At 39.7% G+C, this 1153433-nt stretch overlaps 4 protein-coding genes across 10 annotated transcripts; 2 read left to right on the top strand and 2 right to left on the bottom strand.

Annotated features, from left to right (window-relative positions):
* Positions 1-453800: 453800 nt before the first annotated feature.
* On the bottom strand, positions 453801-498375 carry YTHDF3 (YTH N6-methyladenosine RNA binding protein F3). Of its 5 annotated transcripts, none has more exons than XM_081259008.1 (6): positions 498063-498375; positions 497548-497572; positions 494098-494243; positions 491715-491800; positions 481624-483213; positions 453801-454352 (listed from the first exon to the last, which is right to left on the bottom strand). In XM_081259008.1, exons 3-6 carry the CDS (start codon positions 494153-494155, stop codon positions 454230-454232), a joined length of 1857 nt encoding a protein of 618 aa, XP_081115134.1. In that variant the 5' UTR covers positions 494156-494243; positions 497548-497572; positions 498063-498375; the 3' UTR covers positions 453801-454229. The 5 variants fall into 5 exon arrangements, with proteins under 5 accessions (XP_081115134.1, XP_081115136.1, XP_081115135.1 ...); XM_081259011.1 differs by lacking the exon at positions 453801-454352 and adding an exon at positions 466342-467894; XM_081259010.1 differs by lacking the exon at positions 494098-494243.
* A 39839-nt stretch (positions 498376-538214) lies between these two features.
* On the top strand, positions 538215-558540 carry TTPA (alpha tocopherol transfer protein; the record flags this gene model as incomplete). Of its 2 annotated transcripts, XM_081258045.1 has the most annotated exons (5): positions 538215-538418; positions 545557-545710; positions 551227-551420; positions 553358-553468; positions 556288-558540. In XM_081258045.1, the coding sequence occupies 5 exons, from the start codon at positions 538215-538217 to the stop codon at positions 556474-556476; spliced, it is 852 nt and encodes a 283-aa protein (XP_081114171.1). In that variant the 3' UTR covers positions 556477-558540. The 2 variants fall into 2 exon arrangements, with proteins under 2 accessions (XP_081114171.1, XP_081114172.1); XM_081258046.1 differs by lacking the exons at positions 551227-551420; positions 553358-553468 and having other exon boundaries at positions 556288-556462.
* Positions 558541-566972: 8432 nt separating this feature from the next.
* On the top strand, positions 566973-589752 carry GGH (gamma-glutamyl hydrolase). Of its 2 annotated transcripts, XM_081258146.1 has the most exons (9): positions 566973-567187; positions 570140-570254; positions 574180-574230; positions 578013-578097; positions 581301-581439; positions 583630-583736; positions 583820-583910; positions 587864-588001; positions 589525-589752. In XM_081258146.1, exons 1-9 carry the CDS (start codon positions 567079-567081, stop codon positions 589644-589646), a joined length of 957 nt encoding a protein of 318 aa, XP_081114272.1. In that variant the 5' UTR covers positions 566973-567078; the 3' UTR covers positions 589647-589752. The 2 variants fall into 2 exon arrangements, with proteins under 2 accessions (XP_081114272.1, XP_081114273.1); XM_081258147.1 differs by lacking the exon at positions 587864-588001.
* Positions 589753-635255: 45503 nt separating this feature from the next.
* NKAIN3 (sodium/potassium transporting ATPase interacting 3) lies at positions 635256-1152009 on the bottom strand (the record flags this gene model as incomplete). The annotated part of the gene is made up of 6 exons (XM_081258399.1): positions 635256-635329; positions 658586-658646; positions 760279-760476; positions 875848-875928; positions 882732-882869; positions 1151956-1152009. The coding sequence occupies 6 exons, from the start codon at positions 1152007-1152009 to the stop codon at positions 635256-635258; spliced, it is 606 nt and encodes a 201-aa protein (XP_081114525.1).
* Positions 1152010-1153433: the final 1424 nt, after the last annotated feature.

The raw sequence follows: 1153433 nt of genomic DNA, 5'->3' as shown, positions 1-1153433 counted from the left end.
AATCTCAATATATGAATGCATCCCAGGGCCACACTAGAAGACATAATAAAGCAGTCAGATGTCTGCATCTAGACTTAGATCTTCCTTGTGCACCCTGAAGCAGGGGTATTTTACCTGTGACTCAAGTGCCACAAATGGCACTGCTCCAAGTGACATGATTTTTTTAAGCAATGAACAACTTTTGATAAAGCTCTAAATAAAACAAAGCAATTGTTCTACTTATAGAGTCTCATTCTGATCATTTTCGTGTTTATTAAAAAGGTTCCAAAGTATTCTGTGTATATATGTAAAATGGTTTGGAGTCCAGGCTAAGATAAATATCAACACATTTATATAAATATAATATATAACATAAATATCATAAATAATTACATGCATTTATTTATTTATCCTATTTGAATGTCCAGTGAGACTTCTGAAAGTTACAAGAGCTGAGGGACAATTCTCTGTGGAGGACTATTCTGGGTCCCTCTTATTATAAATATCAGCAGCATGCCCATCCCTGTGACATAAATATTTCCCCACAAATGTTAAACATTCTCCCTAGTGGGCTGTACTGTCCCCACTGAGAACCACTATGTAGAGGACCTATGTCTAACCTACATGTCAGCTGCAGTTTTCCTGACTTAGCATGTAGATCAATTACAGACCCTTTTCACAGCCCATAGACGTTTCTTGTCCTCCAAAGGTTGATGAGAATTTCCAGGGAGAGGGTTACTTTCTCAGTTTACTGCTTCTGCTGAATGAGTCCAGTTTGGGGATCATCGTTCCATCTGTTGGATCCATCTCTGTTCTGTGCTCATGAACCTCAACTGTAAGTGGAATGTTGTCATGATTTTCAGTTCCCGGAAGAAATCCTCCCCCCTCCCCCTCACATCCTCCCCCACGCCCACCATCACACAGACAAAGGATTCACTTGTCTTTGAAACAGATTTGACTGGAGGTTTGGTAAACAACCCTGCTAAGACACAAACAAATTTATGAGCTCTTAGGATCGGAAATGCTATTTTAAAAGTTCAGCATCCATCCTCAATTCTTTCTCTTCTTTCTGCTTTCACCACTCATAATTTACCATTCATTTCTAATGCAGAACCATTTGATAAGAGTGGTTTTGTGTGTGAATGTGTGTGAGTCTGTCTGTCTGTCTGCCTCTGGCTACTCATACCCTTACTTTTCTATCATGGTGACTCACAAGGGTATCTTCTAGTCCTTACTAGTAAAAATAACTACCTCTCTGGTACTCCTATTCACAGAAGGATTATGTTCAAATCTATACTTTCATTTGACTCATTGAACAAAGCTGCCAATTTCTAGAAAAGTATCCATTGATTTAAATGCCTTTAAGGCCAGGTCTGTCATGCAAGTGTGTTCAGTTGTGTGTCTACAACTCAACAGGGTGTGACGGTCGCCGTGCAGAAAGGAAGGAAGTGCTCTGAATTCATACCCAGAGGTATTAAAGTGAAATTGATTGAAAAGTCTGTACTCACCACAAATTTATGTTCTCTTTGCTGTAACTTTTACTTGTTTCCTACACATAGAAACATAACACTAGATACGATTCCTGTTAACACTAAAAGAGTATGAAATTGGAGAACCAAGGCGATGCTTCGGCTGAATGATGACCGGAAGACAAGGAGTCCAAGCCTAACATAAAAGGGTCTTCAGGCTCCGAGTGCACCCAGGAAAACCTTTTCATACTTATGCCTCCTGGAAATACTGGGTTGATGGAATGAGGGCGAAGTCATTTCCAGATTTCAGATTCCTAGGAAAATGTATGGAATATGGAAGTAGCAATGTGGAAGTAGATCGTGTTATTTTCCAATTTCACCCTAAGAAATAAGTTATAATAATACTTTATGGAGGCTAAGCCTGTCATCCTAAATGTGTTATAATATCTTTTCAGCTGAAATGCATCCTGTAATAATAAGAATAAATTTTAATGAGACACAGGAAGAGTGAACCTGAAAATTTGACCTTCAGTTTCTAATTTGGAGATGTTTCCCAAGAGCTCTCACCAGGTAATCTTATCACCTTTTGGTGAACTCTAGGTAACTACGGCATTTATCACTCACCTACTAACACTAAAAAGATCTCTAGTTGCATCTGGCAACACTCAATATGCTGTCACCACAGTTAGATCACACTTAGCTCTCTCTGATATCCAGCATCTGAATTCAAGCCAAATATTCACTTAGGAATATCCTAGGCATCCTCACCTCTGTGTTAGGCTTAGGTCCTAAGAGAAGTCCAGAAAACAAAAGAACAAAGCATCAACAAGCCATTTTTACCCTGGATCCATGGTTAGACCACCTGAAAGACCGGTGATATTTAAGGGGTCAGCAGAACACTTTTGCTGTTGTTGGTACCAGTGCCAGGGGACCCCAGAAAAACGCACTTTGCCTGGACTATGGGAGGTCTAGGGTAGTGTGGGGACATATATGGGAACTGAGGCTGGAGAAATAGATGAAGATTAGAATCTGAAGCCCTAAGAATGCCAGGCTAAGGAAACAGTGAGCTACTGGGAGTTTTTGAGCTTAAAGTATTCATAACTAAAGATGTGCTATAGAAAAAAAAATTAATCTAAAATGGATGTTAGTGATAGACTGGCCTTTCACATTGATAAAATTATCAGAATTGTTTAAATGTTTGTATTTTGACTGTGCACTGTTTTTTAATTATACTTAACTGTAGAGAGTTATATTTTAACCCTCAAAATTATTCCAGAATGAACCAGCGTAAAAATGGGATTGAAAGACTCAGAAAGAGTTGCTTTCAAATTTTCTCTTAAACAAAAATAATCTCACCTAAACTCCTTGCTTTAGAACTTTGGGGAGATATAAAATTCTTTCTGAAACTCTATCATAAACATGTCACAGATGACAATTTCATAGCTTGTCTGCTGAAATCTGTGAAATTCTAAAGTAAATACTTACCAATTTAAATATACTCTACCTACTTCCAAAAAGGATGTAAGATGGCTTAAATTGGAATGGAGTTTTAGCAAAACAACAAGTAAGACATGGTTTCTTCATAAGTGTTACTTACATGAAAACTTTCTGAACTATTTGTGATGCAAGGGACACGTCTACAATGTTCAAATACTAGAACAATAGGGGAAAAATCAATCTCTTATTAGCTAGATATAAATTAGGTCAAAGGAAGCATGCTTTATGTTTTAGTTTCAGCTTAGATTTCATGTTTTTAAAAAACTGAGATTCGAAACCATGTGTGACATATCTAGGGCGAACACACATATACAAACAATGATTTTATTATCCTGCATCATTTCCCCAGGAAGAGTCACAGAACATATTACATATCTTTAAAAGAAGGAAGGCATTCAGAATTGATCTCTTTAGGCTAATATGGATTGGCATAGTATGTCAGCACAAATCCTATCATTTGGGGAAATCTCAAGATAATACAATAATTTAACTGCATGTTCTATAAAATTTCAAATGTCATTTTCCCAACCTTTGAGCACTGTCATGCCCCTTTCAAGTCCTTGTCTTCGCATCTCTGAGTCTGTACCTCTCACTTTCTCTTACTTCTGATCCATCCCTTTCTTTCTTTCTCCCTCTTTGCGATCTTTTTAAGCCTTTTCTTCTTTGAAATGAGATTGGGAAGCAGAGGCAGCCAGAAGAGAATACATAGTTCATTTTCTTCTAAATATACTCAAATTTCTGTTCAAAATAATGGCTCCCTTCTATAATTATTTTAGAAGCAGTAAGCTGACTCACAAACCACAGCTAATAACAAAAGCAACTCAATTTAGTCCTTTCTAGTAACTGCCTAAGGCCCTGGCTAATGGTGAGAGAAAGTCACAAAGAATGTTCCAAAGGGGGAAAAAGAGCTACAATTAAATAGCTTTTGTTAAGCCAATGTTTTAGAAGGCATATACTACAGTTATAAGTGGGCCGAAGTTGGCAAGACTTTAGAGGAGAAGGAATGGAGAAGGTCATTCTCCATCCCTTTCCTCACACCCTGCACAGAAAACAGTGTTTATTTGAAGTGATAAAAGCCAGAGAGACTGATTGGTCTATAATACTGGGAATAGAGCTTTCAAAGGAGTTAGACTGTTAGCAGTATTTGTAATTTCATAGACTGTCTCTAGGACACACAAGAAACGGATAACCCCAAGAAACAGAACTGGTGTCCTAGGGAGATGTCGATATATTTTGAATTTCATAACGTGTGAATGTCTGGCCAATATGACCTTAAATACACATCTACAGATTCTTTGATGCTCTTCTCCTCAAGAGATGGTACTTAACTCACTTCTCCAGGAGTGTGGGCTGGACTTTGTGATTTGCTTTTATCAATTAAAAGATGCCAGAAGAATGGGAATGTCACTTCTAATATTAGGTTATAAAAGCCTGCAGCTCCTGTCTTGAGCATTCTTTTTCTTTCCTCCTGGGAATCACTCACTGTAGAGTTCTCCAGATGCTGTGAGGTGTGAGCAGGCTAAGAGGCCCACACAGAGTCACCTGAAGCCTCCTCTCTTGACAGCCCCTGGAGAGAGCTTAGAAGTAGATTTCCCAGCCCCTTCGGGTACCTTCAGCCCAGGGTCAATGACATGACTGTAAGCTCCTAAGAAACCTTAAATGAGAACCATCCAGCTAATCTCTCCCAGATTTCTGACCTTGAGAAACCTTGAGAAGATTTAAGATAATAAATGTTTGTTGTGTAAACTGCTAAATCTTGGAGTAATTTGTTATGCAACAATAGGTGACTAATACAATTACCAGTCTGAAAATACAAACACACACAAGAGTTAGTTAATTAGTTAAATGGAAATGGGAACACACATTCCTGAGTTCTCTTTGGTCTAACTTACTTCTACTGCACTTGAATGATAACAGCAATGAAACTGCTCCCAGAGGGGAGAGGTGATCGGACTGTTTCTCTCGTCTCAGCCCCTTTCCACTCTCTCCCAGCAGTTAAAGAACACAGGACTGCTCCGAGTCTGATCTCTCAAATTACTTTCTTAGTTGGCTCCCATTTGATTATGATTGCACATAGGTTACTTGACAAAATGGTCTCTTTCCTGCATTTGAAAAGATCTGATGACACTGTAATGGGTTTTTTCCACTTGTGAAATTGAAATTAATGAAATGAAATAGTGCTTGAATTTATTCATGTCGTGGCATGTACAAAGAGCTTGTTATTTTTCAATACTGGATAATAGTCCATTTTATAAATATACTACAATTTATAAAGTATGTATTGAAGAGCATCAGAGTTATTTTTTGTTTGGGGCTATTGAAAATAATGTTATGGACATCCGTCTGCCTGTCTTTTACTGTACACAGTATATACTGCTGTTGAATATACACTTAGGAAAGAAATCGCTGCATCAAGGAGAGTATGTATATCTACAGTTTTAGCAGATACTGCCATGATTTTAACGTTGTTAAATTAATTTTTACTCCCCCTAGCAATGTATGATCATTCTTGTTGGTCCCATAGCTTGATAAGATATTGCTATTGACAGTCTTTATAACTTCAGCCATTTGGGTAGATTTATACTAGTACCACATTTTGGTATTAATCAGCATTTTCTTGATGACTAATTGTGGTTGAGCACCTTTTCATATTTGGCCATTTTGATGTCGACTTTTGTGAAGTGAATGCTTTTTCTATTTTATTTATTGGATTGTGGGTTATTTCTTATTAATTTGTAAGGGTTTCTTCTGGACAGGAGATCCTTGGTGGACATATGCATTCCAGACATATTTCTCACTCTGTGGTTTGCATTTGCAGTTTCCTAATAGTGTTCTTTTGACGAACAAAATTCTTAATTTTTTTTTCTTTTTTTTTTGGCGGTACGCGGGCCTCTCACTGTTGTGGCCTCTCCCATTGCGGAGCACAGGCTCCGGACATGCAGGCTCAGCAGACATGGCTCACGGGCCTAGCCCATGTGGGATCTTCCTGGACCGGGGCACGAACCCGTGTCCCCCTGCATCAGCAGGTGGACTCTCAACCACTGCGCCACCAGGGAAGCCCCTCTTAATTTTATTAAAATAGAATTCTCCAATCTTTTCTTTATGGGCAAGTGTGGTTTTTGTCCAGTTTAAGAAATTTTACCCACCCCAGGTCATGAACATATCCTTCTAAATTATTTTCTAGTAGCTTTGTTATTGTAGATTTTATATTTAGGTCTATAGTTCATCTGGAATTTCTTTTTCCAATGGAGTAAGGTAACATCAAAGTTCAGTTCCCTTATGGATAGCCAATTTACCCAGCATCATTTATTAAAATAACAATCCTTTCTTCACTGCATTATAGTAGCAACTTCATCAAAATTCAGATGACTTTATATATATTTTTGGACTGGATTCTGTTCTGTTGGTCCATCCGCCTGCCCAATGTGCTTACCGTATTGTCTTAATTACAATAGTTTTTTTAGTAAGTCTCAATATCAAGTAGAGTAAGCCTTCCAAATTCTTTCTTTTTATTCAAATGTTTTTTGAATATTTTTGAAACTTTTCATTTTCATACTAATTCGGAATCTTATTTTTTGAAGCTTATTATTTCCCACCAAAAAAAATCTTTTAGAATTTTTATTGGAATTGCAATGCATTGTTTAGGTCAATTTGTAGAAAATTAGCATTTTTACAGTATCAAATATTCCAACACAAAAATATGGTATATCTTTGTATTTGTTTAGGTTTTTGTAATTTCTTTCAATAATATTCTGTAGGTTTCAGCACATAAAATATTTTTCTTAATTTTTTCCCTAAGTACCATTTTAAAATTCCAAGTTTATTAACACTTCTTACTAGTACATAGAAATACTTTTAATTTTTGCATATTAAATGTGCATCTAGCAGCTTTGCTAACTTCACTTATTGATTCTAATAACGTCTCTGTAGAGTCTTCAGATTTTCTACATACACTATCCTGTTGTCCTGAATCATGACACCTCATTTCCTCTTTTTAGCCCTTATACATGTTATTTATTTGTGTTATCTTACTGTAATTGTTAAGACCTCCTGTCTTAACATAGACCATTGGACCATAAGGAATAGAAGTGGTTTAAAGAAATCCTCATAATTCAATATGCATATAAAACTCCTGGAGATCTTCTAAAATGCAAATTCTAAGGGAGTAAGTCTGGAGTGGAGCTTAGGATTCTACATTTTTAACAAGCTCCCTAGTGATACACATGATGTCAATCTACAAACCTTACTTCAATTAGCAAAGATGTAGTGAATATCCTTGTCTGATTCTTCATAAGCATTTAACATTTCAACTCTGTCTGAGGTGTGCTAGAGGTTTTATCTGTTTTTGAAGATATCATGTATCAGATTATGAAAATTTTGCTTCTACTTTATTTGTTAAAATTATTAACAAGTATTGAATTTTATAAAATTATTTCACTTTTAATGAAATCATCGTATGCTTTTTCTGAAGTATTCTGTTAATCACTGAATTACATTGATTGATTTTCAAAAGTTAATCAATTTTGCATTCCTAAAATCAGCTCAACTAGGTCATGAAATATTATTCTATTTATTTATTGCTGGATTCAATTTGCTAATATGTTGTTTGAGACTTTTATGTCTATGTTCATAAGTGAGGTTGGAATGTAATTTTCATTTCTTTCAATATACCTGTCAGGTTATGGTATTATGATCACATTGATCTCATAATTAATTCAATTTTGGAATGTACCCTCTATTTTTATTCCCTGGAAGAATTTGTATAAGAATGATTTTATTTCTTCAACAAATATTTGAAAGAATTTAATGGTGAAATAAATCATCTAGGCCTGGAATGCTCTTCCTATAGAGGCTTTTAACTAGGGATTCAATTTATTAGATAAAGAGCTTTCAGTTTGTTTTATTTTGTCTTCTATCAACTTTGGTAAATGCTATTTTTCTAGCAAATTTTTCTTTTATTTAAATTTTCAAATTAAAATTTTTCATAATATCAGTATATACTTATGATCTGAAGAATCTATAGTGGTTTTTTATTTTTATTCCTGAGATCAGGAATTTGTACTGTCTTTTATTTCTTGATAAATCTTGCCAGATATTCATCAATTATGCTATTCTTTTCAAGTGACTGATTTGCGGTATGATTAATTCTCTCCATTTGTTTGCTTTCTATTTCATTGCCTTCTCTACTGCCTTTATTTCCTTCCTTCTATTTTATTTGGTTTTTTTTTTTTGGCTGCCCTTTTAATAACTTTTTAAGGCAATATTTAGATGACTGAATTTTCACCCTTTTTACTCCTCAAATATAATGCATTTAAAACTACAAATTTCATTCTAATTACCTGTTTAGCAGCCTCTTACAAGTCTTGACATATTTATTGATATATTTATTATTATACAATAAAAATGTTTTCTGTTACCCACTGAGAATTCTTAATATTTTTATTAATTGCTGCCTCTAATTTCCCTAATCTCCAATACTGGGGGACTTTTAAGTTAACTTCTTGCTGTTGCTTTCAAGATTAATTCTATGATTGGAAAACATACTCTGAGTGATTTTCATTCTCTGAAAGTTTTGGGGGTTGGTTTTATGGCCAACATATGGTCAGTTTTGATAAATAGTTTAAATACACATTTTCCTCTCCCCAAACTACCACATTTTTTTTATTGCTACCATGGCTTTGAATTCTATATTCATCTGAGGTCTCAGAACACTACCCTTACAGTTTGTTTAGTCAATATTCATTTATTTTTACCCACATAGTTGCCTTGTGTTTCTGTCTAGAATAATTTTTCTTCTGCCTGAAAAGTCCTTTCATTTTTTTCCTTTAATTCAGATGTACTGGCAATGATTTAAATTATGTTAGTGTTTTCTTGTCTGGAAATTTCTATATTTTACTGGCACTGTTGAAAGAGAATTTTCTAGAGTATAAAATTTTTAGGTTGTCATCTATTTTTCTGCTCTTTAAAATTGTCATTCTATTGCAACTGGCATATACTGTTTCTTATAAAAAACTATTTTTCATATTGTTTCCTCCTTGAAGGTAATGCATTTTATTCTGCTCTGGCTTCTTTTAACTTCTTACTTTGCCTTTCTCTTTCAGAAATTTTATTATGACGTGTCCAGGAATGGTTTGTTTGTCTTTATTCTACTTGGGGTTCATATTTCTTTGTGAATTTATGAGTTGATTTCTTTTCTCAGGTTTGGAAATATGGTTTTGTGTTACCTTTTCAAATATTGCTTCTGTCATACTTTCTCTTTCCTGCCTTTCTAAGGCAGTTGAACATATATTAGACCTTTTCACATTTCTATTATATTTCTTATGCCCTTTTACAAATTCTCCAACCTTTTTGATCTTCATGTTTGAGTCTGGATATCTTCTACTACCCTGTCTTCAAGTTTACAAAACCACTCTTCTTCTGTGTCCAGTTCAAACACATTTACTAGTTTTTAATTTTCATTACTGCATTTTGTGATTCTATAATTTCCATTTCACTCTTTTTCTGGGCATCAGGCTTCCAGTGAAATATTTCATTTTGTCATTTATTTTCTTGAACATGTACAGTTGTTTTGCAGTTTGTGTTTGATAACTTCAATGATTGGGTCATCTGGAAATTTTGTATCAGTTTTCTTTCTCTTGACACTTTGGGATGCCTATAATTTTTTTTGGACTGAATGACAGATATTGTACAAGAAAAACTGAGAAGGCTCTGGGGGATATATACTTCATCTTCTGGTAGGCAGCCTGAGTTGGAGCAGATCAGCTTAATCTAATGAAAGAATGACTCAACCGAACTGAAGTTTTTTAAGTCACTTTCTACCTCTAGTTCTCCCCTGTTCCTAGGCTTAACTATTCTGTGTCTTAACTGATTGTCTAGGCTCCTTTTTGGCAAGTCCTGAAAGCTAGTTCACACACCCTCAGCACTAGAAGACTACTGAAAACTCAACTCCTGTGCAGTGACTTCTGCTTGGTTTCCTTGTCTATCACTTTGCACAACATTAGAATTTGTCAAATGCCTCTAGCAGGAAAATAAAAGTATCTTGGACTCCTTTCTCTGCATTCTTTCTCTCAAGGATTACTGCTCCAGAACTGCCACTAAAAAAAAAAGAGAAAATTGTCAAATATTGATAATATTTAGAAATTCAGACTCTATGTTGGAAAATAGAAAGAGAGCTTTTAATTGCCTAACATACCAGAAGAACTTGAAAGTGCTTTAGCTTAAATGTTTTCTTTCTATAGAAATCTTTAAATGTTGTCACAAGAATACATACTTGCATTTATCAACAAATAGACAGAGTTTAATATATAGTACTAAACTTAATTACATCTGGGATATACATAATTGATCATACTCCTTAATCAGACATAAATAGAAACCAAATGGTCAAGCAACCGCAAACTCAAAATGAAAAATATGAACACTGGGGACTTCCCTGGCAGTCCAGCGGTTCCCTGCTCAATCCCTGGTCAGGGAACTAAGATCCTACATGCTGCTCAGCTCGGCCTTAAAAAGAAAGAAAGAAAGAAAGAAAAATATGTACACTAAGAAAGAGTCACTGATAATAACTATAAATGGAATATAATCTTTAAAAATTGTGAACCACCATATTGTACACCTGTAACATATAATATTGTACGTTAACTATGATCCAATTAAAAAAAAAGAAAGTCACTGTACCTTGGCATACACTGCTGGTTGTGAGATTTTCAAAGTGGCTGATTTAGACTCACTGACAGATAGCATTTTTTTTTTACTTCCTTTTATTTTTTGTTTTTGTTTTTATTGAAGTATGGTTGATCTACAGTGCTGTGCCAGTCTCTGCTGTACAGCAAAGTGACTCAGTTATACCCATAGAGACATTCTTTTTTAATATTCTTTTCCATTATGATATATCCCAGGAGACTGGATACAGTTCCCTGTGCTACACAGACTCACAGACATAGAGATCAGACTTGTGGTTGCCAAGGGGTAGGGGGGAAGGGAGAGGGCTGGGCTGGGAATTTGGGGTTGGTAGATCCAAACTATTACATTTAGAATGGATCAACAACAAGGTCTTACTGTATAGCAGAGATAGCATTTTTAAAGTTGGCTGTTTTTATTAACTGCAGAGTGAAGTCGGCATCCTGTTGAGGTGAGTTTCAGTGAGGTTTATGGTTGTGCTTTCCATTTCCGGACTTTTGTCCTATGAGATATTATCCATTTCAAAAAGTTGTGCTATTTCAGCAATTTCTTGTTTAACATTGACAGTTGCCATTTCACTAATATTAGAGAGATTGAAAAGGCCTATAAGATCATTAAATCCATCCCCCTGGCACTGTAGGCAAGGCAAGTGAAGGAAAACTATTCTTTTGTGTGTGGGTTATATTTGGTATGGTCCTTTCTAGTAAAAAATAATATTGAGTAAAATGGGTGAAGGTGCCTAGGTAAGTGAAAAGCTTCTGCAGGAATTTTTGATTGTTTCTTCTCTTCCTTTTCAGTCTGAATATCATTAATTATTCAGTGCCTATTTTATATCCCAAATGCATATTTTAAAACAATTTCTGAGGTTTAACTTACACTTTTCATTTAAAACCCATCATCTAGTTAATTTCAACACTGACCAGATAATCTGGGGCTGAGTGGAATCCCACAACCAGTAGTCTTGGAAATTTATTACCTCAATGTGTAAAGTGATGAAAAATACATAGACTGCATTACCTTTAATTTAATGATAATTTCACAAATGTCTGTATTTTTTCTAACATTTAAAGGTGGTAAAAGTGTTCTGGTTAATATTAAGTAGTCAAATATTATTGAATTTAGTCAAATTTACTCTTTCATATTAATGTCCCAGGTGATAATATATTAAGGAAGCATCCATGTATAATTATTCAAATATCAGTGGTGTCTATTCATTACATTTAGTTAAAATTAAAATTTAAGCATCTTACAAATATCTACTTAATCATAAGATATCAGTGAACCTACTTCTTGAGTACAAAAACATAGCTAAAATATTAAATATTATATTTAAGCACAATAAGGATTTCTTATAATTATGTAATCACCAAAATATTTTCTGATTTTTGCTTATTATTAAATACTCAATATTTAATTAATCACCAAAATTACTGTATAGCGTAAGCTTTGTAATACAAATCTGGCCACATATAAATGAATAACAATATCCTTTAAGCAATATCAAAACATTGCCTTTTATGAATAAATTACAAGAAAAAAATAGCAAGAAAATATCTAGAGAGGGGTCTATATATGAACTATGATGGTCATTAATAGCAGCTAGTTCAAAAAGTTTTGCCATCTAAACTCAAACTAAGGAATAAGACAATTCAAGCTATGTCTTTGGAGCCTTACTACATCATTTATTTAATTTTTTATTACATCGTTTAAAAAGCACAAAGAACCAAACATTTTATAACTATCCTTTAGCAGAGCTCAAAATATTGCAGAATAAATTATGCATCCCAGAGTCCCATGCCTGGTGGTACATATATTCCAAAATGTGGATGAATTGCTGGTACAAAATTATGCAACATTATAGCTCCATACACTCAGAAAACAGGTATTGCCAGCAATCTCAACTACTATGGAGGCCTTACTATAACATGTGAAGTTCAAAGTCAGGTATAGTTGTGGCTGCTCCCATTTCAGTACCAAATAATGAAATGCCACTTGCAAGATTCCACTCCTCTCACCCTGGTTTGAACATGTTACCCAGTGTGTTATTTGAATAATTTAACATATCTGTGTTAGTAAAAGCACAATTCTCCTGGCAGAACATTTAAAGAACATACATACATGAAAAGTTTCCAATAGGTAGAGTCCTTCTGCTGTAAGAGTAATTATGTAAATCCACATGTGATATTATGTAATATTGCTATTAATATTTTATCTTCAGAGATTTTAATAAGATAGAGACTTTTTGGCAGGAGACAATGACAAATTAATAAGTGAGCAAAGCTTATGGTAAGCCAGTACTCTTGAAGGATAAATATAATAAACAAAACCTTTCCTAACTGAGAGTTGTACAAATATTTCACCATCTGTCCTTGTTGCACTGGATTCTATACTCCCCTTCCTAGGTCCTGGAGACCATGAGATGAGCTATATTCCTTCAGTTAGTCTCAGGAGCATGGATTTTTCTCATAATGTGAGCATCTTGCTATACTGAAGGTGATTGTACTTTAAATCTTCTATGAGATGCTCACTCCCCGTGCCCGCCAACGTGTAGTCTGCTTCAGAAGAACAAACTTGCAGTGTTGGATTTATGGAGAAACTGCTTGTTGATTTCCAGTACGGTGATCTCCTAAAGAACGTCCAAGTGTAAATCCTTTCACACACCAGTGTCATCTTTACTACCCACTCTACGTTCTACATTTCACGTCTACACTTTCTATACTTCTACACTTTTTCTCTTCACTTCATCTTCTCTACCTCCTTATCCTCTATATAAGAAGCATCCTTACTGTAATCATATGTTAGAATCTTACATTTTTAGGAAATTTTAGATCATCTAATCCTATTTTGTCACCTAAGGAGGATCAAGAGGGGTGAAAAACACTTGTTTTGCCCAAGCTGCATTTGTTTTAGTAAAGCCTTCACTAGATACAAAGTAGTTTTGACCCCCAAGTCACCGTTTGCTCTATGGCATGTGCTTCTTCATGAAGGAATGTTCCTTCTCAAGGACTGGTGTGTCCCTTCCCAGCTTAATAGTCAAGGGTCACTCTTGTTGTCCTAGAGATGGCATGGCCCCTCTTGACCTTCATGTTGCTCTCCAATTGGCTGCTCCACTGTAATGCTGCAAGAAACTCTAGATGTCCTACTTCAGACGAATATGAAAAAATAAGACGTATGTTAAACAAAATTGCAGAAATTCAGGATTACATTGTTAAATTTGCTTTGTACATTTAGGAGACCACAACTTTGAACGTTAGAATGCTGGATTAGGAATCAAGAATCTAGTTTCGGGCTTGCTTCTAAGTACCTTTGCAAGTTTGGGTAAATTTCTTAATCCCTCTGTTTCTCATTTGCCTTATCGGGAACTTAAGAGGATTGTACTAGATGATTCTTAAGGTCCCTTCCAGCTAGAAAATTCTGTGATTCTTTATCATACAAAGTAAAGTGGAAAACTGAGATAACCACATAGCTGCATCAAAGGGTAAACAAGACTTAGTACTTTGCTTTACTTGTCTGCATATTTCAGAGGAAAATTATTTTTTAATCCTAAATCACCAGTAAAATTGCTTCTGCTTTAACTTTACTCTGTATGCCAATGCAGCCAGAACTCCATGCTTCACTCATATATACTAAGTCTAGTGGACCATGTGAAACAGAATGCTAGACTGAGCTACGTGGAATTGGCATACATTGTACTTATATTAAAATGGATCCACATTCCCTGTGGCAGAATCAGAGAGGCAATGCACACAAATATAAGTAAGTGGAAAACTTCAAGGCTTGTTTATGTAACTACATGCTAGTATATATAGGAAGATGTTGCAATTAGGAAAACTTTGCTTGTCAAAACTGGTCACTTAAAATTTGTTCACACTTCCTTTTCCCTGTGAATTTTTTTTTTTAGCAATGATTTTTAATCACCTCCTTCACCAAAAATAAGTTGAAGTGTCTCTTCAGTTCATTTGCACTTTTACTTTCCCAGCTTTTCCTGACAGCTTTTTCTTGTACGTAGCATTAAATAGTTCTGCTCTGCTTCCCCTGCACTAACCCTGGGGCCGAGTTTTGCCTCTGTATGTACATATACCAGCACATCGGCAACACAGTCAGCTTTTCTAGTTGAGTCCTTTAAAGGAGATTTGTATGCAACTAAACAATAATGTGTCCACCATTTTCTGTGTTTCAAAAATTTTCTTGAGAATACCCCATTTTTAAAACCTCCGCTAGTAAACCTCTCATTTCCCGGTGCGACTGAAATGGAAATAGGTTCCCATTTAAAGGTTTCCCTTTACTGCATCCCCCATCCTCAAGCCTAGTCTCTTTCATTTTCTGTTCAGTCCAGCAGTGGACACTATATTCAAACTAGACATCAAGTAAATGCCTAACAAAGGTGCAGTTTCACTCTCTCGTCTCCTCTCCTTCCCCTTTGATGAGATAACCTAGTAAATCTGGGTTGCTTTTTCTAATGCAGTTGTGCCCTATGCTGATGGTTTGGCAGATTTTCCCACAATATCCTCCAAATCCTCTTCTGGGTGTATGTTCTGCGTAATTGGCTCCTTGATCCCGTACTTATTAGTTTGTATCTTTAGACCTGAACAGCGTTCGGCATCCTCTGCCTTAATCACCCTCAATTCAAATCCTTCTCAATCTGATAATATTGCACCTTATTATTCACTAAGACTTCAATGTTAGTATCACCAGCAAATTCGATGATCTTTTCTCCTCTGCACATGTCCCCAGATGTGTAGGCCTGATTCTCAGAGCTCTGGAAAGCATGCTATTTCTAACCCCCTTCGAAGCCGTTTGCCATCCATGACCGCCTTTTGTCTACTACTCTTAAATTAGTTTTCTGCTACAATATGCTATTTTACCTCCTGTTCCCTGGATCTGCTTTAGATATAAATCTTCAATGTCAAACCTTGTCAAATGCTTTTTTGCAAACAATTTTTTCTTATTTATTGAGGCAGTGCTGTCCCAGAGCTCTGGACAATGAGAGAAATATGGCCACCCGTGCATGAATTCACCTTGACAATCTCAAAGCAATCTGGCTAAGATTCTCTATTGACATTCAGAGAAATTCAAGCAACCTATTAAAGTAGATGAACAGATAAAGCAAGCAATAAAAATTTCTTGTTTTATTTCCTACATATTTCAGGACAGAACACCAGAGCCCAGTTTTTCCATGCCTTTTCTGGAAAGCACTATGTGTTGGTAACAGGGGCTGTCACATAGGGCTCAGGTTTGGGGCAGAGTGCAGGTATGTGCACTGGATTTCACACACATTCTGGGTGTGGCCTGGCAAGGCAGCCCAGGCAGGCTAAAGCTACAATGACATTGGCAATCACTAAGGAGAATCTGTCAAGCATTTACTATATGCCAGGCCCTGTTCTAAGCTCTTTACATTCTTTTAAACTAAGTTCGTTATTTTGACATAGATATGAACTGTCAGAAAAGTTGTAGAAATGGGACAGAGAATTCCTGTGTACCTTTGACCCAGCTTTTCCTTAGTGTTAGCATCTTACATAATCATAGGATGATCAACAAGACTTAGAAATTAACATGGTATAGTACTACTAACGAAACTACAGACTAGTAAAATTTTTACAAGTTTTTCCTCCATCATCCTTTTTTCTGCACTAAATTGTTGTGGCTCTTTAATCTTCTTCAATCTGTGACAATTTCTTGTCTCTCCTTGTCTGGTCTGTGACATCTTTTCTTGTCTGTCATGAATTGACACTTTTGAAGGGTACCAGTCAGGTATTTTGCAGAATGCCCTCCAGGTGGATTTATTTTCCTGAAATTTTCTCATGATTACTTTAAGATTACTTATTTTGGACAATTTTACCACAGAAATGTGACCTTCTCGGTGAATCATATCAGGGTACAATGTTCACCTTGACTATTTGATAAGATGGTGTCTATCAGATGTCTCCACGGTAATGTTAATTCTTTTTGTAATTAATAAATATTTAGTGGGAGATACTTTGAGACTGCATGAACACCACATTTCTCCTCAAACTTCTGTCCAGGAATTTTAGCATCCATTGGTGTAGCTTAACAGTGACAATTATTACTCTACTGGCTGTCCATTGGTGATTTTCAACTTCCCTCATTTCTTCCACATTTATTAATTGGAATTCTTCTATAAGAAAGAGCTTTCCTTTTCCCCCTATTTATTTGTTTATTTCATTATATAGCTATATCAGTATGAATCCATGGATATTTATTTCATTTTAAGGATGATGTATAAGAAGGCCTTCAAAAATTTACCAGTATAAAAATATATTGCTAACTATGTGTGAAAACTTTGGTAATGTCTACATAGAGAAAATAAGTCTAGGAAAAAAATATGGTTAGACAGGTATTCAGCATGAATAGACTTGTCTGATGGATAAAATTGTTTACCTGGAATGGCCCAATGACCACTAGATTTGCCTCATTGGATTTAAAATAAAAGAGCATCATCATTCCTGCATCTTACCTCATGAAATATAGGCTTGGAGAGAGGTAAACAGAGGTGCATAGATTCAGTATCAGAAATGATTGAGCAGTTGGTAAATCTAATAATTCAAGAACAGAGCAGGTAGCAGGGTGTGATAATGGAAAGAAACACAAAATTGCCTACAAGCTGGCTATGGAGGAAGTCCAGTCAGGGAAGCGAAATGTACTGGCATACCGCAGGGGAAATTGAAACTGATAGGAGGAATGATGAAATAACCCTGACAAATGTGCCCTGCTCACCCAAGGCTGTCATTAATAAGTTGCTGACACAGTCCCAGAACTTATTCATGATGCATCAGGCCTTGGTAATCAAGAAAACTGAATCCCAGGAGTATAGGACTGAGGGTACTGATATAATCCCTGTCCCTGTCATACCTAGCTCAGAACTGGCATAGACCTGGGCCTGTGGGCGTATCTGCCAACACACCGAGTTTCAAGGAGTAGAAGACAAAGGCAGAAGAAATGAAATAGATGGCAATGGTGCCCCTATCAAGCAGATAATCAAAGTTTTATAGCAATACTTTTGTTGAAAGTATCTACTCATCCGTTGTTCTATATATCCCTTTATTTCCTCAGTAAATATTTATGGAGTGCATACTATATTCCAAGCATTGTGCTAAGCTCTGAGAGCTCAAAGGTAAACAAGAGATGATCCCTGCTCTCAAGAGGAATTTATAATCTTCAGCTTCCCTCTAAGCCCTTGTTTGAGAATTGCTTCCTCCAATATACTTATTCACCAATTAAACTGCATGTGTGTTGTGCGTGTGTGCATGCATGCTCACGTGTATGATAAAGATCTACAATGATCCCTGCAGATGCTACCTTATGGTGATATACAGGTAAAAGTCTCTGCACTTGCTCTAAAGGAGCTCATAAGTGGACCTGATAAATAAACACAATTGTGATATCATGTGATAAGTGGTACACTGGAAATGTACACAAGATCTGTAAGAACAAATGGAAAAGGCACCTGACTTAGAGCAGAAGCATTGAAGTTTTCTTAACGGCAAAGACACTGGCCTGAGTCACGAAGGAAAAGTTGAAGGTTTTCAAGATAAGTAGGTGTAGAAAGGATGGAAATTCTGGATGCAAGAGGCACCCAAGCTCATTCATTATAGAAACGCAAGTCACAGAGGGAGGCTGGTTACAGAGTTCCAGGAGGGAAGAGGTAAAATATAAGAGTACAGAAGCAGGTGGGAACCAGATAATGAAACACCTTGGAAAATATTCTAAGAGTTTAAATTCTATTTTGAAGGCCGCAAGTAGCTATTTAAGCAAAAAAGGTGACTCAATCAGGTTTAGATTTTCGAACAATCATTTTGGAGGCAGTGAAAAAATAGATTTGAGCGATGTAAGACAATAGACAAGGTGGCAATAAAGGATTGCATTAAAGTAAATCAGGCGAGGCTTCTGGGTAGGTACCCAAAGGAAATGAAAACAGGATTATCATAGAGATACCTGCACTCCCATGTTCATTGCCTCATTATTCACAATGGCCAAGATGTGGGAACAACCTACGTGTCTATCAACGGATATCAACGGATGAAGGGACAAAGAAGATGTGATATATAGACAATGGAATATTAGTCAGTCATGAGAAAGAAGGAAATCTTGCCATTGGCAACAATATGGATGGACCTTGAGGGCATTAAAGTAAATGAAATAAGCCAGGCAGAGAAAGACAAATACCACATGGTACCACTTATATGTGGAATCTAAATACAAAGTCAAACTCATAGGAACAGAGTAAAAAAGTGGTTACCAGTTGGGGTGGTGGAAATAGGGAGAGGTTGGAAAAGGGTACGAACTTTCACCTAAAGATGAATAAGGTCTCAGGATCTAATGTATAATATGGTGACTAGAGTTGATAACACTGTATTGTGTAATTGAAATTTGCTAAGAAAGTAGAACTTAGATATTCTCACCAAAAAATTTAAAAAGTTAAATATGTGAGATGATGGATGTGTTAATTAGCTACATGGGAGGAATCCTTTCACCATTTGTACATTGAGCAAATTATCATAGACACTTTAAATATCTTACAATTTTGTCAATTATACCTCAAAGCTGAGAAATAAATAAGTAAATAAATTACATGTAGTAGTCATGTACTGAAAGGAAACATGAATAGCAAAGAAATCATATTTTTAAATAAAAAATAAATCAGGCAAACAGTAACTAAACAAAAAAATAAAGGAAGGGAGTGGGTATCCATGATCTTAGAAAAAAATGGTGTGGATCCCATAATTATTAGGAAGTCAAGATATGATAATTGATTGAATGTGCAGTTAAGGATAGTTTATGACTCTAGAAACAGGTGCTGTTCTCAGAGAGAAGGAACACCCCTGGTGTAGCAGATTTAAGCAAGAAATCAATTTTCACATGTCAAATTAGAGGTGTCTGTAAAAAAAGAAAAAAAAAGAAAGAAAGAATGAAAAGAAAAAGAAAAAGGAGTTCTAGAAATACCCAGTTAGAAGTCATGATTCTAGGACTCAGGAGAAATCTGAGCCTGATATGATTTTGGCTCTTCAATAAGTATTCTTCAATAAGTAGTCATTTGTCATTTACTCTATGTTAGACTAAGGGCTGGAAATGCTGCTGAATGAGACTGACCTAATCCCTGCCCTCAAGAAACTTACAGTCATGAAATGTAGCTGATAGCAGAGCCAGAAAAGTGGGTAAGACCACCAAGGGGTAGTGCAGGGTTTTTTCTCAACGTTTTGTTATCCTTTACACAAGTTTTTCTCAGACATGCATGTACATCTGAATCACCTGGGGACTCTGTAAAGATGAAGCTTCTGATTCCATAATAAGCCTGGGATGGAGCTTGAGGGTCTGCATTTCTGACAAACTGACACGTGACATGAGGAGGCTGCTGGTCTGTGAATAGTACGTCTCTTCCCTCGGGTCAGAATAGCTAAGAGCCATCATCAGAGTGAAACATGTTGGAGAAGTCAAGTAAGGGGGGGTCTGACCCCTGAGAAAGAAGGACAGAACAGGTGGTAACAGAATGGAAACCAGTTCTTCACTGAAGATGACCAGTGAGGACTGGTCACCCTCATCCAGCGGCTATTACTAAACTTCTATGAACCTGCTCCAGTCCAAGTACTCTGGATACAGGCTCCTATAATGAATTGGGATGAATTCCAACAATACGCTCACTTGTCTGATTTGTTATAAATGTAATACAGGAAGCCTAGGAGAGGCGTCTGTAAGCCTGCTCTCCATGGTGGAAAGCACTGGAAATAGAGTCAGAGCTTCCTTAGGGACTCAGGCCTGTAGCAGAGCCACGTCCCTTGCATGGTGTTCATTCCCCTTCTCAGGGGCCCTGTTCCCTATTCTGGGCTTCCTTCCTCACAGGGCACTGCAGAGACCACCTTGCCTGGGGGGGCACTAAGGTGCCTCATGCAGGGCCTGGGAGAGGACATTTGGTACTTCTCTTTATTTTGTTCATTCTTTCCTTTCTTGGGGGCAAAGGCTTTTCTCCATGTGAGAAGATGATTCCCTGATGCTCTGGGCCTATGGAAGCTGTGTGCTCACTGCCCATGAAACAGGGAATGACTCACCGGCAGTGTTTGCATCACCGTGAACTTGTCGGAAATAGGATTTCGGGATGCCTACCCTGACCCTTGAATCAGAATTTCCGGAGATGGGGCTTAGGAAAATGTGTTATAGCAGGTTCTTCGTGTACATCCAAGGCCAGGAACCCCTGTTCTACAGGATCCCAGCCCAACTGGCTTACCTGACTCCAGGATTTGTGGGTTATGGGAGCCCAAGGAGTACTACCTTCTTCTCAGCCAGGAAAAGGTCTGAGACCCAAAACAGGCCTGTGAAATAGACCTCACAGCATTCTTCCCAGCCCTTATGTCCTGTGACAGAGGGCAAAGGAGACCGGAACTTCCCAAATTCCATCACCAAGGTAAATATTATTAAATGAAACTACTTTCAGGGGATCTGACAATCACAGTTTACTCACTCATAGGTAACAAAAATTCATCTTCATATGTGTGAGATTTAATTGGAGGTCTCAGAGAGACAAAGTAACTGCTAAGTGGCTGACCTGGGGTCTGAACCAACGCTCTGACTCCAATTCCTTTTCCTGCTACTTAGAAAAGATTCTTGACAATAGCTCCCAAAGTTGAATTCTTCCTCTTTTTTTTTTTCTAAAAACATCTCATAAAATCAGTACATTTTGTGAACCAGACTACATCTGGTGGGTTTGGGGGGGGGGGTGTTTGTTTTGTTTGTTTGTTTTTGAGAGCCTGCACGATTGGGGTTGTCTTTAGAAAAATCTCTTAGTTTTATAGAAATTACCCTGCACACATTGCCTTTTTCCTCCCAATTAGGAAAAGACCTGCCCATGGCTCAGTACCAAAAAACAGCAATATATGTCAGAAAAATGAAATGCTATTGTTCTCCCTTTGCCGTTGCAGTATTGCATAATAAGCACAGACACAATGGAGAATTCTGCAGAAATTCCTTGGGAATTCCAGCACAGAAATAGGCCAAAATCATTAGACAGTATTACAACTATTATCCTGAACTACCTTTAAAATATTCTTTGCTCCCCGTGGCTGTGATGACCAAAAATCTGTCTTAACCAAGCCACCAAAACTTCTAATGCATAATAGGCAAAGTACACATGGAAAGAAACTATAAGACTTTTGTATCCATGATTTTCTCTCTTTTTCTCTCTCTTTCTCTCTCTCTCTCTCACACTCAAACACACACACAGAGACATTACTAAAAGGAAAAATTACCAATTACTTTCTCCTCACAAGTCTAAATTCAATTCCAAGCAGTCTTGAGCAAATGGAAAGGGGTGGAAAAACCTTCCTCAGAGATCTGTGAAAGCTTGCAAAATTCCTGGTGATTGAGGCAATTTCTTTTAGGGCTAATGCATTCTCAATTTTGCAAGCCCATGGCAGCAGAGAACACCGTGTTGGTTTGGATATCTGGCAAAACTTGTTTTTTATTGAAATAGAATATTGATATCTTTCGAGACTTTCTATCACAGATACTGAATGCATAAAATAATATTTTACATTGTTATCAGGTTTCTAGAAGAAGTGACAATCATTACATAATAAAATAACTATAATGCTTCATACTGCAAATTATAACTGTGTTTTATTAACCAATTTATATACAACCTTGACAATTAAAACAGCTAACATTTATGTGTCTCTACTTTTTAAAATATTTGTATGTATAATATATATGTTTATACATATTTCATTTTGAACCTCACAAGTTATTTTGGGTAGTCATATTATCATATTATCACGTGGTCATATTATCAGCACTTTGTATATGAGTAAACTAAAGCAAAAAAGCATCAGGTGAATTTTCTGAGTTTGGAAAAGAAGCTAATTCCACAACCAGGACTATAACCCAAATTGCCTGGCTCCCATTTTCAATGTCATTATCCAAACAAATTGGCAAATTAAATGAAGAATTTTGGTATATATACTGCTGTACATACCACCCAGAATTATTGCTGCTTGTAACTTTGATAGTCCCAGATAGTCCTTAATTCTCGAAGTCAATTACATCCTGTATTGGTAGTCCAAAAATCAAATTCAAAAATTCAGACAAATACAACACACATATGAAGAAAAAGAGGAAGAAGAAGACAGAGGGGGAGGAGGAGATGAGTCATCCTAAGGGTGTTTTGTCTGAATATTATACTCAAACTAGACTGTAAGAACTAAAATTGAGAAATCACCATCCCAAGTACGAAGCAGTCATTCAATTTAACTCAGATTACAAGTATGATCTGTCAACCACTGCTAGATACCCAAAGTGAAATAGTTCCAGGCTGCAAGGAGCTCATAACATTAAATTAATATTAGATACAAATGGAAGTATGAATATAAAATATACATATTTTCAACAAGCTATAATCAATATTATATGATGACAATTTGTTTTGTGGTAGTTATCAGTTCATATTGATAGTTACTAGATTATTGTTATGTACTCCGAATGCGTTGTTAGTTTTTTGAATGTTTCATTTGAAATAGACAAGTTATTAATGATATACTGCCAAATAGAAAATTTTGTAGATAAATCAAATAGATACATTTAATATGAAAGATTTAAATGATATAAAAAGGATATTTGAGCATTCTAATTCTTTCAGGAATGAAAAGATTAAATAACTAAAACCATAAGAAAAAAATAATAGGCTTTACATGGCATTCTCTCATGCCCAATACTCTGCAGTGCTTTTTATGGGAAATTACAGCTGCCAGAGTTAATTTAATTTAATGTAATTTAATTGTTGAATTTGTAGTTTGTACACATCATTGGAGGCCCTAAAGCAATACTATATTCTTCTTTAAATAAATAATTTTCTCTCAGAGTTTAAAGAAATGATTGGCTTAGAAGACATTATTATACTGTAGAGAATGACCAAAATATGCAAAGTACCATACAGAAAGATTTTTCTGACACCAATCCACCAATGAAAGTACTGAGAGAATCAAGGCATCTATTTCTCTCCTTTTACAAAAATGTAATTTAGTCTTAAATTCTCACCAAACACCACTGCCATGGTTACAGGGCTTGGAATAGATACTCTATCTCCCTCACAACTGGCCTCCCTCACCCAGAATTCCCAATATTCAGTGCATGCTCCACCATCTTGCTTTGACTCTATGAATGTAAGTGTACTGACACTTCAGTAGATGCGTGTCTCACGTCTAATGTATTTATTCTACAAATTATCATTAATGTCAATAAAAGCACAATAGTTTCTAATTCAAACAGGTTCATGGATGTACTTAAGGATACTGAAATTTAATAAACATAAAAATAAAAAATGAAAGAAATTACCCTATATCCAGCTTGAGTTATGAATGATTGGGTATTTGACTCTTCTGGATGTCATCTAATGTTAAGTCACATTTTCTCTCCTCCTGCCTCCCCAGATGCCCTCATCCTGGTCTGAATCTCTAGGGTTCCAGGGAAGAAAGGATACAAATGCCCTTGAAAATTCTCACGTTCCTTCCTTTCCGAAGGCAGAAGAATGTACCTAAAAGCAAATGAGATGAACTACAGGATATACATAAGTATTTTTTTAATATGTTCAACCTATGTATTTTCAAGTTCCTACCATATTGGGGGAATTATATATTATTTAATCATCATTACACACTAGTGTAGGCAACATTATTATCTACATTTTACTGATGGGGAAACCAAGGCAAGTGAGGTCAGTGACTTGCCCAAAGCCACACAGCAAGTAAAGGCACAGTTAGAATTTGTTCCTTGGTTATGATCAACCCTGAGCTGGTTTTCAGTGAGATGTTTAACTGCCATACCTTGTTCTTGGTGCTGACATCTACACAGACATTCATTGAGATATCCATGACCACACTTGATTGTCATATACAAATCATGCTGAGTTTTGCTCTCATGTTTCCTCTCATGACAGTGAGATTGTTTTGATATCCAAGCTCTCACACTGAGCCAAATGCTCTGCCCTTCTCAGGAGCAGAAGGCAAGTGTAGCTTCTCTCCTCCATTGCTATCACCGAAGAGACTCAGTGAAAGTTCCTCAGGCCTGCCTGACACAGAACCACACAACCTTTTTTTTTTTTTTCTTTTTGTGGTACATGGGCCTCTCACTGTTGTGGTCCCTCCCGTTGCGGAGCACAGGCTCCGGACACGCAGGCTCAGCGGCCATGGCTCACAGGCCCAGCCACTCCGCGGCATGTGGGATCTTCCCGGACTGGGGCACGAACCCATGTTCCCTGCATCGGCAGGTGGACTCTCAACCACTGCACCACCAGGGAAGCCCCACACACCCATTTTTACCTCTTCCATGTCATTATCATTGTAGGAGAGAATCCCCAGAAGTTCTTGAAATAAATTTGATTGTTCAGAAGTAGAGCAGACTTGGCCTTTGACTCCTAGATATTCACAGTTAGTGGGAGCTCTACTGACAATTTCCTCCTTAAGCTAAATAGTGGAGTGAGTCAGTGAGGTCCTTTCTCAAAGAACTTCATGGGCCACCATCACTCACAGTGCTGCAGGAGCTGGCATACGTCAACTTGTGAGACCAATTGTTAGCATCCCCTCCCAACTCCACGCTGAGTAATGGCACATTTGTAGCTTGAAATTAGCCATGGGAAGAATATTTATAGCACAGACGTTAAAGAAAAACATTACAAATTACAACTCCCCCCCCCCAAAAGCTGATTCTTAAACATTTATCAGCATTACTTAAGCTTCTCTTTGGATTCTTTTTGCTTTCCCCAGCCCAGAAGGTTTATTTTTTCCTTCTCTTTTTCTGTGGGTAAGGGTGAGCAAAACTAGATCCACATTCTTTCAAACCTTTTAGTTTTATACCTGCTCTAATCCTTCCTGAACTATTGGAGACCTTATATCTAGTTGTCAGAATGAGGGAGGGTAAAAGAAAGTAGGGAAAATTTGGCTTATAGTTCACAAAATATATTCACAGAAATAATGTGATGCAATTGCACATGGAACACTTCCCAACACTTTCCAGAGGGAAAAAATCAACATCAATTCGACACAATGTTTTCCAGGAAATAGAAGAGAAGGGAATCCTTTCCAACTCATTTTATGAAGTTAGTTACAAAACCAAAGAATGTACAAAAAAAGAAAATCATAGACCAATACACCTCATTGAATACTGACATCAAAATCTTTAACAAAATATTAGCAAATATAAATCATCGATAGACAAAAAGAATCATACACTATGACCAAATGGGGTTTATTCCAAGGATACAAGTCTGATTTAATATTTGAATATCAATCAATATAGTCTACCATTTTAACAGGCTAAAGAAGAAAAATAATATGATCAGAGAAATTGATGAAGAAAAGGCGATTCACAAAACACAATACCCATTCATGATGAAAACTCTTAAAAATAGGAATAAAGGGAAACTTCCTCAACTTGAAAAGGCCATCAAAAAAAAAAAAAAACCCTCTACAGCTAACATTACACTTAATGGTGAAATATTCAATGCTTTCCACTAAGGTCAGAAACAAGGCAAGGATGTCTGCCCTTACCACTCTTTTCTAACATAGTGCTATAAGTTTCAGCCCGAACAATCAGGCAAGAAAAGGAAGTAAAGACGTACAGATTTAAAAGGATGAAAGAAGACTGCCCCTATTTGCGGATGACATGACTGTCTGTGTAAAAAATGTAAAGAAATCTTTAAAAACTCCTAGAACTGATACGTAAGTTTAGCAAGTTCAAAGAACACGCCCTAAAACACAAAATCCAATTGTATTTCTATATAGCAATGAATGTGTGGATACCAAAATTTAAAATATTTACAATCACTAAATAAATAAATAAAGGAAATAGGTGTAAATGTAACAAAATATGCATAGGATTTGTATGCTGAAAACTATACAACACTGATGAAAGGAACTTTTTAAAGATCTAAATAAATGAAAAGGATGATGATGATCATGGAATGGAAGACTCAACATGGTAAATGTGTCAGTACTACCTAAACTGATACTCAGGTATAACTCAATTCTTATTAAAATCCAGGAAAGATTTTGGTAGATGCAAAGTTTTCCTAAAATTCATATGGAAAGGTCAAGTAACTAGAAGAGCAAAAAAAATTTTTAAAGAATAAAAAAGTGGAAACAATCAGTCTACTTGATTTCAAGACTTGTTATTTAACTACAGTAATCAAAACTGTATGGTATTGGCAAAGGGGTAGATATATAGAACTCAGAAATAGACCCATGCAAATAGGCTCAACTGAGTTTAGAAGAATGTGCAAAAGCAATTCGTTGGTTGAAAAATAACCTTTTCGGGCTTCCCTGGTGGCGCAGTGGTTGAGAGTCCACCTGCCGATGCAGGGGACATGGGTTCATGCCCCGGTCCAGGAGAACCCCACATGCCACAGGGCGGCTGGGCCCGTGAGCCATGGCCGCTGAGCCTGCGTGTCTGGAGCCTGTGCTCCGCAATGGGAGAGGCCACAACAGTGAGAGGCCCGTGTACCGCAAAAAAAAAAAAAAAAAAAAAAAAAAAAAAGAAGAAAAAAATACTATATTCTCTTCTTCATTAACCTTGAGTGGAAAAAAAAACAAAACCCTATATTCTCTCTCTCATTAACCTTGAGTGATGGATCCAGATATTCTCTATACTGACACCCTGATGCACATGGAATCCACTAGGATTTTGAGGGGAGGCATAACCAACCTGATTCTATTGGCCTCACTGAAGACAGTAGCACCTGTACTCTGGTGTCAGCCCATACCAACAAGGGTTCCCACTGGAGAGATCTAAACGAATAATGTCATTAGCTTCTGGAAGTTTCTGTGACGGCCTGTGTTTCCTCAAAGAGAATTGCTGCACACACTACACCTCCCGGCTGCACTGCAAACAGCTCCTCGGAAAGAAGCGGAGCACTGAGCCCTCTGACCGAACGGTGGCTGATCTCAGAGGAAGAAGTGGTTTCCTCCACTCAGCCGGCTCCAACTCGTCACCTCTGAGGCCACCTTCCCTTCCCCAACTTGTTCTGAATCTGCTCTCTGGGCATGTTCTATTTCCTAGAATAACAGCAAACTTATCACTGAATTTACTCTTTGGTAAGAAGCAACTGTAAAACCAACTCATGTGGTTCAGACAAAGCCTGGGGGAAATGGTGATGCTTCTTTCAACAGTACGTCTCTGGGCAGAGGAGGACAAAGGACGGAAAACGAACAGACACGCCACCCGGCAGTGTCCTGACTTGCTTCTGTTTCTGCTGAAATCATAGGCACTTTTTGAAATAAGTTCAGTGATCGGCCTGGCCTTTCTTCCATCCCCTCCCTCGAGGCTTTTCCTATTGTCTTTCATTGCACAGAATTCCACTTTCTAATTTTTTTGTGTACATTTTATAAAAATCTCAAATAAGATGGCTTGAGGTTTTTTTTGTGTGTGTTTAAAATGTCTTCCCTTTTTAAGCTGAAGACTCTTTGTCTCGAAAGATCATAAAATATTCAACGTTTTCCCTAATCTAAAAAGGGAATGAGATGACGCAGTATTTCAATGATCTGGTCAACGCTGGCCCTCTTCACAAGAGGACAAGATGCTAGGAGAGCAACACGCAGAAATCGTTTAAGAAGAACGGTTGCTTTTCAAAAATGTCAGCTAAGCCACAATTTCTATGTTCATTAAAATTAGCATAGGGTGCTCTTTCAGAAAAAAAAAAAAGTCAAAATACTCACAGTCTCCCTGGTTGTTCTACATCTGTGTTTAGAGCCAGCCAAACTTTTAGCCACAGTTCTAACACCCCTCTCTTACTGGTCCCTTGGCACCTGCATTTTGCATTCCCATCTTATTCCAGCTCTCTCGTCACACAAACAAGAAGATGCCCAAGGTTTGAAAATGTTCAAATCAGAGTGTTAAGTGAATGCGGAAGATTATACTTAAAATACCTGTCACAACTCAGGTGGCATCTATTTCAAGAGCACAAATAATCCGGTATTTTGTCATCTTGTCGTTCACGGCTCTTTGAGAGAAAACAGAAAGCAGAACAAGCTACTAGTGAAACTAAATAAACAAATTTTGGTTCAGGCAGGGGGGGCAGACCAAGCTATTTTAAAATCTTAAAATATAATCACCTTACTTACTTGTGTGAAGTGCACATATTTTGACAAAGTTTTAAAGCCTGCATTTTTCTGAATTAACACGGTTGTCCAAATATCGGCTGATTTCAAGTGATAATGATGGCAGTGAGAATGAAGATGGCATAACTGCTCCACTATATATACGCTATATGTAAAAAATTACACATTTACACACACATACATAATATATATATAAACTTTATAAGTGATCAGACAGGACTTCTTAATTTGTATCATTAAAACAACCATATGGTTTATGCTAGAGACCATTTCATGCCTTTGGAGAATTTAAAATAGATAAAAAACCCCATAAATAGTACATCTTGCCTCTTTTGTATTTCATTTTCTATTTGTACAAACACAAAATAGAAATGTATATCTTAAAGGTTGCCATGCAAGTTGCTGGGATGTCTGATTCTCTATAATTTTATCACCCCCATACTCATATCAATATTTAGAAATTTGCTCTAGAGAGGGATTGATTTACCATATGTGGTGATAACAACGATTACAAACTCCCAATATTTCACAAACCATGATATAAATTGACTTTACTTCACACTCCTGGATGCCATTAGGCTCCTCCCCTACCAGGGAAATGGTTTCCATGGTAACTGAAAGGGGAAAAGCACAGGGAAGAAAAAAAAAAAGAGGTACAAAAAGCTTAATGAAATGAGGTATCTATGGAATAAACAAAATATGGGCAAGTGTTGGATGTCAGAACACTCTTAGGACTTCTAGATCCAAATACGTCCAGAGATGCTAAGGCCATATCATCTGACAGATCAGATGAGAAGGAAAAGTCTGTACCTAGGATTGGACTTGTTAAAATGGCCAACCACCAGCAGGGCTGCCTGCTAGTTCCCAGTGTAGATGTCTCCCAGTAAATGAAGCCTGCTGAAGCTTTCTACCACCACCAACTCTGCAGAACCCACATGGGCATGGCTGCACCAATTCAGAGCATAGCCAAGAGTGAGATGGAAGCAGAGCTGTTCACAGGAGCCCTGAATCACCCTTCCCAAAGCAGCTGCAGACCTGTCTCGGCCACACAGAGAATTTAGTGGGTGTGAGGCACTAAAATACATCCTGACCAGTTCAGGCGCTCCGGAAGTTCTCTAGAATGAAACATTAGGTAGCCTCTGCTTTTATCTTTTTCTCTCTGTTGCTGCAGTAAAATATGCAGCAAATGTCATTTAATTTTATTAGATTCTGTATATATGTGGCTTTTAGAATGAACTCAGGGGAACACACATTACTTATAAACATATACTTTTTAATTAATTTTTCTTTGTAATTTGAAGTAGGTAACTAATGCATTCATGGAAAGATATGTACTCCCTCTGGGGGGCAACTTTAATACCTGCACTTCCTTAGCTTGTTAATCAAAGACTTTTTAGCCTTGTAGATAATTTATATCTGCTTAATGTTCAGAAGGTTGAAATTGCAGCTATATAAAAAAAAGTCCTTACCTCTTACAAAATCAGAAAGATAAAAACCTCATGGAAATTCTAAAGGAATGGGAAATGGAGGAAATAGTCTTTCAGAGCTGCTTTCCTTGAAAATATTTTGTAGCTTTATAGGGGGAAACAATAGCTTTCTCCCCCCAGAAGACACAATGACATTGCTTGACTGAAAATGCAGCAACAGTCAGGAATCTCCATCTTGGAACCTGCCTATTTCCAGTAGTTTTGTATTTTGAATGAACACCTTTTTTTTTGCTCCGTATGAAAATAATACTGGCAAAAATAATAATAATAACATGGAAGAATTTGATTTTGGGAGGGTTCAATTCAGGTTTAAGTTCAGGTTTGCTAGTCTCAGACTCCATTTGTTTTTCTCCTGTTATGTTTATGTATCACCCCATCATTAAGCTCAGTTTTCTCCTACACAGAGTCAGACAAGAAGAACGATTTCAACTGCACCCAGGGCAATGGCTTTACACACAGAACTGTGGTGGGAGGCGCCCTAACTCAGAGAAGGGAAGGGGATGGGAACACTCGCTCTCTCCATCTGTGATCCTTGTCCATGGTGAGGCACTGCTCCTTCACACGTGTGCATGCTTGTGTGAGCATCTGCACATGTACAGACACCTTCACTTGGACGTGGACACACACACACACATGCACACACATTTTTCTTTGTAGATACACAGCTACATTTTAACTGAAAGTGGCAGTTCTACCATGGCGCCAAGGAGAGAAGGGTGGACCCTTAGAGATGGGAAGAAGGTTTGAGAACGCCCCATCTAATCACTCGTTCATAGAGTGCGGGAATCGGACCTGGCCTTATTTTCACAGCCTGGTTGGGCTGCTGACTCATATTGAACTTAGAGTTGCCTTAACGCTCCTAGATCTTTCTACCACCTGAAGTCTGTCCTGCCCATTCTGCACTTTGGCAGCTGACTCTCTGAAGCTGATGGCAGATCATTACATTGATCGCTGTTAAAATTTATCTCACAGGCTAAGTCTTCCTTTTAGCCTGTTCATTATCATTTTCAACCCTCATTCCATTATTTTAGTATTAGCTGTTACTCTTGGATTTTGAGTCAGTCACAAAATTGGACAGGATGTGATTCATGACTCAATCTAAGTCCTCATTCCAACTTGATGCAGGCGCAGATGAAGAAAGGCTGTCTGGGCCGCTACTAGAGACTTCTCTTGGAGTAACAAGAATATACATTCTCTGAAAGTTAATCAGCTGTGAGTATACCTCACTGGGCTATTGGGCCACATTTCTAAACTTTACCCATTAAGGGAAACTCAGAAAGAGTTGTGTGAATACTTCTGGAAATTAAGAAGACTTCTGTCTCTCCTTGACCATTTTATGTGTATATCAAAAGAAAGGGGATGTGAGTAGTCTGATGTGACTGGGATCCCTTGTGTTGCTTCCAATTGTCTTTCCTTCTGTTTACTCCTTTACTGGGCATTTCTTCTTACTGCCATCTTTCTATGATACAATAATATTCCTTCATAAGAATTGTCTTAATAGTTTTATCTGAGTATTTTTCTCCTTCAATTTAGAAGCTTCCTGCTACCATTCTTCCTGACACATATACTGCCAGTCCCTTATCAAAGAACCTAGGTTTCAGGGTCTCAACCTATAACCCAGGAAGCCAAATTTATGATTTAACAACTTCTCTTTGGCTTTCTTTAAAGTCACAACATTCAATAGCAATGAACTGATAATATCACCTACAACTTCAAGTCCTTTAAAAAGTGTTTGTTTTTTGGTTTGTTTTTGTTTATATATCTGTAACACTTCTTTTTTGTGAATCTGTAGAAATGGGAAGGGACTAATGGATTTGATGACTCTGGATAAGTCCTCTGTCCTTGAGGATGTCACTTTCAGGAAGAAATCTCATGCCTCCAACACATCAGGATGTCAGTTGCTTGACTGCCTCTTCTTTCTGCCGTAGGAACTCTGCTCCAGCTGGGCAGCAGCTCAGATGGGCTGAAGTGACAAGAGTAGAAGAAAAAGTGGGTCGAGGTAAGAAAGCCAGAGAGTGATTCTGGGCCCTGACTCACTGACAACCCGTCAGCCAGGTACCAAGGCCACAGGTGACAAACAAAAGACCTCATGGCTCCATCCCAGAGCACCCCACAGTGCTTCCCAGGCCCATACTGCACTAACACATCTAATTTAGAACTCTTTCTTCAGTTCCGGTGTTCCCAATTTCCAATGTAATACCACGTGCCTCATCTTGGCCTAATACATCCCCTCATATTGATGCTTTCCTTAAATTGTCAAGTTTTCATGTCAACTTTGCCCTAGGAATTATTTCTTAGATCTGTTACATAATATTTTGAGAGGTCATTTTGATGCTATGGATATTTTGTTGCTGTGGGAGTGAGAGAGGAATGAAGTTAGGATCCGGGATGGAGCAATGATTGCTGGATAATTATTTGTTTCCATGAACATCTTTTTAGAAGCAGAAAATACCCCTGGCACCAAAAGTCTATTGAATTGGTTATTTCAAAACCTTTCTCCTGGTTCTCTGTTCAGCTCGTGATCTCAGTTCTGTTGTTGGCTCCACCCTGCACCTCATCACACACCTCCCACCCAAGCCTGGACCTGGGAGCACGGTCTTGCACCCTGACTTTTACTTGCCAAGGAAAGGAGTTCAGGTAATTGTGGGAATCAACTGAGCTAGTTTTATACAATTCTGACCACTCCCCATTTCTTTTTTCTTATTATACAGGAAGAAGAAAAACGAACCCTTCCAGATGGTGTTCATCATTCCTCCACCAACATTTGTGCAAGAAAAGAATCTGGGACACCTAAAACACAGTGGAAAGATTTGAGGGGCCATAAGAGTTCAAATATGGAGTCTGGTGATACAAAGACAGCAGTGGGTAGAGTTTGGAGCCCGATAAGCTTCCATAGATTTACACAGTTATTTTTGTAAAATAGGACCATAAGCTTTCAGATGGCTAAGGAAATATGTAGAACACTACCAGAAGGGAGTGGTGGACCACTGCAGGGAAGAGACTGTTCCTGTGAAGGATCACTGTGAGTTTGGAAGGCAAAGACCATAGGACAGTAAAGGGATATTTGATTCAGTTCTTGAGGAACTCTAGAATTTTCTGGTGTCCTGGCCTTTCAGAGTCTTAAAGTTGGGGTCCTGTCAAACTGCATGGGGCAGCATAGTGACTGTCCTGTGAGAGTGTATATTTCTGTACTCTCATCCACTGCCCCTCAGCGACTCACAAACATATATGCCCAGTTCTGGCCTCTGCCCTGAGCCACAAGGTGGTAAATCCAACGCCCATAGGTATGTCGAAGCTATCTAAAATTTAACAGGCCCAAACTAGGATGCTCGATATACCTTCTTTTCTAAGACTTCTCCCTACACCAGTAAATAGGGATTCCCTATATTCCCTGTTTCAGTAAATAGTACCATCACCAACTTACTTGCAAAGTCAAAAACATAGGAACCCTCCTGAATTCCTTCACCACTCACACCCAATTCAGCAGGAAGTCCTATTAGTGCTGCCCCATAAATATATCCCAAATCAACCCACTTCTTCTTATGTCCACTGCCACCATCTTAGTCCAAACCATCAAGAACCATTCCTTAAGTGGGCTACTTCAATAGCCTCCAAACAGGTCTCTCTGTAGCCCTCTAAATCAATTTACATTTTTTCCTTGTTCAAAACCTTTTGATGCTTTCTATTCTAGTGAAACAAAATAATGTGCAAAGAATTTGCAGGGCCTATTCAGTCCCATATAATCTGGGTACAGCGAGCAGCTCTATCTTTTTTTTCCTTTTTTTTTTTTTTTTTTTTTTTGCGGTACGCGGGCCTCTCACTGTTGTGGCCTCTCCCGTTGCGGAGCACAGGCTCCGGATGCGCAGGCTTAGCGGCCATGGCTCACGGGCCCAGCTGCTCCGCGGCATGTGGGATCTTCCCGGACCGGGGCACGAACCCGTGTCTCCTGCATCGGCAGGCGGACTCTCAACCACTGCGCCACCAGGGAAGCCCAAGCAGCTCTATCTTCATCTCCACTTACTCACCCTGCCTTCCCTGGTCCCTCCCTCCTATTGTCCACTCCCACCAAAACTTGCTGTACCTCCAGGGCCTTTTCATCCACCTCCATGCTATCCAGAGCTTTCTCTTTTCAGATCTTGACCTGACAAACTCTTTACTATTCAGGTCTCAGACCAAACATAAACCCTTTATTATTCAGGTCTCAGATCAAACGTCCTTCCTCAAAGGTCACTTCCAACCTCCCTACTTACCATTTTCGAAAGTCACTCTCGATCTCATTGCTTTGTAGTATTTTTTTTATTGTATTTACCACCTAAAGTTGTCTTGCTTAATGATTTACCTACTTCTTTTCTCATTTATTATCTGTTTCTCCTGCTAAAATATAAGTTCTATGAAACCAGAAATCTATTATGTCTATTTCACCACCACGTCTTGTGCCTGAAGCATGACACTCGATAAATATCTGATAATGATGTAACACGAGGAACATTCCCCTTTTCTTTAATTTTTAAATTCTCCTTATTTAAACTAGTTTAGCTATGTTTCCTGAATATTAACAAAATGCATAAAACCTTAGCTCATAATGACAGTATAGAACTTTACTGATTCAAATAAAAATTATTTAGCTACTGAAACTAATGAACAAATGAGTATTGATTCATCACAGGAAAATGTTGCTAGTGAACATTTTATTTATTTCACTAGAAACCATCAGTATTTTAATCTTTTATAAGAAATTATTATGTGAGGTTGCAACTTGATACAAAGTAAAGTGAGTGGCAAGAGAAATAGACATTTTCCTTGGTAGCCTTCCTTATTACTTACTAATACACATCCTTGAAAAACATTAAAAGTTACATAAAAAAATCAGTAAGAAACATTTCTAAACCATGATTTATAATCTGAGAGACATGAGTTAACTGGCAATAATCTCACAATCCATACTTGAACAGGTGTGTGCAGAAGATCAAATAAAATACTCTTCATAAATCTATAAACATGTAGTTGAGAAAAACTCAGTTTGAACATGTATACCAAATTTGTACATAAACATATCAGTCAGCAGAAGCTCATTCAGGTAGAATAAGCAGCAGATAAAAATCCAGAAATCCTGGATGCTAGCAAGGTGATCATCAACCGACTTGCCAGTGCTATAAAAAGCAATACAATTAAAGATATAATAGTTTGTGCTTATTGAGCAAATGCTATATGCCAGGCACTCAGTTCTAAGCACTTTATAAGCAATGGCCCTGTGTCTCAAATCCTTTTTTCAATGACCCGAGCATTGGCAAGCATTTTTACAATGTATCTAATGAAGAACATTTTAACGTATTAATTTCACCAACTTAAGAAAGCCAACGATTAGGTAGTTGAAGGGGAAAAAACCCTTCATGATCAGAAATAGAGTCTGAGTGGTAAGAGGAATATCGTTCAAATATCTCAACCTTATGGGAAAAGGCAAACCTTGGACCAGGTTAGTAGCCAGTTCTCAGAAACTGGGAATTTGCAGGACAAATGGTAGGCAGAGATACTGAGAAATGAGAAAGAGCCAGGCGTGCAGGAAGTCCTTCACCCCCTTGCGATGCCTGAGGTCTTCGCTTGGTCTGGGAGGCTCCACGTAGGCTGGCCTCTGCCTCTGATTCACCTCCTACTCTTCTCACCCACCTTGGTTTCTTGCTGTGCCAAGTTTCCAGGCATGCTCCAGCTCAGAGCCTTTGTACTCTTCCAGTCTCTGCAGGAATGCTCTCCCCGGATAGCCTCAGGATTAACTCCCTTGAAAGAGGTCACCTTTCAAGTGCTCACTCATTCTTTCCTTCTCAGTGATGCCTACCCTAACCATCCAATTAATACTGAAAACTGGTTCCCTCTACCTTCAGCACTACTGGTCCCCTAATCCTACTTAACTTTAATTTTTCCATAGCATTTGTCACCTTCTTATATATTATGTAATTTACTGGTTTTATTCAGTGTGTTGGTTCTTTCTCCACTCTGGAATTTAGGGTCTAAGAGTGCATGGATTTTTGTCTGTTGTCATATATTGTGAAAAAAATGGCTTCTACTTTCCATCCCTCCCTGTATGAATTTACTAAGGCTGCCATAACAAAATGCCACATACTGGGTGGCTTAAACATTAGAAATTTATTTTCTCACTGTTCTGGAGTCGAAAAGTCCAAGATCGAGGTGTTGACAGGTTTGGTTTCTCTTGAGGCTTCTTTCCTTGGCTTGTAGATGGCCACCTTCTGGCCATGTCCTTGCATATATAGTCTTTTCTCTGTGCGCATGCAACCCTGGTGTCTCCTTGTATGTCCAAATTTCCTTTTCTTATAAGAACACCAGTCAGATTGGACTAAGGCCTACCCTAAAGGCCTCGTTTTAACTTCATCACCTCTTTAAAGGCTCTGCTCCAAATAGAGGTAGTGGTGTTAGGGCTTCAATGAATTGGGGGATGACACAATTCAGTACATAGCACCCTCTGTAACTATACTTTTGTCACATAACCTTGCAGTGGTCTCCCACTCTGCCTCTAAGCTTGATCATCAGATTTACTTTGGCCAATGGGATGTTAGGGAATATGACAAAGGCTTGGAAAGCACATACATGACTGGACTTGTTCATCCTTGCTCTTATTCCATGACCACCAGGACACACTAGACTAGCCTTTTGAATAATGAATGAGACACATAGAACAGAACTATGCTGCCCCAGTTGTACCAGCCAAGGCCATCTGAGATCAGCCACAGCCAACTGACCCCCAGCTGGATGAGAAAGCCTGCAGACACATGAGTACCCCAGGTGTGACTGGCCAAACCCATGCCACACCAGTTGAACCCTGCAACTCATGTTTATTGTTGCCTCATGCTCTGATTTTGTGGCTGTTAACATGTTACTGTGGCAGTGAAAACCTGATACAACTGTTTTGTCCATTGATGTATCCCAAGTGACAAGAATAATACCTGGCACATTGCGAGTGATCCATAAATAGTTCTTGAATGAATAAATGGACAAAGTCTAGAGTTAAATGCACATAAACAAGTGCCTGTCTACAGGGGACCTCTTTCAAGATCCATAATACATCTCTCAATAGGATGACTTCCTCTGGCTTAATGTCCTTGAGTTTTAAAGTGGTTTCCTGAGTAGCATCTAACATATGATTCATTACGGTCTAATAGGTTTACTACTCTTTGAGGAGTACACATTTCTTCAGGGAACATGGCCTGAAACAGAAGAATAGATATGTGAAGCCAATAAGGGAAATAAGAAGGGGAAATCTTTGAAGGTCTCCTTGAAGCATCTCAAATATCATTAGGTACAAGTGACCATGAATCCACCCATAGGAACAGTTGACTCTAGCCTAAGGCTTTAGGCTGAAGGAAATTGTTTAGAGGTGATGAGGGAGTATTAGAGGGAGAGAGAGAGAGACTAGTAAAAGTAGTGGGAGAGTGATTTTAGTAAAAGTAAATAAAAATATAGGAAAAACTGCTCTTTGGAGCCTATGTGATGCTAAACATCACTATTACATGCTATTCCCTCATTCTGAGCAAATCCCCACATCCTCACCCCACTTCATCTAGCTCAGCCTTATTCCTTCTTCAGTATGAACCTCTCCTCCACTGAATGGGAGGCAGGAGGAGGATGGGCAACCAGTCCATGCCCCTCCCACCCGACCCCCAGGAAGTCTTATGTAATCTCATACTACCTTATGCTTTCCTTGACACCATTTTCCATGATATGTGATTACAAATTGTAGTATATGTTTCTCGTGCAAGATTCTAACTCCATGAAATTAACGTGTCTATTTAACTCAGTATTATATTCTTAGAATCCAGGATAATGATCCCAATGCAGGTTAGTATACAATAAATACTTGTTGAGAATTAGGAAAGTGACCAAATATTATTCATTGTGTATTCTCCCCGTCTAGTAATAGAGAGATATCACTGACGTAGGTATCAGTGAGAGAGAGAAATCACAAATGAAATTAAATACTGCTGAAATAAAACATTTTTTAAAAGTCTGATCATTACCAAAGAATGTCTGAACTTCCTTACTTGAGGAAGGTTTTCAATAAATATTTGTTAAATTGAAAAATTACTTCAAAGAAAACATTCTGAAAAATTATATTTCTGTAATGAACTCAAATTTCTCAATTAATATATTATTACGGTTTTTGCAGTTTTTCCCTATTGAGTAAAATTCCAATAACAAGTGATTCACATTATTAACCAATTTTGGCAGTTTTGTCATGCCCTTCCTAGCATCAGCTTATGAGACCAAATCTAGACTAAAAAAGTTTGGAAGCAGAGTGTTTCCACAGATGTGGAGATCACGCTTAGATTTGGATCTCTACTTGGGAATGAATAGAGACAAATTATGAAAATGCTGTTTCGTGAACTTCAGGAGGCTTTGTACCCAAGCTTGGAAGGTTTGATTCTGATGGAGAACTTTGGTAGAGGAAAGAGCATTTGAAAAAGCCCAGTTACATAGGAGTAACAGAGAGAAAGCTAATGTAGCTGGAGGGCATTGAGCCTGAGATAAGGCTCTAGTGTTCCCCAGGGCCAGATCATGCCTGGCTTGGAAGGCTGCATTAAAAGTGCTTGTCCTCATCCTAAGTGCAATGGAAAGCTGCTGAATATTTTCTGAGCTATAATCACTCTAGCTATCATGTGGAGGATAAAATGGAAGGCAGAGTTAGGTGAGGCCACTGTGACCATCTAGTGGTACTTGACAAAGCTTGTGGGAGAGACCCTGGCCACAGAGAGCTGCTATTTTTTCTTTTTCACAGGCATAAATAGAAATGTGTTTTGAAATTAGCCAAAGCTTATTTTAAGGGGAATAATGCATTAGACTTGTTGAGACTTTGGCTTGGGGCCCTAAATATCTAGCAATGAGGTCTTATCAATGAACTGTAATCCCCATTAAGAGAGGTTGTGAACACAAGCAAAACTCTAGTGCCTACCCTTACAACTGGCAATAGCACCGTGAATGAATGACTACATGAATCAAGGGTTACAGAAAATGGTTACAAACAAGGAGAGACTCCAAGAAACGTGGGCAGTAGCAGTGAAAGCCATTTTCCTTTCTAAACCCCTAGTTTCGTTACTTGCAAGAACCTGATAATTTTTTTTTCATGTTTAAAAAGCATTTGTACAGATGCCCTATCTATATGCTGTGCCATCAATTAAAATAGACTGTACAAAATGCCCACTCTGCAAAGTGTGCCTGCCTCTGGTCCATGTTCTGTTTCAAAACTGGCACAACCAAAATAACTAAAGTGGCTGTTCAGCTCTGGGGTCAGCAATTTGTTCTGTCTCAATTCCTAAATCCCGAGGCAAACAGCTCTGAGATGTTAGAACGAAGAGAGCTAAAAGGAAATTGCCCGTTCTTTTGTTGCCTTATTAAGCCTGCAGTATTCTATTTAATCATATCTTCCTCTAGGAGAAATCAACTATTTGAAGAAAAATGCATTCCTGGTGCCTGAATGCTGTCTTTCAATAAGGAGCAAAGATCAAAGAGGGTGTATTTTCTAATCTTTGAACATTGACAATGTCCCTTGTACTGCAAAATGGAATTACTTAGGGCCGTTATGGAGACCCCTGTAGTTTTGAGCATATAAATGGAATGTCTTAATACATCATATAAAATTAATTGTAACATATTTAATAACCCTCAGATAAATTGGAAAGAACAAGGTATTTGGCACTTGGATATTTATTTTAAACATTTCACCAAGTACGTGGAGCTCTGTAATGTGTCTGAAATATTTAATACAGATAAGATATCTTACACAAGCTCAGCATTTTTTCCAATGTTTGTAATTTTTGGTATAAGAAAATTGGACAGTTTTTATCACCAGATAATATATGTTAACCAGTGTCTGGGAAAGGGGAAAAGATGGATGGTTGCTGGGGTATCACATGGCCTGCCAAGAAAATAAAAGGAGACTCACAGTAAGTGATTTTAATCTGTTGGTCAGTGCCCTATTCAGGGTGTCAATTTTTTTTTATGCCAATGCAGAGGAAAAGGTTCATAACACAGAATGCTGAAGTTCTGTGATTTGCAAAGAGTAGGCACCTCATTGACTGGTGGATTTATTCTCTATTTGAAAGATAGCATTCGAATTATCCAAAGAGAACTTTCTTATTTTTGTAATTGCTTTATCATTCCAAGGGGATGCTGGTGCATGGCTCATTTTCCCTCTCTTTCCACTGCCCCTTATACTTCTGCCTCTTAATCACAGGACACTTTGCCCAAGAATGCATTTACAGAAGATTGAGATACACACTCTGCATGGATGAAGGCAACTGTGTCATCTACATTTTCCACAATTCAGCCATGCCCTTTGTTCTTGGACATGATAGAAAATCTGTTTTCATTCTCAATTGGAAAGCCAGCATGAGTTAGACCAGATGGCTGTTGACCTTCAGGCGATAGAGAAGGGGAGAGATTCCCAACTGTTCTCATTACTCGGGGCACTAACCTCCTTTGGAGCCACAGCCTCAAGAAGCTGATACCTAGAAAACATTTCTCCTTGAACATAGACATTTTACTTGTTGTGTGTTGAGACGTTGGAGGTTTCCTAACTGTCATGGCGTCAATACCTTGTGCCACTGTTTATATACATTACTCTTTATCCATGGAGGTCAAGCTGCTGGTGTTGTAAATGTCTTGATAAGTAAGCAAAGACATCTGAGTTCAGATGTTTTAAAATTTTCCCTTATTTTTATATCTATCAGTGTGTAACACACTCAATGTGTGTGTGTGTTTGACTGAATGACTAAAACATAAATGTTAGTTGCCATACCTTACATTATCCATAAGGTATTTTCAGAAAATGCACATATACAGAAGTGTAATGCATACACTGAAAGTGCTATGTCAGTGTGTCTCCCAGTAGAGCCAGTGCTATGGGCTCTGTTATTATCCTCTTTAGCTAGATGAAGAATTTGATATTATGTAACTAGTAAGTGGGAGAACTGGCACTTGATCAAGTCTGTCTCTCCAACTCTGATGCTCAAATATTTAACTAGGATGTTCTACTGCTTCCTCTTTTGTTATCGTGGGGAGACGGCTAACTAGGTTAAAATTATATCCCAAAAGTCATGGGATAGTTTCCCTGTAATTTTTCAGAGTCCACGCCTGCTCATTCTTTGTTTATTTACATCCTTACAAGAAATAAATGACTATATGTGAGATATAATTTATCAGTATTCTTGCTACAAAATTGAAAGAGCTAATGAATGCTTGACAGAGTTTGGGATAAGAGTATTTTTCTCTTCTATTTCCATGAGGTTGCCTTTTAGACCTGATCTGAACTGACATCTCCCCCCAGGACATCTGAGAGTGCAGAGTTATTGGTTCTCTGTCTATTTCCTATTGTCTAGCCAAGAAAAACTGGCATGTTGCTGGGCTGGGTCTCTAGCTCTCTGCACTGCATAGTTTAAATGAATAAAACTGAAAGGACTGGGTCATTGGAGCAAATGTATCCATCTACTGAGCCACAGATGAAGGAATATCTAAAATGCGCCCTTAATTATGGAACGTATCTGAATCCAATGTTATGTCACCTATTAGTTAAAATCACAGATAGAGCAGCCCTTTTCACCCACATAGCTATTCAGATAGCGCTTCTTGGCAAAACTGCATTCACATGCAAGATGGCGGCACGTAAGATTCTGTTTCTCCGTTAACCTTAAAACAATCCGCTTTCTTCACATCTTAGTGCCATAATTCTGTCCCCTGGCTCAGCAAAAATAACCATCCCTCGGGAGGTATAGCAGAGTGGGAGGAACCTCCATTACCAAGGGAGGGAAAACCCCTGAGGTCGGGTCTTAGTGGGATTGAGGAGCTGAGGGAGTGGCCTATGGTTATTGCTTCCCGTCACTCAAAACTGTTAACATGGCAGTTTGCTTACTGAGCACATTTGTGTTGGTCTTACAGGAAGGTGGGCCCCATGTCAGAGCGAGTACACTTTACTCGCATCCTCATCTTTATCCTCTCCGTTGCAGAACTTCTGCATCAAGCTAAGAATGTTTCTTTTCACAGGGTGTCTCATTTCCCCTGGCCCACACTTATCCATTCTAAGTGTGTCTGTTATCAAGTACTTACCAATTTAAAAGCAGCAATTTTTTTTGATATTTTGTTACACATTCAAAAGGAAACCATTATACATCTTTAAGGCCTCAGTTTTTGAATCTAAAGGAAAATTGTAATTGGGCAGAAGGTTATTTACTAGGTATTTTTGAAAAGACCAAATAATAGCTTTTCAGCATATCCTACATTAAGCAGCATCAAAATGATGCATGAAGATAGTATCCAACAATGACTCAGTAACTATGTGTATACATGGTTATGGCATTTTAATGCGCCTACCCATATTCTAGACTCCATTCACAAAATTGTTCTGAGCTATTCAAAGATGTTTTTCCTTGAATTTATGTGTTTATTTGGCACAAACCTAGTCATTTTATAACCATCACTTTAAAACTAACACAATTGATTTGAAACCATGTTGAATTTGAAGGAAATTAAGGAATCAGTAATCTGAGATATTAAAAAAAAAAGCCCAGTTTTTAAAAGTATCCTTCTTGTTGCATTAAGAAAACTTACTTCACAATTCTCACAGTCTCATTCCTAAAAATGTTTAAAGACAGAGCTTTCCCTCTCTGAATTAGTTGTTTACAAGGATAGCTTGCAGGCAAGAAAAAAGTCTTCTCCTCTCTCTCCTGGCTTTAATCCAATAAAAATAATAATAGATATCAAGGGTCAGCTTTTACATATCAGTTTTAGCTACTTGGAATGTTGAGAAGAATTTTGAAGCTCCATTCTGACACAGTGGAAAAAGTGTTATCAATTAGTGATGTCTGCCTTGGGAACAAAATTGAGGAATTAGGTCTCATGTGCCATATATTTAACATCTGTACTTTAAAGTTTTTTTTTTAATATAACCACTTTTATTGAGTTGAACTTTATGAAAAAATAGTTGCACATAGTAAGATTAAATGATTTGTGTTTATTGAATATTGCATTTTTAAATGGATATTTTTTTAATTTTTGGCTATATGGTTCAAAATGTGACATGAAAGAAATCTCATCAGCTTAATAATCGTAACTTTTGTATTGTACTTTGCAGGTTGCAAAGCACCTTTCAAAGACATGATTCCATATGTGCTCCAACAAACCTATGAAGTAGGTATTGTATATTCCCTGTTTATATATGCTTGGACTGAGACACAAGAGTTTCAATAACTTTTCCAAAATAACACCCAGGGTGAAAATGCCTGCCTCACAAAAGTAGTATATAGTGAGATTGTTGAGAATAGCCAAAGAATTCTGAGATGGCTATATTCACTCATGATGAGGGTTCTAAAATCAGTCTGAGAAGATGCTCTCTAGACCATCCAGGGCACAGCTGATACATGATTGCTCTACTGTATGGTCCAGCCAAATCAAACTGCTTATAATTCCACAGTAAAAACAAACAAACAAACAAAAAACAGTGATTTTCTACATCTGTCCCTTTGCTCTAGAATGTCCCCTGCCCATTTTTATCATCTGGTTAGCTCCTACCTTCCTTTCAAAACAACTCAGGCATTCTTTCATTTTCACTGTCCTACCTGTCCTTTCCCAGAATTGAAATAAGTGTCCCTCTTCATACATCAATGAACTCAACTAGGGAAATGTTCCACCTCACACCAAGGAGCTTCCCCTTCTGAGGGTTCCATTGGGATAATAAAAGGAGTTTTTGTTTAATTATTCTGTGATTGCCAGGACATTCATTAGATGGTGTGGGATCACCATGTCTTAAAACACATAAAGACAAATGTAACACACTCTATTCTCCCTTTCTTACAAATGTCTCCTTTCCTACCTCTGTGTGGTAGATGGAAGCTTGGAAGGACCTACATCCTGGGGCCCATTCAGGAAACCTCTCTCTCTTCCACTCCACAGAGTGGGATGAGTTCTTAGACACAAAGTCTCTTCTTCTTTTTTTTTTTATTTCTTCCCCTTCACTCCTTCTCTGCTTCCAGAGATTGGCTCCAGGATTCAGAATATGGGAATGAGATCTTTTTACTGACTCCCCACTTAAATCTTTAGGCTCAAGAAACACCCTCCAATCCAATGTTAATAGAAACTCTTTGTTAAATTATTAGACACATACGAAGCCATGAAAAGTGACCTTCATACTTAGTATGCTGCTGGTTATTATGGGAGTAATTCCTTTAGGAAGGATTATTAATATGAAGGATGTAGGCATTCTGGATTCCCTGGTTATAATAGCACATAACAGCAATGAATCCCCACAATTGTAATACCCCTTACATAGATTATTGCATTTACAAAATAATCTGAATAAATTAGACCTTACAGCTCAAGAACTACTGAATCCTTTTCCTTCAGTATTATTTTTTAGAATCTCAGTCATTCCTTTTTGATTCAATAATTTCTTACAGGCTACCCCTATCAACACAGCTTAAGGTCATATAGAAGTCTTTGAATCCATTCACTGATATGTATACTCATAGTTCCCCTTGTATTTTTGAGGCAGGGAAATAATAATCACAAGTTTACTGGGAAGGTCACTGTGGACAACTACTTTTAGCTACTGTCATACATTTTGTTTTACTGCTATTATTATCATGATGTGTAGTAAAACAATGGTGCTCATGTCAGAGCCAAAGGGCCAAGATACCAAGTCAGTCTCATCATTATTTCCTTTCCTTCTATTACATTTCTTCAGAATTCATCTGTATTTGCAAAAAAAGAAAAAAAGATATACAGTAGACTAGATAGGATTCACCACCCTTTTACTCTGCTTGTTTGCAGATTATTCTTAAATGACTAGAAAAGCAAGGAAGAGTAAGATTGTGAGGGCTACATCAAGCTTGAGAACATTTAAGTGTCTGGGCTAATATACAGCAAATATGGCTCACTATAGGTAAATGCAAAATAATGATTTTTTGAGTAAAGAATATAAAATAGGAAATATCTGCTTAATGGAAAGGTGCTGCAGCATGCTGATTAGAAACACATTTGAGAAGTCACTGCAAAATTGTATCCATTTAGCCTTTAGCCCAACACAGAATTGCAGAGAGATACCAAGTTAAATTACTGGAAAAATGTGTTGTAAACCAAAGGTAGAATCACTGTAATAAAAAGTAAGTGTATCAGAGACCTTCAGGATGGCGGAGGAGTAAGATGTGGAGACCACCTTCCTCCCCACAGATACATCAGAAATACATCTACACGTGGAACAACTCCTACAGAACACCTACTGAACACTGGCAGAAGACCTCAGACCTCCCAAAAGGCAAGAAAGTCCCCACGTACCTGGGTAGGGCAAAAGAAAAAAGAAAAAACAGAGACAAAAGGATAGGGATGGGACCTGCACCAGTGGGAGGGAGCCATGAAGGAGGAAAGGTTTCCACACACTAGGAGCCCCTTCGCGGGCGGAGACTGCGGGTGGTGGAGAGGGGAAGCTCCGGAGCCGCGGAGGAGAGAGCGCAGCCACAGGGGTTGCGGAGGGCAAAGTGGAGAGATTCCCGCACAGAGGATCGGGGCCGACCAGCACTCACCAGCCCGAGAGGCTTGTCGGCTCACCCGCCAGGGCGGGCGGGGCTGGGAGCTGAGCCTCGGGCTTCAGTCTGAGCCCAGGGAGAGGACTGCGGTTGGCGGCGTGAACACAGCCTGAAGGGGTTAGTGCACCACGGCTAGCCGGGAGGGAGTCCAGGAAAAAGTCTGGAGCTGCCGAACAGGGAAGAGACCATTGTTGTGGGGTGCGCAAGGAGAGGGGATTCAGAGCACTGCCTAAGTGAGCTCCAGAGACGGGCACGAGCCGCGGCGATCAGCGCGGACCCCAGAGACGGGCATGAGATGCTAAGGCTGCTGCTGCCGCTACCAAGAGGCCTGTGTTTGAGCATAGGTCACTATCTCCACCTTCCCTCCCGGGAGCTTGTGCAGCCCGCCACTGCCGGGGTCCCGTGATCCAGGGACAACTTCCCCGGGAGAACGCACGGCGCGTCTCAGGCTGTTGCAATATCACGCCGGCCTCTGCATTTCGTACCCCTCCCTCCCCCCAGCCTCAGTGAGCCAGAGCCCCGTAACCAGCTGCTCCTTTAACCCCGTCCTGTCTGAGCGAAGAACAGACTCCCTCAGGTGACCTATACGCAGAGGTGGGGCCAAATCCAAAGCTGAACCCCAGGAGCTGTGGGAACAAAGAAGAGAAAGGGAAATCTCTCCCAGCAGCCTCAGGAGCAGCAGATTAAATCTCCACAATCAACTTGATGTACCCTGCATCTGTGGAACACCTGAATAGACAACAAATCATCCCAAATGAGGAGGTGGACTTTGGGAGCAACTGTAGACTTGGGAGCCATATGGCTACAGGCTCTTGGTGCTTGGGCTGGCTGTCAGGCCAAGCCTCTTATGTGGGAGAGCCGAGTTCAGGACATTGGTCCACCAGAGACCTTCCGGCTCCATGTAGTATCAAATAGTGAATGCTTGCCCAGAGATCTCCATCTCAATGCTAAGACCCAGCTACACTCAATGACCTGCAAGCTACAGTGCTGGACACCCTATGCCAAACAACTAGCTAGACAGGAACACAACCCCACCCATTAGCAGAGAGGCTGACTAAAATCTTAATAAGGTCACAGACACCCCAAAACACTCCACCGGATGTGGTCCAGCTCACCAGAAAGACAAGATCCAGCCTCATGCACCAGAATACAGGCACTAGTCCCCTCCACCAGGAAGCCTACACAACACACTGAACCAACCTTACCCACTGGGGGCAGACACCAAAAACAACAGGAACTACAAACCAGCAGCCTGCGAAAAGGAGACCCCAAACACAGTAAGTTAAGCAAAATGAGAAGATAGAGAAGAAATACACAGCAGATGAAGGAGCAAGGTAAAAACCCAGCAGACCTAACAAATGAAGAGGAAATAGGTGGTCTACCTGAAAAAGAATTCAGAATAATGATAGTAAAAATGATCCAAAATCTTGGAAATAGAATGGAGAAAACACAAGGAATATTTAACAAGGACCTAGAAGAACTAAAGAGCAAACAAACGATGAACAACATAATAAATGAAATTAGAAATTCTCTGGAAGGAATCAATAGCAGAATAACTGAGGCAGAAGAACGGATAAGTAACCTGGAAGATAAAATAGTGGAAATAACTGCCGCAGGGTAGAATAAAGAAAAAAGAATGAAAAGAATTGAGAACAGTCTCAGAGACCTCTGGGACAACATTAAATGCACCAACATTCGAATTATAGGGCTCCAAGAGGAAGAAGAGAAAAAGAAAGGGACTGAGAAAATATTTGAAGAGATTATAGTTGAAAACTTCCCTAATATGGGAAAGGAAATAGTCAATCAAGTCCAAGAAGCACAGAGAGTCCCATACAGGATAAATCCAAGGAGAAATACACCAAGACACATATTAATCAAACTATCAAAAATTAAATACAAAGAAAAAATATTAAAAGCAGCAAGGCAAGGGAAAAAAAAATAAATAAATAAAATACAAGGGAATCCCCGTAAGGTTTACAGCTGATCTTTCAGCAGAAACTCTGCAAGCCAGAAGAGAGCAACAGGACATATTTAAAGTGATGAAAGGGAAAAACCTACAACCAAGATTACTCTACCCAGCGAGGACCTCATTCAGATTCGATGGAGAAATTAAAAACTTTACCAACAAGCAAAAGCTAAGAGAATTCAGCACCACCAAACCATCTTTACAACAAATGCTAAAGGAACTTCTCTAGGCCGGAAATACAAGAGAAGGAAAAGACTTACAATAACAAACCCAAAACAATTAAGAAAATGGTAATAGGGACATACATATTGATAACTACCTTAATTGTAATGGATTAAATGCTCTAGCCAAAAGACATAGACTGGCTGAATGGCTACAGAAACATGACCCATATATATGCTGTCTACAAGAGACCCACTTCAGACCTAGGGACACATACAGACTGAAAGTGAGAGGATGGAAAAAGATAATCCACGAAAATGGAAATCAAAAGAAAGCTGGAGTAGCAATTCTCATATCAGACAAAATAGACTTTAAAATAAAGACTATTACAAGAGACAAAGAAGGACACTACATAATGATCAAGGGATCAATCCAAGAAGAAGATATGACAATTGTAAATATTTATGCACCCAACATAGGAGGACCTCAATTCATAAGGCAAATGCTAACAGCCATAAAAAGGGAAATTGACAGTAACACAATCATAGCAGGGGACTTTAACACACCAGTTTCACCAATGGACAGATCATCCAAACTGAAAATAAATAACGAAACACAAGTTTTCAATGACACATTAAACAAGATGGACTTAACTGATATTTATAGGACATTCCATCCAAAAACAACAGAATACACTTTCTTCTCAAGTGCTCATGGAACATTCTCCAGGATAGATCATATCTTGGGTCACAAATCAAGCCTTGGTAAATTTAAGAAAATTGAAATCATATCAAGTATCTTTTCCAACCACAACACTATGAGGCTAGATATCAATTACAGGAAAAAAATCTGTAAAAATACAAACAAATGGAGGCTAAACAATACACTACTAAGTAACCAACAGATCACTGAAGAAATCAAAGAGGAAGTCGAAAAATGCCTAGAAACAAATGAGAATGAAAACACGATGACCCAAGACCTGTGGGATGCAGCAAAAGCAGTTCTAAGAGGGAAGTTTACAGCAATCCAATCCTACCTCAAGAAAAAAGAAACATCTCAAATAAACAACCTAACCTTACACCTAAAACAGTTAGAGAAAGAAGAAGAAGAACAACAACAAAATACCCAAAGTTAGCAGAAGGAAAGAAATCATAAAGATCAGATCAGAAATAAATGAAAAAGAAATGAAGGAAACAGTAACAAAGATCAATAAAACAAAAAGCTTGTTCTTTGAGAAGATAAACAAAATTGATAAACCACTAGCCAGACTCATAAAGAAAAAAAGGGAGAAGACTCAAATCAATAGAATTAGAAATGAAAAAGGAGAAGTAACAACTGACACTGTAGAAATACAAGGATCATGAGAGATTACTACAAGCAACTATATGCCAGTAAAATGGACAACCTGGAAGAAATGGACAAATTCTTACAAAAGCACAACCCTCTGAGACTGAACCAAGAAGAAATAGAAAATATAAACAGACAAATCAAAAACACTGAAATTGAGACTGTGATTAAAAGTCTTCCAACAAACAAAAGCCCAGGACCAGATGGCTTCACAGGCAAATTCTATCAAACATTTAGAGAAGAGCTAACACCTATCCTTCTCAAACTCTTCCAAAATATAGCAGATGGAGGAACACTCCCAAACTCATTCTACAAGGCCACCATCACCCTGATACCAAAACCAGACAAAGATGTCACAGAAAAAGAAAACTACAGGCCAATATAACTGATGAACATAGATGCAAAAATCCTCAACAAAATACTAGCAAACAGAATCCAACAGCACATCAAAAGGATCATACACCACGATCAAGTGGGGTTTATCCCAGGAATGCAAGGATTCTTCAATATATGCAAATCAATCAATGTGATAAACCATATTAACAAATTGAAGGAGAAAAACCTTCTCATCTACTGAGATCAATAGATGCAGAAAAAGGTTTTGACAAAATTCAACACCCATTTATGATAAAAACCCTCCAGAAAGTAGGCATAGAGGGAATTTACCACAACATAATAAAGGCCATATATGACAAACCCACAGCTAATATCATTCTCAATGGTGAAAAATTGAAACCATTTCCTCTAAGATCAGGAAGACTGCAAGGATGTCCACTCTACCATTATTATTCAACATAGTTTTGGAAGTTTTAGCCACAGCAATCAGAGAAGAAAAAGAAACAAAAGGAATCCAAATTGGAAAAGAAGAAGTAAAGCTGTCACTGCTGGCAGATTACATGATATTATACATAGAGAATCCTACAGATGCTACCAGAAAATTACGAGAGCTAATCAATGAATTTGGTAAAGTAGCAGGATACAAAATTAATACACAGAAATCTATTGCATTTCTATACATTAATGATGAAAAATCTGAAAGAGAAATTAAGGAAACACTTCCATTTACCATTGCAAAAAAAAAGAATAAAATTTCTAGGAATAACCTACCTAAGGAGACAAACGACCTGTATGCAGAAAATGCTAAGACACTGATGAAAGAAATTAAGGATGATACAAAGAGATGGAGAGATATATCATGTTCTTGGATTAGAAGAATCAACATTGTGAAAATGGCTATACTACCCAAAGCAATCTACAGATTCAATGCAATCCCTATCAAGCTACCAATGGCATTTTTCACAGAACTAGAATAAAAAATTTCACAATTTGTATGGAAACACAAAAGACCCCGAATAGCCAAAGCAATCTTGAGAAAGAAAAACAGATCTAGAGGAATCAGGCTCCCAGACTGCAAACTATACTACAAAGCTACAGTAATCAAGACAGTATGGTACTGGCACAAAAACAGAAATATAGATCAATGGAACAGGATAGATAGCCCAGAGATAAACCCACACACATATGGTAACCTTTTCTTTGATAAAGGAGGCAAGAATATACAATGGAGAAGAAGACACCCTCTTCAATAAGTGGTGCTGGGAAAACTGGGCAGCTACATGTAAAAGAATGAAATTAGAACACTCCCTAAAACCATACACAAAAATAAACTCAAAATGGATTAAAGACCTAAATGTAAGCCAGACACTATAAAAATCTTAGAGGAAAACATAGGCAGGACATTCTATGACATAAATCACAGTAAGATCCTTTTTTACCCACCTCCTAGAGAAATGGAAATAAAAACAAAAATAAACAAATAGGACCTAATGAAACTTCAAAGCTTTTGCACAGGAAAGGAAACCATAAGCAAGACGAAAAGACAACCCTCAGAATGGGAGAAAATATTTGCCAACAAATCAACTGACAAAGGATTAATCTCCAAAATTTACAAGAAGCCCATGCATCTCAATATCAAAAAAACAAACAACCCAACCCAAAAATGGGCAGAAGACCTAAATAGACGTTTCTCCAAAGAATATATACAGATTGCCAAGAAACACATGAAAGAATGCTCAACATCACTAATCATTAGAGAAATGCAAATCAAAACTACACAGAATGTCCATCATCAAAAAATCTACAAACAATAAATGCTGGAGAGGGTGTGGAGAAAAGGGAACCCCTTGCACTGTTGGTGGGAATGTAAATTGATACAGCCACTATGGAGACCAGTATGGAGGCTCCTTAAAAAACTACAAATAGAACTACCATATGACCCAGCAATCCCACTACTGGGCATATACCCTGAGAAAACCATAATTCAAAAACAGTCATGTACCACAATGTTCATTGCAGCTCTATTTACAATAGCCAGGATATGGAAGCAACCAAGTGTCCATCGACAGATGCATGGGTAAAGAAAATGTGGCACATATATACAATGGAATATTACTCAGCCATAAAAAGAAACGAAATTGAGTTATTTGTAGTGAGGTGGATGGACCTAGAGTCTGTCATACAGAGTGAAGTAAGTCAGAAAGAGAAAAGTAAATACCATATGCTAACACATATATATGGAATCTAAAAAAAATGGTTTGAAGAACCTAGGGGCAGGACAGGAATAAAAGCGCAGACGTAGAGAATGGACTTGAGGACATGGGAAGGGGGAAGGGTAAGCTGGGATGAAGTGAGAGAGCGGCATGGACATATATACACTATCAAATGTAAAATAGATAGCTAGTGGGAAGCATCCGCATAGCACAGGGAGATCAGGTCGGTGTCCTGTGACCACCTAGAGGGGTGGGAGGGAGACGAAAGAGGGAGGGGATATGGGGACATATGTATACGTATAGCTGATTCTCTTTGTTATAAAGCAGAAACTAACACACCATTGTAAAGCAATTATACTCCAATAAAGATGTTAAAAAAAACTATACTCCAATAAAATTTTAGAAAAATTATCTTCATTAAAAAAGGAAAGTAAGTATACATTTGCCCAATGGAAGTACAGAGCATGAGTCACCTTGTTTTAAAATCAAGACATCAAAATATTTGAAATGGGCCACATGCTGGGTCCAAAATTACTCTGAATTTCAAAACAAGTTCTGTGAAACGGAAAGATAAAATTATCTATCAGAATGGTAAAATAATTACACTAGAAACAACCTGATATGTAAAGAGAGTATTTCATTATTGGAAAAGCAGAAAAGAAGTGCAAAATTTATCTTATAAAATTATATAAATGTGAATGTGTTTTTAAAATATATTGAGGCAAGATAATCAGTGAAACAAAGATATAATTAAGTATTTTCCAAGAAAGGACTTGGAAAACAAGTCCTGAATGAAACAAATCAGACTATAGGATGAAAATCAATGGAAACAAATTAACTGCTAGCTTTTTCAGTTTTTGAAATAACACTGATATTATTTTACAATTATTTTATGTATTACCATACATGAAGTGAGCTGTCTTGCTAACCCCAAGACCATCAATTGTGTGAATAAAGATTTATTAAGAAAATCCTTAGCCAAAGTACAAATGCACTGCCTCAAGTATAGAGCCTAAAATATTTCAAGTTTTACTAAATTTGCCTCTAAATAATTAAAATATAAGAGTTCTATAAGACTTGTGTCTCAGAATATGCTGGATATCCTACTGTATGATCAGACATATTGAGGAAAATTGCTTTTTGACTCACACAAAAGGGAAAGCTTCCCTAGAAAAAGTGTAAGTCATAAGAGTTCCATTTTTGTGTCTAAATAGTGACTATATTTTTTAATTTCAGAAAAAAATGAATGAGTGAATTAATGTGTTCTAACATTAAAAAATTATCAATAAATTAGGAACTTTTTTCATAGAAAAATAATTCTATTTTTATAGAAAAAATATTTTCTAAATCATTTTCGTAATTTCCTGAGATTTCTTCAGAATTCTAGTTCTATCCATTTCCTTTATACCTAGATAAAAATACTTCACATATATTATATCTATGGAACCTTGTTAACTACTTAGCTCACTATTAAACTTCAATTTCCCCCACTTTCTACAACTAATGCAGATTTTCTTTGTTGTTGTTGCTGTTCTTTGGATCCATGTCCATTGTTTGCTATCATTGGTGTGGACACCAGCAAGCAGCCCCCAAACACGTGTCTACATACAGTTTGAGAAAAGAGCGCTGAAAATGTCTAGATATTTGAGGAAAAGTACAGGGCTTCAGTTCAATGTGTTTAAATGGATTCAGTGGGTTTTTTTCCAGTGTCTATATTGTGCAAGGCAATCTGATTTCTAAAATATGGCCCTCAAAGTCCACCAAATGGATAATCCTCACCCAGATCTTCAAAAGTGGGGCAGCTCTCATGTCCTTTGCTATGGGGTTATCATGGCTTCCTCGGTCCAACAAACTTTCCTTTAAAGAAGCATCTGAGTCTTCCTATCTGGCTTATATGTCTATGAGGTCTAGTGCAGCTGGGGCTCAGAAAATGTCATTGGCTTAAATAACCTACAAAAATGGGCCATGATATTGTAGAACAGTCCTGAAAATAAAGTCCCAGGGCTTGCAGCCCACTCCTTCCACCTGCTCTTTAGATTCTGCACATTCAGGACGTGGTCTGGAGATGAAGGATGGGAAAATATGAAGGAGCATCTTCTTCTCAGGCTGAATCCCCACGCAGCCGTTCAATGCTCTTTTATGTTTATTATCTCTTAATCCTTACAACATCTCTAGGAGGCAGCCTATACTATTATCCTCAGTGCACAAATGGGTGAAGTTTGAGAAAATGAATCATCTGTCCTGAAAAGCTGTTCTTATCTCCTCATGGGCTTCATCAAGGCCACCTGATATTTGGTTTAATCTCAGGGGTGGGCTAGCCAATGCCTCGGGGAAGGGGAAGAAATAGGAAAACTAAATCTGTGTTCGGCTCAAAGCAAAGACAGGTAGGGACTTCATTCCAGTTATCTCTTTCCACTACAAGTCTATAACCTTGATTAATCCCAAAATACCCCCTCTAACCTTGAACAGAGGGTAGAATGAGAACTCCTGCTGATTTTCCTCCTCACATTTTTCAAATATTCTTTAAAAAGGGAATATTGTATTCACACTCTAAATGTCCAAATAATTAGCTAGGGATTTGGTAAACTCAACCTGGTTAGTATCAGTACCACCCAAGAACCTATCCCAGTGTTTGTGTTTGGTTAATGCCCGTTGTCTTTTTTTCATTCATTCAGCAAATGTTTACCAGCACCTACTGTGTTTCCTACAGTGCGTTTGACATCAAGTGGCTATAAAAGGGATAAGGTTTCAGTACTTAAGACATTTATTCCTTAGTAGATGAAATGTCATAAATATGATAGGATAAGATCAACTGCATGATCAAGATAAGCACATGATAGTATGGGAATGTAGAGGAATAAAACTTAAATAGAAAAAGGTCAGGGGAGGATATTCAGAAGGTGTGAAGGGTGAGGAAGGAGGGTTGGTGGAGAGAGAAGCAGGTTTAAAGGAACAAAGCTGTGGTTAGTTGCTGGTATGTTATTATAACTGGAGGAACATGAATAGAATCTCAAGAGAAGATGAAAGCAGAGACGAAGACAGGGACCCTGATATGAAGTATGAATTTTATCCTGAGGGCAGTGGAGAGCCATTGAAGGATTTAAAAGGGGGATTCGTTTGATAAAGATCACTGACAGCAAAATGGGGCATGGGTGGGAAGAAGGGAGATCGCACATGTTAGGGAGTAACTGACACAACTGCTATGGAATTAGAAACTTGCTGTCTCCACCACAGCAAGTGAAAATTATTTGTAACCTGGAAAAGTAGTGATTGTCCTGCCCCTTTCAGAACCAGGCAAATAGGTCCTGCTAACTGAGTTTTGTGTTTTCATCATATCTGACTACATTTCATGTCACATCTTTCTTCCAGGTCAAAGGCTCGTTCAAAGTTAGGATGTGCTCTGGCTTCTGAAACTCCTTGTATCCAGTTCTAATAATATTTATTGATATACGTTTACCAAGAAGAACTATATGTTTCCTTTAAAAAAGTTACTTCTAACTAGAGACAAAAACTACCAATTTATATAAAGAGAAAAGTCTGATGGGAAGGTCATTATATACTTTGTGCATATTCAACCAGCTCGATATTGCCCATTTATCTGCATATTATTGCACATTTTAAAAATATCTAGTGACCACAACATTCCAGTACAATTTCATATGAAAGAAAATGTGTTTTAGTCTGTAAGAAAGCCCAGACACTGCTCAAGGTATCTTGTTCCTTGTTCTCTAGGTTAAAATGTATCATTTATAAATGGAAATAAAGATTCTACACATGGTCTGATTTTTGAGCTCAAGTTTATCAAGGCAATGTTTGACAATGTGTTATCTATATCTTGCAGATGAGCAATTAAGATTCAGAGAGATTAAGTGATTTGCTAAGGGTAACACAGTAGAAGATCCGACTCTATGATCTGTATTTTCTTCCACAACAAACACATTATTTGCAAAGTGCTTTGTATTTTACAAAATGCTCCCATACGCATTTTCTTATTTGATCCATTTTATAGATGTGAAAACTGAGTACAGTAACTATGAAGCTTATAGGTATAAGGCTAAGAAGTGCTAGGTACTACACTGAAACTCCATTTTCTTAATAGAGATTTTGCCTCCTTTCCCTTACATCTTGCTCCTCTAGGATTTATTCTATAGAGAAGAAAGCTGGGAAATTACATGCAAGTGTACTGAGAGAAAGGGAAGAACAGAGAACTCAGGCATTTTGACCTTTCTCCCTTTGTAATTCATTCTTGAGACCGGCACCCATATGTAAAATTTTCCTTCTAGAGGTAGTCAATGAAGAGCCCTCTTGTATTAAACTCTACAGGAAAATGAGGGTTGAAACATCAAATATAAATAGAAAATTTATAAAATAAATTATAAATAAATTATTCTATTTATATAAATAAAATAAAAAATTTTAGAAGTGGCTCTTGATATTTCTGTTTTATATAAACAATTAGAACTCCATATGAGAATTCACACACACACACACACACACACACACACACACAAGTACCAAAAACCCAAAAAGGTGAAAGAACCAAGACTCCTATAAATTCTATTAGTTAAGTACTTTATCCTGTAAACCTAAGTTGTGTAACACTAAAAACGAAAGTCTTACCAGTCTTCCTGTTTTTTTCCCTAAGGAGTAATTAAACTGGATTATCTGTTTGATGACTTCAAATAACTCAATTTTCTAGTGAGTATTAATGGGAAAATGCATGATAAGTCAAAATGATAATTGTAAAAAAGTGTAGCAACACTAAATGCTTCCCCAATAACTTCATTAATTTATAAAGTATCTAAGATATTAAAAATAAAATAGAGGTGCAGGGATTCTAGTGCAGATTCTGTCACATTAAGTTGTTACCTTCGGTTTGTTTTCTCATGCTCCTTATCTATTAAAAGTAGACGAGGGCTTCCCTGGTGACTCAGTGGTTGAGGGTCCGCCTGCCGATGCAGGGGACACGGGTTCGTGCCCCGGTCCGGGAAGATCCCACATGCCGCGGAGCGGCTGGGCCTGTGAGCCATGGCTGCTGAGCCTGTGCGTCCGGAGCCTGTGCTCCGCAACAGGAGAGGCTACAACAGTGAGAGGCCCGCGTACCGCAAAAAAAAAAAAAAAAAGTAAAGGATAATTTCTTCCCAGTCTACATCATGACTTGTTTTAATAAGTGCTATGATTTATGTAAAAAGTTTCTTGGAAACTATGGCATTCCATGGTATGAGGTCACTCTCTTAGCTCTCCTTTATTTATTTAGACTGAACTACTCTGCTCATTGTCATCTTTTCAGGGAATAAAATGTTGATTTAAAAAAAGAGTTTACAAACGTAAAGTATTTTCTTTAAAGTGATACTGACCATGAGTTGGGGTACAGGTGAATTAACGCAATAACAGGAGTAAGTCATTAAAAAAAGAAGAGGAGACAACCTCTTTTTTCTGATATTTATATATGGAAATATGTTTATGTCATACACACTGTGTTCCTTGCTTTATAAGTTCCTTAATCCTCTCAATTCTAAAGACCTTCAACTCTACCCCATTTCAGTAACATACTTATCCCTTATGTTAAATGAACTGGTTTCTGAGATTTTAATCGTCAAAAGCTCTCTCTTTTACTATAATTTCCCTCATTTTCGCTCATCCTCACCCATCTGTTTTCTGATGTCACCAAGGCCACTGGTTCCTTGACCCTTTCATTCCTTGTCAGTTAGCTTCTTCTTGCTTCACTATTAAGCAATGAACCCATGGTCTAGCTCTGAAGTCACTCACCATTACCCTCAATCCTTCTGCTCTCTTTTTTTTCTACCTTAATGATTCAGTGTTGGATCAAAACAGTGATTCAGCTCTGTAGCTACAGGTAAATACCACTGTACCTATTCAGCTGCTGGACAACATAGCTACCCAGACTGATGCCGCAAACAAGTAATACTGACCTAAGTGTTTCATTAAATGAACCAGGACTCTTTTCAGACTCTAGAGCTGATGGAACCTCATTTTACAGATACAGTATAGTAGCTCTGGTAGAACATTCATCACATTATGATCCTACTTAACTACGCTCTCTGTGCTCATACTAAAGGATTTATTTCAAAGGCAGCTACCTTCGTGTACCTCAAACACCTGCTACAAGCCCAGCTCCTCATGCCTCTTCCAAAATTTCCCACTGTCCTCTGGTTTCCCCATCAGTGTCCCTTTGGCTTATACCTCTCTCTCTCTGCCTAATTCTACTGATTAACTCTTCAACAGCTTTCCTGTTTAGCAAGACAGTTCCTTGACCCAACATCCAAAAGGTCAATATCCCACACCCGACAGACTGTAGACTTTCACAGGGATGGGAACTTCAGGCCTCAGCTTGCCTGGAAGGAACGATTGGACATATTTATTATGATGACTTATTTGTACAGCTGTATTGTCTAGAAGACAATGAAGCACTTATGACCAAGAACTGAAAGAGTTCAAGACATCAAAGTTAAAGAAATCCCCTAAATAGTGTCTTCCATGGATTACTTGCAACAGAGTCACCTGGGACTTTTTAAATATATTCTTTCCTGGACTCCACCCAATACCAGTCATACTGCTCTCCTGGGGGGTAGGGTAGAAGCATTTGAACAAGTTTCCCAGCTGATTTTTTTTCACCATTTCAAAAGCTCTACTCTAAGGAGACATGTGTTATAGTGATGAGAAGTTCAAGTGCCCTACATACTCCAAACAGGCTATAAAATGTAGAGATGCAGAAATTAACACAACATTGTAAATCAACTATACTTCAATAAATTAAATTTTTTTTTTAAAGTAGAGGTAAGGGCTTCCCTGGTGGCACAGTGGTTGAGAGTCCGCCTGCCAATGCAGGGGACACGGGTTCGTGCCACGGTCTGGGAAGATCCCACATGCCGCGGAGCGGCTGGGCCCGTGAGCCATGGCCGCTGAGCCTGCGCGTCCGGAGCCTGTGCTCCGCAACGGGAGAGGCCACAACAGTGAGAGGCCCGCGTACCACAAAAAAAAAAAAAAAAAAAAAAAAAAAAGTAGAGGTAAGTGTAGGTTCCGAGTTGGGCTAAAATCTCGTACTACTTACTTCCAGAAGATCTCTGCCCCCTCAATAAGCTGAATTCTAGTGTTACCAAACTTTTTCAGTTTTCTGATTCCAGAATCCTGGTATTTTATGTGAAATCTGCTGATTTTTATACAATGGAAAATAATTCTTAATTTGTTAAAAATTGTTTGAACTACAGAAAACATGTCTACACCAGTTTATAATTCTGATTTTAGAGCAACCTGAACAATGATAACTAGAAAACACATAATTGTGGGCCAAGAAACTAGAAAACCAGTATTTGAAGGCCCAGCAAGGAAGGAGGGACACAATTTAAATACTTCACAAGGAAAGAGAAGAATGAGGAAGAGGTCAAGGGAAGAAAGGGGTACAAATGAGGGCTGCTCAGCAGCATCGCATGGTGTGGAGAGGTCAAGCTGGACCAGACTGAAAATACACAATTGGCAATTAGAAAGTCATCGGTGACTTTAGTGAATGCACTTTCCAAGCACTAGGGCAGAATCCAGAACATAATGGGCGGAGAACGAGTGGGATTAAGAGAGACAGAATCAAGTAGAAATTATTTTCCAGACACTTGGCAGTGAAGTTGAGGAGTGAGCTAATACAGTACAATGAGAATAAGACAGTACAAAGAAAGCTGCTTTCCTAATAGTTTTATTGAAACAGAACTTTACTCGATGCTCTGTGGTGACCTAAATGGGAAGGAAATCTAAAAAAGAGGGGAGGTATGTATACGTATAACTGATTCACTTTGCTGTACAGCAGAAATTAACACAGCACTGTAAAGCAACTATCCTCCAATAAAAATTTTAAAAATAAAATAAAATGAAACTAAGTAGGAAAACAGAAAAGCCAGAGCCATAGATTTTGATAGTGGGAAGAGAAGAAGAAAATCGGAGGAAGAATGGATAATGGATAGATTATTTCCATTTATTTAAAAAAACAAAACAAAAAACTAGTACACACTTTTCCTGTGTTTGCATGTCTGTAGCTCTCTCCTTCTTTTGGGCTTATAGATAGCAGGTTTTTTATTGCTTTTTTGTTTATTTATTTTGTCTCATTTTTTAAAGCAAATCTCATTTTCTAGGCCTATTGGCTTTGAAGGAATCATGTCACTTGCATGTTTGCACAGAAAAATAAAAGTTTTGAATCTTAAAAAAAAAAAAAAGAACACACACAGAAACATTCACAAATCCTAAGTGTAGAGTACAGTGAATTCTCCCAGAGTAAACACCCCTTTGACCACCACCACGGTATAGAAACAGAACATCAGAATATTATCAGCACCCCAGAATCCTTCCTCATGCCCTTGCAATCATGTCTCTCTTTTTCATCACCAAAGGTGACTGCTAGCCTGACCTCTAAACAGCACAGAGTAGTATTGCCTTTTGTGAACTTTGTGTAAATGAGATCACAGAGTATGTAATCTTAAGTGTTCACTTGTTCACTCAAAAATAATTTTAATAAAATTCATCCATGTTATTGCATATGTGTAGTGTCACTTATTTTCGTTGCTCTATAGTATGGCTAGATTACAATATATTTAGGACAGGTGTCTAGTTTGGGCAATTGTGAATAACGCTGTTATGGATATTTTGTATGTAAACATTTTGGGTATATTTTTATGCACATATACATGTTGATGATATACCTGTGAGTGGAATTGCTGCATCACAAGGTAAATGTATGCTTAAATTAATCAATGCTATTCCAGTTTTCATAGTTGTACTAATTCATATCTACATTCACATTCTCACCATCGACATATGACTTCCTATTGCTCCATGTTCTTTTAACACTTAGTATTGTGTTTTTAATTTTGGCTCGTTGATGTTTTGTAGTGGTATCTCATTATGACTTTAATTCATTCACATTTCCATGATGATTAATGAGTTGGCCATTTAGATATCCTCCTTTTTTGAAGTGTCTGCTCCTCTGCCCACGTTTTCTCTATTGAAGTATCCAAATTGTTTCTTGTTGAATTAAAGGAGAATTCCTCATATAGTCTGTACAAGAGCCTCTTTTACATTTATATATGTTATAAATATTTTCTCCAACTCTACAATCTTACAAATTTATTTATTATTTTATTTATTTATTTGGCTGTGTTGGGTCTTCGTTGCTGCACAGGGGCTTTTCTCTAGTCGCGGTGAGTGGCTACTCTTCGTTGTGGTGCGTAGGCTTCTCACGGCAGTGGCTTCTCTTGTTGCTGAGCACGGGCTCTAAGTGCCTGGGCTTCAGTAGTTGTGACACGCAGGCTCAGTAGTTGTGGCTCACGGGCTTAGTTGCTCCGCGGCATGTGGGATCTTCCCGGACTAGGGCTCGAACCCATGTCCCCTGCATTGGCAGGCGGATTCTTAACCACTACGCCACCAGGGAAGTCTCTCCAACTCTACACTCTTAAACATCATTTTCACCCTCCTATTGATGTTTTTTGATGACCAGAAGACTTTGATTTCACACAATCAAATTGATCAATTTTTTCCTTTATGTTAGTGCCCTAAGATCCTATAGCTGTAGAGTAAGTCTTGATATCTAGTAGACTACAGTCTTCCACGTGGCTTTTTTTCTTCAAATATCTTATAACTCTTCTTGGCTGTTGCACTTCCGTATAAATTTTAGAACTGGGTTGTCAACTTATACATGCTTGCGCATGCATGTGCACACAAATAAAATCTGTCATTTTAATGAGGATTTCTGAGAATTTATAGATCAGTTTGAGAATTCACCTCTCTTTAATATAGAGTTTTCCAATTTATAAACATAATATATATCTCCATCTATTTAGGTCTCCTTTACTTCCTTTCAGTGAAGTTTTATAGTTTTCTGGGTAGAGCTCTTTCACAGCTTTTGTTAGATTTATTCTTAGGAGTTTGATGTATGCTCCTGTAAACTGTATAATTATTTAAATTTTATTTTCTAATTATTTGTTAATTAAAACCTTGTTAAGGTCACATATCATAATTATTTATCTATAGATTAAATTTTTTTCTACATAAACAATCCTGTTGTTATAGAAAAAGAGTTTTACTTCTTTGTTTCTAATCCTTATCCTAATATGTCTTTTCTTGCTTTTTCAAACAAAAGCTTCCACACTGTGTTGAAAAGAAAGATGATAATAGTCATTTTTCCCTTTGTTCTGATCTCACAGGGAAAACTTACAATACTTCACCATAAATTATGCTGATTATTGATTTTTAAACTTTCTTCTTTTAATAAATAAATTTAAGGTTTTAACTGTATCCAGTAACTTTTGATATGAAATAATTCAAATATTTTTTAAATTTCCATTCTATTTTTTTCCTTTTAACCCATTAGTAATAGAAGTATTTGAAAATTTTAAAATACAGGGTTTTTTTAGTTTTCCTGTTACTTAATTTTCCTGTTATTTATTTTTTAATTTTACTGTGATCAGAGAGCATATTAAGTATTATTTCAATTCTTTGAAATATTTTAAGATCTATTTTATGGTGCAACATATGGTTAATTTTTGTAAAAGCTTTGTGTGCTTTTGGGGAAAAATGAATCCTTCAGTTTGGCAGTTAAATATTCTGTATCTGTCACTTATGTCAACTTTGTTAATCATGCTATTTAAATCTATATACATTTTAACATTTTTTAAATTTTTATATCAGTTATATAAAGATGTATATTAAAATCTCCCCATGACTATAAATATATTTTTTGTAGCTCTGTTAATTTTGGCTTAACAAAACTTAAAGCCACATTATTAGTTACATTTTAATTTAGAATTATTATATATTTCCAATGAATCAAATCTTTTGTTACTATAAAAGTTTATAAGTAGCTATTATTTAACGAACAATATTAACTTATGTCACCCAAATGATTGTTAATTTTGTTCTTTATTCCATTTTGCATCTCCAAACATTCATTTAGATTATTTTCCTTTTACCTGAAAAATATTCTTTAGATTGCATATCCTAGTGAAAATTCTTCTAGGTTTTCTTCACCTGAAAATGTTTTTATATCACCTTTATTTTTTTAGGAAGTTATGCATTGTGTGAAGAATGTGATGTTTGCAATTTTTGTCGTTAAGGGTAGCATTACTTTGTCTTTTGGTTTTTAATTTTTATGTTGAGAAATTGACTGTCTGTCTGATTGTGGCTTCTTACAAAGTAATGTATCTTTTATCTCTGGATGTTTTTAAGGTATTTGTCTTTGTATATGGTTTTTAACAATTGTTCTATTATCTGGTTGTGATTTTCTTTACATTGATCCATTTTGAATCAGTAAGGTTCACAGTATTTGCAGCTTGTTTCTTTACTCAGCTTTAGAAAATTCTTAGTCATCATCCTTTATATATGTCCTCTATTTTGATACTTCAATTACATATATGTAAGTCATTTTTATTATATGTTTATGTCTTTTATGCTTTCTTTTCTTTTTGTATTCTCCATCTTTTTGTCTCTCTGTGTTCTATTGTGGCTATTTTCTTCCGTCCTATCTTTTTTTTTTTTTTTGCTTTTTAAAACTTTATTTCAACATAACTATACTTACAGAAATACACTCATATTGGTTATTAGAACGCAATTGTCCTATCTTCTAACTTACCAATTCCCTCTTCAGCTGTGTCCTTTCTATGTTATTCCTAACTACTGAATCCTTATTTTTGATTAAGGAATTTGTCTGCTTAAGAATTTTAATTTACTTCCTATTTATTATTTTCAGTTCTGTGTAACAACTCTAAGAAGTTTGCCATGTGTTATTTCACTATTATTTGCCATGTATTATGGTCAGAATGATATACAATTATCCCATTTTAGGGGACGGATAAACTGGTAAGGTGCAGAGCAGTGAAGTAAATTGAAGTCACACAGTGAGGGGAGGTAGATTTTTCAGCCAGCTCTGTGGGGCTCCAAAGCTCATGCCCCTTTCCAGTTTATTAAACTAGATGTAATATTCTGTAAACCAAGGAAAATACAAGATAAAGAGCCTAAAAAGATGATGAGGAATGAATATAGTAAACAGTTTACTTTTCATTCAGAAAAATTTAAGGGAGTCTTTCCTAAATTACTTCCTTCATATTTCTCTCTTTGTCTGAAGATACTGGTGATATGAACCTAAACAAATGTGTTTCTGTTGCATGGCAGAACCCCAGGCCTCAGTGGTCTCTCTCTCTCATCTGGCCTCTTCATGGGCAGAGGAGTGGTACTAAGAGAATATTTGTGAATGGATGTAAAAAAAATAAAACGAAACAAGAGAAAACAAAAACAGTCTTTAATGTGGCTTTGAAGGCCTTCCCCCCTCCAGCTTTCATCTATCTTCTTGACCTTCTCAGTCCCTCCATTCAGACTCCTCTCTGATGTGAAAAAAACAAAAAAGATTTTTATTTTGAACATGTTAAGTATGAGATGCTTATCATACATCTGTTATTTACCAGGCAGATATACTGGGACAATAACATGACTTTCCCATCATATCTACTACAGAGCATATCTGTTCACAATCCAGTCATGACAGAAGCATCTTTATCTTGGACTTCAAAGGGTCCTTCTCACTCTAATAATCACTAAGAGTCATATCATGGCACCATTGTCATGACCTGATGCATATATTCCTCTCTGAGAGAACTGATCACTCAAAGTAACTTCTGCTGCATTAGTTGTTACTCTATGGATACTGTAGAAGGGAGAGAATACATCAAGACTGGGTATACAAAAGAAAAAGACTGTGACATAGACTTTAGCCTACAGGTGCTCAAAATACACAATAGAGGGTAAAGATGTGCCAAGCTGGAGATCCAAGCACCATCTGCCATGGATTCATTAAGCCCTGGAAAATGCATCTACCTAGAGGTTCCATCTCAAGGAGCATCAAAGGGGGATGAATGGCTGCAAATTGGAATTGACAGAACTGTGAAGTCGTTTGTGTGTTTTTATTTTTACAAACACAAATCCACAGGGTCTTGTATAACATTTCCTCTCATAGTAACATTTAAAATGGTTATATTATGCCATTGTGGAGAATTATCTGAATAGAGTTTTACCTGCATTTAGGGGCTGAGAGGAATACTTTGTCCAAGTTAAATCAGCAGTACAAGTGTATATATTACATGTTGAGATACATTTCTTACCTGCAATTAGTTCAGACAACAGAGGGTTCAAAATACACAGTTTAATTTTCCAAGGCATTTGGGACAATAACAATATTGCCAAGAAAAAAATCCTGCTGAAGACCCATTTTAGGTACCCATTTGACATTTAGAGTAAAGATATTCTTTAGCATGTTAGTTTATACAGACATCTTTAAGAAAATAAAGGGTTTGAAAGACTCTAGAAAAATAGTTCTAAATTTCTTCATTATTATTGTGCTCCCTTTTCCAAAAAGTGTGGAGTAGATTAAGAGGGTAACTGATAGCTATAGGGGATTATGGTAAAATGGAGACTTAAAAGGAATAACAGAAAAATATCACAGTCTTGATTGACTTTATGAGTAAACTTGCTTGACAATTCATTCAAGTTATATTGATAAAATGACCCTTTTAGAACGTAGTGTCATGCTACATCTTTTATGTTATATGTTTACACATTTTAATGGAATGTTTGTAATTACTTTAGATTAAAATGTTATAAATTAGAATATCATGCTATTTGGGACAACACAGGACAAACCCACAGAATTGAACTTTCTAGCATTGTCTCTTCCCTGTTCACTTTTCGGGAGAGCAGAACTGACCTCAGAATTGATTATGCAAGATCAAATAATGTGTTTTCTATTTTGCTGTCTTGTTTGTTTATTGTTGGTTGTTGTTGTTATTGGGCTCCAAAAAGCTTGAACTTATATATTTATTGGATGACTGTATTAAATGCAGCTAAATAGAATCATGGAGCAATTGGGTTTTCAGGGGCTTAGGAACCAACAAAAAAATTAACTAAGCCACTGTTCAAATTTGATCAAGCTTGGGAAAACCTAAAAATCATTGATATTTGATTGCTTGTGGGTGACCCAAGTTAGGATTCTTAATACAGCATCAGGAGGCATTTATCTATCATAAAATAACCACAAATATTTGCTTTCTTTTTGAAAAACAAACTGAACCCTTCTTTTGCTTTACTAATCTCTCTAGCTTAGGGAAGAGGCCAACAAAGGGTGGTGTGAAGATGAAAATTTTTTTGTAATCAATTTCTGTTTGAATTAAGAAATAAACAAAACAATAGATAACTCCCTGGGGAACAAATTCACTGGAGCAGGAAGCAGATAATCAAGGATTTGTACTTTTTATTTAACAATGTATAATCTTAGTTATAGCTGCATAACTAATATTTAAAAGAATATCTGCTTTAGCAATTAGGTGTGGAAATCCTTAGCTAATATGACCAACTCAATACTAAAATCCTATAAGGCAAGGATTTTAATGAATGTGGTTTGGGTTATGTTTTATTGAAATCTATTACAATCATATCTATATTTGAAAATGTTAAGTCACTGTTGAATATCCTCTACTGGTTGTATATTGTACAATTGTGCCTTTTCTTTTCAGCAATACAGAAATTTACATGCTGAATGAAAAAGAGGGAAGAAATATTAACAGTTTCTTTCTTTTTAAATAAAGAAATTATAAAGATCGTAATTGTTCCTGGTCCCAAAGAGCACGTTACAGGAAGTTTATAGGTAGCTTTCAATTTTTTCTTATATGAGATTCTATCTGTTAGTGAGAACATATTAGTACAAGAGATTATGTGACATAAGGCAATACTGGCAATAGAATGGAATAATGGCTTTTGCCAAGGACACATGGAATGAGAGGGTAAAGTAGCTACATGAGATGAAATGAATTCTACCCATGCTGTGACGTTCATTCTGAATCTTCTCTGGATGTTTTGATGAGAAAGAGTAAAAGTATTGGATTATTTTATTACATAAATTTAATTTAAAGGAGAGAGTAAGGACAATAGATTAAGTAACAATCAAACTTCTGCCATTAGCTATAGATGTTGTGTAATCTAACTCCCAGATTTTTAAATGAACAATTTCCCCCCAACAATATACTTGGGAAAATTGCTTCCTCGTTCCATTGGTCAAAAGCCAGAAGAAAATTTTGTTGCAGTAACTTGGGTTCATTTTTCTTAGAAAGAATACATGCAAATTTGGGAGACCAAAAAAGCAATGTTTTACATATAAAGTATAAAAAGAAGATAGCAGATTCCATGTTTATGTACATTGTACACACACACACACATGCATGCACATGTGCACATGCACATGCACACAGCATTTGCATGATGCAAATATGTCACAGAGCACTGATCTTTTCATTGTAGGAACTTGAAGGGCAACACAGAACTCCTACTTCCCTCACAGATGCACGAAGCACACAAGTGTTACTCTGTAAAATAAATTTTATATTGTGATATTCCTGTTACTCAGTTAACTAAAATGTATTTTTAGGATTTTCTTTTTTACAATACCTAGATACTTAAAATAAGTAATGAAAAAAAAAATGAAATAGAAAACCATCAATTATTTTTCCTGTCAATATACTAGCCTAGCACTTTCCCACAGAAATATCATGCAACCAACATACGTAATTTTATATTTGCTAGTGGTTACATTAAAATAAAACGAAATCTAAAAAAGAAACAGGTGAAACGTATTGTAATATATTTTATTTAACTCAAGATAGCCAAAATATTTTCATTTCAACCTGTTGTCAGTATAAAAGTTATTAATGAGATAGTGTACATTTTTTTATTGTCTTCAAATCCACTTGTATATTACCCTTACAGGGTATCCCTCTTTGCAGTAGCTCTATTTCAAATGCTCGGTAGCCGCATGAGGTGTGGTTCTGCGAAAAATATTTCTGATTCTCAAGTCTGACCCTTCTCAATGTCTCTCCGAAACTCCTGACTCATATTTCCAATTGCTATTATCCATTTCCAACTACATATAATGTACTGTGACTGACTGTAATATTTTTGGCTTCTTCCTCTAATCTCATGGCTTCACTACTTTTGTCCCTTACCTTGGTCAGTAGCATTGCTATCCACACCCTTAATTGTTCAAATTAAAAATCTGAAGATATTCTCTACTTTTCCCTCTCCCTCATTCATCTTCAATGGAATAAGATTATAAACATCCCAAGTTTGCACCATTTTTTGTTTCCCCACTGTCTCAATTTTATCCAAAACTGTAAACATCATGTACCTGGATTATTAAGGACTTCTTAATTCATCTCTCTATCATTCATCTCTACCATTCTCTTACTTCAAACCACCCCATGATCTCTTGAGCATGTGGGTTATGAATTAACTTTTTTTTTTTGGCCACGTGTCGAGGCTTGCGGGATCTTAGTTCCTCAACCAGGGATTGAACCCGCGCCCTTGGCAGTGAAAGAGCGGAGTCCTAACCACTGGACTGCCAGGGAACTCCCGACTTTTTAAAAAATTAAAATTAAGTTACATTACTCATGTAAATAAAGATGTTATACAGATTCCTTTGGCTATATTTCTATTTTAAAAAAACACGTTGCATTTCTTCATGTACTAATTGTAAGAAATACAGCAGCAAACTAGACAAATTGTCTTCCTGTTCTCAGGGAGCTTAAAGTGCAGTGCCTATGAGATGTCCACTAGGATAAAAAGAAAAGTTTTTAAAACTATGACCCCATATACTACACATCCAGTTTTCCCTGAGCAAGTAAACATATGACTACCAAGCCAAAAAAATCATCTTTAGTGAAGTAAGACTTTCAAACCTTAGTCTCATTGGAATCATTGGAAGGCTAGTCAAGTTTTTTTTTCCCCTTAGGAGTTAAGGGTCACTCTAGTTTATCGCTATATTAAGCTGATACTCTATATAAATTTTAAAGAGAAGAGAAATGGTTCTAAGTTTAGTAAGAATGTTTTATACTATTTTCTGATTATATTTCACTAATGAATTATAATAGTATTAATCATTTACCTTGTTTATTTATTTCAATTTCCTCATTTCTGCCTAGTTCTAATCCCAATTCATTGTATTATTTCTTCCCTATTTTCATTCCGATGGAAATCTACCAAAAAAATTACTTTGAAGTTATAAGAATGAAGACATCTTCTAAGGGATACATTTCACTCTATAAAATCCATATGAATCATACTACAGCATTGGATTACTGTTAAGACACGGAGTTATGGAGCTTTGAGTTCCTCCATTGGATCCTTGGGTCTGGCTGGAGCACAAGGAAATGAAATATGGAGGATTGTGCAGAAAGTGTGATGGGATAGGTCTAGAAATAGTGAACCTCACTTCTCCAAATATTTCATCGGCCAGAGGGCAGTCACATGGTCTGGGAAATAGTCTTCTTGGAAACCAAGGAGGAAAAAGAAAGGGCTTTTGCATATAAAGCTACATTTCTTCTGTGCAAGGAAGTGGATATTTTTATCCTCACTTTATAAATGAAGATAAGAGGTATTAAGCAGCTTGCCCAAGGTCATGGAGCTAATAAGAGGGAGAGAGCAAATTCAAATCTAAGTAATCTGACTTGAAAACCATTTATCTTTCTACAGATTTTTTTTCTGGCTGATTGCTTTTTTCTTAAACTTTTCCAAAATAATGGGGAGGCAGTGGTTACCCTACTTCCACTTCATTTCTCTTTGTAGTAATTTATTTGATTCGTAAATTTGAAAGATGCACCAAGCACATTTGACTCAGTCCCTTAATCTATTTAGAGCAACCTGACTTCAACATGTTCTTGTTCATCTTTCTGCTGTATGGGAAGTACCTGCCTAGTCAGGGGTATGTTATAGCTCTGCCTTGGGGAGTGGAAAGGAGGTTATTTAGAGTGTGAATATTAGAAGGACTTGGCTGGAGCCAAACCACTTTCCCAATAAAACTTTTCACAAATATAGCTGATGTCTTGATCTCGCTCCATCTCTATCCTTTCTCCCTAATGGTTCCACACTTCAGAGGGGAAAAATGGCATATAGCTGGTCTTAAATCAATCTACTATTTCATTTAATTTTTAGAGCAATAAATTAGCATGCAAAATTTAAAAGTCAATGTACATTGAAGGCGACTAAGTCCCTTTCATAAGAATGTGTAGCCATTAGAAATTCCAAGACAATCAAAACAATAGCAACTTTTGTATATTGCATAATACTTGACGATTTCATTTTTAATCATGCTGTTTAACATTGGTTATAACCAGTAATGGAGCAGTACCTTGAAATGGGTGGTTAGTAACCTAAATGACCCCAAGAATAGTTTTGTCTTTGCTTAGAATGCATAGAAGTTTGACATCTTAGGGTGACCCAGTGACTAATGAAAGATACCCCTTTCCAAAAGGGAAAGAGGGGAAGAAACTGAAGCTTGAAGAGGTCAGACTAGGCAAAAAGTTTGTGGCAAAAGAGGAATGAGGACAAAAACCTCCTGGAACTTGGTCCAGTTTTTATTATTTAATTTTTGAGAGCAAATACATTCTTTGTTATGAGTAACTTAATTCACTGTAGTAAAGGAAAGTATCCCAACATACACTCCACAATGGAGGGTTGATATTTCACTTCAGTTAGTCCATGATGTGAATCTAAGTGCAGGTAATGAGGACTGGATTTTAGATTATATTTTCTAATGGGATTTTTTTAATGACTACCTTTTTTCCCACAGTGGAAAAAAAAATGAAGGAAACTCAAGTAACATGCTCTAGGTCATAATATAAGTGCAAAACCAAGCAAGAAAATAAGCTAACAGTCCCTCTCTACCACTTATAAGTACAACGTAATAAAATTCATTATAATAGCATTCTAGTTTTGTCATAAAACCTTAACAAACCATAGTTATTACATGAAAAATAGAGTAACTAATATTTTGCCTAGTAAAACTATAGTAAATTGGTCCTAGTAATAGCAACACTATAATGATCATACTGAAATATAGCAGCAAGTTACGATCTGTATATTTACTACATCATTATAATAATTATAGTTCTACCATAGATTTCTTTTATACAAAAACTAAATTTACTCTAGCAATTGCATTCCCTTTTCACTTCACTTCACATAAGACTGTAAAAGAGTAACGTTTGATTTGAAATATGAAAGTTTCAATTTTTTTTTATTAAATGATTTGCAATTGGGGAAGATTAAAGGAGAAAAACACAAAACTTTTCAGAACAAATATATCTACCTGTGTAAGGCTAGTAAAATGTCAAAATCAAAAGGGAAGTTTTTATCAAAATTTAAGCATAAAATTTTTCTTAATATGTAGAATACAGAATAACCTGAACCGAAATGTTCAGGTTATGTTCGGTTCATAACTGAACTGAAATGAAAAGAAGCTCTTGAACATATTCTATGTCATCTCCAAGAGAATCTCTCCATCTTTTCCTTGCCTGGTGACATGGACCAATGCACTTGGACTCTGCCTGCTGTACAAGCTCTCAGACAAAGCTAAGGACTCATCAGGAATTTCTAAGGGAAAATGATGCAAAGGGACTCATTGACACTCGTCAGAGGATGCAATAGACAGTTGAACAGCAGTAAGCCTAGGAAGAAATCAAGACAGTTTCTTGGACAAGAGTAATCTGACTCATTAGATATGGACATTTCCTGTGAGAATTCAGGTCTAAAAATATTTGATAAAAGAAACTTCAGCTTCTATAGAAAACGTTTTCTCCTTCTCTGTCATTTGCTTCTACCTGTTCATACACTGAAGTGACCCTACTGTGACAGAGGCTGGCTAGATGCTCACCAAATCTGTTTCCAATTCCTGGACATAGAGTTAAACTACATTTCCCAGCCTGTTTTTAATTAGGTGTGGGCAGTATGACTCTGCTCTGTCCCAGAGAACGTCTGCCACCTCCAGGCTCACCCTGGTGAGATCCTCATCATACTTCCTGCTCCTATGGTAGGTAAAGACGGCAGCACCACAAGATGAAAGGACCCAAGTCCCTGTGTCTCATGCTTGCAGGAGAGATTCCCTACCCACGTGGCTGCAATGTGTGCAAGCAATTCATCTTTACTGTATTCAGCCATTGAGAACCTGAGGTTGTTTGTTACAGCACTTAGCCTTCACTGACATTGGAACCCCAAGTTCCAGTGGCCTCTCTGAATTTTGCTTTAACACTATTTGTAGAAGCTGTGAGAGAAAACAACTTTAACTATACTATTTTTTCTTCTCTTTCTTCCCTCCTTCTTTCTCTTTTTTCCTTCCTTTTGTTTCTTCCTTGCTAATGGAGCTAAGTTGGTAGAGGACTATCCTGCTCCCATACCCCTATTTCCTTGCCTTTCCTTTCTTTCAACTCTCACTACCATCTCTTTGCTTGTGTTTTGAATTATATTTAGAATAATATTGCAAATGCAAATGTGTAATGTTTTGACGGTAACCTCCTAAGAACCTCTGCTGAATATCTGTACAAATCTAGCACAGAGACTCAAGCAATAAAAGATTTACGTATAAACTGTCTAAATAGCCTAAGGATGTATTGCAACAGTGAATTTCCTGTTACTTAACATGACTTAAAGTAAGGTAGAAAAATACTGGTGATTTTAATTTGGAGCTCTATCATTTCTAAGACAGAAAAAGAATTGTGTTTCATCATGTTTACAGGGTTTTTTTCTGTAATTTCCTGCCTATTGTTTGTTTTCAGAACTTGCATTGTATTGACTCCTTCAACCCAGATTCTTGTACACACCTCTGCTGTGCATATCTAGAAGATCTTTCTCACTCCTTGCAAGAGAATCGCAAATCCAGCTTCCCAGCCCCACAATAACTGCCATATTTTATATGAATTGTTTCAGAATATTCCCCAAATTGAAACGGATCACCTTATTCTCTTCCCATTGCCTTCATTTCCTTAAATGGAATTCATCTTACTGTACCTCTTACAGCCTGTTACAAGGTATTATCCAGAACACACAAATATCTGTCAGGGTCTTTCTGCCTTTAGCAAATTTCCCTCTCTATAAAAATTCGAGAGAAAAAAAAGCAGCAAATCCTCAAGGGCGATATAAGTATTTGTATATGTATGTGCATCAGACTGGACTTATTATTTTTTTAATTGCTTAGAAAGAAACATATTTTTTATAGAAATTGTCAAAAGCAAGTTTTGCTCTAAATGAAATTTGGGTTTTTTGTTTGTTTGTTTTTTTGCTGTACGCGGGCCTCTCACTGTTGTGGCCTCTCCCGTTGCGGAGCACAGGCTCCGGACGCGCAGGCTCAGTGGCCATGGCTCACGGGCCCAGCCGCTCCGCGGCATGTGGGATCTTCCCAGACTGGGGCACGAACCCGTGTCCCCTGCATCAGCAGGCGGACTCTCAACCACTGCACCACCCTGGAAGCCCTGTGTTTTGTTTTTTTATACGCTGCTAACATGAGATACTCGGGTTCATTTGTTTGGAAGACAGGCAGCGTGGGAGCACTTGGATGCTCCTGATTTGCTGGTACGGTTGGAGAGGCTTGAGCAGCGATGCTGAGGAGCTGTCCAGCCCAAGAACTTCACTTCTCTCCCCCACTGATGGCAAACATCCAGGGGCCTCCTGTAGTGGTCCCTGAGAGTGACACCGGAATCCTTAACATCGTGTCAAGTGCAGTTGCTGTAACTGCTCAGAATAAACCTTGAGTTAAAACTTACTTCCCATCTCCTTTTTACGGCACCACTGAAACATGAGTTTTAAGATCAGAAAGGCCTATGTTCAACTCTCTGGCACTAACTTATCAATCAAGAGGACATTATGGGCACTGCTACTTATGGTGGCAGGGTAACAGCCAGCCTCTAGAAGTGAGCCCAGAACATGGTATGAGGCTGGCACCCAAATTCCTCCCTGTTTTGCACAGTCCCCTTTTGGGCAGGAACATGGCCTCAGAGGGGAAGGTCATGGTTGGCTCGGGCACCTACCTGCCTGCTCATGCATCCAAAGCCTTGACAACTTCCCTTTATGAAAATCTGCCTGGATTTGTTGGCTTCTTTAAAAAACCCATAACACAAAAAGGGTTTTGCATTGAAATGCTGACTTTCACCCACCCTTAGAAAAAGGATGGCCAGCACATGGATGGAAGAGTGGCTACATTTATGTCCACGGAGCTTATACGTGACCTTCTTACGAGAGCAACCACTTCTCTTTAGGCACTTCTCTTGCTATTGTGCGTGCGTGCACACACACACACGTGTTCACATGTGCATGCACACACACAACTTCAGCTGCGCAGGGCATCTTACTATGTCAGTCACCTATAGGAATGTCCTGCACACTATTAGGTATGACATTCATATTAGTACACTTGTCTTTCTAGGTGCATCTATTGTTTATTGCTCATTGTTCCTTCTGGATATATCTATTTATTGTTCTTCCAACTATTTTATACTTTATCAAAGGGGTGGGTGTCTCATCCAAACAGAATTCAGATGAACTCCACCCAAGGTGGGTAGGTGAAATGCTAGGCAGTCTTAGATTTAGGAATGGAGATCTCTGATTACTAGGAACAAGCCTATTAGGGTATTTCTTTCAATATTTTTTCTTAATTATGTAAATATAAGGGGTAAATAACCACCCTTAGTATTCAAAGGACAACTGAATAAGAATGTTCAGGAATTCTTTTGTTTGTTTTTAGAATTCCATATCAAAAATCTCTCTCCCTAGAGAGGTGGGGATCTATGACCAATTTTCGAAAGATATTCAGGAGTCTTCAGATCTAAGGAGACCCATTGGGGTGAGTGTGGATGCTCCATGTCAGGTCCAAAGAAAGGGAAGAACAATAATCTGGATTAGCATCTGTACCCTCTGCAAGGGATTAAGTGCTCATTAGACAGAGTTTGTGTGTGTTTGTTCGTTTTCCACTGTACATGACAGGTTCTGGAAGCTTCTACTGACCCAGCCATGCTGGCACAGTGGCCGGAGCTTGGGAAACAACTGCCAAGCCTGTGGGTGTGAGGTGGAGAGCTGGAATGTGGGCACTCGTGCAGCGGGCAGGGATCTGAGCATCGCAGGCAACCAGGCAGAGCAGACCTGTGTCTCTCACACACTGTTCTCGCCTCACGGCAACAGGCAACAGCAGAGCTGCAATTCCAGATCCCCCCTAGAACTAGGGGTTCAAGGCAGCACTGGTTTGCATCAGGAGTGAGCCCACGAGGGTTCTTGAACCCTTGGTATGTGGGGACTTCAAGAGGAACATGTAGGATTTCATTGTTTATGTGATGATTTCCTTGCTCAAGACAGTAATTGGAAAAACAACAACGGATATTTATAAACTGAACTGGTGAAGCAAGACGTTGGAGAAGTTTCCATCTGCCATGTCATCTACTCCCTTCCTTGTTTCTCGCTCTATAATATAGAAAACAGAAGAAGCTAATGTATGCTTCCATAAATAGTAGAAGTCTTATTTAGTATGGTCTGTAAAAAAGAAGCTGTAGGGGCTTCCCTGGTGGCGCAGTGGTTGAGAGTCCACCTGCCGATGCAGGGGACACGTGTTCGTGCTCCTGTCCAGGAAGATCCCACATGCCACGGAGCGGCTGGGCCCGTGAGCCATGGCCGCTGAGCCTGCGCGTCCGGAGCCTGTGCTTCGCAACAGGAGAGGCCACAGCAGTGTGAGGCCCGCGTACCGCAAAAAAAAAAAAAAAAAAAAAAGAAGAAGAAACCACTCCAAACTCCGAAGTGTAAATGAGAATTCAGAACTATGCATATAAGGACCTATAAAATGTATCACTACAGGTAGGGAGGACTCTATATAACAATGTGGATTATTGGATCCAATCTGCAGTTGTTAAGCACTAATTCTACACAAGGCAGTATGTTTGAGACTTTACCCTTGAGATGGGGTATAGAATTATGAAAAGTGTTGATTCAAGAGTCCAGTTCCCTGGTTCTTGTTACAGGTCTGCATCTTGCTAGGTTTGTGCCTTAACTTCTCTGGCCCTCAGTGTCCTATATAGGAAGTCGGGGGTAATATCAGGCCCCACCTTATAGATTTCATGTGGGAATTGAATGACTATTTAATATAAAGCTCTTAAAACAGTGTCTGGAACATCCGAATAATGAAGAGTTGTTTTCATTATTATCGTCATGGTTATTATTACTAATAGTAATGGCAATAGTACTATGTTACTTGACTTGAGTAAGGAAGTAACATTAGAACCTCCCTTCACACATAAAAGGAATTGTAGACTGAGAGGATGATGAAAGGAAAGGGGGAAAAAAATCAAAAGGAGACAAACAATTGAAAGCACCCAGGATACTTATTTGGGGGCAATTGGAAGGAGACCATTTTTCAAGGAGTTTTACGCATTTAGTCAGTATACCAAATAAATTCTTGGATCAATACTTCAAGAAATAACTTTGTAAAGCAGAAGTCTAGGATTCTTTGGGTCTCTATAGGACTCCCCCACCAAGGTAATAATGCCTTTCTTGGTGTTCAAGTATGAAATATCCACCAAGTAACACCGCTCCCCACTCTTCTGCAGCCACAGGGCCGGGGAGATGCAGGAAGTTAGCTTAATGCCACCAGTTGTTAATTGCTGAGTGAGATGATAATTAGTAATAATTACCACACTTCAAAGAAATTAAAAATAGTACAGTGTGCTCTCTTGATTGTATTAAGTAGGCATGGCCTCTGATCTGAGCTCAAGCAAGAACTACAGCCACAGAAATAAGTTGAGAAGCTAAAAAGAGGGCTTCCCTGGTGGCGCAGTGGTTGAGAGTCCGCCTGCCGATGCAGGGGATACGAGTTCGTGCCCCAGTCTGGGAAGATCCCACATGCCGCGGAGTGGCTAGGCCCATGAGCCATGGCCCCTGAGCCTGTGCGTCCAGAGCCTGTGCTCCGCAACGGGAGAGTCCACAGCAGTGAGAGACCCGTGTACCGCAAAAAAAAAGAAAAAAAGTTACAGTGAAAAACGGGGGGATGCAAAAATACTATTTTGGACATAAACAGAAAACAAAGAAAATTGACTTTCTCTAGAAGATAGGGAAGCACATGGTTTTTAGGGGGAAGAATATTTTTAAGTTGTGTCTACACTGACAGTCTATAAGGGTGCTAATTTAGTTGTTTTGGGTAACTGTTATCAAACTACAAAATTGGCAGGGTTTTTTCTCTCAAGTTCTCTATTTATTCCTTTGTATTTTGGTGTATGAGGAAAAAGGTTCGAGTGTCAAAACAATTGCTGGTTCAAAAACTGATTCATTACCTGATTTTTTTGTGTGTGATAACATATCAAAAACAAAGAGTTAGTATATCCCAGTTCAAGAGAAACCAAAATGTCACTAGTGATCTTCCCACATTCAGAATACAGGGATTCGTTAATGAATCATTATTCTCTGTCTGGCTCAGACGCCCTAAAATCGGGCCCATTTTTCTTTCTTATTTTCAATTGGCTCCATCTGCTAATTTTAACATTTTGCTTTCTTTGGGGGTCGGGGTGGGTGCAGTAGTTTTCAAATAACCTTTCAATGACACAAAGGAAAAACTGGAGTTTGCAGTTTAGGGAAGCTAAAGCTTCAAATTAGCAACTGCATCTAACAGCAGCAGCTATGATTAGAAACAAACTCCTGCCAATGTCACCAACAAAAGAGAAAGAGATGCAGAAGCACATGCAAAGAAAGCCAAAGCCTCCTGCGGGAAGACGGGAGGGTCCTGATGGTGCTGGAGAAAACGAACTTACGATACTATGACTTTAAAAAATGGGGAATAATATTGATTATATTTATACTGTACAAATGCAACTGCCAGCGGGGTTGGGGACTGTACAAGATTGCTTTATGACATAATGGTAACACTTGATTTAATACATTACTATCACAGGGTCTTCTACCGGGAGCTCGTTAGGCAGGTCACCATATTCTGCGACATATATTGGGATAAATCACTTACACTGACTATTAGTAAATACATGCCATTTTCTTTTTGCTTTTTTGAACAATCTTTTAATTTTGATAATAAAAGTCAGGCGTTTGAAGAAAATCTAGAGCTTACAGAAAAGAATAAGAAACCAAATATAATCTCACTATTCAGAAATAACCTTTGTTGATATTTCACATTTTTGTCTCGCACTTGTATGTCTGCATGTATATGATTAATATGATAATGTAGAAAAACATTTTGATTGCTTTCAAAACTATATATTTCTTTTAAAATATTTAAAGTATAATTCATTTACAATGTTGTATTAATTTCTGGTGTATAGCAAAGTGATTCAGTTATATTCTTTTTCATATTCTTTTCCATTACGGTTTATTACAGGATATTGAATATAGTTCCCTATGTTATACAGTAGGACCTTGCTGTTTATCTATTTTATTTGTAGTAGTAAAACTATATTTTAATATACAGAAGTAATAGATGCTTATTGTAGGAAATTCAGAAAATGTGGAGGAAATTTCAAAAAAGAAAAATCAGTCATAATTCTACTATCCATATCCTTGGGTATGTGGATCCAGGTTGCCTTCTTCTTTATACATATAGGTTAATATTTTACCTACTCCTTTTAGTCAACAATACATCATCATGTACATCTTATCAAGTCTCTATAACATGCTTTTTCATGGCTGAATAACATTCCACTGAATGACTGTACCATTGCTTAGGCAACATATTTTAGGATATTTGAGTTTTATCAATGGCCATTTTCTAACACTTTTTCAATAATAGGTTTTTGGTTTTGTTTTGTAAATTGAGGGCTGTATGTGTACTTAGGAGTAGAGTGTGATAGGAATACCTAACTACTCTGCAATTAGAGACCCAGGAGATGCACTATGGTGCTTGCATCTTAGTGTCAATAATACTAAAGCTGCAGAGCTGCCACTGACTGAATTATTAACAGGAGAACTTACCAAAAGAAGCCCAATAAAATGGCACAGTTTTGATCCTGAGTAGCCAAATTTGGCCCAAACAGAAAGGTCTGTATTAGCCCCAGCGTTTTTTTGTTTGTTTGTTTGTTTGTTGTTTTGTTTTTGTTTTTTGCTGTACGTGGGCCTCTCACTGTTGTGGCCTCTCCCATTGCGGAGCACAGACTCCGGACACGCAGGCTCAGTGGCCATGGCTCACGGGCCCAGCCGCTCCATGGCATGTGGAATCTTCCCAGACTGGGGCACGAACCCACGTCCCCTGCATTGGCAGGCGGACTCTCAACCACTGCGCCAGCAGGGAAGCCCAGCCTCAGCATTTTTATTTACCAAGTTACCAAAGGTAATACGAGGGATCCTTGACATTTTATAACCAAACATCATTTCACGACGTCCATATGCAAACTCATACTAATTGTTGGAATTAATCACCCTTTACAGCAACTATATGAAATAGCTTTCTGTTTCCAAGTTCTGTAAATGGAAAACAATAAAGAGATATAAGAAAATATGACTTTCATAAGACAACAGAGGAAATCACGAGGAAAACAAAGCACAAATCCTTACTTTTTTCCTTGCTTCCGCATTTAGAAAAGAATTAAAATTAGATCAGGAAACCCATGTTAAGAATCTTTTCTTGAATAAACCTGTTCATTCCTCATATAGATCTGAAGCTACCCACCCTTATAGAGAAGCTTATGCTTTTCAAATGCATCTAGATGGTCAGGGCTTCAAACTGAACCATTGATTTAATCGAGTCTATCCATACATGAGTTAGTTTGAACTGTATCATCAAACTGCACATTAGTGACGATTAAATAAAACCCCAAAGAAAGAGGATGTATGTGTGTTTATGTAAGTGTATAGTATACAATTTTTATATTTTATTGCATTTTTGATTAAGCCATTCAGTATTTTTGAATCAAGTAAACTAAAAATATTACTTATATCTAATATCTAACAGTATTATCAAATGGTCATAAGTGTTGATTAGGTAAAGTCCCAAGGATGAAGACTGCTCCGAGCAAATATAAATATCTGCTATATGTGTACAGTAGAAGTGCTTTTTCCATTTTAAGTGCACATATATCTTCATGTTTGAAAGAAAAATGCTGATCTATCTCTAATGTTGCTGCAGACTATCATCTGTCCTTTCCCAAAACCTGATGAGCAGACAAACCCCAGGCTCTTCTCCATAGAAATCTCACTAAATAATATTGCTAATCCTGACCATTCCACTAAACCAAACAACGAGTAAATAAGTTTAGAAAAAAAAAAAAGACCCTTTTTCTTTGATCAAAGTTATCGGTAAACTCAGTCAGAATAATTGAACTAGGATTCTCTAATAGGCAACACTCGAAGACTCTTCAAAGGTTTACAGGACAGAAACAATTTAATTTTCAAAGCATACAGGGCTGTGTAAGAGAAAATGTAAAAATATCCTCACAACAACAGTGCTCAACTAAAAATAAGCAGTAGAGATTCAGCCATGTGGAAGAGTTTCTACCTTACAAATCCCTAAGGATTTTGAATAAGAAAGCTTAGACTAATAGCTGTGCGTGGTACAGTGGAAGAAAACAGCCCTTCAGGAAAACTGTGTGTTCGTGTTAGGATGTGTCCAGTCAAGTTATGCTCTTCCTCTCTCAGAGAAACAGAAATCTTGAGCTATGAAAAGAATAAAGAAAGCTAGATAAATTTCTGTGGGATGCTGAAAATGTGAATTATTCTTTGCTCTTAATATATAGAGGCAGGGGGCTGCTAATGGAGCATGGGCTTTGGAAGGAGATTAACTGGGTTTAAATCCCAACCTATCAGTGTGCGACCTTGGGCTAGCAACTGAATTTCACCCTCCTTCCTTGTAAAATAGAGGTAATAATACCTGCCCACTTTTCAGGGCAGGATATAAGCAGTAAATTACCCACTGTGAGGGGCAAAAGCAGCTTAACACAGTCCCAAGCACCTGCTGGATACCCAACAAATGTTAGTTTTGTTTCTTCCTCTTAAAAATACTTGGCTCTAAATACTAACACTTGGGTGTCTGTATAAAAGACACTTCAGGATTTTGGCATTTCTTAATTTTCAGTTTTATCACAAGTTCTAAGTGTTCCCTTAGTTTATCTATGTTTTCCTCATTGTTTTCCCTGTTTTATTTTACTTCATAGCTTTTATCATCACTTGATACCTATTTGCTTGTCTGTTTTCTACCTTTTGCTGTTAGAATACCAGCTATAAAAGAGCAAGAACTTTGTGCAATGCTGAATCTCCACCAGTGGAACTTCAATAAATATTTGTTGAAATAAAGAATAAATGCCTTATAAATGTGTTTTATTTAAAGCTGATTCCAGCATTTCATGCTGAAATCGTTGGCAACAGCACACCAGCTATTTGTAAATAAATATGTACACGAATAGATAGTATCATAATATATACTTTTACCTCTCCCCATAAGATAAATAGTACCCTGAATACAATCAACATTTAATCAATATACATTTAATCAAATAGTACCCTGAATACAATCAACATTTAATCAACATTTGTCAAATGTGTTAATACGAGCTCCTTATTCAACCAATATATATGCATGAGTATATCTTCAGCTGGCAGAATGGTATTGTTTCTTATTTTTGTGCAGACAAATGACTGCTTTGTGTGGAGATAAAATACCATAGTCATGTATCGCCTAGTAACATATATTCATAATTTACCATAATAAGTACTGGAGGAGTCTTGTAAAAAGCAGTATTCTAGGATTGAGTTGTCATTCACACATGTACAAATAAATATAACATCATAAATGTTTAGGTGTGTTATGTGTGCATATGTGTATGTGCTTGTTAAGTGGATCCTGGCTGTCTATTTGTTGAATAATTCATTAATATATTCACATATGTGTATATAAAACAAGCTATAAAAATACATCGACACAGTGGCATGGTACCATAAATGTTGGGATAAATGGTATATGCCAAATGTCACTGAACTGAGTTGTGAAAGAAGAAGAATGCTAAAGTTTGATTTTTAAAAAAAGGCAAATTATGTGAGATGAGCTTAAAAGAAGCAAGGTTGTATACCATATTTCTATTTACCATCCTTTTAATATATATATATTTTGCCATGGATGAGAGAGAGAGAAATGGAAAAGCCTTCCAAGGGTCTTTGGACGACAAGGAACACTAGAAACAGGGGTTGGAAAGTTCTGCTCATAGAGAGATTGTAGCCAACCTCCTACCTGCACATCCTCAGCACTTCAACTCCTGCCAGGCAGGAACTAGAATCTTCTGTAGAGCACCATTATAGTATTAGGAAGTAACACAACCACAAAGGAGAGAAGGAAGGCTCTATCTACTGCCGGCCAGGACTCTAAAATGCTCCCCTGAGAGGAAGACTGGGGCGGCATGAGTCCGAAGAAAAGACCTCCCCACCAAAGTGTCATGTCTAAGAGAAGTTCTGAAGGCAGCTAGGAAAAACACTTCTGCCCCCAAAGGCTTTCATTTATTTTATTTTTTTTAAGTTAGTTCAAAGTTAGAGATAATGAAGTACATTTGTGTAATTCCATCCCTAATCTTGGCTCTGGACCAAGGCCTCTCCCATCTCTTGCATACCTATCTCGATTCTCAGGCTTCTCCCACATCAGGGGAAACTCAGGGATCTCTCGTGAAATGTTCTTGACAGGTTATTGAACATTGGCAGAGGATGGCACTATTGATAGAGAATCCAGACACACACACACACACACACACACACAGATGCTTGAAAGCATCTTTCTCCATTCGTTCTGTCAGTTAGAATATTCTCCTTTATTGATTTATTTATTTACTTTTAATTGGAGTATAGTTGCTTTACAACGTTGTGTCAGTTTCCACTGTACAACAAAGCAAATCATCTATATGTCTACATATATCCCCTCCTTCTCGGATCCTCCTCCCACCCACCCCAACCCCACCCCTCTAGGTCATCACAGAGCACCGAGCTGATCTCCCTGTGCTGTACAGCAGGTTCCCACTACCTGTGTATTTTACACATGGTAGTGTATATATGTCAATCCTTAAAAAAAAAAAAAAAAGAATATTCTCCTATAACTCCCAGCCCACATCACCATATTTATCCAGACCCCTTTATTCCCCTCAGGAACAGTCTGGGATCTTCCAAACTGGCCTGTGACTTTCTCAGTAAGGTAACAGGAAAAAAACCCAATAAAATAATATTTAAAATCCTGCGGCACCACCTCCCGTACCCCCCTCCCCAGACACACACAGAAAGGCACACACGATTACTTGCTCCGCTTTACAATGGAACTCTGGCTGTTTCATGGCCCTTGGCTGGTGCTAAGGCCCAGTACATTTGAAATCTAGAAGCTGAAGGAAAAATAAAAGCTAGGTGTGCAAAGGAGCCAGAAGGAATTGTTGCCTTGTCCTGGATCAGAGCTGGAGAATATTCCCTTCTGTGATTTCCTCTCCCCATCACAGGGCTATGAAAAGTCTCCCTGAAATAGGGAGACAGAAGAGGGGAAAGAAAAGGTGAAAGAAAAAGGGACAGTCATAAAAAGACTTATAATTTACTTTTGAAATAAATCAGCAAAGGGAGGCCGAACCTGCCATGTGCTCTGAGGGCCCTGGGATCCCACACTGACTGATATGCCGCCACCCATTTTGATCTGCACTGAAATTAACAATCAGTCAGCTGCTTTATGAAATATTATCTTTGTTAGCTTTACCACTAACAAAAATACACTTCCAATTTTTCACATCCACACATTACATCTATTAAAGCAATCTGGGAAATTAGTTTGAGATAAACTGTACAGCAATTTTATTCATAGCTTCCCCGTATCTCACACTGTTAATCTGCATCACAGCTCACTAAATAGTGCCTAATGTTTATTGCATTTAACTGAATGTATACAATTCTGAGGGTACGCCAGGGACCGATTATCATAATTATACATGTTTCTATGGAAACCCACAAGTCTATCAGTTTTGATTCATTATATTGTTATACCTTCTAGCACTTTCTAATTATTAGGTGCCCATAAAAAGTCTCCATCTTGCTGTTACTATAGAAATGAGCTATAGACAGGCCTCAATTGTTAACCCTTAAAGGACCAAAATATATAGACTCAGACAGCTGGTAGCTATTCACATAACTGATACAGCTAATAATTTCATCTATTACTTAAATTCATAATTGATTTTATGTAAATTTCTGAAAACATTTCACATGGATAACTCACGAATGATTATCTCAGATTTTATAAAACTGTTCTGACTTTGAGGTTCCCTATCCTATCAGACCCCTTCAGGTCTGATAAAAGACACATGAGCACTAATGCAACCTGGAATTAGCATATGCCAAAATCTGGAGTCTTTCGGGACCTATTTCTTATTTCATAGTAAAGATGCGTTTGCTGGTGTAAACTTAGAATTACATGCTAAGTGATAAAACAGATAACTCAGGATATTACAGCAAAAACTCAGATGTACTGAGAGCCTTTAAATCAAACATCTAAAATGGCTTCAGAGCAATATGGCTATTTAGGTATAATTTAATATTGCTACTTAAATTGCAATTTGTAATTTAATATTTTCATTTTACTTTTTCTCCTATATTCACTAACAGAATCCTGTGAAAATTGAAAGGGACTGAGCAGTTTCATTGTCTCTCTAACCCTCCTGCTATTATAGTTTTCAATTAGAAGTGCCTTTTAATTTAGATCAGGAAAGCTCTCCTAAAGTGACAGCTCGCCCTTCACACTGCATATCTATTTATTTCGGAAGTCAACACACCATTCAATAACCTGAGAACAGCCCTGATTGCTATGCTAATAGTATTCAGAAATATGTCGACACAGATCGAAGCAAGTAAACTAAGGCTAATTCATAAAGTGAATAATAAAAGGCAAAGGAAAGTCTTTCATACCTTCTACTACTACTACTTCAGCTGGAATCTTAAGCTTACAAATTTAATTTTTTTCCCTCCCTTAGGGAAATGAACACTATATGGTAACCAAACTGAAATTAGATTTTACCTAATATTACAGCCTTGCCTCTTTGACGCGGCTTGTTTTATTATATAAGGCTGCCATGGGAAGCACAGAGACAATGACCGGGTATGTTAATGTTTGTGTGATCTAGGAGATGCTTGCTTCAGCAGCCTCTTCAGCTCAAAGCTAAATGCATTTTGCTTTTTTGAGGTAGGGGGAGGAGATGGAGAGCCATAAGAATTTTAAACGGATGCCCACATGAAAAACAACAGCTCATGTGAGGGAACGATTGTCTTCTCATTCCACGCCCAAGCCACCAATGTCCATAGCAGCTCCCGGCCAATTAGGAATAAATCAGACTGTATAAAGAACAAAAGGTATGGACATTCACGTGTTGACATTCAAACTCTTAAAAAACAGAGAAGCGATCACAGCCTTTTGTTCCCAACGCTTATAACGCCATTAGGCTCTGAGAAAAGTAGATTTACCACTAAATAGAAAATTTAAAGTCAGTTAAGAGTAAATTAAATCAGAGGGTTTAAAAACTCCATTCATCAGTATGTGCATATATTACTACTTACATGTATGTGGCCTGAGATTGATTATATTTAATTCACATTAAAATTCGTCTCCTTGCCATAACCAGTTATTGGTTATCCAGAATAATTAAAGTATGTCTGCGTATTTTTTGTACTTACCCATAGAAATTAAACTAACCTTCAATAATAAACATCTTATTTTTCATCTTGTTTATACTGTCATTCCCATGATTATTAGTTACTCCACCTAATTCAATAGCCCCCTCCAAAAATCTAAAGAGCTTTTTCATACATTTTAAACCAAGCAAATACGTACACTCATTGATAAAATGTAACAAAATATATGTGTGCAGAAAATATATGAATGTTTCTGGATGAGTCAAAGAACTATATGAGAAGAACAATGATACTAGGGCCAAGATTTCACACACTCGATTAATAAGCCTTAAAAGTGACAATAAAAGCTTCTGAAAGCAAGCACAAACCGTTATGTGTTTTTTGAGAATACCTTAAGATCACTGTTAAGTTAGTGAATCCTGGGGTAAGATGGGGGTCAGATACTGAGGTCAGGAGGGGGATTAGGCAACAAAAGCAGCGACAGTAAGTCGTTCAAGCAGCAAGCATATTACCACCTGGGATGTCATTTATTTCCAAGAGATAGAGTTGGGTAAAGTCCCTGCACGGTAAAACCATGAATTAATTATATTCTGCCCCTCCCAGTGAGCATAACGTGCTCAAATTTTCTTTTGGGGGGATAGGGGGAAAGATGTCTTATCATTCACAGTTGGATGTTAAAATCCCAGAGGAGAAAGCCAATAAAAGCATCTCCTAGTGACAAAAATCCAGGAGCTGTACCATCACTATCAATCAAACTGAAATGTTTTAGGATTCATATTTATTTTCACCACTTTGTCACTGAAGAAAATGTCTAGTCAACTAGAGAATGTATAAATTCTAGCTTTCTGATGCTTAAAAGAAAAGTGAAAAGACATTAGGGAAGTGTGATTTACTCCAGTGGAGGGGATTCCTTTGGAGAAGGCCGGTCCATGGTGAGGGCGGCTGATAGATGCCTCAGGCACTGTTTCTAGCCCCCAGGGTCAGTCTCAGGGGACCAGCATCAGCCAGGTCCCAGGCAGAGGCACCCAGCCAGGTTCCCCTCCTTGAAGTGCTCAGGATGAAGCAGGAAGATAATGTTATTTCTGTGGGGCTTAATCAGAGGCCCTTTGGCAGTAGTTCTTTTTCCAGTTTAATTACAAGAAATCAGAGAAGGAAATAGATGGCTTGCTCCCCAATTAGGAACTAGCCAGTAAGTGTAACAGAGTGAGACCAGATAAAGCAAATTCTGATCCAGCTGAAGGAAGATGTTCTGGGGAGAAAATGTAGGAAGAGAAAGAAGCCAAGGAGAGACTCAGCTAAACAGCCACCACAGGCAAAAAGTGCTCACCTACACTGTTCCTTCCAATACCCTTCTTGGCTGTTTGTCTTCCATGTCAATTTAGCATAGACACATGTGCCTTTCAACGGTGGATTGCCACATCGCTGTGAGCACTAAGGATCTGGGCAGGAGGACTGGGCACCAAAAATAAAGCAATAAAGGAGCCACTCCCACAGGAGATAAGATGTAATCACTACACAAGAGTATTACAATACTATCAAAGTGTTTTAATGTGTTTATTTTTCTCAGGCCCGATGTGTTATTTCAGAAAATATTATATTGCTTATGCTTGAGGAACACAAAAAGTCAAATATTTTAGTTTCTCCTCTTTAAGCAGATAAAGAATATGGTTCTCACTTTCTCTTTCTCTGTGTCTCTCATGTTTCCTCTCTCCCTCTCTTTCTCCCGCTCTCTAGCTCTCTCTCTTTCACCCTTTTACTTTATCAGTGCATCAGCAAAACACTCATTATTATTCACTCTGGAAGACAGCCGTTTTAAGAGGCTAATCAGCAATGCTCGCGGTTTATGTTTAGTTTTTAATGCTACTTGGAAGTTTACATATGAAAAATCACCAGTATTAACACGTTTGTTTGAGTCTCGCTGTCTGGCTGATAGAAACCGTTCCTTGGATGTTCCACCCATAGCATACATGGCACACACGTGTTCCCTACCAGCAAGTAGCTTACATTCTCTCCCAGAGGCAGGACACAATACTAAACAATTACATATACAAGGGGTGTGCTGAAAACCAGTGTGTCAGCCAGTACGTGCTCTGTGACTCAGGTAAGAATTGGTGGGGGGGGTTGGTTAGTGAGGGTTGGGACTACCAGGGACTTGAGTATGAGCTACAAGGAAGGGCAGGTTTAGCTCATGGAAGGGAGACGCAGAAATGTATTTGACAAATACAGAAATTATAATCACCTAAATAAAGTGGACCGTTTGTTTAGATGGAGAAGAAGCAGGGAAACTAGAGGGTGCTGACTGATTGGTACAGGAGTTTGCAGATTATTGTATTGTAATAGAAAGTCATTACTGATACTTTTGAATAGAAGATGTAGCTTGTGTAGCAGGAGAAAAGTTGGAAATCATGTGCCAGAAGACTAAAATGAGGAAAGATTTTGCCTAAAAAGCCTGTTAGAGACTCTTATACAATACTTCTATAGACATGAGTTTTATACTAGAGTGTTCCTGGGGAGAGGAAAAAGAAATGAGCATGATGAAAGAGAAGTAGGCTGAACACATTACGGGCAGAGAGGAAGAGATAAGGGGTGAGTCCAAGCCACCAAGGCAAGTCACAAAGGGATGATGACCTACTGGCAGAAATCAGTTTTGGGGGCGAGAGATTTCGCTTGACTGTTGACATACTGCTGGAAACTGCGCTGAAGTCCAGCAGGCAGCAGGACTAAAGATCAGAACATTATCTTTAAAGCGAGGTCACTAATTTTCAGTCTCATAGTCATGCACATGTTTTGTTTTGTGTTTTGAATGAGCCAGTAGGTAAAGGAACATGAATTAAGTAAAAAATGAACAATACATGTGATCTGATGGTTGATGTTGTAAAGAAAGAATAAACTTCAAGGAGATGTGGAGGGAGGAGTTTAAATAACGAAGAACTGAATCTTAATTGTCATCCAACTATGGACAAAGGAAGAAGTAAAATAAAGAAAGAAAGGAAAGAGAAGGAGTTGCAAAAATGAGGGGAAAACTTGCAGCAACATGGAGGGACTTGGAGGGCATGATACTAAAGTTAAATGAGGCAGACAGAGAAAGACAAATGCAGTTGTTATCACTTAGATGTAGAATCTTAAAAAAAATACAACAAAGTAGTGAATATACCAAAAAAAAAAAGATGCAGACTCACAGATATAGGAAACAAACTAGGGGTTACCAGTGGGGAGAGGGAAGCGGAGAGGGGTAAGATAGGGGTAGGGGCTTAAGAGATACAAACTACTATGTATAAAATAAGCTACAAGGACCTACTGTACAACATGGGGAATATAGGCGATATTTTACAGTAACTATAAATGGAGTATAACCTTTAAAAATTGTGAATCACGATATTGTACACCTGTAACTTATATAATATTGTACAGTAACCATACTTCAATTTTTAAAAAAAGTGAAAGTAAGGCAAAGACAAGAGGATGTCAAGAAGAGAGAAAAATAGAACAGTAGTCTAAGGTAGGTATCAAGGCTGAAAGAAGTTTTAGTGATGTTGAATTTGTGTGTGTGTGTGTGTAAAATAAGAGAAAAATGGACACATATGAAGGCACAAGAGGAGACACCAATGAAAAGGTTCAGGTTAAATGTTTCATTCTTATAAGGACCGGTTGATACTCTCAGGGGTGAAGGCAGAGGGGAGAAAATTTGGGAGGGTTCCAGGAGGACTTCAGACCTGGCAATGGTAGGGGTGGGGGGAGGTTTCTTCTACTGAAAAGGAAAGAAGACAAAATAGGTGATGATCCAGAGATATTTTGAGGTCTGAAGAGATATGTGCACAAAGATATAAGTAGGAAAGAAGAAGGAATACATGCCAGATGGTCTCAAACTAGGAACAAAATGGCTGGGTAAACCAGGCTTTAAAGAACCAACTGAATGAAGTCAAAAAGTAAAATTAATATTGAAGAGCTGAAGGGGCAAGGCCCTAGTATTGCTACTGTGAACAATAGTCACCACAATTTTTACTGCTAAGTAAAACTTCCATCTGCAAATCTTGGAAGACTACCAGGTGTAACAGTGAGGCAAACAAAACTGTCAGCAAAAAAAGGGAACTATCTTAAAACTCCATTCAATTAAAAATATGTCTTGAGCATTGATTACATGCCAGGCACTATATTAGATAAGAGCAGGAAAATTTTAATGGAATTCCAGGACCTGGAAACTTGCAAAAAGTGAAAATAAAATTTGTGCTAGTTTCTTAAAACTCTAAAAATGAGCTTCCTCTAACCAGGATGACTCAAGATGATGTGAAACTGGCCTCAGATGACCCCTCCATTCTTTTCCATATCAGCTTGTTGGGAGAACTCTGCATATCTAGCAAAAAAAAAAAAATTAACTGAGGATTAGGTAAACTAAGATACTACCAATAATAATGCTATTGTGCCACCAAAGTCAGAAAGAAATAGTATTAGTCCATTACTCACTAATTTCCCTCTCATCCATCCCAACGGCTGTAGGTTTTCTCATGACCTACAACAAAGCATGAAAAGATGCACACTGAAATGATGTACAAAGATGTAACAGACGTTAAATATTGAATGACTACTGTTTCAGGAACACTGTCCATGTCATGTCAATAAATCTTTATATCTTTATGAAGCAGGTATTATCATCTCCATTTTACAGGTGAGGAAATTAAAGCTAAGAGACAATAAGTAACTGCCCAAGGTGACTAAATCAGTAAGTGGACAATCACCCGCTGAAACATAGCTGCATCATTTTCCAAAATCTGTCATTTTCCCCCCATCCTAGTGACACTCAATCTTGGTTGCATATCAGAATAAGGTGGAGAAGTTTCAAAACATATCAATGCCTAAGCCTCATCACAGACCAATTAAGTCAGAATGTCTGTGGGTGTGGAACCGGCATCTGGGTGCTGAATGATCTTCTGGGTGACTCCCAGGTGTGGGCACCACTGGGAACCATGCTTCTACACCAAGCTGCCATAATTCAGTCATCTTTCATCCTCTGTCTTTCTCTGACTTCCTCAGAGTCAGCCTACTTTTTTATTAGTGTTTACACTGGACAGTACGAGCAAATACTAGGTCTTAGTGACCTTATATTTTCAAATTCCTGGTTTTCTCATCTGCAATTGTCCCTTCTACCTGAGACTTTATGATTCTATAATTAATATGGGTAACATCTTTTAAATTTTAATGAGTTATATTTATATCTGTTATACACATAATACACATTATTCTTAGAAAATTATTTATCAAGTATTCACTATTTTTCAAGCACTATTCTAGGGACTAGGGGTTTGGTAAGGAAAAGAAAACACAGGCTAAGAAAGAGTCAGAATTTGAATTCAGCCTTTTAATTATAGGTTTAGTCCTCTTTCTACTTCCTTATACTCATATAGAGTATATTTATGTAGCTATTGTAAAATTATTAAGGGGGAAGCTAATATAATCCAAGGGTTGCCTATGCAAACATTACGTTTATTACAATATATTCTGTATATGACTCCGTCTGCTCCAAAACATTTCCCTTACTATGCTATCTACTCTAATTCTTCTTTTACTCTAAATTCTGAAATTCCCACCACTCTTTAGAAATAGACATCAAATATAAAAACGATGATACTTCAGTAAGGGTTACTATCACCTGCCCATTACAGAAGTCCTGATTAAGAAGAGCTTAAGCCAATCAGTTCTTTACTACCAAGAAGTCTGAAGACAGGTGGCTATTAACATTGGTTCAGTGGCTCACAGATGGCAAAGCCAGTATCTCTGTAATTCTCATGAGCAGAGTGACAAGATGGTGACAAGATGGATGTGCAGTGCCGTCATTCCCATCTACACTAAAGGCAGGATAAAAGAAAAAGGGGCTTTCTGTGTCAGCTGTCTGTCCCTTCCATCAAGAAAGCAAAACAGGGCTTCCCTGGTGGCACAGTGGTTGAGAGTCCGCCTGCCGATGCAGGGGACACGGGTTCCTACCCCGGTCCGGGAAGATCCCACGTGCCGTGGAGTGGCTGGGCCCATGAGCCATGGCCACTGAGCCTGCGCGTCCGAAGGCTGTGCTCCGCAATGGGAGAGGCCACAACAGTGAGAGGCCAGCGTACCGCAAAAAAACAAAAAGAAAAACAAACAAACAAACAAACAAAAAAAGCAAAACATACCCTGAATCCCCAGCTCACTCCAGCTCATATCTCTGTAAACCTTGTTACATGATCATCCCTAGCTGCAAGGGAGACTTGGAAAGCGTGTCTTTTCTTGTCTCTTTAGTGAGGACTTGAGAGACAATGTCTAGGCTCTAGTCACACATTATTTAGAAGCCATATTTAAAAGGTACTACGTTTGCGAGGATATGTGGACCATCAGGAGGTCTAGCCTTTTCTCATCTGTTCACTCACATTACTTAATCAAATACGCTGAATGTTTTCTTGGAAAGCTCAGAGCTCCAAACCAAGGAAACCCGGAGTTTTAGACAAGAAGAGGTCGAATGCCAATGATAGCTCTATACATCTGGAAACGTCAAAAGGGACTAAGGATTTCAGCACCTGTGAGGGGTGGTAGGGGAGGCAGCTGCTCATAAACACGGGAGATCCAAAGAAGGGGTCTGTGGAAAGGTCGTGGAAACATGGACACAGTTTGGATGAGAGTTGGTCCTCTCTCCATGTAAACTGATTCTAATATTGTAAAAGTCCTTTCAGTTTTAGCAGTTTTATTGGGATATAATTTAAATACCATATAATTCACACATTTAAAATGTACATTTCAATGGTTTTTAGCATATTCACTGATATGTGCAAACATCACCACAGCCAAGTTTAGAACATTTTTATCAGCTCAAAAGGAAGCCTGTATTATCACCTGTCTATCCTTCATCCCCCACCCCTGTCTTAAGCAACCACTAATCTACTTTGTATCTCCATAGAGCTGCTTCTTCTGGATATTTCATTTAAATGGAATCGTATAATACGTAGCCTTTTGTGACTGGCTTCTTTCACTTAGCACTAGGTTTTCAAGGTTCATTCGTGCTGTAAATGCATCAGTACCCTATTCCTTTTTATAGCTGAATAATATTCCATCCTATTACTTATGTTTGCCCATTCTTTAGTTGATGGATGTTTAGGTTGTTTCCACCTTTAGGCTACTCTGAATAACGTTGCCACAGACATTACTGTACAAGTTTTTATGTGGACGTATATTTTCATTTCTCTTGGGAATATACCTGGGAGCAGAATTTCCGGATCTATATTAACCATTTAAGAAATTGCCAGAATGTTTTCTAAAGTGGCTGCATCATTTTGCATTTTCACAAGTAGTGATAAGCGTTCTGATTTCTATACATCCTTGCCAACACTGTTCTCTGACTTTTTTTTATTCTAGCTCTTCTAGTTGGTGTGAAGTAATATCTCATTGCAGTTTTGATTTGCATTTTCCTGATTACGAATGCTGTTGAGCATATTTTCATGTGCTTATTGGCCATTTTTATTTCGTCTCTGGAGAAATGTCTATTCAGGTCCTTTGCCCATTGTTAACTGGGTTATTTGTCTTTTTTATTATTGAGTTGTAAGAGTTTTTAATATACTCTAGATACAAGCCTAATATTAGACAGATGATTAGTGGATATTTGCTCCATTTTTTTTGGTTCTTTTTACTTTGTTAATAGTGGTTTTTGAAGCACAAATATTTTTAATTTAGATGTTGTCCAATTTATCTTGTTGCTGTTGCTCATGCTTTTAGTGTCATATCTAAGAATTCACTGCCCAGTCCAAGGTCCTGAATATTTACTGCTATGTTTTATTCTAGAGTTTTATAGTTTTAGCTCTTACATTTGAGTTTTTGATCTATAATCAATTGATTTTTGTGTATGGTGTGAGGTAAGGGTCCAACTTCATTCTTTTTCATGTGGCTAATCTGTTTATTCAAAAGACTATTTTTTGTCTATTCAATGGTTTTGGCATCCTTGTTGAAAACCAGTTGACTATGGACACATAGGTTTATTTCTGGACTCTCAGTTCTATTCCATTGATCTTTATGTCTGTCCTTATACTAGTACCACACTGTCTTGATTACTGTTGCTTTGTTGTTAACTTGAAATTAGGAAGTGTGAGTCCTCCAATTTTGTTCTTTTTCAGGATTTTTTTAGCTATTTTGAATCTCATACAATTCTATATGAATTTTAGAATCTGCCAGTTGCTACAATGAAGCTAGCTGGAATTCTGACAGGGATTGCATTTTATCTGTAAGATCAGTTTGGGGAGCATTACCATCTCATCAATAGTAAGTCTCCTGATCCATAAACTGGTTCTTACCTTGTCAAAGACATTTCTTACTGTCTCTGTGTTTGCCATTGTTCAGTCCCTTTTCACTTTATTGGTCATGTGTAAGCAGAGTATAATAAGGAAACAGAGAATCGAAGTGTAGTGGTATGGACAAGGAACCATAATTAAGGAATAGAACATGGTTCTTGTGAATAAATCCAGGTAGAACAGTTTCCTGCAAGATCAATCTTTTGTGTTCGAAGGGAAATCCTAGAGGCATTCCATTCCAGCGCCTCATTTGGGGTCATCTCTTTCTTTCATATGCTGCAGCCCTGGGCTCCCTTTTTTTTTTTTTTTTCTTTCTTTTTTATTGCTGTGGCTGCCATGGCAACGGCTCACATGGGCTGGAATAGAGAAGATGAGGCCTCTGTGGAGCCATCATTAGTGCTACTCTGGCCAGCAGGGGGTGCCAAGAAGAGCAGCCACTTGCACCTTCTGTTTGTAAGTGTTCACACCCACACCCAGGAAAGCAGAGGACCTGGAACGAACTGAGGGGTGATGTGTGTACTATTGCAAAAGGAGATCTTGAACACTCTGGAGAGGTTTTTAAAGATTTGTGAGGATTTCACTAGGAATTCATATCAGAACACAATATATGAGTGATTAAATAGATAGGAAAATTGAAACTTAAAAAGTTTTCACTACAAAATATGACCTTTCCAGAAATCAGAGGTCATCTTCTTATTTTTACTTCTTTTTGCTACACAGATTTAATTTTTATGTATCCTTCACTCAAAAGACTCCCACAGGTTAGCTTCTCTTTGTGCAGAGTGGTTAGACATCCTAAGGAATTAACAAATGTTTATTAAGTTGAATTCAAATGCCTGTTCTCTAGATGCTGAAGGAAATTCTGTTTCCATTCAGTATAGAGCAGTGAATTGATCACCCACTAGTGCTTTCCTAGAACCACAGAATGAAATTTCAAGAAGACACCTGGTAGTTATTTTACAATTCCATTTCATGTAGGCATCAGAATATTGTACCCTTACACATGTAAGCAGGCAAGCAGCTATTAAATTAAAATGTGATGACAAATACACTTTAAAAGAACTGTGGAGAACAAGGTAATGGCCTACTCTCACCCTCCCCAAAGTATTGTGTGGATAGTTATGGATTTATATTTTGGGGTTTATATTATGTGGAATAATTTGCACATCTCTGACTTGTGAGCTTGAAATCTTCAGATCTTTGATGCCTATGGCTGGCAGTTTTTACCTTTGCAAATTCTTTGGTATGCAGCCAGTGCTGCCTGATACACAGAGTTGACTAAATATTTAGCAAATATTCATACAGTTACTCAGCACATTAATTATTGAACAAGTTTCCACTCGACCATCCTTCTTTTTGCTACAGCTAATTCTCCGTTGCTCCACTGACATCTGTTCTGGGGAGAGGCAGAGAAATAGCCAGCTCAGCAACTTTGATTCCTTTCAAGGTTATGCATTAAAGTGTGAGAAAGCAAGACACCCATGAAAGCTACATCACTGGTTTGGCTAGCTTAGAAGTTTAAATATATAAATGAAATTCCTAATGGGTTTGTGTGTTTTGCTTTTTGAACAAACTTATTTTTAAAGTAACTCTTTAATAATCTATTAACTGACAAAAAAGGAACTCTTTTATTTTTTGCAAAGCTAAAATTTTTTATTACAGAACACAAAATATTTTCCACTGAGTAATGTTCATAATAATAATTATGAATTACAACAGAAGCCCTGTTCTTGATGAAAATATTCTAATTTTAATGGCTTGTTAAAAATACTTATTTAGCTATTGAATATTCAATCTAGTTTATCTTATAGACCTTAGATATTTCTAAATAATGAAAGTCAATATGTTTATAACCACTTAAAATGAAATGTACAAATTCTGTTTTCAGTAGCTTTTTCTTTTTTTTTTTTGGATTTTTGAATTTTATTTTATTTATTTTTTTCTACAGAAGGCTCTTACTAGTTATCCACTTTATACATATTAGTGTATATATGTCAATCCTTTAAACAGCTAAAAAATAATTATTTCCATAGAGACTTATTATAGTATATTCTCCTGTGCAGTATTTCATTTTTTTTCCAGAGGAAACCCAGGCTAGCTTCTCTATTCCCATTTTACAGAGGAGTCAGATGAGGTTCTGAGCTACTCACTGATTTTTCCCAAATTCACACAACTGATAAGTGGCCAAATTAGCACTGGAACTTGTGTTCTGTTTTATGTAGTGTAGCATAGCTATGTGTATTAAAGGGAAAAAATGGAAATATTTGCTACTGGGATCAATAGGTTTTTATTTTAGCAATGTTTCCATCATTCTCTGTATTCAGAATTGAAATTACATTATGCACAATTCTTCTCTTGTTTTTGATAGGCTATACCAAAAATAAGTTACTGTTTCCATAAACCAGATCAGAAGAAATGGGGGAGAAGGCGGACCCGGGGATCTTTGTCCCCTCGTAGAGCAGCTGTGCTCCAGCACTGGGATAGTCTGGACCAGGATGAGCAGGTGTTCAGGGATGAAGTGATTGCATCTCTGCCAATCGGTCATCCAAAAGTTCATAACTTTAGAGAAGATGGTAGAAATAAGATAGGTCGGGGGGGGAGGGGCGGTGCAGGGGAGGAAACCAATTACTGTCAATATTCAACTGTGGCATAGTCTTAAATAACAGGATTCTCTTTTGGAACTTTAACATAGAATTTGCACTTCTCGGAAGAATATCATTTCCATTACAGAGTTTGATTTCTGCTTTCAGTTGGATCTAGGTAATTTGTATCTCCTTCATAGAAGAACAGGTCCCAAGCTACCATGCAAGCATCAGGCATCTCAGCATTTCTATATTCAAATCCAATGCAGAGTTCTCATTTCCACACCCTTTAATTGGGTCAGCAAGATTTTTTTTTCCATCAAACATTCTCAACAAGACATTATAATGTAATATTATACGCTATATCTCTTCATTTTTTCCCTAATAACATTATAATAATTTACCATTTTGGCAGTCTACTTAAAATCTTAAAACTAGGAATTTAAACAATATTTTTGGGATCACAGTAAATAAAGATTTGAAACAAAACACTTTAACATGCTTCTAAAGTATCCTTTTGTGGAGAAATGTTTAAAAACAAAAGATTTGCTTTACATGCGATAATTAATATCTACTATAAATAGGTCAGGATTTCAAGGTTACTGACCAACCATTAATTACTAGAGTATTGCTTCAAATAAATAATAATACAGATTATTTACAACATTATCAGCAGATGTGTTCACGTTGTAAAACACGGATAGTATATTTAATTAGTTGTAAGTAATACAAATGCTTGACATAAACTCTTGAGACTTCAGATGTGGAGATGGTTTGTGAAAAGCTTTGAAATCCACTGGCACACGCCATTCTTTCATTCAAGACAAATATGTGGACGAATCAGCAGGAGTCCATTCTGGCTTCCAGAGAGTGCCCTGGAGCTGTCCACAGGAAGGTGCTGGAAAAGGCAGCCGCAGATGGTCCAGGTACACAATTATTTCAGCCTGAAATGCAGCTGAATAATCAGACTCATGTTAGGGTATTGCTACAATGTACATGACCTGGAAACGGCTTCATGAAGGTTTTCAGGGCCACCTTCAATGTCCTTTGATAATTATAAAGAAAAGATTTTTTTTTCTAAGAAATAGGGAGAAGATTCACGTAAGACAAGGAATCATTTATTTAGTCTCAGAGATTTAAATGACATTCCTAATAGGTACCTGGCTGAATTGCTAAATAACTGGCATTTTACTCCAGAATATTTAAGCTCTTTATTGCAGAATGTTAAGTTCAGATTCTCTGAATGTTCCTAATATTTCCAAATCCATATTGGAAAATCAAACATCATTTAAAAAATCAGCTATTTACCTCCAATAGAGTTGCCCTCCTAGCACACTGAGAAGAAAGGGGACAAAAGGATTTGTAGTTTTAGCAATATACAAGGACTGACTTTCAGATCCGTGGTAAAGGTCAGGTGTAATATTCAAAAACAAATTAAAAGGCAGCCATCCTATTGGACTCAGAAGATTCCAGCAAGCATTGGGTACCCATGGGCATTGGCTCAAAATGTGTTTATTGTGATCACACCCCAGATGATGCTGCAGGCACTATTAAGGACCCTATTCACCACCATCCTTCTTGCATTATGTATGCAGTTATTGTTTTGCATTATGCACTATCTAAAATGATACAAAAACATTTTGCTGAAAAATAAACCACTGGTTTTATGCTTAACACCAGGATTACAAAATGTGATGTCATGAATTATTCATATCATTCGATTTAATGTAATCATTTTCTCCCCAGCGCTAAGCCTCTGTGAATGGTGTCCTATGCAGCCACTGTTTTGAAGAACTTAATACGAGGGGGAGAAACACCTGGCATTAACTGACAGTGAATTAGGCTCATTGTCACTTCGGAAAAAAAATTGCAGTTTAATCTTTGATCTTCTGTACATCCTAATTCCAAGGAGCATTTATCAGCACTACAAAATGAACCAACCTTAGGAATTTATGGAAATATTGACCTCGACATCTAGACACAGACGTATATAAAAGTGCACATACACATTTGAAATTTGAACTATAGAATGGAATCCGTCTTTGTTTCTTTCAAAGCAATAGTGGGATCTATTTTGAATGTGTTTACACTAATAGCAAATAGATTTTGATACACATTTATAATTTATTTAGATCAAATCTTTCAGAGAAGAACTGACCTTAGGACAAAGCATGTTGAGAAAGATAAATACATCAATGCAACTCAGCCTGCAGATTAAAGTAGTTTATCTTCAAGGCAGCCCCCCCCTCAAAAAAAAATCAAAACCGAGAGAAAAGAACACTTCTGAATGTTCGAAACTCTTTAGAGAAAGTACAAACAATGGCTTAAAAATGATAGAAGAAACTTTTAAAAATCAGAATCTCCTTCTGGTGGCCTATCTTTGACTTTGAATCCATGTTTAATGAGAAAAGTTATACCAAAATGTTTCTATTACTCCTCAATTAGAAGATGCTTCATTCTGGGATTGAATATATGGTTATGTTATTAGTGAGAAGAGCAAAAATCCAGCCAACCTGATTCCTAATCCCAGCCCCTTCCGAAGTCCAGCTCCGGAGCATCTCAACGTGGTGCTCTCACCTACCCTACCACCCACAGGATGGGGTAGGGAGACCCAAACGATGTAATGAGAAGTAAAACACATCCAAAACTCTGGAGTGATCCACAAATATGAGGAGTTATTACTTAAAACCAAAAATGTCTGTAACCCGTACATGTTTGTAATCTACAGAAGTGTTGGAATGGATACTGATACAGGTATCAGTAAGAAAGGTTTAAAAAAAAAAAGGAATTGACTTAACACAAAGAAAAGAACAACATGCATAGCAATTTAAAAATTAAATGGTACACAAATCTATACGGAATAACTCACCCAGATAATTAGGAAAAGGAAGGAAAGCTTGTATATAGTGTCAGGCAAGATCATAATCACAGTTCCAGAACAATTTTTATGAACAATTTTTATCTCTCGTGGCACCTAGTATAGCATCTTGCACATAGTTGGGATTCAGCCAGTGTGGCCTGATTGAAAATGAAGATGGCTACCATGGTCAACCAGTAATTGAAGTTCAGTTTTTATAAGGTCAGTGTAAAATCTGTCAACCTCTCCTCTGTGGTAACAAACGCCTGAAAAACTTGAAACTTGGGCTTTACCAAATAATAATTGACAATGTTCGCCGCTTTTCAAAACAGCAATGGGGTATTTTAAGAGGTGCCGGGGCGGGGGGCCGGGGAGTAGCAAGAGAGGCAGAGAAGTGGATGGAAAGTATTCCTTAAACGAATGGCTTCTTTGATTCGTTTCTGTAACATACCCTCTTTTCTATTTAATAGGTAAAGGAAAATTTCTCTTTTCCCTAAATAAAAATTATTAGGCACTTTGTCTATCAATCTTAGAAGCAGGCTTCAACTAGTCCCATTAACACTGTGAACTGGGCCAGAAGAAACCGTGTCATGTTATAAGAGCAGCCTTCCTTTCATTTCAAGAGCACCTTGACCTGCTCCAGCACCCTGTGCTCCTATCATGGTTCTCACTGCTTCCCAGGGCGGCTGTCTGGTCTCCCGAGGGTCCATCGGTACAGGGTGAGCCCCCGAGACAGTCTGCACAGGAAGCCTTTAGGGTCAGCTTTTCATTTGCTCACTTACACACTCACAGTTTTAAAACATTATCATGGCTCCAAATCCAAAAAATGTTTGTGCTTTAAAAAAAAAAAAAAATCTGGAGAACTGAGAACCAGAGCCGGTGCTTTAAGCCTCTCCGTGAAGCTACAGCCTAATTACTGCCTGCTGCGTGGCGCAGTTAAACACAATCAGTCAGAAAGCCTTAAAGATACAATATCCCTTTTCACAAACTGTCTGCTTGTCAATTCCAAGTCACCCCCCTGCTTTAAATCAACCAACCACAGAGCTGTTATGAACAGCAACTGATTTTCCATGCAGTGCTGCAAAACAAAATCACACCGTATCCTATTTTTAATGGCCACAGTTTTTCAACTACATAACAAGAGTTAGCTGGCACTGCTGAGCTGAACGGTATCAAAAAAATGGGTTCAAGTAGAAATAGCATGGAACCCTTGAAGTGAACAAGTACAGACCCAATTACAAGTGCATTGTGATGCTCAGTACCAATTACATCCAAATAACAGTGGAGCAAATCCCCCCTTAACAGTTAGACTGTAGACATCAACTTCTTTTATTTTTGTTCCTCTAGGTTACAGCTTGATACTTGAAAGGAAAGAAAAAGGCTGAATCATAAATATTATTTTATTAATACACGGTCTATTTATGCACAAAGGCCCTTCTATGATGTCAGCTTAGAGACACGGTACCTTGGTCACCACAGAGAGAATCGCTTTGCTTCTGTCTTGTAGAGCTCGTGGTCTGTCAGGAATTTCGCTTGGGAAAATCAGATTTTCTTCCTTGTGTATTGCTCATTAGAAATGATCTTCCCTCAAACCATACTGTTTTCAATTATTTGAGCCTTAGAGATATAAACAGACACTACCAGGGAATTTCTTTTTCCTTTTTAAAGGAAACCTAGCCCCATCTAAAACGTAGTGGGTAAAATTAGGCATTCCATGAATTAAGGAAGCTGCCACTCGGGCCCCTGGGGGTTGATACATGACAGGTGCCTTAATAGCTAGAAAGAAAAAAGAAAGAAAGGGAAATAGAAAAACAAATGAGGCTGAATGGGAGTTGAGGAGATGGAAAAGAAGGTGCAAACACCAAATAGGTCCTTAAAACCCGGAGACAAGGTATGAGAAAAGAAGAAGCAAGGGAGACCAGATTAAACCAAGCAAACCAAGGAAATGTAGCTCTAGCGTATGTGTGGTGTTTTGTTGACTATCAGAGAATCAGAGAAATGAGGTCACTTCAATGTCATCCTGTCTAACCCTGGACCACATACTACCCCAGTGGTCACCATTGCTCTGCTGGAATGTTCTGCTATAGCAGCCAGCGTTCACTTATTCCTTGGGTGTTAACTTCACTTCCAATTTCTTCCAGGCCAGTATGGGCTATAGAGTCATCTGTAACAGCAGAACACCAGCTGCCTCTTTCCAAGGCTGGCCACTCAGGCTTGAGGAAGGTAGCAAGAGAAATTAATGATGTCTCCAAGGCTTCAACAACATGCTTCAGAGGATAGGAGCACAGTTGTGAGCAAGTAGATCCTTCTTTATTTGCCCCTTTGCTCTGCCCATTTTATCTTTATTCAGAACAATGAGATGGAGCATGTGGCCCCAAATTTCCCCAGCTTGCTATCCTTTGCTCTTCCCTCTTTTCCAGTTCAGTGTGAGCTTCATCCTGAAGCATAGCAAAACAGAATATGCACCTTGGGGTGTAAGATAACATGTAAGTTATTTAAAAGTTTTCATTCAGAATAAAAGATAAACAAGAGACATGCCACTGATACCAAACAAAGTGTTAGAAAGCTACCAACCATCTCACTTTAGAGACAAGGAAACTGAGGCTTCGGATGACCATGAATTCTATGGCACATTTGTCATCAGCAAGCAGGGGTGTCAACAGCAGTGACACCTGGCATTGATTCCAAGACCCGTGGTAGCAGGGGGAATGCTATTTATTGTCCGTAGTGACTCACAAATCTAGGTTATGTGAACTATAAAAAGCCTGACTCAGAACTCCAGAGAGCAAGGAGGTAATACTACTTGAAATATAGGCCATAGATTGCGGTATGAGGATGTTTGTAGGATTCTTTTTCAAGGCAACATGATCCAGGCAGCATTGAATATAGTCATATGTCCACTAATGAATAGGTGTCAGGAACTTTATAGCATTAACTACAATATCTTGTGATGACAATCAGCCTATATACTTCAGGGCATTTTTGGTGAGAGGGAGGGAAAATCGGGGTCTAGCTGAGGTGGAGGCTGGGAGGCAATGAGCCTGTGATGCAAGTGGGCCTGGGGGCGGCCAGAGAGGGCAGGAGAAGCCAAGGCCCCAGACCCACCAGCAACCCAGGACCGAGTCTGTGTCAATCTCTGCTATCTCTTTGTCCCTCTGGAAGGTCAGGGAGAAAAGTTTCCATGCCCAACTTCAACATCTCCCCCAAAATGTTAAAGCAAGTCTACCTTCGGGACATTTGAATGATTTCAACCCTTCCTGACTTGTGTCCAATTTCCCCAGCCTTTGTCAATAACTGACGTTCCTTTAGACCCTGAGAGCTGAAATGACCTAAAATGCAAATGCTTGGATGAGGTAATGTTTAATCAGTGAAATAAAAAATAGAACCAATCCATCAAAAGGCAAAGCCTGACTTGTGATCTTTTCCTGTTTTGACGGAGGAGAGAGTCTACAAACAGTAGGAGGATACTGGTTACCTCACGTACTGGGGAGAAGAAATCAGTTTTAAAAGGGAGAGAGCTGAAGACACAAAAAGAACATTTCAACGACAGCCAACACAGCAGGGGTGTGGAAGGAGGCTTAGTATCAAGTGTATTTTAATCTGCAGCTAGGAAAATGGAGTTTTATCCTCAAATGATTTAGGGAGATTTTTGTGGGGCTGTTTTGGAGATGTTATGGGGATTTTTATTGTTTGCTACTTCTGTCGTTTTTAACATCACTTGCTTCCTATAAAGAGAAATTTTTCCTTCAGGGGATTCTATCCCTGTTACTATATTGACTTAATTCTGAAGCACCAATGCAATTAAAAGACGGTTCTAATTAATAGGCGATAGAATGGTTGTATGTGAAAGATTTAAGCAGTTTATGCTTGGTGCACTAAACGAATCTGAACAAAGTCACAAAAGGCATCGGAGCTCCATTAGAATGTATCAGCTGAGATGCTTGGAATATTTTTCACACTGGGTAGTCACACTGCTCCCTGCATTTGGGATTGGACTGAGAGGAAGAATAAGGTCGACATATTTTTCTGTACCGGTGACAGTAAAACGGCTTCTCATCTCAGCTGAGAAGTGCCAACCACCAGAGCAAAAGTACTTTTACTGCAGGAATGCTACTTCTGACCCGCCAAAGGGAAACCTGATAGCAACACTGTGTGTGCTTTTCTAACAGGCAGCTGGGCTGAGTGGGTAATGCTCTGGGCTTTGGGGTCAGACTGCCTGCTTTCCAATCTGGCTCTGGCCACTAACGAGATGTAGAAGCCTGGGTGGGTAACTTGCCCTCTCTGCTTCAATGCCCTCGTATGCAGAATAGGATAAGAACAACCTTTCTTCTTAGGGCGGTTGTGAATTACGCAAGTTAATTGACATAAAGCACCCGCAATGATGTCTTACAGTGCCGTGAGCACTTGATGAATTTTGCATTATTATTATCTAAGTCTGTCGTCACAAATCTGGGATGGTCTTGTAAAGAAGCTGCATGACTAAGCATGTTCCATATTTCATATGATTCTATTTTGTCCTGTGGATCTTATAATGCATGGTCGGGTATGAAGGGAAAGAGGTTCTAAACTCTTATCTCCTAAATAAATAAAGTTCCCCAATGGAATGCTGTACAAAGCATTACAATTCCACTTTCTCTTCTGTTAATGCCCATGATTTCTGAGCACTTGAAAAAAGATGATCTCTGGTTACCCACAGAGGCTAAACACAGTAAATCTTAGATACTGTGTCATTATTACTTATTTACTTTTAAAAATAATGTCCTTGATATTCTTACTCCTGCATGCAGTCTGTATTTAAAATAGCAAGAAAAAGTATTATTCAGAAATGGAAGCATTTAATCCCCTACCTACCGGAGGTCATCTTAAAAAAGTAAAAATGGTACAGAGAATTTTGGTCTTTACATAAGTCTAAGATGAGAAGGTATAAAGTAAGGAGGTAAGAGGGCACCAACGGTAATTTTGCCCGTCTTGGGGCTGCCCAGCTTCTGAACTCTGCCTATGTTTCGAGAAGTCTCCCCTTATTTGGTGCAGTTGTGCCATTTTCACAGCCATTGTACTGACATGAGTCCTAGGCATTACCAAGAGCCTGAATGGGACGGGTTGGATAGCGACTCTGCAGCATCCATCCAGGCAGTGGCTTCTGTCATTCCAGGGGCAGCTCCAGGCTCCAAGTTCTGTGGGGTAGGAAGTAAACCTCGGGGGTACAGTCCCCGGTGGCAGTGGTCTCTCCACCAGAAGCCAATTGAAATGTCACCTTGGGCTCCATTCCTGGCTGCTTAAGCTCTGAGCCTAGTTCTCTGGCCCTGGTGGAGATTTTGTAAGCTCCCCAATTATCTTTTTAGTAAATTTCTTTCCACCATACATCAGCCACTGTAAGTTTCTTTTGCTTACAGCTAGGAACTCTGGTGGACTGATAAAGTGACCAGCGGGGTTTTTTTTGAGCCAAACAGTCTCATAAATCTTGAAAAGTGTGAATTGAAGTGAAATAACCTAAGCAGCTTTCCCTGAACTCTTCTTGATCAGGGCACACTGGAAATCGCACTACTTTCTGAGTGCCAGGTATCGGGAAAGACATTGTCAAACTGGAACTTGATCCCAGTAGGGCAAAGCTAGGATAACAGTGTGGGAAAACCTGTCAGTTAAGGAAGGTTCTGAGGCTATTTCTCCAGATTGCTGATTCCAGGCTGGAATAACACCGACAACTGCAAGCTCCCTTTCCTTCAGTAATCCAACATGATCCTTACGAAAGGGCTACCTTTCCTACAGTAAATGTCCTCAGGGACTTCAGCATGGGGTAGCAGGTGAGATTAGGTTACATCTGAGATCCCTTCCCAATACAAGATGCTATTCAAGCTTGGGTGATCTAAGGTGCAAAATATTGTCTGACGTCCACTAGCAAGAACTTTTCATCTTCAGTACCATCATCTAATATGAAGGAGAGAGAATATTTGACATCACAGGTAAAATATCATGTGTATTCACCAATTTTTCTTACCTAAGTTTTCAAAATGGACTACATTCAACACCTAGTAGGAAGGCAATCAATACTGCTCTGACTTGAAGTGAATTATGTCCATGCCTCCATCCAGCCAGAACATTTTTTCCAATTTTTTAGCTTATCATCCTTACTGGTTCCCTGACTCTGTGTTCACCTTCTCCCTGAACCTAAATTCATTGACATTGCTGTAATCACTGTGTCTTCTTGGTCTATCCCCTACAGACAAGCACATCTCAGCTTCAGCCTGACCTGGATCACCAACTTTCTTTACCAAATTTTTTTCTTCCTTTTTGTCCATCTAGTCCAAAAACCTACTAGTCTCCCTCTGTCCAAGTCCATTCTCAGAGTAGAGGCTCAGAAAACATTTGTTGAATAAAAGAATAATTCACTATCTCATAATGACTTTTTTTTACCACTCATTGGCTTAAAAAAAAAGTTTACCATTTTCTGATATTTCCCGATGTTAATGAGCACATATTTTAAACTCTTCTTGAAAAGAAAAAAAAAAAACGGATTTAAGATCTTTCAAACATCACTTACATTTGTACTTATTTTTATTTGGGGCCAAAGAACATACCTAGAAATAAGACCTAAAAGGCTATCTGTGGTAAACGTTCTATAAACTTTGAAAATGATGGCTCATTTTCAATGCTATCCTTCATAGCTTATCATATTCCTAAAATTATGTGATATAACAGTGAGAATTAGCATTGCTCTAGGCAAAGCTTGCAAATAAATGCCTCTTTTCATAACACTAAATAAATGTAGAAGACTCTGCCCTCTTTATTTAACGAACCAGGGCCACTTTGACCTTATGTGAAAAGGTACTGGTATTACACGATTAAGTAGGGACCTTCCCAGTTTGCACTTGAACACTGGAAGTACTAGTTAAGTGAGGTATAAGTCTCTCATTTTAAAGACTCCATCACAAAATTTAGGTAAAGCTGCCTCAATTTTCCTCACAACTGCCCAGCAAGTAGCCTTTAAAAATTTTAGCCACTAAAAAAAGCATTTCTATTAATTTTTATCTTTCTTCCTTCAAATATTAATGAATAGTTCCAGTGATAATTAGCAATTTTCCTTAATTACAGAGAATTGGCAGTTCACAAATAGCAAACTCTGATATCTAGTATTGTGCCAGTTTTCCTATTAATTTGGAAATTCAACAATTATCACCAGAACTATGTAGGTTAAAGTGTGTCGGATTCTGGATAAACAACTTAAAATACCCAGCAATACAAGGTTCAGTGTCAAGGAAAGTTCAATATCGACATTAAAAGAAAAAAAACATATTAGTGACCACCCCTGCTATTACAGCTCTGTGGGAAGGCTTTCCAAGTTTGTTTTCTTTCAGCCCAGCCCCTCAGATGACATCAGTGGCAGAACCTGGACAGCTTGCCTCGTTGTCAGTTGGAAGAAAACAGCAACAAAAATGTAAATTCTCAAATTGGAAAGCAGCATATACAAAAGTGCTGTATCAGGTCTCAAATGGACATTGTTATTAATTTTCTTTTCTGGAAACAGAAATTCTCCAAGACCTTTGTTGGGTGAGAAATAACTGACACACTCATGCACTTAATTCCTAACATGTAAATATTTTTACGGAATGCAAACCAGTCTTTATATGAACTGTGTTCTTGAGGTTCATCTTGCTGTTAAGAAGTCAGGTGTTGGAGAAGTGCAGTATATCTTAGTTCACTCTGGAATAGCTTGTTTCATGCTGGTCTCTCACAAGCCCCTAATTAACTCTGGTTAACACTAGCAGTCAGCAGATCGACTCTTACTTTTTCATCTTAATGTGTGTCAGGATTACTCTCAGCACAGTGTCACTTAGTTCTATCTAGAACAGATCCTCATAAGTTCAACAGCTGAAAGCAAATGCTTGACTAGGCTTCCCAGCTTTCAGCAGTCTTTCCTGAACTCAGCAATTCTGAGACCAAAATTTAGGCTGCATTTGCATGTCATAAAAATAACTGGTTTTTCTGAAATGTAGAAAATTCAGTCAACTGAATCAATCCACAGGAAGCCAAATCAGTTTGACAGATATTTTTTCATTAAATTGATAGTGTTTTTTGTGTTACTCAACCTCCTCAGAAAGGGAAAACAAGGTCAGGCAACAAGGGTGGTCAGATTTCTGTTAACGTGATAAATAAAACTACGGTTTCCAATAATGCCATTCAGAAATTAAGAACATATTAAAAATCAAACTATGACTATGTTGAAAAACATCGCAATTGATTTTCCTCCTTCAGGGAGGGAAGACAAGAGAGGAAATGGACTAAAATTCCAATAAAAAAGATTTAACACACATTACTATATATAAGATAGATAAGCAACAAGGACCTATGTATAGCACAGGGAACTCTACTCAATATCCCGTGATAACCTATATGAGAAAAGAATCTAAAAAAGAATGAATATATGTGTATGTGTAACTGAATCACTTTGCTGTGATTGAAACTAACACAACATTGTAAATCAACTATACTCTAATTAAGTTAAAATATAGAAAAAAGAGATTTAAGTCAAACCAAAACAAAATCTTCCAGTCTATGGGGGTTAGGAAATGATGAAATGTATTAGAGAGGGTGAGATAATAGAAGACGTTCTTTCCTGTGATATTGTTTCCAGTCCACCAGAATTTCGACGTGAGGGAGATTATTTCCTGTATCACACCCTATGAAGAAAAGAAAATCACAGTGGTTCTGCGTTTTCCCTCAGACCAAGTCCAAACCTTGACACCCCGTAACCCATTCAACCCTGCCTCCTGCAGTTTCTGGTGCCCCCTCCACTCTTCCTCTCCACTCCACTGCCCCCAGACATCATAGCTATTCCTATTCATTGCACCTATGGTCAAGACAGCCCTCTCCCCTTTACTCTACTTAGGCAAATCCTGCCATGCTTTCAATCTGTCAGCTAAAATTATGCAGAATATATCAAGCAATGCTTCCTTCAGTGGGACAGTCCAGTTGAACATATTTCCTCTATTGATCTGAGTCCTACCTGAATCCATTTAAATCCCACCTCTTCCTTGAAACTTTTCCTAAAAACTGCAGGTAATGATGGCCTCTCCTCACTGCGAGTCTTATAATACCACAGGCATTGTACTAGATACTTACTTTGGCACATGAATTTTGTGTTAGAACTTTATTAGTTCACTAACTAGTTCCATTTTCTAATTATTTTTAGGACATGAGACATGTGTCCCTAATCAGATGACAGCGTCCTTCCTTGAGAGCAGGAACAAATCTCACCTTTCTTGTGTCATCCACAAAGTCTAACAAGTACTTGACAGAAGAGGTTAATGGTTTAGGGAAAGGTTCTGGGGTTGGACCAGAGGTCATTCTAGTCCTTTGTTACTGACCAACCAGCTTATGTTGTACAAATTGCTAAATTCTTACTAAGTAAGTAGCATTTGTAAAAGCGGTAATAATTTCCACCTCATTTATTTGTTAAGAGGATTAGATAAAATAATCTATAGAAATTCCTAAATGTTGTGGAATATGGGGTATAATAGGAAGCTTGATCATAGTCTATGTCTTATATTATAACTTACATTTGTACTATAAATATTTTTGGTCTTATCTGAAAGCAGAGGACTCACTCCAAAACCTATTTTACTTTTAAAATAAAACACTAGAATCTCTGTTTTATTATTTAAAATAAACACTTGACTCTGCTCTTTCCTTGTGAACCACCTTCCTCCTCCTTCAACCTCTGTTTTTCCTTCACCTAGGGTGTCAAATCACCCTGGTTTGTCTGGAGTAATGGGGAGTGTCAACACCATTAACCAGCTTGATCTAACTATACTCAACAAGTAGAGAATTCATATTTTCTCAAGAAAACCTGACACATTTACAAAACTTGATTGTCACTAAGATTATAAAGCAACATTCAAAAATTTCAAAGGTTAATACTCCAATCACATATTCTGATCACAATTCTAAAAAATCAATAACACAAAGAAATTTTAAAGCACCATACATTTGGAAATTTTTATAAAACATGATTAAATAACCCATGGTCAAAGAAGAAATAAAAATGGAAATATAAATGAAATTATAATAATTAAACTATAATTTTATAACTGAAAGATAACTTTGGATATAATAAGTTTATCAAAAGTTGTGCCATATAGTAAAAACAGTATCTACAGGAAAATTTAGTTTTAAAATTTTTACATTAGAAAAAAGCTAAAAACTAATGTTTCCAATTAAAAAAATTTTAAGTATAATGAAAGATAAATTAAAGAGAAGAAAAGATAAAGTTAAAAATATTGGGTTTCCCTGGTGGCGCAGTGGTTAAGAATCTGCCTGCCAAGGCAGGGGACAGGGGTTCAAGCCCTGGTCCAGGAAGATCGCACATGCTGCAGAGCAACTAAGACCGTGTGCCACAACTACTGAGCCTGCGCTCTAGAGCCCATGAGCCACAACTACTGAGCCTGTGTGCCACAACTACTGAAGCCCACGCACCTAGAGACCATGCTCCACAACAAGAGAAGCCACCGCAATGAAAAGCTTACGCACCGCAACAAAGAGTAACACCCCCTCGCCACAACTAGAGAAAGCCTGCATGCAGCAATGAAGACCCAATGCAGCCAAAAATAAAAATAAACAAAATAAGTAAATTTTAAAAAAAGAATCAATAGTCTGATTGTTAACACCAACAACCAATGTTTAATAAGCAAGTAATAAAAGTATTAATCAGTGAATATAAAAATTAAAAGATTCAATACAGAAGATCAACCAAAACAATTTTTAAAGGCTAATAAAGTAAAAACTTTTTACTATGCTGTCTAAGGGAAAAAGAAGAAAAAATAATAATAAACCAAATTAGGGATAAAATGTATAGATACAACAGGAATTACAAAGATACTAATACAGAAGAGAAAATTCTGAGTTTTTTTGCCAGTAAATTTGAAGCTTTTTGTGAAATGAACAAAATCCTAGTGAGATATAATGTATAACTGATTTAGGAAGAATGAGAAAGGCTGAAAAGTCCTATAGCTATTAAAGAAGTTGAAATAGATGTTTTTGCAGGTTAATTCCACCAAAGTTTAAAGGTGAATATCTCTTATGTTATGCTTGCTCTCCCAGAAGATAAAAGAGGGGGGATGCCTTCCAGTCCATTAATGAGGTTAGTGTAACTTTAATATCAGTATGAGAAATGCAGATTACCTGCCAGATGCACCATCATTCCGATAGTTTGTGTGAGTTAAATCTTTATCTTGCATCATGTGGCATCATAGGACAGTATGCTATTTAAACATCAACAAGTAAGAGTATAACAATACTATTTAAAATTATGGCCTACAACCGATGAAGCTAACAACAGACACAAAAAAATATCACCTCTGGGGAGTAAGAATAGAGTTGGTGGGTGGGAGAACTTCTTCAGAAGCACTTTTGAACTGTTTGACCTATGATCAAATGATAAATTAAAATGTGTGTTTTATCAAAAACGGAAGAAGAGAATGTATGGATAAGAAGTAAAGATAGCAATTGGAATATAACCTATTTCCAGGAAGAGTAAGTGGTTAAGGAGTGTCTGAAAGTTTAGATCTTATTTTCTTCCATTACCAGGCTGCCTTCTTCACAATTGGCTGGGACAGGGTTGCCATGGAACCAGGGCTTGTATAGTCACAGCATCATGTTTGTCATTGTTCAGACGTATCACTTTTTTTCAAAATAGTTATCAAGGCTTTGCCATAAATTGTTACCTCCTTTTCCTGTTTTGTTTTGTGGTTTTTGAATCACTAGAATTATTTGGATTCATGCACGTTTCCTCACCTGCTTCTATAATAAAAAATATAAATATAAATGAACTGATATGTGTAAAGTACCTAAAACATAGTAGACATCTAATAAATATAAATTTTCTTTTCTCTGCTTGGGCTTCTGGACCCACTCACTACTTCTCATTGGAAGATTTAAGGGGGCAGATGGGATCAAATCATATTGTGTAGACTTCAATTAAGCACTGTCATTTTCTTAAAACTGATGTCCTTTTATTACTAGAGCACATAACTGATATTTGCTATTCCAGAATTTTCATAAATACATAAGCACTCTTTTCATTTGTATATCCTTAAAGAACTAGTATGTTGGCATTATTTTAAGATAAGATTCTCGAAAGCACATTCAACAGTTTTTGTGGAGCATTTAAGTGGATACAAAGATTGAAGAGCACCCAACTAGTCACCGTCTACCAAGGATCAAAGTCACGTTATCATATTAGGACAACTTGAGAAAATAAGGGATGGGAAAACAGAGTTCTTGAATACTTTTGTTTGGTTGCTCTTATTGTATGCAATGAAAAACAAATCCTCTTGTGATTCAGACATTAATAAAACATTCTAGATAGCTCTCAATGTCTTCAGTATGTATATTGCTGAAAATATTAAGTTTTTGTAGCTATTTTCTTAGCTACATAGACATCTTATTCTTAGCAATGACAACTAACAGCACTCTCTTTTGCAGGGGACAAGTTAAATCCAAAAGGGTCCTGGGACACAAATGATCCCTGCAAATATTTCCTGATGTCAGAAAGATACTTCTCTTGACAATTTATCCTTGTAGTAGCAAAGTGATATTAAGTTCCTTAGTTTGACTGGAAAAAAAAATCACCGAAGTAGGGCTCAGTCAAGGGAAAAAAATCATTGTATGTTCAAATATAATACTGCGGTTCAAAACGAAACAGCAAATATTGGAGCCAGTACCCTTCAGGTCAGATGAATAAGAGCTGAAGATGAAGAGTGACACTCTCCTTTCTTGCTAAGATTTTGCTATTGCAGATTTGGAGGTGGGATATTAAATTATTTGCTCTACTTTATGACCACTACATAGTATTCTAGAGCCTCCTGTGTGAAGAAAGCTCATGAAAATAAAATATAGAGAAAAGAGGCGGAAATGTTGAAGCCCTTCATTGAGGTTCTTTAGACCAGTGACCACAGAAGAGATCCCACAATATCTAGAGTTCAGTGCTGCCTTAAGGTTCAATGAATAAAGACGTAAAGACAAAAATCCTTATGCCTTCCATTACTGAAGCATTAGCTAATAAGTGAACAAAGACATCAGGATACTTGGCTGAATTTTCCTCATTTCTACAGGATTTCTGGAATCATACAGATGTTGAAATAACCCCTTTGAATCAAATGTATTCTACTCTATGGTAAATGAACTTCTGCTTAAGAAGTTCACTTGAAAGAAATTTGATGAAAGGCTTGATGTCTTGGTCATCTGCAATCTGCCTCAGTTTATGCACATTGGGCTCTGGATAGGAAAGAAGGACTTTCACAGAGCATGAATCGAGCATCTGTACTGTTTTCCACACCCACCTCAAATCTGAACCCTTTGAAAAATAGGGGTTTAAACTAACTTTGTGAAAAAACTGGTCTCAGTAATCCATAACCTAAAACACTTGGTGCTACAGGGAAATAATCCTGAGGATTTTCTTTTTAAAGTAAACACACTTCCCAGAAGCATTAGCATTTATGCTTGGTTTCCTTCAGCGTCAGGTGTCACACTTTATAACGTGGGATATCGCTGCTTACACATAGCTATTTCAATAAAGTTGTTAAAATTCAGATTGTGAACCCCACTGGTTACTAGCTTATGGAATTTTTAAATTTATGTATTCCTCTACAAAAAAAGCTTTATTTGTGGATGGAGTGAGTGTTGCCTATTTGTAAAGTCCCAAATGGGTCTTCTTGTGCCAAAGCCTATTATCCTACCATTATAATTCCATGTTTTTGAGTCCTGAAAACTTTTTGTATTCAGAAGTTCCCTATTATACTTGTATGCACAGCTCTTCAAGCTTATGTTTCTAAAATTGCAGTAGATCTACCACCTGGCACATGCAGAATTGTGTCAAGGGAATGAGAAACTATATAATAAATATGACATCTCCTCCTGGAAAATAAATTTCACTTGAAAAATTTGAGGCAGAAAGTGAAGTGATTTAAATGAAAATTTAAACACATTTTCTATTTAAATATATATATATATATATATATTTATATTGTTGAGGAGAATGCTAAGTGTGTGTAAATTGTTAGGCTGAAACCCAAAACTTCAAATAATTTCAAGGATATGGAGTTCGTGCTAGTGATTTTCATTTGTTTGTTTCAAACGGCACAAAGTACCCAGGTGGCTTAAACGCACACACACAAAATATTTGCTTAGATAAATGAAAAGTCCAGGAACGGGACTGGCTTTGGATACCGCTTGTCCAGAGACTCAAAAGATGTCTCCTAGACTTTGTTTTTCTTCATCTTCTCTCAGAATCTTCTCTCCTCCATACTGACTGTATTCTTATAGCCAAAAGATGAGTGCCAAAGCTTCAGATTTTATATCTTCTCTGTCTTTAATCTCAGGGGGAAAAAAGCAAGAGTCTCTTTCCTAGAAATCTCAGGAGAAAAGAAACCTTGAATCTCACTGACTCCGGTTGCGTCACTGAATGAATCATGGTGGCCAGCTATAGAATTAGCCAAACGTTACACCCACCGTGGAACTTCCACAGTAGTCTATAAATTGAGAGTGGAAGAATCCCCTCCCCACTAGGTAAATTGTGGGATGTTTCCCAGAATAAAAGTGAGTCATGCCAGGTGGCATGTTTTACACACACACACATGCATTGCTGTTGCCCTACCTCACCTCATACACACGCACAACACCTTCCCAGGTTTAGTTCCACATCTTAAGGGTACGCTGGTGGAAAAGAATCTGAGACACACTGCTTTAACTTATCCACCAGAGCTTTCTCAGCGATTAACAGCTGGTGGAATCCAACAACGCTCACTGGAGATAGGATAGAAGTACCCAGATCAGAGGCTTCCGATGCACTGACAGCAGATGCACCAAAGATCCTTAGCTCCTGAGTTTCTTTAGTGCTTTTCTCACCTAATGAGTTGCTGATGGGAGATAAACCTAGCTGACTTACGGTCAGCGTAGGCAGAGCTGGAGGAGTGTTTGCAGGACAAGGTCCCTTTGAACTCATCTTCAAGGTTGGCCAAGATAGCTGCAGACAGTATAATGAACCATAATAATGACACTGCAGAGAGCTGTAAAGTGCAGGATGATCAATGCTGAGCTCACAAAGTATCTGATCCTCTGGGCAAACCACACAACTGGGAAATTCCTTGTTAATGGATGAACTTTGTTTCTCTCCAAATTTCAACAGCAAGGGGTTTTGTTCCACGTGCTACAGCACTGCACTCTATTTCCCATACTCCTTTTCCCCAAAAGCAGATATCCTACTCTGCCTCAAGAGATTACATTGAGTTTATTATGAAATTTATTTTCATGGAACTACTTGTTAAATATACACGAGGTAGTGGATTTTGCTAGTTGTCTATTATCCATTCTCCTTTTCTCTTTTCAGGAGAGAATCCAGATTTTGTTTATGGTGGAAATGTGCCCAGAAAAATAAACCCTCCATATTCCAACCTTGATCACAGACAAGGGTGATCTTGGGACATATTTCTGACCATTGAGATATAAGCAGAAAGCTTCTGTGGATTTCTTTCCCACTTCAGTGACTTCCTGACATGCAGACATGAAAGTTGAGCTGAAGCAGCCATTCTGTGACCATGTGGTGACACACATGAGGGTAAAACCGTGTGTCAAGGAAAGTACAAAGGAAGAAAGAGCCTGGAACAATGATAGAATGTGCTGTACCACCCCGGATCTAGGCTTAATTGTTAGATGAAAACCTTAACGTATGTTGTATGAAGCCGCTATAATTGACTTTCCTTCTGTTGCAGGCAGCCAAACATGTTCTTAATCAGTAAAGGCTGCTTTTCAAAATTCTACAAAATCTATTGATTTCTCACAACCATGGCAGAAAACTAGCCCAAAATAATTCATTCCACTGGAAGTTCAGCCAGTATAATTTCTCCCCATTTTCTTTTTTTCATTTAATTGATTTTATTTTAACTGGATCAGGTCTGAGATGAGGGAAATGGAAATAGCCTTGTTATAAAGAATCAAACATTATAATGGTTCTGAAATTAAGCTTTTCTTATAGGAGAATTATAAATATATGAGCATTACAAGAGCTGACTATACACTTTCAAGTTCATATTTCTGCCAAAAGATTTGATCTTTCACCATCATGTAATCCAGATAAAAGGAATCACTTGTCCCATATCAGGCATAGTGGGAAACTGCACAGTCCCAAGAATATGGGGGCAAGGAGTGCTCCTCTTGGACCAACTAGCAGGTCAAAGGTGACCTACATCATCACTCCTATGAAAAAATGTGCTTCACCATGACATGGAAATCAGACTTGATTTTAGACCACATAGTAGGGCTTTCCTCTTGATGTGAAACTAATAACAATAGCAGCAGTGTTGTTTTTTTTCTTTTTATTCTCAAACTGATTGTTAATGAGAAAAAACGCAGAGCAGTTAGCAATGCAGCTCGAATCTTTAGTCTTCTCTTTACAACTCAAGCCTGAAATATGACACTCCTTTCATAATATTCTGGCCACCACATTCTCTCTTTTCTTTTTGGCTTCAGAGTCCTTTCCAAAAGGAAACATGCTGCCTGGCATTCTATACTACTCTTAATTTCCAGGTGGAAAAATGAGACAGATGAAGTGACATCTAAAAACACTGGGGATTACGTATACATGCATAGACAGACACAAATTATAAAAATAAGCTATTTGAACAAGACACACCTAAACCATGGCATCAGAAGTTTAAAAATAAATATGTAGTCTATAAATAAAGAAAGCAAGGATAACATTATTATCTGACACATAAAATTCAAGGTGACAAGCATCAAACAGTAAGAATACAAAGAGCTTGAATTATATTATTAATAATGTGGCCCATTTTTATATGGTAGAATATAGCAAATACGTAATTATGTTGCTGTGTTAGGAATTAAGAATTTCTGTGTACGAAAATAAGGGATAAAAATAAAATGACACAGAAAAACCTTGTAATGTTAAATCTGAATTGGAAATACTATTAAATCATGAAGTTTTTCTTTAAAAAGTATGTATTCCCTAGTTCTGTCCACTTAAAATGCCTGAAGGCAATGACACCCCCAGTAGCAATGAGTGCTCCTATATGTAGACTGTGCTCCGTAAATACCAGGGTTCTTTGGATAAGTGGCTGATTACAAGTCTGAAGCATAACATATAGACTTGCCTGAGACATCTTGTTCCAGAACTCAAGGACACTATCACAGACTAATGGGGTTACAACCAAGTGACACAGGAATCAAATGAAGGAAGAAGGGACACATGAAGACCAAAGTGCACAAAGTCTACAAATTATTAAATCTATGGAACAGAAAAGCTATGAGTTAAAAAAGGAAAAGAAAAGAAAAGAAGAATTTATAGTAGTACTTAATAAAGAGAAAGCCAAAATAAACTCAAATCCTGAAGATTATTGCAAATAACTATTACAACAAAGAAATCTAGCGAATGAAAGTGAAAGAGAAGATAGAATTTTAAAAATAATTGGACTTCTGGTTTCCAGTTCCATATGCAAGGAGCCTGGAAGTCACTCCATCATAGCAACAAGTAAAAAAGCTGAACAGACTGAAAAATCAACAATTCTTCATGGATTCATAACAGAGGTTGAGGGCACAGGACAAATCCCCAACATTGGAGAGACAGATGGCTGAGTATAGGGAGTCACATACAGTCAAGAGCATAAACTGCCACAGGGACCAGTCCCAGGGTGGGAAAACCTCAATTATAATTAAAAAGTTGCTGGAAGCTCAGTGTGGACAAGTCTGAGAGTTAAAAACTTTGGGCAGACCCTATCACAGAGGGATCTCCACACATTTTGTGAGTTTTACCCCCAGGAGCTCAACCAGATTCTCACTGTAAATACTGGAGAAAAATCCCCTCTTGCTTCCAGCAGGGGGAGGAGAAAAGAAAGAAACTGGAAATGAACCACAGTACTCTGACATTTTTTTTTAATGGTTAAAACAAACTTTATTTTATTTATTTTTTTTTAATTTATTGTACTGAACTATAGTTGATTTACAATGTTGTGTTAATTTCTGCCATACAGCAGAGTGATTCAGTTGTATATATATATATATATATATATATATATATATATATATATATATATATATATATACATTATGTATATACATATATACATTATATATATATGTATATACATATAAACATTATATATATATATGTGTGTATATATATGTATACATTCTTTTTCACATTCTTTTCCATTATGGTTTATCACAGGATATTAAATATAGTTCCCTGTGCTATACAGTAGGAACTTGTTGTTTATCTATTCTATGTATAATAATTTGCATCTACTAATTCCCAACTCGCAGTCCATCTCTCCCCACCCCTCTCTGCCTTGGCAACCACAAGTCTGTTCTCTATGTCTGTGAGTCTGTTTCTGTTTTGTAAATAAGTTCATTTGTGTCATATTTTAGATTCCACATATAAGTGATATCATATAGTATTTGTCTTTCCCTTTCTGACTTACTTCATTTAGTCTGATAATCTCTAGGTCCATCCATGTTGCTGTAAATGGCATTATTTCATGCTTTTTTATGGCTGAGTAGTATTTCTTTGTATATATCTGCCAGATCTTCTTTATCCATTCATCTGTCAATGGACATTTAAGTTGTTTCCATGTCTTGGCTATTGTAAATGGTGCTGCAATGAACTGTGCTTAACAAGGCCTGTCCTTAGGAGAAAGTACTTAACCAGCACTTAATCTGCTGAGGTGTTACCAGATCATAATGGACCTAGGGGAAGAAAATAATCAACTCCAGTCAGTTCTACACTTACACATGGGAGAAGGGAAACACTGAACTCCAGCTCATTCTAACCATCCTGTCCAACTTAAGGGGAGAGGAAAAACTGAGAAATACTTGTGAGGTTCACCATCTAGAGACATAGGCTCAGGTAAGACTGAGACTTAATTATAGGACTATAGAATTATTCCCCTGCAAACCCACATTATCACCACATTACTAGGGAACTCTTTACAGCAGTTCTTTTACCCAGTACATCATGTCTGGCTATCAAGAAAAAAATTACAAGGCATGCTAAAAAGCAAAAAACAAAATTTGAAGAGAAAGTGCAAGTGGCAGAACCAGACATGACAAAGATATTGGAATTATCAGAAAAGGAATTTAAAATAACTATAGTTAATATGCTAAGGACTCTAATGTAGACAGCATACAAGAACAGATAAACAAGGGAAACAGAGAGATGGAAATCCTAACAAAGAACTAAAAAGAAACAAAATGAGGAATACATTAGATGGGCTTATTAGTAAACTGGACACAGCTGAGGAAAGAATCTCTAAGGATATCTCAGCCAAAACCTCCAAAATTGAAAATAAAAGATAGTAAAAACTTTAAAATAAAACAGAACAGACTATCCAAGGACCGTGGGACAACTACATAAGGAAACAGAAGAAATATCTGGAAAAATAATGAGTGAATTTACCCAAATTTTCAAACTGGTCAGACACCAAACCACAGATCCAAGAAGCTCAGAGAACACCAAGCAGGATAAATGAAAAGAAAATATATCTGCACCTAGGCATATCATTTTCAAATTACAGGAAATCAAAGATAAAGAAAAATTCTAAAAGAAGCCAGAGGGGAAACAATGTAAGAAAAGAATTATGTTCAATTTCTCCTCAGAAAACATGCAAGCAAGAAGAGAGTAGAGTGAAATATTTAAACGGTTGAGAGAAAAAAACACCAACCTGGAATTCTGTACCCTACAAAATTATCCTTCAAAAGTGAAAGACTTCCTCAGACAAACAAAAAATGAGGGAATCTATTGCCAGTAGACCTGCCTTGCAAGAAATGTTAAAAGAAGTGCTTTAGAAGGAAGGAAAATAATATAGGTAAGAAATTCAGATCTACATAAAGATAGGAAGAGCATTGAGAAAGGAATAAGTGAAAGTAAAATAAAAACTTTTAATTTTCTTATTCCTGGTTCTTAATAGATAACATTTTTTTCAAAATAATAATAGCAACAATGTATTCAATTATATATATTTGTAAATGCTTATGTGTAAGTGAAATGAATGACAACAGTGATACAAGGGATGAGGAAGAAGGAATTAGGGTAATTTTCTTATTATATGGTACTCACTACCAGTGAAGTGACATAGTTTATTTTAAAGTGAACTTGGATTATTTGTAACTATATATTGCAAACTCTAGGGCAAGAACTAAAATAGGGAGAAAAAAAATGAAGTATAACAGATATGCTAAGAAAGGAGAGAAAATAGGGTCATATAAAATGCTTGATTAAAACCAAAGGCAGAAAAATAATGAAAGACAAAAAGAGGAACAAAGGACAAGAGCAACAACTAGAAAAAGTAACAAATATGGTAGTTATTAATGCAAGTATATCAATGTCACTTTGAACACTGATGGTATAAAAGCACCAATTAAAAGACAGAGATTGTCAGGAATTCCCTGGCGGTCCAGTGGTTAGGACTCGGGACTTCCACTGAGGGAGCCCACGTTCGATCCCTGGTCAGGGAACTAAGATCCTGCAAGCCACATGGTGCAACCAAAAAATAAATAATAAATAAAGTAAAAGACAGAGATTGTCAAAGTGGATCAAAAAACAGGACCCAAATATATGTCATCTACAAGAAACTCACATTGTATATATTGGATACATATAGATTAGAATTAAATGGATGGAGAAATATCTACCATGCTAACACTAATCAAAGGAAGCAGGAGTAGTGTATCAATTTCTGACAGAGCAAATTTCAATGCAAGGAAATTTATGAGGGATAAAGAAGGGCAATATATAACGATAAAGGGTCAATTCTCAAAGAACACATAACAATGTGTATGCACCTAAGAGCAGAGCATCTAAATATGTGAAGCAAAAATTGATAGAATTGCAAGGAGACTATATGAATCCACCATCATAGTTGGAGACTTCAACACCCTTCTATCACAGATGGAAAGATTCAGCAGCCAAAAAAAATCAATAAAGACTTAGTTGAACTCAACAGCACCATCAATCAACTGGATATAATTAACATCTATTGACTGCTTCATCCAACAACAGCAGAATACACATTCTTCTCAAGCTCACATGAAACAATCACCAAGAAAGACCACATGCTGAGTCATAAAACACACATTAAAAAATTTAAAAGAATAAAAATCATACAATGTCTGCTCTCAGACCACAATGGAATTAAGCTAGAAATCAATAACAGAAAGGTAACTAGAAAATCCCAAAATATTTGGAGATTAAAAACCACAATTCTAAATAACATGGGTCAAAGAAGAAATCTCAAGAAAAATTTTAAAATATTTTGAACTAAGTTAAAATGAAAACATAACTTACCAAAATTAGTGGGATACAGTGAAAGCAGTGCTAAAAGGGAAATTTATAGCATTAAATGCATAGTTAGAAAAGAAGAGGATGGGAGTGAGGAGAGGGGGAATTGGATGAAGGTGGTCAAACAGTACAAACTTCTAGTTATAAGATAAATAAAGTCTAGCAATGTAATGTACAAAATGATAACTATAGTTAACAATGTTGTATGGTATACTTGAAAGCTGTTAAGACAGTAGATCCTAAGAGTTCTTGCAATAAGAAATTATTTTTTCTTTTTCTTTTGTATCTACATGAAATGATGGATGTTAACTACACTTACTGTGATAATCATTTCACAATATATATAACAAATACCATTATTCCATATGCCTTAAAATTACACAATGCTGTATGGCAAGTATATCTCAATAAAACTGGGGGGAAAAAAGAAAAGAAGAAAAATCTAATATCAGTCACCTAAGTTTCAACCTTAGGAAACTAGGAAAAAGAAAACCCAGCAAATTCAACCCAAAGTAAGCTGGAAAAAATAATAAGTATACCAGAAATCAATAACATTGAAAACAAGAAATCAGTAGAGAAAATCAACGAAACCAAAAGTTGATTGAAAAGATCAGTAATCTATAAGCTTCTAGCCAGGAAAACTAAGGCAAAAAGAGAGTGCACACAAATTATTAATATCAGAAATGAAAGAAGGCAATGACTTTTTAGATACAATACCAAAAGCATGATCCATGAAAGAAATTACAGATTAGCTGGGCTTCATTAAAATATAAAACTTCTCAAAGCTAGCAGAAGGAAAGAAATCATAAAGATCAGAGCAGAAATAAATGAAATAGAAACAGAGAAAACAATAGCAAAGATCAATAAAATTAAAAGCTGTTTCTGTGAGAAGATAAATAAAATTGATAAACCATTAGCCAGACTTATCAAGAAAAAAAGGGAGAAGACTCAACTCAATAGAATTAGAAATGAAAAAGGAGAAGTAACAACTGACACTGCAGAAATACAAAGGATCATGAGAGATTACTACAAGCAACTCTATGCCAATAAAATGGACAACCTGGAAGAAATGGACAAATTGTTAGAAATGCACAACCTTCTGAGACTGAACCAGGAAGAAATAGAAAATATAAACAGACCAATCACAAGGACTGAAATTGAAACTGTGATTAAAAATCTGCCAAAAAACAAAAGCCCAGGACCAGATGGCTTCACAGGTGAATTCTATCAAACATTTAGAGAAGAGCTAACACCTATCCTTCTCAAACTCTTCCAAAATATAGCAGATGGAGGAACACTGCCAAACTCATTCTATGAGGCCACCAACACTCTGATACCAAAACCAGACAAAGATGTCACAAAGAAAGAAAACTACAGGCCAATATCACTGATGAACATAGATGCAAAAATCCTCAACAAAATACTAGCAAACAGCACCCAACAGCACATTAAAAGGATCATACACCATGATCAAGTGAGGTTTATCCCAGGAATGCAAGAATTCTTCAATATACACAAATCAATCGTGATAAACCATATTAACAAATTGAAGAATAAAAACCATATGATCATCTCAGCAGATGCAGAAAAAGCTTTTGACAAAATTCAACACCGATTTATGATTAAAAAAACCCTCCAGAAAGTAGGCATAGAGGGAACTTTCCTCAACATAATAAAGGCCATATATGACAAATCCACAGCCAACATCATCCTCAATGGTGAAAAATTGAAACCATTTCCACTAAGATCAGGAACAAGACAAGGTTGCCCACTCTCACCACTATTTTTCAACATAGTTTTGGAAGTTTTAGCCACAGGAATTAGAGAAGAAAACAAAATGAATGGAATCCAAATTGGAAGAGAAGAAGTAAAGCTGTCACTGCAGATGACATGATACTATACATAGAGAATCTTAAAGATGCTACCAGAAAACTACTAGAGCTAATCAATGAATTTGGTAAAGTAACAGGATGCAAAATTAATGCACAGAAATCTCTTGCATTCCTATACACTAATGATGAAAAATCTGAAAGTGAAATTAAGAAAACTCTCCCATTTACCATTGCAACAAAAAGAGTAAAATATCTAGGAATAAACCTAACTACGGAGACAAAAGACCTGTATGCAGAAAATTTTAAGACACTGATGAAAGAAATTAAAGACAATACCAATAGCTGGAGAGATAAACCATGTTCTTGGATTGGAAGAATCAACATTGTGAAAATGACTCTAGTACCCAAAGCAATCTACAGATTCAATGAAATCCCTATTAAACTACCACTGGCACTTTTCACAGAACTAGAACAAAAAGTTTCAAAATTTGTATGGAAACACAAAAGACCCCGAAGAGCCAAAGCAATCTTGAGAAAGAAAAATGGAGCTGGAGGAATCAGGCTCCCTGACTTCAGACTATACTACAAAACTACAGTAATCAAGACAGTATGGTACTGGCACAAAAACAGAAATATAGATCCATGGAACAGGATAGAAAGCCCAGAGATAAACCCACACACATATGGTCACCTTATCTTTGATAAAGGAGGCAAGAATATACAGTGGAGAAAAGACAGCCTCTTCAATAAGTGGTGCTGGGAAAACTGGACAGCTACATGTAAAAGAATAAAATTAGAACACTCCCTAACACCATACACAAAAATAAACTAAAAATAGGTTAAAGATCTAAATGTAAGGCCAGACACCATCAAACTCTTAGAGGAAAACATAGGCAGAACACTCTATGACATAAATCACAGCAAGATCCTTTTTGACCCACCTTCTAGAGAAATGGAAATAAAAACAAAAATAAACAAATGGGACCTAATGAAACTTAAAAGCTTTTGCACAGCAATGGAAACCATAAACAAGATGAAAAGACAACCCTCAGAGTGGGAGAAAATATTTGCAAATGAAGCAACTGACAAAGGATTAATGTCCAAAACATACAAGCAACTCATGCAGTTCAATATCAAAGAAACAAACAACCCAATACAAAAATGAGCAGAAGATCTAAATAGACATTTCTCCAAAGAAGATATACAGATTGTCAACAAACACATGAAAGAATGCTCAACATCATTAATCACTAGAGAAATGCAAATCAAAACTACAATGAGATATCATCTCACATCAGTCAGAATGGCCATCATCAAAAAATCTACAAACAATAAATGCTGGAGAGGGTGTGGAGAAAAGGGAACCCTCTTGCGCTGTTGGTGGGAATGTAACTTGATACAGCCACTATGGAGAACAGTATGGAGGTTCCTTAAAATACTAAAAATAGAACTACCACATGACCCAGCAACCCCACTACTGGGCATATACCCTGAGAAAACCATAATTCAAAAAGAGTCATGTACCAAAATGTTCATTGCAGCTCTATTTACAATAGCCAGGACATGGAAGCAACCTAAGTGTCCATCAACAGATGAATGGATAAAGAAGATGTGGCACATATATACAATGGAATATTACTCAGCCATGAAAAGGAACGAAACTGAGTTATTTATATTGAGGTGGATGGACCTAGAGTCTGTCATACGGAGTGAAGTAAGTCAGAAAGAGAAAAACAAATACCATATGCTAACACATATATATGGAATCTAAAAAAAAAATTGGTCAGAAGAACCTAGGGGTAATATGGGAATAAAGATGAGGACCTACTAGAGAATGGACTTGAGGATACAGGGAGGGGGAAGGGTAAGCTGGGACAAATTGAGAGAGTGGCATGGACATATATACACTACCAAATGTAAAATAGATAGCTAGTGGGAAGCAGCCGCATAGCAGAGGGAGATGAGCTCGGTGGTTTGTGACCACCTAGAGGGGTGGATAGGGAGGGTGGGAGGGAGGGAGATGCAAGAGGGGAGAGATATGGGGACATATGTATATGGTTAACTGATTCACTTTGTTATTAAGCAGAAACTAACACACCATTGTAAAGCAATTATACTCTAATAAAGTTGTTAAAAAATAAAATAAGATAAAATAAAACTTCTGCTCTTCAAAAGACAGTGTCAAGAGAATGAGAAGACAAACCACACACAGGGAGAAAATATTTGCAGTATACACATCTGATAAAGAACTGTTAGCCAAAATATACAAAGAACTCTTAAAATTTAGCAACCGAAACCCAAACAACCCAATTTTTAAAAAATGGACCAAAGACCTTAACAGACATCTCACAAAAGTAGATATACACATGGCAAATAAGTATATGAAAAGATGCTCCCCATCATATGTCATCAGGAAATGCAAATTAAAATAGCAATGGGATACTACTATACACCTATTAGAATGGTCAAAATCTGGAACGCTGACAACTCCAATTGCTGGTGAGGATGTGGAATGACTGGAACTCTCATTTAATCCTGCTGCAAAAGCAAAATGTTATAGCCACTTTGGAAGACAGCTTGGCAGTGTCTTACAAAACTAAACACATTTTTATATAATCTAGCAATCATGCTCTTTGACATTGCTGGTGGGAATGAAAAATGCTACAACCACTTTAGAAATATATTTGGCAATTTTTATAGTTAAACCTTTACTTAGCATTCAACCCAGAAACTCCACTGCTAGAAATCAAAAGACAAAAAAATGAAAACATACATTCACAAAAAGGCTTGCCGAATGTCCATCAACTAGTGAATGAATATACCATTGTGGTATATCCACACAATGAAATAGTCCCTGTAGATTAAAAAAGTGTATTAGTGATATATGTAATAATATGGATGAATGCCAAAAGCATTATGATAAATGAAGAATCCAGACACAAACGACCACATAGTTTATGATACCATTTATATGACGTTCTGTAACAGTCACATTTGTTCCCCAAGCATGTTTCCATGTCTCTACATGAAATACACTTTTCTTCCTCACCTGAAAAATTCTACTCATTGTTCATGGTACAAGCCTCTACCAAAATATATCAATCATTTGTTTCTGATGCAACTTTTTGGAAGTTTCAGTTATAGAAATTACTTTTTTAGAGGTATTTTTCCTCTGTTTTCCCTAGAAAATATAAATTCCTCAAGGACAAGGATCCTCTCTCCTTTGTATTCCTAGTGTTTGGCAATGACTGATACATGGTAGGATCTCAATCCATGTTGAACAATGTGTTTAGTTTTCTGTCTTCCAGATTCCCTTTTGGCCAGCATTTCTATCATGAAAAACAATTCAACTACAACTAAGTTGTCTCTATTTTAATTTATTGGTGTTGTCTAATTATAGAGAATAATCCAAAGAAACAGAGAATGTCTTATTTTTTCATATAAAAATATAGTTTTTAGTACACTTTCTCTTGGTCATTTGATAGCAGAAACTAAATCCTTTCTTCTTGTTTCTTGTTTCCTGCCTTCGTTCCTTCCTTCGTTCCTTCCTTTTTTTTGATTGTCAGTGTTTCCTGCTAAGGAAATTTAATGAGGTCGTGTTTAAATAAAGACAGGAAAGATAGAGAAATCTATTTAGTGGACACTGAGAAAATTCTGACAGCTACTGTATGATGGAGCTGCTGATAATTATACTTTCACAGACACATTGCACTGATATTTAAGCAAAATACACTGAGAATAAATACTTATAGAAACATGGCAATTCATTTCTATTGTCAAGCAAATCCCAAATTCCAAAAACTTCTTTAGAAAATACCACCATGAATTCTCATTCATTTGTTAGGCTTGATTGCTCCTGAGAAAATAAAGGTTTTGTTTTTTAAGATATAAACATGTGTCTACCTATATAGACATAATTAAGAAAAGTGTGCATACTTAAACCAACATTTATAGGTTAATAAAAGATACTTTTATTTAAGGGCCTTAAGGTAGAAAGACGATAAAATATAGAGCTAGCGACAACATTTAAAATAACCAAGAGGAACAAAAAGGAAATAGAAAACTAAGATCAAAGAAATATAAAATGAATTTATAAATACACACACACTTTCAGGGGAAATCTATTTTAAAGGGTAACTTTAATACTGCATAGCACACATTTAACAAAATAAAATATTCACTATGAGAATAAGCAAGGAAATCTGAAAATATGGGCTCCCCACAAAGTTTGCTTTGCTAACACTAGTCTTCACTCAATCCATGTGTAGATAGTCTTGGATTGTGGTCTCATAGGATGAGTGGTGAGACCACTAAGGAGAGAAGATTGAGAAACAGAGCCTAATATTCATGATCCAAGGCAGCCAGCAATCACTTTTTCCAGGGCCTCCGGAATCCACCACCTCCAGCTTGTCAGTTCAAAAACGTTGCCTTCTGTTTGCCTGGGCTTTCCCTGCTCTCAAGGACCTACTGCTTCAGATTATCCCCTTCTTCCTGCCTCCAGACATCTAAAATGTCACTGAACTTTTGCTCTGTGCTCTATAATGGGCTGTTGGAATCTACTTATCTTGCAGCCACCCAAGACAAGCCTCTATGTAAGTTCCCTTGCTTCTTAAACCTGCCACCAGCCAAGCTAGAGTGGTCTGTCTCTTTCTTGGGTCTCTCTTGCCCTTTGGTTCAGAGACTGGTTTCAGATTACACCAGGAAGCTCCCGAGGAGGTTGCACAGCAACAGGGGGCAGTTTAACCCATTTCCTACAACTCAGCTGAAATTTCTGGAATGCCAGTGTGAGCCAACCTTGAAGGGCTGGGAAGGTCAGACATAAAGACTGTGACACTTCACTCAACAGCAGGAATCAGACGTTCCTCTAGGAAGTAGGAAGGGCTGGTTCCCTACTTTATTCATCCAACTTCTTCAGGGGAGAATTCTAAGGAAGAGAAAGAATCAACACATTGGAGCTCAGCAGGAAGACTGGGGAGGGGAAAACAAATGCTAAACACAACAGAGAGGATAAAGTCCCAAGGAGGCAGAAATACTGGCAGAGATGGTCACAGATATCCCTATGCCTCATAGAAAATTCTCTTTCTCCACTTTAACTTCCTGCAAAATAAAATATTTGTAGATGTGAAGAAATTTCAAAGTAGCCTGGAGGGGCCCTGGAGATGTTTGGGTTCTTGAGAGATTTGAACTTCAAGGGCTTATGGAAAGGATTTCAATGACCTGAGGTCTCTGGGTCTCCTGAGACATTTGGGTGAAAAGGAGGTAGAGACCTTTCTATGGCAGTGAGCTCCAACGAGCTGGGGCTAACTGTTCAGGATTGACTCTGGTAAAGGGAGAGGAGTTGTCTGAGTTCCTTTTTCTGCTGTCCCTGCTTATCTAGAGGCAAAATTTCAAGACAAAAGTCATGTCTATAAATTAAGAAGATGATTTTGGAGTTACCATTTATCACTGCTGCATCTCTTGGGGCCTAACCCAAGGAGAGAGGAACACTGCTTGGGGCAGTAAGGCACTTTAATCGTCTCCATGCAAATCCCGGAGGGGAAGTTTGCAGGGAGAAATAATCTCCACCACAAATAATGAAAATGCACAACTTGAATCCTTTAAAGGCCCAGGAGATACATAAATGAACAAACTTACAATGAATATCATCCCTCCAAAATGCCATGAAATGTGTGTTTAAGTTTCTAGTATAAACAAATTCACCTCAGTGCAAAATACAATGCAGAATATTAATTAGTCACCATTAATCTGGTAACTGAATTCTTGGACAAACCAGCTGCCCAAATGTACAGCTCTTTCTGGAATACATAACATTTGGAGTTAGAATCCTCATAAATGAGGATGGTGATGAGAAACTGAAAAATGTTCTTCTAAATTTTAAATGAGATAATACAGTGCCTGGCATATAGGAAATGCTAAATAAATGGATTTCATTTTCTATAAATTTCTATTCCTCATCACCCTGGACTTCTCCTTTTTGCACATTCTTCCTTAATGGCCCCAAGTTCCTGATGGCATTGCAAACCAATGTCAGAAAGACCCATCACTGGATTATTAGGGACAGTACTCTCTACACTGCTCTTAATGTTGTGCAGGTGGGATACAGATCAGCTGGGGTTACATTTGAATAGAAATGGAGATTCAGAGCACAGATTTAACAGCAAGTCAAGGAACGTGTACCAGAGCAGCTCATTAATTACATGTACCAAACACTATAATAAAATAGCATCTATCCATCCAGGAAATGTTCCTTTACTTGCTGTTTGAAAGCAATGATTTCCATAGTTGACTTGTGTACATTTATTCCTTCAGTGACTGAAAGTCTGTTTAAAGCAGTTCAAGAGCTCAGAAAATTCCCTCTGATGTGACTATAAGGCAGGAATAGTATTTAGGATATTATAAAATTGCCTCTGGTATTCAGGTTCACAAGCATTTAACAAGCACCCTCTGCAGAGTCAGGTACCACTGGGTGCTGGGAGAATAAAAACAAAGAAGACAGGGTAGAGTTTACCTTTAAGGAGCTCAGAGACAAACAAGCAGGTGACTTCAGTACCATGTGAAATGAAGTGTTATGATAGAGAAGGGGCACCAGATCCAGCTATCCTGGGAGCGAGAGGCTGGAGAGGCGACTGCTTATCAGAGGTGATGTATGAGAAGAGTCTCAGACAGTGAGTGACACAGGCCAAGCAAAACAGTTTGGAGCAGAGTAGAGCATCCCAGGAGGGAGTGGGGCAAAGAGTGGAAACTGGCTGGGGTCAGAGGAAGCTAGTATTATGTAAAAGAGCTGAAAGCTCAAACTAGAATGGACAGGGAGTTTCAGAGAAGCATATTCAGAGGAAAGTCATGGTTAAAGTTGCCTTTTAAATAGTTGACTCTGATAATCCATCTGAACAGGTTTGGGGCTGAAGTTAGGAGGCCCAAACAAAGGATAATAATGGCCAAATTTAGGATAGGGGCTGTAGGTTTGAAGGAGAGAAAATAGGCTGAAAACATATAGGAAGTAGAAATCATGATACCGGGTTACTCACTATATATGGAAGGTAAGGTCGAAAATGAGTCCAGGGTTCTTCACTTAAGCAAATACTGATACCAACAAACATGAGAGGGATACAAGAATTCTCTGAACCAATAAGCTGCCACATAATTCCAAGGGGCACTACAGCGTATAGATGGAGAGCGTGAGCTTTTGAGCCAGAGTGGCTGGGTTCAAATTCCATTGCCATCGTTTAGAATCTAGGTTAACTTGGATGAGCGCCTCCATTCTTCCATGCAATTTCCTCATCTATGGAAAGGTGATGATAATGGTAGTACCTATATTGTAAGATTGTTATGAGGATCTATAAGGAAATATATGCAATATGCTTAGAATAGTTTCTGACACAGCAAGCAGTAAACTATATAAATACACACACACACACACACACACACATATATATGTATGAAGAACACTCAAGGTGAGAAGATAAGTAGAACAAAACCCAAACTGCAGTGAATACCACCATGAAGTAGATCAAAGGGAGAAGGGTAGCATAAGAAAGTCCAAAGAAGTGGAGTTTCAAGGAGGAAGAGGGAGCAAGTTTCAAATGCTGTTGAAAGATCAAGCAAAGTCAATATAACAAAGGACTTTAAAGGCAGCAGATAGGTGCACACTGAAATATAACTTCTCAGCCTCTTCTTCAGATGAAGCTCTATTGTGTTTTGAAAGCAAAAACTATGACTACTTCTCCTTTAGATGTTGTCAGTTCCATTTCACCAAACCAATACAAGGCATAAGAGCAAATGTGATTTGGGACAACTGGTTAACTATTTAGGAAAAATAGAAGACAACTAAACTTGGTCCCTATACCACCCCTCATATCAAAATAAATCTCAGGTGCATCAGAGATTGATATGTAAAATACGAAGTCAAAAAATATAAAAATTAATTCATAAGCACTTTGTAATCTAGGGGTGAAAAAGTATTACTTCTAAACATGATGAAATGTTTAGACACTATAAAGGAATGATTCACAACTTTTCTATAGAAAAAAATACCATAAAGAAAAAATTTAAAAACACGATGATACGAATATTTGTTGACTTATTTGAGCAATAATATGTCCAAGATTCTAACATTTGAAAAAATGTGTCAAAAATGTAACAAATTTATAAGAAAAGACCACAATCCCAGTAGAAAAACTGGCAAAGAACATGTGTAACTAACAAAAAATGAAAAACAAATGAATAATAAATCATCAAAAATATTCTCAATGTAAATGTGAATTAAATCTATAAAGCAATTCTATTTATCACCATCCATGTAGGCAAAGGTTGATAAGATAAATATCTTCTAATGTCGATGCTGTTAGAAAAAATAGTCACTAATTTTTACTAGTATTTGGAGTATAGATTATTAAAACATTTTGGGCGCCATTTAGCAATAACTATTAAATTTTAAGTGCAAACATCAGTCCATCCACCCTACAAAAGACCTGGCCAGTACTCTTTAGAACTACCAAGGTGGTGGGAAACAAGTGAGAAATAGTCACAGACCAGAAGAAAGAAGAAACACAATGACTAAATGCAATTGGTATCCTAAATTAAACTGTGGGACAACAAAATTCAGTGGGAAACATCCCACTGAAATCTGGAATTTAGTGAATAGTAATGTATAAATATTGGTTTCTTACTTTTGACAACTAATATGGTTTATTATATTACCATGCTAATATAAGATGTTAATTTTAGAGTAAACTGGTGAGGGGTATATATTATCTTGCAACTTGTCTGTAAATCTAAAATAACTCAAAAATTAAAAGTTTATTTAAAAATTTGATTAACCAGCAATTTCATTTCTAAGAAATGTATCCTATAGAAATACTACAGCAGGACTTCCCTGGTGGCTCAGTGATTAAGAATCCACCTGCCAATGCAGAGAACACGGATTCAAGCCCTGGTCCAGGAAGATCCCACATGCCTAAGCCCGTGCACCACAACTACTGAACCTGCGCTCTAGAGCCCGCGAGCCACAACTACTGAGCCCGCGAGCCACAACTACTGAGCCCACGTGCCACAACTACTGAAGCCACGTGATTGGAGCCCATGCTCTGCAACAAAGACAAGCCACCACAATGAGAAACCCCTGCACCACAACGAAGTGTAGCCCCTGCTCACCGCAACTAGAGGAAGCCCGTGCACAGTAATGAAGACCCAAAAATAAATAAACAAATAAATAAATTTATTAAAAAAGAAATCTTTGCCATAAATGTCCTGAAGAACATTTAAGAAAAAAAATACTGCAACCAGCATAAAAAAATAAGTATATAAGGATATTCAGTATAGATTAATTGTAACTGGACAAAGAAATTTAGAAAAGAAGATTAAATAATTGAGCTGTAACTATAAAGTGGAATGTTATACATCCATTAGAAAGGATGTGTTCTAGACTTAAAACTACTGGAAAGAAAGTTGTCTGTGATATATTGTTAAAAGAAGTAAAAGCAAGTTGCTGTATACAGATGCAGATAGAGAGATAGAAATAGATATTTACGGTTAAAACATACACACATACACACACACACACAGAAGGAATCTGGAAAAAAACATGTAATCGGTTTTTGAGAGATAGGAAAGTGGAGGACTTTGACTCTCAGTTTTTCAAAATTTTCCCCTTGAACATTATTAATTTAGTTACTACAATTGATATGTTTCTTTTCAAATGTTGTAATGGAAAAAATAGAGGACAATTAAGAATTAGAAAATTTAGGAAATATCCAGTTTTGCATTGCCATTATATGATCTCGGGCATGTGGCTTAGTTTATCTGGGCCCACCTTTCCCCAGATAACAGGAAGAAGTGAGATTTGATCACCTCTTGATATCTTTCCCAGACCTAAAATTCTACTAGTTTATTATTGTCTTGAAGATTGGGTGATCCTGCCACTCTAACATCTGTAGAAATTGGTTTACTTAGTTTTACAATGTCTCTGTTAAGAGTTAAACGTTATCTTTTAGCTGATGGAGGAGGAGGTATGGGGCAGGTAAAAATGGGATACATTAACTCATTTACTCAAAGAGTTTCATAAAGTAACTTGGGACTCATGTCCAATTCATAATGAACACAACTGGTTTGTGGTTCATTACCTAACAGTAACATTAGGTTACCTGGAACATTCCTCTTTCACAAAATGGTTTTGACCAATTATTGGACACCATCAGCCTGAGAGGCTATATATACTTTCAGAGGTTAATGGACATTTCAAAGGCACCATGATTCAAACTTTCTTTAAACCCTTTTATACACTTTAATGAGTTGCTCCTAGTCAACCTTGGGCACACACATTATTAAGAAGAATTCAAACACATTCTTCCCATTCCTAACAATTATATATTTTTCTGAAATCTACGCAGTTATTGCAGGCAGTGTAGGTTTATCAATTACCTCTCCAAGCTGTCCATTATCTATTTTGAGAGTATAATTTGTTTCCCGCATAGAGTATGTGTTAACAGCATGATGAGTTTTACATTTGTAATTAATTTTGAACTGACAAAGAAGGTAGGAAAAATTCTCCCATAAATAAAAGTAATGAATGCGAGTATTTAAACAAAAGGTCCTAGTAACTTCCAGCAACTAAAAAGAAGAAAAAAACTCAATCTTGTCTATCTTTTAAATTAAAAATACCAAGATATTTTGTTCCTTCTTCACGACACTCCAGAGATTTTGAAATTCTAATACTAAAAAGGATAATAAATGACAGGTATGCACACTGCATTGAATCTGTGAACAAGAAATTGTTTACTTCTCAATAAAAGTAATAAGATTAGTTTTCCTGTACATGACCAATTGGCTTGTTCACACAAAGCTTTATCAAAAAATCATTTTTCTAGACATAAATTCCTACCCACGATGAAACTAAATATTTTGCTACTCTTAACACTTTTAGAATGATAGAGAGCTTGAAATTAAATTACACTAAATGCCTTTATATTTATTCGGCATTAAACCTTATTTTCTTTACTGTCATTCTGCCAGCGTGATATCATCGGAGTTGAAGAGGGATGCTAATGCTATTTATATTACACTGCACTGTCCTCTAATTGACCTTGTTTGTGCAATGGAATGGCTGCTTTTCTCAAGCTGCCAGCCCTTTATTGCAGCATTTTGACCATGCACTGGTGGCTCTTTGTGCTACTGCTGAGTTCAAGAATCAATACTGCATTCCCCACAGCCAATAAAGGCAGCTGACAGCATGAATTAACTGAGTGTGGCCAGTTGCATGGAGGGCCATTGTCTTTAAGGAAAATCTCGACGTGATTACCAGCCTCCTTCTCTGAGTGAAGGTTTTAATGCAAAGTGCGAGGTTTCTATAATTTAATTTTGGCCTGCTGCTCTGACACGCTCCGCTTTGCCACCTCTTCATAGAATCCAAGCTATAAATGGCTGCAAACCAAAACACATACAGAGACAAAGGCAAATACTCACAGTCATATGATAGCAGTGGTTTCACCGGACTTGGCCATTCTCTTCCGATAGTATCCTTATAACAGGTTCTATTTCTACAACCCAGTCTACCTACCATAGTCATAAGTCAAGCAAAAGTTAAAAATTAAACTTTTTATAACCTCTATGTCTAAATGAAAATTTCATATGTGGCACGGTTGAAAAATCTGCATGAAGAACCCATTGCTTTCAGATCGACTGTCAAAATTATAGAAAACTTTGCCTATATTTCCTCATCCCCACCCACGGCAAGACGACTGCTGTCCCCTCTATTCCACTGACCTATTTTCCCTTACAACAAAATCAAATCAATTCTTTTCAGCTCTTATCTTCTCCACAGTATTTACTATCAAAGACTTCCTCCTTTGTCAAACGTTCTCATCTCTTGGAATCTTGTTGCTTCTCAGTGTTGGTGGTCCTCTCATTTTATCCTTCTCTTCCAACTTTAATGTGGCCCCTCTGTGTACAACCTCATCCTTTTTCATGCCTGTAATTACTTTCAATTTCCATGTATTGACTCCCAAGTATTGACTATCATCTTCATCTCCAACCTGGTCCTCTTAAGAATTTTGATTGTCCCATCAGTATTTTGAACTCCTCATCTCTCAAACTCAGAGCATTATCTCCTGTTGGGTTTTCCAGTTCAGTAAATGACCATCAGTTTCATATGCAAGAACCTGGACCTGTCCTTCACCTTCCACACCGAATCAGCTATCAAGTCCTCCTAATCTACCCCTTATTCTTTCAACCAAGCCATCCCCTCACCTCCATCGTTTCCACGGCCTCTATACTAGTCAGGCTCTCCTTCAAAGGCCTTTCTCACCCATCCCCCTGACTCCATACTTGGCCCTGCCCCTGCCATTGAAATATCCACCCTGAAACTAAACTTATCTTTCTAAAAATCGCATCAGTTCACATCACTTCTCTGTTAAAACATTTCAAAGACTCCACATTAAGACTTTAGTTACCTCTTTAGCTTCAAGTTTTACGGGGTGTTGTCTTTTGCCCTTTCGCAATGACATGTATTTTGGTCCCATAACTACTAACTCAATGATTTAAATACAAGGACAAGGACCATTGGCAAAGACTTACTTTGCAACCAGAACAAAGGAAAACTATTAGACACTTGACTGCAACCATTATGCTCCAAGGCTGCAGTTATTGTCTAAGCTTCCACAAGTATGTTAGACAAAGGGAAAATCCACAGAATAACAAAGGGGGATTTATGTAAGCCTTTAAAAGGGGAAATGACATGTCATTTCTTGCTTTATCAAAAGACCTATATTTCCAGAGAATTTTAGTATTGAAAACATCAGTTCTGTTTATAATAGGCAATGCTCTTGGTTGAAATTAATTCAAGCAGAGTTATTCAAGGGACAGTGTATTATATACAAACCATTTAACTTGCGCTTTAAAACGATTTTTCATGTCTGAGAATTATCAAGAAGATACCGGTCTGGATCAACACTTTCCATAAACTGGAATAAAACCTGTGGTTTTAAAGGCTTTTATTTTAAATGCAGACATGTGTGAGACTCTTAAAGGCACAGTTTCAGGTCTCTTCCCACTCAAAAATTCTGTTGCTATTCATTTTTTTCAGGGCGGTTTTATTTTACTTCCATTGTCCCCAAATATCCTACCCATTAAAAAACAAATTATATAATTCTTATATTCCCACTTCCAGAAAGGCTGAAATGAAGTTGGTAATGCTACAGCTACCTAAGCTGCCTCATTCTCCCCAGAATATGTAGCCATCAGCTAAGAAATAGGTGTGTTCAACTTCAAGTCAGCATGTGATGCTCCTTCCAGGATATCTGTAGAAAACATGTTTGTTGCTTTCCTACCCTTCCTCCCACCAGCTCTTTTCATCTCTCATATGAGGCACTTCCCTGGCCTGAGAAACTTCAAGGGTTTATGACTTGGAGGCTCAACACCATTTGAGGGCTCTGTTGAGAGTGCAAGAGGCAGATGAAAGGAAAGTTGGCACAATTCTCTGTCCTCCACATCTCATGGAGGACAGAGGATTACAGCGTGGATGGAGGCTCAGGCTGCCTCCATAATGACTGGCTTGCTGTTGCTTGTAATGTATGAAGCGTTAGTGAGTGGCAGTGGGTGGGGCATTTTGTGATATGTAGGTACATTCACTCTGCCATTAAAAGAGGTAACATGGTCCAAGAAGCCTGAGGAGGAATCACCAGGTAACATCTCTAACTCACCCTCCCTTATTTTGTCAGGAGCCTCCTGGCATTGAAGTATGGCTACTAGCAAGAAAGAAAGTGGACACAGAGGAGAAAATGTCACACCCCCTTTATACTTGGGAAGGTACATTTGTGTAGCTGCTTCTGAGACTTCAAAGTGACTAATTAAAACCATTAAGTACTTTTGCTCTTGATTTAGTTTACCTAAAATGATTCTTCTGAGCAGCAAGATGATTTTTACCAAGTTCCCTTAATCAAAGGCAACATCCACTGGATTAGATCTGCCTAAAAATATATTTTATAGGATTCAGCATACTTTACACCTTCCTGAAATAACCCTACATTTTTCTCGACAATTGTGGTTGCCTGGCCTTTTGACCTGATAGAAGAGGAATAGCAGCTCAGTTCCTTGAAGTGGTGCAAGTCTGGATGGGAGTCAGGGAATGGAGAACCATTCATTAAAGTCTTCGCTGTGGGCCTGTCCACAAGAATCGCTGTACATCAAAGCCTGAAAATATATAGGCTTTTTCTCCCTCTTCAGTAATGTGCAAAAGCCATGTTTATTTGTTAATCTAGTCTCCATGCCCTTACCCTTGCCCAAAAAGTTCTGTTTCCATTAATAAAAAAAATGTGGCTGCTTTTTGTTTTTCGAACCAAGCCTCCGAGTGAATTATCTGGCCAAAGCAAAAGGCCAGGGGGCCCTCTGGATAATATACGAGAAGGCTCTATGGCATCAGCTGGGAAATCTGCAGCCAACATTGGAATAATCAAAAGTGACCCATATGCAATAATAGCCTGTGTGACAGTGAAGAGGGGACATCAGGAAGCAGGTGGTCTATATGACAGAAGATCAATACTCCTGTAGAGGGGATAAAATAGATTCCAAATGGAAAACAAACTCGTGGAGAATACGTCCAGGAAGACAAGAGAAGAGGAAGGAAAATAAGCCAAACGTGCAGGAAACAACACAACAAAGAGAAAGTGAGGGCATGTGTGAGGCCCACAGCTGATGTGATGATAAAAACTGACTGTGTGAGAGTCGATAGGAATTTGCTTCCCTGGCAAAGAAAGGGGGCAATGCAAGCCTTCAGGAGCTCAAGCTACTCAGGTGAGCCATCTTCTCTATGCTAGTTTAATATGCTTAAAACATATCATCATTTGTACAAAGTGTTTACAGCCTCAAAAACTTGGTTTTGTTTAGGGAGGCCTAGTTTTTAGTAAGGAAATGAGGACAACCCATATTTCACTTCTTTTGAAAATATATTTCAACGAAAAGGGAGATGGATAGAGGTAAACCTAATTTGCATTATTTAGTTCAAAAGAAATGTTGCTTTGATGCCACTGTGTATATTTGCAGTGCTTCCTTGCTCTCCTGGGAGCTGGTTTGTATTAACATTCCATTCCTCTTTTTCATTATTGCTACCACATATATTAAAACACATGTGTGCCACACACACACACACACACACACACACACACACACACACAATTAGCTGATAGAACCATAACAGCAACCTCCACTATGAGAACTTTCTCCAGAATTCAATTCCAAACATAAATAAAACTAAAGACTCTGACAAATGTTAATAAAATTTCATTAGCTTAAAAAACAACATTGGAATTTCATGATTCTTTGTTCCTATCGTGGGTCGTGTGAATCCGTGCTTCCAGGGACTCACATTATTCTGCAGTTAGGCCTGGAGAAGATTTCAAATCTCATTCAAATGGTGGAACATTGCATTATCTACAGCGTCATCTTGATTTCTTCCTTTTATTTTTTTGTAAAGGAAACTCGCAATGCGTTATTCCTCAGATGCTGGGAGAGGAGTGGAGTGTCTCACTTCCCATCTGCTCACTGATACCCGAGGAGGGTTTTCCTCCCAACTACTGCAAACCTATATGGAAATCAGAAGTCAAGGACTGTGATCTTCTTACAGAAACAGCTTTAAAAATCTCCAGCTATTCCTGCAATGCAGCAGATGCGTGGGCTACTGCCCAGCTCGGCTGGCTCTCCAAACTGCTGACACCAAGCCTGAGATTCTGTAAGGAAGCAGCGTAATGTTTACACAGAGCTGCTAGGGTTGATGAGATGCCCTCCTTGGCATGCTCTTCAAGTACATCTTTTGTTCCTGCATCCCCACGTTGCTTGAAACGGTCTTGCTTTCCGTGGCTCTGGGCTCACCCTGCCTGGACGGTGAGCTCCATGAGGGCAAGTCTGTGTGTAATAATTCAGGTATCATCTCTCACAGGGCATGGAACATGGTAAGAACTCTGTGATCACTTGTTAGATGAATAAATGGAATGAATAATCTTGAAGAAGCCTCCTAAAGGCCAATCACTTCCTGAATCTGGCAGGTAGCTCTGTGTCCCTAAAGGAAGACACATAACTGAGAAGAGCCAACTCCCCTACTGCCTGGAGGGGAAGAAAAGCCAAATAAGCCCTGATGCTGAGGACCCATTTGGACCAGCACAGGGTAGACTATAACTGGGGGCTGTACTGAGAAACACAGGCTGAGCCCTGTGAGCAGCTCATTGAAAGGGAAGGGAGGTTTTAATGAACTGCCTGGAGGGCTCAGCCTGTGTTTCTCAATACAGCCCCCAGTTATACACTGCCCTGTGCTGGTCTTTCTTTCCTGACTGGAATTCCTTTGCTCCTAAGGATGAATCTCAGCAATGGTGAGCCATCTGCATGTCTGGAACCCAACCAGGGAGTGGGATGCTGCTTCCAAAGTCAAAACCAGGGTCAAGCTTTTGCCTTTTGACCCTATATTTTCATTTTGGGTGAGTCTTAAAAAGTAGAGGTGATACCTGGATGATTACAGCTCCAGCTCCAAGTTACTCGCCGCCCTAACCTCCATGCCTGATATAAAAGGCCCAGGAGACTGTGGGCCCCCCCGCCACTGCCTTCTTCCTGACTGCCCAGCCCTGCTGGCCGAGCTGCCCTGCTGCAGTGTGACAACGCCTGATTGATTCATGGCTGTCTGCGCTCAGGCAGGCAGGGCTTTCGCTGGAGCCTGCACAGCTGCTGTATCCTAAGAAGAGCCCACGTTTTATCAAGTCTTTCCCTCAGGAAGATCACAAACCACGTGATGCACAAACATCTCTTCATCCGGCCCCGTCACTTGGGAAGTGAAGACTACACGAAGCCTTAGAGAAAGAGGCTGTCAGAACTCTAACTAAAATGTGGCTGGTGTGCGAAGGGTTACTCTGTCCTCCAACAGAATGTGCCATATGTTCTTCCGTAAGCACAAGTGACTGAATTTATTCTTTATCTGAAAGATAGTTAAAATGAGTTGTCAAACACTTTTGGTTTAGTACCATATTCAAGACTCTTTTTTTGTTGTTGTTTCAAATGGCTCTTTGCATAATTAGGACATTCTTAAATATATTAAAAAGACCTTTCATCTATTTACCTATTTAATAATTTTCAAATTTAAGTGTCAGGATCAAATCAAGGGATATCCAATATAGAAATGCTTTCTGTGTTATTAAACAATGCATTTAATCTCCAGGACTTCCAGATGGATATTTCAGTCTGGGGCAGGTGGATAATGCTAGCAGCCCTCCCTACAATGCATAAATATACATGCATGTACACACATATGTGCACATATATGCATGCACACACACAGTTATCTCTCTGAGGAGTGCTACAAACTCTATTTTTTATGCCACAGGCTACAGGATATAACCAAGTGAGAATTATAGTCTTTTGTGGTTTCAGAACAGTATGGAGGTTCCTTAAAAAACTAAAAATAGAACTACCATATGACCCAGCAATCCCACTACTGGGCATATACCCTGAGAAAGCAGTAATTCAAAAGGACACATGTACCCCAATGTTCCCTGAAGCACTGTTTACAATAGCCAGGACATGGAAACAACCTAAATGTCTAATGATGAATGGGTAATGAAGATGTGGTACATATATACAATGGAATATTACTCAGCCATACAAAGGAATGAAACTGGGTCATTTGTAGAGATGTGGATGGACCTAGAGTCTGTCATACAGAGTGAAGTAAGTCAGAAAGAGAAAAACAAATATTGTATATTAACACGTATATGTGGAATCTAGAAAAATAGTACAGATGAACCTATTTGCAGGGCAGGAATAGAGACACAGATGCAGAGAACAGACATGTGGACACGGGGGGTGGGGAAAGGGGAGGGGGGACGAATTGGGAGATGAGGATGGACGTATCTACATGACCATGCATAAAATAGATAGCTGGTGGGAAGCTGCTATAAAGCACAGGAAGCTCAGCTCAGTGCTCTGTGACGACCTCCTAGCTGGGTGGGATGGGGGGAAGGAAGTCCAAGAGGGAGGGGTTATATGTATACATAGAGCTGATTCACTTCATTGTACAGCAGAAACTAACACAACATTGTAAAGCAATTATACACCAATTAAAAGGGAGGAAGCAAGGAAGGAAGGAAAGGAGGGAGGGGGGGAAGGGAGGGAGGCGAGAGGGGGAGGGAGAAGGAAAGAAAGTCCTTTTTGGTTTAATAAGGAGCTAAATGAGAAGAATCAGAATGTCCCCCTTGATCAAACACCAGCCTCTATTTGCTCATCCTATCTGGGTTTCAAACAACCCCTGCTTCCCAAAGCCTGACCCCATTCTCTGCGAACCACCTGTGAGGACTTCACCATGGGGACTCGAAGACTTTGTGGGAAGTGTCAAATCTATTTTACAAGGAAAACTATGTTTTACTCTTTTGAAGCTATCAAACAAAAAAAGAGTGCTTTTCGGTGTCATTTTAATATATGAACCTAGGGATAATTTACTTAGCCAAGTAAGGGAGCTCTCTTGACTTGATTTCTGTGCACACTGATGTTTGCTTGAACCCACCCACCTGCTGGTATATACAAATGGGTAACTTGGGAGATTTTTTTCTGTTCCTTAATGTACCAAACTCCAGGCTGATTCTTGAAAAAATAAATATTCTAAGAAAAAATTAGGGGAAATATCTGCTTATCTCTCCTTTTTGAATAAAGAACAACAGAAGACAGCATGAGCAACGGACTAGCGAAATGAAAATGTGGCTTTAGAAAAAGTTATTCATGGGCTTCCCTGGTGGCGCAGTGGCTGAGAATCCGCCTGCCAATGCAGGGGACACGGGTTCGAGCCCTGGTCTGGGAAGATCCCACATGCTGCGGAGCAACTAGGCCTGTGAGCCACAACTACTGAGCCTGCGCGTCTGGAGCTTGTGCTCCACAACAAGAGAGGCCGTGACAGTGAGAGGCCCGCGCACCGCGATGAAGAGTGGCCCCCGCTCGCCGCAACTAGAGAAAGCCCACGCACAGAAATGAAGACCCAACACAGCCAAAAATAAATAAATAAATAAAATTAAAAAAAAAAAAAAAAGAAAAAGTTATTCACAATCTGAGTAGCAAAATTCATCCCAGGTGAAATATTTTCTTTAGAGAAGTAGATGATTTCATTGATGCTCTAAATGCAAATGGTATTAGATATTCAGGCACTTGATCTAGCCACCTGGATGGGCTTTTGGATTCTGTAAAATTCATTTTCCTTTACTCTTAAAATATCATTTATTTTCTTTACCGAGGTATGTAAAGGGAAAGAGAAACAAACAAACAAAAATAAAAATTACTGAAGAGTGAACATAAATCATTCCCTAAGCAATAATAGTTGTGGAAAGTGGCCTTTCACATCCACTAACTTTTTTCTCTGAGTCAAAAACAAAACAAAAACAAGTTGAATATATTTTCCCTTGAAAGCTGCAAAATGATCTGTGTTCTCAGAATTATCCAAGTGATTCTGTGTTCTCAGAAGTATCAAACAATTCACAGGAAAAACTGGAACTACTAACCTATGAGTAATGATATCTTAAAGACTGAAGGAGAGAAAACTGAGGAGACAATTCTCCTAAACATGTCAGTGTAAGAAAAGAAGGAGACTTAAAATGACCTGTCCATCTTAGAGCAAGATTTTTGAAATGATAATTTAGCGACTCCGATCTCTAGAGTTTTGCCTTTTTATGCTAATTGTATCTATTTTCACTTAATCTTCCTTTTTCACAAGGTTTAAAGTAAATCTTCTGATATAAAACTACTGAATTAGACAAATGACATTTGTTTGATTAATGTCTCTCATAAGCAAGGACTCCATGACCTCTGCATATTTCTGTCAGGTGTCATTTAGGCTACATTTAAATTTAGGCTAGGATCACGGAGACACTGGATAAAGGATTGGTTTTGCTGTGATGATGTGCCTTTCCTATAGGCAGATAATGAGTGTGAAATAATTTTTCATATATATGGGATGGGAGAAGGAACAGTGTCAACTCAGAGCATATTTTATTTCAAAAATAAAATAGAATAAATTTGAAATAAATTCCCCAAGGCTTGTAAGTAACTTTCACTCACCTAATTTGGCATCTGTTTACTTGCATTTATGTACCACATTTGTATTACTATGTGACCCATATTAAGCCAATTTAGATTATGGTTGGGGAACGTTGAGCAGATCATTTAGATTACCACAAGTATCCTTAATGTGATGTTTTAAATCACTAGCTAATTTAAATGGTAACAATTAAGATTGTAGTTATAATCTTTACCTGTTAGGAATGTATTTAGCTGCAGGTAATGAAGTACTAAACTATACTCTCTCAACAAAATAGGTATTGTTTTTTTCCCACAAAAAAGCAAGACAAGCTGTTTCTGATGTGAGTTGGACAGCTCTAGGATGTCAAGCCAGACATGTTTTCTCTCTTATAGTCACAAGATGGCTGTACAGCTCCAGGCATCACATCTGCATTCAAAGCAGGAAAAGAGGTGAAAAGTGGTGTGAACCATGTCTATTCTTCTATACAAAAAAGGGAAAATCCTTTGCAGAAACAATCTTAACAGACTTCTTCTTAGATTCCATTGGCAGAACTGAGTCTCACGACCACCCCTTATGCCCTGGAGACCAGGAGAGCAAGGAAAATGATTGTCGTGATTGGCTTTGGCTAATTACAGTCTATATCAGATCCAGGATGGCAAAGTACATTGCCATTCTGAACAAATGTGGGCTTCTGTTAGAAAGGAAAAAGGAGAATGGATGTTAAGTAGGCAATAACATTGTCCTACATCCATAAACAGAAGTCAATAGTTCTCTTGCTTATTTGCCAAAATAGGCAACCTTCAGTCTTCAAACTCAAAGTGTTTGTCCAGCTGACAACAGTCAAGCACATCATCTTGGTATGGAAAGAAGCATACTTCCTACTAATTTCCACAGGGTCCTTAATATCTATCATCAGAACGGATGTTATATGACAGCAGAACTTAACCAAAGTTCAAATAAAATATCTTTCTTTTCCTACTGTTGTTTGAAAAGTGCTTCACATAGGCCTATGCGTGTCTTCACAGTCCATCTTCTCTACATTTGCTCTCCAAGGCAATAAGGAACAGGTTGCTTGGTTTGTTGTAAGATGCCCAGGTCATCCTCAAGGTCTTTAAGCGAGTTGACAGAGCTTAACGGAAAGTTCACAGACGTTGGTAAAAGACAGACCTGAGCTTGTCCCCAAGTTTCTTCTCTTACTTGCTGCCTAATCTTTGGTAAGTTACTTTCTACTTCATTTTTCTCATCTGGACACGAGTGTAACCATCTCCAACTCATGAGCAGCCACGAGGATGGAAGGGGTCACATAGACCAACGTTCAGGACCCACCATGCTGTGCCTCAACCTCTCCCCCTTAAAAGTGTCACCTCTCCTGGGAGCCAGCAGAGAGGAACCACTGCCTGCTGAGAATTTCAGGATTGGTTTTAAATCTTGCCCTTAAGTCTGCAGAGAAAAACTTTCATTTCCCAGGTTACAAAAGGTCTTCTATTTTTCTGAGATAAAAAAAAAAATGGATTCAAATCCTTCCAAGTTTAAATCTGCAGTCTTAGAAAATAGAAACCCGACTTGATAATTCTTGGAAGTTGGGGTCTGGAGGCTTCTGAAAACAGAGATCCGGGTCGCTGGAGATTAGGGAGAGGAACAGAGTGACCACACAGGAGGAGGTGAAGAGGTTCTGAAGCTATAGTCAAGGCTTCCTTCCCTGTGACCTTCAGCCCTCATTAAAGTAGCTGATCTCTCCTCTAACCGCTTTTTTTTTTTCTGAGTTTATTTTATAACCAAGCTAACATCAGTTTTATGATTATGTAGTAAATGTTATCTGCTTTCTCAAGTGTAAAAATAGGAAAATAATAATATCTTTTTCAGTGGAATTACGTGGGGATTAAATGAGCTAATGTAGGTGAAAGTGCCTAGCACAATGCTTGACTCATGTTTGGTCCTTCAAATATATGCCTTAAGCATGCAAATGTGTGTTTTCTGACTAGTTACTCATCAGAACTTTCCAAAGTAATTTTCATCATTCTTTGAATAGTTTGGGGTTTTTTATACATTTCCAACTTTCTTCATTTTATTCATTATAGTCTTTCGGAAGTCTTCCCAAGGGATATAACATACTAACTGATGCTCTGCCTACACTGAATAAACATTTCCAAACTATTACATTTATATTAAAAATCTTTTTTCATCTATCTGCAAAATTTCATTTACAGCACAGACTGTCCGTGAGGAACAGACTTAATGTGACTCTTGTCTAGAAATCATCTCTAAAAACAGCAAAAGCCACTCCTCTAAAGGGAAGTTTTGATGAAGAGACCTGCAGGGCAGAACTGATTCTCATGTTAGAAAATTAACACCCTGGGGCTTTCCGGGTTGCACCGTGGTTAAGAATCAGCCTGCCAATGCAGGGGACACGGGTTCAAGCCCTGGTCCGGGAAGATCCCACATTCCTCAGAGCAACTAAGCCCATGCGCCACAACTACTGAGCCTGTGCTCTAGAGCCCACAAGCCACAACTACCAAGCCCACATGCCACAACTACTGAGCCCGCACGCCTAGAGCCCATGCTCCACAACAAGAGAAGCCCCCGCTCTCCCCAACTAGAGAAAGCCCACGCACAGCAACAAAGACCCAATGCAGCCAAAAACAACAACAACAACAACAACAAAAAACCCTAACACCCTGCCTGCACCAGTAATTCCTTTCTAAACATTCATTCCATGATGGGTAGACACAGCCTTAATGGCAAGTGAACACTGTATTTGAGGGATTGTTTTTGAAAATTGGAGGCACCTTAGGCATGAATCTCATTTATGTAGAACTAGAAAGAGCATCTCTGCTACTTGCAAAGCATTAGAACAAAATCCTGATCATAAATAAAATAAAAAGTCACACGTAGTGTTTTAGAGCTTAATTGACTATGCTGATTTTGGCATATTTTCTTTCCTGTTCTCCAAACTATTTAAGTAATAAAGTTTTAATTGCTATCTGCACCAATTAAGAGTCCTTGGCAAAATGCTTGAAAGCAAATAATAAAGGATTCAAATGTATAAATAAAATGAAAATATGCTAACATAGGAATGATAGACTGTACATACAGCACACGGGGGCTTCCCTGCAGGAGAATGGAAGAGTCCCCATCTTTCTAATATTACCATTTTTTTCTCTAGCAAAGGAAAAGGCAGCACTAGCAAACAAAAATTGCTTTTCACTTTGCCAACAAGCTAAATAGAATGAAATTTCAATGAAAGTGACTGGAAAATGTACATGGTTGATGCTAAATTTGCAAAAATTCCAAAGATATGGGTACAGTTTGTCACAAAAATGATGTTGAAATCTTTTTGTTTTGTCAGAAAAATTATGCAAAGGAAAAAATTGCCAATTTTCCTCCTCCAGATCTTGTCCTTGCCTATTCTAGAATCTGTTGGCTTTCTGAAGAAAAGAGACAGGAATATTTTTACTTTTAAATCTTTTATTTTGCTAATCAATAAGAATCTGTGGCAGCCATGTTTCTGTGGGAGAGTTCATGAAGATAATAGGCCTGCATCTGTCCCTCACAGCATCAGAGGATGACCAGAGACAGAGCCTTACATGAAAGCCCTTTTTAGACTTCAAAATGCCCCCAAATGTTCATTTCCCTTATTAGCTAAATGCTGAATTAGATACATTTAAATACTGTTTGTGGAAAAGAAAATGAGATTCTAAACTCGGGATCAAAGGGAAATTAGATAGCCTTAAAAGTAAGGATGGAAGATAAGAAAAAACAAAACATTCTTTTACTAAGATTGATAGACCAGGCCTAGATTCAATCCTTATCTTTCATAACAACAGCAACATACTTTTTTTTTTTCACAGATCAGAGGAGCACAGACTCTTGTCTGAGTCTCCTCTGAACACCCAGCCCTTAAAATGTAGGAGGTCTATGCAAGAAGGTCTGTAAACACATTCAATGAATGAATGAATGTTCACTAATGAACAGGTACAGGGCCGAGGTTTTGTGGGGGTTTTTAACTTGCCATTGTTTATTTGTCTTTACATTAAACGTATGAAATTGGTTTGGTCCTCCATTTTTTATTAAAAAAAACTAAAAATCAGAAAGGTATTTGCTATATGCTTACTCTTCCTAAGCATTTCACATAATTATATCATTTAACGTTCCCTACAGCTCTATGGGGTGAGCGCTGTTATCCCCATTTAAAAGTAAGAAAATTGACATAGAAAAAAGTAAAATTACTTGCCTAACAAATGAGGCCCACCAAGCAGGATTCTAATCCAGGCAGTCTGACCCCCAAGACCTCACTCCCAGTGTGAATATTATTCTGCCTTCCCTGCTGAGGGCACACAGCAAGGATGCGGTACAGACAAGATTTTGTATCTGACTCTGCTTGATTCCAAAGCATGATCTCTTTGCATTCCACCTCCTGGAGAGTATTTCAAAAGTTGCCAAAATAGAAGATTGGAGTCAAAAAGAGTTGGAGGATTGGGAGTCTTGGTAGGAAAAACTGAAGTTGATAAGCCCTGTTTTGGGGTCAGTTTTGCTAAGGAGACAAAGAGGAAGACAGCATTGATGCATTGATGTGAGTGAGGGAAGCTGACCAGATCCAGGAAAGAGTCTGAATTCCATCACTAATGAGTGGATGACACTGAACGCTTTAATGCAACTGATCCAAGACTCAATTCCTTAAATGAGAGACTCAAGTAAAAGAGTGAAGCAAATGCTATGCAACTTGGGTTTTATACCAAAGTAAGCGGGACTATGAAGTTAGAAAATGCCACTGTTAGAGAGTGACAGTATGTCTTAATTCTTTTATAGGAACTACTGGCTGTAATTGAAAAGTACTAGACCAGGTCTGCTTTGGTGGGAAGGAGTATATGATGTTCAATTCTGTTTCATTTGAAAGCTCTTTTGAAAGTTAGAATCTTCAGTTGGACCTTAGGGTCAGCTTATTTATTTTAATTAAATACAGATTGCTCTAGAGTAAAGATCATTCAAAATCCAATCTATTTGTTTTCAAATCAGATACAAGGTATTTTTGGAAGAATGAGAGAATGATAACAATGAAAAGGACTTCAGAAATGCATGTAATCCAACCCTGTGTATTTAAGCCGTGTTTCCTCCAAATGTCTTTGAAATGGTTCAACCATGAACCCCTTCAATTAACTGGAGTCTATTGAATACTCTTTGTGTAACAATAATATTTATTGAACAATGTTCTGTGTCATATACAGTGCTAAACTTCATTTGGATTATCTCATTAAATCCACACAATAACCCTTATAAAGAGTGCTTTTATTATTACTATGTCACAGACAAAAGGCCTGGAGCGTATAAGGAGGTTAAGGTAATACCCAAGAGTACAGAGGTCATAAGTGCTCAGGCCAAGATTAGAACTGGGTGTCCATAAATCCAGAGCCCATGAAGCTAACCCTCAAGTCACAAAGAAACTGTACTTGGTGCTGTGTTAATTTGGAAAATTTTGTTTTTGGAAACAATATTTAATTTATGGAAAACTTGAAATAATAAGATGAGTAGCATAAAAATATTACAAAGAACATCATTATACCCTGTACATGATTCACCCATTAAAATTTTACCCACTTGCTTTGTCATTTGGAGGAAAGATAATCGATAGATGATAGATAAATAGATAGATAGATGATAGATTAACAAACTGATACTGTGAAAGGAGAAATCAAAATTGAGTCAGTATTGCTAAAGAGAGCTCTCTAAAATGGAGCCAGGAGACCATTATAGAAGTGAGACTTTGCACGTCTCAGCCTGGATGGAATCTGATCTTTTGACCACTTGTTGTCATAAAAAAGTCACCCAGCACATCTACCAGAAACTCAAGATACTTATCCGACCCTTCTCCTAAAGTAACTCACAACAGTCTATCTACTTATTGGACCCCCTACCCTATAATAACTCATGATTCATTAAGGACAAATGTTTCCCAGCTCGAGTCAGAGTTAAATCACAATTCTCAGGGCTCTTTGTCTTCATAAGCCCCTGACTCTTTCTCTTCCCCAAGCACTCTTTTGCTTTTACCCTAAACTATGTCTCCTGAATTGCAATTCTTAAGACCCCAAATAAACTCTTTTCTTATCTGCAGCCTTCTGAACTGTTTTTTGGTTGACATTACCAATAGATCTATAGATTTATACAGATAGATAGATTAGGTAGGAAGGTAGGTTAGCAGGTAGATGGATAGATGGGTGGGTGGATAGAAAGATAGATATTACTTTATAGATATAGATATAGATACGGTTGTGTACCTTTTTTTCCTGAATTCTGAGAGAGTGAGCTGTATATGTCAGGGTCCATTATCTCTATATACTTCAATATCTAATTCTTAAGAATAGGATATTTTCTAACATAAACTACAGTTATCAACCTCAGTGTAATTAACATTGATAGGATACTTTTTTCTAATCCTCTGTCCTCTAATTTTGTCAATTGACCCAGTAATGTCCATCACAGCATTTTTCCCTTCAGTGCAAGGTCCAGTCTCAAGTTAGTTAATGCATTTTATTATTATGTCTCTTTTGCCAAGTTTAATCTAAAACATCCTACAAACTTTGTTTCTTATGACATTGACAAGTTTGAAGAAAACAGCCCTTTATTTACATTGGGATATTCTTCAGTTGGGGTTTGTGTGTTTCTTCATGATAAAATGCAGCTAATGCATTCCAAGCTGGAATAATTCGTAAGTGATACTGTGTCTTCAAGTTATCACATCTGGAGGCCCACGATATCCGACTGCCCATTGTTGGTAATGTTAAGTTGGATCAACCAGAGAAGGTTTGTCTCGTTTCATCATTATATATTGCTACTATATATTTACGCTTATACAGAAACTAAATTGTATATAACTATATATATATATATATACATATAGATACACATATATAATAGTCAATATATAGCTATTATGGAGTTAGTATTATACTGGTACTATTTTTCCCCTTACAACTGTAAGTAATCTGTGGGGAGATACTTTAATACCAAATAAATATCTTGCTCCATCAAAATTTTCCTCTGAATCAGTAATTCTTAACTGATCCAATCTTTAGCAAGATGGTTGCAAAATGCTGATTTTCTAACTCCAGTACTTCCTCTATGTTTACCAGTAGGCACTCGGGATTCTGCTGTAAGCAACAACCCTCCCTTTTTCCTCTTTTATTTGTTTATCCCTATTCTTATTTTTCTGCGGTCTGTTACTGTGCTTAATTGTTTTGGTGCTCAGATTGTCTTAGATGTTACCAGTAGAGGTCCTTGGTGCTGTTTCTGTACCCTTGTAATATGTCCCATCATTTTATTAACTGGTGGAAGGGGGGCACTTACTTTGTGGAATAAGAAGATATTCCCAACTCGTTTTGTACCCACTGTACCTCAGCCCTAAAAACAAACATTTCTTCAAGGAGTCCTAATTCCTTCTCATAAGGGAACAGTATTAGAGACAAGATGCTAGTATGATAAGCTTTATTTTTAATCTTTTATCATTCTTTAATGTTGAATTTCAAACATTTTTAGAGCTATCAGAAATCTTCCACTAATTAGAGCATGAACTCTTTCTTATGTATGTGGGATTTTAGTGGGTCTTGAAGGAGTTATAGGAAGATAAGGGAAGGGAGAAATATGGGATAAGAAAGTAATGAAGAGCTTCCTGAATTCCACCCCTAAAAATTTTAAGTGGGAAATACTTAATCTTGAACATCAGGGAATTGGTTTTTAGAATGGTTAAGCTAAACATGTTATGAAGAAATGTCATCCCATCTGCTTTTGTTCTATAATTTGTATTAACATTTCCCCAAGTTTGTTCAGTGGAAATTAGTTTTATAAGTTCCTCTTTGAGAAAGGCACTGTGGTCAAGTTTAGGCAATGATGCTTACCAAATATTAGCAAGTTAAAGGCTCTGTTAAATCCTGCATTAGAGAGACAACTGGTTAACTTTAACCCAATATCGCCACATGTATTTGAACCCCCCAATAACACTTGTTACCATCATTCAGAGCGTTATTTGAAAATGTTAATCTGTATATTTGAAGCTAATTTGTATATTTGAAGTATAATGCTATTGAGCTGCCTTTAAGGTCCGTCCTCTTGTCCTTTTCTCTTCCGTAGCCCTCTGAGCAGCCTTCTATGAGAGCTCTTAGTAAATTGCTTTGCAACCAGTTATTTGCTTATCAAACAGTTCCATTTGACAGAAAGGTCCTAGAAGACAGACATTTGTTGTCCTCAATATTTCCCATTTCTGCTACAGTACCTGGTATTTAATAGGCATTCAAAAATATATATGGTGCTAAATTGAAGCAGTGACTTGCCTAAGAGATATCAAATTCACTCGAAATTTTATCTTAGCCCAGAAGTTTCTCTTCCTTCAGCTCTATCCCCCTTCAGTGAATTATTATTTAATTAATTTTACCCTGGAAACTTAGGAATCACTCTCCTTTATCCTTAAAGAATAGATGTCCAGTGGAAAAACAAAGCAAAACATAGCCAGTGAGTGTAAAAGTTCATTTACCACTTGGATCAATGACGTTTTAAGTGATGGGTGTGCCCTCCATCTCCATCTAGCCCAGGATGAAATTGAACCTGCTGGGCAGAGCTACTTGTTCATCACTTCACGGTCCTTTCACACTCTTCTAGGGTGAATAAGACAAACAAGGTCCCTCCTCTCATGGAGCTATATTCTAGAGGATGAAGACAAATGAAAAAGAAGTGAGCAAATAAATAAACAAGAAAATTCCCCAGAGCCCTAGGCACTTTGAAGACAATAAAACAACATAATAAGATAGAGGGTAAAGTGAGCAGGGCTAAAACTTTGAGGATGAGAAGAAGCCAAGCCTGTGAAAATTTAGGGGCTGAGAATCTGAGGAGGGAACAGCAGGTGTAAAGGCCTTGGGGCAGGATGCAACTTGGAGGGCTAAGCACCAGAACTGGCCCAGTGACAATGAAGCATAGGCATCATACGACATTCTATTGCTGCAGCATAGACTATCCTTAGCAGCATCTTGTGAAGGAGGGGCATGAAGGAGTAAATGATAGAGAAAGGTCTGAAAGCTGTGAACAGCGATAAATAAAGGAGGCAAGGTTTTAAAGTTAAGTGATGGATGATGATGTACAGAATCTAAGTGAGCAACACAGTGGGAAAACAGCACCACTGCCTCGGCTGCTTATCCCTCAAATCGCCTTCCTGCCTTTCCTTTGCATTCCCACTTTGTTTCTTTCTCTTCTGCTATCAAAGTCTTACCTTCTGTATTTGTCTCCCCCAGCCCATCAGCAGATCTTCTCTCTTCTTTTCTACTTCTGTTCTCCCTTTACCTTTCTTATTCTTCCTGTGTGTCCTAGCTTCCCCTTCAGCTAGCCCTTCTCATTCATATTAATTTATTTGACAAACCTTCCCCAAATTACTACTTGAACCAGTCACTCTTCTGAGTACCTGAAGAAAATACTAAGACGAATTAGCTTTAGTGCCCCCTGCCCTCAAGGAACTCATGGGCTTCGATGGGAGACAGATGAACACATTGCTACAATGCAGTCTGTGCTATATAAATGTACAGACGCATAGATGGCCCCTCATCTTCATACGCCTTCTTCTCTCGCCTTAAGCAATCATAATATAGCAACAGTCTCCTGGCATTCCTGCTTTTACCTCTCTGCCCTAAAATCTGTTTCACATGCTGCCTTAAAAATTAATCTCCCTGAAATACTGCTCTTGAAAATTTTGGAGTAAGAAGAAATGGGTTCAAAATGTGCCCTCTAAAATAAAAATTAAGTGCAATGTTGGATCCTGGATAAGATCCTGGAACAGAAGAAGGGCATGAGGGAAGAAACTAATGAAAGTCAAAGAGGCCCACGGATTAGTTATAATACTGTACCAGTGTTAACGTCCTAGTTGTTAACTGTTCTATGGTTAACAGTAGAAGTAAGATAAGCAGTCTGTAGGAACTCTCTGTGCCATTTTTGGAATTTTCCTGTAAGTCTAATATTCATTTAAAATATTAGTTAAATGTTAGTTAATATTAGTTAGCTAATACTGCTTAATGTCAGTTTTTTTTTTTTAAAAAAAGAAAGAATACACATCACTGAATATGTTCAAGAACAGGAAAAAATAGAGTATTTCTAGCAGTACTGTTCTTAATAACAAAAAACATAAAACCTCCCAAATGTCAAACAGAAAAATGTCATCCAAAATAATTGTCATACAATAGAATTCAGGATGGCAGTGAAACGAGTGGACTGCAACTACACCCATCAACACAGATGGATCTCGTAGACGGCATATATCGGGCAAGAGAAGCAACCGCGGTGGAATCTGTGTGGTGTGAGCCCTGTTGTCTAAAGTCTGAGAACAGGCAAGTAGAATACTAAATGCAAACCTGTTTAGAGAAACACAGGTGGGTGGCACGTATCGAAAGAGAAGAAAAGGGATGATGATCACAGAAGTCAGGTTGGGCTGCCTCTGGCCCAGAAGAGTGGAAGCACACTCAGAGCGGAAACACGAGCTCTCCTCCTGGCGGTGCTCACATATGTGTTTGTTTCACTATAATCCTTCAATTGCACATCTACCCCTTTATCATCCTTCTGAATGAGGACTGTGCCTAACAGTTTTAAGTATATACAAAAATTATATATTGGGCTTCCCTGGTGGCGCAGTGGTTGAGAGTCCGCCTGCCGATGCAGGGGACAGGGGTTCGTGCCCCAGTCCGGGAAGATCCCACATGCCGCAGAGCGGCTGGGCCCGTGAGCCGTGGCCGCTGAGCCTGCGCGTCCGGAGCCTGTGCTCCGCAACGGGAGAGGCCACAACAGTGAGAGGCCCGCGTACCGCAAAAAAAAAAAATTATATATTATTCAAAATTACATATATTCTCAGTAGGGGAAGGGAAAAATTTTGCTCTAACTTTCTAGGTTCTTCTGGCCGGTCAAAGAATTAAATTGACATGAGTCAAATCAACAGGAGAAAATCAAATTTAATTTTGTACGTACGGGGGCTTCATGAGAAAAGACCCAAAGACAAGTTAGGCAAGTGAGGCTTATATGCCGTCTGAGAGGAGGAGAAGGGGGAATGGGGCTTGGGACTTCAGAAGGAAGGAAGGTGATTCACGGGAAGATGGAAAAGAGCAAATGTTTGGTTCACAGATGTTTGCTGGGCCACACAGAAACAGTGAGACTCAGGAATTTTAAGAAACAGATTTTACGAGGTCCCATTCCCCCCTACCCCCCAACTTCCCCACCCGCAGTCTACACACCGAGTTCATATTATACTATAGTTAGCTATGGCATCTATGGCATCTATGAAGATAGCTTCCTTCCTGGAACAGATCCTCTATCTACATTCTTTTAGGCAGTTAAGGGGAAGGTAAAAAGAATAACTTCCTGAGTCTCCTATTTCTTAAAGCAATCAGCCCCAAATAATCCTCATTATTATTTAGCTCCCCTATGGCTCCAACATTACTGTGTGACTCCAGGCAAGTTGCTTCTCTTGCTTATTTGTTAGTCAATTGATTGTGATGATGACTAAATCAAATGATGTGTAAAGCACTTAACACAAGCTTGGCCAATAGTAAACACTCAATAAATGCTAGTTTACAAGTAAGGATATATACAGATACATTTTTAAGCATATAGCATTAAAAATAATAATAAAAAAAGAAGAAATGGTCTCCTCAGGGCAGAATTAAACCACTTTATAATCATTATTATTATGCTTGTTATTATGGTGTTAAAGTAATAATAGCTAACATTTATTGAGCCGATACGATGTTTCAGGAGCTGTGCTAGTTCTAAGGGGACCCTGGATTCTGGATGTTTAATTTTGTAGGTGATTCTACCACAGATGAGAGTGGATCCCCACTTGGAAAAGCAGAGCTCTAGCAGTACTGTCTCATAGAAAGAGGACACAAGTGTTTGAAAATGTAGGTCTTATCATTACTCAACTATGGCAAGCCTTGAGAAGGTCGTTTGTTATATTCACAGATCCCAGGAGGAGGGGCAGGTCATTCCATGGGAAGCCACCTGGGGAAGTACCAGGGTCAGTCAGGAGGCAGGGAGTGAGGGGACAGTGGGTGAGAGTCTTTATCGTGGGTTCCACGGGGAGGAATGGGTGAGGCAGGGCAAGCGGGTTTGCGATTGGCTAGTTTGAATCATTTCAGCTGGCTCTGGGGCATAGGGGCTGTTCCTAGCTGTCTGGTACCTGGCCCTAGGATGATTAGGGCAGGTGGATACTGGCCTGGAGTGTAAGAGTCCAATTAAAGGAGGTAGCTAGGGGGTATGGGCTCTGGATTCGTTGCTTTGTATTAATATATGGACGGTGCTTTCACATGCCAACTTTTACTATCTAGAAATTGGCAAAGCCCCTTCAGGGTCAACAAGACCCCAAGATGCCAAAGCATCAAATACAGAAACTAGAAAATGCAGTTGTCAAGCTAGCCACAGATGTAAATTTACATTTCCTAGTAACCAAGAGTAAAAAAAAGAAATGAATCCTAAGGAAATGTCTTAAATATTATCATTTCAACATGTAATTGATATAAAAATTATTAATGAACCATTTTACCTTTTTAATACTAAATCTTTGAAATCCAGGATGTATTTTACACTTAAAACAGGAGGCGATTTTGATGAGCCACATTTCAAGGGCCACATGTGGCTAAGGGCTACTCTGTCAGACAGTGCAGCACTAGAGAACCACAGAAAAACGCAGTGAGGTTGATAGAGACTTCAGAGAAATCTCTGAGCATCTGTGGGAGAAGCTGTGTGGCTCATTAAAGTGATCTCTGTCCTCTTACTCCCAACCCCCCCTCATCACATTATCAACACTGCTTTTGTCTTTTCGGAGACCCCTCTCTCTGCCCTCCCCCTCAGTACCAGGTCTCCCATCATTTCTGCCATTTCTTCTTTCCCCGTCTCCCTGTGAGTGGTCTCTCCTGGGTTGGACAAAGGAAAGATGCTGCTATGGCTTTTCTCGAGTTACTGGCATAGAAATCACCGCTCCTGGGGAAGGGACTGAGAGTGACCTTGGTGGGGAGGAGGATGCCAGAAGAACTTTGGCTTTGGCTGAACAGGCTTTGGCTGCCAAAAAACAAAACTTTAAAAAAGATAATCACAGGTTCTATATTCACTGCTGTATGCACAAAACACCCTTACTGAACAATAAAACTTCTTTCTTGGTGATTTGGATATAAAGAAAGAAAACTGATTTTTTTTTTGGTTATTTTTGTTATTGCAATCTATATGTCAGGTAAAGGATCACAAAAGAAAAGCCAAAAAATAACAATTTATATTATATTAAAGGGTAAAATTTTTTAAAACAAAGTAGTTTTCTAGTCTCAGAAAACAACTTCAAATCATGTCTGCTTTTTTACTTTTGCCTCTGATCATTTGCAATATTTACCAGCATTCTTGGTGACATTTAAGACAATTCAAGCAGTTTTAATGCCAAAATGAGCAAGGTCCATGTAGCACTTCTCAACCTAGACATCACATGACAAGCTAAGTTTCTCAAGATAATGTTCCCTTGGTTTCAAGCTCATTCGCCTTTGACCTCTATTTTTTTAAAAAATAAATTTATTTATTTTTGGCTGCATTGGGTCTTCGTTGCTGCGCGCAGGCTTTCTCTAGTTGCCGCGAGCAGGGGCTACTCTTCCTTGCGGTGTGCAGGCTTCTCATTGCGGTGGCTTCTCTTGTTGCGGAGCACGGGCTCTAGGCATGTGGGCTTCAGTATTTGTGGTACGTGGGCTCGGTAGTTGCGGCTCACAGGGTCTAGAGCGCAGGCTCAGTAGTTGTGGCGCACAGGCTTAGTTGCTCCATGGCACGTGGGAATCTTCCCGGACCAGGGATCGAACCCATGTCCCCTGCATTGGCAGGAGGATTCTTAACCACTGCGCCACCAGGCAAGTCCCTGATCTCTATTTTTAAGGTATAGATCTGACACGCAGGAAATTGAGGAATAAGGAGCGTTGTCCTGAGCCAGGAATCCTGTGAATACATCTCAAGCAGGTTGATTCACAGCTCAGCACACAACCTGCGACCTGAGAGGTGCCCTTGTCTTCACTGTGTTTCCTATGAATAGTGGTTGACTACAGATCTTCACAGAAAATGTCAGCTCCAGTGACATTTCCAGGACTAAGAATTTAGATCTACCTTAATGTCTTCTTGAAGTTTCATAAAAGATTTATAAAAATATAGCTACAGGGCTTCCCTGGTGGCGCAGTGGTTGAGAGTCTGCCTGCCGATGCAGGGGACGCGGGTTTGTGCCCCGGTCCGGGAAGATCTCACATGCCAAGGAGCGGCTGGGTCCGTGAGCCATGGCCGCTGAGCCTGCGCGTCCGGAGCCTGTGCTCCACAATGGGAGAGGCCACAACAGTGAGAGGCCCACGTACCGCAAAAAAAATAAATAAAAATAAAAATATAGCTACATCTGGTAACGGCCACTCTAACTTTGCATGTTGAAAAAAGTTCTTGTTTACGTTGTTATTTTCAATCAAGTTACTCCTCATGAGCATCTCTGGTAAAACTCTCTAAACTTGAATGAGAATGAACTTGAACTTTAAACGGTCTTGAAAAATATGCATTGCTTTTTCTTATAAAGTAGTACTTAAAAGGCACATGGGTTATACAATGACACAAAGCAAAAAATAGGGCTTCGTTCTCGGTCTCAATTACTCAAGTGATACAGGACAGAATGATGCTTCAAGAGATTTATCAGAAACCCTCCACATCCATGATTTCAAGGGAAATCACTAGTGTGTCTTCAAAACACTAGTTTGCACTGGTGGAATATCTGTCTGATAAAAGGCCACAACCCAGTACAAGGTAATCATTAGGGAGACATTATTATTATTTTGCTAATTAGTCAAAAATCACTGGCTTTCCCGTGGCTTCTTCCTGCTGAGCAATCATTTGATCTCGCTTATGTTGACAAACACGCGCGTCACCGATTCTGCTTCATTTATCATTTGACAGGGACAATGTTTGCTTCTTCGCGTGTGAAAAAAGGAAAACTGAGTGTAAGCAAACAGGCAACAGGAACCGGGCGATAACTCAAACTCGTTTTCTTGTTTAGAAATAAATTTATAAATAAATAAACAAGTAAACAAACAAATAAATAAAAGGGTGCAATTGCTTGCTTCCTAACAAACTAGTTTTTGTGTGCTCTGGCAGGTGCTAACAGAGATTTCATACCCCTAAGAATAAACCAGATGAGAAAGTGAGGAAAATCGGTATACTCAATATTGAGAGAGGGGGCAAGTGAGAACCTAACAAAAGACTGAAAAATCTTATGAAAGAGTCAAAGATGTGGGATATTCTTTTTTCTGTTTGAATTAATAATATCGAACATACGTTCAGCTAGAAAGAAAGATAAAAAAGACCTTCCCTTTGCCTCTACTTGGTTGAAATATAAGAAAAATGTTACATTCTGTGTAAGACAGACTTTCAGATTCAGTGTGACAATCATTTGAAATTCCAATCAGGCTGCTTAGATTCTGTTACTAAAAAAAAAAAAAAAAAAAAAAAAAAAAAAAAGAAATTAAATCAGGAACTTAAATAAAGTGTCTAATAATTGCTTTGGGAAAAATATATTTGCTTCTATAGAGGAATGTGTCAGATAGAGCTTAGCAAAATTTCGTAGTCGGGGCAGCCCTGGCCAGTTAACGGGATCAAATGCTTGACTGACTGGTTGATTATTTATGCAGAAATCATCGTTATGATAAGAAAAAAGAAGTGGATTCAAGGGCTTCAAGTAAAAGGGCATCTGGAGGTGGCTAAGGGGGGCAGATTGGGACAAGAGTGAGGTGAGGAGGGGGTCATACGTCCCAGGTCAGAATAAACTGGGAAGACTAGTCGGTTTCTACAGGGAGGACCTGGTTTGGGAGCCTGATGTTCCCAAACAGTGTCCAGGTTCTATGTTGCCTGTAATCTCAGGTGGATTCAAAATCACTTTCTTCATCTGCAAAACAAAATAGCCATTTCACCCAGATACTGCAACTCAGCTTCAGACAGACCCCAAAATTCTTAAAAATGCCGGTGCTCTTATATGAACATTGAAAAAATCTTAAATAGAAGATTAGGTGGTTGCTGAGATGTGAGAAACACAAGTCAAGGAACATTCCCTATATGTTCTTACGTTTGTTTTAGAAGTATATGTTCAGTGACTTGGATGCGATAATCTATTAAAGGGTCGTGTAATTTTTATTAGCTGTGAAAACTCCACTTACATAAATTCCTTTTAATTTTTATTAAATTTTACTCATGGTTTTCATTTGTGAATGTAATTTGTATTAGGGAAACAGTACCAAACTGCATTTTTAAAAAACCTTTCCTGCTACTGAAATTTAATATGTTATAACTTAACTTCTGTATTCATTAAGTAAGAGGCATTCGGAATTCAATAGTTTAAACCCTTCCTTTACCAGCATCCCAACAAGTGTTAGATTTTTCATCAGACAAGAAAAATATTATTTAAATAATAATAATAGTCCACAGATAATTTGCTTGGCAAATTTTAAGATGTTAACTATGCCACTGCCCTTTTAAACAGGAATTTTTAAAAGTGAGGCCATTTCCAAGTGTATGTGGTAAGTGGAATCAAGGTGGCCTGGATGTCATGCTTTAAGTTAGAGGAAAGTTATTAGCTAAAAAGAAAAAAAAGCTACAAACTTTATTTAAAGTACTTTTCGAAGCCATTTTAATAAACAAAAGCAAATTTACCATGATGAAAGAGTAAGCAAAAACAAAAACAAAGGTCTTCCATTTATTCTTCAGAAACACAAAGTATAATTTGTTCAGGTACACAAACAACTTATACTTTGTGTCCAGAAGACACAAAGTATAAGTTGAGCTAGCATTTAAGTGCTAGCTCAAATGCTTTTGATCTTTGTTAAACGGTGGAGCTTGGCTTGACACACAATTTGTGTATGTATCTAATTCCACTTAAACATTTTGCCAGAAAAACAAAGTGCCAGGGCCCTTATTTTGCCAGCTCACTGTCCAGAACACATTTTTCCCCTTCCTTTTAACCCATGCTTTTACAGATAAAATTAACTCCTGAATAAAATGCTTTCTTCAGAATGTTTGACAACTTTACAAAGAGAAAAATCAGTATTTTAGTCACTGTTTGCAAATAAAATATTATAATAAAATGCTTCTTCTCATCTTAAATAGATGCAGGATATTAGCAAATAGCATATTCAAGGCTTAACTCAAATGATTAAAAACTGTAGCTGTCTCATTAATATAGGATTTTAAGGTAATGGCACAATGGCTCATTGGTTCTTTGTGTGAATAATGTGATCAAATGAAGCGGGGGAGGGGAGGGAGGCTAAAAGACTACAGAATCATAAGAGCTTATTTCCACCACGAGGAAAATATATGGAACAGTATCCCCACTCTCTTTTCTTCTCCCTGACAATGATTTTGAAACGTTGAAATACAACTTTTGGGCTACTGTTTGTCAACAATGATGGCTAAGAGGTACCTGGCAGAAGAAATCAAACAATGTGCTTATTTACTTGGATTATTAACAATTTGCCCACATTTCTTTTCCACTTGAAATTATAAGGGTTCTATTTTGAGTTTGATTATAACTCTTGTATGTCTCCAGGTATGGTGAGAAAAGGGACACACACACACACACACACACACACACACACATCTCTGACCTACTGCCTTTGGTTTCTTATCTATCATCATATCATCTCATGTTTGCCCATGTGAATAGCATCTTTGTTCCAGACCCATGAAATTATTTCACACACTATACCAATTAAGTCCCATCACAATTGTTCTTTTCTTAGGAATTACCCCATATTCCAGATCCAAAAGTGAAATCACAGGGAAAACTGAATATTCCAAACAAGAACTAAAAGTGATTTGAAAAATCTCACTCCTTACTCATTATTTTTTCTCAAGTTTTTGGACCATTTTTATCTCTCTCAAGAGAGCTGAAAATCTACACACATGCAATAGAGGCTTTAAACCAAGTTACATGAACATGGAATCTGCTCTGTGCAAAAAATAGAAATATCATACCACATTCATTTATAGTAATAATTTCGTGCTTTGTCAGCATGTCATCTGTTGTCAAAATTGTGGACAAATATCCAGATTAATTTGTTCAATGATAGGGTAACACTGCAGTATAATACAAGGCTTTTCTTTTCATTCTTTGTGTCCCAAATCCTATAAAACAGGGCAAAAATAAACAAAAGAAATACACATGTTGTGTACACACAGTGTGCAATCTATGTATTTAAAGAGGCAGGTTTTCTCACAAAAAGGTAACCATGAAAAACCGACTCAAAGAAAACCAAATCAATTTTCAGTAGACAATGGAACAATTAAAAGGCATCATGACTGAATATGTCTTTCCCACTGCAGCTTGGGATGTATTTTTAGGGTTAAGTGGGCCTCAGTCAAGCCTCCTGTAATCCCCTCATTCTGGAAGGCAGTTTGCTCCAGGGCCTGAGCTGGTCCTTCCCCAGCTTGGTCTCTGCCACTGCTTCGCCCGCCTCCCCGTGTCCAACATCAAAATCACACACCGTCCAGAGGAAGAAAGCCCTCTGCTTCCGCAGTCATTGTGAGGGATGGCAACACACCAGGACGATGGCGAAAGTGCCGGAGAGAGTGTGTTACCTCTAATCACCGGCAATTATCAGAGAGGCCCCCTGAATTCCGCCCTCTGTCCCAGGCCCTGGGAGGGAGCTGCGGTGGTGAACAGAACAGAGGCGTTCTCAGGAAAGCATTTCATCTTAAGATTTCTATACCATGCATTTTTAGCCTTTTTTTCATGAGGGCTAGAAAGATACCACCTCACATTTGTTTCCCAGTGAATGTCACAAATCTGTTCTCAGACTAAAGAATATCCTTGTCAAGAGAGGCTGCTAAAATCCCAAAGCAGACAGTTAATATTTTTGTTCCATTTTAATTAAATGCTTAAAACCCTCAAGGCACCCACAGTATTCATTCTAAGAGTTATTTATCTAGATAAACTGTATTAGTGTAGGTGAGAGATTATCATTTTATCACATTTTATAAATTACATGTGGCTACATGCCTGCATACCAGTCTCTGCTTCCAGGAGATACTGTATTTGTTTTTTTTTTAAAAAAAGACAGCATTTTATTTTTTTATGCAGCAGTTTTGAAAACTATGCATAGCACATTTTATCTACAATATAGGTTATGCACATAATTCTGCTGGGTAGAGGTATAGCTGGACAACAGTGCTATTTCTAACTCACCTGAACAGGTTTAAAATTGCAAAAAGCTGGACTTATGCTTAAAGTTCTTGATAAGGAACTAAATATATTTTCACAGCCTGCATGCACTCTTAAAGGCAGATCCCGCTGTGGTCTCCTCCGTAAGCAATGCAGTAGGTGTTTGCATATTGGCATAAGATGTTACAGTGTGGTGGAGGGCTTGAATACTTTCCAGAATGAGAGAGCCTTCATGATTGGTCCAATTGATCACTGCAGTCGCTTGATATTACACGAAAGATTGGTGTTGAAGCATATGGATTGGATAATAATCAGAGTTATTCTGACATGGTCTATTTAATAATTCAAAAAGGAAAATTTGAAAATGATGCTGCACAAATCTGCAGCACCCAGGTGACACTTTATTTATAGCAAACTCTCTTTGTGTAGTTTGTGAGCTGTGCAGATTTTCTGTTCGATGTAGTTCTTTTTCTGAAGCATCAATATTCCAAATCACCATCAGCAAACAATCAGACACATCACCTGTCACTGTGTCAGGGGTTGAAATGTTCAGCTTCTCTATACACTGATGTAGCAGAAACCAACATGTAGGAAAATCACCATTTATGAATGTGTCCAACATGCATAGAATAGAGTTAAAGGCTTTGTGGAAGTGATTAGTCCACCTGGAAAGAAATACTTACTGGTAACTTTCAATGTGGTCAGAGTGCTTCTATTTAATGTATCCTTTATACCACTGGAAAAATCCAGGGTGGGTAGAAGTGCAGCTAGATGAGGGATGCTCACCTGCTCTCAGGTGAGCACATAGTCAGGCTGTTTCAATAGCTGGGAACTGAGAGCTAGATGCTCATGGTTCCACAAGAACACGTGGAACCTATCAAAAGGGTCTGATCACGATGGGAGAGGGGCAGGCGTGTTTCCACACCCTCCAACTGCTAGCTCCCCCACTATGCTCAAGACCCCCTTTGCGGGTGCCCTCGCTGGTCACCCTTTTGAGTGACAGTAACACAACTGCCCTCTCTCCATCTGTGGACCACACTTCCCACACCTGTGACATGGAAATAACACTACAATACATCATGGGCTTTCTTTCTGACTACTCTAGCCAAAGAAATGATTCAGATGGCCATGAGGAATTTTTAACATATGCTTTGGAAATACTAAATGGTAACAATTTAAGTTTTCAAAAGCAAAGCCAATCGTTCCTGAAGGGCAGGAAATATATTCTTGTCTTACATTATACTGCTGTACTTTTATTTTTAGTCTCAAAAATTAATCACAGCATATGTGCAAGTGCACAATTCATAACAGCAACCCTCGCCAATAGGTTTTAACTCCATAAACAAGGGCGGGTCGCATGTTGCAATAACCACATACCATTTTAAATGCTAAATTTGTCTCTTAATGGTTTTGCTCACTAAAAAAAAATGATCTGAAAGATTTTAATCTTGGAGGAAAGCTGCCATCTTTAGTATGTTTTCTAATCTTTTGTATTTCATCCTAGTAAGAATCAGTACATGAAGTGCTGACATATATCCAGCCTCAGAATGAACTAATTTAAATAGACATGGCCCAAAATTCTTAGCAGCCACATCAAAATGCCCTCATCAGGGCTTCCCTGGTGGCGCAGTGGTTGAGAGTCCGCCTGCCGATGCAGGGGACACGGGTTCGTGCCCCGGTCCGGGAAGATCCCACATGCCGCAGAGTGGCTGGGCCTGTGAGCCATGGCCGCTGAGCCTGCATGTCCGAAGCTTGTGCTCCACAACGGGAGAGGCCACAACAGTGAGAGGCTCGCGTACCGCAAAAAAAAAAAAAAAAAAAATTGTACTCATCAGACACCTGCTTGTCAAAGGTACACGTTTTTCAATGTACAAAATAATTGTATGAACATTTTCTCTTCCCTGAACATGAATCTAAGAAAGACAGATGACAATCAACATCCAAAGGAATTTTATTTTTTTATTTTTATTTTTTGTGCTTTTGTTGATTTATTATGATTTTCCAATGCCTTACACAGCAGAAACAATGGGTCTAATCTCCAACAAGGGAATAGGAATGTCATATATGGAGATATCTATTAATATTTTCCATTCATGATACCAGGTTCTTATCATATTCATTATCATTTAATCCAGATGAATTTGACATTTGCTTTGTTACTAGAGAGATTAAAATATATTGTGTTCTTTTTTTTTTATTTATATATTTTTTTTATTAGTTTCTGCTTTATAACAAAGTGAATCAGTCATACATATACATCTGTTCCCTGGAATTTTAAATTGAAAATAAAACAAATTAGCTCATACAAAAAGATAATAAGGGAAGAAAAAACGTCTATCTCTCTTGGCCTAAATGTTCTTCATTCCAATCCCCAAACTACTTATAACCCACCACTATTGTTACTGGTTACAATCAATATTTGGATGAGGCAATATGGTGTGTAATGCCATTTTTCTTTTTGGCTACGCCATGCAGCTTATAGGATTCTAGTCCCGGCCAGGGATCGAACCCAGGTCCTCGGCCCCGAGAGCACAGAGTCTTAACCACTGGACCGCCAGGGAATTGGGATGCCACTTAACATTGCCCAGAGTTATCTTCATTGGAAATAATAAATAAATATATCTGGTTTACATATAGCATGAGGAGCTTCAAAGCATGCTAGAGCACCCCCAGGGAAAGGGGGTGAAATCTGTGCTTCTGAATAAAAACATGCACTTTTTTTCTTGCAAGTATTTCCTACCATCACGAAACAGTTACATTATGCTCCATCACCCCACATGCAAAGCTGCCCTCATGGACTTTGATTTTCTGAAGAACATTCTGGGAGAATTTAATGAGCAAGAAGGTTAGGGACATATGGCATTATGATAAATTAAGAAGCCTTGGGACCTGAAATCATAGGTTCTTCCTTTCATTTCTCATCAAAACTTTTAACGCCTGCAAAAGAGAATGTAATCACATGGCCAGATGAAAGTTCACAGATGAGGAAAAGACCATGACCTCTGTATGTACACAGGCGACATTTATCCGGGGATCTGGGTCCAAATATCTAGATGCTAACAAGAGAAGCTGATTGTATCCTTTCATGGTCTACCCCCATCTATCCTGTTCCCTGGCCACTGACAGCATCCCTAACTTGGTCTGCTCATCTCTCAAATGCATAAGACAAAGAGACAAAAAAAATCCCTGCATTAGTTTGTTTCATATTTGCAATCTAATTTCATCCTGAAAAGTATTTTATAAGTTAAGCATCATTAACCCCATTTTATTGATCATGACTGTGAACCCTAGAAAGTTAAAATAACTTACCTGGGGTCAGACCTCTGATAAAGTAGTGAAGCTGGGTTTTCAACCTTGAGCTTTAGAATCCAAGTTCTGTGACTTGTCCCGAAACAAACAACAGATAATAAATGACAATAAAAGAGCAATGCGCACTTCGTAAATTTGGCTAATCAGCATCTTCTACTTATATATAGGGCAGTCCACTCAATTATCTGTTATCTAATAATTGATCTAAATAACGATTAATAAGTACAGTCATGTTGTCAATTATGATTCATAGAACTGAGCCCATGTCATGAAATAATAATCACAGGAAAAAGACAGAAGAGACAGGGGATTCGTCAAAGGCTTTGTAAACCACTCTCCCCAAGACAAAAGTCAACAACATGGGGATTATTTAATTACATCATAGTGTTTCTCTATAGGTGCTTATCTCAGGGGCGGGGCTATTGTCACTTTTCCTTAGAATGCTATTATTTTTATTTTTAGCCTGGCTTCTAAAGTAGGAAATTAAAGATCGCCCCCCCGCCCCCAAGATCCAGCCCATCTTTAGCTATTTCCAGGACAATGAGAAGCATATGAGGCAGCCCATCTGAAATTCTTTTCAATTCTCTATCGGGCACAAGTATGGTGTCTCTAGAAGTTAACCTCAATGTATTCAATACAGACATTCCTGGAAGTTTGGATAATGTGTGAGTTTTCTTTTAATTGAGCACCTCTTTATATTTATTGGAATAGCTGACTATTTAAAGAAAAACCCTGTGAATGCTTTCATAACATCAAATACTGGATTTCAAAGTTAGTGGAAAGAGCACAGAGTTTATGGGAACAAGATCTGAATTCAATTTCTGCCTTTGCCATGTACTACCTTTCCAGAATGTCAGTGGTCTCATCCTTATTTTTTTATAGGACTGCTTCAATAGTTGATTAAAACAGTTTGCATTAATGCACAATAAAAACTGTAAATGTACTATGCAACTTAATTATCATCAATATGCCCTAATTTTAACTCACGCAAAAGAGATTGTAATCAAGTGGCAATATGAAAGTTAACATCTTTGATAACTCAGATATTTTTGCGATGATTTTCTCATAGAGAGATACAGCTCTTCTTTTGAAATGAAATTGTGTCCTCAAGATCTGAGAAAAACAAAAGGTCTTGTTTAATGCCCCTCTCAACCTCAGTCTAAACTAGAACCCCTGTTATACTCTTTCATCGTGTCTGTAATTTATCTTCACAGCACTTACTGAAGACTCTTTTTCAAAAATAAAGAAAATTAAAGACTATTGGCTTGAGCCCCCAAGTTCCTAGCCTATAAGAAGCCAAAGTATTCCCCACACTTTCTGCTAATCTCAGAGTATTTAATAAACCACAGCCCTTCTGTTCCCCTTAGGTCACCTCGATTTAACCTCTCACTGATCAGGGCAAAGAGAGCGGCACTTTTATAATTTTTCCACAGATGATCCACTGTATCAAGCTTTTCATGAGTTTCAAGGATAGCAGAGCACCTCACAGCTTTCAGCTTTCTTCCCCTTTTTTAGTTCTACCTCGGCTGTCTCTTCCCCTTCCCCCCATACAGGAAAACTAGTCAATCCCTCCCCTGGTATCCATATACAGCCCCTTCAGTATCTTCAACACCCCCCAAACCAAGGTCTTTTCAGTATTTTTCCAAATAATTCTGATTCCATTCATAGAATACTTTCTACTCCCAGCTATTAGCGTAAAGTTTTGTGTCCCTCTTGTATTCATCTTTATTCGTATAATCATTTGTTGACCGTCTCCCGATTTGGTCTGTCAGTTCCAAGAGGGACCATATCTATTTTTCTCATCACTGAATTCCTAGCACCTATACATAAGTGCTCAGTAAATATGTGTTGACAGAAATTAACAAATGAGAATGAATAAAATCTAAAGGGGAGATGGGAAAGCAGTAGACAATGCAGTTAATTGTAGATTGCCATGGATTTCCAATAAAGTTCTCTTTAGCTGTCTATGCTTCAGAAGTGGCTTCCTCCCCATTTTCCATCCTACTTGAAGAAAGAGGAGGGAGGAGAGGAAGAAAAAGAGGAGGAGGCGGGGAGGGGAGACAAAACCATTTAATGGTCGATAGTTAGACTGCATTGGGTTTTTTAACGAAATATCTACTGTTTTCCTCAAAGAACTACTAAATGTCATTTCTATTTAGTCTATTTAGGTATATAGCCAATGAATAGGCTTCATGATGGGGATACATTAGCAAGAAAACACTGAAAAGTACTAAAATAATTAGTTACAGTGCTGGCATTTCTGAAAATATATTCAGAGACTTTTATCATTTTGTGTTAAGCTTTAACAAATAAGAATAATATTTATTGGCCTGAATGTGGACATCAATAAAATCCCTTTTCATCCCTGTTCTGTTTTAAAGAATTTCCCAATTTCTGGTTGGAATGAAATCAAAATCTGGAGCAGGAGGTGTATGCCCTTTCCCTAGATGATAGAGAAACCTACCAAATGGCACAATAGATTTTAATATTACAGGGAAACGCATCTGCCGTTTGGTTGACTTTCATTCTGATGAAATGGTTTGGGGTCAGCGCACAGTTGCAGCTCTTAAATGCAAATGCTGCCCTATCTGAGCACATGGAATGACATCAGCGCCTTTGATGAGAGGATAGAATCAATACAGAGGTCAGAAGTGCACCTTTGGGAGGAAAGCCGCAATGAGGCACAGGGATTCCCCAAGATTACAATTCCCTCCACCAGACAGCACAGTGCAAGAGCCTTCTTCACATAGGGGGGCTCCCTACCCACCACGCAAAGGACGGGCTCGTGAGGGTTTCTCCCTACCCACACTCATCTCTGCCCCGACTTGATTGGATGATGTTGCAAAGTTTGCCAACAAAATGCTGACATGTAAGACCAAACTTTCAGAAAATCAATACCAAATAATTGCCCAGGCCATGCTGGAAGATAAACTTATCCTGCATATTATGTACCTTCAGTTCTAGAGTGTGGTAAGCCTCAGAGCCCAGGGAGCTAAGCTGTTCTTATTGTGCATAATATACCTTTATATATCAGCAGGCAGCACAAATCATTTCCTTCCCCGCTGCTCAGTACCCAGTGATTCCATCTCGTCTATATTCATTTTTTTGTACAGACTGATGCCCTGAAATGCTCTGCTGTTGTCAGTTCTTGGATATCCCTTCCCTGGCAGCCAAAGGGAGTACTTAGGAATAATCTCTTGTCCTCACAGCAAACGTCTCCAGATGGTGGTATAGTTTGATAAGTTTAAGAAACAGATCACAGTATTAACCATACTGTATTTCCCATAAAATCCTATCCTACACAATGCACTTCTCAATTTTTCTACTGAATGGATAAGTGATGAGGTGAAACAGATACCAGAGGCCCTTTGTTATTGCAATGTTTCAGTAAAATGATTTCTGCATCCAACAATATTAAAAGTCAAGATATCAAACCAATTATAATATAGCAGATACATTTGTTTATACTTCAGTGACAAGAGCTGTTTTGTTATAAAAATTAGAGCAAGAACCATATAATTCTTCACATTTCTAAACTTAGTTCCCCCCCCCCAATTAAAAAAAAAAAAGATTTCTCTTTTGGGTCATAGCTGTGTGTCTTCTACGCTATTGGTTCCAAAATGTGATTTCAAGCTTAGACAACAAAGCAATGACCTAGGAAAAAGCAGTTCAGTTGCCAAATGTATGAACGCCTAATTTCTACCCCCATACACTGTTCTTTTTATTATTGTGTTAAGGAAAATAGATAGCTAAAAATATCTCAATAAAAATAACGGACATGCCTATTCAAAGCTCATTGGATGCTAAATTCCTGCCAACCTTGTTCATCTCAAAGATATCATATTCCCATTTATAGAAAAATCTACCACATAATATAATTTGGAGATGCAGGCATAGAATGGGGGGGGGGGGAAAGCCAGGAATAAAAAGAAACTATGTCAAGGTATTTTAGCATGAAATTGGCTTGAACAGGAGGGAAAAAAAAAGAGAAGGGAGTTTATAATAACTGGCACTGGAATGCATGTTCACCTCCTTAGAAATATATTAATTTTATGTGATTGTTCCTTTGCACTTTATGACAGAAAGCAAGGCCCTGTTAACATTAGTCCAGCACCATCTTTAATCACATTAATTCAATAACGTTCTAATTGGAAGACGAAAGACTAGTGTTTTATTTACATAAATATAAACGATAAATGAGCAATTCCTGGATTGAATCAAATCAATACACACTGCATTGTCATGTTGACCTCACTAGCCTTGAGGTCAATAAATGTGTGAATCCTCAGAATAATATCCCATCAAAACCAGAGGCAAATCTCCGAGTCTCCAGGGATGTTTCCATCATTCCTTTATCTACTAGTCTGAGGCTAGCTGATGAATATGTGACGATGTTAGTTGGATGAAATGCAATATTTAGAACCGAGAAAAAAAGACCAGCCCGGGTGACCCCCTGGCTGATATCTAGCATGTATTGTTGGCTGCATCTGGTAGAGGTTAGTTAGCCGGCTCTTACTCACCAAACGAGTGAACCACAGATGGACGCGCTCACACTGATGTGTCAGCTTAGCGTCCTGACTTGAAGAACAAGAATGTAATTTATTAACAACTGGAAACCTGGCACAAATATGCCATATCTACAGCAACTCACTAGAATTTTCTGTTTTGCCACCAAATTGCGCCTTTCTGCCAGGATACTGCAAACCTGTGAAAAATATGTGTTTCTTGTCCTTATTAACAACTCACAATGCAATGACTTAGTGAACATTACCTAAAATGGCCTTAAGAAATTGGACCAGCCTAAGGTATACAGAGAAAACAACTATACTTCCAGCAGCTTATCGAAAAAGAAAGATTACTGTTATACAGCAACTCATAAATTATCAAAACTATGCTATCTACAATATACAAATATCAGAATAAAATTAAATCAACAAATATGTATTGATTGTCTACAAATCCAGATTATTCATTAGAACGAAGTTTCAGGATCATTTACTCTCTGAAGGCAATTCATCACCTGATGGCAGATTAACAAACTGCAAAGACTGAAAGAGAGAAGAAGATTCACGGGAAAATACACCTATATATATATATAATATATAATGCATAAGAAAACACTGTTTTTCTATCTTATCCCTGAGGCAGCTTGAAAAGGAGTTCACTTTTGAAAGCTAAAGAACTATCCAAGTTAAGAGAAACAGCCTATATTTCTGATTGCATGAAACCTAAGAATTAAGGATTAATTTTTGAAAAGATGGGATATAGAAGAGGGTTCAAGAGCAGTGTTTTAGATGAAAAGAAATTTTAATATACATTTTTGAAAACACGATATTTAAAATATTAAGGTATTATTACTAATTTTGGTACAATAGTGGAATTATAGTTGTTTTTATCTTTTTAGAGTATACATTAAAATTACAGGAAAAAAATAATGTCTGGAATTTGCTTCAAAACAATCCAGACAGAGAGAAATGAGGAGTTTTGTTTATGAAACAAGAATAACCATGAATTGATAACTGTTAAAGGTGGTTGATGGACTCATGAAGCAGATTCATGATACTATTCTCTCCACTTTTGTATATGCTTGAAATTTCATATAATATTTACATGTGTATACAAATATATTTACAAGTGTTTTAAACACGTATGTATACAAATGTATGTATACAAATGTTGTATAAATATATATGTATGTATACAAATGTTAAGTTTGTATATATGTATATACATACATATATAAAACTTTATATTTATACAATACACATTCGTATTAGTAACACCTTGAAGTAGGTTTATCTTTACCCAGCACTGAACGCTGGTGCTCCAGCTTTTTTGCTGAAAGTCTTAATGTGTGTCCCTCTTGCTAAAGTGTTCAAGAGTAATCCATCCTATATTCACTATATGTCAGGCCCAGTGTTAGGTTTTGAAGATTCAGTGATCACTGACAGGTTTCTGATTTCATGGCACTTACATTCTGGAGGAGACAGGCGTTTATCAAACACACAAATGACTAAGCAAGAGAGCTACAGATTGTGATCAATACTCTAAGGAAAGTAAGCAGAGAAATAAGAGAGAGAGAAACTGGAGAAAGCCACTTGAAGGATGGTGGTCAGAGAGTCCCTCTTTGTGGAGGTAACTTTGGAGCCCAGTCCTGAAAGATGAGAATGGACCAACCATGTACATGTTGGAAAACATTTAAGGCAGAGGGGTTAGTTCAACTGATGATCCTAAAAAAAGAATAAGCATGATATGTTTAAAGAACCAAAGGTCAGTTTGGTTGGAACAAAGAATTGACCACACTTGGTGATGGATTACATATGGGGCATCAGAGAAACAGAGACTCTATCTTTATTTCATCTATCTATCATCTATCATCTATCTATCTATCTATCTATCTATCTATATAACTTTATGCAACATATATCCTTTATACCCATAGCTATAATACATATATTACCCCTAATAAAAATATGTATATTTTTTATCCTAAATATGCAATACATAATTTTAAATTTAAAATACATTTTTATTATTACAAAGGTAATACAAGTTCACTGAGGAAAAATTTTTAAATAAGCTAAAATAAGAAAATTAAATGAGAGACCCATAACCTCCCCATAAAAAAGAGCCACAATTACCATATTATTCTTTTAATCTTTTCCTTTCATATTTTTGAATAAAATAATGTAAAAATATATATATAGACAAATTTTAATCTGATTTATTTCACTTAACAATATAGTGTGAATAGCTTCCATCTCAACTATTTATTACATATTACATTGCGTGGATAATTTATTTAACCCATCCTCCAACATTCAGTAAGTAGATTACTTCTATTTTTTTCACTATTATCAGTAACACTGAGACGAACACTCATAGAAAACTGCATAAATCTTTAATGATTTCCTTATGATACAATTCTAAATGTGGAATGACTTAGCCAAAAATCATGTACAACTTTCAAGGCCAAGTGCTTACTTTTGCTCGAAGAAATGTGCATCAAAAGAAAAATCATTATCTCCACATTATTCAAATCTCCTTTCTCTTTTATTTTAATTCTAGATCTTCGAACTTCTACTGTCTGCAGACTTAAATCCTTATGTAGGACTTATTCCCCCAGGATGGTATTTAAGAACAAACTCACGCAGACAGACTTTGATATTTTCTTTTAATAAGATGTATTGAATTCGTCCTTCACATTAAGAAAAAAGAGTGGGGAGTGTGAAGGTGTTTGTTTTCTTCTCTTTTACTTGGGGATCATATTTAACCTATGTGATAAATCCTAAATTAACTTAGACTCCTACAATTAGAATTAGGAAGAAACTTAGAGTTTCCTTATTCTTGTTCTTCTCCCCTATTCAATGGAATTTGCCAACGTGGCAAATATGGTGCTCAGAAATGAACATGATTTTGTTTCCCATGATCTGAATATTGTATTTCAATTAATGCTGCCTACAGTGCTGAAATCTTTGTCTACATCCTGCCCTCAAAAACATAAAGAATAGATTTTTTTTTTTTTTTTTTTTTTTTTACTGGTTGGCCTTCAATTTTCTCCTAATAATTTCTTTCATCTTCTCGAGATTTCTACCCTTGGGTCTGCAGTACACACACCCAAAGCTTACTGCCTCTTACGTATTTTGAAACATTTTGGAAATATTTCTCTGGTTAATCCTTTGTTTCTCTCTCCTTTTTTCTTTTTCTTTGTTTCTTTTCCTTTTCTGCAGCTACTCACATGTTTTACTTGTGTTAAAATGTGTATATTTGGGGCCATGCTCTCTGGAAGGGTGAAGTACATATGAAATTGGACAGGAAGAGAGTGAACCATCCATTCTCAAGGCTTGTTCAAGACTATTCTCTAGGACTTGCCCAGAGAACCTTGCCATTGTTTACCATGGATGAAGCAGCCCTAGTATCCACTTAAAAGAAGGATATACACTGGCTTTTAAAACAAAATGTAGCATTTTGTTGGGACCAAACCATCTTAAAGTTTGTCATTTGGAACAAAGTTAACTGAGCTCCTCAGGCATGGAGAAAGGAGTTATATGTATTTACATGCCCAGCACTCTCAATAGACTGGGAGTTCCTCAAGTTAGGGGTTCTAGTTTATTGATTCTTCTTCCTCCAGCACCTGAGAAATGCCTGGAACAAAAGATTACTAGAAATATTTGTTGACTGGGTAATTCATAAGTAAGTGGATGGGTAGATTTCACGACACAAATCATTCATAGTATTTGTAAGGTATGAAGATTCTTTTTCAAATTTGAAATTTCAGATTAAATTAATACATGTACAAACTGTCTGACTCTGCTTTTTACACATAGAGAACCCCACACACAATTACCTTTAAACAGTTTACTTATTAAATTTTTTTGAATTTAAGTGTAGTTGCTGTACAATATTATATAATTTACAGGTATACAATATAGCGATTCACAATTTCTAAAGATTATACTTCCTTTATAGCTACAAAATATTGGCTAAATTCCCCTTGTTTTATAATATATCCTTGTAGGTTATTTTAAACTGTTGAAATGCACAAGCCTCTGCTTACTTTTTTGTGACTATCTAAATTTCTCTAAAAACAATCATTGTTCTACAAAAGTAACATGTTCACAATGGCTGCTTTGTTACTTTAACAATTTACTTTGAAATCCAAAAACATTTCCCCAACTATTATTTGCTATAAACCGTTTGACCTGTTAAGCATGAAATAATTCTGATTTCTTATTTTCAAGTTGTAACTTTTTTCAATAAATTAAGTAGAAGTGCTCTCTATTATTATTTTTTCTCAAAATTTCAGGTCATATTCAAAATGGGAATGAAAACAATTGCTTTTGAAATTATTTGTATATACTTTTAAGAACATTCTAATAATTCCATCTTTTCTTAAGTAAAATTTTCTATTTTGTTCAAAGGGACACTTTCTGCACCGCAGAAAGGTTTCGTTTTGTTTCACTAGGTACTTCTGCCCGCTCTCTGATTTTTCTTTCATAGGCAGGAACTTAATCTCTTATACATTTACAGCAATCAATTAATCTCCTCCACCCTTCTCAGTTTATGTGAAGTGCCCCCCCCATATAAATCTTTGCTTACAGTGCATGTGATAAGCCTTCTCTCAGGGATTTTTGTTCGCAACCCAGATCGCTGTTTCCCAACTCTGAAAGCTTACCTTGGTTTTCTATTTCAAAGTCAGTGCATTCCTCTGCACCATACTTTTTAAAATTATGAGTAGATTATGTGCCATCTCACTGTTTATTCACATTTCCAAAGTTTCACAGCCCAAAGATGAAGGATGCAAAAGAGTATATGGTATCACTCTTCGGAGTTGCTGGTGCAACTTTATTAATTATGTTGATCCGTGTGGCTAAGATTTGAAGTTTGGCCTTCTATCTTTTCCATATTTAACACAACCCAAGACGATAGGTTTACAACTCAGTCATGCCATCCTCACCAGGAAGGTTCACAATTCTAAATACTGCTGTATGATCTTAGTGAACTCCTATTCAACCTCTGCTGCCCAGCTCAAAATGAAGGATTCTTTGACTCCTGAAGGAAATGTCAGCCATTGATTCCTCCCGCTGTTGAGGTGCACATCTGCCAGCTGGTCACCTTGATATCATGGCTTCTTTCTTATGACGACTGCATCCTGGATAAGCATGCTTCTTTCCATGCTTCAAGTCCATGTGGTTCTACTGGGACCCATCGCATTTCTTCAGCTGTTCATGACAGATGCCCAAGTCATCGGCGTATTCCATTCCCATGACCTCGGTGATTGGTTCAAGAAGGGGCACAAGATCTAAACCAGGCCAACGTGAAGGATTTCAGGAATTTTATTGGAATTGGTGAAAAGGATGTGCGTTTTCCGATGGGATTGCTAAATTGAGGACGATAACAGTCTGCAGCTGCCGGGAACTATGTTACATATGAAGAGTGCCAGCTGGATAAAGAAGCCAAGACAGGAAAAACAACCTGAGACAGAGCCAGAGACAGACCAGAAGCTGACTTGCTTAGCAGCCCTGATACCTTATGGTTATCCACAGTCATCGTCAGTGTGATTTGTTAGCAGGTCCATGTTACACGCTGCACTGTGAGCTCCTCTGTAGTATCACTGATGCTCCCCAGGGTCTTGAATTTGGTCTTCTTTTCACATCTTTCTCAAGCAGGGCTTCTTACACATAAACCACAAAACACACACGGATTTGATGACTGTTTTTTCATTTCACCCAAAGATGATGTGATGGTTAATTTTCACAGGTTAACTTGAGTGAAGCATGGGGTGCTCAGATATTTGGCTAAACATTATGTCTGGCTGTATCTGTAAGGATGCTTCCAAATGAAATTGGCATTTGAATCAGTGGACACACGAAAGCATTTTTCCCTGCCCCGTGTGGTGAGCCTCATCCAATCCATTGAGGGCCTGAATAGAACAGAAAGGCAAAGGAACAAGAATTCACCCCTTCCTGACTGACTGCTTGAGTTGGGACATAGATTTCGCCCTGTCCTTGACACTCTTGCTTCTCAGAACTTCAAATTGAGACTGAGTTACACCACTGGCTTTCCTGGGTCTCCAGCTTACAAATGGCAGATCATGGGATTTCTCAGCCTCCATGAAAATGTGAGCCAATTCCTTATAATAAATTTCTTTACATATATAGATAGGTGTGTGTATATATATATATATATATATATATCCTATTGGTTCTATTTCTCTGGAGAACTCTGAATAATACAGGTGTTTTTTTCTAATAACTAATACCATTCTAGATGTCCAGGAAATACACTAATTCATTACATACAATGGATGCCTGAGGGCAATCAGGCTTAATTTCCTCACAGATTCTCCCCCCTTGAAAAGTCCTTAATGTTTTTCCATGGTTTCTAATGATTTCTGTATTTTCATATATAAAAATTTCTCATTTCTCCCTATACTACCTAGCTCTTGTTTCTATACTCCAGATGCTAGTAAATATATTCAATTGGCCTTTCAAACCCTGAATGTGCAGGTGTGAAGTCATCATACTTGTCCCCAAAAGTGCTTCTCTCCCTGGATTTCCCTTCAGTCAGTGTCACCAGAAAATGGCAGTCATGCTAGACTACTTCTTCATCCCATAAATCTCAAGTGTATTTTTTCCTATAGATTCTAATTCCTCAAATGTTCCTTAAATCTATTATCCCAATTCAATCTCTATTGCCATTGCAGGAGTTAGGCTCATTATTTTATATCCAGACTATTTTTAAAATCTCCTAAAAGTTTTCCTGCTTCCACCCCCTATTTCTTCACACTCATCCTTTATAGCCCTACCAGGAATGTCTTTCTAAAATAAACTCTTACCATGCATTTCTTGTCTTCCCTACTCTGTCAGAGACAGAGTTAGAATTCAAATCAGGTTTGCCTGTTCTATAACCTATCTTTTCTACATATCAAACTATACTTTCTGAGTTCACCTAGAATACGATTTTTCACACTTTTTTTTAGCTTTGGAGCCCTTGGTTTAAAAAACATCATGCGCAGGTCAAAAATGGAAAACACAAATTAGAATTATTCTGGTTAAAGCAGGGGAAAAAAATACCTAGGAACCATGCCTGTCAGCCCCTTCATGACCTCCTCACATCTCCGCAGAATGTATTTTTTTGCAAATCAGTCACCCATTTTACAGATGAGCAAAGTAAGGCCTGTCAGGATTCAATGTTCTGCCCTGGCACCATCTCTTTTGCCTGCGATTCAGCTTCCTTCCGACTCTATCAATCTGCCTCCCTGAAAGATGATGTATAGTCTATTATTTTTAAGAATTTTATATCATATGTTCATGAACAGGGGAACTAATTTTTTTTAATTGAAAATGCTGAAAACCCTTTAGTAAAGCATATAATTCTTTGGTAATGCCAAATGGTCATCTTTCTGATTCATCTGTTTGGGAAGTTTGGTTGGCACTTATCAAATTTTCTCACGGTCTAGATTTCATTATCACTTAATGTACCTAAAGCTTGCTGCTACATTCCACCCTCCTGTGACAGCTGGCTTATTTGTAATGAGCTATTTGGCCTCTGTCTATACCACTTCTTAGAGATAAGTATTCTTGAAAAGGTAGAATTTGTTGGTGGCCTTTCCCTCTAAACCTCCTTTGAATAATTGTGATTTTTTATTGAGGTATAATTGACAGATAACGTTATTTAGTTTCAGGAGTACAGCATAATGATTTGATATTTGTATATATTGCAAAACAATCACCACAATGTCTATAATTATGGTTATTTACATGGCTTTCCAGACCTTTATCTAAACTCAACTAATTCTGCTTGATGGGTTGTATTCCATTGCATAATTTTTTTAAAAGACTAAAGGTCTGAATCAGATACAGTTGCCTGTAAGTCTTGAAATGGATTATGTGTGTGGAGAGAGATAGATATATTTCCCACCTGATCTCCTCCACGCCCCAAATTCATTTTATATGCAGAGCTTTTCTGCCTCTAAAATGATCCCTGTGCAGCAAAGCATGGTGAGATATGTAACACAGTATAACATAAATGCTGGACAGTCATGGTTTGTGTGGAGCACTGAGGAATGGAAGGATCCAGGGACAAGACAAAGAAAATGAGGACCACGGACCAGGGAGATTAGGCGCAGTCTGCTAGGAAGACAGGGATGGTGTCCAGGAACCTCTAATCCAGGGTGAGAGAGCAAATGATGAAGGTTCCAGAGCGCGGGGTTAGATTAGCATAAAGACGTGAGAGAAAGACCTCGGCAAAGAGGATGGTTGAGAACTGCGTCAGATGTGTCGTGCCCTGCAGGGCACCCGCATCAGTTCTGGCCGGTGTGGGTGGCTAAGCACGTGTTTCCTCATCTTCCTCACTCCTCCAGGTTCACCCGCTGACATTGTGGGCTGTGGAAGGTAGGACGGCTCACTCAGACTTGGTTCCAACCGCAGAGTCACAACATTCTTAGGTGAAATGATTACATTTCCAGATGTGAGTCTAAAGCAGCCTTTCACTAAAATGATGTTTCATTACAACCCTGGGTTATGAGGAAATTTTGTCAAGTTCTTCTCACAAAAAGAACAATTTGGCAAATATTTTTCTGTTCACATCAAAAAAAGTGACCTATCACAGGAAAGTTTTTTCCTTCCAAAATCTCCTAGAGTGAAAGATTTCCATCTTTTTTTATATACTGGGAAAGGAAAGACAACTGTAACCCATTTTCCCCCATTCCCAGCCTTGGTCAAAAAAAAAACCACCCTGGTGTTAAACGTATAGAGGTGCCGTGATAACCAATTCAACATTTTCTTTAGTCTATGCCTTTGGGGTCAGTAGCTACCAACCACAATCCCTGAGAAACAGCCTGTCAGCGCATCTATTCCAAACCTCAAGGTGTGGGGAGAGGGTGCGGGGAGGAGGGGCTGGGATGAAAATTGAGGGGATGGGCATTCGCGATAACCCTTGATACTACAGTGTTTCATATTTCCTATACAAAGCTCTCATACCTCAAATCAAACTAAAAACCCACTGAAGGAAAGACAAGCCTTCAGAGTGTGTACACAGCACAGGAAATCAATACATACTTCTCGAATCAAAATTTAAATTAATTCGCGCTTTCTTTTAAGACCTAACCAAAATCAAATGAGAGAGAAATCCAAGCTACAATTTAATCCAAGAGGAAATCTTCGACTTTTTTAAACCAACAAAAAAAGAGCATTTCAGAAAAAGGCTTGTTACTAATTATATTTTGCTGACATATGCCAATTACATTCAGCAATATTGTTCTCGCAGGCTGTTGGGTCACGTAACAGCCTGAGAGAACAATGATGCTGAATTAACAACTGGAGTGAAAGCTTTCAAGAATCTCTTACTCAATTAGATGCTGACAAATTTACCTGTAAGTCATAAAGTTTTTTATGCAATTTAAATAGTTTCATAAAGTACATTATTTCACACAGTTAACACAATAGCTCTGAGATATGGAGTCCATTTTTACATATTTAGAACGTTCCTTTCTTATATTTAAGTGACTTAGTCAAATATTTATGCATATTTTTAGCCATTTCATTACATAATGTATGTATTAAGTTGTCTCTACAAGTCATTTGAAGCTAATGTAGAAAATGTAATTCACCAATTCAATGGCCTTCCAGGGATGTCCAGTTATGAACAAATTATTTAACCTTCAGAAGGCCAGTAGTGATAGATGCTAAAGCAAAGATTAATCACAAATACCAAAATTAAGCCAACAGGTAAATGTTTTTAAGCATTCATGACTCATAGAAATATTAACAGTCCGATTGAGGTACCAGAAATAAGCACTACCATATGCATTACAATGTCATTAGGAATGCAGTTTGCTTTTGGAACACAATTGCTTTGTATTAAATTATCATTTTAGAAAAAGAGGAGAATGTTTCCACAGCCATTGTACAGACAGAAAAGTAGAGGTACAGAGCCAGGATTGCATGATAAAAGTATCACAAAGAAAGTCTCACACAGACTGAAATGTGCTCTAAGAACTTCACCGGACTCTATATTGACCTCTCCCTTCCAGTGGGGAGTTCAAAGATTGTTCAAACCTTGAGAACACACAGTGACAACAATCTTAAAAAAATATAAGATCAGGATCTTAATACCTATATCTTAGGTATTTTTCTGACTGATCGATTAACTGAATAATCTCCCCGTAAGTACATATATAAGTACAAACTCCTTGAGAACAAGAGTTATATTTAGCTTGTTTAAATTACAGACAGCAAACATACAGGTTTCCACAGCTACCTGAAAGCTTCCTACAAAACCTTTCTTAAGCTGAAATGGTGAAAGCAAAGAAGCAATTACCTCAGGCCACATCTTGCTAATGGATGCACAAAATAAATAGAGTTAAAGCAAAAATGCCCCCAGACCCAATTCAAAACTATGGTGGCTGGATGCTGAGATGCTGAGTGAGGTTCCCGGGGAAGGAGCTTGGCCGTGCCACACTCGCCTCTCAGGGTGCCCGCTGCCTCTCTAATCGCTGGCCGCAAAATAAATGCTAAACTAGATTTTTGCTTTTTTTGCCTTTTTCATAGAAGCAAATGTCTTCTTCCAATTTCTTTTATTTCTTTCAGTTAGCAAAAACAGGTACTAATGTAGTTCTTCCGTAAAAGAGAACTTTTGAAAAGCAGGGGATGCCTATACAACATCTCTAATTGAAGCAAGCTTTACTGATTCCATGCGAAAATAATTATGGCAAGTTTCTGGTACTTAGCCTATAGGCTAAGGAAAAACCATGTTGAGCAAGACATATTCTGACCTTACTTAAAATTTTATTTTTAAATTATTTTTCTTTTAATGTTATCAGACTTAGCCAACTTTCAAATAATTTTCACACTTTATAGAATATTATTCAAACAAGAATAATTAGAGTCATATTTTATATAAAGTCTTCAGAATAGCATAGGATTCCTTTCTAAAACACTCTTGGGCTGCACCAGGAAGAACTGAATAATTTAACAGGAATTTGGGAAAATCCAGGGTAGTGATATTCTTTCCCTTTAAAATAAGCATGTCTATATATTCCCCAGTCTCATAAGCCCTTGTAAGTTTTCCTAGATACTTTCTATTTTTAAAAATATGTCATGTCAAAATCAGCTGAGATTTCCTTTCTATAATCATTTCTCAAAACAAGGATTCTGGCTACTGGTTCAGAAGTCATGTGGATTGTGGGTACCCTCCACTTAGTCTCATCTACAGGCTCTCTTTGCCCTCTGGTAGATAGGAATAGCTTATGGAGTCCTTACTTGATTGTGTGTCTTGACCTTGACCACTGATGCTTTAGAAAAACACTTCTTGCTTGTGCAAGGCAGCCATTGCTCTAGCAGTTCTTCTTTTCAGCTTGAGAAGGCTTAAGGTCATGAGATACGGCCCCTTCTCTGGACCACTATCTTTGTTTGGCTTTTTCTCTTGAAATTATCTTGTGCTGACTTCCAGACTTGCACTATCATTCATTCTTTTTTGCTCTCTTCTCTCTCATTCCCTCCCTCTTCCCCTTACTTGCGTGCACACACACACACACACACATGCATACACACACAGAGGAAAATCTATATGTGTCAGACATTCAGCAAGGGAAAGACAAAGGCACTGAGTTAATTACCCATCATTTACTGCTGCTGAGAAGAGCAGATGGCAGCAGACGATATGTAAATGGCAAGGGGCAGTGAATTATTCGATTTTTTTAGATTAATCGTCGATGACAAAGGAAGTGATTACAGGCTGTGACATTTATACAAATGTATAAAGTACATCACACTAAAAAATAGAGCTTAATATTATTATGAGGATGTCAGGCATATGAACGCTATTGTCATAATACAAAGCAACAAATTTTACAAAAACCTAAGAATAGGCTCTCCTTTTACCTTAAAACTTTAGGGAGCCCTAGACTCTGAAAAAAAAAGATGAAATCAAGTCTAAATATCATGAAATAGTCCCCCCAAACCTAACCAGATGAAATAAGGTACAATATATAGGGACTGCACCACAGAGTAGAATAATATTTATGGGAACATGAAACAAACCGTATTGTTTGCTCACAACAGATCTGGTGCCATATGAGGACAGAAAAGGTGCTAATAAAATACAGGCTAGATGCATAGCACAGGGAGATCAGCTCTGTGCTTTGTGTCCACCTAGAGGGGTGGGATAGGGAGGGTGGGAGGGAGACGCAAGAGGGAGGAGATATGGGGATGTATGTATATGTATAGCGGATTCACTTTGTTATACAGCAGAAACTAACACACCAGTGTAAAGCAATTATACTCCAATAAAGATGTTAAAAGAAACACAGACTAGAAATAGAAATTAAAATTAAAGGTGATGTTTGGCTGTGAGGCCCATTTAGGTGGTGTGGAGGAAGAGCAGATTAAAAGGGAAAAGAAAAAAGGATTGCGTTCCTATTATATCAAAATACTACCTTATCAGAGACACACAATCTTCCAATAATTTTCAAGGTTAAAATGAAGAAATTTCTGACCAAGATTCCCTCCTAAGTAATATACACATATGTATAAACATGAGCCCAAGAGCACAGACGACGACGACACACACACACACACACACACACACACACACACACACTGCAGCCTCTTTGCAGGAGGGAAGCCCAGTAGGCTGTATTTTCTGTTGCTTCCATAATTAATTGGTACACGAACAAATCAGATGCTTTCAGATGCTTTCCTTTGCAGATCAGAGAAACTGCCCCATCATCAAAATGTTTTCAATCACCCCGTTATTAAATCTAGATGGTGCTAATATTCTTGAAAAGAGAGGAAGTCGCTGAGGCACATATTTGTTCCCTGAAAGCGTTCTGGGCACTGCGGTTCTGAGGCTGCCCCTTTGGATGAGAGCTCAGCTCCAAGTATCAGCATAGAGAAAGGGGGAGAGTTTAGGGCACATTTATTTATACTCTTCAGAAATACTTTCAAAACATGCAAGGCAAAACAACATCAAAATTACCACTAAGTACTTCACCATTATTTATTCTTTGTGGACAATAGGGCCACCGGTGCCTGTGAATGAATGTGTGTGTGTGTGTATGAGAGAGACAGAGAGACAGAGAGAGACAGAGAGAGGGAGAGCGGATCAGAGGAAGACAGAGAGGAAGAGAGAGGGAGAGAGAGCGCGATCTCCAGAGTGTGATGGGGTGGGGGGAGCCGCGGGGGGGAGGGGTGTTATTAGTCAGCAACAGCGGCACTGGATAGAGCATTTACGTCTGTCAATCCATTTCGAATGAACGTGGGTTCAGGAATAAAGTGCAGGCAGAACCAATCTGCCCTGAAGAGAAGAAAAACATAAAATATTGCACAAAGAAAGGAGAATTTCCGGGGTGGCTTTAATAGCATCCCAAACTGGCAGGTGCATGAAGCAAACCATTAGCTTTGTGGGCTGGTTTTAGAAAATATTATTGTTTTGGGGGGTTTTTTGTTTTCACTTAACCATACAAAGCAATACTCACAGATGCAAATAATGCTGACGTAGGCCTTGCTGTAAACAGGATAGGGACACGACTTCACGACTTCCGTTTTGCATTTTACCTGTACAGACGCCTTGCTGCCATTATATAAATGTCTGCTTAGATATAGGTGATTGTTAGCTTTAGTGGAAACGGAGCCTAAAATGTAGCCACCTTATCTTCACTCAGCATTTCATATGTATTTCAGTGTAGTCATCTTTTAAATAAAAAGGTTGAAATATTACTGAGGGTTAACCACCACTTGGAAAAGTTATGTAAATATCTGGACCCCACGACAGAAAAGGACAATTATTTCAGCCAAGGCTACTTTTCTATATGTGCTTCACACACGCTCTGTCTTCTGAACCTTCAGGGCACCCGGCCTCTGACTTTAAGTTCATCACTGACAAGTAAAAATAAGCCAAACAAAATAATTCTCCCTATATGTGAAGAGGGAAATATTCTGGAAAAATTCACATGTAAAAAAACTTCTAGAAATATGTATAAAACCGTACAATATTAAAATAGCAGCCCTATGAAGCCAAAGTTATTGGCTGCTACTGAATCGTTATTAGAAGATCCACTCAAAGTAATCATTCTTGCTCCAGATACTTTTGTTTTAAAACAAAACAAAAATTAGAAAACATATTTACCCACCGTGAAAACTGTATCAAAAAGAACCTTTATCTTTAAAAAACCTCTGAAAGGAATATAAATAATTTTTAAATCTTCCTTGGATTTTATTAGAAGTCTCTTTTCCCCAATTCATAGGAAAAAAAAAAATGAAAGACAAACAGAAATCTACCTGGTAATCAAACCCTTCTACATTAACAGTCAAGTTGCCATTGTGTTTAAATATTTGTTTTAGCAAAATATTTTGTAAATAAAAAAAAATTGAAAATGCTTCTATACATAATCAAACCAAATTGTATTTGCTTGATAACAGATCATAGTAAGGACATATGTTATGAACATACTATTCATAAACAAGGATTTAGTATTCATAAACATACTGTGAATAAACAAGGATTTGTCTATTAATGTAATCAGATCAAAGTATCATATATAGAAAAATCTTAGCAGGTCAAAGCCATTATAGTGAAAATAACTATAAGCTTTTTAAAGAAATACAGATTATAAATACAGACTATATTAATATACTATTACATAAAAACATACATTCATTATACATAGATTATATACTAATGGTTAACTTGGAAATTAAACTGTAGTCTGCATTTGTATTCAAGAAGATCTAGAATGAAACATTTAGATAGTGAATACAGGCATTTATTAAGATGCCAGTATTTCTAAATGATATTTAGAGAATATTTTAAAAGGGTATTTTTGGAATTTAGGTAAATGCATTTTAGGAAATATCACCAAACTTCAAATTATTTATTTAAATTGAATGTTAGTTATGCCAGCTACATCAAATGAAATAAACATTTTTCAACTAGACGTAATAAGATGGGTTAAAAATTTTTAAAGCTGTCTGCTCATGGAATGTAATGAGCCCATGCATTTCAAAGAACACTGAAAGAGATGAGATTAAAACATTAGGAGACAAAGATCTATGGTCCCAAAGTAACTTATTGTTTTAGTTTATTCTTTGCTTTACTTTAATGCATATATTGCAAGCTTCTTCGATCTGAAAATAGAATAAAAAGCTAGGCCTAACATGAAAAAGTAAACTGCATAATATGCATAGGTAAAGAAATATATTTCACTAGAGCTTATTCTTATGCCTTTGTACTTCACCTTTCTAAACAGTATCACTTGTCTTTGTAAAATATTTTACTAACATTTTGCATTTTGCATGCATACACATATATATGCTGTGCATTAAATATTTACAATGCATTTTATGTACATACCACATCTCCTTACACCAACACTAAATCATTTGCCAACAGCAAAGATAAAATGTCTCCAAAGAGAGAATGAATGCAGTAGCTCCTCTTTTCTTTTAAAATGTAACTGAATGAGGTAATATTAATAGTACTTCAAAGCACGGAATATCTCTAATTTGCCTACTTTCTTATTTAGAGATGGTTAAATGTATTTTGTCTTTTGAAAAGAACATCAATTCAGAGAATGATGAAATTCTGTCTTATAAGAGGAGACCTTACATTTAATCTTTGGATGATTCTTCCAGTTCAACTCAACTGACTCCATTTTTATCAGTTCTATTTTTAAGGATATTACAGCATTTACTATAGCAACCTAAACCCAAGTAGTTTTTTCTTACTTTCTTTCTCCACCTAAATCAAACCCATAGGGCCCTCTGCTGGGAGGATTTCAGATTGCACTGCATTGCCCTCATTTGGAGCACAGGAAATGTTTGGAATGCTAACCTTTTTTATTTTATGTTAACAATTTTTATTTTAGAGGACATAGGACACCAGGTTACATGCAGCTTCCTCAACACAACAGAAAACATTTTGTGTCAAAATAGTAAAATATATAAGCACATGATACCTTTGCTCCAGAAACTCCAATCTGTGCTGCATTAGTTCGGCAGGGATGATGTTAAAGCAGCAGATTCTACTCACTACATTCTTCAGTCTGTAAACCACTTGGATGCTGTTTTCACAAAAGGGAATTAATACAGGCATCCCTTGGTTTAGCCTGTAAGAGTGATCTAGAGACGAGAGATACACTCATTTGACAAGGAATCGTGTAAATGGGTTCTAGGAGGTTTTCAAAGTATTAAAATTTTTATATAGTCATTTGCAACAGCAATAATTTCCTATTTTTAAAAAAGATGTAATCCAAGGAGAATATTAATGAGCTGCAAAAGGTTATTTTTTTTTAATATACGGCTTTGTGTTTAGCACATGGTTAATATCAAATGGAGGAGGAAGACGGATGGCATACCAGGATGCCACCTTTCTGGGACAGCTAGGGGTTCCAATATGCTATAGACACCCTCTGGGTCTCCTGTAGGTTTCCTCAACTTATCCGGACTCCTATTTGGTTTCAACAGTGGCACGTTTCTTATCACTTCCCACCGTCCTTATGGCAGCTACCCCGAGCTTCAGCCTCATCTTCCAGAGAACCATCCTCTGGATCTAACACCGCACTGCTTTCTCTAACAGGAACATGACACATTTTACTTCATCTTTTATAAAAACCATTGTTTCTCCACAGGCTAATGGAATGACTTTTATGGGTAACGTGGCTGACCTCTTGGCTGGGTCAAGAAGCATCTGAGTTGGCACTGAATGACTAATTTTTTAATGCATTGTGTTCATGAAAATTCCCACTCAACGCATGTGGCAGACTGACACATTTGGAAAACCCTAAAAATTAACCAACAATTTATAAAACTCTCACTTTATATGAAATGAAAACGTATGTTTCAATCATACTTGGGGGCCAAAAACAAGGTGTGTGCATGTCAGTTTGTCTTCTCTCAAGGACCCTTAGCTTATATGATATAGATTTTTAAAAGTCAAACTAATTCACCTCAGAAAAGGCTTTTCGCTAGCCCCAGGCAAAGGGCACTAGGTCTATTTTTTAAAAGACTCAATCATCCCACATTAATTAAGAAGATATCAGAAAGTAGGCCTTAGGAATCTTCTCTACATGAAAGGAAATGGTGATCTCCTTACCCCTGGGCCAACCTAAAGCTTTTCTTTAGAACTTATCCCAGCACACCTTGTCTCCAATAAAACTAGTGGAAAGTTTATAAAATGCATACCCAGATAGATAGATAGGTAGATGCCAATACATATCGATATATTTGGAAGGAATGAAAGGAGGAACTTAAGCCAGGGAAACAAAACTTAGGTAGTCATGAAAATAAGCAATGGCCCCTAAGTCAAAATTTGGGAAGGGAATTTGGGAATAAGCTCAGAAAAAAATCAAGACGGCTGCTTTGCTTTATCCTTCTGGCTTTAGCTTTCATGGGACTCTGTCCTGGAATAACTCTTGTGTTCATTTGCTACAAACATTTATGATTTTTACCTCATTCTGTAAGGGGAAAGGGAGGAAGTAGAGGGGATGGCTGTGAAGGAGAATGTGACATTGGTAAATATGGACAAAAACAACCCAAGGTGTTTGAGACCATGAAATTGCGGTGAAGGAGGTCAAAAGAGTAGAGGGCATTTCAAAACTAATTCCAGGACAAATCCATAGAATTAGAAACGGGATTTGGAAGGAAGGCCAATTTTCCTAAACTTGAATTCATTTGCATAATCCTGAAGAATTTCCTTCAGTAACTATACGATAAGGATTCCAGCTATACAGAGAAGGGTACTCAAAATTCCAACCAAAGGAAGGAGCAAAATCTTCAACCAAAATTAAACTCTGGGGGTTAGTATATATCTATCAGCTGATTCTGGTCTCTTAGTCGCAAATTCCTGAGCTCAGAGCACAGACACTGGGAAAAGTGCATTTCCCTGGTTAGCAGATTCATCCCTGCTATCTCCTGGGTGATGAGAGAGATGTGTCCGTGGCCAGCACTCAGCACTGGCAAGTCGCTGCAGCCAGTAGATTTGCATCAGCACCTTGGCAGACTTGGGTGTCATTTGTGAACTAGATGGCACATTCTGAACTGGTGGGCCTTCTAAGTTAGTCCTCTAGAACATTCCGTCTGCAGGCTCTGCATGTCATTTTTTACTGATTAGGTTTCTTGTGTTGATTTTTAGCCCCGACAGTCAAACGGAGGTGCCTTTTTATCATTTGCATCTTTGCATCTGAATGTCCTCATTTCAAGAAACAACATCATCTTTGGAAGGTAAAGTAAGTAGTTAAAGAATCATGTTTATTTGGGGGACACACATCAAGTGTTTATATGTGAGAAAGCATCGCTTGCTAAAAACAATTTGCTTAACACTGCCCCAAACTTCAGATACTGGGTAGCAAAGACTGCTCATCAACAATAAAAATAAGAGTCACCAGTGCTTCTAAAGATATGGTTGCTAGGTATATGCACCTTGTGTCCTCATTAAAACGTTTTGAGAATAAGATCTCAACTGACCATTGTATCAGAGCATCTGATATTAATTTCTACCTGTCCTTGCACCTGGTGATAAAGGTAAGCACTTGAATTTTCCATACTAATAAGATTCTGCAAATGCATATTCTAATGTATTTAACTAATGAAAAAAATTGCATACACATACATATTTTCAGCATCTTTAAAATCAGTTTCAGGATTGAAAGAGTTGCCTGGGTCTCTTCTCTTTCAGTGAAAACATTTAGTAAAATCACTTGAGGAAATAAACCATCAACAAGATGTATAATACTGTTAGTTTTCAACAGGCTGAATTTCAGCAAATTAGATCAAATTCCATAAATCTGATAAAACACGATAAAAAGAGAAAACTCCATTTCGAAAATTGTCTTAAAACCATAACCTTAGAAACTCCTTTATCCAGAAGAAAAAAATAAGCCTAAAGATATGCTTTCTTCCACTGAGAGTAAAAAGGAATTCAATAGGGAAAGCTAATTTTAAATGGCAACCAGATAAACCTCTAAAAATGAATTAAAACATGTCCTAGTGTTTTTCTAAGTCTGTCTACAGAAATATCCAAGGAGAACATTACGATTTAAACTTCTTCCTTGTCTTTGTGGACTCTAAATCAAACCAAAGCAATAGCATCCCAGGAAAAATCTTCATCACTAAGATTCACCAACAGAATTCTAGAAAGAGCTGGGAGTGGTCCCCCTCCACTGATAGTATATGATGGGCTCCTGATGCCAGCTCTTTGCGGGTTGTATTAATAGTCCTCAGAGCCTGGATTAATGTTAATTAGAAACACTTTCAGGTTAGGCACTAAACTTTCATCCAGCATCCTCATATTTTGTAATTTTCTAAATTGCAGAAAAAACAAATATATCTTTGGCTTTTACACTATCAAGAGAATTTGTTATGTATATATGAGAGCAAGGGTTTAAACTGGAAGAGAATCCACAAGGGCCAACCTTCCGGCCTCTAAGCTCGCTCTCTCTCCAAGCCATTCTGGCATTTCACCAAGCGGATCTCTGTTAAAATGCTTTATTCATCAGTTCACCTTTCTCTTTAAAACCCTCAGTGATGCAAGGTCAAGGGCAGAATCCTTGGCTTGGCGTATAAGGTTGGGCCGCCAGGTAAAATACAGGATGCTTAGGTAACTTTGAATTACAGATAAATAACAAATACATTTCTTTTATTATAAGTATGCAGTATTTGGGACACAACTTAGACTGAAAAATTATTTGTTGTTTTTCTGAAATTCACAGCTAACTGGGCATCCTAAATTTTTACTTGTTAAATCCGGCAAAGAAGCCCTGCCCCAACACTACTGTCATTTAATTTCCCCACCGCTGCAGAAGCAACCCTCCGTTCCAGACAGAACAGGGCCTCCGTGCTCGCAATACCTGCACTCTCCCGACTCCGTGCATTTGTGCAGTGTTGCCTCTGCCCATCGCACCCTCCTTTCTCCACTTGATTAAAACTCTGCTCATCTTGAAGACCCAGTTTAAACTGCAGCATTTCCATAAAATCTTTCTCAATCATTCCAGAGTCAATTCCTATAACACATTGTCTTTCACATTGATTCCTCAATTGTCTCTGCCCTGCGGTAGCTTTTTTTTTGTATGTATCTTTTTCTTTTTCCTTTTTTTTTTTGGCCGTGTGCAAGGTTTGTGGGATCACAGTTCCCCGACCAGGGATTGAACGCAGACCCCCGGCAATGAGAGTGCAGAGTCCTAACGGCTGGACAGCCAGGGAATTCCGTTATCTTTCAAATTTCATTTAAAACCTGGAGTCAGTTTGAGCTTTTCTCCCACTTAAGCTCACATCCTCAAAGAGTTTATACCTGCTGTTTATCTTGTGCATTTGCTCACAGACCCCAGAACCCTGCCTCGAGCAAAGCATACTTTCAGGAAGGAAAGCAGAGGTGAAGAGGTCCGCTGGGAGGCGCCACTGTGCACTGGAAATGTTCGTATGTTATTTTATTTCATCCTTACAACCGACTGACGTTATCTTCTCTTTGCAACTGAAGAACCCAAGGCTCTCAGAAGCGGCGAGCAGCTTGCCCACGAGAGCAATAACAGAGGCAGAATCTGAACCCAGGTCTGACTCCTGCGTCAGTGCCCTGTCCCCGCCTCCATAAATGCCCTCGTCACTCGCTGCTGCGGCCGCGGCTGCTACCGCTAGGTTTTCAGGGAGGGTTTGGAAGGCTTGGGAAATGAAAAATCTAGGCAGGGCAGCTGAGGTCAAGTAGGCAACTAAGGAACCTTGTAGGAAGCACAGATTGCAGCAGGGGCGGGCTCTGCCATCCTGGGAAAAGCAAGAGCAGCTGGGGCAGCAGAAGAGAAAAACCCAGTGCATGGGGTGGAGAAAATGAAGTGGAACAGGAGCGGAGCTGACTCCACATTTCCTGGTAACTGAATGTGTGCAAGCAAACAGCAGTCCAGAGCCAGCCCGGGCGAGGGGCTCGCCCCACACTCTCCCTGTGGGCTGAAGCAGTTGGGGTCTTGCCGCAGAACAGGGTTGCTGGGGGAAAGGCGGAAAGGGGAGAAGCAGCAGGCAGAAGCCTGGAGTTGAATTCCCAGCAGAAGCTAGGCATTTACGTGCAGTAATTTCCTGTAGGTCAGTAGATTCTTAAACAGCATGAAAGCTCCCGAAAGGTCAGTGAACATTTTAAAAAATTTCAGTCCACATTTGTGCATCATTGCATGCTTTGCTGTGCAAGGCTCAGCAAGGGAGAAATGCAGTGATTCTAGGGTCTGGGAGCCTTACCCTGCCCTATGGAAAATACCATCTACTAGAGAAAGACACTTTCCTTCACCCACCGGGTCTTTTGGAAGGCTTATCTGATGATAACTTTCATTTCTGTCTCCTTACTGTTCGGACTCCTCTGCAGTCAGCGTGAGTGAGATAAGAACAGGGGAGTTGGATTTTCTCCCTCTTGTTTTTGTGGATTTCTGACATGGAGGCTTCTCATTTTAACATATTTCGTGTAGTTAAATGTGAGCCATTTGGAAGAAGAACATTCCAGAGAACATTTGCCTGCCCACTGAATAGCCTCAGTAGTTAAGGTGAAATGCAAACTGTTGTTGTCAGGATAAGCAATGATTCCCCCACGATGCCAAAGACATTATCATCAACTCAGGATCAATAGACGTTACAAAGCAGCGTTGCTTTTATTTTCAGCTTTAACCTTTGAGAAAATCAAGGCTTTGGAATATCGAATCAGATCAGGGCATCAGCTATTGCAGACACAGATACAATTAGGGCATCTGGCCAAACAATTATAAACCTTCTTTGTAAAGTGCCTTAGTTTCCCATCCTGTGTGGTGTCCACACAAATAAAGCATCTCACTGAACAGAGTTTTGGCCTTAACACATACCCAAGTGTGTTTACAGTTCACGATTATGAGACATTCCATTTTCCATATGGGAAAACTAAAGTCACAGGGTTTATAAACCCTAGATGTTGATTAACCTATCAGTTCTCTAGCCAAGAGGAGTGGCCAAAACTGAACTGAATGCATGAGGTATTATTAGTGTCAAACGATGTAAGATCTCAACCAGCTAAACAATCCTCTGCAATGGGTGAAAGCTTGGTGAGTTAGAGGCCTCTCTTCAGCCATAACCCTGCAATATCCTTACGAAGGAGACCCTCGATTTCTGAAGCACCTATAATTTTGCATACTTTCCCGCTAAGGCTGTTCTTCTGCCCACTTGTCACTATTTCTGATAGCCCAAAGGTTCAGACCTGGGGACTAGACAAGGGATGTTCTGGAAGTAGGACAAAAGTGAATAGCGGTTTTAGGAAGCCAAGCTCCTTGGACAAAGCTCCAGTTTGTTATCTGTTTTGGAAGCAAGACAAATCCTTCAGACATTTCAAGGGCACACAGATATACTGAAATACAAAATCTTGCTAATAAATGACAGCAGCCAGCCAACCACGCTGGCTGGCAAGGGGCCACCAGAGGCAAAGTGATTTTCTTTGAGCTAAACTGTAGGTCAGGCCCTCCCTCTCTCTCTCTCACTGTCAGCACACACACACACATGCAGGCACACACAGACATACACATATACACTCTTTGCGTGTGTACACCACTGAGGTCAGGTCTGTGACAGAATCTGAGATCCAGAGAAATTCATTCTTTTGCCTCTTCTAAGTAAAGATATGCTCATGGATTCTGCATATCATAAATAATTTTGTCTGCAGGCCTAGGGGGCAAGAAGGCCCCGAGGAGACCATACCTACTTAACGTGCGATCTTTAAGCACACGGAGAGGGGAGAAGTAGGGGCTCTTGGAGAAGATGAAAGGCAGCCGTGTTGTTTATCCTACAAAAGGGCAGGTGAGTAGGTGATCTGCTGTCTGGTCTCGAGGACACAAAGGGCATTTTTTGGAAGGTGGTGGTGATTAATGGCACCCCATATTAGCAGAGGGCCCAACAGGAAGAAATGGGCCTACAGATAGAGTTCAGTTAAACATAAGGAAAAGCGTCTTCAACTTCAGGTTGATCAAACGCGGAAATGGTTGGCTGGGAGTTGTTCCTTCCTGAGTTCTTCAGAAGAAAGTAAGCATTTATCCTTCCTGGTGTCTAAAATCCACCTGTCTGAGAGGACCTCCCAAATGACCACTTAGTACTTATTCCAGGTTAATGGTTAGGAAATGAGAATGTGGAAACTGAGTGCTATAGGAAATTATATTACAATGCCTACAGTATTGACAATATAGTTGGTACTCACTTAACACCAAAACAAATCCCATGAGAGTTACCATTGAGCTCCATGCTGTCACTTGCCCTGTCAGCTACACTGGACACAGCTCTTCACTTCCTCCTTCTGGAAATCTATCCTCCACTTCGCCACTGGAAAGGCACTTTCCCTCCACCTTATTGGTTCCTCCTTATCAGCCCAGCCTCCAAGTGTGGTCATAGACCCAGTCCTTAGACAGACCTCTTCTCTTCTCCGGCTATACTCCCCTCATAGGTGGTCTCTTCCAGTCCTGTGGTTTTAAGTACCACTTACACTTCCAAGACTCCCAAATTTATATCTCCAGCCTGGACTTCTCCTAACTCCAAACTCATATACCTACCTGAATACCCTACACCTCCCCTTGGATCCCTAATAGAGAGAGAGCTAATGAGATCAAGCTTCCAATATCCCTCCTCCTTTGTCACTAAATTTGCTCATCTCACCATCTTTGCCTTCTCTCTAAATGGCGAAGCCATTCTCCCAGTTGCTCGGGCCCAAGATCTTGGAGTCCTTCTTATTTCCCCTCTTTCTCTCCACCCCACATTCAATCCACAGCAAATTCTGTCAGCTATACTCTCAAAATGTGCGTAATTTAACCTTGCTACCACCCTGCTTCCAGCCACCACCATCTCCTGCCGTGATTCTCGCAACACTGTCCTAACTCATCTCTCTGCTTCCATCCTTGCCATCCAAAGATAGCACAGGGTCATTCTTTTAAACTGTGTGCATTCCTATCACTCTTCTGCACACACTTTTCATTGGCTCCAAATTCATTCAGACGAAAGCCCAAGTCCTTATGCTCTGTATGTACCTTGGTCCCCAAGGATGTAGGTGATGGGCTCGCTCTGACCTCATCTCCTATTATCCTTTACTCACTCACTCATCTCCAGCCATGCAGCCTCCTTAGTAATCTTTGACCAGGTCAAGCATGCTCTCACCTCAGGGCCTCTTGCACTTGCCTGGAAATTTCTTTTCTCAGATGTACAAATTGCTCACCTCCTCTCTCCTTGCTCAGAGGACATTTTAATAGTGAGACCTTCCCTAACTAACCATTGTATAAAATAGTAACCTCCACCCCAGACCTCTGCCCAGTCGTTCTCTCTGTGTGGGTGACCGTACAATATACCAGCCAAAGAGACATTTACAGGACTGAAAGGAGACACTATTGTGACTACTACACATGACACATACACCAGGACTTTTCCAGGCAAACCCACATGGATGATCCCTAGTACCTATCACCACCCAACATAGCATGTACTCGTGTGCTTGCTCACTGTTTGACTCTCTTCATGGACCCTAATCTCCAAGAAGTCAGAAACGTTTTGTTTACAATTACATCCCCAATGCCTAGAAGGTAACCGGCCAAAGTAGGTGGTGAATCACTTACTGATTCAATGGATAGCTGGATGAATCAGTACACCCTATACTGAGTCGAATCTGTCAAAAACTGTGCTATATCAATAATAATTTAAAATATTAGCTAAAATTTTGGAACGCTTCCTAAGTAACTGCCAGGCACATATGTGATGGCTACTGTATACACATCCTCATGTACCCTCACACCCATTCCTTTAGCCCCATGTTACAGACTGAAGGGTGACACTCAGGTTAAGGGTCTGCCTGAAAGCACTGACCAGTCTCTGCCTGTGATCTGTCTCAACTCCATCCTTCCCTCCGTCCTCAGGGGCCCTTCCTCACATCCACACTCCACCTCCCAGGCCTTTCCATGGACTCTCCCACCTGGCCCTCAAAGCCCCTGGGGATGGCGTGAGCCTGCCTGCCTCTGCCCCTCACCTGATGCTCCCCCACCTCCGCCTCCACCCACTCTGCCCGAGACACTTCCAAGTGGGCAGCAGCCCCTCACGGATCCTCAGACTGTGGGAGCTTTTCAGCCTCCTTCTGATGCGAAGGTTCCTCCCTTCCCCCCTCCCCCTCTTTCCTGCATCTGTCAGAGTCCGCCCTGTTCCAACCTATCTGTCCCCTAACATTTCCCAAATCCTCCCAGTAAAAGTCAAGATCTCTCTCTCCCAAATCGGAAAACGCGTAGTTGAACCCATTCCTTGTTTATTACAATGTGCCTTATTAAAGCTCTTTATATGTGGTTATTAGAGATTCACAGAAGACAGGGCCGTGCCTAACTCCTCGCTGTATCTTAGCAGGGCCTAGCAGAGTGCTTGGCTCCTAGGAGGAGCTAAAAAACAGTATTGATTTTGCTAGATGTGCTGTGCGTGGATTGTTTAAGAAGCAGTTGGAGATGCAGAGCTGAAGCTCTGGATAGAAATTGTAAAACATTCACATGTAGATGAAAAATACATGGGTAAGTGAAAATGAGAACTTTAAGAAAACAAGTGACAAAGCTTTAAGAAAGGCCATATTTAAGGTAGAAGTATAAAAAGTGTGAGTGATTTTTAAGAATGACTTGGTATTCATAATTCTATGTAATATGTAAATATATACAATATGACAGAGAACGGAATGAATGAAGTGTGTACTGATAGAAATCCCTTCCCTTTTCACAGCATACCTGGGGCTGATTTCTTAGCCTTGATCATTTGGTTTCCCTGTGAAGTTAGATTTCAGAGCAGACCCCATGAGGCCATCCGAATTCGTAGGTAAGAAATATGGGTGCTATTATGTGTAGCTCTAGACCAGCAATTTAAGGGGGAAAACTATACATTGGCCCAGTGAAATCATTCCTTTGAGCTACTGTACAAATTTGTTTGATCCACAGACCTACTTGGGGGAGGGGGGAAGGAGGCTGGGTCTAAAACAAATTAAAAATGAAAATTTAAATAAAATGTTAAAATGCAGCCGCACACAAAATAAATCAATCTGCTTCGGTATATTAGCGGGCATTGACACAACATGTAGCATTATACATAGCTTTAGGATAAGTCATAAAAATCTTGCAAGTGAATGCATTTTATTTGCAACTTATTTGCAGATCAAATGTGAGAATAATTTCCAAATTTTTGAAAACAGACCATACAAGTCTCCATTATGTCAGGACACAGGCAAAGTTTCCAAGGACAACAAAAAACACTGTTAGCCTGACTTGCACCAATACCTGAGCTATAAATTACTTCACAGGCAGTTATATCATTGAGTTAGTCTGTCTTCCCACAAGGTTACCGTTACAGTATTGTCCCACTGATGAAGCCAAGGTTTAAACCGGGAAATGTGTGTGTTTGACCAGGTTGATGTGTTCAGGTATTGGCGGCCTTCTCAGCATTATCATCACAGGAGCAGCTGGTGCTTTTCCGGTGTCTCTGTGAAGACCCCATCGCCTGCCTTTTGTTCTATGCATCACTTTCATTAGGGAGCGTATGGCGGCATCTCCCAGGTGTGTTGCCTGTACAAAGGGCATTCATTCTACTGATGCCCAGGTATTAAAGATAAAGGACCCAAATTACAGTCGGAGCTGTGTGTATGGATAAATGAGTCAGGGAAAGGATAATGTTTCTGTGCTTCCTGGGTAATCCTACCCTGAATTCCTGAGATGCTCGTATAGACGTTTTAGCCAAGGGGGAAACAGATCCTTGGGTTTCTTTGCCTTGAGAGACAATGAGATGCCCCATGAATGTTCTGCCTCCTTCTGTTTATAGGAGAGCCTTTAAAACATTAAGTTCCAGGGGCTTCCCTGGTGGTGCAGTGGTTGAGAATCTGCCTGCCAGTGCAGGGGACACGGGTTTGAGCCCTGGGCTGGGAGGATCCCACATGCCGTGGAGCAACTAGGCCCGTGAACCACAACTACTGAGCCTGCGCGTCTGGAGCCTGTGCTCCGCAACAAGAGAGGCCGCGACAGTGAGAGGCCCGCACACCGCGATGAAGAGTGGCCCCCGCTCGCCACAACTAGAGAAAGCTCTCGCACAGAAACGAAGACTGAACACAGCAAAAATAAATAAATTAATTAATAAATTCCTACCCCCAACATCTAAAAAAAAAAAAAATTTAAGTTCCCAAGCCAATGTTACAGTGATGCTATTTAGAAGTATATCTAGATGGTAGATGTGGGAAAGGACAGTCTACGCTTTCCCACCCTGGAACATTCACAATCGTCTTCCTGCCTCCAGAGTCTTGAGGGGGAACAAGAGGCAAATTAATAGCAAAAGCCCACCCACGGTGAAAGCTTACTGTGGTTCATGAACTGTTGCAAGCTTTGTCCTTATTAACTTATTTAACCCTAATTCAGCTATGATTATCCCCATTTTACAGAAGAGGAAACTAAGATACATCGCAATTATATAAATGACCCAGGATTACACAGTGAATGGCAGAACTGAGATTTAAAATGCAGGTCGTCTAATTCTAGAACCTACCTCCTGAGCACTTATACTCTGAAGATATTACATCTCCCTACTTAATAAAATTTCAATTAAAATGCAGTATGTTCATCTGCACAATAAAAGCTATTACTTCCTCCTTTATTAAACCATTTTACCCTTCCTCCTCCTTAGTAGGTTATTTGAATTCTCACCTGGATCTGTACTGAGGCATCCTGATGCTTTTAAAATCTATTTTACTTTTGAAAAGGGCAGAGAAGCACACAAATCTTGTCAGCAGTTTTCCAGACTATAGAACAATGAGGGAAACAGGTAAAGGAAGAAGAGAGGGATTTTTAAAGGTGTTAATATTTATTGAGTGACTCTACAAATTGAAGTAAGATGTTCAAGGCTGTATCAATTTCCTAGGACCACCATAACAAAAGACCACAACCTGGGTGGCTTAAACAAAAAGAATGTATTGTCTCAAAGTTCTGGAGGCTAGAAGTCCAAACTCAAGGTGTTGGCTGCATTGGTTTCTTCTGAGGGCCGTAAGGAAAGAATCTGTTCCTGGCCTCTCCCCTTGGCCTTGAGATGGCCGTCTTCACATCATCTCTCATCTGTGTGTGTCTGTCTCTATGTCCAAGTTTCCCCTTTGTGTCAGGCACCAGTGATACTGGATTAGAGCCCACCCTAAGGACCTCATTCTAACTTAAAATGAGGGTCTCTATAAAGACCCTATCTACAAATAAGGTCACATTTTGAAGTCCTGGCAGTCAGACTTCAACATATGAATTTGGAGGGACACAATTCAACCCAGAAGAAAGGCCACAGAGCTACTAAGGGGTAAGGCTGGGATTCTAATTCAGACTCTTTGATGCCAGAAGATGTTCTATTCATTATCATGCTACTTTGCATTTAAAGACCCATAAGTAACTTCCGACACCAAGTTCTGGGGTACTCAGTAATTCACATGAGACTCTAAACCGGTAAAAATATGCAAAAGGTTTTCTTTCTGAAAGTAAACATCTTTAATTTCTGTCTCTCCAACATCCCTTCCTCCCACTGGAAATAGCACCTCGTGTACCTTCCACTGGGGAAATGACCCTCCCCCACATATTCTGCTGGCTGAAGACCTCAGCACCACCTCCCACTGCCAGACACAGGGTGAACTCAACTCTCACCAGCATCTCTTTCCCTTGGGTCTGAAGACTGTAAAGACCTGAGCCCAGATTTCCCAAAGTTAATATTCCCCCCAAAAAAGAGAAGCCTGAAATCCGATACCCTGAGTACCAGCACATAAAAGCCAAGTAAAGAGACCTAGAGATGGAAAAACAGACAGAACAGACCAACAGATAGAGTGACTGAGGTCAGTTACACTTTCAGGCCCTGGTTTTATTTGCCCTGAGGCTAGATCTACCCCAGTCTGAGCATGGAGGGGTTATATGAGTCAAGAAATGATCCCTTTCTTTTCTTTTTCCTCAAGATAGTTCAAAGAGTCTTTTATTCACTTGCCCCCAAATAGTGGCTGGAAGTGAATAAATCCAGAATCTCATTTTTATATATGTAATTGCACCACAGAATTTATAAGGTATGAAGTATCATGATATGAAGAAATATTTCAGAAGTAGAACTCATACAGTCCTATTTCAGAAACTAGTTTAACTGTTTGAAAGGTCATAAACTCTATGTTTTCCATTTGCACCATAATCATTTTGACTCATAATTTCACACAGTAACCCCTAGAGCAAACCATCAAGATGGTTAATTCATTTTAAGTTGAAAAAGTGAAAATTAATAAAAGTAAATATGGGGGCTACTATCAAATTGCTGCTACTAATGGATATGTTTTCCATCTCATCATTACAGATCATGTTTTAGACCAGAGGCTCAAACTATTCTATATAACATTTTAAATAAAACTGTATTGTATTCTCTGGAATAAAAAAAATTTCAGAACCCATTTCCAAATACAATAAAACAACTGCTCATTATATAAACATCTTTATTACTTAGTCATATTTTTCTGCATTGATCTTGAGCTCATTTACCAGACTCATGCTTTAAAAATTAGTTGGATAATCTGTATCTCAGCAAATAAAGTCAACAATATTTTCTGGAGGAACAGCATCTTCCTCAGTAATGAAAAGAAAACCAACGGCTAGAAACACCAGCTTTAAAAAATTGAAAACTTCAGATTTCAGGTGAGAAATTTTATATCTGCAATACAAGAACACTTTAAATTATATAAAGTGTCACACATCTTCTCCCAGGAGTATTCCTCCTGCCAATGTCATATAAAGAAAAAGTTCATAAATCATATGTGCATACCGTGTGCAAAGTGTTGTAAGAATATTTCACCTGCTTTGAAGCAACATTAATTCTAATGGTTGAGGGAAAAAAATAAGACATAGAGGACAAGAACCATTTGTACCTGATATCTTATATTCTTGGAACTGTATATACTGTCAGTGTTCAGTAAATACTTATCCAGTGGCTACATTCAAATAATGGATCATCTTTAACAGAAACATATTCCAAGGTGCTATAGAATAAATATTACATAGATAATAGGTGAATATAGATACAGACAGATGTGGATATTGACACATATATAGATATGTAGCTGCAGATATAGGTATAGCTATAGAGACGTGGGCATAGATGTACAAGGTTCTAGTTATTTATAGTTTTCTGCCTGGAGTAGACATCTGTTATTTCCATCTCTCCAGCATCCCTTTCCTCCCACTGGAAATAGCACCTCATTACCTTCCATTGGGGAATGGAGCCTCGCCTCCACTACATGTTCTGGTCAGCTGCAAATCACAGGACCTCCTCCCACAGCCAGACACATGGTGGATTCATAAAGTCTCACCAGCACCTCTTTCTCTGGGGTCTAAGAATTGTAGATATGTGATCCCAGATCTCCCAAAGGTAATGCTCCCTCTTCCCCAAAGAGAAGTCTGAGATTTTGAGCACAACACTCAAAAGCCATATGGAGAGCCTGAGAGATGGACAGACAGAGAGACAGATCTGGTGTGGCTTGAGCTCCATGGCATGCATCTGTTACCCTTCCCAGACTGTAGCAAAAGATAGGAAAGGGAAGAGACAGGTGATGTTTGCAAATGCCAAAAAGGAATTTGAGTCTTTATGTGGGAGAAAAAAAATGTTTTTTCCCAAAATTTGGATTCAAGAGTCTTCTACGAAGCTTGGAGGGTGTTAAATGTTGAAATGGGACACGAAAATTTTTTTAACCAGGAAGTCTTTAAATAAAAATACACTCTTCCTCAATCAGACTTTAGATAAAATAAGGAACAAGATGTGAAAACGATCTTAGAACTGTAAGGATGGGATGGTCGGGGCAAAGCTAGATACATAGAGGTCCCACAATTCAGTACACTCTCTACGGAATTCTCCTAAAGCACATGAAGATACAGGTGCATCTAATTAATAAGATGAGTGACCATGTGGATATCTACCTTGCAAAACACAGGAAGCAGAACTTCTTTTTAAAATAAAGAATCTCCAGCATTTGATGTTGGCTAGATATAAATAAGGAAGGAGAAAAGAACCGAGATAATTCACACAAACTCTCGGGAATAACACCAGTGACCAAATAATTCAGGAATGAACTCCCTTCTGGGAACCAGCTCCCTCCCAGAGGCTCCCTTAGCCTCTGAAAATAGCACTCTAATTGAGACTGTGGGCCTTCATTTTAAGATTTAGAGATAATTCAACAATAGGCTTGTGCTGCCTTTTCTATCAGATGAAGCAACATAAAAAAATAGTTGTTCAGAGTTAAATTATTTTACATAGAGTTAAATCATTCTAACCCCCAACTCTCTAACGCTAAGTAGGGCAATCAAAATACAATTTAATTTTACCAATAATGGCTGTGGTTTGCTATAGCCTTAAAGAGTTAGACATATTAAAGGAACCTAGAGACACGTAACTCTAAAATGTTTAATTATAATACGTGTTATAATTGTCAAAGTTTAATGATTCATATTAAAAAAATGATGTGTCTGTTGCTTCATGGTTTTGAAAGGGAGCCATTTACTAAGTCCCTCTTCTGCCACGTCTATTGATTTATTCTCAGTACACTAGAGAAGAGGCCTTTAAACTGGTTCAGATGATTTTCAGGGGTAAAATCACCCCTTAACAAACTCCCAACTCTTCCTTCCAAGCACAACACGAAAATGACCAGAAAGAGCAGATTTACTTTGAAGGAGACAACAAAAATATCAGCATGCATAAAATATTCATTTATACCAGAAACCAATGACACTATTTTCACATGATAAAGAGTTGCACTATCAAAAGTTGAGACGGGCTTCCCTAGTGGCGCAGTGGTTGAGAGTCCGCCTGCCGATGCAGGGGACACGGGTTCGTGCCCCGGTCCAGGAAGATCCCACATGCCATGGAGTGGCTAGGCCCGTGAGCCATGGCCGCTGAGCCTGCGTGTCCGGAGCCTGTGCTCCGCAACGGGAGAGGCCGCAACAGTGGGAGGCCTGCGTAGCAGGAAAAAAAAAAAAAAAAAAAAAGTTGAGACATTCTCAGTAACCAAGAAGATTATTCAGGATAGAAATTTAAGACCCTTATCTATTCACAAGAAATACACTCTCACAAATTCAGAAAACATTTTGTTATCCTTCAACTATAGAGGACAGGTAAATATCACTTTTAAGGTCACGTATATTCTATAGGCTGGTATAACACACCATGGTCCTAGTTCCACTACTATTTTTCAGACACTTTTTATTATTTATTTTTCTTTATTCTTTAAGATAAAAATATATAGAAAGACAAGGCAAAATGAAACGAATCCATTAGATTTAAAGAGGTGGTAAAAAATACTTCCATCAAAGAGAGAACTAGAGTCTAAGTAATTGTCATAAAATTGTTCCACATGTTGATAAGCTTTCTTTCTAAACAATTTTTAAATCCTCTTCTAAAACATATGCCATTAGAACCATTTTCAAATCTCCACTAAATTTTAATAATGTGCTTAAGTGTTTAAGAATACTTGGATGTTCTTAGGTAATTATTAGGATTTGAAGGAAGGTTTATCTTTGCTCTTAGGTCAAACAGAGACGTATTTAAGCTCAAAATATGAATATGAAATGGTGATGGCTAGGAATCTGCAAGTAACTTCTCTTTTGAAAAAACCTCACTATCCCTGCCAGAGATGGCAGAAATTACACTACCTACCATTCCTGTTGGGCCGCTGCTACACGCGGTCTGCCGGTACACAGTGGACCTTAGGAGAGCGACTGACAACACCTACCACTCCTGAAGCTACACACAGGACCTCACAGGTCCCAAGGTAGGGGTCCCAGCCACCCATGAATCTATCCCCCCAAATTCCACAAGGACAAATGACTTCACAGCACAACTCTGAACATCTGCCTATGACAGTCTCATGAAATCCAGTCTTGCTCCTTATTTTAACTAATGATAGAAAATGCAGCATAACAGGTCTTAAACAAGACAAAAGTCTATTACTATCTTAGGCAAACAAAGTCCAGCAGTGGGCAATTCAAGACTGGTAGGTGGGGAATTCCCTGGTGGTCTGGTGGTTAGGACTCCGCACTTTCACTGCTGTGGGCCTGGGTTCAATCCCTGGTCAGGAAACTAAGGTCCCGCAAGCTGTGTGGCATGGCCATAAATAAATAAATAAAGTCTGAATTCTGAAAAGGTATTTCAAAAAAAGAACTTAGGGCCTCCCTGGTGGCGCAGTGGTTGAGAGTCCGCCTGCCGATGCAGGGGATACGGGTTCGTGCCCCGGTCTGGGAGGATCCCATATGCCGCGGAGCGGCTGGGCCAGTGAGCCATGGCCGCTGGGCCTGCGCATCCGGAGCCTGTGCTCCGCAACGGGAGAGGCCACAACAGTGAGAGGCCCGCGTACTACAAAAAAAAAAAAAAAGAACTTAAACCCAATAACAACAAAATAAATAAACATTAAAAAAAAAAGACTGGTAGGTGGATCCCCCTTCTATCTTTTAGTTACTTATTTCCAGCACATGACTTTACCTCATAGTCCAAAAGCGCTGCTCCAGATCCAGCCCTCCTATCCACATTCTAGCCAGGAAGAAAGAAGAGAGTTTTAAACAAAGTTTGACCCTTAATCACAAGGGTACTTTATGGAAGTTATATATATGACACTTCTGCTTACATCTTACTGGCCAAAACATAATCATTTGGCCACATCTATCAAGGAAGCCTTGATTGAAGGTAGTCAAGGAAAATCAGGGGATTCTATTGCTAAATTAAAAGAAAAGAGCTAATATTGAGGGATGAATAGCCGTCTCTGTCTCTTTCCTCTCTTCTAAAACCCTTTAGAATTTAAAAAGTTAAAGGAAGGGTGCTATTACACAATCAGATATCAATAGCCAATGTAGAAAAGATAAACATGGAGAAAGATCATAAATACAATGATTTCAGTTTTCTCATTTGAGCATCATGATACACTCTGAAATTATATTTAAATAACCACAAAAGTCTGTAAAAATCTATTATGACAGATACTTTACAAAAAAAAAAAAGAATCTGTCAAGAGCAAAACCCCACTGTGTATATGTGAGTAGGATGGATTTCTAAAAATTGTATAGCCAGGAAATTATAAATTATATCCCATTAGAAAAGACCCAACCACATCTAATGCTATAACCAAGAGCAAGACATTTCTACAAATTCTTTATTGAATTGTTGCTTAATATTAGAAATTACATTTCTGTGAAAATAAGTATATTTTAATTTTATCTGTTTGGCAATCAACTTAAGATCTGGGGCAGATAGCAACACTGAATTTACACAGTGACCAAAAACTGCATTTTTTTCCAGCCTTGCAGTTTGGCTTCATTAAAAAAAAAAAGTCTCATCAGAAGTAAATCACTTCAGCAGAAATCTTTATGGCATATGATGTATGTAAGATGGATAGTGCTGACGGTTTAGGAGAAAATTAATTTGCCAATCCAGGTATGTTCTCAAATTCAGAGTTTAAAAGCCAGAGAGCAAAATACACCAAATTATAAGCCAGAGCAAATAAATATTAAGACATTAATATGGCTGAAATATTAATACCATCTAAGGTTAGGATCTTTCAAGAGAAAATTTCCACTGAATATTCCAAATTTGATTTATTTCCAGTCAATGTCCCATAAGATAAGACCTCTCCTAGCCTCCCTTCTACATCCTTAATCTTCAATCCAACAAATGAATGCTCTTAGACATAAAAATTTTAAAACTCATGGAAGGAGTTAATCTGGAAACGTTGATCAAGAAGAAATAACTTTTCTCATGTGTGTGATCACGCTGGATTTCTCCAGTTCAAAAAGGAAAAAACAACATTCACAGAAGCACCAGGAATATCCAAACTCAAGCCAAGTGCAGGTCAAGTTCCTGCAAAAAACTTTCAGAATAGGAGCTAACAAGCAAGAACCAGAAGCCACAGTAAGCACTTTCTGAGCCCCTCTAAACGAAGGAAGAAAATGGGTAGGGACCCAACATTTGACATACGTCTTTCAAGAGCTAGAAAAACTGTGTTGAAAAGATTTAACTCACTTTCTAGCTGAGGCAATACATTTTGTTTATACATTGCTGTTAATCAATGAACACCTCTGGGTGACTGCTGCTAAAGTTGATGCCCTCACTCATTTACTCCTCCGACAAATAGCTACAATTTGAACATTTACAATTCTAATCCCCTGAGAAACAGCATGAATGAAACACACCATCCTTGCCTCCATGGAAATCACTCTGTGTGTGTGTGTCTGCCTGGGTGCGCGTGTGCGAACGCATACTACAGAATCTTAGAGAGGAAACTGACATAAGCATTACAAATACTGTATAAAGGGAAAATATGGAAGCTAATTAATCCCTCAGAGAAGCGCCAGCCTGACTTGGTGGTGGTGGTGGAATAGGACAGGGGGGAGAGGTGAGACTTCTCAATGCATACGACATATAAACTGAGACCAGAAGGTGAATAGAAACAGAGAAAAAGAGAAGACAGTTTCAACGTGAATGCAGAGAAACAGTTTGAAATCAATTCATGGTCTGGTGATCCAACTGGTCAACAGAATTATTTTCCCTAACTACTGATAACTGAATATTGAAGACATTATTTGCATTCATTCAACAGATATTTTCCTGAACCCTTGTTGTACCGAGCACAGTTCTGGGCAGTGGGTGTGCATAGAAGCGAGAGGAGGAGATGGGACCCAAGATTCTGTCTCTAAAATGTTTCATGTTGATTTTGGAAGTCAAATTAAAAACATTAAGCATTTATACAAGGATGAAAGCATTCCATTACTATTCATTAGAGTCACTGACTCACAGGGACACCATATCCCCAAGAGGCAGTCACCTCTGGTGGTTATGAATACAGACTTGGGAGCCAGATTGCCTCACTTCCAATTTTCACTCTGTCATTTATCAGTTATGTGAGCAAGAGCGGGATAATTAACCTCTTTGGAATGCAGTTTCCCATCTGTAAAATGAGGGTAATAATAATTGCTCCTACCTCACGTGGTTGTTTGAGGATTAAATGAGTTAATACATGTAAAGCACTTAGAACAGTGTCTGCTCCATCGTAAGCAGTCAGTCAGGGTTGCATATTATTACAGTGAAAATTCCAGTATAATCAGCCTGGAGTTCAATTCACTCTACGTTACCCTGAATAAAGAGCATTCTGTCAGTCTCGGGGCTTTTATATAACCTTAGACAAGTCACTTATACATCATTAGCCCAAGTTTCCTCCTCTGCAAAGTGGGAGCAATAATACCAGCCTCACAAGATTGTCTTGAGGATTAAATGAAACAGCAGATTGAAGGGCCTGTAGGCTGCAAATTGCTAGGCAACTGTTGCTTGTTGTTATTATCTTGCTCTTTTTAACCCTCGTCCCCAAGTTGGTGTTTCTCTCCTTAGGAGGAAGACAAAAACGAACACACATACGACTTTGACATAATGTCTCCTGCTTTCCAGATAGGAGAGAGCAGTTAAAAATGAACACCGGCAAAGAAAGACTGGAAACTAACTTGACATCAATTTATAAATTCAAAAGCTGATATATCTTCAGGGATGAAGAGTAGAAGCAATACCTTTTTATTGATAGTTTCTGCTTTCCGTGAACGCTGCATTCTATCTTACTTGAGTGGACATCTGCGTTGTCCTTTCTTCAAGCAGCGTTTGGATAACTGAGAAATCAACGCACCAGCAGCCCCTCACCTCCAAGTTTCATGTGAGCCCCACCTTGCTCCCCATCTGAGTGCTTTCTGTGTGTTGGTTTCCTAAGAGGTCTGCCACACCCACCTTTGCTCTGAGAAACACACTCCAAAGAGAGATGCTTGGAGGAGAGGAGAGGGTTGACCTGACAGGCCCGGGAATTGCCTTGGGTTCACTTCATTGCCCCATATGGTCGTTGAACACTGACTGTGTGTCTGGCAATGTTTCTAGTCTCTGTGGAATGTCCCAAAATGAAGCTGATAGAACCCCAAGCCCCAAGGGTCTCACAGACTCTAGTGGGAGAGATGTAAAAAAACACAAATTACGCAAGTCAGAATTTGGAGTCGGTGCTAAAAATAAGAGTGCACATGAAGTGTGGAGGCTCAGAGATAGTAGGGGTTTAATCAGACTGGATCGGTGAGGATGGGGCATTAAAACATGGTTCTTCCTTCCCAGAAGAGACAGCATCTCAGCGGAGATGTGAAGAACTAGTAGGTTTCTCAAGTGGAGAAAGGAACAGACAAGAGCGCCAGGTTGAGGAAGAAGACTCCGTACATAGACATGTGTAAGAGCAGCTTGTGTCCCTAAAACAAGGAGAAGAACACAGGGACTGGGACAGGGGATCTGATGGGGACAAGAAGGAAGAAGGAAATTAAGGTGAACAAATGTTAGACCCAAGATAGAGAAAGCCACAGAGAGAGTCATAAGAAGAAATTGGAATTTTCTGGGCAGATTTTGCCATATTATTTTCTGGGCCAATTTTGGAGCAGCTGTGTGGATAACCCACACCTGGGTCTGCAGAGCTAAATCCCTCGACTCTGGACAAGAAGCACCAGGGATTCATTCCCTTCTAGAGCAGAACTGCCATCAGCAGACAGGATACTATGAGCTTACCAGCTTGTCCAACACCTGCAGGCGGGACATGTCCAAATGTTGCAGTAAAGACACTGCAGGACTTGGGACCTGGAGAAAACATAAAAAAATCATACTGTTCACTCACTAGGGACAGTGTTACTACCTAGAAAACTGATGGTATGAAGATACCTGGTCATTTAATTTCATGTGAACTAATAACGCTTGATTTCTCTGGAATATACATATATACAGGTATGTATGTGTATTCATATTTATAAGGGGGCCTGTGGCTGCATTAGAGTATGTTATTTCTTTCATTTCAGGTGAAGTCTCTGTATAAAATGGAAACAATTAATTTCAAATGCCTCAGTCTCCGAGGAGGAAGGCTGGCTTCCTCCGATCAGCCCCAAGGGGGTAGCTGGCTCCACTGTGGCATTTGACAGTTTTTACTGTTCTTTCCCTGCCTATTCCTACCCCCAGGAAGTTCTAGAATTTGCCTGTGATTTCCTGCCATCTATTCCCCAGGATTCCTTCCCAGAGGAACACACAGAGAGTGGGGTGGAATGATAGGCGAGAAACAGATTGCTGAACTGGCTCATTCCACAGCTGTCCTATTTTTTTTCAAGTAGTTTAGACAAGGGTAAAAGAAGGCAGTCACAAACTAAACACCCACACAGCTTTTTATAATCCTCTGTTCACACTCTCTTCAGAAGCAGGCGAAAATTAAGGTCCCAGTGATTTCAGTTGAGCCCGAGTCAGGCAGGCAGATGTTGCCTGATCAACGGTGTTTTGAGGATTCTGCTTTGAATGTAGAGCCGGAGAACAAGGCCTGCCTCTCCCAATCATCGATGTTCTTTTCAAGTTTGTCTTATTCAGTTTTGAAATTTGGAGAGGAGGAATTATTTTCATGCCTGTTTTAGACTAGAAAATCGTAGTCCTAGACGGTGGAGCCAATGATTGACAATTGGTATTCTTGGCACCCTTCCTATTTTGTCTAAGAAATTGGCACAGATCCAGAGGAGTGAGGCCATGTGCCGGCCATAACCCAGGACAAGATCAGTACGTGTTTATTGAGCAGCTATTAATTAGGAATCAGAAAGACACAAACCAGTATTTTTTAAAGCCACTGTATTTGAGGAACTTTTATTCTAGATTAAGAAATAAAACACACATTTATGAACATGTAAAAGCTAAATAACAGTGTATGACTGAAAAATCCTCTCTAGGGCCATCTTTCAGGTGTTCCTAATCACTCAACGTGGAATATTTCCGAACTCTCCACATGGTCCCTCTGCTAGCGATATGCCTCCAACGCAGAATGCCTCCACATTGACTCAAAGGGGTGGTCCCATGAAACAAAGCTGACCGGGGGGAAGGGTGTTCCCCATTTCCGGAAGCTTGGGGGCCACATTGCTAAGCATCGTCATAGGGTCTTCACTCTGGTTCCAGTTTACATCCCATAACTTCATTTCTGTATTCCTTTCCTACTGCTGCTGTAACAAATTACCACCAACTAGCAGCTTGAAACAACACAGATTTATGATCTTGCCATTCGTTCTGGAGGTCAGAAGCCTGAAATGGGTTTCACTGGGTTAAAAATCAAGGTATCAGCCGGGCTGTGCTCCTTCCCGCAGGCTCTAGGCAGGAATCCATTTTCTTGCCTTTTCCAGCTTCTAGAAGCCGCCTAGACTCCTTGCCTCGTGGTCCCCTTCCACCTTCAAAGCCAGCAACAAGGTCAAGTCTTTCTCACATTACATCACTCTGATACTGACTCTTCTGCCTGCTCTTCCACATTTGAGGACCCTTGAGATCACATGAGGTTCACCTAGAAAGTCCAGGTTGATGTCTGCCTCTCAAGGTCAGCTGATGAGCAAACCTTAATTCTCAATTCCGTTTGCAACCTTAACTCTGCCTTATGTAACCTAACAGCGCCACAGGTTCCAGGGATTAGAACATGGACAGCTTTGAGGAGGCCATTACTCTGTCTCAGGAAATATTTTCTCCAATTTTCTCAGGCAAAGCCCTCTTCGAACAGTAATTCATTCCTACCACTTTTCATTCAACCAATATTTCTATTGCTATGAGCAATAATTCTATTATATTTTGAGTAGACAATGATGAACAAAACAGACAAGATTTCTTCTCTGAGGGAGTCAAGTGGAAGGTCTAGAAAAGAAACAACGAATCACATATGTAAAAGTAGGTCATAAGCCGTGATGATGCTGTGCGAGCAGGAAGAACTGTGTGCACAGGGGAAGCTGAGGGGGAAAGGGTTGGAATGGAGGGCTCAGGAAACACTCTTCTGAGAAAGGGATGTTTAACCTGAGGCACAAGGGGAGTTAGTCAGGGGAAGGGAAAGAAGCAAGTGTGGCAGCCAAGCGGGGACAGAGGTTGGTGTGATCAAGGCACTGACAGCAGCAGTGGACCTGGCATGAGAGCGCCTGAGACACAGCCTTCTGGCTAAAACACAGCCAGACGCGTAAGCTGCAGCCAGACCTCGTGGAGGAGTTTGCACTTTGTTCCAGTACAGTGGGACATCATTTTAGTGGTTCCAGTAGGAGACAAATGTAATCCATTTTGCATTTTAAAAAACTCACTCTGGATGCTGTGTGAACAATGATTGGAGGAATCCAGAAAGGGAGCAGGAATACCAGACAAGAAATGTTTGGGGAAAGGAGATGGAGACCGCACTGAAGAGAGAGGAAGAGATAGGAATGGTCTTTTAGGGCACCCTTACGAGAGAAATATAGATTTCTGGCCCATGTTAAGTATTCATTTGAAATGATATTGATACATTTGAAGGCAAACCTGTCTGCCCAGTTTATAATTTTCACCAGCGACAATCAACTGCTCAGATGTAGCCACAGGGGAGACAGATGGTTGGATTTATCCCGGTTTGGGGTTTGGCCAAGAAATATTGTGGATGGAAAATATGGTGGATGAAAACTGGGGCAAAGCAATTGAGGGCTTTTGCAAGGAAGTGATTATAATGATTTACCACTGAATCCTCACGGGATCAGAAGGCAAGGAGAAAATGGGGAGGAAAATAGACAGTAGAAATCTATGGAATGATGCCATCAGGGTATATTTCAACAAGTGAATTGGGAGGAGGTTGATGGGAGAAAATGGGCTATTTCGTTTTGTTATTTTATATGTAGAATCCTTCCTGATTATGGCAACATCCAGGATGTGACTATGGGAGGGAGACGGAAAGCAGGAAAGAGTCACTAAAGATGGGTGGTCCAGGAACTGGGAGTTCAGCGAGTGGGAGGGGTCATCTCTGTGGCTGTCTGTGTGATCCAGAGCTCGTGATAAACAAGGAGCTGGTTACCTAGAGATTATTGGCAGACCACACACTGAGAAGAGACAGGTGGTTTTACCAGATGGTATAGGATTCAAAGTAATAAGATGGAGTTGGATTTTTATAAGGTGGAGCAGAAATAATGGCCAGAATTGGCAGTGGGGATGGAGGAGGACACTGACTCCACACCTCAGCCTTGAGTTACTGTATTTTGAGAAAATAAGCAATGAACCTCTCGTAAGAAAAACACATCTTTATGGAACAGCTGGGTGCCAATTAAGGATTCAGGAGGTGGAAGCAGCATTCAGATAAGAGTTTGGGAATATAGGGAAGATTACTGAGTGTGGACAAGAACTCCTGAAGGCAGATGGTAAAACTTGGGGATAAGGAGGGAGAGAGGACTGGATTAGACCAGAGGAAGAAAAAGGATACGACTGAATGATAAGGTTTTTCTGTTTACATACCTCCTTCCCCGCTAGATAGTGAGTGTTTGAAGACCAAGGACTTTGTCTTATTTCTTTCTATATTTTAGAATAATACTTGAAATATCGGGTGCTCAGGAAATGTTTGTTGAGAGAGTAAGGCATGATTGCTAAAGGGCAATTACAGAGTATAACTTTGATGCTATTCAGAGGAAATAGTCCTATGGCTTAGAAAAGCTATGGAGACAGTGCATATGTACTGCATGATTTTGAGCAAGAACGCATCTAAATGAAACAGCATGAGAAAAACTTTTGAGGGAAGAATATCTGGAAGTAAAAAGAAGTATTCTATGGTCATCTAAGATCTGGTTTAAGAAGCAAAGTTCTTTAACACCTAAGTGGAAATTCCCATGTATTTGATGAAAGAGGAAAAATGGGACACTCAGCAAATGCGAAATCTATTTATTTCCCTTTCCATCTTGGAAAGGCTGGATACAATTCTGATTTATTTCAGCGTCACTTCCCAGATCGTCAGAAGGTTTGTGCAGAAGTGGGTTTTCTCCACCACTGATGGAGTACAACATGGACAACTCCTCCCTGTCTTAGGCTGTAGGCTTCTCTGCCCCATAAGACCTAACAGGACATTTTGCTCATGAAGATAGCTTCACGGTGACAGGCTGGCCTCAGGGATGGGTCACGCAAAAGATAAAAGAGAAAATGTCATTTGCTAGGTTAGTACAAAGAAATTAGTGCCAACGGATAATTTGGCAAAGTGTTCAATGTTGTGGAGATTACAAAAGGGATTAGCATCAGCAGGGCGACCTGCAGCCACGTGTCCCTGTGCCCACAGATCTGTGCAGGTCCTTCCAGAACCACAAAGGAAGACAGGCTGCATCTCCCCTCAGTGAGTTTGCACTCCACTGTGGGAGGAAACAAATGAGAACAACAAGCTCATAGATACTGAAATAAAGGGTGTGGGTATGGGCTAGAGTGGAAAAAAAGTCAAAACTCAAGAATCAGAAGACCTGAGTGCTGGTCTTGCTATCACGTTAGGTCTTTGAACTTGGTCTTGACCAACAGAAACTATTTCAACTTCAAAATGAAGTGGCTGCATGGAATGATTTCCAAGTTCCCTTAGAGTTCTAAACTTCTATTAGTTTGAATGTATACTAACAAAGACGTTCCTTGTTTCTTAGGACTGTTTAGAGAAGCAGGGTTTATCGGAGCTAGGTGGGTTGGTGGAGGTCTTCCCGTTTGTGAAGAAGAGGAACTGGTTAGAGGGAGAGTTTCGTGTGGGCGATCAAGCATGAGCGAAGACTTGAAGCCAAGAAACCTCACGCACAGAAAAAAGTGGAGAGGTTTGCGTCTGAAGAGATGCGCGCAGCCTGAGAAGTTGTGGGAACAGATTAGCAAGGGGAAAAGAGTGGCTCACCTAGTAACTAATTCTGCAGGTGTGATCTCGAGTTGTAGTTGATTTTTGAAGCAGTTCGGAGCCACTGTTGATTTCTGAGAAAGGAAGTGACTGATGGAAGGAAGAAAGGAAGTGGAAGAAGCCGCTGAGGATGAGAAAAGCAAGGGCCCTTGGGGAAGCCCTGGGACAGGAGAGAGAATCCTCCCCTCCTATCCCCGGCCCTGTGTGACCTTGTGTCCCCTGTCTCTCACCTCCTGCAGCCTGGAGGCCTTCCTGGGGGAATAAACAGGCTGGGGAGCGCCTGTGCACAAGGGCACAGGCTGGAATTCGAGTTTCCTGCCACCTGGACCACAGCTCTTTTCCAGTAAAGCCTGCCCCCTGCCACTTCCCCCACGGAGGCTCTTTCCCCCTTTGTTTCCACGTCTCCGAGAATAGAACGTGTCTACATTTCATGGGTGCTGCATCCTAAGTGATCCAAATAAAGGGTTGGGAAAACGGGTGCATATCACAGCTGATAAGTGTCGCATGTCGCCGGAAATAATAGGAGAGAAGCAAGAAAGGGCCCGTCTTCCCTCTCTCCCTAACAGAAATCTAACGGGGCTTTGGGGGAGGAGGAGGGAGAAGTCGTCGTGCTGTGCTCCATTAGCATTCTAGCCACACGCTGTCCCATCAGGGGCAATGCTTCCCGCACACACACGTGTTCAGGATATCAGTGTGATGGATCTGAGCAAGGGCCCCTCTAAACACAGTGACCATCTGCTAGGCAAAACATAGGGGTCTGACAAGCAGAAGCCATTCAGACCCGTTGTTGGGCCACATTATTACAGATTTGACAAGGGTAATGAGGGGCTGTCATTAACCTTACATGACAGGTGCCACAATGACACACTAAAGCAAGGACAAAGAGCCCAACTCAGTAAAAAGGCACCTACTTCTCATTTAACCCTGGAATTATGTGATGCTATTATTCCTGACGGAGGCTGGCAGGCCTGGGGTTAATTTCCATTTCTGTGTCTGCTTGTTCTCTTTTTAAAATGTACTCCTCGTATGGCTAAGGCAACTGTTGGGAAGGCGCTGCATTATTTATCACAACACACTGAGTTAGACGCAAAGAACAGAAAGGAGCTACTGGAAAAAAAGAAACAAATAGATTCCACGAGCCCTGGTGATGGCCGGAAATAAGGCTTCTGAACTCGGCCTGTGATAGTTCAGGTAACTCTCACCTGAGTATCACATTTCTTGGAATCTTCTGCTGGACTTTTACCAGATTTAAAGGAGTAGGAAATAGGAATAGATCATTACTATGGCTTTTCAGGCCGTGGACAAACCTGGGGTTGGGGGGTGCAAGAGTTAAGATAATAGTTTTGACCATTAAAACACTTAATTTTAGAATCTAACCTTCGGGATCTTATTGTTGGAAATATCCTTAAGAGCATCCGTGCTTTTGTTTTATTTTACAGAAGGGGAAGCCAAAATCATGAGATGACCAGGTCCTCCCAGCCCCACAAACCCCCAAGGCTGAACAGGTGATGGCCAAACAGCCCCCATGCTGTCCTGCTTTCCGGAGTCATGCTTCGTCCCAGCTTCCTCTTTGATCATTCAGCTTTCATTATCAAAAGGAAAATCTTTTTCATTTGATTATTTAAATCTGCTACTCCTCTGAAAAGCATGCCGGCACGCGTGGAGTTTGCCACGCTACTGTTCATGAGAGTTCTGTTTCATAATTCGGGAAGCGGGTTCTGCATAATTTGGCCACTCAAAGCGTTTCTCTCCTTGGTGCATTCTGTCTGCCTGACGCCAGGGAGCCACAAAAGTCATGACAGCCAATCAGGATGCTTTATTTTAAGTTCAGAAACTGTACTCAAGATGGCCCAAACCATGAAGAAGAAAAAAAAAAAAATTAGTAGAAAATACAAAGATCTGGTTTGGGTAAAGGATCTTATTGCTTTAGGTACCACCTGCCTAAATGACACCAAACCAGGGCAGTCCCAGAGTCTGTAACAGTCAAAAGACTCCAAATATCTAGCTACGTTGGTCTAAAATTCAGTCTCTCCCTTCTGTCACGTGTCCAAACTAGAAAGATGGATGATTTAATTTTTATGAAAGGTACCCAACTTTTATATGGCTCAAACCTGAGCCAATGCCATCAGGTGGGCCTGTGCCTGCGACCGAGGGGTCTGCGGTCCTGCTCTGTCACTCAGCTAGCGTGAGATACCAGGAAATTACTAAATTTCTCTTGGTTCAATTCCCCCAGCTGCGGAGTGAGGAGATTAGATGTGATACTGTCAAAGGTCAAAACTAGTTCTGTTTTGGCCAAATACTTCCAAGTCCACAGCAGAGAAAAGGTTTCTGCTGTTCTTCCAGAACGTTCCAGCAGCCCTTTCTGAATATAATCAACTCAATACGTGGATGAGTTTGGGTGATTTGGAAACTAGGAACAAAAGAAAATGAAAAGAATAAAAGCCATCCCATACTCCTGGGATTCACGTGCATCTCATATAAAAGCATAAAGGCTCCAGAAAGTTCGTAAATGGACCAAGTTAGGCAAACACACGGGCAGTGGGAGTGGACGGTTGTAGAACTGGCACCCTTTGGCTGAGGTAGGACTGGAGTGGAGGCAAAAAGGAGAAATCGGCACAGTGCTAGAGTAGAGGGTACTCCTCTGTAAAGCCACGTCATACTCCACTATCTGCCACACAGGGCTCAATAAATCAGTGAGTGAATGTATGGAAATGTGAGTGTGAGAAATACAGAGACCATTAAAACACGAACCTTCTATCTTTCTAGATACCAAACTTCATGATAGCAGAGCATCAACTCTTCCTCAAAAAATTACCAGTTAAAAGTAGAAAGATGTTTGGGAAAAGCCAAGAGAAAGGAAAAATCCAAAATGGGCCAATCTTGACATCAAGAAAAGAAAATCTTTAGATTTGACCTTGAAAGTTTGTTGCTATGTTAATACACTTTTTAGCTAGATTGGTGGTGATGTCTTGGTAAGATCTTTGGCTCGGTTAATTATCATAGTTACTGATTCCTCATAATTTCCCTGTGTGGAATCCTGACACACAACTGCAATTTAAAAATCAAAAGGAAAGAGTTTAAAAACACTGTGAATTTAAAATCAGAGCACTTGTAAGATGTACTGGTTATAGTTAAAAGTGTTCATTTTTACTACAAAGAACACCTATTTTTACTCTTAATTCATAATTTTAAAGAGTTAAAGCAAAGAAGTGGCAATTTTAGAAGGTACTAGAATAAAATCTCATATAGAAAACCAAACCAGCTGAGTGTAACTTTTTATCTTCTATACAGGTGTATAAATGTCCAAAATTTGTTTTTCTGACCTAAACTGCTAATTTAAAAGTGTTACCTGACAGCCTGTAACACAGAGTATTTTAACAGTTTTCCAAATAACATACTTGTAAATAAAAATTATAATGCACTAGGACAATATTATAATGAAATTTAGCTAACACACTTAAAAATGTACACATATATATACACAATAAAGCTCACACATTCCAATTGTATGTGTGTTACCTGTACACCTAATGTTTATATACCTAATGTATATGAACGATTCATTAACTATCTTTTCACTATATTCCGTACGTTAAATGGGACAAACGTTATTCTCAGAATTTGAGAGTGTCAGGTGAAAACAAATCTGCACTTTATGTAAGGAGAGATGACTCGAAAGTCTATTGCAGTGGGTGTGGGGGGAGGTTGGGGGACTACTGCAACAGGGAGAATGCTCCAACCTTAGGACCTACAGGCTTCTCAAAGTTAGGCAGAAAGGGTTTTTCTTTTATGAGGAGTAAATAAGGCCAGAAAGAACTGGGTGTCAGGAAGTGGGATAAGTAGGTGGCATGATTAGAGAATTGAGCAGGAAATGTCTCTGTGATCAGCCAATTTTCAGGATGGGTCATTAGGAGGGGCTGCTCCACATTTCCAATGCTTGTTTAAGCTCAAGGGTAGGCCAAGCTCTAGGGGCTTGTAGAGAGGGGAGAAGCCTGGCTAAAGTTTGGTCAAGTTGACAGGTATTTTGTCCAGATTGATCAGTGGGGACAAATGTTTGGTTAATCATTTATAAGACAAAGAATAGGTATTTGGAAGATCTACGTCTGTCGGTCTTTGTCATAGATAAACAATGAGATCATCCTTAGCTTATCTAAGTCTTATGAAGGAGGATTCTTTGCAGCTACCTCAGGAATGCAAAAGGATAGAGACATTTCTTTTTCTTTTCTTCTCTTTTTTTTTTGATTTTTTCATTGTGGTAAATACACATAACATGAAATTTACCATCTTAACCATTTTCATGTGTACAGTTCAGTAGTGTTAAGTACATTCACATTATTGTGCAACCAATTTCCAGAACTCTTTTCATCTGTTGAAACTGAAATTTTATACCCATTAAACAATAACTCCCAGTACCTCCCTCCCCCAGTCCCTGGAAGCCATCATTCTACTTTCTGTCTCTATAAATTTGACTATTCTAGGTACTTGAATAAGTGGAATTATATAGTATTTGTTTTTTTATAACTGGCTTATTTAACCTAGCATGATGTTCTCAAGATTTATCCATGATGTAGCATGTGTCACAAATCCTTACTAGTTAAAGCTTGAATAATGATCCACTATATGTATATACCACTTTCTGTTTATACCTTCATCCATTAATGGACATTTGAGTTGCGTCCACCTTTTGACTATGGTGAATAATGCTGCTATGAACATGGGTGTATACAATAAATATTTCTTAAGAGACTCTACTTTCAATTCTCTTGGATGTATACCCAGAAGTGAAATTCCTGAATCATATGGTAATTCTATTTTTAACTTTTTGAGAAACTGCCATACCATTTCTCATAATGGCTGCACCATTTTATTTTCTCATCAACAGTGCACCAGGGTTCTGTTAAAGAAAAACAGAGCCTGCTAATAGTTAAAGTGGTAAAAATATATTTTATTTGGGAACTGTCACAATAGGGGAAAAAGAGACCTCAGTATAGAACTGGGCTTAATTCTAAGTACAGTATGTATACGTGGGGATTCATAGCCAAGGAGCAGGGTGGGGTCAGTAAATGGAAAATTACTAAGAGGAAACATCAGGAGAAAGGGAGATTCTGGCCAAACTGACTTGACATGATTCTTGCTGAAAGCTGGCCAGGGTTTTCAGATATCACCTGGGAAATCACAGGGGTTAAAAAATTTGATCAGATATTGAGGATGATCAGATATCAAGGGTGGGAGATTCCAACTTAACTGATTTAACAGGATTCTTGCTAAAACTGTACAGTGCAGAGATAAACACAGAAACTCAAAAGTTGGAGCCTAGTTGAGTAGAGGCTTCAGAGGAGGCTGATTTTAGTCAAGGAGAGGCTCTTTGTCAGTTCCAATTTCTCCACATCCTCGCCAACACTTGTTATTTTCTGGGTTTTGATAGCTGCCATCCTAATGGGTGTGAGGTGGTATCTCATCGTGGTTTAGATTTCCATTTCCCTAATGATCAATGATGTTGAGCATCTTTTCTGGTGCTTGATGGCTATTTCTATATCTTCTTTGGAGAAATATCTACTCAAGTCCTTAGGCCATTCTTTTTTTTTTTTTTTTTTTTTTTTTTTGCAGTACATGGGCCTCTCACTGTTGTGGCCTCTCCCATTGTGGGGCACAGGCTCTGGACACGCAGGCTCAGTGGCCATGGCTCACGGGCCCAGCCACTCTGCGGCATGTGGGATCCTCCCGGACCGGGGCATGAACCTGTGTCCCCTGCATAGTCAGGCGGACTCTCAACCAGTGCACCACCAGGGAAGCCCCTCTAGTTGTTTTAAGTGTAGGGTTTGATTGTTTATTTGAGATGTTTCTTGTTTCTTGAGGTGACACTGAATTGCTATAAACTTCCCTCTTAGAACTGCTTTTGCTGCATCCCATAGGTTTGGGGTCGTCGTGTTTTCATTTTCATTTGTTTCTATGTATTTTTTTATTTCTTCTTTCATTTCTTTAGTGATCTCTTGGTTATTTAGTAGTGCGCTGTTCAGCACCCATGTATTTGTGTTTCTTACAGTGTTTTTTTTTTTTCCTGTAATTGATTTCCAAGCTCATAGTGTTGTGGTCAGAAAATATGCTTGATACAATTTCAATTTTCTTAAATTTTCTGAGGCTTGATTTGTGATCCAAGGTGTGATCTATCCTGGAGAATGTTCCGTGTGCACTTGAGAAGAAAGTGTAATCTGCTGCTTTCAGATGGAATGTCCTATAAATATCAATTAAATCTATTGGGTCTGAGGACACGGGGAGGGGAAAGGGTAAGCTGGGACGAAGTGAGAGAGTGGCATGGACATATATACACTACCAGATGTAAAATAGATAGCTAGTGGGAAGCAGCCACGTAGCACAGGGAGATCAGCTCAGTGCTTTGTGTCCACCTAGAATGGTGGGATAGGGAGAGTGGGAGGGAGATGCAAGAGGGAGGGGACATGGGGATATATGTATATGTACAGCAGATTCACTTTGTTATACAGCAGAAACTAACACACCATTGTAAAGCCATACTCCAATAAAGATGTTTTAAAAACCCCAAATCTATCTGGCCTATTGTGTCTTATAAAGCTTGTGTTTCCATATTTATTTTCTGTTTGGATGACCTGTCCATTGGCATAAGTGGCATGTTAAAGTCTCCTACTATTATTGTGTTACTGTTGATTTCTCCTTTCATGGTTGTTAGCATTTGCCTTATGTATTAAGGTGCTCCTATGTTGGGTGCATAAACATTTATAATTGTTATATCTTCTTGATTGATCCTTTGATCATTATGTAGTGTCCCTCCTTATCTCTTATAACAGTCTTTATTTTAAAGTCTCTTTTATCAGATACGAGTATTGATACTCCAGCTTTCTTTTCATTTCCATTTGCATGTAATATGTTTTTCCATCCCTTCACTTTCAGTCTGTATGTGTCCCTAGGTCTGAAGTGGATCTCTTGTAGACAGCATATATATGGGTCTTGTTTTTGTATCCATTCAGCTAGTCTGTGTCTCTTCATTGGGGCATTTAATCCATTTACATTCAAGGTTATTATCAATATGTATGTTCCTATTACCATCTTCTTAATTGTTTTGGGTTTGTTTTTGTGGGTCTTTTTCTTCTCTTGTGTTTTCCACCTAGAAAAGTTTCTTTGGCATTTATTGTAGAGCTGGTTTGGTGGTGCTGAATTCCCTTAGCTTTTGCTTATCTGAAAAGCTTTTGATTTCTCTGTTGAATCTGAATGAGATCCTTGCTGGGTAGAGTAATATTGGTTGTAGGTTTTTCTCTTTCATCACTTTAAGTATATCCTGCCACTCCCTTCTGGCCAGCAGAGTTTCTGCTGAAAAATCAGCTCATAAACTTATGGGGATTCCTTTGTATGTTATTTTTGTTTTTCCCTTGCTGCTTTTAATATTTCTTCTTTGAATTTAATTTTTGTTAGTTTGATTAATATGTGTCTTGGTGTGTTTTTCCTAGGGTTTATCCTGTATGGAACTCTCTGTGCTTCCTGGACTTGGGTGACTATTTCCTTTCCCACGTTTAGGGAAGTTTTCGACTATAATCTGTTCAAATATTTTCTCAGACCCTTTCTTTTTCTCTTCTTCTTCTGGGACCCCTATAATTTGAATGTTGGTGCATTTAGTGTTGTCCCAGAGGTCCCTGAGATTGTCTTCAATTCTTTTCATTCTTTTTTTCTGCTCCTTGGCAGTTATTTCCACCATTTTGTCTTCCAGGTCACTTATCTATTCTTCTGTCTCAGTGATTTTGTTATTGATTCCTTCTAGTGTATTTTGCATTTCAGTTATTGTGTTGTTCATCTGTTTGCTTGTTCTTTAGTTCTTCTAGATCTTTGTTAAACATTTCTTGTATTTTCTCAATCCGTGCATCCATTCTATTTCCAAGATTCTGGATCATCTTTACTATCATTACTCTGAATTATTTTTCCGGTAGATTGCCTATTTCTTCTTCATTTATTTGGTCTTGTAGGTTTTTACCTTCCTCCTTCATTTGTGACATATTTTTTTGCCATCTCATTTTTTTTTTATGAGTGGGATTGTGTTCTTGTCTTACTTGTTGTGTGGCCTGAGGCTTCCAACACTGGAATTTGTAGGCTGTCGGGTAGAGCTGTGTCTTGGTGCTGAGATGAAGACCTCTGTGAGACCTCACTCCTATGAATATTCCCTGGGATCTGAGGTTCTCTGTTAGTCCAGTGGTTCCAACACAGAGCTCCCACCACAGGAGCTTCAGCCTGACCCCCGGCAGTTCATTTGGGTGTTACTCCTGTCTCCTTGGGTGTCATGGTCCCCCACCAGTGGCCGACAGACAACCTAGTTGTGGGGAGACACTAACTCAGCGTCTTCCCACACCACCATGTTGATTCCCAACCAGGATTTCTTAACTATTGCTGCTTTCTAGGAGCAAGGGACTGAGGTAAAGTTTGACACTGTCAAGAATAATGCTCATTCTTAACTGTTATCATCAATTATCACGGGAAAAGATGTAGCAGAGAATCTTCAACCCCTAACTATAACCTTAACATTCAAAGAGCAGAGTGATATGGTCCATTGCAGTCTAACATGAAGAATCCAGGAGAGCATGCAGGAGGGTTCCCCTGATATCCAGTTCAAGCCCCTGTGCAATCCAATCAGAGGGCATGGTCAAGAACTGGGCAAGTAGTTGGGAGTCTAGGAAAGCATGTGATTCACATGGCTCAACAACAAACCAGAGAAGAGCCACGTGGGCAGGGAAAGCAAGGAGCACCTGGAAACAAGAAGTCATGAGATAGGCAAGATCTAGGTCGAAAGCCAGGAAGTCACAAAAATTTGAAAGCAAAGAAAGGCTGGTGATGTGGGACATTGTCCTACGGGTGGAAACAAGATGAGTAAACCAAAGGAGAGGTCCCCAAATCTCAGCCAGTTCATGTTTGAAGCAGAGACCCAGAGAATCTCCAGGAGGTAGATAAACCATGAAGTCATCTCTTAAGTCCCATCATCAAACAGATGCCCAATTACTTTCTTATTTTTCTATAATATATTTAAAAATATTTAATTTTTCATCTAGAAATTTCAGTAATACATAAACATGACTTTTTTAAAAGTTAGGGAGTACTAAAGATACTGTAAAAAGTAAATCATTTTCCCCTCTCCAATCCACTTCCCCTTATATAGACTCAATCACTAGTAATAGATTCTTGTGCATCCTTTCAGAAAAATTTGAATGCACATATCAGTATTTCCAAAAGGATATATTTTATATATTACCTCGCATCTTATTTTGTTTATTTAATAATATTTCTTGGAGAATTTTTCTTCTTCGTCATATTTGAATCTCCCTCATTGTTTTAACAGATTTGAATCTCCTCACAGTATTCCACTGGGTTTATCATATTTGTTTAACCAATTACCTATTGATCAACATTTACATTGTACCCATTCTTTTGTTATTGCAAAAGTACTGCTAACTTACACATATATTCTTAGAAACACATGAAAATATGTCTGTATAATAAATTCTTAGAAATGGAATTTTCTTGTCAAAAACAGGTAGATTTAAAATTTGGATAATACCAAATCATCCTCAAAAAACTTTATACCAATTTGCAGTTCCACTAAAAGTGTATGAGTGATTATTGCCCCATCCTGTGTCTATACAGTGTAGTATCAAAATATTTGATCCTTGCAAACTTTATGTAAAAAGCATCTCCTAGATTTATTTCATTATGAGTGAGGTAATGCCTCTTTTATATTTATAAAATAACCATATTACTCTCTATTAACTATTTTCTGCCCATTTTAAAATTAGGTTTTTTATTATTGATTTGAAGGATTATTACATATTAAGAAAGTTAAAAGCCCTATATCTTACATATCACAAATATATTTCCCAGTGTGACTTTGTTTACAGCATTTGTTTAATAAATTTGTTTTTAATTTTATGGAATTGTTATTTTATGTTTTAAAACTAACAGCATTTAAGTTTTTATTGTTTTTAGAAAGAAAAACCTTTCCCTTTCCATTATTAAGAAAAATGTTTTTCTATATTTTTAATCTACCTAGTATTGATTTTAGAGTAAGGGGTGAGGCAGCAATTCAAGTTATTTTTTTTTTCAAATGGATAATTGATTATCTCACACCATTTATTTAATGGTCCAAATTTTTCTTATTTCTGCTTCTATCACATGTCCAGGATCCATGTATATACCTAGCACTGACCAGCTCTTCCAATACAATGATGAATAGAATCAATGACAGTGAGCACCTTCGCCTTATTCCTGATTTTAAAGGAAATGCTCTTATTTTGGTACCATCAAAAACGATGTCTGCCAAGCGAACTTTTTTAAAAGGTCAGAAGATTTGAACAACTATTTCACCAAAGAAGATATATGAATGGCAAAGAAGCACATGAAAAGATTGTCAACATCACAGGTAATCAAGAAAACACAAATTAATACAAAATAAAATACTACTATACCCACTAGAATGGCAAATAACCATTTTACAAAGTTGTTACAGGATTATGTGGAACACTTAGCTCCTGTTATTATTTTTATTATTCTTGAACTTATTCTGAAGACAAGAGAGATCCAATAGAGGTTTTGGCTGAGATGCAACATGGCCGTACTTGTCTGTCAAAAAGATAATCATGGCAGCAATGTGAAGGGGACTGGAGTGAAATAATCTTAGAGGTGCAGAGGCCCCAGAGAAGAAAGCTATTAGAAACAGTCCAAAGAAGAGAAAGGAAAGCTTGAACCATGGGAGTAAGAAGTGAGGGAACAAATTAAAAAGTCATTACTAAGACAAAAATTGATAGAGTCTGGTGTATGATTAAATGTAGGATACCAGGATTCCAGAATTAACCTATTGGTAGCACTGTCCTAAAAATCAGATATTGAAATATACATTTCAAAGTGGCAAAATTGTATAACTCTCACATGAGGGAAAATATTAATGAGGTATAGTTCCAATCAATCTTGAAAATCCTTAAAAGATAATCTTGAAGGTTTTTTGTTTTGCTTCATTTAATCAAATATTCAGATAAACATAATTAAATCTATTGACTTTTTTTCCATTTGTAGTATGTATCACACAATACACTTACAATACAAAATAAACACACTGGCTCAGGGAAAAAAATGCATGAAGAAAAAGAAATTACAGGAAACAATTTTTTAGTTTAAACAGATATGTCAGTTATGTGCAGATACCCTAAAAATGGAATAGAAATTTCATACATTTTGAGCAGGAAGACTAGGTTTGTTTAATATGTTTAGCATATCTTGGTAAATTGAAAAATATATAAAATGGCTCTCCACACGCGCTTAGTGTTTTAGTCTAAAACACTAAAATTTGGAGGGAACGGGAGACTTCTTTATCTAAAGAAAATAGGCCTATGGGGGCAAGAACTGAATTTGGATACAAAAACCTCCTTGGGACTGATATTTATCTTTTCTGAATTTAAGTTTCCACTTATAAGTGAGAATTATAGTCCCCCCCTTCCAACACACATACAGGATTTTTGTGAAAAACAAACAAGTTAAAAATTGTGAAAGCATTTTGAAAATAGTGAAGCATTGGTAAAAGCAAGAATGGCATATGAAGCACTTCTCCGAAAGCGATGGCACCTGTGCATGCTCTTTCTGACTTCAGACTAGCAATAGACTGGCTCTTGGCATTGGATTTAAATGGATCTCCTCACTTTAATAGAAGAACCATCAAGGGTGGTTCAATCTTATTTCCTAAAGACTTAAAAAATTTTTTTTTGTCCTGTAAAATCGTGATAGGGTAGAAGAAGTTCACAAATAACCGAACTGCACATGTACTGCATATGCATTCCTTTAAACATGGGTTAAATTCACACACACACACACACACACACACACACACACACACACACGATTCCAGATGATCATATCAGAATGAGAAAAGTCATTGTTGAGAAACTTCAGTCTAGACTGTTTGCTTGGCATGTTCTTAAAAATTCAAAGGCCTTGTGTGTGTGTGTGTGTGTGTGTGTGTGTATTTGTGTGTCAAATGTTCTCCAAATCTGATGACCACAATCAATAGTTGAGCATTAATTCTTTTTGCAAAACTTTCAGGTAAAATGTTATGTTGCACTGCCCCACACGCACTCTCCTATATAGGGCCCACACCAGGGGAATGGAGTTACCCAGCCAAATGTTATGAGATCCAAAGAAACTACTGTCCAAGTATTGATTTCCCTTTCTAAGGAATTGACTTTGTCCATTTGAAAATTGCCATGATAGGAATGCTCACTCTGGAATTTGGCCAGGGTAATAGTTTTCACAATTCATCGTCCTACTTTTATGAAATCTTACACCTATTTTGTTAATGAATAAAATAGGTCAGAACCTGAGCATTAGCACAAATTCAAATGCCAGAACTTCCAGTAGCTCAGCATATTCTTTATATTATTGCTCAGGACTCTGCTTCTAGAATTCTCAACATCGGGACATGAGAATATCTATCAAATCAGCACATGCTACTTTAACCAAAATAATTTTAGAAAGTAAAATCGCCAGGGATCATAGTCCCATGCTAAACAAGCAAAGCCTATGAAAGGAGTAAGATCAAGGTGCCCAGGAAATCAAGGTGGATTAATTGCCCTAAGATTTGAGTCCTATTCTTAGTTATACAACTTACTGTGTAACCTTTGAAAATTCACTGAAACTTCAGTTTCCAGATTTGTAAAATAGAGATAACACCTTTCCTGACTGCTTCACAGAAGGAGGAATGCATCTAAATGCCCTTCGTAAACAGTAAAGCCCTATCTAGTCACAATTACAATGTATTATTAATGGAAGATCATGGTAAGAGGTGTTTTTGTACCTGTTGGCATCTACTTGCAATTGTTACTGTTGCTTTGTAAAAGGCACATTAGGAAGTGGTTTTATTCTGGAAATCTCTAGACATGATAATTTATCCACATCCCCATTCTTCACACTCTGTATGAACATTGCGCCATGTTTCTTCACATGCTCTGCAAGACAGACTTAGAGCTGTAAATGTGAAACAAAGTATAGGCTTGGGAAATAGATGGAGAACATCATCCAGACTCCCTCCGATGTAACAGTACAGTAAGTCCCCTGCATACGAATGAGTTCCGTTCCTAGAGTGAGTTCGTAAGTCCAATTTGTTAGTAAGTCCAACAAAGTTAGCCTAGGTACCCAACTAACACAATCGGCTATACAGTACTGTATTGTAATAGGTTTATAATACTTTCCACACAAATAATACATAAAAAGCAAACACAAAAAATAAAGAAAACATTTTAAATCTTACAGTACAGTACCTTGAGAAGTACAGTACAGGACCAGCTACATCACCGCTGCTTTCACGCTTGCTTCCGGACATCCTGGGCTTGAAATAAAGATACTGTACTACTGTGCTCTACACAGTACTGTACAGTACAGTACACAAAAGCACAACCACTTGTATAGGATGCATGCACGTGACAATGTACGCCAGACACGTGAATTTATGTGACTGCACATGCAAATGCACGTTCACATTTTGAAAGTTCGCAACTTGAAGGTTTGTATGGAGGAGACTTAACTGTGTTTATGTTAGGTATCAAACAATCAAATGAATAAGCAGTAGAGCACAAGTTCCTTATTTTGTGCATTGCTGCCTCCAGCATGTACAATAGTGCGTGGCACAGAGAAAGCAATCAAACTTTTCCAAATCAATTCATTAACGCTCTTTTAACTAACGCCGTTGGTACAACCATCTCTAAAGGTCAAATATTTTTTGTAAGCACCATTATATGGCTCTTCTCAGAGCTGTTGTATACATAACATCTCAAGTCTGCCAAAATTCAGGGTTTCCAAAGCAAGAGCACAGTGACCAATCTGCTTGATAAGTGTTGCATATAATATTTATATATGTTTTATATTTTTTATATATTCTCATATATATGATTTGGTACTTAGTGGTACTTAGAAATAAAAACGCTTTTATTAACTAAAAGGTTCACGGCATAAAGTGTCACAATAACTGGAAGGTTTTCTTAACAATAACTAAACAGTAAGAATTGTTAATTTCCAGCTTTATTGAGATCTGCCTGATTTGAATTTGAATTTATTTTTTCCACTTCTTTAAGAAAAGTATGCTATAAATATAATGAAGTATTTTGTGTTTGAAAATCTTACAGTGCCTGAATATTGTCAACTTGAATATTGGCTTTTTTGTGCAACAGAATAAATAAGAATTTGGGTTGATTTTGTTTTGATCCCAGAATGTACACTAAACTTTCTTTTGAGAATAAACCCCTTTTATCAACTTGTTTATGGTATTTTGCTTCTTGTTTTAAGACTGTAACTGCAGGGTATGGAAAAAAGCAAAGGAAAAAAAACCTTTCCTCATTGTGGAGACTTCACTGAAATGATTTTGATAAGTATACATTTTACTTGGTGCATTTTTATAGCTCCATAACGAACAATTTTTGTTTTCTCTGTACTCCGTCTCCTCATGTTACAATCTACAGGAAAGAAAGATGAAGCTCAAATCTCCTATTTCTGTGTTACCACCTAATTGTTTGGAAGCTTCGGGACTCACTTACCAAATTAGTATTATTTTACTGTATTCACTGCACTGGAACAACCAGGATTTTTAAATGAACATCCAAAAAAGACAATATGGTTTACCAACAGAGTAAAAATTTGGAATCTTAGGTGAGATGCTGTGGCTTTTGAAGCATCGCACTGTACCAATGGCAGGAATTATTCATGTTAGCTCTGCCAGGTCAGAACATACTTTCTTTTTTAAGACTGGGATCTTGTGGTGATGGTGTTTCTTTTACTTTTAAACTGAGATTAAAATTTTTTATTCTCTTTGGGGTTGAATCTGAAGATATGCTTGTTCAAATATATGTAGCCCAACTAATCCAAAATCATTTACTTAAATTTCCCCCCGCCCCGCTCCCAGATTGCCTGGAAATCCAATCTGATTTGTATCTGCTTCTTGAGCAATAGCATTGGGTCTGATTAACTAGGGAACTGGTAGGCTGCCTTTGTGGACGAACAGCTTTTCCTTCGTATGTTCAAGAATCAAATCAGAACCAAAAGTCAGGTTTGGTTTAATGACCAACTATCTGAAACTTCCGTGAATTAAAAGTGAGAAATTATTTCTTCCTTCTCACTGCAACCACTCTGGTCCAAACCTTTAGCATGCCATGCTAAAGAACTCTGAAAGCATCCCAGCTGGGTCTCACCAGGGTCTCAGAGCTCTCATATCCATGTGCTAGATCATTTATTCTGCAAACACTCATGGAGTCTCAAATGAACATGAGGGACTTTAGGGACACAAAGATCACAAGACACAGACATTGCCTTGTGCCTATAATAGACTGCAGAGAAAGGGAGCATGTACTCAAATATTTTTTGAACTGGATCTTCAAGAGAGGGAAAGTGGAAAGGGAATTCCAGGGGAAGGGTACAAAGTGAGCTAAAGTATTAAGGCAGGAAAGATGGGCCACCATTGTAAACAGTGTAGCCATGAAGCCCAACATCACCCACTAGTGATACAGAGCCCTTGCTTCCATCTGAGACCACCCAGCTTTGCCATAGTGCTGGCGCACAGCAACACAGTGACAAGAAAATCGTACATAAAACGAATGGAGAGCACTTGCTCAGAGTTGAGTCATGGTGATCTAGTGCTCAGAACTACTTGACATGATCTTTGATATTGATTATTTAATAAAATAAAATTGGGATTGCACAGCTGGGATATGGGGAATGTCTTCCACCTACTCTGGGAAACCTCTTCTTGGGACACTGAGGGCAATTTATTTGCTGAAGGTAAAAAGGAGCAGCTCTGCGTTGGGTCCCCCAGCTTGGCTGTGATGCTGGTTCTCCTCAATCTTCTTGTACCCTTTTCTGTAGAATAAATCTCGCTTTGCAGAGATTTTTGGAATTGTGTTAATGACCTTGTGACAAACAGTGAGTTGTCCAGATGGACTGTATTTATTCCCACCCACCTTCAATCCAAGCAAAATTGAAAGCTATCTCCTTTCCCTTTTCCTAACAGTTTAACCACTGATTTAGTGCTTAACAAGTAGGATTGGTAATTTGTTTATGAGTTTCTCGCTCCCTAATAAAATGTGAGTGCCTCCAGGCCAGGAGCTATGTCTCTTCATCTCTGTATCCCCAGAGAATAACACAGACACCATGCACAACACATTATTAAATGTAACTAGCGTGTGCAGAGAACATGCTGGGCATTGGGGGTTAGGAGGAGAAGGTTGGACTCCACCAGAATTCAGGTCTTGCAAGACCCTACAGGCCCTGTTAAGCCATTTGTGGATCCAAGGAAAGTGATCTCAATGGTTCTTTCCATACATCACCTTATTTCATGTTTCAGTAACACTTTCAGGGAGGTATCATTATCATCCCTTTGTTATAAATGAAGAAGCTGAGCCTCATCAAAATTAAGTCAATTGCCCGAGGTCTCTTATCCAGTAAATGGGGAGTCAGGACGGGAATGCCGTTCCGTGATACCCCAAGTCCATGCTCTTAACTATTACTTTACACTTCAACTCCAAGAATTTTAATTTATGTCACAATGATGGCCAGCAGGTGAGTTAACTGTCCTCACATGTCAACGGGGACATCTATCTAGATCACACCAAGAATCGGATGTCTCGAATTGTGAATCAGTAAGTCTCAGCTCTGTTGGATTCTGAGAGCAAGACCACTAGACAGACTCTAAATGCCTCTTCATACAAATTGGCTCCAGGGCAGCAGAGGAAGCTCCATTTGTTCCTGCCTCCTTGCACACTTCCCATTGAAAACGCACTTCTGACAAAGCCCATAGGTTGTATTATATGTCTATATGGAAGTATAGCATCTTGCCTGACAGAAACAAATGTATTCAAGTATAAGCTCCCAAAACCTTTCCCCTTACTCACCTCCTGAAAGAGATTCTGTTTGTGCTGCTGTGCCAGTGTAATAAGTTGGGAGAAGGAAAAAACAAACTGAGAGGAACTTCACCGACTAAACAAGAAAGGGCATAATGTAAGAGGAGGGCAGGAGGAGGGGATGCATAGTGAGTGAGATTATAGCAGTAGAGAAATCTAAAAAGGATACTGAAGAAACTTTGGTATTGTGTTGAAAAGTATAATCTATCTTACAGCCCCTCAAGAAGAAATTTACCATGTTCTTCAATATTTGGGGGGTAGAATGTTTTTCCTTTGTATATGTCACCTTGGTCAGATGCGACTTAAGACAGATGCAAGAATCCACAGTCTCCATGAACTTCACTTATATCTGGCAGGACCTTAAGGACCTCTCTCATATTTTACTTTAATGAAGCAAGTATGGATTGGTGAAGAAACTAGTCCAAAGAACCACAAACTCAGTGGCTTAAACAACAGAAATCAATTTCCTTATAATTCTGGTGGCTAGGAGTCCAAGATGAAGGTGTCACCAGGACTGGTTTTTTTCCTGAAGCCTCTTTCTTTGACTTGTAGATGGCTGTCTGCTTCCTTCTGTGCTTTTGTGTGTCCTGATTTCCTCTTTGTATAAAGACATTAGTCATATTGGATTAGGGTCCATGTTAATGACCTCATTTTCACTTAATAAGCTCTATAAAGATCCTCTCTCCAAATACAGTCACATTCTGAGGTACTGGGTGTTAAGACTTCAACATATGACTTGTCGGGGGGACACAACTTGAGCCCATAATGCAAAGGCAGAAGCACGAGTCATTATATGGGTCTCTGTGTCTGCAAGACAAAAACGAATCAGATGCTCAGGAAAAGCAAATGTGCCCCTCCTACTAATGACTGAAAATATATCTCCTGTAGATTCTCAGAAAGAGGTTTCTGAGTAACAGGTGGGACATTTCTTTAGCAATATTCTGAGAGTAAATACAGTGCATTTCATAGCACTGTTTCTTGTAAGAGTCTTCAACGTAGGTCAGTGGCATAATGCTAAGATGCAGTTTAGTGAAAGTATATCTACAAGCATGCAAATTCACATGATGTGTTGGCTTAATCCCAGGAGAGATTTTAGAACATCTAAGAGAATGGATTAATAGTTCTTGTTATGGAAAACCTCCATAAATGTGTCTCTCACAAGAAACATGTTCCTCCTTTCAGAAGTCTTAAGAGAGAGGCGGTTTGAAGTTTTACCTCCAAAAAAGAAGCTGCAGTCCAATTATTCTCTGTTGCTACTTTCAGCATAGACCCAAATACAGTCAGGTCATCAGAGCTGGGGTGACTTCTCCTTCTAAGAAGGGAGTGCTCTTAGTGGTACGAGCAGGTGTTCTGCAAACTGGCCTTTGATCTGCGCCTCACTAGAACTGTAACAAGAGCAGACAGCCTCACCAAGCCCTCTGCCATTGTTCCTGTAAACTGGGGACAGCAGCGCATAAAGGCTAAGCTACTGTGTGTGAACCATGTACAACAGTTGTAACACTCCACGAGTATGAGTCTTCCTTATGATGAAAGCTAAGGGATTTCAACAATAGCCTTGATACAACTTCCATGCGCTCTGTATAGAACCAGTGCCAAAGCAAAGATTCGAATTCAGTTTTCCCTGACGATACTGCACTGTTGTGGTTCTCAAATGTGAGCCCTGTGACCAGCATCACGTGGGGGACTTGTTAAATTCACATCACAGGATCCCGCCCTGGAGTTTCGGGTAAAGTAGGTCTGGGACGGGGCACAAGATTTTACATTTCTAAACGTTCCCACACTCCAACCAGTGCCGTGGTTCCTAATCCACCCCCACTTACAGCTGGTGGGCCCCAAAAAGTTATGTCACTTCTTTCAGTCTTGTTTCCTTGTCTGTAAAACGGGGATGAAGACAGTGTGTACCTACTTAGCCTGCCTTGGGAGGATTCAAGAGGGCAGAGCCTGGCATGGCCACTTCTAGATCATTCCAGTGCTCTCTCCAGAGCACCAAGCTGCCGACCTCAGTTTTTGTGTATAACAGAATATTAATAGGATGTTCTTTCTCTCTCAGTTTTGATTCAAGCTCAGAAAACAGAGCACAGGATGACAGATGCCCAGGACCCCTTCTCATTACAAAGCGGGGTGCTGGATTAACTACTCAGAACTTGTAAAGGAGATGACCAAGCACGACTTCAGGCTGACCCTGCACAGCAACCCCCTTCAAGGTGTTAAAAGCCTTGAGTTGAAAGACCAAGAAGTACAGGTGGCTGTGGGATGTCTCTGTGGATTCCAGGCAGTGATCTATGTACGCATTCCCGTACTTTGCCTCTTGAAGTAGTCACCAAACTGAGAGACCATCACCTCCAGATGGTACAAGTCAAGGAAGCCTTTCCAGGGTTCTTACCTCGCGTCCTCTGGCTCCAACCCTGGAAGAACCAGAGTCAGTCCCAAGAGGGGCCGGTGACCACAGAGAAGAGGAGCACCAGACAGAGGAAGGGAGGAGACGCCCAACTCCCACTCCATCATGTGGCTTCCATATGCCACACCTCAAACTGGAGGAGGAAACAGCTGTAACCTCCGATAAAGTTCTGAGTCGTCGTCATTACAATGGATTAGGTAATTTCGCTACTAAAGTAAGACTTCTTTTATAATTAGAAGTACTGAGAGACTGGTGATTTGAGCTAGTCTAGAAAACTAATAGACCTACACAGAATTTCATCCAGGGGCAGGAAAGGGACTAGCTCTCAGAGCATGTTTGATGGGACAATGGGGATGAGAAATAGGCTTCTTCTGAGTTGCACCCTTAAAGTTTTGGTCTTTTAATGAACCACGTACATGCATACACCTGCACATCCCATGTCACCGAAGCATACTTCTTGGTTCTGAGATTGTGCTTCCTCTCAACATATACCAGATGAGGAAATATCTTTATTTTAATGCCACTTTCAAAGAAGAGAGACATGATCATTTGGAGCAGCTCTCAGAAGCCCAAATATAAACCTTAAAAATACATATTCTTCAGTGGCTATTTGAAATATTATGCAGACAAGCAAAATATGTACTGTTTATAGTCAATAAATATAAAAAGTACTTTTTAAAAAAGCTTTAAGAAACTTAGCTTAGTCTAGATCAATCAACTACCGTTTTTAAGAAAAATGTTTTGCTGCTATTGGCTTGTTTTTCCAACCCAAGTCACTCATGCTCCTATTTGCAATCCTAGGAGATGCACAGCTGCCAGAAAACATCTGAATTTGTCAATATACGGAGCAAGGCTTATATTCTCCTTATGCTTTTAAATCATTTTTCATGTCCATCACTGACATAGTGTAGGTAGTATCGTGAAGGATTAAGTTATGAGAAGCCAGTATTCGGGCACACTCTGAATATTTTACAGTGAGGATATTCTTAGGGCTTGATTGCTACATTATTTCCTGCTTGAAAACACTCTAAACTGCATTGTTTCTCAGAAAATTTTTATTAAAAATCAAGTGCTATTTGTTGTTTCTAACAAAAAAGCATCCATTGTAGCTTCAATTCACCTCTAAACTAAGACACATTCGTATAAAACATAGCATTCTTATCTAGCTTCATAATTGAAACAACTGTTTTTCCAATGAAAAGCAATTCACTGGACTTCCAAAAGCAGCCCAATGAAATTCACACACACACACACACACACACACACACACACACACACACACAGTGATTCCCAAACTCAATGTGTGATTTTGGCAAATAGTTTTAATAAACACTTTATCACCTGTAGAGCCCATCCCTACTCTACATCAGGAGTTATCTATCCAGGAAAAAAATTCAAGAAATTCCTATTGCCTCAAAATAAGTAAGAGCTATTTCTTTAAAGGGGCTGTCCATCCTCATCCTTTCTCCTTAACTTGGGCCTAATACAATGGTCTATATCTACTTTACTGTTTAAGCACAATAAATATCACAGCCTCTTACCTTACAAAGAATGAGAGTAAGGGTTGCAGAGAGAAAAGTAGTAGAATTAAAACTAGAATTCCAGTCACTGATAATGAATTTCACTTCCAGAAATTCACTTCCAAAGTTACTGAATAGCAAAAAAAAAAAAAAAAAAAAAGTATAAATATTCCAGAAGTGTAAATGTAGATTGTAACATTACATGAGAGATGATGTGTCAGGCAACTGGGGTGCTAATCCTCACTCTGCTATCATCCACTTGTGAACCCAGAATGGGTTGTCTATCTCCGCAGAGGCTCTAGAGTTAACAACAATAATGGCTTATCCACTGAGCAAAGCTGTTGAGAGAATCTGGCCAGTTAAGAAAGTGTGGGGTCCTTAAAAAACAAAACAAAACAGAATCCGCCCAAACAACAAGGTCCTACTGTAGAGCACAGGGAGCTATACTCAATATCTTGTGATAAACCATAAGGGGAAAAGAATATAAAAAAGGAATGTCTCTATGTGTATAACTGAATCACTTTGCTGTACAGCAGAGATGGGCACAGCACTGTAAATCAACTATACTTCAATTAAAAGACAAAAACAAAACAAAACAGAATCCACCCTGGGAACCAGTCAGACTTGAGTTTGAAACCAGGCTGTGCCTCCTCCAGGTCAAAACCTTGGGCAAATCATTTCCTCCCTGTGTCTTTATCTCATCTAAAAATTGGATCTGGAAGTAATTTAAAGTTTACAGGGTTCTTAAAGGGATTAAATGTCACCATATATGTTAAAGATGCAGTACATAATAGATGTTCAATAAATGGCAGTTGAATTTATGACTCATCTATGTGAAAGTGCTTGGGGAATATGAAGGCATCTGCATATGCAAATCCTTAATATCACATAACACATTCATGTAATTAGTCGAAGAAGGACTTCAGTCAGTATAGCTGCACAGCTACATGCACTTCTATTCTTATCCTTTCCCATAAACTCTTTCTAGAAGGTCCATTTCTTGCATTTTGTAAAACTCCATGATTCCACTTAGCGTTGACCGCTAAAACAATAATGTCTGTCATGAGCTTAACACTCCTTTTACAAATAAAGATGACTATTAATTTCATACAGTCTATCATTATAAGCAAACATTTCCTTTCTCTAGCTGCCTCCCTCATAGGTTTCCGATTCAGGGAAACCTCATTTCCAAACCACAGTGTTGTTCATACTGAACTTTGTCTACAGCTATACTGTGGTTAACAGAGTTTCCCAATCAAATGTTTATTTTTAAAATGAATCACATAGACTTCTAAGCAATCCTAAGTAAGAGCATGAATGATAATAACTCCCCAAAACTTGTAAGAATCATACACTGCAAATGATGTCTCGCAGGGGCTGGAAAACACAACTCGAGCCCATGCCCTTCTCTGCACTGCCTTTACAGTACAGAGCATTTGCAGGTTTCCCTGTGCCAGTAAAACACTGGAAGGAGGCAACTTCTGTAATAGGATCATTGGCTAAAATGAAATGAGTCAATCTGATCAATCGAAATTGCACATGCAGCAGAGAGCTCTTAATGGATCTTAATCTCCATTAGGCTTAGCTGGAGGAAGCTGCATCACATTTCAGCCATTTATAGTAGCATTGTGGTCCATGAGCAGCTTTCAGGGAATGGGAGTATTCATCCTGGGGTGCCCTGGGACAACCATCAGTGGGATGGTAAACTCTTGCATCATCGGTGTCCAGGAAATGCTCTGGGGGATACTCTGGAGAACTGTCTCCAAGGCTTATAAAAATTTTAGCAGGAATTCGTGGTGGGTCAACCAGAAGAACATTAGCACATGAAGCTTTTCTGTCATGTGTAATTAAATGTGGTTTAGAATCCCTTAGACATGATTTATAAAACCAAAAGGAACAGTTCCAAGTTTGTTACCAGAGGCCCATAAAGGGTAGGCTATGAGGAAAAGGACAAGGATGAAGCTTTCCAGAAGTAGGCATACTTTGCACATGACACATGGAAATATAAAAAACCTAATGTTTGGATGCCCAGAATGTGAAACTAACTGCCTCTCAATTTAATATATAATAGGGAAAGCTCCATGTGGAAATTCGAAAGAAAAGGAAAATTGCACACAATTTAGAAGACTACCCATTGTACATGCACTTGGAAATTACAGCACAATATCTCCTAATTAATGTTGATTGAGTACTTTGATTTCAAAAATTGAAAAGCATAATACATGGACATTGCATTACACATTCACACACCCTCCCCACAAAGTCCTTGAAGTCAGAGACCAAAATAGAGAAGCCAACAGCAGATTACTTCGTTGCTTTTTTTCTTACTCTAAGTAAAGCTTTATGATTATAAATTCCAAAGTCCAGAATTAATAAAAACTGAACTGTCTTGTGCTATGGCACAAATAATTTATCCCAAATGTTTGGGCTACTTAATTGGAAATGTGAGGATTTTTTTCCATACGATATCAATAATTGAGATTCAGTAACATGTCACTACTACTTCTATTATGATAGCACTTCATCACTATAGAACACGCTTGCTCATTTTCACATCTGACTCTCAGCTTGATTGTGCCTAGATGAATTGTGAATCGCTTGAAAGCCAAAATGTCCCTTTTCATCATTTTATGCTCTGTGCCTAAGACAATGGTGATATAAAATAAATACATGATGTATTCAGTTGAATAAATCTCAGAACAGTAAGTAATTTTATATACCATAATCTTTCAGTGAGGTATTTAGAAAATACTATTTTTTTAATGTTTATTGGAGTATAGTTGCTTTACATTGTTGTGTTAGTTGCTGCTGTATAACAGTGAATCAGCTATACATACACATATATGTATATGTCCCCTCCCTCTTGCGTCTGCCTCCCACCCTCCCTATCCCACCCCTCTAGGTGGACACAAAGCACCGAGCTGATCTCCCTGTGCTATGCGGCTGCTTCCCACTAGCTATCTATTTTACATTTGGTAGGGTATATATGTCCACGCCACTCTCCCATTTCGTCTGAGCTTATGCTTCCCCCTCCCCGTGTCCTCAAGTCCATTCTCTATGTCTGAATCTTTATTCCTGTCCTGCCCCTAGGTTGTTCAGAACCATTTTTATTTTTTAGATTCCATATATATGTATTAGCATATGGTATTTGTTTTACTCTTTCTGACTTACTTCACTACGTATGACAGACTCTAGGTCCATCCACCTCACTACAAATAACTCAATTTCATTTCTTTTTATGGCTGAGTAATATTCCATTGTATATATGTGCCACATCTTTTTATCCATTCATCTGTCGATGGACACTTAGGTTGCTTCCATGTCCTGGCTATTGCAAACAGTGCTGCAATGAACATTGTGATACATGACTCTTTTTGAATTATGGTTTAGAAAATACTATTTTTAAAGGTCTGAGAGACCTTTAGAGACATGTCAAAAGATCACCTTGACATGAAAAACTTAAGTAGGAAAAAAAGCCAGATTTGTGTATCATCTGGGTACTTCCACAATAGAGAATATAATGACATCTATTAACTTTTCAGGTATGCTGCTTTATTGTCTTCAGTCACAAACTTTAAAAACTAAGTCACAAAGTTTTAATGTGTTGGATTTTTCTAGTAAATAAATATGCTGAGAATGATGAAAAAAAAAAAAGAAACCTAAGTAGCCAAATGTGTTTTATTTTCTTTGCAACTGAACACAGACAGGAAAGAAAGTGTGCTACGTAAATCAATTATTGGTGTCAGAAGGACTACCTAATAATTTACATTTTTAATTATCTTATTATCTATTAATTGCTGCTACCCATGGCACTTTCAAAGCAGACAATCTTATATAAAGTGCCTAACCACACACAGTAGGGACTCAAAATGCCCTGTGGAAAGAAGACATACGTGAGTCTCATTCCAAGAAAGTAATGGAAGCAAGCATCCAGCTTCCTTAGGTGCCATAACCATAAATAGTCCGGGTCCCAACACTTAAGACAACTTTTCTTTCTGTTTTAAAAACATCACTCTGGGGCTTCCCTGGTGGCGCAGTGGTTGAGAGTCCGCCTGCCGATGCGGGGGACGTGGGTTCGTGACCCGGTCCGGGAGGATCCCACATGCCGCGGAGCAGCTGGGCCCGTGAGCCATGGCCGCTGAGCCTGCGCGTCCGGAGCCTGTGCTCCACAACGGGAGAGGCCACAACAGTGAGAAGCCCACGTACGGCAAAAAAAAAAAAAAAATCACTCTGACCTCCCTGGACTATCAAAATATCTTTACCTGACTCTAACAACTTGCAAACATGTTCAGTCATCTGAGAATTGAGGGCAGACAGGAGAGAAAGTGCTTTTGGTAACGAAATTATTGATGGCACAATACATTTCTAATAATTTTCATTTTAAATTATCTTATTATTTATTACAAAAATACGAAGGCTAAGTCAAGTGAGAATTTTCCAACTCTTTAATTAATCTACTCTACTCGATTTGATAGTACTTAACTCATCCTGTCTTTTGGGAGAAGTTTCTTCTTTGTATATAATCTTGATCTTAGATAGGCTTAAACTGGCTTTATTATGCCACTACTTGGAAGAGGGGAAAAGAGAATTTGCCAGTGTATGTCCAGATTTAATAAATATGATTGCCTAAAACCTAGCATATGTACATTTTATTTGATATCACCAAAAGTTCCTTTAACCAAAAATTTCTTTCAGTAAAAAGAAAAAAAAAATTCTAGAGTGCAATAATTACAATAGACCCCAGTGGGAGGTGTGGGGCTCAGCTGGAAGGAGCAATTAAGTGCAGGTTCTGAGATACTGCGTGACTTTTGTGAAAGGAATGTGGAAGTGCCTGTCTCTATCCATGACTGGACAAGTCACTCCATTCAGCCATCATGGTCTCTGCATTTTGCAGGTTCCAGGAACTGGCCCAGCTGGGAGCCTGGAGCTCCATCCACTTTAAAATATCGGATCAATCATTAACTATTAGAAAAGATGACCCCAGGAGAAGGCCTCTTATCAAGGAATCTCTTAAGAATTTATCTTAAGTAAACACAATTTTTAAAAATTATGTATTGTAATTAGCTCCAGAGGCATAATCCCCTTAGGAAGAGCATGAAATAGAGTTTACCTTGTCTTCCAAAAGAAAAATGCTTTATCTGTTCAAAACAATAGGCCTATTAGACTACTAGACATTCTTTTCAAATAACATGGCAGATTAATTCTAAACAAATGTTAGGACTTTTTTTTTCAAAAGGAATAACTTTATGAGGAGGAAGAGGGTTTTAGACATAATTTTATCACTGTGATCAGTTTTATAGAGTGTTTTATCTCCATGAAATATCAGATCAAAGCAATTTAAGACAATTTATGAAGTTCACCAATCTATGACAGCAGCAATATTACCTGGTGGTTATGGGCAGAGACTCAGGAGCCTGACTGCCCTGCTTTGAATCCAGAATTCTGCAGTTACCAGCTGTGCTAATGTCTCCATTCTTCAGTTTCCCATCTTTGAAAGGAGAATAATAACAAAAAATATGTATCTTCTAGGTTTCGGGTACATAATATCAAATGAGTTTATATGTATAAAGTCCTTAACATAGTGCCTAGCAAGTTATGAGTACTATTCAGAGTTAATCATGATTATTATTGTGAATAATAATGCCAATGGGTATACAATCTGGGACAGTCATGATATTAGAGGCTACTCTATCTTGGTATTAAAGCCAAAGTCAGAATCAACATGAATGTTTTCAAATACATGTAAATGTTAATGTAAATGAGATTAACCATGGTTATGTCTGATTCCCTCCCTGTCTTATTAATTTATATCCAACAACTTGGTACAGCTAACAGATATACTGAATATATGACTTACTGCTCCCCAAATACACGTATGCTACAAGAGAGTATACTCTGATGGGGTTCAGGGTAGGCCACCCCAGAATGTGCCACTTTGACATGTGGATTATTTTGAGCTGAAGACAAACAAGGCCCAGAAACCTGAAGAAGAACTTTTACCTCCCCCATAACTGCCTAAAAGAATTTAGATAGAGGGACTGGTCCAGGAAGAGAACTATCACGAGAGATAACTACAAAAAATATGGACTAGGAGTGGTGAGCTGGGCGAAGCTTGGCAGGGCCTGGAGACCAGTCCTCTCTGTGTCCCACTGTCTCTGTATAGCATGGCAAACATTTGTTTACAAAACATGTGCTCGGGCTTTCCTGGTGGCGCAGTGGTTGAGAGTCCGCCTGCCAATGCAGGGGTTCGTGCCCCGGTCTGGGAAGATCCCACATGCCTCAGAGTGGCTAGGCTCGTGAGCCATGGCCACTGAGCCTGCGTGTCCAGAGCCTGTGCTCCGCAACAGGAGAGGCCACAACAGTGAGAGGCCCGCGTACCGCAAAATAAATAAATAAATAAATAAAATAACATGTGCTCTTCCCATCTTCCCATAAATTGCCCTCTTCCCTTTTGAAGTCCCAGACCTCCACCCCTCCTCCTGAGTTCAGGATGGCATACAAGCCTCTATTGTCGGACTGCCTTTGGATCTCATATTCTATGGGGACCCTGTATGTACATAATTAAATTTGTTTTTCTCCTGTTAATCTGTGTTAATTTGATTATTAGGCCAGCCAAAGAACCTAGAAGGGAAGAAGGGAAAAGTCTTCCTCCCCTACAAGTTCTTTTTAAAAAATTCTGGTGATATGTTTTAATTATCCTACAAAAGCGATCCACTTCCTACTTACTTTCAGGAAATGCAAATCAGTACCAAACATCAAAGATAAAAGCAAACTCATTGAAGTGAAAGGCATTTCCTAATATTAATTACATTTCAATTAACTCCATCAATTTTAAGTGACTCCACACAGCGCATTAATTCTTTCAACTATAATAAAATGCCTTTTACAGTTAATTTTATTCTGTCTATCTTATCAGAATGTAGTTCCTTCTTGGACAAGATGGTCTGTTGGTAACAAATGTCTTTAAAATTGTTTCATGCTAAAATGAATTACCTCATGCTCTCTGGTACAGGACTCTAAGATCCCAACCAAGTGGTTGTGCAAAGGCTGGAGAAGATTTACGGCTCTTCTTGGGGAAATCACTACCCTTAATGCAGGTGTCTCTGCAGCCACTGGGGTAGGTTCAAGGGGCTAGGTCCCCTGCTTAGGAGAAAATAAGAACTGGATTCTTAAGCAACTAGATGAGAATATCCACTTTGCTGCCTACACATTTAGTACATAAAATATATGGCCCTTGGTTAACCACAGAAGCACAGAACACCTGCTCTACGTTTAAAGAAATTGATCATGATCTAACTGTAAGCCAGGACCACCCAATGGCTTACTCAAGTCATCTGGTACTAAACAGAATGTTCAAATGGGCATCCAACTCTCTAATCAATATTCCATAAATTCTATCCCTATATTAATGTTCATGATCACAGAGAAAATTACTCAGCCCTTGATGATGGATTCAAATACTCTGCTAAGTTACAATTTTATGTTACCACCAAAGCTTTTTTAGGTCAAAACAAGGAGCACTCTTTTGAAAAGTGTCTGGGGCTTTTGCAAAATTATAATTGAAAAAAGCCTTCCACACTTCATCCAGAGTGCTTCAGGAAAGTACACACAAAATAATACTCTCCCTTGAATTTAGCTCAGGAAAAAGTTGCTTTCTACAAATCCATGTACATATTTTCTTTGATCAGACAATGAGAGCCATGTGCCTCAAGTGTTTCCCTGGGTGCCCTGACCATTGGGAACCAGCGACTTAATTCCTGAAGAGTGCCAGTGCTGGGCATAGTAAACACTCCGTGACATCCACCTTCTATTATTAGCTATTATTAATCATTATAATCTTATTTTAAGTGCCAGGTGACATTTCCTACTTGCTATACATGGTCTCTGTTCTAATTTTATACCTGATTATCCTGTTTTGTGTTACTTCATTGTATCAGCCACTAAGTGTAAGTTCAAATGGAAATTTTTAAAACAAGTAGGAACTCAACACAGTATTTCTGATTCCAATAATGGTATTTGTGAATCCAGTAATGTGATCCTAATAATTGGGGATTTCAATCATGTATTTAAAACTTACAAATTAGTGCTGATGACGGAAGTATAAGTAAGGCTGAGATTGAGGAGGATGTTAATTTTCCCACCACAATGAGAATATTGGCCCAAATTCAGTGTGTCACTATAGTTTTCCATTTGTAGTTAGGTATAGTAAATTCTCAGCAGGTCAAGTTAACTGGGAGTTGTGGAGAAAGGCTAAAGTAATGAATGGAAAGTTTAAACTATAGAACACATAAATAATGTCGTCGTATTATTTTTAAAATCATGAAAGCAGAAGCCAAGTGAGTCCAAGTGGGAGATGGTGACAGGCTGGACGCAGGTCATGCGGTGAGAAGGAGGGCTGAGCGCAGAGGAGAGTTTCTATAAACAGAGGAGGGCACCCACGTGCAGGAGGCTGAGTGGCCTTGCTCTGAACTCTGGGAGGCGATGGCAGGAAGATGCAATAGTACAGGCTGGTTGGAACTGAGATGGAGTCATTCCAGATTTCTAGGAGGGGGGCAGTCTCTATCCAAGCTGGAAATACAACTTTTTTAGGACATTATATAAATCTTTATAATTTGCTCCCGTTTCAGTCACTGTAAATAGTCCTGAAATCATGGGCTATTGAAGCAGGAAGGAACCCCATGGACCATACGGCTAGAAATTTCGTTTGGCAGCTGAGAAAACTGCAGTTCGGGAAGGTTACCCAAGGCCACACAGCTGGTCAGTTAAGCAACCAATGCTTAATATCAGGGTTTCTAATTCTCAGTTCAGGGTTCTACACCCTGCTGTCCTCCTTGATAGGGAAACCAAACGTCCCTATTTGTCTGGGACTGTCCTGGTTTTAAAATGGAAAATCTCATGTCCCAGGAAACCCATCAGCCCCAGGCAAACCAGGATGGTTGGTCACCTTAATGGAGGTATGAATTATTATTCATATTCCTAGAATTTCAAAAGAGTAGTTTTCATCACTCATCTTACCAAAACTCTCCACGCAATAGCTTGTCCAAAACAGCTCCAGAATTAAGAGTGGTGACTTTTTGTCATCATGGTAGAAAGGAGGAGGAAGAACCTCTTCATTTCCAGTCTCACTTGTGGATGAATACCTGCTGTTAGTCCCAGGTTATGCTATCAACAGACCCCCAACCCCTATCCTTTTGGGGCTACCAGACCACAGGTAAAATTTACGGAGGGTCTGCTTTTCCCAACACCAACTACATCTAGAAAAATATTTCAAAGGTAAAGACAGAGTGGGATTGGACACAAGCCAATATTTTGCTCCCCTACCCCAGCCCATTACTCCAGAAAAGCGTGGACTGGTCTAAAAGGATCAGGCAAACAAACGTACAGACTTTAGAGAAACTCAACTGTCTGCTTCCCTCCAAAGTCACCCAGAAGCAAAAAGTAAGCAAGCCCTCTTGAACACTCCAGTTGGAGCACACTGGAAAGCAAACTGCATGGCCATCTGCTTTCCTGGGAAAAAGGCACAGAGGACACCTGGAAGAGCAGCCTCCTATCACCCAGCAGCAAAAGACTCGAGCAGAGGACTGTGATTTCCACCTGAAGGCCTTTCAGGCCGCTCAGGGCTGGTCTGGCTCCGCCCCTCCTCTGAGTCACGCTGGCCAGCACTGTCCCTGGCAGCCCAGCTCTGCCGCAAAGTCACGGCTTCCACCAGAGATGCAGCCCCTACAGCTGCATCGCAGGCAACTGCAAGGATCTGAGCATCCACTTCCACCCCTCGTGTGGAGGGCGGGAGGAATTTTAATTTCAGCTTAAGCTGCCCCGAGTTTGTCAAAAAGAAATGCCTCCCGAGAAGATAAGACAGTGAGGGGAATAGCACGTCGTGCTTGTCCCTGGATTCACCACCTGACACAGAGACCTTCCTCCTGTAGGGAAATGGAGAGGTTGTTTTTTCTTTCCCCCTTTTCCCCTTTGATTTTGGTTTGAAGGAGCTTATGCAAAAAAGAATTTTTTGAATCAATTCCATTCACACTAAAGGAACCATGATATCTTACTTTTTCCTTTACTTTTTTACTTTAAAAAAAAAAAAAAAAAAAAACCTCTTTTACTGAGTCTACATGAAGCTAAAGGGTATGGAATCAAGCCTTCTATCTAAAGGTTGCGTCTCAGAAAAGTTTCTGATTCCTGGCAATGATTCAGTAAAGGTGCAGCACATCATATACCTTCCTTTAAATTTCCTTTTTTGAAAGTCCGTGGGAGTGGGCAAAACACCGAAGCGTGGATCAGCCTGGCTCAAAATAACACGAATTACAGCTAATGCACTTTCTGTGAATTGGAAAGATAGTAAAATTTCAATGGGAAGTCTCTGGCTCCACACCCCCCAACCAGATCATTGTCAATCTCCCATCTGAATACTCACATCTCTGAAGCTTCTTTTTTTTTTTTTAACATCTTTATTGGAGTATAATTGCTTTACAATGGTGTGTCAGTTTCTGCTTTATAACAAAGTGAATCAGTTACACATATACATATGTTCCCATATCTCTTCCCTCTTGCATCTCCCTCCCTCCCACCCTCCCTATCCCACCCCTCTAGGTGGTCACAAAGGACCGAGCTGATCTCCCTAAGCTGTGACAAAGTGAGAGAGTGGCATGGACATATATCCACTACTAAACATAAAATAGATAGCTAGTGGGAAGCAGTCTCTGAAGCTTCTTGGTTGACTCAGAGCCGCAGAGGCTGCCTGCCTTCCCCTGCTTTTGCAGACTGACTTTTCTACTGAGCACCTGATGTGATACATCAACATTATCTCCCCCCAGGGGTTTAATTCTATATTTTTTGTTTGATTTTGTTTTGTCTTAGGAAGTCTCTCTGGAAAGAATGCTGAACTTAAAATGTGAAGACCTGAATCCAGTTCTGCCACTAATTGCCTTGAATTTGAGCAATTTCCTGAGCCTCTCGGTATGCCAGTTTCCTATCTAGAAAATGGCAATCATGACACAATTATACAGGTTTATTGGAGACTCACAGTGGCACAGGTGAAAGAGCTGACACACAGTAGGTGCTTAGATATTTATGCAATGCTTCAGATAAATGATCACCTGAATATAAAATACTTTTTGTGCCTATCGCCATAATAGGTCTGCAGAGCAGGGCTCAAAAACACGACTTTGACCTCAAATAGACGGCAACCTCAAAAGAGCTGCCATCTATTGAGCACCTGTTAGGTGCCACAAGCTAAGTATTTTAACATACATTGTCTTACTTAGTTCTCATAACAACTCTATGAGGCAAACATTATTATACCCTTTTTGCAGGTGAGGAAAAGAAAGCTTAGAAAAGTTAAATATACATTTCCCAAAGTCACACAACTTATAACTGGCAGTGCTGGGACTAGAATAAAGGTCTGTCTGTTTTCACACTGCCCTCCAGTACAAGCTGAGAAATCCTTAATCACATGCACACACAGAGAGACATGATCATATTCCAGAATGTTCCCCGTTCTCACTCAGGACTCAGAGGGTTAAAGAGAAGATGACAAAAGAGCATAAACAGCTGGTTCCAAGGTGCTAGTTACTCTTCTGTGATACCATTTTATTTGTCCTCTGCAGCTGTACCAGAAAGTTTTTGTTCTCTGAAGGAAATACTGAACTGAAAAGATAATTGGTATTCAAGACACACATGTTTTCTACCAGCAAATAAGAAGAAAGCACAACAGTATTCTTGAAGGATGCTGATTTTTTTGTGTTTTGCAATTCTGCATTTTCAAAAATGACATCTGTTTTGCGAGTGACTAAAATCTCTGGAGGAAGAATTTGTAAAAGGAAATAAAATTGTGTTTCTGAACAGTTTACTCCTTACTGCCTTCAAATGATATTTGTTTAGTTGGCCCATTTTCCCCAAAGCATTGTCAAGGCAGAAGTTTTCCTATTTCCTCCCCACATTTCTGACAGGTTTGAAATGATGTTCCAGTGGCAAATATTTTCAAAGTTTCTTTTAGAACTTTTTTGCCATGTATCAAATCATCCTTTCTTTTGAGCATTCCAAAAAAAAAATGTGCCTCGTAGGAGCATAAATGAATATAATGCATTGCATTTATATCACACGTTCTAGGAGGAACTCAAAAGTATTTTACTGTCTTCACTTTTCTAGGCTGTTTATTTTTGCCAGTGCATCAACAAATACAAAGGTTTGAGAGAACCATTTCTTATTCATTCCCATCTCTTGATTTATCACTTCCTATTCCATAAATTTCCAGTCTCTACAGCACACAAATAAAAAGATGCAGTAGCTCATGTAGTTTGTCAGACAAATCCCAGTTTTAGAGAAGACTGAATATTAACTAAGGTCATCTAAGGAAGAACCCACTGCATATGGTGCTGTGTCGGGTTGAACCCTCACCCACCCAGATCAAACTGTGGCCACTTTGCAAGAATCGCCTTCCTAACCCCAAGCATACACCACCTTCCACGTTGTAACTGGCAGAATCAGCACCCTTCAAGGTGGGCAGGAACTCCTCAACTGCAGGTGTGAGTCTTTCTCCTCCTGCCTTTGCCCAAAATTTATGGAGCCATCCATCACAGAGAAATGAAATATAAATGAATCTTTGGGAACTTTCATGAGGCAGAAATCTCCCAAGTTGTCCTGAGGATTTAGTTCTCATTTATCTAGTCCCATAATTCACAAACTGTAAACCCTGTTTGTTCAACATTTCTTTCACAAAGTTTATATGTGTCATTTTTGTTGTGATATCTTAGTCATACGAACTTCAACTTGCCTTGGATTTTAGGCTTTGACTAGCCAAGCACACCTGCCTCGGTATTTTCTTTCTTGCACAAACCTTCTGGCCCTTTGGTATCTACTGACTTTACGTCTTCTCTGTGCAAGTACTAAAGCAAACATTCCCAGACTACTTCACATATTGGATGGCTCTATCATTACAAAGTGTGAAGAGATCAAAGCTACAGAGAGGGAAGAAATAATATACCTCATTCTTGCAGTCAAAATTATCACTGGCAAAGGCCAAACCGAATGCAATCACCAAATGAGGCTCAGAGATACAGAAATTTATATACAGATAATAAAAGTAGCATATTTGTCAGGAAACTCCTAGACATAATAAGAGTTCTGCCATGCCTGATGATCTGGGGTCAGGGCCCAGGTTAGGCATCATTCTCCACCTTTTTAATAAGTTCCTGATGTCACCATGAGCCATGGTGACATGGCTCACATGACAAAATAGACTCCACTAGCTCCCCATCACTAAGATGTGCCTCCCCACAGAGTTGTTCTGCTGGAGAAACCCCTGAGGTTGGAAGCTCTGGTACAGCCTAAAGGACAGGTCCCACATGTTCTAAGTCACTGTGAACCATGGGAACAGCTAAAATGGGTACAGTGAACTTGTCCATTTGTTACCTAATGAAACTGGGGTCTGCTTACCTGTGTGCAGGAAAGCCAATCTACTGACCCCAGGTTCTGGTGCAGGAAAATGCAGTGTTTATTGCAAGGCTACGCAAAGAGCATGGGCAGCTAATGCTCAAAAGACCTGAATTCCCCAGTGGATTTCAGGGACGGGTATTTAAAGGCAAGGTGATAGAGGGGAGTTGCAGTGTGTGTGATCAGCTTGTGCACCATTCTCTGATTGGTTGATGGTTCCTGATTCAAGACTGACTTCCTTGAGGAAGCAATGACTTCACTGGGTTTTGAAAAAAATGAGTAAGATGGAGGAAGAAAAAGGGAAAATTTTCTGAACCAAAGGGGCAGTTTGAGCAAAGTCAGGATGAAATGTTAAAAATCTACAAAGATACTAAATTAGTAAGCATGAGGTAGTCCTGGGAATTAGCTTATTTAACAAGCATCCCCTGAGTAATTCTGATGGAGGTAGATCCAGAACCATACTTTGAAAAAAATCATTCCACATTCTAGTTCTTGAAGAACTTACTCAGAAATATTTGATAGTGGGTAAAATGCATCATTTGGCTTGGTGAGAGAGGACAAGACTCTTGTGTGGACAGGTCTTTCCTCCACACCCCTACCCAAGTGATCTGTCCAAAATATGAATCTGACCATGTTACCTCTCAGCTTCTAATCCTGCAGTGACAGACCACTGCCCAGAGAGGAATACCCACAGTTTTAGTGGAGCATCCCTGACCTCACATGAATTGACCTTCCTCCCTGGCCTTGCCTCTAGCCTCATTGCTCAAACTCCACCTTATGATTACATTAAACTCCACACCTTCTGCTGCTTTTTATAATTGTTACAAAATTACTAAAATTTAAAACATATAGAAAAGGCTTTCTACTGAAGCTATTCAATTAAGTAAGATTATTGTTCTTATAGAAACATAGGATCAATTCAAGTGTTAAGAGTGGAATACCAGAGCACTTTCCTTCCATCTGTGGAAATGTTAAATGGTCTCATAAATAGAAGTAAACTAAAAGAGTTCAAAATTCTGACAGAATGTTAGAAAATATCCCATGAAATGATGAGACATTCTATGCAATGAAGTAATAATGATGAACACAGAAACAAAAAGCATGCTAATCTCCCACCCTAATATGTACACATACATACATGCACAGACACACACACACACAGATGTCTTATAACCCTGGAGGGCATCCTGGAATCTATGCATCACCAAAATATTCAGTGATAAAGACATTTTCTTCCTGGCACATTAGAGAGAGAAACTGAGACCAGACAGCTAGTAAGATAAGACACACTCTCCCTTCAGGAGCACATGCCGCTTTGGCAAACACAAATATCACTCACTCACACACACATGTACTCAAGCCTGTGCATAATTCTCTTGACAACTCCAACTTATAACATTAGCATATGAATGGTGAGGCTTACAGTGATATTCACCCACCAAATGGAGTTTATAATATAAATGCAATGAAAAGTATCTGAAAGATTACTCTTCGCTCCGAGTTGAGTCTGTCAGAGCCTGTATGTAAAATATATGTAATATCTGTACAGAACCCAGTGTAAATATAGTCTTCCTGCATGCCCCATGGAGAAAAGCTGAGACGGTTAGGACAGTACTAAATTCATACTTCCTTTCCAAATAATGCATAAAATAAATGGTTCCAATTTCCTAGCTTTATGCATGTGTATCTTCCCGTTTCCAATATTTCATGTTTATTAGGCTAAATGTGATTTTTTTCAAGGTCTCTCTGTCTTCATTTTGTTTTGTTAGATGTCCTTTTCCTAGCTGCCAAGAATTATCCACAACTGTAGGAGAAAGATTTTAGAACTGGACCCATAATCTACTCACATGAGAACCAGAAATTACTTAGTGTATGTGGCATGTCTTTCCCAGCAAATTATAAGCTCCTTAAAGGGAACGACACTGACTTGTTCCTCTTTAAAGTCATGCCATCTTTTAAGTCGTGTGCCTAACAGAGCAGCAATGTGTCATCTCATGTGACTCTGCAGGTTGTCTGGGTGATTCCTCTCATGCCATCACCTGGGTTTGCTCATATGGCTCCATTAATCTGGAATGGCTGGCCAGGCTCAACACTTCCGACTTCACTCACAGGTCTGGCAGTAAGTGCTGGCTGTCAGGTGGGCTTCCTTGGTCCTCTTCCTCATGGCCTCTTGGTCTCCAGTTGTCCAGGCAGGCTTCCTTACACGCTATCTGAGGGCAAGGATGCAAAGCCTCTTACTGCCTTCCCTCAGAGGTCACACAGCATCACTTCCACCAATTTTTATTGGTCAAAGGAAGTCAGAGGGCCCAGGTATGGATGAGAGGAAATAGATGCCACCTTGTGGTGGGAGGACTGGCAGTTAGCCGGCCGAGGGGCAGCATCCTGGACGAGAGGAAGCTTTGTAGCCATCTTTATAAATAAGTTACCACACCAACACAGGCCTAGGAAACATACAGTAATGAAATACAACTTGGAGAAGCATCATTCATTCATCCATTTCTTCACTCACCCATTTAACAAACAGTTCTCAAGTGCCTACGGTGGTAAAGCCATAACTTTGGTAGGCTCTGGAAACAGAAGGAGCAACAAGGCAGAACTAGTTCCTTTGTGGAATTTATAAAGAATAAATGAATGAGTGAGTGAGTGAAAGAAAGGTGATAGGCAGCTGAGTGGAACTTGCAGATATACGGCTTCAAATTCTAGGATCCCTTCTTAGTTAAAGGTTTATGAACTTTAAAATGTCTGAATCTCTTATTGGAAGTGGGGAACCCCAGCCAGGATACTATCAAGGGACTAAAGTCAGAGTTGGATCCCAAGAAGTTGGGGCTGGAGCCATGAATTTCTATTGAAGGCAACATTGGCTACAAGAGCCAGAGGACCCTGCTTGGTTTTAAATATGAGAGACTCCAATACGACTGTATCAGTCTGGCCAAAAACGCAGAGTAAACTGTAATAGAGAAAAGGCAAGGAGAAAAGTCTTAAGAGAACCAGAAAAGAGTGAAATCTGGAAATTCAAGGAAAAGGAGTGTTTTTTTTTGGGGGGGGCACACCACGGGGCATATGGGATTTTAGTTTCCCAACCAGGGATCAAACCCACACCCCCTGCATTGACAGCACTGAATCTTAACCACTGGACAGCCAGGGAAGTCCCAAAAAAGAGTGTTTAAAGAAGTTAATCACCTACGTCAAATGTGATAGATCAACTGGAAAAGAAATTACTGAATTCGATAATGTAGAAGGTGATGTACAAAGGTACAAAATAATGTCCTCCAAGAGGCTGCTGCAGCTAGTATTATTTGACTAAATAATATTTATTTTTTTATGGGGGCTTCCCTGGTGGTGCAGTGGTTGAGAGTCTGCCTGCCGATGCAGGGGACACGGGTTCATGCCCCGGTCTGGGAAGATCCCACATGCCGTGGAGCGGCTGGGCCCGTGAGCCATGGCCACTGAGCCTGCACATCCGGAGCCTGTTGCTCCGCAACGGGAGAGGCCACAACAGTGAGAGGCCCGTGTACCGCAAATAAATAAATAAATAAATATAATAATATTTATTTTTTAAAGATTTTTTTGATGTGGACCATTTTTAAAGTCTTTATTGAATTTGTTACAGGATTGCTTCTGTTTTATGTTTTGGTTTTTTGGCCTAGGTCCCCAACCAGGGAGAGAACCTGCACCTCCTGAATTGGAAGGTGAAGTCTTAGCCACTGGACCACCAGGGAAGTCCTGACTAAATATTATTTAGAATGTGTTCATTATATCCATAGATGACTCCATATCGAACAAGACTACTAATAATTTGACAGCTCATAATGTCAAAGTAAACAGTAAATTTAAAAATGGCCAGCTTAAAAATACATACATACATACACACATATATATGAGACAGGCACAAGGCATACACATAGGTACCAAACATAAATATATAACTGTGGGAAATAATTAGATAAGCATAAGTAAAGGAAGAAAAATATTTGGGAAATATATCATTTTCAAATCAATAAAACTGTTATTCTCATAGCTATTGCTCTCACATTTTACTAGGATGATTTACTAGGATATCAACCTATGACCCCTAAGAAAGTAATTTTTTTTACTATATGTTAATCAATGCACAGTACATATAAGGGAAAATAAAGTGGCTTAGGATCAGTTAACTGCTTTTATTGACTATGTAGATTACTATGTAGATTACATCAGGTCCAATGTCATACATACAGGACACTGCAGCCATTTCCCTCCCTCCAATTGTTTATACTCTATTAGTTGTCTAAATTTTCCAAAAATTTCAAGTTTAGTTCCTCTGTCATCTTTGAATTTTCCTTCAAATAACTTTTCCTCTACAAATTTTAAAGGCCTGGAGTTTTTGTTTTTTGGGGTTTTTTTCCTACATTTTGAAGACTGATGGAGAAGGTGAAGAGATAGGAGGGATAGGAAAGAAAAGAGGAGATGCCACATCAATATAGAGACGTCAGAAGAAGCCCTTTGGAGACTGAGGCTTACTTAGCCTGGACCCCAGCCCACTCTTCAGCTGCTGAAAGTCTGATGATTGCCCCAAATTCCTGCCAATCTCCAGAGGTTATAGCAGAAGGTCCACTTGCATCATTCTTACAGTCTGTCTTGTTTTCTTCCACGCATCACTCTGGGCATGCAGCTCTGCCCTGTCACCGGTTTCCACTATTCCAAGTCCTTTGTCAATTTTTTTAAAAAAAATTATGCAAGATACATGTGGTTGTTGGGATGTGTCACAGTCTCCAGCCATCATCTCCCTCCCTCCACTCTCTTGCGTCCTCTCCTCTCTGGAGCATATGCTGGACCGTAACTCTCACCCTCCAAGTTCTTCCAGGCAGAGCAGACACCCTTTTCTTCCAAAATCCTAGCACCAAAAGAGGGATGGTATTCTGCTTCTCCCAAACTTTCTTACACAAACTCATTGAGGCCCTTAGCAGAACCAAGGCCTGAGCACCAAGAGGGCCCATTCTCCCTAGAAGGCAGATAAGTTAGAGGTAACATGTTCGTCACAATTAGTCTTTTGCCATAACAGTACGCCAGAGTTCTGTGGTTACACACCTCACTCCAGGTCAAGTCCTCTCTCCTAAAATGTAACAGACGCCCAGAGTGAAAATATAGCAAGAAGAAGTTAGTCTTTATAAAAAGCACTGGACATGTTCTCCACATGTGTCTTTTATAAGCATTCCAATGCAATTTCTCCAAGAAAACATACCTAAGCAACCAGAAAATGTTGGAAATCTGGAAAGGGAAATTAAAAGGTCATGTGCTTCTTACATTTATTTCCTGAACCCTCTAGTATGTAAATCAGGCAAGAAGCGAAAAACAGCAGGTCAGCCTCCCACTTCTTCTATTGACATGTTATCACAATTTAACAAACTAGAAAAAGGGCGTGCCATGATATGCTAATGACCTCAAACTAGGAAGTGTGTGAGTTTCTAAACTTTGGGAAAAGCTCATTACGTCTTTAGCCTAAGAAAAAAGTTCATTTTTGTCTCTCACATGAACTAGACTGTTCCTGTAAGCCAAGCTTTGTATTAGCTTCCTTGCAGTACATTTTTTTACCTTTGTCTTTTGAAAAAGAGAGAAGGTGTCTCCATAGTCACCTTTCCCTACGCTCTAATGCTCTACCTATTAGGATCGTAATGGTTTGGGACACTACGATATAAGATGTGATTTTGAAAAGGCTTCTATTAGGGTGAGAATTGCTGCCTCAGCCACATTTTTTACATGCCATTATTTTGGGAAAGAGTGATATTATAATCAGATAATAAGTATCTATTTGGGCAAACACCTGTGCTGATTTTTGAAGCACTAATCCCTTAGCTTTCTGAAAATGAAAAGTGCTTTCTTCCAGTCTTTCATTGTGTCCTTAGTTAGATCCTCTTCTTCCTCCTGAATATTAGTGTTTCTAAGATTGTAACCACAGGGAAGTGGGCTTCTCACTCAATGCTCTATCCTTCTATAATCTTATCTAAAAGTGTGTGTGTGTGTGTATGGGTGTGGGTGTGTGTGTATGTGCTGTGTTGTATGTGATAAAGTCTAAGGCTTAAGGGAAGTAAAAGGCTTGAGAAATAAATTTGAGAAGCATCAACTGAAAGAGTTGAAGTGTGAGGCGGACAGACTCTCAACCACTGTGCCACCAGGGAAGCCCTTGATTTTTAATTTTTTAAACTTTTTATTTGGAAACAATTTGAAGCTCATAGAATAATTACAACAATAGAAATAGTACATAGAATACCAGTATACCCTTTAGTAAGATTGACCTATTTTTACTCTTGTACCCCATTTGCTTTCATTTGCTTTATTATTTAATCATCAATCCCTCTCTCTCTTTTTCTCTCTGTCATTTGGACACTATCAATTTTAGTAAAAATAACATTTTTCTCTCTGTTTCTTGGACACTATCAATTTTTGACACTCAAACCAGACAAAGACATCACAAGAAAAGAGAACTACAGAACAATATCCTTTATGAATATAAATGTAAAAAATCCTCAACAAAATCTAAATCCAGCAAACTATAAACAGGATTATATGCCATGACCAAGTGCAATTCATCCCAGGAATGCAAAGCTGTTTAAACATATGAATATCAAGCAATGTAATACACCACATTAACAGATTAATGGACAAAAACCACATGATCATCTTGATAGACACAGGACAAGCATGTGACAAAATCCAAGGCCCTTTCATGCTAAAAACACTCAAAAAACTAGGATTAGAATAGAACTTTCTTGACGTGATAAAAAGGGATCTACAAAAAAATCCACAGATAACATCATATTTAATAGTGAAAGAATAAAAAGTTTCCCACTAAGATCACAAACAAGACAAGGCTAGCTTGCCATAGCTATTCATCATTGTATTAGTTCTAGCCAAGGCAATTAAAAGAGGAATGGAAATAAAAACATCCAAATTGGAAAGAAAAAAATAAAATTTTCTCTACCTGCTGATGAAATATACATACATATCCTAAAAAATCTACAGAAAAAAGAAAAGAAAACAGAAGAAGTAATAAATTTGTTTAGCAAGGTTTCAGGATACAAGATCAATATACAAAAAAAATCAACAGCATTTCTATATTCTAGCACTAAACAATTAAAATGATGTTAAGAAAATTCCATTTAGGGCTTCCCTGGTGGCACAGTGGTTAAGAATCCACCTGCCAATGCAGGGGACACGGGTTCGAGCTCTGGTCGGGGAAGATCCCATGTGCCGCGGAGCAACTAAGCCCATGTGCCACAGCTACTGAGCCTGTGCTCTAGAGCCTGTGAGCCACAACTACAGAAGCCCACGCGCCTAGAGCCCGTGCTCCGCAACAAGAGAAGCTGATGCAATGAGAAGCCCGCGCACTGTAAAAAAGACCCAACGCCACCACAAATAAATAAGTTTTAAAAATAAGTAAATAAAAAAGAAAATTCCATTTATAAAATATAAAAAATAAAATACTCAGGAATAAATTTAACAAAAGATGTACAAGGTTTGTACAACGAAAACTACAAAACATTGTTGGAAAAAAATGGATAATTTGAGGAAGGTAATGAGTGATAGAGTGCACTAGGGCAACTTCTGAGTTTGCAAGTTTTTATACTGTGATATAAATAGTAGATACACGGGTGTATTTAATTTGTAAGAATTCATTGAGTTGTACACTTAAGATTTGGGCACTTTATTGTGTGTACGTTATGTTCCATTTTAAAAGGGTGATAAAAATAAAGAACTAATCAAATCATATTTTATTTCTATTCCCATTATTAAACACAATGTATTTAAAACAGGAAAGACAGACAACTACACTGCAATGAAGATATAGAATTTTAAAAAAGATGAGCTAATAAAGAGCATCACACAATGGAAAATGAATTCAAGTCACTGGGTCAAAGTAAAATACATCTTAAACTAATAAAGGGTCTGTTAATATAAACTTAGAGAATGATAGTAATTATGAAGAAGTTGTAGCAGACTTGAATAAGGGAGAGATTCTGATTTTCAAAAGGAAAAAAAGGTAGAATCCAGGAATAATTCATTTAGAAAAGTGATATTGATCTCTATCAAAAATCAAAAACATCTTGGTCTCTAATACCATTCTTTACCAAATGGAAATAGTTCTCTTCAGAGAAATGGCTAACTCCAAGCCTGTGGCAAGCTGGGAACAAAATCAACCTGGGGTACCCTGTGAGTCCCCAAATGTTAAATGTTAAAACAATCACCACCAACAACAAAACAGTAGTTATATGTCATGAGGATATGAAGGAGCGCCCACTGGCAAATCTTGGACAATTTAAACATCAAAATAATTAAGGACAGTAATTAATTATAGACCACTGCAAAAATAGAAATTCATGAGTCTATTGATAACAAATAGATAACTAAGCATCTAAACAAATAAATAATGGAGAAGACAAAGCTCTTGCTTACAGTACAATTTCAAGAGCCAATAGGTAAATGTGATTGGAAAGGTATAGTTAGAAAATTACAGTTTAGCACCATTGGAATAAAGATTGTTTCAAGCAAGAATTATCAATGGATGCTAAATATAGGGGAAATTTTTGATGAGGACCAACCACAATATTTGCATAACCTTACAGTGCCTCCCTATAGATTTCTAGTAGTTGCAAGAGAAAAAGTAGTAACTATACATTGACAAAGTAAGTTACACCTTTACCCAGTAATCAAAATTAACATCACCAGTGAGGGGCAGATGGACATTGTGTATGTCTAGAAGCAACACTCTCAGAAGGACACAAACATCTCTTCTGTTCCATCTTGGAAAATGTAACCTAATTTTAATCATGAGGAAACTTTGGGCAATCCCAAAATAAGAGAGAGTTGTATTAAAAGAGAGGAAAGGATGTAGAATTCTTTTAAAAGTGCCAGTGTCATAAAAAATAAATAAAATCTGTGGAAATTTTTCCAGATTAAAATAGGTTAAAGAAATATAACTAAATACAATAGCTGATCCTAGATTGGATTCTTTAATAAAAGGAAAAAAAATTCAGTAAAGGACATTATTGGAACACTTAACAAAACTGGAATAATGACAGTAAAATAATGGTATCAACGTATTTTTACTAAAATTGATAGTGTCTAAGAAACAGAGAGAAAAATGTTATTTTTACTAAAATTGATAGTGTCCAAATGACAGAGAGAAAAAGAGAGAGAGGGATTGATGATTAAATAATAAAGCAAATGAAAGCAAATGGGGTACAAGAGTAAAAATAGGTCAATCTTACTAAAGGGTATACTGGTATTCTATGTACTATTTCTATTGTTGTAATTTTTCTATGGGCTTCTAATTGTTTCCAAATAAAAAGTTTTAAAAATTAAAAATAGAAATAAAATCTATAATAAACCTATAATAAAACTAACATTAATTGAGGGCCTCCATATTCCAAAAATTATTTAAATATCCTTTTATTTAATCCTCACAACAACATTGTCCAGATAATTTAACAGGCTTAGGAAAATTTGTCCTTTGTCTTTTTTTCTCAAAATTTTATTTAATTCCTTGACTAAATAAGTAAAAGGAACACTGGTCAAATTTCTTTGTGACATGTGATGTTGGTTTTGAGTGATGGATAGTTTTTACCAACAGGATTGCTGCAGATAGGAGTGGATCCAGATTTCGTGGGACCTGAAACCTTTAGAAATGACAGAAGAAAAGACTCTTCCAGAGTGCAAAGTTACAACACAGAATTAAGTATTTATTATTCATTAAATAATAATTATTATTTACTAAGTAATCATATTTAACAAGAATGAAAAATGAAATCACAATAAATAAACTTAAAAAAACTGGTAACTACCAAAAATATCACAACAACCAGAAAAATAACATAATATTTATATTAATTTACTACCTGACATAGCTGTGTAATACGATTTTCCTACAGGTTTTTGGCTACATACTCTTGAATCACTTCTTCATATGATACTAATTTTGCAATATTTTTCTAGAGAGCACAGAAAGATATTTCAATCTTCTATTGATTTAGTTGATTGAAATTTGTTTTCCATAATTTCTAGTGTAGAAAGTTTCCTTTGATTTCATAATTCCTTTGACATCATTACTCTTTATGTCACATAAATTTTCAGTACTACTGCCAAACTTGGGGAAATATCTTTCAACTTATTTTCTTATGGAAGACCTACTCACTATAGTACAACTATAAGTTTGTATCCTAAAAACACAGGAAGTCTGATAAATTCTATTTTGTGTAAGTCCATCAAAAAAGACAAAATATATATGCTGTCATAACTGTATATATCCTATTATCAAGTATATATCTGACAACAGTTTCTGTTTTTTAAAAAATAAATTTATTTATTTATTTATTTGTTTTTGGCTGCGTTGGGTCTCCATTGCTACATGCTGGCTTTCCCTAGTTGCGTCGAGCAGGGGTTACTCTTCATTGCAGTGCACAGGCTTCTCACTGCGGTGGCTTCTCTTGTTATGGAGCACGGGCTCTGCGCACATGGGCTCAGTACTTGTGGCTTGCGGGCTCTAGAGCGCAGGCTCAGTAGTTGTGGCACACGGGCTTAGTTGCTCCGTGGTATGTGGGATCTTCCCAGACCAGGGATCGAACCTGTGTCCCCTGCATTGGCAGGCAGATTCTTAACCACTGTGCCACCAGGGAAGTCCCAACAGTTTCTGTTTTAACTGTTGCAATAAGAACAAAATCAGGGCTTCCCTGGTGGTGCAGTGGTTGAGAGTCCGCCTGCCGATGCAGGGGACACGGGTTCGTGCCCCGGTCCGGGAGGATCCCACATGCCGCGGAGTGGCTGGGCCCGTGAGCCATGGCCGCTGAGCCTGTGCGTCCGGAGCCTGTGCTCCGCAACGGGAGAGGCCACAACAGTGAGAGGCCCGTGTACCGCAAAAAAAAAAAAAAAAAAAAAGAACAAAATCATTACTGCAGTTATACATGGATGACTGAAAGAAATTTCCACAGTGTAGCTTCTAGGTCTAGGATCTACAGTATATGTCATATTGATATACAATCTCTGACCTTACAATTGTGTTTTAATGCAGGTGAGTAGGCCCAGGGGAAAGGAGAAAGATTTCTGGAACTCATTTCTACATTGGTCTGCTTGAAACAACTATACATATATGTGTTCAGTTGTAATGCATGAAATGACTTTAAACCACATAATTGTCTCACTGAATCCAAAGTAAGTACATTCCCAACTCAGTTCCTCCTTAGCTCAGTTCCAAAAACACCCACAGCCATTCCAAACATGAGGAAAAACACAATGGTTAAGTCAAAGTGGAAAAAGACAGTAAAATATCTCACTTTTGTAAAATTACAAAGTGATATGACCATATGAATATACTGCTAAGGCCCTCCCAGGGCCTTGGAGGGGCCCATGCAAGAGAGGGCCTTGAAATTAAAGCTTTATTTAATATATACACCCCTGGCTTCAGGGCATCTCTTGGCAGAAGAAATTGAGAGTTTCACCCTGAACCCTTTAATTGAGTCTACTGTCCGATCTAGTAAACTATCAACTTGGTCTAATAGCTTATTGCACTATTAGGGGCATTAACTCAGCTCAAGGTGGGTGACAGTCTCATTACACTCACTAAGACCAATTCTGAGAATCAAACTTTTGAAGGTTACTTGTTTAACCCGGAAGACATCCAAAGGACAGTGACCAGGAAAATATAAAGACTCAGAAGAAGAAGAGTTCTTAGAATTTGGGTATTTTGTATGTCAGAGATGACTTAGGGAGGAAAGACCTTTTGCAGAATGTGAAAGGGGCTGTCACACGGATGAGGAATTGAACTTGCTCTACATTCTTTGGAGCAGAAGAAGGACTAGGGTGTGGTTTGGAGACTTAGTGCAAAAAATATATATATAGGGCTTCCCTGGTGGCGCAGTGGTTGAGAGTCTGCCTGCCGATGCAGGGGACGCGAGTTCGTGCCCCGGTCCGAGAAGATCCCACATGCCGCGGAGCGGCTGGGCCCGTGAGCCGTGGCCGCTGAGCCTGCGGGTCCAGAGCCTGTGCTCCGCAACGGGAGAGGCCACAACAGTGAGAGGTCCGCATACTGCAAAAAAAAAAAAAAAAAAAAAAAAAAAAAAAAAAAAATATATATATATATATATATATATATATATATATAGAATATCTCATGAATAATGTTTATGTTGATTACATGTTGAAATGGTAATACTTTAAACAGCTGGGGTTAAATCACATGTATTATTTTCACCTATGTCTTTTTACTGCTTTAATTTGGCCACTAGAATTTCTAACAGTATATATATAGCTTGCATTTGTGGCCCACGTTATGTTACTATTGGATAGCACTGGTCTAAGCCTTCAGCCCCACCAGGATAATCCCTAAGCCCTCAAAGCCATTGCAATTTTACTAGGAACTGAAGCACCAAAGCCATTTCATATTTAGGCAGCTTTGACTTGAAATTCTCTTTTCTTGAATTTACTGCATTTACTGTACCTGGTTCATTGGTGTCACTTGGCTTTTTCTTAAATCAGGAAAATGAGCTCTTATAGTGTTCAAAAATAGTCCAATAAAGATATATTACTGCCTCTTTGCTCAGTAGGGGTAGATGGGTCATAACAGGATGTCTGACACTAGCAGGTTTATACAGTAATTTTTTTCTTATCAGCTACTTAATGAAATGAATTTCTATCATAGCATCTTTTAAATGTTAATACTCTTACAGCTGTCTTCAAAGACCTATTTTGAACTAAATATGTTATCAATCAAAATACTCATTAAAATTCGGTGCAAGCTTATGTGAAGAGAGAGATTAAATCATTGAGGCATCTGGGCCTCTTATTCCACTAATGTGACCTCATTATATCGTAATTTGTTATTACAGAAATTTAATTTTCTGATGCCATAGAATTACTAAGGGTCTTCACATTTCCCAGATTTTCATCCAACCTAAGTGCAAACTTTTTGATCATTTACTGGTTGGGTCCTTGGGTATTTTCAAGATTTGTGCTTCTGACAGACAACAACGTGTAACCAAAGCAAGCAGTGCTCCCTGATGCTGGAGGGAGGTGATGGTTCCAACCCCTAAAGGCGCCTGGAGAGGGTGTTCTCTCTAATAGGTAAGAAAATACCTTGAATTAGCAGTTCATTTCCCCAGTAGCCACCATTAATAGATGTGGATCCTGATTTTCACAACTTCGCACTCTCTACCTTATCTCTTAATGGAATCTTCCTTCCATGGAGGTGTGATGGAGTCAGAAGTGCAGAGAGGGTTGCTTAGAGGGCTGAGCAGTTTGCCCACCCACCTCAGAGAGTTGTGAGGACAAAAGAAGGTAACGTGCAATTCCTAGTACAGTGCCTAGCCAAAGTAAAAACCAAAACAATCCAAGTTCCCTTCCTCTCTCCCCATCACCTTAATCTAATCATTCAACCAAACATGCTACTCAGTTTTCTCCTGCTGTTTAAGGAGAACCCAAGAAAAACCAAAAGGAGAGACAGAACACCCTGAGTGTCAGGAATCAAGAATACGATATTCAAAAATTTGGTCCATTTTTCCCGTGAAGACAATTACCAAAATACCATAATGTAGAAGAAAACTCAGAATTTCATCTGAAAACCCTGTCACCTTTAACTCATACACCTGTACCTATGTCCAACACTGCTTTCAATTACAACAAAATGGTCATTCTTTTCATCTCTAATATTGTTTCTCCTTGTTACCTTTTTTCTTAAAAAAAAAATTACCAAGTTGCCTAATTGCCATGGCCAGGGATGAATTCTGACCGGATCCCAGAACCCAGAGTAGTCCCGTTGTGATGGTCATTGATTTAGTGGCTTAGTTCCTAGTGCTCACACAGAAAGACTCAGAAAAAAGGACATAAGTTGCCCATCAGATCAACAGCCTCTTAGCCTCAAGTCATTACAATACATCTTTTATGACAGATGTGAACTGTCAGGAAGTGGGTGTTTCATTTTACTCTCCAATTCCGTCTACTGTCTCTCCTACTACTCTCCTCCTCTGGCGCCCTGTCTCAGCTACACTGGCCTCCTTCTTCTGCTTCCACAGCCAGCCTCCCACCACAGTAGGGCCTTCGCACGTCCTGTTCCCGAGGCTAAGATGCTCTTCCCCCAGATTCCCACATGGCTCGCTCTCACACTGTACAAGGCTTTGCTCAATTGTCTCAGCAAGTCTTTTCCGATGACCTAATAGCAAACGAAACTCCTTCCTTGCCCAGTCCCACCCCCCATCCACTGCCCTGTTCAATCTTCTGGATAGCATCTATCACCATCTGACACCCTCCATACTTCACACGTTGTTCATTATTGTCAGTCCCCTGGGCTCAAAGGCGAGGTCCACAAGGTAGGGGCTTTGGGCAGCTTTTTTGCTGCCGTATCTCAAACACCTCCAAGAGTGTTTGGGACAAAGGACAGTGGGTAAGTGAATGGAGAGAGCATACAGTCACGAATTTTTGTCATTTTGTTGGAGTACAACAAATAAGAGTTAGTCTCCCAAGGACATTATTTTTAAATCCATGCAGTGCATAATTTGGGTGACTTGATGTGTACACACATGTCTGTTTGTAAATGTGAATACAGTGCAGTCTACATTGGTGGGTTGTCGTGGTGCCCATTCTTTAGGCCCTGAAAAAAAACAAAGGGCTCTGAATTCACACGACTCTGAATAACAGATGACAGACTACTCTCCCACTGTTTTATGTGAAAGAATAAAAGAGAAATATGTAGGAGAAAAAGCCATTGAAGAGTGAAAAGAAACACCCGAGTCTACTCAGCACAACTACCACCAAGTGCAGCAGGATCCCAGGAAAACAGAGGAACTCTACATGGCTGGTGATGACAGCTTCAAGTCCCTCCCAGGCAACAATGTCTGGCTCTCACCTCCCCAAACTTCAGCTTTGGAGATTCCACAGCAAACACAGGAGGGAAACTGTGGCTTCACCATTAAATAAAGAAAATGAAATCCCTCAAAGCACAAGCATGACATTTCTTCTCAGCACCCTCTGTTTTTTTGTCCTCTATTATTTGAGATCAAGCCTTAGCGCGAAACCAAAACAAAGAAAAAGAAAAAGTAAACAATTCTTTGCAGATAACTTGCAGTTCAATAACCTGATAATTATTCATTTCAGCTTAAAGCATGCTTGTAAATATCATTTCAAATGAAGCCCTGATGATTTTTAATCAATGAAAACTGGCATTTGTTGAAAAGGCTTTCTGAATAATTACCTTGCATTCTTATTACTAAAGCAGATTTAACGGAAAATCAAAACAAACGATATTAATTACATTGTAGCCTCGTTATGTATTAATAGGTTCAGAAACCAAACAGTGAGTGTCTTATAGAGCTGGGTGTAATATTTATATGAAGCTTTATGATGGAAGCCAGCTTAATTCTAATGCTTCCATTTTAGCGCTCTGACCTTCTGCTCTCTGGAAGTGTGTTTGATCTCAACTAGGAATCCATGGTTCTGGCATCAACATTTTGGGCTCATGCCTGAGAACCCAGAATGTCAAAGGAAGTTGACTTTCTCATGTCAAGAGACATGAGTTGCATGACTGATCACCTACCTTTAACTCAGAGTCATTCTTGAAACACTTCCCCTCTGGCTGATGAATTTATAACCTCAAGCAAAGGAATCTCACCCTGTGACTATGCATTGAGATCTGCTATTATCTTTGTGTCCAGCAAGCAACTGAGCCGGTACAAGCAGGAGCCTGAAAATGAGGACAGTACCACAGGAGAAGGGATTTCCTTAGGTCTTCATCTCCTGTACTGGCTTTTAGACCATCACATCTTTACATTCATGTTCAGCTCTTTCGTTGTAATTAGAAATCAGGTGGGTTTCCTAGCTGGGGAACCTTTTTAAGTTGTACAATACCTCTGAGAATCAGTTTTTGCATCTGTAAATTGAAAATAAAAATCACGGTTGCTGTAAAGATTATATAAAACAGAATTATTATGAAGATTAAATGAACAGTCCAAAAAGTGCTCAGCAGACATGTACTAGGCTGTCAAAAAATATTAGTTATTAGTCATTATTATTAAAGGCCCCTTCCAGTCTCGACGTTCTGTGACTACTCAAATGCAATATGGAAACCCTACTGTGAAAGTCTAAGGAGACTTATTACCTCTTCAGTGTCTTACTCTGGCACAATAGCCTTCTGACCTCTAGGCTTGCAGTAAAACTCTAACATGAACAGTATGGACAAGTACAGAGAACTGAGTAAAGTTTGGCCATAAAAGTCCTCCCTACCAGAATGTAGACCACACACAAAGCAGGCAGAGTTCACCAAAGCAGGTAGAGTCAAGACGATGCCTTCGTCCTTGAGGGCGACTTCTGCAAAATCTGAATCATTCATTCAGCAAAAATTAAATGCGCCAGTAAGTGTTCTAGGTACTGAGGACTCTGCAGTAAACAAAAAGACAAGGCTGTCTCGGGAAGCGGATGTTCTGGTTGGGAGAAAAAAATGGGTGGAGTAGAAAGGAGTGGGGAGTGACACAGCACCCTCCATCCCCCTAACAGCCTCCCTGGAGTCTTCCCTGAGTTCTCCGTGTCTCCACTGCGCGTGTCAGTCAGCATCAAACTGCCGTTGACTTGTTTCTTTCCTATAAATCCTCAGTCACCCCCCTCCTCTCCAATTCCACCGACACTTTCCTCAGCCAGGTCTATATCCTCTCTAGTCCTGGTTACAAGACCAGCGCCTTAGCAGATCTTCTGGCCACCAGTCTCGACAACCACTGAAATGCCCTTTGCTCTTTTGAAACAATTCTACTCAGCCTTCAAGTCCCAACTCACATGTCACCTCCTCCATGGAGTCTTGCTCAAAAACCTCCTCACCTCACATTCCAACACAGGCAGAACTAATCATACGTGCTCTGTAATTTCTTAATTTGGTCACCCTTCCATTTATAGCTCTGCTAGGCTGTAACAGAACCCATTCACTCATTTGGTAAATACTTATTAAAATCTGTACCCTAGATCTGGTCCTGTTATAGGCACTGGAGTTAAAACACTAAATGAGACAAACTAGGCCCCCATCTCAGGGACCCAGTGGTTCAACCTCCCTCTCCTTGAGGTTGGAGGTCATGTCTTATTACCTGAGTGCCCTTGGTGCATGTCCTGCATTCAGGACTTGCTGAATGGCCACCTCATCGCCAGAATTTGATTCAGAGAGAATAGGTGTTGGCCAGGCCCAGCCCACCAGATTCTATGCCAGAATATGACACCGAATTCCCCAGTGTGGGGGAAGGTCCCTCATTTCTTTCTCTAAAACAGAGAGGAAACAATTACACCTCCCAGAAGAGTTCTTAATGTTTACCCTTTCATCCCATTACTTTTAATTATATGGGGAAAAAGACATCCACCTCCTTTCATAGCAACCCAAAATTCCTTTAATCTATAACTTAAGGTAAAATTGATCATTTTCTATCATCCACAAGTATTTTCTTTAAACATTATGCTGTTAGTCATTCAAATAAAATAATCCCTAAATTTTCCTGTCAGAAGAATTGCTATCATCATATCAGATAATACAAGCACACAAGTGTGGCAGAATGAAAGAGGAAGGCAAGATTGCAGAGCTCTATGAGGTTTAAAATTTTCATTTATTCAACTTGAAGGCTTCTGTATAACCAGTACCATTGTCAGATACTAGAAAGAATGGGTGCTAGTGAGTGAGGAGCTACTTTCAGGGAATGTATTATTAATGAGATAATTACTATTACTAAAATGAGATACACTAGTGTTGTCTTGGTTAGTTTGGGCTGCCATAAAAGAATACCATAGATTGGGTGGCCTAAACAGTAGAAATTTCTTTCTCATGGTTCTGGAGGCTGGAAGTCCAAGAACAAGGCCCTGGCAGATCCAGTGTCTCGTGAGGATATTCCTCCTGGTTTGCAGATGGTCATCTCATTGTATCCTCACACGGTGGAGAGAGAAACAGCAATCATTTCTCATGTCTCTTCTTATAAAGGCACTAATCTCATTCATGAGGCCTGCACCCTCATGACCTAATTACCTCCTAAAGACCCCATCTCCAAATACTATCACATTGGGGATTTAGGCCTCAGCATACGAATCTGTGGAGGACAAAAACATTCAGCTCACAGAAAGTATTATTAGTAACATAATAAAATGAGCATGAGAAACTATAAAAGGACCACATAAACTAAGAGAGTTAGGCCTAAACAAAACTTAGAAGTAGTGGAATAATAATGTCTTACATTTCAAATATATCATCTTTGGCCAGACCATCAGTTAGGTGAGTACCTGAACTACTACACGCCTCACCTGAACTGTGCTTTAGCATCATTCCATAAACAAATATTGAGAGAACTTAAGAGAAACAGGACTTTGAATCTGGCTCTTCTATTTATTTTAGGATTAATTCGTTCATTCCATGCATTCATTGAACATTGTTGACATTGATTATATGCCAAACATTTTATCCAAGGCCCTGGGAATAGAGAATTAAAGTATCATACGTTCCTTTAAGGAGCTTATAGTTTGGCGTGAAGTCAGACAAGTAAAGTATTATCACCCAATGTCACAAGAGCTATGCCAGACTTCAGGTCTGAGGACTCTGTAATCTCTTAAGAGAGGCACAAAGCCTTGATGAGGGGACCAAGGAAGGCTTCCTGGAGGAAAGGAGAGCAGCATGGAGGGAAAATCAGACAGAAGGAACCAGAAGAGTGAAAGTACAGAATCCTAGAAAAGTATAAAGCAGTTATACCAAATGGCTGTTACAGGTGTAAATGAGGAAGAGAGAGGTCAAGGATGAGAGAACCAGTCAGTGCATCACATGGTTGCCCCTTACAAGAATCCTCAGGAAGAAGTTCAACCCTAATATCAGGCAGTTGTACCTCTCCTGAGCTATTGATTGATGTCATCTTGGGAACATGACGAAGTCTGCAAGCTCTCTGTCAACAGTACAGAACATTACTGGCGTGCTCTGTTCAGTACCTTGCCTGGGACTTGGCATAAAGCAGGCACTTGACAACTTTAGTTGAATATCAAAATAAACTTTGGGGCTATTAGCCTTGGTTTCATCTGACCTTCCAACATGATTTTCTTACCTGATGTTTGTATTTTTATCTCTATAAATCTTTGAAAGGAGATGAGCTATAAAGATAATTACATTTAAAAATACAACTTACTTTCTTATGTAACTCTGTAGGTAAATCCAAAATCAAAGTATCATTTTAAAGATAAGAAAATTAAGGACTTGTGATTCTGGCCAAAAAAGGTATCACAAGGACTGGATTTACCTGAAATGCCTCCTTCCCTAAACACCAAAAATACTGGAGAAAAAATATGAAACAACAGTCTTTAAGGCATTGGCTATCAGGCAGTGATCCCTGGAAGACTAGAAATTAATGAGGTGAGCCCCCCCCCCCACTGCTTGAGGTTACTTCCTTGAGAGAAATTTCCAGGTCATGGAGAAGGGAAAGGGAATCAGGCAGAACCCAGCAAACTCCCTGAGTTGAGGAGATGGAGATGAAAGTCTAGAGAACAAAATGGCTAGAATTTGAAGAACAGAGCACAGGCGAGGAGAGAGTTGCACAGAGAGAAAATTCCAGTGATCTGCAGAGGCAGGGTCCCCTTGATTATTCATCAGAGCACTGATCAGTTCACGCATGGAAGGAAACTACTCCAGGCCAGGGAAAGAACCAGTCGAGAGGATTAGAGGGAAAAGTACCCAGAACTTGAATAGAGCCAAGAACAGTGCCTGTCTCCCTTCCCCACCCCCTCCCCCAGTCCGACTGGAAATCCTCTGATTCACAGGACATCAGTAGAACACTCAGAAGGGTTTTGCCTCAGTAATGAGGTAAAATTAACTCTAGACAAAATACAGCTGTGGACTCACTGAACAAAGCTTAAAAGCAAGACCTGAAAGGATCAAACTGCATCTAAATAACTTAAAGGTGTCCCAGAACAAAGCTCAAGATGTGTAGGAATAAAAGACTTGGAGCCCCCAAAAGACAAAATTCACATCCCATCAGAATTGAACAGGCATGCAAAAAAAGTTAGAAAACAGAACTCATAATGAGGAGAAAAATCAATAATCTAAAGTGACCCAGAACTGACACATGTCAGAATAGCAGACAAGGAAGTGAAATCAGTTACAACAGTAGTCCGTATGTTCAAGCAGCTATAGAGAAATAGAGAGGGATGGATAGAAAAAGATCCAAATCAAATTTCTAGAGATGGAAACTACAATGACTGAGATAAAGAATGTAATGGGTTGGATTAACAGCAGATTTGAAAATGGAGAAAAAAATATTTTCAAGCATTGGAAGACATAGTAATAGAAACAACCCCAAATGGAACACAGAGAGAAAAAAAGCCTGACAAAAATAATAACAGAGTACCAGTGAGCTGTGGAACACCTTTGAATGGCCTCATATATGTGTAATTGGAGTTCTCAAAAGAGAGGAAAGACAGCAGGGAGCAGAAGAAATATTTGAAGAGATAATGGCCAAATTTTTGCCAAACTTGAGGAGAATTATAAACCCACAGTCCCAAGAAGCTTCTTGAGACCCAAGCATAAAAAACATGAAGAAAACTACATCAAGGCATATCATAATCAAATTGCTAATGAGAAGGCAACTAAAGCTCAGAGCGTTTACCTGAAGTCCTTTTCAATGGACAAGTTTGCACTGGGTCCCTTCACATTGAGCAGACTTTATTCATATTTTAAAGAGGTCACAGACACGGATTGGCAAGGAATAGATCAGAAGTGAAAGCAAGAAGGAAAACACTACTTAGGAATGAACGCAGAGATGCTGCCATAGAACCCTTAATAAAATATGTCAACACTTCATGTACTTAGTCAAGGTTAAGGAGGCCTTGCCTCTGCAGGCAATGAGCTCTGCCAGCCACACTGGGTGTAAAGCCAGTGCCAAGGGCCACAGGGTATGTTTTCATATCACTATGTCATTACCCCATTTCTTCAGTCTGCCTTCTTCTTCTCAGGCCTTAATTTTCAGCTTCTTGGGATTACTGTCTTATTCATTGTGGTATTTATTTTTTTTCTTTTCTTTTTCTTTTGGTCACTGGATTTTCGATTGTTGTGAAAAATAAATGCTAGGTAAATGGGCTGTGTATCCTGTGTATCATTTCCAAAGCTTATAAGACCAAGAGGTTTATCAATTATCTTTCCTCTTCTCTTTTTGTACTTGTAAAGCAGAAATTCCCCTACTCCTTTATATACTTGAAGATGCTGATTCCTTCAGTATTTGCCTGATGAGAATGCTTCTTCCCTTGTGTTTCTTAAGGAGTCTTTTAGTTTCCTAGCTTGATTTTGCTTATTTTGTGATTTCATCTCTTTCTCTTCTAAATAATAATAAATTAAGAGAACAAGTGGTAAAAATTTGGAATTAAATTTATTATTGGACTAAGCACACTTTTAGTTTACCTTGCCGTCTTCCCTTTCCACTCCACAACTCCGAAATACTGTTTTTACTGAAGTTGAAGCACTTAAAATATGTTTCAGATTTTATTCAGCTAACAATTATTCTACCCTATTAGGCACAAACACTGAGCGAGACCTATAGAGCAGGTATGAAGATGAGTGGCATTGATCTTTCCCGTAGGAAGTCCATAACCTAGAGGCAGTGAGACAAGACAAAACTAAACAAAACCCAAACCAAACAATAATAAGTACTTTCCTTATCAGTGGGTTTTCTTCTGAGTAGTTTGTTCAGATACAAAAACACACACGGCAAGTCATAAAATCCTTGTTCTAAACCAACTCAGTGTTGGTTGGGGCAGAATTCAGACCTATGCTCATGAAATCATGCACATATGTGTGTGTTTTCAAATAGTGTTTTTGAAATTTCAGTCTTTTCTTTGCATATCAACTCTGCAACCATACAGCAAAAGTATGATATACCCAAAACAAGCAAACAAACCAAAAAACCTTTTATCAGGACTACTTTAAACCTATAAAACTTAGAAAACTGGTAGTAGTCAGCAGGCCATGAGAAATGAACATCTGATAGCCCAGAAGGTTCTAATTCTGGAAATAAACTTGGCTTTAAGTAATGCAGGTAATACTTGTGTATCTGCTTATCTTTTTCTGTTTATAAAAAAGTTTGAAAGGATGGTGACGCCCAGCAATTATGAACACTTGTTCATAAAAACATGAACATGATTCATGGTATTGAGATAGATGTAGTTTGGAGGCAGACCATCCAGGGAAAGACAGGACCGCTTGCCTTAAAACCCCTCCTTGATCGCCTCACTTCCTGAAAATTGCAAAGACCAAATAAAGAGCTGGAGTGTGCACTAACTGAGTATAGAAAGTGAGGAAGGTGTCAATGAGGGCGTTTCAATTTATTTCACAGTCATTCATCTTTCCCATTTCTCTGCACAGGCCCCAGGCAGGTCGATAACACAGCCGTCAGAACCTGGGTGAAGATGGCTGAACAATCAGGACGGGTGGTGCCAGTCCATTTGTGAGACTCAGCCAGGGAAGGACGGAGCCTGAGCAGCAGGGCACGAGAGTGTGCGCAAGGTCTGGTCTCTAGCCTTGGAAAAGGAGCCTTCATTTCAAGGTCTGCACAGGGGTGTCTGGGAGCCAAAAGAAAAAAGCCGCCTAGCCAGGGGCAAGAGCCATGGACAATGGGGTGACTAGGAGGTGCAGGGGGGAATTTATTTGTTATTTCCTGAAGTCAGAAGAAAAGGAGTCGCAGGAAAATAGCTTTATGTCAGCTCCTGAATTGTCTTATGGGCGATTTCCCTAGAAAGATGTTCGTTTTTTCCTTCTGAACCGTTCAGCACCCGAGCTCTCCCAGGATTTTCTCATTTCCATCCTTAAAGGAGTGGATCCTCACACTCCTGCAGTTAAAAGCCCTCTCCTCTCCGCTCCAGCATCTAAGCCTTCTATCATTCTTTTGTTACAAATGCTCTGCCGGCAACAGAAGAGATTCTTTCTAGAAATAGCAAGGGGATGAATATGGGGCTGGGGTGGAGGAGTGCGGGGAGAGAGACGGAGACAGAGGCAAGACAGAAGGGACGGCCAGAAGGAGAAGAAAGCAGTGCAGGGAGAGCAAGTGGGAAGCCCCGGCCTCTGAGGTCTTCCTTGGTCTTTTGTTGCCTTTCTCCCTGGCTGGCCTTCCTGAGAGCCGCAGCTCAGGGGACAGCCCGCTGCTGCCGCCGCTGCTGCGGGAGCTGCTCTTTCTTTCCTTCAGGCTCTCCTCAGCATTGTGATGCAGTCGTGAAGTCAGGCTGCCCTGTCAGACCTCATCGGCAGCCCTGGGAAGGCGGAATGCGATCACTTCTCTTGACTCCCCTGGCATATGCATAGGCTCCATCTTTGTGCTGAGGCTGCTGGTTCTCACCTTCCCCTCCCGCGTTGTGCTTATTCACACCCGTGTGCGACAGGGAGCGTTCATCAGGGACCACGCGCCCCGCTCCCAGGCTGCCAAACCTACCCAATTACTGAGGCTGGAAGGGACCGAAAGAAAAAGAAAAAAAAACACCCTCTGCTGGGCCAGTTCTCGTTCGTACCCTCTAAACATCAGACCTTCTGACTCTGCACGCTTCCGCTGTCCAATCTGCACGCTGACTTTGAACCGGCAGAGCGCTCATTATCCTTCGTGGGCTGTGTCTCCGAGATCCCCCTTTTCTTGTTAAACAATGAGCAAGAGACGCCGTGTTTCCTTCTGGAGAAGCAGGGGAGAGAGGATGCGAGGATAGCTGCTACTCCGCGCCCTTCTTGGCTTCCTCTTCAGATGTGCAAGTTATGCAGCCCTGCTCTTCTGAACGGCCGCTAGCACTCTGATCCCATGCTGCCCTCTATCTTTCTGTTTCTTGCTAAAGATGTTGCGGTTTCCTTTAATAAGTGGTTTGGAAGAAACCATTAAAATTAGGAGGAAAATTGTGTCATGTGATTTAAAGTCATGAGAGCTAGATGCAGACATTCCCTTCAATGTTGACGGACGAGGAGGGCAAATTGTTTAAAAGTATGTGTCTCTTAACACATTAATTTATTTAGAGCTTTTTTTTACCAATACTTTTATAATTTTTATTTCTCTTGATGTATCTCATTCTTCAGATTAGAAAAGGGAGCAAAGATTAATATTACTAGACCTACTACATGAGCCTGTAATGTTTTTTGAAGCTCATTACAATAGAACTTTTATGAATTAGGATTTTTTAAGTTTATGGAAAGCAGAGTTGAAGAAAAGCAACAAAACCTGCCTGGGACACAGAAAACCTGGATTCTTGGCCCAGCTTGGCTTCCACCTAGAATCATGACCTTGTAAGTCATTAATCACTCTGGGCTTTAGCTCCCATATCTGTGGTTCTGTCTAGAGCTAACACTCCCATACTTGCAAGCAGGGGACTGAACAAAGGGAGCCTGGCCAAATGACCACTTGATTAATAACCAAGCCATTTGTGAGAACGGGGGTTGATTGCTTCCCTTATCCCCATGGACTAATGCATAATAGCTAGTGAGCCTGTAGCAGCAACATACAAAGCATAAGAAAGACACCTAGACCAAGCATCAACTGTATAGGGTGTGCTGGTCCCTACTTAACCATTTCTCAAAAAAAAAAAAAAAAAAAAAAAGAGAGAGAGAGAAAGGGAGACTGATTTGTAGCTTTAGCCGATTTCTGAGGTATAAATACCCCTATCATGGTCAACTTGAATCTATCAACTTGATTTCACTGATGGAAGAGTTAGGAAGAAATGCTGAAAACTTGACTCAAGAGCCCTTACAATGGTGCTCCAGCACAACGCAAGTTCCACCAGTGCACACTGCTACATACTCAGCCCATCTACCCCCAAGCCCCACCAACCCCTATGGTCCCCACAGATCAGCTGGGCTTTGAGTAGGGAACTGGGAATGGTGAAATCCCAGTGAGAGCCTGAGATATAAGATGAAGACAGTAAAATTGCAGAGAAAAGCTTGTCTTCACAGAGAGGTTTTGAATACTTCTCAAAACTGTGACAGAAAATCCCCAAAAACAGAAAAGAGAAAAGGAATCTTATGCCTCCAGTCTTTCTGGACACATAGTCTGAAGATACCTTAGAAGAAAATTTCTTCAAAGGTTTATGTCAATTTTGCATTCTATTTTGGAACTATCTAAGACTATTTTAATCTAAAACTAATATGAACATTTTAAAACAAACAAAAAAAAAGGTTTTATATACCCCCTAGTGTATCAAACATAGGTCCATACAAGACTCTAAAATCAAACCACAACTTGAAGGGTTTGGAATGGCTTTCTAAATGAAGGAAAGAAGAGAGGGAAAGAGGAAAGGCAAGAGAAAGAAAGGGGAAGTGGGCAGACAAAACAAACTACAAACTCGATAAAAACACTAAAGCATGGAAGAAGAGTTGGCTTGGAAGGAGATACCACAGTTGTGAAATTCTTCTTATGACTCAGCTCATCATCATTCTCCATGACAGAAAGGTTCCAAATTTCTGTGCTCTTTAGCTCACTAGAGAAATGAACACTTTCTTATTTAGGCTAATGCCCATTTAAGCAAAATTTGAAGGTCAGCAGAAGAGGTGTGATAACAGCCACCAAAATGGGTGTGTTAACAGGAGTAAGTTGAGAAAGACCACGATGATAGAGACCATCAAGCACAGACACTGAATTATGAGGATGTAATAGCTTTGGTTTAGAAGAAATTAATATCACATGGGTATTGACTCGCTTAGAGGGAAAGAGTGAGCCGCAATCCAGAGGCTCCACTACCTCAGTGGGAAAGGGAATGTTTCAGATTGTTTGTACAAATGGGTCAAAAATTTCCTGAATTGATATCGGACAGCTCAATTTAATCTCATAAATATTCATGGTGCACCTGTGAGTACAAAAATCCCAAGTGGAGAAGAAATTGGTGCAGGAAAAGGGACACAGCCCAGGAAGTGTGTCCAGAGATAAATAAAGACATGACACCCCGAAGAAGTGAAGACTATAGCAGGGGTTGCTACCTAAAGCACAAGGAAGAACGACAGGTGTTATATGAGAGGTAAAAACACAGTGCTTGTGTAATAACTTCCAGTGGGGAATAAAGAAATGCACTGTGAACTGATTCTATTTCTATTTCATAATTCATTTTTTTCCTATAAGTGGAATATTTTGCTTATGTGGAAATGAGGAAGTCAGTTTTATTTCAACTAGATATACCCAGTTCACCACATTTTTTCCTTTCTCAAGTATCTTTCAGCACAGAAAAAGGACTTTTTATGCATTGCTAGCTAAGTCAAAAGGAGTTTACAAATAGCCTGCCTTTCTAAAGACCTTGCAAACCAATTTTCAGTGATGAGCTCACAGAGCTGTGTGGTCAGGAAACTCTTTTATATACCTCCCAGTGCTGAAGGGAAGACTTTGCTTTCAGGTTCTAGCCAAGAGTCTAGAAACAGTTATTAAAGAATTATTTTTTACTAAGGGATATAATTCTGAACTTAACTTTAAAAAATTGTTAACATCCTATTAAATTTACCTGTCATTTTAAAATTTAATAATGCCAATCTAGTGTTTATTATGCAAGGATAGAGGACCATATGGAGGCTGGTAAAGAGAACACTACCTGGTCCACAACTGGGAATTCTAATACCCTTTATATAATGCCACCTACACTACTCAAAGCCCAACACCTCACAGAAATCTAATAAACCTGGTTGATTAGTCAGATGTGCAGCCAAACATCTAGATATTTTGAAATTTCAGGTAACTGAATTTTGAATTTTCTTCACTTATAACATATTCTTGGAACTTCAGCTAAGAGCCAAATTCCAACTATCCATAGCAGATAAAGTAGCAAACGCATTAACTGTGAATCAAAACATGCACTTTGAATCAGCCTAGAGAGGCCTGTAGTGTCATAACAAACATAGACTCTGCAACCAGACTCCTGGGGTTCAAATCCTAGCTTCCCCCATTCTTGAGCTGTAAAGCCATGGATGGCTTACTAACCTCAGAACTTTCCTGCAGGGGAGGCTGTGATGATTAAGTAAAGATCTGCCATATACGGAAACCATCCTTCAGCAGTATGTATGTGCAGGTATTGCTATAGCCCTGATCCAACCAGCATTTCCAGATCTTTCTATTCCCCCAGTTACACATTTCCCTAAACATGTACCCTGCTATAGTTAGGCTATTAATGAAAGATTTGTTTACGTTTCCAAGCCTTGTGAAATTCCAAAGAACAAAGTTGAGTCAATATTTTAGAGAACGACATCTGTGATAACACTTAACAAAGTTTTCCATGTTGACCCATGGACCTCAGGAAAAGGTGAAAGAAGGGGGTCATTGATGAACTTTAGGGAATCTGTGACCCTCTCAAAAAAATTTTATGCAGAAATGACTATGCCTCCATGGACATTGGAGGAAATTTCCATGGCTTTCAGCAGATGTGAGAAAAGACCCAAAAGATGACTAAAAGCCCCTGTATGTAAAACAAAATACCACTGATTTTTTTGATTCAAGGCAACCTTAGAATTCAAATAGAACCTAATCCAGGTATTTACCCCTGATCTTTATGTGCTTGCCACTATTTTATGTTAGATGACAATTATTATATTTATGCAACTTGTTTCCTTTAACTTACAGTTAAAACATAGATATGAAAAGTATATCACACCCCATCTTAAAACGCAAGGTTATTTATACTATGTTGAACTTAACGGTTACTTTCATTTAGAATTTTTATTACTCCCCTTTCTACTTCAAATGTTTTTAGAGAAGCATCCCATGAAGACATAGAGGGATAGTAGGAAGAACAGGGGCTTTGGCATCAAACAAATGTGGGTCTGAATTCCAGCTTTCCCTCAGAGGAGAGACAAGAAACCTGCACAAGAAAATGGCTCGGAGGAATGTTGTAAACTACATAACAGGCAAAGTACAAGACCCAGGGACACAGTGGACATGCAAAGGTGGTTTTCTTCCCCTTTCTTTCCTCTTCCTGCCCTCTATTCCATAAGAGGAAGTATTGCAAGTTTGAAAATGGCACTTACACCACAGACTCCGACAAACTGAGTAGAGTCACGTCTGGTTTTATTCATTACATTCAGAAGCATACATCCCCTGGAAAAAGGATGAGTGGTAATAAATAAATAAATCGCTTTTAATGTTTAAGTGCAGTAATTTGTTCTATAATGAATTCATGTTAATAAAAAAATTTAAGTGTACATGGAGATCGTAAGAATTATCAGTGTAATATTACTGAAAATGACCAATTCTTGGTCAATTATTTTGTGTGCCCTCAGTGAAAAATTTTATATATTTAAGTTATTTCTACATAAATTCATATCTTTCCCATAGGTGCATTTTTTTAAGAAATAAATCTTTAGTACAAAAACATTTTCAAAAATATTTCTAACATTTGAGTATTGGGAAAGATACATGGTAAAAAATGTCAGCGACTCAAAGGCTTCATTTCTTGTTTTAAACCCAACCCTTGTCTCCTCAGGACCAAACTTTTAAAGCTGCCTCAAAACTTAAGTCCATAAAGAAAAACTGATTTTTTTCCCATGAATTTATTTATTTATTTATGGCTGCATTGGGTCTTCGTTGCTGTGCGTGGGCTTTCTGTAGGTGCTGCGAGTGGGGGATATTCTTCGTTGCGGTGCACAAGCTTCTCATTGTGGTGGCTTCTCCTGTTGGGGAGCACGGGCTCTAGGCACCTGGCCTTCAGTAGTTGTAGCGCATGGGCTTAGTTGCTCCGTGGCATGTGGGATCTTCCCGGACCAGGGCTCGAAGCTGTGTCCCCTGCATTGGCAGGCAGATTCTCAGCCACGGCGCCACCAGGGAAGTCCAAAAAAAACTGATATAAACATTTTAAACTATCAACAGTATTTATTATGATAAGATAAAGCAAAAACAGAGGGTACTAATTACCACAGTGACACATTCTGAGCTAGCCGAAAAGTAGAATTCAGATTTCTGGTTCTCGATGAAACAGACATTAGATTTACTGCTGTTAAGGAAGCAGTTTCCAACGTTATTTACATTGAGGGATCAGGGACAGTAGCATTTTATGGCTCCCTAAGACGAGACCAGCCCAGGACCTAGGAGCAAAGGAAAGCATAGTAATGGACCTTATGGGGATGCTCAAGGGCCTAATAACTCCTAATAACTCTTAGAGGTCGTGGAGAATATCGCATCAGGCGCTCTCGGAAAGAAGCACGATGTGCAGCTGGTCCAGCGTTCAAGTCCTCTTCACAAACTGCACCAACACGGGTCCTTGTCACCCCTCAGGGCAGCCCTGTAGTGAGCAATTATTACATCATGTTGTGTGGATTATCACCCTACAAGTAATTTCTCAAATGTTCTCATTAAGAGATATCTTGAAAGCGACAGACTCCACCTAGGAAGGAACAATGAGAGGCACTACCGGCAAACGGGGACGGGGTGGGGACAGCAGTTCAGCAGAGGTCGCTATGAGCCCCTCCCCCTCCCGTCCCGGCCATCCCGCCCCTCCCCCTGCCCTTCCGGAAAAAAGCCTTTGGCTACTCTTAAAGACTCATGAATGTAAGAGTAATACCAAGAAATACCCATGAATCCTCCTTTCAACGTCTAGGTTCCTGCATGTGACTTCTGGCTCTGCCTCTCAACAGTCACATGACTTTCAGATTATGTTTCTTTGGGTCTCAGGGAGAAGACCTGCTTCCTAAGGCTGTTGCCATGACTAAATGAAGCAATGTCTATGAGGTACCTGGGTCAAACGCCTGCACATGGAATGGACCCAAGAAATGGTGGAAATGTGAATATTTTACATTGATTGAGTAGCTTCTCCAGGCTGGACCCTTTGTGAACTTTCTCAGCCGTCCAACAGGGAGTGTGAAGGAGCTTCTAACTAATGGTCGTGCCTGACATTCAGAATTCAAAACATAGAAGTGCCAGCCCTGCCTTTCACTTATTCTTGAACTTTTTGTCTGTTGGGCTGCATGTTAGGGGATGGAGATACAAAAATTAAAAAGGAAATCCTATATGTATATGTATAACTGATTCACTTTGTTATAAAGCAGAAACTAACACACCATTGTAAAGCAATTATACTCCAATAAAGATGTTAAAAAATAAAATAAAATTACAAGGGGAAAAAAAGGAAATCCTTGCCCTCATATTTTATAAGCGAATGGAGGAAATGTATAGACTAACTGCAAAAAGGGATCAAATGAATAGGAGAGGAGATTATAAGAGAGGAATAATAAACATTATCTCACATGTGACTCTGTTTTCTTTTCCAAATGCATTTCCTTTCATGTTTGTTACTCTATTATTTAACACATGATTCTGTTAAGTGGCTGCATTTTGCCAGCTCCATAAATGGCATTATCCTTGGAGCCACGTGGACAATGCCACACCCATGCAGTTTTGATCTGTCCCTGATGGTGCGACCCATCCATTTCCAGCATTTCAGAAGGCTGGTAGGGTCTCGCCATTGTTATGGTAGACTAATGGTATGGAACTGGTAACAGGACAACAAGAAGAAAAACCCCCCACACACTGGCTGTGGTAGATGGGCACGGCCAAGGCCACATGGTACTACCTCTGATACCCGAGGGAACAGATACAGGAGGGAAGGAACTGGGGGGGGGTTGGCTCAGCTGCACCGTAGTAAAGGAGATGACGGGGAGAGAGACCTGTCCAGCCATATCCCGGTTCAAAGTCAGTTGCTCCCTGACTGAAGCACGGTCTAAGGAACCTGTTTGAGATCTCAGCAACAGCTTCCCCAGCTCTGCACCAAGCGGGGCTAAGAGCTTAGCCCAGACGTTCTACATCAACCTCAACTCTGATTATGCTTCTCAGAGTGGGTCTGTAATGAAATGCAGGTCTAAAGAGTAGCCAACTTTTAAAATCAGAAAGCACTTCAGTCTCGTTAAAGGCTTAAAAATCGGTGTGATACAACTGTTTACTCAGCACACATCAGGTTTATCCTCAGGACAAGGCAATGACCTGCCATGAATGACACGATTTAAACTGTTTCTTAGGCCCAAGTACTGTTTGCAAAACGCTTTGGAGACTTCCTTATACATATAAGCTGGAAAGCCAAGATAAGCCCGTGTTTATAGCATCCAAAATCTTAGCAAATATTCTAGCCTGTGAATTATGAATTAGCAAGATTTCATTATTTTTCTTTAAGAAAATGAGAGGCATCGGGTCCTGAAGAAAACCTAAACACGTCCTTGGAACTATGGCATTAAAAAGCTTCTCAGTATTTATAGAGCTATATGTGGAGAAAGATCAAGGTCGTGAGGAAGCACACCATGTAAAGGAAAAAAAGCACAGAGAATATCAGCACTTTCCTCTGAAATATGGCCTATGCTTTGTCCCCCAGTGCAGAAGCAATGGTCTCCATCACGTATGATGTAGCATGTTCTACTTGCCCTTCTAGATAGAGGGAAAAGTACTTAAATCTGAGGTTTATCTTCAGCATCCTTTCCCTGCCCCATTTAGCATCCTTCTTCCACCTCTTGGAACCCCAAGCCTCTGGAACTACTTTGGTTTCCAACAACCAGACCTTTTCCTCATCATCCTCATACCCACGCTTTCTTTTGTCCCATTCTGCTCTTCTAAAGGAGCTTAGAATACAGAGAAAAGGAGAAACTGTGGACTTGAGAACAGATGTCTGAGTTTGAGTGCTGTGAGTCCATAGATGCAGTCCAAGCATCAGTAGTTTTGAATGCTTCCCAAGCATATTCAGCTGCGTTCAGAATTAACCTGATGCTAACTGATCGTGTTAATACTCAGCTAGAACTCCTGCTAGAAAGCAAGTACAGAAATCCCGACTTTCCATCAACATCCGTTTATTGTGCTACCCAGTCTAAAGGCTAAGTGTCCAAGGATCAAGGTTAGCACCTCGTGGCAAAGCTGCCCGTGTGTTAGTGAGTCTTCAGGACATTCTCAGACCTCCTACTCCAACCACCCAGCAACTGGTGCTAACTCAGGCAATACCTGAACTTCCTCTTGTTGCCAGTGAGACTAAGGGACAGAACAAGATAATTCAGATGCCACAGGGGCTACTCATTTAATGTATGCAGAGTTGAACTCAGGTGTGATCTCATAGGTCTAAACCTTTTCCAACTGACTAGGAAAGAAGAGTCCAGTAAGCTAGGTTCCTCCCTAAAAGTAGGGCACTTCTGTTTTCAAAGGACAAAAATACTATTCGACTCGCAAAATAATATGCTTAAATAATTTAGATGAAAAAATAAAGCTACCCATATCACCCATATGAAGCCCAAGGAATCATTTGAGAGGAGATTGGTCAGTATATAAATTTCCTGATATTGTGTCTTATCAATAGAAACATATTCAGGCAAATATATCACCAAGCCACTTCAGGAAAACAGCTGCTTCTTCCAAATAAGGAGTAGGCTTCCAGCCAACCATATGGAAAACATTCATTAAGAAAAACAAAATTCTCTCACCTTCACCTCCAGACTGAGCCTTCTTGCTATGATTTACAAATATGGCTGCACATACAAATGACCTGGGACTTTCTTTTGGTGTCCCACCAAAATTTACGATATAATAACAATATCTGAGTGTGGCTTCTGGGAATCTGTATTATTGAAAAGTTCTTCATTCATTCAAGAACTAGAATTGGGATAACTGAGAGGCTCTGAGGGGAAAAAATTAAGTTAGGTCCACACCTCACATTGAAACAGGCTGAAGTCACTGGATCCCAAACTAAAAAATAAATAAATAAAACCACAAAGTTACAAGCAAGAAACTATGTGAGAATTCTTTTACCATTTCAGAATGGGAATAGCTAGAAACTATGAAAGAAAAGATTGGTTAATTCAGCATTATAACATATTTTAAATGTTGTTATAAAAACTGTTGAGAGAGATAGACCATAAGAAAGTCAAAAGATAAACTGGAAAAAAAAGTTTAACTTATATGACTTTTAAAAATTTGGTCTTTCTAATGTAAAGGATTCTAACAAATCAATAAGAAAAAGCCCAACAACCCAGTAGAAAAATGAGCAAAAGATTAGAATACATATTCACAGGATAAGAATAGCAAATGGCTCATAAACATATGAACATATTATTTCTATTTTTCATGATAACAAAAGAGTAAATTAAAACTACACTGAAATATCTTTTCATAGTTAAGAATGGTAAAAATCCCAAAGTTTGATGACACTGTTATTGAACAAGGCATGGGGAACCACTTTGCTCTCTCAAGTGGAGTGTAAATTAAACATCTGTGGAGAACAAGCTAGCAACAGCAGTTGATGTCATGTGGCCTAGCCACTCTTTTCTCTTCTATAGGCACACTTTCAGGCATATGACAAGATATATGTATAAAACTGTTACTGCAACATTGTTTGTAATAGTAAAATATTGAAATTAACCCAAATGTCCATCAAAAAAAAGGGTCTGTTTTATTAAATTATGGCTTAACCCCACAATGGAGTACCTGGCTGCCATAAAAAAAGATCAATGAAGTTTCTTTATGTACCGACACGTAATGACATCTAAGGAAACAAATAAAAATGCAGCACAGTCTGTATACTGTTGTACTCTTTGATTTTTTTTAAAGCAGAGGGAGGGGAGCGCTGCTTTTCCTTGCTATCTGATCTTTCAGTCTCTGAAGAGTCACTATAACAACTGCCACACTGTTTTATTCAGCATTCCCTATCTAAATTGAAAAGCTGCTATAGTGGATCCATACGCAAGCACCCACAAGCATTATGCACGATTCCAGGCAAGATCAGAGGGGGTGGCAATCATGTCTCAGGTGAACTCCAGGCTGATGCTGTCTAATCAAGTTCTGCTTTATTGTCATTATCTTCCCCCACCTGAAGTAAAAAAATATCTCCTAAAAGTAGAGACGGAGAAAATAGGTGAGGCAAAGAGATACAGAAGTGTCCACACATAAGAAGAAAAGTTTGAAGTGATGAAGCAGATGGAGAGAGGAGGTCTCAGCAAAATGCAGGTTCTGATCGACTGGGTTTGGGTCTGAGATTCGACAAAGCTAACAAGCTCCCAGGTGATGGCAATGCTGCTGGTCCTTGGACCATATTTTGAGTAGCAAACTTTGTTATTGTGTACTGCAGGTGAACATACTCATTAATGAGTTCAGTAAGTGTTAAATATTTAAGTGCTTGGTGTTTTATGATGCAGACATCCTTGCTCAATTAATATACAACAATTGGAGAAATAAATTGAGGTTTCTAATTGCCTGGGAATATATTACTTTTTCCTTCTAAAATAATGGATTATAAGCTCAAGTTATCTAAAAATTTGCAATCCAATAGGTTTTCAGAAATTTATATGTATATGCACGCCTGTATGTTTATTCGTTCTGATGTGAGTAAAATAACTCTGAAAGGTTCTGGAAGAATAACAGGTTTAACACTGAGTATATGGGAAACATGAATAGTATGTGAACTTTATTATATTTCCCTTTATGCCTCTTGAATTTGAGTCATATAAATACAATATTTATCACTGAATAATTTTTTAAAGTTCCCCGCCTGAAACTGATGACCTCTTGAAGTTGAATGGAAAGGAAGGAGAAATCATGCAGGTCTAAACCTACACAAAGCTTTTCCATGGTGCTGAACTGACCCTGACCAATTTGGAATACCTTCAATCTACACACAGAAGGAAACAAGTGTACAACGGTTGTGAATGAGAGTTTTGTATTTTTCCAAGAGCTTTTTGAAAGATACTCGTTAGAGTTATATAAATATGAAAATTTTAAATCACTTTATAAAGAAGGATATAATGAAAAGAAATGGTACCCTATCCACCACCTATCCATCTAGGATGGATCCACAGGGGAAACCATTTTTAATATTTTCTTCCTATGATTACATCCATGCTGACAAACAGTGTGTTTCCACACCTATTTATAAATTCAGGAATTGTACGCATTAATCATCACTCCCTGCTATGATGAATTAGGATTTGGCTTACCTTCCATTGCTCCCCGCCTCCTCCTATCATCCACCTAAAATGCTTCTATCACTATTTTTTTAGGCTTTCCAGCTGTTACGTTCATAACTGTAAGTAATATGGTTCCGTCTTTACTTTGTACTCTATCGACTGATACCGTGTCTCTTGACCCCTCCCTCTGTCTTATGAAAATATTCCTGCCTCCATCCTTCCTTTTAGCTGTCTCTCCATCTCTGGCCCTCCAAACACTGGCATCTACATTTTACATCTCCAGGGTGATCATATTTACATTCCGTTTTCAATCATAAATATGTAGTCCATATTTTACCCTAAAAGGGTTATCCTACACATTGAAATTTAATGCAGGGTTTACTTAATTATGAATAAAACTATCATTTGCTGTATAGCCAACATCATAATATAATTATATTTGATTTCTTGAGCAGCTTTTCATTTTTCCTAGTGGTCCTAACTGGTTTCTTATTTCCTCCCAGTATTTAACTTTTTCATAATTTTAAGACCTCATGATTTTTTCCTAATATTTTCATTTTTCCTCTGTAATATCACATCATATTTGTCCACCGTCTCTTCCTTCCCAGAGCCTGCCATTTTCTGCTGCAGTCTGTACCAGTCTAGGCTTGTAACACAATTCTCTTCCTAAACTTCCCCTCTTGTTGTCCTGGGTTGAATCCCTACCATCTTAGCAGGTCTTCTGACTAAAGGAAAATCTTCTGGCCAAGAGATTTTTCCAGCAACTACAATGAGACACTCTTCAGCCTACCAAGGACTTTTTTGAGGGAAAGGACTAATAGAAAAAGTCAAAATACCATATTCTATGCTCTTTTTTTTTTTCCTGCCTCCAGGATAGCAATATGCCTTTTTGAGAAGATCCCTAACTTGATGATTCAGATAAGACAATTTGGAACTTGATTTTAATTTAGTTATTTAACTCATGCCAGTTGTGATTTATTCTGTTTCATACTGAAATACTGTACTTTATTTTTCTTTCCAGAATTATTTGACAGACACTAAATAGAACCTTTTTTATATAATAAAGAGTGCTTAATTGTCAAAGGAGTAAAATATTATACATGGACAAATGACTAACATTTTACTATATTTTACTAAGGTGCTCTGACTCTGCTTCCTTAATAATGACCAATTTTTTCAGAGTCTACTTCTTCTGAGCCTGTAAGATGCAATAGGGAAGGAGAGCTATGATGATTCACCAACTTGATTAACTTTTTTCTCTTTTTGACAAAGTATTGTGTCATGATTATGTACAGCTCTGATTCCATTTAAATATCTGTGTGACAAATATTCTGCAGAGGAAAAAGAACAGGACTTGAGTAATATGACTAACTCAGCATACATAATTTGTTAATGCAGTTAGTTCTGATTCAGAAGTATGAAATCCTCAGAATTAATGGAATGCATAAAAGACAGACAGTCTAACTTTTACTTTTCTTATACTGGTTCAATTTATTCCAAATCCTAGCCTTTTTATACAGACATCAATATCTTGAAGACATTCGATGTGCAAATGTCTTATTTTATTCATTTTAATTTTTTAAATCTGACCTCGAAAATTTAATTTGTTTACAGAGCTCACTGTCCTATCTTTTCTATTTGCTTAGTGAACATTTACTAAATGTTTAGCATTTATAGGTTCCTCCTATTTATCTGGCACAGTACGACATTCTTGGAGGAATCAGAACACTTAAAATACTAATACCTCACTCCAAGCAATTTTACAGAAACATGAATGATAATATGAAACAAAAAAAAAATTCCAAACAGTGAAGAATCAAGAGCTACATTATGTGGCACAAAGGACTGTGTGGCACTTAGAGAAATCTGAAGGAAACAGAAATGAGGGCTGGGGCACCCACACAAGGCTTAGTGAACAAAGATGAGACGTGAAGAGCTGCTTGTCGGTCATTCTGATGCAAACACTTGAAGCCAACTTATTGACTATGAAACACAAAATTTCCCACTGCATCTGGAACATTATTTAACTTCTTGGGGTATGTTTTCTTTGTCTCTGTGTGATGGGAATAAGATAAAAAGATTCATGCTTGCTTCTGTAAGTTGACTCTAAAAGTCAACATTTGTGTGTGTATATGACTTTAAATAGCGCCTATCATTCTAACTAAAATTCATGCAAGTAAAACTCTTTATTCTTTTCAAGTAACTTGAGCTCAGAAGGCATGATCATTTTAGAAGACGTATTAATAGTATCCTGTGACCAGCCTAATGCCCTGGAGATGTCATCACTCAAATACCAGTCCTGTGGCCAAGAATTTATGATAGAGGATATTTCACTTAAGGAAATAGGTATTTCCTGGAAACTTTGAAGACTGAAAAGCAGAAATACTAAGTTAAACCATACAAAACTGACAATCTGTAGGGCATAATATCAGCAATTTTCTATGGTTCTCTTTTCCAGTTAGGTTCTCTTGGTAGCCACCACCCATAGATCAGACTCCCCACAAAAATTACACCTAAAAAGGAAGAGCTACTTTTATTTCTAAAATCCTAATATTTAAAGTTGGGGATTGATAAATCATCTCCAAAGCAATCAAAACAGGCAACAGACCCTTTCTAAATTCCATGAAGTTTCTTTGAAGATTTCTTTGTGGATCTCTCATCTCAGCTAAGAATAAATAGGTTAAGAATATGTGTATTGGGTTTTCTGTAAATTGAATAAGATCACTTATGCTGGACCTTTTAGACTTTCATATAAGAAATAAGGAAAAGAGGACAGAGAGAGAAATGTTTGTCAGCCTTGACCCAGAGTTCTTAAGACAAAGAGGAATAATATACTGAGGTCTATTCAAGCTTTGGCTTCTCCACAGATCATTACAACCAAGATGCCAATTAACACTAATGTGACAGTGGCTTGTATGATGTGGACAGCTGGCCACTCAAAGATACACAAGGACCACCTGCTTATGTAACATAGGCCACCAAACAGGCACCAGATGGTGACAACATTTGAATGTTATTACTATAGTCACTTTCACCTCAGCTCTATTTGAACTGGACATTAGGAGAAAGAGCTGTAAAATTTGCATTTGATTTTTAAAACAATATGGTTCTCTATAAATCTCACATGTATGACTTACTTGAGACCAAAGAATCATCCCTGGGCATTGGTGGCTCAGAAGAAAGTTCTGCATCATATGGCAATTAGAAGCAATTGGCTTAACCAAGACATATTATTCCTGCTGAGATGCCCTTCTGGAAAGCTTGGAGAGGAGAAATGTGGAAAAATCAGGGACAGGGAAAGACTTGACTGAGGTGATGGAGTTGGGGGTTGGTAAAAAAGTGAAAAATGGTCGTCAGAAGAGGCAAGTGCCAAAGCAACAAGAGGAGCCAAAACATGCACAGTTTTTGCTGCGTATCCCAAGCCCTTGAAATTTGCTCCTGGTTATACAGATTTTCAAGGGAAAACATTCTAGAAACTTTTAGACATGCTTATTGCCAAAAAAAAAGATGTAAATACATTTTTTTTCAATAAATATGAACTAGGAGTTTGAAAGAACATTCAAGAGTTCACATCATTTCCCCAAACTGTGGAAAATGTTCTGTGAAATTGACTGATGCCCTAAACATGGAAAAATAGTTATGAGGTAAAATTTGGTTAACAAATTCTGGAAACATAGTTTGTACCTTGGACAAAGAGCAATCCATGTTTGTATGTCATAGGGAGAATAGACTTCAGATATCATGCCCAAATCCTTAGTAAAGAAAACAACACTGTCTAAGGATCTAGAGATCACATGTAAAAATGTCTAGCAAAGTATACAGCAATCAAAAGACCATAGAGATTTCACTAATATTACTGCATTATAGACTGATGTGGTCCCTACTTATCTATGAAAAAAATCAGATTCCCATTTCCCTAATGACATAGGTGACCTTTGTTGAAACAGCAGCCAGATGTCCAATAAGATTTCCTGAATTTCAAAATGCAACAAACTTAGCAGGTGGTCCTAAGTCTCTAAATCAAACTGTTAGGGTTTCTTGGGGGTGAAGGGTGAGGATTCCTAGCTTAGGAAAACAGGGTCAGTATGGGAAAAAAGTCTGAAAAAATCTAGAGAAAGCAAAAGAATAGAGAAAAATATTGGTAAAATTTGACAAATGCATTTCTCAGTATTATGTCAAACATGTTTACTGAGCAGCACAATTAATAAAAAATATTCTGTACTAGAGCCCCTAATTATTATTCCACGCAGGACAGAACACCTCTTCATTATGCCTTTTTGAATTGATTGTGTACATCAAACAGTCGAGATATAAATAAAATATGCCTGCATGCATAATGCCCTCACATTAAAGCTGAAGGCAATTAACCTATGATTTCTCATTAATTAAATTAAACAACCTTCTAAAAAATGTCTAAAATCAAACCAGATTTCTTTTAGTGTAGATTTTCTCCACAATGATGCAGAGAAGCTGTTTACCAAATTTATCACACCAATTAAAAAAATGCTATTTCTGATTTTATCCCAGGCTTGTCTCTAGTTTTCTCCTGAGGTCCCAGTCTCATTTAGCTAAATCTGATTACAATGTCAGGGTTTAATTTTTTTCCCTCTGTCTTTAAAAATACCTGTTCTTATCAAGATTTTTTTTCCTATTAAAATGTCCAAACACCTCCCTGAGCTGGATCCATATCATATAGTGGAAAACTCAAATTATTTGGTGAATTTGCTGAATTTAGATAGCTGAAGCACATAAATGAGACACAAGAGGGCATAATGGGCCCCAAGTACAGGGCAGCCCTCAGCAAGGCTGGAAAATTCTCATTACCTCCTCCTGTTCAAGCTCTTTCCAATTCTCCCTCTCCTTCCCTGACTCCCAAGTTACACCGAGTTGTTAGGTATTTCAAATTTCAGTAGTCTCCCCTCTACAGAGTATTTTCACTTTAAAACAGGTATAAAATGATATGTTCCACCAAGGAATATATCCTTAATAATAGAAACATTTTGTTTTGCTTTTCTATAAAGTCCTTTGCAGATCCCCTAAAATCCCACTATATTAAGAGACCACGTAGTCAGAGATTGCCTCCACCTAAAGCCTGCCCTTCTTAACACACAAACGGGCGCTAAAAATTTTCTTAAACATCATGCATTGACTTCTTAAACATCAATCCCTTCTCCAATGGACAAAGTATATATATATATATATATATATATATATATTTACACTTTTTCTCATATCCTGAGGATCTGTCTGAAATAGTGCTTTCACATGGTAAGTCCTCAATAAATGATGCTGAACTGAACTAAATTTAAACCTGGGTTCACTCCTTTCCCCCAGTGAATCAGCACCCCATCTCTACTACCACAGGCTGTTAGTGACAGCCTTTGTCTTCTAGTTCCCTGGATTAGAACTGTGAAGATATCCTTCACTCTTTGGTCACCTTTTCTTAATCCTTTTATTGATTTCCTCATGAGGTGTTATCATCTCTTCCTCAAAATGACAGGAAGAAATGATGACTTCCTTTTTCTTGATTCCAACAACCACAGACTAATACAGACACATTACTTTGCCCTTAGAAACGTTAAGCTTTCCCAGACAGCCCTCTAATCCCACTCACTGCCTCTAAATTATCCCTCTATGATATACATTACCTGTACTCTTTAACAACAAATCTTCCTTCAGCCTTGTTTTGCCCTTGACCTCCTCCTCACACACGTACATCAGCTGTAAAGCACACAATGTCCATTGTCTGTTCAACAAATATCATCACCTTCACTCCTAGTAGAGCCCTGGATTTTGTGTTCTAAAGGCAGGAGAGAGTCTATACTCTTACAAAAGAACCACCCTTCCTCTGCTCTATGATTGGTCTAAACCAGCCAGCTTCTGGCCAATGGACTTTAAGGGAATGTTTCTGGGGAAGCTAATAAAATCCTCAATAACATGGCAAAGCTTCATAAGGACAAAATACTACACCTAAGTCTCTTCCTTACTGCTTGGAATATGAGTGTAAGGTTGTGACGCCTAGACCTATACCAATAGGTAAGAACAGTAAATCAAAAGAACAGAAAACCTCGGGTCCTTGATGGCATCATTCAGCTGGGAGCCAACTCTTCAAGACTTTTTGTTAAAGAATAAGAAATTTAAATTTAGTACATTTAATTTAGTTGAAAAAGATCAAAAGAAATTATTGGCCTCCCTGGTGGCGCAGTGGTTGAGAGTCCGCCTGCCGATGCAGGGGATACGGGTTCGTGCCCCGGTCTGGGAAGATCCCACATGCCGCGGAGCGGCTGGGCCTGTGAGCCATGGCCGCTGGGCCTGCGCATCCGGAGCCTGTGCTCCGCAACGGGAGAAGCCACAACAGTGAGAGGCCCGCATACCGCAAAAAAAAAAAAAAAAAAGAAATTATTTTACTACACAAGGTGAATCTGCAAAAAGACTCTGTAAAGCATTGTTCTTCAATGCCCCGATCTGGGAACCCACTGGCACAGAAGACCATGAGTACTCTGAATACTATGTAGCTTCATGATAAATTCTTTAGGAGAGTGATAACATACTGCACAGGATTTAATGTCAGGGTACACACAATCTCTGATCCAACAAAGGCATCTGAGAAATTCACTAAGCAGTATTTAAACAATTGAATCTGTCATGTGCATTCTGAGAAGTCCCTGAAGAAGAGTAAGCCTGACAGGATACAATGGCATTGGAGAAGCTATTATAGTCAATTCTATGAATCAGGTACCCTGATTCCCCAAGGCAATTTTTACAAGAGCGGGTCAATGGCTTACATTTAAGGCTTTGTTTTAAAAATGATACAAGGGATTTGAGAAAAGGTTTCCTTTTAGTTACAATACCTTTTAATACTACATTAAAATAAGACAGGTGCTATTGATACAAAGGTACATTTTGATAAAAGGATTTTATGATAAATAAATCTTAAAATGAAGTACTAATCCAATTTTTACTGCAGACCGTCATAAATAGAACACAGTATGCTGTACATAAAGAAATGAAAAAGCCTACTAAAAAGGTCTAAAGTATTAAAGTAATGTGACTGAGTTTTACAAATCTGTACATATGATTTTAGTCACTTCAATGTAGTCATCTTGTATATGGTGTGAGAATGTAGCCCAGTCTGATTCTCTTCCATGCAGCTGTCCAGTTTTCCCAACACCATTTGTTTAAGAGACTATCCTAACCCCATTGATTACTCTTGGCTTCCTTGTCAAATACAGGTTGACTATATGTGTAAGGGCTAATATTCCCAGGCTCTTGATTCTATTCCATCGGTCTACGTGTCTGTTTTTATGCCAGTACTGTACTGTTTTGACTACTGTAGCTGCTTTGTGTCAGTCTCAGCCTATCAACAGCGACTTTATCTGCTAGGAATGCCTGAGGGCACTTGGGCCCATGCTATTTGTGGTGAGCCCCACAATGTAGCGGCTGGACCACTCTTGTGGTTCTTATTATAAGAACCACAAGAGTAAGACACACTGCAGCAACAACCATCAGGGAACTTGGAAAAAGCAAAGGTTATTATTCACCAATCCTGGAGGGTACCTGGCACACCTGGGGCCATACCACAAACTCATGGATTTGGAGGGAAGGAGAGAAAGCACAGACCTGGGGTTCTGCCTTTATTCGTGCATTCACTATTTACTGGTGAATTTAAAACATAAGAGCAAGAAGTAAAGTACAGGAAAGGAGAAGCAAGTAATCAGTCATCTAGGTCACCCAGGGCTTTCTAAAAGGGAAACTTCATGGATGAGGTAAGCCTGGCCGTTTATTTACTTTGTTGTGTGGCTGGCCATGTGTTTATTCGAGACGAACGTCTTCGAAATGGATGCCTTGGCAATCAAAAGCTTAATGTCAGTCTCTTCAATTACAATCAAAAAATTGCCAGATATTTCACTAAAATAGCTTAGTAATACAGTTTAAAACCAGGAAGTGTGATGCTTCCAGCTTCTTCTTTTTCAGGATTGCTTTGGTTATCTGATGTCTTTTTTGGTTCCATATTAGCTTTAGGATTGTTTGTTCTATTTCTGTGGAAAAATGCCATTGGAATTTTGATAAAGGATTGAATTGAACATATGGGTGGCTTTGTGTAGTATGGCCATTTCAATAATATTAATTCTATTAATCTATTAACACTGGATATCTTTCCATCTGTTTGTGTCTTCTTCAATTTCATCAAAGTATTGTAGCTTTCAGACCTGTTAGTATTTGCTTAATATATTTAGGTGCTCCAATGTTGAGTGTATATATATTTACAATTGTTATGTCTTCCTGATAAATTGACCCCTTCATTATTATATAATGATCTTCTTTGTCTCTTGTTACCATTTATAACAGGCCTAAAGTCTGTTTTGCCTCTTATAAGTATAGTTACCTCTGCTCTCTTTTGGTTTCTACTTACATGTATTATCTTCCATCCCTTCACCTTAAGCTTATGTGTGTCCTTAAAGCTGAAGTGAGTCTTTTGGAGTCAGTATATAGTTGGATCCTTTCATAGTCATCTAGCCTCTCTATGTCTTTTGATTGGAGAATTAAATCCATTTACATTAAGAGTAACTATTAAGGGAATTCCCTGGCAGTCCAGTGGTTAGGACTCTGCGCTTTCACTGCTGAAGACCCAGGTTCTATCCCTGGTCAGGGAACCAAGATCCCGCAAGCCATGCAGCGTGACAAAAAAAAAAACCCAAAACCAGAGTAATTATTAATATGTAAGGACTTACTAATGCCATCTTATTAATTGTTTTCTGGCTGTTTTGTAGTTTCCTTGCTCCTTTCTTTTTACCTTGCTGACTTCTTTTGTGAATTGATTTTCCATGGTGATATGCTTTGATTCCCTTCTCTTTTATCTTTTGTGAATCTACTGTAGGTTTTTGCCTTGTGGTTATAATGAGGCATATATAAAACATCTTACAGATAATAGTCTATTTTACATTGATAACAACTTAACTACAATCACATACAAAAACTCTACCCTTTTGCACCCTCCCATAATTTTATGCTTTTGATGTCATAATTTACCTCTTTTTATATTGTGTATTCATTAACAAATTATTGTAGCTATAGTTATTTTTAATACTCTTGTCTTTTCATCTTCATAATAAAGTTAAATGGTTAACACTCCACCATATTACAGTATTAGGGTATTCTGAATTTGCCTATGTATCTACCTTTACCACAGTGTTGTATAGGTTCATGTTTTCATGTTACTAATTAGTGTCCCTTCATTTCAGCTTGAAGGACTCCTTTCAACATTTCTTATAAGGCAGGTCTAGTGGAGATGAATTCCCTCGGCTTTTGTCTGTGTAAGTCTTTTATCTCTCCTTTGTTTCTGAAGGATAGCTTTGCTGGGTAAAGTAGTCTTGGTTGACTTTTTTTTCTTTCAGCACTTTGAGTATATCATTCCACTCACTCCTGTCCCATAAGGTGTCTGCTGAGAAATCCACTGATAGCCTTAGAGGAGTTCTAAGTTACAAGCTTTTTTTCTCTTGCTGCTTTTAAGATTCTCTCTGTGTTTGATTTTTTGATCAGTTTTATTATAATGTGTCTTGAAGAAGATCTCTTTAAGTTGACTTCAGTGACTTAAGAGCTTCGTTAACTTGGATATGCAAATCTCTTCTCAGATGCGGGGAATTCTAAGCCATTATTTCTTTAAATAAGCTCTCTGCCTCCCTTCTCCCTCTCCTCTCCTTCAGAACACCGATAATTTGTAAATTGGTCTTTTTGATGGTGCACCACAGATTATATGACTTTCTTCTCTCTTTTTCACTTTTTTTCTTTGCACTCCTCTGACTGACCACAGGGTGGAGAAGTGAGGTGTGTGGGTGAGGCAGGGTACTAGGGGTGCCCATGGGCCAGTCAGGCGATCCACAGATGAGGCATTTTCAGTGGCTCATGAGTAGTCTTCTTCATGGAATCCACGATACAGTTAGTATCTGTGTCCCTTTAACATCCTCTGAGAGTTCTATATGCTGCTTTCCCCACCTCTATTTGCCCCTCAGTCATGTAGCTCATGATTCAGTACTCTGGATGGGGTGGAAGAGAAATGAACCTTTTGGCAGCATGCTGCAAGAGACTCGAGCTGAGGACAAACTTTCTTGGCCCTAAGCTGTGCCACCTTGGGAGAGGGGTGATACAGATAAAGTCAAACTGTTCCTCTTACGCACTCCAATGTGTCCTAACTTGTATTTTTTGTTGTTGTTGCTCTAATGGAGTCCTGAAACTTCGTCTATGGAAACCTGGACTTTCACAAGGACTCTCTCATCTGTGAGTGACTAACTCAGTGTTCTCCAGGGGCTACCAGACCATGGCCAATAGAGGCTGCAGTTGGCTCACAGGCCACTGCAGTGTCCACACCTGGGACCAAAGTCTGTCTGCCTATTACCTGATGTGTTGGTAGATAAGACTTCTCCCAGGTTCCCTGGCATATAGTGCTGGATCCACAGTGTCTGGCTCCCTCAAAGGCACGTTTGTCCATGGATGGATGACAACTTTTTGTTGTTGAGGGAGAAGAGACAAAAATGAGGGACTTCTTAGGCTGCCATGATGCTTATGTTACTCCTGACCATTAGATTTTAGTTGACGTTCTGTATTTATCCTCCTTCAGGAAAAGAATGTACTGACCATGCAAATGTACGTGTTTCAGTTCAGTGTCAATTATATACCTTGTTACAAATATCAAATAACTCAAGTCAAATCTAAATGGTGAGCACACAAAAAAAGTTGTGAACAAAGATGAAATAAGAGCAAGAAGTGCAGCATCTAAGGAAAATTAGAATCAAACCTGGAATTAAATTCTAGCTGTGCCAGTTTATAAGCTGTGGGACCTATGTATGGTAAGTCACTTGATCTCTCAGAATCCACGTTTTCTCATTTGTGAAGTGAATATTAATACAGTATGGTATTGTTGGGACAATTAGCAATGATATATTTCTAATCCAAATGTCAGTTGAGATCATCCTTTCCTTTTCATGCTGTGATCTCTGGAAACTCCAGTCCCCAAGATGCTTCGAGTCACACTGGGGCTTAAACTCTACGGTCCTCTCTCCTTCTAAACTCTTGTTTCTGCTAAATCTTTGATCTCTTTCACATTCTGCCTCCTGTATCTTTCTCTTTTTTCTAAATGTGCCACCTCAGAGCACAATCTTTTTCCTCTGATTTTTCCAAATCATCTAAGGCATTTATGCCTAGTAGACACTGACAGAGTATTAACAGATTTAAAAATAAATATTAGAAATGTTGTGGGCTATTTCCTGTTCCCAGCCAGCTTTCCTACTAACATTACTCCCTCTCTCAACGTTTTCCTCAAATCTCCTTCCCTACTCCCAACCACCAAAGTTTGTTTTATTTCTTTTGAAAATCAGTGTGTTACCTTTGCTTCTCACTCCCAAGGTCATTCTTGTTATGCCCAGAGAGGATGATTTTAAGAAGAACTTGGTGGGCAGCATTTAAAGTAATGTTGTTTAGCTACATCCTTAAAATTCCTGAAGCGCAGACATTCAATTAGTGGTAGTTGTTATCATTATGTGTATAAATCGCCAAGGTAATGACCTTGAAATGCTATACTCTTTTGAATATATATATATATTCTTTTATGTTTGTTAACAAGCCAGTCCCATTATTTTATGGTCACCACTTACAAATCACCATTCCAGAGGCCACAGAGGGTAATTCAATACTTTTGATTTTTAGAGTGCTGAAAAATAACTCACAATCATTACTTTTTCAATTATATCCCAACAAATGGACATTTTTTTTCCTTGTTTTGCTCCAACAATCACCTAATTTTCTGTGTTAGATGTATTCTGCTTTGGTCTTTAGAAAACCACCTCTCTGTACTCTCAGCCTTTTTGCCTCCTCTTGTATTGCTGACACCAGCCCCACAGCCAGGGTGTATCTTGTGATCTAGGCTTAGAGAAACAGTACATTACACTCCCTGGCTTCAAACATAAGTCAAGGATGGACACAGTACCAAAATTGAATGAATCAGACCAAATGAGACAATTCTAGATGCTTTTAGGAAAGCCAACTGTAATGGTTAATTTTATGTATCAACTTGGTATAAGGGATGCCCAGGTATTTGGTCAAATGTTTGGTCAAACATTATCTGGGTGTGTCAGTGAGAATAATTCTGGATGAGATTAACATTGAATTGGTGGACTGAGTAAATCAGATTGCTCTCCTTAAGGTGGGTGGGCCTCATCCAATCAGTTAAAGGTCTCAGTTGAACAGAAAAGTTGACCCTCCTCTAGTAAGAGAGAATCCTTTCTGCCTGACTGCCCCTTTGAACTGGGATATCAGCTTTGTTCCTGCCTTCAGACTCAAACTGAAATGCCAGCTCTTCCTGAGTCTCAAGCCTGCTGGCCTGTGGATGGGAATGAAACCATCAGTTCTCCTGGTGCTCCAGCTTGCTAATGCACCCTGCAGATCTTGAGACTTACCTGCCTCTTGTCTTGTGAGCCAATTCATATGTGTATGAATCGTTTCTCTGGAGAATCCTAATACACCAACTATCCAAGATGAACCTTTTATAGACATACTGTTATTGTCAAACACACAGATAATTTTTCTGAAAATAAAGCCAACACAGCAGAAAACTGCACTGACAGACAGAGAGAGAAAAAAAAATCCTTGTGGTCTTTCCTTGAGCCCTTGGTCAAGCAAAATTTGAAACCAACTCTATCCCTGGGTTTTTTCTGTTACATAGCAGAATAAACTCCCTTTTTGCTTAAAGGACCTTTCTATGTTTTGTAACAAGAATTTTTACTGATAGCTCATTTCATCCAAATTGGGGATAAATAAATACAAAGAAATACATACAATCATCCAGATAAAGTAAATGGAAACACAGAGACACACAATAAATGGAAAAAGTTTACACAAAGTCACATATAAACCAAGTATGCAAAAGCACATGTAATTAGCTTCTGGGGAAAGGTCCAAATTCAGGACCTTCCTAATGGCTAATAATTAACAGTTGTGAAATTTATAATTTCCATGAAATTAAAGAAGATCAATTGCATGGGAAGACCCCAGTTTCCTGATTCAAGAAAGGAAACCAAATATAATATTAAGATAGTCATCAAATCATAAGGAAAGAGAGCAAAATAAGAAGGAATGGAAAAGAATTACAAAAACAACCAGAAAACAATTAATAAAATGACAATAGGTGTATATTTATCACTAAAGATGCAAGAACTTTATATTATAGAGCATGCCTTAAATCACAGTATTTTGGAAACTTTTCAAATAATATAGGACTTCTCATAATATACAGCATTCTCAGAACAGCTAACTTTTAACAATGTAATTCCTTAGAGAACTCTAAAAAATAAATTGGTTGAAAATATACCTCTGTAAAAATGAATAATTTGATACAAGATCATTGGATATAAGCCAATTAAATGCTGAAGGATGTCTGCTAAAAATGATAATTTGTGATTTGAAGTTGTTAAATGATGCATGTTCATTCTTTAAGACAATTTGATAGCAAAATCAATTGTCTGTAACCTAACATGTGAAAGAAAACCCATACGAGTGATATAAAGAATACTTATCTTTTTATTCTAAAAAGCATTAAATCTATTTCATCCACAAGCAATTTCAATTCATTACAATATCAGGATAATAAAGAGGAAAACATATGCCCATTATACACTAGCATATTTTCAATGAGGATATTATCAAGTGGGAGAATGGCACCAACTGACTCATTTGTGAATGTAGTTTCTTTGTGAGCCTCAGTATGAGAAGTTTATGTTGATTTTATATGACTTAATCTAGTTAAAAAACTACTACAGATCACAGGACAGAGGCCTAAATAAAGTTTTTATAGGAATATAGCCATACCCATTCTTTTATGTTTTATTTATGCTGCTTTTGGGCTCCAGTAGCAGATTTGAGTGGCAGAGACACAGACTGCATGGCAGTAAGACTAAAACATTTACTATGTGTCCCTTTAAGAAAAAGTTTGTGTACTTGGGACTTAGTTGAGAACTGCCCCTGGGTCCAAGTGCACTATTTTCAAATCTTAGATACTTTTATTCACAAAATTACAATGTGAAATTGTGGGTAAAGATTGTCAATATTGAATGAGTAAAACTTAAAGCCTAGTTGTTCATCATGTAGAATACTGGCCCAAGGAACACAGACTTGAAATTAGTTAGGAAGGAAACTAGCATAGAATTTAGAAGACATGCCTATTTAATCAGTGGACCTATAACATCAGGTAAAGTAGAAGATTACCTTTTCAAAATTGAACAGATTAATTAATGGACTAGCAGGATGAAAATAGAGGATTACTTGCTAAAAAATGAATAATGAACCTATAACATAGGGTGAAGTAGATTACTATTTTAAAAATGAAGAGATTACTCAATGAGCACATTCAGATGTGACTAAAATCAGACCCCACAGTTTCCAAATAAACCATAAAAACTGCAGGGAACTTAAAGTCTTCAGGAGGTATTCTATTTAATTTAAACTCTTTAATCAACTATTCTAAATGAACAACCACTATTACAGTAATAAAACCTGAAAAAGACTTGGAGACTACAAAGGTCAAGCAGTTCTCAAAATAACTTCCTTTGTTGTATTTTATGAGGGTTCACTTAATACATTTGCTTACTATCTCAGAGTTGTGGGACCATCCTTCCTAAGAAAACTCAGGATCTGGTATAAATAGTAGAAATAAAAGAGTAAGTATCTATAGAGTAAAGTAAGAAAGAGCAAAAGAAAAGATAAATGTGCTCCAAAGAAATGGGATAAAATCAACATCTCTTAGCATGAATGTTGCAGGCCAAAACTCATCTCATTTATGCTTGAAGAGAGAATATACCATACCTGTCATCTCTCTGCTTGCTAAGCAGGAAATGAAGCTGGCCAACTAACACATATGAACTCTGTTCACAGAGCCCAAAATGAACTTTCTACTCACAGCAGAGGCCTGTTTAGGAAAAGGCCTACACAATGACAGAAGAACACATGCTAACCATCTACATTAATCAACCTAGTCCCTCATAAGTCGTTTTAAATATGAATTAATAAAGAAGCTCTGCCCAACATTTGAGGAAAATCAATAATGTGAAATAAAAATGAAAAGGTAAATAAAGAAAATGAATAAGTTTGAATGAAACAAGATTATTTGGGAGAACAGAAGAAAACTTTTTTAAATTTTTAATATTTAATTAATTGATTAATGAAAATGTATGATGCCCAAGAAACAAAAACAGACTGCCATCTATTTTTTTAAAAAATCAAAGAACCAAATAAAGAGTTCTTATAAGTAAAAATATGATTGGTTAAAAAAAATAGAAATAGGAATAAATAAGTAAGGTATCTTCCAAGCATTGAACAAGAAGAGACAAAAAGGTAGAAATATAGAAAAATTTGAGTCATATAAGATGGGATGAAAGGAAAAATCTTCAGAAAGAAAATATGAGGGAGTGATGAAAGATATAGTAGAAGAAAAATATCCCAGAGCTGAAGAAAATTACTAGATAAGAATGGTACCACAAAGATTATTGAAAAAGTCTTATAGACACATTCTAATAAAATTTTAAGTACTCCAAGATAAAGAGAAAACCCTAGAAGCTTCCAGAAAATGAAAACAAAAGCAAGCAAGACTCATATTGCAACCAAATATCTCATTCAAAATACTGGATGCTAGAAGAAATGGAACAATATCTTCAAGGTTCTGAGAAGGGGATTAATATCGACCCTAGAATTTTACACAAACTATTAATGACATGTGATGACAAAATAAGTTCATTTTCAAACACGAAAAAACTCTGAAAGCTTTTCACAGATATATCTAATGCAAAAAAAAATACTTCAGAGGCAATTGAGCAATATTCAATTCAATGATTCAAAAAACACTGACAGCTAAAGATATCACACACACACACACACACACACAAAACAGAAGGAATTGGGAAAGAAAATGACAAAATTTTGAACATTTCCTTTTCTGTGGTTGATATCTTTCTTCTTGGTTGTTCATTGATACAGTATTTAAAACTAACCTAAAGACAAAGTCTAGAATTCTTAACTATAGTTATAATATTGAGTAGAAACAATAATATCAATTTATATAGACATCAATCAAAAGATAGTATCTGAAGTTAATTAAGAAATACTGGTTTAAGTGTAACATCTAAAGTTATAAATGTATATGAATAAAAATAATAATATATAATTATATATAATAAATTAAAATTATGAGTAAGGAGAAGGGTGTGAGAGTAATAGAATTAAGTCAATTTCTCCTTTCCATACTGGGGTAAAAACAGGTGCTGTGCTAAGTTGCTGAATACAGAAAGAAATACAAGATTTAAACGCCAGAAGAACTAACAATAAGAATTATGAAAAGTGGTTATATCTGAAAAGTGGAACTGGAGTTGAATGATATCATGGGATATTTTAAATTTCATACTCTTTTGCATTGTTTAAATTTTTTCCATGGGCATATATTACTATAATAATATTAGTAATAATAAAAAATAATTATCCCAAGTACTAACCATGATATGGATTTCTAGCACCTCACTCACCATATTCAAATATGGAAAATACAATCCCAGAATCTATATGTATTCCCAGATATGAGTACCAAAAACATCATAGAAGGTTTTCAGATTTTTAGAAGATATAATATTTTATAGTATAATTTAAATATGATAAGAATTCAGGTGGGATCTCCTGAGTTCCATCTTGTTTACCACATAGGTAACTTTACCAGTGTAGTTTTTAACTTCCCATCAGTTTTTGTCAAGCCAAGAATTAAAACCCTGTGAAGTAGGAGCATCAGTTCCTCTTTTGAGGCAACCAAGACAGCATTCAGTAGATCCTAGGACACCAAATAATCAGCAATAAAATTCAAAAGTCCCAACCATTTCACTTTTCTTAGCCCTTTAATCCCAATAGTCTAATTATGAGTACAAACAGGCCCTAGGTCGAAGTTAATGTAAGAGGAAATTGATCACTTTCTAACCAGTTCATAGAATCCTTCCTAAGTGTAGCAATAAGCACAAAGGAGATAATTATAGTTCTGTTTCCCAGATTTCCCCTAGGGCTCTGCTATGCACTTCCATTCAGCAAGATCAGTTTCTCTTAGTAAAGAATTATTCATTCATATGTATTCAACTCACCAAAGGAGAACGGTCCCAGAAATGCAATCTCCTCCTTCTGCATTGGCTCCCAGTAGAACTCTACCAAGCCGACTCCCAGACCAGTCATTCAGATGTCCTGAGACAAGTATCTCTACCATGGAGATGCCTAAAGTAAAGAACAGTTGAAAGATTACCTAGCCTGTGTGAACCACGTACAATTTCAGGAAATGCATCAGGATTTTTCCATGAGACACAACATCAAGTAGTTCTGAGAATGAACAGAATGGCAGTAGTTTGCTTGCTTTTATGTTTCCTTCTAACATTTTGCCCTCAAAACAAAAGGCTTAAAATCATGGCTATAAAAACAGGTTATTAAAATTGAGATGCTCTTAAAACCTAGCAGGAAAGCTGACTCCTCCAGATTCTTATACATGGAACCCCAACCAACAACATTTCAGGGAAGAAATTTTAATGAGTGGCAATTTTCAGGAAATCTAATGAGAAGAATACAACTTTTTTCTTATGATATGGTAGCTCTAACACTGCACCTGTTATGGGTGACTTGGCCCAAATAAAAAGGGGCAAGCTCATCAAAACAAGATGTATTATATGTAACTATTTGGGACAGTATACTTTCTTTTCTTTTTACAACATAATACTCAGACTAGAGTGTGTCTCATGGTGATTTATACAGAAAGACTTCACGCAGGGAAAGGGAGGTCAAGAAATGGATGGAACTAGTAGTTACACTAATGTATACATTGATATTTCTCAAAACTCATCTAATTGTACTCCTAAGAGCTGTGCATTTACAGCATATAAAGTTTACCTCAATTTAAGAAGAAAGACGTTGAGTCATCCTGACGTTTTAAGACCCCAGGAAGGTGAGGGCTTAGAAAGGCATTGTTTTACCTGTGAGCAGTCCTCTTTTTGCACAGTTCCAGTATGTGTGAACTTCAGTTACCACGGTTCAGTTAAATAACAGCAGTTCCCTGACATATAGTTCAAATTTCAGTTGCCACAATAGACTACCTAATTGCATAAAGTACAAACTTCACTGTTAGCCCTTCAGTCCACAGATCACTATGTAAATAATGGATGTACTCATGATTGATGACTCATCGTGTCACTTCTTTCAAAGTCTGTTGGTGACTGGTCACTGAGCATCTGTTATTCAGTTCACACAAGCTTGTAGTTGTGTTGCTTCCTTGGCTTTTCGTGGTAAACCCTTAAGACATTTTATGAAAATGAATACTTAAAAGAGAGAATTAGCCAATCAAATGAAAGTGCAGCAAAGAAACAAAAAGTGGTAACACTTGGAAGTGAAATTCGAATCAAACATCTATTAAAAAAAAAAAAAAGGAGCTGACTTGGAATATTGACACTGCTGCCCGTCAAGAGACCCTAGATACACAGCTGGAGGAACTTAGTGAAGGCCAACGACTTACCCACATGAATGATAAAAGCACTTGTGACAAAAAAGATAAAGGTGTCACAGAGGCAGTGACACCAGGAAAAAAGTTCACATTAAAGGAACTCTCAGAGATATTTCATGACATTGAAAGCAAAACAGTTAAAATGCTGGGAGGTGGTCCAAAGGAGTAGGACAATTCCCAAAGCATAGAAGAGATGCTCACTCCATACCATAAGTTATATGAAAAGAAGAAGGCAACCACCTTTCAATCTGTTTTTCTTAAGTTTTTTACAAAGAAATAATACACCTTAATTCTCAATGTCTCTAATGTTTTAAATTAGAGTGTTATAAATAAATATTAATTTTACCATTTTTTATTTTGTTATGCATTTCCAATCAATAGTAAGATAGTTTTTAAATTTTTGACATTTTGAAGGGTAGAAGAACAATTGTAATTTTTTCATTGATTTTTATTTTTTTTTAATTTCATTGTGGTAAGAACACTTAAGATGAGATCTACCCCCTTAACAAATTTTTAAGTTTCATTGAAGTTGACCCTTGAACAATGCAGGGTTAAGGGCACCAGCCCCCTGCAGTCGAAGATCCACATATAACTTTTGACTCCCCCTAAACTTAACTACTAATAGTCTATGTTGACTGGAAGCCTTACCAATAATATAAACAGTCGATTAATACATATTTTGAATTATACGTACACGTATCATATATGGTATTATTACAATAAAGTAAGCTAGAAAAAAGAAAATGTTATTAAGAAAATCAAAATTAAGAGAAAATACATTTACAGTACTATACTGTATTTATTGATACCGTAAGTTTATGTCATCTGTTTGCAAGATGAATCATCTGTCTGTCACTATCTACATTAATATTGTCTTATATGATACAAAACATTATATGCTCTATGTATTACTAACATTCGACATCAAAAATGAACAGATAATGTGAAAAAGAAATTCATATTTACTTATAGGTATACCAATTCATGCACTGATAACAGCATTTGTAACAGGAGTATAATTGCTTTATGATAGCATACTGTAATCAATATAATTGTTTCACAGTAGCCTAGCTATACCTAATGAATGAATTATTTTAATATTTTTAAGGCATAAAGTATTATAGTCATATTCATAATACAGTATTGGAAACAGTGTTACACTTTTTAAAAAACTTACCTGTCATCATAAGCTGATACACAGTTTCTCCAATTATAAGGGAGAGAGGCACACTATACAAAAATGTTTCAAAAATTCTTTGAAAGCAAAGTTATAAAACAGTAAGGAAACTAACAGGTTATTAATTTTATATTAAATATCTCTCACCTTATGCCTACATAAGGATAGACTAGTATCTACATATATATTATGCATTCATGACATACCTGACTTTTTTCAATATTTCTAGGCTACGTGGTTTGTCTACGATATTTTTCAAATTGTCTCAAATCTCCAAAAAATTTTATGATATATTTATTGAAAAAAATCCAGGTATGAGTGGACCCATACAGTACAAACCGATGTTGTTCAAGGGTCAACTGAATAGTACTGATGACTACAGGTACAACGTTGTACAGCGGATCTTTAGTATTTACTCATCTTGCTTAACTTTATGCTCATTGATTAACAAGTCCCCATTTCTCCCTCCCCCCAGCCCCTGGCAACCACCATTCTACTATTTGAGTCTATGATTTTGACTATTTTAGATACCTCATCCAAGTAGAATCATGCAGTATCTGTCTTCCTCTGACAGCTTATTTCACTTAGCATAATGCCCTGAAGGTTCATCTATATTGTCACATGTTGTAGAATTTCCTTCCTTTTTAAGACCAAATAATAAGCATTGTATGTATATACCACATCTTCTTTATCCATACATACATCAGTGGACATTTAGGTTTCCACATCTTGGCTACTGTGGATAGTGATGCAATGAACATGGGAGTGCTAATATGTCTCCAAGAATCTGATTTCAATTCTTTCAGATAAATACCCAGAAATGAGACTGCTGGATCATATGGTAATTCTATCTTAATTTTTTGAGAAATGTCCTTTCTGTTTTCCACAGCATCAGCACCATTGTACATTCCCACCAACAAGCTGTGAGGATTCCAATCTCTCCACTTATACTTCTTCTACTAACTCCTCTATCCCCTCCCCATATCTCTAGGTCAAACTCCTGAGGGAGTAAAATCATATTTGAGTAGAGCTTGCAAGTCAAGACTTCTTGAATGCTTTTGGCTGCCTGTAATTGCGTGCCCTTGGGAAGTTCCAGTTCAATAAAATGTGGCCAGGGTAGGGAAGACTGGACACTGCAGATATAGGAAATGACCACCTATGCCTAAAGACATTCTGAGAAAGGTGCTTTCAGCCAGCAATGGATAGTAGGGAAGTTTCCCTTTGAAGGAGATTGACAAGGCAGGCCTTTTCAGCTCTGACGATCCAGTATGTTGTGGAAGATTTGTCAGGGATAGAACACACATGTAACCCTTTACCACTAGAGTAAGCCTTTTCCCCACCCATTAGAAGAAATGACCTATTTCTCTCTGCTATAATCCCTACTAGTTGCTGCTTCAATGTGTGAGACAGGCCAGGACTTCAAATGTGTTTCTTATGGGAGGTTACGGAATGTGATGACTGAAAGACATCTACTCCTGGGTTTTCCTCTATGGGAAACAGGACAGGATGAAATAGCCCAATATCAGAGGAATAATATAATCAGATCATCGTTTGAGAAAGTTAATCTTGACAATGGGGTTAGTGAGATACTGAAGCAAGAGGAACTGAGAGACAGAGCTTTGCCAGAGTTTACATGAGAGATATTGTGGGTCTTACTATGAAAGAGGCAATGGGAATGGAGAGAAGCATAAGCCAGGGATATTTTACAGTAGGTAAAAACTAAGGTGCTAACGACAGTGAGATAAGGAGTGGAATCAATGGCAGGGGTGAGAGATGCCAACTATGACATGAAGATTGGTGATTTTAGGGACTATGGGGCCTGTAGTTAAGGCAAGAAGTACAGGTGGAGCAGGGGGTTTTTTTATGGGGAGAGGATGACATATGACACATTTGATGTCGAACATGCTGCATTTGAATTTGCTTCAAGTGATCCATGTGGAACTTTCCAGAAGGAAGTATAAATCTGGATTTGGAGCTCAGAATAGAGATTGGAAATGGTCATATACATTTGGCAGCATATGGTCCATTCTAGCCCTTCCACTTTGAATATTACTTTCAATAAAGGAAAACATGCCAAATAGAATGTGCATTTCTTTCTGTGATCCCCAAAATAGACGTTATCTCTTTTTCCTTATTGCTTGCAGCATACTGAATTTCCAAGAGAAAAAAAAAATCCCCCAAGATTACATACTAAATGATTTCATTTGTATAAGATTTTTGAAAAAACAAGAATATATAAAAATTTATAAATGAAGACCACGTTAATGGTTTCCAGAAGTTGGGCAGGGGCTACTGGAGGGAGGTGGGTGTGGTTATTAAAAGGGCACCATGAGGGAGTTTGCAGTGATGCAACTGCTGTGGATCTTGACTGTGGTGGTGGTTCCCATCAACATGCACATGTGATAAAATTACATATAACAAAACACACACACACACATAAGCACAGGCAAAACTGGACAAATAGAAATGAAGACTGATGGAGGGAGCAATGTTGATCTCCTGGCTGGGATATTGTATTCTTCATTTTCAAGACGTTACCACTGGAGTAAACTGGGTAAAGGGTAAATGGGATCTCTGTATCATTTTTTATAACTCCATGTGAATCTACAATTATCTGAAAATAAAAAGTGTAATTTTTAAAAATAGAAAGATAAGATTATTTTGAGGAAAAAAAGTGTGTTTTCTCCTTACTTTTCCTCCATTTGCTTCCTTAACTTAGGAAATATTCGTGGCAAGCTGGTGGAGACAAGAGAATTTAAGGAGGAAAGAGCATCCCAAAGTCTAAGAATAACTTGCCCTCGTTGGGATAAAGTAGGGTGAGGGAATTTGAGAAAAAAGTAAAGAGAGAAAGAGATTGAAGAGTTCTTAGCACTGGATGACTGAGACATGAATAAGTGATGTTTATTAAGATGCTGGCTGCTGACCAAGGAATGCCCAAGAACGAGGGCCAGCACACTGTACAAAGCAATGCCAAAGTACCCCCAGCATTTTTATAAACCCAAACGAAGGGACAGGGTGGGCATCTAGTGAGTAGTGTTATTTGAAGGAGGTGCTCTCCCACCTACATTTAGGGAATGATGTTAAACAGAGCCATCTTGAGACCCAACCCCTGCTCAGACCAGCTACAGTACCTCTCTGTCTCTTTAGCATTTGTCTTAAGCCTAATAGAAAGTCTACGTTTTTGTTTTTCCATCATCCTGTATGCTTTTGGTTATTTAAACCTCCTTTGGACATTAGTGGATTCCTTATAAGATTGGAGCTCAGCAGAGAGACTTCTTTGCAGCCACACTGATTTTGTACACCTCTAACTTTCATAGTGCATGGGGATTATGAGTATTTTGTTTTCTGAAATTCTATTTGGGGGCCCTTCTACCAATCTTAAGCCACATTCTTCTCTATAATCACCCACCAATGAACTATACTTTCTTCTGATTTTGTTTCAATTTGATTTCCTTGACACTAATTTATATGTCTAATTATTCTTGGAATTACTTTATTTTTTGTCCTTATTATGAAATCTGAGATTTCTTGTATTACTTCTGTATCACCAGTGAGCTCTTCCTTCCTGACAAGAACTGGTTCCCAAGTTCTGCATGTTACAACTTCTATCTTCTTGGAGAACAAAGTCTCATCAAGCCAATTGAAGAGTATATCAAAACCATGCTTTTGGCAGAGTAAGGCTTTTCAGCAGATGTCTGAATAGTTCAAGTTTCCTGTAACAACCAGATCATATCCCCGCACCTGCTTTATAATCCGTGTGAGAAATGCATCATTCCTCTCCCCTAACTGCCCAGCCATCCACAGTAGTGACATCACATGTTTCCTTCTCAGCGTACCCTTAACCAGATGTTCTCAACTGTGTTTCCAAAATTAGGCTTATTAACTTTCTTCTGTAGGAAACTTCGATACTCTCCAGCCATTTCTATTAGGTGTATTCTTCTTGTCAATGCTTAAGGTCACTTTCATTGCCATTTATGGTACTGGTGATTGTTATGAGCAGATGTGTATCAATTTGTGGTAAAAATCTTCAGTTATTTTATTACTCTATGCAACAGTATGTAGGTTCCTGTAATCATAAGTGTCAATCATGGCCTTCTTATTTACTTTTCCCCCAAGAGTCAATAAGTCCTCCCTCCTCTAAAGGAGAAAGCTATGCCACAGCAGCAATTATTGATGATATCAAAATGTTACAGAGTTCTTTGAGGACATTTTCTTCTTTCCCCTCAATCTTCACTTTTTTTTTTTTTTGCGGTACACGGGCCTCTCACTGTTGTGGCCTCTCCCGTTGCAGAGCACAGGCTCTGGACGCGCAGGCTCAGCGGCCATGGCTCACGGGCCCAGCCGCTCCGTGGCATGTGGGATCTTCCTGGACCAGGGCATGAACCCGTGTCCCCTGCATCGGCAGGCGGACTCTCAACCACTGCACCACCAGGGAAGCCCCCAATTTTCACTTTTTAGATGCCTTTTCAAACACGTTGGTGAGGATCCTGTTAAATATGTTCTTTTCAGGCAATTGCCCAATGAGTCAGAATGGGCTGAATTTCATAAAAGGGTAAGAAAAATCATTCTCATCTGAATCATTATTCAACTTGTTTGACAGTGAGCATACAAATTTAAATAACAGAGAAAAAAACTTCAACTCTCCCTGTGGCGCTAAGTAACTGACTCTGAGAGGACCAATTGTATTATATGGTGAGGCAGGAATTTTGTTTTCTTCTGGCCGCACCACACAGCTTGCAGGATCTCAGTTCCCCAACCAAGAACTGAACCCAGGCCACGGCGGCAGTGAAAGTGCCGAATCCTAACTACTAGACCACCAGGGAACTCCCCAGAAATTCTTAAATAAAAATGTTTTCATTGTTTTTAGCCCCCCTTTTGTGGGTTTTTTTCCTTTACATTTTGCAGTTTGCTTTATGAGTAGCAGCATCATTGTACAAGCAGCTCACAGATGTTAACGACCCAGAATGATAAGCTTTTATTATAATCTCCACTCATAGCTTCTTCATATCATTCCAAAAGATATTCCCAAACATTCTAGTTCAATGATTGTTAATATAACACAAAGTGATTTGTCGAGTTTTGCTTGGGATGTTCCTATGCTTGTTTTAAACAACATTTAAAAGAAAAAGTTTAAAAAAACTTTTCTGTTAGTACTTGCAATTCCATAACAGGTGTCTCCTTTGTCATGCAGCAGTAGGGGTGCAGGTTCTAAAATGAGAACATTGATGAAATCCAGATAAGGGGGATTGTCTGCTTCCAGAGAAGAGAGTCCCCTTGGTGACCAATTGCTTCCCAAGAAAGTCATAGGACAAGTAGATGACAGGGAATCCACTAGCCTGAGTAATCAGGTAGCTAGTATGTAACACATTAGCAGTCCAGATCACCTGTTTTCACATGTGGCCAAAACACAAGCAGAGGAGAGAAGCAAAAAATAGAAAAATGTAAAGATCAGAAATAAGGTAAACACAACCTAAATTGCAATGAATGAATGCCAGAAAAAGCATCAAAATCAACAGTGCAATGCAAGGTAAGAAATACAACCACAGGAGACAGAAGGATTGCACGAGAAAAAAAAGGAAAAGGAAATACAAGAGCGCAAAATTACCAGGGAGAGGCAACAAAGCTATTGTAACCTAAGATTTAGAACATAACACTTTTTCAATATTTAATTAATATTATTTTTAACTGTATAAAGCAATAATAATGTAGGATGTTAATGGAAATTAAAGTACATTGTGACATGGAAGCAACCTAAATGTCCATCAACAGATGAATGGATAAAGAAGATGTGATATATAGATAGATAGATAGATAGATAGATAGATAGATAGATAGATATAGACATAGATATAATGGAATATTAACCATAAAAAAGAATGATAGAATGCAATCTGCAGCAACATGGATAGACCTAGAGATTATCATATTAAGTGAAGTAAGTCACACAGAGGAAGACAAATAACATATGATAACACTTACATGTGCAATCTAAAATATGATACAATTGAACTTATTTACAAAAGAGAAACAGACTCACAGACATAGAAAACAAATTTACAGTTACCAAAGGAGAAAAGGGGTGGGGGAGGGATAAATTAAGAGTTTGGGACTTGCAGATACAAACTACTATAGATAAAATAGATAAACAACAAGGTCCTACTGTATAGCACAGGGAACTATATTCAATATCTTGTAATAAACCATAATGGAAAAGAATATGAAAAAGCATATATTGTGAGGAAGAATGAAATGTACAAACATGACAAAAGTTACACAAATGAGAGAGTGAAAGTGATCTAAGATTCTTTTATATTTGGGAGAAAAGTAAAAGTTTTTATTAACATTAAAATTTTATGTCAAGAAACCTCACTAATTTCTAGGAGTAATCACTAAAACAATAGCAAACAAGTATAGACTTCCAAATTAATAAGGCAGTGGTAAAAAAAATCAAATGACTTGAAAAAATATTCAAGTCAAATGAAAGAAAGGGAATAGAATCAGAGAATAGGCAAAACAAATAAAAAGCAGATAGATGGGAGGAGACCTTCAAGATGGCAGAGGAGTAAGACATGGAGATCACCTTCCTACCCACAAATACATCAGAAATACATCTACATGTGGAACAACTCCTACACAACACATACTGAATGCTGGCAGAAGACCTCAGACTTCCCAAAAGGCAAGAAACTCCCCACGTACCTGGGTAGGGCAAAAGAAAAAAGAAAAAACAGAGACAAAAGAATAGGGACAGGATCATTCCCTCTGGGAGGGAGCTGGGAAGGAGGAAAAGTTTCCACACACTAGGAGCCCCTTCACTGGCAGAGATGGGGGGGAGCAGGGGGGGGAGCTTCGGAGCCACAGAGGAGAGCGCTGCGACAGGGGTGCAGAGGGCAAAGCGGAGAGATTCCCGCACAGAGGATTGGCGCCAACCAGCACTCATCAGCCCGAGAGGCTTGTCTGCTCCCCCACCAGGGCGGGCGGGGGCTGGGAGCTGAGGCTCGGGCTTCTGAGGTCGGACCCCAGGGAGAGGACTGGGGTTGGCTGCATGAAAACAGCCTGAAGGGGGCTAGTGCGCCACGGCTGGCCGGGAGGGAGTCTGGGAAAAAGTCTGGAGCTGCCTAAGAGGCAAGAGACCATTGTTTCGGGGTGCGCAAGGAGAGGGGATTCAGAGCACCACCTAAACAAGCTCCAGAGACGGGCGTAAGCCGCGGCTATCAGCGCAGACCGCAGAGACGGGCATGGGATGCTAAGGCTGCTGCTGCAGCACCAAGAAGCCTGTGTGCAAGCCCAGGTCACTATACACACCTCCCATCCCGGGAGCCTGTGTAGCCTGACACTGCCAGGGTCCTGGGATCCAGGGACAACTTCCCGGGAGAACGCACGGTGTGCCTCAGGCTGGTGCAATGTCACGCCAGCCTCTGCCACCGCACTCTCGCCCCTCACTCCGTACCCCTCCCTCCCCAAGCCTGAGTGAGCCAGAGCCCCCTAATCAGCCGCTCTTTTAACCACCTCCTGTCTGAGTGAAGAACAGACGCCCTCAGGTGACCTACATGCAGAGGCGGGGCCAAATCCAAAACTGAACCCCAGGAGCTATGTGAACAAAGAAGAGAAAGGGAAGTCTCTCCCAGCAGCCTCAGGAGCAGCGGATTAAATCTCCACAATCAACCTGATGTACCTGCTTCTGTGGAATAACTGGATAGAGAACGAATCATCTCAAAATTTAGGTGGTGGACTTTGGGAGAAACTGTAGACTTGGGGTTTGCTTTCTGCATCTAATTTGTTTCTGGAATTATGTTTATCTTAGTTTAGTATTTAGAGCTTATTATTTATGGTTGATTTGTTTAATGATTTGGTTGCCCTCTTCCTTTTTTAATTTTATATATATATTTTTTTTTCCTTTTTCTCTTTTTGTGTATATGTGCATGCTTCTTTGTGTGATTTTGTCTGTATTGCTTTGCTTTTGCCATTTGTCCTAGGGTTCTGACTGTCCATTTGTTTTTTTGTTTTTTTAGTATAATTTTTAGTGCTTGTTATCATTGGTGGCCTCAGTTTTTGGTTTGGTTGCTCTCTCCTTTCGCACTCTATTTTAATTATTTTTAATTTTTAATTTTTAATAATTTTTTTCTATTTTAATATTTTTATTTTATTTATTTATTTATTTATTTATTTATTTATTTATTTATTTCCTTCCTTCCTTCCTTCCTTCTTTCTTTCTTTCTTTCTTTTCTTTCTTTCTCTCTCTCTCTCTCTTTCTTTCTTTCTTTCTTTCTTTCTTTCTCTTTTTCTACCTGTATTTCTGAGCCATGTACCTGACAGGATCTTGGTGCTCCTGCTGGGTGTCAGGCCTGAGCCTCTGAGGTGGGAGAGCCAAGTCCAGGACATTGGTCCACCAGAGACCTCCCGAACAACATAATATCAAAAGGCGAATGCTCTCCCAGAGATCTCCGTCTCAAGGTTAAGACCCAGCTCCACTCAATGACCAGCAAACTACAGTGCTGGACACCCCATCCCAAACAACTAGCAAGACAGGAACACAACCCCACCCATTAGCAGAGAGGCTGCCTAAAATCATAATAAGGTCACAGACACCCCAAAACACACCACAAGACATGGTCCTGACAACCAGAAAGACAAGATCCAGCCTCATCCACCAGAACACAGGCACCAGTCCCCTCCACCAGGAAGCCTACACAACCCACTGAACCAACCTTACCCACTGGGGGCAGACACCAAAAACAACAGGAACTACGAACCTGCAGCCTGCAAAAGGAGACCGCAAACACAGTAAGTTAAGCAAAATGAGAAGACAGAGAAATACACAGCAGATGAAAGAGCAAGGTAAAAACCCACCAGACCAAACAAATGCAGAGGAAATAGGCAGTCTACCTGAAAAAGAATTCAGAGTAATGCTAGTAAAGGTGATCCAAAATCTTGGAAATAGAATGAAGAAAATGCAAGATATGTTTAACAAGGACCTAGAAGAACTAAAGAGCAAATAAACAATGATGAACAACACAATAAATAGAAATGAAAAATTCTCTAGAAGGAATCAATAGCAGAATAACTGAGGCAGAAGAATGGATAAGTGACCTGGAAGATAAAATAGTGGAAATAACTACCACAGAGCAGAATAAAGAAAAAAGAATAAAAAGAATTGAGGACAATCTCAGAGGCCTCTGGGACAACGTTAAATGCACCAACATTTGAATTATAGAGGACCCAGAAGAGGAAGAGAAAAAAAAAAAAAAGGGACTGAGAAAATATTTGAAGAGATTATATTGGAAAACTTCCCTAATATGGGTAAGGAAATAGTCAATCAAGTCCAGGAAGCACAGAGAGTCCCATACAGGATAAATCCAAGGAGAAACATACAAAGACACATATTAATCAAACTATCAAAAATTAAATACAAAGAAAAAATATTAAAAGCAGCAAGGGAAAAACAACAATTAACTTACAAGGGAATCCCCATAAGGTTAACAGCTGATCTTTCAGCAGAAACTCGGCAAGCCAGAAGGGAGTGGCAGAACATATTAAAAGTGATGAAAGGGAAAAACCTACAACCAAGATTGCTCTACCCAGCAAGGATCTCATTCAGATTCGACAGAGATTAAAACTTTTACAGACAAGCAAAAGCTAAGAGAATTCAGCACCACCAAACCAGCTCTACAACAAATGCTAAAGGAACTTCTCTAGGCAGGAAACAAAAGAGAAAAAAAGACTTGCAATAACAAACCCAAAACAATTAAGAAAATGGTCATAGGAACATACATATTGATAACTACCTTAAATGTAAATGGACTAAATGCTCCAACCAAAAGACATAGATGGTTCAATGGATATATAAACAAGACCCATATAGATGCTGTCTACAAGAGACCCACTTCAGACCTAGGGACACATACATACTGAAAGTGAGGGGATGGAAAAAGATATTCCATGCAAATGGAAATCAAAAGAAAGCTGGAGTAGCAATTCTCATATCAGACAAAATAGACATTAAATTAAAGACTATTACAAGAGACAAAGAAGGACACTACATAATGATCAAGGGATCAACCCAAGAAGAAAATATAACAACTGTAAATATTTATGCACCCAACATAGGAGCACCTCAGTACATAAGGTAAATGCTAACAGCCATAAAAGGGGAAATCGACAGTAATGCAAGCATAGTAGGGGACTTCAACAGCCCACTTTCACCAATGGACAGATCACCCAAAATGAAAATAAATAAGGAAACACAAGCTTTCAATGACACATTAAACAAGATGGACTTAATTGGTATTTATAGGACATTCCATCCAAAAACAACAGATTACACTTTCTTCTCAAGTGTTTATGGAACATTTTCCAGGATAGATCACATCTTGGGTCACAAATCAAGCCTTGGTAAATTTAAGAAAATTGAAATCATATCAACTATCTTTTCCAACCAGAACGTTATGAGACTAGATATCAATTACAGGAAAAAATCTGTAAAAAATACAAACACATGGAGGCTAAACAATACACTGCTAAATAACCAAGAGATCACTGAAGAAATCAAACAAGAAATCAAAAAATACCTGGAGACAAATTACAATGAAAACACAATGATCCAAAACCTATGGGATGCAGCAAAAGCCATTCTAAGAGGGAAGTATATAGCTATACAAGCCTACCTCAAGAAACAAGAAAAATCTCAAATAAACAATCTAACCTTACACCTAAAAAAGTAGATAGAGAACAAAGAACAAACAAAACCCAAAGTTAGCAGAAGGAAAGAAATGATAAAGATCAGAGCAGAAATAAATGAAATAGAAACAGAGAAAACAATAGCAAAGATCAATAAAACTAAAAGCTGGTTCTTTGAGAAGATAAACAAAATTGATAAACCATTAGCCAGACTCATCAAGAAAAAGAGGGAGAGGACTCATATCAATAAAATTAAAAATGAAAACAGAGAAGTTACAACAGACACCACAGAAAAACAAAGCATCTTAAGAGACTACTACAAGCAACTCTATGACAATAAAATGGGCAACCTGGAAGAAATGGACAAATTCTTAGAAAAGCACAACCTCCTGAGACTGAACCAGGAAGAAATAGAAAATATAAACAGACCAATCACAAGCACTGGAATTGAAACTGTGATTTAAAATCTTCCAACAAACAAAAGCCCAGGACCAGATGGCTTCACAGGCGAACTCTATCAAACATTTAGAGAAGAGCAAATGCCTATCCTTCCCAAGCTATTCCAAAATATAGCAGAGGGAGTAATACTCCCAAACTCATTCTATGAGGCCAGCATCACCCTGATACCAAACCAGACAAAGGTGTCACAAAAAAAGGAAACTACAGGCCAATAACACTGATGTACATGGATGCAAAAACCCTCAACAAAGTTCTAGCAAACAGAATCCAACTGTACATTAAAAGCATCATACACCATGATCAAGTGGGGTTTATCCCAGGATTGCATGGATTCTTCAATATATGCAAATCAATCAATGTGGTACACCATATTAACAAATTGAAGGAGAAAAACCATATGATCATCTCAACAGATGCAGAAAAAGGTTTTGACAAAATTCAACACCAAATTCAACACCCATTTATGATAAAAAACCGTCCAGAAAGTAGGCATAGAGGGAACTTACCACAACATAATAAAGGCCATATATGACAAACCCACAGCCAACATCATCCTCAATGGTGAAAAACTGTAACCATTTCCACTAAGATCAGCAATAAGACACGGTGGTCCACTCTCATCACTATTATTCAACATAGTTTTGTAAGTTTTAGACACAGCAATCAGAGAACAAAAAGAAATAAAAAGGAATCCAAATCAGAAAAGAAGTAAAGCTGTCACTGTTGGCAGATGACATAATACTATACATAGAGAATCCTAAAGATGCTACCAGAAAACTACTAGGACTAATCAATGAATTTGGTAAAGTAGCAGGATACAAAATTAATGCACAGAAATCTCTTGCATTCCTAAACACTAGTGATGAAAAATCTGAAAGAGAAATTAAGGAAACACTCCCATTTACCATTGCAACAAAAAGAATAAAATACCTAGGAATAAGCATACCTAAGGAGACAAAAGACTTGTATGCAGAAAACTATAAGACACTGATGAAAGAAATTAAAGATGATAACAAACAGATGGAGAGATATACCATGTTCTTGGATTGGAAGACTCAACATTGTGAAAATGGCTATACTACCCAAAGAAATATACAGATTCAATGCAATCCCTATCAAACTACCAGTGGCATTTTTCACAGAACTAGAACAAAAAATTTCACAATTTGTATGGAAACACAAAAGACCCCAAATAGCCAAAGCAATCTTGCTAAAGAAAAACAGATCTGGAGGAATCAGGCTCCCAGACTTCAGACTATACTACAAAGCTACAGTAATCGAGATAGTATGGTACTAGCACAAAAACAGATATATAGATCCATGGGACAAGATAGAAAGCCCAGAGATAAACCCACACATATATGGTCACCTTCTTTTCGATAAAGGAGGCAAGAATATACAATGGAGAAAAGACAGCCTCTTCAATCAGTGGTGCTGGGAAAACTGGACAGCTACATGTAAAAGAATGAAATTAGAACACTCCCTAACACCATACACAAAAATAAACTCAAAATGGATTAAAGACCCAAATGTAAGACCAGACATTATAAAACTCTTAGAGGAAAACGTAGGCAGAACACTCTATGACATAAATCACAGCAAGATCCGTTGTGACCCACCTCCTAGAGAAATGGAAATAAGAACAAAAATAAACAAGTGGGACCTAATGAAACTTAAAAGGTTTTGCACAGCAAAGGAAACCATAAGCAAGACAAAAAGACAACCCTCAGAATGGGAGAAAATATTTGCAAATGAAGCAACTGACAGAGGATTAATCTCCAATGTTTACAAGCAGCTCATGCAGTTCAACATCAAAAAAACAAACAATCCAATCCAAAAAATCAGCAGAAGACCTAAATAGACATTTCTCCAAAGACGATATACAGGTTGCCAACAAACACATGAAAGGATGCTCAACATCACTAATCATTAGAGAAATGCAAATCAAAACTACAATGAGGTATCATCTCACACCGGTCAGAATGGCCATCATCAAAAAATCTACAAACAATAAATGCTGGAGAGGGTGTGGAGAAAAGGGAACACTTTTGCACTGTTGGTGGGAATGTAATCTGATATGGCCACTATGGAGAACAGTATGGAGGTTCCTTAAAAACTAAAATCAGAACTACCATATGACCCAGAAATACCACTACTGGGCATATACCTGTGAAAGCCATAATTCAAAAAGAGACATGTACCACAATGTTTATTGCAGCACTATTTACAATAGCCAGGGCATGGAAGCAATCTAAGTGTCCATCAACAGCTGCATGGATAAAGAAGATGTGGCACATATATACAATGGAATATTACTCAGCCATAAAAAGAACAAAATTGAGTTACTTGTAGTGAGGTGGATGGACCTAGAGTCTGTCATACATGGTGAAGTAAGTCAGAAAACGCAAAACAAATACCGTATGCTAACACATATATATGGAATCTAAAAAAAAAAAAAAAAAGGTTCTGAAGAACCCAGGGGCAGGACAGGAATGAAGACGCAGACATAGAGAACGGACTTGAGGACATAGGGAGGGGGAAGGGTAAGCTGGGATGAAGTGAGAGAGTGGCATGGACATATATATACTACCAAATGTAAAATAGATAGCTAGTGGGAAGCAGCCGCATAGCACAGGGAGATTAGCTTGGTGCTTTGTGACCACCTAGAGGGGTGGCATAGGGAGGGTGCAAGAGGGAGGAGATATGGGGATATATGTATATGTATAGCTTATTCTTTGTTATAAAGCAGAAACTAACACACCACTGTAAAGCAATTATACTCCAATAAAGATGTTAAAAAAAATTACCCAGATAACCCTTTTCCCAGAGGAAAAAGAAAAGCAGATGGATGGTAGATTTAAGCTCAAATATATTAAGATGTGCATTAAATGTAACTGGATTAAAAGGTTTCAATTAAAAGACAAAGCCTGTTCACTTAGAAATAAAATGAATGCTGTTTAAAAGAGCTATCTAAAGCATAAGGATACAAAAGGGCTTAAAGTAAAAGGATGTAACAAGATATATGATGCAAACATTAATGAAAACTATATGAAGTAGCACATAAATACCACACAAAATAAAACAAAAAGGCACTAGTAAGATAAAGAAGCTCCTTCATAATGATAAAATGTTCAATTTACCAGGAAAATATAATAATTCTAAACCATACTGACTTAATAGCATAATCCCAAAACAAAACAAAAAGTAGCAGAAATGCACAGAAAAATTAATTCATAATTAAAGTTTAATTCACAATTAAAATGAAAGAATCTTAGTATACCTCTAGAAGAAGCAGACAAAAATCAGTAAGGATACAGCATATTTGAAGAACACGATTAATAAACCTGAATCAGCGGGTGATATACAACATCCAAACTCAATAACTGCAGAATATACTTTCTTTCCAAAAATACATGAAACCGCTTCAGAGATAACAATATACTCGACCATAAAGAATTACAATCTCAGAGTATATTCCCTGATCACAATGTAATTATGCTAGAAATTGATAAGCAAAGATACTCTAAAAGTCCCCCATATGGTTTATTATAGGAAATATAGTTCTAATTAACAAATGGGTCAAAGAAGAAATCATAAAGATAATCAGAAAGTCTTTGAAATGATAGATAACAAAACTAATTTATATACAAACTTGTGGAACTCAGAAAAAAAAAACAGGATTTAGAAGAAAATTTCACTAAAAATGGCAAGAACCTTGCACCAAAATTTTTGAAATTTAGATGAAATTGACAAATTATTAGAATAACACAACTTAAAAAGCTGACATAAAAATAACAAATAGAATGTAAAACATTCCCATAAAGAAAACTCCAGGCTTCACCAGCAAGTTGTTCTAAATATTAAAGAAAGAAATAACTCCAGTCTTATAAGAAATCTTCCAGAGATGAGAAAAAGAGGAGACACTTTTCAAATAATTTTATAAGGTCAAGATAACCTTGGTCCCAAAACTCAACAAGGAAGAATAACTGCAGGCCAATCTCACTATGAACAGAGTTTCAAATATTCCAAATCAAATATTAACAAATTGAATCCAGCTATACACAGAAATAAGACAATATGAACAACTTTCATTTGCCCCAGGAAGGTTGGGGCAAAGTTGTTTTAACATTAGAAAATCCATGTAATTTAGTGCATTTACTGAATATTATGATGATTTGCACAGAGGCAGAAAAGGCATCTGATAAAATTCAACATCCTGTCAAGATAAATATTAGCAAACGACCAAAAAAATATCAAGTATTCTATTTAATGGTGAAACATTAAACATTTCTTTCTGAGATTGGGGAAGGACAAGAATGCCGTTGTTATTTCTATTCAACATTACGCTGGAGGTCTTAGCAAGTGCAGTAAGATGAAAACAGAATGAAAGGTAAATGGATTAGAAAGAAACCAAACTTTCACTATTCACAGATGATATGTGTGTATAGCAAACTCCAAAAGATTCCACTGATTGTTAGTTAGATTAATGAAGACGTATCAAGTTAGCCTGATTCAAAATCAATGGATAAAAATCAACTGTGGGGCTTCCCTGGTGGCGCAGTGGTTGAGAGGCCGCCTGCCGATGCAGGGGACGCGGGTTCGTGCCCCGGTCCGGGAAGATCCCACATGCCGCGGAGCGGCTGGGTCCGTGAGCCATGGCCGCTGAGCCTGTGCATCTGGAGCCTGTGCTCCGCAGCGGGAGAGGCCACAGCAGCGGGAGGCCCGCGTACCACCAAAAAAAAAAAAAAAAAAAAAATCAACTGTGCTGGCAGTGTTCTGTTTCTTTACCTGGGGACTTGCTATATGTGCATCTGCTTCTTACTGATTTGTTAAGTTGTACATGCTTGCTTTGTGCACCTTTTTTATTAACCCGTACCCATTGCTAGTACCCTAAAGGTGTCATACTCTTCCTAATAGGTTCTACCAGCTTGACAGAGAGGAAAAAGGTAGGTAGCGCTCAGCCTGAAAAGCAACAGTATACTTATATGAAAACATTTAAAGCCTTACTTAATGGACACTTACTTCTGATGCTCAGGATTTGGCTTAATTCCATTCCTGTTTTACTGTTTAAGTTTCTTTTTAAAGCAACCATTTCCTTTATATCGTTTACAATAGATCCTGCAAAACTATGACAGAAGCTATTTATCCAACAAATCATACTATTTCCCTTGTAGATATTTTACCTTAAAATAGACATTTACTTGGACAATTCTATGTACCTAGCTTTCAGTCAAAGAGATCTATATATTATACTTGGCCCTTGATGCACTGATCTATACATTAGCCTTTCCCTGAAGGAAACGGTCATTCAGAAGGAAGGAGCTATTTGATAAAGCCTATACAGCAAGTCATTGTAAATAGAACTGAAACGTTTTCTTAAAGACAAAGTAGAACAAATTTCTTTTCAACTTCTGATCAGTAGACAAAAATAAGTTGCATATAAATTTATGGGCACAAACAAGCACTATTTGATTCACTTATTGTTAGCTGCACTCAACACTGTTAAAATCCACTGGAAGCCCAAAGAGCCATTAGCAAAGGGTGGCAGTCACAGCATCCCTGTCTTCGGGCCTAAGAGCAGAATAGAAAAGCAGTAACAGGCCTCATGTAGGGATATGGTTTAGAACTCTGGCAAAACTCCCATGCTCCTAGGGTACCTGCTTCCTCTTACAAAAACATCATGCACTTTAAATGCCTGAGCCACTTTTCATCTAAAAAAAAATACCATCCACTACTACACAGTTATTGTAATAACCTATATTATATGTACATTAGACATTAGAAATACAAACACTGACATTCTTTGCCTTACCTGTTATGGCACAAGAAAGCATAAACGAGTCTGTCAAATAACAAAAGGCTTTTGTTAAACATCCCCAAACTAATCTGTTATTACCCTGCCTGTCAACGGGAAAAAAAAAGTCAGAAAACACAAATTCATATCATTTTCTATTAACCAACTAAAAATAGAGGGTAAAATGTAATTTCACTAGAAAAATGAATAAGTACTTGAAAACCATCACATTCTATAAAGGTCTAGCTTTTGGAAACTATAACCCTGTCATTAAATTATTTCCCCAAATCCATTCACACAGTCATGTGCTGAGTCTAAGAGGAGGAGAAAAGATCATTTTTTCCCCAAATTTGGTATCTAGCTTGCTAAAAAAAGACAAAGGCACATTTTATCATCCTGGAAAAAGTGACTTCAGTGAAGCAGATAAAGTGTCTAATAAGGCCTAATTATCTCATGTTGTGATTCTTTTTAAATCACTTTTAACCTCAGGAAGAATTTTAATTATCTTGTATAATAAAGTCTCTCCTTATTTCACCCCCTCTAGGAGAAAAGACATATTAAAGCTTATTTTTGTCAAAAGATAAGAGCAGTATTAAGTTTAAATTGATGTCATTATGAAATAGTCGATATCAGGATTACAAATTTCAACTTGAGTAATTATTCGAGCGGTCACAAAAAGAGTATCATTGCACCACCAGCTCCTAGAAGGGCCATCATCGCTATCAGCACGCCTGTGATACACCAGGGATGGTGGGGGAGAGGAAAATGTGTTCTTTCTATTCCAGTCTTGTGATTCCAAGGTTAAATTACTGAAGCAGTTTGGGAGGTACATTTTAATATGATTTTCAAAAAGTTTTCTCCTCATTATCAACTCTTTAATAAACACTTCAAAGTTTCTGTGAGCTTCTCTACTGGGAAAAAATATTAATTCATGAGTTCTTCTTCCCAAAAATACACTCACTTCTCTCACTGGGATTCAAGAACTCAAGAAGGAAATGTTACGCAAGGTCTGCATATGGAGAGACAAAGTTTCCCTTCCTCTTTTTCCTATTTCTCCTCCAAATGCAGCCTCTGCATGCTGGGCACAGCACCTCTATCCTGCAATACGATTCTGGCATATGAGGGACAGCCTCTCCGACTCAGCGAGGGCCTCTGAAACAGGGCATTAATCTAGTTCTCTCCTCTTCCTTCCTCATCCACATAAAATAACAATTGTTAGTGTTGACTAGATGCTCCGCACAGTGATAAGCCCTTCCCAACACATTTATCTCATTCATATTCACAACTCCACCCCCCTCTACTAATGAAGTAACTGAGCCTTAGAAATGTTCGGTGGCTTCCCCGAGGTTACACAGCTAGCGGATGATGGAATTTGAATGCATCTCTGTTTCAATTTACAGAATCTGCTCATGTAACCATCACACCAGTTGTAACACATTCCTTTATTTTGACATAACGGAAGTGACTGCTTTCCTCCTTAATATAAGGATGCAATTTGGATATTCATGGTGTCTGGGAAAAGCATGGAATTTTTCACTTATTTGTATCTTTATATAGTTGGCTTTGACCCTTGCCACAGAAACATATATATATTCCATATATATATATATATATATATATATATATATATATATGGGTGAAACTTTATAGCAAACTGCTGGTATACTGAGCCTCATGTTAAAACTCAAACTACAGAATTAAATATGAGCAGAATCCAATTACATCAAATTTTACTTAAAGGAACTCAACTTCTCTTTGGCTTACTACAATAGAAGTCTGTGTCTTATTCTGGTCAAATCCCATTGGCAGTGTATAGGGGATGGGAAAGAAGCTCACCTTCGTGCATTTAGGGGCCCAAACTGTCAGGGACTCTTGATGTCTTGCAAGGTCACCTTAGGTGTCAACCTCCAGCCTGGGGTCTTACAAAGAAAGAGTGGAGGATGGCAGGGAAGGGTTTTCTGAGACAGGCAGAGAAGTACCCAAAGAGAAAAGGGAAGAACTGGGCAAACAGCTAGCCAGTCTTGTTTACCTTAGGTATACACAGTAACAGAAATTAGGTAAAAAAATGTGATTAGAAGAGGCAGGTATGGGTATTCTACGGCATGGACTGAAATTTCATTTTTTAATGTGATTATTTTTTTACTATCTTTCAATTTTATTAACTATTGTTTAATCTGTATCTGTGTTAAGACCCTTTAACTACTCTCTAGAAGAAAAGAGAGGACTATATTTAATAATTAATAAATTAATAATAATAATATTATTGAATAATATCCTATGGGATCAAATAATAATAATTTTAATATTAGCAAACATCTACAAAACATTTCTTATATGTCAGGTACTATTCTAAGTATTTGACATATATTAACCCATTTAACAAAATCACTATGGTTAGTCATTTATTATTAATAGGTAAATAATGCTGCTTTAATCTGTGTTATTCATTTTTGTTCTGGGAAGGTTAAACCATTGCCTCATAATCTTTTTTGAAGTCTTAATTTGATTAGGAAGCCTATTTTTTATTTTCAATACAAAGGTAAACATCAGACAAGCTTAACTATACAATCGGTTAAAACACAGAATGCATGGTCTTCTCCCAGAGCTTATAACACAGTAGATCTGGGATGATGCCCAAGAGCATCAGAGTTTCCCTAAGTGACTCTGATACTGTTGGTATAGAAAAACTGAAAGGACTTAGTTTGCAAGAGTGTAGAAGCAAGGGTGTAGAAAACCCTACCTAAAGAACTTAGACCATTGGACTCTTCAAGGAATACAAGAGAATGGCTTATGAGAATGGGTACAAATCTGATTTTGATTAGAATCATAGAAAACAATGTCCCTGGATATTTCTTATAATAAGATTTCCAAAAGTTGTGTAAGCAGACAAGGCTTCAGTTAAAATCATGTCACACTGAGTTTGTCTGTCTCCGTAGAGATTCTGCCAGTGTGCTTGGTGGGACGTCCCAAACCCCTTCTAAAAAGAAAAATTCAGAGATTTTAGGGCTGCCTGATATTTAGTGCTACCTCTAAGAGAGAAATGAGAAGGCAACCAGGAAGAGATCTCACAGGCAATCCATCTCTTCAGCCAGGAGGAAGGAATGCTGAGACCATTAAGAGAGATGGGGCATTCAGGAACAATGCCCAAGGAGGGTACCACCTATAGCCCACCCTCACAGCCAGTATGGGGTGGATGCAAGCAGAATAAGAACCCCCTTCCTCAACTCTGGACTGCTTCCGACTTTGTAATTTGAGAAGAGGGCAGAACATGACATGGTGATGGACGCCCCATTCCTCTTCCTCCGTGGAGTGGGACCCCTTCCGTGCCAGAGTGAATTTCAAGACCTCCACAGAACATGACTGTATCTGGGGCCTTTTAAGTTCCCACTGTGAGATCAGTGTGTAGGACATTCTTCTGAAATGAATCGCTACATGATTTGGTCTCTGCTCCTGATTCTCACTGCCTTTGCTAGACTGGCTATTTTTAAAGTCCTGTTTTAACCATGAATGAGCAACTCGAGTCTACCTTCCAACAGGGAAAGAAATTACTATTGTTGTATCAAAAGCTGATCTTTTCCTGTTCCTCTAAGATTATGTTCCATGGGGAGGGACGATCAGTTACTCCCTCCTCTCCATCCCTTCCATCTGGGAAGGACGCAGCCCAGACAGGTGTCACCAGCAGCCATAGGGCCATAAGCTCAAATGTGTAACAAAGCTCTGTAAGAAAAGGAATCACTCCCTGAGAGTCTCTCAGTATTATCGTGCCACCAAGCATTTCTGTTTGAGAAAGGAAGGACAGAGTACAAGCTGTAAGAAGGCAAGGAGGAAGCAGTCCATTCTAGCAATTCTGCCATTATGATTTCACTTATTCATTCAGCAAGCGTTGACCGAAGGCTACTGTATACCAGCGCCGTGTTGGACTCTGGAGACACATGGGGGAAAAGGCACACATGGGTGGTCCTCTCATATACTTTCTATTCCAGCAGGAAGACCAGCTATTAAACAACGACATGCATTACTAACTAACTGTGATTCCAGTGAGGCCTGTGAAGCATGGCTACAGCCTGGGGAGCTGAGTTGGTCCAGGGATCAGGGAAAGCTCCTTGAGGAACTGACACTTAAGTCCTGAAGGATAAGTGGATTTCTCTGCTAAGAAGGATTCAAGTAGGGAAAAGAGCTATTTGAAGGCCCAGAGGTGGCAGCATAGATGGTGTATGTGAGGAGCTAGCCGAGGGCTTATGTAAGCGCAATAAAGACGGCAGGACACCAGCAGGAGATAGGGCTCCTGGAAGGTTCATATAAGGCAATCATGGGCCCACAATTAACTGTAAAATGTTCTCCAAGCATCACGGGCTTTGTCCAGAACAATCAAAGTACTGTCTTCCAATCCACCTTTTTTAAATCCAAAGCATCTGGTGCAGCGCTCTGCCAAAGGTGTCCAATGAATGTCTGATGAATAATGAATAAATTAATCAAAAATGTAAGCATGTGTATAAAACCTGTCTTTCACACCCTGAAATTTGTGCTTTGGTCCATTTGCTGCAATATTGCAAAATCATATAAGTGTCTGGGCTTCCTGAATTTGAAAAGGCAGCTTAAAATAATTATTGAATTCTGAGCCTCTATTCTCTCAAATTAATTCCCAGGGCAGCATACGTGCTCTTAACCAGCTTTTCTGGTTTTCTGTCCAAATAAAATAAGAGTATTTCAAAAGACATATTGGGCCACGGATACCACATCAGATACCAGAAAATCTTAAAATGTTTATTTACAAAAGTCAGAAGAGAGAACAGTATCATAAGCAGCTGGAAACAATATGGACAACAGAATGGAAGACTTCCTACCAAATTTCTCCACTCTTCACACACCTTTTTTCTTCATCTCTCCCCATCTCTAAATGCATTCAGCCAAAAGCTTGAGAAATTTAAAAGCAAGTTTTATGTTTTAGACAGTAGATGCTTCCTCATTCTTTCTATTCATGTTTTTGTTCATCTGTTCATATTTACTGAGTTGTACATCAGAAGCTGTGCTAAACGCAAGAGATGCAAAGACGGATGTAACACAGTCTTTACTACCTACACCTCTTAGTAGGAGGTGTAGATAGACAGTAAGTGTTCAAGTGTCTCAGGTAGGGAATTTGGGCCTGGGGGCAGTGGAAACACCAAAGAAGGAACAGCCAGTTCTATCGGAGGTGGGGTAGCAGTGGGGACCTGCTACAGAGAGGTCCAGACAAGAAAGGCTCACAGAGGAGCTGACAATTTCCTAAGTCTTGAAAGGTCCACGACCCAACAAGGGACACAGAGAGGTAGCATTCCAGACAGAACCACCAGAGCAGATGCAGAGAGATGTGAAATAGCTTGCAATACTCAAAGAACTGGGGAATTCCCTGGCAGTCCAGTGGTTAGGACTCCACCCTTCCACTGCCAGGGGCCCAGGTTCAATCACTGGTCGTGGAACTGAGATTCCACAAGCCATGCTGTGCAGACAAAAAAAAAAAAAAAAAAACAACTCCAAGAACTGCATATAGTTCAGTGCAGAAGAACACGGAGTTCAAGCCAGAGCACAAAAACAAGACTGGTTGTGGACATCTTGTATTGATGAGAAGGCAGCTACTGAAGATACTCACATGGGGGAATGATAAAGCCAAGCATTTTCTTGCCAAAACACAAGCGTAAATAATAGATTACAAGGTGGGGAAGGGATAAACTAGGAACTTGGGATTAATAGATACACACTACTATATATAAAATAAACAAAAAGGACCTACTGTATAGCACAGGAACTATATTCAATGTCTGGTAATAACCTATAATGGAAAAGAGTCTGAAAAAGGAGAACTGAATCACTTTGCTGTACACCTGAAGCACTGTAAATCAACTATACTTCAATTTTTAAAAATGAAAAAAAAGAATGCATTGGACTAACATTGACATTGGGACATTTACTGAAGAATACAAAACTAAATAATGCATTCACATCTCACAGACATTTTTCTCCCTTCTTTGACATTACAATTTCTGGAAAAAAACTAAAAATGTTTCTACTGTATGTGAAGAAATTTGGAAATTTCTTAAGTCCAAAATTCTTAATTCTAAAAAAAAAAAAAAGAAACAAAGAAAGAATGGATTATGAGGAATTTAAGACTCGAGGCAATTGTCTAGGCAAGAAGCGTTATAAAGTTAGAACTGACAGAATTCAGTTGGCTTCCTGAAAACCTAGGTCTAAAATAAAAGGGGAGTCAACACAACTTTTACTTTTCTACTAACACCTTGGTACCTTTGTATAGAATTATTCAAGGCTAGAGTTGGCTGGACTTAGATGTCATCTAACCCAGTGCCCTTAATTTGCTAAAGAATCTGAGACCCCAAGAAATAAAGGTCACAGAGCCAAGCAGGGCAGAGTAGACTCCGGTGTCCTCAATCTGAGCCAGGCATCCTAAGGGCACCCGTCTCTTCATCTCTCCCCACTTTATTAGTTAATCACTTAGTGCCCAGCTATCACATGGTACTACTAGGATTCTATTCCAAGGAACTACACAATGAATTTTTTTATAATACAAATAATTTCATTTTGTATTTTATACTTTCTTGTGTTTATGCATTATATTGTGCATGCCTAAAATTATTTTTTAAACTGTTGAAAGTCCACTTTCTGGGAGACCCAATAAACTATGACCAGTGTGAAAAACAGTGACCATTAACATTTGTAACTAATTCACATTCATCCTCGGTTTCTTGGTTGCAGTGATTCTAAGGGAGTCTTTTGCACCATGAAAACTACAAGCCTGTGTTTGAAATCTAGCTCTGCCACTTGCTAGCTGTGTGATCTTTAAAAAGTCACCTAACCTCTCTGTGCTTCAGTAAAATAGACCTAATAATAAAACCTATCTGATAGGGTTGTGGAAGTCTTAAATGAGCTAATGCTTTAGAACACTGCTTGGCATATAGTAAATACTACAGAAGTGTCAGCATTTATCAGTATGGATAAAAAGGTTCAACTAATCATGGGGTGGTCCAAAGCAGGACCCTAACAAAGACAAGGCCTATCTGTGATTACATATCACCAGAGAGGTTTATCTCTAGCTGATTTCAGCCTTCCATGAGTCTGTTGGGATGTCCCATAAAATCAAGTTAAATTTAGGGAATTCCCTGGCAGTCCAGTGGTTAAGACTCTGAGCTTTCACTGCAGGGGGCCTGGATTTGGTCCCTGGTTGGGGAACTAAAATCCCACAAGCTGCGTGGCCAAAAGTATTTTTTTAATTTTTTAAAAATTTAAAAATCAAGTTAAATTTGAAGGAGGTGATTCTCCCTCTGTCCTTGTTTGTGATTATTTTCTTCTGACGTCCAACTCTTCACAGGTTATCTTTCCTCATTAAGGAAATAATGAGGTACTATTTTGCAAGAATGGTACTAAACTTACCTGATAATATCACAAACCCTGCTGAACGTTTTCTAATGATGCTGTTGCATTTCTCCAAATAATAAGACATCCCTCCTCACGTTTTCTGATCCTGCAATCAAATGCTCATTTTTATCATTTTAATAAGACATTCCTATTCTTCCAATAATAAACACGCACTAAGAACATATAGGTGGGGGACACTCAGCTGGGTGTTAGGAATACACAGACACGACCTGTACTCAAGGGAATCACATTATTCCCTTTTCTGTTTGTTTACTTCACTCCTATCCATAGAGTACCTACTGGAAGCCAGGCCCTGTTCTTGGGAATGGTGTCTAGTGGTGAGTGAAACAACACAGACGCTGCCCTCGTGGAGCATCCAGTCTATTTTATCTATTAGGTAATAAACAGGGAAACAGACAAAGAAGCGCAAAATTACAAACTGAGAAAAGGCTTATGAAGGCAAAGAACAGGTTAAAATGAGAACCTTCTCACTCCTCCAAGGAAGGAGGTCTGTGTGTAAATAGAGTGCACAGAGAAAGCCACCGTGAAAAAGGAGAGTCGAAGGTGACACCAGCCCAGCAGCCTGCCATACAGAGAACAGAGGAAAAAACGGTCGAAGCTGAGGAAACAATGACTGAAGCCCCAGGAGGGAAACAACTTAACGATGTTCAAGCAGAAGTAGCCCTGTGTGGTGGCTGGAGTGAAGGCAGGACGATACCACATGAGACGCAGGGACGAGCAGGGACAAGAGCATGCAGGACATTACAAACCATGGCCAAGAGGGTGTATGTTATTCTTAATGCAACAGGAAGTCATTAAAAGGTTAGAAGAAGTGATGTGCAGTTTACATTTTGTAAGGTTCTGATGGACACCGTAGGAGAATGCAGCTGGAGGGAAGTGGAGAAATTCTGATTCATTTGCAAGCAGCACTGTGACCTCACTGATGAATTAAAACTGCAGGTTGAGGAACAGGGAAGAATCAAGGATGATGCCCATGCCTGTGTGTCAGGCAAGAAAGTGAATCAGGATGAAAAAGACAAAGGAGGAACTGGTTTCATGAGAAAAAAATCTGTTCCAATTTTTTGGTCTTATACAGAAAAACCCTCTTATAAATAACTACCTTACAGGAGTTAAGTCCTAATAGAGTTTCCTGTCAGCAATCCGGAAGGCTGCTTTGTGAGATACTCTGACTCTTGCTGAATTAAAAGCAGAGAGTGTTGCTCTCATCCCTGGCTCACTTCCTGCTCTGGACAACGGGCATCCATTATTAAATGTGTCTGGGAGAGTAACCCTAGGTGTTGATAGTAGCCCGAAGAAGATTCACCTCCCCTCCTCTTGGCCTGAATGTTGCTTGGCACCAGTGTAGGTTGTCCACAAGTGCAGCTGAATCCTTAATGAACCTGATGCTAGAGCACGAAATGGACAGCCATCTTAGAGTACCATATGAGCTGCCATGTTGGTGTACATTAGTAGTGAATGCGGCCACCCCAAATGATTAGCCTGAGGGTAAGTGAAATGAGGAGTCTGGAGGCAAGGTCAAGGCCCCTCAAATGATCAGTCTAACTCAGTCATGGCATTCAACTCTCTCGCCAATGACTGGTTCAGGGATAGGCATGTGAGCCAATCCTAGTCAATTCTAGTGAAGGAAAAACTGAGGGCTCTGGGGGAAATGTGTCTTGGTCCCAAGAAGAAAACACAAGGAGAGATAATCCTTTCTTTGTCCTGTGGACATTGCCATATCAGGAACCTCTACAGCCATCTTGCTCAGAATGGCTAAGGATGAAGCCAACGCATAGAGGAAGACAGAAGCCACACAATGCGCACGAGCTGAGCAGGACCCCTCCTTCCCTGGATCTCATCCTTCCTATCCCAGAGGGTAATCAAGTTCCTCATTGCTAAGCCAGTCTGATTAAGGGTTCTCTTGCTGACACTAAACACATCCTTACTAACATACGAAAGTCCCATGACTTGGGGAAATGATCAAATCGCTGTACGTTCAAAGTCCATGAAAAAACAAACCCTCTCAAGGGTTCTACTATACATTTTTTAATGCTGTACATACCTAATTTTTGGAAATCATGTAAATTCTCTCAAAAGCTTATAAATCAAGGTGTGTAGACAGAAGATATCTGGCAAAGAATTAAAGTACTTTTTAATAATGTTTTCTGTGGAATAGAACAGTCTTCAAAAGAGAAATAAGTGGAGAAAAGTCACAAATTTCAGTTGCAAAGAAAAGGCAAAAACATAAAAGTGAGAACATGTTGAAGACCATACTTTATTAAATAACCCCTGAAAGACAAAAATAAAAGAATCTACAGTAAAGGTTTCTTTCTCTTTCTTCTTGATTTATTAGCTACTAACTCAGATGAAAAGTAGAAACAGTACTATTGAAGTTGAGAGGGGAGAATTATTTGGAGGACACCTCTGATGTTGTAAACAGCAGGGAATTGTATGAGCATCAAAAATGTCTTTGGATGCCAAGTTATGGAGAGAAAGGACTTACTGAGCTTTGTGGCCCTCACATCCTAAAACAAGTAAATCACAAGAACAGGGAGAGATTAGCATGGATCACAAGATCAACAGAAGGTATATGAAAAAATTGTATTTCTTGAGCAGCTGAGCACTGAGGACCCTGAGAACATGAAAGACCTAGACCAGAAACAACAATACCCTAAATGGGAGAAGACTGCAACTGCACGATTCCACTGCCACACATCACAGGATGTCCCCAGGATCCATTCCTTACCGGCTACCTCTCTGTGAGGAAATTTCAGCTTGAGTCATGTAAGTCAGTCTGCATATTTAGATTTTGGTCACTGTGAAGCTAGACTAACTTCCTGGTCATTTATAAAAATGTCAGCTCAGATATAAACATTAGGGTACTTAGAATATTTTTGAAATATTTAACCTCTCACACACATAAAATTTTTCAGATTTTTCATCTTCTAGAAAGTGAGCAGGCCCCTATGTTTTCCCTTTTGAAATGAAAAAAAAATTTTTTTTCAACTCATTCCCCAGTTTCATACTATTTGTAGTAACAGCAATTTATTCTTTGAGCAAGTTTCCCAATAAACTTTGTCAAAGGGACCCACATGAGTGCTCATGTGTGTATAAATATACATGAAGGTGTGATTCACTGTAAGCTGAAATATGAAAAGAACAGATTTACCTAGCAAGTAAATTCAGGGATGTCTAATCACTTTACAAAATTACCCATTATGGGAGCTCTTTAAATACCGAGTTTCCATGACAAGTTTTTATAAAATTATTAATTCATAAACATCAATATACTCCAAACAAGATATACAGATTGCCAACAAACACATGAAAGAATGCTCAACATCATTAATCATTAGAGAAATGCAAATCAAAACTACAATGAGATATCATCTCACACCGATGATGGCCATCATCAAAAAGTCTAGAAACAATAAATGCTGGAGAGGGTGTGGAGAAAAGGGAACACTCTTGCACTGCTGGTGGGAATGTGAATTGGTATAGCCACTATGGAGAACAGTATGGAGGTTCCTTAAAAAACTACAAATAGAATGACCATACGACCCAGCAATCCCACTACCGGGCATATACCCTGAGAAAACCATAATTCAAAAAGAGTCATGTACCAAAATGTTCATTTCACCTCTATTTACAATAGCCAGGAGATGGAAACAACCTAAGTGTCCATCATCAGATGAATGGATAAAGAAGATGTGGCACATATATACAATGGAATATTACTCAGCCATAAAAAGAAACGAAATTGAGTTATTTGTAGTGAGGTGGATGGACCTAGAGTCTGTCATACAGAGTGAAGTAAGTCAGAAAGAGAAAGACAAATACTGTATGCTAATACATATATATGGAATCTAAGAAAAAAAAATGTCATGAAGAACCTAGGGGTAAGACGAGAATAAAGACACAGACCTACTAGAGAATGGACTTGAGGATACGGGTAGGAGGAAGGGTAAGCTGTGACAAAGTGAGAGAGTGGCATGGACATATATACGTTACCAAACGTAAAATAGATAGCTAGTGGGAAGCAGCCGCATAGCACAGGGAGATCAGCTCGGTGCTTTGTGACCACCTAGATGGGTGGGATAGGGAGGGTAGGAGGGAGGGAGACACAAGAGGGAAGAGATATGGGAACATATGTATATGTATAACTGATTCACTTTGTTATAAAGCAGAAACTAACACACCATTGTAACGCAATTATACTCCAATAAAGATGTAAAAATAAATAAATAAATAATAAACATCGATATACATATCCTGGCACTGCTCTCTCAACTCCGTGGGCTTCAGCACAGCCCCAGCCCTTGAATGACGTGGAACACACACTAAAACCTCCATCACCTGTGCAACTGACTATTGTCCTTCAAACATAGCTAAACACATTTGATTTTTTCCCTCAAGGTAAAGAGGTAACTGTGAATACGGCCAAATAACCTAGACTGTGAGAAATGCTCCACTGTCAGACTGTCTTGACTTTTTTCCTTGGAATCATAACAAAACCACGCCTGTTCTCTCCTGGAAAAAGCAATGAAAACCGACATGCCATGTGACTGTTTCAGAGGAGAAATGCGATGAGACTTGGCTGGGGGTTTCTCCTCTCTCTGGAGGGATATTTTGTTTCCCACAATGGGCACGACCTGCCTACCCCCCCGGCTGTGGGAAGCGGGAGTCAGCTGTCGTCCGAAGTCGGAGGTGGCGATGGCGGCCGTGCAGACGAGGGGGCGTTGATGGGGAGTCCACCAGGGAGACGGCTGTCATCGGGTCCTGTGGCTGCACAGGGCAGAGCAAGGACACTGACCCTCTAGAGCCAAGATGGGACGTATACCCTCCCAAGGCCAGTGGGACTTGTGATACCACCACAGGGAAGCCAGCTGTGCCCATCAAAGCAGAGGCCACCTGTGAGGACACCTGTGAGGACACCCACAGAAATACTGAGAAACACTCTGGAGGAGACTCATTTATATAAAAGGAGCCAGTGGGAGATCCTACAGCAATTATGGATTCAGGCCTTTTCACTCGGCCGTTCTCCTTTTCTGAAATGTTCTTCCAGACAGACACATAGCTTGCTTTCTTACCTGCTTTGGGTCTCTGTTCAAGTATCACCTTATCAAGAAGTTCATCTCTTTCATCTCTGACCACCTTTCTTAAAATAGCAACACACACACACAGTACCCATCCCATACCCTTACTTTAATTTGTCCAATGCACTCTCACAATCTGACATATTGCATACCTTATTGTTCAACTCTTTTCCACTGGAAGCTCTGCAAGGTAGAAATTTATGTCTACTTGTTCACGGGTTTTTTTTGTTTATTGTTTTTTGGGTTTTTCTGCGGTACGCGGGCCTTTCACTGCTGTGGCCTCTCTCGTTGCAGAGCACAGGCTCCGGATGCGCAGGCTCAGCGGCCATGGCTCACGGGCCCAGCCACTCCACGGCATGTGGGATCTTCCCGGACGTGGCACAAACCCGCGCCCCCTGCATCGGCAGGCGGGCTCTCAACCACTGCGCCATCACGGAAGCCCTTGTTCACAGTTTTATTCCCAGTACTTAGAGTAGGGCTCGGCCAAGAGTAGGCCCTCAATTATTCTTTGTTAAATAAGTAACTAAATCTACCCCACACTGTGGTCCACGGTCTCATTTCTTTGCCCCAGTCCAGAGACTGCAACAGTCACGTCTGGAACCTTGGCATCATCCACAGTAAACTTCTCCACCCCCACACCTCTCGCCTCCACTGACGTGTGCAATTTCTCCCGCCGCAGACATTCTTCAAACTCACCACGACTCCTTTTACTTTCTTCCAACCATCAACTCCATCCTTTAAACCAAACCCTTTACTTCTCATGGCTCAGCCTTCATTGAATATCATTTCGATAACATTTCTTCACGCTCTCTGTCTGAGCTGTCCTGTCCTGCTAGCCCAGCCTGGGTGGACCAGCTCCACACACCTCTGTGACTCACGCCACAGCCAGGCATCGCTGAAGAGAGTCACATAACAGAGCAATTAGCCGATTAGATGAAGCGCTATGGCCAACCTCACAAAGGTCCTCAACACTCCCACTCTAATTCCTTCATTTTCACCAGGCAGTCTCTCCTCCTAGTTTACAGAGAAAACAGAAGCTGTTAAGATGGGGAAGGCATCACCTTTTCAAAAGCAAACACACAGGCCCACTCACCTCTCACACATTCCATCAACTTTCTTATCAGCTTGAATCCCATTCTCACTTATCTTCTGAGGAAATTCCACTATCAACTATCCTTGTATATTTCTCTTTTTTCCTAGGATCTTATATTTGTTTGCGAGGGTTGCCATCACAACGCATCACAGACTGGGTGACTTAACAGAAATCTGTTGTTTCACAATTCCGGAGGCTGGAAATCAGAAAGTGTCAGTCGAGCTGGTTCCTTCTGAAGGCTTTGGATTATGTTCTGTGCTTCTTGCCTGGCTTCTGGTGGTTTGCTGGCAATCTTTGGCGTTCCTTGGCTTGTAGAAGCATCACTCCAATTTCTGCCTTCATCTTCACTTGGCCTTCTCCTTGTGTGCATATCGCTGTGTCCAAATTTCCACTTTTTGAAAGGACACCAGTCATAGTGGATTAGGGCCACCTCACTCCAGGTTGACCGCACCCTCACTTCAGATAAGGTCACATTCTGAGATACTGGGGGTTAGGACTTCAACATATACATTTTGTGGGGACCATTCAACCCCTAACAGATCTACATCCTTCCCAATGGCTTTTCAATATGCTTAAGTCTCTCCCTTTAACAAAAATCAACAGAGTCCACATTTCATTCTGAATTCTGACCCTGTCTCTATTCTTTCCTAACAGTCATTTCTTTTCATTGTTTTCTTTACCCAATGTCTCTATTTCTTTATTTCCCATTCTCTCTTTGATCCACTCCAAACAGCTCTCCAATAGCTCCCAGAAAAGTCAACAGTAGATAACACAATGGTTATTTTAGTGCTCAGCTTACTTGGTTCCCCAGAAGCATCTGACAACACCAAACACACCAACTTTCTTAAAATATTCTCCTCCACTGGAGACTTATCACTACCATTGCTTTGCCTTCATCTTTCTACTCACTTTTCCACTTCCTCTGCAAGCTAGTCATCTTCTAAGAAGCCTGTAAGCAAACCTATAATCTTCCATCTTTGCTCCTGGATCCTCTCCTTTTTACACTCTATACTCTCTTTCTAGATGATCCCATACCTATAGCTTCAGTTACCTCCCAGACAGAGGTAACTTGGAAATTGACCTGGTCTCTCCATGGTTGCCAGACCTGTGAATCCTACTGGCTACTTGCTTCTTCTTGAATGTCTTAAACTTTTGTCAACTTCACATTTCTAAAATTGAACACAACGTCTTCACTCCATCACCATCACTAATAGAGCCGTCCTCCTCTTGTGTTCTCTGCAGGGATGAATTCAAACATTATGCAGACTTGACTAAAGGACCATATGCCAAAGCTGTTTCTTCTTCCTTTAACTTCATGTTGTCCTCCAACTCAAGTGTGTTTAAAGTACTTATTAAGCATCTAAGAGTGTCGCTATTCAAAATGAAACATATTACATGCAAATATTCATTAACTCTCATAACAATTCTGTAAGGTAATTTTATCTATTCGCATTTTGCAGATGAGAAAACCGGGCTTAGAGAAGTTCCCTTACCATGACCTAAATAGCAAATGATGGAGCCTTGTGTCAACCTAAATCTGACTCAGAATCTGAACCGTTAGCCACATGACTAAACTGTCACAATCACAGAATATACTGAAGTCATCAGGAGAAAGCAGAAAGCCGCATTTAATCCTGGTTTTGAGGAATGAGTGAAAATACGGATTGAGAACTGAGCAAATCATGCCATCTGAGCAAAGTGAAGATTATAGTGACCCTGACATATGAGAGAGACAGCAGAATCCATTCCAGGGGACCTGAGTCCCTACTGTGGACTATTAAATAAAAGTGAACATATAAGCTAGGGTCATTAAATGGAATTTCTTGAATGCCAGGCTGAGAAGTTAAAACTTGAACCTCTAAGCAGTAGGAAATCAAGAGCAAAAGCATAATTATTTTGAAAAGAGGAGGATAATACAGTCTGGTTTTGTTTCCACTGCCCTTTCTGATGGCACTCAGATCTCTAAGAGCCATTTGGGGTTCAGTGAGAACATAAACTCTTCCTTCCTGAATTATAACTGACACCTCATAGATGGTCACAGTAATGTTAGCCCAGCAGTCACCATGCATTAAAGGTGGTTAGGCTTTCAAGAGTAAATCTCTAGATACTTGATAAGATTATACAAATTATTTAGAATAGGTGCTTTCTCAGACCCAGTTGTCTTCTCTTTTGTATATTAACGCACCTTTTTCTCCATCAAAGATCTATGCCAGGGCTTCCCTGGTGGCGCAGTGGTTGAGAGTCCGCCTGCCGATGCAGGGGACACGGGTTCGTGCCCCGGTCCGGAAAGATCCCACATGCCGCGGAGCGGCTGGACCCGTGAGCCATGGCTGCTAGGCCTGCGTGTCCGGAGTCTGTGCTCCGCAACGGGAGAGGCCACGACAGTGAGAGGCCCGCGTACCACCAAAAAAAAAAAAAAAAAAAAAAAAGATCTATGCCAGAAATTAATCTGGAGAGTAAAAGATAAGGGTGTGGGACCATTGTACTAGGAGACGGTGATAATGCATTCCTCATGATGATTGCTCACGTCCAGCTTCCAAAATGCCTTATTCTTACATCATGGCTGCATATCAGGAGATAAATTAGTTGGAAGATTGAGATCATTCACTGATTAGAATACCTAAATTGGGTCATGGATTCGCTAGGGACTGGAGACCTATGGAGCAAAAGGGTCTCTTATCCTCATCGAGCTTCCAGTCTGGGGGAAGACAGACACTAGCCAAATAAACACAAACATACACATTGATATTGATGAGGACTCATATTATGTAATTCACTTCAATATAACAGATGAGTTAAATTAAACTTTGTTTTGTTTTCTGTATGCTGTAGGCCCTGATGTGCAATCCTGAAACGTGATGCATTTGCAAAGGTCCCCAAGCAAGTTATTCAATTTCACCAAGGTTCAGTCTCCTCATATATCAAATGGGAGTAATAGTAACAAATGGGGAGTTTTATAAACGTACGTGAGATAATTTATGTGAAAATGCTTGCATTGTGCTTGATACATACTAAATATTCAAATATGTTAGCTATTGTAATTCTTAGAGCCTCTTAGGAGTCTGCATCTTTCCTGCTGTGGGATGTAGAATCTGATTAGCCAAATAGTTCTTCACTGTAACCACATCAACAATGTTTTGTGCTAACAGTGTATGCTTACAAAACATCTCTTACAGGCACCGTGTAACATTCCGGAAGCAGGGAAAGAAGATGGTAGTTTTTAATCTAGTAAGGGAAATAGACATGGATACAGATCGAAATAGACATAGATATACAAACCACAGCGGGAGCTGGACTTGGTAAGTGTGGGCTGGAGACGGAAAAAGCTAGATGGAGCATGATACGCATTAGAACACTGGAGTGACGGTTATCTCAACGGTAAAAAGCCTTAACTGAATCTGGAGGCTGGACAGAAGCCCAGGTGGAGGCAAAAGAGAAGAACAAGCAAAAGGGAAACACTTCAGCTCCACCCCAGCCTCCTGGTGGGGAGAGCAGCCTAACCAACGTCAACCTAGAAAAAAAATACACGTTGCAAAGAATGCTTCCATTAAAGGCACTATGACAACGATGATCCTAGCTGCTTGATACCAACTTCAATACAGATGCAAGTAAGAGACATAAAGCAGTCCTAGGTCTCAGGTGGTTAAGATTTCTTTACACGTCAGAGTTGTTATTTTTAAAGTCTCAGCCTGAAAACTGACCTCCTCACAAAAACCTGCAACTGAACGTTTATAACAGCTTATTCATAATTGCCAAAATGTGGAAGCAACCAAGATGCCCTTCAACAGGTGAACACTAATAGGTGAAGATGAATATCAAGATGAGTAGATGAAGACACGGAAGAATTTTAAATGCATAATCACTAAAAGGAAGAAGCCAATCTGAGAAGGCTGTATACTATAGTATGTAGACAGCATGATTCTAATGAGATGACATTTTGGAAAAAGCAAAACTATGCAAGTAACTGAGTCAAACTTGGGTCCACTCACCTGTGCACAGTAAAGCCAATCTACTGACCCCAGGCTGTGGTGAAGGAAAGTGCAGCATTTACTGCAGGGCACCAAGCAACGAGCCCAGGTAGCTAATGCTCAAAAAACCCAAACTCCCTGATAGCTTTCAGGGAAAGGTCTTTAAAGACAGGGTAAGGGAGAGGGATGCAGGTTATGTTATCAGCTCGTGGACGTTCTTCCGACTGGTTGGTGGTGAGGTAAGTAGGAGTCGGCATCATCACCCTTCCAGTTCCAACTGGTTTGGGGTCTACATGCTTGTGGGCAGCAGACAGTTAACATCTCCTATCTGGTGGGGGCTTCAGTACCTGCAAAACGGCTCAAAGGCTCAAAGCTCAGAATATTATCTGCAGCTCTTGAGGAGGAACTAAAGGTCTCTGACTTTGTTTAATGGCTAAACCATTATTACATTGCCTTACTTGACTGCTTTCCTCTGTTTCTGCATTTTCTCACTTCTCCAATTAAATTTATTCTTTGGACCTTGGGGAAGGCCTAGGAAGCTAAAGTTATTCTACAAACGAGAGGCAGGCAGACGACATGGCAGTGGGGAGGGGGTAGTCTGTTCCAGGAAGGCCCTATAGGGTTCTACTCAGTTACCTGGAGACAGTAAAAAGATCAGTGATTGCCAGGGCTTTGGTGGGAGGTCAGGAGGGATGAAGAGATTGGAGTATAACTGATTTATAGGCAGTGAAACTCTTCCATATGATATTATAATGGTGGGTGCATGTCGTTATATATTTGTCAAAACCCATAGAACGTACAACACCGAGAGTGAACCCTAATATAAACAATGGACTTAAAGTTTAACGATGTGTCAGTGTGTGTTCATCAGCTGTAACACAGGTACCTTCCGCTGGGGGATGCTGAGAGTGGGAGAGGCTGTGTATGTGTGGGGAGGGGATATACGGGAAATCTCTGCACTGAACCCTCCATTTTGCTGCGAATCTAAAACTGCTGAAAAAAGGTCTACTACTTTTTTTTTAATCCTCAGTGGATGAACACTGTGTAGATAGGTGACGGGTGTGGGAGGGAGGATTGTTTTTCCTTGTTTATCCTTCTCAACCTTTCAAATTTTACATCATGACAATATATTTCCTATTCAGTAAATAATTTCTTCAAAAATTAAAAGGGGAAAATATATACCCACATCAACGGTATTTGTTTAGTTTACAAGTAATTAAGTCTAAGTTTAGAAGTAATTAAATCATACATAGTCATACACGGAAACACGTGGAAAACATGATTGGTCATCCCGAGGTAGCTCTGCAGCACTGTACCCAGCTATCTCTTAGAAAGCAGACACAGCAGTGAAGGGATTTGCCCCAAGACTTTTATCTGACCAGGAGGATGTTTCCTCTTCTGCTTCCTGCTATTTCACTGCTTCTTTGTATTGAAAAAGAATAGGGGTTTCACAAGATGTTCTAATCTGGCTCAAAGGCAACAGATGGTTCAAAATTAAGAAAACGTGAACCAGCTATATGGTTTGGGTACCTTCACCACTTAGAAATTATAACTGACCTTTACACCTGATCTCTGGCCTCTGCCTCATGGTCAAGCCTTGTCATTCAGCCAGGTGACAGGGTTAAAGGTAAGGCCACAACACTTCTGGCCTCCCAACACCCAGGCACAAGGGCACACTCCCAGGGACTGGGATGCTTCTTAGTTCAAGTTTCCACATAAGGAAATGGCTACTGGAGGTAAAGAGGAGGGATGACGATAATAGCTGATATTTCTTGCAACTAACGTGCGAGGCATTGCTCTGAGCACTGTTCGAGTATTAACTCATGTAACCCACTCAATGCCGCGAAGTAGCTGCAGCTCTGTCCCCACTTTATGAGGAGAAAACGAACATACGCAGCGGTTAAGTAACTTGCCGAGGTCACCCAGAGATGGAGTCAACAGACAAACTCTGGCAAACTGTGATCACTCAGTAGAGAATGAATTTGCCCACACTCCCCGATACTTGCATTAGGATTTTAAAAGAGAGGCCAGGGCTTCCCTGGTGGCGCAGTGGTTGAGAGTCTGCCTGCCGATGCAGGGGACGCGGGTTCGTGCCCCAGTCCCGGAAGATCCCACATGCCGCAGAGTGGCTGGGCCCGTGAGCCATGGCCGCTGAGCCTGCGTGTCTGAAGCCCGTGCTCCGCAACGGGAGAGGCCACAGCAGTGAGAGGCCCGCGTACCGCAAAAAAAAAAAAAAAAGAGGCCACAGCTCTCAGCAGGATTGTGCAGCTCAGTGCTCTGAAGTGTTCTGGGGAAGAGGAGAAGCAGCCTGAGAGCCATTCATTCTGTTCAGAAGGCGAGCAGCAGAGTCTGCTGGGAGGTCTGAGCCTGGCGTAGTTTCGGGACCTTAGAAGCCAGGCTGGGAACTCAGGAACCAGCCCCACATCCCTTACTGAGATCTGTGTGCTGCAGATCCCCAGGTCCAACCTCAGGAGTGATCCAGAAGCCTTAGCGATCTTCAAATACTTCCCGAAGCAGTGGTTCTCCAGGTGTGGTCCCCAAGCAGCAGCAGCAGCATCGTCTGAGAGCTTGATAGAAATGCAAATTGTCAGGCCCCATATCAGACCTCCGGAATTAGAATCTCATAGCGGGGCCTAAAAGTCTGTGTTTGAACAAGTAATTCTGGGTGATTGTAACGTGGGTCAAAGTTCCAGTACCACTGCCCTGCAGGACTCCTATATTTGATCCGTGTCTTCTTTCCCCAGAGCGCCTCTTTGGGCAGTAATTTTCTGGGTATCCTTGGAATCACCTGAGCTCTCCTGATTCTGGGACCACCCACCTGTAGCAGTAGCACATAAACAGAGTCAGGGGTAGGGAGAGGGAACCTGGGGCTCTGATTTCCCGTTCTCTTTTCTAACCATTTTAAAGGAAAAGAGAGAGTGATGATTTCTCTTCTTTTGAAAATGCCAAAGGCAAGCTAAATCATCAACACGTTCCTTTTTGACAGAAAGGAATCACGTGGGAAAGTCTCTCAAGCTTGGAGTGATTTATTCTGCTCAAACCCCAGGTCAGCCCAGGAGCCCTGGCCATTTCTGGCAGTGGTGAGAGTTCCAACTAAATCAAATAGAGTGCGATGCCTGCGTGCGTGGACGTGCTGAGTCTCTCCCAGACACTGTTTGGAAATCCAGGACAGAAAATCTCATGGAACCTTCAGAACCTTCCCTTTCTCCTCCTTCTGTGTAGACGTGTTAAAAAGATGTGTAAGTGATGTTCTAAGTAAGAATCTGTTCCACCGGCTCCAATGCGGGAAGCTGTAGATGCGGCTGCTGTGTGATAAAGGAAATGGTTTCTGAAAGCCCAGCTCCAGAGGACTGTGTTCCTCATGCGCCCTCTTGTGGCCACTTACAGATAGTGCAATCAGGTGAGGCCTCGGACGGTGTTCTTCCGTTAAAGCTACAATTTAGGGAATTTGAAATCTCAAGAATTCAGGATTTGGAAAGCTTGTCTTTCCATAAATTATGCTTGCCTTGGGCCTTGTGGAAACCTATAGAGCTATTCTTCCTAAAATGACTGTGATGGTCTATCCCAACTAAAGCTGTTTTGCAAAGAATAGCGAATAAGTATCAGCTTTTTGTTTAAAGAATATATACCGGGGCTTCCCTGGTGGTGCAGTGGTTAAGAATCCGCCTGCCAATGCAGGGGACATGGGTTCGAGCCCTGGTTCGGGAAGATCCCACATGCCACGGAGCAACTAAGCCCGTGCGCCACAACTACTGAGCCTGGGCTCTAGAGCCCGCGAGCCACAACTACTGAGCCCACGTGCCACAACTACTGAAGCCTGAGCGCCTAGAGCCCATGCTATGCAACGAGAAGTCACCGCAATGAGAAGCCCGCGCACTGCAACGAAGAGTGGCCCCCGCTCGCCGCAACTAGAGAAAGCCCACACACAGCAACAAAGACCCAACGCAGCCAAAAATAAAAAAAGATTAAAAAAAAAAGAATGTATAATAATTAAGGAGGCTGCAAGTAGAGAGAGGATAATTGAATTACCGTTGGCTTGTAGCTGTGTTTACATGGGCAAAGCAAAGTGCAACAGAAAATTTAGATCATTTGCAGGCTTGTTCAGCAGTTAAACCAAAAACAAGCTGTAAAAGAAATTAAAGATATTAATTTCTATCTAATAATAGATGTTAAAGCATGTATGTATGGAGACTACATATGTTTGGTGCGTACCAGCCCTGCACAGCCTCCAGAACGAATTCCTTCCTGCTGTTGGCGTGGTTCTGAAATCCAGCGTCCTCCCCGTGGCTACACTGCCTTAAGCTGGGAAAAGGTGACGACTTTCCTTGGCTCCCAGGGGGGATATCCCAGGGGGGATATGGCACTGTCCTCTCCCCTGGGTCCTTGTTCTTCACCTGAAAAACACTTCCCTGCCCCACTAAGCTCTGAGAATGTGAAGGCTTTGTTACTGGTGCATGGAAGTTTAGCAGTGTTATGTTCCTGCTAGATTCTCTTCTGGCTTTAGAAAGAAGCCTGCCTACTGTTAATAAGCTTTCAATAGAGAGCAACAAGACCTAAGTGTTGTGCAGTGTCTAGCTAATCACCTCCACAAGTAGATAATAATGAAAGTTTGATAAAGGGAAGATTGCATTAATTATTCAGTTTTTCTAGTTGTCCAGAAATAAAAATGGGTTGTCGGCAGCTAGACAAAATTTTCCAGATCGAGGAAACATGGGGATGAATTAGGGGATTAGGAAGGACAGAAGATTTAGGACAGGGCAGCTCAACCTTGGCACTCCTCGGCTGTTTGAGTTGAGTAATCCTTTGTTACAAGGGCTGCCCTGTGCCTACTGGAATGCACAGCAGTATCCCTGCGTTTACCCGTTAGATGCCAGTAGCACCCCACCAGTGGCGATAACCCAAATGTCCTCTGATGGCAATACCATCCTCAGTTGAGAACCATTGTTTTGTGGGGATGAGGCTGGTAGCAAAATTATTAAATATTGCAATTGATGAACCAAGATGAGACAGAAGATGTCTGACTATAGGGCGCCATGATGCACAGGACAGCAAATGGGCTTTGGGGTTAGTAAGACCAGGGCTCAGATTAAATGACAGGACCTTAGGCCTCTTTTCTTTTCCTAAGCCTTAGTTTCATGTATGTAAAATAATAACAATAATAATAGAACAATGGTAATTAAGAATAACATTGTTGATAGGTTAAATGAAATAAAGTTCATAAGGGGTCTAGTATATTGCTTAGTATTTAACAAGGTCAGTAGATAGCAGTGTCTTTTCCTTATCTCCAGAAGTTTTTAGAAATAAAGTATAGCTTCCTGGGGTAGTTTAAAAGAGTCCTGGGAGACTGGCATAGGTGGGGTGGGAAGAGCCTTGTACCTGGGATCCTTGGTGAATAATGTCACCCTCCCTTCCTTCTGAAAGATTCTCCCTGAAATATAGGCTGTGCCTATTCAAAACTGAGGGTGGTGCAGTGCATTAGCTCTCAGGATAAATAATCACAAAGGGCAGCAAAACAGGTAAGAGCATTCCAGAAACAGAAATATTTATAGTCTCTAAATATTCCACTTGCGTCTCTATTTTTCAATCAGAAAAGTGCAAAATCATCCTTTTAACATGTGGAGTAAAATCCTTATACTTTGATGTCAATGAAACATTCTTGGTAAATTTGAAGGAGGGGATGTTTGCCATGTTATTTGTGTCTGACACACATCCCTTCTTGAATAATGAGTGCTGTGTTTTCAGATTAGTCCTATAATGCTTCATGAGAGCCTTAAGTAACTCTCTGGAAACATCTTCATTGCCCTTACTGTTCCTTACAGCTTTCATTAAATCATTTGTTTACCTCTTACATAAACCACCTAAAAATAAAAAGGTGTTCAAATGATTTAAGTTTCCCATACAGTAACAATCATGGCATCAATAATTTATTCTTGTATTTTATCCCACTAAAGATTAATTCTCCTTTTCCCAGAATCCCTGAAACCTAATCTGTTCACATGTCTGATTCTCTTCTTTCTAAACATTCAAGACCCTTTGTTTGAAAATGGGGAGCCTGGGAGAAGATTGAAATTCCCCATTTTAAAACTTTATCCATGTCTCATCACTGTCACAAATTGTTCTAGGTGAAGCTAGCTGAAATTAACAACATATGACTTTTTTTGACCTACAAAAATGGCAAGTTCACATGGTTTAAGTTAAAATTCTATCCCAATTTCTCTTATAATTCTGCTCATCCGATGTCACTTTCCTCATGGAGTTTTCCACAGTAGCTGCAACCCTGAAATGATCTCCCTTTCCTAAAGATGCCTACTTTGCAACAGTACTGTTGTTGATCCCTTATTACATCACTTTTGGGGGTGTTTCCCTTGGAGAGAGTGTAAATTGCAGAATTCAGCCAGGAGAGCTGTATTTGATTCTTGAGTCTTCTAAGTACTCGCTGGGTGAGTAGGGGTCAGTTACTTGGCCTTCCTAAGTCTCAAATTCCACTCTTGTAAAAGAGTTGTCTTAAGTATTGAGATAATGCATTTAATATTTTACATAGTGTCTAAATGCTTAAATGGTCATTTAAAAAAATGATTGGCAGCTGTATCAATGAACTCCTGATGCCATGCCTTATTCACTGCAGCCTCCCCATAGAGGTTCAACACGTAACAATAACAATATAATAACAAGTAGGCATTTACTTACTTACTTCAAGTAGGCATTTACTCTACCTAGTACTTTGCTAAGTATTTTCCTTGGATATATCTCATGTAATCCTCACAACAATCCTGTGAGGTAGATACTGTTAATATCACCATTTTAGAGATGATGAATGTGAAGCAAACAGAGATAAGATAAGTGGAACACGGCCACACACATGGAGAAGCCAGGGCTGGAACCACAGTAATCTGACGTCAGAGTCCCTAATCTGTTCGATGGCTCCCTGGTGATGCCCTAGACCTACTGCAAAGGCCTCAAAGACTTCTTTCTACTTTAAAGATTCCATGATTCCAACGTGATATTCTTGGAGCACTGTCATTTTTACTCACTTAACTCATCCATCTTCCCACTTTTTTCTTTGTCCTATTAACTGTTTGATATTTCTTTTGGGTTCTAACTAGCTAGAGATTTTTGTCAACAGAGCTGGGCAGGACTAAATCATGGTTAAAATGAAGAGTTCAGTTCATTTTAACAATCTACCCCCTATTTGTGAGATACCATGTGAGGCACTCAACAAATATATATGAATACCATAAGTACTTTGCTAGAAGTATTCATAGCAGTATCATATGAAAAGCCTAAGCTTGACATTTAAGAGCTGATGCCGTGGAAGACACGAACGGAATGGAACTTGGAGAACCATTGCAACAGATATCACATAACTGCCCCTGTGTGTCCAGCCCGCACTTTGCAAGGTGCCGTGGGATCTAAACAAAACTACAATGACTCTTGACTGCAGAGACCACCCGGTTCTGTGAAGATATCGACACTCACATGTGCAGTCAGATGACTGTGCAAATCAGCATAATCATTCCTTTAACAAGTATAGATTAAGAACCAACTACCAGCCAAGCCTATGCTGGGAACTGGGACAAGGGTAAATGGGTTAGGCCTGGCCTTGCCCCCGTGAATTGAACAATTTGGGGGAATACATGACAGATTTTGTGGGAAGGATAGAAAATAAAGTCACAGTTTAGAGAGCTCACTGAGGACTACAGTAATTGGAAAAGGCCTCTTACATGAGGGCAGGATTTGAGTTTGGTCTTCAGCAAAGGATGGTAACATGTCACCTAGTGACTTAATTCCCAAACACGGCAATCAACACAAATGCATAATGTGGTATCGTAATTTCATAATGGTGGTAAAAGACAGCCAGTGAAAGATGATTACACCTTCACAGTGTGCATTCATATTCACATCGTCCTTCACAGCATTTTAAGCTTAGCATTCCTTTTTTGGTTTTAATTTATTTTATTTATTTATTTTTGGCTGCGTTGGGTCTTCATTGCTGCGCGCTGGCTTTCTCTAGTAGCAGTGAGCAGGGGCTACTCTTCTTTGCGGTGCACGGGCTTTTCATTGCGGTGGCTTCTCTTGTTGTGGAGCACGGGCTCTAGGCGCTCAGGCTTCAGTAGTTGTGGCACGTGGGCTCAGCAGTTGTGGCTCACAGGCTCTAGAGCACAGCCTCAGTAGTTGTGGCGCACAGGCTTATTTGTTCCGAGGTGTGTGGGATCTTCTCAGACCAGGAATCGAACCCGTGTCCCCTTCACTGGCAGGCAGATTCTTAACCACTGCACCACCAGGGAAGTCCCTAAGCTTAGCATTCTTATTTCTTTCTTACTGAAAGAACTAAGGCAAAATGTAACCTCAAATTTGAAAATGCTCCTTGCAAAGATTCTTATAGAACTATGTTAAAAAGCCAAAGTTCTGCACTATAGTTAAAATTGAGGTGTTTTCCTTTCAATTCAAAACCTCAATTTTCAGACCTAAATATCTTGGACTTTTCAACCACAGGCAGTGGGAAGTTGGTTACACAGAGTGGTTAGTATGAAGAAGGGGGTGGCTAATAGCATACTTCTGAAGCCCAGCTGTGGCCTCTCATCTTTCAGTGGTTAGGGAAGCAATCCAGAGAAAAATATGTTGAGGGGGAAATTGCTAACTCAATCAAGATGAATAACCTGGGCAGGTCAAACTGCATTTTTTTCCATTTCCTTTAATACTGGTCCATAGTGTGAGTAAGAAGCCCAGCTATATTTTCCCCCATATGATGGTTTAGAAAAGATTTCCACAATATAATTCACATGGTATCAGGGATTATCTTTTTATGTGCAAACTAAACAAGATGAAATTATGTCAGCACAAGCCTCTGCAGATAAGATATGTCAAAAAGATAAATTACATAATTTATATTTGCATTCCTTTGCATTTTAATATTGTTATATTCTTTGCATTTCTAATTATATTTGCATTTTAAATATTGAATTCATTTTTAATTTCAGGGGTAAAATGATATGATATAACTAGGAATGGATGGACATGAGACACTTTCAAATTCTTGTCTTTGCCACAGCTGCAATCAAAGACTTCCTCCCTTCCCATGATCCCACAGTACCCCCAAAGACCAATATAATAAAACTAACGCCTAGCTGCTTACTAATATGGTACCTCTTACTATTGTTCAAATCATTTCTCCCCGCCACGTAAGCAAAGTAGACACCTCTGCCCTGTGACGCCCCCTTGCAGGAGGCATCACATGCGTCTCTGCCTCACCATTAGGCTTGCTTACGTGAGTGGACGCAGAAGTTTTGAATCGGCCAGCACAGCTGTGTGCTTGCCCTCTGCCGTGAGAACACCAACCATGTCTCACATAGGGCTGCACCCTCACCCTGAACCCAGAAGTGAGAAGACATAAGGAGTGGAACCGCAGACAATCTGCACCACTGAGCAGACCTACAGTCAGCACAAGGCTGACTCCATGGCCCTAGGCACTGGCTCGCAGGGGGATCCCTCAACCTGGGCCCTGGTTCACCCCGGTGCCTGCTGGCTCCAGCAGTCCCAGGAAGCTCCCATGGCCCAAGGTGACTTCCCTGTCACCAGGATCCAAGTGAGTTCCCGCTACCCCAGGACTACAGTGGCTCCTGCTGTCCAAGGTGGCTTCCATGGCACCAGGCTCCCAGTGGGCTCCCACCAATCCAGGCCCCTGACCCACCCCAGCATCTGCTGGCTCTGGAAACCCCAAGTGATTTCAAAGAAAACGAGCTCCCAGCCCACCCAGGCAGCTCCCATGACCGATGTCTCCCCATGGACTTTAGCCAACCCGGGCTCCCAGATCACCCCTGAGCTAGCCAACTCCTGTGGCACCAGGCTCCTGGTAGGTTCCTGAGAACTCAGAATGCAAACGAGTAAAGAAATTCTGCATGCATTATAGGATACCATGAAAAGAAACAATCTACACATTATTGGAGTCCCAGAAAAAGAACAGAGAGAGGGAGAAAGCACACAAAGTTTATTTAAAGAAATAATGCTGAGAACATCCCAAATTTGGGGAGAGATATGGACATCCAAGTTCCGAAGCTAACTGGCCACCCAAAAATTTCAACTCAGAATGATCTTTAAGACACATTAGAATAAAAGAAAAGATATATTATAATGAAATTATCTAAAATCGAAGATAGAGAATTTTTAAAGTAGCAAGAGAAAAAATTCCTCACATAAGGAATTCCACAAGACTATCAGAGGATTTGTTAACAGAAATCTTGCAGGGCAGGAGAGAATGGGATGATATATTCAAAGTGCTCAAAGGAAAAAAAAAGTCAACCAAGAATACTTTCCTTGGCAAAGCTATCCTTCAGAAATGAAGGAGAATCTATGAAACAGAAACAGAATCACACACACAGAGAACAGACTTGTGGTTGCCTAGGGGGTGGGGGGTGGGAGAGGGATGGATTGGGAGTTTGGGATTAGCGGATGCAAACTGGTATATATAGGATGGATAAACAACAAGGTCCTACGGTATAGCACAGGGAACTATATTCAATATCCTGTGAGAGACCATAATGGAAAAGAATATGAAAAAGAATGTATGTATATGTATAACTGAGTCACTTTGCTGCACAGCAATAATTAACACTACATTGTAAATCAACTCTACTTCAGTAAAAAAATAAAAATTGAAAAAAAATTTTTAATTTAAAATAAGAAAAAAGAAATAATGAGTTTGAAGATGAATAAAAACTAATGAATAAAGTGGGGGAAAAAAGAAATAAAGGAGAGATTAAGATTTCCTCAGACAAAGCTAAGGGAAATCATCACCCCTAGACCTGCCTTTACAAGAAATGCTGAAAGGAGTCCTTCAAGCTGAAATGAAAGGACACTAACTAGTAACATTAAAAAAAAATCAAAATATAAAACTTACTGGTAAAGCTAAGTATATAATCAAATTCAGATTACTCTAGTACTCAATATGGCAGTGTGATAATCAGATTATCACTTAACTCTAGTATAAAGGTTAAAGGACAAAAGTATTAAAAATAACTATAACTACTATAATTAGGTAATAGATACACAATGTAAAAAGAGGTATATTGTGGTATCAAAAACACAAACATATGGGGAAGAAGGTAAAAGAATGGAGTTTTTGTATGCAAGCAAAATTAAGCTATTATCAGCTTAAAATAGACTGTTATACCTGAAAAATATTTTATGTAAGACTCATAATAACTACACAGCAAAAACCAATAGTAAACACACAAAATATAAACAGAAGGGAATCAAAGAATACTACTACGAAAAGTTATCAGTTCACAAAGAAAGACAGCAAAGAGGAAGACAGCTAACAGCATACTCAATGGTGAAAGGTTGAATGCTTTTCCTCTTAAATCAGGAGCAATACAAGGATGCCCACTCTCACCACTCCTATTCAGCATAGTTCTGGAAGTCCTAGACAGAGCAATTAGGCAAGAAAAAATAAAATAAATAAAATAAAAGCCATCCAAAATGGAAAGGAAGAAGTAAAATTGTCTCTTTCCACAGATGATATAATCTTATATGCAGAAAACCCTATAGACTACACACACACACACACACACAAATCTGTTAGAACTAATTAAGGAATTCAGCAAAGTTGCAAGATACAAAATCAACACAAAAATGTGTTGCATTGTTATACACTAACAATGGAACAACTGAAAAAGAAAGCTAGTGGCAGGGCAGAAATACAGACGCAGATGTAGAGAACGGACTCCAGGACACAGGGCGGGAAGGGGAAGCTGGGACAAAGTGAGAGAGTAGCACTGAGATATATACACTACCAAACGTAAAATAGATGGTTAGTGGGAAACTGCTGAATAGCACAGGGAGATCAGCTCGGTGCTTTGTGACGACCTTAGAGGGGTGGGATAGGGAGGGTGGGAGGGAGGCTCAAGAGGGAGGGGATATGGGGATATATGTATACTTATAACTGATTCACTTTGTTGTACAACAGAAACTAACACAACATTGTAAGGCAATTATATTCCAATAAAGATATAAAAAAAAGAAAGCACCCAATTTATAATAACATGAAAAAGAAGGAATAAATTTAACCAAGAAAGTGAAAAAATCTGTATGCTGAAAATTACAAGACATTGATGAAAGAAACTGAAGAAGACAAATAAATAGATCCCTTGCTTATGGATTGGAAAACTTAATATTGTTAAAATATCCATAGAACCCAAAGCCATCCACAGAGTCAATGCAATCACTATCAATTTCCAAGGGGATTTTTCACAGAAATAGAAAAAGCAATCCTAAAATTAGTATGGAATCACAAAAGGCCCCAAATAGCCAAAGTAATCCTGAGAAAGAAGAACAAAGCTGGAGGCATCACAATTCCTGATTTCAAACTTTATTACAAAGCTATGGTAATCAAAACAGTATGGTACTAGCAAAAAACAGACATATAGACCAATGGAACAGAACTGAGGACCAGAAATAAACCCACACATATTATTTGTTCAACTAATATTTAACAAGGGAGCCAAGAATACTCAATGGGGAAAGGAGATAGGGCAACAGGGAGATGTTGATCAAAGGGTACAAAGGTTATGTGGGATGAATAAATTCTGGAGATTTAAGGTACAATAAGGTGACTATATTTAATAGTACTGTATCATACTTGAAACTGCCTAAGAAAGTTAGTCTCAAGTGTTCTCACCACACACACCACACAAAATTGTTAACTGAGATGATGAATGTGCTAACTAGTTTGATTGTGGTAATTACTTCACTATATATACATAGATCAAAACAGCATGCTGTATACCTTAAATATATACAGTTTTATTTGTCAGGTACACCTCAATAAAGCTAGAAAAAAATAAAAATGAAAATGAAAATAAAAATCTTTCAAGTGTTGACAGCTACAGGCTTCACAATACTTCGGATGCTAACAAAGCATGAACTACTCCCATCAGATGGTGAAGAGAAAAACATCATTAGAAGCACATTAGTAGAACTGTAACCAGAGATGAGGCTTGAATTAGTGGAGGAGGGAGAAGAAGAGGAAGAGAAAGGAGGAGGAGAATTTTAGAAGTAAGATGAGGAGAAGGAGGGAGAAATAATCACCTATATCTCAGCATCCAGAGAGAAGCATAGCTAACATTTCGGTGACAGCACAGACACACAAATACACACACACAGTAACTTCAGCACTTTTCCTAAAGTTGGCAGGTGTACAAAACTTAGACGAGAGCCAGTCGGTTATAAGCATGTCAGGTTTGTCATAGTCATGCAGCATTTAGGAAGATGCATTTAAGAGTGAAATTTAGGTCCAACTTTGAAAGAAGGGAAAGAAAGCAGATGGGTGAGTGGTATTTCTAGGACTTGTCAATCTCTCAGGAATCTTGAAATAGACATCATAGAAGAGAAGGAACTGGCTGAGAGGATTTGAGAGCATCAGTATGGAATTAGATGAGAACAAAAATGGCCTTGTAAATAGGAAAGTTGATAGAAGGGAACACTGTGACAGAACAAAATAAAGTAGATTAAAACTAGGGGAAAAGAAGCTTAAGATTTTAAAATATAGTCTCCCCTAACAATTAGTTAGAATATGTAAAATATATATTACTTTTAAAATTGGTAGGCATGATACTGAGACTGCTTTGGGAGTGATTTGACACCCGTATATAACAAAACAATTATTACAATAAGATTAGTTAACACCTCCATCTCCTCATATAATTATCATTTTCTGCGGTGATAACATTTAAGATCTCCTATTAACAACTTTCAAGTACACAACACAGTATTGTTAATTATAGTCATCTTGCCGTATATTAGATGCCCAGAACTTATTAATCTTATAACTGGAAGTTTATACCCTTTGACCAACATCTCCTCATCTCCTCTGCCCACAAACCCCAGTAACCACCATTCTAATCTCTATTTCTGAGTTCGCTTTTTTAGATTCCACACGTGAGATCACGCAATATTTGTCTTTCTTTGTCTGACTTACTTTACTTAAAATAATGCCCTTGAGGTCCACCTATGTTGTCCCAAAAGAAAAGATTTCCCTCTTCTTTATGGATGAATATCTATTTATTTATTTATATAACAATGTCTTTATCCATTCGTCAATGGCCACTTAAGATTGTTTCCATGTCTGTGCTATTGTGAATAATGCTGCAATGAACATGGGAGTACAGAAATCTCTTCAATGTCCTGCTTTTCTTTCCTTTAGATATATACCCAGAAGTAGGATTGCTGGAATCATATGGTGGTTCTATTCTTAATTTTTTGAAGAATTTCCATTCTGTTCCACAGTAGCTGCACCAATTTACATTCCCACACACAGTGCACAAGGGTTCCCTTTTCTCCACATCCTGTTATCTCCTGTCTTCTTGTTCTCTCTCGTCTTCTTGATGATAGTCATTTTAACAGGTATGAAGTGGTATCTCATACCTGTGGTTTTGATTTGCATTTCCCTGATGACTGGTGATGTTAAGCATCTTTTCATGTAGCTGTTGGCCATTTATATGTTTTCTTTGAAAAAATTGTCTATTTAAGTCCTCTGCCCATTTTTTAATCAGATTGATTTGGGGTACTGAGTTGTGTAAGTTCTTTATTTTGGATTTTAACCCATTATCAGATAGATGGTTTGCAAATATTTTCTCCCATTCTGTAGACTGCCTTTTCACTCTATTGTTTCCTTTGCTATGCAGAAGATTTTAGTATGATTCAATCCTATTTTTGTTGTTGTTGCCTGTGCTTTTGGTGTATATCCAAAAAATAGTTGCTAAAATCAATGTCAAGGAACTTCATCCCTATGTTTTCCTCTAGTAGTTTTACAGCTTCAGGTCTTACATTTAAGTCTTTAATCAATTTCGAGTTCATTTTTGTGAGTGGTGTATGTGAAATAATGGTTTTATTTCCTTCTTTACATGTGAATATCCAGTTTTTCCATACCATTTATTGAAGAGGCTGTCTTTTCCCCATGTGTATTCTTGGCACTTTTGTTGAAGATCAGTTGGCCATATATGTGTGGGTTTATTTCTAGGATCTAGAATAGAGAATTCAGAAACACTTGCAAGTTTTATGCCTAGCACCCTACTACTTACTTTGATCTTCCATGTTTGGTACCAAGAATGCTGAACAACTACAGCTCTGAATAGGGAAAAACATCCAGTATTCCTCCTGGGTTTCTCCTTTATTCTCACACTCACAACACTTCTACACTTCTAGTCACCAAATGTGTGTGGGGTTTTCCCACACCAAGCAATTCTCTGTTACATGAGCTGGTCAATTCTGACACTATCTACTAAAGATAGCAGCAGAGTCCACAGGTTAAGGGCTCAGTCTCATAAGACTGTCTCCCCGTCTCAGATGCCAGCTGCAAGTAGTAAGCCCCCAGGTTATCCACAATTTCTGTCTGAATTGGCCACAAATTAGAGGTTCCCATGACCTCCACCCCTTGGATTTGATTTTTGCTAAAGCATCTCACAGAACTCAGGAAAACACTTACTTACATTTACTAATTTATAACTGAAGGATGTGAAGAGCCAGATGAAGAGATATGTAGGATGAGGTCTTGGGAGGATCCCAAGCAGGAGCTTCTGTCCCATGGAGTTCGAGTCCGTCACCCTCCCAGTACGTGGACGTGTTCACCAACATGGAAGTTCTCTGAGATCCATACTACTGGGATCTTATGGAGGCTTCCTCACATAGGCATGATCAATTATTAACTCCATTTCCAGCTCCTCTCCCGGATCTGAAGGATGGGGCAGGGGGTTGGGCGGTTGAAAATTCCAAACTTCTAATCATGGCTTCCTCTTTCTGGTGACCAGCCCCCATCCTGGAGCCATGCAGAGTTAGCTCACTAGTACAAAAGACGCTTCAAATGCTCCAATCAAGGTGGACTTTACATGGGTTTTAGGAGCTCTCTGCCAGGAACCGGGGGCGGAGATGAAGAGATACGTAGGTAGGTAGGTAGGTAGATAGATAGATAGATAGATTATATAATCTAATATCTCACAAGCTCCTTTACACTACTTAAGCTCCTTGGGTACCAATTCCATACACAGACCTGTCCTGAATTAAGTGGATATAGTGTTGGAGATTCTAAAATAAGTTTGTATCTCCAAATATAAAAAATAGATATAAGAATAAACAATTGATGACCCTCACATCTGATCAAATTTTCAAAACTCACCATGATAAGAACCAAGCTGTTTTGAAAATTGATCCTCAGAGGGGGGAAAAAAAAAAACGGGTAGGGGGGAGATTCTGAGCTGCTGGAACTCAAAACGGGAGAGACCCGATGTTAATAACTGAAGACTTCCTTCCCAGCGAATCTATATCTAAGGGGGAGAGCAAGAAATAATGATGATTTTGAAGCTTTTGCAAAAGCAGAAATCCTATCCCTAAGCAGTTCTAAACAGAAGTTAAATCTTGAACAAATACAAGAAGTGAATATAACAATAAAGAAGTGAAGTGTTATGACCATTTCCAGAATGGAAATATAAGGTCCTTCTCTCCTCCCACATTTATAAGAATCTCATGTTTTCACAAACCTCAAAATTCTGTGGAGAGGGTTTAGTTTACTGATTTTTTTTACTTTAAATAGCACTTGAAATGCTCTTTTAGTACAAAAAAAAAAAACAATGATTTTTTCCTCTTAAAGAGCGGCTGTCCTTTTAGGTTTGCTTTCATCACTTTTAAAACATTTAAATGCCAAAGTTTTGTTATGATTTTGCCATAATTTTTTTAAATTTATGTTCTTCCAAAGTTATTTTGGATGTGTCATGTGATAGTTAAGAAAGTGGGTTATGAAATCAGAACTGTCCAGCTCTCCTGTAGCTTGCCATGATCGTACAGTGGTTATTACTCTGCATTGTGGAATCAGAACTGTGTTAAGTCCAGGTCCTAACAATTAATATAAAAAACTAACATATGCCCCTATGCCTAGGCCGTTTTTTTTTTAACCTGGGTGGATATAAAATAGTCCATGTTCCATAACATTGTCATGAGTATTAAATTAGATATTGTCTATGAAGTGCTTAGAATAATGCCTGACAGAATAAACTAAAGATTCTAGAATATTGTGGAAATGTTTATTAATTGTGTACAAATTAATTTCAGCTAGGAGCAGAGTGTGCAGACAAGCATTTGGATACTCAATAAATTCTGTAGAGGGAATGCTAAGGAAATACCTGCATTGACGAAGAATGAATGAAATGTTACACAAAGTAATGTGGTGATGCTTTTCCTACTCTCCCAGGCAAGGTTAGAGCTCCCTCCTCAGGATTCCCTGAGCATTACAAACATGCTTTTATCACAGGACTTAACCGTGCTGTCCTCTGAGTCAAAGACTGTCTTGTGTCTTGTTTAGGTCCGAACCCAGAGCCTGGCGCTGTGTCTGAGTTTTCAAAATTTCTCAATAAATCTTCCATCTAATGACTGAATTTCAATTCCTTAAACAAAGGTTAAGACTCACGTGTAACAGAACCTCTGTCAGAATAATCCCCTGGCCAAACTTTGTTCCTGAGAGGAGGGATGCTCTGAGAAATGCTAAAATGGAAAATTTTTAAATAAAAAAAGGTTCATAACCTATGGCCTCAGTTATTTATTCAACAGTCATTTAACAGGCACATACTGGGTGAAAGGTACTGTAAAGGATACAAAAATAAAGCAAAATAACATTTTCCTGTCCTAGGAGAGCTTATATTTGTAGAGAAAATAACATTTTTCATATATCACTAAAAGCAGCATATAGTAAATTCTGCATAAGCAAGTTTCTTTTAAAAGGACGGATTTCCAACTCATGTGATAAGGTTGTCCATCCTAAGAAAAGAAGTATTTAGGCGGGTTGTGGAAGATAGGTGAGGGCTCAGTGGGGCAGGTAGAAGAAGAAGAACGAAGACAGAGAAAGGGAATGTCAGAAGAAACAGCAGGAGCGAAAATGCAGAGAGAGGAAAATGCAATATGCTTTTAGAAAAAGTCTAGCTTCCAGCTGTACTTGTAACATTTGTCGCATGAGGGAGGCAAGGAAGCCAGCTTAGGGGTGTACTGTTGAGCCTGAATGCCAGCCTGGACTGTGCTCAGTGACTGAAGAAGGTCAATGCGGTGCCGTGCGTGGAGTGGTTTGGAAGATAGAAAGGGATCTAGTGTGAAAGCTCAAGCTCAGGTCATTAGTGCCAGAGCAAGGAATTAAAGAGAATTATCTACAAGGTCAGATAACTAGTGCTTGGCAACTGACCATGGACCTGAGAGCCCAGCGGAGAGGAGGCAAAGATGACTTATCATCATTAGACAGTCAGCCTCTGGCCAGGAGATGAAGTATTCCTTCCCTGTGACTCACACATTTCCAGAACCTTTTGATTTCCTGGAAATTTTCATTAAATTTCTAAGTCTTTCAACAATAAATTTTTAAACCAATTTTACCTCTTGTTCACGTTGTAGTATCTCTATGACAGATTTTAGAGCGGAGACTTTCTTTTCCAACTCCTGACATGAATCGGACCCAACATGATCACTTTTGACTAATTGGTCTCCAAGTCTATTGCCTCAGTATGAGCTGCTGTCGACTGTTTTGTCCTAGATGGCAACAAATGAGTGGTTAGATGAGTGGTTTTCTGGTAAATAAGAAACTTCTGGGTATGTTCGTACCAGTAAAAGGCAAGGTCTGTCACCTTGTCATACTGATGACAGGTTTCCACTGCAGCCCGGGGAAGTGGTCTCTGGTGCATAACAAAGGGCAGGGTGACTAGCTAATTCACAGAGCCTGAAACCACGTCTCTGGGTTAGACTTCTCTCCTTAGCTCTTCTCTTTAACATCTAAATACCTATTTAAAAATCTCCACCTAGGTGTCCCACATGCACCTCAAATTCAGCATGTCCAGAAGATCATTCCTTCGTTGTCCTCTACCCAACACCTTCTTATTTTCTTGTATCCCTTGGCACCTAAGTCTACAGCCATGTTGGCCTCTTCTCTTCCTCTCCTTTTCTCCATAAAGGAACCACCTACTTACCCTATACCCGGACCCTCATCTTCAGTCCTATTTTACTGCCTTTTTTCCTCAGCGCTTGCCTAGGACTTCTGCAACAACGACAAACACGTCTCTTGCCCTCATTCTGTCTCCTTAAATCTCTTCACTATATTAGGACCAGAGTTATTTCTTCAAAATGGACATTTAAAAGTGTAAGAGTTTGCTTTACACTTGTCAATGGCTTCCACGTTCGAAAAAAGAGCAAGTCCGAACTCTTCAAGTTAGTCTTCTGTTGCAGCACTTACTACATTGCCTAGTGACTGGTAGCACTGGTATCTGAATCCTCTAACACATTAAAAGCTTCTCAATGTTTGTGGGATGGAAGAAACGAAACAGTACTCAGTATATTTTCATGATATTATTTCATTCTCACAAAAACCCTATCAGAGAAATAGTGTTCTTCCCAATCCACAGAGGAAGAAGTTAAGAGTCAAAAGAGGATATCTAGCCTGTTGAAGGGACATGGAGAGTAACGGACAGAGACTGGGTTGAAGAGTGAGTCTACTTGACCCCAAATCGCAACCGCTCACTGTTCCTCCATACTGCCCTTTATTTGTATTTGTTGTCTTCTAATTTTTGTAGCTACCCTAGGTAAGCCTGAAAAACATCTTTTGCTAAAATTTGTGTGTGTGCATATACATGTGTATTATTAGATTATGAGCTCCTGAAATTCAAAAGCCATATTCACTTCCAGCACAATACCTTTTATACACGCCTTTAGTTGGTTCTTAATAAATGATTTATTAAATTAAATTAAATAATGTAATGGTAAAGGTAATTTTGTTATTTTACGAAACAATGAAGCTTACACCAATTACAAAGCATAAAGTAATTTTTAAAGTACCATTTAAGTACCACTCTATATGAAATAAGTAGTACATAAAGAAAAAAAATGCTGTATGCATTTACCATTTGTAGCTCATGAATTTTAACTACTAAAGAAGACAATATGTCTTTAAAACCTTGGTGTAAGTAATAGCCCAATGTTCTCAGGGCAAATTTTTTCAGTTATATTATTAATAAGCTTTCACTTTGCTTTGGATTCAGATAGTCCTTGGCCAATAGCATTATTCAGTCTTTCATCTTGAATTCTCTATATAGAAAAATTTCTTTGGGATCATAACCCTTACCAGTGATGGAAACTTCCAGGTCAGGTGAAGTGGTAAGTTCTAAGAGAAGGAATCTCACAGGGGGTCTCCAACTTTTGCCAAGATGACCTTAACTCCATATTGATCAAATATATCTGTTGTGATGAATTCTAGAAGCTGTATTTTTATGACAAAATTTTGAAAAGTTAAAAAAAACAGATAGGGAAGTAGTCTGCATGGAAGCTGAGTCATCTGAGAAAGGGGCTGGAGAAAATGGAGATATATAACCTGGTGATAAAATTAGGAGGAATATTTACAAATATTGCTGCATTCAAATGTTTGTTATCTGAATGATATAACATTTGAATGACAAATAACAAACTGAGTTTGCTTTGTGAGTTCACTGTGGGGCACTTAACCTCTCTGGCCCAAAAAGGAAGTATGTGCTTGTTTATTTTAATAGAAAACGTGGATCAAAACACCCTTTCCCTAAAACAATTTACTATAATCCTATTTGTTTGACTATGAAAACAATTTACTATAATCCTATTTGTTTGACTATGACTTTCTGTGAAACATACATGTTAAAATAGTGAGCGTTCTGGAACATCACGGCAGACTATCTATTGGTTATTGTGGAAGATAAACCATTTACTTTGTGGAGTTTACATGGCTTTACATGCATATTAATTGTAATAAACTATGCCAAATCAAAAAAAATGTGTTATTTGAATGATACTGAGATATGGTATTAGTAGAATATACAGAATTACCTACCTAATACTCTTTCTCTAGAAATTGGCCCTCTTTTTCCCCTTTTTCCACATGACTGCAGCAGGAATGGCCATGTTCATATATGACACAACATACAAACACAGATTTGTTCAGAGGTGGAACTTGATTCAACTAGAGTAGTAACCGGCCTCTCCAGGAATTATGGAAGAGAAAGAGAGAGGGCGAAAGAGAGAGAGAGAGAGAGAGAGATGAAAGACATGGAAAGAATCTTGGTGCTTTTGAGTCTCTGATTCCAGATCATTGCTCAAGCCTAATGCATTTGTGCATTTCTGTCCTTGGGTCCCATAGGAAAACTCTGCATCTTTCTTATTAAATTCCCCTTTATGCTTAGGCTAGTTAAGGTAGGGTTTGGTTACTTAAAAATTTAAAAGTCCACATTAATATAGTTGTGACATGGAAAAGAAATTGGACATTCTTATTGTTTCCATAGAGAGATTAAACAAGGACCAAAGTACTGAGGTTATAAAAAGGCAGACATCAGTGAGAATATATCGGAGAACTTTATAATAGTTCAGAGGAATCCGTAAGTGTGTTGCTGAATGAGCTTTCTATCCCTAGAAGCATTAAAGGAAAGGCTGGCTCTTGATCTGATACAGACGTAGTAGAGAAGATTTCTGACTCCCAGGAAATTGGACGAGATAACCTGTTAGGATCTTTCCAACTGTGATTTTCAATGAGGTGTTACAGCGATACGTTATCACTCGTCTTCAGGTCCCCTGGTACCCACCTCAAGTATGAAACTATGTTCTCTCACCTGCGATTATCCCAGTGCTCCCCACCCCCCATCTCCAGGAGTTGAGCTCTATTCTGTCACCATGTTAAAAATTTGGTGCTTGGTGAAATGGCATATGACAATTATAAATGTCAAGGTGGTTGTGGGAATAAGAAAGAATTGCTAACCTGATACAGGGAGACAAGTTTAACAGCGGACAGTATGGGAGTCAGCCAACAAAGAGGCTGGTACTTGAATGAAAATGTTGGAGGAAGCACAAACTCCAAGTGGCGGCAAGGTTCTGCCAGCTCCATGCAGTTCACCCAACATTCCCTGCACCGAGGTGGTGACTGGCTCATTAGAGGACTGCAATCAAGCCACTGAGCGGATGGATGGATGGATGGATGGATGGATGGATGGATGGATGGATGGATGGAAGGATGACTGAGTGAGTGAAGAGATGAAGCAGTCAAGAAATTTAGGCAAGAAAATACGAGAGGAACCTGAGTATAGAGATTTGAATTAACTTACAGAGCTCAGCCCAATCAGTTGGAAAACCACCTCTTTAAACCTGAATTGTGTGCATCAGGTCTACTTTGCACTTTCAAGGCTCCATTCACTTGGTTTCAGAAGTAACTGTTCAGTTTGACCACTAACTAGAGCCCTTACTGCCTTTCCAGATTCCAGAAGTATTCTCATCACAGCCACAAGCAGATTCTTCATCATCACGGTTCAGACTCATTCCCTCAGGGCCTCAGACTCAAGTTAACCAATGTTACTTCTCTGTCCTTCAATCTGAAGCAAACTTTAAGTGGGAGAGTAATCTCTGAACAAAACAAGAGGTTTGAAAACAATTTTGATGGCTGGAAATAAATTAAGGTGCTTAAAGTGCCCATTAAACTCAGCAGAGCTTGAGTCGTGCTGGCAACAATAAAGAAACCAAGCTCTTTGGAATCTGAAGACTCTCGAGTTACATAAGTGACCTGAGAGTTCTGGGAAGAGAAGCCTCAGGGGGCCTTGTTCAAGCCCCTCACCCAGGGGCTCTGAGGATGGAGATGGCGGGCTGCTCCCTTCCCCAGCCCCTTATTCACGCTTCACATGTTCAAGCTCTGTTTGAGGGATTAGACTCCTTCTCTCTCTAATTTCAGACCCTTGTCTTTCCTCTGTCCCATTTCTTGCCTGGAAGTGTTGGTGCTCTGAATTCCATTTTACTGGGTGTATCAAGCTCTGAAGGTCAAGGAGAATAGAGCAGAACAATTCCTGTGACCATGGACAGCAACCTGCTCCTCAAGCACTGCTGGAGGCCAAGCCTTCCACATACTTGGTTCGCTTCCAGCTTATTTCTCCCTTGATTTTTTTTTTTGATAACCCACTTGTGATTTTAGGCTAATCAGGCAAAATATTAGCTCCAGTGTTGTGAAGAATTTGAGATGGGGTGGGGTTATTTTGTTCTGTTGGATCCAGTTCACAGGAGGAATTACATCCACAAGTCATATGAAAGGGAACCCGTACCTTTTACTTTTGCTCTTTGTGCTGGTAAAGGATTGACTCACACACTCCAGAAGAAACAGCCCCCTTAGAGCATTAGCTGCCTAACCCGTGCTTGTACCACCAACATGAACCAGCATGACTCACTGAAGGACTGATTTTTTTTTAAAAACTCCTGAGGTGACCACGTCAGCGCCTTCGTCTTAGTCCTAGATGAGTAAAGATTCTGATTATTTCCATTTGATACTATATCTTCCATCCACTTTACCACGTGGTAGTTTATTTATTAATTATAACCAACTTTGTCTCAAAATTAAAGTCAGAAATTTTTCATACATGGATTTTCAGATTATTACTGCGTGCTCTGACAATCACATGAGGTCCTGTGTCATGAAGTGAAACTCACTAGTCACTAAACACGTTAACTCAGAAATCTGAGTGGCTTCACACAAAGCCATTTCTAACTCAAGTACAACTGGTGAGAGAGATGCTTGTCTGCCAGGTGCTTGTCATCCAAGGACTCAGGTCCCTTCTCACTTGTTGGTCCATTATCCCTTGATGCTTAGGGGTCCTCTGATGGATCTCGGCATCCAGCAGATGAGGGCAGATGGAGAAAGAGAGAAAGCATGGAAGTTGCACGTGAGGCTTGATGGGCCAGATCTGGAAGGGGTACACTTGCTTCTGCCCACGAGCCATTTCCTGCAGCCTAGTAAATGGACTCACCTGATACAATGGAGGCGGGGGCATATAGCAGCTATTTGTCCAGGGGGAAAGGAAAATGGGATGGAAGAAAAGTAGCCAGCCGCTGGCACATCTAATTGCTGAAGAGTAATAATAATCCAATATTTTTGAGTACATACCAGTCACTGTGCCAAGTACTTAAAATTCATTACTGCATTAATCCTCTCAGAAACCCTAGAACTAAGTCTCATTCTTACTATTACTAGCTTATAAATGAGGATCCTGAGGCTGAGGAGTTCAGTCATTCAATCAGAGTCACACTGTCATCCACGGCGCAGGATTGGGATTGGAGCCCAGGCGCACGGTTCCTGGAGTCATGTTCTGCATCCACGGTCCAGACGGCCATGTCTCCAGTTGCCGCCCCCCACCGTCCCCCTCCCGCCCCGTCGTCCTCTACGGGGTCCGCACTCCAGCCCCGTGACTCCAGGGTCAGTCTCTGCCTACGCCACCCCTTCTACCTGCTCCTGCTCTCCCTGACGAATTCAGCAGAACGGACTAGTCCTTGTTTCACATCAAAAGACAGTAACAGCTTTTTTAGAATGAGCAACCCGCCTCTGAACCCGCTCGGAGTGGACCCTAAGCCCAGTGGGTCCTGCTCTGCTTCGTGGGGCAGGTATGATGTATACACAGCCTGTGATTTAATTTCCTGAGCAGTTCTCCTCTTTTCTACCTCTTGAATCCCCGTCTGCAGAGAACACTTACATTCTCTGCACGTCTGGCTGTCACAGATCAAAGTCCTCCCTTTCTCTGTTCTCTATTCTCTCTCCCTCTCTCCCTTCCCCCTTTTCCCCCACCAATACACACACACACACACACACACGCACACGCACGCACCCGCACACACCAAAACCACAAACAAAAACAAATCACACACACGCACACACACGCACCCGCACACACCAAAACCACAAACAAAAACAAATAACAATTCCATCTGGGGCTGGAGAGAAGGTCTGCAGTATGTTTTCAATCCTCCAAATTTCCAAGGCCCAAACCACATACATACGGATTGCGTGGGTACAAACATGAAAAATAATAGAAAAAGTGATAGAATCATATTCATTCCAACTGCTATGACCTAGGATCTCTGGAAGGGTTCTTAAAATTTTGCAAATGGTGTGGAACCAACGCGGAACAACAGAAATTACAGAGGGAAGGGAAAAAGTGGTTGCGGCTTTTGAACAATTCCCCAGCTCCCATCCTGCTCCAAATAAAGACGGTGGAGCCTGAGGCCATGCAATTTCAAACCAGTTAAGTGAGCCTGGAGCATTCTCCTAGGAGCCCTGAAATTCACGGCAGGCTCAAGACAGATCTTTAATGGATTCAGTTTTTGGACCCAAATGCAATAGGTGAATTCACTTAGGCTTCTCTAAACCTTAAGCTGTTAAACAGCCAAGAACAAAAGCTCACCAAAAGCCTCTTTCAAACTGCTCTTAGCTGCACAACACTTCTTTTTCCCAGACAAACCTCCTTTTGGAGTAATAGCCAAGGCTTCTCTGTTTAAACTCAAGGCATGATTTTTTTAGAAGCCATGTTTCGTTGTGAAAACACACCAGTATCCTGCGGTAGATTTTGTGTGTGTGTGATTTTCTCTATACCATTAAAGGGAAAATGCACCAGGTTGCTGAAGCAGAATTTCAGCTGGATGTGTTTCAGGAGGAAACCATCATAACTGCCTTAAGTAGACAACACCCTAATACGGGCGTTAGATAACACAATTCACTGAAGCAAGGAAAGAGGAGAAGGCAAGCCTTTGGCAGACTGTTCTTTAGTAGAGATACACACCCTGTGAACCCAAACTGCTGCCATGGAAAGACTGAAGGGATCTGTTCATAAGGGAAGTCAAAAGGTAAAACAAGCCACCTCTGAGGAGCCTTTGATGCATATTTAAGGAGCCCAGCAGTGGCGGTTGGGTTCTGCTCTCCCCAAGCCCGAGACAGCTCATCACTAGACCAGCTGGGGACAAGAGGCGAAGTGGTTGAGGGCTCTGGCAAGAATCAAAGACCTGATTCAGAATCTCATCTCTGCCTCTCACTAGCCAAATGACCTTGGCGAGTCACTTCACCGCGTGGTTCCCACCTGCAAAATGGGAATAATGGTAGTACCAAAATCACAAGTCAGTTTTAGCAAGAGAGATGCTTGTATGTCTTGCATGTGCTCCACTCCTTAGCAAATGGAATTTGGCAGCAAAAAATTATAGAAAAGTGATGTGAAATAGCACTGGCCAACTAGAACACGGACATTTGCATTGGAGCCAGCCTGGGCCCCCGAGGAGCACAGGAAGGAGAGTGAAGGCAGAGACATCCAGACACACGTGAGAGCTGCAGTTTGGTGAGGATGGAGAAGCAACTGTTGAAACTGATGATTTGAGTCTTGTTTACCTGCATTTCCAATGTCCAGAATATGGTAGAAATATTCAATAAATGCATGGAGAATGCATGCATGAATGTATGCATGCATGAACACTACGGTTGTAAATGTCTCCAGCCAGTGTGCTAGTGGCCAAGATGTGGAATGTCCACCCGCTGCGGTAAAGAAAGCCTGTGGGAATGGTGAGACTGTATCTGGCATCTTGAATCTATTTTATAAATTCTCCAGAGCATTAAAAAGTGTCTCCTCTTTGAAGAAAATGTATTGCTTGATAAACACCCAGTGATGTTTTAAATGAATAAATGAAGATAATCAAACCCAATTTCATTAGTACCTATGTATCAAGGCTTCTCTCCCCAGCCAACACCGTCCACCAAGCTAGCTGAGGACGCTTTTCTCATTATGTCCTGGAGCTGAGGGATCTGCTGAGTGGAGCTAAAAACAGGCTGCCTTTGCTGTGGCCCCTCCTCTCCCAGCCACCGGCCAACAGAGATTCTCTGCAAAAACAGGACAGCTGCAATGCAGTATTTCCTCTGGAACTCTGAGGCTGAATTAAAGATTTCAGACATACAGTGAAAGCATATTTGTTTTCAGTGTTCAGATGCAGTTCCAATGGTAGCTGTTGAAGGAGGCGGATGAATTATTGCCAGCTGAGCAGCACTTTATTGGGCTGGCCGATCAGAATGGTGTTTTGCTGAACTAGACTATTTGAGGCCCCCTTGAAAATGATGCAGCTCTGCCCCAGAAAGCGTCTGCTGCTCATAACTCTAAGCCTTTAGTACCACTGCAGGCAGCGGAACTGGAGAGGAGAGCTGTCCAGCCCTGAGCCTTCCAGACCCAGGAGGAGAGTACTGATAAAGCAGCAGCAGGGAACTCACAGCAAAACAATGGGAACTTGCAGGCCACCTTTCCTTTTTTTTTTTGCGGTACGCGGGCCTCTCACCATTGTGGCCTCTCCCGTTGCGGAGCACAGGCTCCGGACGCGCAGGCTCAGCGGCCATGGCTCACGGGCCCAGCCGCTCCGCGGCATGTGGGATCTTCCCGGACCGGGGCACGAACCGTGTCCCCTGCATCGGCAGGCGGACTCTCAACCACTGCGCCACCAGGGAAGCCCCACCTTTCCTTTTTAAAGGTCATTTTTCTTACTCCTACTGATGCTAGCCACAGAGATTCTGATTCCTCACTGGAGACTTGGGTTATTCTGTACAATATTTCTCCTGGGTCCTATCTCGCTTCTGCACGTTGTGTATTCCGGGGGATGTATTACTGTCTTCTGGTCTTCAGTACATTCTTTTTTCTTTCTTGCCTGCCCTCTCACAGACTTGCAACTAAATTCCCTGGTCTCAAGGTAACAGAAATCTGTCAACATCAACTAACAGACTACACCTTGGTCGCAATTCCAAAGTCCAAATTAATCCTTAGAAATCAGAAGAGAGTTAAGGCTGAAGCCTGAAGACAGGAACTGCAGTGTTAGAGCTAAACGCCCCGGGTGAAGTGTGAGGGCTGGAGAAGGAAAACACAGCGTCCCTTGCCCACTCTTCCGTAGAATTTTATGGTCCAGGATGGAAAATGGAGTCTGGTTCTGCACTTTGTAAGGTTGATATTCAGGACCGATGTAAGATCTCATTAACCCTCCTAGCCCCTCAGTGAGGTAAAGAGCCAGCAGTATGAACTTGGCTTTATACATATGGAAATGGAACACCATCAGGTGAAGAAACACAGCCCCAACTACCTGCCAAATTAATGCAGGAGACAATACCGTGTGTGTGTGGGGGGGGGGTGATGTTTGGATTTAGATCTACTGTTAGTTTATGTTGCTTTTTGTTCTCAATGATTTTTTTTCTTCCTTCTCCTGCCCTTTTAAAATTATTTGAACATTATTTTGGGCTATATCTCTTTGTATTATACATATTTACATATATATGTAAACTTTCGATAAGACCCTTACCAGCGTCTGACCATTTCTAGAAATTCATGCGATCTAATTAGAGAGGAGAATGAGTTAAAATGTCGTCCAGTCAGTCTTTGTCTTCTTCGTTTCCGGCCGACATTATTTCTCCTCTTCTGTCATCTCATAACTGGTAAACCCCATCGAATCTTTAAGCCCTGTCTATGACACTGCCGCTTGGTTAGTTAATATTATCCTGCACTCAGGGGTGAAAATGTTGCATCTTTAATTTTCCTGAGTCCTTTCTGCAAGCAGCTAGACTCTTTCATTCCAGAACATTCAATTCTAACTCCTCTTTTCGTAATGAACATATAAAAAGAGGATTTTCACAAAAACCAAACAGCTTCCTAAATAAGCTCTTTGCTCTCTTCTAGGGAAACTGCTTCAGCTGTGGGATACTTCGAATGTCCTTCTTATTTACCACTCTTGAACTAATTCATCATGAGAGCAGCCATATAAGGGTCAGAGAGGGAGGGAATATTGTCCTTCACCCCGGGCACCACGGAGGGGTGGTGATGGCTTAAACTAACTAGCCTGTAATAATACTGGCAAATGTATAGGGTTCTTTTGTGAACAAGGTAATGACCATCTGAAACGGGCACCTTGACTTCCTGTCCCTCAATCCTTTAAACCTATTATTATAAGACAAAAGACATGAAATATCTGATTCTAAGAGGCATGTAAATCATTTGTACAGAGATCATAACAAAGCTCTGCCCACACACAGGGTGGGGAGGCATGTCCCCCGATGCAGACCACTGATCGGCTGACCATTTGCCAAGTTTGGGGTAGGGCTTGGCTCACAGCCCATCACCTTTTTCACGAAACCTGGAGAACTGACTTCACCCCCACGGCATGCCCTTGGGAAAATCAGTCCACACTTAGAGCAAGTAGGACCCCCTGAGTGCCAGTGGAAAGGAGAGGATGGGAGGCAAGGCTGCATGACCTCAGCAACACTCCCCAGAGGCCTGGGGGCATGGAGAGGGAGGTGGGATGTTTGGGGGTTTGAAGCCTAGCGCAGGAAGTGCAGCCTAAAAGATAGGCAGGTTTGGGAAATGTCCGAGAGGATGGGCACCAAGTATCCAGGGGATAAACAAACTTCCTGACCTTTTGTGGATAAGGAAAATGTAAATTTGTGATTTTCCAGCCTTGGAAGCTGTGCCAGGAATTTTTCCATCCCATTTTTATGGATGCATCTCAATCCTGCTTCTTCACTGTGATCCAAAAGTTTTTTTCTTTTTTCTTAAATGTTCTAAGAAATGAGAGTAGCCGCCCCTCCCATGGCAAAATATTTCCACTAAGATATATTGCTCTCCCTAGCTGTCTCCTTCACCCAGGGAGATAAGACAAAGCTTATCTTTACTTCAAGGTTCAGGTAATGTTTGTTACAAGCTGAAAAACAGAAACAAAATGAATTTGCCAAAAGGAAAAAAACATACCATTGTACTGGCATTATAAATTTTTCAACTATTATACTTTGTACTTTACAATAAGTGGTTTTGGGATCCCATCTGAACACACACAACTTTTTTTCTCCCTGGAAAATGGGCATAACTCCCACTTGAATCAACAGAGATGTCAGATAGATAACATTCCCATTCCTTTCACTGATTTAGATTTGCTGTGCCCATAACTGCTTTCTTTGGAGGAAAAAACAGAAGGGGAAGACAGAAGAAAGAAAATGAGTTGAGAAGAAAAGGAGAAAGAATACAGGAAGGGAAAAGCATTACAGAACAGTAACATCAATAAAAAATAAGCAAGAGAAAGAGGATAGGTAGGTTACATTATCCCCATATGGGCACTGACAAGAAAACCAGGGTTTTGTGTCCTGGAAGTGTTGGTTTCCCAGATAATTAAGAATTGTTCTCAAGAATTCCCTGGCGGTCCAGCAGTTAAGACTCAGGCTTTCACTGCCATGGACCCGAGGTCGATCCCTGGCCAAGAAACTAAGATCCCACAAGCCGCATGGTGCAGCCAAAAAAAGAAAAGAATTGTTTTCAAAACTAATTTCATAACAGCATTACACAAGGTTTAATACAAGCTCTACTCTGAGTAGAGCTGCAGAAATGAAGGAAGTAGAGAAGATCTGTACTCCCCAAACAGTGGAGGACAGGGTCTCCCAAGGAGGACTCTGACCTGTGTACACAGCCCTTCTGGGGCTTGTAATAAATCTAAGAAGGATCCCTGTGTGTGTACCTAAGGAGTCTAGACAATAAGTACTAGAGTTTGGCAGCCTTGGCAAAGATGCTCATGACTGAGCAAAAACAGAAGAGGAAGCACAAGCTTTCAGACAATGGCAGGCAGGCAGGAAGAGACAAAAGCCTAGGAGACTAAAGCCTTTTTTTTTACAAACAAGAAATGGGGGGCACAAAGGGGCTTTTGTACCTGGGAGGGCCCTACAGGGTTCTGCTGGGTTTCAGCGCCCCCCCCCCTTTTCTTTGATACCCCTCAATCCTGAGGGGAACAGGGAAAGGACAAGAATGGGAATAATGTTCTGGGTAGAGAGGTTAATGATAAACTCAGCAGGGGAACTCAGTGTTGGGGGGACTCAATTTCAACGTGAAATTTAAAGTATAGTTTGGGGGTCTTGAAAAAACAAGTGAGGCTCTCCTGATCCAACAAAAGAAGGTTTCCTGACCCTCATCTCCACTGTTACCACCAGTAGGCTAGGACTCCTGGGTGGAGGGAATGAAAAAAAGCCTAAATGCCCACTCAGCAATGTCCAGCAGGTCAAGGTGGGACTGACTCCACCCTCCTTCCTGACAATCCACTGCAGGTAGCAGGGAAAGGATTAAAGTGGGACTCCCAGACTGAAGCCGAGATCTACTTCCTCCTAATGTGGGGAAATCAGAGACTGAGGAGAAGAATATGACCCTGAGCCCCGAAAACATTTTGGTTAGTTAATTGGATCCTGAGCTAAGTTTTATTTGAAAATCAAAAAAGAAAAAAAAAGATGTGGCTTTTTTTAATGTCTTTAATGCCACAGAGCAAATTTATTCCATATTTATGGCAATATAGGCATGCAGAATACATACAGAAAACAACAGAACACAAATCCTCTGATCTGGAGGAATGAAGGAGTACTCAGATATGAAGAATAAAATGAATAATTGAATTAAAGACTATCTGGTCTTAAACAATCCTTTCATTTCTCTGTGATTTAATTTTTCACTTCTCCTTGGGAAAAGTAATAGTTGCTATTAAAAGAAAAAAGTATTATGAGAAAAGTTTATGTTTAAATGTTGCTTCTGCACAGGTAGCATTACATAAAACATTTTCTTTCATATAAGTTCTCTAAAATGCCTACACCACCATTTCTCCAGGAAACTTACTGGGCAGAGAAAGTAAACCGTAACTGAAACACCAAATAATGTCTGCTAAAAGAGCCATCCACCACGTAAAAACAAACATCCATTTCTACAATTTATTTTACCAGAATGATTTAAACTCTAAATTATTTTGGACCATTAGTCAAGTTTTAATTCCAAATTTAATTCTTCTCTAGTCTAATGTGTCAAGTACCTGGCATAAAAAAGAACAATAGCTCAGGTAAGAAATAGGAAAAGTGTATCTAATTATTAAAGATAATAGTATAATAATTTTTTAAAAGGATGCAAGTTAATTGATTCTTACATTTGATTCTCTACTCAGATTTTAGTTCTTTACTTTTTTTATGTTTTTATAACCATAGATTGTGGATTAATCTATTTAAACGGGATAGTATTTCACAGAAAATGGACATCCTCATGAATCCCAGAACTCCTTACCAAGATGAAAGGCCGTGTTAATAAAACAGTATTAAATTACTCTGCAATAGTAATTACTCTGCTTCATTTACCATAGTGAATGGTAATAAAGGATGATTTCCCCACACAAGCGTCCACGCTATTTCAAAAAATGAGACCACTGGCTTGATTTAAAATTTGGCTGTAGGGCCTACCAGTTCTAATTCACATAACTAAATCTTGATTTAGAAAAAGAGATAGAAAGAGGTTAAAAAAATACAGCATGTCCTAATCAAATAAGAAGATAATTCAAAGGTCTTCATTTTGCCCATGGAAATGACTGCCAGTTGAGATACATAAAAGAAAATTGAATCAAGTTGATATAATCTAATATATAGGAACTGACTTGAGCTTCATAACATAAAAAAGTTTTCTCTGATTCAGGCATTCAACACATTATGAATACCAGGTCAACAGAATCAATATCAGTAACTCCAGTCCTATATGGGTATTTTATTTTTATTGAAGTATAGTTGATTTACAATACTGTATAAGTTTCAGATGTATAGCAAAGTGATTCAGTTTTATATACATATAATATTTCTCAGATTCTTTCCCATTATAGGCTATTACAAGATATTGAATACAGTTCCCTGTGCTATACATTAAGTCCTTGCTGTCTACCTGTTTTATATATAGTAGTGTATATCTGTTAATCGCCTATATGGGTATTTTTAATTGTCCTAAAATTTTTCACTGTGGCTTTTTACATTAATCAAATAAACAAATGAATGGTAAGTTATCAGCAAAGAAATGGCTATCTTCTTAGAAGCCAGAGACTCATGAAGCATAGCTACAGAGGAGATAGATATATAGAAAGCGGAGGATACTTGACAGTATGTATACACCTTAGATGATTCACTGGGATAATTTATTTCAATTTAGATGTCTTTTAATTTTGTGGATTCACTCTGAGCTAGGAAGAATTTATGGATAATTTCATTTTGGTGATGACATGAATTAAGAGTTGGAGGGTGGAAATATTCTAATATGAATATTTAGAGTATTAGAATATTTAGAATATTAGAATATAGAATATCCTAATATGAATATTTAGAATCACTAAGTGATTCTAGGTGGTATAGTGATTTCCAAGTTGGCTAATCAAGTAATCTTCTGAAGAAATGATCTGGAAGAAAGGAGACTGAAGACCACCTGAACCCAATAATCCATCTAATAGCAGAATAACCAGGCACTATATAAATCCTAACAGTATGAATCATGAAAGATACATCATCACCTGGGATATATTTTACCAAGAATGTTTAACTTAACTCTAACCAAGACATTAGTTCTAACTTTAAGTTTATAGGAAATACAAAAGATAGAACAAGTTAACACCAGACAAATCCAGAATATGGGACACTCCATAGAATAACCTGTTTCATTTTTTCAATGACTCAATGTCATTTAAGAATTAGGGAGAAGGGGGACTTCCCTGGAGGTCCAGTGGTAAAGACTCCACGCACCCACTGCAGGGGGTACAGGTTCTATCCCTGGTCAGGGAACTAAGATCCCATATAACACATGGCATGGCCAAAAACAAAAATTAAAAAAAAAAAAGAATTATGCAGAAGAAAATTCCAAATAAGACACTTAAAAGATACAACGACTAGAGTCTGTGGGTCTTTTTGCATTCTGGTTTACCAACCATAAAAGACATTTTGGGGACAAATGGAGAAATGTAAATGTGAACCAGCATTAAAAGATAATAAGGACTCATTGTTAATTTTGTTAAATACAATAATGTTATGGTGGATACTTTAAGAAATGTCCTTATTTTTGTGGGCTGCACATGAAATATTTAGATGTAAAATGACATGTCTATAATTTATTTTAAAATATCTTTATAAAGATGGGGCTCAACTTCCAGTAATGGTGGAGAGGTGAGATGATAATGTGACCCCCACAGATAACGACTACAAAATACTGGCTAAAATTTAAATTCAGATGATTAGAAAATCTTAGAAAGCATCTAAACTCAAGCAAAAGCAACAGGAAAGTTTGACTGTGAAAAAACTGCAGCTGGAAAAGTTAAGAATTTTGAGTCTGTGGCTATTCGATCCATGGCTCTAGCCAACCTCCACAGCTATGGCAGTTGAACTGCCATGAGAAACACAATAGCCTATTTTAGCTAAAGGTGCCACAGACTGAGTTCAGGCTTGGAAAGCAACTGGAATTTTAAAGGGGAAATTTTAGCAGCAATAGAGCCTCAGAAGGAGCGAGACCAAAATTCAGAGCAAACTGTACAAATCCCTGGCTGGCAACTAAACTATGCATAAGACCCTGGTGGGAAAAGTATTCAGAGACTAGAGAAAAAAATATTTTTGAAATTTAAACAGAACCAGAACTCTAAATTTGGTGCTTATCTAACTGAGGGCATTCCCCAACTACGAGTGGTTCAGCTGAAGAAAGCTGAATCCGCATCAGTCAGAAGAATGAGACAATAGAGCCTGAATCAGGTAGAAACTGGGGAGACAGGGGTCATAAACAGGAAAAAATCACAGACGCAAGGCAGCACAGAGAGGGTGAGCTGCACCTCAAAATGGATTTTCTTGGCTGGCTGCCACATTTTATAGCTATGGGGATAACTACAAGGGACAGGTAAAAAGGCTGCGTTTGGAAGCCTTAAAAACAAATAACAGCTGTTTACAGAAGAGACAAAGTCTACAGTTTGAATCCAGACAAGGTGATCACCTACTAGAACAAAAACCCAATAATACACAGGAGAACATGACAGAAGCCAGAGTTCATTACATTTTCTATAGTATCTAGTTTCAGTGAGAAATTAGTACTCATGCAAAGAATGAAAACTGTGACCTATATTCAGGAAAAAAGGTAGTCAGAATCTGACTCTAATTTGGGCCAGATGTTGAATTTAGCAGGTAAAGACATCAAAAAAGTTACTACAAATATATTCAAAGAAGTAACAGAAAATATGTTGGAAGAATTATAAGAAAGTTTGCTAGCAATAATTGATATGATATCTCAACAGAAAAGTGGAAATTATTTTTTCAAAAGGATATCATAGAGCTGAAATGTAAATAACTAAAATTAAAAAGGGCTAAATGGGCTGAAAAGCAGACAGGAAATGAGAGGGTATAATCAGGGGACTTGAAGATAGATCCATAGAAACTGTCCTAGCTGAAAGAGACACAAAAAAACATTAAATAAAAAAGTAGCAATACCTCAGAAAACTCTGGTAACACTATGAAGTGATCTAAGCAGGTGTAATGGGAGTGCCAGAAGGAGAGAGAGAGAGGGCAAGAAAATTTTTTTTTTTAGGTAATGTCTGAGAACTTTCCAAATTTGCTGCGAAACATTAATTTATAGAACTAAAAATCTCAATGAATCTCAATCGGAATAAATGAAGAGAAAAGCATCCCTAGGTACATCATAGTCAAACTGCCATCAGTCAAAGAAAAATTGCAATTCTTCAAAGCAGCCAGAAAAAATACATTACACACAGGAAAGCCACAATATAACTAATGACTAACTTCTTACCAGAAACTATAGGAGTCAGAAAAAATTGAAATAAAATGTTCAAAGTGCAGAAGAAAAAAAATGTTAATCAAGAATCCTATATCCAGCAAAGCTATTCTTCAAACTGAAAGAAAATAAAAACATTTTCAAATAAACAAAAATGAAATGGATTTATCCCTAAGAGAAAAGAGTCACTAGAAGTCTGACGGAGAATGCTATTAAATTGCAGCTATTCATATCAACAGGATGAAGACCCCCAGAAGTAAATATGTGGTAAATACAAATATATATATACTTCGTACATATACTTACATTTTATGTTTATGTATAAATATATGACATACATACATGAGCAGTATATGATAAAAATAACACTGGGAGTTGGCAAACAAAAATACACTGCTTCAAAGTTGCTATATTTTACCTGAAGTAATTCAAATATTAATTCTGAATTGATTAGGGCTAATTTTAAGATGTATGTTGTAAACCTTAAGGCAACCACTAAAAAAAAGTAATACAGAAAGACATAGCAAAAAGTCAATCAAAAAATTAAAATGGAAAACTAGAAAATACCTGATTACCACAGAAGAAAACAGAAAAGAAAGAATAGAGAACAAAATGTTGATACAAGTAAGACCAATAAAAAACAAATAGCAAAAACAGCAGACCTAAAGCTACCATGTCAATAATTACTTTCAATGGGAACAGACCAGATACTCCAATCAAAAGGGAGAAATTGGAACTTCCCTGGTGGTCCAGTGGTTAAGACTCCATGCTTCCACTGCAGGGGGCACAGGTTCAATCCCTGGTTGGGAATTCTGCATACCACTATGCAGCATGGCAAATAAATAAATAAATAAATATATTTTTAAAGGCAGAGATTGCCCAACCAGATATAAAAGTAAAACCCAACTATATGTTCTCTATAAAATATGCACTTGAAATATAAGCACAATTAAAAGTGAAAAACTGAAAAACTTTTTTTAAAAAACAGGTTATTATGGGATTATATGAAATCATGTGTGTGAAACTTTTGAAAATTATAAAGCATTATAGAATTTAAAGAATCTTTCATTCAATAAAAAAAAGTGAAAAGCTAGAAAAAGATATGTAATGCAAAAAGAAAGCTGGAGTGGCTATATAAAATCAAACAAAATAGACACCAAAACAAAGAGTACCACTGTGGACAATGATAAAAGGTTCAATATATCAGGAAAAGATAACAATTATAAATACGTATGTGCCTTACAAAAGAACTTCAAAATACATGAAGTAATGGACCTGAGGTGAGAAAAGACAAATCCACAACCATCATTAAGACTTTAACACACATCTTTTCTGTAATTAATTTTTAAAAACTAGATAAGAATATCAGTATTTCTGATAGAAGGCCTGAATGATGATACTAACCACTATCTTCACCTAATTGACATTTTTAGTAAACTAAACCCAGAAACTGCAGAACACACACCTTTTTGAAGTGCACATAAAGCATTCACCAAGACAGAGAATATGATGGGCCTGAAAACGGGTCTCAACAGATTTCAAAAGATTGAAAACTTACACAGAATGTCTTCGGAACACAAAAGAATTAAATTAAAATTAGCAAAAATAAAATTTTTAGAAAAACTTCAAATATCTGAAAATTAAGCAACTCTATTCCAAAAACCCAATGGGTCAGAAACAAACACACACAAAAAAAAATTAGAAAAAATTTAACTAAATGAGAATTTGCTGTGACGTGTAGCAAAATGATTACTTAGAGGGAAAATATTACATGCTTATATTAGAAAGGCACAAAGTTCTCAAATCAATCATCTAAACTTTAATCTTCACAAAACTAGCAAAAGAAGAGCAAATCATATCTAGACTAAGTAGAAGAAAAAAAAGATAAGAACATAAGTCAGTGAAATAGAATATAGAAAAAATAGAGAAACATCAATGAAGCCAAAAGTGGTTCTTTTCAAATATCAAGAAAATTGATAATCTAGCTGAACTGATCAAGAAGAGAAGAAACAAATTACCAACAGAGAGGGGAAATATCACTTCAGATCTTACAGACATTAAAAAGATAATAAGGTGGGCCTCCCTGGTGGCGCAGTGGTTGAGAGTCCGCCTGCCGATGCAGGGGATACGGGTTCGTGCCCCGGTCTGGGAGGATCCCATATGCCGCGGAGCGGCTGGGCCCGTGAGCCATGGCCGCTGGGCCTGCGCATCCGGAGCCTGTGCTCCGCAACGGGAGAGGCCACAACAGTGAGAGGCCCGCATACCGCAAAAAGAAAAAAAAAAAAAAAGATAATAAGGAAATAGTATGTACAACTTTATGCCAATAAATTTATCCAAACAGATTAAATGAATACATTCCTTAAAAATAATAAATTATCAAAGCTCTCTCAAGAAAAAGTAGACAACTTTAAAAGTCTGTACCTATTAAATAAATTAATTTCTCTGTGCACAGATTCTGATTGTGAAGTCTTAAGTAACCTACTATTAAAACCAATAAGTGCATTTAGCAATGTCAGAAGATACAATATACAAACATTACTTGTATTTCAATACACTAGCAATAAAAAATTGGAAATTAAAGTAAAAATAGTACTATTTACATTGAATAAAAAATTATGATATAGTAAAGTATAAATTTAGCAAAATATGTGCTATACTTCTCCACTGAATACTACAAAACGTTGCTGGGAAGATTAAGGAAACCCACGTAAATGCAGAGAAATACCGTTTCAAGAATCACAAGACTCAGTATGTTAAAATGTCAAACCTATCCAAACTGATCACCACAATACCAATCAAAATCCCAGCAGGCTTTTTTTTTAGAACTTGACAAGCTGATTGTAAAAATTTATATGCAAATGCAAAGGACCTAGAGTAGCCAAGTGCTTTTGAAGAAGAACAACATTGAGGACTTACACTAGATTATTTCAAGACATATTATAGAACTATAGTAATCACAACAGTTGTAGTATTGTCATAAAGGATAGTCATAAACATCAATGGAACAGACTAGAAAGTCCATAAATAGTCCTACAAGTAAATTGATTCTGAAAAAGATACCAAAATAATTTATGGGGAAATAGTTTTTTCCAACAAACAGTGCTAGAACAACTTGATTATAAGATGCAAATTTGAAAAGATATTGGACACTCATCTAATATCATTTACATAACTTGAAATGGAAAATTATAAAACTTCATAAAGAAAACAAAGGAGAAAAATCTTGCTGATCTTTGCTTAGTCAAAACTTCTTTACTATCAGCCCACGTGCTGCAATGAAAGAGCCACATGCCACAGCTAAGACCTGACGCAACCAAAAATAAATAAATAAATATTTTTTAAAAAAATTTCTTTACTATCAGAAAGCATCAACTACAAAAAAATAGATAATTTGGAATTTATCATAATTAAAAACTTCTGCTCTTCAAAATTGACAGTTAAGAAAATGAAAATACAAGCCACAGACTGGGAGAAAATATTTGCAAGATCCATATCCAATAAAGGACACACTGCCAGAATTATATAAACAACACTTAAAACTCAATAATAGGATTACAAACAACTAAATTTCTTAAATGAGCAAAGACTCAGAAAGGCACTGCACAAAATATGGTATACAAGCGGCAAGTAATCATGTAAAGAGATGTTCAATATAATTAGTCATTAGAGGAATGCAAATTAAGATACACACTCACCAAAATGGCTAAACTTTAAAAGATTAACATAATCAAATACTGGTGAGGATGTGGAGCACCTGGAACTCTCATTCGTGACTGATGGGAATGCAAAATGGTACAGCCACTTGGAAATAGTTTCACAGTTTTCTATAAAATTAAAGACACACAGTAGGACCAAAATTCTACTTCTAGGTGATTAGCCAAGAGGCATGAAAAAAAAATCTACACAAAGATGTGTACCCAAATGTTTATAGCAACTTTATGAAGAATAGGGGAAAAGAAAAAAACCTGGAAATAACCAAAATGTCCATCAGCTACAGAATGGGAAACTTCGGTATATCCATACAATGCAACACTAATCAGGAATAAAAAGAAAAAAATATTGATAAGTTCATCAACATGGATGAATCTCTAAAGCATTTTGCAAAGTGAAAGGAGCCAGACATAAAATACTATCTACCTCATGATTCAATTTTTGTGAAATTCTAGAAAAGATAAAACTGTAGAGGAGGAAGAGAAGTCAGTGGTTTACTGGGGTTTTGGTGGAGGAAAGGAATTGGCTGGAAATGGCCATAAGAAAATTTTAGGGTGTAGAATGTTCCATATCATGAGTCTGCTGGCTGTCACGTGACTGTATATATTTGTCAAATCTCGTAAAATTATTCACCTAACATTGAAATTTTTTATTGTATGTAAATTACACCTTAATGAAAAGCCTTAGGATTAATAAAGTTGTATAAATCTAAAACATCGAATAAATATAGTAAATGTTAATAAATTGTTAAATCTGTACGATGGATATATGAGGCATTACACTCTTCTTTCTCTTTCTCTGTATTTTGCAAATTTTCTTTGCAGAAATATTTTTAAGGAAGATGTTGACATGATGGGAACATCATGATGGTGAACATCAGGAAATTTTTTTTTAAATCTTAAAAAAGATTTATTTCCCATCAAATGTAGCCACTACCACATATAGTGGCTCTTTGGCATAAGTTTACAACCCTGGCTAAGACTGAACTGCAATCTCTCTTGAGGCTACTTTCACTGCCTTGAAAAATAAAGTCTCAGGAACAAAGAGAAAACCAGTAGTAAGATCAGGTACTATTTTCACAGAATGAACAATTTCTTACTGGCTCAGACTCCTTTATTCTTTTTTCCTTTCTTTCTTTTTTTTTTTGGTGCAATATTTGTTAAAAGCTTTTTTTGGTGTTTTATTTATTTTGGATAGGTTTCTTTTTAGCATGGTAGTTCACAGACCATTTTCCATTTTTATTTCCTTTTTAATTGATCACTTGGTCATCCTACTTTTAGAAAATGAAGGAGCAAAAAAGAACATTTCACTTCTTTCACTCTCTAAAACAGTTCTAAGAAATTGAGAGAAAATACTAAGGCTGACATTTAGCAATTATTAAAAGTCTTTGTTTTAAAAACAAATTCCCTGAAACTCTATGATACATTAAATACTCACAAAAATTAATGAGAATGCTTTTATTCTTACCTGTGAAAAAAATTTTTTTAATGCATGGTTTAGATAGGAAAATTTTTAGTCTTGCGAGTGTTCTGCAAGTGTTAGGAAGTCTGGAGGGACCATATGAGAGAAAGTGAGAATGTGGAGAGCTGTGTGGAAAAAAAAATAAAATTGTTAAGAATATGCTGGGTAAGAAGAAAAAAAGATATCACAGCTTTTCTGCTTCTCCCTTTCTACCACAGCCTTTCACTAATGTTCTCAAGTGAAACACTCTTCTGAAAGTTTAAACAAAATCAATATTTTCCTTCATGTCAAATACATAAAAGCATATTTTCAAAGGCAGAATTTTCTAGTTATCCATTTGTCATGGTGGAAATGATCAATATTTGATGTTAGGGAGAAAATCATTTATTTCTGTCCATGTTTTCAAGTAAACAATTTTCATTTTCAAAAAAAGTCATGTTGTATATATGTACAATTATCATTCTTGCTGTCATCTTTCTCTGACCTAATAAAAGGAAGAAAGGGAGAAAGGAAGGAAGGAAGGAAGAAAGGAAGGAAGGGAGGGAAGGAGGGAGGGAGGGAAATTTCTTCTAACTTATTTCCTATGGAGAGAGTTAACTATAGCACTTCCAACAGAAGAGAGCTACTACCTGAGAAATGAGGAAGACTAAGAGAATAGCTAAGACTGAAAGTCTCTCAATTTAGTCTGTGAATTCCCACTCAATGTCACTGAATCCTGTTAGCAAATGATTTGACTATAATGTCTCAAGCACAGGGTAAGCATTCTTGAATTCTCTTCAGAAATCCTTCACTTGTACCCTGAGGCTGTCAATATCTAACAAACTAGAAATTCAAAGGCCACTCAGATAACTTTTTCCCTTGACAGTAACCAACCACTGCTATCTTTTACTTACCTCCTTTTACCAAACAATATATCACCAAGAGAGATATGGGAATTCCAACATCACGGATTTCATATTTGTGTATATATCCTGTCTTTTTATTAGATAAGTATTTACCACATGCTAATATTATCCAAGAAATTGCAGAAAAATCACATGCAAGGCACATATTTTAAGTGTGTCATCCACATGTAATTTACAAGATAACATCATCTCACACTATGATAGAAAAAAATAGCTAAATATTTAGTAAGAACACCATGAAGATGGCACTAGGCTAGGCACTGTCTGACTTACAGAAATGTATAAGACATGGTTCCCACCCTCAAAAAAAGCACTATTTCATTAAAGAGAAAGACTTAAAGACATAAATCTCCAGGCAGCATGTAAGAGGAGCCATGGGGCAAACCCATGACTAGATGCCAAAAGGATGCACCAATAAAACGCAGTGCTCCCTCGGAGGCAGTGAGTACGGTAATTTGCAGAAAATTCTGTGCAGTGACTTAGCATTAAGTCAGCACTGACTGAAAATCCACACTTTTTGAGTAGTTTGTCATGCTGAGAAGGACACAGAATTCAAATTCGTCCTGCTCTGGTGTGAACTCAGGCTCTGCCATCTAGAATCTCAGGTTCAGCATTCATAAACTAGAAATAATAATACTTTTTCATTCCCTTGTTGTGAGGATTAAATCAGACAACATAGAGAGAATTAATCTCAAATACACAGAATATGATTTTTTAAGTTGTAAGCTATTTTATTTGCCATTGTTATTGGATTTTAAGTATCGGCTGTGGGATTCCTATCCCTTGGGAATCTGCTTATCCTAGACCCAAACCCCAGCTCCTTAGCTGTGCAAATTAGAGAAGTCTTCCCATGATTGCTCTAGGATTCTTTCTCATGCTTCTCACCCCCCATCAAGCTGGGCATGAAGCACAACCAATTCTTCGCCCTTCTTCTAGATTTCCACGTTAAAATCCACTGGCTGCTAAGCACAGGCTGTGTCCAGGGATGGCGTGGGGAGAGAAGAGGCGCAACATCCCAAACTTCTGAAGTTCCAGTGTCCAGTTAGAAGGCCCTCCAATAATCATGCAAGCTTAGTAGTAACAGTCGACTGGTCTACCAAAGGTAGCCTCAAGCCAAATCCCTTCCTCTTGGCATTTTTTCCCCTCAATCTATCCTGTATATGCTGCTCCCCCCTAGCAACCAGGGGTGCGTTTGCAAGTGGTTCCAGCTCTTATTTCTGTGACCATTCTCCCCTCAATGTAAGCAAATTGAAGGTTCCGACCTCCAACCAGGTCCCTGCTCAGAGGAACACTGCTCAGACTTCACCCTGAGATGCACCTCCAGTTCCCCGGGTCTAGTTCAGGGAATCAAGTTTGCTCTGTCTTATTCCCCAAGAGCTTGGTTGCCTCTTTTTTGCCCTCTTATTATTAGTTTCACTAACAGCAAAAATTTAAGGTTTCCCATAAATGTATTGGAGCTTCTTCACTGGTAAATGTTTCTGTAAACTTTTCATACCCATAGCCCCAAGTTCTAGCAGAGCCTGATTTTTTCCAAATGACATTCCATAGCAATTTCTGGTACAGTTTGCTGCAAAAACATCTTAAATGTGCACATGTATGAAGAAATCTTTTCTCCTAGTATGTGGTCAGGAATTGACTGAAAGAATATCCCAGAAACTTCTAGTTTACCAAATATTGAATACACTGAATAGCAGACATTCTGCCATAGAAACAGACCCTGGCAGACATGAAACCATGTAATGTCAGACCCAACAAACATTAACTGCAGCTGCTTCTCCACCTCCAAGGCCTCTCATGTTATATCATTTCAGTGGCATGTTTTAACAACAATTCAAATTACCCTCTACTACCTGAGGCACCTAAGTCTCCAAAATGTCTCCAATTTCTGGAACGGGATCCCAATTATCGGCCATTTCCCGAAAGCTTATAGGAATATATTTTATTTTTAAGCTTATGAGACATGCATGGTACTTATGTGAATTTATATGAAGTTTGGGCTTATAAATTTGTGTACAGAGCTATAATATCTTCACTACTTTTCCACTCTTTCCAAAGCAACAATGATAGAGCATCTGATTTCCATGGCTCTCAAAATTTGTTCATAAATGCTGGAAATGTTTCCATTTTTAATTAAAATTAATATTGTACCAGAGATGGTCTTTTCTGTATTACACATATCATATTTGAACTATGTATTCTATACATACAGACATGCCCTGCCATTCTAACATCAACCTGAATTCTGTTACTGGACTCATTTGGTACAGCAGGCTGATGTGCTGAGGGTCCTGAAGATTGGCCTTATGCTCTATGATTTGCTGGAGGGACTCACAGGACTCAGAAAATCTGTACGCACTGTTTACTGCAGTGAAGAGGTACAGATTAACATCAGCAGTGAAAAAAGGCTCAGAGGGCAGAGTCCAGGAGAAACCAAGCACCAGCTTCCAGCTGTCCTCTCCCTACGAAGTCATGCACAGACAGTATATAATTCTCCCCTTAACAATGTGTGACAACCCATGCTAAGTGTTACCAACTTGATCATCTCACCTGAGTCTTGGTGTCCAGGGATTTTATTGGGAGTCTACCACATAGCATGCAGCACCTGTATGACTGGCCTTAGCTACTCAGTCTGCAGCCCCCCTCCTCCAAGAGGTCCAACACTTGGTATGGTCCACAGCCTCAGGCATGCCGAAACAGGTGATCACCATAAATCATATTGTTAGCACAAACTATCTCCTGTGGCCCAAGATCTCAGGTATACAAAGAAACTTATCAGGTAGGATATGCCAAGGACTCAGAGGTCATCTTCCAGAGGCCAAGCCTAGGGTCAGTTCTGAAGACGCTGGGAATGTATAGGGTTTGAGCAACCCAGACCTGCTGAGTTCATCCTTTCCTGTACAGCTGAATCATAATTCCCAAAGATATCCTGGCCCTCATTCCCAGAACCTGTAAATGTCACCTGATATGGTACAAAGGACTTTGCAGATAAGATTAAGTAGAGAATCTTGAGATGGAAAGAAAATCCTAGATTACCTGAGTGGATCTTAAATGGAACCACAAGCATCTCTATAAGATAGAGGCAGAGGCAAATGTTACTACAGTGAGACACGGGGAAATATGCCTGAAGCAAGATGCTGAGGTGCTGGCTTTGGAGATGGAGAAAGGGGCCACAAGCCAAGAAATGCAAAGAGTGCAACGAGAAGAGGCAAGGAAAGGAAGTCTCCCCTGGAGCCTGCAGAGGGAGCATGGCCCTGCCAACAACTTGATTTCAGTCCAATGAAACCAATTTCAGACTTCTGTCCAGAATTGTAAGCCACCGGGTTTGCAGCAATTTGTTACAGCATCCATAAGAAACTGATACAGTTGGGGACAAAACTTTGTAATGAGATGGCTTTGGCATTTCATTTACTAAATCTTCTTAGAAGTCATTCTTTCATTTCATTCAGCTCTAAAAGAGTGAAATATTATAGCAGGATGTCAGTATATACATGAACATGCATGCACACATTTAAAATGCAAATGATCACAAGTACAAAACATTTCAAGAATTTGAAAGCCTAGAGAAATAGCAGGCAAGCTACCCTAAACCAGATGGCTAACTAATGGATTCAGCAGTTGTCCTATAAGGATATTAAATTCAAATATCAAAAGCTGTAATATCCTGAGTACTGTGACTTAAATATAAAAAAATAATTGCTAACACGGAAATTATAAAAAAGCAAACTGTCATCACACGAAGGGTAAGATAATCAATAACGTGGGAAATATCAATGAACTTTACTGGGTTCCGGGTCTGAATTTCCATATTCTATAATAAACCTTAAAGCTACTCACACTATCTTATTTCCTGTTTTTACAGATGATAATATGATCATCTTCTGCCTTTGGTGATTTCCCCAGCTTCAATTAACGTACACATTTACTCCTCTGTGAATGTATACTTTTCAGTTCTGATTCACATATACATATTTTAACCATTAGGTCAGAACAGGTTTTTTTCCCTCCAAGTATACTGGTAAATCTTCAGAGGCTTTTTCTCACCAATCAGATTTACCTATATATAATTATATTTATTTTTATAGTTCATTAATTTCTCTTTTAGTCATGATGTAAGCCAGTGGAACAGTCAAATAACCAGCACGATTTTCCTGAGCTCTATTTTTGTGGTAGATAAAGATAACTTTTTAAATTAAATTAAAATAATAATTTTAAACAGTTAGGAAAGATGTCTATCCAATCTCTACCATTTTGTGTGTTCATTGTGCTATACTCTGTAAATTGATTATCATAAAATACTATGCACATTACACAATCAAATAGTGACTTCTAAACCATCAAAATGTGTAGAATAACTTTAGAATTTACCACACTGCATCAAATTGTTTGAAAATTGATAAGCCATATATGGACTATATGTCTACAATGAATAAAGCAGAATATTCATTTGTGAAGAACCGTCCAATTTATGACCATTCACAGTAGTTGTTCAATAAATGTTAGTTACAATTACATGTTAATATACTTTAGTAAACATCCACTCTGTCATGAACTTTATAACCATTTGTGTCAGAATAGAGCTCAGTCTTCATTATGCCCACTTCATTGAAACTTTATGTAATAAATTAGGAAACAAGGGTGTCAAGAGATTAGGTAGTTTGGCCAATTCTCTCAGCAAGTTATTAGCAGAGTCTAAACATGGTTACAGAGTTTAATAAAAATTCTTACACATACTTCCAATTTATCATGAAATATGTGAGAATATAGTTCCCACTAATAACTCTTGAGATACAAAATATTCAGGTTTTCTTTCTCCCTAAATAAAAGATTGGAGAATTTTTAACAATCTAGGCAAATTCATGTTTATAAAAGTCATGCACCAATTGCTACATCAGATATATGAGTCTAAATTAAATCAAAGTATTAATATTTGATCCAATTAACTGGAGCTCAAAGAAGATATTCACTCTAAGTCATTTCATTTCTGTAAAAATTTTTCAATTAATTACCACAACTGTTAGCCAAAATATCAGATTTCCTCCGAATAACTGTAGCTTTGGGGACCTGGCCAGAGGTTGTGGCATCCTGCAATGCTTTCCACACTGATGACTGGCTCTGGGTATCAAGGGAAAATGCAACTCTCCTCAGAGCTCAGCTGGCATCTCCTACTCAGACACATAGAGCCATTTCTACTGTTATTTCCATGGAAACCACTAGCAACGTAGCTTAGTGAACCAAGAACCAGGTGTGAAGCCTCTCAGATAACTGTACTGCGAGTTCAATCTCTGATGGACAAAATGAGGGTCATGTGGTTACTTAAAACCTAATATCCTCCATAGTGACCAAGACCCAGGTGAAGATTTTATAAAATTAAACTGGTGTGAAGGTGGCCCAAAGCCTCCCTTTCCCTACTGAAGGACAGCTGCTTATAAGTGCCAGAGCAAGGGCTTTACAACAGCTAAAGAAGTAATAGCTGTAGTCTTTTGTGTGACTATATACAGGCTTTATATGCTACTTTATTCAAAAAAGACAAGTAATCATATGGATTCTTACTTCAGTTCTATGAGTACTATTATCTGCACAATTCTTTAACATTTTTAAAACGAATTTTCCATTTACATTAAAATATCTCACTTTATATCAACAAAAACAGAGTTCCCAGTTTGTCATAATCAAGTCTTTAAATCAGTTCTTAGTCCCTGAGTACATATGACCTGACACAGATATGAAGGGGACCAGGAAAATTCACACCTACGTCATGGTCACTTGAGGTGACTGCTTCATCCTCAAAGTATTTACTGAGCACCTACAATGTGCCATGCACTATGTCGAGTGCTAAGGATAGAGTGGGAGTAAGGAAGACCTAATTCCTGTCTTCAGGGAGTTTCCAGCCTAGGGTATTCCGTACTATGGGTGACCCAAATCTGCCGGTTGTGGGACAAAGTTCAGTAAAGTAACCATGTGCGTAGAAAAAGTTGCCTCTGCTAGCTGGGGCTGAAAATTATCTAAGGTAGTTATCCTTCTAGTTAACCCATAAAACATGTATTGCTTAGGGTAACTAATGCTGCTGTTAAAGAAAGAAATAAACCCTGAAATCTCAGCTCCTCATTTACCTCATCATGGGGAGGGGTGAGGGTGCTCTCTTCCATGGTGTTCCTCGGCATCTAGGCTACTACCACCTTGTGGTTCCACCCTCCTCTAGGTCCTTGGAGTTTTTATTCATTAAGTAAAGAGAGTGGGACGATTTGATAGACCAGGCCTGGAACTTGGGCACATGACTTCTGTCCACATTCCCGTGGCCAGAACTCAATCTCAAAGTCACACTTAACCCCACCAAACTCTAGGAAATACAGTCCAGCTGGTGCCCAAGAAGAGACAGAGAGCATCTTCTCCCTCTCCCCACCCATGCCAACCCATGAAGTTCTCTCCATTCCACCAGTGCACTGGAAAGAGAGCAAAAAAAGTGTACAAGAATTTTTCTCAGCTTGGCTGGCAGTGAAACACATGACCCACTCAAATTCCATTGTCAGAACTCAGTCTTGTGGCCACATTTAACCAAACGAGATCCTGAAAGTTTGAATAGCATTCGAACTTTCAGGATCTAGTGTCCACGGGTAGAACACAGGCACTGGGGTCACTCGTCCAACCTAACACAAGCTCCCTTTCAGTCATTACTAAGGCAAAGAAGAAAAGTGCACCCTTACTTGTTCACATGCATTTCTTTGGCTGCCCCTATGGGATTCTTCTTTTCAGAGAGTCCTTGAAGTCTTTTATTTTTCCATTTTAAATAAGAAATTAGAGGACTCGAAAGGTAAAATCTTGAATAAACTGATAGTTTATAGTCTGATAGCTAACCCAAAGCACACTTGTAACTAAATTTTAGATCTTCTCATTCATAGTCTATTTAGTTGACCTTTATTAAATACATACTGTGTATGTAGCATTGTGCTAAATATTTAGGGAATAAGAAAGAAAGAAAGGCCTAATACTTCCCTTCAATGAGCTTTTATTTATTTTTAAGAAATAATATATTTACATAAAAGAAACACATATATACATAATTATTATTTGGAGAAATGCATGCAATTGCACATAATGTGATGCTGGAATCAGAACAGGGACTCCAGGACAGTTTGTAGACAAGAAGGAATTGTGCAGAGAATAACTCCCAGGAAGAAGTTCACTGAATTTCAACTTGGAAACTGTAGGCTGTGGATGAATAGAGAAAGAGAGAGGACTTGGAGAGATGATACTGAGCTGGCAAGAAAGCATGCACAAAACTCCGTTCTGAACAGCAAGGAGACAGGTGTGACTGAGGAGAACCAGTACTGGGAACAGGAGAAGTGGGGAGATAGAGCATGAGACCTCATTGCTGGGGATTCTGAAGACATCATCTCTAATTGATGTTAGAGGACTACAGTAGGGACTTGACCTGGCCATCACATGCCTGTCCAAGTGCTGAAGAAATACTGCCCTGGTGACAATATGTAGAACACCCTGCAGAAGGTAGAGATGGCTGACAGTGGTCAATTCAGTGGACCTTGACAGAGACTGAGGAACAAGAAGATGAGAGACTGAACAATAGCCGTGCTGGAGAAACCTTACAAAGAGAGAGTGAAACAGCCCTTGACAAAAGAATCTTACATTCATGAAACAACATACAAAAAAAACTTTAAGATGTTACAGAATAAATGCCCAAACCAATAATGTAGCCTAACATCCCCTACATGGTGGCCCACTTCTAGTAAATCCATGTATTCGTGTCCTGTGTACATTTTTGTCACGAGAAGAAATTATATCACTACCTACATAAGACCCTGTGCTCTTCCCTCAAGACAGTAATTTTTTGGCAAAGAGATTAAGTAAAGCCACAACCCTACAAAGAAATGCAAGACGACACACATTATCTCTCACAGGCAGGCAGTGATGTTTGTAATACACTAAGGAGATATCTTCTCAAAAGAAACAGATGTTCTTAGTTGACAATGGAAATGTAAACAGAACCTTATGGAATTTTCTCATTTGACTTATTTATTTATTTATACACTGCCTTTGCTAAAAAACAAATTAGACAAGCTTAGAGAGGTAAAACAAGATAAAGTAAAAATAGGTGATGAAATCAGGTCAGAAGAATAATACAAGTAGAAAAAATAAGATAGAGCCAAGAGTAATGCTGACACTTTTTTTTTATGTGATAAAGCTCTATCCACTGGCTGAAAGCGAATCCAAAATTTGGTTCTGAACTTTATGCCCAAAACAGAATTGTTTTCATGACAACACAGTGTTCATAAAACAAAGCGTTTACTCAGAAGAGACAAAGCCATGTCTAGATGTAAGAACCCCCAAAAATTTCTCTTGTGGATTCTTAAAAAAAGAGGTAACAATTATTAATATTTTGTATTGGTCGGAACTCTTTCCATTGTAAATGATAGAAAGTCTGACTCAAACCAGCTGAAGCAGAAAAGAGAATTGACTGACTGGTGTACTGAAAATTCAAAGGGTTAATCTATGGTTTCAGGCGTCGCCAGATTCAGGTGCTCAAGTACTGCTGTGAGGGCTCTCTTCCTATACCTCGGTCCTGCTTTCCTGTTTGTGGCTTTATTTTCAGGACGACTCTCCCCACTTAAAGGCAACAATGGGCACCAGCAATTCCAGATACACATTTGACCAGATTAGCACCTCTAAGAGGAATAGAGAGCCCTTTCCCAGTTGATACAACAGAAGTCCTGGGACCGGTTCTGGTGGTCCCAGCTTTGGTCACATGCCTCCGTCTGAACCAATCACAGTGGCCAAGGTAAGGTCCTTGTGTCTCGTGGGGTTGGGGTGGATCACTGCCATCCAGTCCGCATGGACTCAGATTGGAGATGAGTGGATCCTTTAAGGGATACTGGCCAGGCTAAGTCGTGTCTCCTATACATCCCAACAACATAGTTCTAGAAAAATAGTTAAGTATTTATTTAATAAGGTTGTTTCTTACACATTTTGCTTAATGGGGTTAATGTTCTCACACCAAAACTCTACAATTCTATTAAGGTCACTAGAGTGTCAGCTAAGCACATACCTCTCTTTTGGCATGGCTTAGTTGGGTTTTCTGTGTTAGATTTCTGGAATAAACTAGAATTCACTCAGATGGTTTAAATAAATAGACTTTAGGAAAACAGTTACTTATGAAAATGTGGGCAGGAGTAAGGATACATATAAGAGGTACTGAGGCATCCAGAACACAGCAGCATTAGGAAGTTGTTAAAGGGGACATGATTTTGCCCGTGGGTCTGTGGGTTTGGAGCTGTCCAGTGAGAGCTATGGTTGTGGAGGAAAGTACTTACTCCCAGGGAGCAGCCAAAAAGCCAGGGGTAAGTGGGAAAGACATATCTGAGATCAATATAGATCCCCACATTGAAATCCAGGACCATTTCACCTCAGGAGACTCGACTGGAGCAGAGGTTCAGAACAACACCGTCCCAGTGATACATCCATCCACCACGCAGCACCGTCACTGTCTATTCCCACAACCCTCAGGTACAATAATGGTTAGCCCACTAAGTGAGACCCTCTGGGAACACCTGAAGGAGAAGTCCTAATGGTGACCTTGCTGAATCTTCTAGAGTTGAGCATTGCTTTGTTTAGCTCTTATTAAAAAAAAAAAAAAACAGCTCTCAGCAACTCACTTACCATCCTCTTAATTTACACTGTTAGCCACTGTATCATATGTAACACCCTGAGCATCGCAATTCAAATTAATCCTGTCAGTGCCTTGAAGCTCAACACGGACCAACAATCTTCCTATGACTCATGCCACTGGGCAAAACACCTGACACAACTCCTCAAGGTAGGCTTTGCATGGTGAAACCTTGAATGGAGACCAGATGGATTCTGGACACAGACTCCGCTCCCACACTGCTCCCAGATGCCAGCAGTGGATAGCATTCTCCAATGGATACTGAGTACCTCTAGATGTGAACTCCACCTCTATCAGATGACCCACCTTTCTCTTTCCTTTCTAAGGCCTCCTCCACCCCTTTACCTTCCCCCATCTAGGGAAATCCTTTCAAGTCCCAGAGGATGAAAGCTTGCTTTTATTTATTATGTATTACGGTCTAGCTCAGAGTTGTCCAATTCCAGTCATGGTAGAAATGATCTGTAATCCTGAGTTATATATACAGTAGCTTCCCTAGCCAAGTCTGGCTATTGGGCACCTGAAATGTGCAAACGAGGAACTGACTTTTCATGTGTTTAATTTTAATTCATTTAAATTTAAGTAGCTACATGGCCATGGACTAGGGGCTACCAAAAGGACAGGTTTAGTTCTTGATACTCAAAAACTAAGAACTGATTTCCTTTTATTTTTGCTCCTGATTCCTTCTGATTTCCCCCCTTTTTATTTTTTGAGGTCGGAAAACGAAGGGGTTTTTTAAAATTTATTTCGTTTTTATTTATTTTTGGCTGTGTTGGGTCTTCATTGCTGCACGCGGGCTTTCTCTAGTTGCAGTGAGCGGGGGCTACTCTTCGTTGCGGTGTGCGGGCTTCTCCTCGGGCTCCAGATGCACGTGCTTCAGCAGTTGTGGCTCGCGGGCTCCAGAGCGCAGGCTCAGTAGTTGTGGCGCACGGGCTTAGTTGCTCCACGGCATGTGGGATCTTCCCAGAACAGGGCTCGAACCCATGTCCCCTGCATTGGCAGGCGGATTCTTAACCACTGCGCCACCAGGGAAGCCCGGAAAATGAAGCATTTTAATAGTCATTTCAGATAATATGGACATTCTTTTTTGATATTACATAGCTTAACAAATGGTAGTTTCTTAAAGATCAGTTGCAATGAGAAATCTGAAACCATACCTTTTGTACTGTTAACCTTAAAATTTATTGGTTTATCTTGCAGTTTGAATTAATCTTTTACCCATGTGTGATTTTGTAACATCGTGTATTGGTCAACTGTAAAATATTGGTTCACTAAGTTATACGACCGTTCCAACTGTACAGCGGAAAACTCCACCATATACTCCTGCGTGATTAAGAGTAAAAAAGACAAATAATGTCTTTATAACATTGTAAAAACAGCTTTGGCCTTCTGTACTCTCTAAATGGGTGGGTGGGGCTCTCCACACCTACTATGAGAACCACTAACCTAGGATGGCTACAGCCAACAGCTTCTGAAAACATAAAGGACCTTTAAGGTATCATTTTATGGCAAAATAACTCAATTGGATGAGTCTACAGTTAAACACAAAAAGGAATTTCAAGATTGTGAACACACTTCACAAATAAAGAAAAGCCTAAAGAAAATAAAAGTCACTTACACTTTTGTCTTCTAGAAATAAACGTGTTACTATTTTGGCCCACTGGCACCTCTCCTTAAGGGCAGGGACTGTGTTTTATTGATCTACAAATTTAAGATCTAGCACAGTGCCTGGCCCTTACAAGCACTCAAAAAGTATCTTCTTTTTTTTTTTTAAATACCATACATAATTTTGTCCTTAATTATTTTTACGTATACTGTACATAATTCTCTATCCTTTGAGTTATTTGTAGTGTTATTGTATATAGTGTTATTGAGTTATTTGTAGTGAGGTGGATGGACGTAGAGTCTGTCGTACAGAGTGAAGTAAGTCAGAAAGAGGAAAACAAATACCATATGCTAACACGTATATATGGAATCTAAAAAAAAAAGGTCATGAAGAACCTAGGGGCAAGATGGGAATAAAGACACAGACCTACTAGAGAATGGACTTGAGGATACGGGGAGGGAGAAGGGTAAGCTGGGACAAAGTGAGAGAGTGGCTTGGACATATATACACTACCAAATGTAAAACAGATAGCTAGTGGGAAGCAGCCGCATAGCACAGGGAGATCAGCTTGGTGCTTTGTGACCACCTAGAGGGGTGGGATAGGGAGGGTGGGAGGGAGGGAGATGAAAGAGGGAAGAGATATGGGGACATATGTATATGTATAACTGATTCACTTTGTTATAAAGCAGAAACTAACACACCAGTGTAAAGCAATTATACTCCAATAAAGATGTTTAAAAAAAAAAAAAGGGACTTCCCTGGTGGCACAGTGGTTAAGAATCCGCCTGCCATTGAAGATGACACGGGTTCAAGCCCCAGTCCAGGAAGATCCCACATGCCACGGGGCAACTAAGCCCGTGCGCCACAACTACTGAACCTGTGCTCTAGAGCCCACGTGCTGCAACTACTGAAGCCCAGGCGCCTAGAGCCTGTGCTCTGCAACAAGAGAAGCCACCGCAATGAGAAGCCCACGCACCGCAACAAAGAGTAGCCCCGGCTCACCACAACGAGCCCAAGGCGGCCAAAAATAAATAAATGTAAAAAAAAAGAATTACTGAGGGTAAACGTGGATAGCCTGGCTGTCATCACAAATTCTAAAACTCTGATGATTGCAGTCTTCATATGAATTCTTTTCAGAAAATAAGTTTTTGCAAAAAGAGAGTGTACAACACATACATATAATTCTTTAATTTGTAATCTGATTAAAAATAAAAAGAATGGGAGGTTTCTTTAAAAAGAAAAAGACAAATGTAAATGGCATGGGTCCAGAAGGGCTCTAGGGCAGAAGTTTGGGGAGTGGGGTCGCTCCGCCACAGACTCACCGGGCCTGGGACACCTGGACACGGGCCACCGCGTTGGGGAGGGTCCCGAGACCACGACAGGTGGCGATTTCGCGGGAGACGGACATAGGAAACATATGGTCCAGCTCGGGCGCCCCTTCCATCCGCGGAGCTGCCTCGCACTTGGCTGGATACCGGAAGTGGAGACAGTTCTCACGTCTACAGCCCGGCAAGCTCGCGAGACGCCCGGAAAGACTGAGCATGCGTGGACTATGCGTGCACCGTGCCAGGCATCCCGTCTCTGCGTCGGGGAGAAGGCAGAGGTCGCGGGAGTGTTACCGCTCCGGCTTTCCGGGGTAGTCTGCGGCTTTGGCCTTTGTGTCCCAGCAAATAAAAGTGACTCGAATCCGGGGCAAAGGGTGTTATGTGCCGTGTAAGGTTGACTTGATTAGCCTCAGTACTAGGACAACATTCTGGCCCCTCTCGCGTGTCACTTCCTAGTTCTCCCGGGAGCATCTCTCATGGTAGAAATGAAGAACTTAGCAGAGTTGAAGAAGGCAGAGAGAAGTCAACATCATACTCATGACTGCACATTGCTTTTCCTGTGCATGTTCCAGGTAAGGAGGTTGCTTGACCCCCATATGATTTTGTGGGGTCTGTCTGGGTGGCATAGGCCCCGGACTATCTTGGAAGCTGATGGTTGTGTGCCCTCAACAGTGGTGCTGAAGGAACAGCAACAATAGGCTTGGACCTGAAGAGGCCTGTGGGGCAGGAACAAAGAAAGGATGGCTCAGCAGTGACCTTCATAGACCATCTGCCAGGAGCAGGTAGGTCAGCAGTTGCCACATTGGAAACAAAGGTGGACAGATGACAGCTGCCAGATGTCTCCCCTCTGTTCAGTTCCGTGGCATCATTTAAATCCCCCAGAGATAGGATGGAACCAGAGGGAAAAGGAGAAGTCCAAATAGGTTGAAACTAGGTTTTAACAAACCCCAACAGATTAGCACACAAAATTAAAATTTAGTTTTATCTATAGAAAAATGAGTTGACATTTATTCCTCACCTAAGTTTGTGAACTGTTATATTATGATAATATTACTGTTGTGTATATATAATATATCATATATGTTATATAGATTATGTATAATATATATTCCCCCAAAAGTACCCAGTGAGAGTGGACTTAAAAATCTAGGCAGTATTTACAGTAACCCAACTCCTCTTTAAAACACCTAGTAGGTTACATTATTACATCTAGTCCCAGATGTAGCCATGAGTTTCTAGCTCCAATGAAGAAAGGTAAATTAAACTCACACTGGAAGACTAAACTGCACAGACACTTAGAATTTTTCCTGACTTGATGGAAAGGAGAACAATACTTTGTTTTAAATCAAGTTTGAATAAGTCTTGGATTTATTTAACTAGAAATCCGTCTCTGCTTACTACTGATATTTTAACTATGTTCATGTTGCTGCCTTAGTTTAAGCATCCAGCAGGTTGCCTCTAACATCCATCCTTTTCTCCTTGTCTATCTGCTTTTTACTATGCTGGCAAAGCAGATCAGACTCAAGAAATTAGTGAAGTTTGTCTTCAAGTCCTCCCAGTAGCACATCTACCAGCACCCTGGTACCCACTCCCCACACCCCGGTGTAACTTGAGGACTCTAATATGGGCTAAGATGTTAGAACACTCTGCCAAGGTGACATGCATGCAGGGTCCCCTGTGCCTAGTGCCTTAATCATGAGGGGGGAAATGTCAAGTGCACCAAAAGAATGCAGGGAGTCGCCGAAGCTCAGTGGAGACAACAGACCTAAACAAGAGGTCCAAATACATCACTTCTAATCTGACACAACGACCAACTAGCTGGAAAACTTTAAGCAAGCCACTTAATCTTTCCAGGCCTCAGTTTCCTCATTTGTGAAGAGCTAGATAAACTCTAAGATTTTTTTCCAGTGAAAAAACTGGATGATTCTGATTTCATCTGTCTACACATGTGTATGAATGTGAGTAAATTACAGTCACTTACTTCAAAAATATCCTGTGCCATTTCTAAGATTTGTCTTATGAAATATCTTATAAAGCCATTTCTGCTGCTAGTGCAGAAATAGGTAAGCAGAACAGAACAGAAAGCACAGAAATAGACTCAAAGATATAAGCTAAAAGCTAAACATTGTTTAATCACTGCACATGTGCCAGATACTGCACTTTGCTTCTTATCATGATTCAACTTATCACTTAGTCCCTGCAACATGATAATTGGTGTAAGAGGGTGATTTATTGAGAAAGTCGTGGGTGTCTTGTTATTTGTTTCCTTACCTTGTTATATACTCCTTGGAACAAAACCTAAAGGGTTTTTTTTCACCCTTTTTCCATCAGAAGAGTTAGCAGGACCTGTGTTGCCAAATCCTACCCAGAGGTTATAAACCAGTGACCCACGGTACAAATCTGACTTTCAAATGTAAAACCCACAGTGTGATTTTTTAAAAAATATGTTAGTTGCCAATATTTTAAAATAGGGATGTTTCACTTTTTTAAAAAAATCCAAATTTTCATCCTCTCTTGAAAAATCAGAAGATTGTGCAACACTGAACATTTATTTCCAAACAAGATCAGCAACACAGGAGTAGCAGCTGCCCCTTTAGGCTGAGCACCATGCTTGCAGTTCACCACAGAAACTCCCCACTCTCTGCTCGCCTCCATGTTCCCACCTAACTGGCCCCTGAGGGCATCTCATTTTGCACTTTCTGATCTCCTTACCTCCAGCAGTAAGTTACCAGCTTCTGTGGTTTAGGCTTTGAAGGCTTTGAACCAGCTTTTGTGGTTTAGGCAACATGGATCTCCTCAGACTGGAGGGTATAGAAACATTTGTGCACTGGGGGTCAGACAGGGAGGCGTGGCAACCCACCCTGGGCGGTCGTTAGGTGCAGAACAGTGGAGCCTGGGAGACTGCAGCCTCCACGGGGCCATGAGACCCAGACAGCTTTGGGGGAGCGCATCCAAAATACCAGAACCTCCTGAGGAGATCAGGGAAGGAGTCGGTACTAAGCCTCAGGAACTGAGGCAGTGTCTGGGGTTGGTGCCCTCCTCAGAAGCTGCTCATACTAGAGGAACCAGACGGGCCCAGGCAAGTGGGATGGCAAGCCATACCCATCCACGTGAAGACACAGCAAATGATCAATACCTAAAGGCAGTGCCCTGGGCTGTGAAGAAAATGTCATGTTCTCCTCCAAGAGGCTCCTTCCCAAAGCCTTTTGGAGCATTGAGGACTTCTTTACCCTCCTGCAGAACTGGACAGTGCCCGCGAGAGCAACTCATCCGGAACCTTGCCTGACGTTTAGTGAGTGGGCAGGGGTGGGGCTGGGCGAAGGGCTGGCGTCCCTATTTTCAACAAGCTTCCCTGGAGATTGTGCCACTCGGACTGGTTTGGGATCCCTTGGACTAGCCGTTTGTTCACTGAAGTCCCCTACAGCTCAAAAATTCCACGATCCAGAGAGTTCTTTTGCATAAAAAGGGGAAAGGATAAAGGATGAGAAGACTAGTGCAGGGCACATGGACTGATGGGAAATTGATAACCATGAGATTCCCTACCAGGGTATAAGGTCCAGCATAGGAATTCTGTTGTAATTTGCCGATATATCAGTGTTATCATCAAAATGAAAGAAATCTTTAATTCACAAAATGGTCTGTACCTCCCAAGCAGTGCAATGCCACTAGTGGTAGAGGACATTTGCCATTAAGCCACCAGGTACAAGCAGGTGTTTCCCCATCCTGGTGGCACCTGATTTCTTTTTAAGGCCTTACCTTTCCCCCAGTGGCTGTAGCCTCAGGACACAGACTAGGCTGCTTCAACGAGAACTTGTTTAAGGTTGATGGAGGTTTATTTCTGTCTTATAACATTTAAATGATTTCTTATATAACATAGAAGTTATATGACATAGAACTTATTTCTTATATAACACATAAGTTATTTCTCACTTATAACATTCGAGATGGTGGTCCAGGCCTGAGTGGAGACCTAATGGTTTTGAGCACACAAGCTCCTTCCATTTTTTGGCTTTGCCATCCCGAGGGTATGGCCCTTGCCCACAAGGTCAAAGATGACTTTCCACAATCTTTACATTCAGCTATAAAAAGAAGGAATGCGAAAAAGGGAACATGAGTACCTTCCTTTCCTTTTAAGGGTGCAGCCCAGAAGTTGCACAAACCATTTTTGCTCATATGATCTCATTGACTAGAATTAGGATACATACTTTTGTATGAGAGAGGCTGGGAAAAATGCAGTCTTTAGCGCAGCTAAAACTTTTATTACTAAAAAAGAAGAGGAAAGCAGACAATGGGGAAATAGTTACAGTCTCTGCCACAAAAGGAGAATCCCTGGTTCCTGCCCTCCATTAAGAAATTGAAAGGGCCCCATCCTTCATTTACCAGCATCAAAGCAGCCAGGAGTTGGGCACGTTAACTAAGAATGGCCAATTGAATGATCTCTCTCAGGGTTTTGAATCTTGAGTGAGTGAGGCAAGGATAGAAAGTTAATTGGGGGCCATATATTATAGTGGCTGTGTGCTGACCCAAGTTACTGCTAGGAGAATGTTGCCATACTTTTTCCTAAATCCTGGGACTCTGTTTGGCCCTGCCTGTCCCCAAACCTGGCCTCAAAGTCTTCTGTTGATTCTACAGCATCCTTCCCCACACCTACCATATCCTGATACCTTTCCAGTAAATTTCCTTTTGCTTTAGTTGGCTAGATTCCATTTCCATTGCTTTCAGTGTAGAACCTTGAAGACAGGGTTAGCCTCAGCGTAGGGAAATGAAAAATCTCAGGCTCAAGAGGTTGGATAACCCCTGACATGTGCTCTCAGAACCCCACACAGTGGAGCCTACGGGTCATGTCATTATGCTCCCTGTTTTCAGAGACCTGGGGCCTGGTCTAGAATCTATCATTCCCATTGTACTCCCCATCTGTATTAGTTACCTAGTGCTACATAACAAATAACCCCGAAGTTGCACAGTTTAAATCAACAAACATTTATTATCTTGTAGTGTCTGTGAGTCAGAAATCTGAGTGTCACGTGGCTGAGTGCCTCTGGCTCAAGGTTGCTCATGAGGGGACAATCAGGGCTGTGGTCTCATCTGGAGGCCCAACTGGTGGGGAGAAATGTGCTTCCAGGTTCATTCGTGTCGATGTCTGCAAACCTCAGTCCCTCCTCTTGTGGGACCTTCCACAGGGCTGCCCACAGCATGGCAGCTGGTCACCCCCAGCTGAGGGATGGAAGAGAGAGCAAGGAAGAGCACCCAGAATGAAAGCCACAGTCCCTTACCATCCAGTCTCAGAAGGGGCATCCCACTAGTCCTGACGCATCCTATTCGTTAGAAGCGCATCACTAAATCTAGCCCACACTCAGGAGGAGAGGATTACACGGGGCGTGAACACCAGAAGGCGGAGGTCACTGGGGCCACCTGTCTGCCTGCCACACCAAACCGTCATTTGCCCCATATAAATAAATCATAACCGGGGGCTGAAAGTATGATTCTTTTTTTTTTTTCATGAAAGGGCCTAAAAATGTTTAAGTGACTATTTTGCTTTCAAAATATCAGGCAGCAGTTGTCAGGCAGAACCCACCACTGCCAATTTTTTTTTTTAGTGTACTATAATTTAGGGTGCACTGCCACAACTGCTGTTTTATATGACATCCCCAAGGATATTTTTTAAAAGACAGTTATATCAATTTCTTGAATTTTATTATTATTATTAACAATAATAACAAGCAAAGGGGCAAAAAGAGGTGACGTGTCTCTTTCTCCATTTATCTTATTTCTGTCCTCTATTATGATCTCCTTGGCTGCCATAGTAGCTTTCAAAAAGCTAGTTCAATTACTGAAGTACTACCCATTAAATTAGAAATGATGGGTTTGCCAAAGAAATCAGCTATTATTTCGAAATAAAAAGCATAGGCAAAGATACTGCTCACTCTCAATGAATTTCCAGAAGTCTTAACACCTTTTCAAAGCCATTGTGAACAACAGAACTAAGTTGATGCTTTTGAAATCTAACGAATTGTTAAAGGCACAAAAGTGACAACACCTGTAAATAGCTAGATTCTCTCCATTATCTAATAAAAGAGCTTATGTGCAAACAAAGTCATGTTTAGGCATCTTTTTGCCAATTGTTCAAGCCCTGGAGTCCTCGTGACTTTCCATAGCTTTCGACTAAACAGCAAGATGAGGTCTGGGCACACACCCCGGGAGTCTACCTCTTGGGGTGGCCAAAAGCAGTGGGAGGTGATGCAGGGTCCAGAAAATGTTTGCAAGATTTTACTTCAATGCGTAAAAGAAAAGTAAGGGGGACATTTCTTGGCAGGATGCTCAGACTTCCCTTTGACAAACACATTATCTCATTTCATGTGAGCTTCAATGTCACTTTTCTCAAGGAAAACGCCCCTCACCACCCTCTCTGAAGGATCTCCAACACCCCTTTCCCCTTATTCTCTGCCACACACCCTATTCATTTCCTTCATAGCACTTACTTTAATTTCAAATATGCATTTCTTTGTTTCCTTGCACGTGTACTACACCAAATTGTTAGCTCCACTCACACCACAAGGCAACACAGCAGAGAAGCTAAGCCCACGCACGGGCCCTGAGACCAGGCTGCCTGGGTTCTGACCTGGACATGTCAGTCACCAGCTGTGCGCCCTCCACAAGTTTCTTAAGCTCTCTGGGCTTTACTCTTGCCGTTTGTAAAATGGAGGTAAAAGTAGCCCCCTTTGCTGTGAGGATTTAAGTGAACTAATGTAATCATCGCTGGGAGACCACGTGCCACTTAGCAGGAACTGTTAAGGTTTGAGTTATCATTGAATGCCTCTCTTGAGGCTCAGTCAATATACATGAATAGTGGCTGTACCAATTCACATTCCCACTATGGAGAACAGTATGGAGGTTCCTTAAAAAACTACAAATAGAACTACCATATGACCCAGCAATCCCACTACTGGGCATATACCCTGAGAAAACCATAATTCAAAAAGAGACATGTACCAAAATGTTCATAGCAGCCCTATTTACAATAGCCCGGAGATGGAAACAACCTAAGTGTCCATCATCGGATGAATGGGTAAAGAAGATGTGGCACATATATACAATGGAATATTACTCAGCCATAAAAAGAAACGAAATTGAGCTATTTGTAATGAGGTGGATGGACCTAGAGCCTGTCATACAGAGTGAAGTAAGTCAGAAAGAGAAAGACAAATACTGTATGCTGACACATATATATGGAATTTAAGAAAAAAAAATGTCATGAAGAACATAGGGGTAAGACAGGAATAAAGACACAGACCTAAGACCTACTAGAGAATGGACTTGTGGATATGGGGAGGGGGAAGGGTAAGCTGTGACAAAGTGAAAGAGAGGCATGGACATATATACACTACCAAACGTAAGGTAGATAGCTAGTGGGAAGCAGCCGCATAGCACAGGGAGATCAGCTCGGTGCTTTGTGACCGCCTGGAGGGGTGGGATAGGGAGGGTGGGAGGGAGACGCAAAAGGGAGGGGATATGGGAACATATGTATATGTATAACTGATTAAATTTGTTATAAAGCAAAAAAAAAAAGTATTTATCACTTTTAGAGAATAAAGATGCCATTTTAAATCTTAAAAAAATATATATATATATACATGAATAAATCCATGTCTCACAATAGTTCTACCAAATAGACGTCATTGTCTCTAGGTCCGCAGATGAGTAGACTTACGGACCAAACCTCAGAAGTCAGCCAAGTTCACATACTAGTTAGTAGTCCTGGGACATGTCTGTGCAACGCCAAGCAATCTACATTTCCCAGCCCAAATTGCCTAGTTTTGTGTTACCCTTCATGTTAGTTTTATTTTCATTGTTTCCTAGCTTTCAGTGAAGGTTTCCAGCCTTACATTAACTGTATTAGGGCGTATTTACAGGAAAATCACTCGCTTATGCTTGAGCCCTAGTGTAAAACCAGGCGGGTGGTGCCCCTGCTGGAGTCCAGCAAGGGTTCCCCAGGGAGGGGATCCAGGAGACGAGAGTCAGAGTTTCAGGATCCAGGCACCCTTCCCCCAGGTTAAGGTTCTTCTGCCTCTAAGGCGAGTTTGGAGGAGCTGGGCCTTTTTTTTATGGAGGACTCGGCAGTTTGCTTTCAATATTTTTGCTAATTTTCCCAAGAATCCTACTAATAGGTACTATTATTCTCATTTTACAGGAAAGACACTGTGGAGAGGTTGTGTAACTGCCCCGTCCCTGTGCATCGCAGCCGCGGAGCAGGACTGAGGCTGAACTGATGGCGAATGCGCTCTGGAGGTGGAGCCCCGCAGCTCTGAATTCTGGCCCACCCTCTTCCCAGCTGAGGCAAGGTATTTACTGTCTCTGAGTTTAGCTTTCTAATTTGGAAATGAGAAGTAATAATAACTATCTCATCGGCTTGTCGTATAATTTAAACAAAGTCTGTGCATGCAAAGTGCCTTGTGCACTCCCTGGCGCACAGTGTGCTGGATGTAGGGGGTACCAGGCGAGGCTGTGGATAGTGTCGGCATTTCCACCGTGAATGCAGTGATTCTTCACGCATAAGATGAGTTGCCCAGACGGACAAGAGGAAGGTGGGAGAGAGGCCGTTCTTACAGGAGGTATGGCCTGGGAAGGCATGGAACGGATGCGCTTGAGCAGCGTGGCTGAAGGAGAGGGGGCGGGAAAGATGGGGATGCCGTGAACAAAGAGTTTTAAATGGAAGAGGGACACAGTCAGATTTGCTTTTTTTTTTTTTTTTGCGGTACGCAGGCCTCTCACTGTTGTGGCCTCTCCCGTCGCGGAGCACAGGCTCCGGACGTGCAGGCTCAGCGGCCATGGCTCACGGGCCCAGCCGCTCCGCGGCATGTGGGATCCTCCCGGACCAGGGGCACAAACCCGTGTCCCCTGCATCAGCAGGCGGACTCTCAACCACTGCGCCACCAGGGAAGCCCAGATCTGCATTTTAAATGTTGCATAGAGCTGCAAGGGATGAATCAGAGGAGACAACAGAGGCATAAGAAGGACCAGGACCCAGTCCCTGGTGAACATCTGCATGGCGGCTGGGCTTGCAGACAAACAGCAAGATGGGATGCAACTTCCAGCCTGGGCTGGGGGGCAGACCTGACAGCATTTGACTGTAGTCTGAGGGGCTGGAAAGAGAGGAGGCGGGGAGCCTGTGTGTCCAGTGAGGCGGCCGAGCAGATGCACCAGCCACAAACAGACTGCCAGAAGGAAGACCAAGTGTTAGAGGTGCGGCAGAAAATGAAGAAATTTATCAACAGACGTAAGGCGCTTAGAGGGCAGATAGCAGACGGCTGAGTCCTATAGGATGAAAGATCAAACCCTGGGTAGACAGTCATCTTCTTGTGCTTGTGCGCAAACAGCCTGACTCTGCGCCATTTCCTCAGCAGGGCTCCCGTCCCCTCGTACCTGGGCACGGTGCCTGGACCCCCGCAGCATGGGTGGGAGTTAGGTTCTCAAATAGGTGCTTTTTCTTCATTTGAGCATCGCATGAGCTAGTTGGCTTGTGTTTAGGGCCATGACATGAGAACCATGTGTATGTTTAAACACTAGACTAAAAGTCAGCGTGAAAAGGCGCTCACCCTCCAAGAGCTACCGGGACATGAGATGCTGCGTCACTCCCCCTCAGGGCACACCTCCGTTGAGTTGAAACCAGACAGACCTGTCTAGTCAACTCAAGTTGTTGTTTCCCTCCCCTGTTTCTCCCATTTTGATTTGCTGAGTGAGAATAGTTGGACGCACATAAGTTAAACATATGATGTGAGTCCTCTATAGAGGTTCAGTTGGTCTTTAATAAACTAGTTAGTAAGTGATTAAACCTTCTAAGTTTCATGTGCTTCCCCAGATTCGCCCCAACCGGAAGGTCGTGCTGTGTGGGAACCCAGAAAACGGAGTCCTACCAGCCAGTGGTCTTTGAACTTCCTTGTTTGCCTATTCCTTGCAGGAATTTTGAAAGTTTATATGCTCCTTGCATATTTTTTAAGTTGATATCAAATTTTTTTCATTATTAGTTTAAGCAGTTGCAAAATGTATAGTTTCCAGTGTAGTGTAAATAATGATTTTTTAAAATAGAACTATGAGATCCCCCTTTCAAATATAGCCAGTGGAACGTAATACTGTATGATTTGGATACCCTTCCTTATCCATCTGCAAAATGGACACTAACAAGCTCTTCTTTAACAGCGAAATTTCTTATATTATTCCTTTCCTCCTCACATACTTATTGCCATTCCACTGCACTTACAGAATTCTATCCTAATGTAATATATTTTATCTGTAATGATTTTTTATTATTTTATCATAGTATTCTACTAAAAAACTGTATGTATACTGAAATTAAACTTTATCATTTTCTGTGACTACATAGTTCTAAGTGTTAAAGATATCTTTCTTTCAGAATGTTATCAATGTAAACATCACCATTGGTTACAATTGATCAAAACAAAATACATTAAATAGGTGGATTAAATGTCATTAAACATTACAAGCTCCTGTCCGTTTCCTATTGCTGCCATAACGAATGATCACAACTGTAGCAGCTTAAAGCATCACATCTGTTTTCTCACTGTAGGTCAGGAGTCCAGGTATAGTGTGGCTGGGCCAGTTCCTCTGTTCAGACTCTCAAGGACTTGGCAGGGCTGCATTCCCTTCTGGAGGCTCTAGCGGAGAATCCGTTTCCAGGGTCATTCAGGTAGTTGGCAGAATTCGGGTCCAGGCAGCTGTAGAGCTGAACACCTATTTCCTTGCTGGCTGTCAATTGGGTATCACTCTTAGCTCCTACAGGCTTCTCTCTGGTCCTTGCAGGGAGCCCCCTACATCTCGAACCAGCCACTGTGCAATGTGTCGTTCTCACCCTCCACATCTCCTCTGCTTCCCTTCTTCTGCCGCATCTCTCTGACTGAGGCTTCTGCCTTCTGCTGCTGCTTTTAAGGGTTTATGTGATTACTGAGTCTACCAGGTAATCCAGGACAATCTTCCTATCTTAGGGTCAACTTATTAGTAAATTTAATTCTGCAAAGTCTCTTCAGAGCAATACCTGGATTCGTGCTTGTTGATTAACCAGGGGTCAGGGACCTTGGGGGGACATTTCAAGAAGGCTGCCTATCACAGTAACTTCTCATCAAAAAAACATCTAGTGAGATACATGAGGCCATTTTTTTTTCAAAGAAATCATGTGTCTGTGGATGGATATTACTCACAGGATGAGATAGGATGAGATAGGTTCAACATAAATTATATTTCTATTTTTCATTTCAGATATGCAAGTGTTGAGAAACTTTGTCCACATAAATAAGCAAGTGGGAACAGGAGTTTTGTTACAGAGATGTCAGATGTCTTTAAACCCCTCCTAAATTATCCTCCAAAGATATCACGAAGTGATATATCATCAGAAATCTTTTTTCTTGAACGATCCATCAACTAAAAAGCCACTGAAAGTCCCCTTTAATTCTGTAGAAAGCAAAGAATTAAAAACCATCTGACTTGCAGTAGGATTCTTTACCCAATCATCCTTATTCTCAATTTCTGGGACTTACACCAAAAAGTATTTACAAGACTTATTGAGTGACTTTACCATGCTTATTACTCTTTCACTTATGAAGATAATGGAAATAATGTTTTTGACACAAACAAGCTTGGGTGGAAAAGAAATGTTTTGTTCCCCAGCTGTGTCTTACTATGTAAACAATATTTTTTAATTAAGTACTCAAATTCCAGAGGTTAGAATGGTCCCCCCAAATAACCAAAAACCCACCTCAACAGAACAAAGGGCAAGGCTGCTTTTATTACATAATGAGTACCAAGAAAAGATTCAGAAGTGGCTTAATCACAAAATCTATGTTAACCTACAATAAGAAATATTTTTTCTCAGACTGTCGACAATAACAATAATAGACTTTCCAACACCCTCCCTCCAAATTAAAAAGAATATCTCGGCCAACAGGCTAATACACAATTTCAAAGGCAATGTAAGCTCAATAAAGAATAACAGAACAAGGGCTTCCCTGGTGGCGCAGTGGTTGAGAGTCCGCCTGCCGATGCAGGGGACACGGGTTTGTGCCCCGGTCCGGGAAGATCCCACATGCCGCGGAGCGGCTGGGTCCGTGAGCCATGGCTGCTGAGCCTGCGCGTCCAGAGCCTGTGCTCCACAACGGGAGAGGCCACAACAGTGAGAGGCCCGCATACCGCAAAAAAAAAAAAAAAAAAAAAAAGAATAACAGAACAAAACAGAAATAGACTGTTAGGAATTGCATGGGATCTGTTATACAGCCCAGCCTCCTCATTGCATCCTGAGAGGTCACACAGCACCAAAGCATTCTTCCCTTAGCTCACCTTACAAATTAACTTTCACTATCTCAAAAATATCCCTGTGCCATTTATCAATTTATTGCCTGCATCATCTGCAAAATCACCCTTCATTGCCTGCTCAGCAAAAATTGTTCTGGATCCTTTAGTTTTTCTCAGCCAAGTGTCATGATATTAAGCTTTGCCAGTAGACAGCACTGGAGACATATTACAGGAGGAAGGGGCTTTCTTGCCTATTCAGGTGTGCTTTCTAGAATGCTCCTAAAGATGCCATCTTTAGGTGGCATCTCTGGCACTCAGCTCCCGCGATACCTGCAGCCTCTTCAGGACACAGTTCATGCAGCATTGCCAGCCCAGGCAGTACCAGCAGCCAGCAGCTCCCGTGGCATCCCTCTCCAGCAGCTTTTGTAACCTGCTGCTGTAGAGTAACTCCAGTCAGGTACCTCCCAATCAACAGATTCCCTGCTATCCAGTAAGTTCCAGAGGGGGTGTTTCCAGCCACTTCTACCAGAGCAACACCTCAGTGACTTCTCTGCCAATCACTGAACTATATAGCCATGCCTTCTCCAACAAGGACTGGATCTCCAGCTGGGGGTGAGGGCGAGGTCCTCCTCCTTGGGCACCTGCACTCAGCCTCAGGAGCAGTGGCTGTGGCTTACAACCGCTATTTCTGCATCCTGTGACATTCTCTTTACTTCTTACCAGCCAATCTTTTGTAACTCCAATTCACTGTTATTTATATAATTATAAATAATAATTATATATAATTATAAATAACTATATTTATATAATTATAATTAATAATTCTTTACATTAAGATTTCCTTGTTCAAATTTCCATGTGGTTCCCCTCTTCTGCTGGGACCCTGATATAGCCCTAAAATCAGACACCTCCAAGAGAACTTCCCTCAGCTCAGCTAAAGACAGATATGTCTCTAAGTTTTACAGAGAAGGAAATTTTTTGAAGATGTTATAAGTTTCTCTTTTTAACAGATCACATTATCTGAAACAAATTAATATTATTTTTTAGCAAATTCCCTTATTATACATGATGAGTAATCCCTATCCATTTAACCTTTCCTCAGGGGCTCTCATTGATTCATTCAGCACTCTTCACTGGTCTTTCAGGATCTCCTAAATGTGAAGAGGGATTCTGTAATCTCACGACATGCTGTTGTGCACGTCTGTTATAATAGTTACATTTTCACAAGTTATGAAAAGTGAGAAACATGCTGATGCAAAGGCAAAATCATTTTAATAGGTAGAAAAGGCACTCTTTCTTTCATCTTTCTTTATTAAAAATGGAAGTGTGGAAAGCAGAGGAGGAAAGAAGAGAGACCACAAAATGTTAAGCAACCTAATCAAAAATAGAAAAGAAGCTGGTAATGAATGCCTAAATAATAAAACGACAACATGAGAGTGAGAATAAGGGCTCTATCGAGCTTTTAAATCTAAATTCAGACTTCAAGAAAGATTTCTAGTTGCCCTTGGAATTACCTGAAGGACCTTAAAATATACAACCCATCATTTGAATTAATCCTGCTTTTGCTGTTGTCTTCTGAAACAAGCCCAGAGAGTTCTTCAATACTTCAAGGTCATTTTCTGCAGCAAGGGCAATAGAATTCTGCAGCCAATGTAAGTCGATTCAGCAGCTGTAATAACAGGAAGCCATCTGCAGCCCTGCATTTAGTATGCAAATGAGAGAAAGCAAAGGTCTAGCATTCGATGTAAGATCTTAAATTTTATACCTCTCCCCTCCAGCTTTCTATCTGTTTACCTCTAGTAAGATCAGATTCATTCCTTCCTTCATTAAATAGTTATTGAGTATCTGGGGAAGAAAGACACGAACTTGAACGATTGGAGAAACCTGCTCAGGCCACTTTACGTTTTCTTATTCCCTTGATCTACCAATGCCCTTTTGGATTTACTTGCCTCCCTAAAAATCCGGGACAAGTCAGTCTTCTATGAACTGGAGCTGAGTAGTAGCTGCTGCCCCTTTAAACCGTCCCTGTTTCCCCAACTCCCTTATCTCTTACACACACCTGCTCCACTCATTTACATTACTTACCTTACCCTGCAAGCATTCAAATTTACAAATGATGCCTTAGAATAACTGAGAGGATTTTCAAAGGAGGTAAATGGGAAAAGAAGATTCTATAGTGTAGACAAACATGAGCAAGATTAGGGATTTTCTCCCCATTCCCACCTCATCCTAGAAGGAGGCGTTGCCTGGCTGAGAGGAGAAGCGAAGAACAATCTGCAGATCAGAGAACAGCAGAGATGCAGCCCAACTTCATGGCCATACCACTAAAGAGGAGAAGCCCCCAGAGAGGAGTGGTTGGTTGTGAGTCTACAGTCAGGAAGCACTGAGAACTTAACTGAAGCCTCTACATCCCAGGGCTGGTATAGAAGTAACATAAAGCTGCTGGAGATGCTGGAGCTAAAAGGAAAGGGACACAGCTGCTTGTCAGCAGCCTGTAGTAACTAGGTCATACCCCAAATGGTGACTCAACTCTAGAGAAGGAAGGGAGATCCAGGGACTGTGGTTAGGTTTTCCATGAGCATGATGTCAATAGAAGAGGGACATAGAGACAGAAATACGCTTGAGGTGTAGAAAAATATTTAAGTGACCACACTCGCTCATCTGAGTTTGTGGACCATTACGAAAATTTCACAGAGGATCTAAAGATAACTAAGTATTCACTTTGAAGCCAGAAAGGGAAGTGGCTCTGAGGACAGGACATGGAAGCATGAGCTTTATGTATTTAGATCAGTACAGTCAGGTCATTTTGGCTGTAGTACAAAGGTTAAGATGGGGCCTGACAAGATCAAATATTGGAAAGGCAGCCAAGAGTGTGACCATGGAAGATATAAAAGAGAAAGGATTTTATCCTGCACGCAAGAGACATAATTGAGCAGGACCCAAGATGTTGAGCCAGTTGGAGTGGGTGGAGAGGAAATGAGTTCAGTTGTAGACGTGCTGACTTGGAGATGTCTCTGGGACATCCAAGTGGCAATATCCCCAGATATTAATGTTGGATACATTCATCTGGGACTTGGGAGAGAAATCTGGGTTATCAATACATATGTGGACATCATCAGCCCGTAGATGGTAACAGAATCCATGGGGGTAGGTGGAATCATTCAAGGAGTGTGTCAGGTAGAATAAGGTGGGAGAGGACCTTGAAGAAAACCTAATTATAGTGATGGTCAGAGAGAAAGGACTCTGCAAAGGAGACTGAGAAGGAACTTCTAGAGAAGAGGAGGAAATAAGAGAAAGCATCATCCTGGAAAACAAGGGAAAAGAGATTTTCAAGAAGTGGCCAAAAATCTCAAGTACAGAGGAACAATCAAATAAGATTCTTTTTTTTTTTTAATGTGTATATTGAGTTCCGTGACCTGAAGCATGGATTTTCAGGGTGAGATCAGTTTCAGCTGATGGTGGGCAGGCATCCTTTTTTTGTGAGTTGAGGAGTCGGTGGGCCGTGAGGAAGTGGAGACCGTGTGTGCAGATAACCTCCAGGGGATTTACCTCTGGAAGGAGGGAAGAAATGGAGCTACAGCTGGAAGAAATTTGGAGGTCCAGGAAGGGTCACTTTTAAGATAGGAGAGAACTGAGTATGTTAAAAGGTGTCAAGGGGAGAAAAGTTTGAAGATGAAGGAGAGGACTTTTATTCTTTGATTTTATTAAATAAACATTTGTATAGCACATACTTATCACTTTACCAATATTAACTTATTTAATCTTCATGGCAAGACAGTGAAATAAGTAGTGCTATTATTACCCCAGTTTTCAGAGAGGGAAACTGAGGCCTGGGGCAGTTAAGAGGCTTACCAAAGTCACACAAGTACTAAGTGCCAAAACTGGGATCCAGTCCCGGGCAATGTCTCCAGGGCCCATGCTACCTCTTGAGAGGAGGGGGTAGTTATGTTCAGTTCTGGGAGGGCAGGAAGAGTGGAACCCAGGGTGCAGGCAAGGGATAAACATTAGACAAGGAGAACACCTTGTCCTATTAACAAGAGGCACAGAAGGGACGGGAGAAACACAGTTCATCTGGTAACTTCTCTTTCTTTTTCTCTAAAGTAAGAGATACCGCTGTTTGCTGAGATGAAGGTGGAGACAGAAGGAGCATGCATTTGGGAAGAGTAGACAGTGTTTAGCCATGTGAACAAGGGGAGACAGCTGGCTAGAGAAACACTCAGGCCTGACTGCCTGGCTATGCCAACAAACCAGCTGCGGTCGGGAGCCATGAATTCATGGTGGTCGTAATCAAAGCAGCTACATCGTTTGCAGGGCCAAGTGCAAAATGAAAACATGGGGCCCCTCCTTCAAAGAGCAGAAAAAAGGACTCCTAAGCATAATAAAATATACAACTTTTTTATAAAATAGATAATAACTAATGAAAAAAATAGATAATAACTAATGAGAACCTACTGTATAGCACAGGGAACTCTACTCAATGCTCTGTGGTGATCTAAATAGGAAGGAAATCTAAAAAAGAGGGGAGATATGTATATGTATAGCTGATTCACTTTGCTGTAAAGTAGAAATAACACAACATTGTAAAGCAACTATACTCCAGTTTAAAAAAAAACAACTATTTTTCCTTTCTTCCGCTGTCTCATCTTATGTTCATCTGGTCACATGCAGAGCAGACACATTGCTTCCAAGAACTAAGCAAGAAGATAAGGCTGTGGATTCTCTTCTGGAAACTCAGATGATAACTGAACTGGTCACACTCATCTGTGTCTCAAGTGTCTACTTGGGAAGTTCCCATCCGAGTCCAACAGTGATTACTTCACATTTACTTTACACCATTTTAACCATAAAATCAGCTTTTATTCTCAGACAATTTTGATAAACTTAATCCACCACTGGTTTCCACTGTGAAGGAAATTCCTTCTGGAACGTTCCCGAAAGTCATAGTTTACAATATACTAATGATAAAGGAGTCGTTGTTGAGGAGGAAACTTCTGATCTAAAATTCTCAGAGGTTCTGCCCAATTTTAAAATCTCTTTGAAACATTAGAAAAGAATTGACAAGTGGAAAGACCTCTCTGGCATCGTGTCATCTCCATGCTTCCTCTGTGGAGTCTTAAAACAGACACGGAAGAATTTGGGTTGTAGTATCTCTCTTTGGAATTGGCGGTGAAAAATTAGTAGTTATGCAATTTAAACTAAAAAAAATAGCTTTAAAAATTATAGGCCCTTTCAAAATTGATTGAATTTGAAGAAAAATGTGTATCTTTTTATTACCCCTGAACTCAAGGATACTGAACTGAATGAACACCTATATTGAACCAAAAAGAGCAGTCTATTTAAACTATATGAAATAGTGCTGATTTTCATGGCTCTTAACTAAAAATTCATTTCCCTCACTCTTAAGACTAAATCACATTCAATTCTATTACTCTATGGAATGATTGTGACTTGAAGACTTTTATAATCTAACTTTTACTGATGACCTATATGCTTTAAAAAGCTGAGCTGCTTTTTCCCTAAGAGAAATGGCAGTGGGGTTAATCTAGCTTATTTGAAGGGCTACTAACTCCCAACCCCCATGCAACTTGGCTTAACACAGACCACTGGTATAAACATTATTCTTAGAATCTTTGAACTGGGTGAGGATTTAGAGATTATCTAATACAATGTTCCATTTGCTTCATGAATTTCACACACTTGCAAATGAATGATTTTTTTTTTCGAAATGTACAACAAGGTATAAAAAATAGCCACAGAGAACCAGAAGTACATGGTTGGATATGCATAAATAGCAAGCATCTTCTACATCTAGTGTGTAGAGGGAAATCGCTTGTGTTTTTGTCAAAGTTCAAAGGATATGTTCATAGTCAATTATTTGACTTAAAACACCGCATTGTGACCCAAGTCAAATAAGTCAGTATTTATTACATAAGTACCAAATTGTACCAAGCTAAATTATATAGGCCATCATGTGAAAGGTACAAACTAATGTGAGTCCACTGATACTTTCCCAAAGAATAAAGAAGAAAAAAAGAATATCTTACTTCCTACCCCCTTTGTAGAGAAAAAAATGCTTGGTTTCAAATAATATTTTTGTTATAGCAATCTTCACCTTTTTAATATTAATATATTAAATGTCAAATACAGAACAATCTCTAAATGTTCAAGACAGAATCCCAAGAGACGATATTCCAAACATCAACAGTTTGCAAACAGTTGATCACTCTCCTTCTGAAACAGTCTTCACTTGCCCTCCAACACCACACTCACCTGGTTCCTGCTCCCCTCGGGGTACCCCTTCTCACACCTGTTACCAATCCTTCCTCATCTCTCAATTCCTTAACTTTGAAACTCCTCAGGACTCTTTCCTGGACTTCTTGTCTTTTCCACTTGTTCCCTCATTGATCTGATCTAGGCTCATGACTTTAAATGCCATCTGTTCGCTGGGGCACATAAATCTCCAACCCAGAACAGTACCCCGAACTTCAGACTCATATAGCTAACTACCAACTTGATATCTCCATTCAAATATCTAATAGACATGTCAAATCTAACATACACAGGATGGAGCCTTGAAACCTCCTTCCTCTAGAATCATCCTCATCTCAATTGTGGGCAATTCCATCCTTCCACATGCAAAGTAAAGACCTTGGAATTGTCTCTAACACTCTCTTTCTCTAATACTTCATATCCAATCTGTCAGCAAATTCTGTTTACCTTCTCAATAGAAATAGAATCCACCCCCATCTCATCACATCCATCACTCCCACCCTGGTCCAAGCCACCATCAACTCTGCCTGGATTATTGCAATAGCTTCAAAACTGGTCTCTCTGCTTCTACCTCTTCTCAACACTGCAACCAAAATTATCCTTTTCATCTTATCTAGTCTTGCTAATCCATGTCTCAGGTGTCTACCTGTGAAGTTCCTATCCTGCTCCAAGAGTGAATACTTCAAAGTTACCTAAGTCAGGTTATATTACACCTCTGCTTAAAACCCTCCAGGGACTGCCCAGCTCACTCACTCAGAGTAAGCCATGCCTCACAATGGTCCTTAAGGCCCCGCACGGTCTGCCTGTACCTGGGTGCAAACACACACACACACACACACACACACACACAGCATTACTTCTCTGCTCTTATCTACACTGGCCTCTTGGCTGAGTCTCAAATATTCAAGAAATGCCCCTGTTACAGGAGTCTTTCACTGGCTGTGCCTTCTGCTCTAACCACGTATCGACAAGACCCACGCTCTTCATGCTTTGCTCACATTTCACAGTGTGAGTCTCTACTGATCCCTCAACTGAAAGTTGCAGTAGCCTCCAACTCCCAGAACTCCCTAGGCTTCTTCCTTGCTACTTTCTCTTTTCCTCCTTATCACTTACCAGTTTCAAATATATTTTATGTTACATATTGAGTTTATTATTTTCTCTCTTGCCCACTAGAATGCAAGCTTCATGACGGCAGGGATTATCTGTTTTGTTCACTGGATATCTTTTTTTTTTTTTTACATCTTTATTGGAGTATAATTGCTTTACAATGGTGTGTTATTTTCTGCTTTATAACAAAGTGAATCAGTTATACATACACATATGTTCCCATATCTCTTCCCTCTTGCATCTCCCTCCCTCCCACACTCCCTATCCCCCGCTCTAGGTGGTCACAAAGCACCGATCTGATCTCCCTGTGCTATGCGGGTGCTTCCCACTAGCTATCTGTTTTATGTTAGGTAGTGTATATATGTCCATGCTTCTCTCTCGCTTTGTCAAAACTGAGCTATTTGTAATGAGGTGGATAGACCTAGAGTCTGTCATACAGAGTGAAGTAAGTCAGAAAGAGAAAGACAAATACCATATGCTAACACATATATATGGAATTTAAGAAAAAAAAATGTCATGAAGAACCTATGGGTAAGACAGGAATAAAGACGCAAACCTACTAGAGAATGGACTTGAGGATATAGGGAGGGGGGAAGGGTAAGCTGTCGCTGTATATCTTTAGTAACAGTGACAATACCTAGCAGTGCTCAATAAATGATTGTGGAAGTGAATTCAGATATAGACTTTAAACAGCTAACATGGTATTAGATAACCTTCGGGCAATTCCGTTTTCTTAAAATTAAATGCTTTTACAATTATAATCCTTGATTTTTGTTACTTATGCATATTCTAAAGACTTTTTTCAGCTACACACTATGAAAAAAAAAGATAGATATAAGATAAAGACTAGACCTTAAAAAGGTGAATACCTTTTTTAAAATTTACTTTGGTTCAATTTTGTACCTCTACAGAGATCAATGAATTGGTTTTTTTCTGACCTTGGACAGTATTTTATATATCAATTACAAGCCTTTTCCACCTTTAAAAAGTTTAGTTCCTATTGAACAAAAATATATGGAAATATAAGGTCACTTGCTCTAAAGGTTTTATTTAATAAAAGACAGTCGTGAAGATTGATACAGTTAATGTGGATTTGGTTTACTTACAGACTTGCTCCAGAAATCTCTCTGCCAATCAGTTTAATAGAATTACTGTGGTTTTATAGAGTGTATATTGAATATTTGAGCTTAAATCAAGTGTGTTGTGCAATTATCTAAAAATCAATTGACAAAGTATTTGCATATCACATTGACTGCCAGGTATTATGGAACCAAGGGCAACAAGATTTTACTGTCTGTCTCACGTACACACATGTGTGTACACATAGGCACAGACACAAATATTTTGAGAACTTTTACTACAAAAGGAAAACATTTAATTCCATTTTTGAAGGAGTAAAGACAGGGAAATGAATTACACATTCAAATGCAGAAAGGTAATTAGAAGCAGAATGGGACCGTTATCTGACTTTCAGTCTAGTGCTCAGCCGATGACTAGAAAAAGCACTGTTCTTTCAAGAACGATATAAAGAATAAACAGTGTCAGCACTGCTCCCATTACTTGCCATCCACTCATAGCTCACAGACGCAGTGGTCATAAAATTGTAAGACAGGAAGAATCTGGGGGGCTGCAGTAGGAGGAGAATTTTCGGAGAATTCAGAAGTGGAAATCTCAAAGAACTGATGTGTTCTTTGGGGTTGAAGGGAAGTTTTCAGGTAATGTTCAGTCTAGAAGTTGGTTTCTTCTACCCCTAAAAAAAGGGAAGAGGTTTGCATAGTCTAGCCTTCTCCACCACAGGACATAGAGAGGAATGATCCTCAGGAAAAAAAAAAAAAAATGACGTCACTTCTACAAGTGAGCATCACTGAGAAAGAACGTTGAAGGAAAGCAAAGCTTATTTTCCTGCATCGTAGATGAGCTAACCCAAAGGATCAGGTGGCCAAGTCATTCACGTGAATCAAAGATCTTACCCAGTATCAAGCTTTGCTAATAGTTGCAAGAATACAAGTAGCTAAGATGCACAAGACACAGCAAGGCGAGGTCTGAATCCCACGTACAGCCCTCCAGGTCTTTACTTTTTGGATCAGTTGCATCCCCTGGCTCAGCGCAGTGAGTTCTCCAGGTAAAGTATGGTTTTCTCTCTTGGCAGGGAGCATTCCAGGTTATGAAATATCTCTGAATAATATCCAGAAAGTTAGACCTGTGACATTTTCTAAGAAGCCGTGTCACATAAATTTTTAGATTCTAGGTTTGTTTACCATAAGCATTCTAAATCAGACATCTTGCTAAAATATTCCACAGTTAAGGACTCTCCTCCTGAAAAACACCATGAATTAAGTTGGCTTTTAGCATTCTTACCAGAATATACACCTCATCACCTGTCTTCTCTCTTTCTTGAGCATTAGCAAAGATTCTCTCCGTGACCAAACTCTAGTCAGCCTCGTCTGAGCTCTTTCTCAACTAGACCTTGACTTTTGGACTTCTGTGTTTGTCTCTGAATTGTCCTATTTTAGCAAGAATCCTGCTAAGTCAGTTTAACCAGAAAACCTCCCCCTTCCATCCTCCATATTTGATCACCTTTGATATCTACTCAAATTCCTTATCCTTTACCATCCACCAGGTGACATTTGATCACACTGGCCTGCTTTCAGCAAGAATCCTGCTAGGTCAGTTTAGCCAGAATCCGCTTACTCCAGATATTTATTTCCTCTTAGTAGTTTTCCGCCCGCTGACCTCCACCCTGCTCCTTGGTTGTAAATTCCCATTTTTCCTTGTTGTCACTGGGATTGAGCCTGATCTCTGTGCCTTGCTACAAAACCCCATTGTAGTAGGTCACCCTTGAGTAGAGTCCATACTGCCTTTAACGAGTGTCATGAATAATATTTTTTCTTCAACAGCATCCACCCTCAGCCCCCCTTAAAGGGAAAGAACTAGATCACAGGCTGTCTTCTTCCTCCCCGGGTTGATCTGTGTGGCCGCAAATTAGAAATAGCAGTGAGTATTACTATGGCAATATAGTTAATGATCACCCAGTCCTTATAGTGTGAACCTTAAACAAACATAGACAAGATATCTGGCAATTTCTTGCAATTAGTACAAAAGTTTTGATATAAGGGAAGAACTTTCCAAAGCCAATTAACACACATTTGAAATAGCATGGCAGATCAGTAAACAACTTCACAGAAGAAAACCAAACGTGTGGTCTTGACAGAACCAACACAAAGCTGATGCTCCCGGCCTCTCCACTATATATTACTTGTAATTTGCTGTGTACAAAATTATGCTTAAATATTTATTAATTTGTATCTGTCGTGTGGGTTCTAGTTTTCTCAAGATGTCTTCTCATTGTCGTTAATATGGTTCAAATGTAATGACCCCCTTCTGGAATTGTTAAGCTGAAACCAGATGATTCTCCACATTTGCAGCATCAAGATTATGGTACCCAAAGTTGGTTTTAAAAAGTAATGCTGTCTTGCTGCTGGAGTGCAGTGCACAGTCTACACTCTCATTGTTTTTTTGTTTTTTTGTTTTAATAAAATTTATTTATTTATTTATTTTTGGCTGCATTGGGTCTTTGTTGCTGTGCGCGGGCTTTCTCTAGTTGCGGCGAGCGGGGGCTACTCTTCATTGCATTGCGCCGGCTTCTCATTGCAGTGGCTTCCCTTGTTGCGGAGCACAGGCTCTAGGCACAAGGGCTTCAGTAGTTGTGGCTCATGGGCTCTAGAGCTTAGGCTCAATAGTTGTGGCGTACGGGCTTAGTTGCTCCGCGGCATGTGGGATCTTCCCGGACCAAGGCTCGAACCCGTGTTCCCTGCATTGGCAGGCGGATTCTTAACCACCACACCACCAGGGAAGTCCCTACTCTCATTGTTTTTATAAAGTCTTCCCAGACAGTGTTCGGAGCAAAGTAAACACACGAGGACTTTGTCCTTAAGGAAATTACAGTCTAAAAGGGTCAACAAACAGATAAATCAACAAGGCGACTATTCCCACTCTGACCCCACTGAGCTGATGGATGTCATTAAAACAAATCATTAGCCTACAGAAGGACGTACTGTCCTGGCTCACATAGACCTAAATCCTGGCTCTGCCATAACTCTCTGTTGGACCCTAGTGAACCACTTCCTTTTTCAGGATCTCAGTTTTATCATTCATGAAATAAATGAAATTTGGATTAGATGATGCAGAGGCCCTTTCAAAGTCTAAGTTCACGGGGGAAATACATACGATAAATGGATTGAGAGAATTAGCATCCCTGATGTTGGTATTATGAGACGTGTCATTAAGTCCCAAGAACGGAGTGTAGCACAACATGTATTTCATTTGGAAAATTCATATGACTCACTGCACAGAGAAAGGATTTGAAGCGTCTTGACTCTAGTGCTTCTATAAATATAATATGATCTTGGTTCGTATTTTGGTCCCCAGGTATTTGAATTCTTGAGTTCTGTCCATAGCCTTGTACTCAAAGGCTATTTACGTAAAAATGTCCTAACAAGCTTTATGCCTTTAGTTAAGTTGCATACAAAAATGGCTTGTTTGAAAGAAAAGCAAACATCATTTCAAACTTTTAAAAGGAAAATTCAAAAATTTCAGAGAATACAGTCATGTTTTCTGGTCAAGGCACTCCCATAAGGAGCTGGACAATTTTTGTGAGCCTTTGAAGGTTCATTGTCAGAGTACCACATGGCACCGCGTTCTGAAGACCAGGGCACTACCTCCTCTAGTCACCGGAGGCTTCTTCCCAGCCCTGGCCAGAGTGAAAGAGACTGTTATGATGAGTGAAATAAGCCTGGCACAAAAAGACAAATGCTGTGTGATCTCACGTACATGTGGAATCTAACAGAGTCAAACCCATAGAACTGGGCTTCCCTGGTGGTGCAGTGGTTGAGAGTCCGCCTGCCAATGCAGGGGACACGGGTTCGTGACCCGGTCCGGGAAGATCCCACATGCCATGGAGCGGCTGGGCCCGTGGGCCATGGCCGCTAAGCCTGCGTGTCCGGAGCCTGTGCTCTGCAACGGGAGAGAACATAACAGTGAGAGGCCCACGTACCGCAAAAAAAAAAAAAAAAAAAAAAAAAAACCCATAGAACCAAAGAGTACCATGGTGGTTCCCAGGGACTGGGTGGGTGAGGGAAATGGGGAGACGTTGGTCAAAGGGTACAAACTTTCAACTAAGAGATGAATAAGTTCTGGAGATTTAATGTACAGCATGGTGACTATAGTTAATACTACAGGATGATATACTTGCAATTTGCTAAGAAAGTAGGTTTTAAGCATTCTCACCACACATACACCAAAAAAAATGGTAGCTACGTGAGGTGATGGGTGTGTTAATTAACTTGATGGTAATTATTTCACAATGTATACACATATCAAACCATCACCTTGTGCACCTTAAATATATACAATTTTTATTTGTCAGTAATACCTCAATAAAGTTGTTGAGGGGGGAGAGAGATTATTATTGAGAAGCCAAGATGCTAAACCTTGAACCTGGCAAAGCCTAAGCTGACTGCATAAGTTATGTAATTTTTTTCCTGAGTCTTCCATAACTCTAAAATTAAAGAGGAGAGTGGAAAATCCAGTTTGAGTCTTTTTTTTGAAGCACCTCATAATGGCAGAAACATTTGAATTTCTTAACTGGTGCACAAGCTAGGAGAAGAAAACAAGATGGGTAGAGATTTAAATTCAATTCTTCTATTATGCGAGGCTACAGCATCAACAACTGGCAATTGAGAGAAGAGATACATCATTATACTTATTTATAGCATTAACTACTTTACATTCATCCTCACAAGTGGAACTGTAAAAAAAAAATTATAAAGGGAGTATGTGGTTCTTTCATTAGCCTGTCTGTAATACTGGATTGGTCCATAAATTAATGTGTATGGTGGGGGGAGAGAATTCAAAGCTCTGCCATTGTAATTACAGCTCTTTAAATATCAAAAGACACAAAGAAAGATTCCTTTTGAAAAGCCTACTGACTGTCTTGGCAAGACACTATTAATTACTTGCATAAATCGGCAGTTTGTACACCCAGAGCTCTGGGTGACATTATATTACATTATCCGAGCTTTTAGCAGTCCCCACTGGTCTCAGCGTGTGTTTCTTTAAATTCTTGTTTACCAAGCGATCCCTCTGTAAACTTCAGCCTCCCGCGCAGAGGGAGGGAACAGAGCTCTGGGTCAACAGGTAGATTGGAGTCCTCGTAGTGTCTATAACTAACACGATTCAATTAGAGAAACTGTACCAGGCAAATTATTAAATTAGGCTGGAGATTGCCATGAGCAGTAATAATATCACACTCTGATTTAAAACCAAGACATTTAGCTTCCATAAACAAACTGTTTATAAACAAACCACATGGGCAAGTGGGAGATACAAAGTGGGCCTCAGATCTAAATTAATAGTTAAAGCCCTAGAGAAAGGACACTAGAGAACCTGTTATATCTTAGAAAATATTTGCCTCCAAATTTCTAGCCTTTATATATAAATTTAATCAACATGTCTCTTCTGAACATCTATCGCACAGGAAAGTTCATAGAATTAAAGTCTGGCCTGTGGCTCTATATTTTTGCAATAAATACAGACTCTAGGGAACATCCTCCAAGCTGCTTTGGAGGAGAGGGGAGAGTGTGTTACTTGATAAAATGAAAACCTAACTTCAAAACAGCGAATGTGTCCCCTGCTGTGCCCAAGTGCCAATTTTCAGCTTTAGCCATGCCTAAGCACCCTTTGCAAAATTTTTTTAAAGGAAAATGGGTTTATGACCGAGCCAAATTGGCCCACGTTGTCTATTTGGGGAGAGAGAATCAGGAAAACAAACAGAATGTCACAAACTAAACTACCCGGAGAGCCTCGCACCCAGGAGAAAGGAGAGGATGCTCTTCCTCAAGGCTAAGGCAAGCTCAACACGGTGGGAGATGAGGCTCCCTCAAGTCAGACCTTTGCTATGACTGTGAAGTTCAGAGATTCCAAGATCGATCTCAGAGGTAGCCCTGCTCTCACAGCCGTGAAACCTAACATGACACCATTTAATAATACAAGTTGTATTCCTCCTAATGACCAACAAGCCAATTAATTATAAGACTTGGCTGACAGCCAATTCTATTGATATCATGAAGCTTGATCATGTAGTAGAATGGAACAGCTCCTTTACATCTTCTCAATCTTTCAACTCTTTATTTTACAGACAAGGAAACAGAAAGAGAACTCTATTTTACAGACAAGGAAACAGAAAGAGAAGGTACATGATTTTTTAAATTTTCACAAATAATGAGTTGGTAGAGTTAAGCTTCAAACTCCCATTTATCTCTTACTCAAGGATCCTTTTGCTATTATGCTTGAGAGTAAAAAGTACAGATGAGTGAATATGTATTTTCCTTAAATCTAACAACTGCTTTTTGCTGTGGTAGCCATGGTCCAGCTAAATAACAAGAAGAGAAATTTTAAAACAAACATAAAAACAAACGTATTATGTCGGAGGTGTTTTAAAGAATGTTTGCCTGGGGCTTCCCTGGTGGTGCAGTGGTTGAGAGTCCACCTGCCGATGCAGGGGACACGGGTTCGTGCCCCAGTCCGGGAAGATGCCACATGCCGCGGAGCGGCTGGGCCCGTGAGCCATGGCCGCTGAGCCTGCGCGTCTGGAGCCTGTGCTCCGCAACAGGAGAGGCCACAACAGTGAGAGGCCTGCGTACCGCAAAAAAAAAAAAATGTTTGCCTGGAAGGAGGATTAAGAGTCACAAGCTGGATCATGTCACTTTCTTACTTAACACATTTCAGTGATGGTCCTTGACTTGCAGTGGTTCGACTTAATGATTTTTTGGCTTTACGATGGTGCAAAAGCAATAAGCACTCCGTAAAAACTGCCTTCAGATTTTGAATTTTGATCTTTTCCAGGGCTAGCAAATAAGCTTTGTGTTAGAGGATTTTGCCCAACCATAGGCTCATGTAAGTGTTCTGAGGACGTTTAAGGTGGGCTAGGCTAAGTCTATATTTGGTACATTAGGTATATTAAATGACTGTTCAACTTACGATATTTTCAACTTAGGATGGATTAATGGGGATGTAACCTCATCGTAAGTCAAGGAAGATCTGTACTGAGATTCAAGCTCCACTGTGACCTTCAAGACTCTGCCCTGGGCTCTCTCTCCAGCCTTCCCCCATGCCCTTCCTCTCCTCCACTGCTTTCCTAGGTCATCTGACTCCTTTCTGTTCGTGGTTGTCTCTTATAATCTCCCTCCCTAGATCGTAAGCCTCATATTTGTCTTTCTTGTTCTTCATTTTATTCGTGATGCCTAGCACAGAGCCTAGCATATGGTGTGTGTTCAATAAATTTGTGTTGAATAAATGAATGAAGTCAAGCATGTAAGAATGCTTGGAAAAATTCTAGGATGTAAAGCACTATTAAAATGTTAAGTATTTCTTCATTTAATTTTTAATGCATTTGGAATCTGACACTTTCACACAGTTTCTAAGGGACAGATTTATGGCCTAAAGCTGCATGCATTGTATTATACCATGACATCTGGATGAGCCAGAGTAATTAAAAATACACCACTTTAATCACCTATCACCCAACTCCTTGTACTCACCAAACTGAATGTTCTTAACTGTACCTCTTATTAATAAAAAAGAGGGCTATTTCATGTCCAGTAAACAAAAATGAAAAGGCATATGACCATTCACCTCCTCTATTATCCAGTCCCTGGTCGGAGGGCAGGATACTCTCAGATCACACACAGTCATCCTCTGGAGACAGATGTGTGCGATGGCAGAGATGATGTTATTGGTCCCTCTCTGACCATTATTGACTGAGCTAAGTTTCTGCCAAGGGCCTCTCTAGAAAACGTAGCAGGAGCCTCGGGGCATTATCCCAATAGAAAACCTGGGCCAACCAGGTCTCCAGCTCTGATGGGGATTGGTCCTTCTGCAGACAGGCTCCTCACCTTCAGGGTAGAGGAGGCTGCCCATTGGCACATATATAGCAGATAAAGTCTCTATACTCATGAAGTTTACATGCTAATTAGGAAGACAGAAAAATAAATAAGTAACTATATGTCAAAAGTGTAAGTGCTGAAGAGAACAGAAAAGGGGAAAGCAGGATACCAGAGGGTGATGATGGGGTGAGGCGAAGGAACCAGACTACATGGGGTGGAGGTAAGGGAAGGCCTGAGCGATAGGGTAATATTGAGTAAAGACTGTAGGGGTGAGCAATCCATGCAAACCCCTGTGGAAATGATAATCTACACACAGGGAACATGTGAGTGCCACTGTACATATGTGGGGAGCATGCTGCATTAACTATATTTTCTTATTTTCTGTATTCTTGAAGCTCTGGCATCTAGAGCCTGTTGATCCTGGAAAGACTGACCCCCCCCCCCCCGTGGGGTTAGCTAATTCCTAGAGATAGCAAACCACTCACTCCTGGAACATGCATTTCATATGCAAACCAACCAATCCAAAGCTGATACCCCAGCCACCTCCTTGAATGGGCTTTTACACTCAGGGCCAACATTCCCCTATCCTAGTCATGCCAAGAGCAGTTATCTGACAACTAAAGACAGCCCCTGTACCCCAGAGACCACTAAAATTACTCAAACTGGCCAATCCTAAGCATGCTTACCCTCCCTTGCCGTGCTTTTCCCTGCAGAAACCCCAGTAAAGGCTTTTACCCCTGCTTTCCCCTCACTCCTCTGCCTCCTGGATGGCCCCGGTGCTTCCTTGTGTGGCCCTGCATGGCCTGTGATGCTTCTAGGGAACTGTGAGTAAAAACTTCTTCCCTCATCTCCATGTCTGCATGTCTTGCCATGCGAGATTAAAACAAATCCAAGGACTTTTAAAACACATGCCTAGTGTGTTCAAGGAGCAGCAAGAAGGCCAGTGTGGCTGGAGCAAAGAAAATAAGGGGATTAGGATGAGGAGAGAAAATGGGAGAAGGAAACAAAGGAGTAAGTCATGTAGAGCCTTAGATACAGTTATAAGAATGTTAGCTCTTCTGCCAGGTGAAATAAAGAGCCAGTGAGAGATTTGAAACAGAAGAATGACATGATTTGACTTAAATTTCAACATGATCAGTCTGGCTGCTATGTTGATAATAGACTAAATGGTAGCAAGGGCAAAAGCAGGGAAATAACTTGGGGATTTTTTACAATAAACTAGGCAAGAGGTGTTGGTGCCCTGGACCAGGATGGTCGTAGGGGAGATAGCAAAATATAGTTGAACTCTGGATATAAATTCTTTTGAAGGTAAAGTCAGTAGAATTTGCTGATGGATTGATGTGGGTGTGAAAGAGAGAAAAGTCATGGATGACTGCAAGGTTTTGGGCATGTGAAACTATAAAAATGTGATTGCCATTTACTTAAAAGGTAAAAAACTGCAGGAGGAGCATATTTGGGGTGGGGACATGGGTCACAAATTAGGAATTCATGTTAAATTTGAGATGCCTAATTAATTATGTTTAAACATAATTAATTTTATGATTAACTTGCAGCGAGCAGCAATAGGTACAAGTATATCTTAGGTAAAGAATGATAAAGTAATTTCCCATGTGAGTGAGACTCACATGGCAAGAAACTGAGGGTGACCTCCAGCCAACAGCCAGCTAGGAACTGAGGCCCTGATTCCAACAGTTCAAAGGAACTGCATCCTGCCAACAAGCCTGTGCAGGACACACATCCTTCACCAGTCAAGCCTTCAGATGAGACCCTAGTCTCTGCTGACACCTTTATTGCAGCCTCATGAAAAATCCTAAATTACAGGATCCAGCTATGCTGTGCCCATATTCCTGACCCACAGAAACTGTAAGATAATACATGTGTATTGTTTTAAGCTGCTGATTTGGGGATAAATTGTTATGCAGCAATAAATAACAAATACAAGATCATTAGAATGAATGTATACATAAGAGAGAACTGGGGTTTGGCCCTGGGCTCACCACCGTTCAGAAGTCAGGAAGGTAAAGAGGAAGGTACAAGGGGTTGGAGGACACTCAGGGAAGTAGAAGGGGAACAAAGAGACGGGAAGACAAAGGGGTCAGCGAAGAGGGGGAAGTGATCAACCAGTAAATGCTATTGATGAGTCAAGTGAGATGAGGGCTGAGAATGTGTCGCTGAATGCTGAGAAAATACAGTGATACTATAAAAAGAATAGGGCAAAAAACATATTTAAAAACTTAACTTCTTTTATAAAGATAGCCAAAATTTCACAGATGGGGTTTCCTTTAAGTCAGATATAGCTCTATCTATTCCTGCTCTGCCGCAGTTGATCATAAAATTCTAACACTGAAAAAGAATTTAGCGACTTTCAACTTCAAATGTCTCTTGCATCGATGAGCACAGTGAGCTAAGTGAATTATTCAAGGTCACATAGTTAACTAGTAGAGGAGTTAGGAATCAAAATGAGAGCAAAGATTCTTGACCTACTGCTCTTTCTGCTACATCACATTCCTTCTTCGATTTCCTAGTGCAAGGTGGATGATTAAAAATCCCAAAATGCTGTATAGCAATATTAAGTATAGCTAACCTTTCTTACCCCAAATCTGGTTTATTTGTGCTCTCCTATGTTTAAAAGTTTGTAAACATCTTATTAAGAGCAAGTCTGTGGGCTTTTCTTTAAACCATTGAAAGAATCAACATGTAAAAGACACAGGGATACTGATGTGGGAGGTGGCAGAATTTAAATTAAAAGCTCAGTAAAGCCAATAAAATTATTTTAGTTAAGACAACTGCCAATGATCGCACTATTTTAATGAACATTCTACAAAGTTAGTCTTTAACACATAAAATAATTTGCTTCAGAACATTTTTCAGAAATCATTACCTTGCTTATTTAATTATTACTCTTGTTTCCATTGTATTAAAATATTGGCTCCATGAGAGTGGGGATCTTACATGTCCTGCTCACTTCTGTTTCTGGGTACATATAACTGTCCCTGGAAACCAGTAGAAAGTAAGATATATTTGAAGGATGAATGAATGTTTGAACTGGGCCTTGAAGAACATAAGTGGAGGCATGTAAAGCAGAAGAAAAGCCATGGACACGGGCCTGGAAGCATAAGAGTTCCTCACATGTTTGAGGATGGGGAGGGGCTCTGGTCCCTGGACAGTGGATGATTGAAAGAAAATGATGGGAAACGTTAGAGTGGAGCCAGCTCGCATGATTCTTGAATGACCGGTGAAGAGTTCTGGCCTCCATCCTGAAAATTCAGAGGACCCTCCAGAGATTATTGAAAGGAAGAATGATAAACATCTTGAAACCTGAATTTTAGAGCGGACTTGTATTTCCGTGTGGACGAGAAGTTGAGAATGAGACAGGAAGGAGGACAATTTATTAGAATAATTTGGATTGGTTTTTAAAAACATGTCATCTGTGTGCTTGAGCTACAACCATGATCAAGATATTTGCCCTCAGGGAAATAACAGTCCAGTGGGAAGGCAAATGCATAAGCAAGCTACTGCAGCTCAGGGTCATGAGTATAATAGATGGAGAAAACCCAGAATGTGGTGGGTGCATAAAAAGGATTCTGAGCTCAACTTTAGTTGCAAGTGACATCTATTGTGATGGCAAAAATATGAGAAGTATCAGCAGTGTAGGGGGGTGGTCTAGGAAAAGAGAAGAGCACAGCCCAGGAACAAAAGGGCTACTGCCCCAGAGGCGAGAAATGATGCTCCCTGGACACACAAAGCAAGAAGGCAGTAAGGGCCATTCAAACCACAGGAGCATAAAGATTCTGTTAGCGCACACACCAGTGGGGAGGGCATAGAATATTTCCAGAACCCCGTAACTTTCTTACAGGCCCTTTCCCCAGTCTGAATGTTGCATCCCCACTCCCATGCCTGCCCCCAAAGGTAACCATTATTCTTACTTTCATCATCACAGGTTAGTTTTGCCTATTCTTAAATTTCATATGAGTGGAGAGGCCACAACAGTGAGAGGCCCACGTACCACAAAAAAAAAAAAAAAGTTATATACCTAGTACTACTTAATTAATAATAGCTCTACCAATGGTTGTACACTTTGCTTTCATTACTAGCAGATATGTCAAGATTTGCACGTAGAATACCACAAAGGTGGATTTAGATATGGTGTTAAAAGTTAAGCAAAGGAAAAAAGAAAACTAGTCGAGAAGAGGCAGCAGTGAAGTGAAAATACTATTGCTAATATTTTATGAAAAATTTAGAAAGACAAGATTTTGTAAATACCAAAGAGACAACCAATAAAGATCTTGTTTCTTCCATCTGACTAATCTGGGAGCAGCAGAGAATATCGTTCATTTTAACCATCTTAAAAAAATGATCTTATAATATTGCCATCTGTTGGCATATGACAGATACAGCAATCCAACAATGCAGATAATGAGGCAAAAATACAGAAAATAAGGGACAGATGTGAAAAACTCACACACTCATTTGGCTTAGCGTTTCACTTCTGTAATCTCCGAAGCCTTCCCAGTGACACAAATCTAATTCCTAGATGCAATATCTTGAAATGTTGTGCTGTGCAGCAAGCAGTGTGCCCATGACTTACTGAAGGTCCACTCATTCCAACACATCATGTGTTCCCTCATCAATATTGGGACTCTTCTATCCAAAACTCCGTTTCTGTCATCAAGGGAGGGTCCGTGTAGGTATACATAGGTGTATTTTACACTGAATGTATTTATCCATCCTTCTAAAACTTGGTCTCACTGGCGTTTCAAGTTAACTGTGACAAGAAATGCAAAAAAGGCTCTCATCCATGTGTTCTACACACCATTGTGAGATCATTCACATTTTTGATTGGCAGAGAAAAAATGAAAAGTAATAAAAATATTAACCAATTCCTGCATAGTGTATAAATCTGTTCATTTAAACACCAAATCTCCTTTTTACCCTTTTAAAATTTTGGACCATAAGTTGCCTATTCAGAAATGTTTAGTTTAAAATGTGATGAAATAGGGACTTCCCCAGCATTCCAGTGGTTAAAACTCTGCGCTCCCACTGCAGTGGGCCCAGGTTTGATCCCTTGTCGGGGAACTAATATACTGCATGCCACACGATGCAACCAAAAATAAAAAATATTATGTGATGAAATAAATATTTAATTATTTCACAGCACTTGCTGCACCCTTGCCAGAGCATCACAGCTTGCAGAGGTCCCTGACCAGGGCTTGAACCTGGGCCCTGGAAGTGAAACTGCTGAGTCCTAACCACTGGACAACCAGGGAATCCCCGCCAAACACTTTCTATACACCTTCACTGTTGAAGCAATGTTGTAAAGCTCAGTGTTTCCCAATATGGAGCCCACAAACCACAGGGAGTCCTCAGCTGCATTTTTTTCTTTCCCCAGCTTTATTGAGGTATAATTGACAACATTCTGTAAGTTTAAGGTGTATAAGGTGATGATTTGATATACATATATCTTGTGAAATGATTCCCACTCTAAAGTTAGTTGACACATCCATCATCCCACATAGTTACTATTTTCTGGGTGCAGTGAGAACACTTAAGATCTACTCTCTCAGGGGGGACCTACAAGGTGGAGCAGTAAGACGCGGAGATCACCTTCCTCCTCACAAATACATCAGAAATATACCTACACGTGGAACAACTCCTACAGAACACCTACTGAACGCTGACAGAAGACCTCAGACCTCCCAAAAGGCAAGAAACTCCCCACGTACCTGGGTAGGGCAAAAGAAAAAAGAATAAACAGAGACAAAGAATAGGGACGGGACCTGCACCTCTGGGAGGGAGCCGTGAAGGAGGAAAGGTTTCCACACACTAGGAGCCCCTTCGCGGGCGGAGACTGCGGGTGGCGGAGGGGGGAAGCTTCGGAGCCACGGAGGAGAGAGCGCAGACACAGGGGTGCGGAGGGCAAAGCGGAGAGATTCCCGCACAGAGGGGTCGGGGCCGACCGGCACTCACCAGCCCGAGAGGCTTGTCTGCTCCCCCGCCGGGGCGGGCGGGGCTGGGAGCTGAGGCTCAGCTTCGGAGGTCAGATCCCAGGGAGAGGACTGTGGTTGTCAGCGTGAACACAGCCTGAAGGGGTTAGTGCGCCACGGCTGGCCGGGAGGGAGTCCGGGAAAAAGTCTGGACCTGCCAAAGAGGCAAGAGACCATTGTTCCAGGGTGCGCAAGGAGAGGGGATTAAGAGCGCCGCTTAAAGGAGCTCCAGAGATGGGCGCGAGCCGCGGCTATCAGCATGGACCCCAGAGACGGGCATGAGACGCTAAGGCTGCTGCTGCCGCCACCAAGAAGCCTGTGTGCGAGCGCAGGTCACTAACCCCACCTCCCCTCCCAGGAGCCTGTGCAGCCCGCCACTGCCAGGGTCCCATGATGCAGGGACAACTTCCCCGGGAGAACGCACGGCACGCCTCGGGCTGGTGCAACGTCACGCCGGCCTCTGCTGCCACAGGCTCGCCCCGCATCCGTACCCCTCCCTCCCCCCGGCCTGAGTGAGCCAGAGACCCGGAATCAGCCGCTCCATTAACCCCCTCCTGTCTGAGCAAAGAACAGATGCCCTCAGGTGACCTACACGCAGAGGCGGGGCCAAATCCAAAGCTGAACCCTGGGAGCTGTGAGAACAAAGAAGAGAAAGGGAAATCTCTCCCAGCAGCCTCAGGAGCAGCGGATTAAATCTCCACAGTCAACTTGATGTACCCTGCATCTGTGGAACACCTGAATAGACAACAAATCATCCCAAAATTGAGGCAGTGGACTTAGGGAGCGACTGTAGACTTGGAGTTTGCTTTCTGCATCTAATTTGTTTTGTGGTTTTATGTTTATCCTAGTTTAGCATTTAAAGCTTATTATCATTGGTAATTTCTTTATTGATTTGGTTGCTCTCTTGCTTTATATATATATTTTTTTTTCTTTTTTCTCTTTTTTGACTGTGTATATGTATGCCTCTTTGTGTGATTTTGTCTGTATAGGTTTGCTTTTACCATTTGTCCTAGGGTTCTGTCTGTCTGTTTTTTCTTTGTTTTAGTATAGTTTTTAGTGTTTGCTATCATTGGTAGATTTGTTTATTGCTTTGGTTGCTCTCTTCTTTCTCTTTCTTTTATTACTTTTATTTTTTATTTTAATAAGATTTTTAAATAACTTTCTTTTATTTATTTTTCTTTCTTTCTTTCTTTTTCCTAACTTTTCTTCTGAGCTGTGTGGCTGACAGGGTCTTGGTGCTCTGGCCGGGTGTCAGGCCTGAGCTTCTGAGGTGGGAGAGCCAAGTTCAGGACATTGGTCCTCCCAGCCCCACAAAATATCAGATGGTGAAAGCTCTCCCAGAGATCTCCATCTCAAGACTAAGACCCAGATCCACTCAACGACCAGCAAGCTCCAGTGCTGGATGCCCCATGCCAAACAACTAGCAAGACAGGAATACAACCCCACCCACTAGCTGAGACGCTGACTAAAATCATAATAAGTTCACAGAAAACCCAAAACACACCACCAGACGCAGTGCTGCCCACCAGAAAGACAATATCCAGCCTCATCCACCAGAACACAGGCACCAGTCCCCTCCACCAGGAAGCCTACACAACCCACTGAACCAACCTTAGCCACTGGGGTCAGACACCAAAAACAACGGGAACTATGAACCTGCAGCCTGCAAAAAGGAGACCCCAAACACAGTACATTAAGCAGAATGAGAAGACAGAGAAATACACAGCAGATGAAGGAGCAAGGTAAAAACCCACCAGACCAAACAAATGAAGAGGAAATAAGCAGTCTACCTGAAAAAGACTTCAGAGTAATGCTAGTAAAGGTGATCCAAAATCCTGGAAATAGAGTGGAGAAAATACAAGAAACGTTTAACAAGGACCTAGAAGAACTAAAGAGCAAACAAACAATGATGAACAACACCATAAATGTAATTAAATATTCTCTAGAAGGAATCAATAGCAGAATAACTGAAGCAGAAGAACGGATAAGTGACCTGGAAGATAAAATAGTGGAAATAACTACTGCAGAGCAGAATAAAGAAAAAAGAATAAAAAGAACTGAGGCACTCTCAGAGACCTCTGGGACAACATTAAATGCACCAATATTCGACTTACAGGGGTCCCAGAAGAAGAAGAGAAAAAGAAAGGGTCTGAGAAAATATTTGAAGAGATTATAGTTGAAAACTTCCCTAATATGGGAAAGGAAATAGTCAATCAAGTCCAGGAAGCACAGAGAGTCCCATACAGGATAAATCCAAAGAGAAACATGCCTAGACACGTATTTATCAAACTATCAAAAATTAAATACAAAGAAAAAATATTAAAAGCAGCAAGGGAAAAGCAACAAATAACATACAACGGATCCCCATAAGGTTAACAGCTGATCTTTCAGCAGAAATTCTGCAAACCAGTAGGGTGTGGCAGAACATATTTAAAGTGATGAAAGGGAAAAACCTACAACCTATTACTCTACCCAGCAAGGATTTCATTCAGATTTGATGGAGAAATTGAAAACTTTACAGACAAGCAAAAGCTAAGAGAATTCCTCACTGCCAAGCCAGCTTTAAAGTAGCAGGATACAAAATTAATGCACAGAAATCTCTTGCATTCCTATACACTAATTATGAAAAATCTGAAAGAGAAATTAAGGAAACACTCCCATTTACCATTGCAACAAAAAGAACAAAATACTTAGGAATAACCTACCTAAGGAGACAAAAGACCTGTATGCAGAAAACTATAAGACACTGATGAAAGAAATTAAAGATGATAACAAACAGATGGAGAGATATACCATGTTCTTGGATTGGAAGAATCAACATTGTGAAAATGACTATACTACCCAAGGCAATCTACAGATTCAGTGCAATCCCTATCAAACTACCAATGGCATTTTTCATAGAACTAGAACAAAAAATTTCACAATTTGTATGGAAACACAAAAGACCCCAAATAGCCAAAGCAATCTTGAGAAAGAAAAACAGAGCTGGAGGAATCAGGCTCCTGGACCTCAGACTCTACTACAAAGCTACAGTAATCAGACAGTATGGTACTGGCACAAAAACAGAAATATAGATCTATGGAACAGGATAGAAAGCCAAGAGATAAACCCAGGCACATATGGTCACCTTATCTTTTTTTTTTTAATATTTATTTATCTTTGGCTGCGTTGGGTCTCTGTTGCTGTGCGCAGGCTTTCTCTACTTGCGGTGAGCGGGGGCTACTCTTCATTGCAGTGTGGGAGCTTCTCATTGTGGTGGATTCTCCTGTTGTGGAGCACGGGTTCTAGGCACGCAGCCTTCAGTAGTTGTGGCATGCAAGCTCAGTAGTTGTGGCTCACGGGCTTTAGAGTGCAGGCTCAGTAGTTGTGGCACATGGACTTAGCTGCTCCACAGCATGTGAGATCTTCCTGGACCAGGGCTCGAACCCCTGTCCCCTGCATTGGCAGGCGGATTCTTAACCACTGCACCACCAGGGAAGTCCCTGTGGTCACCTTATCTTTGGTAAAGGAGGCAAAAATATACAATGGAGAAAAGACAGCCTCTTCAATAAGTGGTGCTGGGAAAACTGGACAGCTACATGTCAAAGAATGAAATTAGAACACTTCCTAACACCATACACAAAAATAAACTCAAAATGGATTAAAGACCTAAATGTAAGGCCAGACACTATCAAACTCTTAGAGGAAAACAGGCAGAATACTCTATGACATAAATCACAGCAAGATCTTTTTTGACCCACCTCCTAGAGAAATGGAAATAAAAACAAAAATAAACAAATGGGACCTAATGAAACTTAAGAGCTTTTGCAGAGCAAAGGAAACCATAAACAAGACGAAAAGACAACCCTCAAAATGGGAGAAAATATTTGCAAACAAAGCAACTGACAAAGGGTTAATCTCCAGAATATACACACAGCTCATGCAGCTCAATATCAAAAAAACAACCCAATCCAAAAATGGACAGAAGACTTAAATAGACATTTCTCCAAAGAAGATTTCTAGATTGTCAACAAACACATGAAAGGATGCTCAAACACATGACAGGATGCTCAAACACATGAAAGGATGCTCATCATTAAAGAAATGCAAATCAAAACTACAATGAGGTATCACCTCACACCAGTCAGAATGACCATCATCAAAAAATCTACAAACAATAAATGCTGGAGAGGGTGTGGAGAAAAGGGAACCCTCTTGCACTGTTGGTGGGAATGTAAGTTGATAGAGCCACTATGGAGAACAGTATGGAGGTTCCTTAAAAAAATGAAAATAGAACTACCATACGACCCAGCAATCCCACTACTGGGCATATACCCTGAGAAAACCGTAATTCAAAAAGAGTCATGTACCACAATGTACATTGCAGCTCTATTTACAATAGCCAGGACATGGAAGCAACCGAACATGGAAGCAACCATCAACAGATGAATAGATAAAGAAGATGTGACACATATATACAATGGAATATTACTCATCCATAAAAAGAAACGAAATTGAGTTATTTGTAGTGAGGTGGATGGACCTAGAGACTGTCATACAGAGTGAAGTAAGTCAGAAAGAGAGAAATACCGTATACTAACACATATATATGGAATCTAAAAAAAAAAAAAAAAAGGTCCTGAGGAACCTAGGGGCAGGACAGGAATAAAGATGCAGACGTAGAGAATGGACTTGAGGACATGGGGACGGGGAAGGGTAAGCTGGGACAAAGTGAGAGAGTGGCATGGACATATATACACTACCAAATGTAAAATAGATAGCTAGTGGGAAGCAGCCACATAGCACAAGGAGATCAGCTCCGTGCTTTGTGACCACCTAGAGGGGTGGGATGGGGAGGGTGGGAGGGAGACGCAAGAGGGAGGGCATATAGGGATATATGTATACATATAGCTGATTCACTTTGTGATATAGCAGAAACTAACACACCATTGTAAAGCAATTATACTCCAATAAAGATGTTAAAAAAAAAGTCTACTCAGCAACTCTCAAGTATATAATACAGTATTGTTAAGTATAGTCACCATGCTGTACATTCATTATATGCCCAGAACTTATTCATCTTATAACTGTATTTGACCAACATCTCCCATTTTTCCTACTCCCCGGCCCCTGGCGACACCAATCTATTCTCTGTTTTGACGAGTTTTGTTTTTGTTTTTTTTTTTTGGATTCCACATATAAGTAAGACCATACAGTATTTGTTGTTCTCTGTCTGACTTATTTCATTTAGCATAATGCCCTCAAGTTTCATCCGTGTTGTCACAAATGACAGGATTTCCTTCTTTTTAAGGCTGAATAATATTCTACTGCATTATTACAGTGTATATATCAGATTTTCTTTATCCATAGGTACTTAGGTTGTTTCCATACTTTGACTATTTTGAATAATGCTGGAATGAACATGGGATTGCAAATACCTCTTCAAAACAGTGATTTCCTTTCCTTTGGATATATACCCAGAAGTGGGGTTGCTGGACAGCTCTATTTTAAGTTTTTTGACAAACCTTCATACTGTTTTCCATAGTAGCTGAACCAGTTTACATTCCCACCAACAGTGCAGGTAGCTTCCCTTTTTTTCCACATCCTCACTCAGCTGTATTCTTGGTAGCATGAGGATTCCTAACAGAACATATAAATTTTGTGCCTCTGTTAATAGTCTTTCAAAAAGAAATAAAAGCATATTTTCCAGATATGGATAACAACCTTATAACCTAATAGGAGCAAGAAACCCTATTTTTCCTTTAAAAGGATCTGTCCATTATGAAAATTTGAGAACATTGGTAAAATACCTACCTTAGCATTTGTTTTTATGAATGTGTCAGTACCAAGTTGCTTTGCATCAAAGCCTAATGTAAAATCAACAGAAGTGAACTTAATCTGGAAATCCTGCTTTTTAGCCAAATGACATCAAGAGCTGCAAGACAAAAGGCTTTACAGCAATTCATAGGGAGAAAAGTGGCAGAATTAAACTATCACAGGGCTTGTGATAGGAGAGTTGTGCTGATCACAAAAGCTTTTACACCTTTGGTCATTGGCACCGTATTCACACGGGAAAGAGTAAAGCAACAATATGTCTCCTATACTATCTAACATATACTTAATCTTCAGCTTGTGGAAATTTACAACATTGAAGAAAAACAATTCACATCCATAATAAGGAGCCGAGAATCTTCTCCCCCAGCCTCCCACACATTAAAAGGGTTAGTGCTGTTCTCAAGCTTGAGAAAGACTTGTGTCAATGTTAGGACCACACCTTTGGGACATACCGGCCTGGTTTCCCCCAGGCTCTGGCTCTCACTAGCTGTTGATGTAACGAAAGTTCCTCAACCCCAGTAAACCTGCTCTCCACTTGTAAATGGGAATAACAAGAAACCACCCTATAGCTCATCAGAATGAAATGCCATCATTTGTTTAAATCACATGTGTTTATAAAAGACACAACATGGAGCTGTTTAAGAGCAAGATCTCAATATGTTTTCATTAGTTATTTTTCTTATTATTGATTCCTCACAATGAAGTGTCAAGGTAGAAATTATGGAGCCTATTTTACAAGTGATGAAACTGAGACTTAGGAATTTCTAGTAACTGTTACACAGCCAGGAACTGGTCTGGGGGCTCTGGAGCCTGGAATCTGTCCGTTCTACCACACCGCCCCTCAGGCAGTAGCCCAAGAATTCTCATGCTGTGGCTGAAGGTACACGGGCCCAGCCAACGGCAGCGCCACCAGCTAGAGCTTCCTGTCCTTTGTTACTAGAATCTGGGCCAAGACTTCTGACCATGGTGAGCAAAGTTTACCAGACACACGATTACCAGTGATAATCTTAGCGAGCGCAGCTCCGAGAACAAGACAGAAGTGACTGTTGTCGTGAAAGATAAAAGCTCTTCCTCCACCTCCCCCTCAGCTTCCTCGGGCTCCAGGAACCACGAGCAGAGTGGCAACGTCTCACCTCCCTTCAATCCGATGGCACTGAGATAAGGAAGCATGAACACCCAACATATGTTTCCTGTTCCTGCCAGAGAATTTTCCTTGTTATCTATTCCAGTTAGAGGCTTTGTGGTTTCCATTACCAGAGTAAAAGTAAATCAGTGTGGGGTTTTTCTGTTTCTTTTTTGGAGGGGGAGAGGGAAACCTTTTCTATACCTTGATGTGCCCTCAGAAATCAACTGCAGAAGCAAATGGATGGAAGAATTGGACGTGTAATGAATGCGGTGGCTCCCACGTCAGACATGACACAGTATTCTCTACACAACAGGGAAATAAAACTCTCTAGACTATCAAAGGTGACACGCCTGCAGTAACAGTCAATCCTTTTTATTTCTTGTCATTAAATGTGCTCTGCATCAGTATAATATGTAATCATCGTCCATGAAATGGATGCCTTTAGACTGACTTAATTTCAACGAAGGAGAAATAACACAGATTTGTGATGTGGAGGTATTAACGGTGATGAGGGGGAGGAGGATGGCATGGGGTTCTTGAAATGTCCTCCTTTGAAGAACCAAAGGCAGAGGATCTAAAAAGGCCTTGACCACAATCAGCGAGCAAGGACTCCACAGTCATTTTTTAAGATAAACCCTTGCGGGCCTCCCTGGTGGCGCAGTGGTTGAGAGTCCGCCTGCCGATGCAGGGGATACGGGTTCGTGCCCCGGTCTGGGAGGATCCCATATGCCGTGGAGCGGCTGGGCCCGTGAGCCATGGCCGCTGGGCCTGCGCATCCGGAGCCTGTGCTCCGCAACGGGAGAGGCCACAACAGTGAGAGGCCCGCATACCGCAAAAAGAAAAAAAAAAAAAAAAAAGATAAACCCTTGCAACATTATCTTTTTTCTTCATCCAGTTTCTGAAGGGCTCCTGTTAGAGACCTGAGACACAGTATGGAGTGGGTGACCCATAACCATAAACACTCGTCTTTGCTCCCATGGACACATGGAAGCTGGAGGCTCGCCAGGGTGATGAGGTCCATGCAACGATCCCTTCCGCTGATGGTACCCTGCTCCTACCCACGGTGTCAGGTTCAGCTTCCTAGAAGGTAAGTCACAGTTCTGTGACACATTCAGTCCCTACTTATGTGAGCCTGTGTCATGCCAGATGCTGGGAAAGGCGTATGAAGGGTACAAGTCCCAAGGAGCTTGCAGTCGGTTGAACTGGGCTCTGCACTAGCATGTGGTAGGTGTCACAGTAGGATTAAGTGTGAGGATGGACCAGCAGGGTCCTTCCCAGGTGCTGTGGAGACGGAGCTGAAGAAAGAGCTTTTGTCCTCTCCTAATATGAGCTCTGAAATAGGAACCTAAGAGCCGCCAGCAGTCATACTGAAAAGGCCAGGAAACACTTGGCTGGAATAAAGCCAATATACCAAGAGAAATCAGGACAAGTGATTGAGGCAAAGTCCAATGCACTAGAGTCCCTGATTCCAGGTGTCCAGGACTTGGTCACCTAATCCTATGAATTCCCCATTTTGGCCTAAGCACATTCAAATGTGATTTCTGTTCAATATGAATTTGCAACCCAAGAGTGCTGGACAATGTAAGTGACAAGTGGGCCCAGCAGGGCATCCAAGTCGGTATATTCAGCAGGCAGCTGGCTGGGTGCAAGGTTCAAAAATAGAAGCTAGGGGGCTTCCCTGGTGGCGCAGTGGTTAAGAGTCCGCCTGCCGATGCAGGGGACACGGGTTCGTGCCCCAGTCCGGGAAGATCCCACATGCCGCGGAGCGGCTGGGCCCGTGAGTCATGGCCACTGAGCCTGCGCGTCCGGAGCCTGTGCTCCGCAACGGGAGAGGCCACAACAGTGAGAGGCCCGCGTACTGCAAAAAAAAAAAAAATAGAATCTAGGATAGAAATATCAGTTCAGGAGTCATTAGCCTATAAAAGGTAACTAACTTCATGAGAGCAAAAAAGCTCTTCTGAAAAGAAGATATAGAGTGAAAAGATAAGAGGACATAAAACCAAACTTCAGGAAACAGAACTATTTAATGGACAAAGAAAGATGAACTAGAAAGGAGATGAGAAAGTGAGCCAGACCCCAGGTGGCCTCTTGGAGATGACCGTTTCACTGAGGAGGGCGAATGGGGCCACCAGCTTGAAGCATCCTGGCTTGGCCGGGAGGCAGATGCCACGGCAGATTTTCCACAATACTGTCAGGTGGCAGGGGTGCCTCGGGGTGGAGAGGTGACACCTGCTGCCTAGCAAGCAGTGAGTTCTTGGGTCTTCTCTGCGGATGTAGTGAGTGGTCCAGGCTGGGGTGGAGAACACAAGGGTTTCTTGCTGCCTTGGAAGAGTGTAGGAGACATTTCTGTCTTGGTTTTCTGCAAGTTCCATGAAAATGGTAATGGTTCTCTTCAAAGCCCATTGTATCTGTCATGGTTTCCATCTGTCTTATAAGCAAGTCATTCCTTTATTTGGCATCTCGAACGTCCCAGCCATTAAAAACCCCATGTTCTCTGCACTGTTTGGCCAGCGTAATAGCTGGGCAACGATTCAAAGCAAAGAGTTTTAACCTGACGGCGTGGAATGGATAAATGAGGGTAGGTCCTTTGGTATGTACTCCAAGCACTGTATTGCTATTTTCTATAAAACAACCCATAAGCCTTTAACGTTTAGAGAAAATGAAAAAGGTTAGTGTTTGGGGGGAAACTGACCTCTTCATTAAGTCAATATGTCTGAGCTGAGTATGTTTTAAGAAACCTTCTGATTTTTCTTGAGGAAAAAAAAAAGACTACCAAGCACTTGAGTAAAAGCAATTCCAGAGACATATAATCAATGTTCCCCTCACCAGGAGTGAAGTGATGGAGACAGATGGGGAAGAAACTGAGGAGGGTAACGGGAACAAGATGGTTCTAGAGTTATTCTGATTCTACCACTAGTCATGCGACTTTGGGCAGGTTGTTTAACTGTACTGAGCCTCGGCCTTCTTATCTATAAAAACACGAAAGGTAGACTGTAATTGTGAGCTCCAGGCACGCCACACCTTTTGCAGAGGTCTTGATGATTATTCAGATGGACTGACCAGGTTAGTAAACCCACCCACTCAGGGACCTCTCAGAACTTCCACTGAGACTTCCTAAAATCCTTTTGAATAAGTCCAACTAGGCTTCCTTTAAAAAAAAAAAAAATGGTGGGACTTCCCTGGTGGTCCAGTGGTTAAGACTCCATGCGCGGGTTTCATCCCTGGTCGGGGAACTAAGATCCTGCATGCTGCATGGCACGGCCAAAAAAAAAAAAATGGTGACAAGGACTTTGGGATCTGTGGTTGGTTCTGGAAACTTCAGCGATCCTACATTGCAGATGCCCTCAGACCCTGAAGGGAAGGAGGAGTGAATTCCCCCTTAGGGGATACTGTGGTGTGTGTGCCCGGATACCCTCCTTAGGACTGGAGCACATCTCCGTGCTGAGAGCTTTGGTGGCAGGCAGCGCTCAGCTCCATGCCCACCCAGGGATTGCCCCTAGTTAAGGAGAAGCACGTGGCCGAGGTCACACTTCCTGCGCAGGCTGCATCCGATAACTGGCTGCTGGTTATAAAGGCCAGAAGGCCGTCCCTACCTCAGAGCCCGGCTCTGCTGCCTTCACCAACCTCCCCGCCTCCCGCCACACAGGGATTGATCCCGAGGGCCCACCCCGGAGAACCTCCTGCATCCAAATCTCCATCCAGAGCCTGTTTCCTAGGAAACCCCAGCTAAGTTACCAATATTTAGAAAGTATATTGCTGGGCTTCCCTGGTGGCACAGTGGTTAAGAATCTGCCTGCCAATGCAGGGGACACGGGTTCGAGCCCTGCTCCGGGAAGATCCCACATGCTGTGGAGCAACTAAGCCCATGCGCCACAACTACTGAGCCTGCACTCTAGAGCCCATGAGCCACAACTACTGAAGCCCACGTGCCTAGAGCCCATGCTCCGCAACAAGATAAGGCACCACAATGAGAAGTCCACGTGCCACAAGTAGAGAAAGACTGCACATAACAATGAAGGCCCAACACAGCCAAAAATAAATAAATAAATTTAAAAATTAAAAAAAAAAGAAAGTATATTGCTGATGAGAAGGAAATGCAGACAGACAGGCGTTAGGAGTGAGTTATTGTCTAATGTGATCCCAGATATTTAGGGCACACAAGAAGAACTTCTGAGTGGTATTTTTCAAGTGCACCCTGGCCCACTCTCAGGAGACTTAAAACCTGAAAAGCCCAGCACCCCTTTGGAGGACCTAGTACCAAATTTGTGTGAGTGAAAGGGGTCATAATGGACAAATTTCCAGTTCTGAGCTCTGGGGATGTAATGCACAGCATGGCGACTATAGTTAATAATACAGTAATGTGTATTTGAAAGTTGCTAGAAGAGTGGATCTTAAAAGTTCTTATCACACACACAAAAAATATACAACCATGTGTGGTGCTGGATGTTAACTAGACTTGCGGTTCATTTTGCAATGTATACAGATATCGAATCATTATGTTGTACCTCTGAAACTGATACAATGTTATATGTCAATTATATCTCAATTTTTAAAAATCTGTAAACTGAAGCAGAGGGTCTGCTCCCAACTGGCCCTGGTTGGAGCCACAAGTCTCTCAAGTCGAGAGTGACCCTGGAGGCAACAGTAGAGTCACTTACCTGTCACTGAGAACAAAAGTGCCACCCGGGGACCGGCCAGGGACTCTGAGGAGAGCAGGTGAGGGCTGGGGCTTGAGGGAGTGTGGCAGACGTTGGTGACATCAGCGTCCACCCCTGGGCAGGAGGCCTAAGGTGACTTTCCTGCACACAGGGGCCCCATTCCACCTATGGCCAATAAGGAGAAGCACAATGTATATACTGATACTTCCTCAAACTGAGGCAACTTGCTTCTACACGAAGATTCTTGGGGAAAAAAAAATCCATTATCCTAAATAGCTGAAAAATAATTTACTTTTTCTTCTTTTTTTTAAATTTAGTTGATTTACAACTATAGTTGATTTACAGTATTGTGCTAGCTTCAGGTGTACAGCTTCAGATTCTTTTCCATTATAGGTTAGTATAAGATATTGAATATAGTTCCCTGTGCTATACAGTAAACCCTTATTGTTTATCTATTTTATACATAGTAGTGTGTATCTGTTAATCCCATACTCCTAATTTATCCCTCCCCCAATAATTTAGTTTTTTACCTTAGTTTCTGGGGGGAAGAATATCAAAACCTTTGGAAGTCCTCTTTGCCCATTTCGTCACCTTTCCACCCCTGGCCTCTCGCCTCTAGTCCAGCTCCTGCCTCTTGAGCTCAGGGTGCTTCCTTCTCCCTCCTGTTCCTTCACCCTGTCTGTGCCTTTCTTTTCCCTGCCGGTGGCTCCCTAACCTCTCAAATATACCTCGCTGCACCCTCTCACGCTTCCCCAGTCTGTGCGTGTGTGTATGTGTTTGGGGGGGAGAGACACCTTACCTGTCACCCCAAGGCATGGGACAGGAGGTCCTGGCCTTTTACTGCTTGTGACACAGGGTCTTTCCTTCCTCACAGAATCTCAGCAGCAGCTTTGCTTACATTCCTGTCGTACTAGATGTACTACATTTAAAGCTGTCCTTTATTTCAAAATTACAACCTCTTTACCTTTTGGTTGTTAAAATGTCATACCTTTTATTAAATGGTGGTAACAGTAGATGGTAGTGTTTTTTTTTTTTTAAAGTACTTGGCTAAATAAAAGGTCTGCAACCTTATATCAGCCTTCAAAACTTTCTTTACATTTTACAAGTCCACTAAATCCAAGACTCTTGGAATCATTATAGTAAAACAATATACACACCTGAAACTAATAATTTTATGTCACTTATACCTCATTCAAAGAAAAAGACAATATGCAGAGAAAGAACACAAAGCAGAAAGAAGGAAGCACTGGGGACTGTCAGTCTGCAAAACGTTGACTGCTATCCCCCTTGGAAGAAGAATTTGAGGAAAGATTAAAAAGAACAGAAAGGAGCAAGGGGGTTAGGAACATCCCAGGCAATATATGAGGGCTCTTTGCATACATTTGCATACATGATAACATGTAGGTGTTCACACCCCGACATTACTGATGCTGAAACAGGTTCAGAGAGCCTAAGGAAGGTGCTCAAGACAACCCAGCAGGGGGTGGCCCAGCGGTGTGGAGTTCCCCTGGTAGTGGGGACAAGAGGGACATCCCTGATGAGCAGCTGGATTTTAGATACAGTGGAACTGATGGCTAGGTCCTAGGACACAGTATATACGACCCCCCAACAAAGAGCGGGGAGCAGAAAGTCTGCCCTGTCTATCCTCTAAGGACAGACAGGGACATTCTTCTGAGATAGAAATCAGTTGGAGGGCCTTAGATATGGAGCCAAGCAAAAAAGGAATTATCATCCTTAACTGACTAAATCATCTACTCACATCCACATAGAGTCACACGGAAATTTAATTCCCTGCCCACCAAGTGTTTCTGCTGTGTTCTCACACTCAGACCTTTGCCTCAAGTTATCAATAGCTTTTCTTCCCTTTCTTTCTTTTTAACTGAGCTAATTCCACCACTGCATCCTGACAGTATAATTAGCACTAGCCTTGGGAGAGGAATTGTTCTGCATTGAAAAATAAGTATTGTAGACAGATACTTTTAGATCTTCTTGCATGGCTGAGGAAGAATCAGTACACTGAGCATGAAGTCAAGACAAGTCAAAGAACAAAGGAAAAGGAACACTAATGAATTCTCAGATGTGTTGGAAACCTGTTAAGTCACAGGTTTGACAGTAGATGTGGAGTTAAGTGATTTTTAATTTTTTAATTGTAATTTCAAATTGAATATAATCCAAGAATGCTGTCTGTCATTTCACAAAACCTCACTGATGGTTACACAGGAGGGACACAGTAACTCCTACCAAAGGGATTCCCTTAGGAATCAATCTTCTAAGAGCTTGAGACAGAGGTGATCCTCCATAAAATTATGCATCTATTTTCCTCCATGTTTTTCAAACTGATCTGTTTATGTTGGTCAGGAGAGCCAAATCGTCATCTAGGAAAGTAAGAAAGAGTTAGAGAAGTATTTCCTGAACAAATATTGTAATATCTTTCTGTAATATCTGAACTTATACATAAATCAGTCTACCAGCTCTATCAATCACAAAATGAGATAGGTTACAGGAAAATGCTCGGTCAACTATTCAGAACTCCTTTGATGTGATATATTATTATTGTCATTATTATTGCTACTTCTGCCATAACCATATTTGAATTTGGTATTGAAACATATAATAAAATAAACACTAATTCAGACTAACTGGGAGAGAACAGCCTAAATCATACACTGGGTTATTAAAATGTAGTGTTATTATCATAAAGTCTGCAGTCTAACTTAAAGCTCCTGCTAACAAGTGCAACCAAATACAGTTTTGTCTGTTCTACTTCAAGATAAGAACCATTTGTACTTGAAATTACACATTTATATGCTATAATGAATGTGACAGATTCTTTAAAAAAGAATCTATCCTGTTAATTATTATAAACATGTCTATATATTAAAACCTCATTAATCCAGGCTTCCAGTAATTCAGAGTTTAATCTCATTTTCCCTATGCCAAAATGAAATATACCTTTCTCTCAAGATAATGTAAAGGTATATTTCAGTAGAGCACAAGCTGAATTAGTAAAATTTTAAAATATATTCTCTGAAAGAGATTTTATTTGAAAGGCTTTCAAAATCCTGCATTGCTGCCATCTGGTGGCCAAAGTGGTTCTCTACAATAATTTTAAAATTAAAACTACCTGTATAGAAACATAACAATTTGAACTCTACCAATATGGGTATGCTGTTGCAGATGTAAATATCTTGCCATAAAGTAAGTGCAAGTAGGGATTTAGATAATTACCTGTAAAAACGCCCATTTATATTTGTGATATGCCCAAAGAAATTCTTCAAACATGTTCTGTAGTGGATTGTTAATTACTGTACAGAGCAAGGTCCCTGCCTATGAATACAACCCCAAAACAATGAGGAATAGTCTCTGTAAAGGCCGCTTCATGTTCTTTTTTTAGCATAATATAGAGTTTTTAACAGTTCATGGGGTTTTGAGTTCTATTGCCATAGATTCAAGCTGTACCAGGTACTGCTACTTATTAGCTAAGTGACTTTTGGTAAATAACATAGTTGCTCTATACGCTCTGTACCTCATTTTCTCATCTGCAAAATGGGGACAATTGCATTTATCTTTCAGTTTTGTTGTGCGGATTCACTACGGATATTATAAGCGTATAATTAATGGTAGCAATTACTAGCATTTCTGTCCTAAATGGCAACACAGATGAGACTCAAGGAGAGAGCAGACTTCTTGTTTGGACTCTAACCCTAAATTTTCAGTCAGTTTCTACCTAAAGTGCAAACCGATCGCCAACTTTCTACCCTTCCCGTGTAAACACTTAGGAGGAGTTTCTTCGTAACTGTGACTCTGGCCTCTTGAAAGGCAAATATTTCTTGGTATTCTCAAATAGCCAAGACTATAAGGAATCCACACTCAAACATGGGGAAAATGGGAAACAGACACTGAATTCAACCTACACTTTTAAACTACTTCCTTAAAGGGCAGAGTTCTCAGCCGAAGGTACTGCTCCGCGTGACCAGTGTAGAGGGACGTTCTGATTCTGATAATTCGCCACCTGTCTGAGCATCCTGAAGCAGAAGAGGGCACCATCTGGACATCCAACTGTTACCCCCTGCTATGCCCTCAAAGAGGTAATTTGCTGCCCCCTTCCCCCCACCAGGCCTCCCTGTTCTCCCAGAGCGAACATTGACTCATCAGATCTGTTTTCCGAAAGGACTTGACTCAGATGTTTAGCCTTAGGTTGTTATCTCTGTGTTAAGATGCTTTGGTAGCAGGAAAACAGCATGAGAGGTTTAATCGTATTGATGTAGCACAACCAGCAACTGCATAACCCCACCCAGGACCACCTGGCCAGGCTCAACCCTCCAAGCCCACACATCAACTTTCATTAAGTGTCATATATATGCTTGTGTGGCTCATGGGCTGGGTGATAAAGATTGGTCAGAAATCAGTAAGTAAAGACATAGTTTTTATTTTCAAGAAACATCGTGTCCACCTTGGAGAACCCAGTAGTAATAAGGGAAATACTAAAAAATTGCCTTAATATAATGCAAAGAGTGCATGGTCCTTTGCAACAAGGAGAAGGAAGAGATCAGAGCACACCGACATGATTCTAATCTCTGAGTGTCTCTCACTCACAGTAAGCGTGATTATCAGACCTCAGCACCCTTCCGTCTGCCATGTAGTTCATCCTGTAGTCTACTTGGCCCCCCAAAAGTTAAATAGCTAAATCACTTAAAGAATCTTTTCCTGGGCTTCTCTGGTGACGCAGTGGTTAAGAATCCGCCTGCCAATGCAAGGGACATGGGTTCAATCCCTGGTCCGGGAAGATCCCACATGCCTCGGAGCAACTAAGCCCGCAAGCCACAACTACTGAACCTGCGTGCCACAACTACTGAAGCCCATGCGCCTAGAGCCCATGCTCTTCAACAAGGGAAGCCACCGCAGTGAGAAGCCCACGCACCACAACGAAGAGTAGCCCTCGCTCGCTGCAACTAGAGAAAGCCCGCGCGCAGCGACAAAGACCCAACACAGCCCAAAAGAAATTAATTAATTAATTAAGTAGGAAGAAGATTTTTAACAAGAATCTGTCTTGATCAACAGTTACCATGTACATGGAGCCTCTGAAACAATCCAGCATCATATCCTTGTTCCAGAGGCGTGTAAACAGAAATTGCTTTATAAATTTCAGTTAATAAGCTTGAAAACAAACTAGAGAGGGATTAATGCACAATTCAGATTTGTCATAATCAACCCCTAGATGTGAGAGTCTAGACAGGCAATAATAAAGATTAACAATCTTATCAGGATTATGAGGCAGCGAATTATTGGAAAAGATATCTTTGATTTATTATAGTCATCAAAGGAATTATTTCAGAGCTGTAGAAAATGATGTAAGTCAAACTCCAGAAGAGACAGAGTCAATTGTTAACCACTAAAATGACTTGTTTCTTGGTATCTCAAAAATTATCTGAAAACACAACAAGGAAATTAATTTTGTCTATCTTGGAAAGAAGGATATGTAGCCAAGTTATCAGCACATATGTATAAGAGCCTGAGCTACATCAGACCACATCATGTCTTTTGACATAATTGAATGAGTACATAGGAGAACCAGAGTAATAATAATCTATTTACACCTTAACAAAGCACTCATGATGAAAATCCATGAAAGGTCTACAAATATATGGATAAAGGAACTAAAGATGAAAATCCATGAAAGGTCTACAAATATATGGATAAAGGAACTAAAGATGACATAGTAATTAACAAATTGGTTTCTAGAAAAGCTTAGATAAATAACAGTACTGTTTCTTGTTACCTTTCTTCTTGAGTTCCAAATGGCCACACAAGGATTTTGGGTGCATCCCAACTTCATAAGCGAAAAGGTTTGTCTCAGAGCACCTACACTCTGAAAGCATGTGACATAGAACAGAAAAGATGTCAGGGGGAAAGAGAGGGGCACTGAGGGGGAAAATTGTGGAAAGCTCTGAACACAGCACAGAGAATTCAGGAAAGCCAGATTGTGAGGGAGACTCACTCTCCTAGTTGACTGTCACTTTGCCATATCCTGCAGGACACCACTAAGTCATATAAATACCCTGAGTTTGTTCCTACAGCCTATCATGCCACTCATTCTCAATGGTTGAGACCATATGCCCCACTTTGGTTACTATAAGCATTAGAATGTGAGTTCCATTAGGGCAGAGGTCTTGTATGTTTTATCAACTGCTCTATCCCTAGTGCTTAGAAAAGTGCTCAATACATAGCTGTTGAATGGATGGTAAATATGATCAATAAACTCACTGAAATAATCTGTCTGATGGGTCTAAGATAAATACTAACTCAGTAGCTTTTCTCTGCAGAAATAATAGCACTTACAAATACAAACTGAAAAAAATATTCCATTCACAGAAGTGACAAAAACTACAAAGCAGTAACAATACAAGAACAGCAGAGATATGAAGAATAACAGTACAAATATTACTAAAGACATAAAACAAAATTGGAACAAATGCAAAGATATAACATAGTTGCATAGGAAGCTAATAATAAAAATGTCAATTCTCCCAAAAGTAATAATGTAAACCAATGTAATTCTAAGTATCCCAAAAGAATCTTTTATTTCATTAGGATCATCTTGAATTTCATATGGAAGAATAAATATCTGGAATAGCCAAGAAAACTATTTAAAAATCTAATGACAATGGGAGATGTACTGTAAAGCCACTGTAATAAAATCATTATGGTATTGACATGAAAATATATTAAAAATAATAAATCAGTGGAATAATATAGACAATCCAGAAATAGATCCCAGTGTATATGTCACAAAGGGATACATTAATTTCATGAGTAACGAACTGATTCATTTCAAAAGTGTAATGGCATAGCCAGTGCTCCATAAGGAGAATGTAAAAGGGGGTGGGCCTTTATTTACACTATATACAAAGTCATCTCCAGGTGTATACAAGAGTTATCTGTAGAAATAAATAAAATAAATGAAAATGTTTGAAGAAAATGTAAGAGACTGCATATATAATCTAGGTATGGAGAAAATTTATTAACCAAGTGAGAAAAACTGAAATCTGAAAGAAAGAAACAGAAAAACTAGACAGGGAATGAGGAAGGGAGGAAAAGAAGATTTGACAATACAATTTTTTTCATTAGGGTGAAAGTGTCGTAAACAAAATCAATAGATGCACAGGCAAGCAGTGCTTTGGGGGGTGGGGGGGAAGTCACAACTTTGAAGACTGACAAAGTGTTATCATCTGTAATGTGTGAAAAGTGCCTCCAAAACAATGTGCAATAACATGGGAAAAGATATAAAAATAGGCAGTTCACAGAAAAGCAAATCTGAGTGACCAGCACACACACAAAACGATTTCAGATTCACTAGTAGTCAAGTAAATGCAAAAAAATTAAAAACTAAAATGTAACAATGAGATATCACATCCAGCAAAAATTAAAGTGCAATAAATGCCTACTACTGACAAGAATGTAGGGGGAAAGGAGACTCATACTACTAGGTGAAATGTCAATTTTATAGTCTTTCTGGAAAACAGTCTGGCAACACCTAATAAAATTTAATAGACTTACCCCCTTCGATGGGAGCAATTCTACTGGTAATCTATCACATAAAAATAAAGGCACCTAAAAATATCTACAGCTATGTTTTTTGCAGTACTGTCGATATGGTCACAAACTGCAAGCAAAGTGGCTGTCTATCAATCTGGGGGATGCTTGAATATATTAAGATAAAATTACATCATGAAATAATTTGCATCACTTAAAACAATGGTTAGAATGATACTACATACTTGCAGAGAGTTCCTTGAAGTTTTCTTGAGTGAGAAAAAGAAAACACATAAAAGTAGGAATAATATAATGCCATTTTTAAAGAGAACTGAAAAATGGCCTTCTCTGTGTATACATGTGCGTACAGAAGTGTATCTATATGTAGCTTGTTTATAATTATAGAGCATGGAGTAAAACACATTCATAAGGGGTAAGGTCTGCCTGATTTAGGGAGGAGCAAAGGAGAGAAGCAAGAAGAGGCAAACAAAGGAGAAAAACATGTTACAGCCTCCCCAGATTATGATATGATTCCATTTAAGCAGTTACATTCAATTATATATATATATATATGTATATATATGTGTGCATACATATAAAGAAAAACATTTAATTAAAAAATTAAAAAGTGAGAAAGGGAAAGAGGAAGAGAAGAGAAGATGGGAGAGGTAGAGGAGGGGAGAAGGAGAGGGATAGACGGGGAGACAGAAGAAATTGGCTTCGGTGACCAGCCTTTTCAGACTTACATCACATCAACTACTTCACTTACTAGTAACTTAAGACTCAACCTTGACTGCCTTCAACAATATCAGATATTTAAACAACTTAGTCCAAAATGGGAGTGCATTTTTAGTTTTTGTAATTTTTCTTTTCTTTATCCTTCCCTCCTCCACTTCTTCCTTTTTTAAAAACAAGAACAACCCATTGCCAATGTTGAACATCGTCTACATGGCTCAGAATCTTACCTGACTACATTGAAATCTTTTAAGCTGATGTGCCTACAGACTGATTTTCTAAGCTTTTTGTAGTATGTATGAAATCTCAGATAATCTATTGATGAGAGGCTTCTCCTAAAAGCAAAACTACCCAGCTCCAAGAAAAGCTCGCTTCTGCAAAACAACGACAAAAGCTTCCATGTCTTCTGAGTTATAAAAGACAAGAGGCTATGTTTCCAACACAGAAGAAACAGTTTCTGAAACACCTTAATAAATCTCAGTAATTGTTAGCACACCATCAAGTCAAGCAGAAAACAAAGAAGGATATCAGTTTCTCAAAAGATCAAGGTCAATAAAATTGGTTCCAGCAACCATTCAACAATTTATAATGAGATCAAACTTGTCACCAAATATCTTGGGAAAGTAATTACAGTGGATGTACTTTGAGGCTATGGGTTAGCATAAGGCGTCACCGAGGAATTAAGAATGATGAGAGTATTAAAGGTTTAGAGAACAATGGACGAGGAACACGAATACCAGGGAAGGAGGTTTTAACACAGACATCGAGTCTGCAGACGAAAATTAACTGGAATTCAGGTTAGTATCATTCAAATAATCTATGTCCATTAAAATTTTATATTCAGCCCTCATCTCATCATTCATTCAAGCTGCCTCCCTCATCTTTTCTCTGCTTTAGCAAGAGTTGAGGACTCGACTAATACTAACCCCAGCTTCTTTTTGTTGAGCCCCTCTTCTAATAGAATCACACTTCCTATCGTATCTCAGTTAAGCATACTTGCAAGTTTGTGAAATAGGTATTTATTTCACCATGTTAAGATGAGGAGACGGACGCTTGGAGAGGTACAGAGAATATGATCAAGGTCAAACAGCTAGTAAGTGCCACAGCAGGGATTCACAGCCATGGCCAGCTTCAAAACCCGTGCTTTTTCTGCTCCACTGTCATGTGTCTCTTGTTAAGTCAATGTTGTCCTGGAGACAGCCTAACACAGAGAACCCACCATATTCACAGCCATAGTCTAGCTTGGAGTCACTGACTCGGTATTATTCATACAAGGTCATTGTGGCTGTTAACATCTGTGGGATGGATCTGAAGATGTAACTGCCCACCCCCACCAGTTCATCTTCCTTAGACACTCATCTAGTAGGAAGACACTTGGTCCATCTGCCCCAGTCAGTGAATGGCACCCCACCCTTTCCCCACCAGCCACTATCAATATCTCAGACTCCCAGGACTTATAGGCAAGTGACCTCAGGGAATTGGTCATGACCCAACTCCATATTATCTTTTCTTGGGGAAAAAAATATACATTTCCTCCTCCTAAGCTCAGAAAATTTCATGGGAAGAAGAATATTAAGGCTAATGGGTAATTAAAATAAGGTTACAGAATCTTATCCCAGAGAACATCGTGGATGTGGAGTGCTCAGAGATTCTATGAGCTAGAGGTCTCCAGGCCAACATGCTCACTTTGCAGCTGAGGAAACAGGGCTCAAAGAGGTGACATTACAAAAGCTCCTCAGTGATGCAGCCCTGCCTACCTTTCCAACCCTAGCCCACGCCCCTCTGCCATCCGTCACGTGCCAGTTACAGCAGAGCAGCTAAGTGCAATGGACAGATTGCATGTTTCTCTTCCTCCATTTCCTCGTATTCAAAACAGGGATAGTTCACCTTTTGGTCCTTCAACACATCCTTACTGAGATTCAACAATACTAAGAACTTTCTAGCCAACCTCACAGGGTTTATATGAGGATTACTTCATTAGAATTGATTAACGAGGCTTAAATTCCATGTACAATGTACAATTCTTAGCCTGGTGAGTGCTATAGAGTAACTTCTCTGTAAGTTATTAGTATTATTATTTCCTTATCTCACCACCACATCTTTGTACATGCTGCCCTGTCTGCTTGAAATGCCCTTCCCCAGCTTATTCAAAATATCAAAATATCACCTCCTCTGTAAAGCCTTTCTTTTTTACCAGAACAGTAACTGGTTTCCTTCTCCTCCTCTGGGCTCTCTTTGTGCATACATCAATTATAGAAATATTATAATACTTTGTCCCGTATCTGTCTTCCCCCATCTCCACTAGACACTGAGTTCCTTGAAGGCAAATGGGGATGGTGTCTTATTCATAGCAGAAGCGCCAACATTTAGTGCAATAGCAAGGACAAAATCGCTTCTCCGTACACGGATGCTGAAGAAGTGAATGGCCTGCCTGAACTTTTAGAGTCAGTTGGTCATAGAACCAGAGATCCTGGTCCCCGATCCTGCCGCTTGTGCTTGTCTCTCTACCCGCTGCTTCTCTGCATCACTGGGGAAAGGGGCCACAATATGCTGGTATCAAGGTACCACAGAGCAGCCAGTGCTTCTCAACAGGGCTATGTCAGTCTGGGTCCAATCAGGAGACAGAATCTACACAGCAATTTAAGCAGGGGAAGTTTAACAAGAAGTTTAACATAACTACACTATGACTTAAGAAAACTATATAAGACAGAGTACCCGAGGGAAGACAAACATAGGAGGTGGTCCCCTCCCCAAGGCTGGGGTCCAGATCTCAGTGGAGAAGGAAGAGTTTCAGGCCACTAGTTGGCAGACAGATTTGTGGGCCCACAATCACAGGGCAAACAGGAAGCAGCCTCTGTGACACAAGCAAGCTGTGGCTGGTGGGCATGCCCACGGGTGTGCAAGGGGAGAGGGGCACCAGTGCAGGTAAGAGGTCTGGAGTGCCTAACATTTACATCAGGAGAGCTACAGGAGACAAACCAGAGACAGAGGGAGCAGGCACGCAGAGGGAGGTGGGGTGCCAGTGTGGGCAGAGGGTCTAGGGTGCAGTGTCTGTGATCATCAGTCCAGGCCAGGGATGCAGGATCGTCAGAGAACCATGCGTTCTGGACTCATGGCTGTGGCAGAACACCAGTGGCGTTCTCACACCCACACTGCTGACGGACAGGGTGGCACCAGAACCAACACAAAAGCCCATTCCTTCTGCAAACTCCTTCCGCTGCCCTCTATGAGAAAGCTTAATATGCTCACTATAAAGGAAAAATGTTTAAAGTTGGCCTGTCCATTATGACAGAGTAGATATTGAAAGATGAATTTGGAGCTGACGGGAAATAAATTGATGACTGGCACAAAGCCTAAATGGAAAGTTCAGAGTGCAATAACTGCTTATGCTAATTTTTTGAAGTCCATGAAATTGCCAGTCAAAAGTGAACAACAGGTTGGAGCTGAGGAATAATGAGATAATACAGATAAAGGTGTAGCACAAAATATACCTTCAACTAATATTTTTACCTAATTCCCTTAATATTATTATAAAAGTTTGCTATATGAGTGATCTATTGCTGTGTATCAAATTATGCAAAAATTAGCAGCTTAAAACAACATGTACTTATTTGCTCATAGTTTCTGTGCATCAGGAATCTGGGCCCAGCCTGATATGGTCCTCTGTGTCAGAGTCTCTCACAAGGCTTCAATCAAGGTGGCACCTTGGGCTGCAGTCTCATCTGAAGGCTCAACTGGGGAAGGTTTGCTTCCAAGCTCACTGCGATGGTTGTTGGCAGGACTTGTTCCTCAACAACTGTTGGACTGAGGGCCTCAGCTTTTTAAAGGTGATGGGCTTGAGGCTACCCTCAGCTGCTCCCCACATGGGTCTCTCCAGCTTGTTTCATCAAAGCAAGCCCATGAGAGGAGCCAAAGAGAGTGCAAGCAAGACAGAAGTCACAGTCTATTATAACCTCATTTTGGAAGTGATGCTCCTCACCTTTGCCATTTTCTGCTCATTAGGAGCAAGTATCAAGTCCAGCTCACACCTAAAGGGAGGAGCTCCCACAAGGACAGGAATACCAGGAGGTGGGGTAATTGCAAGCTCTGTCAGAAGTTGTCTGCCACATTGCCTTTTGCTTTTCACCTCTCACTGTTTTTCCTTAAGAATGTAAAATTAATACATGAAATTATATTGTTTAAAATCCCTATTAGAAATCTAACTATGTTACTCTGATGGGATAACATATTTAAAAGATCTTTGGTAATGCAGGAAATGAACACAAAATTTAAAAAAAAATGCTTTACGATTGAGGCGCTGGCTACCAATCACAAAATCTTCCTCAATTTAGACAAGTTCAGCCATTTGAAACCAATTTTGAAATGTTTCAAGATTAATCCCTAAATTAATACATTGTGCAGTCATACACACTTGTAAGTTCTTTCTCAAAAGTTTAATTAGACAGTCTAATTTTATATTTATTGTATTCATAGCTACCCCAAATAATTGACTACAAAGCACAATTATCATAGTGAAAGAGTATTTGTTAAGCATTCAGTTTTGTCCACCACTGTCCATATACACATGTAAGGGTCTTACATTCTAGAAGATTTGACCCTGATGTGACTAAACATAGCTATGGCAGCGGTAACAGAATCTTATATTGCACTTTCTTAGATATTCACAACACTCTTGCAGGACCAAGACATCCTGCACTGATAGGACTTCCTCTGAAATGGGAAAGTTAAATGATCAATATATAAACAAGTAAGTGCTAAAAAGGAAATGTAATACAGAGGTTAGCTTATATAGAGTGGTCAAGAAAGCCCTTTTTGAGAAGATGATCTTTAACCAAAGATGTAAAGAATGAGAATGAATTAGACTTCCAAAGAGCTGGAGAAAAGTGTTCCTGGCAGAAAAAAATGTAAGTACAAAGACCCTCTGTGGCAAAGGGTATCTGCTTGGAAGCAGATTCTGTCCTAGCTAACCCTCCAGATGAGAGCCCAGCCCTGACCCACACCTTGACTGCTCTTTCATGAGAGACCCTGGAGCAGAAGATGCAGCTAAGCCATGCCAGGCAGCTGATACAAAGAAACTATGACTAATAAATATGTATTATTTTAAGCTACCAAGTTTGTAGTCATTTGTTACCCAGAAATAGATAACTAATGTAGGGCCTGTCTGCATAATGCCATCATTGCAGTGACACTCAGTCCCCTGAAGGGAGAGAGATTTACTTCATGTCTCAGGTCACCTACTCGTGGCAAATAACTTGAGAATTCACATACTCCTCTTGTGGTACCATAAATGTCTACTGAAGCCCCAACCAGGTAAAGGCAATTGATCTTGATCTCCTTAGGCCAAAGGCATTTAAAGAAAGGAATCAGCAATATCCTAGATGACATTTCAGGTGCCACCAGTTTTGATACACAACACCTGGGATAGCCAGGGCTATAACAACTGAATTCAGTGGCAATAATCCACCTGAAGTGTCCAGCCTCCATTAGCCTTTTCAATGGCCACACTGAACTGTTACAAAGAATTACATCTCTCAATACCTCTGTTGCCTTAAAGTCCTTAATCATGGCTTTGAATATGTTTATTTCTAGACAGTACTTCTATATCACTTTTGTTGCATAACATGGATGGAACTGGAAGCCTAGTTAGTGCCTTCATCCCACTATCATCCTTTTACAAGCAATTCCTCTCCATTGGGAAAACCCTCTTATGCTTTATAAGCAATGAGAGCAACAATGGTGCCTCACAGGGGTGAGACAGCCCCATCCAGTTAATGACAGTGTTATTAAAAGACAGTCACTTCCTTTCCACATTTCACTCCTATTGTCAAATCCAGCCAATTGAATGAGTGGCACTCACCCCACAAAAGAACCCGAGAAGATAGACAAAAGAGCCATCAAAGTTTGTACCCCCAGCCCTTCCATTCTATCCCATTGTACCCTCAATGGAGTATAAGGTCTTCAGTTCCTTCTAGGGTCAGAGAGTTCCTTCTACGGTCAGTTCCTTCTTGGTCTCACCCTTAGCCTACCTTTTCCTTATAGGTTGTTAAAGCAGGACACAGGAATGCAAGGTCAGGCAGCTCCCTGATCAGTTCTCTCCAGTAGCTGGAGGTCAAGTACCATGGAGGAATCTGGCTCTAAAGAGGCACTTTCTGTTTCAGTTAGGTGGACAGCTGCCTCCTGGAACCCACTTCCCCCAGTTGCTATATGGGCCAAATTTCTCCAAAGCTCACCCCCCCCACCTCTCCTTGGGAAGCTCCTGTTAATCCATCACCATATTGCCTTATGGCTGGGTTCCTTTGAAGGGGGGTTGGTTTTAGTCCCATTCTTGGGTTTTGATTCAGATTACAGAGCCAGTGCTTCGTTTGCAGGGTGGGAAGGTCAGTCGTTGTCCTGGGCAGAGATCACAGCCTCCAGCATGGGGACTCCCATACCAGCAGCAAAACCAGTGGAGTTCTCCACACCGAGGGGCCGAGTTTGAGAACTCATCAACCATTCTGTAGGAACGGGGCTCGTTAGTCAAGGTGCCTTTTTTGTCCATTGTGCAGCTACTCAGGGAAACCTGTAGGCCTCGTGCTTTGAAGAGCTTACTCCATGGCATTTCCAGGGATTTATCAGCCTGGAGGAGGTCTCCCTGTGTTGGCCATGATGTAGTCACTGAAACAGAAATCCAAAGCCTTTCTGTGGAGCATGATTCTGTTCCAACTAAATCATTTGCATAATGGCTCAAGGCATTGGCCACGAGTGAGACAGCCTAGTTACTGCCAGTCATCCTCTTACAACAGAACCTTCCCTTTTCTCTTGTCAGACACACTGGCTGAGTTTCTAAGAGTTTCCTGCTAAGAAATATCTCCTTTAACTTCTCTCAAAAACTCAATAATTTCTTTCTTAGTTCCTCTTTCGCCACTGATACCTTTTCACTTACAGCTAAAAGAAACCCACTGGAACTTTTTATTCCGCCTGGCAATCCCCTTACCCAAAATGCGTTGTAAGTATGACTCTGCCACTTACCAGGTGTGTGATAAGGGGCAAAGATATTTCATCTCTTGTAGTTTGAATTTCCTCACCACAGTAATAAGGATATTGATGGCATCCTTGCAAAGATATTGAGAGAGCTATAGTGAATGTATGCATTAAGCTCTAACCACAAGTTCATTAGGTGTATTTTCTATTTTCCATATTTTTCTTTTGGTCACACGGCTTGCAGGATCTTAGTCCCCCGACCAGGGATCAAACCTGGGCCCCCCTGCAGTGGAAGTGCAGAGTCCTAACCACTGGACTGCCAGGGAAGTCCCCTATTTTCCATACTTTTGCAGATGAAGAATGCGGCCTGCTAGATCAGTAAACAAAGGATGTTGCGGCCATCAAGCCATCAGCCATTGTAGCTCCCCTGACTGTGCACCCTGAAGGGATTCAGGATGGGTAGAAAGAGGATACTGGCCCTAGATGGCTAAGGTGCAGATCAAAGGAATGATTTCAGCGAGCCCAGGCTCTTGCATCTTCCCGTACAGAGAAAAGCGCTAACTCATTAACTTGAGATGCCTGGGTTTCTTTAATAAACAGTCATCTTTTGATGTTCCGATTGCCTGGTTTTTTCTGCCCAAACTCCTGCATGTCCTGGCTCCTCCCTGACCTCTTTGGAGGAGTCTCTCAGAGCCATCTGAGAGGATGTCTTCCAGAAAGTCTGCTGAATAAAACATAATTTTCAACTTTTAGGTCGTACATTTTTTTTCAGTCGACACTATCAACTTTCTGCCAAGTTTTCAGCCACAGGTAACTTGGGTCACCTCTTCTCCAACCTCCAATGACAATTTTTCTCTCTGTCCTTCCAGGTCTCACTAACAATCCCCTTGAGTCCCTTCCAGATTCTACCCATCCCAAAGCCAAATCCATAGGTCCTAAGTTTTTGTGATAGACTGTAATCAGGAGGGGAATGAGACTGAAATTATTTAGAGGTTTCCCTTGGACATTGGGATGGATTGGACTTTCTCTCCATGTAGTGTCATGTGGTCTCTCCAGGGTGGCCAGATTTTTTATATGGCAACTTAGGGCTCCCCAAAATGAAGCTTCCAGACCTTAATGCTTAGATCCACATAGGCAAGTGCCACTTGAGCTGCCTTCTGTTGGTGAAGCAGTCACAGGACAGGACAGATTCCAGGGAAGAGAAACTCTAACTCCCAATCAGGGGCATGACAAAGCAACTGTGGCCATTTTTTTTTCACCCCAAATAGGCTTATTGAAGAGGTACTTTCGGAAGTATCTCCTCCCAGGTATATAACTTGGCATCTTGACTTGATTGGCAAAAGTTTTGGCCGTGGTGATCTGGGAGAATCATCTGACCTCTTTGCTGAGCTCCGGGCTCTTGCTAGAGCAATGCACTTCATTAAGAACAGATTTTGCTACTGCTATTTTATGCAGACACATTTTCACGGACTCATTTCCTGGGATAACAATCTTAGCTATCAAGAAAAAGAGACCTTTAATTTGTTCTTGGCATCGGGGGTGGGGAGGTCGGTTTAAAACAGATTAAAAACAGAAGATAACACAACACATCTCTTGTTGCTGATAAAAAGCAAAGTGTCAAAAGAAACAAAGCTGAAACCAAGCACACTTCCAGCTTGTTGCTGAAAGGAACTAAAGGAGACGGGCAGCACTGAATTTTTATAGGAGATATTTCTGACATGTATTTCACTCACCTGGATACATCACCTTATCACATTCATGCAGTACCATGTTCCAGAAACATCTTCTAAATAAGTGAACTCTGCCAGTAGCATTTCTATCTTTATGGAACAATCAAGTTGATCTGTGGTTCTTGCCACCTAAATGTTTCCCAGGAAGCAAAAGAAAATGTTTGATTATACCTCATTAAGCAAAATGACATAAAATTAGATGCTTGGGAAGATTATCAGACTTGGGCAAAAATCATGGATTCATTCATTCATTCAGACATTTGCATTGACAAGATGCTGCCGCAGGACAAATGCTACTTACAATTTCAAAAGAAGGCATCATAAAAAGCAGTATGGGCGAAGTGCCTTTAAAGACAGGTCACTCATAAGAGGCGGTGACACTGTTAAAATTGTGAAACCACCCACTATCCCTGATGCAGGCTGGTGCTGCCCTCAGGAGCAACTCAGCTTAACTGCTCTTCTCTGCTCCATGCCAGCCACACAAAACTCACACCATCGGTAGTAGAAACTACCTATATAGTTGAGTTGAGAATGCCAAATTTTCAGGCTGAGTTTCCTATAACTGTGCTCTTCCTAATATAGCGCCTGGATGTCACCACTGGATTCACCTTGGAGGTAAGCCACTAAAGGACCACGGGACACATGGCGGCAGGCTTTGCTATGAAGCCACAATCAAGACTGTCCATCCAAATATCTAGCTGAGAGACAGCACAGCTTGAAGTGAATGAGACACAGCACAGGTAAAATTCGATACAGAAGTCTAGAGAGTGATGTCATGCCACGGAAGAAAAACCTGTGCAAAAAGCATTACTACTTTTATTTGACAAAGTAGCAAGGCTATGAGAATGGAGAAAACAATATCCATTCTCTAAAAATTCCCCGTTACCTCTTATCGGACACCTATATCTGCCTGTCATCAGATGAGCTTTCGCATAAATTCACTCTGCCCCTCACAACAATCTTGCAAAATGGCATCAATATTCCCACTTCTATTGTGAAGGAACTCAGGCTAAAGGAGGATAAATGTGTTGTCCAATATCACACGGCAGGTAAAGGTTGAGCCATGATTTTCCCCAGTTCTGCCTGACATCAGAACCCCTTCTGGTTCTAGTGTACAATCTACCCCAAGCAGAGAGGAGGATTCCAACTGGGTGACTGCAGAGGAACACCATCTAAAGCAGACCCAGGGGTACGTGAAAGGCTTCAGGGAGACACTGATGCTGTGATTCAATATGGGAAGGTCAGTAGACTTATTCATTTGTTTGTTTTTTAATTTTTATTTTATCTTGGAGTATAGTTGATTAACAATGTTGTGGTAGTTTCAGGTGTACATCAAAGTGATTCAGTTATACATATTCATGTATCTATTCTTTTTCAAATTCTTCTCCCATTTAGGTTGTTACAGAATATTGAGTATAGTGCCCTGTGCTATACAGTAGGTCCTTGTTGGTTATCTATTTTAATGCTCTTTTTTTTTTTACTGAATTTATTTATTTATTTTTGGCTGCATTGGGTCTTCGTTGCTGCATGCAGGCTTTCTCTAGTTGCGGCAAGCAGGGGGCTACTCTTCATTGCACTGTGCCGGCTTCTCATTGCGGTGGCCTCTCTTGTTGTGGAGCATGGGCTCTAGGTGAGTGGGCTTCAGTAGTTGTAGCACGCGGGCTCAGTAGTTGTGGCTCATGAGCTCTCGAGCGCAGGCTCAGTAGTTGTGGTGCACGGGCTTAGTTGCTCCACGGCATGTGGGATCTTCCCGGACCAGGGCTGGAACCCGTATCCCCTGCATGGGCAGGCGGATTCTTAACCGCTGCATCACCAGGGAAGCCTGTTTTAAATATAGCGGTGTGTACATGTCAATCCCAAAATCCCAATCTGTCCCTCACCCCCCCTTCCCCTTTCATCTGCATTTAAATTATGTTCTTAATTACAAGTATAAGCTCTCGGTAGATAGTTCAAACCGAAGAAAGTTATAAGACAAAAAGCAAAGCCTCTCCTCCTTTCTCCTCCACACCCAGAAAGCCTAGCACCATGCTTCAGAAGTCTCCGTTGTTATGAATGTCCTGTGTATATTTCAAAAAACTTCAGCTATAAAATCCTTTTAACATTGCTTAAATTATGTTTTAAAATTATATGTGAATCTTTTATTTCAATTAAAACTCATGGTACAAATCATATGTGCCGTGAGTTTTTTTAATTTCAGAAAATTCATCACCATCTTCTCACATCAGCATTAACGGCTACCTAGTGTTTCATTGTTAGGAATTCCACCATTTACTCTTTAGACCAACAGACTTGCTTCCATTGTTTAATTTGCTATTACAAACCACACTGCAAGGAGTGTCCCCACATCCCCACACCTTTTTTTAGGCACTTATGCACAAAAGGAGAAATTCCTAGAGGAGGAATTCCAAGTTGTGTTGAAAAAATGAAGACGGTGGCTGAAGTGGGGAGGGTGGGCTAGGAGTGGGGAGAGCTGAGGGTCCAGTTAGGGGGCACAGGGCCAGCAGGGACCGGGGCCAGCAGGTCACAGGGCCATGGAGAGCAGGAGTAAATCATACACATGGGCGTGACCTAAAGACGATTGTGGAGAAATGCCCGAAACAAACTTTTCCCACCTCCCTCCCTGTCACCCATCCACACACTGCATATGCCACCCACGCATGCACACAGCGTGTCTCGTCTAGGTCAACCGTGCCTCCTCATAAGGAGGGTGTTTCACAAACACTGTGAATTTCAAGCCTTTCAGGTCTCATACCATACAAGCAATCCCTGTAAGACTCTGAGGCCCAATAGAAGTCTCCGGGAAGCCAGACAAAAACACAAGTTAGGACAGTGGCTTGTAGAACAGCTGATCCTGATGACCCAGATTTACACTAATGGAGTAGATTCATTTCTAAAATTACCACTGTAAAATTACCATGACTTTTCTTATACCAATTACCTTTACAGGAGTTTGGGGAATGATCAAGAATGGAACGGGGCCAGATGATAGAAAAAAAAAAAAAACCTCATTTTTTGCAGTCCTCCAAAGTGCATATGTATCCTCCAATATAATCAAACTTTTCCTGTCTGTTGACAATTGAGAAAATCTAAGTCAAAATATTATAGTTTAAAGAAAAACCTCAACCAGGGCAATGGAAAATGTAATCAAACCTCAATAGCTCCCTCTGCTGTCATTTTATGTAATTAAAAACATTTTTTGTTTTATTTTGTAATTGCTCAATTACGAACCACATTAAGCTGGGTAGTACAGAAGTCAGTTGATAAAATCCTTACTACTTTATCTGAAATTGGAAGCATCACCCCTATATCATGAATACGGATTCTCTTATGGTGGAACATTTTTCTAGACGGTAGAGGTATTAGGGTAACTTAAAGACGAAGCTACATTTCTGAAGTGAAAAGTGATATATATGTTTCAATAACAAGGAAACATCAATCTCTAAAAATTAGACTCATTTTTTATTTTATTTATTTATTTATTTTGCATTACGCGGGCCTCTCACTGTTGTGGCCTCTCTCGTTGCGGAGCACAGGCTCCGGACGTGCAGGCTCAACGGCCATGGCTCACAGGCCCAACCGCTCCGCGGCATGTGGGATCTTCCCAGACCGGGGCACGAACCCGAGTCCCCCGCATCAGCAGGCGGACTCCCAACCACTGCGCCACCAGGGAAGCCCTAGACTCTTTTTTTAGAACAAAACTTTTAACAATGCACTTGTCTAGACAGCGTTGGCCCTGTGAAAGCTGAAAAGCCCACTCATGGCTTTGAAAAGGGTGTGGAAGATCTACAGTTTGAATGCAGAGAAGGAGACAAGCACCAGGCCAATTAGGGGAAAAAACAGGTTCTTCTACTTGAGGAGCCAGCACGGCAGGAGAGAGGAGAGGAGGGAGCCAGTGCTGACGCACCCTGGAGGCTACAGGATGCCCCGCAGCGCGCATTCTCACTGAAGGCTCCAAACAAGTCTGAGCAAGGATTTTTCTCACTTTACAAACAAGAAAACAGAGGCGTTTAATTGTTTGGTTGGTCAACAGCTATGGAGAAGGTGTGGGCACAGGTTTAGAAGCATTTGGCTTTGAAGTGGGAGCTAGAAACTCTGGGCTGGGAAGTCCTGCTTCTGTCATTCACTGGGACCCTGGGAAAGTCGTAGCATCGCAGCCTGTCTCTTCCTCTATAAACTGAAAGATGCGAGTCAGTGGCCTCCCCGGTCCTTCCCAGAACTCTTAACCATCGCAGGGCCAGTCACACTCTATTCCCCCACTTTATCGGACCCAGACAAAATCCAGCGTAAATGACAATCAAAGGCAATTTTGGAAAAAAAGAAGGAAAGGAGGGAGGGAGGGAAGCTGGCGGATTTCAAAAGAGCAGCCAAGTAGAATACTTGAGATGGAATGGAGATATGCTCAGGCAGTCAACATGTCCCTTGGTAAGGAAAATGAGTCACATGGCTTTTTTTCAAACAATAATTAGCAGCAGCAACTTTTTCCTACTCTTTGCATCACCAGTTCATAGACTGACTTCTGGATCTCAAGCAACGAAGGCCACCATCGCAGATCAATAGCAAAGGCTCCATCCATCCCAATCCAGGAGCAGATGGGAGGCGTCAATGCCTCATTCAACCAGTAGCTACGGAGCAGCTTACGTGCCAAAGTCCCTTCCCTCCGAATCTCAGTTTACAAAGCCATACATAAGGGGCTTCCCTGGTGGCTCAGTGGTTAAGAAGCCGCCTGTCAATGCAGGGGACACAGGTTCAAGCCCTAGTCCGGGCAGATCCCACATGCCGCGAAGCAACTAAGTCCGTGTGCCACAACTATTGAGCCCACGAGCCACAACCACTGAAGCCTGCGCACCTAGAGCCCGTGCTCCGCAACAAGAGAAGCCACCGCAATGAGAAGCCCGCGCACCGCACGAAGAGTAGCCCCCGCTCTCCACAACTAGAGAAAGCCCACGCGCAGCAACGAAGACCCAACGCAGCCAAAAATAAATAAACTATTGCCTTAAAATTTTTTTTTAATTTCAAAAACAAAAAAGCGATACACGAACACTTCTGGATGAGTGCTAGGAAGAAGGCAGAGGGTAAGAGAATGGAGTGGCCGAGTAACTGATTCAGCTGTGGTGACCGGGGACGTCCTCTCTGAGGAAGTAAACCTAGCGGAGCCCCGTAGAAGAGAGCAAATATCTGATCCGGGCAGAGGACGGAAGAACTCGGAAGTGGGAATGAAACTGAAGTCTGTGGGAAGAACGCAAGCCAGTGTGGCTGGAGCACGGGGCTAGGGCAGAAAGAAGGAGCTGGGAGCTGAGGCCGGAGGGCAGTCCGGGCTGGTTAAGGACACGAGCAGGACGGCCGACCCGGACGGGAGAGAAACACAGCTGAGCAAAGTGGAGCAGGGGAACCCCTGCTCGCTTGCCGTTGTCCCTGCGTTTGTCACCACCGCCTCTGCTTGCAGCTTGGTAACTTAAAGCGGCGGTACGGAGAGAAGAGCAGAGGAAAACGGAAGCGAGAGGATGCTGAGCGGGTCAGGACAGGCCAGGAGGACCAAGGATAAGAGCAAACGTTCCCCTGCAGATATCCCCACACAAACCCCTTACAAGTACAGATCAAAACTAATGTGAGCGTTAAACCACTCATGTTCTTATTGCTGTAGGCAATAAAGCAGCGGGTTGGGTAAGGAAATGATACGAAGTTACAGGAAAAAAGTTCAGCGTTAACTAAAAGCTATGAATCAATAGGTCCCTTGTAAAGAAGATGTTAACCGAGATGCGTGTTGGACTTTCTGTTAGTAGATCATGAAGGAAAAAGATTGGTGTGTGTCTGTAGGAAGGTGGGGGGCTGTGTACCCGTGAATGGCGGAGAGTTTCCCAACGAGACCCAAAAGATCTTAGGACAGCCATTCACACAGGGGACCACGAACACCATGCAGTCCACCAACAGTGTCCACAGAGCCGTGGTTCCCAGAGGGCGTCTGCAGTGACAAGTTTATACTCAGAATCATACCAGGACTTTTCACTCTCATTCTCTCCTGAGTGTTCAGTCCAGTTCTCCAGAGGATTACACACACAAGAAAGAGGAAACTCCAGCTGCTATTAAATAAAACAATAAGCGCTTCAAAATTTTTCAGTTTTAGTTTCCAGTAGGGTAAATATCGATAAAAGCCACATGAACAAAATCTCTTTGGGTTACTCAATCATTTCAGGGTAACGGGGTCCTGAGACTAAAGAGTTTGGGACCTGCTGCCCAAGCTGTTAATAAATTTGAGATTATTAATATTATATACTATTATATTATAAACATGATGGAAATGTTACAAGTATGATATTGATTGGTGATAATTTTATTATTAATACATTAGGGGAGTTCCATTAAGACTAGATACCAGGACCATAGATCCAAGCATCAAAACCATCCAAGAGCCACTGTGAGGCAGTCATGTGTCTAGCATTGGGCCTGTGCAACACCCCTGAATGATGTAAAAACAGATCGACATTGATGAAACATTGGAGGCTTTCCTTTAAAACAGTGAAAGTTGCGCTTTCATTGTGAATGGATGTTTCCTCACCAAACTAAACACAGGAACTGAAGGGGAAGAAGCTGTGCCTATATGTGAAAGAAACTCAGCATTAATGTCTTTTGTTGTATCTGAACCTTTGTCAGAAAGCTGTTCAGAATGTCTTCTGTGAAATCTCTTTTTAATCTGGTTGAAAATAAATACAGATGCAAATAAGTAGTTTATTTCTACACACACCCACACACACACACACACACACACACACAAACTCACATACACACATATGCTACTAGTATTCATTCCTTTGGTTTTTCATTTGGTTTTAACACATGACCTTTCAACTATTGCCTGGAAAGCTGAAGAAATTTGAAAAATAAAAATTAAAAAAAAAAAAAGGAAGAACAAAAACAAAGAAACAAGCCAAGGCTACGTAACTCTAAGACAGGTACTGAATATCTAACTTCCTCTTTCTCAGGCCTTTTTTTTTTTCCCCTTATTAAAGGAGTAATGGCATGGGTGGGAGGGGAGGACCATCCATTTACATAAGCTCTGTGCCTTTCCAAAAGAGGAATGGTTTGACTCAAGACTTGACATGGTTTCAGTTGGCTTTAAATTTAGATACAAGAAATTATTAGTGGGTACATTTCTTCTCTCCAACATTTCATACAGAAAACATTGCTCATAGTTTAGATATTTGAAATAAATATGTAAGTGCTGGCACATTATATTTTCCAAGTGGTATGAATACTTCTCTTTATTACATTTATTTGCAAAGATATCCTAGCAGCTTATTATTACACGTGGACACATGCAGTCATGTTAAGCTATTTAATGCAGAAGGAAAAAAGTTTTGGGACTTTAAAAATAATTTAGGTTAAAACTTTAAAATAAAGTGTTAAATAATGAAAGAGATGTCAGTTAACAAGTAGATTCATAAGTGATACAAACAAACTTTGCACATTTTAATTTAAAACACAAATACTTCAGGAATTCCCTGGAGGTCCAGTGGTCAGAACTCTGCGCTTTCACTGCTGATGGCCCGGGGTTCAATCCCTGGTTGGGGAACTAGTATCCCACAAGGATTTGATTTAGGGCCAAGACTTCTCTGAATAAGAATCATGTCTTTCTTCTGTGAACCATACCTCACCTCTAAGGCACCATCTAACATTTCCCACTGTAGTGAGAACTGAAAATACACTTGCAAACTACACGCAAATTCTACATTTTAATGATTTTCCTGCCAAGTTTTTACGTTTTCTGATCTATACCTAATTAGACAACTCACTTTTATCAGGTATTTCCAAAGAAGTCAATTTAGTTTTCATAGCAACAACTATCAATCACATTTTATCAGTTTATGTATTTAAATCTCATAATAAAAGAAATAAGTACAACTGGAATAAACAAGCTTAGAAAGAGCCACAGATGACACTGGTAAGCATACATACATGGGCAAACTAGAAAACAGCTCTGAGATGCAAGTACTAACTGTGCTGTAAGCACTGGGTGCTTTACAGAGGAAACAAAGTCAGTGACTGCAGCAAGCCCAAGCAGAACAAGCTTAATATACTGGAGCTTTAATATTAGCATGCAACCGTATTATGTTGAAGCTTTATTTGTAAACTTTTTACCTCGAAATATAATCCTGAATATATACTAGTTGGAACTACTGTCTGTCAAATACCTCTTCCTTGTAAAGTTGAAATATGGAGGTAACACATCCATATGGTGTTTCCATTTTGAATTGTTACTAAATATTCATAGTGAGTTCTTATAACTTACTAATACACTTAAGTGGCATTAGTATCAAGGGACATTTGTAACAAGCAAAGCAGAAAAATTCTTGATCTAATTTTCATCTTTGGCTTAATTTTCTTCTATTTTTCATAGATTTTCTTGTTATTGCTCCTATTTGCTTTCCTTTTGGTCTAATTTGCCTTTGGTTTTGCCATCTGCTCAGCTCTAGCAGGATAAACTATGTCATTTGATTTTTTTTTAAATAAATTTATTTTATTTTTGGCTGCATTGGGTCTTCGTTGCTGCGAGCGGGCTTTCTCTAGTTGCGGCGAGCGGGGGCTACTCTTGGTTGCAGTGCGCGGGCTTCTTATTGCGGTGGCTTCTCTTGTTGTGGAGCACAGGCTCTAGGCGCAAGGGCTTCACAAGTGGTGGCACATGGGCTCAGTAATTGTGGTGCATGGGCTTAATTGCTCCACGGCATGTGGGATCTTCCCAGACCAGGGCTCGAACCCGTGTCCCCTGCATTGGCAGGAGGATTCTTAACCACTGCACCATCAGGGAAGCCCCTCATCTGATTTTACGTACTTTGAAAAAGCATGGCTGACAGTCACTGAAAACCCCGAAAGTCCAAAGTTGCAAAAAACCAAGATAAATGATAATTTAACAAAACTTTATTCAGGTAGTGCCTTTTCTCAGGATCTCAATCATATAATATGAACTGAAAGTAATCAACTTTCTACAACCTCTATACTGCATCTAAGCAGTAAAGATTACCGTAAGAAATATTCAGTGGTAAACAATAAATTCTAAATTTTCCATAAGAAACAAAAGAGGAGAGCCAGCTAACAATCGGAAGGCTTGCCATAGGCTCAAGGTTTGTGCTCACCACTTCCTATTACTTCGTTTAATCCTTATAGGCTCCATTCTCATTCATCTTTTTTAACTGATGAAGAAATTTAGGCTTGGAGCCTAGTGGATCCAGATTCCATTACAGGTTTATCAGCCTCCAAAGTCCATGCTCCCGGCCAGAATATTATGCAGCAGCCTCAGAAGTATTTCAAAAGCATTCCATCAAAAAACAGAGGCACAGCTATTTAGATCACCTTTTAAAGGAATGCAACTTTCTAACCATAATATACTGTTTAACTCCTATCTTTGGTTTTTCAATCCAGGCAAATTTGAATGACTGTCTGTTCTTACCTATACTCGTTAAGATCAGGCTATTTGGCCATCATCTAAATTTCCTCTCCTGATAAACCTTCAATCCCTTTACTAAAATCTCCACACACAATTAGAATCCATTCAGGGAGAGGGTATGAGTCTCTATTAGAATTCCTCCAAAATCCAACTATTCCACTGAGAAATGAGGAAAGAGAGTGGGAAGGGAGGGAAGTTCTAAAGAGATAAAAGCAAAAAGGATGCACAAGCCTGCCAGGATGAGACTATGTTCTAGTAAAACAGATTCCTGTATCCCTCTTTACAAATACAAGGATAAGGGAGAGCATAGTTGCCTACTCAAGTGTGTACTGTGACTTCCTTCCAAAGTACAGTGTGGAAAGGAGGGAAAAAGGGTGGCTTCATAATGGAGAAACGTGACACCACCAGAGCCAAGTGGTCAGTCAACATCAACAGGCATATGTTGGTGGTATGCATCCTTGACATGATGTGATGGAAACGGCAACTTTACCTATGTGGTCTTCCTCCCAAAAACTCACGACCCCATCTAATCATAAGAAAGATACAAGATAAATTCCAAAGGAGGAGTACTCTACAAAATATCTGACCACTACTCAATACTGTCAAGGTCATCACAACCAAGTCTGAGAAACCATTGCAGCCAAGAGGAACCTCAGGAGACAGGACAACTAAAAGTCACGTGAATCTATCCTTGACGGCGTCCTGAACCAGAATAAGGACAATTTGGTTAAAAAAAAAAAAATCTGAAAAAAAGATAAGGGATCAATATTGGTCCATTAATTACAACATATGTACCAGACTAATGTGAGATGTTAAGAAGAGAGGAAGCTGGGCGTGAGGTATATGGGGACTCTCTGTACTGTCTTCCCGATCTTTCTCTACAACTGTTCTAAAAAATAGTCTCTTTGGAAAAAAAAAAAAAGGATAATGTAAAACGGCAGTAGAATTAAAAAAAAACAAACTTGGACTGGATTTCTTTGGGACACACATTCTCTTGATTCTTTTTACCAACACTGTGGAAAAGATGAAGATTTTGAACCACTAGACTTCAAAACTCACTAAAGGGAAGTAATGGTTATATTTTATCAGAGTCAATGAATAAAATACAATTGGAGGTATTCAGTACTTACATTCTGAAATAAACAAAGAATGACTATCACAAATTTCACTGGTTTCCAAACTTATTTTTAAAAGAACATTCATTATTGCTAGAATAAGCCTACAAAGCTATATACATCATAAAATTATAAAAATTCAGAACTGCAGAGAACCTAAGATGCATTCTGTGCCAAACTCCTGAATTTACCAAGTGCGCTAACAACAAGGGAAGTGATCTGTTCAGTGTCAATCCACCAGTTAGAAGTAACTATGTAAGTCTGGTCTTTCCAACTCCCAATTCTAAGATCTTCCCCTATACAGTAATTCCATTCTGGTTACAGATGTGTCAGAAATAGCCAATGATGTTTTCAAATGACATTCAGGTATTTAAACCTCTAAGTGTGTTCTATGTAAGGGGTATTCTTTGAAGCGGCCCGGGGTGGCAGGCCTGTGTTTCGGCCCCCAGTGTTTCCAGCTCAGACTCACATCTTCCTTGTACACTGACTTTCATAAAGACAGTTTTCAGTTACATTTAGTTCCAATGTTATACAAGTAACTCAAAATGTGGAGTAGAAAACTTCTGAATTTAGTGCACAATTTATAAACAAAGTGTATTTAAACTGCCACTGCTACCTGTGGGTGATCTACAGGGGAGTTCTGCCCGTCACTGTCATTGCACCAAGAGAAATGAGGACAGAATACACATCAAGATTACACAATGACAAGTACAAGTGACCCTTGAAAAACACAGGGGTTTAGGGGTGCTGACCCTCCAGGACATACAACTTAAAGTCGGCCCTACTCACACACGGTCCCTCCACATCCGAGGTTCCTCTGCATCCAAGGATTCAGTCAACCTCAGACTGTGCAGTACTGTGGTATTTACTACTGGAAAAAGTCTGTGTACAGGTGGACCCATGTAGTTCAAACCTGTGTTCACGGATCAACTGTTCTGTGATTAGAAAGCGAATGACCTTGAATTGCTCAGTTAACTTCTAACTGCAAGAATATTTTAGTTCCTAGACTACAATTACTAAATCTAATGTCACTAAGCAAGATAAAGCAAAGCCAGTAAGAATTAGGGTCCCAACTAAAAATGAGTAGCCTCAAATATAAGTACACTGAAGAGATGCAAACCCTCTTTAGGAGATGATGCTGCAATGTGGGACATCTGGGGTGCCTGTAAAACTGTGCCCTGATCGCAGGCTAACAGTGTTGTATGCAGCACAAAACTAAAACTCTTTGGTTTCCCCCATCTGAACGAGTGGCTTAGAGAGCCCAGCAATGATTATCAACGCACCATTCAGAGTCACCCCGATCCCATCTCCACAAGCTCTATCCAGCCCAAAGGATAACGTACACACTATTAAAAAGCATTCCTTGGTACGAAGAATGGGGGATTAGGGTTATGAGACAGCTGGTGCCAAGACTTCCTCCTATTAAATAAGCCTCTTTCTCTTTTGCTCTAAGTTTAGCGTTAAGAGCATGTAATTCAATGAGCTCACTGGAGTGGATAAAGATTAGGATAAACTGTGATCCTTCCTCTCTCTAACTTCCCCACTTAATTTCAAATGGCCAACTAAATCGAATGACATAATCTATTTGTACTTGAAAGGTATGTCAATCAGGAAATTCATAACAGAGTTGACAAGAATGGTACGTTTTCTGGAAGGCAATCTGTATTTATAAAGATAAAATGGAAAGAACACAGATATGAGTGAACAATTTTTATTGAAACCCTCAAAGATTAAAGAGGACCAAATGGTGAGTTTGGGTACCATAACAGAAAATCTCACCTAACTGTACCATCATTCACAGGAATGAACAAACCCAAACACGACAAAATTTAAGTTCTCATGTAATTGCTACAAGTGAATGTAAATGAACTAATCATTTTATCATAACCTTTCTTTAATCATATGAAAAAGAAGGGAATTTACATGGCATAACAAAAGATATGCAAAACTTAATGAAACACAATTCTCTTAAAGTTCTCAAACTTATTTTTATAGGATGCAGAATGCACTTGAAATGATTAAATGACTTAAGCTGATTCTTTTTTTTATTGCAAACTGTTTTAACATCAGCTTAACCCCCATGCATGGTATTCAAAAAGAACACAGCTTTTGAATTAGAAAGATCACTTAAGTTAAAACGAGGATTGAACTTAGGAAAAGGCTGGGGTTTCTTCTGAAAGGAATCTTCAAGTACCAATATGTATAGAGAAAGAATACTAATTTTGGTTACATTTTCCCCCTTACTGTTAACTATACAAACTATATAATACCCTTCAAAATAAAACACCCACATAAGATAACTTTAATTAAGAAACATTCAAACCAGATCTTGGAAAAACATTAAGCAAGAAATTTACTGGGCCGATAATGTCTTAAGTTTGTGATCACTCAAAACACTGGATCGGTCTCCTGCTCTAAGAGCCCAGTTTCTCTCCCTCTTGGTCCCTACAGTTAAGAAACCTTCCATTAGTTGTGCTACTGAGACAACCTCTGATCATCTCACTTAGAGGAAAAACACTTTGCTGTACACTGACAGGCCAAGGAGGGAGAGGGAGTAGGCGCTCTGAAGAAAATTTACATGAGGAAAAAAAGAAATTTACCAATTGGAAAGTTTTGTTTTGCCTTGTTTTTTCCCCAAAGGAATGCTGCACCCATTTCACTTAATATTAGAAGTCCAGGGTAAAGGCACTGGGATGTAGTCCTCACCGTGAGCAGACTGCTGAGTTATACCTGACATTTCTGAGTCTGCTACCGCAATCAGCCTGCTTGCTGAGTGTTTCCGTGACACCTCTTACACAGAAACCTAATGTAAATTAAACAAGTTTCAATCCGTGTAGAATGTAACTAGTTTTATAAAAATATTCAGAGTTGCTAATAAAGCACCAAGAAGAAGAGAACCTCAGAGAGAAGACTCAGATCCTTTCCACAAGGTCACCCCTGGACAGTTTTCTCTAACAGGACCTCCCGAGTGACAGTGGTCCCCTCTGACATGTCCTACCTATATGATCCTAGGGATGTAGAACGTTGCTGTGGTGACTATACCCAAATGCCAATTTTCATTACAAATAGTTACGAGACATGTTACAAGATTTCATGGCTTACTCTTAAAAAAGGTAAAATAGGTGCAATTTTCCTTTAAGAAAGTCTTTATTTTGTAATATACTATTAACATTTTGATGTTCCCTTCAGTAAACACTGATAACTATCCTGGGACTACCAAAGCACTGTGAAGTAGCTACAATTTAGCTACAAATACTGTATTGGTTTTCACTTGAATACAGTATTTGTACATTTTAAGAAAACATTGTACAAAAAAAAAATCACACAAATGAAAGCCTCAAAGAAATATCTGTCACTAAATTTCTGAATCGAAGTGACCGAAGACCATAGTAAATGAAAACATTTCTAAACATGATGTAAACATAAGTGGAGTAATGCAAAACATCAAGGTACTCAAATCTACTGTATTGCTATTTTCATCCTTAACAAATCTTTCTACATAGCTTTCTCCTTTTGGAATAGTAATATAAGGGGCAGTACATTATTTCATAACCATGTGCCATCAAATCAGTTAATACAGATGTTTGACACATAATTATACAAAATCAATTTGTTTCAAGATACAAAATTAATGTTGATATGTAATTAATGAAAAAAATAAGATGTTAAAAAGATAACTATAAGAATACCCAGATATATGCTGAAATTCCCATTTATATAGATCTGATCAATAAAACATCAACACATTCACTTAGATACTGATTTAATCCATGGATCAAGGCCATATTTTCAAATATTTTAAGGATGCCAGGACACTGCAAAAGCTGGAGAAAGGAGTTGAGGAACAATATATGCTCGCTAAACAAGAACTATGTTTATTTAGCTAGTGAATACCTAGAGTAATAAATTTTTTACTTCATGATAGCAATCAGGCTCGCAAACACCCAGAAATAGGAATTAAGGGTTTTAAATGTAGTTATAAAGGTCATAAAAAGTCTGATTAGACTGAGGTACATTACTCAAAATTTTGAAATTCATTAAGTGGTAGCAAACAAAATAATTCCTCAGACAAATGCACATTTTTCAGTCTACATATTATTGGGGGAAGGAGGGAGGGAGAAGAATGTGCATTAACTGGTGAAATCCACCAAGCTGCATATCAATATTCTGTTACACCAAACAGTTTGAAGACAAGGGAAATGTTCTAATATAATCTCAGATTATGTTTCATTTGGCTAAAATAGAGCATAAGGTTGCTTTGCCATATTAAAAGTTTACTACAATAATTTTCACATAAACATTTAGACTTGAACTCCAGGACTAAATATGGCATGATTATTTTGCTTTTAATCTGTCAAATAGCTAAAAATTGACAATTTAAAAACTACAACAAAGAAAAAGTTGAAGCAGTGTGACTCTTACATCATTGAACCACTTCTAATGGTTAACTGTTAGTATTTAACAAATTCAAAGAGTTAATGAATCCTTGCATTCATTCAGTCTTCTGTGCCTTAGCTAGGATGCATAATTACAAAAGACAGCAGATACTGGTAAAAGCTTCAGGACAGAAAGTGCTTGACGAAGTTACAGTTCTCAAGTGTGTTTGGTGAGAGTATAAGGGCAGATGCGCTGATGAAAACCATTACAAGAAGAGTCAGTTCTGTGTTAGAGTTCAAAGATGTCACCTTAAGCAGAAAAAAGCTTTAATAACGTCTTCTTTGACTTATTAGGCATTTCCAGAGTCTACATCATTAGTGTTGTATAATTCTAACAGGACATCTTCATATGGTTATTGTTTGTTTCTATTTCTCTCCTGAAAGAAAAGCACAAAGACCTTTAACAAAACACCATCATTATTTAATGATTTAAACTATATGCATTTATAATGTAAACCATCTCCATAAGAAGTTCTTCGAATACTAATTTTCAAGTAATTAGCTAAAGACGATTTACTATACACACCTATATACACCTATACACACCTTAGTGGGATTACCACAAACTATTTTAAAATAAAGAAGTCCAAACACAAAGACCTAGTTCAGGAGATTATAGGTCCTCTCCACAGCTCTGTTGTCCCACAGAATTTTGTTTAGGTGAGACGATTACAATAATGTCTTCCTAGCCCTTTCAATGAGTTTTTGATGGTGAGGTATCAAATAGACCAGAAGTCCTCTGAAGAAATTTGAAAACTATTGGCCGAGGTAGGGTTAGGAGGAAAGGAAAAGAGTTGCATTAAACTGTATTAAATTAAGCTTTCAGTATTAACTTAAAACAACAACAACAACCAAAAAAACTGAATCACAAGCTTCCTCCATATCCTACTCTCAGATTCAGCATAATTTTTCACATGAAGAAATATTAATAATACTTATTATTATAATTTCTTTTAAGAAAGCAGAAACCCCTTGAACAGAAGTTAAGCTGAGTGATGTTTTCATGATGTTTATTAACCAAATTATCCACATGTAATACTTTTCCTTGATAAAAAGGATGACTAGCACTCTGCATGCCTATCGAGTGAATGCATTACGTAGTTTGTTTGTGCCATCTGTTTTAATGTGTCCTTCACTGGTTCTCATACTTCAGCAAGCAACAGAATCACCTGGATGGCTGTGGAAACACTCACTATTGGGCCCCAAAGGTCCGAAGCTGAACTTGTGAGCCTGCAGTTCTAACAAGTTCAAGGTGATCCTAACACTGCTGGTCCAAGGACCACACTGAAAGCCACTTGTGTCTAACACATTATAAGACTCTCTATTTGTGGTTTCACTACTCCCACTTTTCCATAAGTAACACATGCTCCATAATAAATATGTATATACTTTGCCAATGGTCAAATTAATGTCCCATCCCCTGTGACACCATCAGAAAACTGTATTTTAAATTCCAAAGAGGGCACTTCCCTGGTGGGGCAGTGGTTAAGAACCTGCCTGCTAATGCAGGGGACATGGGTTCAAGCCCTGGTCCAGGAAGATCCAACTAAGGGGCAACTAAGACCCTGCGCCACAACTACTGAGCTTGCACTCTAGAGCCCTCGAGCCACAACTACGGAAGCCTGCGCGCCTAGAGCCCGTGCTCCACAACAAGAGAAGCCACTGCAATGAGAAGCCCACGCACCATAATGAAGAGTATCCCCCGCTCGCTGCAACTAGAGAAAGCCCGGGCGCAGCAACAAAGACCCAATGCAGCAATCAATCAATCAATCAATTTATAAAAATAAATTCCAAAGAGAACTTTAAGTTCTTTGTTACTAAAGTCCTTTCTTTTTCATCTTTATATATTCCTAGAACTAGAATAACAGTATTTAATACAGAAAGCTAACAAATAAATGCCCTACTATACGATAACTACAAATGAATTATTTCATACACCCATAAGCATCAGTGAGATATTCCTAAAGAAAAAAACAAAAATGAAAACAGACACAGAGCCAGCTAATTAATCATGTTTCAAAAGGATAAACAAAAACAAAAATCCAACAACATAAACAAAGGGAAAAAAAAGACAAAAAAAGAATTTGGAACCAGGAAGCTGTAGTATAATTTTACAAAGGCCCCCTAAAGCTTTTAAAAAACCAGCCTAAACATAAAGGGAATTTATTTCTCAGCTGAAGGAAACAGATTTGTATGAGAAATGTTGAAGCCTGCTTTAATTAGCTGGATATAAAGCACGGTATTACAGATGAAGCAAAAAGTGGTAACAGCTCACTGCTTATTCCTCCCCATGAAATGACTGATCAAAACTAGAGAAATTCATCAACTCCATGAAAAGCCCCAAAACTACAGAAAAAAAGGGCAATACTACTTAAGGATAAGCTAGACAAAGAGAGGTTTAACCTGAGAGAGATGATTAGGTACATGAATGAGGACCATGTTTTATTTAAACAGAAGTTAGAGATGCTGTTTCAGTTTGAACTGTAATCAACTATGGCACCTTTAACTGAATCGATAAAATATATAGATTAAATCTATGTACATAATGCATAACTTCTAACTCAGTGGACAGGAAAAGAGGAAAATTTTAAAAACTCCTTGCCTGTGGTAGGACAGGAAAGGAGGGAGAGGGGAGCTTGAAAGATCTAAGTGAATTAGAAAGCACAAAATATAAAATGGCAGAAATACACATTTATATCATTTATACATTTTTATCACGCAATCAAAAAAATGGAGGTTCATTAACGAAAACACAAAAGAGCTCAAAATTAAAAAAAGAAAAATCTAGTTTCACATGATTTACAGGAAATTAACCCTAACACAAGGACACAGAAAGCTTAAAAACAAGCCAAATGAAGACTTAGTCAACTATATTAATATCAGATAAAGTGGATTTGAAGGCAAAAACCACTGAGGCAAAAACCGCTACATACTGAGTAAGAAACATTTTTTATAAACAGCTGTAACAGTATTAAACTAAAAATACAACTTTACATATATTAAAAGTTTTCAGAATTACAAAGAAAACCTGACAGGTTCCTAATTATAGCAGGAGAATTTAACACATTTCTCTTAGTAATTGATAAAGCAGACAAGTTAGTGAAAATAAAGACTGAATATACAGAATACAGAAAACTGAGCCAAATAATTACAGGGTACACAATGAACCACCACAGAAAGAAACTATATGCCAGACCAGAAAACCAATCTAAATACCAAAGAGTCAGTATCATACATATCACATTTTCTGACATCAATTTTAACAGCAAAACAGGTAACAAACAAAATCTTACCACATTTGGAAAATCTAAAACACATTTCTAAAAGTCTCCCAAGAAATCATAATAGAAATTCAAAATTTTTTACACCAGTACAATATAAATATACTAGATCTAATAAGCCCTGAAAAATAAAATTAGAAATTTACATGTATAGAATTAAAAAAAAACCTTTTTTTAAAGCTGAAAAATAATGAGCTCATCATCCAACTCAATATGTTAGCAAATAAGTAGCATTGAGTCCCCCAAAGTAAAATGAATGAAATAAGACAGCAGGAGAAAATAATGAAACAGAAAACAAAGATAAAGAGAGCCTAAGAGAACAAAAATAAAAACTGGTGTCTGGGGGGTAAAAGAAGCTGACAAAAGAAAAATCTCTGGAAAGACTGATTTAAAAAAAAGAAATGAAGCATAAATAATATCGTGAAGACTCACACAGCTAAAAATAATTAAGATACTATTAATGCCAATGTGAAAAAAAGCTTAAAACAAAACAGCTTCCTAAAAATAAAATTTATCAAAACAAATTCAAGAATACAAAGAAAACTTGAAGGCTTATAATAACTAAAGAACTTCAACTAACAATTAAAAATCTACCCCAAAGAAAAACTCCCAGGCTCATGTGGTTTCACAAGAATTCTGTACTTATACCAACTGTTCCAGAGACTAGAAAAAGGAGTATTTCCTGATGTATCTTGAGGTTGGCAACACTTGGATACTACCTTCAGAAAAGCAGGAGAAAACTGAGTCCAGTCTCACTTGTCACAGAAGGACCTCTTAAGGGCTGTTCTGATGGTAACGGAGCGCATAGAGGAGCAAAAGTAGAAGCCGGAAGGCCAGTAAGGAGGCCAGCACAACCATCATCCAGTACAATAATAATAATGGAGGATGGAGAGCTAGTGGAAAGTGTGTAGATTCTGGATCTATTCTGAAAGCAGAGCCAACAAGACTTACCGATAGACTGGTTAGCTATGGAGTGTGAAAGAGAAATATTGCGAATTAGCCCAGTATTATTGGCCTAAACTGGAAGGGCGGACAGTGCTGCCCTCTACAAAGAGGGAGAAGGAAGACTCTAACATGCTTGATCTTTCTGCATGACCACACTATAATAAAGAACTACTTGGAAAAGATTCCAGGGCCCACATTTGCATCTGATGCTTTACTGTGTATCAAGTTTAAGAAAAGAATAGATGCAGTCTAATAATATAAAAACTATTCATCTGTACCAAAGATCAAATAACCTCAAAGTGTACTATAAAATGGAAGAGTTAGGAAGAAGGTCAAATAGTGAAAACGGTAGAGGACAGTCATAAACGTGTTAGTTTAGGTGGTCCAAATGAGAGTAAAAACAGGGTTCTAAGACTGAAGACTAATTCATGCTTTGAGCTGTGATTTAGTTTCGGAAAAATAACATCACTCATCACACTAAATTTTTTGTTTATGTGCAGTTTTATTTTGGGTTTAGAGTTTTCACTTAATTATATGTTTAAGTAATACAAGTAATAAAATTACAAGAAAAAAAGCATAAAGATCAAAAAGAAATAAAACGGTCTCTATTTGCAGATGATATGATCTGTTAGGCAGAAAATCCTAAGGATGTTCTATTAGAACTACTAGAACTAATAAGTGAATTTAGCAAGGTCACACAATATAGGACATTCCTATTGATATAAAATTGTAGCAAACAACTGGGAAGACTGAAAATACAAATTACATTCACAATAGCAGTAAAAATTATATAAAATACTTAGAAACAAATTCAGTAAGAGCCATGTGGTTTTCAACAGTGAAAACTACAAAATTTTACCGAGAGAAATTATGTCTGTCTCTCCAAGACCTCTGAGTTCTACAAAGAAAGGGTTATTGGGGCTTCCCTGGTGGTGCAGCGGTTAAGAATCCGCCTGCCAATGCGGAGGACATGGGTTCGAGCCCTGGTCCGGGAAGATTCCCACGTGCCACGGAGCAACTAAGCCCGTGCGCCACAACTACTGAGCCTGAGCTCTAGAGCTGCGAACCACAACTACTGAGGCCTTGTGCCACAATTACTGAAGCCCGCGTGCCTAGAGCTCGTGCTCCACAACAAGAGAAGCCACCGCAATGAGAAGCCCACGCACCGCAACGAAGAGTAGCCCCCGCTCGTGGCAACTAGAGAAAGCCCGCACGCAGCAATGAAGACCCAACACAGCCAAAAATAAATAAATAAAATAAATAAATTTTAAAAAGAAGAGCTATTTATCTTAAGTGGCTTCCTGGTAACCTTTAATATTTATCTGTTGAATGAATAAAGGAACAGTTAAGAAAAGAACACGCAGGCTCTAAATATATGGTGATAAAGGTTGACTAGAACACAAGACATATGCTAGAATTCTCAGTGGGGGTGGGAGGAGCGGGATGTCACTACTCTGGAACCCAGTAACAAGTTCTTAAAGCCAAGCAAAGGAATCAAAATGCAACCGTATTTTGGAGTGAGATTTTGGACTCTTTATGATAAAATGAAAGTAATAAAATTATTATACTCCAGATTGTTGTTCACAAGTGGAACTGTCCACTTGTAGCTTTTTTACATCCTAGGTATATATATATATATTACATATACTACACACACACACACACACACACTCTCTCTCTCTCTCTCTCTCTCTCTCTCTCTCTCTCTCTCTATCCTGCAGGGAATTGGTTCCAGGACCCCAGTGGATATCAAAATCCGAGGATGCTGAAGGCCCTTACAGCTGGCCCCCTGTATCCACAGGTTCCATATCTGCAGGTTCATATCTGTGGATATGGAGGGCTGACTGTAATCATGCATTTGTTGCTAAAGAAAAATAAATAACGGAAATACCATTCAATTTAAGGATGACTGTTCACACCATAATCGATGTGAAACAAATCTCTCCCAAAGATCTATGATTAACCCAATAATCCATCTCCTAAAAACTCATAAATTTCTTTATCAACATTGGAACTTAACATAGCCACTATTAACTCTCCTATGGGGTGCCAAGATAAATCTGAGGGGGGAAAAATCAATGTTATAAAATGCTAATTGAAGTACCTCTTTTCCCAATTCTGGCTTATAAAGAATTATTTACTAAGCTCAGAACAGAGTATTACTACAACAAAAACAGAATCATCCTGATTATTCAAATATCACTCAATGTCTTATCATAGAATTACTCACTTAAATACGTAATATAAGTTTATTCTGTCAAGTGTGATACATCCTGGGCCAAAAACTGTTTTCCAGAGAAATGTTCTTTAAATTTTACAGTGAAGATGAAAGGAAAAGCAAGATTTTATACACTGAATTTGTTTCTGTTCATCATAATCAACTCACAAATAGACAACTACAATTGTAGAAGAGTTTACTGAAAGGTCATCAGATAGAGACTTCAACCATCTTGATCCTAAGAACTGCAATCTGATTAATGGGAAAGCATTCAACTAAATGTTCCACTTGAGAAAAAAGAAGTATAGAACTGTCAGGAAAATGCTCACTGCTAACAACAGCAACTACTACTAAAATAACTACAACTGAAGTAATTTCTTGTATATTAGCACAAACTTGATTACTCTGAGACAGAACTAAACATCACCTCATCTCAGAATCAAAATTATTCCAATTGTGAAAAAAATTATATCAGGGACTAAACTTTACTCTTTGGAAAGGCTCAACGACACAAAATAGCACAAATGACTAAAATACACAGATGATATTGGAAAATAAAACTATTTAATAAGGATTTTATTACAGTTATGCCTTAAGTTCATCTCAAAGTTACAGGTACCTGAAAACACTAATTGTTCCTATATGGAATTTAAAAAGCTATTAAACTAAAAATCTCACCTCAGACTGTTTACTGATCAATAAGGATTTATAAGAATGAAAGAATACAGTAGAAGCTAAATGATGCACGTTCAGTACAACAAAGGTAAAATTTCCGTAAAAGGTTATCTAAATAGTCAAAAGTAGACTCTACGGCTATATAGACTACTCGAATTTATACTGGACATAATATACTCAAGACATTAGCAGTTTTCTGTTTTCTTTATTTTCCAATCAAACTAGCTTTATCGTTAGAATACGTACAATTGCAAGTTAAAGTAAAAAAGTAATAAAGCTCCCCTATCCTCCTCTAGTCTGTTCTATTTCAACTTCCTCTGATAGGTTACCACTATGGACTTTAAGTGGCATGCTAATATATGCATTTCTTGACTTGTCAACTCAGACACCATCAATTCCCATTGTATATGATGAGCAATTTATCACAGTGAACGTTATATATTCTCCTCTTCCCCCTCCCTACAATAGAACTCACTCTATCTTTAGTTCTGGTGACTGTCCTTATGACGTCGCCCACTACTCGCCAAGCATTAGGTGCTAAGGATTCAGCAAAGAACAAAGCAAGTCCTGCTCTCACAGAGCATCTCCAAGGTCAGTGCTTCCCAACTGAGGGCTCCTGTCGTTTGTCTAAGACCACAGTGCCATTTAGCAGACGGAGGCTTACAGCCCTGAGGTCCACTGTATACAATGAGAACCTTCTGACTCAAAATGCATATGGAGGGGCCTCCCTGGTGGCGCAGTGGTTGAGAGTCCGCCTGCCGATGCAGGGGATACGGGTTCGTGCCCCGGTCTGGGAGGATCCCATATGCCGCGGAGCGGCTGGGCCCGTGAGCCATGGCCTCTGGGCCTGCGCGTCCGGAGCCTGTGCTCCGCAACGGGAGAGGCCACAACAGTGAGAGGCCCGCATACCGCAAAAAGAAAAAAAAAAAAAAAAAATGCATATGGAGTCCCTACTGATGGTTCTAGTATAACCAGCTACCAGACGTTCTCCTTCTTGAATTCCTTTTTCATTCTGCTGAAATACCTCAAGTTTCTCATGAAGGATATGTAGCTAAGCTCTTGTACACCTGAACTCTTTATTTTGCACTCCTCCCTCACAGATATTATTCGACACTCATCTTTAAGAACGTAATTCTATGCCCCATTCCCCTATACTACAAAATATGATTTTATATGTGTCCAGAGTTGTAGATGACAGAATTCTGGTAACAGTCTGACTCTCCTTCCTGTGTAGCTTACCTACAGGCCTTTTGCTCGGAACACTTGTCTCTTTCTCCTATCTTTTTTATCTTTTACAACTTTAACTAATCCTGCTGGTTACTCAGTGAGCCCGTCATTCTGAAAACATGTATCTTTTGGCTCCGGAAACTTTTCCTTAGTCGCTCTTCCCGCCAGCTGTTTCCTCCTGTTCTCTTCTTAAAGCCTCCTTTAGACATAGTGGACCTCCTTCCTACCACATCTTTCACGCCTTATACTTTCCATCTCTATTTTTCCACATTTGGAAATTTCTGATTTGAAATTCCAGATGATTAACTGGACCTAAAACATTAACATTTTATTAATCCACTCGCTTAAAAAGAAACATTTTTAAAAACTACTGACAATCCTGTTTCTCATTTCTAAGAACATTTTCTGGTTTCCTTTTCTTTTTACATGTGAATCCTAACAAATCAAATTCTGTTGTATAAATTACCTTCTGCTCTCTGAAACACCTATTTCTTTTAGAGGATTTGTCTTGGTTTTTTCATCAAGCTTGATTTTAATCAAATATATCAAAATTATGTGTTCAAATCTAAGACTGAGGAACTATACAAACACTGCAATAACTGGCATGGATTTTTCCTGCAGTTTTAAGTTTCACGACTACCCCTCAGTCTAAGATAGAGAGCCTGACTTTCCAAGTTTTATATGAACAGACAGGATATGTCTGGTCAGCTCCTCCATAGGCTGCTGTACTGGCAAAGCAAGCGGGGGAATTCCTCCTCTGCTAAAATAACCAGAAAAGGGGCAAGAAAACAGTCAATAAAAAAGACCCAGCAATGACAAGATGGAATTGGCTTTGTTAAAACTTCTTTTCTGCTATCACAAATAGGCTGAAGAACTTAAAGAGAAAAATGAACACAGTAAGAAGAGAAATGAAAGAAAGCTACAGTAACCACAACTAAATGTAAAATTTTAAACTACAAAACTTCTATTAAAAAGTATACAAAAGAATTTTTCCACACTTGGGGAAGGCAAAGATGTGAAGTCAGGTGAGTATAAGCCTTCTAAAATAGTTCTTATTCAAAACTGTTTTGGTTATTCTAATCTTAGCCTGGATCTTATACTACAAAAAAAGTTTTTTAAAAGAAAAGGCTTAAAGGACACTGGACCAACTGACAGAATATCATGCTTACACGAGAGAATATCCTTATTCTTAGGAAATATATATGATACTTTTTTGGGGTAAAGAGCCATGACGTATGAAATGTACTCTCGAATTGCTCAAAAAAACCATAAAGCAAGCATTTTTCCTGCTGATTGCATTTGAGTTGTTCCCTGTTATTTACTAGTATCAACTGAGCTCCTAAGAACATTCTTATATGTATTCTGGGGTATGCGTGAAAGTTTCTCTTAGGTATAGATATATATCCTGGAGGACAACTGCTGAATTACAAGGTACTGAAACATTCAGCTTTGTAAGAAAATGCAGAACTACCCACCCACATGGCTATATCAATTCGATGCTCCCACCTGCAATTATATAAGACGTTTTGTTGTTATACAGTCTCTCCAATACTTGCTATTATCAAATTTCTTAATTTTTCCAAATGAGTGGATATAAAATATTTTCTCATTATAGTCTTGATCTGCATTTCCTGAATTATTATTAAGACTGAATATCTTTCTGCACTTATTACCCATATTTATTTCCTCTCTCATGAAAGGATTATCCGTATCTTTTGCCCATCTTTGTAGTGGATTATTTTTTTCTTAAACTGATTCACAGGAGTTCTTTAAATGCTCTTGACAACTGTCTCTGGTCACTTCTGTTCAAATTCCTCCCAGTTCCTAACATGTCTTTTTACTTTCTTTAAAGCATCTTTTGATGAACAGATTTTAATCTAGGCAAATTTTTATCAATCTTTTCTTTTCTAAGTAGTGCCATTTTTTGTCTTGCTTAAATTAAGAACCCCTACTTTACCCAAGGTCTCTGAAGGATGTGCACCTGGGAAAATGTGACCTCGACATATCAGGAGCTTTGAGGAATTTCAGCTGAATACAAGACAGATGGGGTCACATTAAAACATAAATAATGACTTGCAACTCCTTTTACTTAAAAAAGAAAAAAGGCATAACCAGTGAAGGAAATCCTAGCAAAACACCACTAATTTGTCCTTTTTGATGGAGCCAAGGAGGACCTAGAATAGACAGGAGGCACATCCTTCATCACTGGGATGCCAAGAGTATTTGAAAGTAGTTTTGCTGGAAAGCCAAAGTGCAAACACAAGCGTACCTAAGAGGAAATCTACAAATGAATACCTACAATTTCTGCCTGGACAAGGACTTAACAGCTCCAGAAAGAAAACGGCAAGAACACTTAATATCCCAAATGCCCAACAGTTAATAAGCAGGGGAAAAGGTTTCCTGACATGATGGTTTCAAACTCAAAGGAAAGTCAGATTTTACCGACTAGCATGTCCACTGCACTGGCTCTCCCTTCTTACTCTTCACAGGTTGATGAATCACTTAACTGGTAAAGTCAACATACATCATGGCTCTCCCATCTCCACATTTGCAATGGAAAGAGAATATGCAACTAACACCAAGCATTAAAGCACACACACACAAACAAACCTAGCTGGGGGCAAATACCTGATCCGGATGATTCTCTGCCTGGTTTAACGATGACAGGAAAAAAAAAAAAAAAAAGCAAAGAGTCTTAAAATATTTTTTCAGAAAAAAAGGATACTAACAAAACTATAATGAGTTCAGATAGACACTGGGGAAAGATAAAATACAAAGGGGAAAGAAAAGATAGATTGGGGGGAATACTGTACCCTGATAGTGGTGGTTACACAAATCTACAAATGTGTTACCATTCATAGAACTGTACAGCCCAAAAAAGTGACTTTCACCGTATGATTAAAAAAAAATTTTTAAAGGATATATACACAAATATTTATAGGAGCTTTATTTACATTCTTCAAATCTGAAAGCAACCAGATGTCCTTCAAAGAATGAATGGTTAACAAACTGGTAAATCCATACAATGGAAAGACAGAATTAAAAGGAACAAAGAACTGATACACAAAGCAACATAAACTGCAAGGACATCGTGCTGAGTACAAGACTCCAGTGTTAAAAGATTACACATTGTAATTTCCTTCATGTGAAATTATGGAAAATGCCTTATAGAGAGAGAGAACAGATCAGTGAATTACTTACTCGTGGAGGGGAGCACGTGACTAGAAAGAGGCAGCAAAAGGTAATTGACAACTTTACTCCATGTTAATTTAAAAAAAAAGAAATTAAAGAAGGTATGTAAGAGGAAGGAATTTAAAAATGATAATGACAGGAAGCAGAAATACGCTTTCAACAGTCATCTTTGTGCTCAATAAAATCAAGATGAGAATGGCCAAGAAGGGGAAAAAAAAAAAATCAAGGTGGACTCTGGAACAAGGGATTCAGGTTAAGAAAACAACAGGTGTGAAGGGAGAACTAGATGTGGTAATGTAAGCAAACGAACACTGTCACTGAAAAATACAAAACCTCACAAATCACTGAACCAACACAAAGCAAAGCAAATCAATGACATGGAAATTCAATTTTGAGAAACTCTCCAAACGCAAAGAAAAATAATGAAGGTAAGAACCAATGGCATTCAAGGACAAAGATTCAATATATTTTTTGACATTACTAGGAAAAAGAAAAAAACAAATTTGGCCTACAGATGAAGGAATAAGGAAAACTGTAAGGGACCCATACTGTGCACATTCCATATACATGTTCACATACCAAGAATTTTGTGCACACAGACAGAAATAGTTATTTCCAAAGAAAATTTAGGCTGGCCCCAGACTTCTCCATAATATAAAACTATAAATAATAGACTATAAATAGAAAACTATAAAACAAAGCCTGAATAAAAAGACTGTGACCCAAGATTTCTATATCCAATAAAACTGTTGTTCACATATCATGGCCAAAGAAAGGCATTTTCGGGATTTAGAAGCGCTTAATAAATATATTACATCAAATTACTCTTCTTCCTAAAAAAAAAAAAAAGATGATGGTAATAAAACAAGCTAGGCTCCAAATTAAAATGTCAAAGGTGGGTTCAGACACATTATAAAAAGACTGGCAGTAAGCCATGAAACAATTTAAATGTAAAAATTTTAAGTTTAAAAATATAAAGTTTAAATCATTGTTGTATATATGATTATAAAACATAAATAATTCCTGAGACAATTATATAATAAAAAAAATAAAACTAAGATAAATTTTCAGACTGGGTAGAGGAGAAGTGTGGGAAGACGTACAAGGTGACCTGTCCTGGTGATGGGAGAAAAGAAAAGAATCATTTCTCCTGATTCACTATTTGTAAAGGCACTTACAGTGGGACAATCTACTCAACTGCTGAGCTCAAAAACGCAGAAGGTACTCTTGATCCTCCTTTTTCCCTCACTTCCCACATTTAACCTGGAGAAAACTCAATTATATTCAGCAATTCACTGGAAAGGTTGAGCAGGGCCTTTAAGAGTCATACGTGTATTATTCCAAAGCAAAGTTTCTAACAATTCAGTGCAGCCATCACTAGCGCCAGAATCACCTGAGGTGCCTGTAACACTACCAGGTTCCTTATCAAATATATCAGATTTTTCCTTGAGTGGGTCTCAAGAAGCTGCATTTTCAGGGAGCACCCTGATATTTATATGCCATAAGGTTTGGCAGGATCATTATTTCAACATTATTCAGCGATGAGGATTGTTATTTCAAACAGTTCCCTCTTCTGTACAGACTAAAAAGCCACAGGATACTCAGGCTCACACACACAGAAACGCATCACTGATGTTTTACATACAGATAAAGTTGAAGTTCGTGCTTTATCTTAATTTCTACACAGAAGTTTTCCATAGTAACCAACATAATTTACTGGAGAAGATTCTAACTTAAGCCCTGCTTCATTTGAAATTTAAATGTATTGTCTATGGAAAAATCTGCTAGTTGCCTATTCCATCCATTCTCTTTCCCTCCTAAAAATAGGACTCTGCAATTTACTTTTGTAGCTTGGAACAGAAAATATTCCTCAGCCTGTCCTGCTCTGTGGGCTCTGTGATCAAATCCCGGCCAACCTGACGCAAGTATCAACAGTGTGTAACTTCAGGATACATCTCCCTTAAGAGTCTCACAGTGGGCAAATAACAGAATTAGAAATCAACTTCTGCAGAGTTTTAAGTCCACTTCTCAATTCTAAGCTGCCTTCCTATAAAGTCAAACCCTTACTATATTTTGTACAAGTGCTTTAAGTGTACAAGTTATGAACATGCCTCGGGAATCTTGGGGGAAAATATCTATTTATCATAAATACAAAATGTGTAGCACTCAAACGTTTATTTAAAAGCTGTTTGTCTCAAACTCCAAATACATTTTCCCGTAACATTAAAGTCTAAGATTAGCGACTAGAATCCCTAGCCAGTTCTTAAGTCGGCTTAATTACAAATGCAGAACCCCTTTAACAGGGGTCTGATAAAGAATAAAGACCTTTATCACCGGAGGAGTATGAATAGGCAGGAAGCAGATTCTGAGTAAGGGTTTTACCCTTGGAAAGGCATCCGAGGCCTTCACGGGGTTCTGCAGAGTTCTGTTTCTTAAGCTACGTGGTTGGTTGCCTTCAGAGTAAAGTTCTTTAACTCAGAATGTAATATTAAAAGGCATTAAAGATGTCCATCCATACACACCACCCCAATAAAAAGACCCTACACACAAAAATTACTGTACTCTTACCCTACGCATGGCTTCCTCCTCTTCTTGACGCTTTTCATAATGTGCAAAGTCATCAAAGATTGAGGTGGTGTGCTTGAAAGTAGCAATTATTTTAAGCACTTGCTTAGCTTTTTCTAGGGGTACCTCTTGGGTGTCCCTTGAATTGGTAACTGGTTTGTTGTCATTATTTTCTAAGCGAATATGCCGTAACTGGTTATTGGGAACATCTTTGACAAAGATCCATTTAACTTCGAATTTGCCCTTCCACTTATCCTGAGACCAGACACCGGCATACGCGTTATAGTCCACAACAGACTTCATCTCAGCCACTCCACAAAAATGTCCACTGCCATTCACGCTGAAGAGCAAATAGAGTGGGCCCTTCCCATTCAGGGAACGGTAAGCGGCATCCAAACGCTTATTACCATGCTCAGTACTACACCAGATAGAGTACTTAATGGAACGGTGTATGTCATCCTCAGAATAGCTTTTAATTATAAACACCCGTCCGTTCTTCAGGTTCCAGTCAAAGTCTTTGGGATTGTAGTTGTTTATGGCCTTTAGCTTTTCCAGCACTGGATGCACTTCTACACTTGAAGGTGAAGCACTGGCAGGAACAACACCTAAACCAAAGTTTTCCCCTCCCCCTCCACTGTTCTGGTGGAAGCCCGCCCCCCTGTTCCGAGGAGCGAGCCAGCGGTTCTGCAGCGGCTGCGGCTGCGGCGGCGCTTGGTGAGGCTGGGCCTGTGGCTGCGCTCCCGGCTGCGGCTGCGGCTGTGGCTGCGGCGGGGGCAGCTGGCCTTGCACCAGTGGTGGCGGCTGAATTAACGGCTGAGGCTGCTGGACTAGAGTCTGAGGAGGCAGAACTGGTTGGGCTGCTGGAGCCTTTACCACTGACCCCTTTTCATCCCAAGTTCCAATATTCATGTTGTGTTTTATAGGAGGTGGTGGCACGGCGGAGCCCCCAATCCCCACGCTGCCCTTGGGTTTGAGTTTCGGTTGAGGTTTGGCAGGCTTTCTGGCAATGGCAGCCCAGGAGGTTGGCTTAGGCGCTGCGCTGCTAACGGGGGGCACACTATTGGCTGCAATGCTAGTCATACCACTGCTGCTCAAAGCTGTTCCTACAGTTTTTGTCACTGCGGCTGTCAGGTCACCACCAATTTTCAGTCCAGTCATGCCTTGCTCAATACTGCTAATGCCCGGCACCTTACTCAAAGTATCATTGCCAAATCCAGCCTGTCCATCAGTAATAGCTCTCCCAAGAGAACTAGGTGGATAGCCGTAACTGCTACTATAAGCAGAACTCTGTGTTGATTGTCCCTGAGATCCACTTGTCCCCCATGTAGAGAAATCAGCATTACCAGGAAAAAAGTTAAATCCATGTTGACCAAGAAATGGAGGGGTATTTCCTAATGCCCCAGGCTGACTAAACACACCATCTGGTATATAATGATGTTCTCCATTACTCATTTGTCCATAGGTTGTCAGATATGGCATAGGTTGGTCTCCAGCTGTGGACCATGCTGCTTCCCCAAGAGAATATGGAAATCCAATGGATGGCGCATAGTAACTAGGCATGTATGGATCTGACATTGGTGGATAGCTGTTATTCTGGAAAACAAAAGATCACAATCAGGACAGAAATAAGATTGGGGGGAGAGAAACATCTGAAAGAGTAAAATCAAATAGTTTTAAATAAATGGAAAACAGATGCACCTGTTCCAGATAAAGTTAAAATTTCAAATCCAGTTTTATCAAGGAAAAACTTTACTAATGACTCTTTTCATTTTATCTGTAACGAAAGTACAGGGTATTTTTTTGCGGGGGTAGGTGGGTGGGGGGATATGGTGGGGATTATTTTTGTTTAAGAGCCAGATCCTCTGCGCACGATTTAAAAATACTCTAATTTTTACAAAAAGCTGATATATAAAGTTTGCAGAAACAATGATTGTTAGCTTTATTTTTAGCAACTGATGAACAAAACATTTATGTGCAAGGATTAAAGAAACTTGGAAACTATGCCCAATAACAGAGGAACTACAGTGTATCTCTACGTTGGAATCCAGTTCAGCAATTAAATTCTGTACTTTCATAAAGAAAAACTAGAGAAATGTTCACACTCTGAGAGGAAAAACAAAAAAAGAGTCAAGATTATACTTAGAGCATGATCCATATTTGTTTGTTTTGTTTTGCCTTGCTCATTTTGAAAAAGAAGACAAAATCCTAATGGTTTCTTAATGGTTGGTTACAGGTGCCTATTTTCTAAATTTTACATAACAAATTTATCACCTTCCTGATCAGAATTTTAATTTAGAAATAGTTAAGTTCCTATCATTTTTCCCAGAATTACTGTAATTAAATTGGCCTTTATTTTGAATAAAATTCATCATCCATTTAGTGATTTGCCAAAAATCAAAGCTTATTAAAGAAAAAACTCAGTCAAATTTGTTACTAGCCAATGTAAAAAATAAAATATTCTACAGATTTCTTTTGAAAGTAGGTTTCTTATGCCAAAAATATGTCTGATACAGCCGGCCCTCCAATCCACAGGTTCTGCATCCATAGATTCAACCAACCATGGAGCGAAAATATTCAGGAAGAAAAAAATTTCCATAAAGTTCCAAAAAGCAAAACTTGAATATGCCACACGGGCAACTACTTACATAGCACTTACATTGTATTTGGTATTATAAGTAATCTAGAGGTGATCTGAAGTATACAGGGGGATGTGCATGTTATATGCAAATACTACGCCATTTTATATACAGGACTTGAGCATCTGTGGATTTTGGTATCAGCGGGGGTCCTGAAACCAATCCCCTAGGGACACCAAGGAACAACTGTAATAGATTTTCACTCTATGACTTAGGTGTGATTTTTAAAGCTTTGGACAGAGCTTCAGAATTTGTAAAATTAAGCAAGATGAAAAAACTAAGCTAATATCTAGTCAAGACAATTTGTATTCCCCTCCCAAGGGTCAATACCATTTTGAAGGCTGATTATTCATTTTATCTACATAGACATTCTAAGTTCCCTGGAGCAAAGTGGAGAATGCAATGGAGCAAAGTGCAAAATGGAGCAAACCCATTCCGGTTTTTTTTGGCTGTTACTCTCTTGGGATTATTCTGCCACTGCTTTCCCATTCAAGAAAGTATATAAATATGTGACAATTACATCATAGATACTACCTGGAATTCATTTTATTTTTTTAAAGGCCTATTATTGAAAACTAAAATGCTTTACTATTACTATTAAGTTACTTGTGACATACCTTACAACTATTAAAGCTGTCCACTGTCCATAAGAAAGCTAATTTCATATTTTGCCTTTTGAAATGACTCTCATATAATTAAGTGAAAATGACAAGAGAATCAAATAAAGGCTGCATTTAAGTTAATAATTAAGACATAGATTTACTGAGTGTTTTCAGTAAAACTTGAACTTAAAAATAAAAAACAACTGTGTCAGCATTATTTAAAGAAAAAAAATGACTTTAAACACATTTGATATTAAGTATATTCCACTGTATTCAAAACTGGAAATATATGTGTCAACCATTTACTAACTTAGTTGAACATATTCTCCAACTATATCGGATAATTATTAACCATATTTGAAAATATATTCAAAGAATGCTCACAATATTAGTATGAAGGAAATGAAGCCTGAGGGAAGCTCAAAGTCACCAACAGTGGTTTTCAAAGAAAAAAAAAAATTCTTGAAGAAATTAATAATGAGTAAGCTTCAGTAGCCATGGACATACACACACACACCTGTTTATAATTAAATCACCAAATTATTTATTGAAAGTAAAAGTATTCATAGTACTTCATACTGAAGTCACTGTTGAGAAAGCCCAAAAATTTAGCCAATATTAATGAACATACACAATCAAGATATTTTAAATTTTTAAATTTTTTCAAGTTATTAAAGGTTTCCCTTTATTACTTTTTTTAACCACTTACTGAATGCGTACATTGTGAAAAATACTGATATAAAATATTCATTCTAAACGAAAACCTACAGTTAAAGACACATTGCACAGGGAAGTGAATATATTCCACATGAGGGAATAAGGAAGCTGAGTTGAATATGGAGGTAATCAGTTTCAGTTTCAAAGTTTTAATTTAGAATGTTGGCGTTGAAATCTGGACTTAGTAAGTCTTTACCTGGATGTGGGAGTGGAAAAACAGACAAGGTGGAAAATTTTTAAGTTCATTCATCATGATAAAGTGTTGGCAACATTACACTCGTAACTTATGTTGAATATTCTTATTTCACCCTCACAAATGCTGAATTTTGCACAACAGTTACACATCAGGTTCCTAATTTGTCTATATCCATCACATGATTCAGGGATCAGCAAACTAAAGAGCCAAAGAGCAAATATTTTAAGCTCTGCAAGCCAAATACGGTATCCGGTTGCAGTCACATATTCATCTTCTTTTAACAAACCTTTAGAAAGCTGCTAGCTCAAGGGTTTCCTCAAAGAAAACAAGTTTTGGTCCCTGGGTCACAGTCTGTCAACCCAGTTTTAATAGATTATCTAATATATACTGATTCCTATCTAAAAAAAAAGCCCCCCCAAGCTATATTATTAGATTAAATGGGTAACAAAATTTCACCAATTCTGCCACTTCTGGGGCTGGAGCAGGTGCACACCCTTTTGTTGTGGGGCCTTCTATTAAATATCTTTTCAATTATTTTTTAAATCATGGGTTTTACTACTTCACCCCTAAACTACTGATTTTGTCAAAACGGTAAGTTTTAATTACTTTAAAATGTGCTCCATTAATCACAAGGCCTTGTCAAACAGTCAGCTCAAGCTAATGAGCAGAGATGCACTGCTGTCCCTACCTGACTACAGAGCTATCCACAGTGCTTCTATGCTACCAACCTAGAATCCTTGAGTACAGTGGATAACCTAGAATCCTTGAGTACACTGGATAAATGGCCTGCTTTCTCCAGTTTATCAAACAATGCTATTTATTCCTCAGCTTTACAAAAGTAACTTAAGCAGTCTCCTTCCAAAAGGCAAGGGTTTTGGTTTGGGTTCTAGTAAGAACAAAGTTGTAGGAAACTACTAAAGTTTAAAAAAGTAAGATATGGTCAACACATTTTGTATGAGCAGAGCTTCGATTATAATTGGAAATATTTTTAAACGTTTTGCTAAATGTAAGATACGTTTTTAATTGCTAGCTAAGTGGAAGGAAGGGGAACAGAATCTCCACCTACTGATGATGGAGAACAGAAACTCAAAACCTTCCTTCACCTTTTACGTCAAACCCGGTACAACGAGGTACACGCAATTGAACCGTTTATGTCCAAATAATCACTTTAAAATAGTGTATTCATAATTCTCAAATTGGTAGTAGTGAAATTTTACTTTGTTGTTTAAAGATATATAACCTTTAACAAAGTGATATGAAATGTTGGGCATTTCCCTCTTACTCAAAAAACTAATTGAAAAGGGGAAAATAACAATAGGTACACATAAAAAAACGATATATAATAATCAATGGATATAATTAAACATACTTGTAAAGTAACAGATCCACAAACCCTTTACCTAGAGCATAAACTTAGAAACGCAACCTGAAGGTGGATGTGGAGCCACGAGGTAACTAAATTCTAATCCCAACCCAGGACTTATCAGCTGTGTGAAGCCACTATCAAGTGACTTAAAACTTGAGTTTTCTCGAATATTAAAAAGAAATAATGTACCTAGGACACACTAAATATTCAATCAACAGTCGTTATTCCCTACTTTTGCAGTTTCTATGTCAGTGATCATCAGATCATTTAATTTCTCTAACCCTGTTTCTTCGTCGGTAAAATGGGAAAATACCTGCTGCTCTAATCAATTACATACCTTTAAAAATCTAGTTGTTAACTGCAAAGTGCTATACTGAAGTATAGGAGTTAATCTTGTTTTAATTTGAAAACTAAAATATAGAAAAGATGAAAAATTCTTCCTTTGAATTTCAAAATCATTTGTACTTATCATTTCTTAGCCTTGTGAGTCAGGTCAATTGTTTTTCTATTATCTCAAAGAAAACTGGAACAACACTAAGAAAAAATTCATGATTACTGTTCTGACCTGAGGACACTTTAATACAACTCAATTATAACTGAGTCTTTCAGTTATAGTAACTTAATACCTATTTTTACTTCATAAATATCCAAACTTCCAAGAAAGAACATTGTACAATGTGGTAGAAGTTCAATAAAAAATGGTTGAGGTATTATTCACCAAAAACAGCACGTCTGCATAGAAAAAAGGAAACTGTTTTCCATTAAGAACCTGAGGTACTTCAAACCCCAGAACTAACTACTAGATTAACAAAACGTTAAGTGAAGTGTAATATACTTTTAATGTTTATGTACATTTTCTTCTATTATTTTAAAAATATTATTGTACTTCTCAAAAAGTAAAATACATGCATATTTAAGCACAGAGATGTCATAAGAAAAAATGTATCATACATTATACTCAATTAACATGAATATTTCATCAAGCATACTTCTTCATTCCCTAATTCTAGTAGTTAACCTAATCTACTTATTCAATAAATACTTAATGAATGCCTACTACATGCCAGATACAGTGCCAGTCAACCTAGAATCAACCCAGAATCCTTGAGTACACTGGATAACCTAGAAAATAAGATAAAGAACATGGAGAAAATTAGATAAAGAACATGGTCTCTGACCTGGAGCACTTCACGGGTCTAGCAGGGAAGACATATTTACCCTGCAATTTGATAGGTATTGTTACAGAACTAAGAACAAAGCAAAACAAAAACTCTCGTACAAAGAGGAGGGGGCACGTAACTGGAAAATCGGAAGACTTCATGAAGTGACAGGCACGAGAGTCTGCGTGTGTCCATCATACATATAAATGGAAAGCTTGAGAGCATGGAAGAAAATATTTAGAAAATACTTATATGTTCAGAAAATAGTAAGTCCTATTCCCTAAATAAGTTACATGGATAAAGTTGACCAAAGATGAGGCAGGGAGGGAAGTGGAGCCATTTTAAGGGCACTCATATAATGAATACATCCACTGTGGTGAAGCTTTGATAAGTCTTTAACGGGACGACGGCAGCAGACTTGGACTGTAAGAGGACTGCTGAGCGGCAGTATGGAATTACCAGTTCAGAAATCATTCCAACAGCAGAGCTAATGAAAACCTCACCTAAGGGCGGTAGTAACACGGACAGAAAAAATCTGTTACTGTCTTAGTTCTCTGTACCTCTTCTCTGATAAGCATGGCTCGGAATTTATTTCCCCATATATACAAGCAGACCAATTCAAACTTCATTTTTTTCAATTTATCATTCAAATTTATATGCACAAATTACACAGCATCTTGAACAGTACCAATTAAACCTGAATTTTTAATCAACTTAATCGTCAGATTATTCCGAGGAACTATATAGAGAACTAATTTTAAGTCCTAAAGGACACAGGTTTACTTTTTAAATTACTATGAAAATTATTCCCTGAGAAATTGAGCATGAGAAAATAGAATATGCTGCCACAGAAGTAAAAGGCCAACAACCTGTTTTAAAGCATCCCTGGGTTTGATGTGATTTAGATCTAAGCATATAAAACAAACATTAAAAACTTTTCTAGACTAAAGAATATCATTTTTATTATTTATGATATTAAAATCAGATGAAGGGATTTAATTTTAAAGACATCCTGTATGTTAGTTGAAAAAATTTTTAATTAACCAATTATTTCAGCTAGGTCAGTACAAGAAACAAATACTTGCATAACTTTACATCTGAAAATAATTACTTTAGATATTTCATCAATAAATCCACTTTTCAATAGTGTACTTTAAAAGGTCAATTTGTAAAAACTTTTCTATTTTAGCTAAGTAACTACGATAAATTTAAATTCTGTACAGCTTACCTTTAAGATTTCAGATAATTTTCAATTCTGCTCTCCAATAAACCCAGTTTTCAATATTCTATAGTGTTAGTATTCTTTAAAAGGTAAATATGTATCCTGGTTAGACAATTATTTTTAGTTATTACAGAAAGATAATTGCTGAAAACCTATTCATCAGCACTGGCAAGGAGAGGGAGTTAAAATATAGCCGTACTGATATCAAACTTTAAGACTTCTCTTTAAAGAGCACATAACATTCATTCTAACATCAGTAAGTGATTTAATTAATATAAAGTATAAGACCTTCCATTTAAACATCACATTAAAACAAACCTTTTATAGATGTTTTTGCCCCAACACAAGGAAACTTTTATGATTCAATTTAAAAACTGGGTTCACTAAGGTAAATGCCCTTATGGTCTTAAAAAATAATGACTTTCCAACACTTTATGTGAAATCTTATGCAGAATTACAACATATAAAACACATGAAAAGCAAAGCACAGCTCTGGCTGCTGCACGGGTAGGATCCAGGTTACCCTCCCCAGGTCTCCCCTAGGCAGACCTGAAGCATCTCTGTGGAATGCCAAAAAACCAATCTTCTAAGCCCCTGTGACAAATAAATTATGAAACATCTGTTACCAAATAAAATGAGAAGATTCTCACAGGTAGCAATTCTCAAACATTTATAATCCATTAAAATTTCTTGAAAATAGAGTTTGAACATGTCAGTCAGAGAATATTCATACCATACCCTTGTCTTAGAAATTCATTTTACATTAAAATACAAAAAGTATAAAATCAAGTAGCAAAAAATAATTATGTAAACCAAATAAATTTCCCAAACTTATCTGATCATGGAGATCTTTTTAGGAGAATATCTACTACACCTCATTACATCAGAATTCCTCAAAAAAGTTGGAAACACTGCCATAGGATGTTAACTGAGATTACTGTATGGGACCAAATAGAACAGAATATATTTCTTTTAAAACTTGCACTACACTTCATAACAAATGATCTTGCCCTATTTTCCAGTGATATATTCTTTCACAACCTTTACGTGGAAAGTAAATTTGTTATTGAGATCATAAAGGTAGATTACATAAGAAGGAAAGGAACTTTTTCATTTTTTTTAAAGTAGCCTAACTTTCATAGATTTTTATCACCCATTTTTATTCTTTATTATTTATTTATTCCCTCTCAACATATGCTAGGGATGTAGATCAACAGATAGTAGGGGGTGGTTAAAGAGAAATAAATGTAGATCAGGTTGAACATAACCATGGCTTGCCAAAGTCCTAAAAATAACTGTACATTCCACAAATTGGAAACTACTCGTTTTTCAAGTTTTCTCTGCAACTGCAAAGTTCTGTAACAATATTTGGTTCCTTATTCTTTTAGAAGTTAAAAAAACTAGGTTAAGATTTCAAGGTACATTTTTCATGTCTTTTTATAAGCAAAACAACAAAGCAGTTTCATTCCAGAATGTTCTCTCTAAAGAAACTGTTTAATAATGCAAGTTTTTTTTTAATTTATTTCTAGTAGTGACATTTTTATTAACAAACAGAAAGAGATGCAGAATTGGTATACAGAGACTAAGAAATACCATTCTTTTTTGTCAATGTTTAAATCTAAATTATTCCTATATACAAAGTCACAAGATTATTTGTGAAAAATTCAAACACAGAAGAACCTAAAAAGCGACCAGTTATTTGATTTGATGAAATTCTCCATGCCTACAATATATAAGCAAGTGTGTTTATAATATCTTCAATTCTATTTCCTATGCTACCAGGTTACATACCAGGTTATATTAAAACTTTAATTATACTAACCAAAAATTTCAGGCACAAACTAGTCCTCTCCTACAAACTTCTAGCTAATTACACCTTATAATCTGCTTTAGCTATGAAGATACGGCGGCAGCATTAAAAGATTAAACTCAACAGAGTCAAAAACAACAATCTAACCACAATATATACAAATGTTCAGCTTCATATCTCTGTATTTCATAATCTAGTTTCAGCCATCTCCAATTTCCAAAGAACTCTCTTGTGCCAAAAGCCTGCAGCTGCTAGTCACTATTATGTAGGCACACTAGGTTAATTCATGTTAGGGTTCGCCTCATTCAACTAAAATACCTACTTTAAAAAATCAATTAATATTAACGTAAGTTTAATTTCCTAAATATGTGACTGTCACACTTACCTGATTTGTCTGGCTACTCAAGTATGGCTCAAAATCATCATCATTTACAGCATCTTTTTGATGAATCGAACCGTTTTGTACTGAAACTAAAAATATGTTTGTATTAGATGCATTGTAATTATCTTTATGAAACTCACAAAATAACCTAATATTTTCAATATTTTTCAAATCAAATAGGAAACTTATCCTGGGTTCTTTGTTCTTTTCATTTAAAACCCCCTTTAGGATTAACTTAATTTTGGATATAAATATTTATGTGCCACCAAAAACTTACAAATCTTGTATATATAAGCCCAAGATTACATAAATACCAAGTATATATATATATATACTTCTCATTACTAAGAACATAACGTAAATATCCCAATTTCAACACTGTAGTAAGCAGTTAAATTAAAATGTTGGAAGGGTTTGCTAATGCTACATTTGAATCTAAAATAACCACTTTAAGCAGTGCTATTGACAAGATAGATTTCTGAACGTTCTCTACCTTTGTTAAATCACTTTACTACTCAGTCCAATAAAGGTAAATAAATAACCTTGTTTGGTAACCGACGTTAAAATAAATATCTTAAATGTCTCCAAAGAAAGTGGCTAAAATTCACTTGAAGCAATATCACAATAAATAAATATTATCATAAAAAAATCTAAATAAAAAGGGCCTTTACTCTAAACAAAAAACAATGAAGACTTTCACAAGAAAGTATAAATAAAACTAAGACACTAAAGATAACCATGATTACTCTTGCAACATACGAGAAAACCAGTCAAGTGTGATTTATAATGCCATATTTGTTCAGAGATCACTTCCATAAATGCTCTATATAAAGCTGTTGTTCTGCACACTGTCTCAGTGCTTTTGAGCACAGACTCAAGGTAAAAAGATCCTGGGTTTGAATCCCAAGTCCAATATGGAGAAGCTGGGGGATCTCTAGTTAGTAACTTAGCCTGTCTAACTCTGACTACTTCTCTATTCAAGGAGGTTATTAATAGTACCTAGCTCATCTCATCTGAGTATTCAATGACAGTATTTAATAATCTTGGATATTATTATCACATAAAACATTACAAGATCCAAACAGGACTAAAAATTACTTTAGGGCCACATAAACAAGCTTATGACTAATCGACTAATCTCTTGGAAACAAAAAAAAGCCCCTCAACACCTGAAGATTTGTTGCTTAAAAATACAGTATTTTTAAATACAATACTTAAATATAAAATATTATAAATTAAGGTTAGGAGCAATGGATTTACGTTGTGTGTTCTTCTATAATATCATGACATCTTTATTTTCCCTAATCATTCCAATGAGTTCAGAAACATAAATGAAATATACAAGTTGACAGAGTCATGGGAGCAAAAATAGGTAAAATCCCTTAGTTCTTTGCCACCCACTGAGTAGCAATGATCACTCAAAAAAATACTATTCTGTGAAGCCTTCAAAGTAGACCTCTCAAGATTCTACATTGCCCCTCAGAGACTACAAGAGAAACCTCAAGGTCACCGTGATCCTGGCTCCACTGAGGTGGCTTAACTGCATTTGATAAGGAATGCATCAATGCCAGAGTTGAGCTAAATGTGCTCCCCAGAATTTAAATATGTAACAGCCACTAGAAACAAAATTAAAGCAGAGGGTACCTTAGGTTATTTCAGGTGGGCTAATCATTTCAGCCCAAGAGATTCTAACATATCTGTTCTCCTCTACCACTCCTCTATCAAGGATAGTTATGCCTGGTCTATTACCTCCTGAAAAATAATTCTTCACTACGTGCCTGGACTGGTACATATCTGTCACTGTTACGTGCGTATCTGACAGTATCTGAAACAGCTACCCATTTCAAAATTACAACTATTATCTCTTGTATTCATTAGATTATCAGTTTAGTCCACACTGCTGTAACAGTAAAAAAGTACCTACTTAAAAAAGTTATCCAAATATATATTATACTGCTCTTACTCATCCGCTCTATTCTATCTTTTCTTCTAATTCTAAGAGGCTGAGACTAAGAAAATATTCTCCTACACTAAGTAAATACAGTCTATAGTCATTTATAATGATGCATTAAAATGTCTAAGTCCTAAAAGATTATTCAAGGACTATGTCAATCTAAGGAAAAAATGTTTTATTTTGTTTTAAGTATTTCACGCATACTGATAAGCAATTTGCATCAAACTAGAATCTGAATAAGAAGCTAGCCCTAGAGTTTCAGAAGCACACCTTTCTTAAAGAAATTCAATTGTCTTAAAGACTTCAGGTTTTGAACATTACTTAATGACAATCTAATGTCTTGGAGACTGAAAGCCATTAAATAGTAATGAAATCCAAGCTAGTCCCATAGTCTGTACAAGTTCTTCAGGGAAAAAAGAACGGATGACTTACATGATTCTTCGCCTGTTTCCCCTGCTCTATGAAGCAGAGTCAAATCAAGATAGAACATGGGCCTTAGGAGCCAGGTGATTCTTTGCTCTGGTCCTGACTACATCAAGTTAGGAAAGTCAACAGATCTGTGCATCATGTTTTCCCACCTACAAAAACAGCGACAATACCATATACCCTCTATCTCCTTATAGGAATGTTTTGAGGATTAATCAAATGAAGCCTAAAATAACAGTAAAGTGCTTTGCAGTCATTTCCCGAGGGGTTGGGGTAGGGTGGGGAGAGGATACAAAAGATATTGCCAAAATACAAGGCATTTTCCACTACTTTTCTGAAACGCTAAAAGATAGCCAAATTCAGCCTAATTCTTTTAAATTGCAGTACCAAACAATGACTATGTCCCTCTGTCGGGAGGGGCAGGTGAGGAGAAGAGGGAAAAGATAAATTCCTTTCCATATATTTGCCTATTCGTAAACTTAAGGGATAGGAGGAAGCAGGCAGCAAGGCCTGAGGCTACTAGAAGCATGGGATCTGACACTTTTATCTGTGGTGCCTGCAGGGAAAGGAATGGTACACTTGTATTCCAGCAAGCAAAAATTCCACTTGTTAAATAAATAAAAGTGACATGAAGTCAGTTTTAAATTATGGGCCAATAGGTACATAACTATCCTTAAATTTCTACTATCCTTCAGTACTACCCTGGCCAAGGATAAAAGAGTTCTAATATTTAACATAGGGACAATCTATTAAAAAGAATTCAAACTTATAAACAAGTAAACCTAGAAGTATTACTTATACTACAAAAGCATTTTTGCCTTACAAAGAGATTGCTATAGAATTCCTTTTAAATTTTTGCTCCTTTAGTGCATTTAAGGACATACAGAAAAATACTTAGTAGAAAATCAAAGACACTGAAGCCAGGTGTTGGGCTAATGCTGTCAACTGAAGACTATTAAGAAAGGAAATACACAGTCCCTGAAATCATTTTAAGTCAACTAAAAAGGATTATGCTTTCAGAACTCTGATAATTCCTCAGGGGCATGCATTTTTCATGAGGTTGATAAGTTCTGAATTCAAGTTTAATACTCATATTCTTAGGACACCGGGACTGTAGTTCAAGAAAAATAACTTTGCTTTCTGCTTCATAAAAGTAAACAGAAAAATTATAAAACAATTTTACTAGCTTGAAAACCAAGTCAACTAAGGCAGAGTAGTTTTTCTTAAACTCACATATAGCTACTTGTACCAGTTCACTGGAGCTGCTGCCTTTTCCTTGTAATTCTCAGAGGCATAAAAATACAAGTCATGTGTATGTGTATTTGTACACTTGTAGTATCTACCAATTTAAAGCAGCTTAAGTGATTACCAATACTTTTAGGCCAATAGAATTTCTCCCTCCTGCCAGGTCTTAGGCAATAGTCTTCCTGCACCTTAACAATAGAGGTGAGGCAGCAATTATCATGGCTACTAGAGCAATGGACTATTTTAACTACAACAACCCTCATAACATACAAGAGGATTTATGGCTAGAATTGTTACTTTTATTTTACAGAGAGAGGAGAAATTCTGACCAAAAGGCGCAATGTGTTCAAGCTCACTTGGCAAGTCAGCAGTATGAGAACACAGGTCTCCTAGGAATCCTAGTCCATTGTTCTATCCATGGATGAAATTATGAACTGAAGAGTAAGGGGGAAAGTAAGAAAAATTTCTTGGAATAAACAACTATCCAAATAAATACTTTGTATGTGTGTCTAAATACATCTAACAGAGGTGATACAAATGGATTAAAAAAAATTTTACTAACCAATAAATATTTGTAGTTGATACACAATTTTGTTTATAGAAAATTTATATCTCTGATATCAAAGATGTCATGAGGACATACCTAAGTGAAATAACTGTCATAAATCAAACGTACAGTAATACAGTAATGGCTTACAATGCTGTAGATGCTCTATTTTGTTTTGTCAAACAAGTACTTCATAGAACTTGCACTTACCTTAAAGCAGGTAACACAAAACACTTAGCATTTCAAATAGCCTTGCAAAGTGCCACCTCCCCACAGATCTAGGATAAAATAATTTATGCTAGGCAATAATGACCACAGATTGCACATATGTCCAAGTCTATATACTTCCTAATGGGCAGACTAACAAAAAAAGAAATTAATGGATCATTCTTTTTAGATTTACAAATAAATTTTTAAAAACTCACTTAAAATAAATCAACAGTATCAAATTCTGAGCTTTGTGCTTACACCACAGAAGATAATTCTAAAATTAAAATTAAATTCTAAAATTTAAAATTGCTGTTTATATACATCTTTAATCAAAATAAAGCAATGAATCTGTTACCTAATACGATGCCATATAACTAGTATGTAAAACTTCTCAAAAAAATTGTACTACAACTCAAAAGAAAATTAAGCTGTGCATACAGAACCCACTCCTTTCAAATGTGCAATAGCTAACAAAAACCTTAAGAACATAAGGAGCACCGATAAAAGACATTAAACTTTACATCTAAAAGGCTACTGTAGATCTTACTTGGTAGGCAATACTTCACTACAGAAATAAGAAACTGGAAGCATAATTCTATTTAGTCTGATTTCAAGCCCTATTGCAAAATGTAATAAATACATAGTTCACTGTAATGTTATTTAATTGGCACCGTCCCAAGAAAGCAGTTATTGTTCTACACTTACTAATGTCACATGATTAATGTCATGTTTCAGTCAGCTGACTGTATAGCTCCATATTAATAAACACAAACCACACTAATTTTTTTAAAATGCTTGACTTTCAGCAGTACTTTTTCTTTCTTTTAGCTAAAGAGTAAATCATATAATCCTGGCAGGAACCTCACAAATTATTTCCTTCCCAATCCTTTCTAAAGTACCATATTGAGTCAAACCTTGCAAGACTACAGAGCAAGATGACATGCCTGTTCCGTTCTGATCCCTAACGGGCTATTGCCTCAATGGGACCGACTTCAACAGAACCAGTGACTAACCGTACAATTTCCACTACTGGAACACAGAATTCTATGTGGGCTGCGCGTTCCACGTAAACCAGACAAGGAAGAAAATGTCCACTTATCTACATACATTGGGAGAATCTGTGGCAGAAGTCACATAATACAGACTGTAAAATTAAAGAAATGTCACTACATTCATAACAATACCTCTTTAAGTGAAATACAAGCTAATAAAACTGTTCCTCGTATCACTTTGGTTTCTATAAAAAGTGGCTTCTAAGCAAGGACCTACCAAACTTTCGGACAGCATTTGGCTGCCTTAGCCGAGACGAACTGTTTCTCTAATCCTACATTTCAAAAAAACAAAAACAAAACAAAACAAAAACAAAATATCAAAACCAAAAAGGCCTTCACATAGTTTAAAAGTAACATCAAACCAACAATGAGAAATAAAGGTAAAAAAATATCCGAACTCACCTTTATTTCCTTGTCCTTTAGGTCTCTGTGTAGCAAGATGAAAGATGTGGTAATAAGGAGAAAAAAAAAAAAAAGGGAAAAGAGGAAAAGCGTGTTAATCAGAGACGTTTTCCGAGACAAGTTATTTTAAACAATCAGCGTAGGAGTGAAACCCACCACATCCTCCATCGCCACCGACCGCCCACCCATGCCGGGGCTTAGCCCTCCGACCCGCCACTCGGAAGCCGTCCCCAGCACTCGCCCGGGGTCAGCCCCACTTCTGCCGCCCTCAGGACGCGTCCGAAGGCCCCGGAGCGCAGTCCTGCCTCCACCCTCCGCGGCCCCCGCGGCCGCCCGCCTGGACCGCAGGCTCCGCGGCCCGGGCGCACGCCCCGGCTCGGGCGGCGGGACCGCAGCCAGTCGTGCCCGGGGCACTGTTACGGGCCCGGCGGCGATGGGGAGGAGCCGGAGCCCCACGCGAGGGTGGAGCTCCGGGTCTCGGGCCTTCGCCGAGCCTGCGGCCTCTGCTCCCTCACCTGATCCACGCTAGTGGCTGACATTCTTCACCGCAACCCGAGAGCTGCTGCTGCTACCGCCGCCGTCGCCGCCTGGGCCTCTCCCCGTGCACTCACAGCAGTTGGCTGCCGCCCTCAGCCGAGAGGCTCTTCCAGCCGCCGCCGCTCGCTAAGAAGCCAGAAAGCGGGCCTCGCACTCGGGAGTCGGTGGAAGGGGCCCGTCTCTTCCGCTTGCACGCTCGCCTCCCCTCTCGTTCTCCGCTTCTCGGGTCCACAATGGCGGACAGGCTCCCTAGTCTCACTTCCGCTCTGAGCCTCCCTGACCTTCCGCTCTCCACTCTGACGTCCGCGTTCACCTCGCTCTTCCTCCCCCACCCTCCCGCCACAGGCCTTGGCTCCGCCTCCGCACCCTCACGTGATCTGAGACGGGCCCGAGCGGCCGACCTCTCGGCGCATGCGCCGCGTACAGAGCGCGCTTGTGCGGCTGCGAGCGCCAGCTTTACGGGGCGATTCGGTACCTTTCTTCTTTCCCGCTTGGAGGCGGCAGGGCGCGCATCGGTCGGCGGCAGCAGAGGGGAGCCGGGCAGAAGCCGGAGTCTTGTCTCATTCTGGGAGGGAAGTGGGCGTGAGCGGCAGGCGGGGGCTGCCCGGGATTGTAGAGCCCGGGCGGCGGCGCCCTCCCGGCGGCGGAGTGAACGTTGTTGGGGTAGGAGCGCCGCGGCGGCAGCCGCGCCCACCCCTAGGTGATCGAGCCGCGGGGGCCAGGCCTCTACCGCGGCCGCCCGAGGCCGTCCAAGGCCACGTGGGCGGCGGGATGAGTCGGCGGCCCTCGGGACGGAGTTGCTGGGCGAACCGCAGGTGCAGCGAAAGTGGCTGGGTTGCGGCTCCGGGCGCCGACACTTAAAAGCACATAGGAGGTGCCCCGGCAAGTGTTCGTTCTCTCCAAACCCCAGGAGCATGGTAGGAATAACTCACATTAACCGTCACCTCTGAAGTCAGACTTTACCCTCCCCTAACGTTGATTTTGATGAATGAATAAAGTTACCTGGGAAAAGTAAGCACAGTTGCAGGACGTTTTTTCAGTCCTAAAAGGACAGAAGTTTAAAGGTTCAAGAGAAACTGGTAAAGTTACTTTTCTGCAAATTGGCAAAACCAAAGGAGCTGATTTACAACATTTTGAATGGTTCGTTGAAACAACGTCTTTGCAATAAAGGCAAAGATTTCTTAGACTCTATGTAAAGAAATAACTTAAATGGCCAAATCCTTACTTTACTTAAAAGCCATCGGATAAGTGATAGTTTATAAAATATAAAATTGCTAAGTTATAGGATTGACTTTGTGGTTAACAATGCAACAATATTTTAGAAGCAATGAATAGAAGTGAATCTTATCTCGAGAGTCCAGTGTTTCATATACATCACCAAGAGGCATTTTGCAGGTCTGCTTAGCTCCCCAGGCTCTCCCATTTTGCCACAAGTCCCAAGTGGGACTCTGCCTGATTCTCAGCTCAGGCTGAATGCTTTTGCAATTTCCCAGGACCGCCCTGCTCCACCCTACCCCACCCTTCCAGTTGCTGCTCTTAATCTCTACAGTCTGTCCATCCTCCCTCCTTACAGACCTTAGCCTGAAAGAGTTTGCTACTACAGTACCTGTTATGAGTGGGGAAACAGACGGAGGGTATACAAGAGGAAGCATGTGAAATCTTACAGGCTTTGCCTTCCAACCTTGACTATCTTAGTTAAAAAGCATGGCTTTGGGATCCAAACCAATCCGAGTTTGAATTACAGCTGGGCTAGATACATTAGTTGTATAACCTTGGGAAAGTCACTGAACCTTTCTAAGCCTTAGTTTCCCCATGAGTAAAATAAGGTCAGGGGCTTCCCTGGTGGCGCAGTGGTTGAGAGTCCGCCTGCCGATGCAGGGGACACGGGTTCGTGTCCCGGTCCGGGAGGATCCCACATGCCGCGGAGCGGCTGGGACCCTGAGCCATGGCCGCTGAGCCTGCGCGTCCGGAGCCTGTGCTCCGCAACGGGAGAGGCCACAACAGTGAGAGGCCCGCGTACCGCAAAAAAAAAAAAAAAAAAGAAAGGTCAGATCCGGATAATTCCTGGCAGAGCTTAAGCCCTCAAGAAGCAGTGGCTCTACAGGGCTAGTTTCTGGTTCCTTTGCTAAAGAATTCCCAGGATGGTGGTAATAGCTTACATTTATTCATCACTACATGTCAGGCACTGTAATAATCATTAAAATCCTCAGTGCATCGTTGGGCATTAAGTGCTGTTAACAAAAACTGACACACAATGAAGTTAAGAAAAGTGCCTCAAATAACACAGCTGATCACTGAGAGCCAGGATTTGAACACAGGCAGTTTGGCTCCAGAGCTTGTACTGTAGCCACCATACAATGCTGCCTAATGACATGTTCTGGTGAGTTTCTGTTCTCTTTCTGTCCCCCAACAAACTCCTTCCTTCCATATTATCCTAACTAGCCTGGAGATCTGAAGTCGCAGAATGCAGCACTACCTACCATGAGATGTGGCCCATTTAATATTAAATATGTTTTAAGTACCTGTGGGAACTACCTCAGATCCTCCCCACTGCAGACTCTAGCTGTAGAGTCTAGATTCTAGACAGTGCTTCACTTGCACAGGGCCGCAGGCATCTCAGCCTCCTGGTGAATACCCGCTCTGATCACAGCTTGGAAAGGAAAGGCAGGCTGGATTTCAGCCCCCTTTCACCCCTCAGCCACCTTGCTGCCTTTATCCAGTGAGCTCCCACTCTGCACAGCGGTAATCGTGGGCCCTGCACTTCTGCATTGACTCTTTGTATCCGTCCCAGTTAGGTTCAGCTGCAGGTGATAGCAAGTCCAAGATAACGGGAACTTAAGACAGGTCAGTTTTTCTTTCATACAAAAGAGGTTTTGGAGGGGCTTCCCTGGTGGCGCAGTGGTTGAGAATCCGCCTGCCAATGCAGGGCACATGGGTTCGATCCCTGGTCTGGGAAGATCCCGCATGCCACGGAGCAACTAAGCTCGTGTGCCACAACTACTGAGCCTGCGCTCTAGAGCCCACGAACCACAACTACTGAGCCCGCATGCCGCAACTACCGAAGCCCACACGCCTAGAGCCCGTGCTCCACAACAAGAGAAGCCACTGCAATGAGAAGCCCGCGCACCGCAACAAAGAGTAGCCCCCGCTCACCTCAACTAGAGAGAGCCTGTGTGCAGCAACGAAGACCCAACGCAGCCAAAAATAAAATTAAATAAATAAATTGAAAAAACATTGGTCTGGAGGTCGTCAGTCCAGGGCTTGGGTTGCTGCCACAGAGTCAGGTATTGGGCTTCTTACAGCCTGTTTCGCCACCATCCTCATGATAACACTTCCACCTGGGGTCCAAGATGACTGTTCAACTTCCAGCCATCATAGTCATTCCTACCGGCAGAAAGCAAGGTGAAGAAAGGCACCTTTCTCCCCTTTAAGGACATTTTGTAGAAATTGCATTTCCCACTTCTGCCTGTCTCCTAACTAGGACACAGTCTTAACGAAAATACCAACTTAAACAAACTTGGAGGATATATTTTGATGTATTCTGGTTGGCCATGTGCTCAGTTAAAAATCAAAGTTTACTACTAAGGAAGAAGGTGACAGTGGATAGTGAGAGACAAATTATAATAAACTGTGTGCATAGCAATTACCCAGATTCACTTCCTCACCTAGCAGCATTTAAACTTCTCTTTGAATTTTTGCCAATATTTAAGACAATTTCTAAGGCTTTTTGTTATCATTAAGTAACATAGTATAAGTGAAACAAGCATGGAAAATTCAATGTGAGGGTTGATTGATGCATTTTTAGAAGGAAGGAATCCTTAAATATGCTTAAGGGAAAACTAATAGCTGAGCAGAACAGTGAATAAACCCCTCCTCCCACCAAAAAGGAAAGTAAACCTGCTTTGAAAGGGAAAAGTCAACAACTTTTTTTCATTCTTGTGTCTACTACAGAGAAATTTACAATGACAGGAAGAAACAGAAAACATCAAGTAGCCCTAAGGTTTCCGTAAACCGGTGTTTTCCAGAGCGTTTCCCTAGTAACAGCATCTCTGGGGAACTTAATACAAATGCAAATTCTCAGGACCCACTGTATTTACCAAATCAGAAACTGGGTGGGGAACTTCTTTATTTTGAGATAATTGTAGATTAACAGAAATGTTGCAAAGATAGTACAGAGAATTCCTTTGTACCCTTCACCCAGCTTTCCCTAATGTTCACAAATTACTTAACCAGGTATATTTATCAAAACTAGGAAATTGAAATTGTTGCAGTACTATTACCTACAGACTATCCGAATTTCCAGTTTTTTCACTAATGTTCTTTTTCTTTGTCTCCCCCAGTTTTTGAGTTTCTTCGTCTTTTCTTGTCTCATGGCCTTGACACTTTGGAAGAGTACTGGGCAGATATTTTTAGAACGAACCTCAAATTGAGTTTTTCTGATGTTTCCTTCCTCACAACTAGGTGGGGCTCGTGGATTTAGGGGAACAATACCAAAGGTGAGATGCCTTTCTTATCACATCATAACAGGGGGCATGTGACATCAGTATGACTTACCACCGATCATGTTAATCTTGGTCATTTGGCTAAAGTGATGTCTGCCAGGTTTTCCATGGCAAAATTACTATTTTCCACTTTCTATACTATAGTCTTGGGAGGTGAGTCAGGAAATCCAGCCCACAGGCAAGGAGAAGGGAATTAAAGCTCCACCTCCTGGAGTATTTAGAATTCTTGTGCAAGGAAGGTTTGTCCTTTCTTCCATATTTATTTATATCACTATGGACTCATGGATATTTATTCTTTGGGTTATAATCCAGGACTGTCGTAATTTATTTAGTTGCTCAGATTGTTCCAAGCTTTGTCCACTGGGAGATCAGATTGATTTTTGCCATACCCCTGTTCTTTCCCCCGCCCCGCCAAGCACTTCACTTTGGAGCACAACAAGTAGTTGATTCATTCTAATGTTTACTACAGGGAAATTTACAATGACAAGGAAAAGGCAACAGAAAACATCAAGTAGCCACAAGATCTCCCTAAAGCATCTCAAAGTATGGTCCTGGGATAACAGCATCATTGCTACCTGGGGGTTTGTTAGAAATGCAAATTCTCCAGGGCTCCACCCCATAGTTACAAAATCAGAAACTCTGGGCTTGGGTCCCAACAAGCTATATTTTATCAAGCTCAACAGGTGATTCTGAGGCACACTAAAGTTTTAGAACCACTGCACCTAAGTTTCCCCAAAGATCCAGGTCAAAAACCTACCCAAAGAACCCATAAATTCTGTTACTAGCCTTGGTGAAAGAGTTTCTGAAAAACTTCTGGTTATTTGCATTAAAAACAAAGCAGACAAGACATGGACAGATATTTCACCAAAGAGGATATACAGATGGCAAATGAGCATGTGAAAAGATGTTCAATGTCTTTTGCCATTAGAGAAATGCAAATTAAAATCACAGTGACATATCACTACACACCTATCAGAATGACTAAAATGAAGTGACCAAATGCTTGCAAGGTTGTAGAGAAACTGCATCGCCCTTACACCGCCGGTGGGACTTATGGAAAACAGTTTGTTTCCTATAAAAGTAAGCATGCAACCACCAATGATAGTTGGATTCTTGAGCACTTACCCCAAAGAAACAAAAACTTGTGGTTGGCTACATGATGGCTTTGCCGTGAGGCCCACATCCTAACGCGTAGAATTTGTGAGTATGGTACCTTATATGGCAAAAGGGTCTTCGCAGTTGTGATTAAGTTAATGATCTTGACATGGAGAGATTATTTTGGATGGTTCAAGTGGGCCCAATATAATCAGAAGGGCCTTTATAAGAGGGAGGTAGAAGGGCCAGAGTCAGAAGATCTTGTGATGTTTTAAGCAACACTTGGAATGCTGCCACGAGCCAAGGAACGCCAGCCAACTCTGGAAAGAAAAGGCAGGGATCCGATTCGCCCCTAGAATTTCCAGAAGGGACTCAGACTTTTTTTTTTTTTTTTTTTTGGCCATACCCCATGGCATGAGGAACTTCCCTGACCAGGGATCAAACCCTTGCCCCCTGCATTAGAAGCTCCAAGTCTTAACCACTAGACCGCCAGGGAAGCCTGGAACTCAGGCTTCTGATCTCCACAACTGCAAGATAGTAAATTTGAGGTTTTTAAATTAAGTGTGTGGTAATTTATTACAGCCACAATAGGAAACGAATGCGCTTTTGTGGCACAAAAACCTATACGCATATTTTTATAACAGCTTTATTCATAATAGCCCAAAACTGGAAACAACCTAGGTGTCCTTCAGTGGGTGAATGGTTAAACATTCTGTGCTATGTCCACACCTGGAATACTAGTCGGTGATAAAAGGGAAGGAACTGCTGACCGACGAAACAACTTGAGTCTTATGCTGAGTGAAAAAAGCCAGTCCTGAAAGTTTACATACTATGTGATTCCATTTATATAACATTCTTGAAATGACAAAATTATAGAAGAAGGACAGATTAGTGGTTCCCAGGGGGTTAAGGAAGATTTGGGGGCAAAAGAGAAGTGGGTATGGTTGTAAAAAGGCAACGGGAGGGATCCTCCTGGTGATGGAAAGTTCTATCCTGACTGTACGGACATCATTCTCCTGGTTGTGACATTGCTCTGTAGCTCTGCAAGATGTTCCCATTGTGGGGAACTGGGTAGAGAGTATACTGTGTCTTCTGGATGATTTCTTACAGCGTATATGAGTGTACAATTATCTCAAGATAAAAATGAAGCAGACAGGAAAAAATGACATGCCTCTTATTAAATGAGACGATGTACAAAGGATTATTACAATTTATCTTATTTTTGAAGACTAAAGATATGGAAAGCTGGCTTAATGTTAAATGAAGAGGGAGGAGCTAATCAATATGGTTCCAATCTTTCTGTTTATGTGTAAAAAGACTGAGAAGAAATCAATCAAAATGTTAACTCTATCAATTTATGTGGTTAGTTCCTTCTTTGTAACTTTCTTTTCCAGATTTTTTACTCTTACAGTTTTAAAGAGTTAACAAGAATTTACCTATAAGATAGTTATGGATGAAATGGTATATGTCTGGGATTTGTGTCCAAATAATCCAGCTAGAGAGAGAGGAGGAGGAAACGAGACTGGCTGTTGTTGAGTCTGGGTCCTAGGTACCTGGGGGTCCGTTTACTATTCTCCCTCTTTCAGTTTTCTGTAATAAAATTTTAAAAGAAGAGTTACCTTATTTTTGTTGTTGTTGTTCATTAAAAACAAGCAAATGTACAGTCGATTCTCTTTATTCTTGGTAGTTAGTTTCTATAAAGTCTCGGGGAAACTGAATTAGCAAACAATGAGCCGTGGCTCCCAGGGAATCACAGGGTTAGGTTCCTGCAAGCCTCTAATCATGACATTTTTGTCAGCCAATCAGAACATAACCTTGTTTTATTTTTATTTAGTTATTTATTTTTTAAAAATATATTTCTTTTTGGCTGCGTTGGGTCTTGGTTGCTGCGCACGGGCTTTCTCTGGTTGCAGCGAGCGGGCGCTACTCTTCGTTGCTGCGCGCAGGCTTTCTCTAGTTGTGGCGAGCAGGGGCTACTCTTTCTTGTGGTGCGCGGGTTTCTCATTGCTGTGGCTTCTCTTGTTGCGGAGAACGGGCTCTGAGCGCGCAGGCTCAGTAGTTGTGGCTCGTGGGCTCTAGAGCACAGGCTCGGTAGTTGCAGTGCACAGGCTTATTTAGTTGCTCCGCAGCATGTGTGGGATCTTCCTGGACCAGGGCTCGAACTCGTGTCCCCTGCATTGGCTGGCGGATTCTTAACCACTGCGCCACCAGGGAAGTCCCTAACCTTGTCTTATTTATGTTCCATATATACTGTTGATTCATTAACATTGAACTCAGGGCCAACAGCACTGAACTCATGCCTGAACAGAGTTATCTAATGTGCGTATTTTCTCCTTAGGGCACATCACAGCCTTCTTGCACTTAGGGACACTAGATAGCATTCAGCGCTACAGGTAGGGGCCATTTTAAACAGCAAGATCAGCAACAAAAAGCACAAAAATGTGATAATCGGCACTTAATAGACTACAAAAATGATGTACGTATACAGTATGTGAGCTGAAACCAGAAGAGAGTGTGTAGCCGTGTCAGACCTCAGCGGGGAGCGTGTGCCTCCCTTAGCAAATCAGATGCCCCCAATCTGCCCATGTGTATGCCCACCATCTCAAAACTGCTGGAATATTGATCTGAGGGTTACAAATAATTTTTTTAATTTATTTATTTATACAGCAGGTTCTTATTAGTCATCCATTTTATACACATCAGTGTACACATGTCAATCCCAATCGCCCGATTGATCCCACCCCCCGCCGCTTTCCCCCCACAGATACATTTTAAGTAGGCATATCTGCAAATACAGAATTCAGGAATAATAAGCGTCAACGAGTTAAAGTGACAAGTATAATGATTGACACAATATAAGTGATAATTAAGTGTTCCTTTCTCTTTTTGTAGGTACAGACGAAGATGCTGAATTATTCAATAAAATTTGATATGAGTACTGTGGTTCTCATGTAAGTGAGTTATGTTAGTGAGTTAAATATATTAGAAAGTAATGTGCAGATGAAACACATGTCATCTGTAGTTGGTTACAAGTGGTGGTGGGGTTATAGAAACTTGGACATAACCTCCCAGCCCGTGAGAAAATGAGATTTAAACGTTTGCAAATTACAACATTTTGGGGCGTTCCCTGGTGGTCTAGTGGTTAGGATTCGGCCCTTTCACTGCTGTGGTCTGGGTTCAATCCCTTGTCAGGGAACTGAGATCCCGCAAGCCATGAAGTGCGGCCAAAATAAATAAAGTTACAACATTTTTGTCAATACTAAATCCACCATAAGCTGGAAGACTCACTACATGCTATTAAATGAGATTTGTGCTTCCCTGAATTTCACAAATGCGTCAAGTAAAATACTTTAAAAGGAAAACTATTCACTTTAATGTGAAAATGCTGAAGAATTCCAGTTTTATTCTGTTTTTTCCAAAGTGATTTTTTTAAATCAGGAACTTCAAATGGAAAATATTGATGTTTCTGATAAATCTAGCATAATGAAATTAGATTTAAGTTGTAAAAGAGTACAAAAAGACAATGCTTGTAAATGTCATTCAAAAGTCAGAAAAATCGCTGGATCTTTAAAATGCTAAATCTGTTCATTAGATCTTGTTTACTAAAACTAAGTGTATAAAGCTGAAACTTTACACTAAAAGACCTCTTTTTTGGTAAAAATATTGTTTCCCATTAATCAACAAATACTGAATTTCTTCTGTAATTGATGCACTTTCTGAGGCATTTTGGGGGATGCACATCAGACATTGCCCTTATCCTCTAAAGAACTTTCCTAGTTATGAAGATAAAACCTGCCCTTATCACCTCAGTTGGATAGTGGTTTACAATTTTCAGGAATGTTTTTGCATCTGTTCTTAAACGAGCACGTCTCAGTCCTCTGAGGCAGGTCAGTTAGGATGTAATCCATTCATAAGAGAAGAAAGCTAGACTTAGGTTGTAACAGTACGTGAAAACGATAGAACTGGAAGTAGAACATAGACCTGTCAGATGGTTAGGCCAGTCTTCTAATCAAGTTTGAGGCAATTGTTTTAGGAAAGTCTCTGCTTTTTCCAAAAGAGTAAAACTCATGTGCCAAGTGCCATAGGAGTTTTACAAGATCAACAGAGGTTGCAGAGTGGATGGCATTTACACGGGCAGTGAAGAAAAGTCTAGGTAGCGGGAAAGCAGTGAGCAGAGCGTGGAAGCCGCAACTCGGCGGTGGCATCAGGTGATGGGGGAAGAGGGGCGAGAATCCTGGATGTGCCGACTTGTGAAAAAGGGCTGATTCCCAGGCCACCTTAGGACTCTGATGGAAAACTCCACTTACTCTCACCCTCTCCCTTCCCCACTCTCAATAGTGCAACAGGACTAGACCAGAGAGTGCTGTCCCGGGGTCCCTGGATCATGGCTGGTGAGAGATGAGTTACCGTGGGCTTCAGCCCAGGGTGGATGTGGAAATAAGTAACTGCCTTCCCCGCCAACTCCAAACCCGAGGGAGTGCCCTTCTCCATCGTAGGTGTGGTGGCCACTGTCTCAGGCGGCAGGCGGGACAGTCCTTAGGGAAGAAGAGGATCAGGTGCCTCAGGCCCAGAGTGCGCAGGCCAGAGGGCCAGTGCGGAAACCGGCTCTTCCTGCCGCTGCAAGGGTGGCCCTCCGTCGGTAAAGGGAGCGGTGATACGTGGGTGATGGCAGTGGTCCACACGTGTGAATAGCGAGTTACAGACTCGATGGCTGCAGATGGGATGGTTTCCTTAAGTACCCACAGCACAGGCAGTTGGGGGTCACAGCTCCTAATTCCGTAGGGGGTGCTCAGTATGGTGACCCCTCCAGTTCTTACAGGCAGGGTGCACTTGTTGGAACCGTCATTTCATTTGTGCAGGATTCTCTGCGTACAATGCCCTGTTTGTTTGGGCTGCTGTAACAAAGTACCACAGACTGGTAGCCTATACGTGTGTACAGGAGCGAAATGTATTTCTCACAGTTCTGGAGGCTGGAAGTCCTCCAACTGCCGACACAATTGCATTCCAGCTAGGGCCCTCTTTCCGGTGCATGGCCTGCAGCTTCGCCGTGTCTCCACGTGGCAATAGGGGCAGGGATCTATGTGGGGTCTCTTTTTTTTGTTTTTTGGGGTTTTTTTTGGTGGTACGCGGGCCTCTCACTGCTGTGGCCTCTCCCACTGCGGAGCACAGGCTCCGGACGCGCAGGCTCAGCGGCCATGGCTCACGGGCCCAGCCGCTCCGCGGCACGTGGGATCCTCCCGGACCGGGGCACGAACCCGTGTCCCCTGCATCGGCAGGCGGGCTCTCAACCACTGCGCCAGCAGGGAAGCCCTATGTGGGGTCTCTTTTATCACAACACTAGTCTCCTCTCAAAGGCCCACACTTCCTAATACCATCACATCAGGCATTAGGAATTCAACATACGAACTTCGGGGGGACCCAAACATTCAGACCACAGCATGCCCTTCACCTGTTAACATTTTTTTATTCTTAAGTCCCCGCTGTTACTTTTCCCCATAACATCTCCAGCCCCACCCGTCAAGATTAATTATCCCCTCCTCCAACCCCCAGAGTACTTTTTAAACAATAAATTATCATTATCAGCCTGACTCATAAGTACAATTAAGTGAGTGCCCGTTACCTGGCTGATGTGTGCTGGGTCATTTACATGTGTTATATAACTTAGCCCTCACTGCAGTATATCTCCGTGTGGCACATGAGACAGCTGGCAATGGAAATTTTAAGTCACTTGCCTAAAGTAATTGGGCTAGTCATATATTGGTTTGTAAGGTGCCAATAAACACCGTCACGCTGGTTAGTAATGGTGCAACAAGAACTCGGGTGACGAGGACTCTGGAGTAGAGACTGCCGAGGAAGGCTTCCTAAGGTCAGCTAGGCGTATACAAGTAGTTAAGAGGGCAGGCTCTGGGGAAGGCCCACCTGAGTGTGCATCTCGGCTTTTGCATTTACTAGCTCTGTGGCCTGTGGCTAATTCCTCACTGGCTCTTCTGTGCTTGCCTCTTAGGGTTCTTGGAAAAATTAAATGAGAGAGAATTCTATGGAGTGCTTGGCACTGTCCTTGGCAGATAGTAAACATTCAATAAACATCAGCAGTTATCATTATCATCATCATCATTATTATTAAATATTAAAAGGTACCAAGATGTGTGGCAAGAGCTCCAGAATTTTACTAAGAACATCTGGATTCATGTCCCAAGTCTGCCTCTTTAGAAAGCCTGTCTTAAACAAGTATTTAACATTCTCCATTCTAATTTCTTAATTTTCAAAATGAGAAAAACATATTAGGGTTCTTTTGAGAGCTAAGTGAGAAATCACACCCAAGAGTACTTGGTGAGACTATCAAGTGCTTCACAAATATGTTGTATCAGTAGTATTTATTATGAACTAATCTTTAAATATTTTGCAGCATTTTATACCTAAGTGCTTGCACACTTAGGTTTAAAAACGTTACTAAATCCAAAAGTATGTGGCTAATGATGAAAAATATGCGATATTTACTAGTATCTTTGTTCTTCGCACTTTATGAGATGCTGATGGCCAGTTGTTAGTTCACTGTTACACACTATAGTGTCTCTGCTGTTTAAAGTACTTAGAACGTTCTTATTGTAGGTTGAATTATGTCCCCTGAAAGATAAGTCCTAACGGCTAGTACCTCAGAATTTGGAAGTTGGGCCATTGCCGGTATAATTAGTTAGAAAGAGGTCGGAGTAGAGTGGGCCCACACTCCAGTACAACTAGTGTCTCTTATGAGAGGAGACCTGGGGAGGAGGCCCCGTGATGCAGAGGCAGAAGTGATGCAGCTTCAACCCGAGGCCTAGTAAGGATTGCCAGCAGACCGCCGGAAACTAGGGAGAGGCAGGAGGGATCCTCCCTTATGGGTTTCAGAAGGAGCACAGCCCCACGGACACCTTGTTTTTGGACTTCCAGCCTCCGGAACTGTGAGACAAAAGAATTCTGTTGTTTTGAGCCGCCCAGATTGTGGTACTTTGTTACAGCAGGCCTAGGAAGCCAATATAATACCTTATGAATCACTTTCAAGAATGTTCGATAATCTTAATTTTTAAAAAATAAGAGAGTTACTTTGGAGAGTTAAAGAACCATAAAGTGGAAAAGAATAAAATACGATCTTAGACCAATACTATTCATGAGTCGAAAAATCTATGAGAGGCAACGAAAAATAATAAGAACGCATGGGTTTTTCAGTCATATGTGTCTGGCTTCAAATTCTTGCCAAGCCACCTAATAGCTGTGTGAACTTTAGTAAAACGTACTCAGTTTCCTAATTTAAAAAATGGAATCATCATGCCTATGTCACAGGGTTGTTGAGAAGCGTTTTTCCAGCACCTGAGGCCAAGCAGGGACTCTGGCACATGGTAATTCTGAGTAGATGCCAGGGGATGTCCTGTCCAACAGCCTGGTGATTGTAATTTACCACAATCTCGGATTAAGAATATGTAAATAATCCCTACATTCCCCTTTAGTGACTCATCACAGATATTCCATTCAGGAGTCAAATTTTTACTTGTGAATATGAAGCAGAACACAGATTTTACCGTATCTGTCAGTATTCATCCAACCCTCTCTCCTCTTTCTCAACATTGCCTTTTTTTTTTTCACGTAAAAAGAATTTAATCACATCTTCATTTGTAATTAAAAAACTGGAAACAGCTTACACATCTGATAGAAGCAGGTCATTTATATTGTACAATATGCAACTTATTTGAACAATAATATGGGACTATATGACATGGTATTGTGATATGTATATATATTTACACATTCATATGAATATATGTAGCAAATACACATATATTTAGGGTACAACTAGAACACATACAGCCTAAAATAGCATTGAGGCCTTTATTTGAACAATTAAAAACAACTGTGTTTTCATTCGAGAGAAGCCATTGTAGGGGTAAAGAAGAATTCAAGAAGAACTTCAAGAAGGCTTTAACATCTGGAATCAGATGTCATGATTTCAGAAAGGTTAATACTCCCAAGTCGACGCTTGTTATAAATTGTCCAGTCTCAACATTTCCTTTTGTCTTCTTGGTCCTTTATCCATTTTAAAGCAGCACCTAGGCGCTTCTGTTTGTACTCAGGGAAGGAATGTAGCTATGTGTGGGGGGGGGGGCGTGCTGGCCTTTGAGTTTCAAGGATAAAAACTAATGAATTAATAGACAAAAGGCTGGGGAGGGAGCATCAAAACGATTACAGCTTCCCCTCCTTCTTCCACAGTCTCTCAACAGCCTCAAACAAGAATCCCCAAGGCTGAGAGGGGTCCTGAGTGTCCAAATGAGAGGCGCCTGGGAGGGTCCCAGAGAAGAGCTCTCTCCCTGCCCAGTGAAGAGTCAGCACCTCCCAGGTAGGGTGGAGGTCCCAGAGCCAGCAGCTCCAAGCTTCAGCTCTGGGGGAGACCCCTGGGCGTTCGCGGGACCCAGAGGGAGCGGCTGCCTGGAGCACCAAGCAGCAGAATGAGTCCCACTCATCCTTGGGAATGAGACCAAAGGACGGAGGCAGAGAAGAGCAATCCTAACTCACACGAGTCGTGGGATAGGAAAAGGACAGTCTCCAGGGCAACCTGCTTGGCCTAATCCAAAAGGTCCAGGTGGGGAATTGATATCTCAAGTGATCGGGGGTCCAGATGACATTGAAGAGAAATGAACTTTATCTCAATATCTCGGCTTTATGCAAATATTAGGGGAAAAGAGGGGAAGCTACTGAATTGACCAAGACAAAATTTTTGCCAGCCTTGGAAAAGAAATTGAATGGTAGTAGTTCTACAATTTCTGTGTGTACATTTCATGCACATAGGAGTTTGTAGATGGAGATTCTGGCCTAATATACCTGATTTATCAGTTTGAACTATAAAGCTCAATTTAATCCAATCAATGTTTATTGAGTGCCTGCCATGTGGCAGGCAGTGTTCTAGCCCACATGATGTTTACTGTCCAGTTGGGGTGGTGGGTACTAAAAAGTAATTGCAAGTCAAATACATGTTACCAAAAGGGAAGTTCGTGGAATCACATAGCAGAAGAATTTAGACTATATAGCGGTGTGGTAAATGCCTCCTTGAGAAAATTACGCTTAACCTGAAACATGAGAAATTAGAAGGAATACGCCCAAGGTGAAACGTAATCAGGAGAAGAGTGGCAGAGGGAAAAAAGGGAGAGCCTGTTTCAGAACTGCGAGTGACAGGCGGCTCGGTTGGGGCCTAGAGGGCAGAGGGAAGGATATTAGTGCTTCGGCTCAAAAAAGTTTTTAGATTTTTATGATATTATTTCTTTGCTAGGTAAGTTGGCTGGAAAATCAGATAATGCAGCCTACTTAGGTCTAAAACCAGGGGGAAAGTCTAGCCATCATTTAAAGTAGCATTCTATCATAATGCCCCAAATTCACTTGAAATGACTGATAGTTCTAGAGTAAAAATATTTTCACTCCTACACCCTATGCCTATTTCTAGACATTATCTGTAGTTTCATAACTGTGTCCAGATGGAGGTTCTCTTAAGGTCGTAAAGACTGTGTGCTCTTGTAATTATGTCACTATCTTCCCAACATGTTACGTGTTTCCAAGTGTAAATGAATTCAGACCTTTATACCACTTCCACTGGAACTCAGTACATTTCAAATGTTCTTTTGATCAGAATCTGATCATTTATTTCACTTCCGGGTTGGCAGTCTTCAACAGCACATTTGTTGTATTACATCTGTGTGGGCTGGAAATTTACAACTTAAAATGCATGCCTGCATTAAACTACTATTATAAACGGTGGCTTCAACGAGGGTATGCATCCTGTAGTATTTGCTGAATTAATTTATCCTGCATTTGACTTTTGATTCGGCCCACTTGTGGTTACCTTACAAAGCATCCATACCCTTCTTTTTTTTTTTTTTTTTTTTTGCGGTACGCGGGCCTCTCACTGTTGTGGCCTCTCCCGTTGAGGAGCACAGGCTCCGGACGCGCAGGCTCAGCGGCCATGGCTCACGGGCCCAGCCGCTCCGCGGCATATGGGATCTTCCCGGACCGGGGCACGAACCCGTGTCCCCTGCACCGGCAGGCGGACTCTCAACCACTGCGCCACCAGGGAAGCCCCAAAAAGAATTTTTATACCAGTAATAAAATAATTTAAAATTATTTTTTATATCACACTTGCTTGTCTATATTTTATAATGTACATAATTTATAAGTATATAAATATAATTAGAAGTATCCTTGAACAAATCACTAAGTCTCTCTGGATTCCTATATTCTCATCTGTAAAATAAATGGTTTTGCTTCCATAATCTGTTTAACTTGCTTGAAAATTATTTGATTTTATAATTCTATGCCTAGAGATTCCTTTTTGGCCTGTACATCTACATCTTTTAAATGATACTATCATCAGGATTCTTTCACATGTTTAAAAACGTTAAAGACTGGACTTCCCTGGCAGTCCAGTGGTTAAGACTCTGTGCTTCCACTGCAGGGGGCCTGGGTTCTATCCCTTGTCGGGGAGCTAAGATCCTGCATGCCGTGTGGTGTGGCTAAAAAATAAAAATAAAAAATAAAATTTAAAAAAAATCATTAAAAAATTAAAGACCTATATTTTCTTTGTAGTTCAGACAGCTCAATTCCCCCTGCCAGAGGTCAATCCCAAAGTTACAGAAGTATCACTCACTTGAGGTAAAAATTAATTCTTTTCCCCCCACTGGGGAATACTGGTGAAAAGACCCGTTCGATAGCACCACTAGCACCACTACAACTGGGGAATGAGAAGAGGGATTTTCTTAAGACAGTGGGGAAAAAAAAAGGAAAGAAAAAAAAATCAGACATGGGGAATGACAGAGGAATTTATTTCGAAGAAAGGAATGACAGAACCTGGTGATAGGTTGGGTATAAGGGACTTTGTAGCGAGAAGAGTTAAAGGTAATTTAGGGGATTCTAGCTTTGGAGACTAGGAGAAAGACGGTATTATGAATAGATTTATGAACATATTAAAAGAATGCCGGTTTGTGACAGGAGAATATTGAGCACAGTTGCAAAAGTTAAATTCGAAGTAATTTTGGTACATCCAGTTATGATTTTTCTCTCCTTTTTTAATTAAAAAATAAATCTCAGATTATGGGAAAAATAGATGAATGTCCCTAATGGATAAAGAGCATGTACAAATCAATAGAAAGAAAAATACGTTTCCAACAGAAAAATGGGCAAAGACAATGGCCAGCAATTCACCAAAGAAGACACCTAAATGACAAATAAATGTGAAAAATGCTCAACCACATAAACCATTTAAAGACTGTGAAATTAAATTAATAATTTAATTTAATATAGATTATCAGGATAGACTTTAGCCGCAATAATGTTGCTTCTTTGGAGAAATGGTTCTTTTCCCTTACAGAATTAGATTTGAATGTGCTTACAATGTACTTCAGAGCTGTGACTCTGTGCTCTGGCTCGTGGAAGTGAGAGCCTGAAACGGAGAGAGAGGCAGGCAGCCTGGCTGGAGCAAAGCAGGTTGACGTGACGTAACAGGTGGTCCGGAAACGTGATGAGAAGAGCTGAGAGTTGGAGGGATTAATGATGACTACATCAAGTGACAAAGAAAATCTTTTACAAATTGAGGCGATAGATCTCGTTTCTGAAGATGAAGAAAAAGTGAGAATATCTTCCTAAGCCAGCTCTCCAGGAATCCATTAACACAGTAATCCCAGCATATCTGGAGGAGTTGAGGAAGCACCAGATAAATACTGAAAAGCAGAAAGGTGCACAATCTTAGGTACATGAGTACAGAAGATAAAGTTTGTCATGTACACTCATATCCAAGAAATGGAATTTGGCTTGAAAATCCTAGAGGATGCCCTAAGAATTCATAAGAGAATGATAGATCCTGTTAAAGAAAAAAACATCGGGAGAAACAGCAGAATTTCTCCAACTCTATTTGGAATCTATAGAAGAAATTAAGGAACGAAACAATGATGAAGAAACAATTTCACCAGCTTCAGGACTTGTGGCGTATTTTATGACAAGTCTTAACTTCGTAATAAGTAGTTGCAGTTAATTTTCCTTCTTATACTGCTGATTATTTATATGCCTTTAGTGACTACCTGCTATTCTAACTGAATGAAGCTTAGAATTCTAGGAAGGCCTCCTCATTTTTCAGGCTGAAATTTCTGAAGCCATGTTAACGTACTACATAGAGTGAAATTTCAGGGCCTAAAGCTCTTAATTATATATGTTTTGAAAAGAAATTTTTAAAAGAATTCTAATGAGAATCTGAACCTGACTTTCACTGTACTTTCTTGGATCATCTGTCTCCTTGGAGAGGTAGTAACCTTCATTCAGAGCAAGGTTTTATTAGGATTCTCAATTGTCAAAGAGGGCGTCAGACTTCTGAATCGTTTGATAACGTGTGAGTCTATATTTAAATGACAACACAGAAAATCTATAGTTCAGGTAATGGTCAAGCATAAAATATTAACTCACTGTTTGCTGAGATGTTATCAGTGTCCTAGCTGAGAGAAGAAATGTTTTGGGAAGACTGACGGGAGAACTTATGCTCTACAGTGATGCTGTGGTGTGCCGTCCAGACCCCTGTAGGACTGCGGTGCTCATTTCCACCTCTGTCCACACTCACGGCTGCTGACGGCTCATGGTCCCCTCCAGGAACTGCCTTCAGCGGAAGCCGCTTTGCCCGAGGTTACACCACCTCCCTGAGACAGCTTGCAGCGGTTTCTAGTTGGGGTGGGGCACAGACCTCCTTCCCTCATCTCTGAAGCTCCCTCTGGGGCTGACCGAGGCTTCTCCAGCAGCCGCATCGTGGTTCAAATTCTGCCAGCTTTACTTCCCCAGTGGTCGTTCAGGCGCTGCTCGTGAGTACAATCCTTAAAAAATCTCTGGCATGCAGATGCCCCCTCAGATGCTGTTTCCAGAGAACCTGAACTAAGACGTACTCCAAATATTCTTTCAGATATTTCAACTCAATCCCTGGGTCGAGCTAGATATTAAGAAAGGTGGCTTTCTTGGTAATTTAATATCGGCCAGCGTAGAATCGCTTAGTTTAATTTGCATGGAGGGGTCTTTCATCTGCCTTTGAGGAGTGATGCTATAAGGAACAGACAGCTCTGTGAAGCTTGTCATTATTTATTCTCTAAACTATCATTATTTCTACGATTTCATTTCTAGGGAGTTTATCCTAGAGAAATAATTTGACTTGCATGCAAAGCTAAATAAAGATAAAGATGAACAGTGTATAATAAGGGAATATTGGAAACTATATAAATATACAACATATATTCATTATTTAAGTTTTAAAAACACATGTAACAATATAAATAATCTCATTTTTAAATGCCCTAAATATGTTCATAGATGAAGTTACCTGAAATTTGTCAAAACAGATCATGACATTAGATGTAGATATAGTAATTACCTACATAGATGTAAATGTTGAAGTTACATCATTCTTACAATGCCATAAAATTATATATATTTGACTCATTTAATTTTAGACAGATTCTAATTTATATAAAAATTGAACATATTCTTGAATAGATTTGTTAATTTTTTTTTTTTTTTTTTTTTTGTGGTACGCGGGCCTCTCACTGCTGTGGCCTCTCCCGTTGCGGAGCACAGGCTCCGGACGCGCAGGCTCAGCGGCCATGGCTCATGGGCCCAGCCACTCCCTGGCATGTGGGATCTTCCCGGACCGGGGCACGAACCCGTGTCCCCTGCATCAGCAGGCGGACTCTCAACCACTGCCGCACCAGGGAAGCCCCAAGATTGCTTTTTGGTGGAGGGAAAAAACCCACACATAGAATTGGTGGCCAGAATTATTATATAGATAAATATATAATAGCTTGATGTAACCAAAGAAGTGTTAAATGAAACCAGTACAAATATATAAACTCTATTTTAAAATATAAATATATATACAGACATAGAAAAAATGTTAAAATGATATACATTCTTGAATGATGGAATTATGAATGACCCTTATCCTAGTATACTTTTTCTTAGTTTTGTAATATAAATGAGTATGTCGAATTTATAACTAGAAAAAATTGGATTTTTAGTTATAAATATAAAGCTGCTTCTTATTTTTAAAGGGAGCATATCAGTCTCCCAGATACCTTTAGGATGTGCAATTTGTGTTGAGCTTACTTTTAATGAATCCTGATTCACTTTACATTTTTCCTTGTTTACAAGACTGTAGAAAAACCAATTGATTTCTTCTAAAGTCCCACTAGGTGGTGCTACAGTGGAATTCATCATGGCTTTTTTTCCTTTTCTTTTCTTTTCTTTAATCCACTAGTTCTCAAACTTTAGATCCTGTTTTGGAATTCCAGGCACTATTCATTTCCCCCAGTCAATCTCTTTATGGTGCCATTACCAATTAACAAAAACAGATCACCTCACTGCAACTCCAGTGCTGATTTAATGTGATATTAAGGAGGTGACATCTATTAAAGATGATAGAAAATCCATTGATTTATGCTGAATGATAATATGAGCAATGGTCTGTTGTACACATTAAACAGACATATATCTAACCTTGATAACCATGAGTCCTTGGAGATAACTGGAGGTATCTGTACCATATTTTGTGAACCACTAATTTACAATACAGTATGTTAAGAAACTTGGATTGTTAATTGTCCAATTACCAGTCATTTTGAACTTTCAGATTTTGAGCTACAGTAATCCAAAATAATGGCACACTGATGATTAAGTGCATGCTATTATGTATGGCATTTAGAGCAGTCTGTGCAAGGGTCACAAGTGTTCTGGCCCAGAGGTCCTTTATTGATGAGGCTCAGTAAATTTCTCCTTTTGCTGCACATTTGTCCCCCAGCGATCTTTCTGGCTCATGGCTTCAGACATTACAAAATTATCTCATTCTAATAATATATGCTCTTTAGCTTTTTTTTCCTGGTAATTTTGTCAATAAATGTCATGAGTTGTAACACTGTGCCATTAGAAATATTTAGCAAAAATATGTCACAATTTGTTACTTGTAAATAAATTTATGTAGTAAAAAGAAAAACCCCAATTTTTTTTTCCTGTGTAGGGAAAAACCCAGTTCTTCCCTACTGTGTGTTTCTCTCCTGTGTGTCTCCTTTCCCACTCTCATCAAACACTTCACACCTGACACTTCTGGTCACGAAATGTGGGTCTTTTCCCCAATAACAAAAAGCAAGTTTTGGGGATGCCAGCTGGGTGTCCTACGATTTAACTAAATTCTGATCCTATCGACCTGGAGGTAGGTCAGATCCCATAGGTTAAGGGCTCAATCCCCATAAGACTTTCCCAACACACACTCACAGTCACACACTTCAGATGCCAGTCACAAGCCCAGTTTCTCACCCGTGCTCCTGACCAAACTGGATATAAATCAGACGTCCGTTCAACCCCCTCGTCAGCTTCCATTAATTTGCTACAGCAGCTCACAGAACTCAGGGAAACACTTACTTACATTTACCATTTTACTAGAGGATATGATAAATGATACAGGTGAACAGCCAGATGAAGAGATAGACAGGATGAGGTCTGGGAGAGTCCCAAGCCCAGGAGCTTCTATCGTCATGGAGTTGGGGTGCATCACCCTCCCGGTGTGGATGTGTTCCTCCACCTGGAAGCTCTCCGAAGCCCCTCCCATTGGGATTTTATGGAGGCTTCCTCACATAGGCATGGTCAATTATTAACTCCATTTCCAGCCCCTCTCCCCTCTCTGGAGGATGATGGATGGGGCTGAAATTCCAAACTTCTCACCGGGAGCCCACTCAGACTCACCTCCACAGAACAAAAGGTGCTTCTAGTGCCTTTATCACTCAGGAAGTTTCAAACATTTTAGGAGCCTTGCACCAGCGATGGGGTCAAAGACAAATATTAGAACAATAGGTGCTCCTAGTATTCTTATCACTTAAGAAATTACAAGGGTTTGGGGAGCTCTGTGCCAGGAACCCGGGACAGAGACATACATATATTTTTTTTCTATAATCTAACACGTAGTGTCTATAAAAGGTTGATGTGGTAAACTAAACAATGACCTCCAAATGTCCACATCCTAATCCCTGGAATCTGTGAATGTTATTTTATATGGCAAAAGGGACTTTGCAGTTGTGATTAAATTAAGGATCTTGAGATGCAGAGAATATCCTGGATTTTCTGGGTGGGCTTGATGTAATTACAAGTCCTTATAAGAGGGACACAGGAGGAGTCAATGGCAGAGGAGAGGGCCATGTGACTATGGAAGCAGAGATTGGAGTGATGTGCTTTGAAGATGAAGGAAGGGGCCACAAGCCAAAGAATACAGGCTAGAAGCCGAAAAATGCAAAGGAAGTGAACTCTCTTTTAAGAACCTCCAAAATAATGCAGCTCTGCAAACACCCTGACTTTAGCTCAGTAAAACTGATTTTGGACTTCTGGCCCCCAGAAATGTAAGAAAATAAATTTGCATTGTTTTAGGCCATTAAGTTTGTGGCAGTTTGTTATAACGGCGATAGGAAATTAAAATATTGATACTTGTATATCTGATTCTTGCTCAGTTACCTACCCCTATTAATATAGCATTGTTGCATCTATTTTGAAATCCTAACCTGCCTATTTTATTGTAATATAAACATTGTAATACATTGCAAAAAAAATATGTGCTACTTCTCATGGATTTAATAACTAGTTCAATTTTTCTGGAAGAAGGTTTAGCAACATGTACCAAGATATTTTAAAATGTTCATACCCTTTGACCCAATAATGCTAGATATCTCAGGAAATAACCATAATTACATAGATTTTATACAAGAGTGGGCATTGTAAGAATATAACCAATATTAGAGGAGATATTAATAAAAGAGAAAAAACAAACAAAATAAATACCCTGCTTTCAGTAATGAATAAAATAGTGTGGCAGAAGGTTGACAAGAAGTAGAAGACTGGAATATATTATAGCTCAAATAGACAAATAGACATCAATAAAACACTCCACCCAACAACAGCAGAATATACATTCTTCTCAAGTACACATGGACTATTCTCCTGGATAGACCACATTTTAGTCCACAAAACAAGTATCAATAAATTAAGAATATTGAAATCATAGCAAATTAACTTCTCTAACCATAATGGAACCAAAATAGAAATCAATAACAAAGGGAAAACTGAAAATTTTACAAATCTGTAGGAATTAAACAACACACTCCTAAACAACCAATGGGTCAAAGGAGAAACCAAGAAAGGAATTAGAAAATACTTCGAGATGAGTGAAAACTAAAACACAACATACCAAAATGTATGGAATGTCTTGAAAGCAGTGTTCAGAGGGAAATTTATAGCTATAAATGCTTACATTAAGAAAAGCATGGGGAGGGTGGGAGGGAGGGAGATGCATGAGGGAAGGGATGTGGGAACAGATGTATATGTATGACTGATTCACTTTGTTATAAAGCAGAAACTAATAAAAAAATAAATAATTTAATCACCTAAAAGAAAAAAAAAAAAAAAGAAAAGCAGAAAGACCTAAAATCAGTAATCTAACTTTCCACCATAAGGAACTGTTGTTCTAAGGAACTGCTGTTCTAGGAAAAAAAAAAAAAACAGCAAATTAAACTCAAAGGTAGCAGAAGGAAGGGAATTATAAAGATTAGAGTGAAGATAAATAAAATCGAAAATAGAAAAACAGTAGGGCTTCCCTGGTGGCACAGTGGTTGAGAGTCTGCCTGCCTATGCAGGGGACACGGGTTCGAGCCCTGGTCTGGGAAGATCCCACATGCCGCGGAGCAACTGGGCCCGTGAGCCACAACTACTGAGCCTGCGCGTCTGGAGCCTGTGCTCCACAACAAGAGAGGCCGCGATAGTGAGAGGCCCGCGCACCACAATGAAGAGTGCTCCCCGCTCGCCGCAACTAGAGAAAGCCCTCACACAGAAACGAAAACCCAACGCTGCCAAAAATGAATGAATAACTAAATAATTAATTTAAAAAAAAAAAAGAAAAAGAAAAGAAACGTATGGGATTGCAGTTTTTAAAGTATATTCGACAGCCTAGTAAGGTTTGTCCTGAAATGAAACACAGGCGTCATTCATCACATTGATCATCATATAGTAAATATTAGAATACACAAGAATCATAATTTGAAGCTATGATAATATGTTCATAAATCTTTTTCTCAGTTCTGATCATAAGTATTTTCATTTTAAAAATATCAATTTTGGGGGCAATAAATTTGTTCTTAGATTATTTTCTAATGTTCAAGGCATGTACTACCTGTGTCCATAGGAAAAATAAAATACTCAAAACTTGAATAAATGATATTATACTTACATATATTTTTTCAAGAATAATATTGGTCAATAGCAGGATTTGGAATTTTCAAACTGTTACTATTTCTATTAGCTTAAAAGTTTTTTTCAAATTCCATGTCTGGGTAATGTAATCTATCTACAACAAAAAGCAAGTTAATATACTATTAATTTAGAGTCAGTTTCCAAAAGGAGAATGACAGATCCCCAACATTTGTGGCCCTAGAGTCTAGAAGAATTTCTGGCGCATAGTAGGTGCTCAACTGTTTACTGAATGAGAGACAGTCGAATCCAAAAATGTTAAATCTGTGATTGCCAGTTGTATACTTAAAACTCTAAAGCATGCAACTCCCATAGCTCCAACTCTGCCCTGTTTTTAGATAAAAATTAGGTCATATCGTATTAATACCTGAATCTTCCCTTCCCGCAAAAAGTCCTCCCTCCAACCAGGTATTTCAGAGAGGCCCAGGCAGGTACCACACACACTCACAGATCAGGGGCGGCTGTCTTCACTGTCTCTCTACTGGCTCAACCAGACAATCGCTTCTTCAAGCACTCTGCCTGAGAGTCTGGTACCCACCCCCCCAGGGTGTGCTCTGGGCACATTCTCGTTGTCACGGTCCCAGCCTCTCATGGATAGCACAGCACGGCCAGCCCGCCAGGGGCCGGAGCCAGGAGGATGCCTCCTCTCCCATTTGTTACGTCCAGTTAGAGGGACCCCACAGCAGAGCCTTGGGGCTTTAACTTTTAAATATTTAGTGAGAAATCTTGGAGTTCACCACCCCCAAAATGAACATTCTTTTATGTAGATCTTTGTACTCTTAAGCAATTATTTCCTCAGAATAAGTCTCTGGGTTGAACTGCATGTCCTCTTTTCTTTTTTTCTTTTTTTTCCCCAGGGCATTTTTCAGGGCAATTTTTTTTCAGGAATGTGGATTGCCAAACGATCTGGAGAGGTTGTGCCACTTTACCCTCCCACCAGAAACTTAGGTTGATTTCCTAATGCTTTTATCAGCAATCATTTACATCTTCCTTTTTAATCAATTCCAACTAGATATATTCAAAATAGTACTTCATTGGTTTTTAAAATTTTTTTATTACAGCTTACGCAAGCTTCTTAGAGATGCATGAATATCAAGTTTTACAGAAATGCATTTTGGAAACATTTGAATTATGAAAATTCCAATTTCATGTAGTACAAACTGAAGCAAATACTATCTGAAGCACTATTTGAACTTGGTTAATTTGCATAACTGATTGCCAGAACTAACTCACAGGGCAAGGCTAAGTAAACACTCTCTGGAGTTGGTTTTTGGTTATTTACAATGCTGGGTAGTGTACTAAAGGCCACCATCAAGTAAACTGACTGTGGGTACCTGATTGCCTCGTCCCTTCTAAAAACTTCATGTACAGACATTTATTCCTGTTTCCAGAATGAGGCCACCTATATAAATAATTTTCATGTAACAGGAATATTATGTATTAACATTTATCTATGAAACAAGACAAATTAGCTTTCTTTTTTTCCTATTCTTAATCTGATGTTAAATAATAACTGTAGGAAAGGAAATGGCTTCCTTCATATAAAACTCCTTTCTCGGGACTTCCCTGGTGGCACAGTGGTTAAGAATCTGCCTGCCAATGCAGGGGACACGGGTTCGAGCCCTGGTCCGGGAAGATCCCACATGCCATGGAGCAACTGGGCCTGTGAGCCACAACTACTGAGCCTGAGTGCCACAACTACTGAAGCCTGCGTGCCTAGAGCCCATGCTCCGCAACAAGAGAAGCCACTGCAGTGAGAAGCCCGCGCACCGCAATGAAGAGTAGCCCCTGCTCACTGCAACTAGAGAAAGCCCGCGTGCAGCAACAAAGACCCAACGCAGCCAAAACTAACTAAATAAATAAATTTATAAAAAATAATAAATAAATAAATAAAACTCCTTTCTCAATTGTCATTCTGCTGTTGTCATCCTGCTGGCTGGGGCTGGGAGACCACTATAAGAAGCAGCTTCTCATCGTGTTAATTAAACATACCATGGGCTATGTAGATGTAACTACTTATGTTCATTTTACTTTTCTACCTTATAGAAGCACTTTCACAACAAAGATTTTTACATTTCCCAATGGATATTATGTTAGCCATATAGATGCTGTCACTGAAAATATTACAGGAGAGGAAGCAAATTTTAGGTAGATGAAGTTTATACCTAAGATAGTATGTAACCCAGTTCTTTCATTTTTTAGATAAGGAAAATAGCTTGAACAATTCTCTGTCACTTAAGTTTTGAAATAAGCTGTTTTAGCTTAGTGATTCCAAAGTAACGTTTCATGTGACCTTGTACAGTGGCTACACACAGAAGGCACTTTATAATTAATTGTAAAATGTATTACTGCTGCTGGAAGATGTTTAAATGATTTCTCTCAAAAAGACTGCCAATGAACACTCTATGACATAAATCACAGCAAGATCCTTTTTGACCCACCTCCTAGAGAAATGGAAATAAAAACAAAAATAAACAAATGGGACCTAATGAAACTTAAAAGCTTTTGCACAGCAAAGGAAACCATAAACAAGACAAAAAGACAACCCTCAGAATGGGAGAAAATATTTGCAAACAAAGCAACTGACAAAGGATTAATCTTCAAAATATATAAGCAGCTCAGGCAGCTCAATATCAAAAAAACAAACATCCCAATCCAAAAATGGGCAGGAGAGCTAAATAGACATTTCTCCAAAGATGATATACAGATTGCCAACAAACACATGAGAGCATGCTTGACATCACTGATCATTAGAGAAATGCAAATCAAAACTACAATGAGGTATCACTCACACTGCTCAGAATGGCCATCACCAAAAAATCTACAAACAGTAAATGCTGGAGAGGGTGTGGAGAAAAGGGAACCCTCTTGCACTGTTGGCGGGAAGGTAAATTGATACAGCCACTATGGAGAACAGTATGGAGCTTCCTTAAAAAACTAAAAATAGAATTACCATATGACCCAGAAATCCCGCTACTGGGCACATACCCTGAGAAAACCATAATTCAAAAAGAGTCATGTATCACAGTGTTCATTGCAGCCCTATTTACAATAGCCAGGGCATGGAAGCAATCTAAGAGTCCATCGAGAGATGAATGGATAAAGAAGATGTGTCACATATATACAATGGAATATTACTCAGCCATTAAAAGAAACGAAATTGAGTTATTTGTAGTGAGGTGGATGGACCTAGAGTCTGTCATACAGAGTGAAGTAAGTCAGAAAGAGAAAAACAAATACCGTACGCTAACACATATATATGGAATCTCAAAAAAAAATGGTTCTTAAGAACCTAGGGGCAGGACAGGAATAAAGATGCAGACATAGAGAATGGACTTGAGGACTCAGGGAGGGGGCAGGGTAAGCTGGGACGAAGTGAGAGAGTGGCATGGACATATATATATACTACCAAATGTAAAATAGATAGCTAGTGGGAAACAGCCGCATAGCACAGGGCGATCAGCTCGGTGCTTTGTGACCACCTAGAGGGGTTGGATAGGGAGGGTGGCAGGGCGACACCAGAGGGAGGGGGATATGGGGATATATGTATACATCTAGCTGATCCACTTTGTTATACAGCAGAAACTAACACACCATTGTAAAGCAATTATACTCCAATAAATATGTTTAAAATAAAAAGAATGCATGGACAATGGGGTCCTACTGTATAACACAGGGAACTTTATACATGTGTATATAAAACTGAATCACTTTGCTGTACAGCAGAAATTAGCACAACATTGTAAATCAACTGTTCTTCAATAAAATTTTTAAAAATGTTAAAAAAATTAAAATAAAATAAACTCTCTGAATATGAAAAAAAACATTAAGAGCTTAGTATGATCCCTGTCACGTGGTTAGTGAGTGTGTATGTCTATGTAATATAAAATCCCGTCTAAGGTACATGGGGATCATCTGTTCTGCATTGCGACAGTATTGAACTGAGGCAAGTGATTTCTCAAGGAGAAGATGGGTTGAAGTTAGGATCTCAGTGTTAGTCAGCCTTTTATAATCTATATTATTTATCATACTTATAATTTGCACCTGAAATTGGTGACTTTACTAGGAAACAGAGCCACGTGGTCCAAGGTTATGAGCCAGCATTCCTGAAATCTGATGGTTCTTTCAACCCACTGTGGTTTGCAAGTCCGTTCTTGTAAGTCTCTTTGATGAAATGAGGTTTAGGGTAACCCCAATAGCCTAAAACTCCAATTATAAATCTAGAGCCAAATAATCGTACACTTATGAATGATTGAACTGATACATATTTTCTTATGTATATTTTTCCACACACAAAAAAGTTTGCACCAGTATTTTATCTTCAGATTGCTTCCACGTCATGCACACCCCCTCTGCAAGTCTTCATGCTTGCCTTTTTGCGGTGTGCAAGCAACATCTACTGTGTCACAACCATGGCCTGAACAATAGCAATTGTAGGAAGCCATTTACATGTATCCCAATTTCAGAGATGAAAAATGTGGAAAAATGTGTGCCTCAGAAGGAATGAAATGAGGGTCAGGGACTTGGGCTAGAATTAGGTGTCGGTATTTAAGGTCACAAGGGCAGTAATCAGAAGAGACTACATGTGATCCTGAGATAAATTCATTTGGCGACGTGGGTAGCAAAGTAGCAGACACAAAATTAGCTGATTTAAATTAGTAATCAGTTCAGTTAGAACTCAGTGCCAGAGTCACAAAGCAAAGAATGTGTGTGAGCATTCTGGCATGTTGAAGCAAAAAAATTAATAATAATGACATGTAATATACATAAGTATATATTAAGTACATGTAATATATGTAATGAATCTGACAATGAACAGATCTTGAACAAACATAAGGATGCTCTTTTGATACCCTGCATCTGTAGTTACTACAACACACTTTCACATATATTATTTCATTTGACTTGACCCAATGGTCAACATCCCAATGAGGTAATCGAAGGAACCCCTTTCAGAGAGGAGCCAGGCATTTCCTCAGAGTCATGTCTGGTGACAAACAGAATCAGAGTCCAACTCCGGCTTTCTGACTCCAAAGTTCAACTCCTTTTCCCTCACCACAGGAACGACTGTGTTGTCTGTTATCACTGAATATGAGAAGCAGTGTGTGCTTGGGGTCTGTGTCATCTTGCCCAGCACTCAAGAGCTGAGTGGCATTAGATTTCACAGCAATAACCTCTTGAGACCCAATTTCCTCATTCCTAAATAGGGATAATATTACCCACAGTGCAGCACTGTGGTGAAAAAAGTTAAGGTATGTAAAACACTGAGCAGAGTATCTGGAAAAATGATAAATATTAGTAATATTTAATATTTACTCAATGGTTTTATTTTTACTCATGACAGCTACATTGACCCAATCAGTCAATTCTATATTAAGATAATCTGGTTTCCACAATTTAAATTCATGTGAGAAATAATTGCACATTTGAGGCAAAATAGCATGGTGGTTAAGTGTATGGACTCAATCATAAACAATCTTAAGTGGACTGACTACTAGCTGTGTGATTTTAGGCAAGTTACTTAACTCCTCTTTCCCTGGTTTCCTCAATTATAACATGGGATTAACAGAACCTACCTCATAGGATTGTGGTGAAAATTAAATGAGTGAATATTTGTAAAGAGCTTAGAATATTGTTTGGCACACAGTAAGGACGTATAAGTCTTTGTTTAAAGAAATAAACTTTCATCTAGGCTTTAGCACATGTAATTTTCAAATGAATGACTGACACCAGTATAAGGGATAATATTCCTAACAAGAGGCACAAATTTTTGCTTTTAGTAGCCCGCGTGATCCTTAATGTGTGGCTACAGAAGTGTTTGCATGGTTCAAAAATGGACCAGTAAGTACCCAGTTTACACTCTCAGTCCACAGTCCACAGATGTGGGGATACTTGATTGAGGGGGAAGCTAGGTCCTTCTGGGACATTCCCTGTTCTGCAATAGGTGTATAATATGAATCTTTCCCCCAGATCAAGCCCAAAGGGACCTGAAGCTATCTATCAGAGTAACAGAGCAATGGAGGAAAGGGACCACGTTGAGCTTCTAAGGGCTCCCAGATATTATGAAGCTAATCCCCAGAGCCCCAAAATACCTCTATGGTTTCCATCAGAATGAGGCTTATGGAGATAAGTGATAGATGAAGTCTTGACCTGAGTTTATTTTAGTGAATCTGATGGGATAGAAGACTGATCCTATGGTCATTTCCTCACTCGCAGAATAGGTAACGGGAATAAACATATTTGGTATCTGGTCATATCGGTCATGACCCATGAAGTACGTGCTATTTTAGTAGAAAGAGCCAAAAAGAAGCCCTCGAAACGGACCACCTCGCTCTCTCTCCCCACCCCACCCCCCAGTGCCAATCTCCCGTATTATCTCCAAGGTAGTAACCCAGAAGCAGGACCACATCCCTAGGTAACTGCAGAAATTGGGGCTATTTAACTTGCTCCTTCAGTTAGCAAAAGCCAAATGGTTCTTAGAAGGTGACTGTGAATTATTACAAACGTGATCAGGTGGTGATGCCAGTTATAGCTGAGGTTCCAAGATGTGGTTTCTTGACAGGAGCAAATAAACATTGTGCTATTGACCTAAGAAAAAGGGCTCTCCAAGTTCCTATCAGTGAAGATAATCAGAAGCAGGTTGCCTTTAGGCAGCTGGGATCCAGATCTTACCCCAGGGCTGTGCAAACTCTCCTGCTTTCTTACTTCATCCAGACGCCTTGATTGTCTTAATATGCCAAACTGGTTGGTCAGACAGGGTTCTGACCAGAAACAGATGGCACACTCAAATTGGATAATTTAGGATATAGTTTAATAAAGGGACTATTTACAACAGCAAAGAGGTGGAAAACAAAGTCCTTACCACCCTCAGGTTTGGTACTGGTTTAGTGTCCACCCCAAATTCATGTCCTTCCCAGAACTCAGAACGTGACCTTATTTGGAAATAGGAGAGGACAAATAAACTCCTGTATTAAACTGGTCGCATAACCCCACAGAAAAAAGCATTTCTTAAGTGAATTTAAAATGCAAGTTTTTTTTGTTTTGTTTTGCGGTACGCGGGCCTCTCACTGTTGTGACCTCTCCCGTTGCGGAGCACAGGCTATGGACACGCAGGCTCAGCGGCCATGGCTCACGGGCCCAGCCGCTCCGTGGCATGCGGGATCTTCCCGGACCGGGGCATGAACCCGTGTCCCCTGCATCCGCAGGTGGACTCTCAACCACTGCGCCACCAGGGAAGCCCCATAAAATGCCAGTATTTTGACTATATATCCCTAATAAGATACAGTTGGGAAAAAAAAAGATATAGTTGGGTTTTTAATATTCACCTTTATTCATTTTATCCTGTACACACAATGTCTTTTGGGTCAGAAACAGAGTTCTTACTAAATATTTACAGTAAATTAAGTGGGTTGGTTCCCCTTGTCCCAGTCCTTGACCCCTGGGCAACTTGATGAATACTAAAGGATAATTTTCCTACGTGAGTGGCCAAACACCCCTACTAAGGAGTGTTGAGGAAAAATGATTTATCTTTGCATAAAAGGAGGTTGTCCTCCACCCCTCCTAAAAGGGTCTCCTCCTTAGACCTCCAGACCTTTGGTATGTAAATAAAATCTCCCCAGGAGCCAAAGAGATCTACTCCCTTGGATTCTCAGCTTCTACTATTTAGAGTTGTCTCCTCATTCTGGGATAGCCATTCCAGTCTTCCTGGCACCGTGGGGACTTAACCTAGGGACTGAGATGTGGTCATCTGGCTTTCTCCAGGAGATTAGAGAAGTCTTCCTATCCTTTCAGGTCAGAGCAATTAACTAGACACACTGCTACATAATCTAATCCTCATGGTATGTAAAGATGTTTCTGTGAGTCTAGGTCTTTTTATAGAAACACTAAGCAATCCAGGAAAGTTTAATTTCCCCACAGACATATCCTAAGGACAAAAAGGACCACAAAGAAATCTTTAACAGCATTCAGTGATCTTATTTTTAACAGTACTATTGATACTGCCAATTTTAAACTTTTACATGTAAATTATATGATTAAAACATATAAGTATGTCAATATCAATAAGTGGTAAGATTTCGAGTGTAAGAAAACAGGGTTACAAATATAAAATCAAAGATCAGTAACACCATGACAGTCTTAAGTTTGGGAAAAATAGGTCTGAACTCATGATGCATTTTCTGCTTTAAAAAAATGCACTTTCTGGTTCTGTTCACTAAAGACACCTAGAAACCAAGACACTCCAGTAGAAATGAGCAAGAATGGGAGCGCCTTTGTGCCTGTCCAATCACCATCTGCCCCCCATGGGGACCCACTATGCAGGTTTCTGATACACAGTACTTCTGCCAGGTTTTATGCTTGTTACCGATGGAACAATCCAGCATGAACTCTTCTGTGCCTGCCTTCTTTAACTCTACCTATGTTTGTGAGATGCATCCATGCTGTGTGTGGTTGGTTTGTTCATTCTCATTATATAGAGTGCTTGAGTGTCTGAATATGCCAAAATGTATTCATCCCCCCCTATTGTTGATGGACAGTTTCGAGAAATGGAATATTTCCTGCCATGTCAATAAGCAAAGGATTTCACAGTCATCAGCAATTGCAGCCCTCCAGCGTGAGTCGGTGAGCTCTGAGTAGACTCAGGAAGGAAAGAATACCTGCCATCTAGCAGCCATCAGACTGCAGCCACTCCCTATGGTGAGCCCTGAGGAAACTCAGGAGGTGAAAATACGGGATACTGACCCCAGGTAGCTCAGGTGCGTATCAAAGGAATGATTTCAGTGAGACCAGACTCTTGCATCTTCCCATACATAGAAAAGCGCTCAATTCCTTAACTTGGGATATCTGGTTTTCTTTAATGTACAATAATCTTTTGATGTTCCCGACGACCTGCCCTTTGTTGCAAAACTCCTGTATAACCTGGCTCCTCCCTCGCCTTGTCTCCTCGGAGAGTTTTCTCAGGGTTACTTGAGATGCTGCCCCCTGGGCTTGAAGTCCTAAAAATTCTCTCCAAATGAAACATAACTCTCACCTTTTAGGTTGTGAATAATTGTTTAAGTCCACAGTTTCATTGCTTCCAACTTGGGATACAACAAATAGAGCTCCTACAAACATTGTTTTACATTTTTTTTGTTGAACATATGGTACTTTTTGTTGAACATATGTACTCTACATATATAGACACGTTTTGTTACACCCAAGTTATACATATGAATATATGTGCACATACATAGAAGTGAAACTGCTGGTCATAAGGCATGAATATTTTCAGCGTTAGTAAATACTGCCAACCAGTTAATGAGAACAGTCAAGCATTTATCTTACCTTTCCCATAAAAACTAAATTTCAAGTTAACGAAATAGTTGATAAGGGCAAGTTCCTATTCACAGAAAGTTTCTTTCTAATAAATTAGGAGAGAATGGTAAGATAGAAAATGACCAATTTGCAATCCCTATTAAAGTAATGGGCCTAAGCAAAGATTGTCATCAGCAAATGCAAAACCACTGGGTAAAAGGGAAAAGGAAATCTTTAAAATGGATGGATTGGGGTGACAGTATCTAAACCAGCTAATCCATCAGTACTGTAAACCAAATGGACCACACAGATATTATGCAAAGAAGATGCAAAGATCCAAGGAAGAGTCACCTCATGAAATAGTCTTCCCAGAGTAAGACTAGCTAAATCTAATCAAACATCTAGATCTACTTATTGTAAACCCATCTAACACCGTTCAGAATAGAGAAGCGCCTGTCCAGGGCCACTATCAAGTCTCTTTCAGGCACCTAAGGACTGGGAAATTACTGAAGACAAAAAGTTACAGATTATCAGCACATCCTGCCGAAGCACAGCCAGCGCAGATACAGCTGTGAACCACCTCTCCTTGCTGCACCTTGTTCTTTGAAGCCCAATGAAAGACTCAAAGCCCCACCATTTGGGGTCAACGCCACTCTGTGCGTCTGGCCCCTCTCCTCCCTTGGAAAGTGAATAAAAACTTTCTTTTCTTCCCTTGTTAATACTTCTGTGAATTCTTTCACAACCCACATCGACTCACCTAACACTTATCATAAGAAATGCAGGGGAAAGAGGAACAATTCAATGATACCACAAAAAAGCAATCCACCACATCTAGACTGTGGTAAATCCTAAGGAATACTGACCTGGTTACTCCAACAAACTATTTAAGTTAAAAAAAAAAAAAAAAGAGGAGAGCTTCTTTTTACACTTAGGCTAACCAACCAAATGCGTGTGTGCATTTAGGCGTATCCTAATTTGAATAGATTAAAAGGGGGTATTTTTGAGACAAGCAGGGAAATTTGAATATAGACAGGGTATTAGATGATATTGGGGAATTGTTGCTAATTATTTTAGGTGTGAAAAATGGTATTTTGATAATGTAATAGAAAGAAAAAAATGCACATTTAAGTATTTACCAGGAAAATGATTCTTTAAAATGTAATATTTAAAATATTACAGTTTATTAAAAAAGCGGAGGAGGGCTTCCCTGGTGGTGCAGTGATTAAGAACCCACCTGCCAATGCAGGCGGCACGGATTTGAGCTCTGGTCCGGCAAGATCCCACATGCCGTGGAGCAACTAAGCCTGTGCGCCACAACTACTGAGGCTGCTCAACCCCTGCTCGCCACAACTAGAGAAAGCCCGCGTGCAGCAACAAAGACCCAACGCAGCCAAAAATATAAATAAATAAATAAAAGCAGAGGAGACAGATAAAACAAGACTGGCAAAATCTCATTGATTGCTGCAGCAGGTTGTTCATTAGTGTTCGCTAGTAGTCTCTTTTTGTTTAAAATTTTCCACCATAAATATTACTTTAAAAATTTTTAAATAAATTTACATCATTCCAAGTGATGTAGGATAAAATTGTGCTTCAGGGGAAAACTGTGCACTGTATGGACTCCACAGCACTCCCTCTGAATTATCTGATTCTGATTCTATCTAGGTTATTTCACAGCACCATAAATTATAGCTCACTGATGGCAATGACAGCTATCTAAGGGCATGCAAATTCTGCCCTACCTGGTAGAGTTTCAATTGGCCTCCTTCCTTCACGGTGGAAGAAGTTCATTTTGTCTCCATTTGCACATTCATTTCAACATCTTTACTCCACGTAAATGTGTGCTATTTTGATTTCTCCTTTGAGCCTCATAACATCTGCCTGGTTCCCTGCTTACAAGTTAAATAAAAAATCCTTAACACACGTTCATTTTTATATCTGTATGAGAGTCATAACTGTACCTTTTTGGAAGTTATCTCTTAATGATAATAAATAGTATTTATGTCTTCCTTGTGAAGCTGAAAGTAAAATAATTGGTATACTTATGAATTATTACATGTTAATAAATAGTTGCTAAATAATTTCAGAGTAAACTGTAAGTTAGTTGTACAAATATTAACTGATTTTCCTTCCATTTTTTGTTTTCATTTCCTTATGCCACTAGTTCCAGAAACCCCTCTGGAATCTTTGTATCAGAGGCCTGGATGTATGTGCAGGAAGCAGGTGAGCTTGCCAGAGCAACATATGAGTGAAGACACTTCAAAACAAAGAGTGAGTAACATCTCCAGAAAACTCATGCCAGGAATTCTAAAATGTTTTTTCGGATCTAAGATACATTGTTGAAAGACAGAAGGATGGTCTGCATTACTTAGCAAAACTGTCTGTTTAGGTCTTCTGCCCATTTTTGGATTGGATTGTTTGTTTTTTTGATATTGAGCTCCATGAGCTGTTTGTATATTTTGGAGATTAATCCTTTGTCTGTTGTTTCATTTGTAAATATTTTCTCCCATTCTGAGGGTTGTCTTTTCATCTTGTTTATGGTTTCCTTTGCTGTGCAAAACTTTTAAGTTTCATTAGGTCCCATTTGTTTATTTTTGTTTTTATTTTCATTACTCTAGGAGGTGGGTCAAAAAAGATCTTGCTATGATTTATGTCATAGAGTGTTCTGCCTATGTTTTCCTCTAAGAGTTTTATAGTGTCTGGTCTTACATTTAGGTCTTTAATCCATTTGGAGTTTATTTTTGTGTATGGTGTTAGATATTGTTCTAATTTCATTCTTTGACATGTAGCTGTCCAGTTTTCCCAGCACCACTTATTGAAGAGGCTGCCTTTTCTCCATTGTATGTTCTTGCCTCTTTTGTCATAAATTAGGTGACCATATGTGTGTGGGGCTGTCTCTGGGCTTTCTATCCTGTACGATTGATCTATATTTCTGTTTTTTTTTTTTTGCCAGTACCATACTCTCTTGATTACTGTAGCTTTGTAATATAGTCTGAAGTCAGGGAGTCTGATTCCTCCAGCTCCGTTTTTCTTTCTCAAGATTGCAATAGACATTTCACCAAAGAAGACATACAGATGGCCAAGAGGCACATGAAAAGATGCTCAACATCACTAATTATTAGAGAACTGCAAGTCAAAACTATAATGAGGTATCACCTCACACCGGTCAGAATGGCCATTATCAAAAAATTTAGAAACAATAAATGCTGGAAAGGGTGTGGTGAAAAGGGAACCCTCTTGCACTATTGGTGGGAATGTAAGTTGATACAACCACTTCGGAGAACAGTATGGAGGTTCCTTAAAAAACTAAAAATAGAACTACCATATGACCCAGGAGTCCCACTACTGGGCATATACCCTGAGAAAACCATAATTCAAAAAGACACATGCAGCCCAATGTTCATTGCAGCACTATTTACAATAGCCAGGACATGGAAGCAACCTAAATGCCCATTGACAGATGAATGGATAAAGAAGATGTGGCACATATATACAATGGAATATTACTCAGCCATAAAAAGAAATGAAATAGAGTTATTTGTATACAGAGTGAAGTAAGTCAGAAAGAGAAAAACAAATACCATATGCTAACACATATATATGGAATCTAACAAAAATGGTATTGATGAACCTAGTGGCTGGGCAGGAATAAAGATGTAGACATAGAGAATGGACTTGAGGACATGGAGGGGGGTGGGGTAAGCTGGGACGAAGTGAGAGGGTGGCATGGACATATATACACGACCAAATGTAAAACAGATAGCTAGTGGGAAGCAGCTGCACAGCACAGGGAGATCTGCTCGGTGCTTTGTGACCACCTAGAGGGGTGGGATAGGGAGGGTGGGAGGGAGACAAAAGAAGGAGGGGATATGGGGATATACATATGCATATGACTGATTCACAATGTTGTACAACAGAAACTAACACAGTACTGTGAAGCAATTATACTCCAATAAAGATCTATAAAAAGAAAGTAATCAAGATTTCCTGTAGGAGTCTCCCACTTCTCCATCTATTTTTCTTTCTCTTTTCCTTTTTCTTCAATGGTACTAACTGTAGGCACTGGAACTACTTCACATTTTGGTCACAGATACGCCCCGCTACCACTGTACCTCTTGGCTATTAGGAGCCATCTCTGGGCTCTGGGCTCCATGTTGGTAACATTTTCACTGAGTTTAATGGTTATCAATCAAAATCAATCAATAAATATTCTTTTGTGCTTATCTTATAGAGTTTTACCAGTGCAGACCTAGCGAAATTGGACTCCACACCCCATATAGCTCACTTCCAAAAAAGGACGCTATAGCCATGATACTATAGCTATGTCCATGACCTCTCACCGAACTTTTTTTTTTTTTTTGGCCACGCTGAATGGCTTGCAGGATCTTAGTTCCCCGACCAGGGATCGAACCCACGCCCCCTTCACTGGGAGCATGGAGTCTTAACCACTGGACTGTCAGGGAAGTCCCTCTCACTAAACTTTCTGCCTTATTTCAAAATAGCAGATGCTAATTACTAAGAACAGGTAGAAAAATGTGTTTGAAAAATTGAAAGAGAAGAAAATATTGTATATATACTCTTTCTTCTACTAGAGAAGACTGGCTTCCCTTGTAGTTCTCATTAGTCAGGGCTCCAGGTAAGGCTTTGCACAGTCTACACCTTTTGGCTAGTACTTTCTTCCTGATCTCCCCCTCTCACCCTCACCTGGCATACTTTCCCAATGCATCCACTAAGCCCAAGCAAATATCCCCTCTTTATGAAGCCTTCCCAGATCCCCTAGGCAGAGTCAGGAAGGCTTCCTCAGTGTTCTCTACAGCACTTTCTCTCTACCTCTTTCATGACAGTTTTCATGTTGAATTGTAAGCCTTTACTCCAATAGCTTTCCATCTCACTCCAAGTAAAAATCAAAGCTTGGAATCTCTAGCCCTCATTTAAGTAAGTACCATAGCTTATTTACTGGATTCTGATGATTTATTACACTGGCTTCCCGAGGCTGCTCCACCCGTCCCCCGCCCCGCCCCCCATCCCTGGTCCAGGCTATCCCTGGTCCAGCCTCCTCACCCCTTGCAGGTGTTGATTCAAACATCACTGTAGGTGCTATCCTTCTTCACAGTTTTATGCTTCCCCAGAGCACTTATCACCACCTCTCATATTGTTTTATCGCTTATTTATCTCATTCCTTGTCTATCTCCCTCCACAAGAATCAAAGCCCCCAAGAAGAGGGTTTTGTCTGTTCTGTTTGCTGGTGGACCCTCAGTACCTGGAACAAGTTCTGGACATAGAAGCTGCTCAATAACTATTCTTTTCATGAATGAAATGGCAGTCTCTCTCACCTGCCACTAGACATCTTAAAGGCAAAGATTTGGTTTTATTTGTGCGATTCTAGTATTTACCTGTTGCATACCATATATTCAATAATAATTCGTCTCATGGGTTCCCCCTTGGGGAAACAGGTCAACTCTGGGATAGGGCAGAGATCAAGAAAAGACCAATTTAATGACCTTTCTGGCTTCCACATCACTTTCCTGCTCCGTCTTCATTACCCAGGATCACTTAGATGAGGTCACATAAGGACTCTGGACTCTCTGTTGAGGGACTAGACATGGTGGTGAAGCATAACAGAGGAAGTATAGAGTGTTTAGAAAGATTTGGTTTTGGCACTTACTAGTCATTTATTGGTATATGTCACTAACAGAGTAAAGTGCCAAGAACTGAGAAGACTTTGCCTGGATTGGGAGGAAGGGGAAAAGCAGTGAGTCAGTGAAGGTGCCATTTTGGGATGTGTATTTTGGAAACCACTGTTGTAACACAGTTTGAGGTGAGGACTCAGTGTGAAGCCTTAATGGAAGGGGTAGGGAGAGGGGTTCCGCAGCGAGTCTGCCACCGAGACGTGAAGTGGTGGTTCTAAGGCTCCTTCCATCTCCGGGACAAGGAGGGAAGGAAGAAAGGGAGGGAGGGGAGAAGGAAAGGAAGGAAGGGAGGGAGGGAGGAAGGGAGGGAGGGAGGGAGGGAGAGAGAAAGGAAGGGAGGGAAGGAGGGAGGGAGGGAGGAAAAGGAAAGGAGGGAGGGAGGAGGGAGGGAGGGAGAGAGGAAGGAAGGGAGGGAGGGAGGGAGGAAAAGGAAAGGAGGGAGGGAGGGAGGAAAAGGAAAGGAGGGAGGGAGGAGGGAGGGAGGGAGAGAGGAAGGAAGGGAGGGAGGGAGGGAGGAAAAGGAAAGGAGGGAGGGAGGGAGGAAAAGGAAAGGAGGGAGGGAGGAGGGAGGGAGGGAGAGAGGAAGGAAGGGAGGGAGGGAGGGAGGAAAAGGAAAGGAGGGAGGGAGGGAGGAAAAGGAAAGGAGGGAGGGAGGAGGGAGGGAGGGAGAGAGGAAGGAAGGGAGGGAGGGAGGGAGGAAAAGGAAAGGAGGGAGGGAGGAGGGAGGGAGGGAGAGAGGAAGGAAGGGAGGGAGGGAGGGAGGAAAAGGAAAGGAGGGAGGGAGGAGGGAGGGAGGGAGAGAGGAAGGAAGGGAGGGAGGGAGGGAGGAAAAGGAAAGGAGGGAGGGAGGAGGGAGGGAGGAGGGAGGGAGGGAGGGAGGGAGGAAAAGGAAAGGAGGGAGGGAGGGAGGGAGGAAGGGAGGGGAAAAAGCTAAGTACTCTAGCAAACTATTCTTAAAACACCCAACCAATCACAATCAACTGAGGCAAACAAACCTTGTCATCTTCCCCTTGACGTCGAGCACCAGTGCCTTCCTTACTGGGCATGCTGGGGTTCCGACCTGAGCTTGCAGAGCGCTGAGCACGTCGGGGCTGCCACGTGGTTCGCGTGAGGAGCGGCCGGGCTCACCCCTGCAGGCGGGGCGTGCGGGGGGCGTGCGCGGGCTGCCCGCGGAGGAGGGGCGGAGGCGGGCCCGAGCTCTCCCCGGCGCCCGGGCCGCGGCGGGAGCGGGGCGGCGGGCATGGCGGAGGCGCGGCCGGGGCCGGCGGCGGGGGCGCAGCTCAACGGGCTGCCCGACCACTCGCCGCTGCTGCAGCCCAGCCTGGCCGAGCTGCGGCGCCGGGCCGGGGAGGCGGGCGCTCGGCCGGCGCGGCGGCCGCTCAGCGACGCCTTCCTGCTGCGGTTCCTGCGCGCCCGGGACTTCGATCTGGACCTGGCCTGTCGGGTAAGGGGTTCTCCCCGCCGGGCCGCACCCGGGGGATGGGCCGGGAAGCCGCGGCTGGGCCCGGACACTCGCCGACGCCCGGCTCGCCGGCCGGACCTCGGCGGGGACGCGGCCCGAGCGCACCGCGCGGCGGGAGCGGGAGCTCTGAGGATTCCCGCGCTGGTCCTTGCAGTTTCTCTGGGTCGTGGAAACGGGAAACCTAGAAAAACGCTGGAGCCTCCTAGGGAGAGGGCCCATTTGACCCCAAGCACTGGATCTCTGCCCTGCACGAGTCTCCCGAACGTATAAAGTTTAGGGGAAATGCCCCACTCTCCGCGGCAGAGCGGGTGAGATAAAAGAAAATGACAGCTGAAAAGTGGGAAGCCTAGAGTTATTCCATCTTAGCAGGTAACTCGACGTTTGGTGGGGGAAATGAAATTGCCAGTAAAACTGAAGATCCAAAGCCAAATCCTAGCAAAAGAGTATTATTAATAGTAACACTGAAGTGTCAAGACGGTAAAGCAGTCCAGAGTGTTTTGAGTGGGAGGATGGGGATGAGGCGCTTCCTTTTTTTTTTTTTTTTTTTTTGCGGTACGCGGGCCTCTCCCTGTTGTGGCCTCTTCCGTTGCGGAGCACAGGCTCCGGACGCGCAGGCTCAGCGGCCATGGCTCACGGGCCCAGCCGCTCCGCGGCATGTGGGATCTTCCCGGACCTGGGCACGAACCCGTGTCCCCTGCATCGGCAGGCGGACCCTCAACCACTGCGCCACCAGGCAAGCCCGGCGCTTCTTTTGTGGCTCCAGGTGTGTTATTACAGCTGGTTGAGAGCAGGGTGGTGGGAAGACAGGAATCAGAAAGAGGGGTACGACCTTGAGTTCTGGCACTTTGGACTCAGCATCCTCACCTGTTAAATAACGGTGAAAGGGCCTCCCGCGATGACTGGTTTCCAGGACTGAACATTAACCAATTTAACGGAACAGGACGTACCCAGCACAGGGCCTGGCACTTAGGAAGCGCTCTGCAGTTGAACTTGATCTAGCCCTTTCTCCAAGTGGCTCGCTCAGTGTCACACGGCGAGCTGGGAGGCAGAGGAAGTATTATAGTGCAGAGTCCCAGCTGTCTCAGTATGAGGATTTTTGTTGTTGGTAACTAATTTTTAATTGGAAAAGTAAGAAGTACAGACGGTAAAAAAAAAAAAATCCATAAATAGTAAAGAATGCAAAGTAAGTTCCTAAAAGTAACTTTCTAAGGGAAAAAATTCCTCACCCCAGACCTTAGCTTGCCAGCCTCCTACCCAGTGGCAGTTACTGTTACCTGCCTCTTACCTTTCCAGGTGTAATCTACAGTCACACAAGCATATGTATGTGTTTTACATTTTGCCTTTTTAACATAATTTATCATAGAGGTGAATCTGTTTCAGCATGTGTCGTATTCTTTTGGGGGCTGTGTACTATTGCATTGTCTCAATTTCTTATATTAAAATGTATTAACCAGTCTCCTGTATTGGACATAGGAGTTGTCATCAGACATTGGCAATGCTGCTGTGCATGCTGTTCATTCCTTCATTCAATGATTATTTTTTGAATTTCTACAATTTGCTTGGCAGTTCACAAAACACAGAAACCAAGACAAATAGGGTTTCTTCCACATCAGCTGGGTATTCTAGTATGTCTTTGTCATTGTATCAATACAAAAATAGGAAAATCCTTATAGGGTAAGTTGAACTTGCACAATTGCTGGATGAAATGCAATGTGCATTTTCAGTGTCGATGAGTAGACCAACTGTCCTCCAAAGTGTTTGCACTTATTTTATCACTTCTATATTATCAATACATAATGGTGTCTTTCCCCATATTATCACCCATGCTGTGTCACCAAACTTTATGATCTGTGTGTCAACCTGCTAGGAACTGTTTCTCATTATTTTAATAATAATGAGGAACTGGTTCTCATTATTATTATAATATACATTTATTTAAGTACAAGTGAGGTTAATCATCTTTCATATATTTAACATTTAAAAATTCCTTTCTAATTAACTGCTTGTTTTGCTATTTTCTTCCATGTTGTTTAAATAAAATATAAAACATTTTATTCATATCTTCATGTATTAAAGAAAATAGGCTGTTGTCCTAGTTTGTGGTTCGTCTTTTGGCATCGTTAATGCTATTTTCTTTCTGTGAAGAATTTTAAAGTTTTTATGTAATCAAATGTATTGATTTGATTGTTCTGTGATTGCTTCTAGTTTCATAAGCTCTTCCCTTCTGCAAAATTTTCTCTAGTAATTTATGACTTCTATTTTTTATGTTGGAGTTGTCGATCTACTGGACTTCATTTTGACATTAAGAATGAAATAGGAGCCTACCTATTTCTTTTCTTTTATCAGATGGCTACTAAGGTGTCCTCATACTTACTCAGCAGCTACTAGATATGAAGACACAATCTCAGGTCCAATGAAAAGTGTAGCTCTAATGGGGCGTTAAACATTTATAGGTAACTAACAATTACAAGTGTATGATTTACAGATTTCATTTTAGTTACTTTTTTTAAAGTTTTTTTTAAATTTTATTTTATTTTTGGCTGCGTTGTGTCTTCGTTGCCGCGCGCGGGCTTTTCTCTGGTTGCAGAGCACCGGCTTCTCATTGCGGTGGCTTCTCTTGTTGCGGAGCACGGGCTCTAGGTTCACAGGCTCAGTAGTTGTGGCGCATGGGCTTAGTTGCTCCGCGGCATGTGGGATCTTCCCAGACCAGGGCTCGAACCCATGTCCCCTGCATTGGCAAGCGGATTCTTAACCACCAGGGAAGTCCCCATTTTGGTTACTTTTTTAAAGTAATGTCTACTATGTATAAAATAGATAACTAATGAGAACCTACTGTATAGCACAGGGAACTCTACTGTTATCTGTGGTGACCTAAATGGGAAGGAAATCTAAAAAAGAGTGGATATATGTGTATGTATAACTGATTCACTTTGCTGTACAGTAGAAACTAACACAACATTGTAAAGCAAGTATACTCCAATTAAAAAAAGTAATGTCTAAATAGAAGATGAAATAAAATTTACCTCCATCCTCTGTGTTGTATATTTTTTTCCTGTATTATTTATTTTCCTGAATTGTTTTCATTGCATCATGTCTTTGAGGAGCTGGCTAGCAGGACTGTGTCCAAATCTACTGGATAGGAATCAAGTTTCTGTGAACCCTTTGCCCTATTTTTCTGCCAACTTGAAAAAGGGACAGTTAAGAGTATGAAACTGTTTTTTTCATTTTCCTCCACAGAGGCAGTTAATTCAGTTTACACTCCTTTATTTAAAATATGAAAGCCCTATCGTTTTAGTGTATGAAGAAACCTTGATAAGTCCCTCAGTTTTAATGAAGTTTCTCATTATTCTAGTTTTTGTATTTGAAGTTATAACAAATTAGTGACTTTGGTGAATTCTAATAGCTTTGGGAGTGCCAGCTACTTTGGTAAGTAGTGTTTACGTGGATTATCTCATTATTTTCTCATTTTAGAAGGAACTGAGATGTAACGAGTAAGTAACTGTCCTATATCGCCGTTATCAAGGGGTAGAGCAAGACTTTGAACTTGAGCTGAACTCAGGGGAGCCTGCCCTCTCAAGTGAGCTGTACTTGCCCCATCTGTTTAAAACAACCAACCGTTAACCTCTGTCTGTTCTATATATTCTTGTGAATATACAGAATCTTATCTTTCACAAGTGAATATTCCTCCTTATATTTTTGCTCTATGTGATACGTTTTTTATTCTTTAATTATTTTTATAGTTTTCCCAAATACTTCAATGTTTTCAAAATTCCACTGATGCTCCCTGCTCATTTCCCACTAAATGCAGCTTCTTTTGTAAAATTCACCGAATCAAGTGTCAGTTTCAGACTCCGCTCTGCTTCTGGTAGCTACTACCCTGAAACAAATGTGTAATTTCTTCCAGTTTAGTTTTCTTACCAACAAAATGGGGTAACAATAGTTACCTCTTAGAATGGTCGAGAGCAGGAATTGAAATGATGCCATTAAACCCCAGAAAAGTGGCACAAATATGGTTGCAATTTTGTTGGAAAGTACATGAAAAATGTAAGGAGAAACCTACTCTGTTACAAAGCAGAGTTAAAATAAGCTCTAACTTTTTATATTTATTTATTGCTAGTGGCAGTACAAAACAGGTGCCTTTCCATAATGAATATTCACCCGCAGGCAGTTTTTTTTCTGCTGTGGACTTTATGTTGTTTGTTGGAGAATTGCTGGGTAGCAGTTTACGTCATTTACATAATTTATTTATGTCAACCAGACTTGAATTTATTTATCAGTGGAAACGTAATAATCAAAGATCCAGGTGTAGAGCCTTCAGTCTGCAAAAGTCAAGTGTCAAAAGTATGAGGGCAATTTGTGCATCTTTATGAAAGTCATTTTTTTCAAGCATGTGGATCCAGCTGGTTTAATCATGTATTAATTTATTCTTTCATTCAACACATGTACCTATCTCCTAAGTGCCCAGCACTCTGCAGAGATCAATAAGCTGAGGAACCTGCCTCTATTCCCTAAAAGATCCCTTTTTTAAAAAAAAAAAAAATTTATTTATTTTTGGCTGCGTTGGGTCCTCGTTGCTGCGCGGGCTTTCTCTAGTTGCTGCGAGTGGGGGCTACTCTTCGTTGCGGTGCGCAGGCTTCTCATTGCGGTGGCTTCTCTTGTTGCGGAGCACGGGCTCTAGGTGTGCGGGCTTCAGGAGTTGTGGCGCATGGGCTCAGTAGTTGTGGCTCATGGGTGCTAGAGCACAGGCTCAGTAGTTGTGGCGCACGGGCTTAATTGCTCCGTGACATGTGGGATCTTCCCAGACTAGGGCTTGAACCCGTGTCCCCTCCATTGGTAAGTGGATTCTTAACCACTGTGCCACCAGGGAAGCCCCAAAACGATCCCTGTTAATGAAGCTATAACTTTTATTATTCCATGGGAAAATAAAATTGTTATTTCTGTATTGGAGCTCCTATGCTGCTTCTGGTGTTTTGCTTGAATTAGAATTAAAAGGACTAGTTTTCCATCCGAGGGAACTATGAAAAAAGCAATGAACATTAAAAACGCTAGTAACACGTACTCTGATGCCCCGTAAGACAGGAGAAGGAAGAGAAATTCATCTTATAGAATAGAATGAATGTATCAGGATCTACAAGGTATCTTTTGTTCTTACTGCTTTTGGAATCTGCTATTTAGGTCACCAATTATTTCTTTGTTGGCAAATTTACTGACTTTTTTTCTTTCTAGCCTCTCTGTTGCATTTAACTCTTAGTAGCATTCTCATTTTTTTTAACAGTTAGGGAAAGTTTCTTAAATGCAGAAATGACAGGGAGAAAGAAAGAGAGGGAAACAGTATCAGAGAGAAAGAAGTGAGGAGGAGAGCAGCACAGATGCCTTTCCCTCCCTTCTGTACATTGTGGTGCCAGTTCTGCTGTGGTCCAACCAGATCCTCTCTTCCCCCAGCCACTCCCAGCCGTTGACATCCCCCACGGCTTGGAATTTCACCCTTTACTTGGTTTTTTAAACTTGTTTTTGCAGTTTCTCCTCCAGATCATGACTACTTCGTGATTACAGTTCTCGTGTTCATTCCAGTGACTCTCAAATGCAAAATTTGTCCTTTCCTTTCATCTGAACTTTGATTCCACGTTACTAATAGATCTCTTTAAACTCAAAACAGATATACTGTCGTTTTAGAAAAACCGAGAATACTGAAAATCATGGAAAGGTAAATTGAAATATAATAAATTTTAACTGTATAATTTGATGTCAGTATTCTCCACAATACACTGACAATGTTTGTATTATTTGTAAATGCAGAGTAACCATTAGTGGTGTTTTTTTTGGAAAAAAAAAAGAAAATGCGGTGCTTTCAAACCATATTTTGCCAAGACCTAATATCCAGGCAGACTGTTCCACAGGCTCTCCGAGGGCATACCACCGTTAACAAAGTCAATTTTTGTTGTTTTCTGTTAGTACGGTATAGAAATGTTCCTTTGTATCTTTTTTCTAGGAAAGAAAATAAAAACCAAAAATGTTTAGTTATCTTTAATATAAACCTGCACTAAAAACTTGGATGAGCAATTAATCTAAATAACTTTCCCTATTAAGAGAACAGCAAGGCTGACTACCACTCCTTATGCCCATGTATGCTTTACCCAGAACCCTGCAAGACACATGTTGAGAAAACATGACTCAGAGCAGTTAAATACATGCCAAGACCGAATGGATAGTAGGTGGTGGAGTCAAAGGTTTCCTGAAGCAGCAGCAGCCTGCGAATCAAGCTCTTCACTACATAGCATGACCTGTATGATCCAGTTGTCACCAGCTGGTGAGGTGCAAAGAGAGCAGGGATTTTATTCTGCCCACTGCTATACCTCAAGGGCCTCACTAAGTGTGTGGAACGTTGCAGATGCTCAAAAACATTTGTAGAGTTAATTCATCTGACTGATTCCTTTTCTTCCTTATTCACAAAGACTAAAAGGTGGATGTTTCAGCCTTCTATTGCTAAGTAACAAACCAACCCCGAATTTAGTGGCTTAAACCACGGCTGTTTATTGTAATGTGCCACTTTGGGCAGGGCTCAGTGGGGATGGTTCGTCTGTGCTCCACGTTGCATGAGAAGGGACCATGGCTGAGGTCAGGCTATCTGAGATGGCCTCTCATTGTCCAGGGCCCCTCTCTGCAGAGATTCATTATTTAATAATCCTACGTTGTGTCTGGATCCCAAAAAGCAAAAAGAGAAGGTCTCAGGCTTCTTAACCAAGCACCGTGTCACTTCCATCAAAGCGAGACACGAGGCCAGCTCAGCTTCAAGAGGAAGGAATCAAATGGACTCCACCTGCTGGTGGAAGGAATGACGTGCACACCAGGAGGGGAGGCATCGTTGACAGCTATCTTTGGGAGACTCTTTACCACAGGAGACAAATAAAAATTCCTCAACTTTGAATTTGTGACTAACTCCTATCACCTGAGATCCTGCATGAAGTGTGCTTTTAGCTTTTACAGCTAAAAAGATACCCCAGGTTAGAATCCTGACATAATACATGGCGAGGGCCCTACATAATGCCAAGACTTTCCTATCGCTCTTAGAAAATGCTTACCATGTATGCTATCTGTAGATAAGTTTTATTTTATTTTCCAGTTACTAAAAAACTACTATAAGTGGAGAGCAGAATGTCCAGAAATAAGTGCAGATCTCCATCCTAGAAGCATTCTTGGCCTTCTGAAGGCCGGCTACGTCGGCGTCCTGAGAGCCCGAGACCCCACTGGCAGCAAAGTTCTGATTTACAGAATTGGTAGGTCACACACGGCACTTCCTCTTTTTTATTTTTCTTGACCGCCATATCGGAAGCTTCCATGAGTTCATATTTAAGAATTTAGCTTTTTAGGTTTTAACTTGGGTTTCATTTAGTCTTTAAAAATTTTTTTTTTAATTTTAATTTTTTATATTTTCTTGGCTGCACTATGCGGCATGTGGAATCTTAGTCCCCCAACCAGGGATTGAACCCACGCGCCTTGCATTGGAAACCTGGAGTCTGAACCACTGGACTGCCAGGGACGTCCCTTATTTAGTCTTTAAGGTCCCCCAAATATAATAAAACTGGCCGTTGTGAGAAAATTATCCAAAACCAATGAAAATCCTACTTCCATTCTTCCACACAGTTAACTATATAAAATAAGAGGAAAAGAAAACAGAGAAGACAAATAGGTGGAAAAGGTAAAAAAGATCAAGGTAAAGTGTTTCAAAAATTCAAATAAGAATTCTGAACCATAATAATACAAGCTCCACGAGAGCATAGATTTTGTCTGTGTTCTGTTCGCTGAGGTTTCCCGAGCACCGAAACCAGGGCGTGGCGCATGGTAGGTATTTATGAGATATTTTTGGAGTGAGTGACAGTGAACGGTGGTTGGGTCCTGCCCCAGGCTGAGGAGCGAGGGGCTCATTCTCCAGGCGGAGGAAGGGGCCGTGGGAAGCAGCACCCAGGCAAGCGTTAAAGAACCCCTGTTCCACGTTCCCCTCTTTTTTTTCGCTGCTTCCTCTTTTCACCCCTAGGTCTTCCTAGTGTTTCCTGGAGGCTGGAAACCTATAGCTTCTGCCCCTCCCTTCGACCTGTGTGTGATTAAAAATGGCACAAAACAGAGGATTCACACTGTCCCCAGCATCCTTTCCTGGCCCGGTTGGAATGACAAAGATAACCAACATTTCATGAGCAGAATCTTATGAATTATCCTCTTACAGAAACGTTCACATCTGTAAATATTCTAGGGAACTTAAAGATATTTATAGATTTGCTTTTCCTGCCTGCTTATAGATAAGATACCTGCCTATAACTCAGCCCTTGGCTGTCTTGCAAGAAGATCCTGCATTTAGTTCTTGAAAAGGTAGCAGAAGACTAAGAAGAATGATTCTATTTTTCTGCTCCAGCTTCTGTGTCAAATACAACTGGGTTAATCGTGACGTCGTTGTCTGTAAACCAGACGTGACAAGTGCTCTTCTGCCCTGTCGTTGCCTCACCGGTGTTATAGGAAGTTGCATGAGGTTCCCTGAGTTCCTGAAGGGTAGAGTTGCCAGATTTAGTGAAGTATCCGTGTTTTATGTAGCAAGTGAAACTGTTTTATAAAAACTACAGTGTCCAGTTACATTTGAATTTCAGGTAAACAACGAATAATTTTTTTTTAGTATGCATGGGGCATACTTAGACTAAAAAATATATCCAGTTTATCTGAAATTCAGCTTTAATTGGGCTTCTTATATTTTATCTGGCAACCCTACTCAGGGGTCCCAGGAGCACAAGAAGGAAACCTACAGGTGATTCCTTCTGCGAGTATCCTGGCTCTGCACGCCTGGCTGGAGGTTTTTTTTGGGTTTGCTCATGTTAAGAAGTAAAAATGAGACCTTAATAGTGAAAAAGCAAATGTGCTACTTTGATCAGAAACACCTTAAATAATAGAAGTCAACAGTCTTCTATTGTTTAGCGAGGGCCTCTTTTTTTTTAACATCTTTATTGGAGTATAATTGCTTTACAATGCTGTGTTAGTTTCTGCTTTTTAACAAAGTGAATCAGCTATACTATACACACAACCCCATATCTCCTCCCTCTTGCATCTCCCCCCCACCCTCCCTATCCCACCCCTCTAGGTGGTAAAAAAGCACCGAGCTGATCTCCCTGTAGCGAGGGCCTCTTGCAGTTCTTAATTTATAAGTGTACTGTTTAACTCAAAGAGATTTTAAAATCAAGAAAACATATCAGTTTAGTGACGGTCGGACAGGAGAGTATGCAGCAAATCTTCTGAGTGTTATGTAGACTAACATGTTACTCCAGGGCGGAAGGAGAAACTCAGAAGAGTTTTATGAGTAAAATGAAAGAATAGGATAAATTTATATTTATAAATTTTCTAAATTTAATTGAATTAATGGGAGGAACTAAAAAAAGGAAATCTGTGGTAGAGCTTTTTGGGTAGAACGTTAGCATAACTCCTTCCCTGGTACCATCTCTGTGCAGTGTAAGCAGTGAGAATGCACAGAACCTTTTCCTCCAGTCCAGCAGGACAACCCAAGGTGAAACTAAATGTTTGCCATTATTGGCCTATAAGCCAAAGGACTTAATTTTATGCCTTTTGAGACTCACTACTGTACTATAGCAGCAAAAGTAAAATTTAGCAGCGAGCATTAAGATTTTTTTTGTTTGTTTGTTTGTTTTTGCGGTATGCGGGCCTCTCACTTCTGTGGCCTCTCCCGTTGCGGAGCACAGGCTCTGGACACACAGGCTCAGCAGCCATGGCTCCCGGGCCCAGCCACTCCGCGGCATGTGGGATCCTCCCAGACCGGGGCACGAACCCGCGTCCCCTGCATCGGCAGGCGGACTCTCAACCACTGCGCCACCAGGGAAGCCCGAGCATTAAGTTTTGACTGGCTTGGTTCTCAGGAACACAGGTTCTAGGGCATGCTGCCTGGGTCGGAATCCCAGCTCTGCTACGTCTAACTACATGGAAAGCTGTGCAGCTATAATTCCACCTTCTCATCTGTCAAATGGGCATAGCAGAAACTTTCCTCATAGGGTTGCTGTGAGCATTAAATCTTGCAATACAGTATATATAAAATATAATTAGAAAATTACCTGGTATGTACTAAGCACTCAATAAATGTTAGATAGTTGCTGGAGAAGGAATTAAGAATGTACAGCAATTTTTTCTTTTGCCTTAAAGGAGCTTAGAGTCTAGACCAGCAATGTCCAGTAGAACTTTCTATGATGGTGAAATTGTTCTCAGTAGCTACTAGCTGCATGTAGCTGTTGAGCACTTGAAATGTGGCTTGCAACTAAGAAGCTGAATTTTTGTTTTATTTACTGTTAATTATTTTGAATGTTAATTAATTTAAATTTACATAGCCACATATGGCTAATGGCTACTATTTGGACAGCACAGGTCTAGACAACTATGCTGGTGGGCTCAGAAATTTAGGTCAGTCACTGTTTTCTGAACTGCAGACTTTCAGTCATTCTGTTCATATTTTGCACCATTATAGCTTTCAGCCAGTGTCTGAAGTCGTACAGTATATGTGAACTGGTTTATCCATGGATTGATTATTCAAATTCTTACCAGGAATCTGAGGCTTTTAAAAATAAAGGGCAATTCCATTGTACCTTTCTAGGAATACCTCTAATTATCCCTTCTCTTTCTTCATCTCTAGAGTTTTCCTTGCTATTACACACTATCCATTAACATTTAAATCTGTTAGGCTCAGCCATCCAAAAGCTCCTTAATCCCGTAAGACCCTCCAGCCTCCACCCTAGCCATCTCCCCACACCTCTCATTCTCAGCTACATTTTTAGAGTTAGTTATGTTCACCATCCACATTTTCTCACAGGTCCTCTCGACGCTCCCTGGTCTGGTTTCACTGCCACCTCTCTGGTGAAATGACCTTAGCAAATCATCGGTGACCTTTTCACCAAATCTAATGGATGTGTTTAGTGCTATTTCACTTGACCTCTTTACATAGCAAACCTCTTCCTCTTTTTTGAGGTATCTGCCTCCCTTCTCTGATGCCACATTCTCCTGGTGTTTTCCTCCAACTTAACTGTTTCTTCTTAGTCTCCTTTGCTGGCACTAGGTATTCTACTGTAAATTCCGAAATTCCTTAGGATATTGGCCGCAGCCTCCTCTTCTTGAGCTACTTACCTCTCTACCATAACAGAGAGAAACATAAGTCCATGGTACTCCCTGCTATAGACCTATAAGCACAGAAACTCTGAGATTTGTATCTTCACCCCCATTATCTCTTGGTCCCCAAAGCTCCGTACGACCAGTTCCCTATCTCAGCTGTATCCGACTGGACATCTCACAGTCACCGTTCTAAAGTGTTCAAAACTGCCCATGATCCTTCCTTCCTAAACACTTTTCTTCCAGTGTTTCCTGTCTCAACAAATGGTACCACCATTCTACCCAGTTGTTCAAGCCAGAAACTTTGGTATTTTTAGAATTTTACCATTCCTTAGTCATGAATCTTTTTTTTTTTTTTAACGCTTCATCTTGTTAGGTATTGCATGAACCTTGTAATCTGAAGATTTGCATCTTTGTCCAGCTTTGGAACAATTTTCTCTTCTGTTACTATTCCTCTCTCCTCTGTTCCCTGTTCTCTGTATTATTACCTTCCAGAACTCTAATTAGTTGGACTTTGAAACTTCTGGATCTAGCTGCATGTCTGTTAACTTTTTATTCATACATATTGACTCCTGGGTCTTCGGTGTTGAGATTGAGAGACTTCCTCAGCTTATGTTCCAAACTATTATTCACTCGTTGGCTGTGTCTTTTCTGACATTTATCCCATCAACTGAGATTTGCTTGAAGTGTCATCTTTTTATTTCCAACATCTCAACTGATTCTTTTTCATAATAGCCTGTTCTTATGACAATAGCCTACAGTATCTTTTTTTCCTCACTGAAACAATTTTGTTTCTTTTAATGTTTCTTGCTTTATTAGCTGTTTCCTTCCGTTTTAGTGCCTTTGTCTATTGAGTTTGGATCCTCTCTTCTTTGTGTGTCTGTGTCTTTAAAACTATTAAAATTCTTCGTGGTTGAATATCTTTTTTAAAGATCACCTGCTTGCCTATCCATTACTGTCAATTTTGCATGACGTGGCCTGCCCCAGGACTGGTGGGGGAGGGGAGAGGACAAGAACTCAGTAGCTCCTCTTCTTAGCACAGGTATTCCTTGTTTTTCCTGGGTGCGGGGAGCTGGCTACCCGAGTGCTTCCCTGACTCGGGTTTCCGAGCTCACACTACTGTTCTAGCCTATATGGACGTGCCTCTCCTACACGCTGCTCGTCACGGAGGGTGTCAGAGAGACCCACCTGCCTGTCTACTCCTCGCACGTTACCCTTAGCGGCAGCCTCTGTGGTTACGATGGGGCCGTAGCTATTCTTCATAATCCAGAGCCTTGCTTTTCCCATTTGCAATACCTTCGAGCGTGGAGCATACCCAGAGGCATTCCCACCTTCAGCCACAGCTCCATCCTGCATATTTTGGGCTGTAGTTTCCTCTGGCCATCAAATCCAGGCTGCATTTATTCTCTTATTTTCTCCATGCTCTTAAGAATCTGTTGTTTGCTAGGGATTGGAGGGAGGGAGGGAGGGAGGGAGACACAGGCACGTGTTCTTGGACCACCAATTGATCTGTTACTCAATTCATGATCTTTGTACGTGTTTTATTTCTATTGATCCTTTAAGTCTAAAAAGAATTCGTTTCCTTTTGTAAATCTTTCTGATTCTTTACACAGTGCTGAGATATGATTTTTTACATTTTTTTTTTTTTTAGCACACTGGGACCCAAAAGTTTTCACAGCTTATGATGTGTTTCGTGTAAGTCTAATCACATCCGAGCTTATTGTACAGGAGGTAGAAACACAACGGAATGGAATCAAGGCCGTCTTTGATTTGGAAGGCTGGCAGTTTTCTCATGCTTTTCAAATTACTCCATCTGTAGCCAAGAAGATTGCTGCTGTTCTTACAGTAAGTGTGTATTTTAACTGTTTGGGATAATACTTCCAAATAAGAGATACAAATTTAGTTATACGTTAAAGAGAAGGGATAGTACATTTATTAGAAAATTAAATAAAATTTTAGAAATGATACATAGAATTCAATAACGGTAAGAGGAAGTAAAGTGTTATTAATTTAAAAAGAAAGGATGTTGCAACAAACTGTGAAAATATGTTCAAAATTTCTAACCACAGAATTCATATATTTAAACAATAATGTGGTGATTTTATCTTTCAGTCACTAAAATTTTCTTCCTAAATTAAAAATTGACTCAAAAAATAATATTTATAACAATGATACAACAAAATGTCATGTAGGTTTTGGTTGGTATAGATTGATACAGTTCTTTCCGGGAAAAAAAAAAAAAAGTTTTAAAAATGGCCATCATCTTTGACCCAGTAATCCTGCTTTTGGAAACCTAGCCAAGGAATAATCTTAAATATAGCAAAGACTTTGTGTAGAATAATAATAGCTTACTGGGTGCCAGGTATTTTGCTAAGTGTTTCAAGTGCATTACCACTTAATGGCTACACCAAAGCTTATGACATATGACTATTAATTTTTCCATTTTACAAATTATTTTACTATGTCAGAGAGGTGACATAGCAATGCCCAAGCATACACATTTTGTCAGCAGTGAAACAGGGATTCCAATCTAGGATATCTGAAGATAAAAGCTGTACTTAGAACCACCATTGCTTCTATTCGTAAAGATAGTTACTATAGCATCAATTTTTTAAAAATAAATTTATTTATTTTATTTATTTTTGGCTGTGTTGGGTCTTCGTTGCTGCATGCGGGCTTTCTCTAGTTGCGGCAAGCGGGGTCTACTCTTCGTTGTGGTGCGCAGGCTTCTCTTTGCGGTGGCTTCTCTCGTTGTGGAGCACGGGCTGTCCGGTGCACGGGCTCAGTAGTTGTGGCGCATGGGCTTAGTTGCTCTGCGGCATGTGGGATCTTCCCGGACCAGGGATCGAACCCACGTCCTCTGCATTGGCAGGTGGATTCTCAGCCACTGCACCACCAGGAAAGCCCCCTATAGCATCAATTTTTATAGAAGAAAATTAGAAACAGCTTATTTGTCCAGAAATAGGAAAAGGGTTACTTAAATGATGGTACATCCATTTGATGGATTATAGCACCAGTATTAAAGCTCACAATGTTTACAAAAATTGTATTATGTCAGTGAAACAAAACGGGGTGCAAGTTATTTAGAGAGCATATTAGCAATTATGTTTAAAATAAAATTATTCATAGAAAGAACCTGAAAGGAAAAGTCACAATTGATAACACATCTCTAAAAGCTATGTGCAGAAAAAAAAAAAAAAGTTTTGCATGAAAGAAACTTGGCAGGAAAAATCTCTATATTAACAACACATCTTTGGGTAGGGAAACCACTGATGAGGTTTTTCTTTGAAACCTTAACATTTTAAACCTTAGAAAAAAAAGCCGATAATACTTTGATGTGAAAGACTTAGACCCGTGTCAAAAGTTTAAAAGTGTGTGTTTATTGTACTATTCTTTCAAATTTTATGAAAGTTTGATTTTTCTTCCTCAAAATAAAAATTTGAGGGGAAAGGTTAAATATCCAAATGACTCATTGATTTTTCAAAAGCACATTTATATGTGATTGGGGAAGATATTTTCTGTGTCCTGCTTATGAAAGATGCAGGTATTTCTTAAAATACTTTGCCTAAACTACAAGGTGAAACCTTTTTAGAGACCTTTTCTTAATCTAGGGACAGTGAACTATAAAGCAGGCTATTGTGTTGATGGAATAATTTTGAAAATAAAATCACACTTTAGGTGTTGCTGTAAGTTTAGCAAGTGTTCAAAGAAGGGGCTTGTCGATAGGATTACATATTGATTTATGCTTTGTCATTAACAAGACATTTTCTTTATTTTCAAAGGATTCCTTTCCATTAAAAGTTCGTGGTATCCATCTGATAAATGAGCCAATAATTTTCCATGCTGTCTTTTCCATGGTTAAACCATTTCTGACTGAAAAAATTAAGGAACGGGTAAGTAAAACATATCCAAGTCACTATTCTTCTGTACCAAATGTTCCACTCCTTTGTTATTTAAAAATTGCTCTCTTATTTCCACCCCTCCCCCCAACACACACAGCATTGGCCCAGTGTTTTGAATATTTATCTAACAACCCAACTACTTTTATAAAATTTCTTTTTAGTTTTGAAAAATCAAGTTAGTGAGGCTGTGGAAAAACTGGACCTCTAACACATGGCTGGTGAAACTGCAAAATGATATATTCCCTATAGGGGGCAGTGTGGTCATAGTTATCAAAATTACAGCCTTCACATTTCTGGGATTTTTATCCTACAGATATACATGCTCATAAACAAAATTACATATACAAGGGGATTCATCGTAGCAAAATATTGGAAACCACCCAGTTTTCATCATGAGGGAACTGGTTAAATAAACTGTGATGAATCTACACAATGGAGCACAGTCAGATTTGCAGGATGTATTGTGAAGGGAAATAAGAACATGCAGAATAGTGTTCATACTATCTTTTGTATAAAAACGGAAGAAATCAGAATCTATAGTTATATTCGCATAAAAGTTATTTTTAAAGGATATGCAAGGAAACAACCAAAGTGGTTACCTGTATGGAACAAAAGAGAGGTATGGATGGGGTAGCTGAGGATATGGTTGGGAGCAAGACATCTCACTATGGATCTTTTATCTTGTTTTGATTTCTAGCCGTGTGAATGTATTATCTATGTAAATAATAAATATGCTTAAATTAGACGTGTAACTGAAAACCATAGTACCCAAGGTATGTGACTTAATGTCATGTTAGTTAAAGCAGATAGATTTGATGTTGGTTTTTTAAAATTTATTTATTGTATTGATTTATTTTTGGCTGCGTTGGGTCTTCGTTGCAGTGCGCGGGCTTCTCATTGCAGTGGCTTCTCTTGTTGCAGAGCACGGGCTCTAGGCATGTGGGCTTCAGTAGTTGTGTCATGCAGGCTCAGAGGTTGTTGTGGCTTGCAGGCTCAGTAGTTGTGGCTTGCTGGCTCTAGAGCACAGGCTCAGCAATTGTGGCGCACGGGCTTAGTTGCTCCACGGCGTGTGGGATCTTCCCGGACCAGGGATCGAACCCGTGTCCCCTGCATTGGCAGGAGGATTCTCAACCACTGCGCCACCAGGGAAGCCCAATTTGATGTTTCTTACCTATCTTGCGGAGTCTTATCTCAGGTGAATATCTAACATTACTTGGGATTTTTCAAGTGTTGACAATAGAGTGTGAGTTCCCAAACTGGCAACCACTCTTCTGCATGAATCTGTAGAGGATAATTTTTAGAGCATTTATTTAGACAAACGTTGGCAACATCTAATGCATGAACACAAACAGGTTTTAAAGGCTTTGACAATTTAAATCTCAAAAACTATTTAAATAGAAATACTGGTAATGTGAGTGATAATAGCATATTTGGAATGTTACAAAGTATATTCTTTCATACTAAGAAAGTGTAACATCTTGCATCTGGTCAGAAAATGATGACCCTAGAGCTTCTTTTGAGGTTTTCCAGTAGGTATTTCTGTCTGTCTTCAAGAAGAACCGCCCCTATGGAAGATTCTTTTATTCTTATAAAAGCCGGGTTCTTTTGTTTATTCTTCTTTTCCTCTCTTCAGTATAGCTTGACAATAGCTGGCCATCTTCTGTTGAACGCTGACAGACATAAAAATAAGTATTTCTATTTTGGGTTATATTCTGGACCAAAAAACGAATACAACAATAAACTGAACCTAATAAACAGGAGAACCTAATGAACAGGAGAGCAAGAAGAGAAGAAAAATTTTAAATTGAGAAGTGGAGCATTTCAATGAAAGTTAATTGACATGAAACAGACTTGCCAAAATGGGGAGGGCAGGGAGGACCAAATCTAGCCACTTTCTCTCTTAAAGCATTTTGGCAGTACTCTATGAATGATTTTATTTCTCCCTTCCTGAAGAGATAGTTGAATTTCTTTTCAATTAGCTGGTAATATTTTAAACATTTCAGAAAAAAATCAAGGATTGGGACTGCAAGGTTCCTGAGTGCAAAAAACTTGTTTCATTCATCTTTCAGTCTTCATATCCTAAGCACATAGTAGGTGCTTATTAAATGATTGTTGAATGTACAGATGAATCCTAGCAGATGAATAAAGATACTTATGTATTTATTTTTAACAAGATGTGCTTTTAATCAAAGGTTCCAAGTCTTTATTTTAACTTCAGGACATTATATGATCAATTTTTATAGTTTAAAATGTTCAAAAATTTAAAGTTCTCAACCATCATAATTTCTCTTAATTGTTTATTAGCCAAGACTATCTGTCAACTGTACCACATAAATTATTCCCTGCGTACCTGATTGCGTGCTCAAGTATATGCTTTTATTTAATATGAACTAATAAAAGGAAGAACATTTTTATCATCTACAGAACCATCCCAGGATATTCGATCTTTTGCTAAGAATCGCCTGTACATTAGGGAATAGAATGTATAAAGCGATTTTATTTAGAGTTTTAAAAATCTACTTTTGAAAGAAAAAAGAATAGCTTTTTGTAAATATTGTATAGTTATAAGGATGCAAATATAAGAAAACAGTAAGATGATCAGATTCATAAGCAGTACAATCTAAACATAAGTAAAATTATTAGCTTCATAAGCAGAGGAATAAAGGATGTATCAATAGTATCTATACATGCGCTCCTATCTTACAAGTGATGAGAGCACCTTATCTTACAGTGTTGATTTTCCATTCGAAATGCATCTGATATACTGAGAGGCAGAGGGCATACCTTCTAAAACATTTTGGCTGTTTCAGATTCATATGCATGGGAACAATTCCAAACAAAGGTTACTTCAGCATTTCCCAGACATTCTTCCAGTGGAATACGGTGGTGAAGAATACTCCATGGAGGACATTTGTCAGGAGTGGACAAATTTTATAATGAAGTCTGAAAATTATCTCAGCAGCATTTCACAGACCGTTAAAGGAGAAGAAGTTATTTAATGTGAAAGACTTCCTAATTAAAAATACATGAGTAAGATCCTACCTGGTTATATGAATGAAAGAAAAAGAATTATTAAACTAATGCTTTTCCGATTTTTTTCAATGTAAAAATCTTCTAACTTGAGCAACATGGGTATTTGGGAAATTTCTTTACTTTTTAAATATCTTTTCTTTACCTTTAAAGTAATTAAATATTATTATACCTTAAAAGCATAAAAGAGGTTCCTGATTTTTGCACTTGGAAGAAAGTTATCTCTAAAGTATCTTTTCATGCGCACTTCGGTGTGTTTCTCAAAAGTTTTATTTTAAACAATTTTTCTGGTCACACTGGTTTGATTATAAATGAATAAATAGTCCACTGAAAAGAAATATTAGCACAAATCAACTGATTATAAAAATCTATTCATACTCATTTTGGGTGCGTGTCAGATAGACTATAATTCAGATTAAAATCTGAATACAGTTTTATATAGTTATTTCTGTGGGCCAGCAAGGTAGTTCACCTCAGGGAAATTCTATTTTACCATATGTGCACAATAGAAACTTTTGATTGAAGGGTCTGTATGCCATAAACTCTTATGTGTAGCATCAATAGGTCTCTATGAAATTATTCATGTTGATACAGTTAACTACATAGAGATTCAGAGGTGGAATAATATTTGGTTGCCGTATACGTGGACTCTATTTTTAATTGAACAGTAACACAACTACACAAGGGAAAGGAAATGTTTACATTTTAAAATCACTGTCAACTACATCTGGAACTTTTCAGATTATGCATGAAGAAATTTGGGTTTTACTGTATTATCAGAACATTCTAGCCAAATCCTACAATTCATATTTACTTTAAAAAAAATCAGGAGTTAAAATGTGCTGTTTGTACTGTAGCATATTTCATTTATTGAGAAAGATATGTCAATATAGCTTTCAACTTATAACAATTTTTATAGTATTTTATAATTTTTAAATTTTATTTTAAACTTAAAAATGAAAGAACACAGTGTACAAAATTTGTTAAACATTTTTTAGCTTAGTTGGGTTTCAACATTAATCATACAATAGTAACTTTGTGAAAGAATATGTAAAGGGTGTTTTTCTTTATAAGAAAATTATTCTAATCAGATGAGCTGATACTTATGATTCTCTGTACATATATCTGTGAAAAATTGAAAGTGATTGTGAATGTTCTTTAGAGAATGTGTTTGATTTTGATTTAGCATTGGGAAGGTAACTTTACATTATAAATTTAATTTAAAATATTGGATCATGGCTGTTTTCTAAAAAATGTTAAAATCTTCTTTACAAAATCATACAATTTAAAATTGTATAATTAAAAATGACAGCAGAATAAAACTATTTACAAAGTATAAATAACAGCAACAACAAAAAGTTCTAGTTTACCCAACTTTTATTCCTAGAAGGTTTACATCACAAAGTTCCACTTCATTCACATTTGGGTGCTTAAAACACTTTCTTAGGACTCTGTGAAGGAATGATTACTTTAGCACAAGAATAAAGGATAGTATTTTAAAATGTCTTTTAAATACGATTCATTGATGATGTTACTAACAGTAAATAGAATTAAAATAAGTCAATCAATAGAAGTACATTTCATAATAGGACTTTGAATTTTTTATGAAATGCAGCGATTCACTGAAGAACATTAAAAGAACAATGTAAAATGAACAGGCAGTTTTATAAGGTGGCAAGATAAATAACTATTGAATTGTCTCTATTACTTTACTGTAATTGCACCAGAGGTGCCTTTTAAAAGATTAACTCTAACATGTGCTCATTGTGTTACTGAACTGCCCGATAATTTGTTTTAATATTGTTCAAAACAAAATAAAGATCTTTCACACAAACTATAGCTGTTTGTTTTTCATTTTTAAGTATGAATATTAGGCATTCTTTTTCAAAAACTGCTTTTCCTTACAGAAGAGGTTAAGAAAACAGTATCGCATCTAGTTGTCCATTACAAAAACGGCCATGTTTTCTTTAAACGTTTCAATTGCAGACGGGCTTTCCTGCTGCTCAGTTCAATACCATCTTCCCCTGTCTTCTTGTGCTGAAAGGGACCCAAAATTAACTTCATAAAACTAAGCCATGCATACTTCAGAAGTTAAAACTTCTAAGTGAGAAAAGCCAGAGTGTGTCACTAAATCAGATAATTGGATTCTGAAACTGCTATGAGCCCAGATCATGATTCCATTTGTCAAATTATGTTTTCCGGGCTTCCCTGGTGGCGCAGCGGTTGAGAGTCCGCCTGCCGATGCAGGGGACACGGGTTCGTGCCCCGGTCCGGGAAGATCCCACATGCCGCGGAGCGGCTGGGCCCGTGAGCCATGGCCGCTGAGCCTGCGCGTCCGGAGCCTGTGCTCCGCAACGGGAGAGGCCACAACAGTGAGGCCCGCGTACCGCAAAAAAAAAAAAAAAAAAAAAAAAATTATGTTTTTCTTACAGAAATAACACTTAAGTCCTAGAGCTAAGAATATCTTTGTCTCCCACCTAAATTAAGCCAGTAGCTCACGAAACAGGTCAAACATACAGACAAACTCAAAACTCAACAAACTAGTAAGGTGGTGGTGTCTGAAACACTCCTTCCTGGCCTATGTGTTGAATTTTGCCCCACCTGGATGCTGTGGAGGAATTACAAGTTACAAAGATTGAACCAGAAAGATGGCAGTAAAATGAGGATCGGCAGCAGTGTGTCCCCACTAATGTCTGGCTGGCAAGGGCACATCCCATCCTTCTCCCTCCCCCACAGCGAGCACTTGATTGACTGCTCGCCTCTTCTCTATCCAAGTCAAGCATATCAGTCTATTAAATATCTACTTTTGATAACACTGTACATTGAATTAAGTACTATAGTGAATAGAAAAACTACTTGGATGCTACCTAGACGAGAGAAAATACTTATCTAAAAGAGCCAGGTAGGACTTCCCAGGTGGCACAGCGGTTAAGAATCCGCCTGCCAGGGGCTTCCCTGGTGGCGCACTGGTTGAGAGTCTGCCTGCCAGTGCAGGGGACATGGGTTCGAGCCCTGGTCTGGGAAGATCCCACATGCCGCGGAGCAACTGGGCCCGTGAGCCACAACTACTGAGCCTGCGCGTCTGGAGCCTGTGCTCCGCAACAGGAGAGGCCGCGACAGTGAGAGGCCCGCGCACCGCGATGAAGAGTGGCCCCCACTCGCTGCAACTGGAGAGAGCCCTCGCACAGAAACGAAGACCCAACACACCCAAAAATAAATAAATAAATAAATAAATAAATTTATTAAAAAAAAAGAATCCACCTGCCAATGCAGGGGACATGGGTTCTAGCCCCGGTCTGGGAAGATCCCACATGCCGCGGAGCAACTAAGCCCATACACCACAACTACTGAGCCTGCACTCTAGAGCCCGCGAGCCACAACTACTGAGCCCGCATGCCGCAACTACTGAAGCCCGCATGCCTAGAGCCTGTGCTCCGCAACAGGAGAAGCCACCGCAATGAGAAGCCCACACACCACAACAGAGAGTAGCCCCTGCTCGCTGCAACTAGAGAAAGCCCGTGCGCAGCAAAGAAGACCCAACGCAGCCAAAAATTAATTAATTAAAAAATAAATGGATATTTAAGGGAAAAAAATACTAAAATAGCCAGGTGAAGTGCAGTACAGGTTTCTCCTGGTATCTGAGAGTAGAGCTTTCCTACCAAATCTTGCTTAAGCCAAAATGGGGTAACACTAACGGATGCACAAAGTAAAGAGAGAAAGCACAGGTGCTCATAGACACAGTTCAAAGCTATGGATGCTGGATGCTGAGATGCTAAGTGTGGTTCCAGGAAGGAGCCTGGCAGTGTCACTCTCACTGCTCTGGGTGGTGCCGCCTCTATAATGGCTCATGGCAAAGCAAACACTGAGCGCTATTTTGGCTTTTAGCCTTTTTTTGTAAAAGCAAAAATCCTTGTGGGATTTCTTTCGGTTAGTGAAAACAGGTACTAATGTAGGTTTTTGCAAAAGTGAAGTGGTGTAAAGCAGCCTTTCGAAAAGCAGCGGATACCTGTATAGTGTAAGAATCTTTAGAGTGGTTGCAATAAAGTGCTTTAGGAGTTTACCAGAAGGAAAGATCATTTCCACCCGGGGATCTAGAGGATGTGTTTTTAGCGGAGGTACCATTTGAAGCACAGCCTTTAAGAAGAATGGACTCCCCCAGAAAGCAATCAGAAGTGAGGAGAGGGAGGCTAGTCCAGGCAAAGAAATAGCATGAGCAGAGACTCAGAGATCAGAAAGAGTAGGTCACGTCTGAGAAATCGCACGTAGGCCTGTATTTTTGGAGGGAGGGCAATGCTACAGGAGTGTGGGCCTTCTGTCTCGAAGGATGCTTGGGAAACAAAATATGGGAAGCCTTGAATGTCAGCTGAAGGGCACTCAAACGTATGAATTGCTTATTTTGTGCCAGACCCTATATTAGATTCACATACATGTCATGCAATCTTTGCGGAAAAAAAGAAGTAAGTGGCATTATGCCTGTTTTTACAGAAAGAGAACTCAACTCTGAAAGTGTCCATTCCTTGCTTAGAATCACAGGGCTAGTAAATGCCAGAATCATACTGAACTCGGCTGGCCTAGCTGTAAAGTCCACGCTCTCGGCAACACCACCATGTTCTAATAGACCCAATTCGACAGGCCACAGGGCTCAATGGCCACCAGATTCTATCAGTCCTACCCGCAAATATCTGACCATGATCCATTTCTAAGGCTAATCATCTCTCATCCTACCTGCTGTCATAGCCTCTCTTGTTAGACTACCAGCTTCTCACTGGTCCTGCCTTTATATACCCCTCCACTGCTGCAGTTATTTTTCTGCAAGATTTCATTCTCTGAACTTTTGGCAGAGCAACACTGCATGCGGGTAAATGACTAATTGGCACCTGAGGCCCAATCTGTTTTTCCATCCTTAAATCGCAGGACTCCTAACCCCACGTATACGCTAGGCACACCAACCTTTTCTTTTTTTTTTTAATTGGAGTATAATTGTTTTACAGTGTTGTGTTAGTTTCTACTCTACAGTGGAGTTCCCTGTGTTATACAGCAGGTTCTCATTATCTATTTTATACATATTAGTGTATACATGTCGATCCCAATATCCCAGTTCATCCCACCCTTCCCTTCCCCCCTTGGTGTCCATTTGTTCTCTACATCTGTGTCTCTATTTCTAGGCACACCAACCTTTTCCAAAAATATCACCCTTTCTACACAAGACCTCTCAGAATCAGCAGCTAGGGGAAGGGGCAAGGGAGATGAAGTGTGTGTATTTTGTATTCTGGCCAAAATTCCTCAGAAATTACTCTAATCCCTACATTGTTCTGAGACAAGTTATGTTTGTTTGACAAGATCAACAAACACAGACCTTTCTCTTCTGCCCAGACCTGCTGACAAAGTCTCCAATTTCCTGCTCTATGTCTCATTAGTAATTAGCTATGATTAGAACGACTTATCATGACTGGTTAGGCAAGGTTAGACCTCTTTGTCCTCCTGAAACTTGTTAACTGCGGAGAAAGACATTTCCTGTTCAGATACCTGACAGACTTCTCCTGCTTGCAGAACAACCCCCAGAAGCCACTGCTCACCCCTTTCCATGAAGGTCTAAGGCAAAACCTCCTGAGTGAAACACCCTGATAGTCAGATCCGGGGAGCTGTCTATATTGCAACAGCCAGAATAATCAACCTCTTTACCTGTCCAGTTTTTGTTGTTGATAGAAGCCACCCAATATTCCCTGACAGGTAGGCAGGTGCCCCGTCTGGAGTCAACAGAGAAGTTCTGGGGAAGGTTGTGAGCAACTGTTTTACCTCAGCTTGACTCAGCCCCTGGCCACAGGAATGTTATACAGAACTGATGTGTCTGGGCCTCCCTTGGCTGACTCTGACCTCACTCAATCAATATGTCAGACTAACTTTACTCCTGCACACCCAACACACATATACACACAGTACAGCACCAATGAAGAAGACAACAATTGAAGTAAAAAATACACTGGAAGAGATCAACAGGAGATTAGATGATATGGAGGGATGGATCAGTGACTGGGGACCACACAAGCTGAACAGAAAATAGAAAAAAGAATTTTTAAAATGAGGATACTTTAAGAGACCTCTGGGACAATGTCAAGCATACTAACGTTCTCATTATAGGAGTTCCAGAGGGAGATGAGAAAGAGAAAGGGGCAGGAAACTTATTTGAATAAATAATAGCTGAAAAATTCCTTAACCTGGGGAAAAAAAACAGACATCTAAGTCCAGGAAGCAAAGAGAGTCCCAAACAGATGAACCAAAAGAGGTCTACACCAAGACACATTGTAATTAAATAGCAAAAATTAAATATAAAGAGAGAATCTTAAAAGCACCAAGAGAAAAGCAACTACTTACACACAAGGGAACTCCCTTAAGACTATCGGCTGACTTCTCAGCAGAAACTTTGCAGGCCAGAAGGGAGTAGCATGCTATATTCAAAGTGATGAAAGGAAAAAAACCTACAACCAAGAATACTCTACCCAGCAAAGTTATCATTCAGATTTGAAGGAGAGATGAAGAGTTTTACAGACAAGCCAAAGCTAAAAGTGTTCAGCATTACTAAAGCAGCTTTACAAGAAATGTTAAAGAGAATTCTCTAAGTGGAAAAGAAAAGGCTACAACTAGAACTATAAAAATTATGAAAGGAAAAAATCTCATTGGTAAAGGCATAATACATTCAAGGTTTAATCAACTACTTATAAAATTAGTAAGAACATTAAAAGACAAAAGGAGTAAAATCATCTATATTCACAATAAGTAGTGAAATAATACACAGAACAAAAAGAGGTAAAATTTGACGTCAAATACATTAAAAGTCGGGGGAGGGAGTAAAAAGGTAGTGTTGTTATAATGCGTTCAAACTTAAGAGATCATCAATTTAAAATAATTATATATATATATAATTCATATATATATATAATATATAATCATATATATGTTTATATATATGTAATTTATACAATAATATAATTATATGTATATATGTGTGTGTGTGTTTATATATAAACTTTATGGAAACCACAAAATGAAAACTTACAGATACACACACAAAAAAGAGAAAGGAATCCAAACATAACAGTGACATAGTCATCAAATTATAAGAGAGCAAAAGAAGAAGGAACAAAAAATACAAAAAACAACCAGAAAACAATTTAAAAATGGCAATAAGTACCTACCTATCAATAATAACTTCATTGTAAATGGATTAAATGCTGCAATCAAAAGTCACAGAGTGGCTGCATGGATAAAAAATCAAGACTCGGGCTTCCCTGGTGGCGCAGTGGTTGAGAGTCCGCCTGCCGATGCAGGGGACTCGGGTTCGTGCCCTGGTCCGGGAAGATCCCACAAGCTGCGGAACAACTAAGCCCGTGTGCCACAACTACTGAGCCCACGTGCCACAACTACTGCAGCCCGTGTGCCTAGAGCCTGTGCTCCGCAACAAAGAGAAGCCACCACAATGAGAAGCCCGCACACTGCAACAAAGAGTAGCCCTTGCTCGCCACGACTAGAGAAAAGCCCGCACACAGCAACTAAGACCCAACGCAGCCAATAAATTAATTAATTAAAAAAAAGGATGAATCAGGAAGAAACAGAAAATATGAACAGACCAATTACCAGTAATGAGATTGACTCAGTAATAATAAAACTCCCCCAAAACAAAAGTCCCGGGCCAGGTAGCTTCACAGGTGAATTCTACAAAACATTTAAAGAAGAGTTAGGTCCTTCTCAAATTATTCCAAAAAAATTGAAGAGGAAGGAACACCTCCAAACTCATTCTATGATGGATTAAAGGCTCAAATATAAGATCTGAAGCCATAAAACTCCTAGAAGAACATACACCACCACTGCACCACCAGGGAAGTCCCTGTTATTTATTAAAAGAAATTTAACTCTGTTTATAAGCAGCTCCAAGATATTAATTTTCATGCATCATAATTATCTATTAATTATACAATTTTTCATTATTTTATTGATAATGATGTAAGTTGCACGTAATAATTCACTATTACAAAAAATGCTACAAAGAACATACTTGTATATATTTATTCACACATGCAAGCCTTTTTCTAGGGTACATACCTAAGTCTAAAAAGTGTTTGTGTTACAGAATATGTGCATCTTCACCTTTACCAGATATTGTCTAATTGCTCTCAAAAACAGTTGTAATACTTTACAATTCTACCAGCAGTGTTAAGAGAATTCTAATTTCTCTATACCCTTGACTTAGGTTCACATTTTTGTCATTCTGATGGATGTGACATATTATTTTGTCTTTAATCTGCATTTCCCTGATGACTAGTGAAGGTCTGATTTGTCTTTTCATATTCTTTTCCAATTTTTCTATTAGGTTGTTTTTCTTCCTTGTTGATTTTAGTTCTTCAGTATGTGCTAGAAATGAACACTTTTGAAATTCTGTATTTTGTAAATATACCTTCCAAGTTTGTGCCTTATCTTTAATTTACTTAGTTACATAGAAGTTTTCAAATTATAACATCATTAAATCTACGATTTTTTCCCACTACAATGTCTTTTTTAAAAATATAACTTCCATGGTGGCGCAGTGGTTGAGAGTCCGCCTGCCGATGCAGGGGACACGGGTTCGTGCCTCGGTCCGGGAAGATCCCACATGCCACGGAGCGGCTGAGCCCGTGAGCCATGGCCGCTGAGCCTGCGCGTCCGGAGCCTGTGCTCCGCAACGGGAGAAGCCACAACAGTGAGAGGCCCACGTACCGCAAAAAATAAATAAGTGAATAAATAAATAAATAAATAAAATATAATGTTGTATGAAATCCTTCTGATCACCGAAGTCATGAACATACACTCCTATGTTTTCTTATCAAAGTATAATATTTTGGGGCTTCCCTGGTGGCGCAGTGGTTGAGAGTCCGCCTGCCGATGCAGGGGACACGGGTTCGTGCCCCGGTCTGGGAGGATCCCACATGCCGCGGAGCGGTTGGGCCCGTGAGCCATGGCCGTTGAGCCTGCGCGTCCGGAGCCTGTGCTCCGCAACGGGAGAGGCCACAACAGTGAGAGGCCCACGTACAGCAAAAAAAAAAAAAAAAAAAAAAAAAAAGTATAATATTTTGCCTTTTACATTTACATCTTTACTCACCTGGAGTTTTTGTATTTTTGCCAGGTAATACTTTAATTTTTTCCTACGTGGAGAGTCAATTTCTCCAGTACCACAAATTCACACTTACAAAGGTTCTGTTCAATTGTGTTCAAAACCAGCTGAGAATGTGGGGCCTTTCACAACATCTTTAACCGCACCCATGGAGCTTATCACTCATCATGCCCTTCTACAGCAGCATTACTTTCTTGCCAAACCAGACTACATATTGCATTCACTCTTCTTGAAATACGTTCTCTTCACAAGTCTGGTTCTCTTTTTTCCTTACTAAATTGTAAACTTATGAAAACAGACATTGTCCAATTCGTCTTTGCATCCTCCATACTTGGCATTGAGTTGATTTTCAAACACTCTTCAATTTTATTCCGAATTTGACACTTATAGGTGGGAACGCTCACCTAGTATAAGCCATATCTTTACATTTTGGTTTTCACGCAGAAAGAAAAAGCTGTCTTTCTTCTACTTTCCCACCAAAATATGCCTAGTGTTTCTAAATCTCTTTAAAATTTTAAACAGAAGCCTCAAAAGACTTCTAATGACTAGGAACCCAACTCATCCTTTCTGCCCCGTTTGTAGGACAGTCTGCGCTTGGGGTCAACAGCGAAGTTAGGAGGCACCGTCTGCGGGCCTGGCCTGGCCTTGCCCCTTTGCCGCGATGCCAGCAGTGGGCCGACGCAGTTCGGAGCTGGGGCGATGCGTCCGTGGACGTGTTCGCATCCATCGTCCTTCCCTCGTCTTCCCGTCGTATCGTCCATAAGCCTCGACCCTGAACACAAATGGCAAGATGTGGAAATTACCTCCCAAGTCACCGTCCATCTTTGTATGGAACGCTGGGGTGTCAAACTTGGCTGCCAGCCTTCCTAAAGACGATTTTAGCAGCTCCCGACGATTTTAGGCAGGAGCTGCCGATGGCGCAAAGTTCTCAGGCGACTTCTAGAACCTCTCGTCAGCTTCCCCTGCTGCCAGATTACCATTTCGGTCAGGCAGAGACCATGCGGTTCCCCTTTGACCGCTGGACCGGGCGCCCCAGTTAGTTCTCGGTGACTTAAGGTCACGTCGAGAAAACAACTGAAAGAGCAGATTCGAGGACGCGGAGACCGCCCCTTGTCCACCCGGCACTTTCCCGAGTCTCCGCAGGCGCGGCGGTGCAGGGCGGGGTCGGGGTCGCAGAAGCAGCACCAGCGGCAGCGCCGGCAGCGCCGGCAGCGCCTTGATGGGGCGAGCGGGGCCTCTGGTACCCAGGAGCCGCCCGGCCCCGCCCCGCGGCAGCCGCGCGCACGCGCCGGGACAGCTTTTTCCCATAGGCCCCTGCGACGGAGCACCGCCCTCGCCCTAATCCCCGGTTCGGCCAGGAGTCAGCCGTTGAGTTACTTGGCTGAGCGCCGGCAGTGCCTTTGAAAGGCGGCGGGAGGCGGCGAGCGCGATGGCGAGCTTGGGTCTTCTGCTGAGAGTGCTGGTCCTGGTCCTGTGCGGGGCGGCGAGCCTTGGGCTGTCCGCTCCTCCCGCCCCCACCTCCAAGAAGCCCATCATCGGTGAGGAGGCGGCGGGGGCCGGGGGCCGGGACCGCGGTGGGCGCTTCCAGCAGCTGTGCTCCGGCGGCTACGTCCTGTCCTGGAAGACCCAAGTTCAGGGTTAGGATGTGTGCCTTCCTGTGTAGCACAGGGGCCAAGCCATCATTTGGATCGTGCTGAAATATAGCTAATTAATGCCTCGTTGATTTCCTCAACTCCAAGGCTCTTAAAATTGGAAGGGAGGAAGGTGCACTGTGAAGAATCCTGCGGATGGTTTTCTTGTTTGTACTTAGCTAGGAATTTCTACTGATCAAATGGATTCTGTACATGCATTATCTTTATTAAAATTTCACTGGCAGAGGGCGCATTTCGAGGAACGATGCATTATAACGTATAAAAATCGAATTGGCTAGATAATCAAGAAATAATGGTATACCTTGGTCTTTGTCATCTCCAGCAGAGGAGGCCAGCAGCGGCTGGTGTGATCCTAATGGCAATTCTATTCGGTGTTAAAGTGAAGCATGTCATTTTTCGTTTTCGACAAATGTATGTTTTAAAAAGAGAGTAAAATCAATTTGCATTGCCAGAATAGACATTTGATACTGGGCAGGGGAAAGCAACCCCGGAGAAATCAGCCCGGATCTTAAATTTGCAGAAAGTAACTTGTGTGTGGACAGTTAAGACGGTCTTATTTTAGCTGTAGTGTTATGCTTTTCGTATTGTTTTTTGTGTGTTCCCCCCCCCCCCGAAGATGGGCACTGTATTGTGTAACTAAATAGAAAGTAGATGGGCATTTTTTCATGTATTTATTGGTTGTGCCCAGTTTTCAAATGTGTTGTGTATCAGTATTTGGAACTCGGAATGCCTTATTTTATAAGCTACTTAAAACAGTGGTTAGACTCGCCCAGGGGAATTAACTCAAAGTATAATCGCATGTAGTGTGCTGGGAACTGTGGGTGCAGAGGGGAGGGAAAAAGGAAGGAAGAGGAGTGGTTGGTTTCCCTTTGCTAGAAACAGTGGTTTCTAGGAAACAAGTCCAGGGTCAAATACAGAAAAAATAAGGAAGCTTTTGGCTTACCCTGATCAGTTAAGACAACATAGTTAACTGAACACCTGTGTGCAAGGCACTGAGTTAGAAGTGCAGAGGATTCCAAGAAAAGAAGCCGCGAAATTCATGAGATGGCCTCAAAGTATGGGTAGAATTTTGGTCCCATTTTGAGGGGCGGGAATATAGCCGAGCTCTTGTCCCAGGATGGAGAGGGGGCGGGGGAGAAGTTGGTGGAACTTACCTGCTCTAATGTACTTTCCTCCTTTCTGGTACCTTGTGTCCACATTTCCCCTGCCCGCCTTTGTGGCACCTCATCCCTGCCTGCCCTGTAACCACTGCATTTCCTATGACACTCCCTAATTCTTTCCCTGCCAAATTGTTATTGTCCTTAATAAGGACGATCTGACCGCTCCCTGAGGAGAAAAGCAGTCTTACTGAACAAAGTTTGGCATGTGGCATATATGTTAACTGAGTGCCTGATGAATGCCAGTTGTTGTAAGAAGCTGGGGATACAGGTGACTGACTGATAAGGACGGCCCTGCCTGTCAGGTGGCCTACAGAGACACGGAAGGTGTTCCAAATGGTGAAGTAGTGAGCGGTACAGGCACAGGTATCCTCTCCGGAGAGATGTGTTTTGATGTGTCCTGGATGCCAGTGCTGTGCTGGGGCTGAGGTTTCAGGGGTAAGAGGCAGCCAGAGTGGTAGGTGGGCCCAAGCATCAGGGTCTGTAGAGTATGTGAAAGTTTAGGAGCCCATCGAAGTGCTCAAGCAAGGAGGTACCCCCTGCTGCTTTGATCTCTCTCTCCCTCTCTCTCTCTCTCTCTCTGATTTCCTTTCCTGTCACTTTGTCCCCTTGCCAACACAGGACTCTAGTCACAGGCACTCCTTGCAGTGGGTCAGGCACAGAAGTGACTCGGGGTCTTTGCACTTGCTATCCCCTCACCCTGGAACCGTCTTCCTCCAGATATCCACATGTGGCTGACTCCCTCACCTCTCTGAAGTCCTGCCGACAGTGTCATGTTCTGCCTTCAGAGAGAGGACTTGCCTGGCCACCGCCTTTAAGAGACTTTCTTCTTTCCTGTAGACTGGAACTTACCCAATCCTTCTTTCCCCAAACACACACCTTCTGCTGCTGCTTTACTTTTCTTCTCGGCTCTTACCACCAGCCGTCACACTATTGTTTACCCTTTTGATCTTGTTTACTGTGTTTCCTCTCTTCTCTCCCTTCCGCACACTGGAGTTAAAGCCCACAAAGGAGGGATTCGGTTTGTTCAGTTCACTCATGTGTCCCCAGCACCTAGTTCAGTGCCTGGTATATAGTGTAATTCAGTAATATATGCCAAAACAGTGAATGGTGATATCATCAGATTTCTTTCCATGTGGAGAACTGGTTGGAGTTGGAAGGCAGTTGTTTAAGAAAGGATGCAGAGAGACCTTTTAAGGGGCTATTATAATAGTCTGGGGTCGGGGGGACGCAAGATATTAGTTGCTTGGATTAAGGTGGTGTGGATGACGTTGGAGAGATATGGATAGAAGATATTTTCACTCCTTTACTTTGTTGTCAAGGAAACGATGTGCCTTAGAGTGTGTGTGTGGGAAGGGAGAGGCCTCCTTCTAGACTGAAGGATCTGTACTCTGAAGTTGATTCTAGCTTTTGTGAAAAAGGCTGGTGCTATTGTAGACCTACTTTGGGGGCTTATTTGGCCTCTCTAACGAGGCAAGAGAGAAGGCTACTTAAAACTCAGATCAGCCTCCACTACTCCTTCCCCAAATTCTATAGATGTGCTTTCAGGAGAAGCTTCATATTTAATTCTGTGAATTAAATGAGTAGAGTAGTGACATTTCTAGGGTGATGTGTTTCCGTTTCTGAGCAGGAAAAAAGGAAATTGCTTGAAACTGAAACTTTTTTTTTTTTTGTAATTTAGGAATATTAATGCAAAGGTGCCGTAGTGAGAACATGAAAATCCTGGGAAAATACTATATTGCTGCATCCTATGTAAAGTATCTGGAGTCCGCAGGTGCGAGAGTTGTACCCATAAGGTATGATTCGATATTTTTTACACTGAGTAATAAAACCTACAACTGCTGTTTCATCTCTAAAATTATCTTTTATCTCTAAAATGAATGCTTTCTCTCCTATGATCACGTCATTCAAGTGTGTTAACATCACACCTGATTTTTGTCACAACATCTAATGCTTAGGAGTCTCATTAAGTCGTTTAAAGTGTGAAGCTCTGTGCGTCTATGATATCGTTAGACGTGTGGCATATGTATTCGACAGAGAATGAAATGAGTGACCTTTACCCCCAGAAAAGGTGATCCTCATCAGACATCGTGAAAGTAATGGAGTGAAAGCACCTACAGCTTCACCAGCTTCATCCCGTAATATTAGGATAAGGAAACACTTAGGGAATCAAGGAGTGTTCTCGAAGAGGACGTTTAAAACACCTTTGCCCTCTACTCTAGAAGTTTGGAAATGACTAATACAGCAGTGTTGCGTCCGTATAAATTACAGGTATTGCAATTTTAAAGGAGGTACATTATTTTAGTGGTATAATGACCTAGAATAATAAAATGATTCATGTCATATTCATGACATGACATGATAATAAATGATGCATGTCATTTTGATTTGGAAAGAGTTGAATTTTTTAACAAAAACCTTGTAAGCATTGATATTATCTTATCATCCAAAATTAGTTATATTTTAGGGTCTTCCAGCACCCTCACCTAATCCATTATAAGTGATTTCACACACAAAACACAACTATTTGCTCCGGGCAACTTGTTTTTGTAAATAATTTCGCATTAAAAAATTATAACAAAGAAAAGTCCTGCTCAAAAAGAACATTAATACTAAAAATGCAAATATTACAGTTTTGAGAATGGTACCACCAAATGGTTTTATGTTTAGATTCATAAGGATTGTCTTTTTGCTTGATCTTTTACATTTAACTGTCTCTACTCCAAGATGAACGTTCGCTTTTGACATTAGCCTTCAGTTTTTTTAGCAGCAGTTCTAACTTTTCAAATGAAATCTTATTTGGAACCCAGATAACAGCAGCATTTTGGAGCTGAGGCAGAGGCTCTGGACAGTCCTTAGGACAGTGTTGCAAAGTTTTGATCCTGGAAGCTTTTTCTGCAAGCTCTTCTTTTAGGACATAGTGCTGATAACACAGTGGGAGGTGGAGAGTAAAAAGGCAGGTAGGCCAGTTCAGAGGTGGCTGCTAGGTGTGAGTAGGCTAGGTGTGAAGTGAGAAGGGCTTGGCTTAGAGCAGTGGTTGTAGGATCAATGGGTAAATATTCTTTAAAAAAATCAATAAGACCTGACGAGTAATAGAATGAAAGGGCACAGGGAGGAATAGATGAGAATGACAGAAGTTTTGAAATGGGAAATTTTGAAACTAGGGAAGTTTTGAAACTGATGATTTGTAGAATACTGGGACTTAAGACTGAGATACTGAAAACGTGACTGTCAGCATTCAGGTTAATTTCCAGCTTGGGTTCCCCAAGTTCACTTGAAGGTATATTGCTCAGAATTAGAATCATGTGATCCTATAACAACAATGTAACGCATGGCAGCTAAATTCCCAGAGGAACCTGCAGAGGATTGCCTAATGTAGAATGAGACAAGTGATCACACCGATAACATTGGGTTCATTTCTGAATTTCGGATGCTGGGGACCAACTTCTGTAGTGTAGAAGGGAAAAGGAGGAGGATGGGAGACCTAATCCTGGAGCAGTTGAAGAAGTTTGTCTCTGGTGTCCTTCCTCCTTCTGTCTGCTGCCTTCGCCCTCAGGTGCCCGGTGCACTCAGGTTATGATGGTCTTCCGCCACAGGACTAGTGAGACCCACAGAGCGTCCCTCGCCTGAGAGCTGGCATGTCGCTGCCCACAGGCTGCTCTTGGCTTAAAAATGTGTTTCATTCACGCAGTGCTTAAAATATGTACAAATCAGAAGACTTGGTAAAAGTCTGAATTTTTGGCTTCCTTTTTTCTTTTTTTTTTTTTTTTTTTTTGCGGTACGCGGGCCTCTCACTCTTGTGGCCTCTCCCGTTGCGGGGCACAGGCTCCGGACGCACAGGCTCAGCGGCCATGGCTCACGGGCCCAGCCGCTCCGAGGCATGTGGGATCTTCCCAGACCGGGGCATGAACCCGTGTCCCCTACATCGGCAGGTAGACTCTCAACCACTGCGCCACCAGGGAAGCCCGTCTTCGTTTTTTTTTGAAGGCAATTATCTGGAGCTCATTTTAAATGGAGCACGTGCTCTCCGTTGGCAATAGTGCCTGTCACTCCTTTTCACGTTGCTGAAGCTGTGTCATTTGCCCTCATTGCCAGACTTTCGCTGTTTTCTTTAAAAAGAATGTATTGAGAGGGTCTTTTGTTTCAAGAAAGTCTGATAACATGGAAGCACCATCTGTGTTCAAGGAATGTGACCTGGTCTGTTTTGCCTGCAAGGCCTCTGAGGCGCTTAAGTTTATGACACCCCCTGCCCCCAACCAACAGTTAAGCCCCTTAATAGTGATAAACAGGGCCCGAAAATTCAGTCATGGACAATGGGGGAGCCATTTACTTAGAATGACTGAAGTGACTGGGGCCAGGCTGCATGGCTAGCTGGTAGGAGCTCCTGAAGTGCAGCCGAGCCATCTGAATCTATTCTGGTTCCTCATGGTGGTAGTTGGCCCTCTGGTTTAAATATCCATGGGGAAGATTCTGGGTCCCTGCTGGTTCCTTCTTTGTTGACGCAATCTGGGGAGATTGAACTGGCAGAATACTGGGACTCACATTTCATCTTCCTGTCACTTCCCAAGTCACAGCCACCTGCCCATTTATCCTCTATTTAAGATAGTGGTAAGCACCATTGCAGTGTCACCCACTGCTTTGTGGCTCTCTGCCAGAGGAGGATTATTATGAATTTCTGAACAGCACAGCTTATTTGGGCTTAGAGGAGAGCCTAGAGGAGTTTTCTGGCAAAGCACAGCTATGTTCTGGGCATCATAGGTATCTCCTTAATAATGGGAGAAGTGTCCTAACGCCCTCTAAAACTTTCCTGTGGGGCAGAAATGGACTGTGGTTGATATTTGCCTATTTCTTTTTCGGCAGGTTGAGAAGGCATTATGCCTTTTTATTCTCTTATACAACCAGAAGACTGCTAAACGTAGAACAGATCTTGCAGGAATTCATAAATAGGATGCTCTTTTCCCTTGTTCTTTCATTCTGTCAAACTTCTGGAAGAGTAACCTGTCTTACCGTGACATAATTCAAGGTTGTAGCTAGTTGTCACAGACTAATCCCATGGGTTTTCTCTGGAGAAGGGAATAAAATCATCAATAACGTGGTGATTTAGGAAAGCCTTACCAGATGTTTGATGAAGGGAACTTCAGAATAATTACCTGGGCAAATTAGGCCCATCTATAGGGACCTGCATGCAGTCTGTACCACCTAGATCTGAACTCTTCTGACTTGTGAATACACAGTAGTTCCGAGACCTTTGCAGTTGGCGGTAGGGGTGGGTTGAAGCAGGGACTTGGCATTTATATTTTTTGCCAAAGCTTCCTGTAGTTAAGATAGGTATGCTAATAAATCTCTCAGTCTTTACTTAAAACTATGGAATATCCTTACCTTTTTTTTTTTTTATCTTGGCTAGCAGAGAAATTACTGGTACCCAAATCTCGTAGTCTTTAATGTTTTGCATATTAACACGTACCTCACAATATCAAATTACATTAGACCAGAGGAAAACATGTTTACTTGTCTGATTAGCAAAACAAGGATATAAGTATGTGGCTTTCGCGTAGTTTGAAAAAAATGCCTCTAGGAAGGCAGAGGAGTGATGTAGTCCAGTATTTAAGAATTATTTTTCACCCGGCTTTTCAAAATTAATGTGGTGACTTCATTTAGAGGCTTGCTTTTCTTCTTAAGTTTTGGAAATGGATGTTTTGTAATTATTTTTATTGTTTTCAGGCTTGATCTTAAAGATGAAGAGTATGAAAAGCTTTTCAAATCTATTAATGGGTAAGTTGCCAACATTGGTTTAATATAGTGTAGGAGGTCTAAGCAATGCAAAGAAGTACATATAAATTTAGTATTATGTTTCTATGTAGCTATCTTACAGTGGTGTAATATTAGTTTTCTGAGTCGAGAGGTGTGGAAGTCCTGCAGAGAAAAGGCAGGTTAAGAAATAAATGTTACACAGTAGGCAACATACAATTTTTTTTAATGTGCAACATAGTCTTTATTCTTTTAATGCTTGTCTTAAATGTTTTGAAGCCACTTTGGAGGCCGTGGCATACTGCTTGCTTAGGGGATGTATAAGTCTTAAGAATGAGAATATTAATTGGTTATTTTTCAGAAGGTAACTTGGATAGAACTTGGAAAAAAGTTTTATATCCTCCAGCTTCTTCGCAAAAGATATGATTGCTTAGCTCACAGGAAAAAAAAAACCCTCTTAATCATATGAAAAAATGTGCAACATTACTCACAATTAGAGGAAAGCTAATTATAGCAATTAAAAACCATCAAGTCAGCAAAGAGCAGAAAATGTGCTCGTACTCTGTGGTGAGGCTGTGAGGAAACAGTGTTCTTATCCTTTACTTACAGGAGTTGTTGTTCCAAATAATCAATAAACAGTTATTAAGGAATAGAAGAGAGTTTTATTTGAGCCAAATGGAGGACTATAGCCCAGGAAGAAAGTGCTCTGGGAAAACACGGTTTTATATCTTGACAGAGCAAAGAACGTACATCAAACACAACAGGGGTACATTCCTTCAAGGTTTTGACAGACAGATTAGCACATATACAGCGAGTCGGCATGACCTTGGTGTCTGGTCTTTGAAGGACTACTAGCATGGGCGTCATAGGAAGGGGAGACATTTATCCCTGTCTTCAAAGTGGACTTTTTTGAAATTTCTGGATAATGCATTATTTCCTTAGTGGTTAAAGCAGTTGTACAGCACTTGTTTGATGCACCATAAGATAGGCTGTTCTAGTTAGCATAAAGTTCAAGCCAAATCATGTGTAAGCCAGGATGATGTCCCCATACCTCAATAGGTGAAAATTTCTTCCATCAGGATGTAAGTTATATAGTCTTTTGGGGGCAGTTTTTTTTTTTTTTTTTTTGCGGTACGTGGGTCTCTCACTGTTGTGGCCTCTCCCGTTTCAGAGCACAGGCTCGGGACGCGCAGGCTCAGTGGCCATGGCTCACGAGCCTAGCCACTCTGTGGCATGTGGGATCTTCCTGGACCGGGGCACGAACCCGTGTCCCCTGCATCAGCAGGCGGACTCTCAACCACTGTGCCGCCAGGGAAGCCCTTGGGGGCAGATTTACAGTATCTATTGAAATTAAAAATGCACATACCATATGACCCAGGAAACCCTTCAGAAGGAATTTTATTTTACAAATATAATCACCCCTTTTAACATATACACACTACTATATATAAAATAGATAACCAACAGGGACCTACTATATAGCATAGGGAACATACTCAATATTTTATAATAACCTATAAGGGAAAGTAATCTGAAAAAGGATATATGTACATACATACATATACATACATATATGTATAAAAAAATGAATCACTTTGCTGTATACCTGAAACTAACACAACATTGTAAATCAGCTATACTTCAGTAAAAAATATAATAAAAGGGAAAGAAAAATATAATCCCCCCTTATGTGAAGACTTAGGCCCAAACATATGCATTGTAGAATTGTTTGAAATACTTCTGTTTTAGAACCCATCCAACAGTCCATCAGTTGGGAATTGGATTAAAAAAATAGCTTATATGCATATAATAGAATATTATACACAGGTGAAAAATGAGACTATCTATAGATGTTGCCCCGAATCACTATTGTTCTGTGAACCATGTGATAAGAAGCAAGGCACATAGTGGTGTGTATACTACCATTTACTTTTGTTTTTAAAGTTGGGGTGAGGAGATATGTAAAACATATATGAGGTTAACATAACAAATTTTAATGGTGGTTATTTCTTTTTTCTTCTTTTTTTTTTTTTTAGAGAACACCCAGCTTTTTTGGAAATTAATTTTTGTTGCAGTGAGTCTTAGTTGCAGCAGGTGAGCTCCTTAGTTGTGGCTTTGTAGGCTCCTTAGTTGTGGCATTCGAACTCTTAGTTGCAGCATGCATGTGGGATCTAGTTCCCTGACCAAGGATCAAACACACGTTCCCTGCATTGGAAGGCAGATTCTTAACCACTGAGCAACCAGGGAAGTCCCATTATGGTGGTTATTTCTGATCAGGAGTGGGATGGAGGGAGTCTATTTTACTGTAAAGCTTTTATAAAAAGAACTTTTTAAAAATTTTAGAAAACTGTTCATTTATTACTATTTTTTTAAAAAAAGCTATGTTCAAAACAGTCGTTTGTATTCACCTCAGTTTGGATCAGTAAATATTTACAGTAAAGTTAGTTCAATTTAGTGAAACATTTACAATGCCTGTTATATGCAGGGTACTTTAGCATGGACAAAGATAAATAAGTCCAGGAGAGAGTATATGGTAGAACCTCAAAAATATACAGCAGACAACGAGCAGGACTCTAATGCCACTTCAGAAACACCTTTACTGAGCCTTGTATGCAGTTTTTATTTGGCGGGGTGGGGGGGAGGGGGGGCGCAGGGCTTGCAGAGATGAAAAGGCAGAGCCTTGCTTTGAAGGAGTTTGTCAACCGAGAGGGACAGTCAAGTTTTACTTTATGAATGGACTTTGAGATTAAACATACCAAGTTTGTTCAGAGGCAGCTTTTTAAATACTGAGTCAGTGAAAAGGGAGAACTGCTAATGAGTCTTCATTAAGCCACTTTAAACTGTAGGGTTTTCTGCTTGGTTTTGTGGCAGATGTTCTGCCTTATAGTTTATATATTTCCTACTAGACCATGATCCTACTAACAGCAAAAATTACCCATCTTTGTCTCTGTGGGCTAATACCTATTACTGAATGAACACAGTCTCAAAAGTGATATTTCACATATCTCAAATTCATATTTAAGTATTTTCAAAATTTTTAATATATTTAATCCAACCTTTGTTGGATTAATCTCTTTTGAATATGCTTAGTTACTTTAAGAGCTTTTTAGAGTTAGTTTAAAAAGTTGATATGAAAACTTAAATATTTTTCTATCTCTCTCCTTTATGGGTAGAGTAAAATAAAGTCAAATGTCTGTGACTCTCCCCTTTTTTTTCCTAGAATGTTTTTAGAATGGTAATTGTGTTCTTTTTCAAAATTTTCTAACACCATTCTTATTTCTGGAGAGATTTCAGGGTAATAATAATAAATTTAAAATTCCATGGATGTTTAATTCTAGCCTACTATATTTTTATGACTAGTTTGTTCTTTATTGTTAAAACAGATTTTTTTTGTGAGGTAAGCCTGACTCATGATTATGGACCTGCAACTGATTTTGACATCTCTGATCATCTTAATTTAAACCTAGCTATACTTGGAATTTTATTTCTACTTGATTTCTAGCTGTGTGTACTCTCCTCCCCTCCCCCCATTTATTTTACTTTAATTTATCCGCACTCTATTTCAAAAATAAACTTGTTTATCCAAGAGGTTTGGTAGAATATGCACAAGTGCATTGTTAACTGCAATAGTTTACAAATGGGTGGGATTATAAATATTTTGTATTTTCTTTTTGCCTAATTTTTCTCATTTTCTCTAATGATCTTGCTGCTTATGTAATAAGGAAAAGATGTTTTAAAATAAAAAGATTGTTTATTTTCTGGGAGTGGGGAGGGGTTGAAATGCACCCTGTTTGATGTTGTTTCAGGATCCTTTTCCCTGGAGGAAGTGTTAACCTCATGAAGTCAGGTTACGCCCGCGTGGCCAAAATATTTTACAAGTTGGCCATACAGGTAAGCCTCAGTTATTTCTTATTATTCCAGGTGAGTTTTTGTAATTTTCCACGAGGATAATTCTTTTTTTGAGCATGTGGTAATACTTCCTGCACAATTACCCTAGTCTCATCACACCGTTAACTTTTTTTTTTTGCGGTATGAGGGCCTCTCACTGTTGTGGCCTCTCCCGTTGCGGAGCACAGGCTCCAGACTCGCAGGCTCAGCGGCCATGGCTCACGGGCCCAGCCACTCCGCAGCATGTGGGATCTTCCCGGACCAGGGCACGAACCCGTGTCCCCTGCATCGGCAGGCGGACTCTCAACCACTGCGCCACCAGGGAAGCCCACACCTTTAACTTTTGAAGTGCCTGTTCTTTTCCAGCCAGTGGCAGCTCTTGCCCATTTTCTCTGTGCTTCATTTAATTCTGGGCTCCAGGGAGCCTTCAGAGCCCTGCTGGCCGGCCCTCTCTGTTTGAGCTCATTAACGTGAACCAGGCCCTCATGGTGGCTGAGTAAGCTGTCTTCATTATTTACTGGGCATTGTTCATGTGTTGCGTTTTATGTTTTTTTTGTTAATTATTTTTTTTGGCTGCGTTGGGTCTTTGTTGTTGCCTGCGGGCTTTCTCTAGTCGCGGTGAGCGGGGCTACTCTTCATTGCCATGCGTGGGCTTCTCAGTGCAGTAGCTTCTGTTGTTACAGAGCACGGGCTCTGGGCACGTGGGCTTCAGTAGTTGTGGCATGTGGGCTCAGTAGTTGTGGCTCATGGGCTCTAGAATGCAGCCTCAGTAGTTGTGGCGCACGGGCTTAGTTGCTCCGCGGCATGTGGGATCTTCCTGGACCAGGGCTCGAACCTGTGTCCCCTGCATTGGCAGGCATATTCTTAACCACTGTGCCATCAGGGAAGTCCCTGTTCATGTGTTGTTAATTCTCATCTCCTCTCCGTGCAGTGACTTGCAGAGCCCCTCGATTTCTTTTTAGTCTCCTAAAAAGACTGCTCCTGCCTTTGCACCATAGCTCAGACCCTGGCTATTTCTCCCCTGAACTGTTAACAGCAATTTTCTAACTAATCTTGCTGGCCCTACTATCTCCCCCAACCTTAAATATTTCCCTAAGAAACTGCTTTTAGCATATGAGATGCTTGTTTGAAAACTTTTAATGGCTTGGCTCGATGACCTGTAGCCTTTCATAGTCTTTGAGTCAAGATATATAGTGTGTCCACGGCTCACCTTTCCCAGACTTTGCTTGTGCAGGTGATTGCAGCCAGGCTGGTATTTCCAGCACATACTCTGTGTCCTCCTACTTTCAGATCTGCTTAGGCTGTTTCTTTCTACCCCGTCCCTAATTTGTGCCTTAGCCAGCTTTTCAGGGAAGCCCAGAGACAGAATATCTTGAAGTTAGCTGTTCATGTCTCATCAGATTGCATGGTTCTGACACCCTTCGAGGCATTCCTCATTTCATATCATATGGTTCCATGTATTTAGTACATGCTCAGTGGATACTTTTTGGAAAAACTAGCGAACAAAATTGAAATTTTATAACATGAGTGATTTAAAATGCATTTGGAAAGCATATATATGAACATTATAAAGCCACTCTTCCTTTGCATATAGAGACTCATGTAACTGGCTTGTTCAATTAAAAAAAAAAAAAAAAAAGGAACCACCTAACTCATAAGACCCAAAGGCCTATTTAAAAAAATGTAATTAGGGCTTCCCTGGTGACACAGTGGTTAAGAATCCGCCTGCCAACTCAGGGGACACGGGTTCGAGCCCTGGTCCAGGAAGATCCCACATGCCACGGAGCAACTAAGCCCGTGCGCCACAACTACTGAGCCCGCGTGCCACAGCTACTGAAGCCCGCACGCCTAGAGCCCGTGCTCCGCAACAAAAAGTAGCCCCTGCTCGCCATAACTAGAGAAAGCCTGTGCGTAGCAACGAAGACCCAACACAGCCAAAAATAATAAATAAATAAAATTTTAAAAATGTAATTAGCTACTTGAAGATTTCAAAGCAAAGAAAAAAGCTTAGCAACCTTGAACTTCCATTTAGCTGTAGCCACTGGGGTCCACAGGCCCTGATGAAGAAGCCCTGAGAAGTGATTTCTGTGAGATCTATTTGGTTTCACTCTGTGTCCTTTGCTCTGCTGATCACAACAAACAAAAGACGTGGTCCCAGCAAGTGGGGATTTAACATTTAGTTCAGAAATCAAATTTGGTGCGCATATGGAAAGAGAGAACAGTTCAACCCTCTTTTGTGTTTACTGTAAGTGAATGCAGTAAGACCCTTCAACATAACATATACAATTCTAACTTCTAAAAATAAAATTTTCCAGACTTGCATATAAAAGTATTAAAATCCTATCTTGAGATAGGAAGTATAGAAATTAATGCTGTTCTATATTTTTCTCATTGAAGAACAGAAAAAAACTCCCTAACAATTTCCTCATTTAGAATGAGTTACTGTTAGGTTATATTTTACAGTCTATGCAGGAAAACCACTGCTTTTAGAAAAGTTACAAAACCCATTTTTGTAACTATCGGCACATATGGGTTTAATCTTTGGTTGATCAGAAAATTCAGTCTCTGGAATGCTTCTCCCCCAGTCACACTGGTTGTTGTGATTTCCTCTGAAGAAACCCAGTACATTTGTACTTTTTTAGTTGACAACTTTTACTCTCTGAAATTTTATTTTACTTTTGCTTGTCGACTGTTCCTTTCCTTCCAGATCATGGCTTTTACTTGATTTAAATCTGATTAGCTGAAGGTGGTATAATGCAGCTGTTACTATAACTTCTGAGATAATGGAGGAAAGACTTCCATTCAGAGTATGTTCAAAACCGGACAGTCCTTTAAAGCAACAAGATTTGTAGAAAATGTATAAATAGGCATTTACCTAGCATTATCTTTGATATTTACAGTCCCTGAATGTTACATGTGTTGTTTGGTAGTTGACTGGCAAATGTCTGTATCTTTCCCAGCACAACTGAGTTTGGATAGTTTGGTTAATTAAACCTGAACTATTATGTGGGAGCTTGATCTAAGAGAAATTAGGTGATATCCTACTGATAGAAGAGAGAGAAAGTGATAGCCTACTACTCTTGATCCTGGAAAACTCCTTAGAAATCCATGTATACCTCAGGTGCCAATCTTGTATGACAAGCCAAATGTATAATTTTTATTTTGAAAAGTTTGAGTAAGCTTAGTTTTCTCTTTATTCTGCACAGGGTTTTGATAAAGGAGACTATTTTCCCACGTGGGGGACCTGCCTTGGATTTGAAGAGCTTACGTATCTGGTCAGTGGAGAGAGCTTATTAACCCTCACAGATACTGTTGGAATTAAAATGCCACTGAACTTCACTAGAGGTAAGAATTCTCTTTTGATCCTTAAAAAAATATTAAATGGGCAGGATTAGTAAGTTGCAAATATCAGAGTAAAAAAATGTTCATAACATTTGTTAATTTTTAAATTATTTACACAGGCTGAAGATGTGAATGATCACTTTTCGTGCTGAGTTATAAAGTTGGCTTAAGGAATTTTGAACGTTGATAACTTATTGCTTCTAGTGACGTCAGGACAGTGCATGATTAAAAACTCTAAAATCAGACTTGGTTTTGAGTCCTAGCTTTGTCACTTCTGCCTTGGGGAATCATTTAACCTCTCTTAGCTTTAATTTCCTGATTTGTAAAAGCGTTTACCTCTTAGGATTTTTTTTGTGAGGATTAAATAAGATAATGTTTTCCAGGTACTCTGATAAGCACTTTAGATATTACTCTAATAAATGTTAGCTATTATTATTATAGTCAGCATTTTTCCCTTGGCTGTGTACTCTGTTCCGATCCCAGCTAGGGTGCACTGCAATTCCATTCTAGTACTAACAACCTGGAGTTAGCACAGACTCCAGTTAAAGGTTATCTCCGTGACTAGACTGCCCTTATGTCTGATACCAGCCATGAGTCACACCCCCAGGCCACCCATACGTCTGATCAGCTGGCCATGAATCTTGGGATTCCCACAATCCCCCTCAGGTCTAATAATTAACTGGAATGACTCTCAGAACTCAGGAAAGTGCTATGTTTGCAATAAAGAGTTTTACTGTAAAGGATCCACATGGGACAAGGTCTGTGAGGGAATATAGAACTTCTTGCCCTCTCCCTGTTGAGTCAGGGCACGTCACCCTCCTGACACATCAATATGTTCACCAGCCCTGTAGCCCCGGTGAGCTTTGGTCCTCAGAGTTTTTATCGGGACTTTATTGTGAAGGCAATGGTTGATTAAATCATTGGCCGTGTTATTGAACTCAATCTCCAGTCCTTGTCTCATCCCTGGAGATCAGGCTAGCTCAAAGTCAGACCTACTCTAGAAGTCCAATGCATGTCCATTGCACTACATAGCCAGGTAAAGTCAGACCTGCTATAATCACGTGGTTAGTTTTTCTGATAACCAACCTCATCCTGAAGCTGTCCAGGGGCCACCTTGTGTCACCTCATTAGCATTACAAAGACACACCTATCAGTCAGGAGATTCCAAGGGTTTAAAAGCTCCCAGTCAGGAACCCAGGACAAAGACCAGACAAATTCTTTATTTACCAATCTGTGTAAATAGATAATGATTCTTGTAGGTTACTTGATTTCTGAATCATCAGAATTGAATGCTACCAACCACTCCTGTTCTCATAAGGATTTTGGATAGAAAGTAGTAGTTGTTATACATAGAATCTATAAAATGCTCTATACTTTTCAAAGCTCTTTCTCACATTATCTCACTTAATTACTGCAAGAATCCTGTGGGAGGTGTATGTATTAGGTCAGTCTCTTTTGGTTGTATGTGGTTAAAACCGAGTTTATACAAAAAAAGGAATGAAATCCGCTGAAGTAAGGTATCAGCGGATTTTTATCATGTGGGGCTCTGGGATTCTAATGGAAGCCATTGCATCGTGAATGAGGGGTTCATTTAGGGACAGCTGGCATTAGGGCCTTGAACACCATCAGGATTTTCTTAACCCTTTGCTGGTGTATGTCTGTGTCAGAGTCCAGAGCCTTCATTGAGGTAAATTGCTTCTTTTGATCTATTTAGTGAGTAGAATTATCTTGGCCTGGTTAGTGTTTTTTCCTACGTTGTTGGTATTTTTAACCGTTTAAGTCCCAGATACCTTTGAAGATGTGTTAAAAGTTCTGGGTCGTTTCCTGAGTAAACAAATATATACACATATGGAAAATTTTACCTCTGTTTCAGTGCCGTCTAGAGAACCCATTTCAAAATGCTCTGCTTACTCTATGACCAGCCTGCTCATTATCCCGTCTGAAGAATGTCAGTTATTCATGTTACAATTCTAGAAGAAAAGTACTTAAGTATGGAACATATTTGGAATTGTGTGTTAAACTTATTTTGTGCTTGACTAGAATACTTCTGTGGAAACGATATGTTTGCATATCATTTAGTCATCTTGATTATGTCTTAACAATGGCCTCTCTCTGGCTGTAGATCAGTGACTTCAATGGATTGTATTTTTTTGTGTGTTTAAATTATTTCTTTTTATGCTTCAATTATTTCAGGTCCACTGCAGAGCAGAATGTTCCAGAATTTTCCTGCTGACTTGTTGCTGTCATTAGCAAGAGAACCTCTGACTGCAAATTTCCACATGTGGAGCCTCTCTGTGAAGGTATCACATTGATAACGCAATGAAATTAATGCATTTAGATTTACTACAGAAGTAATTATTTTGTTCTTATTTTTGTACTTTAGAATTTTACAATGAATGAAAAGTTAAAGGCGTTTTTCAATATATTAACTACAAATACAGATGGCTATATTGAGTTTATTTCAACAATGGAAGGTATGTATCACTGCAGATGTACACTTTATTTTACTTATTATATTTATTAATTTTGATTTTATAGTTCTCTTATGAATAACCTCATGTTACTTTGGGGACTGAAGTTAGAAGTTAGGGCATTTTTGGAGACAGGAGACCTGTTTTGCCCATGTTCCAAATCAGTTGTGGTTTACCTGGGTCACCTTCTATGATAGGGTGATGAAACAGGGAAGTGAAGAGTAAGGGGAGAGTGGATGAAGAAATAAATGGAGAAAGTGATTTCTGTTTCTAGCAATACTGCAGATTAAGTACGTGCTGCAGACAACGCAAAAAATGTGATTGACATACGGAAAAACATCTTCCTAAGTAAATACATTGATAAAGTGACAGTAAGGGTATTCAGGCCCCAAACCGCAGGAGGTAAGTGGAGTGTTTAAATCAGTCTTATTACTGAGTCAGGAGCGCTTGAGATGAAGCCCAGGAGCCCCCTCCCTGGAGAGCACCCCCATGGAGCAGGACGCAGAAGGCTGGACCCTCAGTGACTCCTGCCTGCAGAACTGCAGGGAGAGTTTGCCATCCTGAACCGTAGCGCTGAGGGGGTGGGCTGGTAAATCAGTAAGCCTCGAGTGTTTTCATGACAGGCCGGTCTAGTGTGGCCCGCGCTATACTAACTGGGAAGTTCGGCACATCTTAAGTCAAAAAGTGTGTTTGAAGTTATCTCGGACTGATAGTGCCTCAACGTGCGTGGCAGAAACAAATATCAGTAGTGCTCTCCGGAGGAACCTGCATTTATCCGGGACTTTAAGAAGTTTCCATATGAGGTTTTAAGGAAAGTGATTGGTTCATAGCCAAAACATCACAAGTGCACAAGGAAGCAAAATACCATGAATGAGAGCTTGCAGAAGCAGTAGGTGGTCTTTCAGCTGGTGAGACTGATTGGCGCTACTGGCGAGGCCCGAGCACTGGACTGGAATTAACTGGGATGAAGCGGAAGTAGTTCACGCTATTCACAGGTTGTGGCCATGTCACTGGCTCTCCTGTTGGGGGAGGTCAGATGTCTGAAGGTTCAGAAACCACCTCCCCGGAATTCTGGGAAGGCTGATGAATCCAGTCTGAAGTGAACCACTCTGAACGTATCTCTCTAACCCTGTCCCCTCCTGTATTTCTTACTTGAGTTGACAGCCTTGTCATTCACCACATCATCTAGTGTGGGCTGCCCTCATCCTCCACATCTAAGAAGTCCATGCCACTTTCTACTTCCCAAATCTTTCTTGGGAATTCTTCTTCCCAAATCTCTCTATTCCTCCTGTCCGACTTCAGCATAAACCACCTGCCACCTGTGTTGCCGCAGGAACTCCTAACTGTTGCACAAACCTGCCTTCCAGCTGGTCACCAGCAGTGCCCCGAGATTCCAGTCTGACCACATTGCTTGGGGAGAAAGCTCCTCACTGGCGCTTCAGCACTTGGAGGGTGGAGTCTGGATTTCCCAGTCATTTACTCATGGTCTGCCCCGCCTTCATCGCTAGCCTGGATTCCATGCACCCTGTTCAGTGCACACAGCCCTCCACAGAGCAGCACTTCTTGCCCCTGTGCTTTTCCTTAGGTTCTTTCCTCTCCTCTGAAAAGCTTTCCTTCCTCCGCATTCCCTTCTGCTGATGACCTCTTAGCTAGCTTTAAGAGCTCAGGCCAGTGGGCAGCTCCTGGAGCCCATCCCTGCCCGTTATCCTTTCTCTCCACATCCTCAGTGCTCCTGCTTTATACTTGCTCTGCACGTCCTAGGAATGTCTCTTTGCAGTTACTTGCTCATGTTCTATCTTTCCTCCTAGGCTAAGAGTCACTGAGAGCTGGGACTCTGTCATTCTTTGTGTTTCCAGGACTTTATGGAAATCTCAGTAGATGCTGAATAGATGAGTAATTATTTAAATGAAAGAGTTTTGGCTTGGAAATTAGGGAATAGGACTTCATGTTGGTTCTGTTCCTGGCTATGTCATCATACCAGGCTCATTTGAAATTTTTATCTTCCGAAAGTTTTCTGACACCTACTGGATAGAAACACTTGAGATGATCCTGTTTGCACATTTCCTTCCTGTTCTTGATATTTTGTTCTAAATCAGTGAGCCAGGGCATGATTCCTAGAGTTGTCAGGAACCTGCATTGATCTTTTATTGACGCAGTTTACAAAAAAAGAGTAAATCTCAACTTGTTTCTGAATGTCAGTGTGTATCTCCGTCCTATCCATTCATCTATCTATATATCTATCTGAAAAATATTTATTACAATTTATCACTTAGGGTATTTCTTTTTTTAAATAAATTTAATTAATTAATGTATTTATGTATGTCTGTGTTGGGTCTTTGTTGCTGCACGCAGGCTTTCTCTAGTTGCGGCGAGCGGGGGCTACTCTTCGTTGCGGTGCGCAGGCTTCTCATTGCGGTGGCTTCTCTTGTTGCGGAGCACGAGCTCTAGGCACGTGGGCTTCAGTAGTTGTGGTGCGTGGGCTCAGTAGTTGTGCCTCTTGGGCTTTAGATCGCAGGCTCAGTAGTTGTAGCGCACGGGCTTCGTTGCTCCGCGGCATGTGGGATCTTCCCGGACCAGGGCTTGAACCTGTGTCCCCTGCATTGGCAGGCAGATTCTTAACCACTGCGCCACCACTTAGGGTATTTCTTATTCTAAATAATACTTTTAATATCTCAAAGAAATACATTAGAAGATCTGCCTTTCAGTTACCTATGTGTAACAGTTAATTTCCTGGTCATCCAGCCCACGGGTCTCCTGCTGGTGGCATCACATGTGGTTCAAGACAGAGAAAGAGAGTACGTCACAAAGAAGGAGGGAGGGGGGGAGGGGCGCAGTGGGGAGGGATGGAGTAGACTGACCGGAGCTGCTTGCTGGTAGGTTGTTTCCTCTTGTGAATCTAGACTGAAGAAGCCTAGGATAAAATAGGCTTCCTTCTTCTGACGTGATCTCTCTCAGCAGAATCTCAGGGGATATGAGGGCAGTGCCCTTTTCCCTAGATATCTCAACTTTTGGATAATTCATTTCTCTAAGTATCTCCCCATGGTAGTCAGGGTTATAATTTCAAAGCAAAAATAATAGAGGGAGGATTTTTTTTCAATTAAAATGAGGAAAGGCATATGTGAAGAGAAAAAGAGATGAGTATAGATATTTCTCAGAAGGTAAATATTATACATATTTTTTTAAATTATGGAATTTTAAAACCATATTTAGAAGTAGAGAGAGTAAGATAATGATCCCCTGGGTACCTTTTTCTAATTTCAACCACTATCACATTTATGTGGCCATTCTTGTTTCATGTCTATTTTCTCCTCATACCAGCTTAGTTTTTGGAGTAAATCCTAGGGATAGTATCATTTTTGTATATAAAGATATTTAAGAATTCTAAAAATAAGTGAAGTACATTACCAAAAGTCTTCCACACCAAATTTAAACTTTTAAAAACTATTTAAAAATTGGTAGCATGAAACCATGAACCTTTCCGTAGACTGAGCGAGAGAGACACAGTTTAGCCTGAGACTTACGTAAAAGGACACTAAAGATGCTGGCGTAGTTCATGCTCATGTGAATGTCATTATAGGAGGGGATGAAAATGCAGTATGAAGTGGGGGGAAGAGAGTTGTAGAAGAAACTTGTGACCAATCAGATGTGCACTTGACTGCTAAGCTGGGATATATTCAAAGTCTCAGTTATTTCTCTCTACTCTGATCACCTAGTAAACGGAATCATATTTCAAATTATAAAAGGTTATAAGTCAGTGAAACATTGTATTGTGAACTTTCACATTGACTATTAACTGAAATTGTTTGTGTCTGAGAGAATGCACAGTTTAATTTCGTCTGACATTGGGTGTTATAAAAATAATGTTTTACACAGGATGTAAAACATAATTTAATTGTAAGTAACATCCCTGACCATTGTTACTACTTAATACTCACCAGTCTATGTTCTTTGTGCAGGATACCAGTATCCAGTATATGGTGTCCAGTGGCATCCAGAGAAAGCTCCTTATGAGTGGGGAAACTTAAAAGGCATTTCTCATGCACCTAATGCTGTGAGGGCTGCATTTTATTTAGCGGAGTTCTTTGTGGCTGAAGGTAATACGGGGCAGGGGTTATAATTTTGTCACCCTAGTGTGGTTTTGAAGGAAATTGCCCTCATCTGAACTTCTGTGTACTTTTACTCTATAAATGTTCTGTAGGTTTAACTTTTTAAAAAACTAATTCATGTGAAGGCCCTGAAATTGAGATATTAGTCATTCAAATCAAACCAGGACAGTTATTTCAGTTAACAGTACTGTACAGTCTAAAGTGGGCTGATTTCCTGAACAACAGCATAAAGATTGTTTTGTTTTGTTTCCTTGAGTGCTTTTTTTTTTTTAGATTCCCCTCCAACTACTCTTTTTAGGGATAATGATTTAATTATGACATTCTCTGAGAATTAGATCTTACTTTTCCAAGACAATTATGTAAATTGACTCTATGCTCATCAGTCTGTGGTCTTAAGGCTGCCTATCTGTAGGTATTGGCACATTGGAGAAAGTTAATACGCTTTGCCTGCTTTTTCATGATGAAAACACAGACACAGTCATGCTATGTTATGTTTGTGGGGAAACTGAGAATTTGGTTATAGATGCTTGAGTTTTAGTTGAGTGATACGGGTGTAAGACAGAGCTACGAACACAACTTGCAAGGGATAGGGCGTCACTCTGGCAAGTCGCGGCCCCGGGAGGATTTCCCTGAGCTTTGTTTGCATCCTCTCTTCACGCTTGCCCTGAGGTTTTATCAACCCTCCGTCCACACTCGCAGGTAAAGTGCTTCCTCCTGAGTTCACTGTGGTTTAGAATTGTGCTCCGTTGAATGGGTCGTTTCATTACAAAAGCCCCAAATTAAAAAACAGTTCTCCCGTGTGTAGTGTTAGTCCCAAGAAACATCTCCATGTCGTGTGTGTAGGAGTAAATGAGGACAGCAGGGCGCAGAGCAAGGCTCTCTGCAGCAGTATCACAGGAACGGCTACGTGGCCTTCATTGTCCAGCATCCCTCTTTCTAAAAATGCCACGGAAGCCTGTATTTACCTTATTTTGACTTTAGGGTAAAGTCTGAGCCCTCACCCCCTCACACCTGAAGTTTAGCCGTGCGACTTCTTTGTGCCTCCTTGCTTTTCAGATTTCTGCCTTACCTGGGGAAGATGCCTCCCTTCTCCCCAACCTCAGCTTTGCCAGTGTCTCCATCCTCTTGAAGTGTCTTCCTGATTAGCCTATAAAAACTTCTGTGTGGTTGACTAGACAAGACTTCTTGAGCGTTAGGACCTTGCCTTGTGGATGTCGCCATCCCCAGGCCCTGCATCAAGCCATGCACACAGTAGGCACCTAGTAGACATTTGAATGGAGGGGGAGTGAGCACCACGTGGGGTCTGGTGCGGGGTAGGCACGGCTGCTGTCAGGAAGGCTGTACTCCAAATCAGGTGCTGCTTCATTTGGGGGAAATTTGGTAAGACGTTTCTCCTTTTTGCTGGTATTATCCCACTTAATAAGGCTGATTATAGGAAGAAATATTTTAAAGTAGCCTTTTGAAAATTGTATCCTATCTTTTTAAAAATTAGCGCTTTCTTTTTCTTGCAGCTCGGAAAAACAATCACCATTTTGAATCCGATGTTGAAGAGGGCAAAGCACTAATTTATCAGTACCGTCCAGTTTATACTGGGAACATTTCTTCATTTCAGCAAAGTTATATATTTGATTGAAAGCCTTCAATGTGTTAACAGAGAAATTTTGATTAACTCCATGATTAAACTGTTGTAATAACTTGTTACTCATGATGATAATAGAAGGCCACAGAGATTCCGTTTCTATGATGTGACTGGCTCTGATTCTTCATTCAGTACATTTGGCTATTTATATCACATTTGATAATCAGTCAGTGAGACAGATACATAATCTGAGTGTTTTTCATGGAAAAGCTTTCTTTTATCTGAAGATTAGAAAAAAATAAATTTATTGAAAATACAGATATTTTATTTTTTCTAACTGATTGATTCTGGAAGTACGTACCACTCCCTACCCATCCACCTATCTCATCCTTGCTGAAGACTCTTTATTTTTTTATTAATTTTTATTGAGTTATAATTAACGTACAACATTATGTGAGTTTTAGGTGTGCAACATAGCGATTTGATATTTGTATACATTATAAAATGATCATCACAATAAGTGCAGTTAATGTCACCATAGGAGATTGTTACCGTGTCATTGACTGTTTTTTCTCTGTGTATATTACATCTTCAGGACTTAACTTATTTTGTAACTGGAAGTTTATATCTCTTAATCCCCTTTACCTACTCTGCCCTACCCCCTGCCTTTCTCCCCTCTGGCGACCACCTGTTCATTCTCTGTATCTATGACTGTTTCTGTTCAGATGTGTTTGTTCATTTGTTTTATTTTTTAGATCACACATATAACTAAAATCATTCAGTATTTGTGTTTCTCTGTCTGACTTATTTCACTTAGAATAATACCCTCCAGATCCATCTATGTTGCCACAAATGGCAAGATTTCATTCTTTTTTATAGCTGAATAATATTCCAGTGTGTGTGTGAATACATAATGGGATGTATACATATATATGGAATATATATACATACATATGTGTATATATACTTATGTACATATGTTTGTATATATGTATATTTATTGGGTTGGCCAAAAAGTGCCTTCAGTTTTTAAGTAAAAATAAAAGACACATTTTTCATTTTCACCAAGAACTTTATTGAACAACGTATTCACCCTTTTATTCCACTACCTTCTGCCATTTTTCAGGCAACTTCATAATTCCATCTTCCCAGAACATTTTACCTTTTTGAGCAAAGAACTGTTCCAGGTACCTTTTACAATCTTCTGGGGAATTGAAATTTTTTCTATTAAGAGAATTTTGTGAAGACCTAAATAAATGGAAATCCGAAGGTGCAATGCCCGGTGAATACGGCAGATGAATCAGAACTTCCCAGCCAAGCTGTAACAGTTTTTGCCTGGTCATCAAAGAAACATGCGGTCTTGCGTTATCCTGATGGAAGATTACACGTTTTCTGTTGACTAATTCTGGGTGCTTTTCATTGAGTGCTGCTTTCAGTTGGTCTAATTGGGAGCAGTACTTGGAGTTAATCGTTTGGTTTTCCGGAAGGAGCTCATAATAGAGGACTCCCTTCCAGTCCCACCATGTACACAACATCACCTTCTTTGGATGGAGACCAGCCTTTGGTGTGGTGGGTGGTGGTTTACTTCACTTGCCCCATTATCTCTTCTATTCCACATTGTTGTACAGTATCCACTTTTCGTCGCCCACCACAATTTGTTTTAAAAACGGAACATTTTTCTTAACGTTTAAGTAGAGAATCACATGCGGAAATATGGTCGAGAAGGGTTTTTTCCGTTTAGCTTAAGTGGAACTCAGACATCAAAACAACATAACCAAGCGGGTGCAAATGATTTTCAGCCGTTGATTTGGATATTTTGAGTATGTCGGCTATCTCCCACGTGGTATAACGTTGATTGTTCTCAGTTAATGTCTCGACTTGATCGCTATCAACTTCAACTGGTCTACCTGACCGTGGAGCATCATCCATTGAGAAATCTCCAGCACAAAACTTCGCAAACCGCTTTTGACATGTTCGATCACTCACAGCACCTTCTCCATACATTGCACAAATCTTTTTTTTTTTTTGCGTTTCACTTGAGTTTCTACCTTTCTTGAAATAATAAAGCATAATATGCCGAAATGTTTTTTTCTTCCATATTCAATATTAAAATGGCGACACAAAAATTTGCCAATTTTGCCGTTTTTTTTAATGCACTTTGATATGACAGCTGTCACGTTAAGGATCTAATAAAATTGTTTGAATGATGTTAAAGACAACTAAGTGCTACTAGAGCCATCATAGGCAGAAAACCAAACAAACATTTTGGCCAACCGCAGTATATGTATATGTGTGTATGTGTATATATATATACATACACACACTGCATCTTCACTCATTCATCTATCCATAGACACTTAGGTTGCTTCTGTATCTTGGCTATTGTAAATAATGCTGCAGTGAACATGGGTACATAAATCTTTTCAAATTAGTGACCTTTGTTTTCTTCAGATAAATACCCAGGAGTGGAACTGCTGGATCATATGGTGGTTCTAATTGTAGTTTTCCGAGGAAACTCCATCCTGTTTTCCACAGCGGCTCCACCAGTTTACATTCCCACCAACAGTGCATGAGGGTTCTTTTTTCTGCACATCCTCACCAACACTTGTTCTTTCTTGTCTTTTTGATAACAGCCATTTTGACAGGTGTGCGGTGGTATCCCACTTGGTTTTGATTTGCATTTCCCTGTTGATGAGTGATGTTGAGCATCTTTTCATGTGCCTGTTGGCCATCTGTGTGTCTGAAGACACTTTAAATCCTATCTCTAGTTCACTGTGACGTATTCCTCCTCTGAGTCACTGGAGTAGTGTGGTGCGTGTGTGTGTGTGTGTGTGTGTTTCTGCTGTTTCAGCTCTGCAGTTAAAGTGCACTCCTCTTGAAAGCAGAGTGTGTGTTTTTATCTCCCACAATGTTCAGCACAGTAGGTCTGTAATGTTTGTGATCATTTGTGAATGTATTTTCTTCCATGGAAAATAATTTGAATGCTGTCGTATATTTACCTGGTTATATTTTAATATAGTTCTCAATCTGTGTTTCCCTCTTCCACCCCTCACCATCCCATATACCCTCACAAACACTGAAACATAGGCATTCCTTGGGGACAACCAAACAGAAGAGAGGATTTTTTGAGCTGTTTCTGACACCGTGTAGGTATCTGCTATTCTTATTCTTCCAGAGATGCTGCTGGAGAAGGGAACATGGGAAACAGAGAGAGTGATTGGGCAAGATGCTGGAGGAGACTAGGCACGATTTTATGTACAGAAAGATAGGAGCAATAATTTGAAGACACTGAGGTAAACTGTACACTTTGGGCAGTAAGGCCAAACAGAACATAGTAATCAAAGGGGGTTAACACACTTAATCAGTTGAAAGACCTTAACGGGAGTGTGGCAGATTTCGTTTTTGTCTATGAGCACGAAGATTCCTTGTTAAGTCTTGACGGATGTGCTGTTTCTGGCTAATTTCATGTCTTTCACCAATAGAAAAAGGTAGTGACGCTGTTCTTACACCGCCCGGGCTCTTCCCAGCCCGCCTGTTGCAATGTTGTAGATGTGCTTGTCTCTGAAGTTCCCTGGTAGCCCCGAATCCCGACGGTATCACTACTCACAGTGCTGAATCATCCATCCTCCTGCCCGTGAATGCTGGCTCCTCATTGCTCCCAAGGATTCTCACTGTGCTCCACCGATCATGGCCGCAAATGGCCATCTTTTTTCTTCTTCACTCATGCTAAGTTTTCCATTTTTGCCAACCATGTGTTTTTTTTTTAAGTCTTTTCACTGGAAGCACTTTATTCCAAGAATGGAATCTCTTGCAAAGTTGGCAACACCCCTGCCTTCCCCACGCCACCATGCAGAGGCTCGGCAGGCGGCCCGAGGGCCAGTGAGGAGGGCTTCCCATTCGGGCAAGGCGTGTCTGTCCCTGGTCAGCTTGGCTGGAGTCGGACCCAGGGCAGCCGGACGTCGCTACATCAGCGGAGCCAAGCAAGGACGTGCCTTAGAAGCGCCTGTTGATGTTACGGACCAAGTCAGGAAGTCCTGGGAGGGAGACGGGCGATCACGGCCAGGAGACCGCCTGACGCGCGGGGTAGCCTGGGAGTAGGGCGCCAGCGGCCGGAGGCCCGAAGGCCGAGAGATGGGTGTTGCCACCCCACCGCCTTTGCGTGTGTAAACCGGCGGTGACACTAGCTGGAGGAGTAGAACCAATACGCGGGCCCACGTGGGGCTCAAGCCCAAGGGTTAGCAGATCTCCCGTTGCCCAGATCCCTGAGCCTGTCCTGTGCCCATCATGAGAGTCACTTAGCATCAGCATGTCAAGGGACTTCCCTGGTGGTCCAGTGGTTAACACTCGGCGTTTCCAATGCAGGGGATGCAGGTTCGATCCCCGGTCAGGAAACTAAGATTCCGCATGCCGCGCGGTATGACCCCCCCAAAATAAAAAAGAATCAGCATGTCAACAACACCATTCTCGCCAGGTGGCCCTCCTGGAGCTGTCCCGTCGGCATGAATCCCAGAGCTGCTCAGGGCATCTTGCTGAGCCCAAGGATGCTGGGCAGCACCTGGAAGGGGAGAAGTGGGAGGCGGGACCCGTGCAGCTCAGGCCAGGCTCGGAGTGGCCTGCCCGCGCGGCCCTGCCCTGGCTGGCTTGTCCCCACCGGCGGCTGGGGCAGTGCTTATGAAACGCTGAGGTGCGTGCCTCCTGGGACCGGGGCCCGCACAGGACCAGCTCCAGGCGTGGGGTACCCAGCCCAGAGAGCACTTCTGCCCTTGGTCAGTCTCAGGCACTGGAAAGGGGCTTAGGCAGCTTGGAGGAAGGTACTCCGCAGCGTGGAGACCCCTGATGAGCCAGGTCTGAGCAGGGGCTCCGCTTGCCTGAGCCTAAGGGTGATACTGCCTAGCTCAGGGCGGGCCCAGTGACAGCTGCAGCTGGGAGGGTAAACGCTAGGAAGTACTAGAAGGTTTGTTTCTGAGCACAAAGTATGGGTGCCACACTGCCTACCGCGCTCGAAGAAGACATCCCTTACTGTGCCGGCGCTGTTGCCTTGAACCAGTTCGTGGTTCCAGTCAGCTCCCCCTGTTCCTGGGGGTGGCTTGTCAGCTGAAGCTCATTTGTTACCACTCTTGGTGTCGAGCAGTGCTTTCCAAACTTACGTGCATCAGAATCACCAAAATCTAGGGATCTTGCTAAAATGCAGCTTGTGACTCAATAGGTCTGGGGTTGAGCCTGAAGATCTGCACTTCTAACCACCTGCCAGGTGGCGATGATGCTACCGGCCACTGAGTCCCACTTGGAGTATCAAGGATCCAGACCTTGACGCAGGAGAGGAGCAGGGGCTGACAAAGTGTGAGTGCGGGAACGTGTGTGGATTAGGAGAAGGAAACAAAAGGAGGCAGGAGTGGGTTCATCTGGGGCTTCCTTATAAGTAAGAGATGCCAATGTGCTCCCAACAGCTGCCAAAGTTCTTCCAGCGTTTCCCATTTCCTTTCCCTCGTGGAGCATCTCCAATGGAACGGGAATGTGGGATTTGAAGGACAGGCCCAGTCCCTCATTTCTATTCGAATAGGCCAGCTCTTTCTGACTGCCCACAAGTTGCGTAACTTGTAGCCTGGCACGCGACGTTTCAGGAAGGGATGTTGACTGTCTGCATTTCCAGCTGCAGAGTGGGAAAGTCCTCAGCACCTCATCAGGGCGAGTGTCCGCGGTTAGGACGGTCCTGTAGCTTCTAAAAGCACAGTGATAACTCGCACTAAAGTATTTAGCCCCAGTACCCGGCACATAGTAGGCCTTCAGTAAGTGCCCCTCCCTCCTCTGCAGTAATGGGCAGCCCTACATATATGCTGGGAGCCTCTACCTTGCTATCAGAATAGCAAGAAAATCTTTCTCATGTGGGAAGAATTAGGAGAAAAAATCTTTTGCTCCTTAGAAACAGAAACCTTGTTATTATTTAGCTTGTAGTTTTATTGCACTTAACAAATTTCCTTCTAAAATGAACAAAGTTTTTATTCCATATAACATTTTCATTCTCATAGTTTAAAATTAAATGGAACTATTTTGCAGTAATGAATCAGGAACACTAGATGTCAGGAGAGAATCAGCTAACCTGATGGTTAACAGGTGTTTATGTTCAACCGTTCAGGATAGTAGATTTTATTTATTTATTTTTCTTTTTTTATTGATTGAAATGTAGTTGACTTACAGTGTTGTGCTAATCTCTGCTGTACAGCAAAGTGACTCAGTTATAGACATATAGACATTCTTTTTTTCATATTCTTTTCCATTATGGTTTATCACAGGATATTGAGTAGAGTTCCCTGTGCTATACAGTAGGACCTTGTTTTTTATCCATTCTAAATGTAATAGTTAGAATAGTCGATTTTATGTAGCTCATGATTCTGTGGGTCTGCTGGGCAGTCCTTTGGTCTGGGCAGGTAGTGAGTTAACACCCAGATGCCCTGCCTGAGACCCAGGTCCTTCTGAAACAAGACTATGAGGCACTGAATGCGTTGAGAGGGGATTAATTCAGTTTTGCATCTGTGAACTGTCTTTGTCCAAGTGCTGGGCCAGTTGGCCGCTGTGGCCCTTTAAAAACATTGAGATAGAACTGATCTGATAATCTTCAGAGGTATGCTTTGATCCCCTTGTCTTTATCTTTTGTGTATCTGCTGTAGGTTTTTGCTTTGTAGTTACCATGAGGCTTACATAGAACATCTTATATTTATAACAGTCTGTTTTAAGCTGATAACTTAACTCTGAACACATACAAAATCTCTACATTTTTCCACTCCCCCTCCTCATATTTTATGTTTTTTATGTCACAATTTATATCTTTTTATATTGTGTACCCATTAACAAGATATTGTTGTCATAATCATTTTTAGTACTTTTATCTTAAGGACAAGTACTTTTGTCTTGAGTTATAAGTAATTTGCCCACGACCATTACAATGTTAGAGTATTCCAAATTTAACTATATATTTACATTTACCAGTGAGTTTTATACTTTTACATGTTTTTCACATGCTATACTTTCATATATTTTCATGTTACTAATTACCATCCTTTTATTTCATCTTGAAGAACTCCCTCTAATGTTTCTTGTAAGGCCAGTCTAGTTGTGATGAAATCCTTTAGCTTTTGTTTTTCTGTGAAACTCTTTTTTTCTCCTTTGATTCTAAAGGACAACTTCACTGGGTAGAGCATTCTTGGTTAGCAGTTTTTTTCTTTCAGGACGTTAAATATATCATCCCAGTTCCTTCTGGCCTACAAAGTTTCTGATGAACAATTTGCTGATTGTCTTATGGGGGTTCCCTTGTGCATAATAAGTTTTCTCTTGTGCTTTTAACATTTTCTCTTCGTCTTTACCTTTTGAAAATTCAGTTACAACGTGTATTGTTGTGGGTCTCTTTAGATCCATCTTATTTGGAAATCTAGGGCTTCCTAAATCTGGATATCTGCTTCCTTCTCCGTTTTAGGGAATTTTTCAGCTGTCATTTCTTTGAATAAGCTTTCTGCCCCTTTGCCTTTCTCTTCTTCTGGCACCCCTAGAATGCATATATTGGTCTCCTTGTTGGTGTTCCAAAGTCCCTTAAGGTATTTTTATTATTTTTCATTATTATTTTTGCTGTTGTTGTTTTTGAACTTCTGATTGGATGAATTCCACTGCCCTATCCAAAGACAAATTTCACTAATCCTTCCTTCTGCTTCATCTAGCCTGTGGTTGAATCCCTCTATTGAATTCTAGTTCCATTATTATATTCTTCAGCACTATGACTTCTATTTGGTACTTTTTTTTTTTTTTGGCAGTACACGGGCCTCTCACTGTTGTGGCCTCTCCCGTTGCGGAGCACAGGCTCCGGACGCGCAGGCTCAGCAGCCATGGCTCACGGGCCCAGCCGCTCTGCGGCATGTGGAATCTTCCCGGACCGGGGCAGGAACCCGTGTCCCCTGCATCGGCAGGCGGACTCTCAACCACTGCGCCACCAGGGAAGCCCCATTTGGTACTTTTTTACACTACCTATCTCATTGTTGAAATTCTCATTTTGTTCATTGTTGAAATTCTCATTTTGTTTGTTCTCCTGACGTCCATGAGCACCTTTATGTCCATATTCTGAACTCTCTATTGAGTAAATTGCTTATATCTGTATCATTAGGTAGGTTTCTAGAGATTTATTTTGTTCTGTGTTGAACATATTCCTATTTCTTCATTTTCCGTGACTATCTGTGTTGGTTTTTGCACATTAGGTAAAACAGTCACCTCTCCCAGACTTTACCAGCTGGTCTCCTGTAGGAGATGGACCTTGTCAATCAGCCTGGCCTAAGCTCCTGGTTGCCTCTCAGATCTTTGTGATTGTCTAAGCCACTGTCTTTTTCCTTAGTGGCTTCTAGCAGTCGCAGGTGTGTCAAGACTGTCAGTGTACCAAAGGGGAGGGTTGCATTCAGCACCTATAATGCAGGCTGATTAAAAACCAGACCCTGGGCTTCCCTGGCGGTGCAGTGGTTGAGAGTCTACCTGCCGATGCAGGCGACACATGTTCGTGCCCCAGTCCGGGAAGATCCCACATGCCGCGGAGCGGCTGGGCCCGTGAGCCATGGCCGCTGAGCCTGCACGTCTGGAACCTGTGCTCCGCAACGGGAGAGGCCACAGCAGTGAGAGGCCCGCGTACCGCAAAAAAAAAAAAAAAAAAAAAAAACAAAACCAGACCCTGGGGCAGCAGCTGGGAAAGTTTGTAGTCAAACCCCTTCCAGTGAGAAATTGGGAGGGGGCATTTTGCCTCCTCTCTCTGTGCCGACAAGTGTTTTGCCACAGAACATGCTCCTGCATCTGTTTGTTTGTTTGTTGCTGTGCCATGCAGCTTGCGGGATCTTAGTTCCCCGACCGGGGACTGACCCGGGCCCTCGTCAGTGAAAGCATGGAGTCCTAACCACTGGACTGCCAGGGAAGTCCCTGCATCTGTTTAAAAACTGCTATAGTCCTTTGGGACTTGTGAATGCAAGCCTGTTGGTTCTCAGGGGTTAGGACAATTGAAGCCTGCCCCTTGGTCGACAGTCATAATGTTGGGGTGCTAGATGTGTGGACAGCTCCTTTCAGGGAGATACTGTTGTATTGCTGGAGTGATCCAGAGGGAGAAAGCGGGGGAAGTGCACACCGGCTCTCTGGGGCAGATCACAGTCAGCACCTAGATGCATGACAGTCAGAAACAAGACTCTCAGGCAGCAGCTTATAAAGGATGCAGTTAAGTCCCTTCCGGAGCTGGATGTTTCTGTCTGCTCGCTCTGCACTGAGCCCTAGGGGATAGCCAAGTTGAGGGCATGTGCGCCCATTAACAACTCTTCTTCGTTTGCTATACTACTGTAGGGCTTGTGAATGCAAGCCCTGTTGGCTTTCAGAGCTAAGTGATTTGGGGGCCCCTCCCTCAGGAGGCAGCCTTCAAAGTTGGGGCATCAATCCAAACCTTTTGCTCCTCATGGAGCAGCTGGGAGTTGGGGGGTCCCTTCCAATTGTATGGTGCTGTGCGGGGTTTGGGGTTATTGTAAGTGTGTCTCGGCCTTTCCTACCCATTTTGATGTGGATGTTCTCTGTTTGCCACTGTGTAGGAGTCACTCAGCTAGTTTCTGGCTTTCTCTCAGAGGGGATTGCTCCGTGTGTAGCTGTTTATTAGGTGTGTCTGTGGGAGGAGAGAAATTCAGGAGCTTCTTATGTTGCCACCTTAGTCTGGACCTAGATTTTTTTCTTTTGATATTTATCTCTTTCTTTAAGCCTAGAAAATCCTTTCCTCTTTTTTATGTTTTCTTCATCTTTTTTTTTCCTGATTTTCTGTGGTATAACTTTTAAACTTTGTAATGCAAATCAAAATCCATTTTACAGCATGGTGTGGAGTTAGCAGCTAATTTTTTTTTTGCGGTACGCGGGCCTCTCACTGCTGTGGCCTCTCCCGTTGCGGAGCACAGGCTCCAGACACGCAGTCTCAGCGGCCATGGCTCACGGGCCCAGCCGCTCCGCGGCATGTGGGATCTTCCCGGACCGGGACACGAACCCACGTCCCCTGCATCGGCAGGCGGACTCTCAACCGCTGCACCACCAGGGAAGCCTGCTAATTTTTATTCTATATTTACAACCAGCTTTTCTAGCATCATCATCAAATAATCATCTCCTTCCCTACTTATTTACAATGCTGTCTATAGAATATACTAAATGTTGGTAAATGCTGTTTTGTATTATTTTGTTTCCTTAATTTCTGCTTATTCTTATACCAGTAGTACTAATTTAATTATAATGGCTTTGTAATATATTTTAATATACGGTCAATCCTTTTTATTGTTTTCTTTAAAGAATTTGTTTTGATATCCTTTCCCTTTTATATGTTAAATGAATTTGAGGATTGATAAAAACTCACAGCTTTTCAGTGTTTAGCTCTTTTCATAAAGCAATATATAATGCATCTTTTTTTTAAGTTGGTAATTTCAACTTTTCTTTTTTTTTTAAAAATTAGTTTCTGCTTTATAACAAAGTGAATCAGTCATACATATACATCTGTTCCCATATCCCTTCCCTCTTGCGTCTCCCTCCCTCCCACCCTCCCCATCCCACCCCTCCAGGTGGTCACAAAGCACCAAGCTGATCTCCCTGTGCTATGCGGCTGCTTCCCACTAGCTATCTACCTTATGTTTGGTAGTGTATATATGTCCCTGCCTCTCTCTCGCTTTGTCACAGCTTACCCTTCCCCCTCCCCATATCCTCAAGCCCACTCTCAAGTAGGTCTGTGTCTTTATTCCTGTTTTACCCCTAGGTTCTTCATGACATTTTTTTTCTTAAATTCCATATATATGTGTTAGCATACGGTATTTGTCTTTCTCTTTCTGACTTACTTCACTCTGTATGACAGACTCTAGGTCTATCCACCTCATTACAAATAGCTCAATTTCGTTTCTTTTTATGGCTGAGTAATATTCCATTGTATATATGTGCCACATCTTCTTTATCCATTCATCCGGTGATGGACACTTAGGTTGTTTCCATCTCCGGGCTATTGTGAATAGAGCTGCAATGAACATTTTGGTACATGACTCTTTTTGAATTATGGTTTTCTCAGGGTATATGCCTAGTAGTGGGATTGCTGGGTCATATGGTAGTTCTATTTGTAGTTTTTTTTTTTTTTTTTTTTTTTTTTGCAGTATGCGGGCCTCTCACTGTTGTGGCCTCTCCTGTTGCGGAGCACAGGCTCCAGAAGCGCAGGCTCAACGGCCATGGCTCACGGGCCCAGCCGCCCCTCGGCATGTGGGATCTTCCCGGACCGGGGCGCGAACCCGTGTTCCCTGCATCGGCAGGCGGACTCTCAACCACTGCGCCACCAGGGAAGCCCCTATTTGTAGTTTTTTAAGGAACATCCATACTGTTCTCCATAGAGGCTGTACCAATTCACATTCCCACCAGCAGTGCAAGAGTGTTCCCTTTTCTCCACACCCTCTCCAGCATTTATTGTTTCTAGATTTTTTGATGATGGCCATTCTGACTGGTGTGAGATGATATCTCATTGTAGTTTTGATTTGCATTTCTCTAATGATTAATGATGTTGAGCATTCTGCAACCAAGATTACTCTACCCAGCAAGGATCTCATTCAGATTTGATGGAGAAATTAAAACCTTTACAGACAAGCAAAAGCTGAGAGAGTTCAGCACCACCAAACCAGCTTTACAACAAATACTAAAGGAACTTCTCTAAGCAAGAAACACAACAGAAGGAAAAGACCTACAATAACGAACCCAAAACAATTAAGGAAATGGGAATAGGAACATACATATCGATAATTACCTTAAATGTAAATGGACTAAATGCTCCCACCAAAAGACACAGATTGGCTGAATGGATACAAAAACAAGACCCATATATATGCTGTCTACAAGAGACCCACTTCAGACATAGAGACACATACAGATTGAAAGTAAGGGGATGGAAAAAGATATTCCATGCAAGAAATCAAAAGAAAGCTGGAGTAGCAATTCTTATCTCAGACAAAATAGACTTTAAAATAAAGAGTATTAGAAGAGACAAAGAAGGACACTACATAATGATCAAGGGATCGATCCAAGAAGAAGATATAACAATTGTAAATATTTATGCACCCAACATAGGAGCCCCTCAATACATAAGGCAAATACTAACAGCCATAAAAGGGGAAATCGACAGTAACACACTCATAGTAGGGGACTTCAACACCCCACTTTCACCAATGGACAGATCATCCAAAATGAAAATAAATAAGGAAACACAAGATTTAAATGATACATTAAACAAGATGGACTTAATTGATATTTATAGGACATTCCATCCAAAAACAACAGAATACACATTCTTCTCAAGTACTCATGGAACATTCTCCAGGATAGATCATATCTTGGGTCACAAATCAAGCCTTGGTAAATTTAAGAAAATTGAAATTGTATCAGGTATCTTTTCCGACCACAATGCTATGAGACTAGACATCAATTACAGGAAAAGATCTGTAAAAAACATAATGCATCTTTTATATCTCTTAACTGAGTTTTATAGTTTCACATATGTTTCTTATTAGGATTTTTCTTAGCTATTTCCTTGTCTATTTCTATTCATCAATGGAGTTTATTAATCTACTTTCTTAAATGGAAATCTTTAAACATATGTCCCTTAAATTCATCAGAATAGGATGTATTTTTTAAATTTTGATAGGATTTTGTTTTTTTCTTGTGGGTGTGGTGAGGACTTGGCTTACTGGCATTCCACTGACATTTGTGAATTTTGTGCCTGTTCTTTTTACTGAGCCATTTGTTAATTCTAGTAACTTTTTAATTGATTCCTAAAGGCTGATCATATATTATTATGTAATATATGTATACATAAATATCTATAATTATATATCATGCATAAATATAATATAGTAGGATTATTAACTCTCATTTTCTTTTTATACATATATGCATACATGCATTTTCCACATTCTATGTGATGATCCTTTCCTAGAAATAAAGACTGGAATGTGCATGTTAAAGTAAGGAGGGCTGAATCATTTGGATATTTAAATGGTGCAATTAAAGTAGCATGGTTAAGGTTTACAGACTCCTACTTTGCATAAATAAAAGCATGAATAAAAGCATTAGAAGTGACGGAGTGATCACAGTATGTAGTTTTCTGGTTGGCATCATCCCAAACCAGCTATTTAGAGGTAGGATCAGTTGTGTGTGGATTATTGCTGCTCTGGTACTACAATTAGGCTTTTATCTTTTCTTCGCTTTCAAACAGAAAGGTCTGACAAACTATGTAGTGCCTTCAAGGCCTCTTGGAAGCCACACAAATGATGCCCTTGTGTTGAACTGTAATTTAAAGAAAGAACTGATGCTGTGCTAGTGAACTTGTGTCAAGATATTACAGCTCAGGTCTCATCACTTCTCATTAAGGCCTTGAGAATTCTATGAACCTTGGCAGTCTCTACCTTGGGTCACTTTAACATGTTTCCATTCCAAAGTCTGGCTGCTAATTTTGATTTTTTTTTTCCCTCTGTAGGAGTCCCTGAATAGTTATGGCATAAAGTCATTTACTTTCCCCTTCATAATAGAAAATTTCTGTTTTAGAAACTTTTTATTTTGAAATAATTTGTCTTAACAGAAAACTTGCAATTATTGTACAAAGAATTCCTGTATATCCTTCACACAGATTACCCAGTTGTTAACATTTTACACATCTGCATCATCATTCTCTCTTTCTCTGCTTTGTGTATGTGTGTGTGTGCGTGTATGTATATACACGCACACACACACATTCTTTTTTAACTAAATGAGATTAAATAGCAGGTGTGTTGCCTTTTAACCCTAAATACGTCAATGTATAATTCCTAAAAACAGGAATTTTTTTTACATAATAATGTATAATTATCAATATCAACAGACTTTATTAAAATGTTGCCAGTTGTCCTGCTATTGCTCTCTATAGCAAATGAAAAAAAAACGGGGGGTCTGGGATCTAATTCAGAATCACATGTTGCATGCAGTTGTCATGTCTTCTTAGTCTCCTTTAATCTGCTCCTCAGTCTTTGACTTTCATGACCTTGAACTTGTGAAGACTGTAGGCGAGTTGTTTTGTGGAAGCTTTCTTTAATCTTAAAAATCCTAAACCTTCAACTAATTCCAAAGGCATGACCTTTAATTTGCAGTTGAGTTCTTGTTATCTTAATTTTCCCAGATGTAACCTGAAGACATTTACCTCCTAATTATGATAAAAGAAGTCAATGTACAAGGGCAGAAACATGGGGAGGGAATTGACATTTGCTGGGCACCTGCAAAGTCCCTGGACTGGGTAGCTGATATACATTTCACTTAATTAGCACATCCATCATGTAGCATAAATTATTATTATTAGCGCTACTACCCACATTTTGCAAATGAGGAAACAGATACTCAGAGATTGTAACCTGCTCATAAGTAAGATAATGCTGAGAGGAACACTGAATGTAGGCAGAGAACCACAATCCTTAGAAAGGTGAACAAATCGCCAAGTAAAAGGGGAATTCAGGGGCTTCCCTGGTGGCACAGTGGTTGAGAGTCTGCCTGCTAATGCAGGGGACACGGGTTCGAGCCCTGGTCTGGGAGGATCCCACATGCCGCGGAGCAACTGGGCCCGTGAGCCACAACTACTGAGCCTGTGCGTCTGGAGCCTGTGCTCCGCAACGAAAGAGGCCGCGACAGTGAGAGGCCCGCGCACCACGATGAAGAGTGGCCCCTGCTTGCCACAACTAGAGAAAGCCCTTGCACAGAAACGAAGACCCGGCACAGCCAAAAATAAATAAATTAATTAATAAAACTCCTACCCCCAACATCTAAAAAAAAAATTTTTTTTCTTTAAGTTAGCAATCTAAAAAAAAAAGGGGGGGGGCGGAATTCAGGGCTTCCCTGGTGGTGCAGTGGTTGAGAGTCTGCCTGCCGATGCAGGGGACGCGGGTTCGTGCCCCGGTCCGCGAAGATCCCACATGCCGCGGAGCGGCTGGGCCTGTGAGCCATGGCCACTGAGCCTGCGTGTCCGGAGCCTGTGCTCCGCAACGGGAGAGGCCACAACAGTGAGAGGCCCGTGTACCGCAAAAAAAAAAAAGAAAAGGGAAATTCAGTGGATGTCATCATATGAGTGTTTAATTTTTCAAATTCAACTACACATAACCAGCAAAAAAAAAAAACCCAAAAAACAAACAAAAAAATACCAAGCACAAAAAAAAGTGTAATGATGAAAAAAATCGCAGGGTGACAGCTCAATCCCTCCTCTGTGAAGACCTCTAACAACTAACTCATCTGACGGGCACCCACAGAATCCAACCACCCCTGACCAATTGTTGCCATCACTTCTGTGGTCACAGCCCCTCCCACTTCTCACCTGGAATATTGCAACAGTCTCCTCACCTGTCACTTGTTTCTGCTTCTGCTCTCCCAATCGTCTCTTCTCAACAAAGGAGCCAGAGTGATTCTTCTGTATCATTTTTTTTTAAAGTCCGCATGTAAGTGATATCATATATCTGTCTTTCTCTGTCTGGGTTATTTCACTTAGTGTGATCATCTCCAGGCCCATCCATGTGGCTGCAAATGGCATTATTTCCTTCTTTTTTATGGCTGAGTAGTATGCCACTGTATATATGTACCACATCTTCTTTATCCATTCCTCTGTCCAGAGTGATTCTTTAGAAACCTGGGTCCCATCATATTACCCTTCTGCTCAGAACTCTTCGGCTACTTCCTAAATCACGCAGAGTAACAGCTGACCTTGTGCACCGGCCTCTGAGGTCTCAGGGATCTGGCATCATCTCCATCCTTCCAGCCCTTCCTCACTCCTACAGCCAGCTGTGCCAGCCTCCTTCCTGGGTCTCCCCCTCCCAGCCGCTTCCACACCTGACCTTTGCCCCTGTGCTCCCAGTCTGAAATGCCCTTCCCCGCAGAGCTGCTGGCTCACGCCCTACCTTCCTTCCTCCCTTCCAGTCTCTGCTTAAATGTCACCATCTGAACGAGCCTTTCGCGATCACTCTACATAAAACTCGTCCTGGCGCTGCCTCCTCGCTTTCCCTGCTTTCTTTGTTTCCACAGCACAGAAAACGATCCGATGTAGGTTTATGTACTTGCTCACGTCATTTTTCTCCGCCGTATCACCTAGAACATCACCTAGAACGTACATGACGGTGAGGACTATGTTATCCTTTGTCACTGTGTGTGGTTGGTGCCGATTAAATAACCAGTGAAGAGCTGTGTGTTCAATGCTGGAAAACTCCTGACAGGGCTCAACTTAGGTGTACAATTCCCAAGTACTGGACTTCAGGGGTGAATTACAGTATTTTAAATGGAGATTTTGACTATACTTAACTTTTGCTTTATGCACTCACTTTACAACTTCATCCCTTGAGTAAGAGTTGACTCCACTATAGAAGACCATGGCTGTGCGACCTCTTTCATAAAATAAATAACAAAAACCTGGCAACCCAAAGGTCTTTAAAGCCTCTGACGACAGTAAGTAAGTGCTGGTGTTAAGGGCCTCAAGCATCCGATATACTTAAAAAATGTACTAGGCTCATAGTTTCAATTTTAATAATTCAACCCCCAAAACATGAGGCTTTCTTTTTTATTTTGAATTTTTGAATTTTATTTTATTTATTTTTTATACAGCAGGTTCTTATTAGTTATCTATTTTATACATATTGGTGTATACATGTCAATCCCAATCTCCCAATTTATCCCACCACCACCACCCCCCTACTTTCCCCCCTTGGTGTCCATATGTTTGTTCAAAACATGAGGCTTTCTTGCTTCCAACTCAAAACCCTTGTCAGCCCAGCACCATACACAGAAAGGAACATAAATCTGACTCCATAAAGCCCTGAGGAGTAACAGGTCTTCAGGTGGAGTTTTCATTTTATTTTTTTATGAGGCTACGGAGGCGGGGGCGATTGCATGGTCACAAACACACTAAGATTTCCTACCACTCTCTGTAGACACTGTGCATCATTAAAGCTCTTTAGTTACTCCAATTTCCTTCCCTTTCTGCTCCTGCAAGCTCTCCCGGACCTTGCCCTCTTCCTCCTCGGTCACCCGTCCTGTCCCCAGTCTTCTTTCTTCCATGTGTCTCATGACATTTGTAGATCAGTCATGACTAATGCCGATCAATGTAGCTTTTCTTGGTTTTCTTGGCAACAATCTGCTTCCACGCTGAGCACCACAAAGGGTGAGAAGTGGGAAGGAGGGTTTTCCTCTCCCTCAGACACAGGCTGAGCTCCTCCATCGCTGGTAGCACAGTGAATTCTCTCTCCTTCTTAGCTGAGTTCAGTGCCCCTGGCTCTTGCCCTGCAGCCTGCACCATTTGAATGAACTCCCGAAGAGCACGGAGGACAAACATCTGAAAGATCCACTGCCCATGATTAAGCATGCAGCAGGCTGTGCCTTTGCCACACCCATCTAACTGTGGTTCATTTGTTTAATATTAAAATACTCTCAAATCTACATAAGCCATCTGCTTTTCCTCCACGTTCACTGAGCCCTGATGCATTAAGCATCTCTAACACTATTTCTCTTTATGTCATTAAAAATGGGTGGGTGTTAATGTAAATACCAATTGGAAAGCTTGAGTCGTTTCTCAGATTTTTCAATCATGCTGTTCGCTGTATTATTATTGTGGGTTAGTCTACTTTTGGTACAATTTCACAGTGTCATCAAAGTCCTCCTCTAATACTTAGATCCCAAAGGAAAGATTTAATGGCCACAGTTAACACCCCAGTGACGTGGGTTTAATATTATGGTTCACCTGTTTTTGCTGTTTACTTTCCTGAGCTTCAGCCAAACTAAAGAAACTATGAAAACAGAGTCCAACTGCCCGTGAAAGAAAATGCCACCTTCCTCGGTAAAAAGAAAACCTGGATTCTTCTAGGTTGGTACCTTAGGGAGGGACTCGGCACTTGGTGCAGAAGGAAATGCAGACCCTGTGGCTCCCCTCCTCTTCCCCACGTGATGCCCGAGTCACACTGGCTTCAAGGACAAGTCCTGCCCTGGAACGTTCTCACTCAAAGGAAGAGCTGTAGCCCGTGGCACGGCTGGTTTAAGATCAAAACATTTTGTTTATTTATTACCAACTTGAATTTTCCTGAACAGATTATAAAAGGAAAGTCTAGAGTTCCGGAGTTTGGAGGTAGGGCCCGGGTGGGGTGTGTGGGTGGGGCTTAGTCCCAGCCCGGCTGTAGGGGGTCTCAGAGGGGGTCTCCGAGTGTAGAGGTGGGGCCCTGGGTAGGGGTGTAGGGGTGGGGCTTGGGCTCTGCGTGCAGGACGGAGGCTCCCAGGGCAGAGGGTGAGGCCCGGGAACCCAACAGGCTTCCCAGTGCCTGGTGGCCCCGTTCCCTTCCGGTCCTTCACGCCCATCCCGCACTATCTCCCCAGGGTCTCCCCCGTCCCCCCTGGACCCCTAACCGCGGGTGGGTCCCGCTGGGTGTAGGAACTCCTCCCCTCCCCCAGCCTCCCCGCAGGGGTGCAGGTCCCTGAGGTCCGGCCTTGTGCTCCCTTTTCCATCCCTCCCACTCCCTCAGGACCCACACGGCTGGACGGGGCCTCGGTGGGCAGAGGGTCAGGCCCGGGATCTCAGCAGGTTCCCAGGGGCCCAAGTGGGCAGCGGAAACCTGGCCACGCTCCCTTTTGATCCCCTGCCCTCCCAGTGGTTCCCCAGGTTCCCCGTGCGGGTGTGGGATCCCTTCCCCTCCCCCAGCCGCCCCTCAGGGGCGCCAGTCCCCTCCCTCCTCCACTCCTCCTCCCCCTTCACACCCCCCACGCCCCACGTCCTACCTGGTCTTTGGGGGTTCCTCCTGTCCCCTTAGGTGTCCGTGGTCCCCCACCGGTGCCTGGTAGGTGCCCTAGTTGTGAGGAGATGGGAATTCCGAGTCCTTCTAGCACAGCATCTTGACTCCGCCCGGAAAATACTTTTTGAAAGCAAACTTAATGAAGTCATTTCTACATCATCTGGAAGCAGAACTATCTTTTATGATTGAATTTCTACTTCCAACACATTGACCAATGTCAGGGATTATTATGTGTCACGGTGAGATGAACAAGCACGCACTTTGCTCTGCGTGGGCATAGGTGTATCCTCAGAGGATCAAATGAAATTAAATTTCAGCCTAAGTAAGAGGCGTCATGCAGTGCCTTGTCCTTCACCAGCCATTTTGGTTTTTGAAGATGCATGCAGTTCCTAGTATTTGCTGGTATTTGTTACCCAAAGAGGTAGCATTGGAGACGACTTGACTTACCCATGGGACCCAATGCCCTTCAGTGGTTTCCCACTGGCTGCAACCTCCACTTGCACTGACCTACAAGGCTCTGAATCTGGCTACTCCTCCCTGCTCCCCACCTCCCAGCCTTTTCTCATGTCTCTCTTCCACACTCACTGCACTCCAGCCACGGCGGGTTCCGTTCAGTTCCTTGCTGGCATCCACCTCTTTCCCGACTATAGTCTTTGCACTTGCAATGAAATCAGAGGTGTCACCTGGCCACTCTGTCCAAGATAGGGCCTCATTCCATGTCCTTCCCTCTCTACCATGTCATTCTGTTTGTGTTTTCATGGCACTTATCATAATCAGAATTTATTTTTACTGTGTTCATTGGTTTTCTTCAAGTTTACATACCATGTGATTATTGGGTTTGTCTTTGCTCATCAAGACGTGAGCTCCTTGAGGGCTGCTAGAGACCAAGTTCCTGGAACTTTTCCTTTGTCTTTAGGAAATTTTATAATTGCAAATGACTATTGGTCAGCATTTCTTCACCTTCTCTGGTAAGAAAGATAACTCCCCAGACAAACACTGGTAAATGTTAACTGAAGTCCCATAGCGCTGGAGCAAGGATCTAGCTGGCTCCCCATACTGTAACCATTCAAGACACAGAGAATCATAATGTGAACCCCTTGAAAGGAGGAATCGTGTCTGTTTGGCTCAAGGCTAACGCCATTGTCCAGCCCAGAGCCTGGCACGTTATAGACGTTCAATATCTCCTTGTCGAAAGACTGAGTAAATAAAACTGCAGTAAGATCCTTCTTCTGGGTGAACCTGGAGGATCTCAGAGGATGGAAGAGGTGCCAGAAGACTGAAAATGGGCCATCAGTGTGAGAATCTTCAAGTGGAGGGAAGTAGATTCCACAAATCTTAAACTGATGAATTTAGTGAAAAATCCCAAGTAAGACACTAAGATATGACTTATAAAAATCTTGTAAAAACCAAGTGTGGTCTTTAAGAACTAATATCAATTCAGGTCAGATATATTATTTCTTCTTCATAAAATTAATACATTAGACTACACTAGAAAGATAGGAAAGTGAAGAATCTGGGTTTCAGAATGGCAGTCTATCTAAAAGTAGTGCATCCTCCCAGATTCTAAGGAGGCATTTGAGGACTGGCTGATGGGAATAACGTGATAATTTGGCAATAATCACTGTCTAACGTGCCTTATTCAACAATTTGTAGCCTCTGGATAAAAAAATGGTTGAGCATCTGTAAGTCACATGAATTTGAGGAGAATAACCAATAGTTTGGTTTAAAAAACCAGAATTTAAAATGATATAATCATATTGAAATGATTGGCTGAATCTAACAAATTAACTTTAATAGGAGTCAGTGTAAGTACCTGAGATTGAATCCAATAAACCTATTGGACAGATGCAGGATGGGGAGTTCCCACTTAAAATTAGGAGCATATAGGGCGGAAAACCTCAACCTTATGGCTCTAGGTGATAGAAGAATTAGTGGGGTAATTACAGGGTAATATGACTGCCAGAAAAGCTAACGTGATTCATATTTATAAAGCACTCATAAAACTCACAATGTAGTAGGTGTAGTTAGGGCTCCACATGTAATTATGGAAGCAGGATCAAAGTTCTTAGAGTATAGAGAGACCGATTCTGCCTTGTAGATTTGGAATCTTCCACATAGTAAGTGCTCCATAATTGTAAGTCGAGTGGGTTTTTAGTGGAATAACGTTTGACTTGAGTCTTGAAGATTGAGTAAAATATATCTAGCGTTCAAGACAATATGAGCATTCTACAATACTTACAGAAGAGGACTCCCATGAGAAAGCAGGGGAAATGTTTGGACAAAAGCATGAAAGAGACATGGAAAAGGGAGTAGTAAGAGGCGAGGCTGGTACTGTCATTTGGGTCAGATAATGGAAGATCTTACATACTAAGCTTAGGAGTTTGGATTTGTTTTTTTATTCTATTTTATGATTTTAAGTAGGGTGATAAAACAGTGCTCAGATTTGTTATTTTAGAAATATATTGAAAGCAGAGTTTTTAGGGAAAGGTGGAAGGTCTAAGCTCCATTTGGAGGCTGTTAAATTAGAAGATGATGAGGGCCAGAACTAAGGCAGTGAGAGTGGGATTGGGGAGGGGGGCGCTAAGAGATGATATTTGAGTTATTTTCACACATGTGAAAAACAGCAAAAAAATAAAATTCAACATATGCTTAGAGTAGGGAAAGGATATATGCTAGTCTGTTGTTTAAATTCGTAGCCATGATTAGACTATAGGAATATCTTATCAATACATGATTTCTATGTGTCCAGCTAGGCATAGGAACTCAAATGCCCATTTGAGGGAAAAGGCAATAAGATTAGCAATTAAAATTGTTCTTCATTTTGCTTGTAAGTCCTTGGGTGCTCTGAGGCTAGACTATATTCCAATTTTTCTTGATAAACGGAAAAGGGGAAAAACTTATTATGTTTTAGGTTGTTGTGCTTGAATCTCTAAGGGTAGAATCTGGATTATACCACTGAAACAAGCCCCCTGCCCCTGCATTTTAAATAAACTTACTTTTAGAGTTACAGAAATATTGCAAAAGTAGAGTTCCCATGAACCCCATCACCCCTCCTTCTTTTTCTTAGGGATGAACCCACTGTGAGCTGCTGGTCAGTTGGTTCAAGACAAATTCATTCACTGTTCTTGGGGAAGCCTGATTTGGGGACAGAATCCCAGGGCACAGTCTTCAGGCCAGGTGTTTAGTACTCTGCTAAATTGTGTAAATAACAGTATTCTCTTAAATAATCTCTGTGGAGATTACTCTGATGTTAAGGAGATTTTACTCCCTGATTGGGGTGAGGTGAAGGTATTTTTGCTAACCCGACCCAGAAACAGTGCAGAAATCAACAGTGGGTGGGTCTCCCTGGAGGAAGGAGGGAGCAGGCGGGAGTTTAAGAAGGGAGGGGCCGGCAGAGACCACCCCTCCCCCGTGAAGGTGAACTCAGAACGACTCCAGGCCCGCTGGTACCTGACATGCACTTAAAAAAAAAAATTAATTGATTATTTAATTTATTTTTGGCTGTGCTCGGTCTTCATTGCTGCATTTGGGTTTTCTCTAGTGGTCCGCGGGCTTCTCATTGCAGTGGCTTCTCTTGCTGCAGATCACGGGCTCTAGGTGTGCGGGCTTCAGTAGTTGTGGCATGTGGCCTCAGTAGCTGTGGCTCACGGGCTCTAGGGCTTAGTTGCTCCGCGGCACGTGGGATCTTCCCGGACCAGGGCTCGAACCCATGTCCCCTGCATTGGCAGGTGGGTTTTTAACCACTGCGCCACCAGGAAAGTCCCTGAGATGCACTTTTAAGCTTTTCCTTTCTGGGATGGAATCTCCTTATTTATCATCAAAGCTTAGTAAAATTTATTAGTTACAAAGGTTTGTTTCGCTTTGCTTGGGAAATAAAAGGAGAGCCTGAGGTCCTGCTTTGGAGAGAGGTTGCCTGGAGTGGACTGCAGGGACGAGAAGTTACTAGAAAGTTAGAGTCACTGGCAGAGCGGCCCAGAGCAGCTGTCTGCAGGGAGCCCACCCAGGTATCACCTGCGTGGATTGGAGGAACATTTGAACACTCCCCAGAGATGCTCAGAAATTCGTGAAGAGATTGGTTTCCTATAGTCATGTAGCCTGAGATGTAACTTTTATTTGTGTGTGAAATAGAGGGCTTTTCTAATTTTACTATAACAAATACACATTGGAATGGGGAAAAAACTTATTAAAAACAGTAGTCATCTTTTACTTCAATGTACATTTTTATTCGTAATCGAAAAGAATAGTCTATTATACTGCTAATTTATTGTAAGTGTACCCAAAGTAAAAGGTCCATAGAGGCATAAAAAAATGTATGCGGTTTCTATTAAATAACACTTTCTGGTCACTTTAGAATATGAGTATAATATACAGATATTATATGCACAAAAAATGTAAAAAGGAACTGTGAAAACAAGCCTTGTTACCAGTTTGTATAAGAAAAAAGACATTTCTTTTTCACAGGCTACCAACATCACATAGGATGGTTCCTAACAGAATTCGACTTTTTCAGTTGATTCACCTGGTAGCTCAAATACGTGTAAGAAAAGAAGTTAATAAACAATGAAGTCACTACACTTTGTTAGGGGGCAGTAGAAATTCATACTGGTACAAAATATTATTCAAGATTTTCGCATGAAGTTGTAGTGTTGAGATTGAGACACATCTTGGTTGGCAAGTAATCTAAGAATCGTTCACGATTGAAAGTTTTGTTTAAAATGACATTTGTTAGTAAAAATGTTAAAGGTTAAAAACATGTAGAAATACACAGGCCATGTCCTTCTGTCCTGTTACCAGTAGATCCTTGCCTTTGTAGAGTGAAATGCTTTAAGTACTTCCAATATTTTCCATAAGATGGCAGAGTTGCTACTACAAATGTGAGAGCAAACTAACTTTCATTCTGTTGGTCACAGTGACAAAAAGACTTAGAGGCATTCCCACCATTTAAATACTGCTACCCCGCTTTCAATAAATAATAATAACAATATTGAGTTTGTTAGAAACAATACCAAAGAAATAATGACACGTCGTGTAATCCCGGCAATTTATGCCATCTTGCATGGGGATTGCTTTCATCATCGCACTGCTCCTTTACTGAGTCCCCTTACTTGTCTGCTCTGGGTTTTATTTTAAAGTGATCCATCAAATTAGACCAGGGGTCCCCACCCCCCAGGCTGCGGACTGGTACTGGTCCGCGGCCCGTTCAGAACCGGGCCACACAGCAGGAGGGGAGCGGGCAGGCGAGTGAGCGAAGCTTCAGCTGCCGCTCCCCATCGCCCCCCATCGCTCGCATTAGCGCCTGAGCCATCTCGCCCCCACTCCACCCACGACCCATCCGCGGAAAAACTGTCTTCCACGAAACCGGTCTGCGGTGCCAAAAAGGTTGAGGACCTCTGGACTAGACCCTGTGCACCACCCTCGGGTCATCAGAGGTGGAACAAGAAAATGTCTGTTGATAATCATGTGAGTGAGTAGTGGCCACGATTGCTTTTGATTGCGAGGAGCTTTGAATGTGAATTCAGAGGCGCTTCAGACTTGCTTTGGCTTGTCTGGGATGGGTGACTGCAGTTCTGGCATTTGTTATTCGGGTCCTGAGCGGTAGGGGGCTCATTTTGTCCATTCGCCCTTTCAGCCAGAGTCACAACAGAAAAGATGGTACAGGTTTGGCCAGACGGACGGGGCAGCCTCCGGCCTAGCGAGATCTGGGTATCATAGAGTGAACAGATGTCGTTTCTAGAGGCGGAACCCAAGGAAAGCAACTTATTGACCACCTGAAAGCTACTAAGATTTCTCCTGTAAACTTCTCAGGGCAAAGGTGTGATTTGTTTCTGTCACTCCCCCAGCTTCTGGCACAAAGTAGATGCTCACTGTTTGCTGAATCACTGGGAGAGAGAGAGAGGTTGTGAATGGGCTCTCCTTCCTCCTCCTGGGGTTGCTGGGGCCCAGAATCTGGAGGAAGGAAGGCCCTAGCCTCTCCCTTCAGGACCTGGCTTGTACAGAGCCACAGGTTCAGGGTGGTGAGGTTAATACTCCACAACCGACTGTGAGCTCCTTGTGGGCAAACCCCTTACATCTCTAGTGCCTGCCCAGCCCCTCACACACAGCAGGCGCTGAGCAGGGTGTTTTGAAAGGAAGCAGCAGCAGCCGTAGCTAGACACCAGGGTGGGGGGATGCTGGCACACAGTGTGGCTTCAAGACGGTCATTTAATCCCATCTCCCTGGAGGAGCTGGTGTACCAAACGTTAGTGTGGTCCCCACCTGCACGGAAACTTCAAGACCAGCAGTATCTTCTGGATATTGTCAGTTTTACACATCCAAGTGCAAATCAGACTTATCCATGAGTGAAGAAGTAACTACACATTCGAGTTTTCTGTAAGCTGCTATTATCAGGAAAGAAGAGATTTCTTTTCATAGAGCGCTGATAGGCCAAGAATGCGCCAGGAAGAAGTCTGTTTTCACAAACAGAGGAGGAGGGTAACACTTCCCATGGAAAAAGCATGCTACACTCATGCTTGCTGCAAAGGCTTCCCTTGTCTGTGAAACATACCAGGACTTTGATATCTTTGCAACTGAAAAAATCAGAGCATTCTACTAGAAGAGATAATTTGGCAACTACAAGATGGAGAAAAATTTATCGAAGGGGAAAATTCCAGAGAACTAATGCCAAAAACCACAATCTTGAAAACCTATTCATTTTTTCCCCCAAGAGAGCATCTCACTAGAACATGACTCCTATTCAGAATATTCAGGGAATGTCTTTGCTATTACTGATACTTTAACTTTTAAAATACCTAAGCATCTTTATTTTAATCATTTTGGATGGTTAGTTTTCCAGAATCAATTTTATGTACCCAATTATTTAAGAAGAGCTTATTCACCACAGAGCCAAAGTATAAAGTTGTGCAGGTTATACAGGGCGCAGCAATGCCACATTTAAAGGGATTCCATTCAAATGATAGACATTGAAGATCTGGATGGTTATTTGAACATTTTTCCAGTAGATGCTGAAGGGTCTAATTTAAATAAAAATCGATAATTTAATTTTAGGACAAATGAAAGGACCGTATCTTGATTAAGGGGTTCCTGCTCCTAAGTTACAGTCAATGTTTTTATTGATAATCTGGATTTATCATTATATGAGTAAGATGCCGTCCTTTGAAGCAATACAATGTTACCCACAGGCTCTACTAAGTGTATTCCTTCTCACCTTAAATGTCTCCAGACAACTGTGCTATAGATTTTTATATTAGTTTTCTTTCCCTGTTCTTTTAGTTAGGGAGAGTATGTTAAATTATTGTAAGTATTCCTGCATATTGAAAGTATTCCTTTCTAATTTTCTGCTTTTTAGTCTGTCATGTGGTTGACAATAATATCATTAAGATCATAAGAATTGTGTGCAAATTAAGAGTTAATAGGATTGAAACAGAGGGTTGAAGAACTTTTCTATGGGGAAAAACTCAGGAGTTTCAGAGTGTGGACTTTATAACATTTATTGGGCTAGTCAAAGACCTTTTCTGTTTGTTCCTTGGTTCTCAGTTCTGTTGTGGGTAGAGGTTGCCAGGAAGCAGAGTTCTTGTCACATATAAGGGAGTCTCAGAAAAGTTTGAAAGGTAAGCACTACTGAGAAGACGATGTTTTCTTGTCTTTCTACCTACAATTGCAGAAATTCCTTAGTGTTTTCAGATTGGGAAGGTCTCAGGGGGAGTTCTCACCTATACATTGCTACCATGGGATGAGAAATAACTATTATTCGGAAAGAGAATAAAACATGCATTTAGACAATTAATACTTTCCACTTCAGATGTTCCCCTAAGGACTTAGAAGTATTTTGAAGTGTTAACACCCAAATTCCCTTTGAGTTCTATAGGAGGAAATTGGAATATCTATGTCTTTATGAGAAAACAAGACGTAGCCTTATTACAGGTGTCACCGATGCTAATAATACTCTGTGCTGTTAGCATCCATCATACGGCATCTTAGATTTGCAGGGCAACTTTAATGAAAACGCTCCACTTTCTTAAGAGGTTTTAATTATCATGCGGCCCCATATTTACAGATATGGAAATGTGAAGATCAGGTAGACTAAAATCAAGGAGGGTTGACGGCCATGGGCCCTGAAACAAAAGAGGAAAGAATAAAACAGGATCAGAAGTCCTCCTGCTCGACCCTCCCCCGAAACATCCTTCTCGACAAAGATTAATGGGACCAATGTGGCTCAGACTCAGAACTTTAGAGCTAAGTCTTTGCAGGCCTAGAGCACAAACAGAACTTTCCAGAGGGTCAAGCAATTTTGATTTCTGGGTGAACTTGAGATATTTGAGTAATGAATGGCTTTTCTCTGTGATGTTAAAATAATCCAAAGATCAAGCAGGTGATTTTTTTCTGAATTCACCACACTAAACAAGTGGTTTAAAAATAATAAATAAAATGGAATTAACAAGCTTTGCTTGCCCTATTAAAAACAAGTTAAGCATGCCACGTGAATTGCCCCAAATTCCATTCTCTAAAATTACTTAACTTGGTGCTCTATAGATTATATTTTGCTTTAAAATGTTTAGCACAGGAAACTAATTTTCTTATTTCGAGTGATGGCAAAAATGAAAAGCTATAGAAGGACCTAAATAAATATTTACAGGTATTGGTTGCATAAATGGGTTAAATGGGACAGTTTAGAATAATAAACACCCTGGACAGCGCAAAGAGGGGTCTGCACAACACAATGCAAGTTAAGATGAGGGAACCAGAAAGCAAATTACCTTTCACACATAGAATACTCTAGTTGTACCATCACGATCTGCGTGCAGTAGGAGTGTTGCAGTGGTGAGGCTGTTGACTTCACCGTACATAGGAGACCCAAGAAAACTATTTTGTAAAAGTGCATTCAAAGAGTGCTGTTTTAGGTTTAAAAGAGATTTAAGATAACAGAAGTGCAAGAGAGCAATTCCCTTTAAAAAAAAAAAAGAGGTTTAAAAGAAACGAAATTATGGGAGGCAGTTAAAAGATGACTTGAAGCAATTATTTACAAAATCACTTCCTCAGGAGTAAAAGTCTTGAGAAGAGACTGATTATCTGGTAATTAATAGTAAACTATCTGCTGGCTGACAAAAAAGCATGAGAAGGCTCGACTGGAGCAGATAGGAGTATGTTTAAATCACGAGTCAAGAAAGAAGAAGGCAGGGAGGACTGAGCTGTTCTGTCTTTAGGAAGCAAAGAGCAGTGATCTGAGGTCGGCGATGGTTTTTTGTCCTGAGAAGGCAAAGTGGCAAGAGGCAAGCCCACTGGACAGGACTTTCTGACGCTCAGATCCAGGAATGGGTGGGGGAGAAGGGAGGAGCCACCAGCAGGAACCCAGGGGAAAACACTCCTAAGACTGCAGTCAACAGCCAAGGGATGGGTCAGTCCAGACTCGTGACAGCTGATGGCCACCAAATGCAGAGAAAAGAAGGCTGGACCAAAAGCTTGCCCAGCAGACCGATGGGACGAGGGACAAGCCTTTGCAGCTACCAGCCTCTGTCTCCTCATCTCTGAACCAAGCGAACCAATTGTTGAGGTCCTTTCAACACTACAATCTTGCAGAGAAGGAACACGTTGTCCCAGGCATCTTCCTTCTTTTAATTCTCGCTCCGAAAAATAATGTTACACTATTTATCCTTCAGGGAAATGGCCCACAATGGTGCATTTTAACAATGTGATTTTAGAAAAGGATGTACTTAGTGAAGTGTGTGTGTAGATGTCTGTGTACAGCATGGATAAGTCACCCAATCTTATCTCAATGATCAGTGTCAGCTGCCAGATTTTCAGGCACCAGGTGCGAGGAGAATATAACCAACACTTTTCAGTGATGAAAATCACTTCATGGGATATGGTTTAATGAGTAATACCTGGAAGGTTTCTATCTCTGTTGCTCTGGTTCTGTCTCCCTTTCACTCTCACACACACACACACACACACACACACACACACACACACACTCACAGAGCCTAGGAGGAATATACGATAAAATCTAATTACAAAAGCAGGTTACGATTTCCCTCAATTGTATGTTTTCTTAGAGAAACGTACTATCAAGTAGTTTAAAATACACCCTCCCCTCCGTATCCACGGGTTTCCACATCCACGGATCTGGGCTGTTGGTGGGGGGAGGTGACTGTTTTCATTGTTTGCGCCGCTTTATTTAAGGGACTTGAGCATGGAGGATTTTGGTTTCCCTGAGGACTCCCGGAACCAATTTCTCACGGATACAAAGGGACGACTATACTCGTTTACCTCTAGCCAATATTATGTTCTTAAAGAAAAACAGATGAAAGGAAACACAAGTCTAACTTTTACTGAGAGAAAATAACGGAAAAGAACCATATACTTTTCACTTGAAAGTCCTTCCCCACCTCCCTAAGCACTGATGTCCATACATATTTGTTGAATTGAATGAAAAGAAAATAATGACACTACTGATCAATACAGAAGAAAAGAGTTGAAGAGTTATGACCACAGAAGGATTAATGTACTTTTGTAGCAGAACAGTGAGAATCAAGCAATACATTAGATTGGTGCTTGAATTTTCAGTTCAAGTTTCAGAGAAGGAAAGTTAAAATATACTCTGCAGAATTATGGGAAACATTGAAGTATCTTGTGTCATAGATTTACATTTTTCTTTCTCAAAAGAAAGGCAGAAAGATGAGGTAGAAATTCTCATTTCACAGAGATGATAATCAAGTCCTCATAGTATTGAAGAATATATGTATTTTTCTATAACGTATTATAATTAAAGTAAATAAAAACATTATTCCAAAAAATCATGCCCACTAGTTTGAACCTTGTGGCAGAGACTGCTAAGCATTCTTCAATATACATTTCCCTTTCTTACTAAGAAATGAAGCCCTTAAATTTTAGATGGGTACAAGGCCACCATGAATCAGGACTACAATTTCCAGCTTTCCTTGTAACTAAATTGGGGGTGAACCAAGTAGTGTGTGCAACTTATGAGACACATCCTTAAATGAAAGAAGCACCCTTCTCTGTCCCTTTCTCCTCCTTTTTAGCTGGAATACAAAAGCAATGGCTGGAACTTTGGCAGCCATCTTGAATCATGATCTTGAGAATGGCAGGACACATAGTGAAGCAAGACAGAAGGAGCCTGGGTCCCTGTCTCTAGGGAACACAAATCCACCTCTTTGCTATCTCCAGAATTTTGAAATATGAAGAGACATAGACCTGTATCTTATTTAAGCCACTGTCATTTTTCTGTTCTGTCACTTGTAGGTAACTCTAATCCTAACGAATATAGACTGACGACGTTGTCTGCCAAAGCAATTCTATGAGAATAACTAGATAGATTATTGGCTTCTTCAAACTGTTTTTAAAATCTTAACTCTGGGGAGCAAAGGAAAAGCATGCCCTAAATGGAAAATGGTCCAATGTTTTCAGTTACTCAAAGAAACGAGAACAATAACCCCAAGTTAAGGATTGATATGTCCAAATCCACGTTAGGTAGAATTTCATATTTGAATTCTTCCCTCCTTCCTCCCTCCCTCCTTTCCTTTCTCTTTCTTTTCTCCTTTCCTCCCTCCTTTCTTTCCTTCCTCTCTTATTTCTCCTTCTTCTTTTTATTTCATTTAGTTCTCAGGTTCAAGCCAAAGCATATTTTGGATTCTTCACATATTTCATTTAAAATGTTTAGTATTTAATGTGCTACTTGCTCTTTATATGCTTGCAAGTCTAAGGAAGATGATTCATTTATCACCTGACACCAAACTTTTCTACAAATATCAATATTTAAGAAGCTTTCCTACCTCCTAGAAATGGCATTTTTTCCTTAGCTCTCAATAAAGAAATTAAACTTTTTCAGGATGAAAAGAGAAATGCTGCCCACAAATTGTGAATTTTTTGAGAATTCTGGTTTTTGAAGAATTCTTTATTAATAAATACATTCTTCTAATATTTAAGATATATCTGCTCCCTTTCTGCACTACACACTATGCAGTTACGTGAGTAGTGATTCCCTGTATTAGCTTAACTTTTGGGCATAATATCCTTGGGCCATAATATCCTTATGGGCCTATTTATCACGAATATTTGAGCAGCGTTCATAGGTAGACTATCTATCAACCAAAGATTACAGATGACCCTTAAATGGGAGGAAACAAGAAAAACAGACATTCAAGTTTTCTAAGTTTGGAAAGATCAATTATTGGTATTGTTTCCCACTTAATTCAGCTATCCATTGAAAGCAACTACTACCTTGGGCTAAAAGGTCAAGTCAGAACATTTGAATTCTAATCAACTGTAAAAGTTCTCCTAGTTACCTACTACAGTGACTCAGAAATGATAAGCAAGTATTTCCTTTAAGAAATAATTAGCCAGAATGTTTACACCATAGTGAATCCACATTCTGGGACACTATACATTTTTAAATTAGGTATGAAATGAAGATCTGTTAATTCTTGGCAAGAGTCCTTTCTAATTTGCAAAGATTGAAAAGAGCAATTTTGGTTTTCACTTGCTTCTCAATTTAGCAGTCACGATGGTTCTCTCCAGATTTGCACTGTACATTTCAGCTGATGTTGATGAAGACAAATTCCTCTCAATCATGAGCATCTCATCCATTAAGTTAGACAGATGGCAGCCCTGCCATATTTTGTTAGATCCAGCCTCTTGAAGCTGGCTGCTTCCCTTATTTAGGTCTATAGGAAATAGCAAGGCTTATTTTTCTGGAGGAAAAAAGAAAGAAGGATGCTAGGCAGGATGTCAAGTTATCTTCAAAACAAGTGAGGCAACAGCCCCTCAGATTGGAGTGATATGGACATAACCTTTTGTTTCAGGGTTACATACCCTCACACTCTATGGCAGGTGGAAGGCTGAGATACTTGTGGATGTACTAGCTTAGAGCTTTTCCTAAGAGACGTTCTCGATTTCTCTGATCTAGGTTGTTCCACACCCCAGTATGTATTCTGTCCCTTGGGAATTCTCTAACTAACCGTCTCAACCACTATAATTCCATTGCTTAACTTTTGCTGCTTTGAAGGTAATCCCAGCTGCCTGTGACTGACCAAGATAGAAGACACGGCCTGGGGCAGGGTTGGGCAGGGTTCACAAGGCACAATGCCAGGATGGTTCAAGGAGGAAAAATCCTGTGGTTTGGGGCTTCCCCGGTGGCACAGTGGTTGAGAGTCTGCCTCCCAATTCAGGGGACATGGGTTCGTGCCCCGGTCCGGGAAGATCCCACATGCTGTGGAGTGGCTGGGCCCGTGAGCCATGGCTGCTGAGCCTGCGCATCCGGAGCCTGTGCTCTGCAACGGGAGAGGCCACAGCAGTGAGAAGCCTGCGTACCGCAAGAAAACAAACAAACAAACAAACCTTGTGGTTTTAACTTTCCTGTCTCCATTCCAGTCAGCACTAGGGGCTCATGGGCACTGGGGGACCCATCTCCAGCTTACTCGGGACAGCTTCTGAGGAGAGTGCTTGAACCTGGAGTTGGACCATCTTTTAGGATGAGGAGATCGTAGCAAATGAATACAGGCTAAATATACGAGTTGCTCTGACCAGACACACACTTGCATACAGAGAAGCCAAGATTCAGCAAGAGTGTAGGTATAGTGAACATGTTTTTGTCGAAAACCCTGCTGCGTGATGCACGGTGCAGCGTGCATTCCCTAAAACAGGAGGCAAAAGCTGCAAAACCTGGAAACTCTCACTTCTAAGAGGCGGCAAGCTGGACAGTGCTGTGTTGGAATTACCCAGATCAAGCGGTGGCTGCTGAGTGTTAACTGCACAAGCCTATGCTTCTTTTCATCCCTTGGTCTTAAGTAAGCAGAACCTCTAAAGACTGGCCAGGAAGAGGAGAGGCAGGGAGGGCCCCAGTGGGAGGGAGAGGAGATGGGAGATCTATCTGACTTGTTTCTGATGAGTGGCAAATTTTCTGGAACTTTAGAATTACCATTATGGATTGCTGGGATTGGAGATTGAAACAGTTATAACTTAAATGAAGAAAGATTAAAAACTAAAAACACACGTACCATATTAAGTAGTTGCCTATATTGAATATCCATAGAAAGATCACTAATGTGAGGATTTCCTCCTCAAATCTGCAGTTAGACAAGATCTAGGACTCTGCAGTGCATTGTAGAGGTATGTTCAAATTTATACGAAGGTAAAAGAGCAACACTAGTTAGTGTGGTACTGTTTTATGAAGTGTTTACTGTGTTTTGTTTGTGTGTGTGTGTGTGTGTGTGTGTGCGCGTGTGTGTGTAATGAAATGACAGTTTAAAATATTTAAATGTTATTTATACTCTTCTGTCTTACTGATTTTCTACATTTTTTATGTGCTATTAGTTTTCTCCATAATAATATGTATTCGTCTTGGAATTTGAATGTAAAAGTTATTTTTAAATTAAGAAATGCAGTGTTTAGTGTATACTATTTCTAATCTCTTAAATATGGGCAATTTTTTCAAGCTACTCTTTAGAAAACTTGGAAGAGTTTGGGGTTTGCATGGGCTTTTCACAGCACTTGAATGGGTAACAAGAGGTCCGGACAGGATCCCACTTGTTGTTCTGACATGACAGTGGTAACTGCCTCTTTCAGTTGCTTCACAGTTTACACGGTATTTTTTATATTTTCAGCTAATCCTCACCTTACCCTTGGGAGGTAGGGATTGTTGTTCTACTTTACAGATGAGGAAATCTCCAGGGCCGAGATGTCTAACACGGCCCAAGACCACAGTGGTGGGCTGGGGACCCAACCCTCTCCCCCTTTTGCCCTCCGGCTTCTCCTTCCTTCAGTCATAGCCTGTGCCCTCTGTATACAGCAGGGCTCTGGACAAATCACCAAACCCCCCAGGCTCCACCCCCAATTGTACAAGCCGGCTTGGACTGGCCCTGCTCCCCAGTCCCTGCGACCTCCTCTTCATTTTGAATTTGGGTTTATTCAGTGGAATGAAAAGTGATGGGATTCACTGAGTGTCAGCTGACTGACAGGGCACAGCCCAGAGGCTGTGAGTACAATAGGCCTCCGGAAAGCCCACGGTGTCCGTCATGAACTGAAAGGAACCAGGGCCGACTTTATCGCATAAATTCTGATTCTTAAAAGAATCTTATAAAATATCTGGGCTTCAAAGGAGAAGAAGGAAAAAAAAAACCTCTACACATACAAAAAATTGGACACAATTTAAGATGGTTTGTAGACCGACTTAGAGATGTATGGGCCACGTTAACTTCTGGATTAAATACTGCATGTAGACACAATTTCGGGCCCTATAGGAGGCCTCATCTTGGTTGTTACACAAAGTGAGCAAAGCTTATTTTGATATGGGAAATAATTATTGAAAGATATGAAGGAAAAAACTGTGATATGTTTTCAACAGTCCTTTTCCCATGGAATATTGTTTCCCATATTACCTTCTTGGTTCTTGGGATGGGGTAGGAGAAAGAAAAGTTGATTCAGAACAAATATAAACATCTTCTTTAGAAGTATTATAGAGAATTCCACACTATTTTAATACTTTTTGGAATATCTTAAGAGCAACATTCCTGATCACAGATTTATGGTTGTGATTTCTGTCCCATAAACCTATAAGCTGTATATTTAGGTCTGACGCCAGTGTCAGGACTGGGATAAAGGGTAGAAAATCTGAACCTCAGAGATACCAGATTCCCTCCAAATGGGAAAGGTGTTCTACTGGTCATTTCACTCTTTCGTACGCCCATGATATATATTTTTCCAGAACATAGGAAGAACAAGATATCATGCATGCATCTGAACATTTAGATTGCCATAATATGATTCTGGGTTTTGGAAAGTCGAGAAGAAAGGAGGACTCTATTTTGTCTGTGGTGTTGAAAAAACGATCTGTACTCAGTCTGAAAGCCCCATCCACTATCTGTACCCATTTATCAGCTGTCACCGCATCTAACTTCCTGCCGAGGAACCCCGGGTAACATCCTCTATGAGAACTCCCATCAGGCCTGAGACCACCGCAGTCAGCAATGGGGACTTGACATCTCAATTACACAAACCCACATTTCTCTTAGAATTGACTGTGGAAGGCTTTCACAGAATGTTTTTCATTTTGCATGCCTAACATTAAATATTGTTAAAAGATTAAAAACCAATTTTGGGGTACAATTTACAAGTATTCATATAAGAAGGAAATGACTAAAAAAAACACCCACCCACGCACCTACAACTCATCTAGCGAACGATGCTAATAACACATAGGCTGTGCCTGGAGAACTCTGTGATTCGTGGGAAAGCGGGGAGGTGCAGTCCATCCTCTGGAAGAAAGTGAGACGTGTCAATGCAGAGAGGTGCTGTCATTGGTGCTTCGCTTCCTAAGTTCAGCAGCCGCATTTTCAGAGTCAGCGTCGTTACTTATTTCGACCTGAAACAGAAAGGATGAAGGGCTTTAAAAGACTTCAAAATTGAAAACTAAATTTCCTTTTTATTCATCCAGGCTTTTCAAAAGGCAAAATGTGCCTTGGGCTCTCTGTGCCCGTGGCTGTAGCAATAAGCAAGCAAAACACCTGGGCTCCCTGCTTTTCAGATCAGGGCAGGGCAAGCAGGTGTAAACGTCAGAGGGGAGGACTTGTGGTTTCCTGGGAAAGACGTGCCAGCCACGTAGCAAATGGGGAGTGAGGTAAAGGTATTGCCTTTGGTGACCTTGGGGTAAAGATGACAAGGTAGTAGTATGTCTGCAAACTGCTAGCTGCAGCCTTAGCCTAACCTTCCTGTAGCCTTCTGTTGGTTGACTGCTGAAGAACCATCCAGAGCTAGCTTTCATACCACCTATGGCCCGTACATACATCCCACCCTGTGATGGTTAATTTTATGTGTCAATTTGGCTAGGCCATAGTACCCAGATATTTGGTCAAACACCAGTCTAAAAGTCACTGTGAAGGTATCTTTCTTTTTTTTTTTTTTCTTTAGAAGAGATTAACATTTATATCAATAGACTGAGTAAAGTAGACTCCCTCCATAATGTGGGTGGGTCATGTTCAATCAGTTGGAAGGCGTTAAGAGAAAAGACTGAGGTCGCTGGAGGAAGAAGGAGTTCTGCCTCCAGACTGCCCTTGGACTCCAGATGCAATGTCAACTCTTCCTGGGTCTCTAGTCTGCCTGCCTACCCTGCAAATTTGGACTTGCCTAACCCATGATCACATGAGTGGATTTCTTAAAATCTCTCTCTCTCAACACACACACCCTATTGGTTCTGTTTCTCTGGAATACACACTCTCATCTCCAATCATTCTTGTCTCCACACATTTGACAGAGACTCTGTGCATCTTCCTGACTCCATACCAGGCGGTAAGCCTTTGGAAGGTGAGGGCTTTGGCTCTAGCACCTTCGTACAGTATCAACCTCAACACAGTGTCTGCTATATGGTTGGCACCTAATAAATATTTGTTGGATACTCTTGTTTCTCTCTTGTGAAAAGTCTTAGCTGATCCAAACCTATTCATCTCTGAGGTTCAGTTGAAATCTCCTCTCCTCCATGAAGATTCCACTTCTACCTCAGCCGTGTTGTTTTCTCATCCTGCTAATGGCAACTCCTATGCTATCAGCTGGACCCCATGTGTAGTGGATGGCTTTCAGCTTCACAACTAGTTGTGCACTGATTGTTTCACTCAGGTATGTAAGTTTTTTCCTGCCAACTAAATTATAAGCAGGGTGCCAGTGGAGATGGTGTTTCATACTTATTTTATATCCCCATCCAGCAATTCTCTTCCATTAACTCAGTTCAATGACTCTATGGGTCGGAATGGACTTTTTCATCATAATTTGAAACAGCTGAAAAAAATGTTCAACTTCCCAGTTTTACTTTTTGGAAGCCACTCTTCTCCCTGTAAATTCTGTCCCCTCCTCACCCCTCAGGGGTGGGAGCCCTGCAGTTCTCTCCTTATCACTTATTACACTTTCTCTGCTCTCCTATTTCTCTACATTCTGAAAGACGTAGCCCAAATGTCTAGCCCTTTGACCCCACTGAGTTGAACAAGGATTTAAATGGAAAGATAAAGGGATGAGATTATAAAGGTGGGATTTTTATAGTTTTATATAACCTTTTAGTCTGAAGGAAGATTCAAGTTGTGGAAGTTTATTCATCCGTCCAACAGGTGACTCTTCTAGAATGGGATAAGGCAGCAGGGGAAGGCGTTTTCTTTCTTTGTTAGTGATAATATTGGTGGGCGTCGGGGGAACGTCTAGGTACCCACTACATTTATCTTTCGTGTCACCTCTACTTATAGCTACTATTTTCTGCTTTGGGGCTTTAGTAACATGGATTGGAAAAGCTGTGAAGTAGGCTGAGCCTGTCCCTATGATGCCAGGTAGGAATGCTGGAGTGTTACTTCAGGCATTGGGAAATACGTCTGCAAGGAGTTTTCTAAGAAGACAATGAAGCAACTGTGAGAGGAGGCATTGAAAGGAAAGCTTATTGACCACTCTGCCTTAGGTTTTATTAACAGATGGATTTTTTAAAAGTCAAACATACACACACAGAAGTAAAGAGAATGGTATTATGAATCCCTATGTTCTCACTGTCCAGCTTCAACTAAAATAAAAATTATTTAAGTAAGTTTCATGTAGTCACCACAACTTTATTATTTATTTTTTGGCTAGAGTATTAAAAGCAAATCCTAGACATCATGTCTTGTGTGTCACTCATCGGCACATCTCAGTGATGATTCCCTAACTCGGTGATTCTTCCTAGCCAGGGACATTTACCAGTTGTTTGCCACAATTTGGCCGTGTGTATGTGTGTGTGTGTGCACGCGTGTGTGTGCACACCCGCTACTGGTGTCTAGTGGGCAGAGGCCAAGGATGTTGCTAAATATTCCAAAATGCACAGGACAGTCCGTACTACAAAGAATTATCTGGGTCCAGAGTTAACAGTGCTGAGGTCCAGAAACTCTGCTCAAGTGATAAAAATTTTTTCTTCTTTGGTAAAATCTATTTATTAGCATATCTATCAAAATAGGCAATAATTCCTTAATATCATTTACTATCCAGTCCATATTTGCATTTCCCCAATTGTCTAAAAGCATCTCATTACAGTTGGTTTGTTGGAACCAGAATCCAAACAAGGTAAACACACTGTATTTGACTAGTATGTCTCTTAAATCCCTTTTAAGTGGTAAGTGCCCCTCCCCCGCTTCTTTTTTCATTTGCCCTGTACTATTTCCCACATTCTAGAGTGGCTGATTGCTTCCTTGTGGTGAGATTTAACTTACTGTGTTATTCTTGTATTTTCTACACTTTCAGTCCAAGATCAGTCAGCCCAAGATTGTTCATAGATGGTGCTGTCTTGGTGCATCCCTCTGGAGACATAGAATGTCTAGTTATCACTCTTTTAATGATGGATCAATTAGTCTGGGTAGAAGAGTTTGAGTTTTGGGATCCTTAAGATCATTTTTTTTTGGCAGATTTTGTAGATATGTTGGCAGTTACCTGAGGGTGCCTACCCTCGAGGCAGAATGAAATCAAATGATAAGATAGTGTTGTTATTTCAAAGTGTGTCTCCTGATAGGCCCGTCATTGTCTCTTTTTCTATTGCTTTTTAAAGTCTCTCTGTCACTTCCAGCGTGTGTGTGTGTGTGTGTGTGTATGTGTGCTTGACTCTGTGCTTTGTGCATTCTTTATTATGTCTTGTTTCTTCCCAGAACCTGTCATAACATGAGGATTATATATATTTTTGATGTAACTATAAAATGAAAAATATATATTAAATATAAAATTTGGTTTATCTTCATTACCTTTAAGTTTAAAATCAGTGTATACTTTCTCTTGGGAACAGGTGTGAATGAAGTTACTTTTACTTATGCTGATGAGTCTTTTTCGGGGGGAGATGCTCCGTATCTCCACACCACTACCGAAATCTATTTTCTTCTCATTGACATCAATGACAAGTACTGAGAAGGATCCTGAGATTCTGGGAAAGACAGGAATTGGCAGCTTCCCTGGGGGGCCACTGTTCAGATACGAGCTTTCTCATTTTGGGAAAGGCTCTATGTGCTTCACAAGGCAGCATGAGGACCGGGCTCCTCAAGGCTCTGGGGGCAGTGCGTGAGGTCATGTGTCAAACGAGAGGGTCTTTGTGTCCCCAGTGAGGATGACTGACCCTCAGTCGTGGAGGCCCTCTTGCGTGCGGCCGGCTACACGGTTGGTGGCCTCGTTCCATCCTAGCAAGGACAGTAGTGCATGAACTGGCCAGTGTAGGGATGAGTCAGAACTGCAGGAACCATATAAACACAGCCTTCTCACTGCTACTTGGTCAAATAGCTGCACATTAGGTGTGTTCTTACATTGTCCCTAAAATAGTATAATCATTTCCTAGGATGAATCAAAAAGTCATGAATGCCAGTGACAAAGGGAAGGCTCCCCAAAGCCAGGGAGAGTGGTGAGCCCTAAGTGCCGCCCCCTTTGAGCTAAGTAAGGCAGGCAGGCAGGGAAGCTGCCTCTCCTTTGGGGCCACTAAGAGGGCACTGAGTGCTATACAGTTGCAATGCTCTGCATGCTTGAGGCGTCCCGGAGAGTTAATGCCTCTGTAAGTGCCCATCTTTCCAGGGACCGATGGTTGCCCTCAGGCAACAGAACTGTACACTCAGTAATGGGAAAAGTGAGCCGCCATCCTATGAGCAGGTCACAGACACCTGGCTTTGCGTGCCACAGGGACAGACACATAGATAGATGAATAGGAAGGTGTGAAAGCCAATCAAGGACAAATGAAAGCAGGATATAGCCAGAGAGCTATCATTTTATTAGTCTTCAGGCGGCTGGTCAAGAAATGGAGGAGGGGCTTCCCTGGTGGCGCAGTGGTTCAGAGTCCGCCTGCTGATGCAGGGGACACGGGTTCATGCCCTGGTCCGGGAAGATCCCACATGCCGCAGAGCGGCTGGGCCCGTGAGCCATGGCCGCTGAGCCTGCGCGTCCAGAGCCTGTGCTCCGCAACGGGAGAGGCCACAACAGTGAGAGGCCTGCATACCTCAAAAAAAAAGAAATGGAGGAGGGATGGGGTAAATGATGGTTCCCCATTGGTGTTTATTGGTTGTTAAATCAGGGTTTGAAAGCACATCATTCTCACCTCCCCACCTCCCCCACACACCCACACACATCCCTCTGATTTGTCCTCCTGGCTGGTTTTTAATGTAGATTTTGTACATGCAGAATGGCCTGGCACCAACTTGTGAGGATACTGATACAAAACACCCGTTCTCAGGAAAGAGCGGAGATGGATGTGACCATGTCTGGTTCCGTCCAGCAGCCTGATCGTCAGAGGCGGATGCCCTCTGAGTCTGTGCTGTGAGGGGTGGAGGTACAGTGGAGCTGACGGCAGTGCCAGCCTGAAATGGGGGGCAGCTGCGTCTGTGTTCCGGTACTTGGTTGCAATAGCACACACTCCATCAGCGGTGACCACAGAGCATGTAACAATTTTTGTGAAGAAGCATTAGCCTCCTGCAAAGGCAATCAGACAAGTCAAGATACCAGAGAAAAGTCAGGTTCTCATTTGGAAACCTTAGAAAAAGATTGGCTAAAAGTAACAGGAGAAGCTTTTTTCATCACGTCTTTCTTAACTGCAGTCGCAGGGTGCCTTCCTCATGGAAATTTCTAACATCATCAGATCTCTCTACTTCTCTTGTGAATCTCAGTTCTGAGATTCCACTGCTGTCTTTCTTTGATAAACTGCCTTGGTCTAATTATTTTTATGTGAAGAGTTACTGCTACATGCAGCTTAATTGTCCCACCACCCAGTGGCTAACGATTATGATGATTTTGACAAAACTTAAAGTAATTCAGTTGCTTGCTCTGACATCATTCCCTGAATATCTGTATCTCTTTCAGAGCTGCATGGATTTATGCCAAGCTATGCTTCTTCCTGAGAGGTAAACCTGCTTCTGTTAGTCCTCTCCCTTTGGGGCAGCTGCTACTTCCACCATGAGCTGCTGCGGAGGTGTCCTCTTCACAGCCACTGATGACCAGGTGAGCAACCCTTGCCCTGACCCTTTCCCCATTGTGAAAGGGGGTGTAGGAGCAGCAACAGAGGAGACCCTGGCAGAGAAGCAGGATGTACTTATGTTGAGAGTTACAGCTCCCTCATTCACCGTCATGGCAAGACAATGGTCCCCAGAACAGGCTCCCCTTGACCCGTGTGTCACGTATCCCCAAGCCAGACCCAGACGACCATCATTGGAAGCATCTCCATAGCCTTAGGCCTAAAGGATTCCATTGTTTAGATGGTGCAGCAATGGCTGTGGAGGGTCTCAGAGCATCCCCACCGGGAGCCAAGGTTCCTTCTCGGCTTAAACATCTGCTTCCTTGTAGGTTTGCTGACTTTATGTGAGAACTGTGGTGAAGGCCAGATTAGATATGCACAACTTTCAACTTGATCCTCTGCAGAGTGGCCCAAAAAATGAGCCTCCATGCAGGGGACATTCATCTTCTTCTTCTTCTTTTGATAAACTCTTCATCGTCTTTCCAACATCAGCTCAGGCATCCTCTCCCAGTGGTGCCTTCTCTCCCCAAGTGAGAAGTAAAGGTTCCCTCTTCCGCAAAAAAATTGCCTTGGGGACGTTGTTTTGTATCTACTTATGTCTATGTAGGTCTCCTCTACTAGATCATTCGTGGCTGGAGGTCAAGCTCAAGTATTACTCATCTTTGTATCTCCAGCCCAGGGCCTGGCACACATGTTGTGAGTGATCAACAAACAGTTGTAAATGGAAGCAAACCAATTTATGTAACCAGTGGGTCTTGATAGCTTGGTGCCATTACTTTTTTTTTTAATTTAAATATAGTTGATTTACAATGTTGTGTTAGTTTTAGGCATATGGCAAAGTGATTCAGATATACACACACGCGTGCACACACACATATGTATATATCCCTTTTCAGAATCTTTTCCATTATACATTATTACAAGATATTGAATATGGTTCCCTGTGTTATACAGTAGGTCCTTATTGCTTATCTGTTTTATATATAGTCGTGTGTATCTGTTAATCACAAACTCCTAATTTACCCCTCACCCCCTTTCCCCTTTGGTAACCATAAGTTTATTTTCTGTGTCTGAGTCTGTTTCTGTTTTGTAAATAAGTTCATTTGTTGATGCTGGTACTTTAAAGAGAGACAAAGCGTGAAAGACCAAATCCACGTGTGAACTGCCTCATATCACATCACCCCAGTGCACATACTCACACCCAGTTGGACTGTGGGCCCTGGAAAAGTGCACTTTATGGTTGCGAGCAATGACACAATCAAACACAAGAATGAGGGCTCCCTGTACAAGTCTGCAGTGACTGTAACCACCCATGTGGAGTTGAAAGTTACCCATCTATGTCCATGTTCCCAGGAATATGATAAAGATTTTCCCAATCCCCTTCATAAAATGGCTTCTTCATAAACCTGGCTTTGTATTCCATGGAAATTAGAGCCTTAACGAAGGTTAAAAGCCAGGGTTCATGCCCCCTCTAACGATTTATTTCAGAAGATTGGCTTTTCCTCCAGTCTTGCTGGTACAATGGATGTGGCATCCCTGAGCTGGTTACAATGGAATCCAATACAAAGGCTTTATTAAAAGAAATCAAGCAGGCTGGTTGATGCCAACTGGATAAACTCTGCCATATTTGCATTCCTGAGGGGAGCACCCACTGACCTCTTAAATTGTTTCATGCACAATGATTTTAATTTGGGTTTAGTTTGATCTTGCAGATTCCTGCTCCCTCCATGGTTGAAAGGCATTCCATATTCATCTGACATAATGATATGCATCATCTATCAAAGCAGAAACTTGTTCTCTTGCTTTCTGCAGCCTGTAGTTGATGCCACATTCAGCTGAAAAGGTGTGGGAGGTCAGCAGTGAACAGGGTAGTTGAGAAAGCCCTTTGGTGCAACTAGAGATGATCATGCTAAGTGAAGTAAGTCAGAAAGAGAAAGATAAATACCATCTGATATCACTTATATGTGGAATCTAAAATACGACACAAATGAACCTATCTATGAAACAGAAACAGACTCATAGACTACTGGGCATATACCCTGAGAAAACCATAATTCAAAAAGAGTCATGGACCAAAATGTTCATAGCAGCCCTATTTACAATAGCCCAGAGATGGAAACAACCTAATTGTCCATCATCGGATGAATGGATAAAGAAGATGTGGCACATATATACAATGGAATATTACTCAGCCATAAATAGAAATGAAATTGAGCTATTTGTAATGAGGTGGATGGACCTAGAGTCTGTCATACAGAGTGAAGTAAGTCAGAAAGAAAAAGACAAGTACTGTATGCTGACACATATATATGGAATTTAAGAAAAAAAGTGTCATGAAGAACATTGGGGTAAGACAGGAATAAAGACACAGACCTACTAGAGAATGGACTTGAGGATATAGGGAGGGGGAAGGGTAAACTGTGACAAAGTGAAAGAGCGGCATGGACATATGTACACTACCAAACGTAAGGTAGATAGCTAGTGGGAAGCAGCCGCATAGCACAGGGAGATCAGCTCGGTGCTTTGTGACCGCCTGGAGGGGTGGGATAGGTAGGGTGGGAGGGAGACGCAAAAGGGAGGGGATATGGGAACATATGTATATGTATAACTGATTAAATTTGTTATAAAGCAAAAAATAAAATAAATAAATAAATAAATAAATATAGTCAATTTGAGTTTTGTAAAAAAAAATAAAAATAAAAAAATAAAATAAAATACGACACAAATGAACCTATCTATGAAACAGAAACAGACTCATAGACATAGAGAACACACTTGTGGTTGCCAAGGGGGAGGGGGGTGGGGGAGGGATGGACTGGGAGTTGGGGGTTGGTAGATGCAAACTATTACATTTAGAATGGATAAACAACAAGGTCCTACTGTATAGCACAGGGAACTATATTCAATATCCTGTGATAAACCATAATGGAAAAGAATATTAAAAAAGAATGCATATATGGGTATAACTGAGTCCCTTTGCTGTACAGCAGAGATTGATACAACATTGTAAATTAACTCCTTTTTTTCAAAAAAAAAAAAAAGAAAGCCCTTTGAGGAGGGAGTGGAGTTGATCAAAGCCTTTTAGGTAAACTTACCAGGACGTTTCATGTGTTCTGGATTCACAGATTGAAGGGACTTTAGGAAACAGAGACAGAAGTCACTTGCCTCTGGGCCATGCCACAGGGCACCCTTTTCAGGCACATGGTTACACGAGTGTCATTCAAGAAAGGAGATTCCATTACCATCAGTAATCAATTGCCATTTTTAAATAACCTCCCCTAATAGTAAGATCTTTCTGACATCTGACCAACATCTTTCATATTGCAATTTCTCTGCTGAGTTATATTTTTCACAGTGGAGATGAAAGACATCATTCATCATCCTCTTTTCACATAACAAATATATAGAAGACTCTCTAAGTCACCGCTAGGCATTGTTTCAGTTCTTTTCTCACTTCCAGTTGCTCTGATCATCTTTGTTATTGTCACAATCCCTGCCAAGTTCCCCACATCCACAGATACCCACTTCTGGAGTCGATCATTTATGAGCACTCAGTAGCATGAGTAATGAGGTGACGGCTGCTTGGTCCTGGAACGTTATATAGGGTGAATGTTTTTCCAGATTAGGTTGGCTTTAAGAAACCAATGTTTAAACATCTCTCATGTGACAGGCACAGTGCTGATTTGTGTAGCCTGTGAACTATGTTTCCTTCAGCTCATTCTGCTGGAGTCAAGTTAATTCCACATGGGGAGGTGGAGGAGCCAGTGCAGGTTTCTCAGGGCTTCCATCCCCAAAGAAGCTGGGGAAGGGGGTGCAGATTTGGGCAGGAACCACTGTGGCAAAGAGGCAGCTGATGAAGACTTTCATGCGTGTTTCTTACACCAGTGACTGTTGTCCAAATTTCCTCTGTCTCCACGAAATTACAGACCACTGGGCCAAAAGAATCAGAAGGTCATCTGAGCAGGTCCACAGTGTCATGTTGAGGGAAAGATCCCAGCTCCATCACTGACTACTTGAGAGACTTTGGGAAGGTTGTCTATCATCTATGAGCCTCAGGTTCCTTATGTATAGAATGGACTACTAACTAGTACATTACAGTAGTTTCATGAGGATGAAGTGAGATAATACACACAAAGTGCACATGATATTTATTACTTATACAGTTGTCTATTTGCTACTTAGAGTTTTCTAGGAATGGAGTCATGGTATCTATTTTCTTGTTTTCTAGTATTTTATCAATCAAGTGACCATGATTCCTTCCTTATACTCAACTGAAATCTGTCCAGTTTGAGGTGTTTTTGTTGTAGTTGTTGACTTCCTTCTGGTTAGTCAAATATTTGAGTACTAGGCACAGTCATGGGCAACTTTACAGATGTTCTACATACCTTATCCCATTGAATCCATCCTCCCTCCTCCACCTATGAAACTATAGCCCAGGTGACAGAACCAAGTCTCAGAGACTTCAAGGGAGGCCCCTGGGACCACACAGATAGAGCCTGGATCCCAACCTAGTCTTTCTTCCCTTTTCCCTCTGCTCTGTTGCCCCCAAGACACATATTAAGTTTCTCTTTTGTAGACTAAATCATCTTTTTTTCCCTTCAATTTGGCAATCAACTACTGATAAGAAAAATAAAATAAAACTATCACTCTAGAAACATAAACCATGGTACCGACATCAAATCCTTTTTGGAATGAACAATAATAACGATAATGTTGGGTTACATGTGAAAGGTGTGTTTCAAATATGAGTGGAAAATTAAACCAATGATTAGTAGTGGTAGGTCCAAATTATTTCAGGTTTGGTTAGTTTGGGCCAAGTTAGAAGGATTAATATTTTCCATCTCATCACACCTTTACTTACAGATGAACAGGCTTTAACTCAACATGATCCTGGTAGTAGGAGTGTGCATCAAGTCCACCTATGAAATCAACTGAAAATACAACATAGCCCAATATGAATAAATGTGCAAACTCATATAATACTAGGTGATTTAAAAAGAACACATAAAAATAATATTAACAAAAATATCTGCCTATCACAAAAATGGAAGAATGTGTATTTAAGATAAAGACTGTTCAAAATATTATCAGTGGTCAAAAAATGGGGAAATTTTAAGAAACACACCTAGAACTTGGGATCTTAGTGACTGAAAAATCACAGTTGTTACTGGCTTTAGTGAAAAATGAAGTAACATTAAATAACATTAGATTTTAAATAATGTGTTTGTCCTTAGGCATGCAGATATGCCCTTTCCCCCTATATATCAAAAGATATACCTTTTCTTCTTGTTGCCAGAATCCATTTTTTTCCTTAAGAATATTTATTGCATCATTAGAAAGACCTTTGAAAAGTCACAAAATCTATGTCCTTGCCTTCTGTCCTCAAGCCGTTCCTGACAAATAAGCACCTGCATTTTGTTGGGTCCCCTAATTTTCTTTCCTTTTTTGGCCATGCCATGCGGGCTCTTAGTTTTCCAACCAGGGATCGAACCCATGCCACCAGCATTAGGAGCGCAGAGTCAACCACTGGGCCGCTGGGGAAGTCCCTAAGCACCTGCATTTTGCAGAGGAGGTTTCGACCTCTCTCTGGCGGTGTGGTACTTGCCTCACAGTCTGTATAGACTCACTATTTTTGGTAATATTCTTTCTAATTTCTTTCTGTTTTGATCAAAGCCTCAATCTTTCTTTTCCAAACCTAATGTCTACAGCTAATCTTAGTTCATTTCTCCTGCTGTTTTTTTTTTTTGTCATAGTCCATTAAAAATATTAATTAGGTCATACCAAGCTCTGGTTATACTACAGCACTCTAACATTAACAGGTATGTGGGCATATAGGAACACTGAACCCTGTGTCTGTGTGTTTAGGTACACAGCATGTGAATATTATATTATATCCTCCAATCAAGACAGGCATACTAGTGAACTGTGATTTAGAGAGAGATGAATTAGCCTAGAAGTTCTAGTTGAGTCTTGACCTACTCTGACTTGCTCTATCCTTCCATCTCCACTGAAGGAGGTGAGGTGAAGCTTCACCAGATCACTGTGTACACATGAGCTTTGGAGTCCTCTGGGGCTCAAAACAACCAGGTGACAAGGGACCATTTCCAGGTAATACCCCTGGAGACCAGAGGAGCCTGAGGCCCATCCTTTCCCTACCAAGTCACATAGGTTACCTGGATACAACCTCAAGGAGAGAAGCAGTGAGAGGGGAGTCAATGTGAGACACTAAAAAGATTTTCCCAGAGAGAATGAGCAGTGCCTAAAGGGGCCATTTAGTCAGACTGGATTAAGTTTTTATTAGATTAGATATTTAATCAAATATCAACTCCCTTACTTTGTTGACCAATGGGTGGGAATTTAGAAGAAAGATCACTTGATCAATTAAGATCATTGACTAAAAGTTGAATGATCCTATAATTTATAGGGCACTTTTGGAAGTTAAAGGGGTGTTAAAATAAACAAAAGTATAAATATATACATTTGTGAATAAAATTATTCAATTGAAAAATTATATTGAAAATAAAATTATTTATAAAAATAAAGATTTAAAATGAATACCTGTATTCATTAAAGCAAAATAAAAAGAAAGCTTCTTTACAATTATCGTGTGAACGTTAAAATGGAACATCAACAGAATGATTATTTTTGATATATATTCATGTACTGCCATGAATCTGCTCCTTAGCCCATTTCTGTCTCTAATATACCAAACCACTGATATTTTGGGGAAAAATATATACATAATATATAGTTTTTTCAATATGGTTTTATTATTTTCATAAATTTATTTACAATCTTATTCAAAATTTCTTTTTATGATTAGTAAATTTGAAATTGTTGATATCTTAATTGACTGTAAATCACAGTATATATTTTTTACTCTATTTGCTTTATTGTTTGCTGTTTCTCTTCCATATACATCTAGATCGACATGTATTCACACATACACACACAAATAATATATATACATAACATTTTTCTGAATGATTCAAGAGTAAGTTATTTGCATAAAGCCCTTCACTCCCAAATATTTCAGTGAGCATTTCCTCTAAATAATAATATTCTCTTACATTTACACAGTAGTGTTTTCAACTTCAGGAAATTTAATACTGATACAATATTTTTATCTAAGCAAACAACAATATGCCAATTTTTTAGTTGACCTAATAATTTCCTATGTAGCATTAACTATTTTAACTGTGGAAATATCTTCCGTATAGGTGCTGCTAAATGCCAAGCAAGTTTGCTAAAGAGAGGACAAGTGCAATATAGTTTAGCCCAAATACCTCCCCAGCACTGTTATATTACATCCACTCAGCACATCTTTCCTTGCCAAAAATGTTACAGGACACAATACTTAAATTGTATCTATTTATGATTCTTTGTAGAGCTTCTCACAAATCAACTTCTTTTCATTTTGGTGCAGAATATAAATTTGTTGAATAAAACACAGGAGCTCTGCCAAAAGAGTCTTTTCTCAGGTTAAGAAATTTCAGAAGGAAATTATCAAATTGAAAACTAAATTTTGTATAACCTTTAAACACTAATTTGTCCAGTTTGCTTGCTTTTGTGAGCATAAATTTCAGTGTTTTCCTTTTTTATAAGCTTTCATTTATTGCCATTTACTAAAAGCTTCAAAAGATGATTTGGGGGTGCTTCGTTTGATTTAATAACTTGATTTAATAATTTGATTTAAATTCTTTAACTGATCTTGAATGCAGGGCAGCTAAAATGTAGAAGAGTCATTTATGAAGTGCTCACAGTCATTGTAGGGAACTTAGATTAATTTACAAAGCAGTTCTTTAAAGGCTGAAATAACTCTACCTCTGACTGATGAAGAGCAGCAAAGAGAGAAAATGTATTCTGTCATCCTGAAGTGGTTTCTGTTTGTTTGTTTGTTCATTTTCAACATCAACCTCATTACAAAAATATTCTCAGAGAAATGCAAACCAAAACCACAGTGAGATACTACTTTATACCCACTAAAATAGCTATAATAAAAAAAAATCAGATAATAACAAATGTTGGTAAGGATGTGGAGAAATTGGACACCATGCACTGCTGGTGGAAAGGTAAAATGGTGCAACCACTTTGGAAGACAGTTAGGCAGTTCTTAAAAGGGTAAATCTAGTTACCATATGACCCAGTAGTTCCACTCCTAGCTATATACCCGAGAGAAATGGGAACATACGTCCACACAAAAATTTGTACACGAATGTTTATAACAGCATTATTCATAATATCCAAAAGGTGGAAAAAGTATTGTAGTTTATTTACCCTAATGTGTGTGTGTGTGTGTGTGTGTGTGTGTGTGTATGTAAATTTTGGGAACTAGACAAGACTACCGAAAGAGTAACTATTAAGGAGGAATCATTGAAAAGTAGGTAATTAAGAAAGTGAAAACATCAAGAATCCTTTATGGATGGAACACAGCAATGTGGCCTCTTGACAAGAGAAGCCTGATGTTTCCATATTAGAAAAATAGTTTTTTATGCACACACCAGAGTAGGAAGATAGTTGAAGTAAAGAGGTAAATTGAAATGCAAATGAAGGGCAAGTTTATAGACTCTGAAAGTGTTTTTAAAATGATGCTTTAAAAAATGAAGTTTTTTTTGTTTTTTTTTTAAGATGACTTAACAAAATACTTGAAAACAGCTCAGTAGGAAAGACCTTCAGCTTTTACGTTTGCAGAAAGGTAGTTATATCACATTGTTAAGAAAGTGAAGCAACTGTGCATTCTAAAAGTCACTGTAATGAGAAAGATGTGAGAAGATGCTGAATTTAAGGAGTTTCTCCAGTAGAAATAAGGAGATGAATTTCAATGAAACCTGGGAAGTAGCAGAAGAGGCATGGATGGGTTTTCAGAAGTATTAGAAAAGGAGGTTTAGAAAGGAAGCACCCACGGATTCTGCAGTCATTACAGTGAGAACACCACATAAGGGTCTTTGCCAGAAGACTGCCTTGGAAGAGGCGGGGAAGACAGAAGGAGGGGGCGGGCACAGCTTGGTGGGTGATCTGCAGGATAATTGAGTTGAATTCAATATACTCTGGTTATTAAAGTCTTAAAATGTAGAACAAAAAACTTAGCACAATTAACACCTGGCATCAACGGTGCAGAAAAGCCAGTTATGCAGAGCATTGCCCCCTTCACCTGTTCTCGGAAACTGAGGTGTTACAATGAAAGATCCCTCAGGGAGAGACTGCAGCCAGGAAACCCCATTGTTTGTAGTCCTTTCAAACGTATTTCCTGTGCCAACTTCCACTTGGAAGAAATGATGTTACTTGAAATGGAATATCTTTGTGGTTACTCGCTCTCAGCACTGCAAAAACCTGTCAAGGGTTCTCTCCGACCTGGAGGAATTGCAAAGGTACTCTCGATTTACAGCATCATCTTACTGTCCAAATACAGACTTGTTACCACTTGTAAGAGATGCACAACCCACTGCAAGTTTTCTGTTTGACTACAGGAGACTTTCGGTCATCAGTCAAGTTTCCAACAGATAACTCAGTGCTACTGACGCAGTGCCTCACTCAGACATTGCAAACCTGATTGACACCGAAAGCAACACAGGCCATTTCCAGTGAGGAACTCAACCTATCATTTATGTCCCAGGTTTAACTATTGTATATTCACCAAAGAATGAACCAGAGGGCAGGCCTCTTGTTTCTGATCCAGCTTGGTTGCATGCAGCCTTGTCTCTGAATTGGGAAACGCAGAGATACTGTACCACTGCATTTAGCTCAGAGAAATGAAAAGATTTGGGAAGATGAGGACCAATAACATATTTATTCTTAACCTACTTCCTGCTCTATCACTGTTCCTGCAAGGTGGTAATGAGACTATCCTAATAAGCATTTATTGTGTAGGTTGCCAACAATAATGTCTTAAGGAAGCGCTGCTCAGGACTTTTAAAGAACTCCAATATGGGGACCGTTATGTTGTGATTTACTTGTTCTGTGATATGCGTTCATAAGAGAAAAGCTGGGGTAGAGGCTCGACATCAACTGAGTTCACGAAGGGGGGCCCTTAAAGGACCTCAGGGAGGATTTTGCAGCACCCCACAGATAATGAGGGCTTTTAGGAGAGACCCGTTATTTCCGAGGTAGCTGGCAACTGAACTCTGCCTGTGTTACTAGGGAATGAGCTAGTCCACAGCATCACTGACTTGCTGCTATCTCCTGTCTGAAGAATCTGAGCTTTCAGAGGGCATGACCCGTGTGCCAAACTGCAGGCCACGGTCGGGCTGCTCACATCACACCGAGGGGTGCCCTGATGGGTCTGCTGGGCCCGGGGAACGTGAAATGCTGCTGATGCCCAGAGGAGCTGCTTGAGGCTGTGCTGCCACCTGCCCCAAATAACTTTAGGAGCCGTAAGAGCCTTTAAAGAGGCAGACGACACCCCAAGGGCAACGCTTATGGATGCTCATTATTGTTTCAAATCTCCTCCACCTTGCAGAAAGCACAGGAAACTGCAGAAGGGAAGGACGTGGGACCAATGAGATGCTCAGGGAGATGTCAGTCCGAGCCGGAAGAGCAGAGTCCGCAGTCCCAGAGGCTGCCTTGTCTGGATCAGAGTTTTCCAACACGTTTACCTCTTCCTGCCTGGTAACAGCCATGCAAAATGGACTCTTCTCCCTTCATCTAGTCCCCCTCAGGCATAAGTACTGATGTAGCTCATAAAAACGGATATAGCTCAATGACCTGATGGCAGTTTGGTCTGGAAAACACTGAGCCATCACTGGGAGAGTCTGGAGGGTCTGGAAGCAACCCTCGGTCTGTCTGGGAGTCCAAGCTCCTCCTCACCCTGGGCAGATGTAAGGACTCCCCAAATGGTGTGTGGGTAAGTGTAATTTAAGGTGGCCAATTCCAAGAGCCTTATTCCAAAATTTATGTGTCCTGAGAAGGTACCTGTGGCTATTCTGGTCCTGGGTTCTCTCATCCTCTTCCACAATTGTCTTCTTTCCACTTTACTGAAAGGCATCCATCTCAACCATCTGAATAGGCACTTATCTTTTTGAAGTACTCATGTAAAAGCCCCTAGTGCACTAAACAAAATGACAGTTTTAATTTCTTGTGATGGATGACAAAGTAATGGCTACTAATGACAAGGTAGGTGGTTTCCAATTTTTGCTTCCAAAATAATTGAAGGAGAACATAACCGATTTATCAGTTGTAGTATTTTAAAAATAATTTTTGATAATGGATCAGTATGTATTGTACTTTTTGACATATATTTCAGCTACTTTATCTATAATTTCATTCCTTCCCATTTGTCCTATCTCTTTTCCTCCTTTATTTTTTCTCTTTTGTATTTATTGCTCTTTACCATGCTGTATTATACATTTTACTTTAAAAAAATCTTATTTGATGTCTGACCCCTTCACTACAGTTTAAGTTTTATGAGACAAGAATTTTTGTCTGATTTTGTCTGATTTTGTTCAGTTCTATATCCCCAGCACCTAGAACAGTGCCTGGTACAAGATAAGTCCTCAAAACTATTTGGGGAAAGAAGGAATTAAAACAATTGAGTGACATTGCTGTAATCAATTTCCTCCCATTCTCATTTTTTTTTTCTGTGAAAGTACCTGTGGTAACCTATTGCATTCCAGCAAAACTAATTGAAACAAAACAACTCTGTCCATTTTATTAAGAGGTACCCTTCCAATGAATATTTCATTTTATGTTTAAGACTTGTTCATCAATATCTGTAATACATTTATGTTTGCTCAGTCACGTTGGTAGACAATAATTGCAATTATTGCAATTGCATCTAAAGAAGAACTTTAACACTTAAAATCTGGTCACAGGAAAATATTAAATTTTTATTCATGGGAATAAATCTAAAAAATTTGCAAGTTCTCTGCCCTGAATACAAGAAAATATCTTGACGGAAATTAAAGATGTCTTAAACAAATGGAAGAATATAAAACATTCATGGATTGTGAGACTCAATATTGTAAAGACACCAGTTAATTTGTGGATCAGTTAATCTATGGATTCAAAGAAATCTCAGTAAAAAAATTTCAGCAGTTTAATCAAAATGCTGATTCTAAAATGTATGTAAAAAGGCAAAGACTGAAGATTAGTTAATAATCTTGAAGAACAACCCATGAAATTTCCTAATTAAGATTTAAGATTGATAACTGGACTACACAAACTAAGAAGTTTTGTACACTCAAAGGCACCACTGAGAATGAAATTTCAATCTATAAACGATTTTTCATTGCAGAAATGTAAGGGTAGACTAAAAAAAACCTTTTAGAAACAAATATATAACATTAGGACAAAAGTTTATGGGTGAAGAGGAACGGAAGTACAAGGTCAACAGAAAATGGAACAATTTAAAATTTCAACAATTAATGCTTGTTTAGGTGCCTTTAAAATGAATAATTAAGGATATTAAATTGCTATGACATCGAGATTATGTGGGATACGTTCAAGAGTAATGCCTCCGTTTTATTATTAAATACTGTAGTGATTTTGTGATGGGTCAACGTATCTAAGCTGGAATTGCATTGTTTCCTGACTTCCCCTCTCTCTATGGGTCTGAGTCAGGGTTGGCTACACGAGACATTAGTGTGAGACATGGAAGACTGATGTGAACAACAGTTATCATGCTCAGGAAGGTGATCTAGGGCCCAGGCCCCTCTGGACTTGTCCACGGAGTGAGGACAGCCAAGATCAAGACATGTTTGACAACTGAGACCGTGATAGGACCCTTGCACAGCTCAGTGGATGCTGGCAGGAAAGATGGGAAAAGACAGGGCTGCCGAGCCCTGCCCCTGACAGCCGTATCAGCACATCCACCTTCACCTCAGAATCAGTCCTGGGAGGAGGACAGCCTTCCCTGTGCTGACACCTGATGTGGCTGAGAAATCAGTGAAGTGGCTGAGGTTTCCTGGAAGTGACCACCATGAGAAGAAATGCTAAATCTCGTTTTGGGAAAATAAGGGAAGGTACATTTTTGCTTCTTAAAGATCATACCCACAACATTTGCCAGATCATATTCTGTTACATTTTATTGAACCAGACTTTAATCATGACAGATTATTGATTAGAATTTCATCGTATAGCCATACAGAACAGCTATTAAAGGTCAACAGTTTTTTGGGGGGAGGGGCATTGTTTTCACAGTTGTGTAGTATTTGAATCGCATCCTAAAATTCTGTTATTCTCATGACAATCTTCACATATTGAGTACTTGCTAACAAGACATTTGACTTGGAGCAAGATCGCTGGGTGTGTTACATATGCCTCTCCACATCCAATTAAATTTTACTGTGCTAGCCCGTTATTTTTCTTACATCATGCAAGTAATTTATATTCTTACTCAATATTTAAATATGAATGCTTTAGTTTTAACCTAGTGAGTGCACAATTTATCTTTCTTTACCTATTTATGAAGAATTTCATTGCTATCCTTGTCGGCACAGATGGGTGTTTGAAAGCATACGGATTTTGGTCCCTGAAATATCTGGATCAAATATTAGTTCCACTTCTTGCAGGCTGTGAGCTGGGAAAACTCTCAGTGTACTCGTCTGTACAATGAATACAATGACTGCCTGCCAGGGTGTGGACGCCCTAGGTGAGATAAAAGCCTTGGAGTGCGTGCAGCAGACTACAGGCTGCTATTGATTTATTCACACATTTATCTTATTCCGATGACACATTCCCATCAACTACTGATTTCCAAAATTTCAAAACCTTTGTTTATCTTAGGATAACAATGGTTTGTGAGAATTCCAGCATTCTATTCCCCCCTTCCCCAGAAGAGCATCTGTCCTTGGGGAACTTGTATTGAGCTTGCTTCTAGTCTGATTTTCTCTTATTTGGAAAGAGTAGCTAGTCTGGAGGAGGGAGGATTGATTAGTCCATCACGTTTTGAAGGCTGAGGTTTCACCTTCTCTGAGTGTTTTTTTATTCTGGAAAATTAAGCTTCACCATATAAGGACACGGCAAGGAAGAAAGTAAAGCTCAAGGGAGGCAGAATTTTCAGAGTTCAGTGTCACGTGGGATTGTGGCTCTCCCTCTGTCCAGGGGTGGTGCTGGGCACTCCCTGAGCACGTGTCCAGCCCATATAACCCGCCCAGTGCACCCGTGACCCGCCTGAGTGCACACGGAACACCTTTTTTTTTTTTTTTTTTTGGCTGCATTGGGTCTTTGTTGCCGCGCGCGGGCTTTCTCTAGTTGCAGCGAGCGGGGGCTACTCTTCCTTGCGTTGCGTGGGCTTCTCATTGCAGTGGCTTCTCTTGTTGCGGAGCACTGGCTCTAGGTGCGCGGGCTTAGTAGTTGTGGCTCGGGGGCTCAGTAGTTGTGGCTCACGGGCTCTAGAGCGCAGGCTCAGTAGTTGTGGCGCACGGGCTTAGTTACTCCGCGGCATGTGGGATCTTCCCTGACCAGGGCTTGAACCCGTGTCCCCTGCACTGGCAGGTGGATTCTTAACCACTGAGCCACCAGGGAAGTCTGCACACGTGACACACTTGATCACCATTTTTTTTAAAGCTTTTAACTGCCATTGTTTTTATTCTCTAGTCCTTTCCCCCCACAGTAGCACAAATACTGAGGGAAGATCTCTCTCTTTTTTTCTTGGTATTTCAAGTCACTCCGTGGGATTCTTTGTAGGTAATATATCCCTTTTATGCAAAGTGCACAGAGTGATTTTTCCTAATGCTTTCAGTGTTATTCCTTTAGATGCAGGGATGCACTTATTCTAGTTATTCTGTAAGAATCCCATGGACCGTCTCCAGTATTTTGTCTTTGATTCTTGCAAGGGGGAACCTGGTTATAGTGTCCTTACAGGGTCCTTTGATAAGAAAGCATCTGCCACTGTGGCTTCTTTCCTCACTCTTAGTCGCTAGAGTTATATCACCTCTATAAAGATGCCTCTGACATACCAGCTCCCAGCATCCTACTTCCTCAGTACGCACATACACTTTTTTTTTTTTTTTGCGGTACGCGGGTCTCTCACTGTTGTGGCCTCTCCCGTTGTGGAGCACAGGCTCCGGATGCGCAGGCTCAGCAGCCACGGCTCAGGGGCCCAGCTGCTCCGCGACATGTGGGATCTTCCCAGACCGGGGCACGAACCCATGTCCCCTGCATCGGCAGGCGGACTCTCAACCACTGCGCCACCAGGGAAGCCCCACACATACACTTTTTAGTTTTGATTTTCTCATATTCAGAAAGAAAGGAGCTAGGTTCTCTTTTTTTTCTTTCTTATTTGTGTTTTCATCTTTAACAGTGTATTTTCTATTCCCTTTAAAGTTACTCAGCTTTTTTAAAGTGACACAAATTGTGCTATTTTCCTATTGTAGACATACTCTTAACCCTTTGCTTAATCTTCATCACTAATTTGGTGGAATGGCTGTTTACTCTTCTCAACTACAATTTGGCTTTCCTGAAGTCTCTTTCAAAGTTTTTGTAATTTTTCTATTACTATCTGCTCAGAATCACTGGTGGCTTTGTGTCACTACTGCTGGGCTCATTCAGAGGAACATTTTATTCTAGAGAAAACAAGATTTTTAAAAATTCTGAAAACACCTCCCTTTTCTATTTTTGGAGCTCCCTTTTCATTTTTATTTGGCTGAATTTCCAGCTTTTGTTTCTCTCATGGGTCCAGATCTCTGGAAGCAGATGTTCCCATAATCAGTGCTGACAGTTTCTTCCCACTTTAAAATTTTCTAAGAGTAGATAATATTTAAATAATGGCATAATGAATTTCTAAAATCTCTTTGGGGTCAATAAAGCAGAATAGAATGGCTGAGAGGAAAAATATTGCTTAAAAAGGTAAGGACTAAAAACAGTTCTAAGAATCTGTCTAAACAGATATAATTTTTCCCTTATGTAATACATTTTTTCTCAGTTATCCAATTTTTTCCCAATATATTTTTATCATTCTCATTTAAATCTAGCTAATGTTCTACTTTGCTCGATAAATCAAGTGACAAATACTTATTGACTTTGAAGTCTCTCTATAATTCATTTTTACTGTCTGCTTCTACAATTTTGAAAATTTCCCCTTTGAATATTCTTTTTTCTTTTTTAAAAATAGCCTCTATTATTACTTTTGGTTTTCCCATTTCTAGGGCAGACTCCATCCCAAAAATGCCATTTCTTCTGAGATCATTTTATAAATTCTTTTCCCTTTCTATGAATTACTGTTCAAAGAAAATTGAATCTGATTGTATTCTTCCCAAGATTAAATCCACTCATTGATTGCATGTCATCTAGCAGAGTATCCCAGCTGGAGAGGCCTGAGTAGGGTGTGGGTGTGCACGTACACACTTGCTGAGCAAGCCTTGGGGTAGCTAGCCCTTTGGGGTGGTCTTTTATTGCTCGGAAAAAGTAATTTATTTATCACAGAGTGCCTTATAAGTGTTAACTTTCTCTATAAATGCCAAGATATAAAATAGGTTGGGACTCACTGGTGTTAAGACAGAATCCAAGGTCCCTCAAAGACTGACCCCGCTGTTCACTTAGTGAACTGAACATACCCCACTACTCATCACTTCCTGAGTATCCCATGGTTTTCCCAAGCTTTTTTGACATACTTTTGCCAGTATTTAAAATGCGTTTCCTTTGTTCCCTTCCTCATGATGTAATATTCTTCATATAAGACCATGTTCTCATGCTCTGAGCAGCCATGCTTGGTGCCCTGACACACAGTTATCCTCTGCTTATTTTTTTTGTGCTTCCGATTCACTTTATACAGACCATTATCTGCACTTTACTCTTCCATAATTATTTATATGCCTTGCTCACTTATTAGAATGTAAGATCTCCTGGGAAAGGGACCAAGTCTTATTCATTTCTGTATCCTTGTGGGTCTAATACACAGAAGTCTTTCAATAACTGTTTCTTGAATGAATGAATCAAATCAATACAGGATTAGCTATTTAAACATGTTTAAAGCCCTAAAATTAATCACTAACATGCTGGAACTGGACTATACTTTTGGATATGGACAGGTTAATGACCTCAGACAAGAAGAGATTTGGGAGAAATGCTGAATCCAATCAAGCATTTAAATATCTACAAGAATTGGCAACCTACCTAGAATATAGAAAGAACACAGAATTCCTTCAGGAGCTATGGTTGAAAGAAGTCAGTGTAATGTCAACAAAGCACATGAGTCATGTGGGAAGACATTAAAATGTTTTAAAGGGTTAGTGAGTATAAAACCAACCAGAAAGAGACTCTTAATCGGAGTAAAGTCTTGTGTCTACTCAAATCTAACGTCATCTGAGTCCTGATGCTGTGGGCGGCTGAATTAATCACATTTGAAGGGTATGGAATGAGATCTCCTCTTACTCCACCAACTATTTCAAAAAGCTCTGAAAATCCATTCGTGGAAAGTGAGAATCCCCTTGGAATTGAGGTCCTGCTTCCCAGCTGAAAATCCCTTAACATATAGCAAACTCAAATTGCTTGAGATGCTTATTTGTTGGAGAAATAAATTTCAATATTTATTTCAACATTGTGGCTCCATCATTTTAAACATGTGGCTTCCAAAGCTTCTATGTTGGTCTGTATCCAACAGGCAGAAACAGGAAGAGCATGGAGAACCACATGTGGAAGTGACGTGGGTGCTAGGCCTGGAAATGGGCATGTCCCTTCTGCTCACATTCCATGATCTGGAGTTCAATGTCATGGGACACCTAACTGCAGGGAGCCTGGAAGATGCAGCCCAGCTGTGTGTTGGAAAAAGAACACACAAATGGCAAAGACCTGGCCAATCTCTGACACAAGCATGTACATTCAAGCTTTGCAGTTGACTGAACTGTATGTAGCAAAGAAATCTGTTCTCTGAGTACACCATTAACTCTAATCTGGACTTTTTGTTCTTATAATCAAAGAGAGAGGAGTGAAAAAAGAGAGCAAGTGAGTGAGAGAGCGCAAGCTCCTGTTTCCTCCTCTGAGGAAAAATGTGGACAAAACTGAAAGGCTAGTTAGGTATAAAATTTAGAATTAATTTACTTTGTGCCTCATACACCTTAGAAGGAGAGACAAATGCTTTTACTTCTCTCCTACTTTATCTTCATGTTGGCATCCAAGTTATTGGTACTCCCAAATACCTCACTTAGACCAGTTTCAAATATTGCTCCCAGAAAGAACATGAAATTATTCTTTTTTAGTCACTAAAATGCTTAGTATAAAACACACGAAGGGACTTCCCTGGTGGTCCAGTGGTAAAGAATCTGCCTTCCAATGCAAGGGAATGCAGGTTCGATCCCTGGTCAGGGAACTAAGATCCCACATGCTGCGGGGCAACTAAGCCCATGTGCCACAACTACTGAGTTCGCGCGCCTCAACTAGAGCCCATGTGCTGCAAACTACAGAGTCCACGCGCCCTGGAGCCCTAGCGCCACAACTAGAGAAGAGAAGACCTGCACGCCACAACTAGAGAGAAGCCCGTGCACCAAAATGAAGAGGCTGCATGCCTCAATGAAGATCCCACGTGCCGCAACCAAGACCTGATGCAGTCAAAACTGAATTAAAAAAAAAAATAACAAATAGATCTTTAAAAAAAATAAAGCACACGAAGATGAGTGTTCTATATATGCCTCTTAGTGTTGGTTACTTGCATGACATTTCTTCAAAGGAATTATAAAATCTGACTTCCATTACATATTTGGTCCAAGAGTATAGCTCTTGAGAATATTGTGTGCCATTTTGCTATCTAAGAGGGATGAACATCTGTTTCATTGTTTGGCCTTACTTTAAAATGCCTCTGTTTCATTGTCTGATCTTACTTAAAATGCTTTAGTGTAACAGTGAGAGTATAAGCTATATACTGGGGATGGCAAGTTAACATTTTAAGGACTTAATGATAAAACATCACTCCAAAAGCAGCCAGGGTCAGTACTTCAATATGTGTTACCTATGTTTGCATCAGAAATCTGCTTAATTTGCATGAGGATAATAGAAAAAAATTTTAATTGGTAAAATAAGTGCTCTTTGGGACTTCACTGTTGTCGCAGTGGTTAAGCCCCGCGTTCCCAATACAGGGGGCCCAGATTCGATCCCTGGTCAGGGAACTAGATCCCACATGCATGCCACAGCTAAGAGTTGGCATGCCACAACTAAGGAGCCCACGTGCCACAACTAAGACCTCCTGCAACCAAATAAATAAATATATATTTTTAAACAATAAGTGCTGTTCAAGAGATGGGACTGCCTGGGAAAACTCAAGAGATGGGGTTGCTTGGAAGCCAGAAGGGAGCAGTCAACAGTGACCTAAGTCACCCATTACAATGAAGCCCGGTAAGATCTAAGTGAACTTGACAATTAGGAGGTCATTGCTGGCCTTCGAGAGAGCACTTTCAGTGATAATATAGGACAGAAAGCCCAATGACAGAAGCCCAACAGCCGCGGCCTGACAGTGGATAGGAGGTGAGAAAGTTACACTGTCAGTCTGGACTATTTTGTAGAAAAGTCTAGATGTGGAGGGAAGAAGTGTGAGAGACAGGGAAGCTCAGTGTATACCTGGTGGGGAAACAGGGTAATTTCTTTTGTTTTGTTTTTAAACTTCTGTGGCTTTATTCATAAACTGAGGGAAAAGGTCCAATGAGAGGAAGAAACTGGGAGAGAGAAGGGAAAAAGAGATAAAGTTAGGGCAGCGGGAAGAGACTCATTAATGAAGCAGGCCCCTGAATACGTGGGAAGGATGGACAGAAAAGCCACAAAAGCCCGGGGACAGAGTGAAGGCCTCCTCTTCTATGTCAGGAGGGAGAACATCATGGATAAATACGGACAGTTCCGTTGGGAGAGAGACCCTAGGAGCTTGTGGGCACCCATGCCTACTGGCTTTCCTGTTCTTTGCTGTAGAGTCTTAGCGGGAGAGTCTGAGTGCTGAGCGGGCAGAACAGAGGAGGACAAGGGTGCGAGGATCACGTCACCTCTCTGGGCTTCATGTCCTCATTGCTAAAGTGAGAGTAAGGACTCCAAAGGCTCGGGGTAGGGAGCACTCATACTGCAGTTTTAAGGGACCCGGAGAAGGCACAGACTCAGAATGGGTGAGAGGAGGGGGCAGAGGTGGCCGGCTCATGTGCGCACGTGTGACCTCATGGGGCTGCCTCAAGGCCAGTTGGTGCAACACGTTCTTCTCTGAAGCTCAGGGCCGGCTGGAGAGACGAGGGCTCAGCCTACCCCTGGTGGGGCAAGCAGAACAGCTCAGTGTGAGGATTGAGAAGTGTGTGTGTGGCGGGCGTTGCGATAGGGATATTGAATTTAGAATTAAAATGGAAACACACGGGCCCTGTCGGAACGCTGTTAGCTGCTATCTCGCTTGGGCTCCTAAATGTTCCCACTAATAACCCACAATAAAACCATTGCCCAGGATCCACATAAAATCCTCACAGCCCATTATTTTTTTGTCACTGCATTTAGGGTGCCGTGAGGATGTGATTTTTTTTTTAATGTTGAGCCTTCTTTTTATTTATTTATTTGTATTTTTGGCTGTGTTGGGTCTTCGTTTCTGTGCGAGGGCTTTTTCTAGTTGTGACAAGCGGGGGCCACTCTTCATCGCAGTGCACGGGCCTCTCACTGTCGCGGCCTCTCTTGTTGTGGAGCACAAGCTCCAGACACGCAGGCTCAGTCGTTGTGGCTCACGGGCCTAGTTGCTCCGTGGCATGTGGGATCCTCCCAGACCAGGGCTTGACCCCGTGTCCCCTGCATTAGCAGGCAGACTCTCAAAGACTGTGCCACCACGGAAGCCCCTTCTTGAGCAAAGGGCATGCCACATGCCCTTTGGTAACCAAGAGAACCTGACAGCTCCGACCTGTCTGACCAGGGATGGAGGGAGGTGAGATTATGTCTCCTTCAAGCTAACAGGCATCTGTGTAGAGCGCTTGCTTTAAGGGGTGAGGCTGATGCTTCATAATCCCTGGGCTGCTAATCTGGATCAGAGAGATCAAGATGTTCTGAATAGCTGCCTATATTTACCATTTGTAAATGAATGAAGGAAATGTGATGCACTTGATGGTACCTTGAGATAACCCCCAGCTCTGGGCGCCATCTACAGGGCTGTGGTGTTCGAGCTGAGTGCCTTGGGGATCCCCCAAGGGGTGATTCCATTTGTTAATGGGCGCAGACCTAGATATTGGCAGAGTGACGACCACCTTCATTTAAATAATTTCTAACATACAGTTTCAAGTGGGAACACAGAAAATTAAACCCCCTCTGGGGTGTCGGTGTTCTTTGCTTGTTGGTGCCAACTTTCTGTCAAAACAGGCCACAATTAGTAGCCAATGAAAACTTCCAGGAAATATAAGTGTACAAACCATTTATACCTTATTGCAAATTAGTCAGATTTTTTTTTCTATAGTGCAAGGAATGGGAAATTTAAATTTTCATAAGGTGTGAGGACAGAGATGTGAGAGATAATGTAATGACATGAGGGCATTTTCCTTGCTATGTGTTTTGTACATATTTGCACAGAATTTCACATCTTATTTGTACGACAAATATTTACTGATTTCTTATGATGTTCCAGAAACTGAACCAGGTCCTTGGATCCCAGGGTGGGCAGGGTATGATCCCCATGCTCTACAAGCATGTGGGGAACACAGTTAATTAAAAAATAAATTGAGCCCAGGTTCAGAGGGTCTACTGAGGCATGGGGAAGAGGGTGTCCTGGGGAAGAATGTTGAAGAACACGTACTTGAAGGGAGGTGGCCGTGTCTCATCTGGTGACTGAATAGTTGTGGGAGGTGAGGAAGAGTCAAGGAATGTGCCCAAGGTTCTAGCTTGTTTGGAGAATGGTCATTCATATAAATGGAGACAGAGAATAGAAACGGAAGAATTCTCCCCCACCTCTGCCAATGCAACTGCTAACCAACCTTCCGAGTCCATTTGCTTGCACAGTTCTTCATTCAATACTCACTCATTATCTATTGTACAGAGTGCCCATTATGTCAGGAAATGGGCGAGGCCCTGGGGATATCATGACTTTTAAAAATTACAGTTGTGTTAAATGTTTCCAAGGAAAATGCAGTGTGCAATGAAACCATATAAGAGTATATCCTGGGTGCCCTCAACTAGCCTGGGGAGGGTGAGAGGGAAGTGGCTAAATTGGGGAGAGACAGTTAAGCTGAGATCGGAAGGATGTATATAAGTTAGTGAGTCAACAGAGGGAGGAACGGGCTTGGTGAATGTAGGAAAACAGATGTAGCTGGAGATGAGGAAGTGAGGAGGGAAGAAAATACGGCTGTGGATAGTCCCTAGTTAGGTTGAAATATAGGGGTTCTGGGTTGGAGAGACACAACCGTCTGGGTTCCACTTCACCATGAGGTTAGCTGACTTTGGAGCTTGTTCTAGTAAAACGGCTTCTCTAGTCTCCATGGAAAGTTCCCCTCTCGAGTCACTGGTTTGGGTACTTTGGTGTTTATGACATTCTTCTTGAGAGATACTGTCTTCTTTTCAGCTTTGATGAGGTATAATTGACAAAACTGTAATATACTTAAAGTTTGCAACATGGTGATTTGATATATGTATACATCGTGAAAGGATGCCTACCATGGACTTAATTAACACAGTCGTTACGGAGACAGACTGTCTTGCTAACCTGCCCAAGGACTGGAATCCTCTCTGAACCAGAGCACTATAGTTAGAACCCTATTCTGTGCGGCCTGACCTTCCCATGTGTGGGGCTGGCTTAGGTCTCCACCCTGTTGGACCCAACTTTTTGACCGTACGTCTGTCCCCTTGGCCGTATTTTGCATTTGAGTTCACTCTATGGCGCATCTATCTTCCAAGTCTCTGTTGCCTCCCTGATGTCTTGTCCAGCAGTCCATAAACTCAAGCTCTTGCTCTAATGTGGTATAGTGGAGGTTTACTCCATCTCCCTATATCTGTTTTTCTTTTTAAAGATTTTTTGATGTGGACCATTTTTAAAGTCTTTATTGAATTTGTTACAATATTGCATCTGTTTTACGTTTTGGCTTTTTGGCCCCGAGGCATGTGGGATCCTAGCTTCCTGGTCAGGGATCTAACCCACACCCCCTGAATTGGAAGGCGAAGTCATAACCACTGGACTGCCAGGGAAGTCCCCATCTCCCTATATCTTGACCTTCAAAATTACTAAAAATCCATCTGATTATGCTAAAGAGATGCAGGACCTCCATTTGTTAAACATAAATATTTGTAAGTTGGATAAAGGTGGTCAAAAGGTACAAACTTCTAGTTATAAGATAAATATAATAAATACTAAGGGTGTAATAACAACATTATTAATATAATTAACACTGCTGTATGTTTTATATGAAAGTTAAGAGAATAAATTCTAAGAGTTCTCATCACAAGGAAAACTTTTTTTCTTTTCTTTTGTTTCTACATGCAATGATGGATGTTCACTAAACTTATTCTGGTAATCATTTCATGATTTATGTAAGTCAAATCATTATGCTGTACACGTTAAACTTATACAGTACTGTATGTCAATTATATCTCAATAAAACTGAAAGAAAAAAATTGTAAATGTACCAAGCATCTCACTAAATTCTGAACATAATCCTAACACTTCATCAAATTTGAGAACCTTGTAATTTTGAAATCCATTTTGAAAAATGAGTTGCTGGGCCAAGAGAATTTACTAATAAAGTAAACTTAACTATCATTTAAAAATATTTTTATTATTTTATTTTTTGGCCACGAGGTGCGGCTTGCAGGATCTTAGTTCCCCAACCGGGAATCGAATCAGGGCCCCTGGCAGTGAAGGCACTGAGTCCTAACCACTGGACAGCCAGGGAGTTCCCTCAACAATCACTTTTTTTTATTAGATGCTATGTGCAAGGCATTTTCTAGGATCTAGAGTTATATCTGGGAACATAAAGATTCTGACTGAAGAGATTTTGTATTCTAGTAGGAAGGTTAGGTAGTAATTTTGTAGCTGTTTGGCAGAGTTATTGGGACATGCTTCAGGCTCTAAATCTAAGCTGTGGTGAGGAGAGCTGTAACTCACCAGATTGTTACCAAAAGAAATATATACTCTCTGAGAATCAGTAGATTCTTCATGGCTTATTGGACCAGTACTATGACTCCTTTGAAATATGGACTGTGACCACGGGATCATCCTTACCTGGGTCTCATGTATTTCTCCATCCTTGACTCTCACAAATTTCCCCTGTCCCTCCACCCTTGTATGGTCAGGCCACCCAAGAGGGCTGTTCTCTTGCTCTCTGTACATCCCCTGCTGGACCAGTCCCTGCTTCACCTACACCCTACCCACACGACTGACCTTCCTTCTTAATCATAGAGCTTAATCAGTAAATGCCGGTGTACTTGCCCCTGACCCCTGTTAGTAATTGTTCTAATCTTTATATCAAAATGTCTCCACTATGTTAGTTTGTCAAAGGGGTGGTGAGGGGAGTGCTTTTCTGCTGTTTGCCCTGGTAACCAATTAGTCAACCTGATAGTGGGGTGTCGCTCCAGGTCCCTTTCTGCTTCAGACGTGTAAGATCCCCCACTCATTAAACCATTGATGTCTCTGTTGCTGACTCTGGGCTTTTTCTTCTGTATTGAGGCTTGGCCTCAAGGGGTCAAATGGTTGTATAAAGAGCTATTTTGAGATTTTCCATGTAAAATGCTGAACCCACATCTGGGGAGTTCATTTTCTTTTCAAAAACGAATGCTTAGGATTTTCGATGTACATTTCTCCTGCCAATCAACATATACAGCCCAGGCTGGTCTTTGTGAGCCCGACAGACATCCCATTTGCAGTTCGTAACCTAATATCAGAAGAAGTTGTGCTAGCAACATCTCCTCTGAAAAAGCCTGGCAATATTTATACAGGTTAATACTATTTTTCAGTATTTTTTGCCTCCCCTCTACACTTCCTTGAATTAAAAATGTTCTTTTTAGTAAATCTGACAAGGCACTAACAAGCCCACAAGTTCATTTCAGCAGTAGATGGTTCACACACAAGATGTTGACTTTTTTTTATGGTTATTTTTTATTTTATTTTTTTAACATCTTTATTGGAGTATAATTGCTTTACAATGGTGTGTTAGTTTCTGCTTTATAACAAAGTGAATCAGCTATACATATACATATGTCCCCATATCTCATCCCTCTTGCATCTCCCTCCCACCCTCCCTACCCCACCCCTCTAGGTGGACACAAAGCACCAAGTTGATCTCCCTGTGCTATGTGGCTGCTTCCCACTAACTATCTATTTTACATTTGGTAGTGTATATATGTACATGCCACCCTCTCACTTTGTCCCAGCTTACCCTTCCCCCTCCCCGTGTCCTCAAGTCCGTTCTCTATGTTGACATGTTTTTAGCACTACAGGTTCCAAATAGCTTGGTCTCACAAAAGTGTTCACAGAGATTGATAGATTTTAAAAAAGGAAATAAAAAATGAAACATATATAAATAGGCTTTTTCATTAGAATGAATGATGAAAAGTATTGACCCTACCTAGCAGTACTCTTGCTTTTGTGAGCTTTTTATTTCATTGTCTTTGACCTGAAATCATAGTCTTTATAGGAAATGGCTAAAGAGGCTGAAAGGTAACTAAGAAGATGGGTGGCTGGAAATAAATGTTTCCTCAAGCATTTATTACCCTTCAGAAATGTCCATCAGCTGAAATGTTACGCCCATAGAACCACTTAAGCAGTGCAGAGGAGAGAAGCGGGTAGTTATTAATTTTTAAGGCTGGCTGACAGCTTTCAGTCCAAGAAAGGCTTAACTTTGCATTTTGAATAAGGCAGAGATTTTCATTAGTTAGAATAGAAATCGAAATGATAAATGATATATTGTCTGCCAAAATACTGTGACATTACATTATCTACTTGCAGTTACCTTTCAGAAGAAGCTTTCCAGAAGCATACTTAGATAAACTGGAAGGCTACCAGTATTATTTTCTTATTTTATGTTTAAATTTTGGAAACATAATTCAAAGGACACATCTTCTCGACTGTGGGTTGGAAAGGGCAGTTCATTGTTGCACCCGAAACCTAAGTGTTGGCACAAATTGTACTAGTCTATGAGATCATTGCAATTGGTTTCAGACATTTCTTTTTGCTCACATCTGCCTTCTGAAGACTCTAGAACAATTTAATTAAAATTACACTCTGATTCCTACTGCTTTCAATAAAAAATATAAAATTACCCTCACTTGAAAACTATCAGACTAAAAGATTTGTGATTGCTTTCTACTGTCATCTTGCTCCCTGCCGATTATCATGTCAGGCTGGTCTAGGGCATGTTTACTTTGTTTTGAGCACCCAAGACCCTTTTGGCTCTAAGTATTATTTAAATTGATGGTAACATAACTACTTTATACAGATGTCTCTTGGTAACTTAATGTAGGGCCTTAATAATAAACAGTACAATTAAACCATTAATAGAATAGGCTGCTAGCAGGTGCTTCAATGCTGGTTTGATGGGCATTAGAATAGCTGATTCAGAGGTTTCTATAGAGAAACTTAAGCTAGTTAAAGACTCTAAAATCAATAAAACTACGATATCTGCCAGTAGCAATATGATCCATATACACTGACATTATTTCTCTTAAAAAGGCTGATAGAAGGTCAAAAATCTTTTACCCAATTTGGATGAGCCTTTTATTTTGCATGACATTTTGCATTTCCAAGTTTTGCTTAAAGTCACAAGCTTCAAGGAAAAGCCCTTTATATATTTATTCTACTAGATAAAAGAAGATTATTGATTAATCTACCTGTCCTCACACAATAAAATGGGGATGAAACATTAGCATCATTTGAGAACCTCTAATCAGTTCGGTGAGGAGAAGAAGCAGGATCATTTTGGTACCTATTCAAAAGTACTTTATAAGGTATTCAGCTGGGATTTATCAATCAGTGTATCATTTTGGGGGAAGAATTTATTCAGCACCAATTCTAATAATTTTTTTCGTTTTCAATTACAGTTAAAATTTTTCTTGCTCAACCGGTTGTTTTTTGGCTGTCAGGCTGTCTTAGCTGTGAGTTGGAAGCATGCTGCTGATTTTCTGTACATTAACTTTGTCAAATTGTGGAGCTACTAAATGGAACACCTGAAAATGTACTTTTTGAAGTTAACCTCATAGTCAAAAGTATTATCATTACAACAGCACTTTTGAAATGTCAGAAACTTTCCAGCTCGTCTAGCATTAAAAAACAAAACAAAACAAAACAAAGCCCCAAGCAAGCACAAAAGAGATGATGTGGTACGTTTGCGTGTTTTCACTGCCTGATGAGTTTAATCTCAAGGTCTAATATTTCTTCCAGTTGGTTAAATAAATCCTCATTGTTAACTGGATTCCAGTTCATACACCATGCACTATACCTATTTGGTGGCAAGCACTCATCAGACCCTTTTGGAGTTGTGTTCTAGAAAGAAGTCGTAATGGCTAGCTAGACACTTATCCTCATATTTTTAAGAGTCAACTTTGCAATCCAGAGAGTATCTGTAGTGGTATAACCAAATCCATGGGATGGTTGGGTATGATCTGTTTATCTAATAATTTATTTTTTTTAATTAAAATTTTCTTTGGTATTACATGAACCCATAATGGAGTGGTGCCAAGAAGTGCCTTAGACATTAGCAGGTGCTCCATAAATGCCACTCGTTAACCTATGTTGCTAAATCTCTACCCACATAACTTTGGGTAATATGTCTTTTGTGTGTGTGTGTGTGTGTGTGTTCTGCTAAAATGTGACCACTTAGCTTTTTATCATTCCATTAATTCTTTTTCAGCATCTCTCTTTTTTTTTTTTTTACATCTTGCATTGAAGGTTGTCATTTTTAGTTTTCTCAGAGTATTTTATGTAGTTTATGTATGTGTAGTTCTTGGTAGACTGTTATTGTATTGATGTTATTGCTATTAGTCAGATATCAAAATTCTGCAGCCAGCATACTTACAATTAGTGATGGATAAAACAACCCCAATTTTCTACTCTGAGAAACGTTTAGGTCTCTGATGAAAAGTTACTAAAATGAAACAACAGCCATCTGTAGGTGTCCCTGTCTCTGAGCATCCTCCCACATGACTTGGATTGAGAGTTTCAATACTTAGTGCCATCTTGTTTGTGTGCAGTATAGTTTGTAAATGTTTGATTGTAACTTTACTATGCTGATTTTCATCATTTAAAATTCCAAATATAAAAGATTTCATGGTCCTGTAATGATTAGTTTTGGAAGCTATATCTCAGATAAAATAAACCCACAGGTAGGTAGAATAATACTTACAGGTGTCCTCTTCTTCCATGAAAATACTGATCACATAACAGGCATACACAAAACCAACCAACTGCAAAGGAGAAAAAAATATCTTAAAAATCTAGGACAGATGTCTATAATTAAAAAGCCTATGTAACCAATAGACAAAGAATACACAGTATTATCGTCTATGAATTTGTAATAGAAAAAAATCTTAAATGCTATTTAAATGTTTTAAAATAATAGCTATGATTTTAAAGAACCTTTTCATTTCTACTTAGGTTTAATAGCTTTCTAAAGTAGTACACAGAAATGGGAAAAAAATTGCAGATATTTCACTTAGATTTTGATTTGGGATTTACAGTTCTTATATTGCAAAATCACCACAGGTTATTCAGAACATCTATTTCTAAGTTTTGACTATTTGTAGAGCAATTTGTAGCAACTCTCATTATTACTACAACTATTTTAATGTTTAATTACCACAAAGGGAATCAAAATATGTTCACTGTAAATTAAATACCAATCATTTACTTAATTGTGGAAAATGCTCTGAGAATGTAAATTCTATTTGAATACTAAATTGTTTTGTTAATTATACACTGCCAGCCACAAACACCAGATATATTGTTCTTCTTTCTTGACTGCTCCCCCTTTTTTTCTGCATCCCGTCCCTTTCCTGATTAGTAACTATTTGAATCTGTCCTTTGGAACTCAGGGAATATTTAAGAGACTGAAACCTTTTTCCTACTAGGAAACAGGGACACGAAAAGGCTTTTGTACCCAAGGGGGCCTCACAGTCCTGCTTGGTTTTAAGGGCAGGGATGTGTATGTGCGCCCATAGTCCAGGAGCAAGGCCTTCTGAAGAGAGCTGGCTGTGCTATTCTGGAGCAGGACCCTACCCAAGAGAACAATATTCCTCTGAGTTCTTCTGCAGCCACATCATACAGGGGGGCTCCTGTTCCCTCATGGGATATTGCTAGTACTTTAGTAACACATGAAGTCCTAACGTGTAGCCCTGGTGAGGCTACCAGAGTCAAGCCACATGTTAGATATTGTTAAAGGCTGGGTTTTCTTAGGATTTTAGAAAACAGATAGGTAGACAGATAGAAAGAAAGAAATAGGAGTAATATTTTCTCCTTATGCTCCTATGGATTATCTTGTTCATTCCTTTTAATACATGTGTTCTACTTTGGATTCCTTTATGTACCTCATTAGATTTATATAACCTACTGTGGAGAATTGACTTTGAAGATGACCCTTTTGCTTGAAGAGCAGTGCAATGAGTTCAGCTGACATGAGTCCTAGTGACAGAAACAGGCAGATCAGCTATCTTTTGAACCCTAAAGAGCTAGACCAAGTGACAGCCAAACAAATCAAGAGTTTCTCTGTATGCAGTGTGACTAGGATGGCAGATACTTTGGGTCTCTTCTACTCACTTTACAAGGAGAAGTGTAGTAGAAGAATGGATGAATCATGTTACAATAGAAAAATGTCTGAACTAGTTTTGTTACTTTTGTTACAGACCAACATTTAGATACTGCAGTGTTTATCTTGGACGTTGCTTATTGAATAGTTAGGCCACAGATGCTTGATAGCTTACATAGTTCAATCATTTTTCCCCTACAGCAAACTCAGCTAAGTTAAATCTCACAAATCATTATTTTTCCATCTAAGTAGGTGAAAGATAAGCAAACTGTTTTGATTGAGTGCTGTAGAACTTTTCTAGTATAAAGCTAAGGCCTTCATGATACCTCAATACTACAATGAATATTATTTTTCTACTTTCCTAATAGACTATACATCTCTACAAAAAATCTATTGACACCTTTATGCTGATTTGAAGTAGAATAAATTATTATTTTGTCTTCATTGATACCTTTTGAGATGACAATGATGTCTAAAGTGTATATTAGCATATTATTAGCCTCTTTGACAGGGAACATATTTTGGTGTCTTCTAACATTAGCTCATTCCATTTGATATGCTGGGTCCATTGGCATTTACTGGTTGGTTCATTGGCATTTACTGGAAGAAAGGCCAGAGGATTGATGAGAAGGGTCCTTGAGAGCAAACTCGGTGAACTCAATGCTAAAACACTGTTTTCATACATCAATATGTAGAGTTAATTTGATGGGGTTGAAAAAAATCCCATCCTGATAGAGAGATTTTAACTTGAAAATGAAGTCTACCCCACCCTTCTCTGGTTTGCCTTCCAGCTGTTACAAGAGACCTGGAAAATAGTAACTGCTAATGACTGTTCCATAAATTGCTTTGTTACATATTTATACATTTAAAGGAACAAATCTAAGCAACCTCTAGGGACTCTTTTTAATACAAAATAAAAATTTATTTTTTTGCAAGAAACTTTTTAATGATTCCAATACAAGTTTCCTTCCAGGCTAAACAAAAAGGGGTTGACCAGATGGCTAACACTGAAGAACAAATGCAAATTATTTAGTCTTGATTCCATCATTTGAGTAAGTGCAGTTGAAGTTTAGGGAGAGGTTTGGGGTTAGGATGAGACACTGAGCAAGTTAGAAGGACTGCATAAGAAGATGATTATAGATGTACCTTTATAAAGGCAAAAGGAGCAAACTCAACTGAATAATTTTTCAAAAAAATGTTTTTAGGGCTTCCGTGGTGGCGCAGTGGTTGAGAGTCTGCCTGCTGATGCAGGGGACACGGGTTCATGCCCCAGTCTGGGAAGGTCCCACATGCCGCGCAGTGGCTGGCCCCGTGAGCCATGGCCGCTGAGCCTGCGCATCCGGAGCCTGTGCTCCGCAACGGGAGAGGCCACAACAGTGAGAGGCCCGCGTACTGAAAAAAAAAATGTTTTTACTTAAGTTTTAGTTATTTTGTATTTCTTCCCTGTGTTTTAGGACCATGGATTATTTTAAAAATATTGGGTTAACTGTGTTTCTGAAAAGATTGTCTATATACTGAAGATAATTCATTGATAGATTTATTTCTCTTTTTCCAAATGAGTCTTTTTCTTTTTAAATAAATTTATTTATTTATGGCTGTGTTGGGTCTTCGTTGCTGCACGTGGGCTTTTCTCTAGTTGTGGTGAGCCAGGGCCACCCCTCCTTGCGGTTTGTGGGCTTCTCATTGCGGTGGCTTCTCTTGTTGCAGAGCACGGGCTCTAGGCACACGGGCCTCAGTAGCTGTGGCTCGTGGGCTCCAGACGCGCAGGCTCAGTAGTTGTGGCTCATGGGCCTAGTTGCTCTGCCACATGTGGGATCCTACCAGACCAGGGCTCGAACCTGTGTCCCCTGAATTGGCAGGCAGATTCTCAGCCACTGAGCTAACAGGGAAGCCCCCAAATGAGTCTTCTGACAAATAGAAAGTAAGATCAGCCTCTTAGTTATAGTGATACCACACTATCCTTCCCTATTCAGTGAATTATTTTTTATTAATGAAATGTGAGAACACCCAGTTTTTAAAGAACAGAGCAGTGCATAGCAACAGAAAATTTGTCATATCCAATTGTTTACTAATGGATCTTAATAATATCTTGAGAGATGTAAAGAAAGGAATTTTGGCTAAGTAACTGAAATATGCAATACCATTAACCAGAAACAATAAGATAAAGACATGCCATATTAGACATATTAGATCATTGTCCAGGCCTTCAAACAGAATTTGTCAGACATAATCTCAATATTATAACAAATGAATTAGCTAAAATATATCCTTTTAATTTTGCTTTATTGACTGGCATACTAATAAAATATTTATTCCCAAAATTGCTTTTGCTATCATGATTAACCAAATGACTGTTTAACTAATAATGTTATTCTCATGAGAACATGTCTAGACATCATGTTAATCACTTATTTGTAGAAGCTGACTGTTGTATAGTTCTTGGTTTCCCAGAACGTGAGTTGAAATAGTCCCTGTGGCTTTCTGCTTATCTCCAAGAAATGGAATAAAATGCATTCTCGCCAATAGTGAAGACACATAAAATAAATAATATCAGGATAATAATCCTGATTATTTCTGCTTTAAATAAAGCTTTGAGTCACTCGTTTTAAAGACACCTCTTTTCCATTAAAAACATCCATCTCTATAGTTGTAATATTTAAATGATTTTCTCCTCCATATTGTAAATTCTGACTGCATAAATTCCACCTGTTTCAATATATTAAATGGATGTAAATGGCATAAGACTAGATTCCAACACCATTTTTTTTTTTGATGAAGGGATTGATTAGTTTTTGCAAGTAAGATTTGTATATGAGATTGATTTGTTTTGGCCTGCCGGCCTTGTATAAGGATTGACAGGATTAGGTTTCTCACATGCAGATACTAGGATGACAAAAATCCATTGTCTGTGTGTCCTGCTAATTGTGGGTCTTGGTAAAAATGAGTCATCTCTACAAGCCTGAGTGTCTTAAGGGATCAGTTTTAGGTGAAGTGGATGGGTGAGAAAAGCTCATTTAGGGAACTCAGAGAGAAGAGCTTTTTCAGACCTAGCCTTAGGGTGAGAGAACTGAGGGGTCTGAGGGAAGCCAAAAGGATTCTTGAACAATAATAACTCCCCAATACTTTCCCAAATTTCCCAGCATTCATACCAACATTTAAGCCCTAAAGCTTAAGAGAATCCATAAGGAATGACAGAAGTTTCTCTATTTAACACAGGTTCTAAACAGCTCTTTGTTAGTCAGCTCTTCCTCAAGTCCACAATGACTTTATAAAAACCTTGGCCATATATATGTGCTAGCATATTTGTTTCTGACGAACCTAAGAGCAGGACAGGAATAAAGACGCAGATGTAGAGAATGGACTTGAGGACACGGGGAGGGAGAAGGGTAAGCTGGGACGAGGTGAGAGAGTAGCACTGACATATATACACTACGAAATGTAAAATAGATTAGCTAGTGGGAAGCAGCCCATAGCACAGGGAGATCAGCTCGGTGCTTTGTGACCACCTAAAGGGGTGGGATAGGGAGGGTGGGAGGGAGACACAAAAGGGAGGGGATATGGGGATATATGTGTATGTATAGCTGATTCACTTTGTTATACAGCAGCAACTAACACAACAATGTAAAGCAACTATACTCCAATAAAGATGTTAAAAAAAAAAAAAAGGAGAAAGATGGAGGAAAATAAAAGTCTTGGCCAAAGCTGGCCCTATTGGAGGCAGGCAGGCAGAGACTGACCCGCTTTGCTCTGTGTAGGACTTTGTCCCTATTGAAGTCATTAAGTTGGACACTTGTGAGCAGAAAGCTTCTGCATGTAATTTATTTGGGTTAAGGTGTTAAGTTACTTATAAAAGGAAGCATAGCTACCTAATGTCAAGAATGTGCAGGGTTTGGGATTTTACTCCACTTTATAAGCTAGCAAGTTAGCCTGTTACTCTTTCATGGGTGCTGGACCAGAGACCAAGGACTTTATTGCTCATGGCACAGAAGCCAGCACAAGCTTCACACCTCTTTGTTGTATTCCCCATGCCCCTTGGGCCATGATGGACCCCTGCACGTATAGTGGGTTGTGTTGAGGAGAGGAATATTGAGTTACTGTTTCCTAATTGGAATATAATTGCTTTACAATGTTGTGTTAGTTTCTGCTGTACGATGAAGTGAATTAGCTCTATGTATACATATAGCCCCTTCCTCTTAGGCCTCCCCCTCCCCCAATCCCGCCCATCTTAAAGCATTAGTCTAAGTTAAAAAAAAAGACAAACAATAGAAAAATGAGCAAAGAACGTAAATATCTAAGCTATACAGAAAGAAAGAAAACTAATAAACTGTGGAATGATGTCATACATCAGTCATAAATTAAATGCACATTAAGAGTACAAGGAAACTATGTTATCACCAAATTTGCAACATTCTTTTTTTTTTTTTTGTGGGTGTGTGTTAGCAAAAGTGGTCAGATAGATATTCTCGTATACTACGTTTGGAAGAAAAAGTTGGCAAAAAAGTTATACTCTTTCACCCAGTAATTTTACCTCTAAAAACCCATCACACAGATATTTTAAAAATCTCTATAGTGATTATTATTTTTTTTTGAGTTACTTTTCTAGCAAGAGGAAGCAAGACTACTCTTTGTCAGGGGTGGGATGGGGGAGACGTTACCTCATCCCTAAGGGTTGCTAGTTGAAAACACAACCCTGAGAAATGGTTCAGGCAAAGAGTGATGATAAATTTGGAGGTCATCAGTGTATCTATAGATAGTATTTAAAGCCATGTGACTGGATTAGATCACTAAGGAAGTGAGTGAAGGGAGAGAAGAGGTCCAGGGAATAAGTCCTGGAACATATTACATTTAGGGGTTGGAGAGAAGTTAACTCACCAGCAAGAGACAGAAAAGGACTGACCCAAGGGATACAGAGATACAAGAAAGTCAGGGCTATTGGCCGCATCCAAGGCCTCTGATAGGTCAAGGACAACGAGCACTGTGTTACTGAGGGCTGGGCTGGGTAAAGTGGAGGAAATGGGAGACCCTGACAGAAGTGGTTTTGATGGAGGGTGGGGCAAAAATCTGATGAGACTGGGTTCAGGAGGAAATAGGATGTCAACGATTGTTTCAAGGAGTTTGCCTAAAAGGAGAGTAGAGAAAGGGACAGCAGCTGGAGAAAGATGTGAGGTCGATGGGGATTTTTGTTTTTGTTTTGAAAAGTGGGCATTACTACAACATGTTTGTTTTCTGATGGGGATAAACTCTTTTTTTTAATCATAATTCACAATTTGGGGTCATGGAGACCAAAGAATCTCTCGCCTGTCCAAGCACACATGCACTTTTTATGTCTCCAAGCCCTCTCTAATCCTGCTTCAACCTGGATTTCGAGGCTTATCCCCCACTCTTCTCTGCCATAGCCTGTGCTCCAACTCCCCACACATTCCTCATTCTCTGCCTGCCCGCCAACCCCTGACCCGTTCTCATATCTCTGCTTGCCCATCCTTTAAGTCCTGAGGTTAATGGCACTTTCTTTGATCTCTCCAGTGGATACGCCTCTAGTCTGAACTGTCTCAGAACTTTGTTCTTATATCTCCAGTGGCGGTTCCCAGCATTGCTTTGTATCATAGCTATGTGTGCACTTCCCAGTAGACCCTTGAAGGCAGGAACCCTCGGAGAGAGCTGATAGAATGGCCACATCCTCTGAGAGTCCTGACCTGGTTCCTTCAGGAAGAGGATCTGCTCCTTCCCTTACTTTGGCATGGCCTCATGTACCACGCTGAAGGCACATTTCACATGATTATACAATCTGTCTGCATGTCTGTCTCCACCACCAGGCTCTGGAGAGAACTTTTTGTCAACTCAACTTTGCATTTCGGACACACTGCCTGGTACAAAGAAGGTACTCATTAAATGTTTATGAATGAATAAATGATGAGCAGCGTTGTATTGCAAAGCAAAGTGGGGGCAGGGAAACCAGTATGGTTGAAATAAGGTGGGTGAATATCACAATTCCAGCGTGTTAGCAACGCTGAAATTCCCACAGGGTTCCCGGGTCACTCAGCCAACGTAAAAGCCAGCTCTGCTCACCACAGCAGTAGCTTTCATATTGACTTGATAAGTTCCACAGATTTTTGCTGTTTTGCTTTGATACCATCTGGGTCATGCAATAAACACGAGAACAAGCCAATGATTGTACCATGTTAGACAGATGGATGTATCGTAAACATGTAGAAAGAAAGGGGATTTTAGGGATATTAGTCTATTTCCACTTATGAATTAACTATTGGTTGATTTTATATGAAACCAAACATTTGAAGCACATTAAAAGTAGCTACAGGTATTCCTGAATACATGCTGCTTCCTTCACTGGGGAGAGGAGAAATAATATGAGGAATAAGAATTTTCTAGCCACTTTACTAAAGTGATCAGTGGTTTTCATAAGGAATGCTGGTGCTCCAACCCTCACTGCAAGTCTGAATGCAGCCTGCCCTCTTGTCAGGTCAGGATGACAAACAGAATGTCCAGGCACATGACACATGGTTACTGATTTGGGAACCTTCTGACTCCTTCTTTTAGAAGGGGTGTGGGCTCAGCTTTGTGCAATGGCTCACCCTCTGTATTGGATGGGACAGCAGGCATATCCTTCCTTCCTAGGGAGATACTTAAAAACTCTGAGACTGAAGAACAGGCTGCAAGTGGACAGTCTCATCACACAGAGCTGTGTGGACACGTTTCTTTCTCTATGGCTTCCAGGAGGGCTTCTTCATGCAACTGTCACCCATGTCCATCTGTTTTCTCCTGTGTGCCCAGCAGAACAAAAGTCTGGGAACTTAGGATCCTCAGGGGAGGAGGCCCCCAGAGGGACTGGCTTCTTATTTATACGGATGACTCTAGGGAGAGTATCCTCGGAATCCTAGTAATTCCTAACCTATTTGTTTTTTAATCAAGCTGCTCATACTTATCCTTCAGGAATCCAGAATTTGTTATGTCTGTTTATGGAAGTGTCCTATGCCAAGTGAAGCCTGAAATTATTTGAAGACATTTGGTTCACTCTCCTAAGAGTCCCACTGGCACCCTGGGCTCCAAATGAATCAATGAATATGGAAATAAGTTGTTTTCTCTACGATGACCATAAAAATATACACTGGCAACAGCATCACATTACTTTGGGCTTTGGGGATTTATTGCCCTTATGTGTATGAGAAGCACTTGTGTAGACAGTCAAAATGGAAAACAAATGGTTTGCTGGCTTCAACCAAGGAAGATAAGCTTTTTAATGACATGCTTTTATGATGCAGACACTCTGCACAAGCCAGCTCAGCAATCTACAGAGGACACACAAGTTACTCTGACTTGCAAAAAACTTTGTTCTCAGTGCATTTCTGGTGTCAAGTCATTGAGGAATAAGAGCATTGTTCAAACAGGACAAACAAACAAACAAGTCTATTTAGGTAACTCATATCTGGGACCTTTCTAAGTGTCCACTGCCAAGCTTGATGATTCTTCAATGGCATCATGTAAATAGTTTGGTAGGGTCATAGTACCTGAGTGTTACGAGGTAATTTGAAGAAAAATGTTTCTACTAAGAAAAATGTCTTCTAGTTTTTACCCATTTTACAATCTTAAACATAAACCTAAAAGTCAATTTGTAAATGTGTGAGATGCACATAAATGTAGCTTGGAGCTAAAGAGTTGCTTTTGTGATGGTGTTGGAATGTGGTGGGTAGGGTCTTGGGTGAGCATATATGGGGACTTACTCCAGGTCACATCTCTGACCCCTCCATACCTGATCCTCTACATGGAGTCAGGTCTAGGGAACTGGAGTAAAATCTGGGCTTGGGCACCCACTCAGACCCACCTCAACTTGTCTGTTCCATCTTGAGCTGTTGACTTCACTCCCTAGCAACTCAGACCTCTAGTTCTGATGACTCATTTTGAATTTGTTCTTTGGCTTACTAGAGCATGTTGACTCTTCTTGTGCCTCTCAGGGTCAAGGGTGGGCACCCTCAGTGTCTCAGGAGAGACATTCCTGCCAATACACCCTCAAATCCAGCTTGCCACTGGACCACACAACCCGACAGTGGGACGTCCATCTCCAAATCTTATGTATTGAGAACGGAGGTCCCCAGAGCACTCACTGAAAGGCAGTGGATGGCAGAGTGGCCGTGCTCTGAGCCCCATCTTAGGTAGCCAGGCACTGCCCCAGGGCATACAGATCTGTGTGTCTGTCCACTGCCACCCGCTTCCCACTGAGGAGCTGGCTCAGTCAGCAAGGGAGTCGTTGAGAGGATATTAACAAATGGCAATGTCTGGAGCCCTATCGATTGTGGACACTGCTCCCACCATCCAGGGACAGTCATGCAACCTCCATAGACTTCTCAACCCCTTGTTGCAGATGGAGTTCTATGTGGATATATAGACTTTACAGATCTTAGGAGAACCCAAGAGAAAAACATGCATTCCTCTGCTTGGACGATCTGTGGAATTTAAGGGGAGACATTTTGCAAAATTGAAGTCTACTTGTCTGTAATCAGTGGGGTTTTCACAGGTTTCTTAATTCGTTTGAGGGATGTATTTGAAAGTCCCATCTAGTGACATGTGGCAGGAGCTGTGATCCACTTGGCTGAATTAGTACATGGAGTCCATTCCACCTAATTCCCTTCTTGAACAGGAGACCGAATGAGACTGTGGTCTAGTTCTGAGAAGGCCCCAGGGTGCTCTTTGTGAGCAACTGGCTGCAGTACCAGTGCACCAGCCTTTGTAACTATTGAACCTTTGAGGGAAGCAGAGGCGCAGCCTAGGATCTGCCCGGACTTCACTGTTCTGCAGCAGATCACCCATCCTCCCTTCAGGGCCAAGGCGGGGGAGGATCCCATGTCATGGACCGCCTGACCTCTCCCGATGGTCTCTGTGATGAGGACTGCCACCTTGCCTGTGTGCAGTTCCTGCACCCTCCTTGGTTCTGAGCCTCTGTATCTCTTTTCTCGTGACTTCTAGAACAACTTCAGGGTCCCTGGGACCAATGATCTCCTTTGAAGGGATTCCGGGAGTTCCATTTAATGCTTGGGAAATCCACAAGAGGCAACTCTTGCTTCTGGTATTGCTCCAGTGTATCCGGTTGTCAGGAGGGGTTTCAGCCTTGTTCCCGGAATCCAGTGCTTATCTTACGGTTAATGGTTATGCTGGTTGAGAGTCCAGCTTTGTGGTTGGAGAGATCTCAGTCCAAATACTGGCTTTGCCACTACTACCTGAGCAACCTTTGGCAAGGTATTTGACCTCTCTGAGCCTCAGTTTCCTCATATATAAAATGGGGAACATGATCATATTAAATACTTCATTGATTATTGTGAGGGTTACTGAGCTAGTGGATGTTTAGTGCTTAGCACAGGGCTTAGCATGACACTATAGGTCCATTGATTCATTAAGCCCTTATATCTTTAAGACCCAAGTTCTATCATCATCTTCATTCTATGAAGGAGAAAACTGAGGCACAGAGGTTAATCAATTTGTCTCCAAACCACTTAGGTAGGAAGTTACACTCTGACTCTGTAGTCCATGATGTTGACCTCTCTCCTTACTGCTGCTGTATATACAGCTCTTCTACAGTCCAAAGCTGCATTTACTCGGCAAAGCAGTTACAAACTCCTTTATACTATAATCTCGAGATTTTTCTTTTTTAAAAATTTATTTATTTATTTATTTTTGGCCGTGTTGGGTCTTCGTTGCTGCGTGCGGGCTTTCTCTAGTTGCAGTGAGCGGGGACTACTCTTTGTTGTGGTGCGTGCGCTTCTCATTGCAGTGGCTTCTCGTTGCAGAGCATGGGTTCTAGGGTGCGCGGGCTTCAGTAGTTGCAGTGAGCGGGCTCTAGAGGGCAGGCTCAGTAGTTGTGGCTCGCAGGCTCTAGAGCGCAGGCTCAGTAGTTGTGGTGCATGGGCTTAGTTGCTCCCAGCATGTGGGATCTTCCTGGACGAGGGATCGAACCTGTGTCCCCTGCATTGGCAGGCAGATTCTTAACCACTGCACCACCAGGGAAGTCCCAAGAGTTTTTTCATAGTAATCTTACATGGGATTAAGTACTATCCAGGTGTTCACGCACCCCACTGCTCACCACATGCTCTGTTCTTTTAAAATGATGATTTAAACTTTCCAAAGCATTTAAAAAGCCTGAGAAGTACAAGATTTGAGTCAAAAGCATAAAATAGTTCCAAGATGCTTGTGTCTAATAATCTGGAGTTTTTAGACTTTACTTTTAGTTTTACTAGATACTTTTCCAATACAATGAGCAACAGTCATCATTATTCCTTATAATATGTTGAAATCATTAGAAAGGAGGCGGTTTTCACTAATGTTATCCATTTTCTTATTGTCCAAACTAAGAGTTTTTTCCTAAGATGGCTTTGGAATGATCCCAGAACTATAAGGCTGTGATATTTCCTTTCAAATTCTAGTGCCTGTCAGGGTCCAGGCAAATTCATTATTATTGGAGTTTAATTGATTGCTAAATGTTTTGTTGAAATTCAGGTGCACCATGTATTTAGATCCAGGCACAGTCTAGCAATCATTACTGAAAATGCAACAAGGTTAATTCACTATGATCTACTCTTAGAGAGTCTGTGTTGACCTCTAGGGGTTCTATCATTTTTGTTAGTAAGAGTCCTTAAATAATGTGTTTAAGAATCTATTCCATTGTAGGATGGTGGAAGGATCGAGTTTTCTTTCTCTATAATTTGTGAAATTCATCTTTCAAGAAATGAGACAGTTGCCCAGGTCCAAGAAGGAAAACTTAAGGAACCACCCAAGCAGCAATCTTGGTTCTTTACCTTTGATAAAAGTGAGTTGCATGATTTATGGAAGATGGGACTGAGCTCTGAGTTGTACAAGCCACACTAAAGCTGTTGCAATCCAAATATCTCAAACAGAGCCATGTGCTACCAGTGGGGTCAGTGGGATTCTCATAGGAGCAGCTGTTCCCGTGGTGCCAAAGCTGGCTTTCGGCAACCTTTGTTGTCCCCAGTTGGCATTTTCAAGGTAGATATCTCAGACCCAATTGTCAACCTCCCTCAAAGTGCAGAATGTTTACATGTAACCACATTCCAGAAAGGGAATTTGGGAGTTGGAGTGTTAATCAAAAACGATATTTGGGTTGGGTAAGAGGGGTCAGACTGAAAGAAAGTAGTTCTAAAACTATTTTTTCAACTAATGTTTTTGGATTAAAATATTTTACTTCAAGAACCAGTGAAATTTCTAGATGCTTTAAACTGTACCCACAAAAATCCCAAGTAAAAAATAGGGGATATTTTTTGTAGTTGTGGGTGAAAATAAATGGCACCTCTGCTTCTATTTCAGGTGTTTAAAAATGAGAATAGTTGACAATAGCTCTGACTATTGGTTTCTTGTTCCAGTTATCGGACTGAAACTCTTTTGCTGTATGGACATCCCAGGAGAAAAGCATTAAGGGTTGGTTCAGTGGTAGTTAAAGCTGGTCTCCCTACTCTTCTCTGAGAAGTAGAAACTGTGTGGGAAGAAGCTTTGGTGTCACATAAACTCAGCGGGAGAGAATAGTGTTTAACGAGCTTTAAAAATATGGCATCTTAAAAGGGTTCTCGAGGCATCTCTCTCAGCATCACTGACAAAAAGTATATGTTCCCTACCAGGTTTGATAGCTTTCTACTTTTCCACATGATGGGAGCTGAGTTGAGAGAATGATCTTATTCACTGTAGAGAATTCTAGAGAATATCTGAATGGGCATATATTACACAGCTATTTCTAGGTAATAATCTGATACTTCAGGACAGAGGATATTGCCTTATATTTTATGGTGCATGTTTCTATTTCATTAGAAGAAGAGACCTATGTAACCATTTGTGGTGACATTTGAGTATTTACTAGGTACTTAGTGCTAAGTTCTCCAGAGTTTAACTTTCACAACGTATTTGTAAGGTGAGTAGTAGTATCATTTTTTTGTGGATGAGGAAAGGAAGGATCAGAATAACTAGTTTCAGTTTACATAGCTAGTTAGTAGTGGAATCAGGAATCAAGTGTACGTCATTAGTCTACAAAGTCCATGTCTTTGACATAGTTTAGAATGTCTCCATATTCACTGGGCAAGACCGGAGACAGTGAAGACTTGGGTTTCATTAGAGCTTCTCCACTGAGAAGGCACCGTGCGTGGCAAGTGGCTCATGCTGCCCTCCCAACGGCCCTAGGCTCCCAACCATCTTGCTCATTGATGGACCAAACCAAGCCCAACCCTATATCACTTCTTCTCCTTCTCCTTTCTTTGCTCCTCCTCTTGGGTCACAAAGTAGAGCAGAACTATACTGCTCATGCCTTATAAATATGAACAAATGAACTGGGACTTCCCTGGTGGCTCAGTGATTGAGAATCTGCCTGTCAGTGCAGGGGACACTGGTTCGATCCCTGGTCCTGGAAGATCCCAAATGCTGCGGAGCAACTAAGCTCGGGCGCCACAAATACTGAGCCTGTGCACCTAGGCTGGTGCTCCACAACGAGAGAAGCCAGCACAATGAGAAACCCATGCACCATGCATCACAACGAAGAGTAGCCCCTGCTCGCCACAACTAGAGAAAGCAGGCGTGCAGCAGCGAAGACCCAATACAACCAAAAAAAAAAAAAGAACAAATGAATTTTAACTTCCTCAGCCTCAAATGTGGCTTCATCTTCCTCCTCAAGCTTACCCCCAGCCTCAGCCTGGACCTCAGCTTCATTTCCAGAACCTGGCAAATTCTGCGTTAATGTCTAGCTCATGATCTTCAGGAATTCCTCTACATAGCATCAAATCCTGACAGCTGCGAGATCCCTCTAAGCCCATCTTGGCAAATCAGCTTATCTTTTCATTCACAGTTTCCCATCTCTTCAAATGAGGAGACTACATTAATAAGTTGTTTCCATAGACTTTTCCTACAATAAACTTTTTTTTTTTTTTTTTTTTTTTATGCAGTACGCGGACCTCTCACTGCTGTGGCCTCTCCCGTTGCAGAGCACAGGCTCCGGACGCGCAGGCTCAGCGGCCATGGCTCACGGGCCCAGCCGTTCCGTGGCACGTGGGATCCTCCTGGACCGGGGTACGAACCCACATCCCCTACATCGGCAGGTAGACCCTCTACCACTGCGCCACCAGGGAAGCCCCTTCATTCTTTCTTAATGTATCTGAGGATAAGAAGTCTTTCCTCTTTAAAGGATCACTCCCGTCTCTCTAATGTTTTTTCTTATCTTGATTTTTCAAAGATCTTTCTTTTGCTCTTTTGAGTTTGCTCTTTTGAGACATTGTCTCCAATATCTCCTTTTCACAGACGCTTTTCCTTCTGCCTTCAGAAATGTTCAGTTCTCCCTTATCTTACAAAAGTGTCACTTGATTCTCTCACGTCTTACAGCTTCTTCCTTCTATGCATGAACGTCTGAAATGAATGTTGTTATCAGCTCCCTACTTTCCTCTGCTTTTCATTCCTTCCTTAATCCACTGCCATTTGGCTTCTGGCCCTACTTTTCTGCTGAGATTGCTCTTGTAAAGTTAGCAGTGTACATTTTTTCAAATCGAATGGCCTTTTTATCCATCAAAATTCACACAGAATCAGAGTCGACATGAAGTTCCAACTGGACTGTGAGTATTAGATTCTGCCAGGCCTCCCCATCTCTATCCCACCTGCCTCTGGACTTCAGCGGCCCCAGTGCCTAGAAGCAATGCTTGCTGTGCTGACAGTGGACCGAAAGGCTAGGTCAATGGTGGGGCTTAGCAATGAATTCCTTTCTCACAGCAGCAGCATGGTCCTATGTGGGTGTGATGTTGAACGGCCCTTGTGTCAAAGGAGACAAGCTGGGACAATTCAGGCTTGGCACAAACGTAGGGTAGGAAAAATCTGCCTGGGATCTGGGGGAGGGACTGGCTCCAAAACAAACTTCAGGAGAGAGTCAAAGTCAGCTGGGATCCTGGCTCTAGTCCCTAGCCGAGGTTGTCCCAAGTCAAGAGAGGAAAGCGAGCCAGGATCCAGCATCGGGGTAGTGATACATTCTCAGAGCTCTTGGTTTTAAGGATGGAAAACAAGTGCAGTGCATTTAAGGAGAGTGAAGGAGACTGGAAGCAAAGGCAGCTCCAGATGAAAGGAGATACAGAAACCAGGGAGAGAGGCAGCTGGGCTTGAAAGCCACCTTCCTTCCAGTTGAGGAGAGGGAAGCGTGGGGATTCGAGGAAAGAATCCAGCCCAAGAAATTAGGGCAAAATAACCAAGCATGCTGGCTGATGGCACAGTTAGGAATAGATCAGGAAGGACATGAGTTCCTCTGCATCCATGGCTTCTCTTTCTGCAGTTTCAGCTACCCTCAGTCAACTGTACTCTGAAAATATTACATGGAAAATTCCAGAAATAAACAATCCATAAGTTTTAAGTTGCTCCCTGTTTTGAGTAGCGTGGTGGAATCTCATGCCATCCCACTTTGACCCGCCCGGGACGTGAATCATCCCTTTGTTCAGCATGTCCTGTCAGTTAGTCATTTAGTAGCTGACTTGGTTATCAGATGACCAGTGTTTGTTTTAAAGTAATCCTTATTTTACTTAGTAATGGCCCCAAAATGCACGAGTAGTGACGTTGGCAGTTTGGATATGCCAAAGACAAGTGGTGAAGTGCTTCCTTTAAGTGAAAAGGTGAAAGTTCTTGACTTAAGGAAAGAAAAAAAAAGCGATATGCTGAGGTTGCTAAGATCCATTGTAAGAACAAATTGGTGAAATTGTGAAGAAGGAGAAAGGAATTCGTGCTAGTTGCACTGTTGTGCCTCAAACTGCAAAAGTTATGGCCACAGTGAGTGATAAGTGCTTAGTTAAGAGGGAAAAGGCATTACATTTGTACAATAAGATATTTTGAGAGAGAAACAGAGAGAGGGAGGCTACATTCACACAAATTTTATTACAATATATTGTTATAAATGTTCTACTTTATTATTGCTGTTGATAATCTCTTACTGTGCCTAATTTATAAATTAATTATCATAGGTATGTATGTATAGGAAAAAACATAGTACTATATATAAAGGCTTTGGTCTATCTGTGGTTTCAGGCATCCACTAGGGGTCTTGGAATTTATCCCCCCAGGATAAGGGGAGACTACTGTATACAGCCTGATGCTCACACTGGCCCTGGTTACTCATCTAAGGATATGGAATTACTTCCAGACCCTAACAGTGAGTTGGGAGAGGGCTCCTAATATATTACTAGGCTTGCATCTCACTAAGCTGGGACTTTACAAGGGCTGAGGGCATGCACGGCCTCTCAAACTCAAGTGACCATACATATTACCTGGGATCTTGTTAATTTGCAAATTCCAATTTAGTTGATTTGAGGCGGGGCCTGAGATCCTGCATTTCTAGCAAGCTCCCAGGTGGTATTGCTGTTGCTGGTCTATAGGCAGCTCTTTGAACAGCAAGGAGGGCAGGAAGCAATTGTTGTTATGAGCATTTGGGGTAGGACAGAGCCTGTCATTGAAAGAAATCAGCCCCTGATTTTGTCCTTTGGTTTTGGTCCTACTAAAATCTAACCAATGTGGCCAATAGAGTCAAAGCAATGCGGGTATGGATAGCGTGCCACCGTTTGTTTAAAAAAATTGGGGGGAGGGAATGCATGTGGGCATTCCCTTGTATGCTGTCGTGGGTTGCTAGTTGCCTATTTAATATGCATTGTTCCTTTGATCTTTATTATTAGAATCCCCAAGTTTGGGAGTGGCAAAGCGCCTGGCTTAAAATCTACCTCCTCTGACAAGGCTAGTCAACTAGATGTGATATGCAGCTTTCCAAAAGCTCTTTGAAGGGAGCTGACTGCTGGGAGGCACGCCCTTTTGTTATTCCTTCCTCTTGGCTGGAATGTTGACGTGATAGATTTCACTCTAGCCACCATATTGTGATCATGAGGTGATTTTCAGGAAGAAAACTGAATGATCTGAAATCAGAATGATGAGGAAGGAAATATTAAAAGAGCCTGATTCTTTGGTGACCGTGGAGCCACCATTGTAGGCCTGCTGTGCCTGCATCCAGATCCCTCTCAGATGAGAGTCAAACACATCTCTATCTTCTACATAACTAATAGTTGGGCTTTCTTCTATACGTAGCTAAATTCAATTATAGGCTGGTATTATACGTACGTAATATTTCTGGAAGCTTATCCACAGAATTGATATCAGCTGTTGCCTCTGGAGAGGGGAATTGATCCACCCTGGTTTAAGGGCTGGGAGGAAAATTTAAATTTTACAGTATTCCCTTGTGTCCTTTTTAGAGTTTTCATTCTTGGATAATAATAACAACTAACAACTGCAAATAAAAGGGGGAAGGGGAGGGTGGGATGAACTGGGAGATTAGGATTGACATATCTACATGACCATGTGTAAAATAGATAGCTAGTGGGAAGCAGCTATAAAGCACAGGAAGCTCAGCTCAGTGCTCTGTGATGACCTAGATGGGTGGGATGGGGGGGTGGGGAGTGTGGGAGGGAGGTCCAAGAGGAAGGGGATATAGGCATACATATAGCTGATTCACTTCGTTGTACAGCAGAAACTGACACAACATTGTAAAGCACTTCTACTCCAATAAAAAAATAAACAAACCATAACAACAAAACACAAACAAAAAAGCAAACAAGTGAAACAGAAACAATAGTAATGTGAGAACCGAATTCTGTGAGTGTTCATGAAAAACATATTTTGAATTTCAGTCTCTGTTTTCACATACTTTGAGTGATATTTTCTTTTCATTAAAGATGAAAGTGGACCCAGCTGCATTATATGAACTTAATCAGATATTTGTACATGAATGGAAGTTAGCATGCATAACTGACTTTCAACCCAACTCATTTTCTAACTTGCCTTCTGCAGAATTTTACATCAGGATTGCTATCCAAATAATTAAAGCTCCAGCATTTCTCTCACTGAAATCAGATCTCCAAGATTTTGAATTCATATTTGTGATTGATAACAAGTGAATAAATGGCTAAGGAAGAAATCTATTTTAAAGTATGTGTCTTTGTTTGTTGGGTATTGACACAATTTAATCTATCTAATGCAGTGTTGGATTTTCCTTGGGAGTGCCATCTTACGGCAAATATCTTAGGAGGCACAAATCTTTATGTATGATCAAAATGCAATTAATCAAGATCATTCAAGAGTCTTCTGCTTACACAAACACCTCCACTTGCCTTCCAAGGCTCTGTTCTACTACAAAGTCAATCTTCTCTCTTCTGGTTGGGGAAAATTTCTCCTCTTTTACCCAAACGTTCCATACTTTCTCATCATTCCAACCCGTTGATCATGGATATTTCCAGTGCCTGGGTGGCTGCCTCCTTTCTAAACCTTTCCCTGTTGTATATGTCTTTATGTATATACATGCATACACACACACACACACACACACACATTTAGGAAGTAACTCATCAGTAAACATCACAGCTCTCCCTGACTTCCCCAGGCCACACTGAATCACTAGAGGAAACATCTACTCAATATTCTGTAATAACCTATATGGGAGAAAATCCAACAAAGGATATATATATCTATATATCTATAACTGATTCACTTTGCAGTACATCTGAAACTAATACAATGTTGTAAATCAACTATACTCCAATAAAAATAAAAATAAAACAACTGGTGTCCTTTGGCTTCAGTCCACAGATATGCTTTATTTTGTTCATGTGTTATTTTCTTAAAATGTTAAGATGGTTGCCAAAAATAAAATATTATTTTGGAAGATGTCACAAAAAGTTTCAAATATCTAGTTTTCCTTAAAAGAATTGGACCTGTAGTTCTGCACGTCACCAGTCTGCTCAAACTGAACAGCTGCTGCTCTTTAAAACAGAGCAGTCTCAAATTTTCCAGAGTATCCCCACATCCTATTGACTGACTTCTGAGCCATTTGAGTCTTTCCTCTTATCTTGTGATCCTTAAAAGGGGGACATGAAAGCTCGAGTGGGGAGGGGACCTGAGCGAGTGGATCTGAGCACAAAATTCTATGCAAACATTTGCAAGTATCTGCGTTTGTCTGGAGAGAGTCCACTGCCTCAAGCACACTTAGAACTATGTCCTGCTTGTACGAGAGCCCAGCACTGATTGCTTCTGTGTGAAATAATTACACAAGTTATTTTCTTCTTATTAAGCCAACTGTTTACACTAATGTACAATTTAAAAGTGGAATGGAGTCTACTGAGTATCAGAAGTCCCCCCTTTATTTTGTATGTCAGGTAACTGATCTACAAAGCTACTTATCACTGCCTAACACATCTTATTACCATTCCTTTACCATTTTATGCTTGTATGTTTCAACTTTCCAAATTAATGACAGACTCCTGGAGGGAGGGGTGTCATCTACTATTTATTTCTGGAAGCTAATAGAAGACCATATATATATATCAATAAATAAGTACTTAAATTTTTTTTTACCAAAAATACTGGGGTTTTGACATGAGAGAATCTTTTCCTCCTGATCGTTAAGATTTCCTTCCTTTACATTTGAATTTATGGTCACTTGCATTAGAATGGCACACCTGGCTTTGTTTATTTATTTTCTTTGGCAGTATATTTGTATCTATGTTTTCAAGTGTATAATTTGAGCATTTCACCAGGGGGCTAATAACTGCGGCCTGGAAAGTGTAAAGATAAATCTTATTCACAAGTCATTAGATCAAGAGACATTTTCTCACATCAGTTAGTATGGCGATAGTTTTTAAAAGGTCTGCCTGCTTCCCCCCATGGTGCTAATGTGAAGTGAAGTTAATCAAAGACTAGAAGGGAAGCATATTTGGAAGGAGATTTTGCAGACATCATTTGAAATGTTAACCTTTCTATGTAAGGCTCTGACTATGAAATAATTTTATCTTGAGTACCGTGCTGCTTTCTTCCTTTTTTTCTGGTTTTTTTTTCTTTTAATTCTGAAAGATTTTACCTTACATGATACCTAGAGATGTCTCTTCTCAGAAAAGGAATTAAATGATTGTGTAATAAAGAACTACTAAAATATATTTAATCCTTGTTAAAATGGATAAAAGTCACCTATGGAATCTGTTGTAAACTTTACCTCACACATATTCACCCGCCCTAGTCTTGTTATTTTTGCTTTTGCTACAATTTTGATCCTGTGAATAGAAGGATTTTAAGCCTGTTTCCGCTTACTGATGGATTCTCAAATAATTTTCAGCCCGGATTTTCCTGACATCCTTTCTTTGCTATTTCCTTCAATTAATAATATCGATGTGTGTCAAGATGGAGAGAGAGGAAGGGAGAGGGAAGGAAGAGGAAGAAGAAGAGGAAGAGGAAGGAGGCTGGGAAGAGTGGGGTGTAGAGAAAGAGAGGGAGGGAGGGAGAGAGGGATGTGTGTCGAGACGGAAACCATGTCAGAGGGCTTTGCTAGGAATTTTTTTGCATTTTAGGAAAAGCAAAGTCACCATGCAAAAGGACCAAATAAGGATGAAATTTTGTCTCTGCTTAAAAAAATAAATAGGAAGAGTATTTCAAATAGTTAACAGTGACATCAAACTGGCTCTATTTGTCCCCCCACTTCCCCCTCTCTGCTCGTTGGCTTCCAGAAGGGTCCAGCGTCACCGTGTTCTTCCACGCTGCTCCCTAGTCCCAGATGCCTCGTTGGCATTAAAGAGAAAAATCACAGCCCTCTGGTGGTCTTCAAAGGATAAAATATTAAAGGAATAAAGCCATCTAATGATCTTAAAGGGCTTATAAAGGTTGCAAAATGGCACATTACCTGGCCGTGGGGAAGCGCTTTATCTAGTGATGACAGAGGTGACATGATCCAGACTGAACACTCCAAAACGGTGGCACGCACTTCCCTTCTGGGTGAGCAGGCCAGCCCTGCTGGGAGGGGAACCTCAAATCCAGTCTCCCTAGTTGGTGAGCGTGCAAGCACGTACATGCTGAGAGCATGGACACCCGAAGGGCTCTCCAGTTAGAGGGGAAGAAAACTCAACTGATGAGTTGGAATGATAACTGTCTATGCTTGAATACATTTCCGAACTGGTGGCTTCTTCTATATTATTGTTCAGGGGCACAGGCAGAAATTAAACACTCTGCTTGTGGGCAGAAAAACGACCTTCCAATACATTGGAAAATAGCTCATGGAACATACATAAGTTGTAAGGAAGAACTGGTCTGAGTAGCAAGTTTCCACTCGCATCCTGGGTGTGGGCAGTGGGCTTGAGTGAGGAAACTACCTACAGGACATATCCGTTCATCGTTGTGCTAATTAACTAACAAAAGGAAAATCAGAAACAGAACTATCAGTGCTCATTTGCTAGAGATCTGTTTGTTGGTCAGTATTCTTATTTGCTGTCAGAGCTTAAACATGTTCCAATAATCCCCTTTGAAGAGCAGTGTTTTAAAAAGTTTAGTAACGTTGGCCTGCTATCTTTCTAAGGGGTCTTATTAAAAGATGTTAGTCTGCTTCAGATCAATGGATTCAAGAAGGATAATGTGGATTCCAACAGCTAGAACTGTCAGCTAAGCTGAAGATCTATTTATGTTTAAAATAAATTATTCTTACAGCCACTGAAACATACCACACTTTAATTGGGAAGGTGAATATATAGTGCAAATTAATATATATTTGCAGCTAAAATCTTATTGAAGGAAACGAAATGATTTTAGTTTTCATTATGCCATTCCATTGTGGTTTCCCAAGATGAAACTAGAAATACTAATGATGCATTTTTCTCCTTTCAAACCCAAACCTGATTAAAAGTCACCCCACACTCATACCAGTGCCAGACCTTTGCTCCTCAAGTGCTCCTCTCTGAATCCTGGTCACTGCTCAAAGTCGATCCCAAGTGGTTTGCTATGAAAGCTTCCTGAGTCTACCTTGGACTTCCCTGAAATTTCAAATCATGCCTATTCTGAGTCTCCAAGAATTCTGGTGCCAATTCCAATGTCTGGGTTTTCCCCCATGCCACTATGCAATTCTCCAACATCAGCTGGGTGTCCTACAGTTCAACTCAATTCTGACATATCTACGTGGAGACACCATCAAATCCCACAGGTTAAGTAAGGGCTCAGTCCCACAAGACTGCCCCTCGTCCTCACCCCTGGTCAGATGCCAATCACAAGTCCAGGTCATTCGTTGTGCTCTGACCAACTAGCTATGCATTGGAGGTTCCAATGACCCCTCTCTTTGGGTTTGATTAATTTGCTAGAGCTCCTCACAGAATTCAGAGAAACACTTTACTTACCAGACCATCTGTTTATTATAAAAGGGTATAACTCAGCTATAGCCAGATGGAAAAGATGCATATGGTAAGGTATGGGGAAAGGGCATGGAACTTCCATGCTTTCTTCAAGTGTGCCACTCTCCCCAAATCAACGATGTGTTCAAAAACCTGGAAGCTTTCTGGATCCCATCCTTTTGGGGTTTTGTGGAAGCTTCATTACATAGACACGATTGATTAAATCATTGGCTATTGGTGATTGATTCAAGCTCCAGCCCCTCTCCCCACCCTGGAGGTCTGGGGAGGGGGGGTCTGAAATTCTAATTCTAATCACATGGTTGCTTCTCTTGGCAACCAACTCATCCTTGGCTGCAGTCCAAAGCTCACCTCATAACATAATAAAAGATAATTTTATCACTCATCACTTAGGAAATTCCAAGGGTTTTAGGAGCTCTGTGTCAAAAAAGGGGAAGACCAAATATATATTTCTCATTAATCACAGTATCACAGTCTCAAATGACATACCACTTTATTTGCTCTGCTTAATTTCCAAGAACCAGAACAAATTCCCCCTTTTTCTTGGGTACTTTTTTTTTTTTTTTTTTTTTTTTCGGAACGCGGGCCTCTCACCGCCGCGGCCTCTCCCGTTGCGGAGCACAGGCTCCGGACATGCAGGCCCAGCGGCCATAGCTCACGGGCCCAGCCACTCCGCGGCATGTGGGCTCCTCACGGACCAGGGCACGAACCCGTGTCCCCTGCATCGGCAGGCGGACCCCCAACCACTGCGCCACCAGGGAAGCCCTTGGGTACTTTTTTTTTTTTTTTTTTTACGGTACGCGGGCCTCTCACTGTTGTGGCCTCGCCCATTGCGGAGCACAGGCTCTGGACGTGCAGGCCCAGCGGCCATGGCTCACGGGCCTAGCCGCTCCGTGGCATGTGGGATCCTCCCGGACCAGGGCACGAACCCGTGTCCCCTGCATCGGCAGGCGGACTCTCAACCACTGCGCCACCAGGGAAGCCCCCTTGGGTACTTTTTAAACCATTAAAAAAGATATTTATACAAAAGTGCGTATCAGAGCTCAATAATGGCTAGATTTTATCAGTAGGAAGTGATGGCTCTCTCCTAGATAGAACCACAGGATTTACTATTTGCATCCCTAATTTATCACCATCATATACTGCCTTATGTTGGTGTCTTTTGTAGGGCCTCTTTTTTTTTTTTTCTTTTGGCCATGCTGCGTGGCTTGTGGGATCTTAGTTTCCCGACCAGGGATGGAACCCACAACCCCTGCGCTGGAAGTGGGGAGTCTTAACCACTGGACTGCCAGGGAAGTCCTGAAGGACCTCTTCTAATGTTCCACAGGATTTTAAATTTTTATCTTGTAGTCACTTTATCTTATTTTTCTGTGTAGCTTTGTGCCTATTCCATTGTTGGCACACCACATTTGTCTAATAAATTCATGCTAAAAAATTGAATATAGTTTTCTGGAACCCCTCGGATGAGTGCAACAAAAGATAAGAAGGGTTCCTTCAAAACTTGCTTGTTGGCAAAACAATAGACAAATAGATCAATGGAACAGAACAGAGTGCCCAGAAATAGACCCACATAAATTTGGTCAACTGATCTTTGACAAAGAAGTGAAGGTACTGCAAAGAGAGTGTTTTCAACAAATGATGTTGGAACAATTAGACATCCACATGCAAAAAACAAAAAACAAAGAAAAGAAAAGAATATACTCTTCACAAAAATTAGCTCAAAATAGGTCATATATCTAAGTATAAAACACAAAACTAGAAAACTAGAAAATAACATAGGAGAAAATCTAGATGACCTTGGACATGGTAATGTCTTGGTAGATCCAACATCAAAGGCACAGTCCATTAGAAAAATAATTGATGAGAGGAACTACATTAAAATTAAAATTTTCTGTTATGTAAAACACACTGTCAGGAGAATGAGTAGACAAACCATAGACTTGTGAAGAAAATATTTCTTCAGACTTCTTCAGACTTGTGGAGAAAATATTTGCAAAAGACATATCTGATAAAGGACTGTAAGCCTTTATCAAAGGCTACTTTATTAAAGTATACAAAAAACTTTTAAAACTCAGCAATATGAAAATGAACAATCCCATTGAAAAATAGGCCAAAGACCTGAACAGACATCTCACAAAAGAAGATACACGGCTGGCAAATAAGCATATAAGAAGATGGTCAACAGCATATGTCATTAGGGGATTTCAAATTAAAACAACAATGAGATAGCATGACACAACTATTAGAATGGCCAAAATCCAGAACTCTGACAACCCTAAATAACAACGAGGATGAGAAGCGGCAGGAATTCCGGTTGCTGGTGGGACTGCAAAATGGTGCCCTTTGGAAACAGTTTGGCAATTTCTTATGAACCCAAACATACTCTTACCATTTCATCCTACTTTGGGTATTTAAGAGGTGGTGAAAACATGTCCACACAAAAAACCTGCATGTGGATATTTATATCAGCTTTATTCATAATTGCCCAAACTTGGAAGCAACCGAGATGTCCTTTAGTAGGTGAATGTGGTACATTCAGACAATGGAACAGTATTCAGCACTAAAAGAGAAATGGGTTGTAAAAGCCATGAAAAGCCATGATGGAACCTTAAACGCATATTCCTAAGTGAAAGATGTCAATCTGAAAAACTATATCCTGTATGATTCCAACTATGTGAAATTCTGGAAAATGCACAACTATGGAGTTGATAAAAGGGTCAGTGGTCACCAGGGATTAGTGGGGAGGGAGGGATGAATAGATAGAGCACAGAGGATTTTTAGGGCAGTGAAACTATTCTGTATGAGATATATATATATATATATATATATATATATATATATATTATGATGGATACATGTTATACATCTGTTAAAACTCACAGGATGTACAACTCCAAGAGTGAATGCTAATGTACACTATGGACTTCATACAATTATTATGTGTCAATGTAGGTTCATCAGTTGTAACAAATGGACCAATCTGATGTGAGGGTCTTTTTAAAAATTAATTAATAAACTGTTTTTTAAGAAAAATTTTAAGTTCACAGCAACACTCAGCAGAAAGGACAGAGAGTTCCCATATACCACAGGCATGGGGTTTTGATAGTGGGGGTCTGTGCATATGTAGAGGCAGGGGGGTATATGGGAACCTATACTTATTAGGAGGCAGGGGGTATATGGGAACTCTGTAGCTCCTGTTCAGTTTTGCTGTGAACCTAATAAGGTCTATTTAAAAAAACTTATTTAGAAAAACAGATCAGATTTTTGTTTACCAGAAAGGGGGAGTGGAGGAGTGAATTGGATGAAGGTGGTTAAAAAGTACAAATTGCCAGTTAAAAGATAAGTAAGTTCTGGGGATGTAATGTATGTACAGTATGATGACTATGGTTAACACTGCTGTGTGGTGTATTTGAAAGTTGCTAAGAGAGTAGATCCTAAAAGTTCTCATCATAATAAAAAAACCATTTTTTTGTGTGTCTATATGAGATGATGGATGTTAACTATTATTTATTGTGGTAATCATTTTACAGTATATATGAGTCAAGTTATTCTGCTGTACACCTTAAATTAAACAATGCTGCATGTCAATTATATCTCAATAAAACTGAAACCCAAAAAAAGTCTATTAAAAAGTCAATATGATGTATAAATTAAATATGCAGATTAAACCAAATACAGAAATGATTTTCCATGTGACGCTTCAGTTGAATTTGAAATTAACAGTCTAGCTCTGGCACCTGGACCTTTAGCCATGCCCCTCACTTCTGGTGTTCAGTAGATTTTGGATTCCGTCAATTTACAAGTAGGACAAAGTAACTTGGAACAGGAGTCTCCAAGCTGATGGCCCCATGGGGAGAATCCCCAAGCCACCTACATCCTGCTTTGTCTTTAGTGTAAAATGGAATGACCTGGGGAAGGTTGTGTGTGTGTGTATAAAACCATAAGTAAATCTTTAAAAACTCCTGTCTTGAAGAAAAATGGATCAATCTATTTAAAGCTAAGTGTGCAGTTACTGAAGGAAATTTCATGTCTCTGTGTTCCTCTACCTTCTCTCTCCCCAAAATCCGATATAAAAATATATAAGTCCCTTCATTCCACACTAAACTCTGGGTCAAGACCTGGCAAGAGGAGAGGATGATGGACTTTAAGTGAACACTCTTTATGTTGGGGAGTTGATGGTAGGGCTTTTCAGAAAGGCTCTCCATCTATTGATGTCTTGGGCAGTCTGGTTGGAAGCACTGGGTGATCTCAAGGAACTGTGTGAATTCAGTTGCTTTGTCTCACTGAGAGGGCTTCAGTGAGGTGGCAAAATGTCCAGAATTCTGGGTTCATGTCCCAGCTTCCATTCTGGATGTGTGGCTAGGGACAAGTTCCTCTCTCTCTGTGTCTGTTTCTCCCTCTAAAAACGAGGGTAATAATACTAATATCTAGCCCACGAATGGAATTTCCATTTGGATTAACTGAATTATTATAAGTAAAGGGATTATGTAGTGTCTGGCACAGGGAGAGCATTACATATGCATCTTAGTAGGGCCTGAAGATCTAGGACTGTGGGAAGCCTCCAGAGTTTAAGGAGCTTTTGTGACATCTGCCTGTGGACAGGGTTACAGTTCTCTGGGCGATGGGATGGACCTGACACCAAACTGACCCGCAGGAAAGGCTGCTGACCTCCCAGGGAAAGGCCTTCTCTGCTCGGTGGAAGCCGGACGGGTTATTCACAGGGCCATGCCCGGCACTGAGCCCCCTCACGTGGGCCCTCTGTAGGCGGCCCCACGTCGATGTCTAGGTCAACAGCAGCAACGGCAGAGGTCAAGTTCTCAAGAGTAGCAGTAGTAACTGTGGATCGGGCTAAGCTGAGGTGCTTCAGTGCTTAATGCCTCTGCCACCAGCAAGACTCTCATGTCAGACAAGGAGAAATGCACAGTTAGGTTTTGCTTTTTCCGGGAGGATATATTAACTGCTAAGAAAAGAGTTATTTGATTAACCAAGGTATTATCTCCATTGGGATTTTATAGGTTGAATTCTTGTACAGAAAGAAATGTAAACCTAACAAAGCAAATATATTCTTCCCTTCAAATATCTAATCCATTTATGGCCGTACTAAAAAAGCCTCCCAGCATTCTGAAACACCAGAAAAAAAAAACCAAAAAAAAAAAAAAAAACCGGGAAGGTTGATATAAAGCAAATTATTGAACGTATCTGATCCTTGGTTGAAATGCAAAGTCTCCTATTAGATCTTTGTATCTTTCTTTATGTTGACACCATCATTTAACTGAAAAATAAACCTTCTCCCATTTGTTCAATGGCAAAAAAGTATCTGATTACTTTATAAAATATAAAATATAAAAGTATCTGATTTGGGTAGGACTAACTGATCATTTTAGCATTAAAATTTTTAACTAGAAAGTGAGGAGTCTGACTCTAGGTAGAACCCTAGGTGTGCTCTTTCAGGCCCAGGCACAAGCGATGATAAAGTCCTTACCTGCCAGGTGTCAGGGAAAGCTGCCCCGCCCACCGCCCAGGCTTGGTACTTGGCTGGGCACTGCGTCTCTGAAGGGAGTTCCAGGCAGGGACTCAGCGCTCCCCCATCCCAGCCCTGCTCTTCCTAGATGTCTCCATTTGGAGGCCTAATTATTAGGCAGCTCTCAACAGAGGCCTTTCTCAGATACTTCTGCTGAGACCACCCTATGGGGGATGAAGACACTTTTCTCTAGCCTGTTTCAAGTTCAACACCTTTTCACTTCTAGTCTTCCCCGGTCCTTTCCCCTGACCCCCAGGACCATAGAATGGCAGGAGACTGGTTTGGGGCTCCTTTGGAAGTGAGATGATTCCCCCCCACTCCTTGTTTACACTGATACATCTCACCCTCACACTGGTCCCATTTGGCAGGGGGTGGGGAATGGGACACGGGGCGGGGAGCCAGCACATCCTTCCTGGCCTCTTGCTCACATGATCACAGTAAGTGACTGAAGTCTTGACTGGTACTTTCCGTTTTCGGATCCTCATGTTACTGACCACTCAGACACCTGGGAGCTGGGCCCTCTCTCCTGACAGGGGGCACATCTGGACTCTTGGCAGTCACTCCCTCCCCTCCGAGAAATACACCTTCTGTCCACAGTGCCATTGGGCAGTGGCATCCCTTTCTTACTCAGTCAGAAAACAAAAGCACACAATGGTGCCCTGTCGCTCAAACCCACCTGTCAGCTCTGCTGCCTAATGCTCGGTCAGGAGGGGACCTGAACGTGAGTGCCCACCTGGACGTTCCTGGATTTGCATTTTCGGCTGCGCTGCTGTGAGGAGGCCCTGTCTGCTGGGCATGAACCCCATGTACCCCAGGTATGTACCCACTGGGGTCTCCTGGCCTCTCAGAGGTTTAGGATACTTGGCTCAGAACTGAGGCAAGCACTAAGTCCTCCTGTGATCTCAGCAAACCTCTTGCCCTACCTCTCAGCCGTGTTCTGTGTTATATGTTTTTAAAGCTAGATATTTTTACTCTCCCTTCGAAATTAACTTGCCTCGTGGATAAAGCACAGCCAAGGTAGCCTAGAGGTGGTACAGATCTCTGTTTCCTCATCATTTTCCCCAAGAGAACTGGTGAAAATGGTAATTTTACTGACGGTCTAAGGGATCCCACAATGGATCTCATCCTGTGCCTTCCAGCACCTCTAGCTGTTCCCAGGCTCCACCCCCTCCAAAAGCCCACCTCCCTCCTGCGACCCTGTCACACTGTCCCCGGGGCTTGACCCTGGGAAGGACAGCCACTGCTGGTGCAGAGCAGCTGCCCCAGGCCCGGGCTTTCCCTTTTCTGGGAAGTCTGGGGAATAACACGGCCTTCATCTCATTATGTTTATTTGCTGAGCTCTCCTTGGCCACTCCTTGAAAGAAAAAAAAAGTAAATATTATGCCATTAGGGTAAAGCGAGTCTTCTTCTGTTGCCTTTAGCATATAGAATCATTCCAAAGCAAAGGGCTGTTCCAGAAAATTTCCCTCTGAGGAAACTTGTTAAAAACAAAAGCCAGTCTTTGTCTCTCATCTTCCCAGTATGAATTTTGTTGTGGTAAAGGAAGACAAATCTAAAAATCAACCTTTTTCCTGTAACCACTTTTCTAAAGCTAACTAGTCAGAGCAGATGGTCTCAGTTGGTGATTTCCATTCTTTCCAACCTCCAAAGAATATTTCTTTTAAAAATCCTATTAAAATTTTTCTTTTTCTTTTTGTTTGCTTACCTTGTTATCTTAAAATAAGTTTCTACTCTGCCTTTTAACCCTCTTTTTATTTTTTGCCTTTTAAACCTTTTAAATTAAAAGAATTCTACTTGGGCTTCCCTGGTGGCGCAGTGGTTGAGAGTCTGCCTGCCAATGCAGGGGACACGGGTTCGTGCCCCGGTCCGGGAGGATCCCACATGCCGCGGAGCAGCTGGGCCCGTGAGCCATGGCCGCTGAGCCTGCGCGTCCGGAGCCTGTGCTCCGGAACGGGAGAGGCCACAACAGTGAGAGGCCCGCGTACTACAAAAACAAAAACAAAAACTAAAACAAAACAAAATGAAAAAAGAATTCTACTTAATGTCAATTCTCTAGGTGGGTCCTACTTAAGTTCATTCCTTAGGTTCGATGTCATTCATCTTCCTTCTAAATTAATTTTCCCATTGAAAAAATGTCACCAAAACCCAATAATTTTATTTTTCTTTCTCAAAAGTATTTTTGTAAAAAGTTAAAAACAGCTTCTCTTTAGAATAGACATGTCTTTTCCAAAACATTCTTAGCCAAGGCCATTTCCGAGGGCACGCAGACCAAGGCACACCACCCTTCCATTCTATCCTTTCCATGATCTGGTTATATTTCTCTCATCCTCACCCATTTCTTTCATATGCTCCATTCCCATCAATAGTCTGTTGTCAGAAAGCTACAGGGGCAAGGAGGAAAAAAAATCTAATCTTTTAGATCTTTTTACATTTTGCTTCGATTTTTTACTTTTTTCCCCCATCTCCACTGTGGGCAGCTGTGGGAAAGGTCTGAATACTAATCAGGAGATGGCTTTGTGCAGCTGTAGATCCATCACTAGAAGTCTATGGGCAGGTTATGGAAACACTACCCATGTTGTTGTCATAAGGCAGAGCACGTGATGACAGTCCTATCAACACTCACTCACGTATTTAGACCTTGAGCCTCTCAGGGTTTATCAGTGTTGAAGGCATGCAGTTTTCCCTTACTAAGTTTTTCAGAATATGAGACTTGAATAGTGGTGTTCAAAAGGAAGCCTTCACACAGATGATAACACTGCCATGATCACAAAAGGGTCCCAAAGCACAGGTAGGACTCAGGGCACTGGATGAATCAAAGTCACAGCACCGTGGTATCATCAATACATTATTTTATGTCTGAAAACAAACCAGGTGTGTGGTTAATCCAAACAAAAATTCTCTTTTGTCTAAAACATCTTGCTATTTCGGTATAAACTGTTTCTGCCTGAATGACTGAGATAAATACCTCCTTGGTCCACTTCCCTTTGCTAGTAAAGTCCTAGCTTGTAATGGAAGCAAATACTGGGTCATGGGGAAAAAATGAAAACGAACCAAGAATGAATGAAAAGGAAACATGAAAAGAAAAAATACTCTGCCATCAGCATGATAAAATGATTTTTGCTTTCATTAAAAGTTTAAAGTTCTTAGGCTGCACCATAGAGGATCATTTAAAACTGTTGCAAAGCTCAAGTGTTCGTAATTTGGCTTTTTTTCTCGCGAGAACATCTGTTTCCTTTTCTAATAGTCATATTTCTCTTCTTTTTTTCCTTTAAAGATGCTTTTCAATCTCCAGACACCCTGGTCTTATTTTTTTTTTAAATAAATTTATTTATTTATTTATTTAGGCTGCGTTGGCTCTTCGTTGCTGCACGAGGGCTTTCTCTAGTTGCGGCGAGCTGGGGCTACTCTTCGTTGCTGTGCGTGGGCTTCTTATTGCGGTGGCTTCTCTTGTTGTGGAGCACGGGCTCTAGGTGCAAGGGCTTCACAAGTTGTGGCACATGGGCTCAGTAATTGTGGGGAATGGGCTTAATTGCTCCATGGCATGTGGGATCTTCCCGGACCAGGGCTCGAACCTGTGTCCCCTGCATTGGCAGGCGGATTCTTAACCACTGCACCACCAGGGAAGTCCCCAGCCTGGTCTTTTAATGCATTCTAGTCAGATCCACTATCTTCTTTTCAGAATGGCATGAGAATAGCGTACAAGGTCTCCTGTCAGTTTAATGATTTAGTTGATTTGTAGATCTGTCTTAAAACCATTTATGCTTTCACTGCTGGATGTACTACATTTCTCTGTGCATGTGTTTGTGAATTTATGTATAGATTTTCAGTGTAAATATACTCATACATGTACAACCAAGGGATCGATTTCATTTTGGGAGATGGCTCAAGGAGAAGCTTTTTATTCTATGCTTTTGAACTGCGAGTGGAGCATGGTTATTAAAAGGATGTAATATGCTGCCTTAAATATCTCAGTTCAACATCAGGCTATCGGATTTGTCATTATCAACTAACATTTCTTGCTACTGGCAGTGCACTTTAGTATGAAATTTATTATGGTGACTCATTATTCCTGGACTCTGAGAGTTTCCTGCCTAACTTGACTGTGGGGCTACAGGCTACTCAGAAAATAGCAGTCAGGGATGTAGGGTCTGTATTAGTGGAGGCTGGGCTGCAGGTTCCCATTTGAATAACAGCCAGCTGCTGGCCAGTCAATTCTCAATTCTCTCCTCTATCTCTTATTTTCTTGCTGAACTTTCTGGTGTGTCTAATTTTGGTTTAGTATTTAGTATGTTTATGAGTAAAAATAATGACTATAGTAATTATCAGGTATTGATGATAAATTTGTTCTAGGCACGATGCTGAAAACTTTTATACATGAAAGTCTTTTTTAATAAAATTAAAGAGTAATAAATTACTTTCTTTGATTTACCTCTTCCTTAATTTGAGAGATGTTTGGTGTGAAGGATTGAAGGGTTTGGATTCTCTAGTATGGTTACATACGTACACATGCACACACATGCACAGGAACATGCTTAGTTGCACACATGTGGATACACATACAGCTACACAAAACACATGCACACACACATACACACATACATATGCACAACACGGACACTTAAACCTGGAATTTTTTCACTCCTGTATTTTCGGATGGTAAAGCAACAATTTTTAAGCTCTTCTTAGCGATTATGGATAGAATAACTTGGGTCACGTTTCCTCCTGATCTGAGACCCCAAACCTGTATTATCTGACTTCTCCTTGGAGTAGCCTTATTCTTTTCAGTCTCTGTGCTATTTCTTGTGTCTATATTTTTTCCCATTTCTTCAAGTCATTGACTTGTGTCTTATCTTGCCTAAAACCTATATATCACCTCAATATTATCTTCTCCAATTCCAAAATGATTTTCAGGGACCTTTAAAAACTCTTGACTGTATTTTATTTAGAACTAAGACTTTTTTCATGATTTTCAGCACTCGTTTGCCTGAAAGAAGGGGAACTCAGGTATTATAACAAATGATAAATATCTCCTTTATTTCTTCCCTGAAAATGCCTTAAATTATTTTTCACTTGAACCTTTCCTTTCAAGTTTTTAATATCGGATCCTCTTTTCAGTAAACATGTTTTCTTTAGTGTCTTTAATATTCAACATTAAAATATTTTAATTTTTACTTCATCTTAACTACAGAGAAGGATTTCCTAAGTGACTTTTTTATGATCCCATTCATTGCTTCTATCGCATATTTTCTTTTTTGTTTTTATGCAAATTACTATCTCCTTTCTAGAACCAAACTGCTTCACACCCTGTCACTTTTGTGGAAAGTTTCTTCTTCCCTTTGGCTATGTTTTACATGAGGCATTGGTTCTGTCCTATAAATGGGAAGCCAAATCATATTTTTTAATGCCTTAAAATACAAAAGGGCAGCTGTCTAGTTTTATTAATATTGTTTTTATAATTTGATTCCTGACAGTATATTCACTTTTTGGCAATCAGTATCAGTAGCCAAACTGAACCACGGATCAAACAGATTGTTGTAAATACAAGACAGTAAGTGTAGAAATTTGGTTAGGACAAGCACATCTTCACACTGCAAGGAAACAATTGGAGCCCTGAATGTACCATATGGCTATCAAGAGAGTTCATCTGTTTCACAAGGGACATCAGAGAATAAATGAAAAAATGTTCCATGTCAGCTCTTTCATGTCACATTGAGATGAATCTGTCTTTATTCTTTCACTCATTTAAACTTAGTTTAGGATATGAAGTGAAGGCTTCTGATTCAAACCTCTTCATGGTTTTATCTTAAAATCATTCACAGTATCAAACACTGATTAGATGTCAAACTGCTAATGAAAAAAGCAAAATAGTTTCTTAGTAAGAAATAGCCTAATATCCTAGTATAATCAGAAATTACAAAATAGCATTAAAGTTATACTACTTGGAAAGAATGAAGATGCCATTTCTTTTACAGTCACTAAGTTGACTCCTTTCAAGCAATGGATTCTCACAATATTTTTTAAATGATGCAAACTGAAAACTTGTAGGAGGTTGTTTTCATGCTGGTCTAACAGACCCCCCAGGAACTCCCTGTGGGACCCTAGCCAAGGGAAATATCCCTTTCTGGGGTGTCACTGTTGGCTCCCCTAGGCAGGTACAGTCTGAGGTGAAGTAGAGGCCAAAGGATTAGAGTCCATAGTGAGACACAGGGAACTGTAATCCCAGCAGATAATTGTGAAAGTGGAGCTTTGACAGAGTCACTAAGACATGGTGGGGAGACGGGGTGGGTGTATCACTGCTCCCGGCAAGGCTAAGGAGAAAGGTACAAACTACACGCCAAGGCACTAAGCCCCCGCAAAGAAGAAGCTGGGATGCTAGCTTTGGTGCAGGAGAGGAGGGAGGCTCAACATGCAAGAGGGCTGAAGCCCAGGTAAGCATCTCAGAAAGCTTTGGGGGAGAGGGAAGCTCAGAACAAGACCTCAAGCAGGTTTCTTCTCTCTGGAGGCAGCCCAAAGGTTGACCCAGCCCACCCTGCTCCCCCATCCATCATTGCTGACCTACATCCTCACCGCCAGGGCACCATCTCATCTTCTCACGAGGCCTCTCTGTCTGCGTCTGCATCTGGGTCGTGTCTTAGCACATTCAGGCCTCCCGTGGTGGGGGAGGGGAGAGGTGTCACATTGGCTAACATAACAATCTATGCCCTGCCTCCAAGTAACCTGCTTTCCTTGTGTTGTTTATGTGGATGAAGATGCTGAGTGGGAAGCTCTAGATAGTTTGGTGCCATAAAAGAAAAAGCCGGAAACCTCAGGTGAACCACGAGGTTACTCGGGAGCTGGATTTTGCGTTCCTGGAACAGACAATTTTGGAAAGCTCCCAAAAGCTTGATGAAGTTGTTTTCCTACCAGCTTTGTAGCCAGCTAGTTCAAGGTAGGCATGAAATGGGCAAGCGAATCTGGTTTCTTGTCTCAAGGACTTTCGTGGGGTTTACTGTTAGTCAATTTGCATCCTTGGATGTGTTTGCTCCCTGGCCTTAGAATGGTCTGGTGGCAGAGGGCAGTTGGTGCTTAAAAGGAACAAGGATGGGGCTTCTCTGGTGGCGTAGTTGTTGAGGGTCCGCCTGCCGATGCAGGGGACATAGGTTCGTGCCCCGGTCCGGGAAGATCCCACATGCTGTGGAGTGGCTAGGCCTGTGAGCCATGGCTGCTGGGCCTGCGCGTCCGGAGCCTGTGCTCCCCAACAGGAGAGGCCACAACAGTGAGAGCCCCGCGTACCGCAAAAAAAAAAAAAAAAAAAAAGTAACAAGGATGAAATTGGTGATTAACATGGCAAGGGATGTTCTGGGGGTGGAGGATGGGTGTGCTTGGAGAGGCCAGCATGATTTTCTCTGACAGATGCTATAAATTAAAGGTGCAGCTCTAAGTACAGTCAGTTCTGCTATAATGCTTGCTTTGAAAATATGTGATTGATGTATTTGGGAACAATTTTAAAGTAATGCAAGTTTTGCATTTGCTTATGCACGACTTTGTCCATGAGAAAAATAAGCAAACAGAAAGCTGCACCCAGCTGAACTGAGCTGTGTAGGAAACCACAAAATTCACACATGAACACACCACCAGCATCTCCCAGCTACCTTGGTTTACCACATGCGTTATGAACCAAGCTCATCTGCTTCTGAGTTACAATTTTCCATCAGATTTCAGTAAGTTTTCTCTTCACAGTAAGTCTCAGGCTGTGACCCTTCTGTCACCCACTTTCACAAGCAAACTGCAGATCTTTTTCTTTCAAGGTAAAATACCATATTTATTGTAATATTTACCTATTTCTTAGCCATTTAATATGTACAAAACTGTGCTACCACCTTAATAGCTTCATATCTTTTCATATGTCATTGATGAAGTTTTTAACTGTTTTTTCCCTGACCCCATTTCCCCCATAAATCTTGTGGTTTTTCTTATACAATTTTTTAGGGACATATCTATCCCTTCAGAGCAGAACTGACGTGACATTTGGTTTATCCACTAATGTGATTGGGATGGATTATAAAGGGTTTTGAAAAGATATCTGTGGTTGCATTCTGGGATTCTGATAGAGGAGTCCTTCCAGTCCATCCCTCTTGATGACATGAATATAGATTTCTCAGTAGCCACAGAAGGAGGATGTTTTCCTAACACCATCGTGAAGAATGTAATAGACACCAATGTGCCTGATGAGCAAGACAGACACAGGGTGGAGGTGATGGAGGGTGATGATTTGAGGTGTGGAGACCTCACTGATAGTTAGCGCTCTCCTGGGCTAACTTTTTGCTACTCCAAGGTGAACATAGACAGCCTAGCTGGGGCTGTAAAATGGACACATGCACTGCAGGCAACTGGGAAGCTGGGGGCCTTCAGAAATTAAATTCTAAGAGAATTTAAAATTGTCTTTATCAAATATCATATGATATCGCTTATATGCGGAATCTAAAAAAGAATAATACAAATGAACTTATTTACAAAACGGAAACAGACTCACAGACTTAGAGAACAAACTTATAGTTACCAGAGGGGAAGGGTGGGGGGAGGGATAGTTTGGGACTGACATGTACACACTGCTGTATTTAAAATAGATAACCAACAAAGACCTACTGTAAAAAGAAATAAAATAAAATAAATTAAAAGATATTGTCTTTCTGTTTCTGTGCTTTGGGAAGGTACTGGCTCTGGCAGTAAGGGCAGAAGAGGGCCAGTAAATAAATCAGCTCTTGGCTGACTTGTGTGTGTCATTGAGGTTCTGTTGGTCTGTGCTAATGGCTAATGGGTCGTTTGGCTCCCACCAGAAAGCGCCGCCAGCATTTCATGAATTGATGGTGAGGGTTTGATAAAAACAGCTCATTCTCTCACGTGATGCAGTTAGACTCCACAGAGCTGATATTCAGATGGAGACAGTTCCATTACAGTCTTCCTCGTGGGCTTCACAGCTTTACCTTCTTCACTCCCTCCCAGGAGTTGCTGTCCACAGTGACAAACAAGTCACACGTCTGGGTTGTTTAATGTTGACTTAATATTAAATTGGTCTATGCATGGCCTAACTCCTTTATTTTATTATTTTATTTTATTAATTTTATTTATTTTTTCACTACACCGCGGGACATGTGGGGTCTTAGTTCCCTGACCAGTGATCGAACACGCGCCCCCTGCAGTGGAAGCTAGAAGTCTTAAACACTGGACCACCAAGGAAGACCCATAACTCTTTAATTTTTTTTTTTTTTGCAGTACGTGGGCCTCTCACTGTTGTGGCCTCTCCCGTTGCGGAGCACAGGCTCCAGACGCGCAGGCTCAGCGGCCATGGCTCACGGGCCCAGCCGCTCCACGGCATGTGGGATCTTCCTGGACCGGGGCACGAACCCGTGTCCCCTGCATCGGCAGGCGGACTCTCAACCACTGCGCCACCAGGGAAACCCAACTCTTTAATTTTTAATTTTTCCCTAGCTTTACTGAGATATAACCAACATAGAACATTGTGTAAGTTTAAGGTATGCAACGTGATGATGGCAAGGATTAACTCTTGCTAGACCTCTGACAACTGAAATATCTGATAGTTGCCTCCCTGTTTTGTAGCAGCAGTGATTTTTTAAACAGTGTTTTGTGCAGCTCAGGGTGTTTTGGAGGAATGTCAAGAGAGAAGAAGGGGGGAAGAAAGAAAGGAAGAGGAAGGCATCAGGCAGAGAGGCTCCTCCCCCACTTCAAGGTAGGCAGATCCAACTTTTTGAAGTGCATCCCCCCAAGAGATTTTGAAGTCCTAACCCCTAGTGCCTGTGAATGTGACCTTATCTGGAAACAGGGTCTTTGCAGAAAATTAAGTTGAGGTCATTACAATGGGTCCTAATCCAATATGACTGGTGTCCTTATAAAAAGTGGAAATTTGGACACAGAGGCAGATCTATACAAGAAGAATGCCCTCTGAAGATGAAGGCAGAGATAGAGAGGTGCTTCTACAAGCCCCAAATGCCAAAGATACCAGAAACCAGGAGAGAGGCTTGGCACAGATTCTCCCTCACAGCCCTCAGAAGGAACTAATCTTGCCAACACCTTGACTTTGGACTTTTAGCCTCCAGAACCATGAGATAATAAATTTCTATTGTTTAAGCCACTTAGTTTGAGGTACATCATTACAGTAGCCCTAGGAAACTAATACAATATTCTGGGTGAAATTCCGTTTGAGAAAAAAGCACAAAGAGTTCTAAGGTTAAAATTATTTGGAAATTATTGAGTTAGAGAGAGATGGGCCAGGTGGAGAATTGTGGAGTCTTTCAATACAGAACTGCGCCAATCGAATGACACAAGACCTCCTCGTGCCAAGATCCTACCAGAGCAAAGTCAAATGCATGCTTCCTGATATGGGCATCAAGTTGGTGCTTTCAGAGTGGGGCTTGTACTGTGTAGTTTGAATGAGTCATGAGAAGAAAAATAAAAATGTTACCCAACAATTAGACTATGCAATAGTTGAATGTAATCATGATCAGAAAAGATTGAGTGGCCTTAATGTACACTCAGTCCTCCATATCCATGGGTTCCCCATTTGAAGATTTAAAATATTTGAAAAAATTCCATAAAGTTCCCAAAAGAAAAACTTGAATTTGCTGCAAGCTGGAGACTGACTCTTTACATAGCACTTACATTGTATTACATGTAATCTAGAGATGATTTAAAGTATACAGGAGGATGTGTGTAGGTTATATGCAAATTCTCCTCCATTTTATATAAGGGACTTGAGCATCCACAAAGGGCCCTGGAACCAATACCCCACAGACACTGAGAGACAACTGTATATTCAAAATGGACATAATAAACTCAAACTAGGGTCTTCATCTTTTTTCACGTTTACGACTAGTTATATGTTCTCAGGAATCCCAGTATGCTATGAACTGTGGTTCACCTGTGTTGATACAGCAAGCCAAGAGTCAATTGGAAGATACTGATTTTGGATAATGATTTTATTTAATACCTGGTGCTCATTGCATAGCTGTGCATCCTTGCATCTCCTCTAGACAAGGAAGAGAGACAGTAGATGGGCACATGGGTACCTTCTGTCGATTTCTTTCCTTAAATTCTCCACAGATGCCATTTTTGACTGGTCATGAATTCATGTACCTGGCAGAAGATCCATAGCTCAGGCAGAGGGGTAGAATTCAGGCAGGGTTTTGGCTTAAAAAGTCTAAATATATTTCAGAGGCCTGGGATTTCTGTGTGAGCATTGGTACATTTTGTTTTCTTCATACTCCAGTATGCGTGCTGGCTGAAGGAGGCTGCTAGAAGTGACGGGAAAGCACCAGTTGCAAGCCTTGGCTTTCAACGATTTCAAGTGATACTGGATAAGCCCCTGCATCCTTGGAAGTAAAAGGTTGTGAAGGACCAGGTAGTATCCAGGAATGTATATCCTTGGTGGTATTTAAAATTATGGGTGGGTCTGGAATCTCTTTTTTTTTTTTTTTTTTTTTTTGTGGTACGCGGGCCTCTCACTGTTGTGGCCTCTCCCGTTGCGGAGCACAGGCTCTGGACACGCAGGCTCAGCGGCCATGGCTCACAGGCCTAGCCACTCCACGGCATGTGGGATCTTCCTGGACCGGGGCACGAACCCGTGTCCCCTGCATCGGCAGGCAGACTCTCAACCACTGCGCCACCAGGGAAGCCCCTGGAATCTCTTGTAACACTGACCAGAGACTGAGATTCTTTGGATATTGGGTTCATGGTGATGTCACCCAACTGAAGGAATTACCCAATCATTACACAGCACGCTGGGTGTATGAATATGGCCACCTGTTGAACAACAGTCTATGTCCATGTTGAACTAAAGCAGCACTTTGAGGATCCCCAGCGACTGAGGCTTCCAACTCTGCCATGTGCCCAAACAACTTTCTCCAGGACCCCCAGCCGAAGCCATCACTGACCAAGGCACATGTTTTTGTTTATGCTGAAGTCAGAAGAGGCCTCAGAATTCTTAGACACATGGCTGTCTAGGAAGTCACTCCCAATAGATGAGTTTTCATGCAAGATGAACCCTATCTGCCCTGCCCATGTTAGGCTTTGAGTAGGCACTTGGCATAATGCCCGTCCTGAAATAGGCCAGGCTAATGACTCAGTTCCAGGAAAGCTCCAGTGTCTCTATAGAAGAAAAATCATCTGGGTGGAGTATCCAGGTTCTTGTCTTGGGTGTATGGATTGAAGGTTGTCTAAGTGTTGGTGTGAGTCGTGTGCAAGAACACAAGTCATCTTGGACAGCTGCGCCTAGTTAGCTGCAACCCAAGGTCAAGTGGTTTGGCCTCGCCCACTGGGCATCAGAGAAATTCTTCTGACAGTTTTGCACTGTAGACAATTGACCTCAAGTCAACAGTTAAGTAAATGTGGGCAAGCACCATGGACTATCCCCGGTGCCTATTCAAACATCTCCAGGGTTTACCAGGAACTTATTCAGCAGGAAGAGGCAGGAGTGAGCCTATCACAGTGAATCAGAGATTCTGTCTGCGGGGGCTGAGCCAGGTCCTTACAAAGGGCCTTGGTTCAAGTTCTTGATTGGCTGTTAGTGTAAATTATTTGCAATGTTAAAATAAAGTAGAAGCGGGCTTCCCTGGTGGCGCAGTGGTTGAGAGTCCGCCTGCCGATGCAGGAGACGTGGGTTCGTGCCCCAGTCCGGGAAGATCCCACATGCCGCAGAGTGGCTGGACCCGTGAGCCATGGCCGCTGAGCCTTTGCGTCCGGAGCCTGTGCTCCGCAACGGGAGAGGCCACAGCAGTGAGAAGCCCACGTGCCGCAAAAAAAATAATAATAATAATAAATAAAGTAGAAGCAAGGGAAGAAAAGGCAATTTGGCGATAATGGAGCCTGACACCTTGTGTACACTATCTTCTTAATCTTCTCAACACCCCCATGAGGCAGGTGGTATGATTTCATTTTACAGGTTGGAAGAGTGAAGCCTAGAGGGACTGTGTACCCTGCCTGAGGTCACAAGTAAGAAGGGGCAGAAGTGAGATCACATTTAAGAGTGCCAGAGTCCTTCCTCACTCCTCATGGCATCACGAACCATACACCTATGCTGTTGGGAAAGAAGCCACAGCTTTCCTAACACACATATTTTTAAAAAATCATTTTTATTTTATTTTTTAGCTGCGCCATGTGGCATGTGGGATCTTAGCTCCCAAACCAGGGAATGAACCCGCGTCCCCTGCAATGGAAGGGCGGAGTCTTAACCGCTGCACCACCAGGGAAGTCCCCTCCTATCACATGTTTTGCTTTTGGAAAATTTAAAAAGCTTCTTATTGTCTCACGTTTCTACTCTACAGCCAGCATTTAAGCAGACTGATGAGAGTCTGCCGTTCCTAATAATTCTGACGTTTCTGAGGTCTTCCCTCTGATTCCCCTCAACACACAGATGTTCACTCAAAATGAAAAAGCAAAATGGCAACAAATGTCAAGTGTAACAGTGATTCTTTCAGACAAAGCACCAAGAGAGCAAAGCTATTAAAAATTTCATTCTCCTTTGCCCTTCCATTTCCTGGGATGCATCCTCTGTGCTACTGAAATCAGCACCATTGGATGCAGCATCTACTACTGCTACCTGGGACACAGCACTGTCTCTGTAAACGTGAATCTAACTGCAAATGTGTCTCTGTAAACGTAAATGTAAATGTGGGTCTCTGTAAATGTGAGACCCACAAATAGCTTGTTTAGTATTGGAGGCTGGTGGGAAAGATCTAGTAAATTCTGTATTATTATTCATAAAGAAAGGGGGCAGGGATAGGAACATAAAAACTCATTATCTTTAAAGCAATTTAAAATTATATGTTTATTTATTTGAATTTGGTTAAATTTAACTAGACTCCTCCCAGTTAAGTAATATTTTAGTTGAAGTAAGGGTATAGGAAAAGTTAACTGAAATAAGAAAATCTTGCTCTTTAAAAGGGAAATGAACTTCCTCTTAAGTTAGAAAATAAACAGCAAGAAAATGATGCTTTGTTATGTACATTTCACGTTTCATCATTGGCATCACTTAGTAAACTATGTACACTAACACATAATTAAATCATGCCATCCAGTACTGAAAAAGTAGCATAAGAATGATGCTCTTCTTTAAAATCTGAATTAAAATATGTGAATCAAATCAACGCTTCATTTGTAAAAATAGAAAAGTTGAACCACTTGTTACACTTCTTATGCTTCTGATAAATCTTGCCCTGGTTATCTAGTCATTGATTTCTAAGAAAATTCACTTGTCAAAGCTCTTTTAGTTTATGCCTGTTAGGCATTCATCATTTACTGAACTGAAAACACACAGGCTTTCTCTCCTCACCCTTTATATATCACTTTATCAGTTTTGATCTTTCTTCTTCTTTGATAGCTGTGTGATCATGTATGGATTTTTTTTAACATCTTTATTGGAGTATAATTGCTTTACGATGGTGTGTTAGTTTCTGCTTTATAACAAAGTGAATCAGTTATACATATGTATATGTTCCCATATTTCTTCCCTCTTGCATCTCCCTCCCTCCCACCCTCCCAATCCTCACCCCTCTAGGTGGTCACAAAGTACCGAGCTGATCTCCCTGTGCTATGTGGCTGCTTCCCACTAGCTATCTATTTTACATTTGGTAGTGTATATATGTCCATGCCACTCTCTCACTTTGTCACAGCTTACCCTTCCCCCTCCCCATATCCTCAAGTCCATTCTCAAGTAGGTCTGTGTCTTTATTCCCATCTTGCCCCTAGGTTCTTCATGACTTTTTTTTTTCAGATTCCATAAATATGTGTTAGCATACAGTATTTGTTTTGCTCTTTCTGACTTACTTCAGTCTGTATGACAGACTCAAGGTCCATCCACCTCACTACAAATAACTCAATTTCGTTTTTTTTATGGGTGAGTAATATTCCATTGTATATACGTGCCACATCTTCTTTATCCATTCATCTGTTGATGGACACTTAGGTTGCTTCCATGTCCTGGCTATTGTAAATAGAGCTGCAATAAACATCATGGTACATGACTCTTTTTGAATTATGGTTTTCTCAGGGTATATGCCCAGTAGTGGGATTGCTGGGTCGTATGGTAGTTCTATTTGTAGTTTTTTAAGGAACCTCCATACTGTTCTCCATAGTGGCTGTATCAAGTTACAGTCCCACCAACATTGCAAGAGGGTTCCCTTTTCTCCACACCCTCTCCAGCATTTATTGTTTGCAGATTTTTTGATGATTGCCATTCTGACTGGTGTGAGATGATATCTCATTGTAGTTTTGATTTGCATTTCTCTAATGATTAATGATGCTGAACATTCTTTCATGTGTTTGTTGGCAATCTGTATATCTTCTTTGGAGAAATGTCTATTTCAGTCTTCTGCCCATTTTTGGATTGGGTTGCTTTTTTTTTTGATATTGAGCTGCATGCATTGCTTGTATATTTTGGAGATTAATCCTTTGTCAGTTGCTTCACTTGCAAATATTTTCTCCCATTCTGAGGGTTGTCTTTTTGTCTTGTTTATGGTTTCCTTTGCTGTGCAAAAGCTTTTAAGTTTCATTAGGTCCCATTTGTTTATTTTTGTTTTTCTTTCCACTTCTCTAGGAGGTGGGTCACAAAGGATCTTGCTGTGATTTATGTCATAGAGTGTTCTGCCTATGTTTTCCTCTAAGAGTTTTAGAGTGTCTGGCCTTACATTTAGGTCTTTAATCCATTTTGAGTTTATTTTTGTGTACAGTGTTAGGGAGTGTTCTAATTTCATTCTTTTACATGTAGCTGTCCAGTTTTCCCAGCACCACATATTGAAGAGGCTGTCTTTTCTCCACTGTATATTCTTGCCTCCTTTTTTTTTTTTTTTTTTTTTTTTGCGGTATGCGGGCCTCTCACTGTTGTGGCCTCTCCCGTTGTGGAGCACAGGCTCCGGACGCGCAGGCCCAGTGGCCATGGCTCACGGGCCCAGCCGCTCCGCGGCATATGGGATCCTCCCAGACCAGGGCACGAACCCGTATCCCCTGCATCGGCAGGCGGACTCTCAACCACTGCGCCACCAGGGAGGCCCCCTTGCCTCCTTTATCAAAGATAAGGTGATCATATGTGCATGGGTTTATCTCTGGGCTTTCTATCCTGTTCCATTGATCTATATTTCTGTTTTAGTGCCAGTACCATACTGTCTTGATTACTGTAGTTGTGTAGTATAGTCTGAAGTCTGTGAGCCTGATTCCTCCAGCTCCATTTTTCTTTCTCAAGATTGCTTTGGCTATTCGGGGTCTTTTGTGTTTCCATACAAATTGTGAAATTTTTTGTTCTAGTTCTTTGAAAAATGCCAGTGGTCGTTTGATAGGGATTGCATTGAATCTGTAGATTACTTTGGGTAGTAGAGTCATTTTCACAATGTTGATTCTTCCCATCCAAGAACATGGTATATCTCTCCATCTATTTGGATCATCTTTAATTTCTTTCATCAGTGTCTTATAATTTTCTGCATACAGGTCTTTTGTCTCCTCAGGTAGGTTTATTGTTAGATATCTTATTCTTTTTGTTGCCATGGTAAATGGGAGTGTTTTCTTGATTTCACTTTCAGATTTTTCATCATTATTGCATAGGAATGCAAGAGATTTCTGTGCATCAATTTTGTATCCTGCTACTTTACCAAATTCATTGATTAGCTCTAGTAGTTTTCTGGTAGCATCTTTAGGATTCTCTATGTATAGTATCATGTCATCTGTAAACAGTGACAGGTTTACTTCCTCTTTTCCAATTTGGATTCCTTTTATTTCTTTTTCTTCTCTGATTGCTGTGACTAAAACTTCCAAAACTATGTTGAATAACAGTGGTGAGAGTGGACAACCTTGCCTTGTTCCTGATCTTACTGGAAATGCTTTCAGTTTTTCACCATTGAGGACGATGTTGGCTGTGGGTTTGTCGTATATGGCCTTTATTATGTTGAGGAAAGTTCCCTCTATGCCTGCTTTCTGGAGGGATTTTCATAAATGGGTGTTGAATTTTATCGAAAGCTTTCTCTGCATCTATTGAGATGATCATATGGTTTTTCTCCTTCAATTTGTTATATGGTGTATCACATTGATTGATTTGTGTATATTGAAGAATCCTTACATTGCTGGGATAAACCCCACTTGATCATGGTGTATGATCCTTTTAATGTGCTGTGGGATTCTGTTTGCTAGTATTTTGTTGAGGATTTTTGCATCTATGTTCATCAGTGATATTGGCCTGTGGTTTTCTTTCTTTGTGACATCTTTGTCTGGTTTTGGTATCAGGGTGATGGTGGCCTCATAGAATGAGTTTGGAAGTGTTCCTCCCTCTGCTATATTTTGGATGAGTTTGAGAAGGATAGGTATTAGCTCTTCTCTAAATGTTTGATAGAATTCGCCTGTGAAGCCATCTGGTCCTGGGATTTGTTTTTTGGAAGATTTTTAATCACAGTTTCAATTTCAGTGCTTGTGATTGGTCTGTTCATATTTTCTATTTCTTCCTGGTTCAGTCTCGGCAGGTTGCGCATTTCTTCCATGGAATGGAATTTGTCCATTTCTTCCAGGTTGTCCATTTTATTGGCATAGAGTTGCTTGTAGTAATCTCTCATGATCCTTTGTATTTCTGCAGTGTCAGTTGTTACTTCTCCTTTTTCATTTCTAATTCTATTGATTTGAGTCTTCTCCCTTTTTTTCTTGATGAGTCTGGCTAATGGTTTATCAATTTAGTTTATCTTCTCAAAGAACCAGCTTTTAGTTTTATTGATCTTTGCTATCGTTTCCTTCATTTCTTTTTCATTTATTTCTGATCTGATCTTTATGATTTCTTTCCTTCTGCTAACTTTGGGGCGTTTTTGTTCTTCTTTCTCTAATTGATTTGGGTGCAATGTTAGGTCATTTATTTGAGACGTTTCCGGTTTCTTAAGGTAGGATTGTATTACTATAAACTTCCCTCTTAGAACTGCTTTTGCTGCATCCCATCAGTTTTGGGTTGTCGTGTTTTCATTGTCATTTGTTTCTAGGTATTTTTTGATTTCCTCTTTGATTTCTTCAGTGATCTCTTGGTTATTAAGTAGTGTATTGTTTAGCCTCCATGTGTTTGTATTTTTTACAGATTTTTTTCCTGTAATTGATATCTAGTCCTATAGCATTGTGGTCGGAAAAGATACTTGATATGATTTCAGTTTTCTTAAATTTACCTAGGCTTGACTTGTGACCCAAGATATGATCTATCCTGGAGAATGTTCCATGAGTACTTGAGAAGAATGTGTATTCTGTTGTTTTTGGATGGAATATCCTATAAATATCAATTAAGTCCATCTTGTTTAATGTATCATTTAAAGCTTGTGTTTCCTTATTTATTTTCATTTTGGATGATCTGTCCATTGGTGAAAGTGGGGTGTTAAAGTCCCCTACTATGAGTGTGTTACTGTCGATTTCCCCTTTTATGGCTGTTAGTATTTGCCTTATGTATTGAGGTGCTCCTGTGTTGGGTGCATAAATATTTACAATTGTTATATCTTCTTCTTGGATCGATCTGTTGATCACTATGTAGTGTCCTTCTTTGTCTCTTGTAATAGTCTTTATTTTAAAGTCTATTTTGTCTGATATGAGAATTGTTACTCCAGCTTTTTTTTTTATTTCCATTTGTGTGGAATATCTTTTTCCATTCCTTCACTTTCAATCTGTATGTGTCCCTAGGTCTGTAGTGGGTCTCTTGTAGACAGCATAAATACAGGTCTTGTTTTTGTATCCATTCAGCCAGTCTATGTCTTTTGGTTGGAGCATTTAATCCATTTACATTTAAGGTAATTATTGATATGTATGTTCCTATTACCATTTTCTTAATTGTTTTGGGTTTGTTATTGTAGGTCTTTTCCTTCTCTTGTGTTTCCTGTCTAGAGTAGTTCCTTTAGCATTTGTTGTAAAGCTGGCTTGGTGGTGCTGAATTCTCTTAGCTTTTGCTTGTCTGTAAAGGTTTTAATTTCTCCATCAAATCTGAATGAGATCCTTGCTGGGTAGAGTAATCTTGGTTGTAGGTCTTTCTCTTTCATCACTTTAAATATGTCCTGTCACTCCCTTCTGGCTTTCAGAGTTCCTGCTGAAAGATCAGCTGTTAACCTTATGGGGATTCTCTTGTGTGTTATTTGTTGTTTTTCCCTTGCTGCTTTTAATATTTTTTCTTTGTATTTAATTTGTGATAGTTTGATTAATATGTGTCTTGGTGTGTTTCTCCTTGGATTTATCCTGTGTGGGACTCTCTGTGCTTCCTGGACTTGATTAACTATTTCCTTTCCCATATTATGGAAGTTTTCAACTATAATCTCTTTAAATATTTTCTCAGTCCCTTTCTTTTTCCCTTCTTCTTCTGGGACCCCTATAATTCGAATGTTGGTGCATCTAATGTCCCAGAGGTCTCTGAGACTGTCCTCAGTTCTTTTCATTCTTTTTTCTTTCTTCTGCTCTGCAGTAGTTATTTCCACTATTTTATCTTCCAGGCCACTTATCCATTCTTCTGCCTCAGTTATTCTGCTATTGATCCCTAGAGAATTTTTAATTTCATTTATTGTGTTGTTCATCACTGTTTGTTTGCTCTTTAGTTCTTCTAGGTCCTTGTTAAACGTTTCTTGTATTTTCTCTATTCTACTTCTAAGATTTTGGATCATCTTTACTATCCTTATTCTGAATTCTTTTTCAGGTAGACTGCCTATTTTCTCTTCATTTGTTAGGTCTGGTGGGTTTTTGCCTTGCTCCTTCATCTGCTCTGTGTTTTTCTGTCTTCTCATTTTGCTTAACTTACTGTGTTTGGGGTCTCCTTTTTGCAGGCTGCAGGTTTGTAGTTCCCGTTGTTTTTGGTATCTGTCCCAAGTGGCTAAGGTTGGTTCAGCGGTTTGTGTAGGCTTCCTGGTGGAGGGTACTAGTGCCTGTGTTCTGGTGGATGAGGCTGGATCTTGTCTTTCTGGTGGGCAGGTCCACATCTGGTGGTGTGTTTTGGGGTGTCTGTGGCCTTATTATGATTTTAGGCAGACTCTCTGCTAATGGATGGGGTTGTGCTCCTCTCTTGCCAGTTGTTTGGCACAGGGTGTCCAGCACTGTAGCTTGCTGGTCATTGAGTGAAGCTGGGTGCTGGTGTTGAGATGGAGATCTCTGGGAGATTTTCACCATTTGATATTACGTGTAGCTGGGAGGTCTCTTGTGGACCAGTGTCCTGAAGTTGGCTCTCCCACCTCAGAGGCACAGCACCGACTCCTGGCTGGAGCACCAAAAGTGTTTCATCCACACAGCTCAGAATAAAAGGGAGAAAAAAAAGAAAGAAAGAAAGAATGAAGATAAAATAAAATAACATAAAATAAAGTAGAATAAAATAAAGCTATTAAAATAAAAATTAATAGTTATTAAGAAAAAAAATTTTTAAAGTAAAAAAACCAAAAAAACAAAAAAACATGGACAGACAGAACCCTAGGACAAATGGTAAAAGCAAAGCTATAGAGACAAAATCATGCACAGAAGCATACATACACACTCACAAAAAGAGAAAAAGGGAAAAAATATATATATATATATATCGTTGCTCCCAAAGTCCACCTGCTCAATTTGCGATGATTCGTTGTCTATTCAGGTATTCCACAGATGCAGGGTACATCAAGTTGATTGTGGAGCTTTAATCCGCTGCTCCTGAGGCTGCTGGGGGAGATTTCCCTTTCTCTTCTTTGTTCGCACAGGTCCCTGGGCTCAGCTTTGGATCTGGCCCCGCCTCTGCATGTAAGTCGCCTGAGGGCGTCTTTTCTTTGCTCAGACAGGCCGGGGTTAAAAGAGCAGCTGCTTCGGGGGCTCTGGCTCACTCAGGTCAGGGGGAGGGAGGGGTCCGGATGCGGGGTGAGCCTGCGGCGGCAGAGGCCGGAGTGACTTTGCACCTGCCTGAGGGCACCGTGCGCTCTCCCGGGGAAGCTGTCCCTGGATCCCAGGACCCCGGCAGTGGCGGGCTGCACAGCCTCCCCGGAAGGCGGGTGTGGATAGTGACCTGCGCTCGCACACAGGCCTCTTGGTAGCGGCGGCAGCAGCCTTAGCGTCTCATGCCCGTCTCTGGGGTCCGCGCTGTTAGCCGTGGCTCGTGCCCGTCTCTGGAGCTCCTTTAAGTGATGCTTTTAATGCCTTCTCCTCGCGCACCCCGAAACAATGGTCTCTTGCCTCTTAGTTCCAGACTTTTCCCCGGACTCCCTCCCGGCCAGCTGTGGTGCACTAACCCCTTCAGGCTGTGTTCACGCCTCCAACCCCAGTCCTCTCCCTGCGCTCCGACTGAAACCCGATACCCGAGCCTCAGCTCCCAGCCCCGCCCGTCCCGGCAGCCGAGCAGACAAGCTTCTTGGGCTGTTGAGTGCCGGTCGGCCCCGACCCCTCTGTGCGGGAATCTCTCCGCTTTGCCCTCCGCACCCCTGTGGCTGCGCTCTCTTCCATGGCTCCGAAGCTTCCCCCTCCGCCACCTGCAGTCTCCGCCCGCGAAGGGGCTCCTAGTGTGTGGAAACCTTTCCTCCTTCACAGCCCCCTCCCACTGGTGCAGGTCCCGTCCCTATCGTTTTGTCTCTGTTTATTCTGTTTTCTTTTGCCCTACCCAGGTACGTGGGGAGTTTCTTGCCTTTTGGGAGGTCTGAGGTCTTCTGCCAGCGTTCAGTAGGTGTTCTGTAGGAGCTGTTCCTCGTGTAGATGTATTTCTGATGTATCTGTGGGGAGGAAGGTGATCGCCGCGTCTTACTCTTCCGCCATCTTGAAGCTCCTCCCATGTATGGATTTTTTTTTTTTTTTGGCGGTACGCGGGCCCCTCACTGTTGTGGCCTCTCCCGTTGCGGAGCACAGGCTCCGGACGCGCAGGCTCAGTGGCCATGGCTCACGGGCCCAGCCGCTCCGCAGCACGTGGGATCCTCCCAGACCGGGGCACGAACCCGCGTCCCCTGCATCGGCAGGTGGACTCTCAACCACTGCACCACCAGGGAAGCGCACATCTGATAAATGTGAAGTCAGAGGGAATCAAAATAGTATCTGGGGAGGGCAATGCAGTGAGGATCTTCTTATGACACCGAAAGTTCCTCTACTTCATTGTTGGCTTAAAAGTAAATATTTTCTTGTACCTTGATTTCCCATTTTGTTGCCAGCACTAACCTAAAGCTCAAGCAAGTCTCTGAAATGCACACAGTTCATCTGCAGTTTTCTGAAAGGAATCTGAAATCCCTACCGTCCCCAGAAATAAATCTTCCTTCTTGGACATGAGAACAGACCATTTCGAAGGAGTTCTTTTATGCTGTGGATACACTCACTTTCTCTCCAGGTTTACCTGCAATAACCCTGGAGAGCTTCTCCATTATGCCTTCCGTAAATAATGGCATCCTGTCCTTTAAAAGCTCAAGGCAGAAATGTGAAGACATTGAGCTGCAGAAAAAATCCCTCAGGCCAAGGATGTCCTGTCAGATCAGCGGGGCCGGAGATCTGCACGTCTGAGGCACTTAAGCTGATGTTTCAGCTTTTGCCCTGGCAGTTACCTTTACTACACGATTAATTTAGCATGCAAATGGCCTTTTATTGTGAAGTTGCAAAGTGCCTCAAAGCACTCCTTGGTTACAGGTTTTAGGGCCTTTCCCATAAAGTTTGGGACCCCAAACGACTAATGAGGTCGTCTTCCAGCTTTCTCACTTCTCGTGTGGTGTTTCATTTGGGCAAAGAGGAAAGGTCATGCACAACAGCAAACACGGGAGTGAGGCCGCGGGGCTGAGGGCTCCCTCCTACAGCTGCTGCTCAATTCGGGAGACACAGGGTAAGACAAATGCTGAAAAAACACCCTGTTAGTTTCCTATTGCTGCTGTAGCAAATGATCACTTGGTCACTTACAGCAACACAAATTTGTCTTCTTACAGTTCGGGAAGTCAGAAGTCCAAGATGAGTTTCCCGGGCTAACACCAGGGTGTTGAGAGGGCTTCGGTCCTTCCTGAAGGCTCTGGAGGAGAGTCCGCTTCCCTGCCTTTTCCAGCTTCTAGACCCTCCATGTATTCCTGGCTGGGCCCCCTTCCATCTTCAGAGCAGCATCGGCATGTTGAACTTTCACTTTTCATCTCTCCCCTCTTCCACTTTTTTTTTCTTTTTTTTTGCGGTACCCGGGCCTCTCACCGCTGCGGCCTCCCCCGTTGCGGAGCACAGGCTCCGGACGCACAGGCTCAGCGGCCATGGCTCACGGGCCCAGCTGCTCCGCGGAATGTGGGATCTTCCCGGACCGGGGCACGAACCCGTGTCCCCTGCATCGGCAGGCGGACTCTCAACCCCTGCGCCACCAGGGAAGCCCTATTTTTTAAAATATAGGCAAAAACCCTCTAAGATCTTTAGCTAGAATAGTCTGTCAGGCTTGGCATATTTTAGATTGGTTAAAAAAAAAGACAACGGAGAGTGCATAAATAAGGGAGTTAAAGTCAATGAAAGAAGAAGAATTCGTGTTATTAAGCCTTTAGAAGGAGGAAAGATGTAGAGTCAAAAGCAACATGACAGAAAGGGCCTTGCTGTCAGATTCTGCCTGATAGAGAGATGGGAGTGGATTTATTTTGGAAGGGGATGAAATTACGTCAGAAACATCTGCTTTCTGCAGTGCTCAGGTGTGGAGCCGGGTCTCTATAACCCCTGTACATAGGAGCAAGGGGAAGTCCGCCATGCATGTTGAAATTCCCCCCTAGTTATCCGAAGTTAAGAACGTTAATGACAAGTCGTTCATTTTCTTGTCACTCATTTCTTCCTTCGAAGAGTACAACCTATCCTCAGGAACACAAATACTGCCTGGTTCAAGCTGAAGGACAATGTATAGTTACATTTTACTCAAATGACTGGAAATTGGTGTCTCAAATGCAAAGTTTATTCCCTTGGATATGTGCAAATATTTTCTGCAAATTAAATATGTGATGGTTTTTCTATCTCTTATGCCTAATAATTATGTCTTTTTATGAGAAAGTTTAAAAAAATTTTTTTTATATAGGAGCATAGTTGATTAACAAAGGTGTGTTAGTTTCAGGTGTACAGCAAAGTGATTCAGTTATACATATACATGTATCTATTCTTTTGGGAGTTTGGGATTGACATGTACGTACTGCTATATTTAAAAGAGATAACCAACAAGGAGCTACTGTACAGCACAGGGAACGCTGCTCAGTATTTGGTAATAATCTAAATGGGAGAAGAATTTGCAATCATATCTTATAAATGCAAAATCTTTCATATATATAGAGAGAGTCAACCACTACTCCACCAACCAGTACCCCCATCTGGTATGTCTAAAGGATTGGTTTTCTCTGGTTAAAACTTATGTAGACCATACTTGGGGGCAGAATAACATTTACACATCTAATAAGACAATTATGGAATAACGTGAGAGTTAACCTAGCTACATAATTCTATTTGTTTCTATTTTCCATTCTTATTAAGTTTACACTAAATCCACAAGTCTCTTTCTAAAAGTCCCAGCTGTCTTCCTTAGCGTTTAGAGAAGCACTCTGAACGTTGCCTTCACGCCCATTTTGATATCATTATACATTTCTAAATCCTAGGATTTAACTACTTCCTCCATATACTTTTTATTTTCCTAACAAGCTTCTAAGAATCAAGAGGGCTTTTCCTTACTTTTATCTCTCATTAGCTCTTAGGCTGTACTTTGCACATAGTAGACATTTAATAAACACAGACTATGCAGCCAAACCAATTTAAAAAATTTAAGTTCGAGGTCTCTCTTGACATCAACCCCCCAAGCATCCTGCAGTTCCCTACAACAGGATTCCCTCTGGTGAGGGGGGCATATTGGATCATGTTTAAGGTAAATTGCTCTTGTAATTTCAAATTGTTTTGGGCACAAGAGACAAAGTGAATTAGCTCAGTGTCTTTTGTTTCTCATTAACCATGAAGCATATTGAATTTAGAAAGATTGTGTGAATATTATTTGATAGTACATTACACTTTGTCGAATCTAGCTACTCCAAAAGTTGTTCTGTTATAAATCAGTAGACAGATGGAAAATACAAAATCCTGAGCTACAAACTTGAAACAGAAATAGCGTTCTCTGGTCACCAAAACGCCACGATGTTTGCATACCATAGTACAATGCTGTACACATTGTTTCCATATTCAGATAAAAATTTTCCACCAAACAATTAAAAATCACTTTGAGATAACTCTAAAATCTTACTGGAATTTTCAGGCAGGGGGAGGCGATTCTTTAAATTGCCTGATACCGATTGAGGGGGTCTTTCCCATGCATCTATATTATGAACATCCACAGCTCACTTCAGCAACTGTTATCATTATTAAATCATGAATTGTTGATTCAAACATGTCATGAGTAATGTTTTAATCTTAAATGGAGACGGTGTTATGTTCTGTATCTCATGAAGATGCACAGAATCAATCAACTTCAAACATCTTAAATAAATTGCAAATTTGTGAAGACAGAAAGAAGATATCATTCATTAAAAATAAATGCCAGTTCATTATACACAATGTCATTTACAAGGTCCTAACAGTGGGGAAGCTGGTTACTCCTTGCTAATATTTTCTTAGAAAACAGATAGTGGAATCTTGCATGAATGTCAAACGGAGGCAGGACTGTGAGTCTAAACTCTTCTGTGAGTGAATTTGACAGAAATTGCGTTTACTCCCTTTAGTGATAAATGTACCTGTCACACTTCAACTTTCCAGGCAAACTCGTTTTTTGTTTACTAAAAGGTTTAGCTTTCACTCTCTGCTCAACTCTTCACACAGATATTAGTGCCTTAGCGGCTTCCCTGGTGGCGCAGTGGTTGAGAGTCCACCTGCCGATGCAGGGGACACGGGTTCGTGCCCCGGTCCGGGAAGATCCCACATTCCGCGGAGCGGCTGGGTCCGTGAGCCATGGCTGCTGAGCCTGTGCGTCCAGAGCCTGTGCTCCACAACGGAAGAGGCCACAACAGTGAGAGGCCCGCATACCGCAAAAAAAAAAAAAAAAAAAATGTTGTGTCGGGTGACTTATAGCTATGGCCCCAAATCCAAAAGTAAATACAAGAAAGACAAGGAAAATATTGGTTTGTGAACATATCTCTAGAAATTTGCTATGTTCGGTCATTAATCATAGATCCTTTCCATTTCGGTCTTCTGGTGCCCACTCTGAACACCTTGAAGTTCAAATCTATGTCTAATAATAGAATTATGGCTCCTCCTTTGATAGATGTTTTTGCTTTTAGTAATTGGAACACAATCATGGTTTCTTAAATTTATTCATTTCCCACTTCATTTCAAAGTCAATTTGAAGCAGATGTGGCAAATGAAAAAAAAAGTCTCTATCTTTCATTTTGTGACGGAAGATGGGAAGCACGTCTTCCAAGAGTCTACTTTACACAGGAATAGCTTTAATGAACAAAAAATGAGTACTTATAAAAGAAAGATAGGTGATTATAGTTTTTAACTGGGTTTTCTTTTCAATATATATGTATATATATGAAATCACTAAACTATGAAGAACAAAAACAAATTAGCTTTGTTACTTTTCTTCTATATTGTCATTCTTCCTCTTCCTCCTCTTCTTCTTCTTCTTTTTCTTCCTCTCCCTCACCTTCTCCCCCTCCCCCCTCCTCATCTTTCTTCCTCCTGTTCTTCTTCTTTATTATCATCATCATTACTATTAATTTGTCAAAACTCATTAAATGATAGGGCTTAAATATCCTATCAATATGATGTGGCCATTTAATAAATGTCAGTATTCCTACCCATTCCCTGCAATACACATGGTCTTATTTTCCCTTATTTTCACGCCCGTTTAGAATTTATGCTCTGCTGTGCTCTTGTCTTTCGAACAAGCTTACTTCAGGAACCTCTCTGCCTGGTTTGCTTGTAGCAATTTTCTTTCTCATTGAATTTCTTTATCTTTTCTGGTAATGACATGGGACATCACCCCCCAGTTCAGCTATTCCCAATTAATTTTTTCAGTGTGTCTGAATTGCTGGGAGTCCAACATTAGGATGCACTAGAATCACTTGGGTGGCTTGTTAAAGATGTGGGTTTCTGGATTCCCACTTCAAGAGATTCTTTTTCAGCAGGTTTGGCAAGGGGTGGGGACTTGTTTTTTCACAAAACTTTAGACCTTCTGATGCAGGTTCTCGAGGTTGGCACATTAATGAACTCTGCAATAAGTCAATGACTCGTGACTGTGAGGCCTGTGTTTTCCTGAGGAACACTCTCAGTTATCTATTACTATATAACAAATCTCTCCAACACTTAACAGCTTAAAGCAACCACAGTAATTAATTTTGCTCACCAATCTGCAATTTGGTGGCAGAGGGTGGCAATGTCTTGTCTCTGACCCTGTGATATCAGCTGAAGTGGTTTGCTTACAGTTGGATATCCACTTCCAGCATGGCTCACTCACATGGCTGGCAAGTGGTTGTTGGATGTCAGTCAGGAACCTTGGTTCCTTTCCACATGGGATTCTCCATGGAGCTGCTTGGGCTTCCTCACAGGATGGTGTCTGGGTTCCAAGAGTGAGTGTTCCAAGAAAAAGTGAGTGGAAGCTTCCAGTCTCTTAAGATCTGGCCCCAAAAGTTGATACAAAACCATTTCCTCTGTATTCTATTTGTCATAGCAGTGAAAGGGCTCTCTCAGATTTAAGGGGAGGGAACAAAGACCCCACCTCTTGGTGGGAAAGTGTCAAAGAAGTTTTGACTATTTTCAGTCTGTCATAATAACTTGATTATTTCAGACTGTGATCACTAAAAGGGAATTTAGAGGTAAAAGGTGGATGGTGAACCACTGGGGCTGAAAGAGAATGTATTAGAACTTCATTATATATTTTGATTACTTTTTAAGGTATATTATCATACAGTATAGTGTATTTTTTGCTTTTGATATACAGTTATATGAATTTTAATACATGAATAGATTTATATAGCCACCACTGCAATCAAGATACAGAACAGTTTTATCATCTTAAAACACTCTCTTATGCTATCCCTTTATAATTACACTCTTACCTCACTCCTGGCAAACACTGATTAATTTTCTATGACAATAGTTTCCTCTTTTTGAGAATGTCAAATAAATGGAATAACAGAGTGATACCTTTTGAAACTGACTTCTCACAATGTATCTGAGAATCATCTAAGTTGTTGCACGTATCGGTTGTTTGTTCCTTTTTACTACTGAGTAGCATTGCATTGTATCCATACACTAGTTGGCTTATCTATTCACCTGTTGAAGGACATTTAGGTTGTTTCTAGCTTTCAGCTCTCACAAATAAAATTGCTATGGACGTTCATGTATAGAACTTCATTATATTTTAACTCATGCATTAAAAGTACATACATGTGAGGTATATTTAAAAATGGGCATAATGTATTGGTACAGTAATACATGTTTATAATTTACATATAAGTTGTGTGTAAATTCTCCTTAACTTAATGGCAAGGGTATGTGATCAAAAAGTCTGGAGACTGTGTCGCTAATGGTTGAAGCAGGGGGATAGATGCATGTACATTCAACTCTTTTGTTTTAAAACTTACATAATATAAATTTTTAAAAGGTTTGCAGACCTCTCTCTGGCCCACCGGACTCATGTGATAGGTGAATAGCTGAGCCTTGGGGGTATCATGGACTTGAGCAGATGGCAGAGAGACACCCGGGTCTTCTGCCTCTTTCCAATGTGTCACGCAGCTGATTTAGGTGAACTAACAAATTACATAAAGATTTTAAGTAACTATATATATTCACACATTCTAGTATTTGGTAACCACATATTTGGATAACTTGATGGATACTTAAAAAAACCACACATGAGAGCAAATCGAGGTCAGTGGCACAACTCTTGTTTCATCTTTGTTCTTTTTTTTTTTTTCCTGGAACACTAGACATGTGCACGGCAGAGAAAGCAAATTAGCAGGCTTGTGAAAACTGAAAGTCCCCACTCTCTTTGCCTGGTGTGTGAGGAGATCCTATTTCTTCTTAGCCTTTTGTTACTAACCCCAGCAACTAGTAGAAAAACAATGGATATAGACCCTAGCAGGGGTATGACTCTGCTACCCTGATGCAAAGGAGCTTAATTTGTAGGAAACCAGCACGTGCCATGCTGTGACTTCTTTATTGTCACTGGTTTGGGTTGGGAAATTGTTTACATACTATTTATTGTTATTTATTTATCTATTATTTCCCTGGAATTTTTGCTGTAAAAGGAAAATTAAACCATCCAGATCAGCTTAGCTTGGCTAAAACCTACCAAATGACAGTTCTTTCCCTTCCACACTTAGACTTTGATGATCCATCAAAGATAAAGGGGGAGGGGCTTCCCTGGTGGTGCAGTGGTTGAGAGTCCACCTGCCGATGCAAGGGACACGGGTTCGTGCCCCGGTCCGGGAAGATCCCACATGCCGCGGAGCAGCTGGGCCCGTGAGCCATGGCTGCTGAGCCTGCGCATCCGGAGCCTGTGCTCCGTTGCAACAGGAGAGGCCACAACAGTGAGAGGCCCGCGTACCACAAAAAAAAAAAAAAAAAAAAAGATAAAGGGGGAAAACTGAGACTAGGGATAGAGTTGTAGCCAACCGAGATGTGAAGCACATGACTATAGTTCCTTACAACTCAGCAAGTCTCAGCTAGTCAAGTTCTCACTTACTTCCTCTGTTTTCCTAGCCACGGTACTAGGAGAGCATTGTATTTCCAATAAATAATGTATAATTAATTTGCATTTCCAAAAGCATGGTACCCTTCACATATAATTAATTGTCTTCTCTGTACCAAAACAGCAGGGGCTAATGAGATCAGGTTTTTGTCTTGGAGCAATCAGTTCCTGTTATTTGGCAATTATTTCGTGCTTAGGGGATGCAACTCAATTTCTCTGGGTTCATACGTTTAAAAGCAAACTTATTACTATGGAGCGGATAGAACTCTTCTACATGGGAAGTCTTATTTAACAAAGAGAAAAAGGACCCTTGCTTTAAGGAAATTTTACTATGTACTGCCTTAGAGGACTTCATAATTCTGAGTTAAGTAGAATATAGAGGTCAGTGGAGCGGCCGCTCACATTGTTGAGTATGGCTTTGCTGCTATTGTAATAAATACTCAATACTGAGTTGCCTACTCAAGAGAGTTTAAATGAATAGAAGTTTGTCCTTTTTATTCCTTAGACAAGATTTTTATGTTTATACCCACACGCACATTTACACACATACTTGTTAGAGATGAATAAGCTCTTATTGTAATACCTATTTTGTTCATGCCTTATGGCCTCAACTTTCGAGGTCTTTTTGATGATGCACTGTTCCCTTAAGTTAGGAAATGAGGCTAGAGTAACAGAGGTCACTGAAGTGCTGAGCCCATTCAACCTGATGATTGCAGATGAGCAGAGGAGGGGTTTGAGTCGGTGGCATGGTGATGATCCAGGGGGCGGAGGTCCGAACCAGGAGCACGCTTTTTTTTTTTTTTTTTCCGGTACGCGGGCCTCTCACCGTTGTGGCCTCTCCTGTTGCGGAGCACAGGCTCCGGACGCGCAGGCTCAGTGGCCATGGCTCACGGGCCCAGCTGCTCCGCGGCATGTGGGATCTTCCCGGACCGGGGCACGAACCCACGTCCCCTGCATCGGCAGGCGGACTCTCAACCACTGCGCCACCAGGGAAGCCCACGGAGCACGCATTTTGACGTAAGGTGAAGCATTTGCCATAACTCACCCTCAGTGTTACTGATATGCCTGTAAAAGGTTTGTTCTTCGTTGTTTTTTGAGGCGTGACTGCTGCCGTGCCCTTCATTACTTCAGTCCCTACCTTCCTGTGACTGATGGGGCTGCCTGAAACTGACCAGCAGTCAGGGGCCATAAGCCAGCAGGTACGATGGCTTTACCCTCTGTAGGAGTACCGTGGAGTGACGGAGCTCCGTCACCTCACACGTCCCAACAACATGATTTCCACACCTGGCTGCATATGAGGGCTCCCTGGGGAGCTTTTCACACAGAGCTCTCTGGACCTCATTTCATACCCAGTTGTGAAATCTCCAGAGAGCAAGACCCAGAGACTCAACAATCTTTTAAAACATTCCTGGGTAATTCTGATTGGCAGCTTTGTTGACCATTGTTTCAATCAGTTTGTTTAACAGGTTCAAATAGAGGTATGTGTAAAGATCACACACAGACACACACACACACACATTAGTATAACTAATTAAACTACTGGATCACTTTTAATCTAGTGGATTTTATATCATGATAGCATCCGGGCACCTTTCGTAGGCAGACTATAGAGATTAGAGAGACAACAATATTCTCAGTTTCTCCATAGTAGCTCAACAGGATGTACATACTGTAGGATGGATTTGCCTCAAGCCCCTGTTAAATCTGTAAAAAAGGCCCTTATCATCTCTACCTAAATATATGTCTAGTAAAACTGAAAAATGCATAGGAATTATAAGTAAGATCACTCAGCTTGATAAAGTTTGCAGATTATTTTGGGGAAAAATCTACTTCCTTATGTGTATTTCAGAACTCCCTTAAATTTGCTAAGACTCATGAACTGTTTCATGCTTTGGAGGAGACAGTGTAAGGAGGGGATGGGAGTCCATGCGCTTGGTTCTAATCGTACATCTTTGTTATGCCATGTGGGAGACCTTGAGAAAGTCACAATCTCCTTTCTTGTTTGTTTGTTTGTTTGTTTTTCATTTGGGTCGCTTGGTCAAATCATCTCTAAAGTATCTTTGGGCTCTATATTCTGTGATGATAATCATCTATGAAGCAACTGTCAGAACTGTGCTGTCCTCTGTCCTACTGGTGTTTACCATTTAGGTAGGTGGCATTACACCTCCTTGAGTTCATAAGTGACCTGTAGCATCAGAAGCCAACTGGTTAGTGCTGAGCAGAGGTCTCTAAGATCGTAGGGAAGGTTGATGAGGGAAGGCCTTGCGGTAGAGTTAGAACTGGGTCAGGGCCAGAAAAAGAGGATTTAAATAGGTCAAAAGAGTGGTGAGGGTGGACTTCCCTGGTGGCGCAGTGGTTAAGAATCTGCCTGCCAATGCAGGGGACTTGGGTTCGAGCCCTGGTCCGGGAAGATCCCACATGCCGCAGAGTAGCTAAGCCCACGAGCCCCAACTACTGAGCCTGCATGCCACAACTACTGAAGCCCGCGTGCCTAGAGCCCGTGCTCTGCAACAAGACAAGCCACTGCAATGAGAAGCCCGTGCACCGCAAAGAAGAGTAGCCCCTGCTCGCCACAACTAGAGAAAGCCCGTGCGCAGCAACAAAGACCCAATGCAGCCAAAAATAAATAAATAAAAATAAATAAATTTATATATATATATATATATATATATATATATATAAAGAGTGGTGAGGGCATTCCAGGCCAAGTGGGAAGCTGGGAAGTTGGAATATACAAGCACCGCACTCAAGCTTTCCATCCCCCCATGAAAGAGCGACTGAATTTCTCCATGAAGTTAAAACTCCCTCTTTTGCATTCCCAAAGCATGTTGCAACTACTATTATTATGGTGCTTGCCATGATTTTTTTTCTTGTATGTTTTTTTCTTCCCTTAGACCACAGGATCATCTTCCATTCATCTTTACATTGTCAAGATATCATGTATCTGGTAGATTGAGTACCTATGAAGTATGTTACACGAATGGATAGAGGAGACGATGAGAACGCTGGGGACGTGAGGCTGGTGGAGTCCAAGTCGTGGCCCATCACTCAGGTCCCCACGGGGGACTGAGCGCTCATTCTCCAAGTGACTGGGAGTGTTGGTTGTCGATGGCTCTTTACTCAATCGCTTTTGGGAAATTTCTCTCAGCTGAAGAAAGCTGTCTCATCCAGGTCAGGGAGGGGTCCATATCCAATGGCTGGTCAATGCAGCAATAAAAAATCTCAGCCTCCTTCCCTCAAAGTGAGCAACTGTGAAGGGCTCTGACAACTCCAGAGCTCCCTGGGGGATTAGGTGATGTCTCTGTGAGACTTCACCACGGTTCACCTCTCCCCTCTGTTCAGTCCCACTTGCTCACTTTGCCTTGTCTGCATCCTAAGAACACACCCCATTAAACTTCCAGGTGCAAATTTCCACCTCAGAGTCTGTTTCTCACGGAATCCAATCTAAGACAGCCAGTGTGGGAGTTTAATCTTTGCTACTACAGAGGATAAGGTCAGAACAACCCTGGCTTGAGCCTAAATGACGGTTTCGTGGGAATTAGAAGGAGTTGCTCTGACTCATCTATCAGAAAATAATGTCCCTGAATATACAAACCTATGTGATTATAAAGGTGGGAGGCACTCCCACAGTTGAGTGGTGCTTTAAGACGGAAAGTGGCAGCCTTGAAGTGGAAAGGTAGATTTGTGCTAGATCATGAAGGGCTTTACTAATCAGTTTGTGGATTTTTATCTTCTCAATGCTACACTCTCATTTTTGCTGAAGTTCAAGGGTAGTAATATGATGCTGGCTTTTAAACCAAGTTTAAGTAATGGTTCTTTTCATAGATGGCTATGTTTGAACTTGCTATCAGGCTTCACCTCCATAACATTCTTGAAATATATCCTTGTGAATTTTCTATTCAGTGTTATATGCAATTTATTTGTACTTAGCATTACAATGTCAAGGGGGAAATGATTTATGGTTGCTTGTGCATCTGTATATTTGTTCGCTGGGGAATATCTTCAGCAGAAGGGTGCATCTTCTAAATATGGTCCCTGGGACTTCTCAGGCTACATGTGACATCGTAATAACTTGAACGCTTAGCCCAAGTATGGCAAGAATAATGTGACGCAGTACTCTGCGATGTGTGTGCAGAAAAAGAGTTGAGAATCATTTCCCAATTTGGTTCCAATGTAAGCCTGTCTTAGAGTCCCCTAGATTAGTTAATTTTATCCTGTGATACTTTCCTTATAATACTAAACCACACAAAACCAGCATGTATGTTACACACATGCAAGTCAGATCATTAAGGTAAAATGCTTTATAGATTAACATAAAATTTACCTCATGTTAATGCTTTTATTGAAACAATCTTGTCATGCTAAAGAATCAAATGCTTTCTAATTCTGTACTTTTCTCAATGGAATTTTTTGATGTCTTTAACTCAGAATCCTTCAAATATTTTTTCCCCTTCCAGGGAGAGGAAATAAATTATGCCCCACCATCAAGAAGATAAAATCAGCAATAGAACAACCATTATAGGTCAGTTGGTACCTTTTTCTTTTGACAATATGCTTCACTTTGATAAGGATTTGGCCACCTTCCTCAACCCAATTTAAGCTTCACAGAGGATCATAAACTAGTAACAAGAAACTGGATTTTCACAGTTGCATCCTGAAGGGATTTTTTTTTCCAGCCCTAATCTGTAGCTTTGGTCATTAGCCTCTGTATAATGGCTTTTAAACTGCGAGGCTACAGCCACATTGCACCAAAAAGTACAGCTTCTGTGGGTTTCCCTTTCTAATGTACAGTAAATAAGAAATTCATTTTTTTCTTAAGTTTCCCCTTTCAATAACATTGTGTCACTTAGTAAGATCCATTTATGGGCACATGCACGCAAGGACCTGGCAGTGTGGATTTCTTAGGAATCTTCTACCTGTTGTGTCCTTCAAATGAGATGAAGATGGGAGCTCAAGAAGGACATTTTTAGCAACCAAATACATTACCTTTTACCATCTACACTAATATTGATGTGCTGAACATGTGGATCAGGCATAGAGGTATGTGTCTTTCACTTTAATATATAATTTAGAGATTCGTGACCACTTCAAAAATAATGATGTGCTTCAAAATGAGACAGGAAGCAGTACTATCTCTCCAATTCTGTTTCTTGTTCAAAAAGTCCACCTCATACCACGTAAGATTACCTATTTCACTGATGGAAAGCACCAGCCAGTAATCCAACTGCTATTTCTCCTTCTAAGGTTACAACCTTTCTGGACAGAAACTTTTTCCAGTGATGAGAAAGACATTTAAGTGTTTGAGTATTAAATGTGAACTTTGGTATGGAGACAAGACCTCAATCTCGATAGAGTGGAAGAGGAAATAAAAACACAAACAAAAGAGAAAATAAAATCCACCACTGCCCTGTCTCCATCCTAATGGATCATGAAGCATAAAACTTTGCCACAGCTTATCACCTGCTTGGCAGTTAGATATTTGAGAGTTGATTTTGCCAGTTATAAAATAAAACATTTACTATCAACAGAGAGGGGAAACACATACTACTAGGCAACAGTTGATATCATTCTTACTTCAACTGTCATTTGACAGAAACCAAAAGCTCAAACTCTGTAACTCATTATTACAAAAGATAATTTAGACTTTGAATTTTGTAAGAGTATCAAGGTAAAATGCAATCAGCATTAATTAAAATACTCCTGCTTATAATTATGCCTATGACAGGTTTAAGAGAACAAAAACTACCAGGAAACACATATTGCAAAAATAATTAAACAAATAAAGGCGCTGTAGATTCAGATTGCTTCAAATTATTTAGCTAAATATGCACGTTCTTGTTTATGTTTGTTTACTGAGAGTCTCTTCTTCACAGATTGTTACACCCCGATATAATATTCTTCCATTGTCAAGCACTTCCTCAGATCTCACCCACTCCATGGAGCTTTCCTGAAATTGATATCATTTTGCTGTAATTCTCTCTCTCACCTCCGGCTGGTGCTTTTTAACCTGCCCCTCCTTCATTCCCACGTTAGTTCGTGGGTTCACCAGAGTTCTGCCTTTGATCATGTCTTCTTGTTCTACCTACACATTCTTCCTGGGCATGGAATACCTTTCACTTCAACCAAAGAGGATAACTAACCTCTGATCCTAAGCTGTCATCCTCAGTGCTGCCTGGATGTCCTGTGGACCTTCACGGCGAGCGTGTCTAATCCCGCACTCCTCATGCCCTCCCTCCCCAACCTGTTCTAAGTTCCGTATCCTCTACCTTGCTTTAATGATGCTACTATCAACTGAGTCATTCTTCTCTCTCCCCTTTCTTCCGCTGAGACTCCAAATCTTAATTGAATCTGTCTCAGCCAAAGCATTTCCTTTCATTCCCAAGGCTGTGTTCAGGCTCTCATCATCTCTTGTCTAGACCATTTCAACAGCTTCCTCCTTTAAAAAAAAAAAAATATTTATTTATTTTTGGCTGTGTTGGGTCTTCTTTGCTGCACACAGGCTTTCTCTAGTTGCAGCGAGCAGGGGCTACTCTTCTTTATGGTGCGCAGGCTTCTCACTGCGGTGGCTTCTCCTGTTGCGGAGCTTGGGCTCTAGGCACGCGGGCTCAGTAGTTGTGGCTCGTGGGCTCTAGAGTGCAGGCTCAGTAGTTGTGGCGCATGGGCTTAGTTGCTCCGCGGCATGTGGGATCTTCCTGGACCAGGGCTCGAACCTGTGTCGCCTACATTGGCAGGTGGATTCTTAACCACTGTGCCACCAGGGAAGTCCCAACAGCTTCCCCTTTTTGATGTTGCTGTTTCCAGATCACTCCCTCTTTATCCCACACTCCACACCTTTATCTTATAACTACAAAACAAATACGACTCTGTTATTCCCCCATTTCAAACCTCCATTGGCCCTCCATTTCCTACAGGATTAAATACAAATTTGTACGTCTGGAAAAATTGGTTAGTTAGGAAGTACCCTCAGCCATATGGTTACTATCTTTCAGCTTCATAACCTCAACCTCTTGCCTTGGTTTCCGTTCTACTCCTGGCTCCAGCCAATATTTTCCTAAGGTAATTTTTTTTAAATCAATACTGTTTCCCCTGCCTGGTCCTTTCCTTCATCTAGCAGGTCCTCCCCCAAACTTTAATATTTTTCCTCATTTAAAAAAAATAAAATTTGTTTACTGAGACTATTTGAAGCTTATTTTTTATATTTATAAAATTTTTTGCAAGCTTTTGGGTAGAAAGTTTTCAAATCCTATCAGCTTATTCTCAGAGTCAAAAGTATGGGCCTACAATTTCAGAGCTGATAAAAATCTTTCATAAGTCCAACAGTAATGGAGATAAAGAGATCTTGTCCCCAGTAATTTCTCTGAAAAAAATTCCATCTTCATCCAGTCCACAGAGGAAGTACAAATTGCTCCAATAAATTCTTTTCTCCCCCAATGCCATGACTGTTACCAATGCCACAGAATACAGAAGACCATAACCCAAAAGAAGGAAATATGACTACTGTGACTGAAAAATTAATCAATGCTGTCTATGATTCAGAATAAATTAAAATGAAGATTAGGTGCTAAATGTTCTGTTATGTAAAGTGGTGATGATTAAGCAATATATCTTACTATTATGGAAATTTCCAAACATAGAATTAGCATAGGGAGAATAGTATAAATGAATTCTCATTCATATCAACCAACATCAACAGTAACTTTTTGTCAATTATGAGTAATTTATCGCCTGCAATTATTTTTCTGGCTTATTTTAATGCAAATCCCAGTCATCTGGGATTGTTTTATTTGTGATTGTTTTATTTGTGAACATTTCAATTTTTAACTCAAACATACAAGGTTTTTAAAAATCTTAACAACGATACCATTATATTACCTAATAAAATTAGCAACAATTCCTTAACTGTCATTGTTATTAACAATACTATATCCTTATTCATATTATTATTAAATCATTATTAACAATAATTTCTTACTATTCCATCCAATCTGTTTTCAAATATCTTCAACTGTCCCATAAATATCTTTTTTACAGTTGTCTTATTCAAATGAGGACTACATATTACATTTGGCTGATATGTTTCTTAAATGCCTTTTAATCTATATTCACTTAGCTTTCTTTTTGTTTATATCACTTATTTGTTGAAGAAATTAGACCATTTATTACACAGAATTTTTCACATTCTATATACTAATAATGAATATGTGGAAACCAAAATTTGAAAATACAGTTACAATCATTAAGATAATAAAATACTTATGTGTAAATTAACAAAATATGTATAGGGATCTGTATGCTGAAAATTACAAAATGCCAAGGAAAGAAATCAAAGGAGCTCTAAACAGTGAAGAGACATATCATGTTCATACAGACCCAACAAAGTAAAGATATCATTTCTTCCTAAATTGATCTATATATTTAATGTGATTCCTAATAAGATTCTAGCAACTATCTTATAGTCATAGACAAGTTTATTTTAAAATTTATGCAGAAATACACAGGCCCTGGGATAGGTAAAACAATCCTATAAAAGAACAAATTGGGAAGAAGCATTCTATCCGCTACTAAGTCCTCCTATATAGTTATAGCAATCAAGAAAGTATGATATTGATGAAGAGATTGATACATGGACCAGTGGAACAGAATACAGAGTTCAGAAATAGACTCACAGAAAGATGTCCAATTGATTTTAGACAAAGGTGCAAAAGCAATTTAATGGAGAAAGATGGCTATTTGTACAAATGGTGCTGGAAGTAACCACAGGCAAAAATTATTCTTGACCTAAATCTCACACCTTATTCAAAAAATTAACTCAACAGGGATTATGGAGTTAATGTAAAATGTAAAACTATAAAACTTATAGAAAAGAGTGTAGGAAAAAGTCTTTGGAGTCTATGGCGATGCAAAGACTGAGACTTGACACCAAATATATGATCCATAAAAGAAAAAAGTTGATAAACTGGACCTTGTGAACAGTCAAAGTTTTGCTCTGTGAAAGGCCCAGTTAAGAGGACGAAGAGATAAGCTATGGACCAAGAGAAAATATCTGCAAGTTACATATTCAACAAAGAAGCTGTATCTGGAATCCATAAAGAGCTGTCAAAAGTCAATAGTAAAAATTGCAAACAATCCAATTAAAAATTGGGCAAAAGACATGAACAGACATTTCACTGAAGAGGATATACAGATGGCAAATATGTGCATGAAAAATTATTCAACAGCTTTAACCATCAGGGACCTGCAAATTAAAACCATGAGATTTTTTGATATACCTATAAGAGTGGTTAAAATAAAAAACAGTGACAACACCGAATGCTGGTGAGGATGCAGAGAAACTAGATTAGGCATACATTGCCAGTAGGAATGTACAATAGTACAGCCACTCTGGAAAACAATTTGGTAGTTTCATTAAAAACTATATATACAACTACCACACAACCCAGCAATTACACTCTTGAGCATTTATCCCAGAGAAATGAAAACTATGGCCACACAAGAACCTGTACACAAGTATGCACAACAGCTTTCTTTGTAACAGCCAAAAGCTGCAAACAATCTGGATATCTTTCCACAGGCAAATGATTAAACAAAGTGTGATATATCCTTAGCAAGGAATACTACTACGACAGCAATGGAAAGGAATAATTGATATACGCAACTACTTGGATAAGTCTACAGGGAATTAAGCTCAGCGAGAAAAAGCCAATCCCAAACCTTTACATACTTTATGAGTTCATTTATATAACATTTTTGAAATAACAATATTGTAGAAATGGAGAACAGATTAGTGATTGCCAGAGATCAGGTACTGAGGTGGAGAAGAGCGGCAGTGGGGGAGAGAAGTGGGTGAACGTTAGAAAAGAGCAATAGGAGGGATGCTTGCGGCGGCGAAACTTCTCTGTATCTTGACTGTAATGATATCGATATCCTGGTTGTGATAATATTGTTGGGCAAGATATAGTTCCCATTGGGGGAAACTAGCTAAAGGTATACAGGCTCTTTCTTTATAATTTCTTATGACTGTATGTAAATCTACACTTATCTTAAAATTTAAAAGTTTAATTAAAAATGTAAAGAAGAAACTAAGGATAATCTTTTTTTTTTTTGCGGTCCACGGGCCTCTCACTATTGTGGCCTCTCCCGTTGCAGAGCACAGGCTCTGGACGTGCAAGCTCAGTGGCTATGGCTCACGGGCCCAGCCGCTCCGCGGCAATGTGGGACCTTCCCGGACCGGGGCACAAACCCGTGTCCCCTGCATCGGCAGGCAGACTCTCAACCACTGCGCCACCAGGGAAGCCCAGGATAATCTTTAATGGGAGAAAACATATATGCACTTTCCAAGTGAGCAGCAAATAAACACATAGATACATACATAAGTAGAACCAGGAGTATTTAAAGCTATCAAGTTAACAAAAGTCAGGAGAGAGAAAAAAGAAAGCAAAAATCCATACCTACCTACCTAGACACATACACACCTATCTACATGCATATACACACAGTATGGTAAATAAAAACATAAAATAAAAACATCAAAGTTTGTCCAATATATAGAAATGCATTTAGCTCACATATTAAAAGACACATATCTCCTTCGGATTTCACATTTCCTAAGCGAAAAAACGGAATGACTTGTGTGTGTGTTCTCAAAGCAAACTGGATTCAGGGTCCAGACTGAAACCCAGTCCCCCTAATTCCCATGCTCGCATGCTATAAATTAAAAAAAAGAACCACTTTTATTCCAGAAATGACCTACTTCACCAAATATCTCCCATTAGACTTGCTGGCCTGCCTGGTGATATCCTCAAATTATAAAAGAAGAGAAATGTGCCTGAAAATCGAATTACATTTTTCTCTGGCGTAAAGGCGCTTCTGTATTTCAAAGGTCATTTATTTTTCCAGTTTTCCATTTTTCAGTTTCTCAGCATGTGACCGTGGGAACCTCCCCTGATCTGAAACTCACAAACATAATTAGTCAAGCAAGCAGCTGACTCTTCTAAAAGCGAAGTCTCTTTCCCTGCCCTCAGGGCAGGTTGGGGCTTTCTGATCCTTGAACTTAGGGAGCTGACTTTCACCTTGGACTTCCTGAGGAAGACACCATAAATGATGTGTCCACTAAATGAGAGTGACCAAGGGCTCTGGATTTTAATTAGTCTATTTCCTTTCACTGTCATAAAAATAAGTGAAGGGATACAAAATAACTTTATTAATTGTAGACGCAGCTAGACTAGTTTGGAATCTCAAGACATAGGTTTGCAGCCCATGAATGCCATTTCTTAGCTGTGTGATCAACAGTAAATATTTGGCCACTCCAGGCTTCAGTTTCTTCATCTGTAAAATCTGGAGCTATTAAAATTTGCTAAGATTGTGAGATGCAGTGAAACGGGAAAGCCTCTAGCCTTCGACAGGCATTGAATGCATTTTTAAAAAATTGAATCTGAATTATTTTGAAAAGACAAATATAGTAGTAGTGGAACTACTTAATTACCTATAAGATTGTTTCCCCATGAAAATTTCAGGCCAGGTATTTCCTTTGTACATACACTTTTCTGGGAGTACTTATCAAACCAGTGTGATTAATAACATCCGACAGCTACAAGAGACAATAGAAGATGGTATGCTGAGGGAAATAACTGTCGACTTAGGATAACTGTTGAGCTAAACTACTATTATAGAATATAGCTGAAAGACATTCAGACCAATGAAACCAGAGTTTACTGTTCACGAGCTCTATGAAAGAACTGCTAAGGCATATACTTCATCTACTTCAAGGGTAACTGAACCTAGAACAAAGGGGGGTTATATGCAAGCAGCAGTAGTGATCAAGGAAATTGATAAGCAGGTGCAAATATCAAAATAAGCATCGTTTATCCCAAGGGAAAACTTGGGGGAAAAAAAAAAAAGCAGCTGCTATAAAAATATTAGTCACTAAGTTGTGGTCTTTATAAATAAGGTGGGGCTTCCCTGGTGGCGCAGTGGTTGAGAGTCCGCCTGCCGATGCAGGGGACATGGGTTCGTGCCCCGGTCCGGGAGGATCCCACATGCCTCGGAGCGGCTGGGCCCGTGGGCCATGGCCGCTGGGGCTGCGCGTCTGGAGCCTGTGCTCCACAACGGGAGAGGCCACAACAGTGAGAGGCCCGCATACAGCCAAAAAAAAAAAAAAAAGCTATATAAATAAGGTGGACCTAAAACACTAGACAAAATTATATGGAAAATGAGAGGGGGATGTCTGGAATTAAAGTGTCAAGGACTTTATGTCCTTATTGTGTTCAAAAGGAAGATAAAAACATAAACTTGGATTTTTAAATCAAGTACATATGTGAATCTTTAAGGGTAACTACTGAAAGACCAGAAAAAGATACAGATCTCTTTAACTAGCAGAAGGGAAGTGATGAGAATAAAGAAAATTGATGAATCTCACAAAAAAGCAGGAAAGTAGTAGAAGCAAAGGAAAAGCATGGTGAATTGAAGGCACAAAACAAGAAATTTTAAAAATCTATAATCTTTACATTGCAATTCTTTATTCATTAACTAGATAAAAACTATGAGAAGAAGATTATTCATCCACTTCAGGACAATGGCTACTGATGGAGAAAGTGGGAGACAAAGGTGCTTTGGTGATATCTGCAAAGTTTTATTTTAAAATATCCGAAACAAAAAATGGCAAAATGTTAATACTTGTTCAATTTGGGTACAAAGGTCTCTGTTATATTACTTTCTGTTAATTTGAAACATAAGACAATAAAAAATCCATAAATTATATATGTTCACAAGGGCATAGGTGTACAAATTAACAAAAAGAAAATCTATCCTTTGTTGCAAAAAAGTTTAATAAACTAAATGCTAGATTTATAAAATAGTAAAAGAGTAATATGCATCGTGGGGAAGTCCTAGTCATGATTTTGGAAAGGTAATCCATGTGCCCCCTCTGCTTGCTACCTATCCCATTCCCTCCGTCCTTCAGAGGCCAGGCAATGGCCCCTGTCTAATGTCTGCTTGGTTTAATGTAGACAATGGGAAATAAGCAAGATATTGTTCTGGTGATTTCTGAAAGATAGTACAGTGCTCCTGAAATTCTCCAGAGTTAACTGATACTGGAGAAAAACCCAGAACGTCCCAGCACTGCATGTCTTTTGACCTATGTCTTGATTTCCAGTTCAGTTTACTGGGAATTCTTTTAGGAACAGACCTGATTTTATAATAGAATTCAGTACTAAAATGGACTTCCATCGCAATAGTTAAGAGGTAGGGCGGTAGGCTTCTCTGTTGATCAAAGTTTGGTCTCAATCCACAGCCCTGGTTACAAGTAGCGCCTAGAAGAGGGCCTCACATAAACTCCCTCCTACGTGCAGATGTGTAACCCTCAGAATCAACTACTGGCATAGACCAAATAATAGTCTAGTTATGTGTACAGAATATCAACCTAACTTTATGTAGGAAATAAGCCCCAAACAGACTGCCGTTCTTTTGGATCCACGGGTAGTAGGTTTTGCATTCCTCCTCCTCACTGCATCCTTCCCCCCAGACCTCCACATGCAGTTCTGCTCCCTTCCTGGTCCCCACATCCATTTAAATCTTAAATTAATCCATTTAAATTTAAATTAAGAACAGCACTTAACCAGCCCATATCCCAACCTCGAAGCAGTTCTGCTCACCAGGCCCTGATGTGCTATTGTGCCTCCAGCTCCTTTGGCAGCTGCCTTGGCTGGTCTTCATTAGAGCCCAGTTCTTGCATCCCAGTTAGTGGCTGGGCCACGCCCTCTAGTAGATTTATTTTCTTGATGTCTCCTTTCAACATTTTTGGCACTCCTCCTACTTCTAAATTCTCAATCGCTACGTGTATTAGCATTCTAGGGCGGCTGTCACAAAGCACCACAAACTGAACAGCTGAAACAACAGAAACTTATGGTCTCATAGTTCTGGAAGCTAGAAGTCTGAGATAAAGGTGTCTGCGGGGTCAGGCTCCCTCTGAAGACACCAGAGAAGGATGTGTTCCAGGCCTCTCTCTTCCCTTCTGATCAGTCCATGGCTAAGGGCAACATTAAGTCCATCATTCACGTGTTCTTCCTGTGTACAGGGCTGCCTCCAGATTCCACCTGTTTATAATAACCCCAATCATATGATATTTTAAAATAAAACTTTGCAGATATCACCAAAGCACCTTTGTCTCCCACTTTCTCCATCAGTAGCCATTGTCCTAAAGTGGATGAATAATCTTCTTCTCATAGTTTTTATCTAGTTAATGAATAAAGAATTGCAATGTAAAGATTATAGATTTTTAAAATTTCTTGTTTTGTGCCTTCAATTCACCATGCTTTCCCTTTGCTTCTACCACTTTCCTGCTTTTTTGTGAGATTCATCAATTTTCTTTATTCTCATCACTTCCCTTCTGCTAGTTAAAGAGATATGTATCTTTTTCTGGTCTTTCAGTAGTTACCCTTAAAGATTCACATATGTACTTGATTTAGAAATCTAAGTTTATGTTTTTATCTTCCTTTTCAACACAATCACAGGGGCCCATGCTACTCCAGTCTGACCTTATGTTATCTAATTATATCTGCATGACCCTATTTCCAAATAAGGTCAACCTTCTGAAGTACTGGCGGTTAGGGCTTCACTGCATGAAGCTGTGGAGGACAAGATTCCACATGTACCAACACTACGGCGTCTCTGACGTCTTGAAACACTGTTAGTTGTTTACATCTTGTTTCATCCATTCCTTTGTTCATTTATTCATTCAACCGATATTTATTGAAAGCTCACCATAGGTCAGACACTCTGCCAGGCATTAGAAGAAACAAACGAGGCAAAGAGAGTGAAAGAGACATAGGTGACTAACGGAAGGGCACTCATGTTGGAGTCTTCAATACAAGGTTAAAGAGGATGACCCATTTCTCCCAAGACTGCTTTAACTGGTCAAGCTCTGCTAGGTTTTTTTTTTTTTTTTTAAGAGCCATAGTTCCATTTATTATCCAGCAAACAATAGGAGGACCAGAAGAGTGGCCCACCCCGGACACCCTTCCAAGATCTGCCAGATTTTGATAGAATCATTCACTTAACTTACACAGCTACAGGTTTCCTAAAAGTGTCTGTTACTCAATTTACCTGTGACCAAGGAGTCTGTTATATTGATTTCACCATTTGTGATTTGTAAACTATGTTTTCCTGAGCTTTGGGTAGACCAGAAGGCTCATTTATTTAAGTTTTAGTCCTGGCAGATCCATTTACCATGCTGTTGCTTAACTATAAAAGTGATTTTTGATAAAGAACAGTGAGAAAATGCCTCCTGAGGAAGGATCCTTCTTTGAAACAGAATGTTCTGCCTTTTCCGGAGAATAATTAAAGAGCAAGCCCAATGAAAAATCCAGAAGAAACAATAAGTAGAAGATATTGTCATCCAACTCCTGTTACACCACAGTGGAGCTTTCAGTCTGTAAACAAACTGCATTGGAGAGCACGCTATTCTCTCTATAAATGACCCCGAGTGACCTTATGAATAAACTCTTCCTTTGCTGGGAGGATCAGCCTGTTGGGGGAAGTCACACCTTGCTAAAGGGCTGTTTCCAGAATGACAGCCTGTCCAGTGATGCCTTTAAATTCCTGTTGGGTTCAATGCATGTGTGTGTGTGTGTGTGTGTGTGTGTGTGTGTGTAGTGAAGTAAGAACTAGAGTTCTTTCATCTGAATAGTTCTGCTTCTTTTCTACTAAATTAAATCCCACAGTGCTCAGTAACCTGAACACACTTGTTCCTCTTCACAGCACAAGATAGGCTGAGACTGGGGCCCCTGGCTCAGCTCAGCCTTTGTGATTTAAGTGCTAAGTGAAAATGTTCTCTGCAAATCGAGATCTCTGGATACATTTAGGCATCATTGGCCTCCATGTAAGGAATTCAGATTGGTTGTCTGCTATTGGGTAAGTGCCATGCATCATGTGTGTATTTGTGCCGGATAATCATATGGTCAAATCGAGCAGCTTTGTCCAGAGACTGGGGGCAGTATCTGTCGTCCACTGATGACTTTAAAATCACTAGGGACATCTAATTTGGTGAGCCTCAAACCAAAGGTGGAGAATTAAAGACAGTCATGTGCATGTTGTTGGACAAACCAACAGACTTTTTGAAAGAGTTGGAGGCTAGGTTGGGGTCTGGATATTTGGTGGATTTCTAAAGAACCATAAATTTCAAGGTTAGGGTCATTTATACACACACACGTGCACGCACTGATATATATATATATATATATGTATGTATACATATTTTAAAATGCAAAAAATAAATATTAATTTCAACCCAAAACAAGACTTGCTGATGTGGTTAAAGTGAGTTCATTAATATTGATTTTCTGGGCCTAAAGATGTTTTAGGTGACCAATATTAACATGGGGTGGAGTGATGAATATACACCAAACGTATTTTTAAATATTCACAGTGTTCCAGGCTACTACCTGTGCCATCTAATTAAATTACAAAGATGTGAAAATATTAAGTTTTTAATTCCCTTCTAACTTCATTTTAGAGCTGAAAAAACAAAGACTTAGAGAAGTCCAGGCACCTCTAACTGAAGGTTCTACAGCTAGTGAATTCTGGAGCTGAGGTCCGAACTTAAGACCACCTGGTTCTAAAATGGGTGGGGACTTTTTCCACCACATAACGCTGCTTTCAAATCTCTTTTAAACATGAGGTCCACAGGCACCCAAGGGATTTGTGGATGGAGTTCAGGCGGTCCATGAACATGGTGGGAAAAATTACATCTTTCTTTTTGCTAACTTCTAACTGAATGCTAGCACTTATTTCAATTATAATTGTTTACAACAAACCTTAGAAGTATTAGCTCTTGTTTTTGTTTGATTTTACACTTATGAGGAAGGGAAAGAATAAGGAAGAGATTTGAATAGTGGACAAGGTGAAGCAAAAGGGTGACCGCCTTGGTGACAGGAATCCAGGTTATACTTACTTGTAGCCTCTAAGTAAGTGGTACTCATACACGTTTGAGAACCAGAATTACCTTTAGAGTTTGTTAAATACACACATTCCTGGACCTTGCTCTCCTGAAATTTTGATACAGAGGCAAATTCTGGTCATCTGCACCATGATATACACGCAGAAGGTACACAATGAGGGCTGAAGGGGATTGATGGATGGAAAGATGGATGGAGAGACGGATGGATGGATGGATAACTACTTGAATGAAGGAAGGAAAAAAGACAGTAAAAGAGGAAGCATTAGCAAAGAGCCAGTGAGCCTGCTGGCCGCAGCCAAGTGCTGTGTCCTCGAGGTCTCACTGCCTGTCACTGTCTCTGTTCCCACAGTCCCTCTGTTGGGGACCTACTCTGCATTTCCACAGAGTTAGAGTTTTCTTAATGCTGGAAAGGCAAATTATTATGGCATCTTAGGGATGCAGGCAACTGTCAAGAAGTCTCACATTACTGGTAACTCTCCCCCAGATAAATAACAACTATAGAAGATGAAGAAGAAAGAAAATGAGGCTAAGGGGAGGGTTGACATTGAAGAGACCTCCAGTTCTCCTGCTTACCAACTTTCAATTTCCTTTCCTGACACTTCACTCACCTCAAGAAACACTTTCAGAGATGTAAGCCCAGTATTTTAGGTATATTTGTCGGGGGAGGGAGCTATAGATTTTCCTGAGAGTAGCTTCAGGTTTGAGGACGATTTTCTAAGTATTGTTACTGAGTTCCGTTTTTGCCTGATGACATTTTATTTATTAAGAGCATTTATCAGTGGCAGTTGAATGGATTTTTCTTGTACGTATACACCACATCGGAAGTGAAAAGGGAATTTTCTATGACATTTGTCTCATGCTCTATTTGATATTTATTGGAGTCAGACTAGAATCTACACATGTTAAAAATAATCACTTAATTATGAGGCCATTTCTTGCCAGTCAAGCCACCTTACTTCCTGCAGAGAAATAATATTTTACGTGCGCAAAGGCTACTGATGGTGGCAAAAAAAAAAATACCCCATAAGAGATGATAAGAGGAAAAGAGCAAAGCTACTGACAGCACTGCAGCTCACCTGTTTTCCTGGTAGCTATTGGACTTATAAGAGAGACTCTTTGTTGTAAAAATAAAAAAGTAGATATTCAAGTACGTCTAAAATCATAGGTAAAAGGAATGACTCTCAACTATTGCTTATATACTTAAAAGGATTTAGTTAATAAAACAGGGCATCATGCTGTTGCTACTTAATTGGTGATATTTTCCTTCCCTCAGGCTCAAACTCCAGCAAGGATAGGAATTATTGAACCCCAACATGTCAGGTGAGATGAGGATTATGGATATTCTGGGTAATGATACTGAGGACACATTGGTTAGATATTCCTAGAGCTGACAATGAAAAGGTAGAGGTTAGGTCCTCTCAGACCTCTGGAACCGGCTGCCAGACACTCACCCAACTTTACCAGGGAAATGAGCAGCTGTACCCACACTGGCTGCCACTAACTGCCACGCTATTCCTATCATCACAGATAACCTGCAGGTGCGGAGTGGCCCCAAGGAGAGACAGCCAGCCAGCCTATACCATGGCTTGTGACCTACAGCCTAGCACCAAAAGAGGGGCTGAGCCAATGAGATTCATCCTCTTAGAACTTCAAAACATGGGCACATTCTCAGTCGCTGGAGAGAGCTGAGGCCACAGGGCTGTGATTTGGAGTAGGGCTGGGGCTGTCATGTCTGTAGTAAGTTGAAGGAATGAAGGAGTGGAAACTATGAGTAAGCCGAGGAAGTCAATGGCCACAGGAGAAGAAGTGGGATGAGTCAGCAGGAAGGACGGCGATGCCATGGCCGGGGCAGAGTCGGGGCCACATCTATTTGTTTTCCATGGTGTTTAGCCGAGCCCAGCTCTCCTTGGACTCCTGGGAGAGCTACTCTTGTTTCTCCTCAGTCAACCATCCTTATCTGAAAGACATCAAGGGGGCCTCTTTTTCTCACAAGCCAATGTGTCAAGTTGGACAAACTCACTTCAAAATGCCAAAGCTGAAGTCTCCACAGATGAGTTTTAGGAGTCTGTATCTCTGAAATTCCAATACAGGTTGCTCTGCTACCTGAAAGGAGAGCATGCCTAGGAAACCCTTCGTAAGCTAAAAGGCATAAAGTGGAGAAGCAATGACCTTAGGACACATCTTAATAACGGGGGCACAAAATAAATTGCGATAAAGCACTGATGCTCACAGACACATTTCAAAGCTCTGGCTGCTGGATGCTGAGATGCTGAATGTGGTTCCTGGGGAAGGAGCTTGACGGTGCCGCTGACTCTATGACAGCTTGCTGCAAAACAAACGCTATTTTCGATTTTCACCTTTTTTAGAAAAAGCAAAAATCCTCCTCGGATTCCTTTTAATTAGTGAAACCTAATGTAGGTCTTTTGAAACAGTGAAGTGGCATAAAGCAAACTTTCGAAAAGCAGGGGATACTTGTGTTTGACTTTAAAGAAAATGTTTATTGAAGTATAGTTGATTGACAATGTATTCAACTTTTGATCTACAAAGCTGTGAATTGCATGCTGTTCATCCTGATACTGTGTTGTTTGTGTACCACCTTGGGCATGCGTAGAATACTTAGCCCAGCACCTTTGAGTTCCTTACCTTCTACCATTTTTCCTACTGAATCTTAAGCTCAGATAAATCATTATGCTTCCCTGAACCATGCTGTTTCATGTTTTCATAAAAATGTTTATGTCATTCCCTCTAACTGGAATACTATTCCCTAACTTTTCAACCTGTTGAACTTTCAACTTTTCAAGACCTATTTCAAATGCTAGCTTATCTGTGAAACTTACCCTGATTTCATTAGATTTCATAGAGCCTTTCGTCATTCCACTCTCCCACAATACCTAGTTCTCATGTGCCACATTAAACTACTCTCCTCTATTAAAAGTTTGTCTAAAAGGCTACCTAAAAGGCCATGAAGTCCTTGAGAACAAGGACCATGTTTCTTATTTCCATTTCTGGCACAAACCAGTACTCTGTAAATGTGTACTTTTATTTCTTTTTTCGGCTACGCCATGTGGCATGTGGCATCTTAGTTCCCCAACCAGGAATCGAGCCCAGGCCCCCTGCAGTGGAAGCGCAGAGTGCCAGGGAAGTCCCAATGTGTGCTTTTGATTAACGTAAGAGAACTGAAATTTTAGAAGATGACCCCAAACAACTAAAATATTCAAAAATCAAAAGACAGTTATCACGTGGTAACATCACGTATATCATACCCCACCACTTACATGTGGAATGAAATAAGCTTGGAAAAATCAAAATAAACAACAATATTTTGAAATTTAAAGCACTAGACACAACTTATATCCAATATTTCCACTCAAATAATTGTCGAACATAATGATTGAATTATAGCCAAGAAAATGAGTAGTCTGCCCTTTGGAATAACAACTCAGTTTCCTTGCAAATGTATCTATCCTTCCTTCAAGAGTTTGAGGATAGTTAAAAATACTTGTTTATTCTGAAATCCATTGAAAATATTGGCTTGGAATGGACTCTGGGGAAAAAGTAGAGACATTATAACTTCTTTTAAGTAGAGAAGTTAATGATTAGATTTGCATTTTAGAAACATGTAGAGAATAGCCCAAAGAAACTTCAGGCAGGAAGACTCCTTAAGGAACTGTTCAGAGTCTAAATTAAGGCAGTGGCTGTGCAGAAGGGGAAGGGAAGACAGGGAGAGATATTTACAAGTATTCACAGTAAAGCACCAAATTTTCATATACAAAGGTAGGTATAATCAACAATATTTACTTTCAAGGACTTTTGGTAAAGTAATGCTGTTAATTTTTCTGGAATTTGTATTATGAATAAGGACAATAGTTTTCTCACAGAAAAGCCTTCAATCTTTATAATGAGTGAAGTCAAAACAGCTACTTAAAATGAGCTAATTCTTACCATGAGGAACAGCCATTTACACCATTAGGAGTTCTCTATTAAAGGAAAATGTCAACACATTTTCCACTGTAACAGCTAGGGAACTAAGGATATATGGATAGTACCAAGAATCTTTCATTTGGAAGTAGCATCGTTGTATCCATTTTCTAGAAAGTCAGATATTCATGTTTTACTCATAAACAACAACAAAATAACTGGTATAAATCAGGGTGTATATGGAATTTGTTCTAATGGACCAAGTACAAATAATATGTCTTAGTCTACACACTGAAGATTTTTTTTTTAAGCCCTGGAGGTATAGAGTCAAAGCAAATTCAACAATATTTAAATAGCATCGAGAATTTTGATTTTCAAAAGAACCTGAGTTGTTGGCAAGTACCTTTGAAAGACCCTACATAATAACACAATTTAAAATTGTAGTTTAAAATGTGGGCTGATTCTCAATTCAGTACTAAGTGATTTGCAAAAATATACACCTACTTGCTCAGGACAGAAAATGTGGTGTCATTATTGGTTCCTTTCTTTCCTCTTTCTTCCCCATGTCCAAACAAGCATTAAGATCTATTCATCCTACACTTTTAATGATCTTTTCATCCCCACTGCCATGTGGAAGATTGTAACACTGGCCACATTATTTTGCAACTCTTCCATTAAGAGGTGGAACCTATTTCCCCGTCCCTTGAATCTGGGTTGGTTTTGTGACTCCCTTTGGCCAGTGGAATACTTTAGAAGTGAGGTTTGAGCTAATAAGTCCAAAACTAGGACTCAAGAGACCTTGCAGTTTTCACTAGCATGCTCTTGGAACCCTGTGACTGCCATAAGAAGAAGACCCATTTAATCCTCACAATGATATTCGAGAGGTAGGTACTACTGTTGTCCCCACTTTAAAGATGAAGAACCTGGAGCACAGTGAGGGCAAGTAACTGGGCTGAGGTCATAGACCTCATCATTGGTCATCTAGACCAATCACTGCCTAGAATTCAAACCCAGGTATTCTGACTCCAGAACCTACCCACTTAGCAGAGATAAGTGCTCTGGTCAACCAAGGATGAATAGAATCTCCTTGCTATTGGTGACAGGAGGAGTATGCACCTATCACTTTAGGTAACACTGATCAGAGTTTCAATTACTTATTCAAAACTATGTCTTTCTCAAGTGTAGCGATAACAGGACCATGCCCTCCTATTCTTTGTGTATCCCCAGTGCTTGGAAACGTACCAGACATAGAGCACATGTTTGAGAGAATGATTTCCCTTTTGGACTTCCTGCATTAAAGGTCCTAATCTCTGCATTCATAAGTAGCCTCTGAGCTTCCACTTCAACTGTTAATAAAAATGTTCATGGGGCTTCCCTGGTGGCGCAGTGGTTGAGAGTCTGCCTGCCGATGCAGGGGACACAGGTTCGTGCCCCGGTCCAGGAGGATCCCACATGCTGTGGAGCGGCTGGGCCCGTGAGCCATGGCCACTGAGCCTGCACATCTGGAGCCTGTGCTCCGCAACGGGAGAGGCCACAACGGTGAGAGGCCCGCGTACCAAAAAAAAAAAAAAAGTTCATGGACTATTCACACACACACACACACACACACACACGCACGCAGACAAGGAGCCCATTGGTCACTGCCTATTGGTACTCACTCATTGTCATACCAACACAGCAAGAAAAATAAATGGTGTATTGATGTGCAGTTTTGAGAAGGTATCATAACTTTTTAAAACAAGAGGATGGCAGTATTTATTTATTGTTTTCCTCTTTGCTCTGGTTGCCAAGGAAGTTCATAATTATCACATTTAGTTATTGCAGATTTTCTCAGCCAGCGGATTTTGATCTCTCTCTCTGACTCTGGATTGTTTTCTTTGTTTTATCAATAGCTGTTTTTGGTCCTTTTAGTTTTGTGCTTTTATTATTAGCAGCCTAAATCTTTTTGGGAGTAGACAGGATATGAAAAGATCTGCAAAACCAGAAGTGGTATATTTTTGGTTTTTGTTTGTTCAACACATATAGCACATAGAATTGGAAATGGAGTATATTCATTGCTTAAGTGATGCCATGCCTTTCAAAGAAAGAATTAGTTTATCTCCTCCAAGGCACAGTGGAGGAATAACATTATGTAATGTATACAGATACAGAATCATTTAAAAATGTTTTCCCCCCCTCTTTCTCCTTTTGTTCTTACGTTTGGTCTCTTCATAAAGGGTTAATCCTTCTTCCCAACCAACGAAGGTAAGTCTGCTAACCCGTGGGTTCCTCATTGTCCTGCTTCGGGTCGGGTTGGAGAGCAGCTGTGGGTCTGAGAGCTCACCCACTGAAGCATATGCTCGCGACTGCCCTCCAGGAGCGTGCCCCTGACGACTGCATTCAGACTGTACACATGTACCAAGCACAGGCCAGCCTTTAACATATTAAGAAGTAACCAAATCATCAGGGTTTCATACTTCACTGGCACCATGCAGGTTAAGGACCTTTCGCAGAGGGTAAAAGCTTATGCTGCTTTCTTTAGTTCAGCAATAAATATTTATAGGATTACCAGCCCATTGTCAATGGGATAACCAAATGCATGCTAATGCAAAACTGCAGGCTGCTTATCTAGCTGTTTGACAGAATGCAATTACATGACCAATTCTCTTTTTTGTGCCCTTCTGTTACTGCTCCCTGGATCATTCATGATGGACCCTCAGTAGGTGGTTGTTTTTTTTTTTAATAGGTGGTTTTTTATTTTCAACTTTTCCAAGCATTCATGGTAAACAAGGTTAGACACATCCACTATTGCAGGCTATCCCATAAGTACTGGAATATACATTATTCTGTTTATGTCCTGATATGAAAATATTTTTCACTATCGCAGCAAATCTTACTTAAATCATCTATAGCTAATTAATTGTCTTTGCTTCCAGTAAGAGGCAGAATCTTTGATGACCTATGTATAATAATATTATATGAAATACCTACCATTTATGTAACACTTTTCTCAGAGAAGTTCCATATGTCCTGTGAATCTTGGGTTAACTTATCTTTATGGGTATGCTGGTACTTGTGATAGTATTATCAGCTAAACTTTATTGAATGCATATTATGGGCCAATCACTGTGCTTGGTTCCTTATATGTATAATCTCCAAGTCTTGCAATTACCCAATAAAAAAGACACCATTACTATCTTTATAGATGAAGAACTGGAACTTCTTAAAGTTTACCCAGGATATGGTAGCAACAGAATTCCAGTCCAGGTATGTTTCTTTCTACCACTGATGAAAAACTGATAGGATGAGGGTTGAATTAATTCTCATAGGACCCAGTAGCAAAGATCATGCACCTTTAAATAAGTAATTCAATGTGCACCCTTCCATATGAGTAGATGAGTAATGAGGCAGAACTTGGCCAATCTCTGTGATCCTATTTGATACCACCCACCCTGGGAAACAGGTGGCAATCCCTTAGGAGTACTGGGTTGGGGCAGGGTTTTACTACAGTGTCTTAATAACCTCCAAGCTGCCCCTCCCCCAATATAAAAAAATGGAGGGTACTTAAAAATATATTATTCCAGGTGGGATAAAAACGATTCAGTACTATAATGTTAAATGCAATTATTCTGAATCATTTATTCACTCCACAAACATAGAAAGTTTTTTTTGTTTGTTTGTTTGTTTTTGCGGTATGCGGGCCTCTCAATGTTGTGGCCTCTCCCGTTGCGGAGCACAGGCTCTGGACGCACAGGCTCAGCGGCCATGGCTCACGGACCCAGCCGCTCTGCGGCATGTGGGATCCTCCCGGACCGGGGCACGAACCCGTGTCCCCTGCACCGGCAGGCGGACTCTCAACCACTGCACCACCAGGGAAGCCCAAAAGTTTTAATTATGATTTTCATATGTCTAGTGTAAGTATCTCTGCAAAATCCCTTTAATTTGTAGTGTCTATCTCCATTCCTGTGCATACATTTGGAGGTACTAAATTTTCTCTCGTGATGGGGGAGCTCTTGAGTTCAGGCCTTTTCTCTTTCTTGAGGCATGTAGAGGTGGGGACGAGAGAGCCAGGCTTCCTGCAGGATGCAGGCATTGTCTGCTCTGTGTCACTTAATTCAGTCCTGGTCCCATGGGAGCCCAGAGTGTCCAGCTGTGAGGGTATCTAATTTGGGAAACAAGGATTAGAAAGCCCATTTAGTTGCCCTATTTAAAGCCATGCTCTTCAACTGGATTTATGAGGGATAAAGCTCATATTCAGATTTCCATCTGTCTGTTTCCTGTATTGTATTCCTGTTTGATTTTAAATTTAAAAAAGGGAGTGATGTATTATCTAAAAAGTTCTCTAAAAATATGATAATATCTCTATTCATTGCAGTATTAATTTTAGCAGGAAGGGAAAACAAGAAAAGACTGGACGTTTATATGTTAACTAGCTTTGCATTCCTGGCATAAACCCCCCTTGGTCATAGTATATGATACTTTTTAAAAAACAGCTTTATTGAGATATAATTCCCATAGCATACCATTCACCCATTTAAAGTGTACAATTCAGTGGGTTTTAGTATATTCACAGAGCTGTGCAAATATTACCCCAATCTAATTTTAGAACATACACTTCAGTCCAAACGCACAAGAGGAGGAGATTATGCAAGGGCATAAATAGAAAGAGAGAATTATTGGGGTTCACCTTAGGCTCCATCTATCACAGAAATAAAGGTCACCAGGGACCTCGGTGGTCACTTCCTCTGTGGCAGGAGGTTGGAAAGATGTAAATTAGGAGGATTTTCAGACGATGACTGAATCTCTAACCTGTTTAGTGGAATCACCAGCACTCTTTTAATTTGCCAGGCTAGAGACAATGAGATTTTAGAAATTTTGGATTTGATGACATAGAAAAAGCTCATTGCACTGGGGTAAGAGAGGCACTATAGGATCCTGAAGGTGATTTTTTACGTGGAAGAAGGCAGTACAATGACTTATTGAGGAAATAATGAGTTGAGATGGAAGCCCTGGCTTCTTAGATGGTCTCTATAAAAGCTTCTTAGACTGGGACTGTTTGGATCAACTTTTTTGGAAAAACTAGCTTGTCAATTCATTGGTGATTCTTTTTAATATTGAATTAATTGGGTTGAATGAACTGAATTAACTGAATGTTTTGGGTATCATGTAGACAGAATTTCAGTCTTGGATGTTGATAGGAATGGAAACAATGGGAGTTGAAAGGGCACGGAAATGTCTTAGCATCTCTTGATACTTTGAATTGGATTCATCACCACAAAATTTATTACTTCTTCAGTTACTTGTCTGGATAATCAGGGCATATTACTGTGTCCACAAAACCTGGATGCTCTAATTAGTGCCTGGCATGAACTTTTGAACCTGTTTTATTTAATTTTTTCATTAAAAATTTTATTTGCAATAAAAAGCTTTCCCTAGACAAGAAAATTTTCTATTTGATCACTGGACTAAACAGTGGCTTCTAAGGGTGAGTGATGAAATCTAAGTTGAAACATTAAGAAATGAAAAAAAGAGTGGGTTTTGGACATACAGATGTGCTTTTATTTTCAAGAGTGTCAATATCCTGACCTGAAAGGAATTCCAATTAAAAAGGCTCATTTATCATAGGTGCTCACAACTTTGCGGTGAAAAAACTTTGAATGTGTTAAAATCACACACAATAATGGTGTTTTAAACCCACTTTTTATCCTGAAAGATTTGAATTCGATTTGATTGTAAAAACAGTCACCAAGAGCCTAAACTTCATGGTACACTTAAGTAGCAATCTGTGGCATTCTCCCTAATTAAAAAAATTTTTTACTTTAAAAAGGATATTAAAATTCTTGATACTTCTTTATGGACACGAATGACAAAGAAGCCGTCACATTTACTGTCACGATCAGTCCGCCTTCCCAAAGCCTGGGTGGGAGCAGATTCTCTGGGAACAGACTCTGCTTTGGGCTGAAAGTGGCCTCAGAGCTGCCCCTCCCTTTGGACACCTGTCCTCTTCTCAGCCCGAAGTCCACGACCACTTCTGTGATAGAACTCAGGGGAGGGGAAAGCATCCCTGCTGGATGACCGTAACTTCTGCTTCTGTCCAGATGACACCTCATGGGGCAGAGAGCTTCCTAGGTCTCAGGCAGAAATCTATACCTCACGTGTAGCTTCACAAGGAAGAGGTGGAGCCAGAGTTTGCATTAGGCGTAAAGGATCATGGCTAACACACCTGCAACTGCGGCTAATGCAAACACGGGATCCTGTCAGCAAGGCACCAGCCAAAAATGTCTGTGATGTCCTAAAGATTGTAGGAGGTGGGTTAGAAAGTCATCTTGTAGTAACAAACCAGAAGAGCTGGATGTGAGCAGGGAGTAGATACTCTATGATATTCAGGAGGCAGAACTAGTGTCAGTAGATGCAAGTTCCAACATAATGGATTGTGGAGCTACAGGCAAAAGTTCATTTTTAAAGCTTAGAGCAGTCCAATAATGGATGGAGCTGCCTGGACAGGTAATGAGCTGCATGTTCAAGCAGAGGCTGCATCACCAGTCGTCAGGGATGCCACAGATTCGCACTGGCCAGTAGAAATACAGAGCGAGCTGCATACATGATTGTAAATTGTTTAGTAGCCAATAGCAAGCCAGGGTCGGGCTGGTTTGGGTATGACTTGATCCAGGACTACATCTGCCTGTCTCTTTCTGTCTCTGTACGTGTCCCTCTTTCTTACAGTTATTTTTGCCTCAGGTAGTCCCCTCTCCTTACGGTGGCTGCCTACATCTGCAAATGCACGCCCTCCTAATTCAGCAGTCTTGAAGGGAAGAATTGATATTTCTTAAAAGTTGAGAATTGTTGAAATGAGTCCCAGTGATCAGCTTCCCTCACATGATTATCTCTGAACCCATCACTGGGTCCAGGGGGAGGAATATACTGATGACAATACCTGGGTCTCACGTCCAACCCTGGAGCTGGAGGGTCTGGGGTCAACCCTGCCCTACCAGAGCCCACCTTCCCCATGCAGAGGGTAAGAGTGGGTGTGTGGCTCTCTAACTACAGAGCAGTTGAGGTGCTGTTATCAAAGCTTGGGGGTGTGGGAGCTGGCAAGCCAAGACAATAGATGTCCGCTCTTCCTGCCTCTGTCCAACAGATGTCGGACACAGAAATCTCACAATTTGAAGCTTCTGACTTATACGAAATTGTAAAACAGATGAGCAAACTTTGCAAATTGACTCTTTAGAACTCTAGTATCCTTCCAAGCATATACTAAATGATACATTTTTATCTAATATTAATACACTTCTATTAATATTGCCTTTTGTGTTATGTATGAACAAAATATCCTCAATAAGCACAGTAGTTTTGGGATATATCAGAACCGAGTTTGATGCCCTCTCCCCAATCACTGACCACAGAAAATTAGACTAGTTATTTATTTCATGTCCTGGTGTGTTCATATGTAAATTAGAGATAATAAGGTCTACTTTGTATTACTCTTGAAAAGATTACACAAGATAATACTTCAAAGGACGATGCCAGGCACATAGTATACACCCAGTAAATGATAGCTATGATTTCTTTTATTATTATCATTGGCTTTAAAATCCTTTACAGCCAAGCCTTACAACATGGTTTTCTATTTATTTGGATTAGTTCAACTGATTAATTAAAGCTGTTGTGTATCCTGAAGATTTTAATTGTTCATATTTCATTGTCTGCATGTCTTCCTGATTATCTTTGCTACAAAGTAATAATTATGGATTGCCAATATTGCCTTGATTTTTATAGAAACCAGTTTTAAACGAAAGAGCTATTTACATTAATCAATTTAAATAGAGAACACCACTTCCTCATGGCTTTCTTGCTATCAATTTTACTTGTAGTCAAATGTGAATGGCTAATACTGCACTATTGCTTTAAGTCATTCTGAAATGACAATCATTTGTGAACGATTAGAACAGCAGGGTTTTCTAATCTGAAAAAGCATAACTTCTACTTCTAGATGATGCTTCTTTTAGGCTCACTGTGTAAGTCTTGTGATACTTCTGGAAATATTTCTCTATTAAAACTATTTTTAAAAATCTATGTTTGATTCCCATTATTTCTTATGTCGAGAAGAGAAAATTTACCAGTGGAGCAAAATTCCCAGACTCTCTCATCTCGGTAACTAGTAGCATCATCTACCCCACAGCTCAAATCCAAACCCCAAGCTCCATCCTTATTTCTTCCTTTTCCTCATGGGCCACTGCTTCTCTTCCTGCAAGAACCACCATCTAGACATTTCTATCTCTATTGCTACCACCCAAGTCCAAGCCATCATCTTCTCCCATGCAATCTGTTGCAAGAGCCTACAAATTAGTTTCTTTTCTTCCACTCTTATTCTCCTCCAATCCATTCTCTAAGCAGCTCCAGAGTTGCTTTTCTAAATATAGATCATGCCACTCTCCTGATTGAAACACAGTAATATCTTCCCAGCATTTTATAATCGAACTCAAATTCTGTACCACGTCTTCTTTAACCTCTACCAACTTCTCTGATTTCATCTTTCATCACTCTCCTGTATTGTCTAAGTTCCAGCCATGTGAATCTTTCTGTTTCCTCTGGAATATTCCTAGACCCACACTTTAAATGACTTCTTTTGTGTCTCTGCTCAAATGCCACTTCCTAGGATACGCCTTCTCTGATAAGTATTGAATAAACCAGTTTGATCATTTACAGTCACTAAGTCCTTTTTTTGAATAGATATTTAGAGATGTCAAGGGCCAAAGTTTTTCTCTCTCACAAACTTACTACCTAAAAGCAAGCAAGTCTCAGTACAACCTCTGCCACACACATACCAATATTTATTAGCAAATAGCACAAAACCAGTCACAAAACCTGTTCTGCAAGCTCAATGAAGTCCCAGCTTTCTGTTTTTGGGGGGCATCTGAAAAGCTGCTGCCAACAATATTCTAGCAGCAAGATGCAGCCTTGCTTTGAGTTGGAGTCTGGCAGCAGAGTCCTCAAGTATCTGAACAAAGGGCTGGTGTGAACCCACACTCTAGAGCCCTGTTCCCCAGCATGTAGGGCCAGTAGACTCACTAGACTCACATGCTCTGTGTGGTGTGTGCAAAGCAGCATGAGTGCTTGAAGAATATTTCTAGCCAAGGCACATCACTTGAGAACCATTCATGTCACCAATAAAGCAACATTTCTATTATCAAGTATGCTAAATAAACTCTGTCTGGTGTTGATTAGAGAAGAGAGGCTGATGGCTTTTGGAAGCTGCCTCTGACACATGGGCTTTTGTTTAGGGTCGACCCTGTGATTAGGGTGCTGGAAGTGGGAACCCACCAGACAGAACCACCTCTAGCCCCGCCCCCAGTGTGTGTAGTAACACTAATACACGTACATAGCACGCATGCTATACTGTGCTAAGGTGAATTACAGACAGCACAACACACTCCAACTCACCCCTTCACAGCACAGTGTATTTCTCCTTCATATGACTTTCGAGTCTCTGCCATTGGCTGGCTTAGCTTTGCTTCCCTGTATGAATGTCTTACAAACCAGTCATTTGCAATAAGACATTGAGAGCCTGTTATGTCCAAGGCATGTTGCTAAGCTCTTGAGGTGAAAAAAAAAAAAAGCAAAAAAAAAAATTGTTTTTCCTTTTTTATGCTAGAACAAACCTACTAGGAAAAATAGGAAAACAAAACAAAACAAAACTAGAAAGTGAGCAACGGTAGAAAATAGTAGCCGTAAAGCGCTAAATGCTTTCTGACCTGGTCCGTTTCCAGTCAGCCATCCCTCCACCCTCATCACCAGGCCCCAAGGCTTCATGCTTCCCGGCACTGACCAGATTTTCTGATTGACAGGAAACATTCTTTTACTTTCCTCCTCCAATTAAAATGAAACACACTCATAGTTTTTTTTATTATGCGATATACTGAATGAAATAACTTAGATGTACCCCCAATGAGCCTCTACTCATGACTCCTCTCTTTCTGTAATGTTATTGCAATTTTACTTGTCAATTGGGCTCAAAATCTGAGTGTTATCTTTGCGATTTCCCTTTCTATTGCTTTCTTATCTAATGAGTGACCAAGTTCTCCTGACTTGATCTCTCTCCCTTCTGTTTCTTTTTTTTTTAATAATTTTATTTTTTTAATTGAAGTATAGGTGATTCACGATGTTGTGCAGCAAACTGACTCAGTTATATACATATAGACATTCTTTTTTTAAAATATGCTTTTCCATTATGGTTCATCACAGGATATTGAATACAGTTTCCTGTGCTCTACAGTAGGACCTTGTTGTTTATCCATTCTATATATAATAGTTTACATCTGCTCATCCCACACTCCCACTCCTTCCCTCCCCCACCCCTTCTGTTTCTTTGGTGTCATTGGCCTCACTCTATTCTAGCTCAGGCTTCATTATCTCTCAGCTGCCTGCACGGCTGTTCTCCCAGCTCTGTGTCTCCTGAACTCAAGGCTACAACCGCTACCTAATTCACCTTCCTTAAGCACATGTCTCATTATGATACCCCCTTGACGAAGAGCATTCCATGGGTCCCTGCCTTGACTAAATTAAACGTTAAAATTTAGAAAGTTTCAACACTAAAAACAGTTCCTGTGTTTAGATTTTCAGAACAATCTATTCCCCGAAGGTTCTGTATAATTAAATTCGCAAGGCATTATATTGATAAGTTTTCACAAAAATAAACATGTATATGAAAGCTAAAAATTCAGACGATAATCTTGATGCTTTGGCCACAAGGTGCTGTTTTCACTTTTCATCTGTTATTTGGCTTGGAGATGTTTCTGACTGCTGGGTAAAGAGAATATAAGTTAAAAAAAATCACCTTGCGCTCGTATTGTTTTACAATCTGTAGAAAAATGAATGTGAATGATCATGTACTTACTAATGATACTAGAGTGTTAAAATCTGAGGAGCCTTCTTCAAACTTTCCAGGGACCATATTTTAAGTGGAGAATGCCAACAACCTTAACAAAATGACTGCTATTGTTTAGCCCTGAATGCTACAAAAATACAAAATAAGCCCATGTTTTCAAAAATTCTTACATATTGGGATTCTTGTGAATTCTTTTGGACAATTTTGTCTCTAATTTTCCATTCCCAGTCACTTATTGCCATAGGGAGGCTATACAGATTGAACGAGCAAGAGAGGGCAGTTCTTTATCGCAACAGGTAATTAGGTTTTAAAAATACAGATGTACCTTAAAAATGTTACGAGAAAGAAGAGTCAGGATTCAGCATGTGTCCAAATCTAAACTTGTTTGTTCTCTCTGTCAGAGCGGCTCTTCCCCCAGCTGCCATGTGGATGCAGACCCCTCTGCCCTCTTGGGCTTTATCTCCTTTGCCTCCCCTCACTGCTAAGTCTCAGTAATGTTTTTTAAATCTATCCTTTGATTTCCATTCTTACTGACACTTCCTAACTTTCCCTTAAGCCAGTATTTCCCAAAGTGTTTCCTTTAGAAAATTGTTTGGGAATGCAGTAGTTTTCTAGATTAAAAAACATTTTCAGTTGCATTTTGAAATAATTTCAGACTTACAGAAAAATTGAAAACAATTCTCCAAAGAATTCCCGTATACCCTTCACCCTGATTCTTCAAATGTTAGTATCTTAATACATAGCCATAGTACAGTGATAAACACCAGGAAATTTAACATTGGTACAACACTATTGTCTAATCCATAGACTTTACTCAATTTCCAACTCTCCCACAAAGATCTTTTTTATTTTGGTCTAGTATCACACGTTTCATTTCATTGTCATGTTTCCTCAGTCTTCTTTAATCTGGAAAAGTCCCTCAAGTCTTTGTTTTTCATGATTGGTTTTTTTTTTAAAAACAGCAGGATTTCTCAAACTTTAATATGCTCATTTTCACTGTGAATCTCCAAGGAGTGGACATAACATGACATCAGTCAAACTTAGGTCACCATGGAATCTTTCTCAAGGTTCAATTTGTCGGACAGGTGTTCCAAGGACACTCTGGGACATAAGGGTCCAGACTATGATAGACTATCCTGATATGTGTTCCTGCGGATGTGAGCCATCCTACACACAACTATCAGAATAGCCTCCCTAGTTCAGAGTTGTGTGTACGTCATGACCTGCCTATAAACCCAAAATAGGTTGATTTCACTTAGGGTAAAGTCCCAAAGCCTTAACTTGGCATTCAAATTCCTCACCCCAAGGTTTCTTTCCAACTTAAGCCACTGCATCCGTGCACATCCTCTTTTCTCAAGTCAAAGTGAACTACCCACCGTTCCCCTGGCTTCTTATTTTATTTCCCTACTTAACGCTGTTCCTTCTGTCTGGAACACATGTGAGAAGTCGCCAAAGGTTCCCTTTGTTGTAGGATTCAGCTGCAGCCATGGGAACTCTGAACCTTGGTTTCTTCTGAGCTTGCCTTTGACCAGTTGTAATAAGAATCAATCAAAACCCCTGCATGTCTGGACCTCTCTTTGGCCAAGGCAGCTCTGTTTCCTGGGATTGTGAACTCCAGAAGGAGTTTCTCTACCTTCTCATTAGGACAATCAACCTACTGATTTTCTTTTTTCTTTCCTGAATGTCTCCATTTTTGCACTTTGTGATATGCTTTAACATATTGTTTTTATGTATCCCGAGGTAATTAATTTTCAGAATTCTTAATTCTCCCTGTGGTGGCATGATTGAAAACTACTGTAAGCCCACCAGTAACTCATTTCAGATGTCCTTGAAATTCAGATCCCTCCTCTCATGCCCAAAGCTCCTAGCACAGTGCTTTGTATAATGTAGGGGCTTCCTGGGTATGTTTTTTTGAATGAATGATACACTGCCTGTTTTCATTTAGAAAGAATACAAAAAGTGACATAAGATTTTCTTTAGCGAATTTATACGCAATTTGGTCTTCTAAAGGAAAAGGGTAAATGTTTTTGAATTAACTTTTGTTATTATGGAAACTGCTTTTTTTCAACCCAATAATTATTCCTACCTAGGGCTAAAGAGGAAACCTCTGCCAACATCTGAATGACATTAAATTACCCTAAGTAAAGCATTACTAAAATTACCTTTCTGGTTTCTAATTTCCCCATTAAGCATACAGTCACAATGTTTGCCCTGATTAATTATTAAACATAACTCAGATTTCCTGTATTAATGGTTTTGTGCTAGATATGATTTCTAATTAAGCTTTGCATTTCTCTGATAAAATCGTATTTAAGTCTACCAAATGTTATAACTCACTTTTGCATTTAATAATCAATGTTTGGCAGATTATTTGAAACTAGTAGAGCAGTAATAATTTATGAAGACCTGCAAACATGTCTGGGATAATCATGAGCATTTGAAAACTGTACGAATTTGTGGTTGGAAACATATGTGTCTGTGATGACTGATTAACATACAGAATAAAATCCAGTCATACACATACTATTAAGGAGAATGTTATGGTATAAGAGGATATGAATTTTAAATGTTTGCATGTTTTAAGTTGCTCAAACCCATAGACGCCGTTTACAAGTGATAGACAACATTAGTGCTGTGTTAGATTTATGTAAGACCAAACATCTAAGCGCTGAGAATTGCTATCTGAAACCCAGATGTTTCCAAAACAAGGATATATATGTAGACAAAACAGATGGTGAATTTCCTAAGTTCCACTTAGGGTCTTATCAGTGGGCAGGTGAGGGCCTTCTACATATGAATTGTAAACCTGAAATTTTTGCTAAATATTGTACATGTATCTATAACAGATAGAAGTATTAAAAGTAACTATATGATAGAATATTTTTCAGCCATAAAAAGAAATGAAATTCTGATACATGCTACATGGATGAACCTTGAAAACATGCTAAATGAAAGAAGCCAGACAACAAAGAAACCACATATTATATCATTTCATTTATATGGAATGTCCATAATAGGCACACCTAAAGAGAAAGAAAGTAGATTAGCTGTTGCTTAGGGTTGGAGAGAAAGAGGGGATAGGTAGTGATAGTCAAAGGGTATAGTTTTTTTTCAGGTGATGAATATCTTCTAGAATTGACTATGGTGATGGTTACACAGATCTGTGAATATACTGAAAATTAAGTGGGTGAATTGCATGGTATATGAATTGTATTTCAATAAAGCCTTCAAAAATGTATGCACATTTCAAAGACAGAGAACATATACTGCATAGACATGAACACTGAGAAAGAAATGACTTAAAATCACAGTTCACCAAACAGACACTTTCAAACCCAAACAATTTTATTAACCAGATATACTCTGGTTCCTGAACATAAAGGTGTCTGCCAAACCCTTTCTAGTATCATTGGCACAGCAGTTCTTCCTCGACAATCACAAACTCTATTCAATATTTTGATGGTCCAATAAATGATTCCTTTACAGAACTTTAGATAAAAACTGATGATTCTTTTTCTGAGGCTGGAATTGAATAGAGAGACCAGAGTCTGTGCAGAGGAGTAACTGATCTAAATACTTGATCCTTCTTGGTAGTGCTCAGAAACTGCCCAAAATTTGATGCGAGCAGAAATCATCCATTTCCTACAAAAATGGATTATTTGGGACAGGATGAATGGGGGAAGAATTTAGGGCAGGAGAGGTTGATGATGATTTCCTTCCTCTTAACTAGCACCTGGAATGCCCCAGCAAGCAAACAAGATAAAAGAGTCTGATATACTTAGCATTTTATGTGTTGAAATCCTCCATTTTTTTTAACAACAAAAAGGTGGTTAGGAGATGTTTTCCAGGGTGAAATGAAACATTTTGAACTGTTCATTCCACAAATCTTTTAGCTATCAGATAATTATTAATTGCTCTCTATTACTTTAAAAACTGCCATGTAAAACCCATCAACACAGCAGGAGATTCCCCGCCTTACAGCCCTGAGAGAGGTTACCAGTAATCTCAGCTAAGGGCAGGAAGGAAATTGGAGGTTCTCTTTCCAATGTCAGGAGGACGGTCAATGAAGCGGTCAAGACCAGGCACCCTGGAGACCACATGCTTGGGTGTCAGCTCCAGCTTCACTCACTCGCAAGCTGTGTGACTTTGGGCAAATTAGTGAACCTCTTTGTGTGTCTCAGTTTCACATTTGAAAATAAATAAAATAATACCTACTTGTCGGGTCATTTTGAGCATTAAATGAGTTCATATTTGCAAAGCACTCAGAGTAGCTCCAAGCACATACTAACAGTTTGTTAAATAAATGAAATGTTAACTCAGAAATAAGACCTAAAAGAAACCCACTTTTAATTATATTTGCATTTTTGGAGGGGTACAATTGATAGCAATTGGAACTTATTTCATAAGTTTATTTCTTGACTTGCATTCTTACACTGTGTGAGTGTATATTACTGAATTAGCAATAGTATTATCTGCTCCTGTGACCATGCTATTTACTCTAAGCAGATGGAATAGATACTCACACAGTCTTTTGAGGATAAAGATTCCGTGGGATACCTTGTGGTCTAATGTTACTGTTCACCCTTCTCTACTGAGTTTTAATTTATCTTTAAGCTGAAGATGTCTGATATGAAAGACAGAAAACAGGGATGAATGCTGATGATGGGACTAGATAGATGCAATGCAAAGAACACAGGCATGACAGAAAACCAATTCTCAGGGCACTCTGATGCCCAGCTCTGACCATGGTGACAGCCACCAAAGACATTAAAGAATGAGACTTGTCACCTATCAGATATGAATGAAAATATCTTGACAGTGAGGGTTCAAGACTATATATATGTAAAATTAGCCCCAAAGAGTTGTAGATAAGGTGAGTTTCAAGTGATGTAGATAAGGTGAGTTTTAAAGGTTTAGAGATTAGGATTTGTCTACCAGTTATAAAAATGACTTCCTTTAAAATATACATACCTTGTTTAATAGTTAACATGAGTATATGGGTCTATTTACCCACAAATAATGAATCCTGAAAATTAAAAAAGGCCTTAAATTGCATATTCATTATTACTGACCTACTGACCTCAGAACTGGGCAGTCCACTGAAATGGAATATCTCGTAATAATGAAGATTTAAGAGTACCTCCAAATAATTAAATAAAAATTATGAGATTTGCAAATGTTTCATAATCTAAGAAAAACGATCATAACACTTCTTCTACTCTTCTGCACAAATCACGCAATGATGAAACACATGAATTATTAATGAAAATGTGATACACATGTAAAACCATTTTTGGGGAAAACACACAATTCTACATCTTTTTTTGCATCTTACCTCTCCTCCTTGATTGCTTATTTAAATCATAAATACCTTTCCATGTCTTATATATGGTGTTTAAAATTAACATAATGATTGCTACTACCTAATTATCATGTCAGTACATTGTAAATTGCTGTACTATGTCTTTAATAGTATATGTTTAGACATAGCTAGCTAGGTTTGCTATCATAAGTCACAGTAAAAAAAAAAACATAGTGCAGGTAGCTCTTTGTTTCTGTTGAATCATTTTCTTGGGAGAAACTTCATTGAGTGAGGTTACAGGGCCAAAAGGTAGGGACATTTAATGGTCCTTGCAGTAAAGAATGCTTTTTCCAATAAGCAAGTAACAATTTATTATTAATGCTATATGTTATTATTTTAAAAATTTGCTAAGTTAGTGAAATAATTTTTTAAATTAATTTGCATGTATCAAGTTGCTATCAAGAATAATCGTATATTATACCTTTATAATTTGGATTTTCTCTCATGTGATTACATTTATTCATATTCTTCATAGACTTAATTATTAAATGTGTATGTTATTATTCTTCATTTAAAAGATTTCATCAGGTCTATGGATAATGACCCTTTGTCTGTCATATGTGATGCAAATATAACTTTTAGCCACTTGTTTTATTTTAGATTTGTAAGATATCATGTTCAGATTTTTGGTAATTAAATGTGTAAAGTAGAGTATGGCAGAATGAGATTAAAGGATAATGGAGATTTTTGCAACCAGAAATATTTTATCCATATTCTCTTGTAGAAAAGGGAAATGCTGTGCTTTGGACTGTAGTATTTAATTTCATATACTGTATATGTTTCCTCGTTAAATCTGTGGTGTTACATTTCCAGAGTGAGAATCCAAAGTGATCTGAAAATATGTACAGTCCAGTGCTTGGAATTTAAGTGGACATAATTTTAAATTTTCACCACAAACTGTTTTGATACTCTCCTTAATGGGAGCAAAGCAACAAAGATAAGCTAAATTCTCAAAATGAAGAACACATGGATGTGGAAGAACAAATTCAAAGGTAGAGTTATGGTCTTGGAGGAGACTGACTTTCCTTTTCCCTGCACCTGGTACCCTCACCAATCCAAACATCTGCATCAGAAATAATTTTCAAGGCATATTTTCTGTTTAGGTTCTCTTTACCAAATGGTATGAAACAAAATCAAGACATAGCCACATTAAATTATGTACAATGTTTAAAAATCATGCATTCTGGGGCTTCCCTGGTGGTGCAGTGGTTGAGAGTCCGCCTGCTGATGCAGGGGACAAGGGTTTGTGCCCCGGTCCGGGAAGATCCCACATGCTGCGGAGCGGCTGGGCCCATGAGCCATGGCCGCTGAGCCTGCGCGTCCGGAGCCTGTGCTCCACAACGGGAGAGGCCACAACAGTGAGACGCCCGCGTACCACACACACACACACACAAATCATGCATTCTGTGGATTGTAAAACTAAAATGCAGAGAATTTATACAACAATTTACTGAACAACTCTGAGTGAGTGGCTTACTCTGAGCTGGGTACAGCCCTAGGTATTACGGATACAGGGTGAATAAGGGATTATGATCAGAGCCCTCAGGAGCCTCCAACTGGTCTTTAACTGGTTACTTCAAACCTTGTTTCATTGTAGTGACTCTGAGACTCTCCACGAAAATCTGAAACACATTCAGTTAGCCAAATGCTCTTGAGATGCATAGGTAGGAAAGAATTCTAGGAAACCAGAATGAGGAAAATAGATACATATTAAATAAAGTTCAGCCCTCAGAATAGAAATTTATGATTTCATGTCCCATGAAGATCATAGGAATGACATTTTTCATGCAGGAAACAGGTGTCAGATATGGGATTAATGAACTAAGGTTTCAATACATAGAGCATCGCCAGGATGTATCCCTCTAGTCTTTCAAGAAGGACCAGCCCAGGTAGGGCAGGGACAGGCAAAGAGCAATTGTAGTAACAACAGCAGCGTTAGCAACACAGAGCTATTGAGTGCTTCCTGCCAAGCACTGCAGAATATTTTGCCTACATCCCCTCCATTTGCCAGATGAAGGGAATCTTCCCTCTGGCTCCAGCATTTTGTCTGTGCATTCACCCCTGCCAGTTTTTGATCGATGGATTCTTCCTGTTGTGTTTACCCACTTCAGAAGTTGGAAGTGTTCATTGGTCATTTATTCATTCACTAAATACTTAGTGCCATCACTCTGCTAGTGACTGGGACCACAGAAATGAACAGCGGAAAAAAGGACACTATACCAGCCTTCAAGGAACTTTCTTTCTGGAAGATACACAGACCAGAGACTCAATGACTATAGAACAGTGTGCTCACATGGCAGGCCATCTGGTAGAGCCTGGGGATGAATGAGATGTATAGGCCTACGAAATGTTCTCAGTGACACATGCACAGTTATTTAGTATAACATGTGTGGAAAAAATTATAAAATATATGATTATAATACACAATTGACATTATATTATACTATATATTATATATTGTGTTAGATATATTGTATGTTATATATATCCAAAATCATTATATTTAGGTGAGCTAACAATCCAAATGTCCCTCAATAGGGGACCATTAAAATAAACAATGAAACACTGATGTGTATATATCCAAAATATATAAGTGAAAAAATGGAAAGTCTCAGAAGAATGCATATCATATGCTGTTTTTTGTGAGGGGCAGATAAGAATATAGAGTCACATTTTCTGATATTTGCCTAAAGACACTTTGGAGTCATATGCATGACACTAAACAAACAAACAAAACAAAACGGGTTGGGTTTCCCGATGGGGAGCAGAGATGGGGGACCCAGGCAAATGGGGACACAAGGGAAGGAGGGAGGATTTTCACCGTACACAATTTTTTTTTTTTTTTTTTTTGCGGTACGCAGGCCTCTCACTGTTGTGGCCTTTCCCGTTGCGGAGCACAGGCTCTGGATGCGCAGGCTCAGCGGCCATGGCTCACAGGCCCAGCCGCTCCGTGGCACGTGGGATCTTCCCGGACCAGGGCACGAACCCGTGTCCCCTGCATCAGCAGGCGGACTCTCAGCCACTGCGCCACCAGGGAAGCCCCACCGTACACATTTTTATGTTTCTGAATTAAGTGAATGTATTGTCTATTTTAAAAAATTAAATTAACATATCCTGGAACTTTTGGAGGAAAGATGTCTACTTGTGGACCGTGGCCGGTGGATGAAGAGCTGGGGGTGGAGGACCCATTCCCAGCAGAATGCTGCAGGCTGGGCTGCAGGCTTGCTTGCCAACAGGTCATGCTCTGCATGGGTGGTGGCTGGGCTCCTGTCGGGGAGGGTCAGGAGGCCAGGGTGGGAATCAGGCAGGGGCAGGTCCTGAGGGCCTCAGCGGACAAGGTGCAAATTCGGATTTCATCTCGAAGGTGATGGGAATCACTGAGGGTGATCAGAAGGAAAGCGAGTAATCACATTTACACTTTCGCCTCGTGTCTCCAGGAGCACAGTGCAGGCATGACACTGGCGGGGCACAGCTGGGACAGGGAGACTAATACTCAGGAGGTGACTGGCCGTGCTTCAGGTGAGCAGGCAGAGCAGAGGAACCCAGGCAGGGCCGGTGAGGTGGAGGTCCCGCAGCCTGATCCCGGCTGCTGCCTTTGACTCGTCATCCCCTCCTAAATTAAACGGGCTCCTCCGCTCAAACTGCCCACAGCCTTTCCTGGGATTCCACTTGATCTTCACCTTGGTGTCGCTCACAATGGGCAGGAGGCCTCGGAGCTGAGTGGGGTGCGGATGCTCTCAGAGCCTGTGGGACTGTCCTGTGCGGGACCCTATTCCTTCTTGCTGAGCTCTGCTGTTTCTGTCTGTTTGTTTCCATCAAGCTTGTACACATTTCCTGTTGAATGCTTATGACTGGGATTTCATTTCTTCCAGTTCCAAGCCCTGCAGTTAGGCGGGACAATCATACAGGTGGTGTCCACCATCAGAGCTGTATCCGCAGGTAAGTCACTCAAACACTCCCCTCTCAACTTGCCAGAGAACTGCTGCCCTGACACCCCTCTCCACCAACCTGGCCGCCCTTGCCGGCCCCTCCCTGTGTCCTTCTAGATACTCCTGGGCCTTCAGCCATTATAGGGGTAAGCCCTGGTGCAGCAGGGCCTCTGGGACCCTGCCTCATCTCAAAGCCCTTTGCCTGTGTGCTTCGTTGTTGCCCGTGCAGGGGCTGTTAAATCTTGCAACTGTTACTTTTTCTTTTTCCACTAATAAGACATCTCAGCACATGCTAAGCATCTCAGCGCACGCTAAACAACTGATACAGGAAGTATTCCCATATCATCGGATTTAAAAAGATCACAGTTCTAATCATTGTAGACATATTCGTATGAAATAAGTGGAAAATACAAGAAAATTATATGCAATCAACCACAACAATAATACATAATTTGATCGTTGTGAAACAAAGTCAGGATATATTTCATTTTAACATAAAAAGAAAAAATATTGAAGATCTTGTCTGGCAGGTATATTATACAAGAAAAGTCAGAGATCAGCAACTTATATTTTTACTGCTGGAAGGCTGAACAGGATAATGAGGACTCTGTATGCCTGTGGACAGCTTTGAACGTTCGCTAAACAAATATGCTGAGGAATTAATTTATAAGTGACAAGTACTTGTAGGTGGCAACATACACTTTATTTTGTACTTTTCTCTAAAGTAGGTTTTTAATGTTAGTTCAGCTTCTTATCATATAAATACTTTCACTTTGTTGTTCATTTGAATTGGAGTTACTATGGAGAAATGACTTTTTGATTCTACAGCATTCTACTGCATTATAAAAACTTGGAAATCATGCCATCATGCCACAGTTTTCATGGCTTAGCAATTTTCTATGAATTTTTTTAAGGAGGGGAATCTGTTCACACATGAAGGATTCTAGAAAAATGTTTCAGTGTTACAAAATTTAGTAAGAACCTTTAGAACCTAGGACATGAAGATAGAGTACTCTTTCACCTTAAAATAGTCTGAAACATTTTAAAAGAAAATTTGCCTCCATGGTTTTTTTTTTAATTCAGAGATTTAAACGTATACAGTTTGCCACAATTTCATATGTTACTGCCAGGAGAGTAAAGAAAGACCAGAGAATAGGGAAAGATTGATAAACACATGTTGACAAGTGACAGCATATAGAAACCAAGAATAATCAGATTCCCTGTTACATCTCTGAAAGAAAATTCCTTAGCATTGAGGTCCAACCTCTTTCTTTGAATTTAGGGTAGAATTTGCCTTTCATTGAACTAGAACACTAAAAGATCTTTGAAGTTTTTTATTCTCGTCTTTAGTCTTTCTAGAAAATTATAATTCAAATATGCTCTAAACCACGATTTTAAACCTTGACATATGCAGGTTAAAGAGTAATAGTTAATAAATTATGTAAAGGCGGGTAAGACTGCTACATTGGTGGCTCCAAATGAGCCATGTCTCCTGATACTCTCACCTTTCTAGAGGCCCCTCCCACAATGATGCTGGGCTTGGTCACATGACTTGCTGTAGCCAATGGGACAACAGTAGACATTACTCTCAAGTAGAGGCTTGATAAATGCTTGCATGTTGGGCTTCTCTTTTTGGAACCCAGCAGCCTGGCTGTAAGAACGTCTGTCAGGTTTTCTTCAAAAAGAGAAGCCATGTGGAGGAGAATGTGGGTCAACAGCCAGCACCAGACATATGAGTGAGGACTTCTAGAATATTCTAACCACAGCAGAGCTCCTGGTGGAAGGTTCACGTGAGTGACCTGGCTAGTACCATGTGAAGCAGAGCAACCCAACTGAGCCCTGCCCAAATTCCTGAGCCACAGAACTCTAAGCAACACACTGATACTGTTTTAAGTAATTACAGTTTGGAGCAGTTTGTTACACAGCAGTAGATAACAGATACAGCAAGTGTTAGCAGGGACGCCTAAAGTTCTTTCAGGAAGTAATTCCAAGATACATTCTTCATTGACATACACCTCTCATACTCCTGTCATCTATTTATTTATTATTGAGCCTGTCTTTCTCATTCTGACTCTAACTCTAGCCAGCTGGATAGAAGAACTGAGATGGTTGGTTCATGTGAAAAGCGTTGTGAGAACGGCTTTATTGTATATTGACTCAAACAAAATGCCAAGTCCTTGTCAGATCTCAAAGAAACAGCATTCTTGAAGATGGTATATATCTTAAATTAATTCCACTCCACAGCGTGATCAAACTGTGGCTGGGACAGTCTGGTGGAAAGAAAATGTCTTTAAGGAATTCCTAGCACATAAGCCTTCTGTGGTCCAATCAAACCATTGCCTCTCTGTTTCTCTATATGGAACTGTATCCTCACAACCAATTTCAGGCACTAAAATGTGTAGGACTCTCTGGAGGAATTTGTTTTCTTAAGAAATAATTATTTGAAATACGAGGTTTATTAGATTGAGAAAGACGTTGGGTGTATTTGCATCCTTCTTTCTTTGGAACTAACATGACTTAACAAAAGAATGCATTAGAAGTAGTTGCAACAGTAGAAGTATATTAGGAGAAGAGCCCACAGTAGTGAATGGGCAATGCACCACTTCTGGGGGATGGTGGTACTATTCCACTGAATTGTGGGGATTGTATCTCAAGTTAGAAACTACTGCAATGAACTGGTTCTAGAAACAAAGTGTCTGGATACCAAGAGGAAAAAGATGTCACCTGCCATTAAGCATAACTACTGTTAGCATCATCGTTGCTATTTCCATTGTTTAAAGGATGTTCTCTGTGTGCTTATCTACAGCATTATCTGCCGGTGGCGGGGGGTGGGGCGTATGGACGGAAAGTTTAGATATAAAATGCCATTAAAGAGAGTCCTGATCGGACAATGATAAAAACGTGATACTTACAGAGAGTAGTATTTGGACGGCACTGTGGATGACCTCCAGGTACTGGAAGTCAACGATGCAGCCGGTGACGGAGACATACGTGTAATCGTCCACCATGCCGTGGGCTGACGGGGGCAGCACTCTTCGGACACAGCCAGGCCCATGTTCCCGCCACCACGACCGGTGTACAGAGATGTTGAATGTCATTAGATCTGTATCCTAGGATATAAGGAGACAAGAGAGCAAGAGGAGACAATCATAGCGCATCACATCTTTGATTTTCACCTTAGGACGAATTCAGGATGAATGAAATTGTTGAAATTGTTTAAATTTCAAGTAAAAAGTGACAAAAGACAAAGTTAACATTGGCGACATGTATCACATGGCTAAATGAAATAGCTCATTTTTCACATTGGTTATAGTTATTCAATGTGGTGATAGAATTCTTTGAATAATAACATTTCAAGGTTAGCACACATCAAAAATCCAGAGATGATATGTTTAGTTAAAAGTTCCTATGTTTATTTAAAAATTATATTGTGCACATTGAAATTTTCTTCTGTGTTTTCTTGCTGCTCCATTGCCATTGGCATCACCATCATGCGCTAACATTTATTGAGAGATTTTTTTTTTTTTTTTTGCAGTACACGGGCCTCTCACTGCTGTGACCTCTCCCGTTGTGGAGCACAGGCTCTGGACACGCAGGCTCAGTGGCCATGGCTCATGGGCCCAGCCGCTCCACGGCATGTGGGATCTTCCCAGACCGGGGCACGAACCCGTGTCCCCTGCATCGGCAGGCGGACTCTCAACCACTGCACCACCAGGGAAGCCCTTACTCTGCTTTTAATCACTTCTCCAGACTCCTTGTTTTTCTTCCCCTCACACTCCATGCTCTAGCCATACTGAGCTTCCTTCTGTTCCCCAAATGAACAGTTCTGTCTAACCTGTTGGTCTTCACATATCCTGTTCCATCTTCATAGAATATTGTCTTTCACTCTCACCCTTCATCTTCTTCCCCTATCACTAAAATCAACACCTCCCCATCCTGGTTACCTGGTAACTCCTATTTATTTTCAGATTTAGGCAGAGATATCGACTTCCTTGGGAAAGTCATCACTGGTCCCTGGAAATTCATCCATAGGAAGTCTGGGCAATAAAAGCCTTCTATGTTCTCCCGAGTGCCTTGTCCTTTCACGTAATTTTATATCTTTGTTTGGGTGGGGATGACACATTATTCTTTTTATAATCAACTTGCTGACTCACATGGCAGATTATAAACCAACTATGATCTGCACTGCTTTCCAAGTGCCAAGCTCACAGTAACAGCTCAATTTTTTAAGTCGAATGAACGAGCCTAGCTACTGGATTTTTTTTGCAGTACGCGGGCCTCTCACTGTTGTGACCTCTCCCGTTGCGGAGCACAGGCTCCGGACACGCAGGCTCAGTGGCCATGGCTCATGGGCCATGGCTCATGGGCCTAGCTTCTCCGAGGCATATGGGATCTTCCCAGACCGGAGCACGAACCCGTATCCCCTGCATCGGCAGGCGGACTCTCAACCACTGCACCACCAGGGAAGCCCGCTACTGGATTTTTTGAGGCACAAACTCAATTAAGAATTGAGAAAACCTTATAAAACCCCAGAAGGTCACTGAACATCCATTATTGCTAGTGGGAGTGTGAATTTGTGCAGCCACTTTGAAAAAAGTTTTGTATATCGACTGTAGCTAGATAAATGTATGCCTTACGACCTAGTGGTCCCACTCTTGAGTATGGATGCATTATCAAATGCATTTCTTAAGAAAGGTAAGTATGGAGAGAATCAGCCATCTTTCTCATGTGTTTATTAAAATAACTGAGACACTATGCAAAACAAGGAGGAAAAGAACCATGGTCAAAGATTGAATTTCTTTCCAAAACCGTTGGATGCCGTGGAAGGAACCAAATGAACACCCCCCACCCCCAGTTTTCTAATAATGACTTTAAAGAAATTACTAGTCCCATTAGAGGAAATAATATAAATGAAGCCCACCTCTTGCAGGGCCACCTTGAAGGGGGGTAGGGGAAATACAGCGAAAAATTTTAAAAAGTCTGCAATTTGCAGGAAGACTTTTGTTTTTCTTTTAAAAGTCAACCTCCCCTTCTCTTATCCGTGTTTGCTTTGTAGTTGTCCATTCATTAGCCATGTCTTGTTTTATGCTGATTTGCTTTTTCTTAAAAATCCATATGCACAGCACTTTTCTAGAAGGACATACTTAGTAGTGGCTTCCTCTGGGGGAGAGGCATTGAAGGTTTGGGGTAGGAGATTTACTTTTTGTTCTAAGTCTTTTGTATTGTTTGAAGTTATTACTGTGTATATGTACAGTAGTGCCTTTTTAATTAAAATGTTTTTACGTGTAAGTTACACTTAAAAAAACATGTTACCAGTTTTATTTTTTGAATTTCTTTTATAGAGCAGGTTTTTATTAGCTATGTATTTTATACATATTAGTGCATATAGGTCAATCCCAAATCTCCTAATTCATCCCCACTTTTGATGTGCATCAGGTCCATAGGGCAGAACCAGGTATGTCCCTGCAGAAACAGCCTTTCAAAGCTGAGCATTTGTGCATAGAATGCAACAACATTTCAATGCAATGGAAAAAACCATTCCATGCCAGTGATGCCTCAAATCTTATTTGTGAAAGTATAATGTACATTCCCAGATATTGACATTTATGGTATGTAATTGCTGCACCTGATGACACTAAGATTTGCCTACAGATGATTTTTTAACAATAAGTGTACATGTTGCTGTAATCTATGAATTTTAAACACCTGTAGTTTACTTAGCTAATTACCAAGCCCGCTCAACACATCTGGCTTCTCTGTCTTTGTGTTAATCAATAACTATTTGATTACAATGTTATGCCTTTTATGCTAATTGGGATTTTGAGACCATAAAATGGTGCTACCTTTGTGTTTCATGCCTGTACTAATGTGTTATATTTATAGTTTGTTGTATTCAGAATTCATGCTGCATGTGCATGTATGCACACATTTTACTTCATTTGCCCAACAGAAGTGTTTCTATTCAATCTGTTTTTTGCCAAGTTTACTGTCTGAAAAGAAAATCCTTGCTTATTTTAAAATTTTGGTTGGAAAATTCCTTGTTTGAGAAAAATAGATGTTTGTTTTAATCTGGTAGGATTCTTTAAAAAAAAAAAAAGGAAAAGTCATATGATCCTTTTAGCTGTTCCCTTTTTGAAAGGTAGCCGGATAAATAAAATAATACTGGTATTTTTGATCTGTGGATGTAGCTGCTGGTGTGGTTTAAAACCCTCTGCAAAAGAAGACTGTTTTTTCTCAGTTGCTTCCTTTGCTCTAATAATCGTGAAGGCTGGAAAGAGGTCTGATTAATTGCAAACTTGGATGTGGTAAAAACCTCTCTGGCAGGTTCTTATCTCTCACTATCAATCTCAAGTTTCAGAGTAACCATCTTGGAAGGCTTGCAGGAGGGAGCCTCTTGGGATCAGGAAATTCCAGAGACAAGGATTCAAATGCAGAGTTGGATTTATTGTAGCAGCTCGGTGTGTATATGTGCGCACATGTGTTCAGGGGGAAGGGGGGCTATTCACTTTGCTGTGGGGCAGGCGCTGAACTGAGAATAAAAACCCACATCTGCCCACGATATTAATTTTGAGAGTTCTGTCTCTCTTTGTCTCCACAGATCCCCTAATATGACTGATAAGTAATCACACCAAGTATGGAGATGCTTCATGTCAGCATTAGCTCTCTGCCTTTCGTCTAAACAAGATTAATTGTCACTAGCCAGATATTCCATAAATATATAAGGCCCTGTGGCCACAAAGGACATTGTTTATTTTATTACTATTAATTCTTTAGGGGGGGAATGATATTTAAGGTCATTTTTTTTAACCCCATGGCTGAGTCATGGGGTTTTCTTTCCTAGTGTCCTAAGGAGTTCAGGGTGCTTCCAAACTATTAATTAATTCATATTATAAAGTGAATTCTTACTAGCAATGATTAATCCCAGTAATTTTAATTCCCCTAAATGAAGTAAAGACCACTTTTAGCTCTTCCTTAGAGTTGAATTGGAAGCTTTCCAAAGAATATTTGAATCCTTTTCAATTTGCAGGTCATGGGGAGACATATTAACTTCTGGTTGTCCTTACAGATAGCAGCTACTCTTAAAATATCCAACTTGTCCAAAAGCACACTTAGCTATACTTTCCCTAAGTACCTAGATGAATACACACACTATTATCCAAAGTAGAAAACCTCTTCCCTTTGACATTTCTGCAGCTGGCCACCAAACAACCCTCTTGCCATGAGCTGGGATTATTTCTGTGGGGCAACTTACCAGATGGCATCTTCAATGGATGTCGGGTAGTTATTGTAGCTACATCGTCTGTAGTGTCTACAGTGGCAACAATGCCTGTCTATGCTCTGCCCAAGGAGACTTCAAACAGTGTAGGTTTCCTCCTTATAAATAAGATAGTCCTACTGTACATATAGATGATTATAAATTTAAACGTCTCATCAGGTCACAAGATCTTCTCTGAGAATGAATGCATAAGTTTTTCCTGGCTCATCTCTTTAACAGAAATGTTATTTATAGTCATTGTTCTCTATTCATCATAGTGCAAAAATCTCATATTTTCTTCATTAGCACCTTGTAATCTAAAAGTATACAATCTATATTAATTATAATATATTGGTGAATGCAGAACAAAGGTATTTAGAACTACTTTAATTCAGAGCCATTTATGTAGAAAGTGACTCACACAGTCTGATATAGTTTTCCTTTAAGAATGATGCTTTGAGCATTTTGTCAACCAATGACAAGGCGTGAGGGCATCTTATTGTTATTTAAGAATAAGCTTTGTGCATTGGGAGCTCTGTGCATACTGAAGGGCATGGTGCAGGGGCCACAGTTTGGGGACATGGAGGGTGGGTCCAATCAGTAACCAGAATATAAACCAACCCACAGCATTAGTGTTGGTGATGGTTGAAATTTACCTGTCAGACAAAGCATAAGACAAATGGATTATTTGTGGACATACTGCTGAGAATGAACTGAGAACAAAACCAGATGCTCAGAGTCACACACAACAAAAACTAGACAAGGGCTTCCCTGGTGGCGCAGTGGTTGAGAGTCCGCCTGCCGATGCAGGGGACGCGGGTTCGTGCCCCGGTCTGGGAAGATCCCACATGCTGTGGAGCGGCTGGGCCCGTGAGCCATGGCCGCTGAGCCTGCACGTCCGGAGCCTGTGCTCCGCAAAGGGAGAGGCCACAACAGTGAGAGGCCCGCATAGTGCAAAAAAAACCAAACAAACAAACAAACCACAACTAGACAAGCTCTCAGCTGATTGTAGGACAGTGATTCTTAGGACTTGTTCATCCCAGAGCTTTTCAAAGCTTCTCATGTGTATGAAAGTGTCAAAAGTTAGTTCCCCAGAGAATGCAACCAGGCTCGTGGTCAATGCAAAGCTGCCAATGAACATTATTAAAGAACTTTATCGACAAGAATAGGGTCCATTTTTAGAGTGCAAGTTACTTCTGATGGTTCTTGGATTTTTAACGGTGTGATGACAGATCCTCCCTACCTTTCTACCGCACCCATGCTCCCGACTCTACCCTCTGCCACCCATGCCTCTTGTCCCACCACTAGGAGAAGCAGAATGATGTGCAGGGGACTGTAGGGGGCTCAACTTATACAGGAAAGATAGATTCCCAACAAGCCTTCTCTGACCGAAGCTTCCACGTCATACACAGGTTAAACATAGCACTGCAAAAATCCCGAGGGTGATCCTATGTCTAATATTTATTGGAAGGCAGTCATAATATTCTGATCTTTCTGGACTTATGAGGTGGGAGTGGCAGCAGCAATGTCTACTTAATGACATTTGTCTATTGTCTTTGTCCAGACTTGGACACAGCCAGTTCATATTCAATAGTACACCTGCTTTTCTCTGCTAATGTGAGTCCAGCTTTGTAATGAGAATACTCTACGAACTCAGCATCCTACCTGCACCAAGAAGCAAAACGCTAGCCAGTGGAGAAGCTACCATTATTGGCAAAGCTTTGTGTCTTCTTCCTGCTCTTTGACCCTTTTCACATTGTAGTTTAATTTATCTTTTTATGGCTTACCTTACTCTCTGATTTTATGTTTCTCAAGACCTGGCATGGATTCATTTTTGTGAACACAGTGCCAGACATAGAGTGAGTATGTAATAAATGTTCATTGAAGGAATTATTTGTTCTTAAATAAAATAAATAATACACACTACTATATATAAAATAGATAACCAACAAGGACCTACTGTATAGCACAGAGAACTATACTCAATATTTTGTAATAACTTGTAAGGGAAAAGAATCTGAAAAAAATAGGTATATATGTATGCATAACTGAATCACTTTGCTGCACATCTGAAACTAACACAACATTGTAACTCAACTCTACTTCAATAAAAAAAAGAAAATATAAAAAAATACACACACTTTAAAATCAAATGGTGAATTCTGAATGTATTAAAGAGTTAAACATAAAATATAAACCATAAAAGAATTAGAAGAAAAAACATGAATATTTATCTTAGGGTGAGGAAGTACTATATAAACAAAAATAGCAAAGGAAGAAAACAAAAAAAAATTATGTAGAATAGACATGATAAGTTTGCTTTAGACAGCAGCTAATAAGAAGGAGAATTGGCATTGGAATAAAGAATTGACTGCCTTGCACCTGTGTTATGCTAGGGTACTTTGAAAAATGGTTTCGCCACAATTGAATATTTTCAACTACATGTTAAAAGGAATAATATCCATGTAAATTACATGTGTTTATGCAGATAAGTTGGTTTAATACATTGAGGAAAAATGCTGCATGAGTTAAACAAGATGCTTTAAAATGTCTTTTAAAAATTTATCAAGGAATAATTGGTTTGACCATATTTTTCAGAGTTTAGTCAACTAGCCTGGTGTCCTTTAGGTGTGATCCCCATACTAGGGAATTACTTATTTGTAAAGTATGTACAGTTTTTCACTCCACAAGGATGTAACAAGAAAAGGTTCTTCTATTTAACCACAAGCCCATATTTTGCTGAGGTTGTTTTACAAGTAGTATGCCATACTAACCAAAAAAAATCCCCAATCATAGGTTTAAGGAGTCTAAGAGATAATGGATAGAAAGCCATGTTTTGGAAAAGCCATAAACTTTATTCTTATACCTGTAATTTTTGCCATCTGATTCACCATCATGAAGATTCTGGGGGGTAAATCACTGTTTTTCTAGTAAATTTAAAAGGTTTGGAGTTCTATTTACAAATTTCATTTTCTATACTCATGCAGAAATGCATATTTATAAGAAAGTAATAAAACTAAATACTTCTTTAATAAGAATCTTAATCTGAATATGTAACTATTGACAGTTTTAAATTAACTTAATGAACTCAGAATCTGAAATTGGCTCTTGATCAAATTAGCTGGATAATGGTTATTCATCATTTGGTATTGTAAAAATACAACTTTAATTACAATGAATTATATGACAAAACAAAACACAGCTTTAGTTTTTTTTTAAAAAAGACTTGTACTACGATTTCAATCTTATTAGGCAGAAGTCACTAACTGATGAAGCAAAGAGTAAAGCATAGACAGACATAAAAATCCCATTTCAAATTCGAGAAGCTTAATGTGTTATAGGGAATATGCTCATACTTCTAGGAAAATGACTCAGTGAAGTATTTCCAAAATAAATACTTTAGCTAGCAAACAAATATTCTTTCTATAGGTAAGTGTGACCATTTAACAATTCAAGCCACAGAATGTCTGACTGAATTGAGGCCTCTTCACATTTAAATTTCTGGGTGTGACACTATTTTCAGCTGTAGTAGTCAGACCCTCATTTGTAGTAAAACTCAGTGCTATCTATCTCCTGATCAAATGTTCTTTTGCTACGGCAATTTTAAAGTAGAACTGAAACTATAATAAAACTGTGGATATAGCCTCCTTGCTAATTTTGCATATTAGACATATCTTCAGTAGCAGGTGTTAATTTCTAGGTAAATTCTGGTTGGGGTTCTTTTTAAATTAATTAATTAATTAATTAATTAATTAATTAACTTATTTTTGGCTGCATTGGATCTTCTCTGCTGTGTGCATGCTCTCTCCAGTTGTGGCGAGCAGGAGCTACTCCTCGTTGTGGTGCACGGGCCTCTCATGGAGGTGGCTTCTCTTGTGGAACACGGGCTCTAGAGCACAGGCTCACTAGTTGTGGCGCACGGGCTTAGTTGCTCTGCGGCATATGGGATCCTCCTGGACCAGGGATTGAACCTGTGTTGCCTTCACTGGCAGGCAGATTCTCAACCACTGCACCACCAGGGAAGTCCCTTGGTTGGGCTTCTTGAAAGATGATTCCTAACAGCTGCTATTCTCTAAGTGTTTTTCTGAGAATTCCAGTTTCCAGGCCAAAGGGAGCAATTCCCCATGTGTCTGTGAGTGTTCTGATGCCAGCTCTTTAAAATGATATTAATCTCTATGCCACAGATTCATGTATTTTTTAATCTACTTCAAGAAAAAAAAGGATATAACAGCCCATTAGGAAACATTAAATCCTAATCATTTCGTTAATGTTCTCGCTAATATGTGTTCTATAAAGTTGCTCACTTTTATAACTAAGATTCTAGTGTCACGGGTTAATGAGCAACATAGCTTCTAAGGTTGTGCAACTGCCATCAATCCATTATCAGGAAAGGACTGATCTGTCGTCCCAGCAGATGGATCAGAAGTCCTGTAGGGGTAAATTAACCCCCATTCTTTATTGCTGTGTCCTACAGATTCACAGAGCATTCCTACATATGATCATATTTGATTCTTTTTTTTTTTTTTGCAGTACGCAGGCCTCTCACCGCTGTGGCCTCTCCCGTTGTGGAGCACAGGCTCTGGACGTGCAGGCTCAGTGGCCATGGCTCACGGGCCCAGCTGCTCTGCGGCATGTGGGATCCTCCCGGACCAGGGCACGAACCCGTGTCCCCCGCATCGGCAGGTGGACTCTCAACCACTGTGCCACCAGGGAAGCCCCTCATATTTGATTCTTAAATCCAGTCAGGAGGATGTGTATTATTATTCTCGTTTGTTTGAAGGGCCTGGCAGGGAAGCACAGCATCTTTTGTATCATTGACCAAAAAGAGCTGTGGGATGGGATCTCTTCTTATTGGGAAGGTCATTGGCTGTCTGTGCAGCTTATGGAGGGGTGCAGTGGGGGCACTGACGTGCACACACTCAGTCAAAATGACCCTGGGTTACCTAGTTCCGATTTTTGGATGAGGAGTCAGTGTTTCAACCAAACAGCAGTTACATGGAAGAGGAAGGTGGCAAACTCAGGTTGCTGACTTGCTCCTTGTCTTTTTCATTATGTCTTATGCCAAGTTCCTTGGAGGCACCAGTGCTAACAGCCTCTACATCATATTCACGGTAGATGAGAAAGGTTGTTGAGCCTGTCTCTTTATGCCCCATCCCTTCCTGGCCCTGGCCTCGGGGAAGGTGACTACCCTCAGCTCTGGGGCGTCCTGACTGTTGTCTATGGTAAACCTGTTGTCCTATTAGGTGGCTGTTCAAGGCAAAGGCTTGAAACCCAACTCCCATAAGGCAGATGTGGGAAAAAAATCTGCTACAGGACTGAACATTTTTTCATTTCTATGAAGCCACTATAATTGCTTTTTTCTGGACATTGTCAGTAGCATAACCAGAAAAACAACAACCATAATAGTTAACACGTACGTAGCACTTACAATGTGCCAGCCATGGTTCTTAGCATTTTATGTATTTTAACTGACTTAATCCTCGCAACAGCTCCTGGGGTAGGTGATGTTATTCTGCTGACCGTGTAGATGAGAAAAAGGAAAACAGGCACCCAGTTATGAAGCCTAGAACAGCTTCAGCCTTCCTGCTTCCAGTCCTAAATCAATACAGCAACGTTGTCATTCTCAGTTACAATTGAATATACTTGGGCTCATTCTTGGTATAAGTAATTTGCTTAAATTGATAGCCAGTAAGAAGCAGACCTAATTTTGGAAGCCAGACCAAAGTGACAAAACAGACAGAGTAATAACCTGGGTCTTGGATGACATCACCACATCATCAACCAATCTTGAGACCTGCTCTACTTCTGGGCTTTGGGATGCGAGATGCTAGATGTCCTTAATGCCTATGGCACTTTGAATCAGAGTTTCTGTTACTCTCAGCATAATAATGGTCCCAAGGGATCCAAGAGTCATATTTTAGCACTGACTATGGATGCCACTACCTGGGTTTGAATTTGGCCTTGTGATTTTGGGTCAGTTATTTTTTTTTCCCTCTGAGGTAAAGTATCCTTTCCCTTTTTCATTTGTAAAATGGGAATGATCTTGGTACCTATTTCATACATGTGGTAAGGATCAGACGACATGATATATATAAAGCAGTTAAAACAGTGCCCCAAGTAGAGCTTGTATTCACAAATATTTAGTGAATATTAGGGACTTTAAACATTATTATTTATATTATTATTATTTTATTATATTTATTATTGAGTCTTGGTATTTTTCTAATCCATAAAATGTGAATAATAATAAACTTGTAGGGCTGTTATGAGGATTAAATGACATAACCCATATAGAGTGTTTAGCAGAATATTTGGCATATAGAAAAAGTTCAAAGAAATTTGGTAGTTTTCTTTCCAATTAATTTTTTCTCTTAAAATAATATACATGTGGCGCAGTGGTTGAGAGTCCGCCTGCCGATGCAGGGGATACGGGTTCGTGCCCCGGTCTGGGAGGATCCCATATGCCGCGGAGCGGCTGGGCCCGTGAGCCATGGCCTCTGGGCCTGCACGTCCGGAGCCTGTGCTCCACAGCGGGAGAGGCCACAACAGTGAGAGGCCCGCATACCGCAAAAAGAAAAAATAAATAAATAAATAAATAAATAAAATAAAATAAAATAATATACATGTGATATAAAAGATAAAACAATTACTAAACACTTTTAAAGAAAAAAAGCAGTCCTTTCTATTTTATGAGTTAAAGCTATCATAGCATGTTGTTTTCTTTAAAAAATTATATACACTAAAAAATAACACTGCCATCGTTTATGTAAAGATTTACTCCTTCAATAAACCAGTCTGAATACGAACTTCATACTTTTTTATAAGTGAAAACAAATTATAGTCTGTGCAAACTGTTACATAAAAAATGCCCTACTATTGTACAAGCAATTGGTCTATTTCTGAAATGAAAAATGGAGACATGTCTGGCAAATTATATTGCTTGCTGAACCATAAACTTGTATAGATCAAATATCCAAGTATAAAAGTTAAATATCTAATACTATACCCCAAAGGAAATATACTATCTGGATAAACTGAAACTGTGATCTGTAAAAATTTCGGGGTTTAAGTATAATTCTGGTTGAAATAAACATTAATAATAACCACCTGATTCTAAAATAATTCCAAATACATTACAATTAGCTTTCTAGTCCTCTCAGAAACTGATGAAGCTTTCTATAGAAGCAATAAACTATAACTCCATTTGCATTATTAAATTTAGTAATAGAATGAGGGCTTCTATATATCAAAGTCTTATTTACTGACACATATAAACCATAGAACTGTTTACTTCAGTCTTTGGGAGTTAACAAATTTTAACCTAACAAGTTTCATTTAGGGGATATTCCTACTAATTGAATAATATCCAATTCATAATAGACATGTAACCAAATGCAAACATTAATCTCAGTAATTCTTAGTGACATTGTGCTTTCTCAATAAATATTTGTTGAATAGATAACACAGGAGTAGATAAAATGCCCATTCAAACTATTAACTTTTTCCATTGCAGATTTTTACCTAGGGAGCTATATCTATATGTTGCATTATTAGAGAAGAAGAGAGATATTTAGTTATATTAATTTGTCAAATACATAAATCTCTAGTATGGGAAAAGGCTGTAGTACTATGTTTTGGATGTATTTAAAGTCTTCATCTATTCAATTCTACAAATACCAGGTCAATGTCTTTTGTGCAAGACATTGCTATATGCTATGAGAGAATCAAAATGAAAATTATACCATCTTGGTCTCTTATTAAGATGGGATATTGAAAACACACTTACAAAAACTATAGTATAAAGGGATATATATTAAAGACATAATCCACAAGGATGGGGAAAATGTGAGAGGAGGTAAAGGGCACACAGTTTTGAAAGACAGAAGCAAATGGATGAGTGGGAACCAACGTCAGTAGGGAAAGATAGGGACAGACCCAAGTTACACTTGCAGAGTCATAAAAAGCATCAGTTACTTCTGGAGCAGAGGTAAAGAGGATGGTTCTGAAATTAGCAGCCTGGTTAGAATCTGTCTGAGAACAAGTTAGACCTCTGATGTCTTCTGTCCCTCTTCTGCCTGTCCGTCCTCCCACCCCCAAAGTCTGGAGTTGTATTCACTAGAGAGGGAAAAGGGAGGCTCTTGATCTGTCGAATGCTACATATAGTTGAGGGTGGATGTACCAGGCTGACAACGTGGAGATTCATGATCGGATGCATGCCAAATAAGGAATGCAAAGACCCCAGCCTCTGTCCCTAACTGGTTCTCAGGAGGCTGGCTCCTAGATCCCTCTCCTCTAGTTAGAAATTGGAAGATTTTTTTCCTGAGGAATTTGGTCTATTTCAAAGCAGAAAAGGCAAAGACACTGACACCTGGAGTACCCGAACAAATGGTCCACACAGGTCAATTCACAGTGTAGCTCATAGCTGAGAAGACCCATGATGTGCTCAGCAGAGCCAATCAAGTTTTAAAGCCCTCACGCGTTATCATGCACGGAAAGCCAAGGATGAGAAAAATCTGAGGAAAGGCTCTCAAAGATAAAGACTCAAACTAACAGACAGAAAAAAAAAAAAGGCAAGCAACTTTGAGAAAACAGATTATGCAGGGAGAAAAAAAATCTACAAAACAAAACAATTAGGAACATGTATAAACCCCAAATAGGATGCTATTAATGCAGGACACCCAAATTTTTAAAAAGAGCATTTGAAATTAGAAACATAATAGCACACCTGGAAATTAAGTAGAAGGGTTGGAAGATAAAGTTTTAAGAAATCTCCCTGAAAGTAGAGTAAAAATACAAATGAATGGAAAATAGAGAAAAGGCAAGAAGTTAGAAGATTGATCCAGAATACGCAATGTTTGAGTGATAGAATTTCCCATTAGAACATGGAGGACACACAGCATGGAGGGGAGAAAATTAGCAATAAATGATTTAAGAACATTTCCCCAAAATACAGGTCATAGGTTTCTAGAAAGAAAGGGCCTACTAAATGTTCTGCATGAGATGCCTTGTTAGTGAAGAGTCTCATGTTTCCCAGAACGCATCCATTGCTGGGTCTAAAGACCTCTCAGAATCCCTTGAGCCAGACCACGATTTAACTCTCAGTGCCTTGAAATGTGAAAGACTAAATCCAGGAACTCTGGGTGGTAATTTAATTGAAGAATAATAAAGCAATATAAGAAAACCCCCTGGACGGTCTCATATTATTTAATAAGCCCCTTAAAGATAAACAGGAGGAGGGAATTTGTCAATAATGTCATATTCATGCAACTTTTTAGAACATTCATCATCAAAATGTGATGTACCTTCTGGGCTGTTTACTTCTATGAAAATGGTGTTTGTGGTTCCAAATAGTGCCAGGTGCTGCTGGTGAAAAATGAATAATTCTTAAAGTCTTTCATACCATTTGACCAAATCATCGTTCCCAGCCACAAACGAGCCATACGATATGTTCTTCAGAATTTTCAGACCCTTTAACTTTGAACTCAAACTAAAACCTTCCCTAAGCAAAGCATTTAAAAAAAAAAAAGAGTAGCAAGGATAATCCCTGTTTAACTTCCTAGATTCCTTCCATTTATCTTCTGTTCTCAATGATTATTTAATTAACCCCCACTTTTGCAAGTTATGTTCTAGCTGCTAAGAGTATACAGAAATAAAGGAGAATTCTTGGTCAAGATGGTGGTTTGCAACAAATATAAATGCACTTTCGTTCCCTCCTAAAGCCACTAGAACAGTCCTAAGAGTTTTAAGAAAAGCACACAGGTACTCAAGGATGAAGTCAGGCTTTACCTTCTAGGAGCGAGGCTAGGAGACTCTCTTTTGGGATATCTGACAGCTGGAGAGCAAAGCCAAATCCACCCTAATATGAAGGAGGTGGCCAAGAAGACTCATGGAATTCATGGAGATTTTGAGCAATCCCTCCCTGAAGACAGGGGACAGAGACCACGGCAAACAGGGGAAAACAAATGAAGTGCTTGGAAGAAACAGACACCCTAGTGGTAAAGATGGCTCTCTTTCTCCAGAAAAAAAAGACCGTCATTCATATCCACAGAAAGCAGAGAGAAAAGTATCATAACTATGAAGTAAGATGAAGATTTTGTAAAAAAAAAAACCGATCTTTTGGGTACTTAAAATATTATGGTGTAAATAAAAAGCTCATTTAGAAATGTTAGACAATAAAGTTAAAGAACTCTTCCAGAGAAACGCCAAAGAAGTTTAAAAAGTTGTTCAAGAAAGGAAAAGTGTATGTATTTCACCACATCTTATCTGCAAATACCATTTTTATAGCCATACTAAACACTGAATAAGAAAAATAATAAGAACAAACAAAACAAAATTCACCTTGCTCATTTTCAAGAGTAGATGTGAAAGCCTATATTTAATGATTATCTTGCTGAAATGGTCTGTTGATCTTAAAATTCTAAATTAGAGCATGATTTTGTTAAAAAGAAAATGAGAATTTGCTTCAGAGAATACCTAGTGAAAGATGACAAAAACGGTAGACATTATGAGATTAAGCAAATTGTCTTAGTTAACTGTGGTTTTAGGTAATATACTTTTAATAAATTAAAGTAAGGAATGTATGTACTGCTTGCAAGGTAGAGGAAATTAAATTCAGTAGCTCTGTCATGGAACAATAGCCCTATCCCCCCAGCCCAGAAAATAATGAGCTTCTTTGGAATATATTACCCTAATGGAGCTCATTCCCATGATGCTATGGAATGAAAGGAATGAAATATTGGTGCAAATGTAGGCAATCATTAATGCTGACAATGTGACTCAGTGAAGCAGAACTCCCTGTCGTTTTTACTTTTAATTCTTCTATTATTATATGGCTTCAATGAAGTTTACATTGATATTTTGCAGAGGTCTTAATAGTTCTTAAATTTGACTTAGGAATCAAAACGAAACAACCAGCTAAGCTTTCCAAGAACAAAATTTTGGAAACAAAACTTTAAATGTTGCTAAGTGGGTTCTACAACAACAGAACCATTTAAGAGACCGATTTAAACTCAAACCACCTAGAATTTTCAAAAATGGATCTGTGGCTAAAGATAGAACGTAGGCGACAATTTACAAGTCTTTAAAGTGCTGGCCCCTGACTCTAACTTGCAAAATGTAAATCATCTAGAAAACTCCAAAAACCATGTTTGGCTCCGTCACTGGTGTTCATCCTTGGTAACACAAATAAAATAATTATTAGTTTGATCAGGAAGCGAATTGTCCACAGGCACTTTGTCTTTCTATACACACTATCTACATAAGAATCTAACTTTCGGACTTCCCCGGTGGTCCAGTGGTTAAGACTGTCCACTTCCAAAGCAGGGGGTGTGGGTCTGATCCCTGGTGGGGGAACTAAGATCCCACATGCCAAATGGCATGGCAAAAAAAAAAAATCAAGATCAAAATAACCAAATATTTGCTTCTAAAATGACCACAATTTCCAGATTAAAATATTTTCCAATGCATTTGACACCCCTCCCCCATTTTTGGAGAACATTGTAATTGTATGGCCTCCTGTCTTAAACTGAATGATTTCTGAGTGGAATGATATCAATAATATTGGTTTAGAAGTTGTATTTTTATGTCACATGTAATACACAGATGACATATTCAAAGTCTGAAATGAGTATAGGCAGCCAGGACAAAACTGAAAATTGCATCATTGGATTTGATGTTCTACATTCATTCAACTTTCAACATTCTTTGGTTTCAGGCCTTCAAGTGCAAAGACATTGTGGAGATGACCCAGAGGAGTGTGGACCTGAAGATACTTTTCATCTAGACATGAAGACAAGCATGTAAAGAACCCGATCATCTAACACAGCAGAATGGAGAAAGCTCTACAAATGCTCTACAAGCATACATGGCTTCCGTTCACCCATAGGGTGCTTACGTGGAATTTGAATAAAAAGATGCACCTCTGGATGGCTGCAGCTCTGTGCATCCTGGGAACACGGGGGCAAGTGGAGACCGCTGCATTCAGCCCTGTAAGTTACTGCTTTGGAACTGCAACATCAGTTCCAAATGGGCACACACAGGGAGCCTTCCTGGAAGAGGTGGCATTTGGCTTTGGAAGAATGGGTGGCATCTCAATCAGTAGAGAAGCCTGGGAAGTACAGTCTGTTTCTCACTCTGGCCCTTTTCTCAGTGATGAAAACGGGGATCCGAGGCTCATTTTGAAGAAAGCTCACTTGAGCAGCGGAGGTGAATGTACCTATTACATCATCTTTTCCACATGGCACCCTGCTGCACAGGACTCTGCCAGTTTAGTGCCCTCATTTATTTCCTCAATACTGAAAATAGGATTTTACTTTTATTTCTACATAGACGGAGCACAGGAGGGATAGTAAATCGCCCATCTGTGGGGAGTTTCACTTGATCCACATTTAACTGCCCGGCAAGTTTTTCAGCTGTCTGTCCATTTGAAGGAGCCCCTGTGTTTCCACAACCCATGAAACATGTAACGACTAAATTTGAGATTTTTCTAATTGAGAGTTAGAAAGCATGACTAAAGCCTACGTGACCATAGTAAACTGTTGGGTCTAGGCTGGGCATTTTTGACAAATGGCTGGTTATGTGTAGTGAAGAAGTGAACATTAGACACAGTACCAAACGGCGACTCCATTGGTCTGATGCCATGTTTTTAAACACCCAGATGGCCAAATCCTCACATCCATGGCATGAGAGCAGCATTATGAATCAAAATAAGAGAAAGGATGCTGGGACCCAAAAGTGGTTACACTACAGTGATAAAAGGCTTACAACCTAAGCAACACACGGGGATTAATAAAAGGTAAATCTGGCTGGATTTAATGCTGACCTTCAATGAAATAATTTACTTTCCAGCAATCACAGATGGGTTTATAGGGGAAAAGACTAGCTATGTATAATTTTACGGCTAAGAGAAAGGATCAAAATGCAAACATAATCTTTAGAATGAATTTGTTTCTGGCCAAGAGTACCACGGAGCAGTTAGGGTCCATAAAGTAAATGGATGGAAGACAATGGTATAAAAATATAATTTTTTTAGTTTGGAAAATATGGTCTGACTGATGATGATTTTTTAAAATTTTGCCTGTGACAGAGAAAGTCTACCATCTTCAAACTATGTTTGTTGAAGAATCAATCAACAATACATAAAACAACAAAACAGTTAATGGATTATTGCTTAAAAATGTGGTGAGGCCAGTTTCTTTTTTTTACAAAAAATACTGGGTAAACACTGGTGCTTCAGATCATATCTTTCAGCTTTTTACACAGAACTTGTTATTTTTACATCTCTGTCTTCTTTGCCAAAGGTGCTGATTAATAGGTGATTCAAGGTTTAAAAAATGCATGTCTACCAACTTGACCATTCTGACTGAATTAGGGGCTGACTGGGGAAAGAGATTATATTTCTGGGAGCCTGTACAGTATTTCATAGTTCATAAAACACTTCCACATTTGAGTGAAATTATCCTGAGGCAATTCTGGAAAATATCATTTCTCCATTTTTTAGCTCAGGGAACTGCAATGCAGGTTGTAACAACGTGACTCCAAGCACCAGCATTTAAGCTGTAGACTGGTGCACCTTCTCTGAATTATCAAGTAAGTTCAAACCAAAAATAAGCTACTTCAGAGATTTCTTCTCCCTTCCCCTCCACCCCACACTTTCTCCAGTTGACTGTTTAGCATCATAGAGCAGTGGACTAAACTATCTACTCATTCTGAATTTCAAAATCACCAGCAAGCAATTAAATAACCAAGTTTCTTTTTCAAAAAAATCTGCTCTAAAAACGTCAAGATACTAAGTAATAATTCATAGATTACCCATGTTTTCATTCTGCATAGTGGATAACTTTGAGTAGCATAAAATCTGTGAATTTACCTTTCTGTGGTATCCTACCTCAAAGACCACAGTTCCTGACTAACTAATCATAATTTTGGGTATGTTAATAACATCCAAGCAAATTTAAAGATCTTCCTTTAACAATACTCAATTAAAGGATAAGGCTGGGGCTTCCCTGGTGGCGCAGTGGTTGAGTCTGCCTGCCGATGCAAGGGATGTGGGTTCGTGCCCTGGTCTGGGAAGATCCCACATGCGGAGCGGCTGGGCCCATGAGCCATGGCCGCTGAGCCTACGCGTCCAGGACCTGTGCTCCACAACGAGAGAGGCCACAACAGTGAGAGGCCCGCTTACCACAAAAAAAAAAAAAGGACAAGGCTGAATAAACCATGGAAAAACGTTAGACAAAGATCTTAAGTTCAACTTACAGACCCCTCCTTCTCCTACCGTTCCTCCCTCCCCCAACAAAACTAGGAAAGTAGGTGGAAGAGAAGCAGATATTTAGAAGCATTCGCTATGCAAAGCTTCCCAATTAGTTACAGCAGCAATTATTTCATCAGAAGTTCCACAATATCAAAAGCAGTTTATTTCATTAGCACTAATTCCATTTTGAAGGGCAACGCCAATTAAAGACTTTTAATTGAGCATCATTCATGGTTTAATAGAGATTCTCAATGTAACTGATTTAGAATTAAAAGTATAATTATAGAGAAATCCAGCAACGTGCTTTATAAGAATGAAATTAGTATTTTCCCTGAACTTGTTTGACCTTTCTTCAACAGTTTTTGTGGGGTTATATCAAATTTCTAATTTGCAAAATGTAGGAAGCAAAATTGTGAAAACGATTTTAGGATAAATTATTAAGCAGTGGTATGTAAATATTCCGAGGAAGGTCACAAGGAATCCAGCATGTGTCTCATAACAAGGACATCTGGATTTATTTCTCTGATTAGGTTCACAGATGGAGAATAGATGGAAATAGTCATTCAGGACTAGTTCTTAAACTGGCAAAATCTTAGGCAATATCCTTATTCTTTAGGTAGAAAGAAATTTGAACAACAGATAAGTGGCTTAGAAACTACTTACATCATAGTCCCTCAATGGCACTCATTAATAAATTGATGTCAATCACAAGGGAGGTTTCTGGGGAAGTGTTGCAGGGTTTCATCTTTTTATCTGTCCTTTTCAGCATTTTTCCAATTACTTACATTTCTTATGTAAAGAGACGGAGGGCAGACTCCCCCCACTCCATTGATAGTTGACGTTAACTTCATGATTAGTAAATATGCTGAATCAAAACTCTCTTCACATGATGTAGCCATGGACTGAAAGCTACCAAGTTCCTGTTTAATTGGAAAACTATAAGGTCCTACACTTGGCTGTACACAGAGGGGAATATGTAGCCAAAGAGCCTCAGGAATTTGATTCAATAGGAATTCCATATGTCATTAATATAGCCTCAAGAAAAAAGAAAAAACAAAACCCAAACATGCTCCTAGGCTGAATTAGTAACAGCAAAACATCTAGAAGTGAGAGGATGGCCGTGCTCTGCCCTGTGCTGCACTCAATTCCGGGTGTCACTCGGTAAGAGGAGACAGAAGGGCTCAGGTGACAGACGAACACGAACTTAGGTTGTGTCTCACACACAACCTGTGTCTCACAATTGTGTCTCACCATTGAACTTAGGTCAATTGTGAGACGGCTCATTGTTTATCCTGGGTCAGAATAGACTAAGCACTTGAGTGGAACATGAAAACTCTCTTCAAATATTTCAGGGTTGGATATTTAGAAATGAGGTTTAAGAAAAGCACTTAACCTTTTTTTTTCCCTTCTAATGAGCATAATCACACTATTCTATTGACTCCACCTGTGAAAAGTGGGAACCTTTTTTCACCATTTTTACCTTGTCCTTTCTATTGTCTTTCCATGTCCCAGTTTATATTGATTTAGTGTGTCATTTTAGAATCCAATTTAGGGTTAAATTAATTTGTTACATTATTTGAGTGTTTGAGATGAATCAACAAAATGGACAACGATCTCTGCCCTTGAGGACTATATGTTCCAGCATTTGGGAGTTGCTAGAGGTTGGGAGGAGGGGAGAGACAACAGCAACAACAAAACCATAATAAATAAGCAAATTATTAAGTATGTTAGAAAGTGAAGAATGCTATAAAAAAGAAAAAACAGAGTTTATTGGGGGTGGAGGAAGTTTGCAATTTTAAATAAGGGGAGATGAGGACATTTCTCATTAAGAAAGTGGTATCTGAGACAGTCTTAGGAAGGGGAGGCAGAGAGACATGAGAATAACTCTTGGAAGAAAATACCAGGCAGAGGAAACAGCATGTGCAAAGGCCCTGAGGCAGGCAGGTTCCCAGCCCAGGGAACACAAAGATGCTAGTGTGACTAGAGCGGTGGGCAAGTAGTAGGACAGAGGATGAGGATAGAGAGGTCATGAGGAGGTCAGGAGGAATGTTTCTAAAGCTCAGGCAGGGCCCTATAGGCTGCTGTAAGGACTTGGTTCTTACTCCACGTGGAAAAAGGAGCCATGCAGAGTCCTGAGCAGAGGGCTGCCAGGACCTCTGGTTTAAAAGGATCACTCTGGCTACAGTTTTGAAAACAGACTGTAGAGGGGCAAGTGTGAAGAGATTCAGACCAAGTCTCTTCCATTTATTCCTTAGTAAAGTAAAATGGAAGCAATTTAACAGTGCCATTTTGCATTGGCTGTATATTTTTTAAAAAATTTTACTAGGAAAAAATGTAACAGAACATGTCACAAAGAAATCATTGAACTATATGACTGGAAGAAACCTTGAGAAATAATCTATTCTACCTTGCCTCAATCAGATAGCCTCCCAGTCAATGATTTCAGACATGTATGAATCTGTTTTACCTTAGAATACTTCTAGTAAAAGAAATTTCACAGTGCCTTATAATCCATACTCCAAAGCTTCACAGATGTCTCTGTCAGAAATGCCTGCCTTATGTCAAATAAGAATTCTTCATTCTATAAATTACAATTTTTTATCTCTCTCTCTCTCTCTGAAAATGGGAACTTCTTAAAACAAAGAAAACTATATGTAGAATCAAAAATCCAGATTTCTAATACCAGGATTCTAATCACAGTGGCACACCATGTAACCTTTGTCAGATCACTTTGTTTCTATGTATAAATAAAGTAACAGATGTAGACCTTCCTTTAGCTCCTAGGAAGAAATGAGCTCTATAAGTCTAAGACATAATTAGAATCATTGTTGGTATTCTTCTCATTAGGAATGGAGAATTAATCCAATCCCTTACTAGGATTTTAACTCAGCAAGATGGTGTATGCTGCCTATAGATATGAAATCTTCAGGGAGCATTGAGTCATTAATTGAGTCTGGAGAAAAAAAAACACTCTGAATTCATCAAAAGCTTTTAATCCAGATTTAGATTCATTCTTACTCTATTACAATGAGTGACCTTTAAGGAAGAAATCCTGACAGTAATTTAAAAGAAGTTTAACAGAACAGTTCAATATAGCTAACACAGACTCCCTTTAAAAAATATACTTCAGGTGTTACAGTGATGAAAATTAGATACTTAACTGAGTGAAAATTTACTTGATGACCATTAAAATTTAAAACGCAGTAGCTCAGCTTCCCAATTTAAAAAATACATATAATTTAAAAATACTCCCTTCGTTTGGAACCATTTTTCTTAAGGTGCCAGCAATAGCTAACATCGTGAACAGCACTGAATCCACGTTGATCATATCTGAAATAGAGTTCAGCTTCCCTCCTGCTTTCCCAGGGATTGTTATTAAAATCATTCATTCTTAGCCCCAGGCTCAGTTTTGTATTTATTGTCATTATTGCTTCCACCCTCCCAAGCCATCACTGAGTACCGTGGATTCCATTTTCAGAGATGCCCGATATTCTTTGCTCTATGGCCATTGACCATTTCCCGCTTCACCTCATTACTCACCAGCCTGGATTATCTCAGTGCCCTCCTAACTGGTCCCTCGCATATGGCTTCCTCTCTAATTCATTCTCCATGCTGTTTCTGTACTTATTTTCTTAAAGCTTCGCTCTTATTTTTTGTTCAAGTTATCACTGAACCTTCACCAGATGACATGCACTGTATCAGGTGCTGGCGATGCGGATGTAAATAAGACTTGGTCCTTTCACTTGTGGAAACTGCAGTTAAGCTTGGCTGAGAGACATGCCAGTAAGCAATTTTTACATAGTATGACTAGTGCAACATGAGCATGTGTTACGGCGAAAGGAGGAAAGGGTCGAGGCTGCCTAAGGTGAGAGGCATTAGGAAAGTCATCAGACAGGAGAAAGTAATATGAAATCTGTGTACAGAGTGACAAGTGGGCTTGCACAGGCAGACACAGGGAAAGCTAATTCTCAGCAGAGAGAACAATATTTGCAGGAGGCATGGAGATAGGAAATACAGCAAGTTTGAATATCTCTAACTCTTCTCAGTTTGCCAGGCTACGGGATGTGAGCTAAGAAAGGTGGAAGATTTGACAACAGAGTTTGGGCAGGAACCTTTCTAGAGTGGATTTTATGTAGCAGGTAGGCGATTTAGACTTTATTTTGTGCTTCACAGATACTGGAAGTGATGTGGTAATATTTGGTTTTAGGTAGATGACTCTGGAAAGTGTTCTACTCATTTCCTGGATGGATCAGGAACCGGCAGCAAGGAGATGAGTTAGTCTCTTGCCAGAGTCCAGGGAAGAGCTGATTAGGGCAGGGGGTTGGCAGGAAAAGGCCCTGTTACACAGTCTGTAATGTGGAGGGTTTTTAGTTCTGTTTTCTAGGATTGGTTAGATAAGCCGAAGTCATTGCATATGTCCATATAAATGACATTTGCTCTTTACCTGAAGTACATTGGCCTCCTGTTTCCCCTAGGCCCATGATTTTAAAATTTTTTTAAAAATATTTATTTGTTTATTTATTTATTTATAGAACTGAAGAACACATTTAAAAAACTAAAAATAGAGCTACCATATGGTCCTGCAGGCCCATGATTTTTAAATTGGGTTCTTCAGGGCCTTAAGATTAGGAAGAGGTCCTTCGGGGGTCTTGCAGGAAGAGCTTAGAAGGAAGGGGTGAGAAACCAAAAGGCGAAGTCCTTGCACCTCTACCCCATACTTCAGGAAAGCCAGCTCTGCTTTTATTTGTTTTATGTGTGAAGTTCCACATAGGATTTTGCTTGAAGAAAGCTATCTAAACAACTTTGCTCAGTGTAGTGGGTAGGGCCTATGTGGTTTTAGCATTCGTTTAGTACTGACATCAGACTTGGAGGAATAACCATTCTGTGCCAAGATGTAGAGAAAGGCTGGGCTGAGCCTTTGTTGTGACCACAGAGAAATACTATATACCATATGACTGTAGGTCATGTGAAGATGAGATTTCTGGGACCAAGAGTATGTAAAGGTCACAAGTCATATTGGAAAGCTTGTTCCTTCCAGTCTTTCCAGATAACACACCTGCCTCTTGTCATGGGGTGCAAATTCTTATGTTGCAGGGAGCAGGTTATGGAATGCTTCAAAGAGATATAAGGTGTTTTACTTAAATATCATTTGATCAAGATACCATTATGGGTGGGCTTCCCTGGTGGCGCAGTGGTTGAGGGTCCGCCTCCTGGTGCAGAGGACACGGGTTCATGCCCCAGTCTGGGAGGATCCCACATGCCGTGGAGCGGCTGCGCCCGTGAGCCATGGCCGCTGAGCCTGCGTGTCCGGAGCCTGTGCTCCGCAACGGGAGAGGCCACAACAGTGAGAGGCCTGCGTACCATAAAAAAAAAAAAAAAAAAAAAGATACCATTATGACATCAATAAAATCTTCTTCACACTAAAATTAGGTGAGCTGAATTATCTCTCTCCTTCCTACATAACTTGGAGAACCCATGGAACCACTGCCACAGCTGACAGATGGAGCATTCTAGTACTGATATTAAGAAATATAATTGATGGGACCTAAGACTAAATGTGAGACATGAGGGGGAGAAAGAATGTTCAGGTCTTTCCTGAGCTTCTGGCTTGTGCATCTAATGGATAACAGTGGTCTTTAACCAAAGGAATACAGAAGAAAACGAGAAGCATAGAAAGGAAGACGTTAAGATTCAGTTGGAGACAAGTTGAGCTGGACATGTGTGAGCAGCACATGGGATGCAGTTTGATAAATGAGTTCAGAGCTCAAGAGAGAGTCTGGGAGGGGTCCAGATCTGGGAGTCATCAGTACGGCATTAGTGGAAATTAACAAAGTGGATGAAATTGCTGAGGGGCCGTTTTTGAATGAGAAGAGAAGGCTAAGGATGGATTGCTGGGTGGCCCCAAATTAAGGGAGGACACAGAAAGAGAGCTCATGATTAAAACTGAGGAATAAACATGAGATAAATGAGAAATAAACCAGGAAAGAGTCATTATCATTAAACCCACAGGAAAAGAGAGTTTTAAGAATGAAAAAATGGCGATCAGTGTTAAATTCTGCAAACAAGCATCCTCTGCTATAATTCTTTGTGCCTTCAACTGATCATAGAACAAGGCTCTACTTCTTAGTGTGGAATGGAAATCCCTTCCAAATCTCATTTCTAATCCCTTTTCCCACAAACCCCCAGTATTCTTCTGTGCTTGCAAACACAAAATCTTTGTTCTAATAGCAGTCCTCTTTGCCCTTTATGAAATATGTTTTGTGCTTTTCTCATATTGCTCTTTATACATGGAAGCTTCTTACATATTATCTTTGCCAATTGGACTCCTACTAATCCTTGAAGTTTGTGGTGGCTTGACTGCAAAAACGGCCCCTGTTTCTAAGCTCCTGGAATATGACTTTGAAGATGCTTGGTTCTTGAATCTGGATGGCTTCTGGACCCACTCTTGCCAACAGAATGAGCCATGTGAAGCATGCCAGTTCTGAGCCTAGGCTTCAAGTAGCCTTAAGAGTTTTCATTTTCTCCCTTGCAACCCTGCCGTGACTTGAGAAAAAGCCCAGGATGATCTTCTGGAAGATGTCAGACCATGTGAAGGAGAGTCAAGGTCATCACAGGCCAGCTGCCAGCAGTGCAGTCATGGAACATGTGAGAGAACTCAGCTAGGATAAGTGGAGCTGCCTGCCTGACACAGAGCTGATCACAGATGCATGAATATTTCTAAATGAGCCAGAAGACCTGCAGGCTGACCTTTAGACTCATGAGCAATAATAAATGTTTATTATTTTATGCTGCTGTTTTAATGACTTGTTATGCAGCAACAGCTGACTGATACAGTGATCTAGCTCATGTCTCATCAGTTCCGTGAACCCTGCCTTGATGAATCTTGCTAGGAAAACAAAGTGAAAAACGAAAGCAAAGTACAGTTGAACCTTGAGCAACACAGGTTTGAATGGCATGGGTCCATTTGTACATGGATTTTTTTCAATAAATACATTGGAAAAATTTTTGGAGATTTTCGACAATTTGGAAAACCTTGCAGATGAACTGCACAGGCTAGAAATATTGGAAAAATTAAGAAAAATTTGGTTATATCATAAATGCATAAAATACATGTAGGTACTAGTCTATCCTTACATAGGCATAAGGTGAATGATATTTAATATAAAATTGATGTTAGTTTTTTTACTGTTTTATAAGTTTGCTTTCAAAGAATTATATTATTGTACAGTATGCCTTTCTCTCTTGTAACTGGAGAAACTGTGTATCAGCCTATCATCACAGGTGTTAGTTTTGTTTTATTTTGAGTAACGATGTTTCCAATACTGTATTATGAATATGACTGTAATACTGAACTGTGTGCTGTAAAAATTTTATAACTATTCTCTCATTAGCGTATAGACAGGCTACCATAAAGCAATCATACTGTGACTTCTTCATATCAATGCATGAATCATTACACCTGTAAATATTTTTTCACATTATCTTTTTATTTCTGATGCCTAGTGTTAGTAATACTTATAACATCTGCAGCGTTTTGTGTCATATAAGACAATATTATGTAGTTACCAACAGACAGATGAGTCATTTTGTATTATCTATGTATACATACAGTACAGTACTGTAATGTATTTTCTCTTCCTTATGATTTTCATAGTAACATTTTCTTTTCTCTAGCTTACTTTATTATAAAGGTACAGTATACAATATATATACAAAATTAATAGTGTTAATCAACTATTCACATTATGGGTAAGGCTTCTGGTCAGCAGTAGGCTATTAGTAGTTAAGTTTTGGGGGCGTTAAAAGGGATAAGGGTGGATTTTTGTCTGCACCGGGGTCAGCGCCCCCAGCCCTCACCTTGTTCAAGGGTCAACTGTGGTATCTTTCCTTTGATAGAGGCAAGTGGCCTAAAATGAGGTGATACAGGAAGATAGGACCCAGAATATGCAGGGCCTGATGGACTTGTTAAGAATTTGACAATTTAACATTCTCAAATACACCAAATGTTGTTTCTTTCCTCCTTTGGATAATACCCCAAAACCAACCAACAAAAAAATCTTAAACTTCAGTTTAAGGTTAAGAAGTTTTGAAATCTGGGGACAGTTGGAAATCTCCCTTAAGATATTCAAGAGCCCCCTGTTTCCTTTCTCTCCCACCCACCGTGGTGGGAGTCCCCATCACTGCATCAGCCTCCACTCCAGACTCTGCTTGTTTTCCTGAATTTGGAACATGCTTAGAATCAGACACAATGGAATGAGCATAGCTCACCCTCTTTCTGGGGTTACCTTCCAGAGTGGAGGCACTTAAGACCCTCCAAGATTCACTTGAGTTGGTCTCTTTACAATAACACCTGCCTCTGTGCCGAAAACACTTCCATGAAGGAGGAGATAACGTGTAAAGCCAGGTAGAGAAGCTACTTAGCTTCAAGCGCTTCTTATGAAAAAACACTGAACTACATACTCGAAACCATGGAACTCTAAGCCATGCGAAAGTTTTCGAAGGCCTCTGGAAGTTGGATGACTTGATCCTCTTTGACAGACGGGCAGGGATCGTGTGTCTGATACCTTCCCGTCTGAGAGCTGGGGAACACATCGTTATCTTCATAATTTAGTCCATGGCTTCTAGTTAGGATCCCAGTATCAGGGAACACAACGGAAACGGGTGACGCCATTAACCTAGTGTCTCTGTGCCAGAGACGCTGTTCCCCGAAGCTCCTAACTTTGCACCTTTCAGAGTGCAGCTTATTCAGACAAATCCAAGCAGCTGCTGCTTCAGTGGAACGTTTGGCTCGTGTGAAATGCGCACAGCTGTCAGGGAAAACCTTCTCGGTGCTGCAGACAGAGAAGAGAACTGGCTGGGAGCACCTCTGTCACAGGCCTGGGTTCCTCCCCACCCAGCTTCTGGACAACTGTCTACACGCCAGTGCTGCCAGCCAGGCGGCCTGAGACAGAGACAGACACTTCCGCGGAGGCGTGGATGCTGAATACCTCATGCTTTTCAGTGATGCATTTGGAAAACTTCCCAGACTGTACATCTGCCTTGGCATAAAAGCTTGTATTTCAGAGGAGGCTTTCAAGGGAGACAGTGAGAACAGCCACATCTACTCACGGAGGGAGGGTGACATTTCTTCCCTCTTTCAGGGACAAGTGCCTGCCTTGTCATGCTCTGCCCCCGTCGTTGTAGCTGCTGGTGAATGTGTGTGGCCAGGAAGGGCCCACTTGGTGCACGAGCCCCGCTGGGGGAAACCCTGAGATTGGTGCTACTGCCCAGCCAGCTCCTAAGGAGCAGGTACTGAGGATGGGCGGAGGGGATTGCAAGGGGGACCAAGGCCAAGGAGCCTTTTTCACTCTATCTTCCTCATCGCCTCGTAGTATCTGTCTTCCCTTTTTTGTCTTTGCTTTTCAGTGTGGAGGCAGGTAACCAGATGCCAATGAGCTTCTTTTGATATCACTGGAGGAAATTGAGATTTATGTAGCATAACTTCCCTAAGGGAACGTACAGGCCCAGCTAGTACTTTGTAAATCTCTTTACTGGGTTAGTCATCTTACTCTGTGATGACATCTCACATTTATATTCAAATGTATATAATTTCAGGGTCAAAAAAGACAAAGACACAAAAGAAGAAATTCTGGTAGGCGTGTAGGAATTCTGGGCACCTGGGTGGGCTGAGTAGGAATATCTGAACATACTTTAAAATGTGCTCTTCTGATATAAAGGTAGAGTGAGCTCCAAGGAGGTCTATATTACAAAGAAAGAGAGAGTCTTTAAAAAAAAAAACAAGCACATAATCTACTTAGGTTTTAAAACCAGGTGTATTGGGATGACATTGTTCGCTGAATGGACATTTATGGGTTTGTAAATGGACTAAATTAATGGTTTGGGAACTTCTGATGGGGTCAAATCCATGGCTGCCTAAAAGACAAAATGTACAGACAATGTTCAAGTGTACATTCTTCTTAAAACAGGAAGAAAAATGAAAGATGTGAGATGCGATCAGGCCGGTGGCTTAAACGCTGGCGTGTGCTTGGGGAGGGACCTGCCCTCTGGGCGCTGTGTCTGTGATGAGGGCACACAGCCAGCTGGACAGAACATCCATGAGACTGGAGGCGTTTATATCCGGTGTCTACACAGAAGGGACGATACACATCACTTTTGGTCACTTCCCAAGAACGGCAAGTCTAGTGAAGAGGAGAAACTTAGAACCCCTATCTAGATAGTTTATAAATAACTTTAAAATAAGTTCCTGCAAGGAACTAGATTATAGTTTCTGTTAAAATGTATTTTCCTCAACATTACAGAAGCAACCATAATAGCCAATAAAAAGTGGTACATACAATGTGCCAACTATAAAAGGGATGCATGTTTGCAATTGTTACTTGATATGTTTAAAGGGACTTAAAAACACGAAAAGGAAGTTTAAACAATATGAATTATTATTAGGCTTAGATTAACTTAAGGATCTTTTAATGTTCCATATTTTAATAGGAAAAACTAAGCCATCTCATAACCATGCTATCTGAAGAATGGATGACAACATTGAAATGTTTATTCTTGAGATAAGAAGACTTTTTAGGGAAAGATAATTTCATCTGTGCTTGTGTGTGTGTGTGTGTGTGTGTGTGTGTGTGTGTGTGTAACCGAAAATGGACTTGTTCTTCATGATTCCCTTTATACATGTTCTCTAAGTACCCTGGTGTTTTCTTTCATAGCACTTTTAACATTTCTAACTAGATGTTTATTTTGGATACATTAATCTCCTTAAGACAAGGTATGCATTTCTTTTATCTCTGCTATGTTACCAGTGTCTAGTTCATGGTTCAAAATAAGAGAAATGCTCAATCAATATTTTACCAGTGAGTGAATGAATGTGTTTTGATCATTATTGGACGGAAATAATATTCATCAAACATCTACCATGACAAACACTATACCAGGTAATTATGCCTATTTATCTCATTTAATCTTCTCTATGATTCTGAAAGATAGATATCATCAGCTCCATTCTATAGATGAAGAAATTGAAGCTTGCTGAGATTATGTGAACCATCTCTGTCTGTTTGGGTCCAAGGCCACTGTTGCTTGGACAATGGTGGACATTCTCTGCCACTGCCCATAATGAAAACAGATGCCTGCTCAGTGTAAGACTGGCCTTTCTAAGAAGTCTGGCAATTCTGGGATGCACTCTCTTATGAGGAACCGAATCCTCTGTCACTGGAATTATGGAGTCTGCTTGACCATCTGTCAGGAACATATAATAGAGAAGATGGGAAAGGAAGTTGAATTAGAAAACCTCTAATGTTCCTCTCAATGCTCAAAGTTTAATTTACTGTCTAGCCATATGCTGAAGTGGCAAGAATAATACAGTTCTTCCCTCCATTTGGCATTTCTCCCTTTTTCTTTTCCTTTTAAAGCAGATGGCTGCTATTGTGCTTGTTGCCCCAGGAGATGGATGTACAGAACAACAACCAGAAAGTCTGCTGTCTTTTGGCTTTTTGATTGCAAAAGCCCAAGCCTTCAGGGGAAGCTGGAAGCTTAGGGGCACAGATGAAATATTTCAGAGAAAGATTAAAAAAAAAGAAAAAGATGACAGCTCCCCCACTGGTCTGAAAAAGATAATCTGGATTGGTGAATTAGAATTAGATAAACAAAGTGTAGACTGTTTCATGACCAGCAAGGTACTTACTTGATGCTTCAGAGAAAGAGGTACCCTTTAGCTTCCTTCTTGGGTAGAGCCATGTGGAAGCAGAATTACCCCAGAAAGGGTTTGAGGGGCTTCAGAATACAAGACATCACACCTGTTTTCAGGTAAAACCCTGGGCAGATAGAAGAACCCAGAAAAATGTTGTCTGGAATGAGTGTCCAGGCATAGTAGCCAGAGGAGGCACTGGGGACCCCAGGATGAAAGGGACATGCCCCCAAGCAGGGCGTTGGCTTTTCAGAATCCCACCCCCTTCCTCACCTAAGCTCAGACACAACTCTGGGGAAGGGAAGGAAGCCTGCAGGGACAAGAGGAATGAAAAAGGGGGCTTAAAGATTTCTTCTAAAACCTAAAGACTCATCAAACCAAAGCTTGAAGAGTTCTTTTTAATCCCTTACTTGTCATTCCTGTGTTTTTCTGTTGCTTTTAGTTGAAATGAAAACACGCACATTCCTCCAATGAGAATAGTTGAGTGTGTGTGTTTGGAATCATTCAAATGTGATCTTGTGATGGAATGCACGCTTTCATGGGGTTAACTTGTTTATTTTGAGAGACTATCTTCATCCATTTTCCATTAGCTCTCTAGTCTTAAAATCTAGGTTAGGAGACTTATATAAAAATTACACCTCTGTTTCCCGCAGAGGTAATGTTTAGTGAAGCAGAAGTGATGAACAGCACGCCTCTATTCCTTTCTCTGATAACATGCCTTTTCCGTAGGTTGTACAGAGTTTGTCATGTCAGGGTCCTTTGTGAAATGGACACCAAAGCTGCAAGAGATATAACGGGGCGGGGGCGGAGTGGGGATGTCTGTGAAAGGTGAGGTGCCCGGGCAGGGGAAGCGGCAGGGGAGCCCGGTCCACAGCGCAGGTCTGACCCTTTGGGAAGCAGAAGGGGAAGCAGGAGGGCTGCACAGGACACTGCACTGCACACGGCAGTGCAGCTCTGAACAAAGGCTCATAAGGCTGTAGAGACTGTCTGTTAAAGCGGGGCTTCGTCAGCCAGAAAGGACCCAGCTCCTGCACTTCCACTGTGCTTAGAGATGGGCTGGGAGCAGCCTGGGGACAGTGTGGCCATGGGGGATGCTGCAGGGGTGACAGCTGGAGGCTGTCGTCTAAGTGGCTTCTTTAAGGCAGACTTTCTCTTGAAAGGAGCTTTGAGGGGCTCACCATCCCAGCTTCCACAACCACCACCGTTCATTTTTTAAATGGAATGAATTCTTAGAATAGTGTGGATCTGGACATGGAGTAGTAGGTTCATGAGGAGAGTTCTGGAGAAAGGAAACCGAAAAGGTGATGGGATTGTAATAGAGACGAGAAGCGTCTGGTTTAAATGAGCAGCTGAGCATCTGAAAACATGTTATCCTGAAGATGCAGCAGCCACGCTGTTGGGATGATTCATTTCCCCTCACCCCACTAGTGAGAGAACCTTACCTCTTCATATATAGGCGTCCCCTGCTTTTCAAAGGTTCATTTTACGCCATTTTGCTTTTTATGAAAGACCTACATTAGTACCTGTTTTCACTAACCAAAAGATACCCGAGGAAGATTTTCACTTTTAGGAAAAAAAGCAAAAATAGCGTTGTGTTTGTTTCGCAGTGACCTGAGCCATTGTAAAGGCAGTGGGCACCCTGAGCAGTGAGCAGGGCCCTGCCAAGCCAAGCTCCTTCCTGGGAACCACACTTGGCATCTCAGCATCCAGCTGCCAGAGCTTTGAAGCATGTCTGTGAGCATCTGTGCCTTATCTTGATGTATTTTGAGCATCTGTTGGCAAGATGTGTCCTAAGGTCATTGCTTCTTCATTTTACGGCATTTCGGCTTACGAAAGCTTTCCTAGGAAGCCTCTACTTTCGGATAGCGGGGGAACCTGTATAGAGTTTTGCAGATATCCTTTATATAGATTCCATTAGCAGCCCAGTTAAACCTCTCAGGGCAAGTGTCTGAATGCCACTGTGACCGTATATAGCAGTGAAGCTTAGAAAAAAATAAACTTCCCCACTTGACTAAAAGGATAAGCAAAGAGAAATTAATGTTCTTGAACTTGCTTTGTTAAAGGCAAGAAGGAGGCAAGTCTTAGTGATTTATTTAAAGTAATTGTTATTGATCAATTTTCAAAAGTGAGTGAACCAAAGAGGTGCTTCGGAAGTAAAGAATTAGAGCTTATTAAATTCAATTTCCTCTGTTGTGAGGAATAGAAAGTTAATGAAACTGAATAAAAAAGGAGGGTACTTTGTAAGCCAGTGACTAAAAATGAGGATTGAAGACTTTTTAATACGATTTTTTTTTCTAAACCAAATGGCATAATTATAGAGACTAACTAGGAAATCTCACCCAAGTCTCAGTATTCGTGAGTCTATTTTGCTCCCTTGAGCTTTGGCAAGTGTAAGCTCTATATTCCCCAGATGGAGAGGATATTAAAATCTTTCCCACCTGTTGTCATAAATCTCACTAATGATGGACCTAGGCTTGCCTGGAAGGAAAACCCTCACTGGAGGGTTTACAGCAACCTAACACACTGGTACCAGTCTTTCCAGTACATTCAAACTTGAGGATGTTAAGTGCAGAGCAGGATGTTGTCTTCCTGACCCCCCCGAGAACAAGGTATTTACAGGTAACCCTACATTCCCCTCTCATAGAGCTTCCAGCTGGGGAACAAGATACCCCCCATCCAGTTTTTCTGGAGGTGCTTGCTCCACAGAATTCGCTTTATACTCCTGCTACCACCAACACCCAGTTAATAAGATAATGGGAATGGAGAATTACCACTTTTTTCAGGAGAGCAGAGATTAGAAGGGATGGGGAAAGGGGTACTTTGCTTCCCTAAATCTGAGGAAGGAAAGTTCCAAGGAAATACCTCTTTAAAGATGGATGCGCCTACAAGTATTGAAGGTTGACAATTCTTTCTTTGTGGGGGAGGAGAACACAGGGGAGAGACAGCATGGTGGGTGCTGTCAGCAGAGCTGGGTCCCAGACCACCTTCCTCCTCTTTCCCCTTGACCACCCCTGAGTTCCCAGTTCTTGAAATGGATCCTGGACCTGCCTGTGGGGCTCAGGTTGGCAATGGATGGTAGATGAGATTGGGAACTACCACACAGACTGCAGGGGAATTAGGGTAGAGCTGCCAGTGGGGGCTGGCCAGGAGATGTAGTCACATCTCGCACGTTCCATGCCTAGGGGGTCCGCTAAGGAGTGGGACCCTTATCAGTGAGGCTCGTTAGAGACACACCATCCATCCTTGTCACAAACTATGTACAAGCCACATCAGCAGTGTGACTATCCAAAACGGAAATGCAACGTCACCCCAGGCAGTCCACAGAGAGCCCTCTCGTCTGTACCTCTTCTCCCTGATCCGTCATCTGTGTGATACACATGGGAGAGAGTCTCCTGAGAGCCAGACCAAAACCCCTTCCACTCCATGTCGTGGAGGGCAGGGCAGAAATGGAGAAAAGAGTTATAAAATGTTTATGAGACTCTGAATTTTAAGAACTCTACATGTCTGATTTAATCACCAAATAAAACTGAAAAGTTAAAGATTCTAACCATGATTTTATTATGGGCTCACTGAACAAGTAGAAAAGACAGGATTCAACAGAGCACGTTCAGAACAATAATTGACAAATAAGAGTTTTATTTTTATATCCCAACACATCTTTTTCTTAATAAACCAGTTACTTATTGTAGATAAAGGATTAACAATACCCATTCTCCCGCTGCTTAAGAAACGGACCTTTGGCAACTCTCTCTGTCCTCCTGGTAACTTGGTAAAGATAAGATGTACAGATGACATTGTGAAGCCACAATGAGTATGAGAAAAAGTGACCCACGATTGACAAATTACATCTGGACTGGGATTATATGTTATACATGCTTATGAGAAGCCAGAACTTTTGGCTTTCCCGAGTAAGCGCCATGCTCTGACTGGGGATTCTAGAAGTTATGTCTATGGGGGGTGCTACAAAAGACATGAGATTCCCTGACGTATGAAGCTTTTAAGCCAGTGCAGCTCCTGGACCTGTTTGATGTAAAACTCCTGCTGAATGGATTATTTCAAGAACTCTCAGGAAGAAGAATACCTGACATTGACTATCAACAAGCTCTGCTTCCTGCCTAGATTCTTCTAAGTGCTGGTGCCAAGTGTGGTTTATGATGGTCTTGAGGCAAAATGTTTAGTTGAACATAAGAAGACTCTCCATGGGTTTGCTCCCATATAAAAGTGGTTGAAAAAATTGCAGGCACAACAGAGCAACTGGGAGAAGATTTGTAAGCACCACTATGCATGTCTTTAGGGTGTCCTCGGGGAATCACATCTACTGTTTAGTGGTTCCCCATCGCTCCCAGTGAGGGGCAGAAATTCTCCCTTCTTCTTCCCAACTTCCCACACATAGCCCAGCATTTTCTTGTGTCGATTCCTAACCTTTGTTTGCTTTTTGCTCCTTGTTCATTGCCATTTTAAATAAAAATTGCTAATATTTTGGGGGGAAGCTGACTCTATTCCACACACTTTTCTTAAGTACTTTATCAGCATTATTTCATTTCATTTCATCCTCACAACAAACTATGAAGTGGGTTGATAATCCTCATTACAAAGACCAAGATAAGTTTAAATAACTTCTCAGGATCATCCAATTATTAAGCCATATAGCTGTGATCTAAGCATGTCATCCAGGAGGTGATTTAAAGTCACATTCTAATGATATAGAAGAATCTTTGATTTTCCCTTCGGTAGCTTATATGAGTAAACTTATTTATAGAACAAATATGTAAAAATACATGTTCTAATATTATTTTTGAAAGTCCATCTTCCCCAACTTCCACTCTCCTCATCACTTCTAGTGGAAAAGAAAAAAATTGTCCATATGGTGTGTTTTTCCTTATACGATTCAAAAATAGTTTTAATGACACACCACGGTTGGAAAGGTGGAAGAAATGAAAATTGAAAGGCCACTGTTGTGTGAATAAGAGGTAAATTAACTAAGTATCAGCTCTATGTCTAGGACACCCTAGAAGAGACCATGAACCTTGAAGGAAGACCAATTACATGAAATTGAAACTTTTTCCTTAGGAAGGGAAGGGGAATGTGAAAGTTCATTTGCTAGAATCCCTCATCCAATAATGGCAAAGTTCTCCCTAACACACAGCTGATCCAGTTGAGGCACCACTGCAACCACATATGCAATTTTGAAATTATTCACCTTTTATCCATTTTTTTTAAAAAAATGAGCATTCAGAGCAAATACAGCTCACTGGGAAAGTGTCTGCATTGAATATCTTGAAGGGTTGTCCTTACAGAAATAGAATGATTTAGGTGTGGTATGCCATGATTCAAGACCAAGGGGCTAAATAATTACCGAAAAAGCTTTTCTCCTTTATTGAAATCATTCTAGTTCTATCTTCATATTTTATATGTTCATGTTTAGTTGCTCCCGTTTCAAAAAAAAAGCTTGGGAGATCTCTACAATGTGTATGATATTATTCAATTCATTAAAAACATTTACTTGTCTTTCTAACTTTTTTTCTAAAGTCCCAATTATTATAGGGACTTTACTATTAATTATAATTAGAAAATTAGTTATAATTGAATGAAAATTACCCTGGAAAATTTATATAATTAAATGGATAATTATTTACCTGGAATTATTTAATATGGTAAAGCATTTTTGCAAAGAGACAGTAAGGCATATAAAACCCCAGCCATCAAAAGTTTTAGCTCAAATCACACATTATATGTTACTTTACTGAATGTCAGGGTTCAAGAGATTGGAAAATTCTATCACAAAACGTCAGAGTTCTGCAGAATATGCCCAGTGAAATAATGAAAGTATGTTTGTCCCACTGTGAGTATTGGATATGCTGAATTCCACAGTATCTTGACAATTTGACCTCTTTTTTTTTTGCTTAAATAGAGAAGGAAAGGAAAGTGAAAGAAAGAGCAATAGCCAGAATTCTTTCTAAGCCAATCATGTCTCTTGACAATTCAGGGTGATTTTTGATATCTATATTAGTTTCCTATGCCTGCCATAACAAATTACCACAATTTGAGTGGCTTAAAATAACACAAATTTATTATCTCACAGTTCTGTGGGTCAGAAGACCAGATGGGCTTGGCTGGGCACTTGGCTTAGAGACTCACAAGGCTGAAATCAAGGAATCAACATTCCTTACTGGAGGCTCTGAGGAGCTTCCAAGCTCATTCAGGATGGTGACAGAATGCAGTTCCTTGTGATTGTAGGACTGAGGTCCAAGTTCCCTTTCTGGCTGTTGGCCGGGAGTTGTTCTCAGCCTCTAGGGGCTACTACGTTCCCTGGCTTATGGTCTGCATCTTCAGAATCAAGTCTGTGTCATGCTTTGAATCTCTCTGACCTCCCCTTCTGCCTCATCTTACTGACCTCTTTTCCCAGTGGAAGGCAGTTCTCTGCTTTTAAGCATTCATGTGATTAACTAAGGTCCACCAGGAAATCCACCTATTTTACTGTCCTTAACCTTAATTACATCTGTAAAGTCCTTTTTGCCATGGAAGGTAATATATTTACATGCTCCAGGGGTTAGGGCCTGAACATCTTTAAGGGCTATTCTGTTATTAAGAATTGGCCATAGCTCAGTCCTGTTGTGTCTCACCTCTGCCACATGCGTCCTCTAACCTCCACCTGCTTACTCTGGATGCGTCCTGTAGCCTTTGCTTACTTCTGTATAGGAAGCATCCGATGATTCTTCTCAGAAATGTCCTGTTTCCAAGATCCCCATTCTTACTGAATCCTTGGGCCTACTCTTCTGCAGCTTTATGTTGCCCCTTAAGTTCTGACAGATGATCTCTTCCCTGCTATTTGCCTGGATGTTGGAATGTCTGATATTCGCAGTCCTCTGCCCTGTCCTGGGTGGGCAGCATGGCTTCCAGATTTGTCTGTCCCAATCTGGAATCTCCAAATATGTCTTTCTGGAAGGTCTCAAGTCTTTCCATAATTTCTCTGGTTTTGGCCTGAGCTCCTCATCCTTTACCATGAGGCGCTGTTGCCCTTGGTTTGTTTTGTTTTTTTTAATATTTATTAAGAGCTAAAAATAGAGCTACCATGTGATCCTGCAATCCCACTGCTGGGTGTATATCTGGAGAAAACCATAATTTGAAAAGATACATGCACCCCATTGTTCACTGCAGCACTGTTTACAATTGCCAAGACTTGGAAGCAACCTAAATGTCCATTGACAGATGAATGGATAAAGAAGATGTGGTATATATACACAACAGAATATTACTCAGCCATAAAAAGAATGAAATAATGCCATTTGCAGCAACATAGGTGGACCTAGAAATTGTCATACTAAGTGAAGTAAGTCAGACAGAGAAAGACAAATATCATGTGATATCGCTTATATGTGGAATCTAAAAAAATTATACAAATGAACTTTTTTACAAAACAGAAATAGACTCACAGACATAGAAAACAAACTTATGGTTACCAAAGGGAAAGGGTGGGGGGAGGGATAAATTAGGAGTTTGTGATTAAAATATACACAATACTTTATATAAAATAGATAACCAACAAGGACCTACTGTATAGCACAGGGAACTATGCTCAATATCTTGTAATAACTTATAATGGAAGAGAATGTATAAAAAAGAATATATATATATATATATATATATATATATATATATATATATATATATGTATAACAGAATCACTTCGCTGTGCACCTGAAACTAACACAACATTGTAAATCAACTATATTTCAATAAAAATTTTGAAAAAGAGCTATCACTTGGTATAGAATGTTACTAAAATGTCCTCTCTCTGTTCCAGCATTTATTCACTAGAAATATGATACATTTATTACCTATGGTTTAAGCCAGTATCCATGTGTTATGTGATGAATCACAACACAAACTCAAAATTATTTTTCACAAATCTCTATACCTAGGTTAATAGAAAAAAAGATTATGTATCCTGGATCAACTATTTTCTCAACACTTTTGATAAATTATTGAATGATGATGTAGTACACTGAGGATATTGTTAATACTCCTGAAATGACTGGGCTACAGAATATTCATCTTGGTAATTTGAGTCATTCTAATAAATGAACTGTATTAATATTGTAGCAATCTACTTCGTAATTAGTTATTATGCAACTGGGGGCTAACTGGGTATTGGGAGGAATGGAGTAGTCACTGTCAAATGTCTTACTAGGGTATTTCAAATATTATGTGACTTCATAAGCTCAAAGTACAAATATTTATTTTATGTCTACTGAGTGCGATTCATGGCAATACAGACCTGGATTTTTCCCTCAAGGCACTTATAGCCTTTTAGAGGAGGTAGCAGGTACCTCAATTCCTGGAATTCAAAGTAGAGAGAAATGAAGCCCTAACAAAGGCACAGATGAGGCATTAAAGAAACTGAGAACAGAAAAAATGACTCCACTATCAAGAAACATACACACACTACTGTTTATAAAACAGATAACTAATAAGGACCTACTGTATAGCACAGGGAGCTCTACTCAGTACTCTGTAATGGCCTATATGGGAAAAGAATCTAAAAAAGAGTGGAGATATGTATATGTATAACTGATTCACTTTGCTGTACACTCGAAACTAACACAACATTGTAAATCAACTCTACTCCAATAAAAAAAAAATTCATAGTACCTAGTTTAGGATAGACATTTAATAGGTGCTAATGAATGTATGGAGCCCCTCATTTGATTTGAATCTTGGTATATTTCAAAGAGGATGAAACCAGCAGTCCATCAAATGAAGAAACGCAAACCAAAGCACAGTGACAATAAAAGTTCTAGTTACGGTGTTTACCTCTATGGTTTATATCTCTGTCAACTGGATCATTGTCATCCGCATCTCTCTTTCTCACCCTGGTCTCTGTTTCTTAGTCTTATCCCCCGTCTCCTCTCCCCTCCCCACCCAGCACACATGGACTCAGGAAATTTCATCCATCTCTAGCAGAAAACAAAACATGGTGGCCATTTTCTTCTTTCCATTTTTACCGTGATCATCTCAGATGAGCACCCATCCCTTATGCCTGGTCTATCACAAACTGGGCCCTTGACCTTCATGTTTTACTCCTCCATATCTCCTGCTGCCACTTAACCCCCTCATCGTACAACTCCAAGCTTGTCATTCTCAGCATTAAAGCTATTTAATATTTCCTGTCTACAATCTGGTCTTTACCCTGGCTTTCAAGGGCTCTGTGATCTGATTAAACCCACAGCCCCCCTATATTTCCCTCTAGTTTTCTACACAATCCCTCTAACCCCAGCTTAGTTAGACTACTTGCTATGCGTTGCTTTCCTGCTCTGCTCACACTCTTCCCTGTTTGGGGGATGCCTTTTCTCATTGCTGTTCCCTATCACTTCCTATATGTAGAAACTCACCCATCCTTGAACATTCACCATTTTAGCCCCTAGAAAGCTTCTCGCCTACCACCTAGAAGTGCTTTTTGTCCACATTGGATCCATTTAACTTTTCTTGCACTTTTCACACTGTCCCACAGTACCGTTAAAACTAGTCTTCAAGCTCCTTGAGGGAAGAGTATGTGATTTATTTTTTCATTTTATGTCCTCATGATGGTTACCTAACAAATGATCAGTAATGGTTTAATGAATGGATTATTGTCACCTGGCTCCTCCCTGTTTTTATTTCTCTGCAGAAAATTCATTTACTATTTGATCTTCTCTAGTTGGTTGGTTGGTTAAATGAATCTCCCAACCCCAGAGAGGAGGCTTTATTTGAGAGACCTCATTAAGTCTTTTTTGTTACTAAAACTTCAACGCCCAGGATCATGTCTGGCATGCCCTAGACACTCAGGAAGTAAGTGATGAGTAAATGAACAAATCAATAAAACTGAAAATTTAGGAGATAATTTTGGTGTCTTCATACACAAAATACCAGGTATTTTTTACAAGTTTTTTGGATAGCTCTGGTGAGTTTCCTGCTGGTTGAGTCTGTCATTTTAGGTTGACTGGGATACTTTGGTTTTGGGGGCCACCGTTCAGGGGTACAGGCAGCTTTTTTTGCAGATTTACTAGCAGTAGTAAAGAACTTGGCTTCTGGCTTTTTGGGAGTCTGTCTTGGATCTTTTTTTCTCCAGCGAAGAGTTTCTTTAGTGATTCATAATTACTTTGATACACCAGAAAGACACTTCCAAAGTATTTGTAGACTCAGTATTCTTATATTTCCAGGCTACTTGTTATATTTACCATTGACAGTTAATTATTATGAAACATGGACATTCTAAGAGTTTCTAGATGATGCTGAAGTTTGAGAGATAGGTAATTCTCTGCTAAAGTTTCCTACTGCCTGAAATATTCTAACAGGATCATCGTTAACATGCTCCTTTTTTATTCTCAAGAATAAGATGTTCCTAAAAAAAAAAAAAGAATAAGACATTCCTCCATGAGAGAGACCACTTAGAGATCTCTTATATGGTAAAGAGTACACTTGGAATCTGTATGGAAACTATAAACTCTAAAGAGGTGAAAGTTACCTTCCACCAGCAGCTGGAAATAATGGAGTTCTCCAACTCTAATCTCAGACAGACTTGGGCTTGAATCCTGGCTCAAACACTAGCTGAGTGCACTTGAACAATTTATTCCAACTCTTGTCTATAAAATGGGAGTAACAGTGGTCCAGTTTCAGGGGGCTGTGGTGAGGACTAAGTGAGATATTGCACAGAGGTACTAGTGACAACTCATATTTCTTATATGCCTTGCAGTCGGCTCCGTGTTTAATGCGGATTGCCCCACTTAACCTTCACAATAGTCCTTAAAGTCAGTACTATTATCCTTATTTTTTAGTTGGAGAAACTGAGGCACAGAGAGTTGCCTGAGACCTAGTAAGTCCTTAATAAATATATATTGCTAATTATCTGTGTTGATGGATGTGTACTATTAGCATATATTTTAATCGAATTATATATTTCTTGGCATATATAATTTGATTAAAATGTATGCTAATAGTAATAGCTTAATGAGCATTACATTTCACCTGATGCTTTAACACTTTATAGGGTCATACTAATTTAATCATCACAGTATGCATGTGTGATGTGATTATTGCCCCCATTTTGCAGATGAGGAAACTGAGGCTTAAAAATTTGTCATGTGTCTGAGGTCCCACAGATATAAATTGGTAAAAGCCAATAGTTAAAGCCAGTCTGTGTGTGTTCAGAGCAGGTATGAGTAACCCTAACTTTACTACATAGCCTCCAGCCCAGCTCCTAATACCTCTGGAAGTTTCATATAAAAACATAAAAGGAAATGGGTCTTAGGAGCAGCACTATGGGTGCGTTAGTTTCCTATGGTCGCTGTAACAAATCACCACAAATTAGGTGGCTTGAAGCAAGAGGATTTATTCTCCCAGAGTTCCAGAGGTCAGATGTGTGAAATCAAGATGTTGGCAAGTTTGCCCTCCAGAGGCCCTAGGGAATGATCTATTTCTTGCCTCTTCCAGCTCTGGTGGCTGCCAACATTCCTTGGCTTGTGGCTGCTTCACTCTGATCTTCAAGACAAAAATCTTCAAAGTTCTCTCTGCTCTGTCTTCTCATTGCCTCCTCCTCCATGCATGTATAATCTTCCTCTGCCTGTCTTTTTTTAATTAAAGACACATGGGATGGTGTCAGGACCCACCTGGATAACTCAGAAAAACGTCCATCTCAAGATCCTTAATCACTTTTGCAAAGACTTTATCATATAAGGTAAGATTCAAAGTTTCCAGGGATTAGACCTGGGATCTATGGGGACACCATTCAGCCCACTAGAGTGGGGAATATTTCATCAAATCCATGAATCCACTGGTGGTGACATCCATTATTATTTTATGTACCAATAATGGGAAAAATACCCAACATGAGCAGTCTACTTAGGAGACCCCCTAACATAAAATGTAGATAACAACTATACCCTCAGTGTAGATATAATCCAGAAAAAAAATCCACCACACAGAAGAAAGGAGAAGGGCATCTTGCTTATCTCAACCTTGGAGTGGGTGGAGGGAGGAGAAGGACTCTCTGAGAATTTGAGCCCAGGTGATACTCAGGGGGGTCTAGTGTCTTGTGGTCATGCTCAAGGTCGGTGGTCCATCTCTAAGTGCAGTGACATGGCTGTGGATGAGTCCGAGTCCTCAGAGATGCACGTCTGTGCCCTCTAGAGGAGCAGAAGTGCTGGCTGAGGGTGAGAGTAATTTAGACCAGAGGGTAATTACTATCCATTGTGGCATCAAGAACAGCACAGCTATGGGGGCTGTAGTTTATATCACTAACCTTTCTTTTATAAATTATCCCAAGAAAAGAGGCTGCCCCAAATCCTGGAGTAGCCAGTCCCATATCAGGTAAACATACATGAATCCATGGGCCCTAAGCGCACAGGAGGGGACTGTAGTGCATGCTGCAGTATGACACCCAGGTCCCCCCTTGATGACCAGGGCACTCTTGTGGCTCCCAGTTCAGTCTTCTTCCAGGAACCGCCCTCTCTGGAAGGAAGTAGCATCACCCAGGGTTATGCCCCCTCCCCATATCCAATGCACCATGTCGGGGTACAGAGCTCAGCCTCCTTGCCTCCAGGGACACTTTGAAGGCTTATCCCAGCTTCAGAGTTCACCCTGGGCTGGTGTGAGGCCATGACTGCTGCTGTATGGCCTCTCAGCATCCCTCTCCTAACCCTTCTTCCTTCTTTCTCCTACAGGTCCCGAGAGCACACCTCAGTGGTCCTTCAGCAGGTAACGTCCACCTCAGAGTCTGTTTCCCAGGGAATCTTACTCATGGAATATTTGAAAAATACAGAAACAAGCAAACGAACAGACCAGAAAACAAGAATACAAAAGCCCCAGGCTTTGTTCATCTGTGCACCGTATTTAAAGGCTGTTTGACCTGAACGACCCCACCACTGGGCAACAGATAGGTAAACCGTGTACAACTCAGTCATAAAGTTAGAGATCTTTTGAGTTTTAAAATCTTTGCTAATTTGATTGGACCCACCAGATTGCAGACCTTTAAGTATCTGTTCCCTTCTAATCTAACAGCATGTTCTTTGGAGTCAGGCACTTCTGGGTATAAATTCTTGTCCTTCTACTTGCTAACTACACATCCTTGCATAGTGACTTAGTGTCTCTGAGCTTCTGTAAAGTGGGGAGGGAGGTTACCGAGCTACCTCACGAGACTGCTGTGAACATTAGGTTAAGTATCCTCTGTGCTAAACCCTGGCGCTCTGTCTGGCATGGCAGACGCAATCTCTGAGTGTAAGTTCCTCTTCCAGTCCCCATGAGGATGTCTGAAAACCTCCTCTCATGCTGGCAGTGTCTCCTCCTAAGAATTATTTCAATAGAATAGCAGGAAATGTATTCTTTGTGGGCGGGTACTTTCAATAAATAAAGCTAACATACAGAGTAATAGGAAGAAAAATGGCAAAGAAATCCTCTCTTTTCTAATTTAAAAAAATAATTCAAAATCAGAGTCCATATGTTATTACTAGAAGGCACGGTTGGTCTGACTGTGGTCAACCGACCGAGACTCAGATGGCATGAACCACCCTCCCTGCACTGCAACCTCCATGGGAACCTCGTATCAGGCCAGTGTCACCTGCCCCAACACTGTTGTTGGACAACAGTGTTGGACAACAGTGTTGGACACCCAAATGGCCAGTCCTCCTTGAGTGTTTGCTAAATGAATGAATTGAAAGTATGGAGCTGCATACATGGCCTGAAAGACTGTGGCAGAGGGTAGAAAAATTATGATTGTGTGAGGATATCTGTCCTCTGCTGGTATTTTCACTATTTCTTTCCATACATCTGGGCCCTACACCTGAGCCCATATATTCGGCCTCCTCTACTGCTGCATGTTCCACGCTCTCTGAAAGGCCAACTCCTCCATCCTCTATCCCCTCTATCTCCTCTATCCCATCCTGTCTGTCCTAACCCCTCTGTCCTAGCCTATGTATCCTATCCCCTCTATCCCATCCCGTCTATCCTATCCCCTCTGTCCTATCCTATCTATCCTATCCCCTCTGTCCTAGCCTATCTATCCTATCCCCTCTGTCCTAGCCTATCTGTCCTAACCCCTCTGTCCTAGCCTATCTGTCCTATCCCCTCTGTCCTAGCCTATCTATCCTATCCCCTCTGTCCTAGCCTATCTGTCCTATCCCCTCTGTCCTAGCCTACCTATCCTAACCCCTCTATCCTATCTATCCTATCCCCTCTATCCTATCTATCCTATCCCCTCTATCCTATCCTATCTATCCTATCCCCTCTATCCTATCTATCCTATCCCCTCTATCCTATCCTATCTATCCTATCCCCTCTATCCTATCTATCCTATCCCCTCTATCCTATCCTATCCTATCCCCTCTGTCCTATCTATCCTATCCCCTCTGTCCTAGCCTATCTATCCTATCCCCTCTATCCTATCCTATCTATCCTATCCCCTCTGTCCTAGCCTATCTATCCTATCCCCTCTGTCCTAGCCTATCTATCCTATCCCCTCTATCCTATCCTATCTATCCTATCCCCTCTGTCCTAGCCTATCTATCCTATCCCCTCTGTCCTAGCCTATCTATCCTATCCCCTCTGTCCTAGCCTATCTATCCTATCCCCTCTATCCTATCCTATCTATCCTATCCCCTCTGTCCTAGCCTATCTATCCTATCCCCTCTGTCCTAGCCTATCTATCCTATCCCCTCTATCCTATCCTATCTATCCTATCCCCTCTGTCCTAGCCTATCTATCCTATCCCCTCTGTCCTAGCCTATCTATCCTATCCCCTCTGTCCTAGCCTATCTGTCCTATCCCCTCTGTCTTAGCCTATCTGTCCTATCCCCTCTGTCCTAGCCTATCTGTCCTATCCCCTCTATCCTATCCTATCTATCCTATCCCCTCTATCCTATCTATCCTATCCCCTCTATCCTATCTATCCTATCCCCTCTGTCCTAGCCTATCTGTCCTATCCCCTCTATCCTATCCTATCTATCCTATCCCCTCTATCCTATCTATCCTATCCCCTCTATCCTATCCTATCTATCCTATCCCCTCTATCCTATCTATCCTATCCCCTCTGTCCTAGCCTATCTGTCCTATCCCCTCTGTCCTAGCCTACCTATCCTAACCCCTCTATCCTATCTATCCTATCCCCTCTATCCTATCCTATCTATCCTATCCCCTCTATCCTATCTATCCTATCCCCTCTGTCCTAGCCTATCTATCCTATCCCCTCTGTCCTAGCCTATCTGTCCTATCCCCTCTGTCCTAGCCTATCTGTCCTATCCCCTCTGTCCTAGCCTATCTGTCCTATCCCCTCTGTCCTATCCTATCTATCCTATCCCCTCTATCCTATCTATCCTATCCCCTCTGTCCTAGCCTATCTGTCCTATCCCCTCTATCCTATCCTATCTATCCTATCCCCTCTGTCCTAGCCTATCTATCCTATCCCCTCTGTCCTAGCCTATCTGTCCTATCCCCTCTGTCTTAGCCTATCTGTCCTATCCCCTCTGTCCTAGCCTATCTGTCCTATCCCCTCTATCCTATCCTATCTATCCTATCCCCTCTATCCTATCTATCCTATCCCCTCTGTCCTATCCTATCTGTCCTATCCCCTCTATCCTATCTATCCTATCCCCTCTGTCCTAGCCTATCTATCCTATCCCCTCTATCCTATCCTATCTATCCTATCCCCTCTGTCCTAGCCTATCTATCCTATCCCCTCTATCCTATCTGTCCTATCCCCTCTATCCTATCCTATCTATCCTATCCCCTCTGTCCTAGCCTATCTATCCTATCCCCTCTGTCCTAGCCTATCTATCCTATCCCCTCTATCCTATCCTATCTATCCTATCCCCTCTGTCCTAGCCTATCTATCCTATCCCCTCTATCCTATCTATCCTATCCCCTCTATCCTATCCTATCTATCCTATCCCCTCTGTCCTAGCCTATCTGTCCTATCCCCTCTGTCCTAGCCTATCTATCCTATCCCCTCTGTCCTATCTGTCCTATCCCCTCTGTCCTAGCCTATCTGTCCTATCCCCTCTATCCTATCCTATCTATCCTATCCCCTCTGTCCTATCTATCCTATCCCCTCTGTCCTAGCCTATCTATCCTATCCCCTCTGTCCTAGCCTATCTATCCTATCCCCTCTGTCCTAGCCTATCTGTCCTATCCCCTCTGTCCTAGCCTATCTATCCTATCCCCTCTGTCCTATCTATCCTATCCCCTCTGTCCTATCTATCCTATCCCCTCTATCCTATCCTATCTATCCTATCCCCTCTATCCTATCTATCCTATCCCCTCTATCCTAGCCTATCTGTCCTATCCCCTCTGTCCTAGCCTATCTATCCTATCCCCTCTGTCCTAGCCTATCTGTCCTATCCCCTCTATCCTAGCCTATCTATCCTATCCCCTCTGTCCTAGCCTATCTATCCTATCCCCTCTATCCTATCCTATCTATCCTATCCCCTCTATCCTATCTATCCTATCCCCTCTGTCCTAGCCTATCTATCCTATCCCCTCTGTCCTAGCCTATCTATCCTATCCCCTCTGTCCTAGCCTATCTGTCCTATCCCCTCTGTCTTAGCCTATCTATCCTATCCTATCTATCCTATCCCCTCTATCCTATCCTATCTATCCTATCCCCTCTGTCCTAGCCTATCTATCCTATCCCCTCTGTCCTAGCCTATCTATCCTATCCCCTCTATCCTATCTATCCTATCCCCTCTGTCCTAGCCTATCTATCCTATCCCCTCTGTCCTAGCCTATCTATCCTATCCCCTCTGTCCTATCTATCCTATCCCCTCTATCCTATCTATCCTATCCCCTCTATCCTATCTATCCTATCCCCTCTGTCCTAGCCTATCTATCCTATCCCCTCTATCCTATCCTATCTATCCTATCCCCTCTGTCCTATCTATCCTATCCCCTCTGTCCTAGCCTATCTATCCTATCCCCTCTGTCCTAGCCTATCTATCCTATCCCCTCTATCCTATCCTATCTATCCTATCCCCTCTGTCCTAGCCTATCTATCCTATCCCCTCTGTCCTAGCCTATCTATCCTATCCCCTCTATCCTATCCTATCTATCCTATCCCCTCTGTCCTAGCCTATCTATCCTATCCCCTCTGTCCTATCTATCCTATCCCCTCTGTCCTAGCCTATCTATCCTATCCCCTCTGTCCTAGCCTATCTATCCTATCCCCTCTGTCCTAGCCTATCTATCCTATCCCATCTATCCTAGCCTATCTATCTTATCCCCTGTATCCTAGGAGAAGCATTTACTCCTAAGATTGTCACTTCTCACTTCAGATGCCTCAACTTTTCCTCTCTCTTAGACCATTTTGATTAGCCTGCCAAAAAAGGCTGTAATAGGTCCCATTTTTTTAAAAAAAAAATCTTCCTTATCCCTTCCCCTTTGGGGTCCAGCTAGAGCCCATTTCTTCAGTGTTTATTTAAAAAATGAGTGTTTACAGTCACCATGATAACTTCTTTACTTTCCATTCTCTCCTGAACCCTCTCAAATCAAACCTTCTATCTCCCTTTCTCTGAAACTGCTCTTGTCAAGGTCAGCACAGCCTTCTTTGTGGGAGGAGAGGACAATAATCAATGATCTGTTCTCATTTTCTTTGATCTCTTAACAACTTTTCATTTAGTTCATCACTCCTTCATCTTGACCCATTTTTCTAACTGAGTTTCCGTGAAGCGCTAGGCTTCTCATATTACTCTACCCTCCCAGCCAGTCCATCTCAGTTTCCAGTAATGGATCATTTCTCCTTTTCTTATATTTGAAGTCATGATCCCTCAGCTGGAGTTCTCCAGAGTACAAAGCCCTGATGGCCAAAGGCATTCATTGATGTAACCTCACCTTTATACACCTACAATGGATTAATTAGGTGCCATCCTTGGAATGGAGAAAATAGCCACTGAAATAATTTTCTGTGTTCCATGGTTTATATGAGGAACTCCAGTTAAGAAAGGATGCTCTAAACACCAGTGTGCCCTGAAGTTCAGTCCTGGGCCCTTTTCTCGTCTCTGACTACCTTTACTACTTAGATGATCTCTTGCTGATGATACCCAAGATCTCTAAACCTCAACTCTCCTTTTAATTCTAGAAACTTGAAATCACCACTTGAACTACTACTAAGATCTTGTGACTCTAAATATGATCTTAAGACTGGCACTAGGGACACCTAGGAACTTGTTAGAAATTCAGGTTCTCAGGCTCTGCCCCAGAACTATTCAGTCAAAAGTCTGCCTTTTAACAAGACCCCCAGGTCCACATGTACATGTCAGTTTGAGAAGCACTAGAGTAAAACATTTGAAGCCTAACATGCCCTAAAAATAGACCCTTTATTTTCCTCTTGCTCCTCTTCAGATGTGCTCAGAGATTTCCTTCTATGAGTCTGAAGTTCTTTTAGGGCTTACTACTTATTTAGTTATTATTTTCTCTACCACCAAGTTAAAAAAATAAAAAAGGACATACCAAATTGTGACTCTCATCCAAAAGAGGATTTACCATAGAGGAAATGAAGCTTAAGTTTCAGGGCCCCTCACTGCCCAGGCCCCTTCCAAGGTGCCAGGAGGGGTCCTAGCAATGTGTTCACGTGATGTTTTAGTAAAGTTTGCCAAAATCATTTATTCAAATGTTTTAAGAACACTGTTTCTTTTCACTTCTAATTCTGTCATGTTTCTGGGTGGCAGGATGGCTTTGGAATGGACATGGGCATCTTGGTCGTTTGGCTACAATGAAAGTAAGCTGAGAATACCTTTGGTCTTAGTTGAATGGGGTATATATATATATATATATATATATATATATTTTTTTTTTTTTTCGGTATGTGGGCCTCTCACTGTTGTGGCCTCCCCCGTTGCGGAGCACAGGCTCCGGACGCACAGGCCCAGCGGCCATGGCTCACGGGCCCAGCCGCTCTGCGGCATGTGGGATCTTCCCAGACCGGGGCACGAACCCGTTTCCCCTGCATCGGCAGGCGGACTCTCAACCACTGCGCCACCAGGGAAGCCCGAATGGGGTATATTTTTGAGTTTCATAGATCATTCTTTGTGTAGCCTTCCTGGCTCAGTTATGGCTCTCTGACCAGCTGTTTCACAGTGATCCAACCATACGTACCATCAAGGGTTCCTCCAAGAAGCTCAGCTCACTCCTGCCCCAGAGTTTTACCCTGGCTGTCCCTTCTGCCCCACATCGTCTCTGTCACTTGTGCACGATCTAGATCTCTCCTTTGACACCTTCTTCTCTATTAGAAGATGACTTTGACCACCCTGTCTAAAATCCAAGTCTACACACACACACACACACACACACACACACACTATCATGCTGGCATCCTCTATCCTCTTGGCACTATTCATCTTTCTTCACAGCACTTACATCTATCACAGATTGTATCTGTGTTTTCTTGGTGACTAAACCCCAAGAAGGCCTGGAGTTTGCTTTGAATCCCCTATGCCTAGGGCTGTGCCTAGCCAGAGTCTGCACTCAGCACTTGTTGAATCAAGGGAGGGATATCATTAAAGACTTTTTTAAACTTCTGGTATTGCCCACTGATAAAATCATATCATACTGATAAAATAAAATCCACAGTGGAATTATTCACAGAAAGTAAGTTATTTTTTGAAACTTAGAATTTAGATATTAACTGTAAGAAGAAAACTCAAGACCAGAGCTGAAATCTTCTCACTTTCTGTATGTCATTTCCATTATACTATGTGCACAGTCTTCCTGAATGATATGGTAGGTGAAATTATGTTTATTCAAGATTCCACACATCGGTTTAACAATCTGCAGTAAGACTTCTGGTATGAAAATGACTAAGTCAACACCAGACAACACTGACTATTGATATACTTAAGCAATTTACATAAAAATAAATCTGTGTAAAGGAAGGTGAGGGCAAAAGAGATTGTGAGAATACACTTTTAAAATTTTTTATATATCTGTATTTCTTGGTTTTTTAAATGTTTGCTATAGGTTGAATGCCTGTGCCCACGCAAAATTCGTATGTTGAAGCCTAAATCCCTAATGTGATATTATTAGGAGCTGGGGCCTTTGGGATGTAATGAGGTCATGAGGGTGGAGCCCTCATGAGCAGGATTAGTGTCCTTATAAAAAGAGGCATACAAGAGAGATGATCTCTCTCTGCTCTTGGCCACATAAAAGTACCAGGAGAAGATAGCTTTCTGCAGATCAGCTCGAGTGCCCTCACCAGGCACTGAATCTCCTGGCAGCTTGATCTTGGACTTCCAAGCCTCCAGAACTGTGGGAAATAAATGTTTGTTGTTTAAAACACCCAGTCTATAGTATTCTGTTATAACAGTCCAAACTAAGACAGTGTTTGTGTAATTTTTACTTGGTTTACAGAAAATCTATAAATGCTCTCCTTTAATAGAACAGTTACTATAACTAATTGTTTTCACTCCCCTTGCCTACAAATTTAGGACTGTGCTCCTTGATAGTAAGTCATAAAAATGAAAATAGGTGAAGAGTCAATAGGTGACACTTATTCTTTAACTTCAATCACTGGAACTTAAACCTTTATCTAATTCTAGACTAACCATTTTCTATTCTATGGTAATCAAGAAGGTCTATCTTTCTAAATTCCTTTCAAGAAAGCACTTGCTGTTTATCTGCAAGGAGTTCTGTAAGCTGATAGTCTCCTGCAAGATTTGCTTCATCTTTAAAGCCAAGGTCTCACTCACTCCAGGGAGCCCCCAGCCAGTGACTGAGCATGACTGGGACATTAACATTGGCCATTTCTGCCCAATGCAGAACTCCAATGGGCAAGTCTTGCTTTAGAGCTCCCTGTTCCATTGGCCAAGACTTTATGAGATCTGCATTTCAGTCTGAAGTCTTCCCCTGCTCAGTCCTGCCCTTACCTCTTTTATCTTCACAGACATGAACCCCTAATAAACCTCTTGCACTCCTAACTTTATCTCAGGATCTGCTCCCAAGAGGACCAAAATGATACATTTTCTAAATTCCTTTCTTCTTCCATTTTAGGGAAATGTATTTCATCAGATGAAGTTGCACATAGTATACAATCATGCCGGCTACACAACAAGAGAAAGGAGAGGAAAAGGCATACATTGCAAAGTTCTTCACAGGACCTAAGTGGCTCCACAGTGTATTCACCTTTCCTTCCCTTTGACTCATTAGAAAGGCTGTAGTTCGGTGACACGGGTAAGAGTAGTATTGTGACAAATGGGACTGTCAGAAACTCACTGAGTATTTAGATCTCACTGAGATGTAGATTGCGTTAGTGCATTACCTTTACAAATACCTGCTCTGAAGGAAAGTGCAGTTGCCTCGTCTGTGTGTTCTTCTGCATGTTAAGGAAATCAGCTACTGGAGAGGCACTTGATAAAAAACAATGATCTATTTTCCTGTCCTCTTCTTACAGTCAGTTTTGTCCTACTTAACTATAATGGAAGCAAACTCCCTATGCTTTTGTCCACCAAAGTTTAGTCTACGAATGAAATCCGTGTTTTCAGCCAGCCTTAAATAATACAAACAAGCAAAAGCAACACAATTAGAATCAGGTTCTACACTAGATACACACACAAAAAAAACCCAAAAACCTATCTTCACTGAGGAGAGAGAGAGAGAATGAAGACTCGCAAAAGCCCTCCACCCCCTTTCTTGTTCAATGTTAAAGAAGCCAGCCGTTCTCTTTTAGGACAGCCGTTCTTTATTACGTGTGTGTGATGTTAGTGGTTCCATCTCTTTATTTATTTTTTGTGTATGTACTTTATATGTTTTTTTAACTTTTATTGAAATGTAGTTGATCTACAATGTTGTGTTAGTTTCAGGTTTAATCAAAGTGATTCAGTTATGTGTGTGTGTGTGTGTGTGTGTGTATATATATATATATATATATATATATATATATACAAAAATTTCGCTTGGGTTTTCCTGTAAGATGTCGCGGGAAAAACCCGAATGAACTTTTTGGCCACCCCAATACACATACGTGTATATCTATCCTTTTTTCGATTCTTTTCCATTGTAGTTATCACAAAATATTGAGTATAGTTCCCTGTGCTATACAGTAGGTCCTTGTTGGTTATCTACTCCATATAGTCTGTGTATTTTAATGCCAAACTTCTAATCTATCCCTCCCTGCCACTTTCCCCTTTGCTAACCGTGTTTGCTTTCTATGTCTGTGAGTCTATTTCTGTTTTGTAAATAAGTTCATTTGTATCATTTTTTTTTAGATTCCGCATATAAACAATATCATACGATATTTGCCTTTCTCTGTCTCAATCTGTTTAAATGACAGAACAACAGGACTGGTGTCCACAAGCATTTTCCTCCATCTGCAATATAAAGAATATCTAATAACCATAAACATTCCCTTTAAGGAACTGCTACTGTTCAGTCTTTGTGCCTTAGAGACCGCTGGCATTTTATCCTTGAGTTATATGTTACTGGACCCAGTGCGTTAGACTTCTGACACAAAGCACAGTGCCGTTACCACGCTGGCAACTCCTTTGGTAATTCTGTGTCTATCTGAAGAGGCAGGACTTTGCCTCAGCATCCCTGGATCTATAGATACTGTAGTGAAAACGTGTGCTGCTTTAGCTAGCCAGGAGGTGGTCCCTTCTTAATAGTGCCTCAATTTTCTTTTGGAAATCGACCTTTCTGCTCTTATGTATCATCCTGTCAGGAGGGAACAGTTATAGATGTTTAAATCCCAGTGATGGGCTTCTAGACAAGTTAAAATATGGAAACTGTGGGTCCTGTTCCCTGATTTTTGTCCCTCTGTAGTTTTCTCGGTTTCCACCTGTTTCTAAGGCTAGTCCCGAGTCTCCCACCATTTCTGGGAAACCCCACATCTGCTAATGCACACACACAAATATCTTGCCAGATAAATCTGTCTTACTCAAGTAGCTAGATTTGCTTTATCTTGCTTATGACAAAGCATCTTATATATTGATGCCATGATTCTGAATGTCATATTTTTTTAAAAAGCAGAAAAGCAAAGCCCAAGTAAGTACGTGTTTGTCCCAGTCCTCCAGCATTGAACATTTACAATTATTTGTGTGGAGAAAGAGTGGCATGATAGATGTTTTCCTGTAAAAAGGGAGCTATAGCTAGTGGCTTTCAATAAATTCATATTGTTTTCTTCTAGACTCTCATCTTTTAAAAGCTGTTTTAGTATGCTGTCTTCACACGCACACACTTGCAACTTTTAAGTTTGTGAGGCAGACACGTCACCCAGGATGAGACCAGATAAGAATGCCTCTTATATCTCTCTTGATGAGTTGAGACTTTTGAAAGCCTGCCTGACAGTTTTTTGCTTTAACAAAATCTACTTATGCCCAAGAACTTTCTGTTACCTCTTTTAAGTGCTCTTGAAAATAGTTTAAGACTTAGGTGCTTAAAACTGAAAATTGAGTGCCACGATTTTATTCACTTTCGAATACAGACGAGTAAGCACCATGAAAATCTCTTCCGAATAACATCAGCGAGTTGCTTAAGTGGGGTAGAATCATTTGGAAAGAATGAAAACACTATTTTTTTCTGTGAAATATTAGTACTAGGAAGCTCCGTGGTTTATAATTGTATGTATTCTTTTCAGGGTTTTATTTTAAAAGTTGACAAAAGAAAAATTATTTATGATGACACACCAGTGTCCTTTTCTGTGTCAGGGCCCTTTGTTTTGCAAGTAACATAAAACTTAACTGACCTGAGTAAGAAGAAAGAATTCATTGACTTTTATAACTGAGATGTTGCATGTGGGTCAGGCTTCAGGCACAGTTTGATCCTTGGGTCTATACTATTACTGGAGTTCTAACTCTGCTTAGTTTTTCCCCCCTTTCATGGTGTTTTCTTCAGGACGGCTTCCCTCATGGTAGAAAAGAATGGCTGTAGTAGTCCATGGTCTGACAGCCATACCCCACATCATCTAAAAGAAAGTAACCTATGCCTTTGTCTCACAATTCCAAGAAGAAGAACTGAGATTGTCTGACTCAACTGGGTTAGCTCACATGGCTATGCAAACCAATCACCATAGCCAGAGTTATGGAATGTGCTGACTGGCCTCTCTAGCTCATGTGTTCCATCCCAGTGCAATGGTGGGCTCAGCTAGTCCAAAATCACATGAATCCCCAAAAGCAGCTATTGGGAAAGAGGAAAGGGAGAAAAAGACAAAGCATAGGCAACCAACAAGCGTCCAATCATCCTCCCTCATCTTGCCATTGCAAATTAAGAACAAGAACAACATGTAAATGTGTGGGACAAAGTTCATCCACACCATCCATCACTGTGTACCAAGGCCAAGTCTAATTTTACAGAAAAAGACTCATTTCCAAAGAGAGCTAGCAACTTACTCAAGGTCAAACAACTGGTAAATGATGAAATGGTATCAGCTCCATATTTGTCTGATGCCAACATCAGTGGTCTTTACACATCTAATAGCCATGGGAGAATATTAAGATGAGTCTTGTATTTTCTCCAATTCATTATTAATTTTATTATTAAAACTGTTAAGCAGGGCTTCCCTGGTGGCGCAGTGGTTGGGAGTCCGCCTGCTGATGCGGGGGACGCGGGTTCGTGCCCCGGTCCGGGAGGATCCCGCATGCCACGGAGCGGCTGGACCCGTGGGCCATGGCCGCTGGGCCTGCGCGTCCGGAGCCTGTGCTCCGCAACGGGAGAGGCCACAACACTGAGAGGCCCGTGTACCGCAAAAAAACAAACAAACAAAAAAAACTGTTAAGCAAAATTCTTCATACATAGAGATAATAAAAAGTCAATTCATTATTTCAAGTTTTATTGGAAATTATTCATTTATTTATAAATTATCTATAAATTGTTCATTTATTTTCTGTAGTCTATGCCTGGAGTGGGCAAGTTCTTGTAGAGCAGGATGTATGGTAAAGTACAGTGATGACATCATTTTGATTTGCAATAAGGCCAATTATGCACCAACATCAATAATGATATGATCCAACAGCATGTTAGTTGGTGTTAGGTGATGGTTACAGAGAAGATGTTAGAAAATTATAAATGTTTGTTAAAAAGATGCATGAACTCTACAAGGAGGTTGGAGAATCAAGGGAGTCTTTGCAGAAGAGGCGTCATGTGAGCCAACCCTGGAAGAAAAATGGGAGAGATTTTTGTACACAGAGATTAAGGAAACGTCTTCCACTAGGAAAAAAATATGAGCCAAGCCAAAAAGTAAAGAGAATGTTGAAGGAATAGGAAACAGTACCATTGGACTGAGGTGCAAGAGAGAGAGATTGATCTAATCCTGCCCCTGAAGCCTTGGAATTGATTGTTTTTTACAGTGCCAGCAGTGATTTACAGGTGATTATTAGTTTTAAGCAAAAGAGTGACAGGCTCAGATAACTAGTCCCCCTGTCACTATGGAGTTTTTTTGAGGGTGCAAGATGCTAGGTAGATATACTTTTCGGTCCCTTCCTTCTTCCTTCTTGGCAAGTCACAGGGAGGGACCAAAAAGGTGGAAGAGGTAAATCTCTTATATGTGTGTGTGTTTGGGAGTGTAATTGGGTGGAGTCTTTGTTATTTATACAAAGTGCTCCATGTGATTCTCCTGTGTAGTTTGTGAAGCCAGGACTGATCACTGGTCTACAGAAAACTTCCGCCCCACTTAGCAAACGCATGCAGATTCCTACGCTTTGATCCCTACCTGTCTCTTGCCTCATCCAGTTGATATGAAAGAACTCAAAACTCCCCAGATGTGCCAGGCTCTTTCAGGCCTGTGCCATGGCTCGCGCTGGCTCTTCAGCTGAAATTTCCCCCCCTTGACCGTCTGCCTAGTGAACAAAGATGCAAGAACCTGCTCAGGCGTCCCACCTTTGGGAAGTCATTGCTTGTCTCATCAGAAGCAGGCATTACTGTTACCTTCTTTATAGTTTCAGCGCCCTTTTGGTAAACATCTCCCTTTCTGTTATTTGTCCGTGTGTCAAGCTCCCCTTATTAATGAAGCTTCTTGTACCTAGCCCTGCTCCAATTCGCATTAATTAAGTGAATGTCTCTTAAGTATTGTGTTTGGGGTCAGGGCAACACAAAGGGGTCACAGTCATCAGAAACACAAAAGATAAAAGATGGCAGGAAGCAAAGAATTAACTATTTGATTGCAGTTAGTCTGGTGTCTTGCAATTAGTTTGCTTAACACGTAGAGGGAAAGATTTTGATGGGGATGGTAACTAATTCCATTTGGACGGGATCAGTTTTCAGTACCAGCCAGGCATCCAGGTGGAGATGCCCAACAAGGCAGCTGTAAATGGGAAATGAGTTCAGCTCTGGATGATACCTCAATGAGAGAATATATGAAGGGAAGAGGCTTGTTAGGTTATAACCATGTGAGATTGTTAGAAACTTTAACACTGATACTCACGTCACAGAGTAGAAGCAGCGAATGTTCTTGCTGTGCCTTTCGTGAGAGCCTGGCCAGTTACAAAACCTCCAGATAAGGAGAATTATAATAAAGTAGGAGGAAAAGCGCTTCCAGCATCCAGTTCTCCCACTCCGAACTCTCCTGTCCACACCCTAGACTAAGCTGTACGACATACAGGCTCCACACACAGCTTCTACACAGGCTTCCTGGAAACTCCAGGAATCAGTGCGGTCTTTGTCCAGCTTTTGTCTGAGAATGAGAAGTTAATTTATTTTTCATGTTAATGTTTCTGAGTTTCAGTCTGTTCATTTGTGAAACAAGGCTAAGAATACATAACCTACCTATCTTAAATGATTATCGTGCACATTAGTATATGCAAAAAAGCTTAGCCAACTTCATGGCACTGCAAAAATGAAAAGTGATTTTTTTCTATCCGTAACGAGATTTTTTTTCTTGTGTCAATTCTGTTAAACTTTTCAGAAGCCTTGGGCCAAATATCACTGAATTCGGCTCTTTTGCATGATCAATATACCCGTATTTCCAGATCACCTTGATAGATATTCACAAAAAAAAAATCATTTATTACAAGTCAGAGTTAATATTTTTTCTTACAACCTTTCAATTCTGGAAGAGCATATGCATTTTTTTACTAAGGCTCCAGAAATCCTGCCAAAATTCATGGTGACCTGATTTATGCAGACAATGGGCAGGGTCCCCTTGGAAGAGCAGCCAGGTTGAAACCACCATCACCAGTGCTGTGCCAGACACCTGTGGAAGTTCTGTGTGGACTTTGAGGGTCGGGGATTCTAAGATTTCAACATGGCAGAAAGCAAGTGAACTGGACCGGCAGCTAATCGTCGCCTCCCTAGCTCATCAAAAGCTGCCAGGTGATCTCAGGACCACCAGGCAAAGCCATGCCTCTGAGATGGGAGCAGGCATGCTGGTGGGGCAGGTGACACTGGCCTGATACGAGGTTCCCATGGAGGTTGCAGTGCAGGGAGGGTGGTTCATGCCATCTGAGTCTCGGTCGGTTGACCACAGTCAGACCAACCGTGCCTTCTAGTAATAACATATGGACTCTGATTTTGAATTATTTTTTTAAATTAGAAAAGAGAGGATTTCTTTGCCATTTTTCTTCCTATTACTCTGTATGTTAGCTTTATTTATTGAAAGTACCCGCCCACAAAGAATACATTTCCTGCTATTCTATTGAAATAATTCTTAGGAGGAGACACTGCCAGCATGAGAGGAGGTTTTCAGACATCCTCATGGGGACTGGAAGAGGAACTTACACTCAGAGATTGCGTCTGCCATGCCAGACAGAGCGCCAGGGTTTAGCACAGAGGATACTTAACCTAATGTTCACCTGTCCAACACTGTTGTCCAACACTGTTGTTTTACCTGGTTGACTGGGTTTGTCCACAGAGCCTTTTTCCCCCCTTTTCTATCAATGTTCAACTGGGTTCACTGAGGCTGTTTTGTGAGTTTATTGGAAAAGAACAGGAAGATAATATCATGTAGAAAGCACTGGTTAAGGTTAAGGTTAAGATGTGGAAGCCCGGGTTTTGGGATTGTTGCTCTGGGGGAACATCCTGCCCCTTTCCTTTACCGGGGGGTCGTCTTAGAATCGTCAGGAGTATGTGACATAATAAAGCGGGGTATTTGGAGGTTCCAAAAATGGTAGTCGTAGGTCGCATAATGTTGCCCTGCCCCAGCACCATCTCCCTCCCAGCCGCTCTGGTTAAGAGACTCTTGGATGCCCTTGACCCTTCCTTCGGCTCTTTACTAACATATCCCATCCCTACTGTAGGTTGAACCTTTACCAAGGTCTCTTGTGTCTGATCCGCATTTTCACTTCTAAACCTACCTCTGCATCTCAGCCCCTCAGAATTTACTGCCCAAATTTCCGCGACAGCCAAGAAGCCTCTCTGTTGCTTCAAACTACTCCTTACTCTTTTTTTTCCAAAATCACGGGCCAGATCTGCCACTCTCCTTCCCCCCAAAACTGCCCTTTAAAGAAAGCCTGAACTCCATGTGACATTTGGAGCCTGCAAATCTGACAGTTTCAACTTCGTCTCTTTTCCCATCCATCAAATCACCCTCTGCTTGAACCACACGGAACTACCTGCCATGCATGCTCTTTCTTGTACCTTCTCATGCTCTTTTATGCCTTCACGTCTCCTATTCTATTTTTCAAGTCTGAAATATAACACACTCATATCTTGGCCTTGCAAGTTATTTCAAGGATTCATCAAAAATTCTATATTCTTGGCAAAGCCTTCTGGATGATTTCAAGTCATAATGAATTGCTCTTTCATCTACTTCCCCATAGAAGTTATCCTGTACAGCCATCCCAGTACTAGCTTACATCTTGTGGTAGATACAGACTTGTCTATGTTTATTTCCCATACTTGATTATCAATCCTTGCAGAGAAGGACAGTATTTATTCATCACTGAATCTGCTGAGCACATTCATACGTCTCCCAAAGTGCTTTGCCTGTAGTAGGTGTCCAAAGAATTTTGCATGAATGCACCAACCAATCTATTAAATATTTCATAAAAAGTGAAATAACAACTTTGGGCCATTCACCAGACTGTAAATGTTACAAGGGCAGAACTTTTTATTAATCTTTTTATTCCCAGCACAAAGGACAAAGCGTAACTCCATACGAATTTGTTGTATGAATGATTCAAAAGAGTCTAAGGATCAATGTATATCAGGTCCATCTGACGGTTAAAGGGAAAGGATGACTCCTGTGAGAAAAGCAATAAAACAAAAATACCTTCCAAACAAGAGGGGAAAAAAACCACAGTAGAATTGTGGAGTCAGTTGCAGCTGGACTGGCAATGACTGGGATGCCCAAGAGAAGCACACGTTCGAAAGAAACTGAGGAAGAGGCTGTACATCATCTCAGGCTGGGAGGGGGTTACAGACATGATGAGAATGTTGACAGGAAATCGGAACTGAGATACTTTTGTCCACCCCTGTTTTGGATTGTCTGGAAAGACGGAGGAGCAAAGGCTGCAATTTGTAGAAACAGCAGCTCAGAGCATGCGGGCAGGGAGGGGGCTGGATTAATGCTCCTCAGCCAGCCTGGGCTCCTGTGTAGCACAGAAAGCACCAGAAATTACAGTTTCTTGTGGGGTAAGGGGCAGCTGGAGAGCTGGGAGCCTCAGATGGGCTCATTCTGGCACCAGCTAAGTGACCCTGGATCCAAGGGCTGATGGATGGGCCCCTCAGGATTCACACAAATGACTTTGGCAGGTGAATTGTACTAGTCAGAGCTGGAGAGGGGCCTGCTTAGCAGTGGCGATGCCGGGCTCCCCAGGAGCGGGGCCTGGATGAGTGAGCACACAGGAAGTTACAGCAGCCAGGCCTGAGCAGAAACACAGGCGGGACACCACGGTTAAGGTGGATGCACCGATCTCAGCAGAGACCAGCCGGAGGACAGCCAGGATCAAGGGGCCGGTGCAGGGGACCAGCCAGCACCTCGCACCAGGCCAGCCTCCCTCCCTCAAACCGCCATCTGGACATCAAGAGGATGAGGGGCTTCCCCTTCAGTCAGCAACCACCTGGGGGAGAAACAGGCCTCCTAAGGGTGAAGCTGCATCAGTGGACATTTAGCCAAGAGCGCTGATCTCGACTGAAATAAACCGAGGGGCTGCTAGGTTTGCACCTGCCCCACCTCCGTGGTCCCGCCCAGGGAAGTGGAGGCTGGTGAGCAGCAGATCACAAGAGAAAATCAAAGGCACTGATTTATTTGTTCTTATGAACCCAGTGTGTTAACACTGCAAACTGTCAACTTGGAGGCCCAGGGGCCATGAGAAGAGCAGCTTCAGACGGAAACCAAATGGTGGCCTGCGGCTCAGACAGAAAAGGGCACCACTGTCCTCAATGGTCATAAGGGCTCAGGATTGCCGAGCCTGACTGGGCAAGGGTGGAGGAGAGAAAACCGTGGAAGGTCCAGATCACAGCACAAGCCTGCTGACCCAGGGAGGAAAGCTAACCGACCTGGAGGAAGGGTGCCCGTGCTTCCAGTCTGCTGTCAACGAACTGAATAATGAAAGTGTGTTTCTGCTACGATCCTAAACTTCAGAGCTCTAATTTTCCTATGTTGCCTCTGCTGAGTATCCGGAAATGTACTAGAAGGTGCCAGAAGTACTTTGTGCCCGTCGGCCAGGCTGTTCCGAAGTGTTCAGTGAGGGTGTTCCTTTGGCAGAGCCAGGTGGGGAGAGGGAAGTCCCCAGCTGCCCAGAGGAGCCCCGTGCACAGCCCGACCCGGGCCAGCTGACCCGGCAGCGCTGTCTACCGGTCTCCCCTCTTCTACCTTTGGCTGCGGGATGTGGACACTGGAGGGCGTGGAGAAAGCCCTCGAGGGACGGGTCTCCAGGGCATCTGAGTGACTATTTACTACGCGTGCTCACATCCAGAATTGGGTTAAGACTCTGAACTTTTCATCTCTAACCACCTTTGATAGATTCCTTTCTTTTGTGAATAAAGTATAGTTGATCATTTTGCCTCTAGTCCTGGACTATGTGATGCCTTTAATCATTTCACTAGCAGTTTTGATGTCACATTCGCCGGATACATTAAAGCTTCCATAATGCCTTCCAATAAAGTTTTCCAGGTCATCATCTCTACTAATGTAAGGCCAAGCATAATTAGGTTCTTTACTTTTCTAAGAAAGGAAAGAAACAAGGTTTAGTTTTTAAATGCATAATGTACAATTTGCATGTGGACACCTCACTATCCATATACTTAATTATAGATTATAAAATTAATGGTGTGTTCTGTGGTGTTTCCTTCTGAATCTGCTCCAGATAGCCTATGTGAATCTTCACTACATCTTTGTGAGGTGTGGCCATAAGGTCAATTATTTTGTTTCAATAGAAAGAAAAGAAGGAAAGTGGTTTGTCCAAGGTCAGTTACCAAATTAGCACTGGGACCCTGCATAAAGCTCAGTCTCATGATTCCTGCTTCTGTGCTCAATCAAGAAATCTTCTTGCCCCCAAACCATGGAGTGGCTCCAGTTCAGCTAAGAAGGCGGACCCCCCCTGAGGTGCTCGGCCAGCCAGAGAGCATGCAGCCCACTGCAGGGCCAAATCTATCCTCACCCTTGGGCCAGAAAGCAGCATCACTAAATAGGTTACAGGACCAAAAAGAAGCAGCGCCCCATCTCCATCCAGCACAGCAGAGCGTGCTGGAAAACCTCAGTCTCAGAAACGCTTTCTCATCATGACAATAGCAAAAGCAGAGGTGCAATGCACCCATGAGTCACATTAATCAATTTAAAATGGAGAGTTTTACATGCAAGGCCCTCAGGTATTTCCCATGTAACATCCAGATTCATCCTTACGAAACATCGTGAGGTACACACAATCAGCCTAACACACAGCTGGCAGGTGCCAGAGGCAGGACCTGAGCTCAGATCTAACTTCATCTCCACTGGTAGAGCAGGAGGCACGTGAAGGTGAGCCCTTCAGAGCAGGTCACTGACAGTCATGGGGAAAGGAGACCCAAACCCGAGGAAGTCATCTCAGAAGCAGGCTCAGCAGGGACCAGGAGTTGGAGTGGAATGTGTGTCCCTGTGTTACTATGGTACTAATTTAATGTCATGACCTTGACATAGCCAAGCCCAGTGTCAAAGTGATTCCATGGACATATGAATGGTTTCTGACGGAATGGACACTTGGAGGGTGAAAAAGGATGAATTCCGTGTTGGGGAGGGGTTCAGGAACATTCCTCTCAGGTAGGCTGGTCCTCTCACTTTTTATCACTCCTTCCTCCCCAACACTGCTCTACGTTATGAGTCTTGAATAACCCCTGCATTCCAGATACACACTTCAGTGTAAATATGCAGAACATTCTGGCACTTAAAAACATATCCACTGCAAAGTAGGACAGGTTAGAATTACAGTGTAGCCTGGAGGAAAAAGGGAGAGAAATGAGTAGGTAATACTTCACTTCCTGAACTTCCAGGGAATAGTTTACCAGCCAATTGCTGTAGAAGGAGGAGAAAATTACTAACCAAATCAACAAATGCACAGGCTAGAAAACAAATGATTTCAGCACTACTTCAAAAACCCATGTTTCATCAATGAAAAATCACCGAATGGGAGGGAAGCTATGAATACTGTACTTATTTTAAAGACTTAATATATGACTCGATAGCTTCATGGGATGATATATCCATTTATTCACAAGTGAACCATCAAATTATCTGAATGGGTAAGCCTCATCTACATATAATACGCCAAGCAGTGACAAATTAGAACTCTGAGCATCTACTGCCTCGGTTCTCCAGTGATATACTCAATTAATTTCTTTCCAGATAAAGCAAACAAATAAACGAAACGACTGTTTCCAAAGTTTACTGAAGAATCTTGCACTACATCCTCAAGACCAAATTAAGTTTTTGCCAGAGGATGGTATGTCTTGTGTATGATGCTCGCCTCATGATGTCACTGGTCTGGGCATCTAATAAGAATCCTTTAGGGCTTCCCTGGTGGCGCAGTGGTTAAGAGTCCACCTGCCGATGCAGGGGACACGGGTTCGTGCCCCAGTCCGGGAAGATCCCACATGCTGCGGAGCAGCTGGCCCCGTGAGCCATGGCCTCTGAGCCTGCGTGTCCAGAGCCTGTGCTCCACAGCGGGAGAGGCCACAACGGTGAGAGGCCCGCATACCGCAAAAAAAAAAAAAAAAAAAGGAATCCTTTAACGCAGGGGAAGATTGAGAGGCTGTCACAAATGTACCCCCAAGCCAGCTCCAGAGAACTGGATCTTTACAGTTACATCACAATTTTGTGAGAATATACTCCCGGAATGCTACACAGAGCACATTCAGATTTAATTCCAAAGCCAAACACAAGTGCTTGGGATTCTTCATGCCTGGGCTGACCTTCATTAATGCAAAGAATGAAAAGCTGACGATAAACAGAAAGGCACATGGACGGCTGAGATAAACCAAGAGATCTGCGTTCTCTTCTGTCATTCTGTTTTCTTTTGTCCTTTTGGTTATTTGAATGTTTACACAGTTTTCTCCATTTGTTCCACTTAATGACTGCTGAGGCAAGGGGTCAATAGTTTTATCCCAGGTCCTCAAATGAGGAACCTCAAATTCTGAGACACAGACTTGGCCAAGGTCAGGCCAGAAGGGGTGGAAGATAGAATAGATGGCAGCACTTGTGTGTCCTCCTGCAGGGCTGCTTCTACTGTACCATCTCCATGGTATATTTCAGAGAAGGCACGAACAGTGGGTACCATTCATTCATTCAACAAGTATTTGCTGAGAACTCATTGCGAGCAGGTAACTGTTTTACATTTTAGGTACTGTGGACAGAATGATGAGCAGCGTACAGATCCCGCCTCCACGATACGAACGGGTTGGTAATGCAACATGTAAACCATGAAGGTTTCTTCTTTTACTTCTTTCAGCTTTCTACCCTTAGGAGAAATGAACAATTAGGGGATGGGCTTTGAATGTAAAAGAGGATAAAAGGAGGGCTTCCCTGGTGGCGCAGTGGTTGAGAGTCCGCCTGCCGATGAAGGGGACGCGGGTTCGTGCCCCGGTCCGGGAAGATCCCACATGCCGTGGAGCGGCTGGGCCCGTGAGCCATGGCCGCTGAGTCTGCGTGTCCGGAGCCTGTGCTCCGCAGTGGGAGAGGCCACAGCAGTGAGAGGCCCGCATACCGCAAAAAAAAAAAAAGGATAAAAGGAGGATTACTTGCTTATTTGTGGGAGTCCCAGTTTCCTGTTACTGAGAATTAACTGTGGGCACACAGATGTGCTTTGCTTCTTTTATAATGCATACGTAAAATGGATCCAAATGAATATAATTAAATGTAGAGTATTGACCAACCAGTCTATTAAAGTGAATATTATTGAATACATGCTATACTACATTATTTCAGTTTCTAAAATGGATTCTGACATCTTAAGAGGTTTCATTGCACACCTTTGAAATATTTACAAAACTGTTCTGAGCCGTTGATAAATAATAGCAAATTTCAGACATGCTTAGATAGCTATTTTGAAAGATAGAATTCCATATGTAGGCAGACCTTTAAAACAGTGTGAGAGTTGAAATATTTTAGGTACTGTTTCTAGCCTGAAAAAAATAGCTGAAACATGAAAGTTATAAACACAATAAACTGCAATATAGCTTCATATACTGGAAACTGACCTTTCTAATGCTTGAGTTTAGAAAACAAAAAGTATACCCCTCCTTTAAAAAAAAAGGATTCATTTACACAAACGGATTTTTAATAAAATTGTCAATTATTTGCTAATATGTTCATTTACTAGCCACTTCCATTGTCTTTCCTTACTTGTAAGTTTCTTTATCTGCCCTGAACAGTCCTAGCTGGAGGCAACCTCAGAAATACAGAACTCTATTTCAAACTTCTCTTTAAAATAAGAAAAAATTGATAAGGGCTATGTTTAAAAAAGAGCTGTTAGGAAGAATGAGAACTATATTTAATTTGGGGAGTGGGTGGGCTAGACATTTTAGAGTAACCTGAAAAACACTCTTATGCCAATTCACAAATTCATAGCCTGAAATAACATTCTTTGGGGAAGGATAATATTTAAATATAAATGTCATTTACATAGTGAGGTTCTAATTTATGAGGCTGGTTGCCCTGAGTCACAGAAGAACCTCAAACATAGGATTTTATAATTTTATGACCCTTACTTACTTTGTGTCTTCAGCTGGCTAAATGTTTCTTGATATACGAAAGAAGAGCTGCTGAAATTCTGCAAGCCATAAAAGTATTCTCAGGCTCAAAAATCTATGTCCTGATTTTCAAGGCTGAGATCAGAACAAGTTGCTGAATCAGATTTTTAAATTGGAAAACAGGGAGTGTAATGGAGAATCAATCGTAGCCATGGTTCAAAACCAGCTCTGGATGGGTGCTGCTGCTTTGCACGGCGGCAAGGCCACTGCTCACAGGAAGCAGCCTCTGTCAGGTCGGCTCTTGGCTGCCAGCTGCTCCCTGAGACCCTCCGCCTGGAGCCATCCCTCTGGTCCCTTGGGCAGACAGAGCTATGGGGCTTGGCCAGAGAAGGTGACTTTTGTTTAATTTTACTTGCAGATTCAAAGGAAAGGGGGCTTATTTTATTTCCAACACAATCTTTCCAAGATAATGATTGTTTCAGTGTTCCTAACTTCCCATACCCAATATTTGGAATGAAAATATATGGAAAAGAAATTTTATTGACTCTTACTGGGTTCTTTATTTCTGCTATAGTGTTTTTGATTTCCAAGGACTCAGCTTTGTTTTCTGCATTTTTTAAGCACCTTGTTCTTGTTCTGGTGTTGCAAAATCTTTTCTCATTTCATTTAGAATATTAAGATAGTGGTTTTTTCTCCACTGTGTTTAACTTTGTTTTGTTTTTGTTTTTTTGCACAGTCTATGCTTCTAGAAGTTTATTTTATTTCTGCTTTGTTTTGGTCACTATCCTTCACTTTAAAGGCTTTCTTTAGGTATCTGTCATCCTTAGGCTGTCTGTTCATGATTATGAGTGAGGGATTAAAACAATGATACAACCACTGAATCCATAGGAAGGGCTTGTCAATTTTGAGCTTCTCTGTGGTGATTCGGTTTGTATATGTTCCCAACTAATAACATAATCATGTTCTTTTCTTGTAAAAGAATACTGAACTAAGTGTATGTCTTGATCATACAAATAACAAATCAAACTCCATCCTACCCCAGTGGAACAGTAGGGCTGGTGGAGCCCCGTGTGAAACTGGCCAACCACTTACACTTCCAGATTCAGTGCCAAGTCTCTTCCTCTGTAAAACCTGCTCTAATTTCATCCTGCCCCACAGACCCAGACAAAATTAATTGCATCTTCCTTGGTGCTTTCAGGACACCTTGTATAGTTCTTTATTTTGGGACCTGTAATTTTTGTAATAACTTCCTTATGTATCCCCTTAAAATTTTATTTCATTGAAGTGAAATCTAGGTCTTTTCAACTTTTAAACCCCAATACCTGGATCAGTACCTGCTATGGACTGAATTGTGTCCCATCCTAAAATTCATACATTAATGGCTTAAACCTTAATGTGATAGTATTTGGAGATGGGGCTTTTGGGAAATAATTATGTTTAAATGAGGTCATGGGATGGGGCCCTCATGATGGAATTAGTGCCCTTATAAGAATAGATGTCAGAGATCTTGCACTCTCTCTCTCTCTCTCTCTCTCTCTCTCTGTGTTATCTAAGGATACACCAAGAAGGTGACTGTCTAAAAGCCAGGAAGAGGCACTCATCAGAACCTGACCATGCTGACACCCTGATTGTGGACTTTTTAGCCTCCAGAACTGTGAGAAAACAAATTTCTGTTGTTTAAGCCACCCAGTCTATGGTATCTTGTTAAGGCAGCCTAAGCTAACTAATACAGTATCTAACCCAGAAGAAAATTCTTAACAATCCTGGATAAACCAAGGTGGGACTATTGCTCTGGACATAAATTCATAATGACAATAGGGAATTTGGTTCAGTGTGCCAAAGTGAAGAATATCACATTCCTGCTTTCCTGAGTTCTATTCTTTCAGTCTCTTTTTATAAATGGGTAGTAGTTCAGAGCATGGTTTGCATATCAGACCCAAGTTTTGGCCTGGCTCTGACACTTACTAGTGGCAGACCATGAGCAATTTATCTGTGGTTGTTTCCTTCCCTGTAAAAGAGGAGCAATGAGTGTATCTACCTCAGAGGGTTGTTTGGATAATGGAAGGTAGAGTGCTTAGAAAAGCTCTGGCAGAAATTATTGTCTCAAAAATGGTAGTTGTAGCTCCCACCTACCCATACCACTACACCAGGAGCATTCTAACCAACAACCAGAGAATCAGCATATAGTAGACTATTTAAACCTGGTTTATCCCAAATAATCTGCCTTCTTAAAACTCTCCTCAGAAACATTTTTGTTAATTGTCTGACTGAAAAGGAGGCTAGATATTTTTCATGCTTTCTTTTTAATCCTAATATTCTGAGAATGAGAAGCTTTTCCTATTCTTCTGAAAAAGGTTATATTTCTTCTGAGAACAAATGGTTCAGTCCATCTGTCTGGCAGTGCTTCACCGAAGCTGCAGGAGAGCTAGTAGGAGGAGAGCCTTTAGGTGGTGTTAACTGACCAGTCTAAATTCTTTTTTCTTTAAATTGAAGTATAGTTGATTTACAATGTTGTGTTAATTACTGATGTATAGCAAAGTGACTCAGTTATACATACATATACACACATATATATATATATATGTATACACATTCTTTTTTTATATTCTTTTCCACTATGGTTTATCACCAGATATTGAATATAGTTCCCTGTGCTATACAGTAGGACCTTGTTGTCCATCTATTCTATATATAATAGTTTGCATCTGCTAAACCCAAACTCCTACTTCATCCCTCCCCCACCCCCCTTCCCCTTTGGCAACCACAAGTCTGTTCTCTATGTTTGTGAATCTGTTTCTGTTTCATAAATAGGTTCCTTTGTGTCCTAATTTAGATTTCACACATAAGTGATATCATATGGTACTAGTCTAAATTCCAGCTTCTCTTAAGAGACAGTTTAGACTGTTAGTTTAACATCGAAGGCCAAAAGTTCTATATGGAGATAATTCCATATAAAGTACTGAATGACATTACTGAGCTGCCATGAAATTTGCCAAGTAATATTCCTCCCAAACCTTCCACAAGGGCAACAATCCTCTGCCAATGACACTTAATGAGGTGAATACTAGACAGTTATGCAAATTGTTCCAATACGAGACTTGAAAATTGTTATTCCTCTTTAATTCCTTGGGTGTCTCTCTTTAGCAATTCAAACCATAAAAAGGCATTTTAAAGAAGATGTGGCACCTTTTTTATCATGCAAATATGAATATAAAATGTGAATAAAAATTAAATTATAACTTGAAGAAAAATAACATGTATCAGCGTTATTCTGAAAAAAAATCCACTTTTCCCAAGGGGGAATAATCTTGCAAATGTATTCTCTTTTCCTTTCAAAAACGATGTTTTTCTTTTTGCAGGTACTGGTGGGAAATCAGAATTAATTCAAATGAAGGTTTATTAGAAAATACACATCTTTTGGCGTTCTCTGGATTTTTTTTTTTTTTTTTGCGATACACGGACCTTTCACTGTTGTGGCCTCTCCCATTGCGGAGCACAGGCTCCGGATGCGCAAGCTCAGCGGCCATGGCTCACGGGCCCAGCTGCTCCGCGGCATGTGGGATCTTCCCGGACCGGGGCACGAACCCACGTCCCCTGCATCGGCAGGCGGACTCTCAACCACTGCACCACCAGGGAAGCCCTCTCTGGATTTTTAAAACAATTTGAAAGGTTTAATTAAGATCCTACAAAAGATACGTGAGGCAGCACATCTGTTCCCTCCAGGAGGTCCAGAGCAGCATGGCTCTAAACCCCAAGATTGTTTGTGGTGTCATTTCTGCTTTCTGCCACAGGTTCTCTAAACATTTAGCTTGACTTTCTCCATCCTTTCTCGAGTAGATGAAACTGTGTTTCAACGGTTGAGGAAAGAGGATGAAGAGGCAGAAAGAAGGTCCCGACTTCTGCCAGCGCCGCTCCACTGAAACCATCCTCACTGAAGTTACCAATAATCTTTGTCATCAAATCCATTAAACCTAATGGATCCTCTTCCGCTTCTGTACTACTCAGGTGTCTTTTGGTTACCAAAACAATTGACAGAAAACAATTCAAACTGACTTCGGAAAAATAAAAGGGCATTTATTGCTCACAAACTGTAAAAATCCCAGGCTTCTGGTTGTTCCAGTGAAATTCCTGGCATGGAGTCCCATTGGCCTGGTTGGCTCACAGGCCATCCCTGTGCTCAGGGAGATCACATGCTGATTGTTTGCACCTAGGCCACGTACTGACCCTGGAAACCAGACGGTGGTGTTCACTCAACCCAAACCAAGTGAGCCAAGGGTAAGGGAGGCATGGTTCCCACAGGAAAACCAAAGTACACAACTGGAAGCACAGGGAATCCGCATATCCCCACTTCAATGTTCACTGTATTTGTGTGGACCAAATATCTGACACTGATGACCCCTCCAGTAATATGGCCTTTCTTGCTGGCTTTGACATTGCTTGCTTTACCCACTTCTCCTGCTACTCCTTCTCCGGCTCCTCCAAAGAACATGCCTGGCCCAGTCCCATCCCAAACTGTCCAGGACATCAGTTACTTGCTCTGATTCCTCCCTGAAGGAAATCCATTTAGACTCACCCTATTCTATCATTTACAAAATTCCATCTGCTAATGCCATTGCTTCACGTCCTAACACCATCCTCTGTCCAGCCTCTCCCAGGGGTACTGACCGAGGTGCGGAAAAGCCTCCATCACGTCCATTACTACAGGGACTGGAAGCTCCAGCACTGAGGCTTGACTGGACTAACCCCATGGACGCTCTGGCTTCCCCAAGAAGTCCCCAGAAGGACTGAGGGACTCTTTTGCAGCCTTACAGATTGACAGCCAGGGAAGTAGGTCCACAGGATCTCTCAGGAGATGTGTCCCATGACAAAGCCCTCCGCTGTGTCTCCTATGAAGCTAACAACATAATGCACCGCTGTGTGTTTGCTTTCCTGATTTTCCTACTTCACTCCTATTTTCTCTTATTCTTACCATCCCGCTATGGCATCCTCTCCCCCCAGTAAAAGGTTAGCATGTAGCTTTACTTTGGGCTTTGCTTCTTCGGACACCTGGGTTAGGACACAAGACCATCTTTCTCTGATCAAGGCACATTTATGGTATAGGGTATCTCCTAGGCCACTTCATTTCTCACAACACACATGCTTCTGGGGAGACATCACCCACTCCCGTGATTTCAATCACCAACTGTAGTCTGATGACTCTCAGGTCTCCATCTCCATCCTGAGCTCCAGCTCCATGGAGCCAGCTCTTACTGGACACTTCTCCTTGGAAGGTTTACAGGTATTTCCAACTCAACACACCCCAAACTTATCCCCGTGCCAAACCTAAACTGCTCTTCCCTTGACATTTCCTTTCCTGGTGAATGCGACCACCATGGGCCTAAACCAGAAACCTTTAGTCACCGTGATACCTCACTCCCTCTTACCCCTCACTACTCACATCCACTCTCCCACCAGGCCCTGACAATTCTATCTTTTAAATACACTTCAGCTGCAATGACTTCATTCCATCTCTACTCCATAACCTCTCCCAGCCACCCTCCTACCTTGCCTGCATTCCTCCAGTTCATTTTCTATAGAGCTGTCCCTTTGTTTATTTTAATTTTTTCCAAACTGTATTGACATACAGTTGACCTATAACATTGTGTAAGTTTACTGTGTACAATGTGTTGATTTGACACACTTATATACTGCAAAATGATTACCAGGTGGGTGCTGTGAGATGGGGGAAATGGGGAGATACGGGTCAAAGAGAACAAACTTCCAGTTAGAGCAAGAATAAGAGCAGATTTTGAGACCTTTAAAACATTGACCTCGAAGGCTTTCTCATACCCAGACTCCTGATCAATGGAAGCTGTGCGATAATAAATTTTTGTTGCTTTAAGCTGCTAAGTTTGCGGTAATTTGTTAAACTAGCAATATAAAACTAATATGTACTTCAATTAAAAAAAAGGCTTTCTGTTATTTCAGGTAAAAAGTCCTTAATGAGGCTTCCTCTGACCTTGATGCCTTATGCCCTACCTTTATCTTCAGGTTCATTTCTTGCCTCTCAGCAATCTAGGAGCTTAAGGTTTCAGCCCCTTTGAATTTTTATTTTCTCATGGCTCCACATCCTCTCTGACCTCTAAGCCTGCACATAAACTGTTTTCACTGTTTCTCCATCTAGCAAACTTCTACTCATCCTTCAGATCTCAGCCTAAGCATCACTTCCTCCTGGAAGCCCTCCTTTCTTTCTACCCTTTCCCCAGTCCAGGTCAGCGCCTACCGCACCTGCACATTTGCTGTCCCAGCACTTATGGTGCTGAATCAGACATACCCTTTAATTCTTTTCTCTCTAAAAAGAGGCAGGTCCTCTATTTACTTTGCTGATAATTGCTTTCCTCAGAACCTGGTCCAGTGGCTGGTTTAAAAATACTCCTAATGTATAAGCACCCTTATAAGTAGTTTTGCTACCTTGCATTTTGTGTCAAGTCCCGGAACAGCCAGTGTTTTCTCCTCAGAATTATAGACAACTGTTGAGTGCAGTCTTGCCTATGCAAACTTTTTCAACAGCTTTCCTTACAGATCCTAATTGATGGTATTAATATGATTTTAAATACATATGTTCCAAGGTAGAATATATTATTGACTAGTTCTAAGAAATAACACCATATAGACATGAATGCGTCTGTTATTATATATTGCAAAGTTTGTCTCCTTTCTGTCTTACAGATTAAAAAACCCAGTCTTGATTAGCAGATGCAAACTTTTATATATAGGACGGATAAACAACAAGGTCCTACTGTATAGCACAGAGAACTATATTCAATATCCTGTGATAAACCATAATGGAAAAGAATATAAAAAAGAATGTATATGTATGTATAACTGTATCACTTTGCTGTACAGCAGAAATTAACACAACATTGTAAATCAACTATACTTCAATAAAATTAAAAGAAAAGTCTTAAAGAATTGATTTCACAGCAAATGAGTAAACTAAGCACTCATCAGCATTGCTTGCCAGGGACTACGTACAGGGAACTAGGCCTACAAGACACCTTTTTATTCATTTATGCCTCTTTGAGCTGATATTCATGGCTATTTTACCCCGTGGCTCTCAATCTTGGAATTTTTACTTTGTGATTGACCTAACCTATTGTACCTTTAATAACATTTTTTTCATTATTATAATTTTTGCTTGTGTGTGTTTTTATTTTATTCCCCACTACTTTATGTGATCACATGCATTATATTTTTGCTGTTCCAGTTTATTAACTGTTGAATAGAAGTTGCTGATGGCAATTTTTAGGGTTATAAAATGTAATATGGGCCCATATCATAAATGGGAATTTTTAAATGGAATAGATTTCCAAAGAAATCAACTTTATGTAAAAGCGAAGCCTGTTCAAAATGGATACATACAGTGGCTTATTATACACATTAGGAACATATAAATTAACCTCCACATTTTATGGTCAGAACAAGCTATTATAGGATCAGTCAGAGCATTTTTATGTCTAAGCATATTACCTCCTACATTAGTTTTCTTTAGTATCTTAAATGACTTTTGGAGCTGGGTGAATGAATGAAAAGGCTTCATAAGCACAGATTCAAAACCCAACACAGTGCACTGTTTTTCAGTTTCATATGGAAGTATAAAAATACATGATTAGTAGGAGTGAATTAGGTCTCTAAAAAAATCACCTTCTAAGCCTTATTTGATTAAACCTTTGAATTGAGTTGAGCATGGGGGTTGGGAGGTTAAAGCTGTGGAAGAGGCTGGGAAGAGTTGCAGTGCTGGCTCCATCATGCAGACCCCCGAGGAGCCCCGGCCAAACCAGGTTTTCTGGATGTTTCCAGATATGAGTGCCTCATACCAGAGACCTTTTGCAGAGAAAAGCAACAGATGGCAGTTTGTCTCCCTCTTAGGCACCACACCCCACCCACATCTAGAATCTCATTATTATTTAAGGATGTGGATCCCTCTGACCTGGGGTGGAAGGCTTCACCCTGCTCTTCAGTTAGTAAGGGCTTCCTCTGAGGACCTGACAGGGAAACAGAGCTGTGCCCCATTCCTACCGTTCAGATATAAGTATCGAAACTCACACCAGATGCTCTGGAGGCTGTAACTATAACCTGTGATTAAAACATTTATTTCTTGCATTTTTCCCTAAAAAAAAAAAAGAAAGACCAACAATCCCCAGTTAGTCAACATACCTGCATCTAATTTCCTAACAGAATAACGCCCTTTGATTTTTAAGCCACTGCAACTGACATATGTGAGAGTGTCTGTGTGTATTCTCTATATATAATATGCTTCATCCCCAGAGTTTTTGGTATGTATTTCAAAGTAATGTTTCAAGATTTAATTATAAAGCAGAAAACCACTTTTGAGAACAGTAATACTTCTGGAAAGTAGAATATTAATTTCATGTAAATGGGTCCTCAGATTAACTAGGAAATACTTCCGAAAATTGTTTTAGGGGCTAAACAGTTGAGATAACTTGAGCCTCGGATGATTTGCATCACAAAGTTGCACTCCTGGCAAGAGCAGTAGTTGAGAATAGAAACCCCAGAATATCTTTAATTGTCTAAAGCAGAGCTGGCGCTCAGCAGTAATGATGCCCTTTACTTAATAACCCAGAAAAATGCTATTTAAGAAATGTGGGTCTTTGAACTTTCAGAGAACCCATCACTTCGTATAAATTTGGTTAATTCTTTTATCTTCAATCCAGTGTGATTTAAAAAATAAATAAATTTATTTATTTATTTATGGCTGCGTTGGGTCTTGGTTGCTGTGCGTGGGCTTTCTCTAGTTGCGGCGAGCTGGGGCTACTCTTCACTGTGGTGCGCGGGTTCTCATCTCGGTGGCTTCTCTTGTTGCGGAGCACGGGCTCTAGGCGCGCGGGCTTCAGTAGTTGTGGCACAGGGCTCAGGAGTTGTGGCGCGTGGGCTCTAGAGCACAGGCTCAGTAGTTGTGGTGCGCGGGCTTAGTCTCTTCGCGGCATGTGGGATCATCCTGGACCAGGGCTTGAACCCGTGTCCCCTGCATTGGCAGGGGGATTCTTAACCACTGCGCCACCAGGGAAGTCCCCAGTGTGATTTTTGATTTAAAAAAGGGTGGGGGGAGGATTTAAAATATTGGGTGCATTTGTGGTTGTGTAGACAATCTCTTTACATCCTGGTTATTTTTAAGATATTTATCCTCATTCATCTTAAATAAAACCTCAGAAAAGCCAAATGTGTCCCTGCTGTTACCCTTTTCCAAAAACAGCATGTCTTCATTACATTTAAGAGGATAAATAAACAGTGTCATTTATATTTATATTACCTGGTAAGATTTTTTACTCCTTAAAAACCAAAAAAATTAGAGTAAAAATTTCAGGTAAATGGAAGTTTTGGGGTTAAATTTGTCCAGAGTATGAACATGAAGTATCATCAAAGAATTGCAGTTCAGCTTCACCCTCCTTATTTTTGTGCTGTCCACAGCTCTGTGACCTGAAACCACTGAGCAGTGGCTCACTATTAAGAAGTCCCCCAAGCTCTATTCTTATACCCTTGGCTTCTCCTGCTCTGTGGTTCTTAATTGGTATTGGAATCAGACCATCGTGAGACTGCTATGATTTGCCTTAGGTGAATGATAAGCTAATGAAGCAAAGTTAGAGACATTTCCCACAAGTAATGTTTGCTATATAATCCCCTATGCGTGTTCCTTTAACCTACTTAATGAGAAAAATGCAACAAAATTCACATGTGCCAGACATGATACAGCTATGGATGGTGTGCCTGCATACAAAACTACAGATTTGAAGGCAGATAACTAATTGCATAAACAATTCATTATGCCAACAAATTAATCAGTAATCAGTTATGACTCATCTGTTTTGTGCTTGACACTCTGCTATGTGCTTCAGGAGATAAAGAATAAAGAACTTCCAAACGCATATTAATTTCTGAAGAACCATTTAGAAAACCAAAAGATCTTCAGAAAGAAAATGCTAAAATCAATACTTATAATCAATATGCAGCATTACTTAGCTTTCAGTCATAACCAAAAAGAACTGATCTATAATCATCCTTTCCATAGACTTCATAATGTGAACATTTGATTCACTTAATTTTAAAAAGGTTCCTAAAAGTCATAATTCTGAATTTCTAGGAAATGTGGGAGATAGGTGTATGGTAAGATATAAGGATCAATAGAGAGATTAAATACGGATTTATTCTTCTGGAAGTCTAAAAATGTCATTTTGAAATTTTTTTCTTTCTTCTAGCTTTCTTTCAAAAAAGCCTAGCCGTACTCCTTAACCAAAATGTGTGCTTGATGTGCATTGACTCCTTGTTAGAGATGAGAGTATAAAAGCTTGCATTTCATCAATCAGGGTCCCAAAGGGAAAGAGTTGGCAAACACTCACATCAGGATAGTTTGAGGTGGTCTAGGGTTTGCAGAGGGAGTAATTACAAGACAGTGACAAGGTCTATGAGAACTACAAAGGACAGTGTAGGAACCGAGCACCAGCAGGGTCAGTGGAGAAGTGGAACCTCTCAGACCTGAATAGACTGGGGAAGTGAGAGCTTAGCCAGGGGGATGGAGCCAAAGACAATAATGGCATGAAGTGAAGGGACACTGCCAGCTTGAGATGGCCTGAGGTGGTCTCACAAGGTGGAGCCCAGGAGAATAAAATCCCTGCCTTCACTCTCCTCCCTCCCTTCCACTGTCTACCGGGTCTCTTCATTTGTTACAATGGAATATTACTTAGCCATAAAAAAGAATGAAATAATGCCATTTGCAGCAACATGGATGGACCTAGAGATTGTCATACTGAGCGAAGTAAGTAAGACAGAGAAAGACAAATACCATATGATATCACTTATATGTGAAATCTAAAAAAATGATGCAAACAAACTTATTTACAAAACAGAGATAGACCCACAGACATAGAAAATAAACTATAGTTACCAAAGGGACAAAGCGGGGAAGGGCTAAGTTAGGAGTTTGGGATTAACATATACACACAACTATATATAAAATAGATAATCAACAAGGATTTACTGTATAGAACAGGGAACTATACTCAATATTTTGAAATAACCTATAATGGAAAAGAATGTGAAAAAGATTATGTATGTATATATATATGCATATAGATAGATAGATAGGTAGATAGATAGATAGATAATTGAATCACTTTGCTGTACACCTGAAACTAACACAACATTGTAAATCAACTATACTTCAATTAGAAAAAAAGCAATTGGAACCCAGAGAGCATGGAAGTCCTTCACTAGAACCTATACAAACGTAGTCTCGGTGTTTATGGGAAGGAGAGGGTAGAAAGTGGAAGTGGAAAGTCAAACGCAGGGTAAATGCGTTGCATTGAAAGAAGTTTTGCATCACTATGACTAATCCATTAGACCAATGAGAGATCTAACAACTTACCTATAAAGCGAGGAACAGTTCTTTCGCATAGGTGGAAAGGCATGCCTAGTAATGTTTGGAGTGCTGATGAAAGGATTCCCTAGGTGGACGATGAGCAACAAAGGCAAATACCCGACAGCACACACAACGTGCCTTCTGAAGCAGTGTTTATCTGGGGAGCAGTCGTGCAGGTCCCCCTCTGCCCACTGCACATAGAGAGACCCACAGGGCAGTCAGATTTGGGGAGGGGCCCCTGGCCTTGGGTCTGGGGTTAATAAAATGCACAATTGGGAAGCCAATAGCAACTCTCCTAGCAGAGTCAGGGGCAGGGTCTAAGCTTGACTCGTGCAGCTCATATGATGCGGGGGTCCTTGGCCCAATCCTCCACATCATCATTCTGCAAGGACTGATTGCCTTGGACACTCAGCTCTAGCTAGTTTTTTTGGAGTCTTGCAGGATGCAACTCCTCTGGGAGACCAGCCTGCAGGGAACCAGTCTTGGATAAGTTAAGCTTTACCTCTGTAGGTAATGTTTTTGTGTGTTCACTTCCTAACTGATGATATAGGATTTCTGTTCCTACCACATCAAAGTTTTAAAGTGATATTTTAGCTTTATAGAATCATCTTGGATATACCAGAATCTTAAAAGTCTTGTGCATGTAAATCACAGTACTAGCTCGAACTGAATAAATTTGGTCAAGTTATTTCATTTTTCTGGTGCTCAGTTACCATAAACAAAGACGAGGGGCTGCAAAAGGTGATCTCAGAGGGTTCTTTCAGTACAAACATTCTTTCATGTCTGTTTACTTCCAGAACACAGAAGAATGCTCTGAAAACTATGACCTGAACAACACTTCCGAAGGTGACCATTCTGTGCTTAATAATGTATAAATTTTAGATAATGTCAGGAATTTTTTATTTTACCCTATCTTGTTATGATAGAAAATGCATACCTCCTTTTGTATTCACTAACAAATCTTTGTGTTTACGTTATGAACATACCGAGTTAATTGAGGCAAATGGTGATGTGGATCTTCTAAATCAGCTTCATGTAGGGATGGTGTGAAAAGGAGGAAGGAATGTGCCTACGGAAAGCTCAGCCTTCTTTGACTTATAAGTAACATGACTTTTGATAAACTTCCTACTTTCTCTGCAGGAAAGCGACTAAGGGGAAATCTACTAAAGAAAAGAGATTAACTTTTTAAAAGATAATTATTAAGGTATGAATTCAGCGGGATACATTTGCTTCACCAGAAAAAAGCAAAGAGGTGTAAATTCATTATTTATTTTGTTTACATTGTGCATTATATTGTTTAGCATCGTACCAATAGACCAAGAAAGAGGAAGTCACATCATAAAAATGAAGCTGTCCTTTGGGAACCTGGCAGGCAGAGTTCAGCACCAACATTATCCAATTTGAAATAAAATTAGAAGCCTAAAAAGCAATATTTTTAAAAATAACTACTTTATGGGTTTGAGAATTGTTACCATAATAAATGTAAAAAAAGATATTGTCCTTGTGTAACTAACTGTACCTACTAGCATCCTATAGAAATATGTTTGGCTGAGAAACAGAATTCTGACTGAAGTTTCAATGACAGTTCTGCTCTGTTATGTAAAATGGTCACATTTTGGAAGTTTACTTCCAAAGTTTACAAACTGGTTCCTCTTTCAATAATTAGATTTAAAGTTATTATCTCAGGGTAGATGGGCATATGAATACTTTATTTTTCTTCACAGTTTCGAAGTTTTCAACAATCACCATGTATTACCTTTATTATAACAAAGGGATCATTTTTCCCCAGAGTACAGTATGGTTGCTGGTCTGATTTGTTTCATCTATGTCTCTCCTGGCAGGTTTCATCCTAACATTTTCAGAACATATTAACTGATGATACACCATTTTTCTGGACATTCAACAAGGGCCTCCTCTATTCATTTTCACATGAGATTAAAACATAGATAGAATATCTGAAATTTATCTTAGCCAAATGCATTCTAGAATTAAGTGGAAATAACTCCTCAGAGAGAAGACTATAATAATTTAAAAGATTTGTAGCCTAGAAGAAAGCTCTACCTAAATTTTCCTGTTACCTGTCCCCATACACATTTTCATGAAAATAATTCTGTGATTTACATGTTAAAAAGTAAGTGATTCAGATAAGAACCCCCTTCCTGGACTTACATCTTGCTTTATCAATAGTGCATTTAACTTATTGAGTCGTATTTTACTGCCCAAGAAACATTTCCCTCTGATTAGGAATTTAGAGCCGGATTAGGATTAGGCTTCTGAAAAACACCAATGCATTTTTCCTGAATGGCAGTGGTCCTTCCCAAAACTTATTAAAAGCCTACAGAGAGCAAACGTCTACAAAGCATGCGTGGGTTACTGAGAGCATTTTTGTTATTGTGATTATATATTTCATGTCTAATTTCTTAGCTGCAATTGACATGGAAGAATCAGCCTGTGTTAAGCAGAGTCCAGCTTTCCTGACAAGTTCCCAAAAACCTTTCTGTTCCTTAGGTCTGTGTTTACCCACCAGAAATATAGCAATATAAGGTGCCTTTATTTATAAAAATTAAAGCAATTATTAAAATTTTCATATATTTTGCAAAGCTTTCTGTTAGCACAATTACTTAACCTGACTTGGGAGATTCTTTTATCCTGTGTAAGAGAGCTTAACAAACTTTGGTGGCTTGTGAATCACCTGAGCATCTTGTTAAGGTGCAGATTCCGGTTCAATAGGTCTGGGGTGAGGTCAAGACTTTGCATTTCTAATAAGCTCTCAGGTAACGCTGATGCTCTGGTGCAAGGACCACACTTTGAGAAGTGAAAAAATACAAACGAGGCATTTCTCTTCTACTTCTAGGGCATAGCCTGTGACTTCTGCTACCATAATGCTGAGGGTCAGAAATTATTGAGGTTAAAGAATTTGAGTACCACAATGTGACTGAAAGGAACTGGCCCTAGTTTCCAGCTGCAAAGAAAGAATCTATAAACAGACATCTCACACTGGAAGTCCCTCTGGCTGTAGATAAGTTGGATAAGCAGAGGACATATCTAAATGGCTGTGGGACTTGGACCCACATGTGGATGTGCTCAGAGGGCTTCCACTGGCTAAAGCAGACCCTGTGTTGGCCAGGCTGAGAGTGTGCAGAGGAGAAGTAGTGATGATTTACATAAGCATGTATGTTAACAAGGTACAGGGCAAAGGGAAGGTGCTAGAAACATCTCCTGAAGTGTTTCATTCAGCTTACTCCATCTTAAGTTCTACAAATGATTATGAGAAGAAGTTTCCTTGCAGAGGAGCCCAGAGCTTATGGAACACCCAACCTCCATCACTGTGTTTTTGGAACTACATGAACTATGCACCTCTGCGCTTACAGGATTCTGGTAGTCGGGGGACATGAAAACTGTATTGGGGTTCAGGGAAGGAAAAGATCGTATACAATTGTGAGATCAGGGTTGAATCTGTAACATTAGGAAGATTATTGAATTAAGTCTTGAGAAAAAGAAACAGGTCAGCAATATGAATAGGTGTTGCCATTTTTGGCATTTGGGGTGCAGGAGACTCAAATACACTCTGCAGCTCTGTGCCTGTGTAATAGTTAGCTATTCCGCTATTAAATCTATTCCTCCAAGGAACAGAGACCTTCAGATCATAAAGTCATCTTGGCAGCTTTGAGGATGGCCAATATGGCTACAGAAGAGTTTGAAAGGTGGAAATAAGTTACACGTTGATGAGCTTTTGTTTGCCTCTCTGTGTCTCTCATTTCCAATGACTGCTTCCTGCCAACAGCCCCTGATTTGTAGCATGTAACTTTCATATGTAGAGGGCTGGTCCATGGCCAAGGATTAAGAGGAAGAATGGAGAAAAGTGTTTTTTTTTTAAATGATAAATGTGGGGAAAATACTGGAGATTTTTTTTTTTTTTTTTTTTTTTTTTTGCGGTACGCAGGCCTCTCACTGTTGTGGCCTCTCCCGTTGTGGAGCACAGGCTCCGGACGCGCAGGCTCAGCTGCCATGGCTCACGGGCCCAGCTGCTCCACGGCATGTGGGATCTTCCCGGACCGGGGCACGAACCCGTGTCCCCTGCATCGGCAGGAGGACTCTCAACCACTGCGCCACCAGGGAAGCCCTGGAGATGGGTTTTTATTCAAAACGAATCTTTCTCCTACCATCGTTTTATAAAAATTCTTCTAAGGAGCTTGCAGACCTTATCAGGATGGGTCAATCATATACATTTTCTAGGGTCTTTGACTAGGAGTCAAACACTCTAAGGACACTCATATTTTGATGAAGCCATCTTTTCAGATTCTTACATATTTCCACAAAGTAGCAGTAGAACATGTTATTAGTATACTGTCCTGTGAGTTGTCCTAGCTTTAGAAAGTTAATGGAAGCCCCCAGAGTTAGCAAATCTACTGGCTATTCCTTTTGGACTGGATAAGGAACTGCCATAATTACATTTCTATGCCTTTCCAGGATGCTGTTTATAATGTGTGATAGGCAGAGGGAGTCAACATAAAGTGGGTGGCATACTTCACCTCATGGAAACCTGTGTGTTCTTGCATTTTCCTGTGTGTTCTTATTCTTTAGCTCCCCTTGTGCAGGCCAGAAGGACCTCACCCCCAGGCCCCTGACATTGGAGGCGACCAGCCAGCTGCTGGGAGGCCTCTTCCCACAGTACTATTTGCACCATCATTATGCATCTTGACTCTCTAGAATGAATTAATGACAAATATGCCCAGGACTTACAGTACTTCTCCTTTGAAGGACAAAGTTGGCCTGAAAGTCTGTTTAGGCTCCTCTAATAAGTGGTGCCAGGGGATTGAGGATTCCTTGAGATGGAACACTAAAGGCAGATAAGAACATTCTCTGGAGAAGCCTCCTAATTGCTTAGTTTCCTCATTTTGTTTCTGTGCAGGAAACTCCAGACTGAGAAAGCTCTTCATTTCTTGGCAGTAATCTGATTAGGGCCTTTGTACTGGAGTTTTCCTGTGGGGCAGGAGAAGAGCAGAAATCACCTGCTCCAGCAGGATGTGCAGACAGGGGCAGCTCATTCACATGCACATCCTCATGCACAGGTGCTGTGTTTCTTCCACACCTTGGTTGGTCCATATAATAAAGGAATATTGCAGTGAACTCTTTGAGCAGCCTCGGGGGTGCTCTTCAAAGACTCCAGGCGATGAAAAGGAAGACCAGGTCTTTCGGTTAAATACTGAACTTTATTAATTAGAGGAAACCATTTGATTTATGCCCGGTTATGTCTGGCCTTAGCTTTTGTTATTTAACAAAGTTTTGTACTACAATCATGAACTTGAAACCATACTTTTCTAAAACATCCTAAATTTTTTAGAGGATAGATGTTGATATGTGTATAAAATGAAAAAGTTATATTTTTGTATAACATGAGGAAAGTTATTTAATTACAAAGGAGCAAAAAATTCAACTTTAAACATTTATAATTAGGAGAGTATAGTGCAGATAGAGTGCATGATAGAGTAAGCGTTGCTGACTATTGTGTATTTTTCAAATATCAATTTATCATCACTAATTACTATCATTATAGAGTATGAACAGAAGATTAATGGGGATTTCTGAGTTCTCTAATGAGGTTCTTTGTAGCAAAATTTATATCAGTGACATGATTTCCTTCTGTTAGGGTATCAGTATAATTAATTCAGTTCTCTAATTATGAGGAAAGCCCTAAATAGAGATAAAAGTTTCATCAATGGAAGTATGCCCACTAAAATGCTATCCTAGACATAGCTGCAATTCACAATGAATGATTCGTCTCAAAGTGGAGAACTTCACGTTCAGATTGAGACTTTTATTTTCTGGGAACAGCCATGGATGTGAATTTGCAAGTTCAACATTGTTCAGAGATTTGTTTTCTAAATGTGCAATTTACTATGGTAAATTTCATCATTTGAGGGTACAAGGAGAGACTTGCTTTTAGTGTCCATTTCTAATTACTGTGAATAAAGTGCATTAGGAAAATTCTAACAGGAGCTATTGCTGTACAAGACGTGTGTGTGTGTGTGTGTGTGTGTGTGTTTCTTCACTGTGAACTGTGTCTATAATTTTTGGAAGCTGTTAAAAATGACAATTTTTCTTTCTTGAATCATTCATCATGAGACAATGATATAGAATATTTTAAAGTTTGCTTCACCACAGATTAGTAAATGAATATTGTAAATAAGTTCATTACTAATAGGACTGGAAATTTGGCCTTCCCCAACCATAGTTCTCAATTTCCATCTATTTCTGAATCTGTAAGAAGGAATAAAATGGCCAGAAGTGTTTTCTTTTTTTTTTTTTTATTGCCAGCTAGAATCATCCTCAGCTTGTACCGCTTCGATCTGAGTTCCTTATCACAGCTTCGATGCTGAGTGTGGTGCACACACCTCACGTTCCTGGTTCATCTGCACGCGGTTCTGTTCTGTGTAGACAGGACAGTCAGCCCTCAGATATTTTCCCTTGCATTTTCCCAAATGGTAGTATGGCTTCTGCTAACATTCCATCACTGATTAGTATCACTAAGAAATTACAGTGTGGGAATATGATTCAACTTTCCGAGGTGGTTCCCAAAGGTAAGTCTGTCCACATGTGCTGTGCAGAGGGACGTCCCCGTGGTCACCATCTGGGGGACAAGGAGACCTTCCTTCAAGAACCACCAGCTCTGACTTTGGGGTTTTTATCTCAAACTTTAATTAATGTAGTCTCAGAATTTCTTCATATGCATAAATATTTCATACTACAATTTGTGGGAATCACAGAATAAAAAAATATACGATAGCAAGAGGTTGTAACTTGAGACAATCTCATGTAGCTTGTCATGTATTTAAACATTTAAAAATAGCTTTCAAATGCTTCCTCCTTTTGCTTTACTGTTTGTATCCTCGATTTATTTATTTTTATCTCTTGATGCCTTCAATGCCTAAGGTCTCCAGAGAAGGTGTTTTGTTTGTCTCTAGACTCCCACGGTTGAGTCAGAGCCACCTGACCCACCAGGTAACTGGAATCCCCAGGTTCTCTGTTCAGTCTGAATTCTTTTTATCTTTGGCTTCTGAGCTGAGATTCTACTTAATACAGCACTTCGACTTTCTTCTTTCCTCTTTCCCTCTCCCTTTTCTTGCTCTTGTTTCTCCCCACATGTCCATCATGCTGTCCTAAGGCCAGTTATAGCAGCCCTTCCATTCTCGCTTGGTTTATGGAGTAACTCCATTCACACACCCTTGCTACTTCAAAGCTCGGTCCTTTCCCTCCCACTCTCCCCACCAGACTCCCCACCTGGTGGGTGTCTCCCCACCAGGGACCACCTCTTCTCATCTCTGGCAGGTGCAGCCACTGCTTTCCTTGGGCAATATCTGTAGAGAAGAAAAGCACTTCTCTGTGTAATTACATTCCTAATTCCTTGGTTTCAGTTAAGCATACATTCCTAAATCCACCCTAATTTCTTTTGTGGAGAGAGGAGAGAGGAGGGAGGGTCCCAGCTCCATAAGTAAAGACTCAGTCCTCCTGGCCTTACAGCCTGCAGTGTGCTACACAGTGTTGGCTGCACTCTCGAAGATGCTGAGGGACAGAGAAGGGAGGTGACCTTGAATGACAGCTGCCTCCTCTCGGGAAGCTCCCACCTTCCCCATAACCTCTCACATTTGGACGAGGTAAGGGCAGGTCTGAGTGGGTTTCTACTGGGCAGGGTTCCCGCCGGTGCCCCCTGGTTGGCTGCTGTCCTGGGCCAGGCACATCTGTCTCCAATCACATGGCTGAAATTGAGGGTCACGTGGCAGAAAGTAGGTCAAAGACAAGCTGCACTTTTGGCGTTTCTGTTCTCAGGACCCTGGCGCACGGCAGGCGTTTCCTGGACTTCCCACTGCCTGCACTCCATCCCTCTGTTGTCTGTGGTGCCTCTACCTTCAGAGACTGACACCTATCCCGCGGGGCTCTTGTGCGGATTAAAAATAGCACAGGCAAGACTCGGACACTCGGTCAGTGACCACTGTTACCGCTACTGCTTTTTCTCTCTCAATGAGTCTTCCCCACTGCAAGAAACATGGGACGTGAGACAGTCAGGACTACAGCTGTGGACACGGAACCCTCACCCGTGATGACAAGACTACCGAGGTACTAGGTGTTGAAATGGTTGGGAACCTCAGGACCCTGCTGTGCTGGGGCATGCAGGTATCAACAGTGACATGAAAGGAACAGTCAGGTGGAACTCCCTGTGGGGGAAGGTCAAGGGGAGAAAATGAAAGATTCGGCCAAGGCCAGTTTGTGAGGGACTCTGAGTATCGTGTCAAATATTTTGATGTTTCTTCTGAAAGCTGCGAGAAACCACTGATGGGTTACAAACACAGGAGTGACAGGACCAACTTTTCATTTCAGGAATCTTATTCTGGTATCAGGATGTTGTAGGCAGGAGAGAATGGGGAGGGTATAGAGCAGTGTTTCATGTTTCTGGATTAGTTTTCAGGTGTAGGGTGGCATCCCTCATCAAGGTACAGGATATCAGAGAAGCAGCAGGATGGGGGAGGGCAACACAGAGTCAAGACATCACAGAGCAGTGTAGAGGATAAAATGCTCCGACAGGGCTTCCCTGGTGGCGCAGTGGTTGAGAGTCCGCCTGCCGATGCAGGGGACACGGGTTCGTGCCCCTATCCCGGAAGATCCCACATGCCGCGGAGCGGCTGGGCCCGTGAGCCATGGCCGCTGAGCCTGCACGTCCGGAGCCTGTGCTCCGCAACGGGAGAGGCCACAACAGTGAGAGGCCCGTGTACCGCAAAAAAAAAAAAAAAAAAAAATGCTCCGACACATTCAGCGATCCCCATAGAGAGGTCAGGAAAGATGTCCCTCTGGGGACATGGAATTTAAAAAGAGCTGGAGAGAATGTGTTCAAAAGCTTCCAGTGCTACAGAAAATTCCAGTAAAAAGGGACCCAACAGGAGCTGACTTGAGATGGCAAAGAGAGGTCGTTGGTGACCTCTGGAGGGCAGTGCCACTCGAAATGCCAGGTCCCTTCCTTCTGGGGACTACGTGGGAGGTCTGGAAGTGGAGACCGTGAAAACAAATTTTTCCTTCTAGAAACTTGGCTGTGAAAGACAGATAGAGCCCGGATGTAAAGGAAAGTTGCCCTTCTCTTAATATGGGAGACAAGGCTTGAAGCTTCAGGCTTGTTTATATGATAAAAAGAAGGATCCAGCAGTGGAGGGAGAGTAAAAACACATGAAGTAAAGATGCGATTTCTAGGGGAAGCAGAAGGTGCTGGGCGGAAGAGCACCTCTTTCTTTGAGTCAGAGAGAAAAAGTGATTACAGAGCGAGAGAGAGAAGGTAAGTGGAGGAAAGTCACAACTCTTTGCCTCTATTTCTACTTTGAAATAAAAAGCAATGACACCTGCAGAGCTGGGGGTGATGAGGGTTGGGTTTGAGACTTGAATAAAGTAAGGGAGACAGAAGTACTGGGATGGAGGAGGTACCGTGTTCTGGATACACCTCATCACAGTGTTGGTGACTTGCTGACTATATTTGGAAAACTCTAGAAAAATACTTTTCTTTAGGGTCAGGTCTTCCGTCAGCCTTTGAGAAGGGAAGCTTCATTATTACATGATTATGAAGTGCTACTTTTAATGAACTCTCTGTTCTCCAACACTAATTAGGTTAAATCCCATTATAATTGTCTGCCGAATGGCTTACACCTCATTTTACTGCAAAACATCATTTATATTCAGAGGGAAGAAAGGCCATCCTACAGTGTGTTTCTACAGTTCAGACTCTACCTCTTGCTTAAACAATTATCTAATGTAATTACATTATAGTTATTAGTATGCACCTCTTAAAGAATCCAAAATGAATCCAACTCTTGGGTGCAGACCCATACATAAATCTCAGAAACTCATATGTCTAATGAAAAGGAGTGAATTTGAAATACTTTAATTAGTATTTTCCAGTCTAAAAGAATATGTGTTGCCCCCAAATTCCTGGGTCTATCACAGTCCAGTACTTAGAATTTCTTTTATATTACTGCACTGTGATAGACCCAGGCATTTGGGGGCAATAAATATAATAAATTTATATTGAACTATTTGTTCTCCCTCAATCCTTCCTAATCAATGGAAAACATATATTTAACTACTTAGTCTATGTATGTTGTTGCATAGTAATGATGTCTAATATTTATTGAGTGCCTACTATGTGCCAGCATTATTCTAGGTGATTTTACTGGTATCATCTCATTTCACCTTCCTGGCAATCTTATGACGTAGGTGCTATCATCAAGAGGATGAAGATATTATTTCACTGTGTTTGTGGCTATCTCCCTACCACCTATAACAGTGTATGGCACACAGTAAGTGTACAAAACATATTTACTCAATAAATGAAACTCCGTTTGACAGGTGAGGAAACTGAGCCTTAGAGATGCTAAATAACTTACCTTATAGCCTGAGGTTGGAGCAAATTAAATGAGCAGATATAAGAAGAGCACTTAAAATAGGGTAGTGGTGAGGATGAAATACATTCATACATATGAGTTGTTAGGACAGGGCCTGGAAGCTAATAACGTTGTCCGGGTTATTTGCCGACATTACTAGAGCTATCCGTTTACTTTGCATCTTCCCCTCATGACTAGGCAAGGCCCTACTCTTTCTGTACTGCCAGCCTTGCGCATAAAGTAGGTCATGTACAAACATGTTGGAGGGAAAAAATGTCTTCAAATACTGTAGATATTTTTGAGAGATTAATGAATCATTTGTTTAAATAAAAGTAAAATGAATTTAAGTCACACATTCAACATTCATTCAATAAACATGTATCAAGTATTACTCCTAGCCAGGTCCTCTGCTGGGTGTTTGGAATAAAATGTTGAAGAAAGACAAAAAGGACAGTCCCTGACATCGCAGAAGTTGCCATCTGGGGAGGGGTGAGTTAATAATATATGCCTTTTTTTTTTTTTACAGTCTTGACTGGGAAGTTGCCTAAAACCATGACTTATGCATGAGAAAACTATAAAAACTTCTTGACAACTGGAACACAAATTAAAGTGCTAACAGTGATTAAAAGCATGACCTCTGCAAAAACATTAAGAACATAGCATATGTATAGATTAGAGGTAAATAAAATGCGGAGGAAAGGATGACTACTTATTAATGATGAGAATAACAGAACAGCCTAGAAGAATCACTTAAAATGATTTAGCATTGCATAGTAAGAAGAAAAAGTCCACAATCCAAAAATTAAACATTGAGATGGGAAATGAAAAAAAAAAACAACCTGGTTGTGAAAAAATTGGTTCGATAATGGTCTAATTTGTCCAGAAACATCCTATTTTCAAATACAGGTGATGACAAAATGTGCAAAATTTGCTATGCAGACCATGTGTAAACCCAGTGGGGGGAAACATTAGTGCATCAATCATGTATCTTCTCGTGCAGCCACATATACGAGCACTTCACTCCACATGGAGACGATGACATTTTAGCATCTCACTGACAAGAGCGTAGATTTAGGCCCAGTCTCCTCTCCAGGCCCTGCTACTCCTGAGATGTTTCCTAAAGTTGCCGTGTGAGATAGCTTTATAGTCTCCATCAAGTCCTTTGACCTTCGTGGCCTTCAGCATCCCCATCTGTGAAGCAGAATCATGACCTAGCTCACTGTGCATTTAGAGATAGCCCACAGTGCTTCAGAGGGCAGGATGCTTTTACGGATGTGGGAAGCTATGGTAATAATGCACCCTGTATATTGAGTGCCCTGTAGAAGGCATATTGTTCGTACGATCTTATTTCACCCTTTCATGGCCTGTGAAGTGGGTGCTATTATTCTAGTTTTAATCTTTTTTTTTTTTTTTTTTTGCGGTACGCGGGCCTCTCACTGCTGTGGCTTCTCCCGTTGCGGAGCACAGGCTCCGGACGCACAGGCTCAGCGGCCATGGCTCACGGGCCCAGCCACTCCGTGGCATGTGGGATCCTCCTGGACCGGGGCACGAACCTGCGTCCCCTGCATTGGCAGGTGGATTCTCAACCACTGCGCCACCAGGGAAGCCCCAAGGGTGCTATTATGCTCAAGGATGAGGAGACTGTGTCTCTGTGGGACTCAGGACCTTGTCCAAGTGCTCACGGCTGCTCAGCAACTGGAATGACCTTTCTACCTCCAGAGTTTACTTCCTGTCCTCCGGGCTCTGCTACCTCCTACAAAATGGGTCTTTCTTTCAAACCTCCATGAAACCAGCATCCTAAGGATGACAATAGATGCACCCTTTCCCATCTCTATTTTACCAGAGTTGTGACTTCTTCATAAATAAGGAGACTTTTAAACTTGTAAAGAGTTGTGAAAAGACAAGCTGTTGTAATGACTGCAATCACGAGCATATCTTTATCTTGATGAGCCGTTCTATCAGGGACTGCATCCGCTTCACTTCAAAGCACGTGAGAGTAGCAGAATTCCACTCTCCTCCTCTCTGGACCCCTTCCCATCCCAGCCCCCAAGTTCTCCATATGCTTCAGGAAATACACTCTTCCCATCACCCCTTCCAGAGCTCAGCGAAAGCTCCCCATCACCCAGCATCCCTGGTCCCAGCCACGCCTACAGGGAAAGCAGCCTGATGGCCTCTTGAAGTAATTCACAACAGCCTAGCCTACCAATAACTGCCAGAGCAGCCCAACCTGCCCAGGACACAGGCATTTTAATCACTGAATCAGTGAAGCAATAATAGCTAGCATTCGCACAGGGCACTGGTGCTTACAAATACATTTAAAGCATATTTAATTCTGTGAGGTGCTGTTATCCATATTTCTCAAATAGAGAAACTAAGTTTTAGAGAGAGTGATTGTCACAGAGTCATTCTGCTGCTAAGCGGCAGGGCCACCACCGCAGAGCTTCTCATTCATGATTGCACATCCTGGCCATTAGCACTCACAGCTGCTCACAGACCCTGGCTTTCTTTTTCTTTCTTTTCTTTTTTTTTTTTACATCTTTATTGGAGTATAATTGCTTTACAATGGTGTGTTAGTTTCTGCTTTATAACAACGTGAATCAGTTATACATATACATATGTTCCCATATATCTTCCCTCTTGCGTCTCCCTCCCACCCTCCCTATCCCACCCCTCTAGGTGGACACAAAGCACCGAGCTGATCTCCCTGTGCTATGCGGCTGCTTCCCACTAGCTATCTACCCTACGTTTGGTAGTGTATATATGTCCATGCCACTCTCTCACTTCGTCCCAGCTTACCCTTCCCCCTCCCCGTGTCCTCAAGTCCATTCTCTAGTAGGTCTGTGTCTTTATTCCTGTCTTATCCCTAGGTTCTTCATGACATTTTTTTCTTATATTCCATATATATGTGTTAGCATACGGTATTTGTCTTTCTCTTGGCTTTCTTTTGAGGAGGATAAACTTCCTCCTTGGCTCTCCCCTAGTTCTGGCCACCAGCACATCCTTCCTTGGATCCACCGCATGGGCAAATCATTCAGTTAGCGATGTGGCAAACCTTCAGAAACTTGCTAACTATTGCTCTGTATTTCATTGACATGTTGAACAGAGTTAATTGCTACATTTGGCAACGTAGAAGTGAGAGTGGATGACTTACTGTCTGAAATGAGTACTTCTGGAAAAATGCTTTCAGCCAAAGTGTATTATTTTTTCACTGCTTCATTTAATGTGTGGTGGGTACCATTTTTGGTGCTTTACATACAGTAGGTCATTTAATGCTTATGTTCACCCTAAGAGGAAGAGGCTATTATTATGTGCATTTTATAGATGAGAGCACTAAGGTACGGTGAGGTAACTTGTCAGAGAGCCAGTGGCTGGAGGTGACATGCAAACCTCAGGAGTGTGTCCCCAGAGCCCTGGCCTTTAGACTCGATGCCCTACTCCCGGTCTCCCAGGACCTCCCTCCTTCCCTGGGGAATCCTGCAGAGGCTGGTATCAAATGAGAGTACCAGCAGCTATGTGCAGACAGGACATCTGACATTCCACCATGACCTTGTGCTTCTGAGGCTTTCTCGGCATCTGTGCCCCAAAGGCCACTTGACGTGTTTGCTCAGTAAGAACAATCTCTGGAATCTTCATTGATCTGAATTCAACCTCTCCATTTGTCAGAATCATTGAGCCCAGCATAAAATATGAGTTTATATTAAGAACAAAGAAATCCATTTCTGCATTTCCATCTAAATGAGGCTTCTCTCCATGGAAATCAATGGAAGTTGAGTGGCTCTGAAGGGCCTGCCTGAGATGTACTAATAGAATCACTGGGTGCCCCTTCTACTTATTGTGTTGCAAGCAGGAAACTCTGGGTGGTGCCCATACCCCAGTGGAGAGGGTGGAGTTGGGAGCTAATGAACACAGAAATACCTCAAGGGCTAGTGAGCTAGAAAATTAGCCTTCCTCCAAATTAAGCAAACCATAAGGATGGGACTCATGAGCTGTGGTCCTTGTGCAAACTATTTAAATCTTCAGTGCCTCAGTTTCCTTGTCACAGGGTTGCTGTTTGGATTCTGTTGCATTAATACCTGTAAAATGTTTGTAACAATGTTTGACATTAATGTAAAAAATGTTCAATAACTTAGATTTGTCTTTGCTGCTGACTTCCAAAAGTGGATACATAATGTAAAGAGTGATAAAATAGTGGTCATGGCTCAAAAGAAATCCACAAGAGGAAGGGGGGGGGCGATATGGTAATTTCCAATTCCTTCTCACCCTTCAACTCCCTTGTCATTTGTCACCTCTTCCTAGGAGCCCTTCTCAATTCCTTAGGGAAACTGAAGTGCTCCTCCTCCTGTAATCACATGCTGTTTATTTCTCCATCAGAGTAACTGTCAAACTTACAACCCGATGAGGCAGGAATTATTACTGTCCCCATTTTCAGATGAGGAAACTGAAGTCAGATGTTAAGCAATCTGCCTGAGTCACAGAGTTTGTACATGGTGGAGACAGGACTCCTCAAATGGAATAGAAATACAGTGACTGGGTGACCAACAAGGGCTTAATTTCCAAAATATACAAACAGCTCATAAAATTCAATAACAAAATAACCAAACAACCCAATTGAAAAATGGGCAGAAGACCTAAATAGACAGTTCTCCAAAGGAGACATACAGATGGCCAACAGGCACATGAAAAGATGCTCATTATTGCAAATTATTAGAGAAATGTAAATCAAAACAACAATGAGGTATCACCTAACATCAGTCAGAATGGCCATCATCAAAAAGTCTACAAACAATAAATGCTGGAGAGGGTGTGGAAAAAAGGGAACCCTCCTATACTGTTGGTGGGAACGTAAATTGGTGCAGCCATTATGGAGAACAGTATGGAGGTTCCTCAAAATACTAAAAATAGAGTTGCCAAATGATCCAGCAATCCCACTCCTGGGCATATACCCAGACAAAACTACAATTTGAAATGATACACATACCCCTATGTTTATAGCAGCACAGTAGCCAAGACATGGAAGCAACCTAAATGTCCATCAACAGATGAATGGATAAAGACGATGTGGTATATGTATACAATGGGATATTACTCAGCCATAAAAAGAATGAAATAATGCCATTTGCAGCAACATGGGTGGACCTAGAGATTATCATACTACGTGAAGTAAGTCAGAAAGAGAAAGACAAATGCCATATGATACCACTTATACATGGAATCTAAAATATGACACAAAGGAACATATCTACAAAACAGAAACAGACTCACAGACATAGAGAACAGACTTGTGGTTGCCCAAGGGACAGGGCAGTAGAAGAGGGAAGGATTGGGAGTCTGGGATTAGCAGATGCAAACTATTATATATAGAATGGATAAATAACAAGGTCCTACTGTATAGCACAGGGAACTATATTCAATATCCTGTGATAAACCACAATGGAAAAGAATATGAAAAAGAATATATATATGTATAACTGAGTCACTCTGTTGTATAGCAGAAATTAACACAACATTGTAAGTCAACTATACTTCAATAAAATTAAAAAATAAAATAGTTTTAAAATTTAGAAGAGAAATACAGTGATTGGTTTTATATAACTCACTGTAGCACAGTGCCTAATTAGCTTTGAATCAGAAAAATCCAAACGGGAGTCCAGGTTTCACCATTTCTTAGCCATACGACCTTGAGCAAACTCTAGTTTCTGTTAAATGTGAATCATGATGTCTACCCCTTGGGACTCTTGCGAGAATTAAATGAGAAGCACATGCCAAGAACCAGTAGGAACTAATTAATTGAAGCTTTTATTAGAACTATCTACTAGGTCTAGACCTTGATCCTAGCTTTATAACTTCAACACAATGTCCAGCATGTCATGGGTGCTGATGAACGAATGGATGGATGGAAGAATGAGACATGAAGGATTAAGTCGGGCTGAGAATATTATGCTCAAATATCACAACAAAGTAATGCTATCTATCAGTTGCTCAGACCATGGTTAGTGTTGTTATTTTAATATGAATATATGTTCCGCTGGACATTCATAGAGTAATGAAGGTAGGAGAAATCATACAAATATAAAAGTTAGACATAGCTATAAACTTTATAAATGGCTGTATTGATTGGTTAATGTTTCTAGGTACTTAATGTCTGTACAAATGTATGATAGTTCTTTCTAATCATAATATCCATTTGCACTTACATTACATTATCTAGAAGCACGTATTCATTTTGTTACTGAAAAATCTACCATCAACCATTTATACTCCATAACATTTTTATTATGACTATTGTTCCTCAAATAAGAACCCGGTCATTTGGCATATGTTGATCGTCCATATAAATTTAAAGTGGGGTGAAATTTTTTCTGGCATCGTTGATCTCATAGGAGAACAAGAACATCCTCCATCATCTGCCAGGCCTGTGACAAAAATAAGGGGCCCCTTATTACCTCATTGCTGTTGGTTTTGAGGAATACCCCATTGCTATTATCCAGACAGAAATATGGAGATTTGCTTCTCCCTACAGCTAATGGTCTCAGACACTGGACTTTCTTTTCCTTTCTATGCCTCTGTCTCTAGAGAAGCACTTTTTTTTTTTTCTCTCTTTTTCTTTTCCTCTCTTCTGGAGCCTTTGGACCCTTTGCATAGCTTACAGCCAACAGAAGTTTCCTATACTTTCATCATTCTGTTGTATATTTTCTGCTTAAGAAAGGAAAGCTAGATTTCCCCCAGGAGTCTAGCTCAACACCTGGCAAATAATGATATTCAAAAAATATTTATCAAATAAATAAACGGACCTCTCTCTGTGATATCTTACCTATTCTAATTTAATAAGTTTCTTTAATGTGGAACTTTTCAAAACCCTTAATAAATAATTGTACATTGTAAATTCAATGAGTTAAATATAGTACACAGCATTTCCGAAACTTGTTTTACCATGAAAAATTTTCCCCACAAAATCCTTTGTAGTATTATAGGTAATGAAGTCTGGACAACCAAATACGGAAAATATTGCATTGGCTTTTAATTTACACCTCATTGTTTCCTAAAATTCAAGGTCAGCAGAGACCTGTAGTGTTCACTGAATATTCATGAGGTCCCTGCATCTCCAGTACTCCCCTGTTGTTGGGTCAGGGCCACATGATTGCAACTGGCACATAGGAATGTGAGAGCAAGTAATGCGCCATTTCTATTCCAAGGCACTTGAAAGTCGATGGGTCTCTTTCATCTTTCCCTTCCTTTGCTGGGGCTAGTCTGGAAGTCAGCTGTTGAGATGATGACCTAACAAGTTGAAGGGAATCTCCAACTCACCAGATGTAGAAGACCACTTGCCAACTTACATCAGGGCTTGTGGTGAGCAAGAAATGTACTTTTGGAAGCAACCTAAGTGTCCATCGACAGAGGAATGGATAAACAAGGTGTGGTACATATATACAATGGAATATTACTCAGCCATTAAACAGAATGAAGTAATGCCATTTGCAGCCCCATGGATGGACCTAGAGATTGTCATACTGAGTGAAGGAAGTCAGAGAGAGAAAGAGAAATATCGTATGATATCACTTATATGCGGAATCTAAAGAGAAATGATACAAATGAACTTATTTACAAAACAGAAACAGACTCACAGACTTAGAGAACAAACTTATGATTGGGGGGGTGGGAACGATAGGGGGAAAGGATAGTTTGGGAGTTTGGGATTGACATGTACACACTGCTATATCTAAAATGAATAACCAACAAGGACCTACTGTAGAGCACAGGGAACTCTACTCAATATTCTGTAACAACCTAAATGGGAAAAGAATTTGAAAAAGAATAGATACATGTATATGTACAACTGAATCACTTTGCTGTACACCTGAAACTATCACAACATTGTTAGTCAACTACAATCCAATATAAAATAAAAAGTTAAAAAAAAGAAAACAAAAAAGGAATAATACATAAAAATGTACATGTTGAATATTTACAAAACATTTTATATAATGAAAATATATTGAAAATTAAAACAGTAAAAAAAAGGAACTATTTACTCTGAGACCATCAGTCCCAAAGCATATTGATAATTTCAGTTACAAAGTCAATAAGGGGAGAGAGGTTAAAAAAACAAGTGTATTTATAAATGCTGTGAGCCCAGATCCGTGAATCTTCCTCATTTCTCTTCTCCAGGATGTGCTACATCTGATGTCTTTCTGTCTTCTACTGAGTCTTTTAATCCTGGTTCAGAACCTGCTCACCTAAATGGCATTCTTAGAGATTATTATCCACTTTCAAATCTAGACATCTATGTTAATCCATCTGGATTATAAACAAATACATGCATACTGTTTTAGTTAAGACTTCCTTAGGGAGGAAAATGTCATAGTGGTTATATATACAAATTTTATTTCTAGGGAAGAGTCTCCTGATTTTAGGTTGTTTGATAGTATTTGAATGCAGCTGTCAATATTAGCACTAAGATGATATTCTTTTTTTTCTTTTCTTCTTTTTATCCAGCATTTTATTGATTTTTTATGGAATGAAAGATTCTTTAAATTCTATAGTGCTTTACAAGTTTCAAAAGTTTAGGTCGATATTCTCTGTAAACAGACAGAGAAAAAACACGTGGAAAAAAGGAAGAGGAAGACAAGTGGTTTTAGCAGATGAAAGACCTCAAGAGTTCAGCAGTAGGAATAAAGGGAGAGGAGTAAAATGATGAATGTGCGTTCTGGACTAGACCTTTGGAGAAGGACTGACAGGAAGAGGGGTCAGTTGAGATCCCTTGTCTCAACTGGTTCAACTGGACGGTAGTTTATCCTCAGTTAATAGGCAATTATTCCTTTCTTTTCCTAGCCTCACTTCATCCATGAATTTCTGGACTCAACACTCAAAAAAAAAAAGTTAACTCACTGTTAATATATTAATTCAATCTTACACAAGGAATAAAATTACAGCTAAATTAATGAACTCAAAATGGGTCGCTGACTTAAATATAAAACACAAAACTGTGAAATGTTTAGTGAAATAAAAGTCCTATTTTATGGCAAAATAAGAAAAATTTAAACACAAAAATTCTTCTCTGCCCTTCGGACTCCTCTCTCCCCACACTGTGCATTGTGTGTCTGCATTATGCGTTGACCAGACCTCCTCCATCAGCAGGAATACTTGCTCAACCATAAAGAGCAACATTCTCCCAGCATCAGCAAGACAGCTCCTTAAAAAACAACATTCCTTCTTGATCTTTTAATGGGTCACATGACCCACCCCACATGACACTTAAATCTGGATTATGTAAACTGTCAATAATACGTCACTTGACGTACAGCCCTCTGTCTCAAAAAACTTACATAACTGTGCTTTGATCTCTAATGGGCAGAACAGTCCTCAGCGCTTTCTGAGATGCTGTTCCCAGGTTATAATCCTCAAATTTGGCTTGAATAAAATTTTCCAATTCTTTCTTAGATGTATTGATTAATTTTTCATCAACAGTTTGAAAAAGAAGAAAATCTTCAGGATCTAGGGCTACCAAAGAGTTCTTAGACTTGACAGCCACAGTATTATCCATAAAAACAAAAAATTGATAAATTGGATCTCATCAAAATTAAAAACCTTTGCTCTGTTACAGAGTCTGCTAAGAGGAATAAGACAAAGCTACAGAGTGGGAGAAAAAATTTGCAAACCACATATCTGACAAAGAACTAGTAACCAGAATATATAAAGAAGTCTCAAGGTTTAATATTTTAAAAAACCCAATAAATCCAATTAGAAAATGGGCAAAAGACATGCAGAGATATTTCACCAACAGTAAATAAGCACATGAAAAGATATTCAGCACCATTAGCCATTAAGGAAATGCAAATTAAAACCGGGAGATCTCACTATACACCTTCCAGAATGACTAAAATAAGTAACAGTGACAACACCAAATGCTGGTGAATATGCAGAGAAACTAGATCATTCATACATTGATAGTGGGCAGTAAAATGGTAGTTACACTAGAAAACAGTTTGACAGTTTTGTATGAAACTAAAGATGTAACTACCAAATGATCTAGCAACTACACACCTGGACATCTATCCCAGAAAAATGAAAACATATTCACAAAACACCTGTACACAAAAGTTCATAGAAGCTTCACTCATGATAGCCAAGAGTTGGAAACAACCCAGATATCTGCCATTATGTGAATGGTTAAACAAACTGGCACATCCATATCATGGAATACAGACTCAGTAATAAAATAGAATCAACAATTGATACAGGTAACAACTTGGATGAATCTCCAGAGAATTATGCTGGATGAAAAGTTACATACTGGGTGATTCCATTTATATAACATTCTTGAAATAACAAAACAAAAGAAATAGAGCACAGATAAGTGGTTGCCAGACATGAATGACGGGAGGGAAGTGTATCTATAAAAGGGTACCATGAGGGATCCTGTGGTGATGGAAATACTCTTTATGTGAATGAACAAATGTGAATATCTTGGCTGCGACATTGTACCAACAGTTTTGCAAGATGTTACCACAGGAGGCATAGGGCAAAGAATACACAGGCTCTCTCTGCATCATTTCTTACAATTCTATCGCCTCTACATTGTCTTCAAAGAAAAATTCAACAAAACATGGCTTTCCAAGGATACTATTACATAGGAAAATGCTCTTATTATAACGTGAAAAAGCAAAATATGAAAATATAGTTTAAGTAATGACAAATTTAGAGAGTGTATCTATTTATATATGTGCTGAGTTATGTATATACTATGTACAAATGCATATGCACAAACACAAAATCTACATTTATGCCGAGCTTAACAAATGGGAATACGGAAAGGCAATGATTAGTAGAAGGGGGGATAGATAGATTTTTTCTTCATTATAATTCAGTACCTTTTTCAGTTTAAAAAAAATATTTATATGTTACATTCATCATCAGCAACAACAGAACAAACCAGCTTAAGCCATGACCACCCGTTCAACTCATACTTCAAAACTTCAGACCTTTCTTAGCAGGGTATCAGAAGAAATGGGAAATTATTGAAGATCTGGATCTGATATCAAATAAATTATCCTTTCCCACTCTCCAAACTGATGACTGTTATAATTAATGGGCTAATTTAACTGCAAATCTTCAAGTCAGTAATATTAATTAAAAAGAAGACATGTAAATGACCTTCTGAAAGGGACTTATCTCTTAATTTGCCCACAAATGAGCACTTGCGATTACTTCTTCTTTTTTTTTTTTTTTTTGCGGTACGTGGGCCTCTCACTGCTGTGGCCTCTTCCTTTGTGGAGCACAGGCTCCGGACGCGCAGGCTCAGCGGCCATGGCTCACGGGCCATGCCACTCCGCGGCATGTGGGATCCTCCCGGACCGGGACACGAACCCGTGTCCCCTGCATCGGCAGGCTGACTCTCAACCACTGTGCCACCAGGGAAGCCCCGCAATTACTTCTTAATCAATACCAGGAAGCTGGCTAGAATTAATGCCAGGCCTCTGAGTTTCAGCCACTTTTAAGAGCACTCAAGATCACCGCACGCAGAATGTTCAAGGCTGGCCCTATGTTATCCTTTAATTTACCTGACCTTTCAGGCAGTGAGTGAATTTAAGGCCTTCCATAGGCTTGGCCTGAATAACTGGCAACTTTCATTATTTTAATCATTGATCAAAAGCTTTGGGAAATGTCAGCCTTTCCTATGCCATTGTTTAATATGTTAATAAGATCATTAATATCTTCCTTTGCTGAGAAAAGGGTCTGATACAAAAAAACTGGTAGGAGGATGGCGGTGGATGGGAATGAATAAAACTTTATTTTTATTTCCAAAAAAATTGGAGTTACTTCCTCACTACCTTTCTTCTTGCATTTAGTTATAGCATAAATGGTGGCTAGCAGGTTTCTAAGAATCGATACCTAGAGGCAAAATGCATTGGCTTCTTATGTGAGATCTGGGTCTAAAGTCATCATAGAAGGTGAAAATCAAATAAACATATTCCAAATGACCCCTGGCATCCCTTAAATTGTCCAGAAAGACTTGTTAATATACATTTGTATATAATGCATCCCTGTAGCTTTTCCTTTCAGGGTTAACCCTAGGTTAGTTCACTTTCTTTCTCAAGGATGTTGTCAACTACTGTGGTTTTTTGCACATCTTAACAAGCATTTTGTAAGCAGCTTTTGGCAGAAAAGAGCTCTCTGCAGGAGGCCCCTTTGTCTGTCACTAACCTTAAACCAGGCACCCCACCATGCTCGACTCATCTCTGGCCCTAGCACACCTTTCAAATCTTTTGATCACACAATACCTTGCCTAATCTGTTGGTTCTTTCCATAGATCAAAGAAGTAGAAATGAGGAATAAGTAATTAACAGATGGTCAGACCTCTTCCCTAGCTTCCCCATCAGTAAAAGGGGGAACAAACTGTGTGAACAGGATAGCATCTAAAGAAAGTTCAGGAAGACTAAACAAGCCTGCACACAAGTCTGCATGCAGTGGGGGATGGCGACTCTGACCCCCCATCTCAGACTTAACTGAGATTACTTCCCTTCTTCCCTTGAAAACTTTCATGGCTGAGCACTGAGTCCATTGTCGCCCCAGATTGCTGGCATTCTGATTAAAAGCAACTTTCCTTTCTACCAACTTCTGCCAGTATTGATTTTTTTAAAGCGGGGAGCAGCCAGATCCGATTCGGTTAATGATTTCACCAATTTGTCAACAGAAAGACCCTTAAAAGCATTGCCATGTATTGTCAGTACCTTTTGCCCATAGGCATCAGCTGTTCCAGGCTTGAATGTTTCCATTTCCATTCCCTTGAAAATATGTGACTCAGTATGGGAATTGCCAAATTGAACTCAGCTAAGGTAAATAAATACCTGCAACTACCTGACGGCACTGCAACATCTGTCCACCACAGCAGCATCTTCACCGGGTACAGTTTCCTGCTTAAATTAGTACACGGTTTCTCCAAGTTGGAGGCTGAGGTCTAACAAACAACATTAGCACCAAATCGGAATGTTTATTAACTCAACAGCATCACTGTAGAAAAAAGTGTAGAATATCTATTTTATTGATTATCATTTTTCTAATGAAGGGAAAAGCAATGCTGAATAAATAAGTGGGAAAAAATTTAAAAAGACAAGTCACTGTAAGTAATTGTCCTCTGCCAGAGAGGTTATCACAACAATTGCACCAGTTTTCAGACACAGCTGGATGGAGCAGTAGCTTTGAGCAGTAGCAGCAGTAGCTTTGAGCAGTAGCTGGCAGAGATAGAATTTAAAGCTCTCCCACACACCACCTCTGATCCTTTAGCAAATTCTGCCAGTTCTGATTTCCAACTGTAAGTCAGTTCTGATTACTCTGCCCTCTGTCACTGCCACCACCCTAGTCCAAGCTACCTTTATTTCTTACCTGGACCACCAGAATCATCTCTCTATGGGTCCTCTTGCTTCTATTCTTGTTTCCTATAGGACAGTCACACCAATTTTTGATCCTGTCATTCTACACTCAAACTTCTATCGAGTTCCCATTACATTGAGGCCAAATCCAAATTCCTACCATGGCCTATGAGGTTCCTACAGGATCTTGCCCCTACTCAGCTCTCCATACTCACAGCCAGTTAGGGACACAACACAGCATCCCTGCTATTTGTTGTACACACTGAGCATCCTTCCACCTTTGGGACCTGGCATCCTCCCATATCTTTGCATGACTTGCTCCTGTCTTCTACTTGGGCCTCTTACCTCCATCTTCCCATGAAGTCACCCTCTATCCCCTTATCCTGCCTTTTTTTCTCTTGATAGCACTTAACAGATGATATCATGTCATGTATTTATTTGTTTATATATTATGTCTCTTTCACTACAATTAAAGCTCCCTGAGGGCAGGTTCTCTTCATCCCCCAGTTATATTCTCAGCACCTACAATAATACCTGGCACAGAGAAGATGCTCTACACATTTGTTGCATTAAAATGTCTGATTCCAAAGCTGAGAAAAGAAAATTCTTAAGAAAGTTGGGACTTCTTTTAAAGAAAATTTCTAAAACAGACCATCTCTTGAAAAATATGTAGAAAATGAACATTTTCCAGTAAGCATTATGCCTCTGGTGCATTTATACCAGCATTATTTCTTGCCTTACATGCCTGACGAAGTGTTTTGATGACTGCTGTCATGTTTTGTAAAGCCTCTTGAGTTACTTGAAGGAAAACACAATATAAATGCAATGTAATAAACCACCTCTCTGTTTGGTACTCATAATAAAGTACATGAGGCTTTTGATGATTTAGTGAAAAATAAAGCAGGCAGTTTCTAAAGGTAAAGAAATAGATCAAGTCAAAAATCATTATACTCGGGCTTCCCTGGTGGCGCAGTGCTTGAGAGTCCGTCTGCCAATGCAGGCGACACGGGTTCGTGCCCCAGTCCGGGAAGATCCCACATGCCGCGGAGCGTCTGGGCCCGTGAGCCGTGGCCGCTGAGCCTGCGCGTCCAGAGCCTGTGCTCCGCTAAGGGAGAGGCCGCAACAGTGAGAGGCCCGCGTAACGCAAAAAAAAAAAAAAAAAAAAAAAAAAATCATTATACTCTGATCCAAGCATCAAGGGGCCTTAGTGGGTAAACCTATCACGATTTAGAACTTGGAAATTCATTTCCTGATGTTTTCAACAATGGTGAAAGCCTCCTACATGCAAGGCATTCTGTTAGCTGCCACCATTATTATACCCCAGTCTAATCTTTAGTCAAACAGATAAAACATTGATTTTATTGTCTACAAAGCTAGCTCTAAATAAGCCAACATTTTTCCCCTTCTGAAAGTATACATATATTTTACATTAAAAATACTATAGACAAAGAACGAACAATGAAGCTGTATGATTTAATTGGTTAGAGTCACCCAAAGCCAAGATTGTGTAAGTAATTAAAAACTTACGTGTTTGTCAAGAGTGTTTTTCTACTGCCTTAGATATCAAGACGGTAAGTCTGCCGAGCCACTGAAGAGCTCTGTCAGTCTTCAGTGTAATGTCTTAAAAGTTGTCCACTCATGTGGACTTTAATTTTACTGATTTTTTAAAAAAAGGCTTCTGGGTAAAGCCAGAGTTGTGGTCTAACACTAATCTCTAGCTATTATACAGTTTGAGTCTTGGCTTTTATGGTAAATTTCTAACATCCTATATTTTGCTTTTAATATTGGATAGAGAAGGTAAAAAATAATTTATCAAGTGGTCATCTTGTTTTCTCCTTTGGGGAAAAACATGTGGGAAGAAATGATTAAAGGAAACACAAAAGCTGCCATCAATTTGTAAGAGTTTATAGACCCAGCCAGATGGGCAAACAGAGAAAGAGTGGAAAGAAGAAGGAAGAAGGTATTTGTCTTAGTTTTCAGATTGATTTTGTTGCTAACAATGACACACATTGACTTGGTTCTCATTTGGAAAACTGAACTCATTTAAAAATATAGTTGCTATTGACACCTGTGATTTCAGAAGAGGAATTACAATTACAATCCTGATTTGCAATGTTTAAGCTTGCTAGGAATCTTTGGAGAAGTTGATAACGTAAACATTGAGTATAAATTTTGAAGTATATCAAAAGTCCGTTTTTTGGTAGTGCTCCAAAAATGATCAATCATACGTTATCCTTTGTTGTATTTAAATTATGAGATGCTGTATATGATGCATGTCCTTCCTATAGAAGTTATCCTTCAGGATACCTTACGGTATCAAATTCCACCGGGGGCTAAGGTTTCCTTCATTTTACATTTTTATGAATTCAAATATGAAGAAATTATTGTTACTGACATAATTCCAATAGGGAAAAGAAGTGGGAAGAAATTACACTAATAAAAATGGGATTTTCCTTTAATCAGCTTCTTATGAATAGCAAAGTAAACTTCTGGTACAGGATGAAAGTGATTATACCCCCAGAAGGCACAGGACTAAAGAAATATAGAGACAATGATTTCTTCTCTGAGAAAGAAAGCCCATCACCATGCTTTCTCAGGGACAAGTGCATTAGGGCACTGGCTGATGCAAAGGTGCTTAATGGTCCTAGAGCAGGTGCATCACCCTCTCTGACAGCGCTCATTTGCATATGCACATTTAATCCCAGCAGGAGGTGTGCATTGAGGGGTCCCCCAGAGCAGAAATATAGACAATCTCAGGTAAAAGCAGGTCTTCATAAACTTTATAACCTCATTCCAAACTCCAGTTGTCAGTGAACAGCTTTCCAGATTGACATCTTAAATCAAGAAAATGTCACACATGTACAGTAACTGGCCTAATCTTTTCTGTAAATTGCTGCTTGCGGTTTTCAAAAACGTAGTAAATTTCTGGCAATTGACAATGTGTCTCCCTGCTCGGCTAACTTCACTTCTGCCCAGTTAACAAATCAGTCTTAAATTATTCATCAGATCACCCAATGTCTAGGCTCTTCTGACTGTCATTGATTTCAGGGACCAGTAGCCTGTCTGTCTTTTATACTAAAGTGAAATTCATACCATGTTCTCGGCATATAAGATTAATTGTATGTAGCAAATAATAATTACACTCTTTGTCTCAGGATCTCACTTAAGGGTGAGCACAGCTCACTACACAATCAGTGCCTCTGCTGTTCTCTGCTGCCCAGAAGCAGGACAGAGCATCTTCTCACACTAATACTTAAAATAGTCTTAATGCACCCCGATACTTCAAATACACAGAGGAAGTGTTTTCTCTATTAATTCTAGAATTAAGGACAAGCACAAAATGACAAATTATACGTATAAGCTAAAACATAGATGGTCCATGTAGAAATGATGCCTTTAAACCATCGCACATTGTTCTGGAAACAGGGTCAAATCAACTCTCCAGACAGTTCAACCAAATTGAATTTTTGTTGCTAAAATAAGTGTGGGGATAGAGTGCTTGTTCTGAAAGGACTTCTTAACTCAAGGCCATTTTTCTTTCAGTAGCACACAGAGGATTTTGCAGGAAGCATGTATGCCCTTCCTTGAAATACTTTTTGAATCAGTTACTGGCCCTAAGCTAAACAGTGCAGTTGTGCAGTGAAACACTCGTATATTTGAGAAACACATTTGTCTATTTATGCTCAGGGAAATTAATGCCAGACCATCTCAAAAGGACCTCCAGCATTCTGGCATTTTCTCCCAACTCTTCCTAAACATATTTCCAGGCCACTGGTAGTCATGATCTGTACCTCGAAAGCTCCCTTGTTTAGAGCATGTACTTATGTGACCACCTCCCAAGGGTAGTGACCTTGGCTCTGATGCATGTAACCCCATGGAGTTCTCTCTCCAATATATGCTGGCCAGAAGAGAGTCTGGAGAAAAAATACGGGATGGAGGTAGGTGGATTGATGAAAATTCATTATAGGGAATTAAAAACAAAGTAGCAACTGAAAGCACTTTTCTGGTGGATGGTAGGTCAATAACAGCATTTGTGTTTTAAAGGTCAACATGGTACTTGTAATGCTGTTCTTTACTGAGTGTGTCTTCCTGTCTTCTTTAGGAAACCCTCCCTGATCCCGGTGATGCTATGTTCTCTGTTCTAGGGTATCAGAGGCCTTTTTCCTTCATCATCATAACACTGGTTACATTTTCTTGTTTTTACCTATTTAATGTCTGTCTTTCCTATGGCATAGAACATTTTATGAGGCAGGAACTGGATGTAGCCCTACTACCTGGCACATTGCTTTGAACCAAGTAAATGCTACATAAAATGATCTGTAGAATTATATATGATTGGTCAGGTATTATTTTCAGCTGCATATTTCAAGCCACCCCCAAGAGTGCCCCCCCAATATGAAAAAAATCTGCGTGGGCAACACAGGGCTGATACAAAAGCTCCACAGCGTTAGGGTCCCAGGTTCCTTTTTTCGTTTTACTCAATTATTCGTCCTCATGGTGGACATGGTTGAGATCTCAACCTCGACCTCCTTAAGGTTACCTCATAGTCCCAAATGGTTGGCACCGCTGTGGTAGCAGAATAGTGGTCCCCAAAGAGGTTCATGTCCTGACCCTCAGAACCTGTGAATACGGTAACCTGCATGGCAAAGGGACTTTATAGAGGTGGTTAAAGTGAAGGACCTTGATATGCTGAGAGAAGCCTCTGTTATGCAGGTGGGTCCAATCTAATCACCGGAGTCCCTAAAAGTGGAGAACGTTTCCCGGCTGCAGAAAATCAGAGAGACGGCAGCATAAGAAGGTTTGGGCTGCCATCTCTGGCTTTGAAGACAGGAAGGAGTGTGGGCAGCCTCTAGAAGCTGGAAAATGAAAGAAAACAGATTCTCCCCCCAGAGCCTCCAGAAAGGAACACGGCCCTGCTGACACCTTGATTTTATTTTAATTTTTCCCAGTTATATTGAGCTATAATTGACATACACTATTGTATATGTATATATTGCAAAGTGATTACCACAGTAAGTTTCATTAACATCCATCCCTTCACATAGTTCCAAATTTTTTGTGATTAGAAATTTTAAGATCTATTCTCCTAGCAACTTCCAAATATACAATACAATATTGTTAACTATAGTCACCATGATGTATATTACATCCCCAGGACTTATTCATCTTATAATTGGAAGTTTGTACCTCCTGACCACCTTCATCCATGTTTCCAACCCCTCACGCCCTGCCTCTGGAATCCACGAATGTGTTCTATCTGTGAGTTTGTTTTTTTTAGATTCCACATGTAAGTGGTATTACTCAGTATTAGTCTTTCTCTGTCTTACTTATTTCACTTAGCATAAGGCCCTCAGGGACCATCCATGTCCCCCCAAATGGCAGGATTTCCTTTTTCTTCGTGGCTGAGTGATCTTCCTATAAAATACCACTTTTTCTTTAACCATTAATCTGATGATGGACACTTAGGCTGTTTCCATGTCTTGGCTATTGCAAATAATGCTGCAATGAACATGGGGGTGCAGATATCTTTTCAAGAAAGTGATTTAATTTCCTCTGGGTAAATACCCAGAAAGAGAATTGCTAGATCATATGGTAGTTCTATTTTTAATTTTTTGAGGACCCTCCATACACTTTTCCATAGTGGCTGTCTCACACCTTGATTTTAGACCATTGAGACTCATGTCTGATTTCTGATCTATAGAAGAAGGGTAAGATTTGTATTCTTTTAAATGTAAGATTTGTATTCTACAAGTCACTAAGTTTGGGCCTGCTTCTAAACTGAATTAGCTTTTTTCTTTTTTTTTTTTTTTTTGCGGTACACGGGCCTCTCACTGTTGTGGCCTCTCCCGTTGCGGAGCACAGGCTCCGGACACGCAGGCTCAGCGGCCATGGCACATGGGCCCAGCCGCTCCGCGGCATGTGGGATCCTCCCGGACCGGGGCACGAACCCGTGTGCTCTGCACTGGCAGGCAGATTCTTAACCACTGCGCCACCAGGGAAGCCCTGAATTAGCTTTTAAGTAGCCTTTTCAGAAGCCTTCACAATTTTTCTGCTTATATCTTAATGGCCAGAACTTAGATGATCACACCTGTTCATACAAAGGCAAAGGAAATAGTTTTTTAGCACTTGCACCTCAGACAGGTAGATTTCCCCTGACTCTTGACCAGAAGGAGGGGGAATAGATAATGGAAGATAGCTAGAAATTTCTGCCATCATTTGTTTAATGAAAGAGTGACTAGATGGATGTAATTGAACACCTACAAAGTTAGGAAAGTGATATGATTTTCATAGAAAGTTATATTTCCCATTTATAAATTAATTTAGCAAATGGATAGTCTTCCTTTTCTTTTAAGTTAGTTAAATTTCATTCCATTTTGTCCCTCCCCATCTAACTTTAATCTTAGAAATATATGATTTTAAAGTTCCCATGCTTTCAGGTAATTAAGAACTACCAATATTCAGATTCCATAAATAAGTTCTCAGAGACCTTGAACCATACCAGCTTCTGCAAGAATAGAGTAGAATTACTTTTTTAATGTCTTCATTTGTTTTCTCAGCTTCATTTCTTATCTGACTGTGAAATATTCCATCTAGTTTCTGAAATAGGCTGAGAGTTCCCAGGAAAAAGCCAAATTTTTAAGGAGTCTAGATCGCTGGATGCTTCGATGCGCTGATTTTAACAGGGAAGCACACTGACAATTCTAATAAACACAACTGAATATTGTTGCTGTACTTCTCCTGTTGTTCCCAAGTCAGAAAACAGGCAAAGGGGGATCAACGCTGAGGGCTTCCAAGGGGTGGCGGAGGGCTCCTCCCGAATCGTGGACACTCAGATACTTCCTGTGTCCCTCTCCCCTTTAATTACGTCACCCTGTGCTTCTGTTCGGTGGTCTGTGCTGGGACCAGCCCGTTCTGCCTCATCTTTGGGGCAGTCTTTGCTCCAGGCACTTTTCCTCCATTTTCCTCTCTGTCGGCCCTCAAACAGGACATGGGGGTCTGGAATGGCTCCTGTTTCCGGCCTCTCTAACCTGGGCAGGTCCATCCTCGGCCGCCATGCCAGTCAGCCCAGCTGGTGGGCAGACATGACTTGTAAGGGGCTTCACACCAAACGGCATCTCCTTACAAGGACTTCTAAGTTGTCATTCCATCAGCATCTCCCTGCGTCAAGAGAAAGCAAAACACATCTCCATTCCTGCTTCTCATCCCTGACACTAAACTTCTGGCCGATCGTTTTCAGTTTTCACATCATTCCCGGCGACTCGGACTGATTTCATCATCCTTCAGCTCCCCCTGAATTCTCCAGCTTATCCTTTCTGAGCCAGGGATCCAGAAGCCTCGTGCTGGGGCAGCCAGTGGTCCAGCACTGGGGTTCCCGCAGCTGCTGTAACCAGCCACATCACAGGCTGGACGCACAGATACTTTTAGGGCCATCTATGTTCAAGGTTCTAACCCAGATCAGTCTGAAGCCCCAGGCCCATAATTCCTCATGCCATCACAGCCACCCAGAGGCTCAAAGAGAAACTTTCTCTGAGCAAAGAGAACTTCTGAGGTATGATTATTGTTATCTGTGATTTCCCTCCTGCCACTCTCACAGACTACATAGGAAAATTTGATGTAAAGCATTCAAATGACCTGCGTTTGCCTCACTCTGACAGTAGCTGTTGAGTAACTGTTACCCTAGGCCCCTCTGTTCCTGCAGGACCCTCCAGCTTAATCTTCATCAGTTATAATCTGACTATGTGGTGCTATTTTATTTCGCAGTGGTATATGCTGTTATTCTGGTTTAAAAAAGTAAATAAATGCAACTAAATGTGTTTATCTGTCTCTATAATTTTATGAGCCGTTGCAATTGTCACCACTGTGTCACCAGGGAAGCCCCGGGATTGCATTCGTAATTGATGTTTCACAACAAAGAGACTGTGTCTTCAGAACAAACTAATTAACGTCACAAAAAATTCCAAGCTCTTGGGCTTCTCCGGTGGCGCAGTGGTTGAGAGTCCGCCTGCCGATGCAGGGGACACGGGTTCGTGCCGCGGAGCGGCTGGGCCCGTGAGCCATGGCCACTGAGCCTGCATGTCCAGAGCCTGTGCTCCGCAGCGGGAGAGGCCACAACAGTGAGAGGCCCGTGTACAGCAAAAAAAAATAATAATAATAATCCAAAGTCTTAACGGCATTTACTCATGTTCTATTCGTACTACATATTGTTCTAAAATGATCTTATGTTCCACTGACTGCAGCAAAAATTTTGCAGTAGCATCTTTAAATTGCCTTAAAAACACAGCAAAGCATTTGGATATAAGCTATAAAGTGTGGTTTCTCTGCATATTCCAAAATTAAAAAAAAATAATGCTTGCATGGAAATGTAGCAGCCAAGTTCCATGCAGAATGGCTTAATGTTATATAAACAGTGGCTTAACAAACTTACATCTATTGGAATAATTATAGATTTATTAAAAATATTGTTTTACTAAACTTAGTGGAAGAATTAGCCAATTTGGAGATTGTCACATCAGCAGCAGCTGTTACGAGGGGCGAGAAAAGACTAAGGCTGGCATGAGGTCAAGAATCTCGGCAAACTCCACCATCAGCTCAAGGTTGGTTATAGAAGTTGACTACGTCCTGTCTTTTCTCCCTGAGGAGTGGAGTCAAGAGAAGGGAGGAGAGAGAGGTATGTAAAGGCTGTAAGCATGGTCAGCTTTGGTGAGAGGAGAACAGGTTTGAATCAGACAGGAGACTAATTTTTAATGACCAAACTTGTACACAGAATCTGTTACCCAGTGTGATAATGAATGGGAATAGGGTTGGAGATGAAATAGTTTGGAGACAGCTTATTCAAAGAAAGAAAACCATTTCATGATTATAATCCACTGAGTCGAGACAATAACTCAGTTATTCAATTTTATATATATATATATATATATATATATTCAATTATATTTGCATTGGCTTTGTTCAATGACTCTCATTCTGCAGCAATAGAGTTACTGTTGATTGAATAATACATCCATCTGCTCTTTTGAAAAAACTATTTGAACCTCTACAGAAGGACATAAGATTATCACACAAACTTGTGATTAAAAACTCCAAACACCACCCAGGCCGCAGCAATTACTTAGTTCATTGTGGTTTCTGCATGTCATTGGACTATAACGTAGCAGCAAGTTGGATTTTTTTAGCAAAGGTTTTCAAAATGTTTGTATTTGATGAAATCTATGAAAATATAATACTGAGTTTAAATGTGCTTATAATTTTCTTTACTGTGGAAAAGAAGCCACAGGGAAAACAATGATCTTACCATACAAAGAACACTGAAGATGCTATTTTCAGAAGTTATGTTCACTTAGACTAAGGCCAAGGGAAAAAGTATAGTTTAAGTCCTTTGGAATAAGGAATACATAACTATATTTACACAGCTTTGCTACTTTTTTTTAAAATAAAAGAACATAATTGCATCATTTATGTAAAGGACTGTGTAGGAAACAATAAACATTTGCAAGCTTTTGGGTCTCATTTTGATTTAATGCCCAGAAGCAGATTGTGATGGTTCTTCCTTTATAAATCTTTAATAACTAGATAGATGTCCACCATCACTTCCAATCTCCCATTCCCCCAGTCAATATTACAGACAAAAGCATTCTTTCAGGATAGCAGGATAAATATATACCAATATATTAGTTCAGAACATAAAATATTTTGTTATTCCAGTGAACTGGAAGTTTAAGCATTTTTCCAAAGATTCTCATTGATACAGATATGCTATTTACCCATGATACAATAAAAAGGATATCATTCTTGTAGTTTCAAAAGTAGGCATAGTTTTACTGGGTTTCTTGGATGCTACTCCTATATCATTTGCTGATACATTATTCTCAAATACAGACATTTTGTATCCTAGCTTCAGCCCTCCATAAACATCACAGTTCAAGGTTCTTTCTGAAAAATGTCTGAGGAAAAAATCATCAAAAGGAAAGGATAAATGCAAGTTTAATACTCATTGCTAGATTCAGCAAGTTGTATTTACATAAAGAAAGAAATGTACTATGCATCACTTATTTAGTTTGAAACTGCCCACAGAAAAAGAATTCTTTGAAACATAAAAATATTTAGAATGTTTGTTAAGAATAATGGATGGATTGTAAGCAGCTGAAGGGGATTGGGAGTTCTGTTTCCTATGCAATAATTTCTACACGGAACTCTGAATTGCCTAAACGTTTCCTACTTGAAAGTGCCTGCCCAAAGCCAAAGTTAGTGGAAAAATCCAACCTTGAAGGAAAATGAATCGTGATCAAGAAAGAGATTTTTCCTAGTAAGTACAGAGGAGCAACTCAGGCTAGATAACAAGAATGAGCCTCGAAAAAGAAGAATGATCTCATTGACCCTGCCAGACTGCTCAGGTGAAATATTCAACTGAAGAGTCTCACAAGAGAAGAGAACCCTTGTGAGTGAATGGTGATGATTTAAGTCAAAAAAAGGATAAGAGGGGGCTTCCCTGGTGGCGTAGTGGTTGAGAGTCCGCCTGCCGATGCAGGGGATACGGGTTCATGCCCCGGTCCGGGAGGATCCCACATACCGCGGAGCGGCTGGGCCCGTGAGCCATGGCCGCTGAGCCTGCGCGTCCGGAGCCTGTGCTCCGCAACGGGAGAGGCCACAACAGTGAGAGGCCCGCGTACCGCAAAAAAAAAAAAAAAAAAAAAAAAGATAAGAAAGTGCTATTATTGCCATTTGGGGAAATGGCTTAAATTTCTTTCTTTTTTTTTCACATCTTTATTGGGGTATAGTTGCTTTACAATGTTGTTAGTTTCTGCTATACAACAAAGTGAATCAGTATACATATATCCCCATATGCCCTCCCTCTTGTGTCTCCCTCCCACCCTCCCTATCCCACCCCTCTAGGTGGTCACAAAGCACGGAGCTGATCTCCCTGTGCTATGTGGCTGCTTCCCACTAGCTATCTATTTTACATTTGGTAGTGTATATATGTCCATGCCACTCTCTCACTTCATCCCAGCTTACCCTTCCCCCTCCCCATGTCCTCAAGTCCATTCTCTATGTCTGCATCTTTATTCCTGTCCTGCCCCTAGGTTCATCAGAACCTTTTTTTTTTTAAGATTCCATATATATGTGTTAGCATACAGTATTTGTTTTTCTCTTTCTGACTTACTTCACTCTGTATGACAGAGTCTAGGTCCATCCACCTCACTACAAATAACTCAATTTTCTTTTATGGCTGAGTAATATTCCATTGTATATATGTGCCACATCTTCTTTATCCATTCATCTATCAATGGGCACTTAGGTTGCTTCCATGTCCTGGCTATTGTAAATAGTGCTGCAGTGAACATTGGGGTGCATTTGTCTTTTTGAATTATGGTTTTCTCAGGGTATATGCCCAGTAGTGGGATTGCCGGGTCGTATGGTAGTTCTATTTTTAGTTTTTTAAGGAACCTCCATACTGTTCTCCATAGTGGCCGTATCAATTAAATTTCTTTAAGAATCAAAATACCCACAAATCAGGTACTATGAAAAAAGTGCAGTCATTAAGACATGATACAGAGAAACAAATATAGGTAGTTTTCCTTTTGTGCAAAGGCAACGTGAACGCCAGTACAGAGGAGAAATCAGGAAGGGTTAGTCCCAGGCTTCCTGCCTAAGTTTTAGAAAACCCCTGATCAAAGCTCATGATTAATATAAGTCTACAGAGAATTTCTGTACATTCATTTTTTATGTCTAAATTATGCTCATGCACCATCACACACAGTCAGAATTCTAGGAAAATGTGACACACTGAAAATTCTCTAGGATCAGTAAGGTGTAAGTTCCATACATCTCTCAGGAAAAGTCAATTAGAAGAAATATTAGCATAAAGTTTCTACAATTTGGAGTAATCAAAAAGATGCCATAAGGCATCAGCTTAATTTGGGGGGGGATTAAAAACAAGTACAACTTGATTTCTCAATGTAACTTGTCTTTCAGTAGCTTTAAATGTAGCAAATGAATTAGGTTTTCATATTTACATTCTGAATGGATTCCTAGGAAGAAAAAAATGATTTCAAGTCTTGGGACTTCCAAAGCAGCAATAACTTATTAATTGTACCCGTGGTGATCTTAAAGTACAGCATGAAAAACAGTCTTAGGGCCTCCAAAGATGCATAAAGTCCTTCCAAGGGGAGCAGGAGGGACAGCAGGATAATCTAGCTGCAGAAGCGTTTCAAAAATGCTATTTACATGTTGAAGGAAAGGGTTTAATTAATCGTGTTACAGCTGTGAAGTTAATATGCAGATCTGAGGTCCTATCACAAGGGACTGTTACATACTTTTTAAACAAGTCACTCAGTCCCACATTTTCTTCCCTTTTACAGCTCTTGCATAGTAATAAATATATGTCCCACAGGTTTGCAGAATGAGGACCATGATGTCTGTTAATTTCTCAATAATAATAAAGATGATGATTTTGATTGGCAATTATAAAAACCACTGTTTACTGAAACCTCACAATATGCCAAGATCCTTTCTAAGTTCTTTGTATGGATCATCTTACTTAATTCGTTCAACAATCCAGTAAAACTAGTGCTGTGGTCTTCCAGGTGGGTACACTATTAGTTAACAAGAATGGCTCAGTAGTGCCTGTCATTGGAATAACACCCAAATCCCTAGAGATGTTGTGGAAATTAATCTGAATCCGGTCTTTTGACAAAGATTCACCATTTTAGAATGGACCTTTTGGGCAAAAATCAAAGTAGAGGGAGGCTTCTATTAATCTATCCAAGTGGGTAATTCCAAGAAATGCCTCCATTAACTAGCAGGAGATAGAGGGCTCTAGAAAGTTAGTATATAAACTAGCACACGTGGACAAGGAATATCTTATGAAATGGGGTACAACCTGAAAAAAATGGCAGAGGTGCTTGGGTTTATCTGCTCTAGTCTTCAGAATAGATTCCCTACAGGCTGGAATTGAGGCTTACCTGTGGCTAGCCAGGGAGAGGTTACCAGCCTTTGAAACAGTAAATAGAGACCAACAGAAAATCTTTAGGATGCTCCTTTTGGAGTCATCTATCCTATTTATGATCTAGAATACTTAGTTGACTGCTTAATGGGCATTTGAACGGGTAATAAAATGAGTAACGGGGACCACTATACCCATTTTTTTTAACCTTGAACCCAAAGAAACGAGGAAAAAAAATCCTTGACATGCACATTGATATTAGAAAAGCAGTTACAAGAAACAGTTCACAAAGGTCACCTTGAGCCATGGAGGGAAATCAGCCTTTGGGGAACAAATCAATGCTACTATTATTATAGTTTTTAAAAATTAAAAAAAAAATCACATCACAGGATTACTTTGCAGCTTACCTGAGTTACCATATTTGGTAACAATGCGAAACATCAAACAAACACTGATTACTATCTTTATTGGTGAAGCTGGTCCTGTTTTTATATTTCACAGAGACTTTCGGGGTTCAGTGCTTTGCCTAAGGGCCCATAGTTTATAAGCACTAAAGACCAGATTTGAATCCAAGACTTATGATTTGAAATTCAGTCCTCTGTCAACACACTATGATGCCAATTCCATGGAACAAATTTCCTCTGGTCTAATTTATTCCAAACCAATTAATAGAGAAAGAGATAAAAGATGATTTCCACCCAGCGAAATAAAAGTATGACTTAAAATGACCAATCAAATCATGAGTAACAAAATGCTATGGGTTGAAAAATGCTATGCTTAACTTATTATCCAAAATTATTTTATTCATAAAATTGCATTTTAAAATTACTGTATAATCTGCATGTTACAGATGATAACTGGGCACTGATTTAAGTACTTTCTTATGTCTTAGAAATCAGGTAGAGGTAAAGGTAGATGTTGGTGCATTTGTATGTAACTCAGAAATGTCATTTCTGGTTCCTAAATACATTTGCCAATGTGAGAAAATGATGACAAGCTCTAATTATAAAGTTATTATGGTGTAGAACAAAGAGTAACCACCTCTGGAGGTTCTGGAGAAAACCCTTCAGGGATATTTGCTGCTTGGCTATATCAAAAATTCTTTGTTAGCGTATGGACTTCAGTGGAGCCTAACAATTGTAAAAGTCTCTGTGTTGGTCAAGGCAAATTTTCTAAGATCTAAACCACAAATGCTACTTAAAGAAAATTTGAGACCATCATACAACAGTAGAATGTTTGCACAAATACAGTTGATAACAAGAAATCTAAAAGATAGATTACAGCTTTCTTATTCTCTTTGTAATTATACTGTTAGGTTTCTTCTCTATGATTTCAAGTGGGAACTGTGCTGGTTTATGAGAAAAATGCTTAAGAAACATAACTAGAAACTTAACCCAAGATGCTCTTCCATTTGGATGGTAATCAAACAATGATTCTGCAAGAGTCATAATGAAAATTATGTGCTTTGTTGATGTGAGTTCTAGACAGAAATAATATTTGTATCATGTTGCATCAAGACAATTATTTTCTGATCAGGATTTCACAATAGGAATCACTGCACTGATGTATTTAGTTGTCAGTAAACGTATGCTCCATTTACTACAATGAGGATTTCCTTCTCTGACAAACTTTATTTTTCCAGAATTAATATTCAAGCAAAGATAGCAATTTGCTATTCATATTTGTTACATTTACATCTTAGTCAATCCCTTTTCCCATTTTAAACACAAGAATGTTCAAAACCATTTTTCATTTAGCATATGGGGCTGTGGTCACTGGGACATTAGGACTTTTTAAACTGGACATGAGGATACACTGGTAGCTGAGTTCCACGACAGCTTAACAAACGAAATCATAAGGCCATTGTTTCAGAGTTTCATTGTATTAACATGTTCCCAAGGTTATTCTTTCTAATGGTATCCAAACTCTTTTTTGATTAGTATCCCATTTGTAATGTTGCTTAGATTACTATATATACTTAGTATTCCATTTGTAATGTTGCTTAGATTACTGTATACATATATATATTAGTATTCCATTTGTAATGTTACTTAGATTATTTATTAGTGTATTCTTTTTAAAAGTGTACTTTAAAAGCATGATGGACTTACCTTAGAGAGCCCACCTACTTCCAAATAGAAGCAGATAATGAAAACATTCCAGGTGACCCAGAGGGCAGTCCATACTGTATACTGGAAAGAAAGGGTGGGGGGAAGAAAGAGAAGAAAAATGTGGAGATGAAAGGCATGCATACTAAATGAATCGATAATAAAAATGTCAATAAGTGTGTCTTCTGGGAAGAAACAGGGCACGCTCAGAGAAGAATGCTCCTTTTGTGGTCCCCTAAGATCTCTAGAAATTAAAAATCCAATAGTTTCTACTGCTTTAAGTAGATGCCAATAAAACTAGACTTATTTTTACAGTGCTTTGCTGGCTTGCAGATGCAAGTTAAATCCAAGCGCTGATTTGATTCGTTTTCTGACTACCAGCTTTTCCAAGGGACACAATTATGCGAATTTTCTGGGGGCTATCTATCTATCTATCTAGCTAGCTATCTTTTAGTTACAATAATAAATCATCAAAGGTTTAGGAATGTTAGTCAAAACCCTTCACTTCCATACCCCTGAATGAGGATCATGTTTGAAAATGGATGTATGGAGTAAAATAAACAACTTTTCAACTGTTGGACTATTTTATTGAGTGGAGTGTATGCCCCTAATATAATTACTGAATATAATGTGATTATGTACAATATTTTTTAAAAGCACACAAGTTCTAATTATGGTAGGATTAATAAGTAAATCCTACTTATTAATAAGTAGGATTAAGAGTGAGCAAATAAGCAACATATTTCCATAATGGGAAAATACCTTCCAATCACAACCAAAAAACTCTAAACATGCCAGCCTTATTGATTAATTGGTTTTATTAATGTATTATGTATTAGGAAATGCCTTCCTCAAGAGTATTAGTCAGACAATTAAGGTAGCCTTAGATCAAGACTCATCAATAGAGAGGTCTTAGGGCTCTATTCATCCAGGCACTTTCTTAGGCAGACAAAGACACTGAGGTCTGGAAAACTGACATATAGGAAGGCTTGGATGACTCAGGATGGAACTTACCATGGCAACACAATGAGCGGATCAAATACAATGGTTTGCTCATTCATTTCATTGTACTGCAAAAATCTATGAATCCGTAACGTCTTAAACAGGCATACTAATTAAATTATTGCTTTCTATTGTTAAATTAAGATAAATGTTGAAATAACTTATTAGCTATTGTTAAATTAAGATAAATATTTAAATAATTTATTAGCTTCTTCTATGCTCTGCCAAATAATAGACTTATGAATTTTAAACACTGTATAAAATAGCCATGATCTTATTACAAACCTTATCAGAAGCTTTTAAACTTTTTCTAAAATTCAATTTACATTTTGTATCTTTGTCATTTATGATTTTTTTAAAGAATAATACATTAAAAAAAAGTATAATACATTTATAATAATGAGTTAAGGCTCCAAAATCACTGGAAATTTAGAGGAGTTGGAAAATATGTTAAAAAGTTAACATAAGTTAAAATATATATTTAGGCTTTTGGTCGTTGCCGATATTGTTGACCTGATACCTGCTGCTGGCAAGGTCTTCTAGTGTGAGTGGGTTTAGATGTTCCCTTAAAAATGCACCAAATGCATTGAAGTGCATTTTTCTGAACCACAAAATATTCCCATGAATATTCAAAATAGCTAATCTACATTCTCAATGTATACTTTTTGCAAACTGATAAAGTCACAATAACCACAACACATTTTAAAGATGTTGCTAATCAGATGGCATCTGGTATCTGATATTTTTCATTCTAAATAAATATAATTATGGGTACATTTGAGTGACAGAGTAGTGCTGACCACTAATTCAGGAGGAAAAAGCCAGTGATAAAGGTTAAGGGAAGGACATAAAATAAAGCAAGACTAAAGTAAGAAAATGAATTGAATTAACTGTAAAACCACATGATTCTTAATTATTAGGACTGCAAGCCTAAACCCATAAGTATTATTTTAGAAAAGTAAATCAACTCATAGTTATAAAAAATACATAACAAAAAATTCTACTTAAAATCATAGCACAAGCTTAGTGACTGAAGTGTATTCTGATTCCTCATAAGTTGTATTATTGATGTCACTTTCAAACATTCAAAGATAAAATGATCAGGCTGAGTAGATTCCAACCGTCAGCTCCGAAATTTCTAACAAGAGTTACTCCGCTGCTTTCTGCGTTCCTGGTACTGTGATAAGCTCTTTACACAGATTAAGTCATCTAGCCGTCACATTAATACAAAGGTAGAGAGGAAATCATCTGATCACCCAGTTAGTGTCAGAGTTGGGAGAGGCACTCTGGCAGTTTGACTCCAGAGCTGGGGTGCTTGGGCATTACATGATAGTCTTCATTTTAAAAGATCTTAGGAAAAGGACTACAGATTAATTTGCAAGTTAAGACTTCCCCAAATTCTGCAATTTATCAAATAACCAATTCACCAGATTACCAGTTTACCAAAAATTCATTCATTCATATATATTCTATAACTGGTTATGTTTTTGAAATGATTTCTTTTGTATTTTGCTATTAATGTGTCCTATGTTATATAAATACGTAGCTTTTTTAAAAGCAATATTGTAAGTTTCTTTATTCTAATACACTGGTTTGTTGAGAACAAAGAAGACCTGTACGGTTGAATTTTGGATTGTTATGAAATGGAAACCATATACCTCAATGTGCACCTGAGACTCAAGTCTGCACACAGAGGTAAGAGGAAAGGATTTCTAGCAACATGAATAACACATCCAAAGGAATTTTGCCTAAGCAGAAAGTATTAGAACCACATATGGTATAAGACACTGACTATCCTCCCTCTCTTCTTTTTGATGTGGGTTAATTTATTTATAATGTAATTGAAACTAGAATTAAAAAAAGAGGTAAACTACATTTTTAACAAATACCAGTTGGTTATCATGGAGTATGCCTACAAGCTCAGACAGCCACACAGATATACTTGAAGTATAGAAGACTTAACTTCTCAAGGTAAAAAAAAAAAAAAACACTCTGTATAATTATCTATCCATCTATTTACCCATCATCTATCTATCTAAATATAATCTATCAACCTATTTATCTACCCTACTTTGCTTATGTTCAGTACACATATTTTAAATCCTAGTTTAATTAGACAATGCCCATAAAGATGGAAAAACATCTATGTGCTCTCTGTGGCTTCCTGGATATTGCATAGTTTTATGAAGATATTTCAGCATTTTTTAATTGAAATGAACTTTAGCAGTCTCCCAGCCTATTTCTTTCTCATTGAGCAATTAGTCCATAACATAAATTATTTTTACTTCCTGAGCTTGTTTGTTTTCCAATTACCAGGAAGGCCACTCATTCATTCATTCATTTACATGTGTATCAATCAGATACAATATTATACTCAATATGTTAGATTCACTCAAAAAAATGTAGGTTCCTTGCTCACTCATTGTTCTAATAGTTTCTGGAGTTTAGTATTCATGTCCAGGGGGAAATAAATCTGAGCCACTGAATGGAAACCTAACACTCTTAACTGCCATGTTGAGCGATAACTCTGGAGGGAGATTTATGATGACATAGTAGGGATATTTCCCTATATAACAATTCAAATGAAAGCAAGTTGCAGTTCTTTGGATGTGGACATTTGTATAAAAGTCCAAATAACTAACTTATGGGCCTAGCATACTTATTTGGCTTTCTTTTTTTAATTTTTAAAGAAAGGAAGCTTTGAGTTACTTTTAATTCCAATGTTAATCTTTATTCAAAAACTGTCAAGTTAGCTAATACTTCTGCATTTAAATTAATGTAAAACCGCTTGATTAAATTATTATCCATGATATAATAAAGATTTAAATAACTGTAGTGCAGAATCTCTTTCTAGAATTTGTAAGTAAGATTTTAAAATATTTGACATAGGAGCAAAGCAGACAGGAGTAAACAGCTGATTCCAGAACACTACTTTTTATGACTGTTAAATATGACTTAGCCCACACTCTGCTTCATTTTGTCTAGAGCCAAGGAAACACAAAATGTGTTTCAAATGCTATGATTACACTTGGTATCCCTAATGTATATATTCCACCTTGTACCTTAGCTAAAATAAATTTTAATCAGCGAAAGAGCACCATATGACAAAGTTGGTTTTATATTCTAAAAATAAATGTAGAAATAGTAAATTGTACCTTCTCAGCACTGATGGTAACCAAAGGGGAATTATCTCTCTTTCATTTTGTGATTTGGGTGAATTTTTCTAACAGTCTTTGCCATGGGACCTCCTCAAGACAGTGTCAGGGGCCCACAGTGTTATATTTATTAGAAAAAAAATAAGTCAAGGAATAAGTCAGCTAATGGTAGGTGCAGGCAGAGCAGCACATACTATTTTATCTTATAAATCCTGGCGTTCAGATTGAAAGAAGCAAGGCAGTAAGGCCAGCTTCTTTTGCAGAACTATTGTTGCCACGTTCTGAGATAAGAAATCACCGTCTAGTCCATCCAGTAAAATAATTTCATCCAATAACCTTTAATTAATTTATTATTTGTTTAATCAAGTATTAAGCATCTTTAAAGGCCCATGCACATCAGGATAACTTAGAATACAGCCATGGACAGGCACCGTCTACCTGCCAGGAGGACACTCTTTTTTTGTAAATTTTTATTGGAGTATAGCTGCTTTACAATGCTGTGTTAGTTTCTACTGTACAGCAAAGTGAATCAGCTATACGTATACATATACAGGAGGACACTGTTGAATGAGATGAGACGGGCCTGGAAGCAAGGATGGCAACCGTGTAGAGAGATAGGATAGAGTCACCAGGATCTATGGGTGCAGAGAGGAAGAGGCACTTAGCCTGGAGGGGGGATGGCCAGAGAAGGCTCTTAAAGGTGACTATTCAGTTGAAGAATTATTATGGGATCTCTCCATTATACATCTTCTGCAGGCTCAGAGGGATCTCTCCATTATACATCTACTGGCACAATGTGCTCCTTTTTAACACTTGTGACAGTTGCAATTTAACGTTTATGTGGATGATTATCTGATAAAACCCACTTGTCCTCACTAGACTGTAAGGTAAGTACCCAGGAGGACAGAAAACACATCTGTCTGTATTTGCTCACCTTGTTCCCCGCCCTGAACACAATGCCACGTACAGTGTAGAAACCCAATAAATAGGAATGAATATGTAAAAGAAAAACGGAAGGAAGAAAGTTAAGAAAAAACAGATATCGGGGAAGAAGGAGGGGGAGAAAGGAAGGAAGGAAGTAGGGATTGTGAGATGAGTTTGGTCAAGTGGGGCAGCCCAGAATATTCTTAGGTTTTGTCCTGCTACGAGTTAGTGAAAGGTTTTAAGCCAGCAATTCAGAAAAAGTACAAGGGACACGTTAACAGGGAGGAAGCTGAAGGCAAGCAGGAAGTCCATGTGCAGGCAAGAGACTGCAAAGCCTCAACCAAGGCAGGAGCTGCGTGAAGAGTGTGTACAGCTAATATGGAGGGTAAAAGCAGTAGGACTAGATCCGTCACTAACGTGTACAGACAGCTTCATCCCATAGAAGCCACTGGCTTCACAGTCACCTGGCATATTGTGCTTCAGCAGAAAACAACATCATACAATGACAAGTCTGTATAAGTTAAAGTGCTCTGTGTTCAAAGCAACAAACTAGAACATAGAATCCAATAATAGTTTGCTATTATGCATATTAAAGTCTCTTGAGCTGCAAGTCCACCTCTGTGAAACACCTTTTTAGTAGATCACACAGTGGCTTAGCAGAGGCTATCTTTCAGGGAAGAAGAGTAAAGCAGGGATTGTTTAGTCACTGCAGTCAGCTGAGTGACAGAAATATTCCAATGTGCCTGGAGCAGCAATTTTGAGGGCAGAGTCTGTGCTGTGGGCTGGTTACCTTCACCTCTGTGTGATATGATGAAAGATACCCAAAAGCCAATTTTGAGATGCAAACAGAGAATTGAGGCACTTATAGAAAAATTTATAACTTTTTTCTTTTTGATAGGTGTGACTGGATTAAACCAAAACGCAAAGATGGCATATTTTTAAGTCTATAGTTTTCTTCTAGTGAGGCAATCATCGCATTACAAGAAAATATTCACTAATTCTACTGAACATTGTATATTTATTCAGGCTCAATGAGCATTTTAGAGTATGTCACCCCTCATTACAATTCCTTATACATGCTTGGTATTTCTGACAACCTTCTTATACATGTAGCCCAAAATATTCCCCTCCTTTTACATTGAAGAAATCTATTACTCGAAATAACTTCCAGTCAACTGCGGAGCACAGAATATCCCTTATTAAATTTCCCTACAATGGAGGGTGTGTTGACCATGTATGTCACAGTTTGGAGTATGGATTTATGTTTCAAATTTATCTTACCAAAGTGGAGAAATGTTCAGTAATATACAATATGCAATACCTTAAAGGGTGAGTACTAAATAAATGCACATGCCTTTGTAATGTCCTATGTCCATTAAAATTAAACTGTATTATTGCTATCAGTTAGTAAACAGTTATGGCTAGGTCGGTTTGCTTTTTAGGGTTAGTGACATATGCCATTGACATGATAGTTAAGGTACAATTATATCTCATCTAACATCAAGACCACATCCAGTCCTACTCCATCCAAACCACATCTTAAATTTCCTTGTGAAACTTGATTTCAATTACACTGTGAGTCTCACTATGCATCTCACGCTTACAGTCACGTTGCTTTGCTTTCATTGTAAACATTCACTGAGTCTTCTTCTTTCTCACAGGTAATCATCTCTCAACAGAATTCAGTAATGAAGGCCAGAATGGCCAAGCCACGTTATATCAAAGGGAACAACTAAAATGATTTACTTCTTCTCCTAACAGTTTTGCAGTGTTTATATGAAAAGACATGGTAATAATAAGACTTACCACCACGATATAGCGAGGTCTGTACTGAATGGTTCCAAATAAACCCAATATGACGACTATTATATGTAGAAAATTTCCAAGGATGGGCGCCCATTGGAAGCCGAGGAAGTCAAAGATCTGCCTCTCTAATGCTGCGAGCTGCAACAAAGCAGAGAGAGCCCATGAGCATCTAACCCAAGCACCAGCAGACCATTTTAATCTTGGTTCCACAGCTGGAGAAGGCTGCAGTCAATTTGAATCGCAGCTATGGACACCATCGTCACTAAGATTGTGGTGCCCATTGCATGTACTGCTTTACGCAACTTCTCTCAGAAAATATACTAAGATAAATTTGAGTATTATGACTTCAAGTATTCATAGACTTGGAGAACTAGAGATATACTCCTGAAATCATTTTCTATAGTAGTAAATCCAGGCAACATTTTATGATATCATATTTTATCATATTAACTTATCATTATTTTTAGTAAATTATTGGCTTAGTATAACCCACTCGGAACAGTAACTCCAGGCTTGCAATGCTAGGACTATTATTATTTTGGAAACAAAAACAAAAACAATAACAAAAACTACCCATCTGTGCCTTCCTGTGTTAAACACGAATTATCAAATTATCTGTTCTTTTTTTTCCTTTCTTTAGATTGTCATTGATTATAATGACTAACCACTTTTTCAAAATGAAGCTTATTTATTTACTCTGGGCTTACTTACTTACTTACATTAATGATAATAAATCCTTCTTCAAAATGAGCTTACTTATTTACTGTAGTCCCGATCTAAAACTAGAGTTACATAGTTCCTTTGAACCATATTTTATTGAGATAATATATTAAATGAATTTTATATAGTCCAGTGAATGCCAACAATGTCATTACCTGTACAAATGATATTTATTGCATTTTATATCTAAAAATTTTATAATTCTGCCTGCTGTATTTGGACACAAATCTTACACATTTCAAGCATTTTTCTACATTTACTTTGATAAAATAGTATTTCTAAGAAAATGATCCCACGATTAACCATACTGCCAGCAAAAGAAACTGCAGATTTGAAATGAAAATGGTACCCTAGGTATTTTTCTAGTTATGTGGCAGGTGTATGCCTCATACATACATATGCCTTTAATTTCCTTGGACATAAAGAAATGTCCTCTATCCAGTAAGCTGAATTTACTTTGGTTTAGATTCACCTTCAGTAAGCTGTGGAGGAGAAGAGAAACGAGCAAATACCTAAAGACAACCACTCTGAACCACATTCATTTCACGGGTGTTTCCTGATTATCAAGTGATTTGTCACCATTCCCTGCACTCACAAAGTGGAAGATGCACAGAAATGGCTAAAACACAAAATAATCAGAGCAAGGTAAGAAGCAGCACGGTGTTTTCAACCCCCTGTTTCTCTCTGCTCGTGACTCTAATTAGTTCCCAGGAACCTTTCCCTAAAATCGCAGCATTTTATTTATTGGCCCATCAGTGATGTACATATGCAGCTTTTTATGTCCAACAGGATAGATGTGCTCAGAAAAAACCAAAAAAATCCTGAAGAGAAGCTGCAGGCAATTCATCCTGAAAAGCAACCCTATTTTAAAGCTGTCGTGCATCACAAAAACCTTTAAAGTGAACTTTTCAAAGAGAGAAAACCCCATTTTCTTTTCTGTCAGAAGATGCATGGATAGCATTCTCCTTTATGATATTAAAGAAAACACACACAATGAAAGGGAAGCCGAATTAACACCACTGATTAGAAAATCTGCATTCTTTATTGGAGGCACCCCGTCTACTTATTGATATTCATTCTCTGATAACTTAAAATGAATTTATAGTGACCTGAAATAAAAGCACAAATAAAAGGCCATAAACAAACAACAAACAGACGGGAAGAGACCATATCAAGGATCGGGCAAGAGGCAGCTAAAACAACTATACAAACCATGAAAGCTAGATTTGAGTATTGTATTTTAAAAGTTAGCTAACAATGACAAAAGGCCCTTCAAAAGTAAACAAAGTACCACTGCATTTGGTATTAATTACTTTATCTAATTTCCACCTTCAGCTATTAAGTCATTTAGTTTAGAGGCAAATATATTCTCTCTCAATGTCATCATTAGTGATACCACTTTTTGCCTTAGAGCTTGATATTAATAATGATGACCTAGAGCCACAGAATGAAATTAAATAATATCCAGGTGCTTTGCTAACTCAAAAAAAAGCATGAATATATTTTAAAAACATCTCTGTCAAAATGGTCTTATCAGTGATGTGCTCAAGCTGCTGCAGCTAGCCAGGGAGCATGGATCAGGTACATCTTTTTCCAACTCCACAGTCAGTGACTTCAAGTTTTGGGAACTTGACACTGGCCATTATATTTACAACATGGACATCAGGAAATGCTAAAAAAAAAAAAAAGGTCTTGTTTATTTGTTATGAGAGCCTATGGTAAAATATTTATCTCTACACCACTGAATATGGCACCTAGAAAATAGTGGTTCTAATTCAGGAGAGCAGTGAAAGGCAGAGTGATCAAATGTGTGATGCAGCATCAAAGGGAAACATCTGGTCCAGATGAAAGTGGAGGATGGAGGGCTCTGTGGAGACGCCATAGCAAAGAAGAGAATGAACGAGACATTGGAAGAACTTGAGGTTTAAATAAAGGGAGAGAGTTCAAGAAAACAAAAAGGCAAGGAGACACTCAGAGAAAGCAAAATTAACCTGTCACCAGTTTAAAACAGAACAGGAAGCAGTGGCCTAAAGAACAATAGGTTCATTTCTAAGTAAAAGGTCAAGTAGGTAAGACTCTGGGAGTTATAAGAATATGATGGAAAAGAATATGTATATTTTCCTAACAAGTTAAAAAACGAAGGCAACCAGAATCTTAATAAAAAGGAAGAGTAGAAGGGAGAAGAAAGAAGGAAGGAAGGAAGGAAGGAAGGAAGGAGACCAAACCATTGATGCAAGGAAAGTATGGTTCAAAAATACTAACAAAAAAAAATGTTAACAGGGCTTCCCTGGTGGCGCAGTGGTAGAGAGTCCGCCTGCCGATGCAGGGGACGCGGGTTCGTGCCCCAGTCCGGGAAGATCCCACATGCTGCGGAGCGGTTGGTCCCGTGAGCCATGGCCGCTGAGCCTGCGCGTCCGGAGCCTGTGCTCCGCAACGGGAGAGGCCACGACAGTGAGAGGCCCACGTATCGCAAAAAAAAAAAAAAAAAAAAAAAGCTAACAAAATTAAAATTGGGCATGACTTTGAATGTAAATATGAAGAGGCCATTGAAACATTCTCCCTGAGTGGCATGGGGATGGCAACACTGGAACTGTAAGGACAGAAATGTAACCCTAGATCATACTTGGGCTGCATGAAAATTATCCCACACCCATTATAATGGGAATGTTGCTTATTGGCTTGTAACTTTCAGAATCCAATTGTAGAAAGCTTGGAAGTCTTCATTATGATTAGGGAACAAAATGTAAGTATAATCTGACCATATAAAGTATATCTAACAGAACTTGGGAGAGACTGAATGTTCTATATAAATTCATGAGTATGGCAAGGGAAAGGGGGAGTGTTCTCAAATTCTTCCTGGAGGGTCAGGCATTTCCTTTTATCAGGCTCCAAGGTGAAAATATTTCCTATAAATATATGAATCATTAACTACATCCTATATTAACCACACATACTCCCAATAGCTCAAGAAGTGTCCCTATTTCCTTAGTACGCCCAAGCAACAGAGATAGAGACAAACAGGGGCACCTTTCAAATGCAGTAACTTTCTTATCGATCCATATATTATGTTTAATGCTTCACACAGTGTTTTGCCTAAAAGCTCATAATTATTACAAATTGTGAAAATTTATTTACACTTAATTAAAGAGCTATAAAAACTCTAGGTGACCAAACATTTTCCTGGTCATTTACCTAGGTTGGATCTACACAATATGCTCTTGTCCAAACAGAAGCTGGGTAAGAATGCTCATTCCTAAGAAGTGAGTACACTTGGAGGTTGAACTTCACGGTGAGCTGCCTTTTCCTTCCACTCCCCTGGGACTTTTCTCTGCTCACTAGAATTGGACACAATTCAAAACAGGGTTACTCATGTTAGTGCAATCGTAGGAAAGTATTTAATCAAACCATGGTTTCCGAAAAGACTGTGAAATTAAAGCATACTGTGTGACTGATACTCTCTTCTATATAACCTGTACTCTAGGAATTCATGAGGTAAGTATTTTATAACCATGAAGGACTGAATCTTTCCTTAAAGAGGGAATTTCAAAGCTCTAACATTCCTATTGGCTAAATTGATACATCCCAGGTCATTTCAAATAACTTTTGGGCATTAGAGGAGGTTTCTTTATGCCTGGAAAGTCTGTGTAGCCCTCAGCCCATCATCCTTGCTTCGTTTGCTCTAGAATCTCATAGCTACTCAATCCCAGTGGACTTTTCATGCTTGAGGTTGATGATGCCAAACTTCTGTGTTCATAGACCTGGCCTAGGCCAAAAAACGATCTTGTATTTTAAGCCATAATTTGTGAATATTTTTTCATGGCTCTAAAAAAATAAATAGAAGGATCTCTACTTATAGAGATGTGCCACAAAAAGTCCTAATAACTTGCAGATTTACCACTACATTAAAGCAGGTGCTATTTTAGAGAAGTTTCTCTTGTCTATAGACAGAGATAACCAAGCCTTAGGGTGTTCACAGACTTCGATGGATCCAGGAACTCTAGATATGGCCTGTTCATGATTTGGTTTATCCAGTAAAGATAGCAATTGTGTTAAGGGCTTCACAGTTTCTGCATGATTTTGTACTATTTTTGGTAGCAGTGTTAGAAGGCAAAGTCTATTATTCCAGTGAAACCAGTAACCAATCATTTAGTGAAATGAATAAAGTCTAACTAATCAAGTCTAACAGACCCTCCCCAGTGGCCTGAATGACCATGAGTGCATATGTAGCTGGGGGAGGTGGAACCATAGGGTTTGGAGGAGGAGTACTTTCCTTGATGCCAAGTGTGATTGTTGAAGTTTGTTCCTTGAATTAGCTTTACTCAGCAATTGTCTCCAGAACATCTGAAAAGGCTTCTTGACTTCTGTCTATGTATTTTGAGTCCCTGTATTTCAAGGAAATTGAATAGGCATTTCCTACCCTTACAATTCAATCATGAGGGTAGAAGCTACTTGGTCATGGAAACAATTTTTGGAAATCAGAAAACAATCACATGTTGTGATGCTAACTATGTTTTGAAGAAATAAGCAGCTGTGGGTAACATACCAAGGAAAGTTTCCTGTTTAAAAAGGAACAGATATTGCACTGCACATGGACAGATTTATGGAGGCTGATGAGCTGAAAGAGGCATGTGAAGGGCATTTAAGAACTACAAATTCACTTGGGAAAGTTCTTTAGTATATTTCATGCATCGAGTCATATCAACTGGTAGAATGACAACTATTTCACCAACTTCTTAGTATGTCAGAGAATAGGCTACCGATTTTTGTGTGTGTGTGTGTGTGGTACACGGGCCTCTCACTGTTGTGGCCTCTCCCGTTGCAGAGCACAGGCTCCGGATGCGCAGGCCCAGCGGCCATGGCTCACGGGCCCAGCCACTCCACGGCATGTGGGATCTTCCCGGACCGGGGCACGAACCCATGTCCCCTGCATCGGCAGGTGGACTCTCAACCACTGCGCCACCAGGGAAGCCCAAGCTACCAAATTTTAAAAAGTGCTGTAAAGCCCAAGAGAATAATAATACTATGAGTGGGACATTATTTAACACTTACATTTTTCCATATTTATTAATCTAATTTGATGCTAAAAAACAAGATAAATATTATTATCTTTATACAAAGAAGCTCAGAACAATCAGCTAATTAGCATCAGAGAACAGACTAGCATCTTTATGTCCTGATCCTATGTTATTTCGATCCTACTACCCTGAAATCATGCAATAAAACACTGTTTAATGAGGTTAATTCTGAAATAAGCTCCATCACAAGAGATAGAAATAATATAGGAAACATAGTGGGCTGTTTCATGATTTAGTCTTCCTTCCTCCTACCCCTAAATTTCTAAGTGGAGCAATCCCTCTCTCTGTCTGTCAGAAGAGGCAAGTTGCATTTTTCAGAAACTTACTTTCTGTGCTATCTTAGGCAAGCTTCAGTTTCTTCATCAAAAGTAGATAATAGTAATCTTACAGTTAAATATTAGGATATGCACGTCAAGCACTTTTGATGGTGATCAATAAATCTAACAGTTGTGTATTAGTTTACTGCTGCTCTTTGAATGCGCTACCAAATTACTCAAACTTATAGAAGTATAGTACATTCTGTAGTTCAGAAGCCGAAACAAAGATGGGTTTTGTTGTAGTAAAAGCAAGGTCTTGGGAGGCAGGGCTACTGTCCTTCTGAAGTCTCCAAGGGATATTTCTTTCCCTTGACTTTTCCAGCTGCTAGAAGCTGCCCACATTCCTTGGCCCTCTTCCTTCATCTTCAAAGCCAGCAACCATGGGTCAAGTCCTCATGCTGCCATCCCTCTAGTGCCTTCTTGTCTACCTCCCTTTTCCACTTATAAAGACTCTTGTGATTGATTACATCGGGCTTTCCTGGATAATTCAGAAAAATCTCTCCATTTTAACCACAGCTGAATACTTAATTCCATCTGTGACCTTAATTCCCCTTTGCTATGTAAGGAGATGTATTCAGAGGATCCAGTGATTAGGACGTGGACATCTTTGGGGGCCAATATTCTGCCTACCACACAGTTGTTATTTCCGGCCCTCTCAATTCTACCTTTCTCAGGGATGGGACCCTGATGTGTGGTGGAGGTGTGTACACATCTCAGCCAGGCCCTGACCCATCGAGGAAGAGCCCAGAGCTTTCCCTAACCCTCTCTCAGCCCCAGAAAACCGTATCTGAGATAGTGTGATTCCAGCGCCTGCTATGTCCAACTCCATTGCCAAAGTCACCAGAACTTCTCTCAAAGCTTCCTGCATCCATAGGAAGATTTCTTTCCAGAAAAATTCACTGAAGTAGCATTATAATTCAAAAATTGTGATACAGGTATTAGAATTTTGATGTAAAGAAATAGAGCTCTAAATCCACAAAAGTATCTATATAAAGCTCTGTCAACAAGGCATAATGGAAAAAAAGATAAATGTTCTCAGTATATATAATAGGGCATATATCATATATCCTAGTAATACCTTATTTGAAATAAAAAGATAATGAATAAGTCCTTATTCGTGCCTAGATAAAGTCGCTTTCATGTCAATAATCACTTGGGCTATGTCTAGTGATATTTAATGATCAATAGTAACACTCAGCACTTACATAGAAGTTTTTATTCTCAAGCCACTCTCTGATAATAACCGAGTTCAGGATACTCTGACTTTTTCAAGAAGAATTAATTGAAAGAGAATTTGTAGTTTTTGGTCTCTCTAGAGCCCAGAGTCTGCTTTGAGGGGCAGGCATTGCAAAAATCACATGATACCAGATCATTTTAGGAAGTGAGATCTTACATACATATTATTAAAGTAATGATTAATGAATTCAATGTGGAAAGACTAAAGAGGCAAACAAAAAAGTTTTAAAATACTTTTGATCCAATCATTAGAATATCATCAGCGATTTCTTTCCAGGTATGGAAGCCCTCTCCTCTCTATCTGTGGATATGTGCACAAAAGGTCAAGTGCTTTTCAATTTAGGTTAAACTAAATATAATCAGGATAACAGAAATAATAGGTAAGGACTGGGCAAAAAGCTTCCTAGAAGGAAACTTAAAAGGCCACTAACAATAACTTTTGGGTTACTCACTGTTAGGGATTATTTTAATAACTACTGTTCTCATATCAACCCAGTGAGCTTAACTAAATACACAAAGTTTCAAACTGTGGTTTAATTAAGGGAAATGAGGCTCTTAAAATTGAATAAACTTTCAAAATATTTCCTTTGGCAGCACACAGTCTGAAAAAAAGATTCTTACATTTTACCAACTGGTTCTTGTCAAGAGGGGGGTTTTCATACTTGTTTGCTAGCCCTGCAGACACTGATAAGAGACATAGACGAACCATGCCATAAAGAAACGGGGCGGGGCTTCCCTGGTGGCGCAGTGCTTGAGAGTCCGCCTGCCGATGCAGGGGACACGGGTTCGTGCCCCGGTCTGGGAAGATCCCACATGCCGCGGAGCGTCTGGGCCCGTGAGCCATGGCTGCTGAGGCTGCGCGTCCGGAGCCCGTGCTCCGCAATGGGAGAGGCCACAACAGTGAGAGGCCCGCATACCGAAAAAAAAAAAAAAAAGAAGAAGAAAAAAAAAAAAAGAAATGGGGCGGTGAGCACTCTTCATACTACGTCAGTCATGCTCTGGGTAAGAATTTCACAAAAATTAGGCAGAAGGGAATAATCTGTTAGTATTTGTTTGAAGATGTCCCTTGATCTCTAAATGGGGTGATTACATCATTTGATTCAGCTTCTAAGTATCCTTCCCCTGCCAGAAATTCTCCTCCAGCCAAACTCCTCCAACTTTGCCAAGCAGAAGCTGACCTTAAAAAATGCAGTTCCAGTTCATGAATAGCTCAAGCCAGGAAGAAGGCAACTATTTCAGCAAAAGCCCAAAGTGCCAGTTTGTTACAGAACAGTTTTTGAAGATTAAATTTCAACCCTCCAGTGGAGCCATAATGGATCCAAGAACACTAAAGTTGAACCCCTCGGCTGGGTGACCTATACAAACAGCTGGCAGGAACACGCCTGCTGTGGCATTTAAGACTCCCATGGAGGTTTTACTTAAATGGAAACCCAGCATGAGAAGACAGAGAGAAGGTTATGGGATGAAAGTTTCTCTAAGGGCCTTTTCACATTTTTATTTGTAGTAGAGACCACCTGCAAAATTCCTTCTCTAAAGAATTCCTTTAAAGTATACATTTTCAAAAAAATAATAAACTATACATTTTCAGCAAGAACTAGATTTTTCATTTGGGAAGGAAATTAAATGTTTCTTCTTTGGAAACTAATATGGAAAAAACTTGAACATGCCAAAGTATTTATGCTATAAAGAAGACATTCTCACTTGAAAAATTAGAATGTACAATAGACATTTAAGTAATAATCAGTTCATGGTGTTAAAGTAGGTGAACTTCAACTGTCTATTTTTCTTTTGATGGTTCTCTTTGTCTTTCTCTTTGTAGAGAAAGGCAGTTCACTATGTAGCAGCTGCTTGAGTGTCCTGTTGCTGTCCATACCCAGGGAAAGATGCTGACAATGCAGCAAACCACTGACCGTGGAGCATGTCTCTAATTGCAGAGCTAGTGAAAACCTTAGACAATGATTGAGGTGTTTCTGGTGTTAAACTTGCATTTTATTTTTTTCTTCACAGTTATCACTAACCAACAGCTATGATCTAATTTGGTGACATAGTCTTCATCAACTTGATATGGGTGTCTGATCTTCAGAGTCTCAGGGGACAAACTGAATTAATCACTTTTCAACCATGCTTATACTTTTTGGACATTAAAATGTTTCTCAAAGGACCAGGAAGCTTGATCAGCCTCTTGGTTTCCAGTTTTTTAGATTATAAGTGTATAAACCAACTACATGAATTAGAACCTGTCAATATTATCTGTCTTCTGGTCCCTATTCTAGTGACAGGGGTTGAATGAGTGTTAATTTTATGAGCTACACTGATCGAACAGAGATACACCGCCAACATCCTGAGCTTTCATCTCAGACACACTCATTCCCTTGCTTCTAGTGAAGATCCACATTTGTAAATTTCTTTATAAGGATAATGCTTTTTCCTGTAATTTTATGTGCAATAAGTATGATTACTGTTCCATATGGCAGTGTTATTAATGATACAGAAGAACATATTTATGATGCCAGGCCAAGAACCAGGAAGATTTCAAACTGAATGAAAAAAGACTAACAATAGATGTCATTACCAAGAGGAGAGAGACGTTAAAATTATTTGACAATTGGGCTTCCCTGGTGGCTCAGTGGTTGAGAGTCTGCCTGCCGATGAAGGGGACACAGGTTCATGCCCCGGTCTGGGAAGATGCCACATGCCGCGGAGCGGCTGGGCCCGTGAGCCATGGCCGCTGAGCCTGCATGTCCAGAGCCTGTGCTCCGCAACGGGAGAGGCCACAACAGTGAGAGGCCCACGTACCACACACACACACACACAAAAATTATTTGACACTATAGATAAATCAAAATGGAATTCTAATAAATGTTCAAATAATCTACAGGAAAGCAGGAAAAGAAAATAAGGAAATGAAAAAAGTGTGAACAGAAAATACAAAATAAAACGTCAGATTTTAATCCTTAATATATCATGAATCACATTAAATGTAAATGGTCTAAATACACCAATTAAAAGATAGAAATGGGAAGAGTGGATTAAAAAACATGACCTATCTGTATGCCATCTATAAGAAACTCACATTAAAAAAATGACATAAGCATATGACTCAGCTTATCATTTTCAATTCAGCCTGAGAATCTTTGTCTTCTATTGTCCAATTATGTTTATTGTGATTAAAGACATATGTGTATTTGTTTCTATTACCCTTGCTTTGTATTTCTTTTTCTTGCCATTTCTAAGATTTTATTTCTACTTTTATCCCTTCTTTTGAAATGATCAGTTTTTTCCCATTCCATGTTATCCCCTTATTAGTTTCAAGTATATTAGTTTCAAGGCTTTATTACTTTTATTTAAATAATCACCCTAGACTTGTTAGCATATATACATGTTATCAGTGTCTAAAGTTAATCATCATCTTACCCTTTTTCTCAAACAATACAATCTTAGAACACTATAATTCCCTCAATAGGTATTTTTTACATATAGTTTTCTAACTTGAATTATTATTGTTATTGTTTTATTCAGTCAATGTTTGTATCTGATTTACCCACATATATAACCGCTTCTTGCTCATCCTTTCTTCTTGTTTCTCAGATCTTCTCTCCAGGAAAACTTCTTTTTCCTGAAGAATATACTTTTAAATTAGTTAAATTGAGGGTCTCCTGGTGGCAAATTCTTTCCATTTGTCTTCACTTGGAAGTATCTTTATTTTACTCAAACACTTAAAAACATTTCTCATTAAATCTATTTTACTTTCTGCACAGTAAAAAATGTGCTGGATCCCAATGGTGTTAGTAAGAAGTGGGGTCTTGTTTCATGATGTTTCCTCTGAAGGCAATGTCTTCTTCCCATCCGTCCAATAGATTTAAAAATCTCTCTATGTTCTTGAAGTTTTTTTTTTTAATAGGTATTTTTTAAATTTTATTTTATTTTATTTTATTTCTTTTTGGCTGCGTTGGGTCTTCGTTGATGCACACGAGTTTTCTCTAGTTGGGGCAAGCGGGGGCTACTCTTCGTTGTGGTGTGCAGCCTTCTCACTGCAGTGGCTTCTCTTGTGGTGGAGCACGGGCTCTAGGTGCATGGGCTTCAATTGTGGCATGTGGGCTAAGTAGCTGTGGGTTGAGGGCTCTAGAGCGCAGGCTCAGTATTTGTGGTGCATGGGCTTAGTTGCTCCATGCAGCATGTGGGATCTTCCCGGACCAGGGCTTGAACCCGTGTCCCCTGCATTGGCAGGTGGATTTGTAACCACCGCGTCACCAGGGAAGCCCTGTTCTTGAAGTTTTGATGATTGACTATGATGTATCTTTGTGTGAATGCTTTTAATTTATCTTTCTTGGTAAATTTTGGTCTTCCAGCATCTAATGATTGATGCTTTTTATTGGTTCTGGGAAATTTTCAGCTAAAATTCTCTTCAAATAGTTACACTTGTTTTATTCTGCCTCTCTTTTTTCCCTTCCAGAACTCCATTCAGGCACATAGACTTCTCATTCCATCTTCCTGTCTCTTAATCTTCTATATTTTCTAACTCTTGTTTTTCTGAATTGTATTCTGTATAATGTCCTCGCAAAATATTTTCCCATTAATTATTTTTCTCCACTCTTCCAAATCTGGTAAACCCACTCACTGAGTTTTTAAAAATTAATATTATATATATATTTTTTCTGTTAATTCTATTTGATTTTTTCAAATATGCTTAGTCATTGTGCTCTTTCCTTACCTAAAACCTCTCTTTCATTTCTTTGAGCATATTACTTCATGCTTATCTCATGTTCTGTCCCTGACTGATATCTTTGTGAGTTTGATTCAGCTATTTGATTATTCATTGCTTTATGGGTATGGCCCCTTGGTTCTTTGGATATTCTGAATTGTTGGTTGTGAATTTAGGTCCTTGGAACTTTATCTTTTAGAAAGTTTGTGATTTATTTTGAAGGCAGATAACCTCCAAAAGGAATTTTATTTCCTTTTGGATTTTCATTTGTATTTGCCAGGTGCCTGGAGACACTAATAGCCTACTACCACCACTTTAACTTAAATTCTTTACTTATATATTCTCTGGATCTCTCAAGTGATGTGAATTTAGCTTACAAATCTGTGTGAGGACTAATCTATTTTTGTGAATACTGAGGAGATATTTTAACTTTTTTCCACCTAGTAGCAAGGTTGGAGGAAGACAGTTCTGCTTGTCTTTAGGGGATGAGTCTGGGTCTACCTCTCACCTTCACTTTGAAGCTATAGATGTGTGGGGTTCCAGCTTTATGAGAAGGGTCTTCTATTAGACTCCCAGCTTGGGCAGTCCTTTGGGATTTGTCTCTTCTTCCCCATTCTTTGAGCTTTGAAAATAAAGCTCAAGTTTAGAAGAATTTAGTGTCTTGTTAACTCACTGATGCAACTAAAACATCTTTTAAATCTGAAATTTCCAGTTGTTTTTAACAGCAGTGATGTTCAGGGAAATTATTCTACCATTCTGCCAGAAATACATCTTCCAAAGATGTTTCTGATCTCAAGTAATATATTGTCTCTATTACATGTTCCTCTCATGGAATTTAAAAAGGTCTTACTTCAAGGAAACAAAATTCCACTGATATGCTTTATTAGGAAACTGATGACATAGGTCATCTCTGTATTTTGAGGCCAAGTGGGAACTTATACTTATCTAGTTCTCCATCAAGCAGTATTATTGTTTAATGCTAAACATCAGAACAAATAAAAGAAGAAATCCTCTTTGGTAATAGTGATTAAAATTTCATTTTTCATTATTAAATTACGCATTTTTAGAAACTCATGAATCAGGCTTTGTTAAGTGGAAAAAATACTGCACGCTCTTTCTCATGATGTAAATATTAGAGGGCAAAAGAGTCTGTGGCATAAGATATAATATGTTAATAATCCAGGGCTTGGGTCAGCTTATATTTGTATCAGATAGCATACATACAAAGAGTATAGCAGTGTTTTGCATAATGTATCTGTACAATAAATATTTGTCAAAAAAGATTCTCTTTTCTTTAGAAAAAGAAAAGAGACTTGTTTGAGAGAGAGAACTTGCAGTGAAAATATCTGGTGGGAAATCTTGCTTTAAATCATGATAAATTGAGTAAATAAAATGGGCATTTACTTGAGTTGGAGGAAATAAGGGAAATGGTTTGACAAGCAGACTGAGGGGGTAACTCCTGAACTGGGAAACACAGACATGAATAATGTAACCATTTGCATGGTAGATTTCTGCATTAATGTGATGAAAATGGTAGTGCAAGCCTGATTATTCTTCCCTAAATTATTGAATTCTACACAACTTTTACATAGAAGGAGACTTGGAGTTTTTATTTCTTTGTCTCCAATACAACCAGCACCATCTGTTTTTCCTCTTATAGCCATCTTGCCATGGCAACACATCTTGATTTACCAGCAAGATTGCAATTGTATGGCCAACTACATATAACTCTGTACTGCCAACCATGAATACAGCAATTTTCTTTTTCTACCTTGGCTTTCAGAGTCCCCATCCAGTGGCTGCATTGCTGCATTTTAGGGCACATCACAAGAGGAAAGAGTGTTTTTTAGTGAAAGGTGCCTTTTATCCCAGCAGCTGTCTCAGGGCTAGAAGGTCTCCAGCCATTCTTTTGTGAAAGTTAAGACCTGGCTGGTAACTAAAAGTGTACATACTTGTCAAGAGCATTAGCTGAGACTTCAATGTATCAAACCAGACAAAAGAGAAGCAGGAGAGCTGGCATTAAGTTCAGAAATAGCACGTTCCTTTTTCATTTGGTCCACCTTGTGCCATTCCCGAATGGCATGACGGTTTAATGAGACTTGGATGCTTCTTTAGTCATTGAACAGTGACATCCTTAACAAAGGAAATGTGAATGAATTGCTCATCAAGATTGGACTTTCTTTCATCTCTATGGCTTAACTAAGAAGAGCTCGCAGGCGCTGCATTATGACAGATCGCCAGTGCAAAGAAATCATTAAACTCTTCATCAGGGGATTATTAGATGCATGTTGTGAGCAGCTTGGAAAAATTATAAACCGGTATTTTTCCAGTGGAAATCTGGAATCAGAATATTATCTTTATTCTAATAAGTACTAAATTAATCAGAATAAGTCTTCAAATAAGCAAGAAAAGGAAGACATATTGAGAAAGTAAAACAGAAAATATTAGAACTGAGTGTGATATGTTAATGTAGGTCAAACAATGTTCAGCAAGGTCCTCACTCTGTATTTCCTCGACAATTGTGTCTGTGGCTCTATAATATTTAGTACATGTTGAATTCAATAGTTTTATTTTGGGTAAATGAATGATGTCCTGGATCAAGGCATAGGGAACCCGAGGGAAAGGCCCATCTCCTCAACTATTTTGGTATTTTGCAGGTAGTAGAACTGATTGAGAACATTTGCAAAGAAATGTGATCAAAAAGATAGTTTTTCCACCGAAACAGAGTAAAGGTATAGCAAGTCTTTCCAAGAGAGATGTTACTCAAGCCAAAGATGCAGGATCAAATAAAATGTACATGTCAAGCAATATCTCTGATATCAAGATTTGTCTACCAATATTTCAAGAATAAACATACTCTGAACATTTCCCACCTGACTTCTGCATCCAAACGTCTTCTTGCTGAAACTACTGGAAAAGTGATGGGTTGGTTTTTACAATGATGTACCTCTGTTGTCTCTGAAGGCAACTCAACTTACAAACTTACTTCCAAAGGTCTCAAAACACCTGTTCAAATGTAAAAGTTTTCTGTCCTCTCTGACCTTTGTAGCATGAGTTAAAAGTTTGTAAGTCAGAAGCAAGCCCTATTCCAGCACCAAACACTCAATGCAATACTAATTTCTCTTGGTTTTTAAGATTCTTCTCTTTTATAATAATTACTAAGGCACACATATAGGCATCATTCCCACAGCTCCTTTGATTTTCCTCTTTGTCATGGTTCAACTGCACTGATATTGGGAAACTAACTAGTCCGTGGCTTAAACAACAACAAAACAAAAACCCTATGGCCATATAACACTCTGTTCAAATTACAGAAGCCTGAACAAAACAGAAACCTGAGCTGGAGTGAAGTTAGGGACCCTAGAGACTCATCCTTTGCCTTTCCTTCCTCCATCCCACGCCCCCATCCACCAGGGAGGAGCAAGCACCATTTGAAAAATACTAAAGTAAATGATGAAATTATATTCACACATTCCAGGATAGCCACCGGTAGAAGTTTTCTCTTCTTTAAATCATCACTCACTATGGGGCTTTGTGTAAACAACCCAATTTAAAAACGTTTGTCCTCTACTCTATGTCAAGGACTAAGTATGGGGCCAAAGTCCACCCAAAGCCCACAGTCAAGTTGAGGAGATTGGCAAATAAATCAGCCATACAAATACTGCAGAACAGTGAAGGGGAGGAATATGAGAGTGACAGAGGTCGTATCGGAGACTCCCAGCAGATCATCAGTAGCTCCGAAGTACTTCTGGGACAACAGAGTCAGGATTTATAAATAAAATAAGGAATTTACATTGTTCTCCTTGGCCAGCCAAAGATACATTTGACCTGTTCTTGTGCAAACTCACTCTCCTCCCCATCTTCCATACAAAGGAGATACTATTCTAAGAATCTGTAAAAATCCCTTACAATGTATAGCACATCTAGTTTTATAGGAACACATTAAATGCACCAAAGTCTTTTTATTTGTGGAAAATGCAATGCTCGTTTTTGCCTCAGAGAAGTTTAATAAATATGACTTTTACCTTGAGAACCTTACTCTTTGAAAATTATTTCTGCTCTCCATCTCTTGATAAACATTGTTTAAAGGAACTGTACAGAATGTCTCAAATTCTAAATTCAATTCAGCCAATGTCAGTGATGTTCCAGGGACCAATTTAGGCAATGCCAGAGATTAAAATACAAAAGGTGAGAAATCACTGTTTTCTTAAATGGGCTTTAGAACCTAGTAGGAGTCATAAGTCAAGTTCCTAAATGATGGAGCAGAATGAGATGAATGATGTAAGAGAGGTGAAAAACAAGTGCTGTCCTAGTTCAGGAAGGAGATGGAATTACAGCTTCTTGAGTGTTGTCCACAGTTTTCAGAGGAAAAGGGGGAATTGGTATGAAAATGAAAGGGTAAACACCTTTTAAAGGCCATGGATTGACAGCAAATAGTGAATCATAGGAGAATGAGAAATATTTATCAACAAAAGTGACATGATTGGAGATACGAGAAAAGGGCAATCAATGTGGACATGCAAACTATAATCGTAAGAGTTTCTAGTAACTTGTTGGTTTTCCACACTAGTTCCTACCTCACTACTAATAGCATTTGCTCCTGCTTCGATTCATATATTCATTCTTTCAATGATAACATATTAAGTGACATGGTAGGCTCCAGAGGTTCAAGGTGAGCAAAAGGAGACTCTTCTCATGAATGCTGCACTTCTAGAAACATGAGGATGACACAAGGTAAACGTGCAGATGTGAGTGTATGTATGCATTTGTACATATAAATATAATCTCTCAAATATATGAATAAAATTAATTTAAAGACATTTATCTAGAAGTACAGATCAATTTAAGGGAGAAGAAAGAGTCAGAGATAAAGAGATAGAGATAGAAACTGGTAGGGGAAAACTGGGAGAAAGAGACAAGAAGAGGGTCCATCTGGATAAAGAGAAGGAATCAACAGGTTAGTCTAACGGAAAGAGGCTTTGTTCATCATCAGTCAAACTATTTCAACACAGACTCATGTTGTCAAATTTCTGAACAAAATTTTTCCTTCTCAGGTGAAAATGCAAAAGGTTAAAGTGACCATATCAGCTGCTAGCTGGTTTTACCTAGTAACATTATTTTCAAACTTAAAGGTTGTAGGCAGAAAGATGAAGGGACATACCTGTTACTGAGGCTAGATTTTATGCAAGATGAAAACAAAGACATGATTTTACTGGGTTTGACCCTGAGAAAACCATAATTCAAAAAGAGTCATGTACCACAACGTTCACTGCAGCTCTATTTACAATAACCAGGACATGGAAGTAACCTAAGTGTCCATCGACAGATGAATGGATAAAGAAGATGTGACACATATATACAACGGAATATTACTCAGCCATAAAAAGAAGCGAAATTGAGTTATTTGTATTGGGGCAGATGGACCTAGACTCTGTCATACAGAGTGAAGTAAGTCAGAAAGAGAAAAACAAAACAAATACCGTATGCTAACATTTATAAATGGAATCTTAAAAAAAAAAAAAAGGTTCTGATGAACCTAGGGGCAGGACAGGAATAAAGATGCAGACGTAGAGAATGGACTTGAAGACACGGGGAGGAGGAAGTGTAAAGGGGGACGAAGTGAGAGAGTGGCATGGACATATATACACTACCAAATGTAAAATAGATAGCTAGTGGGGAGCAGCCGCATAGCACAGGGAGATCAGCTCGGTGCTTCGTGTCCCCCTAGAGGGGTGGAATAGGGAGGGTGGGAGGGAGACACAAGAGGGAGGAGATATGGGGATATATGTATACCTATAGCTGATTCACTTTGTTATACAGCAGAAACTAACAGAACATTGTAAAGCAATTATATTAATAAAGATGTTAAAAATAAATTAGAAAAAAAAAACCTTAGGTAGTACAGAGGCCAAAAGAAAAGGCGGGCACTGGGGAACAGACTACCAAATTGGACTGAAAGATGTGGGAGTTTTGCTGCACTTCATTTGATAAAGGGAATTCCTAACAGCTTTTTTACTGAGTGTCTGGATGAGGACAAGAGCTCTTCCTTAAGGGCCCTGTACGTTTCATCAAACTTTAGGGAATGCTATAAAGTTTACAAGAAAAATGAGAGCATTAACATAAGCTATAAAAATTTCACTCTTACAGTTAATGAAATGTTTTCAAAATCTGTTTAATTTCTCTAAAAGGAGTCTTAGGTAGAGTGGACTTTTGCAATTAAATACGTGGAGGGAAGCACAAATAATGTCTAATAATAGTAAAATATTACTCTTGTGGTTTCTTTTTTCCTATAATTTGTTGGAAACTGTGTCATAAGAAAGGAATACTTTTTAAGAGGAAGTTAAATCATCTATAATCTACATCTTGACTAGCTTACAGTTCTCTTTCCCATGTTCCTTTCTGTTATTTGTCTATTATTTGTGTATATTAAAAATTGTAAACACACAAAAGTGCATGGTTACATCCAGTTTTTTTCACTTAACATAGTATAAAATTTTCATGTTGTTAGAGTTGTTGCAACCATAATTTCCCCAGGTACGTTTTATTCCACCAGGGTGACATGCCGTAATTTACTTTATATTTTTATTCCAATGGGAATTTTTTTCACTAACATGCATTGAGCACGGGTGCCAGTTGCTCTGGGAAGCACGTGGATCCAGGGATGAACGGGATGCAGAGCTGGTCCTGGTGCAGCGCGAGGACCCCAAGCAGAGGGGCGCCAGGGTGCTCTGATGGCAGTGACCCCCCGCTGGAGGCAAGGGCTGACCTGAGTCCTGACAGGGGTAACAGAATGGAAACTGTAAAACTACTTCCTCAGCATTACCTTCTTTAACAAATGTTCCCAAGTCCTGCATCTGTAGTTCAGCAAAATGTGAACTATGTTTCAAATAGTAAAAGGCTGAACATATTTTCAGCTCATTTATTAAAGCTCAACTTTAACTGTAGCAGGTTTACTTTGCAAACTCATGAGGCATAAAGGGATTATCAGAGAAATGGGAATCACCTTTTGGTCACTGCAGAAATTCAATTTCTGTTCACGTACGTCCAGGTTAAGAGCATGGGAGTGGATGCTTGGTACAAGATGTACAACCCAAGGGATCACAAACCAACGGAGGTTGTGTTTTATCTTCAGCTTTAATTAAAAGATTTAGAACCCAAGACTTCGTATATTCAAAGTGTGGGATGTGGACCCACAGTATCAGCAGCACCCGTGAGTGAGTACTGGTGAGTACTGCAGAATCCCAGGTCTCACCACGAGCTACAGAATCTGAACCCACATTTTTTTTTTTTTTTTTTTTGCGATGCGCGGGCCTCTTACTGTTGTGGCCTCTCCCGTTGCGGAGCACAGGCCCCGGACGCCCAGGCTCAGCGGCCATGGCTCAAGGGCCCAGCCGCTCCGCGGCATGTGGGATCTTCCCGGACCGGGGCACGAACCCGTGTCCCCTGCATCGGCAGGCGGACTCTCAACCACTGTGCCACCAGGGAAGGCCTGAACCCACATTTTAACATGATTCCCAGGGGACTTGGGTGCACATTCAAATCCGAGAAGCAGCGCCTTAGAGACCACCTTCTTCGCTACCGACTGACACGCAGCGTGCTAATCCCCGTGGCCATGGAAACAGTCAACCCGGGACTCCCCTTGCAGCTTGAAGCCCAGTGATAGCTGACCCTTCATACCGGGTTTGCTTGTGGGTGATCAGAGAAGCAGTTCTGTCACGTGTTTAGACCATCACTGAGCTGGTGGCCAGGGGCCTTGAGATTCTACAAGCATTTTAAAGCCAATCCAAACAGTAGAAATGTAATCACTAAAGTCATGAAACGCAGCCTTCTGTTCTCACCACCAGCCTAGTGGCCTCTGAGTTTTCCCTTCCGATGAGAAATGAATAAATAGCAAAAAGCCCCTGATTGTCAACTGAGGCTGCCATAGGCCAGGGACTTATTTTTACTAAGTATTAATGATATGCCTCCTGGGAATTCCCCAGCAGTCCAGTGGTTAGGACTCCACGCTTCCACAGGTTCGATCCCTGGTCCACATGCCGTGCAGTGCGACAATAAACAAACAAACAAACAAACAAATAAAATGCCTCCTGATACAACGTTCTTTTAGTTACATTTGCTTTTGGCAAACACATACAGGAGAAAAGCGAACCTCTGAGGCCTGGAGGGAAGAAGATATGGTCCCATGTTAATAACCCACCAGGAGCTACCAGAGGGAGATAAACCAACGGAGACCTCTCCAAGGACGGGGGTGAAGTCACCATGCAACCAGCGTTAGAAAATTCAGGCAACTCCGATCATTAAGGACACTAGCAAGTCACTCAAAATGTATCTGATCATAGCAGCTGCTGGTGCCATCGTGGGGCACAACTGTAACTCATTAACAACCTCACCCTCGTCTGACTTCTTCAAACGAGTCCCTCAATCCGTCTTTAGACCTTAGATACCAATGATGAAAAGGGATGTCTCTGATGGAGGCTCAGCTGCACCAGATCCTCAGAAATCCACTTTCCTCCCAGGCATCAAACACGAGATAATAGAATATTCATTGTTCATTTAAAACCATATGCTCCATTGGCACAAATCCCATCGTTCAATATTTAAAGCTGTGGTGGATCCCCTGACATCCGCTGTCAGAATCCTCAGGATAGTGTGTAACGGCAAGACTTAAACATCTACTATTGTATTTCCTTTTGTTACCTTTTCCAACGTTTTATAAGCTTATGTTTAAATAGAATGAAATTATAGAAAATTTTTCACCCAGAGGCAATCCAGAGACTTCTGATTTAAAAATAGTGTCTGGTTCATACTCATGACACGGCCTTTTCGAACTCATACAGTGATTATGATGAAGACACCAAAACAGTGAAAATTCAGAGAAGTGCAACACAGACGAAGGGCCAAGTACAGAATCTGGGAGAAATAATCACTGGTACAACTGGGTCCAAAAGCACAACTAGTACCCATTTGTGCTTTGTTATTTGGAAACCATGCAAACCTGCAATTGTGGATATAGATATACCTAGATGCTACTACTCGCAATCACCTCAGTATCTCACCATGTGCTCCTGAGATCCGAAATGCAAGATTCAAAGCAACTCTGAAACTAGCTTCTGCTTTCTCAGGTAGACAATGTAAAGCATCAGCTTTGCCACCATCAGTGCTTTTTCCTACATCCATTCCAACTACCATGCTCAGAAAATGACTGGGATTGCACTATGAGTGGTCTGATGAAGGTCTCTTGTACCTTATCCTCTAATTCTGAGATGGATATGGGCCTGAGAGTAATGCATTAACCTGCTGTAGACAAAAGTAGGAATAGGACAAGCCCTGGAAGCAGTGCATGCTGGGGAATGTAGTTTTTCTACATAGATTGTCAGCCATCCAGCAGCAAATAGCCTGTCTGCTTGCAAAAAATCAGGTTTGGATGAGTGTTTATACTCAAGGAAATATACATTAAAATAATAATTAGTAATTTGGATTGCTCAGATTGGCAAAACATTTAAAGACTGACAATATTCAGTATTGGTGAGGCTGTGGAGAAACAGGCATGTTTATATATTTTTGGTATAATTTATACTGCCTTTTTGGAAAATAATTGGACTTCCACTAATTGGATAAATATTCATATATCCTTTGATTGGATGATTTTACTTCTAGGAATCTATCTGACTAAAAAGACATTTTGCTCACATATGCAAAATGCTTTGTGTATATAGAGATACACACAGCAGTGTTGAGTATAATAGTACAAAAACTGGAAACAAAGTTAAGTGTCTGTCATTTGAGAAATTTTTACATAAATTATTGCATATCAATCCCATAAGGTCATTAGAAAGAATAAGATAGATTATATTCACTTAGTTAAAAGATGTGCTCAGTGCAAATGACCTAATTTAAAAAGTAAGTTGTGGAATAGTATCTGTGTTATAGTTTTATTTAAGTAAGAAATTTTAAAGGTTGGTGTATGCACCTATTTATTTTAGTTTGCCTAATCTTTGGATCTTAGGAAATGTGTGCTTTATATAAATGTTATAAATAGTGTAATGCATGGGGGGTGTGGGAAAATATACAACCAACTTTAAAGAAGCTAAACCTTGAGGAACCTTATTTCAGGGAAAGATAAGGCTGAAAAAGGAATCCTAATTATTTGTGCTCTATAACTCTATGTATCTATATTTTTCAAATGAGCCTTTAATACTTTTGTGATGAAAAATAAAAAATAACACCTTAAGGAAATATAAAAGTATAAAGTTTTAAAGTGGTTATGTCTGAATATTCAGATTCTGGGTTTAAATTTCTTATATATTTCTGTATTTTTGAAATTTTCTATAGTGAAGACATCATAACATTATAATCACAAAACGAATCTTTTAAATTTAGCATGCCAATTTTGTTTCTTTCATTATAGTAAAGAAGAAAAAAGCACACAAATATTAACAGTAATTCCCTTTGGTTAATGACACCCAGGATAATTTTTTTGGTGTGCTCCTATTTCACTGCAATTAAGACATTTTCTATATGTTATAGTTTTGCACTGATAAAAAATAAAAACAAAAAATAAATGAAAAACTTCAAAACTCTGGGAGATGCAGGCCAAAACAGTTATGAATTACCAGACACCTAAAATGGAAGGAATGTCAAAATGGAAAAAAGAATTAAATTCAGGAAACCAGTCTGAGATGTCCGGTTTTCTGTGTACCAAGGATGTTATATATTGGCAAAGACTCTGCCGAAGTATCTAATTAAAGAGCCTACATAAAGCAGATAAAAGATTAGCATTTTCTCTGGTTGCTAAAAGTATGGTGCCCAGGAACTGTCCCATTCTAGACCAATGTGACAGACAATTCCGGGCATTTATGGCCATGCATGCTCAAGCCCCATCTGCGATTCTACTAATCCCAATAGGGCTCTGCAACGTTGTTAATGGTGTCTCCTATGGGGTCCTCAGAGGCAGTGCCACCTCTGAGCCACTGTTTATATAGAAACTGAAGGCATGGTCCATAGAGTGAAGTTTCTAGAATTCTCCTACATGCTCCTTCTGGAACGGGCATGGAAGGAAAATGACTGATCTCTAAATTTTCTAGACATTAAAGGAGCCGGGTGGACCAAAGGAAGGCTAGAGGCCTGGAATGCTAGCAAAAGCCAGCAGGCGGCAAACTGGTTCAGAAAAATGACACGAGTGTGGAACTAGCAGCATCACCGGTAATCTCAGGTAACAAGATGGTTTTGCTACAGAAGAAAGCAGGCTGATGGCCACACAGAAACTTTTCTTCTAATGTATGTCTTTGCTGAAGAGATCACCCACTCAAGTATGAGTCATCTCACAGACACTCTCAATGGTGAGAGTAAAAACTTGCCTGTTCAACTACATGCAAAATATTACATGATGTTTAGGTGTATACACTTACTGAAAATAAGTAGGAAAGCAAAGGACAGAGGAAGTAACACTGGAAAGGTGCATGAAGAACATTTAACTGTTCGTTGAGGGTTCTTTCTAAAGTTTGGTAGTGGGTGTATGGGTATATACAATAAATTTTTTTAAACATAATTCCATGTACTTTGAATATTGCAAAAAACATTGAAAATTAAAGCACTTAGACTCCAGATCCCCTCCCTCACTCCATGCAGCAGAATGATTGTCCCTTCTCAATTCTGGTAGAAGATGAAACATTTATCCTTTGGAGATGATGACAAAATTTAGACTGGGTATGGGTAACACAAAGTCTTATCAGTGGCAAGGCTCCTGTAAAGAAAACCAGAGGTCTGAAAATCCACAAACCTGATATTACAAACTACCACTTCCCTAGTTTTCTTCCCAAGTGGGGTCTCAGAACAGTGGGAGCTGGGGCTTCACTCTCTGGCCAAGGGTCTCTCTGAGGGATTTGACCAGACCAAGAGAAAAGATCCAGCAATGCAGCCATCTGGGTCTTCCCCCAGGGCAACAATCTGGCCCGATAACTTTATAGTCAAGTCCACAGGCAGTAAGACCCACCCACATGCCTGGAGATGTGTATTAGCTTGCTGTTAAGTGTAAGCAGGCAGTCAAAGATCATAACACAGCTTTAACATAAAAGACTTCAAAACATTTAAAAAAGTAACTCAGAAGAAAGAAGCAGCATAGAGAAAAGAAAAGTCCACAGTCACAATATGAAACAACCCAAACCTATCATTTATATTCTTAGAGATAGAGAAGAAGATAACATTTATAAAGCAAGAATAGGATGCACTAAGGAAGCAGCACTAGCAACATAAAAAAGAACTTTCAGAAATTTAAAAACAGAGCAGTAATAGAAAACTAGGTAAGATAAATCTGAGAAAATATCTCAGAGAATATAATTAAAAATAGGACAATAGGAGAAGAAGGATGAGAGATACAATATCTAAATAATAAGAATTCCCAAAGAAACAACAACAAAAAACCCAAAGTAATTTAATAAAATTTCTCAGAGCTCAAGAACAAGTTTCCAGATGAGAGATCCTCCTCTCCAATCAAGGGCTCAGCAAAATGGATGAAAATTACCCTAACAAGCTACATCATTATGACATTTCAGAACACTGGCTAGAAAAAGAAGGTTCTATTCTTCTTCTTTTTGGGGGGGAGGGAAGATTATATAAATATACAAAGGATGTAAGCTCACAATGCCATTGGACTTCAAGTTCATTTATGTTGTCAGAAATGACAGGAATTTCATAGCAATACACACTCTGAAACCACTTTCTTTTGGAACTCTCTTTAAGATTTATTGTATAGGAAAAAAAAGACAACTATAAAGTTACTTCATAATAGGAACTACCTCTGCCAATGACATGTTTAGTGATCAAGCCAGGCCTGCAATTTTCTGAAGTTCCTCAGGGCTCTGTTTTCCCGTCCCTTCTCCCTGTGCTCTGACACCTGCTTTCCATCAGTGGAAGCAGCTCCTGGTGGAGACCCTGGACTCAGGGAGGCTGGGCTGTAATGACAGTTGCCATCACTACGAGGTGCGGTACAAAGACCACATAGCTCTGTCCTTGAACTTGGCTTCTCTGAGGTTGTGTCAAAAAGTGAAAATTATCCTGCACTTCAGCAAATGCATTGTTGAGTAGGAGTAGCTTTCAAAAGCAACCTGATCAAAGGTGCCCCAGAAAGCAGAAGTCAACTCTCAAAGTTACCAGCTTCACTTCATAGCGACTAGACTCTTGCACATTTTCAAACAGGATTTATCTTCTGAGATTCCTAAGAAAGTCATAACTACAGTCGTCCCTCAGTATCCAAGGGGGATCGGTTCCAGGACCCCTGCCCATGGGATCAAGTAGTAATGTAGTATTTATTGAAAAAAAATCCACATATAAGATGACCCGCACAGTTCAAACCCATGTGGTTCAAGGGTCAATTGAGTCTCTATGTAACTGCACACTAACGCTCAAAGGAATTGCTGACTGAGAGCTGTCGGATGAAAAATATAAAAGAGGAAAACTGATGACAGCATTACTGGATATAATAAGATGCAATTAGGGAGAAGTGGCCAGGATTATATGAAGCCAAACTAAGAAAAAGAGAGTCTTCCTGGTGAGTGAGACTGGAGAAGAATTTGTTTCTAATGGAAGCCTTCTTATTACTCGTGGCATCTTAAAAAGATGCTGAGTACTTTACAGCAGTGGCAACACCAAGGGTGAGATGCTTTTAGAACCCCAAGAACTTCTACTGGTTTCCTCTCCTAGCCAACAAAAACAGAGAACTAGGTAAGTGGAGAAAAATCATATAGAACATAAACAAAGGTATCTTTTAAAAACACTTTGCTGGTACACGCTAAGTAAAATGAGTGTATTTACTTGACAAATGGAACTTCAAAACAAATTCCTTATCTCTTCCTTCCAAGTAGCTTGTTGTCCCTGGGCCCCAGTTATATAAAAATTCTGAAGCAGCCCCTGGACATACTAGCATTTTGTCTCCATTTGAAATGAGCCCTACCCAGAATTTATTCTAAAGTACAGGCATAAGGTAACGATTCATCTTTTCTTTCTCTTTCCCGAAATGCTGTAGTGCTTATTGCAAAGCCCAGCTTTTGAGTATGTGCTGCCATGTATGCATGCTCTGGTTCCCGAATGAGACGGGCCCCCCTTCTGATAATTACTGCTTGGATCTTCTCGCTCCTGCTGGGAAGGCAGAACTCAGCGACACTGAACTAAGTTCACAGATCACATTTCTTCCTCTGTGAGCATCGGGAATATTATTGGAACGTAGGCTGAGAATGGTTTGGACTGTATATAAAATGTATTTCAGTTTGGAAGAAATGAACGGAGGTTTATTGCCACTATTCCAACATCACTTAAGAGAATGTGAGCAAGTTACCTCTCTAAACTCTGCTTCATTTGTCAGAAGAATTTAATTCAGGGGACAAGAAAAAGTAGCGACTGTTTCAAGAGGGTTTTTATAGGTTCTTCCAGAGACAGTTTCATGGCCACAGAACCTGTTCCGGCCATGTTTCTCCAGGCCTGGCCAGATGTGTCCATGGATCCACCACTTAGAACATCCAGGAAACACCCACTGCTGTTCTACTGGTCCCCTTATCCAATTTCTACCAAGAATATGCTAACAGCAAAAGCAATTCAGTAAACCCAATTGATTAGGTTCCATAACAGGACATATATTAACATCATTGTTAAATTTATGCTCGACATGCTAAGTGTTTAATAACTGTTCTGTATGTTTATGTCTTAAATATATATATATATATATATATATATATATATATATATATATATATATATATATATATATATATATTTCAGCTCTAGTGGGGAAAGCAACTGGATCATGCTTCCCTTCTCTTCTTCAGTTAGAAACCTGGCACCATGGGTGTTTGCAGCCTCGCTTTCTGAAGGCGTTATAATGATAAATTGATTTTTAAATGAAATTTACTCTTAAAATGTTATAAACATTCTTTATCATGTTCCAAATGGCTCCACTTATAGGAATGTTCCCAAAATACTTAGGGACATTTTCTTGAAAATATTAATGCATGTCCAAGAGAACTTAATACATACATATATATATATATATATATATATATAGAGAGAGAGAGAGAGAGAGAGAGAGAGAGGTAGATATAGATTTACAGATTCATAGATATGTGTGTCTATACCTGTGTATACACATGACATATGTCATATGACTTGTATATGATGGAAGCAGCACATACACTGGGACATATGTTACTAGTACTTCAATAAGATGAGCAGTAGTATGGATTTAATTCAGTGCTCATTTGTTAGCTCTATCAATTTTGGATGCAAAGAGGAATCACTCAGTGTTAACTGAATGGTGGTAACGACTCCATAAAGACAGTCCAATTCCAAGTATTATAAATAATGCTACTCGTAAACAAAGCATGCACACAATCAAATCAATTTGAATTTCAATATACAGCTGCAATGAGTGTAATGTTATTCGTCTAGCTGTGTTTCACAAGCTGCTTATGAATACTTCCTTTGGGACCATTCTGTGGTACTTTCAGAAAATCAGAACACATACAAAGAAAGAAAACAAATGGAATGTTATTACATCTCTGCCAGGAAGAAAGAAGAATTTTCCTGTCAGGGAGAGGCAGCCATGTGGAAATAGAAAAACAGAGGTTATCTGTTAGACCAGTGGTTCTCAAAGTGTGGTCCAGGAGCCATAGCATCAACAAATGGAAATTCTTCTAACTTCTGTGAGAAATAGAAATGCCTTGGCCCCGCCCCATTCGTGGGTGGTGCCCAGCACCCCGTGGTGGCAAAAGCCCTCCAGGTAATCCTATATGCTAAAGTATGAACACCGCTGTGTCGGGCTATCAGTGATAAGAAACAGCTGATGATTTTTACAGTTCACATGTGAGACTCGTCCTATGTCAGTTTTAGGGGGTTGAAAAAAATACATTTAATTATAAGCGAAGTGACATAATGTCCAAATACTAAATGAAGTGTGGATTGGGGTGATTTCATAACTCAGCAATCTCCACACGGTGAAAGAGGAGCTGCACTACAGAGTCCGGCCAGAGGGGGCGCTGTTCTACTTATTAGTGTTCCTGTTGGCGGGTCTTTCTTCAAAGGGGTCCGCTGTTCCACCCCACCTGGCCTGGGTCGCACTAACCTTCAAAGGAAGCAACTCCTCCTGTATTCGGTTGTTGTTTAGCTTGGAGCCGAGCTTCCTGAGCACACCCATTTGAACACACATATTGGAATCAGCCTACTAAGGGGGCAGAGCTTTCATTTCATGACCATGGTGCTTAATAGAGTGGCAGAGGCAAGGCAAGAAAGTCATCGGAGAATAAAGAGAGCCGCAGGAAACTCAGGAGCTGGGCCAAGCTCCACCCACCTTTCTCATTTTCATGAAGTTGCCGTGGCGATGATGATGCCCCCTGAGGGCACAGACCATCATTGCTGGGGGACCAGCAGGGCCCTCTGAGGACCCCTCGCTCTCCAGCGCGCTCCTGTTCTCAATTTCCATCTGCCGTCTTTCTTTCGTGTCTAAAACCTTGCAAATTTAGATGATATTACAGAATAGCTATTATCATAACTTTGTTCTCCACAGTTTCGTGGTGGAGGAGTTCTGTTTGCTGAGTCCAGAGAGAAAAGACTTAAAAGATCTAGGCATAAGGGGCAGAAAGGCTGGGAGAGGGATGGAGGGGGAGTTTGGGATTAGCAGATGCCAACTATTATATATAGAATGGATAAAGAAGGTCCTAATGTATATAGCACAGGGAACTATATTCAATATCCTGGGATAAACCATAACGGAAAAGAATATGAAAAGAGAAGATACATATGTGTATATATGTGTGTGTGTGTGTAACTGAATCACTTTGCTGTACAGCAGAAATTAACACAACATTGTAAATCAACTGTATTTCAATAAAATAAATTTTTAAAAATCTAGGCATAATTACCATTCGTGGGAATATAATGTGAACTACTGATGTATACATATGGACTTTTTCTCTCTATATAAGTAATGATCAGGGTCTCAAGGAAAAGGGAAAACAATTTAAAAGTTTAAGAAGCTCCAAAAAAATCATCTATAAGGGAAAAAAGCTGTGGAGAGAAGGAGGAGATTTTACTGAGGTTTCAAAATGGAGAAACTCTGTCCCCCAAATGTAATTATGTTCCTCACAGAATGACTCCCCTCATCCAAACATCCTGAAACACTTGTTTGGGAGGTGGAATCTGAAGATGACCAGATAAGGGCCTCCCAGCTCCGGGGGCTAAGGCGACACCAAGCTAAATGAGAAAATAGGAGAATTTTTTTTTTTTTTGGTGTCACCATACGGAATTCCAATCTAATTTTTCCAGTTTGTTCCACTGCAGCTGGGCCATGCTATAACATACTAACAGTTGTTAACAGTTCTAATTATTACAGGTTAAAATTCCATCTTTTTACATTTTTTTCCCTTGAGATAATCACACTTTAACAGGGTATAAGTTACGTTTTTTGTGGAGCCTTTCCTGAACAAACTATAAATTGCAGCTCCCTTGCCACACTCCTCTTTTATTTCCTGTTTCTTTTCTCCTACGGCACATTTCATCACTCCAAAATTACATATTTTATGTTTTTATTTGAATTATTTTTTGTCTCCCCCACTAGCGTGTCGGAGATTTTTGTTTGGTCAACTGTTGTATCCACAGTGCTAGGAGAGTGAGTGACACAGGGTAGACACTGAAATATTTGTTGAAAGAATAAATAAATGAATATTCTAGGTGGTGATAATTCCTAGAACTAAATGTTGACTCAACTGTGCTAGAATGTAAAGCATTGAACACAATGGTGATATGGGATGTGAAGTAGGAGTTTTCATACACAGGCCCTCAAATCTCACTACCTCCATCAATTTGGACACTTTACCTAGAACGAGGAGACTCCAGAAACTGCTGGGGAGAGCTGCCACAGTCAGGCTACTTTAGTAAAATTCCTCGCAGAATGGAATTGAAAGGCAGAGCCAGACCACTAAGTGATTACAACCATACTGACTTCTAATTGGACTCACTACCAAAATATTTCCAATATGGTGTTCATCCAGAGATGCTGAAATGCTGACACAAACACACACACTACAAAGCTATGTATCATCACAAAACCAATGCAAAATGCTGAGCCTGACTGCCAGGGATGCTAATTCTTCAAAAGATTAGCTTCCTAGCTCTATGAAAACATGGATAATTATAGCATGATGTTTATTATGCTGTAGCTAGCAAAGCACACATTCATTATAATGCAGTTTTCTCCCCTTGGGGCTTCAGTGCAAATATAGACGTTATACTTTGGACAGGATCACGAAGGCACAGAGCCTCAGTCTGGGGGATTAAGCAGGGGATGCTTGGCAGAGCTGACTGCAGCCTGGGTGAGTGGCTTTGTCTCTCTGCCAGGCCTTGATGTCACCTCCTGATGCCACGAGTCTGGACTTCCCCTTCAGCTAACAGCCATGATCAGCGTGATGACAAGATACATGCGAGATGATCATCTCATTTCTCAAGGATGTTACTGACAAACAAGAGTTAATAGAGCCCGACTGAGCCGTGATCACAAAAGAAAGCATCAGATCAGGTGCGTTAACCAAAGAACAGATGCCACAGATAGAAGAACGTGTCCACTGGGGCTCACAAGTAAATTCTAAATGACAGAGTGTTTCCCCAGACATGTGGAGGTGAGGTGTCTTCAGTCCCTGCTTCATTACTGTCATCTGAGGGGACTGAGCAGTCATGAAGACCCTCGGCAGGATGCACAGCATGCAGGGCTGATCCAGACTTCCAGGAGGAAGCGCAGTTTGTGCAGCTGAGAGCAGCACTCCCACCAGGAAGGTGGGCAGTGATGCACGTGCCCAGCCGTTCAGAATCTGGCTATTTCCCTTCAATCTGTCTGCTCCTCTCCAATCAGACCAGGATAAAATGATATAAAGTGCAGGCACTCAATCTATGACTTATTCCCTCGTCATTCCTGAAGTGTTCTGAACAATTACTATACAAACTAGGAAGTTTTTGGTTGTAAATAACAGAAGAGCCAACTCAGACTGGGGTAGACAACATGGGATGTACTGGCCCCATAATTGAAAAATCATGTCAGCCAGGCTTCATGGATGCTGTTATGTATTGGCTCAGAGGGTCACCAGGAGCCTGTTATTTGGCACCCCACAATTCTGCCTTCAACAGAGCCTAAGTGCCTTCCTATTACAAGATGGGTCCAGGAGGATGAGCTTCGGGAAGGAGAGAGGGAGAGAGAGATCACGATGTGAATGTCACTCAAGTACGGATGTTAGGCAGAGGGAGAGTGACGGTACAGATTAGATGCCAGGACGGGGGCAGCCAGAAGTCCACTACAGCAACCATAACGCTGGCATTAGAGAGTCCTTATGGAAATCCTTTATGTTACATTTATTCTACAAAAAACATACAAGTAAATGTGTCCTATGTAGAGACAGAGAAAGAGAGAGAGGAGATGAGAGGGAGTGGGGAGATATTAAGAGAGAGAGAAGATTTTAGTCTACAGAGAAGGGAGAGAAGCCATAGATCAGGGTCTACCCACCGTGACCCAGTCCCATCACCTCTTGGACTGGAAGCTGGGGAGTCAAGGATAGTGTTTATCTTCTCTTTAGAATTCATCCAGTAGTTTTCTTCTTTCCATAAAATCACACAGACAGATATAACGGCCAAGAAAGAACGGATATATTTTCCCCACGTGCGCGCGCACATGCACACACACACACACACTCCCCAACACCAGAAATCCCTTTACTGAATCCTTCATATTTCATATTGATATCATCAAGTCAAATCTCAGACCCACAAGAATCCCAAGGATTCATTATACTCTTGACATTTCTGGAGCAGTATTACACACAAAAACGCTTCTGATTAATGTTTATTATTGGATCCTGACTGGATTGGAGAGGTACACATACTAATACACTTTCTAAAACATTAGTTCTTAACCCATCCATAGCATTTACCAAAGAGCAAACATTCTTCACAACTGAAATAAAGGAAAGGAAACTGAGGCTCAGTGAATTAACTCCCAAATATATAGTAAATGATCTGCCAATTACAATATATAGGGATTGTGTCTCCAGAAACTTCCAGAACAGTCAGAAACTCAAAACTTTACCTTGCTGTTTCAAATGGGATGCTTTATTCCCATTATTATTTTGTAAAGATATAGTTTGGTCAAATGTGTGCATGGAGGAACATTATAAGGAAAGGTTTTATGAAATTCTCTACTATAGTTAGGGACAAATGCTCTAGTAATTGTTGTCCATTGTATTACATAACGACTCCTCTGAAGATGCTATGGGATTTCTTGGTGGAGACTGCACTTCTTGACATCTGGCTTTATTTTATCCTCCATACTCTGTAAATTTCTAACTGTTGATATTTTCCTCTTTGCTTTGACCAGTGGAAGCTGTGGAAGCTATGACCACACAACCACACCTGTGACCTGCCATGGCTATACTGCAAAACAAAATGGCAGAATAAACTTGTGCTTGGCACATTTTTCTTTTCCTTCTCATGTCCCCTCTCCAACCAAATATTCCAACAAATTCATGTAGTGTTAATATTTGTATTTTCAGCAGATGCCTCAAATCCCTTTGGATGAAGTGAAAGAATAAACGAGTGAAAGAAACAAAGCAAAAGTGAGTAAAAAAATCTTTCCCACCAGCTTTGAGTATGATCTCGATCTGAAGCTCTGATCTTGCTTTTTAAACTACCTTCTGGATATTTTCCAGTTAAATGACCTACAACTGACTCAAAAATCTAAAATAAAACCCATCATTTTCCTCACAAAAAAGTCTCCTCCTTCTGATATCCCATCAAAATGTGTTTTGATTCTTTTTATGATATAAATAATTATGTGTATTATAATTAATGGTAGGATGTTGGGAAAGGGGATTCCACCTCCATAATCTCCATTCATCTCCTTACAACACTACAAAATACTATTCTTTAATATAGAAATTGGATTCTTTTCCTCAGTCTCATTTCAAATGTGGATAATAGATTGTTTAGCATGCATTTTAAGTGTCTAGATGTGATACGGACCCTATGCTCTGTGCTAGGAATACAAAATCAGATGGACACAACCCCTGCCCCCTAAGAAGTGTAAGCAATCTGGGCATCACCTTTGACTCTTTCATTCCCTCACCCTACATGTTTCATCACCAAACGTAATCGAGTCTTCTTCTGCATTGTCCTGTGGGACCCTTCTTCTATTCTTGCACAGCCATCATTGTTTACAGTTCTTTCATCTTATTTTTAGACCACTGTGATCTCTTCCTCACTTATTTCTCTAAATCTTGGTCCCAATCCTGTCATCCTTCTTTCTGCCCACTACTCCCAGATACCTCTTGGCCATCTCTCTCCTGCTTCAGGTAGCTCTACCTCCCCATCTTAAGGTACAGCCTTTTACACGCACCAGTTCAATGCTCCGGCTCCCACAGCAGCCTCTGCCATGCTCCATCACTTCCATTTCCCAGCAGGACCACATCTCCTGCTTCAGAGAGAAGGAGAAGCCTCAGATTCCTGTCACCCCCACCTTCCCCCAGCTCACCCCTTGCAGGATGCCTATTTCTCTCATCTATCCATCCTTCACCCCTTCCTCTCAACGGGGAGTAAAATGTGCTCGTTGATTCTTCCTGAATCCCAAGTCAGTATCGATTATATGTGCTTTGGCAAAGCCTACTTTGGCAGCCCTGACAGATAGAAGGAATAACACTGCTAGATTCCTTTTTGAGAAAGGAACAGAGAAGACTGGTAAATATGATCACTGTGGTCACACCTACAGTAGGAGCATGTTTACTGTGGGAAACTAGCTTCTGCGATTAATCTATGGTGAAAACATTTAGACCTGACCTAAGTTAAATAGAGAGATTTAATTAAAGAGCCTTGAAACCACTCACTCAGGTCAAGTTTAGAGGTAAAATCAATGTAATTTAATTTTCGATGGAGAAAATATGGGCTGGAAGATACATTAGATTAAATATAACTTTCAATTATTTATACGGTAAAAGATGGAGGGACTCTTCCAGTGAAACTTTTGATATAAATCCCTCTGATTAGCACCAAATCCCATCCCATCTGAAAGAGGAGCAAGAAGCAGGTGTACAGAACAGAAGAGAAAGAGGCAATTACCCCCATGGAATGCCTTGGCAGGTTTACCAGGAACAAGGGCTCCTTCCGACGTTGTCCTTTTCCTCTAGTTATGAAATTGCTTCTTCTTCTACTGCCGCCTCCTCCTCCCACTACTCAATATTTGTTTCCCTTGAAATGTCAATGTTGAAAAGGTTACAATTCACTCTTAAGGATGCATCCCTGAGTAAGCATTTGAAAAAAATACAATCAGATCTCGTTAAGGGGTTCTGGGACAGAATTCTTGGTACACAACTCCCCAAGCAAGCTAATGTCAGTGTAGCTGAGGGCGCGCAGTAGGAATTATACAGCTGTTGCTAATCGGAGAAATTTACATAGAATCATCTACCCTTTGAGGGTCTCTCCACACCCCCCCCCGTCGCCCCACCACAGTAGCCTCTGGAAAGGATGAAATGACAGAGCAATAGACGGTTCTGTGTGGGCTCTCTCTGACGGGCCCTTCGGTAAAATCAGTCCTTACGTGCGACGAATACATCTTTAATACAACCATTTACATCACCAAACAAATGCAGATATTAAACCACAGTATCTCAGCAATTCTCTGAAGGCCTGTATTCATCTCATAAAATCTGAAGATATACTCAGGATTGAGAGTAAACAAGTAACCTGCACGGGATGGACAGAGTACCCTTAAGAATGAAGAGTGAAAAAATAGCACAACTGTTCAGTTTAAAACCTTTGCAAAGAAAGCAAAACAAATTTGAAAAGTTCCGGATAGCTACCTTAGAAGGATGGGGGTGTGCCTGGAGATTTCCAATAAATGAAGAATGCCATGGGGGTTAATTGATGTCAGTAGTGCAAGGCTGAGAGAGCCACTCACTGTGGATGGAAGACAAATAATTTGTTCCTTTCAGGGTTATTTTCTGAATGACCTGTGTTGATTCCCAATCAGCAGACAGAATTAGTTAGCACTGCCCACGTGTCCCTTCAGGGCCTGCTGACTTTTCAATCCACTGCCATTTGGTTGAATTCTTCCCTAAATGGATCAATCACTAATTCATAATTAGATCCAATGACAGCATAAATCTCTGTAGTGGAAACTTTGGAAATGACAACGTGAGTCTTAAGACAAATCAGAGACGTAGCACGATTGTTAGGCTTAAAACCAGTTGAATCTTGGCTTAAAATCTTGGTCAAGATACATCAGCTAGACTTTTGAGAAGTTTGGTGTGATGAACCGAATACTTCTTTTGTTCATTTATCCTTGTTTTTCATATACATACACAGTGACTATTCTAGTGCAGTAGGATCTATCAATGTCATTGACATAAAACATCTTGTCCTCATTTCTATGTTATAGAGAATATCATATGAAGCAACTATTGTTACTTTAAGGCCAGATCATTATCCTCGAGGACCAAAGCCATACAGGAGAAATTCCTTGTGGCTATGCTAAGACTCTCTAAAATAATGGACTGTAAAATAGTAAGGCTAGCCAAGCCAGCTGGATTTCTAACTCATCCCCCTCTCTGTGAGGCTTGGAGAAGTCTCGGTCTCTGAAGTAACGTTATTGGCATCACATTGCTTCTTTGAATCCTTGCCCCACCGCACACTCCAGTACAGCTGACCGTACACGTACGTGTGTGAAACAAAGTAGTATGGATGTATTACTCCCTTACCCTCTGCCGATGTGCAGAGCCCTGGCGTCACTTTGTCATAACCCAGAGATCTCATGGGAAGGCTGTGACAACCAGGGTGTGAGCCTTTCCATTTCCCTTTCCCTGGATCAGGAAAATATCTCCCCATCCTAAATATTTTGATTTCTGGTATGCAACAGTCAATACCAGTGGGTTATTTAATTACTCTCTCTCACAAGTTTGCCTAGCTATTCCCTTCTCGCTGCACTGCCTTACTTTGTATCTGTTTAGGTGAGTCTAATGGATACTAAGGAATGCGGTCAATACTGAGAAGCATGGTTGCTGTGCTATTGGGATCAAAGGGCCAGTTCTCCCCAGCCCTCTCTCACCAAACACAGTATGGAGATGAATACAGGCCTCATGTCTGAATATGATTAGATCTTACCGCTGAACAAATCCTAGACCACTGCCTTTCCAGGCTCTTTGCTTCCTATTCACTCTCAGCCCCACAAGGGGATGAGGGTAGCCATGCAACTTGAATGTCATTGCCACCACTGCTTCCTAACAATTGTCTGATCTAGGGAACACTTGCCTAATCTCAAGCAAAACATGGAGAACTTCTTGTCCTACATTCAAAATGTTTTAACAGCAATTATGGCACATAAGAATTCAGACTTCCCCAGACCAAGAAATAAAACAATTTAGGGAAAACTTTAACTAAAATCTTATCTAGGAATAAAGATTTTGATGACATCAGCTCGAGATATTTTCCGGTTTTAGAATCCTATTTTCTTGAATTGACAACCCCTAAGGACTCTGTGTTAATGAGTCTTCTGAGATAAATTGGAACTGATGTTGTGGAGAATCGGAGGCTGCAATCCAGGTCTCGATCCTATCTGCTCTTTCTGTCAATCATTCAGCTACACTGCCAACAGTTAAAGCAACTCAAGATGACTTGCAAGTGAGGTCAAGGGGCTTGCTCTCTGCATTTCATTCAACATGGACACATCCTTGGCCTCAGCCGTCTTCTGCAAACGGTTTAAAGGGGATGTATGTGTGCCTCTCAGACACACACGAGACTTACTGCCCATTTACCGTAATCATACTTATGGTGATAGAAGGACTCCTCCACAACTCCAGAACTTTCCTGCTTTCATAGCTAAGCACTGGCTCAATGATTCACACACTCCCCGGCAAGAAAAAAAAGTTAGAAAATTCTACAGAACCAGTTATGTAATCACAAAGATTAATCGTTCTTCCAAAGACAACATTTAAAAACAGCTGGTGTGTGGCCTCTCTACCCACTGGTTATCTCAGAATCACGGAATCAGAGCAGGGAGAAATGTTGAGAGAACAATCCCTCGGTCCTTAAGGAAGACTGTGGCTAAATCATCCCAGACAGAAGTACATTTGCCCTAATTTTAATGAGCTCCAGGGACAGAGCTCTTAAAACTTTCTATTCTGAATAGAGAGAAATCTTTTCTTACAGCTAAACAATCTCTTCCTTTAGAGCTGAAGTCTATTCATGGTGTCTGGCTATTGTTTGAGATGGAGAAGGAAATCTCCAACAATTTTTATATCATGCACTCTTTCCACACAAATGGAAATAGGTTCCGTCCTTGAGGACTCTATTTTCCCAAAACCTTAAAAATATTAAAATAGTTTTGAGACATTCACTTGCTTCTCAAAGTTTTCTCTATTTCTTCTTAGCCCTTAAGTCCAGACTTAGGTATTATTTTCCAGTAAAGTCTAACCAGATCTGAATAAAATAACAAGTCTCTGTGTTGCCTAGAATGTTGGCCCCTAGTGTACTTGAAATGTGGCGAGTGTGACTGAGAAACAGAATTTTTAATTTTATTTAATTGTACTCAATTTAAATTTAGATCTAAAGACTGGTATTGGCTACAGTGTTTGGAAGACTTGACATATGTGTGGGACAACTTGGGTTTGTGAATCTCCTTTTTCAAATGTAAATTTTTTGATATAAATAACATTCAAGTATTGCTGATGAAAATTTAGCACCCGCTTTGAGATATCTTTCAGTGTATAATACACAAAGAACTGGGGAGACTTTAAAAGAATTTAAGTATCTCATTAATATTTTTATATTAATTACATGTTGAAAGTATAATATTTTGTGTATAGTGGATGCTATGGACTGAATATTTGTGTCCCCCCCCACCAAAATTTTTATATGTTGAAGCCCTAATCTCCAGTGTGATAGTATTTGGAGGAAGGGCCTTTGAAAGGTTATTAGGTTGTGAGGGTGGAGCTCTCGCCATGACCCAACCTGGCTCAGACTTCCAGCCTTCAGAGCTATGAGAAATAAATGTCTGTTGTTTAAGCCAATAAGTCCGTGGTATTTTGTTATGGCAACCAGAGCTGACTGAGATACTGGGTTAAATAAAATATATTATCAAAATTAATTTTACCTTTTTTTTCTTTTACTATTTTTTAACCTAAGCGATCACAATCCTGAAAATAATCCCTTAACAAGAGTTCTATCTCTTATTATATTTCCTCTCATAAGCTTCATCAATCTGCAGGACTAAAAGGTTGAGAGAGGAGGGACTTCCTTGGTGGCACAGTGGTTAAGAATCTGCCTGTCAATGCAGGGGACGCGGGCTCGAGCCCTGGCCGGGAAGATCCCACGTGCCGCGGAGCAACTAAGCACATGCACCACAACTACTGAGCCTGCACTCTAGAGCCCGTGAGCCACAACTACTGAGCCCGCGAGCCACAACTACTGAAGCCCACACACCTAGAGCCCGTGCTCCGTGACAAGAGAAGCCACCGCTCACCACAACTAGAAAAAGCCTGAGCACAAGACACGAAGACCCAACGCAGCCAAAAATAAATAAATAAAAAATTTTAAAAAGGTCGAGAGAGGAAAGGAAGGAAGTCAGAAGGGCAGGACTTTAGATGTTGTGCCACAAAGTCATGAACAGAAGAAGCCAAAGGAAGAGGGTTTAAGGTTGTCTCTGTGGTCTCAGCACTCCAGCTAGGTACAAATCTAAGGACATCTAATGTACACAAACAAGTTCGTTTGAAGGTTTTTTGGTTTTGTTAGTCTTGTTTCAGATTTTGCATATGATAGATGTGAAGTAGGAATCTGCAAAAACGGGGGAAAAGCTGACAACAGAGTGTTACACATCCTCAGTCGTCCAGTTGGTCTGGGAAAGCCTTGGATGGCTTGGGTGCAGAGCGCTGGGCTGGGTTACATGTGGTGGAACGTGTGTGTACAGGACGGGGCTGGAGACAAACACCAAAGTCACAGAGGGAAGAGGTCCTGGCAATTTGAAAATTTAGGAAGCTATATTGAATGCAACTGGCTATGAAAATATTAGCAGTATTATGACTTGGAAACAACTTTTTAAAGTATTACCTCCTGGATTAGAGCTGAGAAAGGTCCCATCACCAGACCCAGCTCTGTCCAGGAAGAGAGATGACCGACCATGCAGAGATACCCACAGATGGTGACTTTTGAGGGATTGGTGTTCACTTCTATCACCTTGTGTTAAAAGCTGCTTTTTATTTCATCTTGGAACCCCTTTCAGGTGTCTTTTAATGATACCAAAAGAACATGCTCTGTGTGTACCCACTGTGATTATAGGCATTAATACTGTACATGTTCTCATGTATTCTGATCTTCCAAGAAAGTAAAATGTGTAATGATCAGCGGCTTTTCTTTGATGTGATGTGTATTCATGATAGTATAATTTTAAGGGCCAGAAAAGTGAATCTGGCCTGTTCTTACAAAGAAACTCCCAGGAGGATGAAAGCAGAAGACATGAGATTTCTGCTTGCAGATCTTTTAATGAACCATCCTAAGGATTTTAGCAAGTCACCTTTCCCCTCCAACTCTTCCTCGACATTTTGAATACTAACTTTTGTTATTATTTTATTACTTTATTTATTTATTTATGGATGGATGGATGGCTGCATTGGGTCTTCGTTGCAGTGCGCGGGCTTCTTATCATGGTGGCTTCGCTTGTCGTGGAGCGTGGGCTCCAGGCACGCGGGCTTCAGTAGTTTTGGCACACGGGCTCAGTAGTTGTGGTTGTGGTGCATGGGCTTCGTTGCTGAGTGGCATGTGGGATCCTGCAGGACCAGGGATCGAACCCATGTCCCCTTTATTGGCAGGCAGATTCTTAACCACTGAGCCACCAGGGAAGTCTCATTGCATTTGTTTTTAATATGCTAACACCGCCAGGAATTTCATCTCACTAATATTAGAGGTTCCCTGAAGGCAGGGACTGTGTCCTCGACTTCTCTTGTGTTTCCCAAGTCCTGGTACAAAGCTCTATATGAAATATTATGGAGTGTTTTTTTTTTTTTACCTTTAGGAAAAATATGTCCACCTTACACATTGTTAAAGCTGTTAAATATTAGAACTTGCATGTTAAAATGAGTTTGAGAGATTTCCAAGTAAATCCCTTCATGGTAGAACTGACAAAGCTGGGACCCGGGCATTAACGTCACTTCTAAATCCTGTAGCTACTTAGCAGAAAACTGCAGCTAGAATCCAAGTCACAAAAAGATTTGCTTCTTTATGCTGTTTTAGCAACAGTAGAGATAATTTAGGTGGACATTTAAGAGGAACTCAAATACACAGACAAAAATATTTTCAAGTCTCTCCTTTTAACTTTAAACAGCCGTGTTTTAAAAAGCAATTTTTTACTGTGTTTTAAGAAAAACAATTTTAAATCTTTTGATTACTAATGTTCTTGATGCCAAAAGTTATATAAAACCGAATATTTAATACACAATGAAATCGTATATCTTTAATACCCAGCATCACTTAGAGAGCAACTACTGTGTGCCAGACACTGTGCTAAATACTTCACATGCATTATCTCATTTAATCCTCCAACATCCCAGGAGGAAGGCATTAATGTTACTGATACTTTGCAACGAGGAAGCTGATACACAGAGACATTATCTAAAGAGTGCAAACTCCACAGTCACCTGTTTCAATGATGAAATCAACTGGGCACCTGCAGGTGCTGAATTATACTTGAGTCTTCATGTTTGATCCCACAGTCAACCCATGTAGCTGAATATGACCAGTGTGGTGAACTCATGCTGTGGCATTTCCATGCCATTTGACGTGGAAGATAGAGATATTAATATAGATATAGGTATAGATGTAGACATGGATATATTTCTCCTAGATAGTTCTCCTGTGTAATGAAATTCTGAAAAGCAAACATTAAAAATAGACCCATTGTAAACAAACTGTTGACCACAGGAGAACTTAAAATCCATTTCAGGAGAACTTAAAATCCATGACCCCGAGAGAACAGAGTGTATACAACACAACAGAGTGTATACAACACCATGTATTCAACGGTTGATGAGTAGAAATTAAAAGTAATCACTTTTACCGAAAGCTTCTGATTACTGATGAAATACAGTCGTACATCATTCTCTTCCCCTCCAGTGTCAATGAAAAGCTGTGAGTTCCAGATTATGTGGCTACAGAAAGGTGAAGACTCAGCTTGTCTGTATCACTTCACAACTGTACACAGAACAACTGTCCCAAAGAATTGCTTAGACCTGCAGCTGACTTTGCTTAATAAGAAATAAACCTTCAGGGCCTCCCTGGTGGCGCAGTGGTTGAGAGTCCGCCTGCCGATGCAGGGGATACGGGTTCGTGCCCCGGTCTGGGAGGATCCCATATGCCGCGGAGCGGCTGGGCCCGTGAGCCATGGCCGCTGGGCCTGCGCATCCGGAGCCTGTGCTCCGCAACGGGAGAGGCCACAACAGTGAGAGGCCCGCATACCGCAAAAAAAAAAAAAAAAAAAAAAAAAAAGAAATAAACCTTCAGAATCTGGGGATATTTGTTAGTATGATGCATCTCAGACTATTCTTAATTAATACTCATGGCAGTTTCTGAAAGTAAGTTTGTTAGAATAACAACTGCCCTTGTGACGGAGCATTATCTTATTTAATGCTGAAGATAGAAGAATGTTACTGCCACAATCTAAAAGTCATAACTGACCTCTGCAATCAGAGGAAAGAAATGGCTACAACAATTCACTCATCTATTCAATCAATATTTTTGTACTAATTTTGAAAAAAACCTCACAAATAATTTTAGCATTAAAGTAGAACTTAATGATGGATTAGATGGGATGGTGAAAAAGAAGATAGTATTGGAAGGAAATCAGTAGAGGATTTATGATGAAATGTCTGGATGGAGCTGAAAGTGGTACCAAGCAATAAAATGCAGGAGACTGAAGGGGAAGGTATTTGGGGTGTGAGATGGAGATCAAATTCTCAGTTGGGGAGACATGAAATTTTATATGAAAGAGACTTCCAAAATGGAAATGTAAAATTGGCAGCTTGGTACACATTTGCAGCTGATTCTCAAAAGAAAGATTTGGACTACAGATACAGATTTATAATAGCAATAAAATTAGTCATTATCTAGGAATTCAGGGAACCAAGAACCCATAAGATTTGTACAGAGCATAATTTTAAAACTCCGTTAGAGGACATCAACCGCATGTAAATAAAAAAAGAAATATACTTTGTTAATCGATGGATGTTTTCACATTTTAAAAACCTTTATTTTTCTCAAGTGTATCTGCAAGTTTGACACAATGCCAAATTGGCAGAAAAAGTTTTTTGAGAATCTTGGAAAACTTACTTAAAAGTAATGTGAAGTGTAGGCTGTTTTGACAAAAAAGGCAAAAACAAGGGTCTTACTTTATCATACATGAAGACACATTTCGAAGTAATAAGCAGAGGTATGATACTGCTACAAGATAGAGAACCCTGAAAATACTGCACAATTATGTTAACTTGAAATATGATCATGCTGGCACCAGTAATTATTTGTGAAAAGGTAGATTGTTTAGCAGAAGATATTGGGGGGAAAATTGCATACCAATCAAAGAAAAAACCCTCCGAATCCTAACCTTATACCACACAGAAAGCAGATCAAGATGAGTTAGAAAGGTGATTTTGATTAGAAATGGATGGTGGAGGGTGGAACTATAATTTAATTTAAGAATGTATAGACATTTGAGACTCACAAATGTACAAACTATATTTCAAAAAAATTGAAGGACATTCAGCAGAGGGTATCTTAGACAAAGTTGACAGATACATCATAGACTGGGAAAGATTTACAGGATCTAAAATAAGCAAGGGGCAATATCTTAAAAATATAAGGAAACTCCTACAAATCAAGAAGAAGAAAGGCAACCCCAAAGAAAATGCAAGCAAATGACATAAATAGGTGATTCATAGTAAAATCCAAAGAGCTAACAAATATATGAAGAACCGTTCAACCTCATTAGCAATCTAATAAATGCAAATTAAAACAAGATATGACTTCTCTTCCATTGGATTGACAAAAATTTGAAAGTCCAAATAATATCAAGTGTCGGTGAAAATGTGGGGAAACAGAAGACCATGAGGAATTTTGGTGAGATCATAAATTAATATGACTTTTCTGGAAAGCAGTATGACAATACTTGGTGCAATTGATTATTTGTGTAACCTGTGATTACATCCACCCTTGGATGGATAGATAGATATACATTTATGTGTATATACATGGTGTATATATACATGATGTATATATACACATACATATATCCTGACAAAAGGGAATATGTATAAGGATACTCAGCATAGTATTATTTTGGCATGGAAGAGATATGGGCAATTTAGGAGAGGGGAAGTAAAATATGCAAGGTTTATGCTATGGAACTTAGAAAATTATTAGAGGTACATACAGCACTGGCATAGATTTTTAAAAATCTGTTGAACAGAAAAAAAAATATTAAGAATCAGAATGACCCTTTGGCACGGTTTTGTTTTCTTTAAACTTAGCATGATTTTGTTTTCTTGAAAACATGCACAGATAAAAACAATATTGCAATGGTATATTCATACTCAAGGATCCATCCAATTTAAGGATACTCTATGTAAAAAGAAAGTAAGCTACTATTATTAGTAAATCAGTGAACCAGCATGTAATTCAAATTATACTTAACCCAATGGAGCAGACCCAACTCACTACACAAACACAATTTCTGATGAAATACAGAGAAACCTATGTGTAGCGTCAGCTATATTCCAATAGGGAGATTTGGTTTAGGAAAGCAATACTTGAAAATTCAGAATACAGAAATACAAATGGATGTTGTAGTGTTGTATCAGGGTCATAACTATTCTCATGCCTTGCCCCTAGAAAATCTGAGTGGAGGGTCTGATGAGCATGAGCTGACATGACAGAATGCAGCTTTGCAAATGCATTGCCTGAACTTGCATCACATTTCATTGTAGTAAACAGCATTAGTAATTTTTTTCCTAGCAAAATAGGAAGCATCTCTTTATCATAATGCATGACTACTATTTATACACGTGAGGCTAGACAGGGCTTCTGTCTTCTAGGAATGTAAATGCTTTGACAAGAGATTATTTTTCCCAAAAATTGTGTTCTAAAGGAAATGTACATGATGCCAACTGAGCTGTCTAATTCAGTTTCTTTCAACATTTTATATTATGTTTTTTCAAAAATGGACTTATGATGCCAGTAGGAAAGCAAATACCGTTATAAACTCTTTTACTTAGTGTGTTTCCCATACACCCTGCTGCCATATTTTTTTGGTGTGGTTAAATTTATTTGTTTCTAAATACTTGTTGGGAAGCTCGTTATTTGTCACTTGCTGGTAATGTACCATCTGTTCAGAGAAAATGAAAAACATGATAAATAAAAGTTTTCCTGATCGGAAAGGAAAGCCAAGATGAGGCTGAAACTGAGGATTTACCTGAGCTTAAAAACGCGGTTACATAAATACACACTCCAGGTGAGAGGCATGGTTTTATTTGTAGCAACAGCTCAGATGCAAACAGTAGGACTAACACTCAGTTTGTTCATTGCACATGAAGGAGATTTCCCAGCACCAGTCACTGCAGTGTGGACACTGCCCTTTAGGACCTGTGTCTGTGGGAGTCCTGCAAAGTGCCTATTCCCCCAATGCAGCTTCTAGATGAAAGGATGAGCAAGTATAAGATTGGAATTTGAGATCAAGGGAGGCGATTTGGAGGATTAAAAAGCAGAAACGAATATCAACCTGAAACAGAACTGACTCTAAAGTTGAAAAAGAAGTCAGAGGGATCTAAAAACCCCAAATTCTTTAAAACCAGGGAAAACATGGTCACATATTTGAAGGGGTCCTGTTTCTTTGGTCAGATCACAGGAGGCAGAAATGAGAACATGTTTCCAGGTTTTGTTAAATATTTAAAAGAGAAGATTGGGTAAAAGAAATGAGCTAAGAGCATTAGTGAGAAGAGCTGGTTGGGAGTATTGGGGTTAGCTGGCTAGGGCAATAGACTCCTTCCAAACCTAAAATCTCCTATTGATACCTGCAAATTCATCAGCCTGATAGTCACAATAGTTCATTCATTAAATCAATCATCCATCAATCGTTTTAATAACTTTCATAGATGAGAACACTTCAAGGTACTGGGATATCATGTCAAATCAAGATTGTCTCAGTTCTCCAGAATTTCATGGTATAACATAGAAAGTCGATTCACCCATTCATTTTTGCTAAGAGAGTTATACCTACTGAGCATTACACCTTTGCCAGGCACCATGCAAGACACTGGGAATATAAGCACGAGCAAAAGACACCCAAGTGATACATTCACAGAGATGACTATTTAGATGGGGAAAGAGATATTAATTAAAGAATCATAAAAACAGTTCCCTGGTCATAAACAAAGACAAGCACCATGAATGAGAGAGAGGGACAAGGCTCTCTTGAAGACATGGACCTGAATATTAAGAAAGGCTTCCCCAGGGTTGTGGTTCTTGAGCCGTGATCAGACAGATGAATAGAAGTTAGTTCGGTGGAGATTGAGAAGATAACATTCCAAGCAAAGGAAAGAAAAGTTTTAAAGATTCTGTGAAGGGAGAGGATGGCCTGGACCTTTTGAATAAATGAAAGAAGGCCAGTGGGATTTGGATAGAGAGAGTAAGAGGGGGGCAAATGTGCATCAAGGCTGGAGAGGGGCCCCTTGCATGTCTTCGTATGAAGTGTAAGGACCTTTGTCCATCTCCTGAGAATAACAGGAAATCTTTGAAAAGCTTTAAAGCAGAGAACTGTCACCATACTATTTTTGTCTGGAAAAGATCATTTCACTTCACCATAAAGCACAGTTTGGAGAGCCCACAGGATACAAGGAGATTAAAAAGAAGACTTCTCCAGTGATCTGGGTGGGAGCCAATAGTGGCCTGGGGCGGGGAGGTTACAGTGGCCTTGGAGAGACTTAGGAAATCAATGGTCACTGAATCAGTGACTAAATATAGTGAAATAAGCACTAGAAAAGGTGAATTGAGCAAACTGGGACCCCAGAGGAGTGACAGGAATTAGACTGCAAGACAGCATCATGAAAGAAATGCCTCTTACATGAAGTTACGAGTGAAGCGTTATGCGTTGACCCAAAGCAAGGGGAGGATGTGGTATTTCAGGGCTTGCAGAGAGCAAAAGGGGAGACACAGAGGCTGAGGTGGGTGTGGCGAGCCAGACCAAAGGTGGAAAGAACACTCAAAAGTTTGTGCCGGAGGCTTTCGAGCAGTACGTGTAAACCTGGCAAGTTTATGTGGGTTCCATCAGGAAAGGTGAGACAAGGAAAGAAACTGGACCATTTACCTGGGAAACGGGTGGAGGGGGGTTGGCATACCAGCAAATTACATTGACGAGAAGCAGATACATTTTTTTTTTTTTTTTTTTTTGCGGTACGTGGGCCTCTCACTGCTGCGGCCTCTCCTGTTGCGGAGCACAGGCTCCGGATGCGCAGGCTCAGCGGCCATGGCTCACGGGCCCAGCTGCTCCGTGGCATGTGGGATCTTCCCGGACCGGGACGCGAACCCGTGTCCCCTGCATCGGCAGACGGACTCTCAACCACCGCGCCACCAGGGAAGCCCCCTATTCCTCATTCTTTTTCTTCTTATTCCTCTCTGCTTCCTCCTCCTCTCCCCCCTTCTTGTTAATAAGCCTTGTTTTTGTAAGGGGTTCAGTCACAAATGGTCTAAGACAATCACAGCAAATCCATTTGTCTTTCCAGCGATTGATCTAGATGGGAGGTGTCAAGGCAAAGTGGCAAAAAGAGCCAAAGTCCTGAGGATGATGGCATGAAAGAAGAGAAGGCCAGGTCCTTGAGGACACAGCTGGACCTGAGCAAATCCTAGGACCAACCACCTCCAGGTTCTCACAGAATAAACCCCGCATGTCTGAAAGCATTTCTAACAGACATAATAGCTAACCGTTGTTTCTTATACAAACTCCATTTTGTGTCCATTTTCCCCTTTATTCAGTTTAGCTCCTCTTGCAAGAGATCCTTTAAAACCTTCATATATCCCAAATCAACCCAAATTTCAAGGCCCTATTAAGTATCACTTTCCATCACATGGTTTTCTCTCTTCTTCCCAGTCATAAGGAATTACTTCTCTGCCCTCATCCCTCAACCATCTATTTCTCTTCCTGCAGATCTCTTTGACCATTTACAAGATAGGTATTTATGTACCTGTCCTATGTCCCTTGCTGGACCTCAGTTTGCTCAAGGGCAAGATCCATGTCCAAATTAATTTCATTTCCCAACACCTGATACATTGTTTTGTCCAGAGAAGGTCCTTAGAAGTGACTTAATAAAATATCTGAGTTTCAATATGAATGAAGCTGGTAATAGAGGTATACGGATAATGTAATATTTAGGAGAGTTATGATAAGAAAGAAAATTCCTAGTAGAATAATCAAAGTCAGAAGAGAGAGTTAATAGCAATTTCAGACACAGCTTCACGGCAAAGGGCATATTACTGGAATTGTGGACCCGTATCTCATGGCAATGTAATCGTGATCTTACACTTCTGGCACCTGGATGCTCATGGCGCTTAGAGATAAGAATGCAACCACTCCTGCATTTCACTAATAGCCCAGAGATCAGGAAAACCAACCCCAAGGCTGTTTTTGTTAAGCCAGGGGCAGGCAACATGGGCAGTAAAGGAAGGAAGCATATGGAGCACAGACCTAAGTGAAAGTGACAGACTAAGGATGTAAAGAGCAAGGGCCACAAACCTCACTGAATAGGACGCTTCACCCAGACAGATGGCACGGTGGGTGGTCAGAGTTATTCTGAGACAGTGAAACAGGGTCGGAGGTACAAACTATAAAGTGAGGTGAAGGATAAGAAGAGATGCGTCTCTAAATGCTTTCCTCAGCCTTTGACGAAGCTTTTCTTGACAAAACCCTGCTGTACTCCCCTCCCGTTTTCCTCTGATCAGTGCTCTATCATTCATGTTGATCCTGCACTCATTTTAGCAAAGTCCTTTAGCTGTCCTTCCCTTGTGCCGGGTATTTTTGCTCCTCCCGCAAAGCTCTAAGCTAGACCCTATGAAGAAAGCCGTCTCCCTCCTAAAGACGGTACAGAACTGTGCATTCCTGGAGGAGCCGTGCATGACTGTGGAGAGAAGAAGTGAATGAATTCCCCAAAATCCCTTCTTTAAAAACCTATCGGGCTTCCATGGTGGCGCAGTGGTTGAGAGTCCGCCTGCCGATGCAGGGGACGCTGGTTCGTGCCCCGGTCCGGGAAGATCCCACATGCCGCGGAGCGGCTGGGCCCGTGAGCCATGGCCGCTGAGCCTGCGCGTCCGGAGCCTGTGCTCCGCAACGGGAGAGGCCACAGTAGTGAGAGGCCCGCGTACCGCAAAAAAACAAAAAACAAACAAACAAAAAACCTATCGAGGGGCTTCCCTGGTGGCGCAGTGGTTGGGAGTCTGCCTGCCGATGCAGGGGATGTGGGTTCGTGCCCCGGTCTGGGAAGATCCCACATGCCGCGGAGCGGCTGGGCCCGTGAGCCATGGCGCTGAGCCTGCGCGTCCGGAGCCTGTGCTCCGCAACGGGAGAGGCCACAATGGTGAGAGGCCCGTGTACCGCAAAACAAACAAACAAACAAACAAAAAACCTATCGAATTGTGCAGAGGCACAAAGGGGCATTGGAGTACCCATGACGATAATGATCTCTTTCCCTTTCTGGGTGTTTATTAGTGTGGTTACTTTGTGAAAATTCATTTCATTATACACTTACGATCAGTATATATTTCTGAATGTACGTTATACTTCAGAGCCACAGCCCAGCTGCCAGTGTATGGGGTGAAAGGAAACCAGTGGCCGTGCCTCGGCTTGGAGGAGCTAGAAAGCAAAGGAAGAATCCAAAAGTGATGTCCAAGGTGGAGGGAGGAGGGGCAAAAGAGGGGCAAAAGTAAAGGACTGAAAACTGAGCTTGGCCTGGAATGATTCTGCTTTATTATCTGTAAGAATGACCTTGTCCTTGTGCTTTGCCTTTGCATTGTGGGAAGGCCTCACTGCTCTCTAATCAAAATCTCCCCACATTTTCAAGACCTGCTTTCTCCCTGGCCCAGTGCACACCTTTCAATGATTATGTAGGGAAACAGGCATACAAGAAATTATTTCCTAGAAACAATACTGTATCACCTTCCCTATAGAGGCCCCATCACTACATTATGACAGATGTCTGTTTTAGCTGAGTTTGAAAAACCACACAACAAGATGTGTTTCAGCACTTATACTGTGGAGAGAAAACATGGCTCTTTTGGGCACCAATGATGCACAAGCAGAATCTCCCCAAAGGTCACCAGATACACTCTCAGCCCCCATCTCTTTCTACATGTCCTCTTGGCACGCCCTCCTCTCTCACTGGCCCTTGCAGTGGGCAGCCGGGTACAGGCATGTTTACCTTTACAGACCCCACATGGAACAGCTGAATCATTTGTTACAACTGGGGGGATGTGGAAGCAGGTTTGTAACAGAAAGGAAGAGAGAGTCACGTTAATAATTCCTCCTCCATCCATCCTGGGACACTGTTTTTAAAAAAGAGACAAAGAAGGAAAGAAATGATGGCAACTTTGTAATTCTCGACCAGTGGCATATAATGTTAACACTTCTGGGAAGGTGATGGCTTCAGTAGAAAGCCTTGGAAGGACCTGGGAGTGGGCATCAGGTGACAACAGCAGTAGGAGGGGCTATTCTGACAGGCATGTCAGCCATGTCTACGTGATTCATATTAGATTGACTGGGAAGAATATCCTCAAACAACTCTTGGCTAGAGGAGAAAAAGTGAGAAAAAGGAGAAAAAGTGAAACATGATTCTCTTAGTGAATAAGTATTTACTTATTGAGTGTCTACTGTGTGCAGAACTAGATAGTTGCTGAGGTGCTGATTACATTGGTTTCTGATAAATCCCAGCAAGTAACTCAGAATCCACAAGCAGCATATTATGCTTTGTTCACATTCCAGACTCAGATCAGAAATCCTCATCCATCTGGTTGTACCCACAATATCCAAGATTGTTTCAATTTTGTAAAGTGAAGCCGACAAACACATAATAGAAATATTTTTTCTAACTGCTCACACACTTTGGAAAACAATTGGAAATTATTCATACAGTGCAAAATTATCTTTATTCAAAAGATCACATGAAGCAGCGTGTTCACATCAAACACATTTTACATTCGCAATAAACACAAGTCATTTATGCAAGAGCTTCCCTGGGTTGGTAGATATTTTTATGGCTTCATTTTGCTTCCGTCAAAGAAATGGAATAGATGCTTTTAACCTTTTATCAATTCCACATCAGGTGAAGAGAAGGGAAATGCAAAGCCTTAGAAAGAGGTCAGGGAGGAGGAGAGGGACCTCCAATGTCCCCTATAAAGGAAACAGATTCAGACATGGTCGCCCCAGACACCCTCTTTAATTTCTAATTTTATAAAGCAGAAAACAATATGTATGTCCTAAGTCACACATGCACACATTTCCCTACACAATTACCCATGGATTCTAAGGAAATGCAGCTTTATTTATTTTTTTAGGGAAAGGGTCCAGAATTACATCATGCAATTTTCTCCTTTGAACAGGTAGCTGGGGGAGTCACAATCTCCACTGTAAAATAGCACATGTCTGTAAGATGGTATGGCAGGCAGAAAAACGTGCCCCCCCTCCGCCACCCCAAATGATTATTGTATGTATTACTTTGTAGGACAAAAAAAACAAACAAACCTTGCAGATGTGATTAAATTAAAGATGTTAAAATGAGATTAGCCTGGGTTATCCAGGTGTGCCCAATCTAATCATATGAGTCCTTAAAAGCAGAGGATCTTTGCCACCTATAGTCAGAGGGACATGTGACTATGTAATAATGACTGGAGAGATGCAATGCTCCTTAGGCTTTAAAGAGGGGGGCACAAGCCAAGGAATACGGGTGGCTTCTAGAAGCTGAAAAAAGCAAAAGAACAAATTCTGCCCTAGAGGGACTTCCCTGGTGGCACAGTGGTTAAGAATCTGCCTGCCAATGCAGGGGACATGGGTTCGAGCCCTGGTCCGGGAAGATCCCACATGCCGCGGAGAAACTAAGCCCATGCTCCACAACTACTGAGCCTGTGCTCTAGAGCCCGTGAGCCACAACTACTGAGCCCACGTGCCACAACTACTGAAGCCCGTGCGCCTAGAGCCCCTGCTCTGCAACAAGAAAAGCCACCGCAATGAGAAGCCCGCGCACCAGAATGAAGAGTAGCCCTGCTCACAACTAGAGCAAGCCCACACACAGCAACGAAGACCCAATGCAGCCAAAAATAAATACATAAATAAATAAATGAATAAATAATAAATAAATAAATTTATTTAAAAGAAAAAAATTCTGCCCTAGAGTCTCCATAAAGCAACCAAGTTCTGCAGCACCTTGATTTTAGCCCAGTGAGACCTGTATAGGACTTTGAACCTACAGAGCTGTTAAGATAATACATTTGGTTACTTTAAGCCATTATTTTGGGGTAATTTGTTACCACAGCAATAGAAAGCTGATACATGTGGGCTGGCAAATAAGGGTTTGTTGGTGCTAATGTCTCAAATAAATGCACAGAACCATTTTGACTAAGATGTCAGTGATATTATTGGAGGTGGGTCTGGCTATATTTGGTAAAAAGACTGACAGAGGGGGGCGTGGGAGGGAAGGGATATGGGAATGGGTGTATATGTATAACTGATTCACTTTGTTATAAAGCAGAAACTAATATAAAAAAAAGACAAAATCAGGTCAAAGGGCTTGATTTCAATAACCATTTAGCAAGTCCTTATTATGTAGTAGGGAATGTTCATTTCTTTTCAATAGTAATTAATAGTCATATAAGGCTATGCTTCTATTTTTATTACAAAAGCATTGTTGAGGGCCTTACCCTTGACTTCACTCAATAGACCCTAAATAATACAACAAGTGGGCAATTTCTCTCAGAGTTTAGAACCAGCAGAAATGTTGCTCCTCAGAGAAAACTGTTGCGTATATGCTTCTAAGATCATCTCAAGGGTATGACTTATTCCCACAAATTGTTTTTGTGAGTAGGAGCCAGATCTGTCTTGTTCTTGGTTGCTTTTCAGTACATAGGTGCTAGGTACAAGGGATTCACCCGACATTATTTGTGAAGGGAATGAATTAAGGACTAACTCTTGACGAGGTTTTGTGCATGGCCTTTATTGCCCTATTGACCTTATTCTTGGCAGAACTGCTTTTCTTGGTTCTTCCTTTACCATTTTTTATTTATTTTCTCCAGCTTCATTATATTTGTCTTGTCTGCTCTCAAAGGACTTAGCTTGTGGGGAAAAAGAATACTTGCATACTAACTACAGTAGAATGAAAAAGCACTAAACAGATATTCAAGTGTTACAGGAACCAAAAGGAGGAAGTGGCTAAAAGTAAGTGGCATTTTGTTCAGGGAAGAAGGGCTTTTACAGAGGAGTATCATTAACACAGACAGTTATTTGGGGGACACTGAATCATCTGGTGTTGCAAGAGCATAAGCTAGTGGGAGAGGAATCTGGAAAAGACAGTAGAATAACACTGTAAAGGACAACGCCAGCTAAGCTAAGGGATTATGGCATTATACCATAGGCAACAAGGAGCTACTGAAGGGTTCTGAAAAGACTCACCTGTTTATTTCTGTGTTTCAGGAAAACAAAACCAAGTAAAACAAAACTCTGATGACAATATAATGGATAGTTTCGAGAAATGGAACAGACATCAACTTGAACTTTATTTCAATAATCCAAGAAACAAATAGTAAGCACCAAAACATAGATAGCTGGGAACAGATTCGAGGGAAACTAAAGAAGTAGAATCAACGTGACGTGACCAGGGATTGGAAATGAGGATTGGGATAGAGGGGAAGAGAAAATGACTCTGGGATGATGACATTTTGATTAAAAGCAATAGGAATGCAAGAAGAAAAAGAGGCATTGAAAAGAAGGTAATAATGCTGCATATCTCCTATGTATTGAATGACAACCATTTGCCCGGTTTTGTTTTAGACATTTTATACTCACGGTTATTCTGCGAAGTAGGTTCTACAGCCTTCTTTTTATAGCTGCACAAAAAGTTTTGGTATATTCTCCAAGATACCAAATTAAGAGCCAGAAATCAACCCCGGGTCTGTTCGGGCACAAAGGTCATGCTCCTTATGCTAATCTTCACAGTCCAGGTTCACTTTGGACACATTGAACTTGAAAGCCAAAAGAATGTCCACACGCAGAAAGCTGTTGTAGATGTGCCCGTGGTGCCCAAGAGAGTAACTGGGGCGTGAGATTTCAAGTCATCTGAAGGTAGATGGTGGCCGGGGAAGCATCTGAGGGAATTTAGGGAGGACACATGGGAACAGAGAAGACCAAGGATGTTACTCTTAAAGGGTAGCTGGAGAAAGAGGAAGTCAGAAGGGGAAACTAAGAACTAGAATAAGTGAGAAATGAATGGGGAGAGCATAGCGTCACAGAAGTTGAGGGGGCATGTCCATAAGGAGTGGGTAGTCAGCTGGAATAAACTGGAAAAATTACAGGAGGGTGAGAAGCAGAAAGGGGCCACTGGATTTTGCAAAGGGGAATCCATCAGGGGCTCTGCAAGCACAGTATCGCATCAATCATCAGGTACTGGGACAGCCCAGAAGCAAGACTGCAGGGTTGGGTGGTGAGAAGTAGTGAAGAAATAAAACCTGTTCTTCATGACATTTAGCAATGACAGGAAGACTTGAGATAGAACAGAGGATGTAGGAACAAGAAGAAAAAGATAAGGTATTTTTTTGTATATTTTCCTGTCTATAGGAAGGTTTCTTTGGGTATAACAAGGCAGTGGAGAGGGAAGACTATGAATGTATTAGAAGGAGACGGGTTTTCCTCACTGCCTTGGGAGATTATCTGGTGCCGGTGGGAATGATGATGCTAAATGCTGGACTACATCCCTCTGAAGGCCACTTGCTGTGTCCGCATGGGTTGCTACAGGATGGGCTGCAGACAGAGCTCTGGGCAGCTCTATGGCACATCTCGAAAATGAGGACTATTCAAACCCTCTGTAACTTAAACATGATATCCAACTAGGTTATATCGGTATTTAAAACGCATCCACTGAGAAAAACGCTGTGTCTCAGACATGAATCATCACTTAGCATAGTTATATCATTAGTAAATACCAAGGATAGTTCCTCAAGTTTATGATTTTATTTTGCATACAGAAAGTAGCATTGATTTGAATACTTACACACAGGAAGCGTTAAGTCCAGCGGCTTCTGTTTGCTACAGAAATTGATTTCAGCTTTTAAGTGAGCAATCATCAAACAAATATTTAGAGTACCACAGGAAGAATATCTGCCAAAGTCTAGCCCGGCATACAGAATGCACAACAGCGAGAACGCACATTCTGCGTAATGGCCAGACATCAGGGGTGGAGAGAGTAGAATACAGTCTGACTCCACAAGAGGAGCTACAAAAGCAATAAAGGCTGAGAATCAGCAACAAAGATGAGAGATGAGGAGACCCATAAAAGACACCAGTCAGTAGAAAGCTTCATCACTTGGAGAGAGTTGGGAAAACAAATGAAAATTAGCAAAAGAAGCATGTCGGCCCTGAAGAGAAAGCCTGAAAGGAACACATTCCATGCTGCATCCTAGATTACTTTGTCCCTAGAAGAGCAATTTTAAAAAGAGAGAAGGAATTCCCTGTGATCCAGTGGTTAGGACTCAGCTTTCACTGCTGAGGGCCAGGGTTCAATCCCTGGTGGGGGAATTAAGATCCCACAAGGTGCAGGATAGACTCAGGAGGATTCAGTAGGGCGATGGAGTGAGGGCAGGGCTGGGTCCTCCAAGAACCACTCATGGAAAGTCAGGGTATGATGTCTTCCTCTGCATCCCATTCTTTCATATATTCAATACATTTTTACCCTGTATTCATGAAACAATACTAGGAAACTTGGGAGTGATACAATTATGTCATAAATGATCTTTGCCTTCCCCAAATTCTCAGTTCAGTCTAGCTCTAGTTGGAAACAGTCAAAAAATACCATAAATGGAATAGCTAGGACAAAAGGAACATGTGTAAGAGTCTGTTTATATGTATGTAATCAGCATAACAGAAGAAAACTGGATATAGTCTCAGATTTTCTGAAAACCGAAGTGTTTCCCTTTGGTTTGGTATAGCAAACCCCACTTTCTCCCTTGTGGCGGCCTGGGAGTCATCCACTGCTTCCAGGATGAACACTTATCTGGACATTCCCTTCCTGGGCTTCTGCCTTCTCTGGTTCTCTCTGATGACCTCCCTTCCCCTCCACATCCGAACTCATCTGCCTCCACCCTGACATCAAACCTATTCATCAAGGTCCAACTCCTGGGTCGTTTCCTTGACCAAATCCTCCCCACTGTGGTGTCCTTCTCTTTACCCCTTCCCACTGGTACGTGGTGCCACAGAGGTAATATCTAATTCTCTTCTGATCATTTCTTACATTTTAGAATATAGTCTGACATTTTTCTACTGGGATCAAAACCCATGTAGCATTTGTCCTGAGTTAAGGAAGACATGATAAATGTCATTATCTAAAGCTTTCAACTGCTGAAATAAATCTCCAAGAAAGCTGATAAGATTCAAAGAGCATAGGATTAGATCCGTAATATTTGGGTTCAAATCCAGACTCTGACACCAACTCACCATGTGCTCTAAAATAGGACATTAACCTTGCTGAGGCTCAGATTGCTCATCTGCAAAACACAGGGTTGAGGATGACAGAGTTCTCTGGCACTTCAAAATCCCCAGGCCCTGCGACCTTGCTCAGTGACAAGCAGTACACATATTCAGACCCATCCAGACACACTTCCATGAAGTGTTCACTGACGTTAGTGTCAACCTTCAAACGTTAAGTCTGATCTTCCTCTTGAAATAAATCATTAGTTCTCCCCTCCTGTTATCAGTTCTTAGAAGATGCTTCAACCATGATAAGACATAATAAAAAGGAAGATTAATTGGTGAACTGAAAAATCCTTGCAGTGACAAGGACACAGAAAGGAAAAAAAAAAAGAGAGAGAGAGAGAGAGAGAGAGGGGGGGGGGGGAAAGACCAGAGAGAACACTGCATTCTTTTGCAGTCCTTGTTTATCTCAGGCTTCAAGGTTTTATTAGTGGGATGACCAGCTTACATCCTTAAAAATATACTGCCTAAATTGTTAATAAAGAGAAATATATAAGTCCTAATCTTGTTATTAACTAACCTTGAGTAAAGCACCTATTTATAGTGACTTGCAACCTCTTGGGAGACATGATGCTACACCCTTTACCACTTTATTTGCCTGCCCAGTGATACACGAAATATCATTTTCTTCTATTTTTATTAAGTTAACATAAATAAAATTTAATTTTGCTTGAGCACACTAAATGAAACACCTCTCAAATAAATTTGAGATACTGTGAGGATTGCAAAATTGGATTTGGGAATCATTCAATGACATTCTGTCTTGAGAGGCAGCAAAAAAGAACAGAAAATCCAGCTTCTATCTTCAAAAAGTGTGATACTTGCTGCTCACTTTCACCAAGGGCTCATCATGGGCCAGGGAATATCTTTTCATACCTATAGCAGTCCTTCACATAGATGCCACTACTACTTCCATCCTAGTTGTGTTTAGGACAATCACGTGGCACAGTCTGACATATGCTACAGAATATGTATCAACAAGGAAGCCTTTCCTGGGGTTCACTAGAGAATCTGAATTGATAAAAGTGGGAGAACATAGAATAAAAAGGTTTACAGGAGGAAATCAACTTCCTACAAAAGGCGACATTTGACTCAGTCTTGAAACTGTTATTAGATACAAATAAATGGTATTAAGTGGGAAGGACATTCCAGAAAAAAAAGAATAGTGTACGGCTAGGGAAGTCCTATCACAGTAATGATCACGTCTGTACTTTGCTTGCTCCATGTCAGTTGGCCCCACTATGCTACAAGAGTCATCAACTCTGAGACTCCACCTTGCTTCAAGCTATAATTCCAAGTCCTAGTATATGTAATACAAGTTGAATGAAGGGAAATACATGTATCACTTAGTAGACTGAGTTATTGGCCCAGTTCTTTATTCATCCTAAGGACCTTTGCCATGTAAGTTTTCAGTTCCTCCCTAAAATGGTAGACTGTGCTTCATCACTCTGTTATGGACTGAATGTTTGTGTTCCCTCCAAGTTCATATGTTGACACCCTAACCCCCAATGTGATGGTATCTGGACATGGGGCTTTGGGGAGGTAATTAAATTAAGATCAGGTCATGAAGGTGGGACCCTCATGATGGGATTAGTGATGTTATAAGAAGAGAGAGATCTCTCTTTCCAGGCATAGGCATGGAGGAAAGGCCCCGTGAGCACACAGTGAGAAGGATGCTATCTACAAGCCAGGAAGAGAGCTCTGACCAAGAACTGAATCTGCCTGTGCCTTGATCTTGAACTTCCCAGCCTCTAGACCTGTGAAAAATAAATGTCTGCTGTTTAAGCCACCCAGTCTATGGTATTTTGTGATGGCAGCCTGAGTTGACTAAGACGCACTCACTGACTGTGTACTTAGCCATGTGATTTGCTTCAGCCAATGAGATTACACCAGATGTGATCTAAGCAGAGGCTTGAGAGGTCCTTGCTTTTCCTCCTGTGCTTCTGCTGGTACCACAAGGAACATGCAACACAGTCCATGAGAGTATGAGAGCTGAAGAGGCAGATAGACTAATGTAACAAGGTGGAGGCATTATGATGCTGTATGTGTGAGAGAGTGGAGCTGGAAGTAGGAATAAGGTGAAGACGAAGCAGTTGAGGGATAGTCTTCATAATCAAATTGAAAAGTTTACATTTCAAGAGGAGCTCTGAGGAGAAAAGCAATTCCATTATACAATCTTTACAATGGAGTTGAGTAAGATAAACCCAAAACTAAAGATGACAGAAATAAAGCATTCTCCAGACCAGTTCCGCCCTCCCCAATAACAAGTGCTGAAATCTGCTATATTTATGTCCCTTTTTTTTTTGACAAAGCAACCAGGGATCTTATTTTACAATGTGTTATATAACAACCCTGGCTAAATATTATTCTCAATGTAGCCCAAAGGCTTGATAATTACCAACCTTCCTTACTTGTGATAGTAGCCTACAGTTATAATCAGTGTACATCTGTTACACACACACACACACACACACACACACACACACACACCTGGCAATGTTCTAAAAACCAAATAAAATGAACTAAGCAATGAGAGGATTTGAATGCATGAATGCCAAGTAAGGCAGCTTACCCACCTTCCCTTTAACCACTCAGCCACTGCAATAGTAGGTGCCAGCAGCTTTGCTAATGTTAATCCAAAAATTTTTGTAGCTAATAAGCTCAATCTGGCAATGCCAGAAACTCAGTCTGAAGAAATCAGTAAACTAAATTCCCTACGGCTGGGAACTCAGAGAATCATAAATGTCCAGGGGCACTGGAATCAAAACTCCAACTGCACAGCACAAGACTCCTGGATTTCAACATCAAGTTCAAATTTGGTTCTCAGCGCATTTATCAGGGATATTTGGGGCCTATGCTAGATACTTAGGGTCCTCTCTTAATTGGAATTGGCCTCTGGGAAATAGGATGCTGGTCTTTAGTGTGTCTCCACTGAAAAGAGGTCTGGAACCAAGCAGGGACTAGTGGGGTTGGAAGTGAATTATAGGATTAGTAGACCATTTTCTACTCTTATTATAAGAGTTTATTCTAAATTAAATTACCTGTAAGGCAACAGACACTGCTAGGAGCTTAAAGGAAAATTCAGGGTAGATCTAGAAGTCACTGCCCACATATCTCGTATCTCACAGAACTTGGCATCAATAATTATTGTTTTTATCATGAAAATAGAATATATATCCTATCTTCCACTATCAGTTTTCAAGTTTACAACTGAGACAGACATTCTATGTTTAGTAGTTCATTTTGCTATAATTTGTCATTCTCTCTTTCCCTCAAATTCTACACTTTTATAACTAAAAACTATTGAATTACATATTTTGAAAGTTTTTTCTTTCTGTAATAGCTGTCAGAAAGCACTTCACACACTTTGAATTTTGTAACGGTAAGACATAAAGAATTTGTTTTAGCCTAAAGCGGAAGAAATAACTTTTTTAGATTATCAGCTCTTTAGTTGGCAGCTGTATCATTAGGGAAATGTCTTTTTTTTAAGACCTTGAACTTCAATGCCTTGTTAATTGCAAAACTCATTAAGTGTTCAGAAATGACATTATTCTCTAAAGCTCATACCCATTAAGTAAAGCATACCCATTGTAGTTATTAACATACTAGGAAATCACTGCACCAGTGAGGAAGCAGGAAAGTAGGAGGCCACAGACCGAAATTAAAACATTCCCAGTAAGAAACTAATTGCAAGAAACAATACAGAGCGAATGAAACTTCTGCTTCCCCCAAAAGGAGCTAAAGTCAGTCCAATCTATTCTAATCCTGTTGTACAGCCCATTTTAGCTCTGCTTTTCTGAAGGAGGGTCTCCAGTAGCCTTTCAGAACTCTTCCCATATCCCCTGACACCACTGAAACCTACCCTTCCCATTATCACTATCAGGAGGTCTGCTGAATAAATGTATATGCGTGAGTAATGAATGAATGGATTAATACAAGTTTGGAACAAGCAACACAAGTAGACTTTCTACTAAACTTGTTCCAGCAGTTTTGTGTGTCTACCGGAACCAGGGGGCAAGATGGTAGTCTACGAAATTCCTTTCTCTACAATACTGCTCCTTCCCCTGGAGCTCTCTCCATCTCTGATCACCCAGCAAGGAGGCTCTGGACAAGCCCTGAAACTCAGCACTTTCAACATCATTGAGGCAGAACAGAAGTAAAGACCTGAAGCTCACTGGAGGTTTTTTTTGTTTTTGTTTTTGTTTTTGCGGTACGCGGGCCTCTCTGCTGTGGCCTCTCCCGTTGCGGAGCACAGGCTCCGGATGCGCAGGCTCAGCGGCCATGGCTCACGGGCCCAGCCGCCCGGTGGCATGTGGGATCTTCCCGGACCGGGGCACGAACCCGTGTCCCCTGCATCGGCAGGCGGACTCTCAACCACTGCGCCACCAGGGAAGCCCTGGACTTATTAAAACATGTGATTTTCTCCCATATGGTGAAGCTATGGTAAGAATTGTGGCTATATCAGATTTTTATGCCCCTTGGGAGGCAGTATAAGAGGAGCATTATTAGTAGTCTAATTTAAAACAGCTTATTTCTTGTGTGTATTTATAGTTTTCTGCCTTTCCTTGTATGTTTAGAGATTATAAGCAGTAAGTACATCATTAAAAGCTGTTAAATTAAAAGGGCATAATGATTTTAATAAAAGCATATAACCACAAATGATACTTACAAAGAAAAGCTTCCCCAAACTCAATGTTCAGTTACTAGACTGACAATTCCTTGCTTAGACCAATTTAATGGGGTAAACTCTGCCTTAACTGTGCTGTGGGGTGAGCCCTGGGCTGGGGTGGGCACAGCTGGGCTCCATTGCTAAAAAGCTTCCGGGCTTGACTATGGAGAACAGCATGGAGGTTCCTTAAAAAACTAAAAATAGTACTACCATATGACACAGCAATCCCACTACTGGGCATATACCCTGAGAAAACCATCATTCAAAAAGAGTCATGTACCACAATGTTCATTGCAACTCTATTTACAATAGCCAGGACATGGAAGCAACCTAAGTGTCCATCGACAGATGAATGGATAAAGAAGTTGTGGTACATATATACAATGGAATATTACTCAGCCATAAAAAGAAATGAAATTGAGTTATTTGTAGTGAGGTGGATGGACCTAGAGTCTATCATACAGAGTGAAGTAAGTCAGAAAGAGAAAAACAAATACCATATGCTAACACATATATATGGAATCTAAAAGAAAAAAAAAACGTTCTGAAGAACCTAAGGGCAGGACAGGAATAAAGACGTAGACGTAGAGAATGGACTTGAGGACACGGGGAGGGGGAAGGGTAAGCTGGGACGAAGTGAGAGAGTGGCATGGACATATATACACTACCAAATGTAAAATAGATAGCTAGTGGGAAGCAGCTGCATAGCACAGGGAGATCAGCTCGGTGCTTTGTGACCACTTAGAGTAGTGGGATAGGGAGGGTGGGAGGGAGCCGCAAGAGGGAGGGGATATGGGGATATATGTATACGTATAGCTGATTCACTTTGCTATATAGCAGAAACTAACATACCATTGTAAAGCAATTATACTCCAATAAAGATGTTAAAAAATAAAGAGCTTCCAGGCTTGAAAGTCAGCCCTTGGGTTAACCTATTAGCTGTGTGACCTTGGGCGAATTACCTCATTCTTATGAATCTCAATCCTCTTATCTACAAGTTAGGACTCTTAGTTCATAGAGCTGTTGAGATATTAAGTAATGTGGGTAAACAGCTTAGTACAGTACAAGATAAGTCAGTAAATGATAGTAAAAATATCTATACTTTGAGTGCTTCAGCTAACTTTTCTTCCATTTATTAAAAAAATCTAAAACCCTTTTTGTCCCACAAGAATATATTTTAATATATTTTTACATATTCTCTGTTTAATTATTCCCTACTTTTTTATCCCCCATAACTTTTGCAGTACTGATCAAATGAATTTATTGAAAAAAGCCAATTTAGCACTAAAGAGGTGTACCTGTGTAATTCTCAAACATAGTGCTGATTTTTAACATTTAGTTAATAGTCTGTGCTCATTTATTTATCTCTAGTGCTCAACCATTGATTTCTTTTCCTTTTGCTGGTATAGTGTCTATTTTTCTGACTATATATCAATGCTCTATTCTATTAATTTCAATCCTTCTTTCAAACCTATCCTTAATTTTTGATTCAAAAACACTTAATAAAGATTTACATAGATTACACATAATTGGGCATGAAACAGTTACAGCAAAACTGCAGTGCAGCAAGCAGACAGTTTTAACTACAGCTGCTGTAGCAAAATATGATAATGGATAGTGAGGGATAGGAAGTAACCACAGAATAAAGGGTTTCTGATAATGGAGGGAGAGATTTCCACGTAGACCTCAGACCAGACGTTGCTCTTTCCCCCCCAAATTGCTACCAATTAAATTACTGATAGCATTTTCTGTTACTCACATGCAGCTGCAAAAAGCATAATTGCAAAATTGGTAGAAAATGGTGCTTCTAACATTTTCACAGATTTGTAAAGTAACAAGTCAGAACATTTAAACTAGTTACTACAATAGAACAATAGTTGGAAGGTATGTGTTCAGACTAAAATTTGAGCAATTGCAGATAGAGTTGAGTAACATCTTGAGATTATTATGTTTAGCTCTGATATAAAGAAGAAAACAATTCAATAAGGTGGGGCATGGGCCATATATACAGTACCTGGTAAGACAAGAAGAAAACGAGGACCACAGAAGACTCACTCCATCCCTGAGGTACTGGTTCATAGATTTGAGGTGGAGCTTGGGCAACTATATTTACAAAGTTTCACAGGTCATTCAGGTGTAGGGCTAAGTCCAAGTGGTACCAAATTCCATCATTATACTTATTAAACAAATACTACACTCCACTTCTGGAGAGAAGCAACTTGTCACATTTTTTGTTGAATGCCACCATGGACCACTAAGATCTACTAAAATCCCTGATGTATTCCTGTCTTTATTCTTTCCGTCTTAGCTGAACTTCTTGGGAAAGTTTTCTATAATTTTCCATGTCCTCTCTTCACCTACCATTCTTCACTCAAGCTATTGCAATGCATCTTCTATATTCACAACTCCAGTTAAACTGTTCTCACTAAGATCATTCATGACTTTCCTAATGAATAAATCTAATGAATGTTTTTAGTCTCCAATTTTTTGTCTTCTCCCTTTAGAACTAACTGACATTGTTGATTACAACCTCTTTAAAACAGTCACATTCTTTTCATTTATTTATTTAGTTAGTTTTGGCTGCATTGGGTCTTCTTTGCTGTGCGCGGGCTTTCTGTAGTTGTGGTGAGTGGGAGCTACTCTTCGTTGTGGTGCATGGGCTTCTCATTGCGGTGGCTTCTCTTGTGGTGGAGCACGGGCTTCCGTAGTTGTGGCTCATGGGCTCAGTAGTTGTGGATCACGGGCTCTAGAGCTCAGGCTCAGTAGTTGTGGCACACGGGCTTAGTTGCTCCGCAGCATGTGGGATCTTCCCAGACCAGGGCTCGAACCCGTGTCCCCTGAGTTGGCAGGCAGATTCTTAACCACTGTGCCACCAGGGAAGCCCTAAAGAGTCACATTCTTTTATCTCGTCATTTGGCCTCCTCCAGGAGCTTCTCCTCTTCCTGCAGTTTAATATATGGTACTCACTAGGGTCCTATTCTTAGTCCCCTGATCTTCCCACCCTAGGTGCTTTTCCTAACTAATCAAAGAAATGGGGATAATACTCAGAAAATTCTCATTAGCCTAGACTTTTATTTTCTACATTCACTCAAATAGGACTTAATATCCAAGGTGGAACCACCTCCACCATCCTTTCCCTCCCACACATAACACCTGCTCTCCTTCCCTTTTGTTTAAGTGATTTTCAGTGCTTTTTAAATTTTATGCAGACTGCAGTTAACTGCTAATATTGGTATCATTAAATCCATAGAGGCCATGATTTCTGTTTGCCTCTTTCAAGAAATAAAAAGAGGAAAAAAGTGTAGGATAAGTCTTTCAAAAGACAATTCAGATGTGGTGGTTAGTTTGAGAAAGCAAGGGAAGCCCCTGTATATAGTTACTTCCAAAACATCTAACTTATGAATAGGTAGGAAAGAAAAGTAATGTAGGCCATATGGGCAAAAGCTAGAACAACAGCTGGCCATTGGTCTTTAGGATCCATCTGTGCTGTGCTTGTAATTTCAGTTGTCTGATAATGATGTAATGATACATTGCCAGTGGACAAGCTAAGCAGTCCATTTCTTAGGACTACTGTGACATTTATAATAAACCTTTCTATACAATTTGGGAAGTGTGATCTTATGACTTTTTTTGGATATTTACTATTTCTTCTTCCTTGTGGAAGGTAGGGAATATGTGACTGTTCAGTTACCCTCTAAAGATGCTCGTTCATCAATGTTGGTTCTTAGTAAGAAGTTCAGAAAATGAGAAAGGGCATAGTGACAATCCACAGTCCCAATATAATACTATTAGTCACGATTTATTGTGTGTTTATTTTATGCTGGCCCTACACATGCATCTCTTGATTCTTACAACAACCCTGAGAGAAAGCCACTGTTATCCCATATTTTCATTAAAAAATAATATAAGTGAGCTTCAGAGAGGTTGAATAACTTGTCCAAGGTCAGGCAACTAACAATGACTCACCAAAGCACAATTTTAATTCCAGTCTGTTTGACTCCACAGTCCTTGTTCTTACTACTGTGACTTGATATACTGCCTCTCCCATCATACAGCTGTGATCTGATTGATGGGATGGGCATTCCTTTTGCACCCAGGGGTCAGCTTTACACTTTGTGAAGCACATGTAAACATTCGTGGAGTTCTGTTTTTCAGTGAGTTAACACATTGTCATATTCCTAAACTTCTGCATGAGTACTTATGAATAAGTACTCATGCAGAAGCTTAGGAGGTCCATTTCTTTTTTTTTTTTTTTTGAGGGAATACCAACCCTTATTTACACTTGGGTTCAAGTTCAGAACTGCCATCTTAGTATAGCAAGGCAAAAAAAAGCACAGATCCTGAGACCAAGGTTCAGAATCCAACACAAGCATATTAACTGTGTGACAACCAGCAAATGTTAGTCAGTTTCTTCAGTGAAGTGGGAAGAGTGTCACCTCAGCTTCCAGCGGTTGTTACAGCTGCCTCTGCCCCAGCTGCCACCCCAGGCACCGTCCTGCAGGCAGCTGGGCTGAGAGAACATGGGTCTTCCCTTCCCACCTGATCTTCTGAAGAAGGTTTCTATTAATCATTCTGAATCCTTGAAGTATATAATGTGATTGCTTCATCCCTTATTGTCTCCTGTACTTCTTATCATGTTTCCCTCTCAGAGGAGAGTCATGTAAATTGCTACTGTATCAACCAGAGAAGTAGAACCAGCAGGAGATACTACATTAAGAGATTTAGTGCAGAGAACTGGCAATTGGGAGGCTCAGATCAGCAAATCTGAAATCATGAGGACAGGCCATCATGAAGGCAGGTTATGACCCATGGATAGGCAGGGGTACAAGTGCAATTCCTTCTCTTGGGGAAGCCTAACTCTGCTTTTAAGGGCTTTCAACTGATTAAATAAAGCTTACCCAGATTATCTAGGATAATCTCTCTTAATTAAGGTCAACTGACTAGGAACTTTAATCACATCTACAAAACATCACCACAGTAACACCAAGATTAGTGTTTGAATAACTAGGGACTGTACCTTGCCAAACTGACACATGGAAAAGATTATCACAGCTGCTATGACCACTTTTAATATGAATAAATAATATTTATCATACTACTTTATATATTTTCAACTTATTTAACATCTGATCCTCAAAAAACTCTGAGAAAATTAGATTAGGGTTTATTGTGCCCAATTTACAAAAGAGAAAACTGAGGCCCAGATAACTTGAATTTATCTAGGGTCACACATGGAAATGATGGAGTTGGACCTGAAGCCAGATTGTTGGTTGATGGGTTACCCTTGCCATCACACCCTGATGTAGGTCACTGATCCAATTATTCACCAAAGGCACTGGGCAATATTAATGACGGGATGATGCTAGAATTTCAATTTGCAAGGTAGGAATGTTCTGTCTCAGACAAAAATGAAAAGTTATTTTAAATTCAGTGTATAATGTACTTGGTTTATTGACTGCCTAACTGACATTTGTGATGGGCAAAGAACATAATTAAAATAAAATGCAAACTCACAGCTCTTTTGAACATGCTAAATGTTTTGTCTTCATTTTCCAAACTTGTTATATCTTAGAACCTACCTGTCATAGAGTTTAATATATTGTTTTAAAAATCTCCATTATTCAGATATTAAAAGCAAGGCACGGGGACCTACAAAGACCTTCAGAGACCCTTCAAGTGTTCATTCGCTCTCAGACACCTGCCTACATAACATGTAACAGAGAACTGATGAGGTTAATATGTTTCTATCTATAATTTAAAGGTTTACATCATTTTAAAGATTTCAGGATATATTTTTAAATTTAATGCTATGAATGCGCAATTCAAGATTTAGATAAATGTATGCTTAGCTTTTAAATTTTCAAATCAAATAGACTGATGATTGTCATATAGTAAATAAAATAAATAGCTAGCATTTATTGAACTCTTAGCCCGTCTGCCATTTTGCTAGAATAATATATCATTTAACCTTCCCAACAAACTTAGGTGGCAAGGACAGTTTGAGGGAGGTTAAGGATGCACAGCTGCTAAGCAGCAGTGTCACAGGTTGAACCAATGTCTAACTCACTCCAGGCCCTCAGTTCTTAGCTCCCCTAACTAACTACCCCTCTGATTAATGCAGCCTTACACACAGATACTCCGCAAAATCTCAGGCCTTACACTGATTTTGTTTTGCTCACAGTAAGTAGTCTACTGTTCTTTTTCTTCCATTAGCAGCAGCCCTACCAGGTATCCTTAGCGCCCTCCACCCACCCCATTATTCCAGGCTAACCAGAAGCCCACACACTGATAACTTTCACCACAAGCTTTCCCATGAAATGAAAACAGGATTCCCAGTAAACAGCAACATATAATAGTCCTTACCTCACTTATTCATTCATTCATGATATGTATTTACTGAGATGACGTGCTACCCTTTGAGGTAGGCAATGGTAAAGATGGAAAAGAAAAAATTTCTGCTCTCAAAGAATTTGTTGTCTATTGGGGTGGGGCAATGGGACAACTATATAAAACAATGAGTCAAGTGTCATGACAAAGGAGCATACAGGTGCTATGAAATCACAGGGAAGTTGACACTCAGCTCATCCCTGAAGGTCAGAAGGTTAGGTCAGAATTAGGAAGAAGAAATAAGAAACACCTCCAAGCATGGAGAACAGTATGTACAGTGGCACCAAGATAAGGTAGAGTCTGAAATGTTTCCAGAAGACTGAGATGTTCTCTGTGGGTGAGCAAGCAAAAGCAGGTAAGGAGGTGGTATCCTTCGGACAAGAGGAGGTCCGGCTAAAACTTGGTTGGGTTATTATTGCCAAATTTGTTGCAGCACTGGATTCCATTCAGCCAAAGTGACCTAACTTTAGAAATGTCAGTTTAAAGATACAATGCTTGGGCTTCCATGGTGGCGCAGTGGTTGAGAGTCCGCCTGCCGATGCAGGGGACACGGGTTCGTGCCCCAGTCCGGGAAGATCCCACATGCCGCGGAGTGGCTGGGCCCGTGAGCCATGGCCGCTGAGCCTGCGCGTCCAGAGCCTGTGCTCCGCAACGGGAGAGGCCACAACAGTGAGAGGCCCGTGTACTGCAAAAAAAAAAAAAAAAAAAAAAAAGATACAATGCTTAAGCTCAGAAAAATAAAAATTAGATTTTAAGGTAAAACATTGCCAACAATGAAATGAACCAGTAAATCTCCCCAGTGGTCCAGCTGTCTTCCTAGAAATGTAATAAGCTATCAAAGTGAAGTTCTCACATTGAATGACATCAAGACTCCTCAAGAGATTCACAGATATTTGTCATTTTCCTGGTATATGCCTCCAAATTCTATTCCCACATGTAATTTGTCGCTGGCAATGGAACTGGCTTAAATGCAGTTGTTATAAAAAATGACAATGGGCACATTTCAAAAGAATGTGATGGGTTTACAAGACGTGCGGTGACAATGGGACTGCATGACACTACAATGAATAGCGTCAGAATAATCCTCTTCACCGAGTCAGTTTGTTAGGTTGTCATGTGTATTGTGTGATCATATGTGACAATGCAGGTATTCAAAACTCTTGAAAAAAATGAGGTTTCAAATGAGAGTATCATTAAAACATGAGGCAGTAAAGTAGCCATTGAGCCAACTTGGAAACTCACTTGTGTCTTTTTGGGATAATACCATTATTTGAATTACAACATGACATGCTGCCTCCACCTCTAAAAACATACCATTTCATTAGGATTCATACAAAAAAAAAAGAAGAGTGAACCTTCATTTTAGAAATCAGTGCCTCCATGTCCCAAATGTCCATGTGCCCATTCCCCTTGTCTCTTTGTTTCCATGGATAGGACTTCCTCTAGACCTCCCCAAACTCTGCCATCCATGAGCAGTGCACGGCTGTCCTTTTTTCACTGAGTGACCCCTGGAATTCTGAGCTCTTGATTACAAGAGAAGCACAGATTCTTTCGGTTTCTTAGCATCACGCATGCCATTTTGGCCACCAAACCCAGCATCTCAGAAAACCAGCTTTGCTCTCCAACTCATCAGTGCCCCACAGCTGGTGACGGCCCAAGCTGTGTGGGAAGCTGGTAGGGGTAATTAGTACCTTCTGTGATATTTTCAGTGCCTTGCCTTTTATTTTGATGATGATGAATTCTCTGGCCTGACCTGATCTAGGAATTGAGTTTCCCAGTTATTGGTCCAATTGAAAGAAAGAAAGTAAAGGTGTGAGAGGTGTTAGTGCTTGTGACGTCCAGGCCGGGTCTACATGAGATGATTGATTTTGTCAACCTGCTGCATCCATTTCTTTTGCATCATCAGATATCTAAACAGCAGCAAGGCAACTTCCAAAACTATTACCGACCCTATGTTCAACGGCCCCCTCCCCACGCCTTTCACTCTTCCACAATGCAGTCTGTCCTCAGAAAGAGGATGCAGAATGAAGCTGTTGCCAGCCACCGTTGACTGAGCCTTAAGACAATCTACTGAAGCAGTAAGAAGAGCCCGAGAACGGCGCTGGGAAGATGGATAATGTCTTTCCCACTTTTCCCATCCATGGTGTGCACTGGCAGTTTTCTCTGCGTGTTTGTGAAACTGTAATAAAGGATATTACTTTTGCACATGGCCCTAGGTCGAAGATAGCACGTCAAAAACCAAATGCAAGTGAGAAAGACACCACACTCAGCTTGTGCTGAGCTGTGCTTCCAAGCTCAATTTGAGTGATATTTCAAATGACCATGAGGGGATGTTCCAAATATTTAATACGTTAACTGTCTGAGCACCAAAGAGTCAGATGAAAGAATTTACACACCCCCAAATTTAAAAGAAGGTGCAGGAGGAGGAAGAGGATGGGAATAAGAAGAGGAAGAAAGAAAGGAGGAAACCCTATGACCCTGAGCTCAGCATGCCATGAATGAATGCCTTATACAACTTTTCATCTTTGAGGCCAACAGATTCTGACTTATGGAGGTTTCCTTTCTTCTTGGCTCCAAGGTCAACCTCCCCTTCCTGGAACTCTCTCCTCTCACAGCATCCTTTATCAGGCTCCGCTGAGGCTCCACTGGTCCGACTTTCTCAGTCTCCTTTGCTGGCTCATTTTATTCTGCCCCTTACATGTTGGTGCCCCCTAGGACTCTATCCTCAGCATTGTTTCTTCCCGCTTTGCTTGTGTGATCAAATCCTCTCTCCCAGCTTTACCTGTATACCCACAATTTCCCAAATTTTCTTTCATCTCCATCCCTGGTCTTACTCCTAAGCTGACACTTTCATTTGTACTGCATATTTTCAGCTAAAAAGCCTATGACTACTTCGTAATTAACATTGACTTATTGTCATCACTCAGCCCCGCCCTCTACCCATATTTCAGAAGTCAGTTAATGCATTATCAATCCCCTGCTCACTCAAGCTAAAACGCTTTCCTTCAGGCTTCATACCGGAGCTGTCATTAAATCTCTCAAGTCGACCTCCAGAACCACTCTCAAATCCGTTCTCTCTTCTCTTTTCCCAGGGCCATTGCCTTGTTTAGATCTGAGTCTCTTTTCCCTGAACAAATGCTACAGTCACTTAAAGGATCTCTCTAGGTCCACACTCTTGTCCTTTCAAGCCATCCTCTGTACCACTGCTCTATGTGACACAAAGTCACAGAGTGACATTCCCATCAGTCCATTGTGTTCTTGGCTTCACAATTTTCCCGAATAAAGCTCAAACTTCTTGACACAGAATAAAAAGGTCCTTAAAAAGCTGACCCCGATATGTATAACTTAACCTCTATTGCCAGCCTTCTAGTTTAGCAGACAGCAAACAGAGTGAACACATAATAAACATCTGCCTAATGAATGAATGATTTTTAAACAGGATTTGATACACTTGTGCTATTAGAATGTTATTTCCTCTCGGTGTGGAGACAAGGGACCCCTCCTACCCTTGGTGTGAACGTAAATTGGTGTAGCCACTATGGAAAACTGTATGGATATTCCTTAAAAAGCTAAAAATAGAGTTACCATATGATCCAGCAATCCCACTCCTGTGTATATATCTGGAAAAGACAAAAACTAATTTGAAAAGATACATGCACCCCAATGTTTAAAGCAGCACTATTTACAATAGCCAAGACACGGAAGCAACTTAAGTGTCCATCTACAGACGAATGGATAAAGAAGATATGGTACATATATACAATGGAATATTACTCAGCCATAAAAAAGAATGAAATAATGCCATTTGCAGCTACATAGATGGACCTAGAGATTATCATACTAAGTGAAGTAAGTTAGACAGAGAAAGACAAATATTATATGATATCACTTATATGTGGAATCTACAAAATAACACAAATGAACTTTTTTACAAAAGAGAAACAGACTCACAGACACAGAAAGCAAACTTATGGTTATCAAAGGGGAAAGGGGGAGGGAAAAATTAGGAGTATGGGATTAACAGATACACACCACTGTATATAAAATCGACAAACAGCAAGGATTTATTGTATAGCACAGGGAACTATACACAATACCTTGTAGTAACCTCTAATGGAAAAGAATTGGAAAAAATATATATGTGTAACTGAATCATTTTGCTGTATACCAGAAACTAAAACAATATGGTAAATCAACTGTACTTCAATTTTTAACATGTTGTTTCCTCTCTATGTGGTAAAAACAAATAAAAATAATCGAATGTGTCTGACCTGAAATTATACATATACACCCCACGTAGATTTCCAAAGCCTCTTAGGAATGGATTTTAAGAAAATACACCTCAGAGTTGACCAATAGATTCTCACTTCCACCATTACTAGTGCTTCCCTCTAGGGTTTTTGTCCCCATTCACATGTTGCAGGGACTGAACAAGCAAGCAGGAGTTGCCTGGGCTGCGCATTCACTATGACAAAGGACCCAACCCTGGGAAAGCCAAGGCCACATCTTCTGCTGGCCCAGGGGCTCTGCCTGGCAGGGACTATTCAGTTCTTATTGGGTCAAAAGAAATAAATAGCTCTTAATATATAATGTGGTGACTCCAGTGATAGAGTTGTACACAGGATTTATTTGTCCTAGGTGGATGGCAGGAGCTGTGGTCAGTAAGTCCGTGGCACAGTAAGTGCCTGTCCACACGTAAATGCAGTCCCGGTGCCAAGGCCACTGCTGATGCGGCCCAACAATGGCTGGGTCTGGCTGCTTGTGACTGGAGGTCCCTTAGCTTTGGTTATTTCTATGGATTTCTAGATGACCTTTAGTAAAGCTCTCCCATACATTTTCATTCTTTTTTATTCCATCAGTTATGAAACCAATGGACATTTACCAAATGCTACCACAGAACTGCCTCTGTGCCAGTTGATGGGCATGTAGTTTGGCTCTCAAGCAGTTCACAGTTCTAGCTGGAGTGGCAGAAATAAATGGATAGTTAGTGTATCATGGGTTACGTCCAATGACAGTCATGCACTGGAATTATGTCTATATGAGATGAACACATCACCCAACCTGGGGCCTTCTTAGAGAAAGTGCCAGCTGAGAGGTGTCTTAGTGGATAAGTAAGAGGTGGCTGGGGAAAAGGGAGAGAGCATGGAGGTCAGAAGTAGGATGGTACATGCAAGGAATTACAAGCAATTCGGTGTGGCTGGAGCATCAGGTATGAGAGAAGGACACAGTAGAGGATATTTTGAACAATTATTAACATCATTGGGTTAGAAGAAGTTAAACATGAATATGAATACCTATATCAAGGAAGAATTTAGCATTACCTGTCACAAAATCACTCAATAAATTGAAATGCCAATGATATCATGGTTATAAATATGAAAAGCATGACAGATGTTGGGTTTTTAAATGATTACGCCCAGGCATCCAGACCTCACAGTAACTGTCAGTCCACGAGGGTAGGGCTGTTCATGTTCTCTTGGGATTAGTGACTTCCCCATCAGGGTCCCCTCTCCTGCCTCCTTCCAGGTCCCTGGGGAATTATTCCATTCTGCTCATTCCTTAATTTTGTCTGTGTAAATTCCGCACTCTATAGACACTGAGAAGCATCCCCCGCCCCCCTGCACCTGGGGGCTATTCCTCATCACTATTCAGGGGACTCCAGAAGTCCATGACTTTGGTGTCTAGCTTCAAAGAAAACCTCAAAGTTATTCAAGAAATGGTTTTTCTGGGTACAATTCAGAGCTGTCATTTAAATAGAACCCCAGGGCTTTTCTCAACAAGCCCTGAGGCATCCATCCGCTGGGACCATTTTAAAAGTGTCTCGGGCTGACTTCTCTCGTTGGGGGACTTCGGGAAATCCCAACTCTGTCCTCTAATTTCTACATCCAAGCAGGAATAAAAACTTAATTACTTCTTCCCCAACTTCATCTTGAAAACAAACACTGTCACATGGAAAACTGTGAGTGACTGAATTCCCGTTTAAATTCCTGTGAAGAGAGATGCTATATGAAAACCAAGTGTTACTTAAAAAACAAAACAAAAAAACTTTGATTCAAAAGAATATCAAGCTAAATTCTAGAATAGTCTGGGAAAATAGCAAGATATTTTTCGTTGACGCTCTTCATTCCTTTTCCTTTACCTTTCTCCCTTGTTTCCTTGCTATTTAGAATTCCACTAGGGACAACTGGGATAGAAACATGCTGACCAACACTGCACCAAATGAAGCTTGTGAAATAACATTTCTAAGGTTGATTTGCTTCTGAAAGTTTACTCGGGGCCCCTGAGGGGTAGAATATTCCTTATCTTATCTTTTCTCCTAAGTCATCACAGTCAGGATCAGAGAGAGAACAGACACATTTGTCTCCTGTCTCACTTTTGAATAAGGTTCCTGTGGAGTGCATCCAGTTTGTCCAGAACCATCTTAGTCCCTACCCGGCACTCCCTTCTCCTCAGCAACCAAAACTGATCTGTGGGATCACAGATGAGTGTGGGATGAGTGCAGACTTGACAAGACGCTCCGAGCAGTCCCAAAGGTGACTCAGGATGTCTTATCCAAGACAACACAAACGTGGTGGAGAGAGTGGGGACTTTGAGCTAGGATCCGGGTTCAGATTCAGACCTCACCACACAGGCTCTGTGTGAATCTGGGCAAGTTGATTTCTCTCTGCATCACTTTCTTCACCTGTAGAACGTGTGGCATCGCCTACCTTGCAGTGTTGTGTTGAGGATTAAATGAGACAATATATGTAGACTCTGGGATGGAATGGGTGCTTAATAAACTATATTTCTAATAATAGCAATAATAAAATTAATACATAAAGATTTAGATCAGTTCCTTTGAGGACACTCACATCTAGGAATTCATTATTAAACTGCTCAGATTCAGAGAACAATCAGCCTAAGTAACACATCAAGTCCAACACGACATCTTATGGCCTCTTATGACCGCAGAGGCTAGCACCTGCAGACCACACTAGACGCACAGTAAGAAACAGAAACAGAGGTTTAGAAGATGAAGCAGTGGGGGGCCCTGTCTGAAGCCAGACCTGTCAGATCCCAGGGTCCATTCAGTAAATCTCCACTCCGTGTGCTCTACCTGAGGGTGCTCCATTCTCTGAGAACCTCCTGGGCATCCAGTACCGTGGCCCCCTCACACCACCACACCCGGCACACTGCCTGGCAGTGGTATGAATATTAGCGGACCAACACTGTTCTTAATCCTGTTGTGCTTTAGAAGTATTCAGGGAGCCCACCACACCCCTCCACCTTTGATACTCTGGCCTATTTCATATGGTGTATGGCCCAGGAAATAAGTATTTTTTAAAACCTTTCCCATTGATTTTAAAGGACTACCAGGTTGAGAAGTCCTGTGGAAAAGTGCTTTGATATTAATAATAAAGATGATTAATAATAAATATGAAAACACTAATACTGGTAGGTATTGAAAGTTTATTACATGATGCTCATGATGCTAAGTGCATGGTTACACAACTTGCCGGTGGTAGATTCAGGATAGGCAGTTAGGTCTGAGTGACTTCAATGCTTATATTTTTAACCAGGACCACATATGTGTCTTGTGTTAGTTTTATATTTGACGGGCCATCCATAGAGTAGAGCTAAAAATTAATGTACCACATGACTTGACTTTCTTCCAGGGTAATGTACAGCTACTTTAGCAGTGTCCACTGGAGCTTATGACTTTGACTTCATATACAGGCATCATAGGGTGGTGGTTAAAAGCATGCATGCGTGGACTCTGGGCCTGGATAACATTGGTTCAAATACTGGCCCTTCCACTAACCAACTGAATAGCTGGCTCTCCTAGTTACCATTTGCTTAACTTCTCTGTTCCTCATTTCCTCATCAGTAAAATGGGAATAATAATAATAACAATAACAATAATAATAGTACCTTACAGAGGTCATTAAATTACTACACATGAATAGTGCTTAGAACAGTGTCCGGCATATTGTAAGAGCTATATACGTTTTGCGGTTTTTTTTTCCATCATTATATACCTGAGGCAATGCCCAATGGTGGGAATTTCCGGAATCGTGGAAGCCTGTTGGGGAGACACTTTTGGATGGTTAGCTCTTTGCCACAGTTCTAGGATCACGCTACATTTGTGGCCATTTGGTTCTGAATCTTTAGCTCACACGGTGAATGATGTGTGTTAGCGATTCTCATCAGGGAGAGGGGGATGGTGCTACCTTCTAAGGAGAACTTAGGAATGTGGGGGGGGGCATTTTTACAAGGAAAAGGGGAAGGAAAGGGGAAGCCCTACTCATAGGTAGTGGGTAACAACCATGATTATTTCATGCTGCATTCAGGGGAGAACTGCCCCACCCCCAACGGCAATAACATCCAACTGAGGAACATTTAGGAAGCAGGACACAGTCCAGGGTGATGGTCTAGAAAAGATTTTATCATAAAGTCAGAGGGAAAAGGACAATTGTAAGTTTCCTTTAAACTTGAAAACGAGAGGGAGACTATTTGGAGAGTAAAAGTGGCAGCTGATGGAAATCAGTTCTGCTGGGCAGGAAAGAGGCCCCTGCAGGGGTAGAGTCTGAAGACTCCCACACAATATTTAGTCTAAAAATTCAGGGCCCCAGGCTGCAGGTAGGACACATTTTTTTTAAAAAACTATAATTATTATTGTGTCAGAATACATAAGCTTATGAACAGAGAATAGAAAGAATAAAGTAAAAACAAACACAGGTTTAAAAAGTATTAGGGTAATAGGGCTATGTATGATTTTTCTTTCTTTTAAGAGTAAAATCATTGTGAGAAAATCCATAAATGAAAAATTGACAAACATATAATGACTTTTTAACCATAGTGGTGAGAATGAAGCTAGTGTTAAAAATAGACAGTCTTGGACTGGAGAGCAACCCAAGAATGGAGATAAAACACAAGCAAAAATATGGCCCAAGCTTCCTCCTTTTTAAATAAAGAAACCTGTATTTGGAAGTATTAGGTACAAATACTAATACCTTATATTTTTGACTTGTCCTTCTAATTACTCTAACACACTTTTATATCTTTTCATATATGAGAGCTTTTAGAGTTCATAATTCTCTAAAGAATTGTTTCCCCCTCTTGATTTCATAATTTTCACAGTAATGACACAATTTAGAGTGGGTGGATACATCTGTGGCTGTGCTACTTCTAAATTTCAAATTCAACTTTTGTTTAGTTGGAGGCATCCTTTGATTAAGATAGAATCTGTCCTGACTGGAAATCTTACACAATTTAACCATATTTCTAGTTACATATAACTTTCATTTCTGAATTATTATTTATGGGCTATAAAACTGGCTGCTTATAATGAGAAAAAAAATCACTCTCCCACCCGCCCATTTAAAACACTCTGAGCAGATTTTACCCTACTGAATTTGGTATCATACATGCCATAGATAATACAAAGTACACACTCAAAAACAACATTTCTATCATTGATGTCTTTGATTTGCATTGTTTCCTTCAGTGGCGATATTTTCCTGTATGTGATACTCTCTAAAACTTTAAGTATCTGGCTTTGACCTGTTTGCACTTTAAATTGAATTACTTATAGTAATGAACCTGGAGTTCTCTTTTCAAACATCTCAGGAGTTTTTCTATCTTTTATTTGAAATGGCATTTTCTTCCCCTGGTGGTAAGTTAACTATTCTACAATTTGCTGTACTTTTACCTACTGTCCTTCTTCTGCTTCATTTTTTACAAAGCCACTTTTTTCTTTTTCCAAAGCACCCAGTATATGGATGCATTTTATGAGCTATCTTTTTTCCTATGGAACCATTTTTGTTTCAGGTCTCAGGAGCATTAGTTCTAAAATAGGATGATCACAAAAACCTGGTTATTTCCTGTCCTTTCTCTTATTATATTACCCACAAAGTACAATAAAACAGAACATTCGTCCATTTATCCTTTCTGCTTTTCAATTTCAGATTTTGTCAGTGCAATAAAAAGTATTATGTTGAGGGTTTTTTCCCTTTTTTCTTTTGTGTTTTCTATTTAAGATGGCTCTATTATAAAAATAACCTGTTATTTGTGTATTGATTTTAGCTCATAGAAGTTAGTTTGTTTCCTAGGTACGAATGAGGTTCTGGAAACTATTTAATATACATATTATCTTTTCTAACATTTCCTTAATCTCCTGTATTTTGGAGGTGAGCCTGTTTCTCTGCCCTCGTTCTCAGAATGTCATTCCTCTTTTTCTCAACTTCCAGTCTGCATTATACTTCAGTGGGAGTCACAACAATTGTTTCTGCTTTACTGCTGAATCCCTCTTTCCCATTTTCCTTCTCTGTGGAATGCTCTAGGTCCTAAAGTATGCACCTCCCAGAAGCCCCCTTCACACAATAAAGCAAGCGCCCTTATCTCCTAGAAATACGATTTCTCTCCCCTGAGGAAGCTCAATATATGGAAGTATAAAAGAGAGAGGCATAAGAACCGTCCTGTTGTGAGAATTGTTTCCTGGGCTCTGTGGCCATGATGACAGCCGCAGGGTCCTCGAGAACCATGAAATCAATGAGAAGAACAGCCTGTGATGCTCCTTCCCTAGTTGCCTCTGCAGTGGCCACACAAAGAGACAGCCCACAGCCCTCATTCAACCCATCACCGGGCAGAGGATGTGCTGTTGTCACTGTCCTTGGCAAAGGACTCCAAAAGATGCTGGAGTGTGTGTGTGTGTGTGTGTGTGTAAATGAGTGTGAATCTAAGCCCATCCCTGCCCTCAGCCCAGTCCTGGCAAGGAGCCTGCGTTCTCACACTGCTCACCTCTGTGTGTATTTCCCCACATGATGGATACTCAACATTTTTCACCAGCTGTTTCCTCCCCACATGAACATTTCCTGCACTGACTTTCCCTCTGCCCAGGAGATCTGTAATCGTTTCCTCGCATTGCTCTTGTACCTCTCCTATGTTTTCCCCAATCAGAGCCGCCTCCGTATTTGCAATCAAACCACAAATCTTTCCATCCTATAGTCACAGCATACTCCCTCTCCTCTCCTTTCCCTTTGTCTTGGTGTACTGATCCATTTTAGAATTCCTGTGATCACTTTAGAGTGTCAGAGAAAAGCAGAATATTATTCATGAAACAAGAGACAGGGACAAACAGATAGAGGCAAAAAAAAACCCTAATAAATTACCTAAAATGTTGTATTTGGGGGAGGGTACAATGGCTTTTGAATTACTGTAGAAACAGACACTAACTATACAACATGTACGTGATTCCAACAATCCTTCAACAGCAAAGATACATGGCTGTAGTCTATGCTTCCAGGATAAGAGTTTCAAACAATGTGTAGACTCAATTTTTCTCAATTCCATCCGAATAAGGTAGACAATTTACTACCCTGCCACTTCCCTCTGTGTTTTCACATATCTATTTCTCAGTGACAACATGCCTATGAAATAAGAGCCATGGTTATAAAATTCCAAGCCTCTTAACTTGATCATGGAATAGAGCAGCAAAATGCTTCACATTGGTCTTAGTACGAGCCGAACCTGAAACTGTGAGCCACAAACTATAATGATAATAAACAGCTACTGAGTACATACCATGTCTCAGATATTTTTCCAGATAACTGACGTCTTTTGTTTCATTTTATTCATCACAACCTCAAGAAGAAGGTGTTATTACAGAGCAGGACTTGTGGTGAGTCTGAGTGATTTGCTCAAGTTCACAAAGATAGACCCCTTGGATCTGACCTGACCACACTTCACGCTCTTGTTCTTAACCCCTACTCTCTACTATGATTTATGTCGATTAGTTAAAAAGTTTGTTCATGTTCTTTAGCGATAATTTTGGTCCTTTTAAATCTACGTGAGTTTTCATAGGGCCCTCAGATGGCATCAACCGGGGAGCCCATCTCAAACAAGGCACCGGAAGGTGTGACTCTGGGGGTGGGCAGTGCCGGAAGCAGGGTGCGAGCTCATTCTCACCATGGAATATGAGATCTTTGTGAACTTCCAGGACTTAATGAAGAGGCGAAGTGAAACGGGACTGGAGAGAAGAGAACACGATTACCGATGGGGCTGTCAAACGTGAGTGCTCCCCAAAATCACCCATGGGAGCTTGTTAAACATACACGTGTCCCAATCTACCCCCAGCCATGTAGTTTCAGGGTCTTTAAGGTGGAGCCTGGGATTCCAAAATTTCACAAGCAGAGTGGCTAGAAGAAAGGAGCTGAGGAGTACAGGGTTTCTTTGGGGTAAAATATATTTTTTTCCTACTCTAATTACTTTTATTTTTTATTTATTTTTTTAAATTAATTTTTATTGGAACACTGATTTACAGTGTTGTGTTAGTTTTAGGTGTACAGCAAAGTGAATCAGTTATACATATACATATATCCACTCTTTTTAAGATTCTTCTCCCATATAGGTCATTACAGAGTATTGAGTAGAGTTCCCTGTGCTATACAGTAGGTCCTTATTAGTTATCTATTTTATATACAGTAGTGTGTATATGTCAATCCCAGTCTCCCAGTTTATCCCTCCCCTCACTTCCCCCTTGGTAACCATAGTTTGTTTTCTACATCTGTGACTCTATTTCTGTTTTGTAAATAAATTCATTTGTACCATTTTTTTTAGATTCCACATATAAGCGATATCATATGATATTTGTCTTTCTCTGTCTTACTTCACTTAGTATGACAATCTATAGGTTCATCCATGCTGCAGCTGGCATTATTTCATTCTTTTTTATAGCTGAGTAATATTCCACTGTATATATATGTACCACATCTTTACTCATTCATCTGTTGATGGACTCTTAGGTTGCTTCCATGTCTTGGCTATTGTAAACAGTGCTGCAGTGAATACTGGGGTGCGTGCATCTTTTCGAATTATGGTTTCCTCTGGATCTATGCCCAGGACTGGGATTGCTGGATCATATGGTAGCTCTATTTTTAATTTTTTAAGGAACCTCCATACTATTCTCCATAGTGGTTGCAGCAATTTATATTCCCACCAACCATGCAAGAGTGTTCCCTTTTCTCCACACCCTCTCCAGCGTTTATCATTTGTAGACTCTTTGATCATGGCCATTCTGACAGGTGTGAGGTGATACCTCATTGTAGTTTTGATTTGCATTTCTCTAATAATTAGTGATGTTGAGCATCTTTTCATGTAATATTTAAAAATTAGGTTACCGTGATGGTTGCAAAACTCTTTAAATATTCAATACTAAGAAATATTGAATTGTATCCTTTAGGTGGGTGAATTCTATGGCACATAAATTGTATCTCAACAAAGCTGTTGAAAAAAAAGCTTATGGGCAAAACTGACCACACAGGCACAGCCTTTCAGGCAAGTCCCTGTGACTACAGCTCACAGAGGCCCACAAAGAACAGAGCTAGAATGGATCGGTTCTCTGAGCTGGAAGTGGCGTGGTTTTCTCATTCACTTCAGATAACTGAAGTAGTTTATGACAAAGACAGAAAACATACTTAGAAAACAAACTTAGAAAAACATAGAAAACAAACTTACGGTTACCAAAGGGTAGAAGGGGGATAAATTAGGAGTTTGGGACTAGCAGATACACACTATTATACATAAAATAGATAACAAGGATTTACTGTATAGCACAGGGAACTATATTCAATATTTTGTAATAACCTATAAGGGAAAAGAATCTGAAAAAGAATATATATATATACACTCACACACACACACACATATATATGTATAACTGAGTCACTTTGCTGTACACCTGAAACTAACACAACATTGTAAATCAACTAAACTTCAAGTTAAAAAAAGTAGTTTAGGGCTTCCCTGGTGGCGCAGTGGTTAAGAATCCGCCTGCCAATGCAGGAGACACAGGTTCGAGCCCTGGTCCGGGAAGATCCCACATGCTGCGGAGCAACTAAGCCCGTGTGCCACAACTACTGAGCCTGTGCTCTAGAGCCCACGAGCCACAACTACTGAGGCCGTGTGCCACAACTACTGAAGCTGTGCACCTAGAGCCCGTGCTCCACAACAAGAGAAGCCACCTCAATGAGAAGCCTGTGCACCGCTATGAAGAGTGGACCCACTCACCGCAACTAGAGAAAGCCCACATGCTGCAACTAGAGAAAGCCCACACGGAGCAACAAAGATCCAACACAGCCAAAAATAAATAAATAAATAAATAAATAAATAAATAAATAAACCAAAGCTGAGATTTAAAAAAAAAAAGTAGTTTATGACAAAGATAGAGATCTCCAAAGGGAAACATGGTCTCTATTCTCTTTTTGGTTCTTTCTATTCTTTGTTCCTTCTTTCCATTTTACTTTTTTCTGGAGAGGATTCAAGTAAATGAGTATGTTTTAATATCTTGTCTACTGGCTTTTTTTAGCTATGCCTCTTTTCATTATTTTTATAATCATCCCTCTAAGAATTACAGCATGCATTCTTAATATATCATGATCAACCCTGAATTCATATGATATGTTTTCTTTCTTTCTAATGTAAGATATTTTAACTGACTTTTTAAAAATTTAAAAGAGAAAACAATCTTTTATATTTACCCTTTATTTTTTCCCTCATCAAGGTTCTTTATTCCTTATTGTAGATATAAGTTTCCATGTGGTACCATTTCCCTTCAGCATGAAAAACTCTAGCATTTTTGATAGTGTGAGTCTGCCAACAACCATTTCTCTCATCTTTTGTTTATCTGAAAATATTTTTATTTAACCATAATTTTGGAAATTTTTTTATTGTATATAGAATTCCAGGTTGACAGTATTATATAGTTTTTGTGTTACAGCATTCAAAGGTTTTGTTCTTTTTTTTTTGCCTCCATTATTTCTTACAATGTCATATTATTATTCCCTGTAGGTATTCTTTTTTCTGGCTCCAAGATCATGAGGTCTTTCTCCACTTTCCATCCCAGCTCCCAGCCTCTGCTTACTCAGCAAAACTCCCAAAGAGGGAATAACTAGATGGAGAGGATTACTTAGTGTTTGGATTGGCATTAGATTAAAATATAACATGCCAGCCCAAAGATCCACCCAGCATTTACTGGTTTCTGCTGGTCCCAGCAAAGATAGTTCTTCTCTGGCTGGTGGCCTCCTTCACAGCCTCAGAAACTTGGTCTCACATCCATCAGCTTCTCTGGTATTATATCTTTAACATTCTTTTGTGTTCACAATTCTTCAATGTCTTTAAAAAATTATGACTATTTTTGTTTGTAGGTTGGCCTCGTGATTTCTGGCTTTTAACACATGAATGAAGATCTTGCACATCCTTCTGTATCCAAACTGGAAGTGGAACTCCTCTCTGTTTCCAAGGAGCTTAAAATCTGACTGAAGACATACAACAGGACTAGGTTGGAAATGCCAGGTGGTAAGTGAATGATAAGAAGAATCAATCCCCCAAGAGTTCAGAGGAGGAAGTAGCGTTGCCAGATACAGTATGGGACATTCAGCTAAACTTGAATTTCAGATATATAAGATATAAAATTTTAGTAAAAGTATATCCCAAGTATTGTATGAGTTATAATTATATTGAAAAATATCCCTTGTTTATCTGAAATTCAACTTTAACTGGACATCTTGTATTTTTCCTAAATTTGTCCCTAAGAGGGAAGGGCCACTAAGAGGAGAAAAAAGGCCTAGAAGCAAGTAAAACTTGAGTCAGGTTGTTAAGAAGGGCTGAAATGATCAAAAATTGCCACACAATGTATATGCAGATAAGTACTGGGAGAAATGATCAGAGAAATGTGCCAGGTTCAAAACCCCGGAGGATTCTGAATGCCAGTCTCAGAAGAATGGACTCTATTTTGCTGGCAAAGATGAATAAAAAAGATTCTCTGTAAGTCTCTCATTTTTGACCTCTTTAAAGGTAACAGTAGTAATAAGAATCAATTTTATGGTATAGGTCTTCCACAGCAAAGCCCTTTTCCAATCTTATAGGGCTTTTTGCTTCAAAAAGATCCCATTTTCCTTTTTACATTTTTCCTTAGGTTTTTACAGCCTTCATTTGTTCAGGTATAAGAAATGATGATGGCTCTACCTTCAGAAATGTGATTTTCTATTGCTGTCAAATAAATGAAAATCTAGATCATGTAGAAATTGACAAATGCCAAACAATGGACTTTTAACCAGGTTTATGTGAAGCATCTTGCTATACTTCAATGCACAATTACAAATAATCCTTTCAAGCTCTTCAGAATCTCAGCCTGGCCAAGAGCTAATTAACTGCTCTGACGGTGGGAAGTTACGGCAACATAAGGCACAGTTTCTGAATGACTGTTAAGGTATTTAATTTGAATAAAAGGAGAATTAAAAAGCAGCGGTGAGCAAGAGCGGTAGCAGATAGAGAATGCCTACATTAAAGATTTCTGTTTGGTTTTAAAATCATCCCCCGGAAATTTACATTGGGATGAATGCTTTAAAGCATGAGACAGCCTTCCACAGCAGACAGTATGTGACAGAAGCAGACAGTGACTTTGTGTTGGTGCAGCTCTCCCAGCAGGGATTGATTGATGTTTGGTCCTTGAGCATTTTTCCTGCTTCTTATCGGGGACAGAACATGAACAATGATGCCCGGTGCTTAGTGTCATGGTCAGAACAGCTAAGCTTCCCCTAACGTGTGTAACCTAACCAAGTGACTGCTGCATCCTAACTGATTTGTGGAATATATGCATCATCTAAGAAGTGCCCTCGTCATTAATTTGTAGCTGTTTTCAGTCACTGTCCAGTCTCACCCTCCACCCCAATCCTCCTTCCAGGTCTGAGAAGTGGCAGCAGAGATGGGAGTTTTTCTTAGGTCCCTTCTGGGAGAGCCGCTCAGATAACTACAGCTGAAGTCTTCTGGCTGTTTCTGTTTCTTCTGTATTTTACCCCCAATTATGCTTAACTTAACAAGTGGAGAGGAAAATAACTTGTTTGAGGTGCCAAGAACTTCCACGTGTTATTCTATTTATTTCTTACAAGACTATCACGACGGTAGCACTATTCCTATTTTCAAGGTAAAGAAACGAAGTCTCAGAGCTTTACTGTCTTGCCCATCATTCAGACTCAGATGGGCTCTGACGCCAAGTGCATCTGCCTCCCACCTGACCACAAAGGTTCACCACGTAGACTTGCCTTTCTTCTAGAATCTTCAGCTCCAGTTCTCTTTGTAGCTAATCCCGGATTTGATTCCAATTTCACGTGGCATTAAGGGTCCCTAGAACAACTTCCTTCCCACCCAAAGGTTGAGTCCTATCTGTAACAGAGTCCAGCTCGTCCCAGAAATGGGGTGGAGTTGTCCTTATCAGCGCCTTAAATGCCCAAGATTTCCAGACACTTCCCCAACCCCCAGTGCCTTAGAGTACCCCCAGTGCCTTAGAGTAGAAAGTACTATTTACATTCATAGCCATAGGAGTCCTTCTGCTATCCAGGAATTTGATCATTTTTCACAGCTAGTTTTCCAACTCATATGGACTTCCTTCCACAGGGGGCAGATAAGAGTACGCATCAAAGATTTTTTTACCAGTAACTCTAATGTTTTATGATACACAAGAGATTTTCCTCTTCTAAATAATATCCTGCAACTTTTCATGGAACTTAATTCTAACAGAACTTATGAAACATTCCAAGTGTATTTAAAAGTATAAGAAAAATATAACATCTACATAGTTATCACCAAGACTGAACAGATGTTAACACATTGCAATTTGCTCTAGATCATTCTTTTAAAGAAATACAATGTTACAGACATTGCTAAAATGCTAATTTCATCCTGTACCTCTTCCTCTCTAGAACTATCCACTCTCCTGAAGTTGGTGTGGATCATTTCCGAGCACAGTTTTGAACTTCGATAATATAAATAAATTCATCAATAAATAATATGTGTGTCAGTTTTAAAGATTTATGTAATTGCAATCCAACTGCACATATTTTTTATGGCTTGTTTTTCTTCCACTTTTTATGGGTGTCTATCCAAGGGAAACTTGATGAGCTCAAGGAGATATGCACAAGGATTTTCACTTAATCACTGTATGCTAGTAAAACAAAAAATGAAAACAACCCAATTGTCCCTCTCCTGTGCAATGTTTACATAAATGTGATTTATGGAATGGGATGCTATCAGTGCTATCCAGCAGTTAAATTGGATCAACAAGATCTACACATCTTTATAGAACTTTTCTTTTTCTTTTTTTTCAAAATGCACTTAGGACAAGGAAAGCACTGAATATAAAGTGAGTTTTTACAGTAGTAGGGTTTTTTTGCTTCTGTTTAAGATTGATCCCTTGATAATATAAAATATTGAATGATTTAGTACATAAAAATTCTTAGTGTTATCACTGGTGAGAAAAAAAAACTGTTTCAGTATTTTCTTTATCTAAACCTCTGCTCTGTCTTCAGCTCCGTCCATGCCTGTAATGCAGACAGCAAAAAGATGCAGGATTTTGACACTAAATTAAGTCAACATGTTATCAAACTCTCATTCAGTCCCTGTCATTGACTCCACTAAAAACTCAGCATAAAGGAAGTCTACCTTTCATTCTTAATAAATCGGTCCCCTTTACTGTATTTGTGTACGGCAATCAGATCAGTGATGTTGTTCAGAGGCTTGGTCTTTCTTGCTATCTGGTCTTATCAAGTTGGTTCCGAAAAGACTTTAGATGACTCATTTGTATGCAGACCAGAATTTCCAAACTGGCAGCTCGATTGACCACAACATTCAAACTGCCATATATAGATGACAGTAAATTACTACCTGTATTACCTCCAGACTATTAAAGCTACAGTGGTATGAGAATAATGCATGTGTGCACTTGCGACCGTCAGTAGGTAACCAATCAATAAAACAATATTGCTCTATATTTCAGCAGAACAGAGGTCTGATAAGGTAATGGTAGCCTGAAACATGTTAATAAATATATTTGGCAAAACCTCTGTTAGTGACGATGAGGCTGCTATGAACTGGGAGATTTGGAAAGCATGCTGGGACCAGTGCAGCTCAGAGCTGGAATTCTACTGGAAACTTTATTGTGGTTGAACCTAGAAGGGAAGAGAGGTGTGAGTCAGAGAGTAAGTACTGAGCGATCTGAGTTGCTGAGGCAAAACAGCAAAGCTCTGACCGGCCTGAATAGGTCAGGTCGTCCTGCCGTAGGCCTTCCTTGTTCATGGCGATCTTCTTAGTGAGCTTATTGCGGCAATAGGTTTGCAATTTGTCGTAAAATTATGGGATTAAGGTTCCTTTCTCCTGCCAGATGCTTAGTTGGATAGAAGGGACTGTGCCTCTCTTGTCTATTACATATTCCCAGGGCCAAGCAAAGCTCTTCGAACACATAATAATACAATCATAAGAACATTTAAAGGGGTAAATGGGGAGAGTCCCAATTTAGAGGTCCTATTGGGCACCAGTCTTGATAAGGCAAGTCTTCCCTGTGTCTCCATCCCACCTCTGACCAATCCAGCAGGGCCAGTGAGTCATAATTCCAGAGGAGCCACAGAGTGGAGTTCAGAACACTGGTCTGGCTTCAGGCCACTTGGTCCATGTTCAACAGTATTATTCACCTGCTGTGTGACTTTGAGCGAGTTACTTAGCTTTCGTAAGCCTCCACTTTCCCATCTTTAAAATGGAAAAGGTTTCACACATTGTTTTTAAGGATGAAGATAATTCAGGCACTGCTTAGCGTATAGTACCTGCTCAAAACATCACTTCTATTATGACCATTATTATTTATTATTCAAGATTAGAATTCATTTGAAAGGAATAGGGCTGATAGAAAATAAGAGGGCGTGACACAACATCCAGCCATTGGTACTGGTTTAGGATGGCATTCCAGACTCAGGGATGTGAAGTCTCAGATGGAATCACTAGCATGTTTCAGAAAACAACCCAGATTTATGGTCGAGGCCAACAGAGAGGTGATGGGCTGGGAGAGGATGATGAAGTTCTAGGCCTTCAAGGCTTGAGAAAAAGCAACAGAACACAGAGTTGGATGAGAGTAAGTTTGATTATTGGGAAGACTGCAGAAATCCAACAGATATCCACTAGGTGCTGGCATTAGGGCTGCCTTACTCAGAATTAGTGATCTAATTTTGAGATGCTGGCAAAGAGACAGGAAACAAGTCAGGAGTTGACATTCATTCTGATGGTGCCAATTACTACAGGAAAGCTTATCTAGAGACATAAATATGACATTAAGCAGAACTGAACTTTTAAGGATGTTGGAAAAGGGGACTGATGGCCATATACTTATTATACTTTTATTGAAATTAAATCATAACAAAATAGAGACCAATGTGGATAAACACAGGCATACCTCAGAGATATTGTAGGTGCAGATCACCACAATAAAGCAAATATTGCAATAAAGTAAGTCACACAGTTTTTTGCTTTTTTGGTTTCCCAGTGCATATAAAAGTTATATTTATACTATGCTGTACTCTTCAGTGTGCAACAGCAGTATGTCTAAAAATATGTGTTTACCTTAATATGAGCCATCATATGAGACTTCAGTGAGTCTTAATGTTTGTGCTGGTGGGGGGGTCTTGCCTCAACGTTGATGGCTGCTGACTGATCAGGGCGGTGGCTGTTAAAGGTTGAGTATGGAGGTTCCTTAAAAAACTAAAAATAGAGTTACCATATGATCTAGTGATCCCACTCCTGGGCATATATCCAGAGAAAACTCTAATTCGAAAAGATACATGGACCCCAATGTTTACTGCAGCACTATTTACAATAGCCAAGACATGGAAGCAACCTAAGTGTCCATCAACAGATGAATGGATAAAGAAGATGTGGTACATATATACAATGGAATATTACTCAGCCATAAAAAAGAATAATGCCATTTGCAGCAACATGAATAGACCTAGAGATTATCATACTAAGTGAAGTAAGCCAGACAAAGACAAATATTATATATCACTTACATGTGGAACCTAACAAAAATGATACAAATGAACTTATTTACAAAACAGAAATAGACTCACAGACATAGAAAACTTATGGTTACCAAAGGGGAAAGGGAGGAATAAATTAGGAGTTTGGGATTAACATATACACACTGCTAAATATAAAATAGATAACCCAACAAGGACCTATTTTATAGTACAGAGAACTAAAATCAATATCTTGTATTGGGTGGGCCAAAATGTTCGTTCAGTTTTTTCTGTAAGATGGCTCTAGTAACGCTTAGTTATCTTTAACTTCATTCGAAACAATTTTGCTAGATTGTATATGACAGCTGTCATCTCCATGCATTTAAAAAAAGACATCAAAATTGGTAAATTTTTGTGTAGCCGTTTTAATATTGAAGCTGGAAGAAAAAAGCATTTTCAGCATATTATGCTTTATTATTTCAAGAAAGGTAAAAATGCTACTGAAATGGTAAAAAAATTTGTGCAGTGTATGGAGAAGGTGCTGTGACTGATAGAACTTGTCAAAAGTGGTTTGCGAAGTTTCGTGCTACAGCTTTCTCGCTGGATGATGCTCCACGGTCGGGCAGACCAGTTGAAGTTGATAGCCATCAACTTGAAACAATAATTGAGAACAATCAACGTTATACCATGTGGGAGATAGCCGACATACTCAAAATATCCAAATCAAGCATTGAAAATCATTTGCACCAGCTTGGTTATGTTAATTGCTTTGATGTTTGGGTTCCACATAAGTTAAGTGAAAAAAACCTTCTTGACCATGTTTCCACATGCGATTCTCTACTCAAACGTAATGAAAACGTTCCATTTTCAAAACAAACTGTGATGGGGCAATAAAAAGTAGATACTGTACAACAATGTGGGATGGACGAGATCGCGGGGCAAGAGAAATGAACCACCACCAACTCCACCAAAGGCCGGTCTTCATACAAAGAAGGTGATGTTGGGTATGTGGTGGGATTGGAAGGGAGTCCTCTATTACGAGCTCCTTATGGAAAACCAAATGCTTAATTCCACAAGTACTGCTCCCAATTAGACCAACTGAAAGCAGCACTCGACGAAAAGCGTCCAGAGTTAGTCAACAGAAAATGCATAATCTTCCATCAGGATAACATGTTTCTTTGATGACCAGGCAAAAACTGTTACAGGTTGGCTGGGAAGTTCTGATTCATCCACTGTATTCACCAGACATTGCACTTTTGGATTTCCATTTATTTTGTCTTTACAAAATTCTCTTAATGGAAAAAAATTTCGATTCCCTGGAAGACTGTAAAAGGTACCTGGAACAGTTCTTTGCTCAAAAAGATAAAAAGTTCTGGGAAGATGGAATTATGAAGCTGCCTGAAAAATGGCAGAAGTAGTAGAACAAAAGGGTGAATACGTTGTTCAATGAAGTTCTTGGTGAAAATCATAAATGTGCCTTTTACTTTTAGTTAAAAAACCGAAGGCACTTTTTGGCCCATCCAATAATAACCTATAAGGGAAGAGACTCTAGAAAAGAATATATATATAACTGAATCACTTTGCTGTACACTTGAAACTAACACAACATTGTAAATCAACCATACTTCAATGAAGAAAAAAGGAAAAATAAAAGCAGCACTTTGGAAAGATTAAAAAAAGAAGAATCACTGACATCTGTAATTTTGTCCAGGAATTGCCAATACAAGTGACATCTGCTGGCATGTCCAAATTCTGCATCCTTTGTCCAACCTCAAGGAGTAATCCCTGCGTTCTTTACTGGTGACCCCATATATGGCCTCAAGATGCTTCGTAATACAGGGCAGTGGCCTCTTCTAACCAAACTGGTATGGCATTAAAGAGAGGACCTACTTGCCTTAACTGATCTAGATTAACTAATCCCTTAATACTGAAATGAGAAAACTGAAGCCTAATGAGGCGAAACCACTTTCCTCTTAAAATCCCAGAGCCCGCTATTGCACCTCTCCTGGTTAGTATATTTCACCTCCTCTATTCATGATCCTCCTTTCTATTTCTATCCAATTAACCTTATTTTTACATAAAATATATTTAGGCAAAGTATCAGATATTAAATAAGTTAATTAGTTAGATGATCTTTCTTGAAATCACATGACTAGTTGTTCAAAGACCCAGGACTCTGGGAAGACACTGAGTACTTGTGGCTGAATCCATTGACCATGTAAGAAAAGACAAATAGGAGAAAAATGTTGAGTAAACTCAAAAATAAAAGCTCTTTTCAATGAAGGAGACGTAATATTTGTGCATCACAGTGACTTTCCTTGATGTAAACAATGTCATGGAAATGAAAAGACATAAACACAACCTACTTTAGCAGCTTTTAAGAGAGATCTGGACCATCCAAATTATCTTCCCCCAAAGTCTTGTAAATTCTCAACAGTAAAAATAATAATTAATGAAATGGGTAATGCTTTATTGTAACCTCCATATTGACTTCAGATAAATTTGCAATGGGGACAATTGCGATTTTGTATCAAGTACTTATTACATACACTGATCAAAAGGAAACACCAATTTGTAAGGTTTCAGGATAATTTAAACTGCTTACAGGAGTTTAGAGTGTACCTTAGTTTTCATAAGATTGTTGATTATGGCTGTGATTTTTTTGCTACAAAATCCCTGGTTAGGAATTCTCTAATTTTTTCTTTTCTAGGAAAGTATATGACCTATTTTTTTTCCTGATACAGTTTCTAAGAAACACATGGAGGTAATAGGAAGAAAGCACTGCCTAGAATCTGACTTGTATGTGCTGAGTTGTAAGGAAGCAAGAGCCAGCTTTCCAGACGTAACACACAAGTGTAAAGGCCCTGAGGCAGGACTGAGTTAGGTACCTTTTAGGAATAAAAATGCACCTCCTATGGTTGCTGAACTGTAGACCTGGAGAGCAGGGGAGAGGTCAGAGACAGGTCAAGTGGGGTCTTGTAGGTTAGGAGTCGGACTGGAATGTCAGCCCCATGGGAAGTCACTGGGGGAGCTAAGCAAGCAAATGAATGATTTGATTAACCTTTTAAAGTGACAGTATCTTTTTTCTTTGAATTAGTGTTATTTAAGTAAATCATTTAAGTAAACTCAGGACAGGAATTGTTTCCAATTCATTTCTGACACCTCCGTATCATCCAGTTCATAGGCTAAGAATAAATGTGCACAAAATGCATAAGATTGAATGGCTTACTGAATGAAGAAATGAATACAGAGGAAGAACTATCAATGTGGATAGAGTTCAAAACACATCCTGAAGCAATTCTGGCTACATCTAAGTCTGAGTGGATAGGAAACCACTTTAAAATAGCATGCATGGGGCTTCCCTGGTGGCGCAGTGGTTGAGAGTCCGCCTGCCGATGCAGGAGACATGGGTTCATGCCCCGGTCTGGGAAGATCCCACGTGCCGTGGAGCGGCTAGGCCCGTGAGCCATGGTCACTGAGCCTGCGCGTCCAGAGCCTGTGCTCCGCAACAGGAGAGGCCACAACAGTGATAGGCCCGCGTACCGCACAAATAAATAAATTAATTAAATTAAATTAAATAGTATGCATGTATGATTTATTGTTGAAGATGTAATTAGTCCCTGAATGTTTTCCTTCTTTAAAAGTTCGTTTATTCTGTAGTTGTTGTGTTAACATTCTTGTTTTACTTAAGTGTGTTCTTGCTGATTAGCATGCATTTATGTAGCCAGGATAATTAGGGTGAATTACATCAATTTGGAAAGGTTAAGTTCTAGTAATTATACATTTGCAATTTAGAGTATAAATCTGATGATGGTATATTACTTGCAGTGCATACGATAACGGCAATTTAAGAAAGATGTTAACTTAAGAGTCCAGGATATTGTTGACTTAAGCAATCTATTGAGTCTATAAAAATGTTTGAGTTTGAACATTCTAAAAAAAAGCAAGCTGTAAATTGATACCTTCCCATTTTATAGTTGAAAATGCTATGTTGTGTCTGTCTTTAAAATGTTTTCCAATGGGGAGAAAGCTATTTAGAAGACTACGTTAGAAAATGGAAAGTCCTTCTAACATGCTAAACTCAGTACATTGAAATAGCCATTCTATCTTCACATTTGAGCTATAGTCCCAGGTAGTTTTGCAAACAAATTTTAAGTTGTACTATTAAAAAGCACTATGATGAATAATTCACAGGTACATCTTTATTTCAAGTATATTTAAGCATGTAGAATGTCATTGATATCAAGAAAGATTCTAACTCTGATGATTTTCAGAGTCAGCACTGAATAACTGGAAAGTTTAGTTGACAATAAACTATTTGCTTTCCAAAAATAATTATACCTGAAGATCCTCCTGACCCATCATGGGGGACTTTTCTTATATTACAGGATTTAGAATACCATCAGGATAGATCTGTGAACATCTTTAAATAGAACATTCTAACTAGCATTTCAGATAAACTCTTTAGCATTACACTGACAAGCATTAAACTGTTTTTGGGACTTCTTTGGTGGCACAGTGGTTAAGAATCCACCTGTCAGTGCAGGGGACATGGGTTCAAGCCCTGGTCCGGGAAGATCCCACATGTCGCTGAGCAACTAAGCCCGTGCGCCACAACTACTGAGCCTGCACTCTAGAGCTCGTGAGCCACAACTACCTAGCCTGTGTGCCGCAACTACTAAAGCCCGCAAGCCTAGAGGCCATGCTCTGCAACAAGAGAAGCCAACGCAATGAGAAGCCCACGCACCGCAACGAAGAGTAGCTCCCACTTGACGCAACTATACAAAGCCCGCGTACAGCAACAAAGACCCAATGCAGCCAAAAATAAATAAATAAATAAATAAATAAATAAATAAATAAATAAACAAACAAATAAAAAGAATGTTTTTGAGCAAGGACAAGAAAAAAAGGAAGGCCCACACAGTGATTGATTTTTTTAATGTTATTTTATGAATAAAATACTAGTAATTACTCTTTTTAACTTTCTTCTGTGTGAATCCAAATGCACACATACATGTACATTTATACCTAGAGAGATGATACTTAATAATTATTTGATAAAATGTGCTATTATCAAGAGTAATTCTCCTGACTTCATGATGTAAGAGGAGTCAAGGGATGCACCAGCTTTGCCAGTTTTAATTTGAGAATACTTTCTGAATACTGCACCTTTCATTGATTTATTTTTGAATAAACTTTATTTTGGAATAATTGAAGATTAACAGAAAGGTCGCAAAAATAGTACAGAGAGTTCCCATATACCTCTTACTTTTTCCTTTTTGTCCTGGGATATGGAGACATAGATAGGTAGCTAGCTAGCTAGCTAGATGGATGGATAGATAGATAGATAGATAGATAGATAGATAGATAGATAGATACAAATACACACAAAGCAAGGGAAAGATCACATATAAATGAAAGAATTTAGAGACAAAGGATCAGCTCTAGGGGCGAGGAGAATGAGCCAATCACCAAGAATTAATATAGTTTTCCATATTATGACATAGTTTTTACATATCACAAAATTCAGTTCAAACACACGAGTTTTAATTTCCTTCAACAGCACCTTGGTATGTTTTAGGATATGTCTACTAGCTTCCATGACAGGACTTAAAAAGCACTAAGTTACAATATTCTAATGTAGACCATAATAGGAATGCTGTGTTTCTGCTAAGTAGCTCTGTTTGGCAAGATGGAGTGCATTGATTTTCAATATTTTCCAAGGTAACATCAATGCTAATTGCTAATAAACCTTATACTCTGCCTAAAACAGATTTTAAATTTGCTGGATTCTACTAAACTGAATTTTAATGGACCAAACTCACTTTCATTGCACATTTGGTTGTTCCTACTTATACAGAAACATTTATTAGCTCTGAGCAGAATTACAAAAATGAATAAAAATGTCAGTTTTCTCTTTAAGGAGCTCAAAATTCTAAAAGAAGAAATAGAAAGAAAGATCAAACAAGATTCAATAAGAGACTTAATATGAGATGTGCTGTAAGATTTGAGCCCTCAAAAGCCTGTGGGAGACTTGAGAACACATGGGGTTGGGAGAAACAGCCTTTAGATTCTGGGAATGACTGGAATGTTCTGGGCACTCAGTAATATGAGAGTAGGTCATTGTATGAAAAGAAAAAGGAGTGAACCAAGATTTGTAGAGCTGCCATATGGAGTGCCTATGCCCTGTGAAGAGGCTAGCTGTCAAATGCATGGGCAATGTTTTAGAAGCATCAGAAAGACCTTCCATCTGACAAATGCATGTTGTTCTACAAAGACAAAGACCTGGAACACTGTCCACCCCAGCTGTTTTTCCAAATCAAGATGACCAAAAGGACATGCTTTCTTCCCAACCTTCCCAGTGGCAGCTGGTTCAGGGTCTGGCACTAAATTACCAACAGCCATTATTCACACCATGGAAGAGTTGGGTCAATGACCTCCAAGGTCAACCACCCATCACGCTCCAGTCTCGTTTCCATGGACAGATATGTTTTGACATGTTTGTATTTTTAAAAAGCCTTATTCCTTTTTGATAAACATGACTCCACTTAACATGATCCTTTACACACACTTCCTCTCTATAATTTTTCTGACTCCTTAGGTTTCGCAAATAAGTTTTTGTAGAGCTAGCCCTAGGTGTAAGCAATCAAGTCAAGAGGCTGAATACAAGACACGGGCTCTTTCAGAAACAGCAGCCTCGACTAAGCAGCTGAAGAACACAGAAAGATTAATCTTGACACAGACTTGCAGATACGCAGACAGGAAGATGACAATATGCTTTGAGTTTTCCGCTGTAGTGCTGTAATTTTTGTTTCTACACGAACAAACTAGAGCATTTGAAGACGAGATTACATTAACCATTCCCCTCTGGGACCTACCTATAGACACAATCCAAGCCAAAGAGACAGAAAATCTGTAGGTAATCAATAGTGAGCCTCTGACAGTGTGGCGGCTTAGGTAATTTTGGCCACGTGCCTATTTTATCCGCCTGGGAAAGACTTGAATAAATCTTCCCTGAATAAAAATTAATTGGGTATAAGCAGGTGCTAATGACCATGGTAAGAAAAAGCAATTTACAATATATGACAGACCCAAATTGTTTCAGATTATATCCACAAATGACTAATTTAATATACTAAGAGCCTCTGGTGTAAATTTGAATCAATGGTAAACTGTGCCTAAATCATGCTTTACTCAATACTTCTTTAATCAATCATTATCTACCTAGAAAAAAGACCTCACAGCTAGAAAAAAAAAGAAAATAGATTTTCCAAAGAAATTAGGGTCTTGAGAAGTGGAAAAATAAGATTATAAACCACAAGTGGAAATCATTGTGTGCTCAATTACATTAAAGTCACACACTCATATACCTCAATAAAGCTGAAATTTAAAAAAAGAAACATTAGACAAACTACTCCATCCCCCCAAAAGTCACATGATCATAGCTGAAGAAGACTTCAAAGTCAGCATGCCCATCCTCCAACAGATTGAAAGATTCTGCTCTAACACCCATCACTGCAAGTGGATTATCTCACCTCTGAAACCAGTATAAGAGAACTCGATACTTTGCAAGGGAGCTCACTGTGCTTATGTGTGAACATTCTTATTTAATTTTAAGTTCTCCTGCCTAGATACAGATCTCATCTTCTGTGTGTTTTTGCTGTATTTTCCTGAGCATGGTGAATGAGTTGCATTATTCTACTGAGTGGACCATATTGGTGTTCAAACATTCTTAACTAGTAATTGAGGTATCCTGGAAAATAAAGTAAGCGTGTGCATGTGTAAATTGGGTTGGCCAAAAAGCTCGTTTGGGTTTTTTTCCATAACATCTTATGGATAAAACCCAAATGAAGTTTTTGGCCAACCAATAAGTATGTGTAACAAGTAGTGTCCTACTAAATAGCAGTGTCATCTTCACACCCCTTTAGCTTTTCCAACCTCAGATATTCTGCCCAACAAATGAGAGGTCATTTCTAAAGCTTTCTAGACTGCTTCCAGTTGTAATGTCCTATGAATCTGAATACTGTTTAATTAAGTTTAAAACACTTTCCTATCAAGATCTCCATAAGGTGTGGAAAAGAACCCCTTTGGTAATTAGGAGACTAACCAAAATATAAAAAATAACACATTTTTTAAAGTCTCAAGAATACTTGACTGTGAATGATGTTAAGTAATCTATTTCTACTGTTTGAAACACTCAGTTTTTAGGATTCTACAAAATGTTTTTATGGCAGATTTTAGCACAGATCTTCCCATCAAACATCCACCAAATAGCATGAGTCTAGAAACAGATTGCTCACATGGTGCTTATTACCACTTTGCATTTTCTGGATGAGTTGTTGTCCAACTGGCTAAGTTAACTGCTGCTTGAAATGTTCGGAGAGCACTAATCGATGCTGAAAGATGGCAGATGACATGGATATTGGGATTTCATCATGCATCACTTTGACATGTGTTTGAACCCAATTTTTGTTTTGCAAACTCAACAACTTCTACCTTACCTTCTTGCCTAGTTTCATTTCTACCTTTCTTTGTAAATTATCAGATATAAGTCGTGACCTAACTAGTCAAAGGTCAGTTGAAATACCTACCACTTTGGAGAAAGAGAGAATTAATAATGTCATTCTGGGTCTTGAAATGTATATGAGAGAGAGAAAGAGAGAGGGAGAGGGAGAATAAAATGTGCTCAGGATGGGATTGGTGAGGGAAACACACAGAACTCAATGTCTTCTTCAAATGCTATTTAGAAATATTTATTTCCTTCATGTAGTAGCAATACACATGTTATTTAGAAAATTTATAGCAAATTTTGGTTTGCTTGTCTTCTGAAAAACTCATAAGAACATTCATACTTCTGAGAATTCCGGCCTAATTTCTACATAAGCTATCTATCTAATCTATAAATCTATAATCGTACATTATGCATGCTTTGGATAATCATCTAAATAATCACAGATTGACTTGGGGAATCCTTTGAGGCTCATCACACTGCTTTCTTTGATATCCATGTCGGAATGGCCATTGGATTCTTAAATTAAGCAGACGGTTTTCAAGGGAAGATGATCCAATGGCAAAAGATTGGATTTTAGTTAATTGTATTTTATGATAAGCTTACTGTATTTAAAATTACTGTAGCATAGTCATGAATGACAGCTGCCTCTGCTCCAAATAAATGTAATCCAAACTAATTTGAAGAAAAAATCATAATTCTATTTAATATTTTCAAAATTGATGTCAAGACATAACTTACCCTCACTCTACACTGCATAAATACCATCTATATGACCTCTGGAGAAATATCACTATATCTCTCACTGTTCACTACATGTATTTCCTCATCAACAAGGTGGATTAATCATCTCTACCTACTCTTTTATTGGTTTTCCATAACATCTGATGGAAAAACCGGAATGAACTTTTTGGCCAATCCAATACAAAGTTGTCATGATGCGCTTTCAAAGTATACAACACCAAAATAATATGACATTCTTCAAAATAGCTGTAATTATTTAGGAATTGGATCAACATTTCTTCTGCAGGGATTCAAGGTTCTAGTTTCTGATGCTGAATTATGTTGTATACATATGAGAAGGCACCCCAGCAGAGACTAGTAGCCAAGACTCTGGAGCCACACTGACTGGGCTCCATCTCCTAGCTCTGCAGTGAACTCCCTGTGTGACCCGAACAGGCTACTCAACCTTTCTGAGCCTCAGTTCTTTACTGGTAAAGTGTGTATAATAACAGCATCTCCTAGCAGGGTTATTTTAAAGCTTAAATGAGTCATTATTTAAAGTGCTTAATGCAGTGCCTGACACATAGCAAGCCCCTATAGACCTAATAATTATTACCACTAAATTATTAAATGGCATTTGCTTTAGAGAAGCAAGCCTAAGGCAACTCTTGTCCTGTTGTAGAATATTTTCACAGGTTTGAGATGTTATTGAAGACAGGATTACAGCACTTACTCCTCTAATTCTCCTGGGTTTGGGAAAGCCATACTCTTTGCCCTTCTACTTTCCTACCTCACCTGTGCTCTCACACTAAATCTCATCCTCAGTCCACATAAGTGGATATTTTTGAAACAATGTGGATGTTAAGACCAAATCAGCCACCTGCTTTGAATGTTGGAGATTAAGATTCAGGATAATTCAAATATCATTCCCTTCAAACATCATTCAGATGATTTTAATAAATCCAGGTGATTTTCATGTTTCCTGTGCTCTTGACAGTCCTTAAATGAAGTTCTAGCAAATAGTGAAGGTGAGCTAGAATTTCATTGACTCACGCAGTCCTAGTAGCAGTAAAAAGATATTTGTTGAAACTAAAGATTGCAATGCTACTGATAACAACAATACACCTTGGTCATGTAATTTATGAAGATGGTGACTTTGCAGATTTAGAGGAGTTTTTAAAGTACAATTTGATACATTAAAGTAAGTTTTAGCCTCAGGTTTTCATTTGTAACGTTACAACATTCTTCGTGAATTAACCAAGGATGGCAAAGTGGAGGGAAAGAAAAGAATGAAATAAAAACAGAGCAACAAATCAGTCGTCAAAGGCACAACAAAATTATCCCCTCCATCCCATCAAGGTTACAAGAACTATAAATGAACATTAAAACACACTAGTCACCTGAACAGAAAGAATATTGAAATTAAAAATACATTATTTTGCGCTTGCCTGAGGCTCTTCTTAGTATGGATACACATTTATCTTCTTGTAAAATTCCTTTCAGTCAGAGCCATTTATATCCACTATTGACAGAGAGCAAACCCAATAAGGAAGGACCACATATGGGCAGCTCTCCTTGTGGTCTATGCCATGTGATGGTTTACTATGCCTTATTAAATTTCAATAAAAAGTTTTTTCTGACAATTCAGTAAGGCATAAACTCATCAAGAAGTAAAGGGAGGAGGTGGGAGACCCTTGGCAGTTGTTCCCTTTCTAAACTATAAACAAACCTTACGGTATTTTAATACTTAAAACTCACTTATTCTGAAGACATATTCTACCTCTCTCAATCATGTATACATGACCCAAAGGCTGGAACAGAAGGAAAAAAGAAACAGAACTCAAATGCATGTCAAAGTTTATTGTTAGTTTTATGACAGAACTCAGTGAAATCTAAGAGAGCAGAGACTGTAGCTATATTCGACATAAATGGATAAATCTGCCCTAAAAACCCCAGCATAGGGCTATGTATGTGAAACAGATCATTTAGACAGTGCTGAGTGCTCCATGGGCTCTAAATATTTTATGTCCTCCCCATTTGTGAATGCTTCCAGTCAAATACAGATATAGAGTGGAACACAGCAGATTGATGTTCTGGAAATCGGGCGCAGATTTAATAGACTACAGGTAGAGTAAGCCTGGCTTCTAATCTTAGGTTTGTTTTCATGCACTTAGAATCTCATGAAGTATTTGTCAACATAGTCCTGTGAAGACTTGGAAAAGGATGCAGAAGAGCGGATCCCATACTTTTTAAAGCACTGCTTCTAAAGACCAGTTGCTTTTCACTTAAATGAAGCTGTCTAACCCCAGATACTTTTGAGATTTCTGGTGCACTTTAAATATTCAGGTTCTTACAAAGATCACAATACAAACATCTTCACATGGTAAACTTTTGAGTTAGCAAGTATAAACCCTATAAGAGAAGAAAGACAGATAACACAGTTTGAAAAATCCCAAGATAACATCTGCTCCTTCAACAGATATTGGATACGACAATTTTAAGGTCAAACTAGGAACTGTGCTCTAATTGTCAATAGCACCAAAGAAGAAAGAAACGTGGAAAAACTGATTAAATGGAGTTTGGGGATTTTCTGTGCATTAAAAAAAAATCCATACTACATTATATCCCTTATAACCAACATTTTTCTTAATTTTAGGACTCCTTCATTTGGTACCATGACCTGACCTGACCCAGAAAAAAACTATGTACAGCTTTTATCCTCCTTGTGAGAATTCTGACACAGTCCCCTGCAGAAATACTGTGTTTGATTACGGAGTCTAAGACTTCACCAGGGTTTGTACAAAATTTATAGAATATGTGTCATATCACATTTCTGAAACCTGAAAAGTTCTGAATTCTGAAACACATCTCACCCTAAGCATTTTGGATGAGGGACTGTGGATCTCTAGTAAAGTCAAACACTTCAATAAGATCTTTCAGGAAGCTTAAAGAGATGATCATGACCCAGTGCCATTATTTACCAATATATGTTCATCTACAAAGAATCTCCAATAGAATTAACAGGTAAATTCTGAAAAATAATAAGATAGTTCTGGAAAGTTCTCAGATATGAGATCAACATTCAAAATTTCTTCTACATAAGGAATAACTAAATAAAAAATAAAATAAAAAATAAGATATTATTCAAATAGGCAAAAAGACAATAAAATATCTAGGGATTATTGTAATCATGTATAAAGAATGCATAAGACATTGTACAGAAAATTTTTTATTGTAAAACATTATTAACTCTACTAAAAGATATAAAAGATCTGAATAAATGGAGAGTTACACTCTGCTCACTGAGAGACAACTTCACATTGTAAAGGTGTTAAATTTTATCACACATTTAAAATAAAGGGGAAGTGACTCATCTAATATATGAAGATATACAAAAAAGAAAAAAAAACAAAATATAATAAAATATCATAGCTATAGCAGTAAAAAGAGTATGGAGCTTAATTATCTCTTAGAATCAGTAACTTTATGTGCTACTTCTTCAACAAAGAATAAAAACCTTAGCCCTTTGCTTGAACCAATGAGACCTAGATTGTATTCAAAACTTAATGACAAGCAAGAGGTAAACAGAAATAGAAACAGAATAGAAAGCAGACAAACCAAGCTGAGTTTGTTGACAACTTATCCCCAGATGAGGCCTCAGAAATGGAGAAGGTTACATGGCAACAGTTGACGCGCTCAGCCTCAGGGATGATTCTGAGAGCAAAGTTTGCACGGGTCATGAGAGTTCTGAAATAAGTCAGGATATCTGGAACAGAAGTTTTGTGCAAATATTTATCACCTCACACGTAACAAACTCTTGTGATAGCCACAAAGTGATCTGCTTGCCTCTGGCACCCCACAGCCAGATATATCTTCCTGGAACGCTGCATGTCAGGAGAATAAGAATGTCTGAGGGAAAAGATAGTTCACTGCTGTCTTTATTTCACAGTCCTTAGCTCTCTCTTGATGAAAAAAAGAAAGGAGTATGTAGTCACTAGAAAGTTATTGAGGAGCAAGGGAATTATAACTATGACTATAACTATATATATATATATAGTTATAGTCATAGTTATATATATTTATATTAATATAGTTATAGTTATATATAACATTTTACGTGTATAGCCTTATATATGTACAATTATATATACAGTTTATTATATATAAATATATATATAAAAAGTATATATATATTCATACATTTGAGCATGGACATGGATGTAGGTTGCAGGGAAAGTAGCAGCAGAAGAAGCCTACAGATGAAGGAGACATGGTGACAACGAAAGAAGATGGAAAGGACTGGATGGAGAGCAGTGTGAGACAATGACCAAGGACAGGAGGTGGGAATCTTATTTCCTAAGACAGAGTGAAAGTGACACTCTTGTCAAGATTCTGGTTCAACTGATTCTTCTGACTGATATCTACTGACAAAAATGTTGTCTTGTAAGCTGCAAACCTTGTCTGAATCTTGACCAGCTTTTCATCTTCAGTGAAGGTTGGACAAGGATCCTTTGATTGACATTAATTTCTGAACGAGACCAAAGAAGTCATAAAATTCACAACTGAAGGGCACCTTTAGTGGGGCTGGATTTTGTTCCAGTGTTTACCTTCTGGGTCCTTTCGGCGTGCAGTATGGAAGGTAATTAAAGACTAACAAATCGATACTGGAAATAATGATGTTTTCCTAATTCAGGAACTGCCCTGACCTTGGACTTGAATGAAGGAGTAAATAAAATGCACATTTCAGTAAAGGCAGTGCATCCGATCTCGGTTACAAAGTGAGAGGCAGGATTCAATGAAAAAGTGGGTCCTGAACTTCTTTCCATTAAAATCAACATCCAAGTGTAAGCAAAAAAGCCTTTCTTCTCATATTAATATCTGCTTCCCAACAGAGTAAGTAAAACAACAAAAACTACCATAAACTGAGATTGGAACAATAGCTGATCCCATGCAGTAAAGTAAAATGCTTCCCCTTGTATGAGCACATGTTTATAATTCAACAGCAAACAAACAAACAAGCAAACAAAAATGTTTCTCCGTTGACCGCACCTCATGTTTGGTGGCAATGGTTGTTCTATGCAAAGAACTGAGGAAACTGTGAAAATAGAACATCTTTGATAACATCTTCCTGCAGATGTTCGGAACACCCAGCATTTGATTCCATGCGGCCAAGTACAAATGTTAACGATTCTGCCTTACACTGGGTGGAGCACTGAGACTTCCAAGTCTGACACGGAGAGTAACGTGAGGGGGAGCAGTCTGCGTGCTGGATGCATTTTTTCACTCAGGATGAATGCTGAAGTGCGGAGACACTTGAAAGAAATCTATTCCTTAGCCAAAATGATGCTGGTGTTTGTCATTTGCTTTCTTGCTTCCAGGCTCAGACACCTGCTAAGTTTGATCTTTTTAAGCACTGAAAAGCATGGGCTGGCGGGGATCAAACTTATACTAACAGAGAAGTAGAGGCTGCATGGTACTTGTCTTAACTGTCTCCTAAGATGTGGCACCTCCCTTACAGTTTGTGAACTGAGAGTGTCCTTCACAGAGTCTTCTTTGCAGTGTGGAAAAGGTCCGCGTTTCATAATCCAGAGGAGCTGGGTTCTCATCCTGGTGCATCACCCGCCAGCTGTGCAAATGTGGACCACAGCCAGAATGATCATTTACTTTGCACATCACTCTCCCCTGCTTAAGATCTTTCAAGAGCTCCCTAGTGACCCTTGGACAAAGCCTAATATCCTTAATTAACTTGGCCTAGAAGGTCCTGCATGACTGGCCTTGCCCACCTTTCCAGTCTAAACCTGGGTGACACCACTGCTTGCCATCCATCCTCCAGCTACACTGGCCTCTTTCATTCCCTGCTCTGACACCCAAGGATCAGCAACTTTGGGGCTCTCAGCCATCCTGAGCACAGATATTGGCATTTTCATGGTGGCTGCTCCTGACACTGGCCTCAAGGGCATCATTGATAAGTGGGCGCCAAGGAGAGAGATGATATGGTAGGTGACCCGAGGTGACTCTGGGTGACAGACTGATCTGTCAGCTATTAGACTCACTGGTGTATGTGTAAGTCACAAAGGGGAAGTGGGCCTCACAGCAATTTTAATTGAGCATAAATGTAACTGTCACCCTATTTGTGAACACGGCTCACTTTTGATTTTAGAGCACTGACTCCCATTACAAAGTATAGCTAAGGAAAAAGAGAATGAAAATTGATTTTATCTATTCCTTCAACTAAGGATTGGACCATTACCTATGGAAAGATACACAAGAAAAATGTGAAATTTGCACAGAGAAGGGGCTGAAAAGAAGGGAAGTGAGGGAAGCAGGGGTGACAGAGTAGCAGAAAGGAGGGACATGGAGCCATGTGTGGCCACCTCTCCTGCAAGATGCCCTGTATTACCCCCACCATGCACCTGCTCAAGGGATCCACAATGTATTTTCAAATTAGGGGGCATTATATACAACAATGATTGGTATATGGTTATTAAAGAAAATTTGGAAAATTAGGAACATGGGAAGATTAAAAAATAATGACCCAAGGTCCTTGCACAGTAAACCAAATAATGATAAACCTCTGCCGTGTTTTCTTCTAGCCTTTTTTGACATATGTGGTTTTTAGACTTATTTTTAGGTTTTAACAAAGTTGACAGCTTACTCATTTTACAGCAGTTTCCCAAGCTATCATACATCTTTCCTAGACTTCAATTTAAATAGCAACATTTATTCTATCAGGAAGAAAGAACATATATTTACCCACCATCCCTACTTGGATATTAAAGTCCTTTCCAGTGTTTTACATATAAAAATAGTCATCATACATTTCTAAGTTCACAGGATATAAGAGTTACCTGAGGACACCCAAAATGCTGTCTTTACTGTTTCAGTGGCTCCCATAACTGAGAATTTCAGGGACCCTTCCTTGCATAGGAAGACAGGAGGACATAGGCTGTAGCATCAATAAGTCATTTTAAGTCACTGCTAGAAGTGACAGAAAAGCACTGCCCAGTTGTCAGTCAACACTGCAGGATATCCACGTTCACAGCTAAAATGGAGCCTGTGTATAAAGAAAACATCTCAATATTCTGCTATTTGTGTGTATCTGTAGGCATAAAGGAATTTATTTTGCAAAGAAAACTTTTCTTTCTTTAACTAAGAGTGTTAAAGCTTCATTTCTACTCAGAAGAAATTTTGTAACTATTCCTTAAGGGAAGTACAACTAAGTCAGCCATACCTATTTTCTTGTCTTGGTGGCTGTTCTGTGAGATATTATAGGTCATTAATGATCAATGGTTTTTCATATGCTTTTAGCATCTTCTGCCAAAAGAAAGCTATTCTACTTCTGTCCATACTAATAATATTGAAAATTTCACATCTTATAATAGCAATTTGGAATTATACATCTCTTCTTTCTAATTCATTTGCCTCCATTGTAACACTGTGAAATGAAACTTAAAGTGATTAGAAAAACAATATATTGAAGATTCTAAAACAATCTTTCATTTACTTTGGTATATTTTATTTAGATTTAAATATAATTATTAATTCATTTTAATATGCATCCCTCTTTTTTGGTGTGCCCCACGCATCAAAATTACATTTCTTTCTACTTTGCAGGGATCTTAATTTCTTAATTCTGTTTGTACCAAATCTGGTACTTTTGAGAAATGTGAAAAATGCTAATTGCCAAGTCAAATGGCACCAGTTCAGTAGCCTGTGACATCACCATTCATTATACAGTGAGGTATATTTCTGATGATTTACTATTTTTATGAAAAGCTGTTTGACATTTATATCACTGTTATTTTAGGAAACTGGTCAACATGTGAGAACTCCTAATTAAGTGACCAAACTAAGATTTCTGAAAAAGGATACTGTCTCCAATTTCCATGTGTTAGTATAATTGCTTTATTGAGTATTTAACAACTAATAACAAAGAAGATGAAGACTGGAATCTATCGATGGTTAAGTAAAGATTCTGCATTCATTAAGCTGGTGTAGATAGCCTCATCCACCAGAGGGCAGACAGCAAAAGCAAGAACTACAATCCTGCAGCCTGTGAAACGAAAACCACATTCACAGAAAGATAGACAAAATGAAAATGTAAGGGACTATGTACCAGATGAAAGAACAATATAAAACCCCAGAAAAACAACTAAATAAAGTGGAGATAGGAAACCTTCCACAAAACCAATTCATAATAATGACAGTGAAGATGATCCAGGACCTCAAAAAAAGAATGGAGGCAAAGATGGGGAAAATGAAAGAAATGTCTAACAAAGACGTAGAAGAATTAAAGAACAAACACCTAGAAGAATTAAAGAACAAACAAACAGAGATGAACAATACAGTAACTGAAATGAAAAATACACTAGAAGGAATCAATAGCAGAATAACTGAGGCAGAACAATGGATAAGTGAGCTGGAAGACAGAATAGTGGAATTCACTGCCATGGAACAGAATAAAGAAAAAAGAATGAAAAGAAATAAAGACATCCTAAGAGACCTCTGGGACAACATTAAATGCACCAACATTCACATTATAGGGGTCCCAGAAGGAGAAGAGAGAGAGAAAGGACACAAGAAAATATTTGAAGAGATTATAGTCGAAAACATCCTTAACATGGGAAAGGAAATAGTCACCCAAGTCCAAGAAGCACAGAGTCCCAGGCAGGATAAACCCAAGGAGAAACATGCCAAGACACAAAGTAATCAAACTGACAAAAATTAAAGACAAAGAAAACTTATTGAAAGCAACAAGGGAAAAATAACAAATAACATACAAGGGAACTTCCATAATGTTAACAGCTGATTTCTCTGCAGAAACTCTACAAGCCAGAAGGGAGTGGCACGATATATTTAAAGTGATGAAAGGGAAGAACCTACAACCAAGATTACTCTACCTGGCAAGGATCTCATTCAGATTCGACAAAGAAATCAAAAGCTTTACAGACAAGAAAAAAATAAGAGAATTCAGCAACACCAAACCAGCTCTGTAACAAATGCTAAAGGAACTTCTCTAAGTGGGAAACACAAGAGAAGAAAAGGACCTATAACAACAACCCATAACAATTAAGAAAATGGTAATAGGAACATATATATCGATAATTACCTTAAATATGAATGGATTAAATGCTCCAACCAAAAGACACAGGCTCACTGAATGGATACAAAAACAAGACCCATATATATGCTGTCTACAAGAGACCCACTTCAGACCTAGAGACACATACAGACTGAAAGTGAGGGGATAGAAAAAGATATTCCATGCAAATGGAAATCAAAAGAAAGCTGGAGCAGCAATTCTCGTATCAGACAAAATAGACTTCAAAACAAAGACTAGTACAAGAAACAAAGAAGGACATTACATAATGATCAAGTGATCAATCCAAGAAAAAGATATAACAATTGTAAATATTTATGCACCCAACATAGGAACGCCTCAATACATAAGGCAAATGGTAACAGCCATAAAAGGGGAAATCGACAGTAACACAATAATAGTAGAGGACTTTAACACGCCACTTTCACCAATGGACAGATCATCCAAAATGGAAATAAATAAGGAAACACAAGCTGTAAATGACACATTAAACAAGATGGACTTAATTGATATTTATAGGACATTCCATCCAAAAACAACAGAAAACACTTTCTTCTCAAGTGCTCATGGAACATTCTCCAGGATAGATCATATCTTGGGTCACAAGTCAAGCTTTGGTAAATTTAAGAAAACTGAAATTGTATCAAGTATCGTTTCCTACCACAACACTATGAGACTAGATATCAATTACGGGAAAAAAAAAACTGTAAAAAATACAAACACATGGAGGCTAAACAATACGCTACTAAATAACCAAGAGATCACTGAGGAAAGCAAAGAGGAAATCAGAAAACACCTAGAAACAAATGACAATGAAAACACGACAACCCAAAACCTATGGGATGCAGCAAAAGCAGTCCTAAGAGGGAAGTTTACAGCAATACAATCCTACCACAAGAAACAAGAAACATCTCAAATAAACAACCTAACCTTACACCTAAAGCAATTAGAGAAATAAGAACAAAAAACCCCCAAAATTAGCAGAAGGAAATAAATCATAAAGATCAGATCAGAAATAAATGAAATAGAAACAAAGAAAACAATAGCAAAGGTCACTAAAACTAAAAGCTGGTTCTTTGAGAAGATAAAAAAAAATTGATAAACCATTAGGCAGACTCATCAAGAAAAAAAGGGAGAAGACTCAAATAAACAGAATTAGAAATGAAAAAGGAGAAGTAACAACTGACACTGCAGAAATACAAAAGATCATGAGAGACTACTACAAGCAACTCTATGCCAATAAAATGGACAACCTGGAAGAAATGGACAAACACTTAGAAAAGCACAACCTCCTGAGGCTGAACCAAGAAGAAACAGAAAATATAAACAGACCAATCACAAGCACTGAAATTGAAATTGTGATTTAAAATCTTCCAACAAACAAAAGCCCAGGACCAGATGGCTTCACAGGTGAATTCTATCGAACATTTAGAGAAGAGCTAACACCTATATTTCTCAAACTCTTCCAAAATATAGCAGAGAGAGGAACACTCCCAAACTCATTCTATGAGGCCACAATCACCCTGATATCAAAACCAGACAAAGATGTCACAAAGAAAGAAAATGACAGGCCAATATCACTGATGAACATAGGTGCAAAAATTCTCAACAAAATACTAGCAAACAGAATCCAACAGCACATTAAAAGGATCATACACCATGATCAAGTGGGGTTTATCCCAGGAATGTAAGGATTCTTCAATATACGCAAATCAATCAATGTGATACACCATATTAACAAATTGAAGAATAAAAACCATATGATCATCTCAATAGATGCAGAAAAATCTTTTGACAAAATTCAACATGAATTTATGATAAAAACCCTCCAGAAAGTAGGCATAGAGGGACCTTACCTCAACAAAATAAAGGCCATATATGACAAACCCACAGCCAACATCGTCCTCAATGGTGAAAAACTGAAACCACTGTCTGCAGATGACAAGATACTATACATAGAGAATCCTAAAGATGCTACCAGAAAACTACTAGAGCTAATCAATGAATTTGGTAAAGTAGCAGGATACAAAATTAATGCAGAGAAATCTCGCATTCTTATACATTAATGATGAAAAATCTGAAAGAGAAATTAAGAAAACACTCCCATTTACCACTGCAACAAAAAGAATAAAATACCTAGGAATAAACCTACCTAAGGAGACAAAAGACCTGTATGCAGAAAACTATAAGACACTGATGAAAGAAATTAAAGATGATACAAACAGATGGAGAGATATACCATGTTCTTGGATTGGAATAATCAACATTGTGAAAATGACTCTACTATCCAAAGCAATCTACAGATTCAATGCAACCCCTATCAAACTACTAATGGCATTTTTCACAGAACTAGAACAAAGAATTTCACAATTTGTATGGAAACACAAAGGACCCTGAATATCCAAAGCAATCTTGAGAAAGAAAAACGGAGCTGGAGGAATCAGGTTCCTGGACTTCAGACTATACTACAAATCTATAGTAATCAAGGCAGTATGGTACTGGCACAAAACCAGAAATATAGATCAATGGAACAGGATAGAAAGCCCAGAGATAAACCCACACATATACGGTCACCTTATCTTTGATAAAGGAGGCAAGAATATACAATGGAGAAAAGACAGCCTCTTCAATAAGGGGTGCTGGGAAAACTGGACAGTTACATGTAAAAGAATGAAATTAGAACACTCCCTAACACCATACACAAAAATAAACTTGAAATGGACTAAAGACCTAAATGTAAGGCCAGACACTATAAAACTCTTAGAGGAAAACATAGGCAGAACACTGTGGCATAAATCACAGCCAGATTTTTCTGACCCACCTCCTAGAGAAATGGAAATAAAAACAAAAATAAACAAATGGGACCTAATGAAACTTAAAAGCTTTGGCACAGCAAAGTAAACTATAAACAAGACAAAAGGACAACCCTCAGAATGGGAGAAAATATTTGCAAATGAATCAGTGGATAAAGGATTAATCTCCAAAATATATAAACACCTCATGCAGCTCTGTATCAAAAAAACAAACAAACCCAATCAAAAAATGTGCAGAAGACCTAAGTAGACATTTCTCCAAAGAAGACATACAGGTGGCCAAGAGGCACATAAAAAGCTGCTCAACATCACTAATTATTAGAGAAATGCAAATCAAAACTACAATGAGGTATCACCTCACACCAGTCAAAATGGGCATCATCAGAAAATCTACAAACAGCAAATGCTGTAGAGGGTGTGGAGAAAAGGGAACCCTCTTGCACTGTTGGTGGGAATGTAAGTTGATAACAGCCACTATGGAGAACAGTATGGAGGTGCCTTAAAAAACTAAAAATAGAATTACCATAAGACCCAGCAATCCCACTACTGGGCATATACCCTGAGAAAACCATAATTCAAAAAGACACACGCACCCCAATGTTCATTGCAGCACTATTTACAATAGCCAGGACATGGAAGCAACCTAAGTGCCCATCTACAGACGAATGGATAAAGAAGATGTGGTACATATATACAATGGAATATTACTCAGCCATAAAATGGGTCATTTTATGATCAAATTGGGTCATTTGTAGAGACATGGGTGGACCTAGAGAGTGTCATACAGAGTAAACTAAGTCAGAAAGAGAAAAACAAATATCGTTTATTAATGCATATATGTGGAATCAAGAAAAATGGTACAGATGAACTGGTTTGCAAGGCAGAAATAGAGACACAGATGTAGAGAACAAACATATGGACACCAAGGGGGGGAATGCGTGGAGCGAGGGTGGAGGTGGGATGAATTGGGAGATTGGAATTGACATATATACACTAATATGTATAAAATAGATAACTAATAAGAACCTGCTGTATATAAAATAAAATAAAATTCAAAAAAATAAAACACTTATATGTGTAGAAAAAACAAAAAGCTGGTGCTCACAGCTGTTTTATAACCACGTAATATGACAAAAGTAATGTAATGGCTTTATTCTGTCTCATTTGAAGTCTCCATATTAAATTCTATTTTAATAAATAAAAGATGTCTGTATGGTTTAGACTGTCCTCAGAAAATACCTTTATGTAAAATTCGCAGCCCTGAATTCAGCTCTACTCAAGAGTGAAAAAGAAACTTCACCTGACTGCCTTAGTAAGAATAAAGCTAGTAAGACTTGGGGTAAATTATGAGTGAAAGAAGACTTTTAAAGAACTACTTTGGCACTTTAAAATCTCCATTTATCAGTGAGGATGGGGAGATACTGTCTCTTCCACATACCCTCTGGTGGACCTGTGAGATACATAATATCTGAAGGGCAATTTGATGATCTACTACATTGTAGTTTAAAAATGTTCATATGCTCTGACCCAGCAATTTCTCTTTAGGAATTTATCTTGAAGAAAACAAATCAAAGCAAGCAAAAAGATTTACATCTAAGAATATTTATCCCAGTGTTTCTTTACAATATTAAAACACTAAAGGGACTTCTCTGGCAGCCCAGTGGTTAAGGCTCCACGCTTCCAATGCGGGGGGTGAGGGTTCAATCCCTGGTGAGGGAACTAAGATCCCATATGCTGTGTGGCTTGCCCAAAAAATAAAAAATAAAAATAAAAAAATTAACTTCATGCTTTTGCTCTGTCTGGGTCGGTTACTCTCTAGACTTAAAATTAAATTAAATTAAATTAAATTAAATTAAATTAAAAAGTGAACTTTATCTTTGGGCCACTTACATGTACTTATATATGGACACATCTAATTAAAATTTAGCATAGTTACTTTTAGCAATAACTCCCTTTCAATGGAGTTCTAAGGGATTAAAATTATTTGACTTCACATGTCTACTTGACTCTTTTTATTTTTTATATGATTCATTTGTCCAGCAATTCAGTCCCCTCACGTCATAACACTGTCAGCATGTGGTTTTTGGTAAAGGTGAAAATAAAGGAAGCTGTGCTGGAGAGATTTTATTGTGTCTACAACCTTTAGTTGTCAGAATCTGATGCTGCTGCGAACCAGAAAAGCCCAGGAGAAACTGCCTTTAACCATCAGGAAGCCTAGACCTCGTGGCCAGTAAGGTCCCGACACTTCCAGTAGCTGAAGGTGGCCATAAAAGACAGCACACCCTAGGGTAGAATTTCAAAACCTGAACTGTCGTACTTCAGCAGCTAGAGGTATGAGAGATGACCGAAAATTGTCAATTTATCAGAAATCTCCCCTTTCCTTCTCCTCCCTTCTTCCTCCCTGTTCCCGTCCTCCATCATCCATCTGCCCCTCAGAGCACAGTGTCTTCAGGCATTCTCCTAGTTAATGCTTGCTATTGGGAAAGAGAGTATCTTGACGTGTAAGAATAACTAATGTATATCAAAGCTCCTTCAGTGTTAATATGTGTTCTATGAAAAATCGGGGAAACGAGAGGTATTTAATGGTTGGCTTGCTTATTTATTTATGTATTTATTTATTTATGTATTTGGTGTGTTAGTTTCTGCTTTATAACAAAGTGAATCAGCTATACATATAAATATATCCCCATATCTCCTCATTTATTTTTTAACCACCGGATTTCTAAGTTCCTTAATACACATGTGTATAGTTCATTTTCAAGAAAGGTCTATAGACTGAATGCTTCCCAAATTTAATCATCATGTAACCATTTTAATCACAAAACATATTCAGGACTCAGGCTTTCCAAAAGCCATTTTTGAAATTCCTAAGCCTAAATCCAGTGATATTTCCTTTTAGGTAGAGTTTGGAGCCTTTATGGAAAGGAATGACTTGATCATGATGTAATTTGTTTCTTTACCTGTATCAAGTGCAGGGACAGAGACTTGGAGGAGAAGTGGTCCTTTCCTAAAATTTTCCTCAAATATGCATCTCTGGGTCTTTATCTTAAGGTAAACCCTGGTTCTGATAAAGCACAACACTCCTACCCCTGAGCAGGACCTACTCAGGGCTGAGAAGCTCAGGGCCGCATTTCCAGCTACTTCCAATGTCACTGCATCCAGGAGTTGTTCCCTGACTGCTCCCCATGGGAGGAGAGCCCCATCTTTTGCATTCTCATCTGGCACTTGCCCATCCCTTTCTTCCTTGTTTCACTGTTTTCTCTCTCACCTTGTGAAATCTGAGAGCACAGTCCTTGACTGACTCACCTCGGTAGCATCCTGCAAAATGCCTTTTGCATCTTGGATTCCACTTAAGTATTGTTGAATGAAAAAAAAATGAAAGAAACAAAGTTGAGATATTCATGACTCAGTGGGAACAACAGGGTCTAAATCCTGCTCTATTTTGAGACTCAGCTCAAGTGTCAGCTCCCTAAGGACACCATTTCTGACTTTCTTAAGAAGAATAGAGGTCTGCTATAACGTCAATACAAATCTCTAGCAGAAGACTTATCCCAGGGTGTAATTATTGAGTATTTTATGTGCATTTCCTTCACTGGATCTTACCCTATTCATGTTGGTGTGGTCCGCATCAAGCTCACACAGACTATAAGCTCCATGAGGACAGAGGGCATATCTGTCTTGCTTGTATTTGTGTCACCAGGACTCAGCATAGACTCTTGTATTTGGTAAATACTCAAAAAAGATATGATGCATGAGTGAATCGAAGATTAAAAACCAAAGGCACAAAAGGATAACAGGATGTTAAGGGACAGATTCCATGCCCTTGCTTGACTTTTATGTTCATTAAAGACTTAGTTTCAAAAACCACAAAAGGGAGAAGCTATCGATATTTCCATCAAGGGAAATTTTAACTCCTCTTAATCCAATTAATTTTGTTAATTCAATTTAATGTCAAATGAAATTTAAAGTAATAACCCCCAAATTTGGGACTTGCTTAGAGAAAAATCCCTGTCATCTTATAAAGAAAAAGTATAATAGATATCGAAATTTCCATTTCTAATAGCACTTTTTAAAATGGTTTCATTGCAGTTGGGCTTAAGAAATCACTGTACAATGCAAATAAAGTTACCCAAATCTGTGAAGACTGTATTTACTGTTAACTTTGCTCACATTTTTTTTCTAGTAATTTAAGAGGTGGATACTTAGAATTATATTTTTATTTTACTAATATCTATAGCTACTTTGCCATCTGCATTTTTAAGCCTTATTGTTTAAGCAGCAAAACTGAGAAAGCATAGAGATTTCCCATATACCTTTTGCCCTTATACATGCATAGCCGCCTACCTTATTGACATTCACTACAGAATGGTGCATTTGTTACAACTCATGAACCTATTGTTTTTTTCCCCTTCTTAACCCAATTCTATGAGCTGATCATTCCTGTTCCCCACCTCCTACCAAGACACTGTCAATAACCTGAGCTAATAAACCAAATATTTATTAGAAATTGATGCTTCTACTCAGAGATGGCCCACACACCTGTGATCTAAAATTTCGCAGGAAATGCCCTTTAATGACTACATTTTCAGTCGTATTGAGCTGAAATCAATAAGATTTTATTTGAATACAGAAGTCCCCCAAATAGTCAAATTACTCCTAAAAGGGCCAGAACATTTATTAAACTTTCACAAACATAAAATGTTCTGTCAAAGTAATTAATTGAGGATTTCATTAATTACTTTGGAATTAAGAAGGCAACAAACCACTCAGTGGTTAGTGGGCTGTCAAATGCTTCTGAATGAGACAGATTCATTTCACTGGTTTAGAAGGTACCAAGTCACTAGAGAAAACATCAGGGCATGGGTGTAATGGATACTGCTGAGCACTGATCAAATATGAAAGCACCATTTTGGGATCAGTAGGACTGAGGTAGTGTGGAATGCATGGTGATCTTCTAAATGACAAGTCGCATTCCAAGGGACAACACAGTCTCCTGTTCTCAGACTCATTACTGTATGTTGAAGTGCATGAGAAGCAAATGTTTGGAGCAAATATGAAATCGACATTCAAAATTCAATTCACATGGTCCAGGCTAAGGAGCTTAAACTTGGATGTATTCTCTCTTTGATAAAGCATTATATTTTGGAGAGGCTATTTCCCTTTTGACACAGCCCTCAGGAAAGATCAAAGACAGCATGAAAAAATATGCATGCGATATTATGACAGACATCAAATATCATGCTAATGTACAGTTTCTGTCACAGATTAACTTGATGCACAAGCCCTTAAGTCACATCAGTATCACAGGGGGTTTCTAGGTTACAAATCTAAACCACTCCTCAGTCCTCTCTTCTAACATAGAATTAGTTCATTAAAGTGATTGTCTAGTTGTAAGGAAATAATTTCCCTGTTTCTTGAAGTTCCTCCAAGTGACGAAAGAGCTCTTAGGCTAAGTTTTCCTTTGACTGGAAAGGCAGTACTCAGCTGGGAAATTAAACAAAACCCTCCTGCAGGGATTTCTAGTCTCTGATAAGTTCAGAATTGTGTGGAACCATCATAATGATCCCATTTTCCTTTAGTATTCTTACAACATCAGAGACCTTCTTTGCGTGTTTTTTATGGATTATTTTGACTGATTTGGCTATCTTGCAGGGACAAGCAAATTGAGGAGACTATAAAGGGAAATGATCAAATTAGAATCTTTTTGAGGATAAAACCATGTAGTCAGCTATTTGGTTCTCCATTAGTTTTCTACTACTTATTTCTTTTGCTAAAAATTATTCTCTCTCATATACATAAATATCTAAAGGGCTTTGACACGGGATAACTACATGTCAGTTATAGTTAAATTGGGTGGATATAGTTCTTAGAGCCAGTTAATTAACTTTTTCCTTTTCATATGCTTTTCTTTTGGTGGTTTTTAGAGCATCTCAAGCAGATAATTAAGCATTCTCTAAGGCACTTTTACAGTCCTTGTTACCATCGATTGCTAACAAGACTTAGCAGAAAATAAATCACCTTTTTTTTTTAGGCTACATGAAAACATTTTTTTTAAATCCTTTGTTATTTTAGAATACAAGAAAATCAATTGCTACAGCAATAAGGCTTGTCAGATACAAGCCTTGACTAAGAACAAACACAAAGATGTTATTTGTTTCATTTTGTGATAGTTTAATCCATTTGTTAAAAGACCCTTTTACCTAAAATTATGATTGTTTCCCCACTATTCACCTCTCTGAATTCACAATTTCAAGTACAATATTAGTTTATTTTTGGTCACATATCTTAGTCAATTTAACATAAATCAGTTCAGTCAGAGTTTGGGGCAAATTACAGAATATAGTTAACAGAAATAAAATGCTATTAATATGTTTATTTTGAATATAAGGTGTATTTAACTAAGAGAGTGGAGATACAAGTGAAAAACCAGAGATGCACCTTAATTCTTTATGTTCTTCATAAAATACATTTAGAGAGTTAGCTTTCATGTTTTCAGAACATCCATTTTCAAGGAATACAGCCTGATTAAAGGTGAGAATTAGAGTAACCCAACCAGGAATCACTCTTTGACTCAGATTGTCTTTGGATATGACATAAGACAACTAACCTAATGAAAGAAAGAGTGCTTTCCAAGGAATATTAACATACAATGCAAAGTCATAAACAAGTTTGTAAAATGTTGAGTGCTTTATCTCCCTTTCTTTCTAACACCAACTTTCCCCTGAATCATATTTCTGTGCCATTTCTCAGTAAACCAGGTTCACGCCACGTGGACTAATTCTGTGCCCTCTGCCTGTGCTGGGTCTACAATACCCTACTAATTATCCAATATCCACATGGACTTCCATCCCTTCCATGATTCTTTCCCGGCTGCCCCTCTCCAAACAAGTATTTATAACCCTATTGCTATATTTTAATTTGAGACAGTTTCTTCAATCTACCCTCTTACTTCAGAAATATACCCACTCTTAAAAGCATAGTTTCCATTTTGACTTCTTTTAAGGACATATTTAAGAATGGATCAAGTCTTCTACATCTGTGACTCTATTTCTGTTTGTAAATAAGTTCATTTGTACCATTTTTAGATTCCACATATAAGTGATATCATGTGATATTTGTCTTTGTCTGACTTCACTCAGTATGACAATCTCTAGGTCCATCCATGTTGCTGCAAATGGCATTATTTTCTACTTTTTTATGGCTGAGAAATATTCCATTGTATATATATGTACCACATCTTCTTTATCCATTCTGGTTACCAGGGAAGAGAGTGGTGTGGGGGAAGGGATAAATTGGGAGATTGGGACTGGCATATACACATGACTATATATAAAACAGATAACTAATAAGGACCTACCGTACAGCACAGGGAACTCTACTCAATACTCTGTAATGCCCTATATGGGAAAAGAATTGAAAAATAGAGTGGATATAAAACAAACAAAAAAGAATGGCTCATTTACTAGCACAGCTGCAGCACACACGCTGGAGTGTGCTGGACATGATGGCTATGCCACTGTGAAAGTCTGATGCCTTCGGCTCCACAGGACTGCATTAACAAACAAAGGTAGCCAAAGGTACATTCTCCACAATGAATGAGTTCTTCTGAGAAAACACATGGAAAATCTTTCTCTGGGAGGCAGAACCAAAGGCAGCAAGCTCTCCACACAGAGACATTCTCTGTGCATAGAAAAATCTACCGATACATCATCTCTGTATTAATGACATTGTTAGCAGTAGTTATCTTGTACCTAGTAATTATCAGTGTCAGGATACATATCACCTCAATTCTTCTTCAGAAAACTCTTTAAACTATTATTATCTACACTTCAGATGTGAAAATTGAAGCTGACGAACAACAAGGGACTTTTCCCAGCCAAGCAAGGGAGTGAGGATTGGAGTCCACTTCAGAATCTCAGGGATCTTTGCCTATCAGCCATGTTGCCTTTCCACTACTCTTCCACTGGTTTATAGCAGAGCCTTGTAACAATCTGGAGAGGTCTAGGACATTTCCAGTTTTTGAGGACCTTAAAATATATTTTTTCAGTGCCCCTCAAAACCAGATTTCAAAAAATTATGATATACTTAAACTTACATTTAATATGTGAATAATTTTGACATAATTATTTGCAGATATCATTTGACATATCATTTGCGGATATCAAAAAACTACAGTTACAGCATCCCTGGATTAATAAATAACTGGGCTAAATGGCCGTCTTGACCTCCCTTTGTTGATGAATAGAAACATCCCCAGTAGCTCTCACCAAACAAGGGTGCATATCACCTCTACAGGTACCACCTCATTCAAAAGTCTCAAGCTCAGGAACATCTTTATGACCTACAGGTGCTTTCTGAGGATCCATTATTGTATTTATTACCCATGCTCCACTTTATGTACATAGCGGCCCAAGCTAACTGACATGAGCAGAGTATAATTTCTTCTCACCAAAGTCAGCAGCTTCTGAAATAACATCTTAACATGAATACATCTCCCAAAGAACAGAACACAACAACAAACAAACTGGAAAGCAAACCAAGGAAAGCTAAAGTCAGAATTGTTTCTATGCTTCAGTGTTGCTTCTACAGAATGTCTCCGTGAAGTATTCACTTGAGGCTGTTTTACTAAAGCTCTTAATTAATGAAAGGCACTCCACTCAACCATATACAAAGAAACAAGGAGAAAATGGAGCAAGCTGGGAAAAGTACTGCAGGTACACAAACTCTCTAAAGAGCAAGTAGTCAATCAGAAGTGCTGTACTGTAAAGGAAATGTGTTTTGAAAAGGTAATATTCCCATATGCAAAAGGCCATCGTAAAGCTAAATGTGTCTATCACTGTGGCAATGGTTATTAACCACCGCTGACTTTTCATAAACACCTCATCAGTTTAAGATTAGAGTTTGACCATCAAAAAAAATGTGGATTCTCGCTCTAAATTCATGTTCTGAAATAATTAGCTTTTAAAAGTTTCACCTTACCTCATTGATTGGTGGAGTTCTTTTTTAGTAATAGGCTCACTTAAAGAAGTTAACTAGGGTTTCTTAACAAATATCCATGATCAAATTTCTCAAGTATACATACATTTTATCCTTATGAAATTGGAAACTGGGATAATTAAGTCAGTGTACTGTCTCCAATGGTAGATTCACTGTTCTCATCACTATCCTTTCTAAATGGACCAGACTTTCATTTTAGAACCCAAAGACTTGATCAGATAGTGACCTGACATTTCCAATCTAATTAAATGCTCCTGATGATTTTTCATAATAATGCAAGTAAATTTTTGGAGAATATGCATAGCTGTGGTAGAGATGGTATTATCCACGTCAGAGATGGAAAATAAGTTGAACACCTGTACTAACTCCTGTAAGTGTCGCCTCAAGACCTGTTTTGGAAAACTTCTGAGATAACATTCATTTTCAATGAGAAAGATAAGTAATGTCTCACATGAGTGCAAGATGGGAGAGATGGGACATTTGCCATGTGTTCGCCATTTGTGATTTTTTTAGGTCACCAAGGTAGGGCATTCATAATCAAATTAAAAATATAAGACTCCACCAGAGTGCCAACCAAATCCCGATAGGTGATATTTTGTTCTTAAATTCTTCTCAAAGTTACTAGGGACCTTAAATGCTTGACCTTGCATTCAGAATACTTTTCACATTCCAATTCTGTCACTGTGTTCCATGGTCATACCAAGGGAAAGACTCATAATCTTAAAAATCAATTACAGTATTGTTCATTCAAACCATATTGTTCTGTTAGGAAAGACAGCATAGAGAAAGAATTCTCATCATTTAAAAAACTTATTTCTTTAAATATTTAATGATGTATTTCATTCAACATTCCAAGGAAACAAAATACATAACCTTACTATATGACATTTTGCCCTAAAACAAAATACCTTATGTATCTCAGTTTTCTCTAGTTCTTTATTATCTTCATTATCTAAATGTTATCTGTAAAACTGGAGTAAGGAACTCATCATACTCTGACTAGCCAAACAGCAATATCTATAAAATCATGGCTATAACAATAGGGCTTAATGCAGATTCCTATCTATCATGGCCCTTTTCTGTACCGCTCTGTGTGGCAGTGAAGAGTTGAGTTCTAGAAGCCTGATTTTGAACCTCAGCTTCCCCACATAGTAACTACATGACTTCATAGCTTTATTCAATTAATCTGTATCTCTGTTTTCCCTATGTCCAAGAATGGGACATTAGTATTGTGTCATGGGGTTCTTATAAGGATTATAGTATGTAAATATAAATCATATTGTCAGCATCTAACACACACTTATTAATAAATGATGAGGAACTGCAGTCTAGTTTTCCAGTGGAGAGTAGATTCACACCCCAAGGCAGGTGCAGAGGAGAGATGGACTCCCGCTGAGAGCCAAAGTCTCCTGCAGCCTTTTCCGTTGATACAGAAAAATAAACTGCACCCCAAGCACATGGTGTATGGTATTTTCCAAATAGGCTACTTCTTCAAAGAGCTAACCCATGGGGTTTAGAGTCTCCTCCTGCTTCACCTACCACATACACACTTAGACTCTACTTACGAAAAACACTCATACACTTAAGACTGAGAGACAGCTGCATCCTCACTCATAGCTAAATGATGGAAATATTTCAGAGCTTATTTAACTCTCGGTATAAGGAGGAAAGATAGCCATGGGAAATTTAATATCTTTATATTTAAAACTTTGTAAGGGGCTTCCCTGGTGGCGCAGTGGTTAGGAGTCCACCTGCCAGTAAGGAGACGCGGGTTCGAGGCCTGGTCCGGGAAGATCTCACATGCCTCGAGGCAGCTAAGCCCATGCACCATAACTACTGAGCCTGTGCTCTGGAGCCTGCGAGCCACAACTACTGAGCCCACGTGCTGCAACTACTGAAGCCTGTAGGCCTAGAGCCCGTGCACCACAATGAAGAGTAGCTCCCGCTCACCGCAACTAGAGAAAGCCTGCACGCAGCAACCAAGACTCAACACAGCCAAAAACAAATAAATTTAAAAATATTTTAATAAAATAAATTTTAAAAACCTTTGTAAGAATAATCTTTTAGAGTAAGAATAAAAAGATAATTCAAATCAACTTTATTAAAACATATACTACTTTAAACATAAAAACCCCTTTTTCCAATGGGGAAAGAAAACCTTTTTTCATACCATATTTTCCTGCTTTTGAAGATTATGAATTGCATACAAAATGCACAACACCTTCTTTTTTTTTTTTTTTTTTTTACTATTTAAAGGAGAATTTTTTTTGAATTTTATTTATTTTTTATACAGCAGGTTCTTATTAGTTATCTATTTTATACATATTAGTGTATATAACAACATCTTCTGAATGGAACTAACTGCTCATCAACTTTCATGAACCTGGAATACAGCCACCTTGTAAATTCTAATTCCAAATGTTAAATACATCTTTAATCTTTAATAGAACTTGTCAAAACTTCTCATTTTTCTTGCTTTTGACTTGTCAAAATGCAATTCTTTTGACAACTGTCAAGCTTTATAATTTTGTTTTTTATCAGTCCAATAGATTTTTCACTTCTACATTATCTAGTTCCTTTTCGCCACTTTTGTATACATGCCATACACACTGAATCAGAACTCTAAGAACGGCACCCAGCAATCTGTGAAATATTAGAGGGACTCCCATTAAAACTAAGAACACAATTTGGAGGGTGGCCAGTGCCATAACTATTTATCACTGTTTTGGAAATTCTGGCTAGTGTTTTAAGGCATGTGACAGAAATAAGAGATTGAGTTTCTTTCACGGAAAAGATAGAATGTGAAATCAAGACAACTGACTGAGAAACTATTCCAATTAATATGGTGGTTCAATAAAATGTCATGTAAAAGATGGATGCATAATAACCAATAGCATTTCCTGCAAGAGTTTTATTGGAAGAAAAATTTGATTCCCAGTAGTAATAAAAATATAAAATATTAAAAACTATTATAAGGGCTTCCCTGGTGGCGCAGTGATTGGGAGTCTGCCTGCCAATGCAGGGGACGCATGCGGTCCGGGAGGATCCCGCATGCCACGGAGCGGCTGGGCCCGTGGGCCGTGGCCACTGGGCCTGCACGTCCGGAGCCTGTGCTCCGCGGCGGGAGAGGCCACAGCAGTGAGAGGCCCGCGTGCCACAAAAAAAAAAAAAAAAACTATTATAAAAGAAATATGCTCGATTTACATTTTAAAAACTACAAGTCTTTAATAAGACATTAAAGAAGATTTGAATAGAATATAGATCCATCCTTGTAAATAAAATGACAGAATATTACAAATCAACCAACCCTTCCAAAGTTAGCTTAACATTTTAATACAACTCCAATCAAAAGTAAATTAGTTGTTTAAAATTTTAACCCCCAAAATCTAAGAGAACAAATAAGTAAGAAACACTAGTGCCAAGTATTAAGTAAACATTTATTATTCCATTAAGGTAGAAAACCTATAGAGTGTGAGACTCAAGCCAAAACTAAAGAACAACCCCAAGAGTGATAGTGACACTATTTAATCTGGTAAGTCACCCATTCAGAATGGATCTTGCTAGAATATTCCCATACTCAGAATATCCTGGCTAAATGCCAATTATGGAGAGTACAACAAAATAGAATAGATAATCCTTAAAGTAATGCTAGACTGTATAAGAATATAACATAAAAATTTTAATATAATGTTAAATAGATAAATTATTTTTAAAACAGTAAAGAAAATTAGCTAATAATTTATTTTAAAAAAAGACTCAAGTTGAATATTTCTCTTCTCAGCATTTTCAAAAAACAAAGGCCAAAAAAATTTTTAAAACCCTCTGCAGATTCAAAAAAATAGAATTACAAGTGATATGAACAAATAAATGGAAAGACAGTCCATGTTCATGGATGGAAAGAATATTATTAAAATGTCCATACTACCAAAGCAGTCTACAGATTCAATGAAATTCTTATTAAAATACCAATGGCATATTTCATAGAACTAGAACAAATAATCCCAAAACTTGTATGGAACCACAAATGACCCTGAATAGACAAAACAATCTTAAGAAAGAAGAACAAAGTTGGAGGTATCATGCACCCTGACTTCAAACCATACTACAAAGCTATAGTAATCAGAACAGTATGATAATGACACAAAAATAGACATTACTCAAAGAAAAAGAATAGAGAGCCCACAAGTAAACCCACACATGTATAGTCAATTAATCTATGGCAAAGGAGGCAAAAATATACAGCGGGTAAAGGACAGTATCTTCAATAAGTAGTGCTGGAAAAACTGAACAGCTACATGTAAAATAATGAAAATAAGACAATTTTCTCAAACCATGTACAAAAGTACACTCAAAATGGATTAAAGACTGAAATGTAAGACCTGAAACCTAAAACTCCTAGAAGAAACATTGGCAGTACATATAGTCTTTGAAATCACTCTTAGCAATATTCGTTGAATCTGACTCTTCAGGCAATGGCAACAAAAGGAAAAATAAATAAATGGGTCCACATCAAATAGAACCATCAACAAAACAAAAAGGCAACCTACTAAATGGTAGAAGATATTTGCAAATGACATGCCCGATAAGGACTTAATATCCAAGATATATAAAGAACTCATAAAACTCAATACAAAAAACAAGGAAACAAACAATCCAATTTAAAGATGGGCAGAAGATCTGAGTAGGCATTTTTCCAAAGAAGAAATACAGATGGCCAACAAGCACATGAAAAGATGCTCAACATCACTAATCATCAAGGAAATACAAATCAAAACCACAATGATATACCACCTCATACCTGTTAGAAAGGCTATCATCAAAAAGACAAGAAATAACAAATGTTGTCAAGGATGTAGAGAAAAGGGAATCCTTGTGCACTGTTGGTAGGCATATAAATTGATGCAGCCACTATGGAAAAACAGTATGGAGGTTCCTCAAAAAATTAAAAATAGAACTGCAATACCATCCAGCAATTCCACTCCTGGCTATTTATCCAAAGACAATGAAAACACTAATTTGAAAAGATATATGCACCCCCAATATGCATAGCAGCATTATTTACAATAGCCAAGATATGTAAGCATCTTGAGTGTCCCCCAACAGATGAATGAATAAAGAAGATGTGCTCTGTGTGTGTGTGTGCATATAATGGAATATTCCTTGGCCATAAAAAAGAATAAAATCTTGTCATTTGCTACAATAGGGATCGACCCAGAGGGTATTATGCTAATATAACAAAACAGCAATAGACTCACAGAGGACAAATTAGTTGTTGCTAGATGGGAAGGGGTTGGAGGGATGGGTGAAGTAGGTGAAGGGGATTAAGAGGTATAACCTACCAGTTATAAAATAAATGAGTCACAGGCATGTAATGTACAGCACAGAGGATACAGTCAATAACATAATAACTTTGGAGCATAATCTACAAAAATATTGAATCACTATGTTGTACACCTGAAACTAATATAATATTGTAAGAATTTTAAATATTTTAAATATTTAATTAAAATTGTATTCAATAAAAAATAAAAATAATTAAAAACATTAACTCACTACAAAACTTTTTAAAAGAATTATAAGTGAGGGGCTTCCCTGGTGGCACAGTGGTTGAGAGTCCGCCTGCCGATGCAGGGGACACAGGTTCGTGACCCGGTCTGGGAAGATCTCACATGCCGCGGAGCGGCTGGGCCCGTGAGCCATGGCCGCTGAACCTGCACGTCCAGAGCCTGTGCTCTGCAATGGGAGAGGCCACAACAGTGAGAGGCCCGCGTACCGCAAAAAACAAAAAGGAATTGTAAGTGAAAGTTAAAATTTTAAATAAATCCTAGGGACTTCCCTGGTGTTGCAGTTGTTAAGAATCCGCCTGTCAATACAGGGGACACGGGTTGGAGCCCTGGTCTGGGAAGATCCCACATGCCACGGAGCAACTAAGCCCGTGTGCCACAACTACTGAGCCTGCGCTCTAGAGCCCGCAAGCCACAACTACTGAGCCCGCATGCCACAACTGCTGAAGCCCACACACCTAGAGCCTGTGCTCCACAACAGGAGAAGCCACCGCAATGAGAAGCCCGCGCACCGCAAACAGAGAAAAGCCTGCGCACAGCGACAGAGACCCAATGCTGCCAAAAATAAATAAATAAAATTTTAAAAATAAAATAAAATAAGGTAAATCCTAGAAATAAATATTGATGAATATTATAACTGATCTTGAGGAAGGGGAAAACTTCCTAAGAGGAATGAAAATGTTATCATAGATGTTTGACGACATAGCTTGTAAAGTTCCAATAAAACAAAAATGATAAAATACTTGAATGAATGTGGTAGTCAATAATTAATAGTTTTTAACAAAAATCTTACAAAAAACTAATCCAATGAAAAAATTAGCAGAGGGCACTAATGTGTGATTCACAGGAGAAACTATATAAATGTATGGAAAAAATGTCAACCTCACCAGTAACACGTTGCAAATTTAAGATTCTCGGTATGGAAGGGATGTGGGAACAGATGTATATGTATGACTGATTTACTTTGTTATAAAGCAGAAACTAATAAAAAAAATTAAATTAAATTAAATTAAAAAAAAAAAGATTCTCGGTATGGCAGAGACAGGTAGTTCTTCAAAACTGTTCTATTTTCCCTCAATTAATTCCTAGTTTCTAATTGGGTTTAGAAGTGACCGAAATAAACACTGTATCTTCCAATTTCTCTAGCAAGGTTTGGCCAGGTGTCTACGTTCTCATTAATGGGATAGGTACAGAAGTTTTGTAAGCAAACTCTACATTGTATCCTTTTCACTTTCCTCCATCTTGCTGTTTGGAACATGGTGGTCGTGGTGATGTGCCAATACGATCTCACACCAAGTGGATGGGAGCAAAACACTATGATGGAGAAACACAGTAACAGCAGCAAGGGTCTTTGGAAAACCTTCTGAAGAACCCACCCATCAGACAGGAAGGGACCTCCTCTGCTTACCATGGAACATTAAATAAGAGGAAAGATCAACTTCTCCCCCAATTCATATGTTGAAATCCTTAACCCCCAAGGTGGCAGTATTAAGGTGTGGGGCCTTTGGGAATCTGAGGGCACCTTGATTCTGGACTCCCAGCCTCCAGAACTGTGAGAAATAAATTTATGCTGTATATAAGCTACCCAGTTTGTGGTATTTTTGCTATAGTAGCCTGAATGGACTAAGACAGTCAGGGATTACAGCAACAGCAATTTGGTCAAGTAAATTACAATAAAGGAACATGTATCGTATTTACAAGTAAAAATATTGAAAGATCACTTGAAATTTATTTTTCATTAAAGTTTTCCCAGAAAAACACATATGAAACAATAAAGTTGTCTAATTTATTTTCATGATTACATATAAATTTGTGAAAAATATGGTTCCTCTTTTCAAATGTAGAATCAGAGACAGGAATTAGTAGTCTCTAATTAGCAGGAAGAAGAAAATTCTTAAATACTTGTTGTGCTTAAAGATTTTTGTTTAGATCAGTGGAAATTCATTACAACTACTTTTAGATCTAAAAAATGGTGTAAATGGTATCTCAGTGTGTAAATAAGACATTTTTTAATATAATACTTTAAAATTATAATCACAGGTTCTATCACAGGTCCTGTGTTTGAGCAAATTTTATAGCCCAGAAATTAGGAAACAACAGCCTTATAATGTAAATTAAAATTAGGAGTTTGCGATTAACAGACACACACTACTATATATAAAACAGATAAACAACAAGGACCTACTGTACAGCACAGGGAACTCTACTCAGTATCTTGTAATGACTTATAATGGAAAAGAATCTGAAAAAGAATATATACATATGAAACTGAGTCACTTTGCTGTACACCTGAAACTAACACAATATTGTAAGTTAACTATACTTTAATTTTTTTAAAAGGTTAAAAAAAGACATAAGAGAAATACCAAAAAAAGTATTTTAAAGTAAGAGTGATTAGTATTTGACTTATTTTTTAATGGGAAAGAAAGTTTTAGCCTTATACTTTATATCTTAGCAACTTATAGTCTTATTTTCCTAGGTTTTGAAAACAAATCTTAGACATCATATAAATTTTAAGGTAGTTCTTAAATTTACAGAGGGTCCCTCTGTAAAGCTCACACACAGTTCATATAGCAGACACTAATTCTAGTGAGGCACAGCCCTTCTCATTTCAAGATGTTGAAAATATATTCAATGAAATTATTTACAAGCCTTATATATTTATTTGTTGCCCATATCAAGTCAAGAAGCATTTAATGAATACGTTGTGTGTGTGCTTAGCCATGTGTTGGGTATTGAGGAGAGACTAAATATAAGTCTGGCTTCCCTAAGAAAGATGTTGGAACAATATTTCACTAAACATTTGTGGTGACTAAGATAAATTATCCTTGGTTTTACTGTAGTGAGCAATATTGATCGAAGAACTTATTGGAGAAAGGAGACTCATAAATTTCAAACAACTGGATACGGGTTCAAAATAACTTACAGTCAAGTAATAACTTGTATGGTATAAATTATTAATACTTTGTTAGTTAAGAGAAGGGAGAAATTAGTGAGCTTGTAAAGGGAGAAAGACTCATCAAGAGTACTTGAATTTAGACTTAAAATATGAACATGATTAAGGTAGGGAGGAAGGGTAGAGGTTGTAGCTGGGAAGAGCACAAGAGAAATCCATTAAGACAGAGGTGGGCTTGGGGAGGGGGGAGGGGGTGAGCGGGGGTGTGGCCAGGATATGTGGAAGGTAAACTTGGGTGCTCCATGAGCAACAGATGAAAGAGCTGTCATAGGAGTGAAATATATTAGTTGATTAGCATGTTTTAACCAAATATTGGGGTGGCCAAAAAATTCGTTCGGTTAGTGAACACAGTGTTCAATAAAATTCTTGGTGAAAACGAAAAATGTGTCTTTTATTTTTACTTAAAACCAAACGAACTTTTTGGCCAACCCAATACATACTAGTGATCTGATCTGTGTTATACTTTAGAGCCATGAGGGAATATGCAAATGCGCCTAGAAGCAGCCATGAGGTAATTAACCTGATGTGGGAAAAATCAGGAAACAACCTGGCCAAGGAAATAAAACTGACTGAGGGAAATAACTGAGGCCATAGCAGACATACATACCACGTGTAATAAACAAAGAAAGCCACATCTAAGGTTTGAGAGTAGCTTTAGGAGTGCAAAAAAAAAAAAAAGAGGTTGGAAGATTCTTGTACTTCTGTGACCAAATAAAAATGATTAACAGTAGCAGTCAGACTCAGATGGCCCCCAAAGATCCCAGCCCCCTGGTACTCACATCTTTGTGTAATCTCCTCCCCTTGACTACAGGCTAGACTAGTGATGCTTCTAATCGACAGGATAAGGCAAAGGTGATGGGATTTCAATTCTGTGGTTAAGACCCACAAGACTGTGACTTCTGTCTTAGCACATTCTCTCCCTTGCTGGCCTTGATGGATGCTATGAATGGTTAAGGGTAGGGAAGTTTAGTGGTGAGTGAGGGGAGGGGAGTTCTTACGAATGTGCATAATTGTATGTTCAAGACTCACCATATAGCACTCCCCTGAATGAATGATGTAATGGCTCAGTGCTAGTCAGAGAGATAAATGGCTAGTCAAATGGAAATCTTTCTTTACATATAGTTTTTTCTTTAGCTTCTTTTCACAAAACTCAGAAGCACTTTTTTTTTTATTTTTGCTAGTAGGACTAGTATTTCAGTTATGAATTAGTCCCAATTTTTATATTTTGCCTCCACAGAAAGGGCTCAGTACTATTTTCCCCCTTTTGTTTGGACAGAATGTAATTCAGACATGCTAACCTATATTTCAAAAGAGAACATTCGTGTGGTCTGTCAGACTAGTCATTCTTTCTAGCCAGGGTTTTCAGAAGTTACATTTTATTCTTCGATAGTTTACTTTATTTAGGTATTTCTACTTGTCTTCTTTTTGCATAATACATGTATTTCTCTGAGATAAACATTTTAGAATAGAAATACATAATGTCTGTCCATTCTTTACTTTTTTCCCTGTTCTTTTAAAAATATTCATAGAAATCCTATTATGTACAAGGTGCTGTGGGCGAAGGCATATCCAGTAGGGAAATCATGATTATTTCAAAATAAGATCAAAACTAAGATTTGAGACTCTATAAACAATTGATCCAGATAACTCACATTTTGGGGAATGTGTTTGTAATCATTTTCCCCCATCTTTGCAAGTATATTAATGAAATAATTTGATTCTTTTCTTTGTATTCAGTTATATAAACCAAATTTACTGAAATATACGTGTGTATAGTTGGGGAATAGAAGGCACCCACTTGTAGCTGGCAGCTGGGGCCTCACTTGTGTTTATCACCAAGTGTTTGCATGGTGCCTGGCACAAAGTAAGCACTGAGCAAATATTTACTGAATAGAACAGAGTAGGATAAAATTGATATTTGGCTCTTAGACTTTACTATTTGTAATTTATGTATTTAAATGTCTATGAAATTTACCATTGCAAACCGATTCCATATTAATAATGCCCACATACAAGTTAGCAATGTGCAATACTTACAAAATTAACTTTTGTGTTCCTTCCCTTTTTTTTTTTTTTTTTTTAAGAGAAAGATGGTCTGATTTTCTTTTAATATTTATTTGACTGTACTGGGGCTTAGTTGCTCTTTATTTGACTGCGCCGGGTCTTAGTCGCTCTTTAGTTGTGGCATGCGGGATCTAGTTCCCTGATCAGGGATCGAACCTGGGCCCTCTGCTTTGGGAGCGAGGAGTCTCAACCGCTGGACCACGAGGGAAGTCCCTGCATTCTTTCCCTTTTACAGCTGTATCTTATTGAGTTTGTTTTTATCTCACTTATACCTGTGATTCCCCAATGACCAGCTTCTGAAAACAAGAATGTTCTTGTTTGTATGTGAATAATTTATTCACATTTTGCTCCACCCACCAATTTTATTGACATTGAAATGTGGCATAATGTCAGGCATATTGTTATTAATAGTAAAGCTGTGTTAAACTAGGACAGAAGTCTGCTTTGCATTAATAAAAGTCCTTATCAATGCAAAATATTTTCACATTATCAAAATCAGCTATGCAGAAATGTAAAGATGGTTCTCCAGGATGCAAGAACTTGAGTTCACTGGAATGTAAGTATTTCTGGGGCTGCTGTAAAACTTTTGTTGAATATACTGTCCTAGCAGATTTATAAACTTGAAGTAATCATTCTATTTCTGGTCTAGCAGCTGTGAAAATTAATTAAATCACACTGGAAAACGTAGGAAATGTCTATAATTTTTTCCTCATTTACTTCCCTAAATAAACGAAAAAGAAATAACCAACTTGAAGCTATATTTACAAAGATAATATCATAGGATTATTAAAAAGAGAGTAATCCAAATAACTTTTAATATTAAGATTTGTTATTGCACTTCACAAAGGGCTTTAGAGAAATAATGAAATGTGGATTCTGCTAAAACATTCAGGGTTCATCTGTAAAATAATGTATTTGTATAAATGGCCCATAAACAGAAATGTCACTGGTACTTACATTAATCAGTCTATACTTTTCAACATTTTAATTTTGGATTTGTGCAAATAACCATAGCTTAGATCCCCTTTGTAATTTCTGAGCAAACTGTTACACACTTAGAAATACTCCTGTGGTAATTTTTTCTCATACCCTTAACCTTATACAAGGAGAAGTAGACTAAAAAAACAAATATTTACGAACAAGACAATACAAAGCCAGGATTATTACAGTTGTTAGTTTAGTCAATGTTTTTGTTGGTTTACGATCTGATCTTGCCTGAATATTTAACTTGTTTGAGTCTGCGTGCAATTTAAGCCACATGACCGTGCCATTCTCATCATCTCTGTCGTCCACCCTCCCTGCCTTTTCCCTCATTTACTGAAGACTCTACTACTGGTCCCTAGTCTTCCACCCCACCCAAGTGCTGCCATCATCTGGGTAATTTCAGTGACTGTGGAGTGGCCCACTTGACGTGGTGGTTCCATGGACCATCTCTTGACCGACCCCTTCTCCACCTTGGGCTGTTGGGAAGCCCACAGCTCTGCTGACTGTGCCACCATGGAGTCCTGCTCCACCTCTTTACAGGGACTCCATCATTCTCTGGCTCCCTATGCTTTCTCTGTATCTACAGTTGATACTTCTAGTCATTCTCCATAGAAGAGCCAATTCGTAGAAAAGATAGCACCCGCCATACAGGAACTCTCTCAACTGACCCGCCTTCATTATGATCTCACCTTTTCCCTTCACTCCTGAATGAACAGAAGGAATCTTGCTCATCTGAGATGGCCCAGCTACATCTGCCTGGGGTCCCACCCTCTCCTGGCTGTTCAGGAACCTTGTCTTACTTATTATCCCTCTCTCTCCTCTATCATCCACTCGCTCCACTATATTAGACCTTTTCTTTAGCTTTTAATAATGCTAAAAAAAAATCTCTCACATTTGAGACAGTTCATATTTCCTCTGTACTTGAAACACCTTAAATGATATTTCTATGCTTACTTTCTCCATATCTTCACCTCCCTTCCATGCTGCAAGTCACTGAAATCTGGATTTTCTGGATCATCATTCATTTAGACAGTCGACAGATACTGTTTGAGAGCTGACTATGCAGGAGGCACTGTTCTAGGTGCTGGAATAGAGCCGCTAATGAGATACACACCTTCCCAGTCTCCAGAATCTTATGGGAAGCCCCTTTCAGAGATAACATAATTCATTTACATTTTCTTCCAGGCTTACCATACTCTCCATTCTCCCTTTTTTATACAATTATACCTGTCTAAAAAAATCTCAGAAATAAATACATATTTCATGTAATAAGTTCATCTTATCTTCTGAAAAAAATAATTTAAACACCTCCAAGCAATAGGAACAAAAAATAGAGTAGCTTTATCCCATATAAATTGTGACTATAATTTATTTCTTTTTTCTTTTTTTTTTTTTTTTTTTTTTTTGGCCACGCCGATTGGCTTGTGGGCTCTTAGTTCCCTAACCAGGGATTGAACCCGGGCCCTCGGCAGTGAGCTCTCAGAGTCCTAACCACTGGACAGCCAGGGGATTCCCGTGACTATAATTTCTTATGTTAAACAGCATAACCAATTCTGACCTTCAAGAAGATACATTAGAAATCGCTGAGAAATCAAAATAAAGATAATAATAAATAAAACAGCACAGTGCCAGCTCTTTCTGCTAGGTGAGCATGCTTCAGCTTATTTCTCCAAGGTGCCAGGAGCAAATTACTACTTATGTGAAACTGAAGAATTTGAAATAATCTTTCTATTGAACCTTGGATATTTTTTATTTTAATTGTTACCATTTCCATCTGGAAATCTTCAAATTACTATCCTATACCTTCAGTTCTGTCATTCCACTGATACCAGAGTTTCAACAGCTCGCACGAAATCTGCCTGAGGTTTGGAAGAGCAGTGACCTTGCAGAACTGTGAAAGCTCTAGCTTCAAACATTGCTTGCTTATGTTGATGTTTTGGTTTAGATTTGCCCTTATGTTTACTTAATGTCAAGGTGTATATGTGGAAAACGATAAATAAGGATGGAATGCCATTTCAGTTTACATCCACCTGCACAAATAGAGGGCAGTATACTCACCATCTAACTCTGCAACTATCACTCTGTTTCCCAAAACTTTCTGGGTTGTGTGTGTTTCCCACACGTAAGATCTTTTTGCTTCCATCGCCGTCTTCCTGTTTGCCTTTCTTCCTGCCTTTGCCACAGCAGCAAGGACACGGCTGAGCTGATGCTGGCAGACACCCCATAACAGGCTAGAGACTTAGGATATGACTGTAAACCAGGAACTGTAGATGCCCATTATAAACGTAGGTACTGAGAGTTAGCTTTATATAAAATTTATCAGCCATTTTCCAAGGACTGAAGGGGGCAGGTACTGTGATCTAGTGGACAGAGAACTAATTGGGAGTCAAGCGACCTGGTTCCACTCTGAGTTCCACGATAGCTGTGCTCTGCGACTCAGAGCAATTCACCACATCACTCTATTTCAACTGTGCTCCCTGTAAATTCGATATACTACTTATCACCTCCAACCCTCCACAGAATTTGAAGATCTAAATGAGTTATTGCCTGTAGAGTTCTTTGTGCTCCTGAGGGAAAAAAAAGGTACATACTTCAAGATATAAATGCTTTAATTTAAACAAAATAACCCCAGTACCCTCATAACCTCGCTCTGCAAAACAACAAAAGGTGAATTTTAGAAGCTTTGGGGTTTTTTTTAAAGGAAATAGGTAATTAAAGGCACAGATGGGATACTAAGTTTTATTTTCTCCTCTAATGAAATGTCAGATGGTAGCAAGGATCAGTATCTTTGGAGCAACAGGGGCAATGGCATCCCTATGAAACTCTAAAATCGTCAAGATTGTGAAGGACACCACTGATCATAGAAATGCCACTTCTGAGCTGGGAGTTTTAAGATGAATCCTCTAGAAAACTCCAAAGAGTACCTCAAATATCCCAATACTCAAAATAATATTTAGTGGGCATCTGTTGTGCACTCCATCAGATTGCCAGAAACTGTAAATATATTACTGCCTGTTCAAGGGCTCCATTCTCTCTCCCTGAATAAGCTGAGGTTAAAGCAGCTGAAGCATTACAGTCAATCAGCGTAGAAAATGCTGAAGGAAATCATTCTAACCTGGTGCCCAGGAAACAAAGTCACATTAGGAAGGTTCTCTGAATGGTAGATGGGGACATTTTCCTGATGGTAACCAACACAAGAGCAGTCATAGGGGCAAAATAAAGGAAGGGCTTGTTCTGGGAGTACAGTGTAAACTAATTTGGCTTAATTTCTCGTAGAACAGATAAAGTACCACTAAACATGGAGGACTTAAAGTAGGTTCTAAAAAAATAAACAAAATAAAGTAGGTTCTCACTAAATTCTTGCTAATATCATAAATCAAAATGTAAGTTACACCCTTAAGAGAATTTTTAAAAGGTGAGATTTATATTGTTAAAGAATAGTTTATATCCAGGACAAATAAATGATGCTGAACTTTTAACTTGAAGAGTCTACTCCAGTCCTGTTCCACAGAAATGTAATATGAACCACATACGTAATTTTAAATGTCCTCGTAGGAATATTAAAAAAATAAAAAGAAATAGGTGATGTTAATTTTATTAACATATTCTATTTAACTCAATATATCCAAAATATTATCATTTCAACATGGAATCAACATAAAAAGTGTTAATGAGATCATTTCCATTCTTTTTCACACTAAGTCTTTGAAATCTGATATAGATTTTATCTCAAGTTGGATATTAAAATTTCACTCATTGAAGTGAAAAACAGCCCTACCAAAATGGTACAAAGTTAGGTTAAATGGAAAAATTTAACAAAGTTATGTTAAATGGAAAAATTTGATTGTTTTTAAATTTTAATTAAGATCAACTAAAACTAAAAATTCAGTCCCTCAGTTTTACTAGTCATAATTCAAGTGCTCAGTGGCCACATGTGGCTTGTGGCTACTACAGTGGACCGTACAGACTTAGCCCCCAGAGTCTTATCTTTTTCAATAAAAGCATATTTCTTCTCCTGATCACGCATCACACTATTTGTTCTCTATTACATACAAATTTAGTCCCAATCACTCTCATCCTTTAGAAAGAAAGGAGACAGCAGATAGATTAGCTTAATCTGTAGTAATACTCCAGATTATGTGTGTATGTGTATGTGTTCGTTGCCCAATTCAAAATACTTGTATTCTAACATGGAGAGTGGAACGAAACTAGAGTCGCTGTGATTTCATTCATATCCATCACCTACTGCCTTGGGCTGCCTCAGGCTCTTCATCCAACATGAAGCCCACAGCAGGAGCCAGAGGGAAGGTGGGATTGAACCCATCTGAGTGGGCCTTCTGGTAACCAGAGATCCACTCCTGGAGTATCATTACACACTTGACTTCTCCTATAATCTGAGGTTTCAGTGGTGACTCTTGCAGTGACAAGTGAAATTCTAGCGATGTTCCAATTAACACATTTTTCTTTTTTTAAACATTTTACTAAGAAGAGGAAGATGATAAATGTGCCACATCATAAAGAAACTAAACAAAAATATGTAAGTGGACTAGCATTTTAAAATATAAACAGGTAATTTATTTAAATGTGTTTCTAAAATTTGTCGCCTCCGATTCTCATGGCCTTTCCACTCTTCAAAGTAGACCTTGAAGCTGAGGTGTAGCTCCTCAGAGAAAGAGAGAATGCAAATACAATCAAATGTTCGCTTTTGACCTAAAATAAGCCTCAATACCCATAGCAAACAAAAGGTAAAGCTAATGCATTAAATTATAATAATTAAGTTTTTCTGAATTTCCAAAGTATTAAGAACATAAAGGACTTGGAGGAGGTGAGAATTCACGTTGACAGAAGAAACCCCTTTCCTGCTCAGAGGAGATGAATTCCGCCAACAGAGGGGTAGATAGTCTGGGTCAGTTTTTCCCATCCCTGTACATTCTCCTCATCACACCCAGAGGTGGATGCTATTTTCCCTTCCTCTGAATCTAAACTAGTTTGATGGCTTGCTTTGACGATGGATTGCTACAAACACACGGTCAACATGAGAAGGCCTGGTAGCTTCAGTTGTCACTCTTTTGGATACCTGAGCGGTCATATAAAGCAGTTGGGCTACATTGATGGGGAGTCTGTGTGAGAGAGCAGTCCAGCTAGGCCTCAGCTGTTCCAGTCAGCCCCACTGACAGCAGAGATGTGAATACAGTTTTATTGGGTCAGTCAGCCTGACTTGAGGCTCCAGATGACCATAGTCATGTAAAGGACCTCAGGAAAGACCAGCAGAAAACCAGTCCAAATTGCTGAATCATGGGCAAATAAATGATTGTTGTTTTAAGCCACTAGTTTGGGATGGTTTGTTACACAGCAATAGATAACTGATACAAGCAGGCAGCTGAGTATAGGCAGGCAAGAGACTTAGCTAATGGCAGAGGTTTCTGAGAAGGCATCTCTTATCTTAACACTCCTCTAGGAAGAGGCCCAGTGTGTGGTGTGGATGAGAATCAAGGAAGCCCTATACAGATTGTCCTTTTGGAGAAGAGGTAACTGATTGGTGATGAGATCTATGTTGGATCTGTGGGTGAAGACTAAAACAGTAAGCTTCCTAGGAAAGACTCCAAAAGCAGAATAGTGAAGCATCAGCCTAAAGGAAAAGATGGCCAGACATGTCCATACTGAGAGGACTTAAAACAATCTTCTGAACTTTCTATAGCCTCAGCGGAGGTAGGGAGGTGCCCACGACTCCAACAGGTGTGTAGATGTGGTCTGGATCATCGAACTTCTCCAGCAGTGGATGCAATAAAGATTGGGATGGGTTAGCAAAGATCAGCAGCTCCAAAATACCATTCTGAATGTCAGAAGAGGCTGCAGGATAACCACAGACCGATGACCTTCTCTCCAAAGGCCATGAACCACAGTCCTAAGCTTCCCAGCTCCACACTGGAATTTAGATGCCACCAGAGGGAGAAGTGGGAGTGTGGGGGAGGTAGGGAAGGGGGATGAGAACTCAGAACTGGTTGAGTTTAAACCCTGAATTGATTAAAAACTACCAAATTTGCCAGTCTCATCCAGAAGTGTTATCAAAGGGAATAGGGACTTGGATTCTGAAGCTTAACATTTATAAAAAATAATGTTGCATTCCTTGGCCACTTGAATGTGTGACTACTGCATATATACTGCCTTTATCTCTAGTCTGTGAATTGTTTGCCCCTGCCCTATTACATATTTGTCTGTGACTTTTATAAGATCTGGGAAATAGCATCTTTTCATACACGGTGAACAAGAGGTTAATCTTGGCAGCTTTAGTAAAGTATTACCAATATATTTTGTTGATATTTTCCCACTCTTCTGGAGTAATATTCCATAACTTCTACGTACTTTTAATGGTTTTACATTATTTTATAAAAATTGTAAGAAATTAAAGACTATGCCGGTCCATTATGTTGTTAGGATGTGCGTGCAAGCGTGTGTGTGCATGTGTGTGTGTGTTGGCACGTGTGTGTGCTCTCCCACATATACTAAGGCCTGTGTTGCTTATCTAGCTGTGACTGTAGCATATATGCATCAGTAAGGTAACTGTTAATGTTTTTATGCCCTTCCATAAACAGTAACTTTTATAGCATCTTTTTTTTTTTACAAGCGTCTAGGATACCAGTAAAGTGTGAATCCTTAAATTGCTTATCATTATTAAAAAATGGAAAGACAGTTACCAAAATAGTAATATTTAATTCACAAGGATATTTTTCTCACCCCCAAAGTATGTGTAAGACCAAATGACACCGTATTGAAACAATTCCTAGTGAGGCAAGGGTTTCCTCAAACGCCCACAATGGAGTATCACATGATACTACAAAAGAAAACCCTCTGGTTCCTTCAAGAAAATAGTAAGTGTGCATTACTCTGGTGTCACTTCCTAGCTAACAATGCTTAAGGTACGTTTTCTATGAACTATGAACTCAGATTCTACTGAAACAGAACATAGGGTTCTGCACTGTAATAACCTTTCTTCACCTTTTACTCAACATTTTCTGCCAAAATTCAACATCTCTGCACGTGGTCAACGTGAAGATTCATGCTGCTGCTGCAGTTGAGGAGGCTGGTGCTGAATATGAAATCAAGCTTTCTTATCTCCAAATCAAATTCTTTATTTCTAGTATTTTCGAAGAATGTAGTGAGAATGTTTTTATTTAAATCTAGTCTGCAGGTCTTAAATAACAACACATATGAATTACGATGAAGAAAATGGAAAGACAGTTACCAAAAATAGCTGCCCCTCTGTTCATCTTACCAAACAGATGCAACACTCTGACAGCTAATCAACCTAGGTTTTACTTTTTTTTCCTGCGGTATCTGTCCTGTTCCTGGATGACCTATTAATTTTAATGGTTTGCTGGACTCCCATTTAATAGTTCAATGAATATAATACATTTGTGCTTTTCTTTGCATAATGAAGTGGCCAAGTAAGCAAGATAATGTTTTTGAAGTTATGTAGCTCAAGACAATTCAAATATTGCAACTTCCCATTATAATTGTAAAACTAATCCAAATTCTATACTTAAATTTGAAAACTAGCTCTAAAAGTGAGCTTCACTTGACTACAAAAATATCCATCAAATTATACACATTTTTTAAAAGTTGTGTTAGCAAAATGTTCTTTATGATTGTGCAAATAATTTATTTCTCTATGTTACATGTTTATTTAGTTTTGAATTACTCTGGCATCAGGTAATTGCCAATAAACTTAACTACTGTGCAGAGTAAAAATATTCAGTAGTAACTACTTTCAAAAGTATAGAGTTGTGGGCTTCCCTGGTGGTGCAGTGGTTGAGAGTCTGCCTGCCGATGCAGGGGACACAGGTTCGTGCCCCGGTCCGGGAAGATCCCACATGCCACGGAGCGGCTGGGCCCGTGAGCCATGGCCGCTGAGCCTACGTGTCCCAAGCCTGTGCCCCACAACGGGAGAGGCCACAACAGTGAGAGGCCCGCGTACCGCAAAAAAAAGAAAGTATAGAGTTGTCCTACAAATTTCCTCATAGGCTTATTCTATCAGAATTTTGAACTATTTGGCAGTTCTGATATTTTATCAGTCTTAATTTTTTTCTACTAAATATTTTTTAGGGTTTGAATTAGAACTTTTTCAAGTTGTCTAGTGATTTTTTATGATTGTTGTTGTTACTAAGAGAGGGTCAGAGATTAATATGCTAAAGAGAAATTATCTCGGGCCAGAACGAGCCAGAGAACGATTTCACTCCACGAAACATGAGAAAATGTTTGTGATTTTTCTGACACTATGTATTTTTCCCAAATGAATCCAGTATTTCACAAACACACACACACTCATCTTCAAACTGCACTGAATAATGTGTGGCATTAAAAACTTGCCTATAGCCATACTTCCCATTGTAATCTGCAAATTAAATCTCAAAGATTGGCACTTGCTCTTATTTTTATCATTGCTTTATTTTCACTAAAACCTATTTTAAAGTCATATTTATATACATTGCACTTCTTATCCATAAGATTTCCTGATTTTCCTACTTTGTTCCATTTCAGCATATCTTTTCTCCCTTCACTGTGTCCAAATTACCTTTCTGCATATTAAAGGCTGACTTCCCTTTTCTTTAGTTCTCAGCTTTCACGGTCATCCTTTTTATTTAATGCTGTCACCTGGTTTTGACCTTATTCCACATACTGAATTTGATCGTTATTTCCATCAACCAAGTTCGCATCATTTCCTGCAAGTCCCTTCTAAAGGAATGTTTTAAACAAAGCCACCTCCTTGACCATTAAGGCTGTGACAGAGACCTGGCCTCCCCAGAGCAGCCCAGGAAAGTTCCAATGGTGCCAGGAGAAAAAGATGCACACACCTGCACAGACAACTGTTGTTTCCAGACTGGCTATCCCCGCAGCAGCTTTAAAGGCAAATCAGGCTCCCCTTACGACTGAACTGAATTCCATTATTCACAAAAAAAAAAAAAAAAAAAAACTAGGCAAAATAACATTATCTAAGAGAAGGCATTACTGCTACTGTGCAATAAATGACACTCAAGCAGCCTAGAAACTTAACTGCATTCCCCTCAAATACTAAACTATATCAGGAACCATTTAATAAACAGTTATTCTGCTTTCTTTGCATCTCTTTTCCTTGATATCCACCTGTACGTATGTATTTCTACGTCCAGATGTGCTATACAAATTTACTCTGTTTCCCTTGTCTGCAAATATGTTTATTGTAAGATATCAGGAAGAGGAATGAGATAACTATCCAGGGGTATCAAGCCCTTTCTATTCGCTAAAAAGAGGGCAGCCCAGAGCATCTCTCAGCTTGGCATGGCTGCGCTGCCCTGGGATGGCTAGACAGGGTCTCATCACCAGGCCCTCTCATTTCTGCCTTGGCCTTGTTATGGAAGTGATCTCTACCAGCACCTCTTTTCCCTCAGTGAAGTGCTGGGAGGGGCATTTCTACCTTTATTTCTCCCTGTTTCTCTTCTGCACAGGAAAACAAATCAAATGCCAGGTGAGAGCCTGCATTCTGGGGGCCGGGTTTCTTTACTAGGCAGAGGTAAGGTGTTAAAGTGCAGGACTCATGCCTATTGTGAGATTGTGGATCTGATTCTTCGGTGGATGAAACTGCGCTCTGGCTGGGGGGTTCTGTGTGGCCAGTTTCCCTGTAGCAACCCTCCATCCCTGCCAGCTAGAATCCCTTCAGGCAGACTATCTGCCCTTGGCGGTTTCTCTACCCGCGGCTAAGCAGGGGAGGCCAATATGGGCTGTACCTGCAGGGCCTGCTCTAGTTTTGTTCCCAGTTCTCCCGGAGAAGTCTATTTTAGAGGGATAAGGCACTAGTCTGGCCCATTAAGCAAGCTGATAACCCAATTGCTCCCTTGATCATGGAGGTTTTGGTCGACTAGAGATTTCCTTACAATTGGAAGGAGCAGACCATGGCAAGGGGAGGCATGCCTTATGCCCTACAGCATGCTCAGCATAATGGACAGCTGGTCAATCTGGCTTAAATCTCAATTTGGAGACAAGATACTCGGGAAAGCTGTGCAAACTCATTGAGCTCTGGTGTCTTTATTTTAAAATTAGGATAATGCAACCTTGATGGCTGTTTTAAAAAATAATTTAGAGAATGATTGTCAAGTGCCTGAAGTAGAACTTGGTGTGCAAGACAATGGCCAGGATTTGATAAAAGTAGCTAATTAGGTGTGAACTGCAATTAGTCCACTTATGCTCGAAGATTTGCCTCAAATGCTTGGGTTTTTGGTTGCCACATATTACTTCATTGGGCCTGAATAGAAAATAGCTAAGCATTATAAATAATTTTTTCTTCAATTTTTTTTCAAAATCATGAAATAAATCCATGCCCCATACACAATGTTCAACTGGAAGTGGCTATATTTATAATGAACAAACATAAAGCAATCTGGCAGGTTTTATATATTAGGAACAATCGATATAAATTATTCCATTTGAAAAAAAAACAAAGAAACGTCAGGGGCCCAAAGTACACTTATAAAAGCAAAGGCATTTTATTCAACATCTAAAACCTTCACAATAATATTTATAATGTAGATGCTGATTCACAGAAGCTGATGTTACATACTGTTTTAGGCCCACATGAGTAAGTTAAGGTCTATAACAATTTCAAAGCAAACATTTTGGGAAATTATTAAATATTTTTAAAAGTTAGTGTTCTATGATAAGAGGTAATAATTTATTCTGATACTCCAGAATGTCATTAAATATCAAGGCATCTGAGTTAAATTTACCCAGGCTAAATATACCATGCCTGATGGAAGAATATTTGGAAAGCAATTTTTTATTTATATAAAAGGGAAATCTTTTTGTTGCCAGATATTTACCTGGGCAACAAGAAACCGTAAGCAGAGTTATTGCTTCTCCTTTCTCAGGATAAGAAAGGAAAGCACATGGAACAAACAGTATGCTGAAAATTATAACTACTACCAACCTTACTATAGCCACATGGAATTTTAGAATAAAAATCACTGCAGATTTAATTGAGCCCAATGCCTTCATTTTACAGATATGGAAACTGGTGAAGTGACTTGCCCAGGGTACCACAGCAGCACCCAAATAAATGCCAAACTGGGGAACAGTATCACAACAGACAGGTTTTTGCATTTTTCTCCTCCTAATTGGGGTAGGATCATACTGAAGAGGAATAAAGGTGATGATGAGCAAATGTGATCTATTTATTCATCTGTGTCCTCCATAAAATAACGGGTCCTTTCTGAATGTAAGCGCCAATGCTGAAGGTAAGATGAACCACTTCACTTACTATACACGGTAGTTTAATGAAGGCTGCAGACATAAGCTGACAGTGATTCATTCAGAGGTCAAAAATGGCAGACTGCATGGTGACTCTACCACGAGCATATTTTTATTTCATCCACTCCATGTTTGGGACAAAAATCTCAGCAAAAATAATAAATCTAGTATTCTGGCTTTATTGAAAAATCACATGGGCCCTTAAACAAATGATGGCATGTATATACAATCCATTTCATCCATGTTGGTTCTCACAGAAACCTGTATGAATCTCAAATGCATTATGCTGAGTGAAAGGACCAGACCAAAAAAGGATGCATACTGTAGACTCCATTTATATGCCATTCTGGAAAAGACAAAAGTTGAGAGACAGAGGACATATCAGTTGTTACCAGAGGTTAGGTGTAGGAGAAGGTCTGACTACAAAGGGACAACACAAGGGAATTTTATGCGGGAATGGAACAATTCTGTATTTTGACTGTTGTTGTGGCTATATGACACTAAACACCTGTCACAACTCACAGAACTGTAATCAAAAAGACTGAATTTTATTGCATGTGGACTAAACCATAATTTTAAAAACACTCTCTCTTCTCAGTGTTAATTGTGGAATTGTGCAGAACCGAGGGAGTTGAAGTTAGAAGGACCTGGATTATTTATATTCTGGATCTGCATTTTACTATCTGAATGATTTAAATAAATAACATAATGTTTCCGAGCCTCAGTTTAGAATACGTAAATGGAAATAATAATACCCATTTTAGGTTTCCATGCTTCATCCGTGAAATGAAGCAACTAATACTCTCCAGAGTTACGGCTGAGCGTTAAGTGAGATAATATCTGTAGAAGGCCTGGCACAAAGCAAGTACTCAAGAAAGGGAAATGAAGATGGTGTATATGTTCAGAGGATGATAATGATAATGATGATGGAAACGACGGTCTCCATTAGAGGAACACTATTTCGGAAGAATTTATGCCTCTAGGAAACTGGTAGGATTCTCAGAGTTCTGATTCTAAATATAGATCGTGTCAATATGTCCTCCTGAAAGATCCTGCATCCCACTGGTAATGAGACTTCCAACAAATGGAAGCTTCCAGGATGAATGAATTCAGCAGATGTATATTAGGCACTTACTACATACAAAACACTGTCAAACGTGTGTTCTATGTAGTAATTGCATTTATAATTTCTAAAAGGTCTCTTACAACAAACTACAGTGATATCTTATAAGATATCTATAGACCTTGGGCTTATCCTTGATATAGGAAGTCCCTCTGTAACCCTACTTGTTACCTCTGAGGTCATCCTTTGGGATCTGCAGGCTCCGAGTCCTAAAGCTTTGCAGAATTCTGGAGCCTTTGCACCTATGACTATGACTTTTCAGTGAAAGCTATTTATATTATTTTTGGTTCCTTTACTTACATTAAATCCTTAAAATAAAGAAAATCATCTAAAGTCACTGAATCTTTGGATGATTGACGTTCAAAATACTAAATATGGTCCTAGCTCACACCTGAATGCATTATAGTCCCAAGAGATAAAGGACAATCCTTCACCACTGGGGCCAGGAGGAGTCTCCAGCTCCCCTGTCCTCCCTAACAAAGGAACTTCTCAGCTTAATACTGATGGAGTTTAACTGGAAGTTAGAAGAGGGAATGATCAATCTGCACATGCAGATCAGTAAAAATAGTATTAAAATATTCATGTCTAGGGGAGAACTCATGACTATGTATGTATTCACTGATACTAACCAACTATCATACCTTGGAAAGAGCACTGAGCTAGGAGTCAGGAGACTGGGCTCTAGTCCTGCTGCAGATCAAATCTCTCCCTTCCATCCATCAGAGACCTAGACTGGAGTGAGCCCATTTAATTTAACTCTTTATATAACTGGCCATGTCACCTACTTTGGGGCAGGCATGGAGAAACGATGTACCTTTATATTGTCAAACAACATCTCATTTCCTTGTTCTATTTAATTTACAAAGTATTTTCCCCTTAATATAAATAAAGCACCATCGGAGTCAAACAAAATTTTGTAAACCTAAAGGATTAGATATTTGACTCCTGGGGGCTGTGAAGGAAATGGTAGAAGGGGCATCCTTGTATGAAGTGGTTTCATGCACGCTTGAAGCTTTAGGCAGAGAGTAAATTTCAGCGTGAGTGTGATTGGCAAGATAAAAATGTCTTGCTGAATGGGGAGAAAATGGATTTCAGCATTCTTAAGGGTTCTCCTACAGAGAAAAAGTAAGTAAAAGATTTACCTACAGGAAAAACTGTCAATGCCAAGGGGAAGAAAAAGCAAACTGAAGTTTCAAACATTCAGAAATGATAAAGGGTCTTGTAAAGAAAGTATGGAAACAGTACTTTATTCACCTTTATGATTCTAGAAAATGTAACATGGAATAAAGCATAAATAATTTACATTTTAATTGCAAAACCAAGTAATTGATATTTTTGAAAAACAGGGATACTCAAAAGTAGTTCACAGTGGGTTTTTTTCAATAGGCCCCATAAGAAGTAAATTATAAAGTCCCCATTTGTGCCTCACAGGAAAAAAAAATCCATTACCATTTGCTTTTTATTGGTCTAATAGTTCTTCAGAACGGCTTACAACTGAGCTTATATTTCACACATGAACGTTTGATTGAGCTCACCTGTTGTGATCTGCTTTAAGTGCCCACATTTCAGGAGCAGCTGTAGATTGCTGAAACCAAGGCTTTTACTATAATGTTTTAAAATAATTGAGGGAGCTTTTCCTTTGTTCCGCTCTCACTTTCTCTCACTTGAATGTTAAACAGAAATTACTCAAGTTTGGAAACTCGGGGGGGGCGTTGTTGATAATGGAAGCCTGCTTAATCTCCCAGAGTTGAGACTGCCTCTCCTACCCGTTTCTCATGACAAGGCTCTGCTGAGACCAGCACCGGAGCTACCAGCCTTGTCCACGGCCACCATTGTCGAAGCCACGACTCAGCAGCTGGGGTTGTGAGGGCCTTGGGTGCTAATGACCAGTGCTGGCAAGGGGGGCATCCACCTCCTGGGTTGTCGATCAACCAGAAGATATGAGAGCCCTAGGATGTTCTAGCCCATATTCCCATTATCATCTGGCAGGAGAAAGAGATGGAAAACCACATCATCAAAAGTGGTAACTAAGGGCTTCCCTGGTGGCGCAGTGGTTGAGAGTCCGCCTGCCGATCGATGCAGGGGACGTGGGTTCGTGCCCCGGTCCGGGAAGATCCCACGTGCCGTGGAGCGGCTGGGCCCGTGAGCCATGGCCGCTGAGCCTGCGCGTCCGGAGCCTGTGCTCCGCAACGGGGGAGGCCACAGCAGTGAGAGGCCCGCATACCGGAAAAAAAAAAAAAGTGGTAACTAAGAGAAACAACTGCACTTACGGCAAAAGCGAAAGTCAAGAGGTCCAAGTGGTTGCCTTGGTTATCGTACTGAGGCACGCAAGTGAGTTCATTTAGCTTGCGAAAGTGAAAAATATTTATTAATTTAAAAATCTTCTCATGACATCCTAGCTCGAATTGAAGGCTACGTTGTCTGTTTTTCATTCTTCAGTCAGAAGTCTACCTAAGCCATTTCCAACAAAAACATTTTGTCATGTTTTTCAACCATGTTAACATACTAGTTACCAGACTCCTTTACAAATAATATTACTATTTAACAACGTTTGCTGTCAAGACACTTTTCCCTAAACATAGTTAACTGCCCCAGACAGTGAGATATAATGGCAGGAAGTGCACACAGACTCAAGTCCTAGTTCAATCAACTGATGAGGCCTGCTGGGGTCCCATTACGCTCAACTGTATTGTAGGAGTGTCAGCTTGAGGAGATAACCTGCATAAGAGTTCCTGGTGGAAAATCTGTGCCAAAGGAAATACAAGTTATCCCTATGCACGCTACACTGAGTCCATCACTTTATGTTCTCTACTCCATAAGGCAATAATATAGAACAGCTTATTAATACCCATCATGTACTGGGAAATGGCTTCCATTTTTGGTCTTCTCTTTTCTTACCCCTAATGTTGCATGTGTACGTGCAGAGCCCGTGAAAACTAAAACCACACTTTCCTTAATAATAGAACAAAATTTTTAAAAGAAACAGCTGTTAGACTGAAAATGGTTCTGAGAAACGAAGCATTTAGAAGAAAAATGTCTTTAATAATGTTTAAAAGCCTAAATAAGGAATTTGGAAGGTTTGTTTTCAAGGAAGGATAAAGGATAGAGGGAAAAGTTGTGTCTATGTATAGGTAACCATGCCTTTTTTAATATATTCATGCAACATTTAACAAATATTTAGAATATGCTAATCAGGTGCCTAAAGGTAAATTTTTTTTGGGTGGGGAGGGAGTTTGGGGTTGGTACATGCAAACTATTACATTTAGAATGGATGAACAGCAAGGTCCTAATGTACAGCACAGGGAACTATATTGAATAGCCTGTGATAAACCATAATGGAAAAGAATATTAAAAAAGAACGGATGTATGTGTATAACTGAGTCACTTTGCTGTACAGCAGAGATTGGTGCAACATTGTAAATCAACTATACATCAATAAAAGAAATTGAAAAGAAAGAAACTATGCTTTCTTATGTGTGTGTTTGTATGTGGAGATGTGTGTGTGTTTGAGAGAGACAGAGAAAAAGAGACAGAGGGGAATTTTTTAAAGAGAAGAGTGTACATGTTCTCAGTAATCAACATTTTTTCATTGCAGAAATGAAAATTCAGAACTAATTAAATGCTCATTAGGTAGTAAAATGTGTTTTTATTCTATTGTTAATTTTCCATTACATTAAGCTTCTCATCAAAACTTATGTTTATATATTAAAGTTTTCTAATGATAGAACATCATGAAAAAGGTTTAGAAAGCTGTATCTGCATAAAATGTAGGTCTTCCTCCAGGGTTATTATTTTGTGCTTTATAGAGAAATACATACATGTGTGTATATATATATATATATATATATATATATATATATGTGTGTATATATATATATATACACACACACATATATATATAAAATCAAGTATAAAAGTAGCCATTGTGACTTAAATGAGTATCTTCCACAAAGAAACCATTCTAGATAAAAGAATAAGATTAGATACTAATTTACCAATAACTAGAGAAAAATGTTTTATATTTTCTACCGAAATTATCTTAGAACTGCATGAAAAATGCCCTTTTACTTAAAGAATAAAGTCTAAACATATTAGCATTTGAGAGCGCCATAATACAATCCCACTCATTCTTCCATATATAACTGCTGCCTTCCCTGTCAGGTTCTGAAGAATAAAGTATTTAAGTCATTTTATACTCCCAACATCTCCCAGGAGCTTGGCACATGGTAGATGCTCAGTAAGTGTGTCCGGAACCAAACAGGTCTCACAGGTTTACTCACTATTCTCCACTGCAACCTATGTATGTTCCCCTGGATATTTACGACCTCAAGATTTTTGTCAACCAGAAAAGGCCATTTTCCTTTATCTCTGCCTATTTCAATTCAATCTTATTTTAAACACAGACTCAAATATCACATCCTTAGTAAAGCTGACCAACCAAACCTCTTCTAAACATCCACTGACTGCACCGCCTTTTCAGGACAAAAATGTCATCACAACCAGGTCCAGCTTAGTAGTGCAACAGGACAGTCACAACCAGGTCTAAGTTAGTAGTGCACCACGACAGTACAGGGAATGTCAGGACCTTCTAAAAAGTCCGTCGAGGTGGATCCTAGGCTGGACCTGTGAGTACAGGAGGGAAACTGAGAGACAGTTATCACAGCTTCACACTTGAAGACATGAGTCTGCATCTTGATCAGCCCACAGGGAAAAGGTCACGGGGAGCATCACAGATGGGCCGGGATGCAGGGTGGTCTCTGACAGTGGCAGGAGGTATCACTTGGGTGTCTCTATCACAGAAAAGCTAGTTTTTGAGTGGGGATTCTGTACCTTGGTACACCAGTGGGCAGAAGATAGCACTAAGGTATGACAAGCCAGGAACAGAGTGGATGGAGATGCAAGGTGGGTCTGGGACCTTTGGGAGAGACCATGAAAAGGCTATGTTCAGGATGAAGGTGGTAAAAGACCCCGAAGAGTTTAGGTTGTCAGGGAAGGCCCTTCTGCACAGATGACCATTTCTCAATTCCGTATAAGAGGTTAGTTGTTAAAATCCTACTAACACCTTGTAGTGTTTCCTGTACACTGAGCCTCCAAGGATGGAGAACACTTAGATGCAAGAGAAAGGCAAGAGAAGGGTCCTGCTTCTGGGTGACTCCCTCTTTGATAGGAAGGTCCTCACTGCCCAGGAAACCGCTTCCCCATAACTCTCAACACAGTTGCGGGTCTACATTTTGCATTTTATTTGAGTAATTTTCATTAAGGACTGAATGTAAGCACCTTTAGGGCAGGGGTCACATCCGCCAGTTCTTTGCTGTGTTCCCAGCACCTAACACAGAGCCCAACACAAGTAGGGTCTCCGTGCCCAGACTTAACAAACATGATGTCCAGGAAAGGATAAGTCAAAGCTGCCAGAGATAAAAATGACACAGTACAGCAGTATCAAGATATATGGACTGAAGTTTTGTCCAAAACAAATCTTGAGAACTTACCACTTTTAAGGATCACGTTTTTTCAGTTAGAGTTTTAAGAGTGTGTGTGAGTTAAGCATTCTAACATTATTAAAGGCTCTTCCTGGAGCTGCTCGGCCATCATCCCAAGTAGCTGTCAGGTGGTAGTATATATTCTGAATATACTTTCTTCGTAAAATATAATTTTACGAAATTCCACCCTTGGTCTCCCTCATCGGTAAGCTAGGTCGTAGGATTGACATTCACTAGTCCTAAAGATTTTATCTACTCTTATGAATCAAAATCCAGCTGAAGCTCAGGATGGCAGAATAAATGACTTTGGGCTCCCTAGCCTGGCTGACATCTGGATTCACCGTGACGCCAAGTTTAAGCTCTTCCCACAGCATGCCTCCTGGAATCACGGTCATGGCGTGTGGTTCAAGTTTGCCCATTTCCAGGGGGTGCCAGCTGTGGGTTTCAAGGATGTTTTCAAAGGAAACATTGCTGTGCTTATGAATATTAACGCATAGCATTTGTACAGCCCTTCACAGTGTCCACAGACCTGATATAATTGATCTTCACACCATGCGAGGAGCATAGGTCTGATCACATAACTCCCATTTTACAGGTGACAGATTTGAATCTCTGAGCTGAAACGACTTGCTTATGAAAAAAGCTGATCTGGTTAATTCAAAACCTATAAGATTAACTTTGAATTCAACATCGAGAATCATTCATTTGTTTCAAACAATGCATCTCGATTGAGGAGCACGGATTATTTAATTCAGGGCTGGGAGAACAGAGTATTTACACATAAGAAACAAATGAAAATGGACGAGTCAAAGCACGGACGAACCCACGAAAAAAGGAAGCAAAAATTGTGAAATGCTGCCAATAAACAATGCAGCTCTCTTTACGAGCATGTAGGTTTTAGCTGTGATCATTTTTCCTGAAGTTCAAAGAATCCTGTGTTCAAATGATACACTTTGGTCCATGTAAATGGAGTAGGCAGATAACATGCGTTAACTCTGCCGGCTCAAGTTAGGTTAAAACGTCTGATTTTAACACCCATTTGCTTGAAGTTCCACTGACTCGGGATTTGCCAGATTCCTTTCAAACCTCCAATCCTACTTCCCACCCCCGCCCCTAGGATTGCTTAATTTGCCAAGATTTCCTTTACTGGTTGGAACAGTGAAGCTATAAAGAAAAACCATGAAAACTGACTGCATCAGTGTGCAATCTGCCACTAAGAAGCCCTCATTTCATGGTTCAAACTCACAGGTGAAAATTAGCAGTAACCCTCCCAGGAGGAAAAACACTCCTTATTTTGCTTAAAGCTGCTCAACAATGTTTCTTAGGTTGGACTCCTGAAATCTCAGACACCTGAGGTATTGCATCACTCCTGGGGAAACCAAAGCATAATTTTAACTTTGTGGGCAAATTTAGGTGAACTAGAGTTAGGCTGCAATTGCCAGTACTCATTAGTTAGATGCTGCAGAAGGTCTGAAGTCAAGTAATGAAAATAATTTTAAAGGAATTTTGAGTGAATAGTCTAGCCAAAAGTGATTTTATTCCAAAGATGGACACTAATATCATTTTCATTTTGAGAATTGTATTTTAAGGGTGGCTTTCTGAGTTCAAGAAGTATAATTTCTACAAAGGGCAGTGGAGTCAAGTCTACCCCATACTGAAGTGACAATGAACACCTTTGTGATAAGGAAGGGTCTCTGTAGATGGACGGCTGCAATTAATGACTACATTTCCTCAGTGCAATAAACTGTAACTTAAATCTTCGTTCAAGTAAGTTTCTGATTTGCTTCACTTTTGTTGCAGCCTTCCAGCACATGATTCATTAGCTCAACCGTAAACGTGTTTCACGGGAATGAAATGGTTAAGTCTGAAATAACTTAGCGAAAAGCCTTGCTTTAGAAGGGTTCTAAGCTTCCAAACTGGCAGAAGACAATAACATATGGGAGAAAAACAGCTGAGTATAATTTCTCCTCTCAATGATAATAAGGGGACCCCAAAACATTAGTAGGTACGCAAGGCTTCTGGTTATTTACTCCGAGGGTACTGTTAGCTCATGACATCACATTAATTTTTATAACAAAGTTAGGAGAATTTCAGTGTAGAAATCTTAAAAGGAAATCTGACCAGGAAAATTTCCTAACCCATATTTTATTTATTTAATGATAGAACACTCAAAACTTTTTTTTTTGAAAATTCCTCTAAAATTTGACCGTCCTTTAGGGTAACCTCTATTTATCTGGGATAAAATACAGCACCTCACATAGACCCTGGCATTTAATAACTCTCATAAACAGCTCCATCCTGACTCTCCTTCTAGTGATACTTTCAAATCATCCAGTTATTTTCTTTCAATTTTCTAGAAACAGGGTTTCTGAGTCAAAGGAAATGCATAAATTCTACAGTTTTTAAAATATGTTTTGCTGAACTGCTTTCCAGAGTTCGCTTATCCTACCATCAGGAATAAGAATGCTTATTTTCCTAAACAAAGACTGATAATGGGAAATATAATTTTTAAAAAACCTTCAAAAAGAGGGAAACGGAGAGAGGGGGAAGATGGCGGAGGAGTAAGACGCGGCGATCACCTTCCTCCCCACAGATACATCAGAAATTCATCTACACGTGGAACAACTCCGACAGAACACCTACTGAACGCTGACAGAAGACCTCAGACCCCACAAAAGGCAAGAAACTCCCCACGTACCCGGGTAGGGCAAAAGAAAAAAGAAAAAACAGAGACAAAAGGATAGAGACGGGGCCTGCACCAGTGGGAGGGAGCCGTGAAGGAGGAAAGGTTTCCACACACTAGGAGCCCCTTCGCGGGCGGAGACTGCAGGTGGCGGAGGGGAGAGCTTCGGAGCCGCGGAGGCGCAGCCACAGGGGTGCGGAGGGTAAAGCGGAGAGGTTCCCGCACAGAGGGTCGGGGCCGACCGGCACTCACCAGCCCGAGAGGCTTGTCTGCTCACCCGCCGGGGCGGGCGGGGCTGGGAGCTGAGGCTCGGGCTTCAGGTTTCAGTCCCAGCGCAGGGAGAGGACTGGCGGCATGAACACAGCCTGAAGGGGTTAGTGCACCACGGCTGGCCGGGAGGGAGTCCGGGAAAACTGTGTGGAGCTGCCGAAGAGACAAGAGACTTCTTCTTAGCTCTTTGCTTCCTGGTGCGCGAGGAGAGGGGATTCAGAGCGCTGCTTAAAGGAGCTCCAGACAGGGGCGCGAGCCGCGGCTAACAGCGCGGACCCCAGAGACGGGAGTGGGACGCTGGGGCTGCTGCTGCCGCCACCAAGAAGCCTGTATGCGAGCACAGGTCACTATCCACACCCACCTTCTGGGGAGCCTGTGCAGCCCGCCACTGCCGGGGTCCCGTGATCCAGGGAAGGTTTCCCCGGGAGAACGCACGGCGCGCCTCGGGCTGGTGCAACGTCACGACGGCCTCTGCCGCGCAGGCTCACCCCGCATCCGTGCCCCTCCCTCCCCCCGGCCTGAGTGAGCCAGAGTCCCCGAAGCGGCTGCTCCTTTAACCCTGTCCTGTCTGAGCGAAGAACAGACGCCCTCCGGCGACCTAAACGCAGAGGCGCGGCCAAACCCAAAGCTGAGACTCAGGAGCTGTGAGAACAAAGAAGAGAAAGGGAAACCTCTCCCAGCAGCCACAGGAGCAGCGGATTAAAGCTCCACAATCAACTTGATGTACCCTGCATCTGTGGAATACCTGAATAGACAACGAATCATCCCAAATTGAGGAGGTGGACTTTGAAAGCAAGATTGATGATTTTTTCCCCTTTTCCTCTTTTTGTGAGTGTGTATGTGTATGCTTCTGTGTGAGATTCTGTCTGTATAGTTTTGCTTTCACCATTTGTCCTAGGGTTCTATCCGTCCTTTTTTTTTTTTACTTAAAAAAAATTTTTAAAAATTATTTTTTATTTTAATAACTATTTTATTTTATCTTACTTTATTTTATTTTCTTTTATCCTCTTTCTTTCTTTCTTTCTTTCTTTCTTTCTTTCTTTCTTTCTTTCTTTCCTTCTTTCCTTCTTTCTTTCTTTCTACTTTTTCTCCCTTTAATTCTGAGCCGTGTGGATGAAAGGCTCTTGGTGCTGCAGCCAGCAGTCTGTGCTGTGCCTCTGAGGTGGGAGAGCCAACTTCAGGATTCTGGTCCACAAGAGACCTCCCAGCTCCACAAATATCAAATGGCGAAAATCTCCCAGAGATCTCCACCTCAACACCAACACCCAGCTTCACTCAACGACCAGCAAGCTACAGTGCTGGTCACCCTATGCCAAACAACTAGCAAGACAGGAACACAACCCCACCCATAAGCAGAGAGGCTGCCTAAAATCATAATAAGTCCACAGACACACCAAAACACACCACCAGACGTGGACCTGCCCACCAGAAAGGCAAGATCCAGCCTCATCCACCAGAACACAGGCAGTAGTCCCCTCCGCCAGGAAGCCTACACAACCCACTGAACCAACTTTAGCCACTGGGGACAGACACCAAAAACAAGGGGAACTACGAACCTGCAGCCTGAAAAAAGGAGACCCCAAACACAGTAACATAAGCAAAATGAGAAGACAGAAAAACACAGCAGGTGAAGGAGCAAGATAAAAACCCACCAGACCTAACAAATGAAGAGGAAATAGGCAGTCTACCTGAAAAAGAATTCAGAATAATGATAGTAAAGATGATCCAAAATCTTGGAAATAGAATAGACAAAATGCAAGAAACATTTAACAACGACCTAGAAGAATTAAAGATGAAACAAGCAATGATGAACAACACAATAAATGAAATAAAAAATACTCTAGATGGGATCAATAGCAGAATAACTGAGGCAGAAGAACAGATAAGTGACCTGGAAGATAAAATAGTGGAAATAACTACTGCAGAGCATAATAAAGAAAAAAGAATGAAAAGAACTGAGGACAGTCTCAGAGACTTCTGGGACAACATTAAACGCACCAACATTCGAATTATAGAGGTTCCAGAAGAAGAAGAGAAAAAGAAAGGGACTGAGAAAATATTTGAAGAGATTATAGTTGAAAACTTCCCTAATATGGGAAAGGAAATAGTTAATCAAGTCCAGGAAGCACAGAGACGCCCATACAGGATAATTCCAAGGAGAAACACACCAAGACACATATTAATCAAACTGTCAAAAATTAAATACAAAGAAAACATATTAAAAGCAGCAAGGGAAAAACAACAAATAATACACAAGGGAATCCCCATAAGGTTTACAGCTGATCTTTCAGCAGAAACTCTGCAAGCCAGAAGGGACTGGCAGGACATATTTAAAGTGATGAAAGAGAAAAACCTACAACCAAGATTACTCTACTCAGCAAGGATCTCATTCAGATTTGATGGAGAAATTAAAACCTTTACAGACAAGCAAAAGCTGAGAGAGTTCAGCACCACCAAACCAGCTGTACAACAAATAGAGTAGAGGGAGGAACACTCCCAAACTCATTCTATGAGGTCACCATCACCCTGACACCAAAACCAGACAAGGATGTCACAAAGAAAGAAAACTACAGGACAGTATCACTGATGAACATAGAGGCCAAAATCCTCAACAAAATACTAGCAAACAGAATCCAACAGCATATTAAAAGGATCATACACCATGATCAAGTGGGGATTATTCCAGAAATGCAAGGACTCTTCAATATATGCAAATCAATCAATGTGATACACCATATTAACAAATTGAAGGAGAAAAACCATATGGTCATCTCAATAGATGCAGAGAAAGCTTTTAACAAAATTCAGCACCCATTTATGATAAAAACCCTCCAGAAAGTAGGCATAGATGGAACTTTCCTCAACATAATAAAGGCCATATATGACAAACCCACAGCCAACATCATCCTCAGTGGTGAAAAACTGAAAGCATTTCCACTAAGATCAGGAACAAGACAAGGTTGCCCACTCTCACCACTCTTATTCAACATAGTTTTGGAAGTTTTAGCCACAGCAATCAGAGAAGAAAAGGAAATAAAAGGAATCCAAATCGGAAAAGAAGAAGTAAAGCTGTAACTGTTTGCAGATGACATACTATACATAGAGAATCCTAAAGATGCTACCAGAAAACTACGAGAGCTAATCAATGAATTTGGTAAAGTTGCAGGATACAAAATTAATGCACAGAAATCTCTGGCATTCCTATACACTACTGATGAAAAATCTGAAAGTGAAATCAAGAAAACACTCCCATTTACCACTGCAAAAAAAAAGAATAAAATATCTAGGAATAAACCTACCTAAGGAGACAAAAGACCTGTATGCAGAAAATTATTAGACACTGATGAAAGAAATTAAAGATGATACAAATAGATGGAGAGATGTACCATGTTCTTGGATTGGAAGAATCAACATTGTGAAAATGACTCTACTACCCAAAGCAATCTACAGATTCAATGCAATCCCTATCAAACTACCACTGGCATTTTTCACAGAACTAGAACAAAGAATTTCACAATTTGTATGGAAACAAAAAAGACCCCAAATAGCCAAAGCAATATTGAGAATGAAAAATGGAGCTGGAGGCATCAGGCTCCCTGACTTCAGACTATACTACAAAGCTACAGTAATCAAGACAGTATGGTACTGGTACAAAAACAGAAATATAGAGCAATGGAACAGGATAGAAAGCCCAGAGATAAACCCACACACATATGGTCACCTTATCTTTGATAAAGGAGTCAGGAATGTACAGTGGAGAAAGGACAGCCTCTTCAATAAGTGGTGCTGAGAAAACTGGACAGGTACATGTAAAAGTATGAGATTAGAACACTCCCTAACACCATACACAAAAATAAGCTCAAAATGGATTAAAGACCTAAATGTAAGGCCAGAAACTATCAAACTCTTAGAGGAAAACATAGGCAGAACACTCTATGACATAAATCACAGCAAGATCCTTTTGGACCCGCCTCCTAGAGAAATGGAAATAAAAACAAAAATAAACAAATGGAACCTAATGAAACTTCAAAGCTTTTGCACAGCAAAGGAAACCATAAACAAGACCAAAAGACAACCCTCAGAATGGGAGAAAGTACTTGCAAATGAAGCAACTGACAAAGGATTAATCTCCAAAATTTACAAGCAGCTCATGCAGCTCAATAACAAAAAAACAAACAACCCAATCCAAAAATGGGCAGAAGACCTAGACATTTCTCCAAAGAATATATGCAGAGTGCCAACGAACACATGAAAGAATGCTCAACATCATTAATCATTAGAGAAATGCAAATCAAAACTACAATGAGATATCATCTCACACCGGTCAGAATGGCCATCATCAAAAAATCTACAAACAATAAATGCTGGAGAGGGTGTGGATAAAAGGGAACACTCTTGCACTGCTGGTGGGAATGTGAATTGGTACAGCCACTATGGAGAACAGTATGGAGGTTCCTCAAAAAACTACAAATAGAACTACCATATGACCCAGCAATCCCACTACTGGCCATATACCCTGAGAAAACCATAATTCAAAAAGAGTCATGTACCAGAATGTTCATTGCAGCTCTATTTACAATAGCCAGGAGATGGAAACAACCTAAGTGTCCATCATCAGATGAATGGATAAACAAGATTTGGCACATATATACAATGGAATATTACTCAGCCATAAAAAGAAACGAAATTGAGTTATTTGTAGTGAGATGGATGGACCTAGAGTCTGTCATACAGAGTGAAGTAAGTCAGAAGGAGAAAGACAAATACAGTATGCTAACACATATATATGGAATCTAAGAAAAAAAAATGTCATGAAGAACCTAGGGGTAAGACAGGAATAAAGACACAGAGTTACCAGAGAATGGACTTGAGGATATGGGGAGGGGGAAGGGTAAGCTGGGACAAAGTGAGAGAGAGGCATGGACATATGTACACTACCAAATGTAAAATAGATAGCTAGTGGGAAGCATCTGCATAGCACAGGGAGATCAGCTTGGTGCTTTGTGACCACCTAGAGGGATGGGATAGGGAGGGTGGGAGGGAGGGAGACGCAAGAGGGAAGAGACACGGGAACATATGTTTATGTATAACTGATTCACTTTGTTATAAAGCAGAAACTAACACACCATTGTAAAGCAATTATACTCCAATAAAGATGTAAAAAAAAAAAAAGAGGGAAAGGGAACTGCTAAAACGTTTAAGAACAAAAATTGAAGGACAGTAAAATCAGAGATCCAACAAGAGGTCCTGGTTATCATTTTATCCTTCTGCATCAGAATTTTTGCAATTTTCACTTCCTTTTAAGTGTAAAGAAAGAGAAGTTATTTAAGTACAGATACAAAATTCAATGAAATGCTCTTCCACATTTGGCCACTCTCCAGGATTCCTCAATGGACTCATACCCAGTAGGGCTTCTAGGGTTAGGACTTTTAGGTCACACACCGCTAACTAACATGTTTACTTCGACACATTTACTTAGTTTTTCTAAGTACTTACTTAGAAAGCCAAAAGTCAGGTGAAAGTTACCTGAAGATACCTTTTCAAGTTATAGATGAATGATGCCTGCTTATTGAAGGAACTGTGAGAAAAAATATTACATGCACAGATATGGGGGGAAAGGAGAGAATATACTTTGTGGTTAAATTCTCCCTTTGCTTACTTTTGGCAAGTTTAGAAGCAGCATTGTCTTTTCAGGCACTCAAGACAGCAGCCATTATTTCTTAGGTCTAATAGGTACCACCAGTCCACTGGGAGTAAATAAATGGCAACATTATTCAGTATAGAATCATCAGTTTTCTATATCTTAACTACCTTAGGAAAAGTTTGTTTGATCATCTAAAAAACCTTATTGTATTCAAATCAAACAGCTACTAAAACACCTTGGACAGGCAAATGGCTTTGGTGACAGATCTCGGGGGCCATGCAGCACAGCTGAGACAACTTCAGAGATTGAGAGCCTTTATTTTCATTTTGCAGAACTTCCACCAGAAATTCCTGACTGGATCATGTCAAAGTCGGATCCTATCGATGCCCAGTCAACTGTTCTTCACTGAAGCCAGCAAAATCTACTCCTATTTCTAAAACTTTCTTATAATAACTGTCTGGATTCTGTAGATTTATGCTTCTGGGGTTTAGGTGGAATAAAAGTAGAAGAAAACTTAAGTTTCAGAACATACTAAATGTTACCCAATCTGATCTATTAGGAATGACTTGTGAAACGATTACACACACACACACACAAATGTTCTTAACTCAAAATTTATTTTTATACCTAGACTACAAATTCAACAAATGGATACACTCTTTCATTTTTCTATTGGTTTTTTGTTAATTTGAATTCCCTTAAAAGCCCCAGTTTCCATTTAAAAAATTTAAGACATAATTACCATGTGGCAAAATTCAGCCATTTTAGTGGACAGTTCTGCAAGTTGTCATAAATGCATAGAATCCAATAACCTTCACCACAATCACGATATAAAACATTTCCATTACCCTACAAAACTCTCTTTTGCTCCCTTATAATCAGCCTCTCTGGCCAGCAATCACTTTTCCTCTAGCTTTGCCTTTTCCAAAGTATCGTATAAATGGAATCGTGTAGTAGGTAGCCTTTTGAGTCTAGCTTTTTCTACTTAGCTTGGTGTATTTGAGATTCATCCATGTAGAGATTCATCAGTAGTTCATTCCTTTATATTGCTGAGTAGTATTCCATTGTGTGGACATACCACCATTTATTTATCCATACCAAAACTGAGGGACATTTGGGTTGTGAAACCAAAAAAAAAAAAAAAAAAAGCTTTATATTTCTGATTTTTTCTACATTAACATAATTTAAGGTTCATGGTCAAAATTTCCATTTTTAGACCTCTGAATCACTCTTAAGCTACGTTCCTTTTTTGAGTCTCTGTCCTTGAGATTATACTTGTCTGTACTCCGAATTTTTTTAATCTTCTGTTGTCACTTTTATTTCATTCTCTTGTTATTGTAAACTTGAAGATAGATCACTTCTTTCAAAGGTTACCATCACTTCCGCATTGAAACCTATTTTTCTTCATATAAATGCACACGTTTTCTGTAACAAGGTCTGTTTGAACCTATTACTGCAGCAGTAAAAAAAAATCAGACATCGTTAAATGGAAATATGTTTGATTTTACCTTTACGTCTAGCTAAACATGCAAAAACTTGTTTCTCGAAATGGAACAAGAGTTCCTTTCAGTCTCCCCTTACTACTGAAAATCTTGTTATTGTGCCATGATGGAAATAAATGCTAGCTATTGTTTTTAAAATAAACACCTTCATTCAAATTGGATTTGATAAAATATTAACTATAGCTCATACTTGAGAGAGAATGTTACAAATAGTGATCTATCTCTGTCCTTATGTGTGTTCTGCTCTTTTGTAAATACTTCATAAAGTTGTGGCTTTATGAGAGTATAATTGGTTGCCATCTAAGACAACCTGGATACATAAAATAAAATGAATAAAACAACAGTATCATTTTAGGATGAGGCCAGCATACCAACAAGCATATAAAACTCAAATTTATCTATCAAACTATAAGAAAGTACATCCCTGGTTAAATAACATCTAACTCTGGCTTCTTAATTTTGACACAAAATGTGTGATGTGAATATCTACCACCAGATAAATGTCTAAAGATATTCATTCAGCTGACAGCTTTCTCCTCCTTCAAGCAGATAATCATATATTTTGTTAGAAACATGAAAAGGAAATATAATAGTACCAAAGTTCAGAGAAAATAATGAACTAACCCGCTACCTATTTAAAAAAAGAATACTATTAAAACAAGATACATCTATTAATGACATTTTATGTCTTTTTAGAGAAATAATAGTAAGAATTAATAATGCACCTTCAGTATATAACTAAATATTATTTAAAGCTTATATGTGTATACAATATAAATACATTTTTTCTTTTTCTTTTTCTTTTTAAGCAGTTGTTTACATACGTAAAGGGAAAAGACTCAAACCCAGATCTACAGTCTTCATAAATTCTTTGCTCTAATCTACTGGGTCCCATAGCTAATCAGTATGCCTTTTTTCAACCCCAGAAAATCTAATCAGAGTGGAAAAGTATTTTATGTTGATTGGATAAAGCCAGAACTAAGTTATAGCTTTGATACATGTTTCTATCATCAAATATTAAAGAATTGGAAAAAAAGAAAAACAGAAAAGCAAAGATATTTTGATAAACCTTTGTCAAAGAAGAAAAAGGGAGCCTAGTGTGCAAGAAATAAAGGAGGGGTAAATAAATCCCTGAAGATAATTTACCATAGGAATCAGGAGGAAAGTTTAGAAACTTCTTTAGCATCCTCACTAGTGCCCAAAAAGAATAGGCAAAATTAAAAACAACAGCATGCAATATAATGGAGATGTGTGAAATAAGGAATGAATTCAAGTGTATTAAAATTACTACAAAACACAAAAGCTGAGTTAAAATCCACATTGGAGAGCAGAAATTTACATTTCAGAATTTACATTGCAGAAAATAAAATCAAGGATCTGGAGCACATGGAAAGCTCTCCCAGAATTCAGAAGAAAAGCCAAAGATGTTAAAACAAGAAAACCATGGTAAGTATGGAGGGCAGAAGACAGCGATCTAACCTATGGATTGAAGCTGTCCCTGAGGAAGAAGCAATAATTGAAGTAGAAGTCATAATAAAAGAAAATGGAACTAAGTTGTTTTTAATAAATTTATTTATTTTATTTATTTATTTTTGGTTGCACTGGGTCTTCGTTGCTGCCCACAGACTTTCTCTAGTTGCGGCAAGCAGGGCCTGCTCTTCGTTGGGGTGCAAGGGCTTCTCACTGCAGTGGCTTCTCCTGTTGTGGAGCACGGGCTCTAGGGGCGCGGGCATCAGTAGTTGTGGCACAAGTGCTCAGTAGTTGTGGCTCACAGGCTGTAGAGCACAGGCTCAGTAGTTGTGGCGCACGGGCTTAGTTGCTCCATGGCATGTGGGATCTTCCAGGACCAGGGCTCGAACCCGTGTCCCCTGCATTGGCAGGTGGATTCTTAACCACTGCACCACCAGGGAAGTCTGGAACTAAGTTTTTTATTTTAGAAATCAACAAAAACGTTCTCATTATGCATGTAAGCACTAATTTCATTCCAACCAAAGAATAGCAGAAAGTGACCTATAATTAGATGAATCTTAAAAGGACAAAGGAAGGAAAAGTAAGATAAAATAAAATACAGTATGAAGAAAGACAAGGGGAAGAGGAGGAATGAAGGGAGAAAGAGAAAAAGAGGAAGAGAGAGAATCAGGAAAATAAGGCTGCTTCAAAACAACGACAACAACAACAAATAACAAAATATGTTGTCTGGATTTGGCTTTCCTGGAGCATTAAATTCAGAAGGACAGAAGCATAATGTTGCCAGAGGCTTGTGAACAAGATGGCGTGGCAGCTCCATTATTACTACTGTATTAAAGCAACAGCAGGGTAATAAACCACATTATATTATGGCTCAGGACATATCACATTTACATGCTCCTGTTTACAAATGTTCTTTAAGATTTACTACAGGCAATCTTGAAAAAAACAAATCTACAACTCAGGCCTCAGATAAGACTCGACTAGTGAGTCTACCTTAACCAGGTTTAAGTCTCAGAGGAAATAATTCCAAGGTGCTTTGGGCAGCCTGGGACAGCTGGACTCTGCAAAACTTCTGCAGCTTTTCTTCTGAATCTGGTGCACTACCAGTCACAAAAAAAAAATGAGTCTCTTAAACCACATTCTTGCCCGTGGTTCAAGTAAAATGTTTTGTAATTCTAATGATTATTTATTACAATAGGTAGTGTTGGTTGCATTCTTGGTAATATTCCTTAGCTCATATTGAACATGGTGCTAGGAGAATTATTAGTCAAAAAGGCTCTATTTTCCTTTCATAAAGGTCAAGTTGTTACAGAAATCAACATTGCTGAGGTACTTAAGGAATATATATATTTTTTACAAAACTGTTGAATGACATATGTCAATTTTTCTTTACACTGAAGACTAATAATTCACCCAGTAACAAATATTTTTGTATCCTCAATCGAAAATATGTGAATGTTCCTGAATTCTGTTTAAAATCAATATATGATGTATAGTCATAACCATGAGTAATGACATTCAAAGAAAAACTGGATAGTAAGGAAATGCATTAAAATGTAAAAAGCTAATTGTAGTCTTCCATAAATAATAAAGCTACAGGCAATATTTTTCTTCCTGAGTTTTCTTTATCCTCTTTCTTAATGAGTACACTCCTATTGAATATTTTTTTAAATATGTAAAGCAAATATGCAAATGCTCAAGCTCACACTACTCAGATAAATGCAAATCAACAGTGAGATACCACTTCATACTCAAAAGATAAACACAAATTTATCATCAGAAAGTACTGAGTGATGGTATAGCAATAAGCACTCTGTGATCCTGCAGGGAGAAGTCACAAATTGCAACCTTAGAACTTGGTAAATTTGAAGTTTTGTGCTTATGTGATTTGTCTGCTTCATTCCTATAAGCTTAGAGAAATTCTTGTAGCATGTGTACACGGAAATATATGTCAAATAGTTTATTTCAACAGAGTTTGTAAGAATGAAAACTAGAAACAATATAGATGTCCATTCTTCTATATAGAATACTGTATAGAAATTAAAATAAGCAAACTAGAGTTTCATGTGTCGATATGTATAAATCTCAAAAACATTAGGTTCAGAAGAAAAAGCGCTAGTAGTGTTATACGGCACATAATTAAGTTTTACATACTAATATTTAAATAAAGCTTAAATATGCAAAACAATACCACATTATTTATGGGTCCATAAATATAAAGCATGAAAAGATTACCGAGAAAAAGAAACACCAAATGCCGCCATGTGGAGGATGGGAGAGAATGGGTATAGCAAGAAATACACGGGTGTTTCATTTTTTTCTCTATATTTTTCTGTGTGCCTGAAAAAATATCAAAATAAGAATAATGCACTATAAAAAGATCAAACCTTTTTAAACAACCCTCTCAATTATAAAATGAAGAAAAATGATTTGAAAAACAAGGTATCCAGATTTTGACTGATTTTTAGATGCCATCTATTTTGATTCTTCACCCTCTGATATCTTTAGAGAGTTACACACGAGTTCTCTGTTAGATCTGATCTTTTAACAACAAATCACCTTTAAGCTCTAGTGATTTGTCTGGAAGGGCAGCTTGGACAATGACTCTGCAAACCACGGTTTTGAACACGTGTACATTTTAATTAATTGAAGCAAGAAAAACTTCAGTGAACTATGGAATTGAAATATCCCATAGATAATAAAACTAATCAGGATGGGAAGAATAGAAGAGTAAAATTTCCTGTAATGATTTTGAAATTCCATAGAGGAGAGAAACTGCTGTACGGAAATGATGAAGTCTATCATGCAAGCTGCTACCCTTAAAAATAAATAAAATCCAGGGACTTCCCTGGTGGCGCAGTGGTTAAGAATCCACCTGCCAATTCAGGGGACACGGATTCGAGACCTGGTCTGGGAAGATCCCACATGCCGCGGAGCAACTAAGCCCATGTAGCAACAACTACTGAGCCTGTGCTCTAGAGCCCGCAAGCCACAACTATTGAGCCCGCATGCCTAGAGCCTGTGCTCTGCAACAAGAGAAGCCACCGCAATGAGAAGCCCATGCACCGCAACAAACAGTAGCCCCCACCCTCCGCCGCAGCTAGAGAAAGCCCATGTGCACCAATGAAGACCCAACGTAACCAAAAATAAATAAATTTTAAAAATAAAAATAAATAAATAAATAAAATCCACACTCTAGATTCCTAGAGGAGAACACAGGCAGAATACTCTTTGGCATAAATTGCAGCAATATTTTTTTGGATCCATCTCTTAAAGTAAAGGAAATAAAAGCAAAAATAAACAAATGGGACCTAATTAAACTTCTGGCTGTTTTTGTAGTTCCTCCCTCTTCCTTTCTTCTTTTTCTCTCTTCCCTTGTGTTTTGGTGGTTTTCTTTAGTGTTGTATTCAGATTCCTTTCTCATTTTCTTTTGTGTATTTACTGTAAGTTATTTCCTTGTGGTTACTGTGAGGTTCACATATAACATCCTATGTAAATAGTAGCCTGTTTTAAGTTGGTAGCAACGTAAACATGAACATATTCCAAATCTTGATTCTTTTACCGCCACTCCCAAAGTTTATACTTTCCACAACACATTTTACATCTTTTTGTTTCATGCATCCCTAATTATGGTAATTTTAGTTAATTTTAGTACTTTTCTCTTTCAACCTTCATGCTTGCTTTATAAGTGATCGATTCACTACCTTTATTATATATTTACCTTTTCTAGTGAGATTTTTGCTTTCATATGTTTTCTTATTATAAATTAGGCCATTTCTTTTCAGCTTAAAATAGTCCCTTTAACATTTCTTGTAGGGCTGGTTTAGTAGTGATGAACTCTAGCTTTTACTTATGTAGGAAATTCTTGATCTCGCCTTCAGTTCTGAACGATAACCTTGCTGGGTGGAGAATTCTTGGTTGAAAGGCTTTGTTTTTGTTTTCGTTTTTCCTTTCAACACTTTGAATATGTCATGCCAGTCCATTCTGGCATGCACACTTCCTGCTGAAAAAGCTGTGGATAGCCTTCTGGGGTTACCCTTATATGTAACAAGTTTTTTTCTTCCTTTTTCTGTTTCTAGGATTTTCTCTTTAACTTTTTTTTAATTGTTCTGTGTCTTTTTCTAAAATTTATTTTTAATTTACTTTTAATTTTTTGGCTGTGTCACACAGCATGTAGGATATTAGTTTTCCCAGACCAGGGACCGAACACGCACCGTCTGCAGTGGAAGCACAGAGTCTTAACCACTGGACCGCCAGGGAAGTCCCTCTTTAACTTTCAACATTTTAATTATAATGTGTCTTGGTGTGGTTCTCCTTGGGTTCATTTTATTTTTAGATCTCTGGGCTTCCCAGATCTGTTTCCTTCCCCAGATTAGGAAAGGTTTCAGCCACTATTTCTTCAAATAATTTTTGTGACCCTTTGGTTTCTTCTCTTTCTGAGGCCCCTATAACGTGAAGTTTTTCCACTTGATGTTGTCCTGACAGTCCCTTAAGGTGTCTTTACCTTTTTAAATTTTTTTCATTTTGCTGCTCTGAGTTCCGTTTTTTTTCTCTTCCAGCTTCATGACTCATTCTTCTACCTATCCTATCTGCTGATGAGCCCCTCTAGTTCAGTTCTGTTCAGTTATAAGTTCTATTGGTACTTATATCTTCTGTCTCTTTGTTGAAGTTCTCCCTGTGTTCATCCATTCTTCTGAGTTCAGTGAGCATGTTTCTGACCATTACTTTAAACTCTCTATTGGATAGACTGCCTAGCTCTGTTTCATTTAGTTCTTTCTCTGAGGTTTTGTCTTCTTCTTCCATTTGGAACATATACCTCTGTCTCCTCATTTTGCCTAAGTCTCTGTGTTTGTTTCTGTGTATTAGGTGAATCAGCTACCTCTCCCAGTGTCGAAGGGTGACCTTCTTTAGGAGATGCCTGTAAGGTTCAGAGGCACAGTCCCACCCAGCTGTCAAAGCCAGGTGCTCAAGGGATGTTCCTTATGTGGGCTGCATGTGCTTTCCTGATACGGTCGGGCCACTGCTGCTGCTGCAACACACTGGTGGACAGCGCTGGCCCCTGGACTGGCTGTGGGGTCTGCCTGAGACTGCTGCATGTGTTGGTGGGTGGATCTATTGCTCGGCTGGCTGTAAGGCTCAGCCAAGGCACAGGGGTGGATAGGGCTCTCAGTGGGTTGTACCCACTGGCACTAACAGGTTAGAGGGAGAATTTGAAAATGACGCCCACCAGCATCGGTGTGAGCAAGGCAGCCTGAGATCACAGAAATGGCTCCTGCCTGTGGCTCTGTCCCTGCGGAACATCCCAACTGGTTCCTGCCTCTCCAGCAGATGCTTCAAGATTAGTATAACGGGACCCCCTTCACCTACTGTCCATGTGCTTTTCAATCTGGTGTTTTTGCACTGGTTTTGGGATCAAGTCAATCTGGGTGTGGGCCCTTTAAGAGGGAGTTTTTCATCCACTGCAGTCCAGTGATTTTCCTGGACATACCCCCTGTTGGTTTCCAAGGCCAGGTGTTTAGAGGGCTCACCTCTCCTGGGCAGGATTTCTGGGTTGGAGTGCCTGGTGGAGCTAGAATCCCTGGAAAAGATCTGTATTTTTGTGATCCTTTCTGCCTGTGGGTTACAGTGGCTGGGATGTGTTTTTTTCCTTGGTGAGACTCTCCCTCTGCCTCTCCTACCTGTCTGGATGCTGCCCTTTTACCCTTTGTTGTGGAGGCCCTGTGCATCCCTTTTCAAATCCCTTTCTGAGGGAATTATTCCATATGTAGTTGTAGATTTGTTGTGTCCATGGCAAGAGGTGAGTTCGAGATCTGTCTACACCGTCATCTTGAGACCTCTCTCCTATAAAATTTCCAAGTTATGGAAGTTGAATGATTTGGGGAAAAAAAACTTTTACAGAGGTTTTATAATTATCTTTAAGGCATTGCTCTAAGTCTTGATTTGCTAATTGACTTTTTGTATGTTAATAGGCCCGAATCTATTAATATACACATTAAGTAATGCCCTAATTTGCTTTAGTGCTTTCATTTAATGGAACTACAACAGAGCACATACAGAAAACTATTCATTCACTCATTAACATGCCCAATAAACATTCACTTTTCCTTATACTCCAATGGGTTTTAAAGAAAAAGATATGTAAAAAATTTTAAACTCACATAAACCTCTAGAGAAGGAAAATCAAATGAGAAATATCCTCTGGGTAACTGCTCCCCATTGTTATGGTATACTGCATCATTCTACATAAGTTTTTTTTTTAATTTCTAATCTGTATTGAAAAATAGATAATAAGCACTAATTAGACACCTTTCTAATTTCAGACTAGTAATTCATTTCCTCTGCTTGAAAAAAAGAAAACTATGTCTTTCAAACAGAACTAGCCGTTGAGATAGTAGATTCTCCAATAGACTTTATGATAAATGTTGGCTTGCCCAGAAGTTAGCTGGTGGACCAGACGCAAAACAATTTTCCTCTAATCCCTGGCGTATTTGTTTGATGACTCCAGGCAGAAATGAGATCTCCTTTCTCTGACAGTTTAAGGCACTTGAGACATATAGTTTTGTATTGTAATTTCTGAATGATATATTTTATCTAACCTAATGATAATCATTAACATTTGAGTAGCACTTTTGGAATATACTGTCTCATGGCTGATGACATGTTCATTTGATGGGGAAGTACTTCACCCAAATCTTCAAAGAGAAGAACAGCTACAAGGACAACATCAAACAAAGTCCAGTGTGCTAAGGAGGCACACTGAATGCTCATCGTCCCAGACAGTTAGGTAGCATCCACTGGTCCCACTATGAGGGCTCAGGCAAGACAGAACTGGAACTGTAGATGAAAAAAGCTAGAGGAAGACACGTTCTAGAAAGTGACCTCCTCATCATGCTGACTCACTGTCAAGAGAAACAGAAGTCCTGGAGGATACCTTAGGTGTGCACAGAGGCAGTCCCAAGAGATGAATGGGAACAGCATCACCAAGCATGTGCTCTAGGGCACTTTGCCATCAGAAGTTCTTCTTCAGAACAGAACTCAGTTATTACTGCGTCTTCCAGAGCTTTGCCTCCCTCTGCACATATCTTTATTCATACTCTTTCCTTCCCGCCCTCCTACACTATTCCTTTATCTGAATGTAACTTATGGTGTCTTTCCACTTTTTTTTGTACTCTATGCTTTTTTCTTCTGCTCTGCAGTTTCTCCTGCCTGTTATTCATGCAGTTTCCAAAGCCTCATGGGTTTCTCCACCCAGCTGGGAAACTGTCCCTGAGTTTGACACATAGCCTCTCTCTGCAGCTGCCGCTCCCTCATCAAGCATTGTCTGCGCTCGTTGTTTGGTGCTATGTTCCATTCTCCTGGTTTCTGGAATTGACACAGAAGATCTGGAAACTATCTGGCATGAGTTGATAGATAGATAGATGCCCAGCTCTTTAAAAACCAGAAACCATTATGAATGCGTCCCTCAAATTCCTGCCTCGTGTTCCTATTGTTTTCTAAATTATGTCCTATTACTTGAGAGTGATTCTTATAACATACCCCCTTGCTCAGCCCTTGGTGCTCATTCATTCGCTCACTCTATATACACTGAAATCCTCTGCTGCAGCACAGCTTGTACTAGGTACTAGAGCAAATCTCAGTCATCAAGGACTATATGGTCCAGTGGGAGAAGCAGACCAAAAGATGACTAAGCTACAGTGCATTGCAAAAGGGGCCTGGGCGGGTAGTACGGAATGTGCATTTGGCCCATCTTGGAGGGCCTAGGAATGCCTCCTGGAAGAAGAGACATGGAAGCGAAGACCTAAAGGAAGAACAGGAGTTTTCAAGGCTAATGGAAGGAAGTGAGCAGTATAGGCAGAGGAAAGCACATGCACCAAGCCCAGAGGCAGAAAGAAACATTCACAAGACTGCTCGTTACTGTCGTTGCTGGGAATGGCAGAGGAAATCTTATCTTTAAACACTTAACTCTTCACTGCTAACTTCACATTACATCAATTTACAATAAACAAGTACATACTAACGTCAAGAATATGAATCATGGGCTTCCCTGGTGGCGCAGTGGTTAAGAATCCGCCTGCCAATGCCGGGAACACGGGTTCGAGCCCTGGCCCGGAGCAACTAAGTCCATGTGCCACAACTACTGAGCCTGCTCTCTAGAGCCTGCGAGCCACAACTACTGAGCCCGCGTGCCACAACTACTGAGCCCATGAGCCACAACTACTGAAGCCCATGCGCCTAGAGCCCGTGCTCCACAGCAAGAGAAGCCACCAGAAGGAGAAGCCTGTGCACCGCAACCAGGAGTAGCCCCTGCTCACACAACTAGAGAAAGCCTGTGTGAAGGAACGAAGACCCAACACAGCCAAAAATAAATATATTAAATTTAAAAAAAAGAACATGAATCATTAAGCACATATTTGTATTAAGAATATGAGTCATTAGGTACAACATTTAATAAAATCACGGACCTGAAAGGATTTTCAATAATTCATTTGTCTCAACTCCCTAAAAATTTTGAGTCAGTAACAGTTATTCTCTGTTTAAAACTATAGTGAAAAAGAAAATGGGCCACTATAGACTAAATAAATAACTTCTTTAACTTCATTCATTCATTTAATCATTGTACACATACTTAATGAGTTCCTACCATTGCTAAGCACTTCTCTCAAGATGCTTACTATGCTAGTAGAGGGAAGAAAAGACCAACTCTAAAACCAGTAAATAACTAAATACATCATGAAGCACTTCAAATATAAACGTTACAGGCAAAGCAGTGCAAATGATCATAAACCTAAGATGAAGTCACATAAAAAATTTCATTTACTGAAAATGCCGCTGAAAGCAAACCAACACTAAAAATTCTTTCTAACAGATGGCATTTGTTATATTTCCTTTACAACTTTCTAAATAATCACAAGTCACAGATTCACTTTCTGGAGTTGGACTCAGTTTATTAGGGATAGCAAGCAATCATAGTAGACTGGTGAGAAGCAGCAGCTTGCAGGCGTTCCGTGCTCTGGCTAATTTAGAGACCAGCTATAATCCTCATTCTGGCTTTTTCTTTTTTTTTTTGCGGTACGCAGGCCTCTCACTGTTGTGGCCTCTCCCGTTGTGGAGCACAGGTTCCGGACGCGCAGGCTCAGTGGCCACAGCTCACGGGCCCAGCCGCTCCGTGGCACATGGGATCTTCCCAGACCAGGACACGAACCCGTGTCCCCTGCATCAGCAGGCAGACTCTCAACCACTGCGCCACCAGGGAAGCCCTGGCATTTTCTAACTGGATGAAATTCAGGAGGTTACTTAACCTTATATGAATCTCATTCCTTTTTTAATAATATGAAGATACAAATTATAATAATGTTAGTACAAACTTGTTGGGTTGTTTTGAGGCTGAATAGGAGTTAATTCATGTTAAGCTCTTAGAGCAATGCCTGGCCTGCTAGCTCCCTGCATTATAATCCATTAAGAGAACAGTGAAGACCCTTGCTGTTCAGAACCACCACGAGGTTTAGGAACTATTTCTGCCTTCCGTGCTCTCAATGGCTATCACAGAAGAGCTCTTTACTGCTCTAAATGGTAAAAAGCTGGTTTCTTTTTAGACAAGTCTACCTGGTTATGTCCAGATAGCAATTTTCTTTGAGATTAAATAGTCAGGGCTTAAGCACAAGCTGCTTGGGAACCTCCACCAGTAAGCAGCCTGTCCACGTGTTGATCCCACAGGCAGATGCACGGTTGTTCACACAATGAACCACAGCTGCTCAGTGCGATAGATGCCCCGAGACTCCATCATCTGGAGAGACACATCCTCCCCTCCTTCCTGGCTGCATCCCCACCGGAGTCGCTGGAAGGGGCTCCGGGACAAGAGCATCTGCAGTGAGGCTGCACTGTGCCCAGGTGAGCTTTCGGATGTGGGTGCCTCTGAAGAGCAGCGCGTCTCACACACCCGTCACAGCGACGTCCCTCGGGACCGAAGAGCTTGACATCAGGGCTGCTCCTCCTTTGCCATTTGCGTCATAAGACCTTTGGAATCAGCCTCTGTCCCCTCAACCAGGAACGTTACCGCCAAGCTCCATGTAGCCTTTGCACAAGGAACAGAATGAAGGCGTACGTGGCTTTCCCGTCGCTGCCCCGACGACAACGCAGGGCAGGGGCACCTTCAGAGGAGAGTGTGCAGGGGTGTCTTCCTCCCACAAACTACGTGTGTTACCCACAGCAGGAGCATCCGTGAGAGTTTATAAGTGAGGAGGAGGCTCGCGGCCCCTCTGCTTCCCAAGAGAAGACAGGCCTCATCCTGCTACCCTGCAACTTGTAGAATTATGGGGACACCGGTCAGTGGATGACAGCCACGGGCCCTCTTGACGGGGTGGAGCTTGGCGAATTTATTCTCTATCCGTCCTTCCCCTCTGGACCAAAGAGAGGCAGCAACCCTGGGGAAGTGTCTCTGCTCTGCAGGTCCAAATCTCCCTTCTGATCCGGTGGTCCACCGACTAGCCTGGAGATCAGGAAGGGTTAGTATGTCCACTTCACTTGCTGGCAGATATAAACTATGCAGTCCAATAGCCGGGTATCAGGGAAAAAACAAAAAGTGATCTTTTGATCTCTCTCTGTGTCTATGTCTCAATTGTTTCCAAACCAGATAAATAGAAAAAACAGAAAGGATGATATTTACTGATCTTCTCTGAAATCCCAACACTTAGTTCTTTAAGAAAAATGATGTTTAAATGTAAGAATCTTATCTAAAGTACATGGGAATTAGTAAAAGACTTTAAAAGCATAGCTAAGAAAAAGGAAACTCCCCCTAGAAATTGTCCTTGCCCTTTTTGCTGTTGTTGTTTGTTTGTTTGCTTAGCTTTTACCTATATAAACCAATGAACTCTGTAAGCCTGAAGAAAATAATACAATAACATGTAAGTTATTATTTTACATTTATTAGTAAATCTGAGAAAATAAATGGAATAAGCTAGTAACACAAGCAATTGACTTTATCACTTAAGGCATGGCTTAAGTTTAGCAACACAAATGCTGAAGACATCTTTCCTTTAATTCACTGTTAAAGGACAATTTGTGTCTGAGGATCCCGAGATGCACTGTGTGAAGAGATGCCAGCTTCCGCAGTGCTCATCTCTCAAAAATTACATATTCTACCACTCATATCTAAGGGAACATGTTTAATTTTTTGAACTAAGGCATAAAAATGCAAATGTGAGCTTATTCATATCTATACTTAGATCTAATGGAATAAAACTTCTTCTTTTGGCTTACGTAGCATTTTGTACCTTATCAACCACCATTCAAATGCATTAAATGGCTCTAATAATGATGCACAATTGACCTGTCCAGTACTTCAGCATTCCTAATCATGTCTAATTTCAGTCTGAAAAGGAAGAACAGTCTAATTATCAAACTACTATCTTCAGGTCCTTTGAGTATTAAAAAAAAGTCAAAGAACATTAATTAGCTTCAACTCTCAATCTTAGAAACTTACGTACTTCTTGGGGAAACTGTCAGTGACACAATTCCAGCCTTTCCTCCACAGGTGTGCCTGAGATATTAACAACACCTAGGCTTGATAAGTTAGATAGACTTTTCCACCTGTTTCCCTCATAGTATGAATCTGTAATGTACTCCAGTGTTCCCTCTTAAAGTGTCAACCAAAGCTAGAAACCTAGTGTTTAATTAGTCCATGTGCTACCTCAAAGATCAAATAGCCTGATGACCTTCATATGTGTCAAAGAAAAAGAGTGGGTCATACGTCATCATCTAAGAACAGCTTTAAATAGAGAGCATTGGGCTGGCCGAAAAGTTCATTCAAGTTCTCTGTAAGATGCTGTGAAAAACCCGAACGAACTTTTTGGCCAACCCAACAGAACTCACAAATAATACAACTTATTAGCATTTTAAGAGTGTAGACTATCCCTTAATTTCTGAGGAACTCAAACCCCTCTCTTTTTCTTGTAAACTCTGCTGACAGTTAACTAGAATTGGGGGGCAATGTCCAGGAGAGGAGAGAGGTGAGGATGGAGAGAGTAGAGCATTTCCCGAAACATACTTAGGAGTTTGGGCATTATTTTTCAGGTTTGCCTTTCTTAGAGCAGTAACAGATGTTTTGCCAAACGAAAGAATTTAATTACCAAATACTCTGGGAATATAAGGTTATTTGGGAAAACAAAGAGATGTCTTTATCCCAGGACTTCTAAGAGCCTTTTATACGCACATGAGCAATTTTTCAGCAACAAGAATTTTAAATATACTCTATAGAATTTCTAATTTTCTTTTTACCATCAAATTCTTTTTTACGAGGACACTTCTTTTTTTTTTTTTTTTGCTGTACGTGGGCCTCTCACTGTCGTGGCCTCTCCCGTTGCGGAGCACAGGCTCTGGACGCGCAGGCTCAGCGGCCATGGCTCACGGGCCCAGCCGCTCTGCAGCATGTGGGATCTTCCCGGACCGGGGCACGAACCCGCGTTCCCTGCATCGGCAGGAGGACTCTCAACCACTGCGCCGCCAGGGAAGCCCGAGGACACTTTTTTATAGAATTTGGTATCACAAAACGCACTTGAAGTATGACTTCAGGCAAATGGGAGACATTTAGAGATTTTAATCCTAGGAGTGACATGGTTTGATGTGCTTTAAAGATAAGAGTGCTCCGACGGCTGTGTGAAAAGAGGCTGCAAGGTGGTCATGGAGCCTGTCAAGACAAGATCGGAATGAAGGCAGCAGTACTTAGGAAGAGAGAAGCATACAGACTAGGATCTACCTAAGAGAAGAAAGTTGGCAGGACTTCGCAATTAGTTTGATAAGGGGGTGGATGAAAGATGTTTCCCGATTTTGAAGTTTCGATGCCTGGGTGAATACAGTGCCAACAATCTATTAATAGATGGAGAATAATAGAGAAAGAGCAGCATGAGCAAATGCACAAGCACATGTAAATTACGGTTTACAAACTTCTTTCACACTCGTTACTTTGTCCAACACTCATAACAACCCTAAGACATAAGCAGTATACACAGTTTTTTGTATTTTAATGATGAGGAAAATGGGATCAGAATTTCAAATTACTCTGCAAAGCTAAGCTAAAAACACACGTATAACAAGGCGAGGATTCCCCTCCACCCCTTATATCATCTCTCAGTAAAGAGAAAATGTTTCTATATTCCATCTCTGATGGTTCAGGGCTCTATCTAACTGTGTTTTGAAGAAACTGCGTTAGCCTGAAATGTTCTCCACCAATTCTGGTTGAGATGCTTCTGGAGCTCAGCTGAGTAAACTGATAAACAGGGGGGGCCAAGAACTATAACCTGGATTTAGGATTAATGCTTAGGATTATGTCCTCACCCCTGCCACTGTTGGCAGTTACTGTAGACAAGGTTTTAACATATCGCTTTGAAAAGTCATATGGTGTTGCTACATTTTAGAGATCATGACATAACTACATACATACATACCTACAGCATGGATGTAAAAAGAACTTTCCTAATAGATTTATAGCTTGATATAAAATATAGTGGCAACATCATACACAGAAACAAACCTATTGAATTTTAAAAAACATATGAATGTAGAAACGATGGACATAAAATACTGCATTAGATGACCCCAAAGTGGCTCTAAATGTTGAAATACATGTGAAGAATCTGAATGACATTGTTTTAGGAAATGAGAGAAAAAAAGCAGCTTTACTAATACACTATATAATTGCATATGTGGCTTTAAGTATATATGAGTAATTAAAATTATAAATTTAGAATTAAACATAAGCCACAGGCTTTCACCTACATCTCTAAGAGTTAGACATTTAGACTGGCCAAAAATACTAGTTCCTCTTATTGAGAAAGTGGGAGAATCATCTTTTATACTGAGTTGCCTTTTATTCAGGCTTCTTTGACATTTGGATCCTATCCACTCTTCACTACCACCCTGTTCCATTGACTCAAGAGATGCCTGATTAATCCTATCAAAGCTGAAATTGGCAAGCCAATGCTGACCTTGAAAACAAGAGAGGCTGTAAAGTAATGTGGAATTAGGAGTGACATATACAGTACTGACCTTCTCAACTGTGTCACGAAGATTTCAAAGTTTGCTTCTGAAATCGGGAGAAACAAGGCTTCCAGAAAATGAAAGAATGTATGTGCCATGACTTGGGGTGTTTATGGGGAAATAGTATGGTGGTGTGAAAAAAGCCCTAGGCTTGAAAACAGCCTTGTGGTCTTCTACCTGTGACTCATTTCTGTTAGGAGACAAACCTCCATGGATCTCTTGCATTTCTGCACATCTTGACAGTGAGACACTGACTGCCCTTTTTCCTGGACTGTATTTTCAAAGGTGTTTGGCTAGCAAGTAGCCTTGGAGGGTGGAGACAGTATCTCCCTCCAGAGAAAAGGGCAGGCAGATTTATTCCCCTGTATAATAAAGATAAATCTCCTTGTAGAGGGAAGGACAGACATGCTTTCTGCCCACTTGAAAAGATTCAGAGACCCTACGCTCAGGGTTCTCCTCCTTGAATGTGACCCACTGCGTGTGCGTGTGTCAGATGGACACGGCTATGTCCTTCTGTGGGACCAGGGACCAAGGGATTGGTGCACAGATGCTGACACACTGGCTATGGTTCCCCCCTGTGTGTAACAACCTGTCTTCCACCTCTGACCCAGGAGTCTTGGGTCTCCTACCAGCATCCATGTAACTGTGACAAGCTAACTTGCTAGTTTGCGAGTAGAGTGAAATCTCAGACACTTCACAGTTCTCGAAATTCTAAACATTCCTTCCTTTACTTGTCTAGAATAAAAACAGCTTGGGCTAGATGATCTTTGGTGTCCTTTCCAGCTCAACGAGTACATATGATTTATATTAAGAACAGAAGTAGCTTTGGCAACGACGGTGTTTCTGTTTTATGTTTTCATTGTTTAATAATTCTTGAGGTTGTTTTTCCAAAAGAATTCCACATCTAATGCTTTGAGTTTTATATGTTTCCTCTTTCCTTAAAACAAAGCAAAACAAAAAACCAACCAACAAACAAAAAAAATCAGTGACTTGCAGGCTTTCCATTTACTTTTCAAAACACAACCTGATCTAATCAGTTAAAACTTCAGCCCTTAAACATCTCGGATTGAACTGTGATCAATCTCTTCTCAGACCCCTCATGCACACTCACTTCCTTTCAGAAGCCATTCAAATACAGCTTTAGTTTTGAAGGTTCTCCCAGCAGCTGAAAATGTCTACTAACATCATACCTCTGACATCTTAAACCAGTTGGTCTATTTTATATATAAAGTTTGTATTTGTGGCTGTTTTAATTCCAGTGATGTTACCACAAGAAAATGTTATTCTCCACATGTGATAAGAAAAAGTATTCATTCATGTCTGACAAAAATTTCTCTATAAGAGCAGGAAATTTGTGCATGCATTAATAAATGATTATTGAGTTCCTACTATGTGCTAGGCACTGAAATAGATTTTATGATATAAAAATTAACAAAATATGATTACTGCCATTATAAAGTGTCCAGTAAAACAGAAAAGTCTATAATCTGGTGATATCTCTTATAGCCTCAATGTCCTTAGAAAAGAGATAATACACCATTCATATGTTAAAATTTTTTGAATAATAGCTGAATGAATGAATACATGGGTACTGAATGAAGAAATACAAGTATGCAAACTGAGGAGAATCCAGGCTATGCATCAAACACATGCCTTGGCAGACTAGGGATTTCTGAACCCATTTCAGATGAGTAGTGTTAATGAAAACTCATTTCTTTGCAGAAAGTAGAATTTAAATTCTAATTGCATTAAAATCCCTGAGCTAATATTTCGTAACAAGAATGCACATAGAAACTATTAAACTAGACTTAAACTAACCCTGTCTTAGGGAAGACTTTTTTTTTTTTTTAACTTTTGTAAAGCGGGCAAAGTTTCGCCTGAGACACAATTAACCCTTGTCACCGATTCTTAAACTGATGCCACAGGCCTACCTGAGGTTGAACTGCACACTGAGGCTTTGGAGGCTTTACTCTTAAAGACACAGACTACACTACATCCAGGGATTAGGCTGTTGATCTGATTTGATTGCTGATCAAGCAATAAGAAGGCAGATGAGCTCATTCTTCCTGTTGGTACAGACCCCTAAGTCATCAACCTGCCTGACTGTACTGAGAAGGGTAGGTCTGGGTCTCCGAAGCTGGAATACGGTTATTATGATGCAGGGGGTGTTTGTTAAGGCTGAATCTTTGAGATTTTTATCATTAATTTATTCACTCCACAATTCTTAATGTGGTGCCTATGTCTTGGGAACCAGCACCTAGGAAGAAAAGTAGTGGAGGGTTACAAAGATGAACGGTGTCTTCATGGAACCGAGGGATCTGTAGTGCAGAAGGGAGAAAGGCAGGGATCACCATGAATGTGACAAGCCATGTCCTCATGGCGGTCGGGTGCTCAGTTGAGGTTCAGAGGGTGTAAAGTCATCTCCAGAAATAAGAAGCAACTGTTTTCTATCTGCTTCTTCAAGATCTAGATCAAATGTCAGTTACCTTTAATGTTGGGAGAAGTGAGGCCATTTAAGAGGGTGATGTTCAGCTTAATTCTTTTCCCTCAAGACTCCTCCAGAGCGTCTGACTGGCTCGCCCATTTTTCAGCCTCCTTTTCTGCTCGTCTTTGGTACTGCATCCATTTACTCCATAACTCCCGGGGAGGCAGGGGAGACACTGCCCTACAAGCACTTTAAGTTTAATAGGTTGGAATCAGTGTAGGTGAATAAAATGTTCCATGTGCTATGGGACAAATGTGTGTAGGATACAGAAGCCAGTTGTCATTTCTATCAGGGGCTGTTGGAAAAGCTTTAGAGGGCATCTTGATGAGAGCAGTGAGAGAAGAGCAGATGCTCACCGCCCAGGCAGGCAGACGAGAAAGAAGAGGTGAAGCTCAGCAGCATGAGGGTTGAAATCGAGGCCTCTTGGCACCTACGGCCCCACCTTTGCCTGCCTTCTCTAAAAATCCCTGCTCTGGTAGAAGTCTGACTTGTTCCAACAGCATAATTCTGCGTTCCCAAGATGTCCTCTCTCCCACTCTTCCTGAAACTTTGGTTTCCATCAAACTCCCTGCCTGGTAAGCGTTACCAGCCTTCATACCTGGTCTTGGACCAAGCCAGCAGCTTCATCCCTATTGATTCATCCATAACTTGTACTAACCCAGCCTGGGAGGGAGTTCTCTGTCTCCATCCCGGAACGTGACTTCTGCAACCCTGCTTCTTCCATGGTTGCCCAGGACTCCTGCATAGTATCTCAAAATAAATATGTCTTTACATAAATCACTTTATATAAGTTTATTACAAACTAAATTACTTTTTGGTGATGATACTTCCTCTTGGAATCATAAATTGTAAAGGGTTGAAAGGTACTTTTCAACAGAAATTAACATGTAATGGGCATTTGGTAAACCACAAAAACTGTTCTGGGCAATTTCATATTTTTCATATTACTTGGTTGTTCTAACGTCTCTTCAGTTTAAGAACTATGATTTACATTCTATAAATCAGACACCTGAGGATGGGGAAGTGATAATTTGCCCAAAGTAACACAGCTAATAAGTGTCACTGAGTCAGGGTTCCACCTCCAGTCTCTCTAGCTCTAAGATACTTCTCAAATGCCTCTGCGTGATCACCTTCAGTGATGACAAAGCTTACCACTCTCTACGGTAACATATTTTGATATTTTTATGATGATTAAAATATAATGACATATTCAGTGCTAAAAATAAATGAGCTATCAAACCATGAGAAGACACGGAGGAACTTTAAATGCAAATTATTAAGTGAAAAAAACCAATCTGATAAGGTATATACATATGCTTCTCACTCTATGACATTCTGGAAAAACTAAAACTATGGAGACAATCAAAAGATCACTCGTTGCTGGGCCGGTGGGGGAAGAGATGAACAGGCAGAGCACAGAGGAATTTTAGGGCATAAACGCTCTGTATGATAGATACAGGCCATTATACATTTGTCCAAACCCATAGAATGTACAATGTCAAGAGTGAACCCTAAAGTAAACCACAGACTTCGAGTGATTATGATGTGTTAGTATAAGTTTATCCTTGGTAAAAAATCATACCATTCTGGTGAGTAATGTTGATAGTGGGCGAGGCTATGAATGTGTGGGTGCTGGTCTTTTAGAGCAATTTTAGATTTACAACAAACAAAAACAAACAAAATGTATACGACATAAAATTTGCCATTTTAACCATTTTTAAGTGTACAGATCAGTGGCATTAAGTACATTCACACTGTTATGCAACTATCGCCACTGTCCATCTCTAGAACTTTTTCAACTTCCCACACTGAAACTCTGCACCCAGTAAACAATAACTTCCCACTCTCCTTTCTCCCCCTACCTCTGCAAACCCTCATTTTGCTTTCTGTCTCTGTGAATTTGACTATTCTAGGTACCTCATATAAGTCGCATCATATAGTATTTGTTCTTTCGTGCATGGCTAGTTTCATTCAGCATAATGTTTTCAGGTTCATCCATTTTGCAGCCTGTGTCAGAATTTTATTCCTTTCTAAGGAAAATTTAATAATATTCCATTGTGTGTATATGCCACATTTTGTTATCCATCCCTCTGTCAGAGGACATATGGATTGTTTCTACTTCTTGGCTATCATGAATAATGCCGCTGTGAACATAGGTGTACAAGTATGTCTTGGAGACCTCACTTTCAATTCCTTCAATTCTATTGGAATTGCTATATGGCGATTCTATGTTTAATTTTTCTGAGGAACCAACATATTGCTTTCCACAGCTGCCAAACCATTTCACATTCCTACCAGCCAGGTACAAGAGTTCCATAAGGCGACATATTTTGGACCACCAAACTTAAACGTAAATAATAATTTGTCCAGAAAAGTGGACCCCTTGCCAACACACAACTCCAAACCTCAAAGGAGTAAGAACGTTGAGGGTGAGTGTATCTTCAGATCCTGGGAGAAGTGGGAGGTGGGTATGGGACAGGGATCTAGCCAGAGAAGATCCTGATATATGTAGTTTGACTCTTTGGAACTAGGGTGAATTGAACAGTTGTCTTCTGGATGGAACTTGCCTTCAAGGAGGCATGCACATCTCATGCAGGGACTTCCATAAGCTGGTAGCTGACCCGGACCTGCTTCTTCTCCAAGATACATCCTGCTAGTTTTCTCATGTATTTGATCCTCCTGGGACCCAGGACTGTCCCAATCACATATGTGGCTTTAGTGTTCATACCCACATCAAGTTTCAGTCTCTGCTTCTCCAATCACACTTTTCCTAAAGCTTTATCTCTTCCCCAACTTTACCTAAGTCTTATGTTTGGAGCCAGCTTTATCCACTAAGCATATCCTGCTTTCTACCAATTGAACAAACTGCAGTCTGTCTTCTCTAACATCCATGCCCAGTTCTAATCTTTTCTGTCTAGTTAGGTTTTTGTCCAAACCTAGGCTTTAGCTTCACTGAATTCATTTCCTGCTCTAAAGTCAGCAGTCTCAACTCCTTGCCTCTCTAAAGCAGACGTTTTGCTCCAACACTTCCCAGTGGTATCAAGTATTTAAAAATTTCATTGCTGTACCTCCACACGAAGACACCTGGACCCTCCAGGTAATTTGGAGACACCACCTTGTGCACATAGCTTCATTTGCACAAACAAAGCATGGCAAAAAATACAATGATGTATTTTAAGAAATAAAATGAGAAATTTTGAGAAATCTTATGAGGCTCGGGGAATACTCGAGACTCTTTCTTTGTCCATATAGAGTTACATATAAAGTGATTACTACTAGAATTACCAATTCTAGTTCAGGTGTGTTTCTGTAATAGCTTGTTCAAGAATTACGTAGCCATCACTTCTGCTAGACTAAAACTGAAAAATCTGACAACAGAAGGGACTTATCTAAAAGCCAGATATAACAGGGACACTTCTTGTCCCTGTTGAATGGGATGCATGGGATTTAGCTCATATTTCTTGGTCAGTTCTACTTCTTGGATGAGCAATGAGTAAATACATTTATTGTTCATGTACTTGAATACAATCATCATGCTTAATCGTTTCCAGACTAATATCTCCAACTACTTCAAAAGTTTGTCATACAACATGGTTTTCAGTATCCTCAAGTGAGGACCTTCTAGTTTATTAGGGCTTATCTTAAAAGCTGGATCCTGCAGATGAGTAATGCTCAGTGGAGAGTTTTAATCTCAGCACTGCATGCCTGTAGAGCAATCAAAGATTCTGTTACCTATTTTTAGAAGCCAGAGACACAACTGGTTCCCATACAAACTGTGAGCAACTGAAACCTCTGACTATTTGTACATTAATGTTGTTAAATATATATTCCCCTATTCTATGTTCGGGCGGTTGATTTCTGTATGTATATTATCTTGCCTGTTTCTTTCTATCATGCAAGCCAACAGAAATACTTTTCAATTTTAGTAATGTCACTAAATTTATCTGCAATGCCTAAAAGACTGTGTCATCTTCAAATATGATAAGCAGGCTTTCTGGGATGAGCAGCCTTACAGAAAAAAGAAAATAGTTTAAGTTGGTTGACTTGGTTTTATTGAACCCATGAGGTGTCCTAGTGATTACTACATTCTTTTAAAAGTAGTCATCTTCTGTTCCATGACATTAGCCCTGTGTTGGAGACTAATAGTATAATAATTCACAGTTGCTTGAATTTATCTTTTCCTCAATTTTGGAAATTAGGATCAAAATTGTCTATCTCTGGCAGTCTATTATGTTTGTAGTCAAAAATTTCTAAAAAAAAATACTGACAGTGAATCTAAAAGCATATCTTCAAACCCTTTTAAGAACTAACAATTCTTCTGTTTGAGATTCGACTTAAACAATCAAACGCCTTCTCACCGTCTGATCCTCTATGGGAACAATGAAGAGTCTCTTTCTTCCAATTTAAAGTTCATTCTCTTACTTGGACAACAGGAAGAAATGAAGAGTAAGTGCTTCTTGCTTTCTCGGTGTCATTCCGTAGCCTCATACTTATCTACCCAGAAATGGACCCATCACATCCTTCATGTTATTCTTGTTCCAACAAGCTTTGCAAAAATACTTCTTAAGTTTTTGAACATTTTTCAAAACATCCCACCATTGTAGGCTTTAGATTATCTGCCATTATATTTACATGTTTATTCCTCTTTTTTTTCAGACGAATTTAGTTATTTATGCACCTCTCCTTTGATATTTTTTTATGTGCATCTCCTTTCAAAAGGTTTATTTAACAGGGATCTAGTTATATTCCCACTGAAATTTTTACTCTTTGATTTTCATTAGGATCACCTGTAAGTGTACAGTCAGGATTTGTATTTTGAAAGTCACTTACCATTCGCAGATAATCTGTCTTTTTAGAATCTTTGAACATGGGAATGAATCTCTTTTTCTAAACTTTTCTACTATCTTTTTTAGAAAAGGTAGGATTCAGATCTGGAGATGTCCAACATTTATATTTCTCTCCACTGTGACTTCTAAGTTAATAGCATCATGGGCTCCTGAAGTTCCCACAAGATCTAGAGCTCCAATACCTTTTCCTCTTTGGATAGAGTTAATTCAACAAAAGCTCCTATCTTCTTTCATAGAAATGCAATTTTAAGTTATGCAGGACATAAACAAGCCAAGTACTCTGCTTTTAGTGAACGGAATTTACAGGAGAAATCTTCATATTAAAATCCTCCCTTACTACTCTACTCTCCAGAACCAGCTTAGCGTTTATATTGGAAAGCATCACATGTAACTATATCTGTCCATGGCAGATATTTGTGCTCGTTCTTCAGGACTGGATGCTATCATCCACTCATTCACTTCTCTAAAGGTCCTCAGTTCTCCTGATTATCACTCATCATTAGTTTTCTGAGCTTGACCATAATAAATGAAAGGTAAACTGGGGATGTGATATCATTCATTTATTCCTAGAATAAGGCTACTTGTACAGTTATTGTGCCCATTAAAAATACTGAGTAAATGGTCATTGAACTATTATACCCCATGATTTCCCTGAATCATGGAAAACTCAGTCTAAGTCCTATGGTCTACAAGGGCCCTGATGATTCGGCAGTGATCTGCTAACATAGCCTAACATGACTCAGATCCACCTTTCTGGGGGCATGTAGAGCCCAGCTCCTGTTACATCAAAGTAGAAGCTTCTGGCAGACTCAGCCATAGTCAAGTTTTGCCATTTCCTTAGCTTCTAAAGCTTTGGGGGTTAATTTTCGACCTTCAAAATAAGAGAACTAGTCACACTTCATAAGACTCACTCACTTATTCTGTATGTATATAATTTTAAAGCCTTTGGAATGTACATGTGATTAAATATATCCAAGATCATTTTATCACAAATTAGTTTAAAAGTTAGTTTAAGAGCTGAATAAGGTTTAAAAATCACCGAAATTTCTTATTTTATTGCCTCATATGGTGCACTACACAATCCCAAATTTTTTAGTTTTAACAGCTTTCTACCTGTTTAGCAAACTGGAAAACTGACCTTAGTCAACACATACAGGCAACTGAGTTGCAGGATAAAAAAAAAATACAGCAATTAGAACTATAAAGTACTTATTAGATGATACAGTGCACCCCTTCCCACTGCCAACTGAAAAGAAAAGCAAAGTATAGAGAAGAGAAAATACAATGCACCATTCTCTATTAAAAGCCTACGTATAAATGTTAAACTTTCTAGCTGAAAATAATTCCAACACAGAGAGTGATCTAATGTTCTCATTTTAAAATGCCTTTTGATGGTTCTTCCACCTTGTGTAGAGAACTTAAAAACACCACAAGCATGAGCATTGTTGTGATAACAATAATTCAAAATATAGACATCTAGAAAGATAGTGCACACTTATGCACTTATGTATAATATATGTACATAATGTTCATAAGTACATAATGTGCTTACGTACAATAAATTTGCCATTTACATCAACTGTTCTAAGTAGAAGTCAAAGAGATTGGTCTACTTGATATTTAATGTGCTTATAAACTCATCTCAAAAGGTGCTTTACTTGGTTTTTAGGGGAGTCCATCAAGATCCAACATGGAATGATAAAGGGGTCAAGTCATTAAGAAGATATAACAATTGCAAATATATAAACACTCAGGTTGGAGGACTTAAATATGGTAAGCATATACTAACAGAGCTGAAGGGACAAAGAGACAGCACCACAATAACAGAAAGGGACTTCAATACCCCTTTCAGCATTGGATAGATCATCCAGACAGAAAACCAGCAAGACAGTGTTGGACTTGAACCATACTTTAGACAAAATCGACCTAACAGACATATAGAACATTCAATCCACCGGCAACAGAACACACAATCTTCTCAAGTCCACAAGGAACATTCTCTAAAATAGATCATACACTAGGCCGCCAAACAAGTCTTGGCAAATATAAGAAGGCCGAAATCATACCAAGTATCATTTCCAACCACACTGGTATGAAACTAAAAATTAACCAGAGGAAAGCTGGAAAGTATATGCATATGTGGAAACTAAACAATACACTCCTGAAAACCAATGGGTCAAGAAGTAATCAAAAAGAAAATCAGAGTATCTCTTGTAAAGAATAAAAATAGAAACACAACATACCAAAACCTATGGGATGTTGCAAAAGCAGTTTTTAGAGGGAAGTTTATAGCAATAAATGCATATATTAATAAAAAGGAAAGATCTCAAATAAACAACCCTATTTTATATCACAAGGACCCAGAAAAAAAAAAAACACTAAGCCCAAAATTAGCAGAAGGGAGGAAATAATATAGATCAGAGTGGAAATAAATGAAATAAAGTGCAGTAAAACAATAGAAAAGATCAACAAAACTAAGGGCTGGTTTTTTTTAAATAAATAAAATTGACAAACATTTAGTTAGACTAGCTAAGAAAAGGAAAGACTCAAATAAATAAAATGAAAGAGGAGACATTACAACTGATACCACAGAAATAACAAAGGATCAAAACAGACTACTGTGAAAAATTATTTGCCAACAAATTGGATGACCTAGAAGAAATGGAGAAATTCTTGAACACATGCAACCTTCCAAGACTGAATCATGAAGAAATAGAAATCCCGACAGTCCAATACCAAGTAAGGGGATTGAATCAGTAATCAAAAACCTTCCAACAACAACAAAAAAAACCCTGGTCCAGATGGTTTCACAGGTGAATTTAACCAAGCATTTAAAGAAGAATGCCAATCCTTTTCAAGTTCCTTTAAAAGACTGAAAAGGAAGGAACATTCCTAAATTCATTTTATGAGGCCAGCATCATGCCAATACCAAAGCCAGATAAGGACACTACAAGAAAAGAAAACCACAGGCAATATCCCTAATAAATAGAGAGGCAAAAATTCTCAAAAATATACTAGCAAATCAAATTCAATAGCACATTAAAAGAATCATACACCATGATCAAGTGAAGTTTATTCCTGGGATGCAAGGATGTTCCAGCATGCAAAAATCTATCAATGTGATACCCCACATTAATAGAATAAAAGATGAAAATCACAATCATCTCAATAGATGCATAAAAGGCATTTGACAAAATTAAACGTACTATCATGATAAAAGCTCTCAACAAGTTTCATATAGAAGGAACATATCCCAACATAATAAAGGCTAGATATGACAAGGGTACATCATACTCAACAGTGAAAGGTTCAGAGCTTTTCCTCTAAGATAGGGAACAAGGGAAGGGTGTCCACTCTCACCATTTTTATTCAACATAGTATTGGAAGCCCTAGTCAGAGCAATTAGGCAAGAAAAAGAAATAAAGCATATCCAGTTTGTAAAGGAAGAAGTAAAATTGTCTGTTTGCATATGATACGATCTTATATACAGAAAATCCTAAAGACTTCACTAAAAATCTATTAAAACTAGTAAACAAATTCAGTAACATCGCAGGACATAAAGTTAACATACAGAAGTCAGTTGTGTTTCTAGACACTAACAATAAAATAACTGAAAAATAAACAAAGAAAATAAACCCTTTTACAGTAGCATCATAAATACTGAATGCTGTTATATGTCAACTGTATCTCAATAAAACTAAAAGAAAGAAAACAATACTTAAGAATGAATTTAACCAAGGAGATAAAAGATATGTACATTGAAAACTATAAGACTTTGATGAAAAATATTGAAGAAGACACAAACACATGTAAAGACATCTCACTTTCATGGGTTGAAAGGCTTAATTTTTTAAAATATCCATACTACACAAAGTTGTCTACAGATTCAGTGCAATCCCTCTCAAAATCTGAATGGCATTTTTCACAGAAATAGAAAAACTTTCCTAAAATCTGTATAGCCAAAGTAACCCTGAGAAAAAAGAATAAAGCTTGAGGCATCAAACTTCTTAATTTCAAACTATATTACTATAGTTTAATAACTATAATAATCCAGCCAGTATGGTGTTAAAAACAGACATGTAAACCAATGCAATAGGACCAAGAGGTCAGAAATAAACCCTTACATATATAAACTAATATTTTGACAAGGAAGCCAAAAGTATTCAACAAGGAAAGGCTACTGTTTTCAATAAATGGTGTTGGGAAAACTAGATAATCACATGCAAAACAATAAAACTGGATCCCCATCTTACACCAGTTACACAAATCAACTCAAAATAGATTAAAGACTTAAATATAAGACCTGAAACCATAAAACTCCTAGAAGTAAAACAGAGAAAAATCTCCTTAACATTGGTCTTGGCAATAATTTTTTGAATATGACACAAAAAGCACAATCAACAAAAGCAATAATCAACAAGTGTGACTAACAAACTAAAAAGCTTCTGCCCAATAAATGAAACAATCAACAAAATGAAAAAGCAACCTACAAAATGGGAGAAAATATTTGCTAACCACATATTTGTAAACCATATATCTGAGGGAATGTTCAAATCCAATACACATAAAGAACTCATACAACTCAATAATAAAAAAATCAATGAAAAAATGGGCAGAGGAACCAAATAGACATTTTTCAAAACAAGACATACAAATGGTCAACAGGTACATGAAAAGATGTTCAACATCACTAATTATAAGAGAAATGCAAATCAAAACCACAATGAAATGTCATCTCACACCTGTTAGAATAACTGTGGTCAAGAAAACAAGAGGTAGGTGTCAGCCTACCTGAGAAAATGAAGCCCTTGTGCATTGTCGGGGTGAATGTAAATTAGTGCAACCACTATGGAAAACAGTATAGAGGTTCCTCAAACAAATTAAAAATAGAAGTACCATATGATCTAGCAATCCAAATTCTGGGTATGTATCCAAAGGAACTGAAAACAGAATATTGAAGAGTATCTGCACTCCCATATTTATTACAACATTATTCACAATATTCAAGATATGGACATAACTTAAATATCCATCAGTGGTACAATGGAATATTACTCAGCCATGAGAAAGAAGGAAATCTTGCCATTTGCAACAACATGGATGGACCTTGAGGGCGTTATGCTGAGCGAGATAGGTCAGATGGAGAAAGATTAAATCCTGTATGATATCACTTGTATGTGTAATCTAAAAAAAAAGAGTGAACTTGCATAAGGAGAGAGTAGAATGGTGGTTACCAGGGGCTGGAGGGGTGAGGAAATTGAGGAGATGTTAGTCAAAGAGCAGTTTGAAAATGAATAAATTCTGTGAATCCAATGCACAGCATTGTGACAAGTTACCCATACTGTATTATATACCTGAAGGTTGCTAAAGACTAGATCTTAAATGTTCTCACCACAGAAGAAAATGATACTTATGTGACATGATGCAGGTGTTAAGTAAAGCTATGGTAATAATCATCCTGCAATATATAAGTGTATTACATCAACACATTTTACACTTTAAACTTACACAGTGTTGTGTGTCAAATATATCTCACTTTTTTAACATATGGGGATATATGTATCTCAATTTTAAAAAAAAAGAAAAGAAAGAGTAAACTTATGGCAGAAAGAAAGCCAATGTTCTAGAAAATAGCATAGGGTGGAAAAGTGAGGGTAGGGTATTGGTATGAAGAGGCTCAAGGACCCAGCACTAACACAGGTATAGGGACTGCCTGGATTTTGGTCAAAGAGAAAAGTGAGAGGATGCTCTAGAAGGTGCTAGGATCCAAGTGCTTGCCCTGGCTTGCAGGGCAGAAGATGGAGCTGGAAAAACTTGGGCCCCAGAAGAAAAAAAAAAAAAAACAACGATGATAGTAGGTTTACATATATAAATGAGAGAGTAATGTTTTATCAGGAAAATAATTTGTCACCTGAGTAAAGAGGATGTTATGCAAAAATAATAACTATTCAAATAATGCTATCTCTATGCCTGGCAGTGTTCTGCGTGATTTACAAATATTAGCTCCATTAATCCTCACAACAGTCTTAAACAGTAGGCATTATTATTATCACCGTTTTGCAGATGAAGAGGTGAGGCAAAGTGAGGTTAAGTTGCCCAGGGTAGTCCAGGAGTTAAGTCACAAAACCAGGATTTGCATGTAGTCAGTTGGTCTTTGGACTAGGTACCCTTGTGCAGGTTGCCAAATGATTTTCTAAAAGATTAAGAATAATAACTAATGTTATTTGTACTCTGAGATAATAATGATAATAAAGGAAATAGAATATATAGCAGCTATAAAATCGAAAATAACATTCTGCAATTGTATTTTCCACTCCAAGTTCTTCTCATCAGATTTGCTTTCTACAAGTATATTCTCAGTTTCTCTTCCACAGGTCTATTACTGGAACATTAGCAGTTATATTAAAGTCTGCCTTGCTCCATTTTTCTAACATCTACCATGACTCCCCCTGGATTCTAAGAAAGCAAATCGTAACCTCTCAAGGGCAGTTCTTTCTGTGACTGATGGTCTAACCCAACTTTTGACATTATTAACATATTTTCAGAGAACATTATAAAGAGTGTGGGCAGCTGTGCCATGCTGGCTGTGGCTGCTGTGATAACTCTCTTACATTCAGAAAATCAATGAAAAAGCAGCCCTGTTATTCCGAGTCACCAGAAGAGAAACATCAAGAGCTCTGAGAGTTCCTTTATGTAGAAGTCTCAGCCTTCCCCATAGGGGAGGCAACCTGGTGCCCAGCAGTATGTGACCAGGTGATAGTCAAAATGCATTAACGGATTCAGGAAGCAAGAAACCAAGTATTTTTGTCACAGAGGAAGAGCTTGATTTAAAAGGATTTTACTGCATTGGTCTTTGTCAATATAATCTGTATCAGAAGAAAACCAAATATGTTCCAAACTTTATTATGAATATATAGGCATTTATATAAGATGGTGAACAGTTCTGAGTGCCAATAAAAGAATATATTTCCACTTTTCCAAAACAAACAAAAATTTTTTTTTCTTTTCTTTCTTTCTTTCTTCCTTTCATTGTTTTTTTTTTTTTTGCTTCAGAGTTGAGAGATTGTGAGGAGTGATATTTATTAAGTTTTGAAATTTTGAAATTCAAGCCACAGTAATAGAAGGAGGCAGAGAGGCAGATACCTCTTTTGCTTTGTATCCTCCTTTTACACAAATATTGAAAGCAACTATTTTTCTCTAGTGGGAAAAATTACAGATATGAATCGTTTCCCCAAAATGATAGAATGGATTAAAATTTGGATTGAGAGTTGGAAGACCTGAATAGTAGTCTTGACTTCAAACATTTATTTCTAAATAACTTACAGTTTAATAGCTTTTAATAAAAACTTGCATACCAAAAAAAAGGGTTAAACAGGAAATCAGTAAATAACATAGAGTATAAAGGGAGAAAATTTCCTTAACCTGTTCCATCTAACTGAGTGTCCTGGGCACAAAGTGAAAAGGAAAACATGATGAATCTCATAGGTCACTATTGCTAAAGGAAAGCCTACCAATTCTTGACAACGGAAGCTGTTTCTGGTTTTTGTTTTGTTTTGTTTTGTTTCCTGGTCCTAAATTTTAGAAAGAATTTTTTCTTGTGTATCTTTATATAAAAAGGCATCAAGTTAGACTCTTTAGAAGATGCAAAAGCTCTGGGTAATGGTTAAAGGTATTTTTTTGAACTGTACTTGAATGAAGGTAATTTTGCAGAGAGTTAATCCACTGGAGGTCAAGTCAATTGCTTTGGATGCTCTACCTTGATGGAAGGAGTGACCAGATAGCTCCAGGACCTCTTCTGCTTCTTAGTCAATAAATCAGGGATTCTGATTAGATTAACTTACTAGTTCTATTATTTCTAGGATTAATTTCATTTAGACTTGCCATTATTGTTAACATGCCATCCAAACCCAGAAGGCCACGGTATAGGAATTCCCATCATCATCTTTTTGTCATAAAATTAACATTACAAACATATTTGAAATCAAATTATGTGCTTTAAGAGACAGGGTCTCCCATAGTACTTGAAAAATAATGCCTGTTGAATTAGTAAGTGAACACAAATATTTCAAAGTTCCAACTGCCACTTTTATACTTTGCCTTTAAAAGGCTCAGATTAATGGATAACAAGTGAACTGTCTGTATGTCCTGTGAATTCTAAAATAAACAACACAGAAATCGTGCTGTAGCTAATACTAGTTCCAAGGGTAATCTAATAGCACCAAAATACATGCTGCAAGTTCTAGATAAATAAGAAAGTAGTTAAAAGTAAAAAAAGTAATTAAAAATTTTAAAAATTATATTTTAATGGATAGTGAAGGTGACCAAAATATGCCACCCCAAAATATGCCTCTTTGGCATATTGATTATATTGAGCTGGTTATTTTTAAGAAACAGCAGACACAGGAGAAGTTCTGAAAACTGAGTAGAAGTTACTCTTTTTTAAGAGACATTCACACTTATAAGGGAGATCTCCATCTGTAAGCCTGTCTCCTCTGTACCAAGAAGAGAAGGAAATTTCGATAAACTCTTATCAATGGAGAAAGCAATGACTTAAAACTGCATAACAATCTTACCATTATTTACTGTGCTTTTCCGGGTAACCTTCCATAACTAGCATCCTCCCCTCTCCCAACCAACATCTTCTTTTGTCTTTAGCTGCAGATGTAATTTAAGGACTCGGCTCATGTCCCTTCAGAGAGGAAGGTAAAGATTTCACCTTGTCTCTTCCTTTCCAAATTAGCTTAGCAGGAGAAAATATTTGTGTAATTAAGCTGGCTAAAATTGAATGGTTATTATAATTTTCTTTCATCTGCTAAAAAGACAAAGTTTTATTGGACTATTAGTCTACTCCTGATAAGCAATTATGAAGAATTTTTCTTTATTTTTTAAGTAATCTGCCTAGGATGCAAAGATTTTGTGTCTTACCAAAATAATTTCCTGTGCTTCATGTTGTCTTTATGAGGTCTTTGATTACTTAAAAAAGAACTGAGTCTTCTCCATATTAAAAAAGCTAATTTTTGCTCACAATTATGTAACTTCCTGTATTTACCTTTAAAATCTTTTGTCACTTTGGTTAAATAGATAACTAAGTATTGCTTCATAATAACCTGTGATCCTATTTAGGCAAGTGTCCAAAACCTTTGACATTTTTGATAAACTTCCCCAAATTCTAAATGAAGTCTTTTTTACCTTGAACTAACTTTGGGATTTTCCAGAAGGTGCCTGGAACATCTCAAAAGATTTGTTCTCTCTCCTTATAAAGGAGAGATGTTAAACTAATCAGGCTTATTTGATATGTGAAATTACATTGGAAGTATTGGTAAACAAGAAATAATACCAAGCCTTCCTTATGTTGTATTTGTATGTTAGTGCTCCAGAAATTATATAACATTACTAGAAATCTGATATGTCCTGGTATAACGTTATCACTTGTAATTCTAGTTATTAACTTAAAATGTCATGTTACAGAAATAAGCAAATTTCCTTGTCAGTAGCATTATAATGAACTCTCATAAGACCTTTAACGATGGCCATTTTTGAGTCTTTTTGTCATTTACAGAAGTTATTGTTTTACTCTGATCTTTTGCAAATGTGTTTCATCTTCAGAGATTCATGGAAAGGACTCTGACGAGTACAGGTTTCTGATAACTTTAAGATCATACCATTAAACTGGGTAAGAATTTACAGAACTCAAAGGAAAAACTGGATTCATAAAATTACTAACAAGATTAAGATCAAGAAGAATTAATTACATGGGATTGAACAAATTCATGAGAATGACTATAATTTTTATGATTTTGTTTTGTTTGAAAAACTGCCGCTTCTTTAATGCTTTGTTTTTCCACATTTAAGGAAATCTTTTCTTTTAATCTCTCTCTCTGTGACTTACAGAAATCTGGTAAAGTATATCCTTGTGAACAATGATGAAACAACTTTTCTCCCTACTTGATCCGTCCAGAATTTGGAAACTCTTAGTGAGTGAGTATTCCTATTATCGTGGTAAATAAGAATCTGTTCTTCTTATAACAGGACACAATTGGAAACATTGTTTATGTTTCCATGGCTTCCATAGGAATGTCATAATTGAGAATGATATGAATAGACTCAGGTATAATCAGACAGCTCTAAGGAACTAAGATTGGCTTTATGGACCTGAGGCAGGAGATAGATGGGCTCCAGGTTAAGTTTACAACTGGCCTCCTGTTCATACCTCCTGGGGTGAGAAGAAGATGAGCTCCAGGCCCCAGGCCAGACGTTCATTACTAGCCCCTTGTTTACATTTCCTGAGGCAAGAGACAAACAGGCTCCAGGACTACATATTTATAAGCGGACTCCTGTCTATAATCTTAGACAGGAGATATAAGGAACAGCAGCAGGAATAGGGTACATGACCAGACATTGGGCACTTTTATGGCAGGGACAGAGAGGGGCTAAACCCTGTTAAAAGATCAAGAGGTCATACATTTCCCATCCTTGGGGCAAGGGAGACACTACACATACGCAAAAGCCTTCACAGGGTCAAAAAGGCAGGGGATGCCAGACCATAGTAAGTCTTGCTATCTTCCTCCTAGAGGCCTTTGCAATGAAATCCATCTTGACTGTGAGGTGCGTGCGCACCCAGGGGATGGTCCAGAGGCAAATTAGCCATGGGTTCAAAACAATACTATTGGCCAAGAAGAAGAGAAAGACCCGGAAGACAGCCCCCTTAAAAAGGATTTAAACTTCCCAAAGGTGCGTCTCTCTTGCTTGAGTTCGCCCCTGTGTCTCTGCACATACTCTGCTTTTCTAAGAAACACTTACTTTCTTCTATACCTTCCGTCACCTTGTCAGATTCTTCCTTTCAATGTAGACAAAGGACTGGGGACGTGGATTCTGGCTGCTGGCCCCATGGTCTAGTGGTTAAGATACTGGTTTCCATCCAAGCGACCTGGGTTCGATTCTTGGTCAGGGAGCTAAGATTTTGCTTCCAGCTATTGCTCACTGCTGCTTGCTGCAAGCTGCCATTTACTGCCGTCTGCATCCGATATCAGACCCAACAAAGTCCCTTGGAAGAACAGCTTGGTACCTTGCTCACAAGGGTCACAGCAGCCTCATCATGTGAGTAAGGAAGGTCACTTCCTGGCAGACCCAGAAACCTCAGGATATTTGGAGAACCTTGAGAAGAGAGGATTTTACCCAAATTTATAGTTATTGCAGGTGAAGTTTAATTTTGAGGTCTTGACTTGGCTTCCTAGCTTCAAGGCTTTTACAAGTCCCAATCTAAGATTCTTTATGAAAAGTTCTGGCAAAGGAGATTTAAAAAAAGCCAATGATCAATCATTATTCTTGCTGCATTTATATAAATGATCAGGCCAACTTTATTGAAACTAGACTTAGTTTGCAAACAAATTAGTGTTAGTGTAATTATCTTTGATAGAAATGATTTTATAGAGAAAAATTATGTTTCAGCAGAAACCATAATACACCTTCATGTATGTCACATTCTAGTCCTGTTCATTGTTTTTGAGGTTTTGTTATTTTCCTGTAACTGGATTGAATCCTGAATTCTTCTAGTTTCCTCAAATAATATGGCGAAAACTCTCCAACCTAATGTTTCCAATTTTCTCTCTTTTGACTTGGAATACTATGAACAAGAACTGCCCTTTTCCCCAAAATCCTGCAAATGAATTTGAACAACTTAATATAAACTTCAGAGAAGTCACAGCAATAGATGATGTTTAGACAACAAGCATCTTCATGCTTGTTGCTGTGTGGGAAACTCACCTGGGCATATATCCAGAAAAGACAAAAACTCTAATTCGAAAAGATTCATGCACCCCAAAGTTCATAGCAGCACTATTTACAATAGCCAAGACATGGAAGCAACCTAAGTGTCCATCAGCAGATGAATGGATAAAGAAGATGTAGCATATACATATACAATGGTATATTAGCCATAAAAAAAGAAGTGAAATATTGTCATTTGCAGCAACATGGATGGACCTAGAGATTATCATACTAAGTAAGTCAGGCAGAGAAAGACAAATATTATATGATATCACTTATATGTGGACTCTCAGAAACAATACAAATGAACTTACTTTCAAAGCAAAAACAGACTCACAGACATAGAAAACAAACTTACAGTTACCAAAGGGGAAGGAGGGAGGGAGGGATAAATTAGGAGTATGGGATTAACAGATACACAACACCGTATATAAAATAAACAAGGATTTACTGTATAACACATGGAACTATATTCGAGATCTTCTAATAACCTACAATTTAAAAAAACCTATAATGGAAAAAGAATCTGAAAAATTATTATGTGTGTGTGTGTGTGTGTATGTATATACACACACACATACATCTTTCCAAGTCACTTTGCTATACACCTGAAACTAACACAACATTGTAAATCAACTATACTTCCATTAATAAAAAAGATGGCCACAAGATATCTGACACCCTTTCCTATTAAGACTGTCTATCCATTAAGGGTTGTGTCTTTTCCCTTCAACCTGGGAAGGGAGGTCTGTGATTATACTGACCAGTGAAAATGGCAGAAATGAGGATGTGGCGCCCGTTTCCTGGACCTAAACCTCACGAGCCTGGAAGCTCCCACTTCCTGTCTCTGGAACACTCTCTAGGAGCTGAGCTTCCACGTGAGAAGTTGGACTCCCTTGCTGGAGAAACCATGGAGAAAGGCCTTACAACTACCGAGAGATGGGGAGAAGCCCTCCTGAGCCCTCCCTTCAAGCCATCTTCATGAAAATAAAAGGCCTGCGTAGGGAGCCTTCTTGGATATTACAGACCAGGTGTTGTCACACTATGGCCCACAGTGCAGATGCCTGATTTGTAAATTAAATGTTATTAGAACATGACCACAGTCATTTATTTTCATAATGCCTGTAGTTTCTTCCACATTTCAGCAGCAGGGTTGAGAAGCTGTCATATAAAATATGTCCCACAAAGCCTAAAATATTTACTGTTTGGCCCTTCACAAAAAATGTTTGTTCACCCCTATTCTAGAACATCCCAGACACCTCCAAATGACCACGGATGACCCCATCCAGAGCAGAAGAATCTCTAAGCCAAGCTGTCTGTATTTCTAATCTACAAAAATCATGGAGTATAATAAAATGGTTGTTGTCTTAAGCCACTTGTTTTGGGACAAATTTTTAATGCAATAATAGAAAGTTGGAACATACTTCATTACCTGGAAGTGTGATGTTATTGTATAAAACCTATGACATGTGTCGATGGCTTTGGAATCAGGCAGTGGACAGAAGCTGGAAGGGCTTCAAGGAGAATGTTAGCGGAAAGAAAGACTTTTAAAGAGAGTGTTAGTAAAAGTTGCAAGAGCCTTGAAAAGACTACTGGTGAAGCCTTGAGGGACAATGAAAATACGCTATTGGAGGCTGGAGAACACAGAACTCTTTTATTGTATGGGCAGAAAGGTCAGCATTAGTGTCATGTGTGATAATGAAGAAAACAGAAAAGGAACTGAATGAATTTGTGAACCAGGCAGAGAAGATTAACAGGCAGAACAGAGAAAGTGCCAACAGGCTTTTAGCTGCCCAGGGGAAGATATGAGAAGAGAGATGAACTAAAGGAGAAATTGTTGAGTTTGTGAGTGGGATTTACAGAAATAACGGAGCCAGGGCTGCCTGGGTATGAAAATAAAACTATTTCTCATCCCAGTCTCTCCCAGCAATAGACTCGCAAACTCAGAAATGGCCTCAGGACAAAGGTTAAAACCAGGCTGCTGCCTATAAAACTTGCCATGGGGTAAATAAGCTCATGGGTGTTTCTTTGTTCAAAGAATCTGAGGGCAAGTCTAATAGGGCTTCTAATAACATTAAGGGCTATATACATCTTAGACCCTCTCTGCCAGGAAAGAGGCTTCTATGAATCTAAGGATGTGCTTGATAAACTCTTCCAACTAGATAAAAAGGCTTCTTTGCATCATAAATAATCTATGGCCAGAAGCTGGACAACAGTCCTTCCATAGAAAGTCACCCCTCTCCCCTTAAACCTGAGGATACCCTGTAACTATACAGACCAATAGAATATGTTGGAAGCTATACTGTGCCAATTTGGGGGCCTGGCGCTTAAGAAACTGAAAGTTTCTTGTTCCTGTCTCTTGGGTTACTTACTCTTGAAGCCCCAAAATACCATGTAAGACCTCCAACTACTCTGCTCAAGAAAGCATGTGAAAAGGTCCTGAACCCACAGCCTTCTGGCTTGAATGAAGCCATCTTTGACCCTCCAGCAGAGACACTAGCTGTGGAGCACCATGGATGCCACATGGAGAACTGCCCAGCCAAACCCTGCCTAAGTTTTGACCACAAAATCCTGAAATATAATGAAATGGGTGTTGTTTTACAGCACTCAGGTTTGAGGTGATTTGTGATACAGAAATAGATAATAAACCTACGTTTCATATTGGTACTAAAAATACACAGTTATAATTTCAACATACTCAACCTTCAAACCCAATGAGTTTGGAAATCTATGGTATCTGTTTTGGGTTGAATCGTCTTTCCCCAAAACATATGTGGACATCTTAACTTGTGAATCTGACCTTATTTCAAATAGGGTCTTTGCAGATGTAATCAAATTTAGATGAAGTCCTACTGGATTAAGGTGGGCCCTACTGGTGTCCTTAGAAGAAGAAGAGGGAAAATTGAACACAGACATACAGGGGAAAAGGCTATGGGAAGATGGAGGTAGAAATTGAAGTGATGCCTCTTTAAGCCAAGGAATGCCAAGGATTACCAGCAGCCACCAAAAGTAAAGAAGGAATCCTCCCTTAGAGCCTTCCAAGAGGACATGGCCTTGCCAACATTGATTCTGGACTTCTAGCTTCCAGAACTGTGAGAGAATAAATTTCCGTTATTTTAAGATGCCTGATTTGTGGCACTTTGTTACTCCAGCCCTGGGGGACTAATATAGCCTCCTCTGGCAGGTGGTATAGAGTACAATTTACATGTCTATTCCAAATACCACTGATAGCATACAACACATTTTCTGGAATGTTATCGGTATGGGGTGATAATCTTCACGTGGCCCGGCACATATAAATTCCAAATATTTAGGCTAGTTCTCCATATTGTGTCAATGCTCTTCTTTATATATTGATTCTTGAAGTCATAGCGTTGACATAGTCATCCAGCGCTCCAGTTCTCCTGGCCTTTCAAAATCACTTAATGGCTTATAGACCTTACACCTAAGGAAGAGAAAGAGCCATAAAAAGGGACTAAAAAATATCCAAGGAGGCACTGCCATTACTTGCCAGCAGTTTGGTGATGGATAACTGTAATTATTCTCCAAAATGGGATTTGGAAATTTTTGATGGCTTTTAGTGACTCATTCTAAATACTTTCAAATAATGATACTTGAGCCCAAATCCATAGGTAAAGCATTTAATGATGTACATTCGTGTCTCTATCAAGACTTCAGAATGCCTATCACTCTAAGAACAGGAGGAAAGTTTCTGCTGCTTACTTTTACTGAATGATAATACATATAGCTAAGAAAAATGATATATCAAGTTAATGCTTAGTAAGTGCTCTTCCAAAGTGGTTGTTTATACCTGGTTCAGGAAAAGACCAAATAAATGTGACTATCACAGGATTTCAGTAAGGGCATCCACAGTATTTCTTAAATGACATTAAACCTCCCTTAAGTAGCCCCTGGTACACCTATGCAGAATGCAGAATTATTGCTTTATTATTATTAAAATGCATGTCATATTTCCAGATTGTATTCATTTGGCCAATGGGACCTGCACTATAATGAGTTAGTGCCAGATTCACCTGAGCTATAAAAATAAGTAACAACTACATGATAATCTTTTGATGTATGGCCAAGGATCATTTAATTTGTAGAGTCATAAAAAGGTGAAACTAACCACAAATGCAAAAATGCCAGTGAGTACTTGAAGGAAATATCCTTTAGGGACAGGTAACTAGTTTTTTTATACAATAAAAAAATTAATTTCTTAGGAGATAAGTTGATAGTAAAATGACATATTTCTATACTAGTGTAATGGGAAAGCTGAAAATATTTTTAGGGGTATTAGCTTGTGCATTTTCAAAAACCATCTTGTAAATTGTACTAGAAAAACTTTTTGTAAAGAAACTAATAAACAAAAACCAAAAGAGAAACATCGCATCATGGCAAATAGATGAAGCAGAGGTTTGTGACTACAGACCTAGGTAGACAGTGCAGCTCATTCATAGATTAGCAGGGGTCCTTAAGTCACCATATCTTCTCAGGCTTCAGTCTCCTTGTATACAGAATGAAAGGATATTACTGCCTATGTCACTAAATCATTATGAAGAAAAATGAGGAAAATGTATGGAAATTTTCCTTGTAAATTGCAAGCCATTATACAGATATTATGTTATTCATTGGTGTAGTTGAGAAAGTCACCCCAAATTACATTCATGTATATTCTCTTTAACTTGAGGTTTTGAAATTTCAGTTCCAATTTAGTTTATGTTTAATTCTTTCTGATGATGAGTTTTTGTTTTTACTCAAAATATAAACTCAGAAAACACTAAACCCGTCACTTATTAACAATGGATATGTATAAGAGGAATACTAAGTCTAAAGGAGGTCTAAAGCAATATGCTGTTAAAACATTCTTACTGACCTTTAACAAAGTCTGTTAGGCAGAAACAAGGGGTTAAGAATTTAATGGACTGGGAAACATTTTATTTCTGAAGCATTTATGATTTCACAGATTCCCTTTTCAAAGTCTTTTTAACAGCTCTGACATGAGGCTCCACTGAAGTTTCAGAGGAATGTAGACAGGTTGAAAGGCATACAAGTAAAAAGGCTTCCTATTAGAATCAAAATGGAAATAACGCCTTAGTTGTTCCCTTCAAATTCATATCATGATCAGTCAGAGCATGTTTCTGCCCAGGTCATCCAGCGGGGGAGTTCCCCTGACTTCAAAGAAATCTCCTCTGAGGGAAGACATCAGCTGAATCATATCTGAAGACAGAGTTAAACATGAAAATAAAAGGACTTTTTATCATTCTAAAAGAACTCTTCCAAAGCACTGTTTAATGGGTCTTTCACAAACAAAGACAAAGATACACAATAACCTATGGGTCCTGGAGCTATAAACTAGTTGTTAAAAGTCCAGTTGGGAGATATTTGCCCCTAATGCTCATTAACTCACTTTCCAGCTCATCCAGGATAAAAATCAAACTCCTTCCTAGAGCTGATAAGAAAGAATTATTCAAGCTTTCCCAACTCTTAAAGCAGAGCACAGGCTTCCTATGCTCAGTGCTTTCTTCTTTGGATGGTAATGACATCTTTCAGAAAAACAAATGAAATGTTTGAATGCAGTGCCCTTTCTAGCCATTCAGCCATTTCACACTCCTTTATTGTCTCTTTTATGCCAGATCCCATGTAGACTGTACCAGGCACATGAGGGTTGGTTCCTGCCTTCAAATTCACCAACCACTAGGAGAGACTGTCATGTGAATCACAAATTACTGTAGAGGGGGGTGGGACCTCGCATAGATGGGAGTCAGAGATACCAGCTTGTGTGTCCAAGAAGAGGTGACACATAAGCTGGGTCTTCTTGGACATGTAGGAGTTAGCTGGGGAGGGTAGGGAAGGGAGTCCAAGGAGAGAGCAGGTGTGAAGGGGCACAAAGCACCCCTGTACTTTAACAGGGCTGTGCAGAGGGCTTTGGAAGGGGGAGAGAGAGTGGGACAGAGGGGGCTGGAGAAGTGAGCAAAGAGCTTTGTGTCCAACCGGAGTTTGGACTGTGACCTGAGTGACATAGGGAAGCAGTGGCACGTGTCTGAGCAGGTGGGAGGATGTTCCTGGAGTGTGTGAGTGTGTGTGTGTGTGTGTGAATAGCAGGAGCACAGAGAATTAAAGAAGGTCTGGTTGGGAGCAGAATGGTTAGGAAGCCATCACAGTAACCTAACCGAGGGAGGAGGTGCTCAAGTGTTGACTTCACGCTAGTGGGTAAACCAGGGAAGGGCACACTAAAAAGGAATATTTCGGGCATTAGAAACAAATGAAATCTGGTTGCTAATAAGGAAAAAGGAACTGTTTTCCAATGATTTCCAGATTTCCATCTTGAGCAACTGGATCATCAGTGGTATCTATCACCTGAGACCGCTGTACTCAAGGAGGAGCAGGTGTGACTTAGCTTCCTGGTTCTTCGTATAGAAAGTGAAAGGCAAACATGCCTAATTATAGATGTCACCATCAGCTACCAACTCTAACTTCTCCACATGTCTCAAATCCAACCTCCTCTCGTCCTCTGCACGACCTTCCATGAAGCTCCCACCATCACTTCCTGTTCCTGTGCCAGCCTCTCCTTGACTCTGGGCTTACCCTGCCTTGTGCTCTGAATTGTACCCATGTTCCTGCCTAAAGATCTGCAGTGGCTGCCCTAGGACTTCAGGACCAAAGTCAAACTCCTTCCCATAGCATCCTGTTCCTTCTGAACTGTTACCTGCTCACCTCTCCTACATCATTTTTCTTCACTCCCAAACAAACCCTATTGCTGGGAACCACTGTCCTTGCTTCTCTGCCCTGGGCCTCTGATCACCCTCTTCCTCCTGTCTGCAACACTCTGCCTCTCCTGTTCAGTGCTTTGCTCTGGCTGTCCCTCGTTCTCCTCCGTTTAGCCTCAGGATTAGGCATCGCTTCTTCAGCTGATCCTGGTCCCCAGGACTGGGAGGTGCTGGCCTCATATCTACCTTTGGTTTTGCACTAAATCAGCACAGCACTAGTTTTTCTGGACTAGAAACTTCTTGAAGGCAGGGACAGTGTCTTGTTCATCGGTGTGCCTCTGTATTAGTTAATCTATTGCTGTTTAAAAAGTTGTCCCATATGTTTCAGGGTAAAAGAACAAACACACTTGACACTTGACCGAGTTCGAGAGGATCCAGCTGGCAGCTCCCTCACATGACAGCTGGTAGGAGGCTACAGTTCCTCATCACGTGGGTCACTCCAGAGAGCTGCTGAGGACATGGTTTCCTCAAGAGTGACCCAAGAGATATAAAGCCCAAGACAGAAGCCACAGTCTTTTACGGCCTAATCTCAGAAGTGACACGCCACAATTTCTGCAATATTCTACTGGTCACACAGGCCAACTCTGGTGCCATGTGGGAGGGGACTATACCAAAGTGTGAATACCAGGAGGCACGAATCACTGCAGGCGATCTTGAAACTCTCAGTCTCCAAAACACAGCCCCAAGATTAGCCCATAAGAGGTACTAACAGATATCTGAGGATTAATGAATAAATGAATGAACAAATAAAAGGTAAATAAGTTCAGGCAAAGTTCTGGGCTAATTACTCTGGATTTTTATCTTTTTAACATATTTTTCTGTTAAAAAAGGGTATGCCATAATCTCTGGGATGTTAAGGCCTTCTTTTGCATAAGATACCTCACACAATGAGGACTGGTTTAATGGCATATGGTTATTTATTCCCAGAAGGCTGAGTGGACAGGAAAAGCTCTGTGAGATAATATTCACATTATCTCTTTACATCTTGAACAGGGAAAAAAAGAAATATTGCTACCCATAGATTCTCATGCTTTACTTGTAATAGGACTTGTCTTATTATGGGTATTTTGATCCATTTAAGCTGATTAAAAGGTAGAAGAAAACAATGTCTGAAACAGCAGGTTCATTAAGCAAGAAAATGAGAACCATAAACAAGGCAAAGGATATTAAACTATTTTACTTTTCATTTAACTTGTGAATTCTGTAGAAGGCAATGCTGAGCTTAGTGAGAAGTAATTCAAAAACTAAATTATTTTAATAATAGACTGGTCTCCTGACACTATTTTCTAGCTGTACTGCACTAAATGTCATTTAATTTTTCTAATCAATGTTTAGCCCACAGGTACAACTGACAGGCAGTTCTCTATCTGCCTGTAAATAAAATAAGCTGGCATGATAAATAAATTAATACACAATGCGACACTGTACTATGATGGTGATGTGCTAACTGAACCAATAAGAAAAAATTCATTATTAAGGTAATTGTTTTAAAGTAACAAACATTTATCTTAAAAGAACTACATAAGGAAAACTACAAAATGCTGTTGAAAGAAATTAAAGAAGATATAAATAAATGCAAAGATATCCCATGTTCATGCACTGGAAGACTTAATATTGTTAAAATGTCCAAAGCAATCTACAGCTTCAACGCAATCCCTATAAAAATCCCAATGACTTTTTTTGCAGAAACAGAAAAATTTATACTAAAATTTATATGGAATTTGAAGCGACCTTGAATAGCCAAAACAATATTGAAAAAGTACAGAGTTGGAAGACTCACATTTTCTGATTTACAAACTTACTATAAAGCTACAGTAATCAAAATAGAATTGTACTGGCATAAAGGCAGACACATAGACCAACAGAATAGACGAGAGAGTCCAGAAGCAAACCCTCATGTATATGGTCAAATGATTTTCAGTAAGGATGTTAAGCCCATTCAATGGGGGAAAAGACAGTCTTTTCAACAAATAGTGCTTGGAAAACTGAATATCTACTTGCAAAAGAAAGAAATTGGACCCTCACCTAACACCATACACAAAAATTAACCCAAAAACCTAATGCAAGAACTAAAACTATAACATTCTTAGAAGAAAACACAGGGTAAGAGGTTTATGATGTTGGATTTGGCAATGATTTCTTAGATATGACAGCAAAGGCACTGGCAACAGAAGAAAAAATAAAAGTGTTCATCAGCAAATGAATGGATAAGCAAAATGTGGTCTATACATACAATGGATAGAATTAATCAGCCTTAAAAAAGAAGGAAGTTCTGACATATGCTACTACATGGACGAACCTTGAGGACATTATACTTAGTGAAATAAGCCACTCATAAAAGGACAGATACTGTATTCTTCCACTTACAGAAGATACCTAGAATCATCAAAATCAGAGACAGAAAGTATAATGGTGGTTGCCAGAGGATGGCGGGGAGGGACATGGGAGCTACTGCTTAATACTGTACTATAGTTTTGCAAGATGCTATCATTGAAGGAAACTGGGTAGACTATACCTGAGATCTCTATGTATTACCTCTTATAATTGCATGTGAATCTACAATGATTCAAAATAAAAATTTAAATTAATATTAAAAAAAGAATGTTTAAAATTTGTAGTTTATTTATTGGGTGTTAATATACACATATCTGATAAAATTTTCACTCATTAATTTAACAGCATTTATTCCAAATATACAATATGCTGATTCTCATGGAGCTTATGTTATTTTTAAAACAAATTTTAGTATCGTAAGGTGAAGACTAAAATTCCCACAACTGTCCTACTGAGAGAAGTTCATAGCCTAGCTAACACTGTGACGCTATTTCTAATAAACTACATTTTGTGTTCAGAAAATAGATTGTGTGATGGAGGAACAAATTATTTAGAGGCTACATTATATAAATGAGTCATGTGGCAACAATTTTTCTCAAGATAGTAAAAGTATATGCATTATGTTTTTTTGAACCAACTCCATCTGAATTCATTTTCATGTGAAAGTTGAAAATATCCATTATATCCTACATACCTGACTAACTAGGGATCAGGGTAAAGTGACACTTCTTTTTATAGTTTATCTTTTTTTTTCTAGACCAGTAAAGGACATAAAGGTCCAAGATATACAAGCTTGCAGCCAAGAGAGAGAAGAACCAATTTACTACTTTGGACTATCAGCAAAATACAAAGCTACATTTCATTGTCCTGGATGGGATGCTGTGACTTATCAAATGTTAATCTTCAAAGATCCCATTCCTTTACTAGTGAGCAATCAAGAAGGTTCAAATGTGCCTTGTTATTCTGTTGACTTGCTGGGAATTTAGTGTTGTCTTTCTGCTTTTCCAGTTTTTTGGGAGTTTTGGGGGTTTTTTGTTTTTGTTTTGTTTTGGTTTAACTTACGGCCATTTAAAGGAGACTGGCATTTAAAATTTTAGTTCTCCCTTGTAATAAGTTTCCTGAAAAAATACTCATTATATAACAACTGAGAAAATAGCTCATCTCTAATATACGTTATTAATCCAACATTGTTATCAAATCAATCTCATTTTGAATTACTGATAGAAAGACCAGTTTGAATTAGTGAAAGAAGATTATGTAATAAGACATTCTAATGTAATTTTATTACTCACAGGTACATTTTTTAGATTGTAAACATTTTGAATGCAAAGGTTTTTATTTAGAGACCCAGCTGAGCCAGTTTAACAAAAGTTTATGCCCCCCCCCCTTTTTGTTTAATAGACTTTATTTTTTGGAGCAGTTTTAGGTTTACAGACATATGAGTGGAAATTACGAAGTTCCCATATACCCCGACTTTGCCTCCCCACCCCCGTTTTCCCTGTTACTAACATCTCGCATTTGTGTGGTATGCTTGCAGCAATGGATGAACCTATACTGATAATTTATTGTTAGCTAAAGTCCATAGTTTACATTAGTGTTCATTCTTGGTGTTGTTCGTTCTGAGGTTTGACAAATGCACGATGACATTATAGGATGATACAGAAGAGTCTCACTGCCCAAAAAATCCCCTGCGCTCCTCTTATTCATCCCTCCTCCCTCCCAACCCCCCAAACCCTGGTAGCCAGTGATCTTCTTACTGTGTCTATAGCTCTGCCTTGTCCAGAATGCCAGAGTCGGAATCACATCATTTGTAGCCGTTTCAAATGGACTTTTTTCACTCAGCAATATGTATTTAAGATTCCTCCGTGTCTTTTAGTAGTTTGACGGCTCTTTTATTTTTATTACTGAATAACATTCCACTGTACAAATGTGCCACAATTTGTTCATCCATTCCCCTATTGAAGGACACCTTGGTGAATTCCAGGTTTTGACAATTATGAATAAAGCTGCTATAAACATTCGTGTGCAGGGTTTTGCAGGGGCATAAGTTTTAAATTCATTTGGTTAAATACCAAAAAGTGTGATTGCTGAGTCATACAATAAGAGTATGTTTAATTTTGTAAGAAACCACCAAACTGTCTGCCAAAGCAGTTGTACCATTTTCCATTCCCACCAGCAATGAGAGTTCTTGTTTCACATCCTCACCAGCATTTCCGGTTGTCAGTATTATTTGCAATTCCCTGATGACCTGTGATGCTCAGCATCTTTTCATATGTTTATTTTCCATCTGTATAACATCTTTGGTGAGGTGTCTGTTCAGATCTTTTGCCCATTTTTTAAATTGGGTTGTTTGTTTTCTTATTGTTGAGTTTTAAGAGTTCTTTGTATATTTTGGATACCAACCCTTTATCAGGTATATCTTTTGCAAACATTTTCTCCCCATCTGTGCTGTGATCCGTTTTTACTAGCTTAACTAATTTGCTCATTCATCTTTATATGACCTTCAAAACTTAGAAGGCTCCTCATTTAGTATTTATTCAGCAAGGGTTTGAAGATGCCCATTTAAAGAGCTTTCCCGCTATAATATGGGTTTGCATGAAAATATTTGTTTTGTGTGGGTACATTTTCAAATATCCTACAGTAATCATTGAGAATAAATGCTGATATATTTCCACCCACCCTCCAAAAACAAAATTTGAGTTTACTTGTAACAGAGAGAAACTGGATGAAAATATATCAATCCACTTTCAAGACTGCCACTTGTTTCACAGAGTTACTTGCATTTCGAGTTAAGAAGACTCATCTTCTAACTGGACGCCAGCCACCAGTGCAAAAAGATTTAACCATAACATTGCTGCACTAGACCAAGCTGGGCACATCGGTGACTCCTGCCCTCCCCAAGCTAATCATGCCTGCTTCTTTCAGATACATTTACATTTTAGACATTGGAAGTAGGTTACCCACTCATTCCAATAGCCTAAGATAAACAATCTTTTAGAAGTACTTCCCTTGCTAAATCAACCCCAATGAAGTATTACGGATAGTCAGGTCACTCCAACAAAGTTAAAGATCATTCATCTCTTAGCATTTGCAACAAATCGTGAAGAATCCCTGAGGCTACCCTGGAAATTGAGGTCAAACATTTAATAGATGAGTCCTGGGCAGAAAGTCTTCTGAATGAGTGTAACAGAAATGTCTAAAATACTACTACTCAGGCCATTATGTTTACATCACAATTTGTGTGTGTAGCACTCTGGAAAATCGACTATGTAAAAGCCTTCTATGAATTCCATTTTCCATAGTGATTTCCCTCCTAGTGTCTTTTTAAAACAATTGGAACAGTTAAGCAGGGGTTGTTACTTAGAGAACATGTGCTAAAACAGATCTACTCTCCTTGTCAGAAAAAAGGAACGTGTCCTAAACGATTCCTGTGTCTTAAAACTCTATTGTCTTCCTCTGTGATCTATTTACACAAAACACCAGGCTAGTCTATCCCCAGCAAGGTCCTACAAGCTGAGGACAGCTAGAGAAAACAAGCAAGCTGGGAGAATCATCTTACCTGCAGCTTACATGAGCTAGGGCTATCAAGATTTAACCTCCTGAAACAAAGATTTTTTTCTTCACAAGAGAATTTTGGGTTCAGTGTTCATGACTAGAGATCCTTGTCACACAAGAGTTTGCTAGCATTAATAATATGTAAAATGCATATTAAAAATAGCTGCTGCAAAGGAAGCAGTGTTTTGATTATTGGCAAATATGTTATTTGGCAAGACATAACCATCACAGGGCACCTTGAATGGACAGGGTTCTTTGTAACTAAAGACTGTCTATCAAAGAAAGTTCCAGATTCTAATGTAACACAAGTTGGGGGCTGGGGTAACACTTAGATCCTACTTCTGCCAAAGAGGAAGAAGTATATGGTACAGGCTTGCATTGCAGCTGGAGCCAGGTAATGATCATTGACCGGAGGATCCTTTTCACAAGAAGCAGTGCCTTCCTATCAATAGAGTTAAGGCTGTTGCCAGGGAACCACTAATCTAAAGTCAAGGACAGGAGTCTGGTCACTTCACAAGTCTTGGGGCTCTCATTATAGCAAAAAGGAGGCCTTTTCACTTGTTCAACAATAAGACCCAACTGAAGGCCTGGAAAATGGCACCCTCAAGCAACACTGACCACCACCAGGGCCAGACTGTGACACTGGATTAGGTCAGCAGAATAATTTAACACAGCAGGAGCATTTTTCTGGGGTGCTATTGAATACTGAAACATCTAAAATTTGCCTAGTAATCGAGAAATTAAAATTTTTCATCCACTTTTGCTGTATATACTTGATTCAGTATTGTATTACATGCAGAATATTTTAAATCTTCCCTTAATTCATGGCCTTATTCTGAATGCCTGTATAGGAACTTGAGAGACAGTTTTTCAGAAGGTGGATTTACCCACTAAAGGATGCTTAAAAATCAGTCTTACCTCAAGAGACAATTAGCAGAAGCAATTCTGATAAAAACACATGCATACATTTTATTGCAGGTCTTTTGGGGGGTTTTTTTGTTTGTTTGTTTTTATTGAGGTACACGGGCCTCTCACTGTTGTGGCCTCTCCCGTTGTGGAGCACAGGCTCCGGATACGCAGGCTCAGCAGCCATGGCTCATGGGCCCAGCCGCTCCGTGGCACGTGGGATCTTCCCGTACCGGGGCGCAAACCCGTGTCCCCTGCATCGGCAGGCGGACTCTCAGCCACTGCATCACCAGGGAAACCCCTATTGCAGGTCTTTTTAACTGGAAACACTTTTGTGTCTCTCCTCTGTGCCACAGACGGGGTTTCTCTTATTGGCAGCAGTATCTCCAGGGCTTTGTTCACAGTATCCCCTACAAACGTTTTACAAATGAATAAATAAGTGAACAAAAGGGTATGGAAATTCAGAACCATAAGTAGCCTGATATGTGGTCTGCATGTGGGCTTACGGCACTGTGAACAGTTGTGCTAATGTCTATATCCTTTTACAAAAGGTGCCAGAATGCTTATAGCACAGTTTCTGAAAAGACAATCTTTTATGCTTTTAGGAACCTGTGAGTGAAACAGGTTGAAATTCCCCCAAATAGAAAAGCCTTTTCATGCATTCAGCCCACTGTGTCTATCAATCCCATCAGTAATATCTACTATTCCCCCTTGAGCTCCTTATAATTAATACCAGCTTTTTCAAAACTGCTGACATTTATGCCCTGAGCACTTGCGCTTCCAAAGAAACATTCTGACTTACATCACAGGGAAGTTTATATGCCAGTTATGTATCAACACCTGCACTGTCATTTTCCTCCAGCTTCCAGAATAAAGGGAAGAAAAATCTGAAGGCTAAATAAGTATCTACCAAAAAAAGTACTGTTATTTCAAAGACACAACTCTCATTATTTAAATGACTTGGATCCATGAGCTAACTTCATTCAACCTGTAGAACTGATTTCCTGAAGGACAGTCCCCATTACCTGTTTAATCAATGATAGGAAAAACTTGAGAGAGTTCACCCACGTTAGTGTTTCACAACAATTTCACGGATTAAAGCCCACATCCATAATTAGCTTAGCATAGAGACAGAGGAAAAGTAAGTGGTTCTTGTTTCTTTGCTGGAAACATAGTTGGTAACAGGATGGGGGACGGTAGGAGCTAATTTGAAGGCAATAGGTTCCCAGGTCAGCTCTTTACTCACTAGAGACCCATTTTCATACATCCCCCCAAATACCGACCAGCAACCATTCACTCCTCCTGAAAATCAGAGACAGAATAATATGAGACAATTCATTTGGAAGATTTGAATATTCAGCTTCAAATCCTCAGATTTCTTCTAGTAATTTCCTGGAGATCACAGTCCTTGCACTTATAAACCCAGAACATCTCCCATCTCCCACCTTTTCAAGTGCATGTGCAAAAGGAATGTGGGGAAGCAGGTGGGGAGGGTGGGATCCTTGCATAATTTACCTCCTCTTTCTTTCCCAAAGTTGATTTCATCCTGCTGTATGATTAAGAAGATTTCAGGGGGGTGGTTCATTCAATCCACAGACACTCAGAATCTATAGTGATCATCAATGTTTTTTGTTTATATAACCCTAATTTTTTTTCCTTCAAACCCTCACATATTTCTATGTATCTGACATCTAAAAAGATTGAATAGTTGCAAAAGATGTAATTTTCACCATATTATCATTAATTACATTTTAAAATAAAACTGCTACATTAGTCTTTTAAATATATCCTTCAAATCTAAATACTACAGTGACTCCACCAGCATCTACTATGACACATATGTACAATCGTGTCTTTAAGAGTCAGAAATTTTACGTAGCTTCTTTCTGTCTTTGAACTCATAATGACATTTCACATCCCCCAAAGAATTTCATTCTCATGTATAAACATTTTTTTTCTTAAAACTTCCATTCAAACTACTTTACTTCTTTGCAAAAATCTGTCTATAATTAAGACTTTTATTTTCTGTCACTATCATTCTTTCTGTCAATACTCACATCAGTATTTGAATGTTCCTTTCTTTGGCCCTCCACTGGTTTTTACTTCTTGGAACCACACAGGACAGTGAAGTTAGGGATGGGTAAGAGGTCAGCCTGTATTTTGCAGAGTGGGAGGGTGGAATTTGAGAACAGGGATGTGGGAAAGGGAGCCCATTCCCACCACAGGCATATTTCAGGCTGATCACTTTTATGGAAGATTGAATGGAAGTTGAGGATCTGGAAACTGATCCTCCTGAAAGTCTTGGTGCGCCATGTGCCCTGGTTGGCACGCCCATCCTTGTCTGGAAAAAACCACCAAACTAAGAGCTCACTGACACCAAGAACCTCGCTTGGGTTTGAACCAGCCTGGAAAATGCCCTGGACAGAAGGGTCACCTGGCCCCCACATTTATGCCTCTTTGCCCCATCAGCCCGCAGGTCATCCAGATGGCCTCCTGGAGGAGGGGGCTCCTCTCCCACTTCTTGGCCTCCCACTCGAATGGGGTCTCAAGTACTGAAATGATCATGGGGTTGGGAGTCAGACAGACATGAGATGAAAGCATAGATCTGCCACCTGTTATCAGAATGAACTTAGTCAAGCTAATTAAATCTCTGGGCCCTAGTTTCCTCACCTTATAAATGAAGCTAATAATACCTGACTTTTGTGAGGATTAAACGAGTTGAAGTACTGAGCACAGTGCACACAACACACCTGTTTGCTTTGCCCCTTTCTACCCTCCCCCACAGGTTGTTATTCAGCATCCTTATCTGCTCATCTCCCATCTCCTAACCAAAATATACACATTTTAGTCAGTTCTACCTTAAAGTTAGGATGTAAAATGGCAGGAAACAAATGTTGCATTTTCTACATGTTTACATGTTTTGTTTTGTTTTTATTTGTCTTGGTTAAGTTTTTTAAATTAGCTATCAAAACATACATCTAAGCAATAATTCTTCAAGGGCTGAGATTTCGGGTACAGCCCTGTAGGGAGATGAATCTGAGGCAAGAAAGAGCCTCTCCATTGCCCAGAAATTGTATTGTATTGGTTGTTCCTGACTCAGTCCAGGTGTTGGGTGGCCTTGACTATGATCTGGATTGACCACTGAAGTCCTCGGGGCCTTGAGGGAAACAGACCTAATCTTCCAAGTGATCCTAGGGTCACCATCATTGCCTACACCCACCCCCGGCTTCTGAGCAAGGTCTGCAGCAGAGGGGTCATATACCTGGTTGATGCCAAGTCTCATACATACAGCTTAGTTCCATTTCAGACGAGAGCCGACTCTAGGTCTGTGTGGATCTGATTACACAAGCCTTAAGAACGGGCAAACAGAACCAGCTCCTGTGCTTATTAAGTGTTTGATCAAATACTCCAAGTAATGGCAATACCCACTTCTACTTTGATCCTCAGCATCTTATAGACTAATCAGCTTACAAGCTAATAAATAAAAAATAATAATAAAAATAAGGAGAAAGTCCCAAGTACTCTAGCACCTACCACAGAGTAGGAATATTTATGTTACAGAAATACTTTCTAAATACTTTCTAAACACACTAAACCTCATATAAAGTTGTTCTTTTCCACAACTCTAGAATTAATATCTCCAATTTGCTTTGTGATCTTTTAAATATAGGTGTCTTCCCTGTCCTTTAGTTTTCTTCCTAACTAAATAGCTTTGAAAGGTCATGTGGAATTTAAATACTATCGAAAATAGCCAACATTTTGCTTTTAGTTATATGGAATTGAATCCAACCCCATCTACTCTCTTCTTTAAGTCTTGAAGTACATTTTTTTTAAGTTTAACATTCACTTAAAGTTTCCTTCCCCTTTCAACATACAATTGTCTCTCATACAAAGGCATTCTGTAAGACAATATAAAGAAAGTAATCTGAAAAAAAGTATAGCCTATTTTATTTTACAAACACAGCAAACAAGTTACACTGCTAAGTCACCAGGCTGACACTGCCCCAATGATCATTTTCCGTTTTATAGAAATATCACCTTTAGAATTTTTCTTCATGTATCAGAGTTTATGAAATTAATTGACAATTGAGGTATAATGCAAGATATATAGTACCAAGCAGAACTGTGGGATATAGACAAGTTTCGGGGATATCCATTCTGTTTTAGAGCTGTAGCTTAAGCACTGCTTGGAATTTTGGGGATCTACTAATACATCAAAAGTTTCACTATAAACAATCGAGGCTGCTTCAAAGAACTAAGAGTACTTGACCTTCCTGCAAAATTATGAGGCAGGACAAATTTCTGTTTCAGACAATACAAAAAATCTGAATGATCATACTTATCTACATTTAACTGAAAAATCATACAAATACACAACTTGAAGGATTTAAAGCCCCATGGTTGGATTCTCTGGAGGTAGCAGACTCCAGGATTTGGGAGATCACAGGTCTAGGACTAGCATTCATATTACAAACAAGTCTAGGATTTTTGTCTTGGAGTATGACTTAGAACCTGTTAACTAGCAACTTCATAGAGTGTGCCCTGATTCCAGTGAGTGATGGTTCCATCCTCTGCCATGAATTAGAATTAAGTAGATTCGCATCTCCTGGCTTTCAAACACTTCTGAATGTGACTTGTATCCACATTATCAAAATAGGAAGTATTTAGGCAGAACAGTTTTCCTTCTTAATAAGCATAAGATGCTTTTTACGGGCATAGATGATTTAGAAACTCAAATCAAATTTTTTCAGCAATTTAAATCTTTTTTCTTTTAAATGTTACCCTTGCAACCTCTTGAATCATGCTTAAATAGATTTGTTTCAATTTGGACATATAACAGATGTGCAAATACTATTATTTTTAAAACTCAAATTCTAAATTTAAATGAACACCATTTTTATAAAGCAAAGCAACTTTTGGTATATGGCTTGAGCACAGCTTCATAATGGGTGGATATCTGGGGTTTTAAAATGATAAAATTTTTTCTTTAGATAAAACACCAAAATGTTTTCTAACCAGTCTGAATCATACTAACTTTCAAGAAAACCTGGAGCAAATGACAATATCCTTTTAAATTTCAATATATGATTGATTAGATGACTGATTCACTTTTCCACGAGTGAGGCAAAATAATATCTATTTTGTTATGAAGGTAAACACAGTACCTCCTGCCATTTGTCAATGGGCTATACAGGTAGACTTGCAGCTGTGAAATGCAAGATTTCTCAGCAGATCTGCAGTTTCTATTTCCAAATCTCCCATGCACTTGCTTATTTCCCTACTTCTGCTAATGGGACCTTCCTTTTTACAGAAGTTGGCTTATCACCTAGGCTCAAGCTCTTTGAATTACAAGACTCTTGCTTCTCATTTGTTGCCTATAGTCAACTGATCGCCAAGTTTTATTGATTTTATTTCCACCACAAACCATGAGGATGATCTTTCATGCAGAGTACAATTACTCTAGTTGACCATTCTCATATCTCTTCCAAAGATGTTGCAATATACCCATAAGTGTCCTGCGTCCAGATTTGCTTTTGGCAGAATAATCTTCCTAGACTACAGCTCTTGATTATGGCCTTCTCTGACACAACTTCAAACTCTTCACGTTTCATGTGAATTTAACTTTCAATTCCTTAACTCAAAATTAAGGCTCTCTGGGCTTCCCTGGTGGCGCAGTGGTTGAGAATCCGCCTGCCGATGCAGGGGACACGGTTTTGAGCCCTGGTCTGGAAGGATCCCACATGCCACGGAGCAACTGGGCCCGTGAGCCACAACTACTGAGCCTGCGCGTCTGGAGCCTGTGCTCCGCAACAAGAGAGGCCGCGATAGTGAGAGGCCCACGCACCGCGATGAAGAGTGGCCCCTGCCTGCCACAACTAGAGAAAGCCCTCGCACAGACACGAAGACCCAACATAGCCAAAATAAATTAACTAATTAATTTTTTTAAATGCTGTCACTTTATATGTGTATGTAAAAGCTGTAAATGAGAAAAATCATAAATCTAAACAGACTCTCAGATAGATTTTCAAGTATTTAAAAAAAATTAAGGCTCTCCCTTTTCCATGACTCAGCCGTCTTCACAACCACACTTACCCTGCACCCCACTTAGAAGGAAGTACACCAAGTATGAAGTTACCATATTGTCCTCAGACATGGAGACCGAGGAAAGCTGGGTGGCTGAGGGATCTGTCAGGTGAACAAGCCTTTGAGGTACAGCTGAAGAGACCACTCGGAGTTATCTCCAGAAAAAAAAAAGCAAATATCAAAAAAGTATACTTTTCTTTAAATAATTTTCAGAACAACTAGCTTCTCCCACAGCTATCTGTGGAGACGAGCTTTGGCTCTGGTGTCAACCTAACCATCCAGCCAAACCTGCCCCATCTGTTCATTCAGGACCACAGCTCCTAACTCAGCGCTAGGTTCTCCTGACCTGTTACACTCACTTCTAAGCCTGAGCACCTCGGTCAGCTCTGACCAGCTCTGTTCGCCTCTGTCTTCCCCAGGGCCCTGCCTTAACCCGGCTGTGCTGATGCACCTCTCCATCCAATTTAAATTCAGTTAATGCAGTCTTACTGCACAACCTAACACCACACACCTTACCCCAGAACACTCCGGCTGGAAGTGCTCTCTTCTCACCTATAAAAACACTTTGTACAATTCACATAACATTTCTCACATTCTGCCTAGAGTTATGTTTTCTTGGGTTTTTTTTCTACATGTTTAATAGCACAACAACTTAAGGCCAAGAATTACGTTTTTTGCTTCTTCTACAAAACCCCAAATGGTGCTTGCACACAAGAGAAGCCTAATACATACTTGTGCAGTTAAATGGAATTTGTGTCATAAATGAAAAATATATTTAACTGTATATTTGCTTATGTGCCTCTTTTTCCTACAAGATTATAAGGGCTTTTCTCCCCGAGTACTTAGTAGTGTCGGGCACACAGGAGTGCTCAGAAAAAATTGCATGTGGAAGGGAGGAGAGGAGAGAAGAAAAATAAATAAGGAAGGGAAGAAGGAGAGATAAAGAGATGGATGGAAGGAAGGAAGGAAGGAAGGAAGGAAGGAAGGGAGGGAGGGAGGGAGGGAGAAAGGGAGGGGATAAAGGAGATAAAGAGGAAACAGAGCGAGAGAACATGTTTCTACATGAAATTTTGGCTTGTTGATCTCACTGAATTTCAGGAAAATAAAGCTATTTGTGCAGCATTTTTAATAGAATAGAGTGAATTAAAACATAAGGGGAAAAAGCTGTTTCTTTTAAAATTATTAGGTAAGAGAGCATTTAAAATGGAATGGCATGCGACTGACCAGTGTGTCACCAGGAGAAGCAGCTGTTCAGCTACCCAAGGTCTCGTGCGACTGGGGGTGGGGACAGCAGATTGACAAGGACAGGCCCTCAGGTCGAGAGGCTCAGCAATGCAAACCATGTCTCAGGAGGGTATTCAAACCACCAAGCGCACAAAAATCAAAGTGGTAGAATTAGGATGCAACTGGACTCTTCTAATGTACACCGAGAAATAAAACTGTGGCAGAACTGACGAGGTCATGAGCAGCACAGGCTCTCCCTGTGGACACACCTGCATGGAGTGTCCAACATTAAAGTTAATATTTCTCGGTGGGTGCTAGGATCAGAACCAGGCAAGTTCGCTACAGGATTCGAAAGGGTGATAGCATTAGTCTAGGATGGTTTGCAGTGTCTGTCAGCTCGGTGGTCATTCATCCTGAACGTGGAATTCTATTACCTGACTCTTTGGCCAGACATATCACTCCACTAACACCATCAGTTACTGACCCATCAGTGTCAAAATTTTGACACTCTGACTCTTCTTTTTCTATGTTCTACTGCTGACCAATACGTCTCTCCACTCCCCTCCCCCCATACACACACTTCCTTCTGATGATTGACACAGATACCCCCTTCCTTTATCTTATGAATATATTCAGTCAGGTATCTCTCTGGCTGGGAAAAACTATCTCATTAAGGTTTTCACAGCTCTGCTCTTTCTTATTGCTTTAATAGTTCAACTATAAGAGCTGTCTTATTGCTATTAATTCTAAATTCCTGGGAGATACCCAATTATTATGCACTGCCATGTGCAGCAAGAGGTATAAAAGTCTTCCTTTCAAAAACTCCTTCAAGATGTTTGAAGGTGGTCGAAAGGTACAAACTTCCACTTATAAAATAAATAAGTCTTGAGGATGTAATATACAGCATGGTGATTGCAGTTAACAATATTGTATTGTAGGGCTTCCCTGGTGGTGCAGTGGTTGAGAGTCCGCCTGCCAATGCGGGGACACAGGTTCGGGCTCTGGTCCGGGAAGATCCCACATGCTGCGGAGCAGCTAAGCCTGTGCGCCACAACTACTGACCCTGCGCTCTAGAGCCCGTGAGCCACAACTACTGAGCCCGCGAGCCACAACTACTGAGCCCGCGAGCCACAACTACTGAAGCCCGTGCGCCTAGAGCCCGTGCTCTGCAACAAGAGAAGCCACTGCAATGAGAAACCCGTGCACCGCAGCAAAGAGTAGCCCCCACTCGCCACAGCTAGAGAAAGCCCACACGCAGCCAGGAAGACCCAACACAGCCAAAAATAAATAAAGAAAATACGTAAATTTATTTTAAAAATATATTGTATATTTGAAAGTTCCTAAGAGAGTAGATCTTGAAAAATGGTAACTGTGTGGTGATGGATGTTAGCTAGACCTATTGCAGTGATCTTTTCACAATATATACGTATATTGAATCATTATGTTGTACACCTGAGACTAATATGTTATACGTCAATTGTAGCTCATTTTAAAAAAAGAACTTGACAAAAAATTATAAAATTTAGTTCTCTCCCCAAATACTAAAATTCAGTAATACACATAGTAAGAAAACAATAAGACATTTAACAAATGCAAAGGAAAAGTACAGGCAGAACTGAATCAACGGCAGATATAAACTAAACCTTTTAACAATGTAACAGTTTAAAACTAATAAAGGAAAAGAAAGTTCAATCAAAGTATTTGACTACAAATCAAAATTCCAAGAGAGATATTAATAGTTCCGGGAAGAAGAATATACTGAAAGTGCAGGGATAGGGTTAGGGTCACCATCCCCTGCTCTGCTCTGATGCCTTACTCTGAGCGCTATCCAACCTGCTTCCCCAGAACCCAGGGAAATGTCTGGGACATTAGATAGCAGAGTAGGGAGATCTCAGGGCTCAGAGGCCAAATTCCATTCACCAATGCAATGGATGAGAATGAATCAAGGTCCTCAAACCTAATAAGATATCCAAGCACCACAAATTCTGGGAACCCAGATGGAGACGGTGGGTGGAGATCAGCCTTTCATTCTTTTTCATCCACAGGTTAGTGCCCATGGACCCGAGAAGGTGGGCCTGGAGACACCTTCATGCTTAGACCTTGGGGAGAATCACAGGATGCTCAACAGGCATTTTTAAGGGACATGCAGAGAAAGAGGACTGGCTTCCATTGTCTCTAGAAAGAAAGTCAAAACTTGCCCTTAAAAAACTAGTGGTGTCTAGGAGTGAATTTGTCAATAAGAAACAACAAAGTCAGTGGGTACTCTGTGAGCTGTACTGGTACATGTTTATTCTAATTAATAACTGTATCCTGCCCTGAGATGAGTTTTTTTAAGGTAGTTGCAGTTTTTGCAACGTCCTCTTGCCAAAATTATATCTGCATCCATTATGGAATGCCCTAACTCAAATTCTATTTTCTCCTTCAAAACCCAATTTCTGCCAAATGATCTGTAACCATTAAAGCTTTAGTCATATTTAATAGAAATATCTGTTTCCAAGACAGTTATCAACAATTAAAACAGCAATAAAGATGTATTTGTAATTCTGAGGGTTGAAAGATAAAAAAATACTTTAAATTTTGTATAATCAAGGGTGAATGATATGGTAAATATGGTAAATACGATTCTAAGAACAGTCTGTTTACAGAGAAACTATTCTGTGCCAGGCAATGTGCTATCTCCTTTACAGACCCTGAAAAGGGTCTGGTCCTTGAAACACTCCATAATTTTTTCACTTTACTGACCAAAGTCACATGGCAAATGAGGCTTAGAGCTTGAGATTTAACCACATTTCCTTCCCATATTTCACTCTTTCATTATAACTGAAACTTCCCAAAGCAAGGTTCGGGCCACCAAGAAAGGATGTTCTTGTGATTTATAAGTAGCTTCTGCTGACCTACTGGATATCCATATGCCAAGGATGCAAACAAAGTAGGATGCTGTGACTCTAGGCAAGTTAGAACAGAGGCAGATGCTTTCCTATGGCATCCAGTGGCGCTTAAACTCCTCGTATGTGAAATGATTAAATCCAGAATATTAGTCCCAGAGTGGTTATGTCATCAGCCCAGGGCCCAGGTCATTTAGCAACAGTGAGACTAGTCTCTTATACCTGCTGGCTCTCAGTTCCTTGTTCTTCCTTCATTCTATTTGCATAGTTACATTTCAGCAAATTCGTGGTAAGTGTCCACCTGTGCTAGGTAAATCAGCTTTGAAGACTCAGTTATGCATTAGAAGATAACTTCTCTGGCACGGTATTAAAACAAAGTGATCTGGAGCTCTATCAAGCTACACGGTCTCCTCTGTCCCCTGATGGGGACTGGCAGAGCGCTGGTAACTTCTTGCATTGGTTTCCTTCCGGCTGCATTACATGCTTCAGCAGATGGATTTGGACACATACACAACTCCTCAGCCATGCATTTTCACGCCCTCCCCTAGGATGTATTTCTGTAGATGACTATGCTTGTCCTATTCCAATTTAAATAGAAAAAACAGTGACTTGCCCAGGATCCCACAGCTGGTTGGGGACAAGATGAAGTCTGTTCCATTTTCTACTTCCCTGCTCCTGGCAGCTTTTTAAAAAGACAGCTTTAATCACATTTTATTGGAAAATAGGAAATTAGAAAAAGATTATTAGATACTCCCTTGAAAATTAAACCTCTAAAATGGTAACAACTTTTGCAATTCTATGTTGGTTATTTTTATTCTGTAGATTTATAATCCTGTAACTAAAATTAAAACACTAAGTTTTGTGCTTTAGATGCTGTATTTCTTTTATTAATCAGGCAATATTTTCAATATGTATTTTAAAAGATTCTGCAATCCCAACAATTTGAAAATTTGAAATTATCTTACTTTCCAAGTTAAAACTTTTGAAAAATAAGTTGATTCCAACCTAAGATGTATTATATCCGACTTGAGAGAAAGGAGTCAAGGGGAGTGCCTGTCGAGGCTCTTTTTTGATAAGTCAACTATATTTTCTCATAGCTTCCAAATTATGTATGCAAGTCCCTTCACCACATTAAGCTACAATTTCCAAAAGGGTCCTCATTTTAAGGCGATCTATTCTGCAATAAGCATTATCTTGGTCCAGATAAAGCTCACTTGGGTCCCTGGAAGTGTAGTTAGGTGTTAGCAAACACTTTTTTTTTTATTGCGGGGGGAGAATCTTGTAAAAAAATGAGTGGACTAAACATTGGATCCTCAGTCACCGGCTATTTTTCAAGAGTCCTGTGACCACTTCAGCAAATTGGAACAGGGAGCCATGCTCACAGTGATGCGCTTCCAAGGTCACTAGTCTCATCCAGGGATCATTCAACATTTTCACACATTTCATTTTAATTGTCACAGAATCCGTGACCAAAGAGCACAGCTGTTTTCAAAAGAAACAGTAAATCAACCACTGGAGAACACATTTCCCCAACTGTCACTGACCTGTTTGAATTCTATGCCTTGTTTTTCTTGTTTTTTTGTTTTATTTTTTTTGCGGTACGCGGGCCTCTCACTGTTTTGGCCTCTCCCGTTGCGGAGCACGGGCTCCAGATGCGCAGGCTCAGAGGCCATGGCTCACGGGCCCAGCCGCTCCGCGACATGTGGGATCTTCCCGGACCAGGGCATGAACCCGTGTCCCCTGCATCGGCAGGCGGACTCTGAACCACTGCTCCACCAGGGAAGCCCTATGCCTTGTTTTTAATAGTCCTGAGGAGTCCAAAACCATGACCAGGGCACAAAACTTCTTCACTGCATGCTCCCTCAACCCACTGGAGTTCAGGCAGGCAGCTCAAGTGATTTGCAACATGAGCTTGTCACAACGCCACTGCTTCTTCAGAGGTACAGGTGGGAGGGGCTAACAGCCCACACCTCTTTGCAATATCACTGCTGTAAAAAGAAGCCCCAGGGGCGGTGAGCAACACAAAACATGGATCTTCTGACAAAGATGCCCTAGATAATACTTTATTATGATCAGATTAAACCAGACCACCATTATTTCTCCACTGCATTTGTTTACTAAGAAGAAAATAAACTTTGTGACATGTTCTCTGGAGACCTACCGTTAGCTTTCCTCACCCCTGAAACAATGCAGAGGACAGGACTCACATCTCTAGGCAGCGAATATTCACTGAGTACTTTCTGTGCACCTGGCACTAGGACAAAAGCCAGAAATCGCCATCAAACCTCCAATGGACATACTGACATCCCTGAGGGTCTCGAACTTGGGCTACTCTGTTACTCTAACAGAGCATACGGTTGGTTGGTTAACACGATATTTTAAAATCCATGTTTATGTTTTCCTTGTTATTGATACAGCTTCTAAAGAGAAGCAAAAGAGAAACAGAGCTTTTGTGGGATGGACTTTAATTACTTTTCTGCTTAGCACCTAGAAATAATGCCTAGTCTTTGAAATACGACCTGTAGATTTCACTTTGATAAAAAAGGACTGCAAAAGAAGTTGGGAACCCAGCTGAGGTAAGAAGAAAGGTTGCTTTTATCCATGTGGCTTAGGGGAGTAGAAGGGACTAGTGCAAAGGATAGAAACTGCTTTCTTCCTAATGAATAGGTGACCCACATGAATGCCCTCGGTTTCCCCACTTGGCAAACCTGACACAGAAACACCGCCAAGTTATGCCGCCATGAATAGCTTCGTTTGAGAATTCTGAGCATGGCAAGGGGCCGTTCTTGAACATGTTTTTATTCATCATGGAAGCCTTGTAGGCTAATTAGGCAAGCGAGAACACTCAGACTCAGGAAGGAGTGGTATTCAGGCTGTTTTTAGGATAGCTTGTGGGAGCAGCTGTTGAAAACCACAGTGTGGCAGCACTAGAGCCCTACAGGAGGGGAGGTGAGAAGGACTATGGGTGGAGATGTACCTGGACGTTTGAGAGTGAGCAGTTACTATAGTTCAGGCCTGACTTTCATTCAGTATGTGAGAAGCTGTTAGTGACACAGGACTTAAAGTGATTCATTAGGAATCAGAACAACCACTCTGAGAAATGAGAATGCATACTCTTCAGAAGAAGAAAATAATTCCCCTGAAAGTTGTTATGGGTCTAGCTAAATTGCAGAGTCCAAGTGTGTATCAGCAACAAACTACACAACAGGGTTATTTTCTTCACATCATTCAAAACCGGAGGGCAAGTGGAAGGCTAGACTGATTCAGGGTTAATGATTTGTAGGGTAGCTAGAGCAGATTGGTAAAGGGCACTGAAATGACGGATGAAGGAAGCGTTGAACTCTGGATTCACAGGAAAGGTAGAAATGGAAAACTTCCCAAAATGAGTAAATAAATTGGGAGAGAAAGAAGGCGATGAGGGATGTGACACGGATATCTCGATGAGGTTGAAAAGCAGGGGTGGTGCGAGTTGGGGTTGAGGGAACAGAACATAAGACTTTAGAGCCTGGGCAGTTCCTGGCAACACTCAGGATGTGATTAAGACCCAGGATGACCGTCAGGACTGGAGTCAGTCCCTGGAGGAGGATATATCTTCCATCCTTCATAAAGTAAGAACTCAAGCCTCCCAGGGTTTCCAACAGGGAGAACTGTGGTGAGGACCAGAGCAGTCAGCCCTGATGGCCCTGACACGTGTTCCCCTGTAGGGTTCTCCGAGTGACTTCTGCTGCCACAGCCTCTAAACTCTTCTTCCCTCACATCTCTGGACCAAGTGAAGACACTTAAGTTAATTACGTCTGGCTCTGTTGAGACCAGTTCTGAAATTGTAAGACTCTATTAACGACTTAGTGAGACAAAAGGGAAACTGATAGAGTAACATGAAAACTGGATACTCGGGCTTCCCTTGTTGCACAGTGGTTAAGAATCCAGCTGCCAATGCAGGGACACATGTTTGAGCCCTGATCTGGGAAGATAACACACGCCGTGGAGCAACTAAGCTCATGAGCCACAACTACTGAGCCTGTGTTCTAGAGCCCGCGAGCTGCAACTATTGAAGCCCACGTGCCTAGAGCCCGTGCTCCACAACAAGAGAAGCCACCACAATGAGAAGCCCATGCACCACAACAAAGAGTAGCCCCCTCTCGCCACACCTAGAGAAAGCCCAGGCGAGCAACGAAGACCCAAGGCAGCGAAAAAATAAATTAATTAAATAAATAAATAAATTCAAAAAGAAAAAGAAAACTGGATACTCTTCTTTTCTTTTTCCTTCGTTTTCTGCTTCGTTTTATTTTTTATATGATTTCAGCATGCCAGCTTGGTTCCCCCTACATGGAGATCTTCCTGTCTCACTCCCTGATCCAAGCAAGTCATTTAGACTCCCTACACCTTGGTCCCCTCACCTAAAAATATGGTTAAGCCTTTCAGATCTACTCCACATGACTTGTGAGAATCAACTCAATAAGATGAATTCTAAAGCACATAGAAGCTTTTATTGTTACATGTGCACTACGTTATTGCTAATTTATATTATCTCCCATTAAAATAGCTTCATAAAGTATAATCTTTACATTAAAGTGTACTTGTGGCTTTTACTTCCTGGAAGACATGGTAGATAAGCTCTAATTTTATCAAATCTATATTGAGCAGTACAAACTCATTTCTTCTGCAGTTTACACACTTTCCCAAAGTGCAAGTCTTCAGCCATCTGTCCTCCCCCTACTCTCAGTGGGGCTAAAGCTGAAGTGTTCCTGCTGGAGAAATAAGCTGTCCAGAAATCTGGCCATAGTCACTGTTGTCACCATCATCATTGTCATCACTGTCAGAGCCTAGAGTAATAGCTAACACATTTAAAAGAAAAACCATAAATTTTGACCATAGTGAGAGAGAGAGCTCAGACTAACTTACACAGATGTGCAGTAGAACAGTATCAAAGTGGGCAGCACTTTTAGAAGCCTTAATTCTTAATTAAAGGATCCCCCAAGTGCACCAGGGAGTATTTTAAATATCTGAGTCACCAAAAATGAAGAAGAGTAGCAGCCTAGTTTCATATTCCTTAGGACTCAAAATCCTAATTAACATGGAACATCAAAGCTTTTATCCATTTCAATACCCAGTTCCCCTCTTTAAACTAGTATTTCAGTGTGACATTGAGATTTCAAGTTTTCCCTTTCAACCTGTATTTTTTTGGATAATGTCACTGGTCACAGATGTAACCAAGCCCAAGAATCATGAAGCACCACCCACCTCCCTATTTGATTGGCATTTCTCATTGCAAAATATGCTATGCTTTTGACACACACCACTTCTTTTCTGGAAACGTCTATTGAAAGAGATGGGAAAGTAATTCCTTGAAAGTCAGCAGCTAAAAAGGTCTATTCACAATAATGTATATATAAATGTGCACATTCTCGTATTTTGAACATTATCAGAAAATAATGAAAATTTTGTCAGTAAAGTATATAGATTCTCAACATATAGTTCCCAAGGCACTCCAAATCCAGATTACTATTTATGTAAAAGAGTCTTTTTCCCCATTCCTGAAGCCATTGTATATATTTTCAGTGCTGTCTTAAGTTTTCTTGAAAGGGAAAGCCATTGACCACATGCACACATCACATCTAAAGTACATCATTAACTGCTTGTCCATTCAAAGCAGAAACCCTTCTCCTCCTCTCACACGCTACTGCTCTAGTACCATCACTCTAACCCCAGCCCTGTCTCAGGTGTGCCCAGAGCAGGCAAGCAGCAAACACCTGCGAAGTGAATAAAAACATGAGTGAAGTTTCTTCACTCTTTACTTTGCCCCTTGAGCCATCTAGCCCTTTCCTCCTCCCCTTTGATTTTGTGTAACCTTATCTCCAAGCTCGCTAATCTGAAGTCAGTCTTCCTTTCTGCCACCCAAATTCCCTCCTGGATTTCACCTCTCCCTGACTCTCCACTCTGGCATTTAGGCTTAGGCTCGCATACTTAGTTTCTGGATTAATTTGTATTCCAAAAAAAAGCTCAGCCCAGCTCCTTGACCTGCAGATGCCACTTACCCCATTGCCCAGCACCCAGAAGGATCCCATGACCTGTGGGAAACATGACGAGGGGGAAAGAGATACATAGTAGATGGAGCTAGAGTTCATTTCTACCATTTTCTTCTATTCAGACAAGCTGAACAACACTGAAGATATAGGACGGTTGACAAAAATAAATAAAAAGCAGATTGTGGGGTTGGTCTTCACACAGGAGCATAATTAGACGGGCGTATTACATGGTAGCTGGCACTGAAAAAAGGATGCTACGTATGTAAAAAGAAGGACTAAAAGGGACACTAACAATAATGAGATTATACACTGGATGGCACCCTACAAGAAAATCCTAAATAAAATAATCCATATTATATCATAGAATATTAGTTCAAATGAAAATCAAAATAATTATCGTCAGTGCTAAAAGTGTATTTCACAACTTACATCACCCATTCCTAAGATATCACTTGTATTTTCTTGCATAACAAAGTATCTATTCCAAAATGATACTTACCATGATATTCCAGTGGGAAATATTAGATTTCTGTGTACAGTAGAATCTTTTAGAATACACAAAAATAATTTTTAAAACTTTATGATTTTTTCTTTCCTTATTACTTTTGGAATACATGAACATCTTCAAATTCTTCTTTTAAACTTTCTAAGCTTATTCTTACTTTTAGAAACTATAAAATGACAACAAAAAATTTTTTTCAAACAGTAAAAATAAAGCATCCCATTGTCTTTACACAACTTTTATAATGTGTGCATATTCCCTTCTTGTGTTTTTAGACATCTTTTTACCTCATGATAATAGCGCGTGCAATTTGTGCCTTGCATTTTCATTTATCACTGTACATCTAGCATTCTTCTATGTGGCTACCTAATTTTCTTTATTGTTATTTTAAAAGACTGCCTGTTTTTCTATCATGAAGACATTTTACAATTTATTTGAGTATCCCCTTGATTGATAGTTGTCTTATTTGCAGGTTTTAAGGAATGCCATGGTGGACAGCTTTAAGCACTACTTTATTGGGTTTTAACAATTCTATTTTTAATTTTATGAACTCATTTTTAAAACCCTTCATTATATTGTTGCAAATATTTCCTTAATCTTTTGCTTGCCTTTTCAGTTTTTGTCACTCAGTTTTTACCCTTCATGTTATCATAGATCTTTTCCTTTGTGATTTCCCAATCTTAAAAAATAGAGAATTTTACTCCTAAAGAAACTGACAACTTAAGGTGAGGTTTTATGTTCATCCTTCCCTAAATTTCTAATCAGTTACTGCAATACCACTTACTAAGTAATTCTCCTTCTCTTCATTGTTTTGTAATGATTTCTTCAATAACCATTAACTTCTAAAGTATGAAGAAATATTTCTGGGAAAACTGTTTTGTTTCATAGGTCTATTTTTTGTGCCCAAACCAGAAAACTCTATAAATTAATTTGCCTTTTAGCACGTCTATACTAGTTATAGAGATGTTCCTCTTAAATAACGTTTAAATTTTAAAAAAAATGTTTACTGTTTTCTTCAAATGAACTTTAGAATAATTTCTTTGAATTTACAGTTTCCTCTTTAGATTTTTAATTTCATTAAACATATGAATTAGACTGCAGAGAATTCATACTTTTATACATTGAATATTTTTTAAATAAAGCAATGACCTGTCTCTTCGTGTACTAAAATCTTTATTCTTTATGAGATTTGGTGGTCTTCTGTTCGTCGGCCTACACAATATCTATTAAGTTTACTATCATAATGTACATTTTATTTGCTTATAATATGCTCTTCTTCTCATTATAATTTGCACTTGGTAATGGTTAGTATATTAAGGGAACTTCAAAATCTAAGTGAGAAAAAGCAGAAGTACACACTTAAGGAATATGTAACAATTCAGTGAACAAAAAATGCCCAGCTTTCCGACCCACTGCAACCTCTCTGCTCCACCAAAAATGTTCCTTGCTAGCTGACTGTGAATTCTTTAAACCTTTTAAATTATTTATATGAAAAATATGTTTTGCCATTTTTCCCATCTGATGTTAAAATTTTAAATTTAAGATAAACTCTAAAAATCACAATAACAACTTATTTTAGCTGAATAGGATACTTTTTAAGCTCCTTTTATTTATCCCATCTGTAATATTTTTGTTTCATGACTGATTTGTTTTTAATTACTAGAACTATATATTTTAAAGATGGTAATTAAGTTAAAATTGACCATGATTTTTATTTTTTATAATTAGAAATTAAACTTTTGACTGAAGTCTGTCTTTGCATTTCCATTCGACTGGATAATCTCATTGCAATCCATACCTACCTTTATCAAATTATGTTCCCCAGATAGAGATAAGTGACATATCAGTAGGATTATAATTTCATTTGTTGCTTCTCCTTCAATTTAATTTTGTTAATACATCTGTTCCAAAAAAGGGTTCTTCTTGTCTATTTTGAATTAAAATAATACAGTTATGTTTCATGTTATTACAAATATTTTTTTTCATGCTTATTGCATGGCCACCTCTCAGGAGAGATTCTTTCCACCCCTGCCAACTGACAGACACACAAACACCACCCTCCCACGACACGCCTGCAAACTCAGGTCTGACTGGATGATATAAATGAAGCCTCCAGTCAACAGCAATAACATGTCATAGCCGCTACATGATGCGAAAATCACTTAGCCACTCAGATCCTACCAGCGACAGGGAAACGATTTTTCTTCTGATTATGATTTTGGACACAGATAGCACCCCCATTCCTCAGATTTCTAATTGAAAACTTCTAGATCAATATTAAAATTCAAAGTCGCACATTTTTAGCTAAAAATATGCCACAACATTGATAACAAAATACAGTGTTTCTTTCTAAATGAGGAGAATTGTGGCAAAGGCAATAACATCAAGGCCTTCTCCATCTACATATTGTTCAACTGGTGTTATATTTCCAATAGTAATTAAAAAAAACTTCTTTCACTACACCAAACATGGACACAGCCATAAAAGGCTGTTAAATAAAGGAAGCAAAAAGACTTGGGGTAATACACAGAGAGACTTTCCTTTTTGAATGACCATCAACTCCTAAATTCACAAAGTGTTTCTCTCTAATTATCTTGAACATAGACCCTATCCATACATGAAAAACTGTAATGATAAAATAAATTTCATTTAAGTTAAACCTTTCTGTGAAGGGGGGAAATGTTCAAGGGAACTGAACTTCAATCCTGAGCTCTCCATCTGAGGAGCCTTTATTCCAGCAAGAGGACAGAGCCCAGTCTCCCTGGGAAGCAGATGTGTCAACAGTGGAAGAGTGTTTTGAAGCCTGTGGTCAGGGCTGTCTTTCTGGCACGGGCCACTGAACCACACAGTCGAGGCTCCATTTACTGTAAAATAGGCCTACGACAGTGCTCCCGTCTGAGCCCCCATCACACTAAAACCTCTGATCCACAGAATCACGGAGGTTCTGAAAGCCATGGTGGGAGAGAAGAGAGGTTTTCTCTTTACACATAGTTTTCTCACTAATTCCAGAAACAAACAAACAAAAAACCAAATGCATAAAAAAGTGAACAACGATAGAAGAGCAAAACATTTTTCACAATGTAAAAATATTTTAATAACAAGAGAGAACCGACCAAACCAAAACACATATTCAACCTTGTTAGCAACAGAACGTCAGTACTCAGACACTGGTTGCTTAGCTGTATCAGACAGCGTGGGTGGCTTAACTCCTTTACACGGAGAAGCTATGTCTTAGAAATACAGGGAAAATGTTATCTTTCTATCTCTAAATTTCTTCTCATTTATTCATTCACTTGACAAAAAGCTTCTGAGTACCTACTCTATGTCAGAGACCCTGAGTGATAGGGAGATAGCCATGAGAAAGCAGAGATGGTCCCCTTTGCACATGGATTTCTCAAGGTCTTGGAGGTACAGGCAACACACTCAATAAATATCTAGCTGCAAGTTATGATAAATGTCATGAAGGAAAAAAATAACAGTTATAACTGGAGGAACAGATTCAGGTTAGAAAGTAAGAGAAGTTGTCTTTAGAAAAAGTGACATTACACCGATTCCTAAAAGAAAAGGGATGGTCACCTGCATAGTTAACTTAGGAGCAGCAGCAAGTGGGATGGCACTGGGTAGAAAGGGCATGGGACTTTGGGGGACAGAAAAAAGGCCAGTGTGACTGCAGCAAAGCAGACAGAGGGAGGTCAGGCTCGAGAGGGAGGCAGGGGTCAGACAGTCTGGGCTGTAGACTGGGGCTCACCATCTTAACGGTGGTGGGAAGTTTTTGGCAGAATTGATACGGAGGTGGGTCAGAATCAGATCTGAGCTATTGCTTGAAAGATCCCCGTGACTGCCAAGTGGAGAATGAGGGGAGGCACAGCAGTCTACTCAGCAGGTGACTACAGTGGTCCAGCAAGAGGAAGTAGTACATTACCCACTGGTGGTCTTGGTGATGGAGGAAAGCAAATACAGTCAAGAGCTATTTGGGGATAGAACCTGAAAGACTTGGAAATGCATCAGGTATGAGAGGTGAGGGAAAGTGTGAGGCCCTCTGGTCTCTGTAATAAGCAGCTGGATGGAAATAGGGGCCAGAGGTGGAAAAATGGTCAAAGAGGTTATAAGGAGGAGGGGACCTAGGGCTATGCTTTGGAATTCTTATATCAGGGCGGCCAGTGAGGAAGAGGGCAACAGGCCATGTGGATTGGGAGCACAGAGATCCGGGCTAGAGAAATGAACTGAGGATCTGTTGGTGTGTAGAAGCCATGTAAAGAGGGGAGAGTGGGTGAAAACTGCCCTGGGCAAGAGATAAATAGAGACAGCTGCCACCCAGGACAGATCCCTACCGTGGGTTAGCATGTGGACACTGCATGTAGCAATCTTGCAAGGAAAGGAAGTGAAAATTAGCCCTAGAGAAGTGAATAAAACAGGGTGTTGAAGGAAAATGGCCCGGTGCAGCAAATGCTACTGAAGGGTGAAGAGAGTTGAAGAATGAAAGCTAAGTATTAGGTTTAGCAATAAGGAGGCCCTACGGAAGAGCCATTTCAGTAGAAAATCACGAGTGGAAACATGTTGGTGTGGGTTGAAGAGTAAACTGGAATAAAGTGAAGATAAGGTATAAATATATGCAGAAATAGCTTGTGTATAAGAGTATCTGAAAAGTATTCTTATAAGGTAGAACATAGGACTCTGTGCTTTTTTTTTTTTAAGATGGGAGATAAAAGGCATATGTGTTCATCAGGAGGAATGATGCAGTAGAAAAGAGACAATTCAAGAGAGAGAGAATGGGCCCACCTAAGAAGCCACGAGTCAAGAGTTACAAACAGAAATAGAGTCCCAGATGTAGAAAACAAACTTATGGTCACCAGTGGGGAACGGTAGGGGAGGGATAAATCGGGAGATTGGGATTGACATACACACACTACTACATATAAACTAGATAACTAATAAGGACCTACTGTATAGCACAGGGAACTCTACTCAAGACCCTGTAATGGCCTATATGGGAATAGGATCTAAAAAAGAGTGGATATATGTATATGTACAACTGATTCACTTTGCTGTACACCTGAATCTAACACAACGTTGTAATTCAACTGTATGCCAGTAAACATTTTTTTTAATTAAAAAAATAAAAGAGTAGATGATGCAGCCTTAGGAAGGTGGGCTAATGGGTGGAGAGGAGAGAACAGTGATTGATGGATGGCGGGGAGATGAGGGAAAGCCTATCTGATGGCTCCTGTTTTCTCACCTGGTCAGAGTATGGGACTAGTGACCGTGAGAGGTGGGGCAGAGGACGAGATAGAACAGCCCAGAAAGTTTGAAGAAGGTGGAGAAATGTGTGGAAGTCACTGCAGTTTGGAAAGTCAGAGAAAGTTGAAGACCCAGTGGCAATCAGTGATCATTTATAGCAGCGCCAACACACCCAGTTTCCAGAATTCCCCTCTATTTATTCTCTAAATTAAAGCATTTCTAACCTACCCAGGCACTTGGCCATGAATGTTTGGGGTCACCCTTGACCCTCTGCATGTACTTCCAAACTGCGCCTCAACCCTGCACATTCCAACTCCAGACCCCTCCCCCGCCTTGGTCCCCTGGCCATGGACCTTATTCAGGCCTCATCATCGCCTGGAAAGATAACTGCTGTCATTTGCAGGTTTCCATCCTCCAGGGTCTCTTCTCTTGACCTCTTTCCACGACCCCACTACTTTACTCACCACACCCCTGGCACTGCTCACTGCAGCACTGGCTTATTCCCATGCCCCTTTGTGGACTCTTTGTTTTTTCCTGGAATTCCTTTTCTCCTTTCAGGCAAAGCTAATTTACTCCCTCATCTGCAGTCCTGGCACTTCGATGTCCAGCTCCCCGTTAGACTGTGAGCCTCTCAAAGGAAGACAGTGTCTGTTTGCCTCTGTGTCACCAAGGTCCAGCAGAAAGGACCAATGACACAGTTTTCAGGGCCTGGTGCAAAATGAAAATGTGGGCCCCTTGTTAAAAAACGTTAAGAATTTCAAAATGGTAATTGTCTGGAGTTACAGTAAGTGTGGGACCCTAAGCACGGGGCCCTGAGCAACTGCACACAAGTTACACACCCATGAAGCCACCTACCAGCAAAGTACCTGAAAGATATGAAGTGTTCATTAAGTCACTGAATTTAATGAGAGATTAGTACATGTAGATATAATCACTGATTAAGTAAGGCTGTACTATGATAAATAGAGCACTAGATTTGGTCTCTGATACTAACTGGCTGTCTGATCTTGGGTAACTTCCTTGACCTTCACTTTCCTAATCTCTAAAACAAGAGGAGAGGATTAGACAGCTTCTCAACCACACTTTTAAAATCCTAGAATTTGTAAATGTGCTCAGGCCTCCACTCAGTCTGACAATCTCTCTTGCTAGCAAAGAAAAAAAAAAAAAGAAAGAAGATACTAATTAATTTCAGAATATCCAGGTGATTCTCTTTATTTATAAACTCAGTATCTATGAGGGCCTTTAAGGGTCTCACTTGGAAACATGAGAATTTTAAGTGAATGTTATAGAAAATTAGTAAAATTGGGAATCAGTAACAAGAAGCTTCAAAAAACAAAGCTCAGGTAGACAAGTAGAGATATGATTTAATTTGTGCAACACTCCTGTTTGCTGAGTGCTTACGATGAACTTCACAGGGTGCCAGCCCCTAAGGATTCAAAGGCAAACAATTCCAGGTCCTGAGCTCAAGACATCTGCAGTCCGTGTATTTCTGCACATCTGGACAGACATGGGTAATGTGGGTCTTTTCCCTTCCCAGGCTTTGTACCTCTATATGCACGTAACAATAAGGAAACCACCAATGCAGAGCAGTGGTTAAGCCACTTCTTGGCTTGGACAAGCTACATATTCCCCAGAAGATTTAGTTATCTCCTCTATAAGATGGGGTAAATATCAGTACCTTCCTTGTAGAACTGATGTAAAAACTGGATGAGAAAAAGACTGCAATGTACATTGCACCAAACAAGTGTTAGTTTATATTTTTCCTGTATTCACTAGGCACAGGTGAATTAATAATCATAGAAAAGCTATTTGAAAAGCTCACTAGAAATGTTCCTGAGATCTGCTTTCTACCTGATCCATGATCTAGGCTGGCCAACTCGATTACCCACAATTAAACCAACTTCTGTTCTCTCGGCCTGAGCATACTGGTTCTCTGGGTTAATTTCATAGCACTGTGTTCTATTTTACATAGAGCCAGAGTTAGTTAAAAGAAAGCAAGAAAAAAGTTTCCTTAATTAACTCTCTAAATATATTTTGAGCAAATATGACCCTCAAAAGTATCTTCAATTTTCCTAATAAATCTTCCTCATCAATATCAGCTTCTCCCCACATCAAAGAAAACTCTCCATTCATGAAATTTTGACTAAAGTGGTAATGACTATCTAAACAAAGCAACATAACTGAATATTTCTTATCTTCCAATTTTGGTTTACTCCCACCCCCTCAGAAAATAAAAACAAAAGCAAAAAAAACTCACTTTTACAAGGAAGAAGATAAAACTCACTGGCTGTAACAAAATGGTACCCCTGTCCTCCCTAGTATTTGAAAACTATGCCTATAAAGTTACTGAATTCTGACCGGTAACATCAGGCATCTTCTAGCAAAATGTGCTCTTAGGACATACATGGTTTTTTAGGAAGTGTTTTTCAAACTAAAGAAAGTTTATAAAGATTAATAATTCTAAAGATTTGGAGAGTCAGAAAAATGAAAAAAAAAGTTTTATTATTACCTGCGGACCTGTGCTATATTCTAAACACTTCCACATTTTCAACAAAAGAGCGAAGAGATTAAATATTTTTCTCTCTAGGTAAGGGACACTTACAATGCTGGAAAAATATTTTTTCCTAACAAGCATATTAAAACATATAACACACTCTTGTTGGGATTATTCTTATGAATATAAAGATGGACAATGTTGAAAATATAAATTGATGATTATTAGCTTATTTTTTTAATCCAAGAATATCTTCAGGGAGCTACTTTAATAAACCTCAAAGGGTTCTGTAATTATTTTGTTCCACTAAATTATACTGGTAAATAGTATTTAATTTTGTTACATCAAATAGTGTTTGAACTAAGGGAAAGATTAGTGGGTGGAGAGGTTAACCATTTTATTGTAATGGAATCTGGAGGGAGAAATCTTATGATTGAACTAGAGGAGTAAATCTATTACAGTCATTTTACTTCAAAATTGATTAGGAGTCTCGATGTCACTAAAGTACAAATTCAATCTAGAAAGACAAAAAGGTAGACGAAAGGCATCTTATTTTTAAAAATATGAAGCTATTGTAATAAGTCACATGTATTTAGATACAGTCTAGTTCTCCTAATTGATGAAATGGCCTTTCTACAGCAATGGGACACCAAAGGAACATATTTATTTTCTCTCCTCTCAATGCAGATTTGCAGATTTACAGGTCCAACACAGTTAGACTTGTAAATTTACAACTCTAGCACCAAAGTGTGAAAGTTCAAGTTTTCAATCACTTGAAACAAATCTTGTCCTTTCTTGCTCTTTTGATGATGTTAACTGAACTATGTAGGATGAAAGCTGATTAAATTACGGTTCTCAGGGAGCTGACAATCTAGTGTGTGGACAGGAATATACCCCTCAAGGCAGAATATGACACCACCCAAGGCACTGTGGAAGCATGAAGGAAGCAGAAAGATTTATTTTCGTAGGAGGATTTGAGAAGGTTTGGTTGAAGAGCAGTTATATTGTCTTGATAGGCTATTGATGGGTGAGGATGGGAAGAAGAGAAGGCGGTCATTAGGTGAGGAAACAGATGAAAACTAGGACGCACAGGTCATGCCCAGGCTGAGCAAGCCAGCATGGTCAGCTGGAGCACAAACAGCAGGCATGTGGTGTATGTCCTTCACGGCAGGAAGTGGGCAGTAAGACGATGTTGGGTGGGTGGTGTTCAAGGGTGGTAGAGAACAGCAACCAGTTAGAATCTGACTATGGAAGGATGCTAAGAATTTGTACCTGTTTTTTGGGCAGTGGAAGCCCACCAAAAGGATTTCAATAGATGGGTAATGAGGGAATAAGTAGGAATTTCTGTCCCACTGGAATACACTGAAGCTACTCTTTCAGTCTTTTGTGTAAGATGTTTTCTGAAAAGAGATCTGCAGGAAATTTCGAAACGTTCCCCAGTAAACTTTCTAAAATGAAACCTAACATATTTCCAAGTATCTATAACCCAAGTGCAGATAAATGCTATTGATTTGTTTCCATAGTTCCCCCATGAAAGCTCCCAAGTGTCTTAATCTTGTACTGAAATGAACTGGTTTCTGTCCAGTTAAGAACATAAATCAGGTTCCTAACCCACCCACCACTGAAGGCCAGCTTTGCCTCTTCATGTCAGGATTGTTTCTTTAGTCAGAAACAACAACTAGCTGGGTTGTAGGTACTTGTTAGAGAATCACGGACTGAGTGGTGCTGGGAACTTGCCAAGAATACTGATATTTAAAAATGACACTTTAATAGGAATCCATTCACTTAAACTGTACAAGTTCTATCATATTAAATTTTAATATAAATAGAGGATTCCTAGACAGCATTATCTCTGGTCCACAGAGAATCCCTTCATTAAAATATGGTGCTGTATTGTGCCTTCTACCTTTGAGAGAGGGTATATGAGAACTGTTCATTTAAAAATATTTCTGTATCATCTTTCATACAAATAGAAAGAAAACATAGTCAAGGGTACTGAGCATTATATTTCATCACTTCTTTACATGAAGCTTGCTTAGATAAGTTTTATATTCTTTTTACTTTCAAGGTAAGGGTTATGTGCTGTTTTGTCAGAAACGAAATCTTGAACAATTTATTACAAAGGCAATAGTGTGCTGAATTTAGGAAGCTCAGAGTTAAATTAAAGGTCTAATGATAACATTCTGTTGCAGATATCTGGTGTGATCACTTCCTTTCCCCAAACCCTCTTTGTTCAGTGGGGGAGGAGGGGAGGATAAATTAGGAGTTTGGGATTACGATACACACACTACTATATATAAAATAGATAATCAACAAGGACTTACTGTACAGCACAGGGAACTCTACTCAATATTCTGTAATAACCTATATGGGAAAAGAATCTGAAAAAGAATAGATATAAGTATATGTATGTGTATAACTGAATCACTTTGCTACACCTGAAACTAACACAACATTGTAAATCAACTATACTCCAATATAAAATAAAAAATTTTTCCAATATATTTTTAAAAAATCTTTGCTTTATTTTAGATTCAATTTGATTTAATAAACATCTATGGAGTATCTACAATATACCAAGAACTTGGGTAGACATTTGGGATGCAGATATAAATAAGTATCTTATCTTGCACTGAAAAAATATGTAAGCTACCCCAAGTCCTGTAATGGAAGAATGTACATCATAAATAAATATGCCCACATGCAGAATATACAGCTTCAATCTTCTAGGAGAAAAGTTGTGTTTAATTTAGCCTTTCTTTTTTTTTTCAATATACAAGTATAGAAAATTGAATGATAAATCATGTAAAATCCTAAGTGAAGAAAAATTACAATTGCTTTCAAGCTTCCTGGTCCAGATATTTCCGTTAGGACTGTGTGTTACCCTCGTCTATCAACTCCAGAGGAAAAGGGACTCAACAGGGATGGAATCTGAAGGCCCTCAGATGTCAAGTTTCACCCACAATTCAGGAGGTGGCATCAAAAACGGGCAATGGGGTCAAACAGTGGTGTCACACAGAGAGCTCTAAAAGCCACTTGGAGGGGAACCCCAAATCCTACTGCAGAGCCTGGCCGGGGACAGGAGAGGAGAAACCAGGATGGAGCTCAGGGAACCTCTGATGAACTGCTCCCCATAATGTGCTCCAGCCTCGGCTGGTTTAGGGTCAGCCTCTTAAACTCTAATTATCATTCCAGGGACACCTTCAAAGAATGCCACAGCTCCTGATAATGGGGTACCCCAAAGCCAACATTTCCAAAAAGAAGCAGATGCTGTGTTTGTAGGTGAGCGCAACATACATTTGTGTATTCTCTCAACTTTCCTCCATACCACAGAATATACAACTCAGCAGAAAGATTATTTTGCCAAGATTTCATAGCCAGCAACTTCAGATCAATGGCTTAGAAGGCATACATTCTCGATTTTACAGTGACTTTTTCTTCTCCAATGAATATGTATATTTTAGTGGCTTTAGCATTTGTGAAGCCTGGGATATATCAGGAGAAAGATTAAAGGAGAAGTTTTATGATGTGTATTGAAGGGTCCTAGGACAGTGTCTCTTTATTTTCCAGAAATAGTAATATACTTGAAATTATAGAGTCATTCTAGTGCATTCCCGGACCAATGCTTTAAATTGCTGTGTTGCTCCTTTTCATTAAAAAGAATCTGAAAACTAAAAGGTCAGTTTCTCCGCCAGCTTGCTCACAGATGCACGTCTAAACTACTGAACTCGGATGTCACTGAAGCCATTTTTACCAAACTTATCTAGGAATTCTTATTGGCTTACATTTAAATAATTACATATGTGGGATGTTCCAGTTTCAGAGTTTATTTCTGCATCTCACTTATACCACATTCATGTTTTACCTTTTTCCTCTTGTTGAAGTTCTACCCACGGTGCATCATTACCTCTGGGTCTTGAATAAGCCATACTCTCTGAAACTAAGCACCACACATCCGCCATCTTAACCAGAACAGCAAGGACAGCACCAAAGAAAGTAGAAAAAGACTGAATGTCCCTCACTGCCACCAATGTCTTCCCCTAAGTCCTATTCACATGGGTTACAATGACCAATAAATTAGACAACTTCCTAGAGTCCCACAAACATAATTTTCTCAGCCAGCCAGCACCAGTGCCATGTTGGTTCACTCCACCCCAGCAGAGACCCCCTTTTTATACCCTTTCAGGGACCACCCTTTCCGGTATGAAACACATCCAGAAGTCGAGGAGGCAGGTGGCATTGCAGTTTCTCCACTTACAAGAATAGTATTTTCAAACTTTAATTTTCTATGTCATCTTCATAATTCTTGCTACTTTTGTGCTGCCTGTTGTACAGTTTCTCTTTAAATCAACACTATTAAAAAATAGATAAATGTAAAAAAATAAATAAATAAATAGAATAAAAATAGATAAATGTATCTCCAAAGGCATCAAAGAGTTTCATGGGCCTGTTATATTGTTTTCAAAAGTACATAAATACAACATTTCTTAAATAAAATATTTGCCCACATATCACAAAAAATGTAGACTATTATAAGTCAGGCTTGCAATTAAGCACTTTCCAATATTTAACTAAAATTGCAAGTGTAAGCATAAATACCATCAGTTAATTTGAAAATTCAGGAAACAAAAGCATTGCTGATTACTGGTTTTAGGAAGGTATTTAATGAGCGCGGCTTCTATTTGGTGTAGCTTCAGCAGCCCTGGTTTGAGCCCTACCATCAGTTCGCTTCCCTTTCTTAGCAAGCTGCAAAGCCACTGAGGCACCCCAGGCATCTTCCTTAGGCAGGTCTGTGTCCATGTATATATATTCTGTCAAACTACTTGCCTAATGAAGTTTTGAAACTCTAAGGGGGGGGGGGGGGTATGTGTGCATATTCCCTACAGCCAGAAATCCTCAGAACAAAAGGAAAGTCAGACCTTGAAAGGAAAATAGTCTAATTACCTGTTTTTCAGGAGTCCAAGAGAAATTTATTAGTGATCAACTGGTCATTACAGAGAATGGACATAACAAGATGGAAGAAATGGTCTCTGCACTAACATGCTTTCTAATGAAAGGTCAAAATGCAGAGCTGACTTAAGGGTACTGACATTGTAAGGTCTACAGTCATGAAAATGAGGCACTAGGAAAGCTAATTAGCAGGTACCTGCAACACGTAAAGATAATTTTTATTAAATGAGAAAGACACACAAAATTCAGACCTTTAAAGTATTAAGAGGGAATCTACAACTGAACACGTAAACGTATTTTTGATTGAAGAAACATTTATACCCAGTGAAATGCAAAGATCTTATTTATACACTTCAATGAATTTTGACAAATGTAGACACGACCCAATGGAGATACAGAAATTTTCACCATTCCAGAAAGTTCCCAACTGCCACGTTCCAGTCACTCCTCCCCCACCCTTAAGGAACCACCATCCTTTCTATCACTATAAAAGTTCTTGAACTTAAATATATTATACAGTAAGAACTTCCATGTTTTCTTCTAGAAGATTATGTCTGTCTCCTTTCTCACATTAATAGTATTTTTGAAACTCACTTATGTTACTGAGTGCATCAGTAGTTCATTCAGAAACTTCGGGATATTTGGGTTGTTTGCAGTTTGCGGACATTATGAATAAAGCTACAATAACAATTGTGTACAAGCTTTCATCCTGACACATATTTCTCCTGTGTAAATATCTCAAAGTGGAATTCTGGAGTGCAGTAAGGATATGTTTAAGTTTCTGAGAAGCTGCCAGTTTCCCATTTTACATTCTGCCAACGATGTCAGAGTGTTCCAGGTACTCCACATCCTCACCACCATTTGTGTTGTCACTCTTTTAATGGGTCAGAAATAGTATTTGGTTGTGATTTTAACTTGCATTTTCCTGATGAACAATAACTGGGAGAATATTTTTCATATGCTTACTGTCATTTGTATCTGTCCCTGTGTGCTTGTCTCTTCAACCTCTTTGTCCATAAATTCGTCTTTTTGTCTTTTAATTATTGTTTTGTATTAGTTCTTAAAATATTCTAAACACAAGTCCCTTGTCAGGAAGGTGTAATGCACATATTTTCTACAACGTCTGTCTTGTCTTTTCATTTGCAAAGTTTGTCTTGGGATGAACGGAAGTTTTTCAACTGATGAAGTACAATTTTTCCGCTCTTTTCTTTTTTCTTTTCTATAATGTCTTTGCCTATTCCAAGGTCGCAATGCTATTCTCTCATGTTTCCTTCTAGAAAGTTAGGAGTTCAGCTTTTATGTTTATGTCGATGATCCATCTCAAATTAATTTCTGGGAATGGAATTAAATAGGGGTCAAAATTCATATTTTTCCATATGTCTATCCAGTATTCAGCACCATCTGTTGAAAAGATTTTCTTTACTCCCTTGAATTGTCTTGGTGCCTTTGTCAAAACTTAATTACATGCAGGTCTACTGTGCACTCCTTATGTTCCTGTTCTCTATGTGTCTGCCTTTATGTCAATAAAGGTTTACAATAAATCTTGAAATCAGGTAGCAGGAGTCCTCCAACCTTGTTCTTTACCATGAGAGCTCTGGATATCTGGGTGCTTTACATCCCATTTACATTTCAGAAACAGCTTGTCAATTTGTTTAAAAATAATTAAGATTTTTGATTGGCATTATATTGAATCTATATTATGCAGTTTTTGAGTGTACTGTCTTATAAATATCGTTCGTGTCTGTTGATTACTGAGAGTTGCTGAAATTGCTGATTATGAATTTATCTATATTCCCCTATAGTTCTGTTGGTTTTGCTTAATATATTTTGAAATTCTGTTAATATTTGATTGCATATTAGGATTTTTTTAATGGATCTTTTTATATTTATTTTAAAAATGTTCTCCTTTGTGATTGGCAATACCCTTTTTCTGATTTCCATTTTGCTTAATACTCATAAAGCACACTAACTTTTTGATGCTTGTTGTTGGCAAAGTACATCTATCCCCATCTTTGATTTTTTTTTTTTTTTTTTTGTCTGCACCATGTGGTTTGCCAGACACGGGATCTTAGCTCCCTGATGGAGGATCGAACCCAGGGTCCCTGCAGTGGAAATGTGGAGTCCTAACCACTGGAGCGCCAGGGAATTCCCCCCATCTTTGATCTTTAATTGCATATATCAGGATTTTGATTTTTTTTAATCCAGTCTGCTAATACACAGCTTTTATTTGGAATGTTTAATCAATTTACATTTGATGCAATTATTGATTTGTTTGGGATTTTCCATTGTATAATAGTATATTTGCTAATTTGTCAGTTAGGATTTTTATATTATTGTTCTTCCTCTCTTGCTTTTTCTAGGGTCATTATCATAATTATTTCTAATTTTATTATCTCTGCTGGCTTCCAAGCTACAACTATCTTTTATGTTTTTTGTAGGAATTACAATATGCAGCCTTTACTTATCACGGACTACTTAGAAATTAATATTGTAATACTTGCTGTAAAATATAAGACTTTTACAGCAATACAACTCCATTTATTTATGCCGTCTCTTTTTCACATATCTTACATCCATATGTGATGTAATACGCATAATACAATCCCATTACTTTCATTTTTGTTGCCTTTGAAAGAAATAAAGGAAAAATATTTATCCAGCTATTTGTAATTTCTGATGCTATTCTTTGCTATTTGTGGCCCAGCCCACAGCCAATGTCTTGAGTCGTAACTTCATCAACTCCTCATTTCCCACTGTGCATCTTTCTGTCTCTGTTACCTGCTCCACAAATTTCAGCCCTGACCTCCAATACCTGCATCCTCGTATCAGCAACACCCCTGATGTCGGGGTGGGCTCCAGACCCTGCTTCTCATTCAGAAAGTACCTTGTAGAGACTCCCTTTGCTCAAGGCCATAGCCCTGCACTGCCTGCTGTCCAATGCCTGAGAAACTGCCTCATCTCTTCTGTCCAGCATTACAGTTGTTTACGTCAAAAGAGAAAATTCAATACCACTTACTTCATCTGCCAGAAGCAAAAGTCTACAGATAATTAAAGGAGGATTTTAAAAATAAATAAAGTGAACTTTATTTAAGGATATATCCTAAATCCATGTTAACTTACCTTAATCCTTCTTATAAAACAAACAAAAAAATTAATCCCTTTGCTTTGGATTTCTAATTGGGAAAACAGCTTTGTATAGTACATTTCATCTGAACTTTAAAGATGACTATATATGAAAAGGTTCCAGAGAAGATGATAAATTTTTATACCACACGAGCTACATCACATAAAGGATAATGACTAATCTTCCTTTCCAATAGGAGGTCAGTCACTACCCACAGCCCACAGACCCACAGAGGGAGTGCCTGCAACACCAGGCAGCCCAGAAGGCTCAGTGTGTGAGTGACAGACACTAGCGGTCATCAATAACTCCTGTCCACTCACATGTCTATACATCGCCACAAACCTGCCCAGGTCTAAGTTTAAGTTTGGAGTAAACCAGATGTTCAAAAATACAAATCTCTTTCTGTTCACTTACAAACTAGAAATTACTACACAGATTCAGAATATATCCTAAGGAAAAGGTATCTTGTTTATATAATATTCTATCCAATAACTGTTGACAGCTTCATTAAAAACTTAGCTGAAACACACTTGTTTTTTAATAACAAATTTATATTATATTCAAGAGTATTGTTCCTTGATTTCAAAAGTAGTTTGATTGGGGCATTTTCTGAAAAGGGCATTTTATACATCATTATTAAAATTGAAATTCACTGTTCAATAAAATTTAGCTATCATTAGCAATTAATTAAATTATACAGATCAAAAGAAAAAAAAAGTCAAAGATCATAGGAATAGAATCTTTTGTGGTAAAAGTATGGAGTATTAGGAAAAAGAAAATTCAGAAAAGTAATGAGAAAAATAAGCATTTTATTCACTATTGCATAGAAATATTCATTGAATTCTAAAGCATAGAAATATTAGCTGAATTCTAAAAAGAGAGTCAAAACAATTATTTTATTGTGATGATTGACTTGAACAAATTGAAACTATTCCTAATGAAAAAAGCATTGAAAATTACCATTCTCATTAATTTGAGCATGACTGCGAGTAATGATAAATTCCTGGCCTTTTAATTTTAACTTTCCTCAGCAGTCTATTAAATATTGCCTGAAAGAAACAGACGAACTAATAAATTGGGAAATTTGCCAACCTAATACCAAAAAAAGTGATTTTAATAGCAAAACCGAATATGCAGGTAAATATAAAATTAATCTGAAGCATATACATACTTTATAGCACACCATCTCTCATTTTTACAACTGGTCACTAGGATAGAGCTTGAGGTAATTAGAAGTACAATAATTGCTTCATTTCTAGTTTTTCTTAAGTCCAGCGATGTTGTCTAGCAATGCAGAGCCTTGTCACCACTCAAAAATACTTCTCTTTAATTACTAATTTAAAAAATAAAAATCAGAACTGACATAATAGACCTACATACTAGTAACTTACCATTCTCTCAAATCTGAATTTCTTCCCTACATTTCCAACATATTGGATCTTACTTAAACCCAAGAAAAAGACACCCTGATTTTATACACAGCTAAGTTATAGCCTCAAATACTTTATCTTTCTTCAGCATCTAAAAAGTCATGGAAAATCCAAGAAGAAAATGATTAGTAAGCTTCAAATTCCGCAGAGTGAATATTGTTCAATGTATATTGTTCAATATATATTCAACACTAAAATAATTAAAAGGCTCACATCATGGTAATATTCATAGAAATAGTGTTCTGATAATAGAATTATATTAGAAACATTATAATACTACAAAATTTGTACATTGTGATTCCCTAAATTTTACTAAATAATACTTTAAATATAAATTATAAAAGGTTCTCCTACTCCTTTAACATAAATAATATTTGACTTTTACAGCACTTAGATTTACTCTATTCTTCATCAAAACTGGTCTTTAAACTGGAAAAGGCAGGATTCATGTAATTTAAAAAAAGAAATTGAAGTAAGTCTATGACTATGGAATTAATGGGCTTACAACTTGAGGAAAATGGCAGAAAAAACTCAGAATTAAATACTCTCTTACTTCTACTCTTTTTGAATCAAGATGGAAAATGAAATAATATACCAAACACCTTAAAAGAAAATTAAAGTCAAGAAATAACGTAAAGCTACCAGAGACTCCCCCCAAACACACACACACACACACACACACACACACACACACAGCCTCAGAGCATTCAAGTCTCAGGCCCAACTGAATATTATCATAGTGCAGAATCCCAAAGTGTTGTATTATCACAGCTGATTCACAGCAATCATAGATCATAGATAGCACCCAACTTCACTAATGATTAGTGAAGGACACTCTTTGAAAATTCTAGCCAGACTCCTCTGAGCCTGCTTCCTGAATAGTCCCGTCAACCTTGGCCTACAAGGACTGAACAAACACTAACACAGTTTCTAACAGCTCAAGGCTGCATCCCAAGGACAACCCTAACTCCCCTTAAAGTGCCTGCCTGAGAAAACTCAAGGCTGCCCAAAGAGTTTAGTGTTTGTTCCAGCCAATGCCTGAAAACAGGGCCCCTGTCTCCAGGGTCTGTGGGAGGGTAGGAGCCACATCACAAGCACCAGTTAACAAACCCTTCACATGTACCAACCATCCCTTCCCATTTTTTGTAACTTTTCACTTCCCTAACTCTACAGAGCCCCCGTTCACCCCCTCCCTGTATCCTCATTCTCCCTTTAAAATCCCCCATCACCTCCTTACAAATCCAAGTTAAGCTCAGTTCCCCTGGACTCATTTCCCTACTGCAATAGCATATCCCCAAATAAAATCCGTCCTTACTGCTTTAACTAGCGTGGGGCTTGTGTAACAGTCCAAGTAACAACAGACACACTTGCAATAATGAAGAAAGCCTGAACTACCACAGCTTCAAAAAATTCTTTTTCCCAAAAGGGATGCAATTCAGCGTCAGAGTAACAGATGCGTGTCACTATGTGTCTAATGCAAGTTATCTCAGAAAAAAAAAAAGTTGAGGGCTCTCTTAGTTTTTATATTTCCTTCCTTGTGTGGATGAAAAACTCACATGACTAACTTCCACTCTCTGGCCACCTGTATCACATAAATTCCAGGTTTGTTTATTTATAAGAAGTAATCAAGACAGAAAGAGAATACTCTATTAAAGACAATCTTAGATATGAGCTTCTTAGATTATCTTTCTGTTACTAAATCTCCTTGGAATGTCTGCAGGATATCTAGTGGAGGTCAGCAGTGGCCCAGGGCGTCCTTGAGAAGGAGGAAGGACACTAAGACCACTGTTAACTCTTTCCTTCCCACAGAGGGTTCTAACAGACCCTTAACTGTGACCTCAGAACCACAGTCAGAAGTCTGTGCCGTCATGCTACAATGGCATGAAAACCCCACTTGGGCAAATATCTCAAAAGGAGCGGGTACAGGGGTGGGACTGATCAGATTTCCTCTCTTCCCAGCAAACTGTAAGAATATATGAGTAAACAGATGATTTACTAAAAGCCAGTTTTATATGAGCAATATTAGTTTTGTCGGCATTAATGGAGTGGCATGGCAAGAACCTGTAATAGACATACATCTTGATTTTAGGAAGAAAATACACACAACCCCCTCATGATTCTTGTAAAGAAAAGAAGATTGTGCTGCATACCAGAATTTTGGTGTGGTTTCATGAATTAGTTGATGATTAAACTATGGTAATCAAATGTTTATCACTTAGACCACTAATCATCTTGAGCTAACTAGTTATGTGGTTAGGGTCTCTTTTTGGCTTTATTCCATGCAAGGTGTCTGTTTTGGTCTGAAGAATAACTAGATAAAAGCAAAAAAGTGATGTGTTAGGTGATACAGAGTATAAAAGAATCTAATTTTTATTGGATAAGAGAACTTGAATAACGAGAATTCAAGAGGTTCTCAGCTGATTGGAAAGACTGGCTGAAATCAATACAATGATATGAACAGACATAAAAAAAAGTACCACATTTGGATTTTAATCAAATTATTCTTTATGTACAGAGCAGGGATTGGCAAACTGTGGCTCAGCAGCCAAAACTATCCCACCACCTGTTTCTGTAAATAAAATGTAATTGAAACACAACCACACCTGTGGATCTATGTCATGTCCACGACTGCTTTCGGCCTACAAAGGCAGAGTCCAGTAGTTGCCACAGAGATCAGCTGGACTGAGAAGCCTAAAGGATTTATTATCTGGTTCTTTACCAAATAGTATGCTAACCCCTGGTACAGAATGATGGAAACTCTGATTGTCAGTGGCTGATGTGAAGATCTGAATTGTTCATGGACAATCAGCTTATAAAGATCAAAAAAAGATAAATGCAATCTTAGGTTGCATTAATAGAAATAACAGTAACAGCTGTAACCAAGTCGTAAGTTAGACGCCGTCACTAATGCTACAGGTGCTCTTTACGCTGCACGGTCAAGCCACAGACGGAAGACGGGGTCAAGTTCCAAATGCCGCACCTTAACAAGGACAAAGAAAACTTTCCTCAGGCTCACACCCTGAGGAAAGTCACCAGGATGGGGAAGGTCAGTAAATGTGTTGTAGGAACAACATCAGAAGAAGCTGGAAGGTCTCTCCATTCCTTTGAAGGACAGCGCAGATACCAATGGGTCGAAGTTTCAAGGTTTCGGCCAAACATAAGGAAATATCATTCTGAATGCTGCATGTCCAACAAGATATCTGGCTCCTTGAGGGAGTTGACTTCCGTGTCTTTAAGCCTCCTTTCCAAGAACTCAGATGGAGACTCAGTGCTTCTCAGTGGGATGCAACTTATTACTTTAGGCAACACTTTCTCATTGGGCAGGACTTCCTGTTCGCTAAAGGCTCATCTCTGCACTTTGGGGACCTGAGTGCCAGTAGCACCTCAGCCACCCTACTGCTCCCATCACGGTGACAACCAAAACATCATCACACAGGTCCAAATGCCGCAAGTGAGTGGAAGGGTGCAATACTGGCCTGGGTGAAGAACCACAAAAAATGGCATGTTGTGGGAATTCCCAAGGAAAATGATTGAACGACCTGACTCGAGGGTCACCTTCCACTCCAGAAGTCTATCCATTCAATCCCTCCTTTATTCACTTTTACCAAAAACATTCACGGAGCACTTCTTCCATCTGAACACTCGGATCCCATTGTTCCCCCCGAGGCTGGCTGGAGGGCAAACTCTTTTCTAGCCTTTAACCACCAGTCACTGCCTCTGCTGTTAGCCATACCTTTCTGTGCACTGCTCGGCTGAGCTGTGCAAGTAGCTACCCTAACCTCCAACCACGGTGGGGAGGCAAGCTGGCCTTGGACTCCCCGCACAGCCTTGTGGACTCTTCCCTAAGTCTGGGGGAGGAGAGAGCTGATCGCCGCAGGAGCTCAGCATCCCAGGTGGCCCTCTGAAGAAACAGGAGAGCTGAAATCAGTTCTCTCTTCTCAGAAGAAAGGGATTGTGATAGATGAGCTCTAAAACATCATTAAAAAAAAAAAAAAAAAAAAAAAAAGGAGGGCTTCCCTGGTGGCTCAGTGGTTGAGAGTCTGCCTGCCGATGCAGGGGACACGGGTTCGTGCCCCGGTCCGGGAAGATCCCACATGCCGCAGAGCGGCTGGGCCCGTGAGCCATGGCGGCTGAGCCTGCGCGTCCGGAGCCTGTGCTCCGCAACGGAAGAGGCCACAACAGTGAGAGGCCCGCGTACCGCAACAAAAAAAAGAGGAAAAAGATCCTCTGTCCTTTCTAGTGCTATTGTGCCAATGGACCCATAGAAGCCCTAGTATCCTGAAAGCATTCAAATACAACCGTCAGTAATTCTTTACTACATGGAAAATGGAGCACTATGAAAGCATTACATTATTTACCTGGATAAAGTATAACGGAAATTCTTAGCTCATGCTATCCCGCACACCTCCCAGTGCTACCAGGCCAGAGCTGGGGTTTATGTAGCTGCCTCAGCTCTTACGCACACCCTGCTACTTTATCCCAGACAACACAACCAGGCTATTCTCAGTTTTCTCCCTGAGTCAGTCCAATGTAAAGCTTTCTTTCTAAAACTCCCAGTCTCTGGGTCTGCCACAAATCTTGGGCTTAAAGACAATAGTAAAAACAAACAAGTCAAAGAGTTGATTGCAATTAAAAAAAACCTCATTTGTGGATGTATCTTGCTGTCATGAGCTATTCTGCTGAAAGTTTAGGTCACAGTAAATCTTATCCAAGTTGCATTCCAATCCTGGCAGAAGCATCCACGGAGATTTATAATTTGAGGCTTTGAGTCTGCATTGCTTCTAACTAAAACTAAAGCAACCCGAAATACTTCAAAAAATTTTTCAGAGAGAATGCTCTGAATATGTTTCATGTTTGATGCTAAGAAAATAGGAGAAATATCCATGTTCTTATGAGTGACATCTAAAAATATCAGTTAGGTTTTTGAGACCAATTTTTAAGTTTTTCACAAGTTTTCAAAAGAACAGTAAGAATAAATTATTTCACAAGCCACCCTAAACTTCAAGGTAGCCAGACCTTCCATATTGCCATACCAATATCACATTATGTTCTCAAAGGAAAAATTTGGTATTTGGGTTACCAAACAATGGAGAAAAGCAGGAAGCCCTCCACATGAACTAAAATAAAATTAATTAAACTGTTTTGCATTACTTGTACTTCAACATAAATTATTACTTTTATTTTACTTAATCTAAAGTACATAGAAATTTTTAGAAGATAGATGGGCTAATTTTGCTCAAAACGTTTTCTTTTTATGACTTCTCATGAAATGGTGAATCTGATGAGAATGTTTAATTATACACTGTGTACTCGCCGGGGTTTTCATCCAAAGGCAGAGTCAGCAACATGAACGAGATTATCAAATGCCACACAAGTCAAAGTTGCTGATCTGAAGTAACTTACAACTGAGTATAATTGACAACGCATGGCTGTGATAAGAAAAACATATCTTAAGGTGGACCCACATAGTTTGACAAGTGCTAAAATCTTCAGAAATGTGATAATAAAATCTACACATTTGGGCATTAAAGATGAATATTCCAAAGCTTGTCTTTACAGCCCTGTACACTTTGCTATGATGTATGCATTAACTAGAACAGACTATCACCTGCAAAAAGGAGCATGGTCAAAGATAATTAGGATTGTCTGCCCGGCTCAGCAATAGAATGGAAAAAAATTGGACCACTCCAGAGATATACTGTCTCATCTTTCTCAAAGCAATTTTCTAGGGAATTGGAATATGAGAAACTGTAAGATCGAGGGAGAATTCCATAAACTGGGCAATTTTCAGTTTACCAAAGGGCTCTGTTGTAAAGAAGTGCTTGAACGTTGGTTGTGTGGTCCTCTTTAGAGTTGAAGATGGTTTTTGAAAGCCCAAGAAAACCTAGGTAAGCCACAGAGCTGCTGATAAATAGTACCACGATATTAGTAAAGTTTCAAGCTATACTTATCCACCATGGAGAGGGGTTTTATTGACCAGTGGTCTTCTAGATTGCAGAATTACAGAGAATACATCTGTCTACATATTATATCCAATCCCACGACAATAGAGGTGGCCTTTGACCCCTGGGGCAGTAATGACAGTGACAGATGATGTATAGGGGATGCTTTTCAGACAACAGCAAAGAGGGTTTACATTTTAGTGACCAGATAAGAAAAAAGTGTAGAACCATGTGCCAGAAATTAAATTACCTGCACATAGAAATGTTAAGACGTTTCACATTACCTACTTGAAAGAGGGCATCACTCAAGTCAGTCTCCCTGGGTCAGACTTTCCCAGGTTTCTGATATTGTGTACACCCCATGGGCAGCAAATCAAAATAGGCTTCGTAACAGAGTAGAAAGAACCTGGGTCTAGACCTTCATGATGCAGAGCTTGATTCTCAGCTCTGTTTTACCTCCCAGTGATGTGATCTCGGGCAAGATACTTAGCTTCTCTAGATCTCATTTTCCGTATTTGTAAACTAGGGATAACACTGGCTATATGCAGGGTGGTTGTATGAAATACAAAGAATTACATAAAATACCGAGCATAATAGTCTATAAAGTTGAACTATGATCATACCTCCTTACTTATTGCAACATTGCCAGTGGTTATGTCATTTCCTGATAATTTTAGGTCTTCACAGGAAGGCACAGAGAGCATTCTCTTGTTCTTCTTGTCAACAGAACTCTGGCTCTGCTCATGCAGTGAGGTGTCCTGCCTGGAGGATGGGTCTTGGTGAACTAGGCCATGACAGTTCTGCATTGATTGGCCCAGAGAGGACAGGTGACCCAATTAAATATGCAGAGAAATCTGGAAAAAATTTTCCTTCCAGATGAAAAGAGAGCTGTGAAAGAGGAAAGGCTATTTTCTATCTGTCCATTTCCTTCCTGAGTTGAATATTTTCATGTGAATATTTTCACAAGGCTTAGAACTGCAGAAAGCATATGTAACTAGAGTAGACAAGACCAAGAGAATCCCAGAAACACCACGTAGAGCCCTAATGCTGTTGAATTGATAATCCGACCCCAGCAGCAAACTCTCTCTGGATTTCTTGTTATGTGAGATTTATTAATAAACAGTCAGTGCTTCTCAAACACTTTTTAATAAAGGACATTTCTTTTTTTAATTTTCAATCCATTGAGGACAAAACCTTTTCTAAAATTCAATAAAAAATTCCTAAGATAGTGGTCAACCACATGAATGTCAGGACAAATTCAAATTGCTACAAATGGGTCTAAACGCTGACTTAATTACTTAGCCCCTCACAGGTCAGAAATGAAATTTATGTATTGATACCAGTCTATGGACCACATTTTGAGTAGCACCGGTTTAACCAATTTTTACCTGGGTGCGTTGCTTCCTGCAAGCAAAAGCAACCTGATGATACTGAAGATAACCCATTCACCCAGAATTCGACATACATCTATTGAGCAACTCCTGTGCGTAAATCAGAGTACAGGCACGGTGAAGAATACAAAAACAAGGATGGCACGAACCTTTCCATTCCTACAAAGGGGGAAATATACACAAATAATAAAAAATAAACCAAAGAATGATAGCAATATGGGATATTGGCCCAGAGTAGTAATTCAGAGAAGATAACCATCTTCAAATATAAAACATATTCATGTGAATGTAGCACAGTATCTGCCAACAGAATCAGGACAAATAACTAGGGAGAAACATACAAAACCGCCAATATTTTATCTAAAAACACTAAAATTTCACCAGGGTTTACTGATTTAGGAATCTATTTTTAAAAAGTGGGTAAGTTTTCCATATATAGAAAAACACTATGTAGGAAAATCGAATTGAGTGATTTGTTCTACTGCTACAATTTGGAGTCATATCTATACGAACCAAAATTTCAACTGTGGAACACAATTAGCACGTTGTATTTATTATTTGTTATAATTCAAAAACCAGAGTTGTTAGACTTTTGAAAATAATACAATATAGTTAAAATATGCTTCCTTTAAACATAGTTTTTGTACAAGGGCAATGATAGATGCAGTTGGATACTTCAACTCTTAAGTGGGATGTGTACTACAATTTTCAAGTGTCCCCTTAAAAGACACAGCATGTAAGATTAACTCTTTCATGCTATGTTTCTCTTTGAATGTGTTTGAAGTTTTGATAACATCTATTTAAAATTACCATTTTTATTTCATATGTGTGTATACTTCTACAGGGATTTGCCATCACTTAGCAAGAAGGTACGCATGTGAAGTGAAGCATCTTAATTTTTAAATTGGAAAATCCCTAGCAAGAATTTTAATAAACAGAAATTTAACAATTTTAGTAAATAAAAATAAATTAAAAATCTAGATTTTAATAAATCTAGAACCACTTCACACTTTCTAAACTAGCAGTTTTAAGATTTGTTTCAACAGTAGCAACTCTCTTGTTACCAAGGCTATTGCCCCAGAATCATACCCCTGCCTCTCCCTCTAATGGAAACCAATTACTCTTATCTAAGTTTCAGGAGGAAGCTGCAAAGAGAAAAAAACAAGAACTGTTTAGAACCAGCTAGGCCCAAGAGAGCAGATTTGACTTCCAGTAGACCTTGAGCCTCATTATAAGCTCATTGTAAGACTAAGTGACACAACCACCAGTGTCATGACAGTTTACAATTGCCATAACAACAGCTGGAAAAGCCCATACAAAGACTAAAAAGGAGAGCTTCATCAGTTCTGGGTCCAAACCACACCCATGTTAGTGGATAACGCATGAATATTCCTCCAACTCTGTCCACTTCCCTCCATTTTACCTTGACTCTCCTATATATTTGGTGCCTCCAGCCGAACTGGATTGAGAAATTAATTTCCAAACTAGGTTCCTGCTTCTCCATCCTTTGGCTGTTGAATAAAGCTTGTGCTGTTCCAGTCTCAGCACCAGTTTCCTTAATGACTGTGGGAATCTGATGACTCCAAAGCTGGTCCGGTCAACCAACTCAGTAACGCTTTCCCAAATAAAGTCTTCTTTAGACTTTAGAGTTTTATAAAACAGAATCTTAACTGTTCTGCTTAAAATGCTATGAGCCTCCATTTCCTACAGAAGATCAGGATTGGAGTCCAGGGCCCCTTGCTTGGTATTCCCTTCTTTCTCTCTTCTGAGGATCCTAGCGACACTGGGACTCTCCAACTCCTTAGGAAACCTCAGAATCTGTGTGACAGGGACACACCAGTGCAATGGCGTGCTTTTTAATGTGCACATCTTGTTATTCCCTCTCTTGAAGAAGGTGAGGTGGATTGTTTTGTCACCAGAAAACTCCACTTTTATTAGTATTTCTCATTATTTTAGATACTGCTAATGTTCCATGTGGTTTGACCTTCTACTTTGTCTACAATAATACTGAGCATAAATTACTAACTCTCGATTATATCAGTTAATCTTATCGAATTCGTTGACACTAGGCCACCATCCTTCACACTTTGTTCCGATATCGCTGTTCCAGAAAGCGTCCCTGAGTCCCCTCTCAGGCCGGGTTAGATGCCCACTCAGGACCCCGGAGCTTCTAGGGCTTAGTTCTGTACCACAGCACATTACATTAACATTATCTATTTACTTAATTGTCTTTGGTCATGAGACTATAAAGTTCTCAGGACAAGGTTGATTTTTAAATTCATCTCATAGAGAGTCACAAATACAGTTTGGACAGTAATAAAGAAAAATGATTTCAAACGTTTGGAAAGGTAATGTTACTATTAACCTCACTCCTACCACAAGCATTAGTCAAAAACTCTCCCACATATATTGTAACAGTTACTCATGTGATAATCCTCTGTGCTTCAGACATTTACTGTGACTAAACTATGTTTTGTTATCATATATGCCACACTCCACTGAGGGAGGACCATGTGTGCCCTATTCAGTCAGTATCTGGCACTAGGCAGTATACATGGTTAGCCCTCAGGAACTACCCTTGCAGAAATTCACAAACAAATGAATGGATGGATGGTGAATGAATGAATGGATGAATATAATGGTTTCTGAAATTTAGTTCAGTTCTATCTAGTCACAATTCCCTGCTGTGATTCCATAGATGAGGCTCCAAAAAGCCCCACAAATAATCATGTTGGTGGAAGTGAATTAATTTTAAGTGCTACAAGCATATCAAATGGGAATAATAAAGTTCAAAATTAGCACTCAGGAAAAATATGTGCTATTATACAACATATTATTAACCTTTCAAACTCACTTTTCTCTACACAAAGTTAATAGAAGGTAGAAAACATATTAAGATAGGAAAGGCAGAAGGAAAGAGAGAGAGAGAAGAGTGAACAAAGAATGAAGGGAGGGGGGCTTCCCTGGTGGCACAGTGGTTGAGAGTCCGCCTGCCGATGCAGAGGACGCGGGTTCGTGCCCCGGTCCGGGAAGATCCCACATGCCGCGGAGCGGCTGGGCCCGTGAACCATGGCTGCTGAGCCTGCACATCCGGAGCCTGTGCTCCACAACGGGAGACGCCACAATAGTAAGAGGCCCGTGTACAGCAAAAAAAAAAAAAAAAAAGAATGAAGGGAGACAGGGAGAAGGGAGAGAAAGAAAGAATAAGGTCCCTTTCAAATCGAGAAGAACTCATTCTAAATCAGTTCTGTGGGGCATGGAATACCCTGAGAAATATGTCCTTGGGGTGATGTTTATTTTCAGTGCAGTCATAAATGATACATGCAGGAATTACATCACATGTTTGAACCCACTAAGTTTCAGATCCTTAAAATCTCAAGCCAAACTGAGAGGGCATCATCCAATATTAAAAGTTCGGACTTGTTTGAAATTTCCTCGGGCCTTCAAATCTGAAGCCACCTGATGCAACCAAAAAAGTTTACTCAATGTAGAGCTTCCCAAAGACTCTAATTTCGAGAGTTACAAGTTTAAGTGTGAATAAGAGAAGGGAACTGGCTCAAAGACATGATTAAAACATTAAAAACGTTTTGCATCATATTTAAATGAAATGACTACTTCAAATGTACAATTATAAAAATAAACAAATGTGAAAAATATTTGCTTTGCAAGTATCAGGTACCTATTGTGTGTCTATCAATGTTTACTGAAAGCTGCATGGTTTATTTTTCTGCTTCCAACAATTGATGTGTGATGGTTTATTTTATGTGTTAATTTGACTATACTAAGGGATGCCCAGAGAGTTGATAAAATATTACTTCTACTACAAGCCAATATCCCTGATGAATACAAATACAAAAATTCTCAATAAAATACTTGCAAATCAAATTCAGCAGCACATTAAAAGGACCACTCACCATGATAAAATGGGATTTATCTTTGGGACACAAGGATGGTTCAACATATGCAAATCAATGTGATAAACCACATTAATGGAATAAAAGAAAAGAATCATACAATCATCTCAGCAAACACAGAAAAAGGATTTGACAAAATTCAACATCCATTCAGGATAAAAAAAAAAAAAACTCTTAACAAAATAAGGCACAGAAGGAACATATCTCAACACAATAAAGGCCATATATAACAAGCCCACAGCTAACATCATACTCAATAATGAAAAATTGAAAGCTTTTCCTGTAAGATCAGGAACAAAACAGGGTGCCCCCTCTCACTGCTCCTATTCATCACAGTATTGGAAGTCCTAGCTGGGCAATCGGACAAGAAAAAGAAATAAAAGGCTGAGAATTGAAAAAGAAGATGTAAAATTGTCTCTATTTTCAGATGACATAATCTTATATAGAAAAAAATCTTAAAGACTCAACTAAAAAACTGTTAGATCTAATCAATGAATTCACTAAAGTTGCGAGATACAAAATTAACATGCAAAAATCAATACTATTTCTATACACTAACATGGTTTATGAAAAAGAAAGAAAGCATTTACAATAGTATCCAAGATAATAAAATACTTGGGAATAAATTTAACCAAGTAGGTGAAAGACCTCTACTCTGAAAACTACAAATTTTTCCAAAAAATCAAAGAAGACACAAATAAACGGAAAGACATCCCACATTCATGGTTTGGAAGAATTAATGTTCTTCAAATGTCAATACTACCAAAGCCATGTATAGATTCAATACAATCCCTATCAAGATTCCAAAGGCATTTTCTACAGACATAGAAAAGAAAAACTCCTAAAATTTATATGGAACCAAAAAGACCTTGAATAGTCAAAGAAATCCCAAGAAAGGACAAAGCAGGAGGCATTACACTTACTGATTTCAAGCTATACTATATAGCTACAGTAAACAAAACCGTATGGTACAAGCATAATACCAGACAAACAGATCAATGAAACAAAATGAAGAGCCCAGAAGTAAACACAGGTATATACAGTCAACTCATATTTGACAAGGGAGCCAAGAATACTCAATGGAGAAAATACAATCTCTTCAATAAATGGTGCTGGGAAAACTGGATATTTACATGTAAAAGAATAAAACTTGACTCCTATCTTACAACACTCACAAAAATTAACTCCAAATACATTAAAGACTTAAATGTAAGACCTGAAACCATGAAACTCCTTGAAATGGGTCTTGGCAATGACTTTTTGGTTATAACATCTAAAGCACAAGCAACAAAATCAAAAATAATCAAGTGAGGCTGTATCAAACTATCAATAAAAAGCTTCTGCACAGCAAAAGAAATATCAACAAAGTGAAAAGACAATCTACAAAATGGGAAAAAAATTTACAAACCATATATCTGATAAGGAATGAATATCCAAAATATATTTTAAAAAACACATACACTTCAACAGCCAAAAAAAAAAAAAAACCCAACTAACCCAATTAAAAAATAAGGTAAGGACCTGAATAGACATTTTTCCAAAGAAGATATACAAAAGGCCAACAGATATCTGAAAAGTTGCTCAACATCACTAGTCATTAGGGAAATGCAAATTAAAACCACACTGAGATATCACCTCACACCTGTTAAAATGGTCATCATCAAAAAGACAAGAGATAACAAACACTGGTATGGATGTGGAGGAAAAGGAACCCTCACACGCTGTCGATGGGATTGTAAACTAGTATAGCCACTATGGAAAACAATATGGAGGTTCCCCCCAAAATTAAAAATAGAACTACCATATGATCCAGCAATTCTACTTCTGGGAATATATCTAAAAGGAAACAAAAACACAAACTCAAAAGGATATCTGCACCCCCATGTTCACAATGTTCACAGCTGCATTACTAACAATAGCTAAGACATGGAAACAACCCACGTGTCCACTGAAGGATGAATGATGAATGAATAAAGAAGTTTTTATAGATATCTCACAAAATATACATTATATATTATATAATACATATTACATATATATTACATGTTTTTTAATATATATACACACACATATTCCAGCCATAAGAAGTGAGGAAATCTTACCATTGGCAACAACATGGACAGACCTGGAGGGTATTATGTTAAGTGAAACAAGTCAGACGGAGAAAGACATACTGTATGATCTCACTTATATGTGGAATCTAAAAAACGAACAAACTGATAGAAAAAGAGGTCAAATGTGAGATTACCAGAGGTGGAGGAGGGTTGAGGGGGATTGGAGGAAGGTGGTCAAAAGGCACAAACTTCCAGTTATAAGGTAAATAAGTACTAGGGGTGTAATGTACAACATGATGGCTACAGTTAACACTGCTGTATGATATACAGGAAAGTTGTTTAGACAGTCAATCCTAAGAGTTCCCATCACAAGAAGAATATCTTTTTTTTTTCTTTTTTTTTTCTTTATGTTGTATCTATATGACCTGATGACTATTAGCTGAACCTTTTGCTACAATTACTTCACAATATATGTCAATTAAACCACCATGATGTACACCTTAAACTTATACAGTAGCGTATGTCATTTAATCCTCAATAAAACTGGAAAAAAGCATTATTTCTAGGCATGCCCAAGAGGGTGTCTCTAACAAGAGATCTGCATTTGGATCAGTCGACTGACTAAAGAAGCTCGCCCTCAGAAATGCTGGTGGGCATCATCCAATCTGTTGATGACCTGAACAGAACAAAAGGGCTGAGGAAGGGAGAATCTGCTCTCACTGTCTGAGCTGGAACATCTGTCTTCTCCTGCCCGTGGACATCAGCCCTCCTGGTTCTCCAGCTTGCAGACAGCAGGCGGGGACTTCTCAGCCTCCATAATCACATAAATCAATTCCTATAATAAATCTCCTCATATACACATATAATAGGATATACGTCTACATATCATCATGGTTCTATTTCTCTGGAGAACACTGACTAATACAGGCTGAATCTATCCTTTTAGACAAAAGCAGCCTCAATCTATTCTATTCTTTAAATCATCATAGAAACAATTTCCAAAATCTTCTTCTAGTAAACTTCATAACACATCTTGTTCAGACAAAAGTGTTTACAGGATTTGATCACGCCTGCCATTTTATAGAAGAGAATAATTATAGAGTAGTCACCGCCATGGTTTTACTATGGAGAGAAAAGCAAATGGAGCGGTAGAAAGAAACATGCATCCACTCTCACGTTCCAGGTAGTAACTGTAAACAATGATTTGGGAAGTAAGCAGTTAAGAATTGATCACTTGCACACCTAGATTAATGTCAAACTCATTTTCTGTAATGGCACCTTTTATGCACCTGTTTTATCCACTGTTTGCTGCCAAAAGGTGCAAGTTTCTGATAGCACCTTTCTCATATGTCAAGGAAGTGGCCGTTTTGGAAATTTCACACGGCTCCTTTCTCAGCTACATGGGTGGGAAAGGCCAGATCATAAAACACTGCTCCAGGTGGCCTCTGAGAGCCTCCGCAAGCATGTCACACTCACAAAAATACAACTGAGGAGAGAATTCATGGCATGACACAGGCAGATGGTGGTAACAGGAGCAGCGGCACAGACACCAACCAGTAAGTTGTCATTTTACTGTCACAATGGACAGCTGAACAGATAGCGCTGCAGCTGGGGTCTGCAGAGGGAGGGTCTCCGGGATGCAAGTCGGTATGTCAACCTCAGTGTCTGCATCTTTCTCTGTGGTAAGAGACTGATGCAGGAAGCACAAGTAACAGATGTAACTAAATGTGGTGTAAGTTGACATCAATTGCGTCTTATGATATGGACAGGCCCAGTGCAATTATATAGGCTAGAAGCACGAGTTGGCAGTTGGCAGATCTTGGGAAGCACCAAGAAAGCTTGAGAATCAAGTGGGTTAGGATGAACAAGGGACCACTCTTCTAAGGTGTCCAAGTTTCTCTAGTCAGTCATCTTGCTGTATTATTATCTTTCATGCTTTGTGCTTCTGAGAAAAGAGTTTTACGTATGTGATTTAAAGGCTTAATGGCAACAAACTGAAGAGCTGAAAATGACATACATACTATTCTAACGGTCAACATTGGCTCAGTAACCGAGGTGGGTCAGAATAGGCAGAGTAGGGCAGTGATTCCAGGGATGAAGGAAACACAGACTGAAGCAGGAGGAGGTTGGGGGGAGGAGGGGATTTTCCTTTCAACATTCTGAAACAGTTCCTTGTGATGCTAATAATCTATCATTAGGCTAAACAATCCAAATGCCTTCATTTTTCCTTCGGACTTATTTCCAAATTAGCATTCCCTTTACGTCGGACTGTACATTTCTCAAAATATTTCACTGAGAAATATGAAACTGTCACACACTTTGGCTTAAATATATCTGATCAAAGCTGACAAGACGGGATTGCAACGTATCATGCTTACATTTGCGCATTTCAATATTCACTGGTTAAAGAATATTACACTGCTGATTCGTCTTTTGTCTGTCGTTTATTACTGTTCAGATCCTTATCTCCAGGACTTTCTTGCAAATTGTTATTATTGCACATAATGGAGTTTATACATGAGTATGTAGTTTAATCCTGTCAAAAACACCATTTCCCCTATACTGGAATGTGATAGAAAAAAAATAAGTCCAAATACCAGGAACTCCCAGAAATGTCCAAGGATTTTATTCCTCAGGCTTAGAGATGAAGCTTATGAAGTTTGCCATGATTTGCTGCACTATCTTTCCACTCACACGTACTTCAGTCTGGACAACCTATCTCTAATGTCATCTAACTTTCTGCTGCTATCTTGAGTTCAGTTATATCACATTAAATGTTGTCCTTATAGCACTAATCCTGCGTCCGGTTGTGACCCCACCCCCATAAGGCAAGCCTCCTGTACTCATTTGAGCACCTTGGAGAAAATCGTGGCTACACAGCAGCTAACCATCCAGAGTGTAATTCTGATGCCTGTGGGATAATGGTTCTCTGTTGCTTTTCCTTTCACTTTGGGTCACGGAAAGCACATAGGCATTGCAGGTGAAGTAGGACCCAAATCTAAATTTCAGATTACCTCCTAATTAAATATAATGGAAAATACATATTGACTAAAGAAGTGTATTTCTATTCATAAAAAAGAGCTTTTAACTACCATTCTCCTAAGGACATTTTAAACCTTTCATTGGTATTAGTAATCAACACTGCAAAATCAAATTAAATTTTATGATGACTAAAAATATAAGAAATATAAACTTTAGATGTCTGAAAATGTTTAAATATAATTATCTCTTCAGCTTAGGTACAGTCCTCTAAAATATGCAAGTAATATTATTTCTTCAATATAATGGGACAAAAGTAAAGCGTCTTGAATTAGAATCCATGCATATTTTTAACTACCAAACTACTTTGTCATTAATAAAGAAAAATATACTAAGAAAATCAATAGTTTGTACTTGTGCTGTCTTGAAAGAAAATCGATCTATTATTTATATCTTAAATTCCCCAAAACCTCTGCCCTCCAATAAAAGTATCATCAGTAGTGAAGGAGTAAAAAAGTATGCATAAAGACACTTTAGGACTACTGAAACTAACATATCAATAATAGATGACCAGCGCTCCTCTGTATGATGTAGTCTGTGAAATGTTACAAAAACGTTGTCTCCTTGTGAAACGCTTCAACAGAACCCCGTGTGTGAAGGACAGATCCCTCAGGACAACTCCGTCTGTATTGCCAACCACAGTTCTGTTTTAGATGAAAAGGCTGTGAGGGAATCTTCACAGGTTTCCTAATGGTTCAGTGGCTTCATCTAATGCTCTCCCCTAATTGGCCCTGCATTCAAGACACTTGGTCAATGATGCAGTATTTAGATCTTTGACAATCACACACTCCCAGGCCAGGGAAGAGTTTCCCATCAGAGAGCAAAAAGGATTCGTGGCTTCAAGTCTTATGGACAGAGAGAGAACAGTTGTTAGTTGAGGTCCCGATGGTATTAGAAGATTCTATCTGGACAGTGAAAGCATTGTCAGAAGTGGTTCATCTGTTGAAGAAAGTGGAGCATGCAAAAACTGTAGGATATTTGGTCTGCATAAACCTTACCTTTCATTCTTTTGTTTCAGGATAAATTGGGGTGCCTCCTGAGAGACTCTAAAAATACACATCCATCATGAGGAAAGCTACCTTCTACAAACAGAAATGGAAGAATAAAGAAGGCTGCTTCAAAGAGCTACAATGCCACTTCTTATTACTTAAGTCACTTGGATCGTAGTTTAAAATCGCATTTTATATAAAGAAACTACTTGCTTAAATAACTACTCTTTCCAAGAGGTTTGGCCTGAGCCCAGAGAAACAACTCTCTCTTTTAATCCAGTCTTAAGGTAACACACGCAAAAATCTGTTATCTGCATTTCTACATTTCTGATGGCTTAAGCCATATCCTGACATGATTTCAATATACAGCATAATGTCTCCACATTTCAGTTTTCTCATCTGTAGATAGGAAAAATATTAATATCTGGAAGAATGAAACAAGGGAACTGAGGGGGCAATAGGATTTTATTCCATATTGTAACAATGATTACTTTTTAAAATTCAGAAAATAAATTTTATGAGCCAAATATCTTTTAGTGTGCTCCCAAATAAATCACCTTCTCACAGCCTCCTGCAAGATTGAATATTTAGTATTTCAATGTGGGGACAATGGAAAAACTGAAGCGCATCCCAAGCCTGGAAGAACCAGACATGGTGTCAGAGGGTATGTTGGTCTTCCTGCCACTGATTACTTGACATCCCCGTGGAAGGAGCTTTGGGGACCAACGAGTAGGCAAGTGGGGCAGCTGGGCGCGGGCGTAAGTCCTTCTTCCCTCACAGGAATCAAGCAACAACCATTAGGCAGAAAGGACTTTCCTCTCAGTGTGGGATTCTAGAGTCTAGTCAGTCACCTAGAAGTGAAACAATGATCAACTCTGGATCATTTAGTCACAAATCAGTTATCAACTCCAATGTGTAGGGAGGTCCAAAAGCTATTATACAAAAGGAGTTAATACTGGAATTCTTGAAAATAAAAACTTCTCCATTATGTTTATACAATTTTGCAGATGCACTCAAAAGCAATAAATAAAACATTTAGGTTAGGAAATACACTTTCTGTTCACGCATTAATTAGTTACATTAAGGGCTTTATAAATCAGCTCCTGTATGTCCAAGGAAGGAAATCTGCTTTCTTCTGATGAAAGCCCCATCTCAGTGGCGGCTGGTAAATCATGAGTGACTCGCTCTGAGGAGTGAGAGGAAGCCCTGAGTGGAGTTTGCATATCTTTATGACATGAACACTTCCACCATAATAGATTTTTAGCTACCAATATGATGCCACTGGATGCAGAGTTGGAAGGCGATGCTGAGCAGCGTACTGTTGCATAGAATTTCTACCCCGCAGACACCATAGATGTAAAATCACCCCTGGAGCACCAATTAACAGTGCAATGCAGTAAAATAATTAGGAAGGGTTGAGACTGGGATATTTATTACTTTGGATTTTAATATAATTTAAAATGTATGTAAGTAATGCTTAATAAGGGCTGTGTTTAACAAGTGGCTCACAGAATTTCTGGAAACATAGCAGTAAATTCTCCCCAGTTGGTACGAGCTGGCCCTAGTACATCACTGCCTTCATCTGCAGATAAAAGGCAAATGTACAGAAGAGAGAACAGAAATCGAAGCACAAGAAATTCAATTAAAATATAAGGAGGACTTGGCTACTAGTGAAAACGTCCATTCTCAGAGATATTTAAGAATCAACAGCAGGGTCTTTGGTATTGAAGATTCATGCTTTGACCTGCTGTAGTGCTGAAGACGGGTCTAGATCATTTCTTAAAGACCCCTCAAATCTAAGACATGATACGTTTCATCAATTATAACTTGAAAGAGCTCCCTTATCAATAATTTATATTTCAAGTACAAATTGATAATGAGTTGCCATTAACGAGAATTTTATATTTCCCATTATCTTAATTATGATCAGTCACAGCTAGTTATCAGCACAGGAAATGCAACTGGAAAGCAGAGCATTCCACTTTGTACTTTAATTAACAGATTTAACCAATCAACCTCTGTAGCCTGGCGCTTCCCACATGCAAGCACTTATTATACTACATGTGAATCAATACCGAAGTATAACCACGGTCTCTAATGACTGCAATAGAGAGAAACTGTCAGAAATATATTTATGACTTATCATCACATCCATTGAGCTCTTATCTCTTACGAGAATCTGATTGCTACAAACCTGTTCCAATACCTCTTGTTAATAAAGGAACTAGGCCTCTGCATGAAACCATTCTTAAAACGAGTACCTGTGGACAGAGTGGAGAGAAGAAACTCAAACATTTAATCCTACTTAATGATTCAGGAATACAATTAATCAGCAAAGCCATTCTAAGGAGTGGTCCTCTAGGCAGAAAAAAAAAAAAAGAAAGAAAGAAACCTAGAAAAACAGAACAAGATCATTAACATTGGCACGATCTTGCCCTCCCTTCATTTAACAAAGGACTGTCTAATTCTTGCAATCAGAGTCCTTGTCGGTATCCCCAGCCCGGCTGCCCGCCGGTCTTCAGCCTCATCTCCCGTCCCAATAGACAGATGCTTCTCCTCCAAATCTAGGAACTGGGGATGGTCTTACAAGAGTCCGACAGAATAGCAATCTGCTAGTTCAAGGATTTCACCTTCCCTAACTCCGTGATTAAGCAAGACTCAAGGAGTTCCCCAGATTTTTTTTTTACTATGCCCATCTTTAAATATCTATTCTCCAATCCTCTACCTAGACCTACGCAGAATCTAAAAAAGAGTGGATGTATGTATATGTGTAACTGATTCACTTTGCTGTGCAGCAGAAGCTAACACAACATTGTAAAGCAACTCTACCCCAATAAAAATTAATAATAAAAAAAGGAATGTTCCATTAAAGGACATTTAGGGCCTATCTCCTGTTTTATTTTAGTATCTGCCAAATATATCAAATTAAAAATGTAAATTCGATAGTTTGTGCTATGTGTCATTTGCTTGTTCTACCATTTAACTGGCATTTTGAATACCAATCATTGACAGACGAAGCGTTATCTTTTAGTCTAATGTTACATTCTGTAGTAAATGCATGAAGATTCACACACATTAACATCAATTAGTGTTAATGGGGATTAAAAGCATGAATTTTTGATGCACCTAAGAAAGAAGGTCCACTTTAACCTTATCAAGGATTTGCCAAATAGTCACCCTAAAATTGACATTCGAAATGCCTTCAAAATTGTTTGAAAAATCTTTTCCCAAAATTAATGTTAAAATTTCTCTGCAGTGTAACATAAGTATTACAAGAAAATCAAAACAAGCAATTCAAAAGATAATCATTTGTGGTTTTCTTTTTAACCTTCTCATTTTTTGTCTAAATTACTATAAATGTTAACTTACCTATGAATCAGCTTTACTTTCAGAATGATTAATACATTTATTATCCTATTCCATATTATCTCCACAATGATATTAGACACCTAACTTTCAAAATGCAACACTACAAGGCACCCAATTCTGCAGCCCCGTGCCAGGGTGCCCCTCCCAGCAAGCGGATCAAGTGTTGGATTTCTGCCTAACACACCACACCTGTGTGCCACACACAACCTCATATTAATGCTCTGATCAGATACGCTCTGCTTATCTTCCTGGGTCCCTCCATTTGGCTGGTCATCTGTTTGTTCCCTTTTTCTTCTCAGCACTATTACTGCTTCATTCACTGGGACCTTGGGAAGAAGGGAAAGTAGATGCTTCTGTGGTTTGTCATCTTGTTGTGAAAGCCCTCAAATTTTCGGTTTTCTGTTCTGATTTTTATTTTTATCTTTAATGAGTAATTTTTGTTAAGCACTTGAAATCCTGCTTTTGAATGCAAGATGTACTTCACCTGATGAAAACATGTGCTTAAGAAAATTGTCAAAATATACACAAATATATCTGCTTTATTTTCTGCTCATATATACAAACGTTTGCAAAGAAACTGCAGAGTTTATATTAATATGTCTCTAATGCCAAAATCTTAAGTAATATTAACTCAAAATTTCTTAGGCTTACATTTGAAATTCTTCCTTTATATAATCTGGATAATTGTTCAAATGTTTCCCAGAGACCTAAAGTATATACATTGTAAAATTGGTGAGGGAAAGGTGAAAAAATATGGACAGAGCAGCTCATTTTTTAAAATAGAAAGTACTATCGAAGTTCTGGGGAGAGAAAGCAATTTATTTTTCAACATCTTATAATCAGGATTATCCTCTTAGAGGGAAAACAAACTAGGCAAAACAAAAATCCACATGGAAGTGACCAGAATGAAAATGATTTTATTAAAACTGGGGACCATTTTTTAAAAAAATCAATAGCACTTGATATTTTATGAAGAATAAAATAACACAAGTATATATAAATATTTCCATTTCAGTGAACTTCGTGCATTTCCATTTTCTCAGTTTTACCACTTTGAGTCCTGGTTTCCGTCCTGTTCTCATCTATCTTTATGCTCTCTCTCTTTTATTCTTTTTTTTTTTAACATCTTTATTGGAGTATAACTGCTTTACAATGTTGTGTTAGTTTCTGCTGTATAACAAAGTGAATCAGCTATACATATACATATATCCCCATATCCCCTCCCTCTTGCGTCTCCCTCCCTCCCACCCTCCCTATCCCACCACTCTAGGTGGTCACAAAGCACCGAGCTGATCTCCCTGTATGCTCTCTCTCTTGACTGATCTCCTCCAAGGCTTTAAATACCAGTATTGGACATGGTGCCCAAGTCTGAATATTCGGTCCAAAGTTGTCCTCTGAGTTCCAAGCTCAGATACCTGACAGCTACTTGGCCTTAGGTGTCAGAATCTTAAAGTGTCTCAAACAGAACCCTTCTGTCTCCAAACACTCCTGGCTCCACCTTCACACCCACAACACCCAATTTCCCCACTTTCAGTAAAAAGCACTGCAATTCAAGTCTGTTAAACAAAATGTGCGGGTCAACCCCTCAGCAAGTCCTAGGCTTTTACTCCTAAATCGTGTCCCAAGTCCCTCCTTTCCCCCATCTGTCCTGATTCGAATTCCCACATGTGTCTGATTCAAATTCTCCCCTGCTCAGAATAACAGAAGAAGATCCTGGCTTCCGTTTCTTCTCTTGTTTCTCTCTAGTCTATCCTCTACTCAGCAATGAGAGTATTTTGAAACACAAGTCGCTGGACGCCAGGACTCTGCTTAAGATGCTCCAGTGGATTCGCATTGCTCTTTGAAGGAAGTCTGGTGCCACCACAGGTGTCCAGTGCCATCTCACCGCGTGCACCCCAGCTCATGCTGTGCCCTCGCCACACCAGACTCCTGTCACATCTAGAAACGTTCAAGGCCCTTTCAAAACTGGAGGCTTTGCACATTTGGTTTCCTCTCCTTAGAAGGGTTCCCCTCCCTCTGCAGGACTGAGACGTCTTCCTGACCACCCCAGCGAAGACCACCCCTCCCTACTTCTCTGTGTATATTACACTTTCATCTCCTTAATGGCACTTCATACTTGTAATTAGGTAATCTTTGTTTACATATTTATTGGCAGCGCTTCTGCCCTCAGATATAAACTCCAAAAGAGCAGGCCTACATCTGAATAGCTCACACCTGTATTCCCGGTGCTTGGGACTCTATGAATAATCGTTGAATGTTGTTGATTATTTCAAGTACAGGAAGCAAAGAACACAGTAAAGAGAGTGAAGATTCAAATTTGAACCCTGGTTCCATCGTTTACCAGCTGTATAGTCTTGGGCATGTCACTTAAACTCTCTACCTCAATTTCTAAATCTCTAAAATGAATGGTTGTGAGAACTACATGATTTCAAAAGTATCTAGAGCAATGCCCGGCACAGAAAAAAAAAAAAACTCAGTGAAGTTTAGCTATTCATTTATGCATTAATTTATTCTCCAAGTATTTACTGAGTGCTTACCCTTTGCAGGGTGTTGTGTAAAATTCTGTGAGTAAATCAGTCTTTGCCATTTGTGGACTTGAAATCCAGTAAAAGAAACAGCATGTACACAAAGAGATAAACACAAAGAAAGTTTGCTAAGGGCTGTTGTAAACAAGTAGCACAAACTGAGTGGCTTAAAACACAGAAATTCTATTGTATTACAGTTCTGAGGCTAGAAGTTTAATATTAAGGTGTTGGCAAGGTTGTTTCCTTCTGAGGGCTTTGAGAGAGAACCTGTTCCATTCCTCTCGCCCAGCTTCTGGTGGTTAGCTGGCAATCTCTGGCTTTTCTTGGCTTGTGGAAGTATCATCCTATTCTTCCTTTCACATGGCGTTCTTCACGTGTGCATGCCTGTGTCCACATTTCCCTTTTATATAAGGATACTCAACTAATTACACCTGCAATTGTCCTTTTTCCATATAAGGTCAGGTTCTGAGTTATTGGGGGTTAGGACTTCAACATAAGAATTTGGGGGGAACACAATTCAACCCATAAGACTATAAGAATATAACATTTCTTAAGCAAATTCAATACTCTGTACACTTAAATAACAAGAGAGCTGTAAATGGATTTGGATTTCTAGAAAATTGGCTAATGCAGAATATTGTAATGATTTCAACACCAATCACATCATAACTAAAGTCTCATTATTAGCCAAAATTTTAATTTCTCTTTTTCTAAGTTTCATAAGATGAACCAGAGTATTTAAATATAGAAAACTAATAGAAACTAAATGATTACAAATTATATTTTTCAGCAGAAGAGAAAAAGCTATTAAAATTAAAAACATCTTAAAACAAAAGCATCAGTACATCTACATAGTAAAATAAATGTATCTGCATCCACTGCCAGATATCTATGATAAGTGACGGGTACCCTTCATAAAACTTTGTTTAAAAACATGTTACCACAACTACACCACCATCATTCAGACACCTCTCAACACATTTTATCTCAGCATCATAATGTCACAGGTGATACAAGATGGTTTGAATGTGGAGTGGAGAGAGAGTTAACTGATTTTCACTGTGAGAAAAAAAGTACTAGTTTTATTTCATTTGACAGGATGTTCTCTAAAATAAAAACAGAGTCCATCTAGGTGTTAAGAGCTGCTTGTTTTCTATAAATCCTCTAAAGCTTTCTGTTACTGTGGATATGTAAAGTAAGAGTTTGGGATTTTTTTAGGCCTCATAGGAATATGGTGGTAACCTGTCCATAAAGTGGTGCAAGGTGCAACAAATCTCCCCTGGTAATAACCATATCCAGGGACAAAGTTGCCCCCTGTGATGTTGAGAAGACATCTAAAGCTCTGTGGGAGCAATCCCTGCCAAGCTAAGCTCAACATTTCACTGAGGCCATTCTGAGAAAGTGGCTCAGAAATGCATGTGGAAGAAATTTTAGACTGAAAAACATGCCATTAAGACTCAATTAAATGTGGCAACCAAAAACAATTTACTAAAAGCATATGATCAAGTGTTTCACACGTATATAATAATAGAATACACATTATTCTGAAACAAGAAAAATCAAAAGTAGCCTTACAAAAATGTGTCTAAAGTTCTTGGATGATTTGATGAATCTGTTACCTGGTGATGAACTGCTTTTTCAGAAAAGATTTACTTTGCACAGTTTTCTACAGGCACGCACTCACGCTCTTCACATTCTCTCCAAGCTCATTTAGCAGAATTAAGAACGTGAATGCGGAATCTGAGGCAAACACACAAATGTGCTCGAGGGTAGAAGCCCAGTAACATGGGAGGTGGCCAGAGCAGTGCAGTGAAGGAAGCAGAAAGAACAGTGAGATTTTGCAAAGCAAAGCGCATCCAAATACACGAGCCTCAAAATGGTAAACTCTCTCCAATGATGTCCCCAATCTGGGGAGGAGGGAGGTCGGATGAAGTGTGAATGAGATGATAAAAACCTTTCATTTGTTTCTTCAACTTTAAGCAGGAGTTAATGGACCATCTTTTAATGGTCCGCACAGTGACTTAGTCATCAGCACGCAGATTCTCTTCAGCAAACGTGTCCTCCGAATACCATTCCCCCTCAACACCCGCACTTATTTGTTGCTTCATAACCCCCATCTTCCAACAGTTGGTGGGAGCAGAAAGAAACATGAAAGGGAAAAAAATGACAGCTGGTTTCAGTGGAAAGAACAAGAGATCTGGGAGTCCTACCCAGGGGCCTGCTGGAGGAGGCTGACACCAGATCAGAAAGTTAGACTTTTAGGATTTTATGAGCCAGTGGTAAAACACAACCATTATTTTAAAATAAATAATAAAAACTTTAAATTGTATTAAAAACAGAGGGACTAAATATTTAAAACACATCCTTTCCTCATTATTTTACTGTCTTCCTTTTTCTATGCTTCTGAGGTTATTTATGCTTATTTTATCTGTATGATGGAAATGCTATGTAATGTTGTACTTCAAATTGGCCAAGGTGGGAGTATTTACACCACAGAAATTGGCAAATGCTAAAAATCAGGGTGTAACATTGTTTTATTGATCGTCTAGACTTTAAAAAGTGATGGAAAACTTTTTTCTAGTAATGTGTATTCAACCTAAAATGTGTCATGTCATTATATTGCCAATAGCACAAAAGAATTGAGGCAATCCCAAAAAATGGCCAGAAGACTAAATAGACATTTTTCTAAAGAAGACATATAGATGGCCAATAGGCACATGAAAAGCTGCTCTACATCGCTAATTATCAGAGAAATGCAAATCAAAACCAAAACAAAGTATCACCTCACATGGTTCAGAAAGGCCATCATCAAAAAGTCTACAAATAATAAAAGCTGGAAAGGGTGTGGAGAAAAGGGATCCTGCTACACTGTTGGTGGGAATGTAAATTGGTACAGCCGCTATGGAGAACAGTATAGAGGCTCCTTAAAAAAATAATAATAGATTTACCATATGATCCATCAATCCCATCGGTGGGCATATACCCAGAAAAAATGAAAACTCTAATTCGAAAAGATACACGCACCCCAATGTTCACAGCAGTCCTATTTACAATAGCCAAGACATGGAAGCATCCCAAGTATCCATCAACAGATGAATGGATAAAGAAGATGTGGTACATATATACAATGGAATATTACTCAGCCATAAAAAAGAATAAATTATTGCCATTTGCAGCAACACGGATGGACCTAGAGATCATCACACTAAGTGAAGTAAGTCAGACAAAGACAAATATTATATGATATCACATATATGTGGAATCTAAAAAAATAATACAAATCAACTTATTTACAAAACAGAAACAGACAGACATAGAAAACAAACTTATGGTTACCAAAGGGGGTGGGGGAGGAGGAGGGATAAATTAGAGGAGTATGGGCTTAACGGATACACAGTACTATATATAAAACAGATAAACAGCAAGGATTTACTGTACAGCACAGGGAACTATATTCAACAGCTTGTAATAACCTATAATGGAAAAGAATCTGAAGCTGTACACCTGAAACTAACACAGTACTGTAAATCGCCTATAGTTAAATTTAAAAAAAATTGAGGAAATAATTTTCCAGTACTTGAAAACTATTACCCAATTCTGCAAAGAATCTGCTCATATGTTGGAGGAGGTCATGGAGAGGACCCGACCTCCAGTTGACTCTCGAGCTGGACCCAGGCAATGAGACGCTCCGCACTCCCTCCCAGTCCTCGAATACATGTCCTGCCCACCATTCCCTCAGTCGGGGCTGTTTCAAGGATGCAGCCTGGACAGAGCAATGTGTTGTTGAGACCATCTGGACGGTAGACATGACTGAACCCAAAAAGGCCTCAAAATAAACTGAAGATGCTGGCTGCTGTGGGTGGGGCGGAGAGTAACTCATCTTGCGGCCCTGTCCAAGACAAACCTTGTAAATTTTCTTGCAAATTAAACCTGCCGCCTACCAATCAGGAGTTGCCTGCCTCTTCTGCCCCTCCTTGGCCTCAGGCTATGGGGGGCCAGTCTAGAATTCCACCTGGGTTCGAACCAATATCACGTCATCGATGGAGTGAAGTTACAATACCGACTTCCTGGTTTCACTTTCCTATTCCTCCTCAAAGGAAATAAAAATATTAACCAGCATTTATATCAGAACTACAGAACCAAGAGTTCATCAAGTTCATCAAACTAAAGAGATTCTGCCAGAATTAATCAGTTATGTAGAATTTACAATAAAGAGTACTGCGTATTTTATTATTATTATTTGTCAAAGTGACTGCTACACATCCTTATATATATATATGTAAGATTTATAATGTATTATGTAACAACGTAAAATATACATATATGTTTTGTTTTGTCCGAGATCCAATTATTAAATGTTTACCATCACTCGGCTGTCTCTACCATCCAAAACCTATTGATTTGAAGAAGTTGTTTAACTCTACAAGCATCAGCTTCCTCATCTGCAAACTTGTGAAATGGGTGCCTTCCTCAGAGGATAATTTTAGGGGTAAAATAAAATAATCTTCATGCAAAAACCCGGTATGGATCGCAAATGTTAATTACCATCATCCATTCAGCTGTATGTTTTCTCTCCTAATACGAGCTCTTCTAAGGACTCGCAGGGTTTACAAAGATGAACAGTGTTTGATCCTTATCCTCAGGCTGCTTACAGTCTAGTAATGTGGAAATCACTAAAATAATGTAAGAGGATGAAATGTGTTCCAACAGAGGAAAAAGCAACCTACCGTGCAATTAAAGGAAAAGAAGGAATTGGTCTTTACCTGGAGCACCACGGAAGACTCCATAGAGAAGGTGGAATTCTGAGATAAGCTTTGAAGAGTAAGTTGCATTTCTGTCAGTGGAGAAGGTGTATGTGGAAAATGCAGGCATTCGAGGCTGACACATGAAACACCAAACACATCACACCATCACAAGTATTACACCCTCAGCTAAGGAAATCATAACTGCATTGATAAATCTGCTGCATCAAAAACCCTTCCATGTTACTTCCACATAAAACAGAAAAGATTATGCTACTATAGATTATACAATCCAGTGTGCCCATCTACAATTTTGCATATTCAAAGGTTGACTAAATATTTATTGTTTTCCCAGCTTATAAGCCACGTCCACTTCTAATAACCAAAGTGTAAACTATCCTCTGACCTTCTCTCCTGAATGAAAAAATTCATGTTCCAGTGAATTTTCAAATTATTTTTCAAGGAAACTCTATAAAATACATCCTATTGTTACATAGGACAAAAGGGACTGTTCCATAGATTTAAAGAAAATTAGTCACTGATTCCAGATCTATAAATATATAAATTATGCACACATTATGTAAACAATGAAGAGCGCCTGCCTCTAAAGTGAGGGTTTAATGGGAGACTAAAACACGGAAGAGAAAAGTGAAGCCTTTTCAAACATTCGTGGGTACAAGGACTAACTATTAAAGAAAGAGCGTTATTTTATCCCTCAGTTAATGAGTCTTGCAAGGGTTGACATGACTTGGTCAAACTCACCGAAAACCTTTTTCTTCTTGCTAGTCAAAATATGCCAGCTAATGTTTGTGACTTTAAAAAACAACACTTGGAAGAAAGCTTGACAGAGCATCTACAGAGTCTGTATTAAGTGTAATAGAAGAGCGATGTCTATTAATCTCTCACACACAAGTCTCCCACGTAAGGTCTGTGGCCTTGACCTCAAGTGACTATGAAATAGACCACAGGCCCGGTCTAGGTCCCAACAGGACATATGTCAAGATAAGCATTCGCTCCCCACTGAAAGCCCTATCGCTCTCCACTCTTCCCATTCCATGCACTTCCCGGCAAGCCACTGCGCCTTCTCTCCCTGATGACAGCTGTCAGTCTGTCGCTGTCTGAACACGCAACACTTCTACAAAATCTAAAGAGAAACTGGAAAGGCAGGGGCTGAAACACTCCGTTGAAAAACACACAGCGCGACCTCCTTCCTGGAGATCCAAGACTCCTCAATCATCCCCTTTCAACCGCAGGAGGGAAGAACCGCCTCTTAACTAAGACTTGGAGCTCGTCCCGTCTCCTCGGACCTGGGCATTCCCACGCACCTTGTTACACAACGTAACTGGAAACCATCCCGAGAAGAGAGAGCCCACAAGCCCCTGTGAAACTTCAGCGGGAGTGCGGAGGTGCTAAAGCCAGCCGGCCAACCCAGGGGCGGGGAAGTCGCTCACTCCCCCGGCGCCCGGGCAGCAGCCTCTGGACCTCGTGGCGACGCCCGGCGGGGGCGCGTGAACCCCCGTGCCCGGGGCCGCGGGGAGACCGCGCCCTCCCGCAGGGCGATCCGGTGAGTGCCCGAGGCAGGGAGGCAGTGCGAGGGGAGCGGCGGGGAGGGTGGGAGCCGGCGGGAGCTCAGGGCTCGCCCGCCCGCCAGCCCCGCGCCCGGAGCTGCGGCTCCGCGGAGGGAGCCGGCGAGGCCGGTCCCGGGGCAGGAACTCACCAGCTGCAGCGCGCAGAGGCCGATGAGCGCACAGCGCCCGGTGCAGCAGCCCATGGTGCCCGCGTTGTCCGAGCGGCGCGCGCCGCCAGAGGTCCGCGTCGTCCGGCGCCGCTGCCTCCGGACTCCCGAGCAGCCCCCGCCCGGCGCTCGCCCGGCCCGGCCCAGGCTCCACAGCCCCGCGGCCGCCGCTCGCAGCTCTCGGGGCCGGGCTCGCGCGCCGCCTTTGTTAGTTTCCCGGGCGGGCAGAGGTCAGGACGGCGCGCACGACCCGAGCGTCTGGCGGGGGTCCCTGCCGCCCGCTGTGCAGGTCTGCTTCTTGGGGAGGGGGGGCCGGGCGGTCGGGGCGGGGGCGGAAGGGAGGCTACAGATGGTGAGTGGGTGGAAGTCTGTTTAGGGGAGGGGAGTGTGTAGGAGGTGGGCGTCTGAAAAGTGGAGAGGGCCGCGTGTGTGCGTGCGTGTGTGTGCGTGTGCGTGTGCGTGTGGCGGGAAGGGATGAATGGAAGGGAGTGCCGGGGGGGAGGGTCGGCCTGTCTTGTTTGGAGTCTGGAGAGGGAGGACGAGGAGGAGAGAATGAGAATGCGAATGAATATGAATGAGCGTGAACGGGGGCGTCCGCGGGCGCTGGAGACCCTCGGCGGCGGGTGGAACTGCGGAGACCCGGGCGCGGCTTTCTCGCTGGGGGCTGTGCTGGGTGTCGCAAAGGTGGTCGAGGCGGGTGCGAAGGAGGGGACCGGGTTCGGCTGAGGTGCCCCGGAGGCGGAGAGGGTGGGAGTGGAGACGGCGTGGTGCCCGTGGGAGACGGGCCCGGAGGCGAGAAGCCGAGGGCGGGCGAGCGCGGCGGAGCGCGGGCCGAGCTCCGAGACGGCGGGCTGCGAGCGCGGGCGCGTCCGCTCGGCCGGCGCTGGGCGCGCGGCTCCGGGGTCTCGGGGCCAGGGTCGCCCCTGCCGCTGCGGCCGGCTGCCCGGAGGGCGCCTCTGCCGGAGTCTCAGGGGCAGAGTTGACCGAGTGCGAGGAGTTGCGCCGGCCGGGAGCGCGGGGATAGAGCGGGACGCCGCGAGGAGACCTGGCGTAGGTTTTCTCCACTGAAATGCTGTTAGAGATCGTCACCAGGCGTGAAAGGAGAGGACGCGTGGCTTTTTCTAGGAATGGAGAATGTTTCCTGGGTGAGTATAAATATGATTTCTCCCTAGAGAGAATGAAATTGTTTGGAAGGGGCTTGGAAATAAGACCTGGTCCCGGATGGTTAAGATCCAGGACAAACTCTCCATGAATCCCAAGGAGGCTCTCTCGCTCTCTCTCACCTAATAGATTAGAGCGGAGGAGTTCTGCGGAGGATTCAGTTTCTTCAGGCTCGGTGTCAGATTTCATGGGCACGTTTGCTGTACCTGGTGGAACAACGCACGGGGCTCGCGCACCTGAAGAGCAGGAACAAGCCTCCCGGCCAGTTGTCTCAAGAGGTTTTCTGCGGATCTTGGCAC

This window comes from Mesoplodon bidens (assembly GCF_964165515.1).
Source record: "Mesoplodon bidens genome assembly, chromosome: 16".
NCBI classification, from domain to species: domain Eukaryota; kingdom Metazoa; phylum Chordata; class Mammalia; order Artiodactyla; family Ziphiidae; genus Mesoplodon; species Mesoplodon bidens.
The sequence above is the reverse complement of the archived record's forward strand: the minus strand, read 5'-3'. Positions and strand labels throughout refer to the sequence as shown.

Coding starts and splice junctions, on each gene's coding strand:
- YTHDF3 (XM_081259008.1), bottom strand. CDS start 494,155: ATGTTCTATCTTGATTTGACTCTGCTTCATAGAGCAGGGGAAACAGGC. Junction 483,214..491,714: donor TGAGTAGCCAGACAAATCAG/GTAAGTGTGACA, acceptor TTTGTTTTCCAG/AATAACAGCTATCCACCAAT. Junction 454,353..481,623: donor AGGAGGAAGCCATGCGTAGG/GTAAGAGTACAG, acceptor TATTTAAAACAG/GCTTCCCTGGTGATGCAGCG.
- GGH (XM_081258146.1), top strand. CDS start 567,079: ATGGCGAGCTTGGGTCTTCTGCTGAGAGTGCTGGTCCTGGTCCTGTGC. Junction 574,231..578,012: donor CTTTTCAAATCTATTAATGG/GTAAGTTGCCAA, acceptor ATGTTGTTTCAG/GATCCTTTTCCCTGGAGGAA. Junction 578,098..581,300: donor TTTACAAGTTGGCCATACAG/GTAAGCCTCAGT, acceptor TATTCTGCACAG/GGTTTTGATAAAGGAGACTA.